General features: G+C 48.7%; 349 protein-coding genes and 5 non-coding genes across 354 annotated transcripts; 174 read left to right on the top strand and 180 right to left on the bottom strand.

Annotated features, from left to right (window-relative positions):
- Window positions 1–5,283: 5,283 nt before the first annotated feature.
- B0J16DRAFT_332648 (uncharacterized protein) lies at window positions 5,284–6,035 on the bottom strand. The gene has a single exon (XM_046126735.1). It carries the CDS (start codon window positions 5,833–5,835, stop codon window positions 5,326–5,328), a length of 510 nt encoding a protein of 169 aa, XP_045986164.1. The 5' UTR covers window positions 5,836–6,035; the 3' UTR covers window positions 5,284–5,325.
- Window positions 6,036–8,401: 2,366 nt separating this feature from the next.
- B0J16DRAFT_394311 (uncharacterized protein) lies at window positions 8,402–9,178 on the bottom strand (the record flags this gene model as incomplete). The annotated part of the gene is made up of 2 exons (XM_046132124.1): window positions 8,941–9,178; window positions 8,402–8,893 (listed from the first exon to the last, which is right to left on the bottom strand). Exons 1-2 carry the CDS (start codon window positions 8,995–8,997, stop codon window positions 8,402–8,404), a joined length of 549 nt encoding a protein of 182 aa, XP_045986163.1. The 5' UTR covers window positions 8,998–9,178.
- A 3,383-nt stretch (window positions 9,179–12,561) lies between these two features.
- On the top strand, window positions 12,562–13,706 carry B0J16DRAFT_56627 (uncharacterized protein). Its single transcript, XM_046134072.1, has one exon. It carries the CDS (start codon window positions 12,941–12,943, stop codon window positions 13,652–13,654), a length of 714 nt encoding a protein of 237 aa, XP_045986162.1. The 5' UTR covers window positions 12,562–12,940; the 3' UTR covers window positions 13,655–13,706.
- A 2,312-nt stretch (window positions 13,707–16,018) lies between these two features.
- On the bottom strand, window positions 16,019–17,073 carry B0J16DRAFT_380143 (uncharacterized protein; the record flags this gene model as incomplete). Its single annotated transcript, XM_046131048.1, has 3 exons — window positions 16,019–16,087; window positions 16,140–16,943; window positions 16,993–17,073. The coding sequence occupies 3 exons, from the start codon at window positions 17,071–17,073 to the stop codon at window positions 16,019–16,021; spliced, it is 954 nt and encodes a 317-aa protein (XP_045986161.1).
- A 3,988-nt stretch (window positions 17,074–21,061) lies between these two features.
- Window positions 21,062–24,584, bottom strand: B0J16DRAFT_332637 (ribonucleotide reductase). Its single transcript, XM_046126734.1, has 3 exons — window positions 24,266–24,584; window positions 24,056–24,213; window positions 21,062–24,000 (listed from the first exon to the last, which is right to left on the bottom strand). The coding sequence occupies exons 1-3, from the start codon at window positions 24,282–24,284 to the stop codon at window positions 21,484–21,486; spliced, it is 2,694 nt and encodes an 897-aa protein (XP_045986160.1). The 5' UTR covers window positions 24,285–24,584; the 3' UTR covers window positions 21,062–21,483.
- A 649-nt stretch (window positions 24,585–25,233) lies between these two features.
- B0J16DRAFT_315942 (uncharacterized protein) lies at window positions 25,234–26,562 on the top strand (the record flags this gene model as incomplete). The annotated part of the gene is made up of 3 exons (XM_046125282.1): window positions 25,234–25,296; window positions 25,387–25,564; window positions 25,619–26,562. 3 exons carry the CDS (start codon window positions 25,234–25,236, stop codon window positions 26,560–26,562), a joined length of 1,185 nt encoding a protein of 394 aa, XP_045986159.1.
- Window positions 26,563–26,605: 43 nt separating this feature from the next.
- B0J16DRAFT_56543 (centromere protein Chl4/mis15/CENP-N) lies at window positions 26,606–28,369 on the bottom strand. Its single transcript, XM_046134071.1, has one exon. The coding sequence runs from the start codon at window positions 28,158–28,160 to the stop codon at window positions 26,649–26,651; it is 1,512 nt and encodes a 503-aa protein (XP_045986158.1). The 5' UTR covers window positions 28,161–28,369; the 3' UTR covers window positions 26,606–26,648.
- A 3,176-nt stretch (window positions 28,370–31,545) lies between these two features.
- On the top strand, window positions 31,546–33,561 carry B0J16DRAFT_394289 (uncharacterized protein; the record flags this gene model as incomplete). Its single annotated transcript, XM_046132123.1, has 2 exons — window positions 31,546–31,840; window positions 32,494–33,561. The coding sequence occupies 2 exons, from the start codon at window positions 31,546–31,548 to the stop codon at window positions 33,114–33,116; spliced, it is 918 nt and encodes a 305-aa protein (XP_045986157.1). The 3' UTR covers window positions 33,117–33,561.
- On the bottom strand, window positions 33,406–34,308 carry B0J16DRAFT_56522 (uncharacterized protein). The gene has a single exon (XM_046134070.1). It carries the CDS (start codon window positions 34,088–34,090, stop codon window positions 33,695–33,697), a length of 396 nt encoding a protein of 131 aa, XP_045986156.1. The 5' UTR covers window positions 34,091–34,308; the 3' UTR covers window positions 33,406–33,694.
- Window positions 34,309–34,645: 337 nt separating this feature from the next.
- On the bottom strand, window positions 34,646–37,628 carry B0J16DRAFT_332629 (pyridoxal phosphate-dependent transferase). Its single transcript, XM_046126733.1, has 8 exons — window positions 37,123–37,628; window positions 36,185–36,660; window positions 35,757–36,120; window positions 35,680–35,692; window positions 35,457–35,580; window positions 35,322–35,401; window positions 35,036–35,266; window positions 34,646–34,980 (listed from the first exon to the last, which is right to left on the bottom strand). The coding sequence occupies exons 1-8, from the start codon at window positions 37,223–37,225 to the stop codon at window positions 34,962–34,964; spliced, it is 1,410 nt and encodes a 469-aa protein (XP_045986155.1). The 5' UTR covers window positions 37,226–37,628; the 3' UTR covers window positions 34,646–34,961.
- Window positions 37,629–39,182: 1,554 nt separating this feature from the next.
- On the bottom strand, window positions 39,183–40,913 carry B0J16DRAFT_353664 (RmlC-like cupin domain-containing protein; the record flags this gene model as incomplete). The annotated part of the gene is made up of 3 exons (XM_046129327.1): window positions 39,183–39,802; window positions 39,856–40,258; window positions 40,863–40,913. 3 exons carry the CDS (start codon window positions 40,911–40,913, stop codon window positions 39,183–39,185), a joined length of 1,074 nt encoding a protein of 357 aa, XP_045986154.1.
- Window positions 40,914–42,115: 1,202 nt separating this feature from the next.
- Window positions 42,116–43,618, top strand: B0J16DRAFT_332623 (uncharacterized protein). Its single transcript, XM_046126732.1, has 2 exons — window positions 42,116–42,523; window positions 42,575–43,618. The coding sequence occupies exons 1-2, from the start codon at window positions 42,355–42,357 to the stop codon at window positions 43,396–43,398; spliced, it is 993 nt and encodes a 330-aa protein (XP_045986153.1). The 5' UTR covers window positions 42,116–42,354; the 3' UTR covers window positions 43,399–43,618.
- Window positions 43,619–44,243: 625 nt separating this feature from the next.
- Window positions 44,244–46,499, bottom strand: B0J16DRAFT_353662 (uncharacterized protein; the record flags this gene model as incomplete). Its single annotated transcript, XM_046129326.1, has 4 exons — window positions 44,244–44,698; window positions 44,758–45,802; window positions 45,857–46,312; window positions 46,422–46,499. 4 exons carry the CDS (start codon window positions 46,497–46,499, stop codon window positions 44,244–44,246), a joined length of 2,034 nt encoding a protein of 677 aa, XP_045986152.1.
- A 1,623-nt stretch (window positions 46,500–48,122) lies between these two features.
- Window positions 48,123–50,253, bottom strand: B0J16DRAFT_56405 (uncharacterized protein). Its single transcript, XM_046134069.1, has 5 exons — window positions 50,202–50,253; window positions 49,339–50,141; window positions 48,981–49,289; window positions 48,451–48,933; window positions 48,123–48,396 (listed from the first exon to the last, which is right to left on the bottom strand). The coding sequence occupies exons 2-5, from the start codon at window positions 49,992–49,994 to the stop codon at window positions 48,138–48,140; spliced, it is 1,707 nt and encodes a 568-aa protein (XP_045986151.1). The 5' UTR covers window positions 49,995–50,141; window positions 50,202–50,253; the 3' UTR covers window positions 48,123–48,137.
- A 57-nt stretch (window positions 50,254–50,310) lies between these two features.
- On the bottom strand, window positions 50,311–52,021 carry B0J16DRAFT_368511 (uncharacterized protein). The gene is made up of 2 exons (XM_046130226.1): window positions 51,006–52,021; window positions 50,311–50,957 (listed from the first exon to the last, which is right to left on the bottom strand). The coding sequence occupies exons 1-2, from the start codon at window positions 51,728–51,730 to the stop codon at window positions 50,564–50,566; spliced, it is 1,119 nt and encodes a 372-aa protein (XP_045986150.1). The 5' UTR covers window positions 51,731–52,021; the 3' UTR covers window positions 50,311–50,563.
- Window positions 52,022–53,332: 1,311 nt separating this feature from the next.
- Window positions 53,333–56,230, top strand: B0J16DRAFT_332613 (heterokaryon incompatibility Het-C). The gene is made up of 5 exons (XM_046126731.1): window positions 53,333–53,617; window positions 53,675–53,702; window positions 53,758–53,918; window positions 53,977–55,229; window positions 55,277–56,230. The coding sequence occupies exons 1-5, from the start codon at window positions 53,501–53,503 to the stop codon at window positions 56,064–56,066; spliced, it is 2,349 nt and encodes a 782-aa protein (XP_045986149.1). The 5' UTR covers window positions 53,333–53,500; the 3' UTR covers window positions 56,067–56,230.
- B0J16DRAFT_332612 (phosphatase 2C-like domain-containing protein) lies at window positions 56,231–58,854 on the bottom strand. Its single transcript, XM_046126730.1, has one exon. It carries the CDS (start codon window positions 58,532–58,534, stop codon window positions 56,531–56,533), a length of 2,004 nt encoding a protein of 667 aa, XP_045986148.1. The 5' UTR covers window positions 58,535–58,854; the 3' UTR covers window positions 56,231–56,530.
- Window positions 58,855–59,097: 243 nt separating this feature from the next.
- B0J16DRAFT_368508 (uncharacterized protein) lies at window positions 59,098–60,787 on the top strand. The gene is made up of 2 exons (XM_046130225.1): window positions 59,098–60,128; window positions 60,186–60,787. Exons 1-2 carry the CDS (start codon window positions 59,297–59,299, stop codon window positions 60,779–60,781), a joined length of 1,428 nt encoding a protein of 475 aa, XP_045986147.1. The 5' UTR covers window positions 59,098–59,296; the 3' UTR covers window positions 60,782–60,787.
- Window positions 60,788–60,852: 65 nt separating this feature from the next.
- B0J16DRAFT_56333 (iron permease FTR1/Fip1/EfeU) lies at window positions 60,853–62,328 on the bottom strand. The gene is made up of 4 exons (XM_046134068.1): window positions 61,992–62,328; window positions 61,499–61,938; window positions 61,246–61,444; window positions 60,853–61,196 (listed from the first exon to the last, which is right to left on the bottom strand). Exons 1-4 carry the CDS (start codon window positions 62,145–62,147, stop codon window positions 60,924–60,926), a joined length of 1,068 nt encoding a protein of 355 aa, XP_045986146.1. The 5' UTR covers window positions 62,148–62,328; the 3' UTR covers window positions 60,853–60,923.
- A 2,093-nt stretch (window positions 62,329–64,421) lies between these two features.
- B0J16DRAFT_368506 (Cupredoxin) lies at window positions 64,422–67,134 on the top strand. The gene is made up of 5 exons (XM_046130224.1): window positions 64,422–65,145; window positions 65,199–65,693; window positions 65,747–66,323; window positions 66,381–66,606; window positions 66,660–67,134. The coding sequence occupies exons 1-5, from the start codon at window positions 64,798–64,800 to the stop codon at window positions 66,880–66,882; spliced, it is 1,869 nt and encodes a 622-aa protein (XP_045986145.1). The 5' UTR covers window positions 64,422–64,797; the 3' UTR covers window positions 66,883–67,134.
- Window positions 66,940–69,520, bottom strand: B0J16DRAFT_56268 (uncharacterized protein). Its single transcript, XM_046134067.1, has 6 exons — window positions 69,228–69,520; window positions 68,692–68,880; window positions 68,589–68,636; window positions 68,241–68,529; window positions 67,431–68,170; window positions 66,940–67,377 (listed from the first exon to the last, which is right to left on the bottom strand). The coding sequence occupies exons 1-6, from the start codon at window positions 69,309–69,311 to the stop codon at window positions 67,270–67,272; spliced, it is 1,458 nt and encodes a 485-aa protein (XP_045986144.1). The 5' UTR covers window positions 69,312–69,520; the 3' UTR covers window positions 66,940–67,269.
- A 2,185-nt stretch (window positions 69,521–71,705) lies between these two features.
- B0J16DRAFT_353654 (humps family-domain-containing protein) lies at window positions 71,706–75,844 on the bottom strand (the record flags this gene model as incomplete). The annotated part of the gene is made up of 3 exons (XM_046129325.1): window positions 71,706–72,986; window positions 73,038–73,856; window positions 74,756–75,844. The coding sequence occupies 3 exons, from the start codon at window positions 75,842–75,844 to the stop codon at window positions 71,706–71,708; spliced, it is 3,189 nt and encodes a 1,062-aa protein (XP_045986143.1).
- A 5,145-nt stretch (window positions 75,845–80,989) lies between these two features.
- Window positions 80,990–82,031, top strand: B0J16DRAFT_380123 (CDP-alcohol phosphatidyltransferase-domain-containing protein; the record flags this gene model as incomplete). Its single annotated transcript, XM_046131047.1, has 3 exons — window positions 80,990–81,152; window positions 81,213–81,589; window positions 81,642–82,031. The coding sequence occupies 3 exons, from the start codon at window positions 80,990–80,992 to the stop codon at window positions 82,029–82,031; spliced, it is 930 nt and encodes a 309-aa protein (XP_045986142.1).
- Window positions 82,032–82,891: 860 nt separating this feature from the next.
- B0J16DRAFT_332588 (signal recognition particle, SRP19 subunit) lies at window positions 82,892–84,120 on the top strand. The gene has a single exon (XM_046126729.1). The coding sequence runs from the start codon at window positions 83,157–83,159 to the stop codon at window positions 83,979–83,981; it is 825 nt and encodes a 274-aa protein (XP_045986141.1). The 5' UTR covers window positions 82,892–83,156; the 3' UTR covers window positions 83,982–84,120.
- A 1-nt stretch (window position 84,121) lies between these two features.
- Window positions 84,122–88,427, bottom strand: B0J16DRAFT_360880 (dynein associated protein-domain-containing protein). The gene is made up of 2 exons (XM_046129726.1): window positions 87,889–88,427; window positions 84,122–87,840 (listed from the first exon to the last, which is right to left on the bottom strand). The coding sequence occupies exons 1-2, from the start codon at window positions 88,285–88,287 to the stop codon at window positions 84,247–84,249; spliced, it is 3,993 nt and encodes a 1,330-aa protein (XP_045986140.1). The 5' UTR covers window positions 88,288–88,427; the 3' UTR covers window positions 84,122–84,246.
- Window positions 88,428–88,653: 226 nt separating this feature from the next.
- B0J16DRAFT_394269 (uncharacterized protein) lies at window positions 88,654–91,118 on the bottom strand (the record flags this gene model as incomplete). Its single annotated transcript, XM_046132122.1, has 2 exons — window positions 88,654–90,675; window positions 90,812–91,118. The coding sequence occupies 2 exons, from the start codon at window positions 91,116–91,118 to the stop codon at window positions 88,991–88,993; spliced, it is 1,992 nt and encodes a 663-aa protein (XP_045986139.1). The 3' UTR covers window positions 88,654–88,990.
- Window positions 91,119–92,654: 1,536 nt separating this feature from the next.
- Window positions 92,655–94,654, bottom strand: B0J16DRAFT_281810 (TBP-interacting protein). Its single transcript, XM_046123954.1, has 4 exons — window positions 94,379–94,654; window positions 93,556–94,323; window positions 93,159–93,490; window positions 92,655–93,070 (listed from the first exon to the last, which is right to left on the bottom strand). The coding sequence occupies exons 1-4, from the start codon at window positions 94,520–94,522 to the stop codon at window positions 92,938–92,940; spliced, it is 1,377 nt and encodes a 458-aa protein (XP_045986138.1). The 5' UTR covers window positions 94,523–94,654; the 3' UTR covers window positions 92,655–92,937.
- A 1,401-nt stretch (window positions 94,655–96,055) lies between these two features.
- B0J16DRAFT_56165 (uncharacterized protein) lies at window positions 96,056–100,348 on the top strand. Its single transcript, XM_046134066.1, has 3 exons — window positions 96,056–99,569; window positions 99,618–100,027; window positions 100,077–100,348. Exons 1-3 carry the CDS (start codon window positions 96,186–96,188, stop codon window positions 100,192–100,194), a joined length of 3,912 nt encoding a protein of 1,303 aa, XP_045986137.1. The 5' UTR covers window positions 96,056–96,185; the 3' UTR covers window positions 100,195–100,348.
- On the bottom strand, window positions 100,344–106,517 carry B0J16DRAFT_281804 (transmembrane amino acid transporter protein-domain-containing protein). Its single transcript, XM_046123953.1, has 5 exons — window positions 104,062–106,517; window positions 103,838–104,010; window positions 102,977–103,178; window positions 102,229–102,815; window positions 100,344–101,591 (listed from the first exon to the last, which is right to left on the bottom strand). Exons 1-5 carry the CDS (start codon window positions 106,171–106,173, stop codon window positions 100,373–100,375), a joined length of 4,293 nt encoding a protein of 1,430 aa, XP_045986136.1. The 5' UTR covers window positions 106,174–106,517; the 3' UTR covers window positions 100,344–100,372.
- Window positions 106,518–108,385: 1,868 nt separating this feature from the next.
- On the top strand, window positions 108,386–112,508 carry B0J16DRAFT_264166 (amino acid permease-domain-containing protein; the record flags this gene model as incomplete). Its single annotated transcript, XM_046123344.1, has 4 exons — window positions 108,386–108,623; window positions 108,679–109,216; window positions 109,270–110,735; window positions 110,782–112,508. 4 exons carry the CDS (start codon window positions 108,386–108,388, stop codon window positions 112,506–112,508), a joined length of 3,969 nt encoding a protein of 1,322 aa, XP_045986135.1.
- Window positions 112,509–113,734: 1,226 nt separating this feature from the next.
- On the top strand, window positions 113,735–115,360 carry B0J16DRAFT_380113 (uncharacterized protein; the record flags this gene model as incomplete). Its single annotated transcript, XM_046131046.1, has 1 exon — window positions 113,735–115,360. One exon carries the CDS (start codon window positions 113,735–113,737, stop codon window positions 115,358–115,360), a length of 1,626 nt encoding a protein of 541 aa, XP_045986134.1.
- Window positions 115,361–115,470: 110 nt separating this feature from the next.
- On the bottom strand, window positions 115,471–116,964 carry B0J16DRAFT_56100 (CobW/HypB/UreG, nucleotide-binding domain-containing protein). The gene has a single exon (XM_046134065.1). The coding sequence runs from the start codon at window positions 116,695–116,697 to the stop codon at window positions 115,582–115,584; it is 1,116 nt and encodes a 371-aa protein (XP_045986133.1). The 5' UTR covers window positions 116,698–116,964; the 3' UTR covers window positions 115,471–115,581.
- Window positions 116,965–117,148: 184 nt separating this feature from the next.
- Window positions 117,149–117,515, top strand: B0J16DRAFT_315913 (uncharacterized protein; the record flags this gene model as incomplete). Its single annotated transcript, XM_046125281.1, has 2 exons — window positions 117,149–117,272; window positions 117,328–117,515. 2 exons carry the CDS (start codon window positions 117,149–117,151, stop codon window positions 117,513–117,515), a joined length of 312 nt encoding a protein of 103 aa, XP_045986132.1.
- Window positions 117,516–118,767: 1,252 nt separating this feature from the next.
- Window positions 118,768–120,873, bottom strand: B0J16DRAFT_299568 (PUL domain-containing protein). The gene is made up of 2 exons (XM_046124543.1): window positions 120,379–120,873; window positions 118,768–120,330 (listed from the first exon to the last, which is right to left on the bottom strand). Exons 1-2 carry the CDS (start codon window positions 120,649–120,651, stop codon window positions 118,876–118,878), a joined length of 1,728 nt encoding a protein of 575 aa, XP_045986131.1. The 5' UTR covers window positions 120,652–120,873; the 3' UTR covers window positions 118,768–118,875.
- Window positions 120,874–121,328: 455 nt separating this feature from the next.
- Window positions 121,329–123,530, top strand: B0J16DRAFT_332569 (nucleoside phosphatase family-domain-containing protein). The gene is made up of 3 exons (XM_046126728.1): window positions 121,329–121,750; window positions 121,819–123,169; window positions 123,223–123,530. Exons 1-3 carry the CDS (start codon window positions 121,519–121,521, stop codon window positions 123,278–123,280), a joined length of 1,641 nt encoding a protein of 546 aa, XP_045986130.1. The 5' UTR covers window positions 121,329–121,518; the 3' UTR covers window positions 123,281–123,530.
- B0J16DRAFT_410957 (uncharacterized protein) lies at window positions 123,527–124,762 on the bottom strand (the record flags this gene model as incomplete). Its single annotated transcript, XM_046133198.1, has 2 exons — window positions 123,951–124,762; window positions 123,527–123,901 (listed from the first exon to the last, which is right to left on the bottom strand). The coding sequence occupies exons 1-2, from the start codon at window positions 124,674–124,676 to the stop codon at window positions 123,527–123,529; spliced, it is 1,101 nt and encodes a 366-aa protein (XP_045986129.1). The 5' UTR covers window positions 124,677–124,762.
- Window positions 124,763–124,902: 140 nt separating this feature from the next.
- On the top strand, window positions 124,903–126,544 carry B0J16DRAFT_332566 (small GTPase superfamily). Its single transcript, XM_046126727.1, has 7 exons — window positions 124,903–125,246; window positions 125,315–125,368; window positions 125,432–125,527; window positions 125,588–125,767; window positions 125,819–125,863; window positions 125,912–126,014; window positions 126,062–126,544. The coding sequence occupies exons 1-7, from the start codon at window positions 125,217–125,219 to the stop codon at window positions 126,169–126,171; spliced, it is 618 nt and encodes a 205-aa protein (XP_045986128.1). The 5' UTR covers window positions 124,903–125,216; the 3' UTR covers window positions 126,172–126,544.
- Window positions 126,545–126,702: 158 nt separating this feature from the next.
- B0J16DRAFT_332565 (acyl-CoA dehydrogenase/oxidase) lies at window positions 126,703–128,644 on the top strand. The gene is made up of 4 exons (XM_046126726.1): window positions 126,703–127,000; window positions 127,061–127,137; window positions 127,187–127,931; window positions 127,985–128,644. Exons 1-4 carry the CDS (start codon window positions 126,977–126,979, stop codon window positions 128,495–128,497), a joined length of 1,359 nt encoding a protein of 452 aa, XP_045986127.1. The 5' UTR covers window positions 126,703–126,976; the 3' UTR covers window positions 128,498–128,644.
- Window positions 128,645–129,191: 547 nt separating this feature from the next.
- Window positions 129,192–130,201, top strand: B0J16DRAFT_332563 (uncharacterized protein). Its single transcript, XM_046126725.1, has 3 exons — window positions 129,192–129,597; window positions 129,649–129,735; window positions 129,795–130,201. Exons 1-3 carry the CDS (start codon window positions 129,470–129,472, stop codon window positions 129,898–129,900), a joined length of 321 nt encoding a protein of 106 aa, XP_045986126.1. The 5' UTR covers window positions 129,192–129,469; the 3' UTR covers window positions 129,901–130,201.
- Window positions 130,202–131,927, bottom strand: B0J16DRAFT_332561 (P-loop containing nucleoside triphosphate hydrolase protein). Its single transcript, XM_046126724.1, has 6 exons — window positions 131,792–131,927; window positions 131,713–131,741; window positions 131,499–131,513; window positions 131,420–131,444; window positions 130,909–131,340; window positions 130,202–130,855 (listed from the first exon to the last, which is right to left on the bottom strand). The coding sequence occupies exons 1-6, from the start codon at window positions 131,818–131,820 to the stop codon at window positions 130,270–130,272; spliced, it is 1,116 nt and encodes a 371-aa protein (XP_045986125.1). The 5' UTR covers window positions 131,821–131,927; the 3' UTR covers window positions 130,202–130,269.
- A 151-nt stretch (window positions 131,928–132,078) lies between these two features.
- Window positions 132,079–133,394, top strand: B0J16DRAFT_299552 (uncharacterized protein). The gene is made up of 2 exons (XM_046124542.1): window positions 132,079–132,747; window positions 132,798–133,394. The coding sequence occupies exons 1-2, from the start codon at window positions 132,138–132,140 to the stop codon at window positions 133,388–133,390; spliced, it is 1,203 nt and encodes a 400-aa protein (XP_045986124.1). The 5' UTR covers window positions 132,079–132,137; the 3' UTR covers window positions 133,391–133,394.
- Window position 133,395: 1 nt separating this feature from the next.
- B0J16DRAFT_332558 (uncharacterized protein) lies at window positions 133,396–134,416 on the bottom strand. The gene is made up of 2 exons (XM_046126723.1): window positions 134,236–134,416; window positions 133,396–134,183 (listed from the first exon to the last, which is right to left on the bottom strand). The coding sequence occupies exons 1-2, from the start codon at window positions 134,366–134,368 to the stop codon at window positions 133,468–133,470; spliced, it is 849 nt and encodes a 282-aa protein (XP_045986123.1). The 5' UTR covers window positions 134,369–134,416; the 3' UTR covers window positions 133,396–133,467.
- B0J16DRAFT_299548 (spindle pole body formation-associated protein-domain-containing protein) lies at window positions 134,417–137,013 on the bottom strand. Its single transcript, XM_046124541.1, has 2 exons — window positions 136,740–137,013; window positions 134,417–136,681 (listed from the first exon to the last, which is right to left on the bottom strand). The coding sequence occupies exons 1-2, from the start codon at window positions 136,804–136,806 to the stop codon at window positions 134,709–134,711; spliced, it is 2,040 nt and encodes a 679-aa protein (XP_045986122.1). The 5' UTR covers window positions 136,807–137,013; the 3' UTR covers window positions 134,417–134,708.
- A 485-nt stretch (window positions 137,014–137,498) lies between these two features.
- B0J16DRAFT_315902 (anticodon binding domain of tRNAs-domain-containing protein) lies at window positions 137,499–142,651 on the top strand (the record flags this gene model as incomplete). Its single annotated transcript, XM_046125280.1, has 6 exons — window positions 137,499–137,711; window positions 137,789–139,963; window positions 140,023–140,364; window positions 140,411–141,410; window positions 141,461–141,879; window positions 141,935–142,651. 6 exons carry the CDS (start codon window positions 137,499–137,501, stop codon window positions 142,649–142,651), a joined length of 4,866 nt encoding a protein of 1,621 aa, XP_045986121.1.
- A 1,533-nt stretch (window positions 142,652–144,184) lies between these two features.
- Window positions 144,185–144,914, top strand: B0J16DRAFT_380099 (ubiquitin-conjugating enzyme/RWD-like protein; the record flags this gene model as incomplete). The annotated part of the gene is made up of 2 exons (XM_046131045.1): window positions 144,185–144,250; window positions 144,303–144,914. 2 exons carry the CDS (start codon window positions 144,185–144,187, stop codon window positions 144,912–144,914), a joined length of 678 nt encoding a protein of 225 aa, XP_045986120.1.
- A 459-nt stretch (window positions 144,915–145,373) lies between these two features.
- Window positions 145,374–148,602, bottom strand: B0J16DRAFT_332549 (uncharacterized protein). Its single transcript, XM_046126722.1, has 5 exons — window positions 148,457–148,602; window positions 148,325–148,406; window positions 146,743–148,275; window positions 146,421–146,686; window positions 145,374–146,373 (listed from the first exon to the last, which is right to left on the bottom strand). Exons 1-5 carry the CDS (start codon window positions 148,529–148,531, stop codon window positions 145,720–145,722), a joined length of 2,610 nt encoding a protein of 869 aa, XP_045986119.1. The 5' UTR covers window positions 148,532–148,602; the 3' UTR covers window positions 145,374–145,719.
- Window positions 148,603–150,220: 1,618 nt separating this feature from the next.
- On the top strand, window positions 150,221–152,142 carry B0J16DRAFT_332541 (uncharacterized protein). The gene is made up of 3 exons (XM_046126721.1): window positions 150,221–150,518; window positions 150,729–151,473; window positions 151,529–152,142. Exons 1-3 carry the CDS (start codon window positions 150,439–150,441, stop codon window positions 151,820–151,822), a joined length of 1,119 nt encoding a protein of 372 aa, XP_045986118.1. The 5' UTR covers window positions 150,221–150,438; the 3' UTR covers window positions 151,823–152,142.
- Window positions 152,143–153,263: 1,121 nt separating this feature from the next.
- Window positions 153,264–154,300, top strand: B0J16DRAFT_55709 (HAD-like domain-containing protein). Its single transcript, XM_046134064.1, has 2 exons — window positions 153,264–153,382; window positions 153,440–154,300. Exons 1-2 carry the CDS (start codon window positions 153,374–153,376, stop codon window positions 154,166–154,168), a joined length of 738 nt encoding a protein of 245 aa, XP_045986117.1. The 5' UTR covers window positions 153,264–153,373; the 3' UTR covers window positions 154,169–154,300.
- A 24-nt stretch (window positions 154,301–154,324) lies between these two features.
- Window positions 154,325–156,015, bottom strand: B0J16DRAFT_299535 (tRNA A64-2'-O-ribosylphosphate transferase). Its single transcript, XM_046124540.1, has 3 exons — window positions 155,571–156,015; window positions 155,479–155,513; window positions 154,325–155,427 (listed from the first exon to the last, which is right to left on the bottom strand). Exons 1-3 carry the CDS (start codon window positions 155,900–155,902, stop codon window positions 154,433–154,435), a joined length of 1,362 nt encoding a protein of 453 aa, XP_045986116.1. The 5' UTR covers window positions 155,903–156,015; the 3' UTR covers window positions 154,325–154,432.
- A 22-nt stretch (window positions 156,016–156,037) lies between these two features.
- Window positions 156,038–157,794, bottom strand: B0J16DRAFT_368473 (uncharacterized protein). The gene is made up of 3 exons (XM_046130223.1): window positions 157,571–157,794; window positions 157,342–157,504; window positions 156,038–157,284 (listed from the first exon to the last, which is right to left on the bottom strand). Exons 1-3 carry the CDS (start codon window positions 157,592–157,594, stop codon window positions 156,221–156,223), a joined length of 1,251 nt encoding a protein of 416 aa, XP_045986115.1. The 5' UTR covers window positions 157,595–157,794; the 3' UTR covers window positions 156,038–156,220.
- Window positions 157,795–159,752: 1,958 nt separating this feature from the next.
- On the top strand, window positions 159,753–161,201 carry B0J16DRAFT_55695 (uncharacterized protein). The gene has a single exon (XM_046134063.1). It carries the CDS (start codon window positions 159,843–159,845, stop codon window positions 160,833–160,835), a length of 993 nt encoding a protein of 330 aa, XP_045986114.1. The 5' UTR covers window positions 159,753–159,842; the 3' UTR covers window positions 160,836–161,201.
- A 229-nt stretch (window positions 161,202–161,430) lies between these two features.
- On the top strand, window positions 161,431–163,652 carry B0J16DRAFT_281758 (major facilitator superfamily domain-containing protein). The gene is made up of 2 exons (XM_046123952.1): window positions 161,431–162,958; window positions 163,009–163,652. Exons 1-2 carry the CDS (start codon window positions 161,554–161,556, stop codon window positions 163,317–163,319), a joined length of 1,716 nt encoding a protein of 571 aa, XP_045986113.1. The 5' UTR covers window positions 161,431–161,553; the 3' UTR covers window positions 163,320–163,652.
- Window positions 163,653–163,686: 34 nt separating this feature from the next.
- On the top strand, window positions 163,687–165,613 carry B0J16DRAFT_394251 (uncharacterized protein). Its single transcript, XM_046132121.1, has 3 exons — window positions 163,687–164,558; window positions 164,607–164,635; window positions 164,684–165,613. The coding sequence occupies exons 1-3, from the start codon at window positions 163,880–163,882 to the stop codon at window positions 165,434–165,436; spliced, it is 1,461 nt and encodes a 486-aa protein (XP_045986112.1). The 5' UTR covers window positions 163,687–163,879; the 3' UTR covers window positions 165,437–165,613.
- Window positions 165,614–167,862: 2,249 nt separating this feature from the next.
- Window positions 167,863–168,588, top strand: B0J16DRAFT_380090 (uncharacterized protein; the record flags this gene model as incomplete). The annotated part of the gene is made up of 1 exon (XM_046131044.1): window positions 167,863–168,588. One exon carries the CDS (start codon window positions 167,863–167,865, stop codon window positions 168,586–168,588), a length of 726 nt encoding a protein of 241 aa, XP_045986111.1.
- Window positions 168,589–171,886: 3,298 nt separating this feature from the next.
- Window positions 171,887–173,179, top strand: B0J16DRAFT_55667 (uncharacterized protein). Its single transcript, XM_046134062.1, has 3 exons — window positions 171,887–172,136; window positions 172,197–172,417; window positions 172,469–173,179. The coding sequence occupies exons 1-3, from the start codon at window positions 171,978–171,980 to the stop codon at window positions 172,932–172,934; spliced, it is 846 nt and encodes a 281-aa protein (XP_045986110.1). The 5' UTR covers window positions 171,887–171,977; the 3' UTR covers window positions 172,935–173,179.
- A 245-nt stretch (window positions 173,180–173,424) lies between these two features.
- Window positions 173,425–174,157, bottom strand: B0J16DRAFT_315890 (ribosome biogenesis protein Nop16; the record flags this gene model as incomplete). The annotated part of the gene is made up of 2 exons (XM_046125279.1): window positions 173,425–173,977; window positions 174,042–174,157. The coding sequence occupies 2 exons, from the start codon at window positions 174,155–174,157 to the stop codon at window positions 173,425–173,427; spliced, it is 669 nt and encodes a 222-aa protein (XP_045986109.1).
- A 398-nt stretch (window positions 174,158–174,555) lies between these two features.
- On the bottom strand, window positions 174,556–176,357 carry B0J16DRAFT_332526 (FAD dependent oxidoreductase). The gene is made up of 3 exons (XM_046126720.1): window positions 176,151–176,357; window positions 175,117–176,013; window positions 174,556–175,068 (listed from the first exon to the last, which is right to left on the bottom strand). Exons 1-3 carry the CDS (start codon window positions 176,179–176,181, stop codon window positions 174,716–174,718), a joined length of 1,281 nt encoding a protein of 426 aa, XP_045986108.1. The 5' UTR covers window positions 176,182–176,357; the 3' UTR covers window positions 174,556–174,715.
- Window positions 176,358–176,713: 356 nt separating this feature from the next.
- B0J16DRAFT_332524 (thioredoxin-like protein) lies at window positions 176,714–178,016 on the top strand. The gene is made up of 2 exons (XM_046126719.1): window positions 176,714–177,278; window positions 177,373–178,016. Exons 1-2 carry the CDS (start codon window positions 177,032–177,034, stop codon window positions 177,843–177,845), a joined length of 720 nt encoding a protein of 239 aa, XP_045986107.1. The 5' UTR covers window positions 176,714–177,031; the 3' UTR covers window positions 177,846–178,016.
- Window positions 178,017–178,042: 26 nt separating this feature from the next.
- B0J16DRAFT_55651 (P-loop containing nucleoside triphosphate hydrolase protein) lies at window positions 178,043–180,119 on the bottom strand. Its single transcript, XM_046134061.1, has 3 exons — window positions 179,781–180,119; window positions 178,806–179,735; window positions 178,043–178,750 (listed from the first exon to the last, which is right to left on the bottom strand). Exons 1-3 carry the CDS (start codon window positions 180,039–180,041, stop codon window positions 178,190–178,192), a joined length of 1,752 nt encoding a protein of 583 aa, XP_045986106.1. The 5' UTR covers window positions 180,042–180,119; the 3' UTR covers window positions 178,043–178,189.
- A 12,417-nt stretch (window positions 180,120–192,536) lies between these two features.
- On the top strand, window positions 192,537–195,148 carry B0J16DRAFT_353634 (fungal-specific transcription factor domain-containing protein; the record flags this gene model as incomplete). Its single annotated transcript, XM_046129324.1, has 2 exons — window positions 192,537–193,434; window positions 193,482–195,148. The coding sequence occupies 2 exons, from the start codon at window positions 192,537–192,539 to the stop codon at window positions 195,146–195,148; spliced, it is 2,565 nt and encodes an 854-aa protein (XP_045986105.1).
- Window positions 195,149–197,128: 1,980 nt separating this feature from the next.
- On the bottom strand, window positions 197,129–198,024 carry B0J16DRAFT_410933 (uncharacterized protein; the record flags this gene model as incomplete). The annotated part of the gene is made up of 2 exons (XM_046133197.1): window positions 197,129–197,442; window positions 197,493–198,024. 2 exons carry the CDS (start codon window positions 198,022–198,024, stop codon window positions 197,129–197,131), a joined length of 846 nt encoding a protein of 281 aa, XP_045986104.1.
- A 522-nt stretch (window positions 198,025–198,546) lies between these two features.
- B0J16DRAFT_332504 (nucleophile aminohydrolase) lies at window positions 198,547–200,688 on the bottom strand. Its single transcript, XM_046126718.1, has 4 exons — window positions 200,488–200,688; window positions 200,285–200,380; window positions 199,470–200,214; window positions 198,547–199,419 (listed from the first exon to the last, which is right to left on the bottom strand). The coding sequence occupies exons 1-4, from the start codon at window positions 200,500–200,502 to the stop codon at window positions 198,836–198,838; spliced, it is 1,440 nt and encodes a 479-aa protein (XP_045986103.1). The 5' UTR covers window positions 200,503–200,688; the 3' UTR covers window positions 198,547–198,835.
- Window positions 200,689–201,612: 924 nt separating this feature from the next.
- On the top strand, window positions 201,613–204,331 carry B0J16DRAFT_410931 (WD40-repeat-containing domain protein). Its single transcript, XM_046133196.1, has 3 exons — window positions 201,613–202,293; window positions 202,348–202,449; window positions 202,506–204,331. The coding sequence occupies exons 1-3, from the start codon at window positions 201,844–201,846 to the stop codon at window positions 204,093–204,095; spliced, it is 2,142 nt and encodes a 713-aa protein (XP_045986102.1). The 5' UTR covers window positions 201,613–201,843; the 3' UTR covers window positions 204,096–204,331.
- Window positions 204,332–204,342: 11 nt separating this feature from the next.
- Window positions 204,343–206,256, bottom strand: B0J16DRAFT_55517 (uncharacterized protein). The gene has a single exon (XM_046134060.1). The coding sequence runs from the start codon at window positions 206,079–206,081 to the stop codon at window positions 204,597–204,599; it is 1,485 nt and encodes a 494-aa protein (XP_045986101.1). The 5' UTR covers window positions 206,082–206,256; the 3' UTR covers window positions 204,343–204,596.
- Window positions 206,257–207,530: 1,274 nt separating this feature from the next.
- Window positions 207,531–209,462, bottom strand: B0J16DRAFT_332498 (uncharacterized protein). Its single transcript, XM_046126717.1, has 4 exons — window positions 208,970–209,462; window positions 208,155–208,916; window positions 208,059–208,100; window positions 207,531–208,007 (listed from the first exon to the last, which is right to left on the bottom strand). Exons 1-4 carry the CDS (start codon window positions 209,204–209,206, stop codon window positions 207,741–207,743), a joined length of 1,308 nt encoding a protein of 435 aa, XP_045986100.1. The 5' UTR covers window positions 209,207–209,462; the 3' UTR covers window positions 207,531–207,740.
- Window positions 209,463–211,030: 1,568 nt separating this feature from the next.
- Window positions 211,031–211,929, top strand: B0J16DRAFT_394231 (uncharacterized protein; the record flags this gene model as incomplete). Its single annotated transcript, XM_046132120.1, has 2 exons — window positions 211,031–211,496; window positions 211,553–211,929. 2 exons carry the CDS (start codon window positions 211,031–211,033, stop codon window positions 211,927–211,929), a joined length of 843 nt encoding a protein of 280 aa, XP_045986099.1.
- Window positions 211,930–212,087: 158 nt separating this feature from the next.
- Window positions 212,088–213,241, bottom strand: B0J16DRAFT_368457 (uncharacterized protein). The gene is made up of 2 exons (XM_046130222.1): window positions 212,914–213,241; window positions 212,088–212,865 (listed from the first exon to the last, which is right to left on the bottom strand). Exons 1-2 carry the CDS (start codon window positions 213,170–213,172, stop codon window positions 212,231–212,233), a joined length of 894 nt encoding a protein of 297 aa, XP_045986098.1. The 5' UTR covers window positions 213,173–213,241; the 3' UTR covers window positions 212,088–212,230.
- Window positions 213,242–213,753: 512 nt separating this feature from the next.
- B0J16DRAFT_55490 (major facilitator superfamily domain-containing protein) lies at window positions 213,754–215,621 on the top strand. The gene is made up of 3 exons (XM_046134059.1): window positions 213,754–214,263; window positions 214,311–214,566; window positions 214,617–215,621. The coding sequence occupies exons 1-3, from the start codon at window positions 213,855–213,857 to the stop codon at window positions 215,569–215,571; spliced, it is 1,620 nt and encodes a 539-aa protein (XP_045986097.1). The 5' UTR covers window positions 213,754–213,854; the 3' UTR covers window positions 215,572–215,621.
- Window positions 215,622–215,954: 333 nt separating this feature from the next.
- On the top strand, window positions 215,955–221,180 carry B0J16DRAFT_368455 (P-loop containing nucleoside triphosphate hydrolase protein). The gene is made up of 10 exons (XM_046130221.1): window positions 215,955–216,245; window positions 216,296–216,426; window positions 216,475–217,003; window positions 217,055–217,284; window positions 217,333–217,615; window positions 217,661–217,894; window positions 217,950–218,879; window positions 218,927–220,190; window positions 220,236–220,709; window positions 220,769–221,180. Exons 1-10 carry the CDS (start codon window positions 216,155–216,157, stop codon window positions 221,001–221,003), a joined length of 4,401 nt encoding a protein of 1,466 aa, XP_045986096.1. The 5' UTR covers window positions 215,955–216,154; the 3' UTR covers window positions 221,004–221,180.
- A 1,110-nt stretch (window positions 221,181–222,290) lies between these two features.
- B0J16DRAFT_380073 (uncharacterized protein) lies at window positions 222,291–222,694 on the top strand (the record flags this gene model as incomplete). The annotated part of the gene is made up of 2 exons (XM_046131043.1): window positions 222,291–222,571; window positions 222,646–222,694. 2 exons carry the CDS (start codon window positions 222,291–222,293, stop codon window positions 222,692–222,694), a joined length of 330 nt encoding a protein of 109 aa, XP_045986095.1.
- A 1,527-nt stretch (window positions 222,695–224,221) lies between these two features.
- Window positions 224,222–227,784, bottom strand: B0J16DRAFT_299509 (EXS family-domain-containing protein). Its single transcript, XM_046124539.1, has 5 exons — window positions 227,477–227,784; window positions 225,613–227,417; window positions 225,478–225,567; window positions 225,137–225,431; window positions 224,222–225,089 (listed from the first exon to the last, which is right to left on the bottom strand). The coding sequence occupies exons 1-5, from the start codon at window positions 227,514–227,516 to the stop codon at window positions 224,383–224,385; spliced, it is 2,937 nt and encodes a 978-aa protein (XP_045986094.1). The 5' UTR covers window positions 227,517–227,784; the 3' UTR covers window positions 224,222–224,382.
- A 488-nt stretch (window positions 227,785–228,272) lies between these two features.
- B0J16DRAFT_332493 (uncharacterized protein) lies at window positions 228,273–228,894 on the top strand. Its single transcript, XM_046126716.1, has 2 exons — window positions 228,273–228,530; window positions 228,576–228,894. The coding sequence occupies exons 1-2, from the start codon at window positions 228,348–228,350 to the stop codon at window positions 228,597–228,599; spliced, it is 207 nt and encodes a 68-aa protein (XP_045986093.1). The 5' UTR covers window positions 228,273–228,347; the 3' UTR covers window positions 228,600–228,894.
- A 6,474-nt stretch (window positions 228,895–235,368) lies between these two features.
- On the top strand, window positions 235,369–237,181 carry B0J16DRAFT_315873 (uncharacterized protein; the record flags this gene model as incomplete). The annotated part of the gene is made up of 2 exons (XM_046125278.1): window positions 235,369–235,539; window positions 235,754–237,181. 2 exons carry the CDS (start codon window positions 235,369–235,371, stop codon window positions 237,179–237,181), a joined length of 1,599 nt encoding a protein of 532 aa, XP_045986092.1.
- A 924-nt stretch (window positions 237,182–238,105) lies between these two features.
- B0J16DRAFT_410923 (chromatin assembly factor 1 subunit A-domain-containing protein) lies at window positions 238,106–240,770 on the top strand. Its single transcript, XM_046133195.1, has 3 exons — window positions 238,106–238,660; window positions 238,711–240,060; window positions 240,113–240,770. The coding sequence occupies exons 1-3, from the start codon at window positions 238,504–238,506 to the stop codon at window positions 240,523–240,525; spliced, it is 1,920 nt and encodes a 639-aa protein (XP_045986091.1). The 5' UTR covers window positions 238,106–238,503; the 3' UTR covers window positions 240,526–240,770.
- A 208-nt stretch (window positions 240,771–240,978) lies between these two features.
- Window positions 240,979–244,211, top strand: B0J16DRAFT_332480 (uncharacterized protein). Its single transcript, XM_046126715.1, has one exon. It carries the CDS (start codon window positions 241,295–241,297, stop codon window positions 244,052–244,054), a length of 2,760 nt encoding a protein of 919 aa, XP_045986090.1. The 5' UTR covers window positions 240,979–241,294; the 3' UTR covers window positions 244,055–244,211.
- A 966-nt stretch (window positions 244,212–245,177) lies between these two features.
- B0J16DRAFT_368450 (uncharacterized protein) lies at window positions 245,178–245,966 on the top strand (the record flags this gene model as incomplete). Its single annotated transcript, XM_046130220.1, has 1 exon — window positions 245,178–245,966. The coding sequence occupies one exon, from the start codon at window positions 245,178–245,180 to the stop codon at window positions 245,964–245,966; it is 789 nt and encodes a 262-aa protein (XP_045986089.1).
- Window positions 245,967–249,500: 3,534 nt separating this feature from the next.
- On the bottom strand, window positions 249,501–251,620 carry B0J16DRAFT_360856 (aminopeptidase I zinc metalloprotease-domain-containing protein). The gene is made up of 2 exons (XM_046129725.1): window positions 251,004–251,620; window positions 249,501–250,951 (listed from the first exon to the last, which is right to left on the bottom strand). Exons 1-2 carry the CDS (start codon window positions 251,406–251,408, stop codon window positions 249,677–249,679), a joined length of 1,680 nt encoding a protein of 559 aa, XP_045986088.1. The 5' UTR covers window positions 251,409–251,620; the 3' UTR covers window positions 249,501–249,676.
- A 351-nt stretch (window positions 251,621–251,971) lies between these two features.
- B0J16DRAFT_394213 (uncharacterized protein) lies at window positions 251,972–253,410 on the bottom strand (the record flags this gene model as incomplete). Its single annotated transcript, XM_046132119.1, has 1 exon — window positions 251,972–253,410. One exon carries the CDS (start codon window positions 253,408–253,410, stop codon window positions 252,181–252,183), a length of 1,230 nt encoding a protein of 409 aa, XP_045986087.1. The 3' UTR covers window positions 251,972–252,180.
- Window positions 253,411–254,138: 728 nt separating this feature from the next.
- B0J16DRAFT_394211 (uncharacterized protein) lies at window positions 254,139–254,909 on the top strand (the record flags this gene model as incomplete). Its single annotated transcript, XM_046132118.1, has 1 exon — window positions 254,139–254,909. The coding sequence occupies one exon, from the start codon at window positions 254,139–254,141 to the stop codon at window positions 254,907–254,909; it is 771 nt and encodes a 256-aa protein (XP_045986086.1).
- Window positions 254,910–257,946: 3,037 nt separating this feature from the next.
- Window positions 257,947–259,011, bottom strand: B0J16DRAFT_332473 (uncharacterized protein). The gene has a single exon (XM_046126714.1). It carries the CDS (start codon window positions 258,775–258,777, stop codon window positions 258,064–258,066), a length of 714 nt encoding a protein of 237 aa, XP_045986085.1. The 5' UTR covers window positions 258,778–259,011; the 3' UTR covers window positions 257,947–258,063.
- Window positions 259,012–260,880: 1,869 nt separating this feature from the next.
- B0J16DRAFT_55315 (uncharacterized protein) lies at window positions 260,881–261,741 on the top strand. Its single transcript, XM_046134058.1, has 2 exons — window positions 260,881–261,206; window positions 261,288–261,741. Exons 1-2 carry the CDS (start codon window positions 261,125–261,127, stop codon window positions 261,623–261,625), a joined length of 420 nt encoding a protein of 139 aa, XP_045986084.1. The 5' UTR covers window positions 260,881–261,124; the 3' UTR covers window positions 261,626–261,741.
- B0J16DRAFT_55309 (uncharacterized protein) lies at window positions 261,742–262,259 on the top strand. The gene is made up of 2 exons (XM_046134057.1): window positions 261,742–261,915; window positions 261,972–262,259. The coding sequence occupies exons 1-2, from the start codon at window positions 261,857–261,859 to the stop codon at window positions 262,186–262,188; spliced, it is 276 nt and encodes a 91-aa protein (XP_045986083.1). The 5' UTR covers window positions 261,742–261,856; the 3' UTR covers window positions 262,189–262,259.
- A 70-nt stretch (window positions 262,260–262,329) lies between these two features.
- On the bottom strand, window positions 262,330–263,994 carry B0J16DRAFT_410917 (uncharacterized protein; the record flags this gene model as incomplete). Its single annotated transcript, XM_046133194.1, has 3 exons — window positions 262,330–262,514; window positions 262,565–263,449; window positions 263,499–263,994. 3 exons carry the CDS (start codon window positions 263,992–263,994, stop codon window positions 262,330–262,332), a joined length of 1,566 nt encoding a protein of 521 aa, XP_045986082.1.
- Window positions 263,995–265,112: 1,118 nt separating this feature from the next.
- B0J16DRAFT_332469 (ankyrin repeat-containing domain protein) lies at window positions 265,113–268,324 on the top strand. Its single transcript, XM_046126713.1, has one exon. The coding sequence runs from the start codon at window positions 265,157–265,159 to the stop codon at window positions 268,058–268,060; it is 2,904 nt and encodes a 967-aa protein (XP_045986081.1). The 5' UTR covers window positions 265,113–265,156; the 3' UTR covers window positions 268,061–268,324.
- Window positions 268,325–270,733: 2,409 nt separating this feature from the next.
- Window positions 270,734–272,718, top strand: B0J16DRAFT_55251 (D-isomer specific 2-hydroxyacid dehydrogenase). Its single transcript, XM_046134056.1, has 3 exons — window positions 270,734–270,828; window positions 270,894–270,941; window positions 271,352–272,718. The coding sequence occupies exons 1-3, from the start codon at window positions 270,826–270,828 to the stop codon at window positions 272,396–272,398; spliced, it is 1,098 nt and encodes a 365-aa protein (XP_045986080.1). The 5' UTR covers window positions 270,734–270,825; the 3' UTR covers window positions 272,399–272,718.
- Window positions 272,719–272,944: 226 nt separating this feature from the next.
- On the bottom strand, window positions 272,945–275,620 carry B0J16DRAFT_55247 (amino acid permease-domain-containing protein). Its single transcript, XM_046134055.1, has 2 exons — window positions 274,139–275,620; window positions 272,945–274,083 (listed from the first exon to the last, which is right to left on the bottom strand). The coding sequence occupies exons 1-2, from the start codon at window positions 275,144–275,146 to the stop codon at window positions 273,256–273,258; spliced, it is 1,836 nt and encodes a 611-aa protein (XP_045986079.1). The 5' UTR covers window positions 275,147–275,620; the 3' UTR covers window positions 272,945–273,255.
- A 199-nt stretch (window positions 275,621–275,819) lies between these two features.
- Window positions 275,820–276,465, top strand: B0J16DRAFT_368441 (uncharacterized protein; the record flags this gene model as incomplete). The annotated part of the gene is made up of 2 exons (XM_046130219.1): window positions 275,820–276,083; window positions 276,139–276,465. 2 exons carry the CDS (start codon window positions 275,820–275,822, stop codon window positions 276,271–276,273), a joined length of 399 nt encoding a protein of 132 aa, XP_045986078.1. The 3' UTR covers window positions 276,274–276,465.
- A 16-nt stretch (window positions 276,466–276,481) lies between these two features.
- B0J16DRAFT_55176 (uncharacterized protein) lies at window positions 276,482–278,946 on the bottom strand. The gene is made up of 3 exons (XM_046134054.1): window positions 278,111–278,946; window positions 277,583–278,041; window positions 276,482–277,184 (listed from the first exon to the last, which is right to left on the bottom strand). Exons 1-3 carry the CDS (start codon window positions 278,778–278,780, stop codon window positions 276,862–276,864), a joined length of 1,452 nt encoding a protein of 483 aa, XP_045986077.1. The 5' UTR covers window positions 278,781–278,946; the 3' UTR covers window positions 276,482–276,861.
- Window positions 278,947–282,854: 3,908 nt separating this feature from the next.
- Window positions 282,855–285,964, top strand: B0J16DRAFT_332444 (uncharacterized protein). The gene is made up of 2 exons (XM_046126712.1): window positions 282,855–283,625; window positions 283,673–285,964. Exons 1-2 carry the CDS (start codon window positions 283,046–283,048, stop codon window positions 285,763–285,765), a joined length of 2,673 nt encoding a protein of 890 aa, XP_045986076.1. The 5' UTR covers window positions 282,855–283,045; the 3' UTR covers window positions 285,766–285,964.
- Window positions 285,965–287,947, bottom strand: B0J16DRAFT_368438 (origin recognition complex subunit 2-domain-containing protein). The gene is made up of 2 exons (XM_046130218.1): window positions 286,206–287,947; window positions 285,965–286,156 (listed from the first exon to the last, which is right to left on the bottom strand). Exons 1-2 carry the CDS (start codon window positions 287,843–287,845, stop codon window positions 286,042–286,044), a joined length of 1,755 nt encoding a protein of 584 aa, XP_045986075.1. The 5' UTR covers window positions 287,846–287,947; the 3' UTR covers window positions 285,965–286,041.
- Window positions 287,948–288,026: 79 nt separating this feature from the next.
- Window positions 288,027–289,266, top strand: B0J16DRAFT_55119 (mitochondrial PGP phosphatase). The gene is made up of 3 exons (XM_046134052.1): window positions 288,027–288,313; window positions 288,373–288,711; window positions 288,774–289,266. The coding sequence occupies exons 1-3, from the start codon at window positions 288,089–288,091 to the stop codon at window positions 288,858–288,860; spliced, it is 651 nt and encodes a 216-aa protein (XP_045986074.1). The 5' UTR covers window positions 288,027–288,088; the 3' UTR covers window positions 288,861–289,266.
- Window positions 289,267–289,270: 4 nt separating this feature from the next.
- On the top strand, window positions 289,271–290,581 carry B0J16DRAFT_315854 (uncharacterized protein; the record flags this gene model as incomplete). Its single annotated transcript, XM_046125277.1, has 3 exons — window positions 289,271–289,451; window positions 289,506–289,589; window positions 289,638–290,581. 3 exons carry the CDS (start codon window positions 289,271–289,273, stop codon window positions 290,579–290,581), a joined length of 1,209 nt encoding a protein of 402 aa, XP_045986073.1.
- A 391-nt stretch (window positions 290,582–290,972) lies between these two features.
- B0J16DRAFT_410908 (Tim17/Tim22/Tim23/Pmp24 family-domain-containing protein) lies at window positions 290,973–292,035 on the top strand. The gene is made up of 3 exons (XM_046133193.1): window positions 290,973–291,215; window positions 291,275–291,370; window positions 291,432–292,035. The coding sequence occupies exons 1-3, from the start codon at window positions 291,129–291,131 to the stop codon at window positions 291,783–291,785; spliced, it is 537 nt and encodes a 178-aa protein (XP_045986072.1). The 5' UTR covers window positions 290,973–291,128; the 3' UTR covers window positions 291,786–292,035.
- Window positions 292,036–293,731, bottom strand: B0J16DRAFT_299487 (concanavalin A-like lectin/glucanase domain-containing protein). The gene is made up of 3 exons (XM_046124538.1): window positions 293,179–293,731; window positions 292,360–293,130; window positions 292,036–292,310 (listed from the first exon to the last, which is right to left on the bottom strand). Exons 1-3 carry the CDS (start codon window positions 293,444–293,446, stop codon window positions 292,213–292,215), a joined length of 1,137 nt encoding a protein of 378 aa, XP_045986071.1. The 5' UTR covers window positions 293,447–293,731; the 3' UTR covers window positions 292,036–292,212.
- A 615-nt stretch (window positions 293,732–294,346) lies between these two features.
- Window positions 294,347–295,362, bottom strand: B0J16DRAFT_55084 (uncharacterized protein). The gene has a single exon (XM_046134051.1). It carries the CDS (start codon window positions 295,138–295,140, stop codon window positions 294,628–294,630), a length of 513 nt encoding a protein of 170 aa, XP_045986070.1. The 5' UTR covers window positions 295,141–295,362; the 3' UTR covers window positions 294,347–294,627.
- A 223-nt stretch (window positions 295,363–295,585) lies between these two features.
- Window positions 295,586–297,797, bottom strand: B0J16DRAFT_380051 (galactose mutarotase-like domain-containing protein; the record flags this gene model as incomplete). The annotated part of the gene is made up of 5 exons (XM_046131042.1): window positions 295,586–295,793; window positions 295,846–296,747; window positions 296,796–296,834; window positions 296,884–297,043; window positions 297,094–297,797. 5 exons carry the CDS (start codon window positions 297,795–297,797, stop codon window positions 295,586–295,588), a joined length of 2,013 nt encoding a protein of 670 aa, XP_045986069.1.
- A 539-nt stretch (window positions 297,798–298,336) lies between these two features.
- B0J16DRAFT_332434 (SKIP/SNW domain-containing protein) lies at window positions 298,337–300,346 on the bottom strand. The gene is made up of 2 exons (XM_046126711.1): window positions 298,724–300,346; window positions 298,337–298,666 (listed from the first exon to the last, which is right to left on the bottom strand). The coding sequence occupies exons 1-2, from the start codon at window positions 300,317–300,319 to the stop codon at window positions 298,499–298,501; spliced, it is 1,764 nt and encodes a 587-aa protein (XP_045986068.1). The 5' UTR covers window positions 300,320–300,346; the 3' UTR covers window positions 298,337–298,498.
- A 638-nt stretch (window positions 300,347–300,984) lies between these two features.
- Window positions 300,985–302,045, bottom strand: B0J16DRAFT_410903 (emp24/gp25L/p24 family/GOLD-domain-containing protein). Its single transcript, XM_046133192.1, has 3 exons — window positions 301,805–302,045; window positions 301,292–301,747; window positions 300,985–301,239 (listed from the first exon to the last, which is right to left on the bottom strand). The coding sequence occupies exons 1-3, from the start codon at window positions 301,955–301,957 to the stop codon at window positions 301,216–301,218; spliced, it is 633 nt and encodes a 210-aa protein (XP_045986067.1). The 5' UTR covers window positions 301,958–302,045; the 3' UTR covers window positions 300,985–301,215.
- A 250-nt stretch (window positions 302,046–302,295) lies between these two features.
- On the top strand, window positions 302,296–304,698 carry B0J16DRAFT_360846 (PhoD-like phosphatase-domain-containing protein). Its single transcript, XM_046129724.1, has 4 exons — window positions 302,296–302,611; window positions 302,667–302,672; window positions 302,727–304,324; window positions 304,379–304,698. The coding sequence occupies exons 1-4, from the start codon at window positions 302,537–302,539 to the stop codon at window positions 304,575–304,577; spliced, it is 1,878 nt and encodes a 625-aa protein (XP_045986066.1). The 5' UTR covers window positions 302,296–302,536; the 3' UTR covers window positions 304,578–304,698.
- Window positions 304,699–304,705: 7 nt separating this feature from the next.
- On the top strand, window positions 304,706–306,005 carry B0J16DRAFT_55065 (Rrp15p-domain-containing protein). Its single transcript, XM_046134050.1, has one exon. It carries the CDS (start codon window positions 304,965–304,967, stop codon window positions 305,883–305,885), a length of 921 nt encoding a protein of 306 aa, XP_045986065.1. The 5' UTR covers window positions 304,706–304,964; the 3' UTR covers window positions 305,886–306,005.
- A 120-nt stretch (window positions 306,006–306,125) lies between these two features.
- On the bottom strand, window positions 306,126–306,752 carry B0J16DRAFT_380046 (2Fe-2S ferredoxin-type domain-containing protein; the record flags this gene model as incomplete). Its single annotated transcript, XM_046131041.1, has 2 exons — window positions 306,126–306,471; window positions 306,526–306,752. 2 exons carry the CDS (start codon window positions 306,750–306,752, stop codon window positions 306,126–306,128), a joined length of 573 nt encoding a protein of 190 aa, XP_045986064.1.
- Window positions 306,753–307,218: 466 nt separating this feature from the next.
- B0J16DRAFT_315844 (mitochondrial carrier domain-containing protein) lies at window positions 307,219–308,780 on the top strand (the record flags this gene model as incomplete). The annotated part of the gene is made up of 3 exons (XM_046125276.1): window positions 307,219–307,632; window positions 307,687–308,135; window positions 308,186–308,780. 3 exons carry the CDS (start codon window positions 307,219–307,221, stop codon window positions 308,778–308,780), a joined length of 1,458 nt encoding a protein of 485 aa, XP_045986063.1.
- A 697-nt stretch (window positions 308,781–309,477) lies between these two features.
- Window positions 309,478–310,649, top strand: B0J16DRAFT_55061 (glycosyl hydrolase family 61-domain-containing protein). The gene is made up of 2 exons (XM_046134049.1): window positions 309,478–309,559; window positions 309,633–310,649. Exon 2 carries the CDS (start codon window positions 309,805–309,807, stop codon window positions 310,630–310,632), a length of 828 nt encoding a protein of 275 aa, XP_045986062.1. The 5' UTR covers window positions 309,478–309,559; window positions 309,633–309,804; the 3' UTR covers window positions 310,633–310,649.
- A 490-nt stretch (window positions 310,650–311,139) lies between these two features.
- B0J16DRAFT_410898 (complex proteins associated with Set1p component shg1-domain-containing protein) lies at window positions 311,140–314,007 on the top strand. Its single transcript, XM_046133191.1, has 2 exons — window positions 311,140–311,520; window positions 311,571–314,007. Exons 1-2 carry the CDS (start codon window positions 311,323–311,325, stop codon window positions 313,824–313,826), a joined length of 2,454 nt encoding a protein of 817 aa, XP_045986061.1. The 5' UTR covers window positions 311,140–311,322; the 3' UTR covers window positions 313,827–314,007.
- Window positions 313,959–315,646, bottom strand: B0J16DRAFT_54931 (uncharacterized protein). The gene is made up of 4 exons (XM_046134047.1): window positions 315,404–315,646; window positions 315,269–315,336; window positions 315,205–315,210; window positions 313,959–315,139 (listed from the first exon to the last, which is right to left on the bottom strand). Exons 1-4 carry the CDS (start codon window positions 315,529–315,531, stop codon window positions 314,091–314,093), a joined length of 1,251 nt encoding a protein of 416 aa, XP_045986060.1. The 5' UTR covers window positions 315,532–315,646; the 3' UTR covers window positions 313,959–314,090.
- A 1,699-nt stretch (window positions 315,647–317,345) lies between these two features.
- B0J16DRAFT_332421 (uncharacterized protein) lies at window positions 317,346–320,377 on the bottom strand. The gene has a single exon (XM_046126710.1). The coding sequence runs from the start codon at window positions 319,878–319,880 to the stop codon at window positions 317,760–317,762; it is 2,121 nt and encodes a 706-aa protein (XP_045986059.1). The 5' UTR covers window positions 319,881–320,377; the 3' UTR covers window positions 317,346–317,759.
- A 245-nt stretch (window positions 320,378–320,622) lies between these two features.
- B0J16DRAFT_54906 (uncharacterized protein) lies at window positions 320,623–322,034 on the bottom strand. The gene has a single exon (XM_046134046.1). The coding sequence runs from the start codon at window positions 321,837–321,839 to the stop codon at window positions 320,685–320,687; it is 1,155 nt and encodes a 384-aa protein (XP_045986058.1). The 5' UTR covers window positions 321,840–322,034; the 3' UTR covers window positions 320,623–320,684.
- Window positions 322,035–323,706: 1,672 nt separating this feature from the next.
- B0J16DRAFT_54901 (uncharacterized protein) lies at window positions 323,707–325,603 on the top strand. Its single transcript, XM_046134045.1, has 5 exons — window positions 323,707–323,913; window positions 323,969–324,068; window positions 324,128–324,728; window positions 324,787–324,858; window positions 324,911–325,603. The coding sequence occupies exons 1-5, from the start codon at window positions 323,819–323,821 to the stop codon at window positions 325,255–325,257; spliced, it is 1,215 nt and encodes a 404-aa protein (XP_045986057.1). The 5' UTR covers window positions 323,707–323,818; the 3' UTR covers window positions 325,258–325,603.
- A 435-nt stretch (window positions 325,604–326,038) lies between these two features.
- On the top strand, window positions 326,039–327,065 carry B0J16DRAFT_353614 (uncharacterized protein; the record flags this gene model as incomplete). Its single annotated transcript, XM_046129322.1, has 4 exons — window positions 326,039–326,279; window positions 326,329–326,712; window positions 326,764–326,896; window positions 326,951–327,065. 4 exons carry the CDS (start codon window positions 326,039–326,041, stop codon window positions 327,063–327,065), a joined length of 873 nt encoding a protein of 290 aa, XP_045986056.1.
- Window positions 327,066–327,940: 875 nt separating this feature from the next.
- B0J16DRAFT_332414 (Metallo-dependent phosphatase-like protein) lies at window positions 327,941–330,545 on the top strand. Its single transcript, XM_046126709.1, has 4 exons — window positions 327,941–328,369; window positions 328,570–329,159; window positions 329,213–330,117; window positions 330,172–330,545. Exons 1-4 carry the CDS (start codon window positions 328,195–328,197, stop codon window positions 330,200–330,202), a joined length of 1,701 nt encoding a protein of 566 aa, XP_045986055.1. The 5' UTR covers window positions 327,941–328,194; the 3' UTR covers window positions 330,203–330,545.
- On the bottom strand, window positions 330,438–331,413 carry B0J16DRAFT_54844 (uncharacterized protein). The gene is made up of 2 exons (XM_046134044.1): window positions 331,096–331,413; window positions 330,438–331,044 (listed from the first exon to the last, which is right to left on the bottom strand). The coding sequence occupies exons 1-2, from the start codon at window positions 331,246–331,248 to the stop codon at window positions 330,754–330,756; spliced, it is 444 nt and encodes a 147-aa protein (XP_045986054.1). The 5' UTR covers window positions 331,249–331,413; the 3' UTR covers window positions 330,438–330,753.
- Window positions 331,414–331,779: 366 nt separating this feature from the next.
- Window positions 331,780–335,886, top strand: B0J16DRAFT_332411 (P-loop containing nucleoside triphosphate hydrolase protein). Its single transcript, XM_046126708.1, has one exon. It carries the CDS (start codon window positions 331,985–331,987, stop codon window positions 335,645–335,647), a length of 3,663 nt encoding a protein of 1,220 aa, XP_045986053.1. The 5' UTR covers window positions 331,780–331,984; the 3' UTR covers window positions 335,648–335,886.
- A 128-nt stretch (window positions 335,887–336,014) lies between these two features.
- Window positions 336,015–337,110, top strand: B0J16DRAFT_410889 (uncharacterized protein). Its single transcript, XM_046133190.1, has 6 exons — window positions 336,015–336,090; window positions 336,150–336,383; window positions 336,429–336,647; window positions 336,697–336,755; window positions 336,807–336,856; window positions 336,907–337,110. The coding sequence occupies exons 1-6, from the start codon at window positions 336,033–336,035 to the stop codon at window positions 337,079–337,081; spliced, it is 795 nt and encodes a 264-aa protein (XP_045986052.1). The 5' UTR covers window positions 336,015–336,032; the 3' UTR covers window positions 337,082–337,110.
- Window positions 337,106–338,292, bottom strand: B0J16DRAFT_281684 (MED6 mediator sub complex component-domain-containing protein). The gene is made up of 2 exons (XM_046123951.1): window positions 337,790–338,292; window positions 337,106–337,736 (listed from the first exon to the last, which is right to left on the bottom strand). Exons 1-2 carry the CDS (start codon window positions 338,219–338,221, stop codon window positions 337,218–337,220), a joined length of 951 nt encoding a protein of 316 aa, XP_045986051.1. The 5' UTR covers window positions 338,222–338,292; the 3' UTR covers window positions 337,106–337,217.
- Window positions 338,293–338,547: 255 nt separating this feature from the next.
- Window positions 338,548–339,352, top strand: B0J16DRAFT_315831 (kinase phosphorylation protein-domain-containing protein; the record flags this gene model as incomplete). Its single annotated transcript, XM_046125275.1, has 2 exons — window positions 338,548–338,850; window positions 338,885–339,352. 2 exons carry the CDS (start codon window positions 338,548–338,550, stop codon window positions 339,350–339,352), a joined length of 771 nt encoding a protein of 256 aa, XP_045986050.1.
- Window positions 339,353–339,423: 71 nt separating this feature from the next.
- Window positions 339,424–341,247, bottom strand: B0J16DRAFT_54806 (argininosuccinate synthase). The gene is made up of 7 exons (XM_046134043.1): window positions 341,084–341,247; window positions 341,009–341,022; window positions 340,894–340,949; window positions 340,573–340,842; window positions 340,520–340,524; window positions 340,042–340,467; window positions 339,424–339,989 (listed from the first exon to the last, which is right to left on the bottom strand). The coding sequence occupies exons 1-7, from the start codon at window positions 341,104–341,106 to the stop codon at window positions 339,536–339,538; spliced, it is 1,248 nt and encodes a 415-aa protein (XP_045986049.1). The 5' UTR covers window positions 341,107–341,247; the 3' UTR covers window positions 339,424–339,535.
- A 753-nt stretch (window positions 341,248–342,000) lies between these two features.
- Window positions 342,001–347,983, top strand: B0J16DRAFT_410885 (uncharacterized protein). The gene is made up of 2 exons (XM_046133189.1): window positions 342,001–347,432; window positions 347,482–347,983. The coding sequence occupies exons 1-2, from the start codon at window positions 342,334–342,336 to the stop codon at window positions 347,636–347,638; spliced, it is 5,256 nt and encodes a 1,751-aa protein (XP_045986048.1). The 5' UTR covers window positions 342,001–342,333; the 3' UTR covers window positions 347,639–347,983.
- Window positions 347,984–348,251: 268 nt separating this feature from the next.
- B0J16DRAFT_380029 (uncharacterized protein) lies at window positions 348,252–348,606 on the top strand (the record flags this gene model as incomplete). The annotated part of the gene is made up of 2 exons (XM_046131040.1): window positions 348,252–348,282; window positions 348,386–348,606. 2 exons carry the CDS (start codon window positions 348,252–348,254, stop codon window positions 348,604–348,606), a joined length of 252 nt encoding a protein of 83 aa, XP_045986047.1.
- Window positions 348,607–348,893: 287 nt separating this feature from the next.
- Window positions 348,894–350,538, bottom strand: B0J16DRAFT_54784 (uncharacterized protein). The gene is made up of 2 exons (XM_046134042.1): window positions 349,883–350,538; window positions 348,894–349,834 (listed from the first exon to the last, which is right to left on the bottom strand). Exons 1-2 carry the CDS (start codon window positions 350,432–350,434, stop codon window positions 349,016–349,018), a joined length of 1,371 nt encoding a protein of 456 aa, XP_045986046.1. The 5' UTR covers window positions 350,435–350,538; the 3' UTR covers window positions 348,894–349,015.
- A 2,324-nt stretch (window positions 350,539–352,862) lies between these two features.
- On the top strand, window positions 352,863–354,408 carry B0J16DRAFT_54747 (arginine biosynthesis protein ArgJ). The gene is made up of 2 exons (XM_046134041.1): window positions 352,863–353,362; window positions 353,417–354,408. Exons 1-2 carry the CDS (start codon window positions 352,923–352,925, stop codon window positions 354,330–354,332), a joined length of 1,356 nt encoding a protein of 451 aa, XP_045986045.1. The 5' UTR covers window positions 352,863–352,922; the 3' UTR covers window positions 354,333–354,408.
- A 39-nt stretch (window positions 354,409–354,447) lies between these two features.
- B0J16DRAFT_54738 (Imidazoleglycerol-phosphate dehydratase-domain-containing protein) lies at window positions 354,448–355,455 on the bottom strand. The gene is made up of 2 exons (XM_046134040.1): window positions 355,036–355,455; window positions 354,448–354,975 (listed from the first exon to the last, which is right to left on the bottom strand). The coding sequence occupies exons 1-2, from the start codon at window positions 355,301–355,303 to the stop codon at window positions 354,563–354,565; spliced, it is 681 nt and encodes a 226-aa protein (XP_045986044.1). The 5' UTR covers window positions 355,304–355,455; the 3' UTR covers window positions 354,448–354,562.
- A 134-nt stretch (window positions 355,456–355,589) lies between these two features.
- On the top strand, window positions 355,590–357,864 carry B0J16DRAFT_281667 (uncharacterized protein). Its single transcript, XM_046123950.1, has 2 exons — window positions 355,590–355,857; window positions 355,918–357,864. Exons 1-2 carry the CDS (start codon window positions 355,761–355,763, stop codon window positions 357,669–357,671), a joined length of 1,851 nt encoding a protein of 616 aa, XP_045986043.1. The 5' UTR covers window positions 355,590–355,760; the 3' UTR covers window positions 357,672–357,864.
- Window positions 357,865–357,970: 106 nt separating this feature from the next.
- B0J16DRAFT_332395 (uncharacterized protein) lies at window positions 357,971–358,696 on the top strand (the record flags this gene model as incomplete). The annotated part of the gene is made up of 1 exon (XM_046126707.1): window positions 357,971–358,696. Exon 1 carries the CDS (start codon window positions 358,181–358,183, stop codon window positions 358,691–358,693), a length of 513 nt encoding a protein of 170 aa, XP_045986042.1. The 5' UTR covers window positions 357,971–358,180.
- On the bottom strand, window positions 358,697–361,216 carry B0J16DRAFT_281663 (uncharacterized protein). The gene is made up of 5 exons (XM_046123949.1): window positions 360,930–361,216; window positions 360,375–360,881; window positions 359,612–360,325; window positions 358,965–359,561; window positions 358,697–358,911 (listed from the first exon to the last, which is right to left on the bottom strand). Exons 1-5 carry the CDS (start codon window positions 361,038–361,040, stop codon window positions 358,753–358,755), a joined length of 2,088 nt encoding a protein of 695 aa, XP_045986041.1. The 5' UTR covers window positions 361,041–361,216; the 3' UTR covers window positions 358,697–358,752.
- Window positions 361,217–361,475: 259 nt separating this feature from the next.
- Window positions 361,476–373,739, bottom strand: B0J16DRAFT_54705 (uncharacterized protein). Its single transcript, XM_046134039.1, has 3 exons — window positions 373,387–373,739; window positions 362,488–373,310; window positions 361,476–362,436 (listed from the first exon to the last, which is right to left on the bottom strand). The coding sequence occupies exons 1-3, from the start codon at window positions 373,439–373,441 to the stop codon at window positions 361,750–361,752; spliced, it is 11,565 nt and encodes a 3,854-aa protein (XP_045986040.1). The 5' UTR covers window positions 373,442–373,739; the 3' UTR covers window positions 361,476–361,749.
- Window positions 373,740–374,400: 661 nt separating this feature from the next.
- Window positions 374,401–375,413, top strand: B0J16DRAFT_332391 (AIG2-like family-domain-containing protein). Its single transcript, XM_046126706.1, has 4 exons — window positions 374,401–374,524; window positions 374,583–374,590; window positions 374,657–375,083; window positions 375,132–375,413. The coding sequence occupies exons 1-3, from the start codon at window positions 374,494–374,496 to the stop codon at window positions 375,080–375,082; spliced, it is 465 nt and encodes a 154-aa protein (XP_045986039.1). The 5' UTR covers window positions 374,401–374,493; the 3' UTR covers window position 375,083; window positions 375,132–375,413.
- A 3,408-nt stretch (window positions 375,414–378,821) lies between these two features.
- On the top strand, window positions 378,822–380,402 carry B0J16DRAFT_54613 (uncharacterized protein). Its single transcript, XM_046134038.1, has one exon. The coding sequence runs from the start codon at window positions 378,982–378,984 to the stop codon at window positions 380,239–380,241; it is 1,260 nt and encodes a 419-aa protein (XP_045986038.1). The 5' UTR covers window positions 378,822–378,981; the 3' UTR covers window positions 380,242–380,402.
- Window positions 380,403–380,707: 305 nt separating this feature from the next.
- On the bottom strand, window positions 380,708–384,578 carry B0J16DRAFT_262795 (uncharacterized protein; the record flags this gene model as incomplete). The annotated part of the gene is made up of 3 exons (XM_046123316.1): window positions 380,708–382,398; window positions 382,456–383,999; window positions 384,052–384,578. The coding sequence occupies 3 exons, from the start codon at window positions 384,576–384,578 to the stop codon at window positions 380,708–380,710; spliced, it is 3,762 nt and encodes a 1,253-aa protein (XP_045986037.1).
- A 2,088-nt stretch (window positions 384,579–386,666) lies between these two features.
- Window positions 386,667–390,528, top strand: B0J16DRAFT_353601 (uncharacterized protein; the record flags this gene model as incomplete). The annotated part of the gene is made up of 4 exons (XM_046129321.1): window positions 386,667–386,775; window positions 386,829–388,312; window positions 388,368–388,752; window positions 388,805–390,528. 4 exons carry the CDS (start codon window positions 386,667–386,669, stop codon window positions 390,526–390,528), a joined length of 3,702 nt encoding a protein of 1,233 aa, XP_045986036.1.
- Window positions 390,529–391,475: 947 nt separating this feature from the next.
- On the bottom strand, window positions 391,476–392,814 carry B0J16DRAFT_299427 (ClpP/crotonase-like domain-containing protein). The gene is made up of 2 exons (XM_046124537.1): window positions 392,296–392,814; window positions 391,476–392,243 (listed from the first exon to the last, which is right to left on the bottom strand). Exons 1-2 carry the CDS (start codon window positions 392,673–392,675, stop codon window positions 391,667–391,669), a joined length of 957 nt encoding a protein of 318 aa, XP_045986035.1. The 5' UTR covers window positions 392,676–392,814; the 3' UTR covers window positions 391,476–391,666.
- Window positions 392,815–393,252: 438 nt separating this feature from the next.
- Window positions 393,253–395,598, top strand: B0J16DRAFT_54566 (uncharacterized protein). The gene is made up of 3 exons (XM_046134037.1): window positions 393,253–394,158; window positions 394,212–395,187; window positions 395,245–395,598. Exons 1-3 carry the CDS (start codon window positions 393,502–393,504, stop codon window positions 395,550–395,552), a joined length of 1,941 nt encoding a protein of 646 aa, XP_045986034.1. The 5' UTR covers window positions 393,253–393,501; the 3' UTR covers window positions 395,553–395,598.
- Window positions 395,599–395,868: 270 nt separating this feature from the next.
- Window positions 395,869–396,802, top strand: B0J16DRAFT_368399 (uncharacterized protein). Its single transcript, XM_046130217.1, has 2 exons — window positions 395,869–396,398; window positions 396,457–396,802. Exons 1-2 carry the CDS (start codon window positions 396,209–396,211, stop codon window positions 396,648–396,650), a joined length of 384 nt encoding a protein of 127 aa, XP_045986033.1. The 5' UTR covers window positions 395,869–396,208; the 3' UTR covers window positions 396,651–396,802.
- Window positions 396,803–397,039: 237 nt separating this feature from the next.
- Window positions 397,040–398,087, bottom strand: B0J16DRAFT_54532 (GPR1/FUN34/yaaH family-domain-containing protein). Its single transcript, XM_046134036.1, has 2 exons — window positions 397,686–398,087; window positions 397,040–397,632 (listed from the first exon to the last, which is right to left on the bottom strand). The coding sequence occupies exons 1-2, from the start codon at window positions 397,952–397,954 to the stop codon at window positions 397,071–397,073; spliced, it is 831 nt and encodes a 276-aa protein (XP_045986032.1). The 5' UTR covers window positions 397,955–398,087; the 3' UTR covers window positions 397,040–397,070.
- Window positions 398,088–399,954: 1,867 nt separating this feature from the next.
- B0J16DRAFT_315814 (uncharacterized protein) lies at window positions 399,955–400,872 on the top strand (the record flags this gene model as incomplete). The annotated part of the gene is made up of 1 exon (XM_046125274.1): window positions 399,955–400,872. One exon carries the CDS (start codon window positions 399,955–399,957, stop codon window positions 400,870–400,872), a length of 918 nt encoding a protein of 305 aa, XP_045986031.1.
- A 572-nt stretch (window positions 400,873–401,444) lies between these two features.
- On the bottom strand, window positions 401,445–402,398 carry B0J16DRAFT_315813 (uncharacterized protein; the record flags this gene model as incomplete). The annotated part of the gene is made up of 1 exon (XM_046125273.1): window positions 401,445–402,398. One exon carries the CDS (start codon window positions 402,396–402,398, stop codon window positions 401,445–401,447), a length of 954 nt encoding a protein of 317 aa, XP_045986030.1.
- A 183-nt stretch (window positions 402,399–402,581) lies between these two features.
- B0J16DRAFT_54519 (GatB/GatE catalytic domain-containing protein) lies at window positions 402,582–404,706 on the bottom strand. Its single transcript, XM_046134035.1, has one exon. It carries the CDS (start codon window positions 404,586–404,588, stop codon window positions 402,735–402,737), a length of 1,854 nt encoding a protein of 617 aa, XP_045986029.1. The 5' UTR covers window positions 404,589–404,706; the 3' UTR covers window positions 402,582–402,734.
- Window positions 404,707–405,759: 1,053 nt separating this feature from the next.
- B0J16DRAFT_54510 (uncharacterized protein) lies at window positions 405,760–407,870 on the top strand. The gene is made up of 2 exons (XM_046134034.1): window positions 405,760–407,085; window positions 407,135–407,870. The coding sequence occupies exons 1-2, from the start codon at window positions 406,053–406,055 to the stop codon at window positions 407,518–407,520; spliced, it is 1,419 nt and encodes a 472-aa protein (XP_045986028.1). The 5' UTR covers window positions 405,760–406,052; the 3' UTR covers window positions 407,521–407,870.
- Window positions 407,705–407,794, top strand: B0J16DRAFT_t92. Its single transcript has one exon. It is a non-coding gene; the product is annotated as a tRNA-Ala (tRNA).
- Window positions 407,871–409,702: 1,832 nt separating the features above from the next.
- On the top strand, window positions 409,703–410,776 carry B0J16DRAFT_394188 (uncharacterized protein; the record flags this gene model as incomplete). Its single annotated transcript, XM_046132117.1, has 3 exons — window positions 409,703–409,796; window positions 409,855–409,908; window positions 409,962–410,776. 3 exons carry the CDS (start codon window positions 409,703–409,705, stop codon window positions 410,648–410,650), a joined length of 837 nt encoding a protein of 278 aa, XP_045986027.1. The 3' UTR covers window positions 410,651–410,776.
- Window positions 410,777–410,854: 78 nt separating this feature from the next.
- On the bottom strand, window positions 410,855–415,445 carry B0J16DRAFT_281645 (uncharacterized protein). The gene is made up of 5 exons (XM_046123948.1): window positions 414,798–415,445; window positions 414,724–414,750; window positions 413,689–414,674; window positions 411,901–413,638; window positions 410,855–411,847 (listed from the first exon to the last, which is right to left on the bottom strand). Exons 1-5 carry the CDS (start codon window positions 415,245–415,247, stop codon window positions 411,044–411,046), a joined length of 4,005 nt encoding a protein of 1,334 aa, XP_045986026.1. The 5' UTR covers window positions 415,248–415,445; the 3' UTR covers window positions 410,855–411,043.
- Window positions 415,446–415,634: 189 nt separating this feature from the next.
- B0J16DRAFT_394182 (uncharacterized protein) lies at window positions 415,635–421,814 on the top strand. Its single transcript, XM_046132116.1, has 3 exons — window positions 415,635–418,590; window positions 418,639–419,099; window positions 419,148–421,814. The coding sequence occupies exons 1-3, from the start codon at window positions 415,767–415,769 to the stop codon at window positions 421,695–421,697; spliced, it is 5,835 nt and encodes a 1,944-aa protein (XP_045986025.1). The 5' UTR covers window positions 415,635–415,766; the 3' UTR covers window positions 421,698–421,814.
- Window positions 421,815–422,297: 483 nt separating this feature from the next.
- On the bottom strand, window positions 422,298–423,883 carry B0J16DRAFT_54485 (eIF3 subunit 6 N terminal domain-containing protein). Its single transcript, XM_046134033.1, has 2 exons — window positions 423,291–423,883; window positions 422,298–423,227 (listed from the first exon to the last, which is right to left on the bottom strand). Exons 1-2 carry the CDS (start codon window positions 423,693–423,695, stop codon window positions 422,313–422,315), a joined length of 1,320 nt encoding a protein of 439 aa, XP_045986024.1. The 5' UTR covers window positions 423,696–423,883; the 3' UTR covers window positions 422,298–422,312.
- Window positions 423,884–423,958: 75 nt separating this feature from the next.
- On the top strand, window positions 423,959–424,888 carry B0J16DRAFT_332365 (mitochondrial large subunit ribosomal protein-domain-containing protein). The gene is made up of 2 exons (XM_046126705.1): window positions 423,959–424,634; window positions 424,682–424,888. Exons 1-2 carry the CDS (start codon window positions 424,164–424,166, stop codon window positions 424,730–424,732), a joined length of 522 nt encoding a protein of 173 aa, XP_045986023.1. The 5' UTR covers window positions 423,959–424,163; the 3' UTR covers window positions 424,733–424,888.
- A 253-nt stretch (window positions 424,889–425,141) lies between these two features.
- Window positions 425,142–428,411, bottom strand: B0J16DRAFT_262115 (uncharacterized protein; the record flags this gene model as incomplete). The annotated part of the gene is made up of 2 exons (XM_046123297.1): window positions 425,142–426,995; window positions 427,041–428,411. 2 exons carry the CDS (start codon window positions 428,409–428,411, stop codon window positions 425,142–425,144), a joined length of 3,225 nt encoding a protein of 1,074 aa, XP_045986022.1.
- A 4,793-nt stretch (window positions 428,412–433,204) lies between these two features.
- B0J16DRAFT_368387 (U3 small nucleolar RNA-associated protein 6-domain-containing protein) lies at window positions 433,205–434,794 on the bottom strand. The gene is made up of 2 exons (XM_046130216.1): window positions 434,662–434,794; window positions 433,205–434,605 (listed from the first exon to the last, which is right to left on the bottom strand). Exons 1-2 carry the CDS (start codon window positions 434,749–434,751, stop codon window positions 433,511–433,513), a joined length of 1,185 nt encoding a protein of 394 aa, XP_045986021.1. The 5' UTR covers window positions 434,752–434,794; the 3' UTR covers window positions 433,205–433,510.
- On the top strand, window positions 434,795–438,849 carry B0J16DRAFT_360822 (Frag1/DRAM/Sfk1 family-domain-containing protein). The gene is made up of 8 exons (XM_046129723.1): window positions 434,795–435,378; window positions 435,479–435,646; window positions 435,702–436,034; window positions 436,105–436,231; window positions 436,326–436,367; window positions 436,422–436,506; window positions 436,564–436,609; window positions 436,664–438,849. The coding sequence occupies exons 1-8, from the start codon at window positions 435,288–435,290 to the stop codon at window positions 438,652–438,654; spliced, it is 2,883 nt and encodes a 960-aa protein (XP_045986020.1). The 5' UTR covers window positions 434,795–435,287; the 3' UTR covers window positions 438,655–438,849.
- A 1,213-nt stretch (window positions 438,850–440,062) lies between these two features.
- On the top strand, window positions 440,063–442,433 carry B0J16DRAFT_332353 (cytochrome P450). The gene is made up of 4 exons (XM_046126704.1): window positions 440,063–440,523; window positions 440,576–441,178; window positions 441,229–441,461; window positions 441,511–442,433. The coding sequence occupies exons 1-4, from the start codon at window positions 440,440–440,442 to the stop codon at window positions 442,199–442,201; spliced, it is 1,611 nt and encodes a 536-aa protein (XP_045986019.1). The 5' UTR covers window positions 440,063–440,439; the 3' UTR covers window positions 442,202–442,433.
- A 123-nt stretch (window positions 442,434–442,556) lies between these two features.
- On the top strand, window positions 442,557–445,243 carry B0J16DRAFT_332350 (uncharacterized protein). The gene is made up of 4 exons (XM_046126703.1): window positions 442,557–442,850; window positions 442,913–443,005; window positions 443,059–443,252; window positions 443,319–445,243. Exons 1-4 carry the CDS (start codon window positions 442,805–442,807, stop codon window positions 444,891–444,893), a joined length of 1,908 nt encoding a protein of 635 aa, XP_045986018.1. The 5' UTR covers window positions 442,557–442,804; the 3' UTR covers window positions 444,894–445,243.
- A 269-nt stretch (window positions 445,244–445,512) lies between these two features.
- Window positions 445,513–447,836, top strand: B0J16DRAFT_54373 (uncharacterized protein). The gene is made up of 2 exons (XM_046134032.1): window positions 445,513–446,815; window positions 446,865–447,836. Exons 1-2 carry the CDS (start codon window positions 445,644–445,646, stop codon window positions 447,673–447,675), a joined length of 1,983 nt encoding a protein of 660 aa, XP_045986017.1. The 5' UTR covers window positions 445,513–445,643; the 3' UTR covers window positions 447,676–447,836.
- B0J16DRAFT_54368 (uncharacterized protein) lies at window positions 447,282–450,488 on the bottom strand. Its single transcript, XM_046134031.1, has 2 exons — window positions 449,435–450,488; window positions 447,282–449,341 (listed from the first exon to the last, which is right to left on the bottom strand). The coding sequence occupies exons 1-2, from the start codon at window positions 450,390–450,392 to the stop codon at window positions 447,678–447,680; spliced, it is 2,622 nt and encodes an 873-aa protein (XP_045986016.1). The 5' UTR covers window positions 450,393–450,488; the 3' UTR covers window positions 447,282–447,677.
- A 558-nt stretch (window positions 450,489–451,046) lies between these two features.
- On the bottom strand, window positions 451,047–458,233 carry B0J16DRAFT_410853 (uncharacterized protein). The gene is made up of 3 exons (XM_046133188.1): window positions 457,429–458,233; window positions 457,234–457,379; window positions 451,047–457,043 (listed from the first exon to the last, which is right to left on the bottom strand). The coding sequence occupies exons 1-3, from the start codon at window positions 458,034–458,036 to the stop codon at window positions 451,180–451,182; spliced, it is 6,618 nt and encodes a 2,205-aa protein (XP_045986015.1). The 5' UTR covers window positions 458,037–458,233; the 3' UTR covers window positions 451,047–451,179.
- A 132-nt stretch (window positions 458,234–458,365) lies between these two features.
- B0J16DRAFT_54357 (uncharacterized protein) lies at window positions 458,366–459,350 on the top strand. Its single transcript, XM_046134029.1, has 2 exons — window positions 458,366–458,849; window positions 458,904–459,350. Exons 1-2 carry the CDS (start codon window positions 458,579–458,581, stop codon window positions 459,140–459,142), a joined length of 510 nt encoding a protein of 169 aa, XP_045986014.1. The 5' UTR covers window positions 458,366–458,578; the 3' UTR covers window positions 459,143–459,350.
- B0J16DRAFT_54358 (uncharacterized protein) lies at window positions 459,351–460,934 on the bottom strand. Its single transcript, XM_046134030.1, has one exon. It carries the CDS (start codon window positions 460,467–460,469, stop codon window positions 459,558–459,560), a length of 912 nt encoding a protein of 303 aa, XP_045986013.1. The 5' UTR covers window positions 460,470–460,934; the 3' UTR covers window positions 459,351–459,557.
- Window positions 460,935–461,397: 463 nt separating this feature from the next.
- Window positions 461,398–461,963, bottom strand: B0J16DRAFT_315794 (uncharacterized protein; the record flags this gene model as incomplete). The annotated part of the gene is made up of 2 exons (XM_046125272.1): window positions 461,398–461,415; window positions 461,469–461,963. The coding sequence occupies 2 exons, from the start codon at window positions 461,961–461,963 to the stop codon at window positions 461,398–461,400; spliced, it is 513 nt and encodes a 170-aa protein (XP_045986012.1).
- A 1,195-nt stretch (window positions 461,964–463,158) lies between these two features.
- Window positions 463,159–464,099, bottom strand: B0J16DRAFT_54288 (Ctr copper transporter family-domain-containing protein). The gene is made up of 2 exons (XM_046134028.1): window positions 463,858–464,099; window positions 463,159–463,799 (listed from the first exon to the last, which is right to left on the bottom strand). Exons 1-2 carry the CDS (start codon window positions 463,903–463,905, stop codon window positions 463,299–463,301), a joined length of 549 nt encoding a protein of 182 aa, XP_045986011.1. The 5' UTR covers window positions 463,906–464,099; the 3' UTR covers window positions 463,159–463,298.
- Window positions 464,100–464,503: 404 nt separating this feature from the next.
- On the top strand, window positions 464,504–467,045 carry B0J16DRAFT_332338 (ferric reductase like transmembrane component-domain-containing protein). Its single transcript, XM_046126702.1, has one exon. The coding sequence runs from the start codon at window positions 464,883–464,885 to the stop codon at window positions 466,848–466,850; it is 1,968 nt and encodes a 655-aa protein (XP_045986010.1). The 5' UTR covers window positions 464,504–464,882; the 3' UTR covers window positions 466,851–467,045.
- A 490-nt stretch (window positions 467,046–467,535) lies between these two features.
- Window positions 467,536–468,919, top strand: B0J16DRAFT_332337 (galactose mutarotase-like domain-containing protein). The gene has a single exon (XM_046126701.1). It carries the CDS (start codon window positions 467,852–467,854, stop codon window positions 468,872–468,874), a length of 1,023 nt encoding a protein of 340 aa, XP_045986009.1. The 5' UTR covers window positions 467,536–467,851; the 3' UTR covers window positions 468,875–468,919.
- Window positions 468,920–470,603, bottom strand: B0J16DRAFT_368375 (uncharacterized protein). The gene is made up of 2 exons (XM_046130214.1): window positions 470,285–470,603; window positions 468,920–470,228 (listed from the first exon to the last, which is right to left on the bottom strand). The coding sequence occupies exons 1-2, from the start codon at window positions 470,474–470,476 to the stop codon at window positions 469,089–469,091; spliced, it is 1,332 nt and encodes a 443-aa protein (XP_045986008.1). The 5' UTR covers window positions 470,477–470,603; the 3' UTR covers window positions 468,920–469,088.
- Window positions 470,604–471,019: 416 nt separating this feature from the next.
- Window positions 471,020–474,828, top strand: B0J16DRAFT_353590 (N-acetylglucosaminyl transferase component-domain-containing protein; the record flags this gene model as incomplete). Its single annotated transcript, XM_046129320.1, has 10 exons — window positions 471,020–471,060; window positions 471,114–471,151; window positions 471,203–471,276; window positions 471,326–471,420; window positions 472,079–472,205; window positions 472,284–472,376; window positions 472,541–472,666; window positions 472,718–473,843; window positions 473,901–474,466; window positions 474,502–474,828. 10 exons carry the CDS (start codon window positions 471,020–471,022, stop codon window positions 474,826–474,828), a joined length of 2,613 nt encoding a protein of 870 aa, XP_045986007.1.
- Window positions 474,829–476,194: 1,366 nt separating this feature from the next.
- Window positions 476,195–477,940, top strand: B0J16DRAFT_54171 (tubulin binding cofactor C-domain-containing protein). Its single transcript, XM_046134026.1, has 5 exons — window positions 476,195–476,292; window positions 476,515–476,632; window positions 476,689–476,849; window positions 476,901–477,578; window positions 477,630–477,940. The coding sequence occupies exons 2-5, from the start codon at window positions 476,584–476,586 to the stop codon at window positions 477,831–477,833; spliced, it is 1,092 nt and encodes a 363-aa protein (XP_045986006.1). The 5' UTR covers window positions 476,195–476,292; window positions 476,515–476,583; the 3' UTR covers window positions 477,834–477,940.
- On the bottom strand, window positions 477,846–478,606 carry B0J16DRAFT_54200 (RNA polymerase II transcription mediator complex subunit 9-domain-containing protein). The gene has a single exon (XM_046134027.1). It carries the CDS (start codon window positions 478,491–478,493, stop codon window positions 478,047–478,049), a length of 447 nt encoding a protein of 148 aa, XP_045986005.1. The 5' UTR covers window positions 478,494–478,606; the 3' UTR covers window positions 477,846–478,046.
- A 272-nt stretch (window positions 478,607–478,878) lies between these two features.
- Window positions 478,879–481,466, top strand: B0J16DRAFT_332316 (BPG-independent). The gene is made up of 4 exons (XM_046126700.1): window positions 478,879–479,220; window positions 479,445–479,797; window positions 479,861–480,242; window positions 480,291–481,466. The coding sequence occupies exons 1-4, from the start codon at window positions 479,190–479,192 to the stop codon at window positions 481,100–481,102; spliced, it is 1,578 nt and encodes a 525-aa protein (XP_045986004.1). The 5' UTR covers window positions 478,879–479,189; the 3' UTR covers window positions 481,103–481,466.
- A 6,253-nt stretch (window positions 481,467–487,719) lies between these two features.
- On the top strand, window positions 487,720–490,903 carry B0J16DRAFT_332308 (frequency clock protein). The gene has a single exon (XM_046126699.1). It carries the CDS (start codon window positions 488,001–488,003, stop codon window positions 490,470–490,472), a length of 2,472 nt encoding a protein of 823 aa, XP_045986003.1. The 5' UTR covers window positions 487,720–488,000; the 3' UTR covers window positions 490,473–490,903.
- Window positions 490,904–491,116: 213 nt separating this feature from the next.
- Window positions 491,117–492,986, top strand: B0J16DRAFT_315784 (Prenylcysteine lyase-domain-containing protein; the record flags this gene model as incomplete). Its single annotated transcript, XM_046125271.1, has 4 exons — window positions 491,117–491,210; window positions 491,333–491,853; window positions 491,907–492,002; window positions 492,054–492,986. The coding sequence occupies 4 exons, from the start codon at window positions 491,117–491,119 to the stop codon at window positions 492,984–492,986; spliced, it is 1,644 nt and encodes a 547-aa protein (XP_045986002.1).
- Window positions 492,987–493,998: 1,012 nt separating this feature from the next.
- B0J16DRAFT_315783 (VID27 cytoplasmic protein-domain-containing protein) lies at window positions 493,999–496,629 on the top strand (the record flags this gene model as incomplete). The annotated part of the gene is made up of 2 exons (XM_046125270.1): window positions 493,999–494,017; window positions 494,210–496,629. The coding sequence occupies 2 exons, from the start codon at window positions 493,999–494,001 to the stop codon at window positions 496,627–496,629; spliced, it is 2,439 nt and encodes an 812-aa protein (XP_045986001.1).
- Window positions 496,630–497,014: 385 nt separating this feature from the next.
- Window positions 497,015–498,952, bottom strand: B0J16DRAFT_53959 (glycosyl transferase). The gene is made up of 2 exons (XM_046134025.1): window positions 498,454–498,952; window positions 497,015–498,399 (listed from the first exon to the last, which is right to left on the bottom strand). The coding sequence occupies exons 1-2, from the start codon at window positions 498,761–498,763 to the stop codon at window positions 497,105–497,107; spliced, it is 1,605 nt and encodes a 534-aa protein (XP_045986000.1). The 5' UTR covers window positions 498,764–498,952; the 3' UTR covers window positions 497,015–497,104.
- A 1,873-nt stretch (window positions 498,953–500,825) lies between these two features.
- B0J16DRAFT_299377 (ribonuclease H-like domain-containing protein) lies at window positions 500,826–503,805 on the top strand. Its single transcript, XM_046124535.1, has 4 exons — window positions 500,826–501,263; window positions 501,318–501,508; window positions 501,584–501,917; window positions 501,964–503,805. Exons 1-4 carry the CDS (start codon window positions 500,901–500,903, stop codon window positions 503,500–503,502), a joined length of 2,427 nt encoding a protein of 808 aa, XP_045985999.1. The 5' UTR covers window positions 500,826–500,900; the 3' UTR covers window positions 503,503–503,805.
- Window positions 503,806–507,018: 3,213 nt separating this feature from the next.
- On the bottom strand, window positions 507,019–507,634 carry B0J16DRAFT_315780 (ATP synthase protein 9 mitochondrial precursor; the record flags this gene model as incomplete). Its single annotated transcript, XM_046125269.1, has 3 exons — window positions 507,019–507,024; window positions 507,087–507,409; window positions 507,523–507,634. 3 exons carry the CDS (start codon window positions 507,632–507,634, stop codon window positions 507,019–507,021), a joined length of 441 nt encoding a protein of 146 aa, XP_045985998.1.
- A 737-nt stretch (window positions 507,635–508,371) lies between these two features.
- B0J16DRAFT_332298 (uncharacterized protein) lies at window positions 508,372–508,846 on the bottom strand. Its single transcript, XM_046126698.1, has one exon. The coding sequence runs from the start codon at window positions 508,732–508,734 to the stop codon at window positions 508,486–508,488; it is 249 nt and encodes an 82-aa protein (XP_045985997.1). The 5' UTR covers window positions 508,735–508,846; the 3' UTR covers window positions 508,372–508,485.
- Window positions 508,847–510,086: 1,240 nt separating this feature from the next.
- B0J16DRAFT_332293 (acyl-CoA N-acyltransferase) lies at window positions 510,087–512,843 on the bottom strand. Its single transcript, XM_046126697.1, has 2 exons — window positions 511,344–512,843; window positions 510,087–511,290 (listed from the first exon to the last, which is right to left on the bottom strand). The coding sequence occupies exons 1-2, from the start codon at window positions 512,481–512,483 to the stop codon at window positions 510,499–510,501; spliced, it is 1,932 nt and encodes a 643-aa protein (XP_045985996.1). The 5' UTR covers window positions 512,484–512,843; the 3' UTR covers window positions 510,087–510,498.
- A 10-nt stretch (window positions 512,844–512,853) lies between these two features.
- B0J16DRAFT_332291 (uncharacterized protein) lies at window positions 512,854–515,374 on the bottom strand. Its single transcript, XM_046126696.1, has one exon. It carries the CDS (start codon window positions 515,240–515,242, stop codon window positions 513,197–513,199), a length of 2,046 nt encoding a protein of 681 aa, XP_045985995.1. The 5' UTR covers window positions 515,243–515,374; the 3' UTR covers window positions 512,854–513,196.
- Window positions 515,375–516,246: 872 nt separating this feature from the next.
- Window positions 516,247–516,346, bottom strand: B0J16DRAFT_t54. The gene has a single exon. It is a non-coding gene; the product is annotated as a tRNA-Trp (tRNA).
- Window positions 516,347–516,485: 139 nt separating this feature from the next.
- B0J16DRAFT_t53 lies at window positions 516,486–516,587 on the bottom strand. The gene has a single exon. It is a non-coding gene; the product is annotated as a tRNA-Trp (tRNA).
- A 160-nt stretch (window positions 516,588–516,747) lies between these two features.
- Window positions 516,748–519,380, bottom strand: B0J16DRAFT_299368 (proteasome regulatory subunit C-terminal-domain-containing protein). Its single transcript, XM_046124534.1, has 3 exons — window positions 518,742–519,380; window positions 517,352–518,673; window positions 516,748–517,296 (listed from the first exon to the last, which is right to left on the bottom strand). The coding sequence occupies exons 1-3, from the start codon at window positions 519,001–519,003 to the stop codon at window positions 517,153–517,155; spliced, it is 1,728 nt and encodes a 575-aa protein (XP_045985994.1). The 5' UTR covers window positions 519,004–519,380; the 3' UTR covers window positions 516,748–517,152.
- Window positions 519,381–519,802: 422 nt separating this feature from the next.
- Window positions 519,803–522,462, bottom strand: B0J16DRAFT_368362 (transcription initiation factor TFIID subunit 12). The gene is made up of 2 exons (XM_046130213.1): window positions 520,379–522,462; window positions 519,803–520,326 (listed from the first exon to the last, which is right to left on the bottom strand). The coding sequence occupies exons 1-2, from the start codon at window positions 522,230–522,232 to the stop codon at window positions 520,072–520,074; spliced, it is 2,109 nt and encodes a 702-aa protein (XP_045985993.1). The 5' UTR covers window positions 522,233–522,462; the 3' UTR covers window positions 519,803–520,071.
- A 393-nt stretch (window positions 522,463–522,855) lies between these two features.
- B0J16DRAFT_53767 (uncharacterized protein) lies at window positions 522,856–524,250 on the top strand. Its single transcript, XM_046134023.1, has 3 exons — window positions 522,856–523,543; window positions 523,649–524,066; window positions 524,115–524,250. Exons 1-3 carry the CDS (start codon window positions 523,243–523,245, stop codon window positions 524,173–524,175), a joined length of 780 nt encoding a protein of 259 aa, XP_045985992.1. The 5' UTR covers window positions 522,856–523,242; the 3' UTR covers window positions 524,176–524,250.
- On the bottom strand, window positions 524,198–525,004 carry B0J16DRAFT_53770 (Cnl2/NKP2 family protein-domain-containing protein). The gene is made up of 2 exons (XM_046134024.1): window positions 524,640–525,004; window positions 524,198–524,585 (listed from the first exon to the last, which is right to left on the bottom strand). The coding sequence occupies exons 1-2, from the start codon at window positions 524,934–524,936 to the stop codon at window positions 524,325–524,327; spliced, it is 558 nt and encodes a 185-aa protein (XP_045985991.1). The 5' UTR covers window positions 524,937–525,004; the 3' UTR covers window positions 524,198–524,324.
- A 187-nt stretch (window positions 525,005–525,191) lies between these two features.
- On the bottom strand, window positions 525,192–529,472 carry B0J16DRAFT_299365 (uncharacterized protein). Its single transcript, XM_046124533.1, has 5 exons — window positions 528,983–529,472; window positions 528,459–528,924; window positions 527,621–528,402; window positions 527,337–527,567; window positions 525,192–527,283 (listed from the first exon to the last, which is right to left on the bottom strand). Exons 1-5 carry the CDS (start codon window positions 529,262–529,264, stop codon window positions 525,505–525,507), a joined length of 3,540 nt encoding a protein of 1,179 aa, XP_045985990.1. The 5' UTR covers window positions 529,265–529,472; the 3' UTR covers window positions 525,192–525,504.
- Window positions 529,473–529,790: 318 nt separating this feature from the next.
- Window positions 529,791–532,500, top strand: B0J16DRAFT_332282 (MRG-domain-containing protein). The gene is made up of 4 exons (XM_046126695.1): window positions 529,791–530,522; window positions 531,545–531,816; window positions 531,862–531,977; window positions 532,031–532,500. The coding sequence occupies exons 1-4, from the start codon at window positions 530,118–530,120 to the stop codon at window positions 532,201–532,203; spliced, it is 966 nt and encodes a 321-aa protein (XP_045985989.1). The 5' UTR covers window positions 529,791–530,117; the 3' UTR covers window positions 532,204–532,500.
- Window positions 532,501–533,143, bottom strand: B0J16DRAFT_332281 (uncharacterized protein). Its single transcript, XM_046126694.1, has 2 exons — window positions 533,043–533,143; window positions 532,501–532,988 (listed from the first exon to the last, which is right to left on the bottom strand). The coding sequence occupies exon 2, from the start codon at window positions 532,936–532,938 to the stop codon at window positions 532,675–532,677; it is 264 nt and encodes an 87-aa protein (XP_045985988.1). The 5' UTR covers window positions 532,939–532,988; window positions 533,043–533,143; the 3' UTR covers window positions 532,501–532,674.
- A 729-nt stretch (window positions 533,144–533,872) lies between these two features.
- Window positions 533,873–535,948, bottom strand: B0J16DRAFT_261638 (citrate synthase-like protein; the record flags this gene model as incomplete). Its single annotated transcript, XM_046123282.1, has 3 exons — window positions 533,873–535,217; window positions 535,269–535,456; window positions 535,514–535,948. 3 exons carry the CDS (start codon window positions 535,946–535,948, stop codon window positions 533,873–533,875), a joined length of 1,968 nt encoding a protein of 655 aa, XP_045985987.1.
- Window positions 535,949–539,243: 3,295 nt separating this feature from the next.
- On the top strand, window positions 539,244–541,359 carry B0J16DRAFT_53636 (uncharacterized protein). The gene is made up of 2 exons (XM_046134022.1): window positions 539,244–539,913; window positions 540,265–541,359. Exons 1-2 carry the CDS (start codon window positions 539,473–539,475, stop codon window positions 541,291–541,293), a joined length of 1,470 nt encoding a protein of 489 aa, XP_045985986.1. The 5' UTR covers window positions 539,244–539,472; the 3' UTR covers window positions 541,294–541,359.
- Window positions 541,360–542,547: 1,188 nt separating this feature from the next.
- B0J16DRAFT_410825 (uncharacterized protein) lies at window positions 542,548–542,916 on the top strand (the record flags this gene model as incomplete). The annotated part of the gene is made up of 1 exon (XM_046133187.1): window positions 542,548–542,916. One exon carries the CDS (start codon window positions 542,548–542,550, stop codon window positions 542,914–542,916), a length of 369 nt encoding a protein of 122 aa, XP_045985985.1.
- Window positions 542,917–543,058: 142 nt separating this feature from the next.
- B0J16DRAFT_53610 (Glucanosyltransferase-domain-containing protein) lies at window positions 543,059–545,324 on the bottom strand. Its single transcript, XM_046134021.1, has 3 exons — window positions 544,928–545,324; window positions 544,536–544,835; window positions 543,059–544,486 (listed from the first exon to the last, which is right to left on the bottom strand). The coding sequence occupies exons 1-3, from the start codon at window positions 544,931–544,933 to the stop codon at window positions 543,317–543,319; spliced, it is 1,476 nt and encodes a 491-aa protein (XP_045985984.1). The 5' UTR covers window positions 544,934–545,324; the 3' UTR covers window positions 543,059–543,316.
- Window positions 545,325–548,190: 2,866 nt separating this feature from the next.
- On the bottom strand, window positions 548,191–549,590 carry B0J16DRAFT_53575 (Septin-type guanine nucleotide-binding (G) domain-containing protein). Its single transcript, XM_046134020.1, has 3 exons — window positions 549,386–549,590; window positions 548,692–549,254; window positions 548,191–548,639 (listed from the first exon to the last, which is right to left on the bottom strand). Exons 1-3 carry the CDS (start codon window positions 549,501–549,503, stop codon window positions 548,307–548,309), a joined length of 1,014 nt encoding a protein of 337 aa, XP_045985983.1. The 5' UTR covers window positions 549,504–549,590; the 3' UTR covers window positions 548,191–548,306.
- A 335-nt stretch (window positions 549,591–549,925) lies between these two features.
- Window positions 549,926–550,627, top strand: B0J16DRAFT_53566 (uncharacterized protein). The gene is made up of 2 exons (XM_046134019.1): window positions 549,926–550,493; window positions 550,553–550,627. Exons 1-2 carry the CDS (start codon window positions 550,184–550,186, stop codon window positions 550,600–550,602), a joined length of 360 nt encoding a protein of 119 aa, XP_045985982.1. The 5' UTR covers window positions 549,926–550,183; the 3' UTR covers window positions 550,603–550,627.
- A 395-nt stretch (window positions 550,628–551,022) lies between these two features.
- B0J16DRAFT_299347 (WD40-repeat-containing domain protein) lies at window positions 551,023–552,521 on the top strand. The gene is made up of 4 exons (XM_046124532.1): window positions 551,023–551,093; window positions 551,149–551,185; window positions 551,264–551,812; window positions 551,864–552,521. Exons 1-4 carry the CDS (start codon window positions 551,091–551,093, stop codon window positions 552,232–552,234), a joined length of 960 nt encoding a protein of 319 aa, XP_045985981.1. The 5' UTR covers window positions 551,023–551,090; the 3' UTR covers window positions 552,235–552,521.
- A 119-nt stretch (window positions 552,522–552,640) lies between these two features.
- B0J16DRAFT_332269 (DNA polymerase delta, subunit 4-domain-containing protein) lies at window positions 552,641–553,626 on the top strand. The gene is made up of 2 exons (XM_046126693.1): window positions 552,641–553,335; window positions 553,383–553,626. The coding sequence occupies exons 1-2, from the start codon at window positions 552,910–552,912 to the stop codon at window positions 553,551–553,553; spliced, it is 597 nt and encodes a 198-aa protein (XP_045985980.1). The 5' UTR covers window positions 552,641–552,909; the 3' UTR covers window positions 553,554–553,626.
- Window positions 553,627–555,023, bottom strand: B0J16DRAFT_368351 (uncharacterized protein; the record flags this gene model as incomplete). Its single annotated transcript, XM_046130212.1, has 4 exons — window positions 553,627–553,929; window positions 553,979–554,336; window positions 554,393–554,547; window positions 554,612–555,023. 4 exons carry the CDS (start codon window positions 555,021–555,023, stop codon window positions 553,757–553,759), a joined length of 1,098 nt encoding a protein of 365 aa, XP_045985979.1. The 3' UTR covers window positions 553,627–553,756.
- Window positions 555,024–555,899: 876 nt separating this feature from the next.
- On the top strand, window positions 555,900–558,593 carry B0J16DRAFT_53514 (uncharacterized protein). The gene is made up of 7 exons (XM_046134017.1): window positions 555,900–556,213; window positions 556,390–556,560; window positions 556,616–556,977; window positions 557,029–557,090; window positions 557,139–557,990; window positions 558,046–558,130; window positions 558,178–558,593. The coding sequence occupies exons 1-7, from the start codon at window positions 555,989–555,991 to the stop codon at window positions 558,455–558,457; spliced, it is 2,037 nt and encodes a 678-aa protein (XP_045985978.1). The 5' UTR covers window positions 555,900–555,988; the 3' UTR covers window positions 558,458–558,593.
- A 100-nt stretch (window positions 558,594–558,693) lies between these two features.
- B0J16DRAFT_53525 (uncharacterized protein) lies at window positions 558,694–559,713 on the bottom strand. The gene is made up of 3 exons (XM_046134018.1): window positions 559,091–559,713; window positions 558,951–559,037; window positions 558,694–558,859 (listed from the first exon to the last, which is right to left on the bottom strand). The coding sequence occupies exons 1-3, from the start codon at window positions 559,515–559,517 to the stop codon at window positions 558,738–558,740; spliced, it is 636 nt and encodes a 211-aa protein (XP_045985977.1). The 5' UTR covers window positions 559,518–559,713; the 3' UTR covers window positions 558,694–558,737.
- Window positions 559,714–560,183: 470 nt separating this feature from the next.
- On the top strand, window positions 560,184–562,684 carry B0J16DRAFT_368348 (phosphatidic acid phosphatase type 2/haloperoxidase). The gene is made up of 4 exons (XM_046130211.1): window positions 560,184–560,603; window positions 560,667–560,883; window positions 561,003–562,264; window positions 562,323–562,684. Exons 1-4 carry the CDS (start codon window positions 560,477–560,479, stop codon window positions 562,403–562,405), a joined length of 1,689 nt encoding a protein of 562 aa, XP_045985976.1. The 5' UTR covers window positions 560,184–560,476; the 3' UTR covers window positions 562,406–562,684.
- A 149-nt stretch (window positions 562,685–562,833) lies between these two features.
- On the top strand, window positions 562,834–564,478 carry B0J16DRAFT_368347 (P-loop containing nucleoside triphosphate hydrolase protein). The gene is made up of 3 exons (XM_046130210.1): window positions 562,834–563,051; window positions 563,102–563,742; window positions 563,793–564,478. Exons 1-3 carry the CDS (start codon window positions 562,921–562,923, stop codon window positions 564,185–564,187), a joined length of 1,167 nt encoding a protein of 388 aa, XP_045985975.1. The 5' UTR covers window positions 562,834–562,920; the 3' UTR covers window positions 564,188–564,478.
- A 54-nt stretch (window positions 564,479–564,532) lies between these two features.
- Window positions 564,533–566,346, top strand: B0J16DRAFT_332260 (uncharacterized protein). Its single transcript, XM_046126692.1, has 3 exons — window positions 564,533–564,865; window positions 564,939–565,148; window positions 565,200–566,346. The coding sequence occupies exons 1-3, from the start codon at window positions 564,703–564,705 to the stop codon at window positions 566,195–566,197; spliced, it is 1,371 nt and encodes a 456-aa protein (XP_045985974.1). The 5' UTR covers window positions 564,533–564,702; the 3' UTR covers window positions 566,198–566,346.
- A 37-nt stretch (window positions 566,347–566,383) lies between these two features.
- B0J16DRAFT_368345 (uncharacterized protein) lies at window positions 566,384–568,979 on the bottom strand. The gene is made up of 2 exons (XM_046130209.1): window positions 568,494–568,979; window positions 566,384–568,439 (listed from the first exon to the last, which is right to left on the bottom strand). The coding sequence occupies exons 1-2, from the start codon at window positions 568,845–568,847 to the stop codon at window positions 566,817–566,819; spliced, it is 1,977 nt and encodes a 658-aa protein (XP_045985973.1). The 5' UTR covers window positions 568,848–568,979; the 3' UTR covers window positions 566,384–566,816.
- A 190-nt stretch (window positions 568,980–569,169) lies between these two features.
- On the top strand, window positions 569,170–570,582 carry B0J16DRAFT_410813 (uncharacterized protein). Its single transcript, XM_046133186.1, has 2 exons — window positions 569,170–569,820; window positions 569,880–570,582. The coding sequence occupies exons 1-2, from the start codon at window positions 569,506–569,508 to the stop codon at window positions 570,378–570,380; spliced, it is 816 nt and encodes a 271-aa protein (XP_045985972.1). The 5' UTR covers window positions 569,170–569,505; the 3' UTR covers window positions 570,381–570,582.
- Window positions 570,563–572,066, bottom strand: B0J16DRAFT_53489 (uncharacterized protein). The gene is made up of 3 exons (XM_046134016.1): window positions 571,668–572,066; window positions 571,264–571,615; window positions 570,563–571,211 (listed from the first exon to the last, which is right to left on the bottom strand). The coding sequence occupies exons 1-3, from the start codon at window positions 571,714–571,716 to the stop codon at window positions 570,746–570,748; spliced, it is 867 nt and encodes a 288-aa protein (XP_045985971.1). The 5' UTR covers window positions 571,717–572,066; the 3' UTR covers window positions 570,563–570,745.
- A 1,526-nt stretch (window positions 572,067–573,592) lies between these two features.
- Window positions 573,593–574,345, bottom strand: B0J16DRAFT_53471 (CENP-S associating centromere protein X-domain-containing protein). The gene is made up of 2 exons (XM_046134015.1): window positions 573,739–574,345; window positions 573,593–573,684 (listed from the first exon to the last, which is right to left on the bottom strand). Exon 1 carries the CDS (start codon window positions 574,249–574,251, stop codon window positions 573,850–573,852), a length of 402 nt encoding a protein of 133 aa, XP_045985970.1. The 5' UTR covers window positions 574,252–574,345; the 3' UTR covers window positions 573,593–573,684; window positions 573,739–573,849.
- Window positions 574,346–574,473: 128 nt separating this feature from the next.
- Window positions 574,474–576,125, bottom strand: B0J16DRAFT_332252 (mitochondrial carrier domain-containing protein). The gene is made up of 2 exons (XM_046126691.1): window positions 575,928–576,125; window positions 574,474–575,655 (listed from the first exon to the last, which is right to left on the bottom strand). Exons 1-2 carry the CDS (start codon window positions 575,973–575,975, stop codon window positions 574,759–574,761), a joined length of 945 nt encoding a protein of 314 aa, XP_045985969.1. The 5' UTR covers window positions 575,976–576,125; the 3' UTR covers window positions 574,474–574,758.
- A 3,587-nt stretch (window positions 576,126–579,712) lies between these two features.
- On the bottom strand, window positions 579,713–580,556 carry B0J16DRAFT_332245 (ribosomal protein S25). Its single transcript, XM_046126690.1, has 4 exons — window positions 580,441–580,556; window positions 580,327–580,358; window positions 580,043–580,266; window positions 579,713–579,950 (listed from the first exon to the last, which is right to left on the bottom strand). Exons 1-4 carry the CDS (start codon window positions 580,441–580,443, stop codon window positions 579,925–579,927), a joined length of 285 nt encoding a protein of 94 aa, XP_045985968.1. The 5' UTR covers window positions 580,444–580,556; the 3' UTR covers window positions 579,713–579,924.
- A 38-nt stretch (window positions 580,557–580,594) lies between these two features.
- B0J16DRAFT_53288 (ribosomal protein S7 domain-containing protein) lies at window positions 580,595–581,740 on the top strand. Its single transcript, XM_046134014.1, has 3 exons — window positions 580,595–580,883; window positions 580,971–581,154; window positions 581,239–581,740. The coding sequence occupies exons 1-3, from the start codon at window positions 580,744–580,746 to the stop codon at window positions 581,554–581,556; spliced, it is 642 nt and encodes a 213-aa protein (XP_045985967.1). The 5' UTR covers window positions 580,595–580,743; the 3' UTR covers window positions 581,557–581,740.
- Window positions 581,560–582,915, bottom strand: B0J16DRAFT_53284 (acyl-CoA N-acyltransferase). The gene has a single exon (XM_046134013.1). The coding sequence runs from the start codon at window positions 582,764–582,766 to the stop codon at window positions 581,924–581,926; it is 843 nt and encodes a 280-aa protein (XP_045985966.1). The 5' UTR covers window positions 582,767–582,915; the 3' UTR covers window positions 581,560–581,923.
- A 689-nt stretch (window positions 582,916–583,604) lies between these two features.
- B0J16DRAFT_53270 (necrosis inducing protein-domain-containing protein) lies at window positions 583,605–584,827 on the bottom strand. The gene is made up of 3 exons (XM_046134012.1): window positions 584,767–584,827; window positions 584,430–584,705; window positions 583,605–584,382 (listed from the first exon to the last, which is right to left on the bottom strand). The coding sequence occupies exons 2-3, from the start codon at window positions 584,651–584,653 to the stop codon at window positions 583,899–583,901; spliced, it is 708 nt and encodes a 235-aa protein (XP_045985965.1). The 5' UTR covers window positions 584,654–584,705; window positions 584,767–584,827; the 3' UTR covers window positions 583,605–583,898.
- A 3,453-nt stretch (window positions 584,828–588,280) lies between these two features.
- Window positions 588,281–594,414, top strand: B0J16DRAFT_262224 (uncharacterized protein; the record flags this gene model as incomplete). The annotated part of the gene is made up of 2 exons (XM_046123301.1): window positions 588,281–593,789; window positions 593,840–594,414. The coding sequence occupies 2 exons, from the start codon at window positions 588,281–588,283 to the stop codon at window positions 594,412–594,414; spliced, it is 6,084 nt and encodes a 2,027-aa protein (XP_045985964.1).
- A 622-nt stretch (window positions 594,415–595,036) lies between these two features.
- On the bottom strand, window positions 595,037–597,317 carry B0J16DRAFT_410805 (uncharacterized protein). The gene is made up of 3 exons (XM_046133185.1): window positions 596,467–597,317; window positions 596,062–596,398; window positions 595,037–595,875 (listed from the first exon to the last, which is right to left on the bottom strand). Exons 1-3 carry the CDS (start codon window positions 597,235–597,237, stop codon window positions 595,244–595,246), a joined length of 1,740 nt encoding a protein of 579 aa, XP_045985963.1. The 5' UTR covers window positions 597,238–597,317; the 3' UTR covers window positions 595,037–595,243.
- Window positions 597,318–598,713: 1,396 nt separating this feature from the next.
- Window positions 598,714–601,191, top strand: B0J16DRAFT_368337 (uncharacterized protein). Its single transcript, XM_046130208.1, has 4 exons — window positions 598,714–599,379; window positions 599,439–600,555; window positions 600,605–600,908; window positions 600,961–601,191. Exons 1-4 carry the CDS (start codon window positions 599,111–599,113, stop codon window positions 600,996–600,998), a joined length of 1,728 nt encoding a protein of 575 aa, XP_045985962.1. The 5' UTR covers window positions 598,714–599,110; the 3' UTR covers window positions 600,999–601,191.
- Window positions 601,192–601,539: 348 nt separating this feature from the next.
- Window positions 601,540–604,363, top strand: B0J16DRAFT_332233 (uncharacterized protein). The gene is made up of 5 exons (XM_046126689.1): window positions 601,540–602,783; window positions 602,884–603,198; window positions 603,248–603,757; window positions 603,816–603,829; window positions 604,128–604,363. Exons 1-5 carry the CDS (start codon window positions 602,002–602,004, stop codon window positions 604,265–604,267), a joined length of 1,761 nt encoding a protein of 586 aa, XP_045985961.1. The 5' UTR covers window positions 601,540–602,001; the 3' UTR covers window positions 604,268–604,363.
- Window positions 604,364–607,201, bottom strand: B0J16DRAFT_281548 (ABC transporter transmembrane region 2-domain-containing protein). Its single transcript, XM_046123946.1, has 4 exons — window positions 606,342–607,201; window positions 606,074–606,289; window positions 605,351–606,024; window positions 604,364–605,294 (listed from the first exon to the last, which is right to left on the bottom strand). Exons 1-4 carry the CDS (start codon window positions 606,852–606,854, stop codon window positions 604,568–604,570), a joined length of 2,130 nt encoding a protein of 709 aa, XP_045985960.1. The 5' UTR covers window positions 606,855–607,201; the 3' UTR covers window positions 604,364–604,567.
- Window positions 607,202–607,490: 289 nt separating this feature from the next.
- Window positions 607,491–607,797, top strand: B0J16DRAFT_379942 (uncharacterized protein; the record flags this gene model as incomplete). Its single annotated transcript, XM_046131039.1, has 2 exons — window positions 607,491–607,685; window positions 607,735–607,797. The coding sequence occupies 2 exons, from the start codon at window positions 607,491–607,493 to the stop codon at window positions 607,795–607,797; spliced, it is 258 nt and encodes an 85-aa protein (XP_045985959.1).
- Window positions 607,798–608,657: 860 nt separating this feature from the next.
- B0J16DRAFT_379941 (uncharacterized protein) lies at window positions 608,658–608,958 on the bottom strand (the record flags this gene model as incomplete). Its single annotated transcript, XM_046131038.1, has 2 exons — window positions 608,658–608,794; window positions 608,859–608,958. 2 exons carry the CDS (start codon window positions 608,956–608,958, stop codon window positions 608,658–608,660), a joined length of 237 nt encoding a protein of 78 aa, XP_045985958.1.
- A 2,967-nt stretch (window positions 608,959–611,925) lies between these two features.
- On the bottom strand, window positions 611,926–615,721 carry B0J16DRAFT_379940 (uncharacterized protein; the record flags this gene model as incomplete). The annotated part of the gene is made up of 4 exons (XM_046131037.1): window positions 611,926–613,107; window positions 613,450–615,061; window positions 615,112–615,596; window positions 615,650–615,721. The coding sequence occupies 4 exons, from the start codon at window positions 615,719–615,721 to the stop codon at window positions 611,926–611,928; spliced, it is 3,351 nt and encodes a 1,116-aa protein (XP_045985957.1).
- A 393-nt stretch (window positions 615,722–616,114) lies between these two features.
- On the top strand, window positions 616,115–616,790 carry B0J16DRAFT_53197 (uncharacterized protein). Its single transcript, XM_046134011.1, has 3 exons — window positions 616,115–616,428; window positions 616,483–616,553; window positions 616,605–616,790. The coding sequence occupies exons 1-3, from the start codon at window positions 616,185–616,187 to the stop codon at window positions 616,716–616,718; spliced, it is 429 nt and encodes a 142-aa protein (XP_045985956.1). The 5' UTR covers window positions 616,115–616,184; the 3' UTR covers window positions 616,719–616,790.
- On the bottom strand, window positions 616,412–617,588 carry B0J16DRAFT_281538 (AP complex, mu/sigma subunit). The gene is made up of 2 exons (XM_046123945.1): window positions 617,417–617,588; window positions 616,412–617,363 (listed from the first exon to the last, which is right to left on the bottom strand). The coding sequence occupies exons 1-2, from the start codon at window positions 617,483–617,485 to the stop codon at window positions 616,863–616,865; spliced, it is 570 nt and encodes a 189-aa protein (XP_045985955.1). The 5' UTR covers window positions 617,486–617,588; the 3' UTR covers window positions 616,412–616,862.
- Window positions 617,589–617,751: 163 nt separating this feature from the next.
- B0J16DRAFT_299312 (uncharacterized protein) lies at window positions 617,752–618,751 on the top strand. Its single transcript, XM_046124531.1, has 2 exons — window positions 617,752–618,252; window positions 618,305–618,751. Exons 1-2 carry the CDS (start codon window positions 617,890–617,892, stop codon window positions 618,557–618,559), a joined length of 618 nt encoding a protein of 205 aa, XP_045985954.1. The 5' UTR covers window positions 617,752–617,889; the 3' UTR covers window positions 618,560–618,751.
- On the bottom strand, window positions 618,752–619,506 carry B0J16DRAFT_368330 (uncharacterized protein). Its single transcript, XM_046130207.1, has 2 exons — window positions 619,142–619,506; window positions 618,752–619,086 (listed from the first exon to the last, which is right to left on the bottom strand). The coding sequence occupies exons 1-2, from the start codon at window positions 619,432–619,434 to the stop codon at window positions 618,993–618,995; spliced, it is 387 nt and encodes a 128-aa protein (XP_045985953.1). The 5' UTR covers window positions 619,435–619,506; the 3' UTR covers window positions 618,752–618,992.
- A 95-nt stretch (window positions 619,507–619,601) lies between these two features.
- On the bottom strand, window positions 619,602–622,063 carry B0J16DRAFT_53175 (uncharacterized protein). Its single transcript, XM_046134010.1, has 5 exons — window positions 621,812–622,063; window positions 621,678–621,755; window positions 621,144–621,626; window positions 620,375–621,087; window positions 619,602–620,323 (listed from the first exon to the last, which is right to left on the bottom strand). The coding sequence occupies exons 1-5, from the start codon at window positions 621,859–621,861 to the stop codon at window positions 619,953–619,955; spliced, it is 1,695 nt and encodes a 564-aa protein (XP_045985952.1). The 5' UTR covers window positions 621,862–622,063; the 3' UTR covers window positions 619,602–619,952.
- A 3,801-nt stretch (window positions 622,064–625,864) lies between these two features.
- Window positions 625,865–626,518, top strand: B0J16DRAFT_315739 (uncharacterized protein; the record flags this gene model as incomplete). The annotated part of the gene is made up of 3 exons (XM_046125268.1): window positions 625,865–625,876; window positions 626,101–626,253; window positions 626,327–626,518. The coding sequence occupies 3 exons, from the start codon at window positions 625,865–625,867 to the stop codon at window positions 626,516–626,518; spliced, it is 357 nt and encodes a 118-aa protein (XP_045985951.1).
- A 5,417-nt stretch (window positions 626,519–631,935) lies between these two features.
- On the top strand, window positions 631,936–633,353 carry B0J16DRAFT_53146 (chitin synthase III catalytic subunit). The gene is made up of 4 exons (XM_046134009.1): window positions 631,936–632,208; window positions 632,274–632,309; window positions 632,401–632,676; window positions 632,727–633,353. The coding sequence occupies exons 1-4, from the start codon at window positions 632,179–632,181 to the stop codon at window positions 633,270–633,272; spliced, it is 888 nt and encodes a 295-aa protein (XP_045985950.1). The 5' UTR covers window positions 631,936–632,178; the 3' UTR covers window positions 633,273–633,353.
- Window positions 633,354–633,937: 584 nt separating this feature from the next.
- Window positions 633,938–635,678, top strand: B0J16DRAFT_360795 (Ssl1-like-domain-containing protein). The gene is made up of 2 exons (XM_046129722.1): window positions 633,938–634,631; window positions 634,686–635,678. The coding sequence occupies exons 1-2, from the start codon at window positions 634,063–634,065 to the stop codon at window positions 635,524–635,526; spliced, it is 1,410 nt and encodes a 469-aa protein (XP_045985949.1). The 5' UTR covers window positions 633,938–634,062; the 3' UTR covers window positions 635,527–635,678.
- A 42-nt stretch (window positions 635,679–635,720) lies between these two features.
- Window positions 635,721–637,287, bottom strand: B0J16DRAFT_53065 (Glyoxalase/Bleomycin resistance protein/Dihydroxybiphenyl dioxygenase). Its single transcript, XM_046134005.1, has one exon. The coding sequence runs from the start codon at window positions 637,181–637,183 to the stop codon at window positions 635,915–635,917; it is 1,269 nt and encodes a 422-aa protein (XP_045985948.1). The 5' UTR covers window positions 637,184–637,287; the 3' UTR covers window positions 635,721–635,914.
- An 839-nt stretch (window positions 637,288–638,126) lies between these two features.
- B0J16DRAFT_53072 (uncharacterized protein) lies at window positions 638,127–639,339 on the top strand. Its single transcript, XM_046134006.1, has one exon. The coding sequence runs from the start codon at window positions 638,262–638,264 to the stop codon at window positions 639,057–639,059; it is 798 nt and encodes a 265-aa protein (XP_045985947.1). The 5' UTR covers window positions 638,127–638,261; the 3' UTR covers window positions 639,060–639,339.
- Window positions 639,178–639,402, bottom strand: B0J16DRAFT_379931 (uncharacterized protein; the record flags this gene model as incomplete). Its single annotated transcript, XM_046131036.1, has 2 exons — window positions 639,178–639,205; window positions 639,257–639,402. The coding sequence occupies 2 exons, from the start codon at window positions 639,400–639,402 to the stop codon at window positions 639,178–639,180; spliced, it is 174 nt and encodes a 57-aa protein (XP_045985946.1).
- B0J16DRAFT_53073 (ribosomal L27e protein family-domain-containing protein) lies at window positions 639,340–640,898 on the top strand. Its single transcript, XM_046134007.1, has 3 exons — window positions 639,340–639,808; window positions 640,051–640,387; window positions 640,510–640,898. Exons 1-3 carry the CDS (start codon window positions 639,746–639,748, stop codon window positions 640,515–640,517), a joined length of 408 nt encoding a protein of 135 aa, XP_045985945.1. The 5' UTR covers window positions 639,340–639,745; the 3' UTR covers window positions 640,518–640,898.
- B0J16DRAFT_53118 (triose-phosphate transporter family-domain-containing protein) lies at window positions 640,890–642,966 on the bottom strand. Its single transcript, XM_046134008.1, has 4 exons — window positions 642,568–642,966; window positions 642,438–642,505; window positions 641,741–642,372; window positions 640,890–641,688 (listed from the first exon to the last, which is right to left on the bottom strand). Exons 1-4 carry the CDS (start codon window positions 642,699–642,701, stop codon window positions 641,305–641,307), a joined length of 1,218 nt encoding a protein of 405 aa, XP_045985944.1. The 5' UTR covers window positions 642,702–642,966; the 3' UTR covers window positions 640,890–641,304.
- A 4,567-nt stretch (window positions 642,967–647,533) lies between these two features.
- Window positions 647,534–649,364, top strand: B0J16DRAFT_379928 (uncharacterized protein; the record flags this gene model as incomplete). The annotated part of the gene is made up of 5 exons (XM_046131035.1): window positions 647,534–647,544; window positions 647,650–647,719; window positions 647,779–647,859; window positions 647,919–648,269; window positions 648,327–649,364. 5 exons carry the CDS (start codon window positions 647,534–647,536, stop codon window positions 649,362–649,364), a joined length of 1,551 nt encoding a protein of 516 aa, XP_045985943.1.
- Window positions 649,365–651,806: 2,442 nt separating this feature from the next.
- B0J16DRAFT_241984 (putative histidine kinase HHK1p) lies at window positions 651,807–658,926 on the top strand (the record flags this gene model as incomplete). Its single annotated transcript, XM_046123060.1, has 2 exons — window positions 651,807–651,937; window positions 652,011–658,926. Coding segments are annotated over 2 exons (7,047 nt in total), but the record flags the coding sequence as incomplete, so codon positions are not given.
- Window positions 658,927–669,917: 10,991 nt separating this feature from the next.
- On the top strand, window positions 669,918–671,463 carry B0J16DRAFT_379925 (uncharacterized protein; the record flags this gene model as incomplete). Its single annotated transcript, XM_046131034.1, has 2 exons — window positions 669,918–670,941; window positions 671,018–671,463. 2 exons carry the CDS (start codon window positions 669,918–669,920, stop codon window positions 671,461–671,463), a joined length of 1,470 nt encoding a protein of 489 aa, XP_045985941.1.
- A 2,560-nt stretch (window positions 671,464–674,023) lies between these two features.
- Window positions 674,024–677,840, bottom strand: B0J16DRAFT_52899 (uncharacterized protein). Its single transcript, XM_046134004.1, has 3 exons — window positions 675,716–677,840; window positions 674,551–675,643; window positions 674,024–674,499 (listed from the first exon to the last, which is right to left on the bottom strand). Exons 1-3 carry the CDS (start codon window positions 677,629–677,631, stop codon window positions 674,134–674,136), a joined length of 3,375 nt encoding a protein of 1,124 aa, XP_045985940.1. The 5' UTR covers window positions 677,632–677,840; the 3' UTR covers window positions 674,024–674,133.
- A 3,927-nt stretch (window positions 677,841–681,767) lies between these two features.
- B0J16DRAFT_299293 (uncharacterized protein) lies at window positions 681,768–685,261 on the bottom strand. Its single transcript, XM_046124530.1, has 4 exons — window positions 684,704–685,261; window positions 684,262–684,638; window positions 683,817–684,215; window positions 681,768–683,765 (listed from the first exon to the last, which is right to left on the bottom strand). Exons 1-4 carry the CDS (start codon window positions 684,864–684,866, stop codon window positions 682,245–682,247), a joined length of 2,460 nt encoding a protein of 819 aa, XP_045985939.1. The 5' UTR covers window positions 684,867–685,261; the 3' UTR covers window positions 681,768–682,244.
- Window positions 685,262–685,462: 201 nt separating this feature from the next.
- B0J16DRAFT_379922 (galactose-binding domain-like protein) lies at window positions 685,463–686,608 on the bottom strand (the record flags this gene model as incomplete). Its single annotated transcript, XM_046131033.1, has 2 exons — window positions 685,463–686,442; window positions 686,506–686,608. The coding sequence occupies 2 exons, from the start codon at window positions 686,606–686,608 to the stop codon at window positions 685,463–685,465; spliced, it is 1,083 nt and encodes a 360-aa protein (XP_045985938.1).
- A 1,063-nt stretch (window positions 686,609–687,671) lies between these two features.
- Window positions 687,672–688,483, top strand: B0J16DRAFT_379921 (eukaryotic cytochrome b561-domain-containing protein; the record flags this gene model as incomplete). The annotated part of the gene is made up of 2 exons (XM_046131032.1): window positions 687,672–687,810; window positions 687,870–688,483. 2 exons carry the CDS (start codon window positions 687,672–687,674, stop codon window positions 688,481–688,483), a joined length of 753 nt encoding a protein of 250 aa, XP_045985937.1.
- Window positions 688,484–691,846: 3,363 nt separating this feature from the next.
- On the bottom strand, window positions 691,847–692,804 carry B0J16DRAFT_52755 (uncharacterized protein). The gene has a single exon (XM_046134003.1). The coding sequence runs from the start codon at window positions 692,700–692,702 to the stop codon at window positions 692,103–692,105; it is 600 nt and encodes a 199-aa protein (XP_045985936.1). The 5' UTR covers window positions 692,703–692,804; the 3' UTR covers window positions 691,847–692,102.
- A 1,056-nt stretch (window positions 692,805–693,860) lies between these two features.
- On the top strand, window positions 693,861–700,120 carry B0J16DRAFT_315724 (putative histidine kinase HHK2p; the record flags this gene model as incomplete). The annotated part of the gene is made up of 2 exons (XM_046125267.1): window positions 693,861–699,842; window positions 699,902–700,120. The coding sequence occupies 2 exons, from the start codon at window positions 693,861–693,863 to the stop codon at window positions 700,118–700,120; spliced, it is 6,201 nt and encodes a 2,066-aa protein (XP_045985935.1).
- Window positions 700,121–701,354: 1,234 nt separating this feature from the next.
- B0J16DRAFT_394133 (uncharacterized protein) lies at window positions 701,355–702,531 on the top strand (the record flags this gene model as incomplete). Its single annotated transcript, XM_046132115.1, has 2 exons — window positions 701,355–701,957; window positions 702,007–702,531. The coding sequence occupies 2 exons, from the start codon at window positions 701,355–701,357 to the stop codon at window positions 702,529–702,531; spliced, it is 1,128 nt and encodes a 375-aa protein (XP_045985934.1).
- Window positions 702,532–703,006: 475 nt separating this feature from the next.
- Window positions 703,007–704,542, top strand: B0J16DRAFT_410779 (uncharacterized protein; the record flags this gene model as incomplete). The annotated part of the gene is made up of 4 exons (XM_046133184.1): window positions 703,007–703,269; window positions 703,472–703,807; window positions 703,868–704,212; window positions 704,271–704,542. 4 exons carry the CDS (start codon window positions 703,007–703,009, stop codon window positions 704,428–704,430), a joined length of 1,104 nt encoding a protein of 367 aa, XP_045985933.1. The 3' UTR covers window positions 704,431–704,542.
- A 1,088-nt stretch (window positions 704,543–705,630) lies between these two features.
- Window positions 705,631–706,083, bottom strand: B0J16DRAFT_315722 (ribosomal protein S5 domain 2-type protein; the record flags this gene model as incomplete). The annotated part of the gene is made up of 1 exon (XM_046125266.1): window positions 705,631–706,083. The coding sequence occupies one exon, from the start codon at window positions 706,081–706,083 to the stop codon at window positions 705,631–705,633; it is 453 nt and encodes a 150-aa protein (XP_045985932.1).
- A 394-nt stretch (window positions 706,084–706,477) lies between these two features.
- B0J16DRAFT_281509 (chaperonin Cpn60/TCP-1 family) lies at window positions 706,478–708,964 on the top strand. Its single transcript, XM_046123944.1, has 6 exons — window positions 706,478–706,750; window positions 706,879–706,945; window positions 707,003–707,211; window positions 707,271–707,861; window positions 707,917–708,554; window positions 708,615–708,964. The coding sequence occupies exons 1-6, from the start codon at window positions 706,726–706,728 to the stop codon at window positions 708,699–708,701; spliced, it is 1,617 nt and encodes a 538-aa protein (XP_045985931.1). The 5' UTR covers window positions 706,478–706,725; the 3' UTR covers window positions 708,702–708,964.
- Window positions 708,965–710,042, bottom strand: B0J16DRAFT_332160 (uncharacterized protein). Its single transcript, XM_046126688.1, has one exon. The coding sequence runs from the start codon at window positions 709,748–709,750 to the stop codon at window positions 709,127–709,129; it is 624 nt and encodes a 207-aa protein (XP_045985930.1). The 5' UTR covers window positions 709,751–710,042; the 3' UTR covers window positions 708,965–709,126.
- A 1,753-nt stretch (window positions 710,043–711,795) lies between these two features.
- On the top strand, window positions 711,796–714,095 carry B0J16DRAFT_332156 (histidine phosphatase superfamily). Its single transcript, XM_046126687.1, has 3 exons — window positions 711,796–712,256; window positions 712,325–712,780; window positions 712,831–714,095. The coding sequence occupies exons 1-3, from the start codon at window positions 712,202–712,204 to the stop codon at window positions 713,805–713,807; spliced, it is 1,488 nt and encodes a 495-aa protein (XP_045985929.1). The 5' UTR covers window positions 711,796–712,201; the 3' UTR covers window positions 713,808–714,095.
- A 1,114-nt stretch (window positions 714,096–715,209) lies between these two features.
- On the top strand, window positions 715,210–717,017 carry B0J16DRAFT_394127 (uncharacterized protein; the record flags this gene model as incomplete). Its single annotated transcript, XM_046132114.1, has 2 exons — window positions 715,210–715,809; window positions 715,857–717,017. The coding sequence occupies 2 exons, from the start codon at window positions 715,210–715,212 to the stop codon at window positions 716,874–716,876; spliced, it is 1,620 nt and encodes a 539-aa protein (XP_045985928.1). The 3' UTR covers window positions 716,877–717,017.
- B0J16DRAFT_52687 (uncharacterized protein) lies at window positions 717,018–717,935 on the bottom strand. Its single transcript, XM_046134002.1, has 2 exons — window positions 717,728–717,935; window positions 717,018–717,676 (listed from the first exon to the last, which is right to left on the bottom strand). The coding sequence occupies exons 1-2, from the start codon at window positions 717,741–717,743 to the stop codon at window positions 717,159–717,161; spliced, it is 534 nt and encodes a 177-aa protein (XP_045985927.1). The 5' UTR covers window positions 717,744–717,935; the 3' UTR covers window positions 717,018–717,158.
- A 103-nt stretch (window positions 717,936–718,038) lies between these two features.
- Window positions 718,039–719,265, top strand: B0J16DRAFT_368307 (regulator of volume decrease after cellular swelling-domain-containing protein). Its single transcript, XM_046130206.1, has 2 exons — window positions 718,039–718,458; window positions 718,504–719,265. The coding sequence occupies exons 1-2, from the start codon at window positions 718,181–718,183 to the stop codon at window positions 719,117–719,119; spliced, it is 894 nt and encodes a 297-aa protein (XP_045985926.1). The 5' UTR covers window positions 718,039–718,180; the 3' UTR covers window positions 719,120–719,265.
- A 159-nt stretch (window positions 719,266–719,424) lies between these two features.
- On the bottom strand, window positions 719,425–722,010 carry B0J16DRAFT_299280 (uncharacterized protein; the record flags this gene model as incomplete). Its single annotated transcript, XM_046124529.1, has 1 exon — window positions 719,425–722,010. The coding sequence occupies one exon, from the start codon at window positions 722,005–722,007 to the stop codon at window positions 719,425–719,427; it is 2,583 nt and encodes an 860-aa protein (XP_045985925.1).
- Window positions 722,011–722,782: 772 nt separating this feature from the next.
- B0J16DRAFT_315714 (uncharacterized protein) lies at window positions 722,783–724,632 on the bottom strand (the record flags this gene model as incomplete). Its single annotated transcript, XM_046125265.1, has 4 exons — window positions 722,783–723,612; window positions 723,664–724,163; window positions 724,222–724,381; window positions 724,470–724,632. 4 exons carry the CDS (start codon window positions 724,630–724,632, stop codon window positions 722,783–722,785), a joined length of 1,653 nt encoding a protein of 550 aa, XP_045985924.1.
- Window positions 724,633–728,940: 4,308 nt separating this feature from the next.
- B0J16DRAFT_281501 (uncharacterized protein) lies at window positions 728,941–731,894 on the top strand. The gene is made up of 2 exons (XM_046123943.1): window positions 728,941–731,672; window positions 731,720–731,894. The coding sequence occupies exons 1-2, from the start codon at window positions 729,048–729,050 to the stop codon at window positions 731,819–731,821; spliced, it is 2,727 nt and encodes a 908-aa protein (XP_045985923.1). The 5' UTR covers window positions 728,941–729,047; the 3' UTR covers window positions 731,822–731,894.
- On the bottom strand, window positions 731,895–733,026 carry B0J16DRAFT_299274 (ubiquitin-conjugating enzyme/RWD-like protein). Its single transcript, XM_046124528.1, has 2 exons — window positions 732,300–733,026; window positions 731,895–732,249 (listed from the first exon to the last, which is right to left on the bottom strand). Exons 1-2 carry the CDS (start codon window positions 732,544–732,546, stop codon window positions 731,996–731,998), a joined length of 501 nt encoding a protein of 166 aa, XP_045985922.1. The 5' UTR covers window positions 732,547–733,026; the 3' UTR covers window positions 731,895–731,995.
- Window positions 733,027–733,086: 60 nt separating this feature from the next.
- Window positions 733,087–733,169, bottom strand: B0J16DRAFT_t52. The gene has a single exon. It is a non-coding gene; the product is annotated as a tRNA-Glu (tRNA).
- Window positions 733,170–733,704: 535 nt separating this feature from the next.
- B0J16DRAFT_394123 (uncharacterized protein) lies at window positions 733,705–735,099 on the top strand (the record flags this gene model as incomplete). Its single annotated transcript, XM_046132113.1, has 1 exon — window positions 733,705–735,099. A coding segment is annotated over one exon (1,371 nt), but the record flags the coding sequence as incomplete, so codon positions are not given.
- A 6,069-nt stretch (window positions 735,100–741,168) lies between these two features.
- Window positions 741,169–744,095, bottom strand: B0J16DRAFT_52653 (Mechanosensitive ion channel-domain-containing protein). Its single transcript, XM_046134001.1, has one exon. The coding sequence runs from the start codon at window positions 743,802–743,804 to the stop codon at window positions 741,177–741,179; it is 2,628 nt and encodes an 875-aa protein (XP_045985920.1). The 5' UTR covers window positions 743,805–744,095; the 3' UTR covers window positions 741,169–741,176.
- Window positions 744,096–746,479: 2,384 nt separating this feature from the next.
- On the bottom strand, window positions 746,480–747,967 carry B0J16DRAFT_410765 (kinase-like domain-containing protein; the record flags this gene model as incomplete). The annotated part of the gene is made up of 2 exons (XM_046133183.1): window positions 746,480–747,262; window positions 747,308–747,967. The coding sequence occupies 2 exons, from the start codon at window positions 747,965–747,967 to the stop codon at window positions 746,480–746,482; spliced, it is 1,443 nt and encodes a 480-aa protein (XP_045985919.1).
- Window positions 747,968–748,975: 1,008 nt separating this feature from the next.
- B0J16DRAFT_299268 (glycosyl hydrolases family 31-domain-containing protein) lies at window positions 748,976–752,482 on the bottom strand. Its single transcript, XM_046124527.1, has 2 exons — window positions 752,226–752,482; window positions 748,976–752,174 (listed from the first exon to the last, which is right to left on the bottom strand). The coding sequence occupies exons 1-2, from the start codon at window positions 752,308–752,310 to the stop codon at window positions 749,368–749,370; spliced, it is 2,892 nt and encodes a 963-aa protein (XP_045985918.1). The 5' UTR covers window positions 752,311–752,482; the 3' UTR covers window positions 748,976–749,367.
- Window positions 752,483–752,697: 215 nt separating this feature from the next.
- Window positions 752,698–754,065, top strand: B0J16DRAFT_52599 (nucleoside diphosphate kinase). The gene is made up of 7 exons (XM_046133999.1): window positions 752,698–752,754; window positions 752,805–753,267; window positions 753,347–753,377; window positions 753,437–753,480; window positions 753,530–753,588; window positions 753,644–753,754; window positions 753,805–754,065. Exons 2-7 carry the CDS (start codon window positions 752,987–752,989, stop codon window positions 754,002–754,004), a joined length of 726 nt encoding a protein of 241 aa, XP_045985917.1. The 5' UTR covers window positions 752,698–752,754; window positions 752,805–752,986; the 3' UTR covers window positions 754,005–754,065.
- B0J16DRAFT_52608 (uncharacterized protein) lies at window positions 753,871–754,808 on the bottom strand. Its single transcript, XM_046134000.1, has one exon. The coding sequence runs from the start codon at window positions 754,733–754,735 to the stop codon at window positions 754,127–754,129; it is 609 nt and encodes a 202-aa protein (XP_045985916.1). The 5' UTR covers window positions 754,736–754,808; the 3' UTR covers window positions 753,871–754,126.
- Window positions 754,809–755,787: 979 nt separating this feature from the next.
- Window positions 755,788–757,322, top strand: B0J16DRAFT_52592 (uncharacterized protein). Its single transcript, XM_046133998.1, has one exon. The coding sequence runs from the start codon at window positions 755,911–755,913 to the stop codon at window positions 757,081–757,083; it is 1,173 nt and encodes a 390-aa protein (XP_045985915.1). The 5' UTR covers window positions 755,788–755,910; the 3' UTR covers window positions 757,084–757,322.
- B0J16DRAFT_52582 (uncharacterized protein) lies at window positions 757,176–758,849 on the bottom strand. Its single transcript, XM_046133997.1, has 2 exons — window positions 757,323–758,849; window positions 757,176–757,259 (listed from the first exon to the last, which is right to left on the bottom strand). Exon 1 carries the CDS (start codon window positions 758,756–758,758, stop codon window positions 757,331–757,333), a length of 1,428 nt encoding a protein of 475 aa, XP_045985914.1. The 5' UTR covers window positions 758,759–758,849; the 3' UTR covers window positions 757,176–757,259; window positions 757,323–757,330.
- A 914-nt stretch (window positions 758,850–759,763) lies between these two features.
- Window positions 759,764–762,534, bottom strand: B0J16DRAFT_368296 (glycoside hydrolase superfamily). The gene is made up of 3 exons (XM_046130205.1): window positions 762,149–762,534; window positions 761,283–762,097; window positions 759,764–761,082 (listed from the first exon to the last, which is right to left on the bottom strand). Exons 1-3 carry the CDS (start codon window positions 762,162–762,164, stop codon window positions 759,961–759,963), a joined length of 1,953 nt encoding a protein of 650 aa, XP_045985913.1. The 5' UTR covers window positions 762,165–762,534; the 3' UTR covers window positions 759,764–759,960.
- Window positions 762,535–762,636: 102 nt separating this feature from the next.
- B0J16DRAFT_52572 (uncharacterized protein) lies at window positions 762,637–764,036 on the bottom strand. The gene has a single exon (XM_046133996.1). It carries the CDS (start codon window positions 763,830–763,832, stop codon window positions 762,741–762,743), a length of 1,092 nt encoding a protein of 363 aa, XP_045985912.1. The 5' UTR covers window positions 763,833–764,036; the 3' UTR covers window positions 762,637–762,740.
- Window positions 764,037–764,469: 433 nt separating this feature from the next.
- Window positions 764,470–766,567, top strand: B0J16DRAFT_52566 (uncharacterized protein). The gene has a single exon (XM_046133995.1). The coding sequence runs from the start codon at window positions 764,521–764,523 to the stop codon at window positions 766,408–766,410; it is 1,890 nt and encodes a 629-aa protein (XP_045985911.1). The 5' UTR covers window positions 764,470–764,520; the 3' UTR covers window positions 766,411–766,567.
- A 158-nt stretch (window positions 766,568–766,725) lies between these two features.
- On the bottom strand, window positions 766,726–767,185 carry B0J16DRAFT_263785 (uncharacterized protein; the record flags this gene model as incomplete). Its single annotated transcript, XM_046123335.1, has 3 exons — window positions 766,726–766,964; window positions 767,025–767,085; window positions 767,138–767,185. The coding sequence occupies 3 exons, from the start codon at window positions 767,183–767,185 to the stop codon at window positions 766,726–766,728; spliced, it is 348 nt and encodes a 115-aa protein (XP_045985910.1).
- A 348-nt stretch (window positions 767,186–767,533) lies between these two features.
- On the bottom strand, window positions 767,534–768,656 carry B0J16DRAFT_332133 (uncharacterized protein). The gene has a single exon (XM_046126686.1). The coding sequence runs from the start codon at window positions 768,287–768,289 to the stop codon at window positions 767,678–767,680; it is 612 nt and encodes a 203-aa protein (XP_045985909.1). The 5' UTR covers window positions 768,290–768,656; the 3' UTR covers window positions 767,534–767,677.
- Window positions 768,657–768,682: 26 nt separating this feature from the next.
- Window positions 768,683–770,574, bottom strand: B0J16DRAFT_332132 (tRNA methyltransferase complex GCD14 subunit-domain-containing protein). The gene has a single exon (XM_046126685.1). It carries the CDS (start codon window positions 770,486–770,488, stop codon window positions 768,992–768,994), a length of 1,497 nt encoding a protein of 498 aa, XP_045985908.1. The 5' UTR covers window positions 770,489–770,574; the 3' UTR covers window positions 768,683–768,991.
- Window positions 770,575–771,049: 475 nt separating this feature from the next.
- B0J16DRAFT_315697 (tRNA synthetases class I (C) catalytic domain-containing protein) lies at window positions 771,050–773,593 on the top strand (the record flags this gene model as incomplete). Its single annotated transcript, XM_046125264.1, has 4 exons — window positions 771,050–771,280; window positions 771,328–772,115; window positions 772,164–772,521; window positions 772,568–773,593. The coding sequence occupies 4 exons, from the start codon at window positions 771,050–771,052 to the stop codon at window positions 773,591–773,593; spliced, it is 2,403 nt and encodes an 800-aa protein (XP_045985907.1).
- Window positions 773,594–773,873: 280 nt separating this feature from the next.
- B0J16DRAFT_52544 (uncharacterized protein) lies at window positions 773,874–775,304 on the bottom strand. Its single transcript, XM_046133994.1, has one exon. It carries the CDS (start codon window positions 775,175–775,177, stop codon window positions 773,945–773,947), a length of 1,233 nt encoding a protein of 410 aa, XP_045985906.1. The 5' UTR covers window positions 775,178–775,304; the 3' UTR covers window positions 773,874–773,944.
- A 1,001-nt stretch (window positions 775,305–776,305) lies between these two features.
- On the bottom strand, window positions 776,306–777,642 carry B0J16DRAFT_394107 (uncharacterized protein; the record flags this gene model as incomplete). The annotated part of the gene is made up of 2 exons (XM_046132112.1): window positions 776,306–777,355; window positions 777,400–777,642. 2 exons carry the CDS (start codon window positions 777,640–777,642, stop codon window positions 776,306–776,308), a joined length of 1,293 nt encoding a protein of 430 aa, XP_045985905.1.
- Window positions 777,643–778,819: 1,177 nt separating this feature from the next.
- On the top strand, window positions 778,820–779,755 carry B0J16DRAFT_332128 (uncharacterized protein). The gene is made up of 2 exons (XM_046126684.1): window positions 778,820–779,022; window positions 779,073–779,755. The coding sequence occupies exons 1-2, from the start codon at window positions 778,912–778,914 to the stop codon at window positions 779,547–779,549; spliced, it is 588 nt and encodes a 195-aa protein (XP_045985904.1). The 5' UTR covers window positions 778,820–778,911; the 3' UTR covers window positions 779,550–779,755.
- A 62-nt stretch (window positions 779,756–779,817) lies between these two features.
- B0J16DRAFT_52528 (uncharacterized protein) lies at window positions 779,818–782,388 on the top strand. The gene is made up of 5 exons (XM_046133993.1): window positions 779,818–780,782; window positions 780,835–781,010; window positions 781,059–781,360; window positions 781,411–781,616; window positions 781,666–782,388. Exons 1-5 carry the CDS (start codon window positions 779,904–779,906, stop codon window positions 782,188–782,190), a joined length of 2,088 nt encoding a protein of 695 aa, XP_045985903.1. The 5' UTR covers window positions 779,818–779,903; the 3' UTR covers window positions 782,191–782,388.
- Window positions 782,389–782,557: 169 nt separating this feature from the next.
- On the bottom strand, window positions 782,558–783,237 carry B0J16DRAFT_332125 (uncharacterized protein). The gene has a single exon (XM_046126683.1). The coding sequence runs from the start codon at window positions 783,057–783,059 to the stop codon at window positions 782,586–782,588; it is 474 nt and encodes a 157-aa protein (XP_045985902.1). The 5' UTR covers window positions 783,060–783,237; the 3' UTR covers window positions 782,558–782,585.
- Window positions 783,238–783,692: 455 nt separating this feature from the next.
- On the top strand, window positions 783,693–785,816 carry B0J16DRAFT_360773 (cytochrome P450). Its single transcript, XM_046129721.1, has 2 exons — window positions 783,693–783,947; window positions 783,999–785,816. Exons 1-2 carry the CDS (start codon window positions 783,733–783,735, stop codon window positions 785,416–785,418), a joined length of 1,635 nt encoding a protein of 544 aa, XP_045985901.1. The 5' UTR covers window positions 783,693–783,732; the 3' UTR covers window positions 785,419–785,816.
- A 1,026-nt stretch (window positions 785,817–786,842) lies between these two features.
- Window positions 786,843–787,840, bottom strand: B0J16DRAFT_332122 (P-loop containing nucleoside triphosphate hydrolase protein). Its single transcript, XM_046126682.1, has 3 exons — window positions 787,756–787,840; window positions 787,459–787,698; window positions 786,843–787,343 (listed from the first exon to the last, which is right to left on the bottom strand). Exons 1-3 carry the CDS (start codon window positions 787,830–787,832, stop codon window positions 786,989–786,991), a joined length of 672 nt encoding a protein of 223 aa, XP_045985900.1. The 5' UTR covers window positions 787,833–787,840; the 3' UTR covers window positions 786,843–786,988.
- Window positions 787,841–787,981: 141 nt separating this feature from the next.
- Window positions 787,982–790,270, bottom strand: B0J16DRAFT_410746 (uncharacterized protein). Its single transcript, XM_046133182.1, has 2 exons — window positions 789,849–790,270; window positions 787,982–789,798 (listed from the first exon to the last, which is right to left on the bottom strand). The coding sequence occupies exons 1-2, from the start codon at window positions 789,935–789,937 to the stop codon at window positions 788,304–788,306; spliced, it is 1,584 nt and encodes a 527-aa protein (XP_045985899.1). The 5' UTR covers window positions 789,938–790,270; the 3' UTR covers window positions 787,982–788,303.
- A 1,172-nt stretch (window positions 790,271–791,442) lies between these two features.
- Window positions 791,443–795,190, top strand: B0J16DRAFT_263744 (uncharacterized protein; the record flags this gene model as incomplete). The annotated part of the gene is made up of 2 exons (XM_046123334.1): window positions 791,443–793,187; window positions 793,699–795,190. The coding sequence occupies 2 exons, from the start codon at window positions 791,443–791,445 to the stop codon at window positions 795,188–795,190; spliced, it is 3,237 nt and encodes a 1,078-aa protein (XP_045985898.1).
- Window positions 795,191–795,228: 38 nt separating this feature from the next.
- Window positions 795,229–797,094, bottom strand: B0J16DRAFT_332114 (SGS domain-containing protein). The gene is made up of 2 exons (XM_046126681.1): window positions 795,793–797,094; window positions 795,229–795,736 (listed from the first exon to the last, which is right to left on the bottom strand). The coding sequence occupies exons 1-2, from the start codon at window positions 796,785–796,787 to the stop codon at window positions 795,355–795,357; spliced, it is 1,377 nt and encodes a 458-aa protein (XP_045985897.1). The 5' UTR covers window positions 796,788–797,094; the 3' UTR covers window positions 795,229–795,354.
- Window positions 797,095–797,622: 528 nt separating this feature from the next.
- B0J16DRAFT_410742 (uncharacterized protein) lies at window positions 797,623–799,452 on the bottom strand (the record flags this gene model as incomplete). The annotated part of the gene is made up of 1 exon (XM_046133181.1): window positions 797,623–799,452. Exon 1 carries the CDS (start codon window positions 799,426–799,428, stop codon window positions 797,623–797,625), a length of 1,806 nt encoding a protein of 601 aa, XP_045985896.1. The 5' UTR covers window positions 799,429–799,452.
- A 663-nt stretch (window positions 799,453–800,115) lies between these two features.
- B0J16DRAFT_368279 (terpenoid cyclases/protein prenyltransferase alpha-alpha toroid) lies at window positions 800,116–802,676 on the bottom strand. Its single transcript, XM_046130204.1, has 3 exons — window positions 802,338–802,676; window positions 800,568–802,283; window positions 800,116–800,521 (listed from the first exon to the last, which is right to left on the bottom strand). Exons 1-3 carry the CDS (start codon window positions 802,593–802,595, stop codon window positions 800,195–800,197), a joined length of 2,301 nt encoding a protein of 766 aa, XP_045985895.1. The 5' UTR covers window positions 802,596–802,676; the 3' UTR covers window positions 800,116–800,194.
- A 313-nt stretch (window positions 802,677–802,989) lies between these two features.
- Window positions 802,990–804,618, top strand: B0J16DRAFT_410740 (Spo11/DNA topoisomerase VI subunit A; the record flags this gene model as incomplete). Its single annotated transcript, XM_046133180.1, has 6 exons — window positions 802,990–803,296; window positions 803,343–803,409; window positions 803,454–803,562; window positions 803,612–803,698; window positions 803,880–803,951; window positions 803,997–804,618. 6 exons carry the CDS (start codon window positions 802,990–802,992, stop codon window positions 804,513–804,515), a joined length of 1,161 nt encoding a protein of 386 aa, XP_045985894.1. The 3' UTR covers window positions 804,516–804,618.
- Window positions 804,619–804,726: 108 nt separating this feature from the next.
- B0J16DRAFT_332103 (ankyrin repeat-containing domain protein) lies at window positions 804,727–805,917 on the top strand. The gene is made up of 2 exons (XM_046126680.1): window positions 804,727–804,950; window positions 805,050–805,917. Exons 1-2 carry the CDS (start codon window positions 804,752–804,754, stop codon window positions 805,421–805,423), a joined length of 573 nt encoding a protein of 190 aa, XP_045985893.1. The 5' UTR covers window positions 804,727–804,751; the 3' UTR covers window positions 805,424–805,917.
- On the bottom strand, window positions 805,785–806,601 carry B0J16DRAFT_368276 (uncharacterized protein; the record flags this gene model as incomplete). Its single annotated transcript, XM_046130203.1, has 1 exon — window positions 805,785–806,601. The coding sequence occupies exon 1, from the start codon at window positions 806,571–806,573 to the stop codon at window positions 805,785–805,787; it is 789 nt and encodes a 262-aa protein (XP_045985892.1). The 5' UTR covers window positions 806,574–806,601.
- Window positions 806,602–807,384: 783 nt separating this feature from the next.
- Window positions 807,385–807,819, top strand: B0J16DRAFT_52425 (uncharacterized protein). The gene has a single exon (XM_046133991.1). It carries the CDS (start codon window positions 807,488–807,490, stop codon window positions 807,749–807,751), a length of 264 nt encoding a protein of 87 aa, XP_045985891.1. The 5' UTR covers window positions 807,385–807,487; the 3' UTR covers window positions 807,752–807,819.
- On the bottom strand, window positions 807,820–809,865 carry B0J16DRAFT_52428 (uncharacterized protein). The gene is made up of 3 exons (XM_046133992.1): window positions 809,407–809,865; window positions 808,958–809,355; window positions 807,820–808,908 (listed from the first exon to the last, which is right to left on the bottom strand). The coding sequence occupies exons 1-3, from the start codon at window positions 809,800–809,802 to the stop codon at window positions 807,888–807,890; spliced, it is 1,815 nt and encodes a 604-aa protein (XP_045985890.1). The 5' UTR covers window positions 809,803–809,865; the 3' UTR covers window positions 807,820–807,887.
- A 138-nt stretch (window positions 809,866–810,003) lies between these two features.
- B0J16DRAFT_52411 (uncharacterized protein) lies at window positions 810,004–811,698 on the top strand. Its single transcript, XM_046133990.1, has 2 exons — window positions 810,004–810,412; window positions 810,486–811,698. Exons 1-2 carry the CDS (start codon window positions 810,064–810,066, stop codon window positions 811,640–811,642), a joined length of 1,506 nt encoding a protein of 501 aa, XP_045985889.1. The 5' UTR covers window positions 810,004–810,063; the 3' UTR covers window positions 811,643–811,698.
- A 953-nt stretch (window positions 811,699–812,651) lies between these two features.
- Window positions 812,652–813,846, top strand: B0J16DRAFT_52409 (S-adenosyl-L-methionine-dependent methyltransferase). The gene is made up of 3 exons (XM_046133989.1): window positions 812,652–812,863; window positions 812,913–813,075; window positions 813,130–813,846. The coding sequence occupies exons 1-3, from the start codon at window positions 812,730–812,732 to the stop codon at window positions 813,628–813,630; spliced, it is 798 nt and encodes a 265-aa protein (XP_045985888.1). The 5' UTR covers window positions 812,652–812,729; the 3' UTR covers window positions 813,631–813,846.
- Window positions 813,847–813,964: 118 nt separating this feature from the next.
- On the top strand, window positions 813,965–814,641 carry B0J16DRAFT_332085 (uncharacterized protein). Its single transcript, XM_046126679.1, has one exon. The coding sequence runs from the start codon at window positions 814,134–814,136 to the stop codon at window positions 814,608–814,610; it is 477 nt and encodes a 158-aa protein (XP_045985887.1). The 5' UTR covers window positions 813,965–814,133; the 3' UTR covers window positions 814,611–814,641.
- Window positions 814,642–814,665: 24 nt separating this feature from the next.
- Window positions 814,666–814,739, bottom strand: B0J16DRAFT_t51. The gene has a single exon. It is a non-coding gene; the product is annotated as a tRNA-Val (tRNA).
- Window positions 814,740–816,581: 1,842 nt separating this feature from the next.
- B0J16DRAFT_315676 (uncharacterized protein) lies at window positions 816,582–817,581 on the bottom strand (the record flags this gene model as incomplete). The annotated part of the gene is made up of 2 exons (XM_046125263.1): window positions 816,582–816,933; window positions 816,983–817,581. 2 exons carry the CDS (start codon window positions 817,579–817,581, stop codon window positions 816,582–816,584), a joined length of 951 nt encoding a protein of 316 aa, XP_045985886.1.
- Window positions 817,582–819,844: 2,263 nt separating this feature from the next.
- B0J16DRAFT_379869 (uncharacterized protein) lies at window positions 819,845–820,987 on the top strand (the record flags this gene model as incomplete). Its single annotated transcript, XM_046131031.1, has 1 exon — window positions 819,845–820,987. The coding sequence occupies one exon, from the start codon at window positions 819,845–819,847 to the stop codon at window positions 820,985–820,987; it is 1,143 nt and encodes a 380-aa protein (XP_045985885.1).
- A 597-nt stretch (window positions 820,988–821,584) lies between these two features.
- On the bottom strand, window positions 821,585–823,783 carry B0J16DRAFT_52352 (uncharacterized protein). Its single transcript, XM_046133988.1, has one exon. It carries the CDS (start codon window positions 823,550–823,552, stop codon window positions 821,714–821,716), a length of 1,839 nt encoding a protein of 612 aa, XP_045985884.1. The 5' UTR covers window positions 823,553–823,783; the 3' UTR covers window positions 821,585–821,713.
- Window positions 823,784–825,227: 1,444 nt separating this feature from the next.
- Window positions 825,228–827,445, top strand: B0J16DRAFT_332077 (uncharacterized protein). Its single transcript, XM_046126678.1, has 2 exons — window positions 825,228–825,616; window positions 825,680–827,445. The coding sequence occupies exons 1-2, from the start codon at window positions 825,370–825,372 to the stop codon at window positions 827,041–827,043; spliced, it is 1,611 nt and encodes a 536-aa protein (XP_045985883.1). The 5' UTR covers window positions 825,228–825,369; the 3' UTR covers window positions 827,044–827,445.
- A 641-nt stretch (window positions 827,446–828,086) lies between these two features.
- On the bottom strand, window positions 828,087–830,477 carry B0J16DRAFT_332075 (P-loop containing nucleoside triphosphate hydrolase protein). The gene has a single exon (XM_046126677.1). It carries the CDS (start codon window positions 830,270–830,272, stop codon window positions 828,152–828,154), a length of 2,121 nt encoding a protein of 706 aa, XP_045985882.1. The 5' UTR covers window positions 830,273–830,477; the 3' UTR covers window positions 828,087–828,151.
- Window positions 830,478–830,812: 335 nt separating this feature from the next.
- On the bottom strand, window positions 830,813–831,797 carry B0J16DRAFT_332074 (phosphoenolpyruvate phosphomutase-domain-containing protein). Its single transcript, XM_046126676.1, has one exon. It carries the CDS (start codon window positions 831,761–831,763, stop codon window positions 830,933–830,935), a length of 831 nt encoding a protein of 276 aa, XP_045985881.1. The 5' UTR covers window positions 831,764–831,797; the 3' UTR covers window positions 830,813–830,932.
- A 172-nt stretch (window positions 831,798–831,969) lies between these two features.
- Window positions 831,970–833,075, top strand: B0J16DRAFT_332073 (acyl-CoA N-acyltransferase). The gene has a single exon (XM_046126675.1). The coding sequence runs from the start codon at window positions 832,307–832,309 to the stop codon at window positions 832,961–832,963; it is 657 nt and encodes a 218-aa protein (XP_045985880.1). The 5' UTR covers window positions 831,970–832,306; the 3' UTR covers window positions 832,964–833,075.
- On the top strand, window positions 833,076–833,590 carry B0J16DRAFT_332072 (uncharacterized protein). Its single transcript, XM_046126674.1, has one exon. The coding sequence runs from the start codon at window positions 833,109–833,111 to the stop codon at window positions 833,547–833,549; it is 441 nt and encodes a 146-aa protein (XP_045985879.1). The 5' UTR covers window positions 833,076–833,108; the 3' UTR covers window positions 833,550–833,590.
- A 508-nt stretch (window positions 833,591–834,098) lies between these two features.
- On the top strand, window positions 834,099–836,444 carry B0J16DRAFT_52314. Its single transcript, XM_046133987.1, has one exon. The coding sequence runs from the start codon at window positions 834,348–834,350 to the stop codon at window positions 836,025–836,027; it is 1,680 nt and encodes a 559-aa protein (XP_045985878.1). The 5' UTR covers window positions 834,099–834,347; the 3' UTR covers window positions 836,028–836,444.
- B0J16DRAFT_52302 (uncharacterized protein) lies at window positions 836,235–837,176 on the bottom strand. The gene has a single exon (XM_046133986.1). It carries the CDS (start codon window positions 837,078–837,080, stop codon window positions 836,442–836,444), a length of 639 nt encoding a protein of 212 aa, XP_045985877.1. The 5' UTR covers window positions 837,081–837,176; the 3' UTR covers window positions 836,235–836,441.
- Window positions 837,177–837,383: 207 nt separating this feature from the next.
- B0J16DRAFT_332064 (uncharacterized protein) lies at window positions 837,384–838,782 on the bottom strand. Its single transcript, XM_046126673.1, has 2 exons — window positions 837,575–838,782; window positions 837,384–837,522 (listed from the first exon to the last, which is right to left on the bottom strand). Exons 1-2 carry the CDS (start codon window positions 838,711–838,713, stop codon window positions 837,513–837,515), a joined length of 1,149 nt encoding a protein of 382 aa, XP_045985876.1. The 5' UTR covers window positions 838,714–838,782; the 3' UTR covers window positions 837,384–837,512.
- Window positions 838,783–839,243: 461 nt separating this feature from the next.
- Window positions 839,244–841,069, bottom strand: B0J16DRAFT_368262 (Alpha/Beta hydrolase protein; the record flags this gene model as incomplete). Its single annotated transcript, XM_046130202.1, has 2 exons — window positions 840,333–841,069; window positions 839,244–840,285 (listed from the first exon to the last, which is right to left on the bottom strand). The coding sequence occupies exons 1-2, from the start codon at window positions 840,920–840,922 to the stop codon at window positions 839,244–839,246; spliced, it is 1,632 nt and encodes a 543-aa protein (XP_045985875.1). The 5' UTR covers window positions 840,923–841,069.
- Window positions 841,070–841,950: 881 nt separating this feature from the next.
- Window positions 841,951–843,148, top strand: B0J16DRAFT_315666 (uncharacterized protein; the record flags this gene model as incomplete). Its single annotated transcript, XM_046125262.1, has 3 exons — window positions 841,951–842,067; window positions 842,113–842,820; window positions 842,927–843,148. 3 exons carry the CDS (start codon window positions 841,951–841,953, stop codon window positions 843,146–843,148), a joined length of 1,047 nt encoding a protein of 348 aa, XP_045985874.1.
- Window positions 843,149–844,682: 1,534 nt separating this feature from the next.
- B0J16DRAFT_379859 (survival protein sure-like phosphatase/nucleotidase) lies at window positions 844,683–845,624 on the top strand (the record flags this gene model as incomplete). Its single annotated transcript, XM_046131030.1, has 2 exons — window positions 844,683–844,857; window positions 844,906–845,624. 2 exons carry the CDS (start codon window positions 844,683–844,685, stop codon window positions 845,622–845,624), a joined length of 894 nt encoding a protein of 297 aa, XP_045985873.1.
- Window positions 845,625–845,718: 94 nt separating this feature from the next.
- B0J16DRAFT_52232 (ribosomal protein L1-like protein) lies at window positions 845,719–846,894 on the top strand. The gene is made up of 2 exons (XM_046133984.1): window positions 845,719–846,127; window positions 846,180–846,894. Exons 1-2 carry the CDS (start codon window positions 845,886–845,888, stop codon window positions 846,841–846,843), a joined length of 906 nt encoding a protein of 301 aa, XP_045985872.1. The 5' UTR covers window positions 845,719–845,885; the 3' UTR covers window positions 846,844–846,894.
- Window positions 846,732–848,018, bottom strand: B0J16DRAFT_52229 (oligomeric golgi complex component, COG2-domain-containing protein). Its single transcript, XM_046133983.1, has one exon. The coding sequence runs from the start codon at window positions 847,780–847,782 to the stop codon at window positions 846,946–846,948; it is 837 nt and encodes a 278-aa protein (XP_045985871.1). The 5' UTR covers window positions 847,783–848,018; the 3' UTR covers window positions 846,732–846,945.
- A 1,835-nt stretch (window positions 848,019–849,853) lies between these two features.
- Window positions 849,854–852,342, top strand: B0J16DRAFT_52249 (uncharacterized protein). The gene has a single exon (XM_046133985.1). The coding sequence runs from the start codon at window positions 850,033–850,035 to the stop codon at window positions 851,848–851,850; it is 1,818 nt and encodes a 605-aa protein (XP_045985870.1). The 5' UTR covers window positions 849,854–850,032; the 3' UTR covers window positions 851,851–852,342.
- A 2,302-nt stretch (window positions 852,343–854,644) lies between these two features.
- B0J16DRAFT_52149 (uncharacterized protein) lies at window positions 854,645–860,540 on the top strand. Its single transcript, XM_046133982.1, has 2 exons — window positions 854,645–854,926; window positions 855,020–860,540. Exons 1-2 carry the CDS (start codon window positions 854,872–854,874, stop codon window positions 860,230–860,232), a joined length of 5,268 nt encoding a protein of 1,755 aa, XP_045985869.1. The 5' UTR covers window positions 854,645–854,871; the 3' UTR covers window positions 860,233–860,540.
- A 2,722-nt stretch (window positions 860,541–863,262) lies between these two features.
- Window positions 863,263–865,615, top strand: B0J16DRAFT_379854 (uncharacterized protein; the record flags this gene model as incomplete). The annotated part of the gene is made up of 2 exons (XM_046131029.1): window positions 863,263–863,834; window positions 863,884–865,615. 2 exons carry the CDS (start codon window positions 863,263–863,265, stop codon window positions 865,613–865,615), a joined length of 2,304 nt encoding a protein of 767 aa, XP_045985868.1.
- Window positions 865,616–866,288: 673 nt separating this feature from the next.
- B0J16DRAFT_332044 (poly polymerase catalytic domain-containing protein) lies at window positions 866,289–869,224 on the bottom strand. The gene is made up of 3 exons (XM_046126672.1): window positions 869,044–869,224; window positions 866,715–868,943; window positions 866,289–866,654 (listed from the first exon to the last, which is right to left on the bottom strand). The coding sequence occupies exons 2-3, from the start codon at window positions 868,845–868,847 to the stop codon at window positions 866,532–866,534; spliced, it is 2,256 nt and encodes a 751-aa protein (XP_045985867.1). The 5' UTR covers window positions 868,848–868,943; window positions 869,044–869,224; the 3' UTR covers window positions 866,289–866,531.
- Window positions 869,225–870,185: 961 nt separating this feature from the next.
- Window positions 870,186–872,345, top strand: B0J16DRAFT_368254 (uncharacterized protein). The gene is made up of 2 exons (XM_046130201.1): window positions 870,186–870,294; window positions 870,354–872,345. The coding sequence occupies exon 2, from the start codon at window positions 870,680–870,682 to the stop codon at window positions 872,144–872,146; it is 1,467 nt and encodes a 488-aa protein (XP_045985866.1). The 5' UTR covers window positions 870,186–870,294; window positions 870,354–870,679; the 3' UTR covers window positions 872,147–872,345.
- Window positions 872,346–872,945: 600 nt separating this feature from the next.
- On the bottom strand, window positions 872,946–875,709 carry B0J16DRAFT_332040 (uncharacterized protein). The gene is made up of 4 exons (XM_046126671.1): window positions 875,311–875,709; window positions 874,068–875,255; window positions 873,652–874,023; window positions 872,946–873,600 (listed from the first exon to the last, which is right to left on the bottom strand). The coding sequence occupies exons 1-4, from the start codon at window positions 875,344–875,346 to the stop codon at window positions 873,163–873,165; spliced, it is 2,034 nt and encodes a 677-aa protein (XP_045985865.1). The 5' UTR covers window positions 875,347–875,709; the 3' UTR covers window positions 872,946–873,162.
- A 172-nt stretch (window positions 875,710–875,881) lies between these two features.
- B0J16DRAFT_332039 (uncharacterized protein) lies at window positions 875,882–879,087 on the bottom strand. The gene is made up of 2 exons (XM_046126670.1): window positions 876,548–879,087; window positions 875,882–876,502 (listed from the first exon to the last, which is right to left on the bottom strand). Exons 1-2 carry the CDS (start codon window positions 878,646–878,648, stop codon window positions 875,979–875,981), a joined length of 2,625 nt encoding a protein of 874 aa, XP_045985864.1. The 5' UTR covers window positions 878,649–879,087; the 3' UTR covers window positions 875,882–875,978.
- B0J16DRAFT_332036 (uncharacterized protein) lies at window positions 879,088–879,877 on the bottom strand. The gene is made up of 2 exons (XM_046126669.1): window positions 879,711–879,877; window positions 879,088–879,664 (listed from the first exon to the last, which is right to left on the bottom strand). The coding sequence occupies exons 1-2, from the start codon at window positions 879,746–879,748 to the stop codon at window positions 879,463–879,465; spliced, it is 240 nt and encodes a 79-aa protein (XP_045985863.1). The 5' UTR covers window positions 879,749–879,877; the 3' UTR covers window positions 879,088–879,462.
- A 1,162-nt stretch (window positions 879,878–881,039) lies between these two features.
- Window positions 881,040–881,804, top strand: B0J16DRAFT_51816 (uncharacterized protein). Its single transcript, XM_046133980.1, has 2 exons — window positions 881,040–881,393; window positions 881,437–881,804. The coding sequence occupies exons 1-2, from the start codon at window positions 881,215–881,217 to the stop codon at window positions 881,633–881,635; spliced, it is 378 nt and encodes a 125-aa protein (XP_045985862.1). The 5' UTR covers window positions 881,040–881,214; the 3' UTR covers window positions 881,636–881,804.
- Window positions 881,756–883,282, bottom strand: B0J16DRAFT_315655 (uncharacterized protein; the record flags this gene model as incomplete). The annotated part of the gene is made up of 1 exon (XM_046125261.1): window positions 881,756–883,282. The coding sequence occupies one exon, from the start codon at window positions 883,280–883,282 to the stop codon at window positions 881,756–881,758; it is 1,527 nt and encodes a 508-aa protein (XP_045985861.1).
- A 516-nt stretch (window positions 883,283–883,798) lies between these two features.
- On the bottom strand, window positions 883,799–884,915 carry B0J16DRAFT_51785 (uncharacterized protein). Its single transcript, XM_046133978.1, has one exon. It carries the CDS (start codon window positions 884,460–884,462, stop codon window positions 884,127–884,129), a length of 336 nt encoding a protein of 111 aa, XP_045985860.1. The 5' UTR covers window positions 884,463–884,915; the 3' UTR covers window positions 883,799–884,126.
- Window positions 884,547–885,362, bottom strand: B0J16DRAFT_51742 (uncharacterized protein). Its single transcript, XM_046133976.1, has one exon. It carries the CDS (start codon window positions 885,222–885,224, stop codon window positions 884,631–884,633), a length of 594 nt encoding a protein of 197 aa, XP_045985859.1. The 5' UTR covers window positions 885,225–885,362; the 3' UTR covers window positions 884,547–884,630.
- Window positions 884,916–886,699, bottom strand: B0J16DRAFT_51784 (2-nitropropane dioxygenase). The gene is made up of 2 exons (XM_046133977.1): window positions 886,026–886,699; window positions 884,916–885,980 (listed from the first exon to the last, which is right to left on the bottom strand). Exons 1-2 carry the CDS (start codon window positions 886,464–886,466, stop codon window positions 885,369–885,371), a joined length of 1,053 nt encoding a protein of 350 aa, XP_045985858.1. The 5' UTR covers window positions 886,467–886,699; the 3' UTR covers window positions 884,916–885,368.
- B0J16DRAFT_332026 (uncharacterized protein) lies at window positions 886,578–888,431 on the bottom strand. Its single transcript, XM_046126668.1, has one exon. The coding sequence runs from the start codon at window positions 888,224–888,226 to the stop codon at window positions 886,934–886,936; it is 1,293 nt and encodes a 430-aa protein (XP_045985857.1). The 5' UTR covers window positions 888,227–888,431; the 3' UTR covers window positions 886,578–886,933.
- On the bottom strand, window positions 888,432–889,475 carry B0J16DRAFT_332024 (uncharacterized protein). Its single transcript, XM_046126667.1, has 4 exons — window positions 889,274–889,475; window positions 889,189–889,201; window positions 889,005–889,141; window positions 888,432–888,951 (listed from the first exon to the last, which is right to left on the bottom strand). The coding sequence occupies exons 1-4, from the start codon at window positions 889,307–889,309 to the stop codon at window positions 888,868–888,870; spliced, it is 270 nt and encodes an 89-aa protein (XP_045985856.1). The 5' UTR covers window positions 889,310–889,475; the 3' UTR covers window positions 888,432–888,867.
- Window positions 889,476–889,548: 73 nt separating this feature from the next.
- On the top strand, window positions 889,549–890,304 carry B0J16DRAFT_332022 (ribosomal protein L38e). The gene is made up of 4 exons (XM_046126666.1): window positions 889,549–889,758; window positions 889,821–889,854; window positions 889,911–890,039; window positions 890,093–890,304. Exons 1-4 carry the CDS (start codon window positions 889,729–889,731, stop codon window positions 890,134–890,136), a joined length of 237 nt encoding a protein of 78 aa, XP_045985855.1. The 5' UTR covers window positions 889,549–889,728; the 3' UTR covers window positions 890,137–890,304.
- A 25-nt stretch (window positions 890,305–890,329) lies between these two features.
- B0J16DRAFT_379842 (uncharacterized protein) lies at window positions 890,330–890,968 on the bottom strand (the record flags this gene model as incomplete). The annotated part of the gene is made up of 1 exon (XM_046131028.1): window positions 890,330–890,968. One exon carries the CDS (start codon window positions 890,966–890,968, stop codon window positions 890,330–890,332), a length of 639 nt encoding a protein of 212 aa, XP_045985854.1.
- A 378-nt stretch (window positions 890,969–891,346) lies between these two features.
- On the bottom strand, window positions 891,347–891,769 carry B0J16DRAFT_379841 (uncharacterized protein; the record flags this gene model as incomplete). Its single annotated transcript, XM_046131027.1, has 1 exon — window positions 891,347–891,769. The coding sequence occupies one exon, from the start codon at window positions 891,767–891,769 to the stop codon at window positions 891,347–891,349; it is 423 nt and encodes a 140-aa protein (XP_045985853.1).
- Window positions 891,770–893,259: 1,490 nt separating this feature from the next.
- B0J16DRAFT_51827 (ribosomal protein S5 domain 2-type protein) lies at window positions 893,260–895,304 on the top strand. Its single transcript, XM_046133981.1, has 2 exons — window positions 893,260–893,816; window positions 893,868–895,304. Exons 1-2 carry the CDS (start codon window positions 893,571–893,573, stop codon window positions 895,149–895,151), a joined length of 1,530 nt encoding a protein of 509 aa, XP_045985852.1. The 5' UTR covers window positions 893,260–893,570; the 3' UTR covers window positions 895,152–895,304.
- Window positions 895,305–895,457: 153 nt separating this feature from the next.
- On the bottom strand, window positions 895,458–897,138 carry B0J16DRAFT_262359 (uncharacterized protein; the record flags this gene model as incomplete). The annotated part of the gene is made up of 3 exons (XM_046123303.1): window positions 895,458–896,341; window positions 896,396–896,986; window positions 897,051–897,138. The coding sequence occupies 3 exons, from the start codon at window positions 897,136–897,138 to the stop codon at window positions 895,458–895,460; spliced, it is 1,563 nt and encodes a 520-aa protein (XP_045985851.1).
- A 90-nt stretch (window positions 897,139–897,228) lies between these two features.
- On the bottom strand, window positions 897,229–898,295 carry B0J16DRAFT_368244 (uncharacterized protein). Its single transcript, XM_046130200.1, has 2 exons — window positions 898,118–898,295; window positions 897,229–898,064 (listed from the first exon to the last, which is right to left on the bottom strand). Exons 1-2 carry the CDS (start codon window positions 898,161–898,163, stop codon window positions 897,601–897,603), a joined length of 510 nt encoding a protein of 169 aa, XP_045985850.1. The 5' UTR covers window positions 898,164–898,295; the 3' UTR covers window positions 897,229–897,600.
- Window positions 898,296–898,691: 396 nt separating this feature from the next.
- B0J16DRAFT_264201 (tRNA synthetases class I (M)-domain-containing protein) lies at window positions 898,692–901,389 on the top strand (the record flags this gene model as incomplete). Its single annotated transcript, XM_046123346.1, has 4 exons — window positions 898,692–899,966; window positions 900,015–900,430; window positions 900,694–900,760; window positions 900,808–901,389. 4 exons carry the CDS (start codon window positions 898,692–898,694, stop codon window positions 901,387–901,389), a joined length of 2,340 nt encoding a protein of 779 aa, XP_045985849.1.
- Window positions 901,390–901,435: 46 nt separating this feature from the next.
- Window positions 901,436–904,629, bottom strand: B0J16DRAFT_394073 (P-loop containing nucleoside triphosphate hydrolase protein). Its single transcript, XM_046132111.1, has 6 exons — window positions 903,806–904,629; window positions 903,482–903,757; window positions 903,210–903,433; window positions 903,020–903,158; window positions 901,788–902,969; window positions 901,436–901,743 (listed from the first exon to the last, which is right to left on the bottom strand). Exons 1-6 carry the CDS (start codon window positions 904,154–904,156, stop codon window positions 901,483–901,485), a joined length of 2,433 nt encoding a protein of 810 aa, XP_045985848.1. The 5' UTR covers window positions 904,157–904,629; the 3' UTR covers window positions 901,436–901,482.
- A 1,270-nt stretch (window positions 904,630–905,899) lies between these two features.
- B0J16DRAFT_379835 (uncharacterized protein) lies at window positions 905,900–906,332 on the top strand (the record flags this gene model as incomplete). The annotated part of the gene is made up of 2 exons (XM_046131026.1): window positions 905,900–905,973; window positions 906,020–906,332. The coding sequence occupies 2 exons, from the start codon at window positions 905,900–905,902 to the stop codon at window positions 906,330–906,332; spliced, it is 387 nt and encodes a 128-aa protein (XP_045985847.1).
- A 2,286-nt stretch (window positions 906,333–908,618) lies between these two features.
- B0J16DRAFT_315644 (Alpha/Beta hydrolase protein) lies at window positions 908,619–909,770 on the top strand (the record flags this gene model as incomplete). Its single annotated transcript, XM_046125260.1, has 3 exons — window positions 908,619–908,709; window positions 908,756–908,921; window positions 908,969–909,770. 3 exons carry the CDS (start codon window positions 908,619–908,621, stop codon window positions 909,768–909,770), a joined length of 1,059 nt encoding a protein of 352 aa, XP_045985846.1.
- Window positions 909,771–909,835: 65 nt separating this feature from the next.
- B0J16DRAFT_332000 (uncharacterized protein) lies at window positions 909,836–912,158 on the bottom strand. The gene is made up of 4 exons (XM_046126665.1): window positions 912,001–912,158; window positions 911,825–911,941; window positions 911,751–911,778; window positions 909,836–911,704 (listed from the first exon to the last, which is right to left on the bottom strand). Coding segments are annotated over exons 1-4 (1,890 nt in total). The 5' UTR covers window positions 912,003–912,158; the 3' UTR covers window positions 909,836–909,961.
- Window positions 912,159–912,412: 254 nt separating this feature from the next.
- On the top strand, window positions 912,413–916,341 carry B0J16DRAFT_51644 (RING-11 protein). Its single transcript, XM_046133973.1, has 3 exons — window positions 912,413–912,879; window positions 912,926–915,818; window positions 915,864–916,341. Exons 1-3 carry the CDS (start codon window positions 912,822–912,824, stop codon window positions 916,090–916,092), a joined length of 3,180 nt encoding a protein of 1,059 aa, XP_045985844.1. The 5' UTR covers window positions 912,413–912,821; the 3' UTR covers window positions 916,093–916,341.
- A 286-nt stretch (window positions 916,342–916,627) lies between these two features.
- Window positions 916,628–918,032, bottom strand: B0J16DRAFT_315641 (pyridoxal-dependent decarboxylase; the record flags this gene model as incomplete). Its single annotated transcript, XM_046125259.1, has 2 exons — window positions 916,628–917,694; window positions 917,753–918,032. 2 exons carry the CDS (start codon window positions 918,030–918,032, stop codon window positions 916,628–916,630), a joined length of 1,347 nt encoding a protein of 448 aa, XP_045985843.1.
- A 2,202-nt stretch (window positions 918,033–920,234) lies between these two features.
- On the bottom strand, window positions 920,235–923,487 carry B0J16DRAFT_51651 (mitochondrial presequence protease). Its single transcript, XM_046133974.1, has 2 exons — window positions 923,039–923,487; window positions 920,235–922,985 (listed from the first exon to the last, which is right to left on the bottom strand). The coding sequence occupies exons 1-2, from the start codon at window positions 923,323–923,325 to the stop codon at window positions 920,258–920,260; spliced, it is 3,015 nt and encodes a 1,004-aa protein (XP_045985842.1). The 5' UTR covers window positions 923,326–923,487; the 3' UTR covers window positions 920,235–920,257.
- A 1,004-nt stretch (window positions 923,488–924,491) lies between these two features.
- Window positions 924,492–925,823, top strand: B0J16DRAFT_51596 (putative muscle-derived protein). The gene is made up of 4 exons (XM_046133971.1): window positions 924,492–924,768; window positions 924,815–924,963; window positions 925,009–925,252; window positions 925,304–925,823. The coding sequence occupies exons 1-4, from the start codon at window positions 924,547–924,549 to the stop codon at window positions 925,778–925,780; spliced, it is 1,092 nt and encodes a 363-aa protein (XP_045985841.1). The 5' UTR covers window positions 924,492–924,546; the 3' UTR covers window positions 925,781–925,823.
- A 505-nt stretch (window positions 925,824–926,328) lies between these two features.
- On the top strand, window positions 926,329–928,014 carry B0J16DRAFT_299183 (peptidase family M48-domain-containing protein). The gene is made up of 3 exons (XM_046124526.1): window positions 926,329–926,377; window positions 926,450–927,379; window positions 927,426–928,014. Exons 1-3 carry the CDS (start codon window positions 926,363–926,365, stop codon window positions 927,861–927,863), a joined length of 1,383 nt encoding a protein of 460 aa, XP_045985840.1. The 5' UTR covers window positions 926,329–926,362; the 3' UTR covers window positions 927,864–928,014.
- Window positions 927,820–931,944, bottom strand: B0J16DRAFT_51575 (Metalloenzyme, LuxS/M16 peptidase-like protein). Its single transcript, XM_046133970.1, has 4 exons — window positions 931,513–931,944; window positions 930,574–931,359; window positions 928,313–930,527; window positions 927,820–928,268 (listed from the first exon to the last, which is right to left on the bottom strand). The coding sequence occupies exons 1-4, from the start codon at window positions 931,626–931,628 to the stop codon at window positions 928,095–928,097; spliced, it is 3,291 nt and encodes a 1,096-aa protein (XP_045985839.1). The 5' UTR covers window positions 931,629–931,944; the 3' UTR covers window positions 927,820–928,094.
- A 790-nt stretch (window positions 931,945–932,734) lies between these two features.
- On the top strand, window positions 932,735–935,799 carry B0J16DRAFT_51459 (uncharacterized protein). Its single transcript, XM_046133969.1, has 5 exons — window positions 932,735–932,991; window positions 933,048–933,366; window positions 933,414–933,593; window positions 933,641–934,811; window positions 934,857–935,799. The coding sequence occupies exons 1-5, from the start codon at window positions 932,830–932,832 to the stop codon at window positions 935,587–935,589; spliced, it is 2,565 nt and encodes an 854-aa protein (XP_045985838.1). The 5' UTR covers window positions 932,735–932,829; the 3' UTR covers window positions 935,590–935,799.
- A 14,157-nt stretch (window positions 935,800–949,956) lies between these two features.
- On the top strand, window positions 949,957–953,788 carry B0J16DRAFT_51361 (PLC-like phosphodiesterase). The gene has a single exon (XM_046133968.1). The coding sequence runs from the start codon at window positions 950,373–950,375 to the stop codon at window positions 953,706–953,708; it is 3,336 nt and encodes a 1,111-aa protein (XP_045985837.1). The 5' UTR covers window positions 949,957–950,372; the 3' UTR covers window positions 953,709–953,788.
- A 1,218-nt stretch (window positions 953,789–955,006) lies between these two features.
- On the top strand, window positions 955,007–956,039 carry B0J16DRAFT_331968 (uncharacterized protein). Its single transcript, XM_046126664.1, has one exon. The coding sequence runs from the start codon at window positions 955,043–955,045 to the stop codon at window positions 955,760–955,762; it is 720 nt and encodes a 239-aa protein (XP_045985836.1). The 5' UTR covers window positions 955,007–955,042; the 3' UTR covers window positions 955,763–956,039.
- Window positions 956,040–958,253, bottom strand: B0J16DRAFT_281398 (Palmitoyltransferase PFA3). The gene is made up of 2 exons (XM_046123941.1): window positions 957,774–958,253; window positions 956,040–957,727 (listed from the first exon to the last, which is right to left on the bottom strand). The coding sequence occupies exons 1-2, from the start codon at window positions 957,925–957,927 to the stop codon at window positions 956,205–956,207; spliced, it is 1,677 nt and encodes a 558-aa protein (XP_045985835.1). The 5' UTR covers window positions 957,928–958,253; the 3' UTR covers window positions 956,040–956,204.
- Window positions 958,254–958,931: 678 nt separating this feature from the next.
- Window positions 958,932–960,219, bottom strand: B0J16DRAFT_394059 (uncharacterized protein; the record flags this gene model as incomplete). Its single annotated transcript, XM_046132110.1, has 2 exons — window positions 959,947–960,219; window positions 958,932–959,891 (listed from the first exon to the last, which is right to left on the bottom strand). The coding sequence occupies exons 1-2, from the start codon at window positions 960,103–960,105 to the stop codon at window positions 958,932–958,934; spliced, it is 1,119 nt and encodes a 372-aa protein (XP_045985834.1). The 5' UTR covers window positions 960,106–960,219.
- Window positions 960,220–960,602: 383 nt separating this feature from the next.
- Window positions 960,603–962,763, bottom strand: B0J16DRAFT_331966 (RNA polymerase III transcription factor IIIC subunit-domain-containing protein). Its single transcript, XM_046126663.1, has 3 exons — window positions 962,449–962,763; window positions 961,993–962,404; window positions 960,603–961,946 (listed from the first exon to the last, which is right to left on the bottom strand). Exons 1-3 carry the CDS (start codon window positions 962,668–962,670, stop codon window positions 960,751–960,753), a joined length of 1,830 nt encoding a protein of 609 aa, XP_045985833.1. The 5' UTR covers window positions 962,671–962,763; the 3' UTR covers window positions 960,603–960,750.
- Window positions 962,764–964,568: 1,805 nt separating this feature from the next.
- Window positions 964,569–966,962, top strand: B0J16DRAFT_51317 (phosphatase 2A regulatory B subunit-domain-containing protein). Its single transcript, XM_046133967.1, has 5 exons — window positions 964,569–964,769; window positions 964,815–965,141; window positions 965,190–966,146; window positions 966,191–966,489; window positions 966,538–966,962. The coding sequence occupies exons 1-5, from the start codon at window positions 964,746–964,748 to the stop codon at window positions 966,878–966,880; spliced, it is 1,950 nt and encodes a 649-aa protein (XP_045985832.1). The 5' UTR covers window positions 964,569–964,745; the 3' UTR covers window positions 966,881–966,962.
- A 566-nt stretch (window positions 966,963–967,528) lies between these two features.
- Window positions 967,529–969,287, bottom strand: B0J16DRAFT_331963 (uncharacterized protein). The gene is made up of 2 exons (XM_046126662.1): window positions 969,083–969,287; window positions 967,529–969,003 (listed from the first exon to the last, which is right to left on the bottom strand). Exons 1-2 carry the CDS (start codon window positions 969,230–969,232, stop codon window positions 967,639–967,641), a joined length of 1,515 nt encoding a protein of 504 aa, XP_045985831.1. The 5' UTR covers window positions 969,233–969,287; the 3' UTR covers window positions 967,529–967,638.
- Window positions 969,288–969,451: 164 nt separating this feature from the next.
- Window positions 969,452–970,377, bottom strand: B0J16DRAFT_331960 (uncharacterized protein). The gene is made up of 4 exons (XM_046126661.1): window positions 970,277–970,377; window positions 970,207–970,220; window positions 970,116–970,141; window positions 969,452–970,064 (listed from the first exon to the last, which is right to left on the bottom strand). Exons 1-4 carry the CDS (start codon window positions 970,283–970,285, stop codon window positions 969,778–969,780), a joined length of 336 nt encoding a protein of 111 aa, XP_045985830.1. The 5' UTR covers window positions 970,286–970,377; the 3' UTR covers window positions 969,452–969,777.
- Window positions 970,378–971,379: 1,002 nt separating this feature from the next.
- On the top strand, window positions 971,380–975,920 carry B0J16DRAFT_331959 (Endonuclease/exonuclease/phosphatase). Its single transcript, XM_046126660.1, has 3 exons — window positions 971,380–971,835; window positions 971,882–975,369; window positions 975,421–975,920. The coding sequence occupies exons 1-3, from the start codon at window positions 971,794–971,796 to the stop codon at window positions 975,524–975,526; spliced, it is 3,636 nt and encodes a 1,211-aa protein (XP_045985829.1). The 5' UTR covers window positions 971,380–971,793; the 3' UTR covers window positions 975,527–975,920.
- A 544-nt stretch (window positions 975,921–976,464) lies between these two features.
- On the top strand, window positions 976,465–978,021 carry B0J16DRAFT_281388 (CRAL-TRIO domain-containing protein). The gene is made up of 2 exons (XM_046123940.1): window positions 976,465–977,344; window positions 977,390–978,021. Exons 1-2 carry the CDS (start codon window positions 976,681–976,683, stop codon window positions 977,785–977,787), a joined length of 1,062 nt encoding a protein of 353 aa, XP_045985828.1. The 5' UTR covers window positions 976,465–976,680; the 3' UTR covers window positions 977,788–978,021.
- Window positions 978,022–979,021: 1,000 nt separating this feature from the next.
- On the top strand, window positions 979,022–981,145 carry B0J16DRAFT_331957 (BCS1 N terminal-domain-containing protein). The gene is made up of 3 exons (XM_046126659.1): window positions 979,022–979,616; window positions 979,659–979,815; window positions 979,858–981,145. Exons 1-3 carry the CDS (start codon window positions 979,101–979,103, stop codon window positions 981,027–981,029), a joined length of 1,845 nt encoding a protein of 614 aa, XP_045985827.1. The 5' UTR covers window positions 979,022–979,100; the 3' UTR covers window positions 981,030–981,145.
- Window positions 981,146–981,263: 118 nt separating this feature from the next.
- On the top strand, window positions 981,264–982,123 carry B0J16DRAFT_331955 (NO signaling/Golgi transport ligand-binding domain-containing protein). The gene is made up of 2 exons (XM_046126658.1): window positions 981,264–981,571; window positions 981,618–982,123. The coding sequence occupies exons 1-2, from the start codon at window positions 981,366–981,368 to the stop codon at window positions 982,057–982,059; spliced, it is 648 nt and encodes a 215-aa protein (XP_045985826.1). The 5' UTR covers window positions 981,264–981,365; the 3' UTR covers window positions 982,060–982,123.
- Window positions 982,124–982,743, bottom strand: B0J16DRAFT_331952 (Apc13p protein-domain-containing protein). Its single transcript, XM_046126657.1, has 2 exons — window positions 982,531–982,743; window positions 982,124–982,485 (listed from the first exon to the last, which is right to left on the bottom strand). Exons 1-2 carry the CDS (start codon window positions 982,531–982,533, stop codon window positions 982,177–982,179), a joined length of 312 nt encoding a protein of 103 aa, XP_045985825.1. The 5' UTR covers window positions 982,534–982,743; the 3' UTR covers window positions 982,124–982,176.
- A 63-nt stretch (window positions 982,744–982,806) lies between these two features.
- Window positions 982,807–984,900, top strand: B0J16DRAFT_331951 (uncharacterized protein). The gene has a single exon (XM_046126656.1). It carries the CDS (start codon window positions 982,966–982,968, stop codon window positions 984,520–984,522), a length of 1,557 nt encoding a protein of 518 aa, XP_045985824.1. The 5' UTR covers window positions 982,807–982,965; the 3' UTR covers window positions 984,523–984,900.
- On the bottom strand, window positions 984,901–989,374 carry B0J16DRAFT_281381 (armadillo-type protein). The gene is made up of 4 exons (XM_046123939.1): window positions 988,935–989,374; window positions 985,864–988,891; window positions 985,480–985,818; window positions 984,901–985,433 (listed from the first exon to the last, which is right to left on the bottom strand). Exons 1-4 carry the CDS (start codon window positions 989,168–989,170, stop codon window positions 984,969–984,971), a joined length of 4,068 nt encoding a protein of 1,355 aa, XP_045985823.1. The 5' UTR covers window positions 989,171–989,374; the 3' UTR covers window positions 984,901–984,968.
- Window positions 989,375–990,661: 1,287 nt separating this feature from the next.
- Window positions 990,662–993,992, bottom strand: B0J16DRAFT_368218 (uncharacterized protein; the record flags this gene model as incomplete). Its single annotated transcript, XM_046130199.1, has 5 exons — window positions 993,578–993,992; window positions 991,887–993,538; window positions 991,458–991,499; window positions 990,917–991,030; window positions 990,662–990,868 (listed from the first exon to the last, which is right to left on the bottom strand). The coding sequence occupies exons 1-5, from the start codon at window positions 993,894–993,896 to the stop codon at window positions 990,662–990,664; spliced, it is 2,334 nt and encodes a 777-aa protein (XP_045985822.1). The 5' UTR covers window positions 993,897–993,992.
- A 1,782-nt stretch (window positions 993,993–995,774) lies between these two features.
- Window positions 995,775–999,831, top strand: B0J16DRAFT_51213 (ankyrin repeat-containing domain protein). The gene is made up of 4 exons (XM_046133966.1): window positions 995,775–996,041; window positions 996,095–996,303; window positions 996,359–996,478; window positions 996,525–999,831. Exons 1-4 carry the CDS (start codon window positions 995,908–995,910, stop codon window positions 999,500–999,502), a joined length of 3,441 nt encoding a protein of 1,146 aa, XP_045985821.1. The 5' UTR covers window positions 995,775–995,907; the 3' UTR covers window positions 999,503–999,831.
- A 183-nt stretch (window positions 999,832–1,000,014) lies between these two features.
- Window positions 1,000,015–1,001,067, top strand: B0J16DRAFT_394024 (uncharacterized protein; the record flags this gene model as incomplete). The annotated part of the gene is made up of 1 exon (XM_046132109.1): window positions 1,000,015–1,001,067. One exon carries the CDS (start codon window positions 1,000,015–1,000,017, stop codon window positions 1,001,065–1,001,067), a length of 1,053 nt encoding a protein of 350 aa, XP_045985820.1.
- Window positions 1,001,068–1,001,834: 767 nt separating this feature from the next.
- B0J16DRAFT_315617 (uncharacterized protein) lies at window positions 1,001,835–1,002,609 on the bottom strand (the record flags this gene model as incomplete). Its single annotated transcript, XM_046125258.1, has 2 exons — window positions 1,001,835–1,002,253; window positions 1,002,309–1,002,609. 2 exons carry the CDS (start codon window positions 1,002,607–1,002,609, stop codon window positions 1,001,835–1,001,837), a joined length of 720 nt encoding a protein of 239 aa, XP_045985819.1.
- Window positions 1,002,610–1,003,117: 508 nt separating this feature from the next.
- On the bottom strand, window positions 1,003,118–1,003,889 carry B0J16DRAFT_368216 (uncharacterized protein; the record flags this gene model as incomplete). The annotated part of the gene is made up of 2 exons (XM_046130198.1): window positions 1,003,481–1,003,889; window positions 1,003,118–1,003,423 (listed from the first exon to the last, which is right to left on the bottom strand). Exons 1-2 carry the CDS (start codon window positions 1,003,871–1,003,873, stop codon window positions 1,003,118–1,003,120), a joined length of 699 nt encoding a protein of 232 aa, XP_045985818.1. The 5' UTR covers window positions 1,003,874–1,003,889.
- Window positions 1,003,890–1,004,055: 166 nt separating this feature from the next.
- B0J16DRAFT_315615 (uncharacterized protein) lies at window positions 1,004,056–1,005,550 on the top strand (the record flags this gene model as incomplete). The annotated part of the gene is made up of 3 exons (XM_046125257.1): window positions 1,004,056–1,004,132; window positions 1,004,229–1,004,298; window positions 1,004,423–1,005,550. 3 exons carry the CDS (start codon window positions 1,004,056–1,004,058, stop codon window positions 1,005,548–1,005,550), a joined length of 1,275 nt encoding a protein of 424 aa, XP_045985817.1.
- Window positions 1,005,551–1,006,315: 765 nt separating this feature from the next.
- B0J16DRAFT_299156 (major facilitator superfamily domain-containing protein) lies at window positions 1,006,316–1,008,181 on the bottom strand. The gene is made up of 3 exons (XM_046124525.1): window positions 1,007,509–1,008,181; window positions 1,007,321–1,007,451; window positions 1,006,316–1,007,275 (listed from the first exon to the last, which is right to left on the bottom strand). The coding sequence occupies exons 1-3, from the start codon at window positions 1,008,072–1,008,074 to the stop codon at window positions 1,006,422–1,006,424; spliced, it is 1,551 nt and encodes a 516-aa protein (XP_045985816.1). The 5' UTR covers window positions 1,008,075–1,008,181; the 3' UTR covers window positions 1,006,316–1,006,421.
- Between the last annotated feature and the right edge of the window lie 5,666 nt (window positions 1,008,182–1,013,847).

Below are 1,013,847 nucleotides of genomic sequence, written 5' to 3'. Positions count from 1 at the left end.
CGCCCAGCAAGCGAAACAAGATGCGACGCCAGTTGAGGAAGGAATGGGCATGCAAGTACCTGTACTTTTAGGATGTCTACGGTTTTTCAGTTGAGTGGGAGCTCCCGTTGTCCGTTGAACCTAATGTACCGGTACCTAGTCTAGACCTGTTAGTGGAAAGAACGTGCGTAACAGCAACGGCAGAGGATGGTCCTGAAAAGAGGTCAAGAACAAGGTCTCATTGCGCTCGCAGTGGGCGAAATTATGAGACAGAAGGCTGTCCGGACCTGGACATGTAGGTAGGCTTTGACCCTTGTCAGAGTTCTCAGGTAGGCGCTGTAAATGCTTGACTCTCAACTGATGACTGCTACGAAAGTGGTAGGCGACCTTTTTATGGAAGCGTTTATGGTGTTATGCGGTGCAAGCAATATGTGATGTGATTCGATGTGTAACGTAACTTTAGTACATTGGACGCCTTTGTTTGTGAGTGAGTGAGTGAGTGACTGAAAGCATCATCTGACTTGGCTTCCTACTCACAAACAACGAGAATCTCTTTGTGAACGATACTCGTCGATTGCGACAATTTCCATCATTAGACTCTCAATAGTCAAACCGCCACAGAAGTCAGATTTGGTGAGGTGAAGGGGACGGGAAGCTTTCGGTTCTGATCAAGGATGTACTGTACCTACATTAGGGGCAAGATGAGGAGCAGCAGCGACCAATCCCAATCCCCATCCACCCCAGTGAGGGGCCGAAATGGCACCTATTGCTGGGGCTGTCAGGGGCAGCACCACGATGGAGCTGCAAACTGCGAGCTGGACCTGACCTGCGCCTGCGCCTGAGCCTGAGCCTGCACACATCCTGCAGGGGTCATGGGGCCCTGGTCCCCTACCTAAGCGTGCATGGAGGCTTCAGACTTTCCAAGTGGTTCCGGGTACATGGCGGGCAAGTTCTCTAGTCCTCTCACTCTCTCACCCTCTCATTATCAGTGCTCTAAGCGATGGAAGGACGTTATGACGAACGGACCAGAACACAGCCTAGACCCCTAATAGCCAGGTCTTTTCTACAGCAACCATAGAGGGCGGGAGGCATGAAGGTTGGTCTTGGCTTGGAGTTCGTTCGGAGTTGGACTCAAGTAGTCATAGTCCGGCTCTTCTTACCCCGACGCTACCTCAAGGATATTCATTTGGATGGATCTGACGACATGTCTTTATTTCTTTCTTTTCTTTTGTTTGCTTATGCTCCATGACAAGTCGCAGCTAACGCCTTGACAAGTCTCATATGCTCTCAACCAAAAGTGCAGAACTGACTCAGAACAACAACAGAAACAGCAACAAAGGCGACCCGCCCCTGTTTTTCTGTCTCTCCTTCTTGCTCAAGAAAGAAAAGAGTCTGGGAGAGACCCGGGGAAACTCAAACCAAGCCAGACTAACAGACAAGCATAGCCTTGCTATGAACAAGTAGCAGGTACTTAATATTGGTATTATTGACCCACTCAACTACCGGTCTCCAATACAATGGGGCGATATTTCCGCGGCTGCTGCTGTTGCATCGATGGTTCCACTCTCTCTTCTTTGCTGCAGCGTCCCAGCATTCTGGGCAAAAAGTCTGTTGTTCCTCTATCAGTTCAGACGATGTCACCAGCTGATTGATGGCAATGTTTGGAATTGTTTTCCTTATGATACGCGGATTCAAAATTCGTTACCAGGGATACATGCTGACCTGTGACTCCTGTCTCTACAGTAATTGTCAGGAGAAGATGCAAAACTTGTGACGGTTTCTTCAGATACTAGCCCTCATTCCTCTAGTGTAAACCGGCTAAGCATCATGATCGGTTTATGATGATAAATATCAATTCCTGCCGCGTCTTCAAAACTCAATCTAAGTCTCAAAGTCTGTCATTTTGTGTCTGAATATTTCCATAGTGTGTCCACTGCAGCCAGGGATGATCAACCCCCCACCCAATCCCAGGTTAAGATACTAGGTTGGGACGACCAATGATAAGCAAGGGAGGTGAGCTTTCGACCCAACGTGGGAAATTGTCTTGTTCATGATGAGTTGATCTTGGACTTTTGAGTCTTGAGTGGTTCTTTTCTTTGCTGCAGTGTTCTGCATGTCTCTTGGAGATCAAGATAAAGGGAGAGCAAAAAGCAATCCGCCTTCTAGATGGACAAGAGAACCAGCCACGAACAATTGATCTGCCGCGTGCAGTAAGTAAGGAGGTGAACGCATTATGCTCACACAAAGTCCTTGTGTGTCTGCCGAATGGACTAATTATGGACATGAACCAGACACGAGCATCTCGGCCGTGTCTTGTTTGTTGTACAAGGCGATGCAAGGTCAAGCACACAAGCTTATCATCGTAGACCCTTACAGGTAAGGTAGTACAGGTACATACAAGAATAATTGCTTATTGATCTCAACTTGATCTAACTAACCGACAGCTTCACTCTCTAATATTGAATGTCATCTAGAGTTGTTCCGAAGCTTGGCCTTGTCTGTACAAGATCAATTCACCTCGTGGTAGATTTTGACGGACGATGTGACCAGGCACGGAAACGATCTACAGGGATCCCCTGGATTAAGGAAACAAAACAGGAAGGCTATGCGGCCTTTGGCATCATCTGGGCAAGCTGCTTTAGGTGAGCTACGGTAGATGAGTTGAGGCCAATGCAATAGTTGAAGCTGTTAAGAAACAAAATCAATCCTTGATGCGGTGACGGATTCTTTTTTAGACAGTCTTTTCTTTTTCAGCTTTACGCCAAGTTCCGTTCCTTGCAATGCAATGCCAGTCAGCAAGAGTTGGAGACCATCCCCTGCTCGTACTGCTCGCTTCTGTACGGTTTACCTGACGATGCATGCACTCCAAAACTCAACTCCACATGGAATGAATGCATTTGTCCGCGCACGGGCAACAATACAGTACAGTAGCTGAGAAAATCACAACGAATAAAGCCATTTACACAAGTGGCGAGCAATTGCTGATCTGCTTTGGCAAGACATACTTTTCTCCAATAGGCAACGAGATCATCAGAAGCTGCAGATATGTTTCAGATGCTAAAAAGTGGCAAGTGGCATTGCGTCTCTAGATCATCAATCAATGGGGCTGCCTTATGCAATGGCAGGAGTCAGCAAAGAGGAGAGGACAGGGGTCAGATACGAAGCGATTTCCTGACGACATCATGTACAGACGGACGGCCGTTGGATTCGAGGCAAACTGCATTGTTAGAGGTATATTGATGTGATATTGATAACTGGCGTTTTAATGGCAGCCAACGCCACTGGTTCATGAAGATAAACGTTGGAAGGATCAACTGTCCCTTGTCAAGCCGAGCTGAAAACTGCATAATAAAAGCAGAATTATACTTGCCATTACATGTTTATACGCGCATTGTACGGATATTCACCTCTTGTTTTGTGGTATCGGTGATGGATATCAAGCCCGTTTCTCCAGCAGCCCTGACATTAATTATCTATCATCCTAATCAAAGACTGTGGCAATGACCATGTACCGGTACCAAGACTAGGTAGGTATCTCGCTAAAATCCAGCACGTAATTACCGTTCAATCGTCAGCAAACTCCATGAGCCCCTACTACCAAACTACCGGGCGACCTTATATCCACTCCCAACACGCTACAGTACACTCAAAGTCGACCGAGCGTTTCAGACGATGCCCGACCAAACAACGTCTTCGTTGCGAGAATTTCAGAGACTCGCTCACATTAGTTTCCTCGTCTAGACTAAATCGCTCAAGATCTTTTCGCTCTGATCATGCATGTCGATCTATCTCAACTATGAATCGGCTGACGATATCCTCTGTTTCACCATATGCGCTTCCGGGTTCAAATAAACGACGCTCAGATAATTGACTGCGTCAATGGCTGACCTGTCTTTTCGACATGTTACCCGTCATCTCGTATAGTTGAAGCCTTGTGTATATCTTAATTCTTACTGATCATTCAGGTACAATAATGCAACGTCCTTAGCTAATTACGTCCCTAGCTTTGCTTGCTTGCTTCTTTACATGGTGGTATTAACCAACGGCCTACTGCTACGCTAAGACTGGTCCATTATCCCGGTCCTTGTTCTCCTATCCCGTCCTCCTGATCCGCGTCTAATTAAAGCACCATGTTCATGTTCGTGTTGATGCTTTTTGTTCTCTCTCTTATCTCAGTTGCTTTTTTTTTTTTTTTTTTTTCTCCTTCTCCTCTCTCGAGTCTAAATCTCTCCTTTGGGCTGACGTTGAAGTCTTTTACCCTTCCTCATAGATCCTGGTCTGTCAAAACTACCTACGGTACACAGACACCGAGATAGTCAACAGTTTCTCCTTAGCTTGACCCCTAATCGAGACCCAGCAGAAATTGTGAATGGGGCGCTCGGCCTCGTCTCGCTCGCTATAGTTAGACGGACTTTACTTAGGTGTCGATCCTCCTCTCGCTACGGCCTCGAGGGAAAATTCGACATCTCACGTTGTTCTCCAGTATTAGAGACCATCCATATCTATAAATTATGGCGCCGAATGTCTTGGCCTTTGTGGACATTCGGACTTGAGCGTGAGACCTAAACGTTCGTTCCATTCCAATTAATTGAATCACTTGCTCCGAGTGTTGCACTGGGAGAAACGAAAGACCTTGTTTGTTTATTCCCTCCCATTCTGAAATAAGCTTCCTGTTTAGTCAGTACCCTACGGTGCAACCTCTCGGGAGTATCTAGTCCGAAGAGTGTTCAGCCAAGACCTGTCACAAACAAGACAATTGTGTCAGGTATCTCTGATAAATTCCAGAAACAAGAAAGTTGTTGTTAGTTGCTCTAGTAGCTTGGTTTGGTGCAGTGCACTGCAATATACCTTGTAGGATAGACTTGGCCTCCAACCTCAAGGTCACAGAAACCCGACTCTGGCAGTATAAGAGATGCGATTCAGTTATATTATGATGCTCTAGAACAGATATTAGGTCATTCTCTTTCTACACCCTAGGTAGGCTTGGATGGATGTCAAGTTGGCTACTACCCATGCTCCATGTTCCTTACTTCTGTGCCTCTCATGTGCTTTGTAAACAAATTAAAGTGCTCACATCACATCTGTAGCAAATACGCCGCAAGTCACTATACTCGCCGTATCGGGGTGCAGCAGAGTTCCGTTGTTTCCGAAACTGAGACAAGACATGGAGATTAATGATGTGATATTCCACATTTAAAGGAATGTTGTTCCAGGGTAGACTAGTTAACTGCCTAAATGGTGTTGCAAACGTATGTATTCAAGAAACAAGTTCGTGAGTCTTCATTCTTAACCCAAAGTGTATCTCTTGGGTTTGATATGATTATATTATACAATTTGATGTCACTATTACAAAGCTCCGTCACCTGGTTTGCACACCCTCAAAGAATGTATCCCACGGGGATGACAAGATAAAGTAAAGCCGACAATGGCTGTGCTCATCTCAGCTTCATCACACTCGCAAATGTCAACCTTTGTACGTCGTCGGTTGACGTTGACCCATACCAGTTTGTGCTGTTTCTTATGGACAGCCTGAAAAAGACTGAGAAGATCTTCACGATTTGAAGGGGTGTCCAGCTTAGAAGTTGTCATAATTACTGAACAGCCTTGGTCCACCAACTTCAACAACTGCTGGATGTAAAGAAATCGTAAATTCCGTTCCAATCGATCACAATTGGGTGGTTTGTTCATGATGTAGCTGTCGACTATGCGAATATTGGACTGGCCGAGCTGTGTCTTGAGGTCCCTGAGGAGGTTTGGCTTGTTCACATCTGGGATGTCATTGAGAATCACAAGCTTGCCCTTGCCCTTGCACGAGGCAGGTAGAAGATCCTGTGACATAGTGTTTGCCGACACCATGGTGTATTGGCGAATATGTAAGACGAAGTAGCGTGGTAGGTGGTGTCAGGTTGATAGACTTGGTGACAGAATAGCTGAAGGCGTGGTAGAGGATTGATCTTCAACTCGAGGGATTGAAGGTACGATGTGGGTGATTGTCAAATGGGAAAGTCTGAGTGTTAGAAAGGGCGAACACGCTGTCATTATATATTTATCTCGTTAGGAAGTTAATTAGTATTCCGTCGTGTGAGGTTGCTGAACTTAGACTATAAAGTTATGAACACCCGAACAAGACACCAATGAACACTAATGAATACCAGGTAAAATGTGTGTCGCGCAGAAGAGGAAAGTATGTGCTATCCTAGAAGCCTCTCAGTCGTCTACTTCAGAAAGAAGCATTGCGATTGCTGGCAGTTCATATTACACTTGAGGTCTAGAATATGTTTATCCTAAACAGATGCCCCTGAACTGCAGTCCTCGTCTGCCACCTCTACTACACTGACTAGTTGACTTTCGATGTGTCCGTTTTTTTTTGGAACATAGTTAATCAGATTGAAAGACTTGTGTATCTGTACAGTTTATCAGAGAAATGAACAAGCCACTGATCCACCATTTGCCGTATGGAAATGAAGAACAATCCTCACCATGAGCGAACGAAATACTGATTTAAAGAGAACAACTGGTCGACGAATCACGCCTCACCGAGGGAATGTTGTGAACTGTTCGTGAATCACATTTACATCTGATTGTGTGATCTGATAAAGTTGGACACTCAACTAAACCTCGGATATCCTGCAGCTGCTATGACTCAGAGGTAAACCATATATGATCCTCACCATGTCCCCCTAGCCGACCCTATGACCTTGAGTATGGGGAAGAAATTGCTCTCGATACGGGCATCTGGAAAGATTTCATTCTATGAATTGTACGTTCATATTGTTGTCGAGTTCCTTCTGAAAACCCATGTCAAATCTGCCAACAACACTCATCCATTTCTTATCAGATTCGCACCTGTGGGATGATTAGTAGTCATGCTATATGATGTTAAACTAACTCTAATTATCGTAATTCACCACACTGGAGCTAACGTCTCTTGCTTAGGACTTACAGTCTGTCAAGGAGCTCATTTGACCATGTGCACACCATTAACTTGCCAATGTTGACATCGCCAACACGTTGATAACTGTACAAGCTCGCTCATAAGTTCGAATAGTCTGCTCTTTACAAGCATTACCTGGGCTGGTGCCAATTCCTTCATGTATCCTTTGAAGCCTACTGAATGGCCCAGGGGTGTCAAAAGAATGGCCTTTAGAAGCATAAGAGATGAGATAAGTTGCTTACATTACGGTAGCTTAGACCAGCACTTAGGCACTTTATATTTTGCACCCTACATCTCAGAGGATAATTCTTCTGTTGCCCACCCGGATGGCCAGCAGCCGTAGCTTCTTCATACTCAGGAGGCTCTCGTAGGTCAGCTTTACAGCTTACCCTATTTGGCCAGATATACCTGAGAAAACGTACAGCCTATGCTGTCTATAGTCCTAGTTGCAATGTATTGGCGACAGAGTATAGTGACTCATAGCATGCCATTGGGTTGAGATGAATAGTGAGGTCAACCTAACTCAAGAGCGCCAAAAACAACCGGGCTAAGAGACAGCACAAACTCACATGAAGGGATTGTCCATTACGTCTATTGCTTCATAGAGCAGTCTTCTGCAACCAATCATATATTAAAACTTAGTGCTCTTTTTTATAACAAATAGTCTTAGTACATACGTGCTGAAACGTCTCCTGTACTATGCAGAACATAGCGCTATAGAGCCTTCAAGACTTTTGGGTGAACACCGGTCGTTGTGATAGAACTTGAATTTAGCTGTTCACAATCAAGTGGCATGAGTATTCCAACGAGATAAGGAAGTAAACTAGTCTCGTTGAATGCATACCCTCTTCTATATCCAATTGTTCAGACAGTAGCTGTCTAATGCATCAGATCTTACGATGTCTTACCTCACTTTCCGAGCAATCTCGTGTGGCATGTTATTGAGAACCGCTTATCATATTTCATGAAAAATAAAGAAAATCTATTAGCTCGTTTTAAGTCTTCCAAAGTCAACATTCATCCGATAAACACAAATCCTTCTACAGGAGTACCCCACACATGTAGATTTTGAGAGCACACCAGCTCAACCATCACATGCCTTGACTTCGCCATCCCTACCGTCTGCCCAACTTTCACAGCATAAAGAGACCAACAGAATGCCCTCACAGCACGCGTATAAAGCACTGGAAGATACTAATGCTCAAAGCTGTATCTGAACTAGTACGTTTTGCGGAAAACAAAGAGTTGCGCCTGAAATACAGGCCGGAAGAGGCACATGGCGCGACACCGGGAGTGGTGGGGTTGGACATGCCATTCTGCACTCTCAAGGTGGTCGGAACTCCAAGAAGCAACAAGGAGAAGTACAACAAGAAATGCCATATTTTCAAAAGCAATTCCGTAATTAAAATGAAACAAGGAGGGTATAAATGTGAGTGTGATGATCACGGTCATCAAGCTCACGTTGTCGTAGTCGCGGAGTTGAGATGTTTACTGGTTGATCTTCTCGTTAACGGCGTTGGCAGTATCGGCCTTCTTCTGGTGCAGAAAAGAGCTGAACCAAGAGAGTGTCTCGTTGCTAACGATGAGAACGGTGGTAACGGCAGCCTTTCCGTGGGCGACGAGACCTCCTTGCTCGACCTTCTTGATCTCGGAGTTGTACACCTGGAAGACGTGGTCCTTGCCCTCAAGGCCCTTCTGGAGAGGGAACAGAATGAGATCGCGGGTATCTTGGTAGAGCTCGTCGGTAGGCTTCTTGACAGCGGGGAACTTCTCATCGATGCGATCAAGGGTCTTGTCGCCTAGAGAGTCGACCTTCTGGACGTAGGGTGAGACATATTGGTAGCCTCTGGAGAACCAAGGAGCGACGGGAGCAGCAAAAGTCTGGTAGGCAGCATCACTAAGTTTGATGGAGCGCTGGCCGAATTCGTTGGACTTGAAGGTGTGGACGCCGTCGCTGATAACAGGATAGTTGAGGAGATGCTGTAAATTGTTAGTTTACATTGTAGAGTAACGGTGCTAATACATACCTGGATGAAAGCAGAGTACTGAGCAGAGCTCACATCGCCGTTGACTTGGTGGGACATGGTGATTGTTGCGGATTGATCGCGAGATTCGAGATAAGGTCAATTGCTTGGTCGTTCAGATACGAAGTCAAGACGATAACCGAAAGGTGCGAGGTAGATAAGCTTGAAACACAAGTCAGGTACGAGAATTTATAAGAGAGCAGAGCTTTAGGTAGGATGGTGTAAGATGGAAGAAGATGGGTGAGGAGGGAAAGTGGGAAGGTAGCAATTGAAGGGGACCTGCAGAGGCTAAAAGAGAAGCCGCCGGAAAAAGATGACGAGGAGGAGACAGTTGCGAGAAGGATCAAGGAAGCATATGAAGACGGGTGTACGTCTGTGTGTGCATCTGAGGTCAGAGGAGAGGAGGGGAGGGAAGTATGGATGGATTGAGAGATAGTTGGTGGGACGCCACAGCATGTAACTTACAGCTTTTGGTGATGGTCTAGAGTCAGGCACTCGGAAGAAGAAAGAGAAGAGAACTTAAGAGAAGGGGTCCTGTCTAGTACTTAATAAATTTGTTGGTAGGCAGGGGGTTAACGAAGCCGGAAAGTAACCCACCCTCACCAAGAGCGTCGAGGTCCAATTGTCGCAGCTTCTTTTCGCCATCGCAAGCAGTTGGAGATGAAATGGGATGTGCAGGTTTGCATGTGCTAGAGCAAACAGACATGTGCTTGTACTAGACCAGGTATCGCTTAAAGCTATTTTGAGTGAGTGGGTACTTGACGTAGCTTCGATGGTTCGTACCTTGTAGTACTTTAACAGCTGTGGCTGATTCCATGCCTTGAATCATCTGTTTCTCATGAGTCTCCCTTCTGATCCGACAGGCCAGGGAAATAAGAAATTACTAGCTCTCTGAGCTTGATTCTTGGACTCCGTGATCGCCGGCTTGTAAATAACATCTCGGCCACAAGTTAAGCTAATATCCTCGTTATCTTTCTTGTGATAGTACTCATCATAAACTTCAGTATCAGTCAATTAATGTAGCAGTGGGGTGCTGGTGGCCTTCGGTGACACCACCAAAGCTCAAGATAATGGGTCGACTCAGCCGCATGCCCTGGATTTTAAGTGTCCGTTCCTTCCTCGTTTCACATCTCTTGATGCTTGACAGATCCAATGGAAGGAGAATGCCCGACATTAACTGGGCAGGTACGTATCGCGATGTTACTCGCGTCGTCCATGCAGCTGCAGGTGGAAAGTGGTTTTTGCATGTGAAAGTGGCTCCTTCCATCCCCTGTGCCCCTCCCCCCACACTAGCAATAACGCTTGCTTCCCTTTTCTCCAACACCAAATCAAGATGGTCAATTCAGTTCAAGCTCCTCAACAAAATATCTTGACGTTTTTACATACTGTGGTACTATGAGCCTTGCTTACAGCTATGGCAATCATGTACCAGGATCAACGCCATGCATTCTTGGCGTTGATCACAGAAGAGAGGGCAAAGCATAGCAATTGGCAAAAGCAAGTTGCGTTCGAACGCTTTAGGTATTCCGAGCGAGCAAGAGATTATCAATTCGAGGCTGCACTGATCTCCACAATCTGGTACATGCTTATCAGCATCGTCAACAAGCTCCATTGACACATGAAGACGAAGGGAACGGATTTAAGGGCACAGAAGTTCCACGGAGTATTCAGTACTGTACGGATACCACGCAACTCAATGTAATGCATGCGCAGATAATACAATACGATACAACTCATCCTTCGTCATTGTGCGTTATGAGACGAAGCCTATGCCAATCCGCGTTCCTTTGCGTGCGTTTGCAAGCGCCCGGTCAGCGGTTGTAATCACCAACTGAGGCTTATCTCGAAGTCTATTAAGCTGCAACACGGCAGACTGGGTAGCAATAGCAACCAGCTCGGAGGTTGAATTCCTTTCCCACCTCGTCGGTTTCAGCCAGACATTTCCGTCAGCTCATTACCACTAAACCTTCTTCGCCACAGAGTAACAATCCGCGCACACAAGGGGCACGTACGTTGCTCCATTGGTGTGGCCGCATCGTGAAGCATTCGTACTCTCACGAATCTCAAGAAATTGATAAGAGACCAACCGTCCTGCTGTCCGACATGACTGATTTCGTTCCACCTGCCGCGGCTCATCTCGATAACAGACACGAGCTTGACGGACGGCCTCGGAAGCCAAGCGAAAAGAATTTAGGTTGCTTCCAGAAAAGCGGCTCTGTCCCAGGGCAGTCGAGTCTCATGGCCGGCTACGAACTTGATTCCTCTTTTGACCATGTTTCCTTTGCCGCATCACGTTAATTGAATCGCTCTTATTACCTTATCGACCGATCAGCTGGCTCAGAGCCCCAAGGGTCCCTTGCTCGATGCCCGAACCGACCCCCCTGCTACGTGGCATGCACTTCTTGTTCCCCTGTCACTGAAGTTCTCTACGGCCCACTCGCAGCCACTTTCACATGTCAGGAATTCGACGTCGAGTCGTGGTCTTTGAAAGCATCAATCATTAGACAAGAAACCCCCCTTGAGAGTCTGGAGCAAACGAGACGAGCAGCTTGTGTAACTCTGATCGTCCGTCTCTGTCCATCGGTTTATTGCGCATGCTCGGTTTTGCCAACGGTACATGATATTGCCCTCTTGTAGGTTGTAGTGGCACCAGTCCACTGCGCCAACATTCCTCTCCCCAGACCACGGGAACTTTTGGCAGCTGTTGTTCAACGGCGCACGGCAGGATGACTGTTGGAAAATTGCGCGCTCAGAATTCAACCACGTCTCCTGCTAGCTAATCTGTAGTGGGAACCGTTCTCCTCTTCGTTCATGCTTCACGTCATTTCGGCATGCCGTGATAACTTCAGCATGCACATCCTCCGAAAGATCCATCACTCCACATTTTGGTGCGCGACAAATATCGACAAACTTGAATATACATGGGTACTGGTCCCCTCAATATCACATGTGCAAGGTTGATTGATCTTCCTATCACTATTCTTATCGCGATAATCGCAGCTGAACCTCCCGTCGAGCGATGTGGGCCTTGACTACACCTTGCATCTCATTCGAGCTAGTCGGCAGCCCTACATAACTTACAACAAATCCGTTATTCCCTTCCGCGATATTTGGACGAACCGCTCACTTTGAAAGATCTGTGTGTGCAGGGCTCTCTGTTTTGTGTATAGTCGTGCGAGGCCGCCACGTCCGCTGACTTCGGGCACCGACGGTTCATGTCTCTTAATGAGTTTGGAGAGCTGCATTGTTGCGGCAAAGCATTATGAGCGTTTCGACCTATATCATCGCTCTTTTTTTTTTAATATCAAGAATGCGTAGATATTTAACAGCTGGAGATTTTTCGTCAACTCTTCAACACGTTTACCGCATCATCTGCATCGTGAGTTGGTTACAGCCTGGAACTGATTTATCTCTTGTCAGTTGAGTATATCGCAGAGAAGAATCCGGTTGCTATCAGGGTTCCTTGGTGTCAGACAACAGTCTTATTAGCTCGCACAGCGCTGACATGACGCATCAGACCGCGCAAGGCGCACAGATGAAATCTATTTGCCGCTTTTTCATTGGGATCTCCCAATGTCTCAGTTGAGCTCACTTAGTCGTCATTTTTTCCAAGTCAATCTTCAGTTGAAGAAGGACGTGCCCTACACATCAATGTGCTGGCTTCGAAGCGATAGGTCCAATTGGCTGCATATTCCTTTAGCCGGCGATCTGTGTCTGGCTACAATACTGTCAGGTGTAAAAATTATGGACTATTGAGCTGCACGATATGATGGATCATCACAATTCTTCTACATCAGTGGCCTCCGCATGTTTGGTGCATCACATGTACCACCATCAAGAATGAATATGCGTCACCAAAAAGTTTTGGGATATTCCCATAGGTATAATTATGGCTCTGTTTCGCTATTATGTACTCGATCTGATCTTGTCCTATGATTCTACTGCATCTCGAAGTGCTTCGTTTTGAGTTACCTTTGGGTACCGTATCAGATTTCAGTTCATCATGAAGGCCTGCAGCCTTGCCGCTTTGGCATTGTTTTTCAATCCTTCTTTCTGTCTCACCAATGATAAGAATATTCATCTTCAATGGACGCTATGTGATCAAGACGCAGAAACTGTCCTGGAAAAGTTGGGCGAGGAAGTTCGTGCTCCTTACAAACAGAATCCTATCACCTACTTCGATACAATGCCACCAACGCACGCGCAACAAGGCGTGATGTTTCGCACAAAGGTCAACAAAGGTGACCCTTTTTCTGTCATCAAGGTTCGCTTTGCCGAGAAGCCTGCCCGCCTGCCTCCCAACGCAGATTGTGTCTGGGATCGATATGGAGACAACGTCCCGTATACATGCGGAGCGCGGTATCTATTGAGCGATAAGACGAAGGAAATCTGGAGCGAAGACCAGGTTCGCTTCGCAGAGAAGTATGACGATATCGACTGGGATGGTCTTGTACCATTTGGACCATTCCCAGATGGCAAGTGGAAGATAAGGATCCTAGGACACAAAGCCAAGCTCGACGATGTCGTTGCTGGGAAACTGCACCTCATGGAGATTGAGCTGTCAACCCTTAGGATTGGATCTGAAGAAGTCTACGACAAGGTTACTGCGTACCTTGAAGAACATGGAGTCATGCTCTGCGATCCCCAACAGTCAAAGACGCTGCGATTGTTCCGCGACAGAGGGCTTATCGACGATCAGGTGAACGAGGAACTTTGAGAGCCCGCATATCTGCGCTTAGCTCTCGATGCCCGGTACTGTATTTCTGATACAAAGTTTATCGGCAGCTGGGTTCATAAATGTTCTTCAAGCGTATGTGTTTGTCAGCTTGGTTTCCTTTGCATAGTGCAAGAAGCATTGTCAGCATCGATTTGTGTAAATGGGCATCCTTTCTTTACGATTATACATAGCAACGGCCTTATATAGTACGAAAATTTGGTAGAGGTGGAAAGAGAATACAAAATGACAGTCCTCTTTGGTAGCTTTGGGATCTGGTTGAATCTTTGTGCATCACAAATCCACATCCGCACTGATTTAGCGGTTGAGCGCATATCTACCCTTATTACACATGATTAATAGTCATAGAACTTGGTTATTGAGATCCTACTTTCCTGTGACAATGACTATAAGGCGCCGCCGACGTGAGAACGACGTAGTGCCACTATATCATGCAGTGATACTCACCAATTTTCATGTTTGTCATTATCTAGGTGGATAGACTGACTCCTTGTATATTGTTAACTTCCACATAGTAAAACTACTATCATTGAATATTGGTGTATAGGGCCAGACTAAGGAGCCGCAAACGGATGGACGGTGTTTTGGCGCCCCATTCAATGCTTCCTGTGTGTACGGTTCTACAACCATTGTCATGAAAAGGCACAGATATGGGGGCTAAGATTACGAAGACACACGCGATTCTTTCAGCTAGCCACGAGTACTTGGGACTTCCTCAAGAGTAGTCTTTCTCGGGACAGTACCAGTAGTTCATGTACAAATCGACAGTAATGTTGTTAAAGTTCTGGTTAGATCACTGCATAGGAACACACCGATAAGGCTTATGTCGTATGAGATAGCGGTTGGTCAAGTCCAATCTCACACTGCCGAATTCGAGTCTTCCACTCTTCACAGTAGTGGTACCGACGTGTGTGGGTGCGGGTTTTGGCCGATTGTTTAACTCTTTTTCTCCATGTTGTAACCTTCTCACAAGGAGGCCCTCACTGAGGGCTTCAACTATCTAGGGAACAGTACGCTCCTGGGGACTGGTCAAGTCTCACGTTGAAGAGAGAGAACAAGAAGCAACATGATACGGTCAAGTGCGTTTCGTTGGATATTGCCTCGGTACTAAATCTTCATTCATCCTTGGGATGCCCATGCTTTGATAGAAAAGGTCGAGGTGAGTACGCAATGTGGTCAGAATATGGAGACTATTGCTCCCAACACGCATGTATCTCAAGACTAGGATGCCTTGAAGCTGCAGTAGTCAAGTGTTAAAGAGAAGCTGCACTTACACCGCAATATCATTAGTGCTGGCTAAGGTGGCCGCAACCATCATCTTACATGACAACTCTACAGCTGTCAAACATCATGTATCCGGATATCCGATTTCAACTACGGGACAAAAAGCTTCATAGAATTCGAAAGAAGGCCCAAGCCTCTACTAAGTTCCGATGGCCCTGAAGTCGTATCAGTGCCATCATCTCAGAGTTACAGAATCCTGCACTCCTGGCAAGGGAAGAGAACATTTATCACAACCTTCGTAAGACAGCATTCGACATTCCATAACATAGTTATCGACGCGTACAAATTTCATTCTCCTTAATCCAAGGGTAAACCCAGATATAGATACTTCCCTTCAAGTTAACGATGTACATTTCCTAACGCGGAGCAAAAGGTGCGGACTGCAGTCGCCGTGTTAGATTGTCTTGAAGACTAACTAAGTAGTTACACGTTTGCAATGTCCGGAAATTGCTTTGATAAACCTGATCGAGATAGACTTCAATAGCAGCGGGGAGAACGAGACATCTGAGTCTCACTCTGCTGGGTTCAACAACTCACATTTAGGTTGCACAGTTTGCAAGAACGAGTGTGTGAAGAAGATTATCTATTACTATTTCTCAAAGAATGCGAGAAGCAAAGTCCACCCCCGAAGTCAGGCCGTAGGCCGGGTATCACCACCATCCCAGAACCCATGTAACCATGAGAGACAACACAGGCCTTGTACGACGGCAGGACAAGTCTGCCGCCTCCCGTCGTCATCTCCCATGTCAACGCCCCCTTCCTCACCTGTCACAAACAGCATCAAAGATTCCATCCATTCTCTAACATTTCTTGTCGTGACCATTGAAGGAGAGATAAGCCGTATGCATCATTAATAAAGCCTCGAAGAAGAAAAAACCTGACCCGTCATTTCCATTCACCTCATTTCCATTTCTCCATTATGTGAAGATTTTCCCGCAAACCGACTCCTTGCACCGAGGAAGTATGCTAAGGGTCCCAAAAGATCGAGGTACAGGCGCGAATTATGTAACAAACATGTGCCACGTGAAAGCATTAAACGTCAAATTTTGGTCCATCCTTTATTTAAAGGAGGAGCATGGCGAGACCAGCAGCGGCAACGACAGCAACAGGGGCACCAGTCATTTGAGCAGCCTATATATAGTTAGCGGATGTTGAAGGAAGAGTATGTGTGCGAGTAACTTACAGCGTTGTCGGCCTCAGTAGAGGTGGCAGTGGACTCGGCATCAGTGCCGGTAGCATCAGAGCCCTCGGTAACGGTGGAGGCGTCGCTAACGGTTTCCGTAACTGATCCGGACTCGGACTCAGAGCCGGTGGTAACGGTGGTCAGAGTTCGGATGATTTCAGTACCGTCACTGGTGAGAGTGGTGACCTCGGCGGAATCGGCAGAGTCAGTGGAAGCGGTCTCGGTAACGAGAGTTCGAACAACTGCGGTACCGTCGGTGGTGAAGGTGGTAACCTCAGCGGTCTCGGACTCGGTCTCGGCAGAGGAAGTACCAGTCTCAACAGGCTCGATGATGGTAGATCCACCGGAGGTGTAGGTAGTAAGGCCAGCTCCACCGAGAATCTCCTTGACAGTGCTGGTAACCTCATCACCCTCAGAGTTGGTGAAGACGCTGGTGTAGGTGCTCACGGAGAGATCGTCCTCGTTGGCGCCAGTGGCGGTGCCGCTGATGGTAGAAAGGGCGGAGGTGATGGTAGAGTCACTCTCGGTGAGGGTGCTGAGGACAGTTCGAACGGCGCCAGTGCCAGTAGCAGAGGCCGAAACACTACCGGCACTACCAGTGGTGATCTGAACGCCAGCTTGGCGGCAAATGGCAAGACCGTAGGCAACAACAGCAGCGGCCTGCTCGTCGTTGCAGATAGCAGCGGAGCAGTCACGGAGACCGTAGATGAAGTCGGAGTTGGTGCAGAGGCAGCTAATGTCGCCGGCATCACATCCAAGCTCCTGGGACTTGGCGGCGCTGACCATGTTGCTAGCACAAGTTTGCTGTTGCAGGTTAGCAATGCGACGTTGGACATTTCAGATCAAGACTTACACCACACTGGGGAAGGTCGCCAGAGCTCTGGGCGGTGGCAGCGGCAACAAGGCCGAAGACGGTGAGGAGAGCAGACTTCATCTTGATGGTTGGTTGATTGAGTATCGAAGTCTAAGTCGTGAATTAGTTGAGAACTAAGGCGAGATTTGTAGCGACAGGAAGGCGATGGTAACGAAGGTGGGTGAGCGAGTAAGGGAAAAGAGAGGAAGATGGATAGTGAATCACTGCCAGTAAGGGAGGTGGCCTTGGTGATAAATGAAGTGCGAGTCCAGGAGGCCTGCGCCTGAGGCACGCGAGTGATGTTTGCGTGAGACACAAGGGCACATGTATCACTCGAGGTATGGAAGAGCCGAGAGCAACGAAGTGTGTAGCTCTGAGCACCTCGTAATGTGATTTCCAGTGCTTGCGTTCCGACACGAAATCCCACAAGCGTAAAGCTGGAATGGGAGGATTTTGGTTGACAAGCAAAAGCTGCGAACCAAACGGAAGGGAGAGGGTATCTGGGGAGCAACCAAGCGATGGTAACTTACAGTGATATGTGACAAAGAAGGCGATCGATCTCGTGTGAGAGTGAGACGAAGTGAGACTGGCCCTAAAGGTTGTGGGAGAGGATGTTTGAGTTGTTGGAATGAAGAATCTTGATTGATATTGAGGTGGAACAGGAGGGAGGAAGTTGTTGCTTTAATAAAGGCAAGAAGTGGTGGGCTGTGGGAGGTGGGAACCAGAATCCTGATCTTGGCGTGACGGTTGCTTGCGTTGAGCCAGCAGGTGCGAGCAGTGCGTGCTGGTAAGGCAAGAGCAGAGCAGGTGCAAGGCAGGCAAGCTCCCCTGCCTAAACGGTGCCATTCTCAGCTTGGCATGGGCGGTCTGGCAGGGAAAGCACGGCACAACCTTGCCTGCCAACAATCTACGTCTACGTCTATCTTGCATGGTAAGGAAGCTTCCATCACAAACTGAAGCGTAAATCTGCTAAGCTGGCTTGGAGGCGACCGAGAGCACGGGAGGGACCCACGCTAACATGCCCCTGGTAACCGAAGCTAGTATGGAGAGGTCCACTCCTACTGCCACGGGCTAAACTAGACTGCCCGGACCGCCAAAGACACGGACGGAGGACGGAGGCCCCTTGTAACTATGATGCTGTTTACGAGGATGCTTGTCTATGATGGACGGACATTGTGATGAGCCAAGTCAATTCTAATTTGTTTTTCTTTTTTGCTCCGAGCTTTCGCCATGGAAATTGAGTCAATGCAAGCAACACATGCTCAGATTCAGACGTCAATGCCGCGATCCTGAGGTACACAATGAGGTCAGACCTTGGACTGCACAGGAAACAGATCTCTATGCTGTAGGTACAGTGCTTGATGTAGATACTTGCTTTACCCCTGTCAACAACAACTTGACCACGTCAGTGAATTTGGTGTAAGTCCTTGCAGCAGGCTCTCAGTTAAGGTTCTTATGGGATAGCAAGCATGCTGGCGATTCTCGAATCTACATGGACCCTTTACTCCGCTGGCAGGATTTTGGTATGGAGCGTCAGAAACTGTGTGTTTAATGCCACTGAGATAAGTTTCAGTATTAGATTGCACCTATTATCAAGGACCAGTTGGAGAAGCAACAAGCCTCAGAGTGGAAAACAAAGAAAGAAAGGGAAAAAAAAAAAAAAGATGGGTTAATTAGTGGTTGGTTGTTCGTAGCCGGGCGGGCTGCCACGCTAGATCGCCAACCACCCCGATTGGCACCCACTTCATGGCGCACAGAGCTTTAGCCCTTGGGATCCCTCCCAAAACGCAAAAGAAGTAATATTCGCATGTATCTGTTTAACCCGAAACTCGATCTTCTCGCTTGATCTACCATATTTGCTAGTATAGTATAGTGGCGGTAGTGCGCCTGAACAACCCGAAGTTTACTTACTATACAGGCTAACCAAAGCTTCGTATTTGAGTCGGTCCTACCACTAACCAACCCATTGAGCAACAGACAGAGCTGGAGCTGACCGGTCACGAAAGAAAAACTGGATATTTTCTTTGGTCGATGACGGAATTCTTTGGGCGGCCTTCCTCGAGACCGTAAAAAACAATCTCGATACCTAAGAGCAGGCAGGAACTCGTGCGCCGAGCCGGAATCACGGCCGCATACAAAAGTTTTGAGCATGAAAGAAAACAAGCATGACGACTGCCAATCTGGGGTACCTGCCTAATTGCTGTACGGCGCCTACCGTATTGTGTTCCTGCCACAGCAACCACAATCCTACCAGTCAATCACGCCCTAGTATCACAGGTTTTCCATCCTGTCTTCTCATCCCCAACTTATCAACTACTGTGCAAGCATTCGACAGATAGCCCACAATACGTGTGATGTCGCGTATCCAATCCTCGAGAGTGAGATCAATCGTCGTTGGCCAGTGGTACCATGGCTAGCTCCGATTCGTCAGTTACCCCTGCAGAAGTCCATCCTTGGCAATCCCCAAAAACAAGTTCAAGTCAATTCACTGGACTAGCCAACTCTCGATCCCCTGGCAACCGGAAAGGGGAATCACGTCCTTCTTTTTTCCTGGGGAACTTTCTCCTCAATTGAGATGGGATGGGTTAGAAATATAGTGTTGCGAGTGATGAGAGGGTGTGTACATGTCTCAGAAGCAGACAGCGCAAACAACTGCAATTTGCAATATCATATTTGTTGATTGCCATTTGTCGGTACAATCGTCCTAATCCCAGATTCCATTTTGCATTATATCAGGTTTTCGCCTAACTTCCACAGCATCGCATTTGCATGAGTAAAATGCACTCATTCTGGATCTTTCGGAGGGCATCCCCACTCGAACCAACTCATCTCCCCCATTGAACGTTCCACCTACACTGTACCCATAAACATCCCAACGTGCAATCGAGCCCGGTGATGCTCAGATTCCCTGTTCAGCTGGCCATGATGAACTGTGCCCAGACTAGCCACGCAGCGGGCCAAGCCACTCCAGCCACAAGCCAAGCGAGCCAAGAAAACCAGGGGTTGAACAAAAAAGGCGGGCCTTTGATGTCATGGATCGCATCATCGTCAGTCTTTTCGCATGGCCCAAGCTTAGCTTCGCAGGCCTTGTCGAGCTGGACCGACCTGGCCTGGACTTTGTGGTGGAAAGGCTGGACCTTGCGGGTTCCCATTCATCCTAACGTCACTCACCACCCCAGCATCCTGAACTCTCCCCAGTTTCATTTTCATCTGGAAGCAGATGCAATGTTTCCTTCCCGGCCCGTCATCATGACAATTTTGCCAGTTGGCAATTATCGTTTCATGATTCCTGCCTGATCATGTATTACCCGTGATCTTCGTCATGGTTGGTTGTTGATCTTTATGGAGATGCTTGCTTTGACAATGCGACGAGCAACGGCTGCAATGGAGTCGGAACATCGCTCCAGTCACAGCATTTCACAGTTGAAACACGTTGCTCTTTCCAGCCACCGTCTAACTTGCAGCTCGCATATTGTGGCTGGTTCTCCCTTTTGTGTCGCAATGTCTTGTCATCTAATAATCTCATTCGTCAGATTAACATGTCGCCAACCCTCCATCTTAATAAGACGCTCATCATATAATTTCGAGACAGGTGCATACTCTGAAACTGGATTGCTCACGGGTATTGGCTTGCATTCATGAAGCGCAGTCCAATTGCTGTTGGCGTCACAAACTGTAGCACACAGTGGTTTGCCCAACTACTCCAGGGTGACCATGTTTACTACTCCGTAGTTTGTTCATGTTCTGGTCTGATTGTATAAATCTCTATATCCTTATTTGCATATCTCGTAAGTAACATGTGAGACCATGGAAGATTAGGTTTCAGGAGAAAGAGTCGTTGAATCGACTGTTGTGGCTTAACGTTCAGCTGGACTTGCACGATATGCGTTGGCGCCTAGCAAAAGTGCCACTCTCGCAAAGTGCCGATAGGGTACGGTATCAGAAAACTTGATTGCTGAGTAGACGAGGCGAAATTATCTCGAAATTTTATTCCAATTTAGACAAAACTTTATGTCATCTACCTGCATGACCCTGAAGTCTGAATAACATGTTTTCTCATACAAACTGGAGTGATTATAAATTGAGTTTCTGGATAGTCTCGTCTACCCTAAACTGAGGGCAAATACATGGTTCCAGAGAGTCGTCACTGCCAACATACACGTCGAAGTCGCATCTTCACATAGATACTTTTCAGGGGAAGAAATATACCAAAAAACAATTATTCAGAGATGCAAAAGCACCAGCGTACACTATCTATATCATGTACTACAACTCAAAGTGCAGGCCGCCAGGGTCTCAAATAATAATATCCTAACAATGTACTCCAGTATAAGCATGCCCAAGGGGATCGTTGCCACCCAGCATACCCATACACGATCAAACATCAAGTTCCAAGCCGCATTATCTTTCCTCGCTTTATCGTATCATTCCCTCCAAAACATGCAACTCGTCGATTGTCGTAAAAACACATGCAAAAAATCATACTGTCATCTAACCGCTGCACATGATGCAGGACTCGGGATCCTCAATGCTACATTGCAGGACGGCCTCTGAGTAAATGTCGCGTTCACGATCCTCATTGTCCTTGCCTTGGTCCTCAGACTGAGGGTTCTTCTTGACGCCCAACTCTTCCTCCTGAACCTTCTCAGCAGGCTCAGTGGGAAGGGCCTTGGGACTGTCGCCCTCCGCAACATCAGCCTTGATGACGGGAGCACGGCCGGGAACGGATGTGGTGCCATTCACGCCATTGGCGGAGTTGCCGTTCAGTCCGCTGTCCTGAGAACCGGTCCTGCTGCCGTTGAGACCAGTGCGGCCCATAGCAGAAGGCGAGGACATCAGGTAGCTTGAGCCAGCAGGAGGAGCACGCTTCTTCAATGGCTTGATCTGAGCAGAGCTACTGTCGGCAATCTTGAGAGCTTGCTGATCGACAGTGAACTGAATAGGGGCAGCAGCAGCCTGTGTACGGAGGTAGTACATGCCGGTCTTGAGACCAAGCTTCCAGCCAGCGAAGTGCATGCTAGTGATCTTGCCCATAGTAGGATCCTTCATGTGGATGTTGAGAGACTGAGACTGGTCGATGAAAGCACCGCGGTCCGCAGCCATCTGGACAACCTGTCGCTGAGAAATCTCCCACACTGTCTTGTACAGAGCCTTAACATCGGCAGGGATGTTGGGGATGTTTTGGATAGAACCGTTCTCGGCAATGATACGGTTCTTCATGGCATCAGACCAAAGTCCCATGTCGACAAGATCCTTGAGCAGCCAGGGGTTGACAACCTGGAACTCACCAGCAAGAACTCGGCGCTGGTAGATGTTGGAGGTGTAGGGCTCGAAGCACTCGTTGTTGCCAAGAATCTGCGAAGTACTGGCAGTAGGCATAGGAGCAAGGAGCAAACTGTTGCGAATACCATGGGTCTTGACATCCTCTCGAAGGGTCTCCCAGTCCCACAGGTCAGAGGGCTTAACGTTCCACATGTCGAACTGAAGAATACCCTCGGAGGCAGGAGAACCCTTAAAGGTAGAGTAAGGACCCTCCTCCTTGGCGAGCTGCACGGAGGCGGTCAGGGCAGCGTGGTAGATAGTCTCGAAGATTTGCTTGTTGAGCTCGCGAGCCTCGGGAGACTCGAAAGGCATGCGCAGGGCAAGGAAAGCATCGGCAAGACCCTGGACACCGAGACCAATGGGTCGGTGACGCATGTTGCTGTTGCGAGCCTCTTGGACAGGGTAGTGGTTCACATCGATGATCTTGTTCAAGTTGCGGACAACGACTTGACTGACCGCGTGCAGCTTCTTGAAGTCGTAACAAGCGTCATCGTAGTTGATGAAAGAAGGAAGCGCCAGAGAGGCAAGGTTGCAAACAGCGACCTCATCAGGGGCACAGTACTCAATGATCTCAGTGCACAGGTTAGAGCTTCGGATGGTACCGAGGTTCTTCTGGTTGCTCTTGCGGTTGCAAGCATCCTTGTAGAGCATGAAGGGGTTTCCGGTCTCGGTCTGGGCTTCGAGGATGGCATACCAGAGCTTCTGGGCCTTGATAGACTTACGACCCTTGCCCTCCCTCTCGTACTTCTCGTACAGAGCCTCGAACTCCTCACCATAGCAGTCGGCAAGACCGGGGCACTCGTTGGGGCACATGAGGGTCCATTCACCATTCTTTTCGACACGCTTCATGAAAAGATCAGGGATCCAAAGGGCAAGGAACAGGTCGCGAGCGCGGACTTCCTCCTTACCGTGGTTCTTTCGGAGATCAAGGAAATCGAAGACATCCGCGTGCCAGGGCTCGAGGTAGATGGCGAAAGCACCAGGTCGCTTGTTGCCACCCTGGTCGACATAGCGGGCAGTGTTGTTGAAGACACGCAGCATGGGAACGACACCGTTGGAAGTACCGTTGGTTCCGGCGATGTAGGAGCCAGTGGCACGAATGCGGTGGACGTTCAAGCCGATACCACCAGCCATCTTGGAGATCATAGCGCAAGTCTTGAGGGTATCGTAAATTCCGTCAATGCTGTCCTCCTTCATATCAACAAGGAAGCATGAAGACAGCTGAGGCTGAGGGGTACCAGCATTGAAGAGTGTGGGGGAGGCGTGAGTGAAGAACTTGCTGGACATGAGGTTGTATGTCTCCAAGACTCGCTCAATATCGTCACCCCAGATACCAACAGAAACACGCATAATCATGTGCTGAGGACGCTCGACGATCTTGCCGTCGATCTTGAGAAGGTAGGATCGCTCCAGGGTCTTGAAGCCGAAGTATTGGTATTGGAAATCTCGGTCGTAGACAATGGCGGAGTCAAGCTCCTCCTTATGTCTCATAACACACTCATAAGTCTCCTTGGAAATCATGGGTGATGCCCGGCTGTTCTTGGGGTTGACATAGTGGTAAAGGTCGCTCACAACGGCGGACCATTGCTTCTTGGTCTGCTTGTGAAGGTTGGAGACGGCAATACGGGCTGCGAGGATGGCGTAATCAGGGTGCGTAACGGTCATGTACGCAGCAGTCTCTGCAGCCTGGGAGAATCAAGTTAGTTGTTGTCGAAGGAGTTCCAATGCATTCATCACTCACGAGATCGTCCAATTGGATAGTTGTCACACCGCCGTAGACGCCGGAGATGACCTTTTGAGTGATAGCAACAGGATCAACGTGGTCCATGTCGAGGCCGTAACACAGTCTCGAGACACGGGCAGTGATCTTATCGAACTGGACACGCTCTTGGCGTCCATCTGAAGTTCCTGTCAGTGATCATGAGTCTCCAAGTTGTCGGGTCGTACATACCTCTCTTTCTAACAAACATGATGGCGGATAGAGGAAAAGGCGGGGAGGTCGTAAAGGAGGTGAAGCAGGTTCTGTGCCTGCAGATGGAAGCAGTGAAGAAGCCAAAGAGCGTCTAGAAGGGTATTGACGCTTTGTTGAAAGGGAACGTGAGAATTATTACAAGATTTTCCAGTGTTTTGTTTGTGGTTGTTGAGGAGATGAGATTTGCAAATTTGGGCGGATGGTCGATGTGGTTTTAAGGAGGCGCGTCTACCATACGCGACGCCAAGTTTTTAGCGCGTCAAACAGTGACAGGGTCGAACAAATCCATTAAAAAGGCCCCGCCTGAAACCTAAGGCAACGCCCCGTTTAGAAGCTGGGATTTGGAGAAGAGACTGATCAAAGCTGGTGATTTATGTGAAATCTAGGCGATTCCTGGTTTCATTGGGTTAAGAAAGCGTTCAGGGAAATACATCTATTGCTATTTCATGCATTTTCTGCCCAACAACGTCACTATCTCACCTCCTCTTTCCAATATCGCGGTGTCGCGCCCTCCGTGTCATTTTGCGTTGCCAGAGCGTTGGTGGGGTTTCAGAGGGGTCAGATAGCGGCGCGAAATCACGTGAAGTCAATGCAAATTATTAATTGCATGTGCTGGCTCTGTAAGCAAGCGGTGGAATTACGTCTGAGCTTGGACAGCGCAGGTTGACTGGAGGATGAGACCTTGACCTTGATGAAAACGTTCTCAGCAACCAATCAACACCGTGCATCGAAACTACCTGCCTGAGTTGGTGACGCTCTGGCCTAAAAAAAGACATCTAGAGTACAGCAGTTGCAAGGCAACAGGACATTCAGTGACTCACCATTGGGTTGAATAAAGACATTCAAAATCAATGACATCGAGACGTCTCTTTAATTGCTTTCAATTTTCAGTTACCAGCGGTTTCAGGACCTCAAGTCTCAGATTCCAAGCCTCACACTTTCGCAACATGGCTCCATCTACAACAGCCCAGCCAGCTAATGGCTCCAGTTACGAACCCAGATACATCGATGTATGTCAAAGTTCCAGTCGATTCTACTGTATCCGACCCATTAGTCATGTCCGAGATCAGATCCCGTTAACACATGACGTCTGCCAGTAGATTGGTATCAACCTTACCGATCCCATCTTTCGAGGAAAATACCACGGCAAAGAAAGACATCCCGATGATCTCGATGCCATTATCGGGAGAGCCCGTGAAGTCGGATGTACGAAGCTCATAGTTACCGGCTCGGATTTGGGTAACTCCCGAGACGCCCTCACCCTTGCCAAAGATTATCGTAAGTTTGACCCCTGTTTATCAATCTGATAATCTAACCAACTCCCGTCAACAGCCGGGACCATCTTTGGAACTGCAGGCATCCATCCCTGCAGCAGTGCCGTCTTCAGTGAAGCGGGTCCCTCTCATGAGTCTGAGCACACAACACCATGCGACCCTGATCCTGAAGCTCCGGTCTCGGAAGAGCATCCTCCTTCTTCAGAGAAGACGGAGAAGCTCATTGCAGACCTTACATCTCTTGTAACAGAGGCTCAGGCCTCAGGCCAGAAGAGCCTCGTTGCAATGGGAGAGTTTGGTCTTGACTATGACCGTCTGCACTATTGTTCCAAGACTATTCAACTTCACTCGTTTGCTGCCCAGCTCAAGGTCGCTGCTACGATATCTCCTCAGCTCCCGCTGTTCTTGCACTCTCGTGCCGCTCACGAGGACTTTGTCCGGCTTCTGAAGGAGGCGTTTGGTGAGAAGCTGGAGAAGTTAGAGAAGGGTGGTGTGGTGCATAGTTTTACTGGCACAGCTGAGGAGATGCGCGAGTTGATGGACTTGGGACTGTACATTGGTATCAACGGATGCAGCTTCAAGACAGTTGAGAACTGCGCTGTTGTTAAGGAAGTCCACCTCGACCGTCTTATGATCGAGACTGATGGACCTTGGTGCGAGGTTCGACCAAGCCACGAGGGTTACAAGTACCTGATTGAAAAGAAGAAGGAGGAACCTGCTCCTGAAAACGAGCAGAACGGGACTGGCACTGCTGAGCCTGCGAAGAAACCTCAAAAGCAGTCTAAGAAGAACCAAAAGAAGGAACCAGAAGTTCCCGAACGGTACAAGATCGTGAAGAAGGAGAAGTGGGAAGAAGGAGCCATGGTCAAGGGGCGCAACGAGCCCTGCAACATCGAACGAGTCGCCAAAATCATCGCGGGGATCAAGGAGGTCAGTATCGAAGAGGTCTGTGAAGCAGCATGGAAGAACACAGTAAAAGTATTTGGACTTGAAGAGAAGTAGGAATTGATCGACGTGTTGATCCGTCATGGGGGTATCATATAGAGAGAAAAGACATAGACCATGCGCCATATAGATCCAACAACTTTTCACATGCCAGAGCCTTTGTGCCCGCGTATCCTTCCGTGCCTCACCAATCCTGTTGTTACTCCCTCCTCACCCGTCATCCAACCAGGCATTTTCTCTCCATCTATTATCCCAGCCTCAACAAGTTGTCGTACACCAGCCCAAACATGATTGCCGGAGAACGAAACTTTGATGGTGGGCGTCCATCTTTGGGACGTGGCTGCATCATTTCTGCCGTCCTCTTCCGTTGCGACATTCGCCTCTCGAATGACTGCGTCAATCTTACTTTTCCGTCGACTTTTCCTGCCATCATCCGCACCATCCTCGTTGCCGCTCTCATCTGCTTCGCCCAAATCCACATTTGTAGGGAATGGGTCTTGTATCACAATGTCAACCTTTTCCACTCCCTTTCCATCTGTGACAATGCCCGTATCACCAAACCGAGCTTTAGCAGCAAGTCTTGCCTTTTTCGATGCCTGTTGCCTTACAGTCAAAGGCGCTCCGCGCTTGAGGCTAGTAAGCAATGATTCTCGAGATAGTGGTGGGCTCGGAAGAATAGTGTCCAACGGCGATATTTTTGTTGATTCGTTGGTATAGATGCTCCAGCCGCCACCTGCAGCGGTCATGCGCCCGGATCCTTTCTTTTCTAACAAAGCATCCAAATTCTTGCTTGAGAGGTTCCCTGATTTGAGTGTGTATCGTTCACGGGGGCGTGAAAGAGCCTTGGGAACGCCATCAACAATCAGACTTTGTAAACTCTTGGATTCGCCTGAGCCAGCAGAGCCTGTGGCTTGAGACTTGGTGATGTATAGTGAGGGAGAACCGTCAGGGAAAGCAATGTATACAGTTCGTGACGAGTCGAAATTGGTCGCACCACCAGCGTCTCGGCCTGATAGAGCAGAACCAGTGTTGTAAGGTGAGTCAACAACGAATATTCGCAAGATCAAGACAGGTATATCTTTTGGTCTGTGGAAGTGATAATGTGCCTTCACGTCTGGTAGCACATGAGTCTGAAGGTTTTGTAGGAATGTTGATGGGTGGAAGCGTGGAACTTTTAGGTTCTCTTTATCGACTTTAAGCACTTGGTCCTCGCCAGCATCTTGAGAAGGTTGCTTGAGAGGTAGAATCGAATATGCCGACCATTTTTGAGATGTTGGATTCTGCTCGAAATATGCCATATCTGCCATGGCCAGTTGATATAGCGTTAGGCCAATCCTCCAGTCGCCCTCAACGATTCTACTAACGACATCTCGTTTTGACCCTTTTTGTTGTTGCATGTCAATGTAAAGTTGTTGAAGATCGTCAATGGACTGACAAGGAGGATAAAGGTCGTCGTCTGCTTCATCGTCCTCATCTCTCCTCTCAATATAGGGCACGGCATTAGGTAGACTCTCATCGTCAAGCCAGTCTAATGCCAAGGAAATAAGTGCTTCTCGTGATAGTCTGTTGAGACTCTTCACAACAGCAGGATTGGTCGCATCAACTCGTAATGAGGACGGAAGCCTTGCTGTTGTTGGTACTGAGAAGCGGGCCATTGTTGTTTTGTTTGTTTTTTACAACGAGTCACAAAGACCGAATGTGAGCGCTCGAAGCAAGTCATACGCAAAATAAAACCACAAGACTCTTCCTCTGATTGGTGTTTAATTGAGGCAGGGGTTTATTGATCTCTTAGAATAGACCGAGCCGATAATCAATGCTTAGACATACTCATGAGACGCGATACATTCACTTGGAGTCGCGTCTGCAATCAGACCAACCAGGAATAGTGAGAAGCACGGGCCAAGAACAGGTGAACAGCCAACAGAGCGGATGTCTGGCCAAATCCGATCACGTGCTATATCATGTGATAACTTCAATATCGAGATAATGTCGACAGGCAAGCCTGCCTGTCTGTCAAAACTGTCACGACCAGAATGCCAAACAATGTCATCTCTCAAGACATCTCATCTCATCTTCCGCTTTTCTTCGGTCTAGAAAACTCACTCAAAAAAGGAGTCGAAACCAAAACTCGGTTTTAACATTGAGTGGACTCGGACGTGAGCGTGGTCCGATTCGGAGAAGCGGTTCATCTCGATTGATTGGTTGAGAGTTTTCAGTGCCTCATGGCTCTTGTCACAGCCTAGATAACGTGGTTCCACCATCAAAGGGATACCATTCCGAAAATCAAGACGCTACGATGACTGGCTCATCGAATTATTGGACTTGTGCAAAGATTGACAAGGGCCAAAGCCGCCAAACTGCCCTGATGCCGATGGGTGTCGCCGTTGGACTTGATCATGACCTCGACCTCGACGTGATGGAGGCGAATCATTGACGACACCGTGGGCCAGGCTGGGAATTGATTTTCTGCAACGGTCCAGGAGTCTCTTTATTGGCTTTGCGAGACTTCAATACCCCCACGTAAGCGAATGGCAGGGGCTATGACGTTTTGACTTGAGTCTGCAGATCGGTTCGGCAGATTTCGACAGCTTGGGACCACAGACGCGCTGTAAGAACGAAGCTACATATTGTACAAGCTACAGTATCGTCGACAGGACCAATACGTCCGAGTTGCGGCAGGGCATGATGCTATCTTTCACGGTCTCGAAAATGTGTGTCATAATTTTCCTTTAGTGATCTGGGGCCGCAGGCAAGCGAGTTGCTTTCCAAACTGGAGACACTTTCTTTTTTGGAGATTGTGCTAGGGCCCCATTTTTGACGGGGAGTTCACGGAAGATTTGCGGATAAAGGCTCCAGGGTGAAAGAGACCCTTCGGACTGGATCCAATAGTTGCAGAAACCATCAACCAGAACGAACGCCTTGGCTGGTTTCGTTCTGGCGTGCAGAATAGATTGGTACGCTCGGTCCCTTTGGAATTCGTGAAGGATTCACTGTACAGCCAGTACCAGCTTCGAGAGAGTCCCTTGACTCCTTGAGGCTGAACCCAGTCTATGCACAACGACAAAAGAACATGTCTCAGCTGAGCTGCTCCAGTGTGTAGTCAAACAAGAGGCAATTAAACCGTTGGCCATGTATGTAAGTGGGGGCAAAATCAGGAACTCCCTCTACAATCATCACATAGGCTTTTGACGCTGCCGATCTTGCAGTAACTTTGAGTTTCAATGAGAGGGAATTCATTCTGGAAGGCCAACCTCGTTGTGAGCAAGATTATTCATCCACTGGGCGTCAATAGCTCAAATTTGCTTGTGCGCGGATTTCTTTCACCGATTTTTCAGTCCAGTGCAGGAAGCTAGAATTGGCGAAAATCAAAGACACGGCCTTGTAACGATAGGGTTAGCTGACTCCCATGTCTGAGAAGAACAGACAACTCCCCGAAGCTGTCCGAATCCGCTCATCTGCAGAGAAGGAGTTGGGGCGGTTGTGTGACCCCGTTCCAGAGTGGCATGCCAAGTTTCGATTTCCCTTCTCTGTCGAGTGAAGTACATCGTCTGCTGTACGACTCCAATTTCAGCAACATGTGCAAGTGGGGGTATTGGAGTTCTTTCCCTCTTTCCCTGTCGCCCAAGAACGAACTCATAAGCGGCGATGAAACGAACCGACCCACGCTGACTGATTTTCTGCGAGATAATCACTCATAGAAATAGAGGGATTGGCTGTGTCTGAGCATGACCGTTCAAAATCGGAGATGGAGAAGGTATCCGCGAAATAAGAGATATCCACGTCTCCAGACTAGTGACAGCCAATAGACAGGGGGCGGGGAGTTGGAATTTGAGCACACAACACTTGTCTTCAAAATACAGTGCCAGTGCAATATGTGAATTGGCTATTGGACTGAAGTCAACATTAACTCGATACATGCTGCCATGCTTAATGTATAGTATAAAGTCAATTGCTTCCTTCTCACAACACAAAAGCTCACTGCAGCGGCTTCTTGCTGTCTCGGCCCTGCTTGCGCTTTAAAACCAACATCCATATGCCGAATAAGGTAAAAAAAGCCCAACGCAGGGTCCTGGTGCAACCTCGGTGGTCATCCGTGGCATATGGCATGGGGGGTGTGATGAATGATCATTGATGCGAGGGAGGGACTTGGGAGTCCATGACGGCTGGAGCTCCGGCTCATGTGTGATTGTTAAGCAAGCCGCCGGCCCATGCATGTAATCCTGATCGGAGCTGGCAGGTTGGTAAGCAAAATTTTCTGTGCTCTTTGCTCTATTTCACAGAGCCACTATTGAGCAACGAAAGAGGTAATACAGTAAAACATGTGAGATACAACAGGAAAGCAGAATAGAGTATAAACAAAGAATAGCAACAAAGATAGAGTCGCAATCATCTCGACATGAATATTGCGACATACACACGGCTTTATTACTCTTCCATTCGCCAGATACCCCCATGTTCTAGGCCACCATCTCATCGTTGAAAAGGCTGGGTCCTCGTTTACAACTAAGCCTCCGACTCCAGGAGGGGGCCCTTTGCCATCCAGTGACTACTCAGCTCATTACCCACTAACCCACCACCCACGGGCTCCCCAAACAATAACCCACTCCACTAAACCCATCTGCGTAGTGGCTTCGGCGTCAATCGGCTTCCCAAGTTGCATCCACTTTGAGAAAACAGACTTGACTTGCCTTGACCCCAGCGCCCTTCTTTCTTCCTCCACTTCCTCCCCAAGAACCTCCAGAATCGACCTCGGAATAGACTCATTGTTCATCTTGAATCTGAGAAACGACGACGATACGACGATACACGTTCGATTTTTCACCGAGCACGCGGCTATCGATTTGGGACTGACCGATATTATTGAGTCACCCGCAGCCGTTGGCAAATTTGCCTGCACAGACCCCGCTCATCCTCGTTGAACCGCCTCCGGATTCGATATCGAATCATCGACTACCGTTTGATTGAAGACACTTTGAAGAAGTAATTGGTGTTTGGAACCCAATTCAAGAGGGAATAACTGGCCTCGAATCATTCATCGAAATGACAAACTTCAACGGTCGCCGCGGCCCCAACGTGTCGCAATACCTTCGCGACCTCAACGCCATTAACCGTCAAGAGACTGCTCACGACGAGCCTTTCAACATGGAGGAGGATCTCGCTCTTTTCACCAACACTCAATTCTTCGACTTTGAGACTGGCCAGAACACCGACTACCAGGCCCACCCCGTGAAGGTTGATTTGGAGGCTGCTCAAAGCACTTCCCCTTCCGATGGAATGACTCCGGCCCCCTCTGTCGTGGGTGATATCACTGCCGGTAACTTCGATTTCATGCAGGGTGAGTTTTTGATGTTCTTGTGTTATACGGCACTTCCCACCTTGAAAACATGTCAAACTGGAGATTGAAGGGATGGAGTACATCAATGAGAGGGAATTGCAACAACGCGCAAACATCGATGCATTATTGTTTTATCACGGAAAGCAGAAATTCTCTTGAATTTCTGCCCTTTGGTATTACCAATGATCGAAATTTCGGTTTCTCACTGATGCTCTGCTCCTCACTCCACTATACATCCATATGGCTACAATCCAAGCGGATTGCCTCAATTATCACATCTGACACCTGGTCCGAAAATGGGCAATGAGAAGCGTCTTACCGCTTCACTAACCGTTAACTCTATTTACCCCACCCTCCCTTGAGAACATTTGTCCCAACCTGCAGGCCTGCATGCCGCCTTCTGGTCATTGGGGATAAGCAGTCCCTCTATGCTAGGCTGCTCAAGTGCGGCCCAGGTCTAGGATCTCAAGCTCAATGCTAGTGGCTGCATAAACGATGGTGTCTATGGCGCAATATCTCGTGATTTGCCGACACTGATCACGACATCACTATGCATCCCTGCACTTCACTACCACTTCCCAAGTTGGGATAGGCTCTTCCCCAGATCTCAAGCACTTCTGCAATACACAATGACTACTCTTCAACTCCGCAAGCCTACTATCTTCTCTACTTCAGTCATGATAGACTCTTCTCGACATCAACTGACCACAATACCATGGCAGGCGACTTCAACTTCCCCGACTTTACCGGCACTTATCCTTCAACCCCCATGACCGCCGCCTTTGCTGATGGCACTCAGAACTTCGCTGCTCTGCAGCCTAGTGCCCCCGCGAGCTACCAGCCTGTACCACAACAGCAGCAGGCTCCTCACTTCGCTCAGCCAGCTGCCCCTCAGCTTTCATCCGAGAGGCGCGACTCCGAGACCGCCTCTGGCGCTGGTCGTGGATCCGTCAACTTGGAGGAAGCTTCCCGTCATGCCGCTGAGGAAGATAAGCGAAGACGCAACACTGCTGCCAGTGCTCGCTTCCGTATCAAGAAGAAGCAGCGTGAGCAAGCTCTTGAGAAGTCCGCTAAGGAGATGTCCGAGAAGGTTTCCGTTCTAGAGAGCAAGGTGTCACAACTCGAGACCGAGAACAAGTGGCTCAAGAACCTCTTAGTTGACAAGAACGAGGGCAATGATGAGATTGTTGCTTTTTGGAAGGAGTTTCTTGCATCTAAGGCTGCTGACAAGTCCGAGTCAAAAGCCAAGTCCTCCGTCAAGGAGGAGACAAGGTGATTGCAACAAACCTATAAAAGTGCAGCAAAATCCTGGGTCGACCTTTAATGAGGAAGGCCGACGGCGTTCTTCTGGCTCGTTTTGCATCTAGTGGGGGCTATGCGGCGTTTTCTGATCTTTTCAACAATATCTGGGGGTACAAGGAGCATGATGATGATACATTGGATACGGCACATACACAACATAAAAATCACGAGAGGGATAGTGAGGGGACGTTTTCAGCGGATGAGAGGCATGATGGATACATATTGCACGAGCTGCCTTTGCAGCAACTGATAGATACCAGTCCCTGGGTTCAAGCAACAGGATAAACTGGCTGGAATTCTTTGTTTTGACTTGTCATGATATCAACGGGTATACGATATATCGTTTCCGTAACTAGTTTCTTATTCCATGTTCAACACTTTTTGGTCCGAAGAAACCATGCTTTGAAAGCCAGTGTTTATTGAGTTACTAATAGAACTCTTCCACATCCATATCTATCTCTTATTCGCTTCTTTGCGTGTCGTAATCATGGACCTATGTCCCATTGCTCATCCCGTTAACCAAATATGAACCTCTAAGCATATATTATCCTCTCATTTCTGCTGCTCCGCCTCCTCAGCTGCCTTCTTCGCTTTCAAAACATCCATGCGTTCCTTATTCCTCTTTCCCAACAACCTCAACGTTTGCGCCTTCTCATGTTCCGTCATCCCCGCCCAATTCCCAATCCTGCCCATCGTCCCATCTGTGTTAACCACAAGGGGACCCATGGCATCCAGCGCGACGGACTCTCCAACGCGCAGCTGAGTCGGGCCATTATTGGCAGCATCTTCCGGGGCCGGTAGAGGAAGAGGGTTCTTGTTATCCTTGCTCTCTTGCTGAGCAGGCTGTTGCTCGTCCTTGGACATAGTGCTGGAGAAGCGGAAGGCTGATGGCGTGTAGTAGTTGTTGTTTAGGCGTGTGATTGCGAAGCGTGGGAAGCGCTTGAGCATAATGTGGTTGAGATGTGTTATGTATAACTTCACTCAGTGAGTGAAAGTGACTAGCAGAGATATCAAATCTCTCGCTGAAATGCTTAAGATTTAAGAAATTACAGAATTGAGGTTTGGTTTGATGAGCTATGGGGAATTATATTGAAAGAAAGAGGAGCTGTAAGTGAGGCGCTGCTTGGATTGGGTTCGGAGTAGGATAGAAAAAAATGGAAGCCGATAGTCAAGAAAGCTGACCACTAAGAATGGATCCCTGGGTTTGTTCTAGAACTACCTAGCCGCGATACTCACTGACCGCATTAACAAGGAAGCCAGAATACGGAAAACACATGAGTTGACTATTTTATCATCTAATTCTATGTTATTCTAAGTTGCAACACTACTGTATTGGTTTATTTCTCCGTTCGAGTAAGTTCTTTTGTTTGTTTGTGGGTCTTGGCCCAACTCAACGATCCCCGGGTCAGTTCGTGGGACACTCAGAATACTACGACTGTGGTTATCATGGCATGAAGGGTTACACTACTATACACTCGTCAATTTAATGTAATGTCACAGTTTTTCCAGATAAATTGTACAGTGGGGATGGATATAACTGTCTAACAAGGGCCCTATAGACCCCTCCATCTATCAAGAGGTACTTCTTTCAAGTCCAGGTATCAGATACCCGGGTTCTGTTCATTGATACAAACCATACATCTTCAGCGCATGACAGTCGTCGTAACACATAATCTGTCTCAAAGAGACATTCTCACAGAACGTAGAGACTGACATAGTATACTGCATGTCAACAGTCTAGCCCACAAAGCATAATGCAATAGTCTTACATAGACCAATTGTTCTATACTCAGAATTCTGGCCGTTCGTTAGAGGCCATTTAGTGAAGCTTGCGGTGCCTATGTCATATTAGCGCTGTCGTGTGGAACGTTCACAAAGTTCTGCAATGCTTACTTGGTGACAACACGCTCGATGGCGTCCATTCCCATCTTGAGAACGTCCATACGAGGACCGTATGACAGTCTTACGAAGTGATGGCAAGGGGAGTCGAAAAGGTCACGACGACGCGAAGGGTTGAGATCAAAGAAGATACCAGGCACCACGATGACCTTCTCCTCCAGACAGGCCTGGAAGAAGTTGAGACCGTCGGCAATAGTGTCGGGGAGACCCTCGAGGTTGAGCCAGCTAAAGAAATGGTCAGGCTAGTGGCGAGAGAATTTGGAGTGATGCAGTGACTTACAGGTAGAAGGTCGAGTCGGGCACGTACTTGATGACGAAGCCCATCTCGCGGAGACGTCGAACAACGAAGTCACGCTTTTCCTAAAGATGTGTTAGTACTTCCGTGTCTTGGCTATTGAAGTCCATAAAGGCTTACTCTGAAGTGAGACTGAAGGTGAATCATCTCATTGCGAACAAGTTCGGGCTCGAGCATGGGAATAGCGGCCTCCTGGAAAGGATGCGAGGCACCACCGTCCAGGTAAGAACCACATGAACCAATACTATTGTTTTGTTAGTCGTGATTGTCCATAGTCAAGTTAAATCACCAAAAGCAGTCTCATGCGACCTGACGAAAGTTCAGGAGCTTGGGGCTGACTCACGCATTAATGTATTCTAGATAAACCGAATTAGCTTTCTTTTCATGACTTTGAATTATGATGAATTGGTTTGTGCTTACCCTTAGGTCCCAAGATCCAGGCAATTCTCCAGCCAGGCAGGCGGAAGCGCTTGGTAAGACCATCAATAATCAGAACATCATCCTCGTTAACATCCTCAACGTTCTCAGCAGCACTGATGGTGCTTCCCGAGCAGTTGTCGGCGTAGTAGTATCCAGAATAGAATTCATCGGAGATGAATGTCGCACGGTCTCGACACAAGTCCTGGATCTCGGCAAGCTCTGGGTTGACAATCACACGACCGGTAGGGTTGCGAGGGTTTGATGTGAGGATAACGGAAGTACCACGAGCAATCTCTTCAGCAATCTTGTCGGGGTGAATATGGTAGCCGTCCTCCTCAGACAGTGGTACGGGAATGGCAGCGAACTGTGGGAATCTGTTAGTACGCATATCATGACCAATTATCAAAACTTGTTCGCTAAGAACTCACGTTCTTGAAAAGACTCAGCATTTCATTGTAAGCCGTGTAATCAGGCAAGAAGAAGGACAGGTATGAGTTGCCCAAGACAGCAGCGATACGGATGAGACCAGCACGACCACCGGGGACGATAGCAACGTTCTCCCAGGTATACTGGCTCTCCTTGCCCTGTCGGTGAGCCTCGTTGTAGAGCTTCGCAACAGCCTCCCTCAGGGGCTTGATACCAGCTGTAGGACCGTACTCTCGGCCGGCCATGGAGACGTTAATGGTATCCGGGCGGGGGAAACAGCCTTCGATGTCGTCCTCGACTTCGGGAGCACCCTGGCCAAGGTTGGCCCAGGCATCGGGGTCGTCGAGGTAGCCATACTCGGAGGCTCGCTCTGTGCACCAGATAACACCAGTGGATGATCGGCTGGCGTCGAGGCCAGCATGAGGCATGTGACCCTCATGAGCGTTTCGGAACTGACGATGGACCTTGGATTGGTATTCTATTTAACTTCAGTTAGTATTTCGTCGTTGTCATATTGTAGTTGCAAGCTATATTCTGATCGTGGGTTTGGCAGTGACGTTGTGGAGAGCTGCAGCCAAGCTCCTGTACAGCTCTAGGTGTAAGGCGGGTTTGGAGGGGTAACTAAGGCCAGGATAGAGGGGCAGCCACAGATGACAGGGATTGAAGAGGGGAAAAGCAAGAACCCAGCAAGGCAATGCACAGCAAATGCAACGCCCCATTGGCGCCGGTAGTCAAAAGGCGGGACGGTGAGGGGAGGTGAGAAAACGGTGAAGAGAGTAGATGAGGGTTTTGGCGATGGTTCATGAGAGTCCCCAGAGCTCAGGAAGCTAGGATACAAAGACAGAGCTGGGGCGACACAGCTCAGGGCAATGTCTCAAAGTCCAAGACGAACCAGAACAGCCATGAGACAAGACCGGGCTGGGGGTAGACATTAACGTACCGTTCATCGAAGGTTCGGTGGTACTGAAACGGCGGGTGAGCACCTTGGGCTTGGGTTCGCCAGTATGGCGGTTGATAGAGAACTTGCGTCCGCTAAAAGACATGATGGGCGGTGGGTAATAGGATCGCGACTCGATATAGGTAGGAAGGAGTTTCGCAAAGGTTTGAGGAAGAATTCAGTTATGGCTCCAAGCCAAAACAAGTGATGATGAGGACGAGTAAGTAGCAGTTGCGAGGTCCCGCCTAAGTTTTGGGGGATAATGGAGCTCTAGCTTAGTGAGGTCCGGGCAGTCATGCAAGTCACAACGTAGTAGTCGCGACAGTGCGAAGAGAAAGAGTTGGTGGTAAAGAGAAGAAAGAAGGAAGAGGAGGGAAAAACAAGGTGGATGGATTTACGGGGGATTACATGTAACTTTAAACAAGTGCAGAAGAAAAGAAATCAGATCGGTCACCGAAAAATTAGGTCGGGGGTGGAACCTGGAGCCTTCAGGTACTGTACTCTCTACAGCGCCTTGGACTTGGATGTGTGTCACGAACAAGAACAAGACAGAAAAGGGAAGCCATTCAGCATCAAGAGTGGTCTGTGAGTACCAGGCCAGCATCAGCATTGGCCAAGCTGAGAGGAATGCGATTGGATTGAGCTGACTATCGCCAGATGGATGGTATTGGATGTATGCATCATGCACTGAACATCAACGGAAAACGGCATCTTTGGAGCAACCATTTGACAAGATTTAATTATCGTCTTGCGTAATCACTTACCGTACCTCTGAATCGCTTCAAAAAGTCTCATTCGGTTGCCAACCTCACACCGAGTATTAACAACTACTCACTATGGATATTCCGCTTTGACAATGCATTGCCAATCCTGGGGTAAAAAATGGCCCCCTTTTTCAATGCTGATACGACTTGTCAGGTTGGTTTTGGAGTCGAGACGCTTCTCTTACAGATACCAGATGCAGTTACAGTACCTCTGTAGCTATCCTAGCTTCATCCAATCATTCTCTACTTTCATCGCATTTACCACCTGAAGCTGGAGTATCAAGTAGGTATGGAAGATGCACTTAATCCATCTTTTAGGTACATACAACAGAAATATTCATAGCTTATTCTTCTTTGAATCGGGTATTCATTGACATCTAATTCTATTCTGCCCAACATCAACCCGACCGGACTCAAATGTCCCGAACAGAGCCCCGCATAGAATGGCAAAGTGACGATCTTTGGGATATCGTTACCTAAAACCTCATCCCCTGCCAGTTCGGTTTCTCCCCTTACCCACAACGCCTCATTCGCCCGGCCCGATCCCTAAACTTGCCGTCAAGTATCAAGTTCAAAGCTCTTACATGCTGACATTGGCTGTTCTTACTGCTTTCACCGGGTGAAATGTCGCGCATCTTTCAAAAGGGAAGCTCGGTGAGAAGCCGAAACTGAAACACTCTAGAACCTCGCTAGAATGCCTGATATCAATCAGGGAACAAGTCCGGTTGGTCCCGATCTCAAGGGTCTTCAGGTACATGCACAAGCGGGTTGTTGAATCATGAGACATACACGTTACTTGGGCTTTGTATGGGACGTTTTGCATACGGGCGAGGCTGGGGAATGGGTTCCTATGTTCACCGTGCTCACCTCGACTGCGCCGCGGAACGGGACGGCATCGCCGTTACACGGGCAAGTGCACGGAGACTGTTTGAATTATTCCCGCATTATCCTACAGTATTACGTGGTCAAGTTGAAGGCATTACGTCGGACACAGCTCAGACTAATATATGGGATCTATCTACCTAGGTACTTGACCGCATAGACAATCTAAAGCTGTAGGGTAAATGCATCCTCAAAGGCCTCACTCTGCTATATTGTCAGACAAATAACATGTAACGTTGACAATGAAATAGAAATTGGTGATAGATCATATGAGTTTTCATATACATTCGATTCTTTATGTGCTGATTATTTGCACATCTAAATAGCCACATTCAACGCTCCCAAATTTAAACTTTAAACGAGATACATGAGTTCCTCCTTTTTTAACGCCGTGATAACAAGACATTTCCAATTCTTTTAGCCCATCATGGACTTTCCAATCTCACTTTCCCAGTTTTCGCCTCGCTCGAAGCCGTTGGAGTGTGTCTGATAATCAAACAGAGCCTTGGCAACATCCTCCTTGGAAGTAAGAACGAAAGGACCGTACTGAATAACAGGCTGATCCAGGGGCGTACCAGCGATGATAGCCACCCGAGCAGACTTCTCTGCACCAGCATCAACCTCAAAGTGAACAACTTCGCCCTCAGGCTCAAAAACAATGTTGTGGTATTGCTCAACAACACGCTTCTGGTCATCCTTGCCAACAATGACCTGTCCCTCGAGGGTGTAGGCAAAAGCGTTCCAGTTGGGAGGCAGAGGCTGAGTGATCTTGCCACCGGGCTTGATCTCAATGTCGAGGAACCAGACGGGTGTGTAGGCGAGATCCTTGACTGAGTCGATGCCGTGGCTTTGACCGGAGATGACCTTTACGGTGACCTTGTCGTCGTCAATCTTGGCGATGGGGATCTCTGCTGCCTTGAGATCGCGGTAGCGGGGTTCACAGGCCTTGAGCTCCTTGGGGAGATCGACCCAGAGTTGAAGACCGACATTGGCGCTGCCGTCGGCGTTCTGTTGGGGCATCTCAGCATGCATGATACCTAAGTGAGTGTCAGTAAATGGATTTTTCCCATGGGAGATCATGTAAACATACCTTTTCCAGCAGTCATGAATTGAAGGTCTCCAGCGGAGAGAGTGCCTCGGTTACCAGCAAAATCCTCATGGTCCATACCACCCTCAAGGAGGTAAGTGATAGTCTCTTGACCACGGTGAGGATGGTCGGGGAATCCGGCACCAGGCTTGACAGAGAAGTGGTCGAGCATCAGGAAAGGAGAAAAGTTGCGGAGCTGAGGAGTACCAATTGATCGACGAACGCGAGCACCAGCACCCTCAGATTGCTCAATAGCAAGGAAGACCTTGCGGATAGATCGATGGACAGACATTTCGGTGGCGTAAAGGTGTTGGGTGTCCTTCTCTTGGTCGATGATTTTGTCGCTGTAGATGTAAGATAGAGGTGTAAGAGTCTTTAACACCTCAAAGGTAGAAGTAGCTGTGTCCTTGAAACGGGTTTGGAATAAGGCGATGGCAGCTAATGCTATGAATGCTGGGATGAAGATGCTTCGGAAGAGGGTCATGACAAGATAGGACGGATGAAGCAAGGACTTATATACTACAAGAAGAGTCCGATGGATGAGGGGATGATTTCGCAAGCAACGACAAATGAGTAGAAATAGATGGATTATTAAGTTAAAGCCATTGGGTCAGACTGGCGATTGTGGAGGGTTTTGCGATGTTTAGTCAATGTTACATCAGCAGCTAGAGGGAAGGTTTTACCACTAATAGCCGCTGTAAGTTAGGGACTGCAGATGGTTTGCTAAGGCTGACCAAATCGATGGTGTGTCTAATAAGTGGAGACAATTACTAAGGGCTTATCGTGATACGCCATCTGCTGGGTATCCGTATTTCCGGTCAACCTCACCTCCTTCTAGAATCCATAGACTGCCTTGATCAGAGTTTATTGGGGATGAGTGTAACTTTGGCTTTGCAATCGTATCTTCTAGTGTTACCTCACTGGGACTCGCAGCCTCAGTGGCGTGTCTTCTCTTTTGGAAGGCTTTAATGCTTCACGTGTTCAACCGAAACTCCTTCCCCTCGTTCTACTGTTTCTGTGGAGTTGGAGCACTCTTCCCCATGTCTGTCGGTATATGACATGGTGATGGCCCTTCCTGACTGGAGCGTTCGATTTCAGCATTATATCAAGTTTCTGATATAAAGGTATCGAGCGAGTGCGAAGAAACAGCTACTCGATGAAAAGTATGCTCGGTTGTTGATATTACAGCTGGTGACCCCGCCAACCGAGAATCTCCATGTATATGGCAGTACACGTCTATGTAGCCAGTTTCCTTTCCTTCAGCGATGTGGTCTTGTAATATTATAAGTAGGAAAAGAATTCGAAGAGGTCGAAGTCTATGACTGATAACTCAGAGACCTTGACATTTCGAACTTGTGTATATAAAATCCCAAATGGTAAATGAGGCTCTAATCATTCCAATTTTGTTAAATGGTAAGGCTGAGAGAGGGGCTTTATATACTTCTTCTGATAATACTCCCATAGTGAGCGAATTTGAGAAGATTGCACTTTTGTCAGCCTGCGTCTCGCAATCGCGCAAACTATTGAAACAGCTGCACTATGTATGCAAACAGTAACAATTCTCGACAAAAACCCTGAAGTGGTAAAAACAAAGACATGTGGTTGTTTCTGGTCAATACACTTATCGCAATGCCTGGATTTTAGGGTTGGCATAAGGCTGGCACAAGGTTGATTGAGAGGCTCTAGTCACACGAGGTATAGATTGATATATGCAGGCACTGCGCCTGACAGAAACAGCAGACAAGAAGACAGTGCTGTTTGTCCTTGTGATTTCTGTCCTGCCCCGTAAGCGCCGTTCAGCGATCTATCATCTTCAGCATCCAGGGGTAATAAATGTCAGCTTGAGGGTGTATCCCCATTGGCAAGGGCTGCCTGTCCGAAACTAACAAGTCCAGGAAAAAGGAACGAAATTGCAGGATCAGACAAGATAATGCAGGAGGATCTAAGAAGTGACTGTCCCAAGCGAACGGTACCAAATAGATGGCGATTTGTTATTGGCCACATGGCTGTGGCAGGGCGGTGCAGGGGCTGTGATCGCCACTAGCGACGGGATTAATGCACGCAATTAAAGCTCGAGGCGCTGGCATGAATGCCTTGGGCAGAATGGGCGAACTGTGTGCGAACTATCCATTGGTGCAACCAATTAATCACCGAGCATCCATCCATACCAGCATAGGTACTAACCTAAACACTGCGCCTCGTAAAAGGAACACCGCCAACTGAAAACAACGTGATAGTAGTGTTCTGCAACTACTGGCAAATTCCTACACTGGATATGCCTTGTGCGCCTCGGAATAGACAAAGACTTAATATAAAGATCCATAGCACCTGTGATCACATATAGTGTATATCAAAGTAACACCAACAAACAAAGAGCCTTTACACGAAGTCACAAACAGCTCTTGCTTTATTAGACTTTGTCACTGTCTTAATACACCGAACCACCCCGAAACTCAGTATTCCACCAAACTCTTATTAAGAATAAAAGGCAACATCTTCCCAATGCCTCACGCAACTTCCTCTTCACCAAAGATGTTCAGCCGCATCAAGGATAAATTCACCAGCAAGAATTCGACGCGGGACTTGAAGACGCAATATAACGGCATCAACATGGGTAACTCAAATACCACACCTACTTGCTATGCTAGCAATAACCCCTTCCTCGATATCCGTAAGTCACAGTCTTCGTGTAATGCTGCCTCAGAACTAACACTTCCCGCAGCCAACGAGGCACCTCCTGCTTATGAATCATACCCCAAAGCTTCTAATCTCGACATTCCCCGTCGAGCCGCATCCCCAGCACCTAGTATGTCTAGTATAACAAGCGCAGAGGACAAATATGCCTTCCTCTCAACTTTTGATACCGTGTTCGTGATTGACGACTCCGGTTCGATGGCTGGTCGATCATGGCGAGAAGTCCGGGAAGCACTTAGCACCATCGCACCCATTTGCACATCCCACGATCCTGACGGTATCGATGTTTACTTCCTGAATCACCGATCATCCGCTACTGGATCAGGCACACAAGCACCAGGAGGATACTTCAACATCCGTGACGCTAGGCAAGTCTCTCGCTTGTTCGAGTCCGTCCGCCCCTGCGGTTCAACACCTACCGGCGCTCGTCTTCACAGCATCCTCAAGCCCTACGTTTCGCACATCGCCCGCCGAGCTGAGAACATTGACTCGACCAAGCCGGTCAACATCATCGTGATCACCGACGGATGTCCCACAGATGACCCAGAGGGTATCATCGTACACCACGCCAGGAAGCTCGATAAGATCGAGGCACCTCCTCATCAGGTTGGAATTCAATTCTTCCAGGTTGGAAACGAGCTCGGTGCTACAAAGGCTCTTCGCGAACTGGACGACGAGCTTTCTGAGCAGGGAATTCGTGATATGGTTGATACAGCTACCTGGAACTCCACTACTGCGAACAACACCCAGACTCTAACGGCCGATGGTATCCTCAAGGTCGTTCTTGGTGCGGTTGTCCGACGCCTCGATCGTCGGTCTACTCATGGCTCTCCCCAAGGTCGTGCTCGCTAAAACCTTCCATTTGTAACGGGGTGGCTCATGCTAGATATCGGAGCCATGGTGTTCTTTCTTCTATTGTATTACTATTGGGGTGGTCTATTGCTTTATATGATACCAGGGGAGTTCTGGAAATTAGACAGAATAGATGGCGACCTATATTAATAGAGCCACGCTCTCACGAGATTCAAATCACAGGCTCCACTAGTTTAATATATCAAAACTCGATTACTACGTATAATGACTCATCTCGACGTCTCTCTGGAATGTATCCGCCTCTCTTTCCATCGATCGAGGCTCCATGTATCCCAGGATGTTTCCCACGACTTGTCGTAAACCCCGGCATTAGTAGTTTTCACCCGAAGATTGACTTCTTCCTCAACCCCCAAAACCCCGTGTACTGTTTTCCTGTTGTTCACCATAATGGAAAAGAAAGAGAATGCAAAGAAACAAACCCGTATGCGGGGTATAAATCACCATTCAATCTCCAGAAGGGAAATGTGATTGCATATGGTCTGTATCCGTGCATGAATGAAAACCCAATGTCGTTGTGCATGCAGAAAATTGGCACATGTAAAGAAAGCAAACACCCATAGGATCAAAACCCAAAACGCCTGCCGTCGACTGTTTGGTCTAGGCGACTGTGTCTGAGCCGTGCTGATGAGGTCTCTTCCCCAGACGGCAACAGTATTGTTGTAAAGTGAATTCATAGTCAAAAGTAGAATGACATAATGGCACAATTTCGTTCAGTACCATACTCGTCAGAGTCTTACTGTCCCACAGAAGAAGTCGAGGTTCTTCTCCCAAGTTACGTTATTCCAACGAATCAAGGACAGTAAAGAACAACCGTAGCGATTTGTTTATCGCATACAGACGACATCAGCCACGCAGACCGAGTGTGCAGAGATGTTCGAACCAGTGTCGTTGCGGCAAGTCACAACAGGCGTGGTAACAAGAGCAACACGCCAGTGCTCAGCTTGCAGGTCCTGGGGGTCGAAGTCGGGCCAGATTGGCATCATAGACTGGGAAGAGTATCGGCTACCGATCTCGGGAAAGCGGAAATCAAAAGTTAGTCGGCTGCTGAGGATCCGACTGGATAGGGCCCAAGTGGCGGAAGCGACGCTTTCCAACTCCTTGTAGATGGTCTCGGGATCGCCATCAGGGTTGAGTAGTGGCTCGATCATGTTGAGAATCACATCCGAGATCTCCTGGCAGCGAACCTTGCTGAACTCTTGGAATCCGTCCAACTTCATGATGGAATCAATGATGCTTGCCTGGCGGTCGAGAATGTGCTGACGACGAGCAGCTGGCTGGCCTAGAGGACCTATTAGTATCCAAAGTAGGTACTGATAAACACAGTAGTGGAAAACATACCTTGAGTTCGCTCAAGATCCTTCTCGACTTCGACGAGGCCGTGAGTGGCTTCAGTCTCTGCACCCATCCAAGCGCGCGGAACCCAAACACGGTTCACAACGTAGTCGATAACGACGCGAGTAACCAAGCAGGATTTGGAGCTTGCTTCCTTGAGATGGAAGTCGAGATAGGAGACGGCCTCGTGCTCAGAAAGAGGGTGATATGTTGCTACGAGCACAGGCCACAGACGAGTATCGGAGAGATCAGTAGGGTTAATGAAGGTGGCTTTTTCAGCGTGATTGCGGACGAAAGCGCGAATAGACTCGTAGAGGTCGGTGAACTGATCGTGCCAAGCAGTGATGGTCATATCGGTGATGTAAATGGGAGGCCCAGGAAAAGGAGGGCGAGTAGTCAGCACACCTGGCGGGGCAGTGTAGTCAGGGGCAGATATAGTGACAGGATCCCGGAAGCGGCTGTACTTGTTGCGTCCGCCCGAGGGAGTAGGGGGGTAATACTGGCGCGGCTGGCCATATCCTCCTTTGTTGGGAGAGATGAGACTCTTGTCGGGATGCCCGTAAGACTGGGGGTAGAACTCAGGTGCGTTGGGACGATAATTACCGTTGCCGAATGCACGGCGGGGAGCATTACGTCCATACAAAGACTGAGGCCCAGTGCCATTTGATGATGGGGTTCCAAATAGAGACTGTGTCTGCGAAGGAGTAGGAGGCGCCCACTGGCCAAATCGGCGCTCGCTTGGTGCAGTTGAGGTCGGGCGAGAAGGACCAGGCACGATATGAGAACCAAAGCGCGAAGCAGAAAGAGGACGATGGGACTGGACAGCGACCTCGCTGGGCCCAGAGGACTTGGTGTCGCGTGAGTTGGTGTCCCCGTTGCCATCAGGGCGCAGTGACATGATGGTCTTCTGGACTGCGTCTTTATCAGAGCATGACTCGGCGATGCTCTCAATAGCACGAGCCACAGAGTCAGAGCTCGGGTTCTTCATGACCCAGAGGGATCGACGGGAGTTGACCTGTTCCTCGAGATGCTTGATCGTATCTCCTAACTGCTAGCGAATGAGTCAGGTTCTTGCTTCCAGTAGATGTTGGAACGAGTAGCTTACCTTGACCATAGCGTCGCGATCAGGAGATGACTTGGAATCATCAGAATTACCGTCGTTACTCCTCTCTTTGAGCGACTTGATCTCACGAGAGAGCTTCTGAAGCTCTTCCATAACCTTGGCGACTTCGGCTTCGGCCTCCTGTCGCTTTTCCTTCTCATTTGACAGCTCGACGCGAAGGTTGCTCAAGTTGTGAGTCTGATCGTCAGCCTCTGCCTTGGCAAGGTTGGCCTCGATACTCATACGCGCGATCGCCTTGTCTGTATCCTCTTGATCTAGAGTCAGGTTCATGAGCGCGTCGACAAGCTGGCTCGTCTCGGTGCTGACGATCTGCCCGACCTCTTGAAGCTGGGCGATGATCTCACTGGACTCCTTGGAAGAGACACCAGGCATGCGTCGCAGAGAGGTTTGGATCTTGACAAGGATCTCTTGAGACTGGCGCGACTTTTCAAAAGCAGGCTACGAAAGAGGAGACTGGTCAGTTGTTGATTCAAGATATGCGCAGCCGCTCAACGGACGACGAGAGAGTGACGCGGAGTAAACAACGACAAGAGAATTGATAACTCACGTGGTTGTTGGTCATCTGCTTGATTCTCTCTGATCGAGCAGCTCCCGCGAGGGGAGTCGAGAAGTTGATGCTCAACATCGTGTTGGAAGGTTTGGTATCACGACTTCCACTGCTGAACGACCACTTCGATGCCGGTTGATTCTGTGAGAAATAGCTACCAGTAGAAGATGCGTTGCAATCGAATGTCATTCTAGACAAAGAAAACTTCTCAAGGGTGATGATAGCGATCTCAGTTCAATCGAGAGAGGGCAGTAGAAAGAATTAGGGGAGGTCGATGAAAGAGAGTGGAGTGTTCAGGTGAGGTGAAGCGAGGAGTGAATAAACAAAAGCTTTAAACGATACCGAGACAAAACTCTTTATGTGATTCTCCTCCCGTGTTCGCGCCGAGTCAGATCGAATCTTCCCTTGCTTGCCAAATGCGCAGGAAAAGATAGAAAAAGATGCACCAAACGCTAGGGATGAAAGGTATCAGAGTGCGTTCGTGTAGCATCTAGCAATGACCCCTTTCTCATGTGCATGGAGAGAGTTTTAACGTCGCAGCAAAGACGAGAAGAGGCCGAAAAATGAGCGGCGAGAATCTGGAAACACATTCATTCTCCTCTTCGATTTGCGTGCTGGAAATCAAAGGCGGGTTCCAGTCAGCCAGCTGCCTAGCACTGGCAAACCAATGACACTGGCACTCGCACAGAGTTTCCCTCAGCCCAACTCTAACAGGTACCTATGTATTACCAAAGAATAGAGAGGCGATAGCAAAAACAATTGTTTGAATAGACAACAATAATTAAGGCGTGGCTAAGTAAGATTCGATCAAATATGGTGCGAGCGACGGAATGACAATCGGTAGATGAACCAAAGTAAGTGTACGAGGATGGATAAGATAACAAGCAAATAAAACTCTTTGCTTTTAAGGACAAGTGACGACAAGAGTGGTAAAATATTTTTATAATATGATTTATTCAATTGAACGACGAGATATCCCCTCGTATGATACACGATCTCCGGAGTCTGGAGAGGCGAAGCACGTGGGTAGAGTTCAGACGTCCACAAGGTCTACCTCTAGGGTCAATGACCCAAAGGTACGCTCAACATCAGGGTCGAGACTGACATCTACTTATCGCTTGACATACCTGAACATAATCAGTAAGGTAACGAATCAAGCTTCGTGACACCTCCTACCTTTAGATCCTCAAACATAGTCACAAAAAGCGATAATTACTCTCAATACATTCTATATTTTGGAAGAAACTAATCATATAACAAAAAGAGGCGCAAGTCTGGGGGTGCTGCCCCTTTGAATAAGGGGAAGAGCCATCCTAGGGTACAAGACATCAGTATTGGTCCTTCGACTGAACGAGTGCTGAACCTGGAGATCGATTAAAGATCCGAATAGGGGCGCGTGCGCATCGAGCTTCCAGACAAGGCAAGTCGGAATAAAGGGCGATAAACCTGCGACACCGTGATGGTTAAAAAGAGACGCGATGCTGAAATGAGGAACCTTGATGCATATAATATGAGTCGTGAAAGTTGGGCGGTGGTAGCGAATACATCGCGCTGCGGAAACGTGTATAAGAGCGACAGCGGAAGGTTTCCGGAAGAAGCGGAGACTTCAAGTCTGTTCATGGCCAAACTCTTAGTGATGCTCTTCAGCCAGTTCATATGGACTCTGCTAACCTGCAAGAGTCCTAGAGAGCGTTGTTGACAAGCCACAAATTAGCTTTAAATTGCCCTGGTACGAGAGAACAAACTGCTGTAGACGGCATCTACAACAGGTGACGCGTCGATCATTCGTCCGCCGAAGTATCGGCCGTTAAGGCCCTTGATGGCATTCTCGCCGCCCTGGACTTTGTCAAATTTGAGATAGATATCACCCTTTGAGTTTGGATCAACCGAGATGTGAACAACGTGTCCATACTTGCTCTCGGCTTCTTGACGAACATCGTCCTCAAGTTCCTTGACCCAGTCGGTGCCTTCCTCCCTGTGTATTGTTAGTTCTGTTTCCCTCATGAACGGAATAACTGGGGTGACATACTCTTCGGGGTCGAACATGTTGTGCAACACAACACAGCGACTAGCCATGTTGACATTAACAGGTAATGGCTTCGCCTCCGTCTTGGGTTTGAGGACTTGTTGTCGTTCGTCGTTGCCGTTGGTGGTAGCAGAGTCGTCGGTTCTGGCAAGCTTCCTCATCAATGCATCGCGACTATAGTTGTTAAAGTTGACACCAGCGACGTCGGTATCATCAAGAGCACTAGCACCTCCTGTCTTCTCGTTATCTCGACCACCAGCTCGGTCGAAAGTAGAGTTCTGAGGGCCACGTCCGCCAGAACCAGAGAACGCAGAGCCCTGGAAGTTCTGGTTTTGTTGATTCTGTCCGGAAAATCTCTGCAACATGTTGGCAGTACTCTCAGGGGTGAACTTATCGTTTCCGAGTCCAACACGAATAGGACGTCCAGCTAGATCAAAGCCGTTCATCTTCTCCAGTGCCTCTCGTGCCTGACCAGCATCACGGAATCTTGTCAAGTTAGCAGTTGATACATGATTTGGAATGGGTGAACTCACTGGACGAAGCCATAGCCACGGCTGCGGCCGTTCTCATCTTTTTGGAGCTGAACAAACTCAAGCTCACCGAAAGGCTCGAAGACAGCCTGCAAGTCTTGCTCGGTAACGTTGAAATGAATGTTGCCAACATAAAGACGGTGGAATGGAATAGAATTGGGATGGGGCCCTGAAGCTTCAGGGTTTCGAGCCTGTCGGTTCTTCTCGGCTTCTGTCACTTGTACGATGACCGGGATACCTAGGAGTTTTTGTCCAGTAAGTTGAAGCGCCTGGGTAACGGATTCCTCGTTTGTGAATTCGACATAACCAACTCTGCCATTTGTTAGTAACCCTCCTTAGTAAAGAATGCGATAAATCTTACCCCTTGGATCTTTGACTGATACGGTCTTTGACGATCTGGGCCTCATTAACGGGTCCAACCTTTTCGAAGAATTCTTTGAGCTCGCGAGTGCGGAGACGGGCAGCCAGTTGTTGGACAAACACAGTACGGCGATCTCTTTCGTCTTCGGTAAGCTGCGGCTTGCCGTCTTCGCGCTTATTTTCCCGACGTTCGTCATCCCTACCGCGTCCATAGTCACGGTTTCGTCGCTCTCCGCGATCTCGTCGCTCACGAGGCTCTCGGTCATCACGAGGGCGGTAATGGCGGTAAGGGGAGCGAGAACGTGAACGAGAGCGTCGTCCACCTCGGTAATAATCACCATCTCTGTTTCGGCGTGAATGACGGCGGTCACTGTCGCGGCTGCGGCTTCTTCTCCTACTCTTGTGGCTCCCAGCATCGCTTCGTGGTGTTCCTACGTCGGGGGTGCCTCTGCGGCTTCGGGTTGGGCTGTCTCTACGGCGTCGGCCATGATCGCGGTCGCGATGTCGACTTCCGTCCCGATCACGACCACGATCGCGTTCCCGGTCTCTTCGTTCAGGTTCGTCCCTAGTTTTATCCTCTATAGGGCTCTTGATCTTCTGTTCGGCTGTATCTTTCGCGGTGGCGTCGAGGAGTGCTTCCACGTCCAAGGTAGCCATGATGTCTGCGGATTAAGTTTATCGATGGGTGTGTAAAATTAGGACTCGTACGTAATCCAATATTTTCAGGTATCTGAATACGGATTCCGGGTGTGTACTTTGATATTCGCCTTCGTTTGATGAAAAGGGTCGTTGGAAGGGAGATGCCTTGAAAAGTCCGTAAGGGTCGAGCTTTTGGCTGAACGTACTATGTCAAAAGCGTCTTACCTGCACGTGACTTGACACGTGGCGAGCACCGCAGCCACCACGTTTGTCAGTGAACGGATACGCTGAGTACTAACGAAGGTAGACAATACTAAGATAAGATTTAAAAGAAGATTTATTATTAAAGCGACTCTGTCCAAGAAGAACATTGGGCGTACCAGTCCCAACTATTAAAACTATTTATGATGATTCGATACCGTTAATGCCGAGGGCCCACCGTGCTCATTACCATCCATTAAATCATGACTGCTCCGTACAACCCAGTGTGCGCCAAGCACTTGATGGCATGACATATATACAATGTGCCGACTTGGTTTCATTACGTGCACGCACGGCAGAAATTGCGTACATACATTATAGCGAACTTAATTTGTCTTCTTGGTTTTGTAGACGAGCTCAGTGCCGAAAATGGTGTCCCAGAACTTGCTTGTAACTCCAAAACCAAGCTCGTAATCGAGAAAGTGATGAGCAAGGTGGTACTTCTTGAGCTCCTTGTACCAGAGAGGTAGGTCCTGGTGATGAAGGAAGTAGTGTGTGAGGTCGTAACAGACGTACCCGAAGACACCCCCACAGTAGGCAGCCACTGCAGCATACCAGTTGTGGAAGAGGATGGCATGGGCAATCTTCCAGAAAGGAGCAGCCAGTGCAGCAAAGAGAGTAGGTGGCATAACGAGACGATATCTATCCATGGGAAGATAATGGTGGATACCGTGAAGAATGAAATGCAGAGTTATTCCTACTCGGTTATCAGGCAGGTAACTGGCGGAATTAGTATATGAGTTCGGTAGAATCATTAGGGGAACTTACTAGTCAAGGTGGAACAAGAAGCGGTGGAGAACGTATTCGATGATCGTCCAGAAGAAAACACCAAACACCCAGTAACCAAGAGTATGTAGCTGGTTGTCGAAACCTTGAGAAGCGATGTAGGTGCCGTAGGCGATGCAAGGTAGCCAGATCGTAGGAACCACATACCAAGCGGTCTTGGAGAGAGGTTCGAGGAAGTTTCCAAAGAGAGGTGCAGACTGGCCGCCCTTGTAATGGCGAGGACGATGAACCTGGTCAAGATAGAATTCCTTGGTGAAGCCACCGAACCAGAGTTGCGGGAAAAGAGGCTTGTTCAAGTCGAGAAACTTGTTCTTCTTGTAGTCCATGTTGTAGTCTGTTTCTTTGCTCAAATCCTCCTCACAAGACATTCCGGTTCGAGGATGGACTTTGACATTGCCGTTGGCGGTCCCATTGGCAGTTCCATTGGCGTGTCCATTCACGGACTTCTCGGATACGAGGAATCCGACCAGGCTTTCATCGAGGATCTCGTAGGCAGAGTCAGAGTGTGTATGAGAATCAGAATCCTTCAAGATCTTTTCGATATCGCGGCCGGCATATTCGAGAACGTATTCGGGACCGCCGGGGTGATCCTCAACGAAGTCGGTGATATCGTAGACCTTGTTACCGATAGTGACATAGCAGGAGTCCCCCGAGTTGTGCTCTTCGACCTCGGCGCGGGTGAAGGTTGGAAGTGTACGTCCAGGCATTCTTGCTCAAGCAGCGGTCGGAACTTTAGGGTCGGGAGGTGTGACTGGAGGACCAGAGGTGAAGCGAACACACAAGGCGAGGTGGTCTTTGTCGACGACCGGGAGAAGCGGAGGAAGGATGCGAACTGAAGGAGAGTGTAGGATTAAGAAACCAGAAATTGAAACCTAATGAAAAGGGTTGAAGGTTTAATATCAAAGACTAGTCAGAGCAAGGGAACAAAAGGGCGGCGCGAGCGGCGAGTTAAAGTCGCCGCACAGGGGTCCATCCAGGGGATTTTTTTAATGAGGATCCCCATCCGTGGCCGTGTGTTAGCAACAGAGTGGCGCTACAATGACCATAGAACAGGCCACAATAACGGAAGACAAGTACTGAGTCCTTGTTATTAAGCGGAAGCTACAATAAGACGACAATGTTTATTTAATTACGGTGGACAATTACCATTCGTGGTTGAAGCAGAAGAGAAGAATATCAGCTGTTAAGGACAGTTACATAGAGTTTAATTTTATAGGGGATGTTGTCAATGCTATGGGGCGATCGAGATTTGTAGTCAACAACCTACTAAGTGTAAGTTGCAGCAATCACATAAGATGTACAAAGGTCTTGGTGTTTTTGATATCTGACTTCAGCCGAATCGTAATCGTAATATTCGTATCAGCCAGGTATCGATTTCAACATTCAAAGTAATGTCAGCGTCGCTGATGTTGTTTCCCTCTTGGGTAATAAATGACCTGGGGCCAAGCATTTTCCATCGATCAGTCGATCAATGGGCTTATTATGGATGCCGACAAATCAGCCACTGACCAACGGGAGCTCCGGATAGACCAAAAACATCGGAATTTCAGAATCCCGTATGCTCCGATCAAAACGTTTTGGCGGATGCCAGGGGTTATTTTCCGACGAAGCCGGATCTCCTTTACTAGTGGTTGAGCTCCACCAGCCTCAGGTTTTGATGGTTCTTTTAATCTGTTGACTCTGTAGCTATTAGACTAAAGCGAAGGATGTCTGTTTTTCTGATAAGATTGCAAAGGAAGAACATGTTTGCCGAGATACATGCAGCTAGCTATACGGTTTTCCTAGTCATTGTGTGGCCGTTTGCACCTGTTTGACTTACATGAACTATTGGCTCGAGTCTCGTTCTTCTAGGTCAATACAATACTCGCGCCTTCTCGCCTCGAGGCCTAAGACGCATGTTATCGACAGTCCTCAACGTTCTAAAACGCCAAGATACACACATCTACGTACTGTCTCTGGCTGAGCCTCAACTTTGACTGCCAAGCCATGAGTTGTGGGTAAGGCTTCGCAATCAGCTACAGGAAAGCCATGAGTTTGAGAGGCCTCACGAGCGGCCAACTGGGGGTTGCAGTGCCCAAAGTCGATGATTTGCTACCCAATTCCAAGAACAGGGCCTGTTTAGTGTACCGAGTGAACGGCTTTGCTTAGCACAAGTGCCTGAAAGCGGAATCTGACCAGTCCTAATGAGCGCCACATGCGCATCAAATCTGGGACTGGGAGCTGAAGCTACTACTGAAACCAGCCCAACCCAGCCACAAGGAATCCCGTCATCAGTGTGACCTACTACTAGTAATGCATGTCAGTCACACTATTAACCTATTTCTTCTTATTGCCTTGGCATATCAAGTCTAAAACATCCTCTTGGCCTCTTGTTTCTTTCATCTTTTTTTCATCCCTTGGATATAACCTACTTGACCTATTTATCGCGTCCTTCCCTGTTATATAACCCCGCCATAGGGCTGCATCGCTAATTCGCCATGCCGTCATTTTCCATGCCGCGGGGCTCATGGCTGCTGCTGATCGCAGTTTGCTTGATTCTCCTTCCCGGCAAAGCTGAGGCTTTTGGTGCTGGGAATATCCCCTCAATTGCTCAGGTTAGCTACAAGAATTATCTATATCTTATTTGAGATCTTCTACTGACACGCGCAAAGGTCGAAGGACATAACTGGCGCCATGGAGGTAAACTACCCCTCCATCTCAATCTTGTCGCATGCGTTGCTCACATAATATCTAGACATTGAGGACATGCTCGAGACCATCGCGTTTCTTCACGGGAAGAAATGGACTTCTATGCTGATCAAACGTGTGTACTTTGGAAACTGGCTGCGCGACTACTCCCAAGCCGTTGACGTTGGAAGTTTAAAGGGCGTCAATGCCGAGACAATCCGCATTCTGGTACGAATTGACTACTGTATGCATTGAGATCATTCGCAATTCTTACTGACTTTGGCAGGTTTGGGTGCTTTCTTTCATGGCCCACGGCTACGCCACTGGTGAATTCGAGGTCACTGCAGATAGACTCGGTGTCTATCGCCCAGAAGAACATATCGACAACCCCCTCGGCTACGGAGATGGAGTCGATGCACGCACTTTTGACAAACGATTGCGAGGTCCAGTCGAACCGATAGAAACCGAAATAGACCCTCGGACAGGCATGAAAAACTATATCTCGAACGAGAATGGTCACTGGGCAACAAGCGCAGCCTATCTGCGATACAGTCTTGCTCGAAGCATTCACTATGGCCGACTCTACACAAGCGGCTCTAGTAAGGGCAACGAGGACGACCTTTGTGAAGCCTTAAGATGCCTTGGACAGGCACTGCACACTTTGGAAGATTTCAGTGCCCATAGCAACTACTGCGAGCTTGCCCTCCGTGAGCTTGGATACCACTCTGTCTTCCCTCACTGTGGTTCGCACACCGAGATTAATCTTCACGGCAAACGAGTCTACCCCCTTGTTACTGGTACTTTTGGAGCCGTCGATTTCTTGCATTCCGTTATCGGAGAAGCCTCCGACCACTTCACCCAGTCTGAAGTCGACGAAGTTGATGTTGCCCTCAAGAACGCTGAGGGAGGTACTGCTAACCGCTCCGGTGGCGGCGGCGGCGGGTCTTCGCTTCTTGGAGGCTTCCTTGGAATTAAGTCTACCCCTGGTGACTTTATCGGTTTGGTGTCTAAACTGCCTGGTATTGGTGATGGATTCGCCTCGCAGGCTCGAGACCTCAAGGCCAGCTCTGAAGCTCAAGAGCAGCGCAACAGAAGCTACCAGCAAAGCCGAGGTGATCTGACTCGTGACAACGCCAACCAAGTCCCCGGTATGAGTGCCGATTTCGACCCGGTTGAGACCGCCCGCAAGATCTACCCCATTCTCGAGTTTCGTGACAAGATCGTCAAGGCTATCAGCCGTGGTATTGCCAAGGTACCTGGCCTGGAGAAGCTTCTCGAGAAGATCAGTGAGACACTTACTGCTTTTATTCTCGGTCTTCTTGCTCCTTTTATCCGACCTATCATTCAGCAGGTGTCAAAGGTTCTTAAGGATGGTTCGTCAAGTGTCATCACTGCCAGCGCCAAGTCTCAGTATGAGCCTTGGGATAACCCTTCATGCTCAGACCCAACCCACTCAATGCTGTCCAAGGATCACTTTACAAACATCCTTAACTCATGTGCCGGCCGCGTCGCTGCCACAATCTTGCAATATACTGTCCCGTAAGTTGGCCCTTGGCAATGGCTTCTTTGTGAGCTAACAAATCTAGTCGTGTCCTGTATGCATGGGAAAACACTGGTGTTTCCGTGGATGAAGTTGTCAACGATGTGCTCCGTGCATTCCACCATCCCGCTGCTCGCGATGACTCCATCGAGATTCACCGGGATATGTTCAAGACTATGAAGAATTGGGCCGACGAGCACCCTCGTCGCCACGAGCTTGCCCATCTTCTCTCTTCCGATTCCGTCAGGAACCACAAGAACCACATTCTTAACCAAGTCCAAGGCTCGAACTCCCGTAGCATTGGTGGCGGCGGTTGCAATCACGGCACATTTGGGGATATGTCTAATGCGGGACACGGCAAGGTTGCAGGTTCCTTGTGGTCGCAAGTCAAGACTCGCGATCTTGATTCTATGGAGGGTAAAGATGGCAACCCGGCTACGGGATACATGTCGAACTCGCCTGCGCCACCTAGCCAGTCTTCATTCGACTATGGCAAGAACCCTTCCAGCTATGCAGGATCCAACTCTGGATACCCGCAGCAGGGTGGTTACAATGCTCCTCCACCACAACCCTCATACGGCGCTGGCTATGGCGCACCTCCTCCCCAGTCTTACTACGGAGCTCCTCCCCCAGGACAATACGGAGCCCCTCCTCCAGGACAGTATGGGGCTCCCCAATATGGAGCACCTCCCCCTCAGCAGTACGGAGGTCCAGGCTACGGCCCGCCCCCTGGCCAATATCCTCCATACGGTCAGCCAGGTTATGGCGCACCTCCTCCTAATCAACAGCCTCCTCCTGGCTGGGGACAGTACCCTGGCTCACGCCATGGCTACTAGAAGCCTTGCATGCTACGATATATGAGAACACGGAACTACTGGGATTGGATAGAAAACCTTTAGGATTGGCCAAGGACAATGGCTGGAATGGATAGTAACGGCCGCTTTGATGTCGAATACCCAGGAGCGGAGGACAGGCAACAGGTGTAGACTAGTCAAGACCTATTTGTTTCTTCAATGATAAAGAATATGAATTATCGTACATGTCAATGCAGTGCTACATGTCCCAGCCTTAGCTGGGATCGCAGTGCGGATGATCCCTAAGCGCATGCTATGTCGCTGTCTCCTACTCCAGAGAACTCCTGATTCCATGCATTACAAATAACAGCTAAAGCAATAGTAGAATGCCCCTAGTATGGAAACACAAATGTATCTCCCCAAAATACCTTCCAGTTTGCAGTCCGCCAAGGCTCCAATACCCTATATCCAAGAAATTCCAGTCTTCTCGTCATCGTTCGTGTCGATCATCTTTTTCCTCGTCGCGGATCTTGAGCCTCTGCAATGCGAGCATCACGGATCTCCTTGGTTCCCAAACTGCCCAGTCCACCTTCAGATCGACGCTCCCAGCCACCCAGACGTACCACTTGGCATGTTGCGTTATCACCGTCAGAAGAAACCTCAGTGGCATATTTGACGATGCTGCGAGCTCCATCTTCAGGCGTACGGGCCTCTTTGACGACGTCCACAATTTCCTGATCGCTCAGGGTTCCAGAGATACCGTCCGTCATTAGAACAAGGAATGAGTACTGGGCAGGGCCCATCTCGACCCGTGTAAGCTCTGGTTCAGCTGAGACACCAATGCGCTTGCTCTTCATGTCTCCAAATGCACGGCTGTTGGCCAGACCAGCAATGCGTTCCTCGCCGAAGCTATCGCCGGAAACCATTGATCCGGCGGGTGCATATCGTCGTAACCGGCGACTCTCAGTCGGGCTACTGGGGTGGTGGTCGGATGTCAAGGGCTGAGCTAAACCGGTAGCAGTGTCGCAAAGAAGAATGCGACTGTCTCCGACATGGGCACATAGCAATGTGCTCTGGGCTGCTGGGTGCCAGAAAGGGGCAGGCGTTGGTGTAGAGATGAGGGCCACTGAGGCTGTGGAACCCCCCTTGAATCGTTCAGGGCCCCCAATTCCATGACCAGAGGGTGTAGACGGATGGCCGAAAACCTCGTCGTTGTTAACAGGGGTGTCGTCGGCGCCTTTCGCATCCTCAGGATCAACCTTCCGCGCCTGAGCGGACACAAAATCGAGATCCGCTCGTAAGAAGGCATACGCAAGTACCGACTCAATTGTAATCTTGCGTCCTTCTCCTGGATTCTCATCTCGCGAGAGGACAAAATATTCAGGGTGAAATCGCCTGAAATAACCGCCGATAGTGTCTCTGTATTCCTTGACCAAGTTCTTTTCCATACGAATTGCTTTCGAAAGGTCTGTGACTTCAGCGGGTGGTGAAGTTGCGCTGTGTATTCGCTCTCCATGCACTGGCTTTTCAGGAATGCCGCCCTCTTTCGTCTCAGGCACATTCATTTCGTTCTTGACCTCTTCTGGTCCTTTCATAGGGACCGCATCAAGAGCCTCGCGTTTCGTCGAAGGACCCTTGTCAGGTTGCGCAGACTGTGATGCACGAGCCTGCTTGTGTTTGTGGTCATGGTGGTGGCTATGTGTACCTTCACGGCCTGGCTTCTTCTTGCGCAAACTACTCTGCAGCCCGAACTCTTCCGATGCCTTCTCGATATACCCGGGTAGCTCGTCCCGTATGAATTCGGCACATTCACTACCACCATGCCCATCAAAAACGCCAAAGTAGAAGATCTGAGGGTCTCCCCAGGCACTATCCGCTGCCGTGGCTTCCCCCGGGTTGTGCTTTACGCTCCTTGGCGCTCTCTTTGCAAAGGCTGGGAGACTGATTGTGCCGGCCTGTTCTCTATCTTCGTTGTAAGGACGGCTTCCTCGATCTGTCGCGACTCCGAGATGATGCTTTGCCCTCCGCATTGGAATTCGTACTACCGTCAAGTCTCGGGTTGACGGGATATAAGGCGGGGCGACAGCGGGGACGGGCCCAGCACTTGGAGTGTGAGGGGTTGCAGCATCCCGAGGGAGTTTGTGGCCGGGTCCTCTCGGGCGAGAATCGGGATGGACAGACGATGACGGCAAATGCGTCACAAAGTAGGTATGAAAGTCTCGTCGATTGTATGTTTCAAGCGTCGACAGGGATGTTTGGCTGGGCTGCGACTTCGGACGTGTAAGCCGAGACTGTTGCGATTTGTCGGACCATGTCGCGCATGTCGAATATCCTGTGGAAAATCCAGGACCGTAGGTGAGGCCAGGCGTATTTAGTGTCCTATTCTGCACGTCGGTGCGCGAGCGAAACGCAAAGCGGTTCGAGACTGCGGAAGGACGAGATGTGATCCTAAGGAGCTGAAGTGCAGGGGTAACTGTTGAATCGACAGCGGCGCGGGAAAAGGGTGCCATTGTCGAGAAGTAAAAGTGTGTATGGTTTCGTTCGCCAGGTCTCGGTCATCAGCGTCCCTTGAAGAACTGGAGCGCTGTGCAAGATACAGTTTGCAATGCCATCGGGCGAGTTCGAGTGTTGAAAGTTTTGTGTTGTCGGAGTAGAATAAAGCTAGTCGCTGTTCGTCGAGAAGAAGATGCACGCTATGAAGTTTATTCGCAATAAGAGGGCAGACCAGACAACAGACAGTCTACTTCAGTGAACAACGGTTTGCCAGCAGTAGACAACGCCATAAAGTGGGTGAAGGACGAAGGATCTGGGTCTGCCCTGTTGGTCGGAAAGTGACGATGTTGGATAGGCATGATTTCCCTGGTGGATCTATCGGGGCCCGGGTAGGTTCTCACTTAGATGAAACCTGGCCAATCAAGAATTGCGACAACCAGGCTTCAGGCTGCACGACGAGAATTTAGCGGGGACCCCATCGGGAGTCAGGGGCGGGAACCCTCGCGCAACCGCTAAAATCAACGACTGATGCCCCTGGGTCGGCCCCGGGAACGTCACCTCCCAGTGGCGGGGTCTGCCAGGCTGGGGTACGTACTCTGCATTTGAACGTCATCCCACCTTCAACCTATGAGATGGGAGCTTAAGATCTTATCGTTCGCCTTTGAAGACTTTTACTCGACTGAGATTCTATCAGCAAACTCGCGGCAGCTAGCCTATTCACACCTGGGCCTCTATATAGGCTAATATCTCCATGTCGATAAACACCCAACACCTAGCAAATGGGCGAGTCTGGGACTGCAGCATCCGCCGAGGCGGACGGGTCAGAGGCTTCTAAGAAGGATCTACCTCCCGTGGTAGAAATCGATTCTGCTGGTGATATTGTCTTGGATGTAACTTTCGAGACTTCTGCCAGTACTCTCAACCAAACTCGCAAAGCCGAGCTTGCTGCTAGCAGGAAAGCCGGTATACAGCCCCCAGACCGCTCCACCCTGAAGTCAAAGGTGCGGGTGGCATATCGAGTCAACCTTTCAGCTCTAAAGAAGCACTCAAAGTACTTCTCAAATCTTCTCTCCAATTCTCAATTTCGAGAAGCCAAGCTCATCTCAGATATACACGAAAAGCTTGCTCAGCTAAAGATCAACGCCACTGAGGCCGATGTCGAGGATCTACCCTGGATCCCAATCACCGACGATGATGACGCAACTAAAGCTGCTGGACGTGAGAACGCCATGGAAGATATCCTCAATATCATACACCAGCGACCTACAAAGACGTCTCGTGGGACCATGTCCTACGTTACTACTTTAGCAATCGTGGCTGATCGCTTCGACTGCGTAGCGGCTGTGGCTCGCGTTTTGAACACGGAGCTCAAGTTCAAGTGGCCATTGACTTCGAACAAACCTCTACGAAGCGACGATGGACGACCTACAGAGACAGAACAGGTATTGCGCCAAAAGATTCTGGTCGCGTGGCTGTTAGGGCAGCCCATGCGCCTACAACAGTCGTCTCGGGAGATCATTATGAGAGGGTCAACTCTTTGGAGCGAGTTTTATGATCCTGATGCGAATAATATGACTGCTGCATGGTGGAACTTGCCCGATGGGCTAGAGGGTAGGTACAAGATCGAACTTGAAATATTAGTATGAACGGACGCTAACTATTATGCAGAGGAGCTTCGGCACCGACGGGAGTGTATTCTTAATACCGTCTCCTCTGTCCAGCGTCATTTCCTCGCTTTATTCACATCTCGAGAAAGACAATGCAAACTTGGATATGACTCAAGTGCAGCATGCGATTCTTACCAGCTTGGTCAAATGTTGAAGTTCTTCGTGAATAAAAACTTGCTTTTCCTCGTCGACTACAGCCCTGCATCTTTGAACATGGTGCCAGACACTGCCATGATCGAAATCGAGGAGCTACTGAATACACTACAACAATGTCCGAGTTACCAAGTTGACAAGCATCATACCAACTGCGGTTTGAGAACCCGTCTTGAGCCTATCCTGAGCTATATGCGGTCGATGATTTCAGCAAATGTCATCGCGATTTCTTATGCCGACTGGAAGAAGCGACCAACCGAAATGTCGTGGCTGGCCCAGAAGGAACATGCCTCTGACGACAGAGATAGTGCCCCAAAGAAGTTTCAGTTTACACGAGCTATCGCAAACGACCAGCGATTACGTTACGAAGGAGCCCTTTATGTCGACAAGATGGCAAAGGCAATGTTTTTGGCAGACGAATGGGACTGGACCCCTGAGACTTGAGCGGATAGAACAAGACTTGCTTGTTAGACTTTATTGGATATAGAATAAGATAAACTCATGGAGTGTTAGAAGGCGAACATAATTTTACAGAGCCCGTCCATCAGAGGGCACCCAACTATTTCCACTTTTCCCTTGTCAGCGATTATGCGGTTGTTGTCTTCTCAGTGGAACCGTTCTTTGGAGACGAGGTTGCGCGGCTCTCAGCATCATCAACGGCGTTAGCAGGAGCCTTTGCCTTTCCAAAAGGCAGTCTGCCATGTGTCTCCTTGAAGCGCATGAGAAGAAAGCCAGTCATGACACAAATCCAGTATAGGTTATACGAGATGACGGAACCATATGTAGCCGAGTTCGTCCAGCCCAGGATGGCGTTGAAGATACCCCAACCATTTTGAATCGAGTCGGTGGTAGTGCAACACTGTGAAATGTTAACATTATAGATGGAGACTAGATGGAGGATTACTCACGTTGACGTGCCAAACACTCTGATCGATATCATAAGAGCCGGGTCCGTTACCGAATTCACTAGCTTCACCACCAATGTACTCGTTCCATCTAGCCATCTCGAAACTCCAGACAGATCGAGAGAAGAGACCTGCACCAACGAGGTAGAGCAGACAGGTCGACAGAACGAGGAAGAATTGGAGTTTGGTGCTCGCACCACCCCTGACATCATTGTTAGCTTTGACAAAAGAGTTGTACTTGAGAGGGAGATTTTACTTATACAAGAGGTACCCAACACAGCAGCCAGCGAAGAGACCGACGACAGTAGGTAGGGGGATGGACTTGGCCGAAGCTGAGAAAGACACGCCAGCGACGAAGACAACAGCCTCGATCCCCTCTCGAAGAACTGTTACAAACGGTAGGACAAACATGGCGTATTTCTCGGCGAACTGCTTGAACCAGCCCTTTTCTCCAGTTTTGATGGGAGATTCAAGAGCCTTTGCCAACTTGACCCGCCACTTGGACTGCATCTTACCGATACGAAGAAGAGCAGCGCCCATAACAGAGATGATGAGAGAAGCAAAGAGACAGAATGCACCTTCATAGTAGAACTCGTGCTTTTCCCAAGAGTTGCTACCAACAGTGTAGAAAACGCCGATGAGAGCGGCGGCAACTACCATGCAGATGAGGAAGCCAATACCCGTTCCGAGCCAGACCTAGAGAGACCAGTTAGTATTGGAATCCAGGCAGTGTATTCTGGCTGACTTGCCTGGCGTCGCAGTTGCTTGTACACTTTGACATCGCCATTTGGTCCGTCGAGGGTTTGCTTCAAGAAAGCAAGCAGGACAGAGACGATAATGACTGTTTCGAGGGTCTCTCGAAAGACAACAAGGAAAACGGGAACCGCAAAGACGTCAACAGCCATGATGGGTATTGTTGGCAGTGAAGCTTCTCAGTTGTCAAACAAGCCGTATCGAGCTTCAGATAGGAAATCGGTTTGTACAACCTAAGGTATTTTATGATACAGAAAAGATGAACAGAGATGGAAGTATAGAAGTATAGAGTGGCAAGCGGCAGAGGAGTGTTGGCCTCTGCGTTACACCTGATTCCTTTTTTGGGTCGGAGCAGCCTGTGAACTCCCGAGACCTCACATGCAGCGGATCAGATAACTATTCAACTTTTCAGAAGAGCAGGGATCGGAAGGCAAACGATATGGTTTAGGATTCATACAACCTTGCAAGCTAACTTGACTAGCGACTTAGACGAATTTCACTTTTCAGATAGCACATGGATCAGCAGAAGAGGGCCGTGGAACGAGCGAAGCCTAGAGGAGTCAACAGGCTCGAGTGCCGTAGCGATGCGGAGGAAACAGCCCATGATCAAGCTTGTTTGGGTTGTTGGATGGTTGGTGGCTTGTTGCTAAGTGGCATTAGCCTGTTGACGCTCGGCAAGGAATTGCCGCAACGTGGGAGGTTGAAACAGAGGCTAGATCAAGGAGGGGTGAGCTTAATCAATCAGATAACCTTGTGACAGCGACTTTATTTTTTTCAGGTCGTGGGTTCTGAAATTGGAGGGCAGTTGCTGAATATGCTTTAGATATAGGGTCTATATTGAGTCAGGCATAGGTGCCAAAGCTCAGTCAATTCCATGTAGATGTACGTGATATCATATAGAATGCTTCTGAGAAGCAATCCCATTCTCTTCATCAGAATTGCAGTAAAGTTACCGCAGATCGAACCTCGGGGTCTGTCATGTTTGTCACGATGATCCCACAATGCAACCCTGGTTAACCAAAAGACCAATGCCGAGTTGGATCTGCTTGAGCTTGTATGAATCGTCCATAATGGCGATCCTTGTTAGTATTAGGGAAAGCAGCCGAAAGCTTGTGCAAAGGACGCCGGTATCATTCCGCAGTACTTTGGGTTCCAAACGAGGCAAATTTGTCACTATCAGATGGAGGGACGAGCTCCGAAGCGGCGGATAGAGATGGCTGGTAGCGACATTCAGCCGCACCTGAGATCGGTTGGATGGAAACAAGCGACCGACAAACAAAGTTGGTGTTATGACCTGCTGATTCTAGATCAAAGTTATCGTATCAAAAAGATCAGAAGATTATCATTATCTGATCCGAAGCAACCTACATGAGACAAACAGGGATATGAAATATGCCGCAGCTGAAAATTTCGAGTGGCATGTTCCATAAAGCTCCGTGCTCACTTCTGGTATCGACTCTTTTTTTCGGAAGGCCTCAGTAGCTATCAGACCACACTCGATGCTTGCCGGATCCATGGAATAGCGTCTCGACCGTTGAAGGGTCCACTCAAAGATGCCTAGCTACTGACTCTCGTGTGAATTCGTGGCGGTCGATTCGGCTTTGACGTGCCGTGGGATCCTCTTTTTTCTAATAATCATAATGTCTTAAGTTAGTTTCAAGACGGGGTATAGCAAGATTTGCAAGGATAGCTCGTGGTTCAGGACAGGAAACGCTCTGTCAGTATCTGTATTTCGAGGAAGAGGCCGATCGCCAAGACACTTCATCGCGTTCGATAGCTGTGGGTGACCCGGCTTGGCATAGGATAGGCAGGACAGGGCAGTTGGACCCTTGAACTTCTGCGTTAAGTTAGGTAGGGATCGGAATTGTCTGTGCCGAAAAAAGGTGGCACCACTCAAGTAAAGCTAGGTAGAACTCAATTGCTGCTGGTCAGTTCACTTACCAGGTATTGAAGGCGAATCATGGCTCACAAAAGATTAGCGGCAGTGGAAGAGAGGAAAAGCACAAGCAAGCAGTTGCGATTGATAAGATGAAGCTCAAGTGGGACTACTCTAGCAGGTGCACTAAGCTGGAAGAGGCAAGGTGCAGCTTGGATCCTTCCTCCCACTTACACGGCAACAACGACCCAGAATGCTCGATGGCTTCAAGCTGCTGCAAGCCACAATGGATCAACCTCTACTCATCTTATCCATCTACAGGCTAACACTCTCGCGCCCTTATTCCGCATCATGCTGTTCAGCTTCTGCCCATCAGCTGATCAAAGACTATCAACTAGTTTCGTTCTGCCTTTCCACCTCGATTAGCGCCATTAATTCGGCTGTTGCATGGGTAGGCTCCTGTCGCTTCATGCAAAGATCAACATGGATCTCGAAGCTAGCAGAAACTTAGCCCAGTAGCTGGACTGTTTTACTTCGGCTCTCGGTGACTGTTGCTCAATACATGCTCTACTCTTGTTGGTACCGGTGCAACACAAACCCTGATCACTCTAGGATGCCACCAGTAGATACCTCTTCCCTCGCCATGCCCATCCATGCCATGACTGGTCATCCCACCACGTTCCGGCTTGATGTGAATCCCACTCCGATTTCGTTCATCTAATCTTATCAAACTGATCTCTTCCCACATCCAACTCTTGCTTCTCGTGGCGCATCATAATTTCTTTTCCTCAGGTGTCTATAAGCTCTTATACCTTGACACTCGCGTGCGTGATCTTGTATCACTTCATTCTTCACTCTTCTTTCTTCTCTATACTCACTCTAATCAGACTTGTTTTATTTGAGTCAGCGAGTCCACCGCAAGCAAGATGCGACCCAATCTCTTGTCGGCCGAGGCAGCGCTGCTTCTCGCCCTTCCTCGACTGGCCTGGGCAGCTACTAGGAAGTTCGATTTCGAGATTGGCTGGGTCAGAGCCAACCCCGATAATGCTTTTGAGCGCCCAGTCATTGGAATTAACGGACAATGGCCGATTCCTACTATCGAGGTTGATATTGGTGACCGGGTTATCATTGATGTGCATAATAACCTGGGAAATCAATCTACTTCGCTGCACTTCCATGGTCTCTACATGAATGGAAGCACACACATGGATGGCCCTGCCGGTGTCAGCCAGTGTCCAATTGTTCCTGGGACAAGGTTCACATACAACTTCACTGTAAGCGCATAAAAGTGTCCCGGTGCTCTAGTATACTAACATATTCTTTACAGGTCGATCAACCCGGAACATACTGGTATCATAGTCACACTGCAGCTCAATACCCAGATGGTCTACGTGGACCATTTATCGTCCACGATAAAGACTTTCCATACGAAAACAAGTACGATGAAGAAGTTGTACTTACGCTTTCTGATTGGTATCATGATGAGATGCGAACCCTCATCCCAAAGTTCATGGCAAAGTCCAACCCTTCAGGCGCCGAACCTGTGCCTAATAATGCACTCATGAACGAAACCACAAACTTTACCATGCCTGTTAAGCCTGAACAGACATATTTGTTCCGTGTAATAAATGTTGGGGCTTTTGCGGGCCAGTATCTCTGGTTCGAGGGACACAAGATGCGCATCGTCGAGGTTGACGGCGTCTATACGGAGGAAGCTGAGGCGGAGATGATCTATATCTCAGCGGCCCAACGTGTCAGTTTCCTGCTTACCACTAAGAAAGACACGTCCAAGAACTTCCCTATCGTTGCTAGTATGGACACTGTAAGTATAGAGGCCCTTGATACAGCGTTTAGGAAATACTGACACTGTCTTAGACTCTCTTTGATGTCCTGCCGCCAGACCTAAACTACAACTCTACTGGTTGGTTGATCTACGACAAAGGAGGTGAGAAGCCAGATGCAGCTACCGTCGAATCACTGGACCCCTTTGATGATATGACACTTGTCCCTTATGACAAGATGGAGATACTTGGAAAGCCTGACAAGGAGTATGTCCTCGACGTTAAGATGGACAACCTGAAAGATGGCAAGAACTACGCCTTCTTTAACGACATCACCTATACTGAAGCCAAAGTTCCTACACTCTACACAGCACTCAGCGCAGGAAAAGATGCCGAAGATCCTACGGTCTATGGTACTTACACCCATTCTATGGTTCTCAAGAAGAACGAGATTGTTCAGCTTGTTGTGAACAACCTTGACTCGGGCCGCCATCCTTTCCATCTTCATGGACATGCATTTCAATCAGTTTACCGTTCCGAGGAGGAGGGTGGTATTTGGGCGGATGCCAATGTTACAGACAAAGATCTACCCAAAACACCTATGCGTCGTGATACTCTGGTCATCTACCCTAATGGTAACATCGTCATGCGTTTCAAGGCTGATAACCCAGGTATGTTTCTGAACTTCATACAAGAAAGAAGATTGAGGGGGCTAACACTCATATCAGGTGTTTGGTTATTTCATTGTCACATTGAGTGGCATGTTATCTCTGGTCTCATTGCCACTTTCATAGAGGACCCTCTTACCCTCCAAGAAACCATTGAAATCCCAAAGAACCACCTCGAGGCTTGCGCTGCTGCCGACATGCCTACCAAGGGCAACGCTGCTGCGAATACGGAAAACTTTCTCGATCTTAGTGGCGAGAACAAGCCTGCTAAGACCTTGCCCGCTGGGTAAGTTGTTCTCCTATGAAACCAATATCCTGTTCACTGACTCTTTGTTATAGTTTCACACCTCGCGGTATTGTCGCTCTTGTTTTCAGTTGCATCTGCGGAATCCTTGGCGTGACGGTCGTCGCATGGTATGGTTTTTCCGCACCGGTTGACTCAACCAGTGCTGGTGCTCTCAGCGCTGGCCTTGTCGAGAACGATTCTGGAGATATCCAGTCCGCCCAAAAGGGCCCTCAAGAGACAGTCATCTCGCCCTCGGGTGACTCAAGAAGTCACTAACTTAAGAGGTTGTACCTTAGGCTTTGGTGATCGCCCGGCTCTCCTTTTGAGATGGGTTAAAAATAGGGTGTTATCTCCCTACCTGTATATATTGGTTCACTTCACATCCAAGTTCATCATATCCATGTGTCCTTTTTCGACACTCTCTTCTTTCCATATGTTTGGTCGCCAAAAGCATAAGAGACGAAATAATTTAGGCACCTTATGCTACTTTATTTCTGTAGCCTAAGCCTTGGAGAACATTTAAGACGAAATTTAGCAATTTATCGTATTTGGTCCACTATTCTTAAGACTGGTCCCATAGCTGTTTCCTCTTAACTCCGATCCTTGGCCCTTCCTGTATAGTAATATTACAAGCTAATCGGAACTCCCTGACAATTAGCTCTATCAATTAACGTCGATGTTTTTGTTGATAAACTTTGTGTTTGGTGGATGCAATTCCCTAGAGAATCTGCAATACTGTCGTGTGCATGCCCCATTAACAACGTTCGGGCACTTCGACGGTCAGTAACGTGAAACAAGGAGGAACGATTTGGCGAGGGGCTTACATTGTGACCATAGATGCAATCGTCCACATCGCATACCTGGCCGTTGGTGCAGGGGTTCTGCCGGGACAACATAGCAAGAGCGGCTAAGTCCTCCTGTGTAGCCTTGTAGTTATGAACGAAGGGACAGACGTCAATTCTACCGCAAGGTCCTCGCAGATAATGATTGTTGCAAAGCTTCTCGTTACCAGCTCGTCGCTTGATGTTTTCCATTGCCGTGAGACTAACGGTGACAGCAGGATCGAGGCCACGAGCCCCGGGGCTCCAAGCTGGCTGCGTCGAGTTTGGAGCTTTACTGACAGGCTTTGGCTTGTTCTGCTTAGGAGGCAGGGGCATGGTAAGTTGAGGAGGTGGGGTAGCGCTCTTTGTGACCTTGGCCCAAGAATTATTTGGTGACAACGATGCAGTGCTGGTTGCTGGTGTCAATACAGCTGCCTGTGTGGATGGCCCGTTATTCGATGACGTTTGAGTCCTTATGGGAAGCGTGCGCTGCGCGTTCGTCGCCTGTGAAGACTTGTCGGATACGAGTTTGGTTGCGCGGAAGATGTCGTTGAAGTCGATAACGTTCATCTGAAGACTATCCAGTTCGCGCGCAAGGGGCGGGCCTTTGATCAAGGACACACAGCGGCGAGAGTCTTCATCGTGAACAATCTCTTCGAGAAACGGGGCGTATCCCGAATCATGTCCAATGCCTAAGAGGATATGTTTGCAATTCTGATTGCCCAGATGCCAGCGTGCGGTTTCTAACAGCGTTAGTGGGGGGCGGTTCATACTATGGCTGGCTGTAAAGGTCGTAGCGACATAGTATCGTACCTCGGATTTTAGCATCAGCCCTCTCCTTTCCGAAGCCCACGTCAATAAAGTCGAACGATGCTTTAGCCTGTGTAAAGCCAAGAGTGAAATCCCTAAACTGATTTAGCTGCTCAATACAGCCTTCGTTGTACAACGCTTTGCTGAGTCCTCCCACGTTAGCCATAACGCGGCAAATAATCTCTAATGAACCAGTACGCTCATGGCTGCAAAGCTGCGCTACCGCAGTCCGTAGTGCACGAGCAGCGCTTTTTCCACCGTCAAGACCATCCTTGATAAAGCTTTCGTTAAACTATTTCATGGTTAGCCTCAACAACAAGCTACAGACCGGACGGGATGAAATGAACATACTAAGAGACCGTCTCCATCGATCAATATCAAAACGTAAGAGTTGGTATTCTGACCCCTTTAGCGGTTGCGCTGACGCAGCAGCATATCATGTTCATCAATATACCTTGATCTCATCATTTTCCTTCAAAACCCACTTCATCTGAGATTCGGCTTCCCCTAGGCTTGTTTGTAATTCTCTTCGGGTTTGGGTCGCAGCTTTGAGATCGAGCTCGAGTTCGTGCAACCGAGCCTTAAGCTTGTGTGTCTCTTTATCCGAGTTGTCCTCTATAGCCTTACAATAAAGTAGAACATCCTTTGAGGTGGTCAGCAGTGATTCGCGACTCGTGCGTGCCCGTCAGGGTGTCAGAAGAATTGGCCGCCGAGCATAAGAGCATAAGAGACGAAGTCATTTGGTCACCTTATGGTAGGTAGCTTAGGATAGCATTTAGGCTACTTTATTTCTGTAGCCTAACTTAGAAAACAATTCTTCTGACACCCAGCTGTCCCAAATGGTAGCAGACTTCTGACAGCATGAGAAGCCGACCGCCGGCCTCTCAAACTGGTTGTTTCGTTTTTTTTTATTTATATCGTCGGCAGTCTTCTGCTACCCGGGGACGGGCGAAAGGAATCATGATGTCGGCCGTGCGCGCGCATGCATACCTGTAACAATTTGTCCTTTGAAGACTCGTATGCCTGAAGCTGAGTATAGCGTTGGATAAAGTCGTCAAATGAAGTTGTCGACATATTGAATGATTTGTGCTTCTATGAAGCTAATCACGATCAGGTCGGGTGGCGTGGTGGATTTTGCGATGCGATCGTTGGAAGGTTGAAGGTCGATGCAGGCGCGCAGTGTGGATATTATACCGGTAAGGTAGTAGGTAGGCCTGCAAATTGTGTGCACAAAGCAACCGAAGGTTAGTTCTTTGCTAGAAACTCAAGGCCAGCAGGTGGTCTTTGTTCCTTCCAGTTGCAGCCAACAGAACACTGCTTGCTTTGGTGGGTGAAAGTGCACGTTTGGGGGAAGATGTGCCCTGGGCGCGTCGCGTTTGCAGGGTACTGAAAGATACCGTGCAGGTGATAGTTTGGAGAATAAAAAAAGAAAAGAGCAAGGGGAGATGACGTTGTGCTCTTTTATGTTGAGTATGATATGAAAGGGTTCAATTTAATGGGCTACCAGTATAGGTAGAGATAGAATTTGGTGGGCGGCGTCTCTTTGTAAAAACTTTTTTTTTTTTCCTCCGGGAAGGTATGGAAGTTTAGTAGTAGGTTGTGCTGCGCTGCCTTGTCTTGCCTTGTCTCTTAACTGATAAAAGCCGAAGCTGGCTCCTTCCCGTCAGTGATGAAAGGTGCTAACAGCCCCGGCAAGATGGGTGACAGAAAAGGCTACTTTAGGTCTGAGGTGTAGGGAATTACTGGTTCAACTGCTAGTGAACGCGCAGTGGATGAACAACATTGTTCAGTTCATCCAGACCCGATCAATGTGGCTTGATAATTTCGTCTTCTCTTCGTCTCTTGTTGCCTTTTTTTGTTCACCTTGGCATGGGGACAGGGATTTCGAGCATCAGCCCATGCACAGCTGCAGATCCACAAGTGGAGACGCGCGCCAAAATGTGAAAGACATCTCGAAGCGACAGGGAATCAATCTTAAAATAAAGATGCTAAAATTAAGAATAGCTGATGTTTTGATACGAAGTTACAGTGCAAGTAGCACGTATTAAAAACTAAAAACTAGATTCAGTACTCTTCAAATCCAATTCTTCTAAATGATATGTTTTCTTTTTACAGTCGCAAGCCTCATCCTCATCAAATTACTGTCAGGTCTTCCAGATCTTCTATGTATTCCTTCTTAGTGGAGGATTTATCACCAACCCACATGACCCCATGCCAATTCAGGCACGATCAACCCCACTCTTTTCTCTGGCCGTTTGGAATTGGAAAACGCCTTGTCATGGAGTTGAATGACGGGACATTCATTGAGTGGATGGTTCGAAAAATGGCTGAGACAAAGCCAAACAAAACACGGCATTTGGCCAAAGAGTCTTCTTAAATGCATGATCTCTTCCAAAACATTCTATAGGCTATCCGAGTCTCTCCTTCAAGCCCTGTCAGCAAAAAACAACGTACATTAATTTAATTAAAACAGATGTTACTTATTCTAAACCCCCCGCATATGACCAAAGTATTCGACGCCTCTAATCAAACTCAGCTGTCCCATCACATACTGTACACTTATCACATATATACATTGCATATACCGAGTACGACGCACAGTATTCGATTTGAGGACACTTGTCCATCTAATCTCAACATGAATTCGCCACTACAATCCAAACCTTTCGAGTCAGTCCTGAAGTACAGGCTGGTAGCACAGGAGCCCAACGTTGCGCTCTTGAGGCCACCTCAGCCTGATCAGTCGTGAGATGCATGTCCCGCGTGTCAAAGATAGTGCTCAAGGCAAGCATTGTCCAATCATTTCACCTTTATATCGCCGTACGCGTGCGGGTGCAGCACCTAAAACGCCTTGCCAATATGCCGTGTCCAGATCAGCGCCTGATGTCGAGTTACTGTAGCACAAAGGCTGGTGTTCTAGCCCAACAACGTTTGTTGGGATGTACGAGTCGTGGACTGATTACCTGGGCTGCCGGAAGGCTGAATGCTGCTCCATGAGAGACGAGATCAATAACTCAGTTTATCAACTCAGTCCAGTTGTCGGGCCGTATATCACTATATCCCATGATTTCGATATGAAGCTGTCTGCTAGGCGGTCTTCCATGCATACCTGAAGTGATCTGCGTCGCTAATTCCATAGGAACCTAAATTCCTACGCTTAGACAGCATATCAGGTCTGCTACCGTTATTAAACTTTAAGAGAACTCCAGTTATGACCAGGTTCATACTCACCCCGGAACTCTATCCAGGACTCTCAAGTGGAATTGTTGGCAAATAGATACATGAATAGCAAACTGTGGTTCTCTTCAAACGTACAGTGTTCGGGAACAATCTTGAAGCTCCGAACGTGTGCAAATCTGGGTTTAGATTTCCCTATTTGCCCTAGAAACATGCCCTATTAAATAATCAAAGTTGAGCCTCTTCTCACAATCACCCCAACAACATTCTGAATTGACTTCTCAGCCGTCCTCAGACCAAGGTAGGACCAGAATCTTCCATTGCAGCCGGAAACTGGTTCAGCATCTGCCAAACAGTATCATCCCCCCATCCTCCTCCAAACTGCCACATCTCCCCAACCCCCTGACCATCCGCCGAAGGTAAAGGAAGCGCCATCACATCCGGACCGGCCGTAAGGTCGTTGTAAACCAAATCGCCAGTAGGGAAGAAAGGCGCCATCATGTTTAGCTCGTCCGTCGATGGGAGCATCCACGTCGGGTCCGTAGTCGCTAACCCTGAGAGGTCACTGCTCTCAAGAGTCGAACTGCTTGGCGTAGAACTCGTAACTGCTCTGCTCGATCCTGCTGTAGAACCTTCAGTCAAAGATGGCAGTGAACCATTCCTCGCCTTCGCCATAGCTCTCTTGAACCTCGCGACGATAGCTTTTAGCACACCCTGAGCAGATTTAGCCAATGGGTTACGCTCCTGGATGGCAGAGAAGCGCTCAATAGTCCACTGAAAGTGCTCAATCGTCCTATCTGTATACTCCGCATGCTCTCGCGGAAATAAGATATGCACAGACGCAAGCAACACGATGGCATCGAAACTTGCAAAGAAGAGCATAAAATTCCTCCACGAGTCTGGCGGCAGTCCTTCAAACGTCAACTTCTGAATCTCGAGTGTTTTCAGACTTGCGTGTATAGCTTCTACTCTGCTCTCGGCACGGTTGAAGATGAACGGGCGATGTAGAGCCATTTTGCTGAATTCGTGTAGACTTGCAAAGTAGTAGCGGTTTGCTGTGTACCAGTGTGCTTCAGGGAGGTGGTCCCATCTCGTGTCAGGGTTATCCATGCGGAAGGAGGGCGGCATCGTCTTGTCCAGATCCTGTATACTCTTGTGGATTTTCTCAATTCTCTCGGGATCCAATGGATATGAACCCTTGACTTCAAGGTTCTGAATAGCCAACAGTGGTCTGCAGAGTTCATAATTCCATAGAAGTCGAGTTATAGGCGTGGGGTGATCATCCTCTCCTCGAGGAACAACCGGCGTTTTGTCGCGGTTCTTGGGTATAGGTGCATCGACTGGAGGTGTGGGAAGAGTCTGATTCCAATCAATCGTGCCTGGGCGTCCAAGAATCATGGCACAATTCAAGTCCCAGATAGCAAGTAGTATATAGATCCTTCGTCGCCTCTGTATCAGCCATTGATGTTCCAAAATGCTTTCCAAGCTTGACCCAGCACTTTTGGGATCAAGGCTATCGCGATGCATCCCTAGATCTTGAGCGTCGCGAATCGCTACTGATATCGTATGCCACTGCTCAAAGGTTTAGCGGCTACTCTCTAGCAAATCGCGAGTTTTACTTACTGCATCAGTAACTTTAGCTGTAAACTTATGAAACGATGCCCGAAGAAATTGTGCCTGGACCGTTGATAACGAAAGATGCTTCTTCCCCAGTAGATCAACAATTGCCTGTCCTGACTCACTGTACTCCATAGCCAGATCCTCAAAGCTCATACCACCTGCAAACTTGAGCGAGTCAAATCTTGAATCCGGTTTCTCCGGTAGAAGAAGCAGCGCTGTTGCAATGATTTGAAAGATAACGGCTGGAAATGCTCGGAGTTCAGAATGTAACCCACGCGGGCCTATATCCGAGAGTACTGAGAATGGTAATGAGTTCCATGCCTCAAGCTGACGGTAGAATATGTCTGGGTCGATAGCATAGTACTGCCAGTTGAAGCTATGCAGATACATTTCCACAAGTCTATCGATATAGTCCCTTGCAGGCAATTGACGAATGATGGCCTTGTACTTCTCTTTCAAGGCAAATTCTTTACCTCCGTCTGTCGGGTCTCGAGACCCAGTATATAAATCTGGCGAGCTTTCTTCTCCATCGCTGAGAGTTTCGATGCGTTTGAGGATACCCATCGTGGATGCACCATTGTGAGCATATCCCCAGTCAGCAGCCTTGGACGATAGAGGCTCATCGGGCCCATTGTCGAGCGAGTCGCTAGATCCAGACGGCGAAGGATCAATCTTCCTCACTGGGTCTCCCGAGAGACCTTGTGAATTATCCGTGTTTGGATACTCATGTGAGCGAGTGGCTGGGCGGGCGCCTGTCTCATAAGAGCAAGCCGACTCTTTATTTCGAGACTTGCAATTTCCACAAGGTAACAAGCGATCGCACTATGAATCCGTTAATTATGGAACCATGTATTTCAATTTGAATGAGTTGACTCGAGGGAATGATAAAGGTTACGAACCCGTTGCTTTCTGCGATGACATTCACCGCAGGATATGACAATTCGTCTTCTCTTCCGAGGACCGTCAGCAGTCTCGGGTGCTGTCATGATGGCTTCCGAAATAACTTGGAGATAATTAAGCGCTCACAAGAGACATTGGTAGCATATAGTAGGTATAAGATTGTTAAAAACGCGAAGATTTCAGGTTGCGCATGAGAGTGCATGTGTTATTGATCAATGTCTCAGACGATGAAAGTCAGCTTCTAACAGCGCTCTTAAGTCCGGGGTTCCAAGGAACTGGCGATGGATCAATCCCTCCATGGTGGGGTTCCATCACATCCTTTACCACCAACATACCTACCTAATTTGGCATTCAGCCCTGCCACGCCTTCATTGCATGTGCCTCTTGGAGAGACCCACGCTATTGGAGCAGGAAACGATGCATGTAAGATGGACTGGAGGAGCATACGAGAGCGCCGGTGGGACAAATGTTGGCATTGAATGAATACCTACTCCAGAGCTATAATGCTGTATCTTGAATCTCCTTCTAAAGCTGAATCTCATAAGCTCATAAGCTCATAACGTTCGTGTGTCGTTGCTGTGAGCGAAGACAAAAACCATGCTTATGCAGTTAGACGAAAGCCTAGTGCTTATGATGTCCCCAAACCAGGGATCAGTTCTCATTCTTGCAGCTGAGTTATGCATGGCTGCTACCATGCAGTCATGATAAAGGTACTGTATTCATGTCAGACCCCGCTAGATGATGTCTCGATAACTCCAGTCCAGCCCGTCTACCGCGCCAAAAATGACAAGACTCTCATGCAGAATCGCATCTTAACGAACACGTTCTGTGTAAGCCTTCCATGCCGCGGATCGGTATCGCTCGGCCTCCTCCTCAGGGTCGCCAGCCTTGATAATTCCACGTCCAACGATAGCGATATCAGCACCAGCAATACCAATGATCTTCTGTGGTGTGTTGTATTGCTGGCCCTTGCCATCTCCCTTGATAGCCTCATTCTCATCAGCGCCCTCAGGGGGCAATTGGCAGCCGGGGGTCATGTGGATAAAATCGTCGTCAGGTTGTGTGTTGAGACATTCCTGTGAGACAAAACCCATAACAAAGCTCTTGTGTTCCCGTGCGGCCTCTACACAGGCTTGTGTGTATTCCTTGTTCATGAAGTTGCCCTGGCTTGACATTTGTGCTAGGATGAGAAGGCCCCTCTCGATGGGCGCCTCATCGATACCGGCAAATACTGTCTCATCACCTTCGGGAATCGTCTTGACGAGGCGTGGTGAATCAGCCGATTCATACTGTTGAGTGACGGTGGTGGTCGAGACGATACTACCTTTACGTCCGTTATCGCGACCAGTCTCGGGTGCACTCTTCTGGTTCTCGTTATCTGAGCGTTCACTGTCCTCATCCAGCAGGCTGGCCGTAGGGGTTCCAATGCTGATAGATGTTTTGACCTCATAGTGGTATCGCTCGAGCCATCGGTTCGCAGCATTGGCCAGAGATGTAACAGAAGCCTTTCCGGGAACCATGTTAACATTGACAATGTGTGCCCACTCGATGATACGTGCAGCACCGCTAGTATACTGCAGCTCGACCGTGTTGCCAATGTCACCGAACTTGCGATCCTCGAAGATGAGGAAACCGTGCTTGCGGGCTAGTGAGGCGAGCTTGGCACCTGTTCCTGTTCGGGGGTCGAAGTCCCAGCCAGACACCATATCGTAATGAGTCTTGAGGACAACGATAGAGGGACCGATCTTGTCGGCGAAGTAGAGGAGTTCGCGAGCGGTTGCGACATCGGCGCTAAGGCAAAGGTTGGAGGCCTTGAGGTCCATAAGCTTGTAAAGATGTCGGCTTAGAGGGTGAGAGACTGTCTCAGCTCGGCTGGCGAAGGTCGCCTTGAGAGACGGATGCGACGACATGATGGAGCTGAAGTTTGAAGATCAGATAGATATGACCAAAACCAAAGGTGGGCGCGGTGCGGGTGGTGGATGGTTCACCAAACGGTATCTAGACCTCAGAATCGCAAGCAATTCACTATCTCGATATTCGGTCTCGATCAATTCGCACGAAGGCTCTCAATAGATGAGTTGGCGCAAGTGGCGGTTTGATGGAGGGGAAGCTGGGGAAAATTGAAAAAACGGAGCCAAGAGCCTCGAGTAGGAACGAGGGGTGAAGATCCTATTAGCTTAGCCCAAATGGGTCGTGACGGGTATTTTCTTCCGATATAAGGAGATGATGAATGGGATGAGTTGATGGTGTAGAGAAGAGGGAGACGGAGAGGGAGAAGGTAAATAAGAAGAAGTATGGAAAGAGGGAAAGAGCAGGAGGAAGGTAGGTATGTAAAATAAAAGAAAGAGCGGAGGAGGAGGTGAGGAAGGTGAAGTACCGGTAAGTCTTTTGGCGAGGCGGGACGGGATACTTGGGCCTAACAAAGCGGAAGGTAGAGGTAGCCCAAGGTAAAAAGTGAAAAGTGACGATCCACAGCTTGAATGGACCGACCCGACCGACTGTCTCTATAGGTAAGAGCGATTGTGAGGCGACAGGCGACAAGGCTACTGCAAGTAGGGGCCTAGACAGGGACTGGGTAGTAGTATTACTAGGTAGGTAGTCGTTAGTCGCTATCAAATTGTAGGCTCTTCTGCAAGCGAAAAGGCTACTGCCGTACTAGGTAGGAAGAAGCTAAGGTATTTAAAGCCCGAGGCTCAAATGCAGGACAGGACAGCAAGGATTCATGAGAAGACACGACAGGTGTTTTTTTTTAGGTATTTTACAGTGCCGTGCTGATGTTTACTGAACTGGGACAAACATACTGCACATACCAGGAATCGACAAGGGTAACAATAATGACAGAAAATTGAGGGGGAAAGAGATGATCCAAAAGCTTGATAGACTGACTGTTTCTGCCCTAGCCGGTAACCGGAGAGTGGAATAGAGACGACGATCTTGGGCCATTGAACCAGCCCTGGAGAAGATTGTAGCACAGATAGCAAAGCAGGTATGTACATAATGTAATTAGGTGCAGTACAATGCATTGAAGATATGGCCTAGCTAATCGATTTGACAAGCATGAATAGGCACTTTTTAAGTAACTCATCGGAATTGATCCGATATGTACACCTTAACAGCACTACCTTGTGTATCGATCCACACAAACGTAGACTATTCACTCTTTTAACGACTCCTTCAGCCAAGCCAGCATTGAGAATACAACACGAGCAGCACAGACTGTCTCTCTCTTCAAAATATTGGTTGGTCCAAGGTTAGCCGGGGACTCGACTTCTTTCTCCTAGCCCTAGGACCCGTCTCTTTTCACAATGTCTAAGCCCCCCATGCCCCAATGTAGGTCCATTTTACCACCAGTGACAGTGACGTGCGTGTCGTGGGGGGCACTAAAAGTAAAGGTGACTGAGAAGCTAATTCGAGACAAGGTAAGCTTTGATCAACGAAATCGGATGATTCTGTTAAATCCATACCTCTGTCAACTGCCATTGACTTGAAGTCTTCCCTGGGACATGGACAGGGCCGAGGTCTTGGCTGCACTCAACCCGACGATCAGGGATCAAAAAGCTATGTAAACGGACTAAGCTAAGAAGTCGAGATGATCATTGCTAGCAAGGGCTTAAATGATATTCAACTATAGCCCAGAGGCAGGAGGCTTCTGAATGCCAAAACGGATATGGCACGGTTCTGTAGGCTGCTAGACCATCTCTAACCATTACGTATTGGATCTTAGTGGAGGCATAGCTCTATCTTCTCTTCTCTTCTCTTCTGCTTACAATGGAGGCCCATATCAATACCCATATCCATATCCACAAAGGCGGGCTCAACCAGCTGCCGAGCTCTACAGGTTCGGGCCTGCTACAACGCTACGTTGGTAACGATTCCAAGTAATCATCTAGCCAGGTTACACGGCATTTAAACTATTGCCGCAAACAACCGTCCCCTTGCTCAGCGACAGCGACAGCTCGGAGGAAAGGCAAGCTGAGCCAACGGCACAAGCAACCTAGCCAGTGTGACAACTGATAATTGTAACGTCGAGATCCACCGCGGCTACATGACTTTGCAGCAACCTGACCGTTGTGAAATGCGCGTTGCCTGCTTGCTTGTATCGGCCCCATGACTAAGGCGTGCTTTATAACGATGATGAATGGTGTACTATTAGTTAGACGGGATAACGGGACGATGCCGAGTCCCTATTCTTGAGTTTAGTACCTGTCGCGTGCATGTATCTCAATGACTAACTTGACTGTTTGGTAGACATCCGACTGGTACGATACAGCAGCAATACATCCACTAATCCGCGACCACAGCTTACATGCGTACCTTACGGGCCAGTGGATATGATCTTCAGAAAACTGACCTGTAGCGTACTGTAGCATGTAGCCATTATAGCATGTATCATTTCATGTCGGACACTTTTGAACTCCAACGGAGAAACCGGCAGTGGGTTGAACTAGCGCCGACTTCACTGCTGCAAGGTACCGCCGGTTTTCGCAACCATGACCATTGGTGGATGGACAATTGGGTGTAGTAGAAAACTCAGGCGCCGTTGTTTTAACTCTTCTGTAGCCACGAGCTTCCAGCTGTACCAGTTCTAGGTATTCTGTAGCAGCAGTTTTGCCTCCCCCAGATTTACTAACAACTGCATCAGGACTCAAGATCAAGCTCGGGCTCTTACATTCGACCGTCCCGCGATCGTCGCCAGGGTTTTGGGATCCATCATCGTAGTATCTCTATGTACTCTGGTACTGTCCAATACCCCAGAATAAAGTTACTGACCTGCCATTCCTAGTCACCCTCCCCCTGCCTGAGACAACCACAAACCAAAACCCTTGCAGTAGCAGCAGCACACTTGAACGCAAGCACTCAAAGTTCTTTGACCAAAAGCAGAGGGTAAAAAAAAGCAAGGGTCTCATCTGCCTGCTACGCTACTAACTCCCCTGGCGTCTCGGCTATGCCGCGGGACTCTCCACTCTCCGGCACTCCCGATTCTTTAACGTTGAATTCATCATCATTGTCGGGCAACTTTACACGGTCTGAGATAGTGAATTAAAGAATCGCAAAGAACTGTTTTCTATCTTTGAATTGCATGCTAGTGGACTGCTTCTTTCTGCCAAGGGCATCATATATCATCGCAGGTTTCAATTGAGGCTATTCAGACTCCGGCAACGCATACCTCAAGTTACATGTCTGATTCGTAAAATGACCACTAGCCAAGTATCATGTTTGCGATATCGGTGACATTTTGGACTGCTCTCAATTGCTCGTTCATCGTTACTACTTTGAAGCTTAATACAATGCTGCACCTTAAGTACTAGCCCCCGCCACAATCAGGCAACATGAAGTGCATTGAGTTTCCCTAGCTTACCAGACATATTGGCGGCTGTCGACAAGCAGCTGAGGCGAAACCCTGGGTAATGATATCCTCATTGAGCCGCAAAGCTATGGCAGTGGCTTGTAACAGGGTTCGCCCGCAGAAGCGCTTCAAGACAAGCCATGACGTGTTATCGTGAGATTGAGCAGATACGATTTGCCCATATCAGATGCCAAGCTACAATGGCTACCTGTATTAAGCCGCCATTCCTCGCCGAGACTCGGTTCAATCTAGGCGACGTTAGAGCTTGGAACTGTCTCAACTATCCAGTATCTGTGGTGTTTGAAGTTAGCTGTTGTTTCATGGAAAACCGAATTCCGATTAGTCATGTCGGAGAATCAAGAAACAGAGCTGCGCCTAGGGAGTTTGGATCATGATGGTTTTGAAGGTTGCGGTTATGTCTACAAATGAGCCAGCTTGCTTGCCAACGCGGCTAACAGACAATCCCTGATCGCTTTGTAATGACATGTGAAGATCTGTATATCTAGTTTTATGCAGCTCTTCTACAAGCCTGACTCGCTCTCAAACTATTCGCATGCGACAATGTGCAACTGAATCATGGTCTATTATTGCTTTTTGTGGTTGTCTGGCTATGCTCTACTGTTCTGTGATATTCATGGTAAGGATAGCTCCCCGAGATGTCATGATAACCTTAGCTTTTCCTACCGATCATGGATGGCTACATAGGTACTTAGCCGCTAACGCGCCTCGTACTGGAAGATCTGCCTGTTTATTGTCTGTTCTGGGTCATTGTTCTCTTCAAAGGTTAATGTTATTTCCGCAATACACAGCGCATGGCAAGAGAAGTCATGATACCAAGACAAGAACATGGGCTGCCTCAAATCGCGCCGAGGTAAACAGCAACTTCCTTCTATGGCATATACGAGAGTGCAACAATCTTGATTCTTGGTAATCCATATGCAAATCATACGTCTTGGGAGTAAAATAGTGAGATGATGAGTTGTTCTCTGACAAGGAAACCGGTCTTGTTCTTGAAAGTGGGTGGATCCCCTCCCTCTTTCCATTTCCCAGGATATGGATGCTGACAATTTCCATGAGCGGATATCATTTAAGGAGATTTAAGTACGACTGGTGTAAATTTGGACAGCTCTTAGCTGAGAGTAGGCGGATAAATAACACCCACTCCTCCGCCAATTGGCACGTAGCCAAGCTCTCTACGGGCCGTGTAGCGTGTCCGAACCTACCGAAAACTGCCCCTGTAATTCGCTTGGCGGGAGCATCTCATCCAAAGAAAAGGGAAAGAGAAAGGGAGCCTCCAGACCTGCCTGGCCTGCGCCTACCTAAGCTTACCTTACCTTACCTACTGAGTGCCTGCTTTCTGCCGTCATCACTAATTAACTTAACACTTTGCGTTATCCACTCCAAGAGACGTGAAGCTCCCTGTTTTACAGGTTTCTCTTTTTTCCTTCTCCTCCTTAGTTCACATCCACTCCTTTTTTACATCTTCAACGGTTCCTTAGTCGAGAATATCTTCTTCTTTGTCATCCTCCTTCAGACTCGACGACCCCGACTCGATAAGCAGCTTCAACAGCGCCGGACTGATCCCTGCCCCTTTCGCAGAATTTGCCGTTATCTCGATCCAGATCCAGACGCTACATGATAAGCCACGCCACTTTGGCATTGCGATAACTTCAAGAATCTTAATTAATACAAATAATCCTCTCCTACAATGGGCGCACGAACTCGACGACAGGCCGCAAAGGCCCAAGGCTCTTCTTCTGATTCCGAGCCTGAAGTTAAATCTAACGGCAATGGTGTTGCCCGCGGTACTGCGGATGCTTCGGACGCTGCCCCTCGCGAGAACATCTTCCTGTTCTACCCCAACATAATCGGTACGATAAGCTGAATAAATCGAGGAAATGGTGTCAAATTTGCTAACAAGCAATGTCTAGGATATGCGCGCATTGTCCTTGCTATCGCGTCTCTATACTATATGCCCCTCCATCCTCGCACTTGCTCGTTCCTCTACAGTGTCTCATGCCTTCTCGATGCCCTTGATGGCTACGCCGCGCGTATCTACGAGCAGTCAACTCGCTTCGGTGCTGTCCTCGACATGGTTACCGATCGCTGCACTACAGCTTGTCTCATCGTCTTCCTCTCCTCCGCTTTCCCTCGATGGGCTATCGTCTTCCAGGGCTTGATTGCTCTCGACCTTGCTAGCCACTACATGCACATGTACGCTACTCTTGTGGTTTCAGGCAGCAATGCCAGTCACAAGAACATCGATGAGAGCAAGAATTGGCTGCTCCGCCTCTACTACACCAACAAGGTATGACCACTAATACCGTGATACCTAATTGTCATTTGCTAATTACCACTAGGGTGTTCTCTTCACCCTTTGCGCCCTTAACGAGCTTTTCTTCATTGCGCTCTACCTCCTCTGTTTCTCGTCTCCTCTTGTCTCGCCATACCTCATCAAGCCTATCGAGACTGTCGGTGCTGAACTCCAGGCTGGTGCCCAAGTCAATACCTCGATTCTTGCCCAGATCTTCCCCGATCCCTTCAGCCCCGCTGCTCTTGAGCTTGCTCGTGCCAACAAGATGGACTCCACAGTGCCCTGGGCCATTGCTGGTATCAGCTTCCCTTTCATGTTTATGAAGCAGTTCATCAACTGCGTTCAGCTTTACAACGCTAGCCAGGCTCTCGCCGAGATTGATCTCAAGACTCGCCGGGAACAAGGTCTTCCTCGACCTAAGCCTAAGAAGGCTTAAGTTGGAGGAACCTGGGCTTCTTTTTGATCTTATCCGTAATACGGTAACGGTTCGAGTGGCAGCAAATCCTTCAGCTTTTATGGGGTATTCCCCAGGCTTGTCAGCTACCATATGTTTGACTAGGGGACAGCGGGTTTATAGCTGTGTACGGTCTTTTTCAACTTGCTCCTTGACAAGGGGTGTTTACTAGGGTATACTTTGGGTGGGCATTATATGGATTCCTCCTATACTGCATGAGTCGGCGTAAGAGGTGTGGTTTTCAAAGACTCTGACTCCGGAGGGAAGGAGACTTACTGGGTAAAAGCATTGAGAGAAGCAGCATCCACAGAATGATGTGGAGGAGCTTTATTAGCTGCTAGAGGTGATAATCGTGGGAATCTTGTTTCACTGAGATTTAGCGGGTGGGAGGTATAGACTTCGTTGTAAACTTTTCTCCTTTTTGTTCGTTGGCCGTCCATTTGTTTTTCTTCATTGGCCTATATTTTGTTAATAGTAGACGAATGTCCAATCCACTCGCTGGGAACGAATAAGATTCGCCATAATATTTCTGTACCTCTTATAAATACTATTTTCTTTTTGTTGATTACGAGTTCGACTAGCAATTGATATATAGGAGATAGTGAGAAGCCCTTCCATTACCGTCAGCTGGTGGTTATGGCTCTTTGCGAATGATGCTGAACCTCCAAGCCTGATAGTTGCATCCTTTGAGTGCACTGGAAAGTCTTGAACATATTAGAGCCATGGAAGTAAGTATATGGCATTTAGATTACTCCCTACAAGTATAATACCTTTAGTGAAAACAGTGGTAATAGCAATGATTTGATATGTAGATACTTAGGAAGCAGTACCTAACTTTACCTGTCTGCAAGTTACCCCACATTCATTCGAGGCTCATCCCACATCTCGACCTCACCAAAGTGCCACCTTCCATTACCCACTTGTACCCCATATCTCTCTACCTAACCTCACCTCGACCATCACCACCTCGAGTCCTTCGTCTTCAATCCTAAGCTCATAGGGACGCGGGCTCCAGCGCATACGAATTCACTCACAAATCGCAGAGGATTCGTCAGGTCTTTCTTCATTCTCTTACCCCTCCTCCTACAACCCACCAAAACCGCAAAAATGTCCCACCCAAGAATAGAAGAGGTCTCGGACAGCGACTTCGACTCTGACCCAGCCGAGGGCGACATCGATGACTTTGCCGACTCCGATATCATGCGCCGTGTCGAACCCACCGGCCCCAGAACAGCTCCTGCCGCCGCAGCTCCTCCTCGTCAGGAACCCGCCATCGTCCCCGCCGATGCTCCCGTCGGAGGCACAATGCCTGCCTCAGCCGATCGCTCTGCCTATGCCGATTTCCAGTGTCTTTACCCCGTCTACTTCGATGCCTCGCGGTCTCGCGCTGAGGGCCGTCGTGTGGGCGCTGAGCTGGCTGTCAAGGATCCTCTTGCGCGAGAGATTGCGAATGCCTGCTCACGACTACGACTCCCAACACTGTTTGAGCCTGAAAAGGTGCATCCCAAGGACTGGGCCAACCCTGGCCGTGTCAAGGTCGGTCTGAAGAAGACAGACGGTCACCCCGTCAAGAACAAGCACCACCTGTACCGTCTTGTCGCCGACCATTTGCGCGAAAACCCCACGACCGAAGACAGCCCTGGTCTGCGTGTCCGTATCGGAGGCCAACTGCAGCCCGAGCCCGGGAAGCCCTACCCCAAGCCTGCTGTGCCACGAGGATGGAAGATGGGCGAGCTCGTGCCATACCTGAGCGCTGCCATGACCGGCGGTGGTGTTTCCGAGAATCTGTTTAAGGATATGATGAAGGAGATGCAAGGTGGTGGAGATCCCATGTCAGCACTTATGGGCGCGCAAGCAGGCGGCGGTGGTGGTGAAGAAAGCAGTGGTGGCGGTAAGAAGAAGAAGGATAAGAAGGGCAAGGGCAAGGCATGAGAGTCATATTTACAGCATGTAAAGGGGCGAGATGCTATAATCTGGGATGCTAAAGATACCCAGGGATCGAATGATCAGATGTGAACAAAAAGACGAAATGATTCAAAAATTCAATCAAATAGCCCCTTCTTCCGAGGAATGCTTTGACAAAGCTTGCTACTATGTGGATTTGCTATTTCGTTCGCTATGATACGTACAATATCCATGGAAAAACCATCGAAACCAATAAATTCACCAACAAAAGGGGTATGTAGTAATTCTATGATCATACAGCCAAACGGCCCTGTAAAGCCTCCCACTCCTGTGATCCAACGATCTGCACATCTCGTCCCGAACCGGGGACCATCTTTCCATCAGCACCAGGCAACTTGATACGTAGACGAGCTGCCATAGGCGCATTCTTTCTTCTCTCAGCATTGGCTGTCTGGCCTTGGAGAACATGGGCCTTCTTAAGCACCGATTCTTGCCAGGCTCCCCAGGCAGCATAATCCTCCATCTGCTTGGCGGCATGGTACTGAGGTGTTGATCGAGCAGGCTTCCAAGCAAGCTTGTCCTTGGGCATGGCAGAGAAGTCATACATAGATGCTCCGGATGCCATCTTGACAAGCTCGCCCAGTACATCCTTGCCTTCGTTGGTGATCATGTTTCGGCGCTGCTCAGTGATAGAAGTGGGCTTCTTGAGCGGCTCAGCCAACCATTGGTGCTTATGCTGCTCTGATGTACGAGCACGGCGGTTATCCTCACGTAGGTATCGGACAGCTGACTGAAGGCTCTCGATATCCTTCTTGAGGGCATCCATCTCGCGTGCTGTGGCAACAGCGCGTTCCTGACCAACCTTAGCACCAGCAGCATCGGCGCCCTCAGCGAAAGCACGGCTATCGCTGGCAATCTTCTTCCATTTGTCACGCTCCGATTCGAGGTTCTTGAGTTCTCGGTCTTGCTTCTCGATATCCTCCTTGAGGCTGCCAACCTCCTGGCCAGAAGCCTCAAGTTCTTCCTGCAGCTTAGCGATGCGGTCGATATTGGCCTGAGCATCGCGCATTCGAGATTCGAGGGTCTCGATCTTGAGAACAGCAGTGCTGAGTTGATCTTCACGTTGGATAATCATGCGGCGAGCCTCAGCGTGCTCCTCCTTAAGACGACGAAGCTCCTCCTCAGCGTCAACAGGAATGACCTTTTGAGCCTTGAGCTCTTGAGACCGTAGTCGCCAGGGAGCAGGAGCAACTTCAAACTCTTGAACTTGGTCAAGGTCGGTAGCAAGCGCTGCCAGATCTGAGATCTGGGTGGTGACAGCTCGCAGCTTGGACAGGTATGTGGAGAAGAGATCTGACTCGCTTGAGGTGCTCACTGCGAGAACAGTCTTGTGAACAGCCGATTGAACCTCCGCGTATGTGAAGGGTTCGGTGCGACCTTCGTCAGCGTGGAACAGGTTGTGAAGGTCAAGGCCAATCTGTCGTGCAAGATCTGCAAGCTCTTGTGTCGCCCCACAGCATTCCTCGAATGCTTCATTGGTATCAGGCAACAGGGAGAGAGATCGTGTCCTCAAGTCCTGGAGAGCTCGAACCGCTTTGGCGGCAATAACCTTGGCACCTCGAGTGTGAGTAATAACCGCCTCAGACTTCTTGGAGAAATGCTGGGCAAGCTCCTCATCATCACCCTCAGAAGGCACCACACGTTGAACAAGGCCTCGAAGGGTGTTGAAGGCAACAGCCGCAGAATCGAGATGGCTCTGCATGACATTGGCCTTCATGTGAACATGGTCGGCATAGTTGGCCAGGCTGTCTGAGATGTGCACCTCTCCAAGATGCGAGAGAAGAGCGATGGTACGGTGAAGCTCATCAGCGCAAGTCTTCTCCTTCAGTTCATCCTTGCGTAAACCGTCGATCCAGACGTTAAGGGCTCGCTCAACTGGCTCTAGTTCGTGCAAAGCGTTCTGGTACCTGGAGAATTGTTCAATGGTGCAGTGTGTCATGTCGTTGACGAAACGATCACAAGTGTTCGACACCCAGACAAGCTTGTCTGAAGCATCACAGCCAGCGAAAACATCGTCCTCGTGTCCAGGGTGAGGCTGTCCGTTGAGTCGTTCTCGAATAAAGCTGTTGAGGAGATTCGCCTTAAAAGCCACACGGCGGAAGCGAAGCAGCGAGAGGACAGAATCCTGGTCCTCCTTATAGGTGTCTGGGAGGAAGAGTTTCACAATATCCAAATGCTCCTCTGCTTCTTGGGCCTCCAATCGTCGAAGTTCAAGGTCGATGGTCTTGACTTGAGCCTTGGATGCTGAGAGCTGCAGCTTCATGTTGAGGTCCATCATGGCGCGAGATCGATCGTTGAGCTTCTCGGACTCGCCCTCAGTGACAGCCTGTGAGGCTCTCATATCATCCAAGTCGCTCTGCAGACTCGTGACCAGCTCCCGGAATCGCGAGAGAGTATACTCCATATCCTCCAGTGACTCTTCCTGCTGACCCGCTCGTCGAGCCTGCTCGGTAATCACACTGTCCTTGAAGTCGAGCTCTTCCTGCATCTCCTTCTCGTTCTGCACATGGTTAATCTCAAGCTCGTCGTTGATCTCCTTCAGGCTCTCAAGGTCATCAATAACAGCCTTCAGCTCCTCGATCTGCTCAGCCATGCTCATGTTTCGCTCTGTTAAGTCCTCAATCATATCCTCGGCACCAAGCGCGTTGTCGAGTTGTTGACGTAGATCTTCAACTGCAGTCTCTGACTGCTCAAGCTTCTCCCGACACACGGAAAGCTCTTCCTTCATGGTATTGAAGTCCTTCATATCATCCTCCAGTCCAGAAATTTGGTCTCTCAGTTCCTCTTCGGACGCCTGAGTGAGGTCGCGCAATCGTATAAGTGCTTCTCGTAATCGTTCATTTGTTCGTTCCAACTGCAACCAGCCTGTGCTTGCTCGGTCTTCAGCAGACGTCCCCTTGCCGTATTCTTCGTTCTCTTCCCTCAAAACCTCAACCTCCAGCTCCAACTCTTCCGCCTTCTCTTTGAGAGCATCTAATTCAGCTCTCAAAACCTCTGCTGTTTCCTCAGCCATCTCCCGGTCGAGAGTGGCCAGTTCTAATACGCTTTCTTGCTCCTGCTGAAGCTCTTCGACAGATTCTAGTCGCATTTCCGCCTCTTTCACTAACTTCTTCAGCTCATTGTTCTCTTGCTGCTGCGGTTGGTACTTTTGTTGCAGCTTTTGAATGACATTCTCAAACTTATCCCTTTCATTCTGCACCGTTTCGAGTTGCTTCAGCTTATCTCGATCCTCAGCTCGCTTGCGTTCTAACACCTTCAATTTGGCCTTGAGATCCTCAATCTCTCTGCTTGCCGCTGTGCTTGCAGCAGGACGAGCGGCACCGGCAGTGCTAGTTGCTGAAGGCTTTCGTGATGTGGGTGGTGTAGATTGTCGCGATGCAGGTCCTGCTGTGAGTTTCTCGAGAGCCTTTGTTCTTGCTTGAACAGGGCTTCTGGGTTGAGGTGAAAGAATGTCGCCATTGTCCTTAGGAGGAGGTGGGGGAGAAACAACATCCTCTCTATCAGAGGAGCCTCTTCGTGCTTGAGAGTCGATGGATGTCCGTCTGGCAGCGGAGCTTGGGCGTGATGCTGGTCGCGATGGTCCTGTTAGCGACATGCGACTACTTGTAGTCCTCGCCGGCGCTGCACCAGGTCTTGATATCGATGAAGATATGGATGGTTGTCTTGTTTTAGGTGGTGGAGGACCCATAGATGTACGCGCTCCTCCGACAGAAGCGCGAGGCTTCGCTCCTACAGAGGGGGCACGCGTACCCGAGGGCGTTCCTGTCCGAGAGACGGAAGTACTTGAAGCGCCGCTCAGTTGTTTCGTAGGTGATTTCGTGGGTGACTTGACGAATGTTAGCATTCAACCGCAAAACTACACGGCAACACCTACCCTTGCAAGACTCGTCGGCCGGGCCACCTTAGGAACCGGACTCGGACTCGGTGCATTCAGGCTCTTTCTCCTACCCAAGCCTGTATCTCCTCCCGCGCTCGATGCCCTTCCTGAAGCTTGGTTGTAGCTACTCGGCCTTGAGGGCTTTCGAGCCGGCGGTTTCGGTGTCGGGGCTTGTGCGATGATGGTAGCCATCACAGGCTTGACAAACATGCCATAGCCCATGGGGCAATCGAAATAACGCTCTCCTTGAACACTGCCATCATTCTTTCCCGTTTTCTCCTCTAGTTCAACGCCTATCCACTCTCCGACCTGGAAATGGGTAGTACCAGCGAAGCGCACGATGCCTATCCGGTCATCGTTGAGCTTCACCGTCTGCCCAGGCTTAAAATCTGGCATTATAATATGTTGTCGAAACCGTGGAGCATCGTGTCGGCGCCGCTACTATGTGAGATGCTATCGACGAGGTCGTGATGTCGTTAGCCGTTGTTGTTGCGGGTCTGTTATGTAGGTAGGTTCGGTATAGAAGTCGGGTCTCCTGAGTCGCGTATTAATTAGAGGGGAGCTCTTCGCATAGTGGAGCGGTGCCGCCCGTATTGTACTTCAGGTCCCTCGGGGTACCTGGAGTCGAGGCGCGTTTACCTTCGGATAAATTGCTTTGGCGGCAGTCATTCCCGGCGGTTAGCGTCTAGGTACGTACCGCTTATGCAGGGGTTAAACTCTCAATCCACCGGTCAGCTTTCACTTGTAAGACGTCAGTCGTGGGACAAACATCACAACATTTCTTTATTCTTAAACTCTGTTGGTTGCCAAACTTGTCTGTTAGTCCAAGTTTCTCGCAAAACCCGAATAGCAACAAAGAATCACCCCTGGAGACCGTTGGTGATCAAACATTTTGAGTTTATTGACACTGTTAACTGTTAACTCCAATCCCTAGATACCTGAACTATGCTACTACTGAGGAATGTGATACAAATCAAGGCAAATTGTTTCTTCCCCTTGCCCGAGAGGCTATTTTCTCAATGTTACCAATGCCACCCTTGTTGACAACAAATGGTCTCTCCAAAAAGAACTCCGAAACACCATAGCTATTGCATTACAATCATCGCCTCTCGCGGAAGGTTCCTCCTCTTACCCACTCAACGACTTCAAAGGCTACTCGTCTCTCGGTAGCCTCATCCAAACTCTTACCCACTGCGATTCTAATAATGATCAACCCATCTAGGACTTCAACTGATCCATATGTGGCAATCTCCTCATCCAAACTGGGCTTCACGTACACCACTAGGTCGGTAGCTACAATGCCGCGCCAAAGGGTGGCCATCCATTGCCAGTGATCAATGGGTGCGTATGAGTCCGCAATGGGCACCGTACAAGCGAATTCCTCTGAACGAGTGAGACTGAACCCCTCCTTGACCAGTGCCACAGGTGTCTTTGTCTTCACGCCATCGTCTTGACTCCCTTTGGACGCATGGTCCTCGTCCATAGAGCCACGTCGAGAAATAGGTGACTCGGGATCTATCTCCATCTTGGAGGTAAGAAGCGGCTCAGCTTGACTGGTAATGTGCTTCACCATCTCTCGTGAGTTTTTATGCCAGTGAACCATGGTCTCAAAGCATGAACTGATTTGGCGACTGGGGGACGGTGATTCGTCTTCGCTTCGAGAGCCCTGTCGCTGGCTGTTTGGCTCCCCATCTATGTCCTTGCCCCATGTCTTGAGTGCCACCTCGTTGGATGACAAAAGAGCTCTTTCAACAAGAGCTCCAACTTGCTTCAGCATTCGTGGCTTTGGTCCTTCGATCGCGATTACGGCACCTCGCTTCCCTGCTCCCTTGCTACTAGATTCGATAGCGTCGTTCTCAGTACGAGTGATTCGAGCGATAAGCGCAAGCTTTTCGGTGAACGGCATAGACATGACCATGGCCTCGACGCTTCTGGCTTGCGGATCACGAGGGTTTGAGATTCCAAGTCCAGTGACTGGAGTCCTTAGCTGCCGAATGTCGACTTCTGGTACTGTGTTAGGCGACATCGGTCCAGAAGTTTGCAGAGGAGGGAGTCTCAGAGACTCGTGGTGGTACCGGCCACGGTTCTCATGCTCAGGCCATGGCCCTCCAGCAGGGCGCGGAGGAGGAGGCATTGGACCAGCTTTAGAGCGAGTAAAGTGCGGATCAGGATGAGGGGTAACGGGATATGGTCGGTGAGCAGCTCCTCCTATAGACACTGCTCGAGCTCCAGGGGAAGGGATAGTGCGGTAGCCGCCGATTGAGTTGAAACGGCGCCTCTTGATTTCAGGATTGTCGGGTTCGTAGTCGTCCACTTCTCGATAAGCAGGTCGCTGCATTGGAAGACGCTGTCTCATGGCAGGCAAGTTGCCATAACTCCCACGGCGGGCAGCTTCTGCTTCCTCACCTCGTAAGCTTGGCGTATAGGGATACGGGACAGGCCTGTCTTCTACTGATGCGGGTGTCTGGAAGGGGGTTGAGGGGGTTTGGGGGGTTGCAATTAAACGCAAATTGCACTTCGGGCATCGCCCAGAGTCGTCTCCTGACAGAGAACCAGATCTGAGACCTTGACCTTTGTTTCCACGTCTGGGTTGGTAACGATAGTCCGGGTATTGTCTTTGATGACGCTGCTTCTCTTCGTCTGCTAAGCTCTTCCAGTTGTCTTTGACTTCTTTTGGCTCATCTTGCCACTGCTCCCCAATAATCTTTGAGATATCAGGGTTAGAAAGGTTAGGGTTGCGAGCAACAACCTGAGCTTGATGGTGTTGACGATAGAGGATGAATGCTGTAATAGTGTGTCAGTGGAGGAACTACATGTATACGTAGAGCAGAGTTGTTTGAGGGGGTGCTGCCACTATCCACAAACTCCATGCAATCGACACCGCGATGGTATCAACCTAACAAAGAAAGATTCAACTCACCATTTCGAGGTCTGGGAATCTTAGGAGCTGGAGTACAGAGACAAATATCTCTTGTTCCTTCGCTACTGGCCATGCTGGTAGGCGTGCTCAGCTGGAGCCTCTCAAGTCGACCGTAATTTGCATCAGCAGTGTTGATGGAAGCAGCACGTTTTCTACCCAGAACAGAAGTGCGAGGACTGGGAGATTCTGGAGTATCAGGCAAGGCACGAAAGGCCCGGGGTCTGCCGTAGTCATCGGAGCCCATGGGGGAGGAGTGGGCCGGGGTCATGGCCTGGGCCGGCGTAACCAAAGAGATGACTTGTGTCATTTTTGCTTTCTTTTTGGGACGGTACCTGTCGATTAGAATATGCCGAGCTAGTAACCCTTGTCGTATTGATGTTGAACAGAAAGGCTGAATGAACTCTTGTAATATTGGATGAGATGAGATGAGATGAGATGAAACGAGAGTTAATAACGAACGGATAGCCTCAAGATGAGGACAAATTATAAGAAGTAATGAGGCCAAAGCCTCGGTCGGTATAATGATGTTTCTTGTCCAAGAAGATAAAAATGTCTTCTCTTCTTTTTGTCTCTTTTGCTTCAAAGAAGATAGGTAGTTCTCGTTGTGTTGGGGGCACCGTCTGTGCAGTGCCAAGTCTTTGTGTGTTAACAGCAGCCCATTCAGTAGCCTCTAGAGAACAATGAAACTGTACCAGTCTTTCCTTTCACAACCTAAACCGGGAAATTAGGTGTGTTTCCATTATCGTTTGCTCTTTGATCTCTCTCCTCTGTTCTGTTCTGTTCTTTTCTTATCTCACTTCACAACCCTACTTCTGTAAATCTTCCTTTTCTTTCTTCGTTAGATCCAAGCTTTCTCTCCCACGGTGTTCCCCTCTACCAATATCAAAGATAGATTAGGCGTTCTGACAATTCGGGGATTATTAAGTGAATATCGGATATGCACCTCTGCATGTCCCGGTACTTTGATGTTTGGGCTGAAGCTTGGTCCTGTGTTTGATCTGTCGGCGGTCTCCTCAGCCACTTGTCCAATAGGAAGCATACAATAGCAGTAGCAGGGAACAAGGTATATGCCACAGTCGGGAAGAGGTCCCTGGTAAAGTAGGACGAAATAGAGCCGGGGTCTATTAGTAAGAGAAAGGAAGGGAATATGCGAGTGTGAGTGTGAGTGTAAATGTGATAGGAGCCAACGGAACGGAACAGGAAACAAGAAACACACACAAAGGGAACCACAACCCACGGACTTTGCCATGATATATCATCTTTCCTCCCTTCTATCCCTGTCCATTCTTTTTGTCTTGCTGTGTGAAGCACGTTCACTCATTATGATGTGAGCTAATACCGTCCACCCAAAATGGTCTGGGCTCTCACTCGCTCTCTTTCTTCCCCCTTGTTTAAACCCAGCCTCTTTTCCAACCCGCAACAATGCTACGTACTATATGCTCTGTTATCTGTGTTATGCAATGTCGGAATGTGGACTATGTCTGGTCTTGGTCTGGAGCTGGAATGCTTGGTGTAAGGACTGAAACAAAGACAATGTCGTCCATGAAATTGGCACAAGTCTATATGCAGTGCACGTGATAGGCAAACTGACATGTTCCCCCTTGTAACTAACCTGATACAGTATATGGACCAACAATTCTGGCTTAAGAGACGGCAGCTGAAATGAGATGGGATTGGTGACGCAGGATTGCCGTAGGTGTGTCCTCCAATCCGCTCCGACTATTCCTTGGTCTGTGTTAAAAGATCAAAGGGTCTGTCTTGTAGGAGGGGCCACTTTGTTGTTTAAGTCTAACTCTGGATCTGTCTATGATTAGCATAGCATGGCATAAGTTAATGAATGGGTGGACAATACAAGGGAGGCTAGACTTGCTCAAAGGGAGCTTAACTAAGGCAGGGATTTGCAAACGGCATTCTCGCAACGATAGAATCAATATGAGCCAGCCCGACGCCAAACCTCTGTAGTAGTATTCCGTGGTTCCCTATCAAGTACACAATAGCTAGAGGTCAGGTGTTTTCCCATCTACCAGTAGCCCCCTTAAAAATAGTAATTATGACACGTCGTCCATCACACCCAGCGCCTTCTAGTCCCAAATTCAGCTTCCTCCGACTTCGCAGTCGTCTCCATTTTACGAGAGGTATCCCTTTCCGGCCTCGGTGCCCAGAAGGGCGGCGCTTCGGCGAGCGTCAAGGAACAGTTCCTCACACTCAGCAACATCCTGAACATCAATTTGCGAGCGGCCGTTGGCCTTGGCAAGAATGCTGTTTCTTCAGTGTCAGTGATCATGTCTCGGATCAATTCATCTCAGGCCTCAGGGTCTCCCCTTTCGCCACAATGACTTAGACTTACCTCGCAGGAGTTAGGAGCTGCAGACAATACCGCAGACTGATGCGGACACCGTGTTCTGAGATCTTGTCAATGGCAGCATCTGACACTGAGACGCCCTCGGTTGTCGATCGTATCCGTACAATACGCTTAATTTCGTCGGCCTCGTAGGGCGTTGTGGGGATGATGAGCATGCGTGTAAGAAAGTCGGCGGGGATTCCGTGGGCTGCGACAATGTCGTCAGTGCCTCTGATAGTACACATTCCCCGGTTGGAGGCCAAAACCACGATGGGGGCAATTGGCGATTCGAGGGCTCTGTTCAGGTAAGTGAAGCACTCCACATCAAGCATGTGTGCCTATCAAACATTATCGGTTAGCCATACAATCCCGTCTCATTTTGGCAAGAGGTGGGAAGGGTTACCTCATCGATAAACAAAACACCAGGCACAAGTTCAGCCACGCCCTGGTCGATGTACTTGCTGACCACTTTGTTGATCTCGCCTCGCAGTTTGTCCGTAATCTCCGTCATCTTGGGCTTCATCAACTGGCCCATCATACTCATAATATCCTGGCCACCTTGAGGACGAGCATTGGCCACATCCAAGTCGTGCAGCGTAACATCCTGCACAATTTCCTTCTTCTTGTGCACCTCACCCTTGGGGATGGGTACATACTCCTCCGCCTCGAGATCGAATTCCGTAGCGTAGGCGTCAGATCGTCCAACTCGTTTGCAAGCGCCGGTGTTCGCTTCGATATAGATAACATCACCGACTGTGACTCTCTCCTTCTGGATCGCCTCGTAGATACTAGGGTCGAGGCGAAGCTTCTTTTGTCCCTTTGCGCTCTTGAGTCCAATCAGCAGTGTGCTGATGGTCTTGCCATAACCGCCTAGAGGGTTTTCAGCCTCTTCGGGTGTGAGTTCTGTGACCTCTCCTTCGTAAACCTCCTTCGTCTCTCGGACCTTGAGACCAATGGCTCTTCGGAAGTTCTCCATCAACATCTCGGTCTTCTTGACTTCGGTGGAGTAAATTTCGCTGCCGACGATGGGGCAGAATGGGATCTTGGTACCCAACTCTTGGCTGATGGCGAGCGCCAGAGCTGTCTTTCCAGTTCCAGGGCCTCCCGCGAGCAGAACACCTCGACCAGCCATCTTCTGAGCTCGAATCAAGTCCACAACGACACCGCATGACTAAATACAAATTGGTAAGCATTTGTTAGTGAAAATCGTGCCTTTCAGTCCGTACCTCTCGCGCGCTGGCTTGGCCAACGAATCCGGCGGCTTGCTTCTCTGCGTATCCGTCGGATTTCAAGCCCAAGCCCTTGATGTGTGTATGGGCAGCTGTACGGTTGTCTCGCTTATTGCCCTTGACCTCGCTGATTTGGACCATGGTGGCGACGGGTGTCGAATCAATCGACAGTTATGTATTGTAGTATCGGTTTTATGGGCGCGGCGATTCGACTCGGAGTGAGATGGTTTTCTTGTGGGGTGATTGAGTATAATGGTGATGGGAGATGTCGCGAAAGCTTCTAAATATTTGCGACTGAAGCTAAGCCAACGAGCAGCTCTCATACCAGGCGCGAGAACGCGCTATGACAGTCACGTGCGAACTTTCTGGCTAGGTGCCTACCCTGTAGTCATTCCAAATTGTACTCGTGGTCATCGTTTTGGTTTGAATGGTTTGCATTTTGAACTTAAGAGTATTTCAGTTAGTAATTCGTAAGTTTCCCATGAGTGTGCGAGTTCTGTCTTCTATTCTTGTCGAGTCTGGCATGCATTGTGGTGAATTGCAGCAGACCATGCAAGTGAGAGCGTTCTCCCCAGTTTCAGTAGCTTGCAAGCAAGTAATGCATCAGTACTAATAAGACAGGGTAGACAATTACACATCACTCGACATAGGCCCTAGCGGGAGGATGGCTTCTTTGAACAGGCTTTTCTGCATCGAACAGCCTGTGGAAACCCTATTCAAGTAGTTAATAGACTGTTAATGCCAGTAACAGGTTGTTAACGGGCTGTTATCCCACTTAAATCCTATTGTAAAATCACATCCTCCCGCGTAGGACCAAGCTACAATCCAGTTGGGCATTGTGATAAAAATTGATCACAACGGTTTGATACCAAACCATGTTGAGGATGTTCAGCACGTGGGTTAGTTCTCATGATGAATATTTCTACCCATGAGATGCCGCCAGCGACAGAGTATATGAGATGTTGGCTGGCTGATTAGTTGTTTTTGAAGTAAAACGAAAAAGTACCAAGAACTTCCAATTGCCTTCACATAAAAATAATTCAACTCAATTGTTTACCGGCTTAATTCAGTTGCCGTATTACTGTTATAAACTCTAGACTTTCAGATGTCATTCAGGGTAGTGGTAGCCTCCACGTAATCTGTCAGGAACGGGGCCTTAGCTATCGCCTTGACCCACTCTGCTACTTGAAGTTACCTCGCACATGCCCAGTCTGTAGTGTTTCAGAAGGTACCTGCTTGAACCTCTAATTGGCGGCGGGACACTTTTGGAGGCGTAACCTCCCAAATGACGCTTGACAATAGCGCACTTAGGCTGCGACAATGGTAATGCGCTGGTCTTGAAATAATCTGTCCCCTTATGAGCCAAGACACAAGTTACTATTCTACAACAAACAAACACCAGCTGTACAAGAACCCACGAAGCATCGATCGTGTTTCTCATATTTCTGAATATATCGACTGCACGAGTTCACCGAACGGATAACAGACTCGTGGACCCCTTTGCGACTTCGACCCTGAAATGCGACACAGATAAGAGACTCCATACCAAAGATCGATCGACATCGTCCAACGACATACGGATAAAAAGTCGAGATATAATTCACATTCCCAGACTCGATAAAAAGGAAGAAGGGGAGAAGCTCTAAAGAGAAGCAAATACGACTATAAAGAAAATTGCATCTTTGTTACATCACCGCTGCAGCATGTTTGAGGAGCACTGCTAGCTGTCCATCTCCATACTTCACCACATCCACACACACAACACCTGATCCGTACCTCCTCATCGCCAGGAGCGTAGCCAGGGATGCCGCCCTCACAACAATATCGACCTTCCGACCCACCCGATTCCCCCGCGAATGACTCCGACTCCGATCTTGACCTAGATATCCAGGAGCTCGACCCAATATCGACTAAACCTGCCCCAAGGGCTAACAACGAGCGTCCTTCGACTGAGCCCGAGACTTCGCGGATAGCGCTGCGAAATCTGCGTATGGGTGGAGCACGGCGAGCTGGAAAGCGGAATCGGGGGTATGGTGACCTTGGTCGGGATAGAGATGGAAACGACGAGCACTCGCAATCGTTACTAGGAGAACATAACAGCAGCACGCCTCGGTGGTCAGATGGAAGCGGCAATGAGGACGACCAGCCACTACTAGGAGGGCAGCCCTCACAGGGCCGGAGATCTATGAACTCGGACAGAGTCTCTTCACGACTACGACTACCTAGTTTCATGTCGAGTTCTAAGAAGCCAGACCCAAATGACGCAGAGGACCGAGAAGAAGATGACCCATCTTCATCACGACATGTTGCTGTGGGCTCAACCCAGCCCGTCCGCTTTCCGAACAACATTATTTCGAACGCCAAGTACACCGCCTTGACGTTCCTCCCAATCACTCTTTACAACGAATTCTCCTTTTTCTTTAATATGTACTTCCTTCTCGTGGCGCTGTCGCAGGCGATACCTGCCCTGAGAATTGGTTATCTGCTCACATACATTGCCCCGCTGGCATTTGTGCTTTGTATTACTATGGGAAAGGAGGCTTTCGACGATATTGCTCGACGACGAAGAGATACCGAAGCCAACTCGGAGGAGTACAAGGTCATTGTATTCCAGGATGCCGATTCAACGCAATCCCCGGTGCGTCAGAGAAAACTGCTCAAGTCAGAGGTGTTGCAGAAGCATTCAAGGAAGAAGTCAAAGGGAGCACGGGAGAATCTCTCGGACATTTTAGAAGAGGAGAATGTCGAGGCGCCACCTCCATCCTCACGAGCTATCGAAGTTAACCGCAAGTCTAAGGACTTGAAGGTTGGCGACGTTCTTAAACTCACCAAGGGTCAACGTGTACCGGCCGATGTCGTGATATTGAAATGCTTATCTTCTGAGGCTCCTGCACCTGCACCAATTCCTGAAGAACCTGCGGAAGAGGAATCTTTGCTGGCGTTCGACGGTGAGGAGCCACGAGGAAAAGGCAAACAGCCTGCGCAAGCGGCCCCAGAGCAAGAGGCGGAAAGTGGTCCAGGAGGTGAAACCTTCATCAGAACCGACCAACTGGATGGTGAGACAGATTGGAAGCTCAGACTTGCTTCTCCTCTTACACAGAATCTGCCAACTGAAGAGTTTGTCCGTCTTCGTGTTACTGGCGGAAAGCCGGACAGAAAGGTCAACGAGTTTCTAGGTACGATCGAGTTGGTTGACTCCCGAACCGAAGCGTTGGCACATCATGCGACAGTAGGAGAGTCTGATGCAGCTCATACGGCTGCCCTTTCTATCGACAACACAGCATGGGCCAATACTGTCATCGCCTCACAAGCTACTACTCTAGCTGTCATTATGTACACTGGTCCTCAGACACGATCCGCTCTTTCCACAGCCCCTTCCCGTTCCAAGACTGGTTTGCTGGAGTATGAGATCAATTCATTGACCAAAATTCTGTGTGCGTTGACATTGGCTCTGTCGGTTATCCTGGTCGCACTTGAAGGGTTCGAGAATACCAAGAACAATGTTTGGTATGTCAAGATCATGCGCTTCTTGGTTCTGTTTTCTACTATTGTCCCCATCAGTCTTCGTGTCAACCTTGACATGGGCAAGAGCGCATACTCTTGGTTTATACAGCGTGACCCTGGCATGCCTGGCGCTGTTGTTCGAACCAGTACCATTCCTGAAGATCTTGGTCGCATTGAATACCTGCTTAGCGACAAGACTGGCACGTTGACTCAAAATGAAATGGAGATGAAAAAGATTCACGTTGGAACAGTATCCTACGCAAACGAGGCAATGGATGAAGTATCAACATATGTCAAGCAAGGGTTTTATGTTCCGCCATCGACAGATCACGCTTCCCAGAACATGCTCATCACCCCTTCCTCTACGTATTCCAGCTCTACCAACACGGGCACAACACGTACAAGGCGAGAAATTGGCACTCGAGTTCGTGATGTCGTACTTGCTCTTGCTCTTTGCCACAATGTCACACCTACGGTTGATATCGAGGACGGTAAGGAGGTCACTGGATACCAAGCGTCTTCGCCCGATGAGATTGCCATCGTCAAATGGACAGAATCTGTTGGTTTAAGGCTAGTGTATCGTGATCGCAAGAGTATGGTATTGGAATACACCAACAACAAGAGACCGGTAGTTCGCGTGCGAATTCTTGATGTATTCCCTTTCACCTCTGAAGGCAAACGTATGGGCATCATCGTTCACTTCCACGAGGATGTCAGCATTAAGAACCCAAGCTTGTCGAGTGGCGAAATTTGGTTCTTCCAGAAAGGTGCTGACACAGTCATGAGCACCATTGTTGCAGCAAACGACTGGCTCGATGAAGAGACTGCCAACATGGCACGCGAAGGACTGCGTACGCTTGTTGTTGGCCGAAAGAAGCTCTCCTATGACCAGTACAAAGAGTTTGCTGCTCGATACCAGTCAGCATCGCTTTCTATCAGTGGACGTGATGCTGGCATGCAGCGTGTGGTCTCTCACTACCTTGAAAACGACCTAGAACTTATCGGCGTCACTGGTGTAGAGGACAAGCTGCAGAAAGACGTCAAGCCCTCTCTTGAGCTACTCCGCAATGCTGGTATCAAGATTTGGATGTTGACTGGTGACAAGGTAGAGACTGCCAGATGTGTAGCGGTCAGCTCCAAGCTTGTGGCTCGTGGTCAATACATCTATACGGTTTCGAAGCTCACGAAGAAGGATAATGCCCAAGAACATCTTGACTTTCTCCGAAGCAAGACGGATGCTTGCCTCCTTGTTGATGGTGAGAGCCTGGCGCTCTTCCTGACGCACTTCCGTCTTGAGTTCATCTCTATTGCTGTCCAACTGCCTACTGTTGTTGCTTGCCGTTGCTCGCCGAACCAAAAGGCCGAGGTTGCTAAGCTCATCCGGGAGTACACTAAGAAGCGCGTATGCTGTATTGGTGACGGTGGCAACGATGTCTCTATGATTCAAGCTGCCGATGTTGGTGTCGGTATTGTTGGTAAGGAAGGTCGACAGGCCAGTTTGGCTGCCGATTTCTCGATCGAGCAATTCTGTCACTTGGTCAAGCTCTTGGTCTGGCATGGTCGTAACAGCTACAAACGAAGCGCTAAGCTCGCACAATTTGTTATTCATCGTGGTCTGATCATTGCCGTGTGCCAGACTATGTATAGTATTGCTATCAAGTTTGAGCCCGAGGGTTTATACAAGGTGAGATCTTTTTGAGCGTTATTCCGTCCATATGACTGACTTTTTTAGGATTGGCTTCTTGTCGGCTATGCTACCGTTTATACTGCAGCACCTGTTCTGTCACTTGTGCTCGATAAAGACGTTGACGAAAACCTTGCCAACCTTTATCCTGAGCTTTACAAGGAACTCACGACTGGACGGTCTCTCTCATACAGAACTTTCTTCGTCTGGGTGTTCGTATCTATTTACCAAGGTGGCATGATCCAGGGCTTGTCACAAATCTTCACCGAAGTCGACGGCCCCAAGATGGTTGCTGTCAGTTATACCGTCCTCGTTCTCAACGAACTTCTTATGGTGGCTATTGAGATTACCACGTGGCATCCCATTATGATCATCAGTATTATCGGCACTTTCCTTATGTACATCGGTTCCATACCGTTCTTGGGCGGATACTTTGACCTCGAATTCTTGATAACTTGGTAAGTTGCCCCTTTTCTGTGCTATTTGCTCCTTACTTACACCATATAGGGGATTCGTTTGGCGTGTACTGACGATCGGCGCTATTTCCCTGATCCCACCGTACGCGGGCAAGTTGATTAGGAGGACAATGAAGCCTCCGTCGTATAGGAAGGTTCAGAATCATTAAATAGTCATGTCATGGGCGTGGAGTTTTGTGCTGGCGTTGGATGATCACCTAGACGGCACCATTGTTACTACTACTATTACAGGTTTTATTTGTACTATCCATAGATGATGTCTATACCTCTTTATGAATGCTTCAAACTTTTACAAGATATTATACATGTCTTTTGTTCTTCAGTGGCTCACATCTTGAGAACCAACCAGTCCCTAGCCAAAGCAGGATTCTGCCTTTGCAAGTGGCCAGCTACGCCTGCGATAGGACCTTGTGTCTGCTGTCCGCCTAGCCAGATTTTGGGTCCAGCATAATGCTCGATGAAACCATCTGGGCCAGAGACAATAAATAAGTTCTTCCCAGGCGTGGTGCCCTTGGAGGGTTTGCAGACACATCCGGGTCCTTCAGGTAAAGCGAACTCAGAGGCGTGAACATGCATCGCCTGGTCGTGGAATCGGCAGCCTGCGTTGAACGAAGCTACCGCCCCAGGCGATGTCGTAATAGCGTTGTTGATATCCTTATTCTGGAAACGAGTTCCCTCCTCATCAACAACGACCTGGATCCTCAAACGATCACCGTAAGTTATCTCAAGGTCTTGCAAACGCTGCGTCACAGGGCTAGGGTTGTCAACCTCAATGCCCAATCCAGTCGGCTTCTTCTCCTGCCAGAACTTCCATGATGATTGGCGTGGAGGAGCGCTGTTCTGCACCTCCTCTCGCTTTCTTACAGCCCAAAGCAAGTCAACACTTGATTTCTCATTCGCTTCCAACACGGCCTTTGCTGCTTGAATGCCAGGGACGACACCCGTCCCACCAGCGAGGAAGACAAGACGGGAGTGTTCACCCAGTCGCTCAGCGAGCTCAAAGCCTACATGAGGACCGCGCAAAAAGACATCCTCACCAACCCTTCTTCGTCCTAAATAATTCGACATTTCTCCATCGCCAACAGTGCGTATATAGAAGCGCAGCGCGCCATCTGTGGGATCCTCGGTAGATAGCGGTGGAAGAGGTGTGTAGTGTCGTGAGATCTGCACTTCGGGCTGCTTGAACTCTACAGACCAGAGAGGATTCTTCCATTTATTATCTGTAGGGTTAAGATAAGGCAATAAAGGGTTTGGTGTACGCGGTACAGCCGTGATGACGAATGAAGTTGGTGATATCGCCTCTCTGGCTGTGATGGCATAGGGGACGAAAGCTATGTCGTTGAGAGTATCTGGTCGAGAAGGTGGCGTAAGGAGATAGTAACCACCGCTAACGAGGACGATTCCAATGACTATCAAAGAGGGAAATATGCGTGCTTGAAGAGGTGTGGAAAAGTCTGGTTTGTGAGAGGCGTGTCGTTGGGTTGATGAGATTGATAGAGTTGGTGATGATGGTTTGAGAGTTCTGGCTTGTGAGGTTGATAGTCGACTTTGTAAATGCCCATTTTGTGCGAGAATTCTCCTGTTTTGATTCACGACCCTCAGTGAACTTGAGAATATCCTTGTTGCAGGTCTCATCATGTTGAAAATGGACGATCGAATGCTCAATTTGATCTCAAAGACTTTTTGCGCTACTACGAAGGTCCGACGCCCAGATTTGAACAGTATAGCGTCGGTATGAAACGGAGTAAGATTGTGTTTTCAGGAAGGCTGGTCTTCCCTTATGGTCGAGTTATCATCGAATAACAAAAAGGCTTCTTGAGATTTATGTTACAAAAAGTCAAGATGAAATTCCTACATGGGTCACGTGGGTCCTTGAATCGCCTCAATAAATAGACATCGTCATTGATGAATATCTCCCGGACCAAGCTCATAGAATCTTGTACATATACTCATAGTTAGCGAAATATGGAGAGCTATATGTTGAGAAAGCGTATTGTAGATTTCTAATACCGGGGTATCTATCACCAATTCTATCTATCTATACTACCACCATCTACTCTTACATCCTCAACATCTTTCTCTGAGCATCAATTCCTCCTCTAAACATATCCGCAACCACATTTCCCTTCAAAACAGTCTCCTTTACAATCCCCTCCACATTCTTAGGATCGACCCTCCCATACCATATCCCATGTCCGGCCAAAGGATGCGGCTCACTGCCCATCCTCATGTCTGGAGGCAGATAGATAATCACATTACCGGCAAACTTATGTCCTCCAATATGACTGATTAATCCGATTCTGGCTGATGGCTTGTCCTCGCCAGTTTCGCCTTGTATTCTCTCCGTGTGATTGAGATTAACCTGCACAGGTCCGTGTAGAACATCGAAACCTTCTTTCTCCAGTTTGTCCTCGAACTCGGTAGCTAGAACAGGCGCCATGATACCGCACCGCGCATCACGACCTGTATGTCCGCATATGAGCACCAGAACATCCCGAACATCTTGGACTCCTGGCAAGAGCCCCTGGTAACCTTCCTTGCGCGTCAAACGGTCTCGATGTATGGGCGAGAGACCATCATGCATAGGATGAAGCTTTTCAGGTAGTAGAAATCCCTTGGCTAGAGCTTCTACACTGTCAAATGACACCCGTGGGAGAAATGGAACGTATTTGAAGCTTGGTAGTAAGTACGCAGACGTTGTCTGGACTTGAGGACGAGGTGAAGTAGAGCTTGGAAATGAAGAGTTGAGAACAGAAACATTGTGGAAAGGCTAGACGAGTTAGCAAGATAGTTCATGCGAAGCGCATAGAAAATACATACATCGCTGTAAGTTCCACCCCGACCAAACAACTCTTTCAAATCCGCAGCGAGACAATCACCGCCATTATCGTCTTCTATTCTCGACGGCCAGTCTGCGTTTCCTGTACACACGAGCACATGCTCCGCATAACCAGCGATTGCACCCTTGAGAGGTCCCTCACGATCTAGAGGCAAGTCCTCTGGCATCTTCGGAGCTTCAGCACACCCGCATGTTGGCTCTGGGCATGTCGGTACAGTGTTGAATGGCGGAGGAGGTGGAGGTCGTGTTTGTCTGGTGCTCTGGGCGTATGCTCTTCGTGGTATGAGAGATAACCTGGAGATACATTGCCGTGTGAGATTTATTGACGGCCGGAAAGACATTATAATAGAGATTTCACAGACTGAAGCTGTACTTGTCTATACTGTGAGTGAGAAGCCGTTGTAGAGTTTGTACATAACTCAGCAAGAGAACTTATGAATAGACCGAATACCGCGGCCGGGGTTTTGAGATGTATATACATCATCGGTTTTTCGGAGACAAGAAATATAAAATCCCCCACTTTCCGGAAGACTCGGCCCCCCACGTTTCAACGACTAAGTGATTAACAATACAATGTATAATGTTGCTACTGGCTCACAGGTTTGAAGAAACTGTAACCGAGTGACTATAATAATTTGCCTGTTATACTATCGGCGGTCAGCCTGTCCAAAATGATGAGAGGGTAATGCATTTATAAGACAGAAGAAAGCATCCAATATCTTGTATTTCGCTGTAAATCCCGAAACTAAACTGGCTAATACCCTATGATCCAACTCCCGTCGTTGTCATTATCAACGCTACATACAATCTATTCAGTAACACCGCAATGCAAGTTATCAAATATGCCGTAAAACTTATTCAGAACACTGTTATACCAAGCCTTGCGGCTCTTCCCCCTCTCCACCCATACTCCCCATCACGTATCGACGATGAACAAGTCATTGTCTTAAAACACCGGGGCTCCCTTCTGATCGCAGTATCCAGGGTGCTTGGGTTCAGCAGTGGCCCAGCTCATCGCAGTAAGAGTTGTCGCATACGCCATCGCAACGAATCCAAAGATGCAGAGCAGGATATCGGCGGCTTTCCAAAGCTTCGTACGAGCTATGGCCTTGTAGTGAAGCATAGGCTGAAAGAATGGTTAGTAACGAACATATCAACAACGATTGTTTTGACTTACAGGATAGATAAAGACAAGAGGAATGCAGGCAAAGTTACCAACAAGCGCAACAAACTTGTCCAGATGGTCGGCTCCGAGCCAAGCAATGGATGCGCACAGCATCACAACAAAGAAACGAAAAACGTTCTTCTGCCACTTAACCCAAGGGTTGTACTTGCCACTACGAGTGAAAAGCTCTGTCTCGGCAATACGGATGGCAGGGAAGATCTGCAGTGGTGTAGACAGCAAGATGGCAACAGAGTACAGAAATTGAACACCGTTGACCATCTTGTTATCCTGAGGCAAGTTGAGGAGTACAACAGTCTCGGTGTGGGATCCGTAAGCGGCGTATGAGATGGCACCCATACCGATGAAAAGAACTGTAATGATGATCATGACAATGAGAAGAACGCGAGGGAACTTCTCAGGATGTCTCATCGACTCCTGGACGGGAATAATAAGACCAATGCCTTCAAATGTGAAAATGGCAGTTCCAATAAACAAAGTCCAATCCTTCTTGTTGAACATGATAATATCGGCAATGCCGTTTTGGTTGAGGGTCAAGATATCGTAGTAGAGAAGATACGCCAAACCAATCAGGATGAAAGCATCTGCGACCAGAGCAGTAAATGCCAGCTTTCCAATGTCTCGCAGAAGAGCAAAAGGCAAGAAGATGATCATTTGGATGAGGATGAGCCACTGAATGCTGATGGAGGATTTGCAGTCAGAGACAGCCCTCACAAAAGCCTGCAAGTTGGCAGCCGTAAAGACAGTATAAGCTGCCACGAAACCAATCTGACTGATGACAATGGAGGCCAGGATGAGAGTACGCATTTTCTTGCCATACAAAGCACCACCCAGATCACCAAAAGAACCACCAACCTTGAGCTGCGTCTTGACAAGAAGAACGAAACAGTAGTAGCTGAGGGCGGCGACACCAAAGAGGATCAAGTTGCTGAATAGCATACCTCCGTTAAGGTAGGCTCGGGGCAGGAAGAGGACACCGGTACCAACAAAGGACTTGAGCAATAGTAGAGCTGCGTTAAAAGGACTGTTGTTGCCGCTACCACCTCGGACCTTGCGCTTACGTCTGCGCCTTGACGGTGTCAACAGGGCACTGTCTTCCATGGGCTCTCGTTCATCATCGGAATTGTATTCGTCGGTGTCTTCTCCAGATGAGAAGTACTCGTTCGGACCCAAGTCTTCGTCATCCTCCTCGAGCTCTTCACCGGCGAAGTGTCCATAGATCGACAAGAATTCGAGGAAACTCGACGTGAACAATCTTTGCTGACCGGGTGCTGGAGAATTATGGCCGTCCTCGAGATGGCCATGGGGGCCTGGGCTTTGCACGGACCGGCGAAGATGATTTCTGCGGAAACCACCAGGGACCTTTATCGAGTTGATGTCGAGTACTTCCGTTTCGGGCTCGGGTCGTCCAAGATCGAAACTCTTGCTGCGGTTGTATTTTGCTCGTGCTTCGGCCTGCTCAGTCCACTTGTAGATACCTCGAGTAACATCACCGCCCTGCAGGCGCAAACTTGAGAATTCGTCATCATTCAAGCCAGCACCACCAATCTCAGCTGGCTGCTTGCCCTTTGTGTTACCTTGGATCGAGGACTCTTCCGAAGTCGGGTTCTCATCCGTGGGTTGAACTAGATGACGCTTAACAATCTCAGGGTCCTCATAAGGTGCACTAGTGCCCAGCGCATTTTGAGAGCGTGAGTTGAAGGAGCCATAGTTGGTCGGTGTCCCCGAGTTCCGAGCGCCCAACAGAGGAGATTGCGAACGGATCGGAGGAGTACCAACGCGAGCAGCAGGAGTACCGTGGCGTGGAGGAGATTGTCCCAAAGAGTTGGATAGAGCCGCAGCAAGAGCAGACACACCAGGACCTTGCATACTGGTCCCGGTTCCGGGCAACTGGCTCAGATCCTCAAGGTTCTCGGCACGCGAAGCATCGGGTCGAGGGGTACCTCCAACAGGAGGTGTAGTTCCCATCTGTGATGGAATGGGAGAAGCAAGACGCGCCGTCAAATCTGCTCGAGGGACCGAAGCGGAAATCGATCGGGGTCGGAAGCTCGAAGGTGACGATGACCTGGGAGGTTGATCCGATGGAACTCTCGACGGAGAAGCCATCTTGTAGTCGATTGAAGGTGTGATAAGCCTTATCGCATAGTATGTACGGTGTTGATAATAATAGTTTTGAGTCGCGCAGAGCGGTAATGACGCAGATGCAGATGTAGGCGACTATGGATGCCCAGCAACGAGACTTCAGTCAAAAATAAGAAAGCTGAAGAACTAGGTATGCGACAAAAAGAATGACGACAAAGAATAGAGAAACAGTCTCGGGGAACGGAGATTATATGAAGAAGTCACGAGTGGTCGGATGACAGAAACAATTGATGGAATTTCTGGTTGGAGGAAGGAGATAGGATGGATAGGATTGGATTGGGAAGTAGGTAGGTGAGATAAGGGCTTGTGCTTGTGCATGCTGCCTGCAGCCTGTCGCCTGTCGCTTGTCGGCTGGGCTTATAGCTGCCCTGAACGGTGAAGCTCAGACGCTCACCTACGCAGGGAGACCCAGGCTCTGGGGTCTGGTGACTAAGGTTAAGGGCAGTTGCCGAGGCGGGCTAGGCTATTAGTGGAGGGCTTCAGTGAAGAGACAGCGGAGACACTAAAAAAGCAAAGAACCCGACCTCAACCTATGAATATCTATCGGCAAGTGAAGAAATGAAGACCGGCGTCTGCGGGCAACCTTATCGTTATCTTTAGATGGAGGTCGAGGTCAGTGTTACGACCTACCAACTCGGGTTTGTAACGGCCGAGTCAACAAGACTATTGGCTTTCAAGATATGGGTAGGCATGTAACGTGTCAGAATGCTGGTATCTGTGAGCAGTGATCGACATGTTATTTGTCGTGTCTGCATATGTTTTATTGCGGCGTGAAATGAATATTATTTTGTTTTGGAAGATGAAAGATTGAGCTGCAGAGTATTTGAGACATGTTCATGCTCCTATCTGGGGATATCTGGGTTCGTTACATATGCATAAGACTACCTCTAGGCATTATTACTCAGCTTGACTTGTTCGATGCTGCACCACCAGAGGTTGGTATTTTGGCTTTACCCATCTGTTGGTGCGGCGGAGCGGGCACGTTTCTCCAGTCACGCTCCGTGGGGGGCGTCACGACCCTTTTAATTCGGGGGTCAGATGGATGGATGAGGCGCATGTTTACATGTGAAGTGATACTCTAGGTAGTCAGGTATATCTTGTCCAAGGGATCTCGGCTAAAGATCTCGATTTGAGTGAGTATCTTATGGTATTGCAACATCAGCAGATGTGTTGTCAGTTTGTTTACTTTACCTCCACTACCTCCATCATCTATGGATATCTTCCTAGTTATTGAAGATCATCTTGTGAACATAGCGTCCACTGTTGCTCCGCTCGGAAGCGACAGAACAGAAGCTTGATATTTCAAGAGTGGATTCCGAATAGCCATGGCCTACGTCATTCTGTAGCACCCGCAGCGCCTATCGCGATGCGATGCTGCACTTGTGCTTCACTAATAATCCATTAGAAACATGCTAACTGCAGCCAACACTGCACATGATCCAACTACCCCACAAAGAGAGTCATGAAGAGGACTATCATAATGAGGGGGAATACTATCGTAAGTTGTGAATAGACATACTATCTAACTAGGAATTAGGAATTATATACCTAAAAAGGTAGGAGATTGATTGAGTACAGTATCATTATGACCCGCTGGAGTGAAGTTTTAGCGGGGAATGGACCCTTGAAACGGCCCCTTCTACTCCCAGGCTTAGGCTTGCTTAGGCAGTGACACTCTTACAACCTCCTCCTCTCGGGCTCCGGGTGACCCCTTCTGTAAGCTCCTCATACAGAAGCCCCAGATCTGTTCATGAATGTCTCTGTTGGGCATGTTGTGGCGTCCTTGATTGGTTTGTCTTTAAGGACTCTTTTGCCCGGATTGCCGAATACATGCCCTCGTATTATCCACACCAACCACACTCAACATGCAGCACGCGGGAGGCTTCAGCTTGGAATTGTCTTGGCAGACAGAGGATTAACGACCCATTATCCAATCGCTAAATGGTCCTGGGACAATACCGTAGACAATATCATCCATTGACGTCTATCATCTTATTCTCTTTCTTCTCTCAAAAAGCCTCACTTTGTCCACTCACTTCTCGAGACTCTCACCGTCCCATCCCTTCACCGTCTCCCATGTGGGCCTTTGCTCGCTACTTCTAACCCCTCGTCTTGTCTTGTCTCGTCTAGCAAAGACTGAATGACTGACTGACTGACTTCTTTTCACGACTGCATCATGACAACGCCTCACCAGTCGGATGTGAAGGGGGTGGACAATGGAGGAGAACGTCAACGAAATAGTGCATCCGAGTCCCATGGTGGACGAGTCTCGGTCACAATGGACTCACGCCACAGCAACAAGCTGGGCAGCATCTCGGGTGTCTATATCCCTGTTTTTCTCAATATCATGAGTATTCTCATGTTTTTGCGTTTTGGTCTCATCATTGGAAAAATCGGCTTTGTGGGCATCCTCGGTAAGCTACAGAGTCGGCTTTATAAGTTGAAGAATAAAGAGCTGATCTTGCCCAGGATTGCTTGTTACTGCGTACTCTATTGACCTATTGACAACCCTCTCACTATCCGCAATCGCTTCCAATGGCGAAGTCAAAGGTGGTGGTGCCTATTACCTCATCTCGAGGTCCTTAGGTCCCGAGTTTGGTGGTTCAATTGGCATTCTCTTCTATCTTGCTCAAGTCCTCAATGCAAGCATGAACGTTGTCGGTCTCATTGACTGTATCCGACTGAATCTTGGCCCAGATTTCCCAGAAGGATATTGGACTGGCTATTTCCTCCAGACGGCGGCTCTGCTCCTTTGCACCGGCCTCTGTTTCTTGGGATCTGCTACCTTCTCGAGAGCCTCAAATGCTTTGCTTGCAATCCTAAGCCTGGCCATCGTCAGCATCCCGGTCTCTGCCATCTTCAAGACTCCCTTCCGTGATGAGGATCTTGGCATTCACTTCACTGGCATCAGTCTTGATACACTGACTGACAACTTCCTCCCTCATCTGAATAGTCCTCAGTTCAGAGGCCTTGAGACATTTCGTGATCTATTTGGCATTCTCTTTCCGTAAGACCCTGATTTACAATCTAGTATTGGAACCCGTACTAACCGTGCATTAGTGCTACTTCGGGTATCTTTGCTGGAGCTTCCATGTCTGGCGATCTCAAAGACCCTAGCAGGTCAATTCCCCACGGAACGTTATGGGCGATGCTGACAACCTTTATCATCTACTTCGTCGTGATTCTTTCCCTCGCTGCGAGCACTACTCATGAATCCTTCCTGGCTAATGCCAATGCCATCTCAATCATCAACCTATCTCAGCCCGTGATCCTCGCCGGTGAATGCGCAGTCACCTTCTTCTCGGCTCTGATGGGTCTCATTGGTGCATCAAAGCTGTTCCAGGCTTTCTCGAGAGACAAGCTTCTTCCTGGTCTTGGCTTCTTCAGCAAGGGCACGAAGCATGGCGATGAACCGATATATGCTCTGCTCCTGACCTATGTCATTGCACAACTGGCACTCTTCGCTGATCTCAACCAGATCGCTACCTTCATCTCCATGGGTTACCAGATGACATTCTTCGTCATGAACCTTGCGTGCTTCCTCCTCAAGGTTGGATCCGCACCCAACTTTCGCCCGAGTTTCAAGTTCTTCACCTGGCAGACCGCATTCTTTGCCGGCATCTTGTCTGGCTTTGCTATGTTCTTCATCGACGTTACTTATGCCACAGTGGCCATTACGGTACTCGTCATGCTCTTCCTACTCATTCACTACCTCAGTCCTCCTAAACATTGGGGCGATGTGAGTCAGAATCTGATTTACCATCAAGTGAGGAAGTATTTGCTACGTCTCAGGCCAGAACACATCAAGTTCTGGAGACCACACATTATACTACTCATTAATAATCCGCGTCGTCAAACCAGGCTGATCCAGTTTTGCAACGCACTCAAGAAAGGCTCACTATATATTCTCGGACATGTCATTGTGACTGATGATTTCAACTCTGGGGTTCACGAAGCTAGACTACAGCAGCACGCCTGGACAAAGTACATCAACGAGTTCTCCAAGATCAAGGCTTTTGTTCAGCTTACAATGTCCCCTACTATCACTTGGGGCATTCGAAATCTGATTCTGTCAGCTGGGCTTGGAGGTATGCGCCCAAACATTGCTGTGCTTGGCTTCTATAATATGGAAGAACTGCGAAAGTCCAACCCAAGACTTCGTGTGCCTGATGTGCCTGTATCTTTTTCGAGGCAAATGCAACGTCCACCCAAGTCCAATGGCAAGGCACCTGAGAGGCCGCGAAGGAAGCGAGGAGATACCTCAGCTAGACTTATGGAGGGTATACTCCCGACTGATGTCATTCGTACCGAGAACATGATGTCGCCCAAGGAGTATTTAACGATTCTAGAGGATCTTGCCCTGCGATATCGACTCAACATCGCAGTGGGTTGCGGTTTTGATGCGCTAGAGACTCCTAGAAAGGACGGGAAAAACACCAAAAAGTACCTTGATCTGTGGCCTATCCAGATGTCGGCTGAAGTAACATCCGATGGCAAGAGTCTACTCACTACGAATTTTGATACATGTAAGTATGGTACATCGATGAGCCATTTCCAAACTAACCGCCCTAGACACTCTGATTCTCCAACTCGGACATATCCTTCACAGCTGCCAACTCTGGAAGCAAGTATATACAGTACGAGTTATGGTGTTTGTGGAATATGAGAGTGAGGTACATGAAGAACATGCCCGTGTACTGGCACTCCTTGAAAAACTACGAATTGACGCACAAGTCAACGTATTCTGCTTGTCATCAGGCAGTTTGAACACTTACGAAATCATTGTCAACGGTGTTGGCAACGATATAGATTGGGAAATTGTTGTTAACGATACACTTCGAAACGAAGAGTGGTGGGATGATGTTCAGATGTACAGAGGACGCGCAGACAACATGACTTCGACTCAGGAACTGGATCAGCTTGAACAGATTTACGATTCGACATCTGGCAGACCCGGTTTGTACAACCCACATGAGGAGATATATGAACGCCGACGCGCAAGCACAACGGATGTTCCCGAGCTACCACGACGGCCGGCTATTCGGATGCTGTCGAAAATGGGTGTCAGCATGGGTATCCATACACACCATCTGCAGGACGATGCGTTAGATGAAACGAGTAGCGAGGACGACGAAACAGAGGATTCTCCGACAGATATTCTTGACGATGAGGAGATGGGGTATAGCTCTATGTTGGAACAGGACAACGACGACGACGCCAGCATCGGCCCGAGTGATTCTGTACATCAACCTTTACTGGCGGGTGGAGATTCCCACGATGAGAACGGCAGAGTTCGTGGTGACTTTTGGGAAGGGTTTGGCCGGCGTTCCAAGTCTGACACCGTTGGGGATGCCGTTTCTACATCGTACGGTACTATGTCATCGTCTGCAACGGTGAAGGGTGTTGGAGGAGCGCAAACATCGCAGACGGCATCAGCTTCTCAACAAACGAATGAGAGGCCACAGCAATGCAGTACAGACTCTGCCCCTGCGGATATGCCCTCTCTTGTCTCGCGAGACTCGTTGGGGCCTGCGGACGCATACTCTCGTACACGCCCGGCAAGCCCTTCACGAGAAGATACTGTGCGCCCGTATCGCAGTGGTACGACAACACCAGGAAGGCCGACTCTCTCCAGGCAATCTTCGGCCGTGAAGTTCTCTAGCCGTCCAGTTCCCGAAACAAAGATTGTCAATTCGGAGGCGGAAGGGTCCACGATTAGCTTTGCGCCGCCGTCTAGTACAGATTCAGAAACACCAAAAGCCGGGGCGTATCGACCAAGCTATTCAAGACAGTCCTCTATGGGCAACTATCCACCTCGGGCCGGTTCTCAAGCAACGCCTGGCGAGATCGAGAGCAAGAAAATCTCTTTTGCGGAGCAGCCTGACTACGAGCCATATTCGGCGCATCATTCCCGATTCCATTCGCGCCGTAGCTCTCGGGGATCTACCCAATACGGGGGCGAATCTTGTGAGCAGATACCCGAAATGCTCGAAAGATACCGATTAAGCTCGCACTTGGAGGAGGAGGCGCAGGAACCCGGATACACGCCCCAGGGCTTAGAGCTGTCATTCAACGAGCTGCCAAGCAGAGCTCAGCACCTCATTGTCAACGAATTGATGCGTCAACATTCCAAAGACACAGCTGTGCTTCTCAGCACTCTACCTATTCCCACAGAGGGTACTTGTTTGGACGAAGCAGCGACCATACAGTACTTGTCTGATGTTGAGTTGCTTTGCAACGAGCTACCACCCACGTTGTTGGTGCTCAGTAACAATATGACAGTAACAGTCAATCTTTAGATACCATACATGATATAAATGAATCACAAAGCAAAGCAAGCAAGCATTGAATTTAACAAAGCCGCAATATTCCCATGATTGACAGCTAGCCGAGCATGGATCTCTCTAGCGAAGTGTACGGGTCTAAGTGAGCGAAATACTACCAGTCTGCCAGTCATTCTACCACCCACTACACCAAGGACAATGTCTCCAACAAAAGATGGCGTAAGCCGAGTCATGTCCAACAAAGAATGAGCAAAGATTGCTAGCCAGGAACAGCTTTGAGAAAGCTTGTCAGGCACAGGAACCGAGGGTCAAGCCAACAGATATTTGGTCCGAAGACCTCGATATAGTTTATTGTGAATTCTTGCAAGCTCTTTTAGAATTTCAGGGGCAACACCCACTGGAATGGTCTCTGAAGTTCTGGATATACATTCTTGGTTGTGGATAGGCGTTAATTTTTTGGTGGCTTGGTGCCATGATTCATGGGCCACATGGCTCTCCCCACGCCGTCTTGTCTCTTCTCTCAGTCTTTCGTTAAAGTGAGAATTGATTCAAGAGGTTGGTTTTGTTTATTTTGAGAACAACTAGTTATTGAACTGGCTTGTGCTCATACTTGTCGGGTTCTTTTGTGGTGTCTCTCTCTGCGCCTTAGAGATACTAACTTGGTGTGAGTCCAAGCACAATCTGGTGTCACCCAAACCGCATTCTTGGGATGCAAACTCTTTGTGGTGAGCCGTGCCGTGTTCCCACCATCTTTGACGTCTTGTCGATTTACTACGTATGTACTACGCAAGCCTAAAAACCTCATCCATGGAGTCTGTCCCCGCACGAATGACAGTTTGGTTACAACTTAGCGTTGTCATCGGAACCTCCGAGCCGCCATAGGTAAGACGCGGCGTATACTATTTCGACTATTTCCCAACAAGGTTTTGCCTTGCAGTTCTTTAACCCAAGATAAACTCTATCCTAAAAAGAAACACCAGCCGCTGGAGTCTTCAGGCCTGTCAAAGCCCCAAGACCCCTCCCGTCTATCAGTCACTTACATTCCAGTCGACCAACCTGACACCACTTAGCCTGGGCAAAAAAGGGAACTTACAAGCCAATCCGAGGTTTCTTATAAGCAGAGGACCGGATATCTGTTAAAAATCAGGTTTTTTAAAGAGTTTGTTCACTTATCTCTGAGACATTGGTCTTCGGGCAAGCCCTCTTTTTATCCTTTCCCCCCAACCTCTTTGCTCGTCACGATGCCTTCTTGGACCATCACCAACGACGACAAGATGAGCAGTTGGCGGGACCAGCTCTCACCCCGAAATTTGAGTTTCCGGGGTCTGAGAAGAGCTTCAGAGTCGGTGGCAAAGACGAACTCATCGTCGACAAAAAACGACTTTACAATGAAGCATTTTCCTGACCGTCCTACGAGGAGGATCACTGAAGCCGATATTCCCAGCGACGAAGATTGTAAAAAGACACTTATAAACATGAGAAAGGCGTCATTATCAGATCATATACATATACATCGACGACACGAATACCATCATCAGCATCAAAACCAATTATCTCCAGTTCCAGAGCCAATGCCTACGCCTGAAGAGTATTTCACAATAAAAGTACCCAAGATCGAGCTGCCTCGGATAGAGCAACCACAGCCATCACTACGATCTCCACCAAAACGATCTCAGTCAGAACGAGTTCAATCAGAACGAGCTCGGCCAGAACAGCTTCATATTGAGAAACCTCGAGCGCAGCAGCCGTCAAGATTAACATTCGGCCCTTTCAACGGTCAATTCAAATCTGCTTACGGGCCACTTACAGAAGAGCCCAGTCCACTTGAAAATGCCGATATCGCAGAGTCTACAGCAACACCGGAGGAGGGACTACAAATACCTGAAGCACCGATAGATATTCGAAAAAGTATCTTGGCTGTCGATGACCTCAACTTAGCAACTGGGCCAGCTGCTACGCCAGTTGTCATCAGCGAGGCCAAAACCATCAGGCTCGAGCGAGTAGACAACACACAAACGCCTGGTGTCTCACCCTTCTCATCACCACGGCCCAGCAATGCTTCAGCGTCAGGATGGCCTATGCGAAAACCATCAGTCCAAATGGTTGCTATCCGTCGTTCGTCACAGGACTCTCAGCGGCGCAAACCTTCTGTCCACACAGTAGTCGTGCGGCGCCCCTCAACAAAACCTCATTCAGACGCCCTCAACTCACATCCAACTCACTCTTCAACTGCGCAAGTCCACGTTCGACAAGATAGCGTTTCGGATCCTATGTGTCGTGTGTGTCATACTGGAATCGCTGAGAGGTCTGGCACTTGCTCCATTTGCGACAATGACTCTATGCCAGCGAGTCCAGTTGAAAGTGGCCCTAACTTTTCGAGACTCCATCATAAACCAACCGTCAAGAGGTACAATCGTCCTCCACCTCTAGTTTCTCAATCTCTCGACAGTATCGCAAAGCTCCATCGTCCCTCGGCATCTCTTACATCAGACCCAGAAGCCAACCAAATCTCACCGCCACCATCACCAGGATCTCGCAGTAGTAGCACAGCTGAGACTGTCAAGACTCTCGCTACTGGCCCTTCAGTACCTCCAACACCCATGTCAGCGCTGTCGACACCTGAGGTATTCAAGCGGTTCCAAGAAGAAGTCGAGAACCGAGCCAAGTCAGATGATAGTCCTGCATTCGACGATCCTTGGATGATCAAGTCCAAAACTCCCGAGAATGATGTCTACGAAGACGATTGGGCCGATTACTATTTTGACGAGCAAAACTTCAATGCTGGACCTGGCAACGCGACTGAAAACCCAGTGCCTGGTTTGCATTTCGTCGCAAGCCCAGTCTGTCCAGGTCCAGGATGGATATGAAAGTCACATAAAAGGATATTATGTAAAAAGACTGTATAATGTGTTTATGTAAAATTCTAGGTAGCGGGTTGTATTTTTCTATATCCCTGGTCAGGTAGCGACAAGCGTCTTTTTTTCAATCATGAGTCTATGTCTCTTCATAACCATCTCTTTCATCTCTTCGTGACATCTTTTCCCTCGTCTAAATCTAAGTACTCTTTTTCTTTCTCTATCCTTGTTCTCTATAGGATTTTAGTGACGGTCAATCCACTTGAATCGCCGCCCTCGAGTTCTATCAAACCACCAGCTTCGAGTCTCTTCTTCCACTTGTTGCTCTCATACCGCGCAAAGATTATTGTCATGCGCAATGTAACATCACTGCTTGAGTCATGCTCCTTAAGAGCTTCCGCGACAGGTGTAAAAGTCCAGCGACCGAACGCCCAGTTGAGAATGTAGCGGCCTGATGCGCTAGGCTCTGGCTTGGGGATATCGGGGTCTGAATTTGTTGGTGGGGATGAGAGTGACACTAAAGCCTTGATGCGGTAGGCTTCATCCTTGGGTGCAGAGGAAAGAAATGCGATGAGCTTTTCGGTGTTGATGCGTGATGAGGGGTCGGCCTTGAGAACGACTGAAAGAACCTCGACTTCACTCTGGTGATTGTGTGAGTGGCCGTTTGTTGTTCCATTGGAGTGCTCATGGCTGTGTCCGTTGGTCTTCGCAACAACTTCCTCTGTCAACTCTTGCGCTAACCCACCATCCACACCAAAGACCAAGTCCATGGAGACTTTGCCCTTGTCGCTCTTGACCTTGGCAACGTCCACCTCCAAATCACCAACTCGGTCGAGACACTCGTCGTATCGCAGCATGCTGACATTCTCCCACTTGTTGAAAACGATAAGATCCGTGTAGCGCGCCTGAATGCGGGCTGTGTAGCTGGTGTCCTCATAACCCTTCCAGTTCTCGACATCGATAACGCTGATGACACCGTCAAGAACGTACTTTCCAGACTCGCGCGCAAGACGGTTCACTTCGAGAGCGAGAGTCGCAGGGAAAGCAGAGCCACTGGTTTCGATAACGATTCGGTCGGGGGTGACGGTGTCTTCGAGTTCCTGAAGCGCGGGGCCAAGCTGGCCGACGAGGTTACAGCAGATACATCCGTTGAGAAGTTCCTGAACGCCCGAGATGGAAGAGTTGGCAGCGAGTTGCGAGTCGACAGCGAGATCGCCGAATTCGTTCTTTAGAAGAGCGAGTTTGTAGTCTGGGTTCTGGGCGCGAAGTTGGGGGATGAGGTTGAGAATGAGTGTCGTCTTGCCCGAGCCCAAGAAGCCCGTGACAATGGTGATAGGAATCGGGGACATCCTGATGTTGTTGCGATTCTATCGAGTATCTTGAATAAGAAAAAGAGCCACGACGTTAAAGGTTTATTACTGATAAAATACCTCTTTAGCGGTAGACAAAAACAATCAAATCAGTAACTAATTGTTGGGTGATGGTCAGCCCATCAGAGCGGCCCGATAAGATAGACTTTTGGTCGTTATCGGGCCTTATCGGAGAAGACCCCGCCGTCTGCGACTTGACGTCACCTGTGAGAGGTCCGGGGTTGGTTGACAGCTGAAGTTTCACAAGGACGCGCATTGATTTACGCCAATTGCGTATGCCAATGCTGGTAAGGCCAAGGAAATATCGGTAGTTACAATTACTTCCCATTAATAAAGACAATATTCACCTGCCTCTTTTTCTCTTGGATCATTATCACTTACATCGGCCATCATCCTGCTTTAGGAAAATACAACTCTACAAACAGCAATGATGACTTCCCAAGAATCAAGCAATAACAACGTCCAGGACGAGCCGTTCAAGAAGCAGCTTGATAAGGCTGCGGACGAGACTCGAGAGATGGAAAACCAGAAGCCCAATCCCATTGTCGAGAAGAGTAAGTCATTGTCAGGGAACAACTTAGCAATAGACCAAGACTAACAGTCATTCAGTCACAGAATACGTCCCTGCAGCTGCCAAGATCTTGCCCGCTCGTCAGAGCCCTCCCAAGGAAGAGGACAAGCCTCCAGGACCTCCCGAGCGACCGCATCATGATCACAAGATTGAGGACTTCGTAAGGGACCAGCACAGAAGTCAGGGTCTTGACGGTGTTTTGGGAAACTATCCAAACGACGAGTAAAAACACGTTTCTGGGGGAGGATTCATGGCATTGTATAATAGGGTATCCGCGAACACGATTGAATGAACTTACGATTTCCCATGTTTGATTGAGCACGTGAAGTTGAGCTGTCAAGTGCCATGATGATCAACATTAACCGCGTCAAGGGTCATTTATCCTGGTAGTCGGCGAAGACTTTTGAGCCTCATGAGCTTAAACATCACAAGTTTGCCGATGGTCTCGTCTTGGTCTGCATGGCTGTTTTCCAACGTGCCTAATAGCAAAGCGTGGAGAGAGCACTGGTGGGGCACAGTAACGCGAAAACAGAGGTGCAAAATCTGCATTTCACAGTTGACAGTCCAACACAGCAATCAAGCGGCACATATTTACGCAGACACGCACGCAGACTTTCAACCAGTCGCGAGCAATAAGCTACTAGGTAAATATCAAAATCCTGTTAAGGATGATGAGATGTCCCCCCTTCTTGGCAATACAACGCCTACAGATTCCGTTGCGAAACAACGAAGCTGGCGAAGATTTTCCTATATCCAAGGGTTATAATCTACTGAGCGTTTCCCGCAATGGGAAAGGCAACGCGACACCGTGAGAAGTTAGCCATAAAGGCCGGGTGAAGGTCGTGGCGGCTCAGAAAACAATTAAAAATTGCTTTTTGATCTAAGGAGCAAAAACAAAAGAGATCGGGAGAAAGTCGAGTTTATATACCCGTGAGAAATCAGTGAGTGGGGCTGCTTTGAGGGCTGATTATTCAGCAGTCTATGGATCGCTCCACCAAAAAGTCTGACAGAGGTGGTTGGGAGTGGGCACAGTGGGACTGGCAGAACTGGATGCCAGCCTACTTACCCTAAGACGACGTCGGACTCAGGTCTAACGAATATGTATTATTGAGATACTTTGAGTATGCCTTCAGATGTGTGGTTTTCTGATCTTAAGGGTGTCTAGAGAAATTTCTGGTCTACTAAAACAGGTACAGAAGCAACTTCTTCAAGTGTTGAACTGTAACCATCGTGATGGGCCTGTAAATTTCAACCAGTAGTCTTATACGCAAATTTTACTACTCAACATAGTCCAATCTCTTCGCACCGCACTCTTGAGAGGACGTCAATGATATACCTGTTATATCAAACCGGAATTCCCTTCAGAACTCTAAACAAATTCTTTGAAAGACTGTAAAGGTGAATCTAATTATCACCAGAAAATGGGATGTGCTTGTGGATGGAGTCCATGATAGGGTAGCTGGTCCTTTGAACAAAGTGGGATTAACATTGAAAACGATATATTGACAACCAGGACCGGCTTGGTATGGTATTATCTAGCAATAGAAAAATACAGTTCTAAGGTAACAATACTGCTGTAAGCTTGCCTAAGGCTTCCTGAGCCCCTTACCCAACAATTCAGTGCCAACTTCCGTAACAAGCTTCTCATCAGGAAACTTCGACTTTTTGGCCAGAATGCTATCCTGCGCGCCAACTGCCTGAAGAAGGTCTGGCAGTTCTCCATCAAGCTTGGTGCCGTAAACCAAGTGTCCCAGAGCCAACAACATCCCATGTAATGCCTCCGAAGACTTTTCTTCCAGGGATATGGCCTCTACTACGGACGCAGCGAGCTCAAGTTCATCATCCCCAGACAAAGTAGGCTTTGAATCCTTTCTGGCTTTTCGGTTTGCCAATGACAAATTGAAAAGAAGTGATGAAGCTGCAACCCTTACGTTATTGTGGCTCTCATCTAGGAAACTAGACGAGACGAGAAGAATGATGGCTGCGCGTAACGAGTTGTCCCGCATAATTTCGTCGGGGAATAGAGGCGTCGAGAAGAAGTTGCAGGCCATCTGTAGTGTGACGAGACGTAAAGCATAGGGACACTCCGTTTTCTGAGCGACAAACTCTAGTACCGCAAGAACTGTTTCGTGACCCTTCTCCTCTGCAAAGAAGCCGCTGATTCTAGGATCTGAGAGTGCACACCTGAATAAGTCGACAATAGTAAAGAGAATGTCGATAGGTAGTGATGTGACTGATTGCTTTACCAGGCTTGCCAAATGGCTCATATCAGGGATAACTGCGCTCGAGGGACCGTCTTTCGCTCGATCCTCAAGATATTGCTTCAGAGCCTTAACTTCCGGCTTACCAGCAACCTCGGAACCCATCTTCACCATGAGCTTATCCAATGGGGGAACCTTTGCATAAAGGACTGGCTTTACGTTCGGGTTCGCAAATGTGGGAAGGCGAAGTCGTTCGTGAGGATGAACAGGGTGGGCCATCTGCACGAGAAGCTGCACGTTGCCTCGAAGAGCAGCTGGATCAGCCCCTGACCATCGATTTTCCTCCTCACCGTGAAGGAAAGTCACGATGGTGGGAGTCGCACTGATTGAATACCGACTTCCGATCTCATTTTGCTGTGGCTGTGAAATGTCGACTTTCATGAGAGTCGCCTTATCACCAACTTCTTCTGCGAGTTGTTCATAAATCGGGTAGAGCGTCTTACAAGGAGGGCATGTCGCTGATGTGAAGAAAACGACGGCGCATGAGTTCTTTGCCTCGGTCATTAAACGATCAAACTCAGACGCGCTGGTGATGTTCTTGACGCCACCCTTTGGAGCTGGAGCTGGCGCCTGAGAGCTCTGCTGCAGCCCGAGGATAGAGCCATTCTGTCTTCCGGCGTTGATCCCTTGAGTAAGCTGTGGAAGTAAAGCTCGACCCATGGGAGAGTCCAGAACAGCCTGTGGCATTTTGACGATATGTTCAGGGATGCCTTTTCCTAGTAGGAAGTTTGCAAATGAATCCGAGAAATTATTGCAGTTGTGATGGAACAAGTCATACGCCTATGCATTGTCAGACCTAGTCATAAATGTGACATCAGATTGTCATACCTCTAATGTAAAGATGGGCCGTAGAGAATCGAGAAACTCTTCGATGACATCCATAGGGAGATGTGTCGTACCAAGAGGGATCTTTTGGAGTGGCTGACCAAGGTGTGACGAGCCTGGTCTAATCGCGATAATGCCACCATCGTAAACGTATTCCTTGCCGTTGAGTTCTATTGACGTGTGGTATATGGCGTCGAGTTGGAAGCCCAGAATTCCCATGGACATTTGACGAGCCAAGCCTCGTGAGAGGTCATAGACATAGAGTTGCACATCCATTTCTTTGTCCAATGAGTGCAATGCGCCTCGATGCTTAAATTATTTAGAAAAAGGGGGTTTATGAATGATGAAATGTTCAGATGATGGTTAAGTGAAAGTAAAAGTTGTTGTTATTATGGTGTTGAATAGTAGACAGGCCAAGTTTGAGTTATCTATCACTGAAATGAAGCAGGCAACATTGCGTACGACTGGAACATTCTGGAGGCGCAGATTTACAAAGGTCTACGTAGGAGGCAAATTCATTTCTTCTCATGATTACAGTAGTAAGCAGGATCAACTCAGAAAGGGTGATATTGGAAATAGAGTAACTAGTATGGCCTTCATATTCAGAACCTATATGACTTCGTCTTCTGGCTGAACACTTTCTCAAACTTCATGACATCAAATGCCGTCGGGTCTTGTCGCATCTTGACGATCTATCGAGTGGGGCATCTAAAATTAGGCGAGTCTTCGCTTTGCAGGTTCAGGGGCTTGGAATATTCTTTTAGGGGAGATCAGCCCCTGATAGATGCAGATGCGGCGGACACCATCGCCATGGCCGTGGAGGTGAGGGTGGTTCTGGATGCAGATTGGCTGCAAGATGCAAACCAAACCATTTCCGTGTCCTCCAAAAAAGTATACGACCCCCCTTTCTCATTGTTATCTGCAGCATTGCCAGCAAGTCACTTGTCTCGATAACCGCCATTTCCTTCATCCCTTTTTGATGGAAATTAATTCTTCTTTGCCACGCTCCAGTCCCCTTCTACTCCAATTCACCCTACTCTAAGACACTCCCTCCCCCCTACCTTAGAAGGGACCCTCCCATGCTCGACCTAGTCCAGGCCCTTTAAAGACAATCTTATCTCCCTTCTCGCGAGACCCGCGCTCATGAGAACACCCACATCACCGTCTTCATCAAAGTTCCCTGGCTTCGATCCCCACGAGAAACCAGACCGATACAAGTTCAAGCCCAAGAGGCAAGGCGTTATTGGCAGGATGAAGGAATCTTGGATGTCACAGTCCCAGCGGACGAGGTGGATTAAGACTGCCGCCATCGTCTTTGCGATCGTTACCCTCTTTTACTTTATCTCCCCTAAGGGTGTTGAAGTGTATCATGAAGGTACGACAGGTGGAGGTAGTAGCAGCAATTGATTGACTTGGAATGCCTTCATGCTAACAAAATCACAGTTACCCAGCCCGCCCAAGGTAGCAACAATGGCGAACCTGCCCCGATTTCTTCTCCCACTAGCTCTCGATGCACAACACCCTACAAGGGCAAGCCTCTTGTCCAGTATGTTCTCATGATCGATGCCGGCAGTACTGGTTCTCGAATCCACGTCTACAAGTTCAACAACTGCGGTTCTACACCCGAGCTCGAGGGCGAGGAGTTCAAGATGACAGACGTACCCGTTGGCGGTCTGAGCAAGTACAAGGGTGACCCAGTTGCTGCTGCTAAGACTCTTGATCCTCTCCTGAAGGTTGCCATGGACACTGTTCCCGACAAGCTTAAGGGCTGCACTCCCGTTGCCGTTAAGGCTACTGCTGGTCTTCGAATGATCGGAGCCGAAGCTGCCGGTGCTATTCTCGACGAAGTCCGACGACACCTCGAGCAAGATTATCCTTTCCCTGTTGTCGACAAGGAGAATGAGGGCGTCGTTATCATGGACGGCTCTCTTGAGGGTGTCTTTGCTTGGATCACTACAAACTACCTTCTTGGAAAGATTGGCGGTCCCGATAAGAGCGAGACTGCCGCTATCTTTGATCTCGGTGGTGGATCTACTCAGATTGTTTTCGAGCCTACTTTCAAGGGTGCCGCTGATGGTGGCATGCCCGAGAAGCTTGCTGAGGGCGACCACAAGTATAACCTCGACTTTGGTGGTCGTCACTTTGAGCTTTACCAGCACTCTCACTTGGGTTACGGTCTGATGGCTGCCCGCGAGGCCATTCACGCCACCTTGATCAAGGACCTCGTCGCTTCAAAGGGTGGTGATAAGAGCTGGTTGAAGGAACCCGTCGTTAACCCTTGCATTGCCCCCGGAATGAGCAAGGCTGTCAACGTCACTGTCGAGGGTGATCAGACCCCGACTCTTGTTACTTTCAATGGACCCACGGAGCCTGCTCCCGCTCAGTGCCGCAACTTGGCTGAGAAGATCCTCAAGAAGGATGAGAAGTGCGCTCTCGCCCCCTGCTCATTCAACGGTATTCATCAGCCTCTACTGTCCAAGACTTTCAGCAAGGAGGATGTCTACATTTTCTCCTTCTTCTTCGATCGCACTAAGCCCCTTGGCATGCCTGACTCCTTCACTCTCCGTGAGATGCACGATCTCGCCCAGACTGTTTGCAAGGGCAAGAATGCCTGGGATGTTTTCACTGCCGTTCCCGATGCGATCAAGGAGCTCGAAGACCGACCTGACTGGTGCCTGGACCTCAACTTCATGATGGCCCTTCTCCACACTGGTTATGATATGCCCATTGACCGTGAAGTCAAGATTGCAAAGAAGATCAAGGGCAACGAGCTTGGCTGGTGCCTTGGTGCTAGGTATGTTCCTTCCCATTATTAATAAGTTTTAACCCTTACTAACAAGTCTTTAGTTTGCCTCTTCTTGCAAGCGGTTCTGGCTGGTCTTGCAAGATCAACCAGATTGCTTAAAGATATACCACATGATGCTAGGCGTTGAACGGAAATGCATGACGTTTTTCTTTTTACTATTAGACCGGTTCTTTGGAACGGCAACGACTTTTGGGATATGGCAAAAATCATCGCAATGGACCATCGGCATCATGAACTTAAGATGGACTAGAATGCAAGTTCGGACTGGCTTTCTGGGGAACTGGGGTCCTCGACTTGTCATGACGTGTAGATTATTATAGATTTATTTAATACCAGGTACCCGCCTTATACCGGCGCGGTCACCATGCCCATGACATCTTCAATAACCTCTTCGGGACCAATGTCCTCTAACAATGCTTCTACTGCTTCTATTTTGCTACCCCATTGCATACTCCTCTCCTTTTCAGGGGGAGTCAGCTGGATACGATGCAAGTAAACCTTCGGTGCAGCAAGGCCGACAAGAGCTGGTGTTACAAAGTCTAAACCATGCAAAGCAGCAAGACAACGTATGAGTTGACCGAAGTGTTTTGTGGCTGTGGGACTGATGCCTCCAGCGACAGCCCGGTGCATACGAAGGAATGAAACAATGTTCATCATGTAGCGTGTGACCTCCACATCCACCTGAGCCTCTTTACTTCGTGTACCAAGATAACTAATATTCTGCAATGGTCAGTTATATCTTTATAAGCAAAGAAAGGAAGCAACATACAGCCTCAACGATGAGGGGCGGAGCCGAGGTGGTGTCTTCCCCGGGGCCCCTTTTCACGACACTTCCCGCAGACGCGGAATCAGCATCATTACCACCATCGGCTTCATCTAAGTTAACGAAGCCATCCTCAGGATTATGCCAATATGCTATATATAAAAAGTCGTTCAAGTGCGCCGTCACACGAGCCTCGCCTCCGCTGGCTGCCTCTAATACCGGGACAAAAACAAATTGCTTTGGGGCAGCTTGTACGGAGGTTCGTGTGAATATGCGACGGGTTCGTAGGAGTTCTAGGGCCTGGATCTGGACGGCTTGTGGTGCTCGGTCAAGATTCTTCGCGAGGACAACATTGGCTATTTGAGAAGCGGGAGCACCGCCGGGTGTAAGAGGACTGAGTGGTGCGCGCGGATGCGATGTCGATGGCCTCGATGTGAAGTATGAATCGGGGTTGCGCAACGCTGTAGGCGAGTGACTAGAAGGAGAAGCCGGATTGCCCAGGAGAAGAGCAGACGCGAAGTCTTCGAGGGTTGTAGATGGAGTACAGTCGATAACAACCCAGCTGAGACCAAAGGTCTTTGCAGCTACAAGTTGTAACTCTTGTATCAAGTCGTCGATCGCTTCAGACGGTGTGCTGACAAGGCAATGTTCGCGACTAATTAGACAGAGAAGTATGGCCAGCTCGAGGTCACTCAGAGCATGAACCTTGTCGAGAAGGCCGTCATCCGCCATGATTCAGCCGTCTTAGCCTCGGTGATACATCCATGAGGCCTTGAGTATTGATCGTCGAAGCTCACCAAAAATGGCCCCTAGGAAAGCATCCCTTAATCATGGCTGGTCTAGAAGCTCAGTCGCATGATAAGAGCTCCATATGATGTCACGTGGAGTTGCACAAGACCAACCACCAGTGGCTTGGAACCCACACTTCACTTATGCATGGCACTAAGCTCAAAATAAACTAGCTCCGCATACATCACCTCGAGCGACCGACGAGGCTGCGACATTGGTACCTCCGCCCACCGTCATCTACCGCCGCCATCTCCAAACAACACAAACCTTTTGCGAACCCGATAATCCACGACTGGACTTTTGTGCCAGATCAACTACAAGCAGCGGGTCTGTCGTTTGACGAAGAAATACCGCGCTTCGAACGATAGAGGAGTCCGGCTTCTGCAGAAGCTAGATTAACCTTCGACGCCTCGACTATTGCGGTTTGAAGGCACGAGATAACGTCATTGAGCAATACTCCCTTTTCACAAACGATTATTCACCATGTCTTCCCGAAAGAAGGTTCTTCTCAAGGTGCGATACGATGCAAAAACCGCCAAGAATCTTCCGGAACCTTGAGTATTGACATTAGAGTGGAATAGGTTATCATCCTGGGCGATAGCGGTGTTGGCAAGACCAGCTTGATGAACCAATATGTACGCACCTCCAGCGACTATCGACCAGAATTGTCCATAACTGATATCGTTCTGTAACAACAGGTCAACAAGAAATTCAGCGCAAGCTACAAGGCTACCATCGGTGCCGATTTCCTAACTCGAGAGGTCCTGGTCGATGATCGACAAGTTACCATGCAGGTAAGACAAGGAAACACAAATTTGAGTCCGAGAGACAGCAAGGCTGATTGTTTTTGATAGCTCTGGGATACCGCCGGTCAAGAACGATTCCAGTCCCTCGGTGTTGCGTTCTACCGAGGCGCCGACTGCTGCGTTCTAGTCTACGATGTGAACAATGCCAAGAGTTTCGAGGCGCTGGACAGCTGGAGAGACGAGTTCCTCATCCAGGCTTCTCCTCGTGACCCTCCCAACTTCCCATTTGTTAGTGGTCTACTGATTTCGATGATGGAAGTGTGCTAATGCAAGGTCCAGGTCGTGCTTGGTAACAAGATTGATGTTGAGGAGAGCAAGCGAGTGGTAAGTCAACTGGAATCGATGTACGGGAAGCGATCTAACGTCTTTAAGATTTCCAACAAGCGAGCCATGACTTTCTGCCAGTCCAAGGGCGATATTCCTTACTTTGAGACAAGTGCTAAGGAGGCTATCAACATTGATCAGGCTTTTGAGGGTCAGTACTCCCCTTCTATGGATGTGCATAAAACTAACAATTTGTAGTCATTGCTCGTAACGCTCTGGCCCAAGAAGAGTCCGAAGAGTTTAGCGGTGACTTCGATGACCCGATTAACATCCACATTGAGAACGACCGCGATGGCTGTGCTTGTTAAAGGAGCAGACTAGACGAATAGCAGTGCCCAATGCTGCTTGGATTGGCAGAGACGTGTAACAGCGTTTGTTTAAGAGGAGGTACTTCTCTGGTGGATTATTGATATTGCCTGGATGTAGCATACTGAGGCAACCCGGGTTTTATTTTAGTCTTTTTGTTTCTCATTGGTGTTCATACATGGATGCGAGTTCTCTCTTTTAAATCTGGTCCAACTGGGCGCGACTGTGATATTGCATATGTGGATATTCATAGACATGGTTGAACTTGGTGATTCCCCACGATCGAGAACTCGAGTCCGTCGGATCATAGCCGAGAGATTAGAGTTATCAAGCCCCATTAAAGAAAGTCGAGCCATTATGAATGTCAATTCAAGCCTTTATCCATAATGGGAAGCTTGAAGCTCGAGCTATCAAAGTCCCGAGGCAAGGGACCCACTCAGCTCCGAGGCCTGCGGAGCGCTCCCAATGATAGCGACCGATACCCCGGATTCTTAGAGTCCCCACTTGTCATTCTCGAGCCGTGAGAGGTCCAAAAGGTGTAGTCATCAACCGCGAACCTCGGCTCCGTTGCCTGAACATTCGATGATGTGCGGAGAACTTGGAGCTGGACAAACCTGGGGTAGAATTAATTCCTGTAGCTTGTACTTTATTTCTTCATATCTCAAGCCGATTCCTCCTTTGTTTCTGTCTTTTTCACTTTCTGGAATATTGCTGTTGAGACATTCTGCGTCATCACTTGTGACCATATTACCCCCTTACTACGCTACACTATAATCATCATCTCAAGTCGACTTTTAGAACGTTACCATGTCGGCTAGAATCCCAGCCATTGTATGTGAAGTCGCCCCTTTATACTACGAGATGAGAATGAGACTAACGTAGACGGTCCAGGCTGCCAATCGCGTCAGCGATGCTGCCAAGAAACAGCTTGACCTCGTTGCCAAGTTCGTTGAGGAAGAATGTATCCCGTCAGTGCCTCTTTCGCGCTCGCGCAAACTCGTCGCTAACCATACCTAGTGCCGATCCTGTGGTAGAAGCCCTTGCTGGCGAGGGTGATGCCCGCTGGGAAGGTCACCCATCTATCATTGAGGACTTGAAGGAGAAGGCTCGCAAACTTGGTCTCTGGAACATGTTCCTCCCCAAGGGTCATTACAAGGAGTCTCCCGGTTGGACCAACCTCGAATACGGTCTCATGGCTGAGTGGCTAGGTCGCTCATCCGTCGCGTCTGAGGCGTGCAACTGCTCTGCCCCCGATACTGGTAACATGGAGGTGCTGGCCAAGTATGGTAACGATGCTCAGAAGCAGCAGTGGTTGAGACCTCTGATGGACGGCAAGATTCGCTCAGCTTTCCTCATGACTGAGCCCCAGGTCGCTTCCTCTGATGCTACCAACATTGAGTTGAGCATTCGTCGTGAGGGTAACGAGTATGTCCTCAACGGTCAGAAGTGGTGGTCTAGTGGTGCTGGTGACCCACGATGCCAGATCTACATCGTCATGGGCAAGACCGATCCCGACAACAAGGACCCTTACCGTCAGCAATCCGTTATTCTGGTTCCCGCCGAGACACCCGGTATTACTATCAACCGTATGCTCAAGGTCTACGGCTTCGATGACGCGCCTCACGGTCACGGACACCTCACATTTAACAACGTGAGGGTGCCTGCTTCCAACCTTGTTCTTGGAGAGGGACGTGGATTTGAGATTATTCAGGGTCGCCTTGGACCTGGCCGTATTCACCATGCTATGCGCAGCATTGGTGCTGTAAGTCTACGTTCATCCTCATATTCCAGTGACCTATTCTAACCATATTATAGGCCGAGCGCGCTCTTGACTGGATGCTCCTCCGAGTCAACGACGAATCCAAGAAGCCCTTCGGCAAACTCCTCCGTGAGCACGGCGTCATCATCGAATGGATCGCCAAGTCTCGTCTTGAAATCGATGCCGCACGTCTCATCGTCCTTAACGCAGCAATTAAGATGGACGAGCTAGGTCCCAAGAAGGCCCTTAAGGAGATCGCTGAGGCAAAGGTCCTCATTCCCCAGACAGCGCTCACTGTTATCGACCGCGCTATTCAGGCCTACGGTGGTGCTGGTGTTTCTCAGGATACCCCCTTGGCGTACATGTGGGCTGGTATTAGAACACTGCGACTGGCTGATGGACCCGATGAGGTGCATTTGCAGCAAATGGGACGCAACGAGAACAAGCGCAATGCTGAGGTGACTGAGACGATTAAGAAGCAGAGAGCCAAGACCGATGAGTTGTTGAAGGCTTATGGCGTCCAGAGACTTCAGCCTGGTGCTAGAATACAGCACAAGGCCAAGTTGTAAGGTCATGGATGGTAGAGTTAGTGATCAGACGGTTCTTTGTTTGCTTGAACATGCATGCCGAAGCATCCCCGCATGGCGACCATAGTAGTCATGTTATTTAGTCTTAAAATATATGATATTGCATACAACGTGCTCTGACCACAGCCAATACATGTCCGACTCCATTGACCTAACAGAATTCAGACTAGGAATACCCTGAGCTCTTTGAACCCCTTAAGTCCTAACGCACTGGCCTTGATCAATGCACTGATGGGAGATGAAAACAAATGTCCGTTTCTAGTAAGTAGCCGAAGGGATGAATAATTCAGGCTGTTTAGTCCGGAAAACACATGTCACTCTGGGCTCCATTATAGAACCTAAAGGTATAGTTGATACATAACATGTGGGTGTTGTTTTGGATGTCCAAGTCGATCAACCGCAATTGGATTTCATGAAGAGCCATATATCAACGACTCATCTACCCCTATCATGAGTCAATACTCAACTCCTCTTAGAACATACCCTCAGGCCTTGACCATAAGTCATGCCATTCCTATTACCCCAGTGATGATGCGCTGTTCACGGCTTGCCCGCCTTAAACATAGGCCTCAGCGTGCCATTTCTCACAGTGGAGTCTCTTTCCAGGCCATGCCCTGTAACCATCCATTCCAGCATCTAGTCCGCTAGAACGCGGCAACAACCCACGTCATCGGGTCGCTACTGTCCCATATCCTTGTAATTTTCACTAATTGATTCGTTGCCCTGTCAACGTCAGGCACCGTTTACTTTGTCTGTTAATTTTCTGCTAGCTGTGCATGGCACCTATTTCATAGACGCCATTACCCTTAACATAAAGAACTTGCAACTCATCACAACTGTTTCTTTCACATACACACACACACATACCCAACCGTTAACTACCGCATCTCCCTCAACACTCGAGAATATCTCTCCCCAACTTACACACTTTCGACTTCACTACACACTTTCATCATGTCTGCCAAGGTTCTCGCCGATAAGGACGTCAACGCCACCATGACTGAGCAGCCAGCTGTCAAGGACGTCAAGAGCATGGAGTACCATCGTCAGGCTTTCCAAACTAAGATGGCTGAGGACGAGACGTAAGTAGTTCCCTCTATATGAAGGAGTATCAGTAACTAACGCTGAAGCAGCGCCGACAAGTACGTCTCGCCATCAGACAACATCATGAGCCCTGCCTCCAAAAAGATCAACGCTCTACGAAACAAGCACGCCAACAAGTTCGTCTACCCCCTTTACCTTATCCTCTTGTATCAACCAACTAACAAACTCTTTACAGGGCCAAGCCCAAGTCGCTATTCGCCCAAGCGAGCGCTAAGAAACTCCAAGGCGACAACCCCTTCGGCGCAACACCAGCACCAGCCAAGGCCGCCTTCCAGCTATAGAGCATTCGGCGACGTCTCTTTCTTCTTCTTCGGTTAGAGCATATCCCACCTTTTCGGGATGCGCCTTTTGCTTTTTTGTTGGCTAGTGATTGCTAGCCCACGGTGTTTAAATGAACCGCTGGAGGTCTGGTTTAGGGCGTTTGGGGTTCACTTGACGTACACATATACACGCACATTAATAGTGGTGTAGGATTGAACACTTTGGCTTGTAATGACATGATGCGATGACAGGGCTTGGCTTGGCTTCTTTTCTGGTGGCCGGTTTATAAACGATTCATACCAATAAATCATGGTTTTGATACACGGAACATTGAATGTAACATTGACATGATGACTTTGTTGAATTTTGTAAGACAGAGGCGCATGCGTTTATGCTTTCCATGCGGTGTTGATGAAAACAACATCCTCATCCGCCACAGGGTGACTCAGACCAACTCGCTGAGGAACATGTCTCGCACTGGCACCCCACACCAGTGCATACTTGAACGTATCCTTAAGAGTCCTGTGAATGCGATCACACACATCTTCTATAGTGCTGTTGCTGCGCACAATAAGAGCCTCACCAAAATCGGGCTCTGCACCCTTGCGCTTGGTGTAGATGCGGATCAGCTTGAGTTCCTTCCAGCATCTGTCGATGACATCCTGAATACCCAAATCGTCCTCACAACTCATCACGACTGTGTGGTCCTCGCGGGCCAACCTGTCCAGGAAGTCGAGTGAGACACTGTCAATCTTGTTGTAGACATAGAGACACTTGATGTACTTTCTGTGGTCCTTCATGATGACATCGATGAAGTCGTCAACGGTGGCGTTCTCGTCACGGACGAGAACCTCACAGTTGAGGATCTTGTAATCGCGGAGAATGTTGTAAAGCATCTTCTCATCCAGGTTCTTGGGAGGGGACTGGAATGTGATCTTCATGCCACCCGCCGTCTTAACCTTGAGGTAAATGTTGCTGCGAGTCTCACATTAATAGTAATACAAGACTGTCTTGATTTAAGCACTTACGGTGGCTCTCGGTTGAGGCGGATACCGACTGCTTCCAACTCAGCCTCCAGCAACGCTCTTTGCTCCGCCTTCTTGGTAGCATCGAGAACCATGAGAATAAGATCACTGGTCTTGGCAGCCGAGATAACCTGCCGTCCTCGACCCTTGCCTTCGGAAGCACCCTCGATAATACCAGGAAGATCGAGAAGCTGGATCTCAGCGCCACCATACTCGAGCACACCTGGAATGGCTGTCAAGGTTGTGAAAGCGTAGGAAGCAACCTCGGACCTTGTCTTCGTGACTTTGGATAAGAACGTTGACTTTCCTACTGATGGAAAACCGACAAGGGCAATTCGCGCATCACCACTTTTGCTGACATCGAAACCTGAGCCGCCACCACCTCCGGCTCCAGGACCAGGCTCCAGCAGCTGCGCCCTTAATCGAGCGAGCTTTCTGTGGGTTGTCAGTACAACGAGACTCGATAATTGATGAGATAATCGAAAACAGAACTGATCCTTCAGATGGGACTTACCCTTTTAATAGACCCAAGTGATATTCTGGGTTGCGTTAACACTCCTACGCAATGAAATGAGATAACCATAAAAACATACCAGTCGCCTTGTTTTCTAATAATAAGTCAGCAAATGTTCATTGTAAGAAGTATGAGTATTCCGTTTCATGGCTGTATGTAGTCAAGTCCACTTGGAGAGTAAGCCATAGGATGAGTTGGGAGTGACTGTTGTGATCCTTTCCCTAAAGCCTTCCCATAGACCTCCCACAAGAACTTGATATACCCATGTTCATAAAATCGTGTCTCTCACTCACTTTGTGTCCTCTTCATCTCCTCCTCAATCCTGTCGCCATATCAGTGATGCCCCGCCATTGTTCCCAAGGACCAACGTACTCCTTGATCTTTTCCGTAATGTTCACCATCTTATCGGTTGGTTGAGACGCCGGTGCGTCTCTGGGAACAGCTTGAAAATGAAAGACAAATAAAGCAGGGTATAAGTCTCGAGTCCACGGCGCCTGTCCAAGATCTAAATCATGAGTGGGGGGTTAAGAGGCCTGATGAAGTGGTGGCAGAATTCAAATATCAAGCTCCACAGGTGCGGAAAGTCGCTCTCACCGCTTTCCTCTTCTGAAACTCAACCATTCCCCCAGAATCTTTTATAGCCTTGCATCATCAGCACAGGCTCGGCGCGTTGCCATCACAACGAATTTTTGACAATTCATCTTCTACATTCGAAAATATGGCCGACACAGCAGAACATGTCGAGACGGCGCCGGTCGCTGAGCAGGAGAACCAAGAGATGGCAGTAGCGACAACAAATAACGAAGTCGCGGCGCCAACTGGAAAGAAGGTTGTCAAGAAGATTATTCGCAAGAAGAAGCGACCTGCGCGAGCCCAGGTCGACCCCGATTTCTTCACATCAGAACCTCCACCTCAGACCGGTACCATCTTCAATATCTGGTACAACAAGTGGTCCGGCGGCGATCGAGAAGACAAGTACCTTTCCAAGACTAAGGCCAAGGGTCGCTGCAATGTCTCAAAAGACAGCGGATATACGAAGGCCGACTCGATACCGGGAAGCTTCTTCTGCCTACGCTTTGCGCGTGGAATTTGCCCTAAGGGTCAAGACTGCGACTTCCTTCACCGATTGCCAGGCGACTACGATCATTTCAATCCCAACGTCGACTGTTTTGGACGCGACAAGTTCTCCGACTACCGAGATGATATGGGTGGTGTAGGAAGTTTCATGAGGCAAAACCGAACAGTTTACGTTGGAAGAATTCACGTCACCGATGATATTGAAGAGATTGTGGCGCGACATTTCGCAGAATGGGGCCCTGTCGAGCGCAGTAAGTTACCACCAAAATTTAGACAGCAGACATGGTACTGACAGGACTAGTTCGTGTCCTCAACACAAGAGGTGTCGCTTTCATCACATACGTCAACCAGGCCAACGCAGAATTCGCCAAAGAGGCCATGGCGCATCAATCCCTCGACCACGAAGAAGTTCTAAACGTTCGCTGGGCAACTGCCGATCCGAACCCCATGGCGCAAGCACGAGAGGCGCGCAGGATTGAAGAGCAGGCCGCTGATGCCATTCGCAGAGCTCTCCCTGCAGAGTTCGTGGCCGAGATCGAAGGTCGAGATCCCGAGGCTAGAAAGAGACGGAAGATTGAAAGCAGTTATGGCCTTGAAGGATATGAGGCTCCTGACGAAGTTCACTTTGCCCGAGGAGCTCAATCTGTCAACCCCCTAGGACGAGAAGGCTTCGAAGTGGAGTACCAGGAACGACCAATGATTGAAAACGGAGAGGCACCAGTTCAGATGCAGGAACAACAACAACCGCAGCAAGAGACCGGTGGCATCTTCTCAGGCAGTACTCTTGCTGCCCTTAATAAGGCAAAGATAGCGGTGGCATCGAAACCCAAGGCCACAGCTTCAGCAGGACCTTTGGTGGGATACGGCAGCGACAGCGACAGTGATGATGAATAGGGACAAGGCGCTTTGATTAATATTTAAAAATGCATAGATATATACAGTAATGATACCACCCGAACAGCAAATATTACTTAGCTGTTGAATATCCTCGAGTATAGGATCTCGTGTCTTCCGATCCACAGATCCATAGCAGGCACTGTTTGGCCGGCCTCTTCCACAGGGGTCATCCACTCTCGGTCGATCATATCGTCAATCATTCTCTGGACCTGCTGTCCGGCTAACACTTTCTGCGCATGATAAGGGCCGAAAACATTGGCTCTCACAGCAGCTGAGATCAAGGCCTTGACATGACTCAGCATAAAGACATATGCTGTCTGTCGCAACCCGAGGCCGACCAGGGAACATATCGCTCCGAAGAGCGGAGCCAGATGACCAGAAACCAATGGCACTTCATTCTGGCTCTCCTTTCTCAAAAGGTCCGCGAATTCCCGTAATGCGCGTCCATCAACATTCGGACAACTCGACCGAAACGATTTGTCCCATATTCCTAGCAATGCACGACCCTGCGCAACACTAGCACGTCGACCTACAGTGCATATAATAGCAGCATCAAGCTGATCGTCTAACTCCACAAGTTTTTCGGGGTTCCTGTGTGCTGCGAGAACAAAAGGAAGTGTTGTTGCAGCGAAAGAGGATAACGACGCCGGGAGAAAGTTGGTGAACGATGCTGTACCGCGAGGTTCATGCGCCAGATAAGACTCAAGACCACTGCTAAAAGCGAATGAACCCAATGGAAGTGCCGAATCTGACAATAGAAGCAAGAAATGAGTTGTTTCGGCAGCATGAGCTATGAATTATGAGTTTATGCCCCTTATCTATAGGTATGAGTTGTGACTTACGAGTGGGTGACAGGGGTGGCGATGGTTGGTGTTTGTTAAGACGCGCCTTCGCTTCGTGAAGACGCTTTTCTAATTCGAAAATCTCATCTTGGATGAGGTTGGCATCAGTCGGTATCATTATTTGAGAAGGCATTATGAGAATTTCAGTTATTTTACAAAGTTAAGTTGAGTATCAAAAATGGCTCGCGGCGAGATAAGGAGGCCGAGGCAGTTAAAAAGGTTCTAGACTCGGCCTTTATCGACCCAAAACCATGACAAGCTTCATCATGTAAATCCAGCAACTGGGATATTTATCAAATACAACCCCGGAACTCCATGCCAATGCCGAATCCAAACCCATTCAGTCTTTCTCATACTGATCGACGTACAATTATTAGCAGCCACGTTAAAAACATCTCAATCCTAACCTTCCCTCGCTCAAGCTCAACACAGTCCTGGTATCATGTATGTACAGTATGGGTAGACTATCTTACTCAAGGTCGAACATTCTCCTTGTCGAATCCCTTTCTTCCACGCTCACGTCTCTTTTCTGCCATTCTCTGTTCAATTCGCGCGATGGCAGCAGCTCTGCGCTCAGGCGGTAGTTTTGATGCATTGGCACCGATAGCACTGTGGTTCGGATCGGGACCTCCGAGGCGTGCATAACGATCCTGCAACAAGTCGATCTTCTCATCCGCTTCGGTGGAAGAGGTCCGTTTCGACCGAGCAATTGACTTAGCAAGCGCAGGCAAATCAGGCACAGTAATCTCATCGAAGTTTGGTCGTCCGGGAGTCTCGCCCGCGTTCTCGATACGCTTGGTGATTTCTTCGCCAAGATATGCTCGATTTCTTGGCGATCGCGGAACAAACGGTTGCCATCTAGGCCGGCCAATGTCTGGCTTACCACCAAGGCTTGATGAAACCGGCTTGGAGGATCCAATATCGGATTTGCTAAGTCTTGGATGAGCATCATCTGAGAACTTTTGACGTAGTGAATGAATGTTGGGATCTGTGAGCTTGAGCTCCATTGTGTCGTCTTCTAAGTCAGTCAAGTCGAAACTCCGGCGCGCTATGTTGCGCCTAAGGTCTCTATCGTCTGATGAGACATTTCTAGGCTTTGGGCTTTCATCTGTCAGGCGACCAGCGTCTGATTGAATATGCCAGCTCTTCGGTCGTGCGGCCTCGTCATCTTGCTCATGAGCATCGTGATCTCCCGACTTGAGCGTCTTGATCTCTTTCTTAAGTTCGGCAATCTTTGTGTGCGCCCTTTCCAGTACGGCATTTGTGTCTGCGTTATGGGCTTGTGTTTCGTTACGGTAGGCCTCAAATTCTTGTTTGAGTTTGCGCAACTCTTCGTCCTTTTTCTTGTTCTCTTCTCGGGCTTCGCGAAGCTGTGCACGCAATTCCTGCGCTCTTGACCCCTCGCGCAGAGGCTCGTTGTCGGTCTTCTCTTTCGTACTGTTTCCCATTTCGCTGTTCGCTTCAGCTTTGGCGGCTCGCTTTTCGGCCGCTTTGAGTTGAGTCTTCAGAGAAGATATCTGCTCTCGAAGGTCACCGACTTCTTTAACCTGCATACGAGCTCGCCTCAATTCGCGTTGCGTCTCAAGAAGGGTCTTCTGGGTCCTGGGTGATGTCGCTTGTCGTCGCTTTCGGTCGTTCGAATCTGTGTCGTCCTCTCGTTCGCGGAGAAATTCCTCGAGTTGGTCCTCCAGCTCCTGCACTCGCGTCCGGTATTGCACCGCCAGTGCTGTTTGTTTGGTGAGTGTTGATAGAAGATCAGAGTTGCTCTCGTCTGGCCGGTTTGCACGCTTCGACGCCATTTTAGAGGCGCCTTCTGCAATTTGCTTCTCCATCTCAATTACTTTGAGCTGTTCTTCTTTGAGCTTGACTGCGAGCTCAATCGCCTCTGCATCTTTCTGTTTTGCGTAGGACTTTGCCAATTGTTTGTATTTGAGCAATTTCTCCATCTCCGCTTTCGCATCCTCGTGGTACTTCTCAAACTCTTCCTTCCAGTATCTGCCCGACTGCGAATGAGGCTCGTTAAGATCGATCGTGATGTCGTGAGTACAGTAATCTTCGTCATCGGCTTCTTCCCATTCATCCGAGGAATTGTCCTGTTCTTGTTGCGCTTCGTTCTTTTGACTTATGGATTTTGATGCTTTCTCGAGAGCATCGTTCAAGCGCGTGCGCTGGCGCGATTCTGGTTCCTTGTTTGCATTGGCATTTTTCTTAACATCTTGTCCAAATGATACGCGCTTTCGTCTCGTAGTGCCCGTTCCTGGCGTCAGAAGGATCCCTTGCGGTCTCGGTGGCGTTCGGGAGGACTCCTGGTCAATCCTAGAATTCTTGTCCTTTGCTCTCGTGGGTTGATTTGTAGGCCGCGCTGGAGTTCCAAACAATGCACTCTTGAATGCCCTGGCAGCGAAGACGGGCGCAGGAGTGTCAGGCACGTCGATTTGAGTTGTATCTGGTGGAAAACGTTAGAAATTTAATCTACCATGTTTTTCAGAGCTAACGGTGCGTACCTCCATCATTGACTGAATTGACTGGCTCTGGCGCGTTCTCGCCGCGTCTCAACATCCAACCTAACATCTTGTGATCGTGCTGCTTGTGAGCGAGCAAGGAGTTAATTAATTAAATAGAGAAAAGAGCTCGCATCAGCGATTATGACAGTTGGGGTAGCAACATTTATTCCTGGGCCTGGGCTGCTATGTTGTTGGCTCTTTTGTTGTGGTAGGACAAGATTGGTCGCCGTTGGATGTTAATGTTGACTTTCGTTTCTGTATGTTTACTTTCAGCTGCCGGAGATCATGGCCAAGCAAATGCAGTCAAGACCCTGGTGCCCCACACTTCCAGCTCTTCCAAGGAATATAGGTGTCTAGGGGGCCTGCGCTAATGCAGAATAAGGCACTCCTGCAGCACGCGCCAGGCGGTCCAGGTGACTTCAAACACTAATTGGACGCCGCAAGAACCGCTGCGAACCCCTCATCAGCCCTGTGGCCGCCTGTAATTCGATGGCACGACACCGCCTTTGTAAGAGCGTCGCAAACTGAGCTGGCAGTCATTAAGTGGAAATACGCGGGAGCACGTATTAAAACTACCCCGCCACTTTTTGCGACCCGACGTCAGAGGGAGCTTTCTCTTATCTTTCATCCATTCACTGGATGACCTTATACAACCATTTATCTCATTTTTAATTATTAGTATTCGCCGTCATGGCTCTTTCCCTGTAGAGTGTCACGGCTTTTGCTGTGACTCGACTCTCCTCTGGAACCTGCGCAAACATGGCGGGGAAACAACCTGGGGTATGGAAGAAGCCCTTGACTCTCAATAACGACACCAATGACTCAAGCTTCCCCGGTCTCCAACCTACTGCGAGCCCGGAGGTCAACAACAAAATCGAATATGAAGAACTACAGCAGAACGAGCTCCTCGCCCTCGAGGCCATTTATGGCGATGACTTTGTTATGCATTCGGGAACCCAAAGCGCTTGGAAGGTAGAGTTCTACGACGTCCCCCCCTCTCGAGTTACCCTTCGAGATCCAACTGGGCAACCGAAGCTCACGGCCTATAGAAAACCGAACCACACTTTGACATACGGATAAAAGCATCGAAAGATGAAGACTTTGCTTGTACGCTGAGCTTTGTCATGACTGCAACCTACCCGAAATCACCACCTCTTATCACATTGAAGAACTATGACCTTAAGGAAGTCACACAGTTCAAGATCCAGAAGTTCTTGGAGACGAAACCAAAGATATTTGCGCAAGATGCACAGGAAATGATCGATCAGATTGTTGAAGGAGTAAGGGACATCCTCGAGGATGCTGCGCAAGCAAAGGCAGATGGCAAACACCTACCATCCCTCGAAGAAGAAAGAGAACGCCACGAAGCTTCCATGGCAAAGCTAGCGCAGGAGAAGAAGGAAGCTGAAGAACGCAAGAAGATGGAAGAGGCCCAGGAAGAGGAGCGTGTTATGGCCGAGATGCTTCAACAACAAATCGACCGACAGAAACAGAAGGCCAAGGAGTCGAAGCGTCGTCCTAACGGCAACACCCCTCAGGAACTCAGTGCCAGTACAGAGACAGACGAGGTTATCGAGTTTGATCAGTTCTGCGACGCTACGGACAAGTCGGGAAACAGTATTGTCTTCAAAGCTGTTGCAGGCAAATGCGATCCACGACAAGGCCCTGTGTCTGTCGTTTATACAGTCAGACCTGTTCTGGCTAATGGACAAGGTAGCTTGACTATGGCTTTGAAAGAGACCATCTTGCGTACCACAAACAAGGACTCCAAGGAGTTCAAACATCAACTCCAGAGTCTAGAATCTCGCCTTCAGGATCTTAAGACTGTAAAACGAGTTCATCACCGTCATCTCGTTGATATTTTAGACTTCAGGGTCCAGGCGGGACTTGCTACGGATCCCAATATTGCAAATGCATGGACCATAAGTATTTTATCGCCACTGGCAGAGAAAGGTCCTCTGGAGGAGTTGTTGGAGCTTGCAGGACAGATTGAGATTGGCAAAGTGCGCTCTTGGACGCGGGACCTGCTAGATGCACTCAACTTCCTCCACAACAAGAATATTGCGCACCAAGATATTCACTCGGGGAATATTCTTCTGTTCAGAGAAGATACGGGTGAAATTGTTCCTAAGATTTCTGATGCTTGGTATCAGAGAGAAATCCACTCCATCAACTCTCACAAGCTGGGACTTCCTGGATTACATACTGCCAAGTCTGCCTACTGGCTTCCTCCAGAAATTGCCAGTGTATCAAAGCCTCAGTATACCTTCAAGACTGACATATGGGACTTTGGTGTTGTATTTGTCCAAATGATCTTTGGCCTCGACGTGCTACGAACGTACTCGTCACCCAAGAATCTAATGGAATCAGTCACTCTTTCACATTCTTTACACGAATTAGTGAGTAGATTCTTTAGGGAGGACAAACAGAAAAGACCCAGGGCTTTCGAGCTTGGATCCAGCGAGTTCTTGGCCACGGATGCACCGGTTCTTTTCGATGACTCATCCGCCATCCTGTCAAGTAGCCCTGCGACTTCATTGCAGCCCATTCCAAGATTTCGGCGCGATTCAACCAACCATCGAGGACCTTCTCTGTCACGATACACTGAAGATTTTGTTGAAGAAGGCAGGTTAGGAAAGGGGGGCTTTGGAGAAGTTGTCAAAGCGAGGAAGAAACTTGACGGACAGATCTATGCCATCAAGAAGATCACACAGCGATCACAGTCCAGCCTTACAGAAATCTTGAAAGAGGTTCGATTGCTGTCTCAGCTCAGCCATCCTGCTGTTGTTCGATATTACAACACGTGGGTCGAGGAGATCTCCGACCAGGGCGATGCCGAGGACGACACGTCAACCGGTTACATCACAGAGGAAAACACCCAAGGTACGGATTCTGCTGGTATTGATATCCAATTCGCCACTAGCACAGGAGGTCTCGATTTCATATCATCCAACGCCGGTGTAGACTATGGGTTCGAAGACTCGGAGTCAGATTCGGACGAAGATGAAGATGATTCGGATGAAGAAGAAGAGGACGACGATGACGAAGATGAAGACGAAGATGAGGACACGACAGACTCTGATGGCGAGTCGTTGGATGAAATGTCTATCCATCGGGTTGTATCTCCAGACAAAGAAAGGAATGCCATGTTCCAGCGACGATCTAAATATCAACGTTCGTACCGAACCATACTCTACATTTCCATGGAGTATTGCGAAAAAAGAGTAAGTTATCCAGCTATTGAAGTACATCGAGGGTATAAAATGCTTACGAAACTCGTTAGACACTTCGTGATCTTATCACTAGGAACCTCTACAAGAACACGGCGGAGATTTGGCGTCTTTTCCGTCAAATCCTCGAAGGACTGGCTCATATCCATGGATTGAGCATTGTTCATCGTGATCTTAAGCCAGAAAACATATTCATTAGTAGTAGCTCGGATGGGATTGACAACGTCAAGATTGGTGATTTTGGACTTGCCACTAGTGGACAGTTCTCGGTGGAAAAGACTATCACCTCGAACACCCTGGAAACAGACGACATGACAAGAAGCATCGGCACAGCCTACTATTCGGCACCTGAAGTCAGATCGACTGTGAACGGTATATATAGTACAAAAGTCGATGTAAGTGAATTAAGTCACTTGTAGTCATTTCAACTAACAAAACCAGATGTATTCTCTCGGTATTATCTTCTTCGAGATGTGCTACTTACCCATGATGGGCATGCAAAAGGCCGATGTCCTTGGTCAGCTTAGACAGCCGCAGCCAGTGTTGCCATCAGACTTTAAGCCCGCGGAGAAAGCCCAGACTGATATTGTGTTGTCCTTGGTGAACCACAATCCTAAAGAAAGACCTTCAAGTACCGATCTTTTAAAGAGCGGCAAGTTACCGGTTCAGATGGAAAGCGAGACAATCCGGCGCACTCTAGCAGGACTTGCAGACCCCAGCTCTCCCTACTACCGCAAGATGCTTTCGACGCTTTTTGCAAAACGCATGGAACCTACCAAGAACTATGCCTGGGATATGTCTTCGGCGAATATGAGTCCACAGGAATTGCTCAATCAGGGCTTGGTGAAGCAGGAATTGATTTCCATCTTCCGTCGCCATGGCGCTTTGGAAACCCCTCGCGGCATCATTTATCCAAGGTCTTCTCATTATGGCGATAATGCCGTCCAACTTTTGGATCCTAATGGAAATGTGCTCCAGTTGCCATATGACCTGACTCTTGGAAATGCGAGAATGATGGCGAAGCAAACCAACGGGCCAGTTGTTCAACGAACGTTTACCTTTGGCAACGTATTCCGTGATAAGCAGGATACGGGACAGCCGCTTATGTTTGGAGAAGTCGATTTTGATATCGTCACCACGGATACACTTGACCTTGCTCTCAAAGAAGCAGAGGTTCTTAAAGTGATTGACGAAATCATTCACACGTTCCCTTCATTGTCCACAACAGCCATGTGCTTCCATCTTGGACACTCGGATCTTTTGCATCTTATTTTTGAGCATTGCGGTATCGAGCCCGCCAGTCGGCGCGGAACGGCAGATGTCTTGAGTAAGCTGAACATTCACAATTACACCTGGCAGAAAATTAGGATTGAACTGCGGTCGCCAACTGTGGGTGTCTCAGCTACAAGTGTGGATGAACTTCAAAAGTTTGATTTTAGAGGTAAGAAAAGTGGCTATCAAAGGAAATCCGACACAACTGACGCGAAGTAGATACCCCCAATAAGACATTTGCCAAGCTCAAGACTCTCTTCGAGGGCAGCGAGATGTACCAGCGAGCCTCGCCGACCATCGCTCATCTTAAAGAAGTTGTTGAGTACTGTAAGCGCTTGAGCGTGGGAACTAAGATCTACATCAATCCTCTCAACAGTCTGAAGGAGGCCTTCTACACGGGAGGTGTCCTTTTCTCTTGCCTGTACGACAAAAAAGTCAAGGAAGTTTTCGCTGCCGGTGGCAGATATGATCAGTTGATCAAGGAGCATCGACCGAGAGTTGGGGGTCAATTTGGAGAGAGGCACGCTGTTGGATTCAGCTTGGCATGGGAGAGACTTGCCAAGCCTTCAAAAGCTGGGGGGCGCTCGTTCTTGAAGAAATCCGAGGACGAAGCAAATGGCTCATTCAACACTCGACGAGTAAGTTTATCACTGACAGCTACAACTTGTGGCTTATACTGACTATCTGCTACAGTGTGACTGTCTTGTTGCCAGTTTCGATGCTGCTGTGCTGAGATCGTCGGGCGTTGAGATACTCCAGACTCTCTGGGCGCACGACATTAGCGCTGAGATGGCCAAAGATGCTAGATCGCCTGAAGACTTGTTGTCGAAACATCGTGACGAAACATATTCCTGGATCATCATTATCAAACAGGATGCAATCTTAAAGATCAAGAGCATGGGACGAAAGGATATCCCGGATGCAGACATACCAACGACACAGCTTCTTTCTTGGCTTCGTAACGAGATTCGAGAACGCGATTCAAGATCAGTGGTCAAACTCCGTGGCAACAGTTCGGCGGACGCCAGCTCGGGCGACAAAGATTCTGAGCAGGAAGTTCGTGTACTGGTGGCACAAACGCGGAGTAAAAAGTTCAACCGTAGAACGGTTGTGGAACAAGCCCAAGTCAGTGCGAACAGTTTGGTGCGATCGTTCTTAGAAGGGCCAGTCTTGGCTATTGAGACAACCGACCAGGTTATGGACCTGATGCGCGAGACATGCCTCTCAGAGCCAGATGGATGGCGACAAGTCGAACATTCAGTGACGACTACGGAGAAGAAGTACATACGCGAGATCCACGACCAGTTGGATACTTGGAGATACAAATATCTGAAGAAGAACGGGTCGAGACACGCGTTCCTCTACAACTTTCGCTCCGGCAACTGCGTCTATTACGATCTGGGTGCTTGATATGTTGGAATGCTGTTCAGTGGGATGTTGTATATGGAAAGATATATTGCTTATGTGCTTATGAATATTGGATCATGCGTTGCATTGCATGGCAGATAGCGTGAGTTCATTGGTACTCAGCTAGCAAGATAGATTTGAATGAAATAACTCGACTCATTTTACGTCCCTTGTTTGATCAAACTATATCTGCTTTGACAGATCTCGTAAACTGAAACGATTATGACAGCCAAGTCGCAGAAATTCTACTGCTTCATCATGCTAACCCTGTAGTTGAAACAAATGGAATCAGGTTGCTTGGATTTATGCCCAGCGGATCTATATATAGAGAAAACATGAACAGCTAGGAAGTTTGTTCTCACCAAGACGCCTATAAATGCTGATCATTATGGTTTTTTACCCAAACCCTCGGCGCTGATATTCATAGGTAAACTCCAAACATCAAATTGAATGGATGCACCGACGACTGGGAATCATTAATCATTGGAGCCAGCGGGAATAAATGGGCACGTACCGTACAGTAAGCATGCAGAGACGTACCTAATGGGCTGGGTGGAACCAGAGTGGAGTCAAGGGACCAACAAGATGTCGACGTCAGTTTTTCTTTTGAAGCAGGCACGAGGAGGGGCAAAGCCAGCGTAAACAGGGCAGGCGTTACTGTCAGACACCCTGACACCCAACCCGACCAAAACCAGGTGGCAGGTGTTACTGCGGTCACCAGCCGGGATTGGATTGGATGTTAATGGAATCCAGGTACTGTACTGAGACTACGCCCCCGGTTCCGGGGCGGCGGCCTGGCCGATGTGAATGACTCTCTTTTATTGATAAGTTCTATGAGCCAGCCATTAATTTCATGTATGTAATTCTTTTCTTTTCTTTTCTTCCCCATTTATTCATTCTTCTGTTGCCCTGAAAGATATTTGTTTCTTTATTGAATGTGTGTAGAAGGTTATTAAGAGGCGGCTCCTTTTTTGTTCATTCTCAAACCTAGGTATTCTCTCCTTCTGTCTCTTTGAAAGCATACGCCCATCAAGGTTACTGTTCAGACGATACCTCAGCAGCCCAGCAGATAAACCTCTTTCATAAAACAACCTTGTCTCCCTCTCATAAAAGGTCCAGCAGTATATCCAAGCAGGAGTTGCCAACAAAGCAAAATACCCGCCAGTTCACCTCACCTCAGCTCAGTTGTTTTATCCCTAAACACCAACACCAACACCACTGCCGCTGCCACTAGTTACAGTGTACCGCTTCTGCGCCAATCGCCGAAGCCGCAACCACCGGGCTTCTACTTCCACGGGCCTCCTTCTCTACTCCCGCCCCTCCTCGACCGCCCTTTCCACGCCCTTCGCCTCCGGCTCTGGCCTGACTTATTAAGCCTGACCTGACTGACCAACCTGCACCAAACATCTCGACTTTGGAACCCAAGCCTTTCGGTCTTTTCATTTCACCCACTCGCTCATTTGGAGGATTCCCTATTGTAGGACGACGGTACGACACACAGATTTAAACCGGTAATCCGTCATCAGTCACCACATCATGGCGCAAAAGCGACTTATGCAGGAGCTTCAGCCCCTCCAGAAGGAGAAATGGGTCAACATTGAGGTAGGTTGCATCTGATTATATTGGCAGAGACGAGAACTCACATGTCCTCTAGACCGACGATTCGAACATCCTTCGCTGGAAACTCGGTCTCTGGGTTGTCAACCCCGACAGCGTCTGGCATGGCGCCTACCTCAAGGCCGAGATGAAGTTTCCGAACGATTACCCATACCAGCCTCCTACTTTCAAATTCCTGACTAAGAATATCTGCCACCCCAACGTTTACCCAGACGGCAATCTCTGCATTTCCATTCTTCACAAGCCAGGAGAAGACGAGCAGTCGGGTGAACTGGCGAGCGAGCGTTGGAATGTTCTTCACGGCGTCGAATCCGTTCTCCGATCCGTCCTGCTCCTGCTCGACGATCCCGAGATTAACTCCCCTGCGAACGTCGACGCGAGCGTACTCTACCGCGACAACAAGACCGAATACAACAGGCGGGCAAAGGAAATCGTTGATAAGTCTCAGAAGGACATACCAGCAGGTTCCCGCATGCCCACTCCCTCCGAACTCACCGTTGCACCACAAAAGCCAGTTGACGACGATGCCGACTTTTGGAACATGACAGATGAGGAAGAGGACTTTGGCGGTAGCGACAGTGATGAGGATATGGACGAATTCGATGAGGACGACGACGAAGACGACGATGATGTTAGAGACCGCAGATAAACGTCCTAGTGCGGTAGTACATTTTTTGAGCAGGCCAATATGACGTGCTGGGCTACTTTCAACCCTGGTATCCTCGGCATTTGGTGGTTTCGTCATTTTCATCTACAGTAAGGTCGGCGGCATAGCGGGTTGTGTTTTATTTACTTAGGGCGTTAACGATGCGGACTGTCCCGACTAGAATAGTCTCGACAAGGTATGGGCTTGGCATGATGGGGACCGGGACAGACCGGTGGTCTCTGATTTACGCATGCTGTTATGAGGAGCAAACGGTGTATTTTTGATACTTGATTTCTTTATAGACAGAATACACATTTCAGACGAGATTCGCCGAGTATATTGAGGTGCCAAAAGTCTGAGGAAGGACCAATATGAACGTTTATCGAGATGCCCTTGGCAAAATGTCTGAGACGGAGTCAAGGATAATCTCGTCACTACAAAAAACATAATTGAAGACCCGGATTATTTGAGTAGCATGATCAGCAATATATTGGTTAGAGGCTGTTTCATAAGCCATTAACACGGCAGCGCGGCAAGACATCTACTTCTAGACGCCTAATATTGATATCGAAAACCACTAATTTGACGTTATGCAACCGCCCTTGCCTGCCTGCCCTACATGCCAGGGCAAGAGAAAACTCCTTACGCTCAAATGCTAAAGCAATAATCATGTCGTGTCATAGACAGCGGCGATTCCTATCGTCCGCCCGTGCTTCATTTTCAGGGGGGAGGGGGAAGGCAAGCCAAGCCACCTGTGCAACGACTGCCACATCCCTCTCACCAAGCCAAAAGCAACATCTTAGGCCGCCTACTGCTTCTCATCTGGTATGTCCATATCCATCAGATTGACCGGCTCCTTTCTTTCGGACGGGGTTCTCGAGATCGACATGAAAGGAGGGGGTCTAGACTTCTCTTGCATCTCCGGACTTCGAGGCTCCTCACTGTCCACATAGTCGGCTTCGACAGTATTAGGTGTCATGGTGGCCGAAGTTGGCTCTGTTGTAGACGCAGTCGAGCCCTGAGGGCGAGCTGGGAGTGTAGGAGGATCGTCCAAGATATCGCTACTGTGGATATAGTTTGACGAACTTCCATAATCCTCCATCTCAGTACCTGTGTGATCATCTGGAAAATCAAATGGGCTGTCGAATCCATTTCTGCCATCGCTGCCAATGGAAGCACGGTTGCTATCCATTGAACCGACGCTATCAGCTCGGTGTTTTCTTTTTGAAGGCGAGAGAGGCGAGAGAGGGTGGTCAGAGCTGGGTGTTTGCTTTACTTCAGCCGTCGTCTCTTCTTCGGTCAACTCCTGCCGAAAAGCTTTGTTATCCACCTTAACAAACAGCTCTAGCTGAGGTGGAAGTCGCTGCTTCGAGGTTCCGAGGGCCTCCTCGGTGGCATATACGAGCAAAGGCTTCCTGGTTTCATGCCACACATCCTCGAATAGCTCCTCGGTCTTGATTTTCTGTGATCATGTTAGTCACTGATCTTTCAAGCCTGTTTGTTCCCTACCTCGACCCGCGTAGTTGATCCATCTCCGTGCGGATTATATGACAGTCTCCACCATTGATCAACTCGGTTGCTCCCGTTGTTGAGTTCTATCAAATCCTCTTCTTCACGCTGACAAACATAGACAACGTCGGGCGAAGTGGCCACTCCACGAAGCAGATACTTTTTGCATGTCATGGGTTTCGGACGACCTGGCTTGTCCGGCACCGTGAGAAGCCTTCCCAGAGCTCTTTGTTTCCTCACAACCTGTTCCATCTCTGTATCGAGGTCTGTAATCAATCAATCAATCAAAATGTTCTCCATCTTTCTGAGTTTCGAGACCTACCCTTCATTCTGTTTTCTAGACTTTCGAGCAACGTCTTTGAGTACTCAATTACCTGCTCAACCGTCTCATATCGCTTTTCCTGTTCATCGTCGCAGTCGGGAGCGGCCTCGCGGTGGCCGGGATACTCGTCGGTGTTGAATCCCGAATTCACCAACGCTGTGAATTTTCTAAACCCGTCAAGGTAACTCTTGTAACCCTCCCACTGCTCTACTGACTTTTTCAGCAGGCCAGACTTTGTGTTAATATTGCCGGTGGCCCAAATCCCCTTCAGTTGATCAAGTTGCTCCTTTTCTCTTTCAAGACGTGCCATATCCTCTTTCGTCTGGCGCCAACCGTACTGGATGCGGCGGGCCTCGTCTTGTCGAGAGACCAGGTATTTCTCTGGATAGAATTCATGAGGTATTTCGATTGAATCCTTTGGTCCATCACCAGATATATCGAGCACCAAAACATCGCCCATTTCCTTGAAAAATGCCACTTTGGAATCTTCTTGAATGGCTTCTGGTCCAAGTGCATCGCTCCACATTACGTGGTCAAGTGCCTCATACAAAGTCTTGATGCACTTGTACTCGTTTCTTGAGTGTTCTATTTCGAGATAACCAAAGTTGACGTTCTCTTCCATGGCGCCACCGTGGAAAGGTGCAACAGTAGCAACCTGTGTGAGTGGCCTGATCGTTTCACCATGTCTGTCCTGTAGCATCTCGTAAAAGTGCTTCTCAGTGCCAATACCATGGAACTTCATCAGCTCCGTCAGCATAGATATCGAGCCGTATGCACGCTCGGTGGAATCCAGAAAAGCCATTAGGCGGTGGATTTCCTCTTCGAACGCAGTGCTGCTGTTATGTTCTCCCGCTTCCCAGGTCATCTCTTCATTCATTTTTGCCAGAACCTCCTGTGATAAGATCTCCTCCCCTTTCCACCAATCCTTGTTATTACCGTATGTTGCAGCTATGTTACCTATGTTGAGAAGGATATTTCGGACCATGGGAATTTCATGCATGATCGTGAGGAGACCCCCCAGTCGATGATCATGCTCTCCTGGCCTGCTCTTTATCAGCAATGCAGGGGCGCTTTGTATCCTCTTTCTTTCTGACGGCTTCGGGTCGTTCGTGGAGATCTCTTTGCTAGCTGGTCCAACAGGAACCATTGCCCATTGGCTCTCCTCGTAGGTTTCGCGATTTGCTGGGCCAAATTGAGTAGGCGCCGGTTCCGATGGACCTATGAAGCCGGTTTCTTGTTCGGGTATCGTTATTCCAGCCTCTTGCGCCGACTCGCGAATCGCTCGTTGTACGTCGTCGTCTTCCTGTGCCTGGCTATTCGGGACACCTGTGTACAACCCGGTCAGTAGATGCTCGTCGGACTGGGAAAGAGAAATACCGGGCGCATGTGCCGCAGCCCATTCCACCATCGTACCCAGAGGAGATCGATTATTTGATCGTGAAGGAGGTCTTGAGGGAGCGCCAAACATATGGGAATCGGGCGGGGGAGTTACGCCTTGGATAACGGCGTGATCGGAAGACTCGACATGGAACGCTGCAAATTTGGTTAGAGGCACGGGAGTAAGATATATGAAGGAACTGACATATTCCGGCATTGTTGCTGTTGCCGTCTCTGTCCGCACTGAATGCTGAGTCGTCCCAGAGCTTCGTGTACCTCGATCGAAACTACGGTGTTTTAGCATGCGACTGGTGCTTTCACGCAGGAAGACCCATACATTGTCCTCTCCGTTATTGTAGAACTCTCCGGCAACCATTTCGATGTTGTTGTTGTTGAGCTGTTGAAAAAACATATGTCAGTCGCAACGGTCACTGGACAAAGGTATTGGCTCGGAGCTGACCTTGAGTGCTTGTCTTGCCAAATCGCGATCATTTTCAGATTTCAGATTACAGAATTCAACCAAACGATCGATCTCCTCCTCCAAAGGCTCCCTGGACGCCATCGTGTTGTGGTTGATAAAGTTGAGGAGGTATGGATATGCAGGAATGAGGAAGGACCTCCAACAACCAACGGGTGAGCAGCTTCTACTATTACTTCGCTTCCCTGGTAGAAGGTTGCGCTGAGCGGCCGCGGAGGGGCAGGTACTCACTAGAAGAGTGATAAGATAAGAAAAATGCTTGGCATACACGTGCTTCCATACCTAAGTACTTGAACGTTGAGGACGGTAGGCAGAAGTAATAACAAAAACCCTTTCTGCTATCAGTCAAATAGTTGAAATCTAAATTGGTATAGAGTTGGATTATGATCCTCGTTACGAAATTTGATAACAGAAGTTTAAGACATAGACTGAATCGGCTCTGTAGCGTAGTTTGGCGTGTGTATAGTTCAATACTCCAGTTATGATATATATAATACTTTGGATTTGCTTCAGATCCTTTTCGCGCAGGTACATATTCATTGTAAAAGAACGGAACTAAGAGAGGTCAAGACCCGTACAGGTCTTCTTCCCCTTGCAAGCTTTGTGATATGGTGGCATGATAACATGGTATCATGACACACCAAGCGGTATATCCGAAGCTGTTGCGACAACAGTTAGACAGACAACTTAAAGTCAATACTCCAAGTCACTAGCAACGATTTTGTGCCTGTAATTCAATATAATCTATGCTCCATACATATCTTCTGTAATAAACCTGAGCTACCTATCTCGAACAGCGTCTAGCCGTAGCTCATGGCTTCGAAGGTTCTAGAAGCTTCGACTACAAACTGGGGTTGACGGGAATCGCTGCAGCTCACGGTGGGGGAGCAAACCGTCAAGTTAGCGCTACAGATTTGGGGTCACAACAGAAACCTACCTATGTACAAGGTACCACAAAACACTCATACAGACGATAATTGAAGGCATAACGTATGGGCGAGATCTTAGCATCAGGCCAAGATTCAAGCCTCTTCAAGACCCGCTCAAGCTTCCAGGAACCATCTCGAGCTCCGGAGCTGGAGGTCTTGGACTGGATTTCGGGCGTCTGGGGCGCTATCTCCACCACGGCTAGGTATCGTCATAGGCCACTTTATCCCTGCGAAGACCGTCAGGTATCGACAGGTTGAGAGCCCAGCCCGACACGAGACTACGGCAGAGCATGACCGACCGATTTTTTTGACATGCGTATTGCAGGAATTGAGTTTTGAGAGACGTTGTTAACCAAACAAAATAGAAACATTTACTGGCAGTTAAAGCTACAGAAGTGAAACAAACAAGTACAGTGACTGACGTAGAGGTACATACAGAAACTCTATGGAAATCGATCGACTCGACGTCACCCCCACCCCATGTAGGTAATGGAAGGTCAGCCAGCCAGCGTCTATTCCATATCAAGTTCTTTGTCCAGGCCTGACGGTGTCCTTTTCCCCCTTGGAAGCTTCCACAAGGTCCCATGCCCCAGTATTTCTCAGTGGTGGCTTCTCTAAATCCTATGTCACGGTCGCATGGCGTTGAAGTGTTAATGTCATTAGGTAGACCTGACGTCCATTTTATCCTCTTCACCTCTTGTGAACTCACTCTTACACTAAAACATTCCCCTCTCTTTAACCTCACTTCAATTCAAAAACAAACCTTTATACTTTTGGTTTACCTTTATAGCAAGCAGCGACACCTACACCTACACTGTTTTTTTTTTCATTTCCACCGCTTTCACCTTTACCTCAACACATTCGAACCACATCGCAAACCTACCTAACTAGAAACATTGACCACGAGCCACAATGGTCAAAGAGACTAAGCTCTACGACACCCTCAATATCAAGCCTGAGGCTTCTCAGGATGAGATTAAGAAGGGATACAAGTAAGTAAACAAATTTCCATACGCAGAGCTACGAAGGCGCAATACCGATTACGACTTCTATCATGTTACCGCCTTCGAATGCATTATGGCCACTCCATGCTGCTTTCAATGGTTTGACAAGTATGAAGTATCGTATTGGAAAACTCGACCTTCGCGCAACCTGCATCAATCTATCTCTGTACAACTATGCTAACCGCCGTTCTTTCACAGAAAAGCTGCCTTGAAATGGCACCCAGACAAGAACAAGGATAGCCCCGATGCGGCTGAAAAGTTCAAAGAATGCTCACAAGCATACGAAATCCTTTCCGATCCCGAGAAGCGCAAGATCTATGATCAATATGGTCTCGAGTTCCTCCTCCGCGGTGGCAGCGCTCAGCCCGAAGGCGGTGCTGGGGCCGGGGCCGGTGGTAACCCGTTCGCCGCTGGAGGTATGCCCGGCGGGTTTGGCGGATTCGACTTCAGTGGTGGTGGTATGCCTGGCGGAGGCACTCGAACCTTCCACTTCAACACCGGCGGCGGAGGTGCTGGCGGCTTTGGTTTCAGCAACCCCGAAGATATCTTCGCCGAGTTCATGCGCAACGGAGCTGGCGGCATGCACGGCGGTGTTGATGACGATGATATGGCAGGCATGTTTGGTGGATACGGCGGTGCTCGAAGCCGCGCTTCACGTGCACGATCCGGTTTCGAGCCTCGAGCCAGGGATACCACCCCTGAGGTCACCACTGTCGAGCGACCTCTGCCTCTGACACTCGAGGAGTTGTTTAACGGTGTCACCAAGAAGATGAAGATTAAGCGTAAGACCTTTGACGACTCTACCCAGAAGCGGGTACAGACCGATCAAATCCTCGAAGTTCCTATCAAGGCAGGTCTGAAGAAGGGTTCCAAGATCAAGTTCAACGGAGTTGGCGATCAAGTAGAGGGAGGTCGCCAAGATCTTCACTTTATTGTTGAAGAGGTAAGCAAAATTCCAGCAAACCTTAGATATGGTTAGATAACTAACATCTTTACAGAAGGAACATCCTCTCTATAAGCGCGAGGACAACGATCTCATCCACACCGTCACCCTTGACCTCAAGGAGGCCCTAACTGGTTGGAAGCGAACAGTGACCACGATCGACGGTCGACAGCTCAACTTGGAGAAGGGAGGTCCTACTCAGCCGAACAGCGAGGAGCGTTACCCTGGCCTAGGAATGCCAATTTCGAAGAAGCCAGGCCAGCGAGGTGACTTTGTCATCAAGTACAAGATCAACTTCCCTTCAAGTTTGACTGCCGACCAGAAGCAGAAGCTGAGGGAGATTCTATAGAGGCCCGCTACGGGTAAAACTGCTTGCAATTCCAACCGAATGCTCGAGGTGTACTGGGATTTCTTCTACCCAGTAGCACTTGTATTGGGTCACAACGACTTGCATTATGTATCATTGGTGTTTTGGCGTTGGGGAATTTACGAATAATGAAAAGAGTGGAAGTTTGACGGGTTGGGCCTTGTCTATGAGGAGCCCTGATCGAAGAATACAAAGCTATAGGAGGAAGAAGGGGAGTTGATTAGCATGTGATGTTGATATCCATTTGATGGTTTAATTAGTTAGCAACTATGTCTTATATAGATGTCTATAATACGAAGACAGATTGAAGATCTGACGAATTGGCTCTTATGTGTGTTTCCCTCAGTGTATACCACCCGTTGATGCGATCACGATCCGACGAGCCGGTGATGCTATATGTTCAATTTGGGGGTTAAATGGGCTGATACAAATCCCTCAAGGCCGAAGAGAGGAGCCAAGTATGACGAGGGTTGTTGAAGTCTGGGTCCACTGTTGCCGAGTTACTGTTGACATGGGCATGGCTTATTCATTAAACGGGTTGTCGGTTCGACTTCTCCGACACTGCAGTTTTCATGTTTACTTGGAGATGTTTATGAGAGGTTTTTCTCTCACAAGCTAGCCAACCGTTGACTGCAGAATAATCCCGGTCCATGCTAGGAACTCATGCTTGTTAGAGGCTCAAAGAGCAAAGTCGCTGATGCGGGCCGGTAGGAGTAAAGAGAAGAAGGGAAGAAAACGGGTCCCCTCTCTTAGCGTCTTGCTTAACAGGGATTCAAAGTGCTGTGATGACGACACTTGGCGGTTCTTAGTCGGACCTTACTGTAGTTAGGTAGCTTGAATGGAGGGGGAGGGGCATTTAATCATGCTCATACATGCTGTGATTCTATTCGATTCGCGATCGCGAGGGGTTTTGTTTTGTCTTGTCTGACTTGCACGTGTTGGTGAAGATTCAAGATATTCGAATAGCATAGGTCGTATGTATAGTCTATGTGATTATTAACTTTGTTAACAATCAATATTTGATTTATATAAACCATACCTAGCTATACTTCTAGCCTGGGCGCATAATCATGATGCCTCTGTTATTCCCCTCGTCCGCGGGGTTTCTCAACCACCTGGCTCAGTCTTACACGCGCTGGATGGCTGATGCACGTTCATCAGCAACCTTCCGTTGCTACCTTAGTATTAACAGTCACAGTCACAATCCAACCCGGGCAACCCCCGTAGTTAGCAGGAGCCCCAGTTGCACTTGCATGTTCCAATTACAGCTTGCTGCAGTACCATCAGCTCCAGCTCTTTCCGTCGCAGTCTGAGCGTCCTCCGTAAGGTTGAATCAAGGAAAGGCAGCTCCTCCATAAAACCTCCGTTCCCCCACAGTTGCTCCATTACTCTCGTCTTCTTCCTCCACCTCCATTCTTCGCTCCACCGTTTTTCTAGGACATTCTTCCTTGATTCTCTACTTAATACGTCCAATTCCTCTTCGGACTTACCTCTGCATCTTCTCTAGAACTTTCGTCAATACAATCCGTCAAAATGCCTGAGGTATGCGACTTCCATACGGCTTACAGTTTGAGCGACGCCGCTAACATGTAACTTCAGATCAACACCCTCCTATTCGACTGCGACAACACCCTCGTCCTTTCCGAGGAGTTGGCCTTCGAGGCCTGCGCTGGTCTCATCAACGAGATCTGCGAGTCCCGCCAGGTCGACATGCGCTTCACCGGCGACACTCTCATCAAGGAGTTTGTCGGCCAAAACTTCCGCGGCATGCTCACCACCCTCCAAAAGAACTACAACATCGACATCTCCCCCGATGACCTCGAGAAGTACGTCCTAAAGGAGGAGGACGCTGTCATCGCCAAGATTAACGAGGCTCTTAAGCCTTGCCCTGGTGTTGACGAGCAGCTCGAGAAGCTTTCTTCCTCCGGAAAGTACACCATGTCTGTTGTCTCTTCCTCAGCCCTTCGACGTGTTCGCGCTTCCATCGAGAAGGTCGGCCAGGACAAGTACTTCCCTGGCGATGTTGTCTTCTCTGCTGCCACAAGTCTTGAGAAGCCTACCAGCAAGCCTGACCCCGCCGTCTACCTCCACGCTCTGAACAAGCTGGGTAAGAAGGCCGAGGAGGCTGTTGCCATTGAGGACAGCAAGAGCGGTACTCTTAGCGGTACCCGCGCTGGCATCAAGGTCATTGGCTACGTTGGTCCTTATGCTGAGGACAAGCAGCCTGAGATGGAGAAGACTCTGAGAGAGGCTGGTGCTGTTGTCATCATGCGTGACTGGTCCGAGTTCCCCTCTGCTCTGCAGAAGATCGAGGCTGGTGAGGTTTAAACTATGGAAGAATTTTATGACAATCTGCTTTGAGGAATACCCAAATACTAAATATCGGTCATACAGCGAAAGGGATGGGCAGGATAACGTAGATCAATCTAATTAATACGAATTTGATGAACATATGTATTTGGTCGTCGCATATCATGAGACATGGTGAATAAACTGAGACATGATCTTATTTAGACCAATCAGCACAGCTTGTTTCTCGAGATCAAACCTCATTATGAACTTCTTATTAGTGTTTCATATGAAATTTGTTCACTATCGGCGCCAATCCATCAAAAAGCTATTAACGCTCTGCAGTGTGGCTCGGTTAGGATTCGCCTCAGGGTAAGCTGTCATGATGAAGCCCAGTCTCGACTTGATTAGTGTTTTTGTAAACGAGACATTCTCGACCGAGTCTCTGACGTTTCCCTCATCGTCGAATAGATAGCATGATATCGCAAGAGCCACGCCAACTGAAAGATCCTTCCCAGACTCACATGCTATCACAATGCGTTGCTGATCAGGTTCCGCAACTGAGGCGAGATATTTGGTAGCGTAGTCGCATATATCAGGTAGTGCAGTTCGAAGATTTCGACTGGCTACTTTGCTTTTCCCAAGGCCAGCCTGCATGTGTGTTTTAGATTTGACCCACGAGTCCTTTGGTGTCGTGTCTTGGGTTATAGCTATGCGGCATTCCGTCGTATTGGCGGGAAGTGGTAAAGGGCAGACAGATATGTGAGGCGCGATCTGTATCTGGGATCCTTCGTCTTTCTTATTAGCCGAATGCTCATTAACCAGTTTAGTGATAAGATCTGGTAGCTCTGCCTCTGGCGTCTCAAGAAGCTCATCGATATTCTCCCAGAACAAAGGCGCTTCAAGACCATGTGCCCACATCTCAGTATCATCAGCTGCGCCCTGGATATATCCTCCCTCATCCATCTCACTGCCTACTACACGGCGACTAGCCGTGCAGCAGATCACAGGCCGAAAGTCCTCGAATATAGACTCAGTGTCCTCAGGTGAGGGGAGAGTTGAGTCAGGCGTTACCCAGAATGGGCGTAGTGGTTTGGTGAGACATGTTGGAAGGTTGAGATTGAGAGCTTTTAGTGAGGCGACGAAGCCGGGGATGAGGGCGGATATTTGGGAGTGAGTTGTCGCGGGGAGATGGGCTGGGAGGTAGAGTTTTGAAGAGGAGGGGTTTGAGGGGAGAAGAGTGAGATTGAGAACTGTGCACCAGATGGGAATTGTTGAAGAGAGGGCATCGGGCATTCCTGTATGAGTCAGTATATATACCGGTGAGAATGAGTTGGTGAAAGACTTACGCTTGCCCCGACGAGTAGAGTCGACAACTATGATACTATAAACACATTAGCTCATAAATATTTTTAATAAGAACTTCCATCTGGTAACCTACCCATCATTCTTCTCAATAACTTCAACCAAATGCAGATTCAACCTCCTCGTACTAAACTTCCAAGCCCTCTCATGACCATCCGTACTCTTGAAATACGCACTGGCACCCTTTCTCTCCGGCGGAATATACCAGCTCCCACAACGCTCATTAGCAACGAGTGGTCTTGGAGCGTACGATTGAGAGACACGGTCCACGAATTCTGCGTCAGTTTGAATGCTGTTTAGACGGTTGTGGATTGTGAGTGTTGTGCGTTTGAGAGAGGCCATGAGCTGGGACATGGAGGGTTGTTCATTTTGAGGGAGGATGAGATCCGAGAAGTGAGGATCTGGCATGATGGCGTTTTGGAATGATTGAGTGTATAAGTGACTAGAAGATGATTTGAGATAAAGTGAGAGTCGAATTTATAGATTAGAATGGTAGATATAAGGCGTAGTGTTGAGTTTTTGGTGGAGCTAAAACGTTAGGAGCCCGCAGAGCGATTTTATCCACCCCGCATTAAGTGTAAATGTAGAACATATTTGCATTCCTTTTACAAGGCAATTTGATAAAGTGTAAATAAAAAAGTGCTTGATCATTACTTTTGGTCGTAACCCGTCAGACGTATATACAATAGCATATGGTATTTATCCCTCTCTTGCTTTTTCAGCCCATTATTCCAAACTCCACTTGCCATCCTTGATGACAATCTTGATCTCTCTGTTCTCATCAATACTCCTTCGGCCAGCCTCGAGGATTGCTGTTGTGGCAATGGTGTTCTTGAGTGTGGGGAGAGGCTTGGCGTCGAGGTCGGCAGGCTTGAGCTTGCCCGAGTTCACAGCACGGCAGCCATCGACAAACTTCTCGATGGAAATGTATCCGTAACCGGTCTGACCAGCGAAGTTTCCATCCTCATCAGGGGCGTACTTCATGTAGAAGGGGTTGTACCACATCAGCTGACCAGCTGAGTCGTCGGCGACATCGTAACCTCGCTTGGCCTGATCGACACGGATCTCACCGTTGGCGGCGAGATAGTGGAAGTATTGGTTGGAGTGAACACCGGCTCTTTGAGGCGCAGTCCAAGAAGCAGTGTAGACACCGACGGCGCGCTTGCTGGGCTCGCCCGTCTTGTTCCAGGTAACAAGTAGAGAGATAGTGTCTTCGGTGACAGGATCGCAGCCGAGATCAACGGCAACACCCTTGGAGGAAGAGGCGTTGACGCTCACGGGAACGTATCCGCGCTCTTGAACCATGGAATCGTTGATGTCGATATGGTGGCTGTTCAGGTAGTATGAGATGTCAGACTCTTTACCAGCCCACGCCTTGAAGGTCTCGAGCTGTGACTTGGGCTGAGACATGTAGCTGTAGAAGTAGTTGAAGTCGCCAAGCTTCTGGGCCTTTGCGCGAGCATCAGCGTAGGCAGGGTCGTAACGCTTGTGGTGCTCGATGTAGACGTAGACTCCCTTCTTCTGAGCGAGGTCGACAAGCTCCTGGTGCTCCTCGAGGGCCTTGACGGCAGGCTTGGTGATCATAACATGGATGCCACGCTCAATGGCGTACTTGGCGATGGGAAAGTGGGTAGGGTCTGGGGTGAAGATGGTGATGGCATCGCCGGGGCTGAGGGCATCAATGGCGGACTTGTAGGCATCGGGATCAACCTTGTCGTTGGCTGGGAACGAGTCGAATGAGGTATCGAGGTCGTTGTACACCTGCTGGATGTTCTTGTGGAGATGTTCGCCTGCAAGAGTTAGTTGACTGAACAAATTGTGTTAATGTTTTTTAGTAGAGTACTTACGGATAGCAGGGAACTTCTTGCCATTGACACCAACCATGCCCAGCTTGTTGACCTTTTCGCGACGGCGCAAGTCAAAGAGACTGAGACCAACAACGCCAACCTTCTTGTCTGAACCAGAGGCACCGCCACCAACAAAACCGGTGGTGTACTCTCCAGTACCAATCTGGAAGTAAAGTGTTAGCCAACTGGAAAGCTGTCTATAACTTTGGTATTTTCAAATCAAACTTACCATCAAAACGTTCAAAGGATCCATGGTGAATGTGCGATGAGGGGCAAACGCGGGGAAGAAACAGAAGCTATGATGAGACCAAAGAAAGAGTATGAGGGTATAAACAAGCTTGTGAACTGACGTATGATAGAACGGCCAAGTCAATCGAAGCTTTGAAATAGTGAGGATGAGATGTTTAGAGTGCAATCATGAGATGACAGTAGAGCTCTCTTATGAATTGTTCGCTCATGTCTCCGCAAGCTAAGTTAAGCTTGGCTCCCAAAGCTGGGGGATACATCGGGGTTCTCTCCGCCTACCATTGGAGGAAAAATGAGTCCCCGCCTTAACCCCCCAATCTCGAGCTTGGGAGGGACAGCTTTCTTTATGGAGTCATGATACTGAAGAGCTGATGAGACTGTGGGGAAGCATCGTGAGGTAAATCTGGGGGAGAAGATGAGGGTTATTCAGCTAACTGATGAGATATGGAAGGCCATGATTTAATCTTTGGATTGAGGATCTCGTTCTTCTCATGCTGCACTGCATGCTTTTCATTTATGTTGGTTGTTTCTCGTGATATAGGTATGGACGGACAGCTAAGACGAGGGCGGGGAAATACTCGTATTGAACAATTTCCATTGGAGAAAAGAGACCTAATAAGATCCTAGCGACTTTTACTGATCATGACAGATGCCAGATACCCGAGGCTGTTGATCTATGAAGGTGATAGTGAAAGCTCATTCTTTCACCAAGACCGTCTCTATGCTCTCAGCGGTTCATTTGCATGATGGGGAACCCCGCGAATGTCAGTAGCACCTACCCTCCGCATCAAACAAAGAGTCAGGAAGTGGGCAAGAACCACCCCCAAAGCATGGATCAACACTAGGTCGTTACTGCCTCAATTGAATGAGGGGTTAGAATTCTATGGCGGGGTCAAGTTCCCCCACCCCCACGCCGCTATGAATACCGGCTCATGACCGCTTACAAGTCAAATCATGGGTGATCTGATTTGCTCTTCAATGGATAATCGAGAACATGCTACCTATCACCTAAATTAGGTACTGTATGCGCACTGATATGTACATAGATTATCAATATATTGGTAAATGAGAAATAAAACCGCATTTCTGCCTTTGACGGAGAAATCGATTTCCAGTCTCGTGATCGTCGACGCTCATGTAACACAACATCTCGTTGAGGCAATCCCACCTACCACTTTGGGGGCACTAATTCTCCGCCCTGGGCCTATCGTTTCCCCTCAGTTGCATTACAGGACAGTACTGTACCCCTTCAACACCAAGTTATGCATCACCACCCATTATACGCACTCAGATAGTTCACACTCCGAGCTCAGCTCACATACGGTCCGTCATTTTCCGGGAAGGCTTAATTTCTTCGGAATCGCCTATTTTTCAGCCATGCACTTTGCCTCACACGCCGCATCAAGTACGGTCAGCTCAAGGCTTAAAGGGTGACTCTCGACCGGCTAATATAAACATGAGCGTGGGATGTTGAACATGGTTTCCAAGCGAGCCAACGACCTCGTTATCGACGAGCCTCTTTTCTTCGTCGTTCCCGTCTAACCGGTTGCCCATGTCAAAACAAGCCAGATCCAAGGTTAAGGGTCTGTGCGAGATGCTTGATGCTGGAAAAGGGTGCATCCAAGAGATCTTTTGGATGTTTCTACCGAGTTTTGTTCGCAGGGACCTGAACTGCCGATCTCACATTCCAGACATCAGATAGATCATCTGGCAGCCATGATGATAATTGAGCCCAGCAGTGTCCCGATGTTCCGATTAGATTTTTCAAGTGTTTCAACTACCAGATCTTGATGTTAGCTGCGGTATTGAAGCTTTATGGCATCATGACTGATGTCTCGCTTTTGTCCGCCACTTTATACGACCACGCTTTCATGACGGCGCACGACACTTTACTTCAGGCAATTCCAACACACATACAGTATCACCACTAAAAGTATAGTGGTTCTCCTGTTCCATCCAATTGGGGGACGATCGAACCAATACCCACGCACGTCCTGGAGCACTTGACTTCCCGAAGCGAACCCACCCCCAAACCGGGACCGACAAACGGAAAAGCGCACTTGTCGGTTCGACATGATGCCTTGAGCTTCCTACGCTAGGTACTGTATCAAGTCCCTCTTTTGTTTCTTTTAAACCCCGACCCTGTCTTTTGCTCTTGTCTGTATTTTTGTTCTTTCACATTTTCTCTGTCGCTTCTCATCATCTCCTACATCACCATCTTACCTGTCCCCCAATCATCTTATACCACTCTCATCATGACTTCTTCCAACGGTGTTACCAACGGCCAGAATGGCCACGCTGCTACGCCCGCCTCACTTCCTACCGGAATCTACGCCCCCGTCATGACCTTCTTCGACCCCGAGACCGAGGAGCTCGACATTCCCGTCATTAAGAAGCATGCTGTGCGATTGGCTGAGGCTGGCCTGGCTGGTCTTGTTGCTATGGGCTCCAACGGCGAGGCTGTTCACTGCACCCGCGAAGAGAAGATTGCCGTCACCAAGGCTACACGAGAGGCCTTGGACGAGGCTGGTTTCCAATCCGTTCCTGTCTTCCTTGGAGCTACAGAGGGAAGCGTTAAGGGTACCGTTGAGCTATGCCAGATGGCTGCCGAGGTTGGCGCTGCTGCCACTCTCGTTCTCCCCCCCTCTTACTACAAGGCTCAGATGAGCGAAGATGCCGTTTACAACTACTTTATCGACCTCGCCAACGCGAGCCCCATTCCCATCATCCTCTACAACTACCCTGGTGCTGTCGCTGGTCTGGATATGGACAGCGATCTGCTCATCAAGCTCGGACAGCACCCCAACATTGTCGGCACAAAGTTCACCTGCGGAAGCACTGGTAAACTCACTCGCGTCGCTCTCGCTACCGATGCCAAGACACCCTTCCAGGAGGGCTCTGGCTACCTCGCCTTTGGCGGTATTGCCGATTTCACTGTCCAAACTCTTATCAGCGGTGGCAGTGGTATCATTGCTGGCGGTGCCAACGTCATGCCTAAGACTTGTGTAAAGGTCTGGGACCTGTACGTCAAGGGCAAGAAGGACGAGGCTCAAGCTCTCCAGAAGAAGCTCTCCAAGGGTGACTGGGTGCTGACCAAGGCTGCCATCGCTGGTACCAAGTCCGCTATCCAAAGCTATTACGGCTACGGTGGACACCCTCGACGACCTCTTCCCCGCCTGACACCCGAGCAAGCCAAGGGTATCGAGGAGGGTATCAAGGAGATCATGGAGATTGAGATGTCACTATGATTGATTCATGTTGAAGTTTGAATCGTCATCTGGTTGTCCAATTGGCCAAAAAGCCACTTATATGGATATATGAGTTTGCATAGCGTTGCATTTAATAACAAAAGAGAACACAATTGGCTCGGCAGTTGGATATGCATATGATATTATCTACTGCCAGGACTTGGTCATGACTAAAAGATTATGAGCATATAAATGAATAAAAAAAGATTATATATACTATGTCCCTCTTTATGAAACTGGTCTAGGCCTAAAATGGTACAGTTATGAGGAGCAGTTAGCAGGTCTCTAGCAGTCAGTGTGTCGTCTCATCATGAGCACATGTGTAATGGGTCATGTTAAACCTAATCATGATGGTGTTGCCTGAATCTCATGAGAAGGGTATTACATGTATGATGGATGTCTTCGGCTGGAACTCCGTCCTCGGCTCGAGGTGCTAAGATAGTCTTAGACTAATGGGACCTAGACGGACGACGTCATTGGTCACTCACCGATACCTCCTTGCGTCCTATCCCTTCTTCGACATTAGCGGAAGGTGGTTGGGGACGGAAGCCAATAGCGTCCGTCATTGAAACGGCAACTTATTATTCGAGACTGGCGAGACCAGACCTTTACACGGCATACATCAATCTCACATAATACTTACCGACATACAAAAGATTCAAATCCGTTGCCTTCTTTTCTCAATTCCCTCGTCATTGTTCCATTGATAGGAGTGAATATGAGAGAGGGTGCGAGCGGCAGTGCGGCTTCTGCCGTTGCCGAGAACGGCGTCGCTGCGCTGAATGACGAGCGAACGCCCTTGCTCAAGTCGAATGGCCAAAACCAAAATCAAGATGCTGAACCAGCAAGTGAGACTCGAGGGGATGGTCCCAATCAAGGACTTCCAGCAGGGCAGGAGGAGGAGACGACTGTTATTGCTGATGAGGTACCGACCACAAAGCTGGTTCTTATCTTCGGCACTGCCTGGATAGGCGTCTTCCTGGGTGCTGTCGATTCCACCATCATCGCAACTCTTTCGGGACCAATTTCGAGCGAGTTTCAATCTTTGAGTCTGCTGTCATGGCTCGCGACAGCTTATCTCATTTCTAATGCTGCATGCCAGCCTATCTCAGGACGATTGACGGATATCTTCGGCCGAGGACCAGGTCTTGTTTTCAGCAACATCTTCTTCGCAGCTGGTAATCTCATTTGTGGTCTAGCCCACAGCCAGACTACTATGATTATCGGGCGCGTTGTTGCGGGTATTGGAGGCGGTGGTTTGATGAGTATCTCGACATTCTTGGGCTCAGATTTGGTTCCTCTACGCAAGAGAGGTATCGTCCAAGGCCTTGGTAATATCTGCTACGGATCCGGAGCAATGCTCGGTGGTGTCTTTGGCGGTTTAATCAACGACCATACTTCTCAAGGCTGGAGACTTGCATTCTTGATTCAGGTACCACCGGTACTCGTCTCTGCTGTGGCCGTTCATTTCTTGGTCAGAATCCCTCCCAAGCAGTCGGATAAGTCGTTCCTTGCCCGCATAGACTTTATGGGAGCCTTCCTGACGTGTTCATTCCTGGTCTTGCTGCTGTTGGGACTTAACTCAGGTGGTAATCTTGTCCCATGGACGCACCCCCTTCCGCTGACCACGATTCCTCTGGCTATCATCACATTTGGGCTATTCTTATTCTGGGAGAGCAAGGCCCGCCAACCAATCATTCCCGTAAAGCTTCTTCTCGATCGAACTGTCCTGAATGCCTGTCTTTGTAACTTGGCTTGTACCATGGCAGTCATGGGGGCCCTTTTCTATGTCCCTCTTTACCTGCAAGTTCTTGGTAGCAGCGCCACGCAGTCGGGTGTCCAGATCCTACCATCCCCAATCGGCATTTCGATCGGATCTCTCTTTTCTGGCTTCATCATGAAAAAGACTGGAAGGTACACCAGACTCGGAGTGGCAGGCTTGCTCGTCCTTATTTCAGGCGTGGTGGTTCTCACTGTCCAGAACCAGTATAGTCCCAAGTGGCTGATGGCTGTTTCTTTCTTCTTAATCGGTTCCGGCTATGGTGCGACACTCACGACGACGCTACTGGCATGTATTGCTGCTGTGGACCACTCGCAACAAGCTGTTATAACTTCCGCAACCTGTAAGTTCCCTATTCATTTATTGACTTTCATTATCGCTAATAAAGTCTAGACCTGGCACGTAGTCTCGGTAGTACTGTTGGGGTTACCATTGGCTCAGCCGTGTACCAAAATATCCTCAAAGCGCGACTTTGGGATAGATTCGGCGACCAGCCTGGCGCTGCAGATGAAATTCGCCGTATTCGAGATGATCTCGACGAGATCAAGCATCTCCCCGAGGGATGGTATGATGGTGTTGTCACCTCCTTCGTGGAAGCTTTCAGGGGTGTTTGGCTGACGCTGCTGGCGTTTTCCATCCTGGGTCTGATCTGTGTATCACTCATGAAGCAGCACACTCTGCACTCGACTATTGAAAGACGTTGATTTTAAAGGATTGTCTGATGGTACCTATGAGAAGTTGGGTGTTAGAGACATGAGAAGTCGCAAGTCCCGAGTACATACCACTTTGCGAAGTACTAGTTCAAGTAGGTGCGATTTGAAAAGAGCTGCAAGGGACACAGTTGATAGACACCGGGGGAAGGTAGGTGAGTGAAACTGGGTGTGATCTATGGTACAGTCTGCAATATGGTCACCACCCACCAGTTAGTTACCTGTGGATATTGTCGCCCATCTAGAGTAAGAGAGGAAATAATTTAGAGACTTTATGCCAGTTATATTGATATTTAGGCCATTTAATTTGAACACACTGAAGCCTAGAAGACAGCGTCTCTGTCACTCCGTAGCACTGATTGGAAAGTAGCAGGAGAAGAGCTGGTGCTGGGAGCCCCTTCCCTTAGGTAGGTGGCATCAACAATGCTAACCTACTACCTTCGCGACCTCTCGATGGTCCAACAATCTCAACCTTGCATCCTCGTCCCAACTCATAAAACGACTTTTTTGGTAACCCATCATTACCTTCTCTCATATCAGGACGAGACTTAACTATGGCTGATACACACCAAGGCCCGTCGGCCTCGAACAACTCTAAACGACCTTCTGCCGCCGACCGTCTCAAACTTATAGCGCAACCACTTACATCGAAGTATTTGGTACTTACACCAATAGAAAAGAACCATACAGACAAAGACTATATTCGATTGTCCATGGTGTTCCCGGTCGGGTTTACCTGTGAGGAATCGAGCCAGTTGTCTGCCCGTCTCGCTTCCCAGGCGAGAGAACTATTCGAGCGGACTTTGCGCCATTGGCCGTTCCTCAACGGCGACTTTGGGACGAAAGTGATCGGAGGAAAGATAAGATTGGTCCTGTGGTACACACAGCCGGTCACACAGGGCGATGTCCGCGACCGATTCACAGAAGATATGTGCTGGCTTTGGCCGAAGAAAGTCGCCCCCGAATGCCAAGATATCTCGACATTACCTTTGAAGCTGTTTGAGTTTGGAGAGATTACTGGCAAACACACAGAGCCCGAAGAGATCGCCGGTTACTTTGACAATCCTAATTATCCCGTGATGGTCAGAGTGAAACTTCTCAAGGAGGGCGTCTTTGTGATACGTTTCGCGTTCAGCGAACGCATCTTTGATATGCAATTCGTTCAAAACTTCTTGCGTCAATTTCTCGATTTTACGCTGCCAGAGACTTCCTTCAAGAACATCCAGCCACTTGGTATTTCTTCCTACTAATAGACTGGAGTATAGTGCTAACTCATCTCAGATGTTCGAAGAACTATGCCCAAGATCGAGGTACATGACTGGCATATAAACAAGTGGAAGTTCAGTTGTTTCGATTAGAAAAGGGACGGACTGATCCATATCCCAACAGAAAAGTCTCGCCTAGGATACATGATTTACCGCTTGAAAGAACAATACGTACGAAATGCCTTCGGTTGGGCTGTCGGCATGACTTTGCACGATGGAGCAATACCCATTAGCTTCAGCGATTGTATCTTCGCGTTTTTGTGGTATCGAATCACCCAGGCCAGGTGGGAAACGGGGGGTATTGAGCACGACGACATGACACGTGCCTTTATCAAATTCCCGGGGCATCACTCGATTCGCGCAAAAGCCTATTACGGCAACAGTACTTACACGGCGGCCTTTTCCCTCCGGGTTGACAAGTTGATCGATTGTATACTCGACGAAGAAGATACCGGAGAAAGGAAAACAGCCAAACAACAATTAGAACTCAAACAAAAGCGTGATGCGAGAGAAAGTATTCGCTTGGCAGACGCAATCAGAAGAATATCTATAGCTAGTCATGTCGACGGAGATGTTCTGCAGAAGTTCTACGGAGTGAAGCAAAGCCTCAGTCCCGAAGAAGATGAGGAAGCGAGTTCCCGTGCTCTTCGAACCCAGCACGATGTCGTTTTTGAGAATTGGATCGACTGCGGCTACGCTCGTGGTAGTTATATTCGGGCCTTTTTCGGGGGAAATGATGTTTACCCCTACTTTATGCCTTGTGTAGACCATATGGAGGAAGGAAAGGTGATCTTGCTACCGCCCTGGGGGAAAGGAAGGAAGATTAGCAACGACATGTCACAATAGGATGGCTGGGATGTCTACGTGTGCCTCGAAAAAGAAGACTTGAATGAACTTGAACGGGTCCTGCGGGAGAAAGGGGCTATCAGGTAACTTGGAGCTGCTGAGATCAGCTTTAGAATAGCATTGGCAGAAGAACTTATAATCACTTTCTTTGAGGGTATGAGCAGCACATTACAATCATAAAACTTGACACTAAGAGCGTAAGAAACAGAATAACTTGGTGATCTGTATGAGTTTAGACTAGAATTTGATCACCACTACTTTATTTTGGCAGCGCAAGCCTCGGAAGATAATCTTTTGCTATGCAGTAATTACCTAATGTTGATCGAACGTAGCATAAATAAACTTCCTACTTTCGTCTTTTACTCTAACAAAAGGCTTGTGTAACTTGAGTAGCCTTTTTCTTTCAAGCCAAGTCACATTCGGTTGTCATTCCTCCCAGGCAAGCTTTGTGACATTTCAGAAAGCAAGATATCAGCCGAGAAGCCATGTGATTGGACGAGGAATAAACTGACAGCTTGGCTTATGTTTGGTTATGCTAATATTCATCATTGAAGACGATGGACTCGAGATTCACATTCCTGGTGTTGATCACTGAAGACAGGGTCTGAGACGTATTGTCTGTACAGTACAGCTCTCTTGAAGCTATCTAAACAAACTCCAGGACGAAGGTCCAAGCTCCCTCTGCGGACATTTTAGACCGGAGATAAAGACCACCGCGGGAAACCTCATCGCGGCGGCCGCCAGGGCTATATCGGTTGTCTGGCTAGCAGATGGGCGAGATCCACCATATCGACGTTGCGGATGAGAGGTTGATGTATCGTGAGATGGCTTTCAAAGTTAAAGACGGTGAAATAAGTACTCTACCAAGAAATAGTGTACGAGTGTTGAAGTTATTGTGTCAACTCCATGATATGGCTTGCCAGGCTCGGCCTAGATCTGAGACATCTTCAATCCAGGCAACGCCACCGGTATGCTTCCGCCGAGACCAAAGCCTCGTTTTCGCTTATTGGTAAAGTATATCCATGCCTCTCCTCCAGCTTGAGAGGATACAGTATTGAAGTAAAAAGTTAATGAGTGCACCAAACCAGAATTGGAAAGTGATTCGCGGAGTACGTAAAGGAATTGACTGAAGCACAAAGCACAGACGACGGTCTCGTAACGTCTGCTATTTCCTCAAGTGTCTGTCTAGTGTTAGCTGTAGGTCAGAGTGGCGAGAAGATACAGCATCATCCGTTGAGTCTAGACAAAGTGAGTGTTGGTCCCTGATATGCTGATCTTGTAAATCCTTTGATTCATTGAAGATCCTCACATCATATGTCGTTTATAGAGAAATGGTGATGTAACTCGCTTCATTGGACGGATCCGTACAAACATACTTACTCTGCATCAGGAGCGGGAAGCCTTCCGTTGCCACAGAAGATTTATGGGTATCCAATGGTGAAGAACCGTTAAGACTCTTTCAATGCTTTCAGGTTAGTTCAGTCCGGAGCAAAAGTAAAAGTGAGCAAGGAGCTATGGCCAAGGAACAGGTGCCTTGTTGTTAGGGGAGCAGAAAGAGTATTCTCTTCTACTTGGGTGGCAGAAATAATTAGTCCAAGAGACGGTCTCGGTTCGCATGAAGTGACTGGATTATTTTATCTCCTACTCATTTGGTGGCCACCCTTTCTGACACCCTCTTGGCGGGTGCCCTGTTACTACTGACGACTTATTTAGCTTCCGCATTGGCATCTTGACAGGCGCCACAATCGCTTTACATACGGATATAGACAGTTCTTGGCCTGGTGGCTTCGCTAAAGAATGCCTCTGTCCCATCTGAGACTCGATCTACCACCCGTTACGATACGAACGCTAAAGGGAGTTTAGACTGGTGATCATCCGTAGAGGCACCTGTTAGTCTCTTCTCCACCCAACAGTCAAAAGCGGTCTTATACAAAAGTGCGTGATGTGAATCAAGACGTCTGATACGTCAGGATCCTACAAGGTTCTGCTTTGTAACATTTTGAAGTTTTGAACAGAGTTTTAGGGGTTTTTCTTGTTAGCTAAGATAGGCCCTAGATCTGGTCGATCGTGACGAACGTTGATATGCAGTACAGCGAAGCGGCCGACCCTCAGATGTGATGGGTCACTCAACATGACGATTGGAAACCCGGATATGGCTGAGATCCGAGATAGAGTTGAGCTGGGTATGCAAGGCACCATCTGCAAGGAACCTTGAGGCGTTGATTCGTCTGGACCCTTGGATAGATCTGCATATCATATAGATACCCTTGGTAGATCTACTGTCTCACTTGGACCCTTCATTTTCTAAGAATATTCCTTTTGTCTCTAATATTATCATCACTCTCCTTAAAATGAAGTTCATAGCCTCTACCCTTCTATTCAGCGCCTTGTGCTCTGCACAGCGATATACTTATACCACCCGCACAATGACAGAATGCTTCAGCACCACGCAAGAAAGCTTCGGTCCTGCGACACCTACACAAGGCACAGACAACTATTACACTGTCGAGATGCCTGAGTGTCAAGATTGTGGATGCACGGATTGTGCTTACACAAATACTTATACAACAACACTCGATGTCTTTGTTCCTACTGGCATCGCCCAGTTTCCTTACTCTGTTAAGGAGGTTTATCGGGGCATGTCGGCTATGCCAGCTGATGCTACACCGACTGCTGTTCCTTATGGATTCACCTCTGGTGTTGAGACGTGTGACGACTGTGGTGATGAGCCTGTTACTGCAACAATGACTTATCCCCGCGGCGGTTCGCCATATCGAGAAACTGTTCCCACAGGGACACCCGCTGCATCAAGCTTCGAGCGTCCTTCAACATTGAGGACCGAAGTTTCTGATTCATCACCCACTGATGAGCCTACGATTGCTCTTCTAGAGAATACTATTCTCGAGCACAAGGTCATCGAGTACAAGGGTCAAGGTCAAATACCTGGCTCTTCCAACTTTGCCAACCTTGGCCTCCGAGGCGACTCTGAGGATGACTTGAATGGCTCTGGTGGTTTATCCAGAAATATCAAGAGTTACGCCAAGATGAGAGATACCGCACCTTCGAAGGATGCGGATGGTGCGGCTATGGGAAGACGACCACCTGCTGGTGTTGCGGTGGTTGTACTTTTGCCCATAGCTTTACTACTGTAACAACAACCAAAAAAGAGAGAAGAATGAGAGGGATTCACAGGAATGCATTCAGCGATGGCGTTGCATTGATTGATCGCATTGGGACACATTTCTTTTGTGTATTACGATTATTACGGCCGAGTGTCATGGAAGGACATAATACTGGTTGGAAGAGATACCACTACAGCGATTGGAACGCCCGCTTTGGGCCAGGGATAAAAGCATAGTAGGCAGAAAAACTAGGTAGTCATCAACAAAGAAGCCAAATACTCAACACTTGGATCAAATCGGTTTGTGACCCCTTGGTGTGGTGCTGGGGGATGTTGATGCTGTACTTGATCAGTCAGATCCCCCGGCGCTGGTAAAGTTGGGTAGAGAATGTGATGATTTTCTTTCTTAGATTAAGTTAAGATGAAACTACCCATATGAAAGCTATTCCCAGATAGATCTTACACATGACGGTTTAGTAATGGGCAATGTGTTGAGGACCATTATGGTTGACTGCAACGGGGTGGGCTTGAACTCTTACCAATCACCAAAGCAGCGATGCAGTAAGAGACTTCGCTCATTTCAGAAGCTCTGTAAGCACCTTTGAGCTCAAATAGCTATTCGTAGTCTTATCAGAAAGTTTAATAATTCACTTTAAGCTATCGTACCAAGACCAGTAGGATACTAGGAATCCAGGCACCTGGTTTAGCCGATGTCTCAATCGACGGAATGATGCTAGATGCTTGAAACTACTAATCAGTATTTCTCTATAGATGACCCAAATACGATCTCGGGTTCACCAAGATAGCTTTCTCTTTTGCATTAGTGTCACATAGCCATTGCTTCCCTTCATACACCAAGCTTCCTTCACCGAGATGAGGCTGAATCCCACACATATCTTACACCAAGCTTCAGGCTAGCCTCATCTCGTGTAGTCACCTACTCATAATGATGTTGCTTTCACTAGTCAAGTGCTTATATCTGTAAACTTTCAACACCATGTCCAAGATCGAATTATCTTTTATCCATCAAGTAATGCACTCGAGGTCATCGTGATGAAGTGTTGCTATGCTAATGCCGTGGCGTCAAGGTCTATAAGACCGAGGGCTATTGCAGATATTCATAATAAGCTGGATTATGAGGAATACTTACCAACAACTTGTTTCTCGCATGGCGTAGCATGGAATTCAAAATGTGAGCTCAATGCCAGAGCAGATGCAAAAGACTGTTCACCGAGGACTGTTTACCGATGATGGCTGCTCGTTGGCCTCCAGTCAAGTCAACCCAAAGCTCTATGATGGAAGGAGTTTTAGTCACAGGCGTTACTCCGTCGCCGAATTATCACTTTCACTGAAGATGAGGTGCTCGGGAACCATATTCTCAAGAGATGCATCATTCACTATCCACACCTCCGAGACAAAGCGGCCATGTCGATTCACGATGTGGCAGCAAACTTGAGAGACACCATGGGCATGCTTGATGCAGCTAGTGGTAGTGAATGACTTGCCATATCGATTTGCGAGATCCAGGATCGTTCTCATGAGAGGCTTTGCTTGGAAGCATGGGGCAGAGTCCTTGAATTCTGCTGGTCTCAGCATTTCGAACGAGACTGTTCAACTTGTACTTTGCATCTCTTGACCATAGTCATGAGATGGCTTTGAGTATCTTCTCCCTGTTATCATACATTTCGTTTTGGGCCAAGCTGTATTTCTGACACCCAGTTTCGTGCGCCGATATCGCACTTATCGGATGGTAGTTCCTTATGAGGCTCGACGATAGGTAGAATATTTTGTCGAAAGCGATGGCCGAGTATACACAGAAGATTACCAGCATTTCCCATTACATGCATCTCACCTAGTTAACCGAAGGACCTGATCATCTTTTGTAAGATGCCAAGTATTACGATATCATAGCTTACTCTAATTCAGGGCCTCCTTTATTCTGTGACACTCTCCACGATACGGAGTATTTTTTTGCGAAAGTGACTCAATCCTTAGCAGGATTTATGAGGCTATTCGGAGAGAATGAGAGCGACAGAAGAAGATTGGCGGAAATAGGCCCCTGTTTTAATGACGGTTTCAAAGGCAGATTAGGTTGGGACCCCAGTATCCGCCATGGCCCCTGGCTTGTGATTGTCTTGAATATCAATTTGTTGGTGACAGCTTCAGTCAACGGCCGGTCACTCAATTGATTGCATTCCTTCTCTCAACGACCGTCCTTTATTATCTTGGTTATGATGAGATGTGACGGCAACTAATGCACCTCGAGTCGTAGTGTAACATCATCTGCGGCACAGCAACCCGTATCATCCGAAAACAACAAACGTCATCAGCGTCAACAAAGATGCGTAATTATCGTGGCGGTTCAAAGTATAACAGTCAGGATCATATGGATGGATGTTGAGAGAGAAGTCGTTGGATTTTATAAAATGAGAGACGATCATCTTTCCTCATCAGGAATGACATAAAACGTCCGCAACAAAGTGTCAGAGGAAGCGACTGGGCTAAATTACTGACGAAACTGCCGAAGCGTCACTGAGCTGAAAAGCATAAATTTAGAAGAATTTCGCATCTCGGTTGGTTTCATTGGTTGAGTGTCTCAAACAGAGTGGTCCCCTAATTCTTCGCCCGTGGCGCAGCTGTGGCATGGCCTCGCAGGGCACTCTAGGCTGTTAAATAGATAGATGCCTTAGACCTCCGCTATTGAACGGCTATTCGAGATCACGCGTAAAATATTTTATTGACTAGATTGTCCTTTTAGGAGTTATTTCTCCCCCCTGAACTAGTGCTGACACTATCAATTGATGGACGGAATCTAACAGACACAGATAAAGAGGGAGGACAAGCCAGCCACAGCCACAAAGACAGCCCTGCTGTTGCGTCTAGCAACGCGTGGACAACGCTAACCAATAAAGATCCATTGTGGAGGCTTAGTTTCCCCAGTCGCAGCGAGCGTCATGTCTCTCGCTGGCACTGGCACTGGCCTTGACAGTGGATGGATCCATGGAGTTGCCCGCTGGCCAGGGAACCTGTTTCGTCAGGGTTTCCAAGGACCATCGAACTTAATTCAGACCCAGCCCAACCTAACGTAACGTCCCGTCCTCCAACGCCTACCAACGTCTTTCCTCCTCATAACAACAAACAACTTCTATTGACGATAACGCTCTTTGTGTGCCTGTTGTGTGTTTGCATTTTTAACAAGTACATTTTCTCATCTAGCGAGTCTCGAACAAAGCATTGACGACGGCGGATACATTTAACCGATATACCTGTGACGAAACAAGCCCTTGCGATTTCAGCTGAAAAGCCAACAAGACACATTCATACAACTCAGCCTGGTTCTCACTTGATCAACAATTAGGACGTCTCTTCGGGTTTCTATACATACTTTCATCTACACAGTCTGCGCATTAGCCTTCAGTCATGCGGTTCGACATTGATCCCGATATCGTCCCCAACTTGAAACTGGGTCTTCACTCGTTCCAGATCATTCTTTCTCTGGTCGCATGGTGTTTGCAAATCGGTGTGTTTAACGCAAAGGATGCGGAGGTCACTGGAAAGAATGGCTGGACCTTTGGAGTGGTAAGTCGATATGCCTCGACCTTTTCATGATCTGTCATGTCAGCTAACGATGATCTCTAGTGTTTCCTTTCGGTGCCGGCTTGGATCTTCCTAATCATGACCCCCCGATGGGGCCGCACACGACGATTTGCCCAACCACATGCCATGCTTGCTGTTGATGCTGCTTTCACTGTTATCTGGCTGTCTGCCTTTGCCACTCAGGCTTCTTACAACGCCGCTGGCCAGTGCGGTACCGCCTGCGGCATCAGCAAGGGTGTTGTTGGCTGCGGTGTCATTGTAACGTATGTATACGAAATCTCGATCAACAGAAACCTTTGCTAATTATACTACAGCCTCTTCTTTGCTGGTACAACCTTTGTCTCCCTCTTCACTCTCAACTACTACAACAACCACAACACCCTACCAGGCTACGACAACCGCCAGATGGGCACCGACAACATCGACCCCGACAAGGCTGCTTTCTCCATGGCTCCTCACGGCGACGAGGCTTACGAGCGAGTTGACATGGACGATCACGAGCCCTCGGGTAGTGCCTACGGCGGTGGCTACAACCAGAGCAGCTACGGCGGCCACTCTCGCTACGGCGATGCCAACCCCTATAGCGCTGATGACGATGATCCTGACCGCTTCGGCGCTCTTCCCCCACGAAACAACACCATGTTCGATAACGATACCGAGTACCACGGCGGTGCTCCTCCCTCTATGCCCGCCAACTATGCCAACCCTACAGGCGGTGCCCCTTATGAGGATGTTCCAGTCGCTCAATTCCCCGCTGCCAACTACAACAGAGGGCACTAAGTCGTAAATGCATGTAAATGAAAGGAAGGATATGGATTGGTTTCATTATTTTATACAACGGTGTTCATTTTGCTTGGTGTGAATAGCCTGGGAAACGTCTGCGTCTGGAATGCGGCTCAACATTTTTGTATGGTGGAAAACGCCTCTAAATGGAGGAGAGGCGTAACGGCGTCATGAATTGCGCAGAAAGGGCGATGTGACGAATTGTCTTGGTTTGCATATATGAAGTTAGACATTTGCACACAAATCTATGTATATTGAAGACATTTAAATGTGCTTGAATCCTGTGTTTTTGACAGTATCTTTGACAGTACAGAATGTTCAGTCGTGTAAATGAATTCTATATACGACGTCTTGTATTATTCAAGATGCTCGAGCCCAACTCCCAACGCCTTCTGTTCTAAGCCAGTTTTGATGCTCCGTACTTGATGATAGCGATTTTAACCTTGGGTCTTTCTCAGAAACCCTTCTTTTAAAAGACACATCTCCTTTAATCCTGAGCCTCCTTCTGCATCTTGCGAAGGCGCTTGGCGATATTGGCTGATGTCTGCTGCATAGGGTTCAACTTGCGATCCCGAGACATAGCACCCGTATCGTCACCATACTTGGCAACCAACTTCTCCAACCACTCAATCTCACGAGCACTCTGGTGTCTCTTCTTGGGAAGATCAGGCTGCTTAGCCTGCTCGAGGAGCTGCTTGACAACATCGGTGGTCTCCTCGTCAGCGTCGTCCGCAATACCGCCCCACTCCTCGGCAGTCTTGCCCTCGTCGTCGCTGTCCCTGTCGAGGTCGTTGAGCGGATCGTTGAGAGGGTTAGGCTTGTTGTCGCCGATGATGCGGATGATCTTTCCGTCTGCATCGCGCTCAACGCGCGCTTCGGACACAACAGCGTTGTCGATCTTGGCGATGGCGAAGGGGTCGTTGGGATAGGCACGAGTTGTGGTTGCGCCGAGCTTCTTCTCTACACCACCGGTAGGAGCCTTAAGACGAGCCACGAGACCGAGGCGGCGGTAGTTTTGGGACATGGTCTCCTTCTTGTTCCTTTACTCCTGCGTTAGCTTCTTCCCCAAATCTTCATGTCGATAAAAGCTTGATGGCGACGTACCAGTTCTTGGCGATGGCATCGTTACCACGGGGGTTAAGGATCTTCTTGGTTCGGTTGAGTTGTCTGACGGGCTGGCGACCAGATCTGGCCTTCTTCTTTTGGAGTTCGCGACCCATGGTTGATTATTGGTGTTGTTGAAGTTGATAGGTATTGTATGGATTGGAGGCTTGCGAGAGACGTACAAAAAATGCCCGCCAAAATTTGATCGCAAAAGCTTATCGATAAGGAAGTGGGTGTGCCGCCACGCTAGTACCCCAGCTCAACCTCTGGAAAATGTTAAAGTTGGCAAGCAGTATGGAATGACAATGAAATATGAAAAGAAATAAGACTTCGTCATAATATTAGCTGCAAATTACCTTCTATTTTCGTTCTTTGAACTGTTGTCTAACCTCTGTCAAATCGATCCCCCCACTAAGTCGACGCTATGGTGAAGACTGGACAAGCTTGCAATCTCTCACGTGCAACTATCACCACCTCGCAAAACTCCATATCTGCAACATCAAAATAACAAAAGTAAATCGTATCTACAATCATCTGATGGGATATCAGACACTTCAACCTAGTGCCAGAACTTCTGATGTTTTGACGAACATTGTAGAGTTCATATACGGTCTCATTATCCTATCGTCAAGTTTATAATCATTATTTACCAACTTCCTATACCAGGTTGGCCATTAAACCTTGAACTTCCGAGGATCCAACTTGTCAATATCCGCACTTTTAGCCACTCCATCAAAGACAAACTCGGACATAAGCTTGCCTGTTCCAGGACCGTTCTGGATACCCCAGCATGTATGACCCGCGGCGACGAACAAGCCAGGTACACTCGTCCTGCCAATTAAAGGACCGCTCTCCTGCCCAAAGCGGATGTGTTGTGGGAGGTAGCATGCTTGCTTGGCTTTGATAGGTGCGGCGGCCAATTTGGGACTGAACGTGCTGATGTAGGAGATTATGTCGTCGCATTGAGCTTCATCGCATTCCACTTGGTCTGCTGTATCGGGGAGTGGTACAGTTTTATCTGGCTCGCCTGTGCAAAGTCAGAATTGGCATCGTTGCGTTCAATATTTGTACTTACCGCAGGCATAAGCCTCGTTGAACGGTCTAGCGTAGATTTCGGGATCAACGTTACCCCTATGCCTCTTCTTCTGTCCCATTTTGGCACGATGCTCAGGTATAAAATCTTGAGGAAGCTCTATATCTGTAAAGACAGCATAAGGACTTAAGTCCACGTCATAAACGACGCTGTGTGCCCTTAGGCTCTCGATCTTAGCTCGGGGTAAGACTCTGCTTGTCCAAGGACCAGCTGCCACCACGATATCTGTGACGTCCGCGATGACCTTGTTCTCGTTCGTGGTGCGATCCAGGTACTCTATGCTCGAAACTCCAAACTTTGAGGAGTTGATCTTTGTCACCTTTGCGTTGGTTTGTATTTGAGCGCCGCCTTGCTGAGCGAGTTCGGCGATGGATGTTGTGAAGTGCAGGGGATGCACCTGTGATGTTTCCGTTTTGCCTGGTGCACCCATCTCAGACCAACTCTCAATGATCTCACGGTCTACCCAGTCCAGATCTTTTGGCAAGTTGCCTGCTTCAAGGAGTTCCTTTGCCGCGCCGTTCTGCTTGGGGAGCTTCTCCCATTCCTTTCCATCCTGGTTTCCGTTGACACTTCCATTAGTTTGAAGTGATTTGAGTTTATCGCTGGTAACTACAGCTTCAAAGCTTCCGCAGCCGACTTGACGATAACCCCATCTCTGAGGACCGTTGTGTTCAGCGGCAAGCTCGGAGTGGAGCTTGTATGACAGAGGAACCAGACATTCCGGGTAAGCCCAGAGGGCGAGAAGACCGCCAGCCTTGCCTGATGCGCCGGATGCTACGGTAGGAGCGGCTTCAAGAAGAGTGATTGCATGCAGGGCTTTGTTGAACTTGGGATGGCGGGTGAGATAGTAAGCTGTAGTGGAGCCAATGATGCCACCTCCTGGGAGATTGTCAGCCTTGTTCCAGCCTTGGACTATTTTACATGGGAGAGATAGGTGTCATGATGAGGCTGTAAAGGTACAGGTAGTGGTCATGAGGTGAGGTAGCGAAGGGTGTGGTTATGGAGGGGCGACTGACCAACGATGACAATGTTCTTCCTGCCCTCCATGATATGATAATGAGAAATGAAGTTAGTTGGTATAAGTAAGACTCGATGGTGAATACTAGAAGTGAGTAAAAGTACTTGGCATGATAATCGCCTTTGCACTTGCAACGTTTTCTGGGCTGATATCTGATTTGGAGTCAGATCAAGGGACCAATCCAATGGAATGGATCTAATCGGGCTGAAAGTGACGTACAGTAAAGATACAGCGCCACCCTGAACCACTTTAGCTGTGCTTATCGATAAGAGCTGATGTCTTTGAGATCAGAAGAGGCAGTGACATCCGAACCGGAGTTATTACCGAGCCGAGAATTAGTGAAGGATTCTTCGGTCAGAGGTTGCACCGATAATGATTGATTCCAAATATGTTGAATATCAATTAAATAATACTGCCGATCAGGTAGATATCCATTGTTGAGGCTCTGTAGTAGTACCTAGTAGTAATCATAATTGACATATGATTAGCGAGTAAGGGACTGCCTAGGCATGGCAGTTTAACCGCATTCGCTTAATATCATCAGCATATTTCATGCAGTACCTATAGTATTAGGTAGACTAGGTAGGTATCTGTTGATACGAAAACTACCTAAACCAAAGCACGGCTCGTACGGATACCTGAATACCTACTAAGAGGTAACTAATTAATTACAAATCATCTTGTTAAAGAAATTATCGGTGCCGGCGGAACTGGATACCCCGAATCACTCCACCTCGGATACGTCACCAAACCTGAAATGGAGTCAAGTGCCGAGGCTTGTAAGGGAAGTGGAAGTACAGAAGGGTACAGCAGAAGCTTCTTCAGGCAATGCAATCAATTTGTATTCGATACGTCCAATTATCTTATTAGGAAGTGACCATGTCCTTGTCCATCTCTCGAGCCCCTCTTTGGTCCAGATCCGTATCCGTCCTCAGTTCAATACGACCTTTATCATCAGGTTCCAGGTCCAGGCTGAATAAATACTACGCCTACACTACTACCAGTTCCCCGCCATTTTCATTTTCATCTTTCAACATAAACAATCACAAAAACCGTGTCAATCAATTCAGCACAACAAACAAGATGGCTTCTGCTACCAGCTTTTACGACTTTAAGCCGCTTGACAGTATGTCTCCCTCATGATTGTTACACTCATACCCCGCCTTAAACACACCACTCCATGATAAATAGACTCACTCAACTAACATCTCATCTCTCAGAGCGCGGCCAAGAGGTTCCCCTCGCCGACTACAAGGGCAAGGTCGTCCTCGTCGTCAACACTGCCTCCAAGTGCGGCTTCACTCCTCAGTACGCCGGCCTCGAGAAGCTCTGGACCGACCTCAAGGGCAAGTACCCTGAGGACTTTGTCATCCTCGGTTTCCCCTGCAACCAGTTCGGTGGCCAGGAGCCTGGTACCGACGATGACATTCAGGAGTTCTGCCAGCTCAACTACGGTGTGAGCTTCCCCATCATGAAGAAGACTGAGGTCAACGGCGACAAGACCGACCCCCTCTGGGCCTGGCTCAAGGACCAGCAATCTGGTCTTCTCGGCCTCAAGCGCATCAAGTGGAACTTTGAGAAGTTCCTCGTCGGTCGTGACGGAAAGGTCAAGGGTCGCTGGGCTAGCACTACTAAGCCTGAGAGCTTGGAGAAGCCTATCCTTGAGGCTCTTGCTGAGAAGCCCTCCGCTTAAGTTTATGAGTGATGCCAGGAAAATGTGCCGTTGTTAAACCCCATCAATCCAAAATGAGATACCCTGTTGGAGGAAACATAGGCGCGTGGTTTAATGAGAGCTTTCACGCTCATGAGATACTAGCTAGAACTAATACACAAACCAGATCATGATCAGGTTAATATTTGATAGCATTCACCTGTGTCACCAATTCGCACGTCACTTGAGCACCATCTTGCGTGATTAAAGCCATCATGTTTCTCCTGTTAACCACTTTATGCGATACCATATGTTTTTTCTCGGTTCTGTCAACTGTAATTTCCCTGGTTGACTTGTACTCAAATCCCTCATCCCAACCACTCATCTTACACGTTCTCATAGTAATACCTCGTTCCAACATCATACTCCAGCAAAACCTCAGCCTCCATTGTATCAGCAGAAGCCACAACCTGCTGCCACAAATAGATCTCAAAAGCACCCGGCATGATAGCAGGCACCGTAACAGCACATCGATAACTCTCTTCACCTTCAGAACTCAAGATCATGACAAGATTCCGTCCCGGTAGACGGTAAAATCCAGGAGTATCGTCTGCAGGATTCCAACTAACCACCATTCCTGGTCGAAGACGTTCTTTGAACGGGACATTTGCCATCTCGGGCCTTGGGTCACGACTTGAGAGACCTTTGTTCTCAGCTCCATCATTCTCGGTCTCTGCGTTTGTTTCCTTCTGGTACGCCTTTGGCTTGTTACGCTGGGAGTCGATGTGAAGACGCCAGAACTTGGCTTGGAAGGCAGTCGCTTGTTCCAATGTTACACTAGGTGTTTTGAGACAACGAGTGATAAATTCTGGAACTGGTAGACGAAGAAGTTGGAGTCCATTCTCTTCGGGTGCAAGATAGGCGGGAGAAACAGGTGGTGTGCCAGACTATCGATACTTTAGTCAGCGGGTATCAATCAGTTAAAGGGTTTGGGTAGCTCACATTCTTCAAAATCCAATCCTGGAGCAAGTCATGAGGCCAAGTGCTCGGCTTCGCAGCATCATACTTCTGTACCACCGTCTTCGGCACAGTAACTCTCAACATCTCCCCATATCTCAACGTATTCTTCGTGGCCCCAACGTCCAGGAAACTCGGGTTGACACAAGCCACGACAACAGTCTTGCAGGCCCGCTCAGCAGCAGGGTCAAAGACGTGTTTGAGGACTTTTGTCAAAGCACTCTGCCGGAATGGTACGTATACTTTCTTCCCAGTTGCGAGACTCGCAGGATCGACACTTGCTCTTCCACGAATACAGTCTTTGAGGACTGAGAGACTGGCGTTGATTTCCCGGGATTCTTTCATACGTTGGTTTGAGTGCTCTGTCACGTCACGGGCGGCTTCTGAGCCTGCGAGATCGATGAGATACAAGAGTCCATCATCAGATTGGGGCAACGCAGGGTTTTCGAGACGGATCTTGCAAATGGCGTGGGAGCGAGACGAAGAGTCATTCTTCTGTGTGGAGGCCGTACTTCGAAAAGACGCGGCATTGTTAATATGCTGAATAAGAGTATCTGCATCATTGACAACAAACTCAGAAGCGCCTGCAAGATGAGTTGATCCAAAGGAGTCTTCGAGGATAGAGATGGGCTTCCGGGCGTTGAGCAGATCAAAAGCTGAGTTACCTGCGAGCTCAATGATGGAGATGGAAATGTTTCGAGTGCCTTTGTGTTCACCGGAGAACAGAGTCTCTGCGATGAGTCGCTCCAGGCCACTGACTGTGTATGTCTTCCCTGAACCAGTCTGGCCGTAGGCGAACATGGTGCTAACTCCGCCGCCCCAGGCCCATGGCACAAGAGGTTTGACGAGCTCTTGGTAGATACCGTCTGTCGTATCATCAGAGGTGAACACTCTATCAACACGGTAGTTCCATGACTATTCTTGTTAGTATCTCTGGGTGAACTTGGTATGTAGACTTACGACTAGTGTAGGAGGACCCCTGACTGGTCTCCTCAGTTCATGTAAGTCAAGTGTCCCAGGCAAGTTCTTTCGAGGGAAAACGCCAATGAGCTGTCCTTCTTCTTTCTCATCTTGCATCATAGGTCGAATGCGAGTGGCGATGGTGATATCAGGATTGGACTCTTCATCGCTTGGCTTAGCCTTGGCGGGTGCTGGTTTGAAGCGCTCTACCAGGTATTCGAAGCGCTGGGCGTTGTCGAGAATAAATTGCTCCATGGTCATTACTTTGAGTCAATGATACTGTTTGAGAAGATAGAGCTTATGATATTGATGCAGTTCGATATCAGTCGAAACGTCTTCTTCATATACTCTTGTAAATGGTGTTGCCTAATCGCTAATCGATCTGATACAGCTGTTGTTGTGGCGCGCTAACCCAGCAACCCCTTGATTTAATTCCACGTGACACTGAATCAGTTCAAATAAACGACAGAATATGAAATATCGATTGTTGTTCAAATTGAGTCGTGCTGTGGAAATTATTGTGCAACAAAAGCTGTGTTTTGAATGAGAGGGGGGAGCATTTGGGCGTTAATCAGGAGTGGCTTGTATCACGAACTTTATTGACCACCGAACAGTGAGCCTAGAATTCATAATTGCCCAATCCAAGACTTGTTTCTTTTTACAATATTAGTACTCTTTCCAGTTCAATTGATACAAGTTTATATACAATGGTGACGATCTTGCAAACACAGATAGTATCTCGAGTTCGAAAGCAGCTTACCCTATAACTCCGAGCATATAAGCATCGGCCATCTATAACACCATCCACAATTTTAAGGCAGCTGTTTCAGATTGTTCTTTCTTGTTCATTAAGTCAATTAATTATGTACAATCTAATCCTAAGATGTTCTCTTTTTAAAATGCTGCCTGATTCCCCCTTGTCTTGATCCTCAAAGTCTAACCCCTTTCATACGTTCAACCAGGCACCAGTTTAACGACAGGTTGGTAAAGTGATTAACTCCATCATTATGTTTCAATAGTCAAATCTTGAGTTTGATTGCATTTAGGCAAAAGAATAATGACTGGTGAGTTGGAGAATTTGCTGTAGCTCATTCGGGATTGATCTTCATGTCCGGATTCCTTGTTATTCAGAACGTAGAGACCTCAAACACTCAACAAAAGTGACTTTTACTTCATGTACGTTGCTCATTACTGTCCAATATTCGACTGGTAAGTTAACCGCAATTAAAAGACTAAAGAAGGCTGGAATCGAGGGTTTAGGAACAAAGGGCAGCACCAAAAACACCAATATCACATTCTACATCAACATACTCATGTCGAATCATGAATATATACAGAACATTTAGTCCTTTACTTGTATGTCTTCCTTGTGAATGCCATTTGAATTTCTAGAATCTGTTGTGAAATTGAATAACCAAACTTGCTTTTCCAAAGGTCTTAGAAGCTTCATTGACATGCTTCTGGTATATCGTTCAACGAGACAAACAGTGGCCTATTCTCTTGCTCTTCACACTCAAGTAAACGATAGCCAGTCTCTCCAACTAAACCACTGTCTTTGAATATCGAAGTTTACACATCAAAGAACAAAACAGACTCATAAAAACGAGAACCTATCATGTTGCATAGTAACTCGCAGATCTTCCAAGCATCGAACGGAAAGTCAAGTGGACAGATTCAAACCACAGCTTGGTGACCTGACAGTGACTCTGCAAAACAGCTTGCACCAAAAGACGTCCGGGCCCTTGCTTGCTTCACCATCCTGTCCTCAAGACCATGGTGAGCTTATACCAGCAATATCCAAAAGTCAGACTCATTTGTCATATCGTCTTTGTTAGGCTCACCGCCGATGCTCTTTCAAAGTTCCAAAATCATAACCGACGTCGTACAAAGAAAACTCGACCCTCTCATATGACACTTGTCAATGTTCCCTCAAGTCAGCCCAGATTACAATTGAAGAAGGCTCGACAAATCGCATAGGTTTCTCCGACATCTCGAGCGCAGCGCCGGAAGCATACGCGGGATGGATACTATCATACGTAAGCACGGCTCGCATGCAGATGACGGCTTATTATTGCCCTCGCGACAGTTTGACCGTGCTTGACCAAAACCGAGTCAATATTCGTTGCAGTATCGAGAGCCGTACAGTTTGAGATAGTGGTTAAAGTGCAAATAAGGCTTCTTCAGCTAGGCGTTCGATTTTCAAGCTAAATCGGTGCCTGGTATAATGCAGCTTTATTGTAAGCCCTTGAAGCTGCACAAACATGTTTGGATCAGCATGTCAGCAGCGGTCCGTGTCAACGTGGTTCTGACAGGGACAGAAACCAATCGCCTCTCTAACATCAAGTTTATCTAGTTGCCTAGAAGTCCCGGACTTACCGATGTCGTGCCAACCATAAACCTGCTGGAAAGAGATCGTATCAAGAATGAAGGATGACGCCAAGCAGTGGGCGACTAGTGTGTCATTCGTCGCTATCTGGCAATGCTTATCGCCAGTTGTGATAACTCTTCGAGGCTTTTCTGGAACGAGACGATGGGGGTTCGTGAAGAATCAATGCCGAAAATTTGTCGAGGAGCAACTTTCAGGCTGAATGCTTGTCGCTTGTCAGACGAAAGCAGTCGATGCATTGCACTCTTGCTGTTGGTCAGCGGTTGGCGATTACCCTGAACCATTGATCATGGATTTGAAATCGAGCCGTGGAGAGCAACGTCTGTATCGTCGCTGAACATTCCCACAAAATGAAATCGCTGCCCTGTTAGGTACCCAAGGTAACTCGTGGGGGTGCTTTGGAACCGCTGATAGACAAGCCATACAGGAACTACCTGTGAAGAAGCATCGTCTCTCAGCTGGGTCAGTGATAACGAGACTGCGATCATATTCCTTCGGTTTGGGATCTTGAGGATGATAACCAAAAGCTCTCATCAAGCTGTCATAGCTAAAAGACATAGCATCACGTTTCCTTAAATGAGAAATGATCTTTGTTTGGTGATGTGCATCAGAACATCGGTTCGCCCTTCTAACTGGTAAAAACAAATCTCGATCCCGGGTCATGAGGATTCAGCCAAGCCAACGGACTTCTGAAAGCAAAGTCCATCATTGCCATGCCTAGATAATCGATGTTGTTGGTCCTTACCCTACATCACAATTGGTTATCTCAAAACTGCCACACAGCGACATCATCAGTGTCGTCATCTTGTAATAGCTTGGTTGTCTCGAGTGATTGGATATCTTGGTCAAGCCACAGTTTAGGTCAGACTGGCGATCAAGCTACAGTACCAAGTGTCGATCACTCACTGATCGTCGACCGCGCACCGAGAAGACCGACAACCTACAGTAGGTGCCCTCTGCTCGGGTTGCGGAAGGGTTTCCGCCGTCAGATTGAACCAACCTCGGACAACCACCACCACCACCCTCACCAACTCTTCCATCTTTTGCGTGCGAATCATACAGTAGTTTCGCGCTTCCCCGGATTTCCAGAAGTATGCATGCCACCCTCCCCACACAGTAAAGGCCGCACACCGGGCGGTAAAGCAAGTGACGGGAGCCAAATAAATGCAGGTTCAGGTTTTGATCGCCCAACTCAAGATTACAGTACTGTACTAGCCACTTGGCTGAAAGAAACTGTTCCAAGTTCAGTAGTACAAATGCAATTTTAAGTGGTAGGAGAAACTCAAAGTTAAAGAGATTTTGAAGCCTCGTCATCTCATGGGTTGGGCTACCACCGGCCCTTCGTCGGCGTTTGTACAGTACCAAGGCAAGGCATTTGAATATTACGTACAAGCGGCGAGAATAAGAGAAAAAAAAAGGGGAGTAAGTTTTTCGAATGTCATCGCGTCCAGCTGTAACGTAGGCGGAATCTCCACTCCGTTAAGCAAGACGAAGAGAAACTTGTCGCAGTGGCCACTAAAGACTTGGGTTGAGAGTCTCAATGGTTCGTGTTGGTAGGACAAGTTCGCGATATTGACGCCGTGCACGCGGTTTAATACGATGCCGCCTTTTGCTTGCGGCGCTTCGAGTACCGTGATGTATCCATTCTTGGTGGAGAACAGGCTTCGTAAGTTGCAGTGCTATTGCTCCGCCCTCTAAGCCTGTCTCCATTGCATCGTGAAAGTCTGGGGAATGCGGGGGACGAATGAGAAGCATTATTGTGATGATGACTGTCCCGCTTTGTTTAAAGGAGTCAGGAATGCAAATTTGAACGGTCGACGTAGAACGCGCCAAGATATCAGCCTCCCCTCGACTCAGTCTCTCCCCGGAGCATTGTTTGCGCACGAGACCCATTTCAAACTGTTGATGTGAATCAAGTGGAACTTTTGCACCGCCAGAGCGGAGAGCCAGGCTCTGCCATGCCATGCCATGCAGCAGCGGCGTGTTGCCCACGAGGTTTCATGGCTACCAGGGCATGTGCGTCTGTACATGGAATTGATATGTATCGACGGCGATTTGAACGTTTTCGAGTGTGCAAATTGCCTTCTACAACCGTCCAAGCCTTGCATGGGAGAAGGTGGTGTGGCTGATTTCTCAACGGATGAACGTCTCACTATGACAGGGCTCGGCCCTTGACGGCCTGACGATTCTGATGCTCGGCACAAGGAAGCTGAAAATAATCGACTGTTAAGACCGCACGAGCCAGCTCAGCGACGGTGACGGTCCGAGACAGAGAGTCTACTCGGACGCCGAACTCTAAAGGCGGGCCATGCACATGAGCGCCATTGTATATCCCCACGGTGGTAATCTCATGACACACTAGCACTAAGAGGCGCGGGGTTGGTAGGGTTCTCCATCTTCTTGTCGGGGATATTGGAGATCAAGGGTGCCCGTTAAACAGTCGGCCAGACTTGTTGAGAATTCCCCTGGCCCGACTTTTAGTCAAAACCCCGATACTATTACGAGATAATAAAGCTGCCCAGCACCAACTCAAGGTCATGGCAGCCCGATATGAAAACTCGCATCCCTAGCTGCCCGTCCAGTTTGCGGGGAAATCTGGGGACGTGGAGACCGAGCTCCAGAACCCCTTCACGAGATATTTCAGAGCCTGGCTGTCGCAGGGCCTCGGGGTCTCTCCTGTCATCCCTTCTCGGAATGTCGATCAACCGTTGTCATGAAGTGAGCGGGCCCTAAACCGTTCAGGTGAAATGTCCAGGGGAGCCTCGGTTTGTCTTCAACTAGGATGTGAGATTTGCTTTTTGCAATCCTGGCCTTGTTTGTTTAAACACGATTCAAACAATCAATCGCAAAGAAACTGTTTTACGTTGTCATGACACCTAGGGACCATAGAGTTCTGCTCATGAGAAGCCATGATATGTCCATGAGTCGAAGCACCTAGGCAGAGAACCGATCATAACCGACGCCAGGCTTCTATGCCACGCCAAACAGAAAGTCGCCAGCTCAGCAAGATAAAAAATGGGCGTAAAAGGTCTAATCAAAATTAACGGTTCGCTCGAAGGAGTAAGGTCCCGGCCTTGCCTAGAACCGTTCTTGATTCGTTGCCCATCGTCCCCTTGCCAGCAACGTAGCATTCAACATCACCTCAAGCTTGTGGCAAATCGGACATGGACCCTAACACGTCAACGTCGGTTAAAGCCCTTGCAATAGATAGCAGAATCCCTGGTTCGATGCAAAACAAGACAATCGATGTTGGGAGTCCTTCTGCGGATCACCTTGGGATCTCGGAGATGCACGCAGTCGATAGGGGAGCAGACCGACTTCTGACGAGCCAAGTGAAATAGCCGCGTCAAGGAGGTATTGGGAAATTCGCTTAAGCAGGGGTTATGTGCAAGTCGCTCGAATTGTAAAGCCAATTCGGAGGACACTATCAAAGCCACCTGTCGGACATTTGTGTCTCGGGTATTGGCGAAAGGAACAGCATTCTTAACATGGATCAGCGATAGTTGTGCGAATGAAGAACCAGGACCAGACAACCACGTTGGTTGGTTTCTGCGAATGGCGACAGTCGTGGCATCTGCACAACGTGTTTGGCTGGAATTGCCTGTGGTTCATCGATACGATGAATGGCCTTCATACAATGCTGGATGAGTGATTGGATGATGCCATCAGAAATATTCGTGTGCTGCCAGACTCCACGATCATGGAGGCGGCCACTAGAACCGAAGTAAAAGACTTGTCCAGGCGAGGACTAGCATAATAAAATGAGACTATGACCATAGACTTGACACGGTCCTAGGTGTTTAGTTCGTCGAGCTTTCGCGACATACATAGTAGCGCTTGGTTCTTAATTTTCCAGCGACCAAGAACGAGGAGTTCATCAATCGCACTTTGGCCAATAAAAAGACCATATAGCAAGAGAATAAGGTTGATGAGCAGGGGCCAGGGACCGTAACGACCGAGACATGATTGGCATGGTTATGTCTCATTGACAACAGGTTGCTGTTGATTCTAGGCGCCCCCCTTGTCCCTGAGGTAGAGATTGGGAGTGCAGAAGGGGAGCTAGCAGAGGGCTTTTTGCAGAGTGCGAGGCTTAGACCCTAGGGCCTAGCTTCTACGCAGCATCGTTCGGTCCTTCTAACGCACGATTTATTGTTTAGCGGATGCGGCTAGACGAAGCCCATGTCTGATTTGGAATGGCTGCAGAGTTGGACCCTTGTCCTCCCCGCAGCATGCCCCTGTCGATACTTTGGATTGACTGCCTTGTGAATTTATCGATTGCTTTTAGGCAAGCGGCGCCGGTAGTCGTCCTCAGGTCACGGCATTCGGTCATTAAAGTCTTTCAGATTTAGCTGTGTTCTTGACCACGCCGTCCGCTGCGATTAATTCCACCCACTCGAGTTTCGTTGCTGGAGCCACTGCTGTCACCAAGCGTTTCCGAGCAGGGGTACCTGGTCAAGTTCGACAACCATCCACTGCTAAGGTCTGCAAAGGCATGTTTGATGATCCGACCCTTATTCTGCATATCCAGTATGAGATAGCCCACATAGTGACTTCAAGGACAAGTCCCGTGAATCTTGGCTTCTGCCGGAGCAAGATAAGAGTTTCGCCTAACATTGTCGGTGAGAAGGAAGGTCCGGCGTCAAAAAGACATTTGCGATGGCTCTCCATTGTATCGGTTTTCATACTTTGCCGGATTCCCATAGGCCAGGATAAGCATTGGGGGTTGGGTTTACAAGGGCTCGTTGCTCATTCTCGGTTCCGGCCTTATGAAACTCTTTGTTTGAGGGAGTGACAAAAGTGTTCTTACCGACGACCTGGAAGCGGTTTTGCACACAAGTCGAGGAAAATCTGGGACCACGAACTGCTCGAGATAATTGTCAGTTGGTTCGTTTACTAAACAAAAATTTCCTCAACCTTTGGAGGCTAAGATGCCAGCAGTGTGCTCTTAACCTTCGGGATGATCCCGGTTTAGTGGCCATCTATCCCAATCCCTGACCGAAGGATCGGTACTCATACATAGACACCGATGGAACTCTGCAGCTCTCCCTGACTGCAGCCACCAAAGCTGACCCGCGCAAGATGATCATTGCCTTATCGGCTCACGATAGAGTATGTAAGAGATTGGTCTTCTCTCGGGACCGGCCGACACTTGTGAGTAACGTTGAATTGAGTTTTCTCAGTACCGAACCAGTGGTGGTCCTAAAGATAGAAAACACCGAGTCCAAGTCGTTCACAGGCCGTAACTGAATCTAATTCGCATTGCAATCCCATGAGAAACGGCGATGGTATTACTGCAACGCCGTCCACATCATGGAGGATTGGTTGAAGTACCTAAGCGAATGCGCATGCACTCTCTGTGTGATGTCTGGATGTGTTACCACCAACCAGGGGATATCTCCAATTAATCAAGGCGTCAAACGAACCTCTGATAAACCCCCTGCGATGGAACAGACTATCTCCAGAAAGGCAGCAGCATCGGCGGGATGATAATGTTCTAGAAATGTGGCTGCGACGCTTAAGGCTTCGAAAACCAGCGAAGGTTGCCTCCTGCTGACTCCTGAAGTTTGTGCACATGCATGAACAAGCACATTTGGACGTAGTACTGGCGACAACCATGCCTCACTTTCCACGATTACTAGTGCAGGGCACCGAAAAGCCCATGGTGGTGTGACGCGACAACCAGGGCATACGACAATGGTTCTCTGGGCACTGGAAGCTACTTGAAATTCCTTTGCTAGAGTATGTTCCCGTAGGATAGTGTGATGATGGTAACCGTTGCAAGTGACTGAAAACAGCAATGTGCGTGATGGTGTTGAAGTGGTTCCAGATGACGAGAGCGGCGTGTTCTGGTGTGGCTGTCGGCTTTCAGTGCAAGGGTAGCATGCATCTCTCGCATGCAAGCAGCCACATTCTTACAAGCACTGGGTTTCGAGTGAAATCTTGGAAACCAGACGCCATTTGTAATAGAAGGAATTCGCCGTTCCGCCAATATTCTTCAGAACGAATTGATAGAATACTATAATTCTGACTTTTTTACTCTGACTCTCCTCTTTCATTGTAGAGAGGGTCTATGGAACCTCGGGCCTTTCGGCCGATACCAGGGTTGTGATTGAGGTGTTTCTGGTCTTCGGCCTCTGTCCGGAAGTTGCAATATAGTACCATCATATCGCAACTCCAGACCGCTTGGAAGATTTTTCTTAGGTCGAGTAGAGTAAACAGGCTGGCGCAACTGTTCGACTGTGTCCATGAATGATGTAAGTGAACGGGCGCAACTTGGGTGGGTTGAGTGGGGGGACCACCAAGGGTTAATCAGTCTGCCCCAAGACAGTTGAAGTTAGAGACAGCCTAATCTGTGTGACAAGGTCAGAGAAGCCTGGTGGAAGAATGCATAGAAGTTCTCACAAAGCCATGCTGCTTATGAGGCGCCGCCACGGCCACTAGGCAATTGCAATTTAGCCCGAGTTGTCGTGACTAATTCTTTCACAGGACGTGGAGGATCAACCACTAGCACGTATCGCAGAGCTGCCGTCGCGATATTGCCGCCATCACATTTTCTTTTTAAGATAAATATGGCGTGAGTCGAATTTATGGGCAGACAAATCGAGCAATCGATACCGAATTTGGATATCATACAGCTATGACATTCTGGCAATCGATAAACAAGACCCTGATTGCCGTATGTGATGGTGATAATCAGCCCTGCGCTGTCAGGTTAATACAGCAGACGACAACTCGTGTCGTGTGCGGTTGTCTTGCCTATGATCCTGCAGGGTGAGAGATTCGTTGGTTCCACTGCCTCTGGCAAGGTTGGCATTGGGCCGCTGGTAGAATTGCAGATATGCAAGCAGGCAAAGTGAATGTGCGGCAGCCGGCAGATGCGGAGCATTGGACTCGACAGACAGAGAGCGGATACTGTTATTGCGGTTCGACGTCGCCAACGCAGCAAGAGAGCGTGGGTTCTGAATCTGGACTTGAGTCTGGTTCTGATCCCGTTGAGCACATACCGGCGCTGTTACCAGATATGAACGTTAGCACATGTATTGAGTCCTTGTAATGTACCCCTGAGCTTAATTGATTTACCCAACGTCGTCACAAAACGGTTCGCATAAATTTAGATTTATGGTTGCAATCAGTTGCAAATGAGCCACAACCGAGGTGCTTGTTTTCGAGATTGACGTGACGGACGGAGCTGTGCTTCCTTTGCACACTCCACCGAGCAGTCGCAGTAGCTTAGCTTAACGAACAATAAGCAATCAAGCAAAGAGGCATGACATGGATGATCGTGAGCTTGGCAACCCCAGGCTGTCTGGCCCTTTTGCTTCTGAGAGGCGGGGAGATTTGCTCTGCTGTTGATAAATGGATGTATGGGGAGTGGATGAGGTCGTCTTGGGTGGATATGAAGAAGGTAAAGAGGAGGAAGGAGCGACTCTGATTGGATAATCAGGTTACAAAAGGACCTGACTGACCTGTAGACAACTGCAGCGGATGATTTTAAGGTGCACCCGGCGGCGGTTTTGTTACCCTTGCCCTTGACATCCATGGAGAGCCAGGATGTCCACATGCAGCTCTCCTTGTCTGGTCCTGGCCCTGGCCCTGGTCCAGCCGGTAATATGGCTTGGCTCTTTTGTTCTCAAGATAGCTCGCACGCAATAAAGATCTTTTGTTTCCATTACGGATATGATAACGGATATCTTATCTCACCGTCGTCAGGAACCACGCGCGAACCTGCAGATGTCGAAACTCTGTGATCGACGACTGCCAAGCGCCACACGGCCACAATACCGTATCCGTTGTGTGCGACAGTGATAGTGATGGTACAGCTCGCAGAGCATGGCTTGAATGAACTGTCAGTCAACTCATCGCAGCCTCGTCGGCGTTTCCGAGGCGTTTCTAAGAAGCGTGGAAACTCTTTAGCCTCTAGTGTACCGTCTGCAATGACATTTTGGAAAGACGGTCAGATCAATACTCGGATACAGAGAATTAAAAGTGAAAGCCTCTTTTCCCCTGAATTTGAATCTTCCCAATTTCCATCCATAGCGTCAAACTATTCGCGCGCCAGACTATGTACGGTGTCGGTGGCAGTATGAAAGGTCCCTCTTGATCTTAGCCTCAAACCATAGACACTTGGCCAGCATGCTGTGTTATACTTCCAGATTATCTAGAGCGAACGCATAGGCCCAATCTGGAACAAAGCTTCCTTCAGAGTTGAAAGCTTTGAACAAAGCCTCAGGTGGCTCGGTTGGATACCGTTGTCGTACCGGCTTCCGAGATGAAGTCAACAGTCATTGCGAAGGTGGCGCCACAAGAATGCGGAATTTCAACGAGCCTGTTAGGATTGAAATTACAGTACATGAACCTTTACAAGAATTAGTGAGTTTTGGCTTGTTAGATACGTTTACCATATTTTTAGACTATATTCCGTGGTTCTATACGACCTTTATCGGCATTTCGCTTGGATCAATCGGACGGAGCCTTGACCACAGACAAAAAGCAAAACTTGCACGCACGCACACAATCTTCCTCTACAGCCAGTAGACTTCCTTGCAAATCTTGGATATTCACGCAATCTTGAGTTTATACCCGGCGGATTTTAGGCTTTGAGGCTCTATTCCATTTGTGCAATCGTCCCCGACTTGGCGCTCACTGCACTCCTACCCAAAATGGGCCTAGATTTTCAACCTTGTCCTTAGCCTGGCCTTGCCTTGCCTCTGTCCGTGATTACAGAATAAGGCAAGCTCATATCTGTTGATGAACCCGTGTTCCGAGACGATTCATCTGCACGGGTAAGATCCAAAACAAGAGTTCGGGGCACGGGCGGAAGAGAGCGAGCGAGGCAAGGCTCTTGCAGGGAGTCGGATGTGTCTTGACGAAGGAACCGAACTGGCCAAATCACGAACCCCCAGACAATAGTGGGAACAGTCAGGGCAGTTTTAGGGACTAGGGGTGCTTTGCAGTGCTATACCGACGGCCACTAAACCGTAGATGGTGATGAAGCCGGGGGGGCTTAAGACCTCCGTAGCCCGCCGAAAGATGGGCATGGGTGGAGGTTCCACACAGCGACTTGAGGCGGGTGCTTACCCCAAAGACCAAGGCCAAAGACAGGACGAGAAAGGACTTACACGACCGGTGACAGAACCATTTTCCTGGGGCAAAAGTCGAGGTAGAGATAGGAGGATACTTACGACTGCTCATATTTTGATATGCGAGACCAGGTACCCAAGCTATCTATATCTTACGTAGTAGCCAAGGAAGGTAACTTGTTTGGCAGCGCCTGCCGTTGATTTCATACAGTAGGGCAGGAAGGTAAGGTAGGCACGCCCACGCAATCTTCGATCCCGCCCCTCCTTCTAAGATAGATAGATGAGTGAATGACTGAGTGAGGCCGAAGCCTGTCCTGTCTCCCCATATTTTCGTCCTTCTCCAACGTGCCCACGCTTTTCATCATCACCACCACCCGTTCAGCATGCATCTACCGTACCGTACCAGCCAAGGCGATATTGAGTTTGGTCCGTCGAAATTGAAACCATCTTTTTTCCATTATGTATGTATTAATGGATGCCAGGGGAACCCCTACTTCGGTCTACAATCTCTTGTCGGTCTATCATTCGAACCTCGGCCGAAATAGCATCCATGGATCCCACCCCGCTGATCTTCAGTGTTGGTACGGTGCAGAGTACGGTTCGGTCTGTTAAAAAAAGACGCTTGCTAGGCTTGCTTGCTGGGAGGGACTTGGGATTGGGATGATGATGCCAGCGCCAATGTCAACGGTGCCCCCATCGTCCCCATCCCCATCCTGATCCCCCCTCCCCCGTCCCTCTCTCCACTCCCGTCTCTCACCAGATGTCTCTCCCGCTTTACTCGATCTTGAATGTGCTATCTACTCTGCTGCTACTGTAGGTACATCCATGCTGCCCACGCTACTCCCTGTAATCACACACCCTCCCATAAATATACACCCTTCGAATGTCGCGCTCCCCATCATGATCCCTGCTGAGGCTTCAGGGTCTTGTTGCTGTTCTCAAGGACTGGGCGATACCCTCCCAGGCTCTGGACACCCCTCGCCTCTTATGTCTGGCCTTCGTCTTGCCTTATACCATCCCAGAGCGCCACTTTCATATCTAGACATCGTTCCTGATAAATCTTGTATACTTTAACATCGTGTTCCCACCGGTTCTAAACGTTTCCCATCGACTTTACTCTTCTGAGTTGCCCATATTCATACCTTTTACTTTACTTTAACTCCACCATCAACCTCATTCCACCTTTCCTCTCTACATGTTGACGTAGCTCAACCATATTCTATAACTAAACGTCGACAACCCTCCCAACACCCGCCTCACATACACTTCACTCCTTCAACTTATACGAAAATGACAGCCGCCATGGCACAGCCGACTGTTACAGTCAAGGATCCATCTGCAGTGCGAAAGCGCAGAAGACGTGCTCCTGCTGGTGGCGCTTCTGATGATTGTTTCTCTTGCTCCAAGAAGAACATCAAGTGTGACCGTAGACGGCCATATTGCTCCCAATGTCTCGAGGTTGGCAGTGAATGTTCTGGTTATAAGACACAACTTACTTGGGGAGTTGGTGTGGCTAGTCGAGGCAAGCTTCGAGGTCTGTCTTTGCCTATTGCAAAGGCTCCACCCGTTACTCGTGAGCCCAGAAAACATTCGACTGCTTCTTCAAGATCCAGCTCTTCCATGGTTCACCACGGAACAGAGGATGAGCACAGAAGAATGCGCCAGGGTCCCATTGACATTCCTGCTGTGACACAAGTTGCTTCTGCACCCACAACGCCTTTCGCTATGGGTGGCTACGACTACCTCTCCATCTCCCACTCTGAGCACGCAGCTCCTGTCCACCAAGGAAACTGGGGTGCGATCAACTACTCCCCAGCACAAGAGACAAATCACAACATGCATCGGTTTCCCGTGCCTCTTGTCACAGAAAACCTCTCGTCCTCTATCGATCCCCTCACCCCAGACGTAGGCTATGTATCGCCCATGAGCCAATCTTACACCAGAGACGATGTTTCCTACGTCCACAGCCCATCTTACATGTACGACAGCTATACAACGGGCACTAGTTCCCCGGGACCTCAGAGCCCTCCTTCCTCTCTTTACGTCGAACACGCAAGGACCTTTGCTCCCACCTCGTGTCCGAGTCTTGCACACGCCCCATCCGAGATGAGCTCAAGCCTTCACTCTCATACCGACACCTTTGATTCGCATCTTGGTAACAGGATTGTTCGCGACTGTGATTCATTCGGTAAGCTCAGATGGAACCAATGAATCCCTTGGTTCTAACGTGCGCAGGCGTGCCTGAAGTCGATACATATAGCACAAGCTACGGTTCTATGCCCATCTCCTGGCATTCACCACCTTCGATGCAAGAAGAAGACGTCAAATCTCATCACTCGGACTTTGCTCCCTCGGGCTGGCCCACCGCTTCCGAAAACCAATCTGTTCATGTGAGCCAGGACCTCATCTCCAAGATGCCCTTTTTCATGGATTACTACGAGAATATCATGTGCCCCTCAATGGTCTTTATCGACGGGCCACACAACCCCTTTCGAGACCATATTCTGCGACTAGCTGCAAACAGCCAGAGTCTGAGCCATGCTATTTGTGCTCTTGCATCCTGCAATCTCCGCATGAAGAGGAAACTGAGTCTCGGACGTGATACACGAGAACTTTCTGAGAAGTTGATGGCTGACAAACATGCCGCCGAAGCCATGGCAGACACTCAGCCCGACGACCTGTCCCTCGCCGAGGAATATCAACACCGCAACCTGGCTGTGCACCTATTAAACGAGCAGCTCAACGACCGGACCAAAGCTATCCACGATTCAGTACTCGCCACGATCCTCCTACTGTGCCATTACCGCATGGTCGAGTCCGGTATTGCCAAGTTCCACACCCAGTTTGCTGGCGTCAACAAGATCCTGACTCTTCGAGCTCAATATCTGACGGCATCGAGCAACTCCGCCTGGATGGAAGCAATTTTCACTTACTTTGACGCCATTTCCGCGAGCATCAACGAGCGCGAGGCTCAAGTCTATCCAGGATTCAACGGGATGCCCGACACTCAACTTCTACCCATTGGAGCCGAAAACTTGGTGGGATGCGACCGCGAGCTTTTCAAGACCATCAGTAAGCTTGGTCGTCTCAACCAATTGTCACAGAACCGCCCCGTACAAAACACATCGACCTCGACTCGACCTCAAGAGTTGTCTCAGCGATCTCCTTCTTTGTCCTACATCTCTCCATTGGGCCATGCTCGCCGGGAGTCACTCACTGGGTTTAGCGTGACGGGTGAACAAATGGGAGATATGAGCAGTCACGGCGTTAGTAGCAACCGATTCAGTGCGACACTCAACGACGATATGGCTACACCCACGAGCGCTCCTGCCCCATCGTATGAAGAAAACCGCTCACTGTTCTGGCATGAGTGGAAGGAAGCACGCCTGGCTCTTCAAAATTGGAACTTTGATGCGTCTCGCGTCAGTGCTTCGCTGCCTGAGCCTTGCTCGCAAAGCCAACTACGAGATCTGGAATCACTGTCTGAGGCGTTCAGGTATGCCGCGCTCCTGTACACAGAGCGGCTCGTGAGCCCCTCGTTACCTTCAGGGCACCAAAGCATTCAGAGCCTTGTCAGTCAAGTTGTCTATTACGCAACAAACCTGGATACTGGCAGTAGCGCCGAGAAGTTCCTGCTCTGGCCCCTTTTCGTGGCGGGCTGTGAGTGTGTCAACGAATTACAGCAGAATATGGTGCGGTCCAAGTGTCGAGATATCATGTTTCGTTCTGGTTACATGAACAATCTAGCGGCTCTCGAGGTACTGGAGAAGCTATGGGCTCAAGATTGGTCGGGAGATGAGCCGTTGGTGTTGGGGGCCAGGACCGGGGATCAACGCGGACCGTTCAACTGGACGAAGTGCATCGGGGGACCCGGAGTGGAGGTGGAGTGGATCATGTTTTGATGTGCAGGGATGTTCGGCGATTCACATGTGAAGGCGTTTGACCTCGTGCAGAGGTGATGGGAAACAGGGATCTGGCATACATACAAGGGGCTGTCATTTGCATTACAGGCTTGGGCGTGGGTAGGGGTAGATGATGGGTTAGTCTTCAGGTGTGTCAAATTCGGAGCTATTAAGGGATTGAGTTTGGAGTTCAATTTAGGGTGTAAAGGCCAGCATTATATGTATTATGTAACGAAGCGCAACGCAACAAACAGCATACGGAACGGTTACGTTAGAAAGGGAGCATGGCGTCTCGGCTTAGCATATTAGGGCCAGCACTGGAGTCTATTACATCCATGCTAAAACAAAAGATGGTCGAAAAAGACCGAAATGAAGATATACATACAAAGACTGTTCCCCAAGTGATCGAGCATAGACCAAGCATTGCACTATGGTTTGAAAATGAGACTTGTTTCCAGTAAGGCTAGGATACAAACAATTGAACAAAACACCTTCCTGATCTGTTATACTGAAGTAGCTGCAGTGTAACCCATGTGAAAGTAAAAGCCATAGGCGAGTCAATTGTGGCTGCTGCAAGACGTTACAGGGCTGGACTAAGACTACGGTAAAAGTTCTAGCTTTCAGCCTCTTGAAGTCATCTTCCTTAGTGAGTTAGTAGGATGAAGATTCTACTCCTAAACAAGGACAGGCCAGCTTTGACAACTTGGTCTCAGTCTCAGCGGCGCCACTACGGGAGCACTCCGTTGTAGGTCAGGTAAAGTAAAGTAAGCCTTGGTACCTGGCGGAGCCGGCCGAATAAGAAAATTCGCTGATGATGATAGTGAAGCGCGGTTAAGTCATTGATTGGCCGAATGGGGTTTCTGAGACACACACGACCTAGAGACAAGACGTTCAGACAAGTGTGGCTCACTCTTAGTCTGGATACTATCGGGCCAGCAAAGAAATCTGATAGAGTGTGGGGATATGATCGACAAGAAGGATACTGTTTAGCGTAGAGCTGAGATGGAGCACATCCATGTAAGTCGCGGTAGTAGTTTTTAGGCATGTCGACTACAACATCAAATTTGTTAGTGTACGTACTTTTTATTACTGTATACCGCCTTGCATTGCATTGTCACCACGAGACATGCATCGGACGTATGGAGATGGCATATGTACAATGTTGGACCTGCAGATGGGGATAAGATGGGACGTATTCGTAGATGGTTGGTTGATGCTTATTCTCACTTCCAAGCAGCGAAACAGTAAAGAAGAAAAAAAGTCTCATCTGACAGCGAAACAGAGAGCTTGAGTAAGGTACCAGTTGACCAGGCACTCTCTTACCCTGGCGTCTTCACAAGACAAGAGAAAGTGACAAACCCTCTGTTACTTCTCTCCACATTGTATCTGACCAATCTCCTGGAACTAAAGGGGGGCAAACGCCACGGCATGTAACAATCCCAAATCCTGCTCAAAGCCTTGCAGGGCAGGGATACAAAAATGCCCGGCTTCGGTGAGAAGGACGATGCACGGAGATCATCCTTCAGTCTTAGCTAATGCTAGTTTCAGGACGAGGGCTGTGGTGTTTGTATAGCAGGCCGAGGCTGGTGGATATGGGGAAGATGGGTAGGGGATAGGGGCGAGGGTGTGTACTATGTTAGGGCCTCAGGCTGGAGATGTCGTCGAGTTTGAGATTGTGATGCTATTCCCGACGAGGTAGGTCGTGAACGATATGTAGCTTGTCGATGATGACCGTAGCTTGTTACGAGGGTCGTTAGTTTGCGAATAAATCAAGGACTATTACCATCACGAAGGGGTGTAAAGCAAACAACATGGTCATGCCTTGTCATGAAATAGAGTAATTGCGCCCGCAATCACATGTGTATCATTAGGAGTAGAGACGATTTCAATTCTATGCTCGGTATTCGAGACGACATCTAGGATGATCTTCTGTAGTGGCGATGTTTCGCAAATGTCCCGATTTCTGTTACGACAGGTCCGTTACGACAAGTCCATGTCTGAGTCGTCTGTTCCCTCAGACCAGATCCCTAAGGCGTTGGCCGCCTCTTTGGCAAAAGAATAAACCTCTGGTGGGGATGATTCTGGAGTGGGCTGTTGTGCTGTTGGTGCTTGTTCCTCCTTACCATCCTTGACCACCACATCTCCATCATCGTCGCAAACGAGGGTGCTGGAGCTTGCACGGGAACGTCGTCCAAACTCGTCGTACGTCCAAGGGAACAGAGGAACTGGTGGTAGTTCACGGCGAGGAGGTCGCGGCAATTGCCTCCGTCGCAGCCATTCCTCCTCAAGTTGGTCTACCAAAGTTAGTCACTCATTCCTTTATGCCAACTCTGTTTGATCTTACCACTGATGGACCAATACGTTTCATTATGTTGCTCTTCGAAGAGCTTCTTGGAGTCCCTCAAGCCATCCTTGACGACCATCAAGTCCCACGGTCGCAAGTCCCTCAACTGCCTGATTCTCGCCGCCGCAACCTGCGGGATCCAATTCTTCCTGATCAAGACCCCATAGAGCATAAGACCGTACTCGTACGTCCATTCGACAACCCATTGGAGCTCCTCGATAGCATTTACTCGCTTGTCCTCGCACAGCTTCTGCTCCATGTCTTCCATCATGGAAATAGTAGGGATCCATGCCTCCTGCCCCTGCTCCTGGAGACGCTCCTTTTTGAGGGCCCATTTGTTGCATCGTTCATCGAGTTCGACGTTGCTTATCCTCTCGCGGCAGTCTTCGCAAAGCCATAGGAACTTGGAGATGACAAGTGTTTGTTGTTTCTCGGGAGGGCAGAATTCGGTGCAGCCATGTGTGCAGCCCAGCTTTAGCAGGAGGGCGTGCTGACATCGCTGGAACTGGATGATGCCTAGACAGCAAGGCATGCTGATGTTGGATACTGGTTTAGCTCTATCAAGTTGTGTGTGTATGTTTGAGTGTAGAAAGAGGGTTGCGAAAAAGAATAACCGATGATAAAGGTAACAAACTGATAAAATGCAGCAAGGTTTCAAGGCGCTGCAGATTGTAACGCATATCACACTACAACCCCCTCAACGTCGATGGTGGCCGACAGTTGTATCGAATATCGTCGGACGTTTGGGGAAATAGCCATAGAGAACAGCTCACAGCGAGGGCTTCCTGCCGCTTCGTTGCCGGCCGAAGCCATCTATACCACATCCTCCTTCCACCTACCTGCTATATGCAATTACTGGCTATAGGATGGCTGCATGTTGCTCGCCTCAACGATATCAAGCCTCATGTTATCTTCAGTGGACAATTGTTGAACTCTCATGGCGCATTTCGCCGTGATAGGGGCGAGTGGACGAATGAGGTTCTCACGTTGACGAGGTTGCTCGGTGTGAGAACGGAAGAAGCCATAAGGCTTTCATACTGTTGTCATGTTAACTCTGATTTGGTCCAAATACAGCGAAAGGGCTTAGGTCATAAATTCCCATTTTCATTCTCGTGATACAACAAGGTGGATATGATACGTGGTATATCCATGAAAAAAGGACCTGTTGTCTCTCCTGATACAGACATTCTAAAATACAAGTAAAATCGGCACCTCAACACCTTGCCCTGACCCATAAAATGATGGTGTAATTGCCAATCATGCATACAATAGAGTTTCAAAGCTCTCGTCTTCGCTGTCTATCTTGTTTTCATCATTCAAACACAAACCAAACCAGTATTCCCTCATCCGGCATGAGTGGCGAGAGTGAGCTCGGGGAAATATTGCGAGAGCTTCTTTGGGTTGCGCACATCTGCCCGAGCTGGCTCATCCGTGTCGGAGATCTGATCGAAGTCATTTGATCCCTGGCCCTGATTGGTATCCAGCAGCTGGACAGATCTTCTCTTAACCTTGATGTTTCCCTGTGCTGGTGCCGGTTTGTTACTTGACTCAGCTTGCGGGGTTACCTGCACTGGTTGCTGCGGAACAGGAATCGATTCAGGCACAGGCTCTGGTGTTGCTACTGGCGCTGGTTTTCTCGTTTGGCGGCAGACATCGGGACTGAGACTTCTCGATTGGCCAAAGTTGAGAGTTCCAGTCATCATCTTACGGTAACCATCAAGCTCTTGTTGTTGTCTATCAAGTCCTGCTGGACTGGCTGCATCACTTCTGTTCTTCTCATTTGATGTCAAACCCTTCGCTTGAACGAAAGCACTGGAGCGAACGTGGTGAGGATCTCGCTCGTAGTACTTGTCGATGATAGGATGGACCATGACGGTCTGTCTGTGAATGGTCAAGAGGGAATTTGTCGGTACGTTGACCCAGTTTTCTACTTTCAGTCAGTATATCATTCTTGGATATGTCGAATATTTTGCCTACCTCTCTCAAACGTCAAGGGTTCGCTTGCAACAAGAACAATATCGGCACCCCGATCCTTGCGCTCCATCTGGTACTGCTTGTCATTCGCAGATTGGGTACGTGTTGTCCATTGTGTTCCTGAAGAATAGTACAAGCTGGCCGCCTCATCCTTTGAACTGCTGATATATCGAGTGCAGATCACGCTGTGGCCGTCGGTAACGGCAAAGTTGAGCAAACTTCGAGTATCAACGTCCTCGTTCTGCAGAATACTCTCGGGAATAGCATCGGTCATCTCGTTGATCTGTGCAATCGTGCGCTTCACGGCCTCTCGAAGGATTGTCGGGCCAAAACCAGTTTCGGGGCAAGCGCTTGGGTCGTGACCGAGTCGCTCGAGGGTATCGAGAAAGAGAGCAAACGCCCATTCGCTGTCGGTGCCGCCCTTGACGCCCAGGTACCACTTATCGGCTAGACGCTCGCCGAGACGTCGCTTGATGTATTTCCATCCACCGAGTCCTCCATTGTGCATCCACATCAAACTGCCGTGTGTGAAAGGGTGGCAGTTGTCTTCGCTCAGGGAACCCTCGGTCGTAGCACGAACATGGCCAAAGATAAGGCGAGATGCGGTCTTGGAGGCGATACGTTGCAAGTTGGTACAATTCCAAGCGGGAATAGTCGATGTGAAAAGGCAAGGCGCTGAGCCAAGCTTGGGGTCGGTGTAAAAGCCTATGCCGAAGCCATCTGCGTTGTTCTGGCCTCGTCTTGTATCCTAATAGCGTCGCATCAGGTCAGATATGACGTTGCTTCAAGTATCGGTCAGGATTGTGGGGGTGACTCACGAGACGCAGTCGGGAATCAAAAGATTGTTTAAGAATGGAGTGAGTAGGATCGAGAATCAGTTTTGACAAGAGGATCTCGTCACTTCCTTTGTAGACCTAGAAAGAAGAGTTGCGAGGTCAGCGTTGAAGTTCTGCGACCGAGCATCCGGCCTCGGAGGCCCAGATAAGGAAAAGGGACCCTTTGTTATAGGGGAGGGACTCACCAGAAAACGACACATGTTTGTGTCTTGTGCGCGCGCAGACAGTTACTTCTCGTCAGATAAAAAAAGAAGGAGGACAAGTACGATAATAAAAAAGAACGAAAGGAGGAATTGTTGGGAGGAAGGGGAAAGAATAAAGAGGATTGCGTGTTACGGGAGGACAGGCAAGACACTGTCGTAGGTTAATTGCGAGAGTGATTATGGTGAGGGATGACACCATTGGCCTTGGACCTCCACTATGGACCTGGACCTGGGCCTTTGGATTCAGGGTTGCTTTTTTTACTGGGCCTCTCTTTGGTGGCTATCGGTGAAAGAGAACGGGCCATCGGCTTTGGCTCCTGCAGCCCTGTCTTGGAATTCCAATGAAGGGGGGGATTAAATAGGGGCATTTTCCTAACATCTATAAAATTAATATAGAATTATCACGATAATGAGATGAAATCATAGTATCTTATTGAGCTGATTCATATGTACTTTATCGCAAAGTAAAAGACTATTACAGACCGCTGCCCATGCCTGGGCAGTATCTTGAGGCTGCATCCGCTGTATCCTTGCAGTAAAGACTTCAAACTCTGGGGAATGTCCCGCTGTTAGTGGATCAGTTTGCGGCTCTCGTCTAGACAAACAGCAGCACCCATTCTCAAGTGCCGGAATTCATGAATTACTTTTCTTTTTCCCTGAACGATGACTCGTTCTTGTCTCAGCACGTCAATAGCCCCTGAGAAGTTGTCATTAATAAATGTCTTGTATCAAAATGATAATTCTCAGGAACAAGAACTGTCCGGTCTGCCGCATTCCACGATAAGACATGAAGGACGGGAGTTGCCAACCGTGACCTTCATTAGCGCCACTATTGAATCCCCTTGCATTTGGAAACTTGGAGAGCCACAGCTGAAGAATGATGTCAAATTGAAGAGATGTGGCGGTCTCTGCGTTGGCTGTGGCTGTCAGTGGCTAGACCCTCTTATATCAATCTACGCGAAAACACCGCGGACCGTGCTCTAGAAAGCGTGTAAATGGGCTGGCGCGACCACGACTACCGCGTTCATCCAATATCCACTTAGTAGCTCGCTTCTAGTCTCAACCCCAGCTTAAACCCAGCCTTTTGCTCTGGCAACCGACCCGAACCTACAATTGGGGCCGTACTTTCCATGTCATTATATTTTTTCCTTTTGCTCGCCTTGTTCAATGTCGACATGTTCTGAAACTTGATACCTCCTGCAAAAAAGATTGAGTCCATGTCAAATCTTGACCTTGTTCTCGTGCATAATAACCTTAACGCGGTCTTCCTCATCATTCATCCATATCTTCAACCCAGCCACCCGCGGCGGGCTTCACCAGAGGCTCGTTTCGCCTACCATGTCCTCTTTTGATCCCGATACTCTTCCCACGCCTTCATCATCATCACGACCAAAAGGAACGCCTTCGATTACCCCGAGAAGATTCAATCGGTTCTGGCAGCCCAGACAGGCCCAAACTCAGCCGTTGCCAAAGTTTAGGACTGCTCTTGGTATCTTGGATGAGTCCGACATCAATCAGCAACCCATCTCACCTCAATCGCTCTTTATTCCTTCATCTCCGACAGAAAGATTTCAAGATGATTCACGGAAGAGGAAGCTTCAGACCGATGAGTCGGAGACGGAAGGCGGTTTCAAGAGGCCAACTCTCAACCTAGATGATATGCCACCACTTCGATTGACTCGATCAAGCAGCACAAATTTACTCAATCAGGATGGTTTAAAAGCATCTGGTAGTTTATCCAGTTCAATTAGTTCGGAAAATCTCGATAGCTGTAGAAAAGCTACTCTGGTAAGTCCCAATTGCAGTCCAATTCTCACCAAACCTTTACTCACAATACAACAGAGTAGTTTCTTCAAGACTAGTCGTGGAGCTGGTAGAACCTCTAAGAAGGGAAACTCTACCACAACTACTCAAATCGTCCCCGAAGAACCTCAGCTTGATACAGTATGTTGATATATGTCCTGATATCTTGATGGCGTCACTGACATCATCACTTTTAGGAGCTAGTCAACTACGCACCCAGACCAATTAGAAAATTCGCCAATCGAGGCTTCGACTCTCAATTACTCAATCGCGAACATGGATTTGGATATTCGACCGGCCAGTCACTTCTTCACACGCCAGCTTGCGATCCCCGAGTCGAAACAGCCCGGTTTCACAGCCGTTGTATCGATTCGCATGAGTTATTCGCTCCTAATAGCGACAGTCACACCATTCCTTTCTGCCTCGCTAGCACTCACAATGCTAATGTGACGGCTCTTGGTGATGAAGAAGGCTGTGTTAGATTCTTCGACACTTCTCCAAACGATGATCCCAGTGTGGATAAACAGCTGGGCGTTCATAACATCCATGATAATGCTATCTGGGACATGGACTTTTCTCACGATGACATGCGCCTTGCGACTACAGCTGGTGATGCAGGTTTAGTTATGGATGTAACGACCAAGACTGTTGCTGCTAGGCTCTCCGAAGGTCATCTTAGCTCAACTCGTCAGATTGCATGGCAGGAAGGGCAATCTGTTGGTAATGTGTTAACTACCTCGGATAAGGCTGGCCGTATCCGACTGTGGGACTTGCGATGTGCACATTCTCAATTGAGAAGCTTTTCGACGGTGAGTTATGATGAGTCAGGTCGTCGAACTGTCACCATGCGAGATGAGACTTCCAGACCACTGCAAGCAGTGACCGCAAACACTCTTGACAACACCCATGAACGTAATGCGCATGGAAAGGTTTCTGTTGCTTCCGTCACCGCTATCCAATGGCTTCCCGCTGGTCGTGAACACCTTCTACTCTCTGCCTCCGAAGCAGAGGCTGTCGTCAAGCTCTGGGATCTCCGATACATCAATCGTCGACACCAAGAAAAGAGTATCCCCTTGTCCTCCACAACCGTACCGTCCAACCACGCCTGGCGCTCATATGGCATTACTTCTCTAGCCCTCAGCAGTGATGCCGCCCGCATGTACGCAGTCTGCAAAGACAGCACTATTTACGCATACTCCATGGCCCATCTCATGCTCGGCCACGCTCCTGAACTCAAGGATGATGCTACTAAACGAAGACCTGTTGCTTCTCAAGGCCTAGGGCCCCTTTATGGGTTCAGGCATGATTCGTTTGCTGCGCGAACGTTCTTCGTCAAGTGTAGCATGCGACAGAAGGGTCTTTCTCACTCGTCTGATCTCCTAGCTGTTGGCAGCTCTGAGTCTTCAGTCGTACTTTTCCCTACGGATGAACGGTATCTTCGCTCAGCTTGCGCCCAGCGCGCTCATCTCCTTGATCCCCCAGGATCCGCCCCTACACCCTCCCGCTCCTTCTCATCCAACACCGGCGCCGAACCCAGCTCCTCTACAACCCCAATCTTCCGCAACGGCACGGCCCTTGTAAACGGTCACACACGTGAAGTTAGCAACGTCAGCTGGAGTCATGATGGCAAACTGGTTAGTGCATCTGACGATCACCTCGTCAGACAGTGGCAGGAAGATGATGGTCGAGCGCGTTACTTCAGACAGGTCGGCGACTTTGGCGGTGAGCGATTCAATGCGGGCTGGGCAGACGTGGGTGACGACTGGGACGTTGATGATGATGAGTAAATGAGACGAGACGATAGCATCCTGCGGTAGCGCATGGCGTTTTTCTTGATTAAACGATACCCCCAACACCAACATGGGCATTTCAAACATATATGTTATAATAGCGGAAATCTGGACAGTCACTCAAGCACATGAACGGATTCACCAGCGGGATTTAGAATAGCCTGTACAAAGAATGGCGTTGTAAGGTAGCATTCATGAGACGAGAATAAGAGCATACTTTTCTTTGAAAGAAATAGCATTTGAGCTTTTGTATCGTAGGGTACTATCTCGTAACGTGATCTAATGTCGTAATCGTTTCTCTCTGTAGAATATGTATATACGTATTTGGGTATCGAGTACAGTCGTATATGTGTGTCCTCGTGAATAAAAATGCAACCAACCAACTCCAGATAGACGTGTTTCTCCCAGCAAGGGGTATCCTGAATGCTTCAACTCCTTTAAAAACGCCAAAACAAAATGCAATCGCTATGCATGACAAGACATGTGAACTCTACTGTCTCATGCTTCCACCATGGTTACATCGCGGCCGTGACGTACAGAACACAATGTTCCAAGGATAATAACCCCAACAGTCAAAATTATCAACCAGTTGATGAACCCAATACTGGTCATCTTCTTAGAAGCAACCTGAATACACTCGTTCAAATCATGCTCTCCCTCCATCGATTTGACAGAGTAACGCGTCGGTCGTGGCAATGTCTTGTCAAATCTCATAGACTTTGAAAATGCTGGACAAAGTTCAATTGATGCATCATCCTTGGAAAGACCAGGGTGACCGATCGGCATCTTGATCCCACTCTCTGGCTCCACAGGTGATGAAGCCGCACCGTATTTCCAGATCGACCAAACTAATTTAGTGCCGTTCGGTTTTGGAGATCGCTGAATTCTATCTTTGGCAATAGAAACGCTATCTCTGAGACGGGAGCGGAACGGGTGAAATTGGTCGACCAGATCAAGCAGTGATGTCGGACTGTCGTTTCCATCATGTGTCGGGTCATCGCAGAGCTTGTCGAGTTGCTGGACTAGAAGTGTCATATTGTCGAATATACAAATTGACTCTTGGACAATATCCTGCTTCTCGCGTGCTGATAATTCCCCTTCTATGCTGGCGAGTCGTCGCTTAAATTCGCGTTTTAAATCCTCCCCGTCTTCAGGAGTCTGGAAGTGGAAAAATCGAAGGGGCATCGTGTGAGTCGCATGGTGATGAAAGTCGTCCTGTGGAATCTGGTCGTCGGACAAGCCACTGGCCCGCTTAGTTCGCCATGTGCTCTCCTCGCAAGGTACAAGGGATGGCAGTACTGGTGAAGGTAATCGATCCCAGAATTCATCCCCAGCAGATTCTAGCGTGGCCCTGATGAAGCGGCCGCCGGCAAAAAGAGCCATGAACAAGATGTAGGAATAAGCCAGTAGTACATGGGGCCGGTTTTGTACAGATCTTTTTATGTGCTGAATAAAATCCCCCAACCGGCCATTGGTTTCAGCAATGCGTAACTGCTCCTCAACAGTATTACTTGACCACCCCGACAAATTTGCAATATCCGCTTTTAGACGTTCCGATCGCATTAATCCTGGAAGATAGAGTTGTTGAAGTAGTGCTGGCATTCTGCTGCAGCTTGATAGCTCGTGGGTATCGGACGAGAACGAGGACTTTGTTGATTGTATTGGCGAGTTCTGAGAAAAGCAGGCATTGACGTTATTATCGCAATCTATAGGCGAGCCGGACTCTATTATATCTCTCCATAATGTCTCGAAGGTGATGTAAATAGGCGTAATATGCAATAGTCCAGTAATGTATGAGGACGAATCGGCAGCAACAGGAGGTAACGCAAGCGGTAGCCGGGCGATAATAAGCTTGTTAAGCTTGGCGTGCACCGACCTGGTAGCAATGGCGATAGATTCAGCTAACGGACGATCATGCTGTTGAAGTTGAGGCTGATATCGAGGCTGAGGATGTTGTGGGACATCGGCTTGAAGGGAAGCCATTTCCCCTGTTGTCTTTGGCCTGGGTTGTAGGGCCACCCTAAGACCAGGGCTTGCGAATGGAGGAGTTGGAGATTATAGGTTTGGAGTCGAAAGTATAGACGGAGACAGAAGATGGAAGAGAGTAATAAAGGAAAAGAGTGAGAGACGAGGTTCAAAGTCAACAAGAACTAGGGTTAAGTCAAGTTGAAACAGGTCAAGTCTGATTAGGTCAAGTGAATGTATAGATGCTGTAGTAGGGTTGTAGTGTAGGTAGGAAGAAGAAATTGATGTCAGGTTCGAGGTCGAGGGTCTAGGCCGAAGGGACCCTGCAGATGAGATGAGATGAGATTCGAGAGAGGCAAAAGGGCAACGTCAACAATGGAAAGCGGAGCTATGAGGAAAGAAGAAAGGGTCTTTTTGCCAGGATATGATGTTATGCAATGCACCTTCTTTCTTTCTTTCTGGTCTATAACAAGAAATTGGACAAGAGACTATAAAACCTGAGTCAAGCCGCTCCTCCCAATTTTGTGTCATTGCTAACTTATGGATTGCTGCTTATCAAGCCACAGATGAAGAGTGAATCTGATTCACAGCAAAAAATATGAAATCACATCTCCATTCCCAGCAGACGCCACAGGTACAAGGGCAATGCAGATCCCCCTCATGACAAACTCACCCCCGAAAGGATAAAGGACCCATGACCCGGAGCGGTTTGCTAGAAAAAGAAGCTCCCCCACCAGCTAAAAATCAAGCCATGATCGGGCTTTTGGCGTGTAATCGGCCTGTGGCGGACAGTCTACAGGGGTGTTTCTTAGTGTTGACGGGCCCCCGGAGCCCCGGGTCAGACAAAAAGGAAGCAGGTGCCACGGAGCACCTCCGGACCCGGGATAAGGGTACAAGGATGCAGATTCACCCAAGATATGCATTGTTCGAGACCACAGAATTAATGATGGGGAATGTTCAAAACAGGGCGAGATTTTGTTGATTTTTGTGGGTGAGTTTCATATTTTATCTAGGGTCATTTTCAGCTGTCAAAAAGCAATGACATACACCCGACGTCAATGCAGATTGTGTCATAGTCAAGTCTGTACCCAAATAAATCTCAACAACACCAGAAACATACAGAAACATGATACGATACTCACTTGATCAACGCCTCATCCATTCTCTACACCTTCTCCAAAAGTGCAACCGTTAACTTACTATCGCACGTTCACAATCCCTGCTCCTCATCCTCTTCCCCGACGCTACCCTGGTTCCGCGACATAGACTTTCACTTTGCCTGCCCAGCCAGCGGGGACCTTTGTCTGTGCTGTGCATTCGATCTTGGCAGATCGTCGGCTTTGATCCAAGATCGAGATAGAAATTATAACGTTAAGGGTCCAGAACCACGACACTGGGCACAGGACCCTGTCGCGATCATGACTTGTTTGCAGAAGTATCTGAATCGGGAAACGGACATAATTTAAGGTTTCTGACTCGTTGTTTTAATATCGATGCGATGCTTGAAATAAATGCTCGTCTACTAATCAATAAATGTCTTGCGGTTGAAACGCCGGCTATATCCAATGCCCATGTCCTTATCCATGCCTATTCCTAACTTGCTGTTGAAAGCAACCCAAACGCCCCATATGTCCATAAACTCATGCATGCATTCGTTATCATCACTATCCGTACTTTTCAAACCCCAACCGATCCCTCAAGATCATCGTCCTTTTTCAAATCCTCCTCATCGTGGCTTTCTCGGCTAACCACAATAAATGAAACGAACACAACCACTGCACCAACCCAGTAGGTAAAGCTTGAATATTGCTGATATTGGAGAATTTCTCCAATCAGAGATAATGGGATGGTGAGAGATAGGCCAACCGTCACCACTAGTGGTGTTGTCATGAGAAGGGCGAGGGCCCATGAGATATCGCTAATGAAGGATGATACCGCGTTGAACTAAGATGTGTCAGCACTCTTCTCCTTGGGTAGACTGGGCAGATGACTTACGAGAATAATACCCCAGATGGTGCCGCTCGGTGGAAGTTCAAACTAATAACCGTTAGTCTCTAGATCGCCTGGGACAGCTCAACAAGGTCAACTTACAGGCTCGATGCCCGTATAATGCAAGACAAAGAAGAGAGGCCACAAGAGAACCACGTTGAAAACACCAACAAGACCAAAGAACATCTGCATATCGACCTTGTCCTCATTCGGAACCTTGCGCTTCATCACCGTCACGTAAAGACCATAGATAACAGCACTCAAAAGCGCCATCGCATCTCCGAGGGCAATCTGGCTAGATGATTTGTGAGGGAAAGATCCTCTGTCCTCATCAGACTTTCCAGATAGATCCACTGTTGAGATGAGAATGACGCCTGCGAGTGAAGCTGTTACGCCCATGATCTTGGCTGTCGAGAAGCGCTCGATGCCGAATAGGGAGCAGAAGATGAGTGTCCAGACGCTACTTGTAGATGTCAAAATCGTTACACTCGCGACGCTGGTGTGTTCGAGACAGGCGGATGAGAAGTAATTTGCCGAGAACCAAAGCATGCAGAACTCGAAGCTCAGAACAGCAGTGTCCTTGAAGCTCAACTTCTCATCCGAGGAAGTGTTCGTGGTGCTGCCGTAGCCTTGCGCTATCAAACGCTCTGTCGCCTGCTCGTCTTCGCTTCGGTGTAGGGATTTCGAGTAGTTTGTACCATGTTTGTAATCGATCCAGAGTCGGTTCGCATCGTGCTTAAGTCCGTGAAACCCATTCTTCCGTAGGTAGTTGAAGAACTTTGGTATCAAGGAGATTGCGAATATCGATGTGTTGAGATAGACAACGAAGAAGGGTTTGTTATACGTCTCGTCAGAGAACATATACTAGAACGGCGCATCAGTATCGATGCCAGAGTCAACTGTCCAAGGATTCTTACACTGGCGATAAAGTTGTACATTGTCCATAGGAACACCGTCAGTAGAAGCAGCGCAAAGCCAACAGTCCTTCGAGCGACGCCGCTCAAGCCCAATCTAGCCCTTAACCCAACTGGCGACGCTGACCTCGACTCGAGGAGCGGACTTGACGGTACAGCCTCATCGTTTGTCTCGTGTCCATGCGGACGCTCGCGCGGATGCGATCCCTCATCTGAAAAAGTCGACATAGCCGGTGCCATTTGAAGAGTTTAAATGCGACCGACGTCAATTAAGTTTCCCCAGAATAGCGCAGTGCGCGTTTCGGGCCGAGTCGAGTCGCGATAAGCGATGATGTATGCGCCACGCAATAGATTGGATCTTAGCGAACAAGATAGAAAGTCAAGTCAGTCGGGTGACTCAGACTTGGAGAGGTAAAGAAATGCTTTTGTTTATGTGGTCGCGGATGTCGGTATCATGACTTCGCTATAGTTGAGCACGCAATTAATCGAAGCGGGGAGATTGGTGACTGTTTTTGGGTAATCTTTTGCAATTAATACCTAAGATAAGGGTTCGTTATTTTTCGAGCCGGTATCGGGGGTTTATTCCCGGTAGGTTATCGGTGGTTACAGTGCTAGTGACATCACCTCGTGATATAGTCAGGTCGTGTAAGTCGTGTAACAATATAAATATTACACTACAGAATTTATTCCCATGATTATCTTTGTATAACCATCTGGAATGCTCCTGCTGACCGCCTTCTTAAGTAATGGATATCATCATTTTGACCTTAGGGCAACACAGTTTGAAGCTATCGTGGTGTATTACAAGGTGATCTCTCTTGGCCGATGGCTATACCTTGAAACAATGTTGTTCTGTTGAAAAAGATACTTAGATCTATACCTGCCTGTGTGTTATAGAGGGTGGTAACAAGGCGTTTGTTTTCTAGGGAACTTGCCCAGGTGTATGTGGGATCTATGCCGGGTACCACTCCAGGCAAACATGAAAAGCATTTTTAGAGATGAGTACCATTCATCAAACAGGAAGTAGTTGTGAGATAATTTGTTACGTTTTAGGGCTGTTGAATCAACCTTCTAAACTCACTTTCAAGTACATCGGACCGCCATAGAAGTGTCGACGAGGAACAGCATTATAGTGAATATGCAGTAAAAGGTTTTAAAGCACCATCGGGTCTTGTTAACATCCAATTCATGTTTAAATCCAAGTACCTTAGAAAAGAGCAACTAGTTCAGGGGTTCTTTATGAAACTAAACGACATGATTTCTATCGGGAAGCGGCATCTGGTGCGCACTGCCAACTGGTGCGAGGAAAGCAATAGCCTACCTTTTGTTGACGACACTTAATCACTGTCATCTGGAGTTTAAATAAACTTGACCATTGCAAAGCGATGCAGCAGGGGGGCAACAGAAGAAATATCCTCTAAAGCTTAACCTAAAAGCCAGTCTAAGCTCGCACAAGGTGATCAAATTGTTTCGTCTCTTATGCTCTCGGCTGCCAATTCTTGTATAGAAAATTATTTATACCCCTCGACAAACTTAAAACGACATTTTACTTCTATCCTACAGAGCTTTGATGGTATGATAACCGAAGTCATATACCAGGACTTTGCACAAGAGAACTCGACAATAGCGAAGACATGCGAAATGGCTCCAAGAAGACCCTCCCTCTCGCCCGGAGAGATGTATTCCTCAGCAGAAGAAACACAGAGATCCTCTATGATCGACGTGGAGAAGCCTCCAGAAGGTCCGGGAGGTGATATGGAGAGATCACGCTCCAGGGTTTCGAAAGAAACCCCAAAGCCTCCACCAGGACCCAAACATTCGAAATCGAGGACTTCGAAATTACCTAAGAATCGGATTTCGAAACTGCCTGCAAAGCCTCAAGAAAGCCGGTGCAAAGGGGGGCAAAGATCTTGGTCGCCGGTCAAAACACTATCCATGGTGAATAAACATGATAGCATTATATACAGCGTTCGGATCACAGTAAGAACAATGCACAAGGCATGCAAAGGATGGTCGACACTACGCCGCTTGAGAGATGGGAACAGGAGCATCCGGATTGCAGTTATGAACGGGGATGATGGCGGCGACATACATGTTCCTCAGGTGAAGCGTGCCCTCAGAGCCGTCGTCCAAATCATCCATGGCAACCACACCGAAAAGCACTATGAGGACGCCGACCCTCGCCTTTTATTCTATATGGTACTGATCCACGAAGCCCTCGGGGCGCAATCATCTGTCAAAAGCTCCGAACCTGACGTGAAACGCTCAAAGAAGATGCCGTTCTTCTCGCACTATGCTATCGAACGAGAGGTTTCAATGCTTGTTGCAAAGGAAAAGTATCTGTACCGTGTTTCGAACTGGCCTTTACTGGCCGTGGTCGCTGACAGAATAAAGTCTCGAGTGATCAAGCAGTTGGTTCGTGATGAGCTGGTTCTATTCTGCGAAGCGGAACAGAAAGGTGTGCCAGAAGGGACGAGGCATATGATCAAGGACAGCGAATGGGCCTTGATACAGGAATTGCCGTTGGTTGGTAAGACACCCAGACACTAGAGGACCTTACAGAACTTGCAACTGATATATTCACAGATGATCAAATGTTGAACAACCGGTTATTTTGTGTCGAAAGGATCTTCAAGGCTCTGCGACTCCTCTCGCACCAAGTCCTGAACATGGACCAAGGCATACTCCCGAATCGAAACGAACTCAAAGTTTACCAAGATTATAGAGTGGCGACATGCGAACGGTGTTACTCTATCCCGTCGAACGATCTTCATGAAAAACTTTTGGAGGTAGGGCTTTGGCCCCTAGGTCCCAGCTCGTCGTACAAGGGCACTTTGATCCGATTGATCCGCAAGATAAAAGACACGGAACGGGATTTAGTGCACAGAGCGCGAAGGGATTGCAATCAGCTGACTCATCTGTCCGAACGTTTGTATGACATTACCAGATACATGCAAACCTAGAGCTGGCGAGTTGGCGAGTTGGTGAATGGAATTGACGAGGGTGAAGAGGAAAGGGTAAATGGACAGGTAGGTGACGGAAAAGTTGTCCTCTGAGACTTAGGCTTCCAAAATAAAGTAGCCTGAGTAATAGTATAATCTGGTTTAAGATAACTAACTTTTTTCGTCTCTTATGTTTCGTCTCTTATGTTTCGTCTCTTATGCTCTTGGCGGCCAATTCTTCTAACACTCTGACGATGGGCCAATTGGTATCGATTGGTTCGGTATACTTTTGTATCTCCAAAGAGTAGGCATTCAATTTAGCTTAGGATGAGAAAACCATGGCTTGAGGTTCCATTCCCTTGCCTTCTTCCAAAACCCCGGCCTTTCGCAAGATGTTGACGGTGTTCTGCACCACCTCAGGGCGAACTCCCTCAGTCTTTGTAGGGAACTTAACCGTCTTGAGCCACTCTCGCGCATCAGGCTCCGTGTAACCAAGGCTACTCGAGATATACGCCACCGACTCCTCCTGGTTCTCATTAAAGTGCTTAATACCCTGATCCAACTTTCCAAAAAGATCCTTCACACGAGCATCCAAGCCGTCCTGCGTCAACTTGGTCGAAGCGACGATCTTCCAGCTGCTCCAAGGGGTGTAGATCTCACCAACACGACGGATCTCACCGGAATCGTAGAACTTCTTGGATGTGAAGTGTTCCCACATGAAGAAGTCAGCTTCACCACTGTTGACGGCATTGCGCAGGTTCTCAAAGGTGTTGAGGACTACGGTTTCTTTGTAGGGCTTTGCTGCGGCGCCAGGGGTTAGCCAGCCTTGTTGATCGGCTAGCACGAAGCCCATCACGTAGCTGCCTGAGCCGATTCGTGAGACGCCGATCTTGCCGCCCTTGAGAGAGTCGACGGATGAGATTTCTGGACGCTTTGCGCCGGTGGAGATTGCCCAGCCTAGTTCTTAGTGAGTAATGGCTCTGTGTATGAGGATGAGAGACTTACATAGGGGAGTCTCGACGTAAGTTCCAACAAGACGATATCCACCATCTCCTTCAACACCCTCTTTGCCCAGACCCGCAATCCATCCTTCAGTCAAACCGACAGCTACATCAATTTCACCGGAGCGAATGGCTGTGACCATATGGCCTGTGCCGGAAGGAAAGGGAATGAGAGTTGCATCGAGGCCGAAGTGTTTCTGAGCGAAGTGAAGAGGTGTTGAGAAGTGTTCTGGTACGAAGCCGATGCGAAGAGGGGAAGACATGATGGGCTATATAGAGTGAAGTTTGTATGAAGCTGTATTGTTGGGTCTAGTCGTTGTTATAAGATCATGAGTTGATAGTGTAGGGTGAACTACCGAAGCGGAGACGGACCGGATGCGGGGTTTACGGCCCCACCGGCCATGGAGGAGGTTTAGACTTTCATGCTGCTTCATGCCAATGCCGATAGGATCACGGCAGTTCTATAGATCATATGAGATTAAGAAGTTGGATCATAAGTCTCTATCTACAGATATGAGATTGTGTAAGTACCTAGTACTTAGTAGTTGCCATCGATACCATGCTGTGAACCCAATCATGACAAAGAATTCCATGAATGCACAATATAAAATGCAGTGTAACCAAGATCCGAGATTCTAATACGCGTATAGCATTGCACGGGCTGCAGGCCACGCAATTATCATTGTACAGCCCTACAGCAGGGATCATTACAGCCCCTGAATTAGATCAATAAGTACGGATAGTTCCGTAGCCTAAAGCTATCACTGGAATTTGTAGGGTAAATATGCGACATCCAAGCCTCAACTTTTTGGCGCTTAGTCATTTTAGTGTAGGACGGCTCAGCCTCCCTTTTCTCACCTCACTCTTTTTCATTCTTGTCCTCTTCAACACGTTGTTCATATGTAGCGAAATGGCATCTCATTGAGTCGCTCTTTTATCTTCAAGATGCCATCCAAATATCAACCTGTCGCAAGTGAAGACGTCGAATTAGAATCTCATCTAGACGCACCCTTGCTCGATCTAGACCCTCTAGAAGATGACGCGACGAGCTCCAATGCCAATGGAATCTTCCACGCCCAGGCCGAGCCAGTTCCTAGTTATCGCTTCTCGCGATGGGGCGTCCATTCACCGAAGCGCATTGTCATTTTGGTATCGATCATCAAGTTTGTTGTTGTTTTCAGCGGCATGTTGTTAATGCTTCCGACTGCAAGATTGATTGAGGATATGTTCTGCCATATACATTACAAAGATACATCGACGGACATCATTGATGAGATGAAGTGTAAGGTTGATGAGGTGCAGTCTCAGCTGGGCTATTTGTTTGGGTGGACTGGGCTTATTACGTCTCTTGTTGGTGAGTATTGATTGCAATGGGTATTGCTATTGACTAACAGTATATAGGCCTTGTTGTAGCTTTTCCTTATGGAACCATGTCTGATAAAATTGGACGAAAACCAACGCTTATGTTTTCTTGGGTTGGCATTGCTGTTTGCTATCTCTTTGCGCCTTTCAGCATCAAGGCGTTTCAGGGTTCTTTGAGGGATAGACCTTATATGCTCGTGCTTGGAGGTTTCTTCCAAATCTTTGGTGGTGGTATTCCAGTGTTAATGTCTACTCTTTACTCAATTGCTGCTGATGTTAGCACAGAAGAGAACAAGTGAGTCACCTCAATCTTCTTGTACTGCCCTTGACTAATACAATCTCCAGGGCGAAACACTTCTTATGGTCTGCATTTGGTGCCACGGCTGGAGGTATCAGTGGTCCTGCCGTCGCTGGAATCTTGATGAACAAATACGGTCCTTGGCTTCCTATATATCTCGTCTTGATCTTTGTTCCTATCGTCATGGGAATCCTTGTTCTCCTCCCCGAGACTCTGACAATCAACGTCAAGAAGCAACAAGCCGGTAAAAAGTCTCCGAGTACTCTTAAAGAGCATATTTCACACGGTGTCAAAGACCTCAAACATTCACTCAACATGCTCAAGAATGTCAGCGTTGCCATGATTCTCATCACGTTCTTCATCCAGACCGCGCGATACACAGCATACACGACGACGATGAGCCAGTACATCAGCAAACACTTCAAGTGGAAGATGGCAGACGTCAGTCTGATCCTTTCGCCGTTGGGAATTCTTGACTTGACCATTCTAGCTGGTCTGCCAAAAGTTGGAGATAGGCTCATGTCATCACCTCGCTTTCGCATGACAGCTTTTGGAAAGGATTTATTTCTCACTCGCGTTTCAACAGTCATGCTCGTTTTCGGCGCATTCTGGCAAGGTCTGAGTCACAATGTAGGCATGTTCTTCTTTGGTGTGTTCATCGAAACATGGGGTGCTGCTACAGGACCACTTGCTCGCGCAACAGTCACGCATTATGTGCAACCAGAGTATACGGCTAGACTGTATGCTTTGATAGGCATGATTGAAGTGATAGGCTCGTTTATCGCAGGACCTGTTTTGGCCTGGTTTTTTGACCTAGGGTTAAAGAAGAAGGGCATTTGGATTGGACTGCCGTGGTTTTATGTTTCGTTTCTGTGTGCTGTAGCACTTGCGGCTTTGTATCTTGTTAAGCCGCCTGTGAAGCGTGCGAGAGAAGATGTGGTTGATAATGAGGGTTATGAGACGGATGATTATATGCCTGATGATCCTTTGAGACTTCGATAGACAAGATGATCATTAGATCTTAGATTTATGGATTCTATATCGAGATACCCAATTCCGTTTACAGAGTATTAATTCCGTTATTCGTATCTAAACGCTTTCTTACTGATTGCAGGGATCTACATCCGACTAATGCTCCCCAGATAGTCTAGACTCTCCAGCTTATCAGCTCAATCCTCACCTTCCGGATAAGGCCATATCAAGGGTACTTTTGCAAGGCGTCGTAATTCCACCAACAAATCAAATCCTCGAGCCGAAATCGCAATGAATTTCTTACCAGGTATCTGGTTCTTTTCTTCGGATCTCATTCGTCCGAGTTGATGAATGCTGACAGCTTCGACATGATCCGACCTTTTTAAGACTTTCGCATCCTCAAGATCAGGAAATAACAACATCCGAGATCATTTGCATGCCTGTTCAGAAGTGCATCAATGCATATGCAGGGCGTCGCGGTACCAAGCCATCGGATATAAGCCACGGACGGGTAAAGTCCCATCCAGATTGCTTCTTTGAGGACGGCCAAGACTGGAGTACTTATACCAAGCCTTGGCTTCTCTTCAAGTAATATTTCTTGTCTTCATCCATCATGGGTGATTACAATGCAACTGCTTGTGGCGATGGCCTCTTTGGACCAAGTGTTTGGACCGAGGGCTGTCGTGGGGGATTTGACTTTACTTGTAAGAGCACCGCTATGAATCGATTTGAAGTGTTACTGATTCTGGGGCAGTGTCTTTTCAAGAGAGTATATTGAGTATTGCTCCGTCTGCTGTGTTTCTTGCTGTTGCGGGCCCGAGAGCGTATTATCTCTTCAGAAGCCCGGACAAGGCAAAGAGGCACGCGACTTATACACCTAAGCTTGTAAGTCATCTCCTGCTGTGATTTTGTACCTTTACTGATATTGGTTAGATCACATCGGCTGTATATGCAGCGTTGCAGGTGGTTCTGCTAGCATTCGTGCCCTTGATAAAGAAGCTCAACACTCGCTTCTCCCTCGCAGCAGCCATACTAAATCTTCTAGCCGCTTTCTCAATTCTTCTGTTAGCTCACGTAGAGCACGTCAAGTCCGTTCGACCTTCTTTTCTTCTGACGGCTTATCTATTCGTCACACTGCTATTTGATGCTGCACGACTACGCACAGAATGGCTCGTTTCTCTCAACGTCGCGTACGCTGCGACTTTGTCTGCCTCGACAGTCTTCAAATTGGCTCTTTTGGTCTTGGAGACGGTAGAGAAGCGAAAGATCTTGATCACTGGCGAGAAAGAAATTTCGAAGGAGAGCACAAGTAGTCCTTTTAGCCGTGGTTTCTTCGTCTGGCTGAACTCATTGCTTATCTCGGGTTGGGCTACTGTTTTAACCATGAATGACTTGCCTACTATTTACGAGAAGTTGGCTTCAGAGAAACTTGCTGTGAGATTCGGCAAGGCTTGGAAGAAGGGTATGTTCGAATTGGCTGGCTGGCGTGACACATTCTAACACGGAACTACAGCAATTTCGAACAGCAAGAAGCCCTCCCTGTTCAAGACGACTGTTAGTGTTTTGAGATGGGAGCTTCTAGGCATCATACCGCCTCGTATTGGCATGATCGCTCTAAGCATCTCTCAACCTTTTCTTGTTAGCAATGCATTGCGCTTCTTGACTATGCCTGATTCCGAGTCTACTACCAACCTGGGCTATGGCTTGATCGGCGCATTCGCCTTTGTCTTCATTGGTTCTGCTGTATGTATCCATCTGAACTTATCTGTATCATAAGCTAACCCTTTGTAGATACTTACAGCGTGGTATGAGCATTTGACATTCAGAGCCGGCGCAATGGTTCGTGGTGGTCTCATCACTATGGTCTACAGCAAGATGATGAAACTCCCCACCAATGATCTCGCCGAGTCCTCAGCTGTAACACTGATGGGTAACGATGTCGAGACACTCATCGAGAAGCTTCACTTCCTGTTAGTAGAGTCATGGGCGAACACTCTTACTGTAGCTATCGCTATGTACATGTTGGCAGCTCAACTCGGCGCTGTCTGCGTTGCCCCTATCGTCACAGGGATCAGTAAGTCCGGCTACTTCTAACGTGGTTTTTAGGCTAATTTTGTAGTTTGTCTGTTGCTTACAGGTTCGATTGGCAAAATGATGGTCTCCCGTCAGATCAAGTATCAGAAATCTACACAGGATCGTATCAACCTTACAAACGAGGTCTTGAGCTCCATGAAACCGGTCAAGATGCTTGGCCTATCGGAGAGATTCGAAAGTATTATCTCTGAGAAGCGAGACGTGGAGATCAGCACAGGTAAACATTATCGTCTAATTAACGTCTACCTCAACATGATCAGTAAGTTGATCTGAAGTCTCGCGCCATAATTATAATGCTTTGCTAACAGTTCTAGCGAACTGCAACATTGGTATGACTGAAGCCATCACCTTTGGCGCCTACGCCATCGCAGCAAAACTTGGAAATGGCGAGCCTTTCTCTGCAGCCCAGGCTATCACTGCTTTGTCCATCCTGGCTGTTATGATGGAGCCCCTCTCCCAGCTCCTCGGGAGTATTCCTGGATCCTTCTCAGTATTTGGCTGTTTTGAAAGAATGGAGGAGTTCTTGAAATTAGAAGAAAGAGTCGATCGTCGCCAAATTCAGTGCCGCTACAAAGAATCCTCCAGACCATCTCAAGGAAGCTCTCAGCCTTTGCAGGAAACCTTCAACTCTACAGTCATGAAGGATATTCAGGTCGGAGCTGATGGAAGTAAGATCTTGATCGCGGACGGAAACTTTAATTGGGGTGAAAAGGCTGTTCTTCAAGATATCAACACTTCTTTTCCGAGTCACAAGGATGGGTCACTTACTATGCTGGTCGGACCCGTCGGCTCAGGCAAGTCGAGTTTGCTCAAGGCCATCTTGGGTGAAACGACTTCTTCAAATGGAAACGTATCCTTGAATTCATCGGAAGTGGCTTTTTGCGATCAGACTCCTTGGGTTATGAACGCTACCATCCGCGCCAACATCATCGCAGAGTCGAAGGGATATGACAGTGCTTGGTTTGACACGGTTGTCAGTGCTTGTGACCTTACCATTGATCTGGGACGACTTCCTGAAGGAGACCTCACTCAAGTTGGTGAACAGGGTGTCAAGTTGAGTGGAGGACAGAAGCAACGAATTGCCATTGCTCGAGCTGTTTACTCGAGAAAGCCGATCGCTATTTTTGATGATGTTTTTAGTGGCCTTGATAAGGTCACTGAGCAGATCATCTTTACTCAGGTTTTTGGAAAGGAAGGCCTTTTGAGAAAGAATGGAACGACCATTATCCTGGCTACCCATGCAGGTAAGTTCTCGTCATTCCAGTCGTTACCATCAATTGACATCCTGTAGTGAATAGGTTACCCGAATCTGATTTCGTGATTGTTCTCGACAAGGGCGGAAAGCTCATCGAACAAGGCACATACCCTGACCTTCGATCTGGAGAAGGATACATCCACAACCTTGACATTTCTAACCACGAAGAGCATGATCAACCCCAACCGGAAGCCAAGATCGAACCTCAGAAGGAAAAGACCGAAACAAAGACTCAAGCACAACAAGAAGAGCCTGCCGAAGTACCTAGTGACAGAAGCGTCTTTATGTACTACTTCAACTCCAACGGTATACATAACATGTTCCTCCAAGCATTTCTAATTGCTAGTGCTGGAGTCATTACAGCATTCCGATATGTTTGGGTGACTTGGTGGGGTGATGGAAAGGGACGAGATAGTACAGATGTTGGGTATTGGCTTAGCATCTATGCTGTTCTGTCTCTCTTTGAGGGCCTTCTCATCACGGCTGCTATTGCAATGTTCCTCCTGGTTTGTGCTCCGATTAGTGGAAAGGTGTTGCATTCACGACTCTTGAAGGCTGCTATAAATGCACCTTTGTCATTCCTCAACAATAGCGAAGCAGGCTCTCTTATCAACAGATTCAGTCAGGATTTGCGACACGTCGACATCGTTCTTCCCATTGCTTGTTCAGTCTTCCTCTTTGAGGTTGCTGCGTGCTTCGGTGCTGCTGGTCTGGCCATGGCAGCCGTGAGTTGGTTCGCCATCTCAATCCCTTTTGTCATCGCCGTCCTTGTCCTCATTCAGCGTTTCTACGTCCGGACTTCTAAGCAGCTCCGTCTTCTCGAAATCGAACACAAAGCTCCTCTCTTTTCGCATTTCCTTGAAACCATCAACGGCCTCGCTACCATCCGAGCTTTCGGCTGGACGCAGCCATACACTGATAAAGTCCTAACTCGTATCGATGATGCTCAGAAGCCATCTTACCTGCTCAACTGCATTCAGCGATGGCTTACTCTTGTTCTCGACATGGTGGTCGCCTTTTTGACAATTATCCTAGTCATCTTTGCCGTCACCCTCCGTGAGAAGATTAACCCTTCGCTTTTGGGTATTGCGTTGGTCAACATGATGAGACTTGGCACGAACATGAAGGGTATTGTTCTCAACTGGTCAATCCTTGAGACTTCACTGGGCGCTATTGCGCGCATTCGCATGTTCTGCTCTTCTGCGCCAAGTGAGGAGAAGGTAGGAGAGGATAAGAACCCAGGGGAATCTTGGCCGATAAAGGGTGGTCTGGAAGTCAAGAACGTGGATGTTCAGTATGAGTAAGTTTACACCCTGTGTTCAACTGCAAAATGCTAACTTGCTAGACACACAACCGAGCCTGTCCTCCGCGGCCTTTCGTTCAGCGTCAAGCCCGGCCAGAAACTCGGCTTCTGCGGTCGAAGCGGCAGTGGAAAGAGTTCTTTCGTCCAAGCACTTCTCCGAATGGCAGAAATAGTCAACGGCCAGATCACTCTCGACGGAGAGGACATCTCTGTTATACCCCGCCATTTAATCCGTCAGCGCTTGAGTTGCTTGACTCAAGATCCTTTTGTCTTTGGAGATAGCATCAGAGCGAACCTTGATCCTTGCAACGAGTCTTCGGATGAGGAGATCAGAATTGCATTGGAGCGCGTGGGTATCTGGTCTGTTATCCGAGCTAAAGTCGATGATGAGAAGGATCCCATCGATGAGAAGATGGATGAGAATTTCCTTTCGCATGGTCAACGACAATTGTTCTGTCTTGCGAGAGCGCTTCTTAAGAAGAGTTCTCTTCTTATCCTTGATGAGCCTACAAGCAGGTACGTTGCCCTCCCCTGATGTCCATCTTTCACTTTGTTCCATTACTCACATATTGCAGTGTCGATACGCAAACAGACGCCCGAATGCAGGAAGTTATCCGCACCGAGTTCTCAGACTGCACTATCATCATGATTGCGCACCGCATCGATACGTTGCTTGACTTTGACAAGGTTGCTGTTCTGGACAGGGGTTCTTTGGTGGAATTTGGAGCACCGGAGGAGTTGTTGAGGGATGACGGTGGTGCTTTTACAAGACTGTATCGTGCTAATAAGGGGAGGAAGACTGATGACTAGAGTGTCAGTGCAGTCTGTAAGACAGTGGTGTTTCCTAGATCTAGGGGATTAATAGCAAGACGTGTATGTCTTTCGTTTGACTTATTCGGAGCATTGTCGTCAGGTTTGTGTTACATGAATTGTTCATCACAATTAGATAAGACTAGTGATGCAGCAAGTATGTTATGTGCTCTGAACAAGAACTCGCGGTTGCTGTGAAGCTTTGGTCAGCTGCCCGTCGCGGCCATTGTTGCAGCAGAAAGGCATCGCCACTGAATCACCCCTCTGCATCAAGTCGACCAACTATATGATGATCCCCTTCGCCCGCCCCGAGTTTCTTCCCATCCCTTACCATAACTAAAGACCAGTATATATCAGACTTCTACTACTCTCGCTACACCATCCTTTGCCACCCCTTACACTATATCAACAGGAACCCCTTACTATTATATCGAAAGCAACTCTTTTCACGACTTAGTAATGTGTCGCGGCTATATCTTCTGGGCCTCATGTCCCAGCTGCTCAGTCCAGCATGAAATATCCAGAGCATTCCATCCCATATGCGACGAAGCCTAGCAGGCAGTCTCGCCTACGTATGGATCTTGTAGCGGAGGTGTACAATGGGAATTTCGACAGATCAGACCTAATGGATGGCCTGTACATCGATATTGTAGAGATTTCAGACCTACAGCTTTGAGGAGGAGTCGCAGGTTGGGAAGGAGGGAGGCGCGCTTGGGACGGACGGTGAGGATGCATCGTGCGGTCTATCCTGAGTTTATGCCGAATAGACCGGATTTGAGGAGAGAGTGATCCATATAGATAGGTATTCCTTTTAGCATAGTTCGACAAAGAGATTACCTCAAAGCATCATCCAAAAATAAACTAAGGTTTCCACGACACAATGCTGTTCTTCCCACATATTCGAGTCCTCTTTAACCTTCACAACGCAGAAGTGAAGCTTTCTTCCATTATTCGCCTTCTTTGACCACGTTATTTGCTTTGTTTGCAGTGACTTGAGGTGTTCACCTCGCAAATAGAGAACAATAGGAACAATAGGCCTGACAAACTAGGGCTCTTCACCGGGGGTCAAACACCAAAGTGTTCTGTCAACTCAAAAGACTGTTCACAAAATACTTAGAAAAGTCTATTCAGATTCTCTTTGACTGAACTTTATTATATGAAGGTCTGCGAGACTCCCTCCTAGACTTTCCAGTTCACTTTCTCCTCTCTCTCTCAGTTTAAGCAATAGCAACAACCAGAACATCCACACAATTTTCATCAGTAAAGAAAACACCAAACACCGCCAAAATGTCTGACATCAAAATCTGGCACCGCATCTGCATCGTCTGCAAGCACGACGACGTCGTCCAATACACTCAACTTCCCACGCCGCCTCCCGAAAACGACAATCGCGAAAATGACAAGGGCGAAAACGACGAGGACGTTGCAGTAGTCCATACCAACTGCCCTGATCCCTCTCTGAATGATACCAATGCAGCCTATCAATGCCGCTCGTGTCGATCTGCTATGGCGCTTGAAGGTCACAAGCTCCAGCTCAAGATGATGGACGAGCGATCGCAGGAGAAGAAGTAGGTTTTCACAATCAGTATGCTAACAATTTTAGTATGAAAACTGAGCAATACTAACGTGGATGAAGAAACAGGGAGCTTCAGATCCAGACTGTGGATAAGCAGAAACAGGAAACAAGGTGATTTTGATGCTATGTAAGGAGCATGAAGACTGTATGTAAGACTAACGTGGAGGAACAGAAGCGGAAACAAAAACAACATGCAGTCAGGATCAGGATGTCATTACACAGCATCGGGAAATTAAACACGGAGGATAAAGGCATGTGATGGAGGCTGATTGTATGATCGCACAACACCGAGATAGAGTATCACAAGTGAGTTGCCTTTCAAAGGTCCATTTAACTATGATCCTGCCAGTGACTCAGAAAGTGATTAAACTTTGTAAGTGATTCACTGCTTATGACAGTGACAAACATGTTCGTGACAGTGCCTTTCAACCCTTTGTTGTTAGTGCATGAACAATGATCTTATTTCTATCGTCTCTTTGTTAGGCATAAATACTCCATCTGCCACCTTTGACTTCACCACTTTCACTCTCAACACCAAATATAATAAAGGATTTTCCTCCTTCACTAATTCTGATTCCCAATTATCTATACCTTTTCCTGTCACTCCTCACCCACAATCTACCACTTTGCTCACCCTTTCATATATCGCATCTCCCACCTTTCATTGCCCTTTATTCCCTCTCAACATGTGTCAAACCCTTGTCCTTTACAGAACATGCGCCCATTGCGAAGTACAGTATCGCCTCTAGGAGACTGCGAGATTTCTTCCCGACTGCGACGGCTGTGAGACCTGCGGCCGAGGCGCCTGCAACGAAGGCGTCACTCTGGCTCTGGAACCGCACGCTGAGGATAGTATGCGGACGTATGTTTGTGAGGAGTGCGAATACTATATGATGCGACATCAAGCATTGTTGTGGTTGCAGAGGTGGATGCTTTGGTAGAGATCCAGTGCTGCATCAGCTATCAAGGCAACAAAGGAAGGGAGCTTGGGTATTAGTAGAGGACGATGTCAACAAGGCTCTCAAGACTTTCCAGCGAGTGCAGTTATTGTTGGTATAGGAGGTCTTGAGGGTGCAACAGGATCTGACAACGGCGGTTCTTCTGATTCAGGATATATAAGACTGCCCTCGAACCCAACTACTCCGCCAAACTGGATTCTCCTACAAGGTACACAAGATGGACTTCTGACTATCCGGCATGTAAATGCTAACATGTTTTACTAGGAATCCCCCATCTCAACCTACACATAAATCAATGATAAATTGTCAGATAGCCAATTTTGAGGCAGAAGGACAATACAATGGATCAAGCAATGTCGGGTTTGAGCTTTGGTGGTATAAGAGCAATATATGTTGTATCAAATCATGATCAATTCGGACTGAGCTACGTGTAAGGTATCAGTGTATTTACACTGTCATGAGCCCCAACGCTATCTGCGCATACATAATGACCAATAAACACTTTTCTATAAGAGTTATTTCCTACAATTATAAGGCTTGAGTGTGTGAACAATATAATCCTTGTCATGACTTGGTTCAAAAGACATCATTTCAGCACATACTACCCTGCAGCTAATGACCTCAATGACCTCGGCATTGAAACCAAGCACCAGGACAACGATGAATGCAGAACTTATCATTATAATCCCAAACCCAATAAAAACATGTATTGTATGCAAATATGTACCGAATATGTATAGGGGTATCTAAACTAGCCATTCTTAATTTACCATGTCCATAACCAATTATATTTCCTTAAACCATCTCACCAACCGTAACTTGGCCATTAATATAGAGTGCCGTTTCAGTGATATCTAGAAGTCGATGTCCGAGCTAAATTCTCGGCTTCAGACATCTCAAGTAGACTAACAGCCTCATCTGCATCATCCTCATCGTCAGACTGCTCCTCGGCATTAGGATCTTCCTCAGTCTGCTCCAACGGGCGACGCTTCTTCTCAAAGTCCTGCTTATGCGCTTCGGCAAGCATACGTGAGAGCGTACGCTTTGGAGGAGGTGGTGCGGCAACTCCTGCCCTGCGGCGAGATGTGCCTTCTTCCGCTTGTCCAAGCGATACACCTGTGGATTCGGCTGTGGTTTGACGAGTGGGTTCCTCGAAGGAGACGGCGCCTGTGGTACCCTCGTTCTCCTGAGCAGCAGTAGATCCGTCGGTACTGGCGCGGGCCATGAGCGGCTCCATGTTATAGGGGAGAGGTACGTCGCGAGAAGCTTTGTATTGGGATACATTACTGCAGTGTTCGTTCTCAACGCGGAATAGAGTCCACATGCCACGGCGAGTGACTTCCATAAAGGCCACCATGAAAGAGACGACGGTAGAATGCTGGGTGTTGTGGGTGAAGATGGCGTAGAAGATCCATGCGAATCGCAGGATGGGGTCGATGACCATGATGAAGTAGTACATCCATCGACGCTTGAGGGCGAGAATCTCTCGAAGACCCTTGTGTTTGGAACCAGGTTGAAGAAGAGAGAAATCCATGAACAGATCCCAAAATGCTGGTTTTTGTTAGTGTAGATCTTTATAGGTGCGTCGACAAACTTACAGCAATAAACACTGTTGATGGTCGAGAATGTAATGAAGAGTGCCAGGTGGGTCTTAGTGTTATGTATACGGTACAAAGAGAGCATCACGGCAGCTATGATGGTCATTGTATACTTGCCGCCGTTGACCAAGTGAGGAAAAGCATTACGGGTATCTTTATATCGGCGAAGACATTGTAAGAATCGCCAAATGGGTGGTAGAGCCGTCAGGAATCCAAGAGCACGAGAGTGGCTGGAGTTGCACTGAACGGGGTTCTGCCAGTAGTTGGCGTATAAACAGAAGAATAGTTCAATGTTCTGATACCATTAGTCCCATTCCAAATAGGCTTTGGCTTGAACTTACCGCAGTAGCATATGTAAGTGAACAATAAATATCTCCAAGAAAGAAATCACGAAACTCGACTGGGTAAAGACCAGCCAAAAGCAATCGCCACTAGAATATGTTAGCTTTGTTGCAAAGAGCCGGTAACAAACTTACATGAGAGTATGCAAACCAGCGCCGACTTCTATGCAATATCGTGGGTGCCGGAAAGAATAGAATAACAACGGTGAAGAATATAAGAATAACCGGATAGTAAATGTACATGTCAGGGTCGCCATATCTACTAAAGTTGACCCACATGAACAGACCTAACACGAGAAAGAAGAAACTGGGAAACTGAGCCAGTTCTCTCCAGTCTAGATGATGCCGTTGGTCGAACTCGAAGATAAAGGGGTAGTTGACCTTGTTCTGGTTCCAGAGCAAGCAGTCGATGCAGAAGAGTGAGAATAGATAAAGCATGAGGAAATAACCTCCGTAAATCTGCATGAGATAGCTCGTCCGGAGACGAAGTTGGTCGTCGTCATCGTAAAGGAGTTGCGCTCCGTAGATGAGACCTTGGATGGCGAAGACTGCACCAGTTCCGATGAGCAGACCATTCTGGAACATGCCAATTGACTGATCTTCAGGCTTCTTGTTCAAGCTGCGGAGCTTACCAGCAGCCAGTTTGTGATTGCCACGCTCAAAGTAACGAGCGTACAGGTCTTCAACTGTTCGAATGTGTCCCTCAAGAACATCACTGTTAACGAACCATGATTGATTGACCTTCTCATTAAGATAACGGTACGGAGGTCGAGCATTAACGGCCTTGTCGTATTTCTTATTGAGTTTTCGGAAAGCAGTGCGGTTAAGCAAAGCATATGACTTGAGCAGCTCAAGTCCACGGTAGAACTCTTGAAGAGCGAGTTTCAATTTTCTCTTAGCTGTACGGTATGGGACTTCGTGCTGGCTCGGACGGCGGATATAGTCTCTCTCTGCATCCTGTATGACACCATTAACATTGGGTGTGAGGCTCATCTTTTGCAGCGCCCTGGTGTTGGGTCCAACAGGAAAGATCTTGGCTTTGATAGGGTCCATAAGTCCGTTAAGCTTGCCATTGCCGTTCTCGTTAGGACCTTTGCCATTCTTTGGTGGATTCGCCTCGCGGACACGTTCGTCGGCCATCTCCTGGATTCGTCGGTTCCGCATCTCGTGGAGTTGTATTCTCAGAATGTCCAGTCTCTGACCAGCTTGCTCTTCCTTCATCTTGTAAAAGCCCTCGACCTTGTCCAGCTCTGAGTCGAGGAAGTCAAAGAACTCTTTCTCCTTTTCTCGTACCAGATCGAAATTCTGCATGTCGAAGTCGCCGCTTCTTGTAGATTGATGTGTGAATAGCCGTCGGAGGTGAGAGGGTGAGTCTTTGGCGGTTGCTCCAGTAGGGGGTCGGTGGCTATTTATTTCGGGCGATGCAACTGTCGTTACGACACTAGCTGATGATGTCCGTCGCGGATCGATTCGCTTCAAGCTCCGTCGCATGAGCTCGGACGGCCCGGTGGTAGCAGGCGATCCTGGGAGGTGATGATCATGAACATCGTCGTGGTCGTCAACTTTCATTGCGGGCGCGGGCAATTGAAAATCGCGAATTTTGGGCTCGCCATCATCCAAAGGCGATGGTTCTGGGGGCGTTTCGACGAAGCTTCCATAGTGGCGGTTATCACTAGAATCTTTGAGTGACTCATCCTCGCGACCTGTGGTTCGGGGAGTGGGAATTGATCTCGGTGGTGCAACTGCTGATGGAGATGCTATCGCCGTCGTCGCAGTGCCTTGTCTCGTAAAGGGTGTTCGTGGCGTCGCAGGTGATTGGAAAGTGTTTGTCCGTATCGGCCCAATTCCTCTTGGGGTTCCATTCGCGCGCGCAAGAGCTCTTCCAACAGCTTTGATGTGTTTCTTCCCGACCTTGTAATTGAGATACTTGATGCGCCATTCTGCACGTACAAAGTTAATTTTTGCAGCACTATTGACCGTTATTTGGAGTAAAACTTACCAGGCACAGCTTCTCTCTCAAGCTCCTTGGCGAACTTCATGATAGCGGTTGATCGCTAACAGTAACACCCTGGACGAAAGTGATACCAGAAACGTCCAGCATTAGAAGCAATGAAACGAGTGCAACCTGAGGTCAAGGTCGATCGTCCTGATTAGGAGGTTGTACTGTCAGAAATGGAAATTGAGCTCGTGGTCGAAAACAGAACGTGCCCCCTCCCTCAGAAGATCGCGAATATTGTTTTGACCAGTCAGAAATCGATAAAAAGGAGAGTTGAAGCACATTTGACGTCAGTGCACGAGGAACAATTCACATGAGAATATCCGTAAATTGAAGCCACTAGAAACGGGGAACCTTCCGCTAATACCGATAGGCAAGTCTAGCAGGGTTCAAGTGCCGGGTTGATTACCCTAGACTTTTGAGACTGATGATTCGAATAGATGAGGATATTAATATCCATACAATGAGGCTGATACAAGGCCAAGCAATTTAATATTCTGACCGCCATTCATTAATTATTCGGGAACCATAATGAACCCTTCATTTATCTGCCCCTTTATAACACCGCTCGGAACCCGCAAGGCGAGTTTACAAGGAGTATCCCGTCAGGGAGATATCGCTAGGGCCCCCAAATCAGATGACAAGTTAGGTGATTTACAGCGCTCGACATCGTTAAACAATAATGAGATAAATCTTAGATAAGACGGCTAAGGCTGCAACACCGTTGATATCTGGCTTGCATATCCACTTGTGTACCCAAACCTTATCTAATCGTTAAACTTACTATTACACTTGTTACCTCTGACCTGGCTGTGTATAGTATCATGTAACATAACAACATATCTGACTGTACGCAGAACACAATAGTGCAACGATGTCTATTACTGTCCTCTCACCATTTACCTTACTCATTGTAAGATCAATACTCTGTGTTATAGTAACTGTGTTCTTGACCATCGCCCCCAATCATATAAGTGAAGGAGCAGTCTTACCTTACCCTATTGTCAGAAGCGAGAATATATGCGTTGCACAGCTACTCGCTGGGGCTATGTTAATAGTATGTTTTCAGAGGACCGAATGCGCAGTGTTAATGAATCTCTAGCAATTTTGTTCCATCAAGGTCTAAGCGATGAGTCGTGATGTGTTCTCATGAAGCGCTGTCGCAACATGCCAAGTAAAGCCAACAATGGAACAAGCCGATTACGAGCAAAGAAATCACATGTTTTTGAGAGACAGATTGTGCCAGCACTTTGTGCTCTTACTTTGACATTATCTGTGAGATGGAAGGTCTAAGCTGGTCCAGCGAAAGAGGAAATCTAGATGGGCCTTTGGGACAGCGAAGACATGATCGAATACCTTCTCATCGAGTCTTTTCGTGGAGAACAACCAACCTATACAAAGAGTCAAACTTTGCTACTGACAAAAACCCGCAATGCTTCATTCCAAAAAAATATTTCCCTCATTAAACTGAGAATTGAGGGGTTTATTGGTGCCTTTGAGAAATACTAATCAACTCGACTTACACGGACACTATCGCCAAGCACCGGTCTAATGTTTAGAGGGAGACCAAAACTTCGTAAGAAGTAAGAACCACTTAGGCCCGATGGACCGATCCAGATCGCCCCCAATTGGCGATGTAATGACTTCATTATTACCACGTGTGTTTTGGCTTGTCCAAGACAGTTCCTGGAGACGGTTAGACCTAACCTAGCCTTGGGACCGAAGCCAACGGTTCGACGCTATGATAGCGTGAAAGAATCGTTCGTCATGACAAACAAATACTGTAGTGTATACTGTACTGTAGTATCATAGTAAGTAAATGGGGTGGTTGAGAACTAGACAGCGACAAGTTGTCCGAAACCGAACTACATCATGATGATACTGTAATGTCAGAGTGTTGATTGTTTTGATCTGCATGCATACATGATTCACCCGAAAACATGAAACTGGATACCCGTTGCCGATACCCGAGTCAATTGTGCATAAAGTAAACAAACTTTAGAGTATCATGATACGTCCCCAGTCCACATGCGATGTCATCACAACAAGAACAACAGCGAATGAGAGACAGAAACAGAGACCGGATTCAGCTGCCTGTTGCTAGAAACAACTTTGTTCCCCGCAACTTGTTCACCCACACACGTTTCAAGAAAGCCGGCATACAGTATTCGGTGAAGGATGATGCATCAATAAAGATGGTTATATTGCTCACGTGCAGGATGAAATGCAATGCCATGTCATGTCATGTACTGTAGATTGAGTACCTTGAAGATCATCAATAGTGTATCATGCACGTACCAAGAATTGACATGTAAGCTGTGAGCTTCAAAACGGAAGAGCATCCGCGGTGTGACAGTGTGTCACTGCAGCCAAGAGACTGGCGATCTTGGTTCCAAGCTCTAGGGCCTGTTCATAGCTGTATGGGCTTTCTAGGACCACTCAGCGAACAACACACGGCTATTCGATACTGGTTACCCTTTTGAGCTGAACCCTTTTGTGGCTTTCTTGTCCTGTTCCTTGTTCCTGGATGTTGACCGGCTCTACGGATAGACGGAGTAGCCTATATACCCTGTAAGCAAGCCTGGTCATTAGATAGACTTATCTGCGATTAAGCTCACTCATCTCGATTAACAATGCCAACTCACAATCACGCATTGCATTGCATTGAGTTTCAACTTGCTGTAACAAATCGAAACTGGGTTGTGGCGTCTAAGATTACCACTGTAAATCCTGCTTGCTTCCCAGACTCCAGTTTGTGATGGAGTGGGATTGGATTTCTAAAGTTTCTCACTGACACATTCTACATCCAGTAAGTTTCCCATTGCAGGGTCCCTTTGGCGCATAACAGAGCCGCCATATAACATGTCAAAGTTGGCATATACCCGGTCAATATAGAGACGTTATATGTCCTCTTACCCACCATCCCGATCGGAACGTTCCTTAAAGGGCTGAGACTGACCGATGGTTTATATGGATATATGACGCTGCGCCTTACAAATCGTTGGAGTGAGTGACATACAGCCCGGTCCAGATAATCAATGCAATGCAATTGATATGAAGTCACAATCGTTCACTCATCAATTGATTTGCGACAGGGACCAGGAACTTTCCAGGGCGGAGAAAATCTCCCGTGCATGTTACAGCAACTTACAGGTTTCATAGCATAACCAACAGGCTCGAGATCGAGATCGCAAGCATAGTCAATGGGTCTTTACTTCCCTAGCCTGTCAACTTGCACTTGCACTGGCTCTTCGCTTAATAGTGTTTCATCCGGCGGAATTGGACCCTTGGCGGAAGCTTCGGAGAACGGCCTGTGCGCCAAGATTCTGTTCTCACAGATACAGTTACCTGTTCGGTAATACTGGAAGAATCTGTGGGCCAGAAGATTGGAAACCAAGGAAGCTATCGCGGATATTCAGGCACGTAAAAGCAGGTGAGAGCTTCAAGCTTGAAGCTATCGGGACCAATAAAATCAATCCTAGCCGTCCATCCATTACCAGCTTTAAGCTCAAAGCGTTACTTGTTAGCTTGAGGCTTTTCAGGTTTTTTTCTTTCTTTTTTCTTCTTCTTTCTGTCGGGCTCAGACTTGATGTAGCAGCGGCACGGGCATTTAGAACGCTCCAGACCAGACAACGATGAGTCTATACCGCCTCACGAACTGGATATGGACCAGGGAAGTGAGACAGAGAATTTTTCTCTTTTCCTTCTTTCGCCACTTTAATGTCCTTGCAGATAATAATACTCCTAAGATGTTGGAGAAAAAGTTGAATACATAAACGATCTGCATATAAGTGCATTGTGGCGGAACATGACAAACAAAACAAGGCCCTATAAGCGATAGCCTTGTCATGCCAAGAAGTCAAGACTGGAAGAGAAGGGAAACTCGCATTGCATCTGCAGCTCCGAGTTTCCCTTGCTACCTTGCCATGTTCATGTTCTTGGCGATCCGGAAACACACGGACAACGTTTGTGGGGATTCTGTCTTGTTCGTCTAGAGTTTGATTTTATTAGTGGTTTGTTCTCTGGAGATAAGACAAGACGAGACTCGGCCAAGACGATGCCAGCAAGCTTTGTCTGTGGTGTTGAGTGCCATCACTGATGGGGGTAATAGTGGCACACCATACGGTCATGGCCGAAGCTACTGTATGGCACCCCACGTGGAGACTGCGCGCTTACAAGCGAACGGAAGCGAGTTTTTGGCGGATGTTGAGCGAAAACTCAATTCACTGACTGAATTGACCAGAGAGACTAGAGGCTTCTGGTTGTTGGTGGCTTCGGAGCATTTATCGATGACAACTTGAGGTGCTTCCTAGGGACGGGACAAGGATGAGGGATATTAGGATATGCAGCTAGATGGACAATCATCAATCTGGGGGCTGACGCTTACATGACGAGGACTGTATTAAGACATTTCTTTCGCAGTCTTTGTGTGTTAGATCATCATCAACTGTAACAGCGCACTGAGAGAGTATGTCTTGGTACAGTATAGAGTGTAAGAGAACATGGACGATTATCCGATCCGTTACCCGATATATCGACTGGTGGCTGCATGGACAACTTGACAACTTGACATGGGCTTCTCTAATTTCTGACTAGACAAAATGATCTGATGAATCAGACGTCAAGAATCACTTTGTTTTCTGTCAAATGAAGCCATTGACAGTCATCCTTGGGGTAACACACCGGTAGATGACCCCGCTATCATCCTTGTATCGTGCACTTGCACTTGCAAGCTGCCCGGGCAGTTTTCCCCAGTCCCCGGAGTCGGACGGAGCTGAGAGTGAAGGTACAGAGCGAAGGTACAGTACTGGTGCTAGCAAAGTGGGCTGAAGCCAGAGCATTTCATTCACTGAGGGTCATGAAAGAAGGCTTGCAGAGGTAAAAAGACGTGTTCCAGTCAGAACTGCAGCAAGCCCGCAGAAAACCGGTGAGAGGAGGAGAGAGTTTGGTCTTGGAAAAAGCGAAAACTGTCAGTCAGCTCTCGCCCCAGCTCCAGCTTGACAGGGCTCCTCGTTCTCTGGCAAGTAAGAAATAGATGCTCGTAAAGCGGGGAAAGAAGCCGAGAGATGTTGACTGAGAAAAGAGGAGAGAGTTTAAGATGGGAATTCGTCGGGACAAGTTAACCCAGAAGCGAAGTTGTACTCCAATTTGTTAGCGTGACAGTAACATCAGTTCATGTTTGGACTGTCCAAAGTCAAACCAAGAGGGGCACGTTCTTCAATACCCCAACCGGGCAGGGGATCTTACTACTGTAGTCTATGCATAAACTTAACCGAAGCTTAGAGTAACTGAATTGAACTGAACTGATCTGACTTAATGATCTGAGTAAGGACGAGGTATCGTCGCCAAGTTACATTGACTGCACTGCACGTTTAGCTCGGGTGGTATCATCGTCTTCTCCTCTCTACAAGGGTATCGGGACATCTGCCTACGGTATGTAAGATAAATACCATGGCGCCATGAGACGGGGTACTTTGCGCCATTGAAGAAATAGTCTGACTTTCAGCCGTTGACAGCCAAAAAAGCCACTCATCATGGCAATCACTACCCTTAAAAAGTTGCTTCTTCCTTCTTCTCATGCATGCACGCAGCCTGCCCACGCCCTATAGTTATAGTTCACGCCAGATTGACATTTCGGTCCCGGACGATGGGTATTCCGATTGCAGTACAGGACAGTACATTCATATTCCATCAATGTACAGCGGCCGACTGCATTTGCATGGCACAGCTCGAGGTTGCACTGGATCTCTGTAAAGGTAGGCCCTTGTACAGCAGTAACTTAACCTTGCCATTCGGAAGACCCTATTGAGCCTAGGAACTTTCCGCATACTTGGTCAAAGACATTTCTTCTATCTTCGATTGGATCACATGGGGATTTCAACTCAATCCCATGCCTTTGCCTTTCGAGGGTCCATCCAATAGATGCCATTGCTCTACACCTTCTTCTACGACTCACCAGAACTGTGCCTGGATTTTGTCTCAGAGCGATCTGGACGCTCCCAATTTTATGAGAGGTATGTTGGTGGTATTAGCCCTCCCTTATCTCGAGTAACAAAGGCAGTGTAATGTACTGCACCGTCATCCGGTGCTAAGGCTTATGATAATTACTATGAATCACCATACCGATGCTTTTTGACTCCCACCCAATCCGAGTTGATTCCTGGTCTTTTGCTGGGCGGCATGGCTGTTCCTCAAGGGTCACGTAGGCTTTCCGCGTGCTACCCTTGTGAGTGCATTCTCTGGGTCATTTGTGTTACCAAAGCAGAAAGCTTTTTCATTGATGTTGCTCGTTGCTATCGAATTCCTGAGATCCTCCATATTAACGCGGGGAGAGGGGCCACATGCTTCGCAGGGAGTATCGCTGTTGGTTCCTTTGGATCAGATTTTCTAAGGCGAGACAATTATTGAGTTGGCCAGTCAGAGCACAAGAAGCTTCCATCAAACCAACCGGTTACGGCGGATACAATGGGAAGTGAACGCTCTAGACCGGGCTCTGCTCTGTGCTGTCCCGTCTTTATCACTTCAAGGATTGCCCGTGGTGCTACTGTATCACCCGCAAAAGTGAAAGGAACTCCAAAAACCCCCACCTCCACTGCATCTGAATCTCAGAAGAGCGCAACCAGTGACCATAGCGCTTGGGGGAGTCCTGAATATGGATGGATAGACCTGACCCTGGCCCTGGAGAGAAAGGGCAGTCCTTGGCGCGGCTCATGCTTGCAGCGCTGCAGTAGGGGACTCCCATGTACAGTACCATGTCATGGATAACCATGTCCTCGCCTTTGCTCACATCACCCTTACTATCGGTCTTGTCAGCGCGATGCAGAATTCTCTCGCCTACTGAGGAAAGGCGAGGCATTGTTACTTGACGCATTGTCAGCTCGCTACAAATCATATTGCAGGACTCGGGTCGAGTGAGTAATTCCAATAGTGCAGTTTGGGACGACAATTGACTCGGCTCGGCGAGAAATTATGAGTCGACTTTTCTTCGCACAAAGGAATTGATTGCCCCCCATCCAAGCCGCTAACTTTCATTAGCAGTCATCAAGGTAAATGCCGTCGCCTTCTCCTGTCGGTGACTGTTACTCTACTGTATTGTTGCATCCTTTCACCGGCTCGACCGCGCTCTATCGCTTATCTCACAATGACAGTTTAAACAAAAACGCCTCAGAAATAATCGCATCACTTTCAAAAGCGGCTGCGGCCCTACAGTACGGGGATAGTCATAGTCTCTAGTGTTAGCAGCCCAGCCCGGCGAGGCCAGCCCACTTGGAGTTGCATGCAAGACCATGACATCACGTCGATTTTCAGCCTCTAATTGGCCAGCGCGCCAGGCTCTTCTTCGGTGGTGTGCCTTCAGCTGGGCCCACGTTTGGGGGACGCCAGGGCTGACTTCGTTCTAGCACTTTGGAGTTGAAACTGGAGAGTGTGGGAGGCTGCCTGTTGTCTTGTAAGAGGTTGATTTATTAATTTATTGCCTCTAATCTGTGCTGCATTCGAATTAAGGACCAGCATTCTTAATAACATGCCAACAAATCTGTTGCAGACCAAGGCAATGGGTAGATGGGAGGTTGAAAATCAAGTAAATCAGCATAATGAACATGACATCCATAACAATGGAAGTCCTCGGTATCGAAACGGATGTAACAAGTGTGAAGCAGTAAAGCAAAGCACAGAACCTACCTCACCTCACTTTGTTGTTCCTCGGCCGAGATAACGCCCCATGAATGTTCCACCTCAACTTCATCTACTAGAGATGAACTTACTGTATCTTACACGCTCCGCTTATTACTGTACAATCTAAAGGAATTCGGACAGATCCTTTGTAGTCAAACCTAATGAAGTGAACCCCCAATGAATGTCAAGTCCCAATCCAGAAAGCAATGTCCCTTTGCAACATGGCCAAGACCGCTGGTCTCGGAGGCCAAGAACTTAACGATCTACACCTCGACATCATAGAAGAAGGTACATGCCCTCAAGGACTGGACAGGACAGCCGCCGAGTCTCACTTCACACTCCTGGGCCTGGCTTGGCCGTCCTGTCCTGTCCAGTTCCACTCCATGGAAAGTGTCCGCCTGCTAGCGGTGATCCACCTGCAGGCGACCACCACTAGCTCTGGAACCCACTAACCACTATACCCACTTCACTCAAGGTGCCCTCCGTTCCCCTCCATAGGCTGGCCCCATGCAACGTTGGACTGCTTGGCTGCCCGCTGTTGCTGTTGCTGTTGCTGTTCGGGTCGCTTCTGCGGGTTGCTGCACTGCGATCGAAATCCTTCTTTAGGATGTCGGCGCCTCTGCCCACCATCCATTTTCCAAACCCGCCCTGCTCTTCTCTTCACCACATACCATACCTACATACAATAACAAAAACACCAAATATTCTTCGTCACTTGGTATAATATTCTTCTCATTCACGATACGCAAGCATAATCATCCATTCACTGCTTTCGTCACCCTCCATCTTCCGTCTAGGGCCCCGCTCTTCTGGCGCGCTACTCAGCTCAGTCTCACTTTTTTCGGCTCCCTCTCATTCAACTATAACCCGCCCAGCCGCGCCCGACGGGGTCTACTCTCTCCCTACTCTCGGACAGACGCCACTACCCGCGATCAGCAAATACATAAAACTCTCGACGTCCCCCCCTCGACGTCGCCCTTGGTCATGTTGGAACCACAGGCGATGAGAGGGCCCATCGACCAAACCGTGGGTTACGGACACTCACGAACACGAACATCTTCTTCTCACGCCTATCCCATGCAATTCCAGACTTCCCACCTCGCCCAACCGGGCCCCAATTTCTCTCAGAGCCGGCGCTCGCCTTCTGTGAATACTTTCAGCACCGCTTCGAGCATTCCTCCCCCTGCCGCCTACCGCTCTTCTTCACAATCTGACCTTCGTCGCTCTACATCCAGCCGTTCCGGCGGAACCAGCAATCAGCCCTCCAGCTATGTTGCTCTCCTGCGCAAGCAAAAGGGCACCGTATGGTGCGACCGCTCACAATACGAGGACCCTCGACTACTAGCCCAACAACGTGCTGCAAAAATGCGAGCAACCCTCGAGGTAGTTGGTGGCACTCGCAGTGCTTCGGGTGGCGCTGGTGGCAGAACCAGTACCGGCCTCAGTACCACAAATAAGGTGGCCGCCAAGATCCCCAAGATTAGACATCATGGAAAGACTCCTGTGGTTGGCTACGCTCCGGGCGAGAACCATGTCGGTGTCGGCGGTGTGCCGATGCGGCTGAGCGCCACCGAAGTTGAGGCTGAAAGCAGTGAGGATGAGAACGTGCCCGGCGGAAACCGCCCCCATCACCGTAGAACGGGGAGCAGCGGACGAAGCAGCACAACCAGCAGCCGCCGAAACCTTGCCTATCGTTCCTCCGGAGGCATGGGCAGCCAGCACAGCCGAAGGTGGAGTCCCGGAGACACACCGGAGCGCACTGGCAGCTTGGTGGAAGCTACACCTGAAGACGTTGCTGATGACGCCGCCAGCGGCAGGGCTCGCAGCATGGCGAGTGGCAGCAGTGGAGAGCGCGCCGACAACGTTGGTGAGCTGAGCAACGCCCCCAGACTGGCTTCTAACTCGCTCATGCACTCGGCGCTTACACGAGAGAAGAGTGTCAAGACAGCTGATGAGCTGAAAAGACGAGGTAGCGTTGACGAGCGAACGTCAACCCTCAGCTCTGGCCGCCTTTTCATTGCCAACCCTGATTAAAATGATTTCACGCGACACACACTCCCACCAATGGCCACGAATCACTATATTATGACACGATTTGCCATGGGAGTTTTCCTTTATCCATCATTCGTTACAGCACACTTCGCACCATGAGGTGGCTTGCATTGGTCGGCGTTCCAGCATTGTTTTATTGCCGTTTGATTTCCAACACCACCTATCGTTTTCAGGGTCCTCATCACATACCCGACGAAATTTCCTTTTTCAATCTCTCGCTATTATCGGTCACCCTTGGATGGACAAAGTGTGCAATTGGAGCGGGGACTCCACTGTCGTTGACGGATATAATGTTTCAAAAAGATACCTCTGCCTCTGTAGCCAGGATCCAAGATAAAAGTATGCTTAATGAGATACCACCCCTTGATCTCTGCTGAGAACAAGGGGCTTCAAGATCAATCAATGACTTTGCCCTGTTGCCTTTGTGAATTGTCTGATTGCCTTTCGATAAACTTCAACAGTGTAGTATTGCAGTAAAGTTTTCAATGGATCCAAGATCATCGGTTCCCTCTCGTATACCATCCGTTAAGAAAACTTCACTATACGTGCCATAAGTGACGTTACCCCAGCTGGGATGTCGGCAGGCTGTGTTATTTCAGGTCAGGGCCCCTTGAGTGCGCCAATCGATTGCTCTCGGTTGCTGTTACAAGGTCCGCCCCTTATGATATCACTGGGGATTCCCATGTTTGTCAATGATGTCGCAATGGCAAATGAACAAATAGCATGACATGAAGATCGTCAAAGTGCCAGGCACTAGCATCAAGGGCGGGTCATGGGATTGGGGGTCCTCTTCTATTTTTTACTGCGATGAGGGGCACCAGCCACAGACCCTTGAAAAGTTGGTGCCACCCGAGGCTTAGCCGCTACTTCCCTGTCTTCCATCAGTTCTCGTGCCAACTGGTTGGGGGAGACGCGAAACCCGCGTTCACTTTAACTGAATGCGCGATTGACGCGTGCTCATTCGCGACTTCCCACTTTAACCTCCTGTTAGGCGTGCTTGCCTAGAACCTCGTCACTTTATGCCACTGCAAACACTTTGCACCTACCAAAAGAAGCACTTTTCTCTATCACCTGCCAGGCAACACTCGCAGGCTTCAAGGCGGGGAAGGGCTTTTCTGTCAAATGATCATCCGTGCATCTATTCCTAATTCTTTCCATCGACACCTCATCTCATGATTTTCTATCTCCTCACGAGACTCAACAAGCACCTATACTAAAACCGATACGAACCGCATACCGATTAATACCTTTGACTACGCCTCTGGCGATACGTAATTGAGCTCTTTGGCTCTTTAACATACACCATGCCGCTCTTCGAACTTTCACCGAACATTCAGGAATCTGAGGCTACTGGCCGAAAGAGAAGTCACGATGAATTCGCAGGAGATGCCATTGGAGTTGAAGTTTCTGAAGATGTGAAACTACCACCCCCAGGCTCTGATCAGATCAATGGAGAAGAGAGTAAGTTGAGACACAATGATTGAGAATGAATAAATACTAATTAATGGCAGCCCCTACAAATGGAGGCCGAGCTCCATCACCAGCTTCGTCGGAACTTAGCGATCCCGGCACTGCCACACCACCACGTGCATCTCCTTCACCTCAAACTCCGGCTAAAAAGCAGGCAACACAGACTACTATCACATCGGCATCTAAATCGACGACTACCCTACCAAAGCGAAAGAAGTTGACACCAGCTGAGAAGGCCGAGAAGGACCAAGAAGCAGCCCGGATCAAGGCCGAGAAAGAAGCGGCAAAAGCCGAGAAAGAAGCGGCAAAAGCCGAGAAAGAAGCGGCAAAGGCTGAGAAAGAAAAGGAGGCTGCCAAGCTAAAGGCAGAGAAGGAGAAAGCCCGGGAAGAACGTGAAAAGAAGGCTGCTATTCGACAAGTTGAGAAAGCCAAGGCAGAGGAAGAAAAGGCAGCCAAGGCTAAGGAACGCGAAGAAAAGAAACGACAGCTCGACGAAGAGAAGAAGCGAAAGGAGGAGGAGAAAGAGAAGAGGGCTCGCCAGCAACCAACTCTAGGCGCTTTCTTCAAGGTTCCAAGCACTCCTAAGAAGGCTGCCGACAATATTCAACCTAAGAGCAGCACTCCTGGAAAACCTAGCCCCGCCAAAGACACCCTCAAGGCTTCGAAAACCGAGTACGAGAAGCTGTTTCAGCCATTCTTCATCAAGGACCATACACGAGTTGCACATATTGGGCCCCAGATGGACACTGAAACACGGGAGGCCAAGTCGAAAATACTGGACGAATCCATCGGTGGACAGAGAGAAGAGGAATTGAAGACTTCCCGTTTTGACCCGGTCCGCCTATTCGCTCTACCTAGCAAATCTTCCCCTCGAGGTATGCTCCATCATCCAGTTAGGCACATTATGGAGCAGGTTTTCAGGGAGACAGAGAAGGCGGAAAACGCAGGCCCCGAGCATGTTGCTAAGATCATGCGGGACACGCGCCAAAAGCTTTCCAAGGTACCCATGAAGGTGATTTCATTCTCACAAGATGTGCGCCCTCCTTACTACGGAACAAACACTTTCAAGCCATTTGCTCTCGGAAAACTCAACATGAGCCAGTTGGCTCGCCACCCTACAGGAAGACGACTGCCACTTGACTACGACTATGATTCGGAAGCTGAATGGCAGGAGGAAGAGGAAGGCGAGGATCTTGACGTCGATGACGATGAAGAGGAAATGGACGATGAGGACGACATGGACGGATTTCTTGATGATTCAGAAGATGCTGGGCTTTCTCGACGAATCTTTGCCAACACTTTGGAGCCAAACAGTACTGGGATCTGTTTTGATGATGGGAATGGTGCAGCAAACCAAGTTATCCACGAACACAGGATGGAGTTTATGCACGGTAAGTTTGAATTGTTCTTGAGGATATGGAGACGGAAATTGACCTATTTCAGATGGCCTTCAGCAAACCTGGGGTATTGACCCATTCTCAACGGAATACTGGGAGCCCGAAATCAAGAAGACGGTGGGCAGACCCGCCAAGACGAGTCAGGCATCCGAAACCACAACGAAGATGCCTCCCCCGCCTACGCCCTCGAATGCATTTGCTGCATTGACAGGCGCCAGCGGTAACAGTGGTGCATCTACTAAGCTTGTCAAGTCCGAGCTTTTAGATGACGTGAAGAGAGCTATCTTGGACAACAAAGCTCTTTCTAAGGTTGGAATCATTGACTTCCTCTACCACCAATTTCGAGACGACGTGTCTCGTGCTGAGGTGAAGAACACGGTCGAGCTGGTGGCAGAGAAAACAGGCAAAGGACGCTCCAAAGAGTGGGCGTTGAAGAGTGGACATGAGATTACCTCATGAATATTGGAAGAGCCGAAACAGCATGATTATTTTTTTGGGTGAATATTAGCGTCGGAGTGTACGGTTCTGCATGGGATTGCTTCATGATATTCGTTGAGACGGAAAAGGAGGTTGATGTACCATTTGGCGTGCAATGGGGATAAGTCACGGTATCTGACATACTATGGGACAGACTCGGAGTAGATACCCTCATGTTTTTCTTGAAGAGAATAACAGCCAATTTATAGATATTAATGCAAACTGGTAAAATACCATCGTGACTGGCTGGCTATTTTGGGACTTGAATATAGGGCGGATGAATGTCATTTTACAAGTCCCGCGATGACGGAGTGGGCGGGTCCAAATTAGTCTACAGCGTGTTAAAGGCCGACCTGGGGGAACGCGCCCCTGAAGATTTATTTCCATCCAGGGCTCCACGAATAGAAGGAGACGTGTTTCTGGAACCTCCCATGCTTCACATTCAAAACATTAACACCTTATCAATTTGTTCTGCATACTGCTAAGCTGCTCGACGCATCTAACCAAGCCACGAACCAACTTGTCTCATTCTACAACCGATTGGTGGCGCTCAATCGCTGAACTATCCTACTGCCTGTGACGATTACGCACCTCGCCTGTTGCGCCTCGAACTTTAAGCTCTCGAGCTATCCTAATACATTCCTCCTACCACACGCAATGATAAACCGATCACAATAACATTCTTCGCTCATTCTAATTCCCTCGACATCTCTTCCCGTTATCGGCAGCGCGACATGTGCGCTCGCCCAGCATGGAGGATCCATGGGGTTCTCCTTGGACCAACGATGCACCCCCGACGATAGATCTTCCCGCGCCGCCGCCGACTGCGCATTTCACTACGGACCACTCGGTTAGCTCACAACGCGCTTCGCCTGCCCTTACGCCATGGAACGAAAACGATGATGCTTGGGGCGGTTGGGCTGAGGCGGGTAACGATGGTAGTCCGCGCTGGGGAAGAAGTCCTGGCTTGCGGCCTATAGGGGGTAGTCCTTCTGGTTCGAGGTTACCGTCGCCGTCGCCAGATCCTTGGGGTCGACGACTTTCGGCAGTTGATACAGCACGTTCGAAGAAGGAGGATAATGGAGATTCTGCGATTAGTCTTAGTGATGGACTACGGCCGATCATGGGGAGGGTTGCGACGAGGTCGCCATCTCTACGCTCACTTAAGGAGAATGCGGCGGATATATGGCAACAACATGAGCCGGCTCCTTCTATCAGGAGTGTCAGTCCTTTGCCGAGCGACGATGGAGGACGACCGGGTTCGCCGGATGGAGCACCAAGGCCTGCCTTACAGCATGAAACAAGACCACCTCCTTCACGACAACCGTCTAATAAGGTTTCTGATTTGGTGGAAATGTTTGATGATATTCACAAGAGAAGCCACAGTGCTTCGCCTGTTGACCCGTCTATGCGCAAGGTTTCAGGAAATGCGTCGTCTATTGGAGATGTTACGTCTGAGCCAAGGACCAACGGATTCGAAGAGACCGGGGAAGACTTGCAGGTGAAGAATGATCTTGAGCCGGAGCCGAAAGATGATTCAAAACCAGAAGAGGAGCCCGAGTCTAAGGTATCTGAACCGGAGATCGAGGTGGAATCAAAACCCGAGCCAGAGCTAGAACCAGAGACAAAAGCTGAGGTTACCCCTGAAGAACCATCGGAAGACGAAAAGGAAGTGGCGGAAGGAGAGACGAAGGAGTTGCCCAAGGAAGATTTCCAAGCAGAATCGGACTCATGGTCGGACTTTGAATCTCCTACTCAAAATGCTGCCCAGAAAGACACCCAAGAATCGGAACCAGAAGCTTCCAAGGAGCAGCCGCTTGTGACGAAAACGCCAACCAAGAAAGAGGCACCTGCGGAACCAGCAATGCCATTACCAAAACCACCCTCGGAACCCTTCGAGATTGACATGACCAAGCTCGGTGATCTCTTCCCGTCGGTTGACACCTCTTTCCCAGCACCAGAGCCAGTCCCTGATGTCATTATTGACGATAGTTTTACTTGCATCTCTGAGCGCAAAGCTTGGTATCTTATGTCAAGGCCTGGTTCGATGCGAAAACATAACCTGGGAGATGATGAAAACTACGTACGTATCGGATGGGGCAACTCAACTGTTCGTGAACAGTCTATAAGAATTGTGAGACGATGGATGGAGGAAGACTCTATTACAGGACGTGTGATTCTTGGTCGACGAGGTGGTGCTGCTGGCGCCAAGATCTTCAATTGGGATTCAGCGGCTCCATCTACCGAGATCTCAATCTCTGAGCTTTTGGCACGAAAGAACCATTCGAGACAGACCTCGGTGGCCTCCAAAGGTACTGTCGCATCTCCTACGGCGGCAACATTTGGATGGGGTAGTGCACCACTTCCCTCGCCTACCGCTGCTGCACCACCATCTGCACCTCGCACTTCGAATGTCAGTGAGCCTGAACCAGCCTCGACTGCTGGATCATCGCCCGTCGAAGCTACCAAGACATCTCCCGTCTCGAAAACAAGGCCGCCTCCTCTAGAATCTCCCCCGAAACCACAAATTACCGAAGAACCCCCTTCACCTATCAAGCCAACACCGCTTAAACCTACAAATCGGCCTGCAACTATAACTCAACCACTGCCCTTCCCTGCATCCCCAACAATCTCTGAACCTCAGTCTCCTATTCACTCTACCTCGCTCTTGTCAACAAACCGACCAGTTTCAATCTCACAAGCACCAACATCTCCCCTAGCTCAGCCTCCAACAAATGCAGGATGGAGCGATGACGAGGACGATGATGATTGGGGAGACATGGTTTCCTCACCTACAGTGGAAACAAATGGCGGATTTGCTTCTATGAATGCGATTGTCGATGACAGCGAAGTTGACGACAAAGAGAATACTAGCAAATCTTTGATTGCAGGACAATCGCCCATGGTTGATTCTTTCAAGGATGAGCCTGATGTGAAAGCACAAATCAATGGCCGACCTTCCATGGATACTTTGGCAGTGCCATCGCCAGGTTTTGCACCCAACAATTTCCGATTGCCCGCGAATAATGGCAAAACACCGTTATCAAACATCAAGGCCTCAAGCCACGCCAGATCCACGACAATCGATCTTCTCACTTCTCCTAGGAAGAATTCAATTGCTGGCCACACGCGATCAACAACAATCGATTTGGGCACACCTCATTCACCCCTGAATGGATTTGTCTCTGCAAACCTGACCCCCACCCAAACAAATTCCCCTATCGATCAGGCGAACAAAGTAAATACATGGGACTCATGGGGTCTAGGACTGATTGATGATTCCAACAAACCAGTCAGTCCAGAGAAGGACAACAGCATAGCAAGCCAATCGCTAGAAACATTAACAACACCCCTCGACATGCTGAAGGGCAACTCTACACCTAAGAAACCACGACCAATGTCACTACCTGTTCCTCCCCGACCACAGACAATCACAGACTCTCCAAAAGACGACGAAGTCGTCGCAGATATTCTTCAAGGTCTTCCGGACCTTTCTTACATGTTACGATAAACGCGAAGTAGTTATGAGGAGTAAGAGATGGAAAAGGGATGCGGTGGATTGCTTGGAGCAAAGAGAGGTTGCTTTATGTACATTAATCATTCATATGGCGTTTGCTTTTGATTGCATCGGCATTATATAATAACAAATATAGAATATATGAAATCGGCGTGCCTTTGTCTTTTTCCATTGTGATTGGGATATTTTGATTGTAGATGACTCAACAGGGCAAACATCTTAAGAACAGGTATAAATAGCCCTGCCTCACGACGGTCATCTCAACTTTCACCGCTTATCATCTACTCTTATACATTTGATATATATATACATTTCTACCCACATGAAGAGACGGATGGCAGCTCACCCTCGTCGCGTCTACCTTGTATTTCTCGTGAGAACTCCACGAATATTTACGAGAAGGCACTAGGGAAGAACTGAATGTCTATTGCGGGATTCCCACGGACGCCCCTTTGTTTCAAGTCTACCTTTTCTTATATATTGATCCAGTCAGTGAGGTCCCCGCCAATCTGAACATTGGTTCTCGTAAGTAGCACGCCGATAGACAAAATCATTTGAATGGTACTAACTTCCAGTCAGTGTTGGAGCAAGGAATGCCACAAGGTCTACCGACGCTCATAAGAAGCTGAGACCAGGTCATCTTTTGATGCCCTCTCAACGACATAGGCAAGGCTGGCATTCATGAGTTTAACTTCAGTTTGTCCGGACCAAGGTAGTCCTCGACTTCTAAAAGGAAAAAGGAAAAAGGCACGGATGCTAATATGGAGGCAGACATCAGCAGCTCTAGTAGCGACGCGGAACTGCGATATGGATGAACACCCACTGCGCTCCAGCAACTGGCTTTTCACCTAGGACCAAGTCTTGTTTATTGTCGAGTTACCTCCTAGCTCGTTTTATCAGGGGATACTCCCGTTATGGTTGGGACCTGTAACTGCCAGCCAGTGCCAGCCAGTGTCAGCCAGCTGTTAGTTGCTGCCCGGTAGTGCCATAGGAACGTATTTTTCCTTCCCTTCCATTCCTTTCGCTTCTATTTCTCCTTATACTCCTCCTTTCTTTTCCCTCTCTTCCTCTCTCCCATCTCTTCCTTCATCACGACCACCCGCAGCGCTCTCCTGTCATGACCAACAACAACAGCAGTATGGAGGACACAGTAACGGTGTCTGAAGCTGTCAAAAATACCACCAAGGTATTCGGCCGTCAGGCAGGCTCCATGATCAGCTCCGCGGACGAGATGGTAGAGGATGAACTCCTCACTATCGGATTTCTTGCCAAATTCGAGAACAAGTATCACCATCGAGGCCGCGATACCCCTCTCACCATGACTGACTGGAGACGTTTCTTGACCAAGATCTTCGAAGTCTGGCACACCGGTTGCGTAGAAGAGGAGGAAGTCCCCTTGGGAAAACTCCCCGAGACTAGAGTTAAAGTTGGGAAGCTGAAGTACGACCACCCTCCTACCAAGGAGTTTCCAAAGGCCCAACAGCCCCCTTCACGCCGACGCGATGCACCTGTGTACCTCAGTGTCACCACCAAAGCTATCGGAGAGATGGTCGAATTCATGTGGAAGGATGGGAGGGGCAAGTTTGTTGGCAGCTCCCATGTCGAACTCACTGTCGAGAGCTACGGCAGAGCCATGTACCAGACGGTGAAGCAATACGACATGATTATCCGACAAGCCTATGCTCGACACAACGAGGCGCTCACCATCCGCCAGGCCCGCCGACATATCGTCTTCTTTGCCGAACGTGGCACTGCTCACGGTGTTCGAAGCGGTCCATGGCCTTTGCCGCCTGATTATCTTGAACCCGAGTTTGCTGGTCCTAGAGTTCAACGCCTCGCGGGGCATTATACTGAATGCATGCGACTGTGGGATGAAGTCGACCAACACGTCGGTCATTCATCATAAGTCTTACGACTGAAACGCAGCGAGTGTCCCTGTTGGCCTAACCATCCGGTATAGGCTCTTACTGTATTGCGAAATTAAGTCACCATGTATGAGGTGTTCTTTTCGCTGGCGTTCAAAAGCGGAAAATCGGAAAATCGGTCGGTAGCCTGGTTCAGACAGCTATATTCACAATAAAAAGCACAACTTCCCCCAAGTAACTATATAACTACAACACGGACGTCGGCAAAAAAGCCTAAGTATTTGCGAGCTGTTAATATTTCTCCATCTCCTTCTAGAGCTGCGTATCAGCCTTACTTCTTCTATATATACACTCTCCCTCGCCGTCTCGCACACACAACATACACTCTTATGATTCCTCTGCCCAAAGATTACATCGCGACGAATCGACCTTAACATTTAACACAACACCATGTATGTTCACTCGTTTGTATTACCCTTTGGGCACTCTTGCTAATACAATACAGGAGTAAACGGAAGAGCGGCAACAAGCGTCGACGAGGATAGGCCAGACGACGTCGTGGCACCGAAATCTGTCGTTGGGTGAGTACTTGAAACTCTTCAATAGTCTTTGCTGAGCTAACATAAGTGCGTCTAGTGCAACGAGGACGGGCACCTTGCACGAGATTGCATCAGCAAGCAATTTCAGAATGTATCAATCGAAATTCCAAGCACTAAACAGACCAGAGGCGAGGCGCGTCCTCAGCCCGAGGACTTGATCACGGACCAAAACGAAACAACCGGACACCTTTTGGAGTTGGCGGGTGAAGACCTCGACGGCCTTGGGGCTCAGGAGACTGGAAAGTATCTTTGGGTGCCACAACATGCTGTACAGGGTGGCCATCAACGCGGTATCCCAGTCCATGATGGTGTCTACGCCATTTCCGTGGCAAGCAATCGATTGCGAGAATCCTATTGTGCTCCTGATCTTGGTCTTAAAAACCTGGGTGGCAATAAGAACCTCAATAACAGTGCATAGGCTGTTTCTTCGTACGTGGTCGAATTGTTTGCAATGACTACGAGCTCATGGTGAACTCGTTGGAAGGTTTGGGCTCGTTGATGTTCTTCGGCTATTTCAACATTGTCGAAACGCTACTCGATAGCTTCGAGATGTGGATCGAGATGTGTCTTCATGTCGTATGTGACAGTGGCTGCGATGCCGATCATCATTTGCTCAATGATAGTGGTGGAAGACATGAGGGAAATTATGAAGAATGGGAAAGTAAAGTGAAGTGATCTGAAGAATTATGCGTACTTGACAGTAGAGGATGTGATGTTCCAAAAGTGTGTACGTGAGTGGGAGTGTGGTGGAGGATGTTCCAAAATGTGATGATGTGAGTGGGAGTGTGAAATGAAAGTGACGAGAGAAAGGTCTTTTATGCCGGGCAACTACCTGCCTGAATTTGTTCAGCCTGACCGAGATAGGTAGATGACGGGAAGGAACTCGCGCCTGATGACACCTGCCGACAGACTGAAGAGGGAGGTATGGGCCATTTATGCGCCGTCTTCAACTACTCTTAACTTCTTCCTGTTTCCAACTCTTGGATCCTGTTCTCTTAGAAAATCCCCAGAAACAAGAATCATGACCATGAAATCGACCTCTCGAGATTTGTCGAACTATTGGCACACCAACGCGTTGTTCGCTAAGGTAGGCAACCGCCCACAGACACGAATTATCAATAACTAATACAACTGACAGGCTCTTCTTCACTCGCACGTCTATCCTTTCCCGACCAGGAGGCTCCACGACTGCGTGAGCTCGGCGTATGTTGGCCACACTTTCGGTTAGAATGCCCTGACCTCAGTAGGGAAAGTCGGATCCCAAGCACAACCGCGAGACGACACGAGGGTCATGCGACCAACAAATCTACCAGGAGGCATTCTACACTGCGAGGGCAGCGGTAATGACTGCTCCCCTGAAGTCTTACATCGAAACCGCCTCGACAGTACCCCTACCCCACTTACCCAAAGAGCTTGCCAGCTTTCCCTCGAGATGGCCCTTCGGACGTGGAGATCTATACCACGGGATACCCCTTCTCAACCGATTCGCCCCTTGCCGCCCGCCCCCCCTCCGTCTCCCTATCCGTGGCTGAACTTTGGCGATACCTATGTACTGAGAGCCCAGGATGCAAAAGGACTGGATGTCAACCCGTCAAGGCGAGTCGCAATGCATCTTGTGTTCGGACACCAACGCACAATCTCATTAACCCTCCTGGCCGTTATGAAAGTCAACACCCAATGCCCCTGTCAACTATGCCCCTACCAATCCACCAAACACTACTTCCTTGGACGTTTGGAACCCGCAAAGCAACAGCAGACAGAGGAATAGTTCCCAGTATGTGGCATTTGCCAGTTCCCCTTCATCTACCAGATTTACTGACCCATCCCTCCAGAAGACTTTGGGCCCCTCTCATCTCCTATTCACCTTCACCTCCTACTCAACCATATTGGACACTCCCATCTGCATTTGACCACAGCAGCCTGACGCATTCCGACGCCGCCCCAAACCTTCTAGAGTAACACAACCGCAGTAGTGATCAATCCGAATTTCCTCCTCTTGACGCCAGTAATGTACTCCCGGACGAGCTACAGAGCATAGCTTTAGACCCTGTTGACAAACGGGAGAGAGATTCATGGTCGGAGGCGACAATTCTTGATCGAGAGTTCCGATTTGCGTCTGGGAAGCTCGAAATTGTTCAGATTGCAAACTACTTCAGTGTGCCTCGGTCTGTAGCCGATCTGGATCTATTCCTAGCAGCTTTAAGCCGCCTATTCCCCCCCGTATACCAATGGATACACCCATTACTTCTCCAGTTCGAGAAACAACGAGGCAAGCAGGTCGTTGTGATCATGATGCAATGCCCACCCCGAGAGAAATCTTTCTCGAGCCCTTCGCAAAACCCCTAGTTTACCGAAATATTTGCCACAGGTTTGGAGCGATGTAAGTCCATCGTCGTATTTGATTTTCTTCGTCTAACAGAAATCAGGTTTCGAGTCTCTTGGACTAGGAGTTATCAAGCTCGATTTCCGAAAGCAGTGTCGCCGAAACCCAGAGGACACAAACTGCCCGGCCTGCACACGAATCTATTTCACTTTCCCTAGGGGATTCATTTATCTGAATGACTATTGGTTCTTTTTCCCTCCTGACTCACGGTTCTTATTCCGCAGTACCTTGTAGCTTTCCGCCCCTATACGCATTTCGAGTCCATCAACATTCAATCGGTTCTTGTCTTTATGCGCCTCATTCTTTGTTGTGGATTACTACAACTTTACAGTCTCTCGTCGGGTGCTACCTCCAGGCTTGAAGTCGATCTTGCTGAACCTTCCTTTTTTAACATTCATTGCACCTCTCCGTTGAAATCATAGGGGTTTGGTTAGCTACTTTGTCACTATTGAAAATCCCAAGAAAGAAGCATTCATCTAACCTATTAGCAGAAAAAGACATAAGAGGTAGATAATCTAATCGTATCGAAAGTTGACGAGTTGGGACTTTTCCTTGGATTAAACTGTGCTTGGTGTGACTGGAACAAATCTAGGATGAGTCGGTTCAATCAATATGACGGTCGATTCTAAAATAAAAGCGCAAATATCAATAATCCATTCTTCTTATCTCATCTATCTCGTGTATGATCTAGTCTATACCACATTATGCCAATAGGCAGGTATCGCAAACAAAATGCCCAAAGTCCAAACGCCCTCTCTTCCACTCATATCTAATGCCACTCCGCATCAATCTTCTCCCAGTTGTCAAGGAAACTCTTGAAGAACTTGACGCCCAGACCAGGGTCAAGCGAACCAGTGGTGGCACGGACAGAGTGCATGCTGAGCTGGGGCAGGCCAACGTCCGCGGCTCGGACACCCATCATACTGGACAAAGCAGGCCCAATAGTACCGCCACTGCGACTATCGTTTCGAATTTGGAAAGTCTGAGTTCGGCAGCCGCCTAGTTCGCCTGCTCGCTGCATGATTGCGGTCGAAATGCTGTCTGTGGTCATGTGGCCATTTGAGTCGTTGGCGATAACAACACCAACATTGAGCTCAGGGACATGCTCCGATAGATATTTCTCAAGGAAATTAGGGTTTCCTGAGTGAGTCACGTCGCTGGAGCAAAAGAAGGATGAGGAATAGGTTCTTCCTTTAAGTTCTGGTCCGTATTTGTCAGGGTTGAGGGCCTCGACGGCACGCTCGACGACCGAGGGGAGGAAGTTGCCGCGAGCACCCTGGCGAAGCAGAGAGCCGATTTCCTCATCGTCAAAGAGAGCAACAAGCTTAATACCACCGTCCTCGCTGCTGTCGTTGGAGGCAAGGAGGGCAGTGAGGGCGGACCAGGAGCAGAGCTTGTCATCAATACGACCAGCAAAGATAAACTCTCTATCCATACCACCGGTCTGGGCAGGCTGAGAATCGTAAAGCTCAAGCTCCCAGTTAATAATGGAGCTGTAAGATTGAATCTTGAGCTCCTTGGCAATAAGCTCAACCAGTCGTGGGGGTTGAGTGTTGACGAAGGAACCGGCGGGTCCCAGAACTTTGGCGGCAGCACCCTGAGAACTCTCAAGACCAATGATAGGAACAGCTTGAGTTTCCTTGTTGTTCTCTCCCATCATGCCAACTCCAAAGTGGGGTGCAAGGGTGGGAATTCGGGCAATAGGCCAGTCCAGCTTGACAAGCTTGGTGCAGGTCTTTCCAGACTCCTCATCCCGGACAACAACTCTGCCACCAATGCTGAGGTCGCGGTCCCACCATGTCGCGTTGAGAGCGCCAGCGTAGGGTGCAACGCCCAGCTGAACAAATCCAGCCTTGACGGGCTTTGTGCTGACAGGCTTGAGCTTGGCGGTGAGGGCGTCAATGTGGCCACCAATCATAGCAACACCGTTGCCGGGCTGGTACGCCTTGCCAACCTTGAAAGCGATGAGAGAGCTGCCATTGCGTGTAACCCAGTACTTTCCACCTGGTTGGATCTTATCCGCCCAACTGTCGCGCGGAGAGAGCTTATCATGGTTAGTCTTATCTTATCATGACCCGAGGCTCTTGTTTACTTACGTGCTCATAACCAAGTTCCTTCAGCTTCTTCTCAAAGTACTCAACAGTGTGGAAAATAGTAGGGTTCTCCTGGAGAAAGTCGCAGAAAGGCTTGGTGAAAGCCTCAGGCTCCAGCTTCTCAACCTGACACAAGCGACAAGCCTGACCAGCCTCCAAGTGCCAATTGACTTGACCGACCTCTTCAGGCGCAAGCTTTGCGATACAAGATGCGCAAACGCGGTTGTCTCTCGTGTCGCGGCCCTTCATGTCAGACAGAATGAAGCTCTTGGAGCTCTGCTTATCCTCGACCGATCGCGGCGCGGGCGCATTGTTGTTGTTGAGCATAGCCGACGATGACAGCGCTTGCTGGCGCAGGGAGAGCGACGAAGCGCGAGCGCTCAGCATTGCAGGCGTAACCTGAGTCATTTCGGGCGATGAAGCTATGCGCGAGCTGTAGAGCGATATGAGAAGGGCTGCCAAAGGTTCAAAAGTGAAGTCGGTGAGAGGGTAAAGATGATGGAAGCTCGGTTGCCTATTGACGAGGTTGACCCAAGTAGTACAATGACGATCTCGGGGACCGAACGGAGGTCACCCGGTCACTGCGATAAGATAAGAGTTGCCGACGTGACCAATATCACGGGCCAGGATAAGGCAGTGTCTTGGAATACGATCGTCATAAACTATCGAATTAATCCTTGGAAGTTTATTGGTAGGTATTCCTGATAGATCGTTGATTTGGAACACTTTTGAGACTTCATCTTCTGGATGTAGTGAATCGTCCTGATGTTCATGCCACCTCATCCGGATAGTGTGCAGCAGGATAGTTCACCAGCCAATGATATCTCGGTATTTCGGTTCTTAACTCATCGTATATCAAGTGAATAAGCGTTACATTGAAATAGTAGTGTAACTCATTGGTCAGAACTCTGCATATGTCGCGCTTCTGTACTACTCTCAATATATACATTTTACACAACAGTATCAAATGGCATCAATACTCCTACTCCCATTTTCTCATCACAGTTCTTTTCATGCAACATCTTGACTAGTCGAACATTAAACTCCCAAGTCATTCCGGCTAAGAACACTGAATCTCTGGAAGGATGTTAGTCACATATACAACACCAACTATAGCAGAGGCTTACCGTTACCAAATGACACGAGGCGCGAAAGTGTGCTAGACCAATGGCGCATGGAACTATCCCCAGTTCTCATGTTGCTGAATAGAATAATCGCGTAGGGCGAAGACTTCTGTACATAGAGTAATGTAACGTTCTGATGGCAGTTGAGATGTCTCCAAATCGACTCTGTCATCCTTGTCGACGCCAAGCTGAGCATCACTCCCGGCTGCCGCCCACTTGATTATTCTTCGCCTTGCGGCCTGAACAATCTGGTCAACGTTGTGTTTGTAGATGTGTTTCCTCTCTTGGTAGTCCTGATGATCCAAGGCGTTCTTTTTGGCTTGCAGATTACTGAGACCATCATGAAGCGTCACATCGCGAGCTCTCAGACGGTTTCCGTCCTTGTCGTGGTACTTCCAGTTGATTTCGCCGCCCTCGAGAATCAAAGCGAGGAAGACTGGAATGGTTTGCTTCAGCGCCCTGGACCTTCTACGACCATCTTCCGACTGACTGGGTGGTGTATCCTTCTCTTGGTAGCCAATTTCTATATGTGTATCAGAGCTGCGTAGGGGTCGAAAAACTAGAGGATTGACGCTTTTCCATTTAGTATTCCAGTCTCTGCGAAATACCTTCTCGAAAAACTCTGTGTATGTTTCTTCGGCTGAGTAGGAGTAGCCGTATACTCGCATTACCTCTTGGTACTGCTTGAGAAGGTCCAAGGGTCGCATCTTCTCACCGCGCGTCAGAAGTTCTTTGGTAGTAATGACCGTCTTTGGGGGTCGCTCATCTACGACCCCCTCGTCTCTGTCAACATCTTGAAATGATACCTCAAGATTAGACTGTGGTGAAACGAGGTCAACAATCTTCTCAGGGTACGACTCAGGTCGTATAGAATTGGACTTGGAACGTTTCAGTGGACGCTGAGACTCATCATCGTGTTCGGTAGTCGCGACGTCCTCATCTAAGGCAAACTCTTGATGAGACCGGTGCTGACTTGATAGAGCGCCGTGCTGTACCTGAGTTCTGACTTGTGGGGTAACGAGAAGAGGAGGTTGCGGTGATCCAAAGCTGGACTGCTGAGGATGAAGATAACCAGCTTGAGGGACGGCATGATACCCGGCTTGATGGGGATGGTAAAACCCGCTGGGTGGCATATATGGCCATACAGGCCAGTAAGGAAAGGGATGGGCTGGTTGCGGGGGTAAAGGGAAAACCGGCTGTTGGAAATTCGGAGAAAATTGACGGCTTTCCTCGCGAGGAACTTCTTCATTGTCGTTATTTGTGCCCATGTCGGCGTTTGTAGACATAGCACCGCTTGAGTGTTTGCTCGGAGAGGCTTTGGTATGTTGACGGAGAGGAGAAGTGAGGCAGGAAGAGTTAGGTGGAAGTCAGATAGGTACTAATGGCTGAGGCGGGTAGGCAGCAACCATTCTACTGTGAATCACGGCAGTGCATAGTAGCAAGCAGGTTCTTGGTACACTCATATATTGACTCTCTCTTTCCCTAATCCATAAATACTTAGGCAGGTGACAGAAGAATTGTCTTCTAAGGCTTAGGCTACCATGATAAAGTAGCCTAAGTGTTAGTCTAAGCTACCTTATCTAACACTCTTCTGTAATTATTGTTCAATAGCTGTCCAGTTGTCGAAGATTTAGTGCCCTGACGGTTCTGCATTACCTATGCCACAGTCTGGCAATTTGTTATGGCACTTGTTGGCACTGCCACTGCCTGCTATATCCAAAGCCGTTTGAAGCGGTTTGTTACCAGTAGTACAGTCCCCACCCAAATAAATCACGGTGATTACTTGGGCAGGTGCGAGCAAACACTCCTTCTTTCCAGCTTTCCATACTGATGAATTCCAGGAAGTTCGCCAATTTCAAAACTGCCTCTTAACGGCCTTAGCCATTATTATCGGTAGGTTAAACGATCTTCCTTTCTTTTGCATAGGTACCTACCTAATGCTAATCTTCTTTGCCTCTTTCTTCTTTTAGACGCCCTTCATCATTAACGGAGAAAGAACCTCCCTCAGTTCATCATGGCTCAGAATAACCCGGTCCAGGAGATGGAACTGGCTATGGCCAGCCTTCTCATCCGCACGCCCTCCATTGTTTCACGTCCTCCGGGCGAGATCATCAACAGCGAGGAGATGCTGACCACTCGAGAACTATCCATGTTCATTGACCTTGCTCGTCTCGAGGCCCAGGTCGAGCATCGCGATGCAGAACTGGTGCCTGAATTCTCCGACTGGCGCATATTCTGGCGTATGGTCTTCCGACGATGGAACACGACCCATCCGGATAACGAAAATCCCCAAGTTGTGGGCAATGTCTCCACTGAGACATCTGTCAAGGTTGGCACCTTGATATGCGATCATCCTCCCAACAAGGCCTATCCCGGACCTCAACCTAGATGGCGTTCGGAGGGAGCCGATGTCTTCCTCGGCGTCTTTGTCCCTCAGTGGCAGAGCTGGCTGGACTTTGTGTGGAGAGACTCCAAAGGGAAACCTGTCAAACCATCGCTTGTCAAGCTCGATATGAACATTTCCGAATGTTTCGACCTTGCTATCTCACGATACGACCGCTGCGTACAAGATCGTATTGAAAAGTACAATGAGGATTGTATCATCGCCACTGCTCGCCGCCGTCTTGTTAACTTCGCGAAAAGGGGCACTTACCATGAGCCCAACATCAAACCTGGAGACGAGGCGCCCCACCTCATGCCGATCGAGCTTGCTGGCGACCGTGCTGAAAGGATGTCTGATACTTTCGCTAACCTCAAGCGACTTCGAGACCAGCGAGTCAATTAAGAAGGGGCTTGGTCGTTTCTGTATCAGAGATGAGTACGAGTCGAACTTTCGGTTGGATAGAGGTCGCACCATGCCTGCCAGCTATACCACAGTACGATCTTGTCTTTCACAGATAGTATGGATGAATTCTTTTCCCTTGAAGCATGTAAGTTGAGACATCCAAACACTTCATCACCCTGATCATATACTGATACAAGAAACAGCGGCAGAATGTTATTGAGAAAAGTCTTGATTCAATTTGTATCTAGGTTACGAGATCTTGTCTCTCATGGTAGAGAAAGAACATGCCTTATCAAGGACTGACTGATATAGCCTAATTTTGGACATGTGCGTTCGCACATGGCTTTCTGCCTAGTCATAGCGAACGTCGAGACTAAGGCATAACAGATGTGAATAGTGCTTAGCATGTTAGGGAAAATACAATGCAATAACGCATATGCCAAGCATACACGACAGTGACATTACATGATCTCAGCCATGATTGAGTTTCCTTTCGACCCGAGGTATTGGGCGGCGGCGTCAGGGGGTCAGAAGAATTGGCCGCGGAGATCATAAGAGATGAAATAATTTGATCACCTTATGCAAGCTTAGGCTATCAACCAGGCTACTTTATTTCTGTAGCCTAAGTCTTAGGGGACAATTCTTCTGACACCCACTAGGGCGGATATGCAGTTGTGTTCTGTTCGTGATCATATGAGCGGCCAACGTGCTCAGCGGTTACTGCTTATAGGGGCTGTACACTTGAGCCTCCGGCCGAATGGCTTGTCTGCCTTTCGCTGACAAACGAAATTCTGGGTTTGAAGAGACGGTATCGATATCTCAGTACCCTGGTCTCCTAATGGTAGCATTGATTCGAGCCAATAGGGGTATAAGACAAAAGATCCGATGTTGAAACCGTGCGACGATTCGATCGGGATGGAGATGTTCGTGTTTGATCCGACACAGAAAGTAACAAAAAGACTCAACTCGTGACGAGTCGGATTTCTTCTGCGACGCCTTCATCTTGTCTCAAAGTGCACCATCAAGCAGTCAAACTTCACTCTTTGAGTGAGCGGCCAAGCTAGAAGGAAATAAATTCTGGGACTTTCTGGGAAGACTTCTCTCCTTTCCCTTCAAGCCTATATCCAACAGTTAGCAGTGATCAAAGCAATAGTAACAGTAAACACAAACCTGTCCAGAATTTGTCGAGCTTTCTCCTCTGCCTTTTGAGCCGTGATACAGAGTATCTCTATCCCAGCGTTGTTTGGAGCGGGCAGTCCAGCTCCTGGCCAGAGCTTTTGCAAAAAGCCTGGCATGGTTATGAGCGTGTTGGGGAACATAGTGTAGGTATGATGTATGTTTTTGAAGCACGTTGAGATGCGAGTGGATAGTTAGGGAGACAAAAAGGATAAGCTAGATGACAGATTTATATACCTGCTCTATAGAAAGCTTGGAGATTTCTGGAACTTACTTTTGTGCGAGAAGAGTCATAACCTTATGTGATATTCGTGCTGTTATCAGGGTTCAAAGTTATTATTATGGGAATCGAGAAGTTCACTTTTCGATTTCTGGAGATATCAAGTCCTTTCCTTGTGTGCCTAGAAACAATATTTCTTCTCTCAGAATCATCCAGACCGAACATCTAATCACTCACAGTGGCACTATCTACTCATCTGTTTTGTCCATTCTGCTGTTATGCCCAAGAATGCGGCATGTAGTTTTGCTTTCAGTCAAACTTCGGATCAAAGTGAGTCTTGTGGATATGACGAAGGTGGCCTCTTCCAATCTGAAACTTAGGTATGATTTATTCTTCTAGAGCTTTATTGGACCATCGTTGTTGTGTATATGACTGCCCGTTCTTGTATTCGTGCTTTGTAGCCTATCATTCGCTGGAGGAGACATTTCTATCAACCATACAAAATGTTAAAGCCCATAGACTTTCGCCGGAACTCCTTCACTCCAGATCTGACTGAATAAATCATTAGACTTGTATTCGGAATTCTGAGTATGGAAACCTTCCAGTTCAACATCTGGTTCTCTCAGCGTCGGTATCACCCCTGTGTTTCTTTGGCCAAGCTCGCTTTCCTGTGTCTGCAACTCGCTTTTTACTAACTACAGAGATTACCTACTATTGGGACAATGTCAGAGGTCGATACTTATTGCTTCAGTTTGAAGCCTGGTTTTATTGTTTGGAATATTACGGGAGTTTTTTCCTTTCGTGGTCTTAATATAGTAGGTGAGTTGTATAAAATCCGTCACTGATTAAATGGCTGATAGAAGACAGACCAACTTCTTAGAGAACCTAGTTTAAGAGTGTACTATTCTTTCGTCTGGCCTTCTCTAAGTCCTTGTTTCTTTGCGATCCGCCTGTGCAGGTGGTGGTGCATGGTTGGGATGACGCTACCTTCGCCGGCCACGACAGAGCCGCCTTTGCGAACAACTTGACAAGGCAACAAAGCCCAAGCGAACCGCTTCACTGCAATTTTAACCCCCTCCGAGCTCAAGTGCACATATTAATCTGACCTTGAGGTTGCGAAGTATTCCGTGACATACTGGCATAAGAGACAACTGCTTTACCAGTCCTCAAGTTCTCCGTCCCTTACACCTAAGTCAGTCAACCGTTAGCCGCAAACAAGCCAGGACAAATCGAGAAGCTCGTCGTCCACATGTGGCAAAACAGACTGACTCAAGTCATCCGCTTTTGTACGGCAAGCCCAGATCCCTTTGTCCAAGTGCCACTAACAAAACCAACAATGGATTTGGTGGAGTTTGAGTTTATGTGCCTGCGCCTGGCAGCACTTGATGGCTGAATTTTCTACGGAGACCAAATCCACCCGCTCACTCCACTACTCGCTCTGTCGTCCGCGATTGCCGGGGAAAATAACGTTGGCAGTAGGTTGTCACTTGTTTCACGGTCTTTGTTCTTGTTCGGACTATCCAGCTGGTAGTGTGCAGTTTGTCCTACGTCCTACCCACATTTTGCTTCACCGCTGGATTTGTCAATACGGGACATTCACGGTGCATGCATGGAAAGTGTTTGAGACATACAGATAATTAATGTACAATATTAAAGCTATTAATGCCAATGCTAGTTATAGAGGCTATCCAAAAAGCAATCATTACCCATCATTATTAACTCCACCATGTTCCTTCCATTAATTAATAGTGTCACAGCTTAAGGGCTGTACTTCGACCACTGAATCTTGGAGACGTCCTCGTAGCACTTGGAGTCGAGAGCGTACTTGTGGCTGGAGTACGATCCCTTGGGAAGAGACTCAAGCTCGGCACACTGGGGCACAAGGCGGATGGGTGCACAACCCTTGGGGATGTTGCGCTGGATCTTGTCGTTCTTATCGATGGTGATGCGGGCTTGCTCGATGACAACAAACTTCTTGCCTCGGTAGTACTCGATGCTCTTGTTGCAAGCAACAAAGGTCTCGGGCAACAAGTAGGTATAAGGGTCCTCGGGCTGGTTCAATTGAACACCAGCGGTGCCAGCCTCGAAGTTAAGAGTAGCACCGTAGAGGTTCTTGTTCTCCTTGTCGGCAACGAGACCAATGCCGTTGGGGGTCAAGGGAGTGCCGCCATCGCTGATAACGGTAGCCTCACTGTTTTGACGCTCCTCCTTTGTTCCGTTCTGGTAGAAGATACGGCCGTTCTTCTCGCTGATTCCAAGGAGGGCGAGGCCGGCTCCGGTGTGGATGCCGGTAAGCTCGAAGTTTTGGATGGGAGGATCAAAGTCCAGCGAGGGATCTGTGACGTTGACGACAAGCTTGAAGCCCTTTGATGTTGAGCGTGATGGGTATGAAGGGTTTGTGACGATGTGAGGCTTGACCGGTGAGGCCGCTGCAAGGCCGATGAGGCTGAGGATGAAGGTTGATGTGAGCATGGTTTGTAGAAGGTTCGGATGTAGGGCAGGAGGAAGAGGCAAAATGGTATTCAAGGGAGGAATAGAGTAGATATAAAGGGTCGAGGATGTTTCTTGTAGACGGTGATAGAGTCTTGAAGTTGATAATACAAAAGAACCAAGAAACAAAAGACTCGGGGGTCGTATCGGGTCTTAAATGCCACCTCAAAAGATCGCCCTCAGCTGCGTCGGTCGATGTAACGATGAAGTTTCCGTCTTGGCTCTTGGCTCTTGGGCCCGGCCGATCAAGGTGGCTGGCTAGTATCGTGAAGTGGGTCTTCTGTGAACCGAGAAACTAGAGGCCCGCTACAGTGGACTCAGGCGAGCTTAGCGAATGGCTAGAGGGATCGCCGGTGCGGGGAGTCCCCTGTGGACTGCTGCACGGCCGAGTCGGGGCCCTGGAGGGCTTGGCTCAATACGAGGGTCTTGCCGTGACTATTTCGTCATTGGATGAATGTTTTGTCCGGCCGATACCGCTAAGAGAAATCATGAGCTGATTTGTCTTTGTCTCCATCATGGTATCTACGAGATGCTTCATCTATCTACGAAATTCATCTGATCTCATCTCTATCTATCCCAAACAGACCGTATTCTTCCAATGAATATCAGCATAATAGATCCATTATTCCTGACGTCAAGAAATTATGATGCCCGTTTCGAAACATGACGAAAGTCCACTGCAAATCCGGGGATCCCAGCAATTGAAGATCCGATATCCATAATTAGCCTCCTTTTCCTGTCTTGCTTCACTACTGCAAAACAGATTATCCATTCTGTCGTCACATGCCATGATACATGTCAATTCTCGCCGATGAAAACCCAAATCTGTGGATCTGCTGAACTACGGTTGACAAACATGCACAGGCGAGACCGATGCCAAGGAATAGGATACGGATGTCTTTGTTTGACAAGTGAGAGGATCAACAGGAGTGAATAATCACACACTCAGCCTCGTGTCACTTCAAATGGCGGTCTTTAAGCTTTACTGTGTTATACAAGCTTATCGCGTGGCATTGCAGCCGCAGGGGTTGAGGCTCTCCCTTGTTTTCAACGCCCATGACGTTTCCATCGACCATCTCAACAGAGCCTTACGAATATGGCGGTTTCATGTTTTAGATATGATATCACCAGGGTCTTATTTCTGAGGGTCACTGTGGTGATCATCGTATTGTCGTCTTATCCATTATATCATAAATGTGGTTCACACTTCACTACACGATGATCTACATACAGTATTCATCAACATGAGATAAACGACCGGGTTCTAAGACACAGCCTCAGCCTCGACGGCTCTATGCACTATTACGCAGCTAAATTGAAGCATAACGTTACCAAACTACTCGGCGGCTCATGCGGAGACATCAACACCATCATGATCATATGATGTTGACTAGTCCAGACCTCTCATGATTTCAGAGGGGGCTTCTGGTTAGATCACTTCTATTCCTGATAACCATATTCTCCATTTTTCCTAGTCTAGGGACTTGCTTTCAACGGCGTGGTTCTGCTGTGGGGGCACATCAACAGTCTAGACCTGGTCGAGTTGACGATATTTTCTCCATTCTTTTGTCAGATATTCCACTTGTTATACTTTGGTTACCCCAAATTGTGGCTTGATGACATCGTTGAGTTATTGCAACGTTCGTGGGTCTATGAGATAAGGCATTGAGTAGAGTCGGTGTAGGTTGGAAGAGTAGTTGTCTAATAGTTGAGCAGTTTCGTGCAGGTGGTATTGGGGGTTGAGAGTTTCAATTGAGTCTATTAGGGCCATGGATTGACAGGTGTTGGCTGCAGACTTATTCCAGTTCGCCAGGTACAAGTTTCTCTGATCAAGCCTCATCTCCAATAAGCAGTCAGGGCACCTTCACCTGAGATAGCCGAAGCACACCATCACTATCGTTTGAGTTGTCTCCAAGTTCATTATCTGTATCTCTGTTTGGTCCAAGAGACAAGCCCAAGCCAAACTTCCCGTAGCCCCGAGCCTGCATGCAACCATCCCTCCTCACCAACCAATGACACTTGGCCAAGAAACTGGTCGGAATCCCCTAGTGGACTTTTTTACACTTTCAACCAACAAACATGGCCAACCATTCGCCAATGGGGGACTTTTGAGGGGTATCAGGGCAGTTCATTGGAACTTGCCGGGCCAAGAGGTTGCAAAAATGCATGTTGGAAGTGTCATTGTCAATTGCATTTGCACAATGGGAGGGTGAAACAGTTCGTGTCGAGAAATACAATTGCAAGATATAAAGTCAGCTCTGCTCTTCTATCAAAATTACCACTGTCAAACCATTCTCCTCTCAATTGAACATCCTCTTTACACAAGTTCATGAGCGACCATCAATCGCAACCCCAGATTCAGGACGAGTCTACGGAACAGAGTTTCGTAGACTCGGACTATTCATTCAATGGTAAGTGTCAAGCTCGAGTCATTATACTTGGGGTTACTCCACTGAGCCGCTTGTACTGACGTTGCATCGACCCGTCTCTAGTCCCCGGAGCTGACTTCGGCGGCTTTGCTCTGTCTCCGGTGACATCCCAAGAGGATGTGGATCAATGGCTTCATGTAAGCTCTTGGTTTCGAGACGCCGCTTCTCTTGGCTCTATGAACCAAGACGGTGTGTTAGAGTCTGTGCCTCAATCTCTCGACGAGTTCAGTTTCTCTGCGCCGATGATCGGGATGGATTTGCACCCCAACAATATTGATTCGACCCAATTTGCTTTCCCAAGTTCTCCAGTGTCTTTTCTTGATCTTCTTGATACCCCATATGAGATGCTTCAAGGACAGGCATCGCTCTCTGGTCCATCAGATACCGCAGCCGCTCTATAGAGCGTAGGTTCTGTGTGCGACCAGACGAACGATGTCATTCCTGACATATCGCATGAGGCAGGAGGAAGCGATGGAATACCAGAGCGCTCGTTCGATGTTGCTTCTTCAGGTTTTGACCCATTCCCTTCTGACAAGTCTACCGAGAATTCCAGTTCCGAGACAGACAGCAAGATTTTGTTCAAAGAGATCCGGTCTTACCGTTTGAGAAACAACAAGTGTAAGAAGAATGAAATGTTCCTCTGCGATTGGCCTGGCTGTGATAGGTCTTTTGAGGAAAACCGCAAGAGGAAGTGAGCATAAACCCTACCTGACAGACTGATCTTGTCTTATTAACCTTGAATGCAAGCAATCATATTCGGACTCATACAAAGCCGGTTTTCTGTTCTTGGCCAGGATGCAGATTTCGGGATTCTTGTCAGAAGGATATGCGCCGGCACTTCCTAACCCATCGTTCGCGGAAGATTGCTCAATGTCGATTCTGTGAGGAGCGGTTCACTCGAAAGTGCAACTTGAGCAGACATGAGAGGGAGAAGCATGGTGGGGAGAAGAGGGTTAGGAAGTAATTGTTATCAGGTCTTTATATGTGTGTACTCAAATCACATTCATTCTGTGCTACTTGAGCCGGCTATGCCATCTTAATGTTGACGAAGTGAGATATACACTTCATACCTAGGTAGTTTCAGAATTCTGAACACCAATGGATATCAATCCTCCAAGCCTACTCCACCATCAGACTCATCTTCGCTATGCTCGTCACCGTACTCGTGCTTGTCATCATTCTCATGTATCTTGATGTGCTCATATCCTTCACTTACTTCAGTGACATATCCGTCACTGAAGTAGCCATCACTGAAGTCACCTTCACCTAGATGTCCCAGCGAAACCGAATCTATAAGTGTCAGCCACCAATATGTTAGACGCAAGAAGCAGTCAACTCACCCTCACTGGAATTATTCTCACCGACCACCACCTGAGACTCAGAAAGGTCGAATGCCGCCATACTCGCTGTAATATTCGTAACAGAGTCCGGCTGCCACGGATTCGGTTGCTGTTGGCTGCAAATTTGCATCTGCACAGCATCACCCAACTCCTTAGCGAGCATTGCCAGTACCTTGCGCTGATCCAGCCAGTGTTCATTGTTCCAGCCACCCGGTAGCTCCACGGGTCTCCAGTTCAGATAAGCCTTCTGGTGCGATTCTGGTTCCAGGAAGTTCCCAGGGTGATGTCGGAAGTAGAACTTGCAGCAGAGGCAGGCAAGCTTGCTACAGGCGATGTATCGATCATTTCCCATGAAACTGCGCTTGTTTCTATGAAATTCCTCCAGCATCTGGACCTCAGCATGCACGCACGACTGACCCGATTCCTCGGCGTACATGTCCTTGATAGCCTCCTCGAGGTTCATTGGGCCATTTAGCCTAGCGACATAGCTCTGCATCTCTTCGAGACGAGGGTCATTGGCTGGCAACATTCTTTTAAGTATCGAGTTCAAGTTCGTGTGACCATCTGGAGGCGGCACTTTCGCCGCGATAGGAACCTCTACTCTTCTTATCTCGTATGAGTTGAGTAGTGCACCTAGCAGGAGGGTATCTTGAACGAGGTAGGTGGAATTTCGTACACGTTCGGCTAGACGACCGATGAAATGTCTGACTGCCTGGAACGCCTTTGCTGTCTCTGACGGTGCCACACTAAACTCCTGGCTCAGAGCTCTCAGAGTCGCCATTTGAGAATCATGGCGAGCATCATAGGCTGTTTGGCATAGGGTCAGAGTATCAACGTTTGTAGAATCGGAGAACTGAGGCAGCCATTCCAGCAGTGCTTTTACTCCTGCAATTCTGTCAGTTGTGTTTCCGCGTGCGTGTTTGGTGTAAGTTACCAGGTTTCTGAGCCACGGCCGTGTCTGCCTGTAGGTACTTTTCACAGTATCTTACAGCCCGATGGAGAAGCTTGCTCTCCTTCTTCAGCCGTGGAGCGGCAAAGTCAGCACACTTCTTCGCCAGTCTGAGCCCCAAAGCTTTCTGCTCCGTCTCAGTTCCCTTTGGCTCATTCTTAAGCATTTCCAGAACTTCTCCAAGAAACACGACAACTTTATCATTTGGCGCTGAGTTCGCTGCAATCCAGAACACACAGTTCTGTTTCGTTTGCTCAAGAGCCATCGAAGTCGTAGTATCGCCTCCTTTTCTGTAATCGCAAATGTAACTCAAGTTCTTCAGGAATCTGCGTCGAGCATCTTGAATAGTGACGGGAGCATGTGCAGCGATGACAGGAGGTCCATCTACTCGTTTTAGAATGTGAAAGAGGGCGAGGTTCTCGAAAAGACGAGAGAGTATCTTTCCGTGTTTGTCTAGTCGTGGCTTTCCGACACCAACCATGTTGTGAGTTGCTGTTTCCTGATGATTTAACGAAGTGGTTGAGTGAATGAATTGGAACAATGACGATATGGACTGTTGGATAACACAGAGCTGACTCCTCATACAGTCCCAAGCGGTTCCTTTTATACTGACATCTCTCAGTCTTCAATACGTAAAGGGCCGAGCCTAATTCGAAGGCGCAAAGCCCCCTCCTTCCAGTACTTTGGATGTTGGTCAGCTCCCAACACCAAAGTGCAAGGCAGAATGAGCCAACTACGGTCTCTACGGGCTTGCTTTCCTTTTCTTGGATCATCAGTTATTTTATGTGGAAGTCATACAAAGAAATGGAAAAAGGGGATTGTTGCAGTAAACCCATGTCGAGGTACTAGAAGATGTATGGGCTTTCCGTCAATACTCCTTCCCTTATGGGCATTCAAATAAGCATGTGAATTATGAATAATACTTCGACACTGCTAATATTTTAATGAGTGCTTGATATGCAATGCAAATGAATATGTCATCCCACATCACTTCGCTTAACCTATAGCTGTGACCTTCATTCCCCATTTGCTCAAAGCTATTTGTTTACATGAGGCCTGAATGTGATTCACAAAACAATGTCAACTGCTTTCGGCGTTTCAACCTTCCATCTCTTTAACGCTGCATAAAAGTGAATCTAAGATCTATTACCAGTAACCGCTATCAAGGTTGCACCGATATTGAGGTTTAAGACTTCAAGATGAATCATACAGGGATGGTCATCTCCGTAACACAAAACTTGCAGACTGTCACTTGGCAAGTATACACCAATATCTTTCCTGCCTGGCATTTTGAATCCTCCATACATGTAAGTTTCAAACGTCTCCACGAATGGAGTGGATGTTTCAGGGCGTTACTAGTTATTTTTTCTTTTACCCAGTAGCTGGGCCCTGACGCCCGGGCAGTTTTTTGGGATCTGCTCATAGTGGACCGACCCCCCGAAGCTCGTCATTAAAATGCGGAGCAAGGCTGACAGAAACATTATCATTGGTCAGACCCTAAAAGCTAGGCCGTTCGGCTGCAAGACAGAACTCCACCATTTACCAAAATCGACAAATTAAGACCTTGACCTCCACTACTTCACCTACAGAAGCTGTCCCCCTCACTGCGTCAACTTTTTTTTTCTAGTTCATGGTCTTGATCCATGTCTTTTTCTTTTCCATCTACCAGCATTCCTTTTCGCCCTGTCTCCCAGTCGCCCATTATGCCTTCGCTCGACGGGCTTCCTAATGAAGTCCTACACACCATCGCCTCGTTCCTACACAAGAAATACGATATAGCTGCTCTCTCGCGCACGAACCGACATTGGTACGACATCGCAAACCCGATCTTATGGAAACGCGAAGCTCTATCCGATAGACCCGGTGCCCTACACTGGGCTGTCGATAACGAAGATGTCAGAGTCCTGCGCCTTGCCCTCAAAGCTGGTGTCAGTCCGTCACGCCTAGCCTACACTCACAGACCCAAACCGCGTATCGCCCCGGAGCACAAATGGTATAACTACCATTCGAGTTACTACGACGACCCTATGTGGAGAGTCCAGGACGACGATCAATCTGTCGATTTAGATGCCTCATATGTTTTACACGAAACGTGCGATTGCTTCGAGAGTGGTTGCGACGACGGCATCTTTAGCGACTGTAGATGGGAGGCTATACATGTGGCTGCAAGCAAAGGACGAATTGACATGATGGAGATACTCCTTGACGCGGGCGCTTCCATCGATGCACCTTCTTGGGGTGTGTGCTTGTGTCGTCCCCATTTACCTATCGAAGCCTTCAGCGAGTCCCAGGCCGTCGAAGAAGGAGAACTTGAGGATTTACATGGAGGAAACTGGACGCCTCTGCATGTTGCTATATGCCATGGACATCACGATGCAGCAAAATTTCTTCTCGAACGCGGAGCTTCGACAGTTATATATCAAGGGATTGACTTTGAGCTGGACCCCAACGGCTTCTGGCGAGATGATGACGATGAGGAGGAGACTACTGAAGACTCAGGCCGGTTCAAGCTAACAGCTTTGCATCACGCCGCCAAAGAGAATATGTTGGATTTACTCAAGTTGCTTTTGGCCGAGAAATATCAAGAAGACATCAATGTGGAGGGCCCCTTCATGGGTACGCCACTATTCCAGGCAATATGGTATGGTCACTGGGACACAATAGTTCCGTACCTCCTGCAGCATGGCGCCGACCTCGACAGAAGATTGATAGAGACGCGGCTGACTCCACTCATGATGGCGTGCTTCTCGCGTCGCTTTGATGACGCCGCCAAACTCATTGACTTGGGTGCAGATGTTAAGACTTTGTCAGCGCATCGTTTTAGTATTCTTCACCTAATCCTTGGGTCTCGTCGATTCCAACCAGAAGACTTCTTTGACCCTCTTGGGCCTCCTCCGAAGCCCATCAGCAACACATCAGAGGCTGAAATTATTAGAAAGTTCATCGCTAAGGGTTTCGATGTTAATGCGAAGGAAGCTATTCTGGGAATGACACCACTGATGGTAGCGAGTGCAAGCTGCAATACTGACGCCATACAAGCGTTGCTCGAAGGGGGAGCCGACGTTAATGCGCAGGATAACGATGGCATGACTGCGCTTATACGAGTTGGCGAGACAAGCGAAGGCTCTGCTATCCTTGGGCTATACGATTCTGCAAAGATGCTGCTGGATGCAGGTGCAACATTGAAGGCGTCGACGGCGACGAAAGAGATCATACCATTGGTCGTTATCTGCTCACGTCACTGTGAGCCCTACTTCAACCGCGAATGGGACAGTCAACACGTCGCTTTGGCCAACTTACTGATTGGGTACGGCGCCGACCCCAACGAGAAGGCCGGTTGCGAGTCCCGTCCACTTGCGCAGGCTATCATGCATGGTAATCTGAACATCGCTCAGACGATCCTTGAGAACGGTGGTCGGCCAGAAGAAGGCGACCTAGAACGAATTCTTCAAGCATCTGTCTATGATTCATACGATGATGGAAAGACAGAGTTCATTTTACACATCGATTATGCCAAGTATGGCATGACAAAGCCTTCAGAGGGGTTCTTGGTCGATCTCTTGAAGACAGCGCTCAGCATGCAACTCTGGACAAGGGCGGCGGACCTGATGAAGTCGGTAGAGATACCGAAGGAGCTCTACAAAGGCCTGATCTTCCGCTGCTTAGAGAAGCCTTCGCCGATGGCTGATGAGCCATCCAGTTTGATTCAAGTACTTCTTGACCGAGGCCAAGACCCCAATGAGCTGTTTAAGGGCGAGCCTCCCTTATATTACAGCTTCAAGTCAGGCTCCTGCTGGCGGACGACACCAATTCTGGTGAACGGGGGCGCGGATATTCACATGCCGACAGCATCCATGCCAGATGGTGCTTTCATGTATGCCATAACAAATCACTATCAACCACAAGCATGTCAGATCCTTGCAAAATATCCAGATGCGATGCAAGACAAGCCCGAAAAGCTTCATTCGAAGTGCTGGTCGTCACTTTTCAACTGGGAGCCTCGCACTGGCATTCGCTACCATGGACGGAAACTTCCTCCCATACCTAGACTGAACTGGACTTTCACAAACCGGCTAATTTCAGCTGGTTTGAGAACCGACGTAAAGACGGAAGATGGCAAGGACCTCAAGGAACTTGTGGAGCAATCGATTCCGAAGAATGAGGTCTTGAGAGATGAAGGTCGAAAGGTCCTGGAAGCATTTGACATCGTCTACACAGAACCCTCGGTGTCAGAGATGCTCCATGCCACTATCGGGCTGGACGGGATTGACGACGAAGACCGTGAGAATCTCGGATACAGCTCGGTGAGCGAAGAGATCGATGACCACATGGACGATTCCGAAGACAACTCGGAATTTGATAGCGATGAGTACGAACATCACAACTTTTTCATTGGCTTTATGGAAGGCGAGGAAGACGATGAGGACGAGCCAGGGGACTATTCCGGACCTGAGTGGGAGGACGGCGAGACTGATGTCGACGACGATTATGACGATGAGCACACACCAGGAATGCCTTTCGCATTTGTGCCTGGATTGCTCCTGTAAGATAGTTGGATTGAGAAAAGCATGCTTTAGGGTGGTTCTATTTTCTTCATAGCGACTTGGTAGGGTAAGGGTTTCGACGGCTTGTCCATGGATATGGACGATGCTTGGGATGGCGCTTTATGGATCTTAACAGATGAGTTTTGGATATAGGAGCTTGACATTGCAAGCATGAATAGATGGAACCGCCTCTGCGGACTGAACACTCAGACAAAATATTATTGTTTCATTCACACAAGTCTCTCAGGCCAGTCGACGACCCAACGCTTTCCGAAGTTGAAGTTTTCAAGATTCAACTTAGCATGGATCGTGAGACGACGCCGAAGAGCATTGAGTTTCGGATATCTCTCGTAAGCCCCTCGTCGTCCGAGTCCATTGTAGACGCCGAGTTGCGGAGACAGTATTCCCGACGTCGGCTTCAGGCTCCGGCGGGGGAAGACTAGCACTAACGCCAGGGGCAACAGAGCAGCCTCACGCTAGACTGAAAGTCCTGTTGCTCTTACTTGACAGGTCGGAGATGTCACGGCGTTGTGGGACATTTTTTGTAAAGTGAATGAACACACGACCAGGGATGAGGTCAAAGAACCTTGAAGGATGCCGGTTGTCCGGAGGTATAGGGTATTTTTGAGATTTAACGATAAAATCATGAGTTGTTGATAACCGTCAAAATCGCTTTTAGTAGACAGTTGTGTCGGGCATCTCAGGTCATCCTAAGAAATGAGACTGTACCGAATTATCGCTCAAATTCTAAGTCACAACATACCTTACTCGCTATGCATTTAGAAACCCATGTGAGAATGCGGGGAAATCTCCTAAGAGGCAAGCTCGTGAGACGAAATCCAGGACAAGTCTAGGTCATGCACACAAATATGAAATAGAGTGAATCCAGAAGCTTGGCTTGCCACCATGTGGCGTTATTCACAGTTCTGAAGTCAGATGCATCTCCGGAGATGAAAGTGCGAAACAAGACCCAGCTTCAACCCCCGCATCCGGACCGGAGAACGGGGCGCTACGGCCGTATGGCGGGATGCCGAATAGCGACGGACAACAAACTGGACAAGAATAGAATAGAATTGCATAGCACTTGATGATTTTGAGGCATATGACTACATGAGATGGAACAAGGGGATTGTTTGCGGGATTAGAAGACGGCATGCAGATTTGAGGCCACGGGAGTATACTCGGTGTTGGCACTTACAGGGTAAAAGACTGGACCATTGATTGCTACTGTATGAGTGCAGCTGCCCAAGAGATTGAGGCAATCTACGGAAAACGGATACATAGGTGATATCAGAGCCTCAGTGGGTAGTCGGTCCATCTGTGGTTCTGCCCAACACAGACCATCATTGATACCAGTTTTCCATGATAAGTTTATGCCATTGATAACCTCCAATTCCACTATTGGCGAGTGCTATCTTTTTCTCCGTAAATTGGAGCCCGGGTAGTTACGTATGTGTTAGTGTGAGTAGCAGCGTAGTAGAGTAGGTAGCTGTTACGGCATCATCCCTCCATCATGATCGTGGTCCCCCACTTACACGATCCCTTGTCTTTAGGTCGGTTGTCAGCAGACGGACATTGTTTACCTAGCTTCCTCATTTCTCCAACGGAAATTGATTAGAATGTTCCTTCAATTGGAGACAGATGGATCTAAAGGGTCCAGAGAAGCTGATTCATGACGGTGGAATATTCCAAAGGACGGGAAAGTGCACCGTACCTGCCGTGCCGTGCAGTTGAAACTGTGAATCTCAAAGAGGGGATGAGGCAGGAGGTTGGACCCGAGACCAAACCCCGCTTCAAATCGTACCGAAAGTGGTAGTCTCGATACCCCACCTCGACAGGGCCTCAGGCAAGATCGCTCCGCTTGATTGGTTCATGGCTATAGCTCCTGTCCCTCCACTTTTATCCTCAAGAGCTCTCCCCAGTCACCAAACAGAACCAGAATTCCGAACACCGAGATATGCCCTCCATCGTGGAAGAGGAACAGTTGCCCATACTTTCCTCTTCCGGTAAGCCTCCTCGAGAGTGTGTGGTCGCACTTGCACGCGCTCCCCTTCCCCCGCTCCCTTTGAACGCCGCGTCTGTATCTTGGGACGGCATCTAGCGGGTTATCGGCCGGTCGCCGTGGTCAAGATACTTCGCATTCCTGCCAATTCACTACTGTACGGCATGTATCTCATGGGGTTCGCTATTCAGAGTCCGGTCTCCCATCGGCTGCCACTCTCGGCGCTTGTTGTCGCCTCCTCCATCTAATTCTACGGAGATGCAGATGGAGAAAGCTTCCAGACTTTGACGCCAGACTCCATACTGTTCCGTACCGTACACACATGCCATGGGCCCAGGGGCCTGACCCCCCCTCTTACTACGTAGAGGCAGGCTTAGATGCCGGCGTGTTCGGGGTTCGCGGGATCGATGGAGATTCGCTGTGTCTGATTGATTGAGAGTGTGAGCGAGTGCTCGGCCGCCCTTGACCGTGGCACGGTTCCCGTTCCGTTAATGGCGAGGATGCAGCAATCCATTCATTGCACTGCAGCGTGTGAGACGTGGATCCTTGGCTGTTTCTGTGTCGTCCTGTGGTGGAGAGCATCCATCATTACTTGGTGACAAGATACATAGCCATGGCGTTCCATCACAGAGCATAAATATCTGGCGTTGGACCCTCGATATCCTACTTTCTTTCCTCCTCACTCTCATCATCATCATCAACATCTTCTTTCTTCCTTCTTCTCACCTTTCCAACAAAACAAACAACCCTTTTCACAACCGCCAAAATGGTAAGCTTTCCCCTCTAACCCACTTTCTCCAATATCCTCTTGAGCCTCATCTAACAAATCAACAGGTCAAGGTTCTTGCAGTTCTCTACGACGGTGGCCAGCACGCCAAGGATGTATGTTCTTCCATATTTCTTCTTCAACAGTTCGATTCCTCTTCTTCGATCATTACCTTCAATGGTCGTTGATAATGCCTTCAATCCACCGACAACCACAAACATCTCCCCACACACCATCTCTCCACGCTTGTCGATCTCAAACGCGGGGAAATGGTCTCACTACATGGCAACCAGCCACTATCAGCCCAATGATGCGGGGCAATGCCTGGGCAACATCTGCAATGGCATCAAGGAGTTAAGCTTGGGTGACACTGTCTCGCTTTGTGCCTCTCCTGTGGTTTACACTGCAGGCGCCTAAGCAACAATGCAACCCAACTTACACCCAATGTCTTAATCCTGCATCATTACCCCTCAATCACTTCGCAATTCACATCTTCTTGGTTTACAGCGACTAACATGTTTCATAGCAACCCCTCCTTCTCGGAACCACTGAGAACGAGCTCGGTATCCGCAAGTGGCTCGAGGATGCCGGCCACACTCTTGTCACCACCTCCGACAAGGACCGTGAGGGTTCCAAGTTCGACGAGGAGCTCGAGGATGCTGAGATCATCATCACCACTCCCTTCCACCCCGGTTACCTGACCGCTGAGCGTCTCGCCAAGGCCAAGAAGCTCAAGCTCGCTGTTACCGCTGGTATCGGCTCTGACCACGTCGACCTCAACGCTGCCAACAAGACCAACGGTGGTGTCACCGTCGCTGAGGTCACTGGCTCCAACGTCGTCTCCGTTGCTGAGCACGTCCTCATGACCATCCTCGTCCTCGTCCGCAACTTCGTCCCTGCCCATGAGCAGATCGAGGGTGGTGACTGGAACGTCGCCCACGCTGCTAAGCAAGAGTTCGACCTTGAGGGCAAGGTTGTCGGTACCGTCGCTGTCGGCCGCATTGGTGAGCGTGTCCTCCGCCGCCTCAAGCCCTTCGACTGCAAGGAGCTCCTCTACTTCGACTACCAGCCCCTTTCTGCCGAGAAGGAGAAGGAGATTGGCTGCCGCCGCGTCGACACTCTCGAGGAGATGCTTGCCCAGTGTGACATTGTCACCATCAACTGCCCTCTCCACGAGAAGACCAAGGGTATGTTCAACAAGGACCTCATCTCCAAGATGAAGAAGGGTTCCTACCTTATCAACACCGCCCGTGGTGCCATCGTTGTCAAGGAGGACGTCGCTGCTGCTCTCAAGTCTGGTCACCTTGCCGGTTACGGTGGTGATGTCTGGGACCACCAGCCCGCCCCCAAGGACCACCCTCTGCGAACCGCCAAGAACAACTGGGGTGGCGGTAACGCCATGGTTCCTCACATGTCCGGTACTTCTCTGGATGCTCAGATCCGATACGCCAACGGTACCAAGGCCATCATCGACTCTTACCTCTCTGGCCGCCACGACTACAACCCTGAGGACCTTATCGTCTACCAGGGTGACTACGCCACCAAGGCTTACGGCCAGCGTGAGAAGAAATAAATGTATTCATAAAGGAAGAAATGATATGTACATGATGATGATTTAGTTTTGAACCAACTGCATTATAGACGCGGGTCAAAAGTAATCAGCGTTGCAGATAATACAATTTGTTAAAGTTATACCTTCTCTCTCTCTCTTACTAGTGATCATGCTTTGTGAATGCGATAACATAATCCTGCTTCTCAATATTGATTTATTAGCTTTGAATTTTGATGTCTCTTTTTTTCTTCTCTTTCGTTTCTTTTACTCATCAAAATCTTCAATTTGTTTAAATGAGTTTTTGATATCATTATAGTATAAGCTAAAAACCTTGTTTTGAGCCACTTCCACTTGGTTTAATACTTAATGCTCTCAGACTATGGTCTAACTGCCTTGCAGACATAACAGTAGTTGGCGTCAATGTTCATTATCAGCATAACAATAACCTTGCCATCCAGCTCCTCAGCATCACATGTAGTCGAGGCCTGTAAGAGTAGCACATTATGGGAACACAGCCGTCCAATAACGAGAATCCTTCCTTGATCTGGAAAATAATATTTATACAGTGGTAAGTTGCTCTGCATCTTCATTGTTCCTGTTACAACACTGATTACTGACAACTAATTGAAAGTCGTTACATAACTATATCGGAACAGTTTTATGAGAAGCAAACATTATGCTCCTCTGCGTCTTATTTTACTTTGTTTGCTAGTTACTGATACACATGCATAGTCGCTGTTTTGTTATGCCTCATTATACAAGCCATCGCCAAGCTTCATCTCGCTGTAACCCCATACCCTGTTTTTACCACCATGACATGTACCTGCTGTCATTTCCTTAAATCTCTATTCTTTTGTCATGCGTCTCACGAATCATAATCATTTCCAAAACTGATACCACTTCTTGTCATCATCGGGTTGTCCTCTTCTTCTCAAGACTTGCTCATCCCGTCCCCTGATGCGCCAGAAATAAACCGGCACACCGGCCACCACAAAGAATATGACAGCGAGGGTCTGGAAGGGCTGCGCAAAGATGGCACGTGAGAGGAGGAAGAGACTCACGCAGCAGAAGATGATGGGAGTAGTGATCCATGTCTTGTAAGGGCGAGTGAGTTCAGGCTCCTTAACGCGCAAAACAATCACACCAAGCACCGTAAGAAAGTAAAAGGCATAGCCGGCAACACCGTAAAACGTGACAAGGGTGCTGAACTCGCCAACAACAATGTAACCAGTGGTGAGAACTGCATTGAGAATGAGGGCATACACTGGTGTGTAAAATAGCCCTGCGTCCTCATCGCCAAACATTTTTCTCATCTTACGAGTGAACCAGCTTCGTGTACGCAAGGTGTTGAGCTCATGCTCATGTGCACTAACGCCGACACCAATAGTACCAAAGACTGATGGAATGTAACCCTCTTTGCCAGCGGCATAGGCGAGACGGCTGGAGGTAAAGGTTGAAGAGTTGAGAGCGCCAAAACAACTGACACTGACGATGAGTGCAAGAACAAGCGAGCCCACCGAGCCAAAAACGTGATTGCCAAACATGACGGCAACTGTGTTGGCGCCATCCATACTCTCAAGTGGCAGAACAAGAAAGTAAGCAACGTTGGCCAGGACATAACAGAGAATAACTAAAGGCATTGCTGTATGAATGACCCGAGGCAGGTCTCGAGTAGGATTTTGAAATTCGGCAACCACGTAGTTGGTCTAAGTTGTGTTAGCACTCGTGAATCACAATCAAGGTAGATAGTCTATCACTTACGTTATCCCACCCATCATACGCCCAGAGACCAGCATAAAGCGCCAGAGCCCAAGCGGACATGTCCGTCGATGTGTTGTCGAACAGTGCAGATGGCTTCCAGTCAACTTCTGATTTGCCCTTGAGAGTCTTTCCAGTTATGATAACCACAATTCCGGTGATAGTTATCCCCAGCAAAGCGATAAACTTCATGAACATGAGTGCATCGTTCACACGCGTTCCCAGCTTTGTAGAAACACAGTTCATGAACGTAACGATCAAAAGTCCAACGAGCGCCACGCCCTTGTTTATCCAGGGACTCACGTATTCGGCATCTGGGCCGATGAATGCTCGAACGAAGTATTCACCCATGATGATGGCAATGATGGCGGCACTACCAGGCTTGAGAACCAACATAGCCACCCATGTGAATAAGAAGCCAAAAACTTCATGAAACGTCTTTGCCAAGTACACTTGAGCGCCTCCGTTGAGTGGCATTGCTCCACCAAGCTCAGCATACGATGCGGCACCTGTCCATGCAAGGATACCAGCGATGATCCAGACAAGAATCGCAGCGCCCGGCGAGCCAACTTTACCGCTCACTGAACCAGGCGATGAGAAAATGCCAGAGCCGATAATCAATCCGACAATTAGTGACAATCCATTGAGATATGTCAGGTTCTTGCTCTTCTCCAACGAACCCCCTGACAAGCCACCGGTTGGCCGCATTCTGGAGCTTGACGCCCCGATGGGGGCATAGCCATCAGCACCTGCGGTCGAGCTCAAAGGAAACATATTGCCAGAATATTCAAAGGCTGAGGTTGTCGAATAAGATCGCTGCATCCGACCAGCAGGGTTCGCAGGGTTGGCGCTGTTCAATGGATCATCAAGTTCGAGAGACAGCCTTCGAGACGACGATATACTAGGACGAGATGAGATCTCTGTCGCTCCTTCCTCGTTGAGCTGGCTCGAGCTTGCCAAAGACGCAAGCTCGAGCGAGTCTCTCCCCGGTTGACCGTAAGAGGGCGCCATTGCGATTTGTCGTGCGGTTGTGTTTCCTCCTCTTATTGAACAACAAGACAATTGATCTTGCCCCCAGATATGAGGATCCACGGATGTTTCAGTTCGAGGCTTTGGAATGCTAATAGCAACGGCGCATAACGGTTTAAAGTCGCGAAGGTTTCGAGTGGGTGTTTTCAGCGGATCGTCACTGGAGCAATATCGCGATAGTAAGTTTGTGACGTATGATAGTCAATGTCGTCGGCAGCGGTTGAAGTAGACGTCGTTTGAAGCGGTCGAGATTAAAGATGGGGTATAAAAGTACAATTAAGAAGAGGAGTCGTATTCGTCAATGACAGTATTGATTGCTCATAAAGTCTTTTCCATTTAGCACCAAAAAAGGGGATGTTTGTTTGTGTTGTTTAAGCCAAGTGGGCATTTGGAGGGGACCAGACAAAGAAAAGGACCAAGATAGGAGAAGACCTTCCCCAAATCATCACAAGAAGCTTTGCTTTGTCTATGCAAGTGCTTCCTATTCCTTTCCGCGTATGGTTCGGAAAGAGCAGCGGGACTAGCCCCAGCCCCTTGCCGTTTCAAGTGGGGCCCAGCCACCAGCACCGCCACGATTTCCTTAGTCACCCAATCTACTTCAACGACAGTAGTCCATGATTAACCTTCATCGACTTTCTCCCATCATCACAACAATATGGGGTCTGACGACTATGCTGTTGTCGGTGGCGGCGGCGCCCTAAAGCTCAAGGGCGCCAAGGTCAACAAGAAAAAGAAGAAGCGCGACAAGACCGATCTAGAGAAGAACCTCGATACCGGAAGCAAGGACGAAGAGAAGAGAAAGAAGAAGAAGGACAAGCAGGAGGAAGAGGACGAGCCTCGTCATGGCGACGATGAAGAGAAGCCGGAAGTGCAGAAAACTGAGGCCCAGAAGCGACACGAGGAGATCAAGAGGAAGAGGGTAAGTGCATAACATCCCGAAGTTTGAGGAGTGCCCATGCTAACATGCTCACCAGTTACTCAAACTCGCTGAATCGTCTGATGCCCGACCCGAACTTCTCAAGACGCATAAAGAGCGTGTCGAAGAACTCAACACATACTTGTCGAAACTGAGCGAGCATCACGACATGCCCAGGATTGGTCCTGGCTAAGAATGTAGATACAGAAAGTCGCATTGCAGGTACTTTCACGGGAGTTGTTGGCGTTTATCAATTATACCCTTAAATTTTAACAATCAACCGATTTCGATCCTTACCGTCTGGTAGTCTCGACAGAAAATTATGGGAATCAGTGACTTGCAATCCTTTCATCACTCGTAGTTCTATGCATGAATGTCAAAGCACTTATTAATAACATCACGTAAAATTGATTCTCAACTGAACTGAGTAGAGAAAATGCAAATGCCTTGTATTCGCTCATGTACTATGCATTTTAAATACGATCCCCGTCGGCAAATATTCTAAGTGCCAATTAATAATCCAAATCTCGTCCAAGATGCAGCCATATGTGGATGCTCCTGTTGACGACAACTGCTTCCCCATGTACCCAAGTGTCTGATGCTGCTCCAGTCTATTATCCTAATTTTGTACCCATGAAGAAAAGGACCGTAAAATTCATAAAGATGAACCAGTATTACATGAGCTTCCGCCCATGATTGAACAATCAAGTTCATCCACCACTATGTCTGTGTGGTGATTCTCGCGCAATGCGCAGAGTTGGTAAGCAGGGCTGTTTCCAGCTTACAGAAGAATGACACCACCAAAGATCATACCAGCAACTGCACCAAGAACTGAACCAACAGATCGAGGGGCGGCGTTCTGGAGATCAGGGTCGCTGCTACCGGTAGCTTCGGCTGAGGGGACGACTTCAACCCAAGAGGTCGAGGTCAGAGTGGTAACACCACCATCCTCGAGGGTCGAGGTGAAGGTCTTAGGCACAGCGCTCGATGTTCGGCGAGTGCCAGAGCCAGTGACAGTGCTTCGTGCAGACTCTGTCTCAGTTGCGGTTTCCTCCTCATCAGTCTGTGTAGCCTCGTCTGTCTGAGTTTCGGTTTCCTGGTCATCTGTGGCCAAGTTAGCACATTCGCTCAAAAGAGGTGTGTTTGCATAGTGTCATGAGATCGATGTATGGATGCAATCAAGGTGAAGACATGTCGCAGGTTCTGGCGCACTTGCGTAGATCACGAAATCAGGGCATCAGCTGCTGGAGAAATGGCACAAAGCAATAATATCACTAGGCTTGGGGAGTTAGACCCGCATCAACGTCCCATATATGGTACCATTGATGCTGGTCTTTCCCACATACCGGTGGTCGTCTCCCCCTCCTCTGAAGCCTGCGAAGCTGTGTCCGATCTCTGAGTTGACCTGGAAGCTGATTCCGAGGTCAAATCAGAAATGGCACTGCTCGCACGGTTGGTAGTGGATGAGGGGACGGTGGAAGTGCCGGCAATGGTAGACGCACCGGCGGCAGTGGATGAAGGGGCGGTGGCAGATTCGGCAGCAGTGGAGGCATCATCAAGAACGGTGGATTGATTTGTCTCACCCGAAGATGCCGTTTCGGACGGCGAATCAGAAAAAGAAGAAGGATCAGGCAAAGAGGTTCTTCGAGTAGACGTACTGGCAGCAGTGGAGGTTGGAGCACTTGGAGAAGCAGGATTGGATGTTGAAGCACGAGAAGAAGGAGCAGTCTCGGAAGGTTCCTCTTCCGAGTCGGACGTACCGGAGGCGGAATCGGCGGTTGATTCGGGGTCGGACTCCTCAGTTGACCTGGGCTGGGTCGCCGTGGTACGGCGAGTGGTCTGCTGGGTAGGAGCCGTGTTGGAAGCAGGCTGTGTGGGCTCCTCGTCTGATTCCGTGGCAGAGGGAGTGTCATCAGTGGCAGAGTCCTCCCTGGTAGGTTGGGCAGTGGCAGAAGGTCGGTCTGTATCCGGGTTAGAGGTCGGTTCGTCAGGTTCAGAGTTCGCGGCACGCGAGGGTGAGGATGGCTCACTCGTAGAGGATGGCCTTTGGGTAGCCGAGGGTTGGGTCGGTGATGGCTCGTTGGTGGCGGGGTTGCTGGGCTGCTCAGATGGCTCATCCTGGGTAGCGGAAGGCTGCTCTACAGTCTCGCTCGCATTATCCGTAGGGTCCTCATTAGTTTCTGAGGGTGCCGCTGCGGTGTTTGAAGGAGCGGTAGGAGCTGTGGGAGCCGTTGGTGCGGTAGGAGCTGTAGGGGCAGTGGGAGCCGTGGGAGCTGTAGGTCCTGGTTCATCGGAAGCCTCATCAGCGGTACCGTTTGTTGGATCAGTAGCAGGCTCCGCTGTGTCGCTAGCTTCTGGAGTGTTTTGTCGTCGAACCATCTTGGCCACAGACTCGGACAGGTTTGAGTGGTGAGCGTTCATGCCATGCTTTCCGATAAGATCTCCATGGCGAAGATGCCCGGGGCAGAAACGAGTAGCGCCACCAATAGATGCCACACCGGCTCCCAAGAGACAGCAAGCAGCCAAAGCAATCAAAGCCTTGCCAGCTGGGGAGATCCTTCTGGTAGTCCTGGGGGCGGTCTGGGCAGATTCCGAATCCTGGAGTAGTGCTTCCTTTGACGACATGATTCTCTCTTCTCGGTCAGTGTTCAACAATCCTGCCTCCATGCTGTAGTCGTGCTTGATGTCGCTAGATGCCATGATGTACGAGTGAACAAAAAGGCTTGGAGGATGGGAGGAGGTTGAGTTTTGTATAGAACTCAGGTTGACCAGAACGATATCAAGCGAGGCGAAGACTGGAGACGAATATGCAGAGGACGTTTAGCGGCTGAAAATAGTCCAAAAATATGCGGATCCAAAGCAGCTATTTGGGTTTGCGTTTGCTTTTTGGGGAAGACACGAGAAACGACTGGCTGTGAGGAGGTGTTGGTGTTGACGAGGTGCAGTAAGGGACCCAGAGGACAGTGCAGTAAACAAGCTAGGGTTCAAGAACTGCAGACGACAGCTGATGAGAGGAGCGAATCTCTTTATCGATGATGAAAGGTGTCGTGTGCCAAGCTGAAGAGGAGTCTGAGGAGGTGGCTCTAGCGTCCGAGGGAGGAGTCAACACAGTTCCAGTTATGAATGGATACAAAACTGGTGATGTGCGGACGAGAGAAACCCGAAGGGACAGAGAGATTGACAATAATAGATAGCTAGATGGAGGCGCTGGGGGAGTGGAGGCAGTGGAGGTGGTGGAGTGACTGGGACTGGGTGTTACACGAGCTGAGTCCGTCAAGTTAAGTCAAGGCAATCTCAATTAAGCCCCAACCCAAGGAAACAAAAAAAGAGGAGAGTTTTGTGTTAAAATGTAGCTTGTTCTTTCGAAATGTCAACGTGGATCGTTGATGATGGGGATCTGGTCAGCTAAAAGCCCCGAGAACTAAGCTAGTCTTGGCGAGAGGAGGCTGAGTTGCATACAGTACAGCAGTCCAAGTAAGCTAGTTTGTTTTTATTGCTGTGCCTTTATTTTTGTCGATAGTGGCAAGGAAAAGAAAAAGGTAGTCGCAAATCTGGACAAATTCACTGTCTACTAAACATAAGGTGTGTTTCTTTTTTCGGCCTGGGAGGGAGCCGCTTGCAGTTTTTAACGACCGCCACCCCGAAACTAGACGAAAAGCTAGTCCTTGTCTAGCGGTTTGTCGTCCTGCCAGGTTCAGCCGGAGTGCACGCCCGTCCCTTGGAAACCCGACCGGCAGAGCTGTGAGCAGCAGTCAAACAGGCCCGGGGAGCCTGGAAGGGATGGGCTTTGGTGGGGTTTAGGCGCGAAAGGGCGGCTCAAGTGTTCATCAAGACCAGTCTAGCCCTCTGGTTCTCGTCAATAAGCCCCAGCCCCAGACATGAGGCGTTTCCTGGCCCTTGAGAAGGTCTGTTTCTGACAGACCTGATGCACATTGCAGTCGTGTAAAGCACACCTGACAACGAGGGCGAAGCCGCTGAGGCTCGCAATTCATATTGTCGTAGAAACTGGAGAGATGTTTCAGCCTTCGTTCAGCCTAAAACTGTGACCGCATTTGCCAGAGTTGAGAACTTGGCTGTAACAATTTCGATCTTCAATACATATGTGGCATGGTAGGTGCTTGCTGCACTGCACATGCGATCTAATCCAACCTCATTGCATGGTCCTTTTTGTCAATAGGACCGCTAAAGCGCGCTGGGAGCTTGGATCTTTACCCCCTGGTTCCTGTCCATCTTGCCGTCGTGTAGACGGCGCCGCGCCTCTCCAACGTGACGCTAGTTACCACCTTTGTGATGTCACTGTGGATGTAACGGCAAACGGACGGAGCTGTTGTCAAGGCCTTTTGTGTGCCCATCCCATATGTACGAGTATCGCGTTGTTGCTTCGTATTCTTTAAAAAGCTCCCGAGCCCCATCGTCAGTCCAATTGATGTCAGAACCAGAAGGGGGAGAGACAATCGCCTCCGTGCCATCAGAATACGAGAAAATCGACAGAAAAAGATGAGCATCGGCGTCAACGAGCGGGTCAACGTTCAGACCCAAGCCATTGGTCCCAAAAGATGTGCCCTCTTCTGCCCGCAAGATCCCAGTCATCATTCCATGTTTGACCCACTCGGTTCGACCCCTGAACCCTGTCCCTGACTTGAAGGTTGCCTTCTCGTCTTCCCTTATCCAACCCTTCCATTGAGTTGATCTTGCGTCGCAACGGAGGTGGTCGCGTTGTCAACAGAGAATGATCTGGCCCTTGATTCAGCATGCAAGCATCAAGGCCTATTCAAATAAGGCCTGCCCAGCAGGGTTGATACAAATCTCAACCTTCCATCAAGGTAAAATTCTTTTGCTCTTGTTTTTTTCTGCTTTATAGTATTAAGACCCTTGTTTGATATGTGTAATGGTTGTTCTTAATTGTCATTAATATGCAACCCAGTGACGCATTTTGGCCTTTGATGAACGTGCTTGATTGTTCATACCGGATCGACAGCATGAAGACTCCTTGGGGACCGGAGACCGGAGACTCTCAACCTGGATTGATCGTCCTATTATGCTCAGCAATAATACGAAAGAAATCTCGGTTGATTCTTATTTTTGGTGCTCTACACGCGAGATCGAGTATGGATACGTGCACAGTCCTTGGCTCCGCGCGGCGTGTCCGTCTTAAGGCGAAGCGGATTTGGTAATATGCCAAGCGGACATGATGTATGCGACCGGATCTCACGGCCCTCCACCAAGAGTTTTTTTTTGTTGTTCGTTAGTAGTATTCCCATTAAGCGTGCCTTGGTTAGACTTTGATGGGTCGGTATAGTGTTTTATCGCCGCAAACGCTTGACGTGACCAGGATGAACCATCAGCGTCGATTCTGCAATGCGTATGTGCTGTACTACGAATATGTCTTAGAAACGGTATGGTTGGTGCAATGGTCCATCTTTGGGTCATACACGACCTCTTTTTCACGATGAATCGAATCGCTGACCTGAACACCACACCCAACTGCAAGTTTTGAAACTTCAACCCCTCTCTGGTGAATCAAGAATTGTAGGGTTTCGAAGTTCTTTTTCACGATCCAGCTCGCTCACCTGTAATTGAGACAGTTCTCTGCTGGTGAGACATGCCATCTCAGTAATTACTCAACGTTTAGCACAATTCATGGCCAACCAGCACATGTTATCAGAGACAAGCTGCTGCCAGGCAGCCAATATGCAGATTGTCGTGAAGTTGACCGAGTTTTAGGTTTGAATTCAATGGTTGGGCCAATGGGCTATTGACAACATTGATGCTCGGCGCCCTTGGCGTCTGGTCGTTTTCGTAGCGCTGACCATGCAACAGATAACAAAACACGCACACTCTGGCGATTGATCTCGAACCACAGGGTAAGAAGTGTAGCGAATGACCTTCATGTGATATTGGAGCATCCAGCATGGCTAGAACAGACCCATATATCACATTCGTAACTGCGCATAAGATCTCGCGTTGTCGTATATGGATATGTACAGTATGCAACTTATCCGTATGCTGGAGTTTCTGGGGAGGGGCGGAGTGAGTTTGGCGCCTGCCACTGGCTGAGGGTTGAAGGGCGCCACGTCTAAATTTAGAGCCCTAGCTGATGTATCCGTGAGACCTGCGATAGGATTTATGACAGAGGAGCGTCGTCTTTTTTCGTGATCACTTGTTTGTTAATGAGAAGAATCGTATGGTTTTGTCGTGCCCAGGTCATATTTTTATTTTAATGGGACATTTTGAGAATATTCGTGGAAGGCTCCAGGCTGGGCACATGACATCGTGTTTCATGGCGCTTTCCGTTCCTGACGGGCTCTAAATCCGGAAAGTATATTTTGTTGAGTTCCTGTGCCTTTCAAGGGCAGGAACCAACTAGTTGACATCTATTCGAGATGCAAAGGAATGTTGTGATGGTATACTCTGGAGGGAGTAGAATTACTCCGAAACACGCGCGACATGGAAATAATCATAAAGAAATATATTGATTTCTTTGTACCCTCTTAAGAATCGCTTCCTTTCCAGATCCGTACTTGACTCCCGTCCATTTCTGTCTTGGTATCGGGTAAATTGAAGGTTATCTTAAAAAGTTATCTTAAAGTCAGCTCTTGCCTTATTCTTATACCATGTTGAGCCACTGTCCATTGATCACCGTGGCTTGTGAGTGGCCGTGCCTTGGAAACTCCTCGGTGATTGGAAGATTGTTTAGTTAGCTGACGAAACGGGTGATGCACAAGGCCACTTTCACATGTGGCAGTACCGGAGACAGATGCTCGATCTTCTGTCAACAAAATCGTCGACGTGGAATCAAAGCCACAGACGGAAATTGTCTTTATTCCGAACCTTGATACTCTCATTACCACTTCAATTCCGCCAAAGCGTTTGCGAACTTCTCTCTTTCAAAAGTGTCCCAGGCGCATGCGCAAACCCCATTCATATTCGATGATTGCTATTGCGGCACCTTCAACACCCTCGTCATGACAGAGCATCTCAACCCCGATCCTTTAAATGCCCTCGACCCCGAAGAACAAGATACTACTCAAGCTCGGTCGCGGACTCCTCACCCGTATCACCACCAGAGTATAGACCTTCCGCATCTTCAGGATCGATTTTCTCTACGGAACCGCCAAGCGCAATCCGCCAAGACCGGTGACGATGCCAACCACGAGACATCGCCAACAACATGGCCAGGCTTTCTCAAAGATTCTCCGCAGACGAGTGACAGCGGCTCCGAAGCCGACGACGAGCATTACTTGAGGGGATTACCAGCGCCGAGGTCAAACTTGCACAAAGGATTAAGAGGCATCAATGAACCTCTGTCTGGGTCTTCGTCGCCTCTTCCGTCACCATCACTTCCGGATGACCGTATCGCCCGCACACTTGACAAAACGCCTGTTCCTACCGAGACACCAGAAACCCAGCGCTTAATCGAAGCTCTCAAGCGGCGAAGACGGGTGGTCGTAAGACGCGCAACTGAGGCGGGCATTGTTCTATCTTTGGGCCTTATGGTAGCTTCAAATTCGCAGGTGTTACAGCTCTTGAAGATTTGGGGAAAAGGTGCGTACAATTCTTACATTGTTTATTCAATTGGCTCATAAAATCAGATATTATACTGCTCGGTCTTCTGTACGCTGGGCTTCTCGTTCTGTATCCCATTCGGGTCGTGGCATGGGCCTATCGCAAGAGGTCGCCATCACACCCAATACCCCTCGAACTCCCAGCACATTTCGACCCCGCTCCGATATTATACCCTTCGGCGATTACTCTCTTCGTATCACTCCTCATTTCTTCGAACAATCCCGCCGCGATACTTCCGAACCTTGTTCTGAGCCTTGCTTCTATTCCGCAGAGTGTTATTCCAAAAGTCGACCCCTATGCTACCTACGATGTACTAGCATGGGGCATCACTTGTATACCATTGGTCTGGAGCCCAAAGACGCGCGAAAACTTTGAGAACAAATATCCGGAATCTTTCATATCAGGAGAAACAGCAGTGCTATTGTACCCCCTCCATCAAAGTCTATGTGTGGTACTGCATTATCTTACCACTACAAGTCTATTGACAGCCGAGCTTCAACTACTATCAATTGCACTCATCAACGTTCTACTCCTGGCTTCTTCACCACAAATTGTCATTCTCAAGGCTCTTCTATGGGGTGGTGGTCTATTTCTCCTTGTGTTTTGTGGTCCAATTATTCGTTGGGGAATTGCGTTGGCCAGGGTGCCAAAATGGCGGTTCCGTAGAGCCTCAATCAGCCAGCGACCGCCCTTCTGGAAGAACCTTCGGCAACTGTTCTCTCTTCGCCGCCTGAGGAATGAAATACTGAGAGCTGAGCACGAAGATGCGGTTTATGATACGGCTGGTTCTTCCGAAGACGAGGCAGGCCCTCCTTTACTCAAGAAACTAGCAAGAGTACAGACATTCGGACCCAGCTTTCCCGCTCCAGCAGGTATAGATAGCTTACCATCCTCCCCAACAGCTGCAAATGGTTCCGAGAATTGGGCATTTGCTCGGAGACATACCTTACCACACCTTGATTCAGGAAACAAGCGGAATGCAACACATACTCCCTCGGGTCGTAGGAAACGAGCAACTTCCATGTCTGTTCGACCCTTCTTCAAGCTGACTCAGGAGCAAGCGACAATGAGAAAGTGGCTATATGCAGGATATGTCTATGCAAGCATAATAGTGGTCATTCTGGGAGGTGTTCGCACCTATATCGAAAGGGTTGCGCTAGACGGCAACGAGCCCATTGGCTGGGCCCTGGGTTATCTGTTGGGTGATTGGTCTTGGTTCAGATACCAGGTCGGAAGTTACAACCTGGAGCGATGGATTTGCCTGCCTCCAAGGCTGGATCCTACAGAAGACAAACAATGTCAATCCGGCTGGGTGCAACATGTTCGCCATAACGATTTTGGCGAAGCGAATACTCGGCTTCTGTTGAGTGTGTACTGGCTGGGCATCCTGATCATGGGTCTGATTGTCGTTTTCCGACTCAAGGACATATATGAGGTGGACACGCGGCGAAAGGTGTTTCACTTTATGATGGTCGGCATGTTTTTGCCCGCAACATTTGTCGACCCTACATACGCAGCTCTGGCTCTCTCCTTAATCTTGGCGGTCTTCTTGATCCTGGATCTCCTCAGAGCGAGTCAGCTTCCTCCGTTATCGAAGCCCATTGCTTCATTCCTAGCGCCCTATGTTGACGGTAGGGATTTCCGTGGGCCTGTCGTTATCTCACACATTTTCCTTCTTATCGGATGTGCCATTCCTCTTTGGCTGGGCCTCGCTTCAGTATCACGCACAGGATCTGGTTATCTTTCTGGCTGGGAAGTGCCAGCTCGCGATGTCAGTCTTGTCTCTGGCGTTATTTGCGTGGGACTTGGAGATGCCGCTGCTTCACTAATCGGTCGTCGATATGGACGCCGCAAATGGTTTTGGGGCGGCGGGAAGAGCCTTGAGGGCAGTCTCGCATTTGCGGTAGCTGTTGTCTTGGGACTTGGCGCCGCCAGTATCTGGTTGAGAGTCGGCGGCTGGCCAGTTGCAGGCGACCAGCCTGGAATCGTTGCTGGTACTCGAAACGCCGTCATGTGCGCTTCGATGGCGAGTCTGACAGAAGCGGTTCTCACTGGCGGTAATGACAACGTCATTGTGCCAGTGGTGTTGTGGACATGTGTCAAGAGCCTGGGTGTCTAATAGAAAAGTACATGGTGGGACGGCGTTCCGGTGATTCTTTTGCGAGGATGGGCGGTATAGACATGAGGTGAGGGCGGACGGCTGCATAGAGATGAATGAATGTTCACGAAAGGCTTGAAGATGTGGTCTAAATTTCAGGGTAATGAGCTCCCTGCATCTTATATCTAATACCCCTACCAATGTCATTATGCAAAACTTTGCTCAATGTTTTCTCCAAAACCAGCGCCGATGCTCCCATGCATACTCCCGATTCTATATGTTACAGTGAGAGGTATATCATGACGTGAGATCTTCTAGAATAGCTTCCAGCTCGTCCTTCCTAAACGGCAAGCTCAATAGCTCAGTTCCAAGAGCGTCCTTCATACTCGTAATTATTTGATGGTCATGGAATCTAGCTGCTGTTAGTAACTTTCTTATAGCGCGAGGTATAGTAGACGTACTCTTTTAGCAGTGTTCGGAAGGCCATCTCAGAACTGCAAATGAACTCCTCTACTGCCTTGTTATACACCATTCGGTACTCCACACCAGTTGGCTCATCACCGCCATCGCCCTCTTCTTCAATAGCGATGAGTACTTCACCGACCAATAGTCGGAACAGATTCTTGGCGTTCTCAGGCAAACTGCGTAGAACAAACGCCACACCTTCCCTGCCATTGACTCGGTGAGCGTTCCGCCCGAGAAGTTCGTGCACCTCATCCACAACATCCAATTCTGCGGTGTACGGGGCAAAGGTTGTGCAGTCGTGGAACCCCATGTTAAAGGCCGATCGCACACCGATATCCCAGAGTAGCGCAAAGTCTGGTGTATCAGCTGAGCATGCCAACCGTATACGAGGATGCGCCGCGAGTTGCGCCAGGGCGGTCTGGGATGCGGGTTTGCGAAGAGGTGCCGCATCAATTGAGTTGACAATGAGCGTGATTGTCGAAGATGTAGTATTGAGATGGGAAATAATGGCCGGGACCATAACCGCAGGTTGAGTTAGAGGAATGTGATGAGCTGGATCGACAGCGGCGCCAACAGTACTCAATATCTCTCGTATAGTGGTGTTGGGAGCGTAACCATTGATTATAACAATCTTGTCCCCTTGGTCCTTTCTACATCGAGAGTGGAGGTGGCCTGCAAGCTTCTGCAATAATCGTCGTTTTGAGCCGTACCCATATAGACACAGATTAAATCCTTGCGACATCTCAAAAGCCCATTGAGGGAACGACTCGGTGTGTAAGTTCTCCAGAAATTCCATATCAGGCTCATGGTGATCCTTAGTTTCTCTCACAATTGTAAAATATTCGTCGTGAGTAAGCAGAGCTAATGATCCAAGCGTGTTATTAGATGTCTTCGGTCGTCCAGGTTTATTATGCGCAAAGTATTGTTCATGAGGAGGTAGGTCGCGGGGAGGGGTCGGAGATCTTTCTGGCTTCTTTCGTTGAGTTTTGCGCCGAGGTGTCGACTTTGAGGGTGTCGCAACTTCGTCCACACCTGATGCTTCTGCCGAAATGGCAATATCACCTTCTGCAGCCTCTTCGTCGTCACTAGATTCGTAGATTTGCTGCGTGAAGTCGTCGTATTCCTCCTCGTCTGTGAGATCATCTCCAACAACGTGCTCGATCAAAGCTCTTGTGCTTTTCCGCTTAGCAGATCGATCTGCTCCTCCGGGTGTTGCGCCGTTCAGTCCGAAAGGTGTTTTCTTGGTAGGCGTCTCAAACAGAGCGGTACGGCTCGCTTTAGGGGTAGGGGAGTCGCCATTGATTGCATTCTTCGCAATGGTTGCATTCTTCGGTGGTCGACCTCGTCGCTTAGGAGCAGGTTTAGGGGTTTGGTCTATGTCGACTTTCGATAATGGTTCGGACTCGCTGGCTGTATGATCTTCGCTACCATTCGAAGTGAAGCTTTCTATGTGACCATTCGTTCCGGTAGCGATCGAGGGGGATTCGCTATCTATACTACGTTGTCGCTTTACTGGGCTTGTCGTTTCCTGGTCACTTTCTTCGATGACTTCGAGCTCCTGATGGTTTCTCTTTCGCAGGGATCTTGTAGGAATTTGTTGAGAATCAGGCTCCGCGGCGGCCTTTCTTCGAGGCATAGTGAAATCTTCGAAGTTGACAAGATTGCCTACAGACCTCGAAAAGTCACTTTCTTTGTATGTTGACGTTGTACTGGAATGGGAAATAAATAAAGTGACAAGGGAAGGTCCGTCGCGTAGTAACGCGCCTGCTAAATTGGTTGTGGCGCCTGTGGCACCCCTGAATGTGGCGCGAGCTCAACTTCATCAACGACATTCAATTGTTTCATTTTCAATTACACGATTTTAAGAAGCAACGAAAACATGTTGAATCTTAATCTTTCGGCTTCATTAAATATAACGAGGCTCATCTTCAAGCCGAGTCTATGTTTGCCTCATCACACAGTCTCCACCTTCAATGATTTGCCAATTCCCTTAGAAAAGGGCCTTCAAAAAGATGGCCGAAAAGTAGAGATCAAGGCTGTCGTACTGGACAAAGACGATTGCTTTGCTTATCCAGATAGTATTGAAGTGTACGAATCTTACAAGGTGGCTATTATATGAACTTCTTAATTTTGCTAGTAGCTGCCTACTAAACTTGCTACCAGAATCACTTCGAAAAGCTAAGACTAGCATATCCTGGTCGAAAACTGCTCGTGGTCTCGAATACCGCGGGCGCAACTTCATGGGATAAGAACTTGAAGCTCGCCGCTGAAGTTGAGGAAAATACTGGCATCACTGTACTATCACATTCAGTGAAGAAGCCAGGGTGTGGCCAGGAGATCATGGAGTACTTCAAGAAACATCCAGAGACTGGAGTAACAGACCCCGCGCATGTTGCGTTCGTCGGTGATAGACTGACGACGGATATTATGCTCGCCAATATGACAGGCGGGTGGGGCTTCTGGGTGAAGGACGGAGTGATACCCCTCGAGAAAAAGAGCATTGTGAGTAACTGTCTACCCCTCAATGACAAACGGAGAATATCAACAATGACTGACAATAACAGTTCTCGAGATTTGAGCGGCCCTTAGCGTCGTTTCTAATTGCACGAGGTTTACATGCCCCTGAACCTCGAAGCATATTCGAAGAGTAGGCACCTAGGCCTGAATAGACAATGTCAATGGCATTGTCATGTGCTGGATCGCTGCCTACAAATATGTTCTGGGTTCCTAGATTCAAACAGTTCGTCCCGTCTTTTTCGCTTGCATTGAATCACAGCCAAAACCGCTCTATTGTCTCCCATTCAGTAGGGCCAGGTGACCGTCCATGAGTTTAATCATGGCTCGATGTGACAGCACAACCGGGACTGAATCACTCATCTGTTATCCTATGCTGTCTATAAAGCATCTTCTTGATCTTCCCTTCCATGTCTGCAAGTTTGTTTCTCTCTTCTCAACATCGCAATTCTATACAACCATCATCACTTCTTATATATACCTTGCGGTTTTTGTCTCTGTATCGCCGTATTCGCTAGACTCTACCTTCCCTCCGCTCCGACCCACCATGGGTGGTAAGACCTGGTCTAAGGAAGAGGAACGCCTTTTTTGGGAAGTCATTGTCCCTCGGTCACCAGTTGCTGCGTACCCTGACCCCAAGAACAGCCTTAATTGGGCACAGCTTGCAGAATGGATGAACGAACTTGCTGGCGATAAACGCCGCCGGGAATATACGCACACTATGCTTTGTAAGTTGTTGGCGTTATCCTGTACTATTGCAGTTTGCTAATTCTCTACTCTAGATGAGCATTACTACCAGAACAATAGGCCTGGTCATAAGTCCCCGAAAGCCCAAGAATTTGTTGAGAAGTATTTGCTCGATGCAGGTCAGTGCCGGGCTTCCGTTTGATCTTTCAATGCTAATAAGATCGCAGCATACTACAAAGAACACGGGCTTCCTCGCCCCTCTAGCCCTGCTGATAGCTCTACGTCTGCTTCAGCTTCAACTTCAACTTCCGGGCTCATGGACCCCCAGATCGCTGAAATGTTGAAGAATGAGCCGAAGCCGAAGCAGAAGCAGAAGGCACGACAGCCACGCAAGGGACGTCTGCCCTGGGACGAGGAAGACGAAGACAAACCTTCACGACCGTTTTTCAACATGCCAAAGTCACTGGATGATATTGGAGCCTATTCTATCTCACCAGGTACACCAGCCGATGCAGCTCAACAACGGCCTTCTGAAGGACATATCCCATCTGCTCGTACCGCTTTGCCCAAGCCTGATTCCTGCCCATTCCCAAAATCTGTGCGTGTTGCAGTCCCGGGCTCTGCATCCGCTTGGTACCAACCGGCCAATGGCGAGGAAGTTGACAGGTACCAGACTGATGGGCTTCCAGCACCTGAATTAGGGCGCACTTCGAGACCCAGTTATGGGTATTTCGACCGTCCTGGCCCTCACCGTGTGGAAAGCTCCTACTGGCGTCTGGAACGCAATCCCGACCAGGTCGAAAAGCCTGGACGGACACTTCCCATGCCTTCAGGAAGCACCAGTGCCCACCCATCGCAGTCACAAGCGCCAGGATACGAACCTTTACGACCTCATGCGACTGCTAATAACCAACAGACACCCCAGGAGCCGCAGAGCCAGTGGAGCGGAAAGCTTCCATCCATTCGCGAAATGCTTCCCTATGAGTTCGAGCGACCAATCCATGATCCTTACGCCTATGAGATGACCCGAAGACTTGATAAGCGCAGCTTCTCCCACGATCAAGGCTACATGCAGGTCCCCGATACTACTTCAAAGCGTCGCAAACTTCCCGATGCGCCTGTTCGTCAGCAGCAAGGCGAACGATCTCAACCTCAAGCTCAAGCCCGTTAGCAGGACTGAAGAACTGGGTTGGAGATGAAGAGGGGTCCTTTCAGATGAGAAACATCAGGTTGGACGAAGATTAGATGAGCGTTAAGCGAGGGACACGAATGACGACCAGGAACGAGTGATGATTTTTCTTTTCTTAACGTTTAAGATTTGTGGTTATGGCAGGTTGATTGCCGAAGCTTGACAATCAGGAATGTATAATTAGAGTGACAGATCAGGGAAGATGCGCAGCTCTTGATGAACAGTCTGGTAGATATTTGAAATTAAGACAAACACTTTAAATAAGCAGGCAGTGTTGCCGCCTAATTGTGACCAAAGTGCTAAGATTCATCCTCCAACTCCTTCCGTTCACTCTAATGCATGTACATATTGTAGTGGCCGGAGCCGCCGAAGTCGGCAAAGTGGGGCCGAGCCGAACGCCCCCGGAGGCGGTCAACATCGGCAGAAACAATCCCTCCCAAATATTTCCCCAGGAAATCTCAAAGTCCATCGTCCCGCAGCTAAACCCGCGATAACGTCCTACCCTTCCTTATCCTCAACCATTACAACCATGAACTTCCCAGGAACCACACCTCCAGTCGGCGCCGCAGCCGCACCCCCCGGGATTGGCGGACCCCAAGATCCCAACGTCAAAGCTGTACGTTCAAATGCGCAAACAAGGAAAGATGGGTGGCGGGGCTAATCTGAGAAATATAGGTTCAAGCTGCGATGGAGTCTTGTTTCGGAAAGTCTGTCATGTCCGGAGTGATGGGTTTCGGTATGGGTGGTGTGTTCGGAATGTTTATGGCTTCTGTACGTCCTGGTCTCGAATCAACCTCACTCTACAATAAGCTAATCTGGTTTGCGCTTTTAGATGTCCTACGATACACCATACCACACAGCTGCTCCCGGTGCTCCGCAAAACACAATCACATCTCTCCCTCTAAAGCAACAACTCAAGATCGGATTCAAGGATATGGGCACACGATCATGGTCTATGGCCAAGAACTTCGGCAAGGTCGGATCGATATACGCTGGTGTTGAATGCGGTATCGAGGGTCTGCGTGCGAAGAACGACCTTACCAACAGTGTCGCAGCTGGATGCTTGACGGGTGGTATTCTAGCCAAGAATGCTGGTCCTCAAGCGGCTGCTGGTGGCTGTTTGGCCTTTGCGGCTTTCAGTGCGGCTATTGATGCTTACATGCGGTCACCTCCCAAGGATGACTAAATACAACGAACCGACGAAGGACAAAATTGGAGCTGATGATTGGCTTGTAAGAGATGTACAGATATGTGTGGAATTTCTGCGGCTTGGGGAGTTTTGCGGTTATTATGTTTCAAGAGCATTATAAAGGCGTTAGGAGACGGGCTCTCTGCTCATTTGGATTCTTGGTCGCTATATATGCGAGGTATCACATGGATAGACTTGGAGATGAAGAAGATATAGCACATACGCAGAAAGGTGTGTTAATACCCGTATTTCATAGAAAAGCCACTCGTGTAAAACACAAGAGTCGACAGTGTATTCATAACAAAATTCATGTTTTACAGATACCTATCTCGAAAGTGCAGAATGAAAGGAACCCTTTGTCTCCGTGAACGCCATGCTTCAACTCATAAACCACATATTATTTATGCTCTAGCCATATCCTGGCTTACTTTGCTTGGTACACTTGGAAAGAACCAAACTCCCAGTAGGCATTCTTGAATGCTTCAGGATTGTTGGCAACAAGATCCGTGCAGTTACCAGGGCCTGTGAATATGTCAGTACAAGTCTGATCAAACAAAGCAACCAAACTTACATCCCGAGCTATCCCAAACATGATACACCAGAGAGCCGCACAGGTCGATGTTGGCAATGATACTCTGGTTCTTGAAATGAGAACCGATGTTACAGTCCGTGTTGGGGAAGTCGGCTACCGCAGTGCCCCAGGTACTAGGAGCTGGCCTGCTGGATTTGATGTCTGATGGAATGGACTTTCTGGCAAACTGCCACATGCGAATACCTTCCTTTCGCCACTCCACAGCCATGACACCGCCTCCGTTCTTATTGAAGCCGGTACCGAATCCATCAGTGTCTGACTTGACACCGCATCCATCGTTGTCGTTCTTTTCATGGTTGCAATCCGTCCTCACAACCTCGCCAGTGTTCTTGCGTTTCACGTCCATGGAGCAACCCTTAGTAGTGTGCAACGTCATCTGGTTCCCAGTGTCTGCCTTGTTTGTTGCTTCCATGACATCGATTTCTCCGTTAGCGGGCCAGTTGGACGAGTCTGTAAGCCAGAGAGCAGGCCAGGTACCACAGCCGTAAGGAGTATGCTTGATGTCGAAGATGAAGAGGCCGCTGTCGTATGTCTTTTTGGACTCGACTCGAACAGAGAAACGGCCGGTTGATGCATCTGGCTTATCGCCGGGGCCAACAGAAGTGTCGACTCTGAGGAAGGCAGAGTCAGCGGTAGCAGACGTCAAGTTAAGAGACTGTGCCTGCTCTCGTGGGACGTAATGAACGAAGCCTTGGGTGGGGTCGTATCCTGTAAAGTAGTTGAACTGATCAAAGAAGTTCTCTCCTCCATCTAAGTTATTGTTAGTAGAGGTTGTCGGGGAGTGGGTGGTAAACCTACATGTATCTGCCAAGCTATATGACAGCGGCGAGTAATCGGGATATCTATTCTCTTTCACTTTCATAACCGAAACAGCAATGATGATGATCAACACAACAGCAAAGCTAAGGATGACGCCAGCCCAGATGCTCTTTCTCCAGTATCGGGGATTCCACCAGGGCATTTTCGATGAAGCATGTCGAACCTCTTGGCCTGTACGAACAGGCAAGATCTCATCGTAGGCGGTCGCATCTGCTCCAGCTTTGAACCCTTCTGAGGATCCCGACATGATGATGTTGGGTCGGGTTGTGTCTGGATGAATCTTTTGGTAAGAGTCAAGAAAATGGGGAAGTTGATGTTGATAATATCAAGTGTATTGTGAGTGATGGAAGAAGAATCAAGAGATGGATGGGGCGAGTTGAGTTGATGGAATGTGGATGTTGATGAAATGTCTCGGACGGAGAGCGAGTGCAAGGCAAGGCAAGTCAATGTTCTTTTTTTATCACAGGAAGGAGCGAGGGAAGGAATTTGAATTTTGGATGGAACATTAAAGAGGGAGCTTGCTTCCCTTGGGAACTGTATTGTATTGGTATAGCATTGCGTCTGCCCTTCCACTGCCACTACCAGCTGCCCGACAGTGATTCTTAGACTCAGCAGGTAATGGAACTTACCTTCCCCACATGCCGACTCCCCGATTCAACTCAATATCTCTAGATGCAGTAATGGCTGCGTCTTAAAAGTGCTACTGAATTTGGTGATAATGATGCTGACTGCGTCTGGTGTTCAGGGGTAACACCGCCAACAAAGCCACAAAAATAACCCCCGAAAGTCAAAAGCCAAAGTCTAGGGCATTTTTTGAGAGAGAATACGAGACTAAAATGCGGTAATTGCCAGGTTTTCTTTTGCATGTGTCAAGGGAGGATGGCTATTGATAGATAAAGACGCGTAATCTGTAGTCTCTAACCACCACTAACACTATCATGGTTCGATATCCGGGAATACGACTTGATAACGCGTCACTTTTGGAATAATGGTAAAAGTTTTTTCCTTCGAGGATAAACTCGAGCGTTGAACTATCTAATGGTCTATAAGAAGGGGGCTATGTATTGTCCTTGAATTCCTGGCATAGGCTGGAATGGCTTGATTCACCATTAACAGCCACAGGACGCTAACAAATACGGCGGAAGAGTTGTAACTTATTCATACGAGACTTGCCGTCCAGCCGAGAATAGTTCCTACCTAGCAAAGGTTGTCCTGTGCCGAAATCCGTTTATCTCAAATACATATTAGGAGGATAGAACCACACATCAGGGAATGGTTCTAGAGAGATTAACCACAAAGGAAAATTGATTGTGGCTATCTGTTAATGGCTATATGCGCCTTGCATGAAACATATATACAGTACGAGTCCCCGATGGCCACCTTAATTCAATACGACTTACTCAACCTACCCTATCAAAGACGCCTCCCTTAAACGGTCAACGTCTTTGAAATAGCCACAACAGCACAAACCCAAGCGCCAAGATCTGTAGTAAACATCCTCACATTATTAACAGTCAACCATCTCTCCAACATCCCAACATTATCCGTCCCCTCAACCTCACAATTATCCTCCCACAAGGCTTTAAGCTTCCACGCCACAGCAGGCACATACGCCAGGTGACCCAGCGCCAGAGCAGCAGACCAGCCGTACCAGAACAGCGATCCACGGGATTCTAGGAGAGCGCGCTCATACCAGATGTTTCTGAGCGAGGTGGTGAATGTGAGTCCGACGAATGTTAGGACCGCCCAGGGACCGGAGCCGTAGAAGTTGGTGATGTAGCCTGGGATGATTTCGTTGGCTTTCTTGCGCTCGATGGGCGCTTTGGTGAAGAGGGAGAGGAAGAAACTCTGATCGCGAGCGAACCAGAGGGTGATGCTTGATGAGACGAGAGGGGTTGTTAAGAGGAGAACCCTCGGATTGAAGAAGGCTCCTGAAGCCATGATCGATGTAAACTGAATCAATGAATTGTCGTGGTAGTCTCAGGTAAGCTGTAGTTGTTGTTGACGTTCAAGAGATGGTAGGCCTCTGCCGTCTTATATCATTTTCTCAACTACCAACCAACTAGAATACTTAAAACCTCCGAAGCCCAGTACTTGAATATAATTAATTCCTCGGGTCTGCTGTTGGTTCTCCATCAGCTGATATTTACTCACGTAAAACTCCACCTCCACGATCCTTAAGACCCGATTGAGCGACATCGCAGCATGAAACTTCAAGAAAGCCTCCGATCCTGCAGGAACCACGATCGGAGATTTTTTATTTCTCAGCCTTATCGTATGACGTCGGGAAATTGAGCATAATGCTTCCTAATTATTTTCGAGAAGTAGTTGGATTGCGTTCATTAGGCTAAAATCGGCTTCAATTAATGGTATATACTCGGTGACTCTAATCGATCTCCAGCCTGAGCGCATCGTACTGGACATACACGGAATTGGGCAGTATAGCAGGCTCGTAGTTGGTACCGTTAAAAGGCAAGCTCAGAATAATCTCATTCTCGCCCTTCTTCAACAATTTGGCGTCAAACTCAAATTTGTGAGCAATGTTGTAGCAGCTCACAGAAGAGCGCACAGCACAAGAGCTGCTCTGGTGGTATCTTCCAACTGTTAGTATATATGGTACTCTTGCAGGAACAAAGCTCAACTTACGGAATAACCCATGGCTCGAGATCCTTGCCATTGATGTTGACGGTATACTTGAGATTCGAGTGAGGCTCAGAAGCATTGTAAATGTCGGTATTTCCAGCGGCAGTCTTCGCACCAGCAAGCTGTACTGTAAAAGTAGCTTGTTTCTTGTGCTTGAACTGCGACTCCTTCAAATCGAAAGCAATAGTCCAGTTGTTGACATCGCCATTGCCGACGTACTCCTCCGGACGAGGGTAGTTACCCCTTCCACCAAAGACACTCCAGTGGACGTAATTGAGATCCTTGCCAACATCGCTCTCACCAACCTTGAAGTTGACACCATCAGGGAAGTCCTTGACAAAGTCCCAGTTGGCCCAGTAGATGCGGTACTGTTCCGGCTGCAGCGGCTTGGATGTATCGAGTTCGAAACCATGACGGTATTCACCAGAGGTCTTGTCAGGAGTGCCAATTCTCCAAACTTCCTTACCGGCTGACTCTTCCTTCCAGCGGATATTCTTCTTCTCAGTCTTGCCAGCCTTGACCTTGATCTTGTCCTGAGTATATTGTCCAAAGATGTTATCGGCATAAACAGTAAGACGGTATGTACCAGACTTGACTCGAGGAATCGTGGCGCGACCACTCTCGTCAAGATTGGCCCAGTACTGGTAGGCCTTGGTATCGAAGACGTTATCCTGGAAATCAACGCCACTCTGTGCGAGAACGGCAATGGCATTCTTGGCTCCCTTAGGGAGATCGACCTTGACTTCAAACTTACCACGGCCCTTAGTAGGAACGTAGTTAGGGACGTGCTTGGCGATGGAATCATAAAAGTCGGCGTTCCATTCGGGGTCAGCATATTGAGCGGCGTCAGCCTGGGCTTCGAGGATATCAGTCTCCTTAGGGAATTTGTTGAAGTGGAAGTATTGCTGTAGAATGTTAGTTAAAGTGCCGTTATTATCTTCGGGGATACTTACAGGGCCAAAGGTGCGGTCAAAGCCGTTAGTGATGTTAGGCTGGAATCGTTAGCAAACTGTTTGTGAAAAGATATGACAACCAACATACTGTTTGGTCTCCATGGTGGTTGGAGCTGATGTAGTTGTACAGAATACCATCGACTACCAAGTCAGAGTGTAGAGGACCTCCAAAATAGGTGTCCTTGGTGTTCATAACAAGCCAGGCACCATAGGCATCTCCGTCTTCAGTCTTGGAGCCATCCGCGAACCTTTCATCTGTTAGCCAGTGCCATTGCAGGACTCGGATATAGTAACTCACAGTCCATAAGCATCAAGATCACGCCAATTATCTTGGAAAGTGTACTTCGTAAAGTAATCGGCCTCCTGCTTGACATAGGGATCATTCGGCGTGTTTCCCATGTACCAAGTCGCATCCTGAACCACAACCTGCTTCTCCTTGGCCTCTTTACCAGGAAGAGGTGCATACTGCTTCTTGTTGGTCAAGAGATGAGTCCACATATCGTTATTCGGTCGGAAAAGTGTTCGAAGTTCCTGGAGGTTTCGAAGGAATGGCTGCTCCTCGTTATGGTACGCGACTCGACTAAACGTATGCAGACCAGTCTCGCCATCTCTCAAGAACCAATACTGCTCCAAGACCTGACCCGTCTCGGTGTATGTGTCTGACATGACGATACCGCCATAGTCCTTGCCCTTGGCATCTTTGCCCTTGAAGAGCTTATAGCTGGGCTTCACGGAACCGGGAGTCCAGAAACCCTTTGGTGTACAGTAGCAATCAAGGTAAGGACCAATTCCGGTAGAACCAGATGGGCTGCCGAGTAGGTTTGTTCCGTCGAGTGTGAGCTTTACGATAGCACCACCTTTCTTCTGGACAGCAGCGTAGAGGCGGTCATTGGAAATAACGAGCTGTGTATCGGTCTCTGTTGCGTTGAGAGCCGCGGCTACCAGTTGAGGTGCATGGAGCAGCGAGACGAGGAAAGCCGCTGAAAGCTTGCGGAACTTCATGATGGCGAAGGAAGAAGTCAAAGGAGTAGAGTTGTCGGACTGCCACTTGACAATCCCGTCAATCAATGCGACCTCATCTTGTCTTTATAAATACTACAATCGTCCTCATGACCCCACGACAGGCCCCCAATTACCCCTGTGGGGGACGAAGCTACCATGAGAAGGTAAGGATAGCTTGGCCAAGGCCCAAAATGATGGTGTTTTCCCCATGGGGACCGCTGTCGATCGCTTCTTTTCAGGCTAAGACCTGAACTTTAGCAAATGATTCGGGTCAAAACCATGAACCCTGACCCTCGGGCTCGGGTCAAAGATCAGCGAAATGTCAGGGGAAATCTAACTTGACAGAGACAAATGACCTCTTGAACCTGGTCAACAACATAACTCTAGCTCTCAAAGTTGACGATTCGTTGTACGTACCCCGCAAAACAGGCCCAAATCGGTCAAATTTCCGAAAACGCGGAGGGAGATGAGATGCAGAGATTCCACGTATGAGCGATGCATGTCCCCCAATATCAGTCTTAGCACACAAAGTTTTGGTCGCGGTAATGAAGCTTTTGAATATGATTAATACGTAACAAGGAGGCTGTGCTCCATGTAGCGCCTTGGTATTGTGAATATGCCTTTTTGAAGCACACGAGCTGCAAACAGACGCCTGAGTCTAACTGTATAAACCAACAACACACCTTCCTAGAATTTGCTAATTACTCATCATCGTCGGGATCAACTCTTGGTCGTTTGGACTGTCTGCTGTCTTCCTCCTGCAAGCCATAACCACGCTTAGATGAGCCCTGGTCTACCTCTGACAAAAACTTGTCAACATTAAAAGGATCCTCAACGGCCTTCTCGAACTGAACGGGACCTTCGCGTGCCTGAGTAGAATACGTTAGTGAATGGATAGACGAAAATCCGTAAAATGATGAGCTTACCTCTACCTCTGCGGCACCCTTGAAAGTTCCCTTGCCAAGAGCCGAGCCGAATCGACTGCTCTTCTGGATCTTGGCCATCTCCCGGTCACCCGTCTCTTCATCATCATCGTCCGCGTCAATCTTCGGTCGGTAGATGCTGTTCACGGCGTCTTGTGCTGCGAAGAGAGGCTTATCGTAGGGGTTGTCCTCATTGATACCGCTGTCGAATCCACTTGTTTGGTTGAATAATCGCGAGTCGTACATCGTCTCCTTCGATTGTGTAGGCTTAGCCACGCCCAGAGCAATCTTTTCCGAAATGTCTCGGCCTTGTTCGCGGGCCATAACCTGAGCTCGTCGCTCAGCACCCATACGGTTCTGTCGCAGCTTTCGCTCCTCCTCTCTTTGCTTCTCCTGGCGAGCCTTCATACGCTCTCTAACCCCCTCGTCCTCGCTATCGGAACGGTCTGACTCGGAATAACTGTAACTTCGTGATCGTGATCGCGATCTGGAGTCTCGTGAATCCCTTGAATCCTGAGAACCACGAGAATCTCTACGCCCACGACCACCAGCTGATCGCTCCGCACGAGCTTTCTGAGCCAACTGTCGAAGGGTCTCCTCTTTATCTGCCTTCTCCTTCTCCGCTAGACGTTGTTGCATCATAGCACGTTGCTGAACCTCTTCACGAGCATGGCGCTCAGCCATCTTTACAGCTTCAGCGAATTGAGCATGCTTATCACTAATGGCCAAATCCTGCATACCACGTCCATCTGCAGCCAAACGCTTGTCCAATGGCACTGTGAAACCCTTGGGGTTCTTCCAGTTTGAGACTGGAGGAGGAATCCTCCAGTTCTCTTGGTCTTCAGCTGTGAGTTTTCGGGGTGGTGAGTGCATGACTGGCGGAGGCGGCGAAGGGGGTCCTCGGGGGATCTTCTTATGCTTAAATTTCGGGGGTTCCATGGGGTCACGTTGTCGCTCGACAATCTTCATGATGCGATCTTGCTTCTTTGAGTTATCTCCCATCTGGTTTGCTGGTGTATATCGAACGAAAGTAGGGTCTTTGCGCTGTCCAATATTGACGTTCTTCGGTTTCTGGGCTGCTACGGCACCACTGACCAAGGCGGCCAGTGCGTTCTTCGTCCTCTCTGCTGTTGCCTCGACAGATGCCCTGTCAGGTCGCGAAAGATCGATCTCGCCCGCATCGGCGCGTTGTCGAAGTGGAATAAGATCTTTGAACGATGTGTGAATAATTCGATTCTCGGTGTGGCCTTGTCGCGCGATGGCATCGTATTTGACCTTGCCTTCGGAATCAACCTGAACCGCCAACGCGTTGCTAGAGTTGGCGCCCTTCTTTCCCATCTCTAGCGGATACTGAGCAATCGGAATCTCGGGGAAAGCGCCTCCATCTCCAAAGTCCTCTTGCGATCGTGGTCGCCATCCTGCGCGCTGGCCATATGCTGGGGGGCCAGATCGTTTGAGAACGACCTGCGTTTCGTCAAGCTGTCCGGGGCCAACAATTCGAACACCGCGTTGTTGCGCTCGCGCGGGAGCTTCCTCCTCCTCGCCCGTATATTTGGGCTTAGGCAGCGAAGCCTGTAGCGACCCGGCGATCGATGTCATTTTTCTGTGGTTGTGAAAATGGTGTTGTTGGAGTTGGTCAGGTCGCGAGGCTCCAAGGTTTATTAGAATTTCAAGAGGCGATTGTCCCCAACAGGTTTAGCGCGGGATATCTGGAGCAACCGATAGCGCCAAGATTTGATGGCTTTAACACTTGCTACTTTGATATGTACTCAGAATCCAAGTTCCTAAGCTGTCTTTAAATACTCATTTCGTGAGAATTAAATAGCTTCTGCCTGACAGCTTCCTGGGAACTTAAATTGTCTCTGTTCAATCAAAACTAAGACCTTACATCTTAGGCAGACAGGCGCAAACCACGTGAACGACCAATACTGCAGCTACAAGGCATCAATCAGTAGTACATATGGCTTGCACTATCGGTCTTTCTTCAGAGACAAATAAAGAGATATAGGTTCAATCGATAAAGTCTACTCTTAAATGCCAGTGTTTTACAGTTCAGAAGCTTCTCCAGTCCTTCTTAGCCCGAGTTGTGACTTACAGAGTCGTCAATGCTCCATTACACGTCATAGCTTATTGGTCAACTACTACTAACATCCATCCATTCAGAAAAGCAATCATAATACCGACCACCTCAGGAACTTGATGTGCATTGGTTATGCAAACTTTCGAAAGAGTTGACAGTCTCAAGTCGCTCAGGCTTAGTATAACTCATTCATCATGCTCAGGCACTGTTTATTCAAGCCAAGTATCGAGCGCATCATGACAGCTTTCATTTCAGTATCTCAAACATTTACGTCAAAATCAAATGCCAGGCTTTCCAGCCAGGCCAAGCGCTCTGCTTCCATTGATTATGTATAACACTTCCAATGTCCCTCTCCTTTTTGTTCCCACGCCTCGTAACACCCGTGTCCAGCATTGTATATGAAAAAGCGAATTCTTTAGACGTAACCCTTGCGCGCACCCTGATTGTCGAGTTAGTTTTAGATTACCAATCCCGAATCTGATATCCCTTACCTGGAAAAAGAATCGAACAACAAACACTTGCAGAGCACCCATGCAGATGATAAGACCAATCTGGATCATGCTGAAGTTGATGATTCGTCCTTCAGTGCTGCTGACAGTGGCAAAGTTTCGGTTTTCGCGGGTTCGGAAGTACTTCTGGTTTCGGTGGATGGTGGAGAGCTGGCCAGAGACCTTGAAGATGGACTCCTCAAGGGCGGTTGTCTGTTCGGGGGTGGTACCCTGCTTGGAGGGGAGCTGGGCGCGGGATTCGTTCTCGACAGCAATCTCGAAGTCGACGTACTTCTCGGCAAAAGTACTCATCTCGTTGTTGAAGCAGAAGGAGTAGTCGCCGACGATGTTGGCGGAGAAGACGAAGTCGCCCTGTCGCTCCTTTTCACCATCCAAAATAATCTTGCCATTGGGACCCTCAACAACGTAGTCGACATCGAAAGAACCACCAGATTGGACCTAAAATAATGTTAAGTTCGTCGTTCGGTGGATATGCTTTCAGCGAAGGAGGCTCACGGCAAAGTAGAATGCGATCTTCTCGCCCTGCTTTTTCGTAGTTGTATGGAAGCAGGCCTTCTCGTGAGCATCGAGCTTGTAAGTCAAAGCGGTAGCAGCGACATTGGTGGCAAGACAGGCGAAAAGCCCGGCGACAAGTGTTGGTAGTCTCATTGTTGCGCTGTTGTATGAGAGGTTGTCGCGTGCTGCTGTTCAGGACAAGCTGTCGCTAAAGTGGACATGTACTGCAAGTAACTGAACGGGCCACGATTGAGCTTCCAGAGTCGGCGCGGAATTTTGCTGGCACCGACCCCCTGGAAGACCCCTCCTGAGCTAGGTCCTTTTTTAGAACCATCAGGCATTGAAGCTTTCAAGCCACAGCCACAGCCACAGCCACAGCCACACTTTGGTAGATCCATTTAGCTCAACCCCTTGAGCCAATACGCGTCAAGATGATGGATTACCAGATTACAGAATCATGGATCATGACCTCACTCCCCTGTCAGTCCTTTCATCAAATAGTTCCAGATAAAACGCGGTTGATCTTTTCTAATACATAAGCATCATCAATTCTCATGTCGCGTTGAATGTTCGCTTGACATGCAGTTTTAACTCCTATAGTTTCTCGACTCTCCTTAACCCTTTGACCAATTACCTGAGGTAGGGCCAATTGCCTTACACGGACCGTTTCATCCGCGCTATCGCGCAACACCTCCTTATTATTTTCTTTCCATCTAAGACATCATCATCAACATGGCGGCTCAAACGAGAATCGCACAGCTATCCTCAGTTGCTTTGAGGATAAGCGCCCTAGTATTCTTCAGGCTTGTGCGTACTTCCTATCTGCTTACATGAGATTGGATCATACTAACGACAGCTATAGTTCCCTGTAAGCACAGGATATAGAACGTTAATATGATCCTCAGTCTAACCTTAACAACAGGCACATTTTGGCTTTGTCGCCTTTGCTCTATTTGCTGTCTATGTCCCGTCTTATGTTGCAACCTTCTTCACCAAGCCAGAGGTTGGCGTACTAAAGGATGAGATTGACGTCACTGTGCAAGAGTCTGCTATCACAGCTGAAACCCCTTTGCTCACTGCCGATGGCGTCGCAGTCGTGCCTGAGCCTGAGATCGTCACCGATGTAGTTGACGTCAAGGAGGAGGTCGTTATTGGTGAAAAGGTCCCCAGCATTACCAACATCCTCACTCTAGGAGCTCCTAGTGCTGCGCGTCCTATTGCGAGTTTCTTGACCTTCCTCATCAACGCTCTTCTCATCGGCTTGACTGCTGATGCTCTGTACCGTGCTCGATGGTATTACCCTGCTGATGACCTATCCTTTGTCCGTCTCGGATATGTCTCGCCGTCAGAGGCTAGGTTCGTCATTCGCGAGCCTGACCAGCTGCAAATGCCCGTCACATTTGAGTATCACGTCAAGGATACTGAGCCTTACGACCCTAAGATGTGGCTTACTGGTGGTCTCATCACTTCCACTGACAACATCACCGATTTCACCACAACTCTTACCGTGCCTCTGGACCCGGCCAAGCAGCTGACCTATCAGTGGAGAACTTCTAACAACCACACGGGCGAGTTCCGCGCCGCTCCCAAGGCGGGAGAGATGCCCGATACTAAGGACGGTCTTTTCACTTTCCTCTCCACCTCGTGCATTCTTCCTCGATTCCCTTACAATCCACTGGACCACGCCTTAGCTATCCCCGGTTTGAGGAATCTTGCCAACCTCTTGCCCTCACTGGACGCTCAGTTCATGCTGTTCCTCGGTGACTTCATCTACGTTGACGTTCCCGAGCGCTTCGGAAAGACAGCTGAGGAATACCGCATGCAGTATCGCCAGGTTTATGCTTCACCTGATTGGGCCCCTGTTGCTCAGAACCTCAGCTGGCTCCACGTCCTTGATGATCACGAGATCTCAAATGACTGGTCTTCCAGCACCACTGGCGTCTACAGCGCGGCCGTTGACCCTTGGCACATTTACCAGGCCAACATCAACCCTCCTGTATCCCAAGCTGCAGGTCCTCTTAATCTGCGACGCAATGCCACATGGTTTGAGTTCACCCAGGGACCAGCCAGCTTCTTCATGATGGACACCCGTAGCTACCGCTCCAGCAACAATGCACCATTCAATTCGACCGACAAGACTATGCTGGGCAAGGAGCAGTTGGCCGATCTGTTAGCTTGGCTCGCACGCCCCATGCCCAAGGGAGTTCGATGGAAGTTCATTGCTTCTTCTGTTCCTTTCACTAAGAACTGGCCCATCAATGTCAAGGATACCTGGGGTGGTTTCCTTGCTGAGAGGAAGCAGATCCTTGAAGCTATGTGGGATTCTGGTGCTCGAGGAACCAGCGTCGTTATTCTCTCTGGTGATCGTCATGAGTTTGCCGCTACTAGATTCCCACCTCCCGTTGGCTCACGATGGCCGCAAACTGCTGCAGCTCATGAGTTCTCTACCAGCCCTCTCAACCAGTTTGCTTCGCCTATCGGCACCTACAGACAGACAGACGACGAAGATGTTATGATGAAGTAAGTCTATCTCGGACCTTGTATAACTATTACAGTTGACTAACAACCTTGAAGCTATATTCCTGGCGGCATGTCCAAGTTTGGCTCCTTCTCAATTGACAAGCTTGAGGACAACAGGAGCTCGCTCTACTACACCCTTTACATTGACGGAAAGGAGACATGGAAGGCGACAGTTCAGGCACCGGATCAACCTGAAGTTATTGTTGAGGAGCTTGTTGCCCCATCATTCTGGAATAAGATCAAGTTCTTCTAGGTGGAGGTTAAATGTATTTTTAAGAAGTGGACGGTTTAGGTATTTAGATGGAGAGCTTCGTTTTGCTGTTTAATAAATAATACGTTCTACTTATCAGATGTGATATATGACAATCTGGGGTATTTGTTGGTGATATAAGTCGTCGTTCTCTGTGTAAGCCGACTGGTCTTTGATGGCCCGGCTTTCAAGTGATATGCTACGGCCCCACCACTGCCGGCCCCACGCTGTACCACCCCGAAGCTTAACTCACCGCCCAGACCCACTGTCCAATCGCCAGAAAATTTCCCCGGCAAAATTCTCAAAAGTTTGACGACCAGTCCAGATCTGCGACGCTTCCAATCGAAAGCATTGCACATCCCAGTTTCATCAACACAACCAATTCACAAAATGGCTGGACCCGTAAACAAGAAAAAGAGACAATTTGAGGGTCGCTTACAAAAGCCCTCAAAAAAGCAAAAGAGAAAGCAACTTCAAGCATACAACAGCGACGACTCTGAACCTGAGGAGGAACAAGAGTTTGATGCTGTCAACCTGCTTGATTCCGACGACGATATTCACAATGTTCAGGTCGACAATGTCGGCGCTTCCGACAATGAAGACTCCAGCTCCGACGAGGAACGCCCTGCCCTGAAGAAGACTGCCAAGATGACAAAAACAATCAAGACGCAAAAGCCCAAGGACAACGAGCCAGAAGTCGAGTCCGAGGAGGAGGAGGAAGACGATGACGATGACGAGGGATCAGAAGACGACTCAGACGAGGACATGGATGGCGAAAACACCAACAAGCGCAAGAAGTCCAAGCGAAACGATCCCAATGCTTTCGCTACATCGCTCTCCAAGATTCTCTCCACCAAGCTATCAACATCCAGGCGAGCAGATCCCGTTCTTGCCCGAAGTGCCGCCGCCCATGAAGCCTCCAAGGCGGCTGTCGACAGCGCGCTAGAATCTAAGGCTAGAAAGCAGCTCCGTGACCAGAAGAAGCGCGCATTCGAGAAGGGCCGAGTAAAGGACGTCCTTATCGCATCCACAAATGACAATACCGGAGAGCTGGAGACATCTACATCTGAGATCATGGAGACCGAGAGAAGATTACGCAAGGTCGCGCAGCGCGGTGTTGTCAAGCTTTTCAACGCTGTCCGCGCCGCGCAGGTTAAGGCCGTTGAGGCTGAGAAGGGTACAAGAAAGGAGGGTGTTATCGGTATGAAGAAGCGAGAGGAAAAGGTCAACGAGATGAGTAAGAAGGGATTCTTGGAGTTGATTGCTTCCGGAGGTGGCAAATTGAAAAAGGGTGGAATCGAGGAGGCGTAATAACATTTCTGTGTTCTTTCTTTCTTTTTAAGAGGAGTAGTGGAATCATCAGGCCGTGCTCTTCCGGCCTCGCAACTAAAGTCGTAACAAAGATACCCTGTATGATGCACCTGGTCCCCGCCATCGCCTGGTTCCATTTCTTCCCAAAAGTATCCGTACAATACGTAGTCTTACAAGTACAGGTTTCCTCATCTAGTCTCATATCAAAACAGAACATATGTCTCATGTCGTTATTTTCTTTTAGCTGCTGAAATCGCTTGCTTGCAGGTTCCTCGTCATGGAGGGCAGCTTCACCACTAGGCCGTCGAGCTCCTTGGTCATCTTCACTTGGCAACCCAGTCGACTTGTCTCGGTAAGACCGAATGCCAAATCCAACATATCGTTTTCGTCATCCTCGGGCTCGGGCATCTTGTCGAAGTACTCGTCGTCGGCAACGATAACATGGCATGTCGAGCAGGCGCAAGATCCTCCGCATGCGCCCTCCATCTCTAGGTCGTTCGCTTGGGCGATATCGAGAAGGTTGTCGCCCTCGGAAACAGCAAACTTGTTCTCTGTGCCGTCCTTCTCAATGAAGGTAACGTAAAGTCTAAATCATGTTAATATTCTACTATTTGAGTTTAAGCTTCTCATTGGTACATACTCCTCACCCGCCTTCGGAGGGTCAATATGTCCATGTCGTCTTTGCGTTGACGTAGTGAAAGCTCTCTGAGAAACGGGCGAAAACCGGACAGCTCGTGAGATCATAGAAGATTGACTTCGAGAAGTCTGTGATAGAAAATTTTGGCTGAATCGCATGGGCTGTGCTGTTCGGCATGCCGCAGCTGGGAGCTTGGCCAAGCAAGTCGCAAATGATCGTGACGCCGACATGATTCCGGGGATTTCGGGGTATCGGCCGAGATAAAGGTCGAGAATTAATTGGAATAATTAAAAAGTATGAAAGTTATAGGGTAGATTCGAAGTTGTTAGTTCTCCGGTCGAAGTAGTGAGGCTGGGAATGACTCTAAATGCGCCAATTTTTCTCAATGGACCGACGCTTATAGCCCCGTCTCGTCCTCTCACGTCCAAGATGATATTAAGCAGCGCCGAAAAAAAGTGAGTAGCTTCGGATAGCAGAGGGCGGCGGCGCTTTCGGCCGGGAAATTCATTGGCCGGAGTCCGAAGACTAACTCCGGGTGGCCGATGGTGGGGTGAGTGGGTCGCATTAAGTGTGAAGTGGAGGTATTGGATGATCATTTTCTCTGGTGCCCAAGATTCGAAGCTTCACCCAGTGCACTGCGTCTCTCTATAATTATTTCTGTTATAGACAGATGTCGTCGTGCTGCTCGACTCAATCATGTCGACTCAAAGAGAAGGTGTCAATCCCTTGAGGCCGTACTATATCCCTCCATCAATTGGAGAACCCGCTGAGACCGTCAACAAGTCGAGCCCTAGCCCGAACCCATTCCCAGATGGACGACATGTGACTGCCGCCGGTGAACGATATGCCTCTAAGGCACGCGATATTCTCTCCGACCTTGAATACAATGATTACCTAGGCGATACCTCGCCGTCGATGGTCCAAAACGTGAAGGACCTTATCGACGAGCTGATATGGAAATACAGCTCGGTCCTCATGGCTCAGCCATTCGAGGTAGCAAAGACCTTGTTGCAAGTTCGAAACCAGGATGAAAATGCTGTATATGGACTTCCTGAGGTGCCAGTGACCCCTAAGAAGCTGGTCACTCCTCCCAGAAGCTCCATGTATGATGTGAGTGTATTTCGAGCTCTCCACGAGTTACACCGCTAAATCATGACGCCATAGTTTAAAGACTCCGACTCTGAGGGCGAAGAGCCTGATTACTTCTCCTCGAATATCCCCTCGAACCCCCACGATTCTCCATGGGGCTCAAGCTCGCGAAGAGCTCCGTCACCCGTGAAGAAGCCGGCTATTCCAGAACATTTCCTTCAGCTTCGACGACCAGACTCGATTCTCGAGGTAATCGGTCAGCTATGGACGAAAGAAGGTGCTTGGGGAGTGTGGAAGGGATCAAATGCCACATTTCTGTATACGGTGCTGCAGTCGTTGTTGGAAAACTGGAGTCGAAGTCTCCTCAGTGCGATCTTTAATGTCCCAGACATGGGTGTCAGAGAAGATATTGATCGTGTGATCGATATTGCTTCGCCTTATCCTTGGGCATCTCTTTTTGTTGCTGCGACAGCTGCTGTGGCTACAGGACTTGTTCTGTCACCATTGGATTTGGTGCGAACCAGGTAAGCTATATGAACTATTGTGGAGCGAAAGCAAAGCTGACCATAGTTAGACTCATCGTCACTCCGAGCACAAACGGCCAGCGCAGGACGCTGGCTACCCTCAGAAGCCTCCCATCCTACCTCTGCAACTCGATGCTGGTAGTCCCAACCATCCTTCACTCCTTGATTCACCCTCTTATCACCCTCTCAACACCTCTTGTTCTCCGAACTCAGTTCATGATCGACAGCCAGGTCTCACCTATGGCTTTCTCTATCTCCAAATTCATCGCTTCCTCATCTGCGATTTTCCTCAAGCTGCCCATCGAAACTGTCCTCCGACGTGGACAACTCGCGGTCCTGACAAGTCAGGAGTACGTGCAAGCGTTGAGCCCTGACCAGGAATTCACCACTATTGTTCCTCCTGGACGTTATGAAGGCACTTTCGGTACCATGTTCCACATTGTGAACGACGAGGGAACTCATGAGGTCCCCGTTTCGGCAGCTGCAGCAAAGAAGAGCAAGGCAAAGACTAAGGGTGTTGCTGCAACAGTCTACAAGGGTCAGGGTCGCCAGGGACTGTGGAGGGGCTGGAAGGTCAACTGGTGGGGTCTCGTTGGTCTCTGGACAGCAAGCGTGGTAGGCCGTGGCGGCGAGGGCGAGTTTTAAGACAGCTCAGTTATTAGTATTGAGGCTGCATGTACTGAGGTGCATTTTCCTGGCACGGCGTTGCGGTTGGGATGTATCTCTCCCCTACGAGCTTGACGAAGAGACGGCATGATATCCATCTCCATTTTTCTGAAAATGAAATGGTGAAAAAAAGAAAAAGGGGGTTTGTTTTCTTAGTAGCTCGGATTTAACGACTTATCACAACTCTGAATATCCAACAATTATCAATAAAGATTTGGCCAGCCAGCGAGTTTCTACTATGCAACTCGGCGCCAATGTCTTCTGAACTTGAAATGAGTGAACTTGCTTCTCTTGGTTTTGAAAGCCCTCGGTATCCGGATCACATATTTGCCCGCCTCAGCTTCGGAGTGGCGTGCGGCTCATTGCATATCAACGACTCAGTCCTCTCAATGAATATGCACAGTCGGAATGATCCTTGTTGAAACAACGGCTGCAAGCCCCCATCACGTTTATCCCGTTCATATGCAGGCAGGAACAGCATCCTATTCGTCCAAGTTGATGATTAACGCCTAGGATTCAGCTCCCCCCCTGATTCAAGCAGTCATTTCATGGCGTTTCTCTCTGACTATTTGATCAACTGCTGGCACCTTACTGTGGCTGTTTCTTGGCTGCAAGTTTCTTGTCAGAGAGAGTTGTACAGATCAGGGGATGGAAGTTGACAGCCGAACAGGAGACCAATCATGATGCAACCGATACATCCTTCGGGTGCTGATTCGTCTAGGAGCAGGATAACTACAGTATGTCGGAGAAAACTACATGTGCGTTGAATCAAGGTTGTGTTATCGCGCGTGTGTGGGAATTACAGGATGATCGAGGGCTAACAAGCTGAAGATCCAACAAGCTGTTTTCGATCGATGCTCTCATAGATATAAAAGCTCATGATCGCCCTCGAAATGAATGAGTTGGCAGAAGCAGAGCATTTCCTTCATCTAATCCAAAGACACTCTTTTGTTCGAACACACACACTCATTCAATTGATTCAACTGCTGTCTTTATCTTCATTATGGATTTCCCAAGCATCAGCCCTTCCAAAGCCTCCTTCTGGCTTGCTCTTCTCCTTCCTGCAATCAACGTCTCTGCTCATGGCCATGTTGATGAGATCATTGTCAATGGCGTATCCTACCAGGGATACGGTAGCACCGACTTCCCATTCATGCAAAACCCTCCTGTCGTGGCTGGCTGGACCATTGAGCAAAAGGACAACGGCTTCGTTACCCCTGACAAGTACGGTGATCCGGATATCATTTGCCACAGGGATGCAACCCCAGCCAAGGGCCACATTGAACTTGCTGCGGGTGACACACTCACTCTTCGCTGGTCAGGCTGGCCTGATAACCACTACGGCCCCATCCTGAACTATCTTGCCAACTGCAATGGTCCTTGTGAGCAAGTTGACAAGACTGAGCTCGAGTTCTTCAAGATCGACGGCCTTGGTCTACTCGAGCAGGGTACGCCAGGCAAGTACGCAGACGGCGTACTTCAAGACAATGGAGATCGATGGAATGTCCGAATTCCTGAGAACATCGCTCCTGGCAACTATGTCCTTCGCCATGAGATCATTGCTCTACACAACGCTCTTGAGAAGGGTGGCGCCCAGAACTACCCTCAATGTTTCAACCTGAAGATCACTGGCGAGGGATCTGACTCTCCTTCTGGATACCTTGGTACTGAGCTTTATGATGCTGAAGATCCTGGTATTCTTGTTAATGTCTATTCAAGCAAGGTCCAGTATGAGGTGCCTGGTCCAACTATTTGCGAAGGGGGCACATCATCTGTGGAGCAGCAACCATCTAAGGCTACTACGACTGCAAAGTGTACTACCAGATACTAAAGGAGTTCTCCATGGATTGTGTTATGGATGAATGTCATGATATCAGTGGTGATTGGGCATTGCTTTGTTGCTTGTCTTTTTTTCTTGGATGATGAAAGTGCGCTAGTTTTCTCTGTTTTATTCCTTCGAATACACTAAAGGCCATTCCAGAATACGATCTGCCTTGTTTCCATAACATGTTTGACTGGTAAACTTTTATATGAACGGGCAAAAACATATACGGAGAGAATTCACATTAACTAGTGCAACGAGCTGAGGCCGAACATCGCGACCGTTACTGGTTTCGTGTGTTTTAATATAAAATAAGAGAAGAGGAAGAAGAAGGAAAATAATAATGAAGCAATTAATTAGTTTCAATATGCATCCCTCAAATGATAAAATCGGCTTTCCATATTATTTCCAGGGTAAGCTCCCGCTCACAGAGATTAGATTGAGGCTCGCACGTGACCTGGCGTTTTACCAGTCACGTCGGACAAAGAACCCCAGATTTCAATCAAACAGCCTTCAGTCATGTTGACTTGGAATGTCCTTGTTGAACTTTAGGCATTATAATTTTGAGCCTAATTGCTACGTTACTGAAACGTGCGCGCTATGCGCTGATTACAACAAGTAGCTACAGCGCTCTTCTGACGCGCAAATCCAAACCTCCTTTTTAATTATTATTGCGCCCAACCGCACACCACCGCTATCATGGCCGCACCAGGTGTTGATGATTCTGCGATGGATGTCGATAAAACTCCCGCCCCAGCGCCGCGCAAATTCAAGGCCTCTGACCTCCCGTTACCTTCAGCGACGAGAGCAGCGATAGAATCACTTGCGCATAGCTTCAAGAAGGAGGGCGCCTACGATTCCATTCGAAAACAAGTTTGGGACAAATTCGAAGCTAGTGTATGCTATGAAGAGGACATGTGTGCATTCCCATGCTAACAGAAACTCAGGATTACGAGGCTCAAGTCACAAAATCGATTCTCGAAGTGGCCGAACAAGAAATCGAACGCAACCCGCAGCAGCTCCTTACACTCGACCGCCGAAAGGCTGCGGCCCTTATTGATGGCGCCCTAGAGAGATCTGGAGTTTACCAAAAGGCAGAAGACGTTATCGGCCAGTTAATCGACGTCGGTGCTATAGAAGAGCGCATCCGCGAAACACGCCGGGCAGAAATTGGCGAGGAAGCAGCCGAGGCGGAAAGATTGCAAGGAGCCAAAACCGATGAGGAGTATGAGGCCGAAAGAGAGGCTCGACGAGCAGAACGCGAACGTGTGCGAGAAGAGCTGCGACAGAAAGAAGCTGCAATTGAGGAGGAAAAGCGACGAATTTTGAAGGAGGAACGAAAGAAAGAGGAGCGAGAACGTGAGAAAGCCGAGCTCAAACGCCAGGAAGAGCGAGATGAGCGTCGTAGAAAACGCGAACAAGAACGTGAGGAACGTGAGAGGCTTCGAGATATCGAAAGGGAGAAGCGACACAAGGATCGCGACCGTGATCGGGACAGGGATCGTAGCCGCAACACACGAGACAGGGACAGAGGCCACGATCGGGATAGAGATCGAGATCGCCATCGTGATGATGACCGACATAGGGATGACCGTCAGAAGGAGAAGCTTGCTGTTTCTGCAGAGTTGAAGGAGAAGCTTTCCAAGGAGGAGCACGAGCGACTGGAACAAGAGGCGTTAGCCGATTTGCTTCGTGAAAGCTCTAAACCATCTCAAAAACAAGAGTTGGAGGTCGACGCTGCTTTGGCGCCACCACCACGAAAGACGGGGCCCGTTTCGGCCATCAATCCCATCCGTCGAGAACGCTCTTCGGTTGCCGAGGGCCGTAAGGCAAGCGATGCAGGTGTCAAGGCGGAACGAGCTGGTTCTGAAGCCCCCTCCCAAGCAAAGAAGCCCAGTGGGGATGAAAACAAAACAGGCCGCAGCACTTCACGGGCGCTGGATCGTGAAGGAGATCGTGAACGCCCACGAGAGCGAGACAATCGTCGCGACCGACGCTCAAACTCTCCACGCAGAGGCCATAGTGGGTCTCGTGTTCGAGATAGACGTGATCGAAGCCGCTCCCGAGTCAGACAGGATAGAGCCCGCTCACGGACTGGCACCGGCAGAGACGAACGTACGGTTAGAAGCCGCTCCCGTCCCAAGTACGATCACTACGAGCGAAGCAGATCTCGGAGACGCGAACGTAGTCGCTCCCGACCCAGAGTGGCTGATCGACGTGAGAGAAGTAGATCGAGAGCCAGGACAGACAGAAGGGACCGAAGTCGAGATAGGAGGGATCGCTCACGCTCGCGACCGCGTGCTGATAGACGGGATAGAACCCGCTCTCGCACTCGACGTGACCGAAGTCGTCCTCGCGATAATCGTCTTGGCGGAGCTGATCACTACGATCCACGAGAAAGAGATCGGGATAGAGACCGCCCCCGAGACCGTGAAAGGAACGAAAGATCTCCCCCACGACGACGAAGCCGAGAAAGGGCTCGGGATGATCGTGACCAGGAAAAACCACGAGAAAAGGAACCCGACAAAGCCCCTGAGAAGGAACGCGAGAAGGAAAAGGAGAAACCATCCGAACGTCGAAGTCCTTCTCGAACCACAGCCTCTGCTGCGCGACCTAGTTCTAGCAAGGCTCAGGATGAGCTTGAAGAGTGGAAGCAGGAAGAGGTCAAGAAGCGGGAGAAGGAGGCCAAGGCATATCTGGCGGCTCAGAAGGACGCCAGAAACAAAGGTCTACCGATCCCTGGACTCGACGATAAAAAGAGTAGTGGCGAGATTTCCCCTGACTTGCGCCGCCGCCGAGTCAACGACGACATTGATAGGTACATGCCTGGAGGCCGCGAGGAGCGCAGAGCTAGCCGAACTAGGAGTCGTAGCCGTCAGCGCGAAGTACCTAAGGATCGGGATCGCGAACGAGACAGGGGAGACAGAGATAGAGATAGGGACCGTGATAAGTTGAGAGGTGGAGACAGCTATCGCGAGCGGGACAGGGACAATAGAGATCGCGATAGGGATAGGGACAGAGATCGCAGAGGCGGGGACCGGGATCGTTCTCGAGAACGTGAGCGGGATAGGGACCGTCGTGATCGCGACAGAGATCGTGATAGAGACCGAGAGAGGGACAGGTCCAGGGATAGGAGAAATAGACGGGACCGAAGCTTGTCTCCTAGGCGAGAGCGACGGGATCGTAGCAGGGACCGTCGCTGATGCTATGGGACTGGCTCTTTATTCTGTATAATATTCTGGCATTTTCGAGCAACAATTAACTGGGGACTGCGACTGGCAGATGATGTTGCATATCACGGAATTTCACTTAGATACCCTTTGCAGCCTAGAGCAAACATCAGGGCTCGCCAGTATTCTTTTCAATTCACAAAATTACAATAGCATATGATTTTAAATTCGAAAATTTGATCATTAACAAAGGTCTATAGAGGTATCGTATCCAAAGCAAAAGAAATCGTTAATACATTAATGGCTCAGCAACGATGTTGTCGCCCGCGCCACTTGTGTGCCAGAGAGTCCATGGTAATGCCATAAGGCCCCGGCAATAATCACAGTGATGAAACCCAAGCAGCCAACCATGATCGCCTTGCGTAACGTAGGGGACATTTCGCCTTCACGGTTGAGCGAACCTGTACCCCACGCAACTATCTCCTCCCATGTGTTGAGGAGCTGTTCGTAACCGATGGAGTATAAAACGAGACCCATGAGAGCGATCGAGTAGCCGAGCGTCTGAAGAAGACTGATATGGGTGCCCCAGATAACAACGGAAGCAGCCACAAGCAGGATGCTTTTCAGAATACCACTAAGAGTCATGACAAGTCCTGAGGTCTTACCAATCTGTGTAGCAGTTAGTATGGGAGGAAAATAAGGGGATTGGTGTAGACTTACAAGGACGACGCTGATAATATTCAGGGCAAATGCAAGACAAGCGTTGGCAAAGAGCATGCCATAACCTGCACTCGCTGCGTCTTCCCACTTGAATCGAGGACCCTCACTGAAGGCGACAACGACGAAATTCATGAGGGTGCAGACGGGTGCGTAGTAGTAAAGGCCGACAAGGGGATCCATTCGAAGACCCTCTGCACTCAGCATGACTTGAATCATGACAACGCGGACAGCTTCGGCGATGGTACCACACATCTGGAAGATGAAACCCGCCATAGAGAATTCGATTTCTCCAAAGCTGGCAATAGCAACACCGACTACGATGATCATCACATTGCCAAATGTCTTGCTATCAGGTTGAGCAACGCCCCATACCCATGAAGCGATGAGAGTGAACACAGGACCGGTGGACTTGAGCATCTGGATGAAAGAAACCGACAGATAGAGGTAGACGATGTTGGAGAAAACGAGCGAGGCCGAGTAAAGGACGCCGATAGGAAGGATGGTCCGTACGTAGAGTCGTCGAGAAAGAGGAATGGCATGACGAGAATCGAGAAGGGAGGTTGTTCGAGCAAGGATCTGGGTCGCTATAGTTGCAAAGACGAGATGCCATGTTGTGAGGATGATGGCTAGTAGTTTGTTAGTTTTATGACTTGAACTGAGCACCACACAGGTTAATAATTTGAATACTTACGATATCCTGCGAGTCTTGGTTAGTATACTTGTATTCTGGAGGCGAGAAGTAGTAGACAACTTACGGAATCCGGCAGTGTCAATGAGCCACTTGTTGAATAGAATAGTAATGTTGGAGAAGAAGATCCATGTCCTATACAAGAGTAATGTTAGATATGTCTTTGTCGAATCTCGAAGCCATAACTCTCGGATTCACATACAAAATGTATACAGAGGGGTGTAGCCTTGAGCCCGTTCCTTGGTTGACAGGCTTTTCTGTGGTGGTGTCGTCAACTCCCTCGAACCGAGGCGAGACCCTGTTGGCCTCCAAATCGCTTGATCCCACCATTGTTGCAGTTGTCTCAGGTTGGGAATATCGTCGTCTTCACGGGTTGTCGAGTAGTAAGAACAATGAAGCGGTGGCTTGCGAAGCGTTGCGTAGCTATTTAAGACACAACACGGGCGCGTGGATAGCTTAAAGCCACCTCGAACTAGACCCAACTCTCGTCTGCGAAGTGACGTATTCCCCAAAGAGAGCCGAGTGAGCTGGAGGGGAAGAAAGACTGGGAAAGAAATCCGAATGAAGGGAGAGAAAAAGAGTCTAAAAGGAAGGAAAATGCTGAAAGAAGAGGCTGGATTGAAAAATCGATGGGGAGGATTGGATGTCTCACAAGACAAACTCAATGGAACGGAATGGGAAAGTGGGTGGTCGAGCTGCCTCTTTCCGCAGGATCGAAAGCGGTTATAAGTAAGTGAGTGAGTCGCGCCTGCGTCAATGATGTCTTATGAAAACGGGAAGCTTCGTGTGAGTGGTTCCTGCGCTTTGCTGGGCTATCACAGATATGAGACACAAAAGAAACGACAAGCAACTATGAAAACAAACAACAATTCAATCGATCATCTTCTCTGACACTGGTTGGGTACCAGAGACTTCTTATTAACAAAGACAAATACGGATCCACGCACGTCTCTTCTCTCGTCAAGGTCGAGCTCAGCCTCGAAATGGACCTTGTCATGTCCTAAACCAACCAACATTCGGCTCAACTGTGCCGATCAACTGCCCATCGCCAGAACCAAAGTCATATTCTACGAGTCAAGCCCTGTCATCAACGGATCAAAGAGGCCGAGCTTCACAAAAAGTACAATCACAAACGGCCACGCCCTATTAAGCACCGTACCTGCCAAGCCTCATTGACAATCTATATCTTAGCTATGGAGCAGATCGAAGCAGCTTCATTGGGAGGACAGTACTGTTAAATGCTTGAATTAACGGATCGCTTGGCGAAGACAGCCCTGAAGCTTGAACCATCCAGATGGGAGCTGTTAAGCCCGTGTTTACGGCGATACCTATCATCAGATGAGAATTGAAGCTTTCCAAAGGGGGCGCAGGGCAATAGTCGTCCCACAAGGCAACTGAAGGCCATGGCGATCAGCAACTGGGACCGTCAGTGTAGCAGGGATGTCAAAGACCCTGTCCGGGTGTTTCTACATACGGACTAACCAATGAACCTCGTTCGTTGACGCAACTAAGCATTGCTTAGTAGGAAGCTTGGCATTACAAGCGGGTTCCTCAAATACGAGAAGACCTCTAATGGTCTAGAATCTCTCTGTAACGGGGCCAGCAGAGGATCAAGAAGCAATCCACATGGCAGCTGTCAATTCCTTCCCTTGTGTTTTGAGCGGCCTTGGCCGAGGAACAACATCACGGTCGTTAATGAGCTTGGACTAGACAGTCTCGACACTAGCATTGATATACGAGCTTTCAAACTCCTACTTATTAGGATGACCATAGGGACCGGAATTATGCCAAATTAATCAACGTATTAATAGTTCGGCACTTCATCCTGGAAGACTTACTCCTGAATTGAGAACAAACCTATGATAACCTCGCTCAGACAGTGCAACCCCCTCATGATAGGCATTCGGAAACTTACTAGATCTCTTAGACGCATATGCCTTTCAAATTTCCCCTGGCTAGTTGCCGATATAACCGCGGAGTGAAGTTTATCCCACCTGTTCAGGAGGTTGATCAACCAACAGTTTAATCTATTCTCTCTGCTAGTGACCTGCCGAGGACCTTTCGGCACTCAGTTCCACTGCAGTGGGGATGGGCGCTTCTCGACTCTGTCCTTCTCGGCCGCTCATTGCCGGGAGCGTAAATATTAATAGCTCTCGCGAGACTTCCCTAACTGAAACAACCAGTATCGATTCCACTCGTCGTAACCGATAAACAGCAATTTCGGTTAATAGCCTCAATACAGGTTGAATTCACGACCGGGGATAACAATCGGGTTCTATCGTTTACCAAAACGCTGTGTTGGTATTAATCCTGACATTGCATGTGATCTCAATGCAGTCCTTCCTGCGAGTCACTTTCTTCTACTATGTACCTCCAAGTCCAATGCTTAAGTAAGATCATATTTCCAACAATATGACTGTTTTCAACGCCGTCGCTATGCTTTTGAATATAATCCCTATCCGTGAATGTTCCCTATATCTCTGTATGCAGTTCCCATTATTGATGTTGATAATGGCAGCCTAAGTTAGCACTGCCCCATCTTCCCCTTGGTGAATCCTTCAAGGCTCAACGGGAATCAGTGAAGGTGCGTTAGCAATCAGATCTGAGCCGCGCGTTATCGTTTCAGCAGACTGGTCATCTACGATGAATGACGTGGCACCTTCTTCATTCTCAGATAGCTCTTTTGGCTTCCCATTAGCCTTTTGACTTTCGAGCCCCTGGACAACTGGGGTGATATCTCCCGTTGCATCGACCAGCCCATTTGCGGCATCTACATCCGTTACGTCAATGGCGTCTTGCATACTGACAGCGTCTTCGTCGTTCATGACCATGCTAGGGTCTACGCAATCGTAGAAGAGCATGAATACTCCAGGTGAAAGGTTCAAAACCGCGTCTTCGCTGACCTGGGAAACATTGTGATCGCTCAACCGCCACCAATCCATTTCGGGCTCGTCTGTTTCTTTTTCGTCCGTACTAGGCTCCGTCTTGGCGTCTGCCTTGCTGTCGGGTTCATCATCCTCTACCACCTTGGTGGGAGGGCTTTGTCGCGGGAACTTGCGATAACAGATATAGTGGCCGTTCTCGTGTCGACCATAGTGTGTCACTACAGAGCGAAGCTCATAAATAGGGCCTGCGAGTTTACTAGAACCCTGATCGCCAGCTACCATTGACTTCCGAGGGTCAGTAACCCATTCTTCCTCCAACTTCGAGTTTTCGTCCGACGGGTTGGAGCCAGTACTGCCCAAGCACCAAGGAGCAAGATCCAGTGTCATAGGGAAATCGACTGGCGCCGAGTTCTTCATCATATTGAAGGTAGAGGGATCAAACACCGATCGTTGCATATGGATCGCCAAACTCTTTGGTGGTCGAGAAATGACAATTTGCTTGGTCTTGGTTGAGCTGACTTTGTTCTGAGCCGAAATCTTACACTTCTCTGTCAGTGTCTTGTCGTCGAAGTCATCCTCTTCCAAGGCCAGTTCAACTGCCTCCAGTCGCTGATTCAGATGCTCTGCGAGCTTCTCGTTGGATGCCCCGCTATCCTGCATCTTCTTTGACATCGCTGATAATTGTTGCTGAGTCTTGATAAGCGTGCACTTAGTGCACTCAACATTTTCGATCGCTTCAACTTTACTATACGCATCCAACCGTTCATACAAGTCATGTTGGTTCTTGTTCAAACCCAGGCTTAGCGTCAAGCATGTGAAAGGGATCATCGATAGTCCATCAGAATGACCACACTGCACGCAGGCCACTCTTTGCGCCAGCATACCTTCCAACGGGTTGTGGGGCAAGTTGACTTCAGGCGAATTGATTATACTCTGATAACCGCTGTCGTCGCTGTGCTCGCTTGGAGTCGCATCGTCCTTTTCTATCTTAGCCGCAAGACCGGGATGCTGAGGCTGAGTACTCTTGACAGCCCTAGCGACGCTTTTATCAATGTCGTCCAATATTTTAGAATAGTATTCTTGAGCGTCCTGTTGTGTCCAGGTGCTCATCGATTTGAGTACGCCAGGGGTCCATAATGTCCTTCCATAGTTTGATACATCATTGAGGTCGGTAATTAATGTTCGTAACGTCTGCGCAACATCGTGATCGCCGCTATCGTCGGAAGCCTCGAGGTAGGAAGAGAGGTACTCAGGAAGTGGTTTGAGAGATGAGAGTCCCTGGAGAATGCTGTTTTGGTAGCATGAGTTGTCCATGTTACCGAGGCCAGGTGGACTGGAAGACTCGCCCTTCAATCCCAGAACACTTCCTGTTAAAGAAAGGGCGCGGCTTCTAACCTGGAGCACCGAGGACATAACACCACCAGAGCGATCCAGTCCGAGGACCCTTCGCATCTTATCGCTCTTGACAGCATGTCGGTTTCGTTCGGCGCGCAACATCGGCTGTGAGGTTGTGGAATTCGTCGAGTTATCGGACGTATCTATAGCATCCAAGAGCCTCTCGGGGACGACAAATACCAAGGCGTCCCAGAGACTTGTTCCCAACAAGCGTATTGACTCTTGAACGGTAGTCGTGGAAGCATATAAGTTGTACGAAAGGGTGACGACAATGATGAGGCAGGATATAAGGACACTCGGTTGGGTGATGCGATCCCAGGGATTCTGTCGCGTGAAGAGGTGTTGATGAGTTGCCTGGGAGTCGTAGAAGACGTCGAAATCAGGATGTTCAGGCGTCATTGCTGTAATGGAAAGATTCGAGCTAATTCGTAGTCAAAATGTCGCAGCTCGAAGAGTCTTAGCCTCGCGACTGGGAAAAACTTGGGACCCGTGATCAGGTTACAGGAGTTTGTTGGCGCCGATCAAAAGGCAAGCCATGGCCCGAGTTGGACAAGAGAGGATAGATATGGAGGAACAGGACAGAGTTGAGAAAATGCGACAGACAAATGTTAGGGCAAAGCGAGGGAAGAACTTTAGTGGATTGACTTGAAGGCCAGTATAAGAGTAAATGGGTAATCGCAAATCTATATAGAGTTCTTCTGCAGTGAATCAGTTGGAAACTTGACAAATCAAGTGGCAATAGACAATGAAAAGATGCTGTTGGAATTATTTGTTGAAATTCAACCAACATCATCAAATTGATTGCCTATTGGACAGTGTTAATTGCTTCTGTTTCAGACCAAACACTGTATTGCACCTGTATCATAAGCCTTGGCAAATAAGGCTTTGCATTCACGGACCTTGAAAATTTACAGAACAATGAATAGACCTTCGAAGCAATTCTTAAAGAAGGTCGTCCAATAGTAATTCACAGTGATTCAAAAATGCAACAATCAATGATCAAATGGAATATTGCATTGCAATTTGAAAAAGAAGGTCTACGCTCATCAACGCCAGCGACTATCTTCCGCCCTAACTGACTCATAATCATGACCAAACATGGGCATTACCATTGCCAAAGAAGAAATATATATACAAGAAGAAAAGCGTTTCGCATGTTTCGTTTCATAACAATCATAAAGTTTTAGGCCCCTCTCCGATGTTTCAAGTTTGTTGTTTTGCTGCTGGGACAACATATGCCAACTTTGGCTCCTCCACAGAAGCATCCTCGATACCAGACCACATGCATAGCGACACTGGGGTTGCAGGAAGCTCTACAGGGCTGTTATTCTCTTCCACAATCGGGTCAAGTGGTGGGAAAGAGGGTGTGAACCCAGCTGTGGTTGGCGTGACGATGAACTTGTCATCAGGACCACGAGCGAGATGAAGATGGCGAGTTGATGGAGAGCTTCTATGGGAAAAGTAACCCCATGACTCTCGAGCAAGTGACATATTGGGAGTGTCGTCGGTTCTCTTCTTCCGGAACCACTTCATCCATACAAATATGCCTATTCCTGCAAGACAGCAGACGCCAGCAACAGTGCTCGCAGTCACTATCCCTGTTGGACCAATGCCACCACCCTTCTTCTCCTCTTCTTCTTCATCGTCTGGGGTAGGTGACTCGTTGCTGGGGTCTGTGGCACTGGCTACTGGTGGTTGCGCGATCCTATCGGGGGCTTCTGATGTTTCAACTGCAAGAATATCAGATGTGACTGAGGATGCAGTCGTGGATGTTGCTGCCGGAGATGATGTTGAATATTTGGGTACAGGCAGAAGGAATGCATAACTTTCGTCCTGGTCTTTGTCAAGGACGCACTCCTTGTCGCCTCTGCAGCTATATCCAAAGGGACAGCATCTCTTGCTCCCGTTTTTGGTTCCGCATCGTTTTAGTTCTTGATTAAGTGCTAATGACTTGACCTCCGCTGATGGGTTTGTCAAAGGATTTTGCCTTTCGATTTGGCAGGTTATAGGTAAGATGACCTCGCATTCTCCTTCCGAATTCTTTGGGCAGCATAAAGTGGTTGTGTTGGCAGCAAGGACTTTGCAAACGGAATCAGAAGAACAACAAAAGTCCCCAGGCAGGTCGTTGCCACACCAATGATCTCCAGATATTGGACATGATCCATCTCGCTCTTGGTGTTGTGATGGAAAGTCCATAAAAGATGGCGAGACTTCTCGAGGACTGTCCGGTTCCTCAACGGAGAAGACTCTGATATTGGACTCGACAGCAGCAGGGCTTACTGGAGTAAGTAGAAACGAAACCAACACAAGGAAGATCCTGAGGAGATGTCCCTCGTGAGGCTGTACAGAGAAAGCCATGACAAGTCTACATGGAAGACTGAAAATAATGCCAATAGCTTGTATTGAATAGAAAGAGAGGAGAGAACAACAGGTAGAAATGAAGGCGAGGCGCTTCGTGCAGACGCCGTGCAGCAGTTCTTAATGATAAAAGGAATGAGCGAGAGATGAAAGAACTATACCAATGCCATGCCTGCACCAAGAGTTTCCATTGTTAGTTCTGCCCTACATGGATCTTTTCTTGAGTGTTGGTTCTACTATGTTTTACTTGTAAGCAACAACCAAGTCAGCCTCGAGAGCAAGGGGGTCCGATCGCCTGGCGACGCCAATCATGAAGGCATCCTAACCGCGGGCGCGACAAGACCCCTGGAGCAACCCAAAGCTTCGGTAGCGAGGTCGAAGCATGGAGGATCAAAGAGACGCAGAATGCAGGTTAAAAGGGTCAGCGCTTATACAAGTGGGGGAGAGACGCGCTATTGGAAGGCGAGACAGCCACTTGGCCGCGATGTTGGTTTCGAGGTCGAGGCCAAGACTTGATTGAGTCGAAACGAAACAGTTCAGCAGTTTTATGGAAGATGCCTTGGGTCGAGATATTGGGCTTCTACCTTTGGGGATACATCCATTCAAGGAACAGAGAGCCGAAGATAATGGTCTCGACATGACATGGCAGTCACAGTCTGGCTGTAGAATTGGTGATGAGTTGAATCCCTTGCGTTCGATTGACACTGGTTGATAGAATGCAGCGTATCACTTGATACTACCTCAGCTGCTTGGGTACCTAGTATTGAGAAGTCAAAGAAGGTACAAAATTAGCATCACGAAAGAGAGCTTGGAGGGTTGGAGCTATGGGGAAGGAGTAGCGTCCAGTGATCCAAGCTTAATGTATGCCCCACAATATGGACATGGTTATCCCAGTAATAAGTCAACTTGGCAGTTTATCTTCTTTGTTCAGTCTTGACCACGAAGAACAGACTCACCATAAAAATAATTGATCAATAGAGAAAGAGACTTATTATGTGTTACTTTACTCTCAATCCTCGAATTAAGATATTACCCCTGACTACAATTATGCACGTGCCTTGGCACCTTCCAACTGCCTTTAGTCAAACGCCCTTTTCTTTGTCAAGAACGGGGACTCACCAGGGGATTCCTTCCATTTATCCTCATGCGATTCTCGGCCGACCATTTGCCGAGGTATAGTGAATTCAAGCCATGACCCAGTCAACTTCAAGCATCGTACCTAACTTACGGTCTTTAACAAATATTGGATTGAACTTTTGTTACCTTTGAGGTGAATTCATCACTCACAATGCTTAGTCGGCTTGCTCGTTGCTCAGTGTAATTATCACCCCCAAAATAATCAATGTCCTATTCAACTTCTCATACTCTATCACTAGTTCCGGGCTGTCGAGTCGACGTGCTTCCTTAGCCGCCAGATGCATGCAACAACAGAATGCATTTGGTCTAACTTCACCTTCAGCACCAAATACAACATTCGCAAGATGGAATTCAGTCTCATTCACTCTAAAAGCTCGCTCATCAGCTCCAAACCATATCGAGATTTTTAAAAAGATTGATGCCCCGGACTCTACTCCTGAGCAACGCAAGTTGTGAGTCCCGTGTTACGTTGCATCGCGCTTCTCAGATCTTGGTTGCTGACTCTTGGCCTTTCTCTCTGGTGGTGCAGTCCTAGTTTGTGGTTGCGGTAAGTTAACAATCGCGCTTAATCGCTCGATGTGATGAGCCAGGAGCGCTTATACGTTTAGCGACAACTGCCAATGCAGCGAATGCGTCAATCAGAGTACGAGGCAAAGAAATTTCGATACTTTCACGGTTAGCCATAACTTGTTGGCTGTTGGACGGACGTGCAGTGGCTAACCGCTAGACAGCTGTCGCAAGATATCAAGCCTCGATCGTTTGAGCATCATGAGAAACATCTCGAAGTCCTGTGTATGCATAGCCCTGCTGCTGGAGATTTGGATTGTTCAAATCGCTGATATATGCTAGGGGAGGACGACCACAAGAGCATTCATCCCTGGGAATGGCTCGACGCCTGGTTCACTAGAGGATACAAGAGGCAGCTGAGAGTAGACCAGTAGGTTCTGGACCATGGTATAACTTTTGTCTTCGATCACTGACAAATTACCAAGGAATCAAAGACCTTGGGGCAGTGAGATCGCAGAGAATCCCCCGAAAGTTGACTACAGACTGGGAGCTGACAATATCATGGCTGAGCTGACCAAAAAGATCGTGAGTTAATCCCGACCCCGACCGGGCACAATATAGTACTTGGAATCTTACAAATCTAGTGGATTCATGGCTTCTGTCTCGTCGAAAACACCGAACCAACTCCTGAAGCAACAAAAGAGTTCTTGGAGAAAATTGGCCCAATACGCAATACCCACTACGGAGGATTCTACGACTTTGTTCCTGATCTTGCCCTGGCTGACACTGCGTACACGAACATAGCTCTTCCAGCTCATACAGACACTACTTACTTCACCGAGCCTGCTGGCCTACAAGCCTTCCACTGTCTCTCGCACGACGCTCCTCCCGATCACAACCCAGACGAGCCCCTAGGTGGCGAGTCTCTGCTTGTCGATGGCTTCAAGGCTGCCAAAAAGTTGAAATATGAATTCCCGGAAGCGTTCGGTGTCCTGCAAAAAGCCCAGATTCCTTGGCATGCTAGCGGAAACGAAGGAATTGCTATTGCGCCGAATGGCGTCTATCCGGTTATCGAAACGGACGCCGACAATAAGCTGCGCCGTATTCGTTGGAACAACGATGATCGTGGGGTTGTGCATCCCGCGCACGCAGAGGTTTGGTACGACGCAGCTCAGAAGTGGAATGAGATCATACGCCAAGAAAGTAGCGAGTTTTGGTTCAAGTTGACCCCCGGCACCATCGTCAGTAAGTACTATGTAAAATTATGTTTTCATTAAGAATTGGTACTGACCCTATTGTCCAGTTTTCGACAACTGGCGAGTGATGCATGGACGAAGTGCGTTTAAGGGTAACCGCCGCATATGCGGAGCGTACAGTAAGTTGTTCTCATAAGCCCAAAGAAACCACTGGTCTCTGACTCTGTATAGTACCCCGTGATGACTTCGTTTCTCGCTATCGCGAGACAAACTTTGACCACGAGCGAGTTATCAGGCACAACCTTAACCAGAATGCAGGCGTCAACACTGCCTTTCATGGCGTTCAGGACGCTTCCCATGGAGTCAATAAAACGAGCATACCCCGACGCGTCCGTCGCGCTAGGTCTTCCAAAAACGCCGAACCTCAAGACAAAAGTCATCCTGCATCCTTTGAAAAGCCGGATCTCGAGACGACGACAAATAAGCCGGACCTTGGCAAGACGACCACTGTGAAACGTCCAAGAAGCCTCTCGGAGAGACAACAACGACGACGAAGAATAGTGAATGCTATTTGGTAGAAACACTAGTGTCTTGGAGTTGCATAAGACTCAGACATAAAGAAAGATATCTTGTTTAAACTCTTGTACTTATGTCGGGACATCCTGAAAGCTATGATCCAAGGAGATGTACAGCACTAGACTTTTGCATATGCTTAACCGCCATAGTCGCCAGCATAAGTCACTGACTATGATCATTGAGAAATGGCGGGGCATATTTACCCCGCGATTAATTCAAAACCATCCCCGGGGGTTCGGCGCTTGATGAACTCGGCTCGGAGACACTTGGGGCCCGAATTAGCCGGAGCTGAGTGGACAGCAACGGGGCCGAAGCACTGCACCATGTAAACACCCGGACCCTGCCAGAGGTATTTCTCCACGAAGTCAAACCGTTATACACGGGCCAGATTTCAAGTCTGACAAGACGGCTAAATCTTGGAATAACGCATCTTGATAGGCGCGCCAGTTGGTGGAGACAAGCCTGTTGTGCCTTGCGAACTCAAGATACTAGGTATTATGTTGTCAACTTGGGTTCCACTCGACTGGAAGGGACCAGGGCCAACAGACATGTTTGGTTCGTTGATACAGTAAATGTCGCAAATGTGAGGATAGCTATGTAATCTATTGGTGTGATAGCCGAGGTGTCTGGTGTTTGGGTAAAGGCTGGCGGATATTATATAAAGCGTCAAGCTGTCCGGAACCATAACCTTGATGACTTAAACCTTTCTGCCTACTAACCCATATATACAGTTGTTAAACCATCAACTCTCATTCTCACAAGTCAACTCATCTCGAAGTCATCATGGATTCAAAAACGGGCGCATTTCACCATGACAACTTGGGTATACCTGATACCTCTAGAGTCATGTCGCTCTTCTCTCTGAAGGGCCGTACAGCTATCGTCTCTGGTGCAGGTGCAGGCATTGGTCTGGCTATCGCTCACGCACTCGCTGAGGCTGGAGCCAACGTGGCTATCTGGTACAACAGCAACAAGCAGGCCATAGCTGAAGCCGAGAACATTGAGAAAACATATGGTGTCAAGTGTAAGTCCACTTTTCAACTTGATATCGAACACAGCTTACATAGAACCAGGCCGAGCATTCCAAGTCAATGTCATCTCACCCGAGGCGGTTGAGCAAGCCATTAACGACATTGTTGCCGAATTCAACGGTCGTCTGGATGTCTTTGTGGCTAACAGTGGTATCGCCTGGGAAGACGGCACTTTTATTGATGGCCCTACGGAGAGAGCCCGTCGTGTTATGGAGGTCAACGTTGACGGCGTCATGTGGTGCGCCAGAAGTGCAGGAGCTCATTTCCGAAGACAGAAGAAGGAGGGCACGACATTAGATGGAAAGAAGTTGACAAACTTTGTGGCGGGTAGCTTCATTGCTACAGCGTCGATGAGCGGAAGCATTGTGAACATCCCTCAGCTACAGGCTGTGTACAACGCTTCAAAGGCTGCCGTCATTCACTTCTGTGAGCCCCTCCAGCGGAACTAATCAGTACAGTGTAGCTGACTTGATGCAGGCAAATCTATCGCTGTCGAATGGACAGGCTTCGCCCGTGTCAACACCGTATCTCCAGGATACATCAAGACCGAGATCACAGACTTTATCAGTGAGGATGTCAAGAACGTCTTCAAGGAGAAGACAGTCGCCGGGTAAGTACAAGCTGGTTCCGGAACTTGCTAGCTCTTGGCTAACATCATACATAGACGTCAGGGCGAGACTGGAGAGCTCAAGGGAGCTTATTTGTACCTGGCTAGTGACGCCTCTTCTTTCACGACTGGTCACGACTTGATTGTTGATGGAGGTTACTGCTTGCCTTAAGAAATTTATATAGGATATGCATTTGAGTATTGGAGTTTAGGAATTAGATATTGAAGGTTCTTTCAGACATGAATTTAGACAGAACATCGGATTTGCGTCAGCACCAGCTTGGCAACGTGAAACTTGGCAGCAAACGCCTCGAGATGAATATCAGAATACTGAACTGGGCTACATGGCGTACACTAATTCGCTTGTCAGATGAACGTGGGGTAAGGAATGTAAAGAGAAAGATATTCGTTAACGATCGCCAAAAGTCAGATTCCTGATACTAAACTGATCCCATTGGTCATGCTAGATGAACTGGCAGTTCAGTTGATAAGGGACAAAAAGCTTCAAGGTAAGATTGATAATGCGCAAATGGTTAGAACACGATAAGAGCCATAATATCGTTGGTTTCACCGCTTCACCACTTAAAAGTTTATCCATGTATCGTTGATGAGGCCCATTCTATTTTCAGGCGGACGGATCTTTTTTAGGGGAAATCCAGGGGAGCAGTCCCTTATTACGGATGGTTTCCCGAGCTAGACTGTGGTGGAGGGTGTTCAACTTTGCGCAGCAGCGCAGTAAAAATGCGCTGTGGACGAGAGACAGTGAATCAATGAATGAATGATGACCACGCGAGTTGAGACTCCTACCTTAAAACTGCCATCGTTTCATTGGACCGAGGCCAAAGCAGAACCTGTCATCGGAATAAACGTGAGGAGCTGTCAGATTCGAGAACCTCAAAAGCTGGACGCCCGAAAAGTACCCTGCCCGCATTTACTGGTACATCTCCACTTGTCAAAGCCTGCCCCGGTACTTGAGCTCCCTCCCAAGATACTTGAGCCTGGTCTGGCGTCTGTCTGGCCCTCCATTAGAATTGCTCACCCCGTCATCTCCCAACTAGCAGTGGCTACTGAGAGTTCTTACCTCCCAACCTGCCTTCCCGCTCTTTCTGATCAGCCCTATCCTGGTAGAGGAACCGTCTTCCTACAAACCCATCCGCGGCTTCTACCCAGAACCGTCCTCCCTACATACATATAATCGCACCACATATTCTATTATAACAGGTTTCGACATACATCTTCTCTATCGATCTTAAGCTTCACCGCCGTCCGTTCTTCTTTCTCGTCGCCCCTAGCCGCCCACCATGGACTCTGAAGGCGAGGCCAACACTGCGCCCTCTGCTGAGGAGCGACGCAACGTCCAGGTCGACAATGCCATTCGCGCAATCCAGGAGAAGAAGCCGGTCCCCGAGATCGATTTCACCATTCACACCATGGAGGACAACACTCAGGTCAACACCATGGAGCGTGTGTGCAAAGGTTCGTTTGATCCCCCTCCAGTTGTCGCTGTCCACGACCCCGCCATCATCATCGACAACGCTTTGATCGCAGATTTGCCCGCAGTACCTGCAGCTGTCATTCAGCTCGTCTTTGCGGCATGATGGATCAATATGGCCACCAAAATCTCCAAAACCGGCTCCCAGATATCTTTGACTGACCTGGATCTCGCATTTTCACAGATGTCCAAGCTCCTGCCATGTACAAGCCTACCGACGAACAATTCTTCGAGGATGAGACTCAAACCAAGCCCAACCTTCAGTTCCTTAAACAGCATTTCTACCGCGAAGGTCGTCTCACCGAGGAGCAGGCTCTTTGGATTCTCAGGAAGGGTACTGAGCTTCTGCGCGCCGAGCCCAACCTCCTGGAGATGGACGCTCCCATCACCGTTTGTGGTGATGTCCACGGACAGTACTACGATCTCATGAAGCTTTTCGAAGTTGGTGGCGACCCCGCCGAGACCCGATATCTCTTCCTTGGTGACTACGTCGACCGAGGGTATTTCAGCATAGAGTGCGTTCTCTACCTCTGGTGTCTCAAGATTCACTACCCCAAGACGCTTTGGCTGCTGCGAGGAAACCACGAATGTCGCCACTTGACCGATTACTTTACCTTCAAGCTTGAATGCAAGCACAAGTACTCCGAGACCATCTACGAGGCCTGCATGGATTCTTTCTGTGCCCTCCCTCTGGCGGCTGTTATGAACAAGCAGTTCCTCTGCATTCACGGTGGATTGAGTCCCGAGTTGCACACTCTGGACGATCTCAAGAGCGTGCGTTGTGATAAAACTTTCCTTGCCGATGTTATATAGCTAACATTCTCTAGGTTGACCGTTTCCGCGAGCCCCCTACTCAAGGTCTTATGTGTGATATCCTCTGGGCTGATCCCCTTGAAGACTTTGGCCAGGAAAAGACCAGCGACTATTTCTTGCACAACCACGTCCGAGGATGCTCGTACTTCTTCTCTTACCCTGCCGCCTGTGCCTTTTTGGAGAAGAACAACCTTCTTTCGATCATTCGTGCCCACGAGGCCCAAGATGCTGGCTACCGCATGTATCGCAAGACACGAACCACGGGCTTCCCTAGTGTTATGACCATCTTCTCCGCCCCCAACTATCTCGACGTTTACAACAACAAGGCCGCCGTCCTCAAATACGAGAATAACGTTATGAACATCCGACAGTTCAACTGCACTCCTCATCCTTACTGGCTCCCCAACTTTATGGATGTCTTTACCTGGTCTCTGCCTTTCGTCGGAGAGAAGATCACCGACATGCTCCTTGCCATTCTCAGCACATGCTCTGAGGAGGAGCTCAAGGAGGAGACACCCACTACAACCTCCCCTGGACCCGCCTCACCCGCTCTCTCCAATGATCCCGAGTCTATTGAGGTGCGACGTAGAGCCATCAAGAACAAGATTCTCGCGATCGGTAGATTGTCTCGTGTATTCCAAGTGCTTCGCGAGGAGTCAGAGAAGGTCACAGAACTCAAGACTGTTTCTGGTGGAAGGTTGCCCGCCGGAACCCTCATGCTCGGTGCCGAGGGCCTCAAGAACGCTATCAATGGATTCGAAGATGCTCGAAAGGTCGATTTGCAGAACGAGAGACTGCCACCTACCCACGAGGAAGTGGTCAAGCACCAAGAGGAGGAGCGAGACAACGCGCTCCAGAAGGCTGCTGAAGATGCCAACAACGACAAAAAGTTGCAGCAACTTTCTAGAAGGCTCAGCACGTGAGTTGCGATTTTTATGAGTTTTTTTGAAATCAGACACTAACTTTCAACCAGGGATCGTAAGAACCGGGCACCAACATCATGAGATATGGCTGTACAGTAGCATATAAGTTATTGTTAAAAGCGCTAGGTGAAGGATTTGGATGAACGATGAATTGTCATTGCCGTATACGAGTGGCTGTCATTTGCTGCCACCTTTCCCTTTATCGTGACTGCTGACAATCTGGTCGCTGCACTGGCTACAAAGGTCGGGTTGTCGTCGCCGGTCCTACGCTCGCGAGTCAAGCATGTTATAAAAGCAGGATGCTTGGCAACGATGTTGCCTTGGGCGCTCAGTAGATATGCAGACAATGTTCAGGACATTGTCTGGAAGCAAATAAGCGCTAGGATTTGTAGTTGATGGTGCATCTTAATGAATACATGAACGTTTTTCAGCGTTGACCGACCGTTAACCACATAAGGTGGACATGATATTGGCTAAATGCCGTATCTATAGATTGGGCTGGACATGCTTTGATGACTAGGCATTGCTTCCTCCCTAAGCTTCATGTCGAATGATACACGTCGAGACTGATCCCTGGTGTGATCACATAATTGGTGTTTTTTGACATAAGAGTGTTTGCAATTCCATCAAACTCATAGAACCTTCTGGACAAGTTCCAAAAGATCAAAGAAAGCCTCACGCTCGAGATCAGTTTTAGCAAGACCAAGACCCAAAACAAGGATTCGTCGATCCTCCGGTGATCGCAGGCATATTTGACTTGCAATTTGCGCCGCATAAAGCTGCCCCAGAGTCTCACGCTCCTCACCCCCGCCTCCAAAAAGCGTCGTTGGTGTGAGATGTGTTGAGGGGAGAAGACCCTTGTTTGAGCTTGGTAGGTTCATTTCAACCACTCCAGATGAAGATCCTGTCAAAGGGACTTGAATCTGGTCCATCATGTTAGTATAAATTTATGTGCAACTGGCAAGAGTATGTACCCATTGCGAAAGACGGCCTTCTTGAGAGATGGTGACTAGGATCTTGTCTGCGAAGCTCGTAGAGGAAATCTCGGTGGCAATGCCGTTTATTAGACCTGAGACTTCTCGGGACCCAGCGGGGAATTGGTCTGGTCTGACATCGATTGAAGTCATTGTTATTGGTGGTGGAAGTGTTGAGCTGTTGTGATGCTTCTGGGTTTACGTAGCACATGTGTAGTTGGCGCTGGTGGTGAGAAAAATGGAGCTGAGTGAACGAAATCGTTGGCTCATTTGGGGAGAGTTTAGGCGGATGGTTGACACCATTAATTATGAACCCGGGGAAGGTAAGGAATCGAGGTCTCTGACTCCCAGTGTCGCTTCCAAATGAGGCAAAAGTAATTAACAATGCTATAAGCAAATCAATGGGCTTCTCTGTTGCAAACTGTATTTCCCTTATTCTGTCAATAGTGGAGGAACATCAAGGGTGCTCTACTGAAGTTTGCCGGTCAGTCAACCGCCGTTCAAGGTGACCAGCCAAGTCAGTAGACTAAGTTCATGGACCTCTGCCTCATGAGGTATATATACTGCTTCGTCTTTGTCCTCCCTATAGTTCAACACCAAAAGCATAGAAACAAAATTGTTTAATCATTCTATGCATGTCGGCTTAGAGCAGTCAGTATCTAGGCTACCTATGTATTTTGACGCCCTCAAGTCTTGAAAAACAATGGAACACCAAGAAAAGACTAGACTCAGCGACTAACGCTAGATCGCCCCACTAGACCCCGCGCTATGCCAAAAGTGAACGCAGATTCTGGCGGTGTTCAACGGCAGATCGACACTTTTGCCCAAAAATTATTATCGAGCCGTGTTTGCGAAAGGACCTAGGTATCTCATATCCTTACTCAGAGCCATGGCGAAGTACGTTCCTCGTCAAAGAAAGCACAAGGTGCTAGCTCGTGAGCGAGCAAAAGGGAATGCCCAACATGAAATAGTAGACTCCAACCAGGATGAGCTGCTTCCTTCAGCGAAGGCCGAGCACGAGGCCAAGAAGGCCCAGCTGAAGGCAGAGCTTCGTCAAGAGGGCCAGAAGATGAGCGGAAAGAAGGCCAAGCGCTTGGAAAAGTACATTGAGGGCAAGCTGCGCAAGGACGAAAACCGCGAGCTGATGGCCAAGCTTGCTAAGGAACAAGTCGATACTAGCTTGTTTTCGAGCAGTCGTGTCATGGGCCAAGGTCGCGAAACCAAGAAGGAGGCTCTACGAAGGGCCATGAGAGAGGAGAAGGCCGGTTTGGAGGGTGGCGAGGAGAGAGCGAAAATTCTCTTCCAAAAGAGGAAGGAAGGGGAGATGGATGAAGACGATTCGAGCGACGACAGTGACGCATCGGAGGAAGAGTCAAAACCAACAAAAGCCAAGGCAACAGAACCAGCGAAAGCGACGACATCTACACCCGCGCCCGCTCCTCAGGAGGCCTCTAGTGAATCGAAACCGACGATCAGCGCATCACTCGGTTCAGGTCTCAAGCGCCCATTGGACGTTGACGAGGAAGGAAAACCCGTTATTAAAAAGCGACAGAAGCGTGGTGGAGTGAAGTCGAAGTTCTCAATCGCTCCCGTTGAGGCACCCCAGCCCGAGTCTGAAGACGCAAACGATAGTGATGGCAGCGGCAGCGGCAGCGACGAGTGGAATGGATTCAGCGACAACGAGACCGAGAAGAAAACACAAGACGAAGACGAAGAAGAAGCCGACAGCGAAAGTGAAGACTCGAGTGAAGGCTCCGAGGAGGAATCAGATGATGACTCTGATGAAGATATGGAGGATGGCGAGAACAAAGCGCAAAGATCATCGGCTTTCAAGGCATGGGCACATCAGGCGCGAAACCAGGCTCTCGGATACCAATCGATCGAAGGAACAACGACCAACCTAGAGATTCCCAAACCAGACAATTTCGTCCCTCGAGCACCCGAGCAAGATCCTCTGCCCTTGGAGCTACAAACAACAAAAAATACCGACCGAAAGGTGTTCAGCGTTTCAGTTACCAGAACCCCGGAGGTCCAGGAAGCTCGTCTCAAGCTTCCTGTGGTTTCGGAGGAACAGAGGATAATGGAAGCCATTCATAACCATAACATTGTTGTTGTGTGTGGTGCTACAGGTTCCGGAAAGACTACTCAGATTCCGCAATTCCTTTACGAATCTGGATATGGTGCTCCCGATGGACCCACGCCTGGATTGATCGGTATCACGCAACCCCGTCGAGTCGCTGCGGTCAGTATGTCGAAGCGAGTTGCTGAGGAACTTGGAGACAAGTCTGAGGCGGTGGCCTACCAGATTCGTTTCGAGGGCACTGTTAACCCCAAGACATCCATGAAGTTCATGACTGATGGTGTTCTGATGCGCGAGGTTGCGCAGGACTTTAAGCTTATGAAGTACTCCGCGATCGTCATCGACGAAGCTCACGAAAGAAGCTCCAACACCGATATTCTCATTGGTATGCTCAGCCGAATTGTTAAGCTTCGAACAGAGCTGGCGGCGGAGGATCCTAACCATAAGCCCTTGAAGCTGATCATCATGTCGGCCACGCTGCGAATTGAGGATCTCACCATGAATCCTACCCTCTTTGCGACCCCACCACCTGTCCTCGAAGTTGAGGGCCGACAACATCCCGTGACTATGCATTTCGCTCGAAAGACACGACACGATTATGTCGAGGAGGCGTTCCAAAAGATTAGCAGAGGTCACAAGAAGCTACCGCCTGGTGACTTCCTGGTGTTCTTGACTGGTCGCAATGAAATCTTGCAGCTCAGCAAGCAGCTCAAGACGGCGTTTGGTGGTCCCAAATCTGCCGACGGACCCAAGGTGCAAATATCCGCTAATGACGCTCCTTTAGAAGTCGAGGATATCGAATTCGGAGGCGTGGATGATCGCAACGGTGATGAAGATGGCGATGATTTTGACGAGATACTCACAGATGATGAGAATGGGGAGGATGAGGATGAGTTCCAGATTGAGGAAGACCAAGAAGCTGCGCCTCTCAAGATGCGAGTTCTCCCTCTCTACTCTCTGCTACCAACAAGAGAACAAATGCGAGTGTTCGAGCCGGCGCCCGAGGGCACACGAAACATTGTCCTGGCTACCAACGTAGCGGAAACTAGTTTGACCATTCCTGGTATTCGTTACGTTTTCGACTGCGGACGATCCAAGGAGCGACACTATGATCGTCTAAGCGGCGTTCAGAGTTATGGCATCGGCTGGATCAGCAAAGCCAGTGCCAACCAGCGAGCCGGTCGTGCCGGTCGTACCGGTCCTGGTCACTGCTACAGGCTATACTCCTCTGCAGTTTACGAGAGAGACTTCCCAGAGTTCATGGATCCTGAGCTGTTGCGAATGCCCCTTGAGGGTATCGTGCTCCAGCTAAAGGCCATGAACCTACAGCATGTTGTCAACTTCCCCTTCCCTACACCACCGGATCGACGGGCCCTCGCGAAGGCTGAGAAGCTTTTGACGTACCTGACTGCTGTCTCTGATACTGGAAAGGTCACTCCTGTCGGTCAGCTCATGTCTATGTTCCCTCTGTCTCCCCGCTACAGTCGCATCTTGTTGGTTGGGCACACCCTCGATTGCATCCATTACACAATCGCTCTCGTTGCTGGTCTATCGGTGGCAGAGATCTTCCTTCCTGAAGCTCAAGCCATTCCACAGCTTGCAGCCAAGGAAGACCACGAAATTCGCACAACAGCGGACGTCCAAGCAGAGAGTCGCCAGGCAGCTATTCGAAAGCAGTTCAACACAGTGCATTACGAGTTTTGCAGCATGGACGACAAGTCCGATGCCATAAAGGTTTTGCAAGTCGTGGCGGAATTTGCTCACGAGCCTACGGAGCAATGGTGCGAGGACCATTTTGTTCGGTACAAGGTGCTCAAGGAAGTTCAGCAACTGCGTCAACAGATCACTGAATTGCTGAAAAACAATATCCCTGCTTTTGCCAATCTGAGGTATCAAGATAAGCTGGATCGTCCATCACCCAAGCAGGTAGCTGCGCTTAAGCAGATGGTCGCTGCAGGATTCGTGGATCAGGTTGCCATCCGAGCAGACCTCACACCGAACCCTCCTGAGCAGTACCGCGCGCCGCGTCGATCTATCGACATTCCATACGTTCCCTTGATGCCTATCCACACTGGTGAGGAGGTTGAGAGCGATCGTGCGGTGTACATTCATCCCACATCGCCGCTGGCCCATATCAGCATGCGGGAGTGTCCCGATTACATCGTGTACTCCCAGCTTCAAAAAGCTACGCAGCTAGTTGACACGACAAAGCGACCCAAGACCAGAATGCACGCCCTCACAGATGTTTCGGGTGGTGTTTTGTCTAATCTGGCAAAGGGCACGCCTCTCATCACATACAGCAAGCCAATGAAAGAACTCAAGTCATTCGTTGCAGCTGATGGTTCGGCAATGAGGGAGTGCGTTGTCGTTCCTTCTCTGAGGGCAGAGGGTACAGGTGGTCAAGGATGGGCTCTGCCCAGCAAGACAGTGAAGCAAAAGAGAGTGCCTGGTCAGGGCTGGGTTGTGCAATAGATGTGTATATTCAGACAATGTCGGGCCATTTACAGCCTGGGAGTTGATAAAAGACCAAAAGTTAGGCCACTTATAGCATAAGAGATGACAAATTAGATAATTGTATTCGGTTCACGATCTGCTTCTAAAGTTGCGTCTAATTCCTATTTCTAAACCCCCCTGAAGGAAGGCGTAGAGAACATAGTTTTTTCAAACACTTTTGGGTAGATATTCGACAATGCTCAAGGTAATCCTGGTGGTGTGAGAGTTCGACGTCATCATACAAGCATCATGTTTATATAACCTGATGGAGACTTCACTTAGAGCAATAAGGGCTCATATTTAATGTTTGCCTTATAAATTGAGCATAATCTATAACTATCTTCTAATTTTTCAAGCATTGATCATGGCAACATCGAATACTCTGTTTCCTGGCGTTGCGTTGGTCACTGGTGCTTCATCCGGTATGATAAACTCATAATTCGCAACCTCTGTCCTGAGTCTTCTAACCCCACGATCCAAGGTATTGGGCGTCAAATCGCCATCTCTTTTGCTACAGAAGGATGTCGCAAGCTCGCTCTGTTCGACAAGAATGGAAATGACCTGGCTGAAACAAAGAACGCTATTAAGAGCATAGCCGAAGATGCAGAGGTTCGCCTCTTTGAGACGGATAACCTCGATGCAGATCAAGTTTTCAAAAACATGAGTCTTGTAATTGCTCAATTTGGCCGTATTGATTATGCTGTTAACTGCGCTGGTATGTCCTACATCTTTACTTGCGCCTAGTCAACTAAAAGTCTAGGTATCTATGGTCCTACAAAACCAAGCCATAACGTGACTACTGCGGAGTTCGATCATGTTATGCATACGAACTTTCGAGGGCTATGGCTTTGTGCGCGTGAAGAGCTAAACTATATGTCAACCCAAGATGTTGGCGTCACTCATGATGGACGGCCTGGGTTCAGAGGGTCGATTGTCAACGTGGGAAGTAACCTCGGACTTGTTGGAAAGCCAGAAACCCGTAAGTATATTCACTTGGCAGGTTCTATGATATACTGACTATTGGGTAGCGGTCTATAGTGCTTCAAAGGCGGCGATCATCAGCTTAACTCGAAGCGATGCAATTGATGTAAGTTTGACTATTGTGTGTTTTCTCAAGCAGTATACTGATACATGCCAGTACGCGAAGCATCAGATTCGAGTTAACTGCGTATGTCCAGGAGTGATTGAGTAAGTTGCTCCTCTCCATGTTAGCTTATTATGAATACTTACAGTCTTAGAACGCCGATGACGGCTGATGTCCCAGAAGATGATCCTGCTGTACAAACTGCGGTCATGAAACGAAAGGGTACGCCACAAGAGGTAGCTGACGTCGTCTTGTTCCTTTCCAGCCCAAAGGCTTCATTCATCCAAGGCGCTGCCCTATCGGTTGACGGCGGCTACACTATCAGTTAAGTATATAATATAATAACAATAAGCGTGTGAAAGTCATACTGTATTGGGTATCAAACTAGTGTATAAAGTGAGAACAGCAAGAATCACGATGTCTATTTCCCATTGAACGCCCCTTTCGACCCTGGTAACCTTTACATCAAGATGCGGCTGGTGTGCTGGTGGAGTTCGCCATTTTGCTCTTCTTGCGCTTGGGTTTAGGAGCTGCTGATCTAGGTGTCTTCTCCTTACTTTCTTTCTTGTCTTCAACCTTAGTGTTGATCGTTGGTGCAGTGATACTCCTCACAGGACTGTCCTTCTTCACAAGTTGTGGCGGTTTTCGGCCTGTCGTAGTGAGGTGGAATTCTCCTGGACGACCAGTGATAGGGTTCTCGTCGATGTATTCGCCGCCGTACTTCATATGAATCATGAACGACTCTTCCGCCAATTTGGCCAATGCCGCATCATCATCCTTCTGCGTAACTGATATGGGAGCAACTGGGGCTTTGCTAGGCTCGTCTGACACGGGCATTGGTGTTGCCGCAGCAGAATCCTGAACCTTTGGCTTTGTTGATGTCTTGGACGATGGAAGCTCGTAGTAGTTACCCCTTGATGGTCCCCATTTTCGTACGGATTCGGCGGCTGTCACAGCGTTGGTAATACATGAAGATATTGTCATCTGCAATAACAGGTTAGAATGGGCCCGTGAATCAGATGTGTCAAAGGACTTACAATGCGCGCTGCGAGAATGCCGCTCAAGGTTGGTGCCATGTAAATATTTTCTCCCACGACAAAGTATGAGGCATGAACAGTAATCTCGTCGTCTTCGTATGCAGACTTGCGCCTCGTCTGCTTGCGAATCACCCAAACTCCTGTACCAGCTCCAGGACCAGTCTCTGCAGGCTCCTCTACGACCCTGAATTCAAGACCCGACATGGTGTTGAGATGTGTTTCGAAAGCTTCGCGCGTTTGGATGACCGGATACATCGAAGGAACGTTCATCGCTTGGTTATAAACCACGGCGTTATTCGAAGTGCGCTCGAAGAATGGCGATTCGGCGAAGTAGAAGAGTATAGTGTTGTTATGTAGGCCGCCCATTTGCGCGATAGCCATGGGAGAGCGCCATTGGATCTCATCAAGAGGGGGATCGTTTGGGTTTGACATCTTGAAAATTTTCGCTGGCAAATCTGATCCTAAGTACGCTTTTCTTTGTGATGTTTGTTTTTGGTGATGATTGTTTGGAGAATCGAGAGGTTGAAAGAGCTTCCGCGAATTGACGTGGGGTGCAGCTCTCTACCCCCAGGGGTGTTGCAGGGAGCGGTCGCGTTCCGCTTTAGCGCATATCCAGTACAGTCCATAGCTTGGCGCATCATTTCAACCTTTCAACCACCTACCTTCACTTCACTTATTCATTGCACCAAGCCAACGCACGCTTCTTCATACCGCAGAAACACAAGTACAACACATAATACTGGTGTAGGAATCACGCCATGGATCTACTTTCCAGCGTCCGCAAATCCGGATCCCGAGGTGGTGTCAACTTCAGCTGGGATGAAGTCGCAAACTCTTCCCATCGCGAAAACTATCTTGGCCACAGTCTCAAGGCCCCTGTTGGACGATGGCAAAAGGGTCGCGACTTGAACTGGTACGCCAAAGCTGAAGACGATGGGGAACCCGACGAAAACGGAGAAACAGAAGAGGAACGACGTGAGAAGGCGCGAAAGGAAGAAGTGCGCAAAATCAAGGAGGCTGAAGAGGATGCTATTGCAGCGGCTTTGGGCTTGCCACCGCCCGTACGAAACTCTTCAGGTGCGAATGCAGTAGAAGTTGATCCCGAAAAACGAAAAGTCGGACCAGCAAGTGGACCTCCCGAGGAAGAAGCTGGAAACGAAAAGCGAGAGCGCTCGAGACGACATGATGGTTCCGAAAGACGGGAGAGGAGGCGACACCGCAGTCGAAGTCGTGATCGCGACCACGATCGCGAGCGCCGCCATCGAAGGCACAGGAGGAGTCGAAGCCGTGACGGAGATGCCGGCAAGGACAAGGATGAAAATCGACCCAGGGAGAGACGCAGAGATAGGGATGGAGATCGGGATAGGGAACACGGTCACAGACGCCATCGCGACGGCCATCGAAGGGAAGACCGCGAAAGGGATGATCGAAGAAAAAAAGATGGAAGCCGAGAGCGCCGTCGCTCGAGATCGCGAGACCGACGCAGACGCAGTGCCAGTCCCAGACCTCATCGCCGAGACTGAGCGTGAAGACGTGGTCTTTCAAACACAGCAGAAAATATGATACCCGAGCAATAGTACAAGGGGAGATTGGATATTCACCATGCATTACGAGATTGATGTCGAAATTAACAATAAATTGTCCTGACTTCCTATCTAAGGCGGAAGTATTCATGCTTTTAGAGCTCTCTGCCTGTTCCAACGCCAAATCAACCCATTATTGTTACATTTGTATTGTTACACAGTCCTAAGACTGGCTGAGAGGCTGGCCGTCCTTGGCCTTCTGAGCACCATACTTCTCCAATCGGATAGACTGGATAGCAATGAAGCCAGTGCTGTCCATAGGAGAGAAGGTGTCAAGGCTATCCATGGAAGCATCCTCCTGCGAGTAGAGGCTGCTGGTCTCGCTCGATCGTCCGAGAACGTAGACGTTGCCCTTGTACACTCGGAGGCGGACTTGACCATTGACGCCCTTCTGGGCAGAAACGATGGCCTCATCGAGCCACTCGCGCTCAGGAGAGAAGTACACGCCGTTGTAGAGGCATTGAGACCACTCGACGGTCACAAATTGGTCTCGGAGCTTGCGGACCTTAGAGTCGAGGACAAGACCCTCGAGATCAAGGTGGGCAAGACGAGCAATGGTCAAGCCGGGGGTGTCATAGCAGCCACGGCTCTTGAGTCCGATGAATCGGTTCTCGACACTAAGAATTGTAAGCTCGGTCTCTTCTCAATACCAGCGATGATCGGACTTACATGTCAATTCGGCCAACACCATGGTCGTGTCCAATCTTGTTGAGAAGCTTGAAGAGCTTTACCGAGTCGGTCTCCTCCTGGTCAGGGGTAGCAACCTTGACAGGCAGACCCTTCTCGAAGTGAACAGTGAAGTCGTAAGGCTTGTCAGGTGCCTCAAGAGGGTCGACAGTCTGAGTCCAAAGGTCCTTAGGAGGAGTATGGTCAGGATCCTCGAGAATACCAGCCTCATACGAGCAGTGGACAAGGTTCTCGTCTTGGCTCCAAGGGGCCTTGGGGGTGGATGAGACAGGAATGTTGTTCTCAGCAGCGAATTGGAGAAGGTCCTTTCGGCCTTGGAACTTCTCGCAGAACTCGGGTAGTCGCCAAGGGGCGATGATCTTGATCGAGGGGTTGCAGGCCTTGAAAGCGAGCTCGAAACGAACTTGGCTAAAGAAATTTGTCAGTCACAGCTTGAGTTTTTGCGATTGGTGTGCCATACTCGTTCTGTGATTTGTTAGCAGTGGTTCATCTTTGTTTGGTGAGTTGACTTACTCCTTTACCAGTGCAACCATGGCTCAGAAGGTTGCAGTTGTACTTCTCAGCAACTCGGACCTGAGCTCGAGCGATAACGGGTCGAGCAAGAGCGGTTCCCAGGAGATATCGGTCCTCGTAGATGGCATTGCACTGAATTGCTCGGAAGACGATCTGCTCGACGAATTCCTTTTGGAGGTTTTCAATGATCATGCGCTCAGCGCCGAGAGCAAGAGCCTTTTTCTCAACGGCATCAAAGTCCTCTACTTGACCAACATCGGCAAGGAAACACTATCAGTTGTCAGTACTGTTGGCAAGCAAAGGCTGGTCAAGTAAACATACCACAACCTCATAACCTTCAAGAATGAGCCATTTTAGGATCGTGGAGGTATCAAGACCTTTTTGAGTTAGTATTCGTCGTCCTCATGAAAGCGTCGTATAGTTTAGGATGAAGTACCTCCAGAGTAGGCACTATAGAATAGAATTAGTCAGTTTTTAATACGGCATTTGTGACATAGAATCAAATACTTACAGACAAACTCGGCCTTTTGACATGATGCGAAGTTGATGTGAATGTGTGTTTGAGTTGTTGTGTGCTATGTTGGTATGGGCAAAGCAACCGGAGAATGATGCAGTGATGTAGAGTGTGAAGCTTGAATGATTGAAGAAGAGAGGATGAAGAGGAGAGAGACAGATCTTTTATATTTGGAGAATAAGAAGTTGAGTCACAGTCATGTCCTCGATCCTCCACGAAAAAGCAAAGATATCAATCGATCTGGTGGTGACTTGCCATCTCTATCACGAACAGTGAATCACTTACACGATGTTGACCTCCGACTCCGGACCCAATAAAACATCTACGAGATCTATTCTACAAAATCTAGTATAATTCCAGTGGTTACTATCCATTCTGGGTAAGGCCGATATGTTAAGATAGTCATAGTGGTTCCTGAACTAAAAAGAAATATTCATGGATTGCCTTGGTCTTCTTATTGCGAAGTCGGCAACTAATTCAATCATTGACTCAACTTGGAAGAAATTTTGAAGACAAACGGGTCTTGGCACGGCCCTTCTCGGGGTCTAAACTAGAAACTGACGGCGGCTGGGCGGGTACTGATGGATGTTGTAGCGGGTGATCGTCAGTAACAAGGACCATTGCAGGATGGATGCATTAGATTCAGAACTTGTACATTGCAAGTTAGAAGGAATCTATTGAGGTCAGGAACAACCTCAAAGTTAATATTCACTACTCAACTACCGTATATCGATTAATCATCGAACGTCAAGTGTGAGATTAGAACGGTCATGGGAAGCTTCTTTCCCCAGAAAGCCCAAGAGAGCCTTAATGTCCTCTGATTGGTCACTTCCTTCCGCGACAATGGACATGGAACGTCAACCACTTTCAGGGACCATCTGCAACTGTCTGGGGGCTTCCTTCACCACGGGTCACGGGTCATATGAACCTACAACCTATCTTCAAACACATAAACTCTACAGCATCATCAAGTTTTGCCACACATATTGTGTGATTTTTGCAGCCTCCTCTTACTTGTCCAGAGTTGGAGTGTATTTTTTCGCGTTTGCCACATTGCGCTGCCGTACGTAGCTCTGTCTGCCTGTCCTAAACTCCGAATCTGATCCGCATATCTATATCACCGAAGCATCATAGCTAACTTACCAAACAGTCATCGTTTCATTCTTCTTTTCTGAGACTATACATTCCACACTATAAAGCTCCTTCGACAACGATAATGCGATAGTAGACTTAATACCATAAACACGATGGATTATTCGAAGCTACGAGCCGCCGCTTTGCGGGACGGTGAAGACGAAGAAGCCGTTACTGTCGACACCCGCGCTCTGATCGACAAGGTTCTTGCGAGATACTCGGGAGAATGGACGACATTACGAGAGCTTATTCAAAACGCCGCCGATGCCCAGGCAAAGACAGTCAGCGTCAAGTGGGAAACGCTCCCATCGACACAAGTGCCACTCCCGAGCACAACGAACCGATCCGAGATCCTGAAGCATACATTGTCAAACCATACTCTGCGTCGGTTAGTCGTACAGAACGATGGACAACCTTTCACCAAGACAGATTGGGGAAGACTGAAGCGTATTGCTGAAGGCAACCCTGACGAGACCAAGATCGGTGCTTTCGGTGTTGGTTTCTACAGTGTCTTCGCGGACTGCGAGGAGCCCTTTGTCAGCTCCGGTGACCAGGCTATGGCATTCTACTGGAAGGGGAATGCGCTCTTCACCAAGAAGTCCCAGATACCAGCGGATCAGGCTACGCATCATACTACATTCGTCCTGGATTACCGAAATAATACAACACCCCTACCCAACCTGCTATCTGTTAGCCAGTTTCTTGCGACAAGTTTGACCTTTGTTGCCCTTGAGCACATCGAGTTCTGGATAGATGACCACCTAATCCTATCGCTTAAGAAGAAATCATCCCCCAGTGCTGAACTTCCTTTGCCTCGAGATCTGGAGGCAAGGACAAAGGATGGACTAATGAAAGTGACAAGCGTCGATCGCACGAGTACGCAGATCGATGCCTCCTATATGGCCGCTATAGGATGGAAACCACAAGCCGCAACAAACACCACCAAGACTGATTCATATGGCGCTCCTGAAGCTCCTTCGTTGAGATCCTTCTTCGCACGACTTACATCATCTGCATCACAAGCTGGTATTAGAACCAAGGCCCAGACCGAGGAGAATGCAGCGCAGGTGGCGATTTCTGAAGATGTGACCAAGCTTTCAACCTCAACAATCTTCCTTCGAGCGACTTCCGCGAGCATTCGCACCAGTGTTGCAGCTAATTTCGCATCCGAACTTGAGAGAGCTACAAAGAAGCCACCGCCCAAGACAACAAAGATCGCGATTCTGACTTCCTCCTACGATGAAGCCGAAGCTTCTCAAGAAGCTGCTGCTCCTGGAGCGCTCGGCAAAGCTACCGATGTGTTTGCATCTGTGCTTCCTAACAAGAAGCCTGGTGGGCGCATCTTCATTGGCTTTCCCACAATGCAAACAACCGGTGCAGGTCTGCACATCTCGGCACCGTCGGTCATTCCCACGGTAGAAAGAGAGGCCATTGACTTAAACGCTCGTTGGGTCAGGACATGGAACCTCGAAATTCTTCGTGCTGCGGGTATTATTACTCGACTGGCATTTGCGAACGAGATGAGTGACTTGAGCTATCGGATTAGGCAGACCATGGCCAAGGAGCCCAAGTTCTCTCCAGCTGTCATTGCGAAGTATATGCCAGAGGCTCTTCACATCCTCAAGACTTTCACTTTCGGTGACTCTACACCCAGTGGGCAAGTAGGTCAAATTATTGAGGAAGCTTTCTGGATGTGTTTTAAGAAGGCCTCGATCGAGACCTATTCAACTCGAGGTGTGCTGCAAACAGCAGATGTTCGCATTGCCTCGGACGAGATGAGTAAATTTGTCGACAGCATCCCTGTTGTGCCTGAGGAGATGAAGAGTGTTCCATTCGTGAAGAAGCTTATAGACTTTGGTCTCATCTCGCACATCACTGTTACCGATGTAAAGAAGGAGCTGGAGACGAAGGCCATGAACAAAGTACAATTGATGAACTTCATCAGCTGGGCCGGTAAAAAGAGTTTAAGTGGCGAGCTTGACCCTGGTAGCCGATCTGCTCTACTTGAGGTTGCTGTTGGTACCATGAGCGACGATGGAGAGCAGGGCGAGATAATTGCTCTCGGAAGCATCACGAACCATCTCATTGCGAACAGGATTCCTGCGAGCTTGCCTATTCCCCCTACAACAATTCCTCATGCGCTTACAGCAAACTCTCAGCAAGCGGAACTGCGTGCTTTGGGGTGGGAGCCTTTGGAGATCCTGCCTTGGCTGCGATTTCTCTTTGACACGAACTCATCCAGGTCTGAGGAGCAAAACCTTACGCGATCCCCTAAGTTTGCTATTCAGGTGTTGACTGTTCTGTCAAAGAATTTCGAAAACTCGAGTCCTAACGCGAGAACAACCATTGTCTCACTTCTACAGGCCAGCACAGTGGTTCCTACGAAGCAGGGAATGAAGAGACCTACAGAATCTTTCTTCCCTATTGTCAAGCTATTTGACGACCTTCCTGTTATTCAAGGTTGTGAGAAGATCAAGGAGAAATTCTTGGTGACGATTGGTGTCCGCAAAACAGTCGACCTGGAAACCATCTTCACTAGATTGCTCAATGCCTCGAGTGAAGGGCAGCAAAAATGGAGTCATGTCGAACTCATTAAGTATCTGGCGTCAGTCCGCGAAGATATTCCTGGCGAAGATCTTAGCAAACTCAAGCAAACACGCTTTTGTCCTGCCGAGGCCGGTCCAAAGGGGATGGAGTCTACCAAGGGAACAGAAACATTGTACAAGGTCTCAGAACTTTTTGAGCCAAAGGATGCCCTCCGTGCTCTGCGATTGCCGGTTCTTCAATGGCCTGGTCCCCCTGGTAGCTACCGCCAAGGCAGTGCAGAGGCTAGATTTCTCAACACTCTCGGGCTTAGGCCTTATCCTTCTGTTCCCGAGCTTGTCGAAATGATGTCGGGCAAAGATGAAACTCTTCGAGTTTCTTCAATGACGTATTTCCTTGCCAATCATCACATCAATGGGTATGGGTCATTCCAACTTGGTGGCAGCCCAAAGGCGATAATGCCTCTTCAAGGAAGCACGCGGCTTGTGCCCCCTTCCCAGTGTTTCTACAATCCTCGAGCTTCTATCCTCGGTTTCAATATTCTAAGGAGAGACCTGCATGATCATGCAATCAAGTTCGGAGTATCAAGAGACCCTCCTATGGTCGATTGTGTAAACCGTCTTCTGGCTTCGCCTCCACAAGATCATCAGAACGCTGTAGCGGTCTTCGGTTACTTTGCGTCTCGAATCACCGAACTGGGTGAAAACAGTCTTGTCAAACTGCGCAATGCCTCTATTGTCCCCATTACACGAACTTCCCGCTCAACTGAGAAGCCAACCCGTACCCAGGCTCATGTCAGTCCTTCTCGGGTATACCTTGGTTCCTCGACGACCTATGGCGACATCTTCGACTTCGTTGATTTTGGACCTGAGGCGAATCCATTCTTGTTCCAGTGTGGTGCCAAGAATGAGCCTACCAAGTTAGAGGTAGCACATATGGCGTGCACTGAACCGGCTCGTCTTCTTGGCGTACTCCAAAGCTCGGAGAAGTACTTAGATCTTCTCAAATCATTAGCCGAATCATCATCTACACTTCATAGAGATAAGGATCTTTGGAGAAGAATGAAATCGGCGCCCTTCCTCCTCGCATACAAAGAACTGGCCCCTCCTAAGAAGCAGTCGGATGATTTGGAAGAAGAGGATGAGCCCATCAGGCAGTATCAACTCGCCTCTGCCAGCCAAATCGTGATTCTAGACGACATCATCAGTTACAGGTTGTTCAAGGATCAGCTTATTTGTGCACCAGAAGAGGATGCCCTTGAGGCCTTCTATTTGTCACTTGGAGCACAAAGACTAAGCAGCATCGTTCATGAGGAAATTAAGATTGGGCCTCACAGCGACCGACAGAAGCTTGCTCTCAGCCTGCGCAAACATGTCGTCGAGAGATCAAAGATCTTCCTGTTCGAGTGGAACAACTATCGACGTGACGCCATCAAACATGACGCAAAATGGCTAGATAAGAATTTGACTGTCGAGGTTGTCCGCTCGGTGGCTTTGAGAAGAACTCTGCAGGGACAGTATCAAAGTCACACAGAAAAGCGCTCGGCTGCAAGCAAGAAGACCAACAACGGCTGGATCCTGTATGTGGCCGACGAAGCGAAGCCAGACATGTATCAGGTTGGACAAGCCATTTGCCAAATGTTGCTGAACCGTCCAAGTCAGCAGGCTTACCTCTTCTTTGAACCGTTCCTTACGCTGGATCTCTACGGCCTGAGAAATCGTGGTTACAATGTCGACCGAATTCTACGGGCCAAGGCTGCCGAAGCCAGAATTGCCGAGGAAGAGAGACGAAAGGCTTTGGAAGAGGAGCAACGCCAGATAAAGGAAAAGGAACAGCAGTGGGGAGCAGAGGCTAAAGCGGCCGAAGCTGCACGTGAAGCTACCAGGGTACCAGAACCCCTTGGTCCATCAATGCCAGGTGCATGGGAGTCACCAGAGCAAGCAAAGCCCACTCAAGAGCAACAGAACAGGAAGAGTCGAGGATTGTTTTCTAACCTAAGCCGTCGACTTGGATTCGATACTGAGCAAGATGAGGACGATTCTCGCAAGGAGCTAAACAAGTTCTTGGACAAGCCTAAGGAGATTGAACCAGCTGGAGGCAGCTCGTCTAACGCTGGAAAACAACCCCAAAATGAGGGTAGGGTGACAAGCCCTGCTGTGGTGCAGCAGAACCTGCTCAATGCTATTAAGTCAACCCGGGCATACGGATCTGATAGTGTCTTTTCGGAACCCCAGGTCAATGAAGTCAAGGAACAGGCAACTTATTGCGACAAGACACCAGCACAGAACATCACTTTCATCGCTGAGGCGTCGAACGGCATGAAAGTCTTTGCTTCCAAGGACATCAAGGATCCCAGCCAATTCCTGTCAAAACATTTGACCAACCTCAACGTGTTCGCCAGCCTGTTGATTGAGGTCGGCAGCGTCTACTCCATGTCGCCCAAGGTGTTGCATATCTTCTACGATGAGGCTGGCGGTACCATCGCCTTCAACACCGGAGGGAGTATCTTCTGCAACTTCCGGTTCTTCTTGCAACTACACGCCGCGCAGATCGAGGCAAGAACTCCGCAGGCCAAGGCAGAGGCTGCGACCTGGTGGTGGGTTGTCTTGGCACATGAGCTGGCGCACAACCTCGTGACGCCTCATAACTCTGATCACAGCTACTACACGTAAGAATTCTCCCTACTTCGATGATAACATATATGCTAATTATCACAGTGAATCCTTCATTCAGCAGTATTTCTCCAAGATCGTGGCTAAGGCGGCTCAGTGGACGACAGCTCCTGAGCCTCGCAGCCAGGCGCCTTCAATAGCACCTCCGCCATCTGGAGCACCACCTCCTTATCCCGGTGCAAGTAGTAGCTTGCTTGACTGATAAGCGTTTAATCATGACATAGCGGGGAGTTTTGTGACTTCGTACACTTTGGGATGTTGTCTCTTGTTTTATTAGCGTCCTGAATACTGTTACCAAGACAGTAGACTAAACATAGATGTAGACTCTAGATGGTAGATCTTGAATGAACCGGGTCTGTTTCGATTATCATATGCTCTCTTGACCTTTTCAATTGTGATTTATGCTTGACTTCTTGTATGCAAATGCAATGTGTTAGTCGTCGTTCTGCTTGTCGAGATACTGTGCCACATGCCCAGCACCCTATTGGATAAGAAAGCTCGACACACCCATCTCAAGCATAATGATGAGGAGAATCTCAGAAAGAAGTATTAACCAATGCTATCCGGATACCTGTTTTATTCCATTCGTGTTGGAGATCAGAAGTTACAGGGTAGCTTGAAAGAAGTGACTCACGTGACTCATTTCGTGACCAATCAACAAGACTCCAATTGCAGCGAGCTTGGGCCGACGGATCTTCAAGATCACGACCTCACTCCCGGTAACGAACGACGTCAACGGCCACGCCTCGCACCTCGAGCGAATCTCAAACCTCTCCACTCCCTACGTTCGAATACCCGACGGTCAATTGCCCAACATGCACCGCATCGCCTTCTGGTCCCTCTTCGGTACGTCACCAACCTGAGTCAATTCGCCCGCCCGAGAACACAACCCGGCCGATTCAAGGCCAAGGAAAGGAACAATTGGTTGCTAACATAGCGGAAATTAAAGGCCTCGGTGCCCGATTCTGGCAAATGGGTATTGAGATGCGCCCCTTCTTCAACAAGTCCTCCCTGTGGGTGTACCCCGTCTACGCGGCCGGCGGCGCCAGCTTCGGATACTGGCTCCAGGGCGTCGACGACAGACAAACCGACACACTGAAGGAGCGAAAGGCTATCCTTCTCGAGAAGCGAGCGCGCAAGGCGGAGCGAGATGCTCAGGCCGATGCTTAAGGGAAACGAGAATGAGAACGGAAATGCAAAGATACTGGGAATTACACACCTTCGGCCTCAAGAGGAATGATTGAAGGGTGGAGGGAATTATTGTACATTTGTGATATTGGGATGTAGAGCGTCGAAATTGGACGTTTGGGTTGAAACAATTACAACCAGAGCGCATCAAGGATGTGATGACATGATAGTGTTCGAGGAGTGACTTTTACACGAGTTTTACTAAATCACCGGAGACGACATCACCAGAAAGTTCACAAATGGCACACACAACAGACTACGAATACAGTCTTATTGCTTCAAAAACACTGTCTCTAATACATTCACACTCCGGATTGAAACGACAACCCATAACGCCACATCTATCAGATCAGAAAGTGTAACCCATATTCTTTTACTTGAATTCAAAAGCCTACAGCTCCTCTAGTTTTCTTAGGATAGCCGGCACAGAAGTGGCCGAAGAATTGCCCAGTTCCGTCACAACAACCGTGATGTACTTGTCTCGTGTAGTGTCAAAGAGCAAGCGGAATCCAACATCGGTGGAATGCTCAGGGTCAATCTCGTTGTAGGTGAGTGAGTCGATCGAGACACGCTCGGTAAAGTTGATGGTCTCGCAAAGAGCCACGACGCGGACACCAAGGTCAGTTGCTGCTGTGGCAATGTCGCATGAGCCTGCGCGGGCGTACATCGCACCGTTGCTAAAGATGGCTTCAGCGGCGAGCAGAACCTGGGTTGCCTCAGAGAGGTGCGTTCGCAGAGCGCTGAGATCGGAAGAGTAGGCGACATGGATGCCGGCAGCGGAGAGCTTCTTTGCAAGATCGATGCCAACGCGCTCATAAGGATCGTCGACAAGGATCACACGGAAATTCTTCTTCTCAAGCTGGCGAGCTTGGAGGAGAGTGCGCTCAACCAGGTTGTGATGAGCGTAGGTGAGTACTACATCACCTTCATCAATCATGCTGGCAGCAGTCTCGACGATCACGTAGTCCGCGAGAGTAATCCGTTCACGAATGTAGTTGTCGATGGACTCGGATAGGAGCTTCTTGGCGTCAGAATCCGGGAGATCGATATCGATCTTGCTGATCTGAAGCTTGAGCCATCGGATGGCATTACCCATGGAGAAACACATGGGGCGACATGCTGTAAGATACTCGATTTGAGGGTTAAGAACGTGAGATGTGAAATGGCGGGAGAAAGTGAAGCCAGGAGGCGTGGTGTAAGAGTCGATGACCTGGAATTGTTAGTTACACAATCGTATCCTAGGAGGAAAATTTCCTACCTTCTTGAAAGCATATAGAGTCGCTTCCAGTCGAGTGATACTATCACTGATGGTAAATGCGCTCATGTGCTCTCCGAGAACCAACACAGCAGGATGGACGTCCTTGTCGGCATGAGTCATGTCTATCCGCCGAGCCATGGACAAGTGGCTGAAGCAGTCTGGTATCGAGGGCTTGTCATCCTTGACGACAGCTGTCGCCGCCGGTCGAATGGGAAGTTTTGCGCCGCCATGCTGCTGATTCTGTCCGTCCTGCTTAGGCTTTGCCTTGCCTCCCTTGCCATCACCAGCGGATTGCTTGTCGCCTTGCGAAGGACCCTGTGTAGGTTGCGCAGTCTTGGCTTGCGCGCGTCTAGCGGCTTTCTCTTCTTTGGCCTTTTTCTTTAATTCGGCTCCGGAGAGCTTCTTCTCGCCTGCGGGGGCCGCCGGCTGCTTTTGTTGTTGACCCTCCTTGGGGGGCTGCTCGGGCTTGCTCTGCTCCTTCTTCTCGGTCTTGACTTCTTGAATCTCGGGGGCCTGCGGCGTAGGAGCCGAGCCCTCAGCTTCGATCGACATTAGGACTGTTTCGAGGTTGTGTAGCTGTTTCAACAATGTGCTTGTTCGAGGGCGGGGCACTTTGAGACTCTGTAATTGTGCGCGTTGTTGTTATTCACTGCAACCAGTGAAATAGGTTGTTGGCAATGTTTTTAGTAGGATGCTCAGGTAATTTCGGTCGGAAATAGTGGTTAATAGTGAGAATATCGACTTGTTTGGGTGGAATTTGCTACGAGAGACACTCAGATGGAGGCTTTGAGTCACTCGAAAATAATGACTTTGGACCGGCATTTGGATGGAGAAATATCGAATGCCCCGCGCTAGCCCAAGCGTGGGCGACACAGCAAACGGAGTTGCATGGGTATGATACTGCATGTCACTTCCAGGTGCCATAGGTAGGCATGATATAATTATTTGTATTATCATTGTAAGGGTGTTCTACTCTACTCTTCTCGTGATCCTTTGTTTGCAGGCGTGTTCGTCACTGTCGGTCGCACATCATTACTGGTGGCTTAGCACTCGCGCAGTGGAGGGCTGGTCAAACAGTACAACATTTCAGCGTCCGCGCCTACAGAAGACAAGAATACCATGACGGCAGGCAAGTAGTTCGATAGATCAGGCGCCGCTCATCATCGTGAAGGCTTTCCTTATGGGATCGACAACATACACGCGACTCGCGCTTCTTTCTACACGCACCAAGCGCAAGCAACATCAAGCGCAACACGCAACACATTTCAATGCTACCTACAAACATACACGCTTCTCAGAGTAGCCAGCCAGACGTATCACCACAAGACTCCTTCTTCACACCATTCCATCAAGGAATGAGAGCAATGAAAGAAAATTTCCAAAAAGGAAGGGTTCCAAAAATTCCCTACCCAGGCGAACCCAAGTAGGAGCGGTCAGTGTATAGTTTTCAACTAGCAAAAATCCACTCTCAGCTGATTGCTTCACGGAGATGGATAACGCCCTTGCACTTGGATGAAGAAGAAAGGAAAAAAAAGTCGAAAGAAAGGGAGGGAGGACCAGGTTTTATAGCTGTGAGAGATCACTCTCGCACGGGCCATATTGTGATGACTAAGGCACCCAGGCGATTTTTGCGCGCTGATTTTTTGGCAGGCGGGGCTCTAAGTTCAGTTGAAGCGCCGCGTCCAGGCACCAGCGACCCACTGTGAATGGCAGGTGGCAGGCAGGCACAGCAACAAGCTTCAGCCGCTGCAGGCAGGCGCTTCTATGGCAGCTTCCATGTCACAGTCAAGCACTGCACCTGCCACCAAAAAATACATCACTTGTTCGACTTCATATTTTGCAAGTTGCCCTTGATTCCGAGGAACTTGGTGACAGATCAAGAACCCAGGAGATCTATCTGTTCATTATCTGGCATTTCAAAATGTATCTGATTCTCCAAGGCAGGTCTGGTCCATCCTATGCACGTACCTTCACGACATTGGGACTTGAAGCGCTTCATCTAAACTGAAATCACTCTCAACAAAGCATATGGAATACGGGCTTTGTTTGATCTATCTTGCGTCCAGTAACAATGTCCCACGGACTATGAGTCATACGGCGTACGACTGTTAGAGATTGTAAGTTTGCAGATGACCTTGTTGCCTGGACAGAATGTTCTTGAATAATGCCCTCAGGAAGCTTCAGTTCGGGCCTGTTCAAGACAATGCACTTTGCAAACCTACGAATACACACTTTGATTTGATGAGAAGGCACTTTCGACCAGGCATGAGCTGTTTGATTCCAGTCTTAACATCCAATACATCCAAGTCTCATGACCATCTTAAAGAAAAATATGCGTCGAAGGCGAACTTAAGCAATGGACTCAACCTCATGTTGACCACCACTTCACACAATATGTACTAAACTCTCCTAATCTTCTATCCGCCTGACACAGTATCTACTAAACTCTCACAATCTTCTATGAAATTCTTCAGGTTTCTTGCCTTCCAGCCCTTGTTGGACTTCTCTGTCTGCTTTGCCATCATCAAATCTAGTTGTCAATACCCTGTATAAGCGAAGTGCTGGGGTTTTCATAACCCTTTATGAAGCATGGGCGTAATTTCTCTATGTCTATCCGTACCTAGCCAATAACCTTGTATCCGGGGTTGAGATACCATTATTGTAGTAAGAGTTCCTTACGAGATATACTGCCACTATTGGTGTCGTTGCTTTGGTTAGTGAAATTCCATCTGGTGTTAGTGGGTATGACGTTCTTACACACACTCACACAACATCCACAGCACCTCATACTTCATTGAAAGAGAATGATATTCTATTCTAGTTATGAAACAATTGAATAATTCTCTACGTGCTTCATTAGACACGATTTTGTTGATAGATTTATGTAGCAGAATCCTACTTGATGAGTCAACAGAATCCTTCTGGTCAAGGTGAAGGCTGCGATACCGCTATCGCTCCCAACTAAGCACCTCTCTGTACATACTGCAACCCCAGCCAAAAAATTAGTTGACAAGAGCATCAACAATAATCAGTCGCCAAGATGATGAAGAAATTCACCCGCGCCTATTCTTCGGCTTCCACCTTGGGCGGAAACCCTATTCCCCCTTCAAAGATTCAGTATATTCCTACTTCAGGGAAATACCCCAAGGGCTTCGCCGCTTCGGGCATCTGGGCTGGTGTCAAGCCTGGAAACACAAGCAAGCCCGACATCGCCATCGTCACATCTGACCGACCATGCGCTGCTGCGGGTGTTTTTACAAAGAATAAGTTCCAGGCTGCTCCTGTGACGTACAGCAGGAAATTACTCCAGCAGAAGAAGAACGCTGGTCTGCGAAGCATCGTCGTCAATTCGGGCAACGCGAATGCTGTCACCGGCACCGGAGGTCTCGAAGATGCTACCCATATGGCTCGCGCCACGGACAAGAGGGTTGGAGATGAGGACTCTACTATTGTTATGAGTACTGGAGTTATTGGACAGAGGTTTGTTTCGCCAATTGGCCCAGTTTGACGGCTCAATGGCTCACAATGATATAGGCTTCCTATTCAGAAGATTCTTGACAAGATTCCTGCTGCTGTTAGCAAGGCTGGCGACTCCCACAACAACTGGCTTGACTGCGCAAAGGCGATTTGCACAACTGACACTTTCCCCAAGCTCATGTCTCGAAGCTTTGAGCTTCCTTCATCGCCAGGGATTGAGTACCGCATTGCTGGTATGACCAAGGGTGCGGGTATGATTGCCCCCAACATGGCGACTCTTCTCACTATCTTGGCTACCGACGCTCCTATCTCTCCCTCTGTTATGCCCAACGTCCTTCGACATGCCGTTGACCGATCATTCAACTCCATCACTATCGATGGCGACACTTCTACCAACGACACCGTCGCTCTTCTTGCCAACGGTGCGGCTGGTGGTAAGGAGGTTTCTTCTGAGCAGTCTGCCGACTACGAGGCCTTCCAGAAGCTCCTCACTGAGTTCTCTGTCGACTTGGCCAAGTACGTCGTCCGAGATGGCGAGGGTGCTACCAAGTTCGTGACCATCCGTGTTGTCGACAGTGCTTCCGAGGAGGCAGCTCGCCAGGTTGGCCGAACTATTGCCACATCACCCCTTGTGAAGACCGCACTCTACGGCAAGGACGCCAACTGGGGCCGAGTTCTTTGCGCCACTGGCTACGCTCTTATCTCCGCCCCTGGACAGCCCGTAAACGACGTTCCTGAGATTACTCCTGAGCGAACCAATGTCTCTTTCATCCCCACTGACGGCTCAGCTGAGCTGAAGCTGCTGGTTGACGGTGAGCCTGAGCAGGTTGACGAGACTCGAGCAGCGGAGATCCTTGCCATGGAGGATCTTGAGATTGTTGTCAGACTTGGAACTGGTGATAAGTCTGCTGTGCACTATACTTGCGACTTTAGCCACGACTATGTCACCATTAACGGTGACTACCGAACTTAGGTATTCTGTCGGTTCCCGTAATTATAAAAAAATATAGCCTGAATTTTATGACAGATTACGCTTGGCACTTGTTTGTTACGTTCATCATCATTGCTATCCGCTCTGCTATTTGTTCTATATTTCAAGCAGTCATATACATTCAAAGATCCTATTTTGTAACCTTATCAACATGCGGTCTAGATCTACCATAACCAAGTACTCATCCGGAACTCCTAACCAACCCATATCCTTTAGGCACTCAGGGTACCCTTGGTGCTAGGCACCTCACCCTCCTTACCGGGTATTCTTGTGGTAGCAGCCTTGACAGCGATGGCAAGAGCCTTGAAGGCACTCTCAGCACGGTGGTGGTCGTTGTCACCGTGAAGGCAGTGAACGTGGAGTGTAACACGGGCACCCTGAGCAAAGCTCTGCAGGCAGTGAGGAACCATCTCGGTGCTGAGCGTACCAAGCCACTCGCGCTTCAAGCCGAGGTCAACGACGCTGTAGGGACGGTTGGAAAGATCGACGACAGCGCGAGAGAGGGCCTCGTCGAGAGGAGCGTAGGCGTAGCCGAAACGAGCGAGACCGGCGGGTGTACCGAGGGCCTGGGCGAAGGCGTAACCAAGGGCGATGCAGACATCTTCGGCGGTGTGGTGGTCGTCAACTGAGTAAGATAAATGTCAGTCATTAAAATCCCTAGGTGGCGCAGTTAAGAAGAACGTACTGTGAAGGTCGCCCTTGCAGTTCAGAGCCAGACTCCAGCCAGCGTGCTTAGCCAGAGCATGGAGCATGTGGTCAAGGAAACCAATTCCAGTGTTGACAGCAATCTTCTGGGACTTGCTGGACTGAGAGGCATGGCTATCGCCATCGTTGAGAAGACGGGAGTCAGTCTCCGGAGGGAAATCGCCGCCGTCGAGGTTAAGAGCGAGCTGGATCTTAGTCTCGTTGGTGTCACGGGCGAGAGCAGCCCATCGGGTTTGAGAAGAGGCCATATTTGCGATTCAATTGAGTATTGATACAAGATTGAGTATTTGTCAGGAAAATGTATGCGAATCTTTTTGAAAGTTGATGAGGTATGACGGACTCCTGTATCGGCGAGTGCCAAATTGACAGCCTCTGATACGCCACGCCCCGAAAGACCCCGCCAACTTTTTTCCCAGAGGCAAAAGACCGCTGTAAGCTACCCCGCCGTTGCTGGGTACACACCCACTGTAGCTTGTAAAAACGCCCTGGAGGCCCTTAACGCGCTTAGCTCCAGCTGAGAGTAACGGTGAGACTGTTGACTTTGTTAGGTGGGATGTTGTTTGTTGATGGAAACTGATGCTATTCCAAACAAACGACACTTCGGATATCTACACTCATTTCGCAACGCCACTACGTCACTCCCGTGCCGATTATATAATAGGAAACTGTATATATCACTCGATGCGCTTCGATTAGAACAAAATCATGGAAAGCTTCCTCAGGGAATGGCGGCAGGATGCCCTCAACAAGGCGCAATACGAGTCGGCCATCTTTATCGGCGACAAGCTACTTGCATTGACCAGTTCGTATAACATTGGTTCCGAGTAGTACTATCGCCAGAGTCTAATGCAAGATTGAATAGACGACGACCAAGACGCATTCTGGCTGGCTCAAGTTCATTTCGCGACAGGAAACTACACTCGCGCCCAAGCTTTCCTCTCTAGCCAAAACCTCATCGCTCGAAACCCATCATGTCGCTATCTCGCCGGCCACTGTCTGATCAAGCAAAACCGATTCGACGAAGCCCTCTCCGTTCTTGGCGACCGAAATCCAACGCATCTCATCGCCAACGGTGCGAGCAACAAGCGCAAAACACAGCCGCGCCAGACACGACGTCGCGACCCAGCAGCTGAAGAGGAGGCAGCGAACAGAAGATATGAAGCCGCTATGTGTTTCCTACGTGGCATTTGCTATGCCAAGCAGAATGCGTTTGACCGCGCAAAGGAGTGTTATAAAGATGCTGTGCGAATCGATGTCCAGTGCTTTGAGGCGTTCCAACAGCTTATGAACAATAATCTGTTGTCGCCGGACGAGGAATGGCAGTTCCTTGAGAGCCTGGATTTTGATTCGATTCACGTATCGGGGGATGTATCGTCTTCACAGCAGGCGGGTGACTTTACAAAGATGCTCTACACGACACGCCTTTCCAAATACCGAAATCCTGCAGCATTCGAAACCGCATACGATTCACTGTCGACACATTATCATCTGGCATCGAATCCAGACCTACAGCTTGCGCGAGCGGATCTTCTCTACACGCAGTGCCGCTACCGAGATGCGTTGAACATTACGAATGGGATTTTACAAGACGACAAATACAACTTCAGTGTATATCCAGTGCACTTGGCCTGTTTGTTTGAGCTCAAGGAGAAGAACTTGCTATTCTTGATCGCCCATGATCTGGCTGACAGTCATCCTGAAGAGCCATGCTCGTGGCTCGCTGTCGGTATCTATTACTTTTCAATTGGCAAGATTCCCGAAGCACGACGATATTTTAGCAAGGCGAGTATGATGGATGCACACTTTGGACCAGCGTGGATAGGGTTCGCGCACACGTTTGCAGCAGAGGGCGAGCATGACCAGGCGATTTCAGCATATTCGACAGCGGCGAGACTATTCATGGGCACACATCTGCCTCAAGTATTCTTAGGAATGCAGAACCATGCTCTCAACAACATGACACTCGCGGAGGAGTTTCTCAAGACAGCTTATGGTCTCTGCAAAACGGACCCTCTACTATTGAACGAGATGGGCATCGTGAAATATCACCAGGACAAACCCAAGGAGGCAGCACAGTACTTTACAGCAGCGCTTAAGATCGCTGATGATATGGACAGCGATCCTTCAGCATGGCTAGCAGCAAGGACAAATCTTGGTCACTCATTCCGAAGATTACGACACTTTAACCGAGCTTTGGCTGAATTTGATGAGGTCTTGCGACAAGGAGGCAAAGACGCAGCTATCTTCAGCGCAAAGGGCCTTATTCTGATGGAACAGAACAAACCCGAGGAGGCAGTAACGGTCCTACATGAGGCTTTGGCGGTAAACCCACAGGACAGTATTGCGACTGAATTACTTAACAAGGCACTCGAGGAGACGGTTTTGCTGGACGGTGCGGCAGAGTCTGAAGCTGAAGATTTGATAGAATTCGAGCGTACATTGGGACAGCAGAAGCATGATGCAGCTGTCAAGGTGAACGGTGGTCGAAGAACAGCTGGAAGAATGGAGAAGGGCAAAGGAAGAGTTAGACGGTCACGGAGAATGACGGTATTGGAGGACGAGGAAGATTCGGCGGAGAGAGAAGATAGTATGATGGAAATGAGCGACGATGAGTAAGATGAGAGAGAATACCAGAGACTGAAGAAGTGCATCATTGGGATAGGTCTAGGCTAGGCGTTGGGGAACTGTACAGAGTATTACATTGATGGGAACAGAATACAAGGATGTTTGTTTATAGACATGAGGCTGAATAAAGGAACTATAGAGAATGATACTATTCTGTTGATAATCGGAATAATACGTAATCAATGTGAACTCGCATTCGCATAGTATTTGATAGTGGAGTAACCGGCATTTCTAAACTGTCCGGGCCGTCGCTGCCGACTTTGAGGAGAACCAATAACAGTGTGCTTATTCTTATTCGATATACCTAAAACAATCATCGGACTCTTGGAGGATTCGGTACCGAAAAGAGCGAGAATCTTACATTACAATATAGGGCGCAATAAAGAAGAGGGGAAGTGGCTTGATGATATGACGAAGGGTACATATATAATTGAATGTCAGCTCATATTGAATAGTTAGTCTCACAACTTTACAAGTCAAACAATTACTACTGAATCAACATGTCTCGATTCTGGCCACATGCTCCTTACGCAGAGGATCAACCTCTTTCAAAAACAATTCTCACAACGCATGTAATCGTACGAGCAATCACACTCAACACAATCATCGCAACAGGCATAACAACAACACGCCAACTCATCCCCTTCTTACGCCCAAAACAACCTGATGCTCTCACCTTCTTCCCACGTCTCGTCCGCTCAGCATCAACAGGCACAGTCCTAGCCTTGGCTGTTGGGACTCTCATGACAGCTGGTCGCATGCGTGGGAGAGAAGAGATCGAATGGCAAGATCGAAGTTGGAGGTTGTTAGAGAATCCAGGACAGGTTGAGACTGATGACTGGACTGTTGTGGGTGCTGGAGCTGGAGCTTTGATAGGGGTTAATGCTTTGAAGGGATGGAGAGGAGCTGTTGGAGGGTTGGGTTTGGGGACTGTGGGTGGTATGTTGGGATATATGGCTTGGAGATATGGTGTTAATGGGGGCAGGTTTCCCAAGAAGGAGGATGTTTTGTAATAATGATCGTTTCTCATTTGTATAGTATATACCCTGACTTGTATGTATGATAATCTCTTCTACAACTTTGCTCGAACTTGATCGACCTCTTCAATCTTTTGAAACTGATAGAAATAGTCCAGACTCTGAGGATTCAGCAATGTTCCGCTTGGTTTGATGGTGCTTCCTGAAATGATTTGTTTTACTGGCAACTCGACCTTTTTGCCATTGACAGTGACCTAGACCATTATTAGTTATCATGTATGAGTAAGTGACTGAGAGAAATACTCACCGGAATATCAGGTACCTCAAAGATATACTTGGGTACATGTCTCTTCGTCAACTCCTTCGCAATCCTATCCCGAATACTCTTCGCAAGCTCAGCTGTAAACTTAACGCCAGGCTTCATCAGCAAGAATAAGACAACACTCTCATCATGATCCTGTGGCCGTCTCTGTCCCACACATAGACTCTCCGCAACCTCCTTCGCAAACCCGCCTTCAAGCACAGCGTAAATATCCGCACTTCCAAATCGAATACCACTTGGATTCAAAACACCATCAGAGCGGCCGAGGATGTGAATATGGCCTGTTTGGGGATGAACTGCTGCGAAATCGCCTTGTGACCATACGCCGGGAAATCGAGCGAAGTAGGCTGAGGTGTACTTCTCACCTGGGGCGGGAGAAGTGTCGTTCCAGAGGTAGAGAGGGACGTTGGGGAATGCTGCTGTTCCGACTAAATCTCCTGGCTCGCCATCTGGGACTGGAGAGATTGGTTTTGTCAGGTCGACTGAGGATGGGTAGATGGCCATGGGAGTGCCGATGACTTTTCCAGGACAACCGCCGGCGTAGATGGGAGATAGAGGATTCTCCATGACGAAGCAGGCGGCCTAAAGAGACGAGATTAGCTGCGTATATACCATTGCGGGGGAAAACTTACAATATCTGTACCTCCTGAGAAATTGGCCAACTTGATATGGTTAGGGAAAGCGCCATCGTAGAACCATTCAAACACATTCTCCTTCAATACCATTCCCGTACTCAAAACAGCCGTAAGACTATTCAGATTGGCTTCCTTCTGAGGGACAATGCCTTCCTTCATAAGTTCACCCAACCATCTTGGCGAAATACCCAAATTCGTAACCTTTTGCTCCTCCACAATTCTCAACAAGACAGATCGATCTGGTACAAATGGTGAACCATCGTAGAACACAGTCCGTCCACCAAAGGCAAGTCTCGTGACACTGGCAAGGTACATAATCCATCCTGTTGTAGTGTACTGAAGTGCCACATCTTTGTGAGTGAGTTCGCGATGAAGAACACCTTCTTTGGCCACTGACACCAGAATAGGACCGACGCCATGGACGATGGCTTTGGGTGTTCCTGTAGTTCCGGACGAGTAATAAACTACCATTGGATCCTGAAAGCCGACTCTTTCGATTGGGGGTGGTGTTGAAGATGCCGTTGAGAGGAAATCCTCGAGGCGCTGCGTCTGAGGAATGGCGGAAGTATCTCGAGGAGTGTCGAAGCGCTGAAAAATGATGGCGCCTTTGAAAGAGGGGCATTCTTTCAGTCCTTCTACCACGCCTTTGATCTTGTCGCGAAGATCGATGACTTTGCCATTGTACAAAGCCCCATCGTCGAAGAAGACAAACTATGCACAGTCAGTTTCCGTACTCAACCTGGACCAGAATGGCGCTCACCTTTGGATCGATCTGAACTGTCCTCTGCAGCAAACCTCCAACACCCATATCAGTCGAACTACTACTAAACAACCCTCCAAGCCAAGTAATAGCCAAAAACACCACACAAGTCTCAACAGAATGCGCACCAACCATAACCACCCGATCTCCCTTCTTCACACCTCTCTGCTTCAACGCACTCGCTGTCTTCGCAACTCTCTGTCTCAAATCTCCCCAGGTAACATTCCTCACAGAAGAGTTACCCTCGCGCACTTCAGTGATGGCGATGGTATCATCTTCTTTGTGGAGAGTTGAGCGCTCGCCTGGTGCGTTGCCTGCGGTCCAGAGCATGTTCTCGGCGTAGTTTAAACGAATACCGGGGAACCATGTTGGAAGTTTGGTGATGGGGATTGACTCGTCTACGACGTATGAGTAGGAGCCTTCATGGATCCATTTCTGGGTGGCCCAGAGTTGAGCGTAGAAGTCGCTGCGCTTAGAGCAGGACCATTCGTATAAGTCATTAAAGGTCTACAACTTGTTAGTATTCCGCCATTTATATAAAAATCACATTTATACCTTGAGATTGAGTCCGTGAATTCTGTTTGCCTCTTGCATAAATGCCCACATAGCCGTACTTTTAGGATCAGGATGTTCCCAGACCTTTCGTGGCACCTTTGTTAGATCCATTGTAGCAGTAGCAATAAGCGTGGCTTTAGACTTGATCTGCTTATACGAAAATACAGTAAGATGACTTCAAATCGCAACAAACTCAAAATAGCAGAGACGAGAATAGTGAAACACAACAGAACATGAATTATGACGCCCTGGACTTTATAGACGTAACCTGAGACCTCCGAGGCTCGGTAACTGCACCAACGACACATTTATCGTGCGGGGAAGTCACATATTCGTTCCCTTTATCGTTAGAGCTGGCATGGACTGGGATGAGCTGCGCTGTGACACGCAAATCGCCTAGACTTGCTTGTCGATCTCAAATATGCTGCATAACAAGCTTCGTTCCCGAGCCGAGGTTTGTGGGGAACTTTGTATGTCTATCTTCCAGGCTTCTTGTTAAAGTCCAAGATATCATCATCACGGAAGCACACGAGCACACGACGAGTTGATCGGATTAACAATTGAGTGATTAATTAAGCAGGAAATACAAATGCTTAGCTGTTGCAGTCTAAAAGCATAACTAAAGTGATATCTTGCTTGACTTGTCTCTCCAAGTAAACCATGCATATATGTGTACAACTTTTCCCAGCTGTCTCAGCCCCAAAAATAGCATCTCTCCCATTATCCCCCAACGCCGTGCTCAAAGTCCAAGACCATGCCAGCCCTCAACGCAATCATCCTCCATTTCTCCGAATTATATGGTATAAAGTCATACTGTGCCTTACAGATACGGCATCCACAAAGCATCGCACTGTGCCAAGTTCATAGGGTTGACTGCCTTAGCGATAGCATCAATCACCGTCTGGTTTGCAGGCAAGTTGCCAACAGGGTTGTGGGCCAGGCTGAGTGCCCGCTTGACAATCGAGTCGCTGTTGACCTGCACAGAATCCCTAAGTTGACTCTCCGTAATAGCTCCGTTTCTATGGCTGCCTGTAAACCAGAACAGCATCTCATCACGCACGAGCAATGTCAGCGCGTGCTCCAACTCGTACTCAGGCTCCGTCAAGCATCGTGCAATAGCCATCAATGAGCATGCAAAGATGCCTTCAGTAGCGAGTGGTCCCATCAGTGTTTGAAGGTTGGGCGTGAGTCGGAATGGTACCGGCTCTGGGTTGTGGAAAAAGGGTTTGTTGGCGCTCATGTAGGACATCATTTCAGACCCCCAAACCTTACCCGTGGCCCTGGAGATATTAATCTTCTGCGGGTAACGGTTGTGCATGTACATAATGTACGTGATAAATGTCAACGCCGCAAGCTGGTATGAGAACTGGCGACGGAACAGCCAGAACTCGGCAAACTGTGGGAACACCTTCTGGAAGTACTCAATTGCCACTGTGGATGGAACCCATTTCTCTTGGATGGCGTTGAACACCTCCAATCGAGCTGTTGCTGCCTGCTCAGGTTTGTTCTGTTGTTTGTCAGTGATTGCAAAACAGTGATGCTTGCTCGAAAAACTTACCGAGCTCTTACTCTCGAGGGCACCCCGGAGCTTCTCCATGGTGAACAAAACAGGATCATCCTTTGACATGCCCATGTTACGACAATGATCCTCATAAACTCCTTGCAGTGTAGTGTAGGACGTGTCTTCCTGAACAAGTCGAATGTGTGGTGCGAATGGAACCATAATCGGTATCGTGAACTGCAAATCGCGACGTCGGCTCTCCTTCTTACGGCCCAGTGTCTGGTTGAGCGACCGGAAAAGCTGCAAGATACGCTCCTCTCGTCGGCAGTGTCTGGCTGCAGGGTGTTGAATGGCCCATGTGTGAATGCTGCCATCATGTCCACGCATCTTGATACGGCGATAAGACGCACTGATAGATCGAACAAGATCGATATTTGGCAGGAAGCGATCGATACGAATGAAGTCCTGGTTCTTGTCCTTATGTTGCAGGTATTGGCCGGGGACTTCGACCTCGTCGAACTTGCTATATCTGAACTCGCTCAGATGAGGGGAGAAGTTTTCAAGTGAGGCGCGAGGCACTCTGTGGTCCAACTTCTCCTCAAACTTGTTTCGCCAACGACGCAACTTGTAGATGTACTCATACATTGTCGGCTTGACAGTGACGAAATCTTGCTCGAACGACTTCTTGATGTGGCTTGGTAGTATCGTTTCGGCGAAGCGAGTAATGTTTAGTTCGGTTGCCGCCGGAAGCTTGACGCTCTTAGCAAAAGAAGGAGGTGTTCGACTAACATACGCCAGAGCGTCATTGAGAAGGGCGACAATCAGTCGGTAGGCATCCTCATCAGGAGGGCACTTGAAGTTCTTCTGAATTTGATCCACCATTGTCTCCATCGAAAGGGCCAAGAGTGGGAAAGCCGTCTTGAGAACTGACATGACCTCTTCAGTGTAGTCCCACGGAGGTTTCTTTTGGGGCTGTCCGGGCTGTCCAGGTTGAGGTGTTGGCTTTTGTGCAGCCTTGGAGGGATCAGGAGTTTGTCCGTTGGTAGGTGCTGGGGTACCATTGGCTTCGCCCTCGGCCTTAACCGGTGTGCCGTCCGCCGCGTTTGCAGTCCCGGGACGAGAAGATGATGTCCCAGGCCTAGGAGGTTCCTGCTTGGCCATAGACGGGGAAGCGCTTGCCTTTCCGTTAGAGTTGGTCGATTGCGCGCGTTGTCTGGCTTGCCTGTCCCTGGCTTCCTGGTTCTTCTTGATAACCAACAAATCCTCACGGTTGGTTCGGAGCTGGAAGTACAACGCCTGAGGATAAGATTTGGCGATCTTGAGAAGGAGCTGGAAGACGCGAGGCGCTTCCTTGTGACCGAGACCCGTGATCAGTTGTTGAATAAACGTGATCCAATACCACACAGGTGTTTCTCCCTTGAAATCATCGAAGCCCATTGCAATGGTACCCTTAGAGTCATCCAAGCTAAGAAGCCAGAGAATTCGGGCAAGAAGCTTTCGCGATTTAGCGTTCTTGTAGCTCCCTGCGGCTTGCAAGTATGAGGTAAGCGCCTGGCGTGCCGCATTCAAGTCCGTAGGGTCTTCCTTAAATTTACGATCGTTGAAGTAGCCCCATTCAGCCCAAGCCTTTGCAGCACCGATGTCGAAATACAGCGCTGTTCCATAAGCTGAATCTGCCTCATCCTTTTGTTTGAGCTTCTCCAAAAACATTCCCTTAAGAGTGTAGAACTCGGCTTTCTGAGGCGGGCTGAAGTAGTTGAGATTCGTGTTGTTGATTACGTCCAGACCGCTGGAAAGCTCCTCGGGATTTTCGTAGTGACACTTGGCTTGTTCGCGAAGCTTCAGGAAAGCTTCCTGGATCTCAATGTTGGGAAGGGTGTAAATGCGGCTCAACTGGTTAATGCAGACCTCGGGAAGGTTGTGCTTACGGGCAACATGAGCAAATCTGTTGATGATCCAGGCAGTCTCATGGTAGCCCCGATAGGCAAAGGAACTAGCTCCTCCCGCGTTCTGTGCGCCCTGTTGAGGCAGCAACTGCAGATACGTTTGGTTGATGAGACTGAAAATATGCTGTCTCCAAGTGACAAGATCTTGCCAAGCAGTGATATCGTCCCAAACGTTGGGCAAGCGGTCACGCCACGCGCCCAAAAGCAACTTAAGCTCACCAGACTTAACGTCGAGGTTAGTCTGGTTGGTGTTGGCAAGACTTTGGCAGATAACACTGGCATCGTGGAGCTCAACCAACTGTTGGAAGTTCTGGAGAAGAGGAACATGAGCGTTGGTCAAGCGCTCAGGCAGTTGGTGCCACTTGCGAATCGAGAGCTGGATTGCTTCGTCGCAGACACGCGCAAAATCGGTGGTAGGTTCCTGGCCATTGTGGAACTTGAGAAGTGACATGAAGGATTGGAAGAAGGCTCTGCGGGGTGTTGGAGCATCCATTACACCCTTAATAATGTTGTCCAAAGCCTCCCGGTGTTGTTCATCCTGCCACATGTCCGTATTTCGCCAAGCGCACTCAAGAAGAAGGTCCTGGAAATTCTCGTGCTTGGCAAAGTCTTGGAGGATTTCCCATTGTTGCAGTTTCTGGGCACATAGAACCCAGTGGTCCTCCCAGAGCATGTACTCAGCTTGAGAGAATGGTATCACGCCTGTTCTGGCCTTGATTTGAGCGTTCTCGTACAGCTTCTGGGCCTTGTCCCACATGCCGTTTTGCTCGTAAGACAGAGCGGCATTGGTTTCAACGAATTGGCATCGTCGCCTCCACGTACCATAGAACAAATCGTCCTCCTGAAGTGCGGCGTAGAGCTCGACAAGAGCGTCGAGGTTACTCTCACGAACAGTAGCCGACTCGACTTGAGGTTTGATGGCGGCATTCTCCAGTTGGATCAGAGCCGTGTACCAGGCGTCGTATGTCTTTGCCTCGTATTTGAGCACGTGTGGTGGAATCCTGCACTCGGGCCAGGTTTTGGCAGCACCGTCGAGGATTGACTGAATCACGTTGGGTCGCTTGTCGATTTGACGGCTGTGGTAGTCCTTGGTGAGGAGGGCCACAATACCACGTTCCAAATCAACTCGGTCATCCTTTGCAACAGAGGACCAATAGATTGGGAAAAGGGTCACCCAGAGGTTATGGGCAAGCTGGGAGTCGACGTGTTGGAGTTGTGCCAGTGGTTCAATCACATCCTTCACCTTGGTGTCACCAAGTTCCATCACGAAGCGGCGATGAGTAGCCATGAAAGACTCAAACTTGTCATCAATGATGGTTGTGGGTTCTCGGGCCTCCATTTCCTTGGTGAACATGGTCAGCAAGCGAGAAATGGGCATTGTCTTGAAATCGGACTGGTAGAGCTGAATATTGGCATTTGTCTCCACGGCACCCAGCAATAAATGACTAGCTTGGGCAAGCCAGTACGAGTCGGAGAGTGTATCCCAGTTTTGTGAGGTGAGAACGTAGGATAGACGAGCGCTGGCCGATTTAGACAGACTCTTGTCGAAAATGGCCATGAAGCGGTTGCGCATCTCAACGTCTGCTGCACGGGTACCGATAAGGAATGCATGCTCCATACGGACTGTGAGTTCGGTGCGCGTGATCTTAGGGTCCTCGTAAATGCGAATGACGAGGTCCAGGAACTTGGACAGCATGGTTGGGTCCTGTCGGTGCTCGAAGGATAGCATCTTATGAAGAACGGCCGTCTTCTCCTTAAGGGTTGGCCATGTGCCTTCTGAACGGAATACCCATCCTTCAACCATGTTCAAAATCTCTTCGCAGAGTTCGATAGACATGGACTTTTCCACCAGAGTTGCGAGGACGCTGAGGAAAGGCCGACGAGAATCACCCAGAACCTCCATCTGAAGAGCGACAACCTGTATCTCCTTGATCATGATCTTTGTCTGGATTTCAAGATCATAAGCAGACATCTCCCCGCTCGGAGTATTGGGGTCTTGGTTCCTGTTGTTCACGCCAGCAGCCTGGTTTGCTACAGCATTATAGTGCTGCACGTGCTCTTTAGCATGCTTGGATTGAAGTGCCTTCATCAGTGACGGAATATGTTGATCAATGACATTGGGCTTTCGCTGACCAAGAGACCAAAGAATGTTCACACCCGAAGTATAATTGCTGCTATTCATTGCTTCCGTCGCAAGCTGAGACAGGTAGGCGACGATCTCTGATGTCTGTGTCTCAGTCTCGCCATCAGCGTCAGCATCTTCCATGGGGGTGTCATCAGGCACAGAATCAAGGATGCGCTTGATGATTGATCGCAGCTCGCGGTTGTCGTCGAACTTCTTGTCAGAGAGATGGAGGCAGTCCTGAATTTCGGGGTTCTCCGACTTGAGGCACTTTTCTAACACCTTCTGGATAGATGGCATGTTCTTCTGAATCCATTCGTCCGACTTAGAGTTGAGTACAATGCGAACGACTTGAAGGGTGTTGATGATGTTGGTGAGGAACTTCTCGTCGAACTTTTCCTTGTCGGAAGGATCAGCGGTAAGGATGGTCTGAGTCCGCTCGCTTGCCAAAATTACATGTGTGACATTAGGGAACAAGTCCAGGTCAAGATCACCCCAGTACTGTGGCTGCACCAAGTTGTAAAGCAGCTTCATCGCCTTCTTACAAAGGTCGGTAAGCGCCAATGGCACTGGAGGAATCGATGACGAGACTTGATCTCTTGGCTTGGCTGAAGGGAGTTCATAGCGCTCATTCAGTTGAGCAATAAATTCGACCAGGTACTTAATCATCTTGAGCCGGTACAGGGGCGGGATCTGGTACTCGACTCGCGCTGGAGCCTGGGAGGTATTCGCTTGTTCTCCATCTGCCTTCCTCTTCTTCGTGTTGGGAGACAGGGAGAGGGCCCTTGAACCAGATGCAGAGGACTTTCCTTCAACGCGTCGCTCTTCCCATATCCAGATGAGCCACATCATATTGAGACAAAGTCTCTTGGACTCATGAGATGCATTTTGTGGAGTGGCAAGTTTCCGTAACGAAGTAATCATCAAGCTGATGTACTTATCTCGAGCTTCGTAGAAAAGATCCGGGTGCCGAACGAGGAAATGAAAGATGCTCGTCATCTGCTGGGCGTTTTGTCCTTCATCTGCAAGGATTCGACGAGGCGCAACTGCCCAAGGCGCGTTACGCTCATTCTGGCCGAGTCCGCATCGCTTTGGCAACATAGGCGCAATAAGTTCCAACGCTTGTGTTACCAAAGCGCGGCCCTCGTTCTGGTTCGCCTTCAAGAGTGATAGATACACCTGAGTCACGATCTTCGGAGGAGTCTCGTAGTGCGCAATGAAGTAACCAATGACCACATAAGCGGCATGTTTGTTGATCACATCCTCTAAGCGGATGAAGGTCCAACCGAACTTAATGATGTCTTTCCTGGCATCTTGAAGAGGGGTGTGATAGTACTTGACCAGCATTGCAGAAAGCTGCAAGACCTCGTAACGAGTGTGGTCAATGCCAGGCTGTGCTTGGTCATCCATCGTCATTTCTGGGTGAACCTTCCAGATTTTGCTGCTCACAGCATCAATGACAGCTCTGTCCATTAGTCGAGGACTTCTGTTCTGGTCAAGATGACCCCAGTTGCGCATGACATCCATAGCGACGATCGGGTTGACAATGTAATGCAACAGGAAGTACTTCATCTTATTCGATGCAGACTTGCCGGAGTAAGTGTCCAGACAGCGAAGTACTGTTGTCTTCCAGAAGTCGACCGCGTCACTGCAGATAATTCTCCTGTAGATAAAAGAGAAAAGCTCCTGCGTATTGCGAAGCTCATCAGAAGTAACGCATTCGATCAGGTTGAAAAGAGGATCCAAGTCTTTTGGTGCCCTCTCAAGTGACTTGACAAGAATAGTCATGAGTTGCTCCGCAGCTTGGTACGCCGGTAGTCGGAGGTGAGCTGGAAGGGTATGCTGACGAAGATGCTTCTCCAGTTCCTTGCCAATGTTCTTAAGCCAGTCGAGATGCTCCTTCTTGTCCATCCACTTCTCCGCGTTAGGGAATTGGCTGAGAGACTCAAAGATGTGAATTGCGTTGACCATGGCAATGAACTTGGCCTCGTTGTTTTGACTTATCAACTCGTTGCAACGGGTGACCAGATTATCAATATTCTCGGTTGCAACCTCTCGCAAAGCCTGGCTGTCAGGATGACCCAGGACCTGTGCCAATAGTCGTCCATACTTGAGGTCTTCCACTTTGCCGAAAAGGTAAGCCCATATCTCCTTTGAGTATCTGTTCATGTATCTGTAGATGGGAAGGCGGAAGGGGCTAAGCTGAGTCCGGCGTAGCTTTTCTTCGAGTCCAAGGAAGCAATCGATCAAGCGTTCTTTGAAAGCTTCAGCGGGGGCGGGTAGCAAGTGAAAGATATTCAGAATAGCAGTAATGATCTTCATTTGAGGATGCTGGTCGAAGAAGGTAAAAGATATTTGCTGCAAAGCACTAGGCTCGACTATCGAGTCGATTTGTTCTAGTAGACGAGCACCTATCTCGACCTTGAAGTAAGATGTGAGCAGCTTCAACAACCTAGATAGATTGTCAAGACCCGCCGTACTAAGGCGCTTAGGATCAGAGAGGCTTTGCAGCACTGGTCGAAGACCACCCTGAAGAAGTTCCTTAGGAAGACGCCTGTCTACCGATAGAACTGACTTCAAAGCATCATTCGCAGCAGTGATGGTGGGCTTTGATTCCGAGTACAAACACTTAAAGAAGACGCCGAGAATCTTAGTCTTCGTAGGCTGGTTCGAGAACTCCTCGAAGGTCATGGCAGTTGTTAGGAGTTTGATACACGAGACTCGCAGGTTGACAATATGCTCATGCGTACGAAACTCTGCAGGCTTGTTGGCCAGGGATTCGTCACTAGCATCCGCAAGAGCCAAAGATTCCATGAGAAGACGGTTGAGATTCTCGTCGAATGGAACCCAGTCATTCTTCAAGCCCATATGGTACGTCATGGCGTTGATGTAGCCAATCTGGATGCTGAATGGCAACGCTCGCAATGGCTTAGCAAAAATGGGCTGCAGGATCTTATCCTTGCAAGATTCGAGCAGCTCCCAAACCTCACATTTCGCGGCCTTGGCAATTAGGTCGAGTGAGTGCTTTGCTGTCTCGCGAACGTGCTTGTTCATGTGATAAAGATCATTTCCGAATTGTTGACAGATCTGGGAAAGTCGGGGCTGCTTAGGTTGAGCACTTGGCGGTTGACCTTGTTGCTGTGCGATAGGCAGTGCATCTTCCTTTGTGATGTCTTTGGTGATACGCTCCAGGAGAACCTCCAGACTCGTTTGTGCCAGGCAACGTGTCTTTTCAGGAAGGTCTTGAGGCATGTCCTTGACTACATAGGTCAGGGCACGTATGAACTCGGTTTGCTTGGAGGTGATCCACGTGTCGCCAAAGTCAAGCTCGGTGAGCAAATAATTGATTCCCAGACTACCACCAGTCTTGGTGAACCACTCCTCTTCGTAGCAGCTGTGGCAGAACGTGCTGCTCAGATGGCTAAAGAATGGGAGTTTACCAACGTCGCTTTCCGAGCCAAAGATAATTGCTGTAGAGTCGTACATTTCCCGAATCGCACTCTTGCCTGCCTCTCGTACATCAGGGTGATCAGATGCTAACGACTCGACGATAGCATCAGAAAGGTTGCGCGTATCAATGTGCAGAGGGCCTTCGCCGGCATTGGGGTCAAAAGGGCTAAAGTTTCGCTTCAAATCCACCAAAGCTCTGCCAATTTCAATAATGGCAAAATGTTTGCAGACGTTCAGCAAAAATGCACTCGCCTCTTCCTTGAACTCGGGGAAAGAGTGAGCAAACATAATGGCCTTGAGGAGTCGCTTTACAACCAAATCCTCACTCTCCTTCTTGGGAATAGACCGCTCACGATCAGAAACCTCGAAACTGGCAGAGTTGATCTCGTATCTTCTTGCTACAAGGTCCTCGGCTTGAAGCCGTACAAGGCGTGGCAGGTCGTCTGGAAGCTGGTCATAGCCGATGCGCAGCTTCAGTTGAGCTTTGATCAAGTGCAAGGCTTGCTTCTTGTAGTAGCCATCGTATTGCTTGTTGTGGTTATTCTTGGTTGCCTTGGGGAATTCCATGAGCTTCGAGATAGCAAAGTCGATTCCCATATCGGCAGGGAATGCTCTATCCTTCTTAGACCCAAGCAACCTCAGATCAAAGCCAGACGGATCGTCGGCATACTCCTTGTAGGCAAGCGGTACGGCTCCGGTCATGAACTTTCTGTTTCTGCCACCAAGTTTACCAAGAATCCTCATTGTAGTATGAGCGTGAAAGTGACTGTAAGGATGGGGTTTGAGATGGTCAAAGAGGGCAGTCATCAACTCATCGATGACAGGCGCCATGATGGGATCAAGGTAGTCGGCGGTAAGATTGTCAACGCACAGCTCCAATGTTCTTAAGCCCTGTCCAACGAGTTCTGTTCCTGCACGAAGCGCAACAACAAGTGGGCGCATGAGGAAACTCAAGTGCGGCAGCAAATGACTAAGTCGTGCCGGGACAGTGAGACATAGCTCCACGTACAAGTCACGCTCACTTGGCTTTCGGGCGGCCATCAGGAGGTTATTGAGTACATCCAAGAGCATTTCAAGCAAAGGCAGGATTTGCTTGTAGAGCTGCTCGAATTTACCACCACCAATACTGCGGAACAGCGAACGCAGGAGGAGGAAGTAATTCATGGGCTCCTCTGCCTTTGTCGACAACTCAATAGATTTGGTGACAATGTTGACAACGTGGGGTAGTAGAACTTGCTCGTTCTGGTTGGCGAACAAGGTGACTGCCATGAATGCCAGCTTGAAAAGCCTCAACAGAATAGACGACTTCTTGACATCGGCAGACCCAACCTGATCAATCCGCTCCATAAGGAATTGCAAGAGCATACCACAAAAGCTGGGAGAAGTCGCCTCACTAGCAAGGAAAAACTGGGGTATATGCAACAACGCTGTGTGTTCGAAAATCATGTCGTAAAGGCGTGGGATCTCTTGCTGAAACACCTCGTGGAAAGTGGCCGGATCGATGGCATGGAAGACCGTGGCGAAAGTCTCAAGCAGGTCCTTTTCCTCCTTGCTGCACGAAACCATATAGAAGTTGGCCATGTACTCTACTGGTGACATGTATTGAGACTCCGTAGCTGGCTTCTCAATCTCGTAGTACCTGAAAACATAGGCGCCCTCGCGGAAAAGCTTGATAATGACCTTGACCTCCTCGGCTGTGAATCCATAGGATACATCCTGCCAGTGGGTGGGCGCGTTCTGCGCATCGATAGGTGACCCGACGTTGCATGTCCTCAATTGGTAGAATGTGTTCTTAAGACCGGTCATCAGATTGCGGAAAAGGAATTTGTTGTCAACAACGGGGTCGGCGCCTCGGTCTCGTGGGTTAGAGGTCTTGATCGGAACTGCGGAGAAGATGTCGGTCTCATCCCAGTCAGGAGGGCTATCCTGATCAGCCAAATAGGTCTCCGGAGTGCCAGCTTTCATCTGTTCGCGGTAGAGAGCTGAGAGTTTCACAGCATTGGGATACTGTCGGTTCATGGCCGCAAACTTATCTGCGATAGCATTGAGAATCATAATGAGATAGTGTCTTGCGTCAACCTTGTTAGGAAGCTTTGCAATACATTCGGCCATATTCAGGAGAAGTTTCGCGCTCATAGTCTGGAAGCTTGTGCCAGGGAAGTTGTCTTGAAGATTTCTGGTATAGACCTCAACAGTCTTCCTGATTTGCTCTGGCTTAAGAGAGTCTCGGACATGATGAATGAGATCAGCAAGCATACTGTACGCCAGGGGCCTCATGGTTTCGTGTACAGTAAGTCCATCTCCAGTTAGCGTGCGCTCATCTAAAAGCTCGTCAATCTTGGGAATAAAGATCTTGCGGAAATTGTAATTAATGATATGACGAATCGCGACTATTAGTTCCTTTCGTGTGCCAGACTTCTCTCTGGGACAGTCTTTTAGCAGCCTAAGGACGATGTCCGGCAGACGAGGCAGAAAGTCATTCAAGTGTGAGGCGTATTGGCGAAGAAGATATGCCAGGAAGCTCATAGTCTTGACTTGTGCAGTGATGAAATCGGCAAAAGCGACTCGGTTCTTGATGGCAGGGCTCACTCCAGTATGGATTGTTCCTTTGGCCGCGGCAGCAGCATGCGCTTCCTGCTGAGCTGAAGCTTGAAGGCACAGTACATTCTGGATGAGAGGAACGAATTTCCGGACGTTCTGTTGCACTGTGTTTCGATAAACCTGGAAGATCGATACCACGATGATCGGACATTCTGATAGGACCTTGAAAGACTGCATTCCCTTCAACAGTGGACGATTTTGTTGCTGAGGGTCTGCTCCAAGTTCGTTAACAGAAGCGACGGGTGATCCTGGCCTCGGTGATTGGAAGTTCTGCGAGTTTCCGGGTGTCGAAGGTGCACCAGGTTGTGATGGCGCATTGTGGGGGGCATTGTCAAGTTGCTCTCGGACGACCTTCTCCATCTGTTCAAAGAGCTCTTGTATAAGAGTGAGGAAGAGCTGCACTTTGCCCTGCAAGACCTTGTGCTGGTGGCGCATGATGTCCGATATTATTTTGACACATATTGTTGCGTTCTCTTCGTTATCGGTTCGTACAAGCTGCATCAACAAATCGACGGTCTCTTCTGCGTACGGCTCGAACGGTTCGGGAGGGGCGGGTTGGGTAGGTAATCGGTGCAGGACTTCGAGTATGACCATTCGGAGTTTCTGCTCGGGTGAGTTGCTTTGGAAAGTGCATGGTCCTTTTAGAATGCCCATGAAAATGGGCATCAACCTTTTCAGGAAAGGAGGGTATATTTGTCCACTGGTATAGTGATCCAAGCTGTCGCGCAACGTCGTTGCGGCTTCAAGCTTGAGTCTTACATCTAGAGTAATGATGGTTAGCAATCGACATTGAAAAGACATGCGACAGCAATCATGGAGGGGTTGAGGAGGCCATACCGATATCGACAGTACTAAGTCGCTTAACGACATCATCTATAGTGGTACCCGACATTGCTGCATTATCGGCGTCCACTTGACGCGATTCAATTTGCCATCCGCGAAAGGGTTGTTTAAGTGGTGATCCTCTCAAGGCTGGGATAAGGAGCTTCCAGTTATATATGTTCGCCCGGCGCGATCGGCTTTATTAAGGGGCGATTAGAAAAGTCGTGACGATATAAATTGCTGAGTTTTCACAGAGACGTCTGTGCAATTGGCGGGGCGTTAAAGTGGCGGCGGCTTGTTGAGGTTCTGGAGGTTGATGAACGAGAGTGTTTGGTGAATATAAGGCAAGCTTGAAAGTAGACGTAGACGTGAAGGGCCGTCGCGTTGAAAATTACGAGAACGACTAAGCTGGGGGGTGCGGTCACCAATTCCACTGACGCTAAGTCCGTATCAAAGTTTTACCGGCATTAGCGTTGCTTCCACTGCCAATCATAAAGCCCAACAAGCTTCTAGCGTAGCTTCGAAAGTGCTTTATCTAATCACTTATCTTATCGGCTGCTCAGCGACGATGTATCCAAGTGCATCAGTTCAAGGAAAGTTGTCACAGAGCATTACATTTATTCTGTACTTGATACAAGTATCTACCTATTCTACTGTACGTAGGTCGAGTTTTAATCAGGCTCTATAAACACATCCACTCTGGCTTTAAATTGAATTTATTTCTGTCAGCAGCTGTGCCTTGAGCTTTGTTCATGTTAAACTTCCCATGCTACCGAGCCAAGTGTCCTCGAATGATTGATTCGAGAAGCCGCATTTCACACAACTTCGACTGATTCTCTATTCAGACCGCCACACTGTGGGTCAAGAAAGATATAGTGAAGTGTAGAAACTTGTATTGATTTCCATCGTTTTCGCAATCTTGATCGCGATTGTATCCGTACAAATGGATGTTAATGATTGCCCCACTGATTGCTTTCCCCATATGGACAGAATCGTAGCCCAACGTTAGACCAAGCGTACAAGAATAGGGTAGGCACTCATCCACCAGATGATCATTCATGTAACATTGAGAAGTGCATTTCACGACGACCTTATCTTTAACCATACATCATAGTCGACACAATGAGTGGTGATTACACAGCCTTTTTCTACGGTAAACTCCATCCCGATACTATAGATCTGCAAATAGTGAGCTAATTTATACATAACAGGCACTTTGGTAGGTTCATCCATGATCTGAGTACAGCCTATGACAGCAGCGACTGGACCTAACATCTTGTAACAGATGGCCCCCGAGGTCTTTTTCACTGTCTGCTATGGTCAGAAAGACCCTCCTCAGGTCATAAAAGACATGCACAAATTCACTCCTGCGATTCTCGAGGGCTACTGTCGTCACCGAGTTCGACATGCGGATTACCCTGCTGTTGTCCCCGAAAAGGGTCATACTGTCCGCGGTGTTTATGTTACTGGACTCACTGACGCCAACGTGGGAAAGCTCGATATGTTTGAGGGATCTGAGTATGATAAGGCAAACGTCAAAGTCAAGTTACTGAATAAGGACGGTGCTGGCAGCGACAAGGGCGAGTACAAGGACACAACCGTCTACGTTTTCAACTCACCGGAGCATCTCGAAAAGCGGGAGTGGGACTTTGAGGAGTTCCGACAGATGAAGATGAAGAATTGGACCCGAACTGGCTTGGTCTTCGATTAAGGTGACTTGAGTCATGCCATACTCATGCCCAACGCTGACGATGCGATAGAATAGATATTCTGGAGGAAACTGCCAATGATGACTTCAAGATAGGCGCGTGTTTCTGCAAGCGCCTGCGAAGTATCAGCAGTCGGTTACTTATTTGGCCGCAGAATGATAAGTCTTGAGATGCTGGCGGTGAGAGGATCTTCAGACCTCGCTACCGATGGGATGGTTCTCAAGTGCGATGACAGAATAGGCCTCATAGCGTGACAGCCCTACGGGCATCAAATAGACAAATCATTGTTCCCCAACTCAGTGCAAGCGCCCAGGCCTGTTTAAAAAAAGAGAGACAACACAGCAGTGCAGCTGTCCAACTCATGGTTCCAGAGTCTTGGAACAGGCCACTTCCTCGGCGGCTAAGACGTTCCAGCTCTCTGGAACGCCCTTGTAAGACAGCTCACTATGGCCCGGGCCCAATTGTACACCGAGTGGAGTATACTGCGATAATGGAAATTCATGAAGGTGATGAAGGTGCAAGCTTGAACATAGAAAAATTGGTAATCTCGAGACGTTCCTCATAGGTTTGATGAAGGATTAAGCGGTTCTTCTTGCATTGTGTTTGCCTGTTGACGAAACGATACGGCAGATCCTACAGGTAACAGGTGGTGAAGTGTCCTTGTTCGTGTAAGTCGAAACTAACAATTGTCTAATCGGATATCTTAGGCGAATTATGATGGTACTGTACTGGACTAGTGGCAATCTATCTGAAATGTGGCTGAGAGTTCGCAGTGAAGCTGTCGGATGGCGGATTTAATGTCAGTGTCGGCACTTGGATCAAGAGTAACAGGTGGAATCCTGCCAACTGGGGGACTGTTTCACGCCACACGGTTACGCGGCTACTATAAAGGGCACTGCGCATTTATGTTTAGGCTTAGGATCGTGAATAAGATCAGCACTGGGCCATTGCGTGGATATTGAATGGAGAATTAATATGGTCGGTGCTCTGATACGGACTTTCAAACATAGTTGGCGAATCCCCCGAGTCCAAGCTGAAGATCATCTGAACTTGGAAAATTCACAGAACCCTGACCATGATCTTGGTTCCATATTATTTTGCAGGGAAGATACGACCCAAAGATTCGCCGTGTTTCGTCCGATTGTCCGATAGACGATGACCCCTGGCTCGAGGTGGCCTTTCTCCAGGTCTGTTGGTTGGGCTGCAGGCTGTCAAAGTCACGAGAATTCCAGGCCTAAAGTTGCCTAACTCATCAGCTTATCTGACTAAGAGAGCAAAAACGGTCGGTGAAGGTATTACAGCGACTATTCACAGCTCGCTATTGGTGATAACTAAACTAGAGCATAAGGAAATAGGACTAATATTTCGACGTTCTCAGCATCTTGCTTACATCCAATCCGGAAACAGCTGTACCTGGCGCCAGTGTCATGATGCGCCAGATAGATCCAATAGAGAGGCGAATCCTCGTAGTTCCTGGATTTAGCGGTCATCTTCTATAAGACGCAAGCGGCAACCAATCTTACACTGGCCTCAAAATGATCTAAGCACTGAGTGAACCTCTGAAGATAGATCCGACACTAATAATCACCCTATCAATCGCAGTAACTGGCCTTGGCTCCTGCTTTCAGCTTGCCACGTTGTGAAGGGAAAGAGCTCGGTTCCCTCCGGGCGCCTACCTACAGTGACTTTCCAGCCTTTCCTACCAATTCAACCCCACCCAAACATCAACACCAAAACAACAAAACACCAAAAAATGCGAAACATGATACACGCCTCCTTGCAGAAGGGCAGTCACAATGAGGCCTTTATTCTCGACTTATGCAAGGTGTTGACACCTTCTGAATGAAGCTTTCCACTCATGATTGGTTTGCAACAATCCTCATTGTCACTATGAAGACAAGTTGTGAAACTATGCCTGTTTCACCAGGGAGAATAAAAACGAAAAAACTCTCCGCAAGACTACGCAAGACCGCGCAAGTCTAAGGGACGGCCCCCTGCCGTTATAGTCCATCATACGGAAATGGAGCCCAAAGAGGGAGGAGTATCAGGAGACAAATCCAATGAGGTCTTCTTTACCACACGTGAAAGGATTTTACCCTGTTCACGATCTGCACTTGCACCCCTGACATGAAGACGATCGCTCAGGGGATTACTCAAGAAGGCAGGCCTCCAGAAAACCCGATATACGATGGCAATTATGGTCCACGCTGCCCGGATACGTGCCGCTGCTATTAGTCTCGAGATGCATCAATTTACATGGTCATGGGCTGCCAGATATATCACCTCAGCCATCCTGCGAACTTGGACCAAGCGGTGTTTCCGTGCGCAGCAATCTATGAAATTCCTCTTGGTCTCATCTCATTCGAGATGATTGTTTGAATCTTGGCATGAATGGAACAGCCGACTGGTTCTGGATGCATCAGCCACTAATCCGTTTCGACACTATAGCCTGGCATGACCCATGTCGCTCAGCCTTATATCCCTGTCATCGCCCCCTGATTGGCATCTGGACCCCGCTCTAAAAGAGCTGGGTTGTTCGTAATGGATGGCCCAGCACGACGGATAGTTACTGCAGGGGACGACAACACCGTCGGAACAATGCATTGACTCGACAATACGCTCAGATCGTTGAGACAGATGATTTGATAGATGTTCAGATATTACTGAATCCTTTTGGGTCTCATTACACAAAGCAAATAATGAAAAGGATTTTTCAGGACTGGATGCCAAAAAATATCAAAGCAAAGAGGACAGAAGTCATGTCTGTGCCCCATAGCATGACGTTGGAAGCAAGGTTGCTTAGAATCCCCCATGTCGCAGCCAACGACTTTCCCGAGCACTCGGTTCTGCAGGGCCCGATTGGTGGTCGCACAACTGGAGTCCCTTGCGCCCCAACCACCAGAGTCTTCTCCCAATCATTACTTCACCGACTAAGCTCCCTTGCCACTATGGGCGGCCTACGCTAGAGTCGATTGCATTGAAGCGTGATGCAAAACTGTACCGAAAATCTCGTAATACAAGGAGGCGCTTCGACAAGCGACGCAAGGCACAAGGGTCTGGACTTGTAATAGCTGAACAAGGGAGACGTCAACGGGTGACAGGTCCCTGGTTGTCGCCTCCTATACGGACTCATGAATTCTCTCTCAGGCAGGACAGTGACAGGTCCCTTGCAGACACTTGAATCGCTAGTCAGGGGCTTGAACCTCGTCTTTTCTCTGGGGGTTGCATGGATCTAATCCACTCACACTTTCGTTTGGTGACCAGATGAGTCTTGAAACAATATCTTTAACCTATCATGGGTTGCCTGCTGCAAATCCTCTCTTAGTCTTCCGGTCCTAGTGCCTCCGCTTGCTTCGAAACAAAGGTCACTTAGGGCATTGAACAAATCTAAGTGGCTGTGAACGTTTACTAGAAGTTATTGCTTCCCTGACATTATGGACTTCTGATCCACCATGATCGCCTCTGAGGCGCATGCGGCTGCGTCCGTTCGCAGGTGTTTCTCCTGCTTGCGATTTCCCCTTGCCTCTACGTCTGCTCTCGGAACGTCCATGGCCAGTCCTTTGTGTGGACTGAAGTCCATATAAGACGCCCTCTCCTCCTCCGTGTTACCTTCTTTTCATCACCAACGACTTCAAAAGTCTCCAGTCAGTCCTCCAAGTGAGATCGTCTCAACGACACTTCCATTCCTTCTTCTTTCTTTCCAAAGGCTAGTCCTTTCATCTGTCTCGACGACATTCACGTATTGCCTGGTGCAATTCGACCCTTCATTCACATATCCAACAATCGAGCTACGACTCTTCAGTCCTATACCCATATCACTCGATTCTTGTCTTGACGACAATCTCACTACTTGAACATCAAATCTATCGTCTGGAACGCCTAGATTATCCCATCATTCAAAATGTTCGCGAAGGCTTTCACCATTGCCACTCTGGCTTCTTATGCCAGTGCTCACATGCTCATGGCCGAGCCTAAGCCTTATGGAAGCCCTGACAACAGTCCCCTCGAGGCTGATGGCTCCAACTTCCCTTGCAAGGGCGCCGTCAACGATGGCTCTGCTGCCAACACCTACCAGGCTGGCAGCACTCAGCAACTCTCATTCATCGGCTCGGCCGTCCACGGTGGAGGCTCATGCCAAGTCTCTCTCACTACCGACAAGAACCCTACCAAGGACTCTGTCTGGAAGGTTATCCACTCTATTGAGGGAGGCTGCCCTGCTAAGAACCAGGCAGGCAACTACCCTGAGAATGCCAACCTCCAGACCCCCGACAAGTACGATTTCAAGATTCCCGAGGAGTTGGCTGCCGGTGATTACGTTCTTGCTTGGACCTGGTTCAACCACGTTGGCAACCGTGAGATGTACATGAACTGTGCCGCTGTCAAGATCGAAGGTAGCGGAGGCTCCAAGGACCACCTAGACTCACTCCCCGATATGTTTGTTGCCAACATTGGCAACAAGTGTGAGACCCTTGCTGACACCGATCTTGCATTCCCAAACCCTGGCAAGTCTGTGAGCAAGCTCAAGACCAAGCTTGACCCCCCTAAGGGCGTGGGTTGCCAGACCGCCGGCTCTGGCTCTGGCTCTGGTTCCGGTGACGGTGGTTCTGACGGAGGCTCAGGAGGAAGTGAGCCTGAGCCTTCCACCCCTGCTGCTGAGCCCTCCACTCCTGCTGCTGCTCAGCCTACGCAACCCGCTACTACTCCCGCTCCTGGTGCTGGATCAGGTTCTGGTGATGGATCTAACGGTGCTCCCGAGATTCCCGGTGGTGCCTTCATCACAGTTTCTAAGCCTGCCGCCTCTCAACCTTCTGCCACACAAGCCCCCGCTACTCCCGAGACCCCGGACAACGGTGCCGACGAGGGATCCGGCTCCGGTGAAGGCAACAACGGCGGTAACTCTGGCTCTGCTCCCGAGTCCGGTTCTGGCTCTGGCTCTGGCTCTGGCTCCAGCGGATTCCCTGCTGGAAGTGCCTGCACAACTGAGGGTGAGTGGAATTGCATTGGCGGTTCTTCTTTCCAGCGCTGTGCTAGCGGCACATGGACTCCTTCTCAAGGACTCTCCTCTGGCGTTACTTGCACTCCCGGTCAAGGTGCTGATATCAGCATGGCTGTCAAGCGAGGCGACAGAAACATGCGCCGTTCTCAGCGCCATAGTGCTTAAGCACATACATTTTCTTCAAATTCAAAAATTAGGGTTGGTTAAATCTGGGTATAACAGGGCTCGGATTTGGAAGGATAGGCGTTGGACTGGATCTCTCTTTTACATTCTCAAACCTTTTTCTATATAGAATCTCAATCAGAACATATCATCTATGATAAACACTTATCCTGCTTGCCAATTGTGATAAAATATCCTTATCCTCGTTATACTGACAGCCATCGATTAGACTCACAACAACATGTAACATGTAGAGAACCAAGAAAGACTTAGTTTATGAAATCTGCAGTAGTTGTGTCTGACAAGCAACTAAGTTTCTTCGACAAAGGCATTCTGCAATGGCCCACATGTACATATTGCTTATTTCTGGTACCGAGATAGAAAGATGTAAAGAATCGTAATTTAGTATATTTAAGTGTTTTAAATAGCCTCTTAATATAGCCATGTTCGAAACAAAGAACGATGGGTACTACAACCATGTACCACTCCTTACAGCTTGATTTTCTGGTCGCGATCTTCTTCTGAAAACCCGGTCAACCAGACTTCTTTTCGCCTGAAGCGACAGTGGATCTACTGGCACGACGTGGGGATCCATTTCAACTCCAATATGCACTTCGCCGTCTTTTCCTATGTATCGCCCAAAACTGAAGGTTCGTGAAGTGTTCCCAGGAACGGCCTTGTAGGCAGGTCCGGCAATCCGACTAGGCGCAACGTACGCGAGAACTGATCCCAATGTTGTTGGTAAGCGTGGTAGGACGAAGGGAACAGCTCGACTGTAGAACAGAATAGCAACCACTACGTTAGAAGCCAAAATAGTCATTGTCATAATGAAAGAGGCGTTCTCCATGAAGATTCGAGTTTCCACCGTTCTTCGAACAACTGTCGTCGGTTTTATTTCGTCCTTGGTGTCGAACAGTTGGTCATTCAATCCCAGGAATATCGCAAAAACACGCCGGTAGATGTCTTCGACCAGAGGCTTCAGCTTTTCGGTATCCGGGGGTGGGTTATGCGGATCAAGAGCATCTCTTGACCCTGTCTTTAGCACTGTGAAATAGTTCATCCAATCCCTTGCTGTTGACTCGTTGTGCCATTGAGATTGCAGTCCTTTCCACTGTATACCGATATTTCGAAAGATGAGATCCACGTGAGTTTCCCAGCCCTCGTAGTCCAGGCTTGGTTCGAGTTCGCTCGTCCTGTTATATGAAAGTACGTGACCTTGAGCATTGACAGTGAGGTTGAATAATGCCGTTTCGAAAACCGGACGGCAGGTTATGAAACTGGCATCGACCGTACCATTTATGTTCGCAGCATCAGGGTTCCGGGCCCATCCCATGACCAAGGTGCGAGCGCAGCGCACTGGACCTTGGTCGTCCCCAAGAGTGCCAAGAAACTCCAAGGCAGAGATGCCCGTAGAACGATTAAATGTATTCTCCCGTATTTCCTGACTGACGACATCGATGATATCGCCGCAATCGCCATCCTTCACTTCTCTGAAATCCCGCCAAGGTCGAGGGGTGTCGTATTCTGGTAGTCGTCGAGTCGGCAATGCTGTGCAGTTTGCTGTGGCACCAAATCCTCGTGCGGGTATACTGTAAACATCTCGAGAATTGAATTTCGTAGGCCTTGACATATCATATCGCTGGAAAAAGTAATCTTTCGAAACCCATGGTGGAAGCGTAGTGTCAGAGGAAAGGTTAGCCATTGTGATATAGTAATGATCAGAGTACTGGCTTGTTGTGATGAGGTCCTGACGTAGAGCTCTATCAAGTCCAAACGCAGAATCGTTATCAAACTTGGCATTAAATGCAGGTAACATGCTTTCCGTGTACTCCGCTAACATGGGTGCCTCATTGAAAAGAGAACCCATACCGACAGCAAGAAGGTTGCCAAGTAAGGCCATTGCACAAACGAGTACAAGAACAAAATGTCTCGACTTCAGTGCTCTCCATATAACCAGCTGTGGGGGAATCGAGGTATAAGAAGCCGAGATTGTTCGTGATGCCTCTGCTTTGCCTTGCCACAGATCCCGAAAAGGTTGCAAAACGCAAAGCAGGCGGTTCAGAAGGACCCAGAAAGGTTCGACAAGTGTTGCAAAAACAGTTGGAATGTAATTCTCCAGCAGCTGCAAAACTTCGAAGTTCTGAGAGGGACGGTGCAATCCTGGAAAGAGTCAATATTATTCCCTGTGAACAATGATTCTAATTCTTAAACCCTTACCTTTGAGATCTTTCTCTTTCTGTTTCAGATAAGAAAGCCCGGCCATTGCACCAGACAAAGCCAGGACAAAGAGCAGTCCGCTCCATCTTCTTAGGGGCAAAGGTCGAACTGGGTCGTAGTATCCTTTCTGTAAACCAGCATTATGATCTTCTGGCTTTATTGAGTCACCAATGAACCTTTCGAGGGTGACTTTAGTGCTCTCCATGTGGCCATCATAGGTTAGTCGGAGTTGGTCTTGTCGAAACTCTTCATACAAGGTCTTTTCGTCGGCACTGTCTTGTAATGACAATGCGTGAAGACACTCCGGACTGTCTCTGAAGATCTCAAGGTATTTTGAAATCGAGGAAGGATTCATAGGCAGGTGACTTGGAGATGTGCGACAGATCCAGAGTATGAAGCCGGTCAATATCGCAATGACTACCATGAGACACTCGACAGATGTGGCGAAAACTCTACTTACTACCACACCAGTCAAGAAGTAATCGACAGATGCAGTGTTGTTGGATATCTCGGTGCCGTTGGTGAGCAGGCGATTCACAGCCAACGAGAATAAATACTGGTGGGCCTCGTTATATACCTTCTCAAGAGTGTCCATGGACGCATAGTCGGTAATGGGCAAGTCTCTTCCGGCAAGGGCGTATCCAACCATGTTAGAAACGGGTTTTGTTAGTCCAGTTGAATTGAGTCGTGGATGCTGTTCGACCACTTGAGAGAGGGGATAGTCTCGAATAATGATGTTCTGTGCCACTCCGTTCGCCAAAAGATATTCAAAGGCTGTTGAATTAAACTCCTCCTGGGTAAGTAACTCCTTCGGACCCATAGTTTGCATAAAATCGTCATCAGGTTCCAAACTAGATGACTGGACTCTCGCAAGAACACGCTGTTTGTAATATGTTGGTTGACAGAAGATGGCGGATATATGGAACTTCGGGGTAGCATATGAAGGTATGGTTTCGATCTTCCCAATCATGTCTTTTTGCCTTGCCCAGATCGCTAGAAACTGGTGTGTTGAATTTTCCGTTTTCGGGCAATACGGGTTTCCAATGTAAAGATCTGCATGCGCATCAGAGTAATAGCCCATGTAGTACATCGTGTAGTTTACAGCTCGACGCATGTTGACAGTTGTATTACAGCCCTGGCCGTTAAGAAAGCTAAATGATAATGCCTTTTCAGGCTCATTTTGGCGGATGTCAGCAGGCCAGCAGGTCAGTTCCGTGCTCAGCTTCATGGTTTCGGCTGTCCAGTTCGTAGTGACTTTGGCTGGAGCCGGGTTATCTTTGATATGAAAAGGTAACAGAGCGTACTCGGATGTTGTGAAGGGTGGGAAAGGCTGGCCCAACCAACCCACAGCATAGCCGTTGTTCAATACCTCAGGATCCAAGAGCGTCACTTGTTGACTCAGAGGGACAAGATTCGATCGAGATGTAATGTTTGCAATTTGAGTCTCGGTGACAACTTGAGTTCCGAGTAAAGCACTCTGTAAGGGTGTAAGGAGCCAAAAGACCATTACCATGGCTGTTCCTCCACAGAATGTCAACCAATGCCTAGTAGAACCTGGTTAGTATAAGATAGCGCAGTTAAGAAATAGAGTTGTACTTCTGTTTTGCTGCTTTGAAGGGAACCAAACCCACAAACTCGTATTGGTAGTCCAGGAATAGCGAGTTCTCAGCTGTTGCACCGTCCTTCTTGGACATCTCAAACCATGGTTGCATTCGCTTGACATCCAAATCGATCCAACTCCATATCATACTGTAAAATACGGCGATGATAGTTGGTGCATAGAGATGGGCGAATCTGGCGTAGCTGGGAATATCTTCGAGGGTTGGTGATAGTGCCAGTCCACCTTGTGAAGCACTCCGTTGTGCTAACGTTTCAACAGCGATGGCGAGGAGGAGCGTAAGAGCGATCACAGCGAGTAGAATCGGCGTCGAGAGCGAGAGCGGTTTCCATCCTTCCGTCCTAGCATCTTCTTCTTCCCCAGAAACTTCTTTTACACCTGTAACAGTCTTGACCTTGGCCTTCTGCCTTGGTAATGGTGGCAGACTCTTATGGGATGGGTTTGGTGTTGAGTCGGCGGTCACATTGCCCTGTAGCCGAAGGGCTGTCGTTTCCCAACTAGACATTATTAAGGAAGAAGAATAGGAAAAGAGCGGCCAGCCACCCGCAACAGAACAAAATCGATAGAAGAAACGAAATGAATGAGGAGTATTGAGGTACACAAATGCCGGGCGACTGTCGCGTTAAAACTACCATATCATGGTTACAACCGATGAACATCTGCCTTTCCCATATCAAGCAAGTCGTTGGGACCAACAGCACTAGACTCAGAGATTAAACATTTTCCTTAGTAAAGTAGGAGAGAGTCTGTTAAGAGAAGATAAATATGCATGTTGGTCAATGGTTCATTATCACGAAACCAGAATAACTGGGCCATCAAGGATACAATACTACCTAAGTCTGCAGAATTAGCCTCCATTAAGCGCCGGATCGAATATCAGCCAATATGATTTCTTTTCTAAGGGTTCGATAGTTCGGTTTCCGCGCTGTATCCTGGGAGGATCATCCTGGTTCGGCGCCGCACCATATGCATGGACAACACAATATCGTGGCAGTATCGGCGCACCAAGAGGCCAATGCCGAAGACCATTTCGACTGTGTTGAAGTCACGGGACTGTTAAGAAAAAGAAACGATTGCAGTCTCAGAGGCGTGTTTTACAGGAACCAACTGACACAATTCCGCTGTTTGCTTCCGGAAATCTCGATATCAAAATGCTTAAACAAGGGGCGGCGGCTAATAAACCGTTGCTATTTGACGGGGCGCTAACCGCCCAAGCGCTGAGCTTTTTACAGCGGGCAACTTACCTCTGTTTAGTGCCCGGGAAATGAGGGATGATCGATCTGCAGGGAAGAGTTCGTTCCGATTGGCCAAGATGGCGTTACGTTCCATGGAGTTGTTGGTGATATCTACAAGAGATCATCGGTGCAGAAGTTTGTGTTGGTGATGAAAATACTGTCGCTTCCTTGACGAATAGGCTTATGATTCATCGAGTCCACAATTATTCGTAGCACTCGAAATACGAGAACATTGTTTTGTCTCCAAGCGACAATGCATTGTGAGTACTCTAAGCAATTGAGTGCGTGTCCAACCTAGCAAACCAGGCTTAGGTACGAACATGCGACATGAGATCTAAACTTAGGACATCCAACAAATAGTCAAGAACCGGTATAAACTACTACTACTTATCTTTAATGACAGTCAAGTCTTCTGCTATACCAAATCCATGGTATATAAAATCTAGCCGCGTTGTTGCTGACGTGTATCTCGCCGTAAAACATGACCGTTAAGATCAGTTTAGGCTACTGAATAAGATTGTACCACACAACAAGTTATTCTTATGCCGTCTGTTGCCTCGTTAATACTCATTCGTTTGCTATGTCGCGTGATGGAGGATTTGGAATACAATGTCCAATAAGTACAAACGAGGGGAAGCATCTAGCGTTAGATGGTTATAGAATTTAGAAGAATAAGAAAAGAGGCAAACGAAATAGAGTTTCGCTTCTGTTGGCAGTTAACCTGATGGCGTAAACTTCCATCGTTGACAGCTTCAAACAGATGCATAAAATGATGACTCAGCAACATTGACGCTCAGGCCACCGTTAGCGAGTGCGTCACCTAACCTTACTGTATCAACCATCTTTACTTTGGCTTCTGATATCAACATTGCCACCACTCGTCATATAATACTCAAGTATACGCGTACGGATCATTTTGCTTATCTGTCGCGTTGCTGTCTATATTCGTTGCTTCCCCAACATTGCAACCCGGAACTATGATCAAATGAACAACCGCTAAGCTCGAGACCCGCTCGATTTCATCATTTACCGGGCTACTAGGTTAGGTAGTAGCTGGAGCTTCAGCGTTCAACCGACCGACCACCCGCAGACCGATCCCTCTTTCCTTTTTACCTACCCATCGAGCAATCGCATTCCGACGCCTTCGAGCTGCTCATACGGGTGAACAACTCTACAGTTTCATCACTGGAAGGGCCGGATTGTCACGGAATTCGTCATTTCAATACATTCTCAGCGCCACCCCGCAGTTTTAATGCCAATCGGACCCCTCGTTGACATACGACATCGACCTTAGCTTCAGCATCCTTTGCCAATACACACATACGTTAGAAATATCCCAAGGGCTGAATTTATCTATCATGGCCGACCAGGACCCGTATGCAACACTACCTGGAACAGGCCATCCCGGTGATGTCCCGCACAACTGGACGGATCAAAAGACCAAGATACATAATTTGGGATGGGGAGGTATGTTTTTGGTTCCATCAATATAGGCTCGGTCTGCTAAAACCAGTTGTTAGGATGTAATCCCTCGAGATGGATATACGAACTTCTGAACAACAACTTCACCACATGCGATCTCTTCACGCGAGCACAACAAGCGAGCCTTGACGTTCCCTACCCATGGCAAGACCACACCCATCGACTAATCCTAAATGGCAACCAGAGTTTCCTCAGCGTCGGAGCGCGCATGTTATCCTCAGTGTGTATCGATTGCCACTTCCATTTTGTTTTCAATCTGTTATGGGACGAGGAGCATGCCAGCGGTCTCTGCAATTCCAACCAAAAACAATGGCCACCAAGAGATGGCAGATTCCCCTGGCACCACTTGGCCTGGGCTGGCTCGGATTCAGAAGAAATCATCACCAAGCGACGATCTAAATATTACCCACTTGTTACCCGCGAGACCTTTGCATGCTCGGCTGGGCCCTGCACATTTTCAATTAACCTGGAAATCTCAATGCCTCGCATGCCTTTGTGGTGGATTAATCTGCTGCTTGACTCTGACACGATTCGGGAGGAGCTACGTATTGCCAAGGAAAATGATCCAGAACGCTACGCGACTGCAACTGATGACTGGGCGATGCAAGCCCCCATAAATTTAAACACCTACCTCAAGAACTTGATAGAGGCAACGTCTCAAGAAGGTGCTAGAAGTATCTCTAAACGCAACAAAAGATTCGCTGTGCTCTTCGGACCTCGCTGTTTCAGCATATTCAGAGAGCTTGAATTTGAGGAAACCATTGACATCAGGGGGGATGATGGTGTGGACGAAGGGGCATTCACGCCCAAAGTACCCTATCCACCCGACGCCCCGAACGGTGCTACCAAAACAGGCACATATCGCGGATATATTGAGGATGTCAGGGCTGAAGTCCAGTGCTTAATTCACAAACGAGGCGAAGCCGCCGAGCTTTGCACTCCCAGCCTCCACGCCTACCTGGGCTGCTCAGAGGTTCCGAATGTCAGCTCTAATGTTTTTGTCAATCTCGACCGTTACAAATTGATGGGCGTGCTGCCAAACCAGGACAAGGGAATCGTCGACAATGCTTACAGAAGACAATGGGATTTGCTACCAAAGAAAAGAAGAGAATTGATAGAGGCACTTGGACAAATCGCCAACGATCTGAACGACCAGGATTTCGGTTATTATGCCATGACGCAACAGTCTGTGTTTGATAGTCAGGCCCCAACACAGACCGACAACGAGGATGCCGAGTTGACGAACCAGGCACTGCTTTTTTTCGGACTGCAGCCACCAAATAACTATAACGCAGATTCAATAGTGCTGGCATACCGTCGCAAGGTGGTACATGATCCTAGCGATGCCGCTACTGCACGGAGCATGTTGATGCTGATCTCCAACGCGACAAGTGATGAGGCTTACAGACGCGCTTTGGAGAAGGAATACGAGGAAGGATTTTCTCTAACCACTGCCAAAGAGATCCTTGGATTAAGCGATGCAAGCTTTGATTCCGATACTCTTGATAAGGTCAAACAGAAGGTAAGATATTACTTCAACTTTCACAGAAAAGTGATGATCCTGACCAAATGAGCAGATCCTGAATGCCAAACACAAGGATGCCAAAACAACTTACTTGGACGCCATGTATAAAATTGCGATTTGCACCAATTCCGCAGACCTCAAAGGAGAGGTTGCTCAGTTGCGACAGCAGAACGATATTATTGGCTCTGATCTGATCAATACTAGTAGTTCAGACCAACCTGCCGACTATGATCTTCCGGTTGGACTGGAGAACATCGGAAACACATGCTATCTGAACAGTCTTTTACAATACCTCTTCACTGTCAAGCCTGTACGAGATATTGCCGTCCGCTATGATGATTTCAAGCTAGACTTGACTGATGAGACGATCGAGCATCGGAGGATTGGCGGCAACAAGATGCGGATGAAGCGTGAAGAGGCTGTTGTTGCTCAAGCTTGTGAGTACCACCCCCATCCTCACACTCGAAAAACCTTTCTAATTAGATTTAGTTGCCAAAGAGCTTTCGGAGTTGTTTACGAAACTTGAAAACTCGAACATGAGAGCAACGAGACCCTCACAGAGATTAGCGAATGCTGTCCTTCTGGATACAGACACCCTCGTTAAATCCGCCAATACTTCTGCCGATTCGGCTACTGGAAGCCAGCCACCGCCACTCCCTACAAGACCACCGCCAGGTCCTCCAGCTAATGATTCCGATGATGTAGAGATGGCTACTACGAATGTGAAGGATGATCGTGACCCGATCGATACAGCCAGTACCGTCAGCTCACAGACACTTATCGGGGATGATTCCGACCGTTCTTATGACAAAGTTGAAACTTCCCCAGCAACCAACGATGGCCAACTCATTGATACTGTAATGGAAGTTGAACAGGACGATGATGTGGTTGAGATCAGTCGACCAAGTCACCAAGCCGATGAGGTTGTCGGAACCCCTGAGAAGAGGAACATTGATGATTCTAAAAAGGATCAGTCTACTGATACGGAGATGATAGACGCCAAGGAACCCTCGACGATTGACCAGAAAGTCCTGACCGCCCTGGAACACCAGGACAGATCTTCTGGCACAGATCAACAAGATGTTGAGGAAGTCATGGGCAATATCATCAGCCGTCTCCAAGCCGCCATACAACCGTCCTATGTCAACGATGTTACAGGGATTCAGATGGAATCAATCATGGAGACATTCTTTGTTACGACAATCAATTACACAAAGAAGGCAGACGAGGACACTTACCAGAAGGAAATCAGTTTTGATCGATTTATTACGGCTTTCCCTTCTCCTCAGGGTGGAACATGCTCACTATATGATGCGCTCGGCCGTAATTTTGACCGCCAGGCTATTGAAGGAAGCGAACAGTCACGATATACAGCCATCGAGACGCTGCCGCCTGTGCTGCACGTCCTTATTCAGCGTTCGCAATCTGTTAATGGAAAGAATGACAATCCGGTTGAAATCCCCGAAACACTATACCTCGACCGATTTATGGACACTCCTCACGATTCGATGACATTTAAAGAGCGCGAAAAGAGCTGGGCAGCCGCCAATCGCATATCCGAGATCAACGCATCCATAGCCGCAGCAGAGAGCACTGGCCCAACTGGCCCCTTCCTAGAAAGCCTCTCTCAAGGAGAAAAAGCGGATGGCAGCAATGCGCTCACAACGGAAGACATCGCAATGGTTGATGGCGGAGACGATGCGGAAGAGACATGGGAATTCGACGGTCCGGTAGATGACGACTTCTTGGTGGTCAATAGGCCCAGCAAACGCGCAGTGTCTGCAGCCGAGCTGTCTGATATGCCACAAAACATCAATGAGATCGAATCTGCTGTCCGAGAGCAAATGAAGACTGAGCTCAAAGAAACTACAGACCGTCTGGAGACGTATTATGCTCAACTCAAGAGCAATCCTTACCGCCTCCACGCTGTCATTTGTCACAGGGGCAGTCTCAGATCTGGGCACTACTGGGTGTGGATTTATGACTTTGAGCAAAACGTTTGGCGCAAATACAACGACTCAAACGTTGAGGTCAAACACAGCACAGATGAAGTCCTCAAAACATTGAGCTCTAGTGGTGAGCCTTACTTTCTCTGCTATGTCCGTGATGAGGACAAGGAAGAGTATGTGGACGTGCCTCGGCGCCGAAGACCGGTTGGCTCGGGGGCTGATCAGGAACTTCCGCCTCCATACTCGGATCAGGGCAATAACTAGGAGCGTTCTGAGAAGTTACAGCGCTCGGGATCACGCAAGCGGCTAAAGGAAGATTTGCCCGACGACAGCTCTGACGATCTCGCTAATATCGATGATGAGGAAATCAACGAGTACATCAACACCAAATTCGATGACACTAGCAAGGACGCAGTTGATAATTTCTTCGGCTATGGCTTTGGCTTCATTCGTGCAGATCGTGCAAAAGCCCGTGCAGCCAAGGACTTGGAATTTTTCGCAATGTGTGCTACAGATACACCCTTTGAACCCCTTGAAGACCCAGAGGCTCACGACACTGATTCCGATGCGTCGGGGGAAACGGTGGCAACGGAGATTGTAGCAGTTCCAGTATCTCCTGCAAAGCGAGCAAAGGTTGTTAGACGTGCAGTGCCTGGATTACGTGCGGTGCCTGGATTGAAGCGAGAAGGGCGAATTCAGTCATCTCAAGACAAGAAGTCAAAGGGTTCATATCGACCACCAGAAAACAGAAACCCCGGAGGAACCTCCGCCGGTTCTGATGAAGAAAAACCTAGAAAACTCCGTGGGATGGTTGATTACATCAGGGAAGCATTGCAGAAAAAGGCGTCACAGAATGCTAAAGACGTATACATCAAAATGGAAGATGGAGAGGTGGAAGACATCAAGATGGAAGACATCAAAGACATCAAGATGGAAGACATCAAAGACACCAAGATGGAAGACATCAAAGATCTCAAGATGGAAGATGGAGAGGTGGAAAATTGAGAGGAAGCGGCATTTTATACCCACAAGACCGAATGAATGCACAGCAGCATGCGTTATGTTTTTATGAATAGAACGAAATCATCACTCTGCTTGACCCTAAGCCTAAGGATATTTCTGGGTAATAGAAGTTATTCTTTAGAGCTTAGAGTGCCAAGGTAGAACACTCTCAATGCTAGATTCAACTGGCGTTAAGTGCCTAAATTATTCTTTCTCCCAGGCTTTCAGTGACCAATTCTCAATACTGTTAGATGTCTATAGAACAGACCAGAAGGGGAAACAACTAAATGAAATCAGATTCAACTGATTCGCCATCTTCGTCGTATGCTCTCGACAGTCAAGTTTTGTGATGCCGTGAAGAGGGTGGGTATATTACCTATATAGTACGAACAGGATTGCTTTATCGACCTGTGAAGATAGGCTTCCTCTTCTCTCCGAATGCCTTAAGGGCCTCATTCCTATCTTCAGAGTTGACTACTCGCTCATACATCTTGTTCTCGACCTCTTCCCTCGCCCAAGCAACAGCCTGAAGTCCTGCTCTCACGCCAATGGGTCCTCCCTCGCAAATCTCCTGCGCCAGTCTCACAGCCTCGCTCAAAGCCGCCTTTCTGGCCTCACCAAGGATATCAGAGCCATCGCGCTCATCCTCAGGCACGACTTCAACAAGGCGATCCGCGATACCGAGGAAGTATGCCTCGGGAGCTCCAACTCGACGGCCGGTGAGGATCAGATCGCGGGCGCGTGAGAGACCGATGAGAGCGGGGAGACGGTGGGTGCCGCCGGCGCCGGGGATGATGCCGAGACGTGTCTCTGGAAGACCGACTGTCGCGTTGGAACTGAGGACTCGGAAGTGTGTGGAGAGGGCGAGCTCGAGACCGCCGCCGAGTGCGACGGAGGAAATGGCTGAGATGGTCGGGATGGGGAGGTTGGATAGAGCTGTGAAAGTGTTGCGGAGGTTTGTAAGAAACTCAGCAGTCCTAAAATAATTATTAGTGTAATGCAATCGACAGGCGATACAGATTTACTCACTCTCCAGGAGTAAATCCCTTGCGCTCCTTAAGATCAGCGCCGGCGCAAAAAGATGTATCAACAGCACTAGCCAAGACAACAGCTCTCGTAGGACCCTTCTCATCTACCCCCGCGGCACCACCAAAGCGCTGAGGAAGAGGCAATTCCTCGCCATTGGGTCCATATTGACTATGCACAGCATCAATCTCAGCGCGAAGATTCGCTAGAAGAGCTTTAGAGATGGCATTTCGAGCTGATGGTCGGTTCAATTCGAGGATGCGAATATGGCCAGTGTTGGGCGCGGGGAGGTTTGTTACGCGGATGAGAGGTTCGGTGGAGGAGGAGTAGTAACGTCGGAGGACGGGGAGGGTGATTACAGGTTGGGAGAGACGAGGAGGCATTTTGGATGGTTTAATTGGGTTGTGAGATATTGATGGAGGAGTTGAGAATGAGCTTTGTATTGGAATATCTATTATCTACAGACTGGAATTAGGAAGCCGAGGAATAATGACGTCGGCTGGTGTCGGTTCATAATGTTAAGCCGATAACCGATAAGAGATGGACGGTTATAGACGTTGAGACACGGATATTTATGTTTAAATGGACTTCGGACATTATATATGGGTTCTTGATCTTATCTTCACTTTAAATCTTTTGTTAGGAGTCGGAAATAGACAGCCTTGTTTTTACTATGGCGGTATTGACGTGGTATCTTTGGTGGAGAGTTGATGAGTTGGTCCAAGTTCCACATACTGGGATGAAAGTGACGGTCAAGTACAAGATTATTCGACAGATTTATAATGATAGCTGATACTGTTTCACCATCTTTAGTCGATCTTTAATATAACTAATAACCTGGAAACCCCAGAGTCAGTCATCTCATCTTATGAGAGTAGTACTCATAAGTCATGAGCTAAAGCTCACTAAGCCACAATACAAGCTTCAAAATTACCATTTGGGGAAAACGTGCCAAGCCTGCGGAAGATGAACTAGCTCCCTGTAGTAAACGCCTTGCACTTGCAGTGAGTGACCCATGGATCCTCTCTTTATTCAGCCTCCTCCATCTTTTTGTAGATCCCTTTCTCTTTCTCGTCCTCTCTTCTGACTTTTGTTTCTGTCAGACGTGGCCATGTCGAATGATTGATATAAACAAAGACACCGACTAAAAAGAATGGACGGACGCTGTTAGTTGTTTGCGGAGGATTGAATCAACTGTTGTCTTTCGCAATGGCAACAACACCCGTTCTGCAAACCTTATCGGCATCTTCAACGGTCTCATCTCTATTACCTTCAAGTACGGCCTCTGACACGCCTCTCACCGTTCTTGTTCGTGGCAGCATCGACGGAACCTCGGATTTCTTCCCCTTTCTCGACATCGCCGGTCTCGGCTCTGGTTCTGATGATGTTGATTCAGGACTCACCTTCAAAGAACTTTTCGCCACCAACCTTGATGGGGGTCAAGAAATTATCCTATTCAGCTCCGGATGCCATATCGATGGCGTAGCTGACTGTACTCGCGCCTGCAACAGCTCAGCTCTATTCTTCAGCTCACTGGAAACCTTCTACAACTGTGCTGCCCTGGCCGCGGCGGCGCATTGGACTCAAGATGCGAATGCTTATTATGTCAGCGAAGAGACTGAACGAAATGCCAGTGCTGTGATGGGTTCTGGTACTCTGGCTGAGTTTGATGGAAGACCAGTGCTCAGGTCTCTCATCACTTGTGCCCAGGATGCCTGTGATAATGACGGTTTGAGCAAACCTTGCAACCGTTCAATTGACCGCCTCAAATATGAAGAATCAACTCCTGAGGAGATATTTGAGGCCCTGGACGAATTCTGTCCCGACCTGCCAGCAGAGGTCAACCCAGATATTTTTGGGCCAGGTGTAAGTCAAAGCAGCCACTATCATTGACTCCATACTAACCCAAGGTGCTGTAGGTTCTCATCTCATATGTCATGCAAGTATCTTTTGCTGCGTCTCTGTATCTTCTTCTCAAAGGTTTCACCCTCTGGGTCAACATCACCCAAGGCACTGGTCGTCGCAAATCTGAACCCGAGCCTTATCGTCTGAAACGCAGCTTGACTCGAATTGAGAGCATGATCTGGCGTGACTCTGGTGGCTTATCCCGTACGAGTATTGCCATTGCAACCACATTGGTTGAGTTTCAAGAAGCTCAGTGCTGGTTTGTTTTTGCCGTGCAAATTGCATCCATTCTTGCAATTGTTGTCAATTCTCAAGAGGGCACCTTCTGGGGCGAGATTGTCGTCAATGGTGCTATTGCTTTTCATGTCTCCCAGAACGGTATTCTTCCCATGTTCCTCATTCAGATTTGTCTTCATCATGAAGGTATCCGTAACTGGCATACGTTTTTGGGGTTCTTCATGGAGTATCTTCTCGCCATTATAGCAACATCGCAGAAGATATACTTCAAGGATGCTTTCGCTTTGTTCAAAGGCCAGAACGAAATCGAAGGGTGCGGCTTCAATCCAAGTCCTCGAACGTATTGCGCTGCAACCCAAGGTATCGATGGACAAGGGTTCAGTTTCTTTCCTCATCCTCTGCTATACAAGATGACGTTTCTCATTCTTGACACTATTGCCATCATAGCTTTGGTGGCTGATCAACTCGCTTGGACGCTTCGAAAGCATCATCTCACCAAACACGTCCAGTTTGGGTCGTATCGCCTTGGTCGATGGCCACGTTGGGGCAAACAGCGACGAGGGCTTTTCATCAAGAAATGGTTCTGGCGCATTCTTGAAGTCGCATATCTGGTGATCAATATCCTGTATATGATCTCTCTCACCAAAGTCATCAATGCAGAGAGCTTTGCGGCCAATAGATGGTCCTACGGACAAATCATCGCGGTCACGGTCTGGGGTCCCGTCATCGTTAAGTTGTTTGACCTACTACTGTGTAAGTATCCACTCATGAACTTGATCCAGTGCTCGTTTTGCTAACAACTGCATGCAGCTGGACCTCCCAAGAACGGCATGAGGCTGAACTCGGGTCCACCAAGGTTACGTATTGACAACGTTATAAACGGTCGAGTGGGGACATCTGCAGATGAATGCGTTATCAATGATGATAATGAGACTGACGACAGGTGCGATGGCCCAATGCCAAGGCCTGGAACAGAAGAATTCATGATCCGCGGATCTGATACCTTGCAGCTGGGAAGTCCCAATCGTGGGGTTCAAAGGGACGTGATAGAAGGAAAAAGAAGGGCCGCAACGCCCGATGAGATATGCTCCGAGAGTAGTGTGAAGAAGGAGGCATGAGATGACGATCAATGAGCTTTGCATATACTGATGATCAACGATTGAATAATGACTTATGAAGAGTCGTCGTATATAGTACTCTTGAATTTTGTTAGACTCGATAATTGCAAAATAGAATATTAATGAAGCCATCTCCATTCTCAAGTGCCACATTAAACTCAACAGCAATGGCGGTGACCAGCTAAATCTGTCTATTCGACTAAAGATATCGGCGTGATCTCTATTAAGCTCTATGGAAGGTAGATCTTGATGGTACCTGCCAATTGCACTAACACCCAGCCATCTGAATGGTAAACTTACTTTCCCCACCAAAGCTCCGGCGATCGTCCACAGCATATCTCGATGATGAGATTAAACACAAAAGCAGAAAGAAGTCAAGCTTCAACTGCAGCTGAGCACTTTCCCCCCGTTTATTCAAGCCTCACTGCGTCATCATTACTCCCTTCACGTGCTTGGTCGCACCGCAACAGGGAGCTCCTTCCCCGCGAGTGACATCATGCAGCTATGACAAGCTCTCGGCGTCATAACATAAGTTACAAGAGCTTCCTCTTTCTCCTTCTTTAATTCTTCATCAATTGACTCTTAATCTTCATCAATAAACTCAATCCACCTAATTCAACCCTCCCACACCAAAAACAAACAAACCAATCATCACAATGTCTTTCCTCACAGAGAACGTCATCCGCCGTGTGGCCCTCGCTCCTCGCGTCATTGCCTTCCAGGCTCCCCGAACATTCACCACCAGCTTCGCTCTCCAGCGAACTGCTACCGATGCTGTCAAGGACACTGCCCAAAAGGTCGACCGTGTTGTGAGCGACAAGATTGTCGACGGCATTGAGGCTGGACGTTAGTCTCTCCAAATACCAAGTTACTTCGAGAAGCCAATGCTAATGATGTCTTACAGAGGACGCTGCTGCCAAGGCCAAGGCTGCCGCTCGGGACATCACTGACTCCAACGACGCCGCCGCAAAGGCCAAGGAGCTGAAGGGTGAGGCTGCTGGCAAGGCTCAAGAGCTCAAGGGCGAGGCCAAGGGCGCTGCTGAGCAAGCCAAGGGCAAGGCAAAGGGTGTTGCTGAGGAGGCTAAGCACAAGTTGTAAGCCAAGAAGCTCTAAACTTGTTGGGATACGAAAGGAAATAATGAAAGCCAGACCTAATAATGGTCTGTTGTACGATTACAAGCCATGCATCATACGGTTTAGGGAATCAATATTAATGCATCAATGATTCAATTAGCATCACTTGAAACAACTTATCATATATCGTGCCATAGACATGTTAAAGCAACTTGTACCATTGCATCTAAGACATGTTCTCATGCAGCTTGGCTGGCGGCTGATATTTGACGTCATTCATTTTTGGAGGCACTTATTTTCGTATCGTGTCTTATTTACTATCATTACAATTCATAATATTGGGTATAAATCAACATCCTCCATCCAAATCATTAACATGCTAAAACTAGCCTTCCACGATCAGATCATGTATGTCTTCCATCAGGAGTAAACTCCACTCGTATCTTAAGCGATGTTGGTCTTCTTGGGCTTAACATCGATTTCGCCAAGTGGGAAGCGAACCCATGTCGTATCCTCGGTCATAATGCCTGCGGCTCCCGCGTAGAAAGCTCCGAAAGCGCAAATGACCGAAAATGCACCGCCTGTCTTATTGATTCGGATCGCAGCTGTTGGGTGGCTGGTTTGTAGGAACTGAGCCATGCTGAGGAAGAGGAAGGCGAGGAACAAGCAGCCAAGAACAACCAGGATGGCAATATTGGTCTTGAGAGCGGCGATGAAGAAGATGAGAGTTAGGAAGCACCACAGGATCAAGAAGATACCCAGGGCGAAGCTGTATGCGCGGTCGTCGCCCTTGTATGCATCCTTAATACCAAGGTCGGGGACGAAGAACATGGCAAAGGCAAGCCAGAAAGCACCATAAGAACAGTGGACGGTGGTACCAAAGGTGTTGCCAACGCGGAATTCCATGAGGCCTGCGAGAAACTGGGCAATGCCGCCGAAGAAGACAGCCAAACCGAAGATGGCTTGGTCAGGGCCAACGCCGCCGAAAGGGTTGTTATCAGGAAGTCTGTCGAAGTGTCAGCCTATGAAGCTATATATATAAGGGCGGAATGAACTTACCCAGCACCACACTGGTAAAGACCAAGAACAAAGGTAGTCAGAGCGAAACTGATCAGACCAAGGGGACCAGGGTTGGCGGCCTTGAACGAAGGGTTGTAAACCTGCGATACCATGGACTGGTGAGGCTTCTGGACGTTGTTGTTTCGTTCTTCATGGTGGTGGTGAGGATGGTTGCAGTGATAGTGACCACCATAGTGACCACCATCTTCCTTGTCGGTATATTGTGTAGGGGTAGTTGCCCCGTGAGATGGAGGAGTGCCGGCAGACATATTGTTCGAGTTTCAACCGAGGAGTATAAAGGCTGAGTTACGATAGACTGTATGACTTGCGAGGGGAGAAACAAGTTTAAACACAAAGACCTGGAGAAGAATCTTTATCAACCCACTTAGGGTCTACAGCCTTTTATATTGATCACAACAAGTAAGGGACTTACCCCATACTCTATCTCGCATGACGAAGGGGCGGACATCCCATTCATCAGTCTGTGCATACGGAAATTCCCCAGCCGAGCGAGAGTCACTATCGTACTGAAAGATCAGCGAGAGACTGAAAATTGATAACCCAAAGGTTGATCCATCATCTGAGCTCGACGACCCACGACGCTAACAGAACTTGAGCAGGAACGACACCAAAGGGCCGAGGATGAACGTGGAGAACAGCCAGGTGGATTTTCCGAATAAGGCATGATGGGACCTTTGCAAACAGAGGATCCCGGAGGATGGATATGTCGGCACGCGGATGTACTGGAGCAAGCTCGGGGATGCTGTTTGGGGTGCTTTGGAAGAAGCGGATCCCACGTCCAGGGTATAATCCAGTCGTCATAAGTTAAGCACTCAGTGATGGGTAAAGTGTGGCAATGACTGGCCATTTTCGAGTCAAGCAGACGGAAAGATTTCAAATCAAATAGCTTGAACCATGTCGTGTTAGTTGACCAAGGAACTTTCCGTTGGTTCGAGATATCAACAGTCCAGGCCTGTGATATGATCTGACAAGGAAGAACCAACACATTGAGGCTCTGGCCAAGCCGGGAGGAACATCCTGGCCCTGTCTAACAGCGTTGAGCCTCAACACAGGCCGACTGGGGAGCAGTAGGCCCGGAGATAATACAACGTGGAGACCACCCTAGAGGTTTTAGTGACGGCAGAGAAAAGCTTGTGGTGGAGATGACGACCAAATTGTGTCGTTGGAAGTGGAGAGAGACTGTCACCCATGCCGGAAGACTTCCGCCCTCGGAGATCCACTACTCGAGCTCATGAACGTGGGAAAAGGAAGCTATCCAGAGTCATGTTCGAATTGTAGATGGTCTTATTGGCTTACGGCATATGAAATGCCGTTCCCAGGTACCGTGTGTCTGGTCGATCTCTTGACGGGTCTTTCCCCATGGTGTGGGTGACGACCATATTTTGTCTTTACCCCAATCGCGGAGTCGGCTTCGTAAAGTGAGGAGAAGCATAAACGGAATTAACTAGAGTCGAGATATGCGTGAATCTTGTCCAGATCGAGGGTCCGAGTTTAGACCAGCGCCTCTGATGACGATGGCGTCGATGATGCGCCGTTATTCCCGGTGACTATCACCTTAGTCAATATTGATAATACTGACAATATGTCGATATCCTCGGTATCGCTCGAATGGAAGCTCGGTTATACAGGTTTGTTACCGACTAACTCAGAGAGCATTATCTCGATGAGAGATACTGTATACCCAATTCCAAATGTTGGGGGCCGGATATGTCGGCAATAGCTGCTACTTTAGACTGGCATTGTTATGCTTCAAGTCGATCTGCCGTTTTGGCTGAATATCGACTGATTTACCCGGCAAGATACTCAATGGCAACTCGAACGGATTATGTGAACGATTTTGTCGTTGGAAACAAGGATGTCTCGGCATGTCGGCAGATCGAAGCAGGGATATCTTGGTAAGAGGATTACTTCACCGAGGTGAACGTCTCGGTGAAGACTCACCTGGTCTCGTGACCGTGGCGGCTGTGGCTTGTCAGATCTCCGTTCTCGGCCGGGATATCAGATAATCCCTGCCATTGGAACCTCCGTTTGTGGGGTTTGCAGTTCGCAGCTGAGCTTCAGTGGACGGAATATGCGGGTATGATCCGCATCCTCATTCGCTGCGCGTGATGCGCCGTTCAAACGTTCATCGTCGTCACTATCCTTTCCTGCTCTAACATGCTCAATCCGCGATACCCAAAATCTCAAAGCTCGCGGCACTGAACATGTTTTCAATGCCTCTCGGCTTATGCCAACCATCGCCATCGTCATGCCGCTGAACAAATCTGCCATCTTACTCGGCTCCTGCAATGCCTTCCCCGCCGTCTCGAGTCTCCCACCTCTACGGTCTATAACGTCATCTAGAGGGGTACGATCTAGCTATGCGCCAGCAACGGCTTGCTCAATAGACCGACATAGGCGATATGCTACAGTAAATAACGACCAAAGAGGCAGCTTCAGCCATAATGATATCCCCGAATGGCCCAAACAAAATTATCCTTCTCCCTACGAGATCTTCTCTATGAAGAGTGACGCCCCTTATACCAAACATCGATTTTACCAGCTTGTCAAAGTCTACCACCCCGACAGACACAGCCATACTCCCGATATTGATAATATTCCACATGCAATTCGCCTAGAACGCTATCGTCTCATCGTTGCTGCCAATGACCTCCTCAGCGACCCGTCCAAGCGTCAACTCTATGATGTTCACGGTGTAGGATGGACCGGTGGTAAGCCTCAGACACTCAACGAAACTGTCCGTAATGCCGATCGTGCTTGGCGCCACAAGGCCGGATCTGCTGCACATAACGCAACATGGGAGGACTGGGAGCGTTGGTATGATGCTCGCAACGGCAGGGTCCCTGGCCCTATGTATATGTCCAATGGCGTTTTCGCCACGGTCGTTGTTTGCATGTGTATGATCGGTGCCTTCGCTCAAATGAGTAGAGCAGAGCAATACGGCGCTGATCTCATGGAAATGAAGGCCCAGTCCAACCTTGCTATCGGACAGCAGGTTGCACGTCGGAACACGATTGCTGCGGGCAGATCCAAAGACGAAAGAGTGGATATGTTCTTGAAGGATAGAGAGAACTTGAATTATGCCTTCCAGCCTGGAAAATATGATAGTGAAGTGTTGGCAAGTCATGGTCATGGTCACAGCCCTGGACATAACGGAAGGCCGTAGAATGATGGTGGACATACCTGGTGGACAAGGTAACATAGGGTTGGTGAGAACATACCTTGATTTGCTACGGTCCATTTTTCTTTATGGGCATTATCGTGTTTCAGCACGTAAGGAGTTTGGAGTTGAATGGTATTGCCTTCTACAACCCATCTATTAGGAATTATGCATACATGGATATAAGACCCTTTCATGGGCATACGGCGCTTGAAATACTATATTTTGATACCGTGGTGTCGCTCAAATTGAACCATATTAGTCACATGCAAAGGTCGATCTTGCACAAGATGCATGGTGTGTCTTACGGAGATGGCATCTTAAATTGAGATTTATATATTGAGCAACCTAACGGAGTAATTTGCTCAAGACTACCTAAATCTATAGAAGTGATTTCCAACATGTAGCACCTCCTTTGATATGAGCTTTTTTGAGATCCAGACTCATCGACCTCCAACCCCTATTTTGAACTGTAGCACAAGATTCCATCGTCTCACCCTCTTTCAGAAACACCGAAATTAGTCCAGCCCCTATTGAGTAAGCAACTGACATGGAGGTATCTAAAATACAAAATCTCATTAGAACCCTCTCCTCGGGCTCGCCTCTTGTTCAGGGCTCGAGTCGGCTCTCGACGACAATGTGCTGAACCTCGAGGTCAAAGACACCGGGCTCACCACACGACGATCGGCAAGAGACAGCCCGGCCCTAGACAATGGCGAGATGGGCGACATCTTATCGTCCCCGTCATCATTACTCGTCGAAGGCTCCGAGCCATGAAGCTCCGCAATACGACCTCCACCGACCGTATAGACGCGAGGTTTCTGCCACGTCCGTGTAAAACTCTTCACCTCTGCCACCGCGGGTTGAGGCGTGGGGGATCGCACGCGGTCGCCATAGCTAGCCCAAGAATCCTCCATGCTGGGCGATCCATCACCCTGAGAGCTCAACTCTGCAATGGGAGGAGGGGTTGGCAATGGCGAACTTGGAGGGGGAGGGTTATAGATTGGAGTTTGCGGAGAAGTGGCTCGATTGATCGTTGAACCTCTGTGCCTCTTATAGAATAAGAACCACGCTGCTAATGCTATGGCAGCTAATCCAAACACAACACCAAGAACAACTGCAGCGATTGCCCCGTCCGATAATCCGCGAGACTCTTGGAACTCCGGTGCGAGGGATCCTGGACTTTGAATAGCAGTGGGACTAGTAGTAGAATAGTTCGCATCATTTTTGGTAGTGGTAGTAGTAGTAGTAGTTGGAGTCGCTGCAATCTTTGTTCTTGGACGTGAAGTAGCAGCTGATGTACTGGCTTCACTCGTTTCTGTATATGGATTCATCGTCTCCCACACGGTCTCTGTCTTTATTTCTGTCTTTATACCATCGTCATTGTTGTCTCGGTCGCCTGGGACTGTTGTCTTAAATGACGGGCTATGGCTGGATGTCATTGTTCGTGGAACGTTTCTGTCCTTGGAATCAGGAGACGCAATACGTGGTAGAAAGATAGTAGCCATAGGTTTGTCTATTTTCAAGGGCATGTTTGTCGTAAATGTATCAGGTCTTGTCATAACCAAGCTTGGTTTTGTGAACGCTTTGGAAGAGAAGAAATAGTTGTTTAATTCAAGACATATCCCACTCACGTATGGATCGATCCGTGTTTGCTACCTTGTGCCTCAGTGCGCAAGAGAACTCATGTGACACTGGTGATGCTCGGCAAAAGCCTCATTGTTAGACCGACCAACTATCTTTAGTTGTCAAAAACACCAGATTGAATCAAAATTTGGGTGACACGATGTCGCTTTGCGGATACTTCAGGTGACAGGAAATGGCTGTGTTGTAACAGCCGTAACATTCCCGCTTTTCAGTGAAGTGAATCACGTCCTTCGTAAAGTTTCAACCTTGGCCCTCATGACACGCTCAGCGTTTGCAGGTACAATGCGTTCAGTAGGTCCAAGACGCATCATCTTGCCCACGAGGAACATCAGTTTGCCTTGGGGAAATTGCTCAGAGTTGGCAAACTCTTGCAAGATTTTATCCTCGCCCTCCATTGCCTCATCAGCTAGCTGATCGTAATCCTCCATTGTGATCTCCTTGAACCACAGATCGTTTTCCTCGATGGCCTGAGTAACTCCGCCCTCAATCTCCTTGAGATAAATAGCGAACAAAAGCTCCTTGGCCACCTTGCCCGTGATCTGTTTGCGGATCAGATGATACAAAAGCTGCGAGAGCTCAGAGTCGGGGACCTGTTCACAATCACCTTCTGGTGTGAATGTTAGGTCTCTAGCCGCGAGCGGGCCTGCCTTGTATGTGGTGAGGCGACCCAGCTCATGAATGATCCAATTGCCGACCACTGCAGAATAGCTTTTGAATTCCGGCATCTCAGCTTCACTCAGGTCTTCCGCAAGCTTCTCCTGGATTGAGTAGAGCACCTTGTAGTAGTACTGCACACGCGAGCCGTTTTCAAGGTTGATCAGAGATAGTGCATCCTTGGCTGTAAGCCCAAATCGAGCAATCAGGGTATCCAGTTCCGAATCAGGTGTCACAGCCAATGACTGTCGTAAGTGGCCAACTAGATCGTCCCCAATGACCAGTGGCGCAATATCAGGGTCAGGCATATAGCGATAGTCAACTTCACCTTCTTTTCCACGGAGGCGTCGCGTCTCTGTCGATCCAATAGACCAACCGCGAGTCTCACTGGGTATGGATCGTCCAGCTTCCAACTCACGGATTTGTCGGTCGCGCTCGGCAATGATGGCGTCTTCAACTGCCTTGATAGTACTCAAGTTTTTGATCTCGGTCCTTGTGCCAAGGGAAGGGTTAGATCCATCAGTCCTGCGAACAGAAACGTTGACATCGGCTCTCAGACCACCAGTCTCCATACCCGACACACAGGCATCGACAGTGTTCAGCAGCATCTGAACTTTTCGCACAAAAACAGCTGCAGTTCGGGGATGATGAAGCTCAGGCTCCGTAATGATCTCAATCAGAGGCACTCCTACACGGTTGAAGTCGAGCCATTGAACCTTGTCGGTTTGAGCCAACGTCTTTGCCGTATCCTGCTCGAGCTGAACTTGCTTGATTCCGATCGTGACACTTTCGCCATCTTGAGGAGAGATCCCGTCGCGGGCAAGAAGAGTGATGTGGCCGCTTTTGGCAAATGGCTCATAATACTGGGTGATCTGATATCCTGAGGGCTGATCCCACCAGAAGTAATGTTTTCGGTCAAATCGACTAACCTCCTGGACTTCGCAGTTCAGGGCGAGAGCTGCACGGAGAGCGGGAATTAGGGTCTCTTTCTGGAAAAGAGGTTGACTGCCAGGCATGGCAACATCGAAAAGGGCGACATGGCTATTTGGCTCGTCGTTGAAGGAGGTAACAGCCGGTGAAAATAGTTTATGAGCGGTATTCAATTGAGCGTGGATTTCGATGCCAACAGTTAACTCCCACCCTTCGACTGTTTGTGAGTCACCCTTTGTCTTCTTCTTGCCCTGCTTCTTTGCTTTCTTTGCTTCATCTTTCAGTTGCTTGCGCAAAGGTACTGGCTGCGCTGGAGGTGGTGTGACGGCTTCAGGAGACGTATGCAGATGCCTGGCTGTGTGGGCGATATATGCAGCAGCTGAAGGTAATGACGGATGTCTGGGTATGTGGCGCGCACTGAGGCAGCCTTGCCGGGGTATCTGGCCTTTCAGCAGGTATTTGCTGAGGACTGAAGTTGGGATACGTGACATGTTGATAAGAAGAGTGAAGGTTCCCTCAGTTATTGCCCCAGTTGTTGGTGGTATAGCCTTATAGAAGCTTAATTTGAGAGCCCCTCGTTAAGATCAATGAGCTTAATCTCTGGATTGTGGGACACTGTAAAGTATCGCAGCACGGAAGTGCGATCCTATACAGAATTCGTTGGTGTGGTAACTTGTGAGGGTTGCAGTAGTAATGCGTTATGACTTGGCAACACAATTGAGGCTGATTACATGTAAATCATAGCAACGAACAGGGTCGTTGTGGCCTCGAATTGGTGGTTATCGGAAACCTCTGAGCAACTCAATTGGTCTTTGGAGAATCTCGAATCTTTCCCGGTCTCGCTTTCGTAGCTCTGGTGGGGCTGCGATGATCTTTGGTGATGGGGTCGTGGATGAGTGGTGCATCACGTGCCAAGCAAGATGCTTGTACTTGTAGTACGATCCTCTGCTCTTGCAGACTTCACTGTCGTTCCTTCCATTCCATTATGATTTGTTCTTTCCCTGTATGTAAATCTCCTCTCTTCAATAGACTGCTATCAAATATTCATTCGTTTCTTTGAGAGAAATTGTTCCGCATGACCACTAATTGCGAAGTATAAAGTGTACTTTCAAGTTCAGGTCGAACCCCCTTGTATTTAACAATGCAATGTGTAGCTTACTTTTTACCTTGTTCAGTTTTACTGCATGGTTGAATGTCATATTTATCTCACCAGCACCTTCCATCTCATGCAACACGAGTATTGCCGTTGATGCCACCCACGCTCCTTCCTTACTTCACTCCCCCACCACCTTCCATATCTACCCCAATGGCGAGTTCAAGTGCTCGGACGGATTCTGCGGCTCAGCTGTTCGCGCTATTGTTGCTTGAAACAAGGCAATCATGCGGACTATTCAACAATGGATGATCAGCTAGAGCATGACATTATTATTTGCTTCTTCTCAAGTTCGTCATCAGCTCATCCTTGTTTACAGATCACTTCAAGAAGTCTTGAATCCTACATAGAACATACACTCTTATCTTCCCCCGCATTCCCCCATACCTTTGCTCATTAAGGTATCGGGAACTTTTCTTTGTCTTACGTGGGCTTCAACGCTGTCACGTCAGAGCTTACTTTTCTCTAAGCTTGTCACTTGAAGTTGCTCACGGAATCCAACGTCGGCTCCCGGTACTACGGCACAGTCCAACACTCTATTCGGCCGTATCCAAATTTCAGTGAACTGCCGTTATGACCTAGATGCTCAAGATGCTTTATTTTTAAGCGTCTAACGAACATCAAGCTACTGAGTCTGTACTTGGATGGGATCACACAAGGGTTCATTCATAAACCTCTCTTGTCATCAATCAACTCAAATTGGAATTTCTTAGAAACGTTATCAAGGAGAATTGCATGTCTGCAGTAAGGAACGGATCTTGAGTCGAACGAGCTATACACCTTCCATTTACGCAAATCCATAATGAACGATAGAGCCCAAAACCGGCAGAGGCCCTCTTGGTCTTCATCTGAGGGCGCTCCGATACAAAAGACCATATCTCACCAATCCACGGTTGAAGACTGCGAGGAAAGTGCTAGCCGGTCACCGAGTGAGGGTGGAACTCAACACCTAACGCCGACGAGCTCGTCATCCAAAACGGAGTACACTCCCCCCAGTGTCCAACGTACTGTCAGCGGATCTGTTACGCAGCTTACACCCAGTGACGATACGGTTGCCTTTAGATCTACCGGCAACAAAAGCAAAGCGATTAGGGAAAACAGAAACCCTAAGAATAAGGGAGCACACCGGCCTACTGGTATGTCTTTCTCCGGGCCCGACCCGAACTCTGTGGCCCACGAAGCGTTCCAGTCATCCCCAGAATCAGGCTATTTTAAAAGCCCCATCATTGGTCGTCAGGCACCGGCAGCTGGATATGCCCCTTCAGCTATTGCTGTCGCCAATTATCCTCAGTCTCCCGTCGGTCCTGTAGCTTACCCAGGCTGGGGACCAGCACATACTCCAGCTGGTTATCCCCCGCCCCAAGATCCCTTCACACCACAGCAGCCGGGTTTGCCTCCCGTTGATCATCACTATCCTCCTAGACCTGCCTTCCAGAGCCAGAGATCGACGGCCTTGGAGCCTGTCTACCATAATCAACCACTTCCATACGATACCGCATACTCAGAAACACAAGAAGATATGGCTGCAGAGAACGAAGATCTGCCACTTGAAGCTCTCAATGGTTACGCGGCGATAGCGGCTAGGATATCAGGACAATGCGACCCACGACTAAGGCCGTTGTATCGAAGATTCGATTGGCTCAATCATCGTACCCTCCTCTACTTTCAAGACCAACTTGTGATGTATGAGGAAGAACTGATACAATTGGACTCGATTACAACTAATGGCGGACCCATGCCCGTCTCGGTACGAGAAGAGCGAGCTTCCAACTATGAAGTTTACCGGAGCAGACATCGACTAATGGATAAGATTGAGAATATCCTGCGTCGGTATAGTAAGTAATATACTCAATACATCTACCCACATCTGTCTAATCATCCTAGGGCACTTGGTTGCTTCCCTTGAAGATATGCAGAAGCTACCGACACCAACAAACAGCGATGTGCAAGCCTACAGAAAATTCCTTGAAACACGGAAGATTCTGGTCGACAAAGAAGCTGAATTTATATACGCATCAGATCTTGTTGCTTTGTCGCAAAAAACGAGAACCGCTCATGGAGGTGATCATCAAGCACCTGCTCCAATTGTGCCTCTGCGGACTCTCATCAGCGCATTCTCTATGAGTGGTCTCTGTCTGGCGGTGTTATTAATGATTCTTCCTGATCTTATAACTCGCCTGGTAATGCTGGTCTGCTATCTGGTTCTTATAGCAACTGTGCTATCCACCACTGGACATCTACGCCGGCTGAGGCAACTATTCGAGGGTTGATTGACTGAACGATTTACGATTTTATGGTTTCACGATTCTATATACTATGGGCAAAGATTTGATGTTTTCTGTATCGTTTTGATTGGGAGTTCATGGAAAACTGGTATGAAGTTGGCATACACAATGTCGGGCGTCGCGCGCAGCAATCATGTTTCCCAATATGTGAAGTACTTTCAACAACATCGGGCGAATGGTTTAGTGGTATAATACTCCCTTAGCACTATTCGACTGAATAATCTGGGAGTGGTCCAGGGTTCGATTCCCTGTTCGTCCATTGAAGGTGGTTAGAATCCATCAAATATCCTCTTTTTTTTTTGCAAATTCCACCTTTTTCCTTACCCTACATCTAGTCAAAATCTATCTCTTGCAATATGACACATCCATATCAATCGGCATAGGCAAGTCATTATTGCTTAGATACTACTTTTTTCCTAGAGTGCTTGCATTACTTCCTTATCATTTAGGTGTGATCGTGACTAAACCACTAAATCAATCAGAGCTACCACAAGTTGTTATTCCAACAGTGTGAAGATGCACCAAATTATTTCCGACTCGCACCATGTTGTACCTACATAGTCAACGAAGTAAAAGGTCTTCTCAAACATTAATCAATCAAGTTATATAAGTAACTAATCTGAATTGCCAGAAAGAAACCCTACTGGGCTTCTTTTTCAAGATCCTTAAATTATCAGACACTCTCTATATTACTTTGCATACGAAAAGCTTTTCGTAGGGGACGCAAAAGACCCTGAGACATACCGTTTTATTACGAGAACCCACAGACTCGCTTAGACAGTCCTTATGTTATGGTGATAATAAGTCCAGCCAGTTTGCCTGAGTCTGCTCGGAGACGGCCTGTCCTTCATCGGGTACTCACTCTGAGGCACAGGCGAGTGACCTAGCACAAATGCACTGCTTAGACACGTGTTGTAGAGACAAGAGCACAGCGTTATTCCAGTGAGATTATTCTGAAATCTGGTGTATACATCGTATTTATGCTGAGCGAGGAGACCTGCAGTGTTGCTCAGCATAGGGATACTGCGCCTGAAGGTAAGAATAGTTAATGGAGAGGGAGGGGATATGTAGATCAATCTATCTCTTACAGATATGGCTTATGTCGTGCGAAGGAATGCGAGATGCCGCTGCGGTTGCAACGTTGTACAAGGCCCGCAGTATCGCACTTTCAAGGAGACAATTCAGTGCTAAGAGTAATTAGACATGGCGATGCAAGGATCTTGATTGAGGGGACAGTCGAGAAAGCCTTTGTTGAAGAGATCAATGATAGTATTGTTTCGATCGCGAATGGTATGCCCTGATAAGGAGGTAGTACTATGAGGGAGCAGTTGTGACTACCGTGATTCATGAACGAAGCTATATCCACTCCATCATATATCAACTACGCAATGTTTAAAGAAGAAATAGAGAGAACCATGTAAATAGCAAAAGAATCTACTATGAATTTGGTATTGAAGTACTTTATCAATCGGATGCCTCTGTTGAACGACCTAACCCTCATTCTCAGGGGCAAACACCAAAAATGGGATGCCTCAACACAACATCCCGTGCAACAAGCATCAGTACCACCAACTAACGGCTGTTGCCAGGTATTTCAGGTACTCAATCAGTAATTTCTATTCATCGCCATTGTTGTTTAACCGTTGCCCCTTGAAACCAAAAGTTCATCACTGTCATTGTCACTGCCAGTGCCAGCAACTGGCAAACCATTCACCGACATTGTTTACGTCTGCTTGCCCAAGGTCTTAGGTTGCTGGGCACCCTGACGAGTAGAAATAGAATCTTCTCGTCATTTGTTTTCTACCATTTCTTTCCTTTCCCTCCTCACCCTTCTCTCTCTTCTCTGCATCGATCGTGCATCTCTTCACAGTCTTGCATTATCACTTTGCATTCCTCAACCACTCTCGCTATAACATCTTCAGAGATTCAATCTGTGAGTATTGATCTCTTTGACTCCTTTTCGCATTCCTTGTGGGAGGTTGTGCTCGGTCGGCAGTGTTTGTGTTTCTTCACCAGCACTCGCACTTCTTCACCTTCACCAAACAACACTCCAACAAATTTCCTCCTCACACTGCCTCTTGCTCTCTACCATCGACTTCCTCTGTTCATTATTATCACGAGAAATCATTTGTTAACGTTTGCGTCAAACAGATCTTTCACCGTCGCGATGTGTGTCTACAAGCTCAAGACTCTCGCCAGCATCCTGGCCTTCTGCGCTCCTCTCATTGCTGCCACCGGCGGTCAGGGAGAGAGTGTCCAGTGTACGTGTTCGTCAACCCGATAACTCTTCACATCATCTTCATATTAATATTATTCTAGCTGCTCATACTGATGCTCCCTACACCCACGAGTATGGCGCTGGCATGTCCGACGGTAAACCTCCCCTCTACCTCTCATTTCATTTCGCAAACTGACCAAATATTCAGGCTCCATCGTTCACTCCTTGACCGTTTGCTCCGTCGTTCACGGGACCAAGTGCATTGACACCACCTCCGTTGCCGGCGAGACCGTGCAGCCTTCTGCCGCTTCCGCTGTCTCCTCTGTCCTCGCTTCAGGCCAGCCTTCAGTCCCTGCTGGCGGCGAGCAGACTACCTACCACGGCGAGGGTGTTTCTGCTAGCACTGAGGGTGCTCCCGCTGCCACTGTTCCCCTTGTTTCGACCACCATCGTTCCTAGCGCTCCTGGCGCCCCTGGTGCCTCTGGAACCAACTACGCTCCCCCCGCTGGAGAGACTGCTTCCGCCGCCTCCGGTGCTCAGGGCTCTATGCCCCCCGTCGCCCCCTCCGGCGCCGTTCCCTCCGATGGTGGTGTGGTTCAGCCTCAGCCTTCTCTTATCAGCACCACCGACGTAGCTGGTAACCCAACCGTCCTGACCACTCTCTACAGCGAGCCTTCTGCCGCTGCCAGTGACACCGCCACTGCCGTCGTCACTGACTCCGAGACTGTCTACGACACCACCGCCGTCTCTGGAACTGCCACCGGCACTGACTCCGAGGAGACCGGAGACATCGATGCTACTGGCACTCCCAGTGTCACTGCCTCTGCAGCTTCCAAGAAGCTCTCCCCCGGCGCCATCCTTGGCTTCGCCGCCGTCGTTTTTGCTGTCGTCTTTTAAACAGCCTCTAGATCATGCTTTCCATGCATTCATCAACTAACTCACTTATACTCGGATATTTCTTCCGTACTGGAGAGAAAGGGAAAGTGTTGGATGGTTTGACATGGTATATCGATGGTCGTTGGTTTGATTGAGCCTGAGGAAGTAGATCGATGGTACACAGGATTGTGATTTTGGCCTTTCGTCACTGCGGAGGATCATAATACGAGTTGTACTTAGGTACTTTGAAAAGAAATTCGTTTTTACTCCCATAATTCGTCTTTATTCATTCGCTTTACTAGGTATAGACGCCGTGAAACTTTCCAGACTAATGTGCTATGCTATATATGAAATGACCACCTCTTTATACGCCGTTGGTGTGCATAGACGCTTCAAACTGTAATTGTGATATCCTCATTCTTTAACATGGCACACGGGACAACCTCCCCTCATCTTATCTTTCAATAGACGTGCTCTCATCACCTTCATGCCTACAGAGTACCGGCTTCCCTCAGATCCATGGCCAAGATCGACATCGACCTTCTTATCTCCGTGCAGCATCTCCAGCAGGTGGCTTACATGGAACACATGCCCGCAGGCATATCCCACCAGAGTCTCCATCTCATACTCAGTGAAAGGCTCGTGGCATCTTGCGCAATGCCCTGGCTTCGGTACTCGGTGATCGTGTTTTGTAGATGGGTGAGCAGCGTTACGCTCAGGGTTCTCAGGATCAGTGGGAACATCCTTGACCTGGACATCCACATGCTCTTGATCTTGCATAACAACTTCAAACTTGATGCCTTTGCGTTGGCCAGCCCTGAGCTCGTTCTGCGCTGTCGCTACCTCGCTGCGAAGGACTCGCGCAACCCCTGAGCTAATACTGTATTGAATCTCGTGCTCTTTCATCATGTGGGTGAGTCCTTCTCGAAGACCCTCAATCTCAAGCCCCTCAGGAATTCGTTTCACCACAGTGATTGGGTTGATGGCGGTCCCAACCTGTTCGAGAAGCCCTCGGATGAAGCTAGGCTTATCCATGCTGTATTTGAGGAGATCTTCCCATAAGTCAGGATCGTCTTGTTCCTTGGCGAATTCGATGGCCTTGTGAACGTTCTTTAAGCGATCGATGATGAGGTAAAGAGCACGCTTCATCTGTCCGGTCTTGGAGTATAGAAAAACTAGCTCATCGTAGTATGAGAAATTCTCACACTCTTGAACAGCCTGGCTCAAGTTAGCATACATAGCATCTCACGTTGATTCTGTTCTCAACTTACCTTTTCGAACGTGTAGGACACTGAGGTCTTTAGGTACTCCATAAGCAACGTCCGATCAAAAGTCGCGAAAAGATGGACCGCCAAATCCGAAAAGCTGTCAACCAACGATTGGCTGTCCATAACAAGCCGGTCTACATTCTCTCCTCCGTGCTCTTGGATGCCTTCACCTCTCCACAGGCCCCTGAAGTAGAAGTATATGTACAGATTGAGCTTCTGGGCAAGAAGCTGCTCCACAACAACGTCGGGGCGCAGGAGACCATGCTGAGCTTCATCAACAAGCAGAGTTATAGCTTCAGACGTTGCCTGTTCGAGTTCCTCTGCTGTCATCTGGTTGAGTTTGCCAGGAGGGACACGAAGACCGATGAAGCTAGGGATGTCGTCTTCAACAGCTTCGGCAAGATGATTGTCCCTAATCAACCTAAAGGCCGAATCCGCATCATGAAGTTTAATGTAACATTTGAGAGCTTCACGGAATCGTCCATTGGCCTCGTGCAATCTCGCCAAGCTCTCCATTACAATCCTCCAGTCTCGCCCCTTTTCGCCATCGTCAATACTGTCCTCGCGAACGTCGCGGTAGTTGAGCTGGTTTTCCAATGCAGTAGTGATTGTTTTGATGTCGAAAAGTTCGGGGGACCAACGATCCAAGAGTTCTCTGAATCTCGGTTTGTCGTGCTGGATGTAATGTCCAAGCACAACCTCGTATATGGTTGAAGGAAGCGGAGGGTGCATGGGCTCCGTGGGAATGTAGTTTGTGATAGCATCGAACTTCTTCGCACCGGCAAAAGTCCACACCCATTTCTCCCATCGGTCTGGTGTCTTGAGCACTTGGCCACAGATCTTGCCGGCAGCCGCCCAATCCTTATCCTCGATGAGCTCCTGGATCCAGAGTTCACCGATGCGTCTCTTCTCCTTCTCGGCCGAGGAATAGAAATCTCTTATTTGGGCATCAATGACGGACTCGTCATCATTGAAATCATCGCTTCCCTCTCGGTTCAATGTTGGTGTAGATGGAGTGCCATCGCCAGCTCTTTCGTTGTTTGGAGCCATGATCTCCGGGTGTTCGTCGAGTAACTCCCAAGCACGCTGGTATTGTTGACGTTCTAGAAGCCATCCCAAATGATCGCTCAAGTCGCGCCTGGTTGCAAGAATACAGTCATAGGGACTATGTATGAAAACCTTTACGCCAGGCTTGACAAGACCTGAATGAACAGTGGGTGAGAGGCCTCTGTTCATCCCAGGCCGAATTGTTCCTGCTGTACTTCCTCTAATGCTAGAATCATCGCCGCTTCCACGGCTACGGATACTTGCGCCAGAGCTGAAAAGAGAGCGAGGATTGATGGCAGCGTTCCACATATCTGTACCAATCCCAGCTATCGCTTCCAACGCGCCTCTGGAAGAAGCGATAGCAGACGCGGCATTGCGTGCTGGCAAAACTCCCAAGTGATAATCGCCTGATGATAATCTCTCATAACGACTTACGCTCAAACTATCTTTGTCGGCTTCTGCCTGAGAGTTGAGATCGATAAGACGGAGTTCCGGCGGTTGATTATTCTGCCGGCGGTGTACACCACCCGATGGTTGACTTCCCGTTGAAGGGTTGGATTTGTGCTTCTTGTCTGGCGAAGTTGCAACAGCATCCTCGTCCTCGTCCTCATCTTCAGGTAAAGGGTATGCGAGAACTAACAAGAGACTCTGGGTATATAACGAAATACCAGAAATGATGCAATCCATGCGAAGTCTGGACAAAGTTAGTTCTCACTCATATCGTAAGGTTGAATCGAAACTTACATCTTGACAATCTCCGCGCGTCCAATAGTCTTCTCTCCAGCGTGCCTACCAACACCAACACCCCCAGGATGGACATGTATGATCCATATTGTGCCACCCCAGCCAACAAGCAAGCGCTCAATACCCTTCTTGCTTATCAGAGCCTGTCTTTTGAGCTTTTCTGTAGCCGGAGAACTGCCCTTATCGGTGGTGTCTTGGTCAGACTCATCCACTTCGACAGCCTGTTCGTCAATCCATTCAACACGGCCTTTCCATACACTGGCCATGGTTTCCCATTCGTCTGTCTGTGGTCGGTCAATGTGTCCAACTCGTTTCCACGCGTCCTCTGCATCTGCACTTTCGAGATGTAGCTTGGATCGCATGATTTTGATACCATGCTCATTTAGCCAGACCACAAATTTCCCAGATAATGACCATTTGATAGTGCTAATGGCCCCTTCTCCAGAGTGTAGAATGGTATCTTTACCTGCATTGCCGCCAAGACCCATACTGCCTAGCCAGCCAGAAGCTGTCGCGGCCGCAGTCCCAGTCGTGGTTGAGGTACTACGACCTGGGCCACCCCCTGCGGTAAGTATAAGCTGTCCAGCAAGACCTCCCGACAGATAGGTTCGATCCGTCTTAAATTCGGGAGACAGAGCTACCGCCTGTACAGGTCGAGCGAAGTTTCGTAGTTGGACATCTTTCATATCAATCAAATTCTGGACACAGATATTGCCGTCTAACGAGGAAGTGGCGACATAAATGTCATTTGACGGTATTCGTGGTATTTGGGACGCCTCCTTAGGTCTTCTCGATGCTGCAGGGGATGAATCTGTTTGTCGACTTGAAGATACGCTGGCGCTGCTGTGGGCTGTATGCTTGTGCGCTCCCTCTGGCGTCTCGGTTGGCAGAGGGGGCGGGTATGGCGATATTGATATAGACGTTACTGAAGCAGAGTGCGCATGGTATACCCTCATGGACTGGAACATTGGGAGTTGAACGATGTGCTGGGCGAGAGTTAGCGGGAGGTGAGTGAGCGGTATGCCCACCACTTACGATATTGCCATTATGCGTTCCAGCAATCTATCTTGAGTTAGCATTTTGTTCGTTTCCGATAACAGCAAGCCTACCATTTTATCTCCAGCGACCAGGAATGCGCTAGTTGCATCGCCGTTTCGATATACTCCATTGAGATGTTGAGTTAACCGAGCATACTTGAGTTTGGGCTCCTCGTCTTCGTCTTCTTCGTCGTCGTCATCGTCATCGTCATCTTCGTCTTCATCCTCGTCCTCATCGTCTTCGTCTTCGTCATCCTCCTCTTCCTCTCCGTCTGTTTCGTCTTGATCTCCATTTTCACTCGCTTTCCCATCGTTGCTTCCCTGGGATTTTGTATCTTTCACCTCGAATTCCCCCTCCTTATCCACCGGTTCGATCTCTAATTCATGCGCGCCATCGTCGGAACCATCGTCCTTCACTGGTTGGGCCGATTCGCTCGATTCAGGCGCTGGCTCATGCTTGGGTTGTTGGGCTTCGGGATCACGCGCCTGCTCGTGGCTAAGTTGCGGTGACTGGTCCGTCATTGTATCGATGGCAATGATATCATGCTGGGAAGCGACAAGGCCCAGAAAGAGAGCGAGGGTATAAGATGCGAAGTTGTTGGGGTTTAGTAAGGTATCAGAGCGCCCGAGGCAGAGCTATGACAGCTTCCACCGATAAAGTAAGTGCAATACGCCAAAGGTAGGTGTAGGTACCCTTGTACCTTGCAGCTACGTCACGCGGGAGACAGCAGATAGCTCCAGCCTCCAAATTGAGCTTCAGTTCTAGGCGCGCTAAGAACAACTCAAAGGTCGGTGTCAGCGCGCCTACCTAAACGTCTAGCCCCACCATTTAACGATCTGTTAGGCGGTAGGTACAGTGTACCGTCGCGGGGCACAGTGCACCATTGAATGTCCTAACATAAACAAAATATCTTGACGCGCAGCGTTACCTTCAATTCGTCCATTGTGTTACGCCTCGAACCTACCAAGAAGCTCTCGATAGCCTCTTCGACCGATCGATCAAACCTAAACCCATAAGCTGCTTATGGCGGCTGCTGGAATATGGCGACGGTGAAGTCCCTGGGGTTGCATCAGCCCTCAGGGCTTCAACATGCCATCAACGAACAGTTGTTACCACCGAACCCGCCATCCACGTCGTATCATTGGGATATTTCAACAGACGATCGACTCGATGGAAACCTCGAGGACGAGCTCCTTACGACCGAACACTGCGTCATATGGAGTCGAGGTGGCATATTTCGCAAGACGTTCAGATTCGAACTCGAAAAAGAACCTGTCGTACAGGCTCTGCTAGCATATTTTCCTGCTTCGAAGGACGACAAGTCTTCTCAAGATGATGATTCTCAGTCAGATCAACGACCAGCTTTGTCCAAAGCTCTGGTTGTGTTTCTCAAGACCCAGGCGCATATATACTTTCTGTCTGGTACTAGCCATATTGTTCATATGCCATTCGAAGTTGAATCAGCTTTCGCAGGCCCTGTTGGAGTTATAATACAGCGAAAGCAGAAGGCCGAGAGTGTTGCGCCTATAGAGTTCAAGTTTCCACGAGTTCCACCCAATTCATTTGTCTCTTCGCAATTGACGGCATTCAATAGCTCTCAACAAACCGCCTTCTCTGTCGAGGGTCTTGGAAAGCCGAAAGCACTCCCACTTCGTCTAAGCTCAACTCTGGACAATCTTTGGGAAGCGCCACTGGAGCAGCCTGAGTCTCGTTGGCCAAGGCTTGTCTCATTAACGGACCCGTTACTTGAACTGGGACTTGTCGTCACAAACCAAGACCCCCAGAATGCTAAAAATTTGAGGCAGACTGCAAAGAAAAAGCTGTCGTTCCTTGATGCGGCGGAGGAAGTTGTCCATGTGGAGGAGATCAAAATTCCTGGTGCATTGACTCAAGATCTAAGCCAGCCCCTAATCATAGCGGTTACGATCAACCGTGAAACTAGTGAATACACTGTCTGGCGCCTCACTTACCTGCAACATGAAGACCCGTTCCTCAATCGTCAAAAGGATGCCAAGTCAAAGTCTGCTCGGCGTCGTAGCTCCATGCCGTCTGCCTTTGCGAGTGCTCCTGGCACACCTGCGCAGCCCAATCTCCGAGAGAGTTTTGGACACCCGTTACCAGGAAAGCGACAGAGGAAGAGTGAGAGGCTCGAGAAGCCCATGATAGATCTGGTTTCCTCTTTGGAACAACAAGACAAAGAAGGAACTGGCGCCGCCCGCAGGAGCTCTCGTAGAGTCAGCTCTATGTTAGCAAGAGCTGATCTGTCTGCTTCTCATGACAGGGCCATAATGCCAGAACCGCCTGTGCACTCCAGTCATGTTGGAGCCAGGAGACATGAATCTCAAGGAAGTCGTTTGAGTGCCAACTATGCCCATCAGATCCATCCTAGTTTGAGCAGTCTGCTAGCGGCACCGTTTTATGAAGGACTCGACGAGGGGTTTCATAATATGGGCTTGGAGGACCATGAGTTTGATGGGTTACAGCATGAGATATTATTTACCAAGCTTCAGAGCGTACCCATGAATAACTCTAACGTTCGATACTCGGATCAACCAGCCCGCAACCAAACCAAAGTTTTCATCCTAGTAGCGCCACCCTTCGCTATCGATGGCCACGATCAAAGTCAACTTCTTATTGGCATCCAGGATGCTACGGAAAGGCGACTTCAACTCCTTACTTTGGAATTGGGTATCCAGCGCGGCAGCAACACAGGCACCAAGGGCGGAAAAAAGAATGCTTCTGACGGCGCTACTGTGCTGGCAACCGTCATCGACCGTAGGCACGCCCAGAACGTTGTTGACTCTTGCAAGTTAGTGGATGGTGACCACTCAGCAATCCTGATTCTTTCTGAATCGATGGATGGTCGGCACGAACTGAGCACTCAAGCACCGTGGAGTGTTCTCACAAAAATATCGCTTTCTCTTCTCGTCGTTGACAACACTAAAAGCTTGCAGTATCGAGGCAGGGTCTTGGATCGCGACGTTACACAGAGAAAATCCGAGGTTATTGATTTCAGTAATGGCAGCATCGTCGGTGTACGCCATCCACGGCAAGGAGGCATTGTTGATGTTGTCGATGCTGAAGGTCGACTTCATGAACTTCGAATACAACTAGAACCGAGATCTCCGCACGTTCGAAAGGTTCTGGATATTTGTCGTAGCATATTACCCCATGCTCTCGGTGAGCACATATTTGCTGGCTGGCTCCATTGCATGCAGTGGATAGGAGGTTACGAAGAGCCGGTTACAAATGTCGAATGGTCTGCTATGTCCATTCTGCTTTTATCGTTATTCTTGAGTCTTGGCCGTAAGGACACAAAACCGTTTCCCAAGGCCCGCCTCCCTGTCCGCAGAAGAAAGGCTGCTTCAGGTTCGTTTAGCTCAATGAAAGAATCTGAGGATTGGAAGTCGTTGGAAGCCAGCGAAGCATCTAACTCGTTAGGATGCCCACCATGGATGATGAATGGGGGCTGGGAATGGATATTGGATGAAGATGTGGACAATGGATTCTCATCAGGGGAAGAGAATCCCTCCGCGACATTTATATCCAAACATGTCTCTTTAGCCAAAGAATACATGGTGTCTACGCTTGGTGAATCAGCTTTCGGACACACTGGATACATGCCGACATCCTTGGCTAAGAGCACGGAAAGTCGGCGCAAGGTAGCCGTCGATGTGTTCATGGGATTGCACTTGCTTCTCGAAGAAGAAAAGTTGGATATCATGACGCCGGAATTCAGATCTCCAGGTCGTGCTGATCTCCGAGTTATTATGTCTCAAATCGCCCGGTGGTTCAAGTGGCATAACTTCGCTTCCACATACGAAGCGGGCATACAAGAGGATATTGATCAACGTCATGACTCTGGTAAGTTCAAGAGCCCTTGATTCAGCGAATGAGCTAACCGGTCTATAGACCTTAATCTGAAGCCTGCGATACCTCAGCCTCCTTTAAAGCCGGACGTCATTGCTTGGGTTCAGGCGAGACTTACTGGAGATCGACGGGTTCCTTACATCACCCCAGCAGATATCTACTACGCCGGTTCGCAACTATCCGAAGCAGAGAAATCGCAGGATCGACGATGGGAGCATATCCTTCCCAGGACGCTCATGTTCAAACAGTTCTTCAAATTCTTGAAGCCAACCACAAGTGCGACACAAATGGTAGAGGCCATGCGAGATGCCGGAATCACAACTTCGATACTCGACAGTCTTCCAGAAGCTGTGCTTGTGCCGTTGAGGGATGCCATTTCGTTGTGCCAACCACACCCACCAACCTCTTGGTCAAGAGATCTCCTTGAGTTGGTTGACCGTAGGGATATCAGTCTTATTCTCACCCCTGGCAAGCGCCCTAAGCCAAGCGCTTCCAAAATTCTGGTAAGACTTAGATAACTATTTTACGAGTTCCCTGCTAATGAGTTACAGGAACCTACGCACAACGCGACATGGGATTACAAGCTACTTTGTCAGAGCGTTGATGAGTCAAACAACGTGGGCTATGATGAGGGCGAAGGAACTGAAAGACAAGCTGTTATTCGCTCCTTGTTCAAAGAAGATCGTCGCCTGAACGAAGCCCAAGATTTACTCTCCACCAACAAAGCCAGACTGGTTCGACTTGATCCTCATCCAAGCTGGCCAGAGAGCGAATATCTTGAGAAGCAAAAGGAGCTAGTCACAAGAATCGCCACAGGCACCTTGGCCATTCCTGCTGGACGGGCTTTGTTATACTACAGCCTTCGCTACCCGTTAATTACGCAGAAATTCCACATTGGTGGATTCAATCTCAACTGTATTGTGAAGCCAACAAACACCACTGTGGGTGTGGATAAATCACAATTCTCGGAAGAGAAGGTCTGTTGGGGCTTCTTTCACCAAGGCGTCGCAGCTGGTCTCGCCATCTCTCCTCAAGCCCAAGGTATTGATACGTCTTGGATTCTCTACAATAAGCCCGGCCAAGACCTCAATAACCGCCATGCTGGCTTCCTGCTTGCCCTCGGTCTCAACGGCCATCTGAAGGACGTTGCAAAATGGGTAGCGTTCAAGTACTTGACGCCAAAACATACCATGACCTCCATCGGTCTTCTTCTGGGCTTGGCTGCATCCTACATGGGTACGATGGACTCGCTGATTACGCGTTTGCTTTCCGTCCACGCCACAAGGATGTTACCTCGCGGAGCAGCCGAGCTGAACTTATCACCTCTGACACAAACTTCGGGTATAATGGGCATCGGGCTGCTGTACGCCAACAGTCAACACCGTCGAATGAGCGAAATCATGCTTTCTGAGATCGAGCACATTGACGAGGAAGACGAAGAAGAACCCCTGAGAAGTGAATGTTACCGTTTGGCAGCTGGCTTTGCTCTTGGATTCATCAACCTTGGCAAAGGCAATGACCTTAAAGGCCTGCACGACATGAGACTAACAGAGAAACTGATTTCTCATGCTACCACTACTAAAAACATTGAGATAGTCCATATTCTGGACCGTGCAGCGGCTGGAGCTGTCATGGCCTTGGCCCTTATCTACATGAAATCAGAAGACCAGATCGTGGCACGCAAGATTGATATACCAGACTCAGTCTTGCAGTTTGACTACATTCGGCCTGATATCCTTCTATTACGAACACTCACAAAAAACCTGATTATGTGGTCAAAGATCGAACCAACCTTTGCCTGGATTCGGAAGAACCTGCCACGCCCTTACCGTCCACAGTTCAAGCTTCAGTCAACTACAAAGTTGCGGTCAACTGATATGGCATTCCACAGCATAGTGACTGGTCTTTGCTTTTCTATTGCTCTTCGCTTCTCTGGCAGTGCTTCCCCCAAAGTTCGAGACCTTCTCTTGTATTACTTGGATCAGTTTATGCGGATTTCTCAGATCCCATCCACTGCAAACATGCATCCCAATGGTACTCCACCTTACGATGAAGAGTTGACTCGAACCAATGCACGAATGTGTCAAGATGTTGTAGCACTATCTGCATCCATTGTCATGGCTGGAACAGGCGACATACCAGTTCTTCGCCGCCTTCGTGCACTTCATGGTCGTGATGATCCAGAAACTCCTTACGGTTCTCATCTTGCTGCACATTTGGCAATTGGGGCTTTGTTCTTGGGATGTGGCACGGCAACATTTGGTACCAGTAACCTTGCTATAGCTTCCTTACTGGTGTCTTTCTACCCCATTTTCCCTACGAATGTCATGGACAACCGTTCCCATCTTCAAGCTCTTCGTCATTTCTGGGTCTTGGCTACGGAGCAACGGTGTCTCGTTACCAAGGACGTTCTCACTGGCCAGCCGATTTCTGTACCTGTACAAATCACAATGCGCAAGAACACCTCTACGGAGCCTGTCTTGAGTAGAACAGCACCTTGCATTCTGCCTCCAATTGATCAAATAGCCAGTCTTTCGACCGCCTGTGGGCCTCAGTTCTGGGACGTTGAGCTTGATTTCTCCAACCCAGAGGTTCGAGCTGCTTTTGGAGATACACAAAGTCTTTACCTCCGCAGGCGGCCACCACGAGAAGGAGCGTTTGCTTCTACCCTTCGAGCACTCGGCAGCGATGAGAAGGGCAAAGATCCTATGGAGTGGGTGTTTGGACTCGATAGCCTTCGCAGTATTAGCTGTGCGGAGCGGACTGTGGTGCTTGAGCGAGGAGATGATACTCAGCACTCAGGTAGCGCTGTCGATGCAAGGCTGGAGATGGGCAAGGGTATCGCTGAAGGCACAGACAGAGAGCGGCTTGAAGGAGCAAGACTACTCTTCGAATGGGCTTCTGTGCGTGATCGATTACGCGACTCTAATATGCTCGACAGCCAGGAAACTATTACGGAATCTCATGTACACCGTGAGACCGAAGGGCAAGACGACCCAGAGGCTACAGCGGAAGACGAGGGTGTTTGGTGGATGCGAGATAGTGTTGTTGAGAGTCTCAAGGGCATGGTATGGTTTGCCAGTCGTGAGGGTGAGCAGTAGTGCTTGTGGTTCTCCCTTCTGGAGTTATAACCTCGGTTTGACACTGCAGGAATTATGTTTACCAAGGCATGACATCGTAAAGGAAAAGCATCAAATGTGGCTACGAGCTATGAGAATAATGATAGACAAATCTAGCTTATGAAAAGAGCTTGCAGATTACCATGATAGCGTACTGTGACACTGTACCTATACCGCATGGTCATCACGAGAATACGTTCGAGCTGAGGCGAGTATATGGTTCATTTCAACAATCAACGTAAATTCCATTATCCCCCTTTGCCTCTTCCCTTTTCCGAGAACGCCATGCAATGCAAACCGCATCACCGGGGATATACAGGGCCTCTAAAACCACCGCTTCTTCCATTTGGCCCGTGTTTTTCATCTATCACTGCTCCCCTCCGTCTTATGCTTTTGCTATATCCTACTCATCATTCGAATAGATCGTCCCTCCTTACAAAACAGAGAGCGTATCTCGCTCTCCCTTCAAGCAGCGGAGGGTGCCATCGTCTGGCGGAGAGGTCTCTTATATCCCTCTCTTTGGATTGCGTTACCCTATTCGAGTTGCGAAGAAAAAAACACCCATAAAATAAGCCCACTGACAACTCTTTAAGCTATTTACTTGTTAACAGCAGCGTTGAGGACCTGTGTTCTGAAGAAACCACCCTTGGTCTTCTCAATGACCTGCTGGTAGACGTTGTTGGGAGGGTGGTTCATGACCACGGTACCGTCCTGGCTGTCGATCTTGGCATCCAATCGAGTCTCGCGGATCAGGTTGACGATCCACTTCTCGCCATCGTCGGGGTTCAGGCCGAGCTTGGCGCTGAGGTCGCGGATGTTCATACGGCTGAAGATCTTGCAGTAGCTCTCGCAGATGAGGTGTCGGGCGGCGTCAACAAAGGCGTCGGCGGAAGAGGCAAGGAAGAAGTCGCTTCGGCAGACCTCGGCGGCGGCAGAGAGAGCCTCACGGGCAGCCTCGAAGTCGTGGGCGATGTAGAGAGCGTTGACGAACTGGGTGATAGGGTCGGTGTACTCGTAGGCCTCTTGGCGGACGTATCGGATGATGTCCTTGATCTGCTTTTGTTGGATGGAGCTGTTGCGAGCGCGACCACGGCCGGTGATAACGGCAGCGATCAGGTATCGCAGGATCCAGGGACAAGAGGTCTGGATGGTGTTGATGTAAGGGGCGGAGAAGAACATGTCCAGGATGGGCTCGCGGGCACCCTCCCAGTTGAAGAGAGGGAAGAGAGACCAGTGGAGAAGCATTGTTCGGTGGTCGAGCTGAGCACGGGGGTTGTTGAAGAGCTTGGAGTCGATGTTTTCCCTCACGTTCTTGAGCTCATCGACGGCGGACTCCCAGTTGGTCTGGAGGATCTCGGAGGCCAGCTTACCCCAGGTGGCAGCAGAGACCTTGTCGTTATCGGTCGACAGAACTCGGAACTGGTAGAGCATATCGGCGGCGGGACCGTACTGACCGCATCGGAACTGGAACTGACCAAAGTCGTAGAGAGCGTTGACCATTTCCATGGTAACCTATTGAGACGCTCGTTAGCCATCCGACGTCGGCAATAAGAGCTCCTGCAGTATATCACTTACTCCGTGCTGGTTCTTAAGGAACTCCAAGTTGGCAACCTTGTCACTTCGGAGTCCGTTGACGACCTCATCCTGAGTCAAAAGGTCGGCGATCTTGGCGGTGGCTTGCTCGTAGTTCTCCAACTCTGAAAGAACCTCCTGTCGCTTCTTGTTGTACTCCTCGGGAGCATTCTCGACACCGTGGAGCTCGCAGTAGAGAGTCGCGACGTAATCGGTCATGTTTGTGTCCTCGAGAAGCTTGATCTTTCCGGAGAGGATCTCCTTGGCCTTCGCATCCAGACCCTGCTCCTCAGCCCTCTCGCTCTCGAACTGGATCAGAGGGAAAAGCAAATGTCGGCTCAGGTTTGGCGCAAGGCGGGGCATGATCGACGAGCCATCGGCCGAGACGGCGTTGAGAACGTCCTCCATCGTGGGCGATATTTTTTTGTTTTCGAAAAAGGGGTGGGATTCGGTCGAAGGAGGAGGATTCGGTCGGGAAGAACAAAAAAGTGACTCGCCGCACAGGTCGTGATACTGGATTTGATGGAGGGGCAGATTTTTGGTGAATTTCGCCAATCCACTCGGTGGTGTGGGGTTTAGCTTGTCGCCCGTGGATTTGCCGGCGATTAGAGATTAGGAGTCATGTGATCTTGAAGTTTTCCATTCAACGGAGCATTTGGCGCGTTTAGAGTGCGACGACAGGCGAGACTGAATTGAGTGTGAGAGCGCAGGACGACTTAAAGTTTGTTCAGTAAATTGGGATTGGGGATCTCACTTGGATTGATTTGACGTTCGACAACTCTCACCTCCGCCCGATCTTCATCATACCTACTCGACAAGCCAAGACCGAAGACGACCTCTCGACCTCGAACCACCCCTCTACATACAAATCTCACGATGCATTTCCTCACTTCCCGAGCCCTCTCAATAGGGCGCCAGGCTTTCTCGCAACAGCCTGTATCCTTCACACAGCGAGCTGCTCTCAGCACGGTGCGAACAGCCCCGGATCGTACACCAACATTCAAGAAGCACGTCTCATACAAGCCGAACCCTCTCGAGAAAGCCACCAACCCCAACAAGAAGAAGAAGATTCCCTACAAGGAGCGTCCTCTCAAGCAGCCCATGTTCACTCTACCGCACGGAGATCCCAAGCACATCGGTACATATCTTCGCTATGTTATCAAGCGAACGCCATCTTCTCAACTCCCCGTCTATCGCAAGTGGATGTCTGGAGGCAACCGCTGTATTGTTCTTATCAAGAAGGTCAAGGGTGACCTTCCCAAGCTGGTTAAGGATTTGTTAAGGGATCTGGAGATTAAGGCAGACGACATTAGAATAAATCCCGTGACACAACATATCGAAATCAAGGTCAGTGGGTATTTGCATCTGATGTATTCTTTACTAACATTAACCAGGGCGACCATTACATCGAGACGATGAATTGGATTGTCAAGAACGGCTTCTAGAGAAACTCCGTGATGAGTAATGTATCGAGGGGTCTCGCAGATTCTGCTTTTTATGCAATATGAGGATATAAAGTGTATCATATTGACCAGTCGCACCTAATTAGACGACTAAGGATGTACAATACATGTAGTAATGCAAGACGCATCATTGAAGCATATTTTTGTTTGTCCCTAAATATCTTGATTTGTTCACCATTCAACATCCTGTATACACCAATATAGACAAGCAGTTTCATCGTCACCTGTCTTGTCCCCAAACCATCGACTCCAGAATGCAAGTCTAAACGAGAAGCGCACGCTTCAAATGACAAGACACCAATCCCATGTTTCTCAAAACACTAACATACAAACTTATCCGGGCAAGGACATGGTTAAAATAGATCCAAGAATGATCCCCGATATAAGTAAATTATCTCCCGAGAGCAAAGAAGGCTGAGAGTTTCTGTAGCACCTCATCCTTTGACCACTCTGAAGATTGCATAGACAAAGCCTCGAGAAGAGCATGAGGTGCTGGCATGGCCTTGGCCGGTATCGAAGAATTGGGGTCGTTGGGATCTCTGGCCTTCTCAGCCAATCTTCTTAAAAGTGCGACCGCAACGACGACGATATAAACAAGTTCTGGGTCTTTCCGTGGGGCTGCCCGAGGACCTTGAGCTTGAGGTTGCTCGTATTGCTGACTGAGCTCACGAATCAACCTGAAGAGGTTCTGGGCGAAGTCGTTACCAGACGATAGCCAGGCTTGGGTAACTCCAGTGTCATGACCTGGTGCAAGTGATGCCAATATTTCGGCCGAAAGCAATCCTTGCATTAAGAAAGGCTTGCGAACCTCGACAAGTGATGGCAAGTTCGGTTGTCGAGCTTGTGACTTCGCTTTGTCCGGAATGGGGGCTATCGCCAAGCCAAAGGCCCGAGTCAGCAGCTCATATGGAGGGCTACTGGCAGAGTCAAGTGCAAAGACAGTCTTGTAATGTGTTCGATTAGGCTCATCACGTGCCAGTAACTTTGCGAGTGCATCAACAGCATGCGGCAGGTAAGCGTGCAGGCTTGGTTCGTATTGCGAGAAGAAGAGCGTTCCGCCCGAGATTGTTGGGCCTGGCGCTGGTGCAAATGCCAGGAGAAATTGTAAGAGGCAAAGAGCCTGTTCCCGTCCAGGAATTTCTATTGTGCCTGCAATGTTGGATAACAGAACAACGACATCCTTCATAAAGTCCAGAGTGTTATTCTGGGATCGCAAAAGCATCGTCCTTGTGCCAAGATATCTGATGACAACGCAAAGGAATTTGATAACAATCTCATCTGCAAGAACAGAATGGTTCTCGTTTGCCTCTCCGGGGAATGACAAGTTACGCAGAATTGTCGTAACGCATATCAACCGATCCACGGCTCGATCTAACTCATACTCTTGTGTGCCAAAAACCGGCAAATCGCGAATGTTGAATCGTTCCAGACGGCAGGCTCGCAGAACATCTTCGTAAGGTGATATTTGAATCTCGTCCGAAACCTCGACTGTGTGCTCAGCTAACATCTCCACCTGATCCTCTGCACACTCGATCAGAGCTTCTATCAGCTCGTCGCAGTATTGAAGTCGGATAAAGTGGAGCTGATTCATAGAACAAGATGCAGCTGCCAATACGTCAAGTGCAAGACGGGTCTCCCCATGAATTCCACTCTGCAAACTCTTCGTAAGAGCAGCAATATCGATGTTGCCGAGTTCGTGTAAGGGAGGCACATCTGGTTTCCATCGCTCAAGCTCGGTGCCCAGTTTGCTAAAAGCGTTCAGGTCGACGCCGCCAAACGTGGCGAGTTCCCGAGCACATGGATTGTACTCGTCTGACTGTGGGGCCAATCGGGGCATTTTCTCTGGAACTGCAGTAGGCACAACAGAGGCTTGGCGTCCTTCACTCTGCGATATACTTCCCGCTCTCCTGGCGGCAGGAGATGAGGCATTTGAGAAGTCCGGCACAGCTGAGCCTTCCATCGATTGTGACAGCGTACGAGGGGTCTGGCCTGGCATTGTCGGAGGCTGTGGTTGCATCTGGGGTTGAGGTGTAGAGAATCCGTTGACTGGAGGTTGGTGGGGTGTCATTTGCTTCATGGGAGTTTGTTGCTGCATCTGGGGCTGCTGTCCGGGTTGAGGCATTGGTCCTTGGTTCATTTGTTGCCCCGGCGGCATTTGCTTTTGTGGTGTAGCTTGTCCCATGAGTTGCCCCTGCACCTGAGCTTGTTGTTGTGGTGGTTGTTGAGGCTGCTGCTGCTGCGCTTGCTGCTGATGTTGTTGTTGTTGCTGTTGTTGCTGCTGCTGCTGGACTTGCTGCTGCTGCTGTTGTTGTTGTTGCATCATCCTCTGCTTCTGTTGTTGAAGGATCCACACTTCCTCGAACTTATAGAGGTTGCGTTCATATATCGTCTTCAACGCTTGCGGTACCACAGGGTTCTGGGCTGGCAAACCAAGCATCTGAGCAACGTGCGGCCAGCCAGTCGGAGTCGCAGTGGCCTGCTTATATCCACCTTTGTTGGTAACAGCTGTAAACAACATGAACAGGTTGACGGGCCGGCTCATCACCATCGGGTTGGTATCCAATGGCAGTCCTTTGGAGCTCATCAGGGTTGCAAGATTCTTCATAAACTGTTCCTGGTTCATGTTGGGCATCATCCTCTGCTGTGGTCGCATGCCACCTTGTTGCATCTGGCCATTAGGCATTTCAGGCATTTGTTTATTAGGCATCATACCACGACCCATACTTTGCGCCTGCATCTGTGCTTGCATCTGGGCAGCGTTACCTTGAAGCTGTTGCTGCAATCTCATCTGGTAAGCGGCCATCTTCTGTTGATCGGTAAGCCCTTGGCGTTGAGGGGTCTGTTGCCCTTGCTGTTGTTGGCCTTGTTGCTGTTGCGGTGTGCCTTGCTGCTGTTGACCTTGCTGCATCTGAGGAGGGTACATATTGCCTTGCATCTGGCCCATATGCTGCGGCATTTGACCCATCTGCTGGGCCATCATTTGATTACCAGCCATCGCATTCGGGTTCGGTGAAGGTCGGGCGTTCGAGGGGGATGGAGCAAAGTTCGGGTTGAAGCCTTGCGCCATGTTCTGCATATAAGGGTTCGGCTGCGGAGTGCCATGTTCGGAAGGTATCGGTGACGTCTGTGGGTTGAATTGCTGGCCGCTGGGCGAGAAAGGATGCGGCGACGCGGTCGCAACTCGTTGAGGAACACTTCCCGGTCGCATTTGGTTACTCATAATCGGCGAAGGGCTCGCGTTGGCGGAACCATTTGCTTGAAGATGGGAGAATTGACCAGGATTCTGCTGAACCGCGCCGGGTTGAAATCCGCCGGCAAATGATTGCTGCTGCGGTGTCTCGGAGCGCGACGTTGGAAGCATGCCAGGATTCTGGCTGGGTGAGCCAGCGAGACTGTCATCACGAGGGCGAGGACGTTTCGATGGAATGACGGAATTGGTTTGATATGCAGGATTCTGGAAAGAAGGTGAGGCATTGCGCATAGAGCCTGGGCCATTAGGCATGGCACCGCCCATTTGTTGCTGGTTCTGGAATTGAGCAGGATTGAATTGGCCCGAATTGGCCATGAAAGCGGAAGGATCCATCATGGAGTTAGGATCATTCATATGAGGAAAGCCGTTGCCATTGTGGTTGGGGACGGCGTCGTTCATCCAGGTGCTCATGGCGATCGACCCAGCAGGCTGTGCGCGACAGAGTTAGCGATCAGCAGGCACGCGAAATGCGTCCATGGAGGAGCGCCAAGAAGACGAGGATACAATGACGGAAGGCTGAGATGGGAAGCGATGAATGGGAGATGAGGCAGTGACACGGTGGTGATGGGACAAGTCGCGTCGCGGCGTGGATTTGGTGGAGAGTAGTGTAGTGCGAGAGACCAAACCAGACCAGCGAGAAGACCTTGTGTCAGCCTTCCAGGACTGGGAATGGGCTTAAGCAAAGGGGACAGGAAAGTGGGCAATAAAAAAGAGCACAGATTGGTCGGCACGGTGGTCGGTGCAGGGCGACGCGCTTCGCTCAAAAAGACGGCAGATGATAGATGGGAATGACGGGTAATGGATAAGGTAGAGAGGGAGGAAGCCCAGCAGGAAATGAGCGCGCGACAGACTGACGGGAGCAAAAGAGTAAGGGACAAGGACCTGTATGGCAGCCACTTTCAGTTGGCAACGCCGCCAGTAGTGGAGAGCGGCCAGGGCGATAATGGTCAACCAGCCAGTGAGGGAGAATTTTTCGCGGGTACGGGGAGGAACCAGGCCAAGGACGCGCAGCACTGAGACCAGACCATGCAAAAATGCGGGCGACCTGGACTAGCCAACCAGACCAGGGCGGCGTTGAACGACCAACGGGGGAAGAGGGAAGTCGAAAGAATAGTGGACAGGCAAGGCAGGCAAAAGTGAAGCGAAACGACGAGAGACGACAGCGTGCCGTGCAACACTATCTATCGCACTCTATCGTCCAAGGAAGCGAAGAGCGCAAGTATAGAGAGCATATAATAGTGTCGGAATCGAATAAGGAGATGGAAACCTTACCAGAACCAAAGCGCGCGCGCGTTTGTAGTGACTTTTGGGATAAACTGCAATGCTTCAACTCGGGTTCGCCTGGGTTTCAGCGGACGATGAAGACTGGTCTTCTGAGTCGGGGGGAGGCTGAGCCTGTTCTGCGGCGCGCTTGCTTGGCTGTTTTGGGATTAGTGTCAATGATGAGTCCGCTAGCTGACCTGTGACTGCAACCAATTACGTGCTACTGTTAGTAGACAAGTAGATTCTGTCAAGCTGATGTTAGTGGTGACTCTGTAGAGCCACCTTGTCACTAACAGCGGGACGAAATTAAAACACAATGCTGTTAACACGATTCTGGTTTCCAATATGGAAGTTAGCATTCTTGTTGATGTTGCATGTGACAACCAATGCCTCGCGAACGATTGATGGTAATCAACCAGACCGAAACATGATCCATGGCTTCATGGACATCATTGGGGATTTTTTTTTAAAAGTGGCAGTTTATACCCATGCCAAATGAAGTATTCCAGACGTGTTGAAGCTCCAATGAAACGCGAGAGAAACTTCTCTTCCCGTACTGCAGTCATGCCTCGGACAACACTGGTGTGCAAGATCTCGATCTCTTCGCATCTGATCACGTATAGAGCAGATGCTTGGCGCGGCCAACAGCTGAATTCGCTCGTGAGACTGGGTGATAGTGAGGCCAAACAGTATGATGCAGCCTTTCTCCAGTACCAACTAGGCTACTCGGAGGACAGAGCATGTGGTTGTCGCCAAATACGACCCAAGTGAGACACAGCCATCGAAATTGAAGCAGTCTGCGCTCAGTACAATACGTATAACGGTATATCCGTATCCATATCCATATCCATATCCGTATCCATCCGTGGTTTCAATGGAAGGGACAGGGCTGCAGATACTCTCTGCCTGAGCACGCGGGATGTGTCGCACAGATTTGACACCACGAATGCCCAATGTAACGGTTCATTCAAGACCGGCATCTGCCTCTGCACACTTGTGCAGACGCTGTCTCATCCAGATCGAATTCGACCATAATCAGTCGCGGGCGCTGACTGCACTCACACGCCCCGTAAGTCCAGTTCTTTCGGCCCCTGTGTTATGACCCATACAAAGAAAGGGCCGGGCCATTTGGCGCCAGGAACATGACAAACCAAACCCCTTCCATTCGCAACAGCACCACTGCCACTTCAGGGCAATGTCTTTCCCATTAGACAGCCGACATTGCCCACGGCATTTTGTCAATCCATTGGGTCGAGTACTTTTTTCCTGTTTCTGACCGAAAGAGGCGCAGAGCTTGTCGGCTTTGAGTCCGGGGATTGTCTGTGGTGGCGCCTGATGCGGGCTGTCCACCCACCACTGGCGCTTCCCGAGTGGATGCCAGTGGATGGATCCTTGTCAGGCAGGTCGTCATGACCAGAACAGCCAGCGCCGTCTCAAGTCGCTGTGTTCTGGGCTATCTTTGAGAAGCCGGTGAGAGCCGTCACCCTCATTTCTGTCGTGAAATCTCATCTTTTGTCCGTCATTTTGCTGAATGAGACTGATTTTTCAGTAGTGTTGCGTCGAGAGTGAGGCCGATTGAACTGCCCTGGCTCCCACTAATACCCAACTCAGCGGGCTTGGGGTGCCCTGAAAAACCACCCGACGATTTGGAGATGGCTCCGCGTCCGTATAAGTGAGCAGCTCGGAAGACAAATGTGCGCACAACAGCAGCACAGATGAAAGAAGAAGGAAATCAGAACGAAGCAGTAAGAGGAAAATAAGGTAAAAGAGTTTGAGAGGGGAAAACAGACGGGAAATGGGCAGCAGAAAGGAACGGGGGAAGGGGGGTAGTTATGTGAAATACCGTACCTTACCTTACCTTGCCTTGCCTTGTCTACTGTACCTTGCCTTCCATCGTTTTTCTCCGTACCGCCAACGGCCTGGGCTGGGCTTGCAACCTCATTCACTTTTCCTTTAAGCAATTCACCTCCGATAATTTGTTAATGTAATTTTCTCCGCTGAAATGCTCGAGCTCCATTTTTGTCCCTTTAATTGATTTCCATTCTAGTATTTGATTCTTTTGTTCGCGTTTGGACCCTTGAAAATAATCGACAGTCTCATGTGCACTGCTGTACTTTACACTACCGACCGCATGAGGTGTCCGCTCTTCATCCACCAAGCAAAGGTTCCAGGGTTGAGCCTAATATGTGATTAAAAGGTTACTTTCTCCTGTTTATCAATCATTTCAATTTACGAGATTCTTTCTCATTCGAATCTATTCTGTTTACTTCGTTTCCTTTTAATTATCCTTTTGTAATTCGTCTCCAGATCCAGCCTTAAATCCTCTCATTTCTTACTCACGATCCGGCCGCCCACTCACACTCTCTGGGTCGCGCACTGTACGATTCCAGATCATCCACGCGCCGCTTTGAGGTGGGTGACTGACTTGGCAGGGTCTGTTTGTTCCACGGCCCTAATAATAAACATAATGCCAATGAACATTATCCCTCTTGTCCATTATGGTTTGATTGCCGGGTTCCCAGTTAAAATATGTTTGGTAGGTCATGATTGTTGGCTGGGTGTTGAACCCCTCAAGGAATGGGTGGTAATTCAAACTGGCTGGTCTAGATATCCCACAAGTCGACATAACCTACTCACTGGCACGACATAGTGGCAGACTACAGGCTCAGGATCGATTGAAAGCCTTCCCTTCCCCTCTTTTCACCCTTCTAATCTCTCTTATATCCGTCTCAGTCCCCTCTTCTTCTCCTAGCCGTCTGTTGACCGCGCCTCTCCCCTCCATGTAACTTACCGTGCTCTAATTCCCCTGTCGTGAACTCACCCCACATCAATTAAGAACGGGGTCAGTGGCAAATAGTTTGCTGTGCTACGAGTTAAGGCAGAGGCAAGAGTTTAAAGGAACAAGCTAGTGACTCAAATTGCCTGCATTTCCCACATGAGGATGTGCTGCTGAGTGAGTATTCTGTGCCAGCGCTCTGGGCTGGTCAGCAAAGCAATGAAAGGGTGGTGAGCGATCAATAGAGGGATGGGCCAACCAGATGATGCTTGCAGATCTGTCTCGGTCCCTCGCTTTAGAAACGCCTTCTCCTGCCCATCTTAATCGAAATGGCGTTGCTTTTTCACCCATGAAACTAGTTTCTTGGGGCCATTAACGCCTCTTCTGTCTTGTTCTGAATCATAACCAAGAAAGTTTGCCCAGGAACGCCTTGCTCTCACTCAACAAAAGGCATGTGTTTTCGTATCTTTACCCAATCTCTCCCCGAGACTCTAGGAATCAGATTGGCACGCCCCAGATAGTGGATGAAACCATAATTAACATCAAAAGTATGTATCCGTAATGTGGCATACAATCTCATGTCAGTTTTGCTTCATAAGCAAACAGTAGTGAAGGATGCAACCAGGGTTTGATCAAGCATCTTGATCTCTGAGGTTTGGGTGAAGCTTATTGTGGTCAGGAGATACGAATGTGCCTGCGAATAGAACGGCTCAGATGCCATTCTGGCTTCCCCATGCATCCTTCGCTAAGTTACATGATGCATGATGCCATAGAGAGTGCTCCAGTCGCTTGCGGGACCAACAATCGCGTGGCATGGCACCCTCTTCAGGCACCGTTGCTGTAGCTGTTGGTAGATGTAATTTTCCGGTGGCTGCTTCGGTAGGATGATATTAACATGTGTGTGCTTCTACTACAGGTAAGAATAAAGCAGATGCATTTCAATCTCTATGAATCACTCTCATCTTCTTCAAGTGTATAATTGCTGTTAATCACGCTGTCCAAAGTTGTCTAGACTCCAAGCCCCACAAGATGCCCGTGACGGAATGATCCCAAAACGCTGGGTCACCCTAACATCGGGCCGGGGCTTGCAACCACCACGCGACGATCCCCAGTTACTTCTAGGTAGCCGTAGCCTTAAACTTGAGTGAATCTATCAGCATTAATTATGCATCTTCAAATCACTTCACAGAGGGTCCACAGAGTAGGTTTTTGCTCCGATAATGCAATGATCGCCTTGTCTATGTGTGAGATTTACTTTTAAGCAACTATCAACATGAAAAACGAGCATGACCATATTAACAATCACTTGTATGTGGATAGATTGTGAATAACCTCAATCCATGAACGATCGTCTGAAACCTATAAATGTTTTCCGAATAGACCACTGATTATACTTCCGGCAGTATTTACAATAGAAAAAACACAACAGTTTTGATATTTCGCTCTATGATTATTTTCCCCATCCACCACTTTAGATCGCTTCCATCTTCTTCTTGGTATGCTCCAGAACTGCCCGAATACCCTCATCCAAAGTGACCAACGCCAGATATTCATCGATCCATGCTACGGTCTTCTTCTTCAGTTCCGCACGGTCCGTTGTAGTCTCCATGTACTTGTTCAAGCGTGCCAGCACCTCCCTGAGGTTCTTGGGGAACTCTGCAGTCTCGGGGCTGACACCCATAATAGGCTGGCGAATATGAACATTGCAAGTAGCGGGATGGTTGGGGTACTCCTGATCCAAAACGGCGAGAACATGCTGCAATATCCTGGGCTGGGATGAAAGCTTTGTGAAAGAGGAGAAGACTTCGAAGAACATCTCCGCAGTGTTGGCATTGAAGAAACCCTGCTTCTTCGAAATATCGAAAATAGCCATAGGGATCGCGCCATCCATGGCGGGGTTAGACTTCAGCTGCTGCGCAGATTGCTTATCAATAGCCTTGGCCTGCGCAATCGATGGCTCAGGAAGATCACCATCGTCCTCTTCGTCGTCGCTATCAATACGAAGCTCATCTCCATCTTCCTCACGCTCGGGTCGGAGCACATCGTGACCAGGCTTTGATGTCTCCTTTCTCTTATCGAGCTTCTGAAGCCACTCCATTTCCGTGCGAGCATACTCAATCCAAAGTGATGGGCTTGTTGTGCAAAAGCGGCAGCCTCTCATGAAGAATCCACGCGCGGCAGCCATGTCGCCATTCTGAGCCGATCGTCGGCCAGCCATGATCCATAGAGTATGGTCGGTGGGCATCATGCGCAAAGCATTGGTCATCGTCCTGCGCCATCGCTTGGATGACTTGATGCTTGAAATGTATGAAAGGTATTCCCGCCAGAGAGCACTGCTTCCTGGATGTCGGTTGACGCCTCGTTCGTAGATCGCTAGCGTGCGACCCTGGCCAGCTTGGGCAGACTGGAGGTGTCGAATTTTGAGGCGCTTGCAGCGTTTGGTACGCAGGGACTCAAGGGACTGCTCCCATTGTGCATATGAGGACCATTCCGAGGGTTTGTTTCGAGGAGCAAGGACCTTGTGCTCGTAGTCGTTGCGCTTCTGGACAATAGTGCGAATCTCTTCCTGGAAACGCAACAAGATTAGCTGATGATGTTTTGCAGGATCAGGAAAAGACATACCTTTGAGAAAATTCCCTTCTCCTCCCATTCTCTCAATTGCGGCACAGCGCGTTCGAGATAGAATCTCGCTTTATCGGTGACACCAGACATTTTGAACGTTTGCGACCAAAAATGGGTGAGTATGGTATGGTGTGGAAAAGGTGCTAGCTCGCTCGATGGAAGTTTTTTTGCGGACAAGGCTGGCAGATCGATAACTTTTTTAGTGGAGCACTGTTCAGCCTCGCGTGTCTGGACCTTCCATGACTGGCAGGCGCAGGTTGGCGCGTCCAGTTCCAAAAAGGCAAGCGTTGTGACGCCGTTTGTTTATGCCCCCTCCTCTGCCTCTCATTCGTCTCGGGAAGGCGCGCGGGCCATTGTCAAAATCCGATTTCCGAAAACAACCCCCCATGGCCCCTGCCACTTTTGTTCTGTAGTGGCTCCACTTCGTATTAATTACCAGTCCAAGGTATTACGTCGCGGTGGAGGTAACGTCAAAGGTCCGAGGGCTGTTTATGTTCGCCAAGAGGGTATCTCACCATTCTCATGCCTATTTATTATCGTCGCTCATTCTCAAATCTCTACTCTTTGGTTCCCGGATTGTCCGGATGGGATTATTGAGTGTTTGTTGAGTTGTTTTCTCATACAAAATGGCTTCGAAATATAAGGACAAAGATACCGGCGTCGTCCTGAGCTTCAATGGAAGCTTGGTCAGTTGGGCGCACACAATCATCGCGTACAGTATGTTGGTTGCTTTCTTATTTGTTGTTGCGTGGTTATATGCGCATTCGTCTCCGAAGTCCATGATCATTGATCGAGAAGCTAATGTGTGTTGTTATAGCTGCTTTCTTCAGCGCATTGATTATCGGGGTCTACCTTCACTATCACAAGATCGTGAAGAACGAGTTCTACGGTTACCCGCAAGAATGGTTTCCCTCGGTGTCCGCGACAATCGGCGATCGATACCCTGAGCGATCTTTTTTCATGATTTTTATCGCCATCACATCCGGTACACAACAATCGATTCAATTGTACAGTAATCTCTTCTTGCTGACAGGGAATAGGTCCTCGGTTCGCTCTTGTCGGCTTATGGTATCTTCTTACGCGCAAGCCGGGCCAGAAGCTGCCCGCATTTGTCGCCATTATGGGACTCGTGCGAACGCTGACCTGCGGCGGTTGGACATACATTACATCTACAGATGACCACGATTGGCACGATATCTTAATGATTTCCTACATTGTTGCGACGCTTCCGTGGACGACTGGCTGTATCGCACTCAGCCCCGCCAATCCTCAGGCCATTAAATACCGAAAGTACCTGGCCTCGGCTTTCTTCGGTACCCTTGTGCCATTGATTTACTTCTTCATTCAGCACAAGGTTCATCGTGTCGCTGGAGGTAAGATATCGCTTATTAGCCGATTAAACGCCCGTGCTCATACAGCCCACTAACAAACCATGCCAACCAGCTTACACTACCTACTCCTTTTTCGAGTGGTCCTTGATTATCTTCGATGTAGCATTCGACGCTGTAACTGCCCTCGATTTCAGTACCTTCGATATTGAAGTGAGAGACGTTAAGGGTGCGAGCAAGGGGTACGTTCGAGGGCTTCCCAGATAGTCTTTGGCTGTCAGAACAGCCTCCTATCCAATAGACACGTTTTGAGGTCATTGTCTAAGTCTTTCGCAGTGAGAATCACTCACCAGTCCCATCTGCTGTCTTAGAAAAAGAGTAAGTACTGTATTATCCAGGAGACGACATGCAGTTATTGATATAAGTCTCTAGAAAGGAGAAGGCAACCGGTGGCGTCTTTGCTGTTCACTTCAGCTGGTCCGAGGCACTTGACATTGCCGCTGAAATCTACCATGGAGTGAGTTGACGCAACATTTGCGCATGATTGAGAAGACCAAACATTGACCTTTTATAGTACGTTTTCTGGACTATTCTTACTAGTCTGGGCCTTGTGGTCTGGTGTAAGTCATCCAAAATCGAGTGAAGGTTATTGTGTGGTTCTGACATCTTGATAGACTTCCCACTATGGTACATGGGCATTTCCGGATACGAAGTTGCAGTTATGACAACTGTTTCTCCTTTCATTCTTGCGAATCGCTCGGCACGATCTCTGATAGTGAACAACCTGCGTGTTGTACACCTCCTCTCTCTATCAGGCATTGCAGCCTACTTAGTTGAAAAACCTAGCATGCGGCTTTTCACCGTTGGTTTTGGTGTTTTCATGTCATGCTTGGGCTGGGCTGGAACTCTGTTTGCGGAATCCGTGCATGAGGGACGTCTCGAGTCTAAGATTCTTGGTTGGATGATTGGTCTCATCCTTTCTTCAACAGCCAAATTCGCATGGTGGACGAATAACCCTATATGGCCTATTATGCATGCGGCGAACGGTGGCTGGAACAACACTGGCCTTGTCCTCGGTTTTCTGGCCGCCCTTCGCTTCACCCGAAGAACACCTCTTGCTGCTGGTCTGGTCACCAACCCTGCTAAAACAAGCTCCAGCTTCCCTGCCTCGCTTGGCCTTGCGGGGTTGTTCTTTGGCCTCCACTCGCTACTCTCCGACACCAGTACCATGATCCTCTGGGGATGGGAAGGATATCCTATTCGCGGCCCGTACTTCTCTACCCATGGTTGGCTCACTGTTCTTGTCATGTCACTGGGTCTCTTCGCCGGAGTATGGCAACCTAGAATTGCGAGCAGCTGGGGGGCCTATATAACTGGTACCGCAGGAGCCATGTTTCTGACATTTTTCAGTCACTGGTCTGGTTACTATGGCGCCCTCACCCTTGCTACTTACTTGATGGCATACTCGGTCCCTATTCTTGTTCACGGAGCTAAGACCAACCCCGCGACGACCTTTGGCACCGGATTTCTCATCTATAACTTCCTGGTTCTCTTCCACGTATGGGTTGTGGCCTATGCTTTTGTTCCAGGTGGCCACCTTGTCCGTGAGCACACCGACTGGGTCATGTATACAATGATGACATGTATTGGTGCTGGTGTATACGGCATTAATAGTGCCGGTCCCCAGCGAGAAACTCCAAAACGATCTCTGCCCACTCAGCGAAGAAAGTATTTCGGAGTTTCGACCATCTTAATCAACATCATGTTCCTCATTGCGGCCTTCCAGCGCTTTCCCGCCAACAACCACCAGCCGTATCATGGCGAGGATCGCATCCTCACTGCTGGCATTTGGACAATCCACTTCTCGTTTGACAACGATATGTGGGCCTCGGAGTATCGCATGCGAGATCTCATTAAGGAATTAGAAATCGACGTAATCGGACTTCTCGAATCAGACAATCAGCGTATTATCATGGGTAACCGTGATGCTACACAATTCCTTGCTGAGGATCTTGGCATGTACGTCGACTATGGTCCTGGCCCCAACAAGCACACCTGGGGTGCCGCTTTACTGTCGAAATTCCCTATCTTGAACTCGACACATCATCTTCTGCCTAGCCCTGTCGGTGAGCTGGCTCCTGCTATTCATGCTACACTGGATGTCTATGGCCAGCTTGTGGATGTGTTTGTCTTCCACTCCGGGCAGGAAGAAGACCCTGAGGACCGACGACTGCAATCCCTGTATCTCGCCGAGCTCATGGGCTCAACCCCTCGGCCAGCGTTCTTGCTCAGTTACCTAGTGACAAAGCCAAAGAAGGGCAACTACAACACCTACGTAAGCGAAACTTCGGGTATGAAAGACGTGGATCCCTCAGACTGGGATCGCTGGTGTGAATACATCCTTTTCAAGCGTCTCAAGCGTGTAGGATATGCCCGTGTCAGTCGCAGCTCGATCACAGATACTGAGCTCCAGGTTGCCAAGTTCAAGATTCCCGAGTCAAAGGAGGAGATTGCTCAGCTCGAAGCCCAGTCGGACAAGGAGCGTAATCGTCGGGTCCAAGAGAAGGATGTACCTGAAGGATGGAGGTTCCCTGCCATGTTCCGGGGTCAGGGTGTGCGACAGCACAGATACCATGTGTTCAATGAGCCAAGGTATTTTAACTAAGGAAGTTGTGGGTTGTGGTTGAAGGGTATGGGCGATGCGATACTGGTTTGTCGTCGATGTTGTATGCTATTGGAATACTTGATACCTCGAGGGAGTTAATGGGTCGGACAATTTTTTGGGTAATGAATAATGTACGGTGGCGAAGTCTATGAGCTTAATGTTAGTGCGTACAATATATAACCTCGTTGCATATATGTCAGTTGTGCAGTGATCTGGAGAAACTGTTGTTAATAATGTTAATAATAAAGGCCAGGTGAAACTTAGCCCGCAGATGTAGGGTAAGGAATATGCAAAAGAGGGTGCACCGTGCTGGATCGGTTGGATGCAGAATGCAGTCCTTATCCATTTTGTTGCGCTATGTGCTATCTCACCTGCATGAGTAGTGCCTAGATGGCTTTGGTGTGTGGCTTCTGGGTTATGTATTGTTCGTATATGTTTGCTTCAAAGCTGCAGATGGTATCTTTCGTTGAGCACAGGTCCCAAGACTTTGCACAATAGATTATAGAGTCGCAATGAGTATCACATGAACTTGATCTAGACTTGCCCTAGAACTTGGTCAGCGGCTGACCAACAAGCTACAAAGAAATTATTACCCCATCGTATCCATTCCTGCCAATGTTGTTGTGTCAAAAGAACCGTGGTCAAGTTTGAATTAGGCATGTATGTCGCAGTTTTCCGTGCCCACTCCGAGTCATAGAATCCCGTCTCCACTCACGGGACTCCGAATATCCACAACGCCGCGGTCATCATCGGACATGATGCAGCTGAGCAAGGAAGACAAGCTTGTGCCCCCCTGCTGCATTACCAAGAGAAAAGAAAAATCTGAGGACGTTTCTGATTCCGCAGTACGGGTCATGTGCCGTTGGTTGAACCATGGCCCGAAACCATGCCGATCTTGATATAACGTGCCGAGTTGTTGGAGAACAAAGCCTGAGGACAATACTTGATGATATACATATTATTTGGATAGCAATGACGGAATGTAGACGTTGACTTGGCTTGAGCTGGAGGATCGATTGGCGTCTTACTGGGCTTTAAAGAGGAAAGTCAGAAATTGAGCAGGTGACCTCTTTTCTATGTATCATCGAGGCTGGGCTAACGGTGACGGTTTTAGTATTGTTGTCGTAAGCCAGCCGGCGTTCAATGTTGTGAGAGGTATCACTTGAATCTGGAGGGAATCAGATGGTTTTATACTACTGTTTACAATTGGGACGGACAACTATTCATCATGATAGTAGAGATAACTTGGACTAAAGTAAAATTCCGAGGTTGAATTGGAGAGATAGCAAGGGAGGAGCTAATAAAAAGCTGGTTAGAATTGACTAGCAATCCATGGCTTGAAGTCATAAGCAAATTCCCCAATTCCAGGAACCCCACAGAGCCTGGACTTGTAAATCTCCCCCGCAATCTCACAATTCTCCGCGATCCATCCAAAAGCAGTTCCGCTATTTGCAATCCGAACTTAGCCGTACAGAGAGACTCGACAACATTTACACGCCCCCCTCCACCCTTGCAACAAGTTTGTGAATATTGACAAGCTTTGTGTGCCGCCGCCAGCCGATTAAGAGCGTCAGCCTGGTCATGGAGTCAATGGAAAAGATTGTGAGAGAAGTGGGCATGATGAGCTAGACGATACGAAGAGACACAAGAAGAGGGTGGTCATGGGGGCAGCTTACAGCTTGGTTTGTTTACTGATAAGACTATTTAACTCCCCGAGGCTTCCGTCTCTCTTGGTTACCTATTGTCTACTATTCTTCTCTTTCCATTCTCAAGACTCTCTTGTGTATGAGTGAGACAGACAAGATGTCGTTCAATACATCACACTTGTTGGCCTACCTGGGGTTGTTGGCAGGAGGAGCTGTCTTCTATGTAAGTAAAGTTCCCTGCAGCTTATACTAAACCTCCAGACTAACATATTCAGGGCGTTGCTATTGTCATCTACCGAGTCTTCTTCCACCCTCTAGCCAAGTACCCAGGTCCTTTCCTCGCCAAGATCACAGATGGCTACCAGCTCTACCACGCCTGGAAGGGTGACAGACAGCTCGAGTTCTGGCGCATGCACCAAAAGTACGGTCCCGTCATTCGCTTCGGCCCCAACTCGATCACCTTCAACTCCAACAAGGCCCTGAAGGAGATCTACGGCTTCCGCTCAAACGTCAGAAAGGCCGAGTTCTACGATGCCTTTGTTCATCCCACTGCCAACACCCACAACTCCCGTGATAAGGAGGTCCACGCCCGCAAGCGCCGTGTCATGTCTCAGGCTTTCTCCGAGAGTGCCATGAAGGAGATGCAGCGATACATCCTTGGCAACATCCGCACTTTCTGCGAGCAGATTGGTATGACTGATGGCTCTCCTGAGAACAAGGGCTGGACTCAGCCTCGCAAGATGAGCGACTGGTGCAACTACCTTGCTATGGATATTCTTGGTGATTTGTGCTTTGGCAAAGCTTTCCACATGCTCGAAAGCCCAACCAACCGTTTCGCCCTGGGCCTTGTTGAAGCCGCCACCACGCGCCACCTTCTTGTAAGTGCATCATAGAGAATGACGTGAAACCTGAAGCTGACTGGTCATAGTGCGGAACCATGTCCATCGTCAACAAGCTGAGCTTGGATAGATTCCTCTTCCCCGGACTGGCTGCTGGTCGTGCTCGTTATATGGCGTACAGCAAGAGTCAACTCACTGAGCGCACCAAGCTCGGTGAGGAGACTGACCGTCGCGACTTCTTCTACTACCTCCTCAAGGCTCGTGATCCCGAAACTGGTCAGGGTTTCACCACTCCTGAGCTTTGGTCCGAGTCCAACCTTCTGTAAGTCATATGCGCCGACGATAGAAGACCCAACTAACAGTTTCGGCAGTATCATTGCTGGATCCGATACCACTTCTACTGCTATGGCCGCCACCCTCTTCTACCTCGTCCGATGCCCCCGCGCTCTTGAGAAAGTCAACGAAGAAATCCGAAGCAAGTTCAACGATGTTGAGGAGATCTGCCAGGGCGCTACCCTCGCATCCTGCACTTACCTCCGCGCCTGTATCGACGAAGCCATGCGAATGTCCCCCTCAGTCGGCGGTATCGTCCCCCGTGAGGTTCTCTCTGGCGGCATGACCATCGAAGGCCGTGCCATCCCTGAGGGCACAGTCGTCGGCGTTCCCCATTACACTATCCACCACAACGAGTCCTACTACCCCTCTCCCTATGAGTACGTGCCCGAGCGATGGATCGCTGGTGCCCTCAACCCCCTCACCGGCCGAAAGACGACTGAGGAGGAGGTTTCTCTGGCCGCCAGCGCATTCTGCCCCTTCAGCATTGGACCCCGTGGCTGCATCGGCAAGGGTCTTGCCTACGTCGAGATGACCAACACTCTCGCCCGCACCATGTACCTCTATGATATGCGCAAGGCTGTCGGCATCGCTGATCCCGCTGAGGGTCACCCCAACAATGAATGGGGTCGACACCGACCTGGTGAGATGCAGCTTCGCGATATTTTCACCAGTGCCAAGAACGGACCTATGGTCGAGTTCCGAAAGGCTGCTCATGTCTCATCTTGAGTATGAAAAAAGAAGAAAAGGGGTTGGGAAATGTGTCGAACGATTTGTATATAGCGACATCGTGAACATGGCAAAGTGATGGTTTGGAGTCTGTACAAAATAGGTACGGATCAGGACAAACCTTATGACGAAATGACCATTTATATATAAGAATGAATCAAACAAATTTGAAAATGAATCTGCGGATGTAATTATTGCTTGATTAATTGGTGATTATCATCCATTGTGTTGCTGTTTAATTGGGCTATTCATAAGAAAGAACAATAAGCTCCATGCCCGTGATTCAGGGACAGAGGTTTAGCGCATTAAGCCCCACTGTAATCTTGAGCATACCGCGTTCGCAAAAACCCAACGGCTCCAGCGAGGCTGGGAAAGGCTGATAGAAGTCTAAGCTTTCTTTCCTTCACACTTTCTTTAATCAATCATTTCTACATCTCTGAGACCATTTCCTCGAATTCCGGCCAAGACATTGCCATTGGCGCTGGAATCTCATCCTCGTCATGAGGTAGCTCCTGATACGGCGACTTTGGCTGATAGTGTCAAAGTTTCAAACCCAAGATAATTAATTCTACCTATTTGCTCTTTCAGAATCATCCATCCAAGATGACAATCTGTAAATTCTTCCAGCAGGGAAACTGCAAGTTCGGGAGTGCGTCTTGATCTCCCCTGAGTGTGATTCTCTCCGTATTAACCATGCTGACTTGTCTACAGATCGCTGCCGATTCGATCACGTAAACCCGAACAATTCAAACCAATCTTCAAACCGCTTCGGAGCTCTAGGAGGCAATAACCAAAACCCAGCTGGTGCGAATGGCCTCCGACCTTGACGAAAAGGACACGAATTAACAGCCCAACAGAAAAATACAATATCACTGTCGATACCATCGAAAAGGATTTGACGAGCGAGGTACCGCAATGGATCTTTTCGGCCTATGCGCCAGGGCGAGATGCTCCTGGACAGCTCTTTGGAGGATTCCCTCGTGAACAAAGTTTTGAAGAGCTGCGACTACACTTTATGATGGGCAAGGCTTCAGGAAACGAACAACAAGCTGTGAGCATCCAGTCAACCTGTCTCTTGTACGGGATGTACCGAAGCTAACCCGCGATGCGACTGTAGCTGAACGAAGCCCAAGAACTATACGCGAACGCGCAGCAGCAAATGCAAACCGCCCTCCGCGATGTTAAGGGAGCTGTGGATTTCATAGTCAGCGCCGAAAACAATCATCCCAACCGACACGATATTTGCAGAGAAGGAACGCAAGGAGCTCCTTTTGGAGAGTTTCTTGTTGGGAAGCGACCGAAATCAACCATTGCCGAGACTCCAGCTCAATCAAACCCCTTCGGATCGAACAGCAACAATGCTGCATCTCCCTTTGGTGGTGGCGCATCAACAGGTGCAAGTGCTTTTGGTCAGCCCTCAGCTCTCGGCGCGAAACCGAGCGCGTTTGGAGCTCCGGCATTCGGGCAACCGTCGCAGCCAGCGCAGGGAGGCTCGGCTTTTGGCCAGCCTTCACAACCATCAGCGTTTGGTCAACCCTCACAACTGGGACAGACTGGATCTGCGTTCGGACAACCCAGTCAACCCTCGGCTTTTGGTCAACCCTCTCAACCGGCCTCTGCCTTTGGACAGCCCTCAGCGCTCGGTTCGCAGCCCAGCGCTTTCGGGACACCAGCATTTGGACAGCCCTCCCAGCCCAACTCGGGAGGTAGTGTTTTCGGCCAACCTTCACAGCCTAATACTCAGGGTAGCGCCTTTGGGCAACCCTCGCAACCTAACTCACAGGGCAGTGCGTTTGGGCAGCCGTCACAACTCGGCGCAGGAGGTAGTGCTTTTGGACAGGCAAGTCAACTTGGTGCAAAGCCAAGTCCATTTGGAGTTCCAAGTACAACAAACAATAACTCTAGTCCCTTTGGAGCGGCTGCAAGCAACAACAATAATGCTTCAGCGAACCCCTTCGGTGCTCCCAGTACTACTACAAACCAAACTGCTAACCCATTCGGGTCGAACAACAACAACCAGAATAATGCTGCTGCCAACCCGTTCGGAAAGCCGTCTCAGCCTACACAAGGGGCCTCACCTTTTGGGCAGCCATCGAGTGCTCCGTCGCCGGCAGCATCTAACCCATTCGCTTCCACAAACACCACTAACCAAGCCGCGAACAATCCTTTTGGCCAACCCTCACAACCTCAGGCCAATGGCTTCGCATCGCAGAACCAGTCGCAAGCCAACAACCCATTCGGCCAACCTTCTCAACCAGCAGCAAGCCCCTTTGGCCAACCTACGAACACCGCGACCACCAATTCAGCTTCTTCAAACCCCTTTGCGTCGCAGCAAACGTCGGCGGCAACCGCTACAGCAGGGAGCCCATACCCACCTGGCAGCAGCAAACAGCACCCGCCAGTCGAAAGTTACAGCTCCAAGGGAATGGATGGACAACTCTCTATGTTCAAAGGCAAACCCGTTGTTTACAAGGAAGGTTTGCCGGGTGTTAAAGAGTTCGACGGGTCCTGGCGGCGGATCTGGTTTCCCAACGGACCTCCAGGATACTCAGCGGACACTGAGTTGCCCCCTGAGAAGTACGACGACAAATCCAAAGCCCAGTGGATGGCGTTTGCACAAACAGGTAACTTTGAGGACGGACTCATGCCTGAGTTACCGCCGCCCAGGGAATGTGTGTTGTGGGATTTCTAAGATGCTACACAAAGAGACCAGGAACCAACTCACAGGGTGTTTTATATATGATAGAGAGATGGAGGAAGGAAGAGTTGGAATGTGGAAAGGCGTTGGATTATTCAAGAGGTTTTGTACTCTGAGCATCGATTGGCGTTGTGTGTGAACAGGAATGGTTGTTGTATAGGATTAGAAATCAAACCATGTTCAAGAAGGGTTCATAAGGATTCGTGCGTTCGGTCAAGCAATCTAGAACTAGAGGCCTTCGTATTTGGTGATATGTTCTTTGTCTTGATGCCCAACCTGTTCATAGCCTTGATTCGACAGTCTCTTACTTTACCACGAAACTTAGCTTCTTCTCAACTCCCTCATTATAATTATCAAGATAAGGCAAGTGGATTCAAGTGAGATCATCTCTAATGGCTTCCCTTAATAGCTTGATGTTGATGTGCGGCACTAGCAACCAGGGCAGCTCTTGCCTCGAGTACCCCAACCCACTTACGGTTTAGTGCTTCGCAAACTGCTGCCGTGATTGGCCAAATTCTCCTCTTTGTACCTTCATCAAGTTGACTTCATCCATCAGCTTGCAGGCAGTGAGAATCCACTTTCTGATGAATCATCCGGCGATGCAAACACTTGAGCCACGATACAATTCTCATGGTGTTAATGAGCGACACTATATAAAAACAGCTCTTCCTTGACTGAAGTTTCATAAAACACCACCATTTTCTGGCCGTACACAAAGATCGACAGCGATTTCTCTCAGTAAAGATGGCATCTTTACCACCACTCGCACCCTTCCCCCAGTCATCATGGCGACAACATCTCTCCGCCAGCGAATGGAACTCACTTCTTCAAGCCTGGACATCAATCTGCCGCGCACTTGTTGCATTACCCGAAAAGGATCTAAAGGCAACTTTATCGCGCTTTGATAGTGATCGTTTATCGCGCGATGACTCTGTTGCAACATTTCTGTCCTCTTTTGCGGAAGAGACAGCAGAGGCAGGCTTCACAGTCCTAGAATCTCACTCAACGACACTACCTAAAGCTGTCTTTCAACTTATTTCAAGAGTCTTTTCTGTGTCTCCGCCTACACAACTCTTCGATTATGCATTCTTGGCAAATGTTGCGAGAATATTTCCTCGGAAAGCCACAGCACCTCTTATTGCAAAGCTCTTCCAACAACATGCTGGCGAGATAGAGGCGAGTCTTACCGGACTGAAGAAGCAGCTTATCCCTCAGCTGGAGGCCGGCATTAAAGGAGATTTGAAGGCGGTTGAGGCTCGCCTGATACGGCTAAACTATCTTCTACATGCTTCACCAGATGCTTGCACGTTGTTTCTCGCTGGCTCTGACTTCCTTGACGGTCTTATTGTGTGCTTTCGCGTCATGAACCCACCTCTACGAAAAGTCATCTTAACAACCACTTATCTATGCCTTATTGGACTAATAGACATTGAGCCGGCCAAGTGGTCTATGCTGAGTGATCAGCTCTATGCTCTCAAGGAAGCGGCTGATGCCCACAAGGCCGGCCCTCTCAATGTCAACGATTCTCTCGTCCCTGAACTTATCACCAATACTCCTCTACTGAAGATTCTACTGCGAAGAGCTGAGGATTCTGGGGTAGCAACGGACAATTTCAAGAAGCGAATCACAGCACTCGAGGCCTATAGAAAGGGGGCGATGGTTCGCCCTAAACGGTTGGTGAGACGGAAAGTTGACAAAGGAAAAGGAAAGGAGTCACAGCAAGAAGTGGATGCTGATATTCACGTTCACCGAATGAGTAAGATCACGCAGGTCCAGGATGTGTTCCCTCACCTTGGATCTGCGTTCGTATCCAAATGTCTTGATGAATATGGAGAGGATGCGGAGCAAGTCGTTATGAACTTGCTAACTGCGGTTTTGCCGCCTCACTTGGCTAATGCTGACCGCAGCGAAGCCTTGTACGATATGCTCCATTCTCAGATTGATTTCTCAGCTAACCGCGAGCAGGTCAACACACCCAGAACATAGACACACGGATCTTGCACCACGCTCTACTCCACCCCAAGTGCCTACACGGCATAATGTCTTTGATGATGATGATTTCGACCGCCTTGCAATGGATGTATCAAAGGTTTCATTCGGAAAGAAACCTGGTAAAAATGCCGACGAGTTACTCAAAGACAAAGAAAACGCTCCGAACAAATCGGCTATCCTCTCTGCCCTGGCGGCATTCGATTCAGATGATGACGAACGTGACGATACTTACGATGCTGACGATGTTGGTGGTACTGTCGACGCATCCAACCAGGAAGCCGATGCGGCGAGTGATGGTAACGAGGAGGCACTCTTCCGTGCCTACCAGATGGACTCCAAGCTTTTCGATCGGGATGCTGCAACAAGACGTGGTAGTCCGCGAGCCAAGTTGAGACAGGAGACTGGTATGACCGACGAAGCAATTGAGGGTTGGGCTCTCATACTCGTCAGAAACCCGCAGCAGAAGCGGCGACTGGAAGCAAAGTATGCCTTCAGTGGACAGCAGGCGCAGTTGGAGCGTACGTCCTGGCGAGCCTCTCCAGCCGGATCAGGAGAAGAAGGAAGTGATCCTGATGGTGGGTCATCCAGAGGTGGAAGAGGTGGCGGTCGTGGCCGCGGCCGAGGACGTGGTCGCGGAAGGGGAGGCAATGTCGCAGGACCGACAGGCGAGAAGGAGACGGAAAGTGCCAGGAAGAACAAGGAGGCGAACAAGGGATCTCGGGCCAATCACAACCGCCGCGATGCTCGAGCTAAAAAGATGGCACGAGGAGGCTTTGCTGGCTAATTTCAGCCATAAGTTCTCTGCTTCTTCCATCTTTCCGACCCAGGCCCAAGGGCGAAACTTGATGCTCGCTTCCGAGTCTGAGTAGGCTCATTGGTATTTGGCTCATATAGATCCCCAGCATCTAACTCAGTTGCATAGGGACTCTTCATATCAGCGATCATGGGAGTACCAGGATAACCAATCGGTCCTGCTGGCGAGGTGATACCATGAAGAGAGGCAATTGTTTCTTCGATACCCGAATAGCGAGGGTAATCCCTTGGTGTAGCTAGTTCTGAAACAGCCTCGATTGAGGTGAGGTCCTGGTCGCTGTCACTTATGCCCATTAACATGCTCTGAAGCGACATTCGTGAACTTCTTCTGCTGCTGTTGAGGTATGCTCGTAAATCAAAGCACTGTCGACAGGATGGGTGTAGAGAAAAGCAGTTCGCCTCGTCTCGATACTGCGGAAGCTGGGGACGTATTTGCTGCCCACACTTCTCTTGAATGTCATCGAATATATCCGCAATGGGAGTGAAGTAGGTGACGCGTTGTCCGGGGCCCCAATAAGCATTGCGCCCCCAGACTTGGCCGATTAGACTATAGGTGTTGGCGTCTACGACACCGGCGCCACTATCGCCATTGACACCAATTCCACCACGGATCCATGCATCCTCGTCCTCCTGTGACCACGGCTCTTCGATGAACCATTCTCTAGTGGCCTTGGATGTTTGATTCTCGTCTCCCGAAACGTACGCAGGGATCTCGCAGATCTGGCCTCGTTGGTATCCAGAAGTTCGTCCACTAGACAGGACGTCAGCCCCAGGTGTAATAGCTGTTGTGGTGGTGACGATAGGCTCTTGGGTTGGTGGTTGAGTTTCTGAAGGAAACCGCCGGAGGATATTCGCCTGCGAAGTGCGAGAACCGATGAGAGCCCAGTCTGTTACAACGAGCGGCTTGTCCATATCACACTCATCCCAGTAAGGATCATGCGAGATCCTTGTCGTCTGGAGATTCAGACCTGATGTTACCTCAAGTCTGCCCAGCTTGAAATTTTTCTCTTGGGCCATGGCATCGTGGCCCTCGTCCACACATCGCTTGCGATCTTGAGAGGAAGGATGCTCGATCTGTGCTTCTTGACCAAGCTGCTGGTATGCTTCCAAGAAAGGATGAAAGTTGCCCAGCCAGTAACTCCCACCTCCCACAGTAACACAGGGGCCTAATGTAGCCGTGCTATCTTCAAATATACCATTGCCTGCCACACCAATACTATCACCCATACAAGGATCGCGGAAGAAATATGGATTTCGGGCTGAGCAGATATCGTCTTTGTGGTCTCTGCCCAGACCACGAGCCCAAGTTACGGTTCTCTTTACTTCTCCTTGCGCGAATGCAAGGCTGACAAGTGTTGAAAAGTTGCGAGGAATCAGGTCTTTGACATGGGTGAAGATCAACACCTTGCGGGCGCGGGAGATTTGCCTTGGAGCCATGATGCAGATTCTCTTAGCTTGTGGTGATTTACCTCGGGTAACTGTCACCACATGGCGAGGTCCAACCCAGATGGGTAGATACTGTTTCAAGAAAGGGAGAATTGAATGTTCGAAGACCAGTGGGAAACTCGTCGTTTCTATGCGCTGTGAAGCTCGTCCTCGGATAAGGTCTGTAGGGCTATCGACACTTCGTGGGGTACCTTTGCATCGTTAACTTGCTGATATTCGCAAAAGTCATCATTCAAGGTATTTGAGCTGCGATATGCTGGGTATAAGAGATTCAAGATACTCACCAGCATTCTTTCTAGCTCGCTTCTCGACAACATTGTGGAGTCGGTCTTGACATTGACGTTTTGCTTTCCATAGCCCCATGGCCATCTCTTCGTCAGGGTTACTATACTTTCGTTTCCGTGATGGTGTAGTCTCGCATGGGTTGCTTGAAGAGTTCCTCCAGGCCCTCACCACGTCCTCGTTGGCTTTAGTTGGAAGCTTCCATTCCTTTGCATCATCTTTCCCAACCTCGGGATGAGCCATGGAAATATGTGACTTGAGAATATTGATACTTTGAAAGAAAGTCTCTGTACAACCAGGGGACGGGCAAATGACAAGGTGTTGGACCTTAACGTGGTAGATGAGACCGTCTCTGGTGGAGAAACTAGGTTGGTCGCAACCCGCCCAGTTGCATATATGAGTATGAGATGACTTGACATGAGAGTTGAGCTCTTTTTCTGACGAAAAAGCTAGCTGACACTGAGGCCCCAGGCAAACAAAAGAAGGCGGCGGGTTATCAGGCCTGGCAGTTCGCCCGCCACGGCTCAATGGACTGGGGCCTCTTGAATGAGCTCGATCCCTCAGAACGGTATATGCATCGCCATCAGTTGAAACAGAGGATAACATGGAACCTTCAGAAGGGGAGGTATCGGTGCTTATACTAGAAATTGTACTAATGTCTCGGTTTTCGAGTCCTTCGGTTAAGTTGAAGCCGGAGTCTGGGTCTAATTTCACAAGAGATGCAGGGCAATAGTAGTCGCTATTGAACTCAGGGTGCATAAACGGCATTGACGGAGTTTCCAATCCTAAAGAATAAAGATCGAATGAGGCTTCAATTTTTGGAATCGGCGAGAACTCTGCAACCGGTGTAGTCGGAGCCGTTGCTGTTGCTGGTAGAAGCCGGCGCCGAGCTGTGGGGCCGATGCCATTGTGTTGGACATAGACGGCCCCGCGCCGGTCTTTACGTCTGAATTGATCCATTGTTTAATTGAACGGGCTTGAAACTAATAACAAATGGGACTGAAAATGCTGAGTGGCTTCGTTAAGGCAACAATCGAGGGGGAAAATGCAAAGAAATAGCTTTTGAGGGGTTATAAGGGGCAGGTGAGATTGGGGGGGTCTTCCTTCTTTGGTCACAAGTCGAGTGCAGTGAAGTTGCCTTGTGGGTGATTTAGCCGGCGGCCTCTGCATGTTGGGCGAACCATTTTCTCGGGAAGATAGCTACAGGACGGTACCTGCCTTCGTCTTACACATTACGATATAGTGGAGTATTGCATGCAAGCAGGGCAGGAGGATTGGTGCAGTAGTGTCGTTCGTACCTTCCTCGAATCAGCCTTACCGTCACTTACACAAGCAAGAGCTATCTGGATCTGATGTGCAGCAATTGGTAGCCCATGAGGCAATAAACAGTAAAGATGCCTGGCTTTTATCGTCTACAAAGCAAAAAGACACTTGAAGTGAAAGATATAAGCGCTGTAACCCATGTCTTTTCTAACCCTCAGTCTTGGCCTTTTTGCAGTGAGTGAGGCCTCTTCGAGTCCGCCTAACCCCCTCATACGGCGCAAGGCAGCCAACCTACCACTACTTTAGGTCACATACAACAATTGACAAAGGTGCTCATTGTTACCAAAAATACGATTTAAATATTGTGTATGATGTAATTCTTGAGATCATTATTCTATTAAACAAATGTATCTATATCTGTGACCATTGCAATTCCCTTGATACCTGATCAACTCCGTATTCCATGCATAAGCTCCAAACTCCTTTACAAACCGCCATGCAAGCCTTCTACTACATCAGTAAGCATCCTAAGCTCATAAAATTCGGCAACCTTCTTCATAACTCCGAGCCTCTTGCTCACATCCTGTCGTGATACTAACTCCTTCCACTCCCCACTGCAAGTACAGTGGTCCATAAAGTCGTTGGATTTCAATGCACCACAGCGGACACACTTAAGATCTTGTGTCGTCCATTCAACGATCCAACTCTCTACTATGCCCAACAGGCGCTCTTCTATAGCGACACGGTCGAACTCAGTTCCGCAGAAGTTACAACGCCAAGAAGCACCTTCGCTGAATAAATCCTCGTCTTTGCACAGATCTAGGTCTCGCATCATGGTACAGCTATCACAAGACACCTGAGGAAGTCGTAGACTCTCTGATGGGTTGGTGAATGTACCCTCCTTCGAGAACTCGCGTACTTCAAATAGAGCTAGGAGTTCTTTTCGAATAAGACGAGCTTCCAGGGTGATGTTCTTGTCAAGACCGAGCACTTGCATGAGTGATTTGACAAGCTCGAGAACTGGGTCGCGTGGGTTGAGGTGAGAGCCAGGAAGCTCGGGGAAGTCCCAGTCTCCAGCGAGCTCAGGCTGAAGCATCTCGCGCTTCCGCCTATTCAGGAGACCGAGGATAGCCTTCTTCAAAGGCTTCTCGAATGCCTTGCCCAGAATGATTTGGCCTTCGTGTTCTTCTAGGCCCTTGCTTGGTAGCTGTGTGAGGCGGGGTGTGGCATCGGGGTCGCCATTATGAGGTCTCTTGAGCTGGTGCATAAGTTGAATGAACTCAATCACCCAATCTTGAAACGTCGGCTGAACTTGTTCTGGCAAGAAGGTTGCCATCTGCCAGTTCATAATTGTCTCAAGGTTCTGCTCCTCGGCATCGATAACCTCTGTACAAGCTTTGCCTCCATAGTTGTACTCATCGTACCAGACAAGATAATCCCAATACTCCTTGATCTCCAAGTCGATGAAGTGGAAGAGCGGCTTGCTCTTGATGGACTTGATGATATACTGGCTGTAGGCGTATGCATTGCCAACCTCGGCCTTCGTAGTTTGAAGAATAAGGCGGTTGGCGTTGGCAAAAACGACCTGAGATCCAACTCGACGGAAATCAGCCATGAGCTGCTGGAAGGCTTTGCGAGACATCATCTGCACATAATAGTGTAGAGCTCGATCATACATGAACGAGTCGGGGTTCTCGACCCATCTGACAAGATGCTGCACCAAGACATCAGCCATGGTGCTTCCCTTGCAAGCTTCTGTCCACCAAGCCTTGACCATCTCGCGAAGCACAAGGACACCAGCATTCGCGAAGGCATTCTCAGAAGCAAGTGTCTCGGAGTCATCAGCGGCAGGGTTGAAGGAAACCGAGTCTGCACCTTCCAACTCGTTAATGAGAGATGAGGTCAGGATAGTGTTGATAGCCAAGTTTCGGACATCAAGATCGATACAAACTGATGAGAATGTTCCCGGGTTATTAATGTTTGGCATCTTGACGGTATCGAGAGGACCGAGAAGATCATCCTTCTCATAGCCAGCATGATCAGGACGAGCGCCAGGGGACCACCAAAGCACGACTCCGTTGGCCTGGAGGCGGCGGGCATAAGCAATGTCGATTAGGAAGCGAGGGTCATCACGTTCCAGATTACATAGAGGAACATCGCCATAACGAGCCAACGCTGTGAGGTGCAGAATCCATGAACCAAGACCAAGGTAATGACCAACAAGACGCTTGGCAATAACGGACTGCCAACCTAAAGGTGGTACCGAACTATCCGCCATATCGTATTTCAAGGGGAGAACGGGAAATTCTCCCAAAATAGGGACGTCGTGAATCAAGAGCTGGCGCTGAGAGGACTGGATGACCATCATCTGCGGTCTTGGTTCGTCCTTGCGCATCTTCTTGACAACATCGCTGATCTCCAGATGAGCCTTACGTCGAGTAGTCACTTGTGTGATCTTGATGTGCAGCTTCTCCTGGTAGGTGAAGCAGTCCTGCCAGTTTGTACCGGCGGCTTCGGCATGGCGTCTAGCAAGCATCTCGGAGTACATCCTGGTGATATTGGGAAGATCTTGTCCAGAGTCCTTGTTCTTTGAGAGAATGACAACGTGGGCTTGGTCGTTAGTGGTAGAGAAGATACCAAAGATTTGGCGTTCGCCAGCTGTGATGTGCGAGATGTAGATGTAAGCCAAAGGGGATGTCTCGAGATAAGTTCGTGTTTTGGCTGGTCGCTTCAGACCTGCCAGGTCAAACCCTTGCTCAAGACCCTTTCCAAGAACAGCGTGCTGTGTTGCATCAACTGTACATTGGTTTCCAAGACGCAGGACAGCACGAATGTTTAGTGGCACTTGCTTCTCGTAGACTCCTTCAACACTAGGGTGGTTAAAGAGTAGGGAGAACTTCTCACTCTCGTTAAAGTATACATCTTCTGATACAGTCAACTTGAAAAGATGACTAGAGGGGTGGCCGTTGGGCAAAGTGTAGTTGACTTGCTCGACCTCGCAGCCCTCGACTTCAACATCAGGCAGATCCTGACTCTTGAGGTTGAGGAAGACTTGACGAGGAACGTTGACCTTGAGCGTGTGGATCTTGGCATCAATAAGGACATACGCCATGACAATACCAGGAGTTTCAGTCGTTTTGAGATGCAAGACCTGCCAGTTGCTCATGTAGGTAGTGTGCGCCTGCTTCATGAATGTCTGCTGCAGGTTGGTGACAGCACCACCTCTTCTGTCACCAAACAATTGTCGTCGACGGATTCTGGCTTGCTTTTGAATCTTCCACTTCTGCTTCTGGTACATCAACCACGCTTCGTAGTTCTCTGAAGCACTTGGCATGACTTTGGGAAGTGCAGACATGGGGTCAGGTTCCTCAACCGGCTCAGGAGATTTCCGTTTCTGGACAGTCGCAACTTGAGAGGAAGCAATAACATCGCTAACTTGCTTGGGTTTCAAAAGCTTGCTGCCAAAGTCTTCCAGGTCGTCAACTGAGGCATCCTCCAAGGGGTTCTTCTTAAAGAGGTCGGTGAGCTTCTTTTGCTTGAGCTTGTCGTCCTTGATATTGATCCTCCTCTGAAGCCAGTCGGGATGCGGCACTCGAGGAACAGGATTGCGGACCTTCTGAAGAGCCGCAGGAATGGTGATGAGCTTCTGAATGACGGAACCCAATCGCTCCAGGTAATAGTCCCAGTCCAGTAGTGCGCGAGGATCAGTATCGGTAGGTTCCTCCTTCAACCACTTCTTCAGATATGTTCGCTTGACTGACTCCTCTGCGGAGAAGATAGCAACAGGAATGGCTCGTTCCGTGACGGGCGCATTCTTGGGTCGAGCGCAAATAATGAATTTACAGTTCAGTCCCTTGTCCTTGACCATCTGCTCACCCAAAAAGTCTGCAAGACGCTTGGCGGTGGTGATACTGGTGGACTTTTGGTTGCCGTACTCTTCCAGGGTCTTGGACATGCTTCGGTTCTCAGAAATGAGCTCCATCAGCTCTTCATCGGCCAGTGTCGTACCCTTGCTATGCAAAACATCTAACCAGCGGTTGGCGACCTTTGCGACAGCTCCATAACAATCAGCAAGGGTTTCTCCTTCGAGGAAAAACTTGAAGATTTGCTGTTGGAAGATCTTGATAAGCTTCAGCTCACCACGACGCTTCACCTCGAAACCCTTCAACTCAGCCAGACTGCCATCGTCGTTGAAGACAGCGTATCGCTTCTTCAAGTTCTTGTCCTCCTCCTTTGATGTTGGCAGAACCATGGCCTTGTAAGGACCATCGACTTCGAAGAAAATAGAGTTATCGCTGTGGGTCTCGTACTTAAGGGTCTTCTGGTCAACAAGTGTCTGGTACTGATGATTTGTGAATTTGGCGTGAACAAGATGGTTCAACATGACACAGGGGTATGAGATGTTGAGCTTCTTGCCGCCCTTCATCTTGAAAGAGAAGTTCTCGGGGAACGTTGCCGGAAGCATACACCAAATACCATCAGTATCCAGCTCCAGAGGTCGTCCGAGTCGTTCGACCAGTTGTCGAGCCATTTGAATGATGTGAGCACCTGTCAGACAAGTAACACCAGCCATTTCAAGTGAGTACCAACGAGATCCCTTTCTCATGACGTAACCGTAGAAGGAGTTCAGAATAACCTTGTGGGCCAATTGTAGCGAGTCGTAGAGAATAATCATCTTCTTGGCAGCATCGACTTCCGTTGAAGGTGCACCGGCGGACTGCAGAGTTGACGTCTTTCCCTTCCATACCTTCGCCTTACCCTTGTAATCATAACGACGATCACGGAAATCGCGGACAGTGTTGATATAAAAGGGGTTCTCTCGTTGACAGATGATAGCCTCTCGAACGATGGTTGTTGAGTCGTGAATCTTGTGGTAAACCTTTTGAGAATACAGCTGGAGGCGCTTTCGTATAAGAGCGGCTTGCTCGTCTGCACTCAGTTCTTGGAATGGCCGCATCGGAGAGCTTGGGAACTTTCCTGGAAACTTCTCGTTCTCGAGTGCATGCCGAATCATGTTGTACTCGTCTCGCTTTGCTGGAATGTATTCACCTCTCCAAGCCCAGGGCATTCGTCTATCACAGGTCTTGCCAGGTCGGTTGAAGTCGCAAGCGGCGCAATCAGATTCCTGAATCATGGAATCGGGTTGCAATCGGTTGGTTGTCATAATGTTGGGGTACATAGAGGCGACGTCAAGATGGTAGATCAAGGGCTTTTCGTGTCGGTTTGGCGTTTCCTTGAGCTTGTTGAGTCTTTCGACAATCTGAGCCTTGACTTCGTCGTAGTTCTCCACATCCTCGAATTTCTTATTCTCTTCCACGGTAATCACGAACTTGAGGGCGGCATCGAGATCGTGAAGAAGCTCGTCGATAGCTCCAGGATCGACAGCGAAATCCACAGGAATATCAGCTCGGAACACTCCTGCTTCAATACTCTCGACGTGACCACCAACGTAGGTTTCAGAGTCGAGAAGATGGCCATCCCAGAAAGCTTCCTTCGGTGTGATGTACTTGTTCGGAAGCACAATTTCTCTTTGGTAAGCCTGCACCATCAGCAGCATTTCGCAGAGTGTACCAGTACCCTTTCTCAACACTTCATCACCGCTCAGCGGTAGAATTGTACAGAGAGAGAAGATGAAGGGATGGACATATTTCATATAAAGATAGTATGTTGCAACAGCATCGGAAACGGAGTACTCTGCGAGTGTTTGCGGTCGTTCGGTCGCATACGGTGTCATCAATTCGGGATCGAGCTCGTCAGGGTCGTATCCGAGCTTTGCAACAGTGACAGCTTTCAAACCACGAGAACCTTGAGGAAGGTAAGAATCTCGGTTGACCCAATGGAAACAGTCCATGTGCACACTGTAGTTACACTTGTACTGATCCTCGCTGTCTTTCTTCCAGCCGATTTCTTGGTACATATCGATTCCATTGATACTAGCTCGTGCTTCCACAAAGGGCCAATCGAAAAAGTCACCGTTGTAAGTTGCAATAACCGTTGGCCGAGCCTCCTTAATGTGGAGGAAGAATCTCTCGATTACGGACTTTTCATCGGGCTCATTGAAAATCATGAAAGGACCTGGGTATTCTGGCTTAGGGGTGTAGTCGAAGTCGCCAATGTCCTCGGAAAGGATTTGACGATTCGTAATTAAGAATCCTTGACCGTCGATCATGTAAGAAATCATGATGATCTGATCGGATGCAGCATCAGGGAATTTAAGGGGCTGTTTCGATGTCTCAATATCGTAGGCCATAACAACGGGTTCCGCCGGCAGTGATCTCTCCTCGTTGGGCAAGATCTTGGTGACGCCATGTTTGGCTTCTACGAAGTACCATTTACCGGCTCGTATATCTGTTTGTTCTGGTAAGCATATGCGTGACAAGAGCAAAGCAACAATAAAGGTGTGTAAAGAAGCAATAATCAGGGCAATGGTGAATAGTGGTCTCATGGCCGTAAAGGCTCTGAAGTAGCAAATACTTGGTTGCAAGCATCATGTAAAGCTTGTAGAAAGAAAAAAAGTTGCAGAACAGAAAAGACTTACCCAAATCTATCATTACTCGTACATGGTATGGTACATCATATTCTCTAATATCGACAATGAAGTCGCTGGGGTCGGAATGTGCAGTATTCATGTTTCTGTCGTCGTCTCGTGAATCATCAAAAAGGTCAAAATCGCCGTTGCCATTCCTGTGTCTTGTTAGCTTCGTCCTGTCAGGTTCTGAGTGCTGCTACTTACGTTTGAACTTCGGCGTAAGCATCCATGGCATTCATGTTCTTCTTGTTCTTCTCAGCAATGGGCATGATATCCCTCCTCGCAGCCATGAGGTCGTTGACATTAGTGAACTTCAGTTCAAGGAATGTTCTTCGGTAGCCGAGCAAGTGATTGGGCATGTTGAGATCATCTCTCTCAACTTTTCGAATCGACTTGACGACACCGTCTCCGGGAACCTTCTTGACCCATGCTTCGACCTCGGTCTCACGACCCTTCTTGACGGCAATCAAGAAGTAAGGCTCGAATTCCACCGTCGCCTTGAAGGTTGAGCCATCTTCCTCGATGAAGTAGCAATCTACAGCCGCTCGACCACCGGAGTTCCGCTCGTCCTCGACCGCAGTGGGTTGAATGTTCACCAGCCATCCTTCTCTCTTCTTTCCGCTTTCATAGCGTTCAAAGCCCATGTTCTCATCGATGCTATGCGCCAACCGGGTCCGCTCCCACTTCTCGTCTGCCGACGTGGCCTCGTTTCTCGACGAGGCCGCGAATGTGCGTGTACGACTGCCATGATAGGCGACCTTTCCTCCTCTCCGAAAGCCCTTTTGAGGCCGACGAAGACTTGTATTAGGCATTGGGACTGTCGTGGGGGAGAGGCTCCCCTAAAGGAGGGTGGTTTGACGGACGGGTCGCTGGCGATGCAAAGAAGGAAGCAATGGGTATATAGAGAAAGGAATTGGAAGTCAAAAGACAAGAACAAAAGTGAAGATTAAATAGTCGGAGAGAAAAAAGTGATTTGAAAAGTCAACAATGAGCGGAGCGTATCTGTGGGAACAAGCAAATGAAGGGCGTCCCTAAAGCCTTGACCGAGATTGGTTCCCCCCGTCTTGAACAGAACATTAGTAAATTGTAAAGCGTGAGACGCGTTGAAACGCGCCTTCCGCGACGCGATGACCCCACTTGAGTTTAATGGGCAATTCGACAGAGCAACGACTTGAGCACAGACCATCTCTGGACCTGTCGAAAGTCTGGACCTGGCTTCTGGACCCCGATGCAAGCCTTGTTTGTCGAGCGTCATCGGTCCCCCAAATCTAATCGCACGTGCAGCTTAAAGTCGAAGTTTTGGCTGATCGTCAATTCGTTCATGACAACAATTGCAACGCAAATATAGCCCGGAATGGCTTCAAATCCACAGGAAGGGCAACCTCAGCCCGGCGACAAGACTCTGCATGTCTGGTCGAAACCCATAGAACAAACCGGCGCTGCTGCGACTGACGGACAAAATGGTGCAACATCGACGAATACTCGACCGACTATTTCTGAGGCCGTGTCTATGATCAAGAAGGATGACTTTACCAACATTGCGAATACTCCCTGCGCTCGACAAGGTTTTATCACAGGAATTTCATCTGGTGCTGGTATTGGAGGATTGAGGTTTGTCATTAAAGGTTAGTCGGCTACGGAAAACATTATAGCACCGGGCATAGTCTAAAGGAGTGTAGGAAATGCTGGCAGCGCTGCAAACTGGGCTGTGGGCGTCTTTGTGCTCGGAAGCATGGCATCATACGAATGGTGCCAGTACCTACGCCGCGAAGAACGTCGCCAAATGAAACGACACATCGAAGTGGTATCAGAGAACAGAAGGGAGCAGGCAAGGAAGATTCAGGAGGCAAGGATGGAGCACGATAAGCTGGAGGCTGAAAAGAAGACGGCAGGGAAGCCATGGTACAAGATATGGTAACCATTGAGCTGAGCTGTCATGTACTATTTGTGTGTAAGAGTATATCTTTTGCATTGGGTATAGCTACGGACTGTAGATAAAGCAAAAACTGTAAAATACCGCCCAAACGACAAGAAAAGGTGCAGAAGTGCTTGTGTGCATACAGCACCAAATCGTAATAACTGTGATCCCTTCGAGACCAGGGTATAATAGAGGCCAGGTGAGGCCTTTGATGTATTCTCCAGCAACTGTTGTGTTCCGCTTGGTACAAAGATAATAATAATAATAAAGGTAAAAGATGGTGTTGACCATCGAGGTAGTGCTTCCGATCCGTGCAAAATCCCAAACGCCTGCGTAGCCGTCAAACATGTCTATAACCGCTTCATCGTTCAACCTATCCATGGCTTCAAGCCCAGTATGCGCCAAAATGATGTCGTTATCCTGTAGTGATGGCTACTTTGGAAGCATCCGTGTCTGTGAATCTGACCTTTCTCGGTGGTGACTGGTCGTCTGATTTGAACTTGACTCCTGAACCGCAACCTCGTTGTTGGCGACGTCGGGCTCGTGCATCGCTTTCCTCGCGTTTGCGATACTCAGCCATTTGCTGCCTCCGTTTCATGGCGCGGGCTTGGGCAAGAGCTGGGGATGGTTTGAAGCCGATTCCGTTAATTCCAACACCATCATCGTCCTCATCTTCAGGGTCGTAGATAGTAATTTCATCTTCGTGCCACGTCAATGCGGCTCTGACAGGGTCGACAATTTGAACTTCTTCCTGGTCTGAGTCGTCAAATGGGCGTCTTGATGGTCGCTTCATGCGTAATGGTGGTGAACCAGTTCTCTTTTTGACTCTTGACTTTGACTCAGACAATCTGTTGATAGAAGGATATGCATGATGCAGGTTGCCGTCTGTTTGCTTCAGATGGCGGTGTTGGTGTGGTTCTTTGACTTGTACTTGCACACAACTTTCGGAATCTGGCAGCGGTTCACTGGAAGGTCGTACAGATTTTCCGTCGAGGTCAACGACTTCTTGCACAGTTGGGGGCGTATCCGCTTCTCTCATGATCTCATCGGGCTTCTGGCGCTTCCTAATCGACTCATCCATGAGATTATCGTTGTCTTCACTGCCGCTGACGGTTGCCCCGCCCCCACTTTCCAGCGCGAGCCCACGGAACTTGTGGGTGACCCATGACCGTGGGCTATTGCTTCCATCTTCAGTCTGTGCTGTAGAAGAGGGAAAGGCAAATGTTAGAGGATCGAACTCGAAGGTAAATTGTACAGGCGGTGTCCAAGATGCTTCTCCTCTCTTGCGTTTTGGCGTGTTACTTGTTTGCGGTGACGTGGTAGCCATGGTACATTGTTTGAGGGAAGTCAGCTCCAAGCAAGGATCAAAGAGCCTCAGATGATGAATGAGCGAGATATTGTTGGCGATAGAATGGATCCGCTGAGTTGATGGGACTGGACTGGACTGGATCGAACTGGATTGTAAACTATTGGCTTTGGTCTGTACCGGTCGCAGTTGCGTTGCGCAAGCACCACTTGCTCTTATTAAGGTCACTTAACTTTAGTAAGTTGCTGTAGGGTATCCGTAGACCAGAGAGGGGAGTACAAAGGGATAATGTGACATGAGGGTATAATCCAATTGGGTCTCTGATCTTTGTATCTTGTGAAGATTACTGTACTTATTACTGCGTGACTTTGAGTACAAGGCCAAGTAATAGCCTCGTGATTCACCCGCAATTTCAGCGTCACATTCGGATCCGATCCAATGTTGAGGTCACGTTCGATCTATCTCCAGCCCGAAATTGAATCGTAGATCTACAGCTGATCACCACATGTCAGAAGCTAAAAGCATAATAGCATAACAGGGTCAAATATGATTGTAAAAGATATGAATTAACTGTATAAAATCCTACTCAGTAGGTATGTGAAAGATTATCTTCATGTTTACGCCAACTCGTGCAATGCCGGATGCAGCTTAGTTTTCCCATTCCCCTAAATCCATGCCCCAACGCCACTAATTCCCAGTATCAAACCACCTAAACACCACTATAACCAGATCTCAGCCCACTAGCCATCGATCGATTCAGGCATATGCGTACAAATTTCGTTGATTTTGTGAATGGATGGTAACGCTTTTGTTCCTCGCTAATGACCGTGAATTTAAAAAGAAATACACCAGAATGAGCGATCGTCTCTGGGACGCTTGTAATCAAAAGAAATTGATGACCAAGCCAGTTGGTCTTTTGATGTTGTAAGACGCGCAGTGAATAAGATGTTTATCTGTTGTGGATTGCCTGTACATTGTCAGTTGATACGAATCAAAAGAATAGCAGTTGAGAATACTCACTCGAAGCATCTTGGCTCTTGCACCAACAGTGTCAACACCAAGTTGTTGCAAATCGCCATCTTCCATGCGCGATACCTGAGATGGAGACAATCCACCCAGACACTGCTCATACTTGTGAAGCCTCAGAGCTCGAAGCCATTTGGCAGCCCAGCGAGGATCTTGAGAGTTGTGAGGAAATGCAGGCATGACCCATTTGGGCTTGACTGGTGGTTGAATGATGAGAGCTTGCTGTTGTTTCCAGAGCTCCTGCTTGCGCTCCTTGAGTGCTTGGATCAAGGGCTCGATTTCTCGTAGGCTTGGTAGTTCAGCGATGGAGGTGAGGGCAGATTCTCTTTCGGTGTCGTTTAACACTGAGAACCATGTCTTGATCATTCCAACCTCACTGTTGACGTTTTCATCGAAGCCAGAAGAATGGTTGCTGAATGATAGAGAAGCAAAGCTTGAAGTTGGTGATCCTGAGTAGGAGCTTGATAGACTGGAAGAGTATGAAGACATGTTGAAGGTTTGCTGTGTATAATTCGAAAGGCAGAAGTGGAAGTGATTAGAATAAGACAAGGAGCAATAGAGAGGACAGATAGAGCTTCAAGTATTATATCTTGTTCAGCACAATAGCAATCTGACTCAATATATTGATGGTGGATTGATCCATGGCGTGGTCGATCTGACGGCGACCGGGGCCTTATGGAAATAAATCACCTCAGGTCATAAGTTGGTTGGAGCTGAATTGAGCACATAATTTATTAAGGTGCCTCTGCCAGAGCACAAGAAGCCACCATTCTCGTCTCAGAGCGCCCTGACCTTTTACAATCAACATTCGATGCGCTACCAAATCACAGATCCAATACGGGCCTTCTAAGACAGCCCCTTGGCAATTTCAGCCTATTTGCTCGTGACAATGGAAAGATATTAACACCATATCTCTTGTGATTTCGGCGTGTCTTGTGAATAATGAGTGCTTGAGGTAGACGATGAGCTTTGTGAGGTGAGAGATATATGAGCAAGTTATTTCGAGTTGTTTTACTCCACTACCGCTCATACACCAAACAAATGCACAAATGCCGGCAGAGGCCAGAACCGTTTCATCCATGTCATAGACTTACTAACGATTGGCTATCCTGTTCTAGTTAGACAGAGTTGCTTCAAACATTGGTGCTCCCGTTACGCTCGGTCCTGGCTCACCTGTGATACATCGTCTAGTCTTATTAATAGGCGATATCTCGGAGGCTAGCTTCTCACTGGCTAACAAGGTGTCTCATTTCAATTAATCTATTCGATCTCTCGACCTTGATGGCGGGGTATGCTTAATGTATATGAGCCGAAATGTTTATATTAACGACTTATCATGAAACATGGAAAGAAATTTGTGAAACATTGCAGGAACAGCTCAATATATGTCGCTCATGCCCGACTTGTATGACTTCCAAGGTCATCAATGACATCTCAACTTATATATTCTTCATATTGCCACCTCTGACGAACTTGAAATCGAAAATGATGACGCAGAGTCTGGTTTCTGGTCAGTTTCGTATCATCACTCAAGACACACGATGATGATACGGCCTGAGCGTTATGACCGAGCACAATCTCAGCGTTCACTGCGATGGAGATCAGCAGATCAGAAACTCGTCGTTGAGGCAAAACTTGTATGACAAAGTATGAGGCTCTTGCGTACGTAGCTTATTTGACAAGTTTAAATGAACGTCATGGTAGTTGTAATTCCTGACTAAATTCGACTCTAATGTGCTTTTGCTGGGTATCGCTAAATAACAGATTCATATCATATGCAAAAGACATGCACATCTCAACGCTTCAAATCAAACAGACCACACTCTAACCACAGCAGACTGTGGCCTCCTCAATCCCCTTGTTCTTGTCCTCGGGACCGTCTAGTCCTTCCAAATCGATCCTCACGACGAGCCAGTCGCAGAAGAACTTGCCCAACCCGCTACCGATAAAGATGCAGATAATCACATATCCGTTAAAGTACATTGCCAAAAGCATCACAATGTAAGCCCCTCCGAATGTAACGGCGTGGATAAAGGCGCGGATAAACTGCTGGAGAGGCGATGCGCGGTAGGTGAGAGTCTGTCGCGTGGGCACAACTGCTCCCGTGCATCCGGCAGCAGCGAGAGCAACGCTGTGAGTCGTAGCTTGGCGTTCGAAACCTCGTTGAAGAAGAGCGTCGTATTCCTTTCCTAGACGACGGAAGAACTCGACGAGAATTACCAAAAGGATAACTCCGATGCAAGTAGCGGCCATCATTCCTTGGTTCTTGATCTGCCAAGATGAGGCAAGAAAGCACGCGTCAATGGTATTCCAATTCCATAGCATCTGAGACTTGAAGTTAGATATCAATTGGTGGGATTTTGAGTTAGGAGTCAGTCATTACCTCGACCTTGCAGGCCACGCCATCGCTGCTCATTCCTCCGTGGTTCATGTTTGGGATAATTGAGTGATTTGCTTGGTTTGATGGGTGGTTATCAGGTAATTATGTGTGATTGAGGTATTGGCAAAAGCAGATCAAGGAGGGTAGATGGGGATTAGAGTTAGAGAATGAGTGGCCGACTCAGGGATAATAAGTAGAGTAGATGAGCCAGGAGTTGTGAGGTCCACTGAGAATGATTGAGCTGGTTCCAAGAGTTCTTGGTCTTGGAAGATGTAGATATCAAGTCCGGAGAAATATGAAGTGATATCAGTGAGAGGAGCAAGACAAATGTTTAAGGGTCTTGCCGCGGGAACAGATGGATATTAATGAGGGGATATTATTCCATGTCATGGCGAGATCCGAATCTCTACTAGTGATTAATGGGCAGATAGTATAAAACATGCTCATATCGAGGATGAGAGTCTCGAAATCCGGTACTGCGGAGTCTTTAGAGACTATAGTGGAGTTTTGTAGTGGATCATCGCCTGAAGATCCCGGTAAAACGTGCTCATTTCTGCTCAACTCTAAATCTTTCGCCTCTCACCTCCAAAACCTTGAGGGTTACTTCTTTGAGTACGAGCAAGTAAACAGGAAACGTTTACTCAATATGGATTGTTTCGCCGGGCCAAGAACCTCCGAGTCCTCCCTTTTATCATCATGTCCACAATTAAACAACTCCTCAAACATGCTCAAATGTTGGGTCTAGCCCAGTTCTAGTGGAGCCTTCTATTCCTTTAGTCTTGGGTAATGGCTTGGGTGGTCTCGGCAAACACCTTTGATTCTTATTTCTATCTACCTATTAATGACATCTCTCGTCCTCTAATTTATGGTCTATTCTACTTGACACTCAGTTCATCTCATCTCTGGTTCGTTGGTTGCAGGACATCCTTCACTCTGACCTTTAATCCTTATGGACCAATAAGGTGTTGTACTTCCAACCATACACTCAATCCTCCTACCTATACAGCAACCACCACCACAACCTCACAATGGCGTCCTTAAATGAGCTGGATGCTCGCCACATCCAAAACATGAGTGAGGCTACAACTCTTGAGCCTCACTGGGGATACGCTGATCGTGCTCTTCCCTGCACAAACGACAAGGGCTCTTGCGAGTACCTTGATCTCGTCTACCACGCTCACGATGTGAGCATGCTCTACAGCGCAATTCTCTGGGCTACTATCCTCGGAATCATCTTCATCTGGGCCATTCTTCGATTCGTCGGCATCCCCTCAGCTCCAGCGATCGCTTCTGGTGTCAACTCCAAGGCTGGCCTCACCAAGGTCCGCCGCAGCATCGCCTCTTTTACTCGACGATATCTTCTCCCCGACGCTTGCCGCACTATCTTTGGCCGAACTACTCGATTCCAAGTTGGCGTTCTCCTGTCTCTTGTCGGTTATCTCACTATCTGGAGCTTCGTTGGCTTGACTTATCAGACTTGGGTCACTCCCGTCAAGAACATGCCTGGAGTCTACAACACTCGCACTTCTCTGGGTCCTTGGTCTGATAGAATTGGTATTCTGGCTTACGCCCTGACTCCTCTGTCTGTTCTGTTGGCCAGCCGAGAGTCTGTCCTTTCACTCATCACCGGCGTCCCCTACCAGAGCTTCATTTTCATGCACCGTTGGTTGGGTTATGTCATCTTTGTCCAGAGTGGCCTTCACACAATTGCTTGGTGCATTGTTGAGATCAAGCTTTACCAGCCTCAGCCTGATGTTGCCGCCAACTGGATTGTCCAGGAGTACATGATCTGGGGTGTTGTGGCCATGACTTTGCTGCTTCTCCTTCTCATCGGCAGCACACCCTGGGGCATTCGCATGACAGGCTACGAGTTCTTCCGCAAGTCTCACTATGTCCTCGCCATGGTTTACATTGGTGCATGCTGGGGTCACTGGAAGCAGCTCAAGTGTTTCTTGCTGCCATCTCTCCTTTTCTGGTTCATGGACCGTGGATTCCGACTTCTTCGAACCGCCTACCTCCACTACCACCACCTTCCCTCTGGAAACATGGGTTTCCAAGCTGCTCAGGCTACTATCACTCGATTCCCTGACGAGGAACACGGCGACATTCTCCGATTCGATCTCCAGAACGACCAAGACCCCTGGAAGGTTGGCCAGCACTACTTCCTCTGCTTTACTGAGAGCAGCATCTGGCAGTCTCACCCTTTTACTCCCATCAATGCTCCTTCCGTCGAGAACGGCGTTGTGAAGCACTCGTACATCATGCGCGCTCGTGGAGGTGAAACCAAGAAGATGGCTGAGCTGGCCGTCAAGAAGCTCCAGACCTCTGAGACAGTTACCACACCCATCATTCTCACCGGCGCCTACGGTGAGTCCACTATGGACCACGTCACACCTGACACCAACATTGTCTGCGTCGCTGGTGGTACTGGTATCGCCTATGTTCTCCCCGTCCTCCTCGAACTCGCCCGATCACCCATCTCTCGAGACCGCAAGATTGAGCTCATCTGGGCTATCCGTCACACTACCGACGCTGAGTGGGTTCAAGAAGAGATGGATCTCTTGCAACAAGCCCAGAAGGCTCTCAACCTCAAGATCCGAGTCTACGCTACACGAGACGCCAGCAGCAGAACCGGCTCCCAAGTCCGAATGGAGGACGAGAAGGATGCCAAGGATACTGCCAGACCTGTTCCTTCATCATCTTCCTCCTCTTCCGATGTGATCGACGAGAGCTGTGCCTGTGGCGCCGACGTCCCTGTCCGCAAGATCGGTCAAGGCATCGAGGATGAGGACCGTCACCCCAACCTTCCCAAGCTTGTCAACGACTTTGTGAGCAACACCATCACTGGTCCCACAACCGTCTTTGCTAGCGGCCCTGGAGGCATGATTAGCGACCTGCGCACGATTGTGGCTGGCTGCAACTCTGCTGGACAGGTTTGGAAGGGTAATGAGCGATTCGATGTCAAGCTGGTCTGTGACGACCGCCTGGAGTGGTAAGAGAGCGTTGGCTCATGATGGGAAACATGATTTGGATTTTTTGTTTATTTAAGATACCACATCTCGCGATTTATGATTTTGATAGCGTCTTTAGAGCTACAAAAAGTTGATAGTGTCTTTTGAACACACTTCTCACGTATATATATAAGACTACACAAATCTAGAAAGTACATTATTGATACTTAAACATCTGCCTGTTCCATTTGATATTAGCCTATTGTAAATCTTCGTTGAGTCTTGGTGTTTGCTTACACCTGCTGTGCCAAGCTGCCCTGTAGCTGTAACTGCAGCTGTGAGTTTAGTTGTGGAACCAATGGACATAGCTCCATGATGACGATCATGGGTTAGAGACACCTTCAACCTGTCAACAGCAACACAAAATGTCTCCATAGAACAAATGAAATAGTCCGAAGTACTGCATAGTCTAATTTGAGCCTCAATGGAATAATAACAAACAGACTACTGCATAAGCCTACCAGAAGCCTGGGACTAATATTTGGTCATACAACCGCACCACTCATTATGTGATATGATGGAGCACCCATGACACAAACACCCCGCACTCGAACTTCCACAAGGCACTTCGTGCCCATGACATCGGGGGTATTCGGCCCAGTTCGACCGAAGTTTCAAAAGAAGAGACAGAAAAAGAACTCATAGTTAATTGGACTATTTTACCAGAGAACACAATCAAATACCCCACGGCTCATGACCTCGAGTGACCCCATTTGCAGTTTAGCCTGAAGTCGTGAGATGGAGTGTCATGATGGGTCCCCCAGCTTTTCCCATTTATCCCACATCCCATAGTCGAGTTATACAAAGATACAACCTGTATACGTACCTATATAAAACTGGCTGCATCTCAGATCGGTTCAATTCCGTCTTCTGAGTTACTTGTTCTCTTTCATCCTTGGCTCTGTTCAACAACCAAACTATATAAACCCAACACCACCCTCATATAAATCTATATCCTCAACTTAACCCATAAAAGTGAGATCACAATGGCCAACTCTTCCATTTCTTTCCTGCCTCTCGGCGCCATTATTCAGTCCCTCGTCGTCAACGGCGTCAACATCGTCCAGGGCTTCCCCACACAAGAAGACTATGAGAAGCACAACTCCCCTTACTTTGGCGTGACCGTTGGTCGCGTAGCCAACCGTATCAAGGACGCCCGCATCAGCAACCTCAACGGCAAGGAAGTCACTCTCGCCGCCAACGATGGAAAGAACCATCTCCACGGCGGCAAAGTTGGCTGGAGCAGCCGTGTCTGGGACGGCCCCAAGCCTGTCGGTACCCGCGAGGTTCCTGGCGTAGAGAATCTTGAGGGCGGCGAGAGCGTTGCTTTCACGCTCACCAGCGAGGATGGCGATGAGGGATACCCTGGTACCGTCGAGGTCACCGTTACTTACACAACCGGCACACAAAAGGTCGACGGCAAGGACGTCACTGTTCTCGCTATGGAGTACGAGGCCAAGCTCACTGGCGGTGCTGACGAGACTGTTATCAACATGACCAACCACTCTTACTTCAACCCCAGCGGAAAGGAGACCATCGCCGACACAGAAATGACTCTTCCCACAGCCAGCTACCTCGCTGTTGGAGATGATCTCATTCCCACCGGCAAGATCGAGTCTTTCCCTGGTGTCACTGCCAACAAGACCTTCACTCTCGGTCCCCAGGAGCCCAACATCGACCACTGCTTCGTCCTCAACAAGGAGCCTTCATCCGTGCCTCTCGACACCCGCAGCCAGCCCCTCAACCTCAACGTCAAGGTCCACCACGCTGGCTCCGGCATCAACCTCGAAGTCTACAGCACTGAGCCCACTTTCCAGATCTACACCGGAGCCGGCATTGACGTGCCCGCCGTCAACGGTCTGCCTGCCCGCAAAGCCCGTGCTGGTTTCTGCTGTGAGCCTGCTCGATATGTTAACGCGGCCAACGTGCCTGAGTGGAAGAACCAGGTTCTGCTCAAGAAGGGCGAGACATACGGTGCTAGAACCGTCTACAAGGCGTGGTCCGATTAAGATGGATAGTGTATCAAAAGGAAAAGAATATCAATTGGACAGAGGCTACTTATTAACGCCTAGCTATTTTGAGACAATTGGAAAACAAAGCCAAGTAATTGCCATCTCCCTAATCCTGTGTTGTGTTGTACAAATTTTCTCATCATACATCCCGTCGTCCTTAATTATGTTCCCATGGATGCAATAGTAATAGGGGTAGAGTTCCTTGAAGGCCTTAGTCGGACTCGGAGTCATCACCCAAGAATGCCAAATCCGCCCTGGCTCTCTTGCGTCTCGCGGCATATGAGCTTTCTCCTTCATCGTCGTCGTCGTCATCATCATTATCATTGTTGTCGTTGTTCTCGGCGTCACTACCGTCGCTCTCAACAATCTTCTTGCTCTTACTTCGGCTTGCACGACCACTTGTCTCGACACCCCACAAGGAACTCATTGCCTGTGCGGATTCGACTTCGGCAAGGAGCTCACGTCTCTCCTTGATCTCTCGAGCTTTGGCTTCTGAGAAGCGGCCGTCCATTCCAACATCGGAGAGCATCTTCTTAAGGTGACGGATCTTGGCTTTAGCGTCATCGCCGTACTGTTTCAGTTCGTTGTGCCAGAGCTTTCGAACACCGCACTTCACAAGATAGCCTTGTAGTCTTTTGATCTCCTCAGTGTTGGGGTCGTCTGACACAGAACTCTTCTTTGCGGCGGCCTTGGGTGCTTTTGCTGGTTTGCTTGCGCCTTCCTTCTTTTCCTTCTTCTTGCGTTTGGGCTTTGGCGGCTCATCGAGCACGTCTGACAGCTCTGATTCATCGTCAAGAACTTGTTTGTCCTCGCCCCCCTTTGCGGGTGACTTTTCTTCTCCTCCATCCGAGTTTTGAGCCTCTGCAGAAGTCTTTGCCTTCTCATCAGCTGGTTCATCGTTTTTAACATCATCTTCCTTCTTTGAAGGCGTTCCGGCATCCGAGTCCATGGCAATATCTTCATCTTCATCCTCATCCTCAGAAACGGCTTTCTTTGATTTGCGCTTTGGTGCTGCCTTTTTCGGTGCTGCCTTCTTTGGCGCCGCTTTCTTTGGTGCTGCTTGCTTCCGCTTCTTTTGGGGCTTCTTCTCTTCACTCATGTCACTCAACTCACTGAGCTCGCTAGATTCAGTGGGCGCAGACTCTAGATCAGATTCTTCCTTTTTAGTAGCCTTTTTCGCTTTTGCTTTAGGCGTAGGCTTTGCTTTAGGTGAACGCTTCTGACGTTTGGCTTTTGGCTGAGGGGATTCGGCCTCTGGAGAAGAGCGTTTCATGCCAGCGGCCTTCTCGTCGTCTCCATCTGAAGCAGCTTCCTTCTTCTCTTCGGGAGTCCATCCATCCATAAGTTTTTCCTAAGAATAGTGTCAGTTTGTGAAATGGGATAAGAATGGTTATAAGTGAAACTTACGACTCTCTCTTTGATGATATCCTTGCTCTTCTTCTTCCAGTCGTCACCCGCCAGGAAACCATCATCGAGACCGAGGTTCTCTTCGGTTTGCTTGCGAACTTTGTTTACTGTAGTCTCGTCGGGCGTAGCTTGATAGACTTGATAGGTCGCATCAAGCAGTGCTTGCCTGATTTCGTCATTTGACGGCGCCATTTTTGAGGTGTTATAGAATTATGATCAGATCAATAATAATCTTGAATTTTATCGGAGTTTACAAGAGAACCGAAAACGAAACTCGAAAGTGTTGTTGCACTTTATAAAGAAGAATCGATCGAGTGTGTTCAGTTTGAGTCGCGTCTGAACGCGACAAAGAGTTCAAGGGTGAGCTTGGACGATTTTGTGGGGCTTCCCGGAGCGGGTAGGAGCTTCTAGCCAATAGAAGCTTGTACCTGCCACTAACAATCCTTTGATTCCGGATTGTCTTATTGAGTTACACTCGACGCAATGAAATTGTCATTGTTTGTGGACTATTAATAGGTATCTAATTAGCAACATATTGACTTTACAGTGAAGCTTTATAGATATCATTCAAATAGAAATCAATTCTAGCATCGGGTGTTCATGGGCTAAGTTCAACCTGCCTCTTATACCTCTTTAGTGGAGTACGGCTACTAAACTTGGCATCTTTCTTAGACCTAAACTCATACTTTCAATACTTACATCACTTACCAGTTACCACTTCCCAGTCGTCTCAATATGTCAGCTTCACTAGCACCAGAATGCAACGAAATTAAGGAGTATGCTCATTTCTGACTACCGATTTCAAGTCTCATCTAATTCATAATTTTAGGCGCTATGATACGTGCTTCTTAAAATGGTACAGCGAGAGTATGTTCTTCCATGCTTTGTCAGTGGCAGGACAAGACTAATCAGACCTAGAGTACCTTCGAGGACAAGAAAAGGACAACAAAGAGTGTGCAGACATGTTTAAAGAGTATCAATCTTGTCTCAAGGTTAGTTGGTTGAGCTTCGAAGGACTTCACTTGCTTACAGAGACCATAGGTTGCACTGAAAGACCGAGGTGTGGATAAGTTGGTGGCAGAGGCTCGTGAGGAGAACAAAGAGAATGACTTGAAACATCTAGGGGCCAAGAGTACGTTCTTCTATTATTCTTTTCAGTTCTACTATTGCTAACATGATTATAGAATAAGATGCATCATATACTGGCGAATACGGCGTTGGTAACCGCAGAGGTTGGTGGCTGTCATTGGAATATTCAGTGATCTGATCTTTCGAGATGTAAAATTCTACTCATTTCCTGAAAAATAGAATACAAAACTCTTATTCACGTTGTCCCTCATCAATATTAGACCATTACCTTCACCATGTTCTCTCTGCCTGCATCGTCATCGCCCTTTAAACTGCGGAATCAACCCGCTAATTACACGTGATCTTGAAATTATGGGTGGATGGCCCACTGTTAGCTCAGTCTTGACGTTGCTCTACAGCTCAAGGGACGACACGCAGGGGGGACCAATCAACTCAATCTCTTTGTATTGAGCTGGCAATTCCTATTCCTTTCTAGAATTTGTTGACTCGAGGTTCCATTCAGCGAGTCCAATCGTTTGAATCGCTAAATATCCCAGCAATTGTGACTATCAACTTATTCGCTTGCCCCCCTCCATTCGACCTACAGTACGGTCAAGTCGCTTCATCCCGCCAGCAAACCCACTACCGCAGCTTGGCACAGATAGACTTTATATCCAATCCTCTAAGCTTTCACCCGAGGACGGCATGTACTGCCACGAGGAATAGCGCTTCTATGCACCCCTTTTCTATTCTGACGCTCGGCATCTTCGTCGCTGGCTACATCACTGCCCGTTGGGATCTGGTTACTCGTCTTTATGAACTTGCCATTTTTGCCTGGGAAAACGGTGTCGTCGTAAGTTGCCAAAGCCCCTCGTCTCGTCTCGTTTCCAGGCGCAAACAAGATATAGAGCTAACAATCAACTCCATGTAGACGCGCGCAACAAAAGCCTTTGCTGCACTATCTGTCTTTTTCCTTGCCATTTGCGCTCCGACCGTCTTACTAGCCAGAAAAGAAACGAATCTGGTACGCTCGATTGCAACATCCCGACGCCGCTGACAATGGCTAACAAGATGGCTTCAGCATCCACGACGAATAGGAGCCGGTGTCTCTGCGCGGGAGCAGCTTAGAAGGCGTGGTTCTTTCTAGTCATATAATTCTGGCCGACATAGTTGCTGGTCATGGTAGAGCATGATGGGTTGATGAGAGTGTTCTGGCCGACGGACATTCGCAAGTCCGATCGCCCTGGAGTCGTGGTAGGATGGCGCAATTCTATACTGGATGTATTTGTTGTGGCCATCCTTGAAGATGTTGATGTTAGTCCGACGCATTGGATTCAACATGAGGACAAGACTGACCGTTAGCAGGCACGAAATACCGAATTCCACCTCAAGTCCGGTACCTTCTTCCGCAGCGAACTTCACCCGAATAGCCAGATCACCGAAATGTGCGGCCACAGCTCAATGCATGTGCTTGGACTCTCGAACGCTACCGACACTGCGGCGGCAGACCCCTCGTGGTTTTGCGCGACAACAAACTCGAACCCGCGAGAGCCACAAATCACATGCGCAAAGGCTGCCAGTGTACAGCTCATCCTCTATGATCGTCCTCAGCCTCAGGGGATGCAATACGTATCATTGAATCCAATCGCTCTAGCGCTTGGGCACGATGGTTCATCATTAGGCGACGCACCAGTGGCAGAAGGAGAGCAGGAGACACGAGAACGTCAAATGAAGGAGGAGAAGCGCAAGCTGGTCGAGAAACTCAAACAGCATACCATCTTCAAGCGAGTGCCCTCTGCGCGCGATAGAGCTCTGCCAAAGATCATCAATCAGATCAATTGGTCTTGGGAGCTTGAGAAGACATTGCAAAAGAATGTAGGACGATTGGGGTCAAGGCCACGACGCAGCCTTAGTGTGTCTGAGAGGGTGGTTGAGACAGCATCGACAATGCGAAACTATGTCATTCTGCAATTGTGGACATGGTTTACGCTATATCTCTTTCCTACGATACGCAAGACCTTTGTTCTGGTTCTTATGGGTCATCGCATAATGGCAGAGATGTTGCTCATGCTGCTCGAGTTCCGGCTCAAGCCTGGTGGTGCAGCTCTCAAGGACATATCGGCCACAGCACAGCAAGTTGAGATACGACTTCAACAGTTTTGTTATTGGCCGATGCAGTACATGACTCTGCGGCAGCGAAAGAACAATTGGGCCAGTGTTACGACAAGCCATCCAGACTATATTCGCTTCTATAATAGTCTGTGGCTCGTTGCCAATGATGTTATTATTGGCATTGCACTTGGATCATATATAATTGAGAACGCAGACTGGGTTGCCATGCAGATTGGAGATCTGCTGCGCACTTACACGGTCGATGCACTCCAAAGCAGTATTTCGTGGCTGATGGGCTGGCCTGGTGGTCTCAAGCTTAATGGCGAATTGGCAGCTTTTCTGGGAGATCTGTTCCTTTGGGTCATTGATTACTGGTCCAGTAGGTTGTCTTGGGTTATGAGATAACAATCGGATGTAACTAACTAACAATTCATAGGCTGTATCGAAAGCCTGACTCCAGCATTGCCCAAAATGGTGTGGTTTATAGGATTTTCCTCGTTCGCTGGTGCCAGCATGCCAATTGCTATGTTCTCCGATATGCTCTCGACCTTGACTATTCACATCTATTCATTCTATCTAGCGTCTGGGAGGATATACCACTGGCAACTCACGATACTTCGATCCCTTTTCCATCTTTTCCGCGGTAAAAAGCACAACGTTCTTCGCAACCGTATCGATTCTTGCGATTATGACCTGGATCAGCTTCTTGTCGGCACCATCCTGTTCACACTGCTCTTCTTCCTTCTGCCGACGGTCGCCGTGTTTTATCTCAACTTTGCCATTGCGAGGATGGCCATCATCTCTCTTAAGGCTGGATTTGATACCCTCCTTTCATGTCTGAATCACTTTCCGTTGTTTGCACTCATGTTGAGAATTAAAGACCCGAGGAGACTTCCCGGTGGCATACGATTTGAGCTTCGAGATACCCACGACTATAGACGCGATGGCACGAATAATAGCAACACTGATGGGCCGCCCCCTACCTCGGTCATCTACCTCAAGGTTGGCAATATCAATTTCTTGTTACTTGGCAGCAGCAGCTAACATTCAGTCAGTCAATTCCTTTGACATTCCGAAAAATGTTCAATCAATACTTTCAGATGGCGAACCGCATTCGAAAGCACTACCTCTCGCCTAAAGTCTTCTTCTGCCTTCTTACGGGGAAGTTTGTGCCGCCTATCAACCGCAAGAAATTGTATAGTCTACAATACAGCATGTTGCCGGCGAGTCGAGCGACTATTTGGGAGATGTGGAAGGCGTTGAACACAGAGACAAGACCTACCAAGCGAATGCCGATACCTTATATCCCACCATTGCCCAATGGGGGAAGAAGAACTTCAGCGAATAATGGACGGGCTAGATAAAACGATAGACATATAAACTGTTTGATGTATGAATAATAATGAGTGGTGGTTCTGTTACTATGAATTGTTCAACTGGTAGTGACGAATGTTATCCATGACAATTAGTCAAGTCGGATCGTCTACGAAATCGATCGAGGGATCGAGTGTAACTCACCAACGTCAGCTGTTTGAAGGGGATGCACTTTTCATGCGCCGAGTCTGACTCGTATTAAGCAGTGCATAAAGGTAACGATTTGGCGATCATCGGGGCCACGCTAATAGATCAAGGCATCATTCTACAGCTGGGCTGTAATTGCTTTACTCCAATAAACAAGATACAGGCTTAATAATAATTCAACAGTAAATCCATAGTGTTATTCTCGCCCCATCCCCGGATCAGCGGCCCTTCGAGTTGCATGACTTGACCTTTGCCAAGATGAATATCTCGGGCCATTCTATGATCCATGGAGATGGCTAGTGTCTGCTGATCTTGATGTTTTGTCAAGGGACCAAGATGGCATGGATCTGGTAGTCTTACTGACCATCATGAACAACCAGTGCAATCAAGACAATTTGTCTCTGTATCCAATCGTGTAACATTGTGCTGTAGTGTACTGTACATCAAGGCACCATTACCTAGCGGCACAGCAACGTTCCCCACGCTTCATGGCGTCAAGCTAACCCTGTAAAGAAACACAGAAACTCTACAGAGTACAGCCAGGACCCTTTAGAACGTCAAGCTTGTTTTCTCTTACGGCGGAGACCAGAACAAGTTAGTTGCTGTTGAGTGTTCGGCAGTCAAACTAAGTAATGACGACAAGCTTGTTGTTTCAGTGCCAGTGACAAACTGACAGGGTCTTGAAAAAAGACCAAAACCTTGTCAGATGTCCAAGGGTCCCCTCCAAGTTCTCGATCGTGGGCTTCTCGGTCCACCTCAACATTTCTTGGTGATGATACTGTAGCAGGTATCTTCAAAGGTTCGACTGACCTAAATTCATGACCCCACCATTTAGTCAAGGGTCCAGAACCCTCCCCAGCTTCTCTCCACTATCTAAGTTAAGTTGCAGTTCCAACTCAACTCAACTTGAAAGACGACCCATCTGATATATAGATGGTGGTGCCACGTTCTCATCAACAACACCACCTCTTTTTCTCGTCCCACGCTTTGTGACGCCCGCCAATACATCAACCATCCACCTATTTCATCCCGTCCATCCATCTATAAGCAGACTGTACAACAGTCATCCAGGGCAAACTACTACTCCACCTGCCACCACCTTCAACAGCATCTTCCCATTCTCGACTGCACCATCAGGTGGCATTGACGTCACTGACTCAACTCCGATTCATGATTGCGACCCTGAAAGCTGAAGGGGACACTATTAAAGTCGTACGGAAACGAGGGGTAGCACCACATTATCCTGGGGTAGGGAGGAGCTAGAAGCCCATTGTAGCATCACCTGCTGCGGCTTATTTCACTTCCTGGTAAGTGATTGACCCCCATGCATAGAAATCTCCAGGTTTAGAGAGATCGGCTCATGGTCCCTTTTCTGTGCAATGACCTTGCTTGAGGGCGTTATCGCCAGTATATAAGCACTGCAATACTCTGCTGTTCCTGTCATGCCATTGCTCTTCTCAAGACAAGTTTTGAGAAAGTGACTATTCAGTAAATAACAAATATTGACGTTATCCATAATGAAAACACAGGTTCAAACTGCAAGCCATCCCCACGACCCTTGGGCTGCCACCCATCAGGTCATTCTTCAATCAGCCACCATGGATCCCAAACAGCGATTCTACCACCATTTCTTGGAGAGCGTGACAGGTGAGGACTGCAGTGATCGTGGTGTTTCCTTTCATGCCTAACTTTATGCTGTGCAGTTCTCCAAGACCTCGTCAATGAGCTACCTTCTATTGCCAATGTCGGTGGTGAGCGCCAAGAGGCTATTGATCACATCCTAGCCAGCATTGCAAAGCTACAGAACGAGGTGGCGGATGCTGCTGATTATACTCCTTCTTATGATCGAAAGCAATACTCTGAGGTTAGATTGTCATCTTCAACGATCAAAGTATTTGACTAACATGCTGCATAGACTATCAAGACTCTACAAGACAAGCTCAACGAGACCATAACTAGGATCACACCCAAATCAAAGTTCCAATTCCGTCGCGTAAAAACCAATCATATCGATATGGGTGCTCCTGAGAACGATCCCCGTCTTAGCCCCGGAAGCCTTTCACGCACAAAGCATGATTCAACTGTTACCACTGGCATGGCCAGCCCTCCACCCATGAAGGAAGATACGCTCAGCGAGCTACCGTCTAAAGAGACATACAAGAACTACAACGAGGAGATGGAGAGACCCAGCGCCTCGTCCCTTCGAAAGCCCAGCTTCTCAGCAGCAAAGAACATCGGAATCTCGAACCACTCAAACCTGCACATCATCTTGCCATCCTCAGCGTCACGCGCGACCTCATCTGGTAGCCTGACTGATCTCAAGGGCTGCATTATCGACATGTCGATTCCAACAACTGAGGGCTCGGCATTCCCTGGTCTTGCTATCAAGAATGTATCCAAGAGTCTCATTGTCGGAGGCCGTGTTAATGGCGCAGTTCATATCACAGGAGTGTCAGATAGCACTATCGTGGTTGTAGCCAGACAAGTTCGAATCCACGAGTGCAGTAATGTTGACATCTACTTGCACTGCGGAAGTCATCCCATCATTGAGGATTGTTCTGGCATGCGTTTTGCCCCGCTACCCGCTCCATATGTAAGACTCGCTCGCATCTCATATAGTATGTTTGCAGCTGACCAAGAACAGAGAACCGAAGCTGAAGAGCCAGATGAGAACCAGTGGGACCAGGTAGATGATTTCAAGTGGCTCAAGGCTGGCCATAGCCCCAACTGGACCACTCTATCAGAGAATGAGAGACTCAGCGACGACCTTTGGAAGGATGTTGTGCCTGGCCAGCCTGGCGTGAGCGTTGAAGAAGCTCTCAAGAAGCTCAATATCCCACGAAGATAAGAGTGATGAGGAGTGGTCCGTTGAGAATGTTTCGCACAATACCGATAAATGATATACGACGATTTAATTAGAAAGCAATACAATAGCATGATAAATACGATTTGTTTGACCCTGAGACTCCAGACACCGTGCTGGCAAGACAAGATGATAATGCTATATGGCCGCTTCAAATATCACAAGTGACCCATAATAATTCGACACGCCGTTTATGTATCATGACTCCATTTTGTCACCAGCGCTGACCTCGTCCTTTGGATCTCGTCCTGTGGCTTCGTCTCTCAAACGTTGAAGAAGGGCTCGCTGCTTTTCGATGCGTGTTTCAAGTTCGCGGATCTCCTCATTTTGTTCTGCGATGGATCGGTCCATATCAGGCAATTCGCGAACTTGCGCGCGAGCTCGCTGCAGCTTATGTTTTAGCCCGTCAGTAGCTCCAGGCACATCTTTGAAAGATAAAGTAGGTCCGGGTGCATTGTTTCCTGTAGTTCCTGGCGCAGGTTCGGTGGTGATGCCGGCCGAGGATTGAATACCGGCGCGGACGCGCGCAAGAACGAGGGAGAGCTCGGAGAGGGCATCGAGAGTATCGGGAGAGAAGGTGGGCGGTAGAGCCAGTGGGTGTGGGCCAGGAGCCGACGCCGACGCGGAAGCTGATGACGGAGACATGGTATGTCGAGTTTATGATACGATTCTGCTCTGCTTTGACCGTTCGAGGGTTTTTGCTCGTAAAGGATGGAGGAAGATGATCAGACGAGGTCGATGTGGATGCGGTGAAGTACAATGATTTGATTTTGATTCGAGACGAGCTCCAGCTCTATCGCGCAGCTCGGGGAAATAGACCGGGTGGAACCTCTCAGCCTTGCATGAGATTCAAGTCCCGTAAATAGATGGAATGATTTCACGTTTATCGCCCTGCAGAAGGTGGTGGGCAAATGGTAGACATCTATTGGGCCGATGCGCCGTTTTGTTGTTGAGTGAACGGTCCGAAAGAGAGGGAGAAGAGGTGAAAGGGTTACAGTGTGGGCTCATCATTGTACAGTATAGTGAGTGTGTTTCAAGGCATATAGCACAGTGTCAAATCAACTCATATCACTAAATGGCATGACATAAACCCCCACCACAACTAACGTGTTTCCTTGCAAAATCAATCATCAGTCCCCATCAAATCACGCATCATTTCCTTTACTCAGACTATTAGGTACAGGTACCTCTAGACAAGGCCCGAGTTACTCTCCGTCCCTGTCTTATCCTTATCTGTCTCAACCCCGAAACCTCTTCTTTATACCTCGACTTGTTTCTTCTTTTTCTTTTCTCTTCCTTTATTGCTTCAGTGCAAACAGAAGGAACCAACAAGTATCCATCATGTCTAAGACCGACCAAAAAGCCTGCCTCAGTACGTCGTCATGCCCCGCCCCCTCCATCAACTCCAAACAATTCCATGCCCCGCGATCGCGATAGCAATTCATGCCTCGTTCTTCTGCGCTACACTCAAAAGACTGTTTCTACAGTTAATTGAGCATTGCCTGAGGAGTTGCGATCGGATTGTGTCATTCTCTTTCCTTGAATCATTCTATACTTGGAAGTGACTTGGCTAATTATGTTGTTGCACTCGTACAGTCGTCATTGACGGTTGGGGCATTCCCTCCGCCGACAGCCCCAAGGATGGTGATGCCATCACCAACGCCAAGACCCCTGTCATGGACGCTCTCTACAAGGACTCCAAGGGTTACACCGAGCTCGAGGCCTCATCGCTGGCGGTTGGCCTTCCCGAGGGTCTCATGGGTAACTCTGAGGTTGGACACTTGAACATTGGTGCTGGACGTGTTGTCTGGCAGGACGTTGTCCGAATCGACCAGACTATCAAGAACGGCGAGCTTAGCCAGAACGATGTTATCAAGAAGACCTTCCAGAGCGCTGCTGCTGGAAACGGCCGTCTGCACCTCTGCGGTCTCGTCTCTCACGGTGGTGTGGTAAGTCATATCATGATCAAATCCTTCTTTTTCGAGTCGATCAGTCACTTACAACCATAATAGCACGCCAAGCAAACCCACCTCTACGCTCTCCTCAAGGCCGCCAAGGAGTATGGTGTGCCCAAGGTCTTCATCCACTTCTTCGGTGATGGCCGTGATACCGACCCCAAGTCCGGTGCTGGCTACATGCAGGAGCTTGTCGACACTGCCAAGGAGATCGGTATTGGCGAGATCGGTACCGTTGTCGGTCGATACTTCGCCATGGACCGTGATAAGCGTTGGGACCGTCTCGAGATCGCCCTCAAGGGTCTCGTCCACGGTGAGGGTGAGGCTTCTGAGGACCCCGTCGCTACCGTCAAGGCTCGATATGAGCGTGGCGGTGACCTGGACCGAGATGAGTTCCTTACTCCCATCATTGTCGGTGGTGATGAGCGCCGCATCAAGGGTAAGTTAAGCTGAATATGTGCTTTTGAATGGCTTCTAACATTTACAGATGACGACACTGTCTTCTTCTTCAACTACCGATCCGACCGTGTCCGCCAGATCACCCAGCTTCTCGGCGACGTCGACCGATCTCCTCTTCCCGACTTCCAGTACCCTAAGATCAAGCCCCTTGTCACCATGACCCAGTACAAGGTCGACTATCCTTTCGAGATCGCTTTCAAGCCCCAGCACATGGGTAACGTTCTTGCTGAGTGGCTCGGCAAGCAGAACGTTGAGCAGGTTCACATTGCTGAGACCGAGAAGTACGCTCACGTCACCTTCTTCTTCAACGGTGGTGTTGAGAAGGCTTTCCCTCTCGAGACCCGCGACCAATCTCAGGATTTGGTCCCCTCCAACAAGTCCGTCGCCACCTACGATCTTGCCCCTGAGATGTCTGCCGATGGTGTCGCCGACCAGGTTGTCAAGCGTCTGGGCGAGCAGAAATTCCCCTTCGTCATGAACAACTTTGCTCCTCCTGACATGGTTGGCCACACTGGTGTCTACGATGCCGCTGTTGTTGGCTGTGAGGCCACTGACAAGGCCATTGGCAAGATTCTTGAGGGTTGCAAGAAGGAGGGCTACGTCCTCTTCATCACTGCTGATCACGGCAACGCTGAGGAGATGAAGTTCCCCGATGGCAAGCCCAAGACCAGCCACACCACAAACAAGGTCCCTCTTCTGATGGCCAACTACCCCGAGGGCTGGAGCCTCAAGAAGACCGATGAGGGTGTCCTCGGTGACGTTGCCCCTACTGTCCTCGCTGCCATGGGTCTGTCCCAGCCCGAGGAGATGACCGGAAAGTCCCTTCTCGAGAAGGCTTAATTATGATGACGATGACGACTAAACGTTCCTAAAATAAAAAGAATCCTACGGGATGGTGTAGTAGTAGTGGTAGTAGTATTAGCGATTTGTTGAGTGTTGGTTATCGATAAGTGCCAGTCGATGACATAGCCTTTGGAGTTGAGGACGGGTAGAAGTTATGCTCGGCTGGATAGACTTAGAGTCGATGGTTTTAAAACAGTAAAATTACCAAGAATAGAGGACGATAACGTTGTTTCTCAACCGATTTCTCAACTTTGTATCATTCTTCGTTTACAAGACTTAACGGGTTAACAGCCATGGGATACTATTCCAGGTATAGTGGGCGACGACAACGGTCATCTTCATGTGTAAGCTATAGATCTCTTATTGATTAGTATCAGAACATGATCATTACTTTGTATTTGTCTCCTGGTTAGGTCGTTTTTAGCTCCATGGTAATCGTATCTCTAATACGCTGGTATAGGGTGGGCACAATGGCAACGCCTACGAAACACCCAGCAAAAGCACAACCATAAGTCAATAACCATATTTGTCACCTGCTGAATTACTTAGTAAAGTTTCAAATTTGTGTTTTGACTAAATTACGTGCTTGACTGGCTAATATCAGAGAAGCCAGCTTTAGTCACAATACACCATGTACAGCTGTAGAGAGGGCCCCATTTAAAACAAGGTAGCGAAGAACACTGCTCAGTTCTTCGGGTCGTTTCGAAACCGCAACAGTATTATCCGAAAATTTACTGACTCAGTATTGGCTGTATGTAAAAATCCATTACTCATGCACCCAGTGATTTTGACTCAACTTGTTGCCACTGGACTATACAGGCAGTAAAAATTTATAGTCTCCAACGGAGGCTTAAAAGCGCAAACCAAGACATTTGGAAGACTGCAGAGGAGGACACTGAGCATCCATTTAGGAACAGCTTATTAAAGCGTCATGTATACCGAAACCCGATCCGTTCATTATCATTTTAAGTAGACAATGCCGTGTTCATGAGGAGTTTAGGTTGTAAGATGAAGTCTTCTACTGGTAGAAAAAGAAAGCAATAATAGCTGCAGGGCACCGGGCACATGCCGGAACCATAAACAGCGAATGAGATACAGGTATACCAAATTACCTTCCCGCGGGCTTTCAATCGATATTTCGAATGTCTGACTTGTGTGTTATTCCGTTATGCTGGCCTGCTTGTACGGATATGTAGTCTGGAATCCTAGACCAGGGCTTTGCATGCACAACATCCATGTTGGGCTGACTAGACCAGATCAGCAGGAACATATCTGGTACCACAGATCTATAGAAGTCTGGCAGACGTTGCAGGGGATTAGAGATAGCACTACCAAAGGGCCGGATTAGCCACCCATGGCAGACGCTATGTCAGATTTCCTCGCAGAACAACGAAGCGAAGAAGCTGCGGCAGAAAACCCATCGTGGTCCGATTAGTTAGTCATGCAGAGTTTGGCTTACAACAACCAATGAAAGGCCTCGGAGGGCCGCGATTCCAAACTCCAGATCATAGATCAGCTCCCGCATCCTGGGCGATCAGAAGCCCACAATGCTTCAGATCTGTGCAACCTCACGAGCCACATTCTTCTCACTACATAGCTTTAGCTCACCCAATGCGAACGCTGGACGATCGTCCAGGGGCTGACCGCATGGCTTCAAACAAACCTTGCCAAGGGAACGGAGCATCTCCAGAACCCTTGTCGTAAGGAACGGCGGAGGTCCCGCTCCGGAATTCAAGGGTCCTCCAAAATTGTAGCAGCAGAGCAGCTAATAGGGGAGCTAGAGGGGTCGAGCAGCGAAATAAGAATGCGTGTGATGTCTCTTTAGGTGTACGTACAGCGATGACCTCGTTATGTACGTACCGAACGTGGTTCCCGATCGTGGGGGAAAGGCAACGTCCCGAAGATCGAGCGGGAATAAGAGACAATATCAGAGTCGAGACCCTCAATCGAGCCTGTGGGTTGCTGACTTATGGCATAGTGGGTATAGTGATACACCAAAAAGAGCAATTGTGCTTCGTGTCAACTCAGTAGTCTGTGGCACAGGAGATAAAGACAAGGCGTACGAGTAATAGATTGTGAACGACATGACGGTGATTCAGCGTATTGTTTATGCTTCTCTGGATCCGGCCAAGTAGACAGCGTACATAAGAAAATCAGGGAGGCTAATCAAGAAGACTAACACGGAATCTTAGCTATCCGTTGCAAGTGCTTCAATGATCGCATGTGTACCGTGAAAGCTACCACTAGCCTCATGGGGCCGTCCCGAAATACCATGGAGGGTATTGCAATGCTCAGGTGTGGAAGCACGAGCTAAGATTGCCGTGGGCTGGATTGATAGACAAGATCTCAAACTCCTTTGAAAAGGCAACACCAAAGATCCAAGGCACAACCCGCGATCCTTCATGTTCAACGGGTACAATTGGCATTGGCCACAGCATCTCCATGTCTGACACCTGACGATGGCCTCGAACGAATCCACCACGGCCGAATGTGAATCGGCTTTGGTCAAGGGGGTGGCCAACTTCGATATCGAAACCAACGGGTGATCAACATGGAGATTGTTGCAAAGTCCCATCATCCGGAAATCGTGTTTAGGCATAAGAACGAGCCAAATCCTCGATAATGGAGCATGCTGTGTCTGTTTCAGGGACTCTGATCGACATATGAATGCAGGTATCAACCTTCCAACGCCAAGGGATCTAAACCATCGCGTTCCCTAAGCAAGTAGGTCGATTGGATGCTGTCGAGACCCTAGCCCTCTTTGTTCAAGCATGACCACCATCGATCCCTAGCCACTCCTGCACGAAGGGTCGTCCCGTGGAGTTCGATCCAAGCTAACACTGCGCTTCTTCGAGATCGAGAAGACTTGGAGCGTTAAACTATCCAATCACAGCGATTTCGGTCGCTAGATCCGAACAGAGTTGTGGCGAGACGCGCGAGAAGTGACATTTGCCACTCGATATCGGGCTTTTTTCATCGTCTTGAGAATTCGATATTGTGATCTCGAAATTTGGCATGGTATTGCCACGGAAAAAGATTGTTTAGGGTGTGCCTATCCTGGCCCAAGATGCATTTTTGGTGTTGCGGGAACTTTCCCCTGTCCTTGAAGACTAGCCTGGGCATTTGCGGAGAATCATCGGGCTAGAAATCATTTTATCAATTCATGATCCAAGTCTCGTGACCTTTGAATACCGGGAAGCTTGGTAAACCTTAATTTCATGGCATCAATAGAATTCTTGATTCGTGTCCTTGACCGCGTATTGCGAGAGATCAAGGAAAACAAGGCTTCTGCCAAAGAACCTGTTAGAAACTGCTTCAAGCAGGGTCTCGGGGTGCCTGATTTTGAAAGGACCCTGAAATTTCTCACTGGGATCGACGTCACACTGGGAGTGATCTGCAAAACAGAGCCTCAGTATGGCAGCTGACGGGTGTAAAGGGTATCAGCTCATATTTCAAGCAGAAAAGACCACCATCTCATTATCTTTTGGAATATGCTGGAAAAGTGTGAGGTGCGGCAAACAGCAACTGCAGTAAAGAAGAATACAGTAGAATCGTTGGAGAAGCGTCTGGGCTTCTGGCCAGCTGGGTAGGGGGTTGCACGGGTTCACGAGGCTTTCAGGGATTAGGTACGCGTGGATACCAGAGAGGTCCGGCTCCCCGCGAGTCGTGCCCAGACAATGTCTATAAGGAGAAGATATCGTGAGAAAGATCATGGTTAGGGAGGGCCTCCACTGCCAGATAAAGCTGCAGGAAAGATATCACTAAGAAGTGAGATATAAATGTTGCTTTCAATCGTGATATTGAATTGTGATTAATAGGAGCAAGTTCGCTTATTGCTGGGTGGCTGGAGATCATTTACCAGGAAGAGCTGAGTCGGGTATAAAGTGGGTGGTGACCAGGAGTAACCTCCGAGGGAGTATCGTTTTCCGTTTTCCGCAGGCAGAGCACATGTCTTACTGTCCCCTGGGTGGGGTTACATTAAAGTAAAAAGAGGGCATCTGCTACTTGAGTATGGATCGAACCATTTGAAATTGGGACCCGTGGAAATTTGAAGCCCTTTTCAAGATTTAGAATTAGGTAGGCATCACATTTAACAAAAGCACGTGTTTCGGCAGTTCTTTAATGTTTCTATCATCAATGAAGGCTGCATCCATGTCACTTTGTGACTTTATCGGTAGCGAGGGAAAGTAAGTTCCGGTGCGCCGTTTCGTGTTGCAGGAGGAGTCTGCCTGGGTCTGGAAGCAAGCCAAAAATGCCTTGATTACAGCACCGATGACAGACAAAAATCAAGATCAGTAGCGGGCATCCGACGCTACGTGTGAAAGAAAACATGGCTATTCTTTCCACGGAATTAGTACGCGAGCTACCGGCCCTGTTTTCTTTCCAGTGCGGTTTGCATCGTCATTGGCTGAGAAGTTCTCTGCTAGCCCCCGCACTCAGACAATGTCGGGGCGTAAGCGAGGTGACAAAGTGGCGGGGCGTGAGCTTAACAAGCCTCATCAACGACCCTGAACGGCTGCTTGGGAAACATACTCGCAAGAAGCAAGAGCAGGTTGGCGTGTTTTACCGAAAAAGGGGTCTACATATAGTACTCTCACACCCATTGCGCTGCGCTAGTCGAACCCGTTAGAGGGGGTCCCTGCTTTTGGCTTTTTCTGGGTCCGATGGTCTCTGATCCCTATGCTTCTCCAGCGACTTGGAAATCGGAGCAATGAGGGTGCGATCTGACCTTCTAGCTCTTGCATCCTCGTCCCAACCTGGCAAATCCTCACTCAGCCCTTCCTTTCGCCGCCTTGCGATGCCGCTGTGACGCCGCCGCTATGCACCGGGAGTCGGGTGCCCTGGCACTGAGGTGGTTCTGGTTCTGGGCCTGGCGGGCATGCTTCAAGTTGGTTTGGCTCTACCGTACCCAAAACTCTTGCTACTGCTGGTGGAGGCCCTGAATGCCTTCCTCTTTCTCTGCCCACTGCCACTGTCAAGATTTGCCTCCCAAACTTGCCATCCGTCTCCAGCCTTAAGGAGACTGCTCTGTTAAGTATCCATCCACGACGGTCTTTCCGACTTGTGGCTTGTTTACCCTTTTTATTCTTTTGACTTGACTCCGAGCTTTCTCAGACTCGGCTTTGCTTGCATTCGCATTCTATCCATACCACACCACACCCAAACTCTCTTCCAGAGCAGACCTCTTTTCTCCCCCTCACTGCCGTTGTGGGACGGCTGCTTGCTGCTCTCTTATTAATTCTAACTCCCTCACACCCCGTCAGCTTCAGTGCCACCGGAGTGCCACCCTGAGCAACCCTGGTCTATTCATATATCGGCCGTTGGAATACCAGACTCCACCACTTCTTCTTTTAAAAAGACATTTCGGTCTCTGGAAACTTGTCTGTGTGGCTTCGCTGTTGCGGAAAGCCCCTACTTCTCCTTACGGCATTTCCAACGACGACAACCTGATACGATCGGCATCGGCCATCACTTCATACGCGCCTGTCTACGAATCGCCAACACAACAATCTTGGAACGATTCGAAATTTGAAATCCAAACAAAAACTGACAACAGCTTGCTCTTCAAACATTCGACTTGTTCAATCGCCGCACGATATTCAATCGTAATCGACAATACGACTGTCTTGGCATTTTCAGATTCGTCGATTTTGATCACCAAATTGAGCTTACAAGAGCTACGTTGAGTCTGGTCAAGCAGCGACACCCAAACGCTTGCGATACTACGAGTGGATGCGACAACTTTGTGGCCCAACTTGATTGTGGAGAGAAAGCTTTAATTCCAACTGTTCGAGACTCGCGACAGCGAAATACAAGCATTTGGGAAACATCTCCATCGACAGATCGTTCAATCGGAAAAAAATTGGGGATTTTCTAAAACCCTGAATTTAAAGGGTTTAATTGTTTTGAATTGATTTTCAGCAAAGGTAAGTGTCCTAGAAACACCCGGCATTTTCCCTCTTTGAGACCGTGTAACTGGTCTATCATCACCTTTCGTCATTTGGCGATGAAGCACCGATCGATCGATCCCTCGACCCCCAACAGCCAATAGCAGCCCGCCTCAGTCGCTTGCGAGAACCCTCATTGCTCATACCCGACATCATCTTGTTGTTTTTGTTAATGGATGAACTATGCTAATAAGTCCCCTGACGTCCAGGCTCTCAGCTCGCTGCAAAGTGCTTCAAGGCTCTACGTCACGGATCGTCGGACCCTGGCGTTTATACTAGGACACATCTCGACGACCATTTTCTACGACATGCTCACTGCCTCACACTACAGGAAATGCTAAATTGTCCATCGATATTTCATACCTGAATTATATGAAAGACAATGCCACTCAACCAAAATACTTCACACGGAACGCAACCGCCGCCGTCTTCTTCCAAGACCGGCCACCCGCTCCCCCGACGAGCATCACCAGCGAACTCGGTCACTCTTCGTCATCACCGATTAGCACGCGATGCATCACTCAAGGCTAGTCAGGGCTCAGGGCCCGCTGTCAAGACGACAACAACAACATCACCTCGCCGTAATTCATCAGGTGACAGCAACGAGACCGGCCAAAGCGATCCCAACACATGGTTTGATCAATCGAACCAGAACCCAACAGCCACATTCGACAGCAATGTTATGGAAGGTAAGCGATTAGAATTACAGGAAGAGAACAAACAACATATTGACTCCATCGACAGTCGATCCTCCTTTCTTTCAAAAAGAATCCGACTCCTCAAACGAAGATAAACCATATTATAACCACCACCAGCTTGCACCCCCCAAGCTCACAGCAGCACACAGCAGCAGTGCAGACGATTACCGAAGCGTCATCGATGACCTCACGGTAGAGATTCAAAAACTTCGAGAGGAGCTTAAGCGTTACAAGAACACTGGTCCAGATATGCTTCGGAAAGAGAAATTGTTCGAGATCAAGTGTCATGGCCTGCCCAAAAAGAAGAAGAGAGAACTCGAGGCTACGCTTCGAGATTTCGCGGCCAGTCTCGACGGATCTCCTGATGCATCGTCGACACAGAACAAGAAGAAATCTCGCCATGCTAACCGCGATAATATGTACTCAGGATCCGGATCCAAGCATGCATCGTCGTCTTCAGGCTCCAACTTTCGCCCAGCCGACTCAGCCTACGCCTCTATGTCCACCGGCGCCAAGTCGTCGGGAACTTCTTTAAGTCGTCCCAGCATGGGCTCGCAGGCTAAGTCGTCAGAGGCAGTCGAGAATTATCTACGCGATATTCCCGAGGGATTATATCCACGACACATGATTATGACCGACAAAGAGAGAAAGAAGCTTGTTGTTCGTCGATTGGAACAGTTGTTCACAGGCAAGATCGGCGGCCGCCATGTGGTGAAGAAGCAGCCTGTGCAGCCTAGTGGCAGTTCTGCTGCTCTAGCGCCTGTTGTTGCGGACACACAACCAAACGCTACTAATGCTTCGAACTCTTTGGTTCACGAACCTCCTACGTTGCAAACCGGCGGCAAAGAAGCAACAAGAGAGGCTCGAATTCTTCCCACCGAACAGCAATCCGGTCACTCTGGTAAAAAGAGCAGATCTGCTGATAACGGCTCTGCATCGAATTCCAATGGAGACAACACCGAATCTGGCGGCAACGGCAACAGCACTGGCTCAGGCACAAACCCCTCCCCTCCAATGACAACCCTACCTGAGCAACGGCCCACACGACCCCGAGATTTAGATCCCGACCGTGCCCAAGTGCCGGCTGAGAACATGGATTATATCCGGCATCTCGGTTTAGTGCCACCAGAATTGTTAGCAGAGCAGTATAATCACGATGTTCACCCTGACGCCGAGGGATGGGTTTACCTGAATTTATTATGCAATCTGGCTCAGCTCCATATGATTAACGTCACACCCGATTTCGTTCGTTCTGCTGTCACAGGCATGAGCACGAAATTCCAATTGTCACCCGATGGCCGCAAAATTCGATGGCGTGGTGGAACCGAGGGAACCAGGTTCAGCAGCGATAGCTCTGGATATAACTCTCAGAAGAGCCCCTCAACAGACGACACCGAAGACGGATCGGAGAACAAGCGTAAGCGTCAGAAGACAGGCCGCTCTACAGGCGATGAGTTCCAGTCAGGGAGCTCAAGCAAGAACGGTCTCAAGTATGACCCGCAACTTTGTGCTCCTTCCGAAAGTTTCCACTATAAGCCTTTGTTCGCGCAACAAGAATCATCAGGTGGCCAGACTTCGCTTGACGAGACTGTTTCGTCGTTTGGTCCCCCTGAGGAAAGCAACATTGGCGAATCAAGATGGGGACTTAGTGGCTCTGGTGCATCCAGTCGTAAGAAGCGTCGCCATGATGGTGCTATCATCTATTACAGTGGTGCTCCATTCTGCACAGATCTCTCTGGAGACCCTGGCGACATGTCACCCACTATCCAGATGAGGGCTGGTCAAACACAAACGGACAAGGATAACTTCAAGGTTCCCCCTTCGCCCCTCCGACGAACAGACTCTGGGTCATTCCTTAACTACCGACCACTGACTGATCGCGGGGTTTTGTCTAACCAGCAAAGCTCAGCCATGGAAATCGATAGCGAAGACCCACCAAGCCTGACAGACGATACCGACGACGCCAGCGATATTGATTTGGACTTCACCTGGAGCAACAATGCGCAATACATGCAGCATTACCCTCTTGAGCCTTGTGGTTTGGGAGGAGTTCTTCCAGAAGACCACTTCATGGTGGTTGTTTCCACGAAGAGACCCAAGCAAGATGATTTGTCTTCGGCAGTCATTGGCAGAACTAGCGAGACCACAGATGCTGTTGTTCGCCGCATGGAAACCATGACAACATCTTCTCCAAAGTTGGGCGTTTCGAAACCCATCCCCGTCACCGGTCCTCTACCCGTTGAGATCGAGTACATGTCAGGCCGCATCAAGCGACTGACACCGGTCTCTCTGCCACCTCCTGCCATTTTCTTCCCACCATTCAGTCCTAGCGAGTCCACTGCCGACGATGACGATGATGTTTCGGATGATCTTGATATGTCTCAGTCACTGAGGGATCTTATGGGTCAGCGAACATTGCAACATCAGTCAGATGGTTATCCCGATGGCGTTGATCTTAGCAGTGGGGACGAAGAGGGTGATGAACCCGATGACTCGCCCAACCAGAACATCTACGCAGTCACTCGGGACCCAAAGGCACTGCCAAACCGTCCTCGACAAGCCGCCCGCCGTACCAGTAGCGCTGCTGCGGCTGCCGGCACTGCGCGGGGTGCAAGTAAGAGTAACAGCGCAAACCCGGCGCTATCACACGACGATAATAGTTCTGTTGCTACTGCTGGCGCGGCTGAGAGCGGCTACAGTAGCAGCGACGAAAGCTCCTAATCTCACACCTATCCAATATGTTTATAACATACATTTATTCTATATTTTACGATTTTTACTTGGTTACGTGGTTGCGTATGGAATGGAAAAAAAATATTTTTCTTCACATGTTTGTATAAGGTCAAGGAATGACTATGAATCTTTGTTTTCAAGGGAAGGTTGCATAACTCGCATTTAGCTTGGCGTTTAGAGAGAAAGGATCATGATTCCCTGGGTAATCTTTGTTATGAGATGAAGGGTTGCAAAATAGCGCAGGCCTAGGTATGGATTTTTCTGGATTCAATAAGGATGAAATACTTGTGATTCCGGCCTAGTTTTATATCAAGATACCAAATTTCAAGTTCAAACACTATCCTTTTTTCTTCATGATTGTTAGTGGTTCGCTGCCCGCGATGTATGCATCCAAAGAGCCAAGGCCTAATAAACGTCGGTTTAATACATTTGGTCTAAGTTTGTTACCATGAAAATTTAATGCACCGTAGTTAATGGGCTGTAACCTGTGATCTGCGCTCTGCTTGTGAGAGTATGCGTAAACACTCTTGCTATGTCACGTGAACAGATAATCACCCAACGTCCCTCCATGCCAGTCTAAGCTGACGTGATACGCAACCCATCGGTCTCCGACCTGCCTATCACGAAAGAGGATGTATCTTGCGACGACCCTAAGATCCGCTCTGCTCGGAGCATTGTTGAGTGTGTCATGCAAAGCTGAAGCTGTAAAGAATGTTGCTATTATTGGTTCGTACCTTGGCTCAACCGTGGAGGACAGGCTCTAGATCAACATCTCCTACAACTTGCTAGGGCGTTGCTGGTCAACCCTGTTCGTTTGAGATTTGACATAAACTGACCTTAAAATACAGGAGCTGGTGCTGCAGGGTCCTCGGCAGCATTTCATTTACAGGAATATGCTCTGAGAGAGGATGTTGCTATTAATATTACTGTCTTCGAGAAGACGGACCGCATTGGAGGTCGATCATTGACGGTCTCTGCCTACAATGACCCTTCTTTACCCATAGAGTTGGGAGCGTCCATCTTTGTCGGTGCCAATCCCATCCTCGTCAATGCGACTAGACGCTTCCAGCTCCCAGTCAGTGAGCCCCACCGACTTGAGGATGACGACATGACAGCCATCTGGGATGGTGCCAGTTTCGTATTCCAGACGACTGAGGGGTCTTGGGGAGGATGGGATCTGGCTAAGATGTTTTGGAGGTACGGCCTATCACCTTACAAGGTCAAGAAGCTTGTGGATGGCATGATCGGAGAGTTCCTGAAGCTCTATGAAGACCCATACTTCCCTTTCAGATCACTTTCGCAACGATCAGAGCAGTTGGGCTTGAACCGAATGACTAGTCTTACAGGAGAGCAGGTCCTTAAAGAAGCTGTAAGTGTCCTCGTCTTGGATTGTGAATTGTCAGACAGCTAATGATGGCGTAGAACATTGATCCCCGTTTCGCCCGTGAGATCTTACAGGTTGCCACGCGAGTCAACTATGCCTCCAACTTGGCTTACATCCATGGATTGGAGACTCTGGTGGGTTTCACACTTTACTTCTCCCTAGCTTCAATATTAACTGAAGAATAGGTCTCATTAGCGACGGACAATGCTATGTCTGTTGAAACAGGTAACTGGCGTATCTTCGAGGAAATGATATTGGATAGTGGAGCTGCTGTCTACCGTAATGTGACAGTGGCCTCTATCGAACAGTCCAAGCAAGAGACACAGTCATCCTCGCCATCCAAATACGTCATTGCAACTGAAGATGCTCACTCAAAGGACGATGCTGTCAGCCATTATGGTGTTGAGTTCGATAACATCATCATTGCCAACCCATGGCAGTTTAGCAACATCAAGGCTGGAGAGGGTGTTCTTGATCGCGAAATCGATGAGATCCCTTATACCAAGCTTCATGTTACATTGTTTGCATCGCCTTTGGAATTGAACCCTGAATTCTTTGGCCTCAAGCCCGGAAGCAAGGCACCCGCCACCGTCTACACGACCCTGGCTGAGGGCGAGGAAGCAGGACAGGGAGCAGATGGCGTTGGCCGTACTGGGTTCTACTCTATCAGCACGCTGAAGTATCTCGTCAACCCTAAGACCGGCCAGAAAGAACGTGTCTATAAGATCTTCTCGCCCAAGGCCGTCACCGCCGACTTCCTCACCCGTATCCTGGGCACTGAGATTCCCGAGTCAGTCGTCTCTGGTAAGGAGCAGGACATGTCTGGGCCCATCTCGTGGTATTACCCTCACTCCTTTTACTCTTATCCTATTGAGCTTCCTCGTGTCACATTTGAGGACCCTGTCATTGGTAAGGGTGTATACTACACTTCTGGTATTGAGAGCTTCATATCATGCATGGAGACCAGCGCCTTGATGGGTAGGAACGTGGCTCGACTTGTTATCGACGAATTTGCCGGGATTTCTCACCCAGATGACACCTTTGTTGCCGTTGATGATAAGAGACCCTTGGAGCAAGAGGTGGAAGGTATGAAAGTCCAGGTTGAAAATGAGCTCTAATTACTGCTGATCTAGTATTATCTTCATTCCTTGCTTCTGACTTCTTGTTTTGCTTTTTGGGTATTTACCATGCCTCACAATCGTTTGTTATTTAAAGCCATATGCTCCGTATAAGATACATGATCGGGAAATTGCATACTTTGTCAACTCTTCTAATTGACGTATCTATTCTTGAGCCTTAAACAGTTAATCTGTTGCAGGATTTGAGACTGATCACTAGACATTGTCATCTGGGCAAAAGAATCTTGTTGAATAGACAACGACAGTGAAGCAATCTCCACATATGAAACCGTCACCAAGTTTCCCCACTGCCGTACGCCTTAGCCTCTCTCTAGATTGTGAAGGTGAAAGAAAAGTTGGACAGAGATAGGTGAGAGTTTAGCGGCTTTGTGGTAAGCCTGTTCCTCATATTTTTTGAACCTTAACCTACACGACGGCCTGGCTGTGGCGCATGTCAATCGTGGCAAAAACGACCCCTCCTTCACCCCTCCAACCAAGGCTAAATAAAGTACACAAAGAGAAAAAAGGTGTGAAACAACAGTCTTTTTTCCTACCAGTACTTCCTTCCTTGTTATGACGCAGTTTGTTCCCTTTGCACACGCTCTCGGTTGATCTTGCCCCTAAGCTATTGGACCAGTCAAATCTGACGTTAGGTGCTGTCAAAGCTGCACTTTCCCTTCCATCAGCCTGTCACAAGACAAGCAAAAGACTAAAGGAAAGAGCCAGTAGCGATCGAGAAGGAGCCTGACTGCCTACCTGCCTGATTCTACCCGCTCCTGCCCTGGTGTCTTATCGTCACGTCACAGCTTTTTATTAGTTCATCGTTCGCCGATATAGCATCGTCGACTTTCCCACTTTCACTTATCTTTTTCTCCATCTTCAAAGTTAGGGAAATCGCATCCGCGCTGAAGCTTCGGATTCAGAGCCCGACAACTGCCCAAGTGTTGAACCACGCACTTACGACCTTCTCTTTCCCCGTTTCTTTCTTCTGCCTTCAAACGCCAGGATCAGCATGTTCGCCCTACGAGGAAGTAAGTAATTGCCCCGCAGCATCCCTACCTCTTCTGCCTCCAACCCAACCAACAAACAACTACACCTCCAGCTCAAAGAGAAGAGTGGTCTAGATATTGGGTTTCAGCCTGCCACTTCCTTGTTCACACCATCGTCTCTTTCTCAACTTCTCATATAAAACCCCAGACCGACTAACGTTCTTCTACTTCTAGTCGGCAAGCTTATCTTTGGCTCAAGCGCACAAGAGACCTTGATCGAGCTTCCCCAAGGCCAGCTCTACCTAGTTCGACCCCTATCGCCCAAGGGCTACTCCGAACTCATCTTTCGAGATTCAGCCATCCGCATCCGTCGCACCAACCAAGAATTCCAATACCAACTCGTTGTACAGCGTGTCTTTGAAGAGGGCGAAGCTGAACTTCTTGCTGAGGAGGAAGGCGAAGACGCAGAGATCGACGCCCTTGCATCCGAGAAAGACGAGAAGACCTTCCTTCTAGACGAAGCTTTATCCTTCCGTTTCGAGATTCGAGAGACTGGTGACAAGGTCCTAGCCTGGAAAGACCTCAGCGGCGACACCGGTGATCTCTTCCAGTTTGTTTGCGACTCATCCGTGACCTCTGCGCAAGTACAGCAGTTCGTCCGAGTCGCTCAAGAGTGTCAATACGAACGCAAGTACCGTAAAGCAAGCTCTACTGCTGCAGAGGCCGACCTCGAGCAATTCGAATTCGAGGAGGAAGACCCTATTCCACCCGCAAGCCCCCTTCACAGTCCCACACTTGCTCGGTCTATCGAGTCTGTCGACGATATGTTGTCCAAGACCACCGCCAATTCTGCTGCAAAGCGTGCCCCGGAGGTTGCTCCGGAAGTTGTTCCCGAGCAGGAGATTGAGCCACAGGTCTTGACCGGACCCGATGCAAACAACCCCCCTGAAGCCCTAGAAATTTATGCTGCTGTTACTGCAGAGCTTCATGTGTTTGATCCTCAGCCTGGGCATTTTGCTCTTGTCGATGATTCTGTTATTGCTCAGGTCTCGGAAACTGGAAAATGGGAGTATTGGCTCCAGGTCGAGTCCAGCGCCAAGGCGTACCTGGGCACTCCTGTTGTCCCAGACTTCAACCCTGTATTTGATTTCGAATACCTCTCTTTTGTTTTCAACCACTTCAGCAACGACGGAACCGCGCGGTCCTGGCTACTCCGGTTCAAGGATCAGCCTACACTCGAGAAGTTCCAGGAAGCGATCATGCAGGCTATATGGGAGCAGCTCAATGAGACCAAATGGCAAAAGATGCAAGACAAGGAGCGCGAATACGTTCTCGATGCTTTTGGCGATCTGACAATGGAAGACGCCCCTGAAACCGAGGAGGAAGAAGAAGAGGAAGAGGAGGAGGAGGAGCTCGAGGATGACCGTGCCCGGGATGAACAATACGACAGTGATGAAGAGAATGACAGCAGCTTCCCCAAGAATGCTGACGGCGAGGTCAACTCTCAACTGGCAGTCGGTTACAAGCACGACCGCTCGTTTGTTGTCCGGGGCTCGAAGATTGGTGTTTTCAAGCACACGCCTAACAATCACCTTGAATTTTCTACCAACATTTCGAAGGTCACCACTCCATCAGGCAAACTGATGAATCCCAAGAAGGTTATGTTGCACAGCGAGGATCGCGATCTCATTTTGCAAAATGAGATTGATCCTAACAAGCTTTACCGTATGGATTTGGAATATGGAAAGGTTGTGGACGAGTGGAACGTCCATGACGATATTCCTGTCGTCACATTCGCACCCGAGAACAAGTTTGCACAAATGACGTCTGAGCAGACCTTCCTGGGTGTCTCAAACAACGCCCTGTACCGCGTTGATCCTCGACTGTCAGGAAACAAACTTGTAGATGCAGAGATGAAACAGTACGCATCTAAGAATGACTTCTCAGCCCTTGCGACAACCGAAAAGGGCTACATTGCTGTCGCTAGCAACAAGGGAGATATCCGACTCTTTGATCGTCTTGGCATCCGAGCTAAGACCCAACTTCCTGCTCTGGGTGACCCGATTACCGGCATTGATGTCTCTGCCGACGGTCGATGGATTCTGGGCACCACCAAAAACTACATTCTCCTTGTTGATGCTCAGCAAAAGTCTGGCAAGAACGAAGGCAAGCTCGGATTCGAGAAGGCGTTCGCGGCCACCGATAAGCCTCATCCTCGACGACTTGCACTGACCCCCGAGCACGTTGCTCAGTTCTATCATGAAACTGGCAAGCCCGTTGACTTCACCCCTGCGAAGTTTAACACTGGCGAAGGCGCTGAAGAAACAAGTATTATCACCGCCACGGGTCCTTACATCATTGAATGGAACTTGAAGCGAATCCTCCGCGGCATGAAGGCTGCGTACAAGATCAAGCGTTATGAGGAGGAAGTCAAGGCTGATGACTTCAAATACGGCTCAGACAAGAATGTCATCGTCGCATTGCCCAACGAAGTTAACATGGTCGCGAAGCAGAGTCTCAAGAAGCCAACCCGTGAGAGCATCATTGGTAATATCCGACTAGGTGATTCGCGCAGGGGTTCATCGCGTATTGGAAATCATGATAGTGGCAGATACAAGTTGGGTAAAGACGATATCGTCAATGCACCCTATTAAATGGGGTGATTAGGAACATGGCAAGTACATGCGCAGTAAGAGTCTGATCAAGGGAGTTATGTGGAATTTTGGGATTTGCAAGGCATAGGGTCACTTAAACCCTCTTGTTACTTTTTTAGATACCAGATGCAGATGCTTTAAGCATCGCAAACAATTCAGTTTATTTTCTTCACATCAACTTTCTCCACCACCAGTGATAAAACCTAGACTCACCATGTGGGATGTTTGCAGGAAAAGATGGTTGCTAAAAGATGCACGACTTCCGCTTGTGTATCTTAAGACGTCAGAAAAGTAGCTGGTGTCAACGCAATACAAGAAATGTACAGTCGAATACGGATTAGAGGACGACAGAGTCGTTGAATTTTGTTTATATAGTAAAAAGAACACTTAAAAGAGATGCCAAATCATGACCGCTTGAACCCAAACTCGTGAACTCGTCCTTTCATACCCATGCCCCATTGCTAATAACAACTTTTTATTGAGAAGGCTCCTCGCTCGTCTCGTTCTCCTTGTTCCCGTTGCCCGACAATAGTTCATCCGCCTTCTTCTCGAGTCCGGCAACGAGCTCTTGTGCTTTTTGCTCCAATCCGATCACTGCACCAGAAACGTTGCGCAGAGTCTTGGGCTGAGAACCCTCAGCACTAAGACGGGTCATCTCAGCAACGAAGCTGGCACCCCACCAAGCGCTTGTGTACTTGAAGACATAACGCTCGAGCTTCTTATAGTTGGCCTCTCGTTGCTCGGGGCTCATCGTGACGGCGTCGTGAAGGGCATTGGCAAGCTCCTCTGTGTTCCAGGGGTTGACGATAAGACTGCCATTGAGAGATTGAGCAGCACCAGTGAATTCACTAAGAATCATAACACCGTGGTTCTTTTGTTGTGTTGCGATGTACTCGTAAGAAACAAGGTTCATACCGTCACGAGTAGATGAAACCAGGCAGACATCAGAAACGGCGTACAGAGCAGTGAGCTCATCGAAGTTGACGGACTGGTGGAGGAAATGGATGGGCATAAACTCGATGGTACCGAACTTTCCGTTGATGCGACCAACCAGCTCGTTGACAACAGCACGAAGATTCTGATACTCTTCGACATCTTGTCGCGAAGGCACGGCGACCTGAACCAGAACAATCTTGCCGATCCATTCTGGGTGCTCAGTGAGGAACACCTCAAGAGCGTGCAACTTCTGAGGAACGCCCTTGATATAATCCAAGCGATCAACACCAACAACGAGCTTGACGCCCTCGAACTTGCGGCTGAGAGCAGCAATGCGTTCCTGCACCTTGGGCTTCTTCAGTCCTTCGACGAAGTTCTCAGGGTCGATTCCGATAGGGAAAGCACCGACTGTCACAAAGCGACCATTCCAGTCAACGCCGTTGGGGGTCGTAGGACACTCGAGAATGCGAGAGCAACTGCTAAGGAAGTGGCGAGCGTAGTCGTATGTGTGGAAACCGATAAGATCACAGTCGAGGAGACCAGTAAGAAGCGCCTCTCGTACAGGCAGAATTCGGTAGATCTCACTGCTGGGGAATGGTGTGTGAAGGAAGAAACCAATCTTGACGTTCTTCTTTGAGTTGCCAATCTCCTCACGAAGCATTTGAGGGAGCAGCATCAGATGGTAGTCGTGGACCCAAATAAGGTCACCGTCCTGAACATCTTTGATAACGGTCTTGGCGAAGAGGCGGTTGACTTCTTGATATGCGGCCCAGGCGGACTCGTCGAATGTGATCTCACCAGGGTGGTAATGGAAAAGAGGCCAGAGGATCGAGTCTGAAGATATTCTGTTAGAGACGCATGGCTAGGGGTCAGAAAAGCACCACTTACTTGAGAAACCATTGTAGTGTCTGTCGGCAAGTTCGTCGTCGATAAAAACAGGGTGCGCGCCGTACTCGTCCTTTAGTCGTTGCTTCATGCCCTCGACTTCGTTGTCGGGGACCTCAAGACCAGGCCATCCGTACCACTGGAAGCTAGTGGTCTTGCTGAGACCGCTAAGTCCAGTGACAAGACCACCAGAAGACATGGAAAATGAATAGCTGCCATCTTCAGATCGCTTAATGGTAATAGGCAAGCGGTTAGAAAGTAGTAACAGGCGGCCTGGGGCGGCGTTGCCGTTCTCTCCAACGGTCTCTGGCATTTTGGCTGCACTGGAAGAAGGGATTCAAAGATGAAGCTCTGAAGATGAAGATGTCAAGAAAGAGAAAATGAGAGAGAGAAAGAAAAGGCTCGACTTCGGTGTGATCGGTGTCGTCGCGGCTCTTTGTCGATGGTCGATTCGATGCGATGGTCTGTGGAGGGGCAGGGAATTGACCTGGCAGCTGGCGCAAAGCCGAGAGGCGTAGATCCCCAGTAGACAGTGGGGTTTTGAATTTAGTGTAAGGAGCTTTGGGTTGTTGAGCAGCGGAACGATGACGCTATCGCGCGTAAGGTCAGTCGATTAATTGGAGAAGAGCGTGGTAAGCGGAGACGGTCGAGTATTTGAAGAATCAAGATTGATTGATGTCTATCAGTCAGATTTATCTGATGATAAGACACAAGGAATATGGCAGTTCTGAGAAAAAGAAGGAACAATGTGGAAAGGGAGAGACCGGTGAGGTCTTATAAAAGGTAATGGACGGAACGAGACAGAAGCTGGACAGAAAGAAACAGGCAAGTACATACAAGGACAAGGATGGGTCTGAGGGGATAAGAAAAAACGGCAAGTGAGGGGCATTTTTTGACATTTTAGGTGCCCGCAACCAGTCGTACCTTACCAAACAAGGTGTAACAATATTCACATGCACCTTGTTCTCAAAAGCCGTTGATGGTTTCAGGGCGATATAGACAAAAATACACTACGCTAAGCACCCAACCTGATATTTAGAGCCTCTTTCAGTGATAGTTATACTGCCTATATGCACCTGATCTGATCTGATTTGATCTCTTAATAACGAGCACAATGGTCTTCTCTCGTGATTTCTTTTGCCTCAACTCACGACAGCATTATCCCGCAAGCCGATACCTCCCGTTTCCCGGTTGACGTCTATTCGCTGAACATCGAGATCCGGGCCTTTTTCTTCAACCTGGCGAGTGGAGGGGGAGGCATTTATACGGCCCGGGCCATTATCACCAGAAGAACGACACCACATTATGCAAACACCAGACGCCTGTCACCCGGCCACGAGGTGCTGCACATTCATCGGCAGTAGCAGTCAGAAAGATCCAGATGCGAACAATTTCTCTCCACTTCTATGCGTCCAACTATTGGTGCTGGGACTATCTTGCAGCTCCCAAGATTTATTCCGGAGGACAGTCCGGAGGTGTTTCCGGAGACGGGATCGATTCATCGGCCACTACAACGGGGCCTCACGGGCATTGATTTTTGCGGTCTGCCTATTTTTAATAAGGTACAGAGCCTAAAATGACTGGCAACTAACAAAAACCGGTCAAGAAAGAGCTAGTCTCCACATGCGTGATTCAAAGCTTGATCTCAAACATCTGATCCAATAGTGACGCATGCAGGACAACCTTCTCTTCTTCTGTTTTCTATGTTGCAAAGCCCAACTTGTACTAGACTTTCCCAAGTGGACTTTGATATCACGCAAAAGCCAATCAGCCAATTGACAACAAGGGCACGACCATGTTTGTGTCTTGCTCAGGTTTGTTGGCCGGACCAGAACGTCCTGAGTATCTGCTATCTGCAAAAGAGCAAAAAGGAAAGTCCGAGAATGATGAAACTGGCGAGAGGACTTCGGAGTCACATTCATCCTCAGCTCTACCTAATTTATACCAGTAACTTGACTGGGCTGCAATGCTCCCTGCTACCAGTCTCAAATAGATGAGAAGTGCATACCCGTCGGCCCGGAAGCCGTGACCAAATCAGTTCGATGCATCTTTTGAATTGAATTTATTATAAAAGATTAAGTACTTGTGACTGTACCTTCCATTTCTCACTCGTACAATGATTTCCTGATGTGAATGCCCAATTTCTATCACTTGAGGGAGGTTGCTTTTATTCTAGCCATAGCAGTCACGATGGAAATGCAATTGCTTCTTAGTATCTAAAAAGAAATGCTCTCATGAAGCTAGACCCAAGATCAGAGGACTAATCATAGATGCCCTTTTCAAGTCCAGCGAATTTCTCTGCCTCCATACTAAGGCTGACCCACATCATCTAATCTTATCGATAAGCGCAACAAAGCAGAGCCTGTAATTTTTCTAGAATCAATACTGCATCGCGACCACTACGCATAATTATCAACTGCACGCGCAACGCGCATTCTTTTGTCGCAACCATGGAGCAGTCCCAGGATTTCAAATCGCTCCAGGAAAGTGTCCAGAAATCACTTATCTCGACAATCAAGACGGTGAACCGGATTGCGGCCGAGGACTTGAGCTTTCAGCGCACAGTCAATCCTAGCGTCGGCCAACAACTCGAAGATCGAACCTCACGAATTCTCGAACTGTCTACACGTCTACTCCAGTCGGCTGGTAAAGCATGCGGCGTCAAGGCGCCCAAGCTTGAGGATGTGGAAGATATCGAGCTGAACTGGAAGGCTGTGGTCGATGTAGTCGATTCTACCCTTGAGAAAGCCGATACAGCGTTGGATGAATATACGGGACTTATCAAGAGAAAGGAGCCCCCTGCTTCGGAACCTGTATGCCAACTTTACTCCTACCAGACTTCTTTAACTAATACTTTCTGTCCACAGAACAAGAAACCCAAGTCAACGAACAAGGTCATCCGAAACGCCAACATTTCCAAACCTCAGCTTCACTTTGAGCGAAAGCCCGACAACTTTGAACCTCCACCTTGGAAGCCAATGCTTACCTCCAAGCCTAATGCCACGATTTCTCTGGAAGAAAGCCTCAAGGTTGTGCCTAACGAAAACGGCGTGCCGCAGTACGTCCCCTATACCCCTAGTCGCATATCCTTGTGACACTGGGCAATAACCAATTACTGACTGCCTATCTACAGATATCAGCACCCTTACGAGCACGAGATTGTACGCATGACATACCCGAAACGAGTTCTCAAAGAAGCCGAGCCCATCATGTACAAGCCTATCGAATCGACCAAAGCAATTTTTGTCGATACATATGAGGGCGTTCTGGAGATGCTGGAAGAGCTCAAGAAGGCGAAGGAGATTGCGGTAGACTTGGAACATCACGATCACAGAACCTATGTCGGACTTGTGTCTTTAATGCAAGTCAGCACACGAGAAAAAGACTGGATCGTGGATACTCTGCAGCCCTGGCGCCACAAGCTCGAAGTTCTCAACGAAGTGTTTACCGATCCTAAGATCGTCAAGGTATGTAGTTTGAGCTTAACACCATGGATCTTACTAATAACGACAGGTCTTTCACGGTGCGTATATGGACATGGTATGGCTGCAGCGAGATTTGGGGCTTTACGTGAACGGTCTCTTTGATACGTTTTTCGCTTGTGACCAATTGCATTACCCGGCAAAAAGCCTTGCGTATCTACTTTCCAAGTTTGTCAACTTTGATGCGGACAAGCAATATCAGTTGGCAGATTGGAGAATACGACCGCTGCCCGAGGAGATGCTGTACTATGCTCGGTCTGATACCCACTATCTGCTCTACATTTACGACCGAATGCGGAATGAACTTGTTGCAGCCTCAGACAAAAATGATCCCAATAAAGACCTCATCGGTCGGGCTCTAGAGAAATCGAGGGAGCAGTCTCTGTCCCGCTTCGAATACCCCGGTTACGATGAAGCAACTGGTGAAGGTTCTCGCGGATGGTACTCGTACGTTCTTAAGAACTCTCATTTGTCTTTCGACAGTGAGCAGTTTGCCGTCTTCAGAGCCTTGTGGAGGTGGAGGGACGACATGGCCAGGAAGGAGGATGAGGGCACCAACTTTGTTCTCAGCACCAGGGACATAACAGAAATTGCCCGGATCAACCCGCCGGACGCAAAGGCCCTTCATAGCTTGTTGCCTCTCAATGCCTCGTTGGCCAGGCCACGCTTCAACGAGATCTGGGAACAGATCAAGGAGACAAAGGCCAAGGGTGGCCAGAGCCTGCTCCACTTCTTCACTTCGATGGCGCCGGAAGGTATTATGAGGAATCGCCTCCCTACCGCAGCCAGAACGACTACAAAGTTGCCAGACCTTGATGGAGAGGTCACGGTCAGTAGGCTGACCAGGTCGCAGTTATTTGGAGACATTCCAATCAGCACTAAATGGGATGTTTCCACGCCCCGTCATGAAACTGATGACGACCTTATTCCCTTCCCTTGGCAGAAGTTTGTTCAACAAGGCACTATTGAGGGAGACGTCCAACACAATACCACCACCGAACCGGCTGCGGCTCCTGAACACCCCAGTCATGTGGAAAATACAGCGGACAGGGCTCAAGTTGAAGAGGAAGATGAGGAATTTACGTTGAAGAGAGGTCAGAAGCGAAAGTCACAAGCGGTGGAAGAATCCGACTCTAGTGACGAAGAATCTGAATCGGCGGATTCAGATAGTGATGAGGAGATGCAAGACAACAATGGTGTTATTTCCATCGAGGATGAGCCTGATCGCGCAGCAAACAGAAACGCTCGTCGTAAGCAGCGCAAGGCAGAAGAGAAGAAGGCCAAGGAGGAACGACTCCGACGGCAGGAGGCCAAGCAGGCCCGCAAAGCTCAGAAGAAGCAGAAGAAGGAGGATGACAAGGCCACGGCTAAGAAGTTCGATGCAGTACCTTTCGACTATAGCATGGCTACATCAGTGCTTCACGCTAAGAAGGAAGCAAACGGGCAAGCAGATGTCAAGCCCAAGAAGAAGTTCTTCGACCCCTACTCGAAGTCTGCAGACACGGATATCAAGGGAGCACGCAAGGCACCTCCTGTTAGAGGTGAGCGAAGCGCCACGTTCAAAAAGTAAGGATGGGATAGTGTTGTGGGGATACTGGATAATCATGGCGAAACCAGGAGTTTGCGAGCTTAGACTACGGCACAAGATAGATATGCAGTTAATATCCTTATGTTCGTGTCTTTTGTTTCACTATTATTCCTGTTGCAGTAGACATTAATTTGTATTTGTAAACCTGGTGGCATGTAGAGAGAACCCGGATAGAGTGTACGATAGCTCGAATGAATATGTGGATTGAATATCGAATATCATGATCAACAACGATCAACATCTATTTAGCTGGTGATAGCAAAAAGATCAGATGGTATATTACACAAATGTCATAATATAAGCCACTTTATAGTCAAATCAGTCAACTCGCTTCACTTCATTTATTATGCCCAGCCTCTAGTCTCTACTAGCTTTACTTGATAATGAACCCAAGGCAGGCTCTAGATTGCCGAACCATCGTCGCAGGTCAAGCAGGCTTAGTACTGTAATTATCATGGTATGATTTTCAGGGTGCATCGGGCATCGAACAGAGTAAATACTCCGATATTATCGCATAAGACTTAAATGCACGAATGAACAGAAGATGATGGCCATCGAAACACCCGGACATACGAATCGAATGATGGGGTCAAGACTTCTTCCCTGTGAAACCCGAGAGCCATCCAATACCGAGACGATACGATAATGCAGCTCCACTACGGAAGGGAGGCAGGCGCTCCCCGTACCCTAATTACCCCGGATTTTCTGACCTTCCCCGCTTTCAATGGCCTGGTCTCTGAATTGAAGAACTACCGACCTTGATGCAAATAAATAATGCTTATAGTTGTCGCGTGATGATAGAGAAAAGTATATACTTTGACAACATTGCATTTTAATAACAAAAGACGTAATTGATGCTATCACGAGCCAGCAGTTAAGAAAACAGGCAACTGTAGCCTGGAAAGTCAAATTGTCGCTTTCCCCTTGCGCTTTGACGAATCATAACCACTACGCAGCCATTTGGGTTTTGCTGACGGCTTGGATGCCACCCAAATATCCAAGGCACGCGGCGTGGATGGCTGGTATAACCAATCGCAGGAAATGGGAAGGTGCCATCCAACAGGCGTTCCTACCAAATGCAGAAGCCTCAATTCGGCTGATTGCCCCCTTCATTCACTTGCACGGCAGCCACGGCGTTGTCTTCCCCTCATTTTCTCTTTTTGACTCGGATAATCTTACTCTGTCCCTGTGCCATTACTCAAAACTTGGCTTGATCAATAACGACTCCATTTCCCTGCTTGTTATCTCACCTCTCTTCCCTTCCCATTCTTCTTCTTCTTTTATGATATCTTTCCTTACCTGTCTCTACATCCTCCCCTAGCCGGCAAACTTGGATCAAAGTCTCGCCTTGCGTTCCAAAAACACGATGCATGCCAGACAAGGATTTAGAGTGTCTCTCCCACCCTCAACGGTCACCGGCTGCACCGCCACGCCCTGCATTGCATATACAATGCCTTGATCCTGGGTTTCCTCGGTGATGTGACACAATGGCCTGAAGAGAGGGACGGGTTGCCAGGCAAGAGTCTCGGGTCATGTGATTCAAGTGAGGGGAAAGAGATGGGATGAAACCCAAGATGAGGCCTTCTCATTCTTTTGTTTCTCTTCTCCCCTCTATTGTAGGTGTCGTCCTGTTGACTAACGAAAGTCTCGGATCCCGATTTCGTTGCACCTTTCGAATCGACTTACACAGGCAAAACGACGCCAACGCTTCAACCACTGTGGAGTAGGGTGGACCTTATTCGAACGCACGATGATCTACCGAGTAAGTGAATATAGTCCAGTTCCGACAATGATCATTGCAGTCCCGGAATAGTATACTAATACGGAACCAGAATCGATATCCTCGATGAAAGGAACAACATCAATATGAGCCAGTGCTCAAGTTTTCATCTCCAAGTTGCTCATCTTCTCCTTGCAAAGTTGAGCCTGCCACCTCTCATTGCTTAGCCGATCCGAAACGGAATTGAGCACACGGCATTGAGGTCAATGTCTTCCTATCTGCTTCTGCGGAACTTCTGCGAAACTTCTGAAGAGCAACGAGAAGACACCGGATGGGCCCTGAAGTATATCTGCTGTTGTCCACGTCTAAGGCTGCTCCATGCCTTTGTTCCCTTGGTATATCCTTCGCATTCTGGCCTGGTAGATCCACGAATGTCCTCTTTCTCGCTTGAACGCTGTCGATCGAGATAAACACTGCACCTCTGCTAACACAGGATGCCGCTTCTTCAGTCGCTCGAACACTCTCTGCTTATAATACTGATAAGACGGTTTGTTGCTGTCGAAGGGCAAAATCCACACCATCACGTATTCATGCTCACTTGAACACGCCACGATATTCCCTGGAAGAGATTGCAGTGTTCATATTCAGTTCAATTCGTTCTGAGCTACAGCATTTTTCAGAGCATCTCGTCGTCCGCTAGTCGTTCGCTTCGTTCGGGTTGCTGTCATATTGCGTACAAGGTACACGATATATTGTGATGCTGACAATAATGGGCATGATCGACTATGATTGTCGGTAGTCATTAAAGACCACTAGGCGTGGTACCTTGAGACTGATCGATTGCCCGGTCCGGCGCGGATTCGAAGTCATTGCGTTTCGATTTGGGATTTGGCACCTACTCGACAGCTGTGACTACTCCAGATCAGCTCGACTCAATATTATCAGGTGGATTTGCGAGTCTTTACATACCCTCAAGGCAGCTCCACTATCAATCCCCTGGGTCACTGAATCTTCGCTCAATCCACTTCAACGACTCGTTCACGACTCACAATTGGTTTATGTGAGGGCGCTACAGCTAGCGACTCACGCTAACAGCCGCAACTTTTGCACCGTGTGGGGTCGAGGTTTTGCATCACAGAAGAAACTTCAGCATCGTGCCTTGAAACACAGGCATCCAGTAACAGAGGGGAGACCGCCATGTGCGACCGACCTTGAATACGTCCGGGTCAATTCGGCTAAGCTGGCAAGACGAGTGTCTGCCAGCCTGACCGGTTAGCATGTCGATAAACCCCGGCACCGGCCCACGGGAGCTCAGGCGTAGCAAATGCCTCATGTTCATGGAAGCTTTCATGCATCAAGAGGAGCTACTCGAAACGATGTCATCATTTCGAAAGTCTATTGGGACGTCAATTAAGACCCTGAGATGAGACCATTTTAATATGCAAGACAATTCATTGAGTGATGAAACAAGGAAATATCCTAATGCATTGGAAGAAGCGGGATGAATGAGGCTTTTTATTTTACAAGTCGATCCCTGGGAGGAATTATGCCAGAATTTCCCCAACTCTAATCATAGGAAAGTGTCTATGATCAATGTCCATCCCAGGTCTCTATCCCGTCTATTACAAGACAACCTCCCCTCTATCGTGCAAGCTGGCAACAAGTGCACCCATGTCAAGTTTTTCAAGACACGGCATAATGCACGGCGCTCAGCAGCCTCCTCCGTCTCGTTGACTCGATCATTCGGCACGAGCCTACCCAATTGGCCGGGTAATAACTTAAGTCTGAAGGAGGGGTTAGTATACATTCGATCGCACGGACTTCTCGGAATCTCGGTTTGACTTACGAACTTGGCCATGAGGGCAACCATCAGATCGAAAAGACCGATGGCCTCGACGAAAGCGAAACCCAGAATGGCGTAAGAGAAGAGCTGACCACGGAGGGCAGGGTTGCGGGCAACACCGTTGAGGAGAGCGGCGAAGACGAGACCGATACCAATACCGGCACCGGTAAGACCGATGGCGGCGGCACCCATACCCAAGTTCTTGGAGACCTCAACCATGGCCTGGGCGATCTCGGAGGAGTAGGCACGGCGCTGGACCTGGAAGGCGTTGCGGGTGGTGGCCTGGAGAAGAGTCTGACGCTTCATGGCCTGGAGGGGGCTGACGCCTTGAATCGATTGTGAGTGAATTGTTCATCGTGATGGGCGAGGTTCGATCGAGTCGGGTTCGGCACCGAGCTCAATTGAGCTCAAGAAAAATTTTGCCGCATCAAAAACTTACCAGAGATGGTTCGCTTGCTGGCAGCAGCGACGTTGGCGCGGACAGCAGGGCGAGCGGCCTTGACGGCCATCTGGGAGGCCAGGCGAGAGGCGAAGACACGAGAAGAGGCCATTGTGATTGATGTGTGAGGGGAGATGGTTGATGGTTGAAAGAGGGAGAGGCTGATGGAGGTTTAAAGAAAAGAGATACGGAGCTCAGCACGAGACAGGGCGGTAGTGGGAAAAGGAAAAGGGAAGAGAGAAAGCGTCTGGAGCCGGGAAGAAAGTGAGGATAGGTGGGCCCACACGGGTGGATATTACCAGGGGGTGTGAGGATGTCAGCCGGGGCAACGCCTGGGAGGAAGAGGAACAACGATCAATCCAAACGAGACGTTTTTACATGATACCCAGGTGAGAATAGTGGCACAATCACTAATCAGAGCAGAGTGAGATATCTACAAATTTCGGCAACAAGAAAGCTGCTGAGCAGCACAAGACCGCTGAAAAACGATGGGAATGGGGATGATATCACGGGTGCGAATTAGGCCAGGGGATCGAGCTCTACACGGGCTGTTTAGCCCTCGGAGGAAATCGGGTGGAGTTAACTTCAGCAATGCTGCACTGTGATTGCTCTACAAAGCCTGGGAAGACTTTCAGGCCTGAGGCTTTTACAGTCGGAGGGACGCGCTTGGCGGTGGACCATGATTCATGGGTGAAGCACAACGACGACCGCCAGCTGGGGGGTTGGGCCGGTGATGGAACGCGCACTTTGAGAATTCTCGGTACGAAGGAGGGACAAAGCCGGAACAACGAAGACCCTTACCAAATTGGACTAAGGCGCCCCAGGTCTATGAGTGTTTTGCGGGCAGCGGACAACGACGGGCCTACCGGATTTCCGAGACAGTAAAACAACAGGTTTCAATGAGTTATATCAGCCAGATGAACATATTGTTGAACGAATTGAACAACATTCAATTGTTGTAGTTCAGGTCACCAAAAAGTTCATCGCTGTCAATTCGAGGTACCACGCATGTCTAGCCAACGCTAAATGACAACAGAAGTTTATATCAGGGCGGGTTGTCCGGTTTGTACCTGATAGAAGGTTGCCGAAATCGGGGTTTGATTGGCTAACACAGATGAACAGAGTGGCAGCTCTACAAGTTTTAGGTGAAGAACACACCCTTCTGAGCCAGAATGCACACAGTACTGAGTCAAGACCATTCAGTGGCTTCATAAAATACCTCGAACGAATCAATCGAGGGATTTTCCACGTGGGTGGATCAGAAGAGGCGCTTCAATGCACTGAAAGAAAGAAAGTAAGATCCCCGGAAACACGCAGATGAGATGAATTGAGATTGTTCATCCTCCAGTCAAGATCTGAGACGAATACTTCATAATACAGTGCGAGGTTTGAGATTATCAGTACAACATTGCGGCGTGAAGCTTGATGAGCTTCAGAGTAGCATTCATGGCGAAGCTCTGGTACTCTTTCTATCACGGCTTTATGACGCGATCCTGGCATCAGTTCGGAATGAAGTCAAACAATGTTTTGACTCAAATATCTAAACGTTTTTGCATCAAGAAGCTGCAGCATACCAGAATACAATCAACAATCCTCAAGCAGAATGGCAGTTTGATGTAAAAAAGCTGGCAATTGATAGTGGGTCTGGTGCTCGTTATCCTTGGATTGTAACTGGAAAAATTTTCCCACTCAATTGAACTGCCATTGAAAGTTTGGTTTGATGATAGTACAGTGCGCGAATGGCTTCCACTACAACGGATGGCTGCAGCCAGCTTCATACAGGAGCCATCACAGAGGTCGGGTGTGACGCAGCCATGCCAATTGAGGCCTCGAAATTCATTCTAAACTTTCTCTTTGTGTCGATTAACTTCATTACGAGAACGCCGTGATTCTGACAGTACTGTGTTCTGGATTTGCTTCAGCCCTGTTTGTTCCTCGTCAGAAAGAGAACTCAGTAGAACAGTTATGAGTTGTCAAGCCATTCTAAACTCACGAACATGTCAAATATCAATTGTTGAGGTGCGTAAGCATATGAGATGACACTGTGCATAGCCTGATTGGAGGCTCACAGCCTTGTCTGAGATACAGTGCATACTACATAGTACGTTTATCTTCAGCCAGCTAAGATAGGATCTTGAAACCAGATTCAGAGGAGCATCCCCATATTTCACATTGGATCTCATCTCAAATCTCAATCTCCATAATACCTGCAAGACCGCAGTAGACAGTGGTCGTGGCGTAGTCTGGGGCCGACCAGGGCCTATACATACAAAAAGCTGCCGAGTCTACTGTACCATCGTCAACTTCTTGACTGCAAGACAGAAGCCAAATCGGCGAAAAATTTTCGGTCCAAGGGGGGCGTGCCAAAGTTGACGCCTTCGAACAAGGGCAAAATCGGGATGGACAGACCCTGTGCAAAAGTTGAAAGCTTGGTCCAAGCTCTTTACCTTTTTGGGAAAGCTTATGGCGTACTGCCTGATGCTGCAAAGACGTATCGAAAGAAGCAATGGGAATGAATTAAGTCAGATTGACTATATTATAGAGCCATTGGCTCTTACAAAACACTCCAATATGCATAACGGGTCACTCTCGATCTTATGGATATCAATACCGATATCCTTCCCACCGTTTGTGCGCTGAAAATAGCAACGGAGAACTCTCGGGTCGGTCTGTAAAGGAAACATGCCACCACCGAAATCCATCATGACACCGCTCCGGGACGAGCCAGGACTCAATTGCATGATAGAGTCTTACAGGGGTCGTCTACAGCATCATACAGTTGTATGTACCTCCGTATGGTACAAGCGTCTCAACATTTGACAACTCAATGGCTTGGGTTGTACAGCATCACAGCTCTGGAACATCATGATTGATTCCGAGAGGAAAGCCAATTGACTAAACAAGGGGGTATCACTGTTGCCGAAGCGTCTAAACTGTCTATGCTTACACCATATATCGCCAATTCTGGCACCGCCATTACTCTTCCTCCTCCTCTTCATCTTCCAACGCTGCAGGTGCCTTGATCGCGTAGCCTTCTTCGAACCCAGCAGGATCGCACATATGCTCTAGGCTGATCCGGTTCTCTGCCACATACCGACGGACTGCTTGCTTGTCTATACGCACTCGTGGTACTGTCTTCACTACTGTGACCACACCTTTATTAACTCCATCAGCAGCAGGTGAAGTTTTCGTCTCCTCATGTTTGCCTTCCTCCGCATCATCGTGGACGGGCTTCTCCTCAGGCTTACTGGGGCCTAAGCCCGCCTCTTCGACAACACCCATATCTCGCAGTACTGGCAAACAATCTTCAGGAAGAATCCACGTCGCTTTACTGCAATCGTTGAGGTCCACAAGGACTTCTTCATCAGGATTCCTGGCTTCCAAGTCAATACTCAACAGCCATCTTGCGATTTCGCCAGCCCAATAGCGCTTGTAGCCTTTCCTGCCAAGATCCGAAATTGGCTTTTCCGGTCCGCCCAAGATCCCCTCTCTTCGTGAGATCTCGTACGAAGCTCCCATTAGCAAAGCACCGAGACCTTTGCGTTGCCACGGTGGGAATATGAGAATACACGCAAGGTTGTTGCTGTCCCACGACATCTTCTCTTTGGAGAAGAACCCAGTGATTCGAGGCAATGGGGGTTCGGGGTCTGTCGACCGGGTCGGAGGGGTATAGACAAGTAAGAAGTAGTTGAAGCCTGTGACGTCGAAGAAGACAGATTTGTTATCGAGGAACAGCTTTGCAAAGAGTGATAGGTTCTGGCAAAACAGCTGAGGGGATGTGTTAGCATCAAGGCTTTTTGGGTCACAGCATATGAACTCACTCCGTCTCTCTCTCCATCCACCTCCCAGATGCTCCATTCTCCTTCATCCTGTACCAGCTCTTCTACATATCGGACATTTCCCTCTCCTTTGCGTCTCTTAGGTCCAGAAGCTTTATTTTCGTACGGTACAAGAATCTTCCTGCGCCCTTGCGGGTGAACGTAGACTTTGCGTCCTGGTATCTGGGTTTTCCGCTCGCATACATGCATATGTTGACACCAGGGCATCAGTTCTTTGGAGTATTTGAAGCAGCTGGGGCAGACATAAAGGCGATCGACCGCAGGTGGTGATGTACCCCCTGTGGCCTGGCCCTTGGCACCCGCCTCCTTGCTGCCAGTCTTGGCTAGATGATGCGATGACTCACCCAGCACTTCCTTGCCGTAACAGCTAGGGTACCACGTGCTGAAACACATATTACCCAAAACGACTTTGTCGATATTGCGGTCGGTTCGGAGAGGCGGGCGTACTGAAGGGGCCACAGGGGGTTTCGGAGGGTGGACTGGTGTAACTGTAGGTGGCGGCGGTCGTTCGAGCATACGCGGTGGTTGCGCTGTAGGGCCATGAGGTCGGACAAGAGCTGAAGGTCGTTGCAACGAGTTGCTATGCGAATGAGGGACGTGATATGTAATTTCAGGCGCTACCAGATCTGAAAGCGGACGCCCACCCGCAGCAGTAGGTCGTGGTGGTGGAACGGCCGTCATTGTTGATGAATGGGGAGGCGAAGGTGCCCTTATTGCTGGGCCTGGTTGTTCAAGCGGAGCCCATCGCAGTACAGGAGGAGATGTTTGTGATTGTGTTTGCGCCTTGTTTGGAGCGGTAGTACTGGATTGCGCCTGAGACGGCTGAGGACGAGCTGCTGAAGTACGATTGCGCTTCTGTTCAGGGGAGGCTGTTTTTGGAGAACTTGATAACAACTGCGGTATTACAGGCGGCGGAACAGCAGTTTCGGTACGTTGTTGAGGTTGAGGTTGTGCTGGTGATGCAGGCGGTAGAACCGGGGTTTGACGCGTCGCCCTACGCGCGACGGTGGGTTTAGCTTGAGGCTCGGAAGAGGTCGGTTTGGGTGCGGAGGCAGAAACAGAGGCGGATTGAGATTGGGATTCAGCGGGGTCTTGGTCTCCTCGCTTGCGCTTTTGAGGCATCGCTGTGCGACCCTCGACTCGAACAAGAACGTGGTTGAGCAGCAATTAAGTCAGTACCAGTAGGGAAGGATGCGCCAGGACGTTTTGGGATGTGGTCTCAGTTTAGATCGAATGTCAAGTTACAGTGGTGGAAGAGAATTGATTTGTGGCAGAACAGAAAAGGCTCGTATTATTATTTTGAATATTTCGTATATGAGTTGTTGAAAGAGCGAATAGAGTCAATCAATTAGATAGATAGTTCTAAGTATAGATAGGTAGGCAGGAACACATGATATGGTTGAGGCATAGACTGTGACTGGACTGGGCTGCGGGCATAAAACGCGACGCGGGGACGGACGGACGGTATGCGGCAGGTGCAGGTGCAGTCAGTGAACAATCGACGCCATCACGTGCGGGTCTGTCTTTCCATTGTTTCATCTTGTCTTGTCTCATCTTCTGAAGCAGCCGCAACCAGCCAACAGCTTACAGACTTGGTGTTGAGGATCCCTCTATAAATCGCTTACAAAGTCAATCATTGATTCAGAAAAATAACCTCACAAACTCAGAGCTGGTTTCGGTATAGCAATTTATTCTCAATTTGAATTGCTACCACTACAGTACTGTATATAAATCACATTGACGGAAAGGACTGACTACTATTCTCTGCTATTCGACTTATTCGATCCAGGTTATTTGAGTAAAGGCTCTCGCTCTTGTACTCCTCGCAACTCCAATCAGTGACGCTTCAACGAGCAGCTCGGTGCATGAGCACCCATAACTCGCTCTAAGGTCTCATCACCCTCCTCCCAGTTCTTGATAAGTGTCAAGAGTCGGCGACGAGCAAGGCCAGCATCGCGGTTTCGGTACACACTGTCGATTTTGCGCACATCAGTCTTGTCACTGACGAGCCATCGTCGCTCTTCCTCCATGAACCGGTTGTACGACACATCCTCGCCGTATCGGGCCTTGACATTGGCATTAAGGTGTTCCTGCACGGCCTTGTTGAGCTCGATCTGAGGCTTGGTCTGCTCAGCGGGGTTGGTGAATCGTGTGTCGACTGTGGGCTTGAAGGTTGCCGGTTTCAAAGTTGGGTCTGGTAGAACCGAATAGGCCGTAAAGCAGACGAGAGTTGAGCTTTTGAGGACTGCTTCGGATATGACCTTGAGTGCCGGGGGTGTCATGGGCATATGTCCAAGGTTGATGTAGGCCAGAGGGCCCTTGGTCTGAATCAGTTGCTGAATGGCCGGTACAGCTTCATCCTCGATATAATTGTAGGCCTGTCCGAGATCCTCAGTGGCATAAGCCTGTCCAAGATCAAACACTTCAAGTGTGGGATGACCAGTAGCAGCCTTGCAGAGCGCAATGGCACCTTTGGTGCTGACTCCAATCGACTGTAAGAGCAATCGAGCCAGATACGGTGCCTTGGGCAATGCTTGAGCTAGGGCATCTGCGCCATCATCGCCAAGAGGGTTCGATGATGCATAAATGGACGTTAAGCCGCAGTGCGGCGACAGAAGGAACTTGCCAATGGCCTTGGCGCCTTCGGTCGAGATTCCACTGCCATTGAGGTAGATGTGCTTAAGAGGAAGTTTGGCACCCTCGGGCATCTTATGGTCAGCCAAGCGGTTGAACAGGTCTGCAACTCCTCGATCGCCCAGTTGGGTCTGATCAAGGTCGAGGGTTCGCAAATTCTTGACGCCGGTGATGAGACGATACACATCCTCCGAAGCGTCTGCGCCAAGTGGGTTACGCTTAAACCAGAGATTGGTGATGGCCTCGGATTTGACCATGGCGTCGACTAAAATCTTGAAGCCGGGTCCGTTGATGCAGTTTCCGGCGAGGTACCAAGTGTCCATCCGGTCAGGGAGGTCGGTGATGAAGTTGGCGATCTCATGAGCACCAACAGGGCCGATGATGTTATTGCCCAGGAGGAAATGTCTGACAAACTCATTAGGTCTGAGCGAGTCCATCAGCTTCCCAATGTGGTCAGGGCCAACAACCATTTTGCAAAGATCCATACGACCATCTTCATAGACAACGCCTTTGCGAAACTCGGCGCCTTTGACACCATAGTAAGGCTCACCTCGTCCTCCATCGAGCTCGAAGCCCTTCTCATGGCCATCCAACTCAAAGGTGCCACCGCTCTCGAGATGGTTCAAAAACGGTGCCAGATCGGCCTCGTGAGCGATCTCGACTGGCATAGGGATAGCCTGTACACCGTCAAGGGAAATAGGACGCTTGGCAGGGTCCCAAACACCCTGGGACAGAATACGAGAGGCCCAAACAGGCGCTTGCACGCCAGGAGCAGCACCGCTGGACAAGCCCAGGGTGGTATGACCGTTGCGAATAGTGGCCCGCAGGATGTCGTATCGTCGCTGCAGGGCGGCCCAGGCGCGAAGTCGTACACGATCAGCATCATAGCGGATGATGGCTGTCAACGAACCCTCGTGCACAGGGTAGAGCATCGGGGCCATAGCTACAGCCAGGTTGTGACGAGCAGACTTGCGGCGAGGAAGGTCATGGAGAGCATCGTCAATGCGATACTTGTCCAGTGGCAGTGCAATGATCTCATCTACAGTAAATGGATGAGAGGGATTGAAGCCGGGTAAGTGCTGATCCAGATCAACGAGGCTCTTTCGGCAGAGGCGAGCAAGGTGGATTGCCTCGTCCATGTCTACCGTATCGGATTGTTTGGCTGGCGAGGGTAATGCTATTGCGTGTTGAGGTGGGATCGAAAATGAGGGCGGTTCAATAGGTCGTAGCTCAGTAGCGGTAGACATGTTGGATTCGTGGATTTGTATTCTGGTGACGATGTTGAACTTGGTAGCTTAGTGACCATGGCTTATACCAGTGGTAATGTACATATATATAGCTAGTTGCAAATGCAGGCTGGTATACCGAAAGTCAACACCGTTCAGCCTTACACGTGGATACCGTGTGTCTACTGCAAGGGTCCTGTTAAAGTCATGTCAAGCACAGGGCGTCTAGGACTTTGATGCCAATTCTTGTTCCCACCCAATGAGTCAACCTTGAGCTTTGATCCATGCTACCCAAGCTTTCTATCGGCTTCGATTGGCCTCTTGCAGGGAATATACTGTCTTCTCATACCAGAGGTCCAAATCTGTGGCTGTGTGTCAGGGGATCGGTCTTGATATCGGTGAGATTCAAGCGGATGTTCAAGATAAAGATCGTGGCTCAGCTATGACTTGGTGTAGGCAACGACATGGAAGACCCACACTTGTCGATATAAGGGCGTGAGATCGACATTTCTGTAATAATGAACGATATATCCATATGTCTGCCTAGATAGACAGATACTTCTTTTGCATTACCGTATATACTCTTGGTGTTTTGGCGGCTGCAGGTGGTACTATGGTTGTTATGGTAAATTGGCGACGACTCCATCGTTACATAAACTAGTACAACAGCAGCAACCACAACTCAAAGAACACAATATACACATATCAATCAAGCCAATAAAAAGGGACTCCATGCTTTTTTTTTATGTTATTCAAATCTCAAGTTTGTAGACACTTACGTTTCGATTTCGAAATTATGTCCTGAGCTTCAGGGTAAGAAGATTCGCAACACCAAGACTCCATCCTCATCCTCGTCTAAGTCTTCACAGCTTTGTCTGGGTCTACCCATCTACACTTGAACAGCGCAACTATGAATAAAGATTTATGCCATTACCACATGAAATGGAACCAACAGCAAAAAGAAGGATCGAGAGCATCATCGACAAACAAACAAAACAGTCAAGAACAGCAAAAAAGAAACAACATGAGGAACACCGGATTTGAACCGATAACCTTCAGGAATCCCCAAAGAAGCTGTTGGACAGCTCACTGGAATCTGACGCGCTACCGTTGCGCCAGCTCCCCAAGTTTTGATGTATAAAGCAGTTGTAAACTGGCCTCAAATGGATACGATTTCGAAGAATCCTTACTGTGAAAAAAATGTTTGTTGGTTGTTGGACAAAGGACAAAAAGAAATGGCGTCTTGAACAGACGACTTGTGATGTGAGGAACACCGGATTTGAACCGATAGCCTTCAGGAATCTCCTACAACTGCTGGGTAAGCAGTGCACTGGAATCTGACGCGCTACCGTTGCGCCAGCTCCCCACTTGTTGTTAAAAGACTCACTAATGGATCAGATATACCTGGCCCAGCAAATGACTCAGCTCAACTCGTAACTATCCGACAAGTTCCAACATGCATTCATGGAAAACAGTGTACCGTAGACCATGTAGTAACATATCACGCAGATAATACATAGGAAAATATTAAACCTATATCTTAGTTGGCTTTATGTTGCTACAGTCCACCAGGCTAAGATACATCCTCCGTAGGTAGTATGCAAATCTATAAAGCCTATATCCATCATGCAGCAGAACCAAGAAGAAATCACTGACAACAAGCTCAATGTAAACATAGAGAAACCGAATTCATAATCTAAAATTCAACCCCTCTGTACCAAGCATTTAATACATACATGAAGGTCATGGTCAAACCTCCATACCTCCCAAAACCTTCCCTCCTTCTATCACCAAATTCCAGCAGACAACCACCATCACTCTAAGCGCCAAGCGGGTCATAAGTAGAAATTACAGCTAAGTAAGGCTGACGCTGTCGGCAAAGAGAAACTCCATGCTTTATCAAGGGCAGATCATGTACAAGCTCTACCAACTTAGATACCATCGAAGTCTCCGCCGAGGTCATCCTCGTCCAAATCTCCCTCCTGGATTTCCTTCGCCATCTCACGCTCGCGCTCCCGAGCCTCCTGGGCGTTCTTCAGCTCCAGACGATGTTGGTTCATGGGGAATCGCATGGCCTAAAGGGAAAGTAATTAGCTTCATTCAGTCGTGATAGAGTCTGGGAGAACAAACCTTGACACTCTCATCGTGGAGTGCTAGACAAGCCCGAATTCGGTCGTGGAACGCCTCGCCCGGCTCACGGGTAGCATACACATCACCAACCTCCTTGCTCTTCATGAAACCCCTCTCACGGTCCAGAGTAGCCTCGATCACACCATCACGAATGGCCTTGGCAACAATGTACTCCGCCGACTCCTCACTACCGAGCTGAAGACGGATGCAGATATCGCGGAGGGAAATGCGAGAGTAAGATAGAGACATCATGCGGATACCTGTCTTGATAACGTTTTGTCGTAGGCGCAGGATGAGGCTGTAGGTACCGTCTCGTCGGAAGGTATCGGCATGATCAGCGATCGCTGTCTCGAAGTCCTCAAGGTTACCAACTCTGACCGACTTAACCAACAGGAAGTAAGGCTGAAGAGCAGTCTCCATAGTTGGCTGGCGGAACATAGCTCGATCAGGAATATCACCCATCAATAGCTCCACAACATAAAGCAGCTTGGTAGCTGTCTGGGCAAAGCCGAGGGCACAGCTACTGGAAGGAGCCTTGCGGGTGGCAGCAGTGAGATGCTCGTGGGCCTCAGTGTAGCGGAGCTGGATGGCGCGGATACGACCAAGGTAGTAAAGGAATCGCGCTACCTGGTTGTTGACAGCGTTCTCGGGGAATTGGGTGTGCGAGACGAGGAGATCGGCCTGGTTAATGTGCGAAGTAGAGAGATAGTTTCGCAGCAAAAGGACGATGACGGAGGCTTGTGTGTCGACATCCTTTCGTAGCACGGCGGTGCGAAGGGCGGCGAGGAGAGTAGGTCGAATGGCGACAACGGGAGACTGAGGAGAAGGAGGCAGAGGGGCGATCTGCTCGCAGAAGACAGAGTAGTAGAAGTAAACCTTGGCAGACAAAGAGTCGAGTGTGCGGCGGTTGAGAGACTGGACTCTGTCTGAAAGGTACTTAGAGAAGTCGGCTCCACGCTGGAACTGCTTTGAGTCGAACAGGTACACTTGGACGAGGATACCGAGGAAGATATCGATCTCAGGAATGAGGTCCTTAGCCTCCTTCTTGGAACCGTTCTTGCCAGATGTCTTGGCCTCGTCGACTTCCATCTCTGAACTCTGTCGGCCAAGAGTAACATCCTCGCGCTCAATGGCAGCCAGCAGTGGCTTGACAATAGCACTCGAGTTGGCGGTAGCAGGGAAAGCCTCAGAGATGACCTGGGCAATGATGTCGGGTGTCAAACGCTTGCGGATAATAGAGATAGATCGCAGGGCGCGGAGGGAGAATCTGGCGTCGAAGAGGGCCACGGCGCGGTCTATCAAAGCAAAGTTGCTCTTAATATCTGTTAAGATACAATGTTAGTGCTTGTTCTGGAAGACCTTGTTGAGCTCCTACGAGCTTGCTACTCACCTGCGATAGTCTGCACAACAGGGTCAACCTTGACCTCCTCCTCTTCCTCCTCCATTGACACATCGCCTTCAGCATCAGCCTTGTCAGACTTTTTCGACTTGGAAGGAGGAACGACAACAGTCATCTCTTCGTCGCCGTCCTTGGCAGGCTTCTTGCCCTTGGGCTTTGTGCTGTCTGTCATCTCAACGTCCTTGTTTTTCTGAACGTTGTTGTTACCGGCAGGCTTCTTGCCGTTATTGTTTGGTGCCTTGCTGGGCGGCATGGTGAATATCTATGTATGATGCGAAGAAGTGAGGCTGAAACTGTCGGAGCAGGAGCTGCAGATGACGATAGTGGGAGAAGACCGAGTCGTGCGCGCGCCTCAACTTGTCGCAGCGTTTGCGTAATTGAAGTTGGAGGAAGTTGGCGATAGCAGTAAACGAGATACTGAGGGTGCGGGTACGAGATCGGTGTCGAGGAGGGAGACCGTCGAAAAGGTCAAGACAATGATCGTCGTGGTGAGTTTGGTAATGAGATTGGGAGAGGTTCAAGGTGATGCTGCTGCTCGCTGCTTGGTGCTAGCTCACCAAATGGGGACCGGGGCTTGAGTAACTGGCCAGTGGACAACTGAGGCGACAACGGAAAGAGACTGAATTGGCAGTAAAGATACCTGGTTCAGGCGGTGATCTCGCTGCACAGGCAGGTACCACCAAAGTACTCGGAACTAGGGCGTTACCTTAATAAGCTGGCATCTTGTGGGGCACGAGCAGTGACGTCTCGATGTTGCCTGCAGCTGGTGTTTTGCACAAAGTTCGACGTGATATTTATGCAAGTTTATACAGAATGCGCAAGACTCATCAGCTACATGATAAGAACATTACAATCTGAAAGTCATGATTTGACTAAGAACCAAGTTTATATCTCTAATATCCAGTATATAATTAACTTTACAACTTCATCAAAGCTGATGTATGAAAATAAATTCAGTAATGAACAAATAACGAGTGTCAGCATCGTTACTTCAAGGCGTACAGTCGTTTTACATTACAACATATATGCAGCCACTGTCACAAGTAGAGTGTAAAGTCGACAGGTTTTCATTTATTGGTCCCTTAGTTAATACCAACTATTTCAGACGCTGCTTTCTTTCTCTCCTATGCATTCTGGTACAGCTTCTAATTAAAAAAAGCATCCTTCATACCGGGTTAGAAATTCCTATTACGCCAGTTTGTCCCGGGTATACACCCAACGCCTCTTGAGAAATACAAAATACCCTGCATTGCTTTTCATTTTCTTCTTGCTTGTCTGGGTTTCCCTTGTCGACCACATCTCTTCCACTTTGCAAAAGGATTTACTCGCCCTTACCGGGCATAACCTTGGCAGCCTGGACTGCACTCATCTTCGCTATCCAAGCAGTGGATGGCATAATCTTTCGGACGGTGCGGAGTTCGTCAGATGAGTAGCCGGGCACACGGATGTTGTAGGTTCGCTCCAGCACAAGTTGAATATCGCGGATCTCGAGCACCTTAGACCCGCGCTCCTTTGAGTTTCGACAAGCCGCATGTAAAACGCTGTCAACAAACGAGTCTGCCATGTTCAAAACGTTCTGAAATCAAGTTAGCCGTTTTATCTGAATTCCAGGAAGTGATGGTGCTTACCTCTTCCACTTCAGGGGTGAGTAGGTTTCCGTCCTGCCCTTCGGCTGGTCCTCCACACACTTGGCGGACAAGCTCATCTAGTTTCTTCTTGCTCAAAACGTGATCTCCCTCAGCTTCGTGGTTATACGCTGGGATCCTAGCCATCGCAGGTTGGTTCATAACACCGCCGAGCGTTCCGCTTCCTTGAGACATTGTAGGGCGACCGGCGTTGACTCCGCCTCCGACAGAAACACCTTGGGGCACAGCAGTGGCCTTTTCAGGAAGCACCTTGGGGATGGGCATCTTGGATTGCATTGGGGTCTGTTGAGGCTGCGGGGGATGTGCGTGAGGGTGGCCTTGTGGAGTAGGTTGCTGAGGAACATTAGGCCCCATAACGCCTTGATTCACAGCGCTGCCTGGTGTTGGTGTTCCAGCTTGGGCAGGGCGCCCAGGCACCTGCGCACTTCCAGGAGTGTTGAGAGTTTTGTTAGCCATCTCAATAGCAGCAGAGTGACTGAGAGCTCGCTGAGGACCCTGAGGACCTTGCGCTGTCGTTGGAGCCGCTGCGGCAGCAGCCTGTTGCGGCGTTGGGATTCGCGGAGCATTCTGCTGGGTTGGTGTTCCAGTCTGTGCTTGCACGGCTGTTTGTGACATCGCGGGGTTAATAGGGGCAGTGCCAGGCTCTTGTTTGACCTGGACTGGTGCCTGTGGCAGTTGTTGCTGTCCGGGTTGGGGAGTTCCTTGTGCCGGGCGCACTTGCGTTGGTGCCGCTCCTGGCGTTCCGTTAACAGGGGAGGCTCGGCTCACGGCGGCTAACTGTTGTTTGGCAACTTCGACAGCGGCGTTTACAGGTGGAGCGTTATTCTGGGTGTTGTTTTGAACTTGAGATGTTTGAGGCTGAGTTTGAGGGGCCTGTGGTTGCGACTGTTGCGGTTGAGATTGCTGTTGTTGTTGCGACTGCTGCTGCTGGGACGCTTGTTGCGGTTGCTGCTGCTGCGCTTGACTCTGTGGCTGTTGTTGCGTTGCAGTCTGTTGACCTGCAGCAGGTTGCTGATTTCCTTGCTGAGAAACCCTCGCCGCGTTTTGCGCCGCTTGTGCCTGTGCTTGGCCAGTGCCTTGCAGGTTACCTTGCTGCTTGCGCACGCTGTCAACCCACTTGTGAGCATCGGAATGCGCCTTCAGTTGTTGGTCTTTCCTAATCTGAAGTTGCCTCATCTCGTCTTCCTTGAAGGGCGTTCCAGCTGCATTTCTGTCCGCGATGAGTTTATCGATTTGGGCAACCTTCGACTTGCTATTATCCATCGTCATAAGTGCTCTCGTGTAGCGCTGTTTGATCTCTTCTACCCATTTATTCGCATCGGCACCTGACTTTTCGGCTACTTGCGCGGGGGCTCGGAAGTTAATCTTAGCCACGTGCTGGAGAATGTGCTCGGGAATTCGATTCTGCTGAGCGGCGGCACCAGCTGCTTGATTACCAGCTACAGCTCCGGCCGTTTGTTGTTGCGGTTGAGCCTGAGCTGTCGTTTGTCCGGATTGGTTCTGTTGCAATTGTGGACGAGCCTGTTGGTTTTGCGCATTTTGGTTTTGCATCTGGGTGCGTCTTTGTTGGATCTTTGTAATAAGCATTTTGGAAAACTCTATAATCTTTTGACGCGCGGCAATATGCTCTTGGCTGTTCTGAGGGGAATTGTTCGCCTTGTTCCACAGTCCTTGCAAGCCTGCCTCATACTTGGACTTCTCATCCTCACTCAAGGTCGGCAGACTTCTTATTTGGTTGGGCTGATACATCGGCGGCGGTCGCTGTTGAGCTGCTCCAGCTGCACCTTGCTGTTGGCCCTGGCCCTGCTGGCCTTGCTGCCCCATCTGAGGATTCATGATGGCTATGGGAGACAAATGGTGTTCGGCTTCGAGGTCGGAATAGATGCGATAGACAGGATGGGCAGGACAATACAGGAACACGATCTGTACAAAATACCAAGAAAAGTCGAAGTCTTTCTTTCAAGTGTAAGAAAACGAGAAACAATTTGTTTCAATATTAAGACAACAATTTTAATGTCGAACCTGGTGTCGAGCTTGAGCCGCGATTCGTGAATAACTGACACTCCACGGACAGACGCGTTAATGAAGTCAGTACCACTACTCGGAAAAACATCGGTTCAATATTTGGATGTCTTGTTAGTGCATTGTCAGCTGTAGGCTGCTAGGGTGTCAAGGGTGTCTCTCTTGTTGGGAAACACAGCTTCCCTTTCCGTGTGGGGTCAGATTAATGGAAATCGTCTAATACGACCTGGGTTAGATTCCAAGCACTTGTCACGAAAGTCTGGAGCTAGGTAAGGATTGTACTGTAGAGCATTGTACTAATGTTTGTTGTCATCTGTCATCATTGGTTTTGCGGACCTTGAGGTAGCAAGCTGTATTTAATTGACCATGATTCGCTTTAAATGAGTGCGCCGAAGACATGAAACCTTATTAATACCTGTATGTATCGTTTAATGGTACTGATGCAAACACTTTGCGGAGTTCTCTAAGCTGGAACCTTTACAGCGGACAGCTTAAGAATTGTCTATTGGTGGGCTAGCGTTAACTATTGCTACCTCGAGCTTTAGCCAAGGTACAGCAAATGAGGAGTTAACGGTAAAAGCTCTGGCAAGGTAAAGTCGTAGACAAGGAAGAGAAGGGTATATCAGTAAGCTCCAATATCCCCAACGATACAAGGGTCCAGCTTTTCCGCCAGGGTCTTTACTTTATCCATTTCATCTCCACCATAACCCGTCCATCCATCTTCTGTGTTGTGTTGTCTTCTTCTCTTCTTTATTCCTCTCCGGCCCATCTCTCTCAAGGTTGACATTGATTAGTTTGCGCCATTAATTCCCATCTCCGCCAATATGCGCTTCTCATCGTCTACTGTCCTCGCGGCCCTGCCCGCTCTGGCTGCCGCCCAAGACTCTCCTGTCGACCAGTACAAGGCCCAGTTCCAGAATGTCATCGGCCAGTTCGCTTCCTACATTCCTAACCCAGGCCACCATGACCCCGTTGCCGCCGCCGAGGCTAAGGCTGGTTCTATGAGACTCAACGTCTTGACTCTGGAGAACTGGAAGGAGACTCTCTACGAGCCCGTTGCCGCTGGCGCCACCACTCCCGAGGAGTGGTGGTTGCTCGTCTCTGGTGGAAACAAGACCTGCTATGGTATGTTTGATGATCTGCGATACAATCGCGACCCTCTATGTGTTATGCGACTTGTACTTGTCGCAATATCTGGTGGATTGACCTCAAGCTAACTTATGATCAAAGGTCGATGCGGAACTGTCGAGCAGGCCTTCAACGAGACCGCTGCCAAGTTTGCGCTCCTCGAGAACACACCCCATATGGCCTACTTGAACTGCGACAACCAGCCCATTCTTTGCAACTCCTGGTCTGCCGGCCCTCCTAGCCTTTACATCTTCGATGTGCTTCCCGAGCCCGCGCCCGTCGAGATCTACAGCAAGAGGCTCAACTTGACCACCACCACCTCCGACACTCTGGTCGCCCTTCAGGCCTCTGGTAGCAAGGACGAGTTCCATCGCCATACCAGCGCTTGGTTCCACCCCACCAACGGCAAGCTCGCCGAGTATGGCCTGGCTATTCCCTTCGGTTACCTTATGTGGGCCATGAACCTGATTCCCAACTGGCTCTTCATGCTTGTTGTGTCCTTTGGCAGCCGCGCCATGATGTAAGTTTTCCTTATCCACCGATGATCCATGATGCTAATGTTGGACAGGTCTCGTCGCATGCAAGGTGCTCCCGGTGCTCCTCAGGCTGGTGCTCAGCCCGCCCGATAAATTGATGCTGGGAATTTCCTGCAAGGTTGATCGGAGCCATATTCAGTTGGTCGATATCTAGTAATAAGTATCGAGTTATTTGAGTAGATTCAAAATGTATCATGACTTTCGTACGAGCTCGTTATGGCGTTTGCGGAGTGACCTGTAATCTATGACTTGTTCTCGCAAGCTGCTTCCACGTTCTTCAGACCGCCGATGACTTCGTCGCTTATTTGTCCATTGGAGAATTTTCCATATCGTAGATCGCTCAGTGCACCTACAGTTTGTTGCACAGACTCGAGGAGCGCCGCCTCTTCCTCTTGTAGCTTTTCAATCTCGGCTTCCAGAGCGCCTGCTGCACCCTCTAGCTCGGGAATAACAGAGTGGAGGGTATGCTTGGCACTTGCTGCTCCTGACGCATCGCCAAATAGCTAAATATCCGTTCAGTACTTTTGATCGAAGCCGTAGTTAGTGAAGGCACCCACCGCACGCTCTATTTCAATTTCAGCGTCTATGTCTTCCCGTTCTGCCTCACGCTTGGCCCGCACGACTTCCCGCCGCATTGCGAGACCTCGTTTTGCTTCATCGGCGATGTTTTCGGCAACTTGGTCCAGAACATCTGCACGCTGCGCTTGCAGATCTCGAAACAAAGATCGAACTTGTGGTGACGATTGTAGCGGACGAGGGAAGAGTGCCTTGAACTGCTCAAGTGTTGTGATGGCGGTCAGAGTTGAAGGTTGGATAAGGTAATTAGCCAGGAGTTCAGCTTCTGTAGGCGCCATTTTGAAGTTTCCGAGGCCAATGTGGTTAGAAATACCAAGTTCGAAATATTTGCTACTGTTAGATTAATAATCTGGAAGTGCCTTCGTATGGTATTGAATGTAACCAAGACGCGATGGGAAACCCAAGCGCGTTAAGTGCCCCACCTCCTTCTTTGCTAGGTTGATAAGAGCAGGGGAAGATAAAGAAAGACCTACATGAGCCAAACGAATCTACCTGAAGCACATTCAATACTATAATATCACGATGTGATATACCGCGGAAATAACATCAACTTGGTACAATCGTGGAAGCCGGTTTTTGGTCATGAGCAGGTGACAAAATAAGCATATCAACTTGATATTACAAGGCTCGGTGAACTGTATGTACTGTCAGCATCCATTTGACAGCTTTATTTTGTCAACCAAGCATTGTAGTTTTCGTGAGTCAAAACGTTATGCTACAATCCATTGTTCTGTATTGATCTCTACATAGGTATACAAAACAAATGAGGTCATCTAACCACTTCCAATCGAGTTTAAAATAAAATAGTCGCTGAATCAAATAACTTTTTATATCTAAAGATCTCGTTTAGACCTTGGGAGCTGTAGCTGCAGGAGCACCGGTACCACCACGGCCGCCGATGGCACCAACAGCCTCGAGCTGAGCGGCTGTCAAGTTGATCTCAGGAAATGGTCGACCTCTTCCTGTAGGCCAAGAGATGAATCCTGTCTCTGCCAGGAAATGGAGGAATCGCCCGACATCCGTTCGCGAAATACCGTATCCAGCGCTCTCATCGATGCCGGTCCAATGCTCGGCGTCGTCCTTGAGAATCTTGACGGTGTTTGAGTCGTCAAGCTCAGGCGCTCTGGTGTTAGCGGGGAGATCGTTGACACAGAAGTGGTACAAGGGCATAAGAGCATGCTGCTCTTGATCCTTCTCTTGTCCACCAGCTGTAACATAGTTCTCTAGCTCATCCTTCCACTGACTGTAATCAACCTCGGGGACCTTGTAACCGTAGTATTCAAGGCTGGACAGATACTCATTCATTCTCAGACGGGGGTGACCGGTGATATGGGCCACATGAACCCCACCTGGTAGAGGGTTAAGTGCGCAAGCCACGACAACGTTGGCGACGTGGTTGACGGGCACTGCGTTAACTGTGTTGACGATGCGAGGTCGGACACCAAGCTCGAGACTCCCCTTTAAGACGCGCACCAAGAAGTCGTCAGTGACCACAACACCAGTCTCAATATCACCTAGAATGTATCCTGGTCGTGCAACTGTACCGCGAAGACCCCTCCTTCCAGCTTCACGAACCAGTTGCTCTGAAACCCATTTGGTCTGACCATAACCCGTTCCAAGACCAGTGCGACTGCCCATCATATCATCCTCCTCAGAGATAGCACCCTGACCGGTGCTGATCTGCTTGTCAGAGAGGTTGATATAGTGCTCAGTGTCAAGCACACTGGTTGAGCTGACAAAAGTAAAAGTCTTGGGCCTTCCTTCGTTGCAGAGCTTCATGGCGTCGATAGTAGAGTTGACGTTGGCGGTCTTCATATCGGCATAACGCTTGACCCAGTGGACAGTGGCGCCGTTGTGAATGACCATATCGACAGTTTGAGCCAAGTTATTCCACACGGATGACTCGATTCCAAGGTTTGGCTGACTCAGATCACCTACAACACAACTCAGGCGTGACTCCCACTCATCTCGCCACATCCCATAACCCTCAAGAGAGCGGCGGAGACGAGAAAAGGCACCCTTGGGATCCTTCACACTTCGAACATGTGCAATTACCTGAATTTGACGACTGGTACGTGAGAGGATATCCTTGATCAGATAAGCACCCAAGAAGCCAGTGGCACCGGTAAGGAATACAACAGGCTTGGCCTTGGCACGGATGGTAGACGGATCGGCGGACTGATACTTGGAAGGAAGCCCCTTGAGCAATTCGTCAAGGGATCGGGCATACTCGGGGTTCTTGTCTTCCTCTGACTGAGCAGCGCCTCCCTTGAGTTGCTTGTCGATCTGAGCACTGAAACCAGCAAGACTGGGATGCTCGTACAGAGTGTTGATAGAGACATTTGCGCCGATCGTCTTTCGCACAGCCAAAAGCATTTGCTGGGCAAGCAAACTATGACCACCAAGGTCGAAAAAGTCGTTCTGAGGAGCAATGGTCTTTGCATTAAGACCAGGAATAAGTTCAGACCAGTTCGTGGCAATTGCTTGCTCGGTAGGGGAAAGGCTCTCCCATCGCTTCAGGTCCTCCTCGGTAGCGCCCTCAGTCTGCTCTGCAATATCAGGGAAGGGGAGGTTAGGCTTGTCAACCTTGCCGTTGGGGTTCAGAGGAAGTTTCTCCAGGGTGATCTGACGATATGTTAGCCACTAGACCACTTCACAAGATCATGTTTCAGACTTACATAAGTAGTAGGAACCGCATAAGCAGGCAATCGACCCTTCAGGTGGTCACGGACCTCAGTTTGCATACGTCGGAAACGCTTGAAGTAAACCTTGGTAGGTCCGATATCGGTTCCCTCATCCTCGACGTCTTCCAGCCCTTGGACCTTGAGGAACTTAGGCCACTCGTTCAACTCAGGGACGATGTAGCTGACGAGAATTGGCTCCTCGTTCTTGTCTCTTCGCACCAGGGTCTGTTTGGGAGTTAGCAATCTCTTATTAATGCATTGCTGTTCTGTGAACGTACCTTGCAGTCTCGGATCAAGGGGTTCTGGCTGAGGTTGCTGTCGATTTCGTTAAGCTCGATTCGGAAACCACGAATCTTGACCTGATCATCAGCTCGGCCGGTAGCCTCGACGTCACCAGACTCAAGGTAACGTCCCAAATCGCCTGTGCGGTAAAGACGATCGCGGGGAACATAATCCTTGAGTCGAGGGTCGTCCTTGTTCAGGTGCGCGTAGGCCTCAACCCACTTGTTTGGCTCAACAAACCAGGACGTGAGGAACTTTTCTGAGTTCAATTTTTCGTTGTCGCGGTATCCCTCGGCAAGACCAGCGGCTCTCACATAAATCTCACCAACTTCGCCAACTCCGCAAATCTTGTTGCGGTCCTGGCGATCGATGACCAGAAGCTGCACGTTCTGCATACCCTTACCGGCGGGCACGGTGTTACCGAGAGCGTCCAGAGCGTTGGGGTCCTTGGAGTGGCTTGGGATCTCGAAATAACTGACAGCTCTCTGAGTCTCGGTTGTTCCATACATGTTGACGATGTTGGCGTTCTCAGCGAGCTTTCGAAGTTGTCGACAATCTCTGGTGGTCAGAACATCACCGACAAAGAATGCCCTGTCGAGTGATGGAAACTCGGCAGTTGCACCTCCAACCAGGATCTGACCCATGGCCGGTGTCAAGTGAGTAACGGTAGGCTTGTGTTCTCGCATCCATTCCGCGAGCTTTTCGTGCTGAATGTCCTCCTTGGAAGGAACCAGGAGCTGAGCACCAAGGAAGAGGGGCGTGAAAATATCTCGCTGTACTAGAGGAAACGACATGTTAGCTGAAGAACTTCAGATCGCTAGTCGTACTACTTGCTGGGATCGTGGGCTATTCCTGAGAGCATGGTATATCTGGATTCAGATGACAAGTTGAATCTCTCGGCCATCCAAGGAAAGTATCTGCAGAGACTGTAATGGCGTCCCAAAACACCCTTAGGCTTTCCTTCCGAGCCACTGGTAAAACTGAGAGTAGGATTGTTGTCAGGACCAACGACAACATCGGGACGAGATTCCTTGGGTCCCTTAACTTGGGTAAAAATATCTGCCCCGTTAACCTCGCCTCCTGCCAAGATACCATCATCTCCGATTCTTAATGAAGGGACTTCGGTCTTGAGGTTTAGCTCTTCGTCAATGTATCTCCTGACGAGGGGAGCAAGAGGTCCAGCTTCATCGGACGCCTTTGCGATGTTGACCAAAGCACAAGGCTGAGCAACCTCGAGATAGACCTGTTGTCTGCTAGGAGGGTAAAGAGGGTCAAGAACTGAGAAGGTAGCACCCGAGGCCTTTGATATTGTTAGCAACTTGTGGATAATGTGTCCTGGTAGACTATGAAAGACTCACAAGAGTGCCCATGATAGCCACAACCAAATCGACAGAGCGATGAGCCCATATCATAACGACATCACCAAGCCCAACCCCATTCTCGGTCAAGTGATGCGCCAACAGGTTAGAAGCTTCATAGATCTGCTTGTATGTGAACCGTCTCTCAGGAGTTTCTGAGGTCTTGGTTTCTACTACACAAGTCCTCTCGGGATGTGCTTCCGCATTTCGGGCAAAGTGTTCAATGATACTGCCATCATAGGTCCAGTCCAAATCAGCAGTGGGATCGGGAATGTTAGCCATGGTGAAGAGCTGCCTGAAGCAATGGCTATTATAAGAGGTGTAACGAAGTCAGGCAAAACGTTTGGGAGCGAATTGATGGTTTTTTTTTTTAAGGTGAATAAGTAATTCACTGCATGCAAGTTCAAGAAACTTTTTAGTGAGAGGCGGCGTCCAATTGACTCACGTCACTTCCAATGCGTTTGCGAGATCGGCCCAGCGGGGGCTTTTCCCCAGTGATGTCGTCTTGAGAAAAGTTAGAGCCCAGGAGGGGTAGCCTTCCACTAATTCTCAGTTCAGCCCAGTCCACCTCACTTCTTACCTCCACTTATACCTAAATTTGACTAAACCTACTTTGGATTTATTCTCTTATCTTATCGTGCCCAGCAAACCGGGTCCTATTAAAGGAAGAAGGGGCTATCCTGTGTCCTGTCGCGTCGTCGCGTGCAGTAAAAAAAGAAGAAGCACACCCCCTGTTTCCTCATTAACGCGACCTAACTTAATAGGTACTACCCGTACATTAGTAGATTGTACCTACCGTATCCGTACCCATGGATCTTACCTTACCGTAATTGTTGATGCAAAACTGAACTGTGCTCCATGTATCAACCTCTTGTAATCGCTCTCAACTCATCTTGTTCATTGATTTCACACTTGGAATATTGTCAGCACTCATCAGAGTTGTTCTATTGAACTTAAACGGGACAAAACATAATCCATACTTATTCAGAGGGTATCCGTGCTTAGATCAACATCTTCTTGTTGTCCCTTCTTTTCTTTCCCCTTGTCTTCTCTTCTCTACCCTTTCTTGTAACTTCAACTCTTCTCTTCTCTTTCAACACTCAACAATCACATCACAACCACAACCGACATCATCATGGCTCCTGCGCGTCAGCAACCGGCGCCTCCGCCTTTTAGCAAGGATGAAAAGGTTCTTTGCTTTCACATGGACATGCTCTATGAGGCTAAGATTATGGACGTTCAGCAAGGTGAGAAGCCCAGTGATGGCTACAAGTATAAAGTCCATTACAAGGGCTGGAAGAATACTTGGGACGACTGGGTCCTGGTTGACCGCATCCGGCCTTTTGATGATGAACACAAGGAGCTTGCGGCACAACTTCATGCGCAAGTGAAGCATAATATTCAACGAAGCACGAAACAGCCCAAGAAGGGCCTTAGAAGTGGTGCCGAGTCTGCTAGAGTCAGCGAGGAGAGATCGGGGTCCGCTACTGTTCAAGGAGGTAGAGGAGGCAGACGAGGAAAAGATTGGGAACTTGAACAGGTAAGAATTTCTCCCCTCTTTGTTCTGACCTATTCCGTTGTTCGACCGCCTTTTACCATTTATATGAGTGTTGCTCCCAGAAGTTCTGGGCTGTTGTTACATGCATGTTACGGTCGAGTTGGCCGTATTAAGACTGCCCAAGAGCTGGGGTATCTGCACTTCGTTACCACCCCGTAGCTGGAGAGTTTGCGGCTGTCAGAAACTTCGGGTTTCCGTCTAGCTAAATATATGAGGCCACATCCAAAACTAAAGGATACTTGTTTGCGATTCAGATCTAGTATTGGCCCGCAGCCTTCCTACTCTGGCACTGGCACACTCATCCCCCATATTCCATTATTACCTGTCACTGCTGTGCCCTTCTTCAAACATCAGAAGCTGCCTCTTTACCAGGCATATTTCTGAATTCTACTTTACATATCCACTCCCCTCCGCACCTGCTAGTCGTGCTCTTTCCCTAAACATTGCCAACTTCACATGTCTTCACCATAACACTCCCCCTTTTCCCACTGATATCTTCCCCCAAGTCGTGGGCATTCTCTCAGCACGATGCAATCTCCCAGCAAGCCATCTGCTTCGCAGAGCTTTCCCATCCCAAACGTGCGGGAATGTCCTGAAGAGACTCAATCTAGCGAGTCTGTCAATTCCGGCGAGTCGTCTAGAAAGGTCTCGCTTGGGAGCATCAGCGAGCCCAAAGACCCCCTCACAGCCCTCCCATCAAAGAAGCATCGCTATGTCACCGATTCGGGCAAGCTTGTTCAGGATAACCGCTACACTTTTCCACTCGCCGCCAATGTCGAGACTAAGCAGCCTCGTCGAAAGCCCCCCAAAACCTCCAAGACCTCCAAAGCCTCCAAAGCACCCAAGTGTGGTACCAAGCGCAAGCAAAGTCCAAGTGACGAGCTTGGACAACCTGATGAACTAGAGACGGTAGATACATCCCTCGAGTGCCTATGACCTTAGCCTTACCCGATTCCACTTTCATTTCCAACAGTCGTAGCCATTATATGCTAACTACTTTACAGGAAGACTCATTCCATAACAAGCCCATGATCAACCTGCCTGTGCCTGATCACATTCAAGCGATGCTTGTAGATGACTGGGAGAACATTACCAAGAATAACCAACTGGTTCCTCTCCCTCACTCTAAGCCAGTCGCCAAGATTTTTGAGGACTACCTTGCCCATGAGCGCCCCCATCGTGAGGAAGGATCATCCAGTATGGATATCTTGGAGGAAGTTGTAGCAGGTCTCCGCGAGTACTTTGAGAAGGCTCTCAGCAGAATCCTACTCTATCGGTAAGTCTATTCCTAATGGAAATGAGTCGTTGCTGACTTGCCCAGTTTTGAGCGCCACCAGTACATGGAGATGAAGAAGCTGTGGGAAAACACCGAATCAAACCCCGAATACACCAATGTCTGTGACGTCTACGGTGCTGAGCATCTTGCTCGATTGATAGGTACGAGCACACCTAATTTTCTTCAACTTTCTTTGACTGACTTATCCCAAAAGTGTCTCTCCCTGAGTTGTTGGCGCAGACCAACATGGACCAGCAGTCCGTGTCACGCCTCCGCGAAGAAATTGGCAAGTTCAATGTTTGGCTGGGACGTAACTGCGAAACCTACTTCGCCAACGAGTACGAGACTCCGGCCCAAGACTACATCGACAAGGCTCGCAGCTTCTAGAGGCCCAGTAGTCAAGCCGACCTCGATGTTTGATGCACGTTCTCCATGGTCCTCTTGAATTTTACAGAACGGTCCTATTAGCCATTCAGAGCTGCGAGGTGCACCATGACAGCAGAAGGTAGACGAAAGATTTTGTTATCGTGACCCTTTTTTGGGGTAGAGAATCACGATTGGAGTAATGTGATACTAGTACGTCGCTGCAGGATATGATGGCTTTCGTCGTCTGCATTCTTTTCTTAACTAGTATTGTATTCTTGGTGTTTAGGGTCTTAATTGTCAGAACTTGTATTATTTCATCCATGCTTCAGAAAATCCGTGATCGACGCATCTCGAGTAGTTTTTCCTCGGTTTATTTTGATCGTGATTCTATCATTCCCTCCGAACTGCCACCATGTTTTGTACAAAGGTCATTACAGTATAGTACACATTCCCATTTATTCTTTCCTTGGTATCGATTTCATTCCTCTCCCCTTACATTCTTGGCACAGCCCTCTCAACGTAGAATCCAGCGTCCGGTGTCCGCGCAGCCTTGACTTCTCTCTTGCTCAGCACGCGGTCCACCTCTTCCACACGGACAAGCTCCTTGACCTTGAGAATCATACCGGCGAATTGAGGGTGCACGGGGTGGAAGACGGTCTGCATTCGACGGCGCAAGCCCAGCGCGGCGAGGACACCTCTTGTGCGCTCGGGAAGACCGATAGCTGAGCGGTGGAGGGTGATGCGGAAGAAAGACATGGTTTGTTCGTTTGCTTGGTCGGTCGATGGGAGGAATTGGAGCGCTAGGTCTAATGTTTTGCGTAAGAACAGAGTCGAGTAGATAGAATAAAAGAATAGCTTACCATTAAAGCCTTGCAATTGCACTCGTAGAAATATCCCTGAAAATCACAGCAGCCCGCCTTTCACGTCTCGTCGGTCGTCGTCAAAGAAGCATGAGCTCAGGGTCGGCGTCAAAATCCACAGAGGCGCCAAACCTTTCCGGGATCGGGACTAATTCCGAATCCACTAGGTCATGTGATCACTCAGAGAACCTCACTGTTAACATGCAAGTTGATTAACAAGGAACTCTAATAGTTGTAATAGGGAAACGAGTAGGAGCAATCATCTATTTATCTGATGAAATAATCGTAAGGGTTCTCTTAAGTTGTCCGCCGATACAATCGGGTTGCTAATTCGCTTTTGAACTAACATACAGCTAGATAAGTGCAGAATGCCGTTTGGTTTAGCGAGGAACAGTCAGTGGGGGAACCATAAACGAAATACAGTTGGACCACCAAAAGCAGTAGCTACCTTAGGACCTAAGGTGGTAACTTGGATACATAGCAGTCTAACAAATACCAAATGCGGGTGTTGAATGATCATGAAACGATAAAAAAGTGGTTTCGTAGCTCTGGTGAGTCGATTCGCTGAGTATCACGACATAGCAAGTATCACCAGTTCGAAAGAATAAATATAAGTCAATCAGAATCTCATATCAAACATCAACATTCATGTCTATAGGATCAGCGAGTAATATGGAGAGCCATCTTGTGGCCTCCAGCACTAGTTACATTGTATTGGAATTCTCATACAGACCGTCGTTTTTTCGCGACGCGTCCAGGCCGGCACAAAATCATCAAATGCTCGACGCCTTCTTTCTTCCCTTCCCGTTTGCATTATCATTCTCCATCTCTTACAGAGAAACCTCAACACGTCCCTCGGCACCAGGAGCACCAGCCTCTCTAAGGTTGGGAAGGAGGTAGGTGATATCGTCCCAAGGATGACGGTAGAGACCAGTACGCAGACGCTTCTGGTCGAGGAAGTGAGCAATAAGACCAATGCTTCGGCCGAGAACGAAAAGACCGTTAAGAACACCCATCTTGAGGTAGTCCTCAGCCTCCTCAGCGGAGAAAGCACCGCAGTTGCGGACGAGATCAACAAAGCAGACGGCAATGCAACCGTCGACGTTGAGAATCAGGTTATCCTTCTTGGAAGTAGTGACAGTCTCGACAGCGAGAGCGTAGTCGAGAAGCTTGTGGCTGGGGAAGTTGTTCAGGACGTACTCCTTGACGAGCTCGACACGGAGATCGGGGTTGTTTCGAGACTTGATACGGTGACCAATACCAGGGATGAGCTTGTTGGCCTTGCGCATGCTGTCAACGAAGTCACGGGGGCTGAGACCCTTGTCGAAGGCACGGGTGAATTCCTCAGCGGCACCGTCAAGCGCGCCTCCGAACCTACTGCCGATCGTCAGGAGACCAGCCACTAGGGAGCTAATTAAATCTTTGCCGGCACGAGTGGTGATAATGGTGTTCATGGCACCAGACACAGCGGGGCCATGGTCGGCAGTAAGCATAAGGACCATCTCGAGGAACTTAGAGGCGTAAGGGGGGAGGCGGCGGCGGAACCACAGCAGAGACATGACACCACCAATGCCGATATCCTCCTTGAAAACGTCAGAGATAGGCATGCCGGCGTAGAGAAGCTCCTGACCACGGTCATCGGAAATGGTGGAGATGAACGCAGCGGGCTTTCGGATGAGACCAAGCTCCTGGGCCCAAGAGTAGTCGAGAGGAATCTTGGGGACGACGGGCTCGGGCTGAGGAACGATGGTGCCTTGAGAAACGAGCTTGTCGTAGACCTCCTTGAGAGTTGAGGGAAGGTCCTCGAAAGTGGCGGGGACGTGGAAACCGGCCTCCTTCATCTTCTCGTTCTTCATCTTGGCAGTCTCGAGCTGAGAGTTGGCGAAAGAACCAGCGTGACCGAACTGGACCTCGGTCTTAAACATGCTGGCGCAAGTACCGATAGCCCATGCAACGATGGGCTTGGTAATGACGCCCTGCTTGACAGCCTCGATGACCTTGTATTCCTCAACACCACCGACCTCACCAAGCAAGACAAGGATCTTGCACTCAGGGTCGGCTTGGTATCGCAGAAGATGGTCGATGAAAGTGGTACCGGGGTATCGGTCACCACCAATAGCAATACCCTCATACACACCATCGGTGTTCTGGGAGATAATGTTGTTCAGCTCATTGCTGGCCATTGTTAGTAAACAGGTCAATACACAAAAGACTTAGGAAACTCACCTCATGCCTCCAGACTTGCTCACGTAGCCAACACTTCCCTTGCGATAAAGCTTTGAGGCAACGATGTTGTCCATCATACCACCAGTGTTACCAATCTTGAAGCTGCCGGGCTTGATACCACCAACGGTAGCAGGACCAATGATGGTAACACCCTTCTTCTGAGCGACGTGGGCGATCTCACGAGCTCGCTGGAAATGTTGTTAGCAAACGGTTTTGGCGTGCATCTGCAATTGACGAAGACTTACTCGCTCGGGAACACCCTCAGCAATGATAGCAATGGTCTTGACCTGGGGGTACTGCATAAGCTCCATGGTAGAGCTGTAGACACTTCGGGAAGAAGCAAAGTTGACGACGACATCGACGTCGGGGTGCTTCTCCATGGCTTTGTCGACCTGCTGGTAGACGGGCAGCAGAGTCTCGCTGGTTCCCCAGTACATCTTGCTGACGAATTGGCCGCCGAAAGTGTAGACGATACCGGCAACGGAGGGCTTAGATCGCTTGCAGATGAAGTCAAAGTCGAGCATGCCCTGGACGGCTCGGGGCTGGAGTCCGTAGACGAGGCATCGCGTCTTGTCGGTGAAAAGAGCGTGCTCAGGACGAGGGCTCAACGGTCGGCTGGCAGCCGTGAAACGCTGAATGTTGTCGTTGGCCGACAGGCTGTTGGAGGTAGCGGCAGCCATTGTGAATATCGAGCTCGACGGTGTGGTGGAGGTTGAGAGTTGAGAGTTGAGATTTGAAGCGCTGGAAGAACCAAATAAGGTATCAGCGACTGCGAGGAGAGAAACGCTCTGAGCTCTCTAAGGGAGAAGCGGGCTCAAAGGAATTAGGTATGGGGGAGAGATGGAGGTATGAAGAGAAAATGAGAAAGGGATTGAAGATGAGTAGAAGAAACGGTCGAGGTGATCCGTCAGTTGAATGAGACAAATGGAAAGACGGGGACGAGGGGGAGGGGGAAAAGGCAGGAGAATTCAGGAGGAATGTTCACCTTCTAGGTACCTGCCGTCTGGTGGGCGGGTGAGAGCTAGACTTCGGCTGGTTTTTGGTTGACTTTCAAGGGTCGATGAGGCTGCTGTGCTGCGAAGAAAGTGCGGGCAAGCTGTAGCAGAAGCCTATCCATGTCGTCCATGCCGCCTTTGAGGTCCCATCCACATTGATCCTACAAGCCAGAAAAACTTAGTGGGGTTGAAGGTCGAGTACTTCAGGTACAGTACATGATGGAGGGGCAGGGGGTGCCGTGTACATAGCCCCCTGCAAGGCAAGCTAAGACCCACCTCCCGGTACATCGCACTAGCCACCGCCTTGCACCGGTATTCTCACATACCGCTACCAGGTAGGAGTCAGTTTTTGGAGTGAAACTCTTCATTGCTTCTCAAAAGTCAACAATTGATATCGTGTTTTTGCAATGATATCAATCTCCAACAAACTCGATTGCCATGTTAGGAAATCTCTCGCCCGACCTCGTCAATTGCAAATGCAACAACTCTCAACTGCAAGGGGTGGTGTCGGAGTTGATCTACCAACCAGCCAGTTGGGGAAGAAGCCTGTGCTTTCTTTGGGGATGTCGCTTGCTCCAGGGTCCTCTTTTTTTGTTCTTGTTGATCTGTTGAATCCATGGACTTTTTTTTTCTGTGCTGGCAATTGAGCTTGTAGACTGGAGCTCCCACACCAAAGTACCAGTACATGAGCCCGTTATAGGTTGGTGCCAATCTAACACTTGCAAGAGGCGTTGTTCCCCCACCATGACACTCCAAGAAGTTTATGAACGGCTCAATTCAGTTCAAGAAAATCAACTCAGAACTGATGATCACAAGAGCAACAAGTATGGCTTATGGTTTCATGTAGAGAGACATAGGACGGCTTACTTTGAATCCTTTCTGTGTGAAACAGTGGGCTTCCAATGCGTAGGTGTGCATTGCCCATGAATTGCCGTTGAAGATCTTGCAGGATCGTCGGCATCTCATGGCCCTGAAATTCAAGCACGCCGTATCCGTATCGTCTTGTACGACAGTACAGTAATCGCCCTCTAGAGAAGGAAAATAAGCAAAACAGCCGCCACTGGGCATGACACAGACCAATTGACGGCTTTTCCAAGCTTATTGTACGAACGCTTGTTGGTTGTTGGTAGTCTGTACCATGTTGAGATCCGGCGTTTTCCAAGCCTTCCAACTGTAGAACCCTTTTTTCCAGGGATAACAGAGAATGAAAAGGCGGCATTGATCGTTGTTGGGTAGACACGCAGACACAACTGACTTAGAGCTAGCCCTACCGCTTGGTACTGTACGAGCTATACAGAAGAAATGAAACTCGACTCCCTGCACCTTAAGACATCACCTGCGGGAATGAAGCCACTTTCTCCTCCTGGTCTGTCCGATTGATGTTCCACAGATGGTCTGCAGTTCTAAACTGGGAACTCATCGCCATCCATAGCCTGACAGCCCGGTAGGCCTGAACTAGATAGGCCTGGGGCTCTTGTGCTCGTTAGGCCTAAGAGGTGTACAGTAGACTTGAAAGTTCGATTGAAAATTCGAAATCTATCCACCGAAAATCGGACGTAGATGCAGCAAGATGGACACTTGATCCCGCAACCAGCCGGGAGTTGTGGGCTGGTTCGAAGTGAACAGCGTGGAATGGATTGGGATAGCTGCAGTGAGATACAGTGAGATGAGATGAGGTGAGGTGAGGAGTGGAGATGGAGGGGGATGGAGGGGCAGGGCGGGCAGCTTAGACCAGGCCAAGTCGGGGGTGGCGTCTTCTGCAGGCGCTGACCACCATTGGTAGGGAAAAAGCCACCTCAATGGAAACCGTGAACTGCACTCACTCACTGCACTTCACCTTGGCTTGCCTGAGCATAGGTTGAGGCACGCACCCGACCTCAATGGGGGCTCACCGCAAGGTCAACCCATCACCCTTCCCCGGAACCCGAGTCAATCATTGCCAACCTCATCCAATGATAGGAAGCCTTCAGCCAGGGTTATGATGAGGATGATGTTGATATCGCAGATGCACCCCAAAAAAGGAAGCAAGCACAGAAAACAACTCAAGAAACGAAATTGGCCGAGAAACTGATAGAAGCTCTTTCGAATCTCGGGAAATTGAATAGAATTGGGTTTGGGTTGCGCTTGAGGTGGTAACTTAGCGTGGACGAGTAAATTGTTCGCTGCGGTTTTCGGCGGTGGTTAGGTTGTTTCGATTGACGTCTGTTGAATTTGACTTGTCGTACGTACGTAACTCAATGGATGCAGAGCCCAGGCTACCAGGTTGGTTGTCGTGTCGTCGGGTCGCCTCCCCCTGGTCCACTCAGGTCCTCAACAGCTTGGAGTGACATGAGCCATGTACCGGTACATGTCCAGCTCTCATCGCTTTTTTTGGATGAACCCTTCCTCCCGTCCCCAATGAATTTTGTTTTCAGGGCCCAGGTACCTCAGCCACGCGCCGATCGACCCTGTCGCTCCAGGTACCATCCACTGACCGCCCGCGCGCTCGCCGCTCGCCCCAGGCTACTGGATGGGCTCCAGGCTACCTAGCCCCCAGGCCCAGCACGCCAGCACGCCAGGTCACCCCTCCCCTCCTTCCATTCCGACCCCTCCATCCATTGAGACTCCACCCGCTTGTCTTCCCCTTGAGCTTCCATCCTTCAGGTCCAGTGGTTTTTTCGACCAGCGAGAGCTATTCACTCCTGTCTGGCTCCAACTCCCGCTTCTTTTTGCTCCTCCATTCTCACCTCTCTCATAGTCTTGAGCAATCATCAACTTTCTCTTCCTCTTCCTTTTGCCCCATCTCTTGTCATAATCTCTCCCTCTCCCTCCCAACCCTCAACTTCAACTTCATTGTCGCAGCCCACTTGAGCTTGTGTGCAGTGGTGAGTCTTTACCATTTTCCCCGCCGACCATCGTCAACTCTCGACTTCGAGCTGCAGCCAGTCGCAATTACAGTTGCTTTGCTTCGCTTGAGCATTGGCATTGCGCTGGTATAGATAGTCGTTGAACCCAATATTTTGACCAACTTACATTGGTTCTGGTTTCGACTTCCAACTTGATTGCACGCTTGCGAGACGACACTGCTGGTCCATCCTCGAATAAACGTCAAACAGACACTAACCCGCTCTCCCCAACCAGAATTGAATAAAAAAGGAATAAGCCGACACTCGCCAGCTCATTCCATCTTACCTTTTCTCCCGTTCCTCATCAACTCTTCATAATTCACAATGTCCGCCAAGTCGATTCTCGAGGCCGACGGCAAGGCCATCCTCAACTACCACCTCACCCGCGCCCCCGTTATCAAGGCCAGCCCTCTTCCTGCGCCTACCACTCACAACCCTCCCAGCAGACTCGCCTCGCTGCACTTCCCTGAGGATGCCAACGTTGACGATATCTTGAACCAGGCTGAGGTCACCTACCCTTGGCTTCTCCAGGCCGACGCCAAGTTCGTCGCCAAGCCCGATCAGCTCATCAAGCGACGAGGAAAGAGCGGTCTTCTGGCCCTCAACAAGTCCTGGCCTGAGGCTAAGGCTTGGGTTGCTGAGCGAGCCGGCAAGGAGCAGCAGGTTGAGCACACCACTGGTGTCTTGAGACAATTCCTCGTTGAGCCTTTCGTGCCCCATCCCCAAGACACTGAGTACTACATCAACATCAACTCAGTCCGTGATGTAAGTTGAAGACATGTTTCCCCTGCGTATGTGGATTGCCATCGGTCGATAAACTAGAAGTTCACGAGGTGAATATCTCGGGAAGAAGAAGGTATGAGGATGAAGGGGCTTGCAGTAACTTGTACTGCATGGTCGGCATTTCAAGCGTCGAATTGTGGGCTGGTTCGTACCTATACCGGTAATCATTCTTGAACCGAGACGGGCGAACGGATGCCGCGATAACAACTCTTCGAGGCCAACCCCTGGCCTTCTCGGACCCTTCCGACGGCAATCTACATACATGACCGATCTTCTGGTCTACTCCCAACTACCAAAACAACAAGATCAACTTACTAATCTATCCATCTATAGGGCGACTGGATTCTCTTCACCCACGAAGGTGGTGTTGATGTCGGTGATGTCGACGCTAAGGCTGAGAAGCTCTTGATCCCCGTCGACCTCGCTGAGTACCCCTCCAACGAGGAGATCGCTGCCACTCTCCTCAAGAAGGTCCCCGAGGGTGTCCACAACGTCCTCGTCGACTTCATCACCCGCCTATATGCCGTCTACGTCGACTGCCAATTCACCTACCTCGAGATCAACCCTCTCGTTGTTATCCCCAACGAGGATAAGACTTCTGCTGAGGTCCACTTCCTCGATCTTGCTGCCAAGCTCGACCAGACCGCTGATTTCGAGTGTGGTGTCAAGTGGGCTATTGCTCGATCTCCCGCCGCTCTGGGTCTTACCAACATTGCTCCTACTGCCGACGGCAAGATCAGCATCGATGCTGGCCCCCCTATGGAGTTCCCTGCTCCCTTCGGTCGTGAACTGACCAAGGAGGAGGCTTACATTGCTGATCTTGATGCTAAGACCGGTGCTTCTCTGAAGCTTACCGTCCTCAACGCCAAGGGCCGTATCTGGACACTGGTTGCTGGTGGTGGTGCTTCCGTTGTCTACGCTGATGCCATTGCTTCTGCTGGTTTCGCTGATGAGCTTGCCAACTACGGTGAGTACTCTGGTGCTCCCACAGAGTCTCAGACCTACCACTACGCCCGAACCGTCCTCGATCTCCTCCTCCGCGCTCCTCAGACCGAGGAGGGCAAGGTCCTCTTCATCGGTGGTGGTATTGCCAACTTCACCAACGTCGCCAGCACCTTCAAGGGTGTCATCCGAGCGCTGCGAGACTTCGCTCCTAAGCTGGTCGAGCACAAGACCTCTATCTGGGTGCGACGTGCCGGTCCCAACTACCAGGAGGGTCTCAAGAACATGAAGGCCGCCACTATGGAGCTCGGCCTCGACGCCAAGATCTTTGGCCCTGAGATGCACGTCTCTGGTATTGTCCCCTTGGCTCTTGTCCCTGGAAAGTGGGAGGAGAGCAAGGCGCAGGAGTTCCAGGCTTAAGAGGATAAAAACTTTACCAATTGGGTGGTATAGTATAAAGGGATGATGCGGGTATGAAATGAGATACCTGTCATGAACGACATTTTGTACTGCAAGATAGACAAACGGTTACCATGTGGTGCGTTGCAATTTCTAGGGCTTGGGACCAATAACGGTCGAACAAGCCGTGTATGGCAGTATTTGAGCTATGACGGAAAGAAAGCTAATAGATTTGATGACACTTATGGATTCGATGAATTTGTTCTGGTGACTATATTGACTGAGTTTTGTGAACTATGATTGAGATGTAACATCCATTGTCACTACCTACAATATCCGATATGACCGATGTCGACGTTACCTACAAACGCTTAAGATGTTTGCCTCCTAGCCTACATCGCATTGTTGTATCTAAGCTTCCACTGCATATAAGACCGTCTTAATAGTCGACACCAGAGTAACCATACCATTTCAAGGACAACGGATCTATCGAGTCTTGGATTACACAACTCTGCAATCCGATTCCTTTTTGGAAATATATCCTCCGCGGCGTCAACCTCGGGCCATCCAACTCGAATAACCGCTATGCCACTCTGCTTACAGCGCGCTCCTTCCTCTTTCAACTAAGCCTGCTTGCTTCGTGTGACCTTGAGTAGGGAGTTGTGGAAAGCTCAAGCCCTCTTGCGATCTCTGACTGTCTGGAAGCAAACAGGCCGGAGAAACGCAGCAAGAACCCGTCCCTGATGACCTTGCTTTGCTGATTCTATAGGTCGACTTAAACGGAGTGCGAAGAGACTACCAATGTCTTCTGTACACGATAAGATGGGGAGATTACGTATAGCTTGACTGGGTGATTCACTGGTGCCGGTCGGCATGTACAAACGCGCGAGACTTGTAGACTGTTGAAACCTTCTCTGCATCAGTGTTCAGACAAACAAGACTTTGCCTCAAGCTTATAAACCGAAACAAGCCCTTCGTTGAACCACTCCTGCAATCTTTCCTCTTTCCATCTCTTATTGCATATCCCCTCTGGGTGTTCGTTGCGTCTATGGAACGTCTACATCACCCTTGGGCTTGCATCAGTGGAGTCCTTAACTCAGACTTCATCTTTTACGGTCTTTGATCCTGATAACTGTGATTCTTTCCAGAGTCCTCGTCCCTATCTCAGAGCCTCCAGTTGCAAATCTCTTCCGACAGGTCAGTCGATATCACTCTTGTTCAGTGTCTCATACCTAGTCACCTCCTCGTATTGTAACTAACGTATAAGATCGCAGAATGCCTGAACACATTGACTACCATGACGGTGACGAAAACTACTACTCCAACTGCTGTATTGGATGCTGTCGTGCTGGCGACTTTGGGACTCATGATGGATGTGGTCCCTGCGACTGTCGACGATCGTTCAAACAGGATCACGACCAAAGCATCCACAGTGGGTGGAGTTTAGGTCAATACTACCCCGGTGAAAACGAACGCAAGAGGTCTTCATCGGTTGTCAATGAAGGAAGGTCCAAGAAACCCGAGCGGTTCGGGGGGTCGACAAAAGCAACTGAGCAGCGAACTCATGAAGTCGGAGGAAAGGGGGGCGATGACAAGGTTGCAACTGATAAGTCTACCGAGACCTCGAAAACAGCCCCAAAGTGAACCTCGAAGTAAACGAGAAGGACTCACTGAGTCAGCTTCATATCAGTGTTGGAACTCTGATCATAGTAATCATATGTCATTTCACGTACAACGATAACAATCACAATCACATCACAATACCGTCTGATGCATGATTTGAAAGTGAATTAACCAATAGTAAACAGTGTATTCATAGAATAAAGCTCATATCCCTGGGAAGCTTAAAGGAGCCTCTCCATGAGCAGGCTCGTGTTTCCGAGCCTCAGAAGTAGTTGCCCTAACACCAAAATGACGGGGGTGTGGTATCGTGTACTCTTTGCATCTTTAATAAATCAAAAACTTGTCGTCATGTCACCTTCCAACCGTCAATCCTGCACATCTCACACTTCCAACCTGCGCACGCCTGTTCCGGACAGGTTGCTTATAGCGCAAACATCATGACAGCCAGAGGAAAGGCCATGGCCCAGGTCAAGGGTCGGTTAAGGATAGCAGCATCTTCATCATCATCGCTACCCTTAGCATCTCCACTGTTGCCACTTGAGGAGTTACCGCTGTCGGTGCTGTTCTTATCGTCGGTAGTCTCGCTGCCAGTGTCCGCGTCGTTGTTACCAGACGCATTAGACTCGTCGTCCTTGAGAGGGACGACCTTGAGGTTCTTCATAGCAGTGCCATCAGCGTTGTTAACATCAAGCTTGACATTCCAGTCTGAGATTTTGACTATCTTTCCGCTGGGCTTGTTCTTAATACCGTTGTCGATCAGCTTCTGGGCGCCGGGAGGAACGTCGGGAATGGTGAAGTTGCTATCGAAGTTGCTGTCCTTGATGAGGCTAGTCTTGCACTCTGGGGCCTTGTTGGAGGAGGAGTTGCTTGCAGCCTTAGACTGCACCGACTCCCACTTGATTCTAGCAAACTGGTTCTTGAGGCGGTTGAAGTCACCGAGGACACTAAGCTTGTCATCATCGATCTTGACAAGGCCGTAGTTGTTTTCCTCTTCGGTATACTCGTAGACGACGCCACCGGAGAAGACCGTGTTCATCTTGCTGCCGTAGATGGCTTGGGTTTCGTTCCAGTAGCGGGGCTTGGGTTCAATGCAGCCGTATTCACTGAAGAAGATGGGGATAGAAGATGATTCAAACCCTGTGACAAGATCGTTGTAAGAAGAGCTCTCGAAAGTGGCCTCAGCACCACACCAGGAGTACGAGTTGAGGGCGAAAAGATCAGCACGGCTCATGTCGTCTTCATCATCGGAATCGGTACACTGCAGGTAGTTCCAGGTGTCAAACAGAACCTCGCGGACATCGGCGGCGGAATACCCAATAGGAATCTTGCGCTTCAAGTTGTTCTTGACGTAGTTCTTGAGATCGCGGGTCAGAGCACGAATGTACTGAGGGGCATCTTGAGCCGTGGCCTCGTCGTTGATGACCTCGTTTGCCGCGAAAAAGAGCAATGTGTTGGGGTAGTTTCCGAATGCCTCAAGAATGGCGAAGGTACGGTTGAGATAGTCAACGTGGTAGCTCTCCCAGGGTGCCAGGGAGTGCAGAGACTCGTGGGGTAGAGGAGAGTTAACGTCAATCATCATATACATGCCGGCCTGTGAGTAATGTCAGTAGAGTGTCACATACACCAACGATGTCACTTACAGCATTGAAAATACTGGCACATTCATCGTGGTTGACGTTGGGGTCAAGGTTGTAAACACGGATGGCATTAATACCAAGAATTTGCATAAGAGCAGCATCTCGCATACAGGTCTCCGCATGGCTCAGAGGGTCCTTTCCAGTGGAAGGGTCGTAGCCGGCACTGCCTCCAGGTTGGTAGGCCATACCAACAATCTGGAATTTGTTGCCAGTATCGGGGTTGACGAAGTCGGTTCCCTGGACCTCCAGAGGAGGAACGGCATTGACGACCGCGGCTCCAAGAGCCAACAGAGCGGCCTTGATCTAAATCGCATGTCAGTCAGTATGTGGTGTAACGAGGAGCAATGCGACCTGTAGAATAAGGTAGGTTGTGGCGCGACGGGGAGAGTACATACAAGCATGGCGATAACGTATTACTGAGTCTTGTATGTGATAATTTCTCCAAAAATCACGATAAATGTATTATTTGGTCGGTCAACGTCTCAGAAAGCCAGTCAAAGCGAGTTCGGTGCACAACAGAAAGTGTGTGAGATTTGTTGTTGACGATGTTGTTGGGAGGAAGAGAGTGAAGGCGAGCCACAGGCAAGATGTAGTAGTTGATGCGCCAAGTCCAGCAGCCTGTCGCACTCGGAAAGAGCGATAGGGAAAGAAACGAGGGACCACAATTCGATGAATGACGAAGTAATTAGCGAAAGAGTGAATGGGAAGAAGGAGCGAAGGTGGAGGAGAGGAAGGAATAAGAGTAGGAGTGGAAGTGGAAGTGGAAGTGACAGCGGAGGTCGAAGCGGGAAGGTAATCAAGAACCGTCTACCACTGACAGGCAGTGACAGTGACAAGCGATCGATCGAATTAAATGCGCCGCGCAGTGGATAAAGGATGAAGGAAAGGGCCGTTGAGTGGTACCAAGCAAACAGACACGGGGAAGGTGCAATATTACTGAGTGAATGGATGGATAATTGGCAATGGCTCAAATAAGAAAGAATACCGAGAGGTCAAGCCAGGATAGAAAGGGGATATCTCATCAACACAAGACACAACCTCTAACTACTAGGTATCTATGAGATAGGCACAATAGGTAGGTAGGTAACAGATGAGGTGAGCATAGGCCTGGGCCTGGGCTCAGGACCGCTTTCAGTCTATTACACCACTATCGGACATCCGGCCATGGCATTTTGGATTTAGCATGCGAATAAATCAAGTTCCGGCAGGAGCCAAGACCCAAGCCAAGCCGATTAGCCAGTATAAATTATACGAGATGCATGTGTATCTGATTGGTAAAGTAAACAAAATAGTCTACCATCAAATAGTCAGGTCGACATAGTAGTGACTTGGAATATCTGCAAACTCTGTTTCTCACTTTTCTCAACTCAAATCCCTCTTAATCTTTCCTCTTGCCCAAACTAGAAAGAACACAGAATTGCACTTATTACAGTACCCTGGTTGCCATGGGTCCTGGACCTAGTCAAGTCGGTTGCCAGGGTCAGATAGCGGCGCTTGAAGAGAAAGCACTTGGCAGTATTAGGAAGAGAAAATTCGCTTTACCGTTTGCAGTCTAGAGTCGGTCATTTGAACAAGGAGAATGGGGTCAACCAAGACGGATTTACGGGAATGACTGGACAGAAAGCGTCTGAGACAAGAGTCTTGGTTCTTGGAGGCGGCTGAGAACAGAAACCAGCGCCTGTATCAGAAAGTCTAATTCCTAGAAAAGCAAGATTCGAATCTCAAACTCAATTGGTGAATCTTCATTCGTCAAGCCACTCTAAACGCCATGCTGAGATCTACCATTCACTGTTGATGAATGACAAGTGACCGTTTAAAGAGTCCATGGCAAGGTCCCACCACGTTTCATTCAGACAGACACCCTTGCAACATTCACCCACCGCAATCTCAAGTTTCCAGAAGTTTAAAATTACTGGCAACTTCTGTCAAATCTCTCATCAACCTCAACTTCCTTGGCCTCAACTCCAGAATATCGTCATTCTGGACGTCGGTCAAGGACAAGCGATCTTTGCTCTTCATATCACTTGGTTTGTGCGGCCAAGATATGCCCAGGCTTGGACAACAAATATCACATCTGTTTGCAGCAGAAACAGTCGAGTCGAGATCGTCACTCATACATATGTACGTATCACTATTTGATGTTGCAGTGAATCGTTACCCACTGCCACTCTCTTACCTTTTAGGGTACTGTTCAAGAGCCAATAGTATAACAAGAATCATTCTGAGGCTCAAGATATGCAACTGTTTAACCTCAAAACACAACAGCAGTAACACCTGATCAAGTAGCGATTCAGTGACATGAATCAAATATCCCTGATACCATGTGACAGCGCATTGATGTACTCGGGCTTTCAATCCTCATTAGTCCAGCTCAGACGGGCGTCTTTACCCTCAACTTTAGCGTGTCTCTTCACGATCCCTTCATTTTCTCTGTCTGCATCCTCCTTTTTGATACTGGACACTTTACGCCCTCGTAAATGAGCACGGGCTATCGATGCCCCCACGATGCGGAAGCTACCCCATCAATAATTAATGGGCGCTTCATAGCGCATTAAGTTGAAACTTGGAAACCGAGACTTGGTGGCAGGGATCGCAACCCACGAGCCTTTTTATTGTGGTTTCTCGACCCTGTGCGTTTTGTCTAGTTCCTATGAGTTGCGATAAATCATTCCGGGCGATACGTGCTCCGGATATAACGATCACTACGTCACTGTGTTTTATCATAGATTAAAGTCTTGGTATTTATTCAGTTATTCAGTGGCCAATGTCAAGACTAGATATAGAATGAAAACTAGGGGTACTTAGTGATAGATAAGTTCTCGTTTGTTTCCTATCTGCAAGTTCCAGTCGATCCTAGGTCAACTGACTTCCATCCATATGAATGTTGGTTGGTCAAAGACTTCCCATGCTATGCCAAGTCCGTCCAACGCACAATTACACGAGATCTATCCAGTGATCAATCTGAAAAAGAGAAGAAAGCAGCTGTCTCATGTCCTGCATGCTCAATCGGCACATGTTGAGGTCTCACTAAGAAAACAAACCAAGTTGCTTCGAATTACCCTACATCACTATATACAGTCAATTTGCAAACGGACATTCTATGTGGACATACGTGATTCGGGCTCGCAAAACCATTCGTGCCGTATACAACACACTCCCCAGCAGCTGGAATGGTGCCTGGGCAGTCTGTTTAGTACGCCAACACCCAACTCAACCTTGACACGAGGTTGAGAGTATTATCACCAACTTCCAACTCACGATCATACACGTTCAGGACACAAAAAGTACGTCAGAAACTCCAATGGAATTGATACACTATGTAGGCAACGAAACTAACTCCAGATTAGAGTATGGGGTAATCGGTCTTATTAAAGCATAAAAAAAGGCCAAATAGCTCTCCGGGGTAACACTGAAAGAAAAAGAAGAAAGTCGTGTACAGCTTCGATACGGACTGACTAGCAGACACTTCCAGAGGCATGTAACCACGAGACGAGTCTCTGGACCCCAACTGACCAGATCCCGTCTCCTTGGTCCATACCTCATAAGATTACTGCTCCCGTCCTTGCTCGCATGCCGATGTCATCGAAATGATGTGAAGCTTTCGGAAGTTCACCATGGTTTCGTCAACCAAAGCACTTCTGAAAAAGCAATTACTTTTGGGTTGCTCTACATCAGGCCGTGAAATATATGGAGTGTCGTAACATATGCGGGCTATCGAGCTGCCCCGAGACGCCGTCGCTCCATCGCCAGCACAACTTCAAACAGAAAGTCAGCTTAGTAGCCGTTCATCGTCATTCGTTGCGAGTTTCGGCTCAACTCGCGATCGGCGGCAGGGCTGATGGGTCGGCTGCTAGCACCACCGTGAGCACTGCTTTCCTTGAGGGCAAGCAGTTGCTTGGCACGGAAGGTCTCGTAGTGGATCTGAGATGTAGTCTCAATAAGATCCTGGAGGTGGGTTCGGAGGAGGAAGTCTCGCAGGTAGACGAATTCGCAGTGAGTCTCGTCCTCGACGTTGATGACACCCCATCGGTTCTGACGGCCGCGAACCTGCTTACCGTTGACGATGATCGACTTCTCGGATCCGACAACGGCGAAGGGAACAAGGTTCTGCCATACGTTAGCATTCGTCCTATTAGTGTCGAGCCAGTTATGGACCTACCTTGATCTGACCGTTCAAAGCACGCTCCTCATCGTCAAACTCCTCGTTGTCGTAGGGGTACATCTTAAGGTTGTGGAAAGCGAACTCCTCCTTGATGCGCTCCTTGAACTCCTGACGCTCCTCAACAGTCAGGGTGTCGGCCTTGGCGATGACAGGGACGACGTTGACAACATCTGAAAGCTTCTTCAGAACAACAATATCGATGGGCTTAAGAGAGTGGCCTGAAGGCTGGATGAAGAAGAGACAGCAGTGGATACGGGTATCCTGGATGTAGCGCTCTCGCTGTGCAGTGAGCTCCTTGCGCAAGTACGCGGAGTGCTGATCCTTGATGTACTTGACGATGGGGTCCCAACAGCGGTCGTTGTTGACGAGATCACCGTAGCCGGGGGTATCAACGATGTTGAGTCTAAGTCGGACACCGTTCTCCTCAATGTTGTGGGAAACGGCCTGGATCTCGGTGGTCTGGCGGATGGGCTCGTCGGGTTGGAAGCGACCCTTGGAGTCGATCAGGTGAGAAGCGAAGATGGTGTTGATGAGCGTCGACTTGCCCATACCGGTTTGACCTACAATGCGCAAGATATATTAGCATACGAGCTTGACCGCATACAAACTGACTGCCGTATCACCAGCATCACACCACGGTAGTTGGCGCAATTGAGGCGGGCCTGCGGCGGGCAGTTGTGCAAAGACTTACCAACGCAGATGACGTTGAACTGGAAACCACGCTTCAAGAGCTTCTTCTCAATCTGAGAAGTGATGCTGTCGAAACCGACATGGCTCTGGGGGTAGATAGTGTTGGGAGGAGCGGCCATCTTGAATAATTCGTCGACACTTGTTAAATTAAGCAGTGAACGTAGATAAGAGTTGGACCTTGGGAATGTCGAAGATATTCCAAGAAAGAATGACTGGACTCGAAGCAACAAAGGACAAGACGAGCACACAAGCTAAAGTGACGCCTGGAGATGTAGTGAAGCTGGAGTTGGAGATTTAGGAGAGGCTTGAACACGACGGGATGCTAGGGGGAACTTTTCGGGCACTGGGCTGCTGCTCCTGCCACCTTAGCAAACAATTTCCGTACTGGAAGGGAGGTGTCAGGGAGCAGGGAGGTCCAGGGTCCCAAAGAAAGGGGGAAAGCGCGTTTGGAGCTCTTCATTGGTTGAAACGGGTCTGTGCGCAAGTTAGCTGATGATTGGCCCGCCGGCACTTTGGGGAAAAGACCAGGCCATCAGACTTTTGACAGTCGGAATCTGAATTGAAGCCCTGCGCATTTTGATCATCGCGACTCCAATTCGAGTTCAACAACCGACGGACCGATCAATTTGTCCTGTCTTGCCAGACATCGGTCGTCTACGAACCCATAGCTACGAATCGACCAATTGAGTTTGACTCGGTTCAACACTCCGGCCTGCGACTGTCTCAATTTAACTCTGCCGGTACCGCCAAATTCGATATATCTCCATCATCATAATTCGACGTACACCTCGCTATCAAGATGGCTTCCGCACTCCTCCCCCGACTCTCTTCGCCGACCCTGCTTTCTGCGGTCTCTTTCCGAACATTCAGCCAGAAGCTCTTCCCCACGTTGTCGATTGCGATCCCCGGTGTCTCTCTGAACCTCCCCACCATTGATGATATCTGGGAGTCTGTACTACGAGCTGTGCCCAAGAACAAGGTCTCCCACTCGAAGAAGCGATCCAGACAAATGGCTGGCAAGGCCTTGAAGGACCAGAATGGCCTGTGCAAGTGCCCTGGATGTGGACAACCCAAGCGCACACATCGGTTATGTCAACATTGTCTTGAAGGTACGTTATGGTTGCCTATACCATTCATTAACCTGGGAACAAGCCCTAACAGAGTGCAGAAATGAAGCAAATGTGGCGACAGGACTACCCCAGCAACAGACCAGAATAAAAGAGAGACAATGGAATATTGATGATTTACTGTAACAAGAATTTGTATAGTCACCACGGGATCATGCATACCACGGGCGTTTTGGCTCGTTTGAGCCTTGTAGGAATATGAACAACAAGTAAAAGTTTAGACCAAATGCGTTCCCTTTCAGCCCTTATTGAATTATAGCAAGGCGTTCGTGATGATAGACAGTGCCAGCTTATGGTATAGCGTTGCCTGTTTACTGTATCCTTGACGTGTGATACTCTGATATTGCGTTCCTACAGTACTATTTATTCAGTTCCTATTGCACCCTTGATAGGTATTCAGGATATTGCTGTATGGATGTGGTTGCTTTCCTTCTATTCTGGAGCTGGAGCTCTGCTTAAATGACCCTTTGATGCCCCACCTTGTAGCATTCGCAGCTCCCCCAGTCAATCACTTTCATTCATACACAACGTCATACTAAAAAGTGAAGAAAACACGCTCTTTGGACTGAGGTGGGAGTTATGGTAAGTTGTGATACAAACAATCTCGAAGGCAATAGGCATGATCTAACTTTATCAGTCGAAACAATATTTGACCACGCATACCGTGGATAATGGTGAGCATTACCTCCCCGCCGCGGGGTGACAATATGCAATACTTCGCCTTGAAAGACCAGCTTACTGAGAGCGTATAGCCCACATCACCGACATCTTCTCTATTGCGACCACACCCAAGGCCGTGATATCAGGCAGTGGCTCTTCCACGCTGCATATCCATGACACCACTGATCCTTCATTCCCGCTCAAGCAGTCCATTTCAGATGCGCACAAGCTAGGGTGCCACCACGTGTGCGCCTCACGGAACGGCAACGTTGCAGCGAGTGCTGGCTTTGGAGGCGAGGTGAAGGTTTGGAAAGTCAACAACGACACCGGTGAATGGAGCCTGGGTGGTGAGATCTCAGGAGCGTCATCATCAAAGCCCGGCGAGGCCTGGGCGCTGGCGCTTAGTGAAGATGGCTCTTACCTTGCAAGCACTACCAATGACGGGCGAATTAACGTCTGGGACATTGTTGATGAAAAGATGCCCAAGATCCGCGAGTACGAAACTGGAAGCGCTGGCTCAGGCAGCTTCGGCATGTCTGTGGACTTGAGCCGGGATGGTAAATTCACAGCTAGCGGACACCAGAACGGTTCTGTCTACATCTTCAACAACGACACAGGGAGAGTCTTGTACTCGCTTTCTGGTAGGCTTCGTTAAGCTACTTCTATTGACTTCCACTGACATAACCCGTTAGGTCTTGCGAAGCCTGTGCGATCTGTTGCCTTTTCTCCAGGTAGTTCCCGACTTGCTGCAGCAGGTGACGCTGGCATCATCGCACTCTACGACATGAAGCGCGGAGAGCACGTTGGTAACCTGACGGGTCACTCTTCATGGATTACTTGTCTTGACTGGAGTGACACTGGAGAATACCTCCTAAGTGGATCTATGGATGGAAAGGTGAAGGTCTGGTCGGTCGAACGCTCTGCTTGCGTTGCTACACACAGTGAGACGGACAAGGCCCTTTGGTCGGTGAAGTGGCTGCCAAAGACTGTGAGGAGTGAGATGTTCTGCACGGCTGGTGCCAACAGGAGCCTCACTTTCTACCGGGAGGCTACTGGAGGTTAATGATGGCGTTGGATAGATGTCTGCTTTCATATCAGGAGCGGCAAGTTCAAAGACAAAATCACTAGACGAGAAATGAATCAACTGCAAAGACAGCAAGCTATCAAGAGAGGATGTAACTTTTAGATGATTTGTCTACAACCACCGGACACTGTCTCGGGAGTATCAGAAAAGACGATTCTTGAGTCACAGTTCGGGATGTCCAAATAAAGAGTAAGCCGTTTCAACTGCATCATACGGATAGTAGCCCAATACTCTTTTACCAAAGCTTTCTTCATGGACTCATCATCATGTCTATCTCTCCAGTGGCTGGGGAGGTTGGGCTTAATGATATGATGTAACTGACGCACGTGATCTCGCGCTACACTTCGCGTTGCCCTGCCAATCGTAAGGCTTGCACTCCGTCATACTTACCCTTTCAACGCCAGAGCCCACCTGCCGCCGACCCTGTAATTGCCGTTAATTAAGAAGCAGCCAACCACCTGCCTGCCTCTGTAGCTCTTAATACATTCTGAATTGATCATCATCCATTCTCTCAACGGTATATTCTGCAAAGGGATATTTCATAATCTCTGTCGTCCGAATACATACCGAATCTACATATTGCTGGGTTGCATTCATTTCCGTCACTTACACCTTCACTTTAAGTATCATCTCGCTTCGGAATCTGAGCCCACCATGCCCACCACTCGACGATCCGCTCGCAACAGGGGCGCGACTGCCAAAGGACAGTCGACTCTCAGCTTTTCAAACAAAGTAACAAAGCCTGTGCCGAAGAACGCCAAGAAATCTATCATCTCGCCTTCTGTTGCCAAGATCGACCCCAGTCAGCTTGCAAAGCAGAAGGAGCCAGAGGACATTGTCGATAAGGCAACTGCGGAGCCTGAGCAGATAGAGGTTGAGGAAGAGGTCAAAGAGCCTGAGGTAGCGCCAGAGCCTGAGAAATCCGAGTTGGAGCTTCAAGCAGGAAAAATCACAGATGCGCAAATCAAGAAGTACTGGAAGTCTATTGAGAACCAGTGGACTACTCCTCGATTGCATCAGGAGGGTGTATCTCAGAGTGAGAAAGTTCTTCGATATTTCGATGTCAGCTCGCAATATGGTGTAAGTCAGCTCGATTCTTGTTACAATGCTGAAGCTAATCCACATAGCCCTGTATTGGCACGCCTCGCATGAAGCGTTGGAAGCGAGCGGATCGTCTGGGTCTTAACCCTCCCATTGAGGTTCTTGCTGTTCTTCTTTCAGAAGAAAGCAAGGGTAATGACCAGATTGAAACAGCACATATGGATGAGATCCTCAACTCAACGGCTGTGGGGTCTTGATCTACTCCGTTTGGTGTCAATGAATTGCGTATGGGTAGCAGGGCGTTTGGGAGAATGATGTTTGCGCGCCAATGTGGCTTTATCTATTGTCGTTTCTGCTCTCTAGCTCAACACAGGTTCGTTAAATGATATCTATGACCAAAACTCCAACAAACTTTGTGAAACACACTCAAATCTAGAGTAACAGGCCTTGCGGCACTTGTCTAATACCAAATACTCCTTGTCCGGTGATGGGGGATGGGCTCTTTCCCAGCCGCTTCTAGTTCCTTCATGCTGTCATAAAGGAAAAAGTCTATAAGGATGGCGTTGACATGAGCGTCAGGATGCTGACGCAGAATTTCACGCCGAATCAGTTCGACACACCAGATACTACAGGCTGTTTTTGATCAGCGATTATGATGGCAATGGCAGATCGGACGACTTACCTCGTATTTGCAATTCCCATGAACACCCACTCTCTATCATCTTCTTGTCCTTGATAGCCGCTGCAATTCCCGGAGAGCAGTACAAGGCCCCCATGGTCATGAGGATCTGAGGGATACGGTAATCGGCGAACATGGTGATCTTGTCAATGTCCCTGAATTCGCCATACGATTCGCCGTTGAAGCAGGCCCAAAGATCAGCAACGAGGATCTGAGCTCGTTTCATTAAGCGAATCATCTTGCCGTCCTCGTAGCGATGCTCATCGCGGAAGCAATCAAAGTCTTGCGCCAGGAGGTTTACCAAGCGAGCCGCAGATCCATCAGCTGTGTAAATCAGCTCGGCAACAGAGCCATCATAATACTAAAAATGTTAGTGAGCTGCTGAGTATTTCCAATGCAGGGGTCAGAATGACTTACTTTGCAGAGGACTTGGCCGGCTTCTCGAAGGCAGTCTAAGCGCTCCTCAAGCAGGGGAATCTCCTCCTCAGTGCATGATCTAAATACATGTCTAATGGACTCAAGAGTACACTCTTGTTCATTTTGCCAATAGAAAGGGTCCGTGATAGGGATATCTTGAGTTGAGAAGATAGTGTTAGTCTTACTAGTGGTGAGTCACCATGAACAAAGGCTACTTACCTTCCTCTAAGGCCCTTTGGAGAGCTGCAACCAAACTCCAATAACCAGTCCACTTCTCTCCACGATATTCAATGGCAAATCTCTCATCATCAGGCAACTCAGACCAGAACGAAAAGTTCAACAAGTCCATGGTGAATATGAAGTTGACTGTGCTTTCATCCTTGGCCTTGGGGTGAAGTTCATGCTCTGACCATGTGGCAGTTGAGTAACTCTTTTGCTGCATCTGCTTGTATATACTCTCGGCTGCCTTTTTCGAGGCACGCATATCGACGGCAACATCGATACAGCTATCATAGACATACTCGGCGCTTTCAAGAACGCCTGTCTCGGGTTCTTCCTGTACTTGAACTTTTCCCTGCATGTGCTGGCGCAAGAGCTCAAGAAGCTCAGTGTCAACTTCGTCGTCAGACATGATTACAGGAGTAAATTGTCAAGCCTAAGTGAGTGAGAAAAGAATGGAAGTTGAGTGAAAGTAAAAAGTGTGAAAATATCAATGTTAAGGAGTGAGTATGGCTGAAGGCTCCTTTGTCTGAATCATTCGGTCTAGACTTTCAAAGTCGATTTGAGTATCAGGTCCCTTAATTTTTTTTTCTCCCTACCCGGGGGTCCCCGTGGTCACTGCGTCCAGCTGTTACTGTTGGGCTTGATTGTCTTCCATGGCTGAAACACGAAAATAAACCAGATTGGATGACAGCTCATACAGGTACAGATAACCAATTGGTAGGATAGACACTGGATAGATTTTTAAAGCCTAACATTAAACGAAAGACAAACAAAAGTTTCACATTTCTTCAATCTTATCATGATTTCCATCTTGAGCAGGTTGAACCCTACAGGCCACAGCTGTAGGTCACACCTGACAAGTGAACTCTACCTATCATGAAAACTTATACGAATGTTTGAATGTATGATAGAACCAAATTGTTTTGCCATTGTGCCCCTTAATTTCAACGTCGTTTGCAGTCGATATTACTATCATCTATTGAACAGTACATGTTATCCGTACAGTACAGTCCCATTCACGTCGGTCATCTTTACAGGTTGTGACTCTCGACATAGTACCCACATATCCGCCAAACCCAATCAGAAGCCTGGAATTTCCTCGAGATTCCCGGCTTCAGAAGCTCGATTTACTGTGATAGGTGAATCTGATTGGTCACTCTTGACCCCTGCATTACTGCTGGGTGCTCTGTATTAGCTCTCTCACCACTAACATCCAACATCTAATCCAACCTCGCACCTTCAACCTCCCGCGATCGCCACGACTCCACGAAAGTAAATCGAGCGCATCAGCCTCAAGCGCATGCGCAGCCCTCGTACCGGGCTTCAGCTTTCTTTCTATACTTATTCCCTCTCGACTGAGAGAAAACTATAACGATGGATGCGACGAGCGCAGATCAGGCTCCGGCTCAGACGCAACCTGCGATCGAAGCTCCCACTGCTCCGGCCTCAGCTCCCGCGGAGCAACAGCAAAAACAACAACAAACGCAGCAACAGCCTGCTTCTACCGAGAATGCGCCCCAAAAACGTCAGCCCGTAGTAACGCGTGACCGACACAATCAACAATCCCTGGGCGCATCACTCAATACCGAAGTCAAGCAGGTACGTTTGCTCTTCACGCAACCAGGTTTCTACCTTTGCACCTCCGCCACAAATCGACCTTGAACGCGATAAGATGCATGGTGGCGGCGCATAAGAAGCCGGTGTTTATACCATGCGACAATGCGGTGATTTGGTATTGTATTTGTTTGTCTTCAGAGCTGACTAGGTTTGCGCAGGCTCGCGTGCTCATGGTCGGCGCCGGTGGAATTGGTTGCGAGCTTCTCAAGAATCTTGTTCTCACTGGCTTCGGCGAAATCCACATTGTCGATCTCGATACCATCGATCTCTCGAACCTGAACCGACAATTCCTCTTCCGACACGAACACATCAAGAAGTCCAAAGCACTAGTGCGTCATCTTCTCGCGGTACTTGGAAGCTAGTAGAATACTCACAGGCGTATAGGTAGCCAAGGAGGCGGCACAGAGATTCAACCCGAACGTCAAAATCGTCGCGCACCACGCCAACATTAAAGATGATCAGTTTACTGTGGCATGGTTCCAGCAGTTCCGCATCGCTTTTAATGCTCTGGACAACCTCGAGGCCCGGAGACACGTGAACAAGATGTGTTTGGCAGCTGATGTGCCACTGATTGAGAGTGGCACCACGGGATTCAACGGCCAGGTACAGGTCATTAAAAAGGGTGTGACCGCATGCTACGATTGTACTCCTAAAGAGGCACCCAAATCTTTCCCTGTGTGCACAATTCGAAGTACACCCAGCCAACCCATTCACTGCATTGTCTGGGGCAAAAGCTACCTACTCAAGTATGCACGAACAAATAAATGCGCTCGAAATATTACTAACGAAGCTCGCAGTGAAATATTTGGCACTAGCGAAGACCAGGCCGCTTTCGACCACTCGACTGATGCTGACAATGGTAGGTTAGCTGTCGCGCCGATGAGCATCACGTACTGACAGATACTAGCCAAGGAGATTGAGGAATTGAAGAAGGAATCAGAAGCCCTCAAACAGATCCGAGATGCTACTGGCACATCCAAGTTCCCCCAGATGCTTTTCGACAAGGTCTTCAATGCCGATATCGAACGACTGCGTTCTGTTGAGGATATGTGGACATCGCGACGAGCACCAGAGCCTCTTAAGTACGATACTGTCCTCGCGCAAGCCAACGATACTATTGCCGATAAAAAGGCAGTTCTCGACGATGATCAACGAGTGTGGTCTCTCGAAGAGAGTCTCGTGGTCTTCAATGACAGTCTTGACCGATTAAGCAACAAGATTCTGGAGCTCAAGAAGAACAAAGCACCCGAAGACCCTGAACCGACAATTAGCTTTGACAAGGATGACATCGACACACTTGACTTTGTGACAGCGAGCGCAAACATCCGTTCGCATATCTTTGGAATCGACAAGAAGTCTCGATTTGATACGAAGCAGATGGCTGGTAACATCATTCCCGCGATCGCCACCACCAACGCGATTGTTGCTGGACTCTGCGTCCTCCAGTCCTTCAAGGTACTGAAGGGCGAGTATAATAAGTCTAAGGAGGTCTTCTTGACACCATTCGCCTCCGCTCGACTACTAGCTCCGGACAGGTCCCGGGAACCAAATCCAGACTGCCCAGTTTGCAGTGTTTACTTCACCAGCGTCGTTGCAGACCTTTCCCGGGCGACTCTCAAAGACTTTGTTGACGAGATCGTCAAATCAAAGCTTGGTTATGAGGGCAAGGAGTTTGTTGTGAACAACGATGTGGGCACTCTGGTTGAGTGTTTCGAGGATGGTGACGATGAGAACCTACCAAAGAAACTCACTGAACTTGGTAAGATTTTAAATACTGGGCATGGCACTGCGTATTAGGCTAACCGGCATGATAGGTATCAAGAAGGACTCGTTCTTGACCGTCATCGATCAAGATGATGAAGATACTTTTGTTAACGTTGTCATCAACATCCAAGAAGGGTTTGTCATTATCTACTCTCTTTTTGGACTAGGCTTACATATTACAGTACACTGGAAGAAGACAAGAAACCAGTCGAGGCCAAGTTCTCCGACAAGCCCGAGATCCCACGCCGGCCAAAGAAGCCACAGCCAGCCGAGTCGAACGCCAATGGTGAGGCAAACGGAGAAGTCGTAAGTGTTGAGCCCAAGGGGGTCAAGAGAACGCATACAGAAGACGGCGGTCAGCCCCTGAAGAAGGTCAAGATGACACCGTCAGCGGCCGAAATCGTGGACGTGGACCAGAATGAAGGCCCCGTCAGTGGGGGCGCAATTGTCATTGATGACTGATGAATCGCGGGCCGTGAAAATGATACGCATATTAGCGGGTTGGATGTTTTACTATGTGGCGCTTAAACCGCCATCGAGGTTTAGAACGCAGTTGTTTGCAAAACGATTCGTCGCCAGGAAGATAGCGGCGTCGGCCACTTCATCGGGTTGTCCTACACGACGCAAGGGACAGTCCTTGAGGTATTGCTGCTGAATATCTGGCTTTAGATCTAGAAAGGAGGGTTGTACATTAACATTACCCTTTTCTTACATGGGCGACGGGCGCCTAATATATGCCCTTTTATGAGGCAGAGGGAGGGATAGACTCACGATCCCACATTGGACTAGCTATCCAACCAGGTAGCAAGGCGTTGACGCGAATGGAGCGAGGACTATACTCAGTGGCTAGGGCACGAGTAAAAGCTGCAAGGATATGGTGTGAGCGGGTTATACTCTTTGCATGTACAATAATTTGGGTTGCTTGTAGCAAAAAATAGGGAGATTATAAGCGTACCTACGAGGCCAGCCTTTGAAGCGGCGTATACTGAAGCACCAGCTCCATTCTTGTTGGCCATTAGACTCGAGACATTGATGATGCAGCCTGAGATGTGGTGTGAGATCATGCAGTGAAGCTGTATAGATTAGAGGACATACCGTGAGCGTTCATTTTCGCATATTTAGAAGCAAGAATCGCAGACTGGAGGTTTGTATCGAGAATATTCCGAATATCCTCATCAGAAGTCCTCTTGATAAACGAGGTTTGACTAACGCCAGCACAGTTAACGAGGACATCAACAGGCCCAACAGTAGAACCAAAGAGACCCTTGAACATGGTAGACTTGGTAGCATCCAGACGCATGAACCGGTGCTTCTCTGGGAACTCATCACCCATATCCTTGCGTTCAGGATCCGGTTGGTACGTAGTGAGCTGGTGCTCGAGACTCAGTCGGGCATCTGGTGCAGATCGGCTTAGCAGGGTGACAACGGAGCCACGTTCGGCGAAGGCGGCTGCTATGCGGAAGCCGATTGCGCCGGTGGCTCCGGTCACGACGGCGTGTTTGCCGCGGAGAGAGAAGGACATTGTTGGAGGATGAGTTGGTGATGTTGTGGTGAAATTTTGAGGTTGAGTTTGTTAGACGGGGATATGCTTGACCACTAAGAATTGTCTACTAGCTACCTACCTTTCTTACCAAGTTTTTATAATGACCACTTCTACTTTCTGGGAATTATTCGTATTCAAGCAGTATGATTAGACGAATATTTTGTCTATCTTGAGGTTATAGGGTGCTTGCCCATTGAACCGACTAACACACCATTCGACGTCACGATTTTTAGCGACCCCTGGCCAAGCGATCGGTTCCTGGCTTGACACATGTCATACCTGTACAGTACTAATGTACCCGATCGAGGACGATATGTTCCTACACTTGAAATACATACAAGCTGTACTGATCAGTTACTCAAGATACCCTGGAATACTACCCAAGATAGTAATCTTGAGTAAACATGCCGCAGGATTAGTGGTAAGCAGTTGACCTTTCTTGGTAGGCCTCTACCTAGGCCTAGGTATGGACAGTTTCCATGACGGGCCTCGCTTCGCTTCGGGGTTCAGCAAGGGTTTATAGAGGATTACCACAAACTTGAGCGATGAGTTCGCCGGCCTTGGATACAGTAATAGATGTCCCGCAGCTGACACATAATCCAAACCAAATACTTGGTTACCTGCAGTATTGTAAAGCGCTGCCAAGTTTAATCCATCCAATGTTACACCCATGACTTATATCCCTACATCAGCATCCAAGCGACAATCTCCACTTCAAACTCTCCCACTGCCTTATACACCTACCTAAATTAAACTACCCCAACTCCTCGGCCTGCGTATTTGTCTTTCTAATCATAACTTTGGGCCGTTCTTGTGCTCTGCTCCAATTCTTCTCTTTCTTTAGCTGTATACTTGTCTTCAATGTTTCGTCGTCGTTCCCGATCTCGTCCTCGTCGCAATTGACCCCTCCTCTCGTCTTTCTCTTCCGCCAAAGAACCATGAGCGATCCTAAACGCGATGCCCCGCCGTCGCCGAATACAACCACAGCAGCGGTTCTTCCTACTACGAACGGCCATGCCAAAGGCGACGATGTTCCTGATGCTGGGCTGAGGAGTCTTGATCACTGTACATAACTCTATGCGGCCTCTCTTGCGCCCCGAGCTCTGCTGATTCCCCCTCGTCTTACAGACAAGCGCGCTCTCCCGAAATGGCGATACGACCTGCGCCAGCAGATGCTGCCCCTGATCCGATGGGAGACGCCTTACCTTGCCTGGATGCAGGATAAGATACGAACGCCCGCTCTCGATAGTTACTTTGCCATCACAGCGAACCTCGGAACTCATACCTTCTTTATGATCGGGTTGCCGATCTGCTTCTGGTGCGGATATGCGGCCTTTGGGAAAGGGTAAGTCATACCACACTCGGGTCTGTCTGCATACGCTGCGCCATAGATGATTTGTGCAGTTTCAGTGCAGGCGACAATACGACATTGGATAATGAGGTGCTAATATACTGCTTTTCTAGACTCGTCCATATCCTTGCCCTCGGTGTCTTTTGGACAGGTTTTATCAAGGACTTCTACTCTCTTCCACGCCCGCTGTCGCCTCCTCTGCACCGAATTACCATGTCTGGTTCTGCGGCCCTCGAATACGGTTTCCCTTCGACCCATAGCGCAAATGCCGTCTCTGTCGCTGTTTATGCGCTCCTCATATTGCGCAGTCCCGAGAATACACTTCCTCCGACTACGAAGATTGCCCTGGAATTCCTCTCCTACTTTTACGCTGCCTCAATCATATTCGGACGACTCTATTGCGGCATGCACGGCTTTTTGGATGTTATTATTGGATCAATCATGGGCGCTGCCATCTCTCTCCTCGAATTCTACTACGGACCTCCCCTGGACGCATACATGCACTCCAGTACTTGGATTGCGCCTTTTGTGGCCGCTCTGATAATCTTGGTTCTTGTGCGCATTCATCCCGAGCCCGCAGACGATTGCCCGTGCTACGACGATAGTGTTGCCTTTGCTGGTGTTCTAATTGGTCTCGAGTTTGGTACTTGGACATATGGCAAGATTGCAATTGACCCTTGGGAGACTCATGCGCATGGTGGCGGAGCTGTGGATATTACACACTTAGGCTTGCTTGCGAACGTGGCGAGAATCGTATTTGGCGTCTTGGTTGTATTTCTTTGGCGTGAAACTATGAAGCCTCTGCTACTGAAGCTTCTACCTCATCTATTCCGAATCATCGAGCAGGTTGGTATGAATATGCCTCGACGATTCTTCACTCCTGCCAGCAAATACAAGACCGTGCCGATAGGTTCTCGAATCGATACGCTGTTCCCTTCACCGTCCGACTTCCCACGCATGGTTGAGAGTATCCGAAACCCTACGACTCGAGGTCGCTCTGTGTCCATCGGACCTCAGAGTGCTGCGGATGCTTACGAGACTTTGGCTTATAGGGAGCGCAAGCGACGTGAAAGCGTCAGCAGCAACCATAGCTTGAAGAGCAGATCGAGCAACCTTGAGCTTCAAAACATACACGAGGACCATTCCGGAAAGGGTGCTCAGGCATCTGGCTCGCAGCCTCGTCGTATTGTCGAATATGAACAAATGATGGGAACCGGCGAAGTTGTGATGACACCTTCTGCCGAGGACGATCAGGTCGATATTTTTGTTACGGGCACAGAAGATGGATTGGGAGAAAAGGAGATGTTCTCACAGTTGATCAAGCCCCGTGTACGATACGACGTCGAGGTTGTAACAAAGCTTGTTGTGTACACTGGTAAGTCTATCTCGTCTCTTTTTGAAGTCAAGAGCGACGATTGCTAATTTATTTCTAGGTATCGCTTGGTTTGCAGTTGCTATAATCCCTATAATGTTTGAGCTGGTAGGCTTGGGGACGAATCAACTACGTGAACAATGATTGACGAGATGATAAGAGACGAGAGACCGCCTATTGCGCTGTTTAAAGTGGTCTCTGGGACATAATTTAGATTATTCTTCTTGTAATGAACACATAGGGCGATGAATGATAGGCGCTTGATGGATCACCTTGAGCTTCATTGGGCCTGGCTGTAGATAACTCAAGAGTTGTCATAGATGGGTCATTGAATAAGTACTTTACGGTCAGGTTCGAGTCCAAAAAGCGTTATGAATACAGCTCACTGCCAGGCTTTTATATGTTTAGAAAGTCTTGTTTTATATACATGTTAGTTGAAGTTGAAATATGCTTGATTGTGATTGGCCGTTGCTATGTGCAGGGGTCTTAATTGACAGTCACGTCCAGACGCGTTTAGCTGCAACCTAGCGCGTGTCTCCTAGTGACCTCAATATTCAAACTTCCATACTACAGACGAACCCAATCTGAGCGACAACCAGCACTCCCTACACTACTATCCTCGAAATAATTACAGGGCCTCAAAAATCAATACCGCCAAAATGTCCGATATAGACGAGATGGACGTTGATGTCCCTGCTCCTAGCACGGATATTGTCTTTTCTTCTGAAGCCAAGCAAGGCAAGCGCAGTGCTGCCAACCTACCAGTCGAAGCTGAAGATAGCTTACCTTGGTGAGTAGCCAAACCAACCCTTTCCAAAACCGTGGGCTAACGAAGTGCAGGGTCGAGAAATACCGACCAAACACTCTCGACGACGTCTCCGGTCACCAAGACATTCTCGCTACCATCAACAAATTCATCGACCAGAACCGCCTTCCCCATCTCCTCCTCTACGGCCCTCCTGGAACAGGAAAGACATCAACAATTCTTGCGCTTGCTCGCCGAATCTATGGCGCTGCCAACATGCGCCAAATGGTTCTCGAGCTCAACGCCTCAGACGATCGTGGTATCGACGTTGTGCGAGAGCAGATCAAGACATTCGCTAGTACCAAGCAGATCTTCACCTCTGCTCGTTCCGGCGGCAGCACAATGGCCGGATTCAAGCTAATTGTGCTCGATGAGGCTGATGCCATGACAAGTACCGCCCAGATGGCTCTGCGACGAATTATGGAAAAGTACACAACCAACACTCGATTCTGCATTATTGCCAACTACTCCCATAAACTCAGCCCGGCTCTTTTAAGTCGATGCACACGGTTCCGTTTCAGCCCGTTGAAGGAGGGTGATATCAGAGTCTTGGTGGACAAGGTCGTAGAGGAGGAGCATGTCCAAATTAGAGGAGAGGCAGTTGATGCGCTGGTGAAGTTGAGTAAGGGTGATATGCGAAGAGCCCTGAACGTTCTACAAGCATGCCATGCATCAAGTAAGTATAATTACAAGAATTGTCTTACCCAGTTGCTAACCAGTTCTCAGGCACACCACTACGAGAAAAGAATGCACCTAAAGTGCCCGACAGCGAGATCCAACGTGAAAACATCACAACAGAAACAATCTACAACTGCATTGCAGCACCGCCACCAGATGCTATTAAGGAGATTGTCTCGACTTTGCTTAAGACATCAGATGTCACAGCCTGTCTCAACACAGTCAACGCTCTCAAGATGTCGCGGGGTCTTGCCCTAGCTGATATCATCACAGCTCTATCTGAGGAGCTGGTGAAATTAGAAGTCAGCCCTGAGGTTATGATCACTTGGTTGGACGGCCTCGCCAACATCGAGCATAGAGTCGCCAGCGGAAGTAGCGAGGCCATCCAGACCGGAGCCGTCATTGGAGTTGTTCGAGGTGGAGTTGAGTTGATGAGTCGGTGAGCGAACGTTGTGAAGTTGACCAATGGGGGGAAGTTCTGAGTTATTGCAATGAACATAATGGGGTTATATTTGCATCCACATGGTTCGCATCTTCGAATGACGAGGAGGATGTATGAAGCTATAGAGCACAGATCGTGCTACAACGGCCAAAGGCGTTACATAGAACAACATGAATGAAACCATCATAAGCACCAAAATAGTCTAAGCTGATGTCAAATACCTTATTGAAAAGTCAATTCATTGATAATACATCTGTCAGCCCCATTCTATGTCTAGTGGCGCAAGCTTACCGCTGCAGCTCTCGTGTAAGCTGCAATTGTCAAGACAGCCTAAATTTACACCTTAGGCACGGCGGCCGACCTGACCTTGCCTTATCAATCAACGAACCGTTGCGCTGCGACTTGATCTCTTTCGAGACCGACAAGGATGGCTTCTGTCCATGCGCTGTCGCCTTTTAACTGCAAGACGATATAAAATTCAAAAACCCGCTTTCGTTGTACTATAGATCAGCCACAATGACTTCAATCGCTTCCTCGGAAACAGGGCCCTTGACTGTTGAGCCGCTGTCAGAGCGCAACGTCTCGAGAATCCCGCTTATTCTCCCTCACGAGCGCGTGTTTCCCATTCAGATTGGCAGCGAACTGTTTAAGCTTTCGGGAGCTTCGTTGTCCTCTGACGGTAAGACTGAAGCTTCAATCTTCTTTGCGACAATGCGCCACGTATAGGAACGCGAAGCTAACGTTTCTCAAAGCGCCATCGTACTTCTCCCAGTACTTTGTTTGTCAATTGGAACAAGCAAAGGAACGAAACGACGAGTCGAGCTCTAACATTCGAACACTCTACATCGATCGCGACCCTACCATCTTTCGCGACATCTCGCTTCATCTTCAGGGCTACCATGTGCAACCCCGCGACGGCGAGCACTTTGTGCGACTCTTTTCAGATGCGCAATTTTATAGCTGTTTGTCATTCTATTCGTACAGTATAACTTTGTTTAACGATTTGACTACAGTACCGAAGTTGATCTCTCAGCTCTATGAGGAGAGCATCTTTATCTCCATCGGCCATCGCGAGTTTCAGATTCCTCGAGAAATCTTTAAGGACCCCGGCAACTCTCCGAATTACTTCTCGCTAGGCTTCGCAGCGTTCTTCTCTCGCCCGGACGATCTCTTTCCCGGCCTCGAACGGGAAGGTCTTATCCGTCCACCTTCGATTCTCCCTCCGTCGGTTCCGAAGCGCAGCGCTGATACATTCGCTGAGCTCTTGCACTTTCTGCGCGGATACCCGATCCATATTCGTGACGAAACACACCGACAGGAACTTCTTAGCGATGCGCGCTACTTCCATTTCAAAGGCCTTGAACAACGCTTGATCCCACATTCGTTAAGCTATAACCAAGCAACAAGACGGGACGAGATTGTCCTTCGCCTTGAAAACATCCAAAAGAGCGGTATCAGCGTGTTTGTCAGCAACACAGACCCATTAGCAGGCTACGTACAGTATGCTCGACCTTATTTAGAGGACAAGCCTGCAGAACTGGTCCTCGAAATTGGCGGCGAGACGACAAAGCTTCACTTCTCAGGAGGCAATGCGAAAGCAGAGTTCTTCAGGGACACCAAAGCCCGTGTCGCAAAACTCTTTGAGCTCGTATCATCAAAATTGAGCTCTTTCCAGACGAGCCAATCCCCAGCTCTCGGAAACTCTTTGTTAACGGATGATTACGTTCGCGTGCTCCTTGAACCCGAATCCGCTATCATTCTTGACGGCAAGGACTATCTTGAGGAATTCATCAAAAGTGAGACTTCTGGGAGCGATTATCCGCGCAAGCGAAAGCGTGTGGATGGAGACTCTGAAAATGAGGAATGGGTTGTCAAGACTGGACAGTGGAGGTTACGCATCCAGTATGCGCCAAACGGCAGAGGCGTTGAGTGTGTTCTCGTTGCAGCCAAACTTGATGCGAGGAGCTCACAGTTGTCACGAAATATGTCGAGAGGCTTCTTGGGGAGCTGATTGAATCTACATCATCATCTGAGTGGCTGTTATGAAAGAAGATAGCGGAAATTGCTTGTATGTCAACATCATGTAGTCAGCCTTTTAGGATACCATATTGAATCAAAGACGACGTTTCGATACCTCAAAATTACAAGCACCGATTGAGGTCACATAGCTTTAAACATATTCATAATGTTATTGCAGATACGGAATGAACACATCGTACAGAAGACCAGTCACTGGTTATTAATTGTGACCAAAAACAATATGAAGGATTCTACATGGCATATAACCCACTGAACCACCCAGGATGCGTCAGTAAACATGAATCAACGCAAAAGTCGCTCAATAATGTACCCCCCAAGTTCCAAATAGCCCTGCGACAATGATCTAGAGCAGAGAAGAAAAACACAATAACGCCATTTCGCCTTGCCAAGAAAGGAGAAATGATTGATGGGCAAAGAAAGGTGGGAGCGAGTAGAGAGAAGCCCATCAGAGGGAAGAGAAAACAAAAGCGGAAACTTTTATGTGCGGGTCGGAGTAAGAGAGGATTAGGATATAGGATAGGGGTGAGTGTGAAGGGTATTGGGTATCGTCAAGTCGTGTCCATGGCTCGTCCAGTTTCATCGTTCAACATCTATCGCCCCTTGCCAGCAACCTTGCCTGTGGGAGCACTCATGTCTCGTCTTTCGGCACCCTCGACCATTTTACGGCTTGGTGTCATCGTACCTTGAGCCAAGGAGCGGGCACGACCACGACGCTCACGAATCTTGGCGAGAGCCTCTTCGCGGGTCATGGTAGGAGTGAGAGCAGGGTTGGAGAAGTCAAAGGTTGTGCCTGAGCTGTTGTGGGAGGGTGTGCGAAGGCGGTCGTTGAAGGAAGCGCTGTTTCTGGCTGTGTCGTCCTTCATAGGCACAGTGGTTGTCGTAGTGACGGTGTAAAAGGCGTTTGTGGTGTGTGGTCGAGTCTCAGGGGAAACGAGAACATCCTCAGACACATCTGGCATCGTCGGTATTTGAGGGATAGGGGCGGAGTGAGCTCCATTGTGAGGGGCGCTGAGCAGAGAAGCAAGACTAGTGCGCTCTGCTGCAAGCATGGCAAACGCTGGGGGCTCAACTGAGGGGGTTCGTGCATATCTCCCGTAGGTCTTCTCAGTCCCTGTCGATATACGGTGCTGAATCTCAGTGTTGTCGCCAAGGAAAGTTTCGCCCTCTACAACGTCTTCAACTACAACTTCATCCACATCCTGTGACTCGTCATGAGGGTGTGTCTCACGTTGAGCCTCTGTCGCCTCCATCTTTCGTTGCGCCTCAATGATTTCAGCTTCCTGCTCAGAAACAGTCCTGAAGATACCTTCCTTGGGGCAGAAGATGGTGCTTCGGCGGGGCTCTTTCCTTGTTCGGGGCAGCATGCGAGGAGGTTCCTCGAGATGCTGCTGGGGCTCTGGTTGAGCTTGGATTTCAGGCTGTGCCTTGAATCTAGGCTGAGACTCAGCATGGACCTCAGGTTGTGGTTCTTCAATGCGAGGAGTACTAACAGCACGCTTCTCGGCCTCCATTATCTTGCTATCAAGCTTGATAAGCTTATCGTTGGGTCCCTCGAGACCAATCGAGCTACGACGCTTCTTACGCGGGACTTCGACACTGGTACGGCGGTTTGACTTGGAGCAAGCACAGCAGCCCAAGTGGCACTCGGCCTGTAGGAACTCGATCATCTCGTGAGCGCGGTCGGCTCTCTGGCGTTCCCATTGCAATTGAGTCGCCAATTCCTCAATCTCGGCTTCACTAGCTTCCGAAGAGAGAATGTCCATTGCCGAGAGTGACATGCGGGGTTCTTTTGATGCACTCTTCCTTTCCTTTTGTGGAGAAGCAAATTCGTCGTCGGCTTCTTGTGGTGGTAGAGGGATGCGACCCTCGGCAGCAATACGGGCTACCTCCTCGTTCTTGGCGGCAGTCTTGAAGGCGTCACGCTCCTGTTCGACGAGTTTGATGCGTTCGAGGGCCTGGTCGAGCTGTTCCTGGACACCGACGATCTGATAGCGTGCTTCGAACGCCTCTTGTTCTCGGACCTTGCTCCTGGCCTTTTCGCGCTTGAGGTTTTCGTCGATCATTTTTGCGTTTGTACGAGCTGATTTGAGTTCCTCCTGGAGTTTGACGATTGATGATTGTGTCTTGAATGTTTCTTTTCGGGCGCGGCGGATCTCCTTTTCCCATAGGGCTTGTGTATGTGCGTGTGTCTCCTTGGCTCGGCCATAGTTCTCCTATACAATTGTCAACATGCATTGTTTATAGCAGCAGCGTTAGTGAACGCCTACCATCAATGACTCCAGTCGCTCTCCAACCTTCCTCTCACGCTCCTTGCCTTCGTCGACAGCCTTTTTTAGTGTCTTGTTCTCGTCTCTGGTTTTACGCAGCTCAGTCTCGGCTTCTTCACGGCCAAGCATGGCGCGCTTCAAGGCAGCGTCGGCTGTCTTGCGTTCTAATTGTTTCGATTGCATGGTAACACTAAGGTTGTTGAACTGGCTGATCTTATCGTGGACACTATCTCTTGATCCTTGACGGAGGTGAGTAAAAACTGATTCTCGCTCCCGTTGTTGGTTTACACGGTCTGCGGTGACGGCCTGCAGAGGACCGCCTGGGGAGCCCCCTGGGCTATTTGGCTGCTCCATTGTTTAAGGAGAAGTCGATAGGCAGATAAACGTATGTCGATTGAGTTGAACGGTAGTGGATTGAAGTTTCTTCTGTGGCTGCAGTTATGCAGAGTTGAGTTGAATGTTACTTATTTAGTGTGTTATGGTAAGGTTGGGCGGATGTAAAGTTAAGTGGTGCTGGGTATGTTATCGATTGTTTACTCATCCCACTTTGAATGTGGGCATAATCTCGATTGGGTGATTGCCTTGTTGCTGTGGTGATACTGACGAAATCAGGTGACCCCATGCCAGACGTTTGGCTCTGTTAGACTCCATGGCGTGTCATTAGATGGAAGAATGCCTCAACGGTCCAATAGAGCTTCTCTAAAACTGATGACCCCGCGGAGTGGAGTCTGTCGGTTGATAAGGCGTGTCAGAATCACGATAAAGCTGTTCAACGTCGCAGTTACAGTACAATACGGACGGGAACTTTAATCGTCAGGAGTTGAAGCTTCCCACTCAAAGCAAAGGCCAGGTCAATGCTACAGGACACGCCACTTTATATCGAGATCACCCCTTTGCTTCCTTAACGCATGTTCTATAAATTTGTTTCTCTTCTCCTTTTGGATTTTATTCTTTCTCAAGTCGCATAGCCTCTAGTACATTTGTTAGTTACACGCTGGCCTAATTCATCAACATGGCAGACGAATCAACACTCCGTCAACGCAAACCTCAGCCAAAGAACGAGTCGGCCTCCGAAGTCTCCGAGCCTTCAACTCCTACCAAGAAAGGCAAGAAGGGCAAGAAGAGATCATCTGCCAAGGTCGACGAGGAAGACCCTTGGGATGGCTACTCTCCATATCTCGATGTCGTTCGCGTCATTAGCTTCCTCGTAGTAGCTTCTATGGGCCTCAGCTATGTTATCAGCGGAGGAGAGAGCTTCTGGTGGGGACACAAGAACAAGCCGGAATGGTTGACTCAAAAGTATTACAGAGAATTGATTCTTGGACCAGTGAGTCTCACCTGTCGCAGCTGTTGCTGGGCAAGCACTAATTGCATATCCTCTTACAGCCACCCCCAACTTACATGACTCTTGACGAGCTCTCTCTTCACGACGGCACCGATCCCGATAGACCTCTTCTCCTTGCCATTAACGGCACCATCTACGACGTCTCGGCTGGTCGTCGTATGTACGGCCCTGGCGGCTCATACAGCTACTTCGCTGGCACCGACGCCGCTCGCGCTTTCGTTACAGGATGTTTCGCTGAGGACCAGACCGCCGATCTCCGTGGCTACGAAGAGACATTCATGCCCCTTGACAATCCCGAGATTGACTCGCACTGGACCCCTGAAGAGCTCGCTGAGCTCAAGATCAAGGAGCGGGAAGACGCCAAGAAGAGGGCCGATTCTTCACTTAAGCACTGGGTTGACTTCTTCGCCAACAACAAGAAGTACTCCAAGGTTGGATATGTGCAGCGCGATCCCGACTGGTTGGAGAAGGAGAAGCCCAAGAAGCTTTGCGACCAGGCCCAGAAGGGTAGAAAGGCAAGGAAGATTCCTAAGAAGGAGTAAGCTATGATCGCATTTTCGCATACATATGTACTATTTTTTTTAAAGACATTGAACTAGCATGTCTAAGATGTTGGAAGTTCATGGGTGTTGTTCTGGTAGCATACTCTTGGCAGTTTAAAAGAAGGAAACAGAAAGTTGATCTCTCTAAGTTTGTTGGGTATTTTTGAGTATCTAAACCTTTAGAAAATTGATACATTATCCCATGATGATTCCGCCAGAGTCTTTGGCAATCCTGTCCTGAACTCCATAATTATTCCCATCCCGAGATTTCCAATCGTTCCAGCAATTGGTACAAGTATCCCGATTAATTGTTCCCGACATTACATTTATACATGAAAGACACTCATTCAGCACTGGACATCCATCTATAGCAAGAGGGCCCAAGCACCAACTGCTGCTAGCAGCGAGATGGGTGCGGAGAGGTCTGCAGCACCAGCTGTAACAGCAGGTGTACCGGCAGTTGGTGTTCCAGCAGCTCCGGGAATGAGGTTTCCGTCGGTAGGTGTGCCAGAGCCGTTTCCACTTTGGGAGCCATCTTCAGAACCGGAGTCTGAGCCAGAGTCTGAGCCAGAGTCGGATCCGGAATCAGAACCGGAGTCAGAACCGGAGTCGGAGCCGGAATCGGAGCCAGAGTCGGAGCCTGAATCAGAACCAGAGTCAGATCCACCGTTGTTACCGCTACCGCTGCCAGGGCTATCAGGGACAGTACCGTTGCCGCCAGAGCCACCAGATGGGGCACCACCAGACTTGACTGGGACGACTTCGGATACTGTGGTTCCCTTGCACTTCTCCTTGTAGCCGCTGAGAGTCTTTGTGGAGTTGGAAGAAGAGCTATGAAGTTGTTAGTATAATTCTTTGAGGTGGAAAGACATGTTGGACTTACTCTTCGTTGATGACCATGGACATGCCACCCTGGCAGTGCTGGGCCTTACTGCAGAAGAGCCACATGGGCTTCTTGTCCTTGATGGTGATGGTGTAGGTAGGGATCATGCCCTTGGACATGCTTGCCTCGACGGGCATATAGCCAGAGTAGACACCCTCGATGCTAGGGTTGACATTGCCAATGGGCATACAAGGGTCGTCGAAAGTGGATTGTGTGACTGTGTGGTTTCCCGCCCAGAACTGGAATTGGACCATGGTACCTGGCTCTGCCGTAATCTTCTCGGGCCAGAACTTGAGGCCGGTTGAGTTGGTTGCTGCGTTTCTGCCCACAGAAACTACTTGAACGTCGACAGCTAGACACCATATTAGTTATTTTACTTGCGATGATGTACCGTGAGAACATACCATGAGCAACAGTCGCAAGAGCGACAACGGCAATTGATGAGAAATACATATTGGAAATTTGGGGATGTGAATATGAGAAAGATAGAGAAAGGACGTTCGAGACGAAGATCTTCAGGAATACGATCGAATAATTCAAAAATGCGACTGGCGCTTTGAAGGACCTGCTTCGTCTAGAGAAAGAAAATAAGAGAAAAGAGAAAGACACAAAGGAAACAGGACCAGACTGTTGATTATGGAAAGAGATGAGAGATGAGAAGAAACAAAACAAAGAGACGAGACGGAACAGGACTATATACACCTTAACCTCTTGGCCGTGGGCCTCCCGATGACGAGTTTCGAGGCATATCTGGAACACGCCTCGAGAGGAAACCGAAATAAGGATGTTGGGGTTTCCGTCTCGGCGCCATCGGCTGAGTTGCAGGCCAGGAGTAGCATGAGACGTTATCGACAAGGCTTCACTAGAAGAGTTGACGAGTGAAACATGGAGTGCCAGATCGTTCTTGGCTACTACCTAGCTCTAGATTTTGGTAAGGCTTGGGAACTACCCTGGCTATATGTCAGGTCAATGTGATATCAGACTATATGGCATCGTGAATTGGTCGCGCAACATAGCACTTGCTAATGATGCAGTAATAATTGAACCATCTCGTCAGACTCCTTAATCGTATCGATTGAAGTCATCTCCCTCTTGACATGTCGAATTGACACTTCTTGTTCTTCTGGGCCTGCAGATGGCTGAGTCTTCAATCCATGGCGCTTAGTACGAATACTATTCAAGCCCTATGCCACAGGAAGGAGATATTCCGAGTGACTATAGTCTATAGCTCGGCCTCGGGTCCTGACCCAGCCGTGTCAGGGTCTATGGGACAGGGGTCTATTTGCTTCGGATGTGCCTCATCCGTAGTCCTGTGAGACGGATATAGTTTCGTCCCTATAATTGGTCCCCTGTGGAGAGTAACAGTGGCCGTTCGCTGTTTTGAAACCAAAACAGACTTGGCTTTACCATATTAAAAGATGTTTTTTGTTCCTGGACTAGCAGGTGAATGATAACGTCGCAATGGCTGATCGGTTTCGAGACTCGGATGTTTCGTGTTGGTTGCAGATTCTACGTTAGACAATTTGTGGGGGCGACCTGTTGAGGTTTTGAAACACCATAAGCTGGGTACAGTATAGCTCAATAAAATCTCTGAAGATCGCGATAAACTGACAATTACTAACTAGATGGAATTTTCGTAATCATGTACCGAAATCCGTCAATCGCTTAAACTTTTGCGTTTGTAGTTTCTGGCTCGCGTAGTTCTCTAGTATATAAAGAACTTGGCATCCGAAAGTCGCCTTGCAGACGGACCCGAATTGGTTTCAATTTCATCCATTCTACCATCCTCCCAGGGAGACACAATATTATTAGAACAATGCTTGGTCATGAAAGCAGTGATAATGAGGTATTCGATCACGGTTTTGTGTGCCAATTGGATAGAAGGGAACAAGCTGTCTTGCCCAGCACTTATACGCTAACATGGCATTATAAGTCAAGCTAACCTACAGAAAAGGCCATTAGACAGCACAACGCAGTATTGGCCAACAGTTACTTCACACTACATGATGGCAAAGAGTCGATGGGCGCATTATTCATGTTTGTATATCGTCCAATTCTTTCGATTATACGTGCTATCAAAAAGTGGTCATATCATGAGTAAAGGCCATGTACCTCTGGGTTACTGACTATCATTATGGTAGTTGTTATGGAGGACATGATTGAGTGTATGCCACCAGTTATCTGAAGAACAAATTCCTTAATTAAACCTGTTGTAGTCGTTCGCATGTAGCTCGGTCCTCAGAGCGCTGTCAGCGATTGTTCTGGCTTATGTTCCAGCAAGCGCCAGTCGACGTTATTTCTCGATCGCCACGGTCCATGATGTTTATGCTCCCATGGTATGTCGGAGTGACAGGAGGGACTGCGAAGGACAAGCATATAACAAATGCCTAGCCATCACTAAAACTGACTGTAGAGCCCGAGCTGCGATCTTGTCAGCGTCATACAACATTAGAGAACGACCTGAACTTCGCGTACTGGTATCATTATAGGTTGGACCTCCGTTAAACTTCGTTCAGTAGAGCTCCTTGCTCCCCCGCCCAACAAGGACTCTGGCAAGAGAGTAGGCCAGTCATTTTCCAATGCCACTCATAGGTCTAGTAGCAACTGAGGCGAAACCTTCTCCAGATCCTCAACCTCCAGAAACCCGCCATCCTTCTCAACAGCAGCTCGCGCAATCGCCTCCCTCACGAATATGTCAAAGTACTTGCCCGCCGCAGCATTAGCATCTCTCGATATCCGTGTCGCGTCTTTGGCAAAGAACTCGTGCAGTAGCCGTGTCAGAAGTTCCGCTGGAATCTTCTTGTCAGGTTCTTCTTCTTCATCGACTACTTGCACCTCGCGCGTCGAAGGTCCGGCGTGGTTATCATCGTCATCGGACAGCTCGAATGGGTTGCTCGATTGTGGTTCGGGCTCGGGCGCTTTAGCGGCTTTCTTGCTTGTGGCCTTGGGACGACCTCGGCCGGTCCCAGCTGCTGACTTTGGAGGCATATCGACAGATTTACGGTTTGTGACCGGCGTAGCTAGATAGGACAGAGCACACGATGGAAGTTCGCTTTGGCGGACCTATCGACCGCAAGCTACATCTGCGGGCTTAGTCATCTAACGCACTAAAAATGGAGTTCGTGCGACTACATCCAAAGGACAGATGAGTGTCACAACTATTCAATCAATCAAGGCAAGGTCACAAAGTTTATAATGATGATCAAGATGTAGACAGTAAAAGGGAATTTGCATTGGTGTATAAATTACAGCGGCCTAGAACGGAAGGCAAAGCAAGATTAGAAAAAGACGCCGTGCCTATGCCACTCTAACCCGTAAAGAGCTGCTGTTTCAGAGGACCACGTCGGGTATCTGTGACAACTTCTCTCGATCTGCACTTCGATCTCGCCTTTTAGTTTCAACCAGCGGACACCATGTCAAGCCCGCTAGTTAAGATTCTCCTCGAATCCTTTTCCCCCACAAACTCATCTATACAGGGTATGTTGTACGAATCGCTTACTTGAAGGCCTTGCCGAAGAGGAGGACCTGGAGCTGATCGTAGATGGAGAGGACACCAGCACCGGCAACACCACGGAGAATGTTGGCACCAGCACCCTTGAAGAGAGACTTGACACCCTCCTTGGCGACAATCTGGCGGGCAGCGTCCATGGTGTTCTTGTACTTGACGGCCTCACCGGAGGTCATCATCATACGTCGGCGAATGGTGTCAAGAGGGTAAGAGGCGATACCGGCACCAGTGGTGACGAGCCATCCGAGAGCGAAAGAGGCAAGGAAGTTGTTCTGGAGGTTTCCGGTGAGGACGACGGGCTTGATAGAGTCGTACATTCCGAAGTAGAGACCACGGTAGACAACAATACCAGCAACGGAGGGCATGAAACCACGGTAGAGACCGGCAATACCGTCAGAGGCGAGGGTCTTCTTGTAGACGTCGACGAGACCGTTGAACTGACGGTCACCACCGGACTTGGCGTTCTTGGCGTCGTTGGCAAGACGAGTACGGGCGTAGTCCAGAGAGTAGACGAACATCAGAGACGTGGCACCAGCAGCACCACCGGAGGCAAGGTTACCGGCCATCCAGAGGGCGTAGCCATCCTTGTCCTTCTTGTAACCGAACATCTTCTTGAACTTGTCACGGAAAGCGAAGTTCAGAGCCTGGGTAGGGAAGTATCGGATGACGTTGGCGGTGTTTCCTCGCCAGAGGGACATGACACCCTCATCGGCCATGGTGCGCTTGAAGCAGTCACCAATGCCGTTGTACTTGCGGTCGAGACGACCGGTCTTGAGCATCTCATCCTGGTTCTGGATCAGAAGCTTGACACGCTCGATGGGGGCAGCAGCAGTCTTGGAGACAGCGGCGGAGACACCACCCATGAGGAAGTCAGCAACGAAGGGCTGCAGTATTTGTTAGCAATTGTGTTTTGGATAGAGTTTTCATCGCTTGTAGAGCCCCTCTCGAGAGATGCCACGATGCAACAAAATATCTTTTCGAACAAGCAGCATCGCCATCGGGACAATTGTACCCGAATCATCCATGATGGAAAGATTTATTATATCGTGGTATTCGATAGCGACTGATTGATCCAGGAGGTATTTTGTGCATCGGCGGGCTTCTGACGGTCGAGGGGATCCGGATAGCGATCGAGGGGAAGATGAGAAAAACTTACGGGCATGCCCAAGACCTTCTGGGGTCCTTGATCAGCAGGAGGAGACATGGTAACGGCTGTGATGCTTTCCCTTGAACAAGAAGAAAGGATTGAGGGGAGATTGAGGATGAAAGAAGGAAGAGAGAGAATGGAGGGAGTCGAGAGAAAATAAATCTGCGCCGACGGGGGGTGAGAGGTATTTGGGGGGAGGGAAAAAAATTGCGGCGGACCTGTAAGAAAGTCGCTTTTGAGCGAATCTTTCCGGGCCCGCGCTAAAGGGAGCTGGGACCCCCAGCCAACCAGGCCCAAGCCAGCAGCTCTCTCCACAGCAACAGCGCGGGTTTGGAAGCCTGAGGCTGCGGCCTTGCCAGGCCTGCGTCTCTGTGAGCTTTTTCAGGGGTGGCCAGGTGGCCATTCAGTGGCACTCAGTGGACTAGAGTGTGGGGCATCTCTGGTACAAAATCCTGTCCTGCACTTATCCTGAGCCTGTCTGGGTTTGAGCTTGCTGCGCTTGCTGCCCGGCTGCAAGATGAGATGCCGGTTCACCCCGATTTTTTGTCGAGCGCCGAGACCTAGGCCCGTCTTGGGCTTGGGAGACATGGGAGCTGTTACTGTATGGGGTACTGTACAGTACAGTACTTTACAGTGAACGGGCAGCTACAGCATACAGGGCCCCCTTTGAGGCGATGAGCTGGCCAAGGAGGATCCATGATAGTGGCCCGTAAGAAAAGCTTTTCAGATAGACGCAGATTCAACTGCAAAAAAGCTTGATGAGATCTCAATCCTATTCAGCCTTGATTCTATCGTCTTCCAAGTCCCTAGACGTGTCCTTCTCACCGTTGTGTGCTACAATTGATCTATCTCGATCAAATGTCGTCAGTATATCGCTCTCTCACTATCAAAATTTCCCTCCCCCGTCCCTCCATCATGACATCCTTTCACCCACATTTCTTTCTTCTCCCCCGGCCCCTTCTCCAATCCACTAGCCTCCGGGCTCCGCGAACCAGCAGCACCAACCCAGAACCCTCCACTGCCACTGAAACTGAACCTCTAGAAGCCTCGAGATGCCACACCTCGCACAGTGTGTAGGCTTCATGATGAATCTACGTATCCAATGTAGGTGAGCCGCTCTAGATTGGTGTTGGATCTCCCATCCTTCGCCTCCCCCGGGCTTCACCTACAGTTCACCCCAGCTCAACCTAACCGTCCAATTGGTGTTTGTTTTGTTTGAGGAGAACAATCTTTTTTCTTCTGTCTCAAAAAAATGTTTTTTTACTGGGTCAGTTTGTGCACAGCAGCCGAGGCGCTTCAGATGTAGCAAACCTGCCACAAACAGATACCCCGGAATAGCCGTGAATTAGATATCAGCTCAATTGCCTCAAATTAGCATCTGTCCCTTTTCTTGGGTCCATTGAATCTAGTCAGTCAGTGGATACTAAGATACAATTCTGGCTCAAATATCCATTGCCTAGGTCCAGGACTTGATCTTGATGGGCGGTGATATTCACGCCCTGACCCCTAGCTGAGGTCCACAAGCCACAAGGGAGCCAGCCATGGAAGCTAAAACAGTTGGATTCATGAAACCCGTGAACCTTCTCAGGGACCATGGTCTAAACTGGTAATTGAGGGTAGGTAAAGATAGTGATAGCTAGAGATCTCTTGAACTGTCTTGATAGCTGACATTGGGTATCCTGCAGAACCTGTTCCATCTTTCAAGCTAGGTTCGGTCAAACAAGCTCCTCTTGAGTTACCTTACCCTTTGAGCCGAATTCAGAGTCCGCCACCGCCTCCGTCGTGTTCCCTACCTAAAGAAAGGTACTGCAAGGCAAGCAGGCAAGGTAGCCGTTACATGCACTGTACCGTACAGTACGAGAAATCCGCTTATCGTCATGCAGTTTCGGCTACTGTCCCTAAGAATTTTCCTCTGCTCCAGTTAAGGTTGTTTATTTCTAGCTTATCTTTCGGGACGCCCGTCCAACTCGAGTCAATCGAATTCATGGATAGTATCCGTACCATACTAATAAAAGTTCTTGGCCTGACACTGACAAGTTCCTGATTGTTTAGAGATCGCCTTCTTTTCGTCACTAGACAGCTCGGAGTATTCCCGTTGGGTTGAGACCCGACCTTTAAAATCGCTCGGGACAGACCCTGCAAACAAAAATAATATTGCCGATCTTGTCATGAGCCATTGGCCTATCGTAACTGACTTCACCAAAAAAAGAAATGCCAACCGTGTCCACTCCCATGTCGGCCATTGCAAACATTGCAGTCTCCGAGATTGATGCAACTGGGAAACGAACCAGATTCATCTGTATTGACGATGTTCTCTCCTATCTTGGCCTTAGTCTTACCGTTGTTCTTCCATCGGCCATCCAGACCAGTGGATCACTTTCTGCCTTTCGTCCTCGGATAACCGACGTGAAATAGACGCTGCACACGACCTAGTACCCGTAAACCGAGCGGCTATATCCTATCTAGGCTAGAGTGCATTACCTGCATCCATATTTCGGGTGTATCTCACTCAAAGCCAAGAACAAAGACAAGAAGCCTGGCTGACCTGCCTCACTTGGCTATTAAAAAGACTCTAGCCCGCTCGTAAACGAAACAGGACTGATGTCAATTGCCTGCAATTTCCTCGAATCTCAAGATCCTTACTCGAACGACAATCTGTCATGTTCCTCTAATCAGCCATCATGACTCGACTTATGATAGGTTCAATGAGCACGTGACATAAACCTATCGAACCGGTCACGTGCATCACCAACTGCATCATTTCACATCTATCCATGGTTATGATGCCGAAGCTGCGATTGGGATATCTCTCCGGTAGTGCCGGAAGATTCCTATATCTTCAGAGAGCATATTTGCTTCAGAAGAAGTCTCCTAGACCCGGTTTCGAACAACAATCCGCAAGCGACTGCAAACGATGAAGGGCTGGGTGGGAAAGAGAGTGAAACAATACTTCGACAAAGAGGGCACGCATCTAGTATCTTGACAAAAGAGTGCATCTAACTTTGGATGCACCTTGGGTAAGGTCTGCCCTTAGTCCGTGATCGAAATATACTTTCGAGTTTGTGTATAGTCCCTTCAGCGAAAACACCTTACATGCGGGCATCGAGGTAAGGAGAGGCTCAGATAACCTGTTTGCCTACCTATCGAAGTACAGGAGAGAAAACACGGTCGTAACTCCTGTCTCAATTCCTATTCGCCATTGCCAGTTTTGTGTTTCGATGTCGTAAAGTTCAGGTCTCAAAAAGCATATGTCGAACTTGGTTTGCCCACTGAACTCAAAGAACGAACACTATCCTAACTAACTATTACGAAAAACCCGTGCATGAGCGTAAGTGTTGCAAGCACTATTGCAAACTGCAGTTGAATATATTGCATAACTGCCATGTTGTCACAGGAGATGGAATAGATATGCCAGAGCGACCTTGTATATAGGCTGTGTGTGGCTTCTACCAACACACAGAGCAGAGCCCAAGAGAATGATCTATGAATTCAAGAGTCATTGCTGCAAGAACGCGAATAATCCATACACCAAAATGGCTCGGACTATTCGAGGATGAACTGCTCGACTGAACAACCGAGCTCGTATAGATTCAAGGGCTGATAGCACGCCAACGCATTCTCGCTTGAACAAGAAGTCAACAGGAGTGTCATCCTTCAGCTGCTTTATCAACCTCCTGTACGTGATGAAGGCATGTCTTGCCAGAATTATGGAGGATATAAGGACAATTGCACATGGACAATACGTTTTCTGGTACATAATGGCATGTCACAGATAGTCACATAGAGGCATAGTGCTAAGAACCATAAAATTGGTCGTTTCGAAGATTTTTCATTCCGTTGCCGTATGTGCTAAAGCGATTCCGTCCCAATGCTTAACCGAGCATGAATAGCGTCCTAAACCAGGCTTCTTTTTCGCCTTGCAACACCCTCCGACCATGTGGCCTGTCTATCGTCCAGGCCACCCAGACGCACAATCGTGAGACTCAAATTTTTCGTTGAATTGCATTTAGTCGGTACCACCAACGGCACGGGCTGGAATCATGTTAGCAAGTTGTGTCGAGGTAGCGTATCGAGGGGGTTGGAAGTAATTCGCGCGGGAGATGAAAGGGGGAAGGCGGTCATACTGTAGATCTTCATCTTGCTGTGTGTAACCACAGGCTTGATGATGCCCTTCTCCTCGAGGTCGGCAAGGCATTGACGAGCCAGAGAACCGTTGATCTTCATTCGGTCGACGAGAGTGGCGATGGTGACCAGACGGTAAGACTGAACATCCTTGTAGAGCTTCTCGGAGGTGGTCTTGTCGAGGACGACGGCGTGCTGGGCCTTGTCCTTGACCTTGCCCTTGGACCTTTGGAAATGCGTAAGTATTTGATATTCGGCGATGAGGGTCGAGACGCCTCAAACATACCACTTCTTCTTCTGCTTCTTTGCGGCGGGGGCCTGAGATTTGAAGTCAGTCAAATTGTCCTTTTTTCGCAAAGTCCCATCCCTCGCAAAGGGGAGGGCGTCGCCAAAAACATACCATTTTGTCTGATGTTGCTGTCGACGGGAGTGTGAAGACGACAGTAAGAGAAAGTGTTGTAATGCGACTGCTAAGAATGATCACTTCTCCAGTCACCAGCCAGAAGTCGAAGGGCAGGTGAGCCCTAAATTTTGGGAAAGTGCGACCAGAATAGTGGGGCTCTCCTTCCGTGTTGGCTCTAGGGCCGACACACCAAAAATTCCATGCCCTGAGATCTCAAGCAATCCAAGCCCACCTCTTCAACTTTGAACATCTCATCCCGCACTACTAACGCCAGTCCCGGAACCCGACTGTACAGCAAAAATGTCTGACAACGGCGAGATCGAGGTCGAGAACTCCGCCCTCTACGAGGTGCTTCCCAAGGATGTTGTCAAGGAGGTTGGCAACGTCAAGCTCTTCAACAAGTGGGACTACGATGTCGAGGTCCGCGACATCTCCCTGACGTACGTTTGAATCTGAACTCTTGGGGGAAATTATCTCCAAAAACCTCACTTGTGCGCGACGAGATGCTGACGGAAGGCCCGCGATAGTGACTACATTTCCCTGCGAAACCCCGTCTACGTCACCCACACCGCTGGCCGATATGCCACCAAGCGATTCCGCAAGGCCAACTGCCCCATCATTGAGCGATTGACCAACTCTCTGATGCACCACGGCCGCAACAACGGAAAGAAGCTCATGGCTGTCCGAATTGTCGCCCACGCCTTCGAGATCGTACGTCCTTTTGCCTGAACAGCCCTGCGAGAATAGGGTCATGTCAATTTTTTCACGACCATCAAGTGCTAACGTTAGGGCCAGATCCACCTTATGACCGACCAGAACCCCATCCAGGTCGCTGTCGACGCCATCGTCAACTGCGGTCCCCGCGAAGACTCTACCCGAATTGGTTCCGCCGGTACCGTCCGACGACAAGCCGTCGATGTCTCTCCCCTCCGCCGAGTCAACCAGGCTATCTCTCTCCTCACCACTGGTGCCCGCGAGGCCTCTTTCCGCAATGTCAAGTCCATTGCTGAGTGCCTTGCTGAGGAGCTGATCAACGCTGCTAAGGGTTCCAGCAACTCTTACGCTATCAAGAAGAAGGACGAGTTGGAGCGTGTCGCCAAGAGCAACCGATAAAAGGTGCAACGGTGTTACAGGCTGGAAGGGTTGGCTTTGGCGTGTTCCGGCATCTTTCAGAATTGCATTTTGCGTTCATCGGGTCTGGGAACGTGGCTATGGATTTTCTTAGGTGGCTACAGATTCAATAAAAAAAGTCGGGCTCCCTCAGAGTTGAATGAAATGAACTCCAAAAAAACAAATGAATTCCTTTAATGTATATCCGTGTTTACAATCACATGCATCCCTTGAGCGACTCCTTTAAGTGCTTGTTTTCTTGTTGCATTAACACCAGCCCAAGTCTCACTGTCTGCTCAACTCTAATAGGTAGGTATCTGGTTGAATGTATAATGTTAAACTATCGCTCATGCGAAGGAAGAATGGGTATCTAATCTAATCGAACAGTCTTCTCTCCAATTTCCAATCGCTGAAACATTCCAACATGGGGCATGCCCTCTTCCCACCAAGTGCCCATCTCCTCATCCACCTCGAAACCCCATTTCTTCCAGAATTCCACGACTTGCGCCTGCGCGTGAACACACACGAGCCCTGCCCACTGGGGGATCTTCATGTCGGTTCCCATAACCTGGTCGAGCTGTCCCAGGCCGAACTCCTTAATGCTGGGATCAAAGTACGAAGGGTTGTCTCTTAGCCAGCCAAGAACCGTAGTTACTAGTAGACCAGCGATGCGACGTCCTCGAAACTCTTCGATAACTGCAAGACGACCCAGTTTCACATAGGGCTCCTGCCCGTTATGGAAAGTGGTCTTTCGGTCCATGATGAATGGCTTGTCTGAGGAGGCTTTGGATGCATCTCCGTTCTCTTCGCCATTCTTGTGTTTATCTTCGCCTTCTAGAACCCCGTTCCAGTATTTCCCACCGTTCTCAGGATGCGGGTCGTGAGGAAACGGTACAAGTCTTATAGTCCCGATCGGTGTCGAACGTGTCGAGCTCTTTCTGGGTTGCATGATGTTACCCTCTTCATCGCGAATCTCGAGTGTGTCCACCTTGTTGATACTGGCATAGACGACCCAGTGACATGAACGAGGATCATCATCGTCGAACTCGTTCTCGGCGGGGACCTTTTGCTCCTTCACAAAGACTTCTTCGCGAACCTCCATTGCATCCAGGAAGGTTTGCGAGATATTTGGTGGCTGCTCGTCCAAAGGAGCGCCCCGTTTGTAGCCGTCAAGCTTACTAGGCGCAAGGAAGGTGATGAATGGTGTTCCCATTTTGGCGACTTGTCGCAACAACCAAAGATGTTCTCAGGTATACTTTGAAGGGATGGCGTAAGTTCAAGTGTTGGTTCGGCTAATGCGGTGATTTTGGAAATAATCGTTGGCGGCGTGGAGACGTAAACAAGTTGAATGCGTGGTTATGACAATATCAAGTGGGTTTATATGTCTGAAGGATCAAGTCTCAGAACAAGATGTAGAGGTTTTGATCACTACAGCTGATATGAGGAAAGAATAATGGAGAAGGGAGAGGAATAATCGAAAAGAGAAGGCACCATGTTTGCTACTAGTTATATTATTCGCATTCGTCTGATCGCAAGAAGCAGGAGGAATTTAATATGATGTCAATCCACAGCGCGGGGACATGCACCATAATACCCGACGTGCGAAGAACTGTACGGTGACTCAACGCTTCCCTAGCTCTCGTTGGGGGGCTCGGCTGCTGATAACGTCCATCCTATGGCGTGCACTGCAGTGTAGTATTGATTGGTTGATGATTTCACGAACGAGTGACTATACTCGCCACTCTGCATTTCTTTGAAAATCCAAACTTCGATCAGAGAGGCTATCACCACATTTTTGTTACAGTAATTTTTTTTTGGTGGTGGACCCTGGATTTGAGCTTAAACTAACACGCAGTGATTCTCTTTCGACGATGTTTGGCCCACATGCTTCATCCGTCCATGGCCCACTCTAGTCGATGAGTCTCGTTGGCTGTTCAACTGATCAAGTTGCACTCAGACAGCGATCAACTTGTGGTTGGGATGGTGCCCGAAGACTGTAATTGGATGGACAGTTCGTGGCGAACAACCATCACAGCAACGACATATCGACTTGACATCGAGATATGATGCAATATTACAAGAGTCTGGCATTCATCAGGACTCATTGGAGCCTGACGAAATTACCAGAATCTACGCCTCGCCAATGAATCGATGTATCACAACTACTACGACAACATGGCATGAAAGGAACATGCAATCAGAAGATGCACAGTGTACATGTTAGTATATACTAAGAAGATATCTAGGAATTTTGCAAAACACGACACAACTCTCGACTAATCTTGGAGGATATCGCTTCACTTCCATCGCCTTGTCCGAAATCCTGACAGGCTAATTACAGTTGCTTAGATAGCCGCCTTGCCCAAGTTCGACTCAAAGGAACCATCCTTGAAAGGAACGTTGGCACTGCCAAAGTCAGTATTTGTCAACGCTGTGCGAGCTGCGGCAGGCAGGCTCTCCCAGGCGATCAAGGGCTGCTGGCCACCCTTGGTGGTGGTGAAGGTGATATGGTGGTTGGTAGGCCAGACGGCGGTATAGCCCACCAAGGGGCTGTTGCCTGAGAAGGTGCCCGAGGCTCTCTTGTCATATCCACCGTGTTGAGAAACGGCCATGCCAACAACACTGGCGCTTGTGCTCTGGCTGGATAGCCAGATGACGGCGTTCTCCCAGTCATGACGGTGTCCCAGGCCTGGTGAGGGCGAGTCTTTGGGCATGTACCAGGAGTACATGATACCATATCGACCATTGTAGACTCCGCCTCGGGCGTAGACTTGGCCAGTACTCTTGTCGCAACCGCTCGAGGACGAGCCAGTGGTGGCCAGTCCTCCACTATGAAGGGTCAGTCTCAACTTGGAACATATTGGGAAGAAACACACCTCGTGTTGCCTTGAGCGTCAACCGCGGGGAAGGAGACGCATCCCTGGAAGGTCTTGACGAAAGGCTTGTACTTTAGGTACAGCGATCCGGCAGTGCCTGAGGGGACAGTCTCTGGGAACCCAACGACGGCATCGTGGTTGATGACCGCACGTCGCTCAACAGGTGAACCGAATACACCAGAGGCAAGGGCAATACCCGACAGGAGCTGAGTGATTTGCACCATCTTGTTCTGGTAGATGACTGTTGAAGCAAGGCCAAAGACTGGAGGAAAGGCACTGAATGAGGGAGAAAGTGAGCTCTGAGTCTGATGAGAGTATCAGAGACGGGAATTCCAACCTCTCAGCCGGGGAAACTGTCAACTTAAAAAGATCACCATCATCACATCCCCACTTGCAAGATGCTACGTTAGATCGCAGGGTCTATGCTGCCACGAGGCTACATAGCAGCATCGAATTGGCAGATTATACATATTCTTGGTCCTTAGTGTGGGTGTTGCTGCTATGGACTGCCTTATTGGGAATCACGACCGACTGCATATATCATCTTAAGAGAGCTTGGTGTGCGGGGGGTACTCTTGGGGGTGATATGGCTGTCATAGCATTGACTTGGCGTTTGAGGTAATCCTGCTTGAAAAGTCCAAGAGTTTCTTGAGTAGGCATATACGATCTGGTCGTCTCTCGCGAGAATGAACATTTTCGTATCGACTCAGGAATTATGTAAGTCCAGATCGTCTCGAAAGCTTCTCGGTGTGAAGCACTCAAAGTGGTTGGTGGATTGAACTGTCCCTCTTAGCCAAGCGCGGTTGACGGCAAGATGGATGGCTCGTGGTGTAGCGGAAGAGTTGATTGGGATAAAGATCATCTGTAGGTGTTCATCGAAGTGGGTATTTGGTCATAACGGTAGATGGACTTCCCCTCTTAAGAGCAAGGATGGTTGATATTATCACACTTCAAACTACCGGCGGTTGATTAGCCGAAAATCTAGGTTTATCTGCCTAATCTTTGCCTATCTGTTGCCAGGATTGCATATAAGTTTGAGAGAGACTCGAATATGGGAATAAGCAAAAGCTGGTGATGTATGTCAGATTGTACAACAAGGTGAAACCGAGGCAACTTAATAAATGCATACTATTAACTCTCGGATATATACAACCATGCACTCCTCAGCCATTATCTCTCTGATGTCCCGGCTGTCTTCATCCCGCGCCTCTAGTTACCTAACTAAACAGAAGTCTAGATGCCTTCTTCTGTCCCAACATTTTACTAGCATATGTAAGTACTTATGATTACCTGATAATAGAGGTGCGGGATATGCATACACAACCGGAACATTAAAGAGATGCCCTCTTAAACAAAGATGTTGCTGCCCGAAAAAGTGCGGCCTCGTCTAGGGTAACTTGATTGGGACATGCACTTAAACAAGCTTACAACTAGCACTTGGTTTACCTCAACATTAGTTGCTTGTTAGCTCTGTGTCTAATCAAGCGTAAATGGTGTGCGTATTTGGCTTGCATCTGGCGGATTCAACTGCCAGATCTCGATACCAATCTTTGTGCCTTGATATGGATGCATTCAACATGGCAAGCCAATGCATCGTATAAACCTTACAAGCAACCACACAACCATTATTGACAATTAGCGCGTTCCACAAAGCCCAACAGAGATGTTCAGCTTTCTCGGTGAGGCATAGTATGACCCGATTTGGACGATATTTTCATGTGCTGGACGAATGTAGTGGCACACGATCGACTGCGCAGACAAGGCAGGTTGCGCCTCATCGATGAAGCCATGCGCCTTGGGTGACTATGAGCCGCCACAATGCATCATCAGAGTAACGGTTATGGTTGTACATGGTGAAAGGATTTGATCCGATGCAGGGTGGACGCAGGGATGGAATAAAGAATTCTCGCGGGATTTAATCGCGTGAGGTGTCTTAGGGAGGAGGATAGAATTCCAGTGTTACAGTGGACTTGCAGCAGTAGATGTAGCTAAAGAACTCTCCAGTGCATATATCCAGAGAGTAGAACTGGTACATTCAAGAATTGGTTATACAGCGGTTGATACATGGAAGCAGACATGGGAAAAGTGTAACCACCCATGATACAGTACAGTTAAGAACACTCCAGCAACCCTTTTGAAGCTATCGTGAGACATGCCATTCCTTTGATGCAAGGTTGGTGGCGGCAGAATTCGTGCATCGCCAAGATCGCACAGGCACAGCACAGCACAGCAAAGCACAAAGCCTGCAATGCAGGGGACACTACGAATATGCACGATTACTCATGCTGATGATTAGTTTAGTTCAAGATCAAATGTCGGGAATGGAAGATGCGGACCCTGCAGATGGGGGATGGGATGAAGGGAGGGAACTTTCCTGTATACGCGGGCCCTCAGCAAGACTGGCACGAGCCTTGTAGAGGACCGGGCGCAATGTCATTCTTGGTCTCATCTGAAGATTAGTCGCGTTATAATTCAGCACGGACAGCAGTTGCAGTTGGGCCATGGGAGGTTTATACGGGAGTTAAGTCGTCTCATTAATGTTAGGTTCTTAAGGTGGTGTGTAAGACTGCATCGATTAGGGGAATAAATCTGCGTGACTTGTTTAGAGGCTGCATATATTAGTCGCTACTTAAAAAGGAACGGGACTGTATGTAGATGCAAAAGCAAATGCATTCGCCTCGTTTCTTCATGGCCCTGTATGTCTTATCAAAAGGCTAGACTGTCGATCCACACTCATTAACTTGCAGCACATACCGAACGGCACTATGTAACCCCAAAAAAGTAGTGGAGATGGGATTGAGATTGGAAGAAGGAGACCCCAGAATTTCAAAAGCAATTAGCGATAGAAGAATCTCCATCTACGAATATGTTACTGTTTTTGTTACCACGGTTTCAAGAGGATATGAATTAAAATAGCACTAGAATTAGAAACAGAACTTATTCATACCTAAACCCGGAATATTACCTATTCCCTCTTGAGCTTGGGCTTGGTATTGATCCATATTGACATTGACATTGACATTGACATTAGCATTGGCACTGACTGGTATTGAATTGGTTCTCACTAATCGTTAGTTCAACCTTCTTGACTCTTTCTCTAGTCTAGCACATAACTTATTCATTCTCAGCTTCGACTCTGACTGTCACTTTCTTTTCCCATTCAATTCAACAATAGCCAGTCAGCTTTTCCTATTGTTCGATTCTGTTTCTTCTCCTCATTTCTGTTTGACCCATACTTTACCAATTCCTTTCTCAGCCTTTTAGCCTAACCAACCTCGATTCATCTTCCATCCTACGAAAAGGGCAAAGGCTGAGGCCACTCCTCGATCTAGAATCCTTGCCAAAAAAAACCCGCTGCAACCTCCGTAAGGTACAGCAGGTACCTTATTTCGCGTTTGCTCAGGGGTTTGAATTTTGAACGACCTGACCGCGGCTGCCAACCAAATAGGCCAGCTCATTCACCAACAAAAAAACGAATTCGTCCAGACTTCGGTGCGATCGAATATCTAATTCGACTCGTCTCTCCTTTGCGCCGCGATTGTATCTTCTTGCTGCGAAGGTCCGGAGCGGAGCCGAGATCCATGAACCTGGTATTGGCTAACGGGGCATCTGTTCGACGACAGCTCCTGACACTGCGTTCTGATATTTATATTTGAATATCTTGATGAAACCTCCCGTACAACAAAGACCAAACGTCCCGACCACCACCTCCAAATCCGAATCCCTCGAACCGTAAAGATATCCCTTATCTCTCGCCGTTGCCGACCCCCAACTGCGAAACCCTCGACTCTGCCGACTGTTGGTTAATCTGAACATCCTCGACAAGTCGGACCGGCCTGCGACGATCTTCAATGCCCTGGCAGCCTCTCCCCCGCATCGCGTTCGCCGTCGCGACCTACCCGTTTCCAGCATCTAGTCCGGCCGACCTTCCTCTCGAGATTGGCGATGAGCTCTACATTATCGAGGAGACGCTAGACGGCAACTGGTTGCGCGGCTACTTGGTAGCGCCTCCCAGTCTGCTGGCTGGCTTGACTTCCGTCAAGGGTCAGACGCTTGAGGCGCGCGTGTTTAGCGGAATCTTCCCCAGAAGCTGTGTTGAGGTTCGGGAGATGCTGGGAGAGCCAGACGAGGACGACGAAAACGACGATGCAGCAAGCGATGGTCCCGCCATGGATGGTGACATGCCACGCGCAAGCGATTCTGCCAAAAGCGGCGTGACGAACAATTCAGCTCGCAAAAGTCGGGAGAGAACAAACAGGTCAACGATTTCCAGTAGCCGTACTCCCTTCAGGGAACTACCCAATGGCACTCTGGGCAGTCTCTCTGTGCCTGTACTAAGAGATCCCGACGCCCCACGACCTGCTGCACCTGTGCCGATGCTGAAGATTGGAGACGAGACACCGACATCACTTTCAGAACCCTTGATCGACGAGATAGCTTCATGCCTCAGGGAATGGCACTCTACCAACTTACACGAGCTCCTGCTTTCTCGACAGTATGGACGACTTGACCAGCTCTCGCAGCTAATCACAAGTCTCAACTTATCTCGACAACAATTTTTATATAACGTCCTTACTGCACATGAATACGATCGTCTACGCGAAAAGACAGTATGGGACTTGGTGCGGGTGAACAAGCTTTGTGGAGGAGAAGTCATTGTTCGAGATCCTGAAGCCCGTGGAAGAGTCTTGACAGCCGACGATTGTATTGTTAAGGTCACCAAATTGCAGTCTGTCATGAGTCTATTGGACGAGCCCCCGCAGTCTACAGTCGAATTGACTGCTCTGCATCATCTCATGGTTGACATCAAAGGTTTTGCTGGTACTTCAATCGAGGAAACATCACTCGTTTTCTACCTTGTTAGCAAGCCTGCATATGGTCAACCCTCTGTTCTTTCAGAAGGTTTCACCGTCAAGATCCCTGCAGGTGGCACACTTGTCAACTTGGCCAAGCATGTCCAGACAAAAACGCTCTTTACCGACCTATCTTCCCAAGATGTGGGTGACGTACCTTCGGCAGAAGCCGAGCTCTTCCTTGTTGTCAAGGTTTTGGCGTCCCACCATATTATTCCCACACAGTCTTTATCTCGATCCGGAACAGCGCCATCAGGAGGATATTCCAGAGATCAAGCGAAGCCAAACTCCTCAGGCGGTATAAAGTCGAGGAGAAGCCTTATGTGGGGTAGCAAGAGCTCAAGGGGCATTTCACGGGGCTCGCCTGTGTCGCGCATGGATGCTGTTGCTGAACAGAATGACGAGCGTCACTCGATGAACGGTTCCGAGAGTCGAGAGGGCTCTGGGCCACCGAGTACGGCGGGATCGAAGGCCGGCAGCCCCTCAGATGGTACACAAACAGCGGACCGTACGGTTGGCCTCGGTGTTCTACGACTAAACCCGATTATGAAACAGGACGATGAAGTCGAACATCTGATGAGCATTTGGTCAGCCTCATTAAGACACGCGGGCGAGAAGGACGCTGGTGATGACTGGGATCCGCTGGTCAAAGAGTTACTGGACAGTCCATCTGGACACTATGAGAAATCCCGGAGGTCAGACCGATTGCAACTTCAACTCAAGAGTTTCAACCACTCAGATGCCGACATTCTCATAAAATCTACTCCGACTATGCTCTCAGGGGTAGCCAAGACAAGCAAAATGGGCTTTTCTGGTGCTCCTACAAGACCTCGCTCGGATATCTACTTCACCTTGAAAGATGCCGTACTTGGCAAACAGAACCTTTTGTCACGATTTGGCGGTAGTGCAACGGCAATGCCCTCCAGTGTCAACGGAAATAACCTACAGATAACTCTCGAAGTCAGAAAAACTTCTGGAGAACGATTCGAGAACTGTATCTTTGCTTCCTCAAATACCGAGCCGCTGAGCACTTTCAAATCGTTAGCTACGGAGCGAGGAGAATCCTGGAACCAAACACTACGGCTTTCTTTGGCCCCTAACGATGTGCCACATGCCCATGTTGTCATGTTTGTTTCTGACATGCCTAACCCCCCTTTCGCCATTGCTCATATTCCATTGTGGGACCAGGGGGCATTCATACGTGATGGTCTACACGGTCTGCTTCTCTATAAGATAGATGAGCACACCTCGACTGCACAGCCTGGGCCAACTGGAAAGGGCGGATATCTATCACTCTCGTGGACTCCCCAAGGCAAAGACGATCACTCAGCGGATACTAATGGTCCTCTTGCTGTTCTCCGTACCGACACCTACCTATGCAGTACTCGATTCTCACAGGATAGGGTAGTCCTGGGACTCCTGAAATGGCGAGATCTTCAACGAGAGGACGTTCCTGGTGTGCTTAAGCAGTTCATCTTTGTGCCTGAGATCGAAGTGGTCAAGCTGCTCAACGATGTGCTGGATGCCCTTTTCGGAATTCTTGTGGAATACTCGGGCAGTGGCGAGTTTGAGGATCTGGTGTTCACTGCTTTGGTCAGAGTGTTAGGTATCGTCCATGACCGAAGATTCAACCTAGGACCCTTGGTCGACCAGTACGCCGAGAACCAGTTCAACTATCCATTTGCGACACCATGTCTGATGCGGTCTTTCACCCGACTACTTCAGAACCCTTCCGAACCCGAGATTGCCAGGAAGCTACGTGCTACCTTCAAGGTTGTCAGGCACATCCTTAAGTTTATCACCCATGCGAGAAACCAGCAAAAGGAGAAGGAAGCTGGTATAGGCATCACCTCCGCAACGACAGGATTTACACGCGAACTCCGTGCCATATTTAAGGCTCTTGACGCGATGATGCGCAACACTGCCCCTGCTCTTGTTGGAACGCAGACCCTCGCTGTTCAGCATTTCCATCTGTGGTTACCGGAACTTGCTGGTTTACTGAACACAGAGGAGATCCTGCATATTGCCATTGACTTCATGGACTCGTGTACAGATGTCAAGGGCAAACTTATTCTTTATAAGCTTGTGCTAATTATTAATTACGGAAAGCTGGATCTATTTGCTCATCCCGACCAGAAACTGGCATTGAGTACCAACACCGTGAGATGGATCACCCCTCACTGGGGCCATACGGGAGTGGTGACAGATCAATGGAGAGATCAGATTCGCCTCTGCTGCTCTGTCCTGGCCAGCCAGATTGATTACCTTGGATCCGAAATCCCCGACCACATTCCTAAAATAATCGATTCCTACTTAGCGATTCTTGCGACCCCTCGCAAGTCGAAGGATCGCCTTTCTCTTCTTTTCCCATCATCATACCCTTTCCCAACTAAGCCTGTTAATGACGACCTTGAATTCGATGAAGCTTTGGTCGAGCTTTCTGCTATTTTGTCTTCAATATCTAATTCCCCCTCAGGCATGCAACTTGAGCTTGCCGAGGATGACTTGACTACTTTACTAGAAAATCTGCTTAGAGTTCACATGAGTATTCTCAAGGGAGAGGCATATCCCCTTGGATGGTTGAGTGTGCATATTCATCATCACAAATCGACCATGCGAACGCTTGAGTATCTTGCTGGTACTATGTTGGACGCATTCCTCCCAGATCCTGAGGAAGCTGAGACTTTTAATACTGAGCTGTGGAAGCTCTTCTTCACAACGCTTCTGAAGCTGGTGGGCAGCACATCTCTTGCTCTGGAGACGTTCCCGGAGCAGAAGCGAAGAGCAGTGTGGAAGATTGCGGGTGATGTTCGAGAACATGGCGCTGAGCTTTTGCGTCGTACCTGGGAGGCCATTGGATGGGAGACTTCACCTGACGAACGAAGCCGGTACAATCTTCTGAAGATGGGAGGATATCAAGTTCAGTATGTTCCTGCCCTCGTTGGACCGATTGTCGAGCTATGTCTCAGCGTGCACGAGGGTCTTCGACGCATGGCGGTTGAGGTGCTACAAACCATGATTGTCAGTGAATGGACTTTGAGCGAGGATCTGTCAATCATTCAAACAGAGACGATCGATCGATTGGATATGTTCTTCAAGGAGAAGCCATTGACCGAAAGCATTCTTCAGAAGCTTTTCATTCCTGAGCTTCTTGAACGCTTCGAGCCCTTGGCAGATATACCCGATGAGCCGCTATACACTGCTATACGTGAGTTCGTTGGTACCATCGACGAATTCCTTGACCTTCTCGTTGCTGTGCACAGCAGCGACGACACTGACGAAGCCACGCATCTCATTAACCGTCTGCGACTCATGGAATTCCTTCGCGATATGCAAAAGGAGGAAATTTTCGTTCGTTATGTACACCAACTTGCAGACCTGCAAGCCGAGTCGAGAAACCACACCGAAGCAGGTTTGGCTCTGCGACTTCACGCTGATCTCTACGAGTGGGACCCAACCAGCCAAACACCCGCTCTCCCAGACCCAGACTTCCCAGCACAGACACAGTTTGAACGCAAGGAGCGACTATATTTCGACATGATCAAGTATTTCGAGGAGGGCGAGTCATGGAGTCACGCTTTGGCAACCTATAAGGAACTGCAGGCGCAGTACGAGAGCAATATCTTCGATTTCTCCAAGCTTGCCAGGACGGAACGGGCGATTGCAACGATTTACGAGACCATCTCAAAGAGCGACAAGCTTATCCCCAAATACTTCAAGGTTGTCTACAAAGGACTTGGATTCCATGCGAACCTTCGAGATAAGGAGTTCATATATGAGGGATCTCCTAGCGAACGTGCTTCGGCCTTCACAGATCGCATGCAAGAACAATACCCGGCTGCTCAGATCGTCACTGGAGGAGATGTTGACGACGTTGAGGGCCAGTTCCTGGTCATCTCGGCAGTTACGCCTCATCGTGATCTAAACCATCAGGTCTTCCAACGCGCACGAGTCCCACAAGTGATCCGAGACTTCCTTCTCTCGTCGCACCCTCAGACCTTCTCCATTTCCACACGACGCAACACGACTGGACCCGTCAAGGAGCACTCTGCCGAGAAGTTGGTGTTCACTACTGCCGATGCTTTCCCTACTATTCTCCGACGTAGCGAGGTCGTTGACGCTCAAGAGATCAGCCTCGGTGCTCACGAGACAGCCCTGGAACGTATCGTTCGCAAGACCCAAGAGATGACTGCTCTTGAACATCGCGTTGCTGACGGTAACGACGACCATGCGCAACTACTTGTTGATGCAGTCAGCGTATCAGTAAACCCTACATCTGAGAACAGCGTCGCTTGTTACCGACAACTGCTGCCAGAACCCAAGGAGGCTGATGACGATGCCGAGGAAGAGGAGAATCATGAAGTGTCTGAGGTAGAATTGACTCCTCAAGACAGCGCAATTAAAATGGCGCTTGTTGATCATGCCATTATGATCAAGAGGTGTCTGGCCATGTTTGCCCGAAGTTCTAATGAGCTCCTCAGCCAGAAACATGACGAGCTTCATAGATGTAAGTTCAAACCACAACGAGAAAGTAGTTCAGCTCACTAATTCCTGCAGGTTTCGAAAGCACCTTTGCGCCAGAGATCGCACATTTCACTCCTCCCCAGCCTCAACGAGAGCTTGTTGCGACCCCTTCTCCAACCTGGAGACGATCATCTCGTTCCTCTGAAGCTAGCCCGAAGAATAAGAGCGCTGGTGTCGCTGTGAATGGTGTCACCGCCGAGGAAGCTTCGGTGATCCGACCAGTTTCGAAACGAGGCACACGACTAAGCTTCCTAGGAGGCACCAAGAAGAAGGAGCCCGAATTGCCAACCGAACCCGAAGAAGCGACCGTAGACATCGAAACAGCAAGCAACCTCAGCCGCTCCCTGAGCCAAAGCCAGGGCAAAGAACATGGTCGTCGACACAGTTTCTTCCGCACACAGTCGCAGGACGAGAAGCACCCCGAATCCCCCGGAGGCCTTAGCAGCCGCGGAAGTCTCGACCAGCAATTTGGCGCCCCCAACGAAAAGCCTGTCGAGAACAAGCTCGCTAGCAAGAAGGGCAGTGTCCGCAAGAGATTCAGCATGCTCAAGATAGGTCGCAAAGGCAGCAAAGGCAATGGCGTGATGGGCAGTCTGGATGAGGAGTAGGACTACTTCCGGGCATACTTTGGCCGATACAGCGTTGGCTTTGACGACAAGACTTCTCGACACTGAGAAGACGAGCATTTACAACCACTGGTATGAGAACGTGGTATGAACAGACCCCGACGGGTCCATCTTACACTTCCTTTGTCCTTTCTGAATTTAACTATAAAAAAGCTTCCGACCTACAATGGAACAGGGAGAAAGAAGACATGTATTCACAACTAGAGAAACCAAGGTTGGATCACCTTGAGGAAAAAGAGAGACGAGATGTGGAATTAGGAGAACGGACGGATGGATGGCTATACAGTGTGCTGATACCTCGCTGCCCTCTTGACGATAAAGAGAGGGTTAGGCCTTTTATTTCCTTTATTGCTTTTTCTGGTTTATTTCGATTTGTTACTGATGTTCTTCGTTGTCAAAAAGACATCTTCGCATTCATTCCGTTTTATTCACATCTTTTTTGTCATGTAGCTTGGTGTTCTGGATACCTAGGATGTTGTGGTCATATGAGCATATGTGTGCTTGAAGCATGCGTGTACAATTTATACCGAAAGCCCTACGGGGCATCGGCATTCATAATTCATCTTTTATGCTGTCATTTTGCGAAAGAATATGTGTGATTGACGCCCATGCTGCCGATAAACTAACTGTACACAATGCATGCCTAGGTGGGTAACATAAGAAATGTCCTCTAAGACTTAGGCTACAGAAATAAAGTAGCCTAAATGCCTCTCTAAATTGGCATAAGATAACTAAACCATTTCGTCTCTTATGCTTGTGACGGTCAAATCTTCTGACACCCCGTTCTGGGTGCAAGCTTTTGAAATCACCCCTATTGCCTCAGAAAGGCCGACCATCCCTCTCCCGTTCCCTTGTAGCCATATAAATGCGACACAAGAGTTCGGTCCCCGTTCTCTTGATACAAGCGTCGCTTTTCTTCTGGCCCCCATGCAACTAGCATCTGCTGCTTTCGAACCACGATGGGTTCCTTGATAGCATCCCTCTGCCCGATCTGTCTCATGTACAAGGCTGGCACCACGGTGCATACGTTGTGTAGACGATGGTAAAGCTCCTTCTTAGAGGGTGGTGGATCGATTCTTTCTACGTTGAAAGTCTTTCGGTTCTGTAACACGTTCTTGCAGTCAAGGTTCTTGAGCGTGTCAATGAAATCGGTAGATGTGGTGAGCTCGCCTCCAGATCTGACAATGAAAGAGTTGAGGTCAAGATAGAAGTGATTCGTTGAGATTTGAAGCTTCTCATACAGCTTCATTGCAGGCATGACAACTCGCTGGCATGTATTTTGGCAAAACGACTGAAATTGATCCTTCTCGATGAATATTTTCAGAATGTTGGCCAGTTCTCGGGTCATCGTTTCGCGGCGTTCTGTACGAACTGACTTGAAGTTGTGGGAGCTGAGAAGAGCGTTGTACGCCTCAGCGGTCCATGTTCTTACGGAAAAAAGATCTATGTGCAGACTGAAGTTAGTCACTCGAACGAATAGATCATGATGGTATAACACCAGGTGGGTGTCAGAAGAAATGCCCTTCACGACCTAGGCTACAGAAATAAAGTAGCCTAAATGCTAGCCTAAGCTAGCCTAAGGTGATCAAATTATTTCGTCTCTTATGCTCTCGGGGAATATCAACGTACCTCTTTTGGGCTCAACTGACATTTGCATTTCATTCTCGATGAAGCTTATGACTTCGACGTAGCGACCGATCGTGCCATAAAGCACTGTTTGGAAGATGTTGTCATGCAAATATCTCATTATCACGGATGTGATGATATCCTCGTCGGTTTCTGGAAAGCTGGAGCCATGGATCAGGTCAGGGTACTGGTAGAGGATTTGCTTGAATCTTCTGGCATCTACTGGTCGTTTCTTTGCGTTGCCAAGTAGACCATCGATGCCTTCCTGATGGTCATCCAACCACTGCCCCATGAACTTTTCAACCCAATCCTGAACTTGTTCGACCAGAGCATCGTACTCCTAGAATTCAAACGTTAGTGGATGTAAGGAGAATCTGGTGCACGAGATGTAGAGTTCGGATGACGTACCTGTCCAACCGCTTCAGGGGTTAACTCCTTGCGATATGGCTGAAGACTGAAGATATGAGATTGAGCGTCGTTGAGCTGTTCCCTGAGTGCACCATTCTCCGTCGCCAGCTCTTCTGCTCTGTTTGCCAGTGCCTTACTACTGACCTCAACCTCTGTCATGTTGGAATTCATTCTTTGTTTCAAGGTGTCGAGCTTCTCTGACAACGCTTGTGATTTCTCTTCGGCGATCTGTTTGTCTGTAGTGAGCATGGAGAGCTGTCTCACAAGATCATGTATTTGACGGTTGAGTTGAGTGTTTTGTTCGCGTAAGTTTGAGTCGGATTGGATGATATTGTCATTTTCAAAGCCAGCAAGCTCCTCAATCGATTGAAACTCAGCGGAGTGCGGCAGGGTAGCCTTTGGCAGTGTTGGCGACTGCGAGAAACTGTTATCGCTCAAAGCTTCTGCAATAGCGGGAGCACTGTCTAGTTCCATCAACTCGTGGATGACCATACATTCATCGTCTCGTTGACTTTGTTCACTTGAATCCCCAACCCATGCTCCGGGAGGTGCCTTGACTGTATTGGTGTTTCCTCTATGTTTTCGTTTTTCTGGGGAAAGAGATAATTCTCGACTTTCTCCTCTGTTTTCTTTTCGTGAACATGGAGAATCAGGTCGGGCTTTGGCGCGAGGCTCTTCCTTCATTTCAGTAGAGGGGCCGGTAATAGGTGTATTCTCGTCGATCGGCTCCTTTGGAGGCAGGGCAGGAGCGTGCTTCTTCGCATCCATCATTGTGAAGATGAGGGTTTGGAGTAGAGACGAGGCGGGGCAGGGAAGGAAGTTGGATCGAAATTTCTGACCTGATGTATGATAATTGTGAGAGCTTGAGTGCGAATCTGGGCAATGACATGGGGAAGAGTGCAGTGCAGTTGGGATACAGCACGAACAATGTAGAAAGGCGAGGCGCTTCGCTTCTCGGATAGCTGCAATTTGACAAAACGGAGCAGCCTGGAATGGGCAGACTACAGTCAGTATCTGCCCAGTAGAGGAAATGATGAATTATTCGCAGTTGAGTCGCTTACAGATTGGATGCAAGGTAGTTGCTGTAGGTAGAGAGGCTGACTGCATGTGCAAGCAGAAGGCAGGAGGTATGGGGTGTGTCGTTATCAGTGGCAGGTAGATCTAATTCGGCAATCCATCTCTTTGATGCCCCGGCTGTGCACATCCCGCACCTCCAATGGCCTAGTCTAGCTACTCTGTAATCAGAAGCCTAATAGACGAAAACAGATACTTTATCTCCTAAGACTTTGCTAAGAAATCTAAGTATTTATGATTACATGATGATGGAGGTGGGATGTGCACAGCCGGGGCATCAAGGAGATAGGAAGGTACATACCCAGATAGGCTTTCTATGGCTGCCTGCTGCTAGTTTCAGACAGGGCATACTCTCTGGTCAAGGAACTTGACTGTACTGAAATGTGCTTAGATGCAGTCATTGATTCTTGGTCTTGCCCTGGTGGTCTTGGTTCTGTATTCTTCGGCTTTTATCCACCAGCCAAGCAGGGATGAGGACCCTGCCAAGATCACGATTACGTCGTCTGACACTGCATGTAAACACAATCACTGCTTGGTACTATGAAGTGTAGTTCCAGGTAGCCCCGAGAGAAACTTGTGTTTGAATTTATTCAATGCAGCTGTCCGAGTTGTGAAAGAGCCTCCAGTTCTAAATCAACCAGTGTCATCCCAATTGAGCTAGGCCGAATGTCTGATCGACTACCCCTGCCAGTGCTGCAGGGCATTCTTCACCCCGCAAGTGGATCATACCCTCCATGACCTCAGCCGCAGCCGCAAGCCGTTTGGACTAAACTTGACATGGAAGCTTGGGTAGGTTTGCCCGTTTTAGTGGCCGCCCTGAACTAAGCTCGGGCGACAAACTTGACCTCATGCCAGTGGAGGTGAGCATGAAAGTCTGATGGAATAGGACTTTGACTAGGGCTCCCAGGCAGAATCATTGTTTCATCTTGGCGTCTGTACGCTTTGGACGTCCAAGAACCCCTCAATGGCGAGGAAACCTTGTGGTCGGATATTGCGAGTACCTAGGCAGTCATGACTAGGAGGCTTTGAGCAATGGCAGCCAGGGTGTAAGTTTATAACTCAATTCATCCAATCCTGTTGAATCTCCTTTAGTAGCTCAGTAGGCTATGGTGTGGTCAGAACATCCAATACATGGTAATGGAGGTTGATCGCCAGTTACAGCAGCAACTAATAATGAAGGAGTTAATCTATCCTGGACTGTGCCTACTGGTGACACCGCGGGGCAGGAACCAACCAGCGAATTTATGAACAGTCACTGCCACCTGGGCCTGCTCCTTCCTTCACCTACCTTGATCATCAGGCTTTCTCCCATCTGCCTTGCGAGTATTATTCTCCACCTCCAAGCTCTTAGAGATAGACTCTTCTTTCCTTCCACCGACACACTGTCTATTTCTTCTACTACTTGGTATCTGCTTTTCGTGTCGCTTACGAAGTGGCCTATCGCAGCATCACGACATTAGCAAACTTAATCACCGATACATAAGAGACGAAATAATCAGGTTCTTTACAGCAGATTGAATAAGGATCTAGGCAGTTTATTTTCGTCTCCCTAAAGCTTGGGTGAATCATCATGGAGTTTGATAAGATCAAGATCGCCGATCGAAAGATCATTGTGGGCATCGACTTCGGCACCACTTACTCAGGAGTCGCCTGGGCCGAGAGTCGCAATCCGTCGAGACGAACCTGCATTACCCAATGGCCTGTGTCCAGCTCCAACAAGGAGGGAGAATCTAGCGACAAGGTACCCTCAAAGCTACGATACAACGGGGACAAGATTGAATGGGGATTCTCCATTCCTATCACTGCACCTCAAGATGAAGTCATTGAGTGGTTCAAGCTGTATGTGTTTGCATATATATCAATTGATACAAATACCTGGTTGACTAACAATTTCACAGAGAACTTGATCCTGACCTACAGTCCATGAGTCAAACAGTGAGCAACGCTGCTGCTCGAGGAGGCCGAGACGTTGATAGCCTTGTCACCGACTTCATTTCCCAGCTTGGCGAACATCTTCTGTATACGCTTCGTGAGAAGCTCGGCGACAGCATTGTGAACAGTACTCCCCTCGAATTTGTTGTCACAGTTCCCGCTATCTGGAGCGACCTGGCCAAGGACAAGACTAAAAAAGCATGCCAAAAGGCATCAGGCCTCTCAACATCCCAGCAACAAGTCCACCTCGTCTCTGAGCCCGAGGCTGCTGCAATTTATGCTCTGCATGGACTTGACCCGCATGGACTAAAAGTCGATGATACAATCGTCGTGGTCGATGCCGGTGGTGGCACGGTCGACTTGATCTCCTACACCATCACCGGTCTTAAGCCTATCCTAGAAGTTCAAGAGGCTGCTCCTGGTTCGGGAGCCCTTTGTGGCTCCACCTTCCTCAATATGCGCTTCGCAAAGTATCTCAAAGGAAAGCTGGGAAAGGAAGAGGGATTCGACGAGGAAGTTATGGCAGAGGCTATGGAGGTATTTGAGAAGAAGGTCAAACGCCAGTTTGCTTTGAACGCTGGGCCGGACGAGACCTACAACATCCCTGTGGCTGGTCTGGCCAACAACAGGGCCCTTGGCATCAGTCGGGGCCGTTTCGCTCTGAAGGCATCAGATCTCAAAACCATCTTTGAGCCCGTTGTGCTTGAGGTAATCAGGTTGGTAAAGGACCAGATCACGGCTAGTAACGTGCCTGTCCGCGCCATTCTTCTGGTTGGTGGTTTTGGAGCATCCGGCTATCTCAAGGAACGACTTAGAATCGCTGTTGATAGGTCCATCCAGATCATGCAGCCACCCAACGCTTGGCAGGCCATTGTTCAAGGTGCGGTACTCAAGGGACTTGCAAATGCTTCCCCAGATCTTGCTGTGGTCAGGGTGAAAAATCGCAAGGCTCGAAAGCACTACGGCACTGAGTGGCGCGCTCGATTCGACGACAATCTTCATGGCCATCTCAAAGACAAAAAGATGTGGTGTGGTCTGGATGGGTGCTACAAAATTCGCGCGATGGAATGGTTTATCACCAGGGTGAGTTTCTTCGAGTTCAGTTGTATATGGTTGATCTAACATTCCGCAGGGCTCAGAGGTATCTGAAAACGAACCCTACTTCACATCATTTGTCTGGACGGGTGCCGTCAAGGAGGGTCGCATCCGCAAGATCAAGATGACAATCTACAATGATCAACTGCCCCGTGATGCGCCGTTGGTCCGCGACGACAACGTCAAGGTCCTCTCAAATGTTGAGGCCGATGTTAGCCACATTCCAGAGAATCAGCTTACTCGTCGACAAGGCGCAGACGGACAGTGGTACTACGAGCTGAGCTGCAAGATTGAGGCGCTCTATCTTTCAGCATCCACTACATACACTCTACTTTACAATAGTGAGTCACGAGAAGTCTATCTGCCTTGGAGTTTTGCTGACACTCAATACAGACCAGCGATACAACACAGTGACATGCGAATATGTCTAGCGAGTTACACAGATCTGGGAGTGAATGGCACAATGAGTTTGTGTATCTGGAACTAGTGAATGAAAGAAAACTAAGCGGCTTGGTTCTTTGATATCGGGAGGCATGAATGGGCGATGCAGGTCAAATTACAGGGAACTATGTACTCTACACTGACGAATCTTTCTCCGCAACTGCTACTCCTGGTGCTGCTGTGACTATAAAGAAAGAGACAGATAAAGATACTCTCGCCTTGTACAGTCAAGCAACCTATTTGTGCTGCTAGGTAGCAGAAACGCGATCCTTGAGGTTCTAATCAAACAGAGACGATTGTTTAAGATCCAAGCTATGTCTCTAAGTCTCAATCGGTTAAATTATTCCGTCTTTTAGACGATCAGATTTCTAACTCCCTGATGCTGTTTAAGTTGACTTTAGTTAAAAGTGCCCCATGGGGTGTGCTGATCAACATGATCCTTGAGAGGCGGGGGCGGGGCACTACCAAAGACCAGGAGGAGTAGGACTGGGACTTAGACTGGACAGGCCCCCCTTGAATACACTCTAATCGGGCGAGCAGCTCAGCATGTGCCTATGATAGCCAATGTCAGCTCATACAATTGCCAGAATGCCTTCGATTCAGCCCAGTCGGGTGCAGGAACCTAAGCCCTGTGTATAGCTTTACGCCTTGTTCGATATGCTACCTACAGTACGGACAAGATTGGTACTTGGAGGGACTGCATGAAAGCGCCTTGCAAGTGACAAACATGGAAGACGGGCAAGAAGCAGTACCTCAGGCAACAGGGCCACTTCCATTCTGACATTCACTCGAGAACTTCAATCCCCGATACCTACCTTAGTAGTTTATTCGACTGGCCGTTTGTTGTAACGTGCTAAAAAGTCAATGGCAATTACAGCGTTTGTTTAATTTACTTCTAAACACAAACACGGCCGGTGCAACCGTCGGGTCACTGCCTTGCAGCTGCAACTTCCCTTAATCTCCCCTGGAAACGGCTCTTTCCCTGCCAGTTCCATGGCGATGCTGCGTGGTATTAAGAAGAAAGTATCTACCCTTTGGCAGAAGAGGAAGACGTCGAGAAGAACCTCAATTCCACCTTCTTCCTCACACTCTTCAAGCACCAGCCTCGCTGAATCTGAGACTGAGACGTCCGTTGTCCCTAACTCTACTCCTGATGACAGCACTGTCTCAGAGAATCCTCCTCTGCCGCCCAGGCCTATACCTTCGATCATCTCGGCGGACCTTGAACATGAGCAACGACCGCTACAGCAATCCCCGCCCTCTCGTCCTTCTACTGTCTCGGCCCTCTCAGATGACCAGCACGATCGCCCTGTAGTCCAGGAGACAGCGAACGACCCCCCTACACCAGAACAAGACCCCTATATGATAAAATACGTCCCCTATACGGACGTCAATCCTCTCAAGAACAATATGTTTGCTCGAACAGCAGGCATCTATGGACGGGTCAACCCCGATATCATGGGAGGATTTGGAAACGATGATGACTCTATCTGGCTCGTGGACGACGAGGAAGAGGAAGGATCGAACCAGGACCAGAATGTCAGCCGATCTCGTCTCGAATCTCCAGCAGATTCTACGTCTCGGTTGGCCCTCCTTGGACAACGATATGAACGAGCGGCCCATTCAGCAACTCGCTTGCAACAGGCAAGCGCTGCTGCTGCTGCTGCCCCTTCTGCCGAGCCAGCTTTCCGTTATCAAAGGCCTGCGTTCTTAGATAATGACGATGACTTGACCTCCGGTTCACTCGTTGGAACTGAGGAAGCTGGTGAATTCCGGTATGTCTATTACCTCCTATCAGCATTCGCCGTGGCCATCATTGTTCTCAAATGTGCAGCGGCATTTCACGAATATTCGCTAAGCATTTACATCGCATAGTTTTGGGCAACGATATCAACGAGCGGCTGACTCAACGGACTTAATTGTTACACATCAGCGCACCCCAAGAAGCTCTATTTCGGGCGCCCTTGAATGTGTAGTATGTGCAGATACCAAGCTTCTGGATGCTTTCCCTCGTTTATCAATAACTGCAACATGCACACACCCTCCCAGCACATGCCTCGACTGCATTCAGTTGTCAATCGAGTCGGATCTAAGCAGCAAACTTTGGACCGAGATTAGATGTCCGGAATGTACTGAGCTACTAGAATATGCTGACATTCAACGATATGCCAACGAGCAAACCTTCTCAAAGTAAGTGGATATCATGAACATAGGCGAGTTGAGGACTGACAAGACTTAGATATGAAACAATTGCATTGCGAGCAGCCATGTCTGAGGCCGATAACTTCGTCTGGTGTACTTCTGGGTGTGGTTCGGGGCAGATCCATGAGTCTGGAACAGCTCAACCCATTGTCACATGCCTCCATTGCAATCATCGTTCTTGTTTCCACCACAATGTTGCCTGGCACGAGAATCTATCCTGTGAAGAGTACGATCAGCTCTTGGCTGATCCAGAGAACTTCCGTTCCCGTCTTGAACTGGAGAATGAAAGGTGGTCAGAGGAACAACAGGCTCAGCTAGAGGCGGATAGAGCTATGGCTCAAAACCTGCTGGCTGAAGATCAAGCTGTGATGAGACAACGAGAAGAGCGGGCTCATCGGGAGAGAGAACAGGCTCAAAAGGCGGCACAGCTCGCCCGTCAAATTGCAGCCAGAAGAAAGAAAGAAGAAGCTAAGAGCAGCGCAACTGTTAGCCGCACCACTAAGCCCTGCGCTGGATGCGGATGGGCAATCGAGAAGAACAGAGGCTGGTAAGAATCGAACTCCTATACATACCTATTTGTGAGAGTTTTGCTAACATCACAATAGCTCACACATGACTTGTAAGTTAAACTATCCATTTCCTTCCCATTGCTATACCTTTGTCCACCCGCTCCCCAAATTATCGGCCCCATCACCCACGGTGCGTCCGCACAAGAAATCTAGAATTACCACTCGCTGAGGATACTAATATCTGTATCTCTAGGCATCAAATGCCGTTACGAGTTTTGTTGGGCTTGCAACCAGCCGTATACTCGGGGCCACAACAATTATTGCCGAGGCGGGCGCGACTAAGCCGTGAAACCACGACTCGGGACAGAAGAAAGCATCCGACTCAGTACTGACTCGTATGGATCATAGGTATCCGGTGCAAGCACGAGTTTTGCTTTGAGTGTGGCGCGAGCCACCGAGATATTTTGCGCAGCGACAACAGTGTACACAAGAAGACATGCCCCTATCATCCCAACAATCTTCCTACCATAGATGGGGCAAGGAGGTGATATTTCAAGGGTATGGCGTGGAAAGATGTGGGAGTTTGGATGATACTATTGTGACCTGGGATTGAGTAAGGGTATGACAATTTCTAATATCAGAGTGACCAGTAGATAGCTCAATTTCTATGATACCATTTGTGTCGGGATTATATCGCTCAAAGATCTAAATGATATGTAATGCATTGCTTTGTCAAGATTGAGTTGTACGCCAGTATCTAGAATAACGATAAAAACACAGCTCCTTTAATGTACCCCTGGGTATTCAATAAGACTCTAATTCCAACATCCTCGACCGAAATAGAATCTCTAGGCAGCTGTCAATTCAGCAATGCGACGCTCCAACTCTGGAACCTGGCGCAACCGGACCTCGAGCTCCTCCTTCTCATCCTCAAGTTTGAGACGTTTGTCGGCATCAAGCTTGGTAAAGACGTAGTTGCCCTGACCGTCAAACTGAAGAATGTGGGAATGGTACTTCCATAGACTTCGGCGATGGCTGACGGTCATAAGAGTGACACCTAGCGACTTTGCTGTATCGTACATCGCCTTCTCTGTTTCCAATGTAACACTGCTGGTACACTCATCGAGAATAGCGTACTTAGGCTTGTGGTAAAACAGGCGTGCCATGGCGACGCGCTGCTGAAGTCCACCGGAAAGAACGTCGCGCCATTCAGCCTCGGCGTCCCATCCTTCTTCGTATAACTCGGGGAGGTGTTCGAGACCCAAAATCTTGAGGTACTCGAGGAGATCAGCATCGGTAACACCGCGAGCGCGCATCTGGCGAAGAGAGTCTGGGTAGATTATTTGCTGGCGCAGAGAACCTCTTGATAGATAGGGACGCTGAGGGATGTAGAAAATGGCGTGGAAGGGAGGCTTATGAACAGTGCCTCCGTAAACAGGCCAGAGACCGCCGAGAATGCGGAAAAGGGATGACTTGCCGCAGCCGTTGGGGCCAACAACAAGTAAGTGATCGCCATGCTTGAGAGTAAAGGACAGCGCCTTGATCAGTACGTCTCCATTGGGGGAGATGATAGGCCTGTTGGGATGGCGTGGTTAGCTCCAATTTCATAGGTAAGATGTTTCTGAACTTACACATCAATAAATGTGATATCGTTGCTCTCATGTACTGTTCCACGACCCTTGAGCACGGCCTCATTACCTTCTACTCCTGAAGAAGACACGAGCTTCTTCTCAAAGTGACCTGCTTGAACGTCGTTCATCACGTCCAGAAGCGTGGCAACTCGCGACGTGTAACCTGCCAACTCCATCACCTCCCTGTAAGAGAACATGATGCGCCCGAAAGCGTCGGAAGCAGAAAGAAGCATTCGTCTGTTTGTAACAAATGCCTCTGTTCGATCGCCCATGTTCATTGCGATGTGGCCTGGCATCTTGATGAAGACTGGGACACTGCAAAGCATCAGACCAAGAGCACCCCAGAAGTACTTGATGACAAAATCCTCCATGAATCCATGGTAGAATCGTCGTCGAAGGATGTAGTTGACGTGTTTGATAAGAGTAAAGTAACCCTTGTCTAATGTGTCCTTTTCAGCGTTGTGACCACCGTACAAAGCCACTTCTTCGCTATAATCGATGAGACGCGAGTGTTGGAAACGGAACTCGCCCTCTAGTCTTGCTTCATCTGCAACATATTTTCCAAACGGCGGGGTCAATGCCCTCATCACGTTGGCTGATAGTTGTACCAAAAGCGACATGAAGACGACACCTTCGCCACCAACGCTCTTTGATAGCGACCAGGTATATATGGTCTGCAAAGAGTCAGTAAAACGTATATAAGACGCGGCTTAGTGAGCTTACCATATCAAGTAGAGGTTTGGCTAAGTTACTGTATAGTTCAGCCAAACTGTTAGAAAACTTTGACACATCAACCGCAATCAACTGGTCTGGGTTCTTTATTCGGTCATCCAAAGCTGAGATACCATAGAATGTTAAGTTAGATAGATACTTGTCGTGTATATGTTGTGTAAGCCGTGATCGATACTTCAGCGATAGTTCGGCTTGGTGATATGATAGCTGCATGCATCGTTAGCAAAGCAATAAAACAGTATGTCGTAGTTATACTGACCATAGAGTTGGTAAAGGTCGCGGGGACCGCAATTAACATCCACCATACTATGCGCTTCAAAAACTCTTTACCGTTACCCTTCACCAAAGCCTTGACTATAGCGCCATCCATCTCAGCGACGCGCACGCTGATAAGCGTTCTGAGAACCAAGAAGAAACTGTGGCTCATCAATAACCTCGACTCTTTGCTGCGCCATCCTGGAACAACGATCTTGAGTAGTTTCAAAAGTGACCGGAAGAATTCGCGATTCAGCTCGACCTTCTTTCTTGGTGTTTCCTCACTTCCACTAGAGGTGGTCCCGCGACGAGCAGCGCGCTGAACAGCTTCACGCGCCGATGCCGCCTTTTGCTCGGAAATGGCAAGTCGGATTCGGTTGACGAGAGCGACGAACAACGTGATCCATACGGCGCGCGATATACGTGTGCGATTAGAGACGTAGAGGCTGGTAAGATGAGATACGATGCCCCGGAGGGAGCGGTCGCTTGGTAAAGCGAGTTTGGATTGCGATGCCATAGTTGGCGCGCGGGGAGCCTCGAGACTCTATGTTCAAACTAGAGCGGTGTTGGTTTTACGGAGGCGTTGCTTAGATGAGACCTGGTAACGGCCCACGGTTGCGCAGACGTTGGAATTGAGGGTGAGCCGAGGCGTATCGACGTCACGTCACAGATCTGTCAAAGACACTGAAGCGCATGGGGAAATCGCAAAGACAAGAAGTTGAAGTAAAAGGAAAGCGCTCATCAAAGCAAATATTTCGCAGGTTACTGTTAAAAGAGAAATGGAAGGAGTTGAGAGATGTTGGAAGGTGTAAGATTCATACGCTACATGGTCAAGAACGTCTTGTGAGCTCCATCATCAAATGCAGTTTCCCCATACAGAAAGCTTCCTCGGCCGATGAATCTGGGGCAAGTGCAAGCCTCCCCACACTTTCCCATAGCACTCGGCATGTGATTGACATTTGACTCACCAGCCACAAGTAAGTGCACCGCCACATTTTGAGATGCATGCGCCACTTTTCGTGGGGAAGATGTGGATTTTTGGGCGCATTCGCGGGGCAACTTTTTATTTTATGAGTCTTTGGAGAAATTCAGCGTCAACTTACAACTTTTCTCACCAAATTACCTACACGTGATACCCAAACAAATCGAAAAAATGTCTGACGACGGTATTTCCATCTACGATGAGGTCGAGATCGAGGACATGACCTTTGACGAGGCCATGGGAGTTTACCAGTTCCCTTGCCCTTGTGGCGACAAGTTTCAGATTACCCTTGAAGACTTGCTCGAGGAGCAGGACATCGCCGTTTGCCCTAGCTGCAGTCTTATGATCCGGGTCATCTTTGACTTGGTATGCATTATGCGCCATGTGTTATATTTCTCAGCTAACGATTTCTCAGGACGATCTACCCAAGCCTCCTCCTACAGGAGCCTCGGGCGGCCAGGTCCCTATCACTGCCTGAGTCAACCGAATCTTACGATAGAAACAATACAAATTGCGACCACCATGTGAAAGCAACCGAACCGGCAAATCTATGCCGCGCCGCGACTACGACATTCGTATCAGAACCTCAAGTCACTTGGTGAAACCTGATATGGGGCGATACAGCAGATATACCGGAATGTTCGTTTTCGCAGCGCCCTTGATCCGACCACAAGCAAAGGAGTACTTCCGTTGCTTCCGTTCAGTAACGGGAAGCCTCAAGCGATACCCCGGTTCACATATGTTGTATCGGTTTTGTGTAGCCACGATAATCAGTCGACTTGCAAGGGTGACAGGACGGGAAGGATGTTAAGTTTGTCCCAGCCAAGAAAGACAAGAACAGTTTCTTTTTTGGTCTGCTGGGATAAGAGACCGGGCTAGAATCGACTCACAACCTTCAAACAACGATTTCGCTCGCACGTTTTAGTCTCAAGATATCTAACGACAACACTGCGTAGGGGCTCAGTCTTCAGTGAGCACAACATCACGGAACACAAATTTCCGGTCAGGTCTCACTCCACAGCCCTGCAAGTTCAAGGTTGTAGCCAAGCTTTCAGAGATAAGCAAGGGTCCGGAGGCTCAAGTAGGACTGGTGGTACAACATGGCAAAACACGAGAAAAGGCATCACAAAGAACTGATTAGATGGTGGTATGCGATTAGTATTAATATAGCTGAAGCGATCGCGCTCCATTGATCTATTCTATTCTAGACGGGACAATCGAGATCCCGATCTATCTCCATCGAAAGTTAAACGCGCACCAGCACGATTCCTCCAGAACCCTGCAAGGGTATTACAGGATCCTCATAGCCACCAACTCTGAAGTCTGAGTGAAAGACATTTACAGAGCAAGGGCAACAGCGAGGGCACCAGCGAGACCGCTGAGGCCGAGGACAGCAGCGCCGTTGGCGGGGGTCTCAGAGCCGGAACCAGAGCCGGAACCAGCACCACCGTGGCCGGGCTTAGTACCGTTGGTAGCTGGAGATGTTAGTTGTGATGTTCGTCGAGATCAAGTTATCGTGAGATAGAAGGGTTGACTAACGGGCACCGGGAGTAGCGATGGGAGTAGCAACAGGGGCCACAGGGGTCTGGGCAGCGGTCGCAACAGCGACGAAAGCGAGGACGGCAGCGGAGGCGTGCATTTTGAAGGTTGGTTTGGTTTGTTGGGTTTTGTTGGTAGAGAAGAGTCGAAAGAGAATTAGATCGGAGTTGTTTAAACGAGTGTTGGTTTAGCGATTGTTGTTTGGATGATAAGAATGAGAAAAGGACAGGATGAGCAGGAGAGCTTCGACTCCTATATACCCTTTGAGGTCGCAAGGATTGTCAGTGAATTTGTCTATTAATGTCGATGTATCAGTACGTACAGTACAGAGACAAGAACAAGGAGACACGACAGCAGCCCCCAGCCATGCTCCATGCCCCAGGGGGCGGTTGCATCATCCCAACCCGTCTGCTAATGCCTCCATATCATTATCCACATCTATATTGTCTTGCGTTGCACGGAACGACTCCACTACTGGGATAAGTCGATAATATGACCCAATACAAAGCCAGGGCCTCAACGAGGAAGTTGATCCGGTGCGTCAGTTACAGAAGTTTGAGGTATCCACTCTAACCTCTTTTTTTAAACTTGAACTGTGTTATTGATTTGAAAAACAAGGCATGGTAGAGTTCAGAGTGTCAACGCAATCTACAGTGCAGTAACTGAGTCAAGCAACTCGGCAGATACTGATGAGGGATATGGATAGGGATAGGGATAGACATGTAGGTTGACGCGGCTATGTCTACGAATATTGAATAATCGCTCAGAGGCGTCAACGGGAGAAAACAAAACAGTTGAGACCAGCCATTTTCATGTAATGTAGTGATAATAGTGCATATCCTAACTGCTGGTGTTGGTAGATGAACCAATCGATCGACGTTTATCTGCCGCCATATGCAGGAGAACAAAAGCTTGACCTGAGCTGGTCTGACCTGACATGGCTTAACTTTTTGATGGGTGCACACCACCACGGGATGGTCTAGGTCTATCTTTAGTGCTAACCGTGCTGCAGGACGCTACAGTACACTATCAGCTACGATACAGCCTACCAGTTGACCATCAACAGACAAGGGCTTCACTTCAGTATTGAAGATCATCCATCTGTTGATTGTCTGTTTCACTGGCAACTAAGCACAGTTGCGTCATAAGTAAACCAAGTTTTGGAAATGCCTCTATATTCAATTCCACTTGCACTGTATCGTTGTCGATCTTTTGGAGAGTCTAGTGGTTGGATGTTTAGTTTGTTTGGGGATAGTGGAGGCGGATTGCGCAAGCACTTAGACCAAGGCAAAAGACTCTCCCATTCAGGTTCCCAACCTTTGAGTTTCTAAAAAAGGATGATAGATAGCAGCAGCATTAAGTTACAGTTTATTAATTACTGGAGAAACTGCGGTAAACGGTAAAACCTGGAATAATTAAGAGGCCTGCAACTGTTAACTGCGCAAGTAGCGGCAGGCATCCTCATTGGACGCCCTGACCCAGGATCTCTGTTTTGCGGCTCGGGCTAATAAAGTGCAGATCTGTGTTGGAATTTTTTTGTGGTTCTGACGCGCAAGCAAAATAAAACAACCCTGACCAGGCTGTGACCATGGCATTCACATTCAAATTCAAGGGGAAAGGAGAGAATGATCGTCTCCGCCACATCACTACTAGCTAATTATGTACAGTACTGTACATCAGCCTTAACTAACTCAGGAGTCTGATATATCATTTTTAGAGTCGGTCACCAAAAGAAAAAAAGGTTCATCATGTCCTTGGACTTGGAGTCTTGGATTGGACCCTTGTCACCTGCAATAGTTTAGCTTAACTCACCTGGTTATAGTGGTTCCACGGGCCTGATCCCTTAACCCCGGTTCCCGTCCGTCCTCTACCGTTCCTTTACTCTAATACCTACCGCACCTGGAAGAACGCGCAATACATGACATCCATTTCATGATTGAATCCATGAAAGTAAAAAGTACCTCATGGGGATAGAGATACAGACACTGTAAACAAGCCCCCTTGACTTTTCTCTCCTCGCTTCTCCTCCCTCTCCTATTTACCGACCCAGATAACTCCATATTTTCGCATGATCAAGCTTTCGGGTCCCCCTTTTGCTTATTACAGTTGTCTATTGCCCCAGACATTTTTATTTTATCGCCAGGGGCCTGTTACAGACATCCGATGATTTTGATTTCACATGCAGACGGAAATATTCAATATCTAAATTAAAATTCAATTCAATGCCCCATCCCTTGTCCTATCGGAGAAATAGATGCAAACTAGAATGAACTCCTTATTTAGATGAACTTAATAAAATTCATTCCATACCATGAAACAAACCAATCTATCAAAGGACGTTGACTCGCCCCCCGGGCTTCGTCTCCTTTCGCCTCGCTAATGCTAATTCCCTTCCCATCCCTGCCCGGCTCCCTCAACCTTGTAAACCAAATCGATCCTTGGTCCCGTAGAGTTCTGGAATTTTGTAGTAGAACTTGGCAATCGATGATTATAGGGAAGCAAGAAGGCTATCGGCAACCTGACGCTTGGCAATCAATGAATCATGTGCTGTTAGTTATCATGATCACTATTAGTTGCTATTTCTATCTTGTCGTTATTGACGGTGGCTAAGTGGTCCTGTGGTCATGAACGGAGTGACAAAGCACAGTCAGCTCAGCTCATATGCACATGCACACGTACATAGCCTACAGAATGGGTCAAGTTGAGCAGACAGCTCATAGTCTAGTGAGTAGCTGAGGTAGCCTGGGCCTCAGCCTACATACACACACAGTTGGGGCTCATCCGCTCATCTTAGATCGAGGAATGCGCCCACTTCAACTTCAAATCAACGGCCATGACAATCACAAACTGGGCATAACAAGAAACAAGCCTTCTCTAGTGGTATATCTGATCGGCAAGTCTTCCATTTTTAACTCAAACAAAGATCTCTCGGCCCACATATACACATATCCTACGCAGGAACGCGCAACCTTCTCCGTCGGTCTGAGTACGTCCCTACGTACTTTGTCTAGTAAACATCAAATCATAATGACAGGGAACCTCTTTTTTCTTTTCCTAATACCCATAATCAAGCCTCGACATTCTCAAAATGGAAGGTTGGTTGACCAGGGACAGCGTGCTCTGCAGCAGGGACTGTAATGTCAACCTCCTTGTTCTCGGTCAGGAGAACGCCCTTCTGGCTTCCCTGCTCCACAGAGATCACGTCACACACGACGAGACCTGAAGTTCGCTTCAGTCCAGGAATCATTTGCAGAAGAGTCTCCTTCTCATCGAATGCAAGCTTCTGTTCCAGCACAGCGCTTGCTGGCTCGCCAGCCTGGAGTCGTCTCTTGAGGTTCTGCACAAATGGCATAGCCTTCTTCATCTCTCCCATCTTGCCAATCTTGCCGTTAAGCTCCTTGTCGTTGACCGACTTGGTCTCAGTGTTCCACATCTCCTTGAGAAGGTCAATGTACTTGGCCTGCCAAGCAGGGAACTTGTCGGCGACAAAGATTGTCAGCTTCTTGGGCTTCTTGGGGTCGAAGGATGTCTCCTTGCCCTTAGCCTTCTTCTTCAACTGAATACCCTCAGCAGAGTTAACGTTGGAAGCAGTGTTTCGGACGTAATCGCGCTTCGCCGACAGAGAAGCATCAACCTCCTTGATCTCGGGGAATCGAGCGTTGTGGACAGTACCCTCCTTCTTCAGCACCTCGAGCCAGATATATTCGGACCAGTGAGGAGCAACGACAGCCAGCAACAGAGTCTGCACCTCAATGTATCGGAGAACAACATCCTTGTGCATCTTGATGTTGGCAGCTGCGCAAGCCTCACGGTAAAAGTCACGAGCACTTGTGAGCTCGTACAGACCAGCCTTCAGGGCCAGCTTGTAGTTGGTGTTGGCGTACTGCTCAACGGCTTCCTTGGTGACGGCATTCAAGTCGTTCATGAAGAGGGCATCTTGGAACGAGTTGAATTCGCCAGTTCGAAGCTGATCCTGTTCCCGAACCATCTCCTCGCACCACTCCTTCAGGGTGAAAAGTCGCAGAATGTTGGTATCAGCAACATCCTCCTCGAAGTTGGCGTCGTTCACACCATCACCTGCGTCAGCAAGGGCGATACGGGAAGCGTCCGCTCCGTACTTCTGGGTAAGGTCTCGGAGAGTCATGAAGTTACCGGTACTCTTGCTCATCTTCTCACCGTTGAGCATCAGATGACCGTTGGCACGGACACCTTGAGGCCAGTATTCCTGAGGGAACATAGCCAAATGAACCTATCGAACGATCAGTAAATGAGATGCACTTGTGAAGATCAATCGGTTTTCGCAAGTGGGTTGTAACTGCTGTAAAAGGAAAGGTGGATCGTTATCACTATCGTGAATAGCTTCATCTGAGCTATCCATCCAAGCGTCCCAATACACATCACCTCGAAACAGGTCTCAAGCATCGTAGAGAGGCCGTATGTAAGTGATTTCAGGCGCGCAAGATGCAAAAAAAGACAGCAATTTCAGAAGATTGTTATAGAATTCGAAGAACATAAAGAATGACAGAGACAATCGAAAAAAGGCAAGGAAAAACAAAATGACGACGAAAATGAAAGGGTTAGGTTTACGTACATATAGGAAGAAGGTCAAATGATTGGGGATGAGATCCTTGCCGGAGACACGGACGTCGAGGGGATAGAAGTACTCGAACTCGCGACGCATGCTCTCGAGGCTCTCCTTGGGAATCTTGCTGTTCAGAACCTCATCGGTCAACTCTCGGCGACAGAAAACATAGTCCCAGACTTCATCAGTCATAGCCTCAGGTCCAATGTTTGCCAATCCCTTTGTCTTTCCGAAGATGTCGTTGTGGAGGTAGTGGGCGATGGTGTAGTAGGCCATGTAGATAGTTGAGTCGCTCAGACTCTCGACCAAGAATGAGGGATCCCAAGGCAGCTTTGAACCAAGACCGAAGCTTCGAGCGCAAGCCCACTGGTTCAGCCAGTTCAGGACTCCCTCGAATTGGTTCTTGGTCTCTGATGTGTAAGTGTTCAAGCCCTTGTCGACCCAGCCGAGGGCAGTCTGCTTCCATGACTCCTCACCGTAGTCGAGGTACCACTGGTCCATGAGAGAGACAATACAATCGTCGCCAGATCGGCTGGTGACCTTTCGCTCAGGTTCGGAGTAGGCAAAGGCCTGTCCGGCATCGATCATCTGTTGTCGAACCTTGGGCTTGGCGACCTCAACCTTCTCACCCTTGAACTCGCCGACCTTGAGAATACCTTGGTAGAAACCCTCCTTGTAAGCCAGCTCCTTGGCCTCCTCGAGCTGCTTTGTGTCCTTGGGGGAAGCGATCTTGAGCTTCTTGACAAGGAAAGGAGCGCAAAGGTCACCATAGCTGGGTGTCTCGATGATGGGGAAAATCTCAAGCTCAGCCCACTCCTTTGTGATGCCGTAGTAGTCGGCCTTCTTGGCGAGGTCGGTGACGGTAGCGTAGTCATCGGGACTGTCAGAAGGAACAGAGGTGACCACACCAGTACCCTTGGTGGGAAGGACAGTATCCATGGGCAAGATGCGGACTCCCTCCTTGTGAAGGGACAGAGGGGCGTCGACCAGGGAACCAACCAGTTCTGATCCAACAACTTCGGCAACCTTCTCGATAACACCCTCCTTAGCAAAGATACCCTGGTAGGCCATGTTTCGGGCAGCGCGCTCAGTCATGACGAAGTAGTCGGTCTCGTTGGCTTTGAAGAGGCCATAGGTGATCTTGGGTCCGACAAAACAGCAAGTTTGGCCGTACATCGTCTCGGGTCGTAGCGTAGCAGGAACGCAGTACACCTTAGCATCCTCGGGCAGCTTACCCTTGAGAGTCTCAGCAGCCTTGGGAGCCCACTCGAGGACCTTGAGCTTCAGAGCAGTGTACTCTTGAGGGCCAGCACCCTCACCATCAGATCGGTCGTGGTCCATGCAGGGTTGGCCGTCCTTGATAGAGTAGATAGTGTATCGCTTTCCGAACTTGATCTTGTTCAGCTCCTTGAGACGGTTCATCTGCCATCGAACAAAAGCATCGTAGTAGGGGTTGGCATCGGTGGTGACAAAAGATCGGCGCCAGTCGATACGGCATCCAAAGTTGGTGAGATCTTCCCTGCACAGGGGAGGGAAGTGCTCAAGCCAGTGATGAGGGTCGGCAAACTTGTGGATCTCCTCGGTGGGAATGTTGATAGCTTGCATGATTTGGAATTGGTACCTTTTGAAGCTGTCAGTATAGTGATAATGGTCTGTAAGAAAGGAACACACTTCATCTTGACGGTCTTTGCCGCAGCCTTTCCCTTGGTCGCCTTGAACTTGGTAGGATCCTCCTTGGTCTGCTGGACCTTAGGAGCCTCCTCAACAACGGCCTCCTCCTCCTCCTTGTAACCAGAAAAGTCTTGACCGAACATCTTGACCTCGTTGACGAGCTTGTCGGCACAAGCCTTGATAGGCATACCAGTACAGTGGAAACCCATGGGGAACAGAGCTCGCTTACCCTGCATGCGGGCAACACCAGCAGCGAACTCGACCTTGCTGACGGAGAAAGAGTGACCAGCGTGCAGAGTTCCGTTCATGTAAGGGTAGGCCATACATCCGAAGAACTTGGGCTGTTGCTCACGGAGCTCGGCGGCGGAAACGGAATGGAGGGGCACCTCGCTGGTGCTGGGGGAGTCGGCTTCGAAGACATGTTGTTCCTCCCAGATCTTTTGGTACTTCTTCTCAATGGCAATGAGGTTATCTCGCTTCTCAGTCTAGAGACAGTTAGGGTGGTCACCTCGTGAAAACTGCAGTAAATTGGACTTACACCCTTGAGTTCCTTGGTCTTAGAGATGTGGAGAGACTCCATGGCCTTGGGAACGGCGTCGGTGGAAGCCATGGTCACGAATGGAAGACCTATAAAAACAAGAAGTAATTCTATGTTAGCTTGTGTCCTTCAAGGTAAACAAAGCAGTTTGAGGACAATATGGGACCACATACCCTGAAATTTCGCTGGAAATTTTTGAGTCACACCGTTGTAAGGAATTGAAATCGGGCTTGACAAGAAGGAGGGGTGAAAATCGCGGGGCAGTCGTGGTGCGTCAAGTGGCTCTAGGGTGAAAGAAACACACGACACGGACTTATACCGAAATAAGGCCTGTGTTTTCTTTCTCCTTCCAGAGTCCTTAGCGGCATGCGAGTCCCTTAGCGTGGTTCCTGCAAACCTAGGTGGGAACTGTGGCTGAAATGTGGCCGTGCTGTGGCGCTCCTATTGGAGATTCTCCAACTGCGACGCCATCATACGAAGCTCGATATTGGACTTCAAGTCATTCAATTACCAAAATCACGACAATTTGGTCACGATGTTCTCGACGCTGGTCCGACGTATGGCTTCATCGTCAAAGGACAGCCTTCTCAAGAAGGCTCCTTTGACGGTAGCTACCAACCCTTATAAGGCACGAAAGGTGTGGCCTCCCAATTTCAAGCAGCTCACCGTCCAACAACAACTACGATTCGAGAAGAAGTATAAGCGTCGCATCGTTCTGGCGAGTCAAGCACCTCGCTGGGTTAAGGCTGTCAAAACTGCCCAGCTGTTGACGATTATTGGTACATAAAATAATTCTTGAAGCTATCCTACTCTATCACTAACCCAGCTCCTAGCTGCCCTAGTCTGGCTCTTCTTCTACTCCGAGTTCGAATGGTGGGGTCAGAAGTACAAGCCTTCTGAAGAGGTTCGTATATGTCGTCGCATCAGAGTGAATTCACTGCTAACTCAATGCAAGATCCGAAAGAAGACGCAATACCTCTTTGGTACCGTCGACCCAGAGAAGCGATACGAACGACGAGCGGATGCGCCACCTTTTCATCCCCCGAAAGACGAGCCCGAGTCGAAATAGTGTATTCTATATGTGTAGTATTCAAGTCTCGGAGTTTGGCGTTACTCTCGTGAAGGCATAATATGTACGAATACCTCTGCGCGCAGATACGTCTTGTACTCTGCTATGGCATGCCTTTATTTCACCTCATTCATTTCATGATGATCATCGTCCTGTCCAAGCAAAGTTGGCGCCCATGCCAAGTCCACTTCCTAGACCAGTAGGCCCTCTGCCCTCGTTGACAGGTCTCTTTGCAACCGTTCCTTGCGCCTTGACTCCTGAGACAATGCGATCCAGATTTGTCTCTATCACAACACCTCCTATTATCATTTCCGATAGCGTAGAATGTAGAGTTTCGAAGTTGAAAATCAAGTCCAGCTCACAGACGTTCTCAAAGAGTTTGTCAAGAGCCTCCACGTAGACTTGAATAAGATCGATCAGTGCGAGGGGTGATTCGGTCGAGGTGGAGATAACGATGAAGTAAAGAGTCGCATAGTTGCGGTATGTTACGAGGGTAGGGACATCGTTCTGCTCTTCCGAGGAGGTGTGAGAAGTACCAGACGCGGCGAGCATAGGCGGAAGAGGTAGGAAGTTGCATGATCCGGCCGGTCGATTCGAGACAAGGGTAAAGATTTCGGATATGAGGCGCTGCTGTATGCTCGTTTCCTACAAGGGCGCATGATGAGTTTAGAACAGCATGAGGGAAGAGTATGACAAACCAGTTGAGTATAGAACTTGGTCAGACGGGGCTGACCTTGGCCATTAAAGACCAGAAATGCGTTGATCATGATTGAGGACCAAGGCTTTTCATGCCTCCAGAAGAGCAGTGGTGAATGAGGTGCGGTACGGTGGTAATTGTACGGCACCTTAGGTGGAAGCGGTCGATGGTGGGGCTTGTTTGGGCGGACGACGGCGCGGAGCTGATGACGGGATGCGGAAGCTGTCTTGCAGTACGTACCTTCTTCAGCTCAAATCGAAGCATGATTGGCCGCTTGCAGCTGCACCTCATGCTGAATCGCGGGGAGCTCCAGTGCATGGGATTCAATCTTTCATCATCAACCCTCTGAATAAGAGCGATTGAACGAAATCATAACAGCAAATTGGATTCTGATCTTCATCGGCGACTCTCTCATCGATCTTTATTTCGTACTACACAAACGATACTTTACGATCTCGTCTATCGCATATCAAAATGTCCCGACAAATCGCATCTCAAGCTTCTCGCATGGCTTCGCGAGCCATTCGCTCTCAAGCGCCCGTCTGTCGCTCCGGCTTCCGTGTCGCATCCACGGCCTATGCTTCGCGCCTCGCCATCTACCCAACGCTCTTGCAAAGCAACTTCTCGACTACAGTATCTCACAAGAAGGGCATCATGCCTGATACCGAGAACCCCGCTAAGCCATTGAACGAAGCCGAACAAGTTCAGCCCACTGCTGCTGTTGCCGAGATCACCGAGCAAGAGTATCACGAGATTGCCGACCAATACCTTGACAATGTTGTTGGCAGATTTGAGGAGCTTCAGGACCAGCGTGAAGATATCGACGTCGAATTCTCGGTACGTAAAGCTTAAAGATCTTCCTTGGCATTTGCTAATATTCCACACACAGGCTGGAGTCCTCACCATCAGCTGGCCTGACAAGGGCACATATGTCATCAACAAGCAGCCTCCCAACAAGCAGATCTGGTTGTCATCTCCCCTCTCAGGCCCTAAGCGGTACGACTGGTGCCTCCTTGGCGAGGGTCAGAACCAGAAGGAGGGCACTGCTATGGGCGACTGGATTTACAACAGAGATGGTTCCAGCCTTAACCAGGTCTTCCTCGAGGAGCTCGGTGTCGATATTGTTGTTCCAGGCGAGGAGTAGAGCTTCCTCCTGAACGTCGATAAGAAACCCATCAAGCTTGATTGAAGGCGAAAATGACTGAAGGCAAGGGTACGGCATCATATTTATCAAGGCGTTGAAAGGCATCGGTTAGCCTAGTAAGAATTGCGTTTACGTCCAGTGTATTATACATGTATTATCGAGATATGGAAATTTATCTATGGGACTGAGAACGCCCATATCATAGTGTATTCAAATCATATCCGTAAAATCAGCTGTCTAAACATGCGACATAAACTCTTGTAACGCTCTTTCCTCCATGTGCCTATGATACAATAGTTTACAGTTCTGGGTGTTTTGCTCTCACTCGTTCAACGACCATGTTCCTCGATCTCAATGATCAAATGTGCGGCTCAATTAACCACACATGAATGAAAGCTCTTCCTCCGTTCGGTCCAGCGAATATATGAAGAGCTCAACGCAACAACGTTCCCATGCTCTTGTTAAGCATAGCAACCGTCATATCGTAGTGATTGTACGCCGTAAGATGCGCCACCTTCGTTTCATAGCTTCATCCACTCCATCAGCACATTTCACTCCCAAGACTTAGCTGTGTCAACTCACTTTACATATTTCAACGGATCAAATGCCGAGTAATCCTTCTTCCGATACCTCATCTGATGAACCCGCAGTAAGTTTTTCAGAATCCTGTGCTCCATTCCTCTCTCCTTGGCCGCAGCCTCTAAGAACCAGAGGGTTCGCTTGATGCCTCTCTCATCGTAGGTGGCACCGGGTTCCCGGAAGGCTCTTCTGAGCTGACCGCGTGCCACGAAACGAGCGGGGGTTGAATACTGTACTCCTTTTAGGAGGGTTCGGTAGAGGTGTCGGTATGCATGTATTATTTGAGGGCTCGCCATAGTGATAGAATGTGACTGGAAGTGATTGAATATTGGTGATTCGCAATGAGTGAGAAGTTGCAAAGTGCACAGACCCACTATTACTGTATGAATAATTAGACTTCAACTTGGTGATGGAAACCCAGTATAGCACAATTGAATGATAAGTACACAAATCAAGTACTAATAGTCACAGTTATATAGAAATTGTACCACTGTAAGCTGAATTCGATCCGCTCTCATTATATGTGGTATATAGGCCATGGCATCAGCCGTCTAACTCCATGAGGATTCGGTCTAGAGATATATCGATCCAGAAATCTCTCAAAAGAAACGCAGTAATCCTCTTCTAAAACTTAAAATATCACCTTCATTCGTAAATGCCTCCTTTGCTCGAACGTAATCAGCCAATTCTTTCCCATCAAGTGACTCCGTCTTCAAGGCGTTGTTCCAACATCTTTATCCAGATGATAATACACTCAATGCCTGCGCCATCTATATGCAGATAATCGTCTATCAACTAACTTCAAAGTACCTCATTATCGATCGCTGCGTCGGGCTTCTTCTTGTTGGCCAAGGGGAGCATAGCGGCCTTGTGCGCTGCTACCGCTATCGGATCTGTTTCGGCCAACAACTCTTGATAGCCACCCACCAACGCCTCGCTCATCACCACCGCTTTGCATCTGGGATTTGGCGTCGTCGTCGATAGGAGGTTCGAGATCAAGGCCTGGAATAGCAGATGAAGGTCCGATAAGTCCACGGGATGATCCAACGGGAGATCCACCCCTTATCAATGAACCAGTTTCAGTGCCGTGCAAGGAGGGAGTACCAGCGACAGTGCTCGCGTCTCCAAAGAGCGAATCCATATCCTCCAGGCGAACACCACAAGTCTCTGGATAAATGAAATAGACTTAAGATATGTCAGTGATGCCATCAGCTTATGTTAGACAAGACAACTTACCAATGATTACACTGGCCACACAGAAGAAGGCGTGAACCAGATACATGCGCCACTTGATCGATTCCTGTAGAATTGGAGTCATCTCACCCACCAACCAGTTGGCAGCCCAGTTTGTTGCTGTTGACAAACTAGCACCCTTTGATCGAATGCTGAGAGGGAGAATCTCAGGTGGGTACAACCAGGGAATGGGACCCCATGAGTAGCCAAAAGCAGCGTTGTAGATCATGACAAACAAAACGACCAGTCGGGGCGTCCACTTAATGTCAAGGAATAGGAAGTAGGAGATTAGCGACAGTGAGATGGCCATGGCTGTTGCGCCGGAAAGAAGAATCTTGCGTCGTCCCCAACGATCAACCAGGTACCACGGTGGAATTGTCGACATAAGATATGTGAGACTGTTGAATCCAGTCATGAGAACGGCATCGTGTCCAACCCAGCCGGCAGACTCAAAAACATATGGTGCGTAGTAAGAGATGACGTTGATACCGTTGAGTTGGGCGAGCGCCTGGGCGGACATGGCGATGAAGACTCGGGTCTTGTATCGACGGAACATTTCCTTGTATGTTCGCTCGCCTTCCTGTCGCTGAAGAAGGACGTTCATCTTGATCTCGCGGTATTCGTCTCGAGCCTTGGGGTCGTGAATGTCGCCGCCACCGTACAAATTAGCAATAACAACCATACCCTCTTCGTCATGATCGTTGTCCAAAAGCCATCTACAAAAGTCAGTAACTTTTTTCCAGCTGTGATATAAAAAATAAGATTCACATACCGAGGAGATTCAACAATGACAAGACTGCCTAGGCCAAGGAGAGCGCCCATGACACACTGCAATCCGAGAGGAACGCGCCAGGAGTAGTCATTCTCGATAAAACCACAGCCGTAATCAACCCAAACAGATGTAGCGTAACCGACAATGTTTCCTGTGAACTCAATGCAGGCCAACTTTCCTCGGTTATGAGGCGGCGAGATCTCAGACTGGTAAACGGGTACGATAGTTGAGAGCGCACCGACACCGAAACCAGCAACGAAACGACCGGCCATCATCATAGGCATAGAAGTAGCCAGTGTCTGGAGTGCACCTCCGATAAAGAATACGCATGAACCGTAGAAAATGGTCCGTCGTCGTCCAATGATATCTCCAATACGACCGACCATCAATGAAGTGATGAATGCGCCAATCTCCAAAATAGCTACCATAGTACCAACGTAGGCTTTTGAAGGGTGACCGAAGTAATCCATAAAGTATGGGCCGCTGAAAAAGAGTAAGTAACGATAGAAAGGTTATTTCAGTAATAGAACCTACGTGATAATGCCTGACATGACACCCTGATCATATCCAAAAAGGAAAACACCTAGCGATACAAAGATACTGGTGAAATAGCTACATGATGTTAGCACGCGACCGAGCCAGATGTTTTCAAGTTCAATTATTCTTACATCAGGGCCTTGCCAGTGAGGCCATGAATTGATCCTGTACGTCCCGCCATGATGGTACCGAGTAGGCGTTCAACACGGGATGGGCCTGGAGGGTCAAAGTTAGGGACCTCGATAGCCTCCTTATTGATAAGGGCAGATCGGGACCGAGAAGGACGGTGGTGAGAATTTGAGTCTTGAATTCGAACTCTCTTTTGATTGCCGTGCTTCTTGGGGTGTCGACGGTGAACGTTTGCTAGAAGCTCGTCCTCTATATCGGAACCAAGCTGTAGACGAACAGGGTCGTGCTCGTCGAGCTGCTCGCCGAGATCACCGGTGTCGGTCCAGGACGACTCGGAGCCAGAATAAGACGAGCGACGTTTAGATTTGGCCGCGTCGCGATGGCGTTGGCGGTCGGTGTCGTCGCTATCTTCGCTATCGTCGTAGTCACGATCGTGGTCGTTGCGGGCCGCGAGCAATGACGTCGCTTGGGAGTCCGGGTCTTGGTGTTGTGGGTTATCAGGACGTAGGGTCCGCAGTGGGATATTTGAGGGAAGACGTGAAGACCTTGAGGGAGGAATTTTGGGAAGATGGGGCTGTTAAGCAGCAGCGCCCTTCTGCAAAAAGACTGGAGGTAAAAGGTACGGAAAGAGAAAGGGAAAGGCCGAGAAACAACGAGGTCATCGGCACCTCGAACGGCCCAGCGAGAGACGGCGGAGGGGGAATGGGAAAGATGGGGTCGGGTGACCGGGGGGTGGCCGTACGGTACTGCACGGAATCAGGGTCTATCGGTGTCTATTGCAGGATTTAATCGGCAAAAAGAGAAATTGGCTGGTAAACAGGCAAAAACACCTGAACTACCCAGCAAAGATAGTGATACCTGACAGAAGCGCGGGTTCAATTGGGCGTGTGGGTTCCTAGTCAGTTGAGAGAGGCCTTGTTGGGACCCCTGGTTGGTGGTAGCTAAGTGCGTCACTCGGCAGCGTGTATTTAGGGATCAGGTACTTTGAAGTGACTTGCGATTCGAGAGCCAAGCAAGACACGACAAATACAATGCGTGTACCGCGGTACAGGCGGATTGCGCGGGGATAATGTCAGGTATTGCTGGAAGCGATACGCTGGTAAAAGCCCTTTGCTTGATTCAAGTAATCTTCAAAGCACTAGTTAGACAATTCCGTCTCGTCTAAGATGGAGTCGCGGCTGGGGAAAAGCTGGAGTGCAGCGCGTGGTGGTTGGACCTGGAGCTGGAACTGGGGTAGACGATAGGCAGATGACCACGATTGAGACAGGAGCTCAAGCCGATAGACAGTAGATGCAACAAGTGACAAATCCCGATAACAGTCAGGCGAGACAGCGGCAGGGGCAGCGACCATGAAATGTACTAGACTGGCGACGCGGATAAAATGATCGACTTCGGGTGAGGAAAACAGCGCAATAAAAGTAAATTGTTGATGGAGGATGAAGGTAAAGAAGGGAGGAAGAATTGAAGAGAATTGGCTTAAGACGAAGGGCAACTGAAATGAACTGGACAAGTCGACTACTAAAACTCCATGGAAGGAAGCAAGGCAAGGGGAGGGACGGCTTCTGGAAAATAGTATGTACGAGAAGTCACTCTTTCAGGGGAGGCTTTTCAGGAGGTCAAGGCAGGTACAGTAGAGTCAAGTCGAGTCGAGTCGCGGTTGCCCGTCAAATTGGAGAGTACAAGCAGGCAGGCACTGTATCCAATCTATTACTTCCGTTTATCTCACGTAGCGAATCTACCTTAATCTTGCTCTTGCATGATCATCAGTCAATTGACTCTATTCGATTTTACCTCTTTTACCGTTATGTTTTCTCAGGGGTAATTCCGCCCATTTTCTACGGCCTCAAACTCTGAATTTCAACGGGCGTACCGTACAGTACCTTATCGGGTTGTTTTGTCCTCGTCATCATCTCATAGACATTTAATATGGCCCCCAGTCTCACCAACTCGATAAGAAAGCCAAAGCCCCTAGTAGACTCCACGCTTTAACGAACTTGAAGCGGGCACGTCTCCACGGGTTTTACAATGGGCGCTCGGGGCAAGCTTCCCGTCCGTCAGTGTCAGTTTTAGGTGCTATCGTGAGTGTGGGGTGCCAGACATGTTAGAGAGCTTCAGAGCCAAGGCGTTGGAACACAAAGGTGGGGGTTCGTTCACATGTGTTTAGCTGATCGATTTACTAGAATTCATCACTATTTCTGCTCGTTGCATAAAACACAAAACAATGCCACCTCGAAGATCTATCTTCAGCTGAGACAAGTCAGATGAAGCGCTGCTCTAGATCTGACTCGCTACCGCAGTCAAGGCTGTGTAGAAATGGCCAGTCACATGCTTGGTTTCCCATTCGGTTGAAATTGGAGTGTTTAGAGTGTGACTGTCATCTGGGAATATGCAGGTTCCAGTATTTCCCTCCTGACAAGAGCTGCAGTTCACGCGGTTTATTTGTACTCATCTGCCGCTATTCCTGCTTACCAGCGGACTTCCAACACTGTTTCTGGTGGTTCTATTCATCTTTGTGAGACCGGGTTTCAGTCATGAGTCTTCGAGCCAGCTCGCACAACAACAACATCTTTCAACCGAGATCAACAGAAGGTCCAAAATTAAAAGCGGTCGCCCCGAGTTTATCCTCGTTTCCCCACGATATCAGTGTTCACGAGGATTATTCTCTCCACATACTAAGCTACCCCCAGACTTTACGTTGCTGGAGAGAGTTGGATGTACTTCTCAAGTACCTCTTGTCCTCCGCTTCAAGATGCGCTACCGCAAAGAGGGAAGATGGGAATCTCAACCTTCTTCAAGTTCCACTCACACAATCAGTCATCCAGGGTAAATTCAAGTTCGCAGTCATTTCGTCTTTGGGCCTATCGCCGTCTCAATATCGGCAGCTTTGGCGGGCCCTCTTGACTCGCGGTGGATACCAGCTACGTCACTGGGTCCCTTGGTATCGAGTCCTGTAGGCCTCGATTAGATATTGGATTTATGCAAACAACATTCTATCGTCCAGGTTTTTTTTTTTTTTTTTTGTAAAGATAGACATCTGTGTTACAGATTGAACTCCGAATACGCCATAATTTAAGCTCAAGATACCCGATATAAGTGTATCTGGTTTCTATTACAAATATCCCCGACTTGGGCTATGTTATCAGGTACTTGTAGCGCAGCAAGGGTTCAGAGATGAAGACATGTCGATCTGGTGTTGACCGACCCTTTGAAAACAAGTTGTCAAACTTCTCGAATCACATTGGTCCGCTTGTTTCTAATCGCGTGATTTATTTGTCAGGGTCCAGCCTCTTGTCAGATGAGACCATACCCATCGGAGCCCAAGAAATTGCCGAACAAAGATGCATTCTTTTCAAGGTTGTACTGCGCTCAGTCTTGGTTTCACCTTGTGGTTAGATCTCTTGTGTATGTTACTCCGTATTTCTTAGGCAATTCACATTACTTGTGATTGATAAGCTTTTGTGTGTACGACTTCATATGTTGGTTTAGGTGATCGTAGAAGGTAATCTAGACTTACTTGGACTGTCTAGATTACCAGCTGAGTGAAATATTATTCTTGGTCAAACAACGACAAATATCCATAATATATACCAGTCTGGAATTAGAGTGTCTTCCACAAACTATACGTCCAAGCCGTTCAGAACAACATGCTAATAACTGTGCCGCGATACTCATAGGCCATTTGCTGGTTTAGTTGATGATTTCAGTGTTTAGACTTAAACACACAATGAAGCAAATGTAAACAGCTTGTTATTTGTGCGACTTATGTGCTAATATGAGTGCAGATATTCCTGTGGAAAGAGTGTCTATAGCCCAATCGCGAGCAGTTATAACCGAGCCCAAGTGGCTGCATCGATTTGTGAAGCATCATTGTGTGGATGTTTGTGCTTGTAAACTGATTGACTATATGGAATGATATCATTCCACATCGTACAGGCAACGTTTTGTCACTACTGGACAAACTGATAATCAAGCAAACAGAGACTATCTGCCAGGTATAAGAAGCCCAGGCATCTCCCACCATTTTCCACCATCGGGACTCATCTATCAACGAGATCATGAATATGTCTGTAAGTAATCTCCAGATATTTAAGTGGTCAAGGCTAACCCGTGATAATAGTTACCCTTGAAGTGACGCTTCTCAACGTTCCCCTGAAATCCAGCCGTTACAAATCATGATCTCTAGAGGCTGCGATTACTTCACGGACCTCTAATGACGACTTATACCACACCTGGTAGATTGTATATTGCTATATTATACGGAACATTCCATACAACAAGACATCCCCTCAAGATGGTTGCAAAAAGGGGAGTCCCCAACGTTTGGGATTTCAATAACTTCAAACCTGGCACCCAGGTCATGGCGACGAGCTTGAACCTGCACCTCGGTCGCTACACTGACGTCTACGTGGTGAAACCAGTCCAAGAAGAAGCAACGGTTGAACTGGTTAGTTTTCACCCAGACAGGGCATATATCGAGTGCCCTTTACAAGACCCTGATGCTGATTCCGTCATGTTAGGCAAGGCACTACTGGCCTTCCCAAACACAGGGTTTCTTCTTCCTTTGCTCTTCCTTCTTTCTCGGCCCTCTCCTTGCTAGGTCTCTTCTTGTTATAGCAACAGAGATACCAGTCGCAGATTTCACTCTACACTATGTGCTCAGCCCCAACTCATCTGCCTTATATATGATGCTTCATGCGGCTGTGGATTGAAGAGCCCGTTACATATCCGATGAAGTTGAAACAGCAGCATCTCATTCCGGATATATATATACCATGTCAAGGCATTGGCCGTCGGCCCACGCAACACTGTGTCTTGGGAACCAACCCGAATGTATATATTATACAAGCCCAGAAGGAAGTAACAGCTGAACTTCGCCGTACTAAGCAGTACCAGTGTTCAAAGACATTATAAAGTCCCCTCATTTCCCCTATCGAACTTCGGACTATCTTCCATCCACCGCCCCCTTTCCAACGCCCACCACACGCAAGACGAATCTGCCAACATTCCACACGAAATATATATATCATGGACAAACACGTCAAAGAGGGCTACCCAACTATTCAACTGCCAACAGTACCAGAGGAAGCTTGCAAGTCCTGTGTTGTCTGCGGTATATAATATACGAATTATAAGCTCGGTCTCTTCTGAGATCGCCCTTCCTGACTGGATCCAAGACGAGCTACGGGAAGCGCTTATCTACGAGGTCATCAAGACCTACATGACGTAACCCTTCAACCGCTATTCATGGATTGTCCAGCGGGACCTCTGCGGTCACGACTTTCAGCACCACAATGGAGGTCCAAATAGCTTGGTCACCTCATGCTTCTAGAAACAATCAAGGCAGAACCACATATATATATATATATATATGGACACCGCGATGGCTCGGCATGAGTTTTTGGTCTCGGGCTTTTCTACAACACTTCCAGGCCTAGCATATACCACAAATCCTGTACTTACTTCAAGTCGGTAACCAGAACAACAACATAGATTCGAACGGAACATAAGACCTCGAAGCGAAGCCATTACGTGGCGTTACATTGAAGTTGGCGGTTCAAGCAGTCATCTAGCACTATTCTTGATGGGAACAGAACCGTCACCACTGAAAGGATGCTCTATATCCCTGCCATTCTGTCTCGGACCACCAAAAATACAAGGAATTAGCGATGTACGGGCTATCATAACCGGCACCTTTGATAACCGGTTCCTCTCTCAAGTCTCCGGTAGAAGTACAGAGCCCGTGATCTCGGGCCGATATTCGATGGAGGACTTGAATCGATCCATCATCGCCTCCTACCAATTCCTGACGAGACGCGGGACGTTATCACCCACCCGCCAGGCATTCAGTTCAAATATGAATAGCTTGGATACGCTGACCCTGAATTTCTGTACACTTACCGACGACGTGTTGGCGACTCGAGGGTTGCAAGGTACACGAACACTTATCGGCGATAGGACACCAGAACTGTTCATTTTTCCCATCGTGGATACAATCAAGATACCAAATATAGAAATTCTCCATCGAATATTGTTCCAGATCTATCAGCCTCTATGACGATGTCAGGATGACATCTCTGTCAATAACACTGAGGTAGAAGCACACAAGCTTTACGGCAAAACCACCTACCTGAAATGGCGAAGATACTATGTGCACGGCAAAGACTTGTGGCCTATTGAATCTTATCACGGGCACCAAAAAGGTACTCAGTGAATCTGGGGGATAACATGTTACATATGGAAATAAACAGTTATTCCTACATGTTACTGGATGGGGGATGTTGCCGAGCACCTGTGGCATATCTTCTAAGCTGTTCTAAGATTAGGAGACATTAGATCATAAGAAACGTGATTAACACTAAAGTCTTCGGCCTTTATGACATTTTCCCTCTATTAGCTTATGCCATAGTAGAATACAGTATATATGTTGATATATTTTGATCGTATGAACTAAACTGTTCTCACGACTTCAGTGCAGATGTGATCGCCAGTATACACTTTTGACTTGAGAGCCTACAACACTTGACCATGTACTGACAGCCCTATCATCGTTGACATTGCTACCTGTGAAGTCGTTGTAGAGCTGTCGCGTGCTCTACTGTAGAACGGAGGCTTCTCGGTACATCGGACGTGACGATATTCTAGAACTAAACTTTACCATCTGCCACAGTCGCCTTATCGGTCTTGTCCGTTAAGTTTTGCTTCTTGGTCCACCAGATTATATACACAAGACGTTAGAGCTGACTTTCGTCCATTTACTATCCGGGAGGACCCTGCACGTCAACTTGAAGCATAAGAGACCCTCTTTCTTGCAGTTAATATACTTGTAACAGTCATTGCTATTTTCGTGTCCGCCCTGCGAACAGCACTCGCAGGGTCGCACATGAACGGGCTGGAGCGAAAGTCCCGCTGCAGGTACAGACCACCTGTTGACCTGTAGTTATTAACGTAGTGCCTGTGCTGTGGTTCTTCGGGTGTAGCCTCAAACTCTTCAGCCTCTCTGTATGCAGGACTTTGTGGGACTAATAATAGCTGTTGGTTGCTTGTACAGATATGCCGCTCACACTGCCTCTTTTACAACATGGGTCTGACTTATATACAACGGGTTCATGCTTAAACGAGTTGACTTTTTGTCCGGGCGTTGTCAACCGTGATGACCGGTAACACGACCGGTTTCCTAGCTGAGGTGTTTCTTTCATGTATAACAATTAGACGTAATCAACGGTGTAACCCAGACCCATGAGACGAAGATCATTATTCATGTCTATGTAGAGCAGGATCAATGAATATGGTCAAACACTCATCGTCGTTAATGGAGTGTCCTCTCCAATATCCGGAACTTCAATTACCCTATACCTGAGTTATCAAAGTTCGATACCAGTCAATATAGGCAGCCAACCTAGCAATTGAAAGCTGGACTAGCTTTCCTTTTGCTGGAATTCTGTTTTATTTGCTGGGCTGAGCCATTGTTTCATAATTTCGTTAGGTGCTGCATTTTGTCTCATTGTGTCTGTCTGCTTGGCGATTCAGTCAGACAACAAGATAAGCAAATACACAGAAACAATTCGGGCTTTCTGTCGATTCATCCGAGTTTGCTAAAGATCGTCCACTTCTAGAAGATAAAGAAATTCGCCTCATAAGCGTCACCGTTACACGTGTCAACCGTAGAAGCAGTCACACGGGACCAAGTTGAAGCATCTTCGCCGCACAACAAAGAGCTGAAGTGTAACGCACAGCCACATGATAACGTGTAACCTGCTACGCCACATGAGAGCATGACCTAGATCGTCAAAAGATCTTCGTCTTGTCTTTTTTAAGCGTAGACGATTATGCAGATATGGTGCTGAAAACCTGGCCTGAAACGTATTTGAGGCACCGATTGTAGTCACGAGATAGAGTTTCTTGGGAGACGATTCAATGAAGCAAGTCTGTCATGATCCTGAAACAAAGCAGGGTCTTGCTGGCGTCGGCTGCACCGATGATCAGCTTTGGTGGTTGTCCAAGGATTTTACCTGTACGCTGATGTCAAAACCTGGGGGACTAGGGACCTTGAAGTTCAGCCCAAATCATCATTGTTTACAAACAAGAATAGAACTGGGTTGCTGGTCAAGTGGCTGGTGCTGGTGCTGTCGATCTTAGAGGCTGTGACGGATACAAGTCGGATCTGATCTGGGTCCATTAGACAACCTAAAAGAAATTGCAAGCATATTAGGCCCTCTATCCATCAACCAGTTACCACATAGTTCGGGTGTGGCGGGTAAAATGATGATTCTCTTGGCGAATTGAGCTTCCAAGTTTGGCGACCTGCCTCTGAATTAATAGAGTCTAGACCTGAACTTGAGGGAGACATTGGCAAGGGCATGTCATAGGAATTAATAGGTGACATATTGAACAGGGACCTTGCAGATGCTGTAGCGAATCTTTAGAGGGCTATGACCAACGTCTATTCAGTACAAGAGAGCATATGTCTAGAGAATCAACAAGCGAATTGCGATTTATTCTCGTGTCTTTCCTTTCATCAACAATCGCGCAAATGATGAAAACAGGATCGCCGAGCATTGAACGCAGAGCGCCTTTGATGTAAGTGCCAAGAACGTAATTTGCTTTAGACCGCAATTGGTCGAGTGAAACGAAACGGCTGCACTAGGTCCGGCCTTTCATCATCCTTCCAGTGCATTTAGTGAGAACTAGAGGCAACCTGGGCAGAGTATTCAGTCAATTATCAAAGAAATACAAATATGAAGGGACTGGAATAAGAAAATATTCGGATAGACGCGATCGAATCTTACCGAACCGAATCGTGTGGTGGCTGAAATTCAATCTCAATCGCATCTGGCATCATCCACATGGTGACCTGCATATTGTTTTTTCCCTTCTTTATTTCTCATGTCCTGTCTTGGCTGGAAGAAGCCGTTAAATGTGACGTTGGTTGATCAAAGTGCGCAGGCCTATGGATTATGCACTGATACGAGAGAAAAGCAAAGAGTCCAGTCTCCCCTCCCTCTTTTCATCCCTATGACTGAGGGGTTCAATAGTTTAACGACATGATGCCATATTCATTCACCCTTACACTGTCTCCCTCTTAATAATACTTAGTCTTCATTTGTTTATCATAGCTTTGAGAGCATTTACCAAAGATCATCAACCAAAGCACAGGACAGAGAAAAAGAGACAGTCTCATGCCTGCAACAAGCAATCTCACTGAACCCCCCGGTCTCATCAAGCGTGGCCCATCGTAATTTGATGCCTCGAACCAATCATAAACTACAAATCTGTTGGTGTTCGAGTCTTGATCCGCTGAAGCAGCCACTCAGAGGCCTCTGAGAGAGCATAATGTACCCCCGGTAGGTACCTGCGTTTTAGTTTACCGGGGGTAAGATCCATGTCCAAGAGATGGAAAGAGCAGTGGAGCTGGAAGTTGATGCTCGTGGGGCTATTGCCATTACCTAGACTTGACTGGGACGAACCTGCCCAAACAACGCAGCATGCATCGCATCGCATCGCATCGATGCAAGGCCAAGTACCCAAGGCTACGAACGGGACAAATTGGAAGTTGCCATTCATGGGCTCTGCTCTTGCTTCGCTTTGTTCCTTGCACGGATTAGGTTTGGGCTGAACCAGCTTGACCAGGTAGGTGTGCTAGCCAAGTGTGATGCGACCCTGGGGATTGCCCTGAAATGGCCCTTGGGCCGTAGCCCGTCCTCCGCTCCCGCTGAGACCAGGCCACCAAAAACCTGCTAGAGGCCCGCTGGGCTGTTTTAATCTTATATTGGCCCGTTTCGCCTCTTTTCTTCGCGTGCGCGCATAGAAACCAGCTTTTCCTGTAATATCCTGTCCTGTCCAATCTTGCTTGCTTGATTGATTGCTTGCCTTTACTGCCCGTCATAGCAATTTGATCTACTTAGATCTTGCATGCAACACCTTTTCTCCCATTTTCTCTTTTAATAATCAATCGTCTCGATCTTGTCGCAAAATCTGCTACAAGTACATTCTTAGCTGAGGAGCTGCTGGACACACCGCGAAATTACAGCTTGTCGTTCCACCAGCCACCGCAGGACCCGTCCTAGCAACGACACCGTCAATCCCATCCATACAAGCCAAGCAAGTTCAACCACCGCTCGATTCACCACAACTCGACAAGGGGTCGGGAAAAACCTCGTTTCTCTTTTCCTTGTTTTTACTTTACATCCTCACTTGACGAAAAACTCGACGAATTTATTTCACGATACCGCTCTCCTATATCCCATCGCCGTCGCCAACGTTACTCGGCCGACCCTAAACGACTTCAACTTCAATCTACTATTCTCTACCCAGTTGTGGTTGCTAGTGGATGTACCCCCTTTGAACGAGGAGTTTCGCATCCGCAATCACAATGGGGTCTACCGAATTTGGAAATTTTCATGTACGCCCTCGATCATCCGCTGTTCAACAGCATTGGAGTTCAATTCTAATTCAATTGTGCTACAGGACTTTTGCAGAGATTCTACTCTCCCAGTTTGCAATGTACGTTAATAAACCTGATCTACATACGCCATTAATCGTCATGTTGGAGTGGAGCCGAAAAACAATGGGGACCTTTACTGATCATCAATAGGTTCTGTCTCCAAACCACGACCAGAATGGACCTTGGGAAGGTTGTGAGCTCACGGGTATCTCCCTGAGCGGGGGACGACATCTGGGAAACTTGGGTTCGATTCTTCTTGCTGGTATCGCCATCGTCACCGCCGGCTTTCTCCTGCTCCGGTCAGAAAGGAAACGAGCAGCTGTTGGTCGAAGAGAGATGCAACTATTCCTCATTGGCTACATCATCATCAGCATATGCGAGGTCTTTTCCGTCGGAGAATTTCCTTTGAATGGCACCGTTAGAGTTGTAAGTTGGATGCTCAACTATTGCCGTGGACCATTGACTAACACTGCTAGGCCTTCTCCGCTATCCACATTGGCATGATCATTGCCACCTGCTGGATCCTAATGCTTAATGCTGTTGTAGGCTACCAGATCATCGACGACGGTACCCCTCTCTCGATCGCGCTTATTATCATCTCGGCTGCTGTTTTGCTTGTCGGAACTGGTTATATCGCACTCGATACCGGTCTTTCATGGACTGGCTACTGGGACTCGAGCTATAGCGGCAACAACCGAAATATCGCTCTTTACGTCCTCTACCAGCTTGTTCCTCTGGTCCTCCTTGTCGCCTACTTTGTCCTCGAGGCCATCCTGGTCGTTCGAATTCTTGGCGAGACGCGCCCCATGATCTACCTTGTCGCCGCCGGGCTTCTTTTTGCGATCGGACAAGTCTTCAACTACGCTGTCAGCAAGTACATCTGCAACGGCACAAGCGGAAAGATCGACGGCTCTCTTTTCCAAACGCTCTTCACGCTGCTTTCAGTAATCATGATCTGGATCTTCTGGTCCAGCATCACCGAGGACGACTGGCCAATGCCCGTTACCAACACCTACCCTTAATGCAGCACTGATATCAGCATTGTTGCGGGTTTTGCTTTGGAACGGCGTTTGATGGCGTACTTCTTTTCGGTTTCGATATCCCTCCTTACACTCGACGACCCAGCTCACGGTCGAACGACGTACACACGTTATGACATGAATTTTTGCTTGAAGTTATTAAAATGAGGACGGTACTCTTTTTGAGTCCTGGAGGGGGTTTGAACATACCCAAGGCTGCAATGCTATGGGATGCGATAGAACAATGGTTGAATGGGGACTTTTGCATGAAAGGCGGCCTACGTGCGATTATTTTTGGGCTTGCGAGAGGAGGAAATTACGTCCAGCTTTACCAATGGGATTTATTGGTCAAGACTTTTGCTGGATTATGTCTGTTTTTACATGCTATCATGGGGAGATCTAGTACCCTTTAGCTTGTATATAGTAGTGATTAGTTTTCTTCGTAGTTATACCCTGATGAGCGACTAATGCATACGAAGATCGAAGTTAGAAGATTCGGTTAATTAAGTAACAATTCTTATACATACTACCCATATCCTAAACAGTGACACCAATAGTATGCGACTTACAGCTTCAGATAGTCTCTAATACAAGCTTGTTTTCAGGCATGCGCCATTGGTTGGACGATCAAGTCTAAAAGCCCAAGGAGTGGATCTGCCGCGGCAAGGCTGAGAAGATAACACAGCCTTGTAGACTTAATTCCGTCACCATCACTCACGTCTCGTATTGTTACATTTCCTTCCACCTCAACATTCCTTTCTTACAATAAAGTATATACAAAATACCCGCGACCATGGCCGACTCAGATGGCGAATATACCGGCGACATGTCGGACGACGACATCATGGATCACCGCGTCGCCGACGACGACCCCCAGGCCGGCAAGGGCAAATCTTCGAAATCGAGAAAGGGCGACTCAGCTAGAGCTTGGGAAGTCTCGAAACGAACTTGGGAGACGAATTTGCCAGAAGAGGATCAAGATGGTGTCCTTAGTCTCAATGTGCTCGAGGCCGAGAAGCGAAAGCGATTACTACGCGATACGACGCCGTTGCAGAGAGGAATTATTCGGCATATGGTGCTGGTGCTGGATATGTCGTTTGCTATGACGGAGAAGGACTTGCTACCGACGAGATATCGCCTCACTCTGAGTTATGCGGCTGCCTTTGTGCGGGAGTTTTTCGAACAAAATCCTATTTCGCAGTTGGGCATTATTGGTATGCGCGACGGTGTTGCTGTTAGACTCAGTGAGGTGGGAGGAAATCCAGCGGAACATCTAGACAAGTTAAAGGGGCTGGAGAGTCAAGATCCTCAGGGAAACCCAAGTTTGCAGAACGCTCTCGAGATGTGTCGAGGAGCTCTATTGTGAGTGCGATACTGCCATTATCGTGAAGGAATCATCAAGCTAACATATTATAGCCATGCGCCTTCGCACGGCACACGAGAAGTCCTTATTATCTACGGCGCCCTATTATCGAGCGATCCCGGCGACATCCACGAGACGATCGGCAACCTCATTACAGACAAGATACGCGTGTCTATTGTCGGATTGTCCGCTCAGGTAGCCATTTGCGCTGATCTGTGCTCACGAACAAATGCCGGCGACGAGTCACAATACAATATCGCGATGGACGAGGTGCACTTCCGCGAACTCTTCCTCGCAGCCACCACGCCCCCCGTGACACGCACGGTTGAGCAGAGCACGGCTAGTCTGCTTATGATGGGCTTCCCATCCCGAACGCTCGTTCCCAACGGGACGACAAGTTATTGCGCCTGTCATAATCGGCCTTGCCGCGAGGGTTATCTTTGCACCCGTTGTGGTGCCCGCGTGTGCCGCATCCCCGCTGAGTGCCCTTCATGCGATCTTACGCTTATTCTGTCAACACATTTGGCCCGCTCATATCATCATCTATTTCCGCTACGGAACTGGGTCGAAGTACCCTGGGCAAAAGCCACCGGATCTGCAGCCTGTTTCTCATGTCTTGCGCCCTTCCCTGAGCCACCGAGGAACAAAGGATCAGACAAGCCTAAGGAAGATAGTGGCGCACCAAAGACAGCAAAGGGTGTCAGCGAAAGCGGCCGTTATGCATGTGAGGTCTGTGGACAACACTTCTGTATCGACTGTGACGTCTTTGCTCATGAGGTCATTCATAACTGTCCGGGTTGCCAGAGTTTAGTATCAAAGGATGATGGTGCCGCCAACTCGGGTGAACTGAACGGTACGGCTGTACATACTAATGGCGACGTTGCTATGACATGAGATTTAAAGGTGGCTATTGATATCAATCTGCTATAAGGGGAAGATATATATACCCGGGAAGGAATAAAACAATTGGGGAGTTTTCTTGGAGTAATAGCTTATCGTGAATGAGTATCTTGCTATCACGATCACACAAGCGGCGCACGAGGGGTATTAAAATATTGTCAAGTTTCTTTTTAATTCAGTCTAAATAGTCCTGCAGGCAGAAGGCCTTGCAGGCATCGGTGTATCTGTCAAGCATCGCAATTAAGGTCATGCTATCGTGAACTCGTCTCATGCTTCAACAAAATTTTGGTCCTTCTTTATCCTCCTCTGCAAATGTTATTCGGTTAAGTTTGCATATAATACTGCTCCGCAGTCATGCATGAAATATTAAAAATTGCATGGTTTACAGGTTACCACGCTCAGCTTGCTCACGCTCGATAGCCTCGAACAAGCTCTTGAAGTTACCAGCGCCGAAACCATCGAATTCCTCGCGCTGGATGATCTCAATGAAGACCGTGGGTCGGTCCATGAGGGGCTTGGTGAAGAGTTGTAGCAGGTAGCCACCCTCATCGTAGTCGATCAGGATGTTGAGACGCTCAAGAGTCTCAAACTCTTCCTTGAGCTCCCAGTTGCGCTTCTCAGTCTTGAGGCGGTGGCGCATGTTGGTGTAATATGTAGAGGGGACGTCGATGAACTCAACACCACGAGCGCGGAGGGCTGTGACGGCGGTGATGATATCAGGGGTACGAAGGGCGATGTGCTGGACACCGGGACCAGAGTTGAAGATGACATACTCCTCAATCTGGGACTTCTTCTTGCCCATAGCAGGCTCGTTGATGGGCATCTTGACAACATTGTTAGGGGAAGCCATGACAACGGAGCTCAAAGCTGAGAACTCAGTGCAGATCTGAGAGTCATCCACCGACCAGAAGCGGTGAAAGTCAAGGCACTGCTCGTAGAAGGCGCAAGCCGAGTCCATCTCGTTCCAAGACTGGTTACCGACGCAGTGGTCGATGCGGGCCAGGGGAACTTCAGGAAGAGACACAGTAGCAGTGTGCTTCTTCCAAGTACGGTAACCGGGGAGGAAAGGTCCGGTGTAGTTCTCTCTCGAGATGAGAGTGTGAGTGGTGTCACCATATGTGCAGATGACAGCTGTAGTGACGGAGCCGTGCTCCTTGTCCTTGTCGACCTTGGGGTCTTGGACAGCAACGGCGCCCTCCTGGACAGCCTTGTGGTATACTCCTGCGACGTTCTCAACCTCAAAGGCAACATCCTTTACGGCGTCGCCATGGCGTTCGAGGTGAGCATAGATCTCCTTCAGGAGCTTTCGGTCCGCCTTGGAGATGGGTTCATCGTCGGGGAGGTGAGCTTCAGATCGCAGAGGCGAGGTGAAGACGAAGCGGACATCGTTGTTCTCAACCACATATGAGGCAAAGTATCGGCTTCCAGTCTCGAGACCCCTATAGGCGATGGGCTTGAAGCCAAAGAGGGTAGTGTAATAGGAGGCAGCCTGCTTGGCATTGCCAACCCACCAGGTTACGTGATCATATCCGGTGAAGTTAGGGGGCGGCTGAACCGCAAAGGTGTTGTCGCCGAGGGAAGAAGCAGTAGGAACAGTAGTAGGCTGGGCGGCCTGCTGAGGAGGCGAGTTGGTGATGGCAGAAGGGGACATTGACACACAGACGGTTCGATGGGCGAGTCTTTGATATCAAGATAGTAGAATAACCGTTTGATTGAGGCTTGAAGTTGAAATGTTTGTTTGTGGCGGCTTCGAGAAGCTGTGAAGATTGGTTCGTAATTGTGATGAATTGATAACTACGAACAAGACGGGGGAGATCAAGCGTATATGTAAGAAATCCTGATCTTGATTACAGTCCGGCTTAACCTTTGAAGCAACAGGTATTTGCATTATTCTTTGTCATATTTGACGGAACACCTCCGCCTCGAGAAGGCATTGTACGGCCCAAGACACCTTCCAGGATGAGCAGGAGATAGCTCAATACCTGCCAGATCCATCGGAAACATCCTCGTTGGTTCTTCGGTATCATTAACACAGAGAACCAATGGCAATCGCGGCGTAAGAAAGCAAAGCCATGCCCGTCATGGCAGGGCCAAGGGTCACGCGCGGGGCCTCCGCGTCAGACAGCGGTCTGACTGATATCATCGACGAGCGAAGATACCCCAATTGATCGATCTCAATGGGCGGTTGTGCCGAAGATAGTTGTTGAGGGTTGTGAGGTTATCACTGCGGAACTTCCCCGTCCAGGGTCCCGCTGCGGCGCCAACCGCCCCAAGCCGAGTTGGGCCGACTACTGCCATAGATGTCAACACGGCTTAACAACCACAGTCTGGCGGCATATCCTATGAATGAATGCGGAACTGTCAGCGTCAAATCGGCCGAAGCATCCATCCTTGCATTTGGAATATCCATAAGCGGTGATGTGAACGTTAGCTGCGTGATATTGAGCGCTTCCCGCTAAAGCCGAGCCGCCAATTATGGCAGGTCGGCTTACAGCAAGCCCAATATCAGAAATGATATTTAGAACGCCTGCCAGCCTCTTCAACCGCCGTCGCCGTTGCTTCATCACGTCACAACAAGTTTCCGAAGAGTCCCGGATTGAAGTTTGTTGAGTATAGTTCCGATTGTTTATATCGTTGTCGCCGAGTATCGAAAAAGAATATCTCAGCTGAAGACTACTCATCAATTCTTTCATTGTATCATCAAACGAAATCAATCGACAACTTTCAGGATGACTTCCGTGTGCTTGAGCAAACACGATATCAATATCCTTGAGAAAATCAAGGACCCTGAGTCAAATCCAGATGCCGGCATCGTCCTCGACTCTTCACTACCCCGCGACCCTAACATCACAGATGCTAGTGTGTACGAGCGGGTAGTCGCGAAAGAACGTGAGATCATTCGTTCTATTCAGAGCCTCGAAGCCCAGCTGAAGAGCCTCTCGGCTGAAGAAGGCAAAGATGTTGCTGTCAAAAGCTATCAGCAAAGTCTTTCCGCCGTCGAGGACATGATCTCTGAACATCCCAACTACGCCAGCGCCAGGAACAACCGTGTTCAGATCCTGAGGCGATTGTATGGAGATGCCATGTTGCTGGCCGACAGCAAAGATACATCCATGCCTCTTATTGAGAAACCTGATCCAACTGAAAGAAGAAAAGCTGCTGCTACAGCTTTGGAGGACATGAAAGTCTCAATTACCCTGCTTTCCCCGCCATCAACAACAACACCTATTTCTCCACAGGTCGCACGAACTCTATCCATGGCCCACACCCAAAGGGCTGCTCTATATCTCAAGACAGCCAGGTTATTGCCAACTCGGTCATTGGATATTGATGAGACTCTTGATGAGTCAAAATGGGAAAGACTGGACTTTGAAGAGGCTGCGTCTCGGGACCTTGCATTTGGAGGAAGATATGGCAACCCCATTGCAAAGGGCTTAGCTGTCAGTGTCAACCCAACAGCAAAGCTTTGTGGGCAAATTGTGCGAGAAGCAATGAAGAAGGAATATGGTCCATCATTCGGCGATTAAAGTGTATATATAAAATAAGAATTGATATCCCAAAAGTCCCAGGGAATAAGACACCAGTCGTACAGATAAAAATGGTGAATGAAACAGTGACCCTGAGACTGGGGCAAGATGGTTCAAATTAAGACGAGAAAGCGAGTCCTAATCGTCTATATAATGAATCAGCATTTGTTTAAACCAGGCAATGCATTATAGTATACCGTCGTGCAGCTGCAAGAGTCTCTTGAGTTGTTCGACCTTTATCCTTCTCCTCGCGGTTGATTCTCGTAGCAGCAGCTGAGAGCCCAATGAGGACTCCGAAAATCGGGTCCGCAACGCGAGAGATGATATATGTTGGTGCAGGCATTTTGGATGTAAATTGATTATGAAGGCTTCAAGTATACGGGAGCAATTCAGGTGAGATATCAGTATGGCTCACCTTCCCATCACTCAACAACGAATGCTGAGAAGCTAGAGTTTGTATTAGGTAAGCGAAGATATGCCGCCGAAATGGAATGCACGGACCTGCCCAGACAGCCCTCAAATGAAAACAGAAAGAGGTCGGTACCTTTTTTGTCATGTGACTAGACCGCACTTTCCCCACCAGCCCGCACAATCACCGAAAATATTCTAAATCTCCTTCTTTTGCTGCTTGCTTGACATCTTCCTCGCAACCTCACTAACCAGCAGACAACACACCGCCGGACAAGATGAAGTTCCTCAAGGTCGGCCGAGTCGCCATCATCACCCGCGGCAGATACGCCGGAAAGAAGGTACGAAGCCTGCGACAATATCGTACTGCCATTGCATTTCCCGAGTTCTGCGCCGTTCGATCAAGATGGAATTGGGAGAGAGTGGAGAGATGAACAAGAACACGATTTGGTGTTTTATATCATGTATACCGACGACTATCTCGAGGCGCAGAACCAAGGAAGACCGACATGCTGGGACACGATTTTATATTCTGTTTTCGTCAAGAGGAAACATTGATTGCTGACTCGATATTGCTTCACAGGTTGTCATCATCCAGCCCGTTGACAACGGCAACAAGCCTCACCCTTTCGGCCACGCCCTGGTTGCCGGCATTGAGCGATACCCCTCCAAGATCACCCGCCGCATGTCCAAGACCCGCCAGGAGAAGCGAAACAAGATCAAGCCCTTCATCAAGGTCATCAACTACAACCACTTGATGCCCACTCGTTACACTCTCGAGCTCGAGGGTCTTAAGGGTGCTGTCTCCAACGACACCTTCAAGGAGGTTTCCCAACGCGAGGACGCCAAGAAGACTGTCAAGAAGGTCCTTGAGGAGCGATACACCAGCGGAAAGAACCGATGGTTCTTCACCCCTCTCAGTATGTTATACCGTCCTTGTGACATTACCACTTTGGTAGAACTGTGCATCGTCACTAGTCTGCCGAGTGCTGGTGTACACAAATTTTGTCTGTGCATGACAAGAGCTAACCATTGCCCACAGAGTTTTAAAAAAGCAATCGTTTCTCCATCACGGTTAGGGAGTTGGCGGGATGTAAAGAGCATCGATGGCATTAAGGAACCCCGGTTTTTATGGGCTCAATATGAAGTTTCTTAAACAAGATCAGATCTCTACTTTGCCGCGTGATTGTAGCGTCAATATACAACGCGGATCGGACGGACGTGTTGTCCCGACCGAAGGATACCACCGGTGGATTTTCATGAATTGGTGTCATCGATGAGTTGTTGAATAGACCTTGAGGACTCTTCTTGACGGTTGAACGTCTACGAGGCAATGAATCCAAAAATGAATTACCGTCAAAACGTAACATCCACTTTGTGCACAACATTAACGCGAACGAATGTCAACGCGAACGGGAAAGGACAGAATATTGAAAATAGTGAACTTTTGTTATGATAGGTTTTCTTTGTTAACCGTTTCGTTTCTACATGTCTATGGCCAAACGCCGTCTAGAGTTACACATCAATTAGACCATTCGTGATGCGGTTCATGCATGCGACCGCTACCTCGCGCTCTGCGCCCAGCTCTATGGCTTTACACTTCATAATACCACCCGCCCATCCTCACAAACAGAATATATCAAAAAGTCTCCAATCCGCAGAAAAAAGCGCGCCTAGTCAACCCGACCATGGGCGCATCAAAACCAAGTTCAAAACCTGGTTGGCGTAATACATAAGGAAATAATGGATATAGAAAAAAGGTTCCTTAGATCGCCGTTCGCCCCGTAAAGTAAACGTCAGGGTCTTGTATCCCATGGGTACCGTATATCAGAGAGCTCTAAACGTGCTGAGCATCGTTCATGCCGAAACGGTTAGACACCTCGTTGGCCAACTTGGTGGGGTCGACCTCAGAGGAGTAGCTGGGAGCAAGACCGCCGAAGAAGGTGAAGATGAGGAAAGCGGTAGCAACAAGGATGGTGACCTTGCGGAGGACAGGCTTGCGAGCACCAAAGTCGGCCCATTGTCGGTTGGCATCAGCGATGTGGCCCTTGATCTGCTCATAACCGAGCTTGTAGTAGACCATACCACCGAGAGCAATGGAGTAACCGAAAAACTGAAGAGGAGTGACCTGGGTGCCCCAGATCATCATGGAAGCGCCGACCAGGAGGATATCCTTAAGAACACCGCAGAGGGTGAGGACGACAGCGGAAGTCTTGCCAATCTGAAAAGGATGTTAGTTGAGTTACTGGCAAATATTGTCAAGGAAAACTTACAAGGAAGACGACGGAGACGTTAAGCATGAAAGCGCAGAGACCGTTCAGGAAGAAAGTGAACAGACCAACGTTGTAGACCTCGGCCATGGTGCAGTTGGGGATCTCCCAGATGAGGGCGACAACACCGTTCATGACAGCGCAGATAGGAGCAAAGTAGTACAGAGAGACCAAGGGGTCCATCTTGTAGTCGGCAGAGCTCAGTAGGCGCTGGACCATGGTGAGTCGGAGAGCCTCGAAAACGATACCGCCCATCTGGAACAGCACACCAACGGTCACAAAGTGAATTTCGCCCATGGATGCAATGATGACACCGACGACAATGGCTGAGACATTGAGGAACTGCTTCAGGTTGGGAGCAGAAACACCCAGGATCCAGCCAGAGATGAGGACAGCGACGGGAGTGGTAGCCTTGAGCATCTGGATGAAAGCGACCGAGAGGTAGAGATACGTCAAGTTTCCGCAAATCAAACTCAAACTGAAGAAGATGCCAATAGGAACGACGGCACGGATGTAAACGCGAGCGGTCATCTTGACAGTCTTGCGGCCGTCAAGGTAGGGGGTCCATCGTGCCATAACCTGGGTGACAACGGTCGAGAAGGTCAAGTGGTAAGTCGTGAGAATGACGGGGTAACCTGAAATCAGCTGAAGTCAGTAAGGGAGCCGCAAATCGAGTGACGAGATCGAGGAGAGAACGCACGGAAGTTGAGGGTATCGAGGAGCCATTTGTTGAACAGAATGACGGATGAAGAGAAACCGATCCAAGCACTGCAAATACTGTTAGCAACAGGAGCATCGCAAAAGTCAATTCGAGGATAAAAGTTACTGACATAACGTATAAAGTAGGGTGAATGCCAGCGCCAGCGGGCTTTGACTTCTCGAGACCGGGGTTAACCGTAGGAAGAACAGGAGTAGTCGCACGAGGCGTCTCTCCAGAGACGCGAATCTTCTCGTCGGCCGACATTTTGATTAATTATTTATTTGGTGGTGTTTTTGGAAAGGTTTGGTGGTTGGAAGTTTCCAATGGTTGAGGCTGTCGACGAGAAGTTGTAGATAAGAGACCCCCTTGAAGACAGATTTTAGGGGGGACGCGCAAACGAGCGGACGGACAGCCGAGTCCTGTAATGGAATAGAATCGGGAAAGGCGAGGGGTGCTTGATATGCAATTTGGCGGGGCCCAGGCGAGACAAGGTCTCAGAGAAGAGAAGAAGGCGAGAAAAAGCTGGACTACTGTAATGTAGTAGCGTAGCAAGGGATAAAATAGTATGTAGTAAGTTCGTAAGGCTAGAGAAGGACTGAAGAGAAGCAAGACAAGATAACAAGAAGTCGTCCCTGGTTCTAGAAAAGAAAGAGGGAGGAAAAGGAAAAAAAGAGATGAGATTTGGAGGAGGGAGAGGGTTAAGTGTAGATGATGAGACCTCCAGTACAGTATCCGTACTTTCAGTTGGTTGGTTGGTACGTAAAGTAAAAGGGGAATAGCAAATGGGAACGTTGACTAGATCTCGAAAGGCCAATGCCAATGCCAATGCAGTTGAATGGGATGGATCTTGAATCCAGGGGGGGTGGGTTTGCTGTTATTTTGGTGGACGGAAGCCAGCCCAGGGTGAGGCGCGGCAATTAAAAAAAATAATGTAAGGGTTTTCTTCCTTCTGAAATTGGCATTTTGAGGAATATTAGTGGACGAGGGTGTTGTAGTCAGTGACCTGACTAGCACTAAAAGGAAACCCGATCAGCCAGTTTCTCTCAACACGAGCAAAAAGTGGATGTATCCGTACCTACAGGACAGGTACAGGTACCCCGGGCCGTGTACCACATGAAGCTTGCTTTGACGCGTGTACAGGGGGACTTCAACTGCAAGGTACTGAGTGCCTGTGTACAGACTGTACTGTAACTGTGACAAGAAACTGGCTGATACTTTTACCTAGAGTCTTCAGGGGCACTGCTCTCTGTCACTTGAGTGCGGCTGGAGGGGCTAAGCCTGGCGAATCATTTTACCCACGTTGATAGATCGCCCTTTGGTTAGGTGTATGTCAGATAAGCATTTAGTTCTTGCACTGTGCTGGTTGTCCATTGATCTTTTCCCATGATGACGCCTTTGGCTTGAAGTCAAAGGGAGGAATGGATGGTTACAGTAATGGGTGGTTGAACAACATGTGAAGATAGTAGAGCCTGCCACTATTGTAAGGCATAGATAGATTGCATTGGATAAGATTATTTAAGATCAAACGTCTTTTAATAAACGAAGACGTTGATTACATCTGCGGTCACTATATCATCGACCAAGTACATACAGACATACATACATGCAACTTCTTAAACTCCCCACGATATCTCACCCCGCCACAACTTCAATAAACCTTCAACTGCCGAAGCCATTTCAATAATGGACGTTTTCAGCTCTTGCTACAATTAGAACATATGTAGGTTGCACCTAGAGCAAAGCAAACATAAGCAACTAGAAAAGGGTGGCTTAGATACAGCCTCTTGGAATTCTCCATTGGTATAGTTCTCAGCCAAAGCTTCTACGAATGCCTCGTCAACTGTTAACTTTAAGTTAAGCATTCCCACGATCAGTGATTTCTGGCCTCAATGACATAACGTATATTGAACTGGGTTTCAACATACCTGCTTCTGATGCCCTTCTCTCTAAATGTTCGTCTTAGTGGCAGACATACGACGGTGCATTCTTGATCTAGACATTAGCGAAAGGGCGAGTCCTGTCAAAGTCAAGTGTCAACTCAGGAAACCTCAAGCTAGCCCAGGACTTCTATGAAGCCAGTCATCCACCAAACATGGTCCAGGTAGGTAAAGGGAACGAGCCAAGTAGCATATAGAAAAGGTGTCGCGTTTGATAGAAAGCTTGTCTTCATCTATGCTCCTATTGCAATCATGACATGGGATGGTCTCCAGTAAGTTAATCGGTAGATCCTGCTTGGCATCGGAACGTGATTAGAATCCTATCAGCTTATTGCCCACATATTTGTAGATCCGAAGCGAGAGATTCCAAAGAACTCCATGTTTCTTCATCGTCTTCCTTGTGACTTGACCCAGCTTTCTCGAGACTTGGCTTTCAGTTAAGCATTCGCCAACGACCTCAAGACCCATCTATCTCATGTTGACGAACAATAGAAACACAATGCAGAGAACCGAGTCGCTCACCGTGGGATCGTCAGAGCATCTATGCATCTCGATACCCCATCCGAGTCGGCAACAAGTACCGGTACTTGCATATAAAGGGGGAGGACATTCTCCTTGCGTTACTATAGGAGAGGGCATTTTTCAGTGGATGCAAAACTCTATATTCCTGTTTGCCGGGTACGTGTACATGATTATATTGAATTCCTCCTGAAACAAACACGTCCCGGTCCCCCTTTTGCATGGTCATCCCTTGACACCATAGCGGCTTTGGTGCTAACAAGCAACGCTGTCGGCAGTGACATCCATGCCATGACGAGCCAAGGAACCAAGGCTAGAGTTCCCACGCGAGCGAAATTCAAGCCTTGTATCCGTATCGCCTTGTAAGCCACCTACTGTACCTGGGCTCTCAGGAAGTGACAAAACTTAGCGCCTGGACGATCCCGCTGTTGATCTGCTTCCTCGTTTCAGAGTACGTACGTATGAATGCTGTTAGAGGATTCGAAAATACCCGTGTCCAGTGGAGACGGAGCCTTGCGAAACCACCAGTTAATCCTGTGCTATACCTGGGTCCAGTGACGTCTGTTGGTCGAGGGTTACGAAGCCTTATGCGTGGCCCTCATCTCGCGGCTGCAGATATCTTGATAGTGGTGGTTTCAAGGTGGATGCCATGAGCCGATGCTGTGGGAACAATAGCCGCGATCATCGCTTGTTTACGGAGAAGAGATCCAAAGAGAGAAGGGACAGGCGAAGCTTGTTACATTGCGACAGTACTTTGGTATTAGTGTCAATTGCGAACAGTTAGTCTTTGACCGCTTCAGTCCGGGTGGTGTTTGATAGCTTTGACATTCTGGTTGACACTCGGGCAAAAGAATTGCTTCAGCTATTATTGGACATATGGACCGTCAATAGCGCTCCATATCTTATCAAGATAAAGCTGACTTTCAGTTCCTGCACTGTACGGATGCAGTATATCCCTCGACTTCTTCTAGGCTTTCTCCACCCATCCATCTTTCTACTCAAATACCCCTGACATTGCATCTTCCGCCTAGAAACTAACATTGGCTGTAATTATTGAGAGATTGTCAGTCCCCGAGCTGACCAAGGCTGACAATCCGCAGCAAGTGGCCAATATGGGATTTGCCTGATAGAACGTTTCAACAGACTCGGAGCGCACGAGAGACGGGAATTCTGGAACACGAGATTGTTTGCTGTCTATCTATGTAACGAGCATCAGCCCGAATCTCAAACGAGGATGATACAGTGCACTACGGATACACGAGTCCAAGTCCAGACCCAGATTCGGATAGAAGCATCGAGTTGTGGCGTATCTAATTAATTTGGTGACAGGCGGGAAGAGATTGAGGTCAAAGTCGTGCGCCTTACACGGATTGGTTGAGCGAGAAGGCTGACGAGGAGTTTTGCCTCATCGTCCAGTTAAAGACACCTTCACTACAACTCTTATCTTATCTACCATGGCAGGTAGAATTGCACCTCATCTTAGGAAATTACAGCTTCGTTCTGTGTGGGACCTCATGCATCGATGGACATCTGAATTGAGGCTGTTACGTATATTCGAGAGGCTGGGAGTCAACCACATTAACTTTGCAAACAACAAGATGCTCTTCGAGGCTATGATGATACCAATGTCTTGGATGTTCGCATAGCCAGGTTTCAAGTATATTGGGAACGTATCAGATTGACAAGAGATCAGCCTCATGTCTCCAAAGTTCCGGAAGGCTTCTGGTCTTGATGGCTTCTTGGCAGAAGACGAGACGACGGGAGCCACTCAACAGCTGCGGTACTAATTAAAGAAGCTAATATTCTCCATCCATGGCACAGTGTCCGTTACACATATATGCAGGTAACGTGTTGAGAGGAGGATTTCATGCAATAAACTATTGTAGTAGACTAGGGTATCATACAGAGTACTATCGTTGATGAATCGAACAATTCTGACAGACATCAACACTAGAGTAGAACGTTACCTTGTTTTTAGTATCTTCACCGTCTTATTCTGGGCCAAGGTTAAAACTTACTCGGGAACCTTAGGGTAAGGAAATATTGAGATTGACTCGAGTAGCACATCCAACTAGGACTGCAAATCGACAAATATCCGGCCTCCAGAAATAAAGATACAGACGCCATCACGTCTCTGCAAAGCTGAACATCTCCTATCTTCAAATAAAAGTCCCTGTTGTATCACAACTCTGACCCTGATCATCCTCCAAATCCATCACATCAAGACAGGATCGTCCAATACCATGTTAGAATACAGTCAACCTACAGCCTACAGCCCACCACCCACGTTCACCTGCCCGCCGCAGTCCAGGGGTCGGGTGGGTGGACCCAAGGCCCCAGTCGGGTCCCCTCTCCCTTAGCCTAGGGGCTCCAAAATAATTTTAGCCCCGCCATCCGTTAAGTTACCTTACCGTCTTGTCTCCTTTTCTGCCACCCGCTCTCCTGAAGCCACCTCACTTCTGCAATCCATCGCGGTCAATATCTACAGCTACCACGGGGCTTTGATCTTCTCGCTGTCTTCTCGTTGTTCTGTACAGCTTCTTCTCTTTCCAGTCGCTCCATTGTTGTCAGCGTCTGCGCATTTCTCTTCCTCCTGCCCTCTTCTACATATCCACTTCAACTTCATCTAATACCCCCACCATGGCCGATACGTGAGTTAATCCTCCGCCCGTTGTTGCGATTGAGCAATAGCAATTCTTGCTGCGATATGCTTTCCTGTCGTACAACAGAGTTTACTGACTTTTGCTCTTCACCAGTAACGTCGATGTCCTCGTTATTGGCATGGGACCTACTGGTCTCGGTGCTGCCAAGCGTCTCAACCACATTGTATGCACTCACCGCCACCTCCAACATGAGGCAAGAATCTCGACTGACGATGTTTACAGAACGGCCCTTCATGGCTGATTGTCGACTCCTCAGACAAGGCCGGTGGTCTTGCCGGTACTGACATCACTCCTGAGGGTTTCGTAAGTTGCCGCCGCTCACTCTCGACCGAAAAACTTGTCGCTAACTTGCGGTTCTTCAGCTCTACGATGTCGGTGGCCACGTTATCTTCTCCCACTACAAGTACTTCGACGACGTTATCGACGAGGCTCTCCCCAAGGATGATGACTGGTACACCCACCAGCGTATCTCCTACGTTCGCTACAAGGGCCTCTGGGTCCCTTACCCCTTCCAGAACAACATCTCCATGCTCCCCAAGGAGGACCAGGTCGACTGCATCGAGGGTATCATTGACTCTGCTCTCGAGTGCCGTGTTGCCAACACCAAGCCCAAGGACTTCGACGAGTGGATCGTTCGCATGATGGGTGAGGGTATTGCTAACATCTTCATGCGACCTTACAACTACAAGGTCTGGGCCGTTCCCACCACGAAGGTATGATAACAACCCAAATGCGAAAGACGGTGAAGGCGGTGTACTAATTAGTCGCAGATGCAATGCCAGTGGCTCGGTGAGCGTGTCGCCGCTCCTGACGCTAAGCTTGTCACCAAGAACGTTATCCTCAACAAGGTTGCCGGTAACTGGGGCCCCAACGCTACCTTCCGATTCCCCGCTCGTGATGGTACCGGTGGTATCTGGATCGCCGTCGCTGAGACCATCCCCAAGGAGAAGAAGCGATTCGGCAAGCAGGGTGAGGTCACCAAGATCGATGCCGAGAAGAAGATTGCCTACTTCGCCGACGGTAGCACCATTGGCTACAACAAGCTCGTCAACACCATGGCTGTTGACCACCTCGCTGAGAAGCTCGGCAACAAGGAGCTCATGAGCCTCACCAAGGAGCTCTACTACTCTACCACCCACGTCATTGGTGTTGGTATCCGAGGTGAGCGCCCTGAGCGCATCGGTGACAAGTGCTGGTTGTACTTCCCTGAGGACAACTGCCCCTTCTACCGTGCCACCATCTTCTCCAACTACTCTCCCTACAACCAGCCTCAGAAGGACGTCAAGCTCCCTACTCTCTACCTTGCCAATGGTGAGAAGGCTTCCTCTTCCGAGGCTAAGGAGGGTCCTTACTGGTCCATCATGCTTGAGGTTTCTCAGTCCACCATGAAGCCCGTCGATGTTGAGAACCTCCTCAAGGACAGCATCCAGGGTCTCATCAACACCGAGATGATCAAGCCCGAGGACGAGATCGTCTCCACCTACCACCGTGCTTTCGACCACGGTTACCCCACCCCCACTCTTGAGCGTGAGGGTATCCTCAAGCAGGTCCTCCCCAAGCTCGAGTCTATGGACATCCTCTCTCGTGGCCGCTTCGGCAGCTGGCGATACGAGGTCGGTAACCAGGACCACTCCTTCATGCTCGGTGTCGAGGCTGTCGATGCCATCCACAGCGGTGCTGTCGAGCTGACCCTCAACTACCCCGACTTTGTCAACTCCCGCCAGAACACTGAGCGTCGTCTCACTCAGAACTTCGTCTTCAGCACTCCCCAGACCAACGGGATCCCCAACCACTCCAAGGCTCAGTAAATACCCACTGCATTGGAGTCGGAACGGAGTTGAAGGTATGGCGTGAGCAATCTAGCATTGGGCACGTTGTTTGATATTTCAAGAGATATGTGTACAAGAAAACATTGTGAGAAGCGAGTTAGCGCCTCGAGAAATGACGAGTCCGGATTTTTAGGATTGATGTGATGACGGGAAATAAAGACAAAGAAGGCTGCTGGTGAGGGTTCCCAGTCAGCTGGACGGATGGATATAGGTTTCCGCTGGCGAAGCGGGGCATGATATGATAGAGGATAGATCTGGAATTCTTGCTCTAGGGTTAGACCAATGAATGGATTGTCCGCGATACATAATAGTATACAACATACAATAGAACATACAATCTGTTTGTTTTTTCAATTTGATCGAATTCTTAGAGGATAGTTCTTTGGTTTACCTGCTTGTTTCGTGTTTTGTAATTTTGATATCATCGTGATGGATGGTATTCAGCTGTGATGGTGTTTCAAAATCATTGGCGGCTAAGAGCTGAATGTTTCAGTGACATTCAAATTAATTCCCTGCCACTTACATCATCGTCAACGTAGTGCAGTCAAGGGGCTGAAGTGGAAGACTCGGTGTTAATAGGTTCAGACTTGATTATCACAACAACAAACATAGGGGAATCTGCAGATTACAATAATCTCACACTTCCATCACAGGAATGGATGGTCAGAATACGCTACTGCATGGGACGGATCGTCAAAACAGCAACGCCAACCTAAGTAAACGGAAAAGTCAATAAAGCAAGCGCTTGGTAAGTGCCCCATAAACGGCGCCACAAGGGTCCATCTCGCAGCACAAGCCGAAATTTGTCAATCCCACCTCTTGGGCTCCTGCGCAATGAGGGTCTGCAGGAGGCCACGGGCAGTACAACTCATTGAATGGATGCGCTATAAAAAGGAATGTTGGTTTCTTTAATCTTGGCTAAAGAGCTAGATGAAGATTTTTCTTCTAGCTCTAAGCTTTGGCCAAAGGAAAAGGGATGGGTGGTAATAGATAAGATATCTACGAATATCTGGCCGGGGCATCCTTAACCTGAGAGGGTAATTATCCATCGATGCCCAAGGGGGAGTAGAGCTTGAAATGATGTAAAGTTTCGGTTGAAAAGTCAAGTAAGTTTCTTATGGGGCTACTCTGAGGTATATACCAGAGTAAAGTTGAGGTTGTTCACGATGGTGGTGGAGTAGGAGCATTGCATGACTCTGTCTGGTGTTTTTGTTTTCTTTTGAAACAGGGTCAAGTTATGCCTGAGACGGTGTCCAATAGAAGCTGAAGATGCAGGGTGAGAAGCAATACGACACTGAATACCCTGAACTGAAGCGAGAGAACAACGTGTTCTGCTCATGGTTACTCTGCGTCTTGAGAGTCTGACTGAGTCTGAGTCTGCGTCTCTATCCACTACAGGCCCAACTGTCAAACCGGGACACCACCCTTGCTATTCCGTCATCCACTACCCATTCAAGACGGGACCAGCCTGTGAACAAGACTTGGACCCTGTATCTTTGACACACACACAAAAAAAACATGGCAACCAATTCCGTCGAGTTGATAAGCAACACGAGGTTGACGGTTTAGTAGAAGTTTGCAATTGACTTGAGAGTGTAGTTTGACTGTAGCCTCTAAAGGGCCACTAACATTAGACCATCCTCTAGCATACCAAGCTCAGAGAAACAGAAACACCCGTCGGTAATAACAAAACATTACTTCCAAGTCTCTTCCTTCTGGGGAGGGGCGGGAATCCACAGAAAGTCCACTCACAGACAGTCCTGCATCCTAAATCTAGACCTAACTAAGCCAACCTACTCCAAAGCCAAGAGTCACCCACCTCTGCGTCTGCGTCTGCGTACCTGTGCTCGGCGGTCACGGTACACTACGGTACGGTCCTGTAACCACCACACACTAACTACCACAAAGTTGTTCTATCATTCGATTCGTCCTCATCTCATCTTTCCCCAAGCCTTACCCTTAACCTTAGCCTTGCACTCGCGGGATCAACAGCTCTCTGGGCCTACAGCTATTCCCCAGACGCCGACCGGATCTGCCGTCAACGTATTATTATCCATTGCGAGCCTCTACCGTCATAGACAGGGTCATCAGCACTGTAGAGTTCCACCAACGCTCGGCCTTCCAGACGTAGATCCTACAAGATCACCAATCCAAATATTCAACTCATCGTCTATTTCGCTCTGCTACGTTTCCGCTTGCGCCCGACTCTCTTTCGCCTTCGATACCGAATTCTCCATTCTTTAGCTTGCGATCCGTCCAATTCAAAAAACTCCCGGCCGATATATCTCCGATGATGGGCGCTTCACTTTCATGTGCCTCAGACTTTGATTGAATACCAACGCTCGCTTCTCGTGGTCTTCCCGCTCTGCTACCGGCACCGATTGTTTCGCCCTCGAGGCGCGCCCAAGTTCGCGCACCATCATGGACGGTGCTTCTCTCGTTACCGACGACCTTCTCGACCCTCCCCCTCGAATTTACGAGCGACTGCGTCAGATAGCTGGATATACTTGGGACGAAAACCAGCTACCCTTCCATTCTTCTTATGACTATTGGTAAATGACCCCACCATGGTCTACGAGACTTGCTCGTGGGCCTGGTCAAGACTTTATCTCTGACTACGTTTAGGCATGTTGTTGGCACACGTTTTGTCTCGTCGGTGCCTTCGCCCTCGAGCTCTCACATTGCTTCAAGCCCAGGGTCAGCTTTGAGGCTGCAATCTGGCCGCCCTTCTCCGTCAGAACCGTACCACTCAATATCAAATAGCGATGGTTACGATACCCAGGCAATCACACCTCCAGCTTCATCATCATCAAACAACCCACATGACGCCCCTTATGTCGAAGAGAAAGTCGTTGCTCGGCTATCTTATCATGCTTTACGAGAAGAACGGGCTTTTCATATTGCCAGAAGCTTAATCGCCAATTCGGATCCGACGGGACAACATATCGTGAAGCCTTTAGACTTAATTAGACTAAATCCGCTTCCTGGTGACCGCGCACCAGTTGTCGTTGCTATATATCAGCATCCAGGGCCCAACTATCTGCTGGAGGTGCTTGATATGGGCCCGGCTTTCTACAGAGCTCGCACCCATGGAGAAACCTTTACTTCGATACGAAAGAATGAACCCGAGTTGCACGACCCGATCTCTCTACAATACTTCCTCGACTTTGCTATAGGCGCAGCACAATGTTTGGAGCTTCTACACCATAATCTTGGTATGATCCACGGCGAAATTCGAGGCGATGCGTTTCACTTCAATGCCGAAACAGGGCAGGTCAAAGTCTTGTCTTTTGGATCTGGGGTACGCTCATTCGAACATGGTCTGACAAGTACTGGATGGTCAACTCTCTCGAAAGAACTCGGCGCACGGAACAAGCTCTTGTATATAAGTCCCGAGCAGACAGGTCGAATGCCCGCCGAGCCCGATAGCCGTACCGATATCTACTCACTGGGCGTTCTGTTCTGGACGTTGCTGACACAACGACCTGTGTTTGACGGCGACACCCCTCTCGACATCGTACAAGGCGTTCTTGGTCGGAGGATACCAAACGTGTCTACCGTGAGACTTGATGTTCCGGATGTTGTTGGTAGAATCATACAACGATGCACGGCCAAGAGTGTCACAGATCGGTACCACTCTGCGAGCGGACTTCGTTACGATTTGGCCAAGGTGCAGGAGTTTCTTGGTGATGGAGACTGGTTGGCACTTAAGGAGTGGAGGATTGGCACAAAGGATGTATCGTCATTCTTCATGCTCCCTGCAATCATGATCGGTCGCCAAGAGGAGCAAGAAGAACTAAGCAAGGTCATTGATCGTGTCGCAAAAAGCCACGCCATGAACCTCAAGGGAGACACTAACAGATTCTCTCACGGCTCAAACTTGTCAAATGATGTCGCCACCTTTGATGATATTTCTAGCGAAGGAGCAAGCTCTGTAGACGGCACCAACTACCGAAGCGGCTCATTCACTCATACCGCATCCTCCGAAACTAGGATACCAAAGACCAGCTTCAACCCCTTATACTCAGACGCGCAAACAATATCCGGCGACACAATCGCATCGTCACCTTCGGGCACGCTTCCCCGAGTCGCTAAGCCCTGGGAGAGACACCAGTCCCTCTCGATGGAAACGCGCAGTCTCGTTGATAGTTCTGGCCCCGACTCTCAGACCCGTCATAGTATGGTAGAGTCGACAGCATCCAGTCTATCAAGACAGCTAGGATCAGCCAAGTTTCGCCGCCGTGATCACTGCGAGGTTGTTACAATTGAAGGTGCAGGTGGACTTGGAAAGAGCTGTCTGGTTCAGAGTGTTCTGGCCGATGCCAGGAGACGAGGCTACTGTGCTACGGCCAAGTTTGACACCGCCAGGAGAACAGCTTTCGGACCTCTGCTTAAGCTGCTTTCGTCCTTGTTCAAGCAAGTCTGGGGTGAGAGAAACACCGAGACCCCTTTCCATCAAGGTCTTAAGCAATTTGTTCGTCCTGTATGGCCAATGCTGCATCGCCTGTTGGGCCTTCCAGAGTTTCTTCTGGGGCCTCCTGAAGCCACAATTGGTCGATCAATTTCTTCATCACTGCAGTTTAGCTCCAACAACAAAGGTAGTGTCAGATCAGGACTGAAGCGTCGGGGGTCTTCTCCTAGCGGCTCTCCCAAGCTAGTCGCGAGGAATCCTAGCGTCGCTTCCCAATCGTCCTCAGACTTCCTTCGCACGGGCACATCCACCAAGACCATGCGATTGATGAATATCTTCTTGGACGTTCTCCGAGTTTTCACTGCACACAAGTTCATCTGTTTCTGCTTGGATGATCTCCACTTTGCCGATGATGAGTCTATGGAGTTGATTTCTCAAATCATTGCTTCACGGATGAAAATGGTTATTATCATGACCTACCGTACGGAGGAGATAACATGGGACAGGATCCAAAGCATGATTCATCTTCCCGAGAACGACGAACTCCCTCGCTCTGGCACCCCTCAAGTCACTCGAATCACCCTCTCGCCTTTGACAGAAGACGACATAGTCCAATACGTCTCAACGACACTCTGCCGACCGAAAGAAGAAGTCCTTCCTCTTGCCCTAGTGTTGCAGTCTAAAACGGCGGGTAACCCATTCTATATGAGGGAGATGCTGAGTGCTTGCCACCGGAAGAAGTGCATCTGGTACGATTATAGGGATAGTCAATGGCACTACGACCTCGACAGACTTTTCGAGCAGTTCGCAGGAGAGAAGGATTACGATACGCTGGATACCGCTTTCATCACCCATCGTTTGTCAGAGCTTCCTCCAGCAGCGCGGACCTTGCTAGCCTGGGCTGCTCTTATCGGCAACTCATTCTCATTCGAACTCATCTGTCGCTTGATGAGTGGCGAGTTCGATTACCACGACGACGACAAAGGGGCATGCTGTGCGACGTTCACACACAAATCCTATTCGCAAGGAGAGGCTATCTCCGGCCTTCAAGCAGCCATTCAGGCATACATCATAGTGCCCAGTGAGACAGATGATCGATTCCGTTTCGCCCACGATCGATATATCCATGCTTCGGCTGACCTGCAAGAATGCAATTCGCGTAAGATGCACTTTATCATCGTACAAACGCTTCAAAAATACCACGGCAGCGAAATCAAGCAACTGGATAACATAGCGTCACACATCTGCGCAGCGGTTGACATCATCCAGAGACGAATTCCCCATCGCCGACAGTACCGCAAGCTCTTGTCAAGTTGCGCCCAAGATGCTGCTGAGAGCGGTGCAAAGCCCACAGCTGCGAAATACTACAAGACGGCCGTTGCTCTGCTGCAGGATGACCCCTGGACGGAGGGCAAGGAAGATGTGTCTTACGACGAAACGATGCAGCTGTACTTGAGAACAGCCGAGTGTTATCTCTACATGGGTAATTACAAGGCAGCAAACGATATCCTCAACACCATCTTTGCCAACGGGAAATCGCCATTTGACAAAGCACCAGCATATGTCTTGCAGTCAAGGATATGTGCACAGGATGGCGATTCTGCTGCTGCTTTAGCTTCGCTCAGAGATTGCTTGACTGGGCTTGGAGTTACAGTTGACGATGAGCCAAGTTTCCGAAAATGCGATGAGAAGTTCGAACGATTATCGATTCAGATTCAGACTATGGGTCATGGCGAACTCCTCAACTACAAACAGGCGCAAGATCCCAGCGTTGCACCCATAGGTGCTGTCTTGTCTGAAACCATCAGTGCTGCTTGGTGGAGTGATGGCTTGCAATTTTATCATCTCAGCCTTATGATGGTAGAGATGCACCTCGAGAGAGGAGCTTATCCCCAGTCTGGCATGGCATTCCTTTACCTCGCGATGATCGCACTATCCCGCTTCAACATGGCACAGTTTGCAGTGGATCTGAGCAACACTTCCCAGGACCTTCTCTACCAAACTCAAGATCCCTTCTTCCTGGCTCGTGGATTGATGCTGTACTCAATGTGCGTTGGTCACGTCCATATGACGATTCCCATGATCCTTGCCCAAATGGAGGATGCTGTGGAATACGCTTCAGTTGCTGGCGATAGAATATCGACCATCATGACTTACGGAGTGTCCGCAATCTTCAAGTTCTTTGGCGGAGAGAACTGCGCAGACCTCGAAGGATTCTGCCAGTACGGTTGCGAGGAGATCCCCAACTGGTATTCTGACTCTAGAGGGGGCTCAGTACTCATTGCTGTGAAGCAGCTCTGTCGGGCTCTTCAGGGCAAGACTCGCATCAAGAATGCACTTGAAGTCATGAACGATGAAACGCACAATGCGGAAAACTACAAGAAATGGTTGGCTAGTTGCGGCAGCAAAAGCAACCGATCCATCACTTTTTACGAGAGCTTTGAGATCATACCATTATTCCTCTATGGACATTACGAGCGTGCCGTGGAAATTGGCGGCCACGCCATTGATCAGCTCAGTATGCTCTGGTCTGCGCATAACAGTAGATTGATACTATTGTTCTACGGCTTATCTCGTGCCGGATACCTACTACAAAAGCTCCAGCTTCCCTGCTCCCCAGATGAGAACTTTTCCTCGCAGGTCGAGGAGGTTGTAAAGGAGCTGCGTCGTTATGTCAAGATGATGGATGAATGGTGCTCACTCTCCGACATCAACTATTTGAGCTGGATGAAGTTCTTGCAGGCGCAGATTGAGGAACTCTCCGGGAACTACGGCAATGCTATCCAGAACTATGAATTTGCTTTGGATCATGCTACAGAGCATGATTCAGTCTTTAATGAAGCCCTCGGCAATTACCTTATGGCTGGCATGTTCATTCGCCGAAGCGCGCGTCGATCCGCCCGCGCAGCACTTCTCGAGGCAGTTGGATTGTTCAGGCAAATGGGTGCCGTGGGCGTTGCAAAAGCCGTCGAGGAAGAACACAGCCTATTGCTGCACGGCCCTACGAGAAATCAACGAACTACCGACACTGGCGTGCAGACTGACTTCGTTGCCGACACTGCATCAGTGCAGTACCGAACTGTGGAGGCGGAGGATGGTGGGGATTTGACACACATTCCGTCTAACACCATGAACATGACCGATCTTAACAAGGGCGAGCGCATAGGAGCATGGCGAGGTTCGATGAACATCCAGGCCGAGCCTGGAGCGGGACTGCCTGCTCTCGATATGATCGATCTGCATGCCATTCTTGTCTCTTCGCAGGTCATCTCCTCCGTGCTTCAAGTGGATGAGCTATTGAAGACTATGTGCGATGTCATCCTTCAAACATGTGGTGGCTCAGCTACCCTGGCTGCCATCGTTGTTCAAGAGAACGATATGGATACCTGGTGTGTAGCAGCCAGTGGCGATCCTGAGAGGGGTGCTTCGGCACATATACCGGGTCTACCCCTGTCGGGAACCTCACTTATCGCCGAGAATGTTGTTCTCTATTCCACACGTTTCCTCGAATCAGTCTTTGTCCCCGACTTGGTAGCTGATGAAAGGTTTGGAAACGTCAACGACTCCTGGCTTCAGAGGAACCCTGTTGGCAAGAGCATAATTGCCATCCCCATCTGCCATGGCAATAAACCACTACTGGGTGTCCTCTACCTCGAGGGTGAGCCAGGTGCTTTCACCGATCGTAACGTCACTGTGCTGCAACTTCTCGTCAACCAGATTGGTATCAGTTACTCGAACGCGCTGGCGATGAAGAACGTGGAAAAGATTTCGGCAGAAAACCGCTCCATGGTTGCTGTGCAGAAGCGAGCTCTAGCCAAGGCACTCGAGGCAGAGACAAAGGCCAAGAATGCAGAAGCAGAAGCCAAGCGAAACGTCAAGCTTGCGGAGGAAGCGGCCAAGGCTAAATCCATCTTCTTGGCTAACGTCTCCCACGAACTTCGCACACCCCTCAACGGTGTTATCGGTAACTCAGAGCTACTCCGCGATAGTGAACTGAACAAGGATCAGCTTGAGATGGCCGACTCTATTCGAGTCTCAGCTGATCTGCTCTTGACTGTTATCAACGATATTCTGGATTTCTCCAAGATGGAAGCGGATAAGATGAAACTATACATCATTGCCTTCAACCCCGAAGACATGGTTCGCGAAGTCGTTCGGGCCGTCTCTTACAGCAATCGCGAAAAGACGTCCAAGAAGAATGTCAAGATTGTACAGAACATCAACTTACCACCGATGTTGATATATGGTGATCCCATTCGTCTTCATCAGGTGCTGGGCAATCTTATTGGAAACAGTCTCAAATTCACTGAAGATGGCTCAATTACCATCGGTGCTCGACTTGACAAAGAGACACAAGAGCATGCCACTCTTACCTTCTGGGTTAGAGACACTGGTATCGGCATTCCTCCTCAACAGCTGGCCAAACTGTTCCAGCCCTTCAGCCAGGCTGATGCCAGCACAGCGAGAAAGTATGGTGGAAGTGGTCTCGGTCTCAGCATCTGCAAGTCTCTCATCGAGACGATGATGAAGGGCAAGATTCGACTCGAGAGCGAAGAGACCGTGGGCACAACAGCTTGGTTTACCGTCACATTCGAGAAGGCCAAGCCCGATGTTGCTGCAGGAGACGTGCAGACCAAAGCTACACCCAACGTCGACCGCTACTTCGCGGCCAACTCGCCCGTGGAGCGCGCTGAATCGCCAAACCCTTACTTAGACTTGTCCAAGGTGCCCAAGGATGAGATTCGCATCTGTGTTGCTGAAGACAACCCAATTAACCAGAAGATTGCCATTCAGTATGTGCAGAGACTGGGATACAAGGGCGTCGAGGCTTACGACAATGGACTCAAAGCCGTCGAAGGTCTTCGCCAAAAGGCCAAGGAGGGCAGACCATACCACGTTGTTTTAATGGACGTCCAGATGCCTGTTCTCGATGGTTATGAGGCGACAAAGCTGATCAGGAAGGACTCTCTGGATGCAGTGCGCACGATTCTAGTGATCGCCATGACAGCCTCAGCAATTCAAGGAGATAGGGAGAAGTGCTTGGCTGCTGGCATGAACGACTACTTGGCCAAACCCGTCAGATCGGAGATACTCAAGAAGAAACTCGACGCGTATCTTAGTGTCGAGGTGAGCAAGCCAATCTTTCGCGAGCCGTCATATACTGACTCGTTACAGCACGCACCACCAAAGCCAGAGCCTTCTCCTGCAGTACCTCAACAATCAACGCCCAGCCCGCTTACCCAGGCAGGGGCCCCTACCATCAGAACCAACTCGTCTTTTGCTCTGCCTTCTCCAGTAGTTAAACCGAGTGTGGGAGCAAGAGGATCATCCAACGCATCCTTAGATCCCATGCAGGAAGAGGCTGTGTTCAATCATCCAATTGACTCGACCGCGCTGCAAGCACAAGATAGCCCTGTGTACAACAAAGAGCAACGAGAGCCATCGCCACTAGTAATTCGGGGCAGTTCACCACATCCCACGAATATGCCTGCTCCTAGTCGCATGTCCAGTGACGACCGCTCTATAGACTCAGCTTCCATTGCGGACAGTTCTACCTCTCAGAAACGATTCCCTCGGAAACTTATCAAGCAACGCCGAAGTAGCGAATCTAATAGCGAGCGACCGTCCTTGACAAGCTTGTCCAATTCCAATGATAAGACCAGGGGCGTTCTCAAGAAACCACAGCGGCAAAGCACGACGAACCTAGTGGAAGAGGGCCAGAAGGCAGAGAATAGTTCTTTCACACCTGGGAAGGATGCCAGCAAACGCAGTAGTCTGACATCTTCGGCTTCGTCGTTGAAGGATCGAATCTTTCACTAGGGCGACTGAAGAAACCTTTTCCATTTCTATAGGACCCATTTCGTCATGACAGGACAAGGCAACTTTGCCTGTCTGACATTTTTATACCATTTCCCAGCCATATCAGTGGTTGTGTTTATCCATTTATACTACATGCTAGCAAAACGAAGGGGGCGCAAGGATGACAGGATGCACATTCGAACGGAAAGGAGGACAGGGTGGGATTCAAAAGTCCAGGGAATGAGTCGAGTGCATAAAGAGAAGGGGGAAGACGCTACACGAGTGGTCTCACAAAAAGTGTTCGATCACATACAAGTTTTACCCGTGCCATTGGGCACTTTTGAATATTCTGTTTTTACTTGAGCGAGGAGCATCGACGAGGACGGCAGCTTGTGTCGAGGCGCGGACGATCAGGGACTTTTCGATTCAATTCATGACAAAGGAAAGGGGAGGGGGCAAAGGTTATGTGGTAGGCCGTTTGGGACTGCTTGCAAGATACCTCCTGTTTGCTTTTATTCTATTTTTTTTCTCGTAGAGATCGACTTAGCATAGATAGCGTGGTCCAATGCTTTAGGGAACATGAGACGACAAAAGAATTAAGACAATCAATTGAGAAAGATGAACAGCTATGTTGGAGTATCATTGTGTTTCTCATGTCTAACAGTGATGGCGGCTCAAGTCTAGTCAATGTTGACTTGTGATGTTATTCCCGTGCCGTGATCATCGCCAACTAACCAAGTAACGTTACTTGGAGGAATATCTCACGGCTGCAATGCTTCCTCTACTTTCCCTAGTGGAAATACCCGCCAAGTTCGCCGAAGCTTAGCATTCTCAAAGACAGAGAGAGGGTGTGTTGAAGTCGAATTGAAGCCTGACGATCATATCTACAAACGGGACCTCGAGAACAAGAAGGGGGCGAGGAGCCACATGGGAGGCGTACGCTAGCGGCCGTTGGCGACAACAAGGCATTGGCATCCGAGATTGACTTAACTTAGATGAGACGAGTCTCCGAGGTACATTGGAGGGAGAATGGGATGGGTATGGCTAGACAAAAACTAAGTCATCGGGATGATAGCCCTGCATACCGTCACATTGTGTGGCAACGATTAGGCGGAAGAGCAAAGAGAGAAATTGACGTGTAAGGTGACGGACCGATCAATGGCAGATGCTGCCTTGTCTGGTTGGTCAACGGGAAACTTGGCTTCAGGATTCGATCTCGCGTAAAGATGTGCAGGTATTGTGGAGGGGAGCGGATTTCTCAGCTGCCGCAAGCCCCCCCGAGGTTTAGTTGAACTGCCTACTACCTAATGTGGACAATACTGAGAGCTGCATATGATCGAGGCACCAAGAGCTCTGCTCAGGATTACAGGGCGAGTGCAGTAGTTCACTTTCGAGAACGTTAATCAATGGAGATCATGATCCATAGCTATCCTTCTTCGTAAGCTCTATCCTTTGCAATATCAATTTGAAACCTAGCCTATACGGGAGCGGTAACTAGAAGCAAGGGCTAACGTTATGCTGTAGAAGAAAGCGCTTATCAGGAGGGGTTCCTTCTTTCGAGATCACCAAGTGTCGCTAGTTAAGCTGACGTCTAGAAGAGCCGGAACCCCAAAATGGTATCCCGTGTGATCATCTGGCTACTGCAGAAGCGAAAAGATCGTCGAGGAGCTGGATGAACGAAAAAGGACTGCCAAGTACTGGCTCTTGCCGTTCATCAAAAGTTGTTGTCATAGCAAAGCCAACCGGCAAGTTCAGGATTTGAGCAACGGACTCCGCTGCAAGCTAGAGGCTGGACCCAGCTGGACCAATTTCATCAAGCTGCTCTCATGCCGAGCTAATACTGAACAGAGACGGAAAATGTCTCGCATCCATCCAAGTCTCGCACGTAGATCCCTACTTGATGGACACAATTGCTTGCCTTAAGTCTTGGGGCTCGTGGGTTCTCGGATGATAGACACATGTCAGATAGGATGGGGGCGCTAGCAGGGGTTGTCACCTTGCTGATCTTGATCGCCTGGGCTGGTAGGCTAGGAATGATTGATGCGCGGTTGAAATGTGGGTTATCGAATCATTTACATGTCGACATGCCCGAAGGCGTGTTGATCAAACCTGGGCATACTGCATATTGTTTGATGACGAGGGAGAATTTAGAGCCCCTTCGGTAATTGATACCGTGTTGTAGCTCATGCCTGCAAATAGGTACCGGTAGCTAGATGGTGTCAGCTAGACCCGCGGGGGTACATAGTGTAACGGTGCCTGAGTGCAAGTAGCCGGTCACTAAGGGATCTCGGGAAGCAGATGGAAAGCCCTGATATCGGCAGGCTGCCGCTGAACAAAGCCGAATTTCGTATCCTGATTTAGGTGTTGGTGGACAGGCCCTGGAAAGTTGGTTTCTAAGATACATGCTTGTTGGCAGATGCAAGTTTGTGCACTCCTCTAAAGTATCGACACAACGTAATGTGATGAAGGAGCCATTGCTTTGACGTTGATGCAGGGCACATCTAGTTAGCAACAAGACAAGAAGGAATCAACTTGCACTAACTTTCTCTTGGCTAATTATTGGATGTTGGCCTAGGGAAAATTGCAGGATGTCCTTGAAAAGTTGGAAATCAAGGTCCGACCAGACCGGACCCGCACCAAGATCGGAACAGTTAGATCCAGCATCGACAAGGGGTATCATCGGATTGGGCCGACCACGAGGGTGGATGAATCGCTTAAAGGCTAGTTGCCGATCCATCAGCTCACACGGGCGACCAAGAGCTTCCAACTTCACAAGCGGCGGCAAATTAAACGAGTCCGTGTTATGGCCATGTGTGTGTGCCTGAGCGAGCCCTGTCGAGCTGTGGCCGTCATTGGCAAATGATCTGCGAAATTGTGTTGCTCAAGACAGGGAAGAGAAGATGAACCGCTATGACGAGGAGTTTAGACAGAGCTGTGACCGATGAAGTAGGGCGAAGTAGACTGAATCTCAAATCCGGAGAGGTTATGCGGGTCACAAAAGCTCGTCTCTACCGACACTCATAGAGATAGCTACGAGGTGTCTCGGAGAATACCCTCAAAAGACAGAGGAACGAGTGGCTTGATGCTCCCAAGAGCACGACCTCGGACGACATGATGCGGTAGCTGTTGGGTCTGAGATTAATCCTCCGGGTCATGAACGGGCGTAATTGGTGCAAGGAGACTGTCATTGCTGAAGTTGACCTAGTCATAGTGACTGGGGAACGGAAAGTGAAGATCCACGATGCTACCATAAGGGGAGCAGTGCATTTGATGGTCATGGCCATGCATGGCGGGCCAGTATTTGCGGCTGAGCAGCTCTGCTAAGGATGTGCGTATGTACCGGTATGTATGTGGCTAGTGTGACAGAGAAATCGCTTGTTTCAATTAGATTCGATTCATCTCGGCCTCGATAGCAACGTTAGTTGCGCGGTAACAGCTATGCAAAGTGCCAATTGTGGTTGAATTCAAGGGTCGCATGACACCGACGGATGACCACGCCTGAGTGGAACAAGGTAAAGCATCTCGGTTATTGCTTTTTTCGACCAACTGCGGAATAAATCCATCTCATCTCATCTCGTTTCCACGTTGGTGGCTGATGCGAGGTGATAGATATAGGTTCGTGTGCTCATGGCAAGTGATGCGGTGACAGGCTGGCAGGGCAGAGTAGGCGGCCAGTTGAAGTCAAGCAAGGGTGCAAGGCAAGGATTCAAGTGACAGACATAATAATGAAGTGGAGAAGAAGCAGATGGAAGACAGTCTGGATTGTGATTCAAGGAAAAAGAAAGGAAGGATGAAAGAAATTTGTGCATGTGCTCGTAAATGGAAGGAATGCCCAGCAGACAGGCTAGCCAATTTGGACGAGCTTCCACGAAAAGGATAAAAATGAGGGGAAGCTAGGAAGCAACACGGGCAGGAACAAGGGACAAGGGTTGTTGGTATCGTGTTTCAGATGTCCTCTTTCGACATGGGCTTCCCAAGCGGCAGGTACATCTCAGACCCGAAATACATTTCTACTTTGTGATTGGACCAAGATCATCAGGGTCCCAGGATCCCTAGTCCTTGGAACTGGGAAAGCTTACCATAATGCTTGGTGATTGGTAGAAAGCCTGCGGGAGTATGTGCTACACGCACACCCCTTCTTTAGAGACCTCAGGATGCTAACCACCAGAGAGTTCTTGCGATACCTGTAGTCATCGCCAAAAACATGTTCGCACATAAGCCCAGCTATATCCAGATGGCATGACCAGTTGCGGCAAGGAGCTGCAGTTCTATGACATTTGAGATCGACAGGTGCACGCGGTCAGGTAACAAAACTTGGCCATGACTTACATCAGAAACAAGATGATTTAGTACTTAGTCCATCAATCTTTGGGTCATCGGCTGTTTGCTTCCTTGTTGAAGGCTGTACGCATTGGGAACCAGATACCATGGAAATCTTAAATAGCTCGGATCCGTGCGTTTTATTTGGTGGAAACGGGTATCTTTGTTCCCATGGCAGAGGCTAGAGATGGTAAACCGTAGTAGTAAACGACCTAGTTAGGAACTTCGAGTCCCACGGACTTCGTGCTGATTACCCAGTTAGTAAAGCAAGACAGTTCGAGGTACAATTCTGACCTCCGTACTTCTCGTCTAAGTATGTGTGACTTAGACTAATGAGATATATAGAACACAGATCTCTTTCGTACAACGAAACCACTGTGAGGCATAGAAATGTAAAGTCAATTCTGAGGACCATCGAGTGTTACAGTAACACACGAGTAGATATTCTTGGCGCCTTCGACCTCTTAGTGTGACTCTGAAAAGCTTCTAATCTCTGACTCAACCCCGATAAGCCTTTAAAATCTTAGAAATGACATTTATCTACAAAGAGGCCGCATACATATGATGCTATTATATCAGCCTCTTTGAGCTTATTTGAACTCAAAGGCATCATCGGCAGTGAATGTGCTCTGCGGCGAAGGACAGATCGAGAAATCGGCGTCCATCCTGTTCTCAACATCAGACTTTCATCACCAATGAGGCCTCCTTCCCTGCTCGAACCATTCGCTCATATTGTTGGGCGTCATTTCGTTGGACGTAAGGGACCGAGCTTGGTGAGCCCCATATGTCTCTAGACGAAACAGACTGAAATTCATAGGAACGCGCGGTTGTTGATATCTAAGACACTCTAGGTCAGCTGCGTCGTGCTCGGCAATTACAGGAATTTTCCTAGGGTTAATTGCTTGATGGTTCGCCTCCGTAGAGCGGTCATATCATGCACAACTTTCCAGTCCCGGTATTGTAGTAGATGCACGTTCTGTTCACAAAACCATTTTGAGCGCAGACTTCGAAATGTTGATCATGAAGTTCGAGAACAGACACGTGGAACGATGCATGTATGCAGCTCTCAATATGCGAACCGAAGAGTCTATTGATCATCATTTCGCCCAAATAAGTAAAAACCTTGACCTGGTTGTGGCGCTCTCCCGGTAGCGAAATCTAACGGCGTGCGTGCCCCGAGAGGGGTGGTAACGGTTTTCGAGAGGGTGGGACCTTGCTCGAATGGTGGGGTGCCGCTGGCCTGAGCTTGCTTACCTTTACACTCGATGACGATGGAGGTGACAAGCTCATTGAAGCTCTCCGGGTTTCGGCCAGGGTGCGCCCGGCAGAGAAGCTCCAGGCAATTCCAAAGGGCGGAAGTTCTGCTTTGAGGTTTAAGTCTTGGATATCAGACTGCCCGTCATTTTTCTTATCACCAGATGGTTAGAGGAATAACGGAGATTCTGTAACTAGGGCTGTAGGTAAACGGTATGGTCGTCTCTTGGCCCATTCACTACCACTAGGAAGACATGCTGCAACGTGCTTTCGACAACAACAACTTTGAAAGTGTGGCTGCGTGGCGATGGGTTCGCGAATCGAATTAGGTAAAGTCCCATTCGTCTAACGAGCATCGGACGACGCTAGCTAATCTGGATTGCTTCCAGGCGCGCTTCGAGGCCTGTAGAAGAATTTGAGGCTGCCATCCTGTTAGATTAAAAAGACTAGGAAGGCGGTGCTAGTAATCCACCAATGCATCATGACCAAAACTGGACATCATTGTTTGCCCTGGGCATGAATGACTAGGTGAGCAGGAGGACAGGAGGACAGGTGTCCTTTGCAGCATTGTTTTCACAGTGATGAGAAAATGGATTTGCGGTCATTTGGAGCCGTTGAATAATGACGAAGCATGATGAGCTTTTCATGGCGGCTCGTGAGCATTGGCTTTCTTTCCTATGCTTGGACAATGCACTGTAGAGAATTAGCTAGCGTCTCGTCCTGCTTCACTTTTTGCCAATTCTCCTTTGTGCATGCTGTAAATAATTCATACAGCAGCAAAGAATGACGTCCTGTAACCTCGGTAAAGTGGGCGGGATGGAGATTTGCAAGGATGAAACGCGGCACCGCGATATGAAGGGAGTATTGCCATTATGAAGTCCAAGCAATAACAAGGCGGTATACGAGTATTGCCTAGGTGCTAAGAGTAAGGACAGACCTATGGAGGTTGGCATATTGGGCCAAGCAGCTTACTGTGCCCTCGACGCCACATGAGTGCGGAAGGAGCGGCTGAATGAACCTGTTCGCGAACTAACGTTGAAGACAGACACCTTCCTTGGCAGGTGAGTTGCATAAAAACCAACACTGATTAAGTGGTTGATAGAAAAGACAGACCAACATCTTAGAAAATCTGGTCTAAGAATGCGCTAATTCTTTCGTCTGGCCTCCTCTAAGTGTCTATTTTTTTTGCGATCCGCCTACTTGGGTAGCTCGGCCCAAGACTTAAGCCCAAGCTCAATCTAAGGCAGGACTGGGGACTGAAATAATTATTTCCCCCGCCCGGACTGATGGATGGATGCCTTCCTTCCTCTTATAGAGCGGTACCTTCCAAATGCTGAATGGGAATGAGTCAGAACAGCAAGAAAGAATTGAGTAGCGTAGAAAGAAGGAGCGATATAGGCAAGACGACGGCCGCGGTCAATGCAGAAGGAGCTTAGCGATTGGCAAATCCGATAAAGTGAAGCCAAGAACGCCAATCCGCAAAGCCTCGTTTTGTTAGGTACCCTTCAATTCTGCTACTAACAAGCACTGCACCTATTCTATCCATGCAACATCCCCGTCACACCCGAAACAATAGACCACAAGCCACAGGGACTTGGCCCTGGCACTCGACAAAGCGAGAGCAGTTTAAACTCAGCGACAGGAACCGCGCACTTCGTACAACAGCTTCCAGGTTGTTCGTTGAGGAGGAGCGACATCAACCCATGCCATCCACTTCCCGTGCCTCGATTAGAGAGTTACTCCCTGTGATACATGAGTACGGCGTCACGGCTACTTGGGTCTCGAGACGGGAGACCCAATCCGCCAGGTCACGGCCGATAAAACACGGATTGCACCCCTTATCGAGTCCAGTTCACGCATCTCAGTATTCCCCAATGACGGAGGGCAACATCAAAGATCCGAGACATTGACTGAAAGCTTTCAAATATATGCACTGAAGAAAAGAAAAAGAAACAATTCGAGTCATCCATCGGTCGAATAGCAGCAGATACGAGGAATAAGACAAAACTTGGTCGCCATCTCGACCTAGCCCTTCACACCCTATCAGGGACTAAACCGCATCGATTTAAGCACCAACGCTATTGACTTATAAGCCGTTGCTGGACCACACTTTTACCTGCTCGAGATCCTAGTTACCCACGGACTTTCAGCCGTTCATATTTACGAGCGTTGACGACTTTCTAATTACCGCTTAACTACCGAATTCGAGACCCATGTCTCACCAACCCTCCCGTGAATCACCTCCGAGGCTGAGGCTCGACTGGACCGGCCTGGCCAGGTTCTGTACCTGTCTGTATCTTGGAGGCTGCACTGCTGCATTAACTCGGACAGATTGCCTCGGAGCCCGTGTGATTAGCCTCAAAGCTACAGCCTGGGGTAAGGTACAAAGAAAGCTTAATCACAAGAGATCTTGCTGGTCTTGTTGTTGATTTGGTTCATTCTCATTTGCATCTTTGATTGCTTTCTCCTCAGTTGTGGGCTGTTTAAAGAACAAGCGAAAGAAGAGGAGGCATCAATTACACCAATGCCACATCATGATTCTGCACTTGAACATGCTCCGATGGAATATCATACTGCTGTTGTCGCTTTTGCCCATCTATCGTGCCCACACCGTCTGCACACCTCCATCATACACGCCCCTCCCTGGTTCCCGATTCCTCCCCCACTTCTCATGATCCATCCATTCATCCATCCCTAAACATGTACCGTACAGTACCCTCATCGGAGCCCTCCATCCTGTCTTCTTGTTGGCTCTTTCACTGCTCGAATGGGACAGTCCGGGTTTTCAACATCACAGCGATCCTTTCAGCCCCCAGTTACTTTCAGCCACTTCTTTGCTCTGCCACTGTCCCTACAGTCTCGACCCCTGCACCCTGTATTGACCACAACTTTAGTGTTTTGTCTTGTCCCTACCATCAGAACCTGTCAAATCTCCTTCTGATACACACTTTTATCCTGAATCTCCTAAAGTTGCCCTACTGGGATTTGCCATAAGGAGATGATTCAGGACACATTCATTCTTCCTACTGGTACAACAACTGCTGTGGTTCCTGACTTCAAGAATGCCGGACTAACTTGGCCAAACCTGTCTGCTTGACCCCATTACCTGGCATGACTTTTTTTGTCCGGAAGCCCTTGGCTGTGGCTTGTTGACTTCTTTCAATTGATCCCTAATCAATCTGTTAGATTGGACAACCCCTGTTTGACCAGGGCCAGTTTCTATGTTAGAAGCGTTTCCACCATGACTTCAAGTGTCTTTGATCCTGGAGGCACAACTCCAATGCGTTGAAATGCGGACCGGAGAAGGACGTCTCGGCGGCCGGCGCTTGATGATGTGCGTATAAGCAGGCGGGTGGGCGTGTGCGGGTGTGTGCGTGTACTTTCACTTTCCACCACTCACTCTGCTCTCCACTTGTAGTGAAGCTCACTCGAGCTGCTCAGACCTTCTTTTCCCTTTTCTTTCTCTCCTCCATCTTCTTTTGAAGATCGTCGTCCACCTTCGCCTCTTTCTGTTCCTTATTCTCTTCCCCATTCGTTCCTTAAATAACCTTGGTTCCTGAAGCCGTTGGTATCGTGTCATAGCTCCCTTGAAACCTGCAAGCTACCCTCGTCCTGGTTGCCGCAGAGTTGTCAGTGCTGAGCTAGCTTGAACACAGTCACGGACAGAACAAAGCAGATTATCCCAGATCCTAGATCACGGTCCCTGCCCGACACTCCTTTCTATTTCAAAGACAGCTCACTCGGTGGCTTCAAGCATTGACTTGACAAGCATATAAACATATGCCTGTTAGTTGTGTGAAAGACGAAGACAACTAGCAAGACATTTAACTACGCTGGCTGGCACCTGCGTTTGAATTCGTGCTGTCTTTTGTATGCAGCACTTGCTGCATCGCCTATAGCAACCTTGCGACACTTGCACTCGTGAGCTTCTTGTAAGCTTCTAACCTGACTTGTTGGCAGAAATCGCCTTGTATAACTGAGCCCTGCTTGTTCTATCCTTCATCTCGGCCCAGTCTATTCATCTCATCTCAATCAAATTCTCACCTTGTCCTGTCAGCCTTGAGTCTTCCCCACTTCTACCTTGAACTTACTAACTCGCAATGATTGACAGCTCTTTTCTACGCGTGCCCCCGATGTGTACTATATGGAAGAGCCATCCATGACTGGTTCCAAATGAGCTTGGCCCTGCTTGTCAACTGGTTTCATCTGCCCCGCTCTCCTCGACCGCCACACTCTGGAGCTGGCCGACATCTCCAGCTCGCCGCCCGCTGTCGCTTCCAGTCGTCTTATACAACGTCCATAACCCACATTGTATGCAGCTCTTTCTTTTTTTCTTCCATTTCTGGCCTTTCCCATTTTGATCTTGCCATTGTCATCTTCTCCCTTTGGATCAATATCTCACCTAGAAATATTACTGGTGCATACTGAAAGGCGAAAGATACTTAACATCCCCTTCAACATATCTTTACTTCCTTTGCTGTTGTTGCCTCTTTCAACCTTTCGAACTTGAGGATATCTTTCTTTCTACGCACCTGTGTCTGTTGTAACCTCCTTGAATTGTCACTCACATGCTTGGGCGACATTCTCTGTGTTTGGCTGAAACAGTCGTATCTGTGAAAAGTCAATAACAACAGAAACCCCCAACCTCCCAATAGGCACACGAGCCTGCCTCGACTTCCAAGCCCTCTCGCAACTCCCGCACAAATGTCCCCACTGGCGTAGCCCAGCTACCTACCATATAACGAACAATGCTTACCGTCAAGCAGCCATCAACTTACGGCTACAAGTCCGTCCATGATCTTCCAACTCCGCCTTCAACCTGTCGACTCTCTCCCCCCTTAACATATCAAGATTCAGCAACAAAACCATTACCTACCGCTTATCGGGGACACAGTCCACCAGTCCAGCCCATGTCGGCTCCTCATCGTGGTCTGCCGCCACCGGCAGCCATGGCTCTTCCTCCCCAACCGCCTACAGCTGCTGGTGCTCCTCCTCCACCTATACATCATCAACCTCACCCACCACCTCCACCGCCTCCGTCACAACCTTCGCTAGGTCCCCCAGTTCACCAGCAGAGGGACTCTTGGGGTCAGTTACCCGCTCCACCTCAGCAATGGCAAGGGGCAGAAGAGGCAATGAAGCATTGGCTTCAGGCGAGAGCAGAAGAGGACAGAAGGAAGCAAGAAGAAGAACGAAGGAGACAGGAGGAAGAGCGAACGAGGCAGGAGAGTTTGCGTCTAGAGCAACGTAAAGTTGAGATGGAAATGCTGCGAACGTCTCTTCAATCAGGTATCCCTCCTCCCATGGTTCCCCTGGTTTTCGCGGGTATGGGTGGTGGTATAGCACCACAAGCTGCCCTGGAATGGGCTCAGCAGTTTATGCCACCAGGCCAGGCTCCTCGTGCTCAGATAATGCCCGCACAATGGCCTGTATCGCCAGAGCACCAGCGAGAGTCCCAGTCACAGCAGCACGCACAGCAACAGGGTATTCCTCCTGCACCAGCAGGATATGCATACCCACCATCACCCTCATCGAGACCTCGAGGTCAAACCGTGAGTGGTGTAATTGGACGGCCTATGGGCATGTCAGCGTTACCCAGTTTGAATACAAACGTCCCGCAGCCCACACATGCTGGCCCTGCGATGCATCCACATATGCAACAAGGTCAACAGCAGCAAGAATCGCAAGCGAGTCCTTCGATATACTTTCACCACTGGCAACCACCCACTTCGCAAGGTGGTGGTGCCTCGAACCGACCCGGAAGTCCTTCTGGTTCGTCAAAGACCAAGAGAAAGCGAGATTCTCTGTGAGCTAACACAGATTCTGTGCCAATAGGGGAAACTCCCAGAAAGCGCAAAGCCACCGGGCATGCCTCTTCCCCAACACGCAGTGAACAACGCCATAGATCACCTCCTTATCATCAAAGCAGCTCATCGAATGCGCCGTTCTATGGGTCAGGACGAGGTCATTCTAGGCAAAGAAGTGATATGTCACCCTTTAGAGTTACCGGGCCTGGGCGTTCTCGACGGGAGAGTTTCGGCGGGCCCCTACGTCGAAGATCCCCAATACGAAGGTCGCCAGTACGAAGGTCGCCAGTACGCAGTTCAACACCGATGCCACGGCAGGAACGACCAGGCAACGAACGTAGCGAGTCGAAACAGTCAGTGTCAGCAATGTTATCAGAGGAACCCCAACCCGCTGCACGGTATCATGGGTCTGGTCGTCCAGTCGATGATGGTGGATCGCGATATAGCCAAGCTCCTCCAGAGGATTCGAAAGCGCGCATGGATTTGAGAGAAGCATCAAAGCCGCGAGATGGTGCAGGAGACGCGTAGGGCGCTTTCTACACGCGTTCTTGTCGATCAATGATCTATCACTTTTTTCATTCCTGAAGCGCGGCTATCATTCATTTCATTTAACTTACGACAGCCCACGAATCACAAAGGGGAGCCTCGTTGCTTTTTACGGATAAGATGATCGTTTTTGATCGACTGGAATGGAGAGCGAGTTTACGCGAATCCCTATTGGAACAGCATCACTTTTCGAACATATTACACCACTATCAACTCGATTTCAATTATTTGGGCGGATTAGAAGATGAAAGAGCCTTGAGCTCGTACAAAATTGGAGTTTCTGCAATTGGTTGTTTTCTTATCGACAGGAGTCAAGGGGATGTTTTTGGAAATAGCATTGGGAATAGCGGATTTGGGTCGGGCTCAAGCTTGACAGGGTGGGTGGCAGGTGAGGAAGCACCTGGGACAGTTTTACAGGCGGTCATAGATATCCCGTGGACGAGGATACGAGGAGGATGAAGTTTCGCAGCTTCAGGCAATGAAAGCATAACTAACATTCTCAAGAGATTCCAACTGAAATTGAGTAAAGTGACGCACGGTTTGATAGACATACTAGACCAACAGGGCTGGATGCATGAGACTATTGTCTTGGCCAAGGCATGCTCGAGTAAGAAGAATAACCGTATGCCACAACAGTCAGTCAAGGGTACCAATAGCCTCAGTCAGTGGCTTGGTTCCATCGACAGCTCGGCTAGAAGTTGAGCCACTTTGGTCTACCGAAAGCTTCGCTATTAGCCATGCATCAAGCCTCAGAGTTTGGCTGTACTGTTAAGTAGCTCCAGGAACGCCCCAGAACAAGGTTACGGTTACCGAACGCCATTTCATTAGTACCAGATAGCTTATTCTGAGGACCCATCGGATGCCCTAGAACAGAAAACGCACCTCGTATCCTCTGGCAAGTTTGGCAAGGATTCAGGTCTCGTCTCTTTCAATCTAGCCCCCAACAAGATGAACTAGGAAAGGATGTCAATGATGAATGGTGACTGCGACCCCAAGCCCAGCCACATCCTTTGGTATCGAGTGGTCTTACAAACTCGAGGGACTCGAAAGAGAAGCATGAATACGAAAAAGCCACATCTAAGAGAGCTTTGCCAAAACAGGAAAGACTTTTTACAACTACAGACTTCACAATGACAATGATGATGCATAGAAAAGCATACATGCATGAATAAGAATATCAATGGTTCTGTGCATGACAGTACTCCCACATCATCAAGCGGTGTAAAGACAGAACAAACAAGATGAAGAAAAAAGTAAACAAGATTATCCATTCACATCTCGTCTTTCAGCCCCCTTGGGCGTGTGGCTTGCGTCTGGTTTGTCTTGAAGGGGAAAACTCGGCCGTCTGCGCATCGACTCTGCATGGAAAGAAAGGACCAACAACAGTGAATGGTAGAGTAGCATTCGTAGTTATAGTTGCAGCTAACTAATATCTCGCGTCATTGCCGACTCTTACTATCCATGCTTGGAAGTTACTGAGATTAAGGTTCTTGTTATATAAGTACTATAACTATGAATAACTCGTCTTTAAACTCAATGTTGGTGAGTTATACTTCTCTTCTGTGCCATCGCCGAGCCTCTTCCGCCCGGCCTTCCCCGCACGGCACCGCACCGCACGGAGCTCCGGGAGAGGGGTCGGAAGGCAAAGCCAAAAGAGGCAATCCTGATCATCCAACATGGAGGGGGCACAGACCTTGTCTTAACTAAGAGAGAGAAAGAGAGGGAGGGTGAACAGAATGACAGCTCTGGATCCAAAGAGAAATGCGGCTGAGGTCATCACAAAGGTTCGACCTATTCGGGAATGCAGACACCTTTGTTTGAACCCTGTTCCTGACCTTTAAGTAAACACTTATACCGCGATGTTACCATCTTGAAGTGTAAGACGAGAGCTACGGCAGTCTGCGTATGTCACGGTACCATAAGCTTCCAAATCAAGCCTAACGTGGGATGGTGAACCGGGATTGCCAGGTCAGCCACAGCTCACCAACTTGGAGGCTAAGTTCATTACTAAACATGGAGTTTCACTTGAGCAATCAGAATATTGTAAACAATACTGCATATACATTAACTTCGAGGCGGTTATGGCTCTCGTATCTCGCTTATCTTTTTGGTTTCTCCTTTGTTCCCAACTCATCTAGGTACTCTGTATGCCCTTTCATAAACCCCCTTGTCCTCCTCATGCATGTATGTGTACATCAAAGTGCAATCAATCACAACCATATAATTCCCAAGCCTTATCGGAGCGACCCTCAAAGCAAGATAATAAAACAAGTAGTGCCAGGAACGGGGTATATAGGATTAAGTTCCGTGGCTCCAAGCGCTACCAACCACCAAAAGGGAGTAACTCCGTCTGTTTCTGAATCCATGACGTTCTCGCGAACTGATACATAGAGAAGAATGGCCTTGTTTAGGCATGTGATCCCTCAGGCGCCGTAGCATGAGGGAAGGGTATCGAGCAATGTCAAAGCAAAGAAACTCAACGCAACGCAACCTAAAACAAGAAAGCACCCTGCAGGGTATCATGATACAGTTTCGCATGTACAAAGAGGAATCAAGCCAAAAGACAAAGGAGACTACCCCAGTTGAACCAGAGTCGTGGCAAAAAAGCATGCTAGTTCTTCTTCTTGCCATGGTGTTGTTTGTATTCGGCCTTGACCACTTTCATCAAAAGGTCTTCGTCCTTTATAGGAATCGCCGACGTCAATGCCTTCATGGCATTCTCAAATTCTGCGCCCAGGAGGACTTCCCGCAGGGCTTGAGCCAGTGCTGCACTGGTAGCATGCAAAACATCGTATTCGCCCGATGAGGTAGGCTTGCTCTCAGACTTTCTGCTGTCGGGTCTCATGGCAACAGAGCCATCGCCCAATAGAAGAAACACGTCCCAGATTCTCAGCTGCGCTGGGAAAGGAACCGAAAGGTTAAATAATGTTAGGTACCAGCGTGTACCATAAGCAGTAGTGTCAATGCACAGTTCGTCCTAAAATCGTCAGCTTTGAACTTGTGGCTGTCATAGAGGTTTCAAACTTACCAGCTTACTGGCTACTTCCTTGTTGAGCCAGTTTTTGCTGAAGTCATCCATAGCCGCCATGAGTTCCTCGAAACCCGGGCGGTACAGTCGTGCCAGTCCGCGCAGCTGCCACATTCGCACGAGCATCACAAAGCTCTTCTCTTCATCGAAGTAACAGAGCAAAGTTGCTGCCAGCGATGCCATGCCTTGGACATATCCTGTGTCAGGGTAATAGATAGAGATGGCATGAAGGACTCGAAACAGTAACCGCTGCCCGCCTCGATAGCGACGGCGAAACATGATGTGGCGGCTGATAGTTCGGGGCACATCCAAGTCAATCTGCACATCGTCGGGTGAGCTCCGTAATTGGAGCCGGTGGAATTCCATCACGATCTTATCTTCAGGAGGCATACCACCGTGTTCTTTGGCGCCGGTAGCCATAAAAGACCACCATGCTGCGGCCCGCCATCGATCGGGGATACCCTTCCATGTCCTTTCGATAAGCTTTGGGTTCTTTGAATCAAATTCAAAGCCCATGCCCTCGCCTTCGCCGCCTCTGCGAATAACTTTGGCCATCTTCCTCCATTTTTCTGATCTTTCCCACTCTTTTCGCTTCATAACTTCTGTTAACCTCTCGGCCTGGATTTCATCGACAATATCTTGAAGGCTGGGTGCTACATCGAGCATGTCACCTGCTTCGTCCATCCATCGCCGGTCGCGGTTATGTGGTAGTAAGTTGCTGGCCTGCCTTATGACCGATCGAGATGATCGAAGCGACGTTGATACTGATAATTCTGAGTGTTGGGTGTTGAGTGATCTAGCAGAAACCTTTCTTGTTGGCGTCCTTCGACCACTGCCGCTGAGGGTGGATGCTAAGCCATATGGGTCTCGCTTCTGTAATATGTTGCGTTTCCTAGGCGACCCCGACGCGGACCTTGTTTCTGAGGGCGTGCCCATTCTCGAGTGAGGTCGCGGCGGCATGGTGATGAATCCATATCGATCAACGTGAGCACCTTGAAGATCATCCCAGTCTTGGAGGCCTCCTCTAGACCTGAGGGAAGAAGAACTTCCAGATGCGGGCATTTGCCATGCTGGGGAAAGACGGTTTGGCACACTAGATAAGAGAAAGGTTAGCATAAATCATTGTCCGCGACCATGATAATTGGGACTACAAGGAAAACCATACGGGTCAAGTTCATTCTCCTCGGATGGGACCTCGGGAGTTGGTTCAAGACGCTCGTGATACGAGTGTCTCCTACCAGGCTCACCGCGGGAACCATCGCCAACAGTATAGAGCGATCTCACCTTTTGAGATTCCTTCTCCACGTCGGCGGCCAAGACACGAATGTCGGGGGCTGATGTCGGGTCCTGAAGGGAACCCGAAGCATCGTCTGCCCCTTGCAGGGAGTTGTTCATGTCGTTGGACTCGTCGCTGGGTCGAGGAAAGGTTTGTGATTGAGACCTTGGGGTCGTAGGAGTGGTGGGAGTAGGAGTGAGGTCATGAGGAACGGTCGTTGATGGAGTAGGAGTTGGGGTGGCACGGTCAGAGTTGGACTCGTCATTGTTTGCGGTCGCGAGGGTGTCGACGTTTGCAGAGGAGGATGTGGAGGTGGAAGAGGACGAATCAATAGAAGCCATGTTGTTGTGCTGCTGCTGCTTGATAGCGCCGTCAATTGCGGCGGCGTCTTGAGGCGCAAACATGATGCTTCCACGGTTGGAAAAGGAAACAGAACTCATAAAGGCATCATCTATGAGGCTTTCGCAAGGGATGGAGACGTCGAGGGGAACAAAGGGGAGCGGGAGATCGTTATTAGATGAAGTGTCCGCCGAAGTAGCATTGCTAGTGTTATTATTCGAGGTTGTGGAGGCAGAGCGGGACCTGTTCCAAAAATGGGAGGAGCCCTGGTCATTTTCTGACGGATGCGATTGCTCTAGCTCAGACTTAGCCAAGCCTGTGGCCAAAGCGGCATCAGTGGCTGGGGCGCTGACGGTAGCGCTCGCAGTAGCGCCAGGGGCCGCCATAGTGGATTGAGCACTGGCTGTAGGGGTGCTGGAGGTGCTGGAAAAAGCACTACCAATGTTTGAGTTTGAGCTCTCACCAGCGTTGGTGCTGGTGTTAGTGCTCGTAGGGCCCCGCCACAAGGGCTGGATCGGAGTAGTGAACATCTGGGAAAATGTACCGAACCGAGACCCTGAGCGTGATCGTGAGCTGGGACTTTTGGAGAGAGTGGGGGCAGTTGAGGAAGAGGTAGAGCAGCGAGGTGATGATGGAATTGATCGGCAGGGAGATTGGGGAACAGGAGCAGGAGCAGGACCTGTGGGGGATGAGGGCATGCTCATTGGGAGATATTCGGCAAAAGCAAGAGAGATGGGAGCAATGGATCCTCTGCTGGGTCGAGTAGGTGTTGCAGGCGTAGATGTAGGTGAAGTGGTAATTGGAGATGTAGGAGCAGCAGCAGTAGTATTCGCCGAGGACGCCTTAGACGGTGTCGTGCATTGAGCGTTGTACAAGAGATACAAGGCTTCGCTCGATGTCGATGTTAGCGGCTCAAAGATGCTATTCTCGTCCACGAATGGATCCTCTATTTGCTGAGCTGTCGTACTTGGCTGCGACATGACGGACGATATCAAAGACGACACATTCGACTCAACTGCAGGAATTCTTGATCTGCAAGCAACCTCGGCATAGTCGTCCTCGCCCTCCTCCTCATGGATGGTCGAAGTGGACTTGTTTCTAGCAACTCCCGAATCACGCTTCCACTCTTCCACCGAAACGGGAGACGTCCTTGGTGATGGTGAAGACGAAGATGAAGCTGAAGTTGATGCTGAGCCCCGGAAGGCTGGGTGGTCCTCGGGAGGTGGTGCAACGATGCCCGGAGGAACGATGACAATAGGACGGTGGCGTGAGCTGTGAGATGATGCCGAAGAGGATGAAGGTCGGCGTGAGAGGCGAGAAGGATCTCGTGAAACAATCATAATTGGAGGTTCTGCTGGTGCAGTCTTTTCGTATCGCAAAGCCACAATGCTTGCGTCGAGTCGTAGACTGGTTCGGCGTTCGGTAGGCTGCTTCTGCCGCACACTACCAAATTTGGAGGGCAACATGATTGCTGTTTAGTCGATTTTGATAACAAAGAAAGCCAAGGCCAACGTTTAATAGTGGCTAGGAGGTCAAAACCAAGGCCGAAGTGGCTGGTTATTGTCGAAAAAGGTTGGTGGGCCTAGTCGACTGAAATGGTGTAAGTGAGACCCCGGCTTGGTTGGAGCGATCAGCAGCAAATGCAAGGGAGCAATGCTGATGCCGGGGGAACACAACCTTGGACCGGACCTAGAAAAGCTTCAGGTGAAGGAACGAGCCAGGAAGAGTCGAAGATAAAAGGGCCGTAAGGTCGGTATTATAGTGTAGGTAACGCGTTAGACGAATACGGTAGAAGACAAGGGAGAAAGTCCGGAGCAGTCGAGCGCAAATCAATCCGGATCAGGTCGTGTGTGTCGTGTCAGGCCAAGGGAGAACGAGACGAGACTCAAACAGCGCCAGTCTTCGAAATGTGAAGTTGAACTGGAATCTCGACTACGGTCAAAAATTGGATCCAGGTCGAGTCGCCGTTGGACAGTAGAGTCAGTCTTAGACTTTGTTGAGACAAGGTAATTTCGCTGATATCAGGTTGAAGGCGAAGATTCAGTTGTGGGTATGCAAAGAGATGGCCAAGGATCGTTGAATAGCGAAAAGTCGTAAACATAAACACATTAATCGAGTCTCTTCTTTTGTTTGGTTAAGACAGTGTCGTGTGTATCGTATCGTATCGTGTCCAGGTGGAAACAACGGTTGATGCGAATTGAGTGAGTCTCAAGAAGAGGGTATATTAAATCATTAGACGATCAGAGGGAGAAAAAGAGTCAAGAAATGTGTGGAAGACGGGATATACATATTAATCACTAGTCTAGAATATCTACAGTAGACCGACTCTACCTACTCTCAGACTCTGCGTAGCATTATCAAAGTAAACAAGATATTTTTTTCTCTTTCCCTTCCTTCCCCATCCATTGACAGCCACATCATCCACAGGATCCACGTTCTTGCCGTTGGCTACGGCAAGAACCCGCTCCGCTACTTCAGTTTTTGGTGGAGGTGGATCGAAATGCCTCACTAACAGTGGCTGTTGCAGGGGTTGGGCTCTAGCCTGAGAGACGGTGAAAAACTCTATGGCTCGATACCGATTACACACCGTCACTCTTTTACAGCGCTAGCCAGTTGCAATGCACACATGATAATACTATGAGAGCAACTGTCTACTGCACCTCGGGTTGTTTAATTTCAACTTGCATGATGGAGTGCGTGACCGATATACAACACATCACTCTCCCCATCTTCAGGTAGAATTAGACAGATCAGGTAGAGGTCAAGGACAAAGAATACGACTGATTGGCGAATTGCATTGCATGCATCGGATGTAACCCTCCCTCTCACCTTCTCCCTCAACTTGGGCAACAAAGAAATGTTGGCAATTCATACTCGCATGCAGCATCAATACCCAACAGAAGATCCCTCCCTAACCAGAGCCAGATGCATTCAGACTCAAAAGGGTGCCAGCCTTTTGAGTCTATTCAACGGTTGAACTTCCAAGGCCCTTGATCTCGATAATCTACTCAATTGACAAGGGTAGACCCAATAGACTGCCTATAAACTTTGGTAGGTGATCGCATTCTACAAGGATCTTCCCCGTCGTGTTCCCTTACGGAATCTCCATCACGATTCCCTGCAAGAATCAGTTTGCCATAGCGTTTGCATTTGTGTCTACATTCCGGGCGCAAGGGATGACCGAGACGAGACATGCCTAAAGACAAAGAAAACACCACAAACATCGGAGAAGATCCCGTTTGCTCAGCTCAGTATCAACTTATCAAGTGGATCAGGCCTCTTTTTGAGCCGCGGCCAGCCAAGAGAAGCGAACCACTAAAATCATTGACAGCTTGACTACTGTATTCGGCGATGCGACCTGACCTGAATGAAAGCTGGCACCTACCAAGTAACCAAGGGCTACGCTACAGCTGGTAGTTTAGAGTTGGGCCTCTGTGAGCTATCATTCTGATCCAATCGATATCCGTATTCTTCCCTCGAGTCATCAAGGATCAGCCAAAAGAGCACCCAAACGAGACACGGTCTGCAAGGTACCCGCGATTAAACACTACACAGCCATTATCACATCACATTGCGTTGGCTTACCTGAAGTGACTTGAGTCTTGACCGAGGACAACGCAAGACAGGCTGGACCACCTGGTCTCACAAGCATCCTTCCCCAGCTTCATTCATCTCATCTTGACCCGATCCCTTGACTTACACGACAATTATTCTGGAACATTACTGAACTATTCCAATAGTGCCTCACTCACTCACTCAGCCAGCCGCCTCGCAACAAACAAAAACAAAAACAAATCGAGAGACAAGAATCGCAACCTAAACAAACCAATTCTAGTCTGGTCTGGTCTGGTCTGGCATGATCAAGTTCCATAAACCACGCAATCAATCAACCATTTTTAGAGTCCACTAATACCTATCAAACAGAGCAGACTTTTTCTTTGCAACCCTCTCGGTGCTTTTAGAGTAAACGTTCATCGCCACCAATTTCAATTACACGAGAACCATGCGGTTCCGAAACTTTCTTTTACTTTTACTTTACTGTGCTGTAGCGTACTCCATACTGAAGTGGAAGTTGGCAATTGGTAAAGTCATCATCATCATCATCATCACCAGTCCGTCACCTTGCGCTACGACTAAACCAAGTACGCAACAAAGGCCGGTCGAGTTTTAGACTCGCACGGGCTTTTTATGCTTTATTATGACATGAAACGGTCGTTTGCCTCTTTCTTCCTTGTTCTTGATAACTGAAAAAGAAACTATTATCGAGATGGTGTTCTACTAACCTACTGCTATTCAGATACAGTACTGTAGTTCTACTTACTGTATGGGTCAACCTCAACAGATCCATATCTCCGCTTAAACTCAGACTTTTTGTATGCGAGCTCTTTACACTATCATGAACCTTAGTTCTCCCTTACATGAAAAAGAACCACCATTACCCGTAGACGATCGAACCTTGCTTTTTCTGTTTCTCGCTGGTTCCCTTCAGACACGCACACAAGCCAATATTTGACAGAAAAGTCAAAAAAGAAGGCTGGGACCTGAAAGATTTGTCTCAGCCCTCTTACTACCAATATCTAGGGCTACACATCGCGAATCTTGGGTTCGTTATCTGGTCCTTGATGATCTACCCGAGGATCCGCCCTGGGAACAGGGATCTGGGCCATTGCCCTACAGTAATAATCAATGCCCTTTAGTAGAGTAGGGTAGGGCAGGGTTAGAGAAAACGAGAAGAGCCTCTGGGATACTTGCATGATAGATCCAGAATAAAAAAGCGCAGAGAATGGAGCCTCTTGGTTGTTACCGGAAGCACTGCATCCTCCCGTTCCCCGTCCCGGCCGGGGTCATGCCATGTCACCCGGGACAGCGGCTACCCGGTACCGTAATCCGGCCTTGACCACGTTCTTTCCATAGAAGGGCCATTAAGACTGTCACAAGCTTGTTGGTATTGCTGTCACCGCCCATGCCCTGGTCTGTCGTTGCCAACTCATCGGACAAACCCGACCCCCTTGCTATTGCATACACTTCCCTCCACGCTGAACCCTTTACCGCGTGGGAGCGGGTCTTTTCTTTTTGTTCTTTTTCTTTTCTTATTTCAGAGGAAGAGGCGGGAAAAAAAGCATCATCATCAAGTAGCGGTAAAAGAAACATCCTAGCCATATCTTTCGGTCAAACCGTAGGTCAGGCTCGATTGAACGAACAGACCAGGCTGGAGAGGCCGATAACATCGAATCTTTGAATAGGGCATACTAGTAAAAACGCACAATGAGAAAATAAGTTTCCTCTACTAACGTCAGTCTAAGGGTAGGTTGTCGGTTGTTCTCGCCTCGATGCCAACTGTTGAGTGCATGCAGCAAAAGAACAACGCCGACTTGTTCTGAAGTGGATGCATAATCCTTGCTAGACTGGGTTACAACACCGTTTGGCCCACCAAGCTTTTCGAAGCTTCAAGTTTGACTCGACTTGCAACCACAAAGCCCTGCCCTTAGCACAGTCATCGAGGTGGCTGGGAAGACTGAGACCTGAGACTGACACTTGATCCACCAAGTTTAGTGCATAGACAAAGAAAAGTAGAAAGAGAAAAAGAATTGATAAAAGATCAAGGGTTTTTAGATTTCCGCCTGCACAACTCCGTACGCCCATATGCCGAGCTAGGTATACAACATGCTAACTTAGACGTACAACTTGACTTGACTAACACACCATCCATCCCGTTGCTTCCGCTCCTTGCCACATGTGTCTTGCTCGGCCGTTTGTTGAATATCTCCACCCCGGGATATAGTTTTCATCGTGTCGAGACAATTGGCCGTGTGTGCGCAACCACTTTCCGCCACGCGAATTGCTGAGCTTATCTGCTGCTGGATGCATCTGCCCCTTGCAGCTTGCATATCGTAGCGAAGTTTTCCAAGTATTAACTAGCTTACGCTGGCCATCACCAGCCACAGGATGCCTCTTGCCGTTACAGCATCATTGCTTCTTATGCAAGAAGGCTTCCGAATGAATCCTGTCTCTTTATTGGGTCGAGTCTTGCCTTACACAGGCTCGGTTATGCATCCGTGACAGCCACAATGTTACTTGCTCAGACCTCTTCATTCTCCCAGTCCGCTTCTCCAAACATGGGTCCCTTTCTGGTCCCGCCTGCCACCTCTAGCTTCTCGAGAAACTCCGGTGGCACCGTGGGAATATACTTGCGCTCTCGCTCACGATTTACTCCACCAATTCCAGCGCCGTAGGACACAAGCATGTCGGTGACCGAAGGCAAGACAAAGGGCAGCATCAAAGCGGGATCCAGCAACAGATGTTCGGGCATTTCATCGTCGTCGTCAGACATGTCATCCTGGGCATGGCTTGCCACGCTTCCCGGAGTATCGAGGTGGTTCCCGTTTGACCGGCCCCTTACCGGTGTCACTGGCGTGCTGTCTTGACCCGACTTTTGTGGTGAAGGTATACCGCTCCGCCGTCTTTCTCGCTTGAGAGCCGCTTCTTTTTGTAAATTGATAAGATATTTCATGCAACTCTTTGGCAACCCCTTTTCGCCTACTTCTGCCCTGTAGTGGTTTGCTGAGTGAATGAGTTGCTGGGGGCTGAGCCTCTTAAGCTGTTGAAGTGTGATGATGAGAGCTTCCATATCATCTCCGTCGAGAGACGAGAAACATTGAAGCCACTGCAGCAACTGAATCACGGGTGCAAGATGCCTTCTAGCAGCGTCTTGGGTTGTCTCGCCTGAAGGGCGCACCTCACCTCCTTCAAAGTGTTCTGCTTGTCTGTTATTCGTCCTTGCCCAATCTTCCAATATCGATATGTTCATGCGAATCTGCATAGCTTTTGTTCTGGCGAGATACTTGCGATTCGACATGATTCGGTTGAAGAGCTCTGCTCCAATCCAGTAGATAAGTTGAGAAATGATTTGTGATGTAATCACTGAGTGAATGTCGTAAAGGTCGAGCACAAAAAGGGTAGATGAGAGGAGGGATGTGACATTTCGAGGCGCTGGCTTTGCTCGTTGTTTTGGTGACGGTGGTCGGAAGCGCTTCTCCAATGGCTCCTCCTTGACTGTAGTCTTGCGCTTGAACAGCTTCCATTCATTTTGGAAAGTAATATCCTCAAACCCGGGGATCGTCTCGTGCTCCAGCATGGCCACGTCCAAGACCTTGTCCAGTCGTCGCTCAGCATCTCGCACGATAAGTATGAAGATCTCATTTATCAATTCCGCAAGTTGAGCTTGAAACTCGGCAGTCGCTGTGAAAAGTCCCGGATCTTTCTTGAGGTAGTGAAGGAGAAGAGTGGCGTTCGAGATCCAGAAGGCCAAGATAGTCATATCCCATTGACACCTCTCAACCACGTCGTTGATGTAGTCCATAGCCGATACCAAAAGTCGCTCCAGAAGCTCCGGACTTGAATGGTAGTGCGCATATCTCGCGCTGAGGAATATCATATTGGCTGGAACAGGTTTTTGCGACGGTGATCTTTGCGGTGTCATGTTGGTAATGACGATATCCAATATGCGCTCCAGCTCATGCTCCTGGAAGACGAACATCTGATCATGCAGACAACGGTTCCAGTCAAACTCCTGTTGCTCTTCCTCGAACTCGTCCACAGGCTGTAAAATCAGTTAGCCCCATAACATTTTCACTTCTGCGATAAGTCATACCTCTGGTTGGTCGTCCATGCCAACATTCCCGAGATCGACCTCGAGATCGCGAGCGCTTTCCATCATCAATCGTCTTCGCATCTCATTCTCTGCCATCTCTTCCTCGAATCGATCCTGAGAGAATCCAGGGCGATAGAAATCATCGGTTCCTGCATTGCCGATATTATAGCCAGCATCGTGAAGGTAGAATGACATCTCGCTGTCTGGGGGTACGAAGTCGAACGCCGTTCGTCCTGACGAGGTTTTTTGATCGGAAGAAGCGTTATTGTCGAGCAGTAGTTTCGCGATACCCTTATGCCTATTCGTCATAGCCCACATAAGAGCTGTCCATTGGTTACGGTCTTGTTTGTTAACGTCCGCGCCTGCATCAATCAATGCTTGGACAACAGCTTCGTGACCCTTTTAGAGGTTAGTAACATATGTGCAATCTTAGGAAAACACCCACAAAGCAACTGGCATATATAAGTGGTGGTGTTCCATCTTCGTCTTCAGCATCTAAATCGAGGTATTCCTTTGCTTTTCCATTAAGTAGCTTTCGAATCCTGTCGACATCGCCGTTACTCGCAGCCATGTTGAGGGCTTTCTGAAGCTTCTCCTTCTTTTCTGCCTCTGACAGGGTTTCGCTGTTCACAACCTCATCTTCGTTCTCGAAAGCAGGAGCTGCTTGGTGCGCTGCCTGAGCGGCCAGCATTTCCATTAATCGCGTGTCGCTATCTTTGGGACCTTTCGTGATGTCATCCTCGTAGTCGGGATCGTTGAGCGACAGGTTTCCGAAGTTGAGAGGTTTCACTAGAGCTGGCGTGGTGAGAAACTGGGACTGGCCTGTTACAGCGCCGTCAGTGACGTGTTCGTGTTGGTTATACAAGCGGCGCAAGTATGCGACTGACCTTGCCAGCCATCGTACATCTCCGTCTCGGTGATAAGATGCTCATTGGGGACATGTCTTCTGTCGTCGAGGGATGTTGGAAGATCTGCAGGGAGAGGTCGAGGCTTCTCCTCAGGCTGGACGTCTGAGCCTGAGCCGCCGAGGGAGGAGTCCCCTAGATCCATGATGGAGGGAGGGGCAGACACAGAGACCTAGACCGAGACCGAGACAGTTGCGGCGCGTGGTTCATGGAAGGTCGTATGAGGTGATTAAGACAGTCGCGGAGTATGTTGGCGTGTTCTTTTGTGGTGTTGAATAGGGTAAATCGATATTATCGGGTCAGTATAGTTGGCCAAAAATTGGTTGGGCTGTGTTGATGTCGTCTCTGATTGAGGTGTCGTGGAGGGCAACCTTCCTACCCACTTTGTCCCTGATGAAGTGCTGGAGAAACCGTCATTCCGCTTATGTTTTGGAGCAGCTCCGCTAAAAAGATGGTAGCTACAGTGGGACTATTCGAACCGTATTTACGACACACTTCGTCACAGCCACAGCATTACTGAACCCTTTTTTTCTACCCAATCCGGTGTTAAAAAGTCCATCCATTCACTCACTGTCTGAAGAGTCAATGCGATGCTATGCCATGGCAAAGTAAGACGCGAATCGTTACAAGTTTATCAAGTATCCACTCGCATTATTGAGGCTATTGCTTGCATCCATGCTAATGCTAATCTCGTTCCCAAATCATCATTTCAAGGCTTAAAATGACTATCACTTACTTACCCTAGGCTGCTCGCCTGCCAAAAGCCCTCAGTCGCTTCACTCCTCCATCAGGAATCATGATAAGCTTGACATGGGTTACCAGGCCCTTCTTTTCTTTCTCGTCGCTCTCAAATTCATGCTCTTGATCAGGACCAGTCTTGCTAGGAGGAACAAATACTCTCCAAGCTGTGGCGTCAGCGACAGGATCTCCATGGCCCGTCCACTCACAACCTTCAATTGACACTTTTTGGGGATAGTTGCCTCTGAAGTGAGCAGTATCAACAATCCAGTTCTCGATGTATCCAGGTGCACCGAGCTTGATGATGGCGAAATCAGTGTGATCCTTTCCTCGTGATCGCTTCGTCTCCCAACCGTCACCCATATCCTTACCCCGACCGGGAATGATCAGGTTGTCTTTGGTTCCAAAGTGTTGATCACTGCATGACACAGCAATACCGCCGTTTTGCGCCGCAGCAAGATCAAAGATGGCGTCTTTGTCTTCGGGGAAGACGGGGACGGCGTGTCCAAAGAGACGGAAACGGGCAATACCACCATCGGGGTACATGTTAAGTCTCACATGCGTGTATTGCTTCTGGCCAGGAGTCTTGAGCTTCCAAGCAAATCGTTGGGAAGGACCGCATTCTTGGATGCCGAGAATGGTCTCCCACTCTCCTCGACCTCCTCCCCAAGAAACAACTTTATCGTCATCTTGGCTGAAGACGCCCTCAACTGATATGGCTGGTGCATGGTTTCCGTTGAAGAAGGCAGTGTCAATCTCAATTCCTTCAATCGTGCCAGATGCGACACCCAGCTTGATGATGGCGTAGTCAAATGGCTCTTGGTTATGTCGTCGAGTCTCCCAACCGTCGTACCAAGCACCTGTGAAGACCATCTTGCCTGGCTGAGCAATTGGGGCTCTGGGGTTCAGGAGGTTAGAAGCCTCACAGAACCATTGGTCTGAGCAGCCAAGGACCTTGCCGCCCAAGGAGCTGGAGATGAGGTCTACAATGGTTGAGTATGTCTTCCTTTCGACGTGGTACGGGTGAGTCTGTGGAGATTACTTACCAATGCATTTTGACCGGAAGGTCTTATCAATGTCTTCAGGTCGAACTGTTGAGACATCAACATTGTCGAGTTTATACTCGATCTCGTCAGCAATAGAAGTCATGGTGAATGAGTTGACGAATTTACAGAGTAAAAGAGAGATTGTTCTTACCATCTATATAAGACGAAAAATAGGAGTTTTCAAAGTGGTCTTATCTTTACATATCCTCTAGCTAAGGCCATGACATGACCCATTAGTCGGAGAAGAGGATCTCGGCCAGACTCGATCTGCCCACTGATATGCATCAAGATCATGCCAACGGCTACCGGTTTCTTCTCTTGCTTATTATCATTGGATGCTTCGGTACTGCAGTTGACAGCTGAGGCATCTTTTACGTACCATCGCCCACCAATATTTGACTTACAGGCTGCTGATAAGTCTGGGGTTTCGGTTGTTGGTTAACTTTGGCGGGGTTTAGTTCCGTCAACGGCTTCGGAGAAGTGGAGGAAATACAACGCTTAGCCGGACGGCGGCTTTACGGGACCAACCAGAGAATACATAAGGTGACAAACTTATAAATTGCATGCGGGTCAAGCCATTGTTAGTTGAAGAGCTTATCGGTAGTTTGACAGTTTGAGACGAGCCGTTGCTCGATTATATCGAGTCATTCTTGACCATAGTTTCAAGCCACTACATTTATATGGTACTGTTTTCCAACAGTCAATTCACTCTACCTACCCTATATGCTGACGCCATCTCTACCTGACCTCTCGTGATGGAATGATGTCTCTTGCCCGCCCTGCCCCGAGTTACATACCACTTACCCCGCGTCGTTTGCAAAAGGAGCTTCATGATTGGTCAGAGCTCTCTATCTTCTCATTGACGTCAACAATGTTCGCAAATAGGAAGAAGCGAAACTCGAATTTGTAATCGTGAACCTTCTCCCTCTCATACCTACAGGCTACTGTACACTTGCATCTGCATCTCATTTCGCTTGCATTTCGCATCTGCATCGGTGAAGCCTCATTCAATTCGTGTACTGTCGCTAGAATAAGACGCGAAAAAGTGTCTATTGGTCCCTGCACTGAAGCTCTGCTGCCTTTTATTTGGACCTCTGTTCATCTCGAGTGATCACGCTTAAGAGATACTCATCGAAATCAGGCTCATCACAGAAACAACAAACAAAATGGCAAGTGCTGTGGGTGTCCCGGAGCGATTCCCTCCTATCGAGGATGTAGGTGCTAGAGAAACTGAACCTCTGCTTGGTCGCCCTGGCGATGCTGCCCAAGAAGATGGCGTTCCTATGATCAGGAACCTCGTTCTCGGTAAGCCACTACAATTACATTCACATCAAGTAGTCAACGCTAATCATGTCGTGTATCAGGAACTGGCATAGTCGCCCAGCTGGGTGTTGTACTACTCACCATTCTGATCTGGGCAAGCGTCCTCTCTAAGCCGTTGATCCTCTTCTCAGCGCATCCGCTACTTCAATCTCTTGCTGTCCTCACCTTGGCCCAGTCTGTTCTAAGCTTACAGCCTACCCATACGGCCGAGCAGAAGCGTGTCGGTCAGCGCGTTCACGCCATCCTCAACCTCGTGGCTTTCTTGATTCTTGTAGCTGGTGTGACTATCATCGAGTACAACAAGATCAAAAGCAACGGTCCTCACTTCCACTCCGTCCACGGCTACCTCGGTGTCATCACTTCCATCGTCCTTCTTCTCCAGTATGGTGTTGGCTTCACTATGTGGGCTACCCCTAGCCTGTACGGAGGTGTTGACAACGCCAAGGCTGTCTGGAAGTACCACCGCTGGAGCGGATACACTGTCTTTGTCCTCCTCCTGGCTACTGTTACCAGTGCTGTTGAGACTCCTTACAACAAGAACGTGCTGAAGTTGAAGCTGTGGGCTGTTGTGTTGCTGTCTATTGTTACGCTGGTGGGCGTTGTTCCTCGAATTCAGAAGCAGAAGCTCGGCTTCCGAGGCCCAAGCTCAACTTAATTCTTCCTGGTTTGTGTTGCAATTACACTTGCGAAGCTCGCCGGTATCACGACAAGTTTGTGGGATCAACTCTATACTCTGAGAATCACGGGTTCGTACAAGGCGTTGGCAGATGGTGCTTGGAGTCTGTTTACTTTCTGTTTAATATTGTGTTGAGGGCCTTTGGGTCATGTTCGCGTCTCATGCATTATAATTACTTAGTACTTAGGAGAGCGACATTGTTTAGTGCATCCCTTATTCAGAATGGAATGGTTATTTTCTTCTTAGATTCAACCCTGACCAGTTGTTGAAGTTGTATGGTGATATCCTTAACCTTTGTTTGCTCACTCTTGCGTCGAGTTATCCTTAAGCAAGTTCCCATTCAGTATGATTGGAGTACGGCTCTCTTGCCCTGAACACTACACCAGATCGAAACTCTACTGGCATGATAATTGCACATGTCTGTTGAAATACCATGCTGAAAAACAGGACATCTGATGTACCGCAATGCCATGGCTGGACACCGTCGAATACTGCTTTTATGATAGCAATCTTTTGCGTTTAGCATCATGGAAGATCTTTCTCTAGCTATGAAACGAACCGCCGCTATCGTAGAGGTAGGAGCCAAGTTTTCAGTATCAATGCCTCGACAATGTCTTGCTTATGGAACACCTAGTCCTAGAAGCATACCTCGCAAATGGGTATCATAAGCCATAAAACAACACCAACTCGGCACTCGCTGTTCTTCATGTACCGAGTTGAGCTTATACCTCAATGTCAGGGATGGGATCTGGGAAGCAGATCTCGGCCGTAGCACTGGCCCAGGAGCCCGTTTTGCGTAGACCCAGTCTTCTTCCCGAAGCTGTTTGTTGATGGGAAGCAGACTCAAGTGTTTTATCAGTTCTATCTTGCCGTGTGCTCTTGAAGATTTCAGCACGCCCATTGCAGAGCTGGGTCTCTTGGTTCCATTGATCTATACCGTGTTGTAACGCTTGACAGCGGAGAAGCGTGAGTTACCTTGGTGTGATTTTCACCCACCAACATTTATCTATTGCAACACTACCCTGACAACGTCACCGCTTGAGTCACTATATGTGGTATATTAACCGAATCCACCACGGGTCGAAGCGTGAGGTGCAGGGTTTATCGAAGGAAAGGATGTACGTCCCTGGCTGTCAAGCTATCCTTCAGGGAATATCCGCCTTAAGGCTACACGATAAACACTCAGAAGCGTTTTCCAGAAGATTTAATAGGATGCAAAACGAGGCGAAAGCTTAGATCCGATGGCACTTGCTTGTAACCAGGTCCTGTCAAAATCTGGCTGGCAAGGTTTTCTTGTTTGAGACCAGTCACTTACAAAGTCATTCGATAACCCACATGTGCTGAGACCCGTCTGACGGGAACGCGGTCATGGCGTCCGGTTCCCGCGGCTGACAGCTGCAAACAAATCCAGGATTGACAGGAGAGATCAGGATGGACATGTTGGGCTTCTGGAAGCCCCGATTCAGGCTGAGCTTTGATGCCAGTTGTCATCGTTAAGGGATCGGAAGTCCCTATATCCTTGTCAACCGCCGTTGATGAAGATAAGTCCCGCACCTCCTAACACTCCTCAAGTCCCCGCTGGATCCGAGAAACTGTGTTTGGAGATAGGGATAGACAGTGGAAAGCCGTGTCGTTCGTCAACTTGCGGCTGGCCAATTTGACTCACCGACTGACTGACTCGACCTGTTTTCTTTTGCAGATCACTCTATCAATCGTTGTTATGGCTTGGTTGATCATCGAAGTGTAAAACCGTTCCAAAGCCCAACGAAATCGATCCTCTGGGCATCTACACCACTGACCAACCAGATTCTGGTGTATAGACTGCATGGTAGCACATGATTCCTGGTCCACTATAACAACATTTTGCTGCCTTGCTAGACCTTGGCACCAAATCAATGCAAGCTGTATCCCAGGTGGTTCAATAAAGAACTGCAAAGGAGAAATGCAAGATGGCCACGGGAATACTGATGGCAGATGGGCGTAGGTTCATGGGGCTGCCGTTTGCACGTAGTTGTATAACCGAAATCATAGTTGACATCTCAGCCGCCTTGCTATCAGTGTGTAAGTGGCCGAATGCGAGCCCTGCCCTCTGAGCTGTGGCTGTAATGTTTATGCTGGAGAAAGTAGACAGATGTTCATACCTGCAGGAGAATAAAACGAATCCAAAGGAAGCGACCCCTGTACGCAAACGGTGGAGACTTGCAGTGTGATGAGGAAGCCGAGATATTCATATTCCCGCAGGTGATGGTTGATTTGGCAAAGCGATCTCGCATTCTATCAATCCCGTGCCTCGGGGGCTGGACACGTTGTCGCTAGACATGGGCAAGGGTATTGTTACCCCCCACAGCTTGGGATTGGTTGGATCTTTCGTGGCGTCTTTCTTGACGTCACGTTCAGTCCTGAACACACAGACGTCATGCGAAGCACCTCCAGTCTCAAACTAGCCGCTGCTTCAGACACAGGTGGACGGACGCATAAAATTTTTGAGACAAACATCGAAATCCAATAAACCAGAGGACGGCAGTAGGCCTGACGACGAAGTGTAACTGACACAGCAGCAGCTGAGCCTGTCGTGGAACGATGGTCCTCTCTTTCATCAAGCTCACTCTTACAAGCCCATTATCCGTATTGTAGAGCCCTGATGAGCCCGCACAAAGGCATACCCGGGAGGAGAAAGAAATCCGCTGCAACAGCTAGTCAGAATCTCGCAATGGGACTTTTGTCTCGTGATTCGTTGTCAATCAATAATAAGCTTGTTGTTATATATAACAAGTCACAATGAGGACGTCTTGAGCTGAGATAGACAGCCTCTCATTTGTTGCAATTGCGTTGGATGATAATTCCGTACTCAGACAGTTCCATCAAGACCCCTGGCATGATACAGTTCAGGAAGCCGTCAATAGTCGTATTCCTTGCCCGGCTACATTCCATACACCCACAAGCCCGCGTGGCAGGCCGGCGCGCTGGTCCCAATCTGGAAAGATTGAAATTTGGAATTGAGGGCTGACCCAGGGAAGACTCCCCACTGATCTCTCGTGCTGTTTAGCTGTATGGTCCAAGGGCATCGAGAGGCTAAATCGATCCATGCAGATTGCAATTTTTGCTTTATGAGATACCGATGAAAACGAGGCTCACAAATTCGTTGTGGCTCTCAAACTTTTGAAAATTCCTAGGTCGTTCCCTGTGGTAAAGAAAGTCAATTCTCATATTCGATGAAACGGACTGTTTCCACGAATGAGAGCACAACGGGTAGCTGACATGAAGGAGCCCTGAAAGCCACAGTGATGTCAACAGAGCGTCGAGAGTGGTTGGGCTGGCGTCTCGAACGAATAAGGGAGCTGGAGAGAGTCAGTGAATTATGACGCTGTACGTAGAAGAACATGGGGGCGGTTAGCAGCGCTAATGGTTGTCAGCAGTTCCCAATGACAGGTGATAGCAAAAGAAATCGATTAAAATCAGCGGAGTAGAGCCAAGTCGAAGACAGTTGCAATCATTGCTGAATGGTATCCTCGTTAGTGGAGGGAAAGTAAGCATCATTTAAACAGCCCTACTTTGAGTGCTGTCGAAAGACCTTGATCCCCAGTCCTTGTGGCTCCTGTCAAAATTGTCTAAAGAGCAAGACAGTTAATTGAAGATCGCCGATCTCGAGGGAGAACGAGAGGGTCCATGGGGAAAGGTCACCATCCATAGCCGATGACAGGTTATGATGGTGGCTCGAGCGCGATTTTGACAACCGGCAAGAAGAAAAATGCACGAGTATTGTTGAAAATGGGCAAGGCTGGGTGTGAAGTGCTGCCAGGTTGAATTGGAAACATGACGATCGACCTGGCGCGCGGCACCAAGAAGGTTCAATAGTCGGATCCGAACTTTTCTGATTTGCCTTATTTCTAAAAAGAGTCTGACACTCCGAGTACCGAGTTGTTAGTGGTTTCCTCCGCGGAGGCTTTCTCCCTAGATTCTTTCGAATAAGGGGGTTGAGAATGCCACAGACCCAGAAAATGGGTTGTGCCAGCCGCTGTTCCCCTCCTAATCGATGCTGGTGCATCGTTCGTCCAGGAAAGGTTATGTTCCTAGTGCGTGCCTGACAGCTATTGGATGCAGGCGATAAAGCGGATGATGATGGTGGTTGTTGCTGCACCAAAAGCTCCTGCAGTGGAGATAACTTAGCCACTAAGATCTTTGTAAAAATACTGAGCATCCAGTGGTCGGCTAGGCTGAGGCTTGGCCGGATACCAGGGACAACAGGCGATGACGATAGTGATGCACGCCCACATTTGCGCGGCCATTGGTCTCAGTGCAATCTGCGTTGAGGAGCAAGAGGAGGAGCATTGACCAGCCAATCCCCTGAATGCATGGATGATATTGATTTGCTGCAGCTGATGTATTATTAGGACAGCGTCATCACTGCTCAAGCCTGTGCATGTAATGCGAGAAGAGTAGGCTGATGAGCAAGAGGCATTGGATATCGTGTGGAATATGAATGTTCATGGCGTGAGTTATTGTGTGAGAATGGTAAAGTAGAGAAGGGAAGAGTAGTCCCAGGCTAATATCATCCGGGCTCATTTTTGGTGGAGGTACGTACCTGCCCAATTCTGGATTTTTTTGCTTCCTTCCTTGAGGGTCCCTTTTCTCTACGTCATTGTGTGCAGGGTTGGCTTTACATACCCCCGTTCTGTGTGCGGGCATCGTGGGCTAGTCAAGTACCAGATAGGTACTACTGCGAGCTGTTGCAGGCTCTGTAGCACCAGCGAAGCACACACTATACTTTACTGTACCTGAGCCATCTGCAAGCCAAACGCCAACTTTTGCCCACCTCCAAGTCGACTCTCTCAATGAGTCTCCAGTCTCTCTCTCACTAGCCAGGCCAGGCCAGTCCAGTTCAGTCCACCTCTCTACCGCTACCACCGCTACCATTTCACTCTCCGCACCAAGAAGTCCAAGACAAGAGTGAAAGGCACACTACAGACGCTGCGGTGTGGTTGAACCCCCAATTTTCTCACTTCAAACCTCGTGCGTTGCGCTGCCCGCTCGTTGCCCCGTTGCTGGAACCTCTTCCGGTCCTCATCCTCCGATCCTGGGCCTTACCTACACTATCTTGGACCTCCCTACAGGGTCGTTAACACATCTCGGTCGTTGACCAACTGGTGCCGGGATTTATACATACAGACCGTTGCTACTGTTATCGTACTGCTGGCCTGGGGTTAGAGGGAACGAAGCTTCTATCTATGCCCCCCCTCCACCGCCGCTGCTTAATTTGACTTATTCTTTAAATCGCGAATTGTACTCAACACCACTCTTCCTGCCGGCGAGAAGGATTTGGCACCTGGTACTTCGACGACTGGTTATCCCGTGAGGCATGCAAAGAGCCACCTCGCCGGTTGGCGACGACTTATTCTCGATACCGTCACCCTCGCGTCAACACGATTTATCGACTCGCCCGCCAGTCTTGTCGCCATTTCCTCTCGATGAGAAACTACCGGTCTATGCTAATAGAAATGGACGTTTGATGCCGAAATCGATATCAAACTCGACTGTAGATGCGACTGCGACACCAATCGCGCGTGACGCAATGACGACGGATCGCCACCCGAGCCACTCTCTAAACTCGCCCCTTGAGGCTCAATCCAAGCAGCCCCGCGTCCACAACAACATGATAGGAGATTCTGCCGACCTGACCACCCTTTCTGATGTCAAGGATCTGGGTAGCGTTACCGAAACATCGACAACCCTCGCTGGAGCAAATGCATTGAGTCCTCGGCGTGCAGGCTTTGGTGCTACTGCGTCCCAGGCCCAAATATCCTCACAAAAGCAGCTCAACGAATACCGAGAAAAACTTGCACGCGATCTCGAACGCCGCGAAATGTCAGCTAGAGGCCTGATGACGAGTCCGAATGAGAAGATCAGGGTTTCCCCCATACCAGAAGAAGGTCTTACTGGTTCACCGCTTCAGACTTCAGCTCTAACGACGACTTCAACTGAGTCGAACACTACCGTCAGAGGCGCTCCCACTCCAGGACCCATTGCAGGCACTCCATCTTATCCGTTTCCTCGAATGGTGCCCGCCGGTTTTGTACCATCGTACCTGCATAGGCCTTTCACCACCCTCTCACCCACGGGCGCTCCACGATCTTTCAGTTATGGCTCTTTCGAAGCCTTGGGTATGGGTGCTCAAGACAAGCTTGTGTCAAGCACTTCTACCCCGGCATCTAACTTTACATTCAACCCATCCGCCGTATCGCCACATCCCGAAAACCCCGATTTTCCTAACCCTAACCTTTATGATCTTTCTTTAATGCTTGCTGCTGAGCCTGGTCTGGATGCTTGGTGGTCGAATGTTGTCCAAATTATGAGAGATGTGTACAAAGCTGAACGCGTGACACTGGCCGTCCCGGCTGATTCAACAGACATTGAAAACGTTCCTTGGGGCCAGAAGGCTACTTTTAATCAACACAAGGAGGATGATCTGAGCCTCGGATATATGGCTGCCAAACACTCTAGCAGTATTGGTTTGAGCAATAGCGACTATGATAGATCTGGACCTGGGTCAAACGCCACACCGTCAGTTGCAGACGATACCCTGCACGCCAATTCTGCTGCCCGACCCGGTCTCTTTAGTCGACATTCATACACAACATATGAGGAGAAGAGAGAGAAGTCTCAGGCCCAACCTAATTTGCAGGCTCGCCGACCTGCATTCCTGGCGAGGAGTCAGAGTAACTATCCTGCAGGCCGTGCCTCCAGGGAGGCCTATACTGATTTTGCCAAGCTGGATAAGACAACGCTTGACGAACACGATGCTATTGAACAACCTATTCCAAGCTGGGAGGCGCCACTCATTGGAGAAAGGGATGGCCAGGGACGTGTTCTGCCTGTGCTGCAGGCTCTTGACTATGAAGCAGACCCCCTCATTGACCACAGTGGAGTGATGCGTGTACTGGAGCGTGGAAGGGCCATCGCTCTCACTAGATCGTATCCTTATCTCGCCGATGAAGTTCCTACCGAGTCATCGAAGAAGTCAAAAGCTACTACTCAAGAATCTTCCAACGCCCCCAAGAACTTCAGCAAACCTCGGTCCGATTCGTTTTCGAAGCTATCATCGATGTTTAACTCAGCTAGTTCCTCCCGTGTACCAAGCCGCAGCAAGACCCATTCAGCTGCCGACAGGGCCAAGTCAATAGCTTCGCGCCTGGAGGGCCGGTTGGAAGAAGATATGCCTCGGCCTCCGACTCCAAAGTACGAAGAGTTTGAGCAGGCGCCCCCATCACCCTGGTCACAATCGCCGGCTCCATCGCCTGCTGTGCGGGCTGACCCGAAAGAGAATCCATTCTTCACAGACGCCATGGTAGATGAGGATTCTTTCAACCCAGATACCGGCACAGATGACTACACAGGGATGCGACCTCCTGAAGCCATCGGTGTTGACAATTCATGGACTGTTCTCCATATTCCGCTTTCTCATGTCCTCCTCTCTAAACCTACCCGAACCTTCAAACTCGACAGCACTTTGATGGAACAAAAGTCTCACTCCCGCAACAGAAGCGAGAATATTCCTGCTCCAAGTGAGGATGGTGGCCGTAACACACCAGACAGCTTCAAGAGAGACAAGCCGGCACCTATTGCAATCTTGTCCATCCTTAGTCCAATCATCCCTTATCCATCTAACTTGAAGCACTCTCTCGAACACCTCGCACCGCACATGGCCACGACCTTCTCACTGTCTCGACACTACAGCAATCTTGAAACCGAACTTGCAGGCTTGCAGCGCAAACGACCGCAAACGGCTGGATTCGGTGCCGTTGCACATGATGGACGCCCTTTGGAAAATATGGCTTATCTTAACGCCGACGATATTGTCCCTCATCAGTCACATGCTGGCAGTATGACAAGCCCGAGCGACTATTCGGGAGTCTCCAAGAGTGCTACTGGATCTCCATTAGGAACACCTGGGTGGGATCAGGGGTCTGGCAGCTTTCTGAACGACAAACGACCACCACCTACCTCAAGTCCTGCTGCCACGCCTTCGGGTGAAGGTTACTTTGCTTCCAGACAGCGACCAGTGCCCACACGACACGAGACCTTTGGCGGTACAGGTACCCCACGAATAAGAACAAGCTCTAAGGACAGCTCGCCCGCCGAGAAGCGAAACGCTCGCCTCAGTGGTCCCTCGCTTTCGCAAGAGAGTTCGGATCAGAGCTTGTCCGTCGAGAGTAAGACGGCTCGTACTTCATCCAACGAGTCGACTACGGCTTCGGCGAAGAAGTCTGCACATGGAGATGCTCCCGATGTCAGTAAAGATACTTTGGAACCCGTCGATGATGACAATGCGGCTGAGAATTTGGCTGACACTGCAAAGACTGGACGTGGCACTCGTCAAGGACATAGCATGCTTCACTCTTATGGTGCAGATTTCGCTTCAACCTTTCAATCTCTTCCGCCGAGTTCCACACTCTCGGCTCGACCGACACCTGTTTCTGCACCGTCTCGGAGCGGCTCGTTGACCACCACAGCTGTTGATATGCCACCTCCATCTGACAGACTGAAGGGACTGATCTTAGATTCTCTACCGGCTCATGTATTTGTTGCTCTCCCGCAGACTGGAGAAATCGTTTGGGTCAACAGCCGGTACCTCTCTTACCGAGGTCAAACAGCAACTGATCTCGCTGCTGATCCCTGGGGAAGCCTTCACCCCGACGATCGAGACGAATATCTGAAAGCTTGGGGTCACTCCATCCGCACAGGAGAGCAATTCTCGAGGACAGTTCGGATTAAACGATTCGATGGCGCGTACCGGTGGTTTTATGCTCGGGCTGTTGCCTCCAAGGACAAGAGGGGTGTCATAATGCAATTCCTTGGATCTTATATGGACATCCACGACCAACATATTGCTGAGCTGAAAGCCGCCCGACAGGAGGAAATCGAAGCATCCGAGGCCAAGCACCGACTACTTGCCAACCTTATACCACAAATCATTTTTACAGCTACGGAAGACGAAGGTATAACCTTTGCCAACGAACAATGGCTATCATATACTGGCCAAAGCTTCTCGGATTCACTTGGTCTGGGTTTCATGGATTTTGTACACCCTGACGATCTTGCCAAATGCCGCATTCCCACCCAACCTCCAACACCAGGCGGGCCAAAGCGTGAAGGGCAAAACAGTATGTATCGACAAGGATCCATGCAGTCTGAAGCAGCGTCAACGAGCACTATACAAGCGCCTAGGTCCGGTACACCGCAGGACTCGCCTATGCGTAGCACACAACAGACTCTATCTCGACACAACAGTTCCAGTGGTAGTTCCGCATATGATTGGCCTACTGCAGACTTGACTGAATTGGCTCGTAAGGGAATCATCAAAGTGGCGACTGATAGTGCTGGCCGAGTTTCATACACGACCGAGGTTCGACTATTATCAAAGACCGGAGAGTACCGTTGGCATTTGATTCGCTGTGTTGAGATTGACACAATTGATTTTGGTAGCGGCGCCAGCTCGTATTTTGGATCCGCGACAGACATCAACGACCACAAGTTACTCGAGACCAAGCTCAAAGAAGCCATGGAGACCAAGGGGCGTTTCCTCAGTAACATGTCTCATGAGATTCGCACTCCACTGATTGGAATCTCTGGCATGGTCAGCTTTTTGCAGGACACTACTTTGAATGAGGAGCAACTCGATTACACCAACACGATCCAGACGAGTGCCAATAGTTTGATCATGATTATCAACGATATTCTTGATCTTTCCAAGGTCGACGCTGGCATGATGAAGTTGAAGTACGAGTGGTTCCATACCCGTTCCATTATCGAGGATGTCAACGAGCTCGTGTCAACAATGGCGATCGCTAAGCGACTGGAGTTGAATTATCTTGTGGAAGCAGACGTGCCTGCATGGGTCAAGGGCGACAAGGTTCGAATTCGCCAGGTCCTACTCAACGTCACCGGCAATGCTATCAAATTCACTTCCGAAGGCGAGGTCTTCAGTCGTTGCCGTGTGTACATGGCGGAGGGTTCCAATGTGGATGAGAACGAAATCATGCTTGAGTTTTCTGTCACTGACACAGGACGTGGATTCTCCAAGGAAGAAGCCGATCTGATTTTCAAACCATTCAGTCAGATTGACGGAAGCAGCACACGTCAGCACGGCGGTAGTGGTCTCGGTCTCGTCATCTCACGGCAACTAGCTGAGCTGCATGGTGGTAGCATGACAGGTCGAGCTACACTAGGAAAAGGATCGACTTTCACCTTCACAGCCAAATTCGGCCTTCCCACAGCTGAGGACCATCCTAACCTACCTGACAGTCCTCCGCCTACTGGCGCCTATACGCCCAGACCTGAGGTGGTGGAGAATGTTCCCAATAGCATTAAGCCTTTGCCACCGCCAAGGCATCTACGCACAGTCGAAGTTGCCAGTCCTGGAGGCACAACGTCCGAGTTCACGTCGCCCGGAGGCCTTTCGGTTGGTAGCTCAAATCCTTCTGTCCGTTCAGCCAAATCGCAACTCACCGATCGGTCGTCTGCAACATCTGTCACTGGAGGTCTCGCCCGCTTCAGCGAAGCAGCCAAGGCTAGTGGGCAAGATTTATCTCAGATGAAGTTGGAGATGCCCTCAGGACGCAGTTCTCCCGGGACTCACCTACTGCCTGTGGGATCACCTGAGGATTTCCGCCCCCCAATGTACTCAATCCTCATCATCTGCCCTCAGTTCCATAGTCGCGAGGCCACTACGCAACACATAGAGATGACTCTACCGAAGGATGTTCCCCACCAGATCACGGCTTTGGCAAGCGTTGAGGAGGCGCAGACACTGATCAGTGGTGAAGACCCTATCAAGTTTACGCACATCGTGATCAATCTCCCCTCCCCCGAGGCCATTATCGGATTGATGGATGATATTACAAAAACACAGACAATCGATAAGACGACCATTCTTGTGCTGTCAGATTCCGTACAACGACAAGCAGTTCTTAAGCTGGCGGCCGACACTAAATATGAGCACCTTCTTTCGGACAATGTGGTGACGTTCATCTACAAACCCGTGAAACCGTCGCGATTTGCCGTCATCTTTGACCCGAACAAGATGCGCGATCTCAGCATAGATCGCAATCGATCGACAGCTCAGCAAATGGTCGAGAATCAGAAGGCTAGCTACCAGGAGATTGAACGGCGCATGGGCAACAAGGGCTACAAAGTGCTATTGGTTGAAGACAATCCTGTCAACCAAAAGGTTTTGACGAAATACCTCAAGAAGATCGGCGTCGATGTCGAGATCGCCGTTGATGGCGCCGAGTGTACCACCATGGTTTTGTCAAAGCCTCATAAGCACTACTCCCTTATTCTGGTAAGTGAATTCTTATATATTTACCTAGCCTGTAGCATCGCTAACATGTGTTTCTCCAGTGTGATCTCCATATGCCCCGAAAGGACGGCTACCAAGCGTGCCGCGAAATTCGGCAGTGGGAATCTGCCAACCGTTATTCCCAAATGCCAATCATTGCCTTGTCGGCCAACGTCATGTCAGACGTTCAAGATAAATGTGTCGCAGCGGGTTTTAGTGACTACGTTACGAAGCCCGTCGACTTCATAGATCTCAGCAGAGCCATGTCGAAGTTCTTCTGATTGTGGGACTCGCTTTCTTCTCCTCGAACACACGCAACGCAAGTCTGCAATGCCTGCTCTTGTTTTGCCCCTTCACAGCATTATACGACGGCTCACGACTTATCCGCCTACACTTTATGATACCATGGCAGCTTCTCTTTTGACAGAACAGGCAATGGGCCTTCTCGCAGTGGTTTGCAGGGATGAGAAGCACTCGAGGTTCTGTGTATGACTTTATTGCACTACTGTTATTCATTCCGGCTTTTATGATTCTTTACATCAAAGATGAGTTTACCGCTTTGGTCGGAAAACTATTTTCTGCATACTACGGGACATTTTCCATGGCGTTTGCGACCCTGCACGGTTTTTGTAGGGATCAAAACAGTTCAATTAATTCGTACCCGTGGTCTGTTTTGAAGCCTTTTTGTTCATTTTTCACTTTTTTTCTTATCTTTATCATCCGAGTTGAATGACTTGTGGAGGTCTTGGGGGGGATTCAGAAGACTGGATACGGTGTTATGGTGTTTCTGTTTTACGTGCATTACTCTACTCATGCCTCACGACCTGTGCTGGATGGAAAAGGTCCATCCATATCTTGGGTTGGGGGTTAAAAGAGATGGGATGAATCGCAAGGATATAAATTTTTGGCTTCTTTCTGGTAATCTTCTTGACGAAGAAAAGGGGGTTCTTATAGACAGACGCGCACGAGGATGAGCTGGATAGGTCAATATTTAATCTATCCCACGTTGATTGACAATTATATACTAGCTAGACTTTTACACTTTAGCTATTAGCTTTGTATAAGCTAAGTTCTTTAAAATAAAAAAAGCTCAAAATCATTCATGAACTTCCCCCCAAAGCTTTCGTCAGTTGAATGGACAGTGTTTGCGATCCAAAGGACGCAGCCTTCTTCATATACCCGACTAAAGGATCCTTCGTAGTCGTTGTCCATGTTCTGACACTTGATCCTGAGGAGGGCAGTTTTACAGTTCTCAGCCATCTTCATATCTGCAGTAGGAGAGAAGGATTCTTGGTTTAACTCCGCCTTAATATGCAGGGTCCAATGTTAAAGAATAGCTTAAAGTTCAGTAAGGGCTTTGTGACACCTGACTCTTGTGGCTCAGGCAACTGCACCTTAAATCTATTTTCTGCAATATTTCCCACACTCTTCTGCTTGTAACCTACGTCAGGGTATCAGAAGAGTTAGCCGCCGAGAGCGTGAGAAAACAGTTTGGTTACTTTATGCCAGCGTACCATGATCCCACTAACAGGAGCCGTCTGCTTAATCTGTGCCACCTGTCTCCCGACAGTTGATCCTGAAGAGGGCTTAGATCCCACAGCTTGGACCCTATTCGATTGGAGGGAAGATCATTTACTCCTCTGGGGGCCAACATGGCCAGACCACGTAAAAGCCCCCCTATCGATGAGGAACTCTGACGAGATTGACGAGATTGACGAGACTGTCATCGTCTACGAAGCTCATGTATCTGGACCCGTCTTCGCTACAATCTCGACTAGTCGGAGCGTCGTCATGCAGACGGAATATGTCTCCGGAGAATCTTTAAGAGCTCGTAGATCGCGGGTGTATCTCCCTGTTCATGCTGCTTGCTACGCCATGGCAAGGAAAGTTGGGGCAGCACCTGGAAGTGGAATCACAAGCCTGGGAGATCTATGGATAACGCTTGAGAGACGATGCAGGGAGGCCATCTCGTACGGGCGGACTGGTGGGTTCTATATTCCCTCTATTCCGAACAACAGACCAGGAGAACCTATCGAGTTGAATCTTGGGCGTTACTACATCCCTCCGCAAGCTATTTGTCCCAGGTTTTCCTCTCTTGCTAAGTATGGACGCGAATGGGTGAGTCTTGGTCCAATATAAATTGTTTCAGTACTGATACAGCCTACAGTGGACTCGGGACCCTCTCAAAATACCAGACTTGACCGAGTCACTCATGTCAACCCTTGAGCGAGCAGAAACTCCATTAGCTGATGAAGGATTCAGCAACAGATTTGACTCTCTACCCCCCGAAATCGGAAACATCGTCATTGAAAACCTCATCGCCTGTGTTCCGGCAGAAGGCGCCAGCTCCCTAGAGTGCACCTATCTCATCCCCCAGTACCGCTGGAAACAAGCCCTTATTCAGATCCCCTTTCTATGGGATCTCGAAAACGAAATCGTCGAGCGGAAAGACCAAGAAGCTTCAACCGGGCTATTCGAGTGGAACTGGGAGAAGCTTGCGAGGCTGATCTTGTCTGAGTTTCCGATCTTTCGAAAGGGCGAGGCCTGTGGTTACAAGCTCTACAGTCAATCGGGTCATGACATACTTGGCCAACCTATTGTTCCGCCAGCTTTTGCCAATAGAAGGCGAATTTGGCAAATTCTGATGGATATGTACCCTAATGACGTGGGAATGTTTAATCGTATGGGCTAGGAAGAGGAAGCTCTTAAGGTGAGAGCGAACCAGATGGGTGACAGAAGAATTGTCTTCTAAGACTTAGGCTACCATAATAAAGTAGCCTAAGTGCTAGCATAATGTGCTCAAATCATTTCATCTCTTATGCTATTAGGTAGGGGCCAATTTTTCTAATACCCTAAGGGTGTTGAAGTTGTTGTGCAGTGGCAGGAAGTGATTCACTGCATCCTTCCCAATTCAATAGGAGTTCCTTCTCATTGTGCACTTCTCTTCACCTATTCATAATTCAGCATCCATTCATCCGTTTGCCGATCTTCGACCCGTCATCTATTCATTACTCGGCATTCTTTGCATATTAGTGATCGTTTATTTGCCCTGATCTCGCCTCTCAACTAAGCTCTCGGTATTCTTTACTCAGCTATTGTAGAGACCAGTGCGCGCATCAGACAAACGAACAGCATTCGATAGCCAACAACACAGCATACTATTCGATATGGAGCAACAAAACGAAAAGGGAAAGCACAAACTGAGCCCTCAAACAGACCCGGCAGTCACTAAGAAGAGTCGACCTACATGTTTTGTCGAGACTCCTGGAGGAAGTCTTAGAGAAACGAAACCTTCTACTGATCATCATCATCATCATCATCATCAACGCAGTAGTTCTGCTATGGCTCCTCCCGATTCCAAGCTGAAAGAGGTTCCATTACTCGAGGGCGCCGACGACATCAAAACAGCTCAGTCTTCTCTCTCTAGCAGGTGAGTAACAGAAAAGTTGTCTTCCAAGGTCGAGGACGTCAAAATTGTCTTCTAAGGCTTAGGATATCCAAATAAAGAAGCCTAAATGATCCTCTAAGCTAGCATAAGATGACCAAATTATTTCGTCTTGACTAGCATTTAGGCCACTTTATTTCATCTCTTATGCTCCTGGGGCCAGTTCTTCTAACACCTCGACGTCTAGATTGCCGATTCGTCCTGCTACACAATCAACTCGTACCAGACCAGCCGACTATGATCTCTCCGAACAACACCTCAGCACACTGTCCGTTCGCGAGAAGCTCCGCAAGGGTATCGCCATGAGCTTGGCCAACGATGCGGCCGCGGATACAGTTCCTGGAATGATGATAAACATGGATATTGAGCATCATGTGGATCCCAAACTGACCTCCTACCAATTCCAAAGTCGGGGTACCGAAATGGTTAACCACGAATTAACAGCAAGAGTGACTGATGCTTATGAGTCAATGGAGACCAGGGGGAAGATGGCTCAACACAGAAATGGCGGGATACCTGAAGCGTGAGCCATTACCTTCGATACCATGGAAATTTGGAAAGTCCCTGCTGACGATGTACTCAGGAGAGTGGCTGGTGCGCGGCTTCAAGCTGTCACTAGAACTGCCAACTACAACCCGTTCAAGCCTTTCACCTTTGTTCCGACTCCCCATCCAAACAATACCATTTCCGAAGCCGAAGCCGAACAAAGGGAGGGACTGGCATCTTGGCTCGAGTCAGCTTGCCGTCGTTTTGGGTACAAAACCCTGGAAATTGATCGGCTCTCTTTCAGACATGACTTCAATCACAACGAGTTGACACTCATAGAACATGGCAATGACTTCTGGGTCGCACCTAACGGATCGTATTCCAGTCCTGTGTATGTCGATACTGGCCATGAAGGCAGCATCACTTTGTATGAGGCGAACATGTAAGTGTCATAAGAGCTGTTGTGCTATCGAGGACTCAGAGTTGCTAATGCATCCAAGTGCTTGTGGGCATCCCCCAACAGTACAGAAATGGACTTGGTTCAAGATCACCAAACCGCTCACAGTCAGTAGAGGAAGGCCGAGGGGGTTTGTAGACGTGTCCAATTCCGTCACTTTCGCTGTCCCTACAGCCAATATTGAAAAGGTCAAGGAAGAGTAGAACCCAACCTTGACTGACGGCCAACGCCGGCTCATACAAGAGTGGAGGTTTAGCACAAACGGTATCCCTGCCTTTACGGCCACACCACAAGCCATGGAGGAAAAGAAGTTCTGGGGGTGGGTACAGAGGCTCATGGGCAGCAACGCTTGCCTTGTTGAAGCCACGTCCAAGAAAGGTACATCAGGATGGGTCCGTTCGGAACCGCAACAGAATGAAGGAAAAGACTCGAGCTCGGCACCCGGCCGTCGAGCTGCGGCCCGAGGAGCATCGGGGCTACGTAACGAAGTCTAGATAGAGGCCGAGCCGTATATATAATTTATTGAAGTTCCAGTCATAGTGGCTTATTGTGTCGATAATGAAAAAGTGTTTTTTATTTATTTATATTTATTTAATTCTTTTAGCTTGGTTACCTTGATCAGTCTCAACTGAGATATTGCTATAAGGTTCCGTCCAAGAAAGGTGCAGGACAGGTCCGATTCAACCCTGAACTGCAGCAGAATGAAGGAAAAGACTTGATGTCGAGCTGTACACGGGATAGGTACTTTAGAACAAGATCCTCTAAACTTTACACAGTCATCCTCTAAGCTTTAGGGAATTGGCGATGATCTCAAGAAATCAGCGATAACATGGAGTCTAAGACCAATCTAAGCTCACATAGTGACTAAAGACTTTCGTCCCTTATGCTCTCGTAGCGTACACTTACGGACATCTCCTGTGTGGGCTGACTCTAGCATTCTAGCAACCATTTCCTTTTGTTTCCTTTAGACCTAGCATAGACGAAGTAGTCTCTATGATGCCGTGTCCGGCACCGAGTCATTGGTGGTTACTTCACGCTATCAGCGATCAAGGCTTCTTTTGGTAGCCATAGGGATGCAATGTGTCAGGTGAAGCTAGAGAACAGGATATCGATAGGAGGGGAGCGGCGGTGCGCTTGATCATCGCAGTGGTACAACATGATAGCGCCTTTATAGTCAGCAGATAGTCGTTATACAAATAGAGCGCAAGAATTTCTCAACCGCCCGTCAGAGGGTCAGAAGAATTGGCCGCCTAAAACATAAGGGACGAAATAATTCAGTCACCTTATGCTAGCTTAGGCTCGCACTTAGGCTACTTTATTTCTGTAGTCTAAGTCTTCGAGGTCCGTCGTCACTTGCAATCGCTGGACATCGGCTGTGTGGACTGACCCTAGCATTCTGGTGATCATTTCTTTTTCTTTCCTTTGGACCCTTCCTCCTTCTTATCCCCTGCCATTCCAGCCCTTGCAAAGGCATCACTGGCTACAGCAGTGATCAACCTAAATCTTTTGGACCCCAAATGGACACCTCCATACCAGCGTGTAACTACCACCATGGAATCCCAGAGATCCATTGATTGCATAAGCTGCAGAAGACGGGATCCGGCTCCCGTCTCACCATCGTCATTAAACTGCTGATGGCCAGTTCCGTCGCCTCTAATACGCCACGCCGTGATATTATGTGTTGCATTGCGTATACGTTTGTCCGATTCTAGCAGAGAATTGACGTAGGATGAGGCCTGCGAGGGACATGTTACGGGGGAAACGTGTGCTATGAATTCTGATATGCGCTTTGAGGGCGTCCAAGACGGGGGCTGTGATTTAGGCAGAATGGATTGGGCTGCTCTTTTGGCTGCCATGATGGGTTTAGTAGTGATTATCCAAGACAAGAAGACTAATAAGAAGCGTTTGAATGTCTTGTTCTTGTCTTGGAGGAAGTAGATAGATACTTTAATACAGCCACAATTTTAGTGGACGAATTGAGTATCATAGACATATAAATCTCCGAGGTCAATTGATGGAGGGGAGCTCCAAACAGCTCAATAGTTCTTGGCTCTTGTGGTTGGTCACTCATGATTTCCAGGGGATTCTGTAAGAGGTCATGAGCTGTTAAAACTTGAGGACCTCATAGAGAACGACAGTGCAAGGCGGGTCGGGTTAATATCAAAGCCGAGAATGAGCGAGCGAGCGTAGACGTAGGTTGGAGATTGGAGGAGCCTCCCCGCCAAAAATCCAATCCTCAGGACCTGACCTCTCTACTGTATCCACATCCGCTACTGAACTTTTCCTGGTTCAGTCCAGTCTGTGTGCGCGCCCCTCAACAACTGTTCTTTTACCTTAGCCTTTTGCTTTGCCCCTCCGACACCGACATCCAATCCCCGGCATCCTTCACCTCCAAAAAACCGGCGACCTACCATTTTTCTATCTCTGCCCTTCAGAGATATCCCCCCAAAAGACGTCGAGCCGAATAAAGGAAAAGAACAGAACACATCTCGCCCATCATGCAGGCTCCGGTGGTGGTTATGAGTAAGTAATTCTTGAAATATAAAACCCCCACCCTGGAGGGCGAACCCCTGGGCCCTCTGCCTAAAGAGAGAGAGGGGAGCTCCCAAAAAAACGAAACATTTGAGGCTGACCGAGATGTTGCGTTGCAGACACCAACAGCGGTGAGAGACAAACTGGCCGAAAGGCTCAGCTCTCAAACATTGCCGCTGCCAAAACGTATGCCATTGTCCCTATCCTCCTCGAGTCGTGCCCGACCCTAACCACCGATCCCAGTGTTGCCGATATTATTCGATCATGCCTTGGTCCCAAGGCTATGTTAAAGATGCTGCTCGACCCCATGGGCGGTATCGTCCTTACAAACGATGGTCACGCTATCCTTCGAGAAATCGAGGTCTCCCACCCTGCCGCGAAGAGCATGATTGAGCTCAGCCGGACGCAAGACGAGGAAGTTGGCGATGGAACCACAACTGTCATTATTCTGGGTAAGACGATATGGCTATACTACAATGTCTAACTGGACATGTCACTGACGTTCAACTAGCCGGTGAGATTCTTGCACAGGCTCTTCCCCAGCTCGACCGTAACATCCACCCCGTCGTTATCATTTCCGCCTTCAAGCGAGCTCTCAAGGACGCTCTTGAGATCATCGAGGAGATCTCCCTGCCAATCGATGTTAACGACGACAAGGCCATGTACCAGCTCATCTCTTCATCAATCGGCACCAAGTTTGTTTCGCGATGGATGGACCAGATGTGTGACCTTGCCCTCAAGGCTGTCCGCACCGTGACGTGGGAGGCTGGCAACGGCAAGACTGAGGTCGACATCAAGCGATATGCTCGTGTGGAGAAGGTTCCCGGTGGCGAGATTGAGGACAGCAGAGTTCTTGATGGTCTTATGCTCAACAAGGATATCACACATCCCAAGATGCGCCGGCGCATTGAGAACCCCCGAATCGTCCTCCTCGATTGCCCTCTGGAGTACAAGAAGGGAGAATCCCAAACCAACATCGAGATTACCAAGGAGGACGACTGGAACCGAATTCTGCAGATCGAGGAGGAGCAAGTCAAGGCTCTGTGCGATGCCATTGTCGCCGTCAAGCCTGACCTTGTTATTACCGAGAAGGGAGTGTCTGGTACGTTTTTTATGCTTCACGATGTCTTCACGATAGCTTACTAATTACCTTACAGATCTTGCCCAGCACTACTTCATGAAGGCCAACATCACAGCTCTCCGCCGAGTCCGAAAGACCGACAACAACAGAATAGCCCGAGCCACCGGTGCCACTATCGTCAACCGAGTAGAGGACCTCCAGGACTCCGATGTCGGCACCCGATGCGGTCTCTTCGAGATCGAGAAGATTGGCGACGAGTACTTCACATTCCTTACCAAGTGCCAGGACCCCAAGGCCTGCACAGTCCTCCTCCGTGGTCCCTCCAAGGATGTTCTCAACGAGATTGAGCGAAACCTCCAGGATGCCATGGGTGTTGCCCGAAACGTCATGTTCTCCCCCAAGCTATCACCAGGTGGTGGTGCTACCGAGATGGCCGTTTCCGTGAGATTGAACCAGCTCGCTAAGAGCATTGAGGGTGTTCAGCAGTGGCCTTACAAGGCTGTGGCAGAAGCTCTCGAGGTTATCCCCCGAACCCTCGTCCAGAACGCTGGCAAGAGCCCCGTCCGTGTGTTGACGGATCTCCGTGCCAAGCAGGCTGAGGGTAAGACCACTTACGGTGTCAACGGTGACACTGGTGCCGTTGCTGATATGAAGGAGTACGGAGTTTGGGAGCCCCAGGCTATCAAGCTCCAGAGCATCAAGACCGCCATTGAGGTAAGTTTCTGACGTCATTCTGTCTAAATGTATGAACAAAACACTAACAATTTTCACTAGGCTGCTTGTCTGTTGCTCCGAGTTGACGATATCTGCAGTGCCAAGAAGGCGGCGCAGATTGGTGGTGGCGGCGGTGGTGAAGAGTAAACAAAGATATGATGTACATGGTGGATGATGTCGATGTGATATAACACGGAAGTGATAGTGGGAATAAAGACCGGAGGCAGGCGTGCGATCCGGACTGTTTTATATGAATGTCTGTTTGGAAGGACTGGTCATACCCCTCTGTGCTAGCCAAAAGAGCAAAATAGACAAACAAGAGAAAGACAACAACAAAGAGAAGCACCAGGGCTGAGTATGATAAAGCCTGGGTGATTCAAGATGAAAGAAATGGGTATCATATAAATTACCTGGCTAATAATGTTGCCGTTTCTACATGCGAGGCTCTTACAGAGCATTCCTCCTCTGGTGATCTGGGCCTCAATTCTCATAGCATCTCCCTCTGCTATGACTCTGTGTGCTTATGTACGTCCTCCTTTTAATTACTTGACTGGTACTAGTGACCTTTTGAATTAATCGTCTTCGTCGTGAATGACAAGGCCCGCGGGTTGCGCAGATGGTGTAGGTTCCGAATCCTTGCCAGCCTGGGTCTTAGAATCAACATCAGCAGAATCTTTCCTAGCATCTGCGGATGGGGAGTCGCCTCTGGACAGTGCTGTGTTAGACTTCTTGTCAGTCGCACTAGCAGGACCTTTTCCCTTCTTCGACTTGCGAGCCTTCATCTTCTCCCTCTTCTCGCGGTTCTTGCGCGTGCGCTCCTCATCCTTGCGATCGCGCTCACTCTTATCCTTGGTAAACTCCTCGATGTCCTTCTCGCGACGCAGATCCTCGTCCATGCTGCGCAGACGCTCGTACTCGCGCCGACGGCTAGCCTTGTAGACGTGGAACTCGCCCGAGCCGGCACCGGCGCTGGAGCCCTGGACGTTGGTGACGATTTCCGGAGGTGCGGAGCGCAGGGCGGCGGAAGAGTTGCCGGCGGAGGCGTCGGGGATGCGGATGTTCTGGTCGGGCTTTGCGAAGAGAGCGTCTACTGAGGCAGCTTGCGCTGAGAGGGGCGTGAGAGCGCGCCTCTTTGTTGGACGGTGGGAGCGGGGGTCGGCCGAAGTTGGCACGGATTCGGGTCCGGGAGCAGACATCTTTTTTTTTTTTGCGTTGTCCGTGTGAATGACGAGATTTGTTGGTTCTGGGAAAATGGGCTGATGGGACGCGTGAGAATGAGACGTCGACGGGCGCGGCGCGCGGGATGAACTGAACAGGGCCAAGGATCGTCGGATGAGAAGAGTTGAGGTTTGTTGGGGCGGTCAGATGGATGCGTTGACACGTGAAGGAAGTTGATATCCGGCAGTTTTAGTTTTGGTAGGGAAGGATAAAAAGATGGTGGATGGTTGTTCAAGGTACGAGATTGATCTGATGAGAGTGGCGTGCAGAGTGCAGGGTTGCCAAGAATTAGGCTAAGCAGAGGAGAGACCCGTAAGAAAAAAGAAGTTTATTTTTGCAACTAGAACGACTATGGGATACGATATGCAATCGTTAGACATAGCAGTAACTTCATCACAGCAAATTACTAGCAATTAGATAAGAACAAACCGAATTTGAGAATTAGAGACTGAAGATAATTCATGGACCTTTTGTTAAAGGCATGCATATCATTGCTGTAGGGAACCTTTTGTTCCCCCAGGGTCTCTCTCAGGTACTGGGGTGTAGCATCATTGGCTAAGCGCGCGGCAGTCAAGTTCCATCAAGCTTTCAGTCATGCACATCAACAAAAGCACTGTGACTATAAGCCGCGTCACCCAAACGCAATCGTGAATATGCCTGATGAACATGTGATCCATTCCAGAGTCAAACAGGCAATTGAATCGTCTGTTGGCTGTTGGCTGTTGAGTAATAAAGATCATCACTGCAAGTATGATGAGAAATGGAAAATGTTAGACGAAGCTGAAAAGACTCTCAGTTGTTTATGAATTTAGCCAAAGCGTGTGAGTCGCAATCGGCGGCTGTTGGCGCTTCCCGTTGCAGATCATATCACCTCGCCGTAGAGATACACTGTCTGTGTCATTGTCAAGTGATCAGATTTATCGGGAACAATCTATAGATCAATGACAATAAACAAGGGTAATTAGCCGTGGATTATAAATAAAAACACCACGAGATATATCGTGAGCATCGAGACGGGAGGCCCGATAATAAAAAAGACGAAAAACAAGAACAGGTTAAAATGGATGCATGAGGATGCGAATGGGATGAATTGAAATGTCCTGACATGGTCTGCTCGAAACGGCGGGAATTACTGTATCTGGATCTGCAGATCTCCAGGATTGGTCGAACCAACAGACATGCCCCTCACAGATTGCCAGATTCTCAACATCTGGGTGACAGTAAGACAAGGGGAGAAGAGTCCAGGTTCAGGTCCAAGCAGGGGACGGGAACAGCGATGTAGAAATCATATGATTCCTAGATAAGGGACCAGGGACTGACCAAACCAACGGATATTCTCCGCCGTTTGCAAACACCGAATCGTATCAGTCTTCGGACTTGGACCGCCAGATGGTCATTGTCTCTTTCAAGTATCGACGGATAGTTAGATCGTTTGAAGGAGCCCTAATCATGATTTAGCAAACCGTTTGCGGGACCAGATGGTGCCATAGTCTAGTTACCCCTTGATAACTTAAACATAGCAGGGATTCAGAGAGAGACTAGCTCATCTTCCAAGAATCTTGATGGGCTGTTTTCTGTGACTCTTTCTGGTCTTTTTGTGAGTAGCGAAAGGGTCAGTTTCTATTGGACAATCAATATGTGCTTGGATGGTTCACTATCGACGACTGAGAAGCTGTTTTTCTACTTTGCTCGACAGATGGCGGGGCGGCTCCGGCCCCCAAGAAGGAGGGGTACCTGCTTGAGAGGTAGAGAACCCTGAGTGACGACAAGTATCTCGACTGTTGGTTTGGTGTCACTTAGTGCGGGTGTCCAGTAAAAGGTACATGTCGACTCTTCTGGTGGATGGGTGGGGATATCGATATCCCGGCATTTTTGGGTGTTGGTCAGGGCGTTTTAATTCGGAAACATGGCTGATGGTTGCACTTGCCCTCACCCCCAGAACAGTAACCGTCCTAGACCTAGACTTGTCTCGTGAGCCAACGAGGGGCAATGATTACCATACCTTACCATACCCAAAGCAAGCCTCACTCATAGAACCTGCATCTAGAATTCATGTCAGTTAAAGTAAAAAAGACGTTGTATGCTCCCTCTTTTTTTATGACAAACTTTTGCCTTCCTACTCATTATTCCATCCTATTCTCTTCCCCTCATACATAATTGGTGACTCTTACCTATCTCTACAACTGGCTTACCAATTGCAAGCCGACCTGACCTTGGGTACCTAAATCTACTCCGCTATATTCTATCCCGTCCTATCTCGGACCTTCACCCGTTAAACCGACACAACTTTGAAACCTGCACTCGACATCCTTAACAACCAACTTCTTTCACGACTCTCCCGAATATTTATGACCGTCTAAGACCTCAACTTCGACATCCAACACAACTAGCGACCTACAAATACCTTTTGACATCACATCTGAAACATCATGACCAAACCACGGTTGATCATCTTGGTTCGCCACGGCCAGTCCGAAGGCAACAGTACGTTATTACCAGCCCCAATTCCCTTCTCTTCTCTCCCACAAACAATCATACTTACCACCACCCAGAGAACCGCGAAATCCACCAGACCGTCCCCGACCATAGAGTCAAACTTACACCAGAAGGCTGGAACCAAGCTCACGATGCCGGACGCCGACTCCGAAGCCTTCTCCGACCTGATGATACCCTTCAGTTCTTTACCTCGCCATACCGTCGAACACGAGAGACCACAGAAGGAATCTTGGAGACCCTAACCTCTGACGACACCTCGCCGTCGCCCTTCCGCCGAAATAACATCAAGGTGTACGAAGAGCCCCGGCTACGTGAGCAGGACTTTGGCAACTTCCAGCCATGCAGTGCCGAGATGGAACGCATGTGGCAGGAGAGAGCTGACTACGGCCACTTCTTCTACCGTATCCCCAATGGCGAGAGTGCTGCCGACGCTTACGACCGTGTTAGCGGCTTCAATGAAAGCCTGTGGCGTCAATTCGGTGAAGATGATTTCCCCAGTGTTTGCGTTCTAGGTACGTTTTTGTATATTGCTTAGCTTCCCAATCTCGCTAACAGGAACCAGTCACTCACGGTCTCATGTCTCGTGTCTTCCTCATGAAATGGTATCATTTTACTGTTGAATATTTTGAAGACCTTCGTAACATCAACCACTGCGAGTTTCTCATCATGCGCAAACAGGAAAACCAGAAGTATCTTCTCGAGAACAAACTACGAACCTGGTCCGACTTACGACGAGAGCGAAAGGATAAGAAAGACAAAGATGACGATAAGGATTGCTCAAAGCTGCCGCGTACTAAGACTTTTGTGGTGACACGTCGATGGGGTGGATGTCCTAATGGCTGTGACCATGGCCGTGGCTATGCTAAGCGTGAAGATTTAGAGGTTATGCGCAAGAAGGATCATGAGAATGGTGGCCCAGAACCTTATGGCGAATCCTCCTGCGCCGAGGAGATCATCACAACGATCGTCAGTCGGAAGCAAAAGGCTCGAAGCGACCGCGTCGAAAGCAAGGGTGAGAGTGACACCCCTGTTATCCCCGATGATGATGATGATGATGATGATGATGGTCCGGTTGAAATCGACATCTCCTCAAACCATGAAGGAAAATCTGTTTCTGACATCAACGACACTCCTTCAGTCATCTCTTCCAGCGAATACATCCAGTCTCCCTACCTGCACATTGGCCGCGATGGGGGCGGTAGCTACTCGGGCCACACCTCCGCTGCCGAAACCGACAACGACTCGTCAGAGGATGAGAACATCAGCTTACACCGAATCGCCTCTCTAAATGCTCACCAAAACAAGAAGACGGACGATCAAAACGACAAGCCCACACGCGACCATCAGAAGCCTCTCCTCAAAGCCGGTCCCGAGCACTTAACCTATACGAGCGATAAGGACTGCACGGAAGACTACCCTCGAACTAGCCGCCTTGGCGATACCTCTACTGATGCTTCTTGTGACGGCGACGCTGATCATCTTGACGACTTGGACCATGCCGAAAAGGAAGATCGCAGCATTCGTGGCAGTGTGTACTGATTAAAATCTCACCCGGTGATCTCACTTTTCACTCACACACTCACTCATTCTTATGACTTGGATTTCATGAAGAAACAGCGGATACCAGCCCGCCGCGCGGGGCAAAATTGTTTTGATGATATTCATAACTTTACTCTTAATGACTGACATATGAACGGATTACGGAAAAGCAATGAATAGAATGACCGACTATGCTGGCATGGTTTTCTTTTTTTTTGTATTTCATGTTTTGGAGGATTTGATAGCGTGTATTGTGGTATTACATAATAACATATTGATCTCCTTCAAGTTGATCTTGATCTTGAACTGTTGTGACATGTGGTTGAGGCTCAAGAAGTTGTGCGTGTGTTACTGATGCTGTGAAAGGCACCGGCTGCTGAGGGAGTGAGTATGCTGTACTTGTAGTTGTGAATCATGAATTCAGCCTGTCTGTCGTGCAATGCGCGCCATATAACTACTTTAGTAAATGGTACCTACTGTTACTCCCACCCCGAGTTGTCAACTTGTGGATGCTACCATGACGTCTACAAACATGGACTCGATTGTCAACAATGCGAAGCCATCGTTTAACGTGAACTTGAGTACAACTGCAGCTTCAATTCATGCCTCTTTCATCTACCCATACTGCAGCACAATTGATCCATTAGATAAACTTAACTTGGTTAAGTAAGTAAAAATGTCCCAAGGTCTAAGATTATGGCAGACTCGAGGATATCATCCCATTCTTTGTTACTCGTTCCATTATATATCCGTAGCATGGACTTTACTAAGCGGACCTGACGGAATTCCATCTTGGCATTAAATCGGAGTAAAATTCTGCTTTTTGTATAATGACCGGCTTCGATGGAGATTTTTATCAGCCAAGATCTTATCTGATGGCGCTAGTGTGAAGTATCGCAGGGTCAGGGTCCTAGAATCAACCGGCAAATACTACCTCTGCAAGGGCCAGCATGACGTAGAATTTGAGGTACGTAATTTCATCTCTACTAGATTCTTCTATAGGTGTCTGTGCTAGGTTGAGGATTTAAAGTGAGAAAAGAACCTCGAGTGAAGTTGTGATGGTTAGACATGCTTGGAGTATCTCATCACTACCAAATTCATATCTCATCTTCACTCTGACCAAGTAATTCAAGAACGAAAGAGCAACTACATCTTCTAGGCTATTCATGAGGCATTTATTTTCGAATATTGTGCGGACTTGGACCTCAATGCTTGTCGATCACCATCTTTCAACACCCAGAACAAGCTTAAACCTTTACCCACAGCCCATCCACTACTTGTGGGGATTTTTATCAATCTCATCTAATCTCTTACACCGTCCTCCGTCGGTATAAGAATAAAAGGGCTCCGGTGAGTCCCCAAATTACGATGCTTTGGTCTCTTCATCTTTACTTTCGCTAAAATGAAGCTCACTACAGTCGTCGGTTCAGCTTTGCTGGGCTTCGCTTCGGCTCGAAACAGCACATACGATTACATCGTAGCTGGTGCTGGAGCTTCCGGTCTTGTCGTTGCTGAGAAGCTCGCTGTTGCAGGCCACAAGGTTCTTCTTGTTGAAAGAGGTGGTCCGTCGTTCTACTCAACCGGTAACCGAGATGACTTGATGAAGTGGAACAAGAGTGTTACAGCATACGATGTCCCTGGCATGGCTTACTACACTGATACTTCGCCGACTATTCAGTGGTGCACCGACATTGCAGCCTCTGCTGGTTGTTTGCTCGGAGGATCTACTATGCTGAACGCTCTCATGTTTGTCAAGCCCCGAGCCGCTGACTTTGAAGCCTGGCCCAAGGGCTGGCAGTGGGAGGATGGTGTATCTGAGGCTGCTAAGAGCGTTTTCGAGCGTATGCCTGGAAGTATTCTACCTTCTGCTGATGGAAAGCGTTATGATGATGGTGCTTTTGAGGTCATGTCAAAATTCCTTGAGAGCAATGGCTGGAACGAAGTCAATGCTCTCGACGATGCTGAGGCGAAGGACAAGGTCTTCACTCATCCTCCTTGGCTGGTAAGTTTCATCCGCACATGAACTTGCATAGAGCTAACAGTACTTAGATCAGCAACGGTCTTCGCGGTGGCCCTGTTCGTGATATCCTCCCTGATGCACAGGCTCTCGACAACTTCAACCTCCAGCTTCATGCCAAGGTCCTCCGTGTCGTCCGCAAGGGACCTATCATTACTGGCGTCGAAGTCGCACATGACGACGGTTCTCGTGAGATCATCAAGCTGAGCAAGGGTGGTTCTGTCATCCTCTCTTCTGGAACGCACTCTACACCACGCATTCTCTTCAACTCAGCCATTGGACCCAAGGACCAAATTCGCATTGTTGAAACTGGCTCTACCAAGATCGAGCTCCCTCCTGCCTCTCAATGGATTGATCTTCCTGTTGGCCAGCGTTTAAGAGACCATCCCATCGTTGTCATGGATTTCCAGACCAAGGATAAACTCCCAGCTCTGGCTGGCGCCGCATTCACTGATCCTGATGACAAGACAGTTGAGCTGTTCGCTGAAGGAAGTGGCCTCCTTTCTCAATCCGGACAGCGTCTTAACTTCTGGAAGAGTGTTGAGGGCAAAGATGGTATCACTCGTTATGTCCAAGGCACAGTCAACGCTCCCAAAAACAATACCATTTCAGCCAAGGTGTACCTCACCCACGGCCTTACATCTCACGGCACTCTTGTTATTACTCCTGATGGCAAGACCAACATCACTCAGAAGCCCTTCCTCAACACCGAAGGTGATAAATATGCTCTCAAGACCTTTATCAATGAACTCCTGACCTACGCACGCAAGCCCGATAGCAACCTTGTCGTACCGAGCAACGCCACTGCAGACTCTATCATGGAAGTTTCCTACAGCGGCAACCATCACCTCGGTTCAGCTAATATGGGCGCAAAGAACGATGGTAAGAGTGTTGTTGGACCTGATACTCGAGTCTGGGGAACGAAGAATCTATTTGTTGTTGATGGAAGCATGCATCCTGAGGTTCCGACAGGAAACACACAAGCTTCCATTATGGTTGCTGCTGCGCATGCCGCCAACAAGATCCTGGCTGCAACGACCAAAGGAAACTAGACAAGTATTCCTCTTGTACTTTTATAACAAGGTGTAAATAGTTGAAGGTACATTAACGAAGTTCCCGAGTCACTGAAAAAACAGCGACAGTGGTCTTCTATCAGTCTATTGCGACAGCTCATCTGTTGCTAGAAATCCAAATAATACCTATAAATAAAATGTCCAGGTATCGTTTTAGAAATGGAAAAAAGAAAGTGTTCGTGAAAATGCATTCGGCCATTGAATGGTTGCAATGGCCTCGTGCTTGTTGATCATGACTCGTAAACATCCACACCGAATGGCTTATTTCAATTCCATGCCGCCAAACGCTCTGTCCAACTCCGCACCTTGATCCTCAGTCGCATTTCCACTCTGAGCATTCTGACCGCTCGGAGTCTCAGGCACGTTCCCAGTACCTTGCTGCTGCACCGGCGTACTCCTCTCAGGCTCAAGAATATGCATCTCACTATCAAGCCAACCCGGTGCAACCCTCCTCTTCTCAGCGAGTTCGCGCTCCCTGATCCTCTCGTCAAACTCCTTCAGTTCACGTTCCGCATCCTCCTGCATCTTGGTCACATAAGCCGAGAGTGCGCGACACGAGGCGATGATGTCGTCTGGATGCGCTGCGTGGCCTGAGCCTGATACCACATATTTGGGCTTGACTTGGCCTGCGGGGTTGTCTGAAGCGGCTTCAATGCCGAGTTGTGAAGGGGGAATGTTGGAGGGCATTGTCTTGTAGTTGTATGATAGTGTTGTTGCTGTTGGGAGAGACACAAATGGTGATACTGTGAGGGGAACCTGTTCCAACAGGGGGTGAGTTCCTGGTTGCTGTGTTAGCCAGATTCAGTATGAGTGGCATTGATGAGGCATACGTTTGTTATCATGCATGATTGCAGTGTGTCTGTTTATGAGGGTATTCCCGTTGTTTTCTCACAGTCTAAGACTCTCAATCAGGGGCGTATGTTCTGAATGAAATTCAGTGAGAGTTTCTGTGGTTGGATGAATGGAAAAGTCGGTATCGATGAAATGGATGTAAGTGGAAGTCCCAACTTGAGGTGCGACGCGCGACCTACACATGAGCCTACAGTCAGAAAGGGCCAATCAGAGGTCTATAATAGAGAAAGAAATGCAGCAGGCGATCAATGGTAGAATATGGCTGGTGATAGTCTCAATCATTCTGTCACCCTCACAATGATAAGGATCTTATCGATAAGCCCAACTGATAAAGCTCTCCCACCTTCACCTTCCTTCATAGTGGACATTTTCTTCCGCTGCCTGGTGAACCCCTCCAAACAAAACCTCAAGCTCTTAATACTTCATTCACAATGCTTCCCACGACAATTCGCACACCGCCTCAGACCGGCGATTACACGCCTCTTGCGGAATATCAAACTACAACACCAGAGACTTTCATCGGCGGAACGCCTGTTCTTCACTACCATCTAGAAGGCGCAAAGGCATGGATTCCCAAGTCGCAATGCGGTACCCTAGCTCTGTTCCCCGCGGATTCGAGTGAGAAGCCCAGTGGCCCCGAAGGTGAAAGCGTTAATGGCGATGCCGAGGAGCTGGTGGAACAGACTATAGATGTTTTTGTCAACTCTGAGTAAGTTCATCATATCCAGTATGACTTCATATCTAACATAACCAGGGCCTTGACTGTATTCAGCAGCAAAGTTGGAGCTGGTGTCTCGATTCCTTACCCCTCGATATCCATTCACGCCATCAAGCAAATTGGCCCCGAAACAGATGCTCAGCGCACCCAGGCTGTATGGATGCAACTTGAGTTCTCCGACGGCGGCGCCGAGGACGACGACTTCAACACTGTGGACCTCACCATCATCCCTCCCAAATCCGACTCTGAGCCCAGCGCTGCTAAGCAACTGTACGAGGCCATGGCCACTTGCTCCGATCTTCACCCTGATCCCAACGACGGCGAGGATGACGAGGATGAATACGACCGTATTGTTTTCGAGGGTAGTGAGGAGCATCAAGCTATTGAGGGTTTCTCGGGTGTTCTGCATGGTGCTAGCGATGGTGGACTACCACCTCCCATGCCCGGTAGCGGTGGTTGGATTACGGCTGATAACGTGCATGAGTTCTTTGATAAGGATGGAAACTTCATCGGTGGTCAGGGTGCTGAGGAGGAAGAAGAGTTGGGTGAGGGCGCAGGAAGAGTTAGGGATCGTGATGAGGCTGAGGGAAATGGTTCAACTGAGAACCAAGCAGCTGATGATCCTGAGAACAAGCGAGCGCGTGTGGAGTAATAGAAGACATATCTCTCAAGAGTACATGGCAGGGCGTTTAGGTATAAAGGACAAGAAAATGAATTACGAGTTACAGTTTGATAACCCAAATCAATTAGCTGGAGAAACAATCAATAATGACTACGATCTCTTCTATTAAGATTACGTCCGAAGGGTATATATCCAACGAGTTTCTAACTAAGCTACCTAAGTTCCTTTCCAGCCCGTCCCTAATACCAAGGTTTGAAGATAAGTAAGTACATACATTAAGCTTGCTGATGTTACATGACCTGACAAAGAAAACCAAAGAAACAAAAATTCACCGTCTACATGCGCAATCGTCCCTTTCCTGATGCATCAGGCGAGCTGTTAAGAAATCCATCTTTGTCATACAATCCCACCGACTCAACGCTCTTGCGCTTAATCTCAGCGACAAGCTCGCTCACAGTTCCAAGCTTAGATTTGGCGCTTGATGTTCGGCTCAAATCCCGGGTATCTCTTCCCATATTCGCGTTCTTGCGCGTCTCTCGCATAGGCGTTGGTTCCTGGTTCTCCTTGCCCTCGTCGATATCATCTTCATGGATCTCCACATTCAAGTTAGAACGACCGCTGCGGCTAGTTGGAAGGGGACGGTTTGGCATGGGCGGTACTACTGAGCCAGAGGCGTTCTTGTTGGGACTTCCAAGATTGAGATAGTTCTGGCGACCTGAAGTGCTTCCCCTAGGAGTAGAAGGATTCATACTCCTTCGCGAGAAGCTGCTTGTCAAATTCAACATTGGCAGTGTTGGCGAGTCAGGGTCGGCGGTAGATGATCCCAGAGAGTTGGCGCTGTACGAACTAAGCATGCTGTTCATCCTTCTGAGTTCCATGATGGAGTTACCGAGCGATCCCATACTTGGCACAGCGGGTGGGGGAGGAAGAGTTGGCATGTCCTTCTTAGATCGTGAGTTTGCACGACGCAGTGGTGATCCTGTTGACATGGCACCGGGGTCGTCCACGGGTACTTCATCACGGTATATGGTATTCGCTGTCGAAGACATCTGTCGCAAATGCTGTGAGAATTCTCGTCTCGGCATTGGAGAAACTGGCTTGGGCATGACGATGTGATCGACCTGGGCGATATGCTTCGGCGGCTCAGGTAGTGCCCTTTTCGGATTTGTTCCCATCAACAGTGATAGCATATCCTGCTCATCAAAAGGTGACGAGTTCAGGCTCGGCACTGTCGCCATGCTATGTCTGTTCTCCTGCAACGCCGGTCTCACACGCTCAGGAACTTCAGGCTTGGGGCTCTCATTGATTGTATTCCCTAGCGATAAAGTGCTGTCGCCCTCAGTTGTCACGGAAGGTGTCAGGATACTGGTGTATGAGTTGCTGATAGGGAATGCCAATGCAATACCATCTTGGTCGCGAGCGTGAAGGCTATCGTTGCGTTGGAATCGCTCTGTTGGCGGTGCCAGGTATGAAGAAATTGGAGGTCCGCCAACAGCTTGTGTGCTCACAAGCGAGGGTCTGAATTGTCCCTGCCCGTGTCCAGTTCCATGAGTGTTGAAGATGGATTGTCCGCCTGGGATCGATATGCTCAGATTCCTGCCCCTTCTATGGTTCGTCCGCGCTCCGAATAGTGATCCTCTACTGTCTGAGCTGAGCCCTCCGGAAGTTCTTCTCTCGACGAACGGGTCAGGTTGATCCTTTTCCTCGGTGGATTCATTGGCGCTGTACAATGTCGACAGTGAACTTGACGCTTCACTTTCTTGCGACGCACGACGATCAGGACTATCCTCCTTGGCAGTTTCCTTTGGAGGCTCTGGCTTCGGAGGAAGTATATTCTCCTGAGGTTCCCACTGTCTTCCCCTCAAACGACTCGGACTCGACAGTCCACCCGGTAGAATAAGTTCTTGCGCTGCCTCAGCTAACAAGCTATTCGCAGCACTACCAATAGAACTAACAGAAACTTGTCGACTCTGCGCATCCATCGGTATTGTGTGAATGGTAGCTCTTTTACTAGGACTCGGCGGCACTCGCATAATGCGTACTGTTCCAGTTGTGTTGGTCGAGTCAAGAGAAGAAGTGGTTCTGTGGCTATGGGGAGTCTTTGTAGGCGAGTTCTTGCGCGGTGTGCTTCTCAGTGATGATATCTTGGTAGGCGAGCGTTTCGTTGGTGAGCTGCGAGAGTTCTTGCTAGGTGATCGGCTTGTTCCTTCTCGAAGTCTTTGTTCTGTGCTTCGAAGAATATCTCGAAGATCAGTATCTGTCACTGAAGCTCTTACACGAGCTCTTGAAGGAACTCGCACAGGGCTGACTTGTATATGTTCCTGGTGGAGGGGCATATCCGGTGCAGTCTTGCTTCGTTCTAAAGTTTCAATGCTGTGTCGCTTTTGCACATGGAGACCTTGTTCCATCTCCTGGGCTTCCTGGGCTTTCTCCAAGTCTTCGTCCATCATGAGAGTTGGGATCGTCGGTGCTCTTCCTAGCCAACCATCTCTGCTAAAGAGACTATCCCGACGACTCCTGCTAACTCTCGGTCCATGAAATTTATCCTCCTCGATCCAACTGCTCGATCGACCTCGTTTGTTGTTTCCACCGAAGAAAGTGAAGCTGTTATACGTCGGGAGAGGTGGTAGCACTGGAGGCAGTGAGAGGGATAGTCGACTAAGAGATCTCGAACTGTTGTATTTCCGCTTGACGAGTCGCTTGCTGAAGATGGAACGTCGATGGTCCTCAATATTCTCTGATACTTGATATATCGTAGTCGCATCAGATTTATCTCTCGTCTTGACACGCCAAGTAAGAAGAAACCCAATGGCAGCAAAAAGGAGAATAGCACCACCGATAGAAAAGGCGAGGATCCATCCAAGTCCAAGTCCACCAGCACCACGCACTTCTCTGCGTAAAAGAGTTGAAAGGCTCATGATTGTTTACACTGCCGTAGCTGAATATCAAAATATCTCCAGCTATCAGCAGTGTTCTGTAAGTTTCAAGAATAAAGAAGATTCAGTTCAACTCACGAGGCTTGAAGAGGACAGACAACGTGAGATATGGTGGACGCCAAATGAAGGAGAAACCCTTCATTCTGAAAACGCCCACTTTCATCTTAATTAATGAGTTCATTCTCTATAATTGTGCTGAGGTTATTTCAAGAGTCTCAGTTCAATATCATGAGGAATGTGTTGCTAGGTGTGACCCATTCCAGCCTCAGCAAACCACAAGACCAGCTTCATGGTTTTAATACATCAGCTTCAATGTTCTGACGTCGGAAAATACGAGAAACTTACAATGACTTATTAATTCTCCATCTAATCGACTTTTTCGAACATAGATAGACATGGAAATCGCCTACTTAGAGATTAGTTTCAAACGGAGGGGCATATGGATCACCACATCTATAAGTGAGACTATGGGAAATACGCAATCACTAGGGAGACTTCTTGTCTAATACGAGGCAGGTCATTTGGTGATCATTCATCATTCCATTATTTGTATCAGGTAGTCTCTCCTTAAGTTCACATGTTCCCAAAGTCTTGGGTAGCCATCGCTCTCCTACGAAGTAAAAACCATTGAACCCAAATGCTCCTCTTCCAACCATGCATAACATAGGAACACCTGGAACCAGCCAGACAATAAGAAGAAAATAGTTTTTTTTTTGTGATTTATCTTTTACTTTTTCATAATCTTCTTTCCAGATGATTAGAAATGACGGTGTCCATGGCCATGGAGGTGAGCACCACGACGTCTGCGCCTTGCTGGGGCAGCCGCAGGAGCTTCCGCTGCTGGGGGAGCGGGAGGAGCTGCCGCCGGTGCTGGTCCTACAGAAGGTGTAGCAATGGCGGTTGATGTAACAGTAACCACGACTACCTCCTCTTTGAGGTCGGTCACATAAACCACTTCCTCTTCCCAAAGGATCTTGCTAACAAGGTTGCCGTTGGTGATGTACTGGGTGCTGTAGAAGCTCTTGGTCTCCTCAACTGGCTCGAACTGGGGCGCAGGGGTGGTTGTAGGAGCTTCAGCCTCGATAGATGTAGTTTGCTCGATTGCGACCGCACCAACATCTGCGACAGCCTCGATAGTAGGGAGAAGAGCGGGGGCAGAGGGCTCAGAGATCTTGGAGTAGGTGGGAGATGGCTTCTCTGTGTTGATAGAGCTTGGTCCAGGAGCTGGGGCTCCGTAAGCCGACGACACCTTGAAGATTTGACCAGGCAGAGGGGAGGCAGAGTTTGTTGGCCTTTCACCAGGAGCGTAAGTCAGAGTAGGTGCGGGCTTGACACCAGTGGGGTCAGGCTTCTCGACCTCGTCAGAGTCTCCGTTGCTACCAGGGAGCGCCTTCAAGGGACCCTTGCAGTCCTCATTTTCCAAAACCTTGGGCATCTTCATTTCGCAAGTCTTGGCCTTCTCTTCACTAACAACGTCAAAGAGTGGACAGTCTTCGATTCTTCCAGTTTCGCTGGTGCAAGTCTTGATGGCGTCCTGAAGGAACTCTTCCTCCCAGCCCATAATGAAATCAGCGTGGTAGCCGTAACCTATATATGGTGTCAGTATTGCATCAGTCTAAGATATAGGCTTTGACGTACCAGTAGTGTCGCCGTTGGCAAAGACAAATCGACCGCTTCGATCGGCGAAAGCAGCAGTGTTCCAGATCACCTCATACATGAGACTGGGTAGGCGAACGGGGTAATCCTTGGGGCAGGTACCAGTCATGACGAGATCGGGGAAGGCGACGTGGTCCTTGTGGTTATCACTGTCGACTGCATCACCGCCCTTCCAGCATGACGGGAACATTATCTCCAAGCGAATGCCATCCTTACAGTTCGCATCGAGATAGGCCTTGTCGGGCATGTAGTGGCGGTAAAGGGTGCCTTCGGGGGTCTTGTCGTAGTTGAGACAGTTGAAGCCAAGCGCACGCTCTTCGAGATCGCTTTGCGAAGTTTGGCCCAGAGCTTGCCACGTAGACTTCTCAGGGTCAGGCTTGCTGGGATCGCCGAAGGAGTAGGTTCGTCGCTCGTTTGTGCCAGACAACATTCTGAAGTCAGGAGGGAAAGCGGTAATGTTATCTCCGAAAAGGAGGTAGTAACTAGACTTTGTGAGCTTCGGTTCAAGCAATGTGGTATAATTCAGTTGGGAATACTAACGCAAGCATGCCACCAACTTGATCAACGAGTTCGAATTTTCCGGTCTTGGAATCCTCGAAATACAGTGAGGGATGCCAATAAGCGGACTTGTCTTGTGTCACTCGGCATGAAGTACAATCAGCATCGAGAAGCTGTTCAGTAGTAACAGTTTCAGCGAATCCTGTGCAGTTATTAGTATTGCTATCACAATAAATTGTTTTGCTGCGATAGAGACTGTAATAGCTGTCTCGCTTAAGGTTAAGACGTACCAGAAGATCCGTGGATCGAGTGAACATGCTTTGAAATTGTACCGGGATCGATGATGGGATCGATACGAGCGAGACCTACACGGCCAGGACACTCCATGCGCCAGAAGGCATGAGCGCTACCGACAAGGCCCGCGGAAACTGTGATGAGAGATTTGAGCATCATGATGATTTGCCTATAGGCTTAAAGGCCTTGGGAAGGCTTTAATTTGAATGAGTGGACGATGCGGTAAGGCGATCTGTACGATGTTAGAATCCAATGACCATGAATATGTGAAAGAGTGTAGTCAGAGTGAGGAGAAATTGACGTCCCGAAGGGAAAGTATCCGGGGGAAGGTACGAATGATGGTGATTCACAAACACAAGGCAAGTGCATGTGGTTGAGGCATCAGACGGAAGGAAAGGCTTATACGGGAAGGAAGTCAGTGGAGCTGGCAACGGATACCTGCTGCACAGATAACGGCTGCCAACGCATGAAATTGGACGATGATATTCTTGAAAATTCATCATTTGAGAGGATATTAATTCGAACAATAATGTTTGTTCGTTTCAGATACCCAAGTCTCAAATTCAGGTGGTGATGGAGGAGTTCCAGATAAGGTGAGGTGAGATGTAAGTGAACAGAACATGTACTTACCGTCTTGGTAGGGGACTTTCAATGAAGCCAACGAGATTTTCTGTAACCCTTGAAACTCCTCTTTTCGATCGAATATTGATTCGAAAAAAGAAACGAAGGGATCAAGAGGGGAAATATTGAAACCAAAAGCTGCAATGGCTGGGGATACCTTTATTGCTCTTTGTCAGTCGCACACTCTGGCCAGCCCCGCTAAGAATCTGAGACTTCAGGATTCCAACGCGTGGTTTAGATCTTCCGACGTCGAGGTCACTCACTGCCACGCTTCCGGATTAAGCCACGGGGTCCTTTTAAGAAAAAGAAGGGACCTTTTGAGTGAGAAAGAATGCTCTGTCCAATGGTGCCGCTTCCGGTTTACCGAAAAGCCAACAAACCGTACGGTCGGTCGACGTGTCTCAGCGGTAAAGTGGGAGAACGGTTCGGGAGTTTTCCTGACAGAAATTCAATTTAACTGAACCAGATTTAGGTCTCGGTAGTGACGAGAGATGAGGTCGTTGATTTAATTGAAAAGCCGTTTTCGATATAACGCGGTTGGCAAGCCTCCGTTGATAGAGTTCCGGAAACCGTTGGTAACGATTTGACGATCAACGGTCGGTAGCGAGATTCAAGATATCGAGTTTTTATTTAACAGCCTTAACAGAAAACAGAATAATGATTTGAATAATAGAAAGAATGTCGAACGGGCGGAATCGCAAGGAACGTTGTTGGTAGTTCGAGTACCGATAATGAGTGTAAGTACTAGCAAATAGTACAAATTGAAGCAGTCGAAGAAGAAAGAGCAGAGAAGAATGAATGTGAAGCAGAGCCAGCCCGAACTTCGAAAAAGAATGGATCAATCAGTTAAAAGGCAAATCGAAAAGGAATGATGATAGACAGAGGAGAAGTAGAAAAGATGGAGAATTGGGAATGATAGCCACTAGTTCTAGTAGATCGGCCTGCTCGTTTGCATTGACAGGCAAAAAAGCAGAGACCAATTCTCGGACTGTCCTATTGCCTACTGGGGCAGCTCATCTTGGCAACAAAGTCAGGTACGGACCAATTACTCTCTGAGGGGGGACGTTTTGCTATGTCGCAGCCAAAATTGCATCGGTTCCAAGGGTCAAGCTCCAACCCTCAGGGGTGTTAAAGTGGTGATACCGAGCCAGGAACCCAGAAATATTCTGGGTCCCATTGGACGATCTGGTAGACTAGCATGTTACGAATACCTTGGCCTCGGGATGAGGAACGTGTTGGATGCAGGTACCAGGCACATCGTATCTCGTCGTATAAAGATCTCCAGTATCATCATGGATGGACTGCCTTGCCCCGAAGCTAGGGAACCAAAGGAACCCTCCTTGCCAAGTAAACGACCGAATCAACAGCCGTGTACGAGTTGCAAACGGCGCCAGAAGATCTGGGCTTCCATCATTTCTCCTGTCAATCACTTTCGGATGGCCGGCTGTCCAGATTGAGATTGGCATCTACAGATCTTCACTATTACTTATGAAATTGGTTGACATCCATTGAGGCGTTGATTGGATTCCTGCGCCTGTCATAGTCGCGCAGAACTCCACCAGCCCAGCTTTGCATAACTTGAAGAGGCCCCCAAATCTCCTTGTCGAGGCATTCTACTCAAAGCACCTAACTAGAAGGCTAGGAACTCCATCACGGTTAGATCGGATTGTTAGAGCCTAGATCGACTCTTTTTAGTATCCGTGCTGAGAGGATATGACGCATCTTCTTTGACCTGCCTTTCTTTCTCTTGGATCTGGTGGCTGGCTGTCTTAAGCAAGGGTCCAACCATCAGAGACAAAGGGAGAAACAAGGGGCGTTTGTGAAGTACCGCAACGTAGTATTGAATGAAACCTCCTGACTTTTTCTTTGACATGATCTTCAGGAACCGACTGCTTATCCTCATCTTTCTGTTTCCTTCAAGTGTTTCCGGAAAGGTTTCAACTTGATTATCCCCAGACGTTTATTCTGCGGTGCATAAATTGGTTAATCATTTGAGGTTCAATCCAGGGGCAGCCATGCATCCAATAGTAGATGGGGCCAAGATGCCTGAAACGGGTTTCACTTCCTCTCTTGACCAATCAAAGTACGCTGGTCCCTCACTGCCACTAAGCCCCCCTATCACGTCCCTATCACACAGGCAGTGGCGCCTGTGCCTTAGTGGCGGCTATGACCTCAGTCTGGGGTTAGCCAAAAGGACTCAAAGAGACAAAGGGAGACCCATGTATATATCAAACACTCAAGAACCAAACACAATTTCTCTCTTTTCAACCCAGAGTCTTGGCTTTCTTGGTCGCGTTTCTTCAATTTTCGCATGGAAAATAGGAGATTTCGATCATTGCCGCTGGTACCCTGAGAGTTCATACCAGCAAGCGCTTCTCCACGCTCCAGCGCAGATCCAACTCTCTCTAATCTCCCTTGCCATGAATTAAGTGACGCAAGCAATATCGATCTAACATTACGATGACGTTGACAGCGTTGTATTGAATTCTTACCTTTTCTTCTCGAGTCAAGACTGAGACTTGTCGTTGAGGTTGTATAATATAATGGCCACGTTTCTTCACTACGACCATAAACCGCATGTTTGCGACAGCAACCAACGGTCCGAACCTGATTTGCGACAAGACCGAAAAGTCTAGAACCATCCTGGACCTTAGTGTTTGCCTCTATGTTAGTTGCTCCTATAATACCCGTGACACTCCAATTTAAAAGTTGGATCATGAGCGCCCTATAGGCGCGGCGTTTGTATGTTTGAAGAGTCACGCGATTTGTTTCATCGCGAAACATTGCGGAACACAATCAGAGAGCCGATAGGGTTGGTGGCAAGTGACTGGTCTCTTTTTCTTAGTGACAGACCTCTTCTACTGTGATAGAATAAATACATCTGTGTGTCAGTCATTGCGAAGGGCACGTTCTCTCGTCCGATATTAAGGTGGAGTAGTAAGGACGAAAATGCGTTCTCATAGCACGGACAACACATGGCTCAAAACAATGACTGTGCTTGAGAGCTAACGCAAGCGCAGAAGCTCAAAACGATTGTCTGCCTTGGTTGTTGTCGGCTCTGAGCGTGATTTCATATCAATTGGTGTAGGGTAAGACCATGGTCACCACGTGTAAGTGGTGGTCTCAGTAATGGAAACCACATTTTAACTTAGTTAAGGTCTGTGATATATCAGAGCGGATATAAACAAACATGTAATGTATCGACTACCGGGTTTGTCTTCGTGTGTATGTGGTGTTTGTTGTCTGTGTACGAGACTGTTTAGATGCTCGTCGTGAACTCTATGCTTGTTCAACAAGCTTCCCTAACGTCTGAACAACGGAAGGAATGTGCTACTAAATTTGCCAAACACTTCCGAAATGGCATTTGAGTTCACTTCATCTGAGTAAAATATGTGTTTGTGAACTTGGGTTCAGCTTTTGTACTTGGATTACTTTGCTTGTTGAGTTCGGACCCATATGGAAGAGATCCCTCCGTTGTTGGTAATATGAGAAATCGAATAAATCCGGGCTTGTAATTGAAACCCGGCCACAGGGAATAAGATCTGAAATGCAGAGAGTGCCAGTGTCTTTAATGACAGACATGACTGATATGTCCCGACCTCTTTCTACCACATGTCTCATCCATGCTCTTTTATTGAATACCAATACTACGTCGTCAAGCCACTGATGCACTCAATTCCTCACAAGTATCGTAAATTCTCGATAATTCCTTGAAGAACATCGCATAAACATTTGTCCAAACTTTCGTGTTCTTAGCAACTCTATATGCTACAATCATGTGATAGGCGAGCCACAAGAACTACCCAAACTAGTTACACAGCCACAACCCCACACCCGGATGCGGCCCCTGGATGGGGTCGCAGCTTCCAGTTGCGACAGCACAGAAGACAACTCATAACTCACCTTATCGTACTATGATTGACTATTTCCAATAACATACCAGCTCTCACACGATGGACGACCTTTCAGGCCTCGATTGGTCTTCAAAGCCAGCTGGCGGCCAACCGAAGCTGCCAGTAATGAACCCGGCTTTTGCGTCAATGCGACCAACACCATCTCCTTTAGGTTCTGGACGCAACACGCCTTTATCTACCCAGGGCTCTGGATCCTTGGCACCCAAGGCAGCTCAGGCACCAGTGAAGCCATCGCAAGATAGTTTCAGCAACTTGATGAATTTTGGACCGGCAAAATCGAAGCAGAACCTAACTTTGGCTGAGCGACAGGCGCAACTCGAAGCTGAGAAGCGTCAGAAGGAGGAGGAGAGGAGGAAGCAACAGGAGGCTCAATTCGGTAATGGGCAGCACTGGGACACACTTGGAAGCAGAGGTGCATCGGCCAGTCCTGCATTGCAACCGCCGCCGGTATCCAGTATCCCCAAATCGGACGATGACGATCTCTTTGCTGCCTTCAATAAAGACACCAAAGTCGACAATGCGAGCCATTACCCCCCTCCCGAATCGCACCGATCGACACCAGCGAATGCGGCCCCAACCGCGCCGCCGATCAACCTGAGCGACCCGAACGCGTGGAAAACTAGCGGGCCTAGCTCAAATGGAGGTGGATTTGGAGTCGAAGATGATGATCCATTCGGCTTGAGCGAGTTCAAGCCTACTGCTGCTCCTGCGGCGCCTATTCAGCAGGCTGACGATGATGACTTCCTAGGTGATCTTGGCCGACCTGTTGATGAAGTGCGACGTAAGCAGGAAGCAAGCCAACCCCAAGCTGAACCTGGAAAGCCTATCGAGGACGACGACTCAAGCTCATCTGATGAATCAGCTCCGCCAGCGCGAGAGCAGTTTGCTGAGCGAAAACCTCGAGTCAACAAGGACCCATTCGATAGAGCGGTGGCTCAACTTGTGGACTATGGATTCTCTGCCGATGATGCCCGACGTGCTCTGGTCGAGAGCGGTGATGGTTACAATGCACAAGCTGCAGTCAACTGGCTTCTGGATGAAGCGCACCGAAAATCCAAGGAACAAGCGCAAGGCAAACCCTCGTCAGCTAGCTCTAGTAGGCCTGGCAGCCGACCCCCAGGAAGCCGGCCTCCTAGAAGTGACAGCAGGTCACCAGCCGCAGGAGACCAGGACTTGGCCAAGACCGCTGCTGCTGTGGGTAACAGCTTGTTCAAGACTGCCAACTCACTCTGGAAAACAGGACAGAAGAAGATGCAGCAGGCCGTTGCCGACTTTAATCAAGAAGGTGGCGACCCAAACCAACCTAAGTGGATGCGAGAAGCGCAGCAGCAGCAGTCATCTAAGGCGCAAGGCAAGGCCCGGGCAGATGCTACAGATGAAGCCATGATGCTTGATGGCGGCCGCCCTCAACCTCGTCGTACTAACAGTCGACCTGCCGAGCAGAGGGAAAGCTCCCAACCCCCAAGGGGCCAATCACCTGCTCATTCTGCTGGCAGCCGCTCAAGCCCTGCTCCTCGATGGCAACAACAGGCACCACCTCCGACATCGGCCTTTGATTCGAAATCGCGACTTAGCCGGTTGGCTGCAGATGATGACAGTTTGTCGACCTACAGGAGTCCTAACAGAAGAAACAAGACATCTTCACAGGCTTCTTCACCAGCGCCAACTTCTAGGCAAGCTGAGCCGGAACCAGACCTGCTCTTCAACTCACAGGAATTTAAGCCATCTCAGCCATCTCAGTCTCTACCCACAAGATCAGCTCAGCCATCCCCTCGACCTACACCACAAGCCAAGCGACCTTCACCTGCTCCAAGACCTGCGCCACGACCAGCCCGAGAGATACCCTCTATCAGCCCTGTTGCCTTGCAAACTTCAACACAACACCGACTTCAAGGCACAGCTCACTTCAAGCGAGGTGACTATGCTTCCGCTCACTCATCGTACTCTTCTTCCCTGTCGACTGTTCCACCTACGCATCCTCTTGCCATTCTACTTCTATGCAACCGCGCCTTGACTGCTCTGAAGACTGGAGAGCCGAAACAAGCTGTCGAGGATGCTGATACGGCACTCAAGCTTATCGGACCTGGCAATGGCCAAGGAGAAACAGTAGCTGTTAAGAATGAGAGCGGCGTAGATGAGAACCGAGACTTGAAAGACCTCTATGGTAAGGCCCTGAGCAGGAAAGCTGAGGCTCTCGAACAGATGGAGAAGTGGGCCGATGCCAGCGCGGTTTGGCAGCTGTGTGTCGAGAGCGGTGTTGGTGGATCAAATGCCATTAAAGGCCGACAGCGATGTCAAAACACATTGGCACCCAAGCCCAAGCCAACACCTAAGCCAGCCGCTGCTAAGCCTCGACCCAGACCTACGGCTACAGCTAGTCTCGGACCTCAGAAGAGCTCTGAAGCTGTTACTCGCCTCCGTGAGGCAAACCAGGCTGCAGCTAAGGAGGATGATGAGAAGTTTATTCTATCCGAGAAGGTCGACGCTAAGGTATCTGCATGGCGCGACGGAAAGCGAGACAATCTGCGTGCTCTTATTGCCAGTCTTGATACCGTGTTGTGGGAGAACAGTGGGTGGAAGAAGGTCGGCTTGCATGAGCTGGTCATGGCAAATAAGGTCAAGATCAACTACATGAAGGCGATTGCGAAGACCCATCCTGATAAGGTAAGCACTTATATCAATATTCCAAGATCCATTCTAACACTCTGCAGCTTCCTCAAGACGCAAGTACCGAGGTAAGGTTGATTGCTGGTTTGGTGTTTAGCACTCTCAACGAGAGCTGGGACAAGTTTAAGGCGGATAACGGGCTATGAGCGATTATGCATGAGATGGAGTTTGTAGAGCGTTCACGATAGAAGCGTTTCTCGGAGGGATGAGTATATGAACAGTTTTATTTAGGCGGCTAAACCGCTGCCGAACACCATGCTATGCCATAACCTGCCAAAATGATGTGCGCCGATGCTCCCTTGCCACTTTGTTCCTATTATTTATAGACCCAGCATTCTCCTAACGCCCTCGCGGACCTTATTCTCGTATTCAGTGCGTCGTTCGCGCCACATCTTAGCGGCTTCGACATTCGCGGGAGATTCGTCGTTGGGTTCGGCGAGCATGCTCATGACAGATATGAGGATCTTCTCAACAGACTGAATAGGTGACCATCGCTCAGAAGCATGTTCGTAGTGGTTAGGATCGTCGCCGGGAGGATGCAGGATAGAAATGCAGACCAGACCGCTAGGGTACACTATCAACAAGTCAGTAAGCGCCGTGAGACAAACAGCGGGAGTGACGGACCATTTGGATGCCACACATCGGCGAGGAAGCGCATAGATGGCGGGGCAAGAGGATAGTCCTTTGGAAACTTGAGCTCAGCGGGAAAGACACCGCCTTCGAAAGGTGTGCCCTCTGGTCCTTGGATAAGACATTCCCAGTGCAGGAGGTCGTCTTCTGTGATGGGGCCTGCGGTGATGCCCTCTGGGGGATTGTTGGTGAGAGCGCGGTACTCTTGGAGGAGACGGCGGTGGGCGGTTGATTGCGCCATGCTGTGCGACGAGGATATTAAGAGGGAACGGTATTAAAAGACGCTTCGGTTTGTATGTGGTGATTTCGACTTCGCGTAGGTTTTGTATGTGTTGGTTGTTATGTCGAGACTCAACGTTTCGGACAAAGTGGAGGGAAGCTGGAAGGTGACGGAAGGGTGGTGGGGATCCCGGGATTCGGACTGCCCCGTAACAGACCTCGGAGGGTTTATACCTTGTTGGGATGCATTATGACAGAACTACAGAATCACAGAGGATAGAGCAATAGTAGAGCATCAGTGTTTGTTTAAAAGGTTTCATAAAGAAGAATGATTTGCAATATGTAACTTATAAATACTGAATGAACTCTGCGCAACATGAAGCCGGCGAAGGAAAGACATGTCTAGAGTTGATGACCGGTGTCAGTTAGACGACATTGCTTCATGGTACCTATTCTGCCAACCACTCAACTTACAACAAATACTCAAAAGCTTAGCTGATCGATCACCTTCAAAGTTTACAATAGAGCAAAAAGTAATCGGGAAATGCAAAAGATTAATGTGCTCCGGTGCGGGGAATCGAACCCCGCTCGCCGCGGAATTTCAGTAATGAAAACGCGGTATGCTAACCGATACACCACACCGGATGTGTTTGTTGAGAACAGAAGCTTTTATTTGAGATTATATTCTAAGCGACGCGTACGCTAGCACACTTTTCTCTAGTCAATGACCCATCCACTTCCACTCATTCATTACTCTCGTGTAAGTCCTTTCCACCAGCTTAGGTAGATAGAAGCTAGAGCTAGACTGTTGGTTCTCTATGACTGCTGGACGTTGTAATAGCACCAAAAGTAACCATGAGTTATTATTGGAAGATTGTGGTATAGGCTCAAGCGCACTACAAGAGTTGAAGTCATCTTTGAGTGCAGGACAGAACACAATGCTTTGTTCCATTGATGTAGCGTAGCGTAAAGACAACAAAGTCAATAGATTTAGCCAAAGAACAGAAAGTCTTATCTTACCACAATAGGTCTGGTATTGTTGTTCAAGACGACAAGGAAAGAAGGTATGTTACTTCACACTGCATATCATGGAACAGGAACAATGTCATTGCATACTTAGTTGTTCGATTACACAGAAACTAACATACCGAACACTTACAATCAATCCATCAAAAGATCCAACTATATATGCATCGATGCCATCTCCAAACTTACTCGTTCCAATTCCATCAACAATCACACTCTCAAGACAAACCAACAGCTTCCAAACTTACACCACTCACAAACACCACTCAACTCACAACGACTACGTCAAACAACAATCATGGGTTCTCTTATTTCTAAGCCCCAGGAGCCTGTCGCGGTTTCTACCACACAGGAGCCTGTCCACGATAATGGAAAGCAAAATACTTCAGGTAAGCGAAAGCGCTCAGACGACGACAACGACGATGAGAAGCTTCGTGGTCATCTTACCAAGAAGCCACGCCTCGATCCCGACTCGGTAGCCCAGGAGCAGTCGGAAAACATTCCTCGCCAGTCAGAGGAAAAGAGTGGTAAGCGAAAGCGTTCGGAAGACGATGAGGAGACCTCTGCTCATCCCAACAAGAAGCCAAGCCCTGATCCCATTGAAGAGGATCGCGAAATCAGTCCTGTGTGGTCGGATCTCTATCCCATCTCGCCATCCGAAGAGGACCGCGAAATCAGCCCTCCTATGTCGGATCTCTTTGAAGGACCAGAGAATCCTTACGATGACGACCTGTATTATATCCCAGTCTTCGAGGCCGGCCTCGAACATAACGCATACCGGGGAGACGTTGGTGACTGGGATGATGCCGAAGATTTGTATTCCCCAATCATCAGAACCAACTCCGAAGGAAACGCAGCCTGGGAACTTAACGTTGATGGCTGGGAAGAAGCCGGTAACTGGAACGATGATGAAGATTTGTATGTCCCTTTGGACCCCCCAGCCATTGAGAACAACTCCGAAGGAGACGCAGCCCGGGGACGTGGCATTGGTGAACGGAGAGAAGCCGGCGACGTTGACGAAGCAGGCTCACAACATCCAGATGAACACTCTCAGAATGAGAATCACAACGACAATGACTCTGACCCTGAATCTGAACCCTCTGAGGGCACTCTTGTCGCCGACCAGGAGGAGCAAGATATTGGTCCCAAACAAGAGATGAAGGATGCATCTATCAGGCGCTACGCGAAAGGGGTTGACACCATCAGAGCCCTTAGACTCCTGACCTTCGATAATCCACGGGAGGCTGCCCAGAATGAAGCCAACATCGAACGTGAACGTATTCGCATATTGGCGGAGAAAGAGTGGTATGAGGGCCTCGACGCATGGGATTTCGAGGATGAACTCTGTGACATTGTCCACAAGGCACTCAGATCATCCCGTTGCATTAAGAATCCAAGATGCCAGGAAGGACACCACGACCCAAGCGATTGCAAACATAAGCTTAAGGATGAGCTCTATGCAGAGGTTAGTGCGGCATGCAAGAAAGAGAGATTGCGACCTAAGTATTCCTTTCCTCGCGTTTGATTGATGGGACACATGGTAAGCAGGATATCACAGGAAGGTAAGAGGTTTGTCAGAAACAGTAGAAGAATGTACGGGCTGGCCCGAGTTCTCACGATGGTCTGATTATCAGGTAAGTTTTCTATCAAAGATAGGCGTTTCCAATTAACTCCCCCATTACCCTATTCAATCTCAAGAACTAAACAATGTGCTCCGCTATATAATCGCTGTGAAAAATGTGAAAATCGTATTTACATAATTCAAATATTAATTAGTACTCCCAATCATCATCATCTCCCCAATCTCCACCAGAATAGTCTATCACGGGCTTCTTTGCCCATTTGTCTTCAACCGTGGGGGCAGGCTTGGCAGGCTTGGCAGGTTCTGGCTGAACCTCTTTCGCTTTGGCTTCGACAAGATTGTTCTGTTGGTCTGGGACAAAATTGTTGGTGGGAGCGGACGAGGTTTGTTCGGACTGCGATGGAGCTTGCGGCTCTTTGTTCTCAAGTTCAGTCAGAGCTTCGGGTTGAACAGTCTTTGGAGCATCGGAGTTGAAGAACAAAGGAGCCGGAACAACGTCCTTAGGAACATCAGCTTGAGACGTCGGCTCAGGCCGTGTAGCAGCAAAGGAGGGCAAATGTGCCACAACGTTGTCCTTGGGAACATCAACTTGAGGTGTTGGCTCAGGTCGTGCAATGGGTTGCTGATGCTGAAGGGTTGAAGGCGGCGAAGGTGGTTCTGACACAATGCGCTTTGTCTCTTCAGAGATTCTTGGAGTGGCATCCGAACTCGACGGCACGTCATGAGACTGGGTCAACATGTCTGTCGATCTTCGTTTGACTTGAACAATAGAAGGCTTCAACACAGGCTGTGTCTGAGCCTGCGCTACCTCGATCGTCGTGATGGAGCCGGCGTCAGAGAAATAACTTCTCGTAGAAGACATGCGGCTTATAGGAGTTCCTGGAGTCACCGCTGCGAGTGAATGTGGCGAAGGTATATCATTTGCAGTTGTATCATGTTGGAGATGATTGGGTGTAAGGGTTTGAGATGACTGTGAAGGCTCAGATACTTTAGGCTGAGAAGGAACCTGTTGTAAAGGTCTAATCTGGCCAGGAGAGGGTTGACGTGGTGGTGTTAGTTGTTGACGAGGAACGTTATTGGAGGTAGCCCCCACAGGTGCATTCATAACAGGCTCTGGGATATTAGAAGACATCTTCACCGGAGGTCCTGTCATAGAAGGTGCTCCTGTGGGTTGGTTCTGAGGTTCAGGCTGTCGAGGCATTGTTCCTGGACCTGAAGGCGGAGCCTGAGCAACCATTGGAGCATTGTTATCAACCCTTCCTGGCATCGGCGTTTGTTGAAGTGATAATCTCTGTTGGAAGGACAGCTGTTCTGACTTTGGGCGCATTTGACCTTGATGAGGGGGCGTTTGTCCCTGTTGGATAGAATTTTGTCCCTGTTGAATAGACGCTTGTCTTTGTTGATTGGGCGTTTGCACCTGCTGAGGAGGCGAGTATCTCTTCTGAGGGGGCGCTTGTCCTTGCTGCATAGACGGTTGCCCTTGTTGAGTAGGAGCTTGCCCCTGCTGGGGAGGAGAGTATCTCCTCTGAGGTGGCAATTGTCCTGCTTGGGGAGCATTCTGCTCGGCGTACATAGGCATCTGACCGGGCTGATTAGGGTTGAAGCCCATCTGATTCGGTTCAGGAGCTAATTGGAAAGAATAGGATGCTCTTCGTGCGGGTTGAGGTTGCATCTGCGCCTGCTGAGGGGCCATTTGCATTTGCATATGTTGAGGAGGCATGTACATCGACTGCGACGGCGGGAGGTTGCCCTGAGGACCTGGTTGCGGCCCAGCAGCCATAGGTTGTCCGGGTTGCCATACAGCCTGCTGCGCATACTCCCCACCCCAACCTGGACGTCCGACAATTGGTGATGAGATAGGCGAAGAGATAACTGGCGTCGTCGGACTGTGCGAAACAGATTTGGAACCACCTTTCAACCATTTCAACCACTTCTTTCCTTCCTTGCCTTCCTTCGCACCAGCACTCTGTGATGATCCAGGTTGCATTGAAACCGGTCGTTGATTTTGAGGCATCACTGGATGCGGGCTGGGCTGCCAACTTCCTTGATCTTGAGGTATCTGAACATGAGGCTGTACGCGACCAGTGGGCGTCTTTTGGAGAACATTTGGTTGCCCTGGAGGAGTTATTTGTCCTGACATTTGATTCTGTGCCTTCAAGCTAGGAGGCAAAGGCCCTTGAAGAGCTGAGTTTGGAGGAGCCATCTGTCCTGCTGGGCTTGGTGGACCATACGAAGATCGTTTTTGAAGTCGTGTTGGGACAGGTTTTGGAGGTAGCACAGAAGATGCAGGTCCTTGGGGACCATGTTGAACTTGAGTATTAATCTGCCCAGGATGAGGCGGTCTGCCTTGAGTTTGTTGTGGAGGCATCTGCAGAGGTTGTCCTTGTGGCCCAGGACCTTGCTGTTGAGGCATTCCCTGAGCCATCCTTGGATCATGGGTAGGCATTTGTCGGCCCTGAAGCTGAGGCACGCTCCCTTGAGAGGGTTTCCTCTGCAGCTGCTTTGGATTTTGAGGCGGCATGGGAGCACCTTGGGGAGTCTGTGCTTGGGGCATAGGCTGCCCCGTGTAACCCTGGAGCATATGTCCTTGCTGACCGGGTGGAACATTCCTTGGACTTTCTGATTGCAAACTTGCTCTTCTACTCCCCATCGGGCTCGGCTGTGCCGATGAAGAAAACGAACCTTTCCTCATCTCAGATGTTATACTCGTCGTTGAAGACCGACTGATAGTTCCGCTCGGAGCTTCTTCGTATTCTTCAATTCGTCCCAGACTCTGCTGTCCTTGTGGCGGTGGTGTAGAAGCGGCATCTGGACGCTGATTCTGTTGTACGGCATTGATCTGAGATATCTGTGGTGGAGACTGCAAATGTGGCAGCGCTTGGGATACTGCATTATAGCCTTGTGCGTTCTGCTGTGAAAGAGGTGATCCGCGCTGAGCAGAAACGGGGTCTGCTCCAGCAGAGTTACGTCTTGGGTCTACACCGCGGCCCAAAGATTGTTTGCGGAGCGCATCTCGGGCAGCATTATTATAACCTTGACTCTCGCCATCTGGCATGTGGAAGTAAGACCCTTGTTGATGTTGATTTCCTGGAGCAGAAGGAGGGGTTGAATCCTGCGATACAGGTGAAGGTGTATAATTGGGAATCTGATTTGAAGTGGTAGACGCACGGCGACTGTGTTCCATGGGAGAGGGACTCTGGAGAGGAAACGACATACTCCCGTGCCTTGAATCCGGCGAGACCATGGCAGAGCCGTACGATGAGTGTCGTCGATTGTTTGGGACTGGAGACGAGGGGCTGATAGGACCTTGGTTTGGTAGTATTGGATTTTGCATAAAAGGCTCTTCAGGATATGGAAGATCCCCTCTGCGAAATGGTGGTTGGTCGTCAGGGTAAGGGAGATTGTCGACCGGGTATGGAGGAAACGGAGTTGTAGGTCCTGCTGTTGCCGATCGAGGAAGCCCTTTCGGCGGAACGCTATCAATCGGACTCTGATACTGAGCTTGCGGTTGCATTCCCATCATATCAGGCAACACACTGGCTGGCCGATTCTGCATAAGCGGTCGATTCGCTGTATTGTGTGGCACTCCCTGTTGCCCATTCTGAATCACAGATTGTGGTCTTTGGGATGGCAGTGAATCAGGGACAGTATTGACTCTCTGAACACCCATTCGCGGCTCCTCAAGGCGTTGCTGCTGGACGATAGGCGCTGGAGTCATAGATGCCGGATGTTTTCCTGGCATAGGTGGTACATAACCATGGCCCTGTGGTCCTCTCGAAGGGCCAGGCGCATGTTGAGAGACAGGCTGCCCAGGACCTTTTCCACGTGCTGGTTTCAACACAGATGGCATATGCGACAACTCAGGCTCCTGTCCAGGGATATAAGGCGCATTGTTGGCAACTCCCTGAGGTAAACTGGATTGAGACGACTGATCGAAAGTATGCTTTGGAGGTATTTGAGGTTGAGACGGCTCATCCAAAGGACGCTTAGGTGGCACCTTGGGCGGCGAAAGCACATTCGGCGTACCAGCATGACCTCTATCAGGCGGTTGGATTGGACTCGCGTTCGCCATGTATCCGCCAGGTTGAAATGTTGATCGTCGCAAGGGCGCAGGATAAGGCGGTATCTCTACACGGGTCTCGGGTTGGATCCCAGGTGTTTCCTCAGTCGTCCTCAGAGGCTGCATCGGCAGACTGTAGTTCCTCAACGACCCTGGCGCAAGCTGCGGCTCATCCTTCTTCTTTTCCACAGGACTGCTCTTCTCAATCGGCGCGAGAACTGTATTATCTCCCATCTCGATCGGTGGAGGGTTCGTTTCGATATGCGCTTGCGCCGTATCGTATGTTGGCATCTCAGCAATGATGCCTACGGGATCAAGCGCTCGCGGAGGTTCGTGGCTAGGCATTTCGTGGATCTCTTCAACGACTGTAGGCGGTACTAATACTGGTTCTGCGATTGGACCTGCATGCGAAGAACTTTGCGCCGGTGTCGTTTTTTCACTGTGCAAAGGACTCACACCCTTCGAAGGACTTTTATCGAATCTCTCCTCAATACCTCCCGCGACAGTCCTCTTCGCAGCCTCCTCTTCCTCTTCCGCCATCGGACTCACATCAGTATACGTCCCAGGCCCGAGATACATGAAGTTCTCAGGCTGAAACACCGTATGCTCCTCTTCATACAATCCATCCAATGTCATGCTCACCGGCCGCGCCGTAGCAGACATACCATACCCGCCATCATCCTTCTTCGGGCTCAGCTTCGCAGGCGCAGTAGTAGTACTGCCCTGCCTCCTCACCTGCTGCTGCGACTCGAGCCGTTCCTCAGGCGCAAGATCCGGCACGGGCGAAAAGCTATCGATGAAGTCCGGAAACTCGTCGCCTTCCTTGGGGAAGTGGTACTGAACGTGTCCCGTGGGCTTGTACTTGTAGAACCAGCGACGGCCGTCGTAGTCGGCTTCCCAGTGGTCTGGAAGGCCTGACATGGTTCTATATTTTCGCTTGGAAGGTAAGTCGGTATTATTGCGCCGCGACGGTGGGCATGATTACTCGTCGACTCGACTCGAATCGTTCTTCGAAGACGAGGCTTTGGAAGATGCGTTGTGGCTGGGGGTGGTTAAGGGCGAGCTTCAGCTGAACAACGCAGCGACTAATCATTGGATGTAAATGACCTAAGGCAGCGATGGGCTTGTCAGGAGGACAAAGACGGCGCAACAACAATTTCTTGACAGAACAGAGTATCAAGATGTAAGACGAAACAATGATAATTTACTGATATATAAACAGCTTCAGGCTCAAGCATTCTCATCCCTTGTACACGGCCTAACCTGAAAGTTGGTTTCAACTACGAAGGGCCTGAAGACGATGCGCGGGAGCTGAACATCAGTCTCTCCACTTTAGCCGACGAGCTACAGAATGGACTCTGGCTATTGGTTGTAGAGCTTGTAGGGCCTGGACTTATAGGACCCTTTAATTACGCTAGCAGCTCTAATTACCACCATGGTTTTGGCTCCCTTGAACTAGGGTATCAGCCTTGATTGAGGGGTCTGACTCCTTCTTGAAGGATTGTATGTAGTAGCATGATGATCCAAATGAGAGCTATGAATTACTGGATATATATAGCAGCATAGCCTATAAGATGAACAGACGTTCTAAGATGAGATGAGATTCATCGATTGACTTTCAGGTACGAGATCGCTTACTTTCAACATTACATCATTCTCGTTACCCCAGGATTATCCCTGTATCGTCCCGTCGCGATGGTCCATTATGACAATTACATCCCATGACACGTCAGAGTCCATGATCACGGTGCTTCTTTTGACTCACTCTCTACCTGATAATGGAGTTTTGGGAATTAAGAATAAAATTTGTCTAATATTTCTGCTCTCTATGTGTTGCCGAGTCAATCTGTTTCGTATGGTGTTGCTGCAATCTATGCGCGAAACGAAACAAAAAAAGAAAATTATACACCACTCCAGATATGCCAATCTGGATCTCTATATGCTTGGTAAAAAGTTTTGGTTTTCATAAGTATCATAAGAAGCCTTAGACAATGTTACCGGGAGGTTTGCTCTTGGAACCAGTCCTCACTCGGTTGAATACATGTCTTCGGCTGTCTGTCGAGGCGATGCGGTCCAATCCTGAAGAGCTGGCCATCGATCGTCGATCGGCCTCGTCTTCGGCTCGAACACCACGCTCCTTCTCTCTGATGGAGGCTAGGCGATGTGCTTGAATATTTTCTCGTCGGTTCTCGAAAACGTCCTGGAAGTCCATGCTGTTGTCCATGGCACGCATGCGTTCGGATGTTCCACGGCGGCTGTAGTTCGAGGGTTGGTGACTCAGAGGAGGGCCCTCAGAGTGGAGAGGTCTATCGTGGTACATAGGCTTGTCGTGGAGGTCAACACCATGGCCGCCGTTGCCGTTGCCATGATCAGCCTCCTTGCCATAGGGAGGAGGCTGCATACCAGACCAGTACATGGGGTGCTCGCGGCTGCCACCGGGCTCGATGCGGAAGGGGGACTGGATGCCAACGTTGACCATTTGAGTCATCAGTTCAGTCACAAACTTGTTGTGACGGTTGAGACGCAGCAATTCGTTCTGGTAGTTGGTCTTGTGGAAGAAAATCATATTCATCATGCAAGATCGAACATCATCAATCTTGACCATCTCGGTAATGATACGAGGAGCATAATCACGCTTGTTGGCAAGACAGAAGTCGGTCATTCGTTCCTTGAGATCGTCGATCATGTGCTGGGGTGTACCGAAACGCATCACCAGAGGAACAACATCGGCAAGACCGTTGGATCGTCGCTGGTTGAGAATGAAGACGTTGTTGAGAACCGAGTTGGGAGCCTGCACGATGTGACCTTGCATCTTCTTAAACTCGGTGTAGAGAAGAGAAATCTCGGTCACGTAAAAGTCGTCACCCATCATGTTGTCACCGGTAGATCCGTAGACAGTCACACGGTCACCGACATCAAAGGGATGCTTGACGAAGACGAAGATGATGGACTGGAGGAACTCTTGAGCGGTGGCTTGGAGAACCCAGGCCAGACCCAGAACAACGGTACCGGCGGAACCGAGAGCAGCAGCAGCTGAACCAGAAAGAATCGAGATGAAGACAATGATGGTGATGACGATGATGATGAAAACAAAGACCTTGTCGAGCTTCTTAATCACCGAGTCAAGATCCTTGAGCGAAGCGGCAATGGCCTTCTTTTCGAGGTGAATTTCATTGCACACAGCTTCGAATTCGTCAATCGAGATGTCGCCGTTCATATCCTTGTCGAACATCATGAAAGCAGCTTCGGCCTCCTCTTCACTGCCAAAGATCTCTTTCATATCCTCTTCGTAAACCAGGTCGGTGCCGTCCTTCACAGCGCAACGGTAGATGAGACGAGCCAGGGTATGTGCCGATTGAGTGTTTCGAAGGAGTTCGTTGACAACCCTGCGAGGGTGGTTGCTGTCAATCTTGCGACCGATCAAATCGTTTCCGACTCGGCCAGCAACGTAACCGACCTTGCCAAAGATCTGGCGAGCGTTGTCCTGGAGAGTCTGCATGGGAGTTTGAGCGCCACTAGCGGAGTCACTGCCGCGCTGGAAGAAGTAGTCGGTCTTTTCATTGTGAGCTTTGGCGTGCTCGTAAAGATGAACAAGTTGTCCAACATCTGCCTTGTTGTTGTTGATTCGGGTCGCGTAGGTTCGCTGATGGAAAGTGAAAGCGATCCATTGGATGAGGATCTTTTCGACAAAGTTGAGAGCTGACAATGTGAATAAGGCAATAATGACCTTGTTCATGATTTCAACCCAGTGTGGCTTTCGGTCTCGGAAGTTGTGGTTCAGCATGGTCGGTTCGAAAGAGATGAGGATGGCGAGGAACCAGAGGAAGACGGCTGTGTGTAGGTCAAGCTGGTATCCAATATCCTTCCATTTGCTAGCATTGGTAGATCCAAAGAGTTTGGCGACGAGCTTGAAAGTTGGGGGTAAAAGACTGCTGATCATGCGAGAAACCCAAAGGACTCCCCAGACAATCTCAAGCCAGATACCGAACCACATGAGATCAACACCGTTGACATCTCGTCGCTTGCCGTCGGCCTTGATTGCGAATTTACCCAGCAAGACGGGAATAAGAAGTAGAACAGCTCCTGGGACCACGTACAGGCAGTATCGGACGAATCGAGGAAACTTTCTGAGAAACATCCAGAATTTGAGCAGCTTAGCATCGGGATCTTGTTCCTTCTCCTTGTGCATGGTCTCGGAGGGAATTGGTGCATTGAAAGCATCTTCAGGCTCAAAGTTGTGAGCACGCGATTTCTTCATGTAGCTGACATCGTCGCGAGCCTCAGCAGAAACAGCACGCTCAATTCGCAAAAGTTCGATGTTATCGTCCAGTCGGCAAGCATCTGCGCGCTGGCTAAGAGGCGACCGGAGTGAATGCGAGTCATTGGTGACGACAGGAGCTTGTAGAGTAGGAAACGTGTCGAGTGCAGGTGGAGGAGCCGAGTTTCTTCCATCGACAGGAGGTAGTGAAGGTGAAGTTGTTTGTGCAGGTTCTGATTGTTGGCCGCTGAACTGCGAAGGATTTCTTGTGGGAGGTGGTTGTCTGAGGTTGAATTCTTTCATCGAAATGTCCTTCTCCTCGAAGCCGCCATTTGGGGGCGGATCTGAACTCATGATGGCCCCTGTTGATGATGTTCACAACGCGAGGGCTTTGTTGCGATGATCAAACAAGGAAGAGAGATAGGAGAGAGTCAATGTCCAGCAAAGATTATTTAGAGAAAAGCTTTGTTCAGCTGGTGGTGGAGTGAGTGGTGAATTACCCACTACCGGATGTGATAGGTAAAACGAGGGACGAGTCGAGACGAGACAATTAAGAAACAAGAATAGTAATGGAAGTGGATCGATCAGACGATGATCCTCGATGACATCGATCGCGCAGATAAGATGGGGATTCTTCTGAGGCAAGGCGTGGGCGCTCAGATACACGCAGGACGATGTTTGTGTGGTGTTTTAAGGTGATATGATGTCGTCACCAAAACCCAACCTTTGTATTTCTTCACTCGCTTTCAGGGGGAAAAGGAGAGAAGATAATGAAAGAGAAAAGGAAAAAATAAAGTAGCAGGAGAAATCTGGGGGAATTGTTGGAAACCCTGCGGGTGACGGGGATGCTGTTGAGCTTTTAAGAGATCGGCCAGAGGTTACAGCGCATTTCAGTTCAGCAGCGCGTGGAGCGATGGAGACATCTAATGCAATGAAATGGCCTGTGAAGACAAGAAGACTGGGTCAGTTGAGATAGCCTTGTTTGGCCAAGCCCAGGGCAGGGAGTGGAAGAATGAAGAGAAGATGGTGGTTGTTGATGAAGCGGAATTAATATCCACCATCTTCATGCTGTACTGCTTCACGCTGCACTGCGACCGTTAATTATTCTTTGCCATTCCATCATACATTTCTCGTCTCTTCTAATTTTTCTTTAATATTGCCATCGCAACACCAATATAGTTCACACCTCCAGCAACCAATCTAGGCACCAAGTAATTGACGGGGAACCAAACAAGAGTTGTACAATGATAAGGTCCCGGTCGGGCGTGGTTAGCAAGTGGATCCGCCGGAGTCAGGGTCAAGACCCAGCAGCCGGCCGCCAAATGTCGAGTAATGAGCCCCCGAAGCCCCGTATGGCCGGGAGGTGAACAGTGAAGAGTGGGGGCCTCTAAGGGTGTGTACAGTGGATGGTGTCACTCGATGGAAACCCCAAATGGGAAACCCCGAGGATGCCGCCGATAGAATGGAAATAGGGAAAAAGCACGCCCCAAGTTGAGAGTGTCACCCCCAAAAAAGAAAGAGAAAACCTCAAAGAGACGGGCTATTCAACTCATCACAATCCAGAGTGACATGAATTGGGTTAAGCTGATGTAGATCATATCATGACAACATATCATTGCATTTATCCAGCAAGAAAACATGCTTGTAAAATCAGGGACACATTTCACCCATCTGCAGGTTAACCCGCCGATCTGACGCACTCTCGCTAAATGGAACCCGAGACACCAAACGGGCGCATTGAATATGAAATCTGCCAGGGGTTTGTTTAGACTCAAAAACATTTGATCGCAGGGAACAACCAAGCTGACGTCACGGCCAAGAAAACGACCGAGGTGAGTATGATATCCACTCAAGAGGCAATCTTTAGCAGCAAAGTACTCTCTAGGTGGTTAGTAGACTTAATTGATTCGATCTTAGAGGGCTGATCGAGTCTTCATCATCAACCCTCGTATTTCTTCATGCAAAGGTGGCAGCCATCATGGATGACGATCATCACTCCATCATAACTTGGTGGCGGCAAAATACCCTACAAAAAACATTTTTATCCGTCGTCACCCGTTGAGAGAAATTCTTGTTGACCTTCGATTGGAAGCTTTTCTATTAAAGGGTGTCCCCCCTGCATTCCTTACCACACACACCAAATTAATAGGTAAGGTAGCTAAAGCACCGTCCCGTCTTTCTTCATCGACTGTGTTCCCATGGCTTGCAGCGTGGGGGCACTCGTACACTTTACAGGCAGTAGATACTGTACCTGTGTAGACAGTAGTGGTTGTAGGCTTGTAGCACAGTTTCACTACAAAAAAGAGCCTCACAGATGCATCGTGAAACCAAAAGACCCCTAAAATGTCACCTGAATCCTTTGCCCAGACTTTTAGACAGAGCATGTCACCTCCGCTTTGCCGAACTACAGGGTGACATCTAACAAGCCAAGATATTTTATATGGAAACTTTTGAAGAAATCCGCGGATATACATAATAAGCCAACTGTAACAGCCTCACACGGAGAAGCAAAGACATCTCCATCTGAACCACATGGGAAAAAAGTGATCAAAGCTCAAGCTCAGGGGGTTAAGCTGGGACCAATCCCATTGGACTTTTTCTAAACGCCCGCACCGCTGGTTTTCTAAGACACGGGCATCCTCCCTGTTCCACCATGTCCACCCACATGTTGATAAGGAAGATGCTGGGAGGTTGACATTTATCTGCCCTAGCATCAGTTGTTCTAGGGCTTCTTAGACGTCGGAGAAGTTGGTCACTAAGAATAAAAGACAAAATAGTTTGGGTATAGTAAATCAATTTAGCTTGGCTCCTGGGCCTCTTGTTTTGGGTGTCCTAACCCGCGAAAGACAATCCTTCTCCTGTCCAGTATCTAAAGTAAGGCCCTAGTGTTCAACCTCGTAGCGAGGTGCACATATACAGGGGCATAATAAAAGAGTGCTGTGTGTTCTTTTATTGCCATCAGAGATCGGAGATCGGGTTGTGGAATATGGCTTACATAGAACAGTCTTCGTATTTCTGTACCATGTATTCTACACAACCCGCAACGCAAACCAGGGGTGACGTACGATCTCCGGGGCACTAATACGCTCCGCAGGTTCATACTTGAACGTTTTGGTGACCAAATCGTAAAGAAGATCGACTTCCCGGGCTGAGATCTTTGGGAACAATGCCATCATTGCATCCGGGTCCTCCGTCTTGTCAAAGAACTCGCCGTTGATATTGATTGCAGATGGTTTCCAAAACTGCAGGCTGTAGTGTTGTGCATAGGGTCTCTCCTCCTTGTGGTGATCCCAGCCGTAGACGGGGTCTACTACATTGACGATGGCAGCAATGTCGCTTTCTAGCCAGTCGCTTCTCTCAACGTGTGTATCGTCTTCACAGGATACAAAGTCTGGAGGGTTTTCGTTCTCGTTCAGATCGGTCGGCTTGTCCCAGATGTCGCTGATCCATTGCTTCAAAGAGCGAGTCGAGCAAGTCTCGAGTGTCTGCCTTTGCCAACTATGTGCCATGTTCCATGTCGGCCGGGCGTCGTACTCGTTGTATAGCGGCTCCAACCAAGATTCCGGTATTTCTCCGAGGTACTTTTCAACCATGTTGATCAGATCTGGTGGACCACCGTGACCGTCTTCGTTGAATGGTATGCGGCCTGATCGGAGTTTCAAGATTGTGACACCCAAAGCCCAAATATCACTTGCTGGGCTGGGACGTTTTCCGATGGCTACCTCGGGAGGGAGGAACCCAGGCTGATCCATGCACATGGGTATATAGAAAGGAGAAAATGTTTCTTCAAAGCCGATGATACAAAGGTCCAACTATAAAATTCTTTCGCTGCTTGACAGGAAGTCAATAGAACCGACAATATAACGGGGAGTTTCCGGGCCTGGGATGCTTCCATCGATAGTCCTCACTCGATCGATCACGGGCTTGCCTAGACGATAAATACCGTCATCGTCAAGATGATCCAGATTGTTAATTGGGATAAGTAAGTTTCTTGGCCCAATACTTCCATGACAGATGTTGCGGCGATGCAAAATACTGAGCAGAGCGGCTGCCCGAATAGAGTATATTCGAACCCATCGAGGATGTAATCTATCCATGGAATCCAGACTCGGGCCACAGAAAGAAAGAACAAGACAAAGATGACGACCGTTGGGACCGTCAATGTAAAAGTGGCGTTTGTAAGTTATAAAGTGAGGGTCGTTGAATCGAAAAAGGATATTATGGCAACCGGCCATGTCTCTTTCGATCTTGTAGGATTGGTCCGCCCGCACGATCTTGAGAGCTACCCAAATAGAGAGGGCGGAATCTCGAGCAAGCCATATAACTGAGTTATCTCCAAAGCCAAGCTTGTGGACGATACGATATCGATCGTTGTCGTAAAGATCGCCAAGATGGACCGGGTGCTGTCCTCCTGTTTCGTATGTCTCGGGATCTTCTGAACCGCCAACTTGCGGACACTCAAAGCGAAAGTCTGAGGTTTCAGATGAGGTATCCATATTCATTGGTAAAGAATCCATTTTGCAACGTTGAGAAAGACGTGTCGTGAGAATCAGAAGGAAGTTGCCAATTCGCAGCTGGCAAGTTTGGGAGAGTCGAGATGTAGTCGGATGGTTTGGAAATGGGAAGGTGGGAAGGACTCTATTTTATATTGTCTCTAGAATTCGAGGTAATTGAGGTAAATGATAAGTTTCGCTGGAAGCAGCTTGTCGGTAACTTAAACGAGAGAGTTGGAAGGAAGCTTTGTTATGTGTTGTTGATGGCATCTTATTCAACATTGGTATGCAGTTCATGAACTACACAAATACTATCTACCAAGCTATCCTACTTGTGCCATTCTTGAAGACTTTACTTGAAGGGAGATAATATAGGCTGTGTAAAATCTGGAAATTGGTTCGAAAGAAACAATAGCCATCAGCAATAGACTGTCAGGTAGGTAGGTAATAGAGTAATTATCCTAAGGTTTAGAACATCGAAATAAAGTAGCCTAAGTGCTGGTCTAAGTTAACAAAAGGTTACCAGGTAGGTATCATCTCTTATATCTACAGCAGTCAATTCTTCTGGCACCCTGGCGACTGTATGAGAAGAAGGGTAATATTATTGAATTGATGCAACAGTAAGAACCTACTGGATCTCTTTTGGATCGGGCTAAGCTATCTCAGAGTGATCTTCCAATAAAACAAGCTAAATAAAGTGTGCAACAACTTTCACAATTCAAGCTTTGTTACATACTCACCTTCACATCATCTTATTCGTGGCCTTACACGGACATTAAACTTCTATGCTAAGAAGCTTAATCTCACCACGGAGGTTACATTGCTCCAGTCAAAGTATCACAACTCACTTACCGAATCTCGAAGCGAGCAAATCCTTTGCATCGGATCAATGCTTGTGCACATTCAGTGGAGCTCTGTTTGCATAGACGATATTCAGCACAGAGATCTGTGATTGGGAACACTGACTCTCGGTACTGGAGTATGAAGCTATTAAATCTAGTCTAAAATGTCATAAAATAAACTATTCATTTCGTCTCTTATCCTTGTAATCTAAAGTTCGTGGTACGTCAAGGTATCAACAGATAATCTCATCACCAAGGGTGCATTAATCCTTCCAAGCCGCATATTGCACAGACATTACTGTACGATCGTGATCGGCCCAGCTCTGAGGCATCCCATTCATCTCTAATCATGCTTATTTTTAACCCTGTATCTACAATTATTACACCGTGGTTGGTCCGATGTATCCATATTTCCAGGACGCGCCATCAATGTCGATACTTGCCTGATTAGTAGCTTCATGGTGTTTACAACTCCTTTCCACACTCACGCGGGTGCTGCCGTCGACCGTTGAAACACGGATCAATTCAGTGTCCAGAAATGTGTCTATTCTTAGCTTCTCTCCACCTCTAATCAAACTACATCTAAGCAAGCTTAATGCTCCAGTCATCACCGATTTTGGCTCCAACGCGGCCCACAACCGCAAAGGCCGCACGGCTGCCCTTGGCTTCGTGGTATTGAATCTTGACGGTCCATGTTTTTCCTTCGGACGTGACTGTGGCCTCCTTTTGGTTCCAGGTCTTGGGTGCGCCGACGACGATGACCTTGTCAACGTAGACGGTTTCCATATCCTTGAGCCATGGGCCAGCCTTGATCGACTTGGTGTCGCGTCCCACAGTATCCAGAGAAGTCAATGTGTTACCGCTGAAGGTGAACTTGCGGTGGATGTATTGGTCTTGCTCGTACTCAAAAGTATCACCGTCATCAATGTAAAGCTCACCCGAGGCGTTGCCATCCTTGGAGACGGCGACAACGAGTGTGTAGTCGTCAAATCGCATAAGGGCACTTGATCGTCGAGGAATATCGCGTCGGGGAATGATATGTCCACCTTGGAGTAGAACAGGGACCTTCTCAAGCGGCGCGCTGACTGTAAGGTACTTGCCCTTGTTTGTCTTTTGAACATCGTAGGTAAAGTAGTCATAGTAGACCTCGTTGTCAGGGATCCAAATGTCGACCGACTCCTTGCCCTGTTCCGTGACTGGCTTGACAAGAAGACCAGTTGCGCCAACAAAGAACTGGTCCTCAAGAGCAAAGCCAGCCTCTTCAGACGGATGAGTCCAGAACATAGGTCGGATGATGGGGCTTCCGTCCTGAGACGCGGTGTGGAAAGCGGTGTACCAAGCAGGCAGCAGAGTATATCGGAGTCTGATAGCGGCAGTCGAGATTTGGGTATAGGGTTCACCCAAAAGGTAAGGCTCACGACGTCGGGCATCGAGATGAGCATGGGCTCGGAAGAAAGGATACCAAATACCAGTCTGGTACCATCGGACAAGGAGATCCTTCTCGGGGTTGCCAAAGAAGCCTCCAACATCAGCACCAGCGAAGGGGAAACCAGAGATACCCTGGTTGATGGTCATAGGGATAGAAGCAGCCAGATGTCCCCAGTCAGCCTGGTTGTCTCCTGTCCACATAGCACCAAGCTTTTGCGATCCCGCGTAGAAGGCTCGTGTCAGGATGAAAGGTCGTCGGAGCTCTCCCTTCTCACGGTGGAGGAGGGCCTGGAAAGTGGCGTTTTGGAAAGTGAGACCGTTGAGGTTGTGAACATCACGGTGTTCCCATCCTCCGTGGTGAATGTTGTCCTTGGGCATGGTGACTTCGGGTCCGTTGAAAACTGAAGGCTCACTCATGTCGTTCCACATCCAGGTGTTGTGCATTGTACCCTTGAACTTGTCAAATTTGAGCATGGTCTTCCACCACTCAATGGCCTTGGGGTTAAAGCAGTCGATCCAGTTGGAGGCTCCAGGCCAGCACCATCCCTCATATGGCTTCTGCTCCTTGTCGTGGGTAGCAAGGTCTTGGGCAAGCATCTCCTGGGAGGCAACGTAGTTATCAGTCTTCTTGATATGGGGATCGAGGAGGACGACAAGCTGGCGACCATGGGCGTCCAAATGTTCACCCATATCAATAGGGTCAGGGAACGAGTGAGGCTCCCAGGTGAAGTACTTGCGGTCATCGGTGTACTCGAGATCTAGCCAGATAACGTCGTATGGAATCTTGTGCTTGTCCATGTTGCGATCAACGTTTCTAACATCGTCGCTGGAGATGTAGTTCCATCGGCACTGGTGGTAACCAATGGCAAACTCTTGGGGCATAGCAGTGTAGCCGGTTAACTCTCCGTAGGTTTTGGTGAGATCAGAAGGAGTGGGACCGAGGAGTACGAAAACGTCGAGGAGACCACTCTCGGAAATCCAATGAGTATGGGTGTTTATCTTTCCACCGACACCGAGACTCAGAGGGTTTGCCTGGTTCTTCTCCTTGGTGATGTCGACCCAAGTCTCGGCAACGTTGAGCCAGAAAACACCTACAGATGAACCCTTGCGGTGAGCCTGCATAAAAGGAATAGCACCGTAGAGCGTCATTGGGCTATCGAGGATGTATTCGAACACATCGGCGTTGTACATGCGGTAAGGCTCAGCGTAGTTGCCATCTCCACCACGGGTTTGCTTCAATGACAGAGGACCAGTGTGTTCGGGAATACCAAACACATGCTCGTATCCATGGAAAGTAATGTCCATAGCCACACTTTCAGGCCCGCGAGGCTTGGAGTCAGTGTTTCCACCAAAGGACTCGTCCCACCATGTGCTCTCATCCTCAGCGGCTTCCTCGCCTTCCTTGTTCTCAATCTTGGGTCGCCAGTGCTCCATGTTTAGCCAACCACGCTCGTTGAACTTGACATGTGAGTTGCCATCGCGTCGGAAGTCGATCTCGAAAGGCGAGAACTTGATAACAGCTTCATGGTTGCCTTCAAGTCCGAACTTGATGTTGACTTGGGTTTTGTCTTGGTGCGCAAGTTGCGCGTCCTTGTCGAGATCCAGACCAGCAACAAGAACCCACTGATCAGCCTCATTGTATCGTTCTTTGCGAACAGGGCTGTCGTCTCGCAATACAACATCCTTGTTTCGTCGCTTCTCCTCGTCCATCGTGACTCGGGCGGAACCAGACATGAGGAATGAGATTGTAAGGGGGAGGCGAACGGTATCTCCGTTGGCGTTGATGGTCTTGACCACCATAGCTTCCAGCTTTCCATTCTCGAAAGTTACTGAATCGGCCGTGATCTCGTATGGTGTCTTCCAATTCGATCCTTGGGCAAGGGCGGTGTCGGCATAGGCGCGGTTTCGTTTACAGAAGCCGGATTGGTTGCATTTCTTGAAATCGTTCTCCTTGACAGCAACTAGAGAGATTGTGAGTCTGGAATCGATCAATGTTCACTTTTGTAACTTACCAGCTGATTGTAGAAGGCAGGCAAGAGTGCCTATCAGCAACAACAGCGTCGTCCAGCGAAAGGACGACGCCATATTTGACCTCATGATGTCGAGACGGTCAAGAAACAGACCGCAATTAAAGGTTGAACAAAGAGACCGAAAACGTAGTAGGTATATCAAGCAAACATTCGCAGAAAGATATAGCCTCTTCAACTATATCCACCTCTAAATCTTCTGACTAGCAGAAGTCTCGGTTGTTATTGTGGTTTGTGCTGGGGGTAACCTCAGCTTTGATGATGTCGAAGTCAAGCTGTCCCTTAGCTCCCCCTGTGAAACTCCAATCCGGATTGGGACTGGTGTGAGACGCAGGGGAGCGGGTACCAAGATGGCGGGGCAAGCTTCGGTAGAAGACTAGACCTGATAGCGAACCAGCTTATTGAGTTCTTACATTTTGGAGGTTGTTTTCTTTGCTATTGACTGCACTGTACATTGCTGATCAGAAGGGTGATATAAGTATTGTTACTATATCTTGTTTACGTCTTGGACCCTGTGAGTATTGTCCCGACTGTCTGTTTCTCACTAAGCTGACACAACTATGGCTGAACTCTATTAATGTTTCAGTATATGTAGAGATCCCTTTTTGTCTCTTCTCCTTTCTTCAAAAGTATCCGTTGACTGTTGACAGCTCTTACAAGTGTCAACTTCAGCCAATTATCAGTCACGTGTCCGTGTGAATTCCCCAGATCTCGCACCTACCAAGACCCCTCAACGCCAGCTCATCATGGCTGCTGAAGAGCCCCGCCAGCGAAAAGACCCCGCCGTGAGCGGCAACAGCAACGAAAACAGCAAGCAAAACAGACGGAGAACAGCGGAAAATCTTGCCCCGCCATTTTTTGCACTGCTCTTCGCCCTTTTCGCCCTTTATATCCTCTTTTCACCGCCTTCTTCAAGCCTTTCCCCTCCAGTCCCCGTCTGCCCTTCTATCTCTACTTCCTCTTCTGTTTCTTCATCTCAAGTCATACCAGACAAGAACATCGCCAAAATGTCCTCCTCCGAGCAGACGTAAGCTACCCCGCCATCGAGCTATCACCCATCAGGGTCGATGCCCCTCCATATTGAATTTGTGCTGACATTGCTATAGCTTCATTGCCATCAAGCCCGACGGTGTCCAGGTAAACAGACCTTGGCGTTGATATCATTGATTCGAACACAACTAACATGCTTCCTACAGCGTGGACTCGTTGGCCCCATCATCTCTCGTTTCGAGAACCGAGGGTAAGCTTATATCTGCATCAACGTCATTACAGGAATTAACTTTGGATAGCTTCAAGCTTGCTGCCATCAAGCTCATGACCCCCGGCAAGGAGCACCTCGAGAAGCACTGTTCGTCACCGAAACCAACCACCTGAAGCATCAATTGATACTAACATATCCCCAGACGCTGATCTCGCTGGCAAGCCTTTCTTCCCTGGTCTGATTGAGTACATGAACTCTGGCCCCATCTGCGCCATGGTCTGGGAGGGCCGTGACGCCGTCAAGACTGGCCGATGTATGTTTGACCTCTCCCAACGTTAATTCAATTGCTAACAACACTTCCAGCCATCCTCGGTGCCACCAACCCCCTTGCCTCTTCTCCCGGTACCATCCGTGGTGACTTCGCCATCGACGTCGGCCGCAACGTCTGCCACGGTTCCGACTCCGTCGAGAACGCCCAGAAGGAGATTGCTCTCTGGTTCAAGGAGGGCGAGGTTGTCTCCTGGAAGTCCGCCCAGTTCAACTGGGTCTACGAGAAGGCTTAAATTTGTCAATGATATGACGCCCTGAATGACGGAATTGAAAAAGCACATATAAGTGGGATGACTTCATCTCGGGTATAACAAAATCAAAGACAAAATCTTCTCAACCTTGATGGTCTCATTGACTAAGGCTTACGTGTGAATACCCCCTTGGCTCTCATGAGCACTCCGGCAAACCATGGTGTAGCCCAGACACTACCAATAATTCGGACTGGCAGTAGAGCCTTCGTTATCGCATATGCTAGAGCAACCTCCACAAGGACCTTGTAACGTCCATCTCCACTATGCCAGCGCTCAACTGCATTCTCGGATTTAGAATCGGGGCGTGTCGTAGTCGTGCTCGTCGTCTCCTCTTCATGCTGCCCGAACCCAAACCAGCCCTTGCGTTTGAAGTATCTCTCGAATCGACCAACTCCATCTTCGACATAGCTTCCAAAGTGACCCGTTACGTAGTCGACAGGTACATAATTCGTATAATGAAAGAGTCCGAATAGCCCTAAAACCGGTACAATGGCTGTGATTTCGTGCAGGATAAGGAAAGAAACTATATGCGAGACTGGTGCGTTGCGTAAACCGCTGGTGTATTTTTGCAGACGTCTGGGGAGCTTAGAGGTGATGCGGTCGATACGGGATGCTTGGGTTGACTCGGCGCGGATGTTTGAGGTGAATAGGCGTGGAGGAGCGCGAGCTCTTAGGCTGGGACGCCAATTGAAGGATATCGGATTGCGGCGCATGCTGGAACTGAGGTGATCAAGCTTGGAGATCCTAGTGCAGCATCAGTGTGGTGGAAATGAAGAGGTCATTGTTGATATTCTGCCAGACCGAGGTGGAGCTGCTGACATAGCGATACGACTGCGTTTCTCATGAAGCTTCAGGGTAGCCAGTTTGCGAATTCCGCTATCCTCTTCTATATGGATGTTGATCAATTTGTTTATGTAACATATCACTGACACAAAGGAATACAAAGAGCTTTTCCTTTGTCTTTTCCCGGTGTTTATTGAGAATGTTTGACAAGCTTTTGTTGTGCTTAGCTCAAGGATTACTCCATACCAGCAGCGACACGTTCCCGGTGCCTGTTAGTTTCGAGAGAATCATGGCTTTTGAATAGAGCTTTCACAAAAGGTTTTGCGATTCAGATTACTAGGAATGTAAATTCGATTCCGGAGAGGTGATTTCCTTGGTAACTTACAATTGAAGTGGTGACAACCTAACATGGGAATGCACCTCCATACAGAGCCTGATATTTGTTTAAGAACGTCTACAACACCAAAACCAAGTTCAAGCATCTGATTAATACCGTCGTAATTACTATGATGCTATGGAAGCATGTGGGTGTGCCATTCTATCATATCGCTATACTGACTTTTCACTCATTGACAACTGCCCCCAACAAGAGTGAAGGCATCATGGTCTCAACATCAGACGTGATACTGCACTCCTTCCTTCCTTCATCGCATCAACTTCTTTTACGTCACTTGATTGCAAACGATTTTGGAATGACGCGTATTGGGGTGATTGGTAATGAGCTGTATAATGTCCAGGCAGCTGATGGCATAATCTCCATGTCTGCTCCTGCCCTCCGAGTCAATTGTTCGCTGCGTTGCGCACAAGCTCCTTCCCAAACATCGTTCAACTGCGTCAGAGATCCCCAACGAAACATCTAGAATGAGGTAATGGCAACACAGAGGGAAGGAGCCACGTCTCTTGGCTGCCTCACAGCTGAATGCTGAGGACTTAATGACTTTTCTTCCATCACATCTTGTCCATCTTCTCTTCTTCTCCTCACACCTCCCATCACCAGCTTCACCCAACACTCACAAATCCCCAATCTCACTGTCACAATCGACCTTCAGCTCTGCTACACATCTTGCACTCACATCAATTGCACACAATTCACTACCTCTCCAACATGGTCTCTGTCAAGTTGGCGGCCGTCGGCGCCCTTCTGGCAACTGCCCAAGCCCAATCCAAAATTCGTCACCCCAACGAAGATCTCATCCTTGCTGATTGTGGCATTGGAGACAACAAGGCCCATCCCAAGTGGTCTACTTCTCGCCAGGTGAACTGGTACAAAGACATTCAGTGGCCCGAAGATGCTTCCTCATTCCCCGCTGCCCCTGACCTGTCTGTTGAAGTTCCGTATGCAGGCGGACAATATCCCTGGAACCCCAAGGGAACCACCGTCAAACTCTCCAACGGTGTCGTTTGGACCGCCTACATCAACCCTGCCGTTGCCGATGGCATGCCTGCCGGATCCGCTGTCACCACCAAGGAGGGTGGTCAAGAGCTCAACTGCTTTGCCTACCGTGGCCGTCCTGTCAGTGCCGCTCTCAACAAGACAGTCACCAACGATGCTGTTTGCCTGTCTGCCTTTGTCTGCAACCGCGACAAACAAGCTCCACCTCGTCCAAGCGACATGAGCTCTCCTACCTCCACTCTGCAGACAAAGCCGGCTCCTCCTGCCACCACTTTCGTCTCGACATCCCCTGCAACCCCCAGCCCTACTGGTGGCAATGAGCCACCGCCTCCTGCCGACCCCAATACTGGCAAGCTGTTTGTGAACGCTCTTGTCAGTCCTCGTTTCATCAACTGGCCCAACACCTGGCAAGCCTTCATTGAGAAGTTCTCCTGGGATCGACAGACTGGCAAATGTGTTGCTCAACCTGTCAAGGGGGACGGATACACCATCAACATCGATTGCGCTGGAATCCAGATCGATTCTGACTCTCACTTGACCCTCCTCTTGATCAAGTCTCTCAACGATCTTGGCATGAACAGCACTCTGTTCAACCAGAATCCCATTGTGCCCGGAAAGCGCAACACAACTGCAGATCACTGGGTCGTCATGCCAGAAGCCTTCAGCCTCCAGGCTATTGATGTTGCTCATCAGAACACCGTTGGCTATCTCAGTTACAACACAAGCTACGACAACTTCCTGAGCGGGCCATGCATTTCTTGCGACACCAAGAGGTTCGACACACAGTTTTTCAGCCCTATTCTGGGTGCTATGAAGGGCACCTACCCTCGCTACAACAGCTACAACGTTGAGGCCCAGTGCAGCCCCTGGATGGCATGCTTTTAAGGGATTGATGGGGCGTCTGAACGATATGATTCGGCGATGGTATGATGTATGTCTTATGAAGGGTAATACGGTTCATTATGGACGAAAAGGGGATGTAATATTTGGTGTCCGATGTGGCATTGTCTTTGCTTTCGACATGTATTTCAATGGTTCGCTTTATTTTATGACGAGTCAAACTATGTCATTCGTTAGTTGATCGGCTTTCTGTACAGATATCTGCTAGCAATGGAGGAACAAACTCAATCGCTCAAATCAGATGAATGTCTCTCCATGTGAAGTCATCTGTGATGTGCTCCCCAAACATGGCACCATGAACATAAGCGTCGCCAACAACTTGAAAGCAACTGTCAGATGGACTCTTTCTTCGTAGTACCACAGGAGTAGCACAGCCTGAAATGATCATGATTCTATCTCCAACTTTAGCATGAAGGGGGACCAGACACAGGTAACCTCTGACAGTCCTTACAAGGCGTCTATTTGCGACAATGTTTATGCGTAATAGAGCTTCAAAATGAGCAGATGCTTTGCCCCAGGAGGTGAAATTGTCCTGGTTCTCTGATTCAGTGTTTACTCGCACAGTCGGGTCGTGGCGTAGGCCAAGATCAAACAATAACGGTATCATGTCACTCGTTTTGGGTAGAGTATTAGTAGAATCCCGAGTATTGGCGAGTGTCCATAGAGGCTCCAAAGCATCGAATTGGTCATATATGGATGGGTTCTCAGACTGACATGCAATCAATGCCTTGATAGTGATTAGAAGCATCCATTTGGAGAAGGATTCAGCAAGATGTGATGGTGCAGGACGTTGGGATAGATCGCTATCCATTATGAGAGTGCGCCAGAAAGCTTCGACAATGGGCTGGCCTGTGGGTGCGTATGTTGTACCACAGTGAAGCAGCATCTTCATGGTGTTGTTGAAGTTTCCTTGACAAACGTCAGACCATAGCTCTCCGAGTTCCTCTATGGTGCCAAGATGAGGACTGCAGGCTTTGACGTTAAGGTGGTAAAGGTCTTTATCGATGGTGAACCCTGGCTTAGCACCAGCTGAAGCATCGAATTGTGGGAGCGTTGTATAGCTGGGGCCCAAAACAGGGGCATGAACCAGGTCGAACGAGGGTATCCATGTTGGTAGGTTGGACGATTTAGCTCGGCTGGCGATACCAGCGAGGGAGAGGAGATGGAGAGATTTTGTGTCTTCGAGAAAGCTGATGCCGAGTTGAGTGTGAACAACTTCGTCGGAAGACTCATAGTCAATTTTGAGATCTAAGCGAGGTCGTCCTTTGGCATGGTTCATGTAATTGACAATGCCGATTAAAGAGTACACTCGATCTCGAGGAACAGTTGCTCTGAAACCGATGCTACTCAGCAGTAGCTCGAGCAAAGGTCTCTTAGGATGGTCGCCGCGTATACCTACTGAGTAGTCGATATCCCTTAAGAGGTCTCTGTATCGACTTTGTTTGTCTTGGCTCCATTGGCGGGTGACGTGGAGGTCTGAAGCATGGATGACAGATTGTATCAGAGGGATGGGTTCTAAGCCTGAGCCGACGGATAATAGACCGACAAGAGCCCCGGACATGTTGATTAGACCTGCTGTATCACCGATTAAGTCCCATGGGATCTCATGATGTCCAATGAGGACATTTGCAGTTCGGGAGAGTGCGACTTCTTGGATCATCCACGTTCGACCGAACCAAGCCCTTGTGTAGATGTCCCCAAGTGCCACCCAATCATCCGTCGTAAGACCAGGAAGGCCATTCCTCTTCAACGATTCTGGATCATCAGCGACAAAGACATCCCCATATGCTTGGTTCTTTCCCCATTCGATAATCTTGGCTTCTGCACCTTTAGCGACTTCCTGCACGATCTCAACAGCTCGACTCGTCTTGTCTGTGGCGGTTCCAAGCCATACTATCGTCTCAAATGCGCCGTTGTAGATGTGATCCATGATGGCCACTTGTGTAGAGCGCTCTGTTAGGTCTTTTTGATTGATGCAGATGCCGTCGACCCAGAGGTAGTGACCTGCTCTTGAGAGACATAGTTGGGAAAGTGCATCGTGAAGATTGGGCTGGACAGTAAACGATTTCCCATCAAGCGTTATTGTGCATTTGTTGTTAGACGAGAAGGATGCATTCTTCACGGCGGAACCCCAAGTATAGGAGAGGGCGAGATATGGTGGGCATTGGCCTAGGTCGAAGGTATGAAGAGTGATATCTGGGGAAGAACTTGAGCTTGAGTTGGGGAGACGAATAAGACGGATCTGTTTATTTGAGATTGTGTCGTTGTAAGCGAAACCGAAGAGTCTTTGAGAGGTGTTGAAAACCACTGCCGACAGCCTTTGCGATGCTGTAGTGAGAAGACGATTGAGACGCTGAACGTTGATAACGAGAGCAATAACGGTAGCAGTAGCTACCAGATGAGACGGCTGAACTCGAGCTAATACCGGCAATCGGTTATTGAGCCCGAGATTCAGCTTCATGGCGGCAAAGAGTCGTGATATGAACGAGGCATTTGGGCTGGGTTATTGATGATGATGTGAGGGTTAGCTGAAGATGGGAGCAAGGTACGCCGCATGAGATGACAGGGGTCTGGTATACAAGTTAGAACGTAGCCTAATTGTCGAAGAAATCGATCTCACGATATCCAATACAGCACAAAAGGCGCCAGAAATATAAGTTTTGGGAGCAAAAGGTAGATTCTATAGCAGAGTCTGAAGCCGCATATGGGCAAGACTCTGTGCGAGATGTATCTATTTCTCTCGTCAACAAGCTGTCTTGGTAGCAGATTTCTTCTTCTAAGCACTCTTGGTGTGCCTGGAACTTTGAGTAAACGTCGAGTCGTAACCAGCCATGGACTTGTCATATTGATAGCCCATCGCGTCTATGCATCAGAACCATCCGTGTAGTAGTCGAACTGCTTCGGCACCGGTACATCTTTTCCACCTGGTGTATCTGGATCGACATCTCTGGTCTTCTTCGCAGAACTTTCTGCAACAGCCGGCTGCGCTTGTTGTGCCGGAGCTGGATCCGAGAGAATATGCCCTCTCAACAACTTGGTCATCTCCCTCGCCCACTCCCAAGGCCTCTCCTTTCCTCCAGGCAAGCTGTTGAAATACTCCCAACCCATCACACCACCAAACTTGCCATACCGCCCCCGCAACGTCGTGAGCACCATGTTGAGAGGATTAAACGGCACGTAACCGTGTCCATTCTCAGGATTCGTGACGAGGCCGATGACGATCTTCTCTGGTGGCCAGCCCTTTTGGACCATGAGATCGTACATTAGGGGATTGCTGCAGTCGCCCCAGCCGCAGTAGAATTGGGTGTTGTACCAGGCGATGTCGCGACCGCGCATAACTTCTAGAGCTTCGTAGTCGAAACCGCTGAGGTTCTTGGTGAAGTCGAGAAGAGACATTGCAACGGGTGCGAGGGTAATGATGAAACTTGGACCAAAGTCGCTGCGTAGACGATCGATCAAACGCACGATTCCTCCCAAAGACATCTGTTCCTCAACATCCAGATCCAACCCATCAAGCGCCCTCTCTCGAATCATATCCCTCACAGGACCATAATACCGATCAAACTGGTCCTGATCAGCATCTAACTTGGCATAGCTGCCCTTACAAGCACCGCCCAACATGCCCATAACCTTAACGCCTGAAGCCTGCAGGATACGCAGCTCTGCCCACATGGTCTGAAAGATAGGATGAGACGGGTGATAATCGTTCAGCGTTATCTTTTCAGGGTCATCGTTTATGTGGATGGCGGCGACAATGACGTGAGTGATGGCGATGTTTGGTTGTGTGATGAGGGGCAGAGGAGAGATGAGGTTGCCCGAGGAGTCATGATGGGTTTGGTAGTATGTTACCAGTCGAGGGAGAGGGTTTGCTGATGGTGGTAGAGGAGGCATGATGTGGCCTTTTTGGAGTTGAAGTTGTTGATGAGAGAAGTTAAGCTGGGGAGCTTGGAGGTTGTGGTGGTTAAGCTGTAAGCTTTGGTGGAGCTTGAAGCCTAATTGAGCAGCTATTCAGCCACTAAACATGACAGCTTCAAGACACTGAATCAAGGATGAATATTCCAAATCAAATTTTTTGATTGTCGACTATAATAAATATTAAACTAATTACTAGGGTATCATTCTTAGAAATTCTGGACTCGAGCCTGTTCCTTTTCCAAATCCTTGACTCTGACCTTTTTACCTACACATCGTCCAGGATGCCAAATAGCAAAGAGCATAACAGCCAATGCAATAGGAGCAAACTCAAGACAAGCAAAGTAAATCTCGTTCGAGTACAATTTTCCTCCAAGACCCTCAGCTGTTTCTGCAAGACGGAAGATTGTTCGCAGATAAACCATAATAGTAGCCACTGCAAAAGCGACACAGAAGATACTAAGCTTCTTCCCACGACCACTAACCTCCCTTCGAGCGCGGAAGAGGAATGTTGCCGAGAGGATAACGAAGATAGTCATAGCAAAGACCTGATAGGCCAAACCTCCGAGAAGAATGTTGTTCGCAACGGTGGGATCCTGACGGTTCGACTGTCTCACTCCAATGAGAGCAGCACCCGTAACCTGAACAACCGTAGCAATAACATCAGAAGTAATAAAGAACCAAAGAATAAACTTGGGCGGCGCCAAAGAATATCGTCGTCCAAGACGAGGAATCAGTGCTGAAAGAATCGTGTACACACCCGCAGCGAGGAACACAGGCGCAGTGACGATGAAGAAGTAGTTGAGGATAAAGTACAGCAGATGATACGGGTCCTTCTTTGCTGAGAGTGAACGAGCGATGTATCCGACGATTTCGAAAAGGAGACCGATTGGGAAGGTGATGAAGTACCAGCTCCGATATTTGATGTTCTGAAAGAGATGGATTATCATAAAGAGGGCGAACCAAGCTGCTGCGAAGACGGCGAGAGAAAAGGCTGGAGTGTAGCCATAGATGATGATGGGCGTATCCCATTCACCGTTTGGGTTTGGAAAGTTGGGGTCAACATAGCCATTAATAGGCGGACGACCTAATCTGTTAGTATAATTCATCTATATGATTCTGTATAGATAGAACATACCTTCTGAACTGCTCATATTGAAGTGAAGATCCAAAGCTAGTACTCGATAATCACAAGAGTTGACAATACAACATCCTTCAGGTGACCCTCGGATCTTTAAATCCTTCAAGGACCCTTCAAACTGTCTTAAACACCCTTATTTTCAAGCTTCAATAAACCCCTGGTGCTAACCAAAGTCATGAATCATCATTTTTGTACTGGCCTCATACTAGAGCTCTGTGAATGGGCTGAACCAACGCCCATCTCCAGGGGTCTAACGAACTGCTTAAACGAAAACCATTTGAGAATAAACGAGAAGCCGTTCCCATGACGATTTGGTTCCCTTTTTGGGGCAGCCTCTGGGTCTTCTTCACATGTAATGGGTGTCTTTAATTCTTTAGTGGACGCTTTCAGTGCGCTTTGACCGCTGTCACTTATCCTTGGCATTGTGTCATTAACTGTCAAATTAAGCGACCGTTGCCGAAAAGACGAATCATGTTGATCGTGATTCATTAGCGAATGCGAGCTGAAGATTTGAAGATGCTGAGCAATTCTATTGTGGACTTCAAGAACATTCTATAAGCCGAGATCCGAACAACTCCAGGGTCTATGTCTATGATTTGATCAAGTCATCGCCTACAACCTCCTCAAAGATACTCTGTCGAATCTTCTGTAACCCCGTCCTCGCTCTCTCCATCTCCTCTCCTTTGCGCTTCAACTCCTTGGACAAATAATATCTCTTCTCCTTTGCTTCACTCAGACAGTTCTCTAAAGCAGCTGTACATCGAGCCACTTCTTGTCGACCACCTGTAACATCCACTTTTCCCCAGACTTCACCCAAATTGGATGTAACCTCCATAGTACGAGGGTTAGCCTCGGGAGGAAGCCTGATAACGTCTGAGCCGAGTTGCACCAGCTGATCAACTGTTGTCTTGCTCTGCTGAATGAGCTCTCTGCCCTGATTCAAAGATCGGATGGAATTCATGTCTCCTGACTGAAGAGCCTTTTCTACCTGTTGAAGACCGGCTGACATTGTCGCGGTTGCTTGCTCAAGAAGCTCCAGCGCTTTCTGGTGTAGTTCGAAGGCCGACTTTGTAGAGACATATGTAGACAAGGCAGCATCGCTTTGTCGCTCCTTTTCATCCTCTTCTGGGAAATCAGGCGTTGGGCCAGAAAAGATATCGTCGTAGATGTCGTCGAGTTGCTTCTGAAGATCAAGGTAATACTGCATACTCTGGTCAAGCTCCCTCTTCTTTGCAAGCTCATCTTCCAACTTTGCCTTGACACTCGAGTTGTGTTCCGCGGCGTGATGCGCCTGTTGGAGAGTGTTGTGATAATTCTGCTCTTCCCTCTCAGCCTGCCCTGTAAATGAATTCTCTTTACCGCCGATCTTGTAAAGGAACTTCATAGCGTGGCCATCGCGATACTTTTTATGTGACTCAAAGTCAGCTAGACGCTTGCGATCTAATCCTTCGAGTTCTCTGTTTGAGTCTGCTAGCTGTGACTCAAGGTCTGAGACGACCTTTTGTTGTAGAGCAACATCGTCCCGAATATGTTTTGTTTGCTCTAAAAGGTTCAATAGTTCTGAAGTCTTTGGGAATGCTTCTCTTATTGAGTTCTTGATATTGGACATTTGAACATGAGAGGTATCTTGGCCATTAGAGCCAAATGCTGGTGGTGGGTTGTAATCCATAACTGCTGTCATGTTGGAGTAAAGTGAAATTGGAGTAGATGGTTATTCGGTAACTAATAACAAGCTATACCATGTGAAGAAGTCGTCATATGATATATGGGGTATCAGATGATGCAAGTCAATAGAGCGTATAACAAGTGAACTTGATATGGGCGTAGATGGTAATCACTTGACTTGGAAGAGTCGGTTCAACTTGACGAAACTGGAGAATCTTATACAGAAAACAACAGGAACAAGTCCTACATAAGAAGCAGCGGCTACCGCGCAATAAGAAGCAACTTATCAGGCATCTTAAGACATGAATCGAACAGTGCAGAAGGATTCCCTATCACATTCACGGCCACACGTAAAAACCTCAATAAAATTGGAGCAACATCGTCACTTTTTCCCATCTGAGGCAAGAAAAGGTTTGAAAGAACCACTAGTGATCGACAACGGCTTTCCAAGCTTGTAAGGCTGATGTGCTGATGCTTGTTTGGTTGGTAGCAAATGAGTCGTAAGGTGTGGTACTGTTCCTAGCACATGCATGTACTGAATGAGGCAAACCGTTATTTACTGTACTGGGCCTTCCGTAATTTGCCGGTCCTTTGCCGCGAAAACGGAAAGCTTCCCTGTTTGGTACCTACAGCACTGTACCGTACCCAAGCTCCATCACCAATTCAACTCGCCATCGCCAATCATTTCGCTCAAGGCCAAATAAATGGCTTCGTCGAGAGCCCGTTTGCCTCGCGCAGGCAAACTAGGCGCTTTATTGCAGCCTTCAAAGCCTTCGATATGTCCATTTTGCTCCATCACATCATCTGCCCGCCCACGAATACGGACCCGTCGCGATGCCCTCGCAAAACGCTTCGTTTCTACGTCTCCGAACGCACGTGCCGAGCTTGAACAGCACCTCCTCGATATTCAGAAACTCGCACCTTCGTTGGTGAATCTCTCAAGATTACAATTGGCCCTTCAGGGCCTGCGACAAATACCAGGTCAGGAAGCTGTGAGGGTTGCAATTTTGGGACTGGCACCGGGTTCCGATGCGGGACAGAGGGCAAAGGATGTGTTGAGGGTGCTCATGACGGATCCGTTGCAGGATGAGCAAGAGTGGGAGCGCCAATTGAAGGACCATGACCCGAAGAACCCTCTTATTATCCGAATCCGATCTATCGAGGAGCAGCAGAGTACTTTGACTGTCGCCAAATCGAGTTTTCTCAGCGAGGTGAATGTTTCGTCCGCTGAATGGAACAATCTTAACCTGGAGCTGCTGTTTATGGAGACGCATCTTCCTGAATTCGCCAGAGATGAGCAAACGAGAGCTATCGAAGTGGAGGAGTCTGTCCTCGTTCCCAAGGTCGCCATCCCTTCAGCCGAGCATCGAGTAACACCAGTGACTACTCCAGTGCACCGGGCAATTCTAGTTGGTGATGGTTTCAACGGTGCTGTCAGCGTCACATCGGTACCAGCCGAAGGAGAGGAGTCGGTACTAAAAGTGGTGGATTTAAAGGGTGTCGATCCCAAGCAGCTCGATGCACCCTTCGAGACAGTGAACGTATCCGCTGCGGACAAGGGCTTGTCACTTTTCCGCAAGAGCTCAAGCAACGCCATCCAGTATGAGCGACTCTGGTTCGACAGCAACATCCCCGCATTAACGACATGGCTCAAGTCAGGCGTCAGCTCTCCAGACGAGACCACAAAGCCTGCAGTACGAGGTTTGATTGCCTCACTACTAAGCAACGTCTTGGCAAGATGCGAGCTTGAAAACCGCCGCGAAATTAAGCACATCTACCAAGAGGAGGCCCCTGTTGGCCAAGAACCTGCTTTCTCCCCTAGTTTGAACCGAGCAGTGGGTGAATGGTCACAAAATGCACATGCTGAGTTACAAGATGAGCTTGATTTGGCGTTCACAGGCCGGAGATGGCGTAAGCTGGGGTGGTGGCAGCTGTTTTTGAGAGTGGATGATGTCGCTATGCTCACGAACGAGATGCTGAATCAAAGATTCCTACCTACGGCAGAGCGAGAGCTTGTCTACCTCACTGGTCAGATTGCTCAAGCTGCAAAGGCTGATCAGAAGTATCCCCAGCCATACTCTGCCAGCCGCCCAAACCATGATCTAAAGCAACTTACTTCAGGGGAGATGGAACCCTTCGTGTCAGCTGACACTCGTCCAGGGCTACCCAAGTGGCCCGGTCACATCGCCTTTACACGACGATACCTACAAAACGAGACTGTTCCAGCACTACAGGCCCTAGCTCAAAGGCTTGTTGTCCAGTCTCTCGGTACTTCCGGTCTGACCACATCCCTTGGAGTCCTCGTTTACCTCTCCGACTTCTCCATCTTCGAAGCCGGCGCTGTAGCAGCACTGGGAGTAGCATGGAGTGCCAGTCGCCTGCAGAAGAAGTGGGATGCTGCGCGATCATTCTGGGAGGGTGAGGTCCGCGAGGAGGGACGTAAAGCTCTCCGAGGTGTCGAAGAGAGTGTTGCAGTTGTTACCAACAGTGAGAAACCACAAGAACGTGTGGTTGTAGAACAAAAGGGGGATGAGCTTAACGAGATCCGAGAACTCGTGGCCAAGGCTCAAGAGGCTCTTGGACGCATGAAGTAAAAGGAGAACCTGTACATTAAAACGAACGTGAAAAGCACCTGCGACGATATAATAGATGGTGACGAGATACCAGGCGTAACAGACGCCTCTTTTTTGTAATCTAGTCAAATCTCAAAGAACCACGAGGCCATGCGTTCCTCGTTGAGCTTTACCGCCATATCCTCCACATCTGGACTGGTATCACACCTAAGCCTGCTTTCTCTTCATTTTGACCAAGAATATAAACCCCCCTCGTTTGAAGCTTCATGAAAAATCCAAATAAGCCTGAACGCCAAAAACACGCATTTGTCTTCTATTAATCATTGTCTAGGTGATTTATCGTCCTCCTCGACCGCCTGCGCGCGCTCGGCTGACGGTTGCGCGACCTCGAGCGAGACCGACACCGCGACCACGGACGTTGCGGCTGCGGAACATGGGCGCGTTTCGGAGCATGTCGGGGACGATGAAGAAGCGTACGTGGGAGCCGCGGATGTAGACCTGGTCGAGATGGGAGACGCGGCCGTCGCGGGCGGTGACGGTGATGTCCTTGAGTTGGACGTTCATGTTGTCCTCAGCTGTGAAATGTTAGCAAATCCGTACTTTCTAAACAAACAATAGGGCGGGGGAAAGCGTACCATCGAGAAGCTTGCCGCGGTAGGTCTGACCAGAGGTGATTTCGAGGGTAACAATGTGGCCCTGCAAGAACAAGTTAGTTCCCATTATTCGCGATTGACAAGGGGTTACGAACCTGCGCCTCGTTCAGGAGCTTGATAGGAATACCGATTGTGGAAGTCATGATCGCGGATGTGTGAGTATCGAGTTGTCGCGTGTAGACGAGGCCGAGGCTGAGCTGGAGCTTGGTATATCTTGAAAATTGGCGAGGCTTGGTGGTTGAGCGACGAATCGGTGGAGAAGAGTTGATCCGGCCGGAAGTTTGGTGTCCAGGTGGCACTGTGTTGATTGCAACGAACTTACGCTTTCTCGAGCACAGTCGTTGATTATTTCAGTATTCCCGAATATTTAATTCTAAATATTTATGAAGATCTTAAAGTTAACGGTCTTTAAGTTTATTCTTATTTCTTGAAACAGAAGTTCAACATCTTGATTGGTGACTGGTTATGAGACAAACTGCTTGGCTTATGGGCTTCGAAACACAGTGCGTACATTTATATAGAGACATCTCGAGCTTCAATTATACCAAATGACATTATCTTCCAATTCTGCAATTATTATTCTAAACTCCATGAAAATCACAAAAACCACCGACTGCCTCATACAAACCAACCGATTATAGACCATCTAACCATTTATTAACCTTCGTCTTGTTGCTGACCTGCTTCGTCTTTCCCTTATCGACATCTAACTTCTTGCCATGCTTCTTCTTATCCTTATGCTTCTTTGATGGTGTCGATCTTGGCTTTAGTTGGGTCGGACTCGTTACAACCACAAGTGCTTCCGACGTATCTGCCTCTGTTTGCAATGCACCGCTCATCAATAAGCTAGCATCCGGTGATGTCTCGGCAACAACAACCTCATCAGTTGTGGGGTCAGATGCTGCTTGCAAATGAACTGATGGATTGTCTGTCGTTGGTGTCGTTGCAGTAGAGCATGTTGAAAGATCCGGAGCTTGACTGGGAAGGCTTTGGCTTGCAGTCTCCTCAACAGCAGCGGATTGGTAATGAATATATCCGCCTCGGACATTGGGAACAAACCAATCCTTACCGGTAGGCCGTATTGATGAAATATCTTCTAATGATATATATCGACCTCGATAGTAGTATAGTCCCGTGCTATGAAGGGCCCATTTTGACCATCGTGAACCTCTGTGTGATGGCTCAATCTGTTTTGTGGCTGTCGTTGGGTGTTGCAGCTCATGCGTGAGTTGTCTATCGTTAACCATTGTGAGAATGAGGTGGATACCAGTTTGGAACAAAATGAACACGAGGACACGGATGCGTCGAGCAGATATAATTCAGGGATCGCCCTTCGAACAAAGAACGTCTGCATCGGGCCAGAAACTCGAGGTTCGCATATCTTCCCAACATATATCCTCACCCGACAGCCTCACTCTGGTCGCTGGGTGCCGAAAGGAAGCCCGCATGCATCAGAAACACAAAATTCGACCTCTTGTATCGCCAGGAACTCCTGGGCCGCCGTCAAGGCATGATCGATAGGCGCCTGATTGGGTACTAAATGAGCAAATATTCTATCTAGTTGGTCAAAGCATCTGGAAGGCGTATTTGTGAAAGCTATAAGCGTTGGACAGGTGTCACTGCATCTGCCAATTGAAGAGCTGCACTTTGACTAGACCTGCAAGGTTCCTGATCTGGTAAAAAAGAGCATGGCCTCAGCCAAGGCCGCCTTGTCAGCTGCCTATCGCGTGCGGCGCGACTTCGAACCACGAATAGACTATTCAAGGCATGATGTTAATGAGGCTCTTTGGGCATCAGGTTTGTGATTGAAAATTGATATCACGTTTCGAAGTAGACGAAATCACAACTGGCTGAACAGAATGTAACCCAATTGATCGCTTAAGGCGCAGATTGGCTCGGAGAAATCGATATGTTTGAACTTACAACCCGCTTATCAGCGGATCACCTTATTATTGCGTTTCTGTCGTCTCCTCGGCAGCTCCCTCTTTCTGGGTATCATTTTCCTGCTCCTGCTTCTGCTTCTTCCTTGCTGCAAGCTTCTCCCGTGTCTGTTGCTTGCGAGCCTGTCTGTTGAGGCTTCCAATCACTCCACCAGACTCTTGTCCGCATGGCCACTTTGCGAAAGCAGCTGCCTCATCCTCCTCTGTCCATTCTCTAGGCAGGACAGCAAAGGTGAGATATGACGTGTGAGTCTTGAGATCTGTCTCAGGTCTATGGTAGAGATTTCCAGCCATCCAAGGCTTTATGTCATCTTCAGCGACCTTTCCGTTGCTCTTGGATGAGTTTGACTTTGGTGTATCAATGTCCATTGCTGAAGAGTCGTCTTCAGTGTTTGTTGTTTTAAACGCAACCTTGTGGAACTCTTTCGTCTTTTTGTTAATCTCCTTGAGCCTTTGCATGGCCTCCTTGACATCTGCTGGTGCTTGAACGTTGCCCCTTTCAGCGGGAAGGTTCGCTCCCACTCGCTCACGAATAGTGTTGATACGTCGAGCAGAAATCTCAACCATATCAATATCTGTCCAGCCCAGGAGTCGCATTTCCTCGATTGTTCGGGTGACTTGCTCTATACAGGGTGAGAAAGTGCAAATATAAACACTTCTCTTAGGATCAAGAGGTGAGACCCAGTTCTCTTGGTTCTTCAGCTTTTCGGGTCTTTGTCGAGAAAGGTGGTGAAGAGCTTCCCATGGCGCAGGCAGATCAAGAAAGACCGAAGTAGCCAAAGGGGACTTTCCGTCCACATTGAATCCCTCTCCATAGACATCGCGATGTGTCAATTGCACAACACCATCCAGCTTATGCTCGTGAATCTCTTCCTGCATCTTCTGGTATCGTGGTTCGTGGTACTCGAAGCTGAAAACCTTTCCTTTTCGGTCGCTGTCATCCTCGGGGTAGCCATTGTATACAGCTCGAGCAGAGGCGTGTGTGAAACTTCCACTGCCTGCACCTGCTTCAATAATGCGAGTACCGGGAACCGCTCGTATTCTCTGCAGAATGTAACTGTAATCGGGGGTATACACGACCTGAGTTCGATGGGGTAGACTGCTTGTCCAAAGCTCGGGGGTCGGTCGAAGAATATGAATAAAGCCACTTGCCGCAGCAACTGCCTTCTTTGCAGGCTTGGATGTTACATCTGTAACCTCCTCATCTGGCCCAGTCGTCGTTGGCGTATCGTCGTCTGTCGCTTCACGGCGGCGCTTTCGTCCTCTTGAGCCAGTGTCAACATTTGATGCGCGCACTTGAGATCCCCATGGAATGTTAAGTAGTGTAGAGTGAGGGAAAGATCCGAATCGTGTGTTGAGGGTTGCGCCTTCGAGATAACCATCAACTGCGCCAGTCGATTCCTCGAGCCTGACAGGTTGGAGGTTGTCGCGTGAAAGAAGAACAATTGCCAGGTCACCGGTAGAAGTGGTAGGACCTGGCTCGAGGAAAGGCGACGGTGTAGCCATTGATGCGATGGCACGTCCAAGCGTGTCTATTAGGATCGAGTCGATTTTGGTAGGATGAAGATTTTCAGACGAGGCAGGAAAATATTTCCAGAATACAGCGCGAGGCTGAATGGATTAGCGCTGGCCCCACTGAAAACTTAGTGAGGGGCATCGAATATGACGCTAAAATTGAACTATCGACAAGGCTATTGGAGGATGTTCGCGGGGACGTTAGGTGTGCTTCCCTGTAGCTCCCCTGTAGCTCAGGCCCTTGCTTGGAAAACTGATTGATGGCGTCTCTCTCTCCCTTTGACTCGACTGTGACTCAAAGCCTCGCTGTTGTAGACATTTGTCTTCTAAGGTCCCTTACCTTGCATATACACCTCCTTTCCTCCCTCTTACGATACCCTTCCTCTCCTTCTCTTTTCTCTCTCTTTTCCATTCGTCTTTTTCTTTGGCGTCTGGATGAATCTCTTGCGACAACGTCTTCCAATTCGATCTAAAATCCCCACTCCATTCTCAGCCCGACTGCGACCCCTCCATCGACTGTATTCGTCTCTATACAGCTCCAACACGAGCACAATGGAGTCGCTAAAGCTTTACAACTCGCTCAAGCCTGGCGCTCCAGTGCCTTTTGTCCCTATTGAGAAGGGCAAGATCTCTTGGTACGCTTGCGGTCCTACTGTATACGACAAGAGTCACTTGGGTCATGCTCGCAACTATGTCTCGACAGACATTATTCGTCGTATTCTGATGCACTACTTTGGCTTCGACGTCAACTTTGTCATGAACATTACCGACATTGACGACAAGGTATGATAGTATGCTAGGCATCTTGCGACTTGTCTAAACCTCGACAGATCATCATCAAGGCCCGAAGACAACGATTGCTCGAACTCGAAAAGAACAAGAACTATTCCAAGGACGAACTTCGAGACCTTGCTCTGTCTGCTTTCCAAGCGTACGCAAAGAGCAGTCTGCCCCTGCTACTCAAGGACGGAGACGACATCAACGAGACCAACTACGCCCAGCGAAGAGAGACAGGATATGGACATGTGCTCGCAGGTGGTACCATTTCTGGCGAGGGCAAGCCTGGAGACGACGAGGCCAAGGTCAAGATGCATCTCAGCAACATGACTGCTGCTGCTGAAGCTATTTCTTCCGGCGAGATCTTCCCCGGTACCGATGAGATCCTGCTGCCCTACCTCGACTCTCTATACAAGGAGACCATCGACACCCGAGATCAGACCATGTTCACAGATCTGACTCAGAGCATGGAGAAGCTATTTATGGACGATATGGATGCACTGAACGTCCTCCGACCCAGTGTTATCACTCGTGTTACCGAATACGTCCCTCAGATTGCCGACTTCGTGAAGACAATTGTCGACAAGGGATTCGCATATGAGGCCGATGGTTCTGTCTACTTTGATATCTCTGCTTTCGAGAAGGCCGGAAACACCTACGCAAGACTGCGTCCTGACAACCGAAACGACAAGTCTCTTCAAGAGGAGGGTGAGGGATCTCTTTCCAAGGGTCTTAGTGGAAAGAAGAACCCTGGCGATTTCGCTTTGTGGAAGAAGTCCAAGGCTGGTGAGCCATTCTGGCCTAGTCCTTGGGGTGATGGCCGTCCTGGATGGCACATTGAGTACGTTCAATCCATTGAACCGCGGTGCATGAGCTAATGAGATTAAAGGTGCTCCGTGATGGCAGGCTGCGTTTTGGGACCTGTCATGGATATTCACTCCGGTGGTATTGATCTTGCGTTCCCCCATCATGACAACGAGTTAGCGCAGAGTGAGGCTTACTTCTGCGAGCATGGTAAGGGTGAGCACACATGGGTCAACTACTTCCTCCATATGGGACACTTGTCTATCTCTGGTTCCAAGATGTCCAAGTCTCTTAAGAACTTTCAAACCATTCAGGATGCGCTTGCTACAACATACTCTTCGCGAGGTATGCGAATTGTGTTCCTCATGGGTCGATGGAATGATGGTGTTGAGATCTCACCCGATATGAGATTGCAAGCTGACAACTGGGAGGCTACCATCAGCGTAAGTATGACTCAGCTCGTATTTGATCATGACTAACATCGTATAGAATTATTTCATCAATGTCAAGGCTTTGCTCGCCGAGGCTGGCATTACACATGGAGTCAAGTCGATGTCTCTGGGTGCCGATGGCAAGTCAAGTGAGGGTCTTTTGGCTGAGCTTGAGCAGGCCAAGCAGGACTTTGAGGCTGCTATGACTAACTCTTTCGATACACCAAAGGCTATGTCTGTTATTCTCAAGTTGGTCAACACAGCCAATGTTCACTTGAGAGACAACAAGGATGCCGATCTTGTCGGCCTTGAGTCCATTGGTCGATGGATCACCAAGATCGTTGGCATCTTTGGTCTCGACTCCAATGCTTCACCCCCATACGAGGGTCTTGGCTGGGCTACAACTATCGCCTCTGATGTTGAGCCCAAGACAGCCGTTCAGCCTTACGCTGATGCCTTTGCCAAGATCAAGTCAGATGTTTCTGGCCTTTCTCTTGAGAGCGGAGAGATCTCTTCATTGCTTGAGCAAAACCCCACTGCCGAATTCGAGTCGATCGCAGCCGGCGGCTCCCGCGACCCCGAGCAATTGGCCATGCCTTACCTTCGCGCCGCTTCTAAGCTTCGAGATGAGCTTCGTCGCATCGTTGGTAACCAATCGCCTGACACCAAGAAGGCCATCCTCGCTTTGACTGATCGCATTCGTGACGAGGACCTCACAAACCTTGGTGTTTACCTTGACGACAGACCCGATGGCCAAGCCTCTCTGATCAAGTTCATTCCAGCCGCTGAACTGATTGCCGCTCGCGAAGAGAAGGCTGCCCAAGCTGCTGAGAAGGCACGAAAGAAGGAAGAGGCCCGTCTTGCTCGGGAGAAGGCTGACCAAGAAGCCCGTGAAAAGGCCAAGGTCAGACCTGAGGATATGTTCAAGGGTGATGAGAGATATAGTGCCTGGGATGAGCAAGGAATGCCCACCAAGATGAAGGATGGAAGTGATGTGCCCAAGAGTCAGCTCAAGGTTTTGAAGAAGCAGTGGGATAGACAGAAGAAGGCCCATGATGACCTCAAGGCCAAGGGACTATTGTAGATGTTAGATGTTGGAGATTATCTAGTATCTAGACAGAGGAGTTGGGGATGAAAACAAAAGCGTTTCAAGAGTTGATCATTGTAAATGGCTCTTTACTCATCGGGATTCCCTTATGTCTGCAATTGACTTGGTCGCTGGAGGTTCATGGCCCGGGTCACGATTAATCGATGTCCCAGTCCGTATCAATTGAAGTATCCTTCACGAGATGGCGGCTTGTTAATTGAGCTTCCATGAATTTGGCAAAGCAGGTCACATTTCAAATCGGCAGTCATGACTTTTAGTTGTTCAACTTTTGATCAATTATTAGGATATCATTAGAGAATTCATAGACTAGAGTACAGTTCTGTGCCTTTAGTTGGCCTCCTTCTTAGCGTCCTTCTTGGCCTCACCAGCGATCTCCTGGGCCTTCTCGGACTTCTTCTCCAACACTTGTCGCAGCTCCTCGACGGTCTCCTTGAAGAGCTTCTCACCCTCCTCCTTGTGCTCGGAGGCAACCTGGCTCAGCTGCTGAAGCTTCTCCATGACCTCTCCACCGTTGGGGATCTCCTTGATGTACTTCTCAATGTCGACCCAGCCACCAGTGAGCTCGTTGCCCTTGGACTTGGCCTTCTCTGTGGCGTCCTTGACGTACTTCTCCAGGTCACCCAAGTCACCAGACTCGACGGCGGACTTGGCGCGCTTGAAGAGTTCGGTGGCGTTACCCTGCTTCAGAGCATCGGCGTTCTTCTCGATGAGCTCCTTGACCTTGGGGTTCTTGTCGAGGTAGGGCTTGGCCTCCTCCAGACCCTTCTTCCAGGCCTTGTCGCCGAGCTTCTTGATCTCCTCGACCTTCTCCTCGATGAGCTTGCGGGCCTTGGATATGCTGGCGGCGCTGAAGCCACCGGCGAAGATGTCCTTGACCTGCTTCCAGGTCTCGTCAACCTGCTTCTTAGCCTCGGGGCCGTACTTGTCACCGAGCTCCTTCAGCTGATCGACGTTACCGCCAAGCTTCTCCTTGACTTGAGGGTGGTTGTCGATAATGTCGCCAATGGCATCACCGGCGAGGTTGGCGACCTTCTTGCCGAGGTCAGCGAGAACATCGAAGGCCTTGGAGGCAGTCTCCATGCTGAGGCCGGACTTGGACAAGTCCTGGAACTGCTTGTAGGCATCGTTGACGAGCTTGTCGGCCTCATCCTTGTTGTTCTCGCGAACCTTGTCCAAGTCCTGGAAGGCGGCATCGACGTAGGCTCGGCCACCAGGGATCCAACCAACGTAGGAGTAGGCAAACTGCTTGATGTAGTTTATGGCCTGGTCGGCATTGGGAGTCTTCTCTTGAAGCTTCTTTGCGGCGGCGTCATACTTCTTCTGAGCCTCGATAGCGGCCTTGTTCACACTTGAAACGGCGCGTCCAGCGGGTGTGTAAGAGTAGATACCGAAGAAGAGAGCTGAACCGACGAAACCACCAGCAATGCCTGATGCCAGGTGCATGCTGCTCGAAGATGCTGAGGAAGATGTGGTAGACTGGAAGCGAGCTTGGCGAGAAGCGCGAGTCGCACGAGCGGCACGAGGCACGCTTGATCGGATGAGAGGACGAGCAGGAAGCATTGTGTCGGTATTAGTTGTGAGAGGTGAGGGTGAGTGAGATGTGAATTAGATTGAGATTATTGAGAGATGAGAAGATGAGAGAAGACTTTATGATAATGAGGGGAAAAGAAAGGTTAAAGATGGCATTTTTACATTAAAGTAAATATTGTTTGCGGTTAGCTAAGGAATGACGTACTTAAACCGTCAGATGCAAACAATTGGAGAGTCAAGAGCTTCTCATAGCTCCAGGAACAAAGCTCCGGAAACGTGACGTCAATGACGCTCATATGCGGACATTGCGGGGGGGATTTCAGAACTGGCGTTCTCCACGTGAGACAAGAGGTGCGTGAATTGTCCAACCACCTTCTTTTGTCCTCTCAAGAGATCGAGATCAAATTCAATCCTTGTTGCAGCTCAATTGAGTTCCTGGAAGATCAGGGGCTAGACGGGGACAACGTTGACGGGCTGAGCCGTCGAGTGTTACGTCACGACTAGTTATGACACCAGATGCACTAACAATCAAGCTCAGTCTTACGGAGTACAGTACTCTACTCAGCTCATTGCCAAGGTTAATATCGGATGTATGACAATGAGCCGCTTGCTTTTGAAGACTTTCTCGGAATAGACCCCGGTATGCTAGGTCTGGATCTTTCTAGCGGTTTCGTGGCGTGTAATCGTTGGCAAGCCAATGATCAACCAGATTGCTGTCACATTCGTCTTCATATCTTCTTGATGGCACTGCTGTACAACTTCTAATTGTCTAGCTGATTAAAAGCCTAATAGATAAAATAAGATGTTTTCTATTCTAAGATTTTACTGATCTAAGTATCTATGCTCATGACGATGGAGGTGTTGGGAACCGGGGCATCAAGGAGATTTGTTACTGGCCTCATAACTACCCTGAAGTACGCGATAATCTTGGGATTATGCTTTGTACAATATGATTCACCTTCCGATCATGTTCATTTATCACAGGTAAAATACAGTTGGTTTCTAAAGCTCATCATGGATGTCATTGCTTTACATATGGTGGCCGCCGACAGCTAAACGTAAATATGCGACAATGTAGACTAGAGTACAACCGTATCCTCATACAACCAGCTTTTGGTAGAACTCCGCTTCCATACATCTTGGCGGTAAACTTTCCGATTAATCCGAGCACTCTCTGTAGTATCGTTGACTGAGTGCAACGTAGAGATCAACCGCAGTGTCCTTGCTCAACTTGCGAACACGGTCGCGAACATCAGTTTTCATCTGCAACTTCTTGCCCCTACGGTCCTGGGCAGCGTTTCGGAAGCTCTGCGCCATGGCAGGGGTCACATCGCTGCGCTCGATTATGGGCTTTCGCTCATGGTTGGGATGGCTCAGATAGTAAACAAAGTAGTTGAGCAGAGCGTCATTGGCAGCCAGTTGCTCGACCTCCTGGGCCGGTGTCAGACGTTCGATCTCATGCCCTTTAGCGTTGTTCACGGCAGACGAATCGTGCTCAGTCGATAGCTTGGAGCTTCGCTCAGAAGATGAGGAAGACGAAGCAGGTGAACCGTCTTTAGCGGAGGGCTCAGGTCCATGTTCTTCAGGCTGGCGGTCTGTCGAAGAAGATGAACCATCCTTGCCTGAGGACTCGGGACCACGCTGTTCAGGCTGACGGTTTGCTGGAGAGGGCGAATCGATCTTGTCTGATGATTCAAAGCTTCGCTCTTCGGATTCTTCAAAAGACGAAGAGAATGGACTGCTACCGTCCGTTGATCCAGGGACCTTCTCTCGAGTCTTGGATAGTCCAGCGGGAAGGCCATCCAGTAGGGGGAGTGCGTCAAGGCGTGAGTTGACCGGCGAATCCCATACAGTTGAATTGTTAGGATGTTGGCTGTTGTTGCCAGTGTCTTCCGGGGCTTGGGCTTGCTCAGGGGACTCGGACCCGAACTCTATCTCGAGGCGAGCGACCTTGGCCGTGCTTGGGACGATGATCTTGGGAGGAGAGTCCTCTCCATTTCCTTTACCGTGTCGTGGGTCCCATGCGTTCCGCATCAGAGTAGGACGCTTTGCAAAGACTGACCCCTCATTGGTATCATAAGGTGGTTTGTATCCTTGCCACATTTGAGTAACCATGTCGGTAAGTTTGGAGACCTGGTCGGTGACATGGGAGATCTGGTCGCTCAGTCTGGCGATGTCTTCTCGGGAAGCTTGATTCATGGGTTCCTGCTAGTTTGCTTAGTATGAGTTGTAGAGACAAGTGGTAGACTCACGTTGGCCATCTTTGTCTTCATGGAAGTCTGATGGTTGCCCTCATCGTCGTCGCCATGATAAGAGCCGAAGTCATCGTGGACGTAAACGCCAGGAAGAGGCTCACGGTGTTCGTCAGCGACGATAGCAGCGATAGCAGCGATAGCGGCAGTAGTAGCATCAGCAGCAGGGTTGGTGGTAGTAGTGTTCGTAGGGATGCCTCCTCCTACTCCAGCAGTGGAAGGGCCATCGCGGTTCTCTACCATGTTGACGGTTGTTCAGAGTGAGGCGATGTTGAGTTGAAAAGGATGAGTGAGAGAGAAAAAGGAGGGGTAGGTAGGCATTTATATTCAGGGAAGGAGCGTATTGTTTGTGCCTGCCTGACGGGACTGGCAGTCATTTCCTGTCAGTGAATGGCAGGTGCCTGTCACTGTCAGGATTCGGTTGCCGGCTTGCAAACAATACCAAATAAAGGAGCCTAAGTGCAAGCCCAAGTTTGCATAAAGTGGTCAAATTATTCCATGCCTTTTGCTTTCAGAGGTTAATTCTTCTGACACCCTGAGATAAATCAATCAACGGACTGCCATGCCGAGTTAAGGGGCGGCACGACTCCAACAATATGCATCTTGCCGAGAGTATCAACAGCATCCGTCAATATCTGCAGGCGATTGTATATTTAGTGGATAGGCATGCAGTTGCCCGAGGTACAAACAGTTAGATACATATTCCTGGTGATTCTATGTTTGCTGTGGTCCATTGCAGATTGCAGTGAGTTATATCCAAGGCACAGCAGGTTACAGAGCTAGATGTGTGCAGACAGTTAAGTAGCAAGTGAGTTGGGATGTAGACTTGGAAGTCTCTCGATTTCAAATGTGCTAGAAGTTCTGATGATACAGATGACGTTGTGTCGATAATGATAGCGCTGAAGCACTTAGCTAGATACATCTTTATATTTCCTATTGCACGCATGAACTGAACACGCTGAGGCCTAGTAAGGTAGTAACTGTATGATTCTGCTCTGACGTTTATGCAACACGCTGCTCAGTCTGCGACTTTGATTGAAGAAGACTTTAAGCTTGGAACAGTGAACGATGTAAAAACATTTTTGCAGACATGACAGGCAAAATGAGCGATCTGTTCTTACTCTTTGAGTCGTCAAGTTACACTCATTTGCGAGAGTTTGGTATTTGTGTCGTCAAGAGCCAAGCTTGATAGGTAAGTCACTAGGTATTCCACAACCTAAGCGAGTTCAAAATGCCAAGACTAGTACTGATCTGCTTGTAGTGATGGTTAGTTACGCCAAGTAAAACTGAGTCAAAATCTAGAACTTTTCAAAGACCAACCAAGACCAAATTCCATCATAAGACTTGGCTGGTCGTGTTTGTGGAGTAAATGCATGTTTTTGATGTTGAGATGACATTCGTCTCCACATGATGTGAAGGTCCAGCCGAATTACGTAGTTTGCATATATAGTCAAGTGGCTGACCGACCACTCCTCCAAACCAAACATCGGCATCTCAATAAATCAAATCAAAATGTCAACAAAAATTTGGACTCGACACACACAGCCTGGCACAGCCCTGGCAAAGGTTCAGGAAGCCATCAGCAATCCTGAAGCAGCGGTTATTCCCAAGCCGCCTTCTGACGTAAGTGACTCTGCTATCGTATCATGAGACAATCTGACAAAACATCTCAGCTTGATGAAATCAAGGCCGATAGCGATTCTTTCACTTTGGCTTCATTCACCACAGAGGATGCTTTCGAGCTAGGCAACCTTTTATATGCCCGCCTCTACCCTTATGCCATCCAAGGCAAGCCGACAGTGATTTCAATCGCTCTCGCAAACACTTCTCAAGTCCTCTTCCAGACTGTCACTGGTCCTGGAACAGCTCCCGATAACGAGCAATGGGTCCGTCGCAAGAGGAACACTGTTCTCCGATTCGGTTCCAGCACTTGGTTCATGCACAACAAGATGAAGGGCGATGAAGCTGCTTTTGCTGCCAAGTACGCAATTGCCGACTCCAACAAAGGCGACTATGCTATCCACGGTGGAGCGATTCCCATTCGCGTTCGAGGCGTTGAAGGAATTGTAGCTGTTGCCGTCGTGAGTGGATTGAAGCAGGATGAGGATCATGGAGTTATTGCGGACGTCATCAAGAACAACTGGACTTGAAGAATAACTGGACTTAAAGTTATAACTGATCTTCATATAATAATAATATTACGAACACTTGAAACCGGATGACCCCATATCCATCATCCTTGAACCTGTCAATGCAGGGAACAGTCGGCATGCCCGATACGGGGCGTCCGTCACCACAGAAAATATGCATGTATATGCACCAAAAAGATTAAGGTTTATGCAGCTAGTGAAACCGAAATTTGACTAGCGTATCGACGACGAGTCAAGACAACTACGGAGACTGTACCCTTAGCATTCCATCGCATCCAAAACCATGCTATGCCTTAAATCGTTGAATTTCAATTTCTAATTTTATCCCATCTGTCTCTGTCTCTATCAGCGACGATGAACGCGACAAAATGGAGAATCTCAAAGGCATGTCAAGAATGTCGCGCCAAGAAGATCAAGTGCAACGGCGAGACGCCCTGCCAGAACTGCCGAATGAGAAATCTCAGTTGCGTCTACCGCGAAAAAGCCAGGAATAGGACGCGAAAGGTCAAGCCCCGAACTGCCGCTTATGAGACCATCATGTCCCATGATGCTATGGAGAGCACCTCACTAGAACCATCCGACGAAGGGACCGTGCCGCCTACCCCGAGTGCCGATGATGCCGCCTCTATTGGACCCTCTGGATCAGTAATGGACAGTGAGCGCAGTATACCTCACAACGCTGTCGCTGCGACACATCGCGCATCCCCGTCATGTTTTCTCCAACTTTACTATGGACCTTCATCGAATTTCGCTCTTCTCAATTCCATCTACCATCAAATAGCAGGGACATCTCCAAACGATCCTCCGTCGCGTACTGGCGTTGTCGAAGAAGGTGGTCCAGGCCTCGATCTTTTCAGTCATCGAAGATTGTTCTTTGGAGACTTGGCAGACAATCAACGGCCAACATCACTCCCGGATGACTGCTCAGCCATGCTTATCAACCCAGAAACAGCCCATCGATTACTCGAAAGATATCTTTTGACCTACTGGCATGGTCTGCCTGTTATGAGCAAAGATGATTATCGCCGTCGCTTAGATGCGCTGTTTCAACCACCAGGAATCTTTGATTATGATCAGCCCGAGACGATCATCATCATGCTTGCAGTTGGCTTGGGCGCTTCCATGACGGGTGAAGAGGCTATTGCAGAATTTCTTTTTCAGAAAACCAAACAAGGTGCTGCAAAATTGGACGAAGTTGTCAACATGCAGGTCGTCCAAATACATCTTCTAATGATAAGTCATCCTCACTCAAAACTTGCATTTACCTAAGCTTACAACCACAAACGCTCACTTCCAATCAGAGAGAGCAAGGCCAAACTCTAGTTTTTTGCATGTAGGCACGGCATGTAGAAAGGCCGTGGCTGCGGGTCTACACAAAGATGGATGCACGCGCTCGGGGTATACAGAAGATGAGACAAACCAAAGAAGCATCACATTTTGGAGTGTATTCTTCTGGGAAACGTATGTTGAAATTTTCAAACAATCCCAAAGACCTCTAACATGATATAGGTGGCAATGTTTTGTGCTTGGTCGACATAGCTCGATACCTGATCCTGGTCCTGTCATCCCCTTACCGAAGGACCAAAAGCTACTTAGATCTTTGATCACGTTATCACGCATCATGGATAAATGTGTCAAGCGTATATACAGCCCGCGACACGATTCTTTATTACCTGTCTGGAATGCAGCACTCGAGATCCGCCGCGAGCTACACCAATTCGCAGAGCAGCAGCTGAAGGATATGAAGTTTGGCCTGATTGGTGATCCTAGTACTGGAGAGCTTGGTGTATGCCAGGCTATGGTGTCAACCAGTAAGTCATTTCGGTTACCGCCCATCGACTTCCTCGCTAACCCGAAACAGTGTACCACCATACTTTACTACTAACGTTCCGACCATTTTTGATTTTACGAGCGAAGCTGAACCATGATCGAGCGTCTGCTACATCTGCAGACAATCTGCAACCACCTCCACCTTGGCTTGATAGTGCTTGCGAGTACTGTTTGGAAGCAGCGAGGAATTCAGTTGGTTTCTTGACAGGCTCTTGTGCAACTAACATTTTGTGCCGTGTATGTATATCACAATGTCTTCAAGGTAAACCAAGCTGACAAATTACAGGACATCAAGTACCATGGCTTCTTCATCGAGGGAGCTTGCTACGCTTTGGCTTTTGATATGCTCCAGGAGAAGAAGACAGCCCACCGCAACTTGCCATGGATACACTCTGGTCTAAGATGTTTGCGTTCCATGATGGAATCTGCCGGTATCAGTGCTGGTCAACTACCGATCACCATCGCCTCCATTGAGCAAATGGTCCGCTCTGCTGGCTTCGAGCTGAAAGATCCAGTCGATCAGACGAAGCAATACCAGCAACAAACTCCCAACTCGACCCTCCCTGGCTCACCGGCACTTACTAGCATAGCGGGCGGCACAGGCAGTGAGCCAGCGTTCACTTTTCCTTCTATGCCATTTGGTTTCGACGTTACTGGTCAAATGAACGGAACACCACCTGCTGGTGCTGGACAAGAGGACATGGCAGATTTCACAGCTGCTGATGTTGGTTGGGATATTGATTTTGGGTCCATGAACATGGAGGCTTTCTTGTCTCTTGACTCGGCGGAGGCCTTCAATTTTGCGCCTTGATCGTGTATGGCAGGGTAATGGGGGGTTAAATTTGCAGTGCAAATTGGTGTACTGCCCGGATTGGCCAGCCGCATCAACCTTTCTCACTGTCATGAGTTCTTAAAGTGAGCTAAAAAGGCAGTGAATATGCATGCCGCCGAGGGTTGGCAACCCGTTGACTCGTCTTTCTTTACGTTACGGCTGAACATAGAGGGAATGGTAGATATTTTCTGTTATGCTGATGAATCATACTGGGTGGGAGGATATAATTGCTAGGATGTCTGAATACAGACACAATGTTTGACATTGGGAGGAGTACTGTTTTTGTTTTTATACCACTATTGCTGAGCTGATGTCTCATCACAATCATAATGTCATTGACTTTCATGCACATAATGAATCCCATTGATCATCCTTTACTCGTTCTGAAGAGCCAAAACAGCAGACAAACCACCAGTCAAAGCCAAGAGTCCCCTGACGATATTCATCCACCGCCACTTCTTCAACAAACCCACAACTTCCTCCCGACCAACCTTCTCCTGCTCAACACCACTAGCCGCAATATCATTAAGCCGATTATTCGTAGCCATCATACCCAATCCCGTCCATGGTAGCTGAGACAGCGTAGCCACAGCAGCAACAGTCCAAAGAGTCCTCTGCGCAGGAACGAGATACGCAACAAGGCCCGAAGATGCACCTGAGAAGATGGCGAGTGGAACGAGCGCCACGGCACCGCGGGTGTAGAAGTCTTTGAAGAAGGACGTGTTGATGGACGTGGGTTGGGTATAGAGGAGAGGGACTGTTAAGTGTGAGGAGCCTAGGTTTATGCCTGCGAGGAGGAGGCTTGATGTGAGGCCAAAGACTTGGAATGTGCGTACGGTAGAGTCCATTATGAACCGATATCTGAGTTGTTTATGAGTTAGAGTATATGTTTGATCTGTTTAATGACGATGACAAGTGAGGAGTTGTCAAGGTTTAATAAGAAGTGGTTAGTATCGACATATGAAGATGCCTCGTTAGACGCATGTGGCTTATTGATAGTGTTTATAGGCTACTATTCGAGACATGTCTCAACTTGTGATAGTCTATATAAATCAGACTACCTAGTGAGCTCAACGCATTCGAGTCCTTTCATAGCTCACCAGTGACATTCTATAGATCATGAATAGCTTATGTAACAGATATACGATATCCTGATATCTCGTATTCGTTTATAAAGTTTCCGTATGAACCGAGTACCACTCTATTCAGGGGTCAACATCAGGCATTTTAACACTGAAAACAAGAAAGATCTTCCAACACTTCAGACCAGGTTATCTCTATTATCCTCCTATAGTAATAGCAGATCGTAAATGACCCACGGACTTGTCCTAAACTCCGTAGGATGCCACCATCCCCGTAGGGCGCACTCCTTCCATCGCGCTAAGGATCGCTTCACGACGCTAAAATCTGAGATTGTAGGGATATGAAGGCCTAGTATAACCAATCACGTAGATCATATTAATACCATAATTTCGTCTGGGGAAATATTTCTCTTCTTCAACATCTTTTGTTGTTGCTATCATGGGGTTGTCTACTCTTTATGAGAACGCTGCGGCGGGTTTTAGTTCTCTACCGCTGGTCTATAAAGTTCTCTCTGCAGTCGTTGTCGTTTTTGCTCTGAATATTGCTTTTGGTGGAAGAGGAAAGGGGTATAAGAATTTACCGGCGTATGCTCCGATTGAACTTGCTATTGCTAGTTATATTCTCAGTGGAGATGGTATCGGTCGAAGAATCTTGTAAGAACCACCTATACTTTCATAACTCACCGATACTAATTGAAGCAATAGTTCAGCTATAAGCCGCTATGGAGGCTCTCTCTTTGGAATCACTTCAGGACATCAAATCGCGGCAGATTTGCCAGGCGTAGAACGTCTTCTATCTCAGTCTCACCATATTTTCGACTCTACGCCAGCACAATATTCACTCTTGACACTCGTCTTCGGGTCCCCGGATTCTCCTCAGCTGAGGGATAAATTACATATCTCTTTGAAAGATCTTGTTCCTCCTCTGGAACGAACTTTTCTTAACGATGCTGCTTCTACTGCTGCTGTCGAGAGATCTCATATCGAGGAGCGCGGTGCATCACTTGTTACCTTCTCTTCAGATCGAGAGAATATGGCACGCTGGGAGCTTTCTGCAGACGTGAAAGTTCTCCAGGCAGAAAATCCAGGCATTCCAGGAAAAGTCGAAGCAAATTTGCAAAGTTTGACCCGCGATTTTGGAGCCTGCATGTCTATCCCCCTCATCTACGGCCAAGATATCCTCGAACGCCACCCCCAAATTCTGGACGACTTTTGGGTTTTCGATAATGAGCTTTTTCCTCTTCTCATGGTTGGAATTCCTCAGTGGGCTCCCTTCAAAATGATGCAAGACGGTCTTAAAGCGAGAACCAGAATCATCGATGCTCTAGAGGGCGTCTACAAACGCATCGAGCAGGAACGAAAAGGAGAAGCCATCGATTTCAACGCTGATGTATCAGATGTCAGTACCATGCTTCGGGAAAGAAACGGGATTTACAACAGAGATGGCTGGACACTTCGAGAACGTGCTGCTGCTGATCTCGGAACTTTCTGGGGTCTGAATGCTAATGCTCAGCCTGTTCTTTTCTGGTTCTTGCTTTACGTTTATTCCACACCTGGTTTGCTCGAGAGAATTCGAGAAGAGATTTCACCTTATATCAGACTTTCTGCAGGTGAAAAACCGGAGATTGCCGGAATGGATTTTCAGAGTTTGTTCAAAAAATGTCAACTTTTTAAAGCTTGTATTTTCGAAACATATCGCCTGGTCAATGAGCCCACATCAATTCGACACGTTTCTAAATCAGTCAGTATCACCGACGGCGACCGCCAGCACAATCTCAACCAAGGTACATACATTTCCGTGCCTCTCGCTCTCAAGAGCAGAGATCCTGCCCTGTATGAGGATCCAGACTCCTTTATTCCCGATCGATTCCTGGAGACGGATTCTCAGACAGGAAAGGCGACCGCACGATATGGAAAGTTGAAGCCTTGGGGTATTGGAGCTGCCATGTGCAAGGGACGTACTTTTGCTGAGAAGGAAATTATTTCTTTGGGGTCAGCTGTTGTTAGCCTTTGGGATATTAAGCCTGTTGATGGGGTGTGGAGGTTACCTGCTATGATTCCTGGGACTGGGGTTAAGAAGCCAGTCAATGATATTCGGGTTATTATACAGCGGAGAGTGGTATAAGAATTTTCATATGGCTGATTAGGAGTCATAAAAGAGTTTTGCTGTCCATGTGACGCCTGGAATATTCCAGAGTTTCCTTTTCATGTCTATTCCTCAGTAATAGACTTTGCTTGTCTAATAATCTGATAAGGGTTTTCTGATGATTCGCACTTCCTTCCGGCCTTTTTTTCTTCCTTCCACTAACATCAACCAGAGACATCAAGCCTTCGAACTTCGTTGACGACAAAGTCTAAGACCCTTGAGGAAATACAAACACTTCGCCAGTACTTATTGCATCTCGCAAAAGACATCTTGAGCAACGAATACACTCTCTTCCTCTGTGTTCTTCGAGCGAGCCAACTTCGAGTTCCTATGCCAGCTTTCTTAATTCACACGTAACACAAACAGATACTAATGGGAGGGGTAGGGTAGCAGATGCGTAATAGAAGAAATGTCTTCTGAGACTTGGGCTACCAAGATAAAGTAGCCCAAGTGCTTGTCTAAACTGGCATAAAGGTACAGACTATTTGGTCTTTTATGCTTTTGAGGGTCAATTCTTCTGGTACCCTGATGGGGATATGTTAGCATAGGAGTTCCTTACAACTGAAAAGTAGATAGATTCGTATAGATAGACACACTCAAAACTAGACTTCGATTTAGTTTTTCACACTCTCTTCGATTCAGTTCTATGTGACTCATGTTGTCAAGGAGACAAGGTATGCCTAGGGCAACTCGAGTTCTCATTTTCCAAACTCAAAAGGATCCTGATTAGAATACAGATTAACTTTCGTCCTCCAGATTCTGGGTATAAGAGACTGTCCTGTCCCCCTCCTGTCCTCTCTTCCAACTTCGACTCTTCACAATCACTCTAGTCTTCTGCTGCATTCAGCTCACTTTCAGCCCTGCACGTTCAGCCTTACGTTCAGCACATAAAGTCTATTTTACTTTCTTTCGCTATCAACTTATCAGTTGTCAGCTCACACACATATCTTCTTCGTCATCGACTTTTCAGCTTCAAGCGATCAGTTGTATAGACCACATACACACACACATACCTTCTTCGCTCTCAACTTGTCAGCTATCAGTTGTCAGCTCATATTCATACCTTACTTTATTGGCTATCAACTTATAAGCTACAAGCTATCAGTTGTATAGACCACATACATCTTACTTCGACTCATCATCTCCTCTCTTTACACAGCTTTCGTACACACCAGACACATACATACATACATACATATATCTAAGGCTTAAGCTACTATAATAAAGTAGGCTAAATGCTAGCCTAAGCTAGCATAAAGTGACTAAATTATTTCGTCCCTTATGCTTTCAGCGATGAAGTCTTCTATTACCCACAAGGGTTACATGGATGACTCCAATGCTTGCACATACCTTTTCTTCTTTGCCCTGCCTTGATATAAGGTTTCGTTAAGACACGTGATAACAGCGTCAAATATGTTTATAGACAAGACCCATCGACCTGGTAAAGAACGTCCTGGGTATAATCGTGATCATTGTAGGTCTATCATGCTTCGTTTATAACTGTACTTTTACCAAACTCCTCTAAAAACAACCCCTCTATAGTCCCCTCTTAGTTGCTCTTCTCGGTGTAAACAAAAGCATCCAACTCCTGGTATGTCTTCTCCAAATCATCGTTGACAAGGATCTTGTCGAACTCGGCCGATCGCGCCCAAGCAAGCTCGTCCTGCGCACGGGTAAGACGCTGTTGGATGCTTTCCTCAGTCTCGGTACCACGGCCTCGGAGTCTCTTCTCAAGCTCCTCAGTATCGGGGGGAGAAACAAAGACGTAGCGGGCGTCGATGGTAGAAGCCTTGACTTGCTTGACACCCTCCATCTCAATGTCGAGAACGACGACCTTGCCCTTGGCTGTTTGCTCCTCGATTGTCGCCTTGCTCGTTCCGTAGAGGTTGCTTCCGAACTGGGCGCTGTGAGGGGTGTTAGTTATGCGCTGTGCATGTGGAATGTCAGGGTGTCAGAAGAATTGTCCTCTTATGCCTCTAGGGGCCAATTCTTCTGATACCCTGAGGCGAGGGAACGTACTGCTCGACGAAGCCGTCCTTGGCGATCAAGTCGCGGAAAGCATCCTTGGTGACGAAGTGGTAGTGAACACCGTCGCTCTCACCATTGCGAGGGTTACGGGTAGTATGCGACACGGAGAGAGTGAATTGCTCGGGGTGACGGGTGAAGAGCATGTTGATCAGCGTGCCCTTTCCGACACCGCTAGGGCCCGAGATAACGATGGGACGACGGTCTGAAGGAGAGGCCATTGTGAAAGAGCGTCTAGAGGGGGAGAAGTTAGATTGGATAGGTACAGAGGTTGAAGCTGGGGAGACTCACTTTGGTACTTGAAAGACAGGTATTTGCTTGATTGAAAGAGTAGAGTTGCGCTTCGCATAACCCAAAAACCACCGCATCGTGGGAAAATGCTAACGATGGCGGGGTGCTGGCTAATCTAATGCAGGAGTCAGCGCACTGTGGGGTGATTCATCCAATCACGTGCTGTCTTCGGGTGGCTGTAGCAATGCCTGCGGTGAAGACTCATGGTACTCCCAGTTGAGTATGGCATGATTAGAGCCAACAGGCAAAGAATATTATTAATTGCAGTAAATATGAAGGGGCATTGAGAGTAGATTATGGCAGTAAGAAATACAGACAAGCCGTCTAGGCTGACAGTCATCTCAAAGCACCGACAAGTAATGAAGCAAAGTAATGTCTATTATTATATATCAACTATTCTATATATCATCGCGACTTCATGCCATACGCTGTCATAGTCGTAACACATCACCCGTACTCAAATACGGGGCATTATCCATCTCGTACATTCTCATCCTCATTATCTTATAATTCCATCTCATGCAGTCGTATCACCCATCATACTCCTTTTAATCAACACGACGCTTGTTGCGCGAAGGCCCCCTTTCAAGCTCAGGCGTTCGCACTTCGCGAACTCGCTCTTCTCGAGGCTCAACCGCCTCAACAGTAGTATCCCAATGGATGTAAAACAGTCGACCTCGCCAGTTGACTGTGTTGCCAAAGACAACGGCATAAGCCCAGACTGGGAGAGCAAGTCCCTCACGTCCAATCCAAGCTGCCAGAAACTCTAGGAACGGACGTTTCTTAATCCCTCCTGGGTTCCCAAAGCCTCTGGCGAAAGAAGGCGTGTTTTCGTCAATCTCCATGGTATGGCCGGAGTGCAAATATAGGTAGCCAAGATAGTCCACGAGCATCCAAAGAGTAGTCATCGCAAACCAGGCAATCGCCATAACTTTCCACGTCTGAGGGATGCCCCAGCTCTGGTTGAAGAATGGTATAGTTGTCAGACAAAAGGACATGTAGGTAGAAAATAGGAAACATTCGGTAAAAGGTTCAAGAATTGTCGCCGAAAGTACTGTATACTTTCTAGCCCTGAGCCACCTAGATCGTCGTGCTGCGTAGGCCTTGACAGACATGCCCGCCATAGGCTGAACAGCAATATCTCCCCAAACAAGTCCATGACTTTTGTAGCCGGGGAAATCTGTATTCCACAGCGCTTCACCAATTAAATGATCCTCGCAGATATTGTGTGAGAAATAGTCAACGCCTGTCGGGAGGTTCTTGTCCTGGGGCAGCTTTGGATTCAGAACAGCGTCTGTCGCTTGATCAAGTAGAGACTTGCGAAACATGTTACTCTTGCCAACAGCGCATGGTGCTGCGCGAAGGGTGTTGATGGCGCTGTAAAACTTGGCATGTGAGGTGGTCATAAACATCTCGTCAATGCGTCCACCTCCCTGAGCCATAACTTCGGGAACTTCCTCTTCATGACCATCAGTAGGGTAGTGTGCCTCAGATGAATCGTCCAGGAGAGACTGACCCTCTGCCGTGAGTGGCATGGAGTAGTCGATCAAATCAACAACAATAGGTAGCTGATGGACGAATTTATAGGGTTGAGCGGCGCCACCAACTCTATAGCCCATAAGCTTGTCAACCATGCGTCCCAAGACTCCCTTCGCCATCCATACGTTGCAGTCGGCAATCCAGACAATATCCCCCTTGGCTTCTCGGTACGCTCGGCTGACATTGCGGATCTTGGGATTGGGTCCCATGTTGACGGTCTCGCTTAGGACATGGTCCTCCTTCTCAAGCATAATACGCGCATCGATCGTGGGGAATTCCTCGATAACCTTCTGGAGGATAGGGTATGCTGGGTCGGTTTCATCTTCGATACAAAGACGGATCGAGATCTTGTCGTGTGGGTAGTCCTGTCGAAAAGACGCAGCGATGCAGTCGTAAAGCCTGGGCTCTAAGCCCTTGACAGGTCGAATAATAGTAACGTGCGGCGCATTTTGGCCAAGCTGAGAGGACAACGGAGGAGCAGGGCGACTTTTGAGATGGTAGAGGCTTGTGTCGCGTGTCAGGGAGAGGTCAGATAGGTTGAAGGGAAAACTTACAGCGCACGCACACCAATGACGACAATGGTAACAACGACGCAGCCGAGGATGAATAACGCCCCAGCGATGCACAATGTTATTGAATACATCGTGAAAGATTCAAGCAATGTTTGAGCAACGGGAATGCCCGCTGACCTCGAATGGAGAGGAAGGTTTCCTGTCAAAAGGTGCTCCCTCTCCGTAAGGTAGGAGCGAGGTACGGAGTAATTAAACAGATCGGCCAGGGCATGGGAGGTTGGATCGAGGCCCCGCTAGACATCACTGACTAAGGTGAACACATTGAGGATCTCGATCGTGAATGAGTTGATCATTCTATTTCAGAGATAAAAGTTGGAGAAATACTGCAAACTTGGAGTTATGGTTTTGTTTATCCATGATAATGTGACCAGTGCTGGAAAATTAGCATCGGCTCATGAACCAGCTTCCATGAACGTTTCTAGAAGGCCACCTGTCTAGCTTGACACCGGCAGTTGAATCATAGTGACATGGATTCGTATACGATTTACGAGCAATCAGTTCGACGATGTCTTTGTGCATCCATATCTACGTTATGTTTACAATCAATCATTCAATACAAAAGGCCTCGGTTCTTGATGGTTGTCAGAGAGATGTGGCACTTTTCCAAGCCCCTACAAACGGTTCTGACCAAAGGATGGGGTTTCTTGTTATAGGGTAGTCTGATTGTCATCGCGCATCCTCGTGTCCACAATGAATCAAGGAACTGTTCTCTTATTGTATGGAGAATTACTCGATTCTTGACCAGCGAGTCCTCTCTCTGTCTATAGGAACTAAGCAATTGGCAGTATCTGCAACTGGTTATCAGCAGTATAGCTCCTGATTCGCTTACCAACTTAGTTATTTTACTCTGAGAAAACGCTCCATTCAGTGCACAGGAGAGTAAACCGAATCTCACAGCCAATAAGAAACAAAGTTTTGCCAATTTTATGCGGCTCAAAAGTTCCTGTCCTGACCTTGTTACCTTCAAACGGATTTGGGTGGTCAAATCTCCTTGGTGGAGAGAGTTTCCAGGAGCTGAAAGTGTGGCCTTGCGCACGAGGCATCAAAGTGGGGAGCTCCAATTCCAGAAAACCTCGACTTTTCTTCCCTCTCAACCTTTCTCTGTCATCATCCTCACAAAACACAACAACAAATTCTCTCACAGCTCGTGGAAGCTTTCGCACCTCAGGTCGAGCTTCACACTTGAGCAATTGACATTGTTCACCCTTCGAGGTTGAGCAGTGTGTTGCTGTGAATGGCCACGAGGATTAATTCCCAGCCAGCATCGTGCCTGGGTCACGTCCAAGATAGGTAGGTTTCTCTGGTTTTGTCCAGTTTTTCTTCTTCTTTTTTTCCGAGGTTCGACTGCCCAGTATGCATTGAACCTGAAGCTTCTCGAGCTTCACTTGTTGCGGTGATGACACCATATCAAAATGCTTAACAAGAATCGATTCAGTTCGTTCTACCTATGAAGCACTGTGTATTAGACTACAACGGTATCTGAGCAACATAAAAACACATTTGGCTTCTGTTTATCTCTTCACCATTGCGAACTCAGCTAACATCTGTCGCAAGACCAAGATGACCCCGGCGAGAAATGGCTGAGATTCAATCATCAAACCCAGAGCCCGTTGGTACCCCGCCTACCACGGATTCCGTCGGCCAACGGCAATCCGAACAGCGAGGGCCATCATTGCATCAGATCTACGCCCTTCCGGCACCGATCCGTACTTTTCCTTTGCCGGCATTTTATCCGAACAACCCCATATCCTTCTTCCATGTTGTGTATGCGTGGTTAGGCCAACTATGGTCCCCGCCTAAGGCGGAACCTTCGGCTGTGCATATTGGAACATGGTCTGCCGCTACATCATCCGTTCACATTACGGATGATGTCTCTACCCGAGCTTTGTGGGAGCAAGGCTTCTATGGAAAGGGTAGCCTTAGTCGCAGTGAGCCCAATTGGCTCAAGCGAGAGCAAGTCCGTCAAGGACTTGCCGATGCACACGTCAGTGAAATCATGACTGTGCAAAGACGTGAAGAACGTATGCGCGCCAAGTGGGAGCGAGCACGTCTCGAGCAGGAGGCGATTAGAGAGACACGGTTGCAGGAGGCTGAAGAAGCGAAGGCGAGAGAAGTCAAGGCACGAGAGGCCAAAGCCCTAGCGGCAAAGGCAAAAGAACTACGAGCTCAAGAGTCGAAAGACATTGCAGCACCCGAGTCTGTCAAGCCATTTTCACTATCCGCCGCTCTTCCGACCTACGAGTCACCTGTCAGCCCTGCTGCGCTTCTGTCCCTACCAAACTCATTGGTAGATCTTGTGCAGCCCAAGGCTCCTGAGTCTGCCACACCTGCCGTTTCTGTACCAACCTATGCCTCACCTGTGAGCCCTGCGACACTTCTCGCTCTACCAAATTCGGCGACAGCCATCATCAATGAGCCTACTATTGAACATAATGGCCTTGGTGTTTTGGGAATTACTGGGCTTGGTTTGTCCGTGGACACTGTGCAATCCAACTCGATTGTCACCAATGGCGCTGCCTCTGTGATCAGCTCATCATCTGATGATGAAGACACCACGCAGCCGAAGAAGCGCCGCAAGAGTGTTCGATTCTCTCCTACTGTTGAGTCAACCACGTTTCACTTCGCCGACCCTCCCAGCCCCAAGCGTGCAGAGTCCAACGGTAAGGTGAACGGGTTGGTTGACGCTCGTCCCATCTCACCCGTGGCTCTGAACGGACAAAAGGAAGTCGCTTCAACCGAAGTTGCAAGCAAGCCTGCACTCAAGAACATGGAGCACCTTCAGCTTATGCCTGAAGAGGCTTTCTTCCTGAGCTTTGGTCTCGGAGCCTTGCAAGTCAAGGATCCTACTTCCGGTTCCCCATTGTCATCCTTGGACCTGTTGAGACTTTTCAGACAGCACTCGTACTTCCCTCCCCGAGTCGAGCCTGCAGACCCCACTCTTCAGCCTGACGATAAGTTCCTGATTCACTATGCCGTGTACCACCACTTCAGATCCCTTGGTTGGGTTCCTCGTGGCGGTATCAAGTTCGGTGTTGATTGGCTACTCTACACTAGAGGACCTGTCTTCGATCACGCTGAGTATGGATTGATTGTCATTCCGTCTTACTCTGACGCTCTCTGGAAAGAGGCTGGAAAGCAGAATCCACAAAAGTCCTGGCAATGGCTTCACGGAACTGTGCGCGTTCTTTCACATGTCACCAAGAGTCTTGTGCTTGTATATGTGGATGTGCCGCCTCCATCGAAATTCGAGAAGGCACTTGATCAAGGTGTCGCTGAGGCCTTGAAGCTTTACAAGGTCCGAGAAGTGATGGTCAAGCGATGGTCAAGCAATCGCAACAGATGATTTAATGAGCAAATGCTGAATGGCTTAAGATATGTGTTTGTATTATATCGGTCGATGATATGTAAAACAGGCGATAGGCGTTTGTGATCTGCTGTACAGCACAATATCGTGCATTATGACATCAAATGAATACATGGCTCCTTTTGAAGCCAAGAGATGAACTCAAGCAAACTGCAACTGTTCCATTGATTGTGAAATGTATCAACTTGGGTCCATGATAGCCTCTCAGTATCAGCCCATTTTTTGCTTTTGAAAGGCAGTTCCAATAACGCGGGGTTTAAGCCCCACATTAAGCATTGGTCCCTGTCCCGTCTGGCCGAGGTATGTGATGCAGCTTGCCTTTCTTATACCGAGCCGGACGTTACTTCCTTCCCGCAATTCTTGTTCATTTTCCTTTCTTTCCGTTGTTGTGTCTGAGGCGTGTTGAACAGAAACAGCAGTAGCCTCGGACTTAACTATCATGTTCACTCATCGATTGGTGGCTCGAAGCTTCAGAGCAATCTCCCGTGGATACTCAACTGCTCAAGCAGGTCCTCGCCGCCCATCACATCCCAAACGTACCCGCCCTGTGAGGTTCCGAGCTCAGCCCAAATTCGAAGCCACGAAATTGTTCAAGGTCAAAGATGATTCAATTACAGTCTCCAGTGGCGATCGTTTTGTTCAACTTGAGGATAGTACCACTGGCGGCTGGACGAGACTAGACGCTATTCTTCTTCGCGATAGCTGTACTTGCACAGCATGTGTTGATACTGCTTCTGGTCAAAAGAGCTTTGCGACAACGGCTATTCCCTCGGATATCACCATCGAGGATATTCGCCCGACAGAGGAAGGGGTCGGAATCAAGTTCAAGAATGACATGTATCAAGATCATGAGATGATACTTCCCTTTAAGACGATCGACAGAGCACTCAATGCTGATAAAATCAACACTAACAGCTCCGTGCCACGCAGAACCGCTGTGTATAAAAAGACTGGGCGGACATTTTGGGACAAAGCTACTATTGAGCAGCGTGTTCGCAGAATAGACTATCATGAATTCATGAAAGGATCCGATGCATTCTGGCACACACTTCTCGACCTCTCCAATCTCGGCCTTGTTTTCCTAGAGAATGTGCCACACGATGAGAATTCGATTGTCAACATCACCACGCGCATCGCCAACATCAAAGAGACATTCTACGGCCGCACCTTTGACGTTCGCGCAAAGCCTGATGCCGAAAATGTAGCCTACACGAGCGGTTATCTAGGTCTTCACCAGGACCTCTTATATCTTGAAAGTCCACCCGCGATTCAGCTACTTCACTGTATGGAGAACTCGTGTAGCGGTGGAGAATCACTTTTCAGTGATGGTCTCTACGCAGGTAACCTGCTCGAGCAACAAAGCGGCTCTGCGTGGCAATTCGTCAAGAGCCTAACTGAAGTAAGGGTTCCGTACCACTACGAGAAACACGGATACCTCTACCGTCACGCGCGACCCATCCTGGACTCGGAACTTCGGAAGGTATTCTGGAGTCCACCCTTCCAGGATCAATTCCGTATCCCCGCACCAGACGTACGAACATGGCTTGAGGCAGCAAAACTCTTCGACACACTAATCAATGACCCTGATGCGATGTACGAGATCAAGATGAAACCTGGAGAGTGTGTTCTCTTTGATAACTTGCGCATTATGCATGGACGAAACCAGTTTGACGTCGGTGGTGGATCGAGATGGCTGAGAGGAGCATACATCTCTGGAGAGGACATCGACAGCCGCACACTACATATTCCTGAGGAACTCGCAACGGAATATCGCGCCGGCAAGGAGTGGAAGCGCAAGATCGAGAGAGAAGAATTACAAGCTTCAGAACGGTTTCACAAAGTTCGCCAACAGATTGACGAGATAACCGAGCGGCTGGAAAGAATGGAAGTTCGCAATTTGGGAAAGCGTAATCGTGAGCTCTTGAACAAGCGGGATGAAGCTGCGGATTGGAAGATTTAGAACATGCATGGCGTAGCGGAGCTGCATATCATAGAATTGGTTGAATTAGAAACTCAAGTGCTAAAAACTACTTTTCCAGACTCCCATACCGAGACGCCTAACCGATCCTGAGTTAATACCATGAACCATCCCTTTTCATCATTACCGTTTCTTATAAAAAGCATTTACCACTTCCTGGCTTCGACTCCTTCAGGGGGATGTGTCTCCACGGTGCGGTCCTTGACGTCGTTCCAATCGGTGCTTAGAGAGGTACCGTTGCTCTCGATGAAGCTCTTCATCATAGCTCGCTGCTGCTCTGGATTCGAGCCTTTGTAAAGCTTCTTGAAGAAGGCGTTGACATCCTTCTCTTCATCAGAGTCAATGTCAGCGCCGATGTTGTCCCAGTCCTTCTTCCCGGCCTTGGAAGATGTAGGGTGTGTGGCTGTCTCTGGGGCTGCAGGGCCCTTGCCTTTGTCCTGGATGACCGTTGACGGAGAAGATGAAGCCTCTGAGGGGGGTTTGGCGGCTTGAACGGGCTTGGTAGCTTCTTGGGCGGGAATCATGCTCCTGTATTCGGGTCAGTAACAGTCATTAGGTTATGTTAGGTAAGTTTTAGTACATACTCTGTCTTTTCAGAAACGGGATTAGCGTTGTCCTCCCCCTTCAGCTGTTTCCACATTCCGGGATCTCTTTTCTTCAGGGTCAGCTCGACCTTGTTGGGAGTGACCCTATAAGTGGAAGTTTCGGTGTTGATATGGCCCCAGAGGGAAAAGCTAAGAGGCTTCTCAGAACCATCAGGCCAAACGACGGAATCGAGAGAAACAGAGTCGGAACCGAATTTGACCTGAAGCTTCTCCTTGTTGACCTTCTTGGAGAAAATAGATACTGACATGGTGTCATTGTTCTGGAATTCTTGGATTCTTGGAGGCGAGTTGTCAACCACGGCGGGCTTAGTAGCAGCAGCAGCAGGAACATCTTCGCCGGATTTCTTTATTCCAAGATCAGACAGACCTGCCAGCTCCTTGACTTCTGGCTTAATAGTTGTGGTGAGCTTGCGTGCAGGATCGTCCTCGGGGAGCTTCTCCATGGCATATAGGATCTGCATCCTCAAGGTGCTAGCAATGCGCCATTCCTTATGACCGGGAGGATCCTTCTGATCGAGCGCAGATTTGTTACCAGGGTTGTTCACTACATCGGTCTTCGATTCCTCCTGTGCATCACTCAAAGCCACCTTGTAGAAACCATTCTCGTCGCATTTAGCCCTAGCTGGATCCTGCTTCTCTACAGCAGGGAAGCCCTTGACAAGGCGCATAGCGTAAATGCAGCATGCATCAGCGTTTGCATATTGTCCGAGACGGAAGTAGGCCACGGCACGTCGGTAGTGGGCTTCGATCAATAGCGGTCGCTTGTTGCGTTCGTATGCAGAGTGCCAGGCGAAATTGGCATCGTCGAGTGCCTCTTGGAACTTCTTACGGTTGATGAGGGCTTTTGATCGGGCGATGAGCCAGAGGGGGTTCTTTGAGGTTTCGAGGGCAGTTGTAAGCTTGTCGATGGCTTCGTCCCAGTTTCGCGCTTCGGCGGCGGCGAGACCCTGTTGGGCTAATGTGGTATACGACATTGTTGCTAGACGTATGCGGTAGAGACTCGATAGATGGTATGTGAACGACTCCGAAAGAAAGATGTGATGTGAGTTGGTTATATAAGGCAGCAGTGGGAAAGACTCGAGAGTTGGAGATGATGGTGGGTTCTGGAAGCTTTGGTGGGGTCATGAGCATGATGCCGTCTTAGTGGGGCGCGTCCTCTAAAGCTTAAGGCGCCAAATTAAAATAGCCTAGGTCATGGCATAAGGTGTCTGAACTATTATGTCTACCACGCTAAGCCAATTGTATAAGACGCAATCACAAGATGACTCAATAAAACTGCAGTCTGGTACATTCTCACAAAGATGTCACGAATGAATAGTTGTTGCTTTAGTGATTTGATGTGTTAATTTGTTTTCTTCTATGCTGAAATCTAAGAAGGTGATGTAAATGCATGTGGCACGAATGATCGCTTTCTATCAAGGAGTAAACATCCTCCTCATGTAACAAAACAATGTCGCTGATGAGTATATTCTTTATACAAAGTTTCCCCAAACTCGTAATACAAGACTGGGTGCTGAAGAGAATATAAACAAAATATACAGGCCCCGAAGTGGGCGAAGCCGTCTTGACTCAAGCAGTAGAGCAAGCTTGTTTGTGCTCTGACTTCTCTCAGGATATCAGAAAGAAGTAACCCCTAAGAGCATAAGAGACCAAATGATTTAGTCGCTTTATGCTCAATTAGATAAGTACTTAGGCTGCTTTATTACAATAGCCTAACTCTTAGAGGATGATGCTACTCTTACCCACCTGCTTCTCCAAACTCGTGATACAAGACTGATGTCGAGGAAGAGATATCCAGGTTGTAAGGCTCTAGTTGTGAGTCATCTGGACTATGTGAACAAGTCCCATACAGTACAGCCCAAGCAGTACCATAAAGAAAACAGCCATCCAAAACACAGAAATCCATGTATTATTCTGCTGCTCACCAAAGAATTCGGCGATAATAAGCGTGACGGACCACGCTTTGGTAACAACCCAACGTAAGATCTGACCGACAGTGTGGCAAGCTTCAAGAGTTGGAAATAACGGAAAGCAGGAAACTATGCCTTCGAATTGGTCGTCTTTGCCGTCCTGAGGAAGTTCCGGATGGATGTGGTGCAAATCAGCGTCACTCACATCGGTCGCTTGGGTCTCAGCAGCCTGTGTCTCCACGGGAGGAGGAATGTCCTTTTTGCAAAGAAGAGCCTCAACGTTCTCCCAAGTGGCAGTCTTCTGATGGTCGAACTCAATGCGCGAGCTTCGGATGCCCTCTTGTTCCATGGCATCCAGTTCCGTCCTACGTTTGGATGCCCAGTTCAAGACTTCTTGTTCCATAGCAAGGAGCTCCGTTCTGCATTCGGTTACTCGGCCCAAAGTCTCGCCGAGCCTAGTAGTACATTGGCGTTTGAACATCGCGAGCGAGGACATCTCCGTCTTGATAGCGTCTCGAATCCTCTGAAGCGTGTACACGTGCTCGTGCTCTGGGGTTCTCAGTATAGTGCAGAGCGCAACGGCGTGTTCTGCCAATCGTATGAGTTGGGCTCCGTGAAGCTCCTGGCGATGAACTGCAAAGTGACGAATCTGGACGCATGAGTTGAGAATAGTCTGAACAGGAATATTGATACCGTATGCGGCAGCGCGGGGTCCCAGTATTGCGGTCTTCTTCCTAAGATGACTCGCCCAGATGTTCAATTCGCCAGCTTCAGCACAAGTCCACCCCATTTGTTTGAGGACACTCGGCATCATGTCTTCAGCATATTTGAAGCAAGCTGCCTCCAAGATCTGCTGCATGCGACTGAGGATGAGGATCTGTGTGCGATGGGGGGGATCAACCTCTTGGGGTACAATTGTGTCTTCATAGCTCGTAGTGGATGATGTAGCAGATGAGGTATCGGACAAAATAACGGATGAAAAGCCGGATGAAATGACGGATGAAATATTGGATGAGATATCGGACGAGATATCGAATGAAATAGGGGGTGTCCGGGGAGTTCGATCGTTTGTTCGAGTATAGAGTGTCAAGAACTCAGTCCAGCTGACCGGAGGCTTGCGAACAGAGACGGGAAAGTCGCTGCTGCAAGTGAAATTTGGACACACGTTCTTGTCTCCCTCTCTTTCAGCATCAGAAAACTCGGGGGTCGGCGGAGTGATCGTGCCGTCTCTCATCGTTTCGTCTTTACCCAGCTCTGGAGGGGATATTCCCAGGAGCGAATTCAAGTTGGTAAAGGCCACCCCCTCCGTTTCCGTTTCTGAAGCCACTGGCCCTGCTGTTTGCTTCTGTTTGCCGACGACGATTGCGGGCTTTGGGGCATCGATTTGAGTGGTGTTGGGTTCCGGGGCTGTAGAAGGTGACGGCTCTGCGGTTGTAGGAGGTGACGGCGGTGCTGAAGAGAAATACATGTTTGCCCTTGTCTCAGACTCAAAGACCCTGGCAGACAACAAGACGCGAAGGATATGTACAATTACGTCTTGCTCGTAATTTTTGCGTACGTCCTGGACGATAGACTGATTTTTCGTTGCCTTGACGAGTTGTTGAATGGGCTTGTTCTTCCGGAAGAGGGCGTTTTGGCCGTGAAAGATTTTCTTGTAAGCAAAGTAGATTTCTCGGTGTTTCTCTTTTTCCAAGGTCACCTTCATATTGGAAGAGATACTAGAGAACCAGCTCTAGGATAGAAGGGACGAAGGGGACAGTAGGCAAGTTTTATAAGGGAAAGAACAACGCTCCAAGTCTGCATCAACTGAACTTTAAGGTCAACGGCGAAGTCTAAGTTTGTAAAGAACGAACAAACCTTTGTCCAAGTTTGCCAAAAACGAAGAAATTTGCGAGACCCGACTTTATGTGACTGCCAATTTATATTCAGCCAAAGGTGCTTAGGCAGGGAAGTGTGTTGAATTTATACTTAGCTGTCAGTGTTGAACAGTGAACTTTGATGTTAGCGATGAAGTCTAAGTTTGCAAAAACGAACAAATACGCAAGATCTGACTTTTTATATTACTGTTCTGTTAAATACTCAATTGAATATGCCTAGAGGGAAGTGTATTAATTCTGCAGTCCGTTGGTTGTCAGTGTTGAACCGTTGGTCGATACATGGCCGCATATCCCAGGCTGCGCCTCAATACCCCCAGACAGTCCTCGGGGTATCAGAAGAACTAGCAACCAAAAACATAAGAGATGAAATAATTTTCTCACTTTATGTTAGCTTAGACTGGCACTTACGCTTCTTTATTATTGTAGCCTAAGCCTTAAGGATCATGCTTCTGTCACCTACTTGACAGTGGTCACTATTTTAGCATTGACAAAAAAACGAACGCGAAGGGTGAAACGTCTAGGTTTTGTCAATTAATTAAAGTATATAATAATGACGGGCCATGCTACAAATCTTGTCGTGCATCATGTACCCATTCAAGCTTTCTCTCCATTCTCACCATTGGCCCAGCTTGGCACGAGCTTCTCCTCAGGGAACCTCTTGGCAAACATGCCCAGGGCCTTGATGGTAAAGGTAAACTTGTAATTAGGATATGAGATCATGCATGACTTGTTGAAGACACCCTCGATGGCCTCCTGCAGCCACTCTCCGTTGGGTTGTTGGCGGTCCATGATCATTTGGATGCCTCTCCGCAGGGGCTCCACATGGGGATAATCAGCCTCCATCAGGCCGATCAAGGCCCAGGCTGTTTGGACTACAAGGGATCCTGAAGGGTGCTCGACATATTCCATGGTTTCGCAAGCCTGTGCCCATTAGTAAAAATCTTCAAAGTGTATTTCTGAGTCATACCTTGTAGCTTTCCGACCAGCCGCCGTCGGCCCTCTGCTTGGAGATCAAAAAGTCACAGCCACGTCTTGAGTTTTCACCTGTGGCGTATGTCTGGCCGATATGCTTCATGCTCTCGAGCGCAAACATGCCAGCGTAGGTGAAGCAGATACCCCAACTACCGTACCATCCACCATCAGGACGTTGGTTGGACTTGATCCACTCGGCAGCGGTTCGGATCAGAGTCTTGACCTCTTTCGTGCGGTAATCGGGCCAATGTTTGTTGAACAAGGACATAGCTGTCACACAGGCAGTTGTGCATTCGGGGTAGTCGTACTCGATCATGATACGACCAAAGACCTCGGCGGCGTTGAGCATCTCCAGCCATTCACCTCCCCGTCTCTTTTCGTATGAAGACATGCCCTTCGTATCGTCATTCTGATATAGCAGTAGAGTATCAACGGCATCGAATATCCTTCGCTCTTCGAGGACTTCAGGAAATCCGCCAACCTTTTGAAGGAGGATAATAGCTTTCATGGCTTCTGAAATACAGTCGCTTACACCGTAACCCTGATCCTTGTTGCTGAACGGCCAACCGCCCTTTCGAGGTTGACGGTAGCAAACCTCCTGATCAACACAATTCTCTCGGATCTGTTGTCTCTCCAGGTAATGCAGCGACTTCATCAACATCGGTCGCCATTTCTCGTCCTTGTGAAGACCGGCCTCGAAGACCGCTTGAATCAAAAAGGCGGTATCCCAGCATTGAACACCATTGGTGCCGTTGACCAACATACCCTCGTCCTTGACCCAGATGAATTCTTCAAGTCGCTCAATATGCCTTTGAACACCGTAGTTGTCTGGACCATCGCGAGCGTAGCATAGGACTGTGTTCATAGTGGCGTTGACGGGCGCCAAGCATGCGTAATCGGTGTTGGCATCCTCCATATCGACTTGCTTGCTCGACCATTCCTCAGCCTTCTCCTTGAGGATGTTGGGTCGTAGGTAAGGGTTATAGACGTTGACGATTAGCCAGTTGGCTGTGTTGAGTAACCATGACTTGGGGTGATAATTATCGACGACGCCGATATCGTTTCGGTGGTTTGTCCAGTTGATCTTCCTGTAGTCTTCGATAAAGACTTCCTTCTTCAATGATCGAGTAACGGGGGTCTCCTCGCAACTCCATCGCTTAGAGTACAGCCAGCCCATAGGAAGGAACACCATGCGAATGTGAATCCACCATCTCCATGGCGCAAATGGAACCCAGTCAGGGAGGAGCCAAATCTCTGGCGGCACGGGGTTGACGACATCCCAGTCCATAACTCCCAACACAGCCATCCAGAACTTTGCCCAGTGCGGCGCATATAATGCTCCTCCCATCTTGTGAAGGGTACCTCTGGCCTTGACCAATACAGGGTCGTCGGCTTCAACTCCAACAAGTCGAAGGGCCACATAGTTCAGCAAAGTTCCAAACACACTACTCTCGCCTTCAATATGCAGACCCCAACCGCCATCTTCTGGGTGTGCCCGTGCGGCTAAATATGTGTAGATCGCTGTCGCTTTCGCAGAAGAGATCGGTGTCTTGGTGACATACCAGGTGATGACAAGGCTGGGAAGGAGGAACATAGGACCGCCATATTCGCAACCCCAATGACCACTGGGTAGTTGAAGCTTTTCGAAGAATTCGAGGCCATTCGTGGCAGCATCCAAAGGGTTGTCGGGCGTGAGGAGATCGGGGAGACCCTAGCATCATGATGTTAGCTTGAGCTTGACCAGGGAACCCCAATGCACACGTACCAGAGATTGATTCAAGTACCACTTCTCAGCATAACTTTGAGGCCATTCCTTCGCAGCTTCGTCGTCCTCGAGGTAGTGCCACGTGTGGCGGCTGTCATCGTCCTTAAGCCTCCATCGTGTCTTGTCCAACTCTGAACCGATGCGCGGCTGCTTAGGGAATGGCTGTCCCTGTTTCAATAGTGGTTCGGACTGAGAGTCAGCGGCGCGCTTACGTGACTTTAGCGCGCTAGCGTCACGTCCACTAGAATTGGCGACCATTTTGGAGAAGTTGACACTCAATTGAAGGTAAATATCAAGTCAATTGAAAGACGTAGCAGAGTGATGTCAAAATAAACCCCTTGTCAAGATCAAAGGCAAGCACATGCTTTAAACTAAACTAACACGGGGACGGAGTTAAACAATTTGGGCTAGAAGAAGGACCCGCGGGTGCCCGGTGGCACTTGCCCGGTACGGGGTCTAGAGACATCAAAATGTCCCGTCTTAGCGGTCAACCCCCTGAAAATCAATTCGGGCGGGCGCGGATTCCCCCCTCCATAACGACTTTACCCCTGCGTATTCGGACAATTTGCATCGATCTTCAACTTCAACCATTCTACTTCATGAAGACTCAACATTCCGGCTCAAAGCTGGACTCGTCAAATTCCAATTGAAAATGGACGAGGAAATGGAAATTTCTCAAATAATTGCTACACCAGAATTGACTCGAAACCGTCAAACTAATCTCCCGTCATCAGCAACTGTCAATGATACTAATACGAATACGATTACCAGCAACACAAACGTTGGGACGGTTGTGGCTCGCATTGAGGGCATCCTTGAGCAAATCATTGACGCTTTGGCTGCAGGTCAAGAGCTTTCGATTGGATTCTCCCCCAGAAGGGCTGTTCGACAGGCTGCCAATGCGTCGCCAGAACGGGTTCACTTCCCTGGTCGCAATCAACAAGAGGCTATCAAATTCAGTAACAATTTGCGACACTTACATGTCACTTGACTAACATGCCGCAGCGCGCATACTTCTTATCCTCCAGCTTTCACATGACGCTCTTGTATCTGGTACAGTCCTGACCAAGCGGTTAGTGTGTTGAGCCTAATGCAAGAAGATACTGATAGTTTCAGACACATCTTTTACCAGCATCAAGATCTTTTCGAGAAGCAGAGAGAAGTCGATGATCTTGTGGACGACATCGCATTCAATCTTGGTATTGGCCGCGCAGATCTGAATATTGTGCGCATCGTCAGCCAAACTCTTGGAGAATTGCCGCTTACTCTAGCAGGTTGCCGCTTCCAAGGGTCTATTGGCTGGGCATTTGACCATCGGTCTTCAGGATGGCAGTACGCTGAACCCTTCCTCAGGAGACCTGGTAGGTGAGGCTATATGCTATCTAGCCATGTGCTGATTGGGGTAGGGAATGGCTGTTCCGATTGTTCAGTCAATCTGGGGCCTTGACATCCAGGATTCCAGATAGATTCTGGTCGTGGAAAAGGATGTAAGGACACCGAATTTTTCCCAACGACGACGAAATCTGATTCTCGTTCATTCAGGCTGTCTTCCGGTCACTCTGTTCCTCTCAATTCTGGAGGACGTCTCTGTATGGTCCTGGTATACTCATCACTGTACGTATCCCTCAACCCCATCAAGACGTGGGCTCACCAATGCAGGCCAAAGGGTATCCTGACTTGACCACTCGTTCGTTCTTGAACCTTGTCAACACCAGACATCCTCAGTTGTCAATCTTGGGACTATTTGACTACGACCCCGACGGAGTCAAAATTATGCGCTGTTACCGTGACGGATCGAACAGACTCGGTCATGAAACCGATCTCAATATCCAAGGATTGCAATGGCTTGGTATCAAGTCTGCACATCTCTTCCGAGATTTTACTGGCGCCAGATCCGCCCCAGCTAGCCAGTCTTCGCAAACATCCATCACCTCTACCGCATGTCGTGATCCTGTCACTTACATGAGCACGAGAGAGCGCAAAGCGACGTTCTCGACGCTCAAGAAAGTTTCTGACTCATCATCCAACGAAATTGAAGTATCGGAGACGGTGCACGAATTGCAAATGATGATGGCGCTGGGTGTCAAGGCTGAGATTGAGTGGTTGGATGAGTCGGGGGATCTATGTTCATGGCTTGATGATGAAATTGGAGAGGCATTAATCAGTGATATGATTTGAAGACCATTGGGGGATGTCAACAAGATTTGACTCAGTATAAAGATGGATTTTGAGAGTTGATCTATTGTGAATAGCCTTACACAATGCAACAATAATTATCAAGACAAACATGTCTACCCTACATGGCGACCCACCCCCACACCGTGCGAAAATAGCGGGGTATCTACCCACACAGTCCCCTCATCTTCACAAAATTTTATATCTTTGACATCGAAAACATCACCAAGCGCATCATCATGGCCCCCAAACTCACAGAAGAAGAGATCGATGATCTCATTTACTTTTCCCGAGCCGGAGAGCAGGAGGACTTGACAGAGACCATCAAGTCCCTGGCTGAGCGTGAGAACGCCAGCCCTGCTGAGATTGTTGCGGCTGCTCAAGATGCTTCCAACAAGTCTACATGCCTGCATATGGCGACTGGAAACGGTCATCTAGGTAAGAAATAGAATTATGGCAATTTGGAGACCCTATGAGACTTCGAATACAGAGCCCGGGTGTTGTGAAGTTGGCGAATATCAAACTAACACTTCTCAGAAATCGTCCGCCAACTCATCTCATACTTCGACAACCGACCAAAGGAGCAGAAGCAAGCCTTTCTCGATGAATCAAACGAAGCTGGCAACACCGGTCTTCACTGGGCAGCCCTAGGTGGTCACCTCGACGTCATCAAGCTGCTTCTCGAGCAGGGCGCTTCCCCTGCGCTCGCAAACGAGCAGAACTACGTTCCTCTGGACTTGGCCTACTTCAACCACAAGAACGACGTGGCCGAGTACTTTTTGTCCCAGGCTAAGAAGCTGGAGGATAAGAACCAAGAGGAGGGTGGTCTGGATGCTGCTGTTGGATCTGTTGAGATTGAGGATGGTGAGAAGGCTGAGGAGAAGAGTGAGGAGAAGAAGGAAAGCTCATAGGGCACACTCAGAGGGATCATTTGGGCTGAAAAAACGGATATGGGATGAAATCTAGATGAAGTCGGGAAGGGAAATGGAAAAAGGATTGGGAGTTTAGGACATATATGAGAACAACGAAAACACTTTCACATCAACCACTACCGGAGCACATCTCGAAAATATCGATTCCATCGGAACCAGAGTATCGTAAGCACGTAAGGTCTGACACTTGAAAGGCATCACCAGCAATGGCTTACTTCACACAAGTGGGCTAGAATTCAACATACTTAACAGGACCAGCCTGTTTATTTCATTGTTTCCTTGTTATCTAGATCTTAACAACTTACCAACCTAAGCCAGACAGACCGCCGAGCACAACATGCTACTGCATACCAACAAAACCCATACACATCTGTGTTTGATGCATCGTACAATAATTGCTCATGAGATCCGTAATTCGAAGCCCACACCCAACTCTGCCACAAGTATGGGCAGAACAGTAAATCGAATGCTGATTACTGTTCTGAGGCGTTACGGCATCCATAAGACAAGACCACTCTTTGGCGCTGCAGGTGTGTTTCTCGCAAAACATTCCTTTCTCTCCATTGTCAGTTACCACTACAGGTCCTGTACAAGAACCAGAAGAGCAGATGGTTTCAGGTCGCTGAACAGCCACCTCTCTACCATATAGTCGTAGACTCAGAATTTCGTCGTGTGACTCTACGAGCTTATTGCGGATCCATCTGGAGAGACTCTGACCGTTGTTTTTCGCTTCCTTTTGACGCTCTCGAAAGCGTCTTTCTTTGTTCTGAATCCCCTCTTGAATCTCTCGATGCATTTCATCTTCATTCTGAATCTCCTCTACAATTTCTCGATAGCATCTTTCTTCGTCCTGAAGCTCCTCCTCAAGCTCTCGAAAGACTCTTTCTTCATTTTGAATCAGCTCAGTCTTCTTCATCGCGCAGTCTTCACAGTCACCACCGATCTTACAAACAGTGTACTGTTCTGTTTCTAGGTTTACATGTTGAATCTCCTGCCCCGGCTTCTTGAGGTTGAGCTTCTCAATCATACAGCCAATATAGTCGTTGCACTGGATGAGTCCCGTGGTGCGCAGTCGATGAGGGTTTTCCTCGGTGGAGCAGGAGTATTCGAGTTCCATGTAGCGACACATGATTGCTAATGATAAAGATGGTATCAAGAATAATCCTTTGGGACTGTGAGCGGGAATAAAAGGCTGTTGTGAGTGAAGTTGTTTTGAGTAGAGCTGCTGGGCTTCTTTGGTCTGGCAGAGGAAAGGGCTCTGCCCTTTTTATAGGCTACTTTGTTATCTCAACAAAGACGAACAGTGAGCTGAGCACTTTATTCGCGCAAGTTTCACTGTCCAAGCATTCAAACCATTGTTCGTATGGTAGGTAGAAATTGAGCGGTGGTAGAAGAACAAAGCCACTGCTCCGACTCAGCCTTTCCAGAAGGTTTCCTGTTCTCATTGTGTCAGCTTCGCAAAGTAACATAACATCATATAGCGTTGTTTAGATGTTCACTTTCAGTATTTTCATAGAAACTAAGAAATAATGTGCTCTGTAACAATAGTCGAATTTCAGGTGGTCAGAAGCTGCCAAACGTCCCCGAATTTAACCGTATCAATCCATCTCCGAGAGCTTTCCGGGCAGACCAGACCGATGTAAAGGTACATCAATCTGTGCCTGGGTATAGCTACATGAGCTCGATATCTGCAGCCACGTGTCGGGACTATTGAAGAGAGAGCTGAGAGAAGCTTGAGGAGCAATTTGTCCGTCCCCATATGTACATCGGATACGAGCACTATTGCATCTGGAAATTGTCTGTCCAGTCGTTCGTGTCCAGGCTGACATGGGATACATGACACCCGCTTTGGAAGTGATAGTCAGCGGTTGTCGAAGATAGCTGACAGCGCTGTAGATATACTCGAAATGTGCTGAGCTTGAACCATCGTGCTTGATAGCACTATCGATGTTGACTTTGATATCAATACCCAGTTCTCTACTTAAACTCGAATAGGTCCATGGGTCGTAGCTACTGGACGAGTCGTCAAAGCCAGAGTTTACGATGAATGTTGGAGTGGAGAGGTCTTCACTGGTGGTTGTAAAAGCGGTGCTGGTTTCTTCGCTTGTAGTTGTGACCGGCTCGGCAGTTGTAGTTGTATCAAGCTCGAGAGTGGCAGTTGTGTCAATAGCTGAGACTGTGGTCGTTACATCCTCCCCAGTAACATCGGTCGTCGTCGTTAACCCGGGAGTAGCAGAGGTTGTAGCACTCTCGGTAACGATGATGACCGACTCCAGAGTTGAAGAGAATTCGTCGTCCAGGAGTTGAGTGGTCTGAAGGCCATGTTCATTAAATGTATCTGAGCTAGTTGAGGCCTAGGCCGTAGACGTGGCATACTCGGAGTCTGTTGTCTTTAGTGAGATTGACCCTATGCTTGGCATCGCCTTAAGAGCTTCTTCCTTTCTCAGTCTTCCTCAACATCCAAAGTAGAAATCATTTCACTTAATTCACCCACAAGCCCCTCGTATACAGCTTGCTGTAAACGTGGTTTAGTCAGGTCATCGCCGTATCCAAAATCACAATCTAGACATTTCCTCGTTAAATCTCGATACCTCGGACCCAAATTTGATGCTTGCGTTGACAGTTTGCGAATAGTGATAACGTCTTCCAGGGATTGTAGTGTGGACCATTGTCCGACTTGAAGCAGGATTGCCCCGAGACTCCAAAGGGTTAGGTTTCTGACACCGTATAGGAGCTTGGCCACCTCGAGAGCATCGTCTATTGTTAGAGGAGTTGGTAGGCTTGAAGCAGCCGCGTTGTTTTGCTCTTGTGTAAGAATCGTCTTTGTAAAGTCTGATGCGACATGCAGTGTCTTGAGACTTGTTGTTAGGTCGTGTCCTGTGTTGTAAAGCATCAGATCGTAAATGTTGAAGTAATCTTTGAGCCACGGCGTTGCATGAAGCTTCAAAACAGCGGATGCGATCTCGCGAGCTATCTTGAGCTGATCAACGATGCTAATGGACCTTTCAGCTGACGAATTCAGCGCTTCGCTCATTGGTATCAAGGTCTCGTATGCATTATCGGACGTTGTAGACATAGTCTCCCGATGAGTGTGTGTTAAGTTTTTGTAGAAGTGGTGCCGGAACTTTCCGTCCATGTCTCCATCAAGATACCCAAGGCAATACCCATCAATAGATGAAATCGATGTCAAAGGATCTTCTTTGTATAGTACCGAACAAAGATCGACCATCGACAGATCAGGAAGCAACTCCACTACTTGCAACTTCTTCGAGGAGCAGCAGGGCTGATCTTGATCCATCAATATACTTGCTCCAGCTTCGGCAAACCGAACTTTTCTTCTTTTCCGCTGGCCATCATGGGAACTTGAAGATTGGTTGGAATTTGGGGATGCAGGAAGACCTAATGATGGGTCACGATTCTGTGATCGTATAGTAACACGGATTGCTCTTTCTCGAGCCGCGATACTGGCCGATGTGTTAATCAAGCGGTATACAGAGGAGTAATGAAGCGTACCTAGTTCCCATTCCATGTCCATCGCAAGTAATGGCAGCATTCATGTTGACATCCTCCTCGACATTAGTATGAAGGAATAGCCGTACGATATGTTGCATTTCAGGACTCATCCCATGCCCTCCATTGTTTGACCAAACCGTGGTGAAGGCTTCATGTAATGCTTTGGAAGCTTCCTTTGTCTTTCTGAAGTGATTGTACTCGGGATCTGTCTGCATTCGAATAGTCCTTCGTGGCGCTGTAGCAACAGGCTTTCTGAGTTCCTGTGTCTGCTCTCGAAGTTGTCTTAGCTCTTCGATGGATTGATTTAGGTCTTTGATGTGTGCTTCAAGTTTTGACTCATCGTAAGTGATTCTGGTTGCCTCGCGTAGTCGTCGCATAGCATCCCTCGGTTGTTCATTCTATTTTCGTCAGCTCTTTCCTTCAAGATCAGTGACACTTCATCTGCTTACCTCATCGCATTGATCCAATATCTGGTCGAAGCAGTCGAATACTGATTGGAGATCTGCCATAGTGGAGCCAATGTCCTCGATGAGCTCGCGGCAGGAGCTATAGCTCTCCCCCAGGCTCCTTCTCATTCCATCTTCAAGCTCTTTGCTACTCCACTTGGGATGCCTTTCATCTTTCAACATCGATTCCACAACATCTTCGTCATTTACACAAGGCCTCAGAAGAAGATGAAGCTCATTGGTGAAGACCTGCGATTGTCGGCTAACTCGCTTCTGGACTCGACGTAGCTCTCGAGAATAATGACGAAAGATCTTGAGCTTCTTGCGAACAACTTTACACGTTTTTACCGCTCCGCCAACAATTGGCAAAACGCCCAACGCAAGCGACACAGGCTCCATTTCTGTGGAATCGAGTTTTGATGATTGAGGTGGGGGATGCGCTCGTCATAAACCCTTGTCGGACGCCTTTTGAGGCTGAAGATGGAATGAGAGTTAAGCGCCCAAGGCAGTGCTTGGGGGCTGAGCCATGCATGCGACATTTATCTCACGCATTATTGGTCGTTGTAATCAGAGCTGAATGCACTTTCACGGTTACACATGCCCATACTCAAACTCACGGAAATTTGCTGATCTACCAAAAGCAACACAATTGCGCACAAGATGGACAGTCTGAATGAGCAAGACGGCTACGACCCGGCAGCTAAAGTTCGGCTGTTTCTAGATGCTTTAGCAGTCCACTTCGTCGAGGAGAGCATTGTTGCGCGCCTATGCTCTTTGCTACTTGTTGTATTTCGCGACATTATACAAAAGCTTACAGACTCGAAGCTCCACGCGGATGAGAAAGCCCCGGTCAGCATCAGTTTACAAAGAAGTCTCGATCGATTAAAACTATGGTCTGACGGTTATCGGATATGCGCTGGCGATCAAGATATCAATTTTATCAAGTCTGGACGTCTAAGACACGCTACTACCGAGGTTTTGGTCAGCATCAGCGACGCTTTACTAGAGAGTATGTTATTATTACCTGGCCGATGGGCTCAGACTGCATATTATTGTTTTATGTAATGACTGAGCTATGACAGGGCTTGAACCTTTGACTAGTTCCAAGAAGACTCAAATATCAGATACGGCCGAAGAATCAGTGCAGAAATTGAAAGAAGTCCTTGAAGCAGCTCACAAAGATCTGGACCACGACACTTCCTCGTCGGATAGCAGTTCTTACTATGGCTCGGATAACCTTGAGGAGATTGCTAAAGATCTGGAGACCGATACTTTGTCTCTCATGGGACTCGATGCACTATTTCAAAGCGCGACATTAGAGTCATTTGCCGAGAAAGCCGCCTTTGCAGATGCAGCGCAGACCTGGCTGCCACATGACGTATACAAGGACAGGATTCGGACGAGATTTCCAAAAGCAGAAAGTTCCTTGGTTTCGAGACTCTCCAAGACGTCCTACGATCGCTACCTCAGGTGTCAACGAGAGCGAGAATCACAGACTACAGCAGTTGGTGACGTTGACTTCCCAAGGTTCACTCGATCAGACGCTGCCAGCTCAAAATTCCAGGATTCTGGTCTTGGAACGTCGATTCCCTCATCAGCCTCTGTGGCAGAAACGGTCATGTCGTACCGTGCTGAAGGAAAGCCTTCAGTTCGAATTCCACCTTTATCCAAAGAGGCCAAAGAAGGTCAATCTTTTGAATGCATTTCTTGTGGTAAAATTCTCTCGATTCGAAACAACTCAGTATGGAAACGGCATCTATATCAGGATTTACTCCCCTGGCAATGTCTCGATCCGGATTGTTCCTTCACGACCATCTTTCAGACCCGCGAAGACTGGATAGCTCATATTGCACAAGATCACAAGCTCGAACCAGATTGGCAATCCATCACCTGCCCCCTGTGCTTCGACACAATCCCTGCCGGGAAAATAGCTATCACAAAGCATCTCTGCAACCATCTAGAAGAGATATCTCTTGCTGCACTTCCAACAAATCTAGATGTTGAGTCTCATTCAGGGTCGGATAATGATTCAAGTTCTTCTCAATTTCACGAAGAAAGCAAGGAGGAGACGAATGAAGACCCGAACCTCAAAGCACTAAAACCAGATACCTCAGGCCAGGAGCCAGTTTTGCCAGACGCGCTTGTCTATCTGGACCAGATCAAACTGACGTTCCATGACCGTCCTGACGTATACAATCGATTTCTTGACATCATGAAAGATTTCAAAGCACAAGCGTGAGTTCTTCAGCCCAGATAGTGTCTGAAGATGAGTCTAACACGATCCCAGAATTGACACTCCAGGTGTAATGCGGCTGGTGACAGATCTCTTTGTTGCTGAAAACCAATTGCAATTAGTTGCTGGGTTCAACAATTTCTTGCCGCCTGGATATACTATCGACAAAGACTTGAATTTCAGTATGCCTGGGGACCCAGTATCGAACTTTTACCTCAAGAACGACATCAAGTCCAGTAGTTCTGATTCTGCTAGACAAGATAGCGCATTGGCAATAAAGGCGCTGACCAGCGATTATATGAGCCAGCTGCCCAATTATAGTAGAGACAAAGAGGAGCCTGTCGACATGAATGCTTCTGTAGCTTATGTAAACCGGGTGAAGGTAAACTGGCATGCCGATAGCTATCAAGATCCAAACTGCTGACTGCCTACCAGAAACGATATATGAGTGAGCCCGAAAGGTATCGGCAATTCTTAAAAATCATGCAAAACTACCAGAGAGAAACCAGGCCCGTACAGGAAGTGTATACGTCTGTGGCTACGCTTTTTTCGTCAGCGCCAGAGCTTGTTGAGGGTTTCAAGCTCTTCCTACCCCCCCATCTAGCGGCATCAAAACCTGCCCCGACTTGAGAAGTAAATGAGAGTCTGATCAACATCAACTGTTTGCTATGAAGTGAATACGGGCCACTCCATTGGTGGGATAAGCGATAAACTGGTGTGATTTACGAAAGAACTAGATGCGTGGGCGGCCGAGAGTCAAGAGGTTTCTGAACCAAATATAACCATACTTGGTTTCAAGCGGATTATCTTCCTAGCCAGAAAAGGCACAATATGATGAAAGGTCTACAGCGAGCAAAATCGATTATTTACAATAAACCAATGTTGTCTGATACAACGAGGGGGCTATATACACAACTACGGTGTGTTTTGGTGGATTAATGCGAGAGGCCATCAGGGTTCTCGCTGACCGAAACCCTTTTGTCGATACCTTGAGAGGCGCGTCTTGTTCACGAACATACGTTTTACATCTTCATTTTTACTATAATCCATTGCAAAAAGACTCTCAGATATCACTTATACATCGCTTTACAGCATGGAGCAACCTGTCGAGGATATTCCCCACTGCCACCACCACCATCACCATCTGCAGTATCACACTCATCATCACCACGGTCCTCCTCAGGATGTTCCTAGGTCTATGGGACAGCACAATAAATCGCACTACAAGTTAGGATTTCCAAATACCTTTATCTTCTTCAAATATTGACTGGTTTAGCAATGTTCCTGCTATGATGTTTCAATGGCCGTGGATTATCGAATTATGCAACCAGGTATCCAAAGAGCTCCGACAGAACATAAACTGGATCGGTATAAAGCCACCCGCATCAAGACCTACGAAGATGCTGGACTATGCCTGTGGGAATGGTGTGGCCTCTAGAGTAAGATCACGTCTATCGTTATTGTCGTTACGAATTCACTACTGATTATGGCAGGCACTTGCACCTTTCATGTCCACTGTTAGAGGCATGGACATCTCATCAGCAATGGCAGAACAATACAACGAAATGGCCCTCAAATCAGGATACACTCCAACGAAAATGCACGCTGTACAAGGAGACATCATCGAACCTGAATCAACGCCATCTCCCGAACTTGACACGCCCGCATATTTCAATTTTGATTTAATAGTTATGTGTCTAGCACTGCACCACATCGAAGATCCAGACAATATGATCTTACAGCTTTCTAAAAGACTTAGACCTGGAGGAATTTTACTTATTATTGACTGGGTTTCTGATCGAGAAAGAATGGACTTGTCGAAACTTAGTGTCAGTAGGATGGGTTTTGAAGAGGGGGAGGTTAAGAGTGCGTATGAGAAGGCCGGATTGGATGATTGGTCTTGGAAATTGACTTCTACACCTTCGCCGGTTCCTAGGGAGATTGGAGGGAAACAGCAGTTGTTCTTTGCCCGGGGGATGAAGGGTGGTAGTTAATCAAATACTTATTCGTTGCTTAGCATTGAAGTTTTGTTGCCGCTGCGGACAGAGATTCACACAAGGAAACAGTTCATATGCATGTCTGTGCTGCGATTGCTCTTTGACTGATTCAAGGTTCTGGAATGAGTATATATAGACCCAATACCCCTACTAGTTTGACCCATATCAAATTAACCATACTAGATATTCAAAAGCTTTAAACAAGAAACTTTCTTGGTATATTTAATCGCCCTATTATTTCAATCACACCTAACATTAGACGACACATCCGTTGAGTCACAACAGCTACCGCAATGGACTCGTTACAACATACTTACAACAATCTTAAGGATGTAGACATTGCATCCCAACTTATCGAGGCTTGTCCCGGTGTTCTTTCCAACCTGGCCAACCTGCTGGTTAAACATAAGCTGCACGACTTTTACGAAATCCGTCTCAACCACAAGCATTTTGACATCACCAGAGGTGAGAAAGTCGTTACCTTCGCCGGCAACAAAAACATGACCGTTTCAGTCGTATGCAAAGACGGCGAATGTCCGCGCGAACTTCTTGCTTCGGAAGGTATCGTGCCTATCCCTGGTGGCAAAATCATTCCTAGCGACTTTATAATCAAGAATGGACGTGCTATTGCTTATGAGTTCGCCTATACTCACACGAATGAAATCCCTAGCCTCAGCCCTGAGTTCTTGCAAGAATGGAGCGATTATCTACGAAATGAAGGCCTAGACAGCTTTTTAGGACTTTGTATTCGAGAAGACGGCGTGCCGTTTGATGCACTGGAAGTTTCCGACTCCGAGAACCGAATCAACAGGCTGCTTTTTAAGTATGATCGTAGCGAGGGAGGTTCTGCTTTGACTACTAGTTGGCGAGTTGATGAGCAGAATGGTTTGGGAGTGCATATGAAATGCCGCTATTGTGAATACATGAATGAGCATGAGAAAAAGTGTAAGGCTAACAACGAGCCTGTTGAATCTTGATGTACCTGCTGCAGAAAAAATAAGATAGAGATAGTTTTTTGAAATGCAAAAAGTGAGGTTCTGCCCGGGCTCGAACCGGGGACCTTCTCGGTGTTAACGAGATGTCATGACCAACTAGACCACAGTACCAAGCTGTTTTTGATAAAAGCAGGGCTCACAATTAGTACCTAGTACCCTAGCAAAATGAATAGAAATGAGAAATAGTCAGAAAGGGAATTTGCAGATCACCGATTCATAAACTTGTGCTAGCAAGGTCTCAAGGCAAATGTTACTATGATTAAAGTTAGCATCACTATGGGTAATACAGCGTTGACAGAAGCTTCACCATCATCAACGATTAATATCACGTGAGTCATTACACACTCCCGCACCTTCATACAGTACCTCCACACAAATGTCCCCACCTCAGGCCGAATCGCGTCTAGCGTCACGTCCACCGCGGAATGGAACAGCGAAGATGTAAGTCAGTCCAGTCTCTCACAGCAAATACTACAGTCCGATGATTAAATTTGCTCTTGCCCTCCTCTGTACTCAGCTTTGAGCTTGAAGATACCAATACTCGGAACCCGTACTCTTTTTTCCACCTGAAGACATTCTTCTACATTATCCTGTGCGAATAACATGGCGGAATGACCCCGTGCTAACATCAAGTGTTTTCTGTAGGGTACGCCCATTGTTCGACCAGTAGCCAACCAGCAATAAATTCCATCGCGAAGAACAACCTGGCAGGGAGCGCCCCAGAAGAATACCACTCGAATGATGCCGACTAGAGGCTCATGAAGATGGATTAGTCCTTCGGCGGCTTGAGGATAGCTGCATTGGTTGACTGGTTTATTGCTTGCGCTTAATGGGCCACTTGCGCCAAGCACTTCTGCACAGCAACGCGCTCATTCATCAACCGTCAAATATCATTTCCACGAACTCGGAGGGATTCGAGTCTGTGCTTACTTCGCGTACCGGGAAAGAAACACTTTCGTCTCGTCGCTCGAAAAAGGCCGCTGGGCTAAGGCTGGATTTTCCAAGACGACAAATATGTCTTGCAAGACCCTTGTTTCGGTACACTTGTGATAGCGAGGATTTGGTGTCTTCGGAAGTACCTTAGGCCGCTTCTTGACCTGACTCTTTTCCGACTTCAAACCGCACCATGCTATCCAAGGGTCGAATAAGCGAAAGGATCAACTGGGTGCGTAAGCCACCATCACTCTCTAAACAGGCAACCACCCAATCCTTCAATTCTTTATCGCTTGACACCACGTGTTGGAACTGCGTTGACTGGCTATAAACTGGAGTTTTGGCAATCCGCGCTGACTTTTTTATCCTTAAACCTTGTTCCCTTCCAGCGCCACTAGTTACTCACCACCAAGTGCGATCCTCCAACCCTCTTCAATTGCTCGCACCGCTAACAGTTTAAAACAGTCACAATGAAGATCCAAGCTCTTATCGCTGCCGCCATGACCGCTATGGTCGTCGCCGACCAACATCCTCATGCCAAAGAGATATGCGGTCGCCTTGGACCCATGACATGGGATCCTAAGGACCTTCCAGAGGGTGTTGATGTCAGCAAGATCCGCATGTGTGCGGACCATCCTATGGGTGCTGGTAACTATTGGGGATTTGGTGAATATCTCCCAAACTGGGTTCCTCGTAACCCTCTGGCCGATTATCTGTAGAAGAAGTTTTCTCGCGATTGACTGATATTCGAATGATTCGATTGGGAAGATATAGGCCAAAGGATTGGACGAGTTGATATCAAATGTATAGATTTATTCATGCCGCCATGGCATAACGAGTTATGGCATATTGCGAATTCGCAGAGATTTTCTGCTTAATACGCAATTGATCACGGTTGTGAAGACAGAATCTTATGCCACATTCAGCCTTGATAATCTGGTTTAGATACCGCAATCAATGCGGGTAGCGTCAAGATAAACCTGTCAACTCGGCCTGAAGACCAACACAGTTGATAACCAATCAATAGCCCGTCGTCAGTCGTCTATGAACCGCATCCTCCAGAGTCTCAAGGTCTTCATCCTTCAGTCCAATCTTCTCATTATCCGTCTTTTCATAAAGGGTTCCACCCTCAGACCAGATACGACGGAGTGTATACGAAGTAGCATTGGGGTTACCTTCAGTCCATCCCTTCTTCTCTGCCTTTCTCAACTCATCAAGAGTATAATTCTCAACAGTCCAGGACTCGCCTCCAGTTTGCTTCTCCAGCTCTTTCAAGATTTCCTTTGGGGTGACGACAAAGGATTGGACTTTCAAAGCTTTGTTGAATGACTCAGATGGATGATGAAGGGCTGCTACGACAGCTTTTCCAACACTGCAAGTTGTCAGTCTTTTCTCATTATCAAATGATGCATGAAACTTACTCGGGCATAGTTGTAAATCCAATCTTTGGCTTCCCATTATCAATCAACACAGCCTTCTTTCCCTCATAGTCAAAACCTCCCGCCTCGGGGATATCAGGGTTCAAGGTAAAGTACATATCAATGTACGGTCCGGTAACCACAAAAGTGTATTTGAGCCCGTTCGCATTCTCCCGGACATACTTCCTCACTTTGAGCTTTAGTTGATGCGGCTTCTCATCAGCACTTTGAGGTCCATACTCGATATCCGTTCCGTACTCAGAAGGGAAGAACCATTTCACAGAATCCGATTCAGACGCCAATTTGATTAACTTGATTTGTGTTTCGATGACGTTTCTTCCCACCGCGCTAACGACGGTATCGATGCCCTTATATGCTTTTTTGACGTCTTCTTCGTTGTTGACATCACCTGTGATGATATTCACAGCCTTCGACTTCAGCTCTTGAATGAAATCTTGTTTCTTGGAAACAGTGTCCTCAGATGTGAAGATGGTGACATGGTCGAATGCTGGTTGGGCATTTGCTATCGCCTTGGTGATGTACCGGCCAATGGTGCCTGTTGCACCGAAAATAAGAATGCTTTTGGGTTGAAAGTCTGCCATTTTGATGTTGCTGAGTGAGTCAAGTTTGGCGGTTTCCTTGAATAAGGAATAAGTAGAGGGAGAGGATGATTTATAAGCTGGAGTCGAGCCGAAGCGGGGTCATATTTAGTTTAGTACGATATATTCAGCCGGAATGAGCCAATGCTTGGTAGGTAGGTAGTCAACGATAGGGCGTCAGAAGAATTGACCCGAGAGCATGAGACGAAATAACTTGGTCATCTTATACTAAAGTCTTGGTCTGCACTCAGGCTACTTTCTTTTGGCGCCCTAATCCTTACAAGACAACACAACGACTTCGCATTTTGCTGAGAATAGGATTTGATCAAATCAGCCTAATACGTAATGTGAATATCGACCAAGAGTATTTCCTCTCTCGACTAACATCCTGATCAGTCGCTGCTTTAACCTGAGCCTTCCCTGAGACCAACCTGAGTTTTAGCTGAGTAGACGTCCTGGTATCACTTTTCGGGCCCTGGTAATTAACAAAATTAAAACAGCCACCTACACCAAGGTAACCCCGTCTATATACTGCTGATAGCCGCGCTTAAATGATATTGGCGGCATAATCTCTCTTTCCACCAAGTCTTAACCTGATTTACGGGACCGCAAGTCTTTTATTGACTTGGCAATCTACTAGCATGCGAGGTCCATACAAAACTGATGATCAGATTGAAATAGTGCGCTCTCGAGATTCAGTACGTCGTGACTTGCTTTGGACCACGGACGTAAGCTTCCTTACCGATCGGAGTACCTAGGTGACCCTCACGCTCGATCGCGATTCTGTAGTGTAAGGCAACTTTTCTGAGGCTGAGCAAACTAGAATTAGGTGAGCCATCCGCGTTGCGTGCTTCTTAATTTAGGAGACACGTCACAATTATCATAAAAGATAAGCTATTTCTGAAAGATCTGCTAGATCAGCAGGCAGCTTTTCGTCATCGCCGAGATGTCTGCCTTGTTAGACTAGGACTATGATAAAAATTAAAATAGATGCACTAGACAGCTTGATATCAACATTTTCCTGATAGGCTTTACCCGGACGCTCGTAATAATGCACTGAGTGAATGTGGTCGTGAGCAGTAAATGGAATGTCTACGAACCGAGATGGATGCAGCCCGACGCGACTTGTGGCCTATGCGAGAACAAGAGAGAACATGCTCAAGCTTGTGATAATTTTGGCAATAGCTAATTTTCCTTTAAGCAAAATCTTCAACCACTATAGTAATCCCCTGATATCTCCATGCATGTCCAATTCTTGGAGCCTGAAATCTGCCACGACTCATGCATAAGGTACTTGCTGTAAATATCATAGCTACGCAATATTGACCGAGCAAGACCAGCATCCGTTCTCCCGAATCATATGCCGATATGCACTATCAGGTTGAAGCTTGTTGCAGTTTAGGCATTGATTAGGCTTCAGTAACGGCCAATTAAGTGAGAAATAGGATTGTATGGTCCCAGAACTGCATAGCTGCGTTAAGTTATGAAACAGGTTGAAATTGCTTGTTTTTGCAGTTTTCGATAGGTAATAAAAGCCATCAAGGTAATCATCCAATGCTATCATGCCCCTTTAGGTTTCTCTGCTCAACATGAAAAGGCGCATTCCGGAAGCCGTATGCGTCATTCTCGCATGGGCATCTGACGGCAGGCATGTGAATAACAAACAAAACTCGCAATCTCAATCTGCGTCGTGCTCAAATGTCTGGCAACGTGGCGCATTCTCTCGCGGTGATTTGGCCAAACACGGCATATTTGGATCATCTGAGCAAAACACGTTTGTGCTTTTGTCGAGCAGGTGATTAGACGTCAGTTCAGCTTCGCAGTTGTGGCATTCACTATGACCATTGATAAAGCCAGGTGCACATCTGTCAGACCGCTATACGCTTGCATTGCGCAGTCTGCTTTGCTAAATTGCAGAACCTATTTCAAGCCCCGCTGGAACATGCGTTCAACCTCTCCATCAATTGATCAGGAGCACCCATGCTTGATTTACTTCCACAACTGTGGAAGGGCAATTTTTCTGATTGGCTATCGTTGAAAAGTGGCGGCATTGCCCGCTTATCATTGGTTGGTCATGCTACCCTGTGCAACCTATATTGTATGCACACAGCACAGCTGTGTCTTGAGAATCTGGTCTCGAAATAAGGCTCCCGGGAAAATACCTACTCATTTATAAGTCCAGTTGCAGAATTGATTAGTCCATGCATCGACCATGAATATGTCAATTCTTGCTGTTTCTGTAAAGCGGCTCAAGGCCTTCTTCAAAATGTTTCTTTGCGGTTGTTGCCCTTTATCAATGCCAATTCGGCAACCAAAGCCCTCCTCTCAAAACCAGAGCAATAATGTGACGGCACAGTCAACCGTCAGCAAATTACCGGAAACCCTGAATTCTCGCCACCTTGATCGTCCCTCAACCCTCTTAGGAGCCACCAGAGGAGTCAAACGGACCAGGGCTAACCAATGCCGATCTTATGTCGGCTGTCGACCCGATGCACTACTGCACGGCTGTGTCACTCCCCTATCCCCAAAATTTGGGGCCAAACATGCATCACCATCTTCAAGCGATCAGTCTGAAGGTGAAAGGATCAATCTTTGGAAACAGAGCCAGTTCCTGACTGATGTGCTTGAGGGCAAGAGACACAAGATAAAGACACAAGCACTCGAGCTCTTTGAGGAATGGAGAGCAGAAACAAAATACATTGCACCGCGGGAGGATAGACTGCTCCCTCGAAAAAGGTGCAAAACATCATCTGGGCGGTCAATTTACACACAAACAGAAGATGAAGTTGACATCAGCGATGAGGAGCTGGGAGTGGTTTCTCAACCCGCTCGCACAAAATTATTCCTTCATCTTGCTTGCCCCTTTCAGATCTTCGCGCCAGACGAATATCAAAAGTGTCTGCTCAAGGATGATCTACAATCTATTGAGGAACTAAACGAACACCTCTTTCGATGCCATTCACGCCCAATTCACTGCTTGATCTGCTACAAGACATTCGACACGCTGATCCAACGTGATGACCACGTATTGAGCGAAACGTGCCAGAAGCGCGATATAGGTCCTGAATATGGTCTCGATGAGAGCCAGAAGTCAAAGTTGATTCGAGGAGACTCCTGGCACTTCGGTGAAGTGAGACGTTGGTATCGTGTTTGGTCTGTCATTTTCCCTGGATCAAAGAACCCACCCTCTCCGTATCTGGATCGAGGCTTGGGATTGAGTATCTCCATGATGCGGGATTTCTGGGAGTTATATGGGTCTCAATGTGTCTCTGATTATCTTGAGCGCGAGGAGTTGACAGATGACCAGGGCGAGAGTGTTCAGCGTGTTTTGTACGAGCTAGCACTCGAGGATTTACTGGGTGAGATGATACAAGAGGACGATAATCTTGTCTGTCTGAATGAAGAGTAGGTCGACATAGAGAGCTCTATCAAGGAGGCTCATACTAGGCTATTTGTTTCGCAGCATGCCTGAAATCTATTAGCATGCCTTCTTGAAATCCACCATGCATCATGGACTCTTAAGACTCGTCAACAGGATATTCCTATAGTGTTGCTTTCCACCAGAAGTGTTGTTTTATTAAGTACGCATTACGGGCATCTTTATCACCAGATGTGTCACTAGCAGACCTCGAATAGTTGTTTTCCACCTTCTCAGTCTCTTGCGAATCCAGATTTGAATCAGCCGAGCAGCTCAAGCAACTTACTGACATCTAATTGTTGAGTTGAAGAGAGCTTGTACAAACCCAGAGCAAGGGCACCGATGGTCGAAGGAAATAACTGACTGACCAGTGGCTGAAGAGGACCTTGCTAACGTGAAACATGCGGTACTCATCATAGAGATGCAAAGCTGAAAGGCACTTCCAATCAACATGTGCATGCAAGTTGGCCTTCAATAGTAGCTTTGGTTAATAAGACATGTATTCTCATGAGAACTAAACCGAAGTTTAATCTAAACTTCAAACGCAAATCTATCCCACGCTGGAACTCTAATATAAAAGCAGACCGTTTTACCCATTAAAACTCCCCAATATCATTTTCCCATGCGACCATACCAGCATCAACTCATGAGGCATCAGTTATGGATTGCCAATTAATCATCAAACCATTACATGACTAGATCATAAACCATCTCCGATTAGTCTTGACAACCATTATTGCTCCACCATGAAAAGCCAACATCGTCCAAGCCATTGTTCGCGGGGAAACCATTGCCTTCAAGAGAAGGGAAGCCAGACACATCAGCACCACTCTGGTTGGGCGCAGGGAACCCAGTGCCATCGACGCCGCCGTCATTGATGTCATAAAGGGAAGAGTTGTTTATGGCTTGAGATGCTGGCGAGGTCTCTGATGCTACAGGTCCAGGCGCTGAGCGAAAAGGCATATCCGCCGCTGGAGGTGACATCTGAGGGCTATGCTGAGGGGGCAGAGCGAAAGGAGCACCATAGTAAGGCTTCTGTGTCTGGGCATTGGTTTGGGGGGCTGGCGGGGGGACGGGTTGGGGAACGACTCGAGGAGTGGGGGCAAAGGGTGCGGGGGCAGCAGGATTTTGGCACAGTTGATGCGATGGTGGATAGGCTTGGGGAGCGGCGAGAAAGGCAGAGGGGTCAAAGACAGTGGAAGTGACAGCACCATTGAATGGCTGTTGTGATATCTGCTGCTGGAACATTTGCCGTTGGGGCATCTGCCTCTGTTGGACCTCCAAACGGGTATCTGTGCTTGTCTGTGGTTCGGCCCCAGAAGACCCTGGGTAAAGTCCATTCAAGGCCTGGTTTACGATCGCATCAATCTCGTCGTCAGTAAAAAAGAATTGGGAAGGGCAATCATGGAGAGCTCGGCGGATGATCTCTCCGCCCTGCGACCGAGGAACAAGTGTCTCAACTTCAACCTCTGGTAGAACAGTCAATGTCTCAACCACAGCCTCTTGACCAGGAAGAGCAAAATATGGTGATTCAGGGACAGGTTTGTTTGGCAAGCACGCCTCCCACATAGCGTACCACTTGTCAATGTCGCCAGCTGCCTTGTTTCGCGCAGCAATAAGTTGTTTAAACTCTGCAGGTAGCAGCATCCCGGTCTGTTCAATCGTCGCTGGCTGAGGTGTTTGACATGGTAAATGCTGTCGGAGATTGGTCTCAGCGGTAGTGCCAAAGAATTCCATGCGACATTTTGGGCAGTAGAGAGCGACTTCTTCCTCAGCTTCAGCATTGCCTACGAGTTCAACGTTGTCTGTAGGTTCAGCGTTGTCCGCGTGTTCGGCGTTGGTAGTCTTCTGCTTGACGTCTACCAGCAGATGACATCGCCTAATGTGTTGGGAGACATCGCAGGGGCGTTTCAGCCGGACACTACTACAGCAATCGTAGCGGACCGGATCCAACTTGTGGAAGGGACATGCGAAAGGGGGCTTTTTCTGGGGGCCACTGTGCGGGGGTGGGACCGGGTACCTGTGGCCGTCCGGTGGTTGCTTTCCACCACTTCCTCCGCCGTTTCCCCCGCCGTTTTTCTTCCCGCCTCGGCCCCCACCTCCGGTATTTCGGGATCCTTGACCTTGTTTCTGCTTCTTCCCTTCACGGCTTCCTTGATCGGGGTTGCCTGCATGGCGTTTCTGGCTGGATCCATGGGTTTTGTGACCATCATTGCTATCTAGGTCCAATTCCAATTTGAGCCCCTGTGCAATTCTGTTCAGGAACCTCAAAATAGCTGGTTCAGAGTCGACTGTCACCACTTGGTGATCCCCGTCAATCCTGGGGCAGCCGGTGTCGCTGTAAACCACCTCGCCATCACCAAAGCTGTCGCTGCTGTCCGATGGAGTTGATGAACTTCTTTTTGAGGCTACAGGAGTCTCCGAGTCATGCGGGAACTTTTGCTTGAAGAAGTGCAATATCCGTTTGGGTAACCTTCTGTGCGAGGCCAGTGATGCAAGGGGTTCCCGCCGGGGGGGTTTGTGGCGGCGTAACTTTGCATAAAATGTGGTATTCATGGTACAATGAGCGATTGGTTTCAAGGAGAATGAAAGTGTCTTGAAAGTTCAATATGCTTTGTGTGTGTGAAACTGAAGATAAAGAGAAGATAAAATACGTATGTTGACTGGATGAAACCAAAGGTTTTGTTAACAAAACGAACCGTATGGCCCCCTGGAGCTCTAGAAGGAAAACACCTCAACACGAAAGGCAGGTTTCAAGTACTTATTAAACAAGGCAATTGTCTGCCTGCTACACAATTGGGTAGTTTCTACAAGGCTGTTTTGTTAAATGAGGCTCTGCAGTACACGTTCGCGCAGTTCGCGCGGGTGGTGTGGGAGCCATACAGCAGTTTACAGACATTCCCCTGACTTGACGCGGAAGCGATAATTAAGCTGATCACTAGTATTTTGAAGATTCCTGAGGTTTGCAAAGAGAAAGAATGCTATTGTGATGCAGGTGTTGATACCTCAGCAATAACCTCACAAACAAATGCCGGGCATCAGCATTGAAGTAACGGCGAGAACATGAGATCCATGGTTGGGCTTCAGAGAGAACATTCCCTTAGACATTTCTTCTACACAGATTCGTAGGCCTTCTACACATTTGTGAGAGCTGAAGACGCCCTGCAGGTGTTTAGCCCCATCCCTATCAACCTCATTCGCTGAGTTTACCCCATGGGGGAGTCGTAAGACCAACCAGCAGCTCTGTAGGCCGCCACTTACAGTCTTTGTTTCAGTCAAACCTCTGGGGGTCTGCGTTGGTTCGCAATGGTGTAGTTCAGTCAAGTCCAGCATGGCTGTGCTATTTATCAACTTTGCTCAAATGTGCGAACTACGATTCCACGGTCGTGAACAGTACTGTGGCTAGCCACAATTGTGAAGATGCGATGGACGCAGTCGTGGAAGATGAAGCGTCAAGCATGTTATATATTTCGCTCTCAAGGTCCTGCAATCCAGTGATTTACACAACTAGGTATCTATCTACAACGCCACCTATATCACAATGTCCGGTTCAATCGACACTTCAAAGAGGTTGGTTCATTGTCCGCAATTCAAAGATTGTACGCTAAAATTATTGTACCTACAGCTTTTCAAACCAATTGCACACGAGTCAGCCATACAATGACCGTATGCAAGACTGGCTGTTGGACCCAGGTCTTGACCTCCAGGGCAGACTCCTGACGGGCCGCAGAACAGCACAGCCACAAAGTCCTACACCATCCAAACAGAAGCCAACTAAGTCAACACTTAAGGCACATATTTAGGGACATTGGGAGTCGTATGAAATTCAAGTTGTCATGATATCATCTGTTTTGCAATGTATTTTATCGCAGTAGATAATTAAAATCAAGTATTGATGTTCCAAAGTAACAAAAATTCGGGTTTATGTGGTCATATTTTCATTGTTGGACAAGTTAGGCTCTACGCCGTAGCTATATTCGCTTTACTTATCTCCTTAGCCAAGTCTTTTAGGACTAACATCTGTTAAGTAGTGCCCAAGAAGGTCAATAAGTTACTGAGGTCTTAGTAGCTCTTATCATACAAGTTTTGCGCCAACTAAAGAGCCAGGTCTCGGCAATCTGCACATCGCGTCTTATTTGCTGTCGTACCCCCCTCCGTGTGTATATCTGAATTCAGGGCCTAGTAGGTCACCCTCGTCTGCCTTGTGACGGTGATTCTTCCACTTTCAACCCATCCTACTGCCTCGTTCTTGACTTCCAGTTTCCACGATTTTCGAAAACTTCACAGCTCCTATCAAGGCTGAGGCATTGCAATACTCAAGCTTTTCGTTCATACACAAACGAGGACTCAGTGAATCTATTAGGGATCAGCAAATGAATCTTGACCGCAAAGCTGGAAGTTTTGAGCCTAACGTGCCAAATATCTTCTCCGATGGGTATTATAATATTGGCAAGGGGGCTACTGCACCGGTTAAGAATAAAAGCTCGAGCTGGAATGGGCATTCGACGGCTTCCTTGTCGGTACATCGACAGCCCCGAAGGCGATCGACGATGCCATTGGCATGGAATTCGCAAGCCCAAGAACCTATGTCTGGCACGGCATTACAGTCAAAGCTATCAAGTAAGATATATCGATGTACCTCTTGCAATATAAGAAGGCTAATGGTTGCTCCACGTCATGAAGAGTCTTCCTGGGCGGGTAAGACAGATCTTCCTAATTCCGAACTTCCAGGCTCTCAGGTGCATTGTGGCGATCTACATCGGGTCTCTTCAGTGGACAGCATGCTTTCCCTGCGGCTTCAAGCGTTCTCCGATACGTCGAACCTGGACATGTTTTTTGATACACAAACAAATCCTTCTCTGTTCCCATCTACCGAATGTCGGGTGCAATCGTTTGATGGGCTGATGAAACAAGAATCACCTCCTTCAGATAGGAAGAATGAATCAAGTCCGTCGAAGAGGCCTGCTGGGGATAACAGAGCACCTCAGAAGAAGAGTCGCGCTACTCGAACATCGGAAAAGATAGCTAAAGCTGATGGGGACTGTGGTCAGGATGAAGAAAGCAACGACGTCAACAAATGTGTCGAGTCGTTTGCGTGCCCCTTTTATAGAAGGCACCCAGAACGTTATTTTGACTGTATCAGCCTCAAAATGCCTCGCATATCAGATGTCAAGCAGCACATAAAGAGGCGCCATATGGCGAACTACTTTTGTCCGAGGTGTTTCAAGGGGTTTTCAGCGCTAAAACCCTTCCAAGAACATGTTCTGCAACAGGATTGCTCAATGGACCTCTCAGAAAACACTGATGGCGTCTCACCCACTACGCAAGAGGCCCTCAAGGTCCGTTTCGGGAGGGGTTTGTCACCGAAAGGCCAATGGCACAAGATATGCAAGATCTTGTTCGGAGATATCGATGATGACCAGAAGCCGTATCATGAAGGCGTTTTCAAAGAGATTACAGGAATAATAAGGGATATTTGGACAGAAGAGGGACAGCATATCATTTCCAATGTGCAGAAAACTAGGGATATACCAGTGAGTTGCGCTGATCAGCTACGCCCGGTAGTATTGGAACTCCTGGCTCGAGTAGAGACTCGATTCGAACAAAAGGTTTTGGAAGGGAACTCAAAGGAGCGCTCTAACAATGTCGAAAGTACCTTGGAGAAACCCGCAGTTGATACAAAACCAGGGCCTACTTACGGTCTGTCTCCAGGTATTCAGACCAATATTGCTCCTCACGATACTACATTGCCATCTTCTAATTCAGGAATGGCATGTGCTTTTTCTGAAGGCTTCGGCTCAGTCAAGAGAATGTGCGGTCTTTCTATGCCCTCTGGATCACAGGATCAACAGGCTGAGATACCATATCCCGATTTCACTACAAGAGACTTGCCGTTCTCAAGCGATGAAGACAGTTGGCTAAATATCGAGCCACAGCATGATATTTTGAAGCAACTTTTTGAGCCGGTCTATCTCGAAGGTGTGGGAGATTGGACGAACGTCGTGGACCTTACGCAAGACGATGAGATACTGGGAATGGAGGACTAGTAGGTCGCGTTTCTTCTTAAACCGGCTCCCTACTCGTCCTCATGTATTCGGCCTTTCATACTGCCATATGGCTAGGGCTGGGGCAATTCAATCATTACGACCAGAAGGGTTACCATATCGGGGATTTGGGCGGAGTTGTTGCAATTGGCGAAGATGGGGACTTCCGGCCAAACGTATCTTTCCTTGAGCGAACACGGGTATCTTTCAAACGAAATGATGGAAAGGGTTGGTGTCAGGATATATGTGGAGGCCAACATAATGGGCGTCATACAAGTCCCAAGAGGAAGAGTAGGATTTGGAGCATATGAGACTCCTGAAAGAGAAGGTTCCAGCAAGCCGACCAAACCCTCATTATGTCTGTATCTTAACAATCTGAAGAGCTCACGAGGACAGTATAGCAGCTTATTTTCAACAAATGTTCACTGTCTAACTTCTAAGATATGCTATTGGTTTTGTCAAAACTTGGCTACCCTGAAACGCACTGCGTTGGTTATTTCCGCAATGTCACCTGATCAGACAAAATCTCAATTAGGTATAGCTTAGAGTTGCCCCTGAAAAGAGGGGATAAAGAGGTTTGAACTGGGGAGTATTGGCAATTGCGATGGGTCATGACACCCTCTTATAGAGAGCGCTGGGAGAAACTGGGCAGGCAACCCGGGCAGTTCAGCTGTCCCGTTACTTTCGGTCTGATTTCACTACGCACACGGAACTAGAGTAAGAGGGTGACGGTTCCGAGCACCCCAGGCTTACGCAGGAAGGAAATCCTGGTGGCTCAGGCAGGTCGTCTGAGCTGAGGGTAAGCATCGCCTGAGCCCAACCTGAGGAGAGCCTGAGCTACCCTTGTTGGATCGAAGTGGGTTCTGTACGATGCATCTGAGAATATATACTACGTAGCAGGTCTAGGCAATCGCTGAGTTGGGATCCTCTTTCCTTCTCATGGCAATTGGACTCTTAATACGGAAGGTCGCTGTCATTCCATTTAGGGAGGTAGGTACTAGGTACTAAGGAAGCAACCATGAAGATTTATCATTTTGAATACCTGATCTTTGTCAAAGTATTGCTTTACTTGATAAATGTTGTTCTAATATGCTATATCAATCCAAACGCCTTACAATGAATGTCCCTCAACCCGCAAAACAGTTCTCAAATGGTTAAATGACACCTTCTCCTCCTTAGAACAAGCCAACAAATTCGCCGTCTTGAGCACATTCTTAATCTGTCGACCATTCAGATCAAGTCCAGCAAGCTTCTTGATCTCCTCATCTGTGATAGTATGCGCAGCATCACCATCCATCGTTGCATGCACACTAACAGCACGGCTGAGGAATCCTCGCCAAACAGACTCGCGGGCTGTGGCGTCCAGGGGAGGATACTCGAGCGACATGTGGATTCTGCTCTGGAAGGCCTGATCCATGTCCTTGACGCGGTTGGTTGTGAGGAAGAGAATACCCTCATAGTATTCCAATGTGCGGAGGAAGATGGACACGATACGGTTGCGCTGGATATCATGTGCCGATCGAGCCTCGAGGAAGACGTCGCATTCATCGAGAAGGAGGACAGCGTTCCAGTTGGCCACCATTTCGAGAATACGAGTCAGGTTCTCCTCGATATCGTACGCATCAGCGCCCAAATCACCAGCGCTCATGATGTATAGAGGAACCTTCATCTCCTCGGCGACAGACTCTGCAGTGAGAGTCTTACCGATACCGGGACCACCGGACAGAAGCATGATGATACCCTTGCCCTTACCAGAGATAACATCGTCAAAGACATCCTTGAACTTGACCTGGCTCTGGGCATAAGCGAGGATAAGCTCCTTCTGATCCTGGGGGAGAACGAGCGAGTCGAAGGCCTTGTCGTTGAACTTGACGTCTGTCACATCGTCGATGAAGAATTCCATCCATCGCTTGTTCTTGAGAGCGTAGCCTCGAACAATGGGTGATGCCATTAGAAGCTCCTCCTCCGTCAACTTCACGCGGTTTTCGGGGTCAACCTCTGGCTTTCCAGCATCAGAGTCGGCATAAATGTCGTAGTCATCGTTGTTGTCCTCGTCATCACTATCCGCCCCATTGTCTGACTTGTTATCGTCATGGCCGAGATAGTTCATATAGATCAAGTGCTCAGGATTCATCTTCTCCCAGTTTGCTCCGTCGATGACGACACGAGAATTGACGGTCTCTTGGCGAGACTTAGTAGCGGTTACATACCACGTAGCAGTGCCGCTGTACGCCTTGTAGTAATAACCCGCAAGATTCTCAAACTTGCGACCGCGCTGGATGAGCATCTCTCGCGCAGCCTCGGGCTTGGGGTGGTACTCGAGAGGGTAGCAGGAAAGGTTAGAGAAGGGCACTGTACCAGTGAAATCTCTAATTTGCATAGGGACATCAACCCAACCCATACCCTTTCCATCCCAGTCGATACCCTTGCAATTCATGCTGTAGACAATACCACACTGCGTCTTGACATAGTTGCCGTCCTCGAAGCGAGCAGCCACAGGCTTGCCTCTGGATGAACCCCAGACGATACACCCAGGAGCGAACAACGCCCAGGCATGCTCAAAAGCAACGGCGCGGTTCTTGTAGTAATCCTGTCTGAGCTGGATGATCTCGCCCAACTCCTCCTCCAAGATCTTATGCAAGAGTGTAACATGCTCACGCGTAATCTCATCCCAGGTCTCATCCTCCTTTGCAGCAGTGAGTCTCTCCCAGCGATGCACAAAGCAGTGGAAGGGAGCCGAGAATTTGAGACGAGTGACATCAGTGACGATACCAGGGTAATCATTAAAGACCTTTCCTAGCACGCGCTTAAGATAAGGCGATTGAACGATAATACTGTCGATGACAAGAGGTTTGTTGGAGTCAGCCTCCTTTGGCTTCACCTTTCGGATGATGACTGCGTATTTCTGTGTCTCCTCATTCTCTGCTGCTTCTTCGAGATCATCGGGGTATTTATCTGTCCATGATCTGTCGCCGTGTTTGTCGTATTTTGCGTAGAGGTCTTTCTTGTCTGTGACGAGGCCGACCATGATTTTCTCCTTCTTTTCTTCGGCTTCTGTCTTTTCCTTGTCCTCTTCAGGCTTTGACTCCTCAGTCTTGTCTTGTGATGAAGATTCAGGTTTTGTCTCTGTTGTGGTCTCCTCCTTTTGAGGTTCAGTTTCTGCGGGAGTTACGATAACGGCGGACTCATCGCCGCTGGTGCTCTTGTTTGAATCCATGTTGTCGATAGTCATGATTGCAGAGCCACAGTGTCTTTTGGACTAAGTGAGAGTTTGGGGTGAGGGAGAGGGATGACGATGAAGTAAGGCTTGATGGGTATTAGAATGGAAGTTATGAGAGATGATAATGATAATGAATGACTATTGTCGGGCTTTGGCTACCTCTATATAATCCTCACTCGTAATGATGAGAAGGCCTCCAGGCTACAGAAGTACGGCATATTACTCACACGGCAATGCCTGACCCACCAAAACATCATAGTAAGCAGTAATAAACTGCATAGTAATTTCAAGCCTCCTTATAATCCTGATAGGTTGATTCAATCCTTCGGCGACCATATGCAGCAATCCTGACGGTTTGTTCAGGCTGCACTGCCCATTGAGGGATCTAGATCCAGGCACAGTCGGCTGGGACCCATAGGGCTTAGTTTCGGGTACAGGCAGCTAAGCTTAGCACTGCCTCAGTGAGAAGTGGCCTCAGAGCGCAGTACTCATTAGCGCGCTCGCACTGATGATTGGATCGTTGTGAAGGATTGTGAACCTGGAGATGGAATGGCCGAAGAGTCATCGGGAAGTTTTGTCCCACAAGAACACGAAAGATCTTCACCAGATCTTCAGCTTCTGTAGGACTTTCACATTAACTAGTATTTACAGTTGATCATCGTGAATAGGCAACTACAAATTCCCACCAGCCAGAATCCTCTCTGCTGCCTGCTTCGCAGCATCCTGCGCCAATAGAAACAAACTCGGCCCAACACTAATCCTCGCAACACCAATATCCGCCAAGTCTTTAGTCGACAGCGCATCTTCAGTCTTATGCGCCAACTTGACAGCGACCTTCCCATCAAGTTCCTTGACCAAAGTCTCGACCCAAGCATCTCTCAGCCCCCGTCCTGAACCGCCCCAGTAAAAGACGGTTGTCGCACCTGCGTCGAGATATGCCTTGCCACGTGTGATGGCTTCTTCCATGACTTCTGCTTCTGAGAGACCTGTGTCGAAATGAAACATGTCGCAGCGGGCGTTGATGACAAAATCTGGACAGCCTGCTTCTGCTGCGGTTGAAAGAATTGTTTTCAGGCGCTGGACTTGTTCGTCGACAGGGTAAAAGGTGTTGTCTTCGGGATGCACATCTTCAATGTTTGCGCCTACGACACCCGCTGCAACGGCTCGTTGAATAACAGATACAAGCTGTGAACCGTATCCATCTTGTAGATCAGCCGATAATGGGATACCAGCTGCTTTAGCTAGAGGACCAATTTTGCCAATTACTTCAAGATTCTGCTCTAGGGTGAGCTCCTCATCTTTGACGCCGTATGTAGCTGCAACAGCCCAAGAAGCTGTCGCAAGAGCTTTGACGGGCTTGGAAGTTGCTGTATTGAGAGATGTGACTGTATTGAATGAAGCTACATCCCATATATTTGGGAAGATGATGGGTGATGATGGCTTGTGAAGAGCCTTGAGCTGTTGGGCGAGATTGTTGGTCATTGTGAATATTCCACGTCGCATTCTGTGATTAATGGTCAAGAGATTATTTTATTATCTCTACGTGAATCTCAACTATTTATAAGTTAACCTACTGAAGAGTCATGCTCTTGAATCCACATGTCAATACTCAGGTGTTGCTTTTGATGTAAAGGGCGCGCGGGGCCAAGTTCAGCCGCTACGATATAGGAAGGCCAGAAGAGAACAATGGAATGCCATTTGTCAACCAACAGACGGTGGCTTGTAGACGCCAAGTTCCGTACTCTAATTGTTCCACCTACAATTATCTGAACTAGCTACTCAAGATTCACTCACGATACCCTCACTTCTTCATTCAGTGACCCGTTGAATCTGTCACAAAATGATCGACAAGGGTAGCTCGACCAGCTTCCCACTTGGGACTCGCCTGTGGAGTTGCATCGAACCGTCACTGTATCAGAAATAGCGCTCAAGAGCACAACTTTTCGTGAATCATGCCATCTGCATTTGACCATATATCTCTACACTCTTTCGCTGACCATTGACTGGCTCTTCACTGATTTCTCACTGTCACTGACATCCATCGCAATGCCTCTTCAAATTCGACCAGCTGTCCCACAGGACATACCCGGCATGTGCAAGGCCTACTACTCAGCCTTTGGTGACACCATCATCGGAAGCCGTGTATTCTGCGCAAACAAAGAAGCCTCTGATCAATTCTTCCTCAAGAGCTTCGCAGAGGACATGGCAGACCCAAACTGCAAGATCAACGTCGTCACCCACAAATCATCCCCAGAGTCAAAAGACGAACAAGTAGTCGCAATGGCAAAGTGGAATCTCCCCGGAGCGCCGATCCAAGACGTCCCACCGGCCGAAGTCTGGCCCGCCGACGGAGATCTAGCCGTTGAATTTTTTGGTACTATGACAGAAGGACATCGCAGATTGATGGGCGATCGGCCTCACTATCATCTTGAAGTCATTTGTGTTCACGAGGAGTGGCAGGGTAAAGGAGCAGCGAGTTTGCTTATCCGATGGGGTGTAGAACGTGCGGACGCCGAGGGTCTGCCGTGTTTTCTTGAGGCTACACCAAAAGGAAGACCGATATATGAAAAGTACGGATTTCAGATGAAGGGCCAGGATGTGTTTGAGTGGTCGTTTGGAAAGTCTGTGGAGACGTACATGGAGCGTGATGCAAAGGTAGAGAAACGGAGCATGACGCGGCCCAAATCCAAGGAACTGGCTTGAGGCTGTTGATCACTGCCCTGGCTTGTGTCACTGATCCATCACTGTATACATGGATGGACATCATTTAGAAAATGGGGGACTAAGAATTTCCATTAAAATACTACACTTCACTTCAACTACAACACAATGCAAACATGATAACAAAATGTGCACCTGCGAATGGATCGGATACATCTGCGGCCACGAAGAAAAACGTCGCTACATCGCCTGCACGACTCTTACCGAAATAAAAAACAGCTCCGAATGTCCCTGCGGAAGCATCGACTTTACAGTCACCAGATCACCACGACACTGCGGAAAGGCCGGATGCTTGTATGTCGAATGCATGGTCAAAGGATGGACTTGCTGCAAGTGCAAGAAGGGTCCTAATGAGGGACATGTATGCAAGCAAGACGTCAAACCTTGGCGATGGGATTATTTTGAGTGTGCGCATGGATATTGTAAGGACTGTAAGCCTTGGAGGGAGAAGCAGAAGAAACAAGATGGATGGGGCGATGGGATGAATGGGGGATTGGTTAGGAAAGGGTCTAAGAAGAGGATTCGACGGAGTTTGGATATGATTACCAGAAGAACGGCAACGGTTTGACTACGACTATAGAGAAAATGAACATACGACGATGATACCATACTACAATTACTGTCTACTCTGTATACCTACGGACGTATATGATCGACTCGGCCGAGAAAGTTGAACCTGACGATCATTTAACTTGCATAACGACGTCAACGCTCGTCAAATCCCAGAATAGAAATGCCAAGGAAGTAAAAAGAACAAATCCATCTCCATCTCTTCGGAATCTCCGGACTTTTCTTCTTCAAGCCTCGGCAGATGAGGTCAGCATTTTGTCTTCGTGGCGTTCCCTCTGTAGCTTCATGACGTCGTGACGATCCTTTTTTTCTTAGGCTCTTCAAGGTAACTGTGCACAAGACAAAGCTTATTCTCGGTCACGGAAGGGGAATAGTTGCATCAATTCTACATCTTTGTCGCGTGACTTGCCCCTTTCTTGATTCTCTATTCTTTTCATTCTCATGTTTGTCTCTTTTCTATGTTTGTTCCTTTTTACCTTGTTTAATTAATTTGACCCCTGGCTCTTTAATTGCTTGACGTGGTTTTTGCATGTGAAAAAAGGAACCAATTCTCTTAGCGTCAGCATAAACGTCACCAGTATTTCCATAACATCAATCATTTGTTCGCGCGGAACAAAATCACAGCCACTGTTGAACAGCTGTCAAAATAATCGCCGTCGGATATTTGGTCTCAAATTTATCTGCGTATATAAGCGACACCAATCTAACACCCTCACTGAAATCTTGCGTCAACTTGTACTTTACTTTTACCACATATCCTTGCGACTGTCAATCTGTCGATCATCGCTCGTTCATCATGAACGCTGCCAAAATGTCTTACTTCTCGCGCCTAAGTCCTATCCCGGCCTTCCCTGAATATACAGGCCCCTACAAAGTCGGCACCGTCGATGTCGAAATTCCCGTTTCCGAACTCAATTCGCCCAGCGTTGCCCCCGAAGGTTCCGACAAGATCCATACCGTTCAGTATCGCATGTTCTACCCAGCTGTCCCCGAATCAAACGAGAAGCGCATTAGCTGGTTGCCGAACCCTCAGAGACAGCATTTAGTCGCCTACACAAAGTTCTTGGGCATTGGGCCCATGCTGGCTGAGTTTCTCTCCTTTCTTCCACGACATCTTCACTATACTACGATTCCCGCACACAAGAATGCGACCCTCCTCGAATCGTCTACCGAGAATAAGCGATGGCCTACAATGATCTTCTCCCATGGTCTAGGAGGATGCCGAAACTCGTACTCCTACATCGCAGGCTCTCTTGCCTCCCACGGCATTGTCGTCATCTGCCCCGAGCACCGTGAGGGTAGTGCTGTCGCCAGTTTCATTCGCGTGCCCGAGAACCAGAACGGAAAAATCACATCGAACAGCCGGATTCAGGTTCATTACGAGAAGATTTCGCACGATGTCAGTCCCGAAGTGTACGAAGCCCGTGAAGCTCAACTCCGAATTCGATGCTGGGAGCTTGGCCTTATTCACCAGGCTATGCTGGCTGTTGACCGTGGTAACACATTGACCAATTTGAACCGTTCGACGCCTAGTCTTGATCAATTTGTCGGTCGATTGAACATTCATGAGCCTGGTAGTATCATCTTTGCTGGACACAGTTTCGGAGCTGCTACTGTTACGCAATTCCTCAAGAGCACATACTACGCTAGTGTTCCCGAAGTTGCTGCTATGGAAAAGCCCATCTTTGCGCCCACTGAGGGCAGCGAGATTCGAGAGCAGATCACTGAGAAGACGCTTACTATGCTACTCGACATGTGGTGCATGCCCTTGATGGCTCCCAACTCAAAGCCTCTATTCGAGCTACCTCTTCCCGTCTATGCCGATAAGGCTACTGCCCCTGGTGGCAAGGCCATCCTGGCAGTTGAATCGGAGCACTTCTTCAAGTGGAGAGACCACCTCAACCTCAAGGCTCGTATCTTAAGTCCTGATCCTACCGTCAAGATTGTTGAGCCTCAACTCTTCGAGCGACCCAGCGGAATCAAGATGTCTGAGCCAAACTTCTTCTACGTCATCAACTCTGCCCATCTGAACCAGTCCGACTTTGGAATTTTGTTCCCCTGGTTGACTCAGAAGATCTTCAAGGCAGAACAGCCCGAGCGAGCACTTCGCCTTAACCTCCGCGCACAGCTGCAGATGCTTCGCCAGAACGGTGTGCCTGTCGGTCGTACATTCGTTAGCGATCTACTCGATGGAACATCTTTCGATAAGCTCGAGAAGTTCAACGAAGAGAAGGGCGATGATTGCAAGGATGGTATCAATGATGATCAAGCCATCTTTGACACAAGCGGTAACAACCCCGTCGAATTCTGGCGATGGGTCGACATCATTGGCCTTGGCGACTCTGGAGACAAGAAGACAACCGAGAAGAAGGTCGAAGAGGGTGAAGAGGAGATGAAGGGTGAACTTGACCCCAGCGACGAAGTGCCCGGAGCACCACCTACCATCACCGGTGCCGTAAGCGCTACCGCAGCATGAACAACAAAAAGGATACGAGCGATGATTTGGGTAAACACTGTTTCGAGATACCTCTGGCGCAAGGATAGGCAAATGCTTTAGGAATACCACATAGACTTTCACGAATAGAACCTGATTCAATTACTCCTCCTTCTCGTATCCTATCTCAATGACCAACGTAGATCCCTTATTCTGCCATATCCCTCCCGTCCCACCAAACACACATCGCGAAGACACAGGCTTCCACATGTATCCCATTACTTCCTCCAACGAAACCACAATATCCCCCCTCGGAGCACACGCAACTGTCCGACATGTCCCATCCGTTACAGAACGACACTGTCCTCCTTCAATCTTAATCTTTCGGTTTTTGTCTACAAGGTCGTACCATCCTGCTATAGCAGCTGGACAAGCGACTCTATCCGGACCGGGTTTCTAATCATCGTTAGTGATGTTTTGACTGTAGTGAGGGTAGTGAGGGTAGTGAGGGGTTCTTACAGTTGTGCAGGCGAGTGTCTCGGGGGTGCTTTTGGCGATGGGTTCTAGGTATTTGAACGGGTCGATACCTGTTTCTTCGGAGAAGGAAAGCCATGGGAATTGGTTTACTATGGATGCTGGTTCGGTATGGCGGTTTTTGGTGACTTTTGCGAGAGTTAGGGATGCGAGGAGGAGGATTATGAAGAGCATTGCGCAGTTTGCGGTTGTCTTAGACAGTAGTAGCAGAGAAGATATGACTTGAACAAAACTTTTCGATCTTGAATGGTTTCTCCAATTAATTGATATTCGGCGTGCAATGATTCTATAAGTATGATGGTACAAATGTAAAGATACAACCTTGATGGACAACCTTAATTGGCGACGCCACCAACCTCTTATATCAACAAACATCCCTCCCTTATGACACGTTCTGCCCAGATTTTGGTCGGCGAGGAAACACAAAGAATGTGCCTCCCTTCGCCTATCCTTCGCCAGATGAAGCATGGTAAACGTCGCACTTGGTGTCATTGTTCCGGATGCGGATGTGGGACAAGCGTTGGCAGGTACTAACGTGTTCTCGGGTTGACCGACATACATGACAAGGCTTTATTCAAGCCGGTGGTCTTGTGAGCAACAAGAATGTAAGTCTGTAGTAAACTCGTCTTTTATTAGGTTTCTACATTACTAAAGCAGTGCTGAAGGCGCTGCGCGTGAAAGCTGAATGAGTACCACACTACCTTACTAAACTCATATTTTGCGATACTTTCCCAACCCCGTGCCAGGCCTTGCGCTGTACGAGGTTTGTATCCAAGATCTTCTCATATCTTCCACGTATCTGGCGTTTCTCCACACAGTCTCGAATTGTTTCGTGCTCATCGTGTTCGTCAATTATCGTCACTTCTCTCGTCTTCGCTAATTCCTGGTACGCAATATCCTCATACCAACCATCCTCAATTTCGACACCCTTCTCTTTTGCACGTCTCTCTTGATCCTCACGGAAAAAAGGGTTATGAGAGAACTCGTCGCCGATTACCCATAGGTGCCAGCTTGGTTCTGGGTCAAGAAATTTGTATAAGCTGACATAATTGCAGGCAATCGCTGCCGCGGCGATCTCTCTCTTCATCCCGGGGACGTTCTCGGCGAGCAGTTCGAGAAAAGTCTCCTTTGGTTTCAAGGGCCACCAGATGATATAGGGCTTCCGCTCCCAGCCGTCTTTTTCTTCCAATAAAGCCAAGTCGTTGAGCATAATGCGGCGAGCCAATATCGCTCGCTGGAATTCCCACGTTGGGGAAGCCTGAGCATATATGGTGTTGTTCTTGATCTGGCCCGCCCACCAACGAGCAAACATCGTGTGATGTAAGATACCACGGATAATGCAGTCCTGATCCAGTTCCGTCAAGGTCCTTCCAGAATTCATAAGCCGAGCATAGCGATCGACGCTCCCATCGTGGGCAGCCATCTGTATCAACAATGTCTTCTTGACAGTCGGCAAATCCTCAGGTAAAGGACTATAAAGAAGTTTCACCTCGTCTTCGGTGAGTATGCTGTGTTGTTCTTTAACTTCCTCGTCCTTTAGGCCAATATGTTTATCCTCTTCGATACAAGGTTGGAGATCAGGCACCCAGCTTCCGATACCCTTCCTCGCTGCCAACTTCCATCGCACTTCAGTATCACCGTTTAGATACGCCGGGCATTGGTAATCCCATAGTTCGATAGTACGCTTGCAGTCGTCCATGATAGCGTAGCGATATTTGAACTCCATAATTTCTTCGTAGATAAGTTTTCCGCCATCCGTTCCACTTTCCCTTGCCTCTTCAGCATGGGTAACTTCGGGTAGTAGATCGAGTTCTTTCCAAAGAGCATGATAGCCTGCAGCACAACAGGCACGACCAACTTGATATTTCATATCAGGGTGTTTGGAGGCCAGCGAGCGGTAGGTATCCTCAGTTGCGATGTCGGGATGCCAAATACAATATGGCTGTTCTTCTGCTGTCATGTGTTCCGGTATATCATCGCTCATGATACGGCGAGCGTTGCGCGCTCGTGCAACGATAGGCATCGAGGAGGCAAGGCGTTTGACGGGTTCACTCATGGCGAAGTCGTAGTGCAGTCGAATACCTCGGATCAGTGCCGCTTGGCAATTGCTGTTGTCAAGGAGACTGGGGACTCCATCACCGCGGATGGCCTTTTCCAGGTCTCGTGGAAGTTGTCCGTGGTCGGGCCGCTTCATTTTGTTCCAAACGATAATAATAATCAGAGAAGGCAATGAATTGATTCAATGAGATTTTCGCAATTAAATAGGTAAATTTAGGGCGGCGTGACTCACAGGGTATCGTGAACACAACCAACAGTTCTTATGATGGATCTTCCAGATCTGGACATACGATGGGATCCATCATGACAGGGTTTAGACTGTGATTTAATTAACAGCAGAACTACTAGACCTTATATGGATCTTGGCAACTCGATCCAATAGTGAAAGAGAGTCCGAATAAATAATGTTTTATCGAACAAGAATGGATTTTGGAAATTGGTCGGAGGGTATAACAGAGTAGGTTGCTGTCTTCAATGAGGCCTGGTGAGCTTACGATTAGACCCCTGTATGTTTGTGTGCATGGGAGTTATAAGAGAGCTTCAAAAGGAAATAAAGAGACTTCTTAAAAGGTATATTAGTAGGTCTGCGCGTAATAATCTTACAAGGTCCATATTGTATAGCTAGATACAGTATCCCAACTTCATCCTCAAAGAAGTAGAATAGTTTCAGTTCTTAACACCCAATGGCTCTTCAGTCTTGCCCTTCAATAACATATCCTTGAATGCGATGCATCTCTTCTCTGTAAGAGTCGAATTGAAAACCTCGAAGACCTTCCCTGGCTTTTCGGGACTCGCTCCACCACCAAAGACACCAATATAAGGAATCTGATCCCAGCCAGGGCCGCTCTGGGGATCTCTGATGAACTGACCCCAAGCCCTTTGCATCGCCCTGCTTAACTTGCCCTGAAATTCTATAGCCCCTTCCTCGGGATATGTACCGAAAAGAGTTGTGATTTCAGAAGAGTGATAAGCTCCACTGCCCTTGAATATCTCCGTGTTGGGAAAGCTGGCATTATACATGAATCGCCAAGTGTTGATACCCGTACTGTGAAAGTCCTCTGCAGTGTATCGAATTGGACATTGCATACCGAGTTCGGTGGCGATTCTGACGACTTGATCGAACTCATTGGTTATACCGGGACCGCCTATGGGGTAGTACATCTTGAGAAAATTGGCTTGTTCGGTGGTGACATTTGGCAGCCAAGCACTGAGAGCTTGTTTGACAGTGATGTTCATGAAATCTTCCATTCGTGCTTCATCAGCAGTTGAGCCCAGCATAACAGGGACGCGTGCCATGATGTTGTTGGTCTTCCTAGACTGGAGCCTGACATCGCGAGGGAAGTTCGCGAGCGTTACTCCGATATCACTGATAGGTTGAAAGTCAAGCGCGGCTCTCTCGATGATGTCCTTCAGTTCGGTAGCGGGAACAATGCGCATACACTCGAGCACTTCATCAAATTTGCCCCTGTCGCATTTGGCTAACTTTGTCGCATGTTCCCAAGCGCCATTGGGTGTGACGTTGGTGTTGGCAGTGCCGGACTGAAGAATAGCTGCTCGGAAAGGAAGAGGTTCGGGAGGAGCGGTGATGAGGTCGTCGGCACTTCCTGCGCCGGCGCTTTCTCCAAAGATGGTAACTTTCTTGGGGTCTCCTCCAAAGGCGGCGATGTTGTCTTGGACCCATTGCAGGGCTAAGCGTTGGTCAAGGAAGCTGGTAGCGAGTTAGTGGTGGTCAATCATTGCTTGTGCTTTACTCACCCGACATTCCATTTTCCTTCCGGTAGACCATAAGTCGTAGGGAAGCCAAAGATGTTGGTTCGGTAGTTGATTGTAACGACAACAATGTCCTCATGTCCCGCCATCTTGGATCCATCGTAGTACGGCAGAGAACCAGACCCATGAAGAAAGCTACCACCGTGAATCCAAAATGCAACAGGCTTTGAACCAGCATTTGAACCGGCAGGCGCATAGATGTTGAGGTTCAAACAATCTTCACTGGTTCCTGCAGGTGGCCCAGGTGTAGCAAATGTCTTGATAGTCCGGTTGCGCTTCGCCTCGGGGTAGTTGAACTGCATGAGACAGGACGGCTGGTAACGGGAGGCATCGTAAGGAGTGTCCCATGGTTTGGCTGGTTCTGGGGCGCTGAATCGGATGGGGTTTGCACCAAAGGGGATGCCGAGGAACTGGTTAACGATAGTCTCGGAGTCTGGGATGGAAGTAGTAGTGCCGATTACAACGCCATTGTTGATGGTGACGGTTGGGTTTTGGTTCTCGGGGGTTGTTGCTTGAGGAAGCGCGAGTGATGAACCGACAAGGAGAGCGGTTGTGAGAAGAGTGAGGGAAGCCATGATTGCGGATGATGTCGAGCAAGACTCAGTCAAGGCAGGATACCAAGGTTCTTATATAGAAGAACTCGAGCTTCGATGCCAATACGATCGACGACCTGACAACTTACACAGATTCCGCAGTGGGTACAAGCCAGCATCATGCCTTCGCTTGGCATCTTCACCAAACCCAAGGCTGTGTTAACCTTATGTTGAGGCTTGGCATCTTCAGAGCCCCATTAAATGGCCAGTAATACAATTCCGCAGTAGGTTCGGTTCCTTGGGGCGATATTGGCCTTGCTGTAATAGGCTTCATGCTGCGTTCGAGATGATTGGCTTGGTGTTGAGACCCTGGTATGACGTTGCAAGGGTAGCGCAGCATAACGCTTAAAGGAGTTTAGGTCAGGAACTCAGCTTTGACGTCGATGGGGCTGTTGCACAGCCATGACTTACACGAACGACCGAGGTATTGAATGGGTCTACTGCTGAAGATAGAACGAGAACTTGCTCTCTAATTATCGCTTCAGACTGTGCTCTGGGAGTCAATACTGAACACTGCTGAGGCTAAAAAGGATACACAGACCTGGTTCTTGGACCTTCAGTTACCCTAAACTTCATCACACAGATTAATTTCAGAACTATTGTAGGAGAATATGTTGATTCAGTATAATTAAATGATAAAATAACTCTTAACAGAGCAAATTAAATATGCTGTTAACATTGAGTTAATGAGTTCAATTTATTACTTGTTCATGTTTAGAAATAGCACCATTCAGTAGGTAGAATAACGCAGCTACAAGACGCCGGATGTTTATATCTGTAGACAACCTAAACAAATAATTATTAAAAAAGAGAAGCCCTTGCTAATCTTAACACAGGCAGCTAGCTGCCTATGGAAGTTCAGATAAGTAAAGGTAAGGGGAGTGGGCTGCTAACGCGGCCTCGTGATTTAGGCAGCTGTTATTATTATCCTCTCCGCTAACCGCGATTCTCAGTAAACAAACAAAACATCACAGCCGTCACTCCGCCCCCGACGAGTGCACCCATCAATGATGGAGGAGAAGCTCGTTCAACTGCAACGTGCCGGTCTTTGTGATCAGCGCGTTTGCGTGGCCATCTCGAATCTGATTGAAGATTTGATCTGGGAACTCCCGCTCGCTGCAAGCAAGGTACTCCCCTTTATTGAACGACCGATCGCAAACTTTTAGGAGAAGATTGTCGACATAGAGAGGGAAGACAAGTACACGCTTGCCAAATTTCGTGTGTTTGAGCAAGGCGCAGAAACCCCAGAGGCAGGAAAAACAAGCCTTCGCGGTGGGGAAGGACAAACAGATGCTCAGAGCCTCACTCGAAGACGTGTCAAACGCAACAGTCTTCCCAAGCGCGAGAACAATGCAAAGAAAGCTTCTGCAAAAAGAACCTCCGCAAAGGAACTTGCGGAGAAAGCTTCTGCTAAAATCGCCCGACTTACTCAAGATCCCTTTACACGACTGGAGCAGAAATATCGGGATATCAAGCAAGAGAAAGATGTCCAAGACGCTCATCTTACTCGGTTAGAGCAAGAATATGTGGATGTCAAGCAAGAGAAAGATGCTGCAAACCAACTGATAAAGTTGCTGCAACGACGCCTAGAGGATAGCGACAAAGTCTTGCAGAAATTGCAGAAAGAGATTACAGAGTCCAAGAGGAAGGATTTGGAAATATACCTCTTAAGAGACGAGCTTCATGAAGCAGAAAAGGAACTCAAAGAGTATCAGGATGCTGAGTACCAAGAGGTTATGGAAGACAAATTCGATGGTATCGAAATACCGATTATTTTACCTGTACAGCCATCCTGTGAGAGAACTGCTTCCCCTGAACTCGAATTCCTCTCTCAGACGGAGATCAATCCGAGCAGAAACAACCCCGAGAGATCGACACTCGTAAGTTGGCATCTGGAGACTATCTCCGACGATTTGGCGATCTGGAATGGCCCTACGACAGGCCACGCCCTCGAATTGGTGGCTGACCAGAGCCCCTATATCACAGCATCATCAAGTCACATCCCCTGTATCCCAACATCCACAAGTTCTACCTCTGAGAAAGAGGGCGGCTGATGGCCCCATTGAGTCTGGGTCAGGGGCGGGCAAGACGCGCAAGAACGACAAGCGCAGAAAGCCCGGCAAAAGATTGCGCCCTCGAAAGAATATCAGCTATGAGATCAAGCCGCTTTCATTCTACGACGTTTTGGGCGAACAAGAGGACTATTGAGTCTGATTTCGACACTATGCATATTTTGGTCATATTTACTGTGCGCAAATGTCGTTGAACCAAATCTGTAAGTTCCTACAGCTATGGAAGAAACTCAAATCGTATTACTGACCTGTTCAATAGCTTTGTCGATATGTTCATGGTCCAAGTTTACACGATTTCGCCATTTTGAGAGGCAATTCATATCCTGCGGTATCGACTGGTTATACAACATTTACGAAGATGTGAATCGATATTGGGCAATCATATGACGATGGATACCAGTTTACTACTCAGTGTTACCTGGAACAGCAGTTGACTAATCATACTGCATTTATTCAACACGGGGATCATCGTTGCTCAAATGCACAACGGCAAAAGGGACACTTCCAGCTGATGTTAAGTAAGTTTTGTGTTCTTGTAAAGCACACAAGACGCCTTCCGCAGTTACTATACACGGGCGATCAATGAAGCACAAACAATCTCCTATAACGAATGGAACCGGGAGCGATACTTGTCTAATGAACGCTTTCTTAATTTTCTGTACGTGCCCTCTCATATCGGAGCAACTCGTTCTGACTTCAAAGACAAGCATGCAACTCAAAGATTGCCCTGGCTCAGGAAGCGGGCGAAGAATCAGCATGAGCAACAAAAAACGACCTCTTTATATTGGCAAGTCATGAGGGCGTAAGAGGAGTAGAATTGTCATTCTAAGAGGGGCTCAGCGTTCTTGATTCTATTACTCGTATAATACAAAAGATCATGGGGTCTCATAGCAATACAGCGATAATTCTGAGAAAACCTCCAAGTCAGCATGCTCCTAAGTAATCCCCAGTCGGCGGATGAGTTATGGCATGTTTTCATGGACACGTTCCTTAGACGCTCAAGAACAATGCTCTCTTTTGCAATGAATTATCTGCGTTTCACATGAAAATCAACACCGAGATGCAGAACACGGAAGAGGTAGGTCTTTTGCTCGTCCAAAGATACTTTCCGCGGGGCACCGGAACTTTCTCCACTCCATCCGGCACGGCGCCGGCCTTTGACCCGATTACGGCAGCTCAAGATCGCATCCCGGACCAAAAATCAGCATCTCCCTCAAAACAGCGACCGAGTCTTTTAAACAGAAGCTTAAATCAAGACTTCGGCTCGGGCCGTTACCTCAAATTGCACAAACGCGATATCGTCGCCCGTGCCTGCATTAAACTCGCATCATTCCCCAGGGATCATTCACCATTGAGATGCGAACGTGGAAATGATGAACCATAACGATTGTCTTGTGCCAGCGCTGATTAGCTCTGCTGATCGTGCACGTGGGCCTGGTGACCTGGGGGTTTCAAACTTTCATGCGAGCCTGCTGAGGACAGACATATGCACGCTGATTGGTTGGCTGTGTCTAGGGGCAACTATCGGCTCACGAGGTTGTATTGGACCGTGGTGATTAGATGGATCAGATATTGGTCTGGGTGAGTTTATGCGAAAGGCTTATATAGTTTCAGGAGGCCTTTCGCGAAATGTAATTTTTGTTGTTGTTGTCACCTCACTCTCGCTCATCATGAAGTCCTTCGTTTCTGTCGCTCTTCTGCCCCTTGCCGTTCAGGCTGTGAGGATCGTGCAATCCAATGATGATGGCTGGGCTGAGTCGTATGTCCGCACCTTCAATGACGCTTTGAACAACGCGGGTTACGATGTTGTTCTTTCAGCCCCTGCTGAGAACAAATCTGGAAGCAGTAAGTTGTTGCAGAACCGTTATTATCGATTGGTCTAACATCATTTAGGTTCTCGAGATGAGAGTCCCAAGGATCGCAAGACTGCTTGTCAGTACGACAGCTGTCCCGCCAACAGCGGCCCTGTTGGTTCTGCCCCCAATCGACCTGATCTCAACTGGGTCAACTCTTTCCCCGTCACGGCTATGAAGTACGGTATCGACACCTTTGGTCCCCAGCTGTGGGATGGCGAGGCTCCTGAACTTGCCGTCGCTGGTCCCAATGTCGGTACCAACCTCTGGCTTCAAGTTCCTTTCTCTGGTACCGTTGGCGCAGCTTGCTACGCTGCCAAAGAAGAAGGCATCCCTGCCATTGCCTTTTCCGGAGCTTCTGGCGGCAACACTGCTTTCAACACTAGTCCTGTTCCCCAGCGCAGTTTGGTCTACGCTGAGCTCGCTACCACCCTCGTCAAGAAGGTCGTCGACTCTGGAAAGCCTTACCTGCCTAAGGATGTCTACCTCAACGTCAACTTCCCCAAGGTTGAGGGCAAATGCACTGATGCTTCCAAGTTCCAGTGGGTACTGACCCGTATTAACACTGGCTTGCTTTCAGAGCGCGACACTGAGTGGTGCGGTGAAGACCGTCTTCCTACTGAGACTGAGATTGCTTTTAAGAGTGGCTGCTATGTTTCTGTTAGCGTTGGAGATGCTAGTGATAAGACTACAGCTGATGCTGCTCGACAGAAGGTTGTTCTTGGTAAGCTCAAGGACATGCTTGTTTGTGTCGATTAGAGGGAGCAACTTTTTAGATAGATTCAAGATTTATGTAGTAAAGTAATCAATTAAATTTCTTGATCACTGGTTCATAAAGAATTGAAGAGTAATGCCATCCATAATCAACGTATTAGTGTTTAAGTGGAAGCTTATCGATAAGCGTTGACACCTGAGTATTCAGGCCCACGACGAATTCTTGGTGGTGCAACCTCGACTTTTTGCGCCGTCTCCAATATCACGATCAAGGACCGGTCTGTCAAGCTCTCAATTCCACACATAATGGCGCCAATCGACCGTTGCTTGGCCTCTATGGCCAGGCTATCCCTCCTCCAGACTCCTCGACCGGCAATTCCCTCGATACCAAAGTTCCTCGCTCCGGCAGCGGCCCAACAAGTTCGAAATGCTTCGGTAGTCCGAATCAGAAAGACAACCAAGAAGAAGAAGGTCCTGCCCAAGGACTTTAAGAGACATAATTTGAACAAGAGGGAATTTCCCCAGTACTCGTTATGTGAGGCTATGAGGTCAGTGGGGAGCTAGAGCAGGATACGGAATTGAGATACTAACATTTAATAGAATCCTCCGAGCCGTCGAGGTCGGCGAACCCCCCGCTTCGATCAAGTACGAGGTACACATTAACCTCAAGACCGCACGTAACGGACCAGTCATCAAGAACAGCGTCCGTCTGCCCCACCCCGTCCAGAGCGACTGGCAAATCGCCGTCATCTGCCCCGAAGGCAGCGAGATCGCCCGTGAAGCCACCGCAGCTGGTGCCGTAGCCGTCGGCCAAGAAACACTCTTCGAAGCCATCAAACAAGAAAAGATCAACTTCGACCGACTTATCTGCCACGAAGCCAGCGAGGCTGCTATGAACAAGGCCGGTCTGGGAAAGATCCTCGGTCCCAAGGGTCTCATGCCCAGCAAGCGTATGCGAACTATCGTTCCCGATGTTGTCAAGTCGATGCGAGACTCTGCTGGTGCTGCCGATTACCGTGAGAGACAGGGTGTTATCCGTATGGCTATTGGACAATTGGGTTACTCGCCTGACCAGCTTAAGAACAACATCAAGGTGTTGCTGGCCAAGGTCAAGGCAGAGTGTGCCGAGATTTCAGAGGAGGTGCACAAGGAGGTCCACGAGGTTATTCTCAGCACGACACATGGGCCCGGTATTAGCTTGAACGGAAACCTGAAGGATGCTGAGGAGAAGATTACCCCCGAGGCTTTGTCGAGCATCATGTAAAAAAAAGCTTGAACTTGTATAATTGTATCATATGTCATATTAACGAATAGACCTTGTGGGAGCGGTCGTGGGTATCATTAGGATTTATTTGCAGTGAAATCTTTAACCACCTCGGAGAGCCTTTACAGCCTCTGATTGTGCATCTAGCACTCTATATATCGCCAGACATTTAAGAACTCTGTCTTGACCTTTAACGCCGGCCTTCTTGGCTTCTTTCAGCGCATTGCCCAAGTCTAGAAGTAATGTGTTTCTGCAACGTGTCAAACGTTCCTCCATTTTGATAACAAATGGTGTATCAGGGTCCAAAGCTTCTAAGAGCTTCGTGATTCGGCTGCATTCTTGAGCTGAAGCGAGTAATTTGGCTGGCGAACTTCCGTAGTTGTCTTCATCCTCGTTTTCATCTTCACTTTCTTCGTCCCAACCATTGTCAGCCGGTAGACTTCCCAGAGAAAGTCGTTCTTCCAGTAATGCGAGTCTTTCGGATAGCTCCATCATCTTTCGACCTTTCTCGATAGCTGATCGCACACCACGGAGCTCTCCATTGAGATTATTCGTCTCCTCCTTGCGTTCTGTAACTTTGGTCTTGACTTCCTCAACAGCTCTTCGAAATCCTAGCAGAGAAACCTTGACATCTTCAACTTTGTCGTCGCCTCCTCTCAATTCGCTGCCCAAAGAAAGAAACGCCGTGTAGTTTGAGTTGACAAGTTCCAGCAGCTCAGAGCTAATAGCAGCACTCCTGTCGCGTAAATCCGATCTCAAATCCTCTAGTGTTTGGTGACGATGTGGTAAAGCAGATAGATAAGCGGCAGGTTGAAAGTCTTCAGCGAGAAAGTCGGCGCGAGGGAGAGCTTCAGGGAATGGGAGAGGAGCATCGTCGTCGACAGATGATGAGTCGGAGTCGGAGAGGTTGAAAGGGGCGGATACATTGAGACTCGCCATTGACGATGTGAGAGGGTCTGGCGCGGTGGCCAGAATGGTGGTGATATTGTGGTGTCGTCTGTAAGTGTCTAGATGTAGCACTAAAGGTGAGGTGGCATGGATTTGGTGGAGGAGCTTCAGTGGTCGGCGGCGCTAACTTTGATAGGAAGTTTGATCTTATCGATAACCCCGGATGTTAGGGTTGAGTTGGAAATGTTCCTCTACAAAGACAGAAGTCATCGTCAATTAATCACTTTTATAGTATTATGAGCGTGATCATGTCCTTTCATTATACTTGAGCTCTCTCTGTTGCTGATACAGCTTGTCAATCTGAATGTTGTCAAGTCTCTTCGTGGTTGGCTGTGTAAGTGCTTTTACAACACGAACACGAATGACAACAACAGTACCCTTGACACACATCACTTCTTGTCTGGACCCCTAAGGCACCCTCAACTATGGTTCGTGTTGAAAACTTCCGTCAAGATCACCTTATATGGAATCACTCAGTTCCGTGATCCGAAACTTATCTCATTGGTCATATTTCACCCGTTGGCAATCCAGACTTGCCCCGTGCAGCGTAGCTCAGTGGATAATCTGCTCAATGCCAGGGGTTCGAATCATCACGGACGCAGTTAGCGGTAGCAACAGTGGCCAAGACAGTAAAATGCTCAACAAGCGGATCATATTACGTTTAAAAAGCCGGGTTGAAGGGCATGTTGTCGAGGATGAAATCGGGCTGAAGGATGTTTATCAGATGCTTTTAGGAATTGCTGAGAGAGATGTTGTAGTCTCCCTCTGATCAGAACGTATCTATTTCGCCTCTCAATGTTTCAGTATCACATCACTTGTACCTAAGATCATCAAGAGGTTCAAGACATGTTGCGACAAAAAAGATGCAAAGCCAGTTTGATGGAATATGATCGGCCTTTGAACTCCGGTTATATCACACGTGAGCGGGCCAAAACCAACAGCTTCTACTTCCATTGGAAGCCGGGTTCTGGTACCGGAAGAATTGTCAATCTTTTCCAGCGAAGTCGGAGTTTGAAGACCTTATGATCGGCACTAACTGTACTGAGTGATCTTGACCGGATCTTATCTGATGGTTGCGGCACTCACTCGTGCAATTCCGACTTGGGCCGGCTTGTTCGAGGTCAGCCCCGAGCTTCGGATTAGTTCAATTGAAGCTCCATGTTTTGAGGGGTCTTTGGTGGAGGAAATCCATTTAACAGAGGACACCTATTGGAGATCATCAGTGATAATCCTCCTTACTGTTGCATTATGACGAGAGGGTCCATATGCTACGACGTCAATCAACTGCCGCATACTATCACTTTATCAATCACTCTAGTTACTTTACCACTCACTCATTGGAAGAAAAGTACCGAATCGTGCCTTGCACACCAATAGTTGAACAGGAATCTGGTCGACGTCGTAGTGCCTGTCGAACAACGAGTGGGGGAATAATTAACAAAGGTCAAGGCGCTGTGGAGCCGCCAAAGTTATGACTGATTGATACGCATCTCTGAAACTGGATGCCTGGAAAATGCCTGCTCTGCAATCAGATTACGAGAAAAGTCCCTCTTCAACTCGGTCGTAATAGTAAATTGACTTCTAAATGGATGGTCGTCGTAAAGTCCCCATATCATGATGCATGCCTGGCGTATGGGGATTAGTGCCTGGCGTGGTGTCGTCTGCAAAGTTTTTATCAATCAAATCTTATCAATCTGATCAGCTCCACATCGTCTCCTGGAATCGGACCATTGGTTTCCCAACCGTCGGTTGTGTTCGGGGCACAAAAGCAACGACGCACCCCGCGATTCATTTCCCTCTTTGCTACCCTTTCTTTTCCCGTCCAATCTGTTGATTTGATGATCCCCTGATACCTCGATCTGTACATCTTCGTATGGGTTCATCACTTTATCAATCAGACTCCAGGCTCTCAGCTATCAATCAGCCGAGACTAAAGCCGAGATCGCACCGAGCTGTCACATTGTAGCTGCGTTGCAGTTGCGTCAGACGGTCCCCAAAACAATCTTATCAATCTGTTTATCAATCTTCCACCAACTTTTCATCGTTACCACCGTTGACGAATTGGTTTCGGTTGAGATTGAATAACAAACCCAATTCAATTACGCGCATTTCTTCAAGAGTTTTCATTACGAGTTTACCTACCAATTTACCTCATCGGCATTCCAACCCGGGTTGGCCTAACCGACCGACCGAACCCGAATTCGTGCGATCGCAACATCCATTACCCGTACATCCTTCACCATGTCGGCTTCTTCTCCTCAACAGTCAATCGAGTCTCCTGGAGCAGCATCTTCTCCTGCTGCAATTGCTCCAGGAACAAGAAGTCGTGCTATCTCAGCTGCACCTGGACCTGCATCACCAGCCACAGCTGGTCCCCACAGCCACAGAACGCCACTCTCCATTAAGCCGAGTTCGAAGCCACCTCCACCCACACAACCTCAACAGCGCACTGCTCTTCCTTCCATCAACAAGATGGCCATGTCGTCCGTAATCAGCCCAAGTCCGGTTCCTCCGGAGCCTCCAAAGGTGTCTATGACTTCCAAGGAATGGGTGATTCCTCCTAGACCCAAGCCTGGCAGGAAGCCTGCTACCGATACGCCGCCTACTAAGCGTAAAGCTCAAAACCGCGCAGCTCAAAGGGCTTTCAGAGAGCGGAGGGCGGCCCGAGTTGGGGAACTTGAGGAACAACTTGACCAGCAACGTGAAGTTCAAGAGAAGCATGAGCAAGATCTCAAGGATAAAATTCACGAACTTGAACTTGATGTTCAGTCCTACCGATCCAGATGCATGTTGCTTGAAAATATGCTTGAACGGGAAAGACAGGACCGTATCCGGGTTGAAACAGAAGCCGAAACTCTTAAACGTCGTTTGGATGAGGGTGTCTTCAACTCAAATTTTCAATCACGAAACATGAGTGTTCAACATTCATTTGATGGAATGCACAGTCCTACCAGCCAGGCACCAAGACACAGTCTACCTGATGGACGACCTGACCGTCAATCAGGCCATTCCTTTTCCATCTCACAAATTATCTCTCCCCCAGATACCCTCGACATGAACCCCCATGATCCCGAGACTACCCTCACCTGTGGCAACTGTTCCCCAAACGGACGTTGTGCCTGCGCGGAAGAAGTGATGAAGACAGCCGAAAGCGGTTGCGGGAAATGCAGTCTCTTGTCCACTTGCCAGTGTCTCGACGAGGCAGCTGAGGCTCTTGATCGATCTCAAGACCTCAAGCGTCCTGTCTCGCCGTCGGCAGATGTGTCGCATGAGAAGAGACAACGCTCAAGTCCACATGAAGCAGTGGAGACTGACTATACAGTTATGTTCCGCAAGCCCACTCAAGATACATTCTCTGCCCCCTCTCAACTCCCCTCCATGGACTCCATGCCTTTTAGAGATGGCTGCGGCTTCTGTAAGGATGGAACATATTGCGTCTGTGCCGATACAGCACTTGCAACCCCCGCCATGACTCCTAATGATACTCTTCCTCCCATCTCTCAGCAGGTCCAAACCCCGCCTCCTGAAGAGACTGATCCTCCCATGCTTGCGATGGAGATGACAGCTGATGGAGCTGTCAAGTTGCCTCGTCGCACACAGGCTAAGCCAGCTGAGCGTCGAAGTGGCTGTGGTCCCAACGGTCCTGGTTCTTGTGCCCAATGTCAGGCTGATCCCAAGTCGGGACTCTTCTGTCGTCTCATGGCCGCCAACTTCAACAGTAAGAATGGTGGCTCTGGTGGTTGCTGTGGCGGCAAGGGTGCTGGCGGTGGCTGCTGCAAGTCTCAGCCCAAGCCGCCTCAACAACCCGAGAAGATCAATCTTCCCAGTCTTCCTAGCCTAGGCTTGAGTTGCGCCGAAGCATACCAAACGCTAGCCAGCCATCGCAACTTCTCCAAGGCAGCAGATGATATCGGATCATGGCTACCCAAGCTCAAGGCTACACCAAGACCTGGTACTCGACCAGCACCTCCTGGCTCAATGATGCCTATCGAGGTTGAAGCAGCGAGTATAATGAGTGTCTTGAAGGATTTTGATGTTCGGTTTGGGAGGGGAATTTAATGGGATCCCAAACCGTTAAAAAGGATAGTATATTGAGTACATGAACAAAACGGTGGTTTGGAGCATATTGCAGCATGCCTAATATGGCACTTGGGCGGTTTTTGGTTGGAGCGTTGATATTATACCCTTATTAGTCAAGATGTAGTCACTTTACAGTACTGTATATGCATCTACGAATTTATGCGTCTATCAAGCCTCTAACGCAATGCTTGTAATGTGATGAGATGAGATGAGACATGTGCCGGCGGATGCATTCAATACCGGATGTGTGGTAAGTTCAAAAGCAAAACTTGCATCCCGGGGATAGGCTGGTTAGTTGACCAGTCGGAGAAGCAGGCGAGGTAAACAAAACAATGAAGGGTGGTAGGCTGCCTTTCTGGAAGGGCACTATCGATCGGACTAGTCAAATGGAAACCGTGTTCAAATTGATAGAAGCGGCTCAAATGTCACCATGAGGTGTATTGATCGGAGGTGGTGATAGTAACGTCGACAGATACGTGGGTGACAACGTGGATGACTAGCTTGAAAGAGTTGGTTCAGAAGACGCCACGGTGAACATGTAAATCGCTCTGATAAACCACGCGCTGACGTGCATAAAGGCAGAAACACCCTCGGCTGAAAGAGGGTGATATACCGGGGAAAAGCTGGGGGTTAAATTCTATGGTCGGATGAAGTCGTCGTGAACTGTCGACAAAGTTGCGGTGGAGTTTCAATGGTGGAGCAGCATGGCCAACGCACCGCACTGCCCGGTACAGGACGGTACTGGAAGCGCTGTACGGATTCAGCCCGTAGGACGAATGTGCTGTTTACTTTTGAAGATGGACGAATAAGGTCAGCTGCATTAGAGTGGCGAGTTAGTCAGAGTCAGAACCAGCTGAGAATAGACTGTTTTGAGAGTAACGAATACGGCTGCATAACTCGACATGTCGGTCTGTCTAACAAATTCTCGAAAGACCAGGGGTGTTTCTTTTCGGTGAGGTTTTTGCCTTTTCAGCGCAGAATTGTGTCTGGCAGTGAATGATTGGAAGAGGGATGCATGTGGAGGTCGGCGCATGATTGGTGTCTGAGGGGGGATGCGTTGGCAGTTGGCACACAGCCCAGCCCAGTTGCTGCAACTCTACAGCGACTGTTGTCTTTGCTTTGCATAGAGAACTGGCGTGGAGGGATGAGATTGGTTGAAGCATGTGGATGAGGGGGGAGGGGTTTTGGTACAGTACATTGTGTGATGGTGAATTTTTGTTAGACTCATGATGGGAATTGTTAGGAAGAATGTATTCAGGAGGCTCTTGCTCACGACTTTTGTCACATGTTTTGTTTGCAAAATCATGTTTTGTTTCAGAAACAAATATCGTGAATTGTATTAGTGGACGAGATTATGTCGTTTACTGACTCAACTGTAGACCCTTGTAGTCCATACTTGGTTGTGGAAACATAGTTACCCGACAACTCATAGCTACAGTACCGACTCGCTACTGTTTAACCAAACCAAAAGTCAATCCGAACACGGGGACTGCGTCTATTTGTTTTCTTTTTTCTCTATATCACTCATAAAATTTCTTCTTGATAGAAATCCCTCGCTTGTCCTCGTGGACATATTTCCTGATCCAGTTTTATTTGTGAACGGTCCTTGTTGGCTATGCAGTGACAACTCATAGGGCCTTCAGAGTTACACCGATCCTATGTATGATACATTTTGTTATTTGCATTTCAAATAATCAAGATTTTACAGAATCATCAATCACGATTTCTAGCAGCAGGAACTATGTAGGTACAGTGCACACTGCGTACATACAATGGCCTGCAAGTCATTGTCCTACCATCATTGTTCATCATGACTTGTTAGACTCGGGTGGGTGCACTGTTCCACTCTACCGCAATGACGGGACAGGACAGCATAAACAGGTGTTCTTGAGGAGGCTCTTTCAAAGGTCCACAATTGGAGATCAACAAACGTAGTTCCCGAGAGACAAGCTGAGAGGCAGATAACTTTGTTACAATATCGTAGCGCTGAACTTGCCAACGCACAACTTGATATCCCCTGTGACCCGGCCCGACCTTGTCCTCTACTTTGCCCTGACAAGGCCAGGCCAGGCGCTGATTGACACGTGCGAATCGCACAGGGCTTCAGGTACCGACCCATAAAAGAGTCGTTGATCCAATTGCGTTTCATTCTCACCCGCATTACCGCCTTCGTTTCTTCCTATTCTGGTCTAGTGCATATCATCAATATCTGCCAACTGCAACATCCCCTCCAAAAGGCGGTACTGTACCCACTCCACTACCGTACCGTACCGCCTGTTCCCGTCCGTTATAGCGAGTAACTTTAGTGGTAGGGATCGGTTCCATTGGATACCTCTACCCCATCATATTGGATCCTATCCTTATCCCAGCCCAGCCCGATCTCGTTGTCCAAAGCCAAGGTTGTCTGTCTGTGTTCGTGTCTGTGCCTGTGCCTGTATCGGTCTTGTTTCTTGTCTTTCTATGCAGTCGAGTCGGCAAAACCGACAGGTGCCAGTTGTGAGGCCCCGTTCGTTATTACCGGTCTGTCTACAGTGCCTTGGTACCATATCATTCCCACGATACCTACTTCTCCCCCCACCTCCCACTTCAACTCTTCTCTGACCTCCCACATCTTCTCTCTTCTCTCCTCTCTTCTCTTCCTCTACCTAGGACCTCCTCTCTCCCCTATTCTCTGTGTTTTGTTTAGTCTTGTGTTCTCTACATAGAACGTGCGACTCCAGCCCGTGATACGATCCGATCCCAGTACAGTACCAGCAGCGCGCCATCCATTATCAACCCAACCTCTCGCGCCCTGTCATTCTTTATTTCGTCCGATCTTCGCTGGCAGGTCTAGCGCCCCTTCTCGAATCCTCGTACAACGATCTTCCTTGCGAATCGCCTGCACTCGAGCCATATACATACAGCACCTACATAACAGTACCTATACTCACAAGCCCGTGGGCGGCGCCTCATAGAGAGCTGCCATAGCTGCGCGATTGCGACGCAGTCCTCTCCTCCGAAATGGTTTCTATGCAGCGATCTCTGTCTTCACCAGTCCGCATTCATACTGCTCCCAGTACGTCTCCGACGTCGCTACCAGCCCGTCTCCCAGCCAGACCCTAGTTCTGCCTCTGCATGGTTTCTGATACTGATATGACTGGCTTTGTAGCTGGGTCGTCCACTGTTGCGCAAGATTCGGGGTCGCCCCCTCCGTCTGTCGATATTCATGTGCAACCACCTCGATCACGAAGACGACGCTCGCCGAGCCCTAGCCCAACCCGCGATCCCACACAGAAGTCTTCGCGGAACTCGGATGACAAAGAACATCGAGGTCATGCTCACCAACAGTCACCAGTCATGTCGTCCCGAAAGCCAATTGTGGCACAACCAAATATGCCTGGCCAACCGTCACCAAGAAACAGTCCTAGAGTTTCGGCTCTAAAGCCTAGCATCGACCAAAACGATAACGAATCCTCTTCAAAGTTCAAGCCGTTACTGCAAGATGTTTCACAATACACAAATCCACACCTGCAACCCGAATCAGAAAGTACAACTCTCGAGGAACTGGCCCATCTAGTGCGACTGTCTAAGTACCAGGAGCGCAAGCGCGCCAACAATCGTCTACGTCTTCAAAGGAATTTGGTTTCTACTGCTCTCAGCGCCCGCTTGACCCGCTGCGGGGAAATAGCTCATCGTAATTTGGTCGACAGTTTCCGTCGTGACGACAAGGAGAACTTCTCTGCCCTGTACAGCGCTATCCATGATGTACGCAACAGCTGCGACGAGCTTCGTCGTTATGCTCTTCTCGATCCCGAGATGGAAGGCCTCGCCAACGGTGGTCTTGGATCTTCTGAAAGTTTGGACACTCCCACTAACTCGGCAGCTATGGGCCCTCTCAAATCTATAACGCCATTTCTACACGACATTTCTGCTTCTGCTCGAGATACATTTTTGGAATTTCTTACTCAGCTCCGTACAAATCCTGACTATCTGGCCACTCGTATATGTTCTCTGTCAAGCTCCGAGTTGAACTCATTCTTGTCTTATCATAAAGGTTTGGAGCCCGTGGAATCTGTCCTGCCCTTTCATGGCCGTTCTGGAGGAAGATCCCATGCAAGTGCGCCCAAGAACAGCACTGCTGTGGATATAGAGCGACTGTTGTCTTTCCAACGCCACGATCCTCTATCCATTCTTATTCATACCTGCTTTGCCAATTCTGCTGGACCTGATAGTTCTGAGGATCAACGACGAACCGAAATCTGGGCTACTGCTTTGGCAAGGCTTATCTCGGAGCCCAAATCTACCGGAGAGCACTTTCTTATTTCCGTTCTCAACATCTGGACAGCAATGCGTGACTGGTCTGGCAAGTCCAATATGGAATGGTACCTGATGAAGATCCTCGAGGATGGAGCCTTTTTGCTGGACCGGGCCGAGGACCAACATGGTACACGATTTAACCTCTCTGATTGGAATTCATCAGATGAGGCTAAGGCCAAAGAGTTCTATGAGCGAGCAGTTAACCAATTGTTTGAGCTTGTCGACGATGAAGATGCCACCGGAATACCCGAAGGACTCTTGGAACTTGGAAATGCCATTTTGAAGAAGCTCGATCACAAGTATGTCGAAAACACCTCTCGCTGGTTGGTCTGGAGGTGCCTTTTCTTCGTTTTCCTCTTGGGCGTCATTATTCACCCGGAATCTTATGGAATGCTGGCCGAGTATCATATCACACCTTATGCGCGTGAGAAGATTCTGAAAAAAGTAGCCATGAAGGCTCATGAGTATGTCTCCAGCATGTGGAGTGGTAAGCCCTCGGCAACCTGTGTTCCCGTGGACGTACCACCAAAGATCAAGGGCCATGTTGAAAGCATCCTCGCCCGTTTCCAAGGATCTCGATCCAAGGCTCCGGCTGCCAAGCTACTCCCAGCAAGGTCCATTACTTCCTTGAGAGAAACCAAGGAGGTCCATCCTTATTTGGTTATTAGCCCAGCTGATCTCGCAACCTTGATTAATGCCATCTTCCCCGAAAGAAGACCTCACTCGGCTTCTGGCAGCTTTAGATCAGGCCCGGCCTCTATTTCCGGCATGTCTGCTATCTCCCAGCCTATCCCCATGTCAAGCACGAGAAACAACTTTGATACTGCCTCTATCATCAGCACAAGCGTCTCTTCGGTATTTAGTGACTCTACCACAAGGGATGACTACTTGGACGAGCAGACCTCTGTTACACCTCAGCGCTACTCTCCTCCAGCGATGGACTCGGAGCTTCAAAGGCGTTTGAACAAGTATGAAGATGATGGCTATCGACTGCGCTTGGCACTCCACGAGATGCAACAGAATCTAGGTCCTGATATCGTCCGTGGTTCATGTCACCCTTGTGCTGAGCGATGGCTTGTTCTCTTCATCTCTTCTGATGGAAAGAGTTTGTCTACTAACATGACATTCGATCCTGATGAGGAATTGGACGATGAGGAAAACTCATCTAGCACTGATACAGATGAGGAAGACGCCAATGATGGTCCTGAGCTCGACAAGGACTACCACCAACTTAGGGATTCAATCCTCAAGTTGGTGGAGGACTACGAGATTCCCCGTAGCCTTGAGCCTGAGAACAGCCGGACGCAACTTAGTAACCGTGCTTCTGGTCTCAAGAGGTACAAGTCGAAGACAAGAATTATTACTACTGAACGGTCAATGGCCAGTCGCAACCCATACAGGAAGCACCTTGACAAGGAGGCCAACGGCAAGCGACAGGCATCTATTTCAGAGTCAGAATCCCAGGATGACAAGTCAGAAGCCGTCCTGATTACTATGCTCAAGGCGGCCTCAGCGCAATCCAAGGCCCTGGCCGACTTTGTCTCGTCTCACCAATACTGGAAGACTCTCAATCAACTCAATGCTCTTGCATCTCCTTCACTCCGGGCCAACGGCTTTGCGGTGCTGATCAACATCTTCTCTCGTGGTCCGAGAGATTCAATCCGCCGATCTGCTTCCGCTATTGAGGAGTATGATGCTTGGCTTGTCTGGCTTAAGCAGAGCCAAGAACGTCACGAGGGTATTATCGACCGCATGATGAAACGTGTGCGATCCGTACGAGATAAGATGTGGTATGTGACAGACGTGCGCAACTCAAAGGAGTACGCCCACAGTCGTGACATTTGCCAAGCACTCAAGACTATGGGCATGCCTCGACGCTGGAACTCTTTCCAGCGATCTCGTGCCCACATGGCTAGAGGACCAAGCTCATCTTATCTCTACCGCACCGAGTCTCAGATTATGGACCTTCTAGCCGCGTCTGAAGAACAAGGTGGACCGAACAAGCTGAGCGATGACCCTGCTGAGGCTACTGCAGCATGGCTTCAGAACCGTGGCATCGAGAACTTCTGTATGGGCGAGGAGCGAATCCACAGGTTCTGCTACGAGGTGGACAAGTGTATCTCGAGATTGGTCGGCGAGACTATCCGAGATGCACCTGTTTTGTGGTCGAGTGAGCTTTACAAGCGAGACAAGCTTGGTTATGACCGCGCCAGAGCTAGGGAGAAGGAAATGTCCTGGACTGGAGATGACACTGGAAGCATCATCAGCGAAGATCGCAAGTTTAGTCCTACGTCAAGCAGACCAAACTCACTTGCTCGCGATCTAAGATCGCTGTCGATGCATAACCCTAGCCAGCAGTCTCTTGACTCTGCCCGACAAGGAATGCCTCGAGCTAGCTCAGCACTTTCAGATATTCTTGATGGACAAGAATACTTTGACCGTGCTTCACCCGCGCACACCAACGACTCAGCTAGCACCTTCTGGTCGCCATTCCAGCCAACCATGTCTCCAAGTTCAGGAGCTTCTCGAGGTTACTCGCCTACTACCAGCATGACAAACCTCTCTACAACCTTCTCTCACTCTCAGCATGGTACCGCACCCTCCAACTCAACCTTCTCAACTGGAACCGGGCGCCCTGGCACTTCAGCCTCGTCTAACGAGACTGTGTTCCAACACCAGAAGTCGGATGATGAAAAGACACGCTTCCTGAACGAGTTGAGACAGTCCCTTACCAGTCTTTTGCTTTCTGACCTTGGCAACCAAGTCTTCTCCAAGGGTTCTGAAACGGATGGCTGGTTTGACAAGCTGGGACAACAGTGCATCGATCGTAAGGATGCTCTTGATCGTCGAGCACGACGTCGCTCTGAGATCAAAGAGAAGCGAAGCTCAGGTCGACCAAGAGTCATTGAGAAGAAGAAAAGCTTTGGTAACCTGCGAGGTGCCGGCGATAACGCATCAGAAACTTCGGAAGTTCCTCCGGGTAATGAGGGATCCAGCACCAATGAGTCCACGCCGCGTCTGTCTGTGGCCAAAGAAGACAAGGACAAGAACGAGTTCCCCTTTAAGAAGGCATACCAACGACTTCTTAACATGTTTTGCGTTCACCCCAACCCTTACGCGAAGCTCAATGCTCTTTATGAATTGGAGAATCTTATTGTAGCTGCACTACAATCAAGCGGACAAAAGAGACCGCGATGGAACCGGTCCGATGCTGGATCGAGCGTTGTAACAGAGCACAATACCAACGCTCGTCCTACACCTCTGGAGGGAACAATTGACAACGTCAAAGAACGTCGATCGCAAGCTCTTCAATCCCAACTTGCGACGCCATTCTTTGGTCCTCGACAAACCAATTCCGAAACAAGGTCAATCATGTCGGGAGGAAACGTCAACACCGACATCATTACCAAAGAGCTTCAGGCTCTATTCAGAGAGGCATCAATCCGACCAAAGACTCTCTTCCGCGATTTACAATTTATCGCATCATTTGTCCCACCTTCAGTGCTGGACAAGCAGGAACGTGGCAAGGCCTTCTGGAACACTGCTCTGGCGGCTCTCAAGCTCAAGTCAGAAGTTTGCCGAACCATGGTAGAGATGGCAGATGAAGTCGTCGCAGCGCACACACATGTGCGCAAACCAAACGACAATACGATACCAGATGTGCCACAATCAACAACTGGCACACCACCACCGCCGTCAACAACATACAAACTGGATGATGCGGGTAAGATGTGGACAATCACTGCTAAGGAAGGATTCCCAACAGCACAGCGCGAGCTTGCGCTGTTCTACCTTTCCAACCCAGAATACGTTGAGCGTACAACGCTCCCTCTCTCCAAGCCACGCGAAGTATTTAAGCAAACTGTTATGGACAAGTATGGCCGCTTGGGTAACGGCGGCGGAGGCCGCACAGGTTTTGGAGGTGAAGGCAAGGAGAGTGATGTGAGAAGCGACCCGGGGTTGATGTGTGTCGCGGTTCACTGGATGGAAGCGGCTGAGCATGGAGGTGACAAGCTGGCGACGAGCTTCCTGCAACAGAATGGATTTTGGGTGGGAGATGAGTGAGATGAGTGAGTGAGATGAGAGTGCTTGTGCGCTGAAAGTATTATACCCACGTGTTTTTTGTTTGGCGCTTGGGCGTCTATAAGATTTCTTTCCATCCTTTAGAGGAAATTGAGTATATGATTTGAGGATAGATGATATTTACGAGTTGTTGAATACGATCGATACAAGGACATGATGACTTGTAGTATCACTTCAAATATTCAAGAACAGACGCAAAGTTTGACGTCTCTCCTTTCTTAATACCTGCTTAATGGCCAGACACTCAGTGATGACCTTTTCACTGTTACGTTTCTTCTAAATCCCTGTGCTTCTACTGTGAAGCTCACCATGAAGCCGTGTTTTTGTGGAAGTCCGGAATCTGGGCAAAATGATACCAGTCACCTATCAGGCAGTTATGTAGTAAACCGCCAACTTGGTACAGGCGAGTTTCATCAGAACAAACGAAAGGTGTCTCATTATCAGACCTCACGCTAGAGCTGCACAAGCAATAACAGCAATCATGTATACACACCGTCGACCGAAAAAGGAAGATTGGTGCATCGACTAGCCTTCAGCTAAATAACAGTTGCGGGGGATGCATAGTAGCTGCAAGCGAGCTATGGCGGCTAGTTCTTGATGAGTTCTCATGATCTGCCCTCAGATGGTTTGCAGTCGTCGAAATGTCAAATAAACAATCGGGACAGGCAAGAAAAATGGCTGAAAAAGCTGAGTTCGTTATTTGGAACATTGTCAGTTTTTGTTGAGGTTCGGTCGTGTGGTGTCATGATAAGTATATTGCCAGGTATGAGGCCTGTAAGCGGAATCGTCCGTCGATGGCAACCAGAATTTGTTAGCCCAGGCAGACAAGGAGCAGAGAAAAAGGCCTGATGCTAATACACTCTTTGAAAAGAGAATTTAAAAAACTCTTATTCCATAAAGTTCCAGTGGTGCCAGAAGGATCAGGGCGTCGATTGCTCGATACAAGGCCTTCAAACCATCGGGTTGTTGCTCGTAAGCCGCGAAAGACTTAAGCAACACACCGACTGACTCCACGGCAAGGGCCCTTGGATGCAAGAGATGGTGTGGTTAAGTGTCAAAGTGATGGTCAGTCATATAATCATCATGATGTATTGTTCATGAGATATCCAGTGCTGAGGCATGCCTGAGAATGGCAGGCCAGTAAGATCCATGTTACCAAGTCAACTTCCTTTCTCCGAAGCCACTGCATTGATTGCTTTTTTGCTGCCGGCTGTGTTCAGGCAGCAGGCATCTTGAATGGGCGAATGTGCCACGATACGAACTGGGGATCAAAACGATGATATTCCGGGAGTCGGAGCGGCCGTCGGATAAATGACGCAGTTGTCCATTGTCGTTACTTTGCATATGCGCTAGCAAACAAGCTAACCAGAGATTTGTCCGTCTTTTTTTCCTTCGGTTGGTCGCAATTTCATCAGCTCACTTCGGGCCGTCGGTACCCTTGACCGATTCGATTTCGATGAGTGCGCTTTCGATTTGCTCCGGGAATGAGTCAGTCGGTTGGTCTTTGTTATCTGAGACTGGCGATGCAACCATCTCGAGCTTCCCCTAATTTCCAGCTCGTCGCTTCTCTTCTTCGAAGAACTGGCGTCGGTCAGTGCCCTCTAAACTGTGACTCTTAATCCCGGTCAATAGCCTGGTCTTTGGCGGAGACCCTTCAAGCCCAGGCGCCGGGATCGAGCGGGACTCATACCTTCATAGGTGTCGCTTCTCGGCCCATTCTTGTTCTCATTGGTACTCCGTATCCCCAGGTTTCTGTCATGTTGGTTGATGTAAGGGGAACAAAAAGTGACGATAGAGTTTGAGACGTAACTGACAGGATAGTTAGTAGAGGTCGCCTGTCAATTTGCGTTGCATCGAGATAAGGCCTAAACATTACTTTCAAAATAGATAAAGAGATCGTCTTTCTTCATCTCGAATGGTGTTTGAACCTGATTTTGTATAACTGACTCGTAACAGCATCATAGCTGAGAAAGAGCTCGTCTCTTTAAGTCTTGTTGACCGTTGTCACTTCTAATCAACATGCCATCACAACAACAACGCACACAGCTAGGAGCAGAACGTACTGGCAAACAATGCCCCCTGGTAAAAACATAGGCGGTGACTTTTGTGACCATTGAGGCCTGGGTACAACATTTTGCCAAGCTTGTGGGCTCGAATTGCTCCACAAAACGTCGTTCCATCAGTTTTCTATCGGCTCGGCTAATCGAGGCCAGATGTTTTGGTGTAAAATAACGCTCATAGAGAAGTGAAAGAAGGATGAAAGAGTTCGATAGCGTTAGGTTGATGCCATTTAAATTGACTTTTGCGGTGTCCGATTTTGTCAAGTCTGACGTCGAAATATGGCAATCACGACTGAGCACAATGGGAAAGTGTCAATTGAACCTGCTCTCTGCCCCACCTGCCCGTGTTTAAGAAGATCTCATGTGAGCAACTGCTACCCAAGGGTGTGCACCAAGTTGTACTCAGCTTGGCAAGAACCTAGGTGGGCGTGATTATTGTTTCTATAAGAAGAAATAAGAACAATCCAACATGATGCATACTTCCAAGGTCTTGGATGAATGGAACAAGAGGCCCGATGTTGCATTTCCATGTACTTGGATTCCCCAATCAAACAACACCTTCAGGCGTCTAGTCAACTACCGTTCACTGTAACAACCCCAATTTTTAGAAAACATACACCTCTGTTGCCCCTTCCGGTCCCGATTTTCCCACAATTTAGCACCCCCAGTGCCTGCCCCATGGAAGGAAACAAGACAACCTTCCTTATCGCCTCCACTACCTGCCCGCCTTCTGACTCCCACCATTCCACTCACTAAACATCACCACCATCGTCACTACAAATTCTCCTAATAAAAACAGTCCAAAAAGTCTATACAAATCGTTTCCCCACCCTCTGGCCTTCGTCGAACTCGACGTTGGTCGCGGTGGATTGCTCTGAACTTCGCTGCTAAGCTGATATTAACCGTCCCAATCGTTGGGTCCCTCCATGCGCCAAGTTAAACCAACGTCGCCATGGATCTCGCTTCTGCCGCAGGCGACCATCCGAATAACCTCATTCCCAGCCTCGACTCTCCTCTCCCCGTCTCAGCCACCACCTCCTCTACTCCAGCAGTGTCTCAGCAACCAGCCAATCCTTCGCAACCCGCCTCTCATGCCAACTCTCCCGATCGCAAACCAAAGAAGTCGTCTTTGACCTGTACAACCTGTCGCGCTCGCAAAGTACGATGCAATGGTGCTCGTGAGATCTGTTCCAACTGCGAACGACTAGGGTTTCCGTGTTCCTACGATGATGGCGACACTGGTGCTCTATCTGGTGCCCTTCCTCGACGACGAGTCCGACAAGCTTGTATTAGCTGCCACAGTCGAAAAGCCCGATGTTCCGGCCACATGCCGTCATGCGATCGGTGCCGTTCTCAGGGCATTGAGTGTGTTTATAGACCGAGCAAAAGAGCGCGCATATCTCTGAGAGAAGGCCCAAGTCCACAAAGCAATGAAGGTGACCGAGACGACGGTCACAACGACAGTGACCCTGGATTGACCGACCCAGCTAGCACTGCAACACCCCAAGGCTTTGCACCAGAAATGTAAGTTGACATTGTAGGTGATGCTCTCTAGGCTAACAAACAGTTGTAGTCCCTTTCCAGATGAGTCTTTCGATGCTTTAATAGGTCGAACTTTTATCAAGTTCTTCAATCATGTCCATCATATTCCCATGTTCTCGTTTCTACATCGAGCCTCCCTTGAAGGACGATACAACTCGGGTAAGGTGGAGAAGGCTCTTCTGCTGGCCCTGATTGGCATAACATCGTACCTTACAGATATGGGACCAGGGATGAAGGATTATGGTGAAAGGTGTATCGACGATGCTGAGGGTCTCATTTTTGCCGATTACACTCGGCCTTCAACCATCAAAGTGCAGGCGCTTGTCCTGATTATCAAGCACCGTATCCTATCAAAGAAATCTCCAAGCGCTTTTATGCTGTTGAGTATAGCATCTCGATATGCTGCAGCTTTACGTTTGAATCACGAAGCTCCAAATCTTTGTTTCCTTGCTCAAGAGTCTCGCCGTCGACTCATGTGGGCCCTCTATTGTATCGATTCGGGTGTCTCAGGCGGATATCGTGACTACTCGCTTTGGAGTGCTGATAAAATCCATGTAGGATTACCGTGCAACGAGCGCAACTTTGAATTTGACCTTCCACAACCGACCGAAAGACTTATTCACGAACCCGACAAGCCTCGCAACCCACAAGCTGAAGACATTGGGAGTTTGGCTCTTCATATCCGAATACAGCACATGCGACGTCGAATTATGGAATTTTCGAGACGAGTTATGCTCACTCGCAACACCAAGCCCGATGAACTTCAAGCTGGTATCTGGGGGCTACAGAAAGATCTCAGCGATTTTGCGACACACCTACCTGCTTCTTTCCAGTTCTCAGAAAGCTCTTTGAGACTTCGGGCGTATTCTCCACGAATCTGCATATTCATCATGATACATGTTTGGTGGCATCAATGTCAGATCGATCTATACCGTCTTGCTCTAGGAGGCCTTCGAGAAGCTCTTCCTCGTGTCATTCTGGCATCTCTCGATGATGCTTTTGTGGATCACTGTCAACGACAATGCGTCGAACATGCCATGTCAATGGCCAATATCTTCTCTTCCATGCACAAGCTCAACGCAAAGCCAGTGACTGACTTGGACATGGCTATTTGCGCCTACCAATGCGCTCGCGTGTTAACCTACGCATATCATACCAATGCCCTGAAATATGACCTCACCTTGGATGCCGTCATGGAAAGGGCCAAGATCTGCTTGTTGACTATCAAGTCTTGTTGTGCGGGAAAGACAGCAGAAGGCATTCAGGCGGATTTGGAAAAGCTGATTACTCATGGTATTGCCATTCGCGTGCCATCAGCCACTCCAGATCCTCATGGCCAACTTCCCCTCAATAATGGGTATTCTCAAACTTTACGCCAATCTGGTCTTGTGGATGATCCAAGCATCAACGATCCTAGCCAATTTGTCTCCATGACACCCGTTTCAATGTCTGCCATGACTGATTCAACATTCCCACCCTCACTCGTCGCTGATCCCTGGGTTCCTGAAAGTCAAGTTTCTCCGGACTTACCTCACCCTACTACCGAAATTCAAGCTCCAGTAAAGCCTGCCGTGAGCGTCCCAGAGATAGTTCCACGACACGACTTTGGTATTTCGGAAATCAACAATGCCTATGACGGAGGTACGGATGGGTTGGGTACAGACACTGGATTGGAGTATGGAATGGGACTTGATCAGAACTTGTGGATGCCCAACAATGATTGGTTAAGCATCGATGCTCTTCATGGGGGTGTTGGAGCATGATTGAAACAGGATCCGGCTAGAAGACTAGGAGTACCACTTGCCTTGTGATGTTCCCGAGTTCTTCAGAGCCATCTCAACGATACAAGAGTGGTTTCGCAGTTTGTGTCTCCAAGACGCGACGCCCAACCTCTGATCCGGCCGTCCGACAAAAGCCTGATGAAAGATTCTTCAAGGGCGAGGCAGCTGGTGAAGCCCAGCCAAAAGGCCTAAGGGACTTGCCATCCCAGCAGCTCTAGGTTCGGACGCTTCAAAACAATCTCGACCGACGAGATTTTCAACACTCAACCATTCATCGGAGCCATGAAGTTGACGATTGAGACTCAAGGGTCGAATACAGTCAAACATTCGTGGGCTTCAGATTGATTGCAACACCATTGGACAGATGCTAGAGCTCAACCTTGCCGTGTCCTGTTCCAGGGAGTTCTCGAGTGGTTTCATCTACCACTGGAACGTGACATAGAGTCAACCCGGATTTACCAGGTGAACAATATCACCATCAATATCGATCTTACGGGTCAGTGCGTCTATTGACGAAGTGGACCTTGTACAAGACTCGTATAGACACCCTAAACGATCTCATGACAAACTGTTTTAAATATTGTACATATTCTTATAAAATGAGTTTCAGAATAAAGCGAGGAATGAAAATTCCAATAATAAAATCAATCAAACTATCTGCCTAATGAACGCCTGACTAATTATTCTACTACTCAAGGCTGGCCTGATTTCGTACCCAGACCCTTTTCACCTCCGTAAACGCCATGCCATGAATCTCTTGCAGAGGACCGGTAGATACATCTTGTCAGCTACCAAATGGTAAGCCGAAGACAGGAGGTTCATAACAGTCCGGTTTATCACCCAAAACAACGATCGCCGTTGAAAATGCTTTAGCTGTTCAGACGCCCCATATATTGTCCTACATCTTGACGCGAAGCAAGTAACGCAGCTTGACTTGGGCAACATCGTAACAAATGTACTCGTTGTATTGGAGCCAGGCTCCAGGAATGTTGGTATTGCCGGGCCTGATTTCAGGGTCGGGCTAAATAATTGTTAGCAAATGCTTCAAATAATAGGCAAAGACCGAAAAGCAGAAACTTACCATCTTGATACCCCTGAGACTCTCGTGAGCAGCTCCTGCGTCAATCCACTTGCTGGGACCCGTTTGACCCTGACCCCAAGTACTGTGCATGCCTTGTTTCTTCGCAGTTTCACCAGCTTCATAGCTAGAATCATTGAGCTTCTGAATAGGGTCTCCAAGCTCAGCTTCACAAAGGAGAAGCAATGCCTCGCCACCAGAATTGTAGGAGCAGCAGTAATTGGCGGACTTGGAAGACATATCGGCAAGATAAATTCCCTTGCCAAACATGTATCCGGACACAGGGGCCTCAGGAGGCGCAATTCGGAGACCCTGACTAAGGATACCACCGTAATTGGTCGTTCGAGAACCGTGCCAAAGGAGACGACGATCAGAGGAGATCTTGGAGAATTCAGACTCATCAAATCGTTTGCATTCACCCTGGCGCTCGATACGGAAGATGTCCTTCACCGTGTAGTTAACATGATGAGTTGCGCCCTTGGAACCATGGAGATAGTTCTGGAGATAAGAGAACTCGTTGCTGTCATGCTCAAGGGGAGTCATCTCCTCCATGCCGAGGCCGGCGAATTGTCGATCAAGAGGATGGACAGTGTCCCTTGTCTTGCGGTCACTCTTCATGATCTCCACTGCTTCCTTCATGTCCGACAAGCTCTCAAGAAGTTCTATTTCTTTCTTGAGCATTCCTTCGGTGCTGATGACAGGTGGTCGTTGGCGACCGAACGCATGAGGAATGAGCGAGTAGAACATGTTGGAAAGTTCCTGAGTAATAGCACCCAGGCTCTGGCCATACTTGGTTTGGGCAAGACTGGGGTCGTCGAATAGAGCGGCAAGATCCTTGAGTTGCTGGAAACCTCTGGTAATGGTTGCTTTACTTAATTTACCGAGAGGTAACTTGTTGGCATCGTAGTTAAGCGAGGACATTGCTTGCTGGAAGTACTGCTGGTTGAAAATAAGTTCCATCAGCTCCTTGACAGGCTTCTCGAGTTTGCATTCCGGTTCTGGCACATCATCCTCGTCGCCATTCTCCTTCTTGACAGCCTTCGTGTCATCGTCAGATTCATCGTCCGAGTCGTCGTAGCTACGCTCAACGAAAGCATATTTACCAGGCTTGGGATTGTCGCCGCGGTTATCCCATGAGAGACCTGACTTGTCCTTGAACTTCTTCTGGAAGACCTTGACGGCATCATCAAGGCTTCCATTTCCGAGAACAGCCTTTTGCCCCATCTCGCCAACACGGCCCCATCGGGTCCACGTCTTGAAAGTTGCTGACTTGGGATCCTTCAACACCTGAATACGGTAAAACTTATTGTTGTTATTACCAGCGTTGGTCTGATTCAGCGACGCGTCGTAGATGAGACCAGAGCCAGGATCGACGTAAACCTGGTAGGTGGGGAGGGTGCAATATTCGTCAAGGGGAATGGCAGCATCCTTCTTCTTGATGAACTGGCCTTCAGCGACCTGCTTTTCTTCCTTCAGATTCTCCTCAACTTCAGACTCAGACTCGGGTTCAGCCTTGACTGCGGCCTTGCCCTTGGTTGCCTTCTTAGTGGGAGCCTTAGCTTTAGCCTTGGCCTTGCTCTTTGGCTTCGCATCTTCCTCTTCGGACTCTTCTTCAACATCTGCCTGAGCCTTGGCACCCTTCTTAGTGGCCCTGGGCTTCGATTTGGTGGCGGGAGCAACGCTTGTGCTTCTGGCGCGCTTGGCTCGAGGTTGGCTGTCTTCATCCTCATCGTCAGCAGCGGGAGGGGATCTCTTGCTGGAGGTGCCATTGGTGGTCTTAGCAGTGCCGTTGGTGGAAGACGACCAGCTATAGTCATCAGGGTTCTGCTTGGTTCCCTTGGAGTCGGTGTCAATCAGCCACGAGGGGTTCAAAATGGGAAGACCCTTGGCTTGTGCAGTGGTGACTTTGTTGCTTTGCTGATTAAAATCATCATCGGTAGAAACAACATGCGTAGTAGCTTTGGTGACACTTCTGGTGAAAGATCCACCGTGCTTGCGAATGAGAGCTTCCAGAGAGGAATGACTGTGACCAATCTCCTCGAACTTGCCGCTTACTGCAATGGCACAGCCATCGAGAGGCGGATCGACTGGAGGAGCACTCGCGGCTGCACTTCTTCCCGTTCTTCTGGGAGGCATTTTGGGGAATTTAGTGTGAGAGCTTGACGTGGTGTGTAAGATTGAGTAAGACGAGAAAGCGGTTAAGTGTGAGTCGTAAAATGGGAATGAGCTCAACTTATACAATGTTAGCAATCGCGTACTGAGAACCCCAATTCTTTGTAGTGAAGAAATAAAAGCAAAGAATCAGGGGCTGAAAGACGACGCGGTGTCATACCCAACGGTTTGTGGCTTGTCAACAACAGCTGACCGAATCGAGCAATCGCCGAATCTTAGGGTGATCCTTGCGTTGGTCTAATGCACCAGATGCGGTTTAAGATGGGGGAATGAACCGAAATGGAGTGGATGAGAGGTGAAGAGAAAGATAGTGAGGAAAGAAAAAATTGGGAGTTCCGAAAATGAGGTCGGCTCTTTCCCATTTTAAAGTCATCAAGCTCATGAAGTGACGTTCAGCTGAATGGGAAGGTAACACGGGCTTCTAGGCTGAAACTCCCCACTTTCCTTGACTTCTATACGGCCCTACGGAGGTTGACAAAAAGGTGATGTTGAACGATCAATGAGATGTAATTCCTTAATCCACTGAACAATGGTCATATCGTGAGATTAGAATCTGAGAGAAAGACAGGTTATCAATTGGTGCTTTCTAATTAGCATTGAGTGTTCTTTCTGACGGTATCTCTTAGCAAAACCACGTCTTTCTGAGGATATTGTGCTTGACCCAACTGTCAGCTTATTCTGTCACCTTGAATCCATCTCCCCAAGCTCCTGGAGCTACCCATGACGCGCTGCTAGGCACCAGCGAGCTAAAAGACCCCGGATCTAGGCACGACCCCATCGCGATATCAGGTGACCCATATAAATCCATCAAGATGGGGATTTCTGCCTGGAAATGATGGATGAGACCTCGAAACTCAGGTGGGAGATGGCTTGAACATCCTAAAACAGATATTGAAGAGATGGCAGAAAGTTTCCATCGAGATTAAAGCTTGGAGTCGACGAAACCCCGTGTATGATGGTCCAAATTGGCGGAGAGTGATGAAGTAATTCTACCTCCCTTGCTCACAGAGTTATTGTAATCATCTTGATGAGTATGTAAATAAGAATTCAAAGAGCCTCCCTTCTATATCTAGATCACAAAGCCAAATTACTACCAGAGTAGCTGTCGCATCACAGAAACCTACTCAGAAGCTCAGCGCAGTGTTATTATATCCGGACTAATCCCGATAAGATTTAAGCTGAGAGTCTGATCAGTGATGATAGGATGGTTTCAGTGGATCACAGTGCTGTCGTACCTGCCTTTCTTATCCCCTCAAGTAGCCGTACTTCATCATTGTTCCTACTATTCTCACTCAACTGTCACTTTCACCTCATTTCAGCACCACTTTATTATTTATTCTCTCAGTGCATCAATTCAGACGCGCAGAATTGGAATATGAAATAATCGAATAGATCACTTCCACAACCAACGGTAAGTTACACATGTGCTACAGGGTATTGCTTGAAATCGGGTGGCTGATGCTTTCATAGACCATCTCTGAGTGGAGCGCGCCTGCCTGTTTGCTGCCTGCTGTCAAACTCAACCGTGAATAACAGCATCCAGTCGTTATAAACTGGCCACTGAGAGCATAAGAGACGAAGTAACTTTGATCTCTTATGCCAGCTTAGACCGGAATTTAGTCTTTTTTATTTCGGCGACCTAAGCTTTAGACAACCCATCCACTTATATCCAATCTCAATCTACCTCACATAAAAGGCATCGTCTCCCCTTCGTCGATCCAGGCTCTAAGGAAGGTACAAGCCCAAATTCAACACCGACCCAAGTCACCTTGCGCCGTATCGACCAGATCATCATCATGACGATTGATTCAGACAGCCCTATGGCTGACACCCCTATGGCTGATACTCCGGTATTGACATCTCCTTTTGAGAAAGTCCCTCTTGAAGTTCTCCTACGGATAACTTGTTTCCTCACAACCCCCGAACTCGGGAATGTCCGCCTAACATGCCGTTCAATCGAGCAGTCTTTATACACCACCTTTACCAATGAGTTCTTCACCCGAAAGCAGTTTATGATCTCAGAAATGAGTCTACAGGCCTTGATTGACATCTCAAAGAGTCGCCTCGGTGGCCATCTACGCAAGGTCCATTTCGGAACTGATCGCTTCGCTCACGCTCTTCAAGTCAACGGCCATAATGCCCGAACCGTCAAGCAGATGGAGCTATACGACAGCCAATTCTCGATGCTGGCCACAGGCTATCATGTGTTTTTCCTCGCAGAAGCGTTTAAAACCCTCAGTAATCTCGAAGATATCGTCATTCGTGATTTCAACTCTAACAGGCGTTCTCGCGACGGCTACAACAAACAATGGACGAGTTACGGATCAACTACAGCGTTCAGAGAAACCGGGCATCGGCCTGGTCAAAGCAGTGGTCTAGCTTGGGGTCCCGATACCGCGACAGCATATGGTAGCACCGTTTTTGCTTCTGTGCTCTGCGCTCTAGGGCAAGCCAACGCGAGACCAAAGGGTATCGAGCATATGTCGAGATCCAAGAACCACTTGCGAGACTGTGCCTTCAACATTCCTTCTTATATGTTGCCTTCCGTCACCCCGGTTCTCGAAAACCTTGAGAAGCTACACATTGACATCGATTTGCTCGGCGGCAGCGACTTCTCCAGTGATGATGCTGCCGGTCACTCACCGAGCGCGGATATGAAGCTGCGCGAATTTCTCCTCAAATTGAAAAACATCAGACACCTTCGTATCAACGAGACGCACAGCAGCGTCACTGGACCGGGCATGCTTCTCAAATGGCTTGGAGAGGATTCTTCTCCAACGAGCCCTTCCCCTATGGGCCCTTCCCCAGAATACCCTTACATTGAAGAGCTCAATTTCGGCATGATGAACGTGGAGCCCCAGCATTTAATCGCCGTTGCCCAGAAATTCGCGCCCTCCCTCAAACGACTAGAGTTGCATAAGGTCACTCTTCGCAGACACCTACCAGTCGGTCATACAGGAGCCCTACCAAAGGTCAATTTCTGGAATAAATTCCTAGGAAAGCTGAAGGAAATCCCCGGCCTCGACTTGCGTCACATCAAAGTCAGCTTGCCTCAACAACAGTGGATATCGCGGGCATCCCGCGTCTTTGTCTCCTTTGAGGACGACTCCAATTTCTGCCAATATACGGGGACCGATTGGAAGCACTTTGTAGAACACGAAATGATGCCTAAAGTGGCTGTGCAGTGGCCACACAATGAGAGTGCTAGTGACGATGGTGAAGAGAGTGACGGTATTTGGGACCAATATGCGTTTGACCTATAACGCATCTACTAACGATATCATACAGAATCTGATTCCGACGGCGATGAATAGAGCAGATTGTCTAGGGACTGTATAATGATTATCTAAGGATTGTCTAGGGGTTATCTAAGGGTTGTCTAAGGATTGGGCCATCAAAACGAAGTAGCCTAAGTGTCAGTCTAAATTAGCATAAATCGACTAAACTATTCCGTCTCTTATGCTCCCGGCGGCCAATTCTTCTAAACTTGCGGGTGACTTTGTCTTTTATGGAATTACGAAGACGATCTTCGGTATAAGGGAATTGGGCTCTAGTCGCATCATGGAGTTTGAAGCGGTTCATCAGGAGGTCATGGATCCCAGTGGTTTCTCGGTAACAAGCGATGGAATATTGGTCAGTATGCCAGCATGGCCATTCATTACTTTTCTCAGGGATATCCTTTCTACCATCCGATGGCATACTCAAGATACTATCTGGTCTTTGTTAGAATCCTAAGAGTTATGAGGAGTGCAATACAATGTCACGTTCATTAAAACACACCACAAGAATTGTCTAAGGTAGCCTAAGTGATGGTCTAAGCTAGCATAAGATGACCAAATTATTTCGTCTCTTATGCTCTCGACAGTCAATCTTCTGACACATTGACGACATATCGTAGTATCAGTTGATCTTGACTCTATCAGCATAAGAGATGGAATCACTTGGTGTCTCTACGCCAATTTCGACCGGCTTCAATACTGTTCGCTTTCTGCACTTTGAGCTCTGATTTGACTTCAGAATTTCCGTCACTTTGGGATACGAAAGATACACCACTAAAATCTGGTCTAATAGCTTACAACTGCGTACTTAACACTCAGTTCAGGGTTTAAATCCCAAGTTCAAACTGCCCTCTATATTCTCTGCTTCCTGCATAGATATCTTTGTATGTTGTATCTATATATGTTTGCTCCGTATGCAAAAGGGTCAAGACCCCGATTACTTCATCAAGCCATTAAGATCCGACTCATCTACAAAGCCGTTGGTGTCGTATACATTCCTCTCAGTACATGTATTGTTCATTAACTTCCATCGAACATCCAGCATCCTGCGTTGCAGCACCATTACACGCCCATGTATTCACATCCATCTCAAAACCATATGGAATGCCAAGAAGAAAGTTGGGATCCGTGATAGGTCCGTTGAGATACGGGTCTCTTCCGTCACCATCGACTTGCGGTTCAGGCACCGACTGGTCATCTTCTGGAGACCCAGTCCAGCTCAATGCTGGCTCAGGCGGAGGTTCGGGAGCTGCATCACGGCTATCGTCAACAAACTCGGATTGACCGAGGAGACTATGTATAGCAAGGCGCTGCCGGATGTATGCGTCTTTGGAGAGCGTTGGTGAGGTCTTGTCAGTCTTTGTTGCTGTGATAGCACTAGAGCCTGAAGTTTCGAGCCATAATTTGTGTTGCTGTATAACTCGCTCGAGTTCTTGCCGCTATGTTTTGATCAGTTTCTCCCCCAAAGACGACTGAAGCAGAGAACTCACCATGGACTTTAGCTGCTCAGAGAAGCGAAAGTAGCGTGTTATAACATCCAAACACAACTGTGCTTTGCTAATAGCCTTCTGCATTGACGGTCCTTTATTGTCTTTTCCAGTATATGTCCCAAACAACACCAGCCTGGCGGAATGGTAGGCACAGATAGCTGCATCAAACTCGAGTACATGCATGTCATCGTTGTGATGGAAAAAGTTGGACAAGATTTGGATGATTTGGTCTGCATGAGACAGGCACTTTTCCTTCATCAGTGACCTTTCGGACGCAGATATGCCCTCGATTGCTGCATGTGGAGTTGATTCCGGGAATTCTGTAAGAAAGATACGATAGAGGTCGCAGTGACATTGTTGCCAACTCATATGCTAGAAGTGTTAGTCTTGTTTGGGACTTCTTCAGGATGACTTACCATAATGACATTTTGAGGTGATGGACGAAGCCCTTGTGGATGCGAAGCTGGATACTGATCTTGTGGCGCAAGCTTTGTTTGTAGGCGAAGAAGATCGTTTTGGAACCTTTCCAGCGACGAGAAGAGATCCGAGAGGCTGACTTCCTTCATTGATATCCTTCTATTGAGCCGAATAATAGCCCTTCGAATAAAAGCCAGTCGCCCAAATGCAGCTCGAGAGCCCAGTACTTCTGGCTCAAGCCCCTTTCCAGGTTGCAGATACCCTGTGCTGACGTATCGCTCTTGGAGGAAGTCAACATCTTCACAGGGCAATTGCAGATAGATGGTCTCAGGATCAAATAGCTCAAATTCCTTCAAGCCCACACAAAAGCTATCTTCCAGCAGGTACAAAGACCAGAACGTCCGTCTTCGCACCTCCTGCGCGACAGGAGTCAGCTTGGAGTGTTCGTAATTGAGACGCAAAGCTACAGCCCATCTAGCTGCTAGTCCAGCCATGATGAAAGCTCTTGGAAACTGTCCAACTGCAGCTCGATAGCGTATAACAAGTAACGACGCCTGAATCTTGAAGATGGAGGGTTCTTCAAGCCGTTCGAGGATAAGACCCTCGGCTTCCTGTGCCCAATTGGCGCGTTCGTCCTGGTGTTTGTCAAAGTAAATCGCTGTAACGGCGCATAAAGCCAGCTGAAGTGCTCGGTCGATGGTTTTATCGCGGCATCGTTGGATAACTGTCGCCTGATGAAGGAAGCTGAACGATGGGAGGGGATACAATCGATCAAAATATTGACTGATTAATGAAGCAACTAGCCCATCTGAAAGCGAGGCGTCGTCAACTTGATCCGTGGTGTTTGGTGTCGAGTTAGATGCAATGCTAGAGCGTTGGATCTCGGGTGAAGCAGTTGCTTGGGAAGTTGACTCAGAGATTGATTCGGAGGATACTTCGGTAGTTGTTGAACCAGCTCTTGCCAAGTATGTGCAAGGCTTCTTCCTCCGCTGACAATTTGTACATCTTGGTGTATCACCAGAACATCGAACTTTCATAGTCCGACATTCTTGGCAAGCTTTCGTGCCGCGACATTTTGGTGGAAGACGAGGCGCATACTGTCCACTCGTACCATCTTGTTCGAAAGAGCACTGAAAGTTGAGTCGTTCACAAGTGCGACATCGTGGTACTGTGCCGTCACATCGGACCTCCGGGAGTCAGCACCGGCCGAGTACCGGGGAGGATTTGATTTGCTGTAAATACCTTGCGAACTCGACACTGAACACATGCGGCTTTCATTTCAAGGTTTGACTGTCGAAGAGTAGACGATTTGTAACGGTCGGCATTCAGAGTATAGATTGTAGTGTATCAAAGTACCGATTATTGCGATACGATGCCACTGTCGATTATAAATACCAAACAATATCAAGTCTCACCATTTTGGTGATTCCAAGTAAAGCAGTTGGAGATGATGAAAGAGGCAAATGCTTTCTCAATCTATCCACCAGTACATCGCGAATGTTGCCTCAGCTCATAGCAGGTACCAAGGCGGACTTTCTGTCCTTCCTTCCCGTCCCGTCCCGTCTCCATGATAGCGAACAGGAAACGCCCCGAGCACGCCATTCTGGGTAAAATAGGGTCGCTTGAAAGACTTAAACAAGGAAGTATCCAATGAAGCTTCTTGCTACTCCCCGTCACCTCACCAAGGCCTGCTATGGCGTGCGGGGGTCTCCACAACTCGGGGCTTATCTGGGCCAATTAAGAGCATCACTGGCCGATACGCGCATAAGTCCCGGTTTTCTCAGTTGAACAGCATGAAGCAACTCCCCGATATCAACATCCTTGCAGCTGTCAAACTATCATGATAAGACAAGATGCTACTAATACACTACTATTATTTTACTTGATCGTCACTCCATCAATACGCTACGCTAACCCCTGAATCCTGTCGTTCCATGCTCAATACACATTCTCTCTCCCATCGGCGTATGGATAGGTCCATATGTCCATCGTCCTCCAAGACCTTGAACCGCATCCCTGCGTTTATTTGAGCTCATCGCTGCGACACCTTCAAGACCCCGTACCCAAGGTGCATCAGAGACATACCACAGTGCTCCAGCAAGACTACGAGGATCAACAGGCAAGTCAGGCCATTTCACCAACAAACTCGCCAGCATGGCAAAGACCATGACAAGCAAGATACCAATACTCAAACGGGAGCATATCTCGTGAGCATCACTTGTTTGGGTCCGGTTGTATGGAACATTGGCCAGCAAGATCGGAAGAAATTCAGCCAGGAGAGTTGTGAAGGCCGTGAAAAAGAGGAGAGGATCTCGAATACGCAGAGCAACAAACAGTCCCGAGACTGGATTGGTCGCTGGTGTCATCAACACTGATCGTGTGGGCACTTGAGGGTCTTCAGCCATGCGGCGGTATGGCGTGATAACAGCAACACCTAAGGAGTTAGTAAATGGTAATAGTCAAGAGAGAGAAAACTCACTGCTAAACAGAAAATCCCAACAAAAGACGACAATGACACCAAGTGCGGAGCACACAAATCGTACACCAAATTCTTGACTCTCCATAAGCTTCTTCATGTTCTTGGGCACACTTCCAAAGGTATCGACAAAGTGGTAGTACCCAATAAACCCAAGCAGACAGATCAAAAACACAAGAAACGTGAATCGGTACCAGAAACTCAAGGCCATAAAGGTCTGAGGAGCTCGGCGACGTGTCTGTGGCCGATAAGCCATACCTTCAGTATATGGTGTATTGGCATAGGGAGCTGTGGTGTCACGACCAAGATCCCCAACGACGACAACACCATATTCATCTCGTCCTTCCTGATTGCGGAACCAACCCATGGCGAATCTCTTTTCGGTTACAGCAGTCTTGAGATCTTTCCAGTCGCTGGACCCCATGGATCGAATTTCTGGGTTCCGAGCAACAAGAGCAGCAGTGTTGACCGCACACCACGGGTTTGCATATACTCCAGTGCGCCAGTGACGACTGATAACACTAAGTGTGAAGATCAGGAGGACAACGAGAACACCTAATAATCCGATAAGGGCATAAGCTGCCTGGTTGGAGACGCCAAGCTCAAGAGCACAGCCATCAATAGCTCCCTTGCTGCAGCGACCATATATCTTCAAACCAATGGCTTCAGCGGATAGGGGCGTCACGAGGCCTGACAACCAAAATACAAGGGCTGTGAGGAAAGGAAGAGACTGTCCATTAAAGAGAAGCTTGAATGGGAGGTAGATACTCATCCAACCATCAAAGCTCAGAAGCAAAGCCTCTCGTCCCAAAGCACCGCCTTCTCTGGTAAGGGCAGCGAACGGTTGATATTGTTGGGCTGATTGGTTCAAGGCGCGAATACCCATCGCGAGAAGAACAGCGACGATAGGCGGGAGAAATTTACCGATGAAATAGTCGGATTGCGTCAGGGTATGTGTCGTGGCCTCGACGATGATTTTCGTATTTCCAGTTGGTGTGGAAACATCAGTGATGACAACCTGTGTGGGAGGCATGGTCGTCACCCGTGTTGAACCAATTGGTGTAGACACTGAAGTGATGACCTGGCCATCAGGTAGTGTCTGGACCATCGTTACCGGCGGTGGCGCATCAACTATTGTCTTGACTTGTGCTTCAACTTGGCTCGTTCGATACTTTGTGACAGGAGGCTTCGCAACCTTTCCATCGGAGTCAATAGTGAGAACAGAGTAGAGTGTTGTTGTTCCAACAGAAGCATATACTACTGGCGGCCCAGTACGAGTGGTCTCCTTGACGGTTGTGCGAACCACGCCGCTTTCCATGGCGGTGATGATTGTCTTTTCTGATGCCGCTGCTGTTACGGTGTATTCGACGTACGTTACTGTTGGTTGCGGGGCACCAGCTCCTGATGTTTCATCTGGGCTGTCTTCCGGGGCGAGAGGAATTGCAGACGAAGTGACATAGGTACTTCCTGCGATGGTTTCCACTATTGTGCGAGTCACTTCTCCTGTCTCTGTGATCAATTCGGTAACGGATGTCACTTCGAGTGAACCTGGTTTAGTGACCATTGTTGTAAAGACTTCCTCGACGAGGGCGGTCGTAAGGATCCCGGTCTTGCCATCGTCGGTGTTCGAAGTGTCAGTATTCGAAGTGTCGGTATTTGAAGTGTCGTCTGCGGGTTCAGAGCCAGAAGAGCCAGTTTCTTTAGGACTGGAATCGGCGGCTGTTCCGGGGTCTGCTTCGACAGCGGCCGTTGGATCTGGTGCAGCAGCTTCACTGACAACATCTTGTCTCTTCATGAAAAACAGGTTGTCATTGGTGATCTGGAACGATCGGTTCTCTAGCTTTGTGTTGGGATCAGATCCGTCTAGTGTACGAACAGCATAGAGGATCAATCCCATCAACGCTAGAAGAAAAAGAATGAGGGCGCTGATGAACGGCCATCGCAGAGGAATAGGACGATAGTCGGGTCTTTCTCCTTTTTTCTTGTCTTGTTGCCCTACATCCGTTTCGACAGGGTAAACATCCGGGGCCGTGACGGGCTTATACTCATATGTACGTTGCTGCTGCTGGTATTGTTGCTCCTGCAGATACGGTGGTTGATACATCTTGCAGAGAAGATCGAAGGCTTGATCTGCATCCGAACTGCATGTTCGTGCGAGGGTAACAGCATATAAACAACCTCACCCGCACCGCCTCCACCGGCTCTTCAACTCTCCGAGTGCCATAACTTCATTAGCTCGCCGGGCAAACGGTCATTGTACAGCCATCATTGGAAGCCTCAACAGTTTGCAACGGAAACCTCAGGCGTGGCGTCTCCCTTGAACGCCGGAATTGTAAAAAGGCGGCGTTGCTATTGAACTGTAATTGGGTCAACAGGCGAATGGTACTGTAGGGCTGAGCCAAAAGAAGGAATGCCAAGACTGAGCTGAGTTCTTGGAAACGTCTAGACCATTTAAGCTTATTGAGGCAGAATGTCAGGGGTGTTTTAGGTCGATTCGGTAAGGGGTCATGTGCTGGTATGAACTGGCTGAATGGCAGTCGAGTTTCTCACTATTTTGCTCTCATATTATTCGGAGTAATGATAGATCTACTCTACTGGATGTATTTGAAGGATACCAAATTGTCAGCATCAGAGATATACTGATAAAAAATAAATCCAAGCTTCAGTCGATGAAAGAAGCTCATTTCCACTAGTCGACTAAATTCAATAGTTCGAGGCCTCCTCCGTGTAGAAACGGAGCAGCATCGAGACTTCACCATCCCTGTAAACCATCAAGTTTTTTTCGGTAGTCTTTCAATTATTATGTAACTTTATTCCCCCTAACAAGGCAGATTCAAAACGCCTCGATTCCAAATCCAGAAGTAACCAAGCCAACGAACGCCAAATCTGTAACTCCCATGTTAAGCTTATACCAAGCTTTACCAGCCAAGAACATTAAACAGACTAGTTCTGTTATCAGGCACAGAACCATTAAACGTCTTTGCCCTCACATTCTCGCTCTTGGTAGTGTTGTATTGGCTGAAGTAGCGGTCGAATGTGCGTGATTGGTTTGTGAGTTGGGAGCGGACGTAGCCTCCTACAACGGAGATGCTTCCGACTGCGATGAGGACTGGAAGGACCCTGCATATTGTTAGATGGTTTTGGATAGAGAAGAGGGGAGACTTACTTGGGGCCGGCGGAGGGTTTGATCATGAGAGGAGACATTTTGTGTGATGTGATTGGTTGAGCTGGTAGCTGAAGCTGAAGCTGAAGATGCAAGGGTTTGTTGAGAAGATCTCAGATTGATGCTTGTGATTGTTTGTTTGTTGGTTGATGATGAGAATTGATTTGAGAGCAGAACTTCATTGTTATATATTCTTTCTTTAGGCTCATATCGTCGAATTCCGATTCACCTTGGAATTGACTGTCGATATTCTGAGCTGACTGTAGATCAGTGGTGCTGTTTTTGGTGGTGCCATTCTGAGTTGGAGTGATCTAGCCCTGCGCACTGCCACTTCGGGCGACGCCGGTTTGTACCAGAACCAGAGCGTCGGGTCTCAGCGCAACTCTGGATCTTGGAGATATGCATGGAAATTGGTATTTTAATCATAGATCAAGAAGATAATAGGTATAGTTCATTAGAAATTATGTTCTCGTGGACGTTAATTCTAACTAGGATACAGGTTTAATTGAGATCATAAGATATGGACTTTCAGTGGCAATTGAGCGATATCCATAACAGCACATTAAAACTTCAATAACTATTCCAGAACCAAATCATTCTGCTCATTTACTCAAGACTGGTAGATACTATCGTTTTCTCCCGATTGTGTCCGTAAAGTCGACTGACAGCGAAGAACTTCTCGAAATCTGACGCCTCCGAAATGATCTGACAATCGGACCCGGCGTCCACCGAACCCACCCAAAATTCCCCGGGAAATCAGCTCATCGTTCGGTTCTCGACATACTCAGGCCGGAGCCTATTTTAACTGCTCACAATTATCTCATACCTTCATTTCTGATTACTGCCTGTAGAGTTTAGATAGACAAGAATTTGGTCGGTTGTATTTAGTTGGCCATATGATCCTACAATGATGGGTACGGCCGGGTGACGATCTCTCTGAGTTTGTAGCCGATGGCAGAGATAATTCCCATCCATTTGGCTACATGTCATCGGTTCTTCTGTATCTTGTTCCTGCCTCCGTGTCTGCACCTATATTACTCCGAGATCATGGAGTCTGCCGGTCGGGTGTTCCACAATTACCGGCACCCACGCCGAGCTACAAGGCCGACCGAATGAATGGACCTTTCCAATGCTCTATTCGGTGTCACTCACAATGACTAGCACACTTACGATGACAATATCACCCATACGTCTGATCTTGTAGCAATAGATCACCATCTCATGAAGCATCATAATACCATGATCTGACCTTCCTCCAATAACAACCCCTCGGGAAATTTCATCCCAAAACGGACATTTCAAAACAATGACATCCAATAATCGTCAGTGACTTCCTTCCCCGCGTGTTCTAATAATGGCTGAACGGGAAGTCTATCCCCACGTCATCACATCATCATTCGTCAACAGCTTAAAGTCATTGACATCTTCGACCTCATAAGCTCAGCTTCTTCTAACAACTACATCAAAACACAGAGATAAACACATTGACTTATTAAAGCCACACAACATGACGCCCTCAAGATTAATCCTTCGACCCGTGGTTCGCATGCCTCTCATGCGCTCTCAGCTTCGCCTCGCTAGCTCAAACCCTACTCATGTCCATCCTGATGGTGACCTTGGCGGACCAGGAGGTCAACAGCCTCCACCCCAAGCACCAGGTGGTCCAGAAGCCGTCAAGAGAAATTGGTACGAATATCACTCTTCTACGAGACCAAAACTGACTGTCCAGGGTGCCTATCGCCGCGGCAGCTGGTGTACTAGCAGGAGGCGTTTGGATCATGCTCCCCAGAAAGGGAAACCCGCCCGAGAGAACCCATCAACATGGCATCGCTGCGTCTTACCAGGAGATCAAGGATGGCAAGAGTCCTGAACCGCTGAAGGAGTTGAGTGGAAGGAAAAGTGGGCTGGGTGGTTTCAGAGCTGAGTGAGTAATGATTCACCGAGGATACAAACGGACGTTTGGGTGTCATAACGTAGGCAATTGCCCAGAGTATCAATATCTATATCATCTCTCGCTCTGCATTAATAGTATTAACAAAACCAACGCGTCAGACGCTCGCAGTCTCATTCTGCTTCTGCTCAGCCGTTTCATCGTTCTTCTTTTGCAACAGATAATCTCCACCAAACAACGCCTTATACACTCCTCTTAATCCTCGTACAGGCCATCCTGTCCTTGCAGTTGACTTCATGAGTTTCTCATCACCCTCAATATCCACCTTGACTTTGTCGTAAACACTTGGTAGATATGATGCTCCATACTTTGCTCTCAGCGTGTCATAAGACTCTCTGTTGTAATGCGACCAGAATTCATCCTCCGTGTAATACGCATGTGCATAAAGCCACTTCTTTCCACCACAATCTTGCACTTTTTGCTCCAATGCTCGATTATGCTTGATAGCATCGCGACGATTTCCTGATAGGGGACCCCAAACACCATAGTTGAGTAAATCCGTCGTACCAGGCTTTGCAAACTCAGCATGCAGACCATGTCCAGAATTGGGCTCATCACGCCGCACCCGTAAAGGACATATCCATAGAGGATAGATCTTGAACTGCTTGTCCAGCCAGTTCTGAAACTCGGGTACGCTGCTGTACGGTACTCCGACGTCTTGCACCATGTAGTAGTCGAACAGATTGCTCTTGTGGCCTGCTGAGTACATGACATTTGCGCGAAGGAGGGGATCCAGGATATATCGTGTAACGCGGTTGAAGGGCGTGATAAAATAGTCAAAGGCGTATTTCGCAACCCAGAATCCTCCTCTGTCGTAGCGGAAAAGATAGTCCTTTAACGGGATGTAATCGGCCACGCATGTTACTGAACCCATCCGTAATCCATCTCTTACTTTTTCGACATGTAGATAAAACCACTTATCTTTCCGTCGATTCAAATGCCTTATTTCCGCACTTATCGGAATCTCATCCACGAGGCGTCCAGAGCACACAACAGTCGTATCCTTCGAGTAAACAATACCATCCACATAATCGGTATCCCATCTCTTTGACTCTTCCTTGATAATCTTGACCGACTCAGCAGGACCCCTCGCAAGTCTGTACTTGAGTTCAACAAACTCCTTTGCATCCTTGAGTTGAACTTCTAACAAAGTAACAACTCCGAGAGTTCCGAAAGCCGACGCAGCACCCCAAAACAAATCCGGCTGATCCTCTTTTGAAGCTCTGGTAACAGTTCCATCCGCAAGAACAATCTCAATCCAATTGACCGTTGCATCAAAAGCGCCGTATCGAAAAGAGCTGCTTTCTCCCGATGTTCCCGAGAAGCCACCACCCACGGTAATAGCCGGAAACTCCATAACAACAAGAGGAACCAAATCATGAGGCAGCGTCGCATCAACCAGCGATTCCATAGAGACATTTGGTTCAACAATGACAGTTTTTGAGTCTTTGTTCACTTCGATAACATTGTTAAGTTTGCTGGTATCGACAGTGTTATCGACACGTCGATTTGAGTGTCGAGTGCTGTTAGTTGAACCATGATATAGTCGGAAGGGTTCTTGACGGGCGTGAAAGTGTTTAACTCTGTCCGCGACGCCGGCGACTGTCGTTTTATGGGCGTCCATCATGAGATGAAGAAATTTTAATGATGATCAAAAAGAGAAGATCAAATGTCAGAGAACCGGGCATGAGTCGTTTACAGTAGTATCGTTTCGGAAATAGCGAGGAATGATCCACAATTCCTCTTTTTCTCCAGCTTACCACAGCAGTTTTATAAGTACAGAGATGAGAGATGAGTTTCAGTATGACGCTGATTCCGACATATCCGAGTTGACCTTGAGGCTTATTTATTCTGACTCTGCAGCTCTGACTATAACTACACGACTCTGAGACGCCACGTCAAACACGTCAGCCTTGTTTTGACCCTATCGCCAAGATAATTAATGGTCAATCCTGGTCGATCCCAATAATGACGTTTGTTGTTTTATTGGCTCAGCTTTGGATGCATGAAATTGCTTTTTTGTTTCCCCGGCTGATGGTCTGTGGTTTGACTGGCACACGATTCAAGACAAATCAGTAGCGGCTTATTGGACCCTGATAAGTTAGTCTAGTGTCTAGGATATAAATACATTTACAGAGTACATCCTAGCAGGAAACTTGATTGTGGTATCGTAAGACAAACACAAACACTTTATACTGGTATTGGTCTCTTGATCACTTAATCAATAGTTCTTTTTGTACGTTAGCTACACAAAACAAGATTGATACAAGATATTCATTTAGTTAACATGTGCTTCAGTGTCATCTTCTTATTGTCACTCAAGGTCAGAGCATGAGAAGATCAGCCGCTGAAGCATGTGAGACGAAATAATTTGGTCAACTTATGCCAGCTTAGACGGGCCTTTGGGCTACTGTATTCTAGACAACTCTTCTATTATCTACTTAGTAGTCGACTTCCTCATGTAAAAATCACAGGGTATGCATGCCTAGTCCTGTTACCGTCGAATCACCATCTTCTTCTTCCCCTCTCTCTCTCTCTCCAAAAGTATAATACGTAACAATCAGCGCGAGTTGCCCCTTCCACTCAGAGTTTAATGGCGGGTTGCCCCAAAGGTCGCGGAGAAAAAGATAGTGCTCCATCTCTCGTATCCGCAAAGCTTGACCGCGTGCCTGGATCAGTTGAGATTCATCTACATCCTTGTCTGGGTTCGCTCTCAATAGGAAATTGCCGCACACTGCCCAAAGGTTGGGGTTTCCGAGTGCAGCACGGGTCTGCGTGGTCCATTGGTCAAGATGATCTTGCATGCTACATTTCCGACATTTTGAAGTTGTAAGTCCACTGACCCAAGGCTCTGAAAGCGGCTGGTGGTTTTCCCCTATTTCGAAATGTAAACTCTGATGGCCACAGTTGTATATGACACGTTGAGAACATGGCAAGCTGCCTTTTTTCACATCTTCTGGGCGTTTTCCATCCTATGGGTATGTTGGAGATTGTAGTTCCGTATATTTGTAGGCCAATATCATCTCTTCGTAGCATGAGCTGCCGATGATGTGTCCGCACGGGAAGATATAAGGGCGGTGCGATTCCACGAATCTTCCATCTTGGATTTCTTCGCAGGGAAGGCGGCAATTGACACATCGTAAACGGATGCAGGCTTGTCGAAGAGTATTTCTTTCGTATTCAGGGCCGGTTTCGCCTAAGTCGTGGAGGATTCTGTCCATCCATGCATTGGTCTCATTGAAAGAGTATTGGTTTGGAAGACCGTGACCACGTCGTTTCACGAGGGGATTAAAGTAAAAGTCGTTCATGTGTGGGAAAAGTGCTTCGCGGGTTGCAAGTAATGCGGACATCATGATAGCTATGCAAGATAACTGCTGATGAGTATCGCCTTGTGTAATTCCTGTAGCTGTGTTGCTGGATGGTGATTGTTTGATCATTGTGGTCGTCAAATACATCAGACTTGGGGGGGCACCTGCCTCTTTGTGTAGCCAAAGTGTTGGTCTAAACTTCCATAAGATAGCAAAATCTTTATCTCTTAAACTCGCAACTGCTAATTTTTCTAGCATTGTGATACTGGAATCTGAGGTCAGGTGCAAAATAGACAATCTACGAGTATGTTCAAAAACGCGACAAGATTATTTCGTTCTTATACTAACAACACCAGCTTCTCTAATAAGGCATACAACGCTCAAAAGTTATTATATAAAAGCTCAAAGTTTTGGTACAGCCGTTAAATACGTTCCACCCAACTTCAACATATCAACAGCCTCCTTAACCATCTCATCAACAATCTCTCCAGCTGGCTGTACCTTGGTAATAGCACCTGCAACCTGACCCATCAGATGAGGCAGATCAAAATCATTCCCCTGCTCAAAGTCATACTCAATAGGCACAATACCCTTATCACACAACTCCTTGATCTTGTTAGGCTGATCATGCCACTTCTGGATATACTCGTTGGTCTTCATTCTCAATGGTCGTCCAGAAATAACGAGAGTACGTTGAGTATCCTCGTATCCGCATGATACAACCGCCTTCTTGTGCTCTTCACTGCATGATGCTTCCTCGGATGCAACGAATCGTGTGCCGACCCATACACCGGAGGCTCCTTGCATCAGTGAACTTGCGAGACTGCGGCCTGAGTAGATTCCTCCTGCTGCAACGACCAACGCGGGCAGACCCTTGAGAAGGGGAGGAAAGTACTTTGATGCAATGTCGGCAACAGCAGGGATGAGGACCGAGTTTGCGACGTCTCCTGTATGTCCGCCTCCCTCACCGCCTTGCGCGCAGACCATATCGACTCCGAGCTCCAAAGCTTTTGTCTGATTGTGTCAGCGAATAACAAACAAACAGAGTGTCTAACTTACTGCGTGCTTGGGATGTCCAACCATGTTCATAACCAGAATACCCTTATCGTGGAATCTCTTAATCACCTCTGGCGGTGGAACTCCAACAGCACTGACAAACAGCTTGGCGCCGCTATCAATGATGATGTCTACCAATTCATCCAGCTTGCCACCTGTATAATCATGGTTTGTCTTGCGTGCATTTCCACCAATTTGAGGCAGCGCAAGGTCAACGCCAAAGGGAAGATCGGGGCGAGAAAAGTTCTCCTTCATCTCAGCTAGGATCTCGCGGAGTTGGTTGGGTGTGTATTGGAAGCCACCGATGATGCCTAGACCGCCTGCATTGGAGACTGCAGCTGCAAGACGACCGCCTGATACTCTGGCCATTCCTGCAAGGACTATGGGATGTTTGATTCCCAAAAGGGACGTAAGTGGTGTTGTTATGGGGCCTGGTGCTGTCATGATGGCGATAGTGTGTTATGTGTTATGTATAACGTGTTGAAGTTGATGTTATGGTGATATACGCTTATGGTCAGCTGATGCGAATCCAAAGTCAAGTGTATATAATAATATTCAATGCTCTTCTTCTACCATATAAATCGTGTGGGGATCCGGCTCTTTAAACATCACGAACCGATCAGGAACCGATCTGCCGGTTTGCGGGGGAGTCCCAATTCAAGTCCGAGGCATTTCCGCATTAGGCTATAGATTCGCGAAGGCCATGTGCCTAACCGTACGGCACAGTTTTATTACGATGCGCTGCATTCCCTTTTTGAAAATGGTGCATGTTTCATTAAACGCTGCGTCTAAAACTTATCCTGTTCCATCTTCGGCTCAAATCCCATACTTGGCTCAGGTTTTGGTATCATATGTACATAAAGTCATCTCGCCACTCATTAGTATTATAGTGTTGGTGACGGTTATTGTCGTTAGAAGTGTGGTAAACGCGCTGGGACAAAGTCTGTCTTTTCTGGCGATTCCGTGTCGTCTGGTTGAGGGCTCTTTGCACGTTGTGGGTCGCCTCGCTTTGATACGTGTATTTTGTCCTCGACTTCTTCCACATGTTGACACGCGGCTTTGGAGGGTGACGCTTCATAAACATCGTCCTCTGCCACTTGCGGTTTTCTTTCAATGAAAGATCGTGGTTCAGCCCTTGTAAGACCCTTTTCTGCTGCAAGTTGTGCTGCAGCTTGTTTCTTTCTCTCCACGGCCTCGTCTTCTTCTTTTTGTAGCATATATTCTTCATGTTCCAAATCGTGTAAAGTTGGTGTTGGTGTTTCTTGTGCATCAGGCGTCATAGAGTATGATGTTGATCGACGCTCCATTCGGAAATTGTCGTTCGATGTGGATGATGCTAATGTTGTTCGTGAAACCGTCCTTGATGCTAGACCTGCTGGTCTTTTTCCCTTACTGCTTGTCCTGCCGCTTCGTCCGCTCCTATCATCTTTTCTGACCATATCGTACGTTACTTCATCATCTAATGCAACGGCGTCTTCTTCGCCTTCGCCATCACTTGGGAACAAATCTCCTCGTGATCGATATGAATCCGATGTATCGCCCGACCCAGTCGTCCCGCTGCGCTTTCTAGTCACTGGTAGGTTGAGATCGAGGTCCAGATCTTCATCTGATTGCAGTAATGGTTCATTTTCCCCAATTCCATGTCGCTGTGGGTGGTCCTGTAGATCTGCCGCACTAGGTTTGTATCGTAGAGTACCACCCATCTTCCATGGTAGTTTACTGAGGAATCCAATCGGTTGTGTTTTGGGAATAACAGTCGGGTCGTCGTCCATACTTGGTTTTCGTCGTCGATCTTTCGTTCCATAACTCATACCACGTTTCCTGCGTGGCTGTTCCGTCTCTCCTCCATTATGCTTTCGTGAGCTACCGGTCCCAGCCAGCAATCGGTCCCAATCCTCGTTGCCCCAAGCGCCAAAGAGACCACTCTGCTCTTCCTCATACCAATCATCATAGAAATCGAAACTGTATTCAGCCCTACTGTGCGAAAGTTCTCGTTCTCTTCGTCGTCGCAAACGCTCTTCGGGATCGCCTAAACAAACAGCTGTGCACTGCTCAAACGAGTTTGCGATGGATGAGAAGCAAGGGTTGATATAACTATGCTGAAATGTCCAAATGCCAGCTGCAGCATTCTCTGTTATCGTCTCGGTATCGTGCGCAATCTGATTCCAGCGTTGTCGCAGTCGGGGGTCCTCGAGGAATGCCATTGTGTTTATGGTGGATATGACGTCGCAACATGAAAGCGCCGAAGTCGCAAACGTTAATATTTCGGGGGCAGGAAGAGCAAATGATTGGTGACGTGGGAATTCGAATTACTCTCTGGCCATGGTCGCAAAAGTAAAAGGGCGGCCAAAAAAGCAATATCGTGAGTTCACAAGACTATGACATGGAGAAGATTAAGTTGAGTTGAGTGCTACAGTACAGTACCTAACAGCGAGTAAGACAGCCCAGTGGTTGGTTATTGGGCACGTGCAGCTGGGTGAGACGATTGACAGCTTGGACTTGTTGGGTGGTTGGTTGGGTGGAGGTACATGAAACGTACATGTTTTACGGCTGGCGGCAATGTATCCCTAAAAAGATCCACTGGGCTTGAATTGAATGATTCGATGATTCTTGATTGACGATTTTTGGCAGCATGTACGAATACATACCTTAACAAGAGGAATGTTAGAGTTTTGGGTCTTATCTCAGTTTGGCGTCTCACATGAGTTTGAGTAGGTGATTCAATAGGAACTTCTGTCGCATCAGACAATGAATGGTATTGTATGAGAATAAGCTCAGCTGTGGTATCAGGCAACGCAAAAGTACAACCAACATTTAAAGACTCCAGGTATTCTTAACCAACTCTTTACTTTCTCGGGATACGCATGTTTGCAATTACTCTGTCGATAAGCTCCTCTCTCGTAGCCTTGGGGTCTGGGTGTAGGTTTCTCTGTTGAAGTTCAGTATACGTCACCAGCCTGTCAAGCATGGACATGAACTCACTTTGTTCAACCACCGTTGACACTCTTCTTTAGTCCATGTTTTAGGATCACCAGTAGGATCGGCCATAGGAGGAAACATTCCCTGATCATTTCCCCAGATTGTGTATGCTGCTGCCATGGAGACGACGCCTCCAAAGACTGAGTCTGTTAGTATGTGAGTTACCCTAAAGGCGAAGAGCACTTACAGAGGACGACGTTCTGCGGAGAAGTTAGCAATGTTCAACCGTATAAAGAAGACAGATGCGATATCTGAAGAGCATTTTCACTTACCTTGGACTTTAAGAGGCCATCGAGTTGAGTAGGCATGATTGCGTCGCAAGAGGAGCTTTTTGGTACGGAGCAGAATGGTAGTGAATAGAAGCCGACAGCAACACAACAGACAGTTGACTGTAGAAGTTGACTATCAGAAACTAGTTCTTGAGACAATTTAGAATCCTTTTATAGATAGTGAAACTGTCAACTCAAATATCACAGTGAAAGGTGGCCAATTCAATAAGTTATCCTGCTGCCTCCCAAAACAGCCTGCGCCACGTACTCCCCAGCGCCACACCTCGGTGGAGTAACCCTTCCTTCCCGAATTGGTCCCGTCAATCGCTAAGTGGTCCGTGCATTCGAAGCCCCGCGAGAAGGAGCGCACAGAATCAAAATTAATTCCTTCCCAAAATTCGATCGCTCCTTTGACAAGTTACCTGTTTTAACTCATCCACCCAGACTAATCGCCCAAGATGCCTCAGGAGGTCGCCGACATCAAGAAGGTACGGACATTGGAAGCTATCGAAGAGAGGGAGAAATGAAATGCTGACTCTAAATTTCACAGTTCATCGAGATCTGCCGCCGAAGCGACGCTTCGTGTACGTTTTGACGAATTCCCCGGAAACCCCATATCGATTCTAATTTGATTCAACAGCCGCACGTATCAAGAAGAACAAGCAGACCAACAACATCAAGTTCAAGGTCCGCTGCCAGAAGCACCTCTACACTCTCGTGCTTAAGGACAACGACAAGGCCGAGAAGCTCAAGCAGAGCCTTCCCCCCAGTATGCTCCGACGAAACCTCACGATGAATACGCAATTTACTGACACGCATCAGACCTGCAACTCACCGACGTCTCCTCCAAGAAGAAGTCTACTTAAACGATGGTGGTTTGAAAATTAACGGGAACGGGTAACTCTGGTTGTGGGAGGATTCACATGCACAAATGGGCGTCTCGGGATACCTTGCATTTATCATGTGCTCTGAAAGGAGGATACTCGGATGATTCCAAAAAAATAAAAAGAACGATTCGAGTCAAGATTTTCTTTTTGGGACTGTGATGCTGTGTTTTGGCTAATGCAACAAGGGCTTGTGTTCGAAGCGAGAGACTTTGGCTTCATCGAATCTGACTGCAATGCCCGACTCTACCACCTCTTCGAAGCTTGAAGATGCGAGGATGACCATATCTTCAGTATTCTCGTTTTCTATCTTCCATCCCGCCCACATCCTTTGGTTCGGTTCTGTTGAGGATCGGGTCTCAATGGCACGATATTCCTCTTTGAGCTTTGCCTTTTCTTCAGGCTTCACTGATATCTTCCAGACCTTTATCGGCCCTCGAGCAAGAATGTCACCCCGAAAGTCGTTGTTTTCTCCCGCAGGCGTCAAGTGGCACAGATCCACGGCACCCTCATCTTGGCGGATGAATTCTTTGAGCTCTTGCATCACAGAGATATTCTCTTGGCTTTGGATCCATTCGTTATGTCCATCCACAGATTCCCATGGAGCTGTTAGGAACAGATATGGCGGCTGATCTTCGCCAATCCATGCGTCTGTTGTATAGTCGTATGGCTTTCCCTCAAGAAGTTTTGGCTGGCGCTGGCGTATCCATTGAGCTTGTATTTGCCGGGATCTCTTGATGATATCTTGTAGCTCCTGTGCATTGTACTGGGCTTGGAGCTGTATGAAGGCGACTTCCACGACTCCCGTATCCATTATGATAGTTCGATAATGGTTATGCTGTCAGATGGTAAAGCTAGGTGAGAAGTTCTTACATTGGCGACGCTGGCACTCATGATAAGGTTGATCTGTAACTTAGGCATCTCCAACTTACGTGAAGCGGGGTTGTTGGTGATGCGGCATTGCGATGCCTAGTGAACGTAGTCAGCAATACTGCCTTGTAGCTGTTAGTTGAAAATTCAAGATCGACAATCCAAAACTTTTCCAATGCTCGGGCAAAGCTGAAAGTACTGCGATTTCTTATCTTGAGGTTGTACAAGAATGACTGAGCTGCCATACCAAGCCCGCTGACTGTGCTTGTAACCTCAATGTGATCGCAATGCAACCATGATTGCTTAACGGCCTCACGCAATCCTACTCCTCCCCGGGATTACCACCCTCTAGGAACTTGAAGAATGTCAACGTGTTCTCATCAGCATCCTTGATAGCAAACTGCCGATAACCCCACGGCTGATCCTGAACATCCTCTACAATGACTTCACTCCTCTGAACCTTGATAGCATTGTACAACATATCTAGCTGATCAGTGCCCAGAGCAATATAAGCTGATCCTGGCCTGACAAGGCCATCCTTCGGCTTAAAGAAGTAGATATTGGCTGCAGCTTTGTCTCCAGCAAAAATTGAGCAGAATGTATATTGAGAAGGATGCAAACCCTCCGGCTTTACCCCACCCAGTTCGAAACCAAGGAAATCGACATAGAATTCGATAGTCTTTTCAATTGATTGTGATTCAAAGGTTGGAATAATCTTCCATGCGGAAGTGATTGGTGCTGCCATCGTTCTGTTGTGTTTCACTGGTTATGTATTCGTATAAAACATATGCGAATACGAAAAGTGATATTTTGCAGCTCTAAAGAGGAGTTGCTGTCTTTCGGATGATTGAAGACGTCCAGTCGGAAGATGCATGCAGCCACACCATTAATATGGAGGGGACAGAAAACACCGAACTTAGGATATGCAATTTCGGAGGATTTTTCTGTTAGGGAGATTTGCTGTATTTTTATGCCGAGCTTTTGAAGGTTGTGTCGCAATTACTAACTGCAGCCTGCAGGCACCAAAGATGGAATATCCTGCTGTCGTCATCTTTTAGCTTCGCCGCATTACGACGTAATCGTAACGACTCCAAAAATTCAACCTCCTGAACTTCGGCAGATATTTCGAGGCTTGGACTTTTGTGTCGCAGCTGAAAGAGTCTCGTTACTTGATTTACAGATACGTCTAGACCAACCGGAGCGTTTCCCTCTGGAAACAACGTCTTGTCTAGCGTATTGATTCAGCTGGAACGCGGGGGCAGGGGCTGTCATACGCCTTGCTGAGTGTTTTCGGGGACATCCTATTATTGTCATCGTCATCTATCACGCGCCCTTGCCTATCCCTCAGAGTCTTTAATCGTTCCCATCTCTGTCTCTCTTCAAACACATTTGCGTCGTTACATTCCTTTGTTGCAACTCGCTAAGGCTTCTTTTGCTTGCTCAGTCGATTTTCCACTATCGGTTGCTGCATCGACAAATCGCGGAGAACCGGGTGTAAGTCGTCTTGGTGGGCTCAAATCTCCAGATACCGTACCAGACCAATACCCCTAAAAGCCTAGACCCTGGTGCTAGACCGCTATTTTGAGTTCTTCCAATTGGCGTCGCAGCATTACGCAGTCAATTAATTCAACAACAGTCTACAAGACAAACGTTGAAAGCAGCATCTCATCTTTTTAGAGGTGATTCTCATGCTCTATCTTCTCCTGTATAGACTAAAGATCGACTATAGCAGTTAGATTGTAACCCCAAGTCGTTAGGCCCTGTCTCGTTAAAAGGCCGTTCCACCTCATCTTGTTTGCTCGTTGGTAGAGCCACGATAAAGCGTATGCAGGCTGCATCTGAGCCCTTTCCTATTCCGGTTGACGCTGGTTCCCTCTTGCTCCTGCCAACAACCGACTGAGGTGTGTCAAACATCAGGTACATTGATCCAGGGACAAAGACCCATTGAGAAGGAACCAAGGTGCGGGGGGTCTCAATTACACATTACACATTACACGCCAGTAACTTGCCGTTACCGTTTGGTTACGTCTTGTTCTGGACTGCAACTAGCTCTTGCTGTGACGCTACGATCCAATCCTGCATTACCAGTTAACCTTACCTTACCCATTCATTCTGATTCTCTGGCTCGCACTTGCATCTACTTTGTTAGATTCGCTAGAGCAAGTCCGTTCTTGCCGGTTTATTACTTTTAAACTTCCCCTACCTACTTGCCGACTGACTTATTTTAACTTATTACACCCCCGCTCTCGAATCTAACAGAGGTCACTTTTCCACCCCCTGACGATAGCACCGAACAACAACCTCTAATTTACCGTCCCCAAGCAACCAACTTCTTCCTTGCAATTTCTTCTTCTACATCTATTCCTTACTATCGTTAACATCGTTCCACTTCAAACCTTTCCTATAAACAAACGTTCAACGATTTATTTCCGAACGCGAAACATACCGCACAGACACTCATCTACCTACCGACTGACAGGGACGATCTAACACGCATTGAGATTACCATTCGACTGGTCCAAGACGCGCGACAACCTCGAACCATCATGCCTTCTTTGACCCCAGCCATGGTTAACGGGCTCAATCTCAATGGCAACCATGCCAATGGCAATGGCGTTCACAGTCATACGTCGGATTCTGGTTCGGAAACATCTGGCGAATCGAGCAACGGCAGCGGTCCACGTCGCATGAAACTCAAGCGCAAAATGTCTAGCCCTATGGCACCTCCTTTCATGGTATCAGCACCAGGAAAGGTCATTGTTTTTGGCGAACACTCTGTTGTTCATGGAAAGGTATGACAGACTCATATGGTTGTATATCCATACTTACATCGTGGCGCACAGGCAGCCATCGCCGCAGCTATTTCTCTGCGGTCATACCTACACGTTACCACCCTTTCCAAGTCGAAACGAACCGTCTCCCTCCGATTCGCCGATATCGATCTCGTTCACACATGGAACATCGACGACCTACCGTGGGAAGCATTCCAACAACCATCCAAGAAGAAGTCGTACTATTCTCTCGTGACAGAGCTCGACCCCGATCTCGTCGCTGCTATTCAACCACACATTGAAGTTGTCTCCCCTAACCACCCCGAGGAGATTCGAAGAGTACACCACAGCTCCGTGTCAGCTTTCCTATATCTTTTCCTATCGCTAGGATCGCCCTCATTCCCTCCTTGTCTTTACACTCTCCGCTCGACAATACCAATTGGTGCCGGCTTGGGCAGCAGTGCTTCAGTTTCAGTATGCCTTGCTTCCGCTCTTCTTCTACAGCTACGGACGCTGTCTGGTCCCCACCCTGATCAACCTGCGGATGAGGCCCGACTCCAGGTCGAACGAATCAATAGATGGGCGTTTGTGTCAGAAATGTGTATTCATGGTAACCCCTCGGGCGTTGATAATACCGTTGCTACACAAGGTAAGGCCGTTGTGTTCCAGCGAACAGATTATTCGAAGCCACCAAAAGTTCGACCTCTTTGGGACTTCCCTGAACTACCTCTCCTGTTGGTAGACACCCGACAGGCCAAGTCGACTGCACACGAGGTCGCCAAGGTTGCAACGCTCAAGAAGACCCACCCTAAGCTTGTGAACACTATTTTGGATGCCATGGACAAGGTCACCGATGCTGCCTCGGAGCTGATTGAGGAGAAGTCTTTCGACAACAAATCTGTGGAGGACCTCAGCAAGGTTGGTGAGCTGATGACCATCAACCACGGCCTGTTAAACTCACTGGGTGTCTCTCACCCCCGTCTGGAGCGAGTACGAGAGCTAGTCGACCACGCTGGTATTGGCTGGACAAAATTGACTGGTGCTGGTGGCGGTGGTTGCTCCATTACTCTTCTCAGACCCGATGTTTCTGCTGAGAAGCTTCAGAAACTTGAAGGACAACTTGAAGCCGAAAACTACGCCAAGTTTGAGACTACACTTGGTGGTGACGGTATTGGTGTTCTTTGGCCAGCCGTGCTCAAGAACGGTACCGAGGAAGACGATGAGGGTGGTATGGAGATTGACTTAGAGAAGTTCCTCGAGGCTGAAGGCACCGAAGGTGTCGAGAAGCTCGTAGGAGTACATGGAGATACTGGAGAACGAGAAGGATGGAAGTTCTGGAGGGTTGAAAGCGAGTAAGAAATACTAATAAAGAAAAAGAAGGCGTGCTCAAAGCTGTTCAGGCATTCACTCCAATGTATTACTAGGGTTAAAAGCCATGCGACGCCAGACATGACCGGGAAATTTTAGAAAGCGGTTGGGAAAGGAGTCGCTTGATTTGGAGTTTGGTGCCTTCACTTTGGGGCACATATATGGTTATAATTTAGTAATGCAATGTTCTTCTATTCGTCATCCGCCATGTTTGTTATATATCGATCAGTCTCTAGTCTCATACAGGTGCAAAACAACATTGGGTCAAGGCATGCCAAACATGACAGTCTTCAACTACTCCTTCGCACCACTCTTCAACAGCTGCACTCGGTATTTCCAGTATCCTTCTCGTACAGGATCCCACTTCTCACCCAATCGTCGCAGGCACAGCTCAGCTTTCTCCTTGTCGCCCTCTTCATCGTAGAGCTTGGCCAAGAAGTCAAGTGCATGAGAGCTGCGTACCTCCTCTGCATCCTCACCTAGTGCACTGACGAAGCCCTCAGCGTACTCCTTGAGCGAGGACAGGGGACGAGCACCCTTGGATAGAACGGCAAAGAGATAGTTCCATGGAGATTGGTTTTGAGGCGCAAGATTGATCTTTTCTTTGCAGTAGTTGATCTCACGATCGAGCGTCTCTGCTGGGATACGAGGATCTGCATCAAGAGGACCAGATCCACGTGTGGAGGCGGTTGGGTCTGAAAAGACGAAATAGAAACGGTGCGACCAGGCTGAGTTGTTTCGCACATCCTCTTCAATGTGGTTCTGGGTAGACAGAAGCTCGCCCATGGTCCACATAAACAACTTAGAGACGAGATACTGACGGTACGACCACACATGGTAGTTCTTGGCATCCTCTTCCAACATGCGAGTAATAAACTGAGTCTCAGAACGAGCAAGCTTTCGAACCGTCTGATCATCCTCCTCAATAAGAGGATAATAGTAGTCCATGAGGAGCTGACGATGGTTCCAGATTTGGTAGTTCTTGAGGTTAGCCAGTGCAACCTCGTTCAACCACTTGATCTCATCAGGGATGCTGAGCTTGAGGACGGAAATAATCTTGAAACGGAACAACCAGACGGTGTAATGCGCTGGGTTCATGGAAATTACGTGCTCGGTCAGACGCAGACTTCGGGGTGAGCACTCGTCCGCGGCCATGACGGCGCGGAGGTAGGAGACGGCTAAGATGCTTTTCAGTCAGTCACTCCTTTAGATTTGGGCTGCGGAGGACGTACCCTCAGCGTAGTCGTCCGGGTAGGCAATCTGCGCGAGGGCGCCTTCGGGCTCGTTCTGTGGAATGGGGATCACATCGTCCCACTCAGGATCCTTAGCCAGAGTACCCGTGATCTCGCCGTACAATTCCCTCTTGAGCGCAGCCATTGCTTTTCTCCTCGTCTTTTCAGCGGTGATATCCTCGTCGGTTATGTCGTGCTTCAGCTCTCGTTTTCTGAGGAACTGGCGGTGCTGGATCTGCAGCGACGTGAGTTTGCTGTGCTTGAGAGTGCGTTGCTCAAACTCGGCGGGCGAGTATGATCCGATATCTCTGCCGGTACGGTCTGTTCCCCAGGCGTGATCGCGGGGGAGTCTGCGGATGGGAAGACCCTCTTTTGTGACAAACTTCCAGAACTCGCGCTCTGTCTTGTTGGAGAAGGGCACGCGACGGTTGACGGCGGGATGGATAAGGTGCACGTGTGCGTATGTCTTCTTCTCGGCGGGCGTCAGAGACGATAGACCGACTTGCTGACGGCGTTTCTCGACGGGGTTGGTTTGGAAGAAGCGCTGTTCTGAGCGCTGGGCGATGGTGTCTGGGGGAGATTCTGGAGCAGCTGTGGAAAGAGTTAGAGGGATAGAGGTAGATATAGTCCCGAGTTACTTACCTGGGGGCTCGACCTTGGGGACGACTTTTGTCTTGGGTGGCATTGTCGAGAGTTGGAGAGAGCTCGTGGTGATGGATGGTGGGGTTTGTCACTTGGTACATTTTTGCTCTATGGAGATGGTTGCAGGGGATGTTACCCCGCCAAAATGAAGCTATTGTTCTCGAAGCCATAGCAAAGAACAATAGAAGCACGTTTCGAGGCAAACAAATGGGGTGTCATTAAAATCAAGTTGCTTTCTAGTCTAAAGCTGAAAGAACACTGAATGAAAGTCGTGATCATCCGAGCGTTCTATTGTGATATGTATGCGCCATAAAATCCTCCATTCCGAATGTGTTTTGATGATTAGGAGAAGCCTTTCGTCTTTGTCGACGATGTCTGGGCCGTCGGTCTTCTCTGTCTGCCTCCGGGGAATAACTTGCACCCTATGCCTTCTTGACGCGGGGCTGCTTAGCAGAGTTGGCCTTGTTGGTATTCTCCATAAGAGCACTTCTAGCCTTTCCAAAGGTCATCTCAAAGGCCTTTGCTGTTGTGGTTGTCGGTATCTCCTCATTTATTGCCCATCCCTACAGGGCGCGAAAGTTTTGAGACATGATCAACCACTTCTTGATGCCTCTGGGAGGAAGCTTCGTCATAGCCTCCCAGTTAGGCACGAGGACGAACGTCTCGTTGAACATTTTTTGTGGCGCCTCTTGGCCCTTTCCGTACTGCACTCTTCCCATGACGGTGACGAGGATGCTCATTTTCTCTCCGTTCTTCTCTCTCTTTGCGTTGTCGTAGATGTTCTCGGGAGCGCCCATTGTGAACATCGGGTTGAGAACATGGGCATCGAGGGACTCGATATCGTACTTCACGTCCTTGCCTTGGACTTCGAGCAGCTTGGAGTAGTCGGCGGGTGTAGGAAGGACGGCACCATTGATGGAAATGTCTGCAGACACGGGGTATCGCGATGACGAGTTGATATAGAAAGGAAGAAGGTCTTGGTGTCGGTTCACGGCTTCGTAGTAGTATGTGGTAAAGTTCTCAGCCGCTGCAAGTTTGTTAGCTATGCAAGCAAGTTTTCGCGATGGTAGGACGATTTACCTTTACTCGAGGCTGTCACCTCGTTTGTGATGTTTGGGGTCGGCATATTGGTACTGGAATATGTGTTTGTAAATGCAGGATGAATCGGAATCGATGAAAGGTGGAGGATGAGAAGTGTATCAGGATTAGAGAGTTTGGCGCAATGTGATTCACTGTAGACCAAGTTTCGAGGATGCCTGCCTGCGATGATGAAAAATGGACAGTTATCGGAGAAACCAATGCGCACGGTGCATTTTTCCGGGGCATCTCGAACTTAACTGCAGGTAACGCCATCTCCGCTTGTCAAACGACAGCTCTTAGAAGCTTAAAATTGTCATGAGGGCATTCAATCTTCAATCAATACAAGGATTGCGACAAGTACAGTCGAGATTATCTCGTCAGTCTTGTTTGATTCGACCAGGATGTCGAATCTTGCAAACGCCGACTTCGCGATGGAGCAGCTCAAAGAGCTCTGACGAGAAGCCATATTATGTGACTACGCCTATTTTCTATGTCAATGCCGGTGAGTTTTATGTCCTCGTAGCTTGTGCTTTGCTAATTGATCGTAGCTCCTCATATTGGCCATCTTTATACCATGGTCTTGACCGATGTTCTTAAACGATGGCAAGTGATCAATGGCAAGGAAGCATACCTATGTACAGGAACAGACGAACATGGCATGAAAATCCAACAAGCAGCTTCAAGGGAGGGAATTTCACCCAAAGAATTGTGTGACAACAATTCAGAGAAATTCAGGAGTCTTGCTGAAGCTGCCAATATTTCTCACGACTTCTTTATCCGAACAACTGATCAGGACCATAAAGACGTTGTTCAGCAATTCTGGCTTCTCCTCAAGGCTCGTGCTCCTGAGGGATTGGGCTTGTACAAGGGAAAGCATGAGGGCTGGTACTGTGTTAGTGATGAATGCTTCTATCCCGAAGATCTCGTTGAGCCTAGTGTTGTGCCGCAAACTGGTCGCAAGATCATGGCCAGCACTGAGACAGGAAATGAAGTCGAATGGATTTCTGAACAAACGTGGTTCTTCCCTCTATCCAAGTACAAGGAGAAGCTACTTAAGTTTTACGACGAGAACCCCGATTGGATTCAACCAGCTCATCGCATGAACGAAGTACGAAACTGGGTTGAGAACAAACTTGAGGATCTTTCAGTTACTCGCCCAACAGCAAGATTGAACTGGGGAATCAGGGATCCTGAAGACCCAACCAGCACTATCTACGTTTGGGTGGATGCTCTTGTCAATTACCTCACCAAAGCTGGATACGGCTCTAAGTGGCAGGTAGACGATGCTGATATGGGTCCTTGGCCAGCAGATGTCCATGTCGTCGGCAAAGACATTATTCGATTCCACGCAGTATACTGGCCTGCCCTCCTCATGGCTGCTGGTATCCCTCTACCAAAGAAGATCCTCTGCCACAACCACTGGACTATGTCTAACCGCAAGATGTCCAAGTCGCTCGGAAACGTCGTTAACCCCTTCTCCGCCGTGCAAAAATGGGATCTTGACCCTCTACGATACTTCCTCATGCGAAACGGCAGTCTAAAGGGTGATATGAGCTATTCAAACGAGTCTATCATGGCCATCTATGAGAAGGAGCTTCAGGCCAATATTGGAAACTTGTTTAACCGCATTTCTCGCAACAAGAACTCTGCATGGTCAACCAAGAGCTCTGTTGAAGCTGCTCGGAATGGCAAATTCGAAAACCTTGAGAGCACTGTGCTTCAAGGGACCGACCCCGATTTTATGAGTCTCGAATCAGCGTTGGAAAGCGCACCAGAGACCATCCGACGTGATATGGACGAGATTAACTTGAGTAACGCGCTACGGGGTATCTTTGAGCTTCTTAGAGAGGTAACTTATGCCCATCTTGCTTAACGTACAAGCTGCTAACTTTCTTAGGCAAACCGCCTCCTTTCTGATACCGAGCCTTGGAAGATGGCCAAAGATCAAGATCCCAACGCTAGAACTCGTATTGACTGGGTTATCTTCCGATGCGCTGAAGCTGTTCGAATTGCTGGCATTCTTCTGCAACCAATTATGCCTACCAAGGCTGAGAAGCTCCTGGACGGTCTAGGCGTCAAGGCAGAGCGACGTACCATCGAATTCGCCCGCAAGGATGCTGATCTTGAATATGGCACGTCACCTCTACCAACAAAGGACGCCCGACCCGACGCTTTCGCGACCCTTTTCCCTCCTGTTGCAGCCGTTGAAGAACCTACTACCCCAATCAAAGCACCAAAGGTCAAGACCAAGAATCGATTAGGTAAAGTGGTGGGTGCCTTGGTTCAAGAGGCTAAACAAGTAATTGAAGAGGAGTCTGGAGAAAAGAAATGAGTGATGAGAGCTGTAAAATATGTACAATAGTGTAAATCAGATTTATTCATATTTGCTGTATGTGGTTGTTAAACCTTTTTGTGCCCCATCCAAGTCATTTTTCACCAATGGTGGGTGTGAGAATGTTGAACTCACAACTCACACCAACCAACTTCAAAATGAAGATCAACCAGAATACAGGTCAATACCATATCCTACTATAAATCTGGTTAAAGTACTTATAAATAATAGCTATTTCGACAAGCAAGGCCTTGCTCGTCCCATACGAGGCACACCATGTGCGACAATACCACGCATGGATGCAAGATCCAGTAAGCTCTCACACTATCTGCATCTCATCTCAACTCACATGTCGTAGGATATCCAAGAAGCTACAGCTTCAGAACCCATGACTTTAGAGGAAGAATATGAGAACCAACAATCATGGCGCACATCATCCGATAAACTCACCTTTATCGTCTGCGCACCCGTCACACAAGCACCTATCAAAGCTGGCACAGCAGACGCAGACGCCCTGATGCGCGGCGATATCAACTTCTTTCTCTACCCATTCGAAAGTGACGACGATGATGAATCGACAGATATTCAAGGCTGGGTCACTGGCGAAGTAGACGTCATGATCGCCTCACCTTCGCATCGCGGACAGGGTCTTGGTCGAGCAGCAGTTTGCGCACTGCTTGTGTACATCCGAAAGCACATCGATGGGATACTTGCGGAGTATGGAGCGAAGGAACTGAAGGGGTTGATGGTGAAGATCAAGGAAGGGAATAAGGGTAGTCGCGCTTTGTTTGAGAAGCTGGGTTTTGTGCAGAAGGGAGAGGTGAATTACTTTGGGGAGATTATGATGACGATTGAGTGGGAGGAGGTTTTGAAGAAGGATTGGTGGAAGGGGGCTGAGGAGGAGTTTACAGAAGTGAAGTATGAACTTGACAGCAAGTGAGGCAGAGACATTAAAGTAACATATCGAGAGAACAACTTTGAACTATTATTCGAACGAACACCATCAACTTCAACCAGCCCATATCATACAGGATTAATCCCTCTCTAAGTTCGCTGTCTGTCGTGTCGCCCTGTCGACAATAGCCAGAGCACCACGCAACTTCTCAATATCATGCTCGAGCTCCTTTCGTCTCCTAGCAGTGTTCTCATTCTCTCCGCCAACAATCCTCATCTCTTCCTCCGAAAGACCAAGAATACGGTTCGTGTTGAGGCCCCAAACTGGACCATCTTCAGCAGTGACGAATGACTGTATGACATGCATGTTGACGTTTCGAATGAAGGCGTCCAGAGAAATCTTGCCCAGTTAGTATTACTCGTAGAAGAGAAACATATCCTTACCTTATAATAGACCTTGAGTACATCGTGAACATCAATAACCATATTTTTCTGGAGACTAGGATGAATGGAGTTGAAGCAAAGAGCAAGATTGCTGTCCGGGCCTGTGTAAGAGTTGCTGAATGCTTCGAAGAATCGGAATCTTCTCCAGTTAAGGATTTCATCGCCAAATCGAGATCCAGTCGACTGTAACCTTGTGCACTTGGTCTCCATTTCACACTGAGACTTGCAACGGTCGTATGCTAGAGCCTCACATCGACGGAATGACGTTGCCAACAGAGCTCTAAGTTCTCTTGACATGAGCCCCGTATCTCCCTCGAGCGGACAGACAGCATCAAGTATAGAGCCTGTGCAACTGCTGACTGTTGTAGCAACGCGTCGGAGATGACACTCTGCAATAGCAGTCCACTTCTTGACTTGTTCTTGGTACATATCTGGATAAATATCTGGGTTGATGACCCCATCAAGCTGAGACACTTGGTATGTAGACAATCTTTCATTGATTGTTCTCATGAGATCGTCCGTGTCTCGAACTTCAGATAGACCAGGAAATGCTTTATTCAAGGATGCATCAACTGCTGTCTTGGGGGCCTTCCGAGCATAAGGAGGGACAGTTCGACCTTCGGCGCTGGCTTTTGCTTGAAGTGCCATACGCTCCTCGATTAGAGCCAAAGGGTCAACATCGATATCTTCAAAATGCCAAGTCCCGCCATGAGTTCGCATGAACTTGTCAAACTCTGCATTCAAACGGCTGACTTCTCTGCAGATTTCCATACTAGGATGAAGAAATCCAGGACGCTCGAGTGCGGTTTGTGCCTTCTCCTCATATTTTCGAACAGTTCCAACAACATACTGCTGTCTTGCGGCATGGCTAAGGCGAGGCTCTCCAAGCATGGCCTTCTCTTGTAGCCTTTCCTCAAGGTTGTGCTGGATTGTGGTGCGAAGTGTTGGGAAGCATTCTCGGATCTTTGAACTCAAGAGAGTTCCGAGATATGATTTGGCCGCTGATGACCCTAGGCGCCTTTGAGAGATAGAGTTCCAGGGAGTTTTACCAAATAGCTTCTTTTCTGCGGTGTTAAGATCGAAAGAGTCTGGATCCTTGTCTGCTCGGTTTCGAACAAGGAACCAGCCATCACGAAGGCTTCCGAGACTGTGAGTAGAGTTGCCGGTTGCAATTGATACAATCTTGATTGGCGTTAGCAAAGTGTGTACGACTAAGAGTGCACTGAGCTTACTCTCTTTGCTGCTTCGGGTTCATGTTGGACCATGTCACATTTCGTGAAAACGCCAACGAAGCGGTCCTGCTTGATAGGTTTCTTAGCTAGTCTCAGGATCTCCTGTCGATCAAAGTCCGTAGGGGCATCAACAACGCAGCTGAATGAGGTCAGGGCGAGTGTTCCAAAAGGAAGCAACAGCGTGACTCACATTACAATATTGTCTTCATTGTTCATATATTCCCTGACCATGCCTTCAACCTTGGCTTGATCTGTCTCATTGACGGTAGATGCATTCTGAAATGTGCCGGGAAGATCGAGAATGCTAAAGTAAGAGCGCTGCGGGCCAGACAACTCGACTTTGAGAACCTCTGCTACAAAGTTCTTTCTGTCATGCCCCATGCCCGTTCGGAGGCCCATGAATTCGGATGAAATCTATCAGTATTAGTTTAAGCGACAAGTTGTGGTTGAAAAAAGCATTACCTCTTCAATAACCTTGGCAAACTTCTCTTTCGTAAGGATCTTGCCACTACATTCGTAGTTCTTGATGTTATCAGAAGCAGGGTCCAGGCCAGGGACGTCGACTTCAGCAGGATCAATTGTGATGCGAAAAGAATCATCGCTGTCTGGCTCTGTACGTCGAGATACAATACGAGTAGGAAATCGAGTGCAACATCCGCTGTCAACGGGGAACGGGATACCGGTCAAGCTCTGTAGAAGAGACGACTTTCCAGAAGATTGGCCTCCAACAATGATGAGCTATCATTTGTTAGTATATCACCTTTTCGCACATTTGATTGTATATACCTGAGGAATGCTCAACTCTCCAGCCCCAAAAGACTGAAGGGCATCGATGGCATCGAAGAGTATTCGATTGTGCTGGCTATCGAATGGATCCTCTGGCATGATATCCTTCTGAGACTCGGTCTGAGTTGAACTCTTAGAATCATCCAGCTCGACAACGATACTGGGACGAGGTGACCGATTTGGTGTTGCAGTAGCATCATCAAATACATCTCCGACACCTGAGTCGGCAGGGGACTTTGATCGTATCTGATCGGAACTCTGCTTGTTAGGGCTAAGCCCATCAGCAGACTTGAAGGGGGTTTGAGGGGGAGTTTGAGGGAGCATCGTAGGAACGTCAACTGGGCCAGCCATGATGAATCAAGTCAAGGAGATGCTGTGGGAAAAATGAGAAAGGAAAAGTGAAATAAGGGTATCTGGATATCTGAAGAGAGAAATGGGTTGTTTCTCTCAACGTAACTTGATATCAGCCATTATATACCTCCCAAAACCGCTTGAACTTGGTATCGTAACTACTGCGCCATGTCATCTTTCAAACGATGAAGAAAGTATGCAGGTCTGCAATGCCATCACATCAATTTCCATGCAACTAGGCGCCAGTTGTTGTTCAACTCCACTTGAAGTCAAGGGATTATCGTGTCAAAGCGAGGATATCATCAGTCGAAGGTCCCCGTGAATCCTTCTCCGGTACAGCATATCTTGGCTCACGAGAAACACGGCTGAGTTTCTGGCCAACAACGGGGGCAGTGCAGATATCTGTGGGAAACCACCAGATACTGGGTGAAAGGTTGAAACAAGAATAGTTCACAGGCCATATAAAGTTCAGGTCGAGGCCATGTAGACCCAACTGGAAGTTTTGAAACATTGGGTTGTGATGCTATTGGGCACTGTTGTACGTATATGCTGTTGGTTGTTGCAACTCCTTCAGCTTTCTGCAGGGGTTGAGCGCAGAACTCTGAGCTGAACAACCAACGTGTAAATTGAAAGCGGTAATCCGTAGGATCAATTTATCTGATCACAATTGCGGCTGGGGTATCTCTGGCGATAAAATGCTGTAGGAATATGATATCCGGGCTCATGATGAAAAATGATTTGATCTCAGAGCACAGGTTGAGGTCATCAACTGGCCGGAGGAGGATCAACACAACCTACAACCAACAACGGCGGTTACACAATTGGGACTACCAATTGAATCTGACCAGGATATCTTTGATGGGCCTTCAATGAGACAGTGGTCAATCAATATCGCTGTTATCGAGTGCCCGCTGGCTTTCATGTCGTTGGACTCGACTCATCGTGGGACCTGGTTGTTCTCTCGTTAGCCATTGTACCGATGCTCTTCTAAAGAAAGCGAATCCTTATGATCCAGCCTTACTAGAATAACTTGCACATTCAACCACCTGCCGATAGATCTTGGCTAGTATGTGGAGCCAGCTGTGTACGACGAAGAGGCAACAGAAGCCAGTCACTGCGCGAAAGAAAGTGTCACAAGAGACTCGGGACTCAAGCATGCTTGAAAAACATCGATGTGAAAGGAGGATATATTTTAGTGAAGAAGAAATTGAGGGAGCGCTCGAATTGTTGGGTTCAGGGAAAGTGAATTGAGAAAGAGCAGTTGCTGTTTAACAGTCGAAATGACGACCTGGGAAAGTACCTGCTTCCAACCTTCCAATTATAAGAACACACAAAGAATACCTAATGCAGAATTTAAACCTATAAAACATGAACAAATTCAACAATGATTAAAGAAGTATAAAGATTATCGAGCATATGAGTTTGCATCTCGCAACATCTCGTCATACTACAGTAGGTGGGTAACAGAAGAAATGTTCTCTAAGGCTTAGGCTACAGAAATAAAGTAGCCTAAATGCTAGCCTAAGCTGGCATAAGGTGACCAGATTATTTCGTCTCTTATGCTTTCGGCGATCAATTCTTCTGACACCCTGCGGTACAGGTACAGGGTAGCTGCCCCACCGTGATGGCGGCGTCAATTCCGAGGTTGGTCCAAAATTTCGACATTCAACATCACCAACTCTACCGCCCGCAGCATCAACCCATCGGCCGCAGTCTCTCCAACGCTGCGTGCTAACGATCACAATGAACACAATGTTCTCATCAATTACGCGCCTCGCGCGCCCAGTCCTGACCAAGCCCCTCGCTCAATCACCCAGGTACGACTCTCGAAATACCTCTACAAACTATCTCTGACCTCATCAGGACATTCACAACTCTCGTTCCTCTCCGACCTTCCCTAACTCCCATGAACGGCGCCATCCGAAGAACCGTTCTCCCATCAAGCTTCACCCCCTCGACAGCTGCCTCGGCCGATATCGTTCCTTCAAGCGCCATCTCAGCACACCCCGCGATGGGAGACATGCAAATTCGCTGCGGACCCCGAAACACTATGAATGGACACACTAGACTTGTTCAGAAGCGCAGACATGGTTTCCTCGTCCGAAAGCGAAGCAAGACAGGAAGGAAGATTCTCCTCAGGAGGAAGATTAAGGGCCGAAGGCACATTGCCCAGTAGATGCCGAGACTGAGGGCAGGAGGGGTTGGATGACACGTCAATGAAGCCGCGGTGGCATGTGTACGATACGAGATGGGATAGAGAGAGGTGGTTTCTGGGGTCCAGATGTCTCTAAACCACCCTCGTGATACGAATTCTGTACAAAGACTACGAAAACAAAAGATCTTGCACCATGGTTCTTTTTCGCTGGACTTGCATTCAATGCTGAACTTGCATTGAAGCTGAAGTTTAAACAGGGATTCATCATGCAAAAGATTACGAGGAGACGTCATTGAAGCTGACAGTTTGGTGTCAGATAGTGGTCGACGTCGAGTTTGGAAGGAGGTTAAAAGTCAATTCGAAGCAGCTGACTTCGGAGGTATTCTCGAATGAGAAAGAGGGTTACTGTAGTTCCGATAGATCGAATGCAGTGCTAGTTGGTCTTGGTCCACCGGAACTAGTCAACACCATCAGGACGAGGGGGATAGTGCTAAACCCCGCAAAGTGACAATCACAGGCTTCTAGTCAGGGCAAGAAAAGGGCATTGAGTTCTGTGTGTTCCTCGGTTGGTTATTGCTGGTGTGACCACCTGCAGGTCTTGGGAGCGCCGATCATCAGGTACGCAGTAAGCGGGAGGAACTAGTGAGCGATTATCTTTAGGCGGATGAAGAGATGAAGATGAAGTGCCTGATGTGTATTGGAGCGCATTGTAGTCAGGTAGTATCCAAGATTAGTGTAACTGTTTTTTGAATCGATTATTGATGCCAAGTATATATTTTGTCAGTTTCAGGTGTAGTTCTGGTCAAGTGTTCAAAAGCAATACTAATCGAGGAGTTGATAGAATATTAGCCGCGTATACGAGGATCTAGTCCAGGAGTGTACTAATTATTTCAATCAGTAACTTCAGTCTCTTTTCAGTTGTCATTTCTTTTGTGACTGCCTGAGCGTGCATAAACTTGTTATCTTGTCTCTCAGTTCTCACGAGCAAAGGTGACGACAATGGTGTAATAAAATGCAGCTTACATCGGCCCGCACTGCATCAAAAAGACAAGATGGTGTGAAGAACGATAAGAACGGTAGGTGTCAAGAAATTGGATGTCTGACAGCTGAAACTTGATTGCTTCTGTGAATATTGTGATAATCTATTGAACCATGCGTTGTTCTAATATTATCGTCGTTATATTGAATCGTGGCAAATATAATAGACGATTAATAACATGTCAAAATAACCCTCAATGCATGTTGATGGGTTAGGTTAGTAGTCTCTATTCGGTATTCCCCAGATATCGGCACTTCGACTCCAGATTGTAGTTCCTAATCGAGTCGAATCACTCACAAAAACCTGTTTTCTTCAACTGCACCCCACCTAACAAAAAGTCCCTTCCCTTCTCTCTTACAACCCCTGACCATTTACAAAAGGCTCACGATGCGATAAATTAATAATGAATTACATTGTTACATACATAGCGGTCAAGGCTGCTGCAGGGTTCATATTCTAGGCATTGCATTTGTTGATCGAATGCAAGTGATAGATGTCGTGTTTGTGAAAGATGGTTGGTCAAAGCTGTTGGATATAGCTCCGGCGGTAAATCTCTTGGTCCATATTCCGTAGTATCTTCTATAATTGGTCGTTCCATCACAGTGACACTAGACTCAAAGTCTCAGACTATGGACCAACCACTCTCTTACGATTGACCAGAGTAAATCACCAGACTTGTCAAAATTTTCTCCTATTCAAATTCACCCAACTCGAGATAGAGCCCTACCGTCCCAACATTTTGAAAGCCCTGGCAATGCTCCTCCCAGGATGTAACAGAAGCTAAAGATGGACCCCTGCAACCCATCACGACCCTCACGTGGTCCGAGATCGTCGTTACCTGTATTGGAAGCTCACTCCGGGCCCAAGGGAAACGGACCAAGGAAAAATAGAGACACAGATCGATAGAAGAAAAAAAGAGACTATTCTTGCTGGGATCAGGGAAGCCAAGAATGCGGGGTGACTGGCCTCAACACACCAAGGGAAGCATTGTTACTGCCGGAGCGGTTCATTTCGTTTTTGGGTCATGGCGGTTATTAGACCGACTATACAGAGTATCGTTGCCAAGATGGGTGAAAGAGGTGGGCGGGTATTGTGATGAAAAGTGAAGCTACGGAAAAGATATATAAGCTGTCACATCCCTCGATATTGTTCATATAAGTCGGGATATCAGGGCCAGTTTCAGTATTCAGTATCCTTTCTGAGGGAGTTGCACCTTGTCACAGCTTGTCTATCACTTATACCCTTGATCCATACCCTTGCCTGTCAAGATGCATCTCCTGTCGCTCCTCTCCGTTGTCACCTTTGCTGTGGCCAGTCCTCTAAGCGTCGAGGACTACACCAAGGCCCTCGATGAAAGAGGTAACACTCTTCCTCCCTCTAACATATTATAGACTAACATCTCTAGCTGTTGCTGTCTCTAACGGCGACTTTGGCAACTTCAAGTTCTACATCCAGCACAGTGCTGCCTCATACTGCAACTCCAACGCCGCAGCTGGTGCAAAGATCACCTGTGGAAACAATGGCTGCCCAACAGTCCAGTCCAACGGTGCTACTATCGTGGCATCATTCACGTAAGTACCACCAGCACAATCCGATGACTTCAACTCACACATCTCAGTGGCTCCAAGACTGGCATCGGCGGCTACGTTTCGACCGACTCTTCACGAAAGGAAATCGTCCTCTCCGTTCGAGGAAGCATAAACATTCGAAACTGGCTCACCAACCTCGACTTTGGCCAGGAGGACTGCAGCTTGACCTCAGGCTGCGGTGTACACAGCGGTTTCCAGAATGCATGGAAAGAGATCTCTGCCGCAGCAACCGCTGCTGTCGCAAAGGCCCGCAAGGCGAACCCTTCATTCAAAGTCATTGCTACAGGTCACTCCCTAGGTGGTGCCGTCGCTACACTAGGCGCCGCAAACCTTCGAGTTGGTGGAACACCCGTTGACATCTACACCTACGGTTCACCACGAGTTGGAAACTCCCAGCTCGCTGGTTTCATCTCGAACCAAGCTGGTGGAGAGTTCCGCGTTACGAACGCCAAAGACCCTGTTCCCAGACTTCCCCCTCTGGTCTTTGGTTACCGACACACATCCCCCGAGTACTGGCTGTCTGGTGCTGGAGGTAACAAGGTTGACTACACCATCAATGACATCAAAGTCTGTGAGGGTGGTGCCAACCTCAAGTGCAACGGTGGAACCCTCGGATTGGATATCGATGCTCACCTGCACTACCTCCAGGAGACCGATGCTTGCTCTGGTAGCGGTATCTCTTGGAGAAGCAGAAGATACAGAAGTGCCAAGCGTGAGGGCATTGCTGAGAGGGCTGCTCCTATGAGCGATGCTGAGCTTGAGAAGAAGCTCAACAACTATGTCGAGATGGATAAGGAGTATGTCAAGAACAACGCCGCACGCTCGTCATAGTATGACATTTACGCAGTAATGATATACCATGAATAGTTTCATAATACAATAAACAAGTTAAAGCACAATAATTCATTGACTAGCTGAATGCATCGTGACCATACGCCATGCATTGGATATCCCTAACAGAAATACTCAGTTGTGTGTCACAAACTCCAAACTCCAAATGACCTCGCTTTTGGTACACGGAATTAATCATCAGATCCCTCAACGACCATACCCTGCGCGTTGGGGACGCCCACAAGAATCACACCACGGGGCACGCGGACACTCTTCACCTTCATGCATCCAAACACATTGACCGTGCGAATATTGGGACAAGCGCGGAAGATGGAGCCCAGAATGAAATCGGTCACCTCTTCACAGAAACTGATCTCCAGTTCTTTCAACGCAGGGTATCGAGCATCCTCGTTGAACACCTCTTCAAAGGCTTCACGTGAGATGTGACGGCATGCGTGAATGTTGAGATACTGAAGCTTATGACCGGAATGAGCCATCAACGCTTTGAAGCCCTCGCTGCAGAGACCGATGCTATCGGGGTTTTCTCGGGGCATTCTCGCATCAACCTGTCGACACTTTTGAAGGTCGATATAGTACAGTGGGGGATTGGCCCAGTTGTTGAACAACTCAGCGAACCCAAAATCAGTCATGGCCTCACTATCGGTGATGCGGAATTTGGTGAGGGATCGACAGTTGTCGTGAATGGCTCGCAATACTGCATCATCGATGCTAGGGACAATCTTTAGAGACAAAGTCTGAAGATTGGCGCCGATGCTCCGAATGACCTTGCAGTAAGCATCAGACCGAGTCTTGTTCTGGAGCTGAAGTCCGAGATGTTCCAAAGATGACAAATCTGCAATCGCCTTGACGCCATCGTTGGTGACCTTTTGGTTGTTCTCAATCTTGAGTCGCTTCAAGTTGGGACAGTGATCCTTCATCGTGGCAATAGTCTCGTCTCCAAAGTGGTTGTCGGTGTAGTATACTTGGATGCCCTTCAACGATTGACCCTTGGCTTGCATGAACTCGTGCCACTTGTCTTCGCTCAAAAGGTTCGCTCCATGAAGATAGAAAGTTTCCAGAGCAGTATCGCGAGTCAACAAATAGTCCATGACTTCGTCCTTGAACTGGATACCGCATCGAATCTTGAGGTGCTGGAGTTTTGGGGCGATTTGGAAGATCGACATGTAGTCATTATCCGTGAGCTTTGAGCCATCGTAGATTTGCACGTTCTCGGTGGTAGGTTGAACAAAGAGAGGCAGGGTTTCGGTCTTTAGCAGTCGTCGCTTGGAAAACATTCGTGCAATCTTGTCAATGAGATGATCGGGAAGATCTCCAAGACTGTCAGCCAGTTCAACATTCTTGGCAAGGGTCTGAACACAGAGAGTAGCCAAACTCTTGGTGCCGACATCACCGTCAAGGATTCGACTTTGGATCGCACGGCGTCTGCCAACACCACCTACAGCAGGCGCCTGCTTCTTGGGCTTCTTCTTCACTGCACCCTGTCGTTCCTTCGCAACCTCCCTTCCACATGGGGCACAGAGAAGTCCGCCATTTGGACCAGCTACCGAGTAAGGTGTGACGGTAAATCGTTTCTCGCAGATTTCGCAATTCTCCATTTGACCGGGCATGGGGCCAGCGTAGCCATCCATGTTCATAATCTCTCGGGCAAGATCGTCATCAGATTGGTCGTCGTTGTTCTTCTTGCGCCTCTTGAAAGCTTTGGTCTTCTTGATCTTTGCGAGCTCCTGCTTCTCCACCTCCCGCTTGCGTTTCGAAGCGGCTTCGTCTTCATTGCTATCTGGAGAGCCAGCAAGTGCAGCCCCAGCCGCAGAAGATTCGCCATTACCATTCACATCTTGCGCAGAATCTTGCGCAGCTTGTCGTCGGCGAGCATCTGCGGTCGAGCGAATTTGAGCGGCAGAGATGTTGTGTGACTAAACTTGGTCAGTATGGTCTTAGTTGAGCCACAAGAGTACTCACGGCCAGGAAATCAGTCAAAGCGGATTGACTAGTAAATGTTAGCATGTATGGATCATGTGCATATTCAAACTCACGGTCCATAAACAGCACGTCTGGCGGGCTGATTCTGGTTTCCATTCTGGCCATTCTGTGCATTCCCGTTCTGACCATTTTGATCTTGAGCCTGATTATTGCTCCTTGTTGATCTCGCCCTGTAGGTATGATAAGCTTATCGCCACTCAGAGTCATGACGTTGATGAAAGAAACATACATGGTTGTTAAAGATCGTGGTATGCACTTGAAAACGAGAGACTTGTGCAGGAAAATGATCCCCCAGATTTTGCGACCACGATAAGCCCCTAAAAAGTAACAGGGAAGAAAAACTCAAGCTTTAAAAGGAGACGGCGCAAACACAGAATTCATGCGAGTCGGGCAGGTGCAGTGGCGTTCCCGCTGCCGCCCCCCTCGCACGAGATTGACACCGTGTCACGTGATGCAATCGGCTTACAAACAGACATTTTAGGTGGTAAATCGAGGATCCAGGCACGATGCACCCCAATCAGATCGACAATTTAGGCCCCCTTGCCCCTGACACGTGCCTGCGCGTAGCGGGGTGTTCTTCCCCGACACTGTGAACCGTGAATTGGGGTCCCTTGGAACGGCTGAAGTAGGCAGGAACGCCCCCGAAAAAGGAGCTGGTGGCGACTTGCCTCAATTGTACTTTACTTTTTTTCACCTTTCGTCTTAAGTTTTATTCCATCATCTGGTCTTTAAGATTTTTCTTTGACTTCCTTTAGTCAAATTTTATTGTTGCCTGCTTCATTCATTGTCTGTTTGTTGTTGCCCGCAGTGACTTCGTTTGTTTCTATTCACGGTCACCCATTGTCACTGCATTTACACCTGTGCAGATAAGCAGGGGTTCAAGTGCCGCCCTTCACCTGTCATCAGGCTCCCATCCTTAGATCTTTCTTTATTGCGAAACCAAATCGCAAAAGACATCCCTCTCATTTCCCCATCATCGTGCAGCTGCACATCCCAAGAAATCCTTCGTCGCATCACAGTCGATCGCATACCCTTGTATAGACTGACATCATGGCCCGCGGTCGCCCTTCGACCCGAGGGACTCCCATTGCCTCATCGGCAGCAGATGGTGAGCTTGCCAATGAAAGTAGATTTCACATCGCTAACAACCATAGTCTCTCGAGAGCCATCAACTGCATCCGGTCGGATGACCCGTGCTGCTTTGAGAAGTCAGGCTACTTCAACTGCCACAACTCCCGCCCCAGAGGCAGAAGTTCAGACGGTTACACGACCAAGAGGCCGTCCTAGGAAAAGCATTGTTGAGGCCGATGCATCTATTGCTGTGCAGTCACCCACCCCCGATGTTGTCCCCGCTAGACGTCGTGGACGTCCAAGCAAGGCCGCTGTTGCTGAAAGCGAGTCTGTATCATCAGTACCCACCCCAAAGGATCTCGAGTCCGAGAGTGATTATTCAACTCCAGCCTCAAGCAAAGTCCCCACCCCGGCAGCCGTTGATTATGTCAAAGTCGAAGTTGTAATTCCTTCTGCTTCACACACCATTGACCGTGAGCGAGGTTTGCGCAACAGTGCCTACTCGATGAAGCCAAGGGGCAAAGGCAAATCAAGAATCATTGAAGATTCCGAGGATGAGGATGATGATCTTCTGGACTTTTCCCGGGATGCTCAAGTAGCCCGCCGTCTTCAGAAAGATTTAAACCAGGAGCCAGCTCTTCTTTCGCCGACCCTTCCCTTGCGCAGAAGCGGTAGACCTTCTTTGTCAAATGCTCCCACCCCGCAAACCTCGGTCAAGCGACAGCGGTCTTTAACCGAAACAAGCTCCAAACGAGGAAACCCGTCAAAGAAGCAGAGAGTCATACCCGACTCTGATGATCAAGACATTGACATGGATGCTGAGATTGCTGCGGCACTAGACGAGGACGAACTGTCTTCTCTGAGCTCACACGGTGATGAGTTTCCATCAGAGGAGGAAGTCAGTGAGGAGGAAGATGACGAGTACTCCAGCGACGAAGACGTTCCATTGCGATCCAGAAAGGCCAAGGGGAAACAGCCTGTGCGTCCCATCGCTCCTGTCGCAACATCGCGCGGAAGGGCTACTGCTGCCGCAGCCCAGCAATCCACCACTGCACCTGCGCTGGACGACGGCCCTTCAGGCGATGAACTTGATGCCATTGAGAACGCCTTGGGACTCGCCCAATCATCTGACGACAACAACTACGATTCCCTCATTGACTCTGCCCTGGACACCGGTACTAGCGATACTGATGGAGATGGCAACAGGCCTGTTGCTCCTATCGCCCAGAGACGAGGTTTCACCGCGGGTCGTCGAACCAAGCGCCACATTAGGGAGCGCGAGCGTTTGGTCAAGAACCATCCTGAAATTGAAACAATGTGGGATACCCTGAGAAACATGCCTGTCATCAAGGCCACAAAAGCCCCCCAGCCTCAAAATATCTCACGCCAACTGAAGCCCTTTCAGCTTGAAGGTCTAGCTTGGATGCTGGAAATGGAAAAGGGAGAGTGGAGGGGCGGACTGCTAGGTGATGAAATGGGTCTGGGCAAGACTATTCAGGCAGTATCTCTGATAATGTCGGATTACCCTGCAAAGCAACCATCCCTTGTCCTCGTACCTCCCGTTGCCTTGATGCAATGGCAGTCGGAAATCAAGTCCTATACCGATGGCACCCTGAAGACTTTCGTTTACCATGGTACAAACCAGAAGACCAAAGGGATCACTCTCGCCCAGCTCAAGAAGTACGATGTAATCATGATGTCGTACAACAGTCTTGAGTCGATCTACCGCAAGCAGGAGAAGGGGTTCAAACGAAAGGATGGTATTTACAAGGAGAAGAGTGTCATTCACGCCCTCAACTTCCATCGAATCATTCTGGACGAAGCGCATTGCATCAAAACGCGAACCACCATGACTGCCAAGGCATGCTTTGCCCTCAAAACCAACTACCGATGGTGCTTGACTGGCACACCTCTCCAGAACCGAATTGGCGAGTTTTTCTCCTTGATCCGCTTCTTGAACATTACTCCCTTTGCATCTTACCTGTGCAAGCAGTGTCCTTGCTCGATGCTTGAGTGGTCCATGGATGAACACAGCCGCTGCTCTGGTTGTCAGCATGCAGGAATGCAGCATGTTTCCGTCTTCAACCAAGAGCTTCTGAATCCCATTCAAAAGTATGGTAACAGGGGACCAGGATCCGAGGCTTTCAAGAACCTTCGACTGATGACTGATCGCATCATGCTCCGTCGGTTGAAGAAGGACCATACCAACTCTATGGAGCTTCCTGTCAAGGAAATCTACGTCGACCGTCAGTTCTTCGGAGAGGTCGAGAACGACTTTGCCAACAGCATCATGACCAACGGTCAGCGTAAATTCGATACATATGTTGCACAGGGTGTTCTCCTCAACAACTATGCCAACATTTTCGGTCTCATCATGCAGATGCGACAAGTTGCCGACCATCCCGATCTGCTCTTGAAGAAGAACGCAGAGGGAGGACAGAACGTCCTTGTATGCTGTATTTGCGACGAGCCAGCTGAAGATACCGTGCGTAGTAGGTGTAAGCACGACTTCTGCCGAGCTTGTGTCGGTAGCTACGTCCGCTCGACTGATGAGCCTGACTGCCCTCGTTGTCACATTCCTCTTTCGATTGATCTCGAACAGCCAGAGATTGAACAGGACGAGAATCTTGTCAAGAAGAATTCTATCATCAACCGAATCAAGATGGAGAACTGGACCTCATCTTCCAAAATCGAACTTCTTGTCCACGAGCTGCACAAGCTTCGTTCCGACAATGCCTCGCACAAGTCGATCATCTTCTCTCAGTTCACCACCATGCTGCAACTCATTGAGTGGCGTCTCCGTCGAGCTGGTATCACTACAGTGATGCTTGATGGTAGCATGACTCCTGCTCAGCGACAAGCTTCTATTGAGCATTTCATGAACAACGTGGATGTTGAATGTTTCCTCGTTTCGCTCAAGGCTGGTGGTGTAGCCCTGAACCTCACCGAAGCCTCGCGCGTTTTCATCGTTGACCCGTAAGTTTACCGATCCCTCCCATTGATCTTTACTAACAGCTATAGATGGTGGAACCCAGCTGCGGAATGGCAATCTGCTGATCGATGCCATCGTATCGGACAGACTCGACCCTGCACAATCACCCGTCTTTGCATCGAAGATTCGGTCGAAAGTCGAATGGTGTTGATTCAGGAAAAGAAGACCAACATGATCCACTCCACTGTCAACGCCGACGATAAGGCTATGGAATCGCTCACCCCAGAGGACATGCAGTTCCTTTTCCGCGGTTCTTAGAACTGATATTCTATCTGTACATTTTGGTACCAAGATGTTTGCAACGACATCGATTGTTTTGTCCTGATTAGTCCCACCCACACATGGGCAGAGGTGCTGTACATTATGTGGCCCCTTAGCCACTGGGAACGGATACGGAGCAAGGAGTTAGGCGCTAGCACAACAGGCTGCGTTATGATACATGGTTGATTTTGGTGTTCTCAGGAATGTATGTATATGTGCAATTGAGCAATGAATAAATAATACCCTGAGAAAATGCATTTGTCGTGAGCCATTGTTGAAGAACGAGTTTCAATTCACAAGCACACATAAGGCGATTACCAATAACAACTTCCAAGACGGACTTTATTAAGATCAAGTTATCTAACGAGTCTATCTATTTCTTTTCTGTCTTTTCTATTTCTCATCTCAACAGTTCTGCTGTATCGTTATCCATTCTACTGGATTTCAAATCGTATGGACAAAAAGATTCTCCAAAGAGAAAACGAAAGAAACATTCTAGCTAGCCAACTGGTCTAGCATGATCTGACCTAGATCACAGGCCGAGAAGGGCCTTGGCACCGGGCTCGCTGCAGACGTAGATAACGTCGTGAGCGTTGGAGAAGCCATTGAACTGAGTGGCAGAGCACTTGGTGTAAGCGCCCATATCCTCAAAGTAAAGCCAGTCACCAACATCGAGAATGGGGTCGAAGCGAGTGCTGTCGGTGATGCGATCGATGCCGTCACAGGTAGGACCCCAGATGGAGTACTCGAAGCCTTCACCTACAGGAGTAGGCTCAGCTACAGCAGTGTCGAAAAGGGTCTTGCCGGAAGCGCGGAGGACCTTTGCGGTGGGCTGCTGGTGATCGAACATGATGTTGGAAAAGTTTCCGTAAACACCATCGTTGACGTACAGCATGTATCCCTTGCCATCGAGAGTGGGGTCCTCAACGGTGCGGCGAGCGATGATGTTGCAGGCAATGGTGAAAGCGGTGGCAACATAGTAACGACCGGGCTCGGCGATAATTTCGACACCGCTGTGAGGCGGGAAGAATTCGTCGAGAGCGCCACGGAGGACAGTAGCCATAGCCTCGAAAGTATCGCCGCAGAAGCCACCACCAACGTCAAGGGTGCGCATGGCAAAACCAAAGTCGCGGGCCTGCTGGAAAACGGTGTGGGCGTCGCGAACGGCCTTGAAGAAGGCGAGAGGGTCGGAGGCACCGGAGCCAACGTGGAAGCTGACGCCGACAACATTGAGACCAAGGTCCTTGGCCAGAGCAAGAAGAGCCTCGGTGGTGTCCATGGCAGCACCAAACTTCATGCTGAAGCGGCAAAGAGACTCGCTGTCGTCGGTCATGATGCGGAGGAAGAGCTCGGCTCCTGGGTAGAGCTTGGCGATCTTGTAGAGCTCATCGGCATTGTCAAAAGTCATCTGCTTGACGCCCACAGACTTGACGTATCGGACGTACGAGTTGGTCTTGCAGGGTTGGGCGTAGATGATGCGGTCGGGGCTGAGGCCTGAAGACAGAACCTGCTCGATCTCGGTCTTGGAGGCGCAATCGAAGCCGGTGCCGAGCTCAGACAGAAGCTTGATGATCTGAGGATCGGGGTTGCACTTGACGGCTGGTGTATGTGTTAGTGTTTGTGAAACAGGGTGTTACACAGAAACGTGGTTGCTTACCATAGAAAGGCCGGACCCGAGGGAGATTCTTCTTCCAGCGGAGATGCTGGCGGTAGACCTCGCCGAGGTCGGCAACGAAGAAGGTATCTTCATCACCAGGCTCGCACATCTCATGGTCAATGGCCTCCACGCGCTGGTGGAGAGCCTGACCGATGAGTTGCTTGGGGGTAATCAAGTCATGTTGCACAAGAGATTCCTGAAGCAGGGGTTTCTTTAATGCGATATGAGGATGATTGACATTGTGGTTGTAAGTGTCGAGGACAGCCGTTGCCATAACCATATCCCAAACGTTTCTGGGGTTTGTTGAGGGAATTGACGAGGGATTGAGTCCGGGGACGTTCAGTTGAGTTGATGTCGTAAAAGACAAGAGAAAGTGATTAACCGAAGATTCGGAAGTGGTGTTAAGGTGGTCGGGAACGGTAGCAAACGTTTCCCTCGGTGATTTGGCGAGGCCTCCTCGACTCTTCCTCGGCGAGAGGAAGAACCTTCAAGTACCTCCTATGCGGCAGCTGACGGGTGTCGAAGAACGACGGGGGAGTATAGTCGGGTCTTGGATGTTGCAAGACGGAGAGATCGAGGAGCTTATCGTCGAGCAGCAATAGCGACGGGAGGGGGGATCGCGTTGATGATGTGGGAAGGCTTGCAGAGGCTGAAATCTTTGTCGCTGACGAAGCTCACGGCCAGAGGAGCCGTGTTGAAGATGGTGCCTTTTTGAGACCAAAGGCGGGTCGAGTTTGGTTGGAGGTAGAGCTACTGAGAACAGTTGCTCAAATGGTTTGTATGGTATCAACGGGTTGATACCAACGGTGTCGATAAAGATATAGAGTTAACGTTGACAAAGATACTTGACAGAAAAGTCGGGGGAGCAAGGGAAGAAAGAGGAAAAAGACGGGGGAGACGAAAGTCCTTTTTATATGGTCTTGACCCAAGACAGAAAAGATGGAGGTTGTTTTTCCAAGCCCAGTCCAGTCACAGTCTGTGCTGATTCTATTTCCAGTGGTTGGTTCGGCAGGGGGCAAGAAATGTGGAGGTTCTTCTGCAAAAGAATGCGCAGACCAAGTCCAAATCCAAGTCTAGGTCTAGGTCGTTCGGTTCTGTTGTACCCAAGAGGTGAGAGAAATTTTTGCCCTCCACTGTGACGTTTACAAGAGGGGCTTTGCTTACAGGGGTATTAAATGGCTTAGACGGGACAGGAGACGTGCCTGATTATCAGTACTCTACTTCTATCTCTATACAATTATAGTGAGTCCCAGTGTATAATATTTTGAAAGTACTTTGTACCGTAAACAATAACATGTGGCATGAGGTGACCTCGTAAAAAACACCACCAATCCGATCCCTTCCTCTAAATTGGCGGTGATGAACCGTACAACATCTCGATTCTAGCTGTCCAAAACCCCGCGCTAAACCAATCCCAACCGCACCTCAACCCCAAGAAGAACGGCACAGTATCCCATTGGGTAAGTCATATGTGGCGCGCACTTTTCCAGTGTCTCGGGAACTCAAAAAGAAGGAAAAAAGAGACCAGACCCCGGCACCGGCTTTTGCAATTCCATGCAGAGAGGAAAAAGCAGACCGACAGAGTCACCGACGGTTAATGGAAGCGTCATATCACTTGTCAGAATATCATATTCAAGTTATTTAGCAAAAGCTAAGACCAGGCGACCCGATAATTCCCTCAGTTGACAAAAAGAGACGTCCACTAGGGAATAAGCTCAAGCCTTACGCGGTCAGGCACCATCAGATACCCCCCTGGTTATTATCATGGATAGCCCAAGGACTTGTACATCGTCATGTTCCCCAGTAAATAAACCAGCATTCTGTAACGTTTAATGCCTCTTTGTCGTAACTATTCGACGAATCGGCTCAAGTCCGTCGTATACCTGGTAATCAACACGGACAAATATGCCGATAGATAGTTTATTAATGGTTTTTTATTTTCAACACTCACTGTCTATTAAGAATACTACTCCATCGTATTTTATACATGTACTCTGCTCTTTAGTCCAGTAAATCCATCGCTCAAGGACTCCGGCTCTGAGAGAGCGAGCTACCATCTCTCCATTCCAGTCCATCCGACTCTCTTCGTCTACATCTACTCCATCAATGCCAATCATAAAACCATCGTGCTTGGTGCTTTCGCTCCGCAGCCTCGAGGTCCTATAGCAAATCCAGAGCAAAAAGTAGCTTCCAAAAGTCAAGATAAACAAACGAAAAGGGAAGAGGCTGTATCTGTTCTTGCGTTGCTCTGTGATCTTTATGCCATCGAATAGGCAAAAAGATGTATCGTATCTGAACGCGTAATGAGGTCAAAATCCTCGTATTTCAGAGGATGTAAGTTTCCGCTGCGGAGGCAACGTGAGGAGAGTCATTTATGCTTTGTTCATCTGTGTAATCTACACTTCATCGTACTCGTACATGTTCTCATACAGCTGGAGCTGCTCTATCCAACCTTTTAGCACGCTGCCGCTTCCAACTCTAGTGCTGTCGTTAAATCATAAACCCTTACTCGCCGCCCTTGATGTTCATCTCGCGGAGCTTCCACTCGCTGTCAACCCATGACTGCTTCTCTCCGAGGAAAGCAACGCGGCCCTCACCCTTGGTCAGTCCATCGACAAGGTAGCGCTGAGCCACCTCTTGAACCTGATCCTTGGTAACATCCAGAAGCTGCTCACGCTTCTTTTGCTTCATCTCTTCGGTAATACCTGAGAGGAAACGACCCATGCCCTCTTGGTTCACAGACTTGGGCGCATCAACTCCTTGGAAGACAGAGATCTTGGCCTCCTCCAAATCACGGTCCGACCACTTCTTGTCGACGGCCCACTGACCAGCATTGCGCATGATGCTAAGGGTGTTCTGAGGGTTGGGGTCGCGGTAAGAGTAGAAGCCGAAAAGACCATCCAGAGCTCGAGAGTAAGCACCGCCACCGTATGCGCCGCCCTTTTCACGGATCTCGTGATGAAGGTGCTTGTGTGTCAGAAGCTGTGACAGAATCTGAAGAGGCGCACCCTCTGCTGATGTGTATGAGGTGGTAGGCACTGCCAATCCACCGTAGTAAACTTGGTAAGGCAGAGGGTAAAAGGCCTTGCTATCCTTGGGAAGCTGTCGAGGTGAGGGGTTCTTCAAGTTCAAGGGATCGCGAGACAGGTTGCTCACAAAGCTTTGAAGAGAAGCACCGTTTGCCGCAACACTCTCAGAACCACAAGTGATGGCGGTGCGAAGGTTACCACCAGCAAGGGCAAGGTTCTGGATCTGCTTCAACTTGGAGATTACATCCTCAAGCTTGTCGGTCTCAGGGCGGCTGGCCAGAGAAGTAATCAGCTGCACTTGAGAAAGACCGGAGACCTGCTGTCGCAACCAAGCAGATCGAGTGAGGCCAGACTCTGCGCTTCCCATAGCAAATCGGTGTCCAGTAGAGGCAATATCGTTGACAACACCATCAGCAGAAGCCTGGAGAAGCTGACGAATTCGGAGGGCTGCCTCGGGGCTGTCAAAGTCGGTACCCAGAACAAGCTTCTGAATGATATCAAACATGACAGGGACATTGTGGTCCAATGCCATACCAGTGAAAATGATGCCCTCACTAGCAGCATGGAAATCGGTGGGAGACGGTGTGCAGTGGTATCCAACGGAAACACCACCAGTCTTGAGCTTGATCAAGTCCTCAAGCTGCTCCATGTTCAAATCCTTGGTACCAAGTCGCATGATGCTGTCGGTGAACAAGGGAACCAACTCACGAAGCTCATCTGGCAGGTTCTCTAACGTGTTGATAGCACGGAAGTAGGTCAAGCCGTTTGTGGGAGCCTCGTGCCATTGAATCTTGGTTCCGTTGGCATTCTCATCTCGAACAACGACAGGCTCCTTGCTTCGAGGAATGTCCTTGACATGGACAGTTGGCAAACATCCAAGATCTTCAGTGTTCGTCTTGTTCTGCTCAACCAACAAATCCGCCTCTTGCTTCTCAAAGTGCTTTCGCGCCTTCTCCTCGCTTCCAGCCTCCTTGATCGCCGCCTGAATTCTGCTTGACAATCTTTCCTGTTCCTCCTTGGCCAAATCCTCGCCGTAGGTTGTTGAAGGGGCCATGGTGAAAGTCAAGGTGTTGTCGTTGAGGAGGTACTTGTCAATGAGGCTCTCCAGGTAGTTGCCCTCAGCCATCTTAGCTTGGAAGCCATTGATGGTATCGTTCCAGGCCAGTGAGTCGAAAGGATCCACACCGTTAAACCACTTTGGCTTGAGGCGGTTCAGCATGGAGAAACCGAAGTTGGCAGTCTTGTGCTTGAGTGAGAGCTCCAATTGGTGGAGCGAACCATCAATCTTGGTCTTGTCGAAACCCTTATCACGAGCATCTCGCAGAATCTGCTGGACCTTCTCCTTAAGCTTGGGCACATCCGCCTCCTGGACACCGGTCAAACCAATAGAGAAGATTCCCTTCTTAGCAGAGCTGTCATAACCAGCGTTAGGGCTCCAGTCAGCTCCCATGCCAGCTTCAATAAGACCACGGTATAGAGGAGAACCATAGCCGTCCATCAAAAGGGTAGAGAGAAGGGCCAGAGAGAAAGATTCGAGAACATCGGTTGTGTCACCCATAATCCATGAAACGGAAGTCTTGTACTGGCGATCAGGGTCGACAAGAGGATCCAGAGGACCGTAAAGTGTCACTTCCTTGGGGCCGCTAAGCGTGACGGGCTCATGGATCTGCTTGTCGCCTCGGATCTTCTCGAAAGCCTGAAGTTGAGCATCAACCTGCTTCAAGTGGTCGGTCAAAGGCATGTCACCGTAAGTGAAGACCTTGGCGTTGCTGGGGTGGTAGTGCTCGGCGTGGAATTTTTGCAGTTGCTCATACGTGAGATCGGTAATCTTTTGGGGGTCGCCACCGGAGTTGTTGATGTCGGGGAAGATGTGATCGTGGAATCGAATGTAGTACAAGTATCCAGCATCCGACATTTGACCCTTCATCTCGTTGTATACCACACCCTTGAATACCAACTTCTTGCTCGCCTCATCCTCAGCAAGAGGGTTCTCGGGACCAATTCGCCAACCTTCCTGGGTAAAGTCGGACTTCTTGAGTAGTGGGTGCAACGTCGAATCGAGGTAAACGGACATAAGGTTCTTGAAATCTTGCGCGTTAGTTGTCGCGAAAGGATAGAAGGTATGATCCGAGGCTGTGAAGGCGTTCATGAAGTTCGATAGCGTTCTCGGCAGCATCTTAAAGAAGGGGTCGCGAATGGGATATCTGCACCGGTCAGTTTCCAGTGTTTACGTGTTTATACGACAAGGCGCTCGTACTTTTCGCTACCGCACAGAGTCGTGTGCTCGAGAATATGAGGAATACCGGTATCATCCGGAGGATTCGTCTTGAAGCCGATCGAGAAGACATTGTTGCTATCGTCGCGAGCAATATGGAGATAATCGGCGCCCGTCTTGTCGTGTTGAAGGTGTAGAGCCGTCAACTCAAGCTCTGGAACGTGCTTGGATCGAACAAGGGTGAAACCATGAAGCTTCTCTCCAGGTTTTGGGAACTGTGACAGCTCCGTCACGGCCTTGCGAGCGCCGGCGGCGGCGTTGCGAAGCATTGCAACGTATAAGAATTAAGAAAGGAAACAATAATAATAATACAATAAACTCTGAAGAAATAGTGTACAGATTCGTGGAGTTTGAAACTTTATATAAAGGAGATGAGTAATGTCGTCAAAGAAGCGACGGAGATTTTGCTGCACGTAATGACCCGAGAAAAGTGGAAGGGTCTGCTTTGTAACCCCAGCGCTATCTTCAAGGAAGGCCCGGTCCAGCCCACGTCAGTTGCCAAGGCCCATGCCGTAATTGTGGGTGCTCCAGTGGCACCGTCAGTGAAAGACCACTGTGAGATAGTGAAGGCCCCTAAAATTACAATAGTCACAGTTGATGCACTAGCAAATGTGATGGACAAAGACACCAAATTCAGTTAGCGCGTTATCATCTTCAACCAAGCACCAAGTGGCCCATGGCAAAACCTATCCATGCTCCAAGCCTCAATGAGCCCTCCATCCTGTCACATCTTAGCGAACAGCATTCTTCGATGACCAACAAGCCCTGGCTTCTACGCTGTGCGCCTTTAGATCTACCATAGGTCGCACCGTCGTCGTTGCTCAGCATTGATACACATTGCTATTCCACTGTACCCAAAGCCAATCGAGGTACGAAGATATTGCCTCCTCAACCGCTCAACGTGCCTGCGCTGCAAGTGTATTGCATGGTGGACAATTCTTGCGTGAGCCCAACTAACAGCATCCGCTCGTACCGCAGCCGATATCGAACATTTCTTTGCTTTACTGTTAGACCATTATTACGATTTCGACCCCTCCCGAACCCGGTGACAGTGCCTCCACCTGCGAATAACGACATTCATCCCGCTTCGATGCCCCCGGCTCATCCTTACCTCGTGACCCCCGCCTGAACGATTGTCGTCCGTTGCCTTGGCCTCACATTGCTCAGTTGGCGATGCCTACGGGCCAGTTGGACGAGCATCTCACTAACGGGCACCACGGTCACGCTCATTCACCCGCATCAGCCAAAAAACCTAAAGGAAAGAAAAACATGCCTAATGACGAGGCTTCGCGCCTGCTCCATGCGCGTATATCGCAGCTGGAGCAGGATGCTGCGGGGGAGAAGGATCAAGAGTTGGAGATTGGTGCGTCTGACCTTGTTGTCTACCAGCGGCGACCCCCAGGCGACAGGAACGATAATGCTGATACGTGGACGCTACAGAACGTGAAGTGAAGAAGGCGAACCGAGATCTTCTTCAACAAGTCTCTAAGATGGACAACATGCAAAAGATCGATCACCTTACCCAAAAGTCTAGCCAGCTCCTGGCCGACATGCGACGCCTGGAACGTGAGAATCTCAAGAATAAGCGACGTGGAGATAATTTACAGAAGGAGCGAGATGCAAGTCGAAACGAACTTAGCAAGACTGTTGGCTTGAAGGAGAAGCTGGAGAAACTTTGTCGAGAACTGCAACGAGATAACAATAAGATGAAGGTTTGTTGGAACTCTATTCGCAAGGTACACTGGCTAACTTGGCCAGAACGAGAACAAGGAACTTCAGACAACCCAAAAGCGTAATAATACTCACTGGGACGAGAAGTATGCTACTCTACTATCGAAATTGGAAGGGTATCAGGAAGAAAAGGATACACCAAAGAAACAAGTGGTGGATATGGAGGTCGACGAACTGTATGCATCATCGTCTACTATAAGTCTGCATACTAACTTTAACAGTTTCCGAGTCCGCTTCAAGTCTTTCATCGAGCAATATGAGTTACGGGAGTTACATTTCCACTCGCTAATGCGAACCAAAGAATTGGAAGTCCAGTACCATATGGCGCGATACGAACGAGAAAAGAAGAACGCCGAAGCAGAGTCGACTAAAGCTCGACATCTCCAGGCGCAAGTTCAAGCTTTCACCAAGACAGAAACTGAACTTCGGAATCAGCTCAATGTCTATGTTGATAAGTTCAAGCAGGTGAGTGGACATGATCAAGACAGTTCGGTCTGTTGACTAATGGCACAGCAGGTAGAGGATACCCTAAACAACAGCAACGATCTGTTTCTATCGTTTCGTAAGGAGATGGAGGACATGTCTAAGAAAGGCAAGCGATTAGAGAAGGAGAACGAAGCCTTGAAGCGCCAAAAGGAGGCGACAGCCGCCAACATCATCCGTATGGCCGAAGAACGGCAGGACTGGAAGAAGAAGACGGAAACCGCTGAGCAAAAGACCGAGAAACTTAGGAGCATCATCCAACAGATGCAACAACAGGGCCGCAAGGTGCCATCCGGCATGGCCAATACTGTTGAGAGCGGTTACTCGGATAGTCATGGAGGACACGAGGGCGACGAAAGCGATTACTCCGACGATGGCGAAGAAGAACTTAGTGAGTTCGACGACGATACAGAGGAGGAAACCCAAGGCAACGAGCAAGGAACGCCAGTAGCATACGGACCAGAGCGTCCTCCTCAGCCGGTGACCTCGGCCACAACAAACGGGCACTAGGAGGCCACTCAGAAGGAAACTCAAGCTGTAGCCACAACTCAGCCAGCGGATGACACAAAAGCTGACGATCTGACCTTGATGGCCGACTACATAAGGGGCATGTCAGTTACGCAGCTCGATCGGCTCCGTGAAGCTATGGTTGCGTATTTCGAAGCACAAAAGATCGAGTAGTTGGCTATTCGGTTGGGTTTCTTGTTAGAGATGCTTTTGTTTCGTTTTGCTGTTGCATGTAAGAAGTATTGTCGTAGCTTGGCATTATTCAACTTGGACGTCCTCGCTCTACTTGAAGCCATGTGCAATGTGAGACATTTGTGAAGGCAGTGAATCACTATATTAAACTAGAGACACAATTGTCAATGACACACAATTGTCAATTGTATAGCAATCAGTATCACTTTGTGATTTATTGTGCTACCTATAATTTGAGTTGTGGTGTTGCATCCTATCGGGATATCGGGAAATATCCCCCGGCGTGCGTTAGGCCAGATCGCATCCCACTTTGATAAGCCGCGTAACGGGGGCCTATAGCTTCTATCTTACAACTACATCCAAGGTATACGGTTCATCAACAACACCGCAACCATGGATTTCCTTCAGGTAAGTTGATCTCGCGCATACAATTCGCACCAATTTCTGTGCTCTGATGACAATAAATGCTAACTTTTACAGCGCCTTGCGCGCTTCCTCGATCGCCCGCTCTTCCCATGGAAGAAGCTCATCATGGGCTTCTCAGTCGGCCAATACCTCTTCGAAACCTTCCTCACAGCCCGTCAATACCGCGTCCTCCAGAAAACCAAGCCCCCCACCGTCCTCTCCAAGGAAGTCTCCCAGGAAGTCTTTGACAAGTCGCAGGCCTACGGTCGCGCCAAGGCAAAGTTCGAAATCATCAACGGTCTCTACTCTCAGGTTCAAAATCTCGCCTTTATGCACTTCGATGTCCTCCCTAAGCTCTGGTCCTGGACTGGCGATCTTCTTCTCAAATGGGCTCCTGCGCGCTTCTCCGGGGAGATCAGCCATACCATCGTCTTTGTCTTGACTTTTACCGTCATCAGCTCGCTTCTTCGTCTTCCTTCTTCGATTTACCAGACTTTTGTTCTTGAAGAGAAATTCGGGTTCAACAAGCAGACGCCTAAGCTCTTTGTCACCGATATTATCAAGACCCAGGCTCTCACCTTTGTTCTCGCGCCTCCATTCCTCGCTGGTTTCCTCAAGATCATCCAGAAGACTGGTAACTCGTTCTTCTACTACTTGTGGCTCTTCGTCATTGCTCTCCAGGTTTTCATGATCACCATCTACCCCGTTGCTATTCTACCTCTGTTCAACAAGCTGTCTCCTCTCGAGGATGGTGAGCTCAAGACCAAGGTTGAAGCTCTCGCCGCCAGCCTCAAGTTCCCCCTGCACGAGCTCTACGTCATTGATGGAAGCAAGCGAAGCGCCCACTCTAACGCCTATTTCTTTGGTCTCCCCTGGAAGAAGCACATTGTCATCTACGATACTCTGATTGAGAAGAGCGAGCCCGATGAGGTTGTTGCTGTTCTTGCCCACGAGTTGGGTCACTGGAAGCTCGGCCACACCACCAGTCTCTTTGGTATCTCTCAGGTAAGCACATCAACTCAATCAGTCAAGCATGCACTAACAATTACAGGCTCACTCATTCTACATCTTCCTCCTCTTCTCTGTCTTCATCAACAACCACTCTCTGTACTCATCTTTCGGTTTCCTCAAGGAGCATCCCATCATTGTCGGATTCATTCTCTTCTCTGATGCTCTCGCTCCCATGGATCTCGTCATCAACCTCCTTATGCACATTGTCAGCCGCAAGTTCGAGTTCCAGGCCGATGCCTTTGCCAAGCAGCTTGGTTACCCCGAGCAGCTCGCCCGCTCTCTCCTCAAGCTTCAGATTCAGAACCTCAGCACCATGGATGCCGACTGGATGTACGCCAGCTACCACTTCTCTCACCCCCATCTGTCTGAGCGACTCAACGCTCTTGGCTGGAAGGGATCCGAGGCCATCACTGAGGGTGTCACCGATAAGTCTGAGAAGGAGGGTGTTGTCAAGGCCAGTGGTCGCGACGAGTTGTAAACCTAGAAGGAACAACATTAGATTAAAGATTTCTTGCTAAATTCATTGAATGTTGCTAGAATCAGAAATGGCCGGGACGGAGCTGGAGATCTAGAAAGGATTGGCCGCCCTTAGACAGGATAGAACCAGACTCGTGTAAAATACAAACTGATTTTTATTGCTTCTATTCTGGCATCGCTACCGATATACTCTTGAGTTACTCAAGTCTACCTCAGCGCCATTTACGGTCCTCTAATCAGACTCATCAGAATCGTATGATCCCTCCGAACCTTCTAATTCTTCATCTTCCTCGGACGACTCTTCTTCCTCACCATCCTCAGGCTTCAGACCATAATCATCATGGAAGTAGCTGAGCTCATGTGTCTGAACCTTGTAGCCCATCTCCTTGAATGAAGCCTCCATACCCTGCGAAAGTTAGTAATAGTTGAGAAGCGATTGGGGGAACAAACCTCTTGCATGATCTTGGCGGCGGTGACAACGACGTTGCTCTTGCCGGGCTCGAAGCATGGTAGGACAGTCTCGCGCAGAGCAGTCTTGATTTCGTCGATAGTGACAGCTCGTACACGTCGCAGAACCTCCTTGTCCCAATCACTGGGAAGACCACGAACAACACCTTGAACAAAGTTTTGCTGAGCAGCACTAGGCATGGTAGACTGCTCATCAGCAAACATGACAACGATCTGGCTGATAGTACCCTCAAGAAGGTGATGATCAATTTCGACCGAACCGTCGGCAATCTTGCTGATGGCCTCCTTGGAGGCTTTGATAGCCTTGTAGGCGTCGGGTGAGCGGTACACGTTGTACGAAATGATACCAGAGTTGATGTCTCTAGAGAAGTAAACACCGTAGGCGTAACCAGCACCTCGAACAGCGTTCCAAAGAGGGCCTTCAGCCGCTTCAAGGTAGCCAATAGCAACCATGATAGAGGCAAGGCGAGGATCGGTGTAGGAGGCCATGCCTTGGGCTGTTGAGACGGAGTAAGAACTCTCAAGAGTAGTCATGGGAACGATGACTGCGCCAACCGAGCCAGGGTTGCGACCTTCATCGTTGAGAAGGCTCACAGGCTTGGGGATGTCAATCATCTTCTCAGCTGGTGCCAGAGACTTGGAAAGCGTATCCCATGTAGTCAATGGGTCAGGCAGAGTGGCGAGGTTAGCCGTGACAAGGAAACGCAGGTTCTGGAAGGTGAAAAGTGAGTCGCGGACAGTGTTGAACCAACCGACAACCTTTTCAGGTTCCTTCTCGAGAAGCTTCTTAAGTCTCTTCAAGTACACAGCACGAACAAGCACGCGCTTAGCAACAGCCAACGAGGATTTCTCCATGTGGAACGCAGCGCTGACCTCACTGGCCATGGACTTACCGTCACGCTTGGACTCAGGGATGTCAGCAAGAGCTTTGCTAACACTAGCCTTGAGACGCTGAGGATCGAAGATAGAGTCGAACATCATGGTGCGGATCCACTCGACGGCAGCAGCATACTTCTCAGGCTCGACCTGGAACTGAATCATGATACCGTCGGGATCACCAAGGTAGCGGGCGGAGCTGAGAGCGTAACTAATAGTATCCCGCTCAAGCTCCATAACGACCTGCTCAAAGCCGACCTGCTTACCTTCGCGCATGATGTGTGTGTTGAAGAAGTTGTCGCTGAAGATGGGCATCAACGGCTTCAACTCATTGGGGACCTGAGAAGTACCAATGTGGATGGTAATGTGAACAAAGTTGGTAGGGACGTCCTCAAACTGGATGAACAGTGGCAGTTTGCCTTGAGTCGTACCGTCGATAACCTTTTGGGCGGATCCGCTACCCAAGCCGATTGAACGGGCATGTCCGGAGCGGGCAGTATCCGACTCAATGAAGTGAATAGAATCGGTACCGGGAACGCTCCAACGGTCAACAACCTCGGCAGGAATAGGCTCGTCGTTCTTCTTCTTGGCATCTTCGAGACGCTTAGCAAGTTTCTCGAGACCCTCAGCGCCCAAGTCCTCCTTGCGCTTGGCAATTCGAGCTTCCTCGTCCTTCTTCATCTTGGTGGCCAATTCGTTGGAAGGCTTGCCGAGGATAGAGATATGAGGAGCATCAGCCATCCACTTGCTGAGGAAGTCTCGCCACTGCTTGTCCTCCCACTTCTCCAAAACATCGTACTCTTCCAGATTCTGCAGATCCGCGAGAGTAGAACCATCACGCTTACCGAAAAGGTAGTCGGTGATGATGTTGGTTGCGTAGAAAGACTCGGAGGTTTCAGCGTGGTACTTGACTTGACGTCTTTCGCGGCGGATACACTCTCTCATATAGTCCATGTCTACAGGCTTGGAGGCGACCTCTTTGAGTAGTTCGATAAGTCGCTTCTCGACAGACTCGAGCTTCTCGGTGGCGACACCTGTGGGCTGAAGCCAGATAACACTGTTGGGTCGAGGATCGGTCCAGTAGGAAACTGAGCTTGCAAGCTCCTCCTTCTCAACCATAACGTTCTCTAGAATAGAGACAGAAGAACCACACAGGTAGGTAAGAAGAACGTTAAGCGCAGATGAGTTGATCAGATCCATGCAGTCGGGACCGAAGAAGCCAACAAGGACCTCTCCGACCGACTCGTCCTCCTCTGGGAATTCTGCGGTCACAATCTTGGTTTCGTTGATCTTAGGGGGCGAGGCGGAGTCGATCCATGGTCTGCAAATGGTCAGTAAAGTATATTGTACGCTTAAGAATAGCTTGCCTCTTGAAAGGGGTATCGAGGGAAGGAATATCATCCTTGATAGACTCTTCAAATTGCTCAAGAATCTGGATAAGCTCGTCCTGGTTGACTTCTCCGACAAGACACAGACACAGGTTTCGTGGTTGGTACATATCCTTGTGGAATTGGCGAATACGTTCAGGAGTAAGAACACGGAGAGCATCAGTCATGCCGCCAGTCTCGTAGCGGAAACCGACGTTCTCGGGGTAAAGGAGACGACGAGCCTTGAGGTCCATGATCTCAGAACTGCGGAACTGAACAGCTTGCATCTCGGAGTAAACAACTCCAGCATCGTTGCCTTCGCCGTCAATGTGCCAAACTTCAGTCACTATACCTTCATCTGTAATCGTAGGCAAGATAACATGTTCGAGATATACAGGAAGAATCTGAGCGAAACCATCCCAACCGGCGGTCTCGAGGGTGTAAGCTGTGTGATCGGTGGCAGTCCAGGCGTTGGTGTGAGAGTAAGCTCGAGAAGAGAGCTTGTCGAGAAGACCCTTGTACTGGTAGCTCTTGGAACCCATGAAGACAAGATGCTCAAGGGTATGAGGAGCACCTGAATCATCAAAGATCTCAGTGGCTAGGGTGAAGTAACCATTGAGCTTTGGGCCCTTACGGTCGGCAACAACAACCTGCATACCACTGCGTTCTGAAACATATTGAGTGATTGTGCAAGGAGCATAGTCGGTCTTGAAGCTTTGGATCTTGCGGAAATGAGACTTGGCCGACATCTTGAAGGGTTTGATGCCTATGAGGCTCCAAAGAGAACTGTACAAGTTAGTATGAAGAGTAAGAAGCAATTTGAATGAGTTTCTGAGTAAAGCCAATGTTGTGGTGGAAGTTCATAGAGTTCAGACGGTATGACAGTGCATGACATATACAGCAACAAAGCATAATCAACAGGATGAAAGACAAACTGACTCGATACTTGTGGCTGGATGAGGAAAGCTTGACGTGAGCAAATAAGCGGCAACGCTGAGCAGAGCAATTATCACAGCAACAGCATATTGAGATTGTGAACGATGAGAGGGTGACATCACGACTAAGAAAGTAGGGGCTTATTGTGCCCGAGTCGGATTAAAGGGGCCTAAAGCTATAGAAAGCTTGGCACGAATAGCATCTGACGAGAAGCAATGGTGATAGTTTCAAGAAACTTCTTGAATACGAGTATCCGGATACTCTGATATACTTGTTCGTATAAAGATTGTCATACCCAACCAGGAGAAAAAGACCCCGCCATCAAAAGAGGTAGACGAAAGAACAAGGCAGATAAGGCAGAAATAGAAGAGAATACGTGACACACAATGCAGTCAGACCGGAAAGAAACTTTTACTTACCTTCGAAGAATTGTTGCGGTAGGTAATCCAAGGCTGGCTGTACCGTTGGTTGCTGCAAGTAAGAGCAAGAAAGCCCGAAGAGCTGCGCGATGAGGGGTCCAACCAAATCAATCCAGTGATGGGCCTAAAGTGAAAATTACCCCGCTATCAAGGCAGCACAGCTTGTGATAGTAACCACGATAGAACAGCTTGACAATGTTGTAGGGAGGAGATGAAGTTATAACAAGACTAAAGGGGGGGATCCTATAAGTGTAAGCAATAAGCAAACAAACATGATTACTACCAACTTGTCTCTAATAAAGCCTATCATCGGTATAGTAGCTTCTGTCTCACATGTTTCTAACCACTAATCTATCCGGGTATAACCTCAAAGCACACAACACAAACAAAGCAGCTATCCCACATTCTCAGTCTCGGCAGGCACGGCCCTTTCATGTGCATCTCCTTCCTATTCATGATCATAAGAACAATACAATCGGAAGGTGGGCTTCAAGAACAATACCTAAAGATGGCTTGAGCTCACTATTGATTGGCTACACAGCCGCTAAGCGCTTGGACCAACATTTACGCCACGCTGTAGGAAAGTGGCAGGTGCGTATCCGCAAATCCAATTGGGAAGCTGCAGTGCTGTCATGACGGCACTGGAAACTTGCCAGCTTGTGGCTGATCGCTCCTGCAACTTGCGACAAACAACAACAGCTCATGATTAGAGCTCACATCAACCATGCGAATAGTGATTTTATGTTTCTAGATTTGATTCAATTGGTTTATCACTGTAATAGTGACGAATAAATCGCAAACTAAGTCAAAGTCACCGACTCAAGAAGCTACCGACTACACCTACAATACACGTATAGCTTCAACTCCGACCCTCTATTCCACGATAATCCCGAACCTCACGATGGCCGCAACTACAGAAGCGCCGCAGAAACTTAGCGACGCTCTTGTCGCATTCTCCCTCGAAGGCCGATTCCCCGAGGATATCTCCGTACTCCCTCCTGTTTCCGAAACCGATCTACAACCTGCGATCCAGGCTCTGGCAGAAGCCAAGAAAGGGCTGGAGGTATGATTCCGTTATGAACGAATAGCCATCAAATATGATGCTCACGACGCTCACAGGCCGAGCTACACACCATCAACCAAGAAACGAAACAAGATGTCGATTCATGGGTACGGAATTCAAAAGCCCTGCAGGAGGATATTTTCCGCTCCAAGGCGATGGCCAACGAAATCGAACGACAATCTGAGGCTCCCGATGTCTCTGGTGAAGCTGTGCAAGATGCAGAAGAAAAGGCGGAATTCTTAAACCGAGAAGTTCAGTACAGCCAGCAGCTTCACGATGTGTTGCAAAAGATCAAGTTTGCTGTTCAGTCGTTGGATGAGGCGGAGGAAGCTTACCACAGACCTTCCGTTCATGATTCGCTACTTCACCTCAAGTGTACGTTCTTGTATCCTTTCGCTCAATATCTTGCTAACTATTCAAAGTATTCGAAAAAGCTTTGAATGATATCAGTGTCAGCAAGTCTTGCCGAGTGATGAAGCTTTTGAAGCTCCGAAGTTTCAAGCTCCATTCTTCTGTTCGTGAGATGTTCGATCATCATTGGAAGACATTGATTAATGCCGACATCGAAACTCGCCAATTCACTATTCGCAATATGATCGCGGGTAAGAACGTTGTATCTCGAAGTGCCACCACCACTAACAGATATCAGATGAGCATGGAGAAGTCCAGATGGAACTCTTAGACGTCGCATGTGGTCTGGACATCTACAAAGAGATCGATGAGCATATGGAGCAGCTGTGGCGAAACTTGGATGCTACAATTATATCGCCTCGCATGGACATCAGAAACGCCACTTTTCCTTCGATACAAGAAGATCAAGATATACTTAAGCTGTCCGGCGAAGCATCAAGATCGGTCGACGCCCTGCTTACTGATTTAGAAACGGCATTTGCATGGGTCTCTCGAAAAATCCCCAAGATGGTTTTTCCACCATTAGCCAACTTTATGGTGGCCGACGTGATACCCAGACTCATAGGAGAATGGTTGGCTCCCGCCGTACCCTCATCATTAAAAGATATGGACAGCTTTCAAGCCATGATCCAGAGGACTCAAAAGTTCTGTCAAAACCTCACTGAGTATAAATACACCGGTTTGGAAGATCTACAGAACTGGGTTGATAATGCACCATCAATATGGCTTGGAAAATGCCGAGAGACTACTCTCGACTCTGTTCGATCAAAGTTACTCGGTGGAATCGGAGAGTCCAAACAGGTCGAAAAGGTTGAGAAGCAGATGGTATCAATCGCGGAAGGAAAAGAGATCACCAAAACACCAGGAGGCGCTGGTGCAACTGCCGAAACCGCCGACTGGGGTGCTGATTGGGGTGATGCATGGGAGGAAGATAACCAGCAGCCCAAAGAGACAAAACCTACAAAGGGACCAGGTTCTACCAAAGCCGATGAAGATGACGGAGCCGATGCGTGGGGATGGGACGAAGAAGATACCACTGCTGAACCCAAAGACACGAAAGAAGCTAGCGAAAAGGATGATGAGGATGATGCTGCTGCTGCTTGGGGATGGGGTGACGAAGATACTGTTCAAGAACCAGAGCCGGCCGCAAAAAAGATCAAGTCTCAAGCTCAACAGGAGACTCGAGAGCTCGTTTTGAAAGAAACCTACAGCGTTTCATCTATGCCTGAGCCGGTTCTCGAGCTGATCCAGGCCATTCTAGAAGACGGTGCTGCATTGACGAGAGATGATGTCGAATATGCGCCAGTTGCAGCTACAGCGCCTGGTCTATTCGGTTTGCCAACGTTTGCCTTGGCACTGTTCAGAGCCATCTCGCCGTATTACTATTCCCTGAGCGAGGGCGGCAATATGTAAGAACATCGATCTGTTGGGAAAACACTACTGACACAGAACAGGTTCTTATACAATGATGCTATGTATCTAGCAGAAAGACTCTCCGAGTTTGCTGATGCCTGGAAGAAGCGCGAAGACCTAACGCCCAGAGCTAGGAACATGCTACGGCTCGACAACGACGTCAAAAGCCTACAGAGCTTTGCCAATCGAAGTTACGCCAACGAGATGAACATCCAAAAGACTATCCTTCGTGATTTCCTTGGCGGTGCTCAAAGTTTGATGCAGCAAGATGAAATGGAGTCTTGTGTAGAGTTGGCTACGGGTCGTATCCGCGCAATGGCTTCTGTGTGGAAATCTATTCTGGCTCGTTCAGTTTGGACACAAGCTCTGGGTTCTCTCGTTGAAGCTGTTGCAACCAAGCTTATCACGGACGTCCTTGAGATGTCTTCAATCGGTCAAGATGAAGCCTACAACATCGCCAAGGTCATCGCAACTGCTACAGAGCTGGACGACCTCTTCTTGCCTAGTGTTTTGGCGGGTACTCCAAGCACAGAGGATGAAGTTCCTCAAACAGCTCAATATGCACCCAGTTGGCTTCGTCTCAAGTACTTGAGCGAGGTTCTTCAAAGCAACCTTAATGAGGTCCGCTATCTATGGTTTGAAAGCGAGTTGAGTCTCTACTTTTCCGCTTCAGAGGTTGTCGACCTTATTGAAGCTAGTTTTGAGTCGAATCCGAGAACAAGGGAGACGATTCGGGAGATTCAGTCCAAGCCTGCTCCTTCAGCTCAACGATAAGGATATTTATTTAGAGTTGGATTAATAGAAGCATTTACACCGTTAAAATTGCAAGCGTCGTTGCGACTGTTACGATATGAGGTTCGATTCGATGTGACATATACAGTCCAAGGCTTCACCTCACAAACATCCACCCAGACTTTCATAGTTCTGAGGTATCAAAGACAATTATCGAGGTTCTTAGGAAAGGACTAATGCACCTTGATATATCTTTCCATTGAATCTCACCGCTGACAAGAGTCGTTTCGATACTCACAACTACTTTGAATCCGCTTACCCTACACTGTTCCTCATCATCTCAACGCGAAGACGAATATTTACAACGAGAACAAGTTTCATGTAACATTGTGTCTCATAATTGAGCATATCAAAAGCTGTAAAGCCAAAAGTATATCATTTCTCACTGTCCACTCCGTCTCATGAGATACAACTCAACACAGCACCATACCATCACAACATATCAGAAACCCCCAACAGTTTCATTCAACTTCATTCACAACAAACATATGACTTCTCATAATGACCTCCCTCAACACAACATATCACATAACACAGGTCACACGTCGGTCGAGTCTACATCGTACCATGCTGAGCTAATTCACCGGTAACTCACAGCGAGATATTTTTACAACGTCATGTCTTGAGGGTGTGTATGACGACAAAAGCGCCAAGGCACCTGCAGATATCTTTTCACCAGTCAAATTCAGATTCCGGGATGCTGCAGCAAACTTTCCTCGGAGAGAAGCGGACGTGACCAGCGGAAACTTGCAGCAAGAGATTGCGCATTCCTATTTCAGGTGCTTCCCTGTGTTGTGTCGTGCCAACGCATTGAAGGCAGATGTTTGTCCAACAGAGTTTTCTCGTGAGACGGACAAATTCATGCCCATAATATTCATGTTGGCCGTCGTTTGTTGGTCGATATGGATTGGCTTGTGCGTATATTTGATCCAGCAAGCATGAAATGAAACATGCTGCAAGAGTCTGTGTGCCCATGAATACTAGTATTCATTGTATACTCGCCGCAGCCGCAAGCGATACGCGGATTAAACAAAGCAGAGGACGCAAGATGGTCCACGTAGCTTAGAATAGCATTGAAACGGCTTCCAGAAGATATGGATCATAAAACACCAAACAATGTCGCACAGATCCCAAAGGATTCAAGGCAGAATCTCAAGTCGGGCTCAGATTATGCTTGTTAGCTTGTCAAGCTAGTGGACTAGAGACTTCATAATCGGACCCCCGACGAGTTGAGGCCCCTTCCATCTCCCTCAGACTCACTCTAGGGTCTCAGCATGAGAACAGATGAGATGGGGCCTGAGCTCTTACTCGTGGGTCTTTTGGCTCTGTCCGGAAGGTTTCCAGAACCTCCGGTATGGTCATAGCTTTTGATGTCGTTGTTCTTCACTTCCGCGCTCCCCGTAAGAGTCTAGGATATCCATGAATTGATTCCCATACTAAGTTGTAGTGAGTAACTCGTCTGCTCCTGTCCTTGATAGTTAGCCCCCAAGTCATGTCATGTTCAAGGATGTACTGCCACTACCAAATTAGGTGTAAATCCGCTGTCATCCCAACGGAGTTATGTACCTACAAGGTCCACCCCCGCACTAGGACCAACCTCTCGGAACCGAATTCGCCGTTTCACATATCCCAGGACTCCGTAGTAAGGGGGAACCCTACCAGGCGAATCACTCTCAGCCCGATTCCTCAAAGCAAGCAGAGCTGGTCGTGTCTCGAAAAAACTCAAAATAAATTGACTGGTCTTGTTCGCCGCGTGAAACGTGACCACGTAAATATGCGAGTGATCCGTAAGCTTGTGGGAGATTAATTTTATGCACTGATCATGACATGCCCTGCTGTCAATCAAAGCAAGTGCCGAATCCTCATGTATAGCAAGCAGTTGTGTTGTGCTTGTAGATAGGGGTTCAACATGTGCTGTCCGACTCATACTGTACGATCAAGTGCAATCTTGTACATCCAGACTGTCACTGTAAATCAGCCTCCGGTCGGCGTTAGGCCTAGACTAGTGGCGGACCGTCCAACACTTGCGCAACTAGTTTTCGAGAGTAGATGACTGATAGTCGGTCTCTTGACAGTTGACGTGGCATGGCAGTACAGTCAGAACTGACTCTCTTCGGTGAGGCTGAGGTAAACACTCATAAAACTCCAACGACATGTGCTCGATTGCATCACAAGACATGACTGATCACGTCGAATAGCCAAGATATGTCGGCGATAACTGACCTGCATCTGGTTCTAAACAGACAAACAGAAAACAGTATCAGCCGACAGTATTGGTATCGATTCATCCTCGCACAAGGTGAGCTCAGTACCACCGTGAATTGTGATAACCACTCATCTTCGTTGGTCTCGACGCCGTGGCTATACAACTCGAATTTTGTCTGGACTGTTCGGTCTCATGATGAGAGACGGTAAGTGATAGAAGCGAGTTGGTGGTCACTCGAAACACATGCATAAGTCTGCCCATGAGGTTGGATATCAACTGCATTTGAGGTCGCCCTCTCACCAAATGCATACCATAGACACGGCGCCGGACACGCCCTTCCGATCTTGTCTTTGTCCGCCGCCCCGCGCCGTCTGCACCTCTCCAGGAACGGGCATGCATCGCAAACTCCCTCACTGACCTCGCCGAACTGATAATCATAAGTAGGGTAACAGATGTGCCAGGAAAGTGACCAGTCACTATGTAAGACAACACATGGGACCGGCCCGAGCCAGGACTAGCGATTCCGCACATAGCCTTTTAATAAAAGACCATATACCACTGGCTTATACATGGCAACACCATCATCGAATTTTGCCAGCGCAACCACCTACTCGAATTGTCCAGCAAATGAGACAAATGGCAGGTACCTTGGATTCTCGCAAGGGACCAAGGTTGCACTCGTCAGCCTACATACAGCAGGACATCCCCAGCTGATCAGACGGCTGAGTAGCGTATATCATAGGCTGTGCCGTAGGTGCCTAGAAGATTGTGCAGATCGACAAGGCTAGGGACGTTATCTCCAAATGCGTCCGATAGTGTAATAGATGTATGCCAGCACACAATGTGCTTGGTTAGCACACCTTGAATTCTAGGAATGTGCAAATCCCAGGTATCGACGGTTGAAATACCATCATGTCAAATTGCAACATATTCGCTTCACCATGCATGCATGAACCAGCCAGTGATGGAACAGCGGCACAATGCTCTTCTAGATAGGCAGCCAAGCCTGTCAGACAGTCTGATTTGTGACAATGTCGGGTCAGATATGGCTAAAAGTCCGCCATAATGATACCTCGCGATGCCTCTCTCATTGGTGCTCTGTGGCGACCTTTATGGTGATGCAATAGCTGACTGGTCATTGTCAATGATGCTCTGTGGCTGTACAACGCATAGCTCTGTACGACAAGGCAAAGGATTTGGACGGGTGGGCCTGTGTAATGAAGACAATCAAACTATCTGCACCAACAGATCTGGCCCAGCCACTGGACTGGTGCTGACATTAATCACTGCGCACGCCCAAAGCACTAACAGTCAGCAGCCCAACGCCAAAATAGACGTCAAAGTCACTGCCTTCAGGGATTTCGAGGCAGGGGCCTAAGAAGGATTCTAGAAGGCTGAGCATCGAAACGAACAGCATGTCCATACCCTGACAACCCTCAGGATTGAGCTAGGGGGTCCTTGGTCCCTGAGGTTTCGAAGCAAGGTATGTCCACCCACTGTCCTTGGGTTCTTCATCTGTTTCAACAGCTTTAAACTCGCCGAACGCTCAGATGTCTTCCACAATTGTATGTTTTGCTGGTATTAATCGTAATCAATCTGAACGAGACGACTGTTGAATTGAGTTTGGCCCACATAATATTGTCGTTTCAAACCAAATTGCCAAGAATCTTGATACAGTGCTTTCGAGCCCCACTGATTCAGGTACTGTAGTAGTCAAGTCTTGAGCTTCAAGAACACTTCTGTACTCAATTCGTATTGTAGTCTGCTGCTGGCTTGATTGAGATGCAAATCCCACAGGTTATGCCACGTAACGCAGCTCATCATTGCCTGATGCTGCTAATTACGCATTCGGCCTGAGTCAAGAGGTCCCTGGACGCACTTTGCCGACAAGCTAGAGAGAAACAGTCTGTAACAAGGTGCTGAATTTAGGCTCTAAAGTTAGCCATGAAAATCCCAAGTCGGTTGAGTGTCACGGACGCTAGTAACCAACGGTATGTACGCTTTGATGTTGTAGAACATCCGCGGAACGGGATTGGTCACGATAGTGCAATGTTGAAAGTCGTATTCTGTCTTTTTGATACTGCTATGGAAGCGAATGTACCATAGTTATTGAGCTGTCATAGCAATGCCGGGTCTATCGGTAGGTCTCGATATACCTCTGACTTCCCCATGACAATCGCGAGAACCCCTTGCTGCACATCAATGATGTGCAGCGACGGCTGGCCCAAGCGTTGGTATCAGCAAAGGGGTGTCCCGCTTGAAATTGGTCACCATCCGGCCCTCTGCAGATTGTTCCTTTGGAAGGCATCCGGATGAGTTTACCGGATGATTGATCCGTTGAACTGACCGGTGCCGTGTTCTGTAAATGACCTGTCTATCTGTTGAGTGCTAAGAGCAGGATATGTGCCGGATTCTAACCCTGTCGGCAATGGTCTTCCCATCAGCTTGGTTCAATGAAAGGCGCAGCTATACCCTGTCAGGCCCCTCTGCAAAAGGAATTCACCGAGGTCATGTTGGTAATCTTTTAGTTAGACTGCAGACCTCATCTCGCATAGCAAGGGCATACGGGTCTATTCGAGTCATCGTAGAAGCTCAATACATCGCCTGTGCCCCGAGCGTCGAACCCTGTCCATCGTTATCGAGACGGTAGCTTTCCAGGATGTGCTACAGGTAAACAGATACCTCGCTTGCGTGTTGTAAGCTCCAGAATCATCCATTGATACAAGCATCAATTGCCTGATACCGTAACTCTGCCGGCGGCCTCTACTGCAACTGCAACCTCAAGTTATCAATTGCAATAGCCGGTGGTTGACATCCGAATATCTGCACCTCAATAGGAAGGCCGAGCGGATGCATCAAATCACAGATTGGCGGCTCTGATGCACGTTGTCACATCCTAACCCCATTCCATATGCGGCATTGAAGCGGCAGGCGCGCAATGAGCGGGCACTCCCGTGGTATCGATTCCACCGCGTGGTTTTTTATCAGTAAGCGTGGGATGATTTGACGCATTTCATCACGAGCCTCTCTGCGTGGCATTCTCAGATGCCAGTGGTGTTGAACTAAACCAAGACTAATGCGGTCTTTACTTTTTGCCGCAAATAGTTGGCCCTCACCGAGATGTGCTCGTATGGATAAAGAGAGGAACTCAATTTGACTCTCTCACTGATTGGCTTGTTAACCAACTTGATGGTCATAGCTGCCACGATCTGCGAATAGGTTGCAACTTATAGGGTATTCGTGGACGACATAACCAAATGACCGGTCACCACCTTGCAGTGTGCTTGATCAATGTATCGTTGCTCAAAGTTAAACGTAACGCGCCTCACGCGAATAATTGGACTCTGAGTTGCAGAATGCTGGTGATCGCTTCGCATACTGTATGTTGTTTACATGGTGGGCTTGAATCCACGGCGGGTTGATGCGAGCCAATACAACATGCTTTGCGCTGTGCCACCTCTGGTTGCTCTATACGTAGTGGTAACATTGCAAAAGTATCCTGCAGAACATCAGGTGCCCAGCCGCAATGACGCGATAGAAATGCAAGGTAAGATTGAGCATAATTTCGTGCCTTGCGCCGATAGACCAAGGTGATTGTGACGCAGTCACTGCAGTGGTCGGAACCGGTCGAGAATATTCAAGGTCTCGACACAGAAGCTTATGGCATACCATAAATGCTTGGCTTGATGTGGTTGGTTATCATCCCACAAAGGGGTTAATGCTTTTTCGACGTGCTGCTTAAAGAAACGCACGTGGATGCAGCCCATAGAACGGTGGAAATTGAGGGCGTGTCGCAGAAGTCTTGGAACGGAATAATCGGCATTCTTTGTGCAGTGTAAGAATACGGCGTACCTTCACCACTCGTAAACCGGCCGTGCCAACTCCCAGAACGGTATAATACGACGGACAGCACGACCGCTTAGCAGGCCCTGGGCTTGGCATCGCTACGTTATCTGTAGCAGTGGGTAATTATAACACGAGGGAACCGACACTGCTAGAACGAGCTGAATACGGGATTCATGTCGGTTGCAGAATAGCTGAAAAAAAGTTTCATAGAAGCATATCGAAGATGTCGAAGAGATATCGTATATCTCGAATGCGCCGGGACCACCACTAGGTAGCATCGTAAAAAGAAGTTTCACTCGCGGCCGAAGAACCCGAAACCTTGCCCCTCAGAGATGATATGCGAGTCGAGGGTTATAGACGGCTGCTGTAGTACCGCCGGATTGAGCCATGAGCTTTATTTTCCTGATAGGACCGTTCCAATGCAACATATCTGAGGTTGAACTGGTGGAACACGGCCTAATTCGCAATCAAACAGACACGTCAGGAGATCGATTCCATAGTCTCAGTCAGAACCTCGAATGCCATCACAAGTGACAGCGAATGAAGTTGCATAACTTCTCATGCATGCCTGAAGCTTCAATGCTTGTAGTCCGCAATTGAGCCCGCTCGTACCCCCGCGTCCTTCAATGTCACTATCCGAGCCACGAGATTCCCCTACGTCACCCGGCAATCGCGTCATATCACCTTTCCGGCCACCCTTATATTCCCGTTGAGAAGTTTATGTTGAAGGCTAGTGACGGATTTCGTGAAACTTGAGATATCGGTCTGCCGTTTGCGATAAGGTATGACTGATCAGATAGACTCTCAGTCGACCGACATGTTGATCATGGCAATTAGGCCGATTGAACGCTGTCACATGCGAAGAACGCCGACACATCGCAAGGCTGACTGATACTGCAATTTGTCTCCCGAGACAAAATTATTCAGTCCCTTCCAGGGGCTCAGGGCTCAAGTCGCTGCTAGCAAATGACGGCCCCATGTCTCATAATCATGCCCCTTAAGATCCCTTAGGGGCCGGCCATCCGCAATGATAGATCCCTCAACCGATTGGTCAAAGATTCAAAAACCGACGTCATTATACTTCCCCACGCCACGAAGCGAGCCTTTAACGAATCAATAACGAATCACAACTCGTTTGGCGGCTATGGCTGGCCCAGCACACTGGTGCCGTTCAGACACCCATTCTTCTCAAGCAATTCGAGATGCGCGAGCCGCCATAGTGCCCTATCAACGACACAGATGGGAACGTGTACTGGCACACCGCATGTGATAATATGGCGTTTCCATCTTTGCTGGCCCTTTGTCGCTTGGATCCAGCTGGGATGGGTAGCTCGTGACCACGAAAAATTGCCTGGAAAGAAATGTCGGTGTATTTCGAATGGAATACCCTTCGTGGTTTGTTGTTCCAGAACCCCGCTCTGGAGTTCCAAGATGTAGGGTTTCTTGATAACAAACCCCAAGTAAGATTGACCCATTGGCCTGTGTCATCTTTTTAGCCACTGTGATCTGTGGCCATGTCAGACAAGGGCTGTTTGCGGCGTAATGTGTAATCCGTGCTGTAATCGCTGTTGTCATGATATTTTGAGTGCGTACACAAAAATAAAGCATTTCCGAGCTCAAAATACGCCTGGCAAGGCTGCAGACCGTATCATTGTGTGCTATTCACGAGAAAGCGGGGAATGGCGTCCGTCAAAGACGGATGAGCGGACAGTCAGGTACGGACAGCAAGTGTTCTCCGTAACCTACGGCCGAGATAGCTGAGAATTCCCCACAGCGACAATGTCCGCAGGGAACAATCGTTTACTATCAACACCCCCTCTGCAGGTTCCAAGCTTGTCCGGGGCCCTCGCGTTCCCCTGTCTGGAGCTTGGGGGCCCTGACCTAAAAATTGGCGGGAGTCGGCGCCAAAAGATCGACGAGATGATGATCTCATTCCGCTGTTGGTTGTCCAGGCGTTTGTTTCAAAATGTCTTTCTGTCCAGCATCAACAAATTGTCAAATCATATGGCGAGCTCGCTTGGCGTCCCACAGAAATTGGCGGAATATGGAATAGGCATATTGAGCCCAGGAACTGGTATTCTGGGGCAATCAGCCTCTCACGTCTCAGACTCTGTGATCACTGCCCATGACGCTTTGTAACCCGTCTCCTGGGACTAAGTTTCGATTGGCTTCATCCCCACAGGATACTCTGACCGGCGACTGACCCGACTGATCAGTTTGGTATCGCGTGTCTGGGCATAGGAGTTGCGACTGCCTCTCATTGATTGTCACTATTCCGTGTCTTTATTTATGCCGTCCTTAAAACAAAGGAGCCGATAATTGACGGCAACAAAAGTGCTGTACAGTCTCCGACTTGCATCGGTCATAATGCGATGCCATCGTCACTGAGCGGCACTTCCCAGTGTTTCGATAACTATAACCGGCAACGGCAATAATGCCACGTCACCTCGACGATAAGTCTGTATGTGAAGATGATAGACATTGTTGGCGGGTTTGGGTAACGTCGGGTTTCTTGGGAACGACCCTGTAAACGAGGGTGACCCAAATCGTGTTTGGATTTACAGTGCTGCATGCTCTATCGAGTAAACCCTGCCCCCCCTTAACCGAGTATCTGGGTACCGTGGCTGTGGCAATCTGCACTGATGAATTGAGACCTGACATGCCATGCAGTCGCACGTATCGGTAGGCGAAAGTAATAATGGCGGTCACTTTGGATGTGCCAGCTCTAGCGAGGGTAGGGCAGGGTTAACAGCGACGGTTTCTCGGGGAAGAGTAAGTTAAGAGTCCCGGTGGATACGTTGAATAAGGCGAGGCCCTAAGCTGAAGAGTACGAGGTACGTGGGCGCTGGAGTTTTGTTGACATTTGATACGGCTGAGGGCAAGGCTAACGATGTTGTCGTCCGTACTGTAAGTTGTTGTTGGCCTGGGTTCCCTGTTGGTCCTGTGATTATAAGATAGGCTGCACGTTACTGCACTGTATAGAAGTTAATCGGCCGCCCTGGTGTGGTGGATACAGTCCCTTGATAGATGAGATTATCTTCAACTTAAATCCAAGCGATGTGATGCTGACATGAACATGCGAGGAGCTTGGAGGATTGTGATGCTTGGAAAAAGCCGATAGCGCAATCTGGCTGTGCTGCAGGTAAGGTCTAAATCTAGATACAGTTACTAAGGCCTATATTTTTAGCGGAAGGTTGAATCTGGCAACGGCCGGCAAGCTCTTTCCTGCCAAGCAAATTACAGCAGGCAGGTACGATCAGAGTTTCAACTCCTCAATTTTGAGGCAATCAAATTCAACCTAATCACATTAATCCACGATCAAGCAAGCAATCCGATTCTGAGACTTCAATATCGGCTATTGAGTCGATCTAAATCTTCAATACCCTCGTTTCAAATCTTTCGCTTCCTGATAGTGGCTCCTTTCAAGGGGCCAATTTCCCTTCGCTCGGGTCAGGCTGGACTGGAGTCGAAATGGACATTACAACTCCACACACCGTGTCAGACTGAGGTCATGGCATGAGGAGGCTCAAATGCTGGCCAGGCCAACGCAACGCTACGCTACGCTGCACGCACTATGAAATCCGTATACCAGTACTAATTCCTGCTACAGCAAACAAAGGCCTGAGGCACAGCGCATTGCATTGCGAAAGTTGGACACGCCGTCTTGAAGATTCGCAAGCCCCTAATGCAACCTTGCAAATCCTTGGGGCACTTTTGCGCCTGCGCCTGCGCCATATGTATGAGACTTTGCATGTGGCTTTCATGTGGCCTGTAAAGTTAAATCGCTGTCATCGCCTACGTACGCTGGCAGATATCCTGTCCTGTCCTGTGTCGCGCAGACGCTGTGGTGTCCGTGGCGATTGATTGGTAGCCATGTTGCTCTGACCGACACCGGGCACATGGTTAACCATGTGCCGAAGCGAGAGATGGCGGTACATTGAAGACAGGCGGAATCAGGCGCGCAAACGAGTACCATAGCGTGTTAAGCGGGCGTTGGATTTTGCATTCCCCTGTCGTGGAATTGTTCTTTCTTCTTCGACTTCAAGTTTGAATAGCGGCGGGTTGCGGTTCCGGCCACTATGGACGGCACAGTTACTGTCAATGACTCCTTCAACCGGAGTGGTTCAGTGGTCTCGCAAATCATCCTAAAATTACTAGGCTTGGCCCGACAGGTCACTAGCCGAGCTTGTCCTCTCTGGCTTTTTTTGTCCACTTACTGGGGCCAAGTAAGCTGAGGAACCAGTGGTTGCTGTTGTGTTCTTTGACTTTGCCTTCCTCTCCCTGTCAGGTCCCCTCGTGACCGTCTTCTCAAAGGGTCTCAAACAGTCAGGGACAAACAGAAATGCTGGTCTGTGCCAAGAAGGCAAAAAAGCCGACAAAGACACAACAATAATACGAAACTGTCAAACAACAAACAAACAAATAATCAACCTAGGTTACTTGGTTGAGGGTGGACTGGCCACCAAGCTTGTTTGTTAGGCAAAGCTAAAAAAAAAAAAAAAAAGTGAAGAGCAAAAAATAGCCCAACCGAAACCCATACCATAGACTTTTTCACCACCCTGCCCCTCTCCGCCCTGGCCATATCCGGACTGGTTTCTCACAATCGTATCGTGATCATTGATTGCTCGATCGTTGTCGTCTTGGAAAGGGAACTTGTTTGTGCTGATAAAACCTTACAGGATGCATGTCACGATGCCAAGGAGGGTAAGACGGTGTCGACATGGTGTTCGTCATTCTTATCTGAGTGCTCATCATCGAGCAATTACATTACGACGAAACAGACTCATTGCACATATCTATCAGAGATAATCAGACCATATCCCCCGACAAATCTATCGTCTTCATCTCCTGGTCAGACAAGTTCGTTAGTCAGGAACGGAGGATTTGCATCTTGGATTGTTATGGCATGACCGAGAAATTGGATTTGCACCGGCGCGTCGTTCATTCTAGCTGATCGGCCTGGAGCAAAAAAGGTGTGCAGCTCAGACCTCTCGGATCCGGCGGCGCTCACTTCAAGTTCCCGCCAGCCGGCTCTCCCTTGGGACGATACCCTTGAACAGCATGACTCTTTCATGCGCTGGAGAGTTTAGACTCGACAGAGGGAAATGGTGATATTGCAAACCATGCGTTGGTGCAGACTAAAGTAACTTTGAGTTGCCGAGGCCATCGCATGAAGCATCAACAAAAACGCAATCGCCAGCATGATGAATTATGATGATGATACTAATGGCGTGTCCCCACTGTGAGTGGTTGGCCGTTAGCCCAGAGGTCAACTCAAGATGTCGTTGTGTTGGACGGCGCACTGCCGCACTCCGAATAGACGAGAAGCCGGTCAGTGGAGCAGTCAGTTTTTCTGTCAGCCTTCATAAATTGGGCCTCAGAAAGGACAGAAAAGGGGGGGCAGAAAGGAAAGTGAAAGAAAACGGTGTGAGCCACACTATACCCCCATCCATAATCATGGCGTCCATCTCATGGCCGAACCCCCGAAGCAGAGGACAACCACAAAGCCTCAAGCCCCTACAAAGGAACAGAACAGCCCAAACCCACTGCCGAGCGCTAATGAGAGTTAGGCACACTAAAGTTACAGCACAACGGTTCCCGGAATTCCACGTTGACACCTATTGTCAAATCAGCAGGGGGCAGAAGGATGTCAGAGGGGAAAGTAGGATTGAGTCCAAGATCCATCGTTATTTTCTACGTTCCGGTTCCCCATACTGATACTATGGATACAGAAGACAGAACAACAGAGTATCATTTAGATTCTCACAGGCATAGGCATGTTCCAACAGTCTGAAGGTTTCTCACCGAGTTTCTCTGTTCCCTTCGCATCTCGCCCTTTCGATCTCTTGGCTAGACCATCAAGAAAGACAGGGTAAGCTAACCAAAGGCAAACAAGCATCCCATTCGGTCAGTTCTTGATCTATCCCTGGCACATTGACGCCGACAACGAGTTGAGATCTTGGCCTATGTTATGTCTTCAGTTTCCGTGTAACCGTCTTGTCCATCAACTGGTATGACTATTCTCCCTTTCTCACAGCCCTGTCTACCAATTGACTGGTGAGTTGGCCCGTTCGCCCTGTTTCTCAACGGCGACGAGGTTCACCGTATCTGTCTGTGTATATCACAATAGTCTCGCGTGGTATGTCGGTCAATCTCTTATTCGAGACATTGTCCTGTAACGACATTAGGTTTTGGTCATGTGCACCTTGACCTGGCGGACTAGGAAGATTTATTGAGTTGAGTTAATGTGGTGCATTAGACCGGTGTCCACAGTTGAGAATCTACTCAACTCAACTCTGTTTCTGTCTCTCCCTTGTATCGCATGTATCAATCAAGTCTGAGCTCTCGTCAACTAGAGAGTTGGATTGCATCTGCATAAGGAGGACATGCATTTGCTTGCTTGCACTTGCACTTGCACCTTGACTGCACTGCACACACCGTCAGGCCCAGGGCCCAACCATTCGCCTCCCCCTTGACCTTGAACATCCATTTGTAACTCCACTCTATCAAGCTGCAACGCAACGGATGAAAATCATACACCCCTCCCCCCTTGTTACCTACCCCAGTCTCTCCAGTATCCACCCCGGTCTGTCTGTCGTCCACAGTAAAAATTGAGAGGGAAAGAAAAAAATGATTCGAAAAAGGGCTGGGTACGTACTCTCTCTCTCCAAATAGCTGGCAGTTCTCAGCCTGTGAGTGCAGTGCAGCGTAGCACAGCAGTCCTAGTCCTGGGGGTTTCAATCCCAGTCAGATCAGTATCAATCAATCAATCAAACCATCAATGCTGCCTATCCTGTCCTCACCCTCGTTCAGGCTTCCTCCTGACTTGAGATTGACAGCGGATCAGAGTCGAGTAAAGTGAGGTGTACACAGAGGTGTATGTAGTATCATTGCTGATGATACTACCAACCACTGTATGTACATCTGTTACAGGGACAAGCACGGGCACAGGCACTGGTACTGACTGAGACCTTAGTGGGCTGTTAGGAGGACTAAGGCTTAGTGAAGCTCACAGACGCTCACTTTGGAGTGACTCGACTGAAGACATGGACGAGAAAAAAGGGACCTTACAGTGTTGGACAAGACAAGCATTGCACTGGTTGTGTCTGTGACAGAAGATCACCTCGTGTCAAGTGTCAAGTACAGTAAATAAAGACTCACTTTGAGGTCCTCTTGGCTGGGGGTCTACTGTACCATAATTTCCCGGCCCCAGGGACAGGCTACAGGCTACAGCCCAAGAAGACGCCCAGTCCAGCCCAAAGCAAGTGCCCAGCTCGAGCACCAGCGCATGGAACACAGCGCAAGCTCAGCGCACCGCCGCATAACTACAAGACTCTTCTTCTGCCCACCTCTTGACTTTCTTCCATTTCTGCGTCTAGCTTTCTTGACGTTAGCTTTCTTTATTTTTTCTCTATCGTACAAAGTCTCGCCCGCTCCAAAAAAAAGTACGCTATCATACTTTTGGTCTCTACCTCCCTCCCTTGCAAGTCGAAATTGCACTCAGTCTCCTCTGCCTATCTATTTTTTTTTTTTTAACCTTCTGGTTAACTTGCCTTGACTTGACTTGTCTGGCTATCCGCCCCAAGTTACTTATTACTACTGAGACTCCCCCCTTTCCGTCCCAACTATCTTTTCTACCCCTCCCGCTCCACCACCAACTTTCCCATTGACAACCAAACCAAACCTACCTCTTCGTCTTTCTCACTTCCTGTCAATCTGCTTTGCTTTGCTTTGCTTCTTCAAAGAAATCTTTGCTCTACACGATACGGACGAATACCCTTCTTGTTCAAATCTACTCAGATTGATCCATCGCATACTCGAAAACAAAGTCCAGCTCAATTGAATTCCGTCGACCAACTTGCGACAGCCTGCGCCTTCCATCAACTGTCGCGTTCAGTTGATTTGACGGTTGGGTGACTCAGCCAAATCTCGACCTCGAACCTCGACTTTGTTTTACACTTTTGGTCCGCGGATTCTCGGAATTGACTTTCTTCGCTACGAATTACGCCTTGTCGTTTTATTCTTAACCGTTTCTCCGTTGAAACGGCATATTTCGGTTTTATCGCATCGAAAGAACCCAGCGCAGGACGTTGTTGGTGTTGACTTGACGTTCATCCATCCATCCATCCCTACGAACGTATACCTCAAGCTACCCAACCTTGTGGTTTCGACAAACATTCAGTCATTCTGTTCATCACCTGGACCAGCAGCTCTGCGCTGTGCTGCAGCTCTCTGCCTGTCAACGAGGAACGCCCTGTTTTGCTTGATCCAGCGACCCCAAGGCACCCCCAAAGGAGCCACCTGCATATCCCGCCCTCTGCCAGCTCACCACGCTGCTGCGAACTTGGCACATCATCACGCCTCGGATCGGCCTTGTCAGGACCTACCTAGTCATCCGCCTGTTCAACCTCACTGTGGTCCACTCCAGCAACACCTCCAGGCTACCTCGGTCGTCCCTGCATCTGCATTCATTACGTGCTGTCGACACTGCCCTGGACCTTTGGAAGACACTGGCTGCACCCCAGAGTGACAGCTACTCCACGAGGGATCGGCTTCCGCAGCATCTTTCCCCGCAATTCGCGTGTCTTATCGTTACACCCAGGCCAAACGTTCCACCATGGCTCCCCATTCTGACTGAGCTTTTATATACGTCGATGCAACCTACGAATGCGACCTGTTTGTCCTTATAGTGTAATCACCACTCAGCACGACCATGTCTTTCAACTTTGACTCGGATTCAAAACCATCATTACCATCTCACAAATTATCCGAAATGTCCTCAATAACACGTTCTCAACTCGGTCAGGTCCAGACATCCTTTCCGTCACAAACACAACCAGTCCCTATCCCCATGTCAGCTATAAGTGCTTCATCAGGAACCTCAAACTCACAACAAGGTTCCCCAATCATGTCTCCTGACACTGCTGTTCTAACCACATACTCCTCCGTCCAGGCCTCGCCTGAACCCATGCGAGGTCGAGAGGAGGAGTCCTTCCCTTCCAACTTCCAGCTACCCGAATCAGTGCTCTCCAGGAAGACGAGCACAAACTCTCTCGGGTACAGTGCCATGTCCGAAGTGGCCAACAACAGCAAGGGAGGTCTCATCCGTCGATTCTCAAACCGGGCCCAAAGATTTGCAGGCAGAAGAAGACCATCTTCAGGTGCCCCTGCCAGCCGTGATGGAAGCGTTGGTCCCAGTATCCTCAGACGCCGCAGCGACAGCAATGCTACAGCACCCCAGGAGAATGCCTTGACAGATACCGACGAGGAGCCCGAGTTTGTTCCTGAGGACTCTATTTCTATGGTTTGCCTTGACGGCAACACCTACACATCATCCGCCAACAGCACCCATGGCTCAATCAGTGGAAGTGCTGGAGCTATGGCTGGCCCAGTGCTCCCAGCTGAGCTACGCAATGGGTGCCCAGTGAAGAAGGTCTCCAAGAAGAGTCGCCCAAAGAGAATAAACCTTGTTTACGAGACCGAGTCAAACAAGCTCTCTTGGGATACGACTCGTCCTCAAAAGTCTCTTCACGTTGACGAGATCCGAGAAATCCGAACAGGAACCGATATTCAGCAATACATCCACGACTACGGACTCTCCGACCAGCTTGATTATTACTTTCCTCTTTGGTTTACTATTATTTACACCGACAACTCCAAGACAAGATTCCTCCACATCGTCACCGACAACCACAACACACTTTCACTATGGACGGAATTCTTGGACGCTATGTTGAGATATCGACAGGAACTCATGACATCGTTGATGGCTTTCAACGATCCCGCCGTTGCCCAGTACTGGCAAACCGAAATGGCCAAGGAGTTTGGCGACCAGGTTCGATCTCCTGAGCAAGAGGAGATGAACATTGCTGGCGTCAAGCGTGTCTGCCAGAACCTTCACATCTACAGCTCACAGGCAACCCTCGAAGTTAACTTTCATCTATCTGATTCTCGACGACGACAAAAACTCAACTTCCGCGAGTTCAAGGACTTTGTGCGCCGCATGAAGCAACGCAACGACGTGCAACGTATTATCCGAAGCTTTGCTGCGAACCCCGAGTTCGGTCTTACCATGTCCGAGTTTCTCACTTTTCTGCGCGATGTCCAGGGTGAGGATGTTGATTCTAACCGTGCTGCCTGGGAGAAGCTGTTTTCTCGATTCTGCCGCCGATACCGAAGCAACGAAGTGGACCTTCCCGAGAACGCCGAGATTATGACCGAAGCCGCTTTTGTTGCCTTCTTGACGTCAGAGGACAACGATGTTATGCAGCCTGAGCCTCAGAACATTGTATTGGACCGCCCCATGAATGAGTACTACATCTCCAGCTCCCACAACACTTATCTCCTGGGTCGTCAAGTTGCGGGTCAGTCAAGCGTTGAGGGCTACATCTCAGCGCTTGTTCGGGGATGCCGATGTGTCGAGGTTGACTGCTGGGATGGCTACAACGGCCAGCCCGATGTTAACCACGGACGCACCATGACAACTTCAATCAGCTTCAAGGAGGTCATGACCACCATCAACAAGTACGCTTTCGTCAAGTCCAAGTTTCCCCTCTGGATTTCTCTGGAGGTTCACTGCAGCCCAGCCCAGCAGGCGACAATGGTTGAGATCATCAAGGAGTGCTTCGGTTCAAGACTGGTTACAGAGACATTGGAGGCTTTCCCCGACAAGCTTCCCACCCCCTCTGAGCTTATGGAGCGCGTTCTCATCAAGGTTAAGAAGCCTCAAATCAAGGAGGAGCCTGTTGCCCCTGGCAATGACTTCCGTGGTCGACGCCGAGGCAACAGCCTCAACTCGCCTATGATGCGCCCCTCCATCCCTGACGGTACTCCTTTGATGCCTTCTCAGTCTCTTCCCCAGAGCCCTATGCTCACTCCAAGCCACTCATCCCGACGATTGGTCAGCAAGACTCGAGTCAACACCATCACCGAGGGTCGAGTCCAGGATGGTTTGAGCAGCAGCACCAGCGACAACGAGAGCACCTGTGAACGTCCAGTCAAGAAGACCCCCAACAAGACCGTCAAGGTTCTTGGTGACCTCGGCGTTTACTGCGCTGGAGTCAAGTTCTCTGGCTTTGACACTGTCGACGCCAAGCAGTACAACCACATCTTCTCTTTCATGGAGTCGAGCTTTGCCAAGCACTCTCGTGCCAAAGACCAAAAAATGGCCCTCGATATCCACAACATGCGCTACATGATGCGAGTCTACCCTGACCGCACCCGCATCACCTCTAACAACTTTGATCCTCTCATCTACTGGCGACGCGGTGTTCAGATGGCCGCCCTTAACTGGCAAACTTTTGACCTTGGAATGCAGCTCAACCGTGCCATGTTCGACGGTGGCAAAGACTCTTCCGGCTACGTTCTCAAGCCCGCCGAACTCCGAGACATCCAGGTCCTCCCCTACAACTCCGACATTGCCGAGGGCAAGAAGGAGCGTAGCGTTGTCTCTTTCAGCATCGACGTCATCTCTGCCCAGCAGCTTATGCGACCCGCCAACCTCCCCGCGAACAAGTCCATGGACCCCTACGTGGAAGTTGAGATCTTCCACGCCAACGACAAGCGCGACAAGAAGGAGGCCGACTCCAATCTGGCCATGGAGCATGACTCGCCCCTCAAGTACCAGACCGAGGTCATCCGGGAGAACGGTTTCAACCCCATGTTCGACAAGCAGTTCAAGTTCAAGGTCACCACCAAACATCCCGACCTGATCTTTGTTCGCTGGTCGGTCAAGCTCTCCAACGATGGCGAGAGCTACAACGAGCGTCCTGCCGTTGCCACCTACACCGCTAAACTTACCAACCTCAAGCAGGGATACCGCACCCTGCCTCTTCTTAACCACGCTGGTGACCAGTACCTGTTCTCTAAGCTCTTTTGCAAGATCAAGGTCGACTCGGTCGAAAAGAAGTTGATTGACGCACCTCGCCGAATCCAAGACGGTAACAAACTCAACCGACTTGGTGGCAAGGTCTTTAGCCGCATCAACACCAGCCCTAAAAGTACCATCGAAAAGTCTAGCTCCGAGAAGACGAGCTTTGACAGCTACTGATTTTGAGTCATCTCATCTGTATGAACATCTCTTCAACCTTCTTGGATATAATTTTATCATTTCATTTCTCGATTCCATCGATACTGAGCTCGACGAAGCTGGATCTGGGTCTACTCGGGTCTATCGACAAGGATCTACGGCGCGGGACTTCCACATCCTCTTATCTGGTCACATCTTCCATGATCCCAGGAGGGTCCTGGCGCGACATACGCGATGGTACTGTGACGATGATGATGGAACCAGCACCCTTTTGTCTTACTTTCTTTCTTTTTCCCTTCAAGAACGGGTTGAAGCGTTTGAATAACCCTTTTAAGGTACCAATTGGTACACAACGATTTCCTTTGTTGAAAACATGGCGCATGAAAAAAACACTTAAAGAAGGACAAATACCCCCTTGAGCGTGGATGGTGTTGGTCATTATTGGGATTCTATGTTTATATTATTACCGCGGCATGGGTAGCCGCTTCAATGGACAAGGACAGGAACGGAATGAAAAAAGGAGTCTGCATATACCACGCTTGGCCGTGATTTAGGAGCGTCAGGAACTAGCATTACTGGGAAACCGGATTCACGTATTATAGATCGGCACAAGGCAGGGGAAACCAATCACTTGGGAAACATCTCTATTCTGCTGAAAGCATATTATTCTTGGCCAAGTCTTGTCTCTTTGAGTGTCTATGTGATCAATGTCACTAGAGATGACGTCTCAAGCTTAGAGTGTGGACAGCAGAAAAGAGGCCTCATGGAACAATGGGATCGGCATAGGGAAATCATGATAAACTGTACACATACCGGTGGCTCACGCCTAACCAAACAACTGGGCCATCCCCGCAAATGGGGAGGCATGTAGATTTAGGGGAACAGAAGGGGGGATAATGAGAAATGAACCAATTCAAACTATAACAAACATTAGTGAAGCGAATTGTATGCCTCGTTTGGGTTCGTGTATAGCTTCGTCTAGAACCCCTGTTTCACAATCCAACGATCAGTACACTAACCTCCACAACTAAACTTGACACTATCCCCTATGACGAAGGCGGTTGTTCATCTCATCTTGACTAGCATTAGCGACGTTGACAAGTCTTCATTCCAGGTTCATCTTGTCTTTTCCCCGCAGGGTCCCCCCCTTCCTAGGACTGATCTACACGATCGTCGCTTGGGGGTGTGCGCCGTTGAAAGAGAGGGTTGTTCTGTAGAAGAGGGGTGTTGAGTCGGGTTAGCTTGAAATGAGGCCATCCAGAAACCTGAATTGGGATAAACATGTTATTTTGAAAAGTTGGCTTTGTCAGCCGGTCTATGTAGTATCTACCCCGCTGTGACAGTCGAACATCACCATGTCGTTTAAACTTTTGAAACAACGATTTCTGAATATCATCACTATGTCATCAGACATAAGCGCCCTATACAAGGACATGGTTCCTAGTAACCTCGCTTGCCTTACAGCCCTGGGTTTCGCTCAAGAATCACTACCTATCCCCATCGTGAACCACTCTCTGCGGGTTTATCTGTTAGCTCGGTTCATTGCCAAGAGAGAAGACTCTCCCTTTGTGTCTGAGGGGCAGATTGGGCTCCTCTTCGTAGCAGCTGTTCTCCACGACATTGGCGCGAGTGATGCTGTCAACGGACCTCAGCGCTTCGAGATATGCTCTGCTGACACCGCAAAACTTCACCTTCTTGAGCAGGGACACTCGGAAGTAGAAGCACATCAAGTCTGGACCGCTATCGCAGTGCATACATCCCCTGGTATAGCAGAGCGTATCGATCCATTGGCTCGGTTGATCCGACTCGGTGTGCTCTCAGACTTTGGATCGGACGAGTACCGAAGAAGTATTGGGATAGACTCGTACTGCAAGGAGATAGAAGCCCTTCTGCCGAGACTAGAACCCGAGAAAGCGCTTGGTGACGCAGTGATCAAGCAGGCCGACAAGATTCCACAAGTGGACAATATCACTTGGCCCAATAGTGACAAGTTTCCAGCTGCAAGTTGGCCCGGTATTCTGCTGCGGGCACACGCCGAGAACCCAGACCACGAGGGAGTAAACCCAGCATTCTAACAGGGAAGCCCTTAGCCTTGGAAGTGTGCAGAACCCTGGGGTGTCATCGTTGTGAGTAAGATTGGCGGTCAAAACCCTCCGACAGTGCAACATGGACCGGTAAGCGATGATCAAGGGGTGTTGGTTGTAGATCGTGTAAACGTGGACGATCTCAAGCCGGCAGTTGGTACAAATCACACGAGTCACACTTGGCGAGCGTCTGTCAGTGGATATACTGTAGCGACACAAAATGTGAATAGTATTGATACAAACACAGTTGATAGTATTGGACATATGGATTCATACACATCGTTCCAACAAGTCTGAAATTATAAACATAAAATTGTGCCAAGAATATAAAAAATATCGAATAATAGAAAAGAATACCCGGAACAAACTCCTCATCTCATGATAAGAAACGTCAACATTCATTTTCATTCGCTTGCAACATAAACGCAGCCTTTTAATCGACGCCCTCATCTTGGAACTTGGGAGTCACTTCTTGAAACTTGGGGGTCCCTGAGCGGCTGACATTGCTTGGTGTTCTGCTGAGAGGGCTACTTGTTGAGCTTCCCTTACGAAGCATGCCGCTTGCACCACCACGACCCCAGTTTCCGTTAGTAACGACTTCAAGAGCGCGGGCTTCAGCGTCATCACGACCTTGAGGATTAGGTGAGAATCTCGGGCTGAGTTTTCCACTTTCTGCTCCATCGGGGTTGTTGGCGTCGAGGAAGCCATCATCTTCATCACTGTCCAGGTCTGCTAGCTCATCATCTAATGTTCGGCCACGAGGACTGAGTCGTTGCATAGGGACATTTTGTGTAGCATCAGCGTAAAGGTTGGGATCCCGACCAAGAACTCGATCAGCCTTGCTCATAGACTTAGGACCTGCGAGTTTTGGACCGGGAGTGTAGTGTTTTCCTGCGCCTGTAGGTCGTTCGGCGATATCAGGGATATCATCTGGTGATCCCCATCCAGCGTTGACCTCACGAGCTCGCTGTTGCTCTCGCTCAGCTGCGAGTCTATCACGGGCCTCGAGCCACTTGGGGCTTGCTTCCCAATTCCAGCCATCTCCTGTAGTGTTGGAGACAGGGAAGAACCACAGTGCGGGGGTAGGGCCAAAGAGATGAAGCAGGTTGCGCTTCCAACCAAGATCGAACACATTGGGAAGCTTCTCGGAATCTTGTTCGTCGAGGTACTCCTCATACCGTTTTTGCCGTTGTTCGCGTTCCCGTTGGGCATAAGACATTTGAACAGGGCGAGAACCGTCAGGTGGGTATGATCGGGGCATCTCTCGTCGCTCTTCTCCTTCTTCAGGTCGTGTGATTCCAGGTAGAGCATTTGCGTGAAAGTCGACAAAGTTGCGAGCAGCCTCGGGTACATCGTTGGAGGGGTTGTGAGCAGCGTTGTATGACTTGCGTAGCGGAGAAAGGTATCGTGTCTTTTCGAGGCACTCAATCGTAGTTTGTCCACATCGAGCCAGATGAATATGCCATGATGTGAAAGCGCCAACCACAAGTCCGATAATTCCGCTGATGACGCTCAGCATAATAAAGTTGACTGGCAGCAAAGTATCGACATATTCCTGATCAGCCAGCGCCTCCCACCAAACCCAGCTTGCACTGACAGCAAAGGACCAGAAGCAAAAGAGAGACGTATAAATCAGGAAGAGTAGAAAAGCCTTGTGGTTGCGCAATCCAATACATGTGGCTAACCAGGGGCAATGGTGATCCATCTTGAGAACGCATCGTCGACATGTCGAACAGTGGTGAGCACGATCCGGCTTACGGGCCTGACACTTTTTGCAGAATCGAAACTCGCCATTGCTTTTAACCGTAAAGGAGGTGCCCTGAGGTGTGTTCTGTGTCGGTAAAAGGCCATATCCCATATCATTCGTCGTCGAGCCGGGAGGTGTAAAGACAGCGGTAGTATAACACCAGTTGAGCATAAGATAGAGTGCGACACCTATTATCGAAGACCCAGTACCTGCGAGTGTTAGTATGTATTCGTCAAAGCACCACGCCCAACATACCTATCCAGTTGCTCCTCGTGCTGACGTTACCGATATTGACAACCACCCACACAGCCCATGATGTTAAGCCGTATACAAACGACAAAGGAAAGTATGTCGCAAAGATACAACAGCAACGCTCGGCTTTGCGCGCCCACCTACGAGCCGACGCCATTGCGCTCGCTTGTGTTGTTGATTCAGTAATCTCCCAGATAATTCCGCGCAGATCTGTCGTTCGATAAATCTTCTAATCTTCTATTCGAAACGTCTCGTATATCATTATTCGACCGTAGCGAACACAGGGGTATTATCGGTATCGTCGATCGGGGAAAGGCCAGGTGGATGAATCGGCCGGGGGTGCACAGGTCGTATGTCGTCTGTTCGTCTCTATACCGAGTATTCCGTCGCTAGACCGAGCGTCGAATACACAAAATCATTAATCGGTTATGGCGAAAGGAATAAAAGTAATAAGCTGGGTAAATTGTACAGAAATTAATGGGGAGTTACGACTGCTGTCAATGAATTAAAGTGAAGCTTAGGTCATCAGGGGCCGATTGGTTCCACTATAAGTAATTAGTGGCTCCGCTCCGGGGCTTCGATATAGAACTCCGCCTCATACGCGTACGTAGTAAACCAACATGCATTTGTAAGTCAAGGATATCTACTTTCATAGAGAGTATTATCAGTTATCATGAGAATGGAATTGTGATGTTACGAGACAAAGACGTGCACTCAATCAGATCCCAAAGTCCTACCTATTCTTTGCTGTCCTGTTTCTTGTAGTTAATCTCAAATTGAGTTCTGTACCCCTGGCTCTTAAGAATATCCCTGGTAAATACATTAAAGAAGACCCCTGATAACTACATCAAAGAGGATATCTGGCATCACATCAAGCTTGCATAAACTTCACCGATATTTACTCATTTGTGGCGGTCTCAACGAATGAGGATATCTAATCGTGGCATCAATCATTTAGTTAGGTATTTAGACCTATCGAGAGCCTGTTACTCTGCTCTTTGTGCTTCTCATTCATGCCGCTTTAAAGCAGATCATGTAAATTCTATCCTCAGATATCATAGTCAGATACCAAAGTTTACCATCTAGAGCTTGTTGCTCTACTCTGCGAATCTCGTGCATGCCGCTTAAGCAGATCATGCTCAACCACACCAATACCATAATCTACCACTTGATATCCTCATGCTTGTACTCGCGCTTGGGAGCGGGAGCACTCTGCTGACCAGGGCGAGTGAAATCCTTGGCGACCACATACTGAAGAGTACCATCATCGTTCTTCTTCGTCTTGATGTCAACCAAGCCAGCAAGCAACTGGTCCATATAGGGACGGAAGTTGTCCATCTCACGAATCTTGCACTTGACTCCGTTTGACTCAGCATGCTGAACGATGGCGATCAAAGAGTTGAAAGTGTTGAGACAGTAGGGGCATCGATACTTGGTCTCAGAGTGAGCCTCGGATTTGAGATGACCGAGAAGTGCCGGGCCTGACTTGAAGGTCTTTGTGCAGGATGTCACAGGGCAATTATACTTTCCAGTAAACTGACAGGCGTAGCGGCCAACGTTGAAGTTGGGATGACTGGGATTGTGAATGCTCATAAGATCATAGGCATCTCGGACGTTGGGGGCAGTAACCTGGTCGAGTTGCTGCTGGGTTGGTTTCTGAGCAGCAGGGGCATTTGGGAAAAGCTTAACTCCCTTGTTCCAGTCGTTTTCCTTGGGGCGGTCCTTGTTGCTCATCTGAGGACCAGAGCCAGAGTTGATATTCTCCTTGACGTTCTCCTTGTTGGAAGTGGCCTGGTTGCGCATCTGAGAACCAATGCCAGCGCCGAGAGTTGGAAATGCATCCTTGTCGTTGACAAAGGGTTGAGATTCCTGAAAGCCCCAAGTGCTGGAGGCAGCGTCAGAGGCACTAGGCATATAGCCTCCATAGTTGGACTTGAGAGGCTCCTTGGTAGCAGCAACAAGAGCGTTGGAAAATTCCATCTTCTTCTCGCGTAGGCTCTCGATGGTTTCATTGTCGATACGAGGGCACTCCTTCTGAATGTGTGCCACAAGGCCACCAACACGAGCAAAAGGTCCCTTTCCACATCCGGAGCAAAAAAGGTTCTGTTCCTTGGGATGATACTAGACGAGGTTTAGTGAAGTGTTTAGGAGAGAGGTGACAAGAATGACAACAGACCTGCTGAATGTGAATCGCTTCAGCTTCCTTGGACTTAAAGTCCGCACCGCAGAAGGCGCAGTGGACGTGTTCGCTACCGCTATCCCTCATGATTCTCTTGTGCGTGAGGAGAGCTTTGAAGTCTTTGAAGACTTTGCCGCAAGGGATGCAGGTAGACATCTTTAAGTAGGTAGGTAGTTGGAAGGGGCGTTTGTGGTACAAGATGTGATGAAGTGTGAGAGAAGGGACAAACGGGAAGATGCAGATGAGAAATCAGGAGCAAACAGGCGGAAGAATTAGTGCAATGAGTGAATGCGACGGGCCGTGGCAGAAAGTAGAAGAAATTAGAAGTTAGGTGAATGAATAGGCAGTAAACGAAAGAGGGGAACAATAGCAAGCAATAGTGAATGACTACTAAATACCTAACAAACAGGCAAGATGAGCAGGCTATTGAGGAGAGTTGCACGTCTTTGATCTATTATCATAGAACCTGGATAGATGATAGCTACATTAAGGAGAAAAGGGCTTGACAAAAGTAAACTGGCATGGAGCTATCCCGGTTTGCGATAATATATCTGTAAAGAAGACCCGTACAGGCCTACTATGAAGCAAAGGGGCGCGGTTTGGTGAATGTATGTATGGTGAAATTAGGACAATCAACGCCTGCATGCAAGTGTGTTTGATATCATGTTTATTATTGACGATGCCTCTTGTTGAGACCTGTAATGACAAACGAGACTTGCGGGTTGTCAACACAGACCATGCAGACAAATGATACCTAGCTCAGACAAATTCTCTCATCAGTTACAGCAGGGATCTCACTGCTCACGCAAACATCTGTGGATCTATATCCTCATCCCGTATCATATCCCCATCGTCATCATCGTCATCACCAGACTCATCTTCATCACCTTCATCAGAATCCTCATTCCCAGATCCCATCTCCTCTATCAACCGAGTTTCTTCCTCTTGTAAATCTGAAGCAGCCACCGTCGATGATTCTCCAGCTGCCGCCTTCTTAGGTCCAGCATTGGGATCTCGAACTCGCACGCTATACCCCTTGTGTTTATTCTTTTTAGTTGGCTGTCGTCCTCGCAGTTGTGTGAGCTCTTCATCCGTGAGTCGCAGATTCGGTAGTGGAAGGTGAAATGTTGCTTGGTTCGATCGAACTGGTGTTTTATCACCAGTTTCTAGTGTCATCGCAAAGTCTTCTCTTGTGAGGTGTCGGTCGAATTGGATGGCCACGAGTTTTGTCTTCATGATCGCTTTGACTTTAGCCCAGAGACCACCATGGTACCATCCACTGCTAGGATCCCATTCAGGGCGTATAGCAGCGTTCTCGAATAGCTCCTTCAGTAAGGGGTCGGTGATATCGCAGACCTGCCATACCTTTCCGTCGGTGTGGAAGGTTTCACCATCGAAGACGTGGCTCTCCGAAAGTTCCTCCAGAAACTCCTTCAGCGGTCCCATTTGGACCTTGCGTAATGATTTCCAGGTTTGGCCACGTTGGGCGCGCTTCTGCTTAGGAAGCTTGAACATGAGTGTTTGATAGATTCGATATTTTGAGTCTGTTCGTGGATCAATACCATATTGAACCACTCCGTCTCTCCATGGTCCTCCCTTGAACTGATAGGCTGCGTAGTTGAGATATTTCTTGAGTTCATTCCAGTTCTTAAGCTTGCCCCCAAGGTGATTGAGAAGGGATCGCCGTGTCCAGATCGGTCGCTCCTCAAAAGCATCTTCAAGCTCGGCCATAATTTCCACCATTCGTGGGTCAGTCATGTCGGGTGGGAGTTGAGGCTCAGTGGGTGAAGGGTCTTCTGCACCGATAAAGTAGCCAACCTGCTTGACAGCAGTGGTGTTTATTGTGCCTCCGTCTTCGGTCGCACGTACGTACGGGTTTTGTGAGTATTGGTAGTTGAAAGGGAGACTCATGTGCGTAAACATGGGTGGTGGGATGATGTCGACATTAGGACCTTCATCAACGCCAGGGTGAAACTTGAACTCCTTCATCTTGTCGACTACATACTGTTAGTATCTTGATAAAATTTGAGGCATAGCACGTACCATCTCCAGGGAGCACTTGGTTCACATATCGCTGTGCAAAGTTGGACTTGGACATATCCCAGTAAAAGTCGTGAAGTCCGCGGAAGCGATGGGTACTTCGAATCACCCCCACGGCTTCAACATGGTAGTTGCCGATGTTGTCTACCATTTTTCGACGTACAATCTTGGGATCATCCAGTCGAGCGTAGCAAGAAACTCCATCGTCTGTGCGTGGTTGACCTTCATCGGTGACTTCAATATCTCCCTCCCAAGGTCCATCTGTTCCTCTCTTTCTTTTTCGTCCTGTTCTTTTTGGGACTGTGATTTTGAGAACCACATCATGACTGCGAGCATTGTGAGACATGATAGGCTTGCAGAATGGATCCTCAGGTGTTATATAGAATGGGACCGAATTCCTTCCAGTATCCAGAAGCTGTAATGATTAGTAGGGTAAGACTGAATGGGGTGAATTCTTACATGTTGCAAATGTGGATGTCGACCAAATGTCTTGACTGCTCGATCGGGGTTTTCCACTATAGCAGGAATCTCAACAGCCCCTATGACACGCCCAGGGATCGTATATCGAGGAGCTGAATCGGGATGAACAGATTCAGAAGCTCTTTCACCGTTGTCATCGTCAAACTGAGTGTCATCATAGCTATCGTAGTCATTTTCGTCAGATACCAAATCCACCTCCATTTTGGATATTATTGCTGGATCATTCGTTTGAGGTTCCGTATAGAAACGATGATAATGTGAGTCTTGATATCGACCTGCAGGTGTAAGTTGTGGTGTATGAGAGTTTGATGGAAAAAAACAAACCAGGGTCCAATTGAACACCGGGACTAGCCTTGTAGGGAAGTAAGATGATCTCCAACCCCCAGAATAGTGACCAATGACGGCAAAGTTTTTGACTTTGTAGGATTTCTGCTGACTTTTCGGAACGTTGAAGAAGGGGCTGAATGAATGTCACCGTTTGCTGCCGTATTTGATCCACGATGATGATGATTTGACGTTATTCGTACCTTGACGATGTGGCTTTGGAGTTGACAGTGAATTCATAAATCACACTGTAAAAATATACTCGCTTTTCCGCATTTGGACAGTGCAGATGGAGACATGGAAGGAGCTGTTCCTGTGGCTGAAAAGCTCCGGGTGGCCTGTGCTTAACTTGACATCTTGGGTATCATTTTGCAACTTTCAACGAAGATTCAATGTCAAGTTGCACATTTTAACACATGATGTGGTATAGGACATCTCTACCTCAATGAGGCCTGATACTCATAAGCCTCTAATCTCACCCACTGTGTGGTCAGTGCTATCTTAATGCTGATCTACCACCTGTAATCAGCTTATTTGCACCAGTGCATCATCAAACTGGTACATAACTGCTGTCTTGTTCGATTCAAATAGAACCAGGCCTATCAATCCCTCATTATTCTAGAACAAACTCAAAAACCGTTGTTGAAGTGAAGAGATGCAATGCGTCAAAGTGTCGTCTTGCACAGCCCAGTATAATTTCGACCGCGTGACTGGTTCAACTCTCACCTAGTGGCACTCCAACTATCCCTTGACGCCCACATCTTGGCAGGTCCTGAATTGAAGATTGTCGAGATCTAATCAAGATAGAGGATATTGCAAAAGATCTATAAGTAAGGATATAATGGTTAATCACCGTCGCATGATATCCAATATCATCCGAATTATGTTCTGCATTGATCCCAAATTGCATCAGTACCAACTCTTTTAGGCGTCGGGGTCCATCTAGGAGGGGCATCATCCCCTAATGCGCCTCTGTAGCGCCTTTTAGTTGGTTTCACCGCCCGTTCCCAGCACCATCCCAGCCAGGGTCAAACCAACATAGCTCGGCCAGTTAGCATTCTCATAATCAGGCACGTCTAGGGGATTTGTTAGTGATTATGTGGCAGAATGCACCCCATCACTAACACTGACCAACCCCAATAATCCAAGCGCGTTCCCTTCAACTGGACCTGAGCTTCCCCCCGCAAGGAACCTCTTCTCGCCGGCGCCCAACGATCACTACCTATTACCTATTACCTACTACCTACGACAAGTTTCCGATTCCTCAACGACGACAACGAGGCTCGACTCAGCAGCCGCCGTGAGCATCTCAACCACGCCGCGTCTTTGTGATTCTTTTCCTTCTTACTCCGACCCTTTGATTCTTCCCCTAAGACAAAAACAAGACCCAAAACATCAGCAGAGAAGGGCCCCCAGTTCAGCAGCACTCCTGCGCAAGTACCAGCACCTGCACCAGCGCTGCACCGCACTGCAATCAATTGCACCGCACGATAACCCACCGTCGCCCAATACCATCATTCTCAGCCCTGGCTGGTTCAGTGCTTTATTGTCCACTTCCTGCATGGGATCAATCGTCGCATTCCGCTCCCTCGAGTAGTCTTTCTTCACCAGGTCCTGTTTCAGCCTCCTCAGCTTGGTTCATCCAATCTCGAGCCGCCTCGACTCCTCCAGCTCTCGCACTCGCGGTTCTTCGTCCGGCTCCCGACAGCATTACAACGCTTTCGCTTCGCCGGCCCCTCTTATCTTACCTTGAAATCGTCTGCTAATAACGACTATCAACATCATTCATCTACAACACCCTCGGTCCATTGAATCAGCCGCTTGCGCAGCTACTGTCACCTTTCGACGTTCCCTCCCCCTGACGTCGTTGCCCCGGTGCCCCACTGCTTCATACAGTTGAGCAGCGGGCGTCTTAAACCGCCCCTCCACAAGACACGCTGTTGTCCGACAAGATGAAGCGCTTCAGTCAGAGAGTTGTATGTTTTTCTCATCATTGTATTTGTCTCTGCTAACATGGTCAGCTTTCGCGTGGCAAAGACCCAAACAAGTCTTCTAAGAAGAACAAGGATAATAAGGATGGTACCGCGTCTCCCTCATCACGGGATAACAATCAGTCACCTGTGCTCACGCCCTCATCTTCCACGTCGACTTTGAACGATCCTCGAAACAAGCCGCTGCCGCAAAACAGTTCCGGCGAACACGGCAGCGCCTCGCAGCCCTCCAACCTGTCCAATGTCACTCAGGCCGGTAACGCCCCTGATCGTTATGCTTCCGGAGGCGCCTCGAGTCCTAACGGTAGCTCAAACTCCCGACTGCCTCCAACCGTTGTAATTAGTCCTACACCTGGCGTACGTTTCCGTGCTTGTGTTTCTGAACATCGCTAACCTCATTTCTAGCATGTCCCTCCCCCGGGAGCCGCCGAGACGATGCCACACGACTTGGCTCCTCCTAAAGCAGGCCAAAAGTCGCTCTTGATCCATCGAGGAATAGATAACCGCGATGCGATTCCAGAGGGACTTCGAACCCCAAAGAGGCAGCATTCCTCGCGATTCGACATCTCAGCTCACCGTGAGCTTGAGAAGCTGCCCGGTTTCCACGAGGTTCCTCCCAACCGACGACAAGAACTCTTTATGCAAAAGATTGACCAATGTAACGTCATCTTCGACTTTAACGATGCGAGCGGCGACATGAAGTCAAAGGAAATCAAGAGACTCGCTCTGCACGAGCTGCTGGATTATGTCGCCAACAACCGACAGGTCATCACCGAACCTATGTACCCCAAGGTTGTCGATATGTTTGCCAAGAACCTTTTCCGTCCGATCCCACCCCCGATGAACCCTCAAGGCGAGGCTTTTGACCCTGAAGAGGATGAGCCTGTTCTCGAGGTTGCTTGGCCCCATATCCAGGTCGTCTATGAGTTCTTCCTGCGCTTCATCGAGAGTCAGGATTTCAACACCAACATTGCCAAGGCATACATCGACCACAGCTTTGTTCTCCAGCTTCTTGAGCTTTTCGATTCCGAGGATCCCCGCGAGAGAGACTTTTTAAAGACAACCCTCCACCGCATCTACGGAAAATTCCTTAACCTACGATCTTTTATTAGAAGATCTATCAACAATGTCTTTTTCCAGTTCACCTATGAAACAGAGCGTTTCAACGGTATTGCCGAGTTGCTCGAGATTCTTGGTTCAATTATCAACGGTTTTGCTCTTCCTCTCAAGGAGGAGCACAAGATTTTCCTTACTCGAGTGTTATTGCCTCTGCATAAGCCCAAGAGTCTGAGCATGTACCACCCTCAGCTTGCCTACTGTATTGTGCAATTCCTCGAAAAGGATGCATCTCTTACCGAGGATGTAAGTAAACTGACGCCTATTGACAATAGAAGCTAATTTTATAGGTTGTACTTGGACTTCTTCGTTACTGGCCCAAGGTCAACAGCACAAAGGAGGTCATGTTCCTCAACGAAGTCGAAGATATTTTTGAGGTTATGGATCCCGCAGAGTTTGCCAAGGTTCAAGAACCTCTATTCCACCAGTTGGCCAAGTCTGTTGCCAGCCCTCACTTCCAAGTCGCTGAACGTGCTCTTTACTTCTGGAACAACGAGTATTTCTGTAATCTTGTCAGCGATAACGTGGAGATTATCCTTCCCATCATGTTTGCTCCCCTTTATGAGAACTCCAAGGGTCACTGGAACAGGTATGTCAGCATTTGCTCTTGAAAGGATGCCTCTAACTTGACTGGTAGAACAATTCACGGCATGGTGTATAACGCCATGAAGCTCTTTATGGAGATTAACCCTCAATTGTTTGACGATTGCTCCCACGAGTACACGGAACAGCAAAACAGCGCTGCCGCACGCGAAGCTCTTCGTGAGCGTAAATGGGCTGCCTTGAGCGAAAAGGCCAACCAGCAGAGACAAAGCAACAGTAATGGAATCTCTGGTGCTACTCAGATCACCCCTATGCCCAGTGTGGACGAAAATGACGCCGCCACTGAAGACAATTCCAAGCGCCTCGATTCGCTTAAGTTGCAAGACGGCCGACCCAGTCTTCACGAGCGAGACAACTCTGTAGGATCTAGCCGGTAATCCGCGACAGCTCTATTCACATTCTCGGTATTGAGCTTGGATAGAAGAGCAGATTCCTTTCCGAATCGCATGGGACATGGTGGATTCGGATAACGATCATTGCTGCATAGTCGTGTTGGTGGTATTATGATTATGAGGAGGGGTTGGTTTTTCGCGGTTCAATAATGGACTTAAGAACATGCGTACTCGACATACAGTCACTTGCTGGTTGGAGGACACCATCGCTCTACAACGCCTTCAACCTTCTTTCTTGGTTCGCCTCAGCTAGAGCACATTCGGGGCAGCTGGGAAAATACGAGCAGATGACATTTACAATGCTACACTTGTTCTTCTCTCGTCTCGCACTGAATATTGAAAGCGAACCTCGAATGCTTATATTATATCTGTGTCGTGGAAACGGGCATAACAAAAGCATGGACGTCTACGCTTTGTGTAACTCTTTGGGCGAATTCTTACTTTGTTTTCTTACTTTTTACTTTTTCTTCTGGTCTGCGACAACGAACTGGACTGGACGTATGGGAGAAGCTATGGGTTCTTCACTGGTCCTGGTTTATGTTGTGTTCTTGTGTGTTTTGCTGTGTGAAGAGAGAAGGGTTAGGTCTGCTTGGTTTTATGTAGACGATGAATGAGCAAGACTAAAATAAAAGTCATTATTGTCAATTTATAATGTTGTTCAACTGGCGTGAATATCAATGCTTGTGTCTATAAAGGACCATTAACTCCGTCTATCTAGCTAGACTCTACCATCCTGCTAGGAATTACCACCCTCTTCCTCGATCGTAACCACCTCTTCCTCTCCCACGGAATCCACCACCTCTTCCCCTTCCTTGATATCCATTCTGCGGCGGAGGAGGAGGAACGTTCCATCCCATCATCTGGCCCATCATGGCAGGATTAGGAGGGAACCAACCCTGCGCCATGTGTGGAGGAGGTGGTGGTGGCCAAGGTCCTTGATAACCTACTGGAGGCGGAGGTGGTAGTGGGAAATCACCTGGTGGTGGAACCGGAGGAAAATGACCTTGTGGCGGCTGTTGAGGAATTGGTGGTGGACGATGTGGTCGATCTTGGGATCGTGAAGGTGAGCGGGTTGGTGATCTGCTGTATGATCGCCGTTTGTTTCCACGGCTTCGACTGCGACTTCGGCTGTAGCTCGAGGTACGACGTCGACTGCGGCTGTACGATCGACTCCTGCTACGGGAGGGACTTCGACTTCTGGAGTCTCCGACTCTCGGACGTTTATGCGCAGGTCGTGAAGAGCTCCGTGATCGACCTCGTGAGTAGCTACGTGACCTGGAACGTGAACGGCCTCGATCACCCTTGGTACCCTTCTTCTTCCGCTCCTTCATCTTTTCGCAAAATCGACGAGACCAGCCGTAGTACGTCTCACCTCCAATAATATCACCCGTAATCTCGTCAAGAACAATTCGTTCTCCAAGCTCGTTGAGATCGGTTGTAGGGTCGTCATCCCATTTCTGCTCTTTGGAAAACATGCGCTCTACCTCACCTAGGAGATCCTGCACGGCGGTAACGAGGACTTTATCTGCCGGTCCGGAAGCGAGTTGAATGGGTCGAATCTGATCGGGGTACATCGCTTTGGTCGAATTCGGCGTCAAGTGTGGTAGCCATGTCGTTGCGGGTAAATCGTACCACGGTACAGAGTGATCGCCGTGGAAAGAAGGGAGAGTAAAGGGCGCGTTTTTGGCAAGCTTCAGAGAAGCGTTCGAGACTTGCGGTTCTTCGGCTTGTGGCGCAACACCGCTAGCGAGAGCGTCTTGGAGTTTGGTGATAACATTCGGTCTGAGATACTGCTTCTCCAACCATATCTGAATCAAATCCGCAAGTTTCTTCTTGTGTTTCGGGCAATTGTTGAAGGCGGCAGCGCTTGCGATCAAGCTAGGCAATACGTTTTCCCAGAGTGTCGCAAACTCAACATCGCCCTTTCTCGCAACGACATGATGAAACACATCGTTCAGAACGTACAACAGATGAAGTCTGCGTCGTTTGAGACTCGGCCGCGAACCGTCATCTTGTAGACTCTTTGATAAAGCACCTAGGTACTTGGCAAGCGCAGTGGTGCGCGCGGTAGACGGCGCAACATTTTCGACGATCCAAACCTTGCATTTCTGTATACCAAAAAAAGCACGCAAAATTTAGTGACTTCTGCCTGGGTAGAGGAACAGCTTTTCAAGCGATGGAGCAGACCTGGACGTTGGGGCGCGAGCACTGGGCGAGGGCGTCTGTTAGGAGCGAGAAGAATCCTTCGACTACGGGACGGCTTAGGGATGTTGGATCGGCGCGGAATAGTGTGGCGGACAGTGTAGCCTTTGCGATGGCTAACTCTGGTGTGGCCATGTTGGCGATTTATGAGAGGATCTCGAGTGTTCGAAGGTGTATGTACAAAATGTTGAAGGACAAAGTTGGTTGTATTATTGAAGCTATGGTGGAGCCGTTCTCTAAGTGCAAGCGGCTAATTACCGGAAACATGTGGCTGTGCAGTTAAGCCTCAACTACAGCTATTCGACAATTACAATTAGTTTCATCATGGGGATAACGTCACTGGTACTGATGTATTGGGTGAATACAGTCAATTTCCTAACTATGATATGCGCATAAATGCAAACAAAGACCGAAGTGGCCCAACAAGCGATTCTTTCCGTAAAATCCGCAAGCGAGGTCGACACCAGGTTCAAGGGTCCACTCTTGCCGGTCTTGTCCGTACATGTTGCATCCAACTCATGAGCAGAATAAGCCAAATACTGAGCACATTTGTGTTGCAGTCAACAGGCCATTGGCCCCTCCTTTTGCACTCCCCAGGTAATTCATGATAAGACATTTCGTAAGGCAGTTGTTGTACACAGCTCTCCGAGAGCTCTTTCCATCCATGTGACTTTCGTCATCTAGGAGAACCTATCGCCTTTGGGACTCCTGTATACCGAACTGCTCTCGTACTTGCTCTTCTCGTTGATTCGTTGATCCTCGGTCGCTGGCGCATGTCTCGTGGGAGCAGGATCTTGGGCGATCTCTGTGCTTGGGGAAAAAGCATGGTCATCGCGAGGAGGAGCACCACCGTCTTGTTCAACCTCGAGGTTGTGAATCATCTGTCTCTTCTTGCGATGGGCGTCCATCTTGGCTTGACGGTCGGCATTGATTTGTTGCTTAGCGAAGTAGTAGGCACCGCCGCCGGCTAGAAGAAGTCAGTTCGAGATCTAGACATGAAGTAGACGATAGTCCATACCGACGCAAAGAGAGCCCCAACCCAACCTGTGGTAAAGTGGTCAGTTTCGAGCTGCTAATCGGGTTACCGGAGATCGAATGCAAGTACGAACCAGAAGGATTTGACCTGCAGAAGTTAGCATAAGCCGCGCATTCGTGGGAATTGTCTCGTAGAGAACTTACAGTGTTCATTTTGACGATAGTCGACAGTTCAGAGAGTCGTGAGAATTTTTGAAAGCGAAAATCGGGGTGCAAGATTGAAAGTGGCAGGGTTTGGTAAAGGTGTAAGTGGAATGGCCTGACATGATATATACGTCGGTTCCTTTAAGGTCTCGGCCTTGTCGCTTGGCATCCACCTTGCCTTAGCTCTTTAACGATGCGGGAGGCAGGTACGTACCAATCGCAGCTTCTCTTGATGTGTCTCGGAGTTTAAGTGGTGATGGGAATAAGGTTATTCGATGTCGTCAAACTAATGAAGACTTTCTATAACGATTACAGGCTCTTCTATGACGTAGAGAATATCCTGTGACGGCGAAGTGTACAATTACCCCGACTGTCGCGTGTCTAACAATTGTATGGCCATCCCAACCTAAACGTTCGATCTGCCGCCGCTAGAACGGGTTTCACCTGAGTCTCTAGGCCTGCGGCAACCATCAGCTACGTTTTAGACTGAAAATCATAAGTGTGTCTTTACAGGGGTTTGCAAATATTCTCAAATTCTCCGTTTCTACATCACATGCAGTTAAGTCGCTCCATGACGCCGAAGAATACATGTAAGACCCCTAGAAGTTAGTTTGATGGGCCTAGTCTAGAGTTTTCTATATCAAACTCATTGGTAAATATGGTGGCTGTATTAATGAAACTCGAGTAGCTGTTTCATGCGTTGATCTTCAGGTACCAACGACACGTTCAGAGAGCTGCAATGATAGAACTGAACATAAATACTGTGCCGATAGCACTTTGCTAGTGACATCCAGCAATAAAGCTTAATTTAATCCGATCACCCTTTGTTTGTTTCATTTCTACTTGACCACGCGAGAAGACCACGCGGTCAATCTTCAACTTCAATGCTTTCCCCGCCGTCACACCCCTGAAGCCTTAGTGGAAATCATCAACCCTGGTAGCTTCACCGTGCATCACCATGGACACGAGAATAAATGCACAGTGACAGCTACACCCAAAACGCATAGCTCTACAGTGCCAAGAGACCCATTAGATGCACCCAATTATGACATAAGGGTGGCTCAGCCAGCTTGAAATTGTGAGAGACCACGCAAGACAACTCGCTGCAAGATCGACATTGACACTGAAGCCACGAGGAGAATAGGGGACCTGTACTTGTATTTGTGTCTGCGCAAAAAACAAGACACTTTTCAAAAACATCCCTCGTTTTGTTGCATTGATTTCGACCACGATATTCTCCAGACGACAACTGTTGGTTTCAACGGCCCCTGTCATTAACATCATCCACCCGCTCTTTCATCGACTCCCAACCATTCCTTGTCACTGCCCAGCGCCGACTTTTGGGAGCTTAAACTTAGCATCTCGAATTAATTTACACCGACCAACTGCAGCCTTCCTACGATACTTTATTCCAACGCCCGGGCAGACTTCGACTTCACCTGTTGATGCCTTCATGAGTGATTGCTGGGCGTGGGTGTAGTGGGTAGATCACCCTCTACCGAAGCATTTACTCTATCATGGAGCCTACAAATGGAGAAGGGCCTGATGGCTCTTCACTTGTATGTAGATCCCAACATATGATTGAAAGCCACTGACAATGATTAGAAGCCTGTATCATCCTTGCGAGCGCGATTCGAGAATATGGGAACCTCTCCCAACTCTAACGTCAGCAAACCTACCGAAGTTCCAGTTCCGCCTACCGCTTCAACAAGCAACCCGCCTTCACGACCCATCTCTCCAGCTCCGAAGCCGACGAGACTGCGTGATTTCAAACCTGGAGAAGCACCGCCGGTTAGCCCTTCAACTCCAGTCGTCCCTGCGAGACCAAAGCCGAAGCCTACAGCATTGTCTGTCAGCCAAGATGCCCCTCCCCCGCCGACTGCGAAACCTGTCCCAGCCGCAAAACCAGTTCAGCCTCAACAGCCAACACCACCTATACCTCCTGCTGTGACGGTACTTCCACCTCAGTCGCCGCCAAAGAATCGAATTCCAGCTCTTGCCGTTGGAGATCAGCCTTCATTTGTGAACCCAGATGCTGTCGCATCACCCGCTACACCAATCACTAGAGGCCAGTCCTTCAAGATTCCTAGTCGATCATTAAATACTTCGCCATCTTTCAATGCTCCTAAGTCCCCTCGACCTGGAGGCTCTCGACCACCATCACCACCTCCGCCTAGACGGTCTGGCGAAGTAAGCCGAGCTAAGGTGCCTCCGCCACCGCCAGCACCTCGAAATGACAAGGCACTTATCCCAGCGCCCAGGATGGGGTCGATCTCTGGACCAACGGTAGGTCGGAGGGGTGATATTTCACAAGAAAATTCGCCATTCAATAGTCCTCCAAGCAGCTTGGGATCAGGTGAGGAGACACCACCGAAATTACCGACTCGCCCAAGACCACAATCCCAAATCGAGCCCAATAGACCGAGATCAGTGATTGTTGGTTTTGATCCTCCACCAGTACATCATTCAGTTAGGAAGGATCGTGAGGAGGCAAATGGGATTAGAGGTCATATTACTCCTCAAGTGACTGGTGACACAAGACCGGCGTTGCCAGCGAGGACCTTTGAGCCTCCACCTCGACCTCCTCCATTAAATAACAATAATACCATGCCACCTCCACCACGCCCTCAACGACCAGCTGCACCAACCGCGATTCAAGCTGTTGAACCTTTACCTTCCTCGTCACCACCGAAGCGAGTCGTTTCACAACCGGATCAGAAACCGCAGCAACTGGCTGCTCCTACGCGGACACACGGCAGATCAATGACAATAGATAGAGCATCCGATCGAACACCCGCCGAATTCCGTATCGCTCCAGTGAATATTCCGGCAACTATTCCAGCAACATCAGCTCCCGCTGCTCTGCCTCCAAAGGCAATACAATCCACTCCTGTTGTTGCCGCTAGACTTCCACCAAAAGCCGAGGCCATTCATCACGTCACCACTTATCCAGAAGCTTCAAATACCAATCGACGACCACCATTCAGCAAACATGGAACTTACGAGCTCGCAACAAAGTACGATGCCAGGAGCTTTGACGTGTGTGGTGAATTCATTTGCGCTAGTGGTTATATGACAAGAGTCTGGAGTTTGATAGATGGCGAACAAATTATGAGTCTTCAGCATACCGAAGGAGTTAGAGCGACTGCAGTAATCTTCAAACCAGCTGCCGATCCACGAGAAGAGGGAAAGCGGTTGTGGATTGGTACCAACACAGGAGATCTGATGGAAGTTGAGATTGCGACGCATGCCATCACGCAGAGTAAACCCAACGTCCATGGCCGATACGAAGTCACACGAATTTACCGACATTGGAACGAAGTTTGGACCTTGGATGAGTCGGGAACATTACTTGTCTGGGGACCCGATGAAACATCCGTTGCAAACATTTCTGGAAATCCCACTCAAAGCTACAAGGTTCCCAAGGGCCACACGCATTCCATGGTTATTGGTGATGAACTTTGGCACGCTACAGGCAAGGAAATTCGAGTTTTTGCTCCAACAGTCGATGGAAGGACTCAATTCCAGGTGCTTGTTCGACCTCTTATCTCGGATAATGCTGGAGAAGTTACTTCGGGTACTCTTGTCAAATCACACCCAGACAAGGTGTTCTTTGGTCACGTCGACGGAAAGGTGACGATTTACAACACCAAGGATTATTCGTGTACCACAATGTTGAATATCAGCACATGGAAGATCAACTCTTTGACGAGTGCAGGAAATTATATCTGGGCGGCATACAACACCGGCAAGATCTGTGTCTACGATGTGGAGGAGGCGCCTTGGGTTATTCTCAAGGAGTGGCAAGGACACGAAAACCCGATTGTGAAGATGGCAGCCGATCCTTCATGCGCATACTTTATGGACCGACAGCAAGTGATTTCATTGGGAGCAGATAACAAGATCAAAGCCTGGGATGGTTTGTTGGAAGACGACTTTCTTGAAGATTCGATGAAGTCAAAAGACACTCAGTACTGCGATTTCGAGGAAACTCGAGCGTTATTCTTTACATGGAACGCAGGAGCATCAACACCGTCAAGTCTGCGACATTCTCAAGGCGATGCAACATTTTTCCAAGACCTTGTTCAATCAAGTGGCTCGCCAGATATTCTTGTGTTTGGTTTCCAAGAACTTGTGGATTTGGAGGACAAGAAATTGACGGCCAAGCGATTCCTCAAGCCCAAAAAGAAAGAAGCCGGAACTGATCAGGAACGAATGAGCCATCAATATCGAGATTGGCGTGACTTTTTGATGAAGACACTCGACGACTACATGCCGGCAGACGATCTTTACCACCTCCTTCACACAGCACCAATGGTAGGACTGTTTACTTGTGTATTTGTCAAAGCACATCTTCGAGACAGAATTCGAGGACTTCAAGGAGCAGAGGTGAAGCGAGGTATGGGTGGTTTACATGGTAACAAGGGTTGTGTTGCTGTTCGCTTCCGAGTTGATGACACTTCGATTTGTCTTGTCAATTGCCATTTAGCTGCTGGGCAGTCACAAGCAAACGCACGACACAACGATGTCGCTGCGATTCTCGAGGCTAGTTTGTTCACCACTGAGCGAGATTTAGCATCTCGTATTGACAGCTTTGTTGGTGGAGGTGACGGAAGTCTGATCATGGATCACGAACTCTGCATTCTCAACGGCGATCTGAATTACCGAATCGACACCATGTCTCGCGATACTGTTGTCGCAGCAGTCAAACAGAACAACCTGGGCAAACTTCTCGATCGAGATCAACTTTTGGTGGCACGTCGTCGCAATCCTGCATTCAAACTTCGAGCTTTTGAAGAGATGCCAATTACATTTGCGCCAACATACAAATACGACGTGGGTACCGACAACTACGACACCAGTGAAAAGAGACGAAGCCCTGCTTGGTGTGATCGACTATTATATAGAGGTCGAGGTCGAATTGAACAATTTGACTATAGACGGCATGAGGTCAGAGTCAGCGATCATCGACCCGTGACTGGAACTTTCAACCTTTGGGTCAAGAAGGTTGATCCTAGAGGTAGAGCAACAGCCTGGATGGAAAGTCAACAAAGCTTTGAAGATATGCGTGAGAAGGAAACTTCCGAGGATAAGTGAGTGACCCAGGATTCAGCATTGATTGAAGAACACAGCTAACAAGTCAGACTCTGCTTCCTGAGAGACATTTGCGGCTTTGACGAAGAGACGAGTAAGCGACTCATTAGAGAACGATCCGCAAGGCGTGAAAATCGAAGCCCTGTCCGCACTTAGTGGCCTACCATGTCATGGAAATTGTACCATCTTGTTATCAAGAGACAATTGAATGACCTACCATATCATATACCCCGAAGGCGTCATACAAAAGGGGAGGCGTACGAATGAGTTGGATTTTATTGGAGTAAAGAGAGGCGATTTTGGAATGTGATAGTCAGTATCACGGAGGTGCAGGCCATTAGACTGCTTTTTATTTGTTTTCTTGTGTTTAATAGGTATTTAGACATTGATGTGGACATTTATGATAGATGATGGTCAGATGGGTATTGTAGGGGTTGGTAAATGAAAAGATATTTGAGATGTGATATTTGATGCTTAGATGATGTGAAGTGAAGAGTTTTGACATGACGGTGCGTTGTATGAAGAAATGGCTTGGTGTTTTGAACTTAACAGTACCATGTTCAACAATGGAGAATCATCGTTGTCGAACTACTCACCGCCATGACTCAACCCAGACACTATGTATGAAACGGTCAATAACGGTTTTAGTACAGAAAATGGCATCTTATTTCTTTCATTTCTGCTACAATCCTTCGTAGTGTAATATCTGTTCCGTTCATCCCGGTATTAACGTGGTTGAGCATAGGGTAGCTCACAATGAAATGAGACATCAATTTTCGGCAATAAAATTGAACACCCTGATTTACCCAATTAACTCCGGAATGTCCAATATACAATGTCTCAGATAAAATACGATTACGAGCACGGCAATCAAATGCATGTCAGCTTGACCAACTTTTCCGATGGAAGATAAGATTCCCATGAATCCGAAGGTCCCTGGAAAATCAGTGAAGCTCCCCCTGTAATTGCAGGTGTCGGAAGCCGATCCGGGGCTCTAAATTTACGAGAGGGATCTGTGATTGGTTGGAATTTGGTACGCCTCGTAGTTAAGCCCGTTGCCAAGTCGTTAGATTGAATGGATAAAGACAATTTATCTTCTCCTGAATTACAATAGCTTTGATCTTGCTCTCACCTTCTTTTTGTCTTTTTGCTCTTTTTGATAAGAGGGATTGGCAGAGGTCTTGTTCTTGTTTTTATTTTTATTTCCTGGTGGATTTGAGATTGAAGGAGATCGTCATACTTGACATTACTCAGACACCGAGCGGTGAGACTCAACAATCTCAGACTCAACACTTGCACTTTCAGTGAAAATGGCAAGCTCAGCAGAAAACACCGCTGGTCCTAGAAAGACACCTATCGCCAGCCCAGGACCAAACAGTCAACCTACACCACGACCAGAGTTGACCGAGGACCAAAAGTCAAAGTATGAGGCTCTACTAGAGCAAGTCAAGGGCTTCACCGAGATTCAGTGCGAGAAGCAAGCCGACAAGGAGGACAAGTCAGGTCCCATCACAGACCACGAACGCTCATGGCTCACCCGAGAATGTCTCCTCCGTTATCTCCGTGCCACAAAGTGGACCGTCGATGACTCGGCGAAGCGACTTAAGGCTACACTTGCATGGCGTCGTGAGTACGGTCTGGAGGGCTTTACTCCCGAGTACATTTCTCCCGAGCAAGAGACTGGAAAGCAGATTATTGTCGGTTATGATAAGCAGGGCAGACCGTGTCAGTATCTTAACCCTGCGCGACAAAACACCGATCAGAGTCCTCGTCAGCTTCATCACTTGTTTTACATGGTTGAGCGAGTTACGGATCTTATGCCACCGGGCGTGGAGATGCTTAGCCTGATGATCAATTTCAAGCCTAGCAAGGAACGCAAGAACACGAGCGTACCTGTGTCTGTGGCCAGAGAGGTGTTGCATATTCTGCAGAACCATTATCCTGAGCGACTAGGCAAGGCTCTCATCATCAATGGTATGTGACCCCTACATTTCTGCGAACTTTGACTGACATGTTTAGTACCATGGATCGTCTGGGGTTTCTTCAAGATCATCACCCCCTTCATTGACCCCGTGACCCGCGAGAAGCTCAAGTTCAACGAGGACATGAAGCAGTACGTTCCTCCGGAGCAGCTGTGGAGCCTCGACTGGGGCGGTGACATGGACTTTGAGTACGACCATGAAACATACTGGCCTGCTCTCAATGAACTGTGTCGTCAAAAGCGCGAGGACAAGTTCCGTCGATGGGAAGCTGCTGGAAAGGAAATTGGTGAGAGTGAGGATTATCTCGCTGGTGGAACAGATGTTAGTGTCAAGGGAGTTAAGTTTGAGGGCGCCAAGGATGGAAAGGATGGTGTTAAGGAGGTTGAGGAGAAGCTTGCTGAGACTAAGCTTGAGGAGACACCTGTTGCTGCTTAAGTTTGGATGCCTGGTGGAATATAGAAATACTGTAGTATCAATGGTAGGCTACTTGAGCCTCATTCTGATGGAACGTCGGTGCCTGTCATGCATATTTCCCAGTCTAGTCAGTTGCATGGCGTGAATTGTCACTTACACTCGACATAAGTCCCATTCACATAAGCAAATAGTGTCTACATTGATTGAGAACGCCTGATAAGGCTGATGGTCAGCTTAATAAATCCATTTTCGGTCATGTACACGATCGATCACCATTTCAAGGCAACTAGGTAGGATTCTGTAAGAGCCTCACACAAACCCCTCAATAGCCGTTGCCAATCACTTGTTGGATAATTATCCGACCGAGTCAGACATGTTCTCAGTTATTGATCCCCGAGTTGATCAATGCAACAGAGTCGTATTAAAGTGTATTCAGTGCTGGTGTACATACGATAATGCAGCCAAGTCGGGTACAACACAGACACGAATAGTAAATCTGCACTTGATCATTTGACCAAAGATGTGCTCTTTCAACCAACCCCTCTTTAGTGATGGACCTCCCCTCTGAGATGGTGATGGTGATGAACCTGCAATAACAAGGCTGAATAACATCGTATTCGAGTGCATTTTACGATTTGTTTACCCTTTTGGAGTAGAAAGAAATGAAATGTAAGCCTCATTTGTCTGCGGTTAGCTGTGCTGCCTGTTGGGTATTAACAGTATTATATGCAGCATCCAACCACTCATAACATTTGGCATCACACACTCAATCAGAGAATAGGCAATAACCGACGCGCAATCCCCCACACTTTGTCTCTTAGTACTCTCATCATACTGCATCTTCCGATCATAGCCTATGATTTGCATCTTTGTTGACTCACCTGCTGTGCATATGGCGATAATGACTTGTTACACAAACAACAACCAGCATATTCACGAAAACAAGATGCACATCAACCCATCCACTGCCTGCAGCCAAACGGTGAGTGTGTAGGTGACTCTATTGTGTGTGTACTTGAGTCTCTTGTGTTTGGGCAAGACAAGCGCGCGTGTGGCAATTCACCAACATGATCTAACCCGTCATGAACAAATGCCTGTTATAAATGCAGGTTTCCAACATGTCTTCTCTGTCACCAATCGAGACGATGCATCTCATCACCAACCATAGGCTGTGGCTCTGGTCATCAGGTCCGTCTATAAAAGGGCTGGTGCGACATTGCCAACACAGTCTTGCGTCTTGCATCAACCAATATACCAACTATCAGTATAGACCAATACAACTATCAGTATAGATATCAACTACAACTTTACACCATCAACTACGACTATACATCATGGATCTGTCAAGCGTTGGCAGAATGGCACCTTGGTTTAAGGCGCTGAACGATACATCTAAACCAGAAAACTCAACTACTTTCCCTGGCATCTTGGACAGTGTTCTCACAACCGCTGGTCAAGCATCGCCACTTCTTCAACTCTTTCTCTTCGTTTATCGACTAGTCGGTGCACAGCTAGGCCTTGATCCGTCGATTCTCCTGACTTTTCTCGGCTGCCTCTGGGGTTTATCCAAACTATTCGACCAAGTGTGCGCCGTTGTAGACAACTTCATCAGTGACTACTTTCGATGTACAGTTTGCGTTAAAGACAATGATCAGATCTTTTCTACGCTGATGCAATTTCTGTCCGAGCAAGAAGATGTTGCTACGAATCGGCATTTGGCTGCTGAGACTATATACAAGAGTGCTTGGGATGAGGAAGAGGATTCGGCTGCGGCTTTGGCGACTACTGTTGTTGAAGATGATGATGACTCTCCCAAGTATCTCAACTTTGCCAGTGATGCCGCTAGATGTGTAAGTTGATAGCCATTCTTATGAACACCACTGACTCTTTAGAACCCACGATATGTCCCTGCTATGGGAACTACAGGATTCTGGCACGAGGGGGTATATTTCAGGGTTTACCGTAGGAAGGAAACATTGCAGACCCAAGGCTGGATGGGCAATAAGGATGTCGAGGAGCTGAGAATCTCTTGCTTTGGAAGATCAACCGGTAAGTTGGTAGCCTCTTTGACAAGCAAATCTAACTCTCTAGAACCCATAAAGAATCTTTTAAAGGACGCCAAGACCGTCTTTTTTCTCGACACTCGGTATAAAACGACTATCTTCCGGCCTAGGATCAAGGAGAACCGTCGTGACGCCTGGAGTATGTGGCAACAAGTTGCCCGAAGACCCATCAGACCTATGAGCACTGTCATTCTGGAGAACCAAGAGAAGCATAATGTTCTAAGGGATATCAATGAGTATCTTCACCCAGGTACACCCAAGTGGTATGCTTCTCGTGGTATTCCTCTTCGTCGAGGTTATCTCTTTCATGGTCCTCCTGGTACTGGCAAGACTAGTTTCTCTTTTGCCTTGGCTGGTGTTTTCGGCATTGATATCTATGTCATCAGTCTTCAGGATCCTACTATTAGCGAAGAGGATTTGGCTGTGCTATTCACTAGACTTCCTCGACGTTGCATTGTGCTTTTGGAGGATATTGACACAGCTGGTCTACGTCGTCCGAATGACGAAGACAAGGATGAAGAGAATACCGAAGGCACCACAGATAAAGAAGACACGAGCAAGTCCGACAAATCTACCAAGAAGAAGAAAGCAAAGTCTAAGAAGGACTCCGACTCTAGCAGCTCGGACAGCAGCTCTGAAGAAGAACGCAAGAAACGCAGAAGAAAACGACGACACAGAAGAGACAGAGAGAATACTGGAAACAAAGGTACTAATAACATCTTGTCCGTGGAAAGTATTTCCCTCTCAGGTCTCCTAAACGCTATTGATGGCGTTGCGTCTCATGAAGGTCGCATTCTCATCATGACAACCAACAAACCCGAATCCCTTGACGAAGCTCTCATCCGACCAGGTCGAGTGGATGTACAAGTCGGATTCAAAAATGCAACCAGTGAACAAGCTACTGAATTATTCTATCGGATGTATGAAGTTTCCAAAAACAAGCCTGTTCCTATGGCCAAGACTGCAAATGGAAGTGCTCATGTTGTGGAGGTCAAGGATGAGGAGGACGATGAGCTGAGGGAGACTTCGAATAAATTTGGGGAACTTATTCCTGAGGATACGTTTTCTCCGGCTGAGATACAGGGTTTTCTGCTCAAGCGGAAGAAGTGTCCTAAGCAGGCTTTGCAAGATGCTGATGGTTGGATTCAAGCTACTGTTAAGCAGAAGGAGTTGAAGTCCAAGGTTGTAACTGTACAGTAGGGGAATACATTGGGTCTCATTTCGGACTTGGTTCGCTCCTTAGATATGTATCTGGAAAAGAACCAATAGTTATATAGTCAATTGATCTCATGCTTTTAAATAAATGCAATGATCGTTTAATCGTTGATTGTGATGCTAGATGTCATTAATTGACTGGAATGCTAAGGTGAGTTTCGGTGTGGCTCGGTCAAGAGCTATGTCTCCACCCTGTGTCACTGTACCTCCCATTAATCCCACGTCAACACCAACATCGCGACAACACCACTTCCGACTCTCCCACACACCAGAGATACCCAGTAGCTTCATCAGCTAAAGAATGAACCAGCGACATTCATAATGAGCAACCAACTCCCCGCCGCAACCCCAGACCCCGCCAACAAGGACGGCCTACGATACCCCAGCAATGGAAAGACCATCTACCACAGACCTCTTAATAGAACCAAGACAGCTGAGCTGAGCCAAGCTAGCTTTGCGTTTCTGTTTGGTGAGATGGTGACGTATGCGCAGAGAAGAGTCAAGGGTATTCAAGAGTTGGAGCAACGGTGCGTCTCCCCTCCTCCTCGTTGCGATTTATGCTAATCGTCGCAGTCTTAACGTTCAAGGCCATTCCATCGGTCTAAAACTCCTCGACCTCCTCCTCTTCCGCGAACCAGTCCGCACACAAACCCGCCCCCTAGGCATTATCCAACTGCTACACTTCATCAAGCAAAACATCTGGCAACACCTCTTCAACCGCCAAGCAGACCGACTCGAGAAATCAGCCAACCCTGAAACACCAGACGAATACCACATCATCGATAACGAACCCCTCGTGAATCAATACATTAGCGTGCCCAAGGAAATGAGCCAGTTGAACTGCGCTGCGTTTGTGGCAGGTGTTGTAGAGGGTGTTTGTGATGGAGCGGATTTCCCTGCTAGAGTTACGGCGCATACCGTTGCGGAGGGTGATATGTGGCCTGGCAAGACTGTGTTTCTCGTCAAGTTTAGACCAGAAGTACTCGAGAGAGAGGGATTCTTGGGGAAGAATTAAGTGTCATGGTGGAGTTTGGAGTTTGGGATAAATCCGGCTTGTAGCAGCCATTGTTATTTAATGAACCATCGTTCTTATGAAGAAATGCTATCCCCAACGCCATGCTTAACACTGTCATTACCGCGGAAGAGTACTTCCAGAACCCTTGGGCTTCCCACCAGTTCCTATACTGGGCCCCTTATTCATAAGTTCCCCCAGCCCCAAATCCTTCCAAGCAGGTTCCTTTGACTTTTGCGTAGCGCGCTGAATACCAAACGCAGCATGTTGATCCGGCACAACATCATCTTCGTCTTCAGGATTGATGGGTTGATGTATGGCAGGAACGTAGATTTCGTCGTCGGGGAGTTTATCTTTGCAGAAATCCTCAAAGAGGTCTGCATCTCGAGAGCGGTGCATGTGCACGAATGTAAACGATGAATCTTTGTTCTGAACGTGTTAGTTTGGATTGCAGCGAGAAGGGTTAAGGCTTACCATGGTGTTGTTGTTGTTTGTTGATGGGAAGTTCGTTCCACTGCGGGACGGGAGGCGGGGTGTGGGGCCGATTGTACTACAGGGTGAAGCTCACGAGTACCGAAGGTGATGTCCCAAGGGTTCGGTAGTTGGATTGAATTAAAGTAAAGTTTAGTTAGTGATCTTGTTGTTGGAAATACGCAAGAAGTCTGCCTAATTGTAGTTTTGTGGCTGATCTACCGAGTGATCAGTCGTATTACAGACAATCCAGGCACTAATGTTACTGGTGGGGTGAATCTTTGCTTTTTCATCATCCCGTTTCTTTTCAACAGTCGTCTATCGCCAGCTCGAAGCATAAGAGACAAAATCATTTGGTCACCTTATGATATACTAGGCCATCTCTTAGGCTATTTATTCCGTCTCTTATCTCGTCCCTTAGGTTCTTAGAGTACCATCATGGCTGCCTCAAGCCCCGCAACAGCTCCAAAGCTACCCCTCGATATTATCTACAACATCGGTCTAGCATTAGCCAACAATACTCTAAGCGAAGTCGAAGAATATGTCAATTCCGAATTTGATCCAGCACACAGACCTAACCGAAGCGCTCTTCATCGCTTGACATACCTTTCCAAAGCTACCAAGGACCTTCTGGAACCTCTTCTCTATCGTTATTTCCAATGGACCACCCCCCAAGATATCGTCAACAGCTTCATCACCCTCATCCAAAGACCTGAAGTCAGGCCTCATGTGCAGTACATTTCCTCGTTCGCACCAATGAGCGGTCCGGGTGTTAGGAAGAAGGAACTGCCCCTCTGCAAGAAGCTTTGGGCAAAGAGATGCCCTTCCGATAAGCCTGCCTTGATGAGGCTCCTCGACGAAGCTGGTCTGCATAAGCTTGCTTGGTCAGCTTGTATGCTTGAGAGAACGAAGCAGAGGTTCATGTTCTCACCCGATTTCAAGCATGATGGTATTCTCGAGCTGATGTTTGCTGCTATTCTGTTTCTTACGCCCAACGTTACCAACTTTGTCTGGCGTGATATGAATACCAACCCAAAGGCGTTTATACTGGACCACGTTATGGCTGATGCAGTCAAAGAGTATCCCATCATGCCAAAGCTCAGATTCCTCAACACAGAAAAGTCAGCCTTTGTGGAGGCAAAGCAAGCGCAGTTCTTCACTTCTCACATCAACCTATGGGATAATTTGCAGGTCCTTTATCTCAACGATATTGACTTGGATGTCGAGTTCATTGAGATGATCTGCAATGGCGATTTCAAGAAGGACAGACCTGTCAAGGAATTCCGCATTCGTTGTGTATCAGGGTCGGAGATACCAGGAAGTATGAGCTCGTTTGAACCGGGCTTCGAGCTGTCTTCCACCGAGCTGCTAGACGCCAACGATCCCGATAAGGATAAGGATAAGTTCGAGGGTGTGTTTCCTCATCTCGAATACCTCGAAGTCAGACTCGTGCACCACCAAGAACGTCACGAACAAGGCTCGCGCACTCTGAAAGCCTTCCTCCATGCCGTGGGTTGCCCAAAGGTCCTCAAACTAGAAGGCCACCGTCTACCACGCGCCCAACTGACCACCGGTGTCATCCACGATCGCCTCGAACACCTCACAGTCCTCGAGCACAGCCGTGACGGCGGAACTCGCACAGTGGAAAAAGACGTCCTAATCAAGGGCCTCAATTCATGGTGGGCAACAAGTTCCCACCTCGTACCCAACCTGAAGAAAATCGACTGGGATCAATACAAGCTCCAACGGGAGGATCTTGATGACGAGACTGTGTGGCAGATGGTTGGGGAGGATGAATGGGAGGATGATTCCAACGATGACTACGACTCCGACGATGTATTTGGGGATGAGGGGGATGAGATCGAACATTTACACGATAACGTTTATTACAACCACACTACCGGCGAGGTTTTTCAGGATGGATATGAGGAGTTGATGAGGGCTTTGCAGCTGATGGAAGCAAATGGAGACCTTCCTCACAACTTTCAACCGTAGAACGGAGGAAGAGGACCCTGGGTGATTAACGGAAGAGTCACCCACGTGAATGGCGGAAAATTCGTCTCCATGGAAAACGGAAGAGTCATCTTCGAAAGACTTAAACTACACAGAATAGCCTAATTGCTAGTCTGAGCTAGCATAAGACGGCTGAATTACTTATTTCGTCTCTTATGCTCCTCGGGGCCAATTCTGCTGATACCCTAACGAGGACAAAGGAAAGTCACCGTGACCTGAATGGCAGCTAGGGATTTGAGGATAAGAGTTTAGATTAGATTTCTATTAGAGTACTGAAAGTCGTTTGATTTGCTGGATACAAGGTTACACGATGGCAGGTGAATAAACGGTGATTAGCGATTGACTTGACAAATGTACTGGACTCGAGTTTATTCGTTACTTGCATTTCGTCGCATGGTATTCACACTGTCTATTCTTTACTGACGACACTAAACCATACGCGTCTGAAGTTGACTGTTCTCTTCTCTCAGTCCCTTCAACTGCTTGTCAAACTCCTTGTTAACCCACTCCCAATACCCAGTCCAATTGCTAGCGGCACCAGCATTACTAGCAACCGCACCAGCATTGCCTGTAGTAGCCTTCATCTTCTCACCCAGCATCAATGTGACTCTCAAAATACTCTTGTTAGCCTCTTCCTGCTTCTCCACGTCCTGCTTGACGGCGTTATCCTTCAATTTGACGGACAGAACAGTTCGATACGCTTCTGCAATCGAGTTGAGTCGACGCGTTGTCTCGTCAGGGTCGATGGTGATGAGCTTGGTCACCATGAGGTTGCAGAGCTGACGAATATCGTTGTCATCTTTAAGACCAGCGACGACACGATCGTAAAAATCGATGTTGTTGATGCGGCTGAAGGCGGTTTCCATTAGAGCATACAGAGTTTCGTATGCGCTCTGTTCAAGTTAGTTATTGACGGCATACATTGACAAAAGTACGCACCTTTCGGACCTCGAGACCATCATCGACGGTATGCTTGAAAGGTCCCATCATGACTTCTCTTATGAGCTCCTTCTTGATCACTGACTCTTGCAGGACGTATGGCATCAGCTTGCCTAAATGAGGCAAGATCATATCGGGTTTCGTTCGGGCAGCGGTGGTAAGGGTAGTCATAGCAAGTCGGCGGATATCCATATCGGAATCTTGGAGGATGGTCAGGAGCATCGAAATGAGAACATCCCTGAGCATAGCATCCAAAACTTCGTCGCTTTCGGGGAGGGTGTAGCGGACAGCTTGAACAGCCATTCCTCGAACGCCGAGAGACTGGTTCTCGAGAAGAGCCTAGACGGGTTAGAGGGTGAGACTGAAGTGTTAGGACACACATACCTGAAGACGAGGAACGAAAACTGCAGGGTCGAGAGTGACAAGTCTTCCGACACATTCAGCGCATACGACCTTGTTGTCAACATTATCGGAAGCCTTGAGGAGTTCCTCCCAGATAGCCGGAGCATAGTTTCGTAGGTCAGTAGACTGCGCCGAGATTGACTGAAGGATTTCCTTGATGGATTGGATGAGGAGGTATTGAGTGTTGCCACCCTTTTGCATAGTCTTCAAAATGACAGGCAAGAATTCGGGAACGTTGCCAGAACCGGCCTGACCGAGAGCAACAGCAGCAGAAAGTGACACCTTGTCTGGCTCATCATGGAATTGATCCAAGAAGAGGTCAGGCTTCAGAGTTGATTCAGTTCCGAGTCGCTTTCCAGCTTCACCCAAAACAGCCAGAGCAAGACTAACGCGAGCCTCATCACCGGTCTTAGCGCTTGTGTAGAGCTCCGTCACAAAGCTATCCAGCTTGACACCAACAGACTCACCACCAGTGACAAGTAGTGTTCCTATCACCTTACCCACGACTGGGGAGTCTCCTTCGACGCTAACTTCCCTGAGCAACCCTGTCATGAGTTCTTGTCCAGCACCGTTCTCGCCAATAGCGCTAACAAAAAGGAGTAACTGGTCAAGAACGATGCCTGCATAGTGTTGCTTGAGTAGGTCGGAAAGGGCGGAGATCATGTCTTCAGTGACCACGAGTTCGGGGTGCTCAGGTACCAACTTGGCGAGGATGATCAATGTTGGACCAAGCAGATGGGTATCGCTGTTCTTAATAACGGGCATCAGATCTGCAACAAGTCCTTTAATAGTATCAGGCTCAAGCTGTCCCTTAGTAGCGGGTGATAAGGCGAGGTTTCGGAGCGCGATGATACTGGATCCACGGAGGGCTCGGTTGGCCTTTCGCAATTGAGCAGAAAGCTCCAAAGCGACATCCTGAATCCATTGCTTCTCGAGTTGACCGGGAGTCTTTGCATATCGAGCAACATTTTCAACCGCGCGAACTGCAGCCAGACGGGTGGTCTCGTTCTTGAGTCGCTCTTGAAGAATATCCAGAGCAGCCTTGACCTTGTCCGCGGATAGCAGAGAAGATCCTTCGGAAGTGGAAGTTCGAGAGATCAAAACACCAAGAGCATGGATCGCACGTTGGCGGACCTCGGCGTCTGCATCCTGAGCAGATGACCGGTTGGAAATCACTTCATAAAGCTTATCCAGCTCAGCCTTGTACTTGGAGGCAGCGTTTCGTGATCGTGGGGGAGTTATCGTCTTGACGAGTTCCTCAACAGTGCGAATTGCCTCGCTTGAGATCTTGTAGTATCGGTTGTTGGCGGCGGAAGTAACACCATCAACAATCTTGGTGAGATAAGGCTGCAGAATAGTAGATGAATGTGTCTTTGCAATGTCGCTAATAACACCCAAAGCAGTAATCCTAAGCGTGCTTGGGGTTGCTGTAGACGAACCAGCATGCGATGACAGGTTGGCGGAAACATGACCAGAACCACTAGGCTGGATAGCGTCGATAATGGGTCCAATGACTTGGTCAAAGTATTCGGCCAATCCACCGTGCTGGACAGAAACAATGTCATCAAGAAGACTGATGACTGCTTGCTTAGTAGGGATGGTCTTGCCCTTGAGCTGCTTGGTAATGGCCTTGATGATGGATGGTGTCAAACGAGCCAAATCAGCTCGAGGGCCGCTGGGAGGAATCTTCTCTTGGGTGGGGGAGACAAGACCAGATCCCGACATGAATTGGGAAGCGGTAGCGCCACCACCACTGCTTTGGCGTCTACGCTTGCGGCTGATGGGAATGCGTGATTCCATTTCTGGTTCAAAGTCTTCGAGAGCAAGATCAGGTGTATGAAGACCCTCACCTGTCTTGCGGACGAGGAGTGAAAGTGCTGAAATGACTTCGAGACGCACATTCTCCTCTCGCTCAGAAATGCGCTTGATCAAAGAGGGAGCGGTCTTGTTGTAGAGAACACCATTCTCCAGTAGGTCACCACTTCCGCGTGTTGAGATGAGTATGTACATGGTCTTTGCGGCGCATCGTCGAACCTTCCAGCTGGCGTCGTCGTCATCGTCTTCGAAACCGTCGTCGTCGAATTCGTCATCTTCGTCCATCTCGTCATCATCTTCTTCGTCCTCCATATCTTCGTCATCGTCGTCGGCATTGTAGTTGGGGTCGTATTTGAGGAATCGAAGGCAGGCATCTATTGTTTCGTCTGTAAATGGGCGCATCTCCTGAGGGCATGAAGCCAAGAAAGCTTCGAGGGCTACGAGAGCAGCCTCACGGATCTCGTTAAAATCCTGGCCGAGATCATCTCCATCGCTGAGTGCTTCCATATGCTCTTCGAGCTCTTCCTCGCTAAGCGCCTTGAGAACGAGAGGAGTGGTAGAGGCAAGATGGGGTCCAAATCTCGAAGGAATTGATCTAGCCATACTGCCGAGGATCGAGATGTATAGTCTTCTTGTGACAGGGCTTGTTTGCTTGGATAGGCCAGTCGTAATACGTCTGACGACTTCCTGCAAATGCTCGTCGGATAGATAAACAGCCAGCATAGAAATCGCAACAACAGCTCTCTTCTTGACAACTGATGTTCCCTTTTCGCTTTCCAGCAGTTGAATGACAACCTCCTGCATAGCCTCGACCTCGACCTGAACGAGCATAGGTCCGAAACATCGTACGACCTCGATCAACACATCAACAGCTTCAGCGTTGATATCGCCTTCGTTTTGTAGGAGTCCTTCGGGAACAGGAGGCAGATTGACCTTGGGGTTCTTGGGAACTTGCGTCTTGGGACCGGGGCCAATCAGACGTGGAATCAGGACGCGGCTGATAGCACTGTAGGCTTCCTGAACATCGTGTGCGGGTGGAATACCGGGTACGGGGCGAGGGAGAGCGATAATAACGTTTCTCAAAGCCATTGAAGGCACGGCGTTGTCCACGGAGTTTTTGAGCTTCAGGGTCGATAACTTCTCGATCATGGGCGCAATAACTGGTGTAGGGACTTTGCCTACGAAAGGACCTAGGCTGGGCAAGTTAGCGGGTGATTGAGATTTGGACACACACATACCATTTGACTGCAAGGTTCTGAACTTCTCCATTCTGATCGTCGAGTGTCTTGATGATACTATCAACAGTACGAGCAGCAATGTTATAATCGTGCTGGAGGAAATCGGGCTTGGCATGATTGAGCAGTTGGAGCAGATCGTTCAAGGCCATGTATCGGAAATCAGGGTCGTTATCGCCGAGCTTTTGAACATATCCCATCACCGCCTGCGGCGTGGCATTAATCTGTGTAGAAGCCATGATGGGCGATATTCACGATGGCGTGAGAGCTGTGGTCATAAGCGCGGGGTAACGATATGTTGGTGTTTTGGGAGGGCAATAACTGCAGAGCTAGAAAATGCGATTGATATGAAGGGAAGAAGCTGCCGCCTCAACGAGAATGCTGTTGACTATTGTGAATGATTGAGGATTGAGCTTCACCTCTAGGCAGACGGAAGAAGGTCGGAGCTGTCGAGGATGATGCCCCGCTATGACATGCAAGCTACCCCGGCAGGAAGCATCATTGCCTGCCTATCGGTGGAGTGTTAATCCGGGGCCGGGGAAGTGTAGGGTAACATTCAACGACATGCGAGTCTGAATGCGATGTGGTAAAGCTCTTGTCCATAAATCCTTGAAAATTTGTCTTTCCCAAATCCATATGGTCCATGGTGTTGATGGAGTGATTTGTATCCGAAGTATTTGTTGAGAGGGAGTGCAGCGGAGGTATGCCCGGATGGTCAATGCCAAATGGCTGGCAATCCAGAGTATTTGCTTGCAATAAGATACTTATGTCAAAAGAATACCTGATGATCAATCGAGACCGAGAACGTTTTTTGTAGTGGAAGGTTGCCGTAGGGATAGCCGACTAGCGAAGGGGACGGTTCTAAAGAGTCAATCAGGGGGTATAGGATCTCCATCGACCAACTGATATTCTCTTTTGAACTCTCGACCACTACATCCCTGTCGTGAATTGACCGCGTGAGCAAGCTTTGCGTGTTGGATCATGGAGCGTAAACGTTCATTCAACGGATTGGAGTTCAGTGATGAAGTTAAGAGAAAGAGTGACCCCCTTGAGGTGACTGGTCTTCAAGCTATTCTTCAATATAGTCATAGATTCTGACTTCTTAGTCCGTGAGATGGTTCCCTGCGTAGGAGCAGGAGAGGATAGTAGAGTAGGGAGACCTCATTCGCGTCACTGAACTCAACAGGTTCAGCGACATGCCAGATATGGCCTGTCATTTTACATTCACGAGTCTCATTATGTTGACATCACGATCAATCATAGCATATGCATCTCCACAGGTGAGCAAAAGAAAAAGTGCCATTATACTACTTTGCTATTGATTAGTGCATTACAACCCCTGTCTGCAATGAGGCATGGTGGCGGTTCGCCAACCGTCTGCCTACTTACGACGTTCATGGCAGCGCCCTGTCCATATCTCTGATGATTTGTGAGATTTTATCCATGCCATCGTCTTGACTGAAATTGCTCTGTTTATCGGTTTGTATCTCATCATCAGAGTAATTGATCAGGTCCTCACTGTCCCCGGACACCCGCCGCAATACTCTAAACCGGACCTCTCATAAGAACCGCTACATGCTGCAACAGCCCGTTCAATCCAAGCTCCGCTGGTATTACTTCAAGTAATTCACCCATAATCCCCTCCGGCATCCCAAGCATCTTACTGAAAAGACGATCCTGGACGGATTCGCAAAAGGCCTCAAAGTTGAAGTATCCGGTTTCACCACGCTTCACTCGCCAACCTGAAAGAACTCGGCTCCGTTCATGCTGAGAGTATAGTTTGCTACCTCAGTAGTTACGATAGTCACTTGACAGCCTTGAACATTCCACGAATAGTTCTTCAGGTCTCCGATTGTCCACCAACCCGTCTTGGAAGCGCTTCCAAGCCAGTTCAACAAACTGTAACACTGAGTAACATTGATCGTGGAGTTCAATGTCTAACATGCTTAGTAGGTACTGTATAGACGCTGACAATCATAACGCACCTCGCCACATGTGAAGTTGTAGTCGCGTTCGAAGCCCGGGATTTCGTAGACTGGAGTTACTGGGTTAGCAGCAACAAGGGAGAAAAGAGCGAGAGGTGCCCAAGTGAGCTTCATCTTCGAGAACAGATAAGCAATCCTTGTTTGGGGACACAGTGTTGTGTATGTTTGGGATGTGGGTGAGGCTGAGTGGGAACTGGTAGTTGAGACTGAGATTGGGTTGACTCTGACCACGAGAGATAAGTCATTCATATACTCCTAAGCCGGGACTATTCATCTGGAATATGCGTCAGAGTTCAACCCTTGGCCTATTACTGAATCGAATCAACTCTTTACTTGAACCACAATCACGAGGGTGAGTAGCGTGTTGAATCAGCTGTATCAATCAACATTCACAGTATCAGATATCGTTAGATACAGTGACAAGTGAACTTGTGTTGTTCCATGCAGTAAGCCTTCACTTATTACGCCTTGCTAGTTCTTGGTGTGTCGATGTGATAAGTATATTGACTTTGCTGTTCGGTTAAGCTGTAATGTGGCTTACTATTATTCCTACCATTAGCTGCATATGTTCTTGTAAGAAGAGCTATTAATAGTATAGTATTGATTTACCTACGTAGAGGATAAAGGCCAGTATATTAACTTTATATTAAGTAAGGAGAAATGTAAACTGCAAGGTTACGTTAAGGACGAATGCCTCCTTGTGCGAATTAAGGAGAATGCTTCAGGTAGGCAGCTCAATGTTCGTTGGCCTAAGGCTTAGAGGGCGACGTAGGCGGGCACATCCGAAAGAAGTCTTATAAAGAGCTTACGTCTGGATATAGTTATATCAATAAAAATTGGGTTTGAACAATCTTAGTTAATAAACCACGCCGTTACCCGTTGAAAGCATATGAGAGACTCCCAAACACTTTCTATAGAAACAACAAATTGTTCATTTGCTCAAGACCCAATACATCCAAGGCTAGTATACCTTATAGCTGTTGCTCCCTAGAGCAAAGGTTGTACGAATGTCGTCAATACCCCTGTGCTTTCGATCTCTCAACTCATGATCCAACTTCTGCAGAATGTCCTCATCGATGTACGTAAAGTCGCTCATGCATCTTGGACCTCCGTCTCCTGAGCAGCGCAGACTGGTATACACTCCTTGACTGTCTTTCTTGAACGAAAGAACATCTGCCGACTCCTCGGAAATGTGGAAGGGCTGATCCGACAGCTTGTCTTTCGCATGGCTGAGCCCTTCTTCGTCCGTAGATATTTCGGCGATTTGGTGTAGGTACGCTCTTGCAAGATGCAGCTTGATCTCTTGAAGTCGTGCGGGCGTGATGGGCAGCTGGACGGAGGAGAAGTTGGTCGTCCCATTGATGGGAACCTGCGAGTCTTTCAACGCTTGGATTAGAAGTCTGCATTTGCTTTGGACTTCGACAATTCCGTGTTCCTGGACTTGTATACCCAGGTCCTGTAGTACCGCTGGAGACCGATTGCTGATGTTGATTCGCGCACTCGGGTGGACGATAGCTTCCATGATCGCTACCTTGAATGGTATGTAACCAGTTACTACCCAAACGCCGAAGTAGCTGTGCAAGAGGAAAGCGTTCAGTTTCGCGGTGAAACCCTCATCGACTTCGTGAACCAGTCTCGGCTCAAAACCATAGTCTGACGCCAATATGGCAGCTATCAGCATCTTGCCTGCGGTAACGCTATTGTCTTCTGACTTCTGGCACAGGAAATGGGCGATGCGATGATCGTAGTTCACAATCCTCAGGATTTTGAAGAAGACTTTTTCATGCACGTCAGGTGAAATAGACCATCCAAAGGCAGACTCGTCGGGAATGGCAAGGCCCTGGCGATAAAGGCGTCTCTGCATGTCCTTAAAGACGTAGCTGGAATCCATCTGGTTCTTGTCGAGGATATGGAGGAGAGATCGGAAAACCAACGGCCATTCTGCGAACTCAATCAAAGCTGCCATAAATCCGCCGGCTTGCTCGTTGCAGGCACTCATTCGACGCACCGCGCTTTCGTAGAGTTGTTCGGCCGGTGTTAAGACATATGATGAACATCCTGGGGCAGCCTGGACCCGGTGGCACCAACTGAGCTGTTCGACCATCTCAGATTTCGAACACAGGAGTTTGAACTCGCAGATTTGTCTCGATCGAATGTCAAAGATCTGACGCTCGCGCGTGTTGCAGAGAACAAGGCAGAAGTGACCTCTGGCTTGAATAAGAGTTGGGGTTCGGATGCCGATCTGAGCTAAGAAATCCAGATCAATTCCGACTTCTGTGCCGAGCTCGTTAACATTCGATTGCACTAAGGGTCTTCGCCAAGCGTCGTGAAGGGTAACTCGGCTGAAGTTGAGGGTTGTATCAGGTGTAATTTTGATGACATCGAAAATCTCCTGGCCAGGCTTCAAGTAAAAGATCGGAAAAGGGCCTCTATGGTGGTTAGCGAGTTTGAACAGCCTTCCGCCGTAAGAGCTGAAAAGAGTCTTCGTAATGGAATGTGTCGCTTCGGAAGACAAAGTCAACAGTCGCATGTTGCGACTCGCTTTTGCTACCACCGTTGTCAGGCTCATAAGAGCCAGCGCAAACTCCGCAGAGTAGTCGCAATCAGCTTGGATAATCGCCACTGTACTTTCCTGCAATTGGGTCGACTCAAGTCTCTAACCTGAGGTCGAACTGTAGGCATGTTTGAGCATATCCGTGGCTTCGGCGTACGTTAATATCTGCATTGGGGTAAGGTGATTATATCGCTGGCCGTCAAGAGCTGCTTTGACATGGTCTTTTCTGAACTCAGGTACGACAAGGAGGATCCCTCCCGGCCGTTTCATCCGCTTGAGCTTGTGTTGAAGCAAAAGAGGCACCTTGACAATCTTGTTGGCCGCACACGGGCCTTCGATGTGCCCGAATCTGAGGTTGTTGTCGGTCGGTTCATCGGCAATCCATGAGGCGATTTCGCCGAGAACGGGCTTCCAATCTTCATGCATCTGGGTTGTGTCAAATTGGTTGTATGCATCTGGAGGAAGTATGTACTCACTTTGTTGTTGTGGAAGGGAAGTTGAGCAAGGTGCAGTGGTGGAGTTGAATCTCCAGTTAAGTAGGCAGGTAGGTAGGCAGCCCAAATCAACAGTGAATCATACCTAAGCAACAAGAAGTGGGGCATGCATTGTGGGAAAGATATTTGTTTCTAAGGCAAAAGGCCACTACAAATGTATACAAGGTCTGCCAAATACAGGAAAATACAGGAATATGGGAAAATTCCCAGCGCTCTCCATCTACCATTGTCCAGAGATATTTCATCCAACCCCCAACAGAGCCACCGAAGGATGTCCCATAATGGTCAAGATTGATACTGAGGGAGTGTGGACACTAGGAGAAGAGGAATCGTGCAAGGAAGCGTGAGTGCGTAAGAAGAGGCGTCGAAATTGAATCGTCGAGGCTCAACAGAGGGGGCCGTCTGGACGTTGTTGCTCTCTGTGAATCAAATATCAGTATTCGGCGAAGAAATCGAAATCTTATGAGCATACCTAATAGCCCATCGGAAATGATGCTTCTTTTCCGCATGCATTGCCAACATACGAGGCAGAAGGTAGGCAGGTTAATCACCACGCCAATAATAGCGACGATAGCTTCGTGTGAGATGATCATTTGGGGTAGTGTTACAGATGATTTACAACTTCGAGAAAATTGGCATAGCTCCTTCCGTGCGAGCGAGTAAACTTGAGACAGAGCATTCTGTGAAATTCATGGGAAGGAGCGATTGTATTTATCTTTAACAACGATACGAATTTTGGAATCGGTCATGGCAGGAGCCATCCATACTTAGCCCTTCAGACGGAAAGACCTGGCCCATGAAGTCAAAACGCGAATTCTGGACATTACATATGAGCCAGAGCGACATTAATAAGACGAAGAGACGACCCGAACATGGCCTCATCTATCAGATCTACCTGCCAAGACCGAAAGCCAATTTTGGACATTACATGCGAGGCAGAGCGGTATCAACTAGACCGAGAAACAACCCCGGCACAGCCTCGTCTATCAGATCGACATCCCAACGTCGAACGCGAATTTTGGACATTACGCTCAAGAGCGGCATCAAAGTATGCAATGGAACGGAGACCGCCGCCTGGATCCTTGGCTGCGCACAGCCTAGGTTGACCCAATCAGTTGTGCGTGGTTCAAACGCGAACTTTGGACTTTCTGCGGTATTCGGGCCAGGGGAGTACAGAGCAGGTATGCCAGGAAGACTGGTACTGGTGATATTTCAGCTACCTAGGTACCTACCTATACACCGCCTCAATTCCCGAAATTCGTTACGATGGGCCAAATACGAATTTTGGCCACCAATCAACACCAAACCACAACCCTGGAACAGCATGATGCATGCCAAGATGGGGGGACCGAGTAAGGAACGAACAAGCCATTACGCCAATTAATCCCAGTCAGTATACAGAACACGAATTCTGGAATCGGTGTTAGAGCTGATGAGGCATCAGACGTAATGTAATCTGCGTATGCAGAAACGCGAATTTTGGCCACCAATCATGATCTTGCTGCGACCTTGGGCAGCTGCCAACACCAATACTGGGCTGCATAACGCGCGCCAAGGCAAGACAGAGAATTGGGGGCAATTATAGGCAATGGCTGCGCCGAGTGGCTTGATATGATGAAACGCGAACTTTGGAATTGGTGGTCAAGGATGTGGCCTAACAGTCGACGCCAGATTCAACGTTGGCATGCTAGACTGTGCACCACCACCAATCAAGTAACTTACAAGCTCGCCCTGACCACCAGGAACTAGTTCGCCATGTTTGCCTTGTCCTTCGTCGGGCAGACTTGAATATGTCAAATAAGAATGATTTATAGGCTGGACCTGCCATTATAACGCCGCACTCTCCTACAACCCATTCGAAAAACTCGAGAAGCCAAATCAATGTTGCAGATTTCATCCAAGACTCCCGATGTCAACGCGAGAACAGTACTCATAGCTCGAATATGCCACAAGCACCAAGAATCCCTAAAGCCGAATGGCAAGTCCACAAGGCTCTCATAACGGACCTCTGGATCAACCAAAACAAGACATTGGACGAGGTCATGCAACACATGGCCGCACTCGGATTTTGTCCATCGTAAGCCCAAATCTACTCACGCTATTTCGTGCCCAAACTTACATCTACCTAAGGAGACCTCAATGGATACGCAAGATAAATGTCAATTGGAATTTGCGAAAGAACTCCACCAAAGAGGAATGGCAGCACGCGATCTCCATTTTATCTGAGCGCAAAGAAAACGGCAAGGAAACTGACTTACTCATGAATGGCAGGATCGTGCCAAGCAAGAAGAGGATGAAGGCACTGAAAAGATATCCAACATCGCAAACAAAGCAAATTGGTAAGTGATCAAATCGAGAACGAGGTATTACGTTCAACTTCTGACCATTGCTCAGCACCTGACTCTGATCAATTTCGAGCAGTAGCTGTTAGCACACCCCCAGCCTCTGATCAACGAGAGGTACCGCGTGGGAATCTACCATCTTTCCACATACGAGAAACTATAAGAAACTGCAGTAAGTCTCTTGAACCATTTATGAAGACACTTAGCTAAGTCACCAGTCTGTATTAGTGACGCGAGGGAACTCCGGCACAACAGATCATCTTACGTTCCAGGTCCGAATGAGTTGCTGAATGACGTCGAATCTTGCATCTTGTATGAAATCGACGCACTAGAGAACCCCTACGTCCCAGAATCAGTCTCTAGAACCATAGAAAAGGTCGATGAGATGTTTCCGGTGCTGGACGTCCATCGAAGTAAGGAACAATCCCAACAGCCGGTCTGGATCCAAATATTCCAAGCTTTGTTATTGATATCAACGAACAACCTGTGGCATGACATCAAAACAAGTTTTTCTTGTCTGGACTACTTTCTGGACCTCGTTCTTTCCACTGGCCACCTCGAAGGCCTAGAAACATTGCTTATCGAAACAAAGGAGACAAATGGCAAACTTGCCACGCATCTACTGTTTAGCGCCCTTAGAGAGGATACAGACCAAAATCTCGAATTGATGCGTTTCCTACTTGATAGTGGTGTCTACCCGAACAGCACTAATCCCAAGTTATCAGTCAGCTCGTGTTGGTGGACTGCCCTCCATGAAGCCGTTTATTGGGATAGTCAATGGTCTGTCAGCGTCCTCATCGAATTTGGCGCAGATCCCCACCCATGCTTGGATACGCTTTCGAATAAATCCGCGCTCGAGATACCCCGGGAACACCTACTCGACTGCTCAATCAGGGAACTCCCGAAAGCGCCAGGTGAATGTGACATATTTGACGGTTATGGGCATCGCCATGAGGTTCCACCGCTCTTCCAGGCCATACGTAATGGGTCTCTCCACTGCGCCCAAAAACTCTTGGATGCTGGAGTCGATCCAAACTACTTCCATCCGTCACTCCTTACAGCACTGCACTGTGCCATTGATATGCACGATGTTGGCATGGTCGAGATGCTTATCAAAGCGGGAGCTCTTCCAGACACCCTGCCCAGTTGGGAGCCAATTGATTCCTTGGGAATATCAGCATGGGCAATAGACAATCCCAAGACTGTGTTCACTCCGCTGCAAGCCGCGGTTCGCTCAAAGAACCTACCAATCGTCAGGCATTTGTTGTACTCTGGTGCGAAACCTGACAGGGTCGGAACCATGGAGAGATACCAGGATATGGGGTTTTGCTACACTGGATCAGTCGAAAGCTGCCTACAAACATCAGCATCAGCTGGAAACTACGTCATGATGTGTCTCCTACTCACATCAGGCGCAAATCCCAACTCTAATCATAAAGATACCCCCACCGCACTACAGAATGTGTGCGGTTCAGCATCGATGTCTCCGCTGGAAAGGTACCATGCCGCCTCACTGCTTCTTGACCATGGAGCGGACATTAACGCATCCCCGGCGACTCAAGGAGGTAGAACAGCACTACAAGCTGCAGTTGAAGTGGAAGATCACCGCTTGGTGAATCTTTTGCTGTCTGAAGAAGCAGATCCCAACACGCCGGCAACATCGGGTGGTGTAACGGCATTGGAAGCTGCTATCAATTCCGGCTCAAAGAGTCTCAAGCGCCTATTAGTTGAAAAAGGCGTCCTGGTACCGCCTTCAAATCCAGAGAACAGTGAGAACAGTGAGAAAAGCGAGAGAAGGACTCTGGAACTAGCAGTCTCTTCTGGGAATATCACAGTAATGAAGAGTGTTTTCGGGGTCAGAAACGGTCCCAGTTGGTTTTTATCAGATGAAAACGTTGAACGAGCTGTCAAAGCAGCTATCATGAGAGAGAATTTGGATCTGGTAAAGAGGCTATCGAACATATACCCCCAAGTCGATAGATTTTGGGTGCTATGTGAGACTGTCTGGCAGGAGAAATACGAAATACTGGAGGGGATTCTCAGTTGGCTACCACCTCACATACCGAATTGGCCTTCATTCACCCGACCCTCACTTACCCAACCCTCTCCTCTATGGATAGCCCTTCATCAGCGCAATCGCCGTATGGTGAGGCGCCTCCTGCTTGCTGGTGCTGACCCCAGCCAAATGTCTCGCCACATTTGTCGACTGGAACTGTCAGATACACGTCACTGTCCTGTGGGTAGATACCGGAACTTGGAACTACCGATTAGACAAGCAATTGCTCCCGGGCACGGCCCCTGGGAAGAAGATACAGAAATGGTTGAGTTACTCGTGTCTCACGGTGCTCAGATCAATTGCTCTGCAAATGGAAAGAACAGCCCCTTGATACTGGCCTTGGAAGAAAAGAAATACAAAATAGCAGAGTTCCTTCTTCACAAAGGAGCCAATCCAAATGTTGTAGACAATATAGGCAACCCAGCCATTGCCTACGCATTGAGAAACGCCAACTATTCTCTTGTCGAAACGTTTATCAACCACGGCACAGATGCCACAAAGTCATCCCCCAGCTGGGGCTCTCCGATACTGGCTCTCGCTACCCATGGTAGGCGCGACGGTCTTAACGAGATGCAGGATTTGGCAAAGACATGCCAGTTGTTACTCAGCTCAGGTGCTGATGTAAACGCTGAACCAACGAGCTTAAGTAAAATGACGGCTCTACAGATATCAGTTTTCGGCGACATACCGGTGCTTGTTGATATGTTCATTGAAGCAGGGGCCGATATCCACGCACCAGCTTTTCAGGACTACGGCTACACAGCTCTTCAAGCAGCAGCCTTTACTAGAAACTTCAAACTGGCCAAGCGCCTCGTTGAGATGGGTGTGGACATAAATGCTCCACCGGCTGAATGGGGCGGATCAACTGCTTTCGAATATGCTGCTATCTCAGGGCACATTAACATGGCCACTTTTCTCCTAGAGCATGGGGCATCCATCAATCCCGCATGGTCGAGAGTGGGGCTCACGGCCCTTGAAGGAGCATCTCAAAACGGGCGACTGAATATGATTCATTTTTTATTGAAGAACGATCAAGATCCTGATACAGTGGAGGAGCGATGCCAAGATTCTGCGAGACTTGCTGAGGATGAGGGTTTTACGCGAATTGCTACCTTTCTGAGAGAGTATAGACGACCGTGATCACTGGAAGAGGTAGAGACTGCCAGAAAGATTGTGACCAAGGGTTATGTAGGTCGAATTTTAGTATATATAGCCGGTCCGCCTCGAGACTAGGAGGTTCTTTCTCCAGCTGCCGATGACCATACCGCGAAATGCCCAGATGGATGGCTCAGCGTTTGTGTAGGCGATTCTGATGCCTATGGAGGCCTTGACTGATTCTTGGTCCTGGTACTAGCTTTATTGTATCTGTCGTTGATTAGGTAGTTGGCACTATAGAACGCTGAGAGGACAGCTTATCAATTGGGGACCGCGGCTTATACTATCCATTCAAGTACAGTCCCTCAATGAAGGCAAGTCAAATCACAATCCATTCAAGGATTTACTTGCTTGCGGGCTTGAAAGCAATCCATTTGTATATACTGGTTCGTGATTGACCTTAGTTTGTTATCCCCCAACATCACCTTCCTTACCTACTACCTAGTCAACAACTCTCCGATTGAACTTCCTCTACCTGCGCAGGTACTACGTTGAAGATGGACGACTTTCAACAAGATATGAAATATCGCGATCTTCGCAATATCTTCAAAGACACCGGAGCCTGGAGTAACGACATCGTCCCAGAGCTCATCAAAAGCCCTTCAAATGTGAAGCTTAACGAACACCATTCCAGTCTCGACTGTATTGTACAGCTAATTCGACATTGCAATAGCTTGCTGCCAAGGATCCCGGACAACCAGGGAGAAAGCGACAATCGTTTGCTCGAATATACATGGCAGATATTTGTTGATGGGCGAAACGCTGTCGACGCGCGACAAATCGCCACAAAAGCCGATCTCCTCAAATATCTAGAACAAGCGACACCGGGCGACAAAACATTCATGGACCTTTTCTGCAGCGATCTAATGAACCGAACAATTTGGTCGTCACCAGAGTGGCGATTAGTACACGCATTCGCGGTGATCCGAGATGATGAATGGGTTGCTGAAGAACCGACCGATCCCAACACTATTGGCTCTGCCAATATGGTCCAAATCGATTGCGGCACCAGTCCAGATCTCCAACTCGAAGAAGCTGTCAAACTAAACAGGGAGCTACGAGATAGAGAGGCAATAATCCCTGCCTCGCCGATCTTCATCCTCGTTCACTATACACCAAACGTGAACAAGTCCCGTAAATTCGCAGACCTAGTGTCGTTCAAGACTATCAACGGAATAGCTGAGGGTAGATGGATACCATCTCCACCGTTGGCCTATTCTCTCATTGCGATGGTTAGAATGGACGGCGAGACAAAACAGAGTGAGATGAGGACATACATACCTCGGGGAGTCCCAGTCTCAACCGAACCAGGCGTTTCGTACACGAATAATGGAATGCGATGGAGTCTGGAGGATACCAATGCATCGTACATGCTGGTGTACGGAACGGCGGAACGAGATCCTCGAATGCTTCTGGAGATGCCTGACAGAAAGCCGCCACCAAGATCGCAGGAGAGAAACTTCAGAACCCAAGTCAAGATGGTACAGACCCGCCTAAGCTTACAGGAGAGGGACAGTCGAAGTGATGGAGGCAAACAGACAAGAGACTAGCTGAGAAGAACCGAAGGGAGATTGACCAAGGACAAATCTCAACGTCTCGAGAAGAAGAAAGGTAGCTTAACGTCACCAGATTCAGTTTCGGTAGACCGCCTGTTTGTATTTCGATACAGGGCCATTATATGAGGCTCAATAAAGGTTTTTTTGCTGTATGGCTCATGATTGCTTTCGGACTGTGTGCACTCAATAACCAGCCAATGGTGACTGTGGATGGTCGACAGTACTCGAGTCCATCTTTGGGACAAACATTCTGCGAGAGGCTATCGGCGATTATGGCCCATCCCCTTTGGTTCGGCGCCGATCCAAAGGCTTTCATGCTATTCGCCATCAAATGGGGTGTCATCTGCAGAAAGGACGACCGCAGACCATTGAGCGCGCAAGACAGGCAATTATTGGAATCCTATGATCTGGATATGGAAGAAGATGCATCGAAGGCGTAGGAGTCCTGAATAATCCTGGCAGGCGCCGCTGTCAGCAGACGTCTTGCGAATATGGAGTCCTGGATGTCTTTGGGGGGGCCCAATTTGGACGCGAACAAAGGCATTTCGCCTGTTGTGATAGGAGCCGAAAGGATTTGTTGGGTCGGAGCATTAATCAGTGGAATCTTCTTGGGCTCACCCTTTGGCCTGGGCGGTTGAGTTCTCGGGGCCAATGTCGAAGTCGTTTCGAGGTTAAAGCAGTCACATTGCACATGAGTAGGATCATTTATACACGCCACTAAACGTTCTCCCGTTTCACCATGAATCTATCATTGTCTCGGATTAGTCTTGCAAGAAGTCCTTAGGAACAAATTGCCGCAGCCTTTTCTTGGCTGGTCCAACTGACTGGCTCTTCGGAGTGTTTACAGTTTCCCACCACATGACGTCGATACCATGTTCTCGACATTCTCCGCTGATCTCGCGTAATCGATTTATAAGGTCCTCACGCCTAGGACGGCTATCGGGGGTCGCATTTGACACAGCGACAGTTCCGTTCCCGGCGTCATTCTGCTGGTTCGCAGCGACGCCCTGCTCACTTGGAGTAGCCTGAGCTACGGGCGCGGTTGGCTGGACGGCGTTCTTCTCTTTCCATTCTTCCTTGAGATTGGCAAACTTTGCGGATGGGGTGTCATCCTCTGTTCGAGGAGGGACAATACCACTCCATGGCCATTTAGGCCGCTGCTCCTCTGGAAGATCTCGAACTATCACACCAATGTTAGGACGGCATTCGAATGAGAGTTTCAAGTAAATACTTACACCAGGTCTTCCAAACCAGGTAGTCTACCGTGTCCTCGAATAACTTGGATGTCGGTTCTCTCCCAGCCAAGATAAACTTTTCAGCTGCGAACTCTTCACAGTGTTCGCGCAAGGCGCGTTCCTCGTCATAGAAATTCGGGTGCCAGTGGTACCAGTTGAGAAAGGTGATGATATATTCGCGCCTCTGAGCCACATTCGGGAGTAGACCTGGCCAGGTTGCTTTGAATTCCCCATTGGGGGAGATGGGTGTCAGTTTGAGGTGCTCTGCGGCAACCCCAGTGGGAGCATTCGGAGTCGTCATCGTGAATGCTGAGATGTTGTTGAAGGAAGAAAGAAAAAGGCCAGGAGGGAAAGATTTTCTTCGAGATATAGGTTAGAAATTTAGGCAGTGATTCATCTTTCGAACCTGCCTAGCGACTACTAAGGTAAGCTGTCAAGCAAACCGATGGCCAGCTAGCTGTCAGTGCTAGGTAGATTACGGACATCGACTAATGTGTTTTCAATGACCAGTTTGGCAACTCAATGTTCAGCTCGAATGTGATGTTGTCCATCCTGGCTGGTTATAGACTACTAATATACATAATACTTGTCCGTCACAGGTAAAAAGATGAGAAGCCTCAGACTTTTGGCGGGGGTTATCAACTTTTCACTTTCATTCATATGAAACACTTCTGAGAGTGGCGCCAGATATAGAGAAATCCATCTCGCGGAACCCACTGAGGTGTCATCGCGTTATGGTTGATCACTTCCACTCCTCCACTTCCCAGAGGACAGAGAGCAGCTGCACATTGCCGCCGGGGTTTAGGAGCTTATCGGTTTCCAAGATTAGGAAGCCCGTCTATCTCGAGCTGGACATCTCTTTGAGCGAGCTCGTATATGAATTCCATGAACGACTCCTCCTTCTTGCGTGAAGTTTCCCTCACCTGAACTAGTTCTTCATCTTGCCGGGCAAACCCAGCCTCTCGCACGAAGAGCTTTTTATCCAAATCATCTGCAATGATGTTGGCTTTTGATAGCTTTTCTTGGAGCAGCTTGTTCTTCTGTGCTTCGGCCTCCGCAAGCTTCCTAACGCTCGCGACTTCTTCTTTTCCGGCGCGGACATCGGCTTCTAGAGACTGGATCTGATTTTGTAAGCTGAGAATCTCTCATAAGGCTTCTTGGAGTTTCTTTACCTTTTGCTCGGCCTCATGCAACGGTTGACTATCTGGCGCGTCGAGATGGAGCCTTTCCAGCGCCGCCGCCATTTTTGGTGGGAGCTCATCGCCCAAGGTTTTCAGCATTCTGACAAATGCGGGCTTCTCTTCGATAGCCCAAGCCATCAGTGCATCGACATCGGCCTTGTATCTGGCAAGATCGGTACTCTCGATGGTCTGCCTTGTTTCCATGATCGCCTCCACGGACTCGGCTAGCGTACTCGCTGTGTGATAGGCCTCTCGGGATTTGGCGACAAGCTCCTTGGCCTTGTGGTTGAGAGAATAGTGTTCGCCTGTGCCAGAGTTTCTCTCGTCGAAGGCAGTCTTTTTGAGTCCAGCCCGTTTGGCTTGATCGATGTCTTGAAGCAGCATGGTGGTGAGATTCTTGGATGAAAGTGAGGTGATGAAGGAGAGTTCACAAGATTGGTGAAGGGTCACTTTAGGCTACTTAGGGCACAGTCTGAGTCTCAATTTGTCACCAAAACTTTATTACCTAACTTTAAAATTGGGTTGCCTTGTTTGATTCATTGTATCTGTCTAAGTGATTGTACAACATGTCGGGAGATGGACGTCTTCGGGTCAACATGACTGAAGCACCCGCCTCTATATCTCGAAGTCAAGAGATCAAGTGGTAAACTCTAGTAAGACCTGGCTTGTCAAGTTCGACTTGAAACTTTGGCTTTATCGCTTTATGCCTGTTACTATATTATGCTGTTTCTTGGTGCAGGTGGCTTACAAGGAAGGCTCAACCGGGTGCCTTCCTCAATGTTCTGCCCGAGATGTTAGCCTCGCATCTGGTACTCAAATACTATCCCCTCCGAAATAAACATCGACAGGCCGAATAGTAGAGACCTATCTGGATATCTCTGAAGTCTGGGATGCCCGGCGCAAGGGCTATTTTCTGCTGCCGGTTGGTAACAGGTGTTGACACTGACAGGAGCCGAGAACGTGATTCAGTGCCAACTGCCTACGCATTACCGCACGCCCACACTACAATCTCTCTTGGGCATGTTGTTTTACTCTCTCTACTATCCTTTTCATGCTCATCTTTTCACCCCCTCTTCTCAAACTTCTCATCTATCCCAACAAGCGCTTTTCCTCCGACGAAAGACAAGCAACTTAACCATGGGAAGAGGACGAAACCGCCGCGATCGCTCGCGATCCCCTCGACGATTGCGTGGTCGAAACCACTACAGCTCCAGAAGTGGAAGCAGACGACGCGACGATGACCGCACTCGACGCTCCAGGCATGACAGTCCCCAGCGACACCGATCGAGCAGCCCACGGGACCGAAGCCGCGATACCTCCCACAGGAGAGAAGACCGTTCGCGCACGAGTCGACGCGAAGATATGACCCGAGAGTTCTATGAGCGACGATACGTCGATCTCTTACAAGAAAATGATATACTGCGACAAGATATCCGAAAGATGCAAACTGCCCACCACGACGAGCTGGCTAAGGCGCGTCGAAATGCTGATGAAGCCCTGGAAGCTCAGGAACTTGCCTCTATGCAACTTCGAGAAGACTTGCGTTCATCTCAACAAAAGTTCCAGGCCAAAGAGATTCTTTTCCTCGAGGAGGAGAACAGGCTGCTCGAGGAATTGATGTCTGCCAATCAGAGCATGGCTACTACCGTCACTGCAAACCCAGAAAATAGTGAGAGTTCGCCAAAGCCGGCCCAAGGACCAAGGAACCTCCCTAGACTGACAGTACCACTACTGAAACGGCTCAACGATTTGAATCTGTTGTACGACGAGGACCTCACCTCTGCCGTTCTCCTGAGGCTGACCCGCAATGTGAATTCCATAAATCTCTATAATCAACTCTGGGATTTTCTCCAAGTAGGGCAAAAGAACCGATCGTATTGCCTTACCCACGTCGAGGATAAAGGCTCAAATGTTGAACACCCGCCGAGTAAGGAGTGGTGCAGAAAGCTAGGCCACACTCTGGGAGATTGCCTCGTTGTGCGGGTCATTGAGAAAGGCTCAGTCAGGCAGCTAGGTGTTCGTTCCCCTACCTTTGGTAGTTACAAGGTAGGCAGGGGGTAACGCGGGTGGGCATATCGGAAATGGCAACATGTAATGGCGCTTACGTCCCGAGGTAGTTATGTCAACTACAAAGATCCATTATTGGAGACGCTTTGAACCTAGGGTTAGGCCATACGTTCTATTTCTGTCTATTGATCCTGAGCTAAATAAACTCTACCCTGCCTGCGTGTAAGGACCATTCACAGAGATCTTGATCGTTGCAAGTACGTGTAGACATGAACTGAGCTCGAACTCCTTGACCGGGAACTTGTGATAAAACGTAGTCAACTATTTGTTGATCCGTTCTTTTATTGAGTTTCGTTTTAACCCAAACCCTTTCGACCCTTGCGATATGGTCTCAACGGGTTGGAGTGTTGCTCGTATCAGCTACTCTGGCATCTGAGCATATCTGAAGCTAATCCCTCCACAGCCCCCTGTTTACCAAAGCCAAGGCCGATGGCGGTAGATTTGGGGGTCATTTGTGTCGACGCTTCACCCAACTGTCCAACAGCGTCCTCGCCAGGACCAAAGTCTCTTTGGGTAGCCGATTCTGATACCTATGAAGGCCTTGCTCACGCACTCAGACCGATGCTTAGTCCTATTGCCAGCTTTACTATGGTTCATATCTCATCATATAGTTGATACTATAACAAAATGCAAATCATTCTTTCGAAACTTGATGTATTAACGACCATGAATCCGGAACGGTAGAGAGACGGTGCCATACTCGCACTTACTCCTTTTCTCGAAGAGCCCAGACGGGTACAGTCACTGAAACAATTGGATGCCGTATCAGAAAAGGTTGTATTCAAGTGGTATCGTGCCCTAGGGCAAATCGTAGCTATTTGTTCTAACAGGAATCATGCAACATCCTTCAAACATTGCCACTACTTCAAACCTCTTCCTTGGACTTCTTTCTGTCGTCTAACTCAACCTGCTCAACGCTAGCAGTCTCAATGTCCTTCTTTTGGTGGGGAGGAAGCTCTTCATTCTGAACACCAGCAACCGCATGCTCGAAAGCTCGTCCACGCTTCTCCGGGCCAAACATGGTTGTAAAGATGATGCCGAGTGCAATGATAGCGGTAGCTACGCCCATGACAGGTCCATACGCCTCGACCTTGTCGCCGTTTCCGAGAGTGATGAATGTCTTTTCCGCGATGGCGTTGACGATTTGTGCTGAAGGAGATGAAATCATGTTGCCAATCTGGTAAGTGACACCAGGGAATGACGATCGGAAGGCAGGAGGAGATAATTCGTTGAGGTGAATAGGGATCACGCCCCACGCTCCTTGCACGAAGAACTGGAGCATAAAGCCGCTCGCACTTAGCCCCCTTTCAGTGGTAGGGAGGATCCAGGCTGGAATGAGAAGAGCAGACATAAAGGCGGAGACGATAATGGCACGTCGACGACCAACAAACTGACTCAGGTAACCGATGATAGTACCACCAACGCAAGCGCCAGTCTTCATCAGAATAGAAGCACGAGAAGCGGCAGAGTTGTTGAGTTCCTTCTGCTCGAGCATGAAGGTGGTGTACGAGTCTTGGGAGGTGTGGGAGTAGTAGTTGAACCAGGTCATGAGGAAGCAGCAGTAGATGCACATTTTCCATTCAGCGAGGAGCATCTTCTTGCAGTCTTGCCAGAAAGCGCCTGGCGAGGAAGCCTTCTTGCCCTTGGCGCGGGCTTCGAGGAATTGCTGGGACTCGGGGAAGAACATTCGGACGATACCGACGGCGATGGAAATACCAGCTACAATCGTTAGTAAAGATTCAGAAACGGTGAGCATCAACATACCAGCAATCCAAAAGACAGTCTTCCAGCTCTCGGTACTACCTCCAACGCCAAGGTTGGCGCATGCAGCCAAGACGTAGCCGAATGAGTATCCCTGCTGAAGAATGCCGGACATTAAGCCTCTGGCGTTGGAGCTAGACGCTGTTAGCACGGGAATAAAAACGGTTCAAGGCTTGGCATTGGAGACTTACGGACACTGCTCAAGAGCCATAGCGATAGCGTTGCCATAAACACCGCCCATGAAGAGACCAAAGAGACTTCGTACGGCGAGGAACTGTTGGAAGGTGGTGCTGTAGATTGTGGCGATTTGGAGAACACCGAGAATGATCATGTTGAAGACCATGGGCCACTTGCGTCCCCATTTGTCACCGGCGAGACCAAAGGCAGCGGCTCCGACAGAGCGGAGAAGAAGGGTAAGGGTGATGGCGGTGGTGATTGATGTTTTGCTTGTGTCATAGTAGAGGGACAGCTTCTTGGTCTGAATTGACAATGCGTGGAAGTCGAAGGCATCAGCGGTCCAGGCGCAGAAGCCGACGAGGAAAAAGATCCAGTCCTTGCCAGACAACTGAGCCATCAAGCTGATAGGGTTCTTGATGGGATCGGGGTCCCTCCATTCTGTGGTTTCTTCGCCATGTTCGTTTGTGATGACGACGCGCTGCTTCCAGATGAAGAGGTCCTTGAAAGCTTGGCTTGCTGTAGGAACGACGCCTTTGACCACAGGGCCGGCGGATTCTCCTGCTGTTGGTTGTTGAACCATTTTAAAAAATAGTTGTTGCAGAGAAGAGGAGATGAAGAGAGAGGGAAGTGCGGTGGTTGGAAAATTGGGGAGGAAGGAGGGGAGCTTTATCTTTTCGATTGCAAGGCAAGTGTCACCAACTGCAGTTGCCGATCACTGCACAACACTGTCAAAATTCTCTACCCGAGTTACGACTGTTATCTCCGATCCATACCTTTGCATTACACCGTTGTATCACATCGTAGCACTAGCATCTAACTGAGGTCACAACAAACGTGGGGAGGGTGGGCAGACAAGTTTGGGGAAGTCGTAGCGGATCATGCCCGTTAACAGAATTTGAGGGGTTGCACGTCCTTGATTCCCCCGCAGATGGATGGATTGGACGGATGAGAACGGAGAAACATGGTTGTTTCACTGTGAGAGTGCGGGGGAAGAAGATTGTGATGTCGGATCCGCAGATGAGTTGCGATAATGAGATGGTGATATAGGCGAGGTTACTAAACTAAAAATACGTTCGGGAGCTTGACGAACACAACCGGCCTTCGACTCGGTTTGAACTGTCACTAAGTGGTTAATCTCTCATTGTCTTCTGTTCAAATGCCTAGAGTAGCATATCCTGTGATCTCAAATTTGATGACATGTTGTTTCTCAACCCAAAAGGATGACGCTGTGGTGCCCTCCAATCTGGCTCAATCATGAAATACAATTGGTTGGGTCTCAGGTCATTAGCTCATGGAGACTGAACAAACAGAGAAGATAAATGCGGAGAGACCGAGTACACAACATGGCAGCCTTGTTCCAACTCGGCAAACCGGCACAAAACATGTCGTGTGAGAAACAGAAGAACCTCCAACGTCCACTATTAATTGCCGATCCTCCAACGCTAAACCCCAGAATTTACGCTTATCCAGTTTAGGGTTTTAAGGCTCACGTTAAGCTTACACTGGAAAATACGGGGCACGACACCCACGTTTTGGGCTGTCTAGCAAAGACTCTTTTGACGTCCTGGAAGTTGGAGTACTCACTGGGAAGGTATAGATAAGAGCTTCTCTCGACTCCATGCCAAGAGCTGTAGTTGATTGCGGAGTTTTGGAGTAAAATGCCCAGCGACTATATCTCTTGTCCCTTTCACTTGGCGATAGAGGTACATTAGCCATGTTACATTATACGAACAAGGGTCGTTGTTACATTCAAACTTGCAGATGACGAACGAATGGAAATAATACCTCGTTGGTCCATGCGTCTGCCTGCCATGAATGATGAACGGCACTTCTGTTCCTTCTTGGTAGTCGATCATCTTTCTAGCGGGATGATATCACTGAGCTAGTGAGGTGTGGCTGACTCGGGAAATAATCGCCTTGGCGCCGGTACATTTCTGAATTGGGGAAATATTGTTTCGCTAGAGTCCGACGTTCTGACTGTTGAGGAGGGTGATACTGGTGCACGTTGGGGAGTATCTTTGTCGGCATGGGCTATACGAGATGGAGATGCGATGTAGAGGAAGCAAAGTGAAAAATTTGCTATCAAACTCAGGGATTCATAAAGATTCTACGCCCATGCTTGACATGTCTCGGCGATATGTCCGATCCAAACAATGACAAGGGTATACCCTCGTCGCTTGGAGAATCGCGGGGCGTTTGAGTCAAGACGCTACCCTGGACGCTATCTGCCCAATCGTTGGGGGTCTTTAGAAGATAACCGCAGAGTCTGGGCGTTTCTGTGGAGGATGGTCGTACGATCTCGCCAAGATGCCGCCACGGTGAGGAGACGTCGAAACTTGGGGTATGGGGTCGAGGGTATCCTAACGCCGACTTTTAGACCTTGATCTGAGAATACGTTTTGTCAGCTTGCACGAAGTCTGTCAATATTTTTTGTGATACTCAACTTGCAGTCTAGACCCTTATTCTTCCTTTCAAGACAGCGGTCAGAATACAGGGTAGGGTGAAAACGAAGCATGGAAAATGTCGGAGACACAATGTAACGGTACTCAAGTATAACCAGAAAGGTCCAGACTCAAGAGGGGCTGATGGAACATGGGCACAAACACAGACCCTGCCTCTTCGCATCGACATGGGATCCTATACGCGCTTCATGGAGTACTATGTTAGAACTTTTCTGCTTTCGAGAAGAACTTCTCCACGCATTTCCCCCTTCCCCAACTGCTGTGGCGAGGCAAGACCACGCTGAAGTCGGAACACTTCCGCTGCAATGCGACGTCGATGGAAAAGTACTTATCCTTTCATCGGATCATTTCGGAGGATGACCGTCTTCATGGCAAGGTAAGCAGTTGTATTCAAGGTGTGAATGAGCTGTTCGTTGATGTTACGCGTGTTGAACCGTCCGCAAGCCCGACATCTCGGTATACTCAATCGTAATACCCCAGAGATTTGATCTAGACTCTGTTGGTTTGTAAGGGTCTTTGTGCTTGTGAGACCTTGTTCAACATGCCATGATTGCAGATTCCCCGGGTTTCGTGAGTGTGTATCGCCTGATGTCGGGTGTAGCTGAGATGGGGTTTCGGTAATCTGTACGATGTGAAGTTTAGATCAGACGATGATGAAATTAGATGGGCTTGAAGTACTCAAAGGATTTGATCTGTGTATCGACCTTCGGGCTGCTTGCACCGCTTTGCCGGACTGGGTATGTCTTCGTTCCACTCTCCAGCACTATCGCCTTCGCCAGTATGGGCGTGGGGCTTCCTTCGTCGGCGTTCGTCAGGTTCGGTGGTCGTGATCTTGCCTGTTCCCCACAGCGTGGTTGCCGTTCGGACGCCGGATAGAAGCCTGTATTTTGGGCGTCTGTTATTGTCGGTGAGGTCGAGAATGTTGGTGGCGACGACTGGAGATGGCTAGCAGCTTCTACTTGAAACTCATCCAAAGTAGAATCAATAGCGCACTTGTCTTCGAGTCGTTCGAATTCGGATATGTGATGGTTCTCGCCATCATCGTCAAGGCAGCCCGGGCTCTGTGCATCTTCGAGTTCACCATCGTGATGGGATCGGAACAGGCGAGACCTTCTGCAACGTTCTGCTTTATCGACCGTGCTATCAAGCGCAGGGTTCTTTTCGTCTGCTTGTTCGCCGAGCGATTCAGGGCTTTGGGAAGCCTACTCGGGTTGTTCTAGGGTCAGGACTTTTGTCTTGAGAATTTGCAGGAGGATGCATGCACCTTTGCGATTTGACGCCTTCGATGCGTTTGTTGTTCCAACTGGCACTGCCATCAATTTTGCTTGAGATAAAATGGGAAGTTCTGTGGCATGGACAGTTGAAGCTGCGAAGGAAGGAGAGCTTCATGAACGAAATTTCCTAAGCGATGTTTGTCCAGTTTTCCTGAACTGTGCCATCCGACTGTTCGGCAGATTAGGCAGGAACATTACACCCCCTCTTAGCGGACAATCACCAGTTCACTTAATGACACCTTCTATCATCTGAACTAAACTTTCTTCTTCTCATCCATCTCTTTTACCAATTCTTCTGAACATACTCATCCCCGACCACAAACGCAACAACACCAAGAGTATCTACTACTACTATTACTACTATAACCACGACCATGGCGAGCAAAGGTTGGAAAGAGCACATCGTGTTCCCATCCTACATTGGAGAACCCGAGGAAGACCGCCCGGTCTTTATCGGACCCTTGCCTACAGTGACAGCTCAGCGCCGTTATATGCGCAAGTATCTGCGCCGGGCAACCGGCACTACCCAAGAATGGGAAAACAACCAGCGCTTGAGAGTCGAGCTTTCGTTGGCCAAGGCCTACACTGACGAGGGGGCCGAGACCTTTGGGAAGCGCGAATGGGAGTACACAGTGAACAAGATTCTCTGGAGACTGTCTTGTGAGTAACTTGTCTAATAAGCGCTCTCTGTTTCTCAACTGACTTAACAGTCACTTCCTTACGTAAAGAGAAGATCCCTGCCTTTCCTTGGGAGGCGCACCCACGCACCGGCGGTGACGGTAGGAAATCGGAGATCTACATGAGCCTCAGGAACAGCCTCCGCGCTGAGCTAGGATACGACGCACTGGTACAATGACCAGCCTCGGACGGCTCGACATCGCAGAGTGATTAGGATCGGAATTCAGGCGGCGGTATGGAACGGGACTCGTGAGCAAGGATATCTTCTCAGTGTGTTTCGAGAACACAACGACGTTGTTGGCTCATGTGGTGACATGCGAGGAGGATTAAGACACAGAGGATGGAATTCGCAAGAAGCTGCCAGAGAGGGTTCAGCAGATTGAAACGAATAGCACTGCTTCGCTGGTTGCGTCTATCTCAAGCAAGTAGAACCTATTGTTTGTGGTTATTATAGTGCAGGTTTTGCTTGAGGCAGGACAAACAAAGGAATAGAGGATAAAAACTACGTAGATAGTGATGATAATAACAATAATGAGCTACCACGAGTGCCCAAGGCTCCACGCGTGCACAGGCTCCGTCTTGAAAGTGTTTAAGGTGGTCAAGATTCTCCATGAAACCCCAAACGCTAAGGTCAAGAGGGAGACAAATAAGGTGAAGAAAGCAACAGAGCATAAGCACAACTCCTACAATCCTATTAAAACCAATAGTGAAAGAGGCTTCTTGCTCGGTGCTGCACATGTCACTGATTTGACCGTTACTTGTCAATGGCTGTTGTTACATGTCAGGACACAGTTAACGTTCAAGATCAAATCGTTAGATGTTGGGACACAATCAGAAGACAATATTGAAACAGTCACATTGCACATGAGTAGGATTGTTGATGCACGCCACCAAGTGTTCTTCCATTCCACTACGTATCTACCATCTCATCAACCAAGGTCAACAAAAGACACCATAAGGCCGAAGGTTAGGGAAAACCGGCTCGCGAATCAAAACCCTTCCTTCTTTTCAGCCCTGGTAACCTTTCCCAGACCAAACCCTTCTCCAACCGCCAGAGTGAGTGCCTGAATTGGCCTCATGTACCGAACGACCGCCTGGATAGGCGTCGGCTGTCGAGTGAGCGCCTTGGCAGGCCTCACCGTCCCGAAGTCGAATTGCGCGCTGCGCATCGGGACATTTGCAGTCGAGACTCCTTGAGTCATCGTTTCTGAACTACCTCATCCGTTGACCTGCGCTCGGTCCTGACCGTCAAAAGCTCTTTCGATGATCACCTGGATGTGATTGGGAACTTGCCCAACTAGGTATGTGTTTGCTCCAGATTCCGCAGGTGTGACTGGGAAGGGGTAGGAAGAGGTAAGGTCGTCTATCATCCAAAGAGGTTAGCGGCTTCGGCATCAAGACCCAAACGCTTGGTCGGGGCTGGGACTTCGAGTCCAGTGCCTGTGGAAGTACGAAGGGATGTGTGTATGAGGATATATACAGAGCTCAGTAAGCGTTCCCATCACCCTCATCGTCATCGCGAGAAGGGAGGATGTGCGCTGTGCAGAGGCCGTTCTTGGCCTTGAATTCCTCATACATCGCTCGGATGATTGGCCTCGGGCCCCATACCATGTCGACCTGTGGACCTGGTACTGTGCGTTGTATCTCATTCACAACCGAAGAGATGGAATGGGCGGGGAAGAGGTTGGCGTTATGTCCACGCGGTCCGTCGCCAGCTGCTTCGGGACCGCCAGGAGCCGAGCGCTGGTTCGTACGCTCGCTCGAGCCTTGCTGCTTTGCTGGCTCTCCGCGATCCCTAGTTCGGGTGCGGTCTTCCTGGTACTCACGACTTCGGTTCGAGTCGTGTCGACGAAGTTGTCGTTGATCTCGTCGATGAAATTGTTCTCGGCCACAGTCCGGCGAGTCGAATCGATGGTGGGAGCCTCGGTAATGACGTCTG

Source organism: Fusarium flagelliforme (genome assembly GCF_020744385.1).
Source record: "Fusarium flagelliforme strain FIESC 12 MPI-CAGE-AA-0113 chromosome Unknown B0J16scaffold_2, whole genome shotgun sequence".
NCBI lineage: Eukaryota > Fungi > Ascomycota > Sordariomycetes > Hypocreales > Nectriaceae > Fusarium > Fusarium flagelliforme.
The sequence above is the reverse complement of the archived record's forward strand: the minus strand, read 5'-3'. Positions and strand labels throughout refer to the sequence as shown.

Bases quoted from the DNA above. Each gene is read 5' to 3' on its own strand.
- B0J16DRAFT_332648 (XM_046126735.1), bottom strand. From the start codon at position 5,835: ATGGTGTCGGCAAACACTATGTCACAGGATCTTCTACCTGCCTCGTGC.
- B0J16DRAFT_56627 (XM_046134072.1), top strand. From the start codon at position 12,941: ATGAAGGCCTGCAGCCTTGCCGCTTTGGCATTGTTTTTCAATCCTTCT.
- B0J16DRAFT_332637 (XM_046126734.1), bottom strand. The intron at 24,001-24,055 runs GTGAGTGATGAA...TGATTCTCCCAG, and splicing joins CTATCCAATTGGACGATCTC to GCTGCAGAGACTGCTGCGTA.
- B0J16DRAFT_56543 (XM_046134071.1), bottom strand. From the start codon at position 28,160: ATGGCCCGCTTCTCAGTACCAACAACAGCAAGGCTTCCGTCCTCATTA.
- B0J16DRAFT_56522 (XM_046134070.1), bottom strand. From the start codon at position 34,090: ATGCTCAAGCGCTTCCCACGCTTCGCAATCACACGCCTAAACAACAAC.
- B0J16DRAFT_332629 (XM_046126733.1), bottom strand. From the start codon at position 37,225: ATGTCTTTTAGCGGACGCAAGTTCTCTATCAACCGCCATACTGGCGAA. The intron at 36,661-37,122 runs GTACGTTAATGT...GAAGTTAAATAG, and splicing joins CACCGAACCTTCGATGAACG to AATACCAATCCAAGGTCCAT. The intron at 36,121-36,184 runs GTGAGTTCTTAG...AGATTCCCACAG, and splicing joins TGCTGAGTCTTTTCAAGAAC to TTCGCTGCCATTCCCGTACC.
- B0J16DRAFT_332623 (XM_046126732.1), top strand. From the start codon at position 42,355: ATGCCTCACGCAACTTCCTCTTCACCAAAGATGTTCAGCCGCATCAAG. The intron at 42,524-42,574 runs GTAAGTCACAGT...CACTTCCCGCAG, and splicing joins TAACCCCTTCCTCGATATCC to CCAACGAGGCACCTCCTGCT.
- B0J16DRAFT_56405 (XM_046134069.1), bottom strand. From the start codon at position 49,994: ATGGCTACCTTGGACGTGGAAGCACTCCTCGACGCCACCGCGAAAGAT. The intron at 48,934-48,980 runs GTGAGTTCACCC...TAACTTGACAAG, and splicing joins CGTGGCTATGGCTTCGTCCA to ATTCCGTGATGCTGGTCAGG. The intron at 48,397-48,450 runs GTATGTCACCCC...AACAATACACAG, and splicing joins AACATGTTCGACCCCGAAGA to GGAGGAAGGCACCGACTGGG.
- B0J16DRAFT_368511 (XM_046130226.1), bottom strand. From the start codon at position 51,730: ATGCCTGGACGTACACTTCCAACCTTCACCCGCGCCGAGGTCGAAGAG. The intron at 50,958-51,005 runs GTAAGTTCCCCT...TAATTCCGCCAG, and splicing joins TTCTTGTTCCACCTTGACTA to TTACCTGCCTGATAACCGAG.
- B0J16DRAFT_332613 (XM_046126731.1), top strand. From the start codon at position 53,501: ATGCCGTCATTTTCCATGCCGCGGGGCTCATGGCTGCTGCTGATCGCA. The intron at 53,618-53,674 runs GTTAGCTACAAG...ACACGCGCAAAG, and splicing joins ATATCCCCTCAATTGCTCAG to GTCGAAGGACATAACTGGCG. The intron at 53,703-53,757 runs GTAAACTACCCC...CATAATATCTAG, and splicing joins ACATAACTGGCGCCATGGAG to ACATTGAGGACATGCTCGAG.
- B0J16DRAFT_332612 (XM_046126730.1), bottom strand. From the start codon at position 58,534: ATGGCACCCTTTTCCCGCGCCGCTGTCGATTCAACAGTTACCCCTGCA.
- B0J16DRAFT_368508 (XM_046130225.1), top strand. From the start codon at position 59,297: ATGGGCGAGTCTGGGACTGCAGCATCCGCCGAGGCGGACGGGTCAGAG. The intron at 60,129-60,185 runs GTAGGTACAAGA...ACTATTATGCAG, and splicing joins CTTGCCCGATGGGCTAGAGG to AGGAGCTTCGGCACCGACGG.
- B0J16DRAFT_56333 (XM_046134068.1), bottom strand. From the start codon at position 62,147: ATGGCTGTTGACGTCTTTGCGGTTCCCGTTTTCCTTGTTGTCTTTCGA. The intron at 61,445-61,498 runs GTAAAATCTCCC...CAATGATGTCAG, and splicing joins GTTGGGTACCTCTTGTATAA to GGGTGGTGCGAGCACCAAAC. The intron at 61,197-61,245 runs GTGAGTAATCCT...AACATTTCACAG, and splicing joins AGAGTGTTTGGCACGTCAAC to TGTTGCACTACCACCGACTC.
- B0J16DRAFT_368506 (XM_046130224.1), top strand. From the start codon at position 64,798: ATGCGACCCAATCTCTTGTCGGCCGAGGCAGCGCTGCTTCTCGCCCTT. The intron at 65,694-65,746 runs GTAAGTATAGAG...ACACTGTCTTAG, and splicing joins TCGTTGCTAGTATGGACACT to ACTCTCTTTGATGTCCTGCC. The intron at 66,607-66,659 runs GTAAGTTGTTCT...TCTTTGTTATAG, and splicing joins GCTAAGACCTTGCCCGCTGG to TTTCACACCTCGCGGTATTG.
- B0J16DRAFT_56268 (XM_046134067.1), bottom strand. From the start codon at position 69,311: ATGTCGACAACTTCATTTGACGACTTTATCCAACGCTATACTCAGCTT. The intron at 68,637-68,691 runs GTATATTGATGA...TAAAGGGGTCAG, and splicing joins AGGAAAATGATGAGATCAAG to AATACCAACTCTTACGTTTT. The intron at 67,378-67,430 runs GTAAGCCCCTCG...TGACCGTCGAAG, and splicing joins ATTGCATCTATGGTCACAAT to TGCCCGAACGTTGTTAATGG.
- B0J16DRAFT_332588 (XM_046126729.1), top strand. From the start codon at position 83,157: ATGTCCCACCCAAGAATAGAAGAGGTCTCGGACAGCGACTTCGACTCT.
- B0J16DRAFT_360880 (XM_046129726.1), bottom strand. From the start codon at position 88,287: ATGCCAGATTTTAAGCCTGGGCAGACGGTGAAGCTCAACGATGACCGG. The intron at 87,841-87,888 runs GTAGGTGTTGCC...ACATTCGTCAAG, and splicing joins GGCCGACGAGTCTTGCAAGG to TCACCCACGAAATCACCTAC.
- B0J16DRAFT_281810 (XM_046123954.1), bottom strand. From the start codon at position 94,522: ATGGTCCAAATCAGCGAGGTCAAGGGCAATAAGCGAGACAACCGTACA. The intron at 93,491-93,555 runs GTAACCCTTCCC...AATGTTTGATAG, and splicing joins GTGTTTTGTTTATCGATGAG to GCACACATGCTTGATGTGGA. The intron at 93,071-93,158 runs GTAAGTCTAAGT...CTGAAGAAACAG, and splicing joins CAGCTCCTAACTCCTGCGAG to CATTCTTGCCAAGGCCAACG.
- B0J16DRAFT_56165 (XM_046134066.1), top strand. From the start codon at position 96,186: ATGCCGCCCTCACAACAATATCGACCTTCCGACCCACCCGATTCCCCC. The intron at 99,570-99,617 runs GTGAGATCTTTT...TGACTTTTTTAG, and splicing joins AGCCCGAGGGTTTATACAAG to GATTGGCTTCTTGTCGGCTA. The intron at 100,028-100,076 runs GTAAGTTGCCCC...TACACCATATAG, and splicing joins CTCGAATTCTTGATAACTTG to GGGATTCGTTTGGCGTGTAC.
- B0J16DRAFT_281804 (XM_046123953.1), bottom strand. From the start codon at position 106,173: ATGGCTTCTCCGTCGAGAGTTCCATCGGATCAACCTCCCAGGTCATCG. The intron at 103,179-103,837 runs GTTTTAAGACAA...ATGTATCTCCAG, and splicing joins GATCAGAAGGGAGCCCCGGT to GTTATCTCTCATACCACGAA. The intron at 101,592-102,228 runs GTATGGGAGGGT...GCATTTACAAAG, and splicing joins TTGGCCGGACATGGGATATG to TCGACTATCAACCTCACAAG.
- B0J16DRAFT_56100 (XM_046134065.1), bottom strand. From the start codon at position 116,697: ATGTCCCCGATTCCTATCACCATTGTCACGGGCTTCTTGGGCTCGGGC.
- B0J16DRAFT_299568 (XM_046124543.1), bottom strand. From the start codon at position 120,651: ATGGATGTGCAACTCTATGTCTATGACCTCTCACGAGGCTTGGCTCGT. The intron at 120,331-120,378 runs GTATGACAATCT...GACAATGCATAG, and splicing joins GGCCCATCTTTACATTAGAG to GCGTATGACTTGTTCCATCA.
- B0J16DRAFT_332569 (XM_046126728.1), top strand. From the start codon at position 121,519: ATGAGAACACCCACATCACCGTCTTCATCAAAGTTCCCTGGCTTCGAT. The intron at 121,751-121,818 runs GTACGACAGGTG...ACAAAATCACAG, and splicing joins TGTTGAAGTGTATCATGAAG to TTACCCAGCCCGCCCAAGGT. The intron at 123,170-123,222 runs GTATGTTCCTTC...ACAAGTCTTTAG, and splicing joins GGCTGGTGCCTTGGTGCTAG to TTTGCCTCTTCTTGCAAGCG.
- B0J16DRAFT_332566 (XM_046126727.1), top strand. From the start codon at position 125,217: ATGTCTTCCCGAAAGAAGGTTCTTCTCAAG. The intron at 125,369-125,431 runs GTACGCACCTCC...CTGTAACAACAG, and splicing joins CCAGCTTGATGAACCAATAT to GTCAACAAGAAATTCAGCGC. The intron at 125,864-125,911 runs GTAAGTCAACTG...AACGTCTTTAAG, and splicing joins TTGAGGAGAGCAAGCGAGTG to ATTTCCAACAAGCGAGCCAT.
- B0J16DRAFT_332565 (XM_046126726.1), top strand. From the start codon at position 126,977: ATGTCGGCTAGAATCCCAGCCATT. The intron at 127,138-127,186 runs GTCAGTGCCTCT...AACCATACCTAG, and splicing joins GTTGAGGAAGAATGTATCCC to TGCCGATCCTGTGGTAGAAG. The intron at 127,932-127,984 runs GTAAGTCTACGT...ACCATATTATAG, and splicing joins CTATGCGCAGCATTGGTGCT to GCCGAGCGCGCTCTTGACTG.
- B0J16DRAFT_332563 (XM_046126725.1), top strand. From the start codon at position 129,470: ATGTCTGCCAAGGTTCTCGCCGATAAGGACGTCAACGCCACCATGACT. The intron at 129,598-129,648 runs GTAAGTAGTTCC...ACGCTGAAGCAG, and splicing joins AAGATGGCTGAGGACGAGAC to CGCCGACAAGTACGTCTCGC. The intron at 129,736-129,794 runs GTTCGTCTACCC...AACTCTTTACAG, and splicing joins CGAAACAAGCACGCCAACAA to GGCCAAGCCCAAGTCGCTAT.
- B0J16DRAFT_332561 (XM_046126724.1), bottom strand. From the start codon at position 131,820: ATGGTGAACATTACGGAAAAGATCAAGGA. The intron at 131,742-131,791 runs GTACGTTGGTCC...ATATGGCGACAG, and splicing joins ATTACGGAAAAGATCAAGGA to GATTGAGGAGGAGATGAAGA. The intron at 130,856-130,908 runs GTAAGTGCTTAA...TGAGACTCGCAG, and splicing joins CGCCTCAACCGAGAGCCACC to CAACATTTACCTCAAGGTTA.
- B0J16DRAFT_299552 (XM_046124542.1), top strand. From the start codon at position 132,138: ATGGCCGACACAGCAGAACATGTCGAGACGGCGCCGGTCGCTGAGCAG. The intron at 132,748-132,797 runs GTAAGTTACCAC...TGACAGGACTAG, and splicing joins ATGGGGCCCTGTCGAGCGCA to TTCGTGTCCTCAACACAAGA.
- B0J16DRAFT_332558 (XM_046126723.1), bottom strand. From the start codon at position 134,368: ATGCCTTCTCAAATAATGATACCGACTGATGCCAACCTCATCCAAGAT. The intron at 134,184-134,235 runs GTAAGTCACAAC...CATAATTCATAG, and splicing joins GCCACCCCTGTCACCCACTC to CTCATGCTGCCGAAACAACT.
- B0J16DRAFT_299548 (XM_046124541.1), bottom strand. From the start codon at position 136,806: ATGTTAGGTTGGATGTTGAGACGCGGCGAGAACGCGCCAGAGCCAGTC. The intron at 136,682-136,739 runs GTACGCACCGTT...GTTTTCCACCAG, and splicing joins CAATTCAGTCAATGATGGAG to ATACAACTCAAATCGACGTG.
- B0J16DRAFT_332549 (XM_046126722.1), bottom strand. From the start codon at position 148,531: ATGTTTTTTCAACAGCTCAACAACAACAACATCGAAATGGTTGCCGGA. The intron at 148,407-148,456 runs GTATGGGTCTTC...AAAACACCGTAG, and splicing joins ACAATAACGGAGAGGACAAT to TTTCGATCGAGGTACACGAA. The intron at 148,276-148,324 runs GTCAGTTCCTTC...CCAAATTTGCAG, and splicing joins CAGCAACAATGCCGGAATAT to CGTTCCATGTCGAGTCTTCC.
- B0J16DRAFT_332541 (XM_046126721.1), top strand. From the start codon at position 150,439: ATGGTCAAAGAGACTAAGCTCTACGACACCCTCAATATCAAGCCTGAG. The intron at 150,519-150,728 runs GTAAGTAAACAA...GTTCTTTCACAG, and splicing joins GAGATTAAGAAGGGATACAA to AAAAGCTGCCTTGAAATGGC. The intron at 151,474-151,528 runs GTAAGCAAAATT...ACATCTTTACAG, and splicing joins TTCACTTTATTGTTGAAGAG to AAGGAACATCCTCTCTATAA.
- B0J16DRAFT_299535 (XM_046124540.1), bottom strand. From the start codon at position 155,902: ATGCCAGATCCTCACTTCTCGGATCTCATCCTCCCTCAAAATGAACAA. The intron at 155,514-155,570 runs GTAGGTTACCAG...ATGTGTTTATAG, and splicing joins GTTATTGAGAAGAATGATGG to TATCATAGTTGTCGACTCTA. The intron at 155,428-155,478 runs GTAAGTCTTTCA...TGACTCATACAG, and splicing joins CTCTACTCGTCGGGGCAAGC to GAATGCCCGATGCCCTCTCT.
- B0J16DRAFT_368473 (XM_046130223.1), bottom strand. From the start codon at position 157,594: ATGGATCCTTTGAACGTTTTGATG. The intron at 157,505-157,570 runs GTAAGTTTGATT...CTTTACTTCCAG, and splicing joins ATCCTTTGAACGTTTTGATG to ATTGGTACTGGAGAGTACAC. The intron at 157,285-157,341 runs GTAAGTACTCTA...TAACTCTTGCAG, and splicing joins CAAGAAGTTCCCTGCTATCC to GCGAACATCTCCACAAGAAC.
- B0J16DRAFT_55695 (XM_046134063.1), top strand. From the start codon at position 159,843: ATGACTTCTTCCAACGGTGTTACCAACGGCCAGAATGGCCACGCTGCT.
- B0J16DRAFT_281758 (XM_046123952.1), top strand. From the start codon at position 161,554: ATGAGAGAGGGTGCGAGCGGCAGTGCGGCTTCTGCCGTTGCCGAGAAC. The intron at 162,959-163,008 runs GTAAGTTCCCTA...AATAAAGTCTAG, and splicing joins TGTTATAACTTCCGCAACCT to ACCTGGCACGTAGTCTCGGT.
- B0J16DRAFT_394251 (XM_046132121.1), top strand. From the start codon at position 163,880: ATGGCTGATACACACCAAGGCCCGTCGGCCTCGAACAACTCTAAACGA. The intron at 164,559-164,606 runs GTATTTCTTCCT...AACTCATCTCAG, and splicing joins CAAGAACATCCAGCCACTTG to ATGTTCGAAGAACTATGCCC. The intron at 164,636-164,683 runs GTACATGACTGG...TGTTTCGATTAG, and splicing joins GAACTATGCCCAAGATCGAG to AAAAGGGACGGACTGATCCA.
- B0J16DRAFT_55667 (XM_046134062.1), top strand. From the start codon at position 171,978: ATGCGGTTCGACATTGATCCCGATATCGTCCCCAACTTGAAACTGGGT. The intron at 172,137-172,196 runs GTAAGTCGATAT...GATGATCTCTAG, and splicing joins ATGGCTGGACCTTTGGAGTG to TGTTTCCTTTCGGTGCCGGC. The intron at 172,418-172,468 runs GTATGTATACGA...ATTATACTACAG, and splicing joins GGCTGCGGTGTCATTGTAAC to CCTCTTCTTTGCTGGTACAA.
- B0J16DRAFT_332526 (XM_046126720.1), bottom strand. From the start codon at position 176,181: ATGGAGGGCAGGAAGAACATTGTCATCGTTG. The intron at 176,014-176,150 runs GTCAGTCGCCCC...ACAATCTCCCAG, and splicing joins GAAGAACATTGTCATCGTTG to GAGGTGGCATCATTGGCTCC. The intron at 175,069-175,116 runs GTAAGTACAAAT...GACTTTGCACAG, and splicing joins CAACGAGGCTTATGCCTGCG to GCGAGCCAGATAAAACTGTA.
- B0J16DRAFT_332524 (XM_046126719.1), top strand. From the start codon at position 177,032: ATGTCCTTGTCCATCTCTCGAGCCCCTCTTTGGTCCAGATCCGTATCC. The intron at 177,279-177,372 runs GTATGTCTCCCT...CTCATCTCTCAG, and splicing joins CGACTTTAAGCCGCTTGACA to AGCGCGGCCAAGAGGTTCCC.
- B0J16DRAFT_55651 (XM_046134061.1), bottom strand. From the start codon at position 180,041: ATGACCATGGAGCAATTTATTCTCGACAACGCCCAGCGCTTCGAATAC. The intron at 179,736-179,780 runs GTAAGTCTACAT...TAACAAGAATAG, and splicing joins GGGGTCCTCCTACACTAGTC to TCATGGAACTACCGTGTTGA. The intron at 178,751-178,805 runs GTGAGCTACCCA...AAGTATCGATAG, and splicing joins AGGATTGGATTTTGAAGAAT to TCTGGCACACCACCTGTTTC.
- B0J16DRAFT_332504 (XM_046126718.1), bottom strand. The intron at 200,215-200,284 runs GTGAGTCACCCC...CGACGCTATTAG, and splicing joins TTGATTCCCGACTGCGTCTC to GATACAAGACGAGGCCAGAA. The intron at 199,420-199,469 runs GTAGGCAAAATA...GACTGAAAGTAG, and splicing joins ACCCTTGACGTTTGAGAGAG to AAAACTGGGTCAACGTACCG.
- B0J16DRAFT_410931 (XM_046133196.1), top strand. From the start codon at position 201,844: ATGTCCTCTTTTGATCCCGATACTCTTCCCACGCCTTCATCATCATCA. The intron at 202,294-202,347 runs GTAAGTCCCAAT...ACAATACAACAG, and splicing joins GCTGTAGAAAAGCTACTCTG to AGTAGTTTCTTCAAGACTAG. The intron at 202,450-202,505 runs GTATGTTGATAT...CATCACTTTTAG, and splicing joins AAGAACCTCAGCTTGATACA to GAGCTAGTCAACTACGCACC.
- B0J16DRAFT_55517 (XM_046134060.1), bottom strand. From the start codon at position 206,081: ATGGCTTCCCTTCAAGCCGATGTCCCACAACATCCTCAGCCTCGATAT.
- B0J16DRAFT_332498 (XM_046126717.1), bottom strand. From the start codon at position 209,206: ATGGCACCGGCTATGTCGACTTTTTCAGATGAGGGATCGCATCCGCGC. The intron at 208,917-208,969 runs GTAAGAATCCTT...GCGCCGTTCTAG, and splicing joins TGTACAACTTTATCGCCAGT to TATATGTTCTCTGACGAGAC. The intron at 208,101-208,154 runs GTAAGTTGACCT...AACGGTTATTAG, and splicing joins ATTATACGGGCATCGAGCCT to TTTGAACTTCCACCGAGCGG.
- B0J16DRAFT_368457 (XM_046130222.1), bottom strand. From the start codon at position 213,172: ATGTCTTCCCCTCTTCGCATCGGCTTCGTACCAGAACACTTCTCAACA. The intron at 212,866-212,913 runs GTAAGTCTCTCA...ACTAAGAACTAG, and splicing joins TTACGTCGAGACTCCCCTAT to GCTGGGCAATCTCCACCGGC.
- B0J16DRAFT_55490 (XM_046134059.1), top strand. From the start codon at position 213,855: ATGCCATCCAAATATCAACCTGTCGCAAGTGAAGACGTCGAATTAGAA. The intron at 214,264-214,310 runs GTGAGTATTGAT...AACAGTATATAG, and splicing joins GCTTATTACGTCTCTTGTTG to GCCTTGTTGTAGCTTTTCCT. The intron at 214,567-214,616 runs GTGAGTCACCTC...TACAATCTCCAG, and splicing joins GTTAGCACAGAAGAGAACAA to GGCGAAACACTTCTTATGGT.
- B0J16DRAFT_368455 (XM_046130221.1), top strand. From the start codon at position 216,155: ATGGGTGATTACAATGCAACTGCTTGTGGCGATGGCCTCTTTGGACCA. The intron at 217,004-217,054 runs GTATGTTCGAAT...ACGGAACTACAG, and splicing joins CGGCAAGGCTTGGAAGAAGG to CAATTTCGAACAGCAAGAAG. The intron at 220,191-220,235 runs GTAAGTTTACAC...CTAACTTGCTAG, and splicing joins AACGTGGATGTTCAGTATGA to ACACACAACCGAGCCTGTCC.
- B0J16DRAFT_299509 (XM_046124539.1), bottom strand. From the start codon at position 227,516: ATGAAGTTCGCCAAGGAGCTTGAGAGAGAAGCTGTGCCTG. The intron at 225,568-225,612 runs GTAAGTTTGTTA...AACATATTCTAG, and splicing joins GCTGGTTTGCATACTCTCAT to TGGCGATTGCTTTTGGCTGG. The intron at 225,432-225,477 runs GTAAGTTCAAGC...TAATGGTATCAG, and splicing joins CACTTACATATGCTACTGCG to AACATTGAACTATTCTTCTG.
- B0J16DRAFT_332493 (XM_046126716.1), top strand. From the start codon at position 228,348: ATGTCTATTACTGTCCTCTCACCATTTACCTTACTCATTGTAAGATCA. The intron at 228,531-228,575 runs GTATGTTTTCAG...ATGAATCTCTAG, and splicing joins TCGCTGGGGCTATGTTAATA to CAATTTTGTTCCATCAAGGT.
- B0J16DRAFT_410923 (XM_046133195.1), top strand. From the start codon at position 238,504: ATGCCGCTCTTCGAACTTTCACCGAACATTCAGGAATCTGAGGCTACT. The intron at 238,661-238,710 runs GTAAGTTGAGAC...AATTAATGGCAG, and splicing joins TCAGATCAATGGAGAAGAGA to CCCCTACAAATGGAGGCCGA. The intron at 240,061-240,112 runs GTAAGTTTGAAT...GACCTATTTCAG, and splicing joins CAGGATGGAGTTTATGCACG to ATGGCCTTCAGCAAACCTGG.
- B0J16DRAFT_332480 (XM_046126715.1), top strand. From the start codon at position 241,295: ATGGAGGATCCATGGGGTTCTCCTTGGACCAACGATGCACCCCCGACG.
- B0J16DRAFT_360856 (XM_046129725.1), bottom strand. From the start codon at position 251,408: ATGACTCAGGTTACGCCTGCAATGCTGAGCGCTCGCGCTTCGTCGCTC. The intron at 250,952-251,003 runs GTAAGTAAACAA...AACCATGATAAG, and splicing joins AGGAACTTGGTTATGAGCAC to CTCTCTCCGCGCGACAGTTG.
- B0J16DRAFT_332473 (XM_046126714.1), bottom strand. From the start codon at position 258,777: ATGCTCACATCAACCTTCATCCTCAGCCTCATCGGCCTTGCAGCGGCC.
- B0J16DRAFT_55315 (XM_046134058.1), top strand. From the start codon at position 261,125: ATGAGCGACCATCAATCGCAACCCCAGATTCAGGACGAGTCTACGGAA. The intron at 261,207-261,287 runs GTAAGTGTCAAG...ACCCGTCTCTAG, and splicing joins CTCGGACTATTCATTCAATG to TCCCCGGAGCTGACTTCGGC.
- B0J16DRAFT_55309 (XM_046134057.1), top strand. From the start codon at position 261,857: ATGTTCCTCTGCGATTGGCCTGGCTGTGATAGGTCTTTTGAGGAAAAC. The intron at 261,916-261,971 runs GTGAGCATAAAC...CTTGAATGCAAG, and splicing joins GAGGAAAACCGCAAGAGGAA to CAATCATATTCGGACTCATA.
- B0J16DRAFT_332469 (XM_046126713.1), top strand. From the start codon at position 265,157: ATGTCTTTTTCTTTTCCATCTACCAGCATTCCTTTTCGCCCTGTCTCC.
- B0J16DRAFT_55251 (XM_046134056.1), top strand. The intron at 270,942-271,351 runs GTATGTTCTTCC...CATGTTTCATAG, and splicing joins GTGGCCAGCACGCCAAGGAT to CAACCCCTCCTTCTCGGAAC.
- B0J16DRAFT_55247 (XM_046134055.1), bottom strand. From the start codon at position 275,146: ATGGCGCCCTCTTACGGTCAACCGGGGAGAGACTCGCTCGAGCTTGCG. The intron at 274,084-274,138 runs GTAAGTGATAGA...AACACAACTTAG, and splicing joins CGTATGATGGGTGGGATAAC to ACCAACTACGTGGTTGCCGA.
- B0J16DRAFT_55176 (XM_046134054.1), bottom strand. From the start codon at position 278,780: ATGGCATCTAGCGACATCAAGCACGACTACAGCATGGAGGCAGGATTG. The intron at 278,042-278,110 runs GTGAGCCATCCT...ACCCGGATACAG, and splicing joins CCAAAGGCCATCCTCTACGA to ACCGACCTTCTGCCACTGCC. The intron at 277,185-277,582 runs GTGCGTCTACCA...ACTTGGCCACAG, and splicing joins CCCTTCATCCACTGCCGCCG to ATGACCAGGAAACCGAAACT.
- B0J16DRAFT_332444 (XM_046126712.1), top strand. From the start codon at position 283,046: ATGACAGAGCATCTCAACCCCGATCCTTTAAATGCCCTCGACCCCGAA. The intron at 283,626-283,672 runs GTGCGTACAATT...TCATAAAATCAG, and splicing joins CTTGAAGATTTGGGGAAAAG to ATATTATACTGCTCGGTCTT.
- B0J16DRAFT_368438 (XM_046130218.1), bottom strand. From the start codon at position 287,845: ATGCCTCGAAGAAAGGCCGCCGCGGAGCCTGATTCTCAACAAATTCCT. The intron at 286,157-286,205 runs GTACGTCTACTA...AACAGCAGCTAG, and splicing joins TTCCGAACACTGCTAAAAGA to ATTCCATGACCATCAAATAA.
- B0J16DRAFT_55119 (XM_046134052.1), top strand. From the start codon at position 288,089: ATGTTGAATCTTAATCTTTCGGCTTCATTAAATATAACGAGGCTCATC. The intron at 288,314-288,372 runs GTGGCTATTATA...ACTTGCTACCAG, and splicing joins AAGTGTACGAATCTTACAAG to AATCACTTCGAAAAGCTAAG. The intron at 288,712-288,773 runs GTGAGTAACTGT...TGACAATAACAG, and splicing joins CCCTCGAGAAAAAGAGCATT to TTCTCGAGATTTGAGCGGCC.
- B0J16DRAFT_410908 (XM_046133193.1), top strand. From the start codon at position 291,129: ATGAACTTCCCAGGAACCACACCTCCAGTCGGCGCCGCAGCCGCACCC. The intron at 291,216-291,274 runs GTACGTTCAAAT...TGAGAAATATAG, and splicing joins AAGATCCCAACGTCAAAGCT to GTTCAAGCTGCGATGGAGTC. The intron at 291,371-291,431 runs GTACGTCCTGGT...TTGCGCTTTTAG, and splicing joins TCGGAATGTTTATGGCTTCT to ATGTCCTACGATACACCATA.
- B0J16DRAFT_299487 (XM_046124538.1), bottom strand. From the start codon at position 293,446: ATGTCGGGATCCTCAGAAGGGTTCAAAGCTGGAGCAGATGCGACCGCC. The intron at 293,131-293,178 runs GTAGGTTTACCA...ACAATAACTTAG, and splicing joins ATATAGCTTGGCAGATACAT to ATGGAGGAGAGAACTTCTTT. The intron at 292,311-292,359 runs GTAAGTTTGGTT...ACATATTCACAG, and splicing joins TGTTTGGGATAGCTCGGGAT to GCCCTGGTAACTGCACGGAT.
- B0J16DRAFT_55084 (XM_046134051.1), bottom strand. From the start codon at position 295,140: ATGGCTTCAGGAGCCTTCTTCAATCCGAGGGTTCTCCTCTTAACAACC.
- B0J16DRAFT_332434 (XM_046126711.1), bottom strand. From the start codon at position 300,319: ATGACATCGATCGCCGGGTCGCTACAGGCTTCGCTGCCTAAGCCCAAA. The intron at 298,667-298,723 runs GTAAGCTCATCA...TATTCTACTCAG, and splicing joins AGGGTGCCGCAGAGGTAGAG to GCACGCGAAGGTCCCGTTCA.
- B0J16DRAFT_410903 (XM_046133192.1), bottom strand. From the start codon at position 301,957: ATGAGACTACCAACACTTGTCGCCGGGCTTTTCGCCTGTCTTGCCACC. The intron at 301,748-301,804 runs GTGAGCCTCCTT...ACATTATTTTAG, and splicing joins AGATCGCATTCTACTTTGCC to GTCCAATCTGGTGGTTCTTT. The intron at 301,240-301,291 runs GTAAGGGATATC...CTCGACAATCAG, and splicing joins TTGTTCGATTCTTTTTCCAG to GGTGCGCGCAAGGGTTACGT.
- B0J16DRAFT_360846 (XM_046129724.1), top strand. From the start codon at position 302,537: ATGGCGGCTCAAACGAGAATCGCACAGCTATCCTCAGTTGCTTTGAGG. The intron at 304,325-304,378 runs GTAAGTCTATCT...ACAACCTTGAAG, and splicing joins GACGAAGATGTTATGATGAA to CTATATTCCTGGCGGCATGT.
- B0J16DRAFT_55065 (XM_046134050.1), top strand. From the start codon at position 304,965: ATGGCTGGACCCGTAAACAAGAAAAAGAGACAATTTGAGGGTCGCTTA.
- B0J16DRAFT_55061 (XM_046134049.1), top strand. From the start codon at position 309,805: ATGGATTTCCCAAGCATCAGCCCTTCCAAAGCCTCCTTCTGGCTTGCT.
- B0J16DRAFT_410898 (XM_046133191.1), top strand. From the start codon at position 311,323: ATGGCCGCACCAGGTGTTGATGATTCTGCGATGGATGTCGATAAAACT. The intron at 311,521-311,570 runs GTATGCTATGAA...ACAGAAACTCAG, and splicing joins GGGACAAATTCGAAGCTAGT to GATTACGAGGCTCAAGTCAC.
- B0J16DRAFT_54931 (XM_046134047.1), bottom strand. From the start codon at position 315,531: ATGGTGGGATCAAGCGATTTGGAGGCCAACAGGGTCTCGCCTCGGTTC. The intron at 315,337-315,403 runs GTATGTGAATCC...ACTCTTGTATAG, and splicing joins CACCCCTCTGTATACATTTT to GACATGGATCTTCTTCTCCA.
- B0J16DRAFT_332421 (XM_046126710.1), bottom strand. From the start codon at position 319,880: ATGACGCCTGAACATCCTGATTTCGACGTCTTCTACGACTCCCAGGCA.
- B0J16DRAFT_54906 (XM_046134046.1), bottom strand. From the start codon at position 321,839: ATGGCTTTCTCTGTACAGCCTCACGAGGGACATCTCCTCAGGATCTTC.
- B0J16DRAFT_54901 (XM_046134045.1), top strand. From the start codon at position 323,819: ATGCTAGGGGAGGACGACCACAAGAGCATTCATCCCTGGGAATGGCTC. The intron at 323,914-323,968 runs GTAGGTTCTGGA...CAAATTACCAAG, and splicing joins AGGCAGCTGAGAGTAGACCA to GAATCAAAGACCTTGGGGCA. The intron at 324,859-324,910 runs GTAAGTTGTTCT...GACTCTGTATAG, and splicing joins CCGCATATGCGGAGCGTACA to TACCCCGTGATGACTTCGTT.
- B0J16DRAFT_332414 (XM_046126709.1), top strand. From the start codon at position 328,195: ATGGACTCTGAAGGCGAGGCCAACACTGCGCCCTCTGCTGAGGAGCGA. The intron at 328,370-328,569 runs GTTCGTTTGATC...GCATTTTCACAG, and splicing joins CATGGAGCGTGTGTGCAAAG to ATGTCCAAGCTCCTGCCATG. The intron at 329,160-329,212 runs GTGCGTTGTGAT...AACATTCTCTAG, and splicing joins CTCTGGACGATCTCAAGAGC to GTTGACCGTTTCCGCGAGCC.
- B0J16DRAFT_54844 (XM_046134044.1), bottom strand. From the start codon at position 331,248: ATGACTTCAATCGATGTCAGACCAGACCAATTCCCCGCTGGGTCCCGA. The intron at 331,045-331,095 runs GTACATACTCTT...ATGATGGACCAG, and splicing joins AAGGCCGTCTTTCGCAATGG to ATTCAAGTCCCTTTGACAGG.
- B0J16DRAFT_332411 (XM_046126708.1), top strand. From the start codon at position 331,985: ATGGCGAAGTACGTTCCTCGTCAAAGAAAGCACAAGGTGCTAGCTCGT.
- B0J16DRAFT_410889 (XM_046133190.1), top strand. From the start codon at position 336,033: ATGGCAACATCGAATACTCTGTTTCCTGGCGTTGCGTTGGTCACTGGT. The intron at 336,648-336,696 runs GTAAGTATATTC...ACTATTGGGTAG, and splicing joins TGTTGGAAAGCCAGAAACCC to CGGTCTATAGTGCTTCAAAG. The intron at 336,857-336,906 runs GTAAGTTGCTCC...TTACAGTCTTAG, and splicing joins GTATGTCCAGGAGTGATTGA to AACGCCGATGACGGCTGATG.
- B0J16DRAFT_281684 (XM_046123951.1), bottom strand. From the start codon at position 338,221: ATGTCAAACCCAAACGATCCCCCTCTTGATGAGATCCAATGGCGCTCT. The intron at 337,737-337,789 runs GTAAGTCCTTTG...CTGTTATTGCAG, and splicing joins GCATTCTCGCAGCGCGCATT to ATGACAATATCTTCATGTAT.
- B0J16DRAFT_54806 (XM_046134043.1), bottom strand. From the start codon at position 341,106: ATGTCAAAAGGCCGAGTTTGTCT. The intron at 340,843-340,893 runs GTATGTTTACTT...GACAACTGATAG, and splicing joins TTGAAGGTTATGAGGTTGTG to TGTTTCCTTGCCGATGTTGG. The intron at 339,990-340,041 runs GTAAGTCCGATC...TACAATTCTTAG, and splicing joins GGTGTTGGCCGAATTGACAT to TGTCGAGAACCGATTCATCG.
- B0J16DRAFT_410885 (XM_046133189.1), top strand. From the start codon at position 342,334: ATGGATTATTCGAAGCTACGAGCCGCCGCTTTGCGGGACGGTGAAGAC. The intron at 347,433-347,481 runs GTAAGAATTCTC...TAATTATCACAG, and splicing joins TCTGATCACAGCTACTACAC to TGAATCCTTCATTCAGCAGT.
- B0J16DRAFT_54784 (XM_046134042.1), bottom strand. From the start codon at position 350,434: ATGTCGATCGAAGCTGAGGGCTCGGCTCCTACGCCGCAGGCCCCCGAG. The intron at 349,835-349,882 runs GTAGGAAATTTT...TAACAATTCCAG, and splicing joins CTCTATATGCTTTCAAGAAG to GTCATCGACTCTTACACCAC.
- B0J16DRAFT_54747 (XM_046134041.1), top strand. From the start codon at position 352,923: ATGATGAAGAAATTCACCCGCGCCTATTCTTCGGCTTCCACCTTGGGC. The intron at 353,363-353,416 runs GTTTGTTTCGCC...ACAATGATATAG, and splicing joins ACTGGAGTTATTGGACAGAG to GCTTCCTATTCAGAAGATTC.
- B0J16DRAFT_54738 (XM_046134040.1), bottom strand. From the start codon at position 355,303: ATGGCCTCTTCTCAAACCCGATGGGCTGCTCTCGCCCGTGACACCAAC. The intron at 354,976-355,035 runs GTACGTTCTTCT...TATCTTACTCAG, and splicing joins CTGCAAGGGCGACCTTCACA to TTGACGACCACCACACCGCC.
- B0J16DRAFT_281667 (XM_046123950.1), top strand. From the start codon at position 355,761: ATGGAAAGCTTCCTCAGGGAATGGCGGCAGGATGCCCTCAACAAGGCG. The intron at 355,858-355,917 runs GTTCGTATAACA...AAGATTGAATAG, and splicing joins CAAGCTACTTGCATTGACCA to ACGACGACCAAGACGCATTC.
- B0J16DRAFT_281663 (XM_046123949.1), bottom strand. From the start codon at position 361,040: ATGGATCTAACAAAGGTGCCACGAAAGGTCTGGGAACATCCTGATCCT. The intron at 359,562-359,611 runs GTAAGTTTTCCC...TCGTCTCTTTAG, and splicing joins TCTCAGGAGGTACAGATATT to GCCGCCTGCTTCGTCATGGA. The intron at 358,912-358,964 runs GTGAGTATTTCT...ATAATGGTCTAG, and splicing joins TTGAGGTACCTGATATTCCG to GTCACTGTCAATGGCAAAAA.
- B0J16DRAFT_54705 (XM_046134039.1), bottom strand. From the start codon at position 373,441: ATGTCGGGTACCACTATAGATGATGTCGTTAAGCGACTTAGTACTGTC. The intron at 373,311-373,386 runs GTATGGCCTCCT...TCATTACTCTAG, and splicing joins ACTTAGTACTGTCGATATCG to ATGTAAGACTCAAGCTTGAA. The intron at 362,437-362,487 runs GTAAGTTTTTCG...GACAAACAACAG, and splicing joins CCCTCGAGAGTAAGAGCTCG to AACAAACCTGAGCAGGCAGC.
- B0J16DRAFT_332391 (XM_046126706.1), top strand. From the start codon at position 374,494: ATGAGTGGTGATTACACAGCCTTTTTCTACG.
- B0J16DRAFT_54613 (XM_046134038.1), top strand. From the start codon at position 378,982: ATGTTCGCGAAGGCTTTCACCATTGCCACTCTGGCTTCTTATGCCAGT.
- B0J16DRAFT_299427 (XM_046124537.1), bottom strand. From the start codon at position 392,675: ATGCCTCCTCGTCTCTCCCAACCTGTAATCACCCTCCCCGTCCTCCGA. The intron at 392,244-392,295 runs GTGAGTAAATCT...TAATTATTTTAG, and splicing joins AAGGGATTTACTCCTGGAGA to GACTGCTGAGTTTCTTACAA.
- B0J16DRAFT_54566 (XM_046134037.1), top strand. From the start codon at position 393,502: ATGGCAACAACACCCGTTCTGCAAACCTTATCGGCATCTTCAACGGTC. The intron at 394,159-394,211 runs GTAAGTCAAAGC...AAGGTGCTGTAG, and splicing joins CAGATATTTTTGGGCCAGGT to GTTCTCATCTCATATGTCAT. The intron at 395,188-395,244 runs GTAAGTATCCAC...AACTGCATGCAG, and splicing joins GTTGTTTGACCTACTACTGT to CTGGACCTCCCAAGAACGGC.
- B0J16DRAFT_368399 (XM_046130217.1), top strand. From the start codon at position 396,209: ATGTCTTTCCTCACAGAGAACGTCATCCGCCGTGTGGCCCTCGCTCCT. The intron at 396,399-396,456 runs GTTAGTCTCTCC...GATGTCTTACAG, and splicing joins CGACGGCATTGAGGCTGGAC to AGGACGCTGCTGCCAAGGCC.
- B0J16DRAFT_54532 (XM_046134036.1), bottom strand. From the start codon at position 397,954: ATGTCTGCCGGCACTCCTCCATCTCACGGGGCAACTACCCCTACACAA. The intron at 397,633-397,685 runs GTAAGTTCATTC...ACACTTCGACAG, and splicing joins CTTTACCAGTGTGGTGCTGG to ACTTCCTGATAACAACCCTT.
- B0J16DRAFT_54519 (XM_046134035.1), bottom strand. From the start codon at position 404,588: ATGTCACGTATCCCAACTTCAGTCCTCAGCAAATACCTGCTGAAAGGC.
- B0J16DRAFT_54510 (XM_046134034.1), top strand. From the start codon at position 406,053: ATGAACGATAGAGCCCAAAACCGGCAGAGGCCCTCTTGGTCTTCATCT. The intron at 407,086-407,134 runs GTAAGTAATATA...TAATCATCCTAG, and splicing joins GAATATCCTGCGTCGGTATA to GGCACTTGGTTGCTTCCCTT.
- B0J16DRAFT_281645 (XM_046123948.1), bottom strand. From the start codon at position 415,247: ATGACGGACCAGTCACCGCAACTTAGCCACGAGCAGGCGCGTGATCCC. The intron at 414,675-414,723 runs GTAAGTGGTGGG...ACTCTCGCCCAG, and splicing joins GAACGCATAATGGCAATATC to CACATCGTTCAACTCCCAAT. The intron at 413,639-413,688 runs GTAAGTTTCGAT...AACTTTGTCCAG, and splicing joins CGCGCGGAGATTGTCAAGAT to ACTTCGCATGGATTGCATCA.
- B0J16DRAFT_394182 (XM_046132116.1), top strand. From the start codon at position 415,767: ATGGCGACGGTGAAGTCCCTGGGGTTGCATCAGCCCTCAGGGCTTCAA. The intron at 418,591-418,638 runs GTAAGTTCAAGA...ACCGGTCTATAG, and splicing joins TGATCAACGTCATGACTCTG to ACCTTAATCTGAAGCCTGCG. The intron at 419,100-419,147 runs GTAAGACTTAGA...AATGAGTTACAG, and splicing joins CAAGCGCTTCCAAAATTCTG to GAACCTACGCACAACGCGAC.
- B0J16DRAFT_54485 (XM_046134033.1), bottom strand. From the start codon at position 423,695: ATGGAGGACGTTCTCAACGCCGTCTCGGCCGATGGCTCGTCGATCATG. The intron at 423,228-423,290 runs GTAAGTGATATA...GCGTCTCAATAG, and splicing joins TCCTTAAGAACCAGCACGGA to GTTACCATGGAAATGGTCAA.
- B0J16DRAFT_332365 (XM_046126705.1), top strand. From the start codon at position 424,164: ATGCATTTCCTCACTTCCCGAGCCCTCTCAATAGGGCGCCAGGCTTTC. The intron at 424,635-424,681 runs GTCAGTGGGTAT...AACATTAACCAG, and splicing joins CACAACATATCGAAATCAAG to GGCGACCATTACATCGAGAC.
- B0J16DRAFT_368387 (XM_046130216.1), bottom strand. From the start codon at position 434,751: ATGTCTGGTGTCACCGATAAAGCGAGATTCTATCTCGAACGCGCTGTG. The intron at 434,606-434,661 runs GTATGTCTTTTC...TTGCGTTTCCAG, and splicing joins AGAAGGGAATTTTCTCAAAG to GAAGAGATTCGCACTATTGT.
- B0J16DRAFT_360822 (XM_046129723.1), top strand. From the start codon at position 435,288: ATGGCTTCGAAATATAAGGACAAAGATACCGGCGTCGTCCTGAGCTTC. The intron at 436,035-436,104 runs GTAAGATATCGC...CATGCCAACCAG, and splicing joins GGTTCATCGTGTCGCTGGAG to CTTACACTACCTACTCCTTT. The intron at 436,368-436,421 runs GTAAGTACTGTA...ATAAGTCTCTAG, and splicing joins TCTGCTGTCTTAGAAAAAGA to AAAGGAGAAGGCAACCGGTG.
- B0J16DRAFT_332353 (XM_046126704.1), top strand. From the start codon at position 440,440: ATGAGTGAGACAGACAAGATGTCGTTCAATACATCACACTTGTTGGCC. The intron at 440,524-440,575 runs GTAAGTAAAGTT...TAACATATTCAG, and splicing joins CAGGAGGAGCTGTCTTCTAT to GGCGTTGCTATTGTCATCTA. The intron at 441,179-441,228 runs GTAAGTGCATCA...GACTGGTCATAG, and splicing joins CCACCACGCGCCACCTTCTT to TGCGGAACCATGTCCATCGT.
- B0J16DRAFT_332350 (XM_046126703.1), top strand. From the start codon at position 442,805: ATGACAATCTGTAAATTCTTCCAGCAGGGAAACTGCAAGTTCGGGA. The intron at 443,006-443,058 runs GTGCGAATGGCC...ACAGCCCAACAG, and splicing joins CAATAACCAAAACCCAGCTG to AAAAATACAATATCACTGTC. The intron at 443,253-443,318 runs GTGAGCATCCAG...ATGCGACTGTAG, and splicing joins CAGGAAACGAACAACAAGCT to CTGAACGAAGCCCAAGAACT.
- B0J16DRAFT_54373 (XM_046134032.1), top strand. From the start codon at position 445,644: ATGGCATCTTTACCACCACTCGCACCCTTCCCCCAGTCATCATGGCGA. The intron at 446,816-446,864 runs GTACGATATGCT...AACCGCGAGCAG, and splicing joins GCTGACCGCAGCGAAGCCTT to GTCAACACACCCAGAACATA.
- B0J16DRAFT_54368 (XM_046134031.1), bottom strand. From the start codon at position 450,392: ATGGATCAATTCAGACGTAAAGACCGGCGCGGGGCCGTCTATGTCCAA. The intron at 449,342-449,434 runs GTGAGTATCTTG...AACGATGCAAAG, and splicing joins GCGAGCTAGAAAGAATGCTG to GTACCCCACGAAGTGTCGAT.
- B0J16DRAFT_410853 (XM_046133188.1), bottom strand. From the start codon at position 458,036: ATGCCTAATACAAGTCTTCGTCGGCCTCAAAAGGGCTTTCGGAGAGGA. The intron at 457,380-457,428 runs GTAAGTAGCAGC...AACAAGACACAG, and splicing joins GCTTACGCCGAAGTTCAAAC to GAATGGCAACGGCGATTTTG. The intron at 457,044-457,233 runs GTAAGTCTTTTC...CAGAACAAACAG, and splicing joins ACGAGTAATGATAGATTTGG to ATATACGAGCCGGTAAATGG.
- B0J16DRAFT_54357 (XM_046134029.1), top strand. From the start codon at position 458,579: ATGGCTTCAAATCCACAGGAAGGGCAACCTCAGCCCGGCGACAAGACT. The intron at 458,850-458,903 runs GTTAGTCGGCTA...AAAGGAGTGTAG, and splicing joins ATTGAGGTTTGTCATTAAAG to GAAATGCTGGCAGCGCTGCA.
- B0J16DRAFT_54358 (XM_046134030.1), bottom strand. From the start codon at position 460,469: ATGGCTACCACGTCACCGCAAACAAGTAACACGCCAAAACGCAAGAGA.
- B0J16DRAFT_54288 (XM_046134028.1), bottom strand. From the start codon at position 463,905: ATGAACCACGGAGGAATGAGCAGCGATGGCGTGGCCTGCAAGGTCGAG. The intron at 463,800-463,857 runs GTAATGACTGAC...TTCAAGTCTCAG, and splicing joins GCGTGGCCTGCAAGGTCGAG to ATGCTATGGAATTGGAATAC.
- B0J16DRAFT_332338 (XM_046126702.1), top strand. From the start codon at position 464,883: ATGGCGTCCTTAAATGAGCTGGATGCTCGCCACATCCAAAACATGAGT.
- B0J16DRAFT_332337 (XM_046126701.1), top strand. From the start codon at position 467,852: ATGGCCAACTCTTCCATTTCTTTCCTGCCTCTCGGCGCCATTATTCAG.
- B0J16DRAFT_368375 (XM_046130214.1), bottom strand. From the start codon at position 470,476: ATGGCGCCGTCAAATGACGAAATCAGGCAAGCACTGCTTGATGCGACC. The intron at 470,229-470,284 runs GTAAGTTTCACT...CACTATTCTTAG, and splicing joins ATATCATCAAAGAGAGAGTC to GAAAAACTTATGGATGGATG.
- B0J16DRAFT_54171 (XM_046134026.1), top strand. From the start codon at position 476,584: ATGGATCCCAAACAGCGATTCTACCACCATTTCTTGGAGAGCGTGACA. The intron at 476,850-476,900 runs GTTAGATTGTCA...CATGCTGCATAG, and splicing joins ATCGAAAGCAATACTCTGAG to ACTATCAAGACTCTACAAGA. The intron at 477,579-477,629 runs GTAAGACTCGCT...GACCAAGAACAG, and splicing joins CCCCGCTACCCGCTCCATAT to AGAACCGAAGCTGAAGAGCC.
- B0J16DRAFT_54200 (XM_046134027.1), bottom strand. From the start codon at position 478,493: ATGTCTCCGTCATCAGCTTCCGCGTCGGCGTCGGCTCCTGGCCCACAC.
- B0J16DRAFT_332316 (XM_046126700.1), top strand. From the start codon at position 479,190: ATGTCTAAGACCGACCAAAAAGCCTGCCTCA. The intron at 479,798-479,860 runs GTAAGTCATATC...CAACCATAATAG, and splicing joins TCGTCTCTCACGGTGGTGTG to CACGCCAAGCAAACCCACCT. The intron at 480,243-480,290 runs GTAAGTTAAGCT...TAACATTTACAG, and splicing joins TGATGAGCGCCGCATCAAGG to ATGACGACACTGTCTTCTTC.
- B0J16DRAFT_332308 (XM_046126699.1), top strand. From the start codon at position 488,001: ATGCTTCGGAAAGAGAAATTGTTCGAGATCAAGTGTCATGGCCTGCCC.
- B0J16DRAFT_53959 (XM_046134025.1), bottom strand. From the start codon at position 498,763: ATGCCAGAGACCGTTGGAGAGAACGGCAACGCCGCCCCAGGCCGCCTG. The intron at 498,400-498,453 runs GTAAGTGGTGCT...GAATATCTTCAG, and splicing joins ACACTACAATGGTTTCTCAA to ACTCGATCCTCTGGCCTCTT.
- B0J16DRAFT_299377 (XM_046124535.1), top strand. From the start codon at position 500,901: ATGGAGCAGTCCCAGGATTTCAAATCGCTCCAGGAAAGTGTCCAGAAA. The intron at 501,264-501,317 runs GTATGCCAACTT...TTCTGTCCACAG, and splicing joins AGCCCCCTGCTTCGGAACCT to AACAAGAAACCCAAGTCAAC. The intron at 501,918-501,963 runs GTATGTAGTTTG...TAATAACGACAG, and splicing joins CCGATCCTAAGATCGTCAAG to GTCTTTCACGGTGCGTATAT.
- B0J16DRAFT_332298 (XM_046126698.1), bottom strand. From the start codon at position 508,734: ATGAAGCCACTGAATGGTCTTGACTCAGTACTGTGTGCATTCTGGCTC.
- B0J16DRAFT_332293 (XM_046126697.1), bottom strand. From the start codon at position 512,483: ATGCCTCAAAAGCGCAAGCGAGGAGACCAAGACCCCGCTGAATCCCAA. The intron at 511,291-511,343 runs GTGAGTTCATAT...ACATCCCCTCAG, and splicing joins TGGATGGAGAGAGAGACGGA to CTGTTTTGCCAGAACCTATC.
- B0J16DRAFT_332291 (XM_046126696.1), bottom strand. From the start codon at position 515,242: ATGTCTACCGCTACTGAGCTACGACCTATTGAACCGCCCTCATTTTCG.
- B0J16DRAFT_299368 (XM_046124534.1), bottom strand. From the start codon at position 519,003: ATGCCGCCCAGCAAGGCACCAAACAATAACGGCAAGAAGCCTGCCGGT. The intron at 518,674-518,741 runs GTGAGTAGCAAG...GTATCTTAACAG, and splicing joins TGTTGTGCAGACTATCGCAG to ATATTAAGAGCAACTTTGCT. The intron at 517,297-517,351 runs GTTTGTTCTCCC...CTTTCCCTTTAG, and splicing joins TCCACGATGAGAGTGTCAAG to GCCATGCGATTCCCCATGAA.
- B0J16DRAFT_368362 (XM_046130213.1), bottom strand. From the start codon at position 522,232: ATGAATCCTCAGATGGGGCAGCAAGGCCAGCAGGGCCAGGGCCAACAG. The intron at 520,327-520,378 runs GTAAGCACCATC...ACTTGATTTCAG, and splicing joins TCACCCCTGAAGTGGAAGAG to AACGTTTTGAACATGGCAGA.
- B0J16DRAFT_53767 (XM_046134023.1), top strand. From the start codon at position 523,243: ATGCGCTTCTCATCGTCTACTGTCCTCGCGGCCCTGCCCGCTCTGGCT. The intron at 523,544-523,648 runs GTATGTTTGATG...TTATGATCAAAG, and splicing joins TGGAAACAAGACCTGCTATG to GTCGATGCGGAACTGTCGAG. The intron at 524,067-524,114 runs GTAAGTTTTCCT...AATGTTGGACAG, and splicing joins TTTGGCAGCCGCGCCATGAT to GTCTCGTCGCATGCAAGGTG.
- B0J16DRAFT_53770 (XM_046134024.1), bottom strand. From the start codon at position 524,936: ATGGCGCCTACAGAAGCTGAACTCCTGGCTAATTACCTTATCCAACCT. The intron at 524,586-524,639 runs GTGGGTGCCTTC...ACGGATATTTAG, and splicing joins AAATTGAAATAGAGCGTGCG to CTATTTGGCGATGCGTCAGG.
- B0J16DRAFT_299365 (XM_046124533.1), bottom strand. From the start codon at position 529,264: ATGGCTAACATTCCCGATCCCACTGCTGATTTGGACTGGACCTATGAT. The intron at 528,925-528,982 runs GTGAGTCTTTCA...ACAATATCAAAG, and splicing joins TGGCTATCATGGGCACTCTT to GCCTCGGGTGCTACCTTCTC. The intron at 528,403-528,458 runs GCAAGTAGTACG...CGTTTCCTCTAG, and splicing joins AGGAATAGCCCACGATCCCA to TACAGCGAGATATTTTCACG.
- B0J16DRAFT_332282 (XM_046126695.1), top strand. From the start codon at position 530,118: ATGGCTCCTGCGCGTCAGCAACCGGCGCCTCCGCCTTTTAGCAAGGAT. The intron at 530,523-531,544 runs GTAAGAATTTCT...ACTACTTTACAG, and splicing joins AAGATTGGGAACTTGAACAG to GAAGACTCATTCCATAACAA. The intron at 531,817-531,861 runs GTAAGTCTATTC...TGACTTGCCCAG, and splicing joins AGCAGAATCCTACTCTATCG to TTTTGAGCGCCACCAGTACA.
- B0J16DRAFT_332281 (XM_046126694.1), bottom strand. From the start codon at position 532,938: ATGTCTTTCTTCCGCATCACCCTCCACCGCTCAGCTATCGGTCTTCCC.
- B0J16DRAFT_53636 (XM_046134022.1), top strand. From the start codon at position 539,473: ATGTCCGCCAAGTCGATTCTCGAGGCCGACGGCAAGGCCATCCTCAAC. The intron at 539,914-540,264 runs GTAAGTTGAAGA...ATCCATCTATAG, and splicing joins ACATCAACTCAGTCCGTGAT to GGCGACTGGATTCTCTTCAC.
- B0J16DRAFT_53610 (XM_046134021.1), bottom strand. The intron at 544,487-544,535 runs GTAAGTGACATC...CATTACTCACAG, and splicing joins GTGCCAGTATTTTCAATGCT to GCCGGCATGTATATGATGAT.
- B0J16DRAFT_53575 (XM_046134020.1), bottom strand. From the start codon at position 549,503: ATGGCCGCTCCTCCCAACACTATCTACCCCCAGAGCCATGTCGGTTTC. The intron at 549,255-549,385 runs GTAAGTCTTTGC...TGCGCATTGTAG, and splicing joins GTTCAACGTCATCTGCGTTG to GTCAAACCGGTATGGGCAAG. The intron at 548,640-548,691 runs GTAGGTCCATAA...AACGTATGGCAG, and splicing joins CTTTGAACGGTCAGATCAAG to AACCTTGTTCCCTTCGCCGT.
- B0J16DRAFT_53566 (XM_046134019.1), top strand. From the start codon at position 550,184: ATGGCTTCCGCACTCCTCCCCCGACTCTCTTCGCCGACCCTGCTTTCT. The intron at 550,494-550,552 runs GTACGTTATGGT...AACAGAGTGCAG, and splicing joins ATGTCAACATTGTCTTGAAG to AAATGAAGCAAATGTGGCGA.
- B0J16DRAFT_299347 (XM_046124532.1), top strand. The intron at 551,186-551,263 runs GTGAGCATTACC...GAGAGCGTATAG, and splicing joins CACGCATACCGTGGATAATG to CCCACATCACCGACATCTTC. The intron at 551,813-551,863 runs GTAGGCTTCGTT...ATAACCCGTTAG, and splicing joins AGTCTTGTACTCGCTTTCTG to GTCTTGCGAAGCCTGTGCGA.
- B0J16DRAFT_332269 (XM_046126693.1), top strand. From the start codon at position 552,910: ATGCCCACCACTCGACGATCCGCTCGCAACAGGGGCGCGACTGCCAAA. The intron at 553,336-553,382 runs GTAAGTCAGCTC...TAATCCACATAG, and splicing joins ATGTCAGCTCGCAATATGGT to CCCTGTATTGGCACGCCTCG.
- B0J16DRAFT_53514 (XM_046134017.1), top strand. From the start codon at position 555,989: ATGGATGCGACGAGCGCAGATCAGGCTCCGGCTCAGACGCAACCTGCG. The intron at 556,214-556,389 runs GTACGTTTGCTC...AGGTTTGCGCAG, and splicing joins TCAATACCGAAGTCAAGCAG to GCTCGCGTGCTCATGGTCGG. The intron at 556,978-557,028 runs GTATGCACGAAC...CGAAGCTCGCAG, and splicing joins GGCAAAAGCTACCTACTCAA to TGAAATATTTGGCACTAGCG.
- B0J16DRAFT_53525 (XM_046134018.1), bottom strand. From the start codon at position 559,517: ATGTCCTTCTCTCTCCGCGGCAAACACGCCGTCGTGACCGGAGCCACC. The intron at 559,038-559,090 runs GTATGTCCTCTA...ACCACATCTCAG, and splicing joins TGCGAAAATGAACGCTCACG to GCTGCATCATCAATGTCTCG. The intron at 558,860-558,950 runs GTACGCTTATAA...ATATCCTTGCAG, and splicing joins TTCAAAGGCTGGCCTCGTAG to CTTTTACTCGTGCCCTAGCC.
- B0J16DRAFT_368348 (XM_046130211.1), top strand. From the start codon at position 560,477: ATGAGCGATCCTAAACGCGATGCCCCGCCGTCGCCGAATACAACCACA. The intron at 560,604-560,666 runs GTACATAACTCT...CTCGTCTTACAG, and splicing joins GCTGAGGAGTCTTGATCACT to ACAAGCGCGCTCTCCCGAAA. The intron at 560,884-561,002 runs GTAAGTCATACC...CTGCTTTTCTAG, and splicing joins TATGCGGCCTTTGGGAAAGG to ACTCGTCCATATCCTTGCCC.
- B0J16DRAFT_368347 (XM_046130210.1), top strand. From the start codon at position 562,921: ATGTCCGATATAGACGAGATGGACGTTGATGTCCCTGCTCCTAGCACG. The intron at 563,052-563,101 runs GTGAGTAGCCAA...AACGAAGTGCAG, and splicing joins GCTGAAGATAGCTTACCTTG to GGTCGAGAAATACCGACCAA. The intron at 563,743-563,792 runs GTAAGTATAATT...ACCAGTTCTCAG, and splicing joins ACAAGCATGCCATGCATCAA to GCACACCACTACGAGAAAAG.
- B0J16DRAFT_332260 (XM_046126692.1), top strand. From the start codon at position 564,703: ATGACTTCAATCGCTTCCTCGGAAACAGGGCCCTTGACTGTTGAGCCG. The intron at 564,866-564,938 runs GTAAGACTGAAG...CGTTTCTCAAAG, and splicing joins AGCTTCGTTGTCCTCTGACG to CGCCATCGTACTTCTCCCAG. The intron at 565,149-565,199 runs GTTTGTCATTCT...ATTTGACTACAG, and splicing joins AGATGCGCAATTTTATAGCT to TACCGAAGTTGATCTCTCAG.
- B0J16DRAFT_368345 (XM_046130209.1), bottom strand. From the start codon at position 568,847: ATGGAGCAGCCAAATAGCCCAGGGGGCTCCCCAGGCGGTCCTCTGCAG. The intron at 568,440-568,493 runs GTAGGCGTTCAC...ACAATTGTATAG, and splicing joins AGCGACTGGAGTCATTGATG to GAGAACTATGGCCGAGCCAA.
- B0J16DRAFT_410813 (XM_046133186.1), top strand. From the start codon at position 569,506: ATGGCAGACGAATCAACACTCCGTCAACGCAAACCTCAGCCAAAGAAC. The intron at 569,821-569,879 runs GTGAGTCTCACC...ATCCTCTTACAG, and splicing joins GAGAATTGATTCTTGGACCA to CCACCCCCAACTTACATGAC.
- B0J16DRAFT_53489 (XM_046134016.1), bottom strand. From the start codon at position 571,716: ATGTATTTCTCATCAATTGCCGTTGTCGCTCTTGCGACTGTTGCTCAT. The intron at 571,616-571,667 runs GTATGTTCTCAC...TATGGTGTCTAG, and splicing joins TCTTGCGACTGTTGCTCATG to CTGTCGACGTTCAAGTAGTT. The intron at 571,212-571,263 runs GTAAGTCCAACA...ACAACTTCATAG, and splicing joins TCCATGGTCATCAACGAAGA to CTCTTCTTCCAACTCCACAA.
- B0J16DRAFT_53471 (XM_046134015.1), bottom strand. From the start codon at position 574,251: ATGCCTCCAAAGTCAGCAGCTGGGACCGGCCGAGGTCGTCCCAAGGCC.
- B0J16DRAFT_332252 (XM_046126691.1), bottom strand. From the start codon at position 575,975: ATGTCTCCTCCTGCTGATCAAGGACCCCAGAAGGTCTTGGGCATGCCC. The intron at 575,656-575,927 runs GTAAGTTTTTCT...CAAATACTGCAG, and splicing joins AGAAGGTCTTGGGCATGCCC to CCCTTCGTTGCTGACTTCCT.
- B0J16DRAFT_332245 (XM_046126690.1), bottom strand. The intron at 580,267-580,326 runs GTATGTTTGAGG...GCATTTCCAAAG, and splicing joins AAGAAGCAGAAGAAGAAGTG to GTCCAAGGGCAAGGTCAAGG. The intron at 579,951-580,042 runs GTATGACCGCCT...ACATGATTCCAG, and splicing joins CAGCAAGATGAAGATCTACA to CCCGTGCCGTTGGTGGTACC.
- B0J16DRAFT_53288 (XM_046134014.1), top strand. From the start codon at position 580,744: ATGTCTGACAACGGCGAGATCGAGGTCGAGAACTCCGCCCTCTACGAG. The intron at 580,884-580,970 runs GTACGTTTGAAT...GGCCCGCGATAG, and splicing joins GTCCGCGACATCTCCCTGAC to TGACTACATTTCCCTGCGAA. The intron at 581,155-581,238 runs GTACGTCCTTTT...CGTTAGGGCCAG, and splicing joins TCGCCCACGCCTTCGAGATC to ATCCACCTTATGACCGACCA.
- B0J16DRAFT_53284 (XM_046134013.1), bottom strand. From the start codon at position 582,766: ATGGGAACACCATTCATCACCTTCCTTGCGCCTAGTAAGCTTGACGGC.
- B0J16DRAFT_53270 (XM_046134012.1), bottom strand. From the start codon at position 584,653: ATGGTGCAAATCACTCAGCTCCTGTCGGGTATTGCCCTTGCCTCTGGT. The intron at 584,383-584,429 runs GTGTGTTTCTTC...GACCCTTCATAG, and splicing joins GACGCTCAAGGCAACACGAG to TGGAGGACTGGCCACCACTG.
- B0J16DRAFT_410805 (XM_046133185.1), bottom strand. From the start codon at position 597,237: ATGATGGATGCGAAGAAGCACGCTCCTGCCCTGCCTCCAAAGGAGCCG. The intron at 596,399-596,466 runs GTACGTCATCCG...TTTGAATTCTAG, and splicing joins CCCCTGAAGCGGTTGGACAG to GAGTACGATGCTCTGGTCGA. The intron at 595,876-596,061 runs GTACGTTGATAT...GTCTGCACATAG, and splicing joins GTCAGTTGAGCCCAAAAGAG to ATCTTTTTTCCGTAAGAACA.
- B0J16DRAFT_368337 (XM_046130208.1), top strand. From the start codon at position 599,111: ATGGAGTTTGATAAGATCAAGATCGCCGATCGAAAGATCATTGTGGGC. The intron at 599,380-599,438 runs GTATGTGTTTGC...ACAATTTCACAG, and splicing joins GTCATTGAGTGGTTCAAGCT to AGAACTTGATCCTGACCTAC. The intron at 600,909-600,960 runs GTGAGTCACGAG...CACTCAATACAG, and splicing joins ATACACTCTACTTTACAATA to ACCAGCGATACAACACAGTG.
- B0J16DRAFT_332233 (XM_046126689.1), top strand. From the start codon at position 602,002: ATGGCGATGCTGCGTGGTATTAAGAAGAAAGTATCTACCCTTTGGCAG. The intron at 602,784-602,883 runs GTATGTCTATTA...TACATCGCATAG, and splicing joins GAGGAAGCTGGTGAATTCCG to TTTTGGGCAACGATATCAAC. The intron at 603,199-603,247 runs GTAAGTGGATAT...GACAAGACTTAG, and splicing joins AACGAGCAAACCTTCTCAAA to ATATGAAACAATTGCATTGC.
- B0J16DRAFT_281548 (XM_046123946.1), bottom strand. From the start codon at position 606,854: ATGGCATCGCAATCCAAACTCGCTTTACCAAGCGACCGCTCCCTCCGG. The intron at 606,025-606,073 runs GTAAGCTCACTA...GACTCTTTGCAG, and splicing joins CCAAACCTCTACTTGATATG to ACCATATATACCTGGTCGCT. The intron at 605,295-605,350 runs GTAAGTTCAGAA...CCATCCCAACAG, and splicing joins GATATCACATTTATTGATGT to GCCTATCATCTCCCCCAATG.
- B0J16DRAFT_53197 (XM_046134011.1), top strand. From the start codon at position 616,185: ATGTTCTCGACGCTGGTCCGACGTATGGCTTCATCGTCAAAGGACAGC. The intron at 616,429-616,482 runs GTACATAAAATA...CCCAGCTCCTAG, and splicing joins CCAGCTGTTGACGATTATTG to CTGCCCTAGTCTGGCTCTTC. The intron at 616,554-616,604 runs GTTCGTATATGT...ACTCAATGCAAG, and splicing joins AGTACAAGCCTTCTGAAGAG to ATCCGAAAGAAGACGCAATA.
- B0J16DRAFT_281538 (XM_046123945.1), bottom strand. From the start codon at position 617,485: ATGATCAACGCATTTCTGGTCTTTAATGGCCAAGGTCAGCCCCGTCTG. The intron at 617,364-617,416 runs GTTTGTCATACT...GCGCCCTTGTAG, and splicing joins CCAAGTTCTATACTCAACTG to GAAACGAGCATACAGCAGCG.
- B0J16DRAFT_299312 (XM_046124531.1), top strand. From the start codon at position 617,890: ATGTCCCGACAAATCGCATCTCAAGCTTCTCGCATGGCTTCGCGAGCC. The intron at 618,253-618,304 runs GTACGTAAAGCT...TTCCACACACAG, and splicing joins ATATCGACGTCGAATTCTCG to GCTGGAGTCCTCACCATCAG.
- B0J16DRAFT_368330 (XM_046130207.1), bottom strand. From the start codon at position 619,434: ATGGCGAGCCCTCAAATAATACATGCATACCGACACCTCTACCGAACC. The intron at 619,087-619,141 runs GTGAGTTGACAC...GAGTGGATGAAG, and splicing joins GATCCGTTGAAATATGTAAA to CTATGAAACGAAGGTGGCGC.
- B0J16DRAFT_53175 (XM_046134010.1), bottom strand. From the start codon at position 621,861: ATGGCGGGACGTACAGGATCAATTCATGGCCTCACTGGCAAGGCCCTG. The intron at 621,756-621,811 runs GTAAGAATAATT...AACATCATGTAG, and splicing joins CTCACTGGCAAGGCCCTGAT to CTATTTCACCAGTATCTTTG. The intron at 621,088-621,143 runs GTATGTGAATCT...TGACTTTTGTAG, and splicing joins GTCATTGTTGAATCTCCTCG to ATGGCTTTTGGACAACGATC.
- B0J16DRAFT_53146 (XM_046134009.1), top strand. From the start codon at position 632,179: ATGGGGTCTACCGAATTTGGAAATTTTCAT. The intron at 632,209-632,273 runs GTACGCCCTCGA...ATTGTGCTACAG, and splicing joins CCGAATTTGGAAATTTTCAT to GACTTTTGCAGAGATTCTAC. The intron at 632,310-632,400 runs GTACGTTAATAA...GATCATCAATAG, and splicing joins CTACTCTCCCAGTTTGCAAT to GTTCTGTCTCCAAACCACGA.
- B0J16DRAFT_360795 (XM_046129722.1), top strand. From the start codon at position 634,063: ATGGCCGACTCAGATGGCGAATATACCGGCGACATGTCGGACGACGAC. The intron at 634,632-634,685 runs GTGAGTGCGATA...AACATATTATAG, and splicing joins ATGTGTCGAGGAGCTCTATT to CCATGCGCCTTCGCACGGCA.
- B0J16DRAFT_53065 (XM_046134005.1), bottom strand. From the start codon at position 637,183: ATGTCCCCTTCTGCCATCACCAACTCGCCTCCTCAGCAGGCCGCCCAG.
- B0J16DRAFT_53072 (XM_046134006.1), top strand. From the start codon at position 638,262: ATGACTTCCGTGTGCTTGAGCAAACACGATATCAATATCCTTGAGAAA.
- B0J16DRAFT_53073 (XM_046134007.1), top strand. From the start codon at position 639,746: ATGAAGTTCCTCAAGGTCGGCCGAGTCGCCATCATCACCCGCGGCAGA. The intron at 639,809-640,050 runs GTACGAAGCCTG...ATTGCTTCACAG, and splicing joins GCAGATACGCCGGAAAGAAG to GTTGTCATCATCCAGCCCGT.
- B0J16DRAFT_53118 (XM_046134008.1), bottom strand. From the start codon at position 642,701: ATGTCGGCCGACGAGAAGATTCGCGTCTCTGGAGAGACGCCTCGTGCG. The intron at 642,373-642,437 runs GTGCGTTCTCTC...AGCTGATTTCAG, and splicing joins CCTCGATACCCTCAACTTCC to GTTACCCCGTCATTCTCACG. The intron at 641,689-641,740 runs GTAAGTTTTCCT...CATCCTTTTCAG, and splicing joins ACGTCTCCGTCGTCTTCCTT to ATTGGCAAGACTTCCGCTGT.
- B0J16DRAFT_52899 (XM_046134004.1), bottom strand. From the start codon at position 677,631: ATGTTGCCCTCCAAATTTGGTAGTGTGCGGCAGAAGCAGCCTACCGAA. The intron at 675,644-675,715 runs GTATGGTTTTCC...TCTCTTATCTAG, and splicing joins GAGGAGAATGAACTTGACCC to TGTGCCAAACCGTCTTTCCC. The intron at 674,500-674,550 runs GTAAGTTTGAAA...TGACGATTTTAG, and splicing joins AGGAAGTAGCCAGTAAGCTG to GACGAACTGTGCATTGACAC.
- B0J16DRAFT_299293 (XM_046124530.1), bottom strand. From the start codon at position 684,866: ATGGATCTAGGGGACTCCTCCCTCGGCGGCTCAGGCTCAGACGTCCAG. The intron at 684,216-684,261 runs GTGGGTGTTTTC...AACCTCTAAAAG, and splicing joins TTATATATGCCAGTTGCTTT to GGTCACGAAGCTGTTGTCCA. The intron at 683,766-683,816 runs GTATGACTTATC...CTGATTTTACAG, and splicing joins GCATGGACGACCAACCAGAG to CCTGTGGACGAGTTCGAGGA.
- B0J16DRAFT_52755 (XM_046134003.1), bottom strand. From the start codon at position 692,702: ATGCTCAGTATTTTTACAAAGATCTTAGTGGCTAAGTTATCTCCACTG.
- B0J16DRAFT_281509 (XM_046123944.1), top strand. From the start codon at position 706,726: ATGCAGGCTCCGGTGGTGGTTATGA. The intron at 707,212-707,270 runs GTAAGACGATAT...ACGTTCAACTAG, and splicing joins CACAACTGTCATTATTCTGG to CCGGTGAGATTCTTGCACAG. The intron at 708,555-708,614 runs GTAAGTTTCTGA...AATTTTCACTAG, and splicing joins GCATCAAGACCGCCATTGAG to GCTGCTTGTCTGTTGCTCCG.
- B0J16DRAFT_332160 (XM_046126688.1), bottom strand. From the start codon at position 709,750: ATGTCTGCTCCCGGACCCGAATCCGTGCCAACTTCGGCCGACCCCCGC.
- B0J16DRAFT_332156 (XM_046126687.1), top strand. From the start codon at position 712,202: ATGACCAAACCACGGTTGATCATCTTGGTTCGCCACGGCCAGTCCGAA. The intron at 712,257-712,324 runs GTACGTTATTAC...ACCACCACCCAG, and splicing joins CGGCCAGTCCGAAGGCAACA to AGAACCGCGAAATCCACCAG. The intron at 712,781-712,830 runs GTACGTTTTTGT...AACAGGAACCAG, and splicing joins CCCCAGTGTTTGCGTTCTAG to TCACTCACGGTCTCATGTCT.
- B0J16DRAFT_368307 (XM_046130206.1), top strand. From the start codon at position 718,181: ATGCTTCCCACGACAATTCGCACACCGCCTCAGACCGGCGATTACACG. The intron at 718,459-718,503 runs GTAAGTTCATCA...TAACATAACCAG, and splicing joins GATGTTTTTGTCAACTCTGA to GGCCTTGACTGTATTCAGCA.
- B0J16DRAFT_281501 (XM_046123943.1), top strand. From the start codon at position 729,048: ATGGACGACCTTTCAGGCCTCGATTGGTCTTCAAAGCCAGCTGGCGGC. The intron at 731,673-731,719 runs GTAAGCACTTAT...AACACTCTGCAG, and splicing joins CGAAGACCCATCCTGATAAG to CTTCCTCAAGACGCAAGTAC.
- B0J16DRAFT_299274 (XM_046124528.1), bottom strand. From the start codon at position 732,546: ATGGCGCAATCAACCGCCCACCGCCGTCTCCTCCAAGAGTACCGCGCT. The intron at 732,250-732,299 runs GTCCGTCACTCC...ACTTGTTGATAG, and splicing joins CGATGTGTGGCATCCAAATG to TGTACCCTAGCGGTCTGGTC.
- B0J16DRAFT_52653 (XM_046134001.1), bottom strand. From the start codon at position 743,804: ATGAGTTCAGATCCGCCCCCAAATGGCGGCTTCGAGGAGAAGGACATT.
- B0J16DRAFT_299268 (XM_046124527.1), bottom strand. From the start codon at position 752,310: ATGAGGTCAAATATGGCGTCGTCCTTTCGCTGGACGACGCTGTTGTTG. The intron at 752,175-752,225 runs GTAAGTTACAAA...CAATCTCTCTAG, and splicing joins CTGCCTTCTACAATCAGCTG to TTGCTGTCAAGGAGAACGAT.
- B0J16DRAFT_52599 (XM_046133999.1), top strand. From the start codon at position 752,987: ATGGCTGCTGAAGAGCCCCGCCAGCGAAAAGACCCCGCCGTGAGCGGC. The intron at 753,589-753,643 runs GTTCGTCACCGA...ACATATCCCCAG, and splicing joins GGAGCACCTCGAGAAGCACT to ACGCTGATCTCGCTGGCAAG. The intron at 753,755-753,804 runs GTATGTTTGACC...CAACACTTCCAG, and splicing joins CGCCGTCAAGACTGGCCGAT to CCATCCTCGGTGCCACCAAC.
- B0J16DRAFT_52608 (XM_046134000.1), bottom strand. From the start codon at position 754,735: ATGCGCCGCAATCCGATATCCTTCAATTGGCGTCCCAGCCTAAGAGCT.
- B0J16DRAFT_52592 (XM_046133998.1), top strand. From the start codon at position 755,911: ATGGTCTCTGTCAAGTTGGCGGCCGTCGGCGCCCTTCTGGCAACTGCC.
- B0J16DRAFT_52582 (XM_046133997.1), bottom strand. From the start codon at position 758,758: ATGATCCAAGAAGTCGCACTCTCCCGAACTGCAAATGTCCTCATTGGA.
- B0J16DRAFT_368296 (XM_046130205.1), bottom strand. The intron at 761,083-761,282 runs GTAGGTAAAAAG...TTAGGCTTCAAG, and splicing joins TTTGGCATCCTGGACGATGT to CTCCACCAAAGCTTACAGCT.
- B0J16DRAFT_52572 (XM_046133996.1), bottom strand. From the start codon at position 763,832: ATGACAGCAGTTATGGATTACAACCCACCACCAGCATTTGGCTCTAAT.
- B0J16DRAFT_52566 (XM_046133995.1), top strand. From the start codon at position 764,521: ATGGCTTCGTCGAGAGCCCGTTTGCCTCGCGCAGGCAAACTAGGCGCT.
- B0J16DRAFT_332133 (XM_046126686.1), bottom strand. From the start codon at position 768,289: ATGGTTAACGATAGACAACTCACGCATGAGCTGCAACACCCAACGACA.
- B0J16DRAFT_332132 (XM_046126685.1), bottom strand. From the start codon at position 770,488: ATGGCTACACCGTCGCCTTTCCTCGAGCCAGGTCCTACCACTTCTACC.
- B0J16DRAFT_52544 (XM_046133994.1), bottom strand. From the start codon at position 775,177: ATGCTTCCTGCTCGTCCTCTCATCCGATCAAGCGTGCCTCGTGCCGCT.
- B0J16DRAFT_332128 (XM_046126684.1), top strand. From the start codon at position 778,912: ATGTCAACAAAAATTTGGACTCGACACACACAGCCTGGCACAGCCCTG. The intron at 779,023-779,072 runs GTAAGTGACTCT...AAAACATCTCAG, and splicing joins TTCCCAAGCCGCCTTCTGAC to CTTGATGAAATCAAGGCCGA.
- B0J16DRAFT_52528 (XM_046133993.1), top strand. From the start codon at position 779,904: ATGAACGCGACAAAATGGAGAATCTCAAAGGCATGTCAAGAATGTCGC. The intron at 780,783-780,834 runs ATAAGTCATCCT...ACAACCACAAAC, and splicing joins TCCAAATACATCTTCTAATG to GCTCACTTCCAATCAGAGAG. The intron at 781,011-781,058 runs GTATGTTGAAAT...AACATGATATAG, and splicing joins AGTGTATTCTTCTGGGAAAC to GTGGCAATGTTTTGTGCTTG.
- B0J16DRAFT_332125 (XM_046126683.1), bottom strand. From the start codon at position 783,059: ATGGACTCTACCGTACGCACATTCCAAGTCTTTGGCCTCACATCAAGC.
- B0J16DRAFT_360773 (XM_046129721.1), top strand. From the start codon at position 783,733: ATGGGGTTGTCTACTCTTTATGAGAACGCTGCGGCGGGTTTTAGTTCT. The intron at 783,948-783,998 runs GTAAGAACCACC...TTGAAGCAATAG, and splicing joins GGTATCGGTCGAAGAATCTT to TTCAGCTATAAGCCGCTATG.
- B0J16DRAFT_332122 (XM_046126682.1), bottom strand. From the start codon at position 787,832: ATGCGGTGGTTTTTGGGTTATGCGAAGCGCAACTCTACTCTTTCAATC. The intron at 787,699-787,755 runs GTGAGTCTCCCC...CTCCCCCTCTAG, and splicing joins CCTGTCTTTCAAGTACCAAA to ACGCTCTTTCACAATGGCCT. The intron at 787,344-787,458 runs GTACGTTCCCTC...CACCCCTCACAG, and splicing joins AAGGACGGCTTCGTCGAGCA to CGCCCAGTTCGGAAGCAACC.
- B0J16DRAFT_410746 (XM_046133182.1), bottom strand. From the start codon at position 789,937: ATGTATTCAATAACATTGTGCATCGCTGGGGCGTTATTCATCCTCGGC. The intron at 789,799-789,848 runs GTAAGTTTTCCC...ACGCGACACAAG, and splicing joins GTCATTGGTGTGCGTGCGCT to CCTCTACCATCTCAAAAGTC.
- B0J16DRAFT_332114 (XM_046126681.1), bottom strand. From the start codon at position 796,787: ATGTCGTATACCACATTAGCCCAACAGGGTCTCGCCGCCGCCGAAGCG. The intron at 795,737-795,792 runs GTATGTACTAAA...ACCCGAATACAG, and splicing joins CCCGTTTCTGAAAAGACAGA to GAGCATGATTCCCGCCCAAG.
- B0J16DRAFT_368279 (XM_046130204.1), bottom strand. From the start codon at position 802,595: ATGGTCGCCAATTCTAGTGGACGTGACGCTAGCGCGCTAAAGTCACGT. The intron at 802,284-802,337 runs GTACGTGTGCAT...TCATGATGCTAG, and splicing joins GGTACTTGAATCAATCTCTG to GGTCTCCCCGATCTCCTCAC. The intron at 800,522-800,567 runs GTATGACTCAGA...TAATGGGCACAG, and splicing joins GCTGGTCGGAAAGCTACAAG to GCTTGCGAAACCATGGAATA.
- B0J16DRAFT_332103 (XM_046126680.1), top strand. From the start codon at position 804,752: ATGGCCCCCAAACTCACAGAAGAAGAGATCGATGATCTCATTTACTTT. The intron at 804,951-805,049 runs GTAAGAAATAGA...AACACTTCTCAG, and splicing joins GACTGGAAACGGTCATCTAG to AAATCGTCCGCCAACTCATC.
- B0J16DRAFT_52425 (XM_046133991.1), top strand. From the start codon at position 807,488: ATGAATGTTGGAGTGGAGAGGTCTTCACTGGTGGTTGTAAAAGCGGTG.
- B0J16DRAFT_52428 (XM_046133992.1), bottom strand. From the start codon at position 809,802: ATGGAGCCTGTGTCGCTTGCGTTGGGCGTTTTGCCAATTGTTGGCGGA. The intron at 809,356-809,406 runs GTAAGCAGATGA...TGACGAAAATAG, and splicing joins TATTGGATCAATGCGATGAG to AATGAACAACCGAGGGATGC. The intron at 808,909-808,957 runs GTACGCTTCATT...CACATCGGCCAG, and splicing joins GGACATGGAATGGGAACTAG to TATCGCGGCTCGAGAAAGAG.
- B0J16DRAFT_52411 (XM_046133990.1), top strand. From the start codon at position 810,064: ATGGACAGTCTGAATGAGCAAGACGGCTACGACCCGGCAGCTAAAGTT. The intron at 810,413-810,485 runs GTATGTTATTAT...GAGCTATGACAG, and splicing joins CAGCGACGCTTTACTAGAGA to GGCTTGAACCTTTGACTAGT.
- B0J16DRAFT_52409 (XM_046133989.1), top strand. From the start codon at position 812,730: ATGGAGCAACCTGTCGAGGATATTCCCCACTGCCACCACCACCATCAC. The intron at 812,864-812,912 runs GTTAGGATTTCC...TGACTGGTTTAG, and splicing joins CACAATAAATCGCACTACAA to CAATGTTCCTGCTATGATGT. The intron at 813,076-813,129 runs GTAAGATCACGT...TGATTATGGCAG, and splicing joins GGAATGGTGTGGCCTCTAGA to GCACTTGCACCTTTCATGTC.
- B0J16DRAFT_332085 (XM_046126679.1), top strand. From the start codon at position 814,134: ATGACCGTTTCAGTCGTATGCAAAGACGGCGAATGTCCGCGCGAACTT.
- B0J16DRAFT_52352 (XM_046133988.1), bottom strand. From the start codon at position 823,552: ATGAATACCACATTTTATGCAAAGTTACGCCGCCACAAACCCCCCCGG.
- B0J16DRAFT_332077 (XM_046126678.1), top strand. From the start codon at position 825,370: ATGAATCTTGACCGCAAAGCTGGAAGTTTTGAGCCTAACGTGCCAAAT. The intron at 825,617-825,679 runs GTAAGATATATC...CACGTCATGAAG, and splicing joins ATTACAGTCAAAGCTATCAA to AGTCTTCCTGGGCGGGTAAG.
- B0J16DRAFT_332075 (XM_046126677.1), bottom strand. From the start codon at position 830,272: ATGACTATCGACAACATGGATTCAAACAAGAGCACCAGCGGCGATGAG.
- B0J16DRAFT_332074 (XM_046126676.1), bottom strand. From the start codon at position 831,763: ATGCGACGTGGAATATTCACAATGACCAACAATCTCGCCCAACAGCTC.
- B0J16DRAFT_332073 (XM_046126675.1), top strand. From the start codon at position 832,307: ATGCCTCTTCAAATTCGACCAGCTGTCCCACAGGACATACCCGGCATG.
- B0J16DRAFT_332072 (XM_046126674.1), top strand. From the start codon at position 833,109: ATGTGCACCTGCGAATGGATCGGATACATCTGCGGCCACGAAGAAAAA.
- B0J16DRAFT_52314 (XM_046133987.1), top strand. From the start codon at position 834,348: ATGAACGCTGCCAAAATGTCTTACTTCTCGCGCCTAAGTCCTATCCCG.
- B0J16DRAFT_52302 (XM_046133986.1), bottom strand. From the start codon at position 837,080: ATGTATGTCGGTCAACCCGAGAACACGTTAGTACCTGCCAACGCTTGT.
- B0J16DRAFT_332064 (XM_046126673.1), bottom strand. From the start codon at position 838,713: ATGAAGCGGCCCGACCACGGACAACTTCCACGAGACCTGGAAAAGGCC.
- B0J16DRAFT_52232 (XM_046133984.1), top strand. From the start codon at position 845,886: ATGGCGCCAATCGACCGTTGCTTGGCCTCTATGGCCAGGCTATCCCTC. The intron at 846,128-846,179 runs GTCAGTGGGGAG...AACATTTAATAG, and splicing joins TCGTTATGTGAGGCTATGAG to AATCCTCCGAGCCGTCGAGG.
- B0J16DRAFT_52229 (XM_046133983.1), bottom strand. From the start codon at position 847,782: ATGGCGAGTCTCAATGTATCCGCCCCTTTCAACCTCTCCGACTCCGAC.
- B0J16DRAFT_52249 (XM_046133985.1), top strand. From the start codon at position 850,033: ATGTCGGCTTCTTCTCCTCAACAGTCAATCGAGTCTCCTGGAGCAGCA.
- B0J16DRAFT_52149 (XM_046133982.1), top strand. From the start codon at position 854,872: ATGGTTTCTATGCAGCGATCTCTGTCTTCACCAGTCCGCATTCATACT. The intron at 854,927-855,019 runs GTACGTCTCCGA...CTGGCTTTGTAG, and splicing joins CCGCATTCATACTGCTCCCA to CTGGGTCGTCCACTGTTGCG.
- B0J16DRAFT_332044 (XM_046126672.1), bottom strand. From the start codon at position 868,847: ATGCCTCCCAGAAGAACGGGAAGAAGTGCAGCCGCGAGTGCTCCTCCA. The intron at 866,655-866,714 runs GTAAGTTTCTGC...ACAATTATTTAG, and splicing joins GTCTCAGGGGTATCAAGATG to CCCGACCCTGAAATCAGGCC.
- B0J16DRAFT_368254 (XM_046130201.1), top strand. From the start codon at position 870,680: ATGACGATTGATTCAGACAGCCCTATGGCTGACACCCCTATGGCTGAT.
- B0J16DRAFT_332040 (XM_046126671.1), bottom strand. From the start codon at position 875,346: ATGAAAGCCGCATGTGTTCAGTGTCGAGTTCGCAAG. The intron at 874,024-874,067 runs GTAAGTCATCCT...TAACACTTCTAG, and splicing joins CACCTCAAAATGTCATTATG to CATATGAGTTGGCAACAATG. The intron at 873,601-873,651 runs GTGAGTTCTCTG...ATCAAAACATAG, and splicing joins CTGAGCAGCTAAAGTCCATG to CGGCAAGAACTCGAGCGAGT.
- B0J16DRAFT_332039 (XM_046126670.1), bottom strand. From the start codon at position 878,648: ATGTATCAACCACCGTATCTGCAGGAGCAACAATACCAGCAGCAGCAA. The intron at 876,503-876,547 runs GTGAGTTTTCTC...CTAACTCCTTAG, and splicing joins TTGGGATTTTCTGTTTAGCA to GTGTTGCTGTTATCACGCCA.
- B0J16DRAFT_332036 (XM_046126669.1), bottom strand. From the start codon at position 879,748: ATGTCTCCTCTCATGATCAAACCCTCCGCCGGCCCCAA. The intron at 879,665-879,710 runs GTAAGTCTCCCC...AACAATATGCAG, and splicing joins AAACCCTCCGCCGGCCCCAA to GGTCCTTCCAGTCCTCATCG.
- B0J16DRAFT_51816 (XM_046133980.1), top strand. From the start codon at position 881,215: ATGACGCCCTCAAGATTAATCCTTCGACCCGTGGTTCGCATGCCTCTC. The intron at 881,394-881,436 runs GTACGAATATCA...CTGACTGTCCAG, and splicing joins GAAGCCGTCAAGAGAAATTG to GGTGCCTATCGCCGCGGCAG.
- B0J16DRAFT_51785 (XM_046133978.1), bottom strand. From the start codon at position 884,462: ATGCAAGATCATCTTGACCAATGGACCACGCAGACCCGTGCTGCACTC.
- B0J16DRAFT_51742 (XM_046133976.1), bottom strand. From the start codon at position 885,224: ATGCTAGAAAAATTAGCAGTTGCGAGTTTAAGAGATAAAGATTTTGCT.
- B0J16DRAFT_51784 (XM_046133977.1), bottom strand. From the start codon at position 886,466: ATGACAGCACCAGGCCCCATAACAACACCACTTACGTCCCTTTTGGGA. The intron at 885,981-886,025 runs GTAAGTTAGACA...TGACACAATCAG, and splicing joins TTGGACATCCCAAGCACGCA to ACAAAAGCTTTGGAGCTCGG.
- B0J16DRAFT_332026 (XM_046126668.1), bottom strand. From the start codon at position 888,226: ATGGCATTCCTCGAGGACCCCCGACTGCGACAACGCTGGAATCAGATT.
- B0J16DRAFT_332024 (XM_046126667.1), bottom strand. From the start codon at position 889,309: ATGCCTACTCAACTCGATGGCCTCTTAAAGTCCAAG. The intron at 888,952-889,004 runs GTGAGTTCATGT...GAACTTCAACAG, and splicing joins GTCAACGGTGGTTGAACAAA to AGAAACCTACACCCAGACCC.
- B0J16DRAFT_332022 (XM_046126666.1), top strand. From the start codon at position 889,729: ATGCCTCAGGAGGTCGCCGACATCAAGAAG. The intron at 889,759-889,820 runs GTACGGACATTG...TAAATTTCACAG, and splicing joins AGGTCGCCGACATCAAGAAG to TTCATCGAGATCTGCCGCCG. The intron at 889,855-889,910 runs GTACGTTTTGAC...TTGATTCAACAG, and splicing joins CCGCCGAAGCGACGCTTCGT to CCGCACGTATCAAGAAGAAC.
- B0J16DRAFT_51827 (XM_046133981.1), top strand. From the start codon at position 893,571: ATGCCTTCTTTGACCCCAGCCATGGTTAACGGGCTCAATCTCAATGGC. The intron at 893,817-893,867 runs GTATGACAGACT...CGTGGCGCACAG, and splicing joins ACTCTGTTGTTCATGGAAAG to GCAGCCATCGCCGCAGCTAT.
- B0J16DRAFT_368244 (XM_046130200.1), bottom strand. From the start codon at position 898,163: ATGCCGACCCCAAACATCACAAACGAGGTGACAGCCTCGAGTAAAG. The intron at 898,065-898,117 runs GTAAATCGTCCT...ACAAACTTGCAG, and splicing joins GGTGACAGCCTCGAGTAAAG to CGGCTGAGAACTTTACCACA.
- B0J16DRAFT_394073 (XM_046132111.1), bottom strand. From the start codon at position 904,156: ATGGCTGGCCCAGTTGACGTTCCTACGATGCTCCCTCAAACTCCCCCT. The intron at 903,159-903,209 runs GTGAGTCACGCT...GACCTCATTCAG, and splicing joins AATGAAGACAATATTGTAAT to CTGCGTTGTTGATGCCCCTA. The intron at 902,970-903,019 runs GTAAGCTCAGTG...ACGCCAATCAAG, and splicing joins AACCCGAAGCAGCAAAGAGA to ATTGTATCAATTGCAACCGG.
- B0J16DRAFT_332000 (XM_046126665.1), bottom strand. The intron at 911,779-911,824 runs GTGAGTTTGAAT...AACATTTACTAG, and splicing joins AGACGTGCTGTTTATGGACC to TCAATCCGCTTTGACTGATT. The intron at 911,705-911,750 runs GTGAGTACTCTT...GACCAAGTTTAG, and splicing joins CTTTGACTGATTTCCTGGCC to TCACACAACATCTCTGCCGC.
- B0J16DRAFT_51644 (XM_046133973.1), top strand. From the start codon at position 912,822: ATGGCCCGCGGTCGCCCTTCGACCCGAGGGACTCCCATTGCCTCATCG. The intron at 912,880-912,925 runs GTGAGCTTGCCA...TAACAACCATAG, and splicing joins TGCCTCATCGGCAGCAGATG to TCTCTCGAGAGCCATCAACT. The intron at 915,819-915,863 runs GTAAGTTTACCG...TAACAGCTATAG, and splicing joins CGCGTTTTCATCGTTGACCC to ATGGTGGAACCCAGCTGCGG.
- B0J16DRAFT_51651 (XM_046133974.1), bottom strand. From the start codon at position 923,325: ATGCTTCGCAACGCCGCCGCCGGCGCTCGCAAGGCCGTGACGGAGCTG. The intron at 922,986-923,038 runs GTACGAGCGCCT...TGACCGGTGCAG, and splicing joins ACTCTGTGCGGTAGCGAAAA to ATATCCCATTCGCGACCCCT.
- B0J16DRAFT_51596 (XM_046133971.1), top strand. From the start codon at position 924,547: ATGGACAACATGCAAAAGATCGATCACCTTACCCAAAAGTCTAGCCAG. The intron at 924,769-924,814 runs GTTTGTTGGAAC...TAACTTGGCCAG, and splicing joins GAGATAACAATAAGATGAAG to AACGAGAACAAGGAACTTCA. The intron at 924,964-925,008 runs GTATGCATCATC...TAACTTTAACAG, and splicing joins GATATGGAGGTCGACGAACT to TTTCCGAGTCCGCTTCAAGT.
- B0J16DRAFT_299183 (XM_046124526.1), top strand. The intron at 927,380-927,425 runs GTAAGCACATCA...TAACAATTACAG, and splicing joins GTCTCTTTGGTATCTCTCAG to GCTCACTCATTCTACATCTT.
- B0J16DRAFT_51575 (XM_046133970.1), bottom strand. From the start codon at position 931,628: ATGTCACCCTCTCATCGTTCACAATCTCAATATGCTGTTGCTGTGATA. The intron at 931,360-931,512 runs GTCAGTTTGTCT...TAACTTGTACAG, and splicing joins CATCCAGCCACAAGTATCGA to TTCTCTTTGGAGCCTCATAG. The intron at 930,528-930,573 runs GCAAGCTATTCT...GACCATTTGCAG, and splicing joins CTCGATACCCCTTTCAAGAG to ACCATGGATCGACTCCGCCT.
- B0J16DRAFT_51459 (XM_046133969.1), top strand. From the start codon at position 932,830: ATGGCCGCAACTACAGAAGCGCCGCAGAAACTTAGCGACGCTCTTGTC. The intron at 933,594-933,640 runs GTAAGAACGTTG...AACAGATATCAG, and splicing joins TATTCGCAATATGATCGCGG to ATGAGCATGGAGAAGTCCAG. The intron at 934,812-934,856 runs GTAAGAACATCG...GACACAGAACAG, and splicing joins CTGAGCGAGGGCGGCAATAT to GTTCTTATACAATGATGCTA.
- B0J16DRAFT_51361 (XM_046133968.1), top strand. From the start codon at position 950,373: ATGTCTTTCAACTTTGACTCGGATTCAAAACCATCATTACCATCTCAC.
- B0J16DRAFT_331968 (XM_046126664.1), top strand. From the start codon at position 955,043: ATGTCGTTTAAACTTTTGAAACAACGATTTCTGAATATCATCACTATG.
- B0J16DRAFT_281398 (XM_046123941.1), bottom strand. From the start codon at position 957,927: ATGGCGTCGGCTCGTAGGTGGGCGCGCAAAGCCGAGCGTTGCTGTTGT. The intron at 957,728-957,773 runs GTATGTTGGGCG...TAACACTCGCAG, and splicing joins CACGAGGAGCAACTGGATAG to GTACTGGGTCTTCGATAATA.
- B0J16DRAFT_331966 (XM_046126663.1), bottom strand. From the start codon at position 962,670: ATGGAGGTGGATTTGGTATCTGACGAAAATGACTACGATAGCTATGAT. The intron at 962,405-962,448 runs GTAAGAATTCAC...TAATCATTACAG, and splicing joins GACATCCACATTTGCAACAT to CTTCTGGATACTGGAAGGAA. The intron at 961,947-961,992 runs GTACGTGCTATG...AACAGTATGTAG, and splicing joins CCAAGTGCTCCCTGGAGATG to TCGACAAGATGAAGGAGTTC.
- B0J16DRAFT_51317 (XM_046133967.1), top strand. From the start codon at position 964,746: ATGAAGCGCTTCAGTCAGAGAGTT. The intron at 964,770-964,814 runs GTATGTTTTTCT...TAACATGGTCAG, and splicing joins AGCGCTTCAGTCAGAGAGTT to CTTTCGCGTGGCAAAGACCC. The intron at 965,142-965,189 runs GTACGTTTCCGT...CCTCATTTCTAG, and splicing joins TAATTAGTCCTACACCTGGC to CATGTCCCTCCCCCGGGAGC.
- B0J16DRAFT_331963 (XM_046126662.1), bottom strand. From the start codon at position 969,232: ATGGCCACACCAGAGTTAGCCATCGCAAAGGCTACACTGTCCGCCACA. The intron at 969,004-969,082 runs GTCTGCTCCATC...TTTGGTATACAG, and splicing joins GCTCGCGCCCCAACGTCCAG to AAATGCAAGGTTTGGATCGT.
- B0J16DRAFT_331960 (XM_046126661.1), bottom strand. The intron at 970,065-970,115 runs GTATGGACTATC...GACTTCTTCTAG, and splicing joins TTGGGGCTCTCTTTGCGTCG to CCGGCGGCGGTGCCTACTAC.
- B0J16DRAFT_331959 (XM_046126660.1), top strand. From the start codon at position 971,794: ATGGAGCCTACAAATGGAGAAGGGCCTGATGGCTCTTCACTT. The intron at 971,836-971,881 runs GTATGTAGATCC...GACAATGATTAG, and splicing joins GGCCTGATGGCTCTTCACTT to AAGCCTGTATCATCCTTGCG. The intron at 975,370-975,420 runs GTGAGTGACCCA...CTAACAAGTCAG, and splicing joins AAGGAAACTTCCGAGGATAA to ACTCTGCTTCCTGAGAGACA.
- B0J16DRAFT_281388 (XM_046123940.1), top strand. From the start codon at position 976,681: ATGGCAAGCTCAGCAGAAAACACCGCTGGTCCTAGAAAGACACCTATC. The intron at 977,345-977,389 runs GTATGTGACCCC...TGACATGTTTAG, and splicing joins CAAGGCTCTCATCATCAATG to TACCATGGATCGTCTGGGGT.
- B0J16DRAFT_331957 (XM_046126659.1), top strand. From the start codon at position 979,101: ATGGATCTGTCAAGCGTTGGCAGAATGGCACCTTGGTTTAAGGCGCTG. The intron at 979,617-979,658 runs GTAAGTTGATAG...CTGACTCTTTAG, and splicing joins CCAGTGATGCCGCTAGATGT to AACCCACGATATGTCCCTGC. The intron at 979,816-979,857 runs GTAAGTTGGTAG...CTAACTCTCTAG, and splicing joins TTGCTTTGGAAGATCAACCG to AACCCATAAAGAATCTTTTA.
- B0J16DRAFT_331955 (XM_046126658.1), top strand. From the start codon at position 981,366: ATGAGCAACCAACTCCCCGCCGCAACCCCAGACCCCGCCAACAAGGAC. The intron at 981,572-981,617 runs GTGCGTCTCCCC...TAATCGTCGCAG, and splicing joins ATTCAAGAGTTGGAGCAACG to TCTTAACGTTCAAGGCCATT.
- B0J16DRAFT_331951 (XM_046126656.1), top strand. From the start codon at position 982,966: ATGGCTGCCTCAAGCCCCGCAACAGCTCCAAAGCTACCCCTCGATATT.
- B0J16DRAFT_281381 (XM_046123939.1), bottom strand. From the start codon at position 989,170: ATGGCTTCTACACAGATTAATGCCACGCCGCAGGCGGTGATGGGATAT. The intron at 988,892-988,934 runs GTATGTGTGTGT...TAACTTGCCCAG, and splicing joins CAGAACCTTGCAGTCAAATG to CCTAGGTCCTTTCGTAGGCA. The intron at 985,819-985,863 runs GTATGTGTGTCC...TAACCCGTCTAG, and splicing joins TTTTCGTTCCTCGTCTTCAG to GCTCTTCTCGAGAACCAGTC.
- B0J16DRAFT_51213 (XM_046133966.1), top strand. From the start codon at position 995,908: ATGCCACAAGCACCAAGAATCCCTAAAGCCGAATGGCAAGTCCACAAG. The intron at 996,042-996,094 runs GTAAGCCCAAAT...CATCTACCTAAG, and splicing joins GCACTCGGATTTTGTCCATC to GAGACCTCAATGGATACGCA. The intron at 996,304-996,358 runs GTAAGTGATCAA...ACCATTGCTCAG, and splicing joins ATCGCAAACAAAGCAAATTG to CACCTGACTCTGATCAATTT.
- B0J16DRAFT_299156 (XM_046124525.1), bottom strand. From the start codon at position 1,008,074: ATGGTTCAACAACCAACAGCAGGAGAATCCGCCGGCCCTGTGGTCAAA. The intron at 1,007,452-1,007,508 runs GTAAGTCTCCAA...AACAGCGTCTAG, and splicing joins ATGGCTCTTGAGCAGTGTCC to CTCCAACGCCAGAGGCTTAA. The intron at 1,007,276-1,007,320 runs GTATGTTGATGC...TAACGATTGTAG, and splicing joins GACTGTCTTTTGGATTGCTG to CTGGTATTTCCATCGCCGTC.